This window comes from Phaenicophaeus curvirostris, chromosome 1, assembly GCF_032191515.1.
Source record: "Phaenicophaeus curvirostris isolate KB17595 chromosome 1, BPBGC_Pcur_1.0, whole genome shotgun sequence".
Taxonomy (NCBI): Eukaryota; Metazoa; Chordata; class Aves; order Cuculiformes; family Cuculidae; genus Phaenicophaeus; species Phaenicophaeus curvirostris.
This window is the reverse complement of record NC_091392.1, coordinates 185,981,228-187,134,660: the sequence shown is the minus strand read 5'-3', so window position 1 is coordinate 187,134,660 and position 1,153,433 is coordinate 185,981,228. Positions and strand designations below refer to the sequence as shown.

Here is a 1,153,433-nt window from a genome sequence, read left to right as displayed (position 1 = left end):
ATCAAATTTGTTACTCTACATAGGATTTTAATGGGAATTTCTAGCTGATATAATAAACAGTATTAGGGAGTAATAATGACAGGCAGGATTATACAAGATGAATCTCTCCAAATGCAGACATCTGACAGAAACTCAGAAATGAGATAATCATCAGAAGTTCATTACCAGTGAGACAAAGCACCAACCATCAAGGGGCTCTTAAGAATCAGATCCCTTCAAGCTGCCTCAAAATGGATACTAAATGCAGGTGAAACCACAAATCATTTGTTGCTTTTGAAATCCTAAATTTGAAGGATTAAATCCTAATGAAATAATGATATCAGTTAATGTCATTAAATGGAGTCTTTTTGATACCTGAAAACAGAAGAGGATGCAAGACAAAAATTGTAAGTTTCGCAAAGGTCATCTTGTGTAAGAAAACATATTTGATCTCAGCAGGGAAGTGAAAATCAGCAGTGTGCTTAAACAAAGAGACAACAAAAGCCTGTAGAAACTCTGAAGGAATCTCTGAAAATATGTAAAGGCACTGACAGGGGAGATGAATCCTTGAGACTTGAAATTAAAAGCTAGAGAGGCAGACGGAGTTAATTAATAAAATTTAATATGCTCTATAATCAGGAGAACAATTTGATAAGGAAATGGCATAAATTATAAAAAGAGAAAAAAGAAAAACAGGAAATGAAAAAGGATATGAAAGGAATAAAGTAGAAGTGTTGGGAGATGGGATTACACAGAAATCAACCAAAATATACAAAGTTAGGCTTACAATACATTAAGATATGTGATGACCTTTTTTATTTTGTTTCAAGAAACCTTCTGTTTTAAAACCAAACTGAAATCTGTGGTGCTACAGCTTGTAGGCAGAATCTCCTGACCTCCCCATCCCTTGCTGCTTCTGGGGACTTCAAACTGAATGACATATCTACTCCTACTCTTTTTCCTCAGGTGAGATGTGTCTGTCTAATGCTAGTATTCAACTCAGACTGGGTAGCTGTGGGGGATGTTTGTACAGAAGAACATACTTGTCAGATGAAATAATAATGAACTTCATGTATTTTCCCTCAGTTGTATTCTTCCATAAAAGAAATAGAGTTGTTCCCTGTTCAATGTCTTTATCAATGACCTGGATGAAGGCATCGAGTGCACCCTTAGCAAGTTTGCGGACGACACTGAGCTGGGTGGAAGTGTCGATCTGCTGGAGGGTAGGGAGGCTCTGCAAAGGGATCTGATCAGGCTGGACCACTGGGCTGAGTCCTCTGGCATGAGGTTTAACAAGGCCAGATGCCGGGTCCTGCACTTGGGGCACAGCAACCCTATGCAGTGCTACAGACTAGGAGAAGTCTGTCTAGAAAGCTGCCTGGAGGAGAGGGACCTGGGGGTGTTGGTTGACAGCGACTGAACATGAGCCAACAGTGTGCCCAGGTGGCCAAGAAGGACAATGGCATCTTGGCTTGGATCAGAAATGGCGTGACCAGCAGGTCCAGGGAGGTTATTCTCCCTCTGTACTCGGCACTGGTGAGACCGCTTCTCGAATCCTGTGTTCAGTTCTGGGCCCCTCACCACAAGAAGGATGTTGAGGCTCTGGAGCGAGTCCAGAGAAGAGCAACAAAGCTGGTGAAGGGGCTGGAGAACAGGCCTTATGAGGAATGGCTGAGAGAGATGGGGTTGTTTAGCCTGGAGAAGAGGAGGCTGAGGGGAGACCTCATTGCTCTCTACAACTACCTGAAAGGAGGTTGTGGAGAGGAGGGAGCTGGCCTCTTCTCCCAAGTGTCAGGGGACAGGACAAGAGGGAATGGCCTCAAGCTCTGCCAGGGGAGATTTAGGCTAGACATTAGGAAAAAATTCTTCACAGAAAGGGTCATTGGGCACTGGCAGAGGCTGCCCAGGGAGGTGGTTGAGTCACCTTCCCTGGAGGTGTTTAAGGCACGGGTGGACGAGGTGCTAAGGGGCATGGTTTAGTGTTTGATAGGAATGGTTGGACTTGATGATCCGGTGGGTCTCTTCCAACCTGGTTATTCTATGATTCTATGATAAATGCAAAGTATAACTACCTAAAATTAGTAAAAAAATAAAATTAATCAATAGCAGAGTCATATGGTGGCTGAGTTGTCTGAAGCAGCCTTCAGACCAAGCTCCAGAGATGCCTGGGGGCTACGAGGTGGCTGTGGCCATGGCCAGTGCGGGGCTGGCTGTGGCTGTGCCAGCCCAGGATGCTGCAGGGACACAGGGTGAACTTTTCCCTGTCCGGCAGGTGGTGATCGGCGCTCAGCAACCACCATTTCTGAGCTGCTCAGGCTATCTGCTGTGACTCATAAATCCCAGGCCAACAGCAGCATCTGCACCTTAGCGATTAATGAGGGTTACCTAAGCTATTTCAAGAGTTCTCAAAACTGTTATTGTTGGCCCAGTTCGTAGCACCTTCTTCTGAACTGGGCTGAATTTACACCAGCTGTCAATCATCCAAGCAAAACTTACTTCTGCTCTTACAAGCTGTGAGAAGAGGTCCATACCAGCTGCAAAGTAAATCAACTCAGTGTTATCAGTTAGCGGGAGGGACCTACTGGACAAGGATGAGTAAATGCTCATAGCCATCCCCTGGGACCTCAATTCCAAAATCAGTTTGGCCACAAAGAACAGATCTGCCTAGCCCATGTCAGGCATTGCAGATTAGTCACCAACACCCACCCAATGCTATCAAAGTTTGCTGATAGCCCTCACTTTATCAGCAGGGACAGAGTTCCTGTGGCCATTGCCAGGAGATGACAATTTACTAGTTTGAAATGAGATGTCTTTGAACTTTGTGAAGGTATGACTCTAATACACCATCTGATGCAGATGAAAAGGCCAGTCTGTTTCAAAGATGACTTAACAAGCTAGCAGATAAAATCAAATGTATGAAAATACTAAGGAAAGAAATAATAAAACATGTAATCAAGGTTGTGATACAGTTTTGTGCAGATGCTTCAGAGAGGATTTAAGAATGTGAGAAGAATTCAGTACAGGCATATAAACTATCTAGGACCTGCTTGGTTTTAAAAATAAAACTTTAAAAGAGCTGCTTGACTTTATTTTCACTGAGGTGAACAAGAGCTGTTACCTTGAAAGCCATGAGACTACTCTGAAAAAAACTCTGAAGGAAATTAGATAATGTTATCAAGAAGTTAGAAAGCTTAGGCAATGGAGAAAACATTAGCCTTAAGCAGGATTCATGCCAGAACTTCATTGTAGGAAATAACAGAAAAGGTAGATAACTAACAGGTTTATTCAAAACATGTTTTGAAGCAGCAGAAGAATACATGACCTGGCTAATGAGCAGAACGGTATGTTTCTGTGGCACAGGCGGAGCCGAACAGATCTATTGGTGGCCTGGGAAACTATTAGGCCCTGGATTTGATGTGAGCGCTCTGAAAGACACTGGGAACGTCATCAAGAACACGATGACAAAAGGGGAACGTGCAGAATTTGTGATCCAGTACAAAACTGCAGCAGGTCTGTTACTGAGAAATTATGTCAGAGAGAAAGGGAATGGCAAAATGCGTATAACCTAGAGGGTTGATATATACATAACTTACAAGACGATTTATTATAACATGAAGAATAAAGTGATTTTAGAAGTTATCTATATGAACTGCTGTTGAAAGGCAAAATAATGTTTGAGCATCTTTTGTTAACTCAGCTTCATCATATGGCCCATCTACAGGGTTAGAACTGGATGATCCCTCTGTCTCAGGAAAGGGGCAGAATGTGAAGAATGAGGAGAATTCTCATTGAGGAGAAGCCACGAACAGGTTGAGAGCTTGTGGGTCAGAATTAAAGACAGAAGAAGCAACAGGAACCTTGTGGCTGGTGTATACTACGGGCCACGTGATCAAGGAAAGCCAGCTGATGAAGTCCTCTTCCTCCAGCTACAGGAGGCTTCACGCTTGCAAGCTCTTCATCCTACTCAAGGACTTTGACCACCCTGTAATATGCTGGAAAAGTAGCACGACAAGATGTAGGCAATCCAGGAGACTCCTGGAGTGCATTGAGGATAACTTCTTAGTCTAGCTGAGAGAGACCCCCACCTGAGGAGATGCAACACTGGACCTTATGGTCACCAATACAAGTGAACTCATCAGTGATATTAGGATTCGAGGCAGCCTGGGCTGCAGTGATCATGCATTGGTGGAGTTCAAGGTCCAGAGGCGTATAGGACAGGTGAGGAGTATAGTCTGGACGCTAAATTTCAGGAAGACTTCCAGCTCTTCAAGGAGTTACTCAGTAGGATCCCTTGGGACGTGGTCCTCTGAGACAAGGGAGCAGAACAGAGCTAGAAAACATTCAAGGATGCTTTCCATAAAGCGCAAGAGCTCTCAGTCCCCATATGTAGAAAATCAGGCAGGAAAGGGAAGAGACCAATGTGGCTGAGTTGAGACCTGATGGTTAAACTGAAGAAGAAGAGTGAACTGCACAGGCAGTGCAAGCAGGGACAGGGAACCTGGGACGTGTATAGGGATGCTGCCCGGTTGTGTAGGGATGAAGTCAGGAAGACCAAGGTGCAGCTGGAGCTGAACTTGGCAAGGGAAGTAAAGACTAACAAGAAGGGCTTCTACAGGTATGTCAATCAAAAGAGGAAGGTCAAAGAGAAAGTACCCTCATTGATGGTTGGGAATGGCAATCATGTATCAACAGAAAAGGAGAAGGCTGTGGTACTGAACAACCTTTTTGCCTCAGTCTTCACTGATAACTACTCTCCTCACCCCTCCTGGGTCATGGGACAACAAGATAGTGACCAGGGGGTAACCCCCCTCCCACTGCAGAGGAGGATCAGGTTCATGACCACCTGAGGAACCTGATGAGATGCATCCCAGAGTCCTGAGGGAATTGGCAGATGTGGTTGCTAAGCCACTCTCCACGATATTTGAAAAGTCATGACAGTCAGGAGAAGTCCCTGGTGACTGAAAGAAGAGCAACATTATGTCCATTTTAAAAAGGGTAGAAAAAACAGCCCTGAGAACTACCAACCTGTCAGCCTCACCTCTGTGCCTGGGAAGATCATGGAACAGATCCTCCTAGAAGCTATGCTAAAGCACATGGAAGACATGGAGGTGATGAATGGCAGCCAGCACGGCTTCACCAGGGGCAAGTCCTGTATGACCAACCTAGTGGCTTTCTATGACAGGGTAACCGATATAGTGGACATGGGTAAACCAACAGACATGATCTATCTGGACTTCTGTAAAGCCTTTGACACGGTCCCCCACAACATCCTCCTCTCTACATTGGAGAGATGTGGGTTTGATGGGTGGACTGTTCGGTGAATAAGAAACTGTTTGGATGGTCATATTCAAAGAGTAGTGGTCAATGGCTCAAACCCAGATGGAGATCCATGACAAGTGGTGTCCCTCAGGGGTCCGTACTGGGACCAGTGCTGTTTAACATCTTTATCAATGATATTGACAGTGAGATTGAGTGCACCCACCACAAGTTTGCAGATGACACCAAGCTGAGTGGAGCAGTTGCCACACTGGATGGACGGGATGTCAGAGGGACCTGGATAGACTGGAGAAGTGGGTCTGTGAGAACCTCATGAGGTTCAACAAGGCCGAGAGCTGGCAATGTCCACTCGCAGCCCAAAAGGCCAAACCGTATCCTGGGCTACATCAAAAGAAGCATGGCTAGCAGGTTGAGGGAAATGATTCTGCCCCTCTGTTCCTTTCTTATGAGCCCTCACCTGGATTATTGTGTCCCGTTCTGGAATCAATGTAAGAAAATATGGAACTCTTGGAATGGGTCCAGAGGAGGCTACAAAGATGATCAGAAGGCTGCAGCACCTTCCGTAAGAGGACAGGCTGAGAGAGTTGGGGTTGTTCAGCCTGGAGAAGAGAAGGCTCCAAGGAGATCTTATAGTGACCTTCCAGTACCTGCAAGGGACTACAAGCTGGAGACGGACTATTCATAAAGCTTTGTGGTGATAGGATGAGGGGGAACAGGTATAAGCTGGAAAGGGGCAATTTGGGCTTGATAAAAGGAAGAATTTCTTCACCATGAGAATGGTGGGACATTGGAACAGGTTGCCAAGGGAAGTTGTGGATGCCCCATCCCTGGAGGTATTCAAGGCCAGGTTGGATGGGGCTTTGGGTAACCTGATCTAGTGGGACATCCCTGTCCATGGCAGGGGGGTTGGAACTAGATCATCTTTAATTTCCCTTCCAACCCTAGCTATTCTATGATTCTATGGCCTTTAAGGTCCCTTCCAACCCAAACTTTTCTGTGATTCTATGATAAAGAGGAAACGTGAAATTATACCAAAAATATACCTGTATCCATCCACACTGTAACTTTGCTTACATGGGAAAGTCTTTTGTAAAAACAGCCACACGCATCTAACTGGTGGATATGCCGTGAAGTTAACTTCAAAGCAAAACTCTTCCTCACCAATTTCAAAATCTTCTTTAGAGTTTGTTATGTTTATAAATCCTTTTTCTGAAAAAAAAAATGAAAAAGAAAATATTGAAAATATTGATATTATACTACAAATGGTGGACTGCTTAATGAAGGTATTTTACCATCTGTTTTTCATTTTGGTTGTGACAAACAAAAAAAAGCACTACGTTACATCACAAAAAGCCTCCTGTTAATCAAAAGAAGATAATGCTTCAAAATTGTATCGAAATGATCTCACTGTGTTTAGCTACAGACAAATGATGTGGGCCTGCTAAAGCTGTATATTTAGTTAGATCAGAGCCCTTCCAAAATGGTCCAGCCTTTCTCCCCCATCTGCCCTACAGAGCCACAGGACCAACAACACTGTTACTTATTTGGTTTGTTTTATGTGTGTGTTCCAGGTGTTAACAGCTGCACCTCCTGGCTTTCCTCCAACAGGGAACGAAGCCAGATGGCACCACCATCAGTTGTTCCTCCTTCCTTGAAATGAGCTGAAGATTTTGCAAGTGAGTCTTGAAGCTCTTCCTTTATTTCTCCATCTAAATTAGACATATTTTATGCAAGAAAATAGCAATCTGAAAAAATGTTTTGAAGACTTGTCCTGCTCAGGTGGGATTAATTTCAGCTAATGGAGCTGTCTGCAGTCCAGTGACCCGCATGAGATGCTTGTTTGGACTTCCGATACACACAGTGGAATGAGACAGGAATGTCCAGGTACATCCCATCTTAAAACAGAAGATAAAAAAACATGTACTGAAGTGTTCTCTGGAAATATCTGTCACTTGACACTGTCAGGTGAAAGAACCTTAGTCGTTGCTGGGGTTAGCTGTCTCGTGAAGTGAAAAGAATCCCACCTAAAGACACGGAACTACAGAAATTGGTGGGAGGATGCTGTCCTAAAGACATCAGTGGAAGAGAACTCTAGAGATGTCTAGTTCAGCTCCTGCTCAGAGCAAGTCCAGCTAGATGAGGTTGCTCACAACTGTGTCCTGCTGAGTGTGGGTTGTCTCCAAGGAATTAGACTCCACAGCCTCTGGAAACTTGTTTAATCAGCCACATGGTGAAAAATTGCACTGCAGAAATACTACTGGACTGTTTTTTTCCTTTTGAGTGTTTTTCTTCTGGTCGTAATCCTATATGCTGCTTGGCATGTTTTATTTCTATCTAGCTTACTGTTTTAAAAATCTGGAACCTCTTGTATAAACCACATCAGAACTTTGAAACAAGAAGCAATTCCTTTCATGGATGTTCTCCTACTTTTTGATATTAAAGGCCTATTAGTTTTATAAATTGGACCTTCATCCTTTGAATGATCTTTCAGACCTCATCTTTCCAGGGACAAGGTCATCTCTGAGCGCACTGTTAACAATACAATCAGCCAAGAGTAAAGGCTTTCTTCAGAGTGCACACAAGGACCTTGGAGCAGGGTATGCCATTTCTCTGGAAAACAACTCAGAAAAAGTAGCTTTTTTTCCTGAAGGAGAAAGAAAATAACACATTATTACTTGGCTTATCATTTTTTGGGCAGATTTAAGTGTCTTTCTGCCAGAGAAACAGTGAACATTATTATTGTTTCATGACAGAAAAGTGAGATGAAATTCTTGAGACTGGAATCAAAGCTTTCAAATCTCTGTATTTATCATATTTGTTTGTTTGTCACTTTAAACCTAAAACATGTTGCAAAATAGCTTGCATATTCCTGAAGTAAAATTGTGTAGTGCTAAAAATTCTTTATAGCACCAGTGGAAATTGAACATTAGAAATGCAGAAACAAAAAGACTAGCAGCTGCAGTTCCTGGCATGATCTCTTTTGTGCTTTAAAGTGGTCCAGTCACCCTGCCTGACCTGAACCAGTTACACAAGATGGGATAAGCTGGTGAAGAATCAATGAACAAAAGGCAAACTAGAGCTTTCTCGCTACATTAGATTAGACCACCCATCAATGTAGTTATGCTAACTCAAGTCCCTGGGCAGTGCAATATAAGTCAACCAAATCAATTTTCTATTGGTAAAGTTACATCGCATCCATTCCTGGTGTAGCTGTAGGTGCTGACTTATGTACAGTGATGATTTAAAGATAAGACACGGGTAGTTTCAGAAATTTCTGCTCTATGACATGGACGACTGAGTGAAATTGGTATCGATATCACTGCTAAAACTGAACCTGGAATGCTAGCACAAATTTACACCAACAATGGTTGTCATTACTACAGTAAGATAAAGGCTGGGGTGGATCATAAGCACAGGATATTCCTGTATAACCTGTTAGAGAGAAGCATGGCTGTTAGCTAAGCATGACAACATCCACTCACTTTAATCCACCATGTAAGTAAACAAAGAGATTTTTTCATGAGCAAAGCCAATGAGGCCTCAGAAATTTTGTTGACATAAGGGGTATTAAGAAGGGTACAGACAGTCATCATAGCTTGGTGTAACCCCATCAAATAATACCCCACTTAGACATACAGCCTTCCAGTGACAAATATCCCCTGTTAATATGACTCATACTCACACCTGATAGTTCATGGATCCAAAAAGCCACTATTTCTGAACTGTGCACTAGCATCGAGAAAGAAGAGAATCTTTCCCGACCTCTACATTACTCCCTCACCCCTATCTTCCTGTTTACTAATAAGATGTGAGTACAAAAAATTCCCAGGTATCATACTTGGTTACTGTAAATAATGACAGAACTTCTTGCTCGGTAGTGGGCAGAAGCTGAAAAGAGGATATTGTACTGGGAAAGTAATTTTGAAAGAGACGGGGTAAGTGTTCTCACTTCCTACCATTTCTTGCTTAGGTGTTGTGAACTGAGAGCAGCTACATGTAAGGTCAAACGAGCGATAGGTGCTTCTGAGAGCCTTGTTCTCAGGGATCTCAGACTCCAATTCCAGACATGCCAGTCAGAAAACTACTCCCAGTGCCTACTTCAGCAGCAGGGTCCTAACTACAGCTTTCCTTTTTATGCCTTATTTCCAGACTTACATCTATTTCCTTATTATTTCCATCTGGGAAACAAGGTTTGCTGCTGAGGCTGTTCTGGACTGAATTCAACACTGCTGGCTTTTAAATCAACGTGTTGGTTAAATACAATGAAGTTTCCTTTGATGTGCTTTCACTTTTCTAAGTTTACAGGCCTTGTGTAGCTTGGTGTTAGGAGGATGGTTCCTTTCAGTGCCTGCAATGCAGGACACCTGCAGAACAAACAATAACACTGGAGAGTAGTTGTCTCTAAAGTTTCAGGTTTTCCTTCAGACCCATCACAGCTGCAGCATCACTTCTGCAGGGGTTGGCCAGCTCTGTCAGCACTTGCTAATCATCACCTCTCTGGGCTTACATTCTCCGGTAACACAAAAGTTTCTATTACTTTTCTGGTACTTGTTCCACAGCTTTTGGAGCTAAAATTCTTCCCCAGATTTACTTTCCCATAAAAAAAAAAAAGACAAATTCAAACGGTCAATTGTCAGTCACTCCCCAACCATAAGACAAAATGTCTCATTTATTCTGGGTTTTGAGTGGGAGACTCCACCACAAAGAGCCTTCCAACTCTTTGATTCCTTCCTGGCAGACCCAGGTTGGGCTTTGTGCAGGTTTTCTATTCCTTTTTTCCTGTGTAACAGCAATAAGCACCTGAAAGGACTATACAAAACAGCAGAACAAAGGACATGAGAACCTCTGCCTTACTTCCTAGGCTCTGAAGGTGCAGCAAAAGTGGGATGGAGGTGCCTTACATGAGCGAAGGGAGATAGAGTAGGAGGAGTAAGGGCTGAGAAGGAGGCTGAGGTCATGGCTGCAGCTTATAAAAACCCACACAGCAGGACATTTCTTTCTCATATTAGTTGAAACCAGTCACTAGTTGTTCCAGACCATGCAGACATGTAGTCACGTAGACTATAACTCTAACCAGTGCCATTTCATTTCGCTTGTAAAAGCACTGTCTTTTAACGGAAATTATTTGAAAAGCAATATAAAGAAAAGGTTAATTATCTCCAAGCACCAGTTAGCTCAGTTCAGATTAATCTCTGGCTTTCCTGGACTGCCAGAAAGTGCAAGCAGACTTCTTCCTTAGAAAAGGAACTATAAACATGTGCTGGATACCTGCAACCAAAGAACTGCTGCATAGAAAATGAAGGAAAGTAACCAGCTGAGGGACAAGAATAACACTGGAAGAATTACCTAAAACTGTAACCAAAGCAGTTTGATTTCGATGAACTGTAGAAGAACAGGTATAATGTCCACTATCGCTTCTTCCTGCCGCTGAAGTAAATGCATACTGGGTCCGAATTGCCGAGCCATTTGGTTGATATTCTAATCCTTCAAACTGGCGGTCCTAGTTTTCAACAGAGATTCTCGTTTAATCAGTTGATAGTGCTAAATATTACCTATTTTAAAACATGCCTTGTCTTTTTACCTGCTCAACTTCTTTGTTCTCAAAAGATAATTTTATTCCAAATTTATAATTATGGTAAACGGCTCTGCATCTGATCAGCAACGGTTCCCCGACTTTAACAAGTAATTCAGGTAAAGGTGCTGCTTGTCTTTCATTTAAATCTACAAAATCAAAGCATAGTCACTGGAGCAACTATCCTTTTGCCTGGAAAAATAGCTAGATCAACCTTTTTTCATGAACACTGTATAGACATCCATTATTACCTTTAATGATAATTAGTATTCAGGAAAATTACTCATTAATCATGAAATTAGTAAATTTGATGGATTTAGATGTCTTAAACCAAATTTTGCCATAATTTACAAGATATCTATAGAGCACAGTTCTGCACAGAGCTTAGCTCAGATCAGGTTTAATTAATAAAACAGACAAACTAACCTTAATCTATATAAAAACATAGTTATTTACAAATAAAAAGAATATCTTGAGGAGAATTTCACAGTAGCACAGTCCTAAAAGCATGCAGAAAAAGATAATAGATGCTTAGAAAATGTAGAAGGACACAACATTTTTTAGACAGCACAAATAGTTTTTGAAATTTAGGTTTTAAACATGAGACAGGGCAATCATATTCACTGCTAGATTTGTTCCACTGGTTACAAACAAGTAATCTTAGCCCAGAAAGCTTACTCAGATAAGTAATGCAACTAACTTTAGCAGCAGGATCCAGCTTGTGTGTAAGCAAACCTTGGAGGGAAGTTACCTATTGTAAAGAGGCTTGTACATTCTCTGCCCAGGTCATTAACTGCACAGCACCATATGTAAGTTTGGAAAGATTCACGGTGCACCTTCTGTATGCCATCTATTTCCCCACTTTCTTCATGCATTTTATCAGGGCAACTGCAATTACAATGACAATTATTCATTGATTCATTTGGTTAATCTCAAGCAAATAAATCTGATAAATCTTCAAGCCATAAGAATATGCAAACAATAGTGGGAAAACTGGATTCTACGTAGCTGAATAAAAAAGGAAGCAGGAAAGGTGAAGATAAGAAAATAAAAATTTCACAGCCTAGGCAGAAATATGAGCTGAAATGACCTGAATATGCTCAGATTGGCTCATAGGCAGGTAATGCTGTGACTGAAATCTGGAGAAGGTTGAAATCATTGAGGCTGAGCTTTCACACATCTCTCAGTTCCTAGTGGTGGGAGTGGCTGTAAATCCAGTGGCCGTTATGAGACACAGATCTCAAATGGTCACACCACAGAGAAAGATATTATTCCTTCTTTTAGCAGAATTAATGTTACATATTAATAGAATGGAAAAAAAAAGCTTGTAAAATTATGATCCCATGAAACATCCTCCCAGCTGTAATACATTCATGTTTAAAATAAAAAGGTGACAAACTAGAGGGAAATGGTATAGCTTTGATTTGCTCTGGTGACATCTAAATACTAAATCTGGAATAGCTTCTTTCAAGTGAAGAGCTGAAAGTTTCCAACAGATCACAAGAGCCAAAATTTGTAGAAAAGTATGTTGCAGCACTTCAAAAGTGGATTATGCAGACACAGGTTTTGAACCAGCAGAAGGGTGTACAACCTAGTAGAGTTCATCTCCAAAAATTCTGACCCAGAAGCTCTCCTTCAGTTATCTTCCCAGCTCCCTATGCACACTAAGCAGTACAGAGTCTCCCCCTTCTCCTTTAGAAGATGGTAAACCTTCAGTCTAGAGCCTTAACATGCATATAAGCATACACATACCTCTTTTCAGGTGTTTTGCAAAATACCCACTCCACAGAGGGCTGGGGGTAGCTCTCAGATATACACTCGATAGCATCCAAATTTTCCCTTTTCCTGAAATAGGGTTTGCCTGGTTTCTCTGTCAAAAATCATGCAAACATTTAGGAATGCTGACATCATTTGGAGACACTGTTTAGCTCATTTCACAGTACATGAAGTTATAAAGCTGTAATTTCTTTCAAGATATTTCAAACACTGAGGGAATAGAACACAATTCTGCCCTAGGGATATCATGGGTTGGTCTCTGAGCTTTTCAGTCTTGATTGCTAAATGCACAGCTTCCCCTGTATCAAAGGCCTGCCTCTATACACCAGAGGATAATCCTGAGCTTGATACTGAAATGTGTTAATTTGCTGTGCTTTCTATTCCTTTCACTGGGAAGGAGCACAGATATAAGCCGGTGGCCTTTGGTGGAGTATCTGTTAAGAATACAAAGTCTGGACAGAAAATGGAATTATTGCATACTACTCAGTCAGATCAGATACAGGCAGGAAAAACAATGGGTGATAATGACTTTTGATAACTGGCTGATTTCTCTGCCCTATATCTGTAACCCAGGGAGATAAGGTTCCTAGACAACTTCCAGTCCCCTGAAACTGTCAGGCGCAGACTTGGACTAAGCACAGAAATGTAATATATATTAAAACTGCTACAGATCTGACTCAAAATGAAATCACTGAATCTGGTTTTAGGTCATCATAAAATGAAATTACAGTTTCCACATAGAAAGGAGACATTTTCTTTAAAGCAATACTTTCATTGCCTGCAAGGTGACATACTAAGATGAAATTAATACTTCTGGCTTTTTAATTTCTTTCTTCATTTATCTCTTCCATGCCAGATCTGGAAGGCTTTTTTCACCTATAGAGATTCACATCTCAGCTGAAGGGTTCACATCTAGCCTGGAGGGTTTTATGAGAAATGTAATTATGACATTAGATTCACAGGAGCAAAGAAAATGTAATTTAAGCAATTGATACTGAAAAGATCTTTGTCATAACTGTTTCAAACTGCTCTTTCTTGCACGTGTAATAACATTCTTTACCTATAAAGCCTAATTGATATGGAAGGGAAGGTGATTTATAATTAAAGACTTAATACCCTGTTCCCTCAATGAAGCTGTTAGAATTATAATTCAGACATGCAATAGGCCTTCAAATAAATCAAGGAAGGCCAGAGGTAACCCTTATGACACCTGAGAGAGAAAAAAAAAATCAAACAGAGGAAATACTTTGAAAACAAATAAAGAAGGAATAAAAAAAAGTTGATTAGTTACAGTTTATTAAAAACAAGGCAAGAAATTATGCATATTATTACACCTGTCTCTAGAAGGGCTTGGTGCTAAATTTTACAGTCTTAGCTGTTTGGATTGATGTTTTGGTTTTTCTTTGAAATTTATTTTTGTATTTCTTTTAATTTTTGATTTTATCTTTAAACTTGGCCCTTCCCAGAAGAAATAATATGGTATTTCACTTCTTTTAAAAAATCAGACATGTTAATGTGGGTCTTTTTTTTTCAGATGTTCTTGTAAACCCCTGCTTAGAAAAAGAAGCTTGAACTTCGTTGCAGCAGTTGCCTTTGCATCAAAGATGTCTCTTGCGTCGCCCTTGAGAAAATTCAATCTACTTTGCTCCCACAGTGAGACTTTCAAAAAGTTGCACCTCGCATGTTTTTTGTCATGAACATTTAGCAGCAGTTAAAAGTGCTGAGCAGCTGCAGTAGCAATGCATTTTAACTTAAAACTCAATAAACAAATAAAGGCTGGCACCTTGTCTTCCCCCTTCCCTCAGTCGTGCCTCTTGCTGCCCACAGAATTGTGAAAGGAAAAGCTGTGTGGGAAGTGCAGAGACCCAGCGGCAGGCACAGGCGGAGAAGTGGCTGAGTGGGACAGAACATGACTTTGGAGAGACCAGAAAAAGAAAAGGGACTCCTGATCTGGTCCAGATAGCAGCCCAGCTGGCAACACCAAAAATAAATAAGCTAAAATGCATGCTAACCTTTGAGAGCACACAAAAAACACCTTTGATTTGCCCCTGTTGGCACAGAGGGGAATCTTTCATAGGGGAGAAGAGGACTGCACCACATTTGCACCTTCATTTGTTCATTTGCATGGTTTATCGACTAGTGAAAGCTGACTCTGACACAGTCTGTGGTTTTGACATCAGTCTCTGATGACAGCTCTGAGTCCCATGCAAACCTAGGAAGACACTTGAAATGCCCTTTGTGAGAGACTCATTGCTTTGACTGACCTTGAGCTTCTCCTCTTGAACCTATTGAGAGATTGACCCCTTTCATCTGAGATATACTTACTTCGGATGAGAACAGGCATAACTACTGTGTAATTGCCAGTTTTACTTATGACTGAGAGGGCATATTTTCCAGCTTGGGTTTCTTTTATTTGAGAAAAAGCCAAAGATGTAACATATCTGTAAAACCAAAAATAAAGCTGTACTTGTTATCTAGAAGGTGATATGTAGCAGACATAACAAAATGTTAGCTCTTGCAAAACCATTTCAGAGATACCAGTATTCATTATTTGCATAGTATACTTCAATCTGAACTGTTATTCATCCTACATGAGCAGCACATAGGAACTTAGAACCACGGATACCCAGGCACACCCTTAACATTGAGCATTAGGAAGGATGGACTTCTTGAGCTTAGGACAGCTGAGGAGGTCCACAGGCAAATGCTTTACCTACAATCCCATCCCACACATTTTGCAGGGGGAGGCAACAATCCAGCCTCAGGTTCCAGCCCAAGCCTGCTTGTGGGAATGAGGGTGCTGTATCTGGTGGGTTCCTGATCTGCAGTGTGACACTAACAAGTCCCATATTCTCCTTGCCTCGGTTTCTTTGACGTGGTATTTGTGTCACGTGAGCACAGCAAATCTCAAATTGCTGACTATCAGAAAGTCCCTGGAGCCCCCCATGCACAATGCCATACAAATGAAAAGAACAATCTGATTTCAAACTACGCTTGACTTTAAGATTCATATACGTATATGAGTCTAAATGATAATTAACAATATTCTGCTGAGTGACGAAAGTTAGGAAAGATTAGAGAATTTATAAAGATAATGCATAACAAGAAATCAAATGCAAATACAGCCACAGAAAATACTCCATTTGCATCCTAAAAGAAACGATCTCTTAAAGGTTCTTCGATCCAGTATATCCCTTGACTTACTGATTCTCTGAGTTCAGTGAAGGTTTACAAGCTTTGCTCTCTTTAAATAACCAAAAGCATGAAATGATGTCTGAAATGTTCATTATCACTCTTAATTCAACATCTTCAAACACATTAACTTCTACATTTTTAGTTGGCTCATAGATGTTCTCTGTTCCCTGAGAATTCAAATAACACTCAAGATCTTCCAAAACATTAGATGTCTGCAATGCAAGAGGACAGATTGTTATTAACAATTAGCTTTATTTGGGTTTTTTTGCATTCAAATATTTTAAAAGGATGATCTTCTGGAAAAGCTTTCATAAATGACTCATAATGACGAAATACGGATAAAAAACATACTGAAATAACACAGTCATCATACCTTCATTTTGTTTGGTTTTTTTTTCATTTCTATTGTCAAACTTATTAATAAATATGTTGAATTCTACTGCATGAGGAAACGCTATAGGATTTCTGTTGAATTAGTTAATTCTGCTCTTTAGACAGATATCACAGAAAAATTTTAGCCAGAAACAGAGTAATTTCCCTTAGTGATATAGGCTACTATTTACTCTCATTTTTGTTTCCTTTGATGTAGAATCAGAAGAAGACTAATGGAATCTTTCTGCTTATGACCACAAAGCAAAGGTAGGGCCAGAATGAATCTTTTTTTAGTGACTCATCACTTCTTATTGCAGCATCTGGCCAGGCTGATCCTCGGGGGCTGTACTAGGTAGAAGACATTTGGCCTGGGTGCATTCAGGCCTTTTGTTTCCTCACTGCTAGGTAGAACTAAAGGAGAACTGCAGACAGAAAGAGAACATTCCACAGTCATTCTGAAAACCACCAATGGACTAATGAGTCTTCAAGCTTTGTTGCAGCAAAAGGTGCCAAGTAAAGAGATTCATTTGAAGAGTAGCCCTAAATGTCTCCTTTACTTTGGTCGGTGACATTTATTTGATGTAAGTTTATGAAAGGACAGAATTCATCGTATCTTCTGCCTCACCCTGTGGTTGGCCGCATATTTCTTATTCCTTGCTCCTTCTACACCCCTTCTCTTGATCTGAGAAGTATCAAGACATAACAGCCACATTCTGCTTTGTCTGACAGAAGGACAGCACAGCTTTGACTGATACACCTTCTTTTGTTATCCGAATTATTGATTTATTTTCCCAGGAATGAGAAAGATTTCATAAGACTGCCTTGAAACAACAATCCTCAGGAAATATTTAAATTTCAGGTCTCAGCTTCTTTATAATCTAGTTGTACCACCTCTGTCATTTCAAGACTTTGAGTCAGAAGAGAAGAAAAAAAATTCATATTTGATTCCCTATGCAGCTTTGGCACATCAGTCAAAATTAAGACCAGGCAGAGATATATGGGCTTTGGTGGTAGGAGCAAAGGACAATGTAGCTTCCCCACCGGTCCCAGCAGCTGTGGAACACACACACACGGCAGGGGTTCAGTTGTGCTGTGTCTGACCACTGGTTCACATCACAGCCTTGTCCATTCCCTTAATGCCACACAGTTTTTTACACTGATAAAATTCCAGCAATATTTGGCAACATTCAGGCATGCTGATGTGAGACAGTATCAAAGCAGCAATTAAAAAAAAAAACAGGTTTAAAGAAAACTAGTGCTTATCTATTTATAGTTTCAAAGTATGAATGATGATACATATTTCCTCCTGTCATTCTGTAGTTGCAGCTGACCTAACTATGGTTATTTTGACTGTGACACCCCTAAAGGCTAAAGGTTTAGGGTGTTGTAAACTTCTGGGAAGGGATTCCTTGAATGAACAGGAATATTTTATAAGCAACTCATTCTCTGTTGGATTACCTTAGGAGATAGTGATGACTGTGGTGTTCCTGGACCTTCATCCTTCTGGCTGATAAGCAGACATGTAATATCAGATGCATTTTGCTTTATTGCAGAAGTGAAAGTAACTGCTGTCATAACAAGAACTGTAAAACAGAAATAGAAAACAAACGTAACTACGCCTATCCTTCTGGTCAGTGGTAAGAAAGTTAATAAGAATAAAGTACAACAACACTGTGGAAAGTTTACATCTTTTTTTTTTTAAAAAAAAACACGGCAAAAGTAATAGGCAGTTCTATCATGTGCATATGCAAACTCTGCATTTGTGTATTGGAAGTGAGTGAAAGCACTATTCAGAGAAACTTTCAAAAGTACAGCTACATCACACATTATAGGCATGTCCTGTAATATTGCAGAAAATATCTAAAGATCAAAGCCTCTCTGTGTTATGGATGTTTCTTAAGAAACCACATTAAAAATCACAGGCATCCTCTTGCAGCTCGATTTTCCATCAGAGTACCTGAGAGGGTCCTGCAGCACCAAACCCTGGAGCTGCAGGCCAGCACCTGCCTGCTGTGAGTCGAAGGATGATAATGCACCATCCCTCCCATTGGCACCAAGGAGATGTCCAGGTCAGAAATACTTGCCAAGCACCCCTCACTCCTGCTCAGAGCAACAGCCAGATAAAGACCTCCAGCTTGCCTTTAGAGCCGACACTCAGCTCACCCAATGATCCAAGATCTAGTCTTCTTCTTCTCACGAGGATAGGCTTTATTTGATCTGGCATACCCACTGCAGACTCTTCTGAGGCTTTCTGATGTGGATTTTTGCATTCTAGCAGCTCACAGTGAGGGCCAGGTTAGACGCTCCCTTCCCTTGAACTGCCGTTCACAGGCTTGTGCTGTTTCCCCTCTGGGAAACCAACAAGGCAGCAATTCCCACTCTTTTGAGGAAAGTAGGTACAGAAAGTGGAGGGCAAGGAGGAGTAAACCCATGGCTTCTTCCTGCCCTCTCTTCTCCATACCTCCCTGGCTCTGTCATGCCCCAGGAGCCTTTACAGCCAGGGCAGCTCATTTGTCAGGAGGAGCAAATGTCATTCTCCTTATGCATAAGGAGCAGTGTTGAAAGCTTCTTGTGCCTCAAAGGCACCATCTCTCCGGAATGCTTCAAATGAGTCATTCTGCAGGGACTGCAGCTTGGAAAGCCACCTTTAGCCTTAGAGGATCTATAGACTAACCACATCCCCACCGTTGCACATAAACAAGAAAAACAGAAGTAAGACTGCACAACTGTCTAGGTGACATGCATCTGATTTCAACTAAGCCCCTAAAGCCAGCCCTCAACAGTACAAACAAGCACTGAATCATAAAATAACATCTTTCTCCTGGTGACTTGGAAAATTTCTGCCCTCAGGTCTTGTTTTATTCTCCCTCCCCATCCTCTCCTATCCCCCTCCAGCTCCTGAGATGATTGGACACGAAGCAGGGTGCAGAGCTGAAAGGAGGAAAAAAAGTAAATACATCAGGAAATGCTTGAAGGATGAAAATAATGAGACTATTCCTGCAGGTGATGGAAAGAAAGAGCAAAACTTGAAGAAGGAAGAAATGAATAAGAAGGGCCAGCATGTCCTCTTTGATGTCTATGCCTTCTGGAGCTGCCTGAGCTCTATGCTGGCAACACTTCAACAATCTCTCCTCAGCCCTCTTGGCAAATATAGATTAAGACTGAGCCCTTCTCAATCAGGCACCCAACATACTTCGCTTTGGGTGCCACTTTCCACAGTAGGTACAGGCAATGTCCTGCTTGTGCAGACTCCTGAGGAAGATCCTGTCTGTCTCTCTGTGATCCTCAGGCAAGGTGAACAGCACTTCTTTGCTGATATATGCATCTCCCTCCATTGGCTATAAAGATAATGCTGCCATTTCTTGAGACACTGAATGCCAGAGCGTAGCTGCAAGGCAGGCAGGCATGCATGCATTAAGTATTTACATCAAGCATGCTGAATTCCTCCCCATCAATGCAACCCAGGTTTCCAGACCCTCCTCCCTACACCTCCTCAGCCTTTAAATACACCCTCCTCTCCTCAGCTGTCTCTATTACTGTTTGTTTGTTTGTTTGGCCACTTTACCTCTCACCCTTTTCAAACCAGAGACCATCTTACAGGCTCACAGATGGGCTCAGCTGATGGAAATGCACGTATACCCACTGATTTCCAAAACACACCAGCTGAAAACACCTGAAAATATGACCTCAAAAGTTCCACTCATCCGGCCTGTTGAGTATTTCCTTGTTTCAGCTTTCCGATCTGCGAATAATTTTAGCTTCTGATCATACAAACTGAGCCAATTTATCCCCAGTTTTGCTTCACTGCTCACACCACCTTGTTAGCAGGATGCCTAACACCACAGTCAGAAAGGGAAAGGTGTATTTATACACCAACAGGGAAAAGATTTGCAGCTAGGAGTTAGGCAGAAAGAGACAGATGAAGCAACCAGACTGTGAGCGAGACATGCAAACAAGGTGTCTGGCAAACTGGAACTGTATCTGTAAAGAACAAAATGTGCGAGTGTATTCTGAAAGTGGGAGTAGTGGGCATTTTGACACCCCTGTGTATAAGAGAAAATCATCCTGTTAACTGCTAGAGCTTGTCACTGTATGTCAGTCATCCTCCAAAAACCCAAAGCAATAACTGCAGAGACTCAAAAACTCTGAGTGTGGAATATCAAATATGTAGAGTGCATAATCATAGTGCGTATTTCCAAAATGTACAGAAGCTGGAATGGATATAAATTTCTCCCTCTGAACAATGTTTGTTTATATCTGCTTTCCATCTTCCTTATACTTTTATAGGTTATAAAAAAATAAAAGCAGTCGGAGAAATCTTGAGTGATATCAAGAAGAAGAGAAATGTTTATGGGCTCTGGAAGAGGGGACAGGCCTCTTGGCTGGACTACAGGAGGGGAGTGAGATTGTGTAGAGAAAAAATCAGAAGGGCTAAGGCTCAACTAGAAATCAGATTGGCAATGGCTGTGAAAGATAACAAAAAATCTTTCTATAAATATATAAATAATAAAAGGAGGACTAGGGAGACCATACAGTCCCTATTGGGTGCAGAAGGAACAACGGTGACAGGGGATGAGGCAAAGGCTGAGGTACTTAATGCCTTCTTTGCCTCAGTCTTTAATTGTAAAGAAAGTTGTTCCATCTGTGTACAAACCCAGGAGCTAGAGGAGCAAAATGAGGCTCCCGTGATCCAAGAGGAGGTGGTCAGAGCCTTGCTAGCCCAACTGGACAGTCACAAGTCTATGGGGCCAGATGGGATTCACCCAAGGGTACTGAAGGAGCTGGCGGATGTGCTGGCCAAACCCCTTTCCATCATCTTCCAACAGTCCTGGAAGACTGGGGAAGTCCCACTGGACTGGAGGCTGGCTGATGTTGTGCCCATCTACAAGAAGGGTCGCAGGGAGGATCCAGGGAACTACAGGCCTGTCAGTCTGACCTCAGTGCCAGGGAAAGTCATGGAGCAGGTGATCTTGAGTGCTATCATGAAGCACATGCAAGAGAACCGGGTGATCAGGCCCAGTCCAGACAGGTTCACAAAAGGCAGGTCTTGCCAGACTAACCTGATCGCCTTCTATGACAAAGTGACTCGGCTGCTGGATGAGGGAAAGGCTGTGGATGTGGTCTTCCTGGACTTCAGCAAAGCCTTTGACACAGTTTCTCACAGCATTCTGCTTCGGAAACTGTCAGCCTCTGGGCTGGACAGGCGCACACTCTCCTGGGTGGAAAACTGGTTGGATGGCCGGGCCCAGAGAGTGGTGGGAAATGGTGTGAAATCCAGCTGGAGGCCAGTGACAAGTGGAGTTCCCCAGGGCTCAGTGCTGGGTCCAGCCCTGTTCAATGTCTTTATCAATGACCTGGATGAAGGCATCGAGTGCACCCTTAGCAAGTTTGAGGATGACACTAAGCTGGGTGGAAGTGTTGATCTGCTGGAGGGTAGGGAGGCTCTGCAAAGGGATCTGATCAGGCTGGACCGCTGAGCAGAGTCCAATGGCATGAGGTTTAACAAGGCCAAATGCCGGGTCCTGCACTTGGGGCACAACAACCCTATGCAGTGCTACAGACTAGGAGAAGTCTGTCTAGAAAGCTGCCTGGAGGAGAGGGACCTGGAGGTGTTGGTTGACAGCGACTGAACATGAGCCAGCTGTGTGCCCAGGTGGCCAAGAAGGCCAATGGCATCTTGGCTTGTATCAGAAACGGCGTGACCAGCAGGTCCAGGGAGGTTATCCTCCCTCTGTACTCGGCACTGGTGAGACTGCTCCTCGAATCCTGTGTTCAGTTCTGGGCCCCTCACTACAAGAAGGATGTTGAGGCTCTGGAGAGAGTCCAGAGAAGAGCAACAAAGCTGGTGAAGGGGATGGAGAACAGACCTTACGGGGAGTGGCTGAGAGAGCTGGGGGTGTTTATCCTGGAGAAGAGGAAGCTGAGGGGAGACCTTATTGCTCTCTACAACTACCTGAAAGGAGGTTGTAGAGAGGAGGGTGCTGGCCTCTTCTCCCAAGTGACAGGGGACAGGACAAGAGGGAATGGCCTCAAGCTCCGCCAGGGGAGATTTAGGCTGGACATTAGGAAAAAATTTTTTACAGAAAGGGTCATTGGGCACTGGCAGAGGCTGCCCAGGGAGGTGGTTGAGTCACCTTCCCTGGAGGTGTTTAAGGCACGGGTGGATGAGGTGCTAAGGGGCATGGTTTAGTGTTTGATAGGAATGGTTGGACTCGATGATCCGATGGGTCTCTTCCAACCTGGTTATTCTATGATTCTATGAAATCTTGTTCTCACTGAAGTCAGACAAACCCCTAGTTGCCATAAACTGAGTCAGGATTTCATCAAGACGTGTAGGTACATACATAGGGAAATGCTGTACAAGTCAATATGTGAACTTATGTGTAACGGTGGTGAGAAGGAAGACCTGAATCTACTGGAGAGATATCAAACCAAGAAGCTATGTTTAAGCTGGTTCAGCTATCAGATGGTTCACCTAATTAAACTGCTTACAAAATTTTAGTTTCAAATTGAGGATGATTAAAGTAGCCTTAGGAAAACTGGGAAAGACACTCTAAAATATGCTGAAAGTCTGAGTATATCAGAAAGAGATTAGCTAAAGAACTGGAGCACTGTGAAAGATTAAGAAAAACCTTTCTCTTCATACCAAGGGATGCATCCTGTGTTTGTGTTCAGCTCAGGCTGCTCACACAGCAGTCAGGCCTTTCCTAGACATAGAACCATCTTCCACTCTGCCTAATAGGTCAGGAAACATACACAAAGCAAACTGTGTTTTGCTTCTTATTTGGCTTCCTACTGTTTTCTCTGAGTGAGGCTCTCTGGATCAACTTTCCAAAATTTTCTTCCTGGTCAGGGAAGGCAGAAGGACCCTTTTATTTTTCCTGGAAAGCTATAGTTCTCCCACAGTCATCTGCTGCCAGAAATGAATCTGTAAAAGTGGTGACATGGATGAGCCTAATATATGTGTTAACTCTCAAACCCCACCCTGTCTTACATGTGCTGCTTTTTTCTCTTATCACCCCCAAAGCAGTTGATCCTGAAGTGAGAATTTTACTCTGTATAAATATGATAAGAATCAGAGGGAGGCAGGATAGGTAGAAAGAACTGAAATTAATGCCTACTTTTTACCCATATCTTATTTCTCTCCCATCAAACTTAACTTTTCTCCTTCCTCATATTTTAGAACATCTTCCTTCCTTGGTGTCTTCATCCTTTCAGCTTAAATAACCCACAGCTTCCAGAAAAAAATGCAACCTGTGAGTTCACGCTTATATGACGATGGGGCCAGAGGTGTTGCTCCATGTTGCAGAATAACAGCCGTGTTAGAACAAGGTTTAACAAGCAAGTTGGTTGACAAGATGCCTCTGTTGCAGCTCATGCTAATTGTAACCATTTGTAATATTAGATGGGGTATGTCTTGATGAGGAGCAGTCATTTGTCTGGTCTTACCAGTTAATTACAACAAACATCACGTGAACTGATTTTATTATTTACAGTCATGTTCGAGCATGATTGATATTTGAGATGGAAATGTAAGTCTGTAGAGTGTGGTAGCTCTTCGGGGGGTGCGGTTTAGTGGAAGCGAACCAAGAATCTCTACAGTTGAATTACTGAGCAGGAAAGCAGTACAAAGGAGGAGGGGTAAAGGGGGCAGGGGAGTCTGTGCAGTTTCGGTAAGTACTTAATTAGGGCCTGAGTACTGAGAAAAAAACTAATAATGAGAAACAACATTGATATCATACAGTGTCATGGAATGCTACTGTCATCCCCGAGTCTTGTTTGCCATTGCCACCAACCCCACACCTCTATTATTGTTCCACCTGGATCCGCTCTTCCCACGACTTGTAGCACCTGCAGCCGTTCAGGCTATGGCATTACACGCTCTTTCTTCCCGGGGCTCTCCTGCCTGAGAGAGGAGCTGCCTTGCGGAGGGACCGAGAGCTGCCGATTCCAAAGCACCAGCAGGGATCGGGTAGGGACGGGTGGGAAGGTGGCGGCCGCCAGGGGGCGCGCCCGCCCCGCGCATCTCCGCGCATCCCTGCATCCCCGCGCATCCCTGCATCCCTGCGCATCCCTGTATCTCCGCGCATCCCTACATCCCCGCATCTCCGTGCATCCCCACATCCCCGCGCATCCACGCATCCCTGCATCCCCGCTCGTCCCTGCATCCCCGCACCCCCTGCATCCCCGCATTCCCGCATCCCCGTGCATCCCTGCGTCCCAGCAGCGCACTCCTGCATCCCCACATCCCCGCACACCCCTGCATCCCCGTATCCCTACGCATCCCTGCGTCCCCGCGCACCCCCGCATCCCGGAGCATCCCTGCATCCCCACATCCCCGCGACCCCTGCAGCCCGGCGCATCCCTGCCTCCCCGCACATCCCCGCATCCCTGCGCAACCCTGCATTCTGCATCCCCACGCATCCACACACTCCTGCATCCCTGAATCCCCACGTCTCCGCGCATCCCCGCATCCTCACGCATCCCAGTATTCCCGAATCCCCGCGCTCCTCCGGAGCTGGCGTTAAGACAACAGAGGCAGCGTTGAATACACACTCAGCCCTTTGAAGTGTAGGGGTATTGTCTCAGCTGGTGACTAACTCGACCACTTTGGCTCCTGGTTGCTTGTGAAGGAGTTGCCTAACTTTTTTTCTTAGGAAAAGAAACTTGAAACAAAAAAGTCCTTGTAAATTCTTTCATACATTAATTAAATCATTGATGATGGGTATCTAACTGTGGTTTTTCTTCTTTTTTCCATGCTGTCTTCAGCACAAGTTTTCTGATTTTCTATTAAAAGATATGAAGGTTAAAAATACTGACACTTTCTGGGAATATCCCATGGCTATTCTTGCATGGGTCAGATAGAATTCTAACTATAATTTTGAAAAAAAAAATAATTAAAAGGCTGGGGTTTTTCCCCCACTGGAACAACTCATGCACATACAGCAAAAACTTCCTACTCAGCAGAACATCTTTAAGTTGGTTGTGCCCCTGTTTGTTACAGTGGTCTCAAAAGTGTTTCTTATGAAGAGATATTAAACCAGAACTTGCTGTCATGGTGAACAACCACTCCTAATTCATCCAGCACAAGTACCAGCAAATGATTCTGCTGCTTGATAACTTATGCATTTTACGTCAGCTCCTCTAGTAAAACTACACTGCCTTTGCCTAAGAAGTTTGCTTCCCTAGTCCCTCCAAATTTAATCTGTGTCTGAATCTAAAAGATCTCCTCTCAACATACGAAAATGAGAAAACTTCTTTCTGTCTGCCTCAGGAACATCACCGTCAAGACCTGTCTACTCCAACGTAGTCTGCCACATGCAGCAGGGAAGACTCTGTCCACAAATTAATTTCCTATATTTCTTATTTTTCTCACCTTTTTCTCATTACTCCATTTCCAGGTCCCAGATGAAAAGAGTTGAAAGAAATTTACCCTTTTGGACAAAAATGATGCCTTTCAATGCTAGTAACGTTCTCCTTAGATGAGCATCGTCTGCAGCCCTGCCTCCAGCTCATTGCAGCCAGGTTAGAAATTACATAGGGATTTAACAAAGAACAATTGAGATGTCTGAAGATTTTAAACAGTGTCACACTGGGGATATATTTTACACTTTTCTGTCAAAGAAGCAAACAAAACCTTCTCCAACACAACAGGAAGCTGGAAGTCAGCAGAGCTACTTCTTTTTTTTTTTTACTGATCACTTACAGATACATTTGCTTCAGTGCCTTAAGTAGTAAAAATAACCTAATGATGACACAAAGTGTAGGCATATTTTCCACGATATTACTACATATCCAACATTTTTTAATAGAAATAGACTTTACTGATATTTACTTTATTTGAGACTGATAACCAAATGATGTTCTGTGATTCATGTTGTGATTTCAGCATTCATTTAAGCCAGGATGAATAACAATCTGGTTTGATTTATTTGTATATTTTTGTCATCTTTCAGACTTTCTAATCATATACCTGCCCTCCTGAGTACATGAGACTTGCTGTTGCTCCAGGAATGAGTTGCTGTTAGTGAGGGACTGCGTACATTTATGAGCAGCCTGACCCCTTCAGCTGCTGCAAGTCTCTTTCCTAATTACAACTGGTCCTAGCAGTGTGTTGCTCCTTAATTTATAGATTTGCTTTGAAATCATCTTTTTGAATTCTCAGTCTATGCCAGTAACACAAGGTTTTTATGTGAAAAAAAAATCTCCTTAGCATGAAGCGAATGTTGATGGCTGAAGCAAGCAAGACCTTTAGCTCTGTTTTATCTCTCCGTCCTGCCTCCTCTGTTTTTTGTTTACCTGACTTGGGTGAGGAAGGACTGTGGGGTTATATTAAAACACTTCATTTGCCTTTCATTTCACTAAGACAATTTTTTATCAGCCTTCCCTGTGAGTCCAAGATAAAGGCACTGCTCAAACAGCTGAACTGTTAATTTGCTTGTTATTATTCATTTTGTCTGCTTTGCATGGGACTTGCTGAATGAACGACAGCCCTTCCCCAGGTGCCCGTGGTCTGTGATACCATGGTGACTCCTCTGCTCAGGCTACTGCTCACAGTGAGCTCACTGAAATCCCTGCTGCTCTCCCCACAGTTTAGACCATTCTAGCCACTTGTGATCCAGTTTACAAAGAATAATTGGGACTGCTGAGGACATCCCGTTTTGGGAAGTGGCTGAAAAGGCAATGACCTGCAGCTACCATGGCAACCTCCCTTTCTGAGGAAGAGATTATATTGTGGTTCCTTCTTCTTCTTCTTGCCCACATTTGTCATCCTCTCAAGGGTGTTTCTTCTTGGCTCCTACATCACCCAGATGTATTCACCCCACTAAGTTTAGTAAACCATAGCAACCTGGGCCACATTAGGAGATGTTTTGCCAGCTGGTAGATGACCTTCTCCTCTCTTCACCACTAGTAAAGACACATCTGGAGCCTTTGTCCAGTTTGGATTCCTCAGTATAAGAGACATGGACATACTGGAAAAAGTCCAGAGAAGGGCCACAAAAATGATGAAGGGACTGGAGCGTCTTTCCTGTGAGGAAAGGCTGAGAGAGCTGGGACTCTTCAGAAAGCTTGGAGGGATCTTATCAATGTATATAGATACCTGAAGGGAGGCTGCAAAGAGGACAGAGCCAGGCTCTTTCCATTGGTGCCCAGTGACAGGAACAGAGGGCACAAAATTTTTCACCATGTGGATTACTGACCACTGGCAAAGGTTTCCCAGAAAGCTGGTGTTCTGTTCCTCAGAAACGTTCAAAAGCTACCTGGACAGAGGCTTGGGCAGCTGGCTTTATGTGTCTCTGCTTGAGCAGGAAGGCTGGAGAAGATGACCTCCAGAGGTCAATTCCTACCTCAGGTGTTCTGTGGACAAAGGGACAACTCTATGGGCCAAGAAGTGCTGGTGTGATGGCATCACAGAGGCCCCCATGATACAGAAAGTGGCTTTGGGCTGTCCTTATTCTTATTTGTTCTCTAAAGGATGTTTGCTCATGGGAATGGCATGTTTGTGTCATTAAAAAGCTAGATAGACCACTCTGAAGTAAAGCAAATAGACATGTCTCATCTAATAGCATAAATAAGTTTGCTTTAACTCATTTAAAAAAAAACAACAAACTGCTCTGTGTTTAAGTACTTCAGTCTCATTATCTGACACACTCTAGCACTTCTACTGATGTCAGAGGAATTACAAACTTATTGCAAGCAAGGGCTACTTTATTTAAGTAACTATAAATAAAGGTGTCAGATTCCTGCCACCTCATCTACAGGGAGAAAAGGATCTGCCCAAAAGAGAAATGAAACCAGAAGATGGCAGATAACGAAATTATACTACTTGTTATCTTAGTACTGTAAAACTTCCCTTTTTAACAAAAACGATGGTTTCCACAACTGACTATGGTACATTGTCCTTCCTTCTCTGGAAAAGGGGGTGAGGATACAGAATACAGAAGGCTTGGATTGCGTATGGAGGAAGGATAGACAGAAAGAAAGAGAATGGGAGAGATTGATTTTGTTTCAAAATATGAAAAAATAGAAATGAATCCAAGGAATATGATAAAAAAATGTACTTAATGTTTGGTATAAAATTTGGTAAAAATTAACAAAAAATAAATACTAGTTATTCTTATTTATATCATTATGATGTTAGGGTTAGAAAACAATTGCTGTTCCCAAGCAGCTGTATGAATGCAAAATCCAACAGAGTCCATAAACATTGTAATGATTAAGCAACTCGCAATCCAAGCCTTGTATCTCATCCGTCAGAAATCTTATCTACTCAATTAAGCCTATACTACAAAGAAAGGAGTAAATAATGCCTTACTTGTACAACAGGAACAGAGCTAAAGATCCAGATGACATGCTAGCTCTCCTGTCTGTTTACTCTGTTTTTTCAGTAGTTTTTAAATAAATATCTTGGAAAAATTATGGAGCCATTCCTTCCTTTAGATGGGAAATAGGCACACAACATTTGTCCAGTTATCTGTCTAGCTTTGTTATCATCTTTTTTCTCATGACAGAGAGAGAAGAAAAGAAGAGTCTACCTTTCAAAGACACCAGCAATTTTCAGGTTATTTTCTGCGTTTAACTGGTTACAGATTCCTTAAGGAAGCATTTTGCATTATGCTTCAGTTTAGAGTCCTACAGCATCTTCTTAAATGTATTTCTATTAAAAGCAATAGTGTCAAACCATATAGGAAATAAGGTCTTTCTGCTCATTTGAGAAATGCTGCTGTTTGTCTGCTCTGGACTGTTTTTTGGTCCCTATTTTCCTTTTAAAAGCATATGATCACTCAGATTAAACAGTCCTTATCCTTGTCTAGTGTCACTATAAAAACTGAAACTGCTTTCTGCCTCCATTGGTCATCCACTCCCACTCTTCCACATTTTTGCTTCATAAATGTTTTACTCTCTGATTTAACTTCCACTGCTGTTTGCTAGACCTTTTCATCCCCGCCCTTTGCAGCAAAAATCTCAGTGAAGGTTTTCAAAAAACCAAACTCATCCCAGTGACCGAAACCAGCTTCTCAGTTAACAGAGCAGAACATGAAATGTGGGTTAACTTCTGCCACGAAGTTTCAGGTCTTCTGAAAGCTACATTTTCAGAAAACTGTGAACAAGAGGTGCTCTGTGCTGTATTTTTCGGGGGTCATTATAGTAAAGGCTCTTGAAGGAGATGCTGCAGAAGGATAGGATACCCACAGCTCTACTCCACTAATAATCTTGCCTCTACTGAGCAGTCACAGCAGCATGGGGGTGGCCCTGGCAGTTGGCTTGTGCTCTGGGCATCTTCCAGCTACTTAGTAGACTGAAATTGAGGTAATCTGAGGAATTTTCTGGAGAAAAAGTGGAGGGAAACAAATGAGGCCAAATCTCAAAGAAATAAAACACCCATAATTTTGAGTTGCATTTGCTTCCATTGAAAAACAACCCTTTTCTGCACAATCCTTCCACTTTCAGGAACCTTCACTTCAGAAGCAACAACTTATCTTCTGATTGATGAGATACATGGTGATGGATGACCATGAAAATATGTTTTGCTGGGTGTGACTGTTTCCCTGAGTAAGCAGACCATGTACTGGCCTTATCCAGCATTCACAGCTGGCTTGCACCCTGTTTTTTTCATCTTTTGGGAAAGAGACTATAGTCAGGATCAAAATCAGTTCCCTCTGGGAACTCATTGATTTCACCGTCCTGCCAGAGGCAGATGCCTGAACTTGCTCTGGAATGTTTGTCAGCAGGTTTGTCAGAGGGAAATCAGTGAATTGCTGGGAGATGAACAGATCTTGTAGTGGCTGGGTCCCAAGCGTTTCTGGGTTTCTCCTTAAAAGCAAAAGTATGCTGGCCCACCTCGTGTTTTCCTGGGTTTCTGTCATGGGAACGCAAGGGACACTTGTATGTTCTGTGAGGAGGGGGTCAACAGTATTGCCCTATAGTTTTTGTGCAATCAAACACACCACAACCTAATCCAGAACTTGTTAGGGCCTAAGTTTGCAGTCCTTGCTCATATAAAAAGCCCTCTCATTTGCCAGCCCGAGGGAAATCTCGGTCAGTATCTCTCAAGTTCATTTTTCTCAGGTGGGTTTCATGAACAGCTCTCAGGTATGAGTGCGTGCAATAAAAACAAAAGGACCAAGAGTGGTTGACAACGGAAAATTTCTCCTGATGAGAAAGGTACTGAAAGTTACTGTTCATTACAAAATTCTCCATTTTTGTAGAACATGAAACTACTACTGCCTCAGTTCCAAGGCTCCGACCACCCTCCCACTAGTCCAAGGCTAGATAATGCTACATAGTATACTCTTTAACCACAAGCTCGTGCTTGAGGTGACCAGAAAAAATTAAGAAGATGAGGAGCTCAAACAGTGTTTTTGATGCATATAGCTGTATTTACATATATATTGCATTGCATATATTGTTCTCTAAAGTTCTTGGGATTACATTCCTAGCTGCTGGGAAGCCTTCGTTTCCAGCAAATAATATGGGGAAGGTGCTTTTTCTTTCCTGCAGCTTTTGCAGTTCTGAGCCTGAAGTGTAAAGACAGACTTAAGTCTTAAGTCTACAGGTAGTGTGGAGATTCTCCTCTAGGTGTTATTATATTTTAGCTTTTCTTTGCTGGTTAAGTGCTGCAGTTTTGGATGACTGATTCATCATATGAATATCGTCTGTTGTCTGCACAATTTATTACTAGGTCTTATCTTTAGACAACAGATAGATTCTTAAAGGGAACACATGCATTTTTAAGAAATGGCACATAATTCATTAAATGCTTAACACTTTTTACATCAAAATTGCTTTTAAAGAGAGATGCGTGGAACTTGAAGTTCTTGGGATTTCTGCTGTTGGCTATGCCACTAAGAAGAAAATTCAGAAATCCTTCTTTAACAGGGTTTGCTTAGTAGTAGTATCAGCAATCATGCAAAGCAGCAGATCATAAAATACTTATTTTCATTTTTACTCTGCCTTCTCTTCAAATAGCTCAAGTAGGCCTCCAATTAAGAATGAATAATATCTAACAATTGCTCTTTGAAATAAATATTATTATCCCTGTATATGGAACTGAATATTGACTGCAGATCATTAAATATCTTTCCTAGGCGTGCCTCAGACCTATGTCAATCAGAAAAAAACCCACTCTTTTTTGTTTCAGTCCTGGATTTTGAATCAGCAAGATCACATTTGATAGGAGGAAGCCATTTATTTTAGAGAAAAAAAAGTAGTTTCATTTGATATAGAAGCAAATGATATTTCCTTTTCTCTTAACAGTTAAATGTTTGAATTATTTTCAGTAGAAGAAATCAAGCTTTAAAATCCCAAACTCTTCACTAACAAAACAAAGACACTTTCTAGACATTGATATAATTTCTTCTTCTATTTAGGTCATTGAACAATAACAACAAAGCCTGGTAAAATACAGATGCACCATTGTATTTCACTCTACTAAGGTACCTGATTCATAGATTATTTATCTAGGAAATAGCAGACAGATTGTTTAAAGTGATCAGGCAAGCTAGCATTAACACCAGGAAACACATTTATATCAGGAAAAAGAAAACAAAATACCAGTGTATTTAAATACTTTTTGTCTTGTGTATGAAAGGTATCAGAACAATCCCAGAGGACAGAAGAAAGGTGGGACAGAAGATAAAAGATGTGGGAGAAAATGAATGGATAAGAAATCAAAGGAGAAAGAAAGGAAAGATGTGAAGAGATGCAGTGAGAGAGAAGGAAATGCAGAGGAAAGGGTGTGAGGAGTAGTGCTAGGAGATCTTACCTACTAGCCGAAATGGGCTTCCAGCAAGGTGGCCACAAGGCCAGCCTACTGCCATGGCTGGTGGTGCCCTGCAGTCCCCCAGCCCCGGTGAGTGAAACCGAGCTGAACCGTGCAGGTGGTTGCTTTAAGGGTGCACGTCACTGCCCACAGTGAAACCACTTCTTCAAAAGTGAGGGTCTGAGTCCTGAACCTGAAGGAAACAGCTATGGGACAGGAGAGAAGGGGCCTCTCTAGGGGGTTGGGGAGCATCTTCCTTCTGTCAGAGGATGCCTCTGCCAAGCTGAGCAGCTGCCTCTGCTCTGGCTGCTCAGTCCTCGCCTGGTTCTTTAGCTCTTCACTCAAACTTCTACACAAAAATATTTTCTTGGGTAAATTTGGTGCAGCTGACTTTTTGCTGTCTCATTTCAATTCTTACTTTTGAAGCAGTTATAGGTTCTGCTTTCATGAGCTGGCAGCCTGCATAATATCTCTTGGTATTGATGAGAGGAAGAGCAAGCAGCGCTGCCAAGCTGAAGAGGCGAGCTAAAAAAAAATCCAACCGAAGTTTGCGCAACGCCACGGGAATACCCTGCCGCATCTGTTGTCGTGGGTTGAGGGAGCTTTCCTGCACTGGGTGAGCGCCTGGTCTACTGGTGACATAGGACCTGCTGCAGTCACATCTGAGAGCCCCGGGGCTGCCACCCGGGTGCGGAGCAGGTTTGCAGCTGTGTTTAAAACACGGGGAACAGGGAACTAGCACTCTCTACAGGAAGGTTCAAACTGAGCTACAGCTGCTCTGGAGTTGTTTCGCAGATGACTTGTCTAAGGGATAAAAATAAAGGCCTCCAGGCTTGCCTTTGGATGTGGGCCTCTAGGGACACAGTCTGGCTGCCCTTAGCCTACCCCTGCTTATTGTCTCCCTTGGACCATAGCACTTCAGGGCTTGCCTTCTCACTGCCTCCCGGTCACTGGTGTGTAAAAGGTGGAGCTAGCCCAGCCGTGGCTCAAGTTGCTCACCCCAGCAAGGCTCCCTGGTTTGCACCAGGAGAGGACATCACAGAGGGGCAGGTAGATCTCCCCAGCTCCCGCAGCCTTGTGTCATAGCTGGATCCAGTGGATCCAGTTCTAAGGAGGCATAAGCTGAAGTATCTCGCCCAGGATTCCCCAGAATATGCTAGCAGATTTTTACTATTCATTCAACCATTATATTTTATGTGTAAAATTATATTTTATTTTATGATATTATTGATTCAGTTGTTATATGCTTACTTGTTAGGGACTAAGCATCCATTCTGCAATTGTACAGAACCTGGATAAAAACAATCCCTAAGAAAATAAATTCAGTGTCAGACAGGTGTTCTCAGAAACCTGCCAGTGATGATATCTAGATTTTCATTTTATTTACTGATAGCTGGTAAATAACTTCTTTTGCATTAGGGAAGATGAAATAAAAATTAAGATGGACCAGAACTAGGCAGACATAATACCAGTAAAAGAAGCTGCACAAAATGTCCCAAAGGTAATTGCAAGGGGCAATGGGGAAATAGCATTGAGGCCAGCATTGTTAACAAAGATGAGCGTGTGATCTCTCACAAGACTGCCTTAGAAATACAGGCTGAGGCAATAGCATTGTATTCTGGCGCTGAAGACAAGTTTGTTTGCGATGCAGTGCAAAGGATGTAGCTGGAGTGATATGAAAACTAGGGAAAAGCATATTTGCAAGAATGCAGGAACCAGGAAAGGAAGTGCAGGATTCCATAGGCCTTAGAAAAATCATTGCAAACAGGGAAATGCCATGCCAACAAGCTTTCCTGGCTGGCAGGTTGTTTTTTTCCCACAGCCCTCACTGGTACACAGTCCCAGTATGGATGAGGTTTGAAGATACCTGTGGAAACTGCCTAGTCCATCCCTGTGCTCAAAGCACAATCAAGTAGCATAGGTTGCTCCAGAGCACATCCAGTAGGGTTTTAAATACCTCCAAGGATGGAGAGTCCACAACTTCTCCAGGCAATCTATTCAGCACTCAACCACTCTCACAGTAATGGTGTTTCCTCATGTTCAGTGGGAACCTCCTGTGTTTCAGTTTGTGCTCACTGTCTCTGGTCCTATCCCTGGGTTCCACCATTCCCAGAAAGGAGTCTGGCTCCCCCATCAGAAATGTATACACATTGGTAAGGTTTCCCCTGAGTTTTCTCTTCTCCAGGATGAGCAGCCCCAGCACTTCCACTCTCTGCTCCTATATCAGATACCCCGATCTCCTACCATCTTCATGGCTCTTCACTAGAGTTACTCCTAAGTCCATGTCTTTCTTGTACTTCAGTGTAACACTTTCAACACCACAACTACATACAAGTTGTGTTCTCAGAAACATACATGCAGTTTGTGCTTCTGTACTTAAACTACCAACCATCCCAGCCATTTATTGCTTGTGGGCATTTGGGTGGCATGGCAATGACCAGTTCAAACTCTTACATACATACTAAAAGAGTGGATGTTTGTCCTTTGAGTCTTTTTATTTTAAAATGGGATGTGAGCATAGTGCTTTTCTTAATCTTCCATCTGACACATCCAGCACTTGAAGTTGCTGGGATATTTGAAGATATTTTACCCTTTCGTGGTTCAGACAAGGAAAAACTAACATTAACTTTCTTAATCGTAAGTATGAGAATCCGTCACTGGTGATTCGGCTGATCTGGTATCCGAAGTCTTGAAGTAATGTTATACTTTCAGCTTAAAAGCTTCTGTGAAAGATCCCATCAGCTAGGACAGTTCATACCTACTGGATGAAGCCAAAATAAATTTATAACATCTGGCATGTTAACTTATTCCTAGAGATGCTGGACTTGGGGTGGAGGGGGAGGTCACCAGCTGTGTCATATACGTATATGACAGTAAAGCATTCTTCTGAGTGGGTAGGTTTTTTTTTCCACCATGGGAGAGTAGTTTCTGTTACCGAGTATTTGTTTTATCAAAGTTATGTCACATCATGGTTGGCCTTCACTGCAACAGTTAGATAAAGCCAGCTCCAGTGGGAGTAGCCACATGGTAAGAAACTATCCAGCTAAACTATATGACTGGATTACCAGCACAGTGAAACTAGACTTATATTTTAGTGCTTGTACTAATAATGAACTCTAGCTTAGGGCTAGACCTCTCCCCCAAACATTAACATAGGCTTTAGCATACATTATTAACATAGGTGTTAGTAGGAATACTTCAGGGTCAACTCCTGACTTGCTACTTGATTTGAATTCAAAACTTCACCGAGAAGAATTAATTTCTTTTTGAGAAGCAACATTTGGTTTCTTCCAGATACTGTTAGTAAAGACAACTGCCCGGTTAGGGACCCAGAGATATTGCCACAGCAGGCTGGTCCACTAAATGCGATATCCTGACTGCCACGTTAGTAATTCTCAAATGTTTCAAAGACAGATTAAAAAAACCCCCGTAATTGTATGGAATTATCTCCTCAAGAATGGCAATTTCCCTTAGACTTTAGACAGCAGCTTGTGTATAACCTGAACTATCAGGCTTTATTACTCTTCTTTCAAACAACAAACAAACAAACAAACAAACAAACAAACAACTGGTAAATTCCTGTCTAATATGACTGTGGGCCCTGATCATTCTTGTATTTTTGTAAATCTTGATAACATTTTTTCTTAACGATATGCTATAACAATAGACTTTAAAGGTTAAATTCAGATTAAGTGAAAACTTTTTTTAGAAACATTTCCTTTGATGCGTTTCAATAATATTGAGAAAGGCCAATTCTGTAAGTAGAGATAATATCCTTTAATAGACTAACTGGTATTGTTTTAAAAAAACAACAGAGGCATTACTTTTTCCAAGTACTTGGTTGGTTTAACAAGATTCCTACCTACAAAACTTGCCTTAAAAAAATCATAGGTACTACAACTTTATCCCTCAAAAAGTATTGCTATTCATTCACATTATTTGATGTCAGCCTGCACTTCAGGATCTGTTTCCACATGATTTACTAAACATGTTAATTTTGGGTCAACAAGAAGAGAAACCGTCACTCTCAGTAGCAGACATGGCTTTCTCAACACTGGTTTAAATTTTAGGGGAGAGCTATTTGGCACTTGCGACCTGATGTGGATGGAGAAAAGAGCTCTTGGCAGGGCTTTCCTTCTCAAGGATTTCCTTTTTTTCTCTCTCCACCCTCTTATTTTTCATCTCATGCTATTTCATTCTGCCTTTCTGTCAGAGCTCATAGAAACTCTGTCCCTTGGCTACGGCTGCACGTATGCATGCACGCATGCATACGGGAGTATTTCCCCATTTCTGGGTTGAAAAGCACACCACAGTAATGACTTGACTACAAAGTGGGACAAGGCCCAGGGGCATCTATCTGTTTCTCCTTCATCTTGCTCCCTGGATCTCATGCAAAGTAAATCTGGGTATGTGCCCAAGAGAGGAACAGCAGCGCTCTACATATAGGTGCCAGCTTCAGTTAACAGGGGACCTTGTTCCGTGAAAAAAAATGCTAACATCATCAATCTACTCTGCAGAATGCCCGGTTAATCTCCGTGCACTGCACAAGGCAGTGGAGCAAGTTCAAGCAGATAGTGAATGGTCTGCAGGACTTCTCAGCTGACCAGCAGGAAAAGGCAACAAAAATAAAATTTTGTAGAGGAACACATGGTTATGATTAATGAGAAGGTGTCAGGCTCCCATATAGACACTGTAGCTGCAGGTCACTCTTCAGGCCAAGTCCTCGTATATCATCAGTAGAACTGAAGAGAGGTGAGAGTTTGCCAAAGCCACAAAAAGAGTTTCATGCCATCCCTTTCCATTATCGGTTCTGCACTGCTGGCCAAGAGAAAGGATGAAGGATGCTCCCAAGCCAGTTTGATGCTCGGTGGTTCAGGTATAGCACTTACACCAACTTCCGTGTGGGAGAAAACCCAAACACCGTTGGCACTGTATCACACCTCTCATTGCTGTTTGGGCACTCTGGCTGGCAGGATCATGTGCTACTGCCCAGTCTGCTATCTCAGCTCTTCCCACAACCAGTGTGAATGTTTTCAACCTGAGCTACAGCATGCAGACAGAAAAAATGTGGGTCATGTATATACAAGCCCACTTGTGTCCTTGTTCCTCACCTCACTGTGTATATGTAACATTAGACATATGCATGGATCAGCAAAAGAGCTGTGGGAAAAGCAGATTCACAAGGTTGAAAACACAAGAATACACTTTACCAATGGGAGTGGCTACACAATTGAAGCCTTTGCTTGGAAGAATTCATTTCATGTTCAACCAGTTTACCCAGAAAAGGCATTATCCTACGTGTATCATGAAACCTCTTGTAAGATAACTCGATACCACTAAATCCACAGTACTAAAGCTCCAGATAAAAGATCCACAGAGCTTGCAAAAGCTCTGGGTGAAAACTGAGGCTTTCCTTACCCCTTTATGAACATCCTTCTATGACCTCTTCCAACCTCCTCACATGCACATATAACTTGTCCACTCAGTCTGACCTTTCTGCAGGGAAGGGACATTTTTCCAGGAGACGTCATACCTGGAATAAGGGCTGATAAACAGACTGCTGATAACTGGACTTCAGCAGAAGGTGATATTGGGTTCCTCACTTCTCCCACACCCGGCATTACCTCAGCATGACATCTTCTACTTACCATTCCTCTCTATGAACCCCCACACCCCAAAGTCTCCATCTGCCTGAGACCTCTGCCCTGTGCTGGCATCTTCCCAGGGCATGGATGAGCAGGTGGAACTGGATGATCTTTAAGGTCCCTTCCAACTCAAAGTATTCTATGATTCTGAGTGTCTTTGCAAGTGAAGCCACTGAAAATTCACATTAACGAAATTCCTCATTCTCAGGGGAGCACACTGCACACCTCCCATGAGAGCAGCCAGCCCAGCAAAGGACCATCCCTTGGTCCGCATTCCCATTATGCCAGCAGGCAGGAACAGCAAACTGGCTGTCGCGTGTATTTTTAGCGGGAAAAGAATCACAGAAAAGTTTGGGTTGGAAGGGACCTTAAAAATCACCCAGTTCCACCGCCCCTACCATGGGCAGGGACACCTCCCACTAGACCAGGCTGCCCAAGGCCTCATCCAACCTGGCCTTGAACACCTCCAGGGATGGGGCAGCCACAGCTTCCCTGGGCAACCTGTGCCAGGGCCTCACCAGTCTCATGGTGAAGAAATTCCTCCTTAGAATCATAGAATCACCAGGTTGGAAAAGACCCACCGGATCATCGAGTCCAACCATTCCCATCAATCACTAAACCATGCCCCTTAGCACCTCATCCACCTGTCCCTTAAACACCTCCAGGGAAGGTGACTCAACCACCTCCCTGGGCAGACTGGTCCAGTGCCCAATGACACTTTCCATGAAAACTTTTTTCCTAATGTTCAGCCTGAACTTCCCCTGGCAGAGCTTGAGGCCATTCCCTCTTGTCCTGTCCCCTGGGAGAAGAGGCCAGCACCCTCCTCTCCACAACCTCCTTTCAGGTAGTTGTAGAGAGCAATAAGGTCTCCCCTCAGCCTCCTCTTCTCCAGGCTGAACACCCCCAGCTTACGTGTAGCCTACCTCTGCCCCTCTGCCGTCCCTACCCACGGCCCCACGCCCCTCACCACACGCCTTTGTGGCGGGCTCTGTCCAGCCCATGCCCGTTTCGGGGCGGGGCTCCTCCCCTTCGCTCCCGCGGGTCGCGCGCCGCCCCGGCCCCGCGCGGGGTGGGGGGCGGGGCCGGTTACCGCCCGTTCCCGCCGCGCGCTCGCCCCGTCCGCCCGCGGCCGCGTCCCGCCCTTCCCATCGTGCCCCGCGCCTGCGCAGGCGCGCGCGCGCTCAGGAAGAGGAAAATGGCATAAACAACCCCGAGCGCCGCGAGCTGTGAGGAGGCGCCGCCGCCGCCCCCGCCGCGGGCCGCGCGGCCCCTTTAAGAGGCGCGGAGTCGCCCCCTTCACCCCCCCACCCCCCCCTTCCGGAGCGCGGGGTGACGGCGGTTCCCGCGCCCCTTCCCCGTCCCTCCCTCCCCATGGTGCCGACCCCGGCGGCGGGGCGGGTGCCATGAACAGCAGCGGCCTCCCCTGCTCGTCGCCGTCGCCGGTGGTGGGGCCGCCGCTGCCGGCCGTGGCGGTGGCGGCGGGGCCGGCCGCGGCCGGCGGGGCGGGGGCCGGCGGCGCCGTGAAGCTGAAGTTCTGCCGTTACTACGCCAAGGACAAGACCTGCTTCTACGGCGAGGAGTGCCAGTTCCTGCATGAGGAGCCCGGCGCCGCCCCGGCGCTCCCGCTCGGCATCGCCCCGGCCGCCGCCGCCGCCGCCGCCTTCCCGCAGCACGGGGCCAGCCCGGGCCCCGCGGCCGCGGCGCTGGGTGCTCCCAAGAAGCCCGAGCTGGGGGCGGGCGGAGGCGGCGGCGGGCTGGATGGCCCTCGGCTGGCGAGTGAGTGCGGCGGGGGCGGGCGGCGCGGGGTTCCCAGGGCGCGGGGGTCCCGGCTGGCTCGGGGAGAGATGGGAGTTCCTCCCCCCTCCCTCTGCCCCACCTGGCCCTTGGGAAGATGGGGTTCCCCACCTCCCACCGCCCCGGTTGGCTCTTGGAAAGATGGGGTTCCCTCCCCCGCCCTGGCTGGCTTTGGGGAAGGTGGTCCCTCTCCAACCGCTCCGATTGTCTCCCGGGGAGGTGGGGTTTCCCACCTTTCCCCGCCTTGGCTAGCTCTGGGGGAGATGGGGTTCTTTTCCCCCGCCGGCCCTGCTGGCTTTGGGGGAAGTGGGATTCCTTCCCCCACCTCACTTGGCTTTGAGGGAGATGGGGTTACGTCCCTCCCCCCGTCTGCTGGCTTTTAGGATGAGAATGGGGCTCCCCTCTTGGCTGGCTTCGGAGGGGATGGTGCTCTACCCACCCCTCTTTCCCCCCTAGGGCTGGCTTTGGAGGGTACTTGAGCAGCTGCCTGCTGGTCCCCTAGGCTCGGGGCGGGGTCCCTGGACTTCCCTGACCAAAGTCAGGGGTGGTAGCAGGGAGGCAGCGCTTTCTGTAGTGATACCCTTGAGTGGGTGCCTCCAGACAACCTATGTTGAGTTTCAGCTATTGGAAGCTTTAAATGCTCCGGCTGAATTATTGCATTGCATGTATATGGTTACTTGTAAAATTCTTTTCTGTTTTTATCTACTTTATCTATCACTATCATCAGAAATTGCTGGTAAATGTTTTTTCCTAAGGCTTCCTTAGCCTTCATATGCAGTCCCTTCTTGAATGGAGAGCGTTCAGGTTGCCTGTGTGCCATGCAGCGTGGTGTTGCTGTTAACTGTTCAGTTATGCGTATTCCTAATATGCAGTCCGGTAGTTTGGTGGTGTTTTTAGCAAACTGATTTTTAATAACCATTCCACTCGTAGGTAAATCAGCACTTGGCAGGTAGGAAAAGATGCTCCCTCAGAAAAGTTGTGCCCCTTTAAATAAGTATATGAGGCTTGGTTTCATTATTGATTTCTGTCATAAACCTGGTATTTGTTTACCTTAAGTGACTAGACTACTAAATGGCCACAACCATATTTCTTCTGAAATTAAATGCAATCGTGCTGAACATCGTGCAACCACTTTTTAGTGCTTGCTGTGTGTTTCAGGAACCTGCAACTGCTGTTTTGCCAGGTGTGGTGAGCTTGTGCTGCTGAGCAGTATTATCTCTGTAGTTGGTAGCTTGTCTTACGTTAACACAGCAGTGTCATGTCTACCCTTCCAGGAGGAGCCTATAAATGTAAAATTGCTTAATGCTTTCTATTAAAAGACACCATTTTTGGGTTTTGATCATTTTGCCAGGTTTCAGTTGTTCAAGCTGAAGTTTTCCTTGCCTTTCATTGTTGTTTATTTTGTTTTTTTTTACAGGTAGAAATATCTTGGAGAAATTCAGCAGTGATAAGTTGGTCTTTTGGACAGTTAGGCATCAAATATTTGTCCCCTATGTGAAAGGAAATCACTAAAATCTATTAATCTAGGGGATTCAGGCTTGGAGAGAGGGTGCATAGTTCGGCTTGGTGGTAAAAGCACATGTATGAAGGCTGTTGTGATAAGAAAGAGTTCCAAAATCTGCCCAAGCCCTAAATCTAAGAAAAGCCCTTGTAATTTATGTGTGCTCAGAGGTGGGCAGTTAAATTAGTTGAAAAACTTAGTTCTAGTGAGTATGTCGAGGCTTAAAACTATGGAGAGCTCTCTGCAGTTACACCTGTTGTGAGGAGTGAAGGCACCAAGAATGGACAAAACCCCACTCCAGTATTATCAGTGATTACCTGATAGGAAAACCCTCTCACCTGATCTTATAAGAGGCAAAAGGTTGGACTGGTAGGTGATCATTTTACAGGAAGGAGACTAGCTAGTAATAAAGAGTAAGGAAAAGAAGAGAGTAATTTAGCTGAAGAGCCAGGGAGTGGGCCTAGTCTTGCTTCTGAGGTTCCTTGCTTTGGTTTACATTTGTGAAACAAGTCAGGAAAATAGTTTTTCAAAATCTGGAGTTGACCTGCATAGGTATTCACAAGCTAGTACCTAAAATCTGTATCTTGCTGATGACCTGTGGTGTTAACCTCCATGATTTCTAAGTGGATGGAATGAAAGTTTTATGTCTGTGGATGTAGGAAGTAATAGATAAAGTTGTATTAAATGATGCATTTCTGAGGTTAAAAGCACAAAACTAGGAATTGCTGAAAATTACCTGCCTGTACAGACTCAGCAACTGTCTTTCCTAATTCAGAGCTATTCGGTAGTCTTCAGCAACATGGCTGTGGTTCTCCCCTTCTCTTCTTTCTTCCTCACTGGACCCCAGCCTCATTCAGTGCACAGAGCAGATAATGCTTGTTGACTAATTAACTGTGTAGTCCTATTTATTGTTGAAAGTGGGTCAGTGCCTCGTTGTAACATGCGTGTTACTCTAATCCTGCTTTGAGTACAGGATTATTAATTTGCTTATAGGTTTTCTGTGGTAATCACAAAGGCTCCCCAAATACTGACTTATTTTCACAACGTAAGTGATGGGAACATTAAGTGATAAGGAGGAGATGAACAGCGAAAATACAAGGAACGCTCCAGTGCAGAAGTATTTCAGTATGAGGGCACAAAGTGAAATGAGCAGGTGACTGTCTCAGAGCTAATCAGGAGAAGTTTCTTCCACGATGTGTGGTTAATAAGCTGTTCTGTGACATAGGTGTTTTGGATGCTAACATCTGACAGGGATTTCAAACGTGAAGAAAACTCTGCTTGAGATTATTAAATGCAAAAAAATTATCCTAAATCAGACTCATCTTCCCCTACATGTGGCTGAGAGCCTGCTGGGAAATCCTGCTTTATCTTTGCCTCATGCTTGTGCTTTTGTCCACATACCCACTGCAGTACAGTGTCAGAGATGAGGTAGTGGGCTAAATGTGGCTTTGGACTGACTATGTGGCTTTTTGTTCTTGGGAAACGAGACTGACCATGCTGATGAGCTCTGCCTGCTCTCGGTAGCTAGCACCGCTGCCCCCCACCTCCAAACTATTTGATGTTTGGAGCACATGTGTTCAAAGCACCATTCCTACTTCTTCCCATGGAGCTGTGAATGCTCAGCCTTCTGTGTGGTTCACCTTCATGTGTAAGCTGGCCAGCCAAATGTTTACAAAATAGGAAACATGGTTGATATTACATGTCTAAAGTTTTATGTGAAATAGAATGAAACCTTTTCACCTCTGTGACTAAGAAAAAGAGGAAAGAAAAAATAGAAAAAAACTTCCTCTAGATTTGTTGGCTGCTGAAATCTGTACATGGTGCTTTCCTAATAGACCTATGTCCCATGCATCAATCTGATGGCAATCGTAGCTAATCTGAGAAGGCTGTAGAAAGAGCAGAGGTGGAGGAATAACTATTGCTTGACACTTAGGGGAAAAGATGGGATTGATTAATAGGGTTTTAAGGAAGAACCCAGGGAAGGATGGGTAGGGGGCATATAAGAGCATGAAAAATGTCTCCTCTTGTGTCTGTGCTCTGTTCTCTCTAGAAATTTCCACCTTCTGTAAGAAGGAAACTCGCAGCCTGCTTTGCTGTGGCCTGCTGGCTCTTCCCTAGGGTGCTGTTCCTTCTTGATGCTGCGTGAGGGGCTGTCTAAAGAAAAATGTCATTGTAATATTAAAATGTGTCATGTCTATATGCAAGTTGCACAAGTTAAAGTTACATGGGTGACTGCAGTTGTGTTTGTTAGCTTCTGAGTAGTTTAATAGGTGTAGTGGTCTTTTGCATGTAGACCTTGTGTTATGTTTTAATAGATATGAGCTGAGGTGATTCTAAACATTTGTGAACTTCTATCCAGCTTTCTGCCATAAAGTGCATACATAGCACTCACTCTTTCATCTTGTCTTTGATTCCTGTAAATATAACCAAAATGGGTGCTGAGCTAGGAGCTGGACCTGGCAGCAGCAGCAACAGCAGCGGGTGCTGCTGGCTTTGGAGCTGCTGGCAGTGGAGCTGGCCACAGCAGCAGTGCTACTGCTGGCCAGCATCCCCGTGCCAGAAGTTTGCTCACCCTCCCCTTGTAAGACATTTTCATCTGGTTCTGTACCAGAAAGCCTTTCTCAAAGTGCTCCTAGGAAACCTGTAATTGAAATATAGGTCTGCCTATGAGGTGCCCACGATAACTTCCCCAAGTGGCTTTACTCTGTGTTTCTCCACAGCTGCTGAGAAAGCCTGTCTGTGGATAGACTTCGTTACCAGTTTCTGGGAAGCTGCTAAGAGATGTCAGGGCTTGGGATGCATTGGGTTAGCCTAATAAAAGCGTTATGGCTCTTTTCGCAGCCTGCCACTCACGTGTTATGTGGCAGAACACAACAGTAGTGGATCGTGGCTGCCACTATAGCAACTTTATATGCAGTTGCTTGGTGATTAGCTTAGTGAGCATTACAGTGTAGGTTATGTGAAGTCCGTAAACATGCTGGACTTGGAGTGGAAAGACCCATATGTTTACATGTTTGCTGCTTTTTAAAAGGTGCTGAAGCCTTTACCAGTCCATTCCTTCTAAACAAAATGAAGTAGTGGATATAGAACAAAGGGAAAGATAAGCTATTCAGCAAAACAGATACTAAATGTAATCCGTTGGATTACACTTCTTAATGCAATGAAACAATGGTCAGGATTATTCTAAGTATTTTTTTTCTTTGGTAGTATTTCAGTGTTTACAGCTTGAGGTACTTAGAAGCAGGCAGTTACTCAAACTTTTAATTATCAATATAGTTGTGGTATGTCACATACTGGTCAATTTTCCCTGGGTTTGTTTCTTATTTGCTTGTATTCAGAACATAGATATGAAATTATACATGTATGGTTGAGAATTCTTTTTCCAACCTGTTTGTACTTTCTGCAAATGATGCTATAGTTGTTGGTATATGTCTCGGTTTTCTTTTTAGAGATGCATTCTGCTTTTAATTTTCCTGATGCTTATTCTAGGAGTTGATAGATGATACAGTTTCCACCTTGCTTTGCTCTGAATGTTTTTAAGAAGTGGAGAGACAATTTTGAGAATTGTAGAGACTTTTGAGATATTTGGAGTTGTTTAGACACAGCTGAGAACTGAAGAGTAAAAACAATAACATGTTAGAGGTGCAGAGGAGAAAATGAAAATTACGGATTGCAGTTAATCACCTTGTCTCATATGACAACTCCAGAAATCGGGAAGCTACAGGCATGAGTTTTCTTTCCACTTTTATATGTTTCATGTGGAAATGAAATGAGGAAAAATTATTGGGAAGAGCTAAAGAAATAAAAAGGAACAGGAGGAAAAATTCTCAATCTGCAAAGTTATGTGGAATTTTGAGCGATGGTTTAAGCATACGAAACTTTAAAAATCCCCACAATGTTAACTGGCTTTGAAACTGATTTTATCTGTTCATGTACTTTGTGGGTTTCCCTTATTGTATGGGAAATCATTCGAAGTCCACATATTCCACAGGAATTACGGACAGCTGAGGAGTACTGGTAGTTATTTGTTTCTTGTAGTACCTATCCCATGCTGGGTATTGAAGAATGTAAAGAAAGCAGTATTACTGCTGTAATTATTTGTCTGCTTCAAAGGCAAATGTGAAAAGGAATGTGTGTGTGGGATAGTTATGTGAGCAAACTCTATGTGCTATATCTTAATTTGAAAGTTTTATCTTTTTAGGATACAGAGCATCCCCATTCAGTTTCTGTCTAGCAGGTATTACATAACTGATTTTTTATAGGTATCACTGTAGGAGTGGGCCTTCAGGAAGGATTTGAAAGCCCAGAAACTAGTGACCTTGGGGACCAGCTGAGAAAGAGTTCTCTGTGTAAGGAACCACCTAGAAGCAAATTTAGACTGCTGTGGGAAAAGTGGATAAATGGTAAGTGAGGGTGGGGTGATAAATACAGGCAGAAGCACTACTGTAGAACCTCAAAAGCAGGAAAAATAATCTTGGTCTCAAGGCAGCCGATGAAAAGGGGGTCAATGGAGGGATTTAGATAGTAAGCTGATGTGGCTGATGTTTTCCTGATCTGCTGCTTTCTAGTAAGGACAGTGTGGTGAATCACTGCATATTAGAGCTGAGTTGGTGTAGATCACACTCTTTATGTGCATGTGTGTTCACTCTGAATCTTCCAGGAGTTAAAGTTCTAATTATTTAGTTGTTTTATTTGACCTTCAAAGATATTTTGTGCTTAGAACTCAGCTGTATTTTTTAATTTACTTCTAACAGCCTTTTACTCCTGACCTTTTTTCCTTTAAATTTGAGAGTTGAGATTTAGAAACAAAGTAGAGATATACAAAAGTGAGAGTAGAGGCAGGCACTGTACAAGTTGTTGTCAGGTTGGTTATGCGATTTACAGTAACTGTTGTCTCTGGGCGGACTCTCTCAACTTAAGTTGGTTGAATGTTGATGTGACTGATAGGAAGATGTTTCTTTCATGTATCTTCCTGCACTGTTGTGAAAAATGTCCCAGTGTTCTGTTCAGGTTATCTGCATATGTTTCATACAACGATTGACTTACAGAATAACAGAGTTTTGGGTACAGGGGGGCTATTGAAAACAAAAGCTTAAATGTGTGCTTTGAAAATCTTGATGCAGTTTTTTGAATAATTTGATGCAATATATTAGGAATTGTAAAAGCTTTTGGAGGTTATCTCTTGAGTACTGTGATATTAAGTAATTGCATTACTTTGAATTGCTGTTTCTGATAACAGTGTAGTTCTGATGACTCCTTTGAAAAAGTATCAGTTTTAATTTGTATTATCACTGTGCTTTTGGACTTGGTCCATGATGAGAAGTCCTGCTGCTCTAGACTCTGTACCAAGATTTTACAGAGCAAAAGGATGGTACCTATCCCTTTTTTCAGTCAGTGAGATAATTTTTTTTTTTAAAAAAAAGGCAACCCAGTCATTTAATGTTATGGTAAAGATTGCTGTTTTGCTTTGCATGCCCATGAATATCTCATCGCCTAGTGGGAGTGTTTGTAAATAAGGCAGCATTTCCCAAACTGTTTTGCTTCCTGTCTGCCTTTCAGCCAACTTGGTTCATTTTTGCTGTCTGCCCTCCAACTGCACTCTCTCTGTCACAGTATCCTAACCCAGGCGTGTGCTTTTACTTTTGCTCCTCATGCCTGGGGGTGTCTTTTCTTTGTCCATTGTCTCTGTTTCACTGATTCTTAGTCTGCATTTCAAAAACCTTGGATCGAATGGGAGAGGCATAAAAACGCCGGGAGAATCCACTTTCCCTAGCAAGTTCTAACAGTAGTGGCACTGTAGAGAAGGCAATGCTGAGATGCACGTACTAATATATATAGTGCTCATGAACCGTTACAGAGGTGCACAAATGAGGCTAGCACCTCAAGCACATGATTATTTCCTGATACAAACATGTCAGTACAAAACAAAGTAGGACAAGCATAAGCTCTTCTGACACCTCGGTGCCTCTAGGAGACTAAAAGGACACAAGGCTTAAATGACTTGCCATAGATAGACTTTGTATAAAAGTTTTATTGTTCTTGTCTCAGTATTAGGATAGCTATCTCTGTAAAATTCCACTGGTGATATGGCACAGTAGTTTTTACTGCTTTATATTGCCTTAAGGTAACACCTTGTCCTGTGTATGCACATGGGAGCCTGTGATTGTTTACCTGGCTGTGGTGAGGTGAAAAGTGCCTGCACTGTACCAGTGCTAGGAGTTTCAATCAAGATTACTTCTCTGCATAAACTTTTTCCCAGCATGAAAATGATTGTGGCATGTTTTTTAAGCAATGATAATAGCAAAATGAAAGATTTTGCTAATAAAATAGAGCTTTTTTTATTACCTCACGCAAAATCTTAAAATTCTTCTTTTGAAAAGTATGGCTCAAACATCTACTGTGATCTACCTTTCATGATGCCCCGTTCACCTTTGGGGCAGTATATCGTGCTACTGTAAAGGATCCTTTTAATATTAAGAACAGTTTCTGAGATGATCAGTGCTGATACTAAGGTTGTAAATGAAGTGGTAAAGGAGATTACAGTATTTGTTTACTGGTTAGTAAAATATTAGAATGAAAATATTAGAAATGGCATCTTTTCAGACAGTGGTAGTATTCCAATAGTGCTGCTATTAGACAAGCTGATTATTAAACTAAAACCAACCAAAACCCACTGATTCTGTTGAAGCACGTTTGTTGAGTTCATCAGAGCAGTACTCAAGTGCTTAAGTTGAGATGAGATCCTTTTTTCCTGAAAAATGTCTTTGTAATAAGAAAGGCAAAACCAGCTATCTGTTTTTTCTCTTTGGTGCCTGCAACTGATGGGAAGCCTACTTTCTACTGAAATTCTGTGGGAGAAGAATTATATAAGAAGATATTTATTTTTAATTGCAGTTGTCACATTAAGCTGCAGTGTTACTCACCAAGCAAAAAAAATATTAGATAATGTGTGTATGAGAAGTAGAAAACCTCCTCTGAGTTTCTTAAGATGTTTTATTTAATTTCTTTCTGGAATTGCCAGGATATAACTTCTGGCTTTAATATTGATGGAATTTAGCAATTTCTTCTTGTTTTCGCGTATGTGCTTATGTAACTTGTTAGCATTTTTTTCCCCACTGGATTCCTAGTTGTTCCCATCCATCTTTTTGTCTGAGACCTGCCCAGTCAACCTTCCTACTTTTATAAGGAAGCTGTTGCTTCTCCCTAAGGAAGAGTCTGTTGAAAATGTAAACTTCGATACATAAATAGTACAGTTACAAAATGGAAAGACGTGTTCTTGTGAGGAAAATGGCCAATTCCATTCTAAAATTATTATCTACACTTACTTACCTGAAGTTATGATCAATGCTTTAAGAGAGAAACCTCAGAATTTTTTTGTCAGTAATGGCATTATATGCAGAGTGTTTGAAAGTGTATGCTTCCAATTGTTACGTGGGAAAGATCTGGAAAGACAATTCACGTGCAAGATCTGATGTGAATTAAGAAACATGTGAGAATAAAAACTTAATAAGGACTAATGTCTTCTGTCTATTTCCAGTTTGGACTACTACTTTTTTTTTTTTTCAGTTCCACACTGCTCATGTGCTGAAGCATACCCAGTCCTGAAGACCTTCTCCTATAGATTGCTTATGATAAATGACTTTTCTTTTTTCATGTTCTGCACTACTGTGGTCTCCCAGAAGCAAGTGAGAATTTATGACTTGCCAAATGTTTGGCAGAAGGAGGATAAAAGCCTTCTACTTCTCACGGAGAAGGCCAGGTGCCTAATAAAGTAAAGCTGCCTTGGCTCTTTAGGTATTTGCTGAGCTTTCATCACTGTAACAGCTGAATGTTCCTTCTGTGAACAGAAGTGGAATATGTAGTGAATGCTTTTTTTAGTTCAATAGGAAATGCAGGAATTACTTTTTTTTTTATATATGTATGTAATCTGCATCTTCTCTCTGCTAGTCTTAATTTTCTTGCTTGTTACTATAGAGTGGTTAATTTAAGGAAGCTAGTGTTGAGTTTTCTCTTGAAGGTAGTAGTTGTGCTTAGCACTTCTAGAGCATTCTGTTCTAAATATGAACTACTGCCAAGAAAGCTGCCTGCTGCTCCAGTGAGCTTACTGTCTGACAGTTTTCTTTTGATTTTTTCCTACAGAGTAGGTTTTCTTGTGATCTTGATCTCTTAGCTAGAGATGTAGTTTTGGACCATTCAAAAGAACAATAGAAAACCTTACAGTTGAGAGTCACCCTGAGATTATTACTGTGGTTAGTGCAGCAGGTGGAACGCCAACAGGATTCAGTGGTGTGATGGTAGATCAGCACTGGATTATGGCAGTTTGTGGTAACCCCCAAAAGAAACCAATCAGCACAACCGAACCATTGCGTTACAGTAGAGAGAGAATCTTCATACAGCTAGGTAAAAGAAAATGTTCTGGGTTATCTTTCACTTATCTGTTGTGCCTAACTTGTAGCTTTGAACAGCTTTAAGTGGTTTAGGTTGGCTAGCCTAGCAAATACTAGCAGTGGGAAGGCATCAGCATTTGAACAGTGATTCCCAGCAGCAAGCTCAGCTTTGCTTGGCTCTGGGGTTGCTACACAAAGCGTGCTCCTTCTTGCAGCTTGAGCTGCCTGCCTAATAAGGTTACCTGCACCAGCTCCAGTGCTCTGGTCAGATGACTGTAACTGTATTGGCTGTCTTGAGTTATTGGAGGTCAGCTCTGACTTCACACAGAGTGCTTTTTGCATGCCTTGATGCTGAATGTGGCAAAACTTGAAAGCTTTCACTTGCTTCTTTCCACTTGTAAGGATTTTGTGTTAACTGTATATGTCCAACAGAGAAATGAAGGTAGAGGGCTTTCACATTGACTTTAGCATAGTCAAGAACAGTGGGTGAAGTGGAAAGAATTGGCTCTTAATTCTTCAGCAGAGGCTGAAGGATTTGTAAAGCTGATTGTGTAATCTAAGGGAGTTCCTTCCTAGTTTGTTAAATATTGAATAGAATCTGAGTTTGAGATAACTGTGAGATGAAATAGCAGATATGCTGCTGAAACTATGTGGTGTATCTTGGAATTTCCAGGAACAGGTGTTTTACTGTCAAGATGTACCATAAAAACACTAGCAGTTTTTGGTAATGACTGAAATGCAGATAGAGAAAACTATGTTGGAAATACATTTTTAAAATAAGTAAAAACCATAATGTTAACCCTGAATAATTTAGGGGAAAACTAGACTGAAATGACTCATAATTAAACATGGATTTGCTATCTTTTGGTTTACCTGTATGAATGAGTTGTAGTATTTTTCATGATGCCAGAAAACAATTGTGTTAAAATGGTGACCTTCACAGTGTGCGTTAGGGACTTATGTAGCAGGTAGGATGAGACAGTAATTGGCGTTACTGCAGACATTAATATTTCCCCTGACACAGTAGTTCAACCATAAATACTTTTCCTAGGCTTTTTGAATGGAAATTTCCCAGATGAAGGCAAAAGAGGGTCAGATGTTTAAAAGACAAAGCAAAAAAGCTTTATCATTTTTAGGTTTGTAGCTAGAGGTTTCTGGTTTTTCTGTGTGTCTGCTTCGTTGGAATTATAAAGGAAGACATGGATGATGCAGGAAGCCTTATTTTCCTGTTCTCTTAGATAACTGTTAAAAGTTTGGGGTTTTTTGTTTGTTTTTTTTTTTTTTTTAAAGTCATTGCAGTTCATTAGTAATTTGCATTTTTAAATTTCCTTAGGTGCCTTCCTCAATCCTGCAGAGTATACAAATAATGTTCTAGATTTGGCAGCAATACTTTAAGAGTGTTTGTTTGCTTGCAAAGCTGATCTGTATTAGCACTAAAGTATTTAATTTATTTGATCTCTCTCCAAATACACCCATTCATTTGAGGTGCTGTTAGTGTTACCTTTGGGTTGGCTAGTTCACACAGCTCTAGTGTTGGGGCAGTGTTTCCATGTGTTCGTAGTATGGGTGCTGCTAGTCGTCGTCTTTTTCCAGCCCTTCCCGTGGCTTCATCTGGCTGTACTTCTTTTGCTATTTCCTGTGCCTGCAGCATGGAAATGGCTCACCAGGTTATGTAGCCTGTTTTGGAGGGAAAATTCCCATTCTGATGAAATTTGAGGGGTTATAATCTGCATTCCTTTAAGTTGCCACAAAGTTGTATTTTATTTCCTTTGAGGATTAGTATCAGGAAGTCGTTTCCACGTGTCACCAGCTGGCTGCAAGTCCTCCCAGCAGTGCAAGTCAGATAGTTTGGTACAGGATGTTCTTCTGAGTTGGATGTGTGCCTTCCTACCTTAGAGCTACCAATTACTCATGCCTGTTGTCTTGCGGTGGCCTGGCCATACTGATTAGTGTCTTTATAATTTGCTGTGGGTGTTTTTACAGACACTTAATTTGAGCTGCAGCTTGTATACCATTGTAAACTTCTTTTTGATATTGAAGTAGTACCTACTTGAATGTTTTTGTGTTAGTTATGACTACTTCTTGTTGTTCTCTGTAGTCTCATAGTATTGAATCAATTTATTTGTGGTTCAAGTACTGTACTTCTATGTCAGGGCCCTTTTTTCTAGATAAAGAATTAATCCTCCTTACATCCTTCACATGTGCTTTCAGTCCAAAAGAGTTCTTTGGCCACATTTCATAAAGTTGTTGCCATTTCATGAAGTATGAAGTAATAAAAATAGTCTTATGCTCTTAAGGAAGCTTTTAAAATGTTTGTGCTTTGTGTGAAAGGACTTGAGATATGTTTAAATGTACATTTTCTGTGTATTACCCTTTACAAGAAGCAGTACATCCAGTTTAAAACTGTACTTGACAGGTATATTTCCAAGATATGTATGCAAGAATATAGATTTTCTTCAAATAAGCTTGCCTTCTAGTTTTTTTTGTTTTCTTTCTGATACCATTACATGCCTTGTTGTTCTTGTTTCAAAAAGTTCACACTCTTTGTATCTGCCAAAGCTTTTTACTTTCTGCATTTGTGCTGTAACTTCATGTTGCGTAGGTTGTCATTTAACAACCTTTTTCATAAAGTTTCATTCTGTGCACTAATACGTTTTTAGTTGGTTAGATGAGAAGATGGGTTTGAAGTAGTGTTACCAACCTTTTCCTATTTAATCTCCTTTCTGAAAAAAATGTTAAGAGATATAAGCAAGTAAACCCCCATGGTAAATTATTTTTTTTTTCTGAAACGCTTTTCTTTTTTTCTTTTAGTTCCTGGAATAGATGGCGGTGGGTTAGCTGATGCTAGTCTCACAGATTCCTACTTTAGCACCAGCTTCATTGGCGTTAATGGATTTGGAAGTCCCGCTGAAACAAAGTATCCCATGATGCAGGTAATAGCAGTGAAATGTGTAGTGTTTCTTTAGTTCTCGCTGGCATTACACCAAGAAGGGAAAACTGTCCAAAAGCTAGAAATGGAGCGTTCTGGTATGTGTCATCTTGTAGGGTATGCAGAGTAGATACTCACGTTAATCTTGCGAATGGAAGTGAAACAATATCATTGCTTTAAAATTAGTCTGTATTGGCACTTATCTAAGCTGTTGTTCTGGGCGTTGCCACATATATTAACTCTGTTCTTGGTTTTCTTTTTAGGCTCACAGCTTATTTTTACTAAATATGCAAAATAAAATTAGAGTTTGAAATTGTTTCAGTTAACAAAAGTCACTGAAGCAAAATGTAAATCACTAGGCAGAAATTTCAGAATTTGTAAACTCAGTCTCTGGTGGTGTTCAGTCATGTTGAATTCATGTTTAAATCTTCTGAAACGTTTGTGTTCTGTAGATGCTGGCATAGGAAGTCCCATGAGGTGGAACTTATTGTGTGGGTAATATTATGCAAAACTTACAGCAAAAGGCTGTTGCAATTAAAATCTAAATGAGTATCTATTGAGTTAACACATGAAATACTCTAATAGCTCACTCAAACCGCTATGCTTTCTAAAAGCTGAAAAGAAGATGGTCTCTCCCTGTACCCAAAGGTTTAACAAACCAGTTTCTGGTAAATGAAGGAGAGCACAAGTCAAACCATTTGCACTGAGTCCTGACAACAACTCTCTCCTTTTATATCAAGGAAACTCTTCTTATGAGCTTACTTTGATCTCAGTTGTGGCTGTATTATGGATTGAAAAATAACTCAGCAAAAGGTGGGAAGTAATTAGGTGTGTTCCCTTTTTTCTTTTCTTCCTTTACTGCATGTTTTCAAGAAGGCTGGATTTTCTTATTCCACAGAATTGCAAAACTGTGGAAATGTTTATTACTGACAGTGATCATGACTTAAAAAGGAAAAAAAACCTCTGACCCCAAAGTGTACTGTTGAAACTGGAAGTTTACAAATTTTGGTGTCACTGAGATCATAATTTTATCGTTTTAGTGCAAAGTCGTTGTTTTGTATCCTTAAAATATATTCTACAGTCATGCTGCTGTCTTTCTAAACACAATTTTTTAATTATAACTTTTCTAGAAAGACAAGGTATGCATTTTACATGAATGCTCATAGGACTTTTAAATACTTTACTAATGCCTGTGAGGTTACAGTGAAGACATTGTGTTGCTGTTTGAGAAAGGAGAAGAAATTGATGTGCCTCTTGCTTTTTGGAGGCCAAGGAAAATTACTGCTGAAGGAGGATTTCATTAGTGTTAAGAAAGTGATTAAAGGCAGTAAACTACATTTTAAAATCATTCTTAGATTGATTTCTTTTTTTCCTTTGAGTGATGTCATTTAAGTTCTTTTTTGTATAGGTAAAGCTGGTAATGCTGTCTGTCTTTTAATTTGTGTCAGCTTCTAAATTAAGTCCCTGCTGACAAAGTTTAGCCACTTGGAATGCATTTTTCCATGTCATTCAGCCCTTTGGAAAACAAGACAAGGGAAAAATCTTAGTGAGTTTTAATTTAAATAATCCTAATGCCTTATGGTTGGGACAGACACTTTAAATCTGATAGATAAGTGATTGTGTCAGGGATATACCTTTTGCTGTCTGAAAATTTGCCCAGATTTTGACATTTGATTGCACCTTTGCAAAACTGGTTTATATAGACCCACTGGAGACTTCCTAGATGGTAGATAACTTACAAAAGATGTAGTCTGCATTGGCGTGTTCTAGCTTGCCGTTACAGCTCTGGCCTAATCTAGGCCTTGCCTGAACTCCAAGCAAGAATACTGATCTGCTTTGTTTCCCTCTTCCCTTTTATTCCACTTCAGATTGAAGGACATGGAAATGAATCTGTGTTTAATGATAATGAGCTGCATCTGTGTTAATTGGAGCAGAGAGGGAGTGCAAGGGAAAATAGACATAATCTGGGTTTTGGGAAACTGAACTGAATATAAGTGAATAAGGAACTAGGAAAGAGAAAGCAAAGGCTGAGAGCAGAAAAACACAGAAGCTGGGACAAAGAAACAAGTAGCATAATGCAAAGTTGGGGCAAAATAGGGTGGAGAGAACAAATCCATGTCCCTGTTTCTCTCCAAGTCCTTGATTCAAACTAAATATACTGAAAATTTAGTGTTCTGGCATCAATGGAACATTGGGAGTCTTCTCTGAAATCTTGTTAGCTTCTTGGTTTGGCTTTTGCGGGTGAAAACATCAGTGCCACCTGTGAGTTACTTAGTTGTCTTTGGTGAATCTGTGCAGCTCACAAATAGATACATCAGTGATGCAGTATGAGGAAACTTTTTCAGCTTTTTTAGAGCTGGGGAAAGTGCACAAATGTGCAAATAAACACAGTGCTAGAAAAGCATGAGTAAGATAGGCTTAGATGTTACGAAACGTTAAATGTAGGTTGCCATTGCAGCCTTGAGGTTATATTTTGAGTTGTATTCCTCATAATATTGTATCATTTTTTTTAGTGAGAAGACTATAAGTGGGACTTATTCAGGACACAAGATGCATGGTGTGTGTGTAATGATTATCCATTTGATAGCTGATTAAGTGTTCATTCTACAGTTCTGTGCCTTACTCCTTGTATGCTGTTCACACCTTTCTCATGAAGACTGCTAGTTGGCAGTGCGCCAACTGTTTATTGCATAGAGAACAGGGTCAGCCAAAACTGTAAGGGAGACTCTCCTGTTGAGTTATGAGGTTCAGAAAGGATGTCCTCAGAGGAGTCTAGGTGTGACTAGATCCAATACTTGTTCCAGACTTAATCAACGGTTTATGTCTAAAGGATTATATATATATGCAGTCAATGCTGTATATCACTTTGCTAAACTTTGAACTTTCAGCTTGCTGTTAGTTGCTTACTGAGTGACTGACACTGTAAGGATTCTTGTAGCCTTGAGGAGCAGTAACATAGAGAGGCATCTCTACTCAAGAGGAGATGGTGGCACACAGCCTGCTGCAATGCAGGAGAGCTCAAAGGGCTTTTAGGCTACTCACTGTTTATGGAGCAAGGTGATTGACTCGTAGTCATATTTTCACACCACCTGCAGATGTTTGTTTGTCCCAAATCTGGTTAGAGTTGGACATCGACCAACACTGTGGTCAGGTGGGGCCATTGCCCTAAATTAGCCCTTGACTGTTGTATTATCTGTCTCCCCTGAATCCACTTTGAGCTGGACGTATCCATCGTGACTAGACCTATTCATGGGAGAAGGTCAGGTTGGGCTAGGGAGTGAAGCACACTATCGCATGACCAGCTGTAGAAAGCTTGGTTCATGTTGCTTGACTGGCCCAAATATAGCAAAGATAATGATAGAGACGGTTTCTTCTGGTTAATGCTCATTTTCTTTACTGGGAGATAACCTTTCTACAGTCCGTGCCTCATTCATGAGAAACCTTCCAACATGATCATCAGGGATTCAACAGACAAGTCGTCTTGACTATTCTTACTTAATCTCTAGAATGTGTTTGTCATGTGCAGCAGATGAAACTGAGGTTTGAAAAGAGTATGTGACTGTGTATATTTGAGTTACCATAATGGATAGGCCATGGAGCCATATTGCCTCAAGCAAAGCTATGTGCAGATTTTGCAATCATATTTTTGTGTGCAGTGTGTAATCTGTGTTACGGTGTTAAGTAAGCAGCAAAGTGAAGGAAAGTAAGAGAGGATTGTATAATGATGATTTGGGGAGGGGATGTTCTTTGATCATAAACAATGTAGGTATTCAGTGGTCAGCATTTCCGGAGAACAGCGATTTTTTTGACTCTGAGATTTCATTTGTATTTCATTGGGTTTAGATTAGTGGCGAAGACACAATGATTATACTCAGTTTGCAGTGGAAAATAGAGTAAAAATCTTTGATATAGTTTGGAAGAGGCAGGGTTTTTGAAGTGATCATGGCTCTCATTAATTTATTTTCCTTTCTGAAAAATACCTCTTCACCTCATCCTTCCACTCCTACCTCAAAGGTCCTTGCTGATAGCCAATTGTTCATTGCTCTCCATTGGCCTTTTCTGTAATTACTAACTATGTTCCTATTGATTAATAGCTTTCTGTCCTCATTGGTTTGCATTTCCCTCTAATAGTTTTCTTTCATGTGTCTGTTCTTCCCTGAATCTGCATGTGCTTTCATATACTATATTAGCGGTACTGGCTTCCAGCTTATCAAAGCACATATTTTCTGTTTTCCCCTTTTCTAACTAATAACAGAGCAGCCCTGCACAACACATGGGTCACAGGCTGCACGCTGTCCCTGAAGCTGTTCTTCTTCCTGTTGGCGTAGCAGCAGCTGCCAAGAGACAGTCAGAGGTGTGGTTCAAGGAGCAGCTCATTGCCTTTGGCTTTCTCAGCAGTGAGGAGGCAGGAACTGGCTGGCTGGGATGCCTCTGATGCTTGGCTGTTTGCTCAGTCGTTCTGTGTGCAACCACTTGGTTGGCTGCTGTCTGTTCCTCTGGCATTAGAGCTGCCTTTTGACTAACTCATGGCTTGATCAGAGATACAGGTGGTGTGGGAAGGAGCTTTAGCTGTATTATGTTGGGATGTTAAAAGAGTATTATGGCAGGATAAGGCAGAGGAATTCGTTGATATTAAAACTTTCAATGTTGTATTAGAATTGAGCAATTTGGTCATAAGAGTATAAAACAGAAGATGTCTTCATCTGTGTTACTTCACAGAAGTCCAGTTTCTCTTGTTTTGATGAGATTTATAACTACCTGGCTTCCATTGGGCTGAATGTTATGTACAAAGTAAGAATCATAACTTTTCAATTAGTCACTCTAAAAATATTAGAGGACCTAACAGTCTTCAGTATTAGAGTTGGCAAGGCAGAGCAGTGGAGAAGGATTGGTCTTGCTTTCTTTTACTCTGTCAATGTTGGTATACTAAGTGTTCTTCTAAAGCCTGAGAAGTAGAGACCATGCTCACTTCAAAGCCTTGCAGCTGAATAAACACAAAGACCTTTGTTCCCTTTGCTACATCTGCCAAGGGTTGAGTAATAAAACTCTCCTTATAGCACAGAAGCTTGTAAATGTCTTGAATTTTTAATTGTTGAGAACTGAGTGGAGCTACAGGCATGCTATTTTAAATATAAAGTTATTCAGTTGTTTACATAATGCTTTCTGTAGAAATCCAGTTGCTTAAGTTCAAGCAGTTGTGAATGGGACGTGCGGCAGATGATGCCAAATACCCTGTTGAAGACAAGTTTTGGATTGTTTAGAAAGGAAAGCAAAAGGTATCACCCTTCGTAGGTCACAGGATCTGACAACAATGACTTGTTTGGTTGTGGCAGTCTCATACTTTTGCAGGATAACTTCTTTTATAGTCCAATTAACATTCTACAAATGCTGAGATATAATTCCAGTGGAACAGTATGAAGATGAAATGTATAGTTTGTGACATACTACAAAATATTTTGAGACAATATACTTAGCACAGGAATAAACCTGAAGAAAGTGCTTATTTTCTCAGGCTTAGAGTGGGGAGTATGGAGACAGAGGGAACAAATGCCATCTGATGTATTTTGGTGAAAGGTAATGGTAGAGAAGAGAGCAAAAACCTTCGCAAGATAAGTAACGTAAGCTATGTAAAATTAAATCTAATTGCATGCAGCAAAGCTGCGTGCTCTATCTTGATGAGAATTTTGTAGCTATATACTTTAGCAGAGGGAGATGAAAGCAAAACAAACTTGTCTTAAGTGCAGCTATAATTTGGGGGTTTGCTACTGAATGTCAAAGGGTAGAGACGAGGTGTTGTATATTTTCAGGAGGTGGGAAAATTTCTGGTAAAACTTCTCTTTCTAGCATACTACACCAAGAAAGTACTGAAATGGTGGTGTTGTGAGGTCCGTTAGGTAAAGCATTGCTGGCAGGTCAAGGGACGTGATCCTTCTGCTCTGCTCAGCACTACTGAAGTGACACCTGCAGTGCTGCGCTTCACATTATATGAGACATAGACATATAGGGGAGAGTCCAGTGAAGGGCCATGAAGATGAGGGGACTGAAGCATCTCTCCAGTTAGGAAAGGCTGAGAGAGCTGGGGCTGTTCAGTCTGGTGAAGAGAAGGCTTGGCGAATCTCATCGATGTACATAAATACCTGAAGAGAGGGTGCAAAGAAGACAGATTCTCTTTAGTGGTGCCCAGTGACGGGGACAGAGGCAATGGCATAGACCTGACACATAGGAGGTTTCCTTTGAAAATCAGAAACACTTTCACTATGAGAGTCATTGAACACTGACAGAGGTTGCCCAGGGAAGTAGTGGAGTCTCTGTTGTTGGAGATATTCAAAGGCTATCTGGACACGGCCTTGGGCAACCAGCTCTGGGTGACTGTGCTGGAGGAGAAGGGCTGGACCAGTTGGCCTCCAGACATCCCTTCCTACCTTACCGACTCTGAGAGTCTGAAAAAAGTGCCTATTCCTCAAAACTATTATTAAAATAGCAGCCTAATACGGAAATTATTTTTAGAGGGATGCTGTTGATCTTCTGTCACTGTTATCTTGAAGTCTGTGTGAAATTAGTACTTTTTTTTAAAAAGCCCTTAACTTGCAATGATTCTGAGAAGGAAACATTAGCATGCAATAGGCATGCAATGGACACAGTCTGTTCCTAAAAAGATGATGAGTTACTTTAATTAATCCTGGTGCTTAGAAGAATGAATAAAATCTTCTGAACAAGCTTATTCCCTTCCTGTAACTTGATTGCTTGAATATTCAGCTATTAACACAGTATTCTGAAAAAGTTTATTCCTCATTTTTCGTGTGAAATTAAAGAATCTGTATTTTATTACTGGCGAAAGGTTCAACAGCAGAACTGAAGCTGAAGCCTCCAGTTAAATGCTTGGAGAGGGATGAATGTGATAGTTTTGTTCAGCAGTAGCTTTCTTTTGAAATGTGAACAGAAACAACTTTTTAATTCTTTCAAAGGGAGAGGAGCAGCATGTATACCAATCAGCCTAGTTGAATTTTAACTAGTGCTTGAAGAACCTCAATAAATCATAGCAGTAGGCAGGCAAAGAAAAGTTTGTATGGAACTGAGGGACATTGATGTGGTGCTTGGTTATGGCAAAGTTGTCTTTCTATATTAGCTTCCGTGTGGTGAAAGTCATGACGTACTAAAAAGCCTGAAGCTCTCATATGGGTGTGCTTGCCTTGCCTGGCAGGCTTAATAGGAATCATTTTCTTCTCCTCTTAATGGTTGCTCTTACCTTTCTGGAGCTTTCATCTTTTGGGCCTGAGGTTCTTGTGATTGCATTCTTCTTGAAATTGAATTTGTATAAAAAATGGTTCAACATCATTAGAAGAGACTGAGAAATGTTACTTAAAATCAAAACTGCCTTCCAGAAAACATAAATAACAACTGTTACCTGGGTTTCCTTTCTTATTTTTTCTTTTGAGACATTTTCAGCCTGACTTGATGAAAATCAGATACAGGAATAACCTTCATTAAGACTAAGTGCTTTTGGGTGTGGTAGAAATCTTAAAACAGTTTAAAAATCCTTTACTGGTTACATATGGGACTTCTATGAATAATAAGGTAAGAAGCTTGTGCATATGTAATAAAAGAGAGCAAAAATAAAAAAAATCATGAAAGTGAGGGGTGAAGTGGAGGTTTTTAACTCCATTCAAACTACAGCTTACAAACAATTGTTAAAGCAAGAGCTGCTCAAGATCAGTGAGGGAAGCTTTGATTTCTTGGAATCCTGGTTCATACAAACTGTGTTTGCACCTTGAACGAGCCTTGACTTTGTAAAAGGCACAATTGATGGTCATAGGCTTTGTTTGCTCTGTGTATTCAGTATCCTAAACAGTGTGTTCTGTTGCAATCTGTTGTCTCCCTTCATGTGCACTATGTTTTTAGTGGTCACATCAGCACTGATTTTCATCATTGCAGTCACCTATTCACACTGCAAGCTTGTTGATAGAATGTTTAGCTCTTGGTACTTGAAAAAGTAGAATACTGATGTGTTGTGGTTTAACCCTGGCCAGCAGCTCAGTCGGTTCAGCTCCCGGTGGCAGAGGGGAGAAGATCAGAAGAGTAAAAGTGAGACAATTCATGGGTTGAGATAGAGGCATTTTAATAGGAAAAACAAAAGCTGTGTGTGCACGCGTAGCAAAACAAGGAATTCCTGCACTGCTTGACATTGGCAGGCAGATGTTCAGCCACCTCCAGGAAAGCAAGGCTCGGTCATGTGTAACGGTTACTTGGGAAGACAAACACCATCACTGTGAACATCCTCCCCTTCCTTCTTCTCCCTAGTTTTATTGCTGAGCACGATGTCATGTGGTGTGGAATATCTCTTTGGTCAGTTGGAATCAGCTGACCTGGCTGTGTCCCCTCTCAACTTTTTGTGCACTCTAGCCTGCTTGCTGGTGGGGTGATGTGAGGAGCAGAAAAGGCCTTGGCTCTGCGTAAGAACTGTTCAGCAATAACTAAAACATCCCTGTGTTACCAACACTGGTTTTGGAACAAATCCAGAACATAGCCCCGTATGAGCTACTGTGAAGAAAATTAACCCTGTGCCAGCCCAGACCAGCACATGATGGCACAGAAGTGCTTCGTTCTAAGTTTAAGCCATATGCTTAGCCATTTTTGGTACCAGCTCAGTTCTCAATGTCTTGTTTATCTCTGTTCCAACAGACCATTTACCTTTTACATTATTTATAAGACTCAGATTTTCATAATAATTTTACACATCAGTACTATTTTTATGTACACCTGGACAAGTCTTGTGCAGTTCTGAAAGATTTAGGAGATGTATTCCTAAACCACTTCCTTTTATAAGGATCGGTGTGGATGGATCAGATGTCAAGAAAAGATGTGTAAAATTTACGAAAAAGTATTTAAATTCTTTCCATTGTTTAGGAAGGGAATACGATGTATGCATAGTCGAGCTACTATAATCCTGAATTTGTTTCATGTATTCATGTTTTTATTTCGATGATGGTGAGCAGAGAGATGAGCATCCCTGAACTTGAGCAAAATTCTTAACTTAGTGTGGGTGCCCTTGTGTTGCAGAAATAAGTAAACTTTGTTTCCTGAGAGGCATCCCTTTTGTGCAAAGAAATAATTGTTTATCACTAAGGTTTTAGTGAGAGTTGCATTGTGCCAGTTCAGTGTGTTTAGGAACATGAGGCACTTGGCACCAAAATAAGGAAAGAGCATGTGGCAAACAGCTTTATTCATTCAAGTCTTGAAAAAACTGAAGGTTTACATAGTATTTACATGTGTACATATATTCCACGTATTGTTCTAGGATATATGCATGGGCTATAGGTCCATGTCATATAGTGCTACGAGCTTGTACTGGTTGAAGAGGTGTGCCAGAGAAACCTGAATGATTGAGAAAGCTTGCTATAGCAGTGGAATACAGATAATGGAAATAACACACAGGGCAATAAAGCACTGAGAGACTGAGCATGTTGTTGAAGGGGTAACATTTGAAGATACCTGTTGAAGTACCTAAATCTTACCGAAATCTTATCCAAGTTGCTTTTCTAGTAGCACAGGCTATTTTATTTATTTATTTATTTATTTGCAGCTTGCTTTCCACATATAAACCGCTTCACACAATCTGTTCTTTTAGAAACTGCAGCTTCAGGTGAAGTTAGTGGTGGTACAGGAACTGCAAATGTTGAGAAACTTGAATTGCAGTGAGTTTACGGTGCTACCATAATGGATAACACTCCAGATTCTGTTGGTTCTCCTCTGTTCTTACCAATTTTACTCCTGGATATTGATCTTCCTGGCCAAGAATTGGATGAAATGGCATTGAAGTATAGTATAGTAGGCTTGCTCTCTGCCACCAATGTCAAGATTGGCAGTGGAAAAATATAAGCGTAGGAACAACTCCAGTGACCAGTTTTGAGTTTTAGTCTGTCTAGACTACTAAATTAAACATGCCTCGAAGCTTTCCTTGATGCTTATGTCCAGCTGGCACAAAATGGCATGTTTGTGCTGGTGTATGCTCATCGGGTTAAGTAGAGGCTGCATGCAAACTGTCCATTTGGAATCTCGAGTCTTTTCGCTGCTAAATAGTACATGGAAATTGGCTGGGAGAGTCCTGGTTAATGTGCGCCAAAAGCATGCCAGGGCATATTTTAGCAAATTAATTGTAGGCTCACTTAGTGATGGAGTGTCCCTGACGTTACCTTGCTTTTCCTCTCACGCTTTTCCTTCCTGCTGGGAGATGGGGAAAAAAGCGGTCGAAGAAAATAGCAGGAGTAAGGAGAGAGACTTTTCAACTTCTGTATCAAAGTAGCAGTAGTTCTTAGAGCAGCACTGCTTCACTTAGTCCAGCTTATTGCTAGCTCATATATCTAGAGGAATGTAGAAGAAGCAGGTGGAGGCTAGGAGGGATTGAGTGGGTTTCAGATGTCCTGCTGGCTTACAAGAATTGCAGAATTTTACTGAAAAGTTCTCAAAAGGTTCTTTTTTTTTTTAAGGAGAATGTATCAAATACTACACTAATTTGAGTATTTTTTTTGTTGGAAAAGTTTAATGTTGTGCTGACAGGATGTATTAAAGGGAGGAGTTGTTTCAGGAGAGTGTGAAAGAATGCTTAAAGGAGATAAATAATTGGCTTCTCTAACACTTTGGTGGTACAGGAAGAGAACCATAGGTTTGCGTAGACCCTCCCAACCTAGAAGAAATTATTGAAGATAGTGTTTTGTTTTATATATAAAATTGTTCTGGTTTGTGTTGCTCTCCTGCAAAATTTTACTAAATGTTTTTTGTCAACTACAAACCACTGTCTGCTTGAAGTATAAATTAAAGGGGGGATGGGCACAGGTTGTATAGAAAGTTTTAAGAGACTGAATGTCATTCCTAGCGCTTTCACTTAGTCTTCTGCACCTTTTTTTACATGTACAGTTTTGTCTTGTTTTTTTTTGCAGAGGATGACAAATAGCAGCAGCTCCCCTAGCCTTCTCAATGACAGTGCCAAGCAGTACGCAGGCCACGGTAAGTAATTTTAATGAAATATATATAAAGGTATACTTGGGAATGTAAAAGGTTCACTTTAGTAAAACTGAGACTTAAGGGAGTTTTATTTTCTCCTCTGATTTGATTTGAAATCTAGTAGAACTTTATTTTTAACTCTAGTGTATTGTGTAATTACTTGTAATCTAAAGCTGAAGTTCTACTGAATGCAAATTTTCAGTGTTCTCTTTGCTTCAGTGTGGGGAGTGTGTGCACATGTGTAAATCATTATTGGTCTTGTGGCTTTGAGTGAAATGATAGTTTGAATATCCACTGTTAAGCATCTATAACTCAAAAATAAGTGTTTATGTTGCTCCACTGTAGTATCCCGTTTTATTGTGCTTTTCAAGTAAGTTATGTGTAGAATGAATGTACAAGTTTTTATTCTCAAGTTTAGGCTGTGAAGTTTTTATGAAATTTATCACATAACTCATCATTTGTAATAGACACTAAGTTTTGAGTTTTGATCTGTAAGCAGTACTTAACCTCCTTTTTTTTTTTCCCCTTGTTATTTGGAACATGGTTTTCAATCAGCCAAAGTGTCTCCTTAGTGCAGGCCAACATACTCCCCAAATTTCTGTGGAGGATATATTGAACTTCGGTAAAGCACTTCAGAATTGTGTTCCAAATTGTAATAGGCACTGCAGACTATTTCATCTATAGCAGTCAAACTAACCTCTTTAAAGAAGAGAATGCTACTCCCTTATAACAAGGACACAGTTTTTAAATATACTTCTCCTCTGAAAATTGCTGTGTAAATGGTGTTCTAGAAATCCATTTGCATGTATTGCTGTGTAGCTAGTCTATTTACTAGGATTATAATTTTTTAAAATATGATAGTAATTACTGTAAAATTAACTTGTTTGAAAGTTGAAATATCTTGGTATGTTGTGTTATGGTTGGTTGGATTTTGTTTTTCTTCCTTCTGGTTCATTCCTAGTAAGTTTTGTGATTAATTCTACTTCTTTTGTCCCACTGAACAATTAGCTGTTCAAGGCAGTGGAAGTCTCCAATTTTAAATGCAGTCGGAGTTCAACTGTGACAGGCCAGAGAGTGATGGTGGTGCATGCAAAGGAGAGAAACCAGGCTGACTTTTGGAAACTAGTTTAAATTATGTTGTGTCTCAGGTCCTTTTCTTGGACCCCACCCTGGTTGTGCTTCACTTGCAGAATTACACCTTTAAAGAGTATTGATTAATGTTGAGGAAAGTGCTTTATCAAAACATTGATGTTTACAGCTGGCAGTCATCTGGTAGTTTGACAACTCAACCCGTGCAGTTTGGAGTTTTGAGTTGCATCTGTGATTGGTATTCAGTTTTTGTTGTTTCAGCTCTGGAAGGGACGCATAGGAACAAATAGATGGACATTAAGTATTGTCAACAGCAATTAAGCTTTCTAACCTCTGCTAATGAGTTCCATTTCAATTGAGCAGTTACACAGTCTGTTAAATGCAACACTTTTTAGCAGTGTGCTTGCTAAACTTAGTTTTGTCAAAGGGTTTTTTTCCATACAGAGATATTAAAAAATATAAAATTTCTTTTTAATGTTAGGGATATATAACACATTGTTCTACATTCTTTTTGCAGATCCACTAACTTCACCAAATTCATCCTTGTTTAATGACTTTGCTGCCCTCAGTGTATCTCAAAGGAGGAAGGTATGCAACAATGATATCTTAAGTAGGATATCTGTATGTGAGTTGACAGAAGATCTGGAATAACTTGAAGTGCTAGGTGAAATAAGGATGATTCTTATAACATTACTAGATATATTTTACTATGTTGCTGCTGGTATAAACTCTTATTGCTTTGTTTTTGCCGCACGAAATCAGACTCTTTCTGCTACTATGAAGTATTCTAAGGCCTTGTAAACTCAAGTTTATAAGAATGCTTTGAATCTGAAACTGCAGACATAGCCCTTTGAATTAAAAAAAAAAAAAGACTGTCTCTACTGAGGTACAAGACAAGCCACCTGCGAGCCTTCATGGCAACAAGTTCTGAATACATTAAGAATAACTCCCACATTTATACATGATGTGAAAGTAATTCTTAGTTTTAAATGCATTCAAATTGGAAGACGCTCTGTAATATTATTGGGAAGCTAGGGTTTGGGATTGCTCCCCCCTTTCTAATCTGTATTGAGAAATCTTTCTTGTGCTGAGGGCTAGAAAGCATCTTCAAATGCTTTCAATGTGTACCAACACAAATTATGCTGTTTAACTGTTACACGCTTACAAACAGAGTGGCTGGAATAAGAGACAAAAGTCACATTACACCAGAGTTCCTTTTCATTTTTGTCAACTGTTGCTAATAAAGTAATCTTATCCCAACCAGTTATCAGATTTACTTTCACTGATGACTTTTGTGTTTTATTAATCTTATTAGCCACATGATTCTGAACTTTCCTGTAGTCAGTAATGCATTGTCTTCAAAGCATGTGACATCAGCATGCTTGTGACTTCATTTGTGTGTTGGCAGTTAGAAGCTCTGAATCATTCTAGCAGGTGAAGATTTGGCTTAAAGATAATTACCATAATTGGCCCATTTTCTAATGTTCCTTGAAATGAAGATCTGTTGTCTACAATTATGTTAACTTCCTAATATTGCGATGCATCCAAACTGCATGGAATCTGTGAATTGCCTTTTTCTGTAGTGCCAGTATCATGCACTGGAAGTTGGATGTAAACAACTGTAAATGTATTGTTTATCCACTCACTGAGGATAGTTAAAATGAAAATAAGCGTGTTTCTATTTAACTCACATTTGCACACACATATGTAGTGCTTGCAGACTAAATGTGTGCTTATGTATATAAACAACATACACAGGGAAAATGCACTGTCACACGGAAGTATTACCAGAGGGACCACTTTCTCTAATATTAAAAATTACTTCAAGTTCATTAAAACAGTAGAAAATGGAAGCAAACTGATTAATGTTTGAGTGTAAAACACAAATGACTCAAAGCTTAAATGCTAATGTAGAGTCTTTTTGGATTTGATCCCCTTTTTCACCAAGAAAATACCCAGCAAATTAAGCCACTTGCTGCTAAAAATAGTGTCAAGAGATTTTTCTGTGTAACTGATTGACTTGGATATTTTCCAATTAATATCTCAGACATAACTGGCATTAATTGAAAGAGGTTTGTTTTGTGTTTTGTTTTGCATATTAATAATGTACTGTTTATTCTGAGTGCTGTTTTTTAATGTATGTTTGTATAAAGCAATGTTAAACAACACTAGTAATGGGGAAGTTTTCATCTAATATTACTAGAGCTGCCTAAATTCTAGGCGTCCAGGCTCCCCCTATAGTCAGAGGAGAGAGATGAGCAACGTAAAGGAACATTCAGCTCACATTGAGAAAAGTATATTGGAAAAGGCTAGATGTCAGTGACTGCTTTAAGTGGGTAAAAATTGCTGGCTAAAGTTATAAGAAATTAATCATGCTTTTGTGACTGATTGACTTTTATTACCAGACAATACATTGCAAATTGTTGTGGATGTAGGTTCTTAATGTTTTTAGTGTTTTTTTGAGTACAGTCTTGAAGTTGCATTGATTTCCTCAAAATTACTAAATGCTCGAGTGCCAGATATTGAAATATTTGGGACTTGCCCGCTGCAGTGACTGGTGTTTATTTAGAGCTTAAGCAATGTGATTTACCAGGTCAATGCTTGATGACTTCTGTAACACAAGATTCATGCACTTCTAGAAGTCTGTCTTTCTTTACATTGACTGTAAAGGGAGCCTTGATGACTAGCTTAAATGTAGAAGTTTACAACATCTAGTATTTGAAAAAGGAATTTCCCTATCTTACTAAGAGCTGAGGGCTAAATTTTTGTTTGTTCTGAACTAGCTGGCAAAACCAGCATTTCCTTCGTTTATCAGTGACTTGGAGGACAGATATAATACGGTCTTGGTAAGTGAATAAAGGACTTCTAATTTACAAATCAGAATTGTGATATTTTAAATGTTTGTAACTCTTAAGTTGTTTGCAACTATGCAGATAGCTTTTGTAAAATTATGTAATATGTGGCTGTCCTTAGCAAGGAAGTTATTAATCTTTATTGTGTCTGGATATTGCTGATCATGTTATCCTGGCAACCCTTTAGTGATGGGCAAGCCATATCAATGTAAATATTTGATATCAATAAAATTTTAAAGATAAGGCTTGATGATCGTAATTCTGATTATCCTTGCTTTTTAGTTAGAAAGCATTTTTGAAACTAGTTAGTGTGACTGAACTATTCAAGTTGCTTGTGATTATTTTGATGTTTAAACACGTTCTACTTCTTGTTTAAAAAGTAAACATAGTCCTTAATATTTTTTTTAATGAACATTCTTAAGGTTATTTTCTCTGTTTAGAAAGTATTAAACTGCATTTCAATTTTAGATTTCAAGAAACCTAAGATTACTATTTAAAGACATTTTTGTAGGATACTTAAAATGAAATCAAAGGAGCTAAGTATTTCTGTAGATGGAGCCTTGGTGGAGGTTCTGTCAACTGTAAAAACTTCTGGATTTACTGTCCGGTTGTTGTAACTCCACATGCAGTAAGACAAGCACCTTAAAGTGAATTTCCTGTAAGAGATTTTCAGGTAAGTATTCATCTACAGTGCACAAAGAGGATTTGTGAAGCATGGAACAAAAGCTAGAGTTAGTGATAGACTAACCCGCTTTCCTGAGAATAATGATGTCACTTATTTTTTCTTCAAATACATTATATGCTTGCTAAAAACAGGGTGGCATTCTGAAGCTGAACTTTGTGTTTTTCCTAAATTAGATTTAGCCATTATCTAGTAAAATGCTCCTCTAAACCCTGAAATGATCTGGCTGGAAAACCAGCATTCATTTTGGTGGTACAAGTAAATAGTTTATAAAAATGTGCAATGTAACTGATCAGAATCTGCTACCAAGGGAATGACAACTTAATGCGCTAAAAAACCCCCTCTATGTTGAAACTCTTGTTTAAATTTGTTCTGAGACTGTTACCACCAATCCAAGCTAAAGGGTTCCCCTACTTGTCACTGGTCAGCCTTACAGGGTAGTGAAAAGCATTTTTTTTTACATTTTACTTTCATTTTTTTTCATACCTTCAATCCTCATGAAAAGTGAACTCTTCTGACAAGTTCCTAACATTGGTTTATGTACATTTCAATTTTTTCAGTTGTTCAGTCTCACTTAGAAGAGGGCCAATAAGGTGAAAAAGACTGCTAGTCCACAGGCTGCACGAGTGAACCAACTGCTATAGCAAACATCTTTCGATACAATTTTAATGCTGTTTTGTATGTATTTTGAAGAAATCTCTTTTTCAGAAGGCCTTCCATTGGTGTTAGGTGACTGAAAATGAGGACCAAAAGACTCTAAACAAGATTAGAAGGGAGAGGATAGGAAAAATTATTTGGACTGAAGTGAATGGGGTATTGCTGTTTAGTCCTCTTTATGGAGGTACATGGCAAATGAGACTGGACTTAATTTAACATACTGTTATCAACAGTGATAAATGTGCAGAAAAAATAATTATGAAACAGAAGACTTGGACGTAAGACTACCCAGCCCAAATGCAAGCTTTTTAATGAGTACAAGGAGAGTTTCTCCTCATGTTCAAAATACCTCCCAAAAAATAAAGCTTCAGGTCCCGTGGACACCAAATTCTTGAGACTTAAACTTTTGCTAGGATATTTTTGTGTCCTGTCCTCCATCTAGTTTTGTTACCTGTTCAGGAAGCTAAATTTCTCTGCAGCTTCCCGTCTCCAGCTCTATCTTGACGTCTCTGATACAGTGGTGTTCGCTGAAAAGCCATGTGTGCAGTTTAGTCTTGGTGTATTTGCCTTTAGTGAAGATGTGCCAAGATAGCTGTTTAGTGTTTCATAGCCTCCTGAATACCATCTCAGAAGCATGAATCGTGTTTTGAGAAGTTTGAGGGGTCATTGCCAAACATCACGTCACTGTGTTGTGAACAGAAGAATGTCTGCGCAGACTTCATAATGTACCTGGGCTATACTTGTGTTTCAAATCTGAATTTTTCCTTCTAGATTTATAGATACACCCCTACTGTAATACTAAAACATTACAGTTTATAAATGATGCAAAAAATGTTGTTGCAGCAATATAGAAAGGCAGACTAGAGAAAAATAATAAGTATTTGTAGGTAATATGTTTACTTTGGTCTAAAATGTGTTTTAAGGGTATGATATCATCTAATCTATTTTACATTTTTTTTGGGGGGGACAGCTAGTTAATGGAATTGTTCCATAGTTGTGTGCTTTTACTGTCTTGGTAATACTGCATAGTATTTTTCATTTTTGGGTTTGACATGAGAAAATGTATTTTTTGCATTCATTTTTGTGTATGGATTAGTAATCATTGTGTTGTGTCAAAAATTGAATTATTAAAGCACTTTCTTACAGAATTGTGTAACATTTTTACATTGATGAGGAGTTGTCATATTTTTGTGGCCTCATCCTGTCGTGTATTTGAAGGAAAAGAGCGGAATAAAATGACTACGTAGTGCAGCATGTGCTTTAGAATTGTATTATAAAGACCTTTGCTTGTTTTGATATTGTATCTAAGCAGGTCAGATAGATTTTTATGACCTACAAACATCTAAAACTTTAAATGCTATCCTCAGTCCCCATTTTTAAAGCATAACTTTTCAGTTAGCCACGTAGGTGACTTTATCAAGTACAGCTTACAAGCTGAAGCAGTTAAATACAAATCTAACATTTAATGTATGAGATGGTTTTGTTTGTATTTACAAGCTTTATTAGATTCTTTCTATGCCAAGGTGTATATAGTCCTTAAGAATGATTTGCAGTAAAACAATTGAAAGATTTTTTTTAAACTTGTGCACAAGTTTGTTGAAGGTACTATACAAATATTTAAAGCAGCTAGAAAACATACTATTTTTGAGAAATCATTGCTTAGTCCTCTTACACGTTTTTCTGATTCTTAACTATACATAATTTTCCCACTCTTTTTAATAAGTAATATAAAACCATCTGGCCTATTAGAAGCGAGACCTTTAAACATTAAACCTGTAGTTTGCTCGCTGTTTGCTCCTTTAGCAGTGGAGTTTTTGAAAAAAAAACAAAACAAAAAAACAAACTAACAACTTCGGGTGGTGGTAGTCTGGCAGATCTTCCCTGCACAATTAGAACGATCTGGTCTGATAATGGTGGAAAAAGCCTGCTTTTCCAGCGGGTTATTTTAGTTCAGCAAGTGGTCTTAGTTCCTTAGTAAATAAACAACTTTGTCAGTATCTGTGCTAGTTTTAGCTGTTGTGGTAATTCGTACTTCATCCAAACTAACTAGGCTGCAGAATTGGTGAAAATAAATTTGACTTAAAGATACATCAGTTTTTCTTTGCAACTTCTGAACTTTTCAAGGTTTTCACATCTTCAGCATATATACTTTTGAGTATATACATCTGAAGAGTTTTCCTAAGCTATGGTTCAAAATGTGTGATGTAGTGCCTGATTTTGTTGCAGTTTTCACCCTAAAATTTGATTGAACCAAGATTGTTAGGGTTTTTTTTAGTGATCAAATATATTGCTCTGAAATAAGACCTATTTCCATGCCAAATGCACGTTTTTGTTTTCTCTGGGTAGAAGAATATTTTTTGATTGTCTCTGTATGATACCTTTCAACTAGTGGAAGTTCTGTCCCCAGCCAACCCCAGGGTTTCATGAATAATTTTAAAATAAGGGTTTCAGATGGGAGGGTTACTGTCTGTAAGTGCATATAATCTCAATGTATAACATTATAAGCTTTTATAATGTTTATAATTTTAATTTTAGACTACTTTTCTTTTTTTCGTAAGAAAGAAAACCAAAACCCAGCTAACCATACACACACTTTTAACCTGTTGACCAGGCTGCTATTCTGTTTTTTTGTCATATCAAAGTAAAAATGCTGATTCTAGCCTTCAGAAGTTGACACACAGAAAACAAATATCATCTGCCCCTCTACCAGTGAGAGGTTGTAATTAAAGAGGAGGAGGAGAGAATATCTCTGTTAGCAGCAAACCCAAACCATGTGAAAGAATTTGTAGCTCTGTTGGCCACAAAGCTTAAGAAGTAGGGTCGAGACAGCTTTTTTTTCATATTACTGGCTTGCAAATCTATTAGGATACTCCTGGCTGCTAAACCTAACATTCATGTGTAACACCTTGTAGAACTTGTTACTAACTTATTACAGTTATGCAGTTGTGTTCACAATTAAGATGCTTCTTAGCATTTTCTCAATAATGTATTGCAGTTGGTATCCGTATCAGCTGGATGTTCATGCACTGCCTTATTCCACCTAATTGGTTTTGGCTGTTGGATGAAAATAGCAATGATTATTTTCTTCAGTAGTATATACACATAGCATTACTGTGGCTCAGATTATTCACAGTAATTTAAAACACAATAGCATGCTTGTGTGTTTGTATGCCAAACGTCATTATGTAGTTTTTAGTACAGAAAATGTCTTGTAAATCTAAAATTCAAAGTCAACTAGAGGTAAGTGCATTTTAAGGAACAGAAATGTAATTCAGGGCACAAGTGATCCTGAGAAAATACAACGGGAGATCTTCAGTGGAAGAAAACTTCCTAATTGTGTAGTTTGATTTTTTTCCCACCTTATCTGGACTTGAAGTTATTAGACAGGCGGAGTCTTTTATAGTTTGAATCTTTAAATCTTTTCTTGTTTAGACTTATTCCTCTAGGATAGCCTTTGAACCTCTTAGACCAGTGGCATGTCCAGCCCTGAACTACAAATAGGAAGTGTGTGGCATTGCCCACTGTGCATGAAAGAAGAGGAACTGGGAGTAAAGACAGTCGCAGCAAATAGCAGGAAGAAAATAGACTTGCTAAATGCGTCCCCAAACTTCTTGTTGAATGAATGGGAAGCAAGTAATTAAACTGAGTTGAGGAATATTTTCTAGTGTGGGCTAATTAAGTTACTTATCTGTAGTGGTGTTCTGATACGAAGATGCTACTCAGGAAGGGTATTTTTGGGTTTAGTGTGGATTTCTTTTGTTCAAGTGTACTGTTTTTCAGACTTTGGAATTTTCTTCCCTAATGTAACACCTTCTCTCTAACCATGCCCACCAGTTAGCTTCCTATCATTAATTGTTGGCAGCAGCTTGGTTCTACAGGGCAAAGTGTATAATTACTAGCTATGGTTGAAAATGCTTACCCTTCTTACCCCAGGGAGCCAAGCTGTTGCTAGCAATTAAAGGTTCTTAGCTGTTCCCTGCCTCATGTAAACATTTGCAGCCAGCAATTATTACTGCTTCACACTTCTTTGCCCAGAAGTAACTGAACTCTTCCAGTAATACTTTAGAATAATTTGGTTTTGTTGATTTTTTCTTTCTCTTAGATTTCATTTTGATTATTTTAGTTTAACCTTATTTTTCCCTTTATAAATAATTGTGATGTTTTTGACCTTTCACGACTCGTTTAGAACTTGTAACCTTACTAGGAGTTGGAAAATAGTTCGAGAAATACTTTTGAAAGGATTATAAAGTATTTTTCAAGCTTTAGCAACCTTCCCTGCCCTGAAAAAAAAGTTCAGTGTGTTGAACCATCCCTAAATCTGTATGGCTGAATGGGTTTTTTTACTTCACAGGAGGACTTTAAGAAAGGCAGAAATGCAATTGTGTTTGTAATCATCCAAGAGAAATTGTCCCCATATCAGGAAGCTGGGTTTGTTTATCCAGATTGTCATGCCTCTGTTTTAGGTAGAAACTAGTTTAGTGCACAAATGATCAGTGGTCGGTGAATTCTTGCTTGTTTCAAGATGCCCCGTTCTGCCTCTGTTGCTTTAGTTGGTGCTCTGTGTAGAGGGCAGGGTTGTAGCAAAGCTTACAGGCTTACTCAAGTGGTTCAATCTATTTGATCTTCACTTTCTGTTGAATCTCTCATCTTGCATTGTAATTTAGAATTAGTTTGACGCAAATAGACTGAAATTTGTTTCCAAATTCTAGTATTATATATTCTATCTTCTAACGTCTGTCTGAACAATAAAATCCTGGACTAGTAATCCCCTATTTCTTTATTAAAGAATTGACCATTACTTCCCCCAGCCCCCAGTATGGTCCTACATAGAGTCTAAAATACAGTTTAATTCTCTTGCCTGGAGCCTGAATCCCATTGTAACAGAAATAGCCTCCTCCCTGTTGGCTCAGTTCCTCTTTTGGTTCTTGTCAGAATATTTGTAGATGACCTTTTAGTATTGCTATGGAAGATTAGAAGAACCCTTTATGAATTGGAACGTGTTTGGACTCTGGGTTGTAGTCCAATAGTCTGAGGCAGATTGCTAATGCACTTGGTAGCATGTGCTGAGAGCTGGGGAAGCTGCCAGGGAAACTGTTACTCTTCATTAAATTATCACCATTTCCAGTAGCCAGGCTAAGGAAAATGCGTACTGTATTTAAACACTGCCCTCAAGTCCAACGCTGTTGGTATGTCTGACTTCTAAGACCTTACAGCTTTGCAGTTGATGATACTAGTTGTCCTTCTGAATTACTAAGATAGTAAGTTGCCCAATAGTTGAGTGACTCTCCCGATAAGCAACCAGTATTTAGATTTGTCATCAGCAGTATTTGAACTGTAGGAGATATTTGTGCTACCTGTTGCACAATTTATCTAATTTCTAATTAGTATGGCAAAATTCAGTCTTGTTTATTGTTATTCCCATTTGTTAACTTGACCTTAATTGAGTTTATCGCCTTTGTAGTTCATAGTCAATATTGGCTTTTTATTGTTGTGTATTTTGTAAGTGGTTTTTAGTTTGTGCTGGTTTTGTTGTTTGTTTTATGTGAACAAGATACTGGTGACTCAGTTTTAATTCTTTGTAAAGCTTTCAGCCTACATGTTTTCAGGGAAGTAGCGGAGGGAATCTGATTAGGTTTTGGCTTTGCAGCCATTTTATGGTAGTTTTGTCTCATGTTTTACAAATTGTTCGTGTGTGAGTGGGGAATCCTCTCCAATTATTATATTTTCACCTAGTTTTCTGAGGAATAATTTTTAAAATGCATGTCAAGGTGCAAATTGCTAAGATTTCTAAGGTGCCAGATGAAGTAGATATCTGAATAAAGGTAAATTAAGCTTTGATTACTCAAAAAGTCATCTTTATCCACATGATTATAGTTTCATTTTCACAGTAATAAAAAACAATCCACAGCAAAATTAAAACAGACCAACCCCTGCAATTTGGTCAAGTTGTTGGTAAGATTGAAACAAAAAGTGCTGATCTAAATATACTTAGATGCCAAAATACTTATTTTGGTGATATCTGCTATCTGGGTAGGTACACACAAGTTGGAAAGCATAGAGAAATCTGAAGAACTTCTGTACTTTACCTATTTGAAAGTCTTTAATAGATTTACAGTATGTTTTTTTTCAATTTCATGTTCATATGATGCTTTAGAAGTAGTTTTGTTAGAAGAGATCATTACCAGTGTAATAGAAATGTCACCCTTACTGAGATGCGAGTACCTTACTGAAGTATGTTTTATTTTCTCAATTTTAAGTTAGTTTTGAATGCATTATGGTATTTCTTGTATGTTATCACTTAAGACAGTAGCTGAAGTAAACTTTTGAATATTAACTTGAGCGGAAGTGTTTTTCTCATTGAGTTCTGGTGCAATTGACTACTCAGTTCTACCTGATTTCTGAAGGCAATTCTTCAGGAGATGAATCTTGGCAAATTTGAATTTAAAAAGAATACTAAAGCCAATGTTAATTTCTTGTTTGATAGAAATCACAAGGGAAGCGTTCATTATTATGATGTGATTGAAGGTATCTATTTGAGAAATACAAATTTTTCTGAATAATTCCTCATTTTTATAGAATTCCCTGAATTATCTTCATATATCAGTGGCTGACTTGTGAATGAACAGTTTTGCTTACAGATTATTAGTACTCCCTAAAGTTTATTTTTTTATAATATTGTTTATTGTACCCAAATAGTTAGGATTGAAAAGAAACAGTCTCAGATGAATTTTACTTGCAAATTGTTTCCTATTCCACCAATCCAGAAATCATATCACAGTGTAATAACTGTTTCAGTGTAGCTTTAGATGAGGGTTGTTAGGAGTGGCCTGGTTTCTTTCCTTCTTTTTTGTAGCCCAGGAAGTATCGACTGGGGATGCTGGATGAGAGGATAGTTCCGGTGGGATCAAAAGCAAGAAAAACAAAGAACCCTATTGGCTGTCTGGCTGACAGGTGTAAAACAGGAGTACCCATCAATATGGTTTGGTGGAACAGAGTCACAGAAAACAATTTACAGGTAAAATTATTTTTTCTAGTCACTTTTTCAGTATTTTTGATGCTTTACTTTAAATTCTGGAAAATGTTAGAAGCAGTTACTCCAAATATGGGTTAAGATCTGATCAAATATTTATTTCACAAAGTAGGTATAGTGGCCCTCCAGGAGAGTGACTTGGAGATGATGTAATTCTCTTCACCTGTTGCTGTGCTATTTACTTAGCTTGATTATGTTATGATCTGCGGAGGAGACGCAAAAGTAATCATTAAATGTATTCTAAAAGTGAATAAACACTGCCTTTTATATTAAATTTCATGTGAGGAAGGTTTCTACTAGTAAAATTAACGATCTCTGTTAAAATGGTTAACACTTAATGCAAATAAATTCTCTCAGTAGAGAATCTGAAGATGTAACCACCATGATCAGGAAGTGTAAATTCTTAATTTTCTGTTGGGATAGTTTATATTTCTCGACTTGTTTGTTAAACTTTGTTACTTTACTTCATTACTCAATTTTCTTCAGCTCCTTTAGAGGGGAGAGGTAGAGCTGCATTTGAACATCTATTTACAGGTTATCCTTGGACTGATAATGAAGGATAATTCTAGTCTAGGAGGAATCTGCTTCATGTCCCATAAAATGGGATTTAGATGGAAATTATAGTGACGGAAACTGTAGCACTGCTGATACTATTTTGCACTTGTGTAGTGCTTACGATTATTTTAGTCTTTCTGTGAGTCATGTTCTTTTTGATGTTTTTTTTGGAGTGAAGTGGGTAAATTGACAACAGACAATCTGTGACGTCTTAAGGGTTTTTTCCAGTTTGCCAAATTTCTGCCATGTATGAGCCAACATGAAGCTTACCCATGTGAGCCCTTCCATACCAATACTAGTTGTGCATTACTTGATGTTTGGACATCTTTGTGTTACTGAACTCAGGAGTAACAGGCAATGTGGTACAGGCCAACCGATGCTACATTGTGTAGGGTCATTGGGGCTTAAGTCTGTCTTGGCCCTTCTGCTGCTGGAGAAGCAACACAACCTCTGGTGGAGAAAAGATGAAACATAAAGGAAACATTGGTAGAAGAACCAGGTAGGGTTGCAGAGGGGTGGCTGGAACATGTGAAGCATTACTTCTTTCAAGGGAGAGAAGACTGACTGATGGAATTTATTGTGTGTATCTAATAGGAGAATCAGAAAGGTGTTCAGGTGAACATTCAACAGCAGGAGAAGCCCCATTTGTACACGTCCTCCATTGTTTTCTCTGCTCCTCAGTGTTGCAGCAAGGTTTGTTGTTTATCTACTCTGCTTGGAGCGGAGCAGAATAACCTAATGTTTCTGGAGGCTGGAGAGCCTATAGTCTGTGACTTGGAGTTTCTGGCCAGGAGCCATTGTCTTTTCATTACCTACGCCCTCCAAAGTTGTGTTGAAAGTGTAGTAATGAGAAGCTGAAGCTCCCCTCAAGGTTAGTGGCAATAGCTTGGGATTGGCTGCAGAGCATGTAGCTTTTGAAGAGTGCAATTCCAAGCTCCTTTATTGTGCCAGAATTTCAGCTTAGTAATATACTTAAGCTGTGTACAGCATGAGATTTTGTATTATACAGTGCAGTTACAGAGCTTTGCATGGAGTCATTGGACTTCAGCAAAAGGGTGTGTATGTGTATCTGATGGAAATAAGAACAGGAGGATGTTCCAGCTACAGGGAAATAGCAGAAGGGGGAGGGATTGCAGAGAACAGTGGGGTCTGGCAAGAGTGAATGGGGAAAGATGTGAAAACAGGCTGCAGAGGATATAAAGTTGTACATGTATGAGAAATGGAATTTTATTGTGATGTTTTCATTCTGATCATTGTAAATCTTGGTATTTTAGTGTGAATGTGTTCTAAGTTACAGCTAAAACAAAGCAAGAAAACGGCTAAAAATTGGAAACTTTGATTACAGAAGCACAAGAAGTGACTGGAGAAGTTTGGTACATGAAACTGCTTAAAAACCGGTAGTTCCATACTGGGATTTCAGATTGACCTTGTTTTTCTACTTCAGTATGTGTATAATCCACAAGTAGCCCTGCTGTTCAGTATTTTGAAATACAGACTGCTTAGGGATTTTTTTTGCGGGTGTGAATAGAGGTCATACAAACTTAATTTTGGCTCATGGTCAGTGCTAAACAATAAGTAGAAAGCTTAAGTTATGATGGGGGCACATCTATTTGAGATGCAGGATTGCGTTTCAAAATCGCTGAGATCCTACTGTGCTTAGCAGGTATTGAAGTTCATGTGTCTGTTTGAATCTGCTCTCTTCCAAACGTATGGTGTAAGATATGGGAATATACAATTTAATGGTGTGATGTTTATAGGGATTTTTGTCCAAGAAGAGGCTGTTTTAAAAAGCAAGGTTGTTTACAACATGCATTGCAAAACAGTACAGCTGTTTCTCATGCATGGCTGTGCATTTATGATCCATATCTCTTTGCTTTAAATATTGTGTTAAACTTCCATGATTAAAAGTAGAGTCCATAGAATTGAGTTATTCTGGGTTGTGCATTTAAAAAAGGTAAAAAATTAATAAATCAAAGTATGTTCTTCAGTGATATTTCCTACCATACATTAGGAAGTATCCAGAGCTACTACACCACTGCATGATACGTAATGTAATAGCAAGTGGCAATTCTGCTTAAAATAATAGGGCTACATTTTTGTTACATGTCAGTTCTTAAGCACCATGACTGATGTGATTTTTTTTTTTTGTTTCTTGAACCAAAAAAGTCTATAGAAATTAGTTTTTCAAATATTTTAATCAAGAACTTGGACTTGATAGTTTTTACAGTACTTTCAAGTGTTTTGTTAAATAAATATGAGATCTACTTGCTAAAATGTAACTAAACCTTGCTAGTAATTTTATTTGTCCGAGCGCTGTCATGATTTGAGAAAAAAACAAATCCAAACTCTTCAGCCTCCAAATTTTACCCAGTTTTAATGAAATTGTCACTTATTCTTCTGGAAGAGCAGGAGGGCAATGAAGCTAGTAATGCTGATGAGTTGAAATTTAGTAGAGCTTATTTTATGGGCACTGTGATAGTGTGTCACAGTAATTGTGATGAGGAGGCATATTGCACAAATTAAATACTGTGAGGGAAAGAGACTTGCTTTCAATCCCTTGGTGGCCTCCTAGTATGAACTGGGGTGATCTGCCATCCCAGGATGTGTCCTTCCCTGATGTTGTAGTTAACAAGGAATCCTGGAAACAGAAGGATTACATTGATGCTCTCTTCGTAAAATGAAGCTTCTCATATGGCAGACCTGTCCATTTTAAAGCAACAAGAACCCTCCTTGAAAACAACAAAAAAATAAGCACACATAACAACCCAGCAACACTGCTGGATGTTTTTTGGATTCCTAAGAGATATTCTGAGAGCTATATCAAAAATAAACCAACAGAAGACTGCCCTGGTTATAGCATGAGTATAGTTTAGTGCTGGCTTTCTGCTTTTCTTTTCTGATTATGCAATTTGGGATGTCAGAACAGATCAGCACGAATTTGGAGGTGCAGGAAAACAAAACAAAAAAAACAAACCCCAAAAGGCTTGTAACCAGTTTTAACACGGTAAGTACATTAGCACATTATTCTGAAATAAAGTGAAATCAGCCTACTTCTTGCTTTAGATAACTAGCTCTTGGCTTTGGTAGCATGTGGCACCAGGACTGATCTAATGGAGTATAGTTGCAGCTACTGAAACAGAGATGGTGGCTCTGCCACTGCTGTACAGCTCTGTTGTGAGATGTTGAACTCATGGAAGTGAGAGATGGAAGTGAGAGAGGGTGGGTGATTTCCACTGCTCCTGTGGGATCCTTGCATGACCTTCCAAAGGCTGCATAACTTGTGCATCCCTGTGTTACAGCATACTTTGATACTCCATGGGGCTTTAAGGATACATTTAATCTAGCCTATATGCTAAAAAAGTGTTACTTTTATTATTATTTTGTTGGAAGCAATGTATGCAGAAAAGTTTTGCTTCCAATGGAAACTTGCGTGCTTTTGGAAACATTGTAAGAACTGGAGCTTCACATAGATTTAATGTATTTAAATGTGGTCTGGGTCTTAAGCTTCAAAGTTTATGACAAAGCATTATCTGGTTTTGACCACAGATTATTAAAGTTTGTTGTAGTTGTTTATGATTTATTCTGGCTGGTGGCTGTGGAGCTCCAGTATTTTTCTGCATTTAGGAAAGAGCTTGAATGTGGAAGGGTCTTTTAAGATTACAACCAAAATTTAAATAACTTCCTTTTACCAATGAGTAAAGTCTTGGATTACAGCTTTATGCTTGTAACATCATAGGCTCCTATAGTAAAGGGTCTAGCTGTGCAAGTCAATCTGTTTGCTCATATAAAATGCTTTCATCAAAGTTATATGGAAACAAGATGTAAGGCTTTGATTCTAATCCTGAATTGTGGCACAAAAAAAAAATAAAAACAACTGAATTTCCATCAGGCTTTACCCATGGCTGTTTGCAGTTCTGCAGTGTAAACTCAAACTAGCAGGTTCCTGGGTTTGACTCTTCCACTTGAATAAATTGAAACACCTGGAGCTCTCAAGTAGCTTCAGTTTGAAGTTATGATGGATGTATAAGTAACTTTTGGTGACCAAAACTGTCTATGAGAACTTTCAGAATGTATTTAGAAATAAGAAACAGTCCTGTTCTGTAGGCATTAATTGAATCAGTTGGTGAAAGTTTTGAGAGTTTGGCTGGAATGGTATGGATGGGATTTTGGGAACTCTCAGTTAGTCTAGGAAAGGCTGAGGTTATCTTCCAGAAGGTGTTTTTCCCACCACTTGCATGCTTCAGGTTTTTTTGCCATATTCTGCCCTTGTCACCCAGTTGATGCAGTATTCAGGTGTGGTAGATCTCTGGATGTGTCATGGCTAGTTTTAGCAATGGAAAAATGTGAATCTTGTGTAGTTCTTCAAAATTACGTACTCTTAGCAAGATGCTCCAGATTTTATCCCTTGATGTCCCAGCTGTTTTGGTTGATGATGACTTTTCAGCTGTATCACTATTTGGACAAATTCTACTCTGCTCTTTACCACCTCTGTAATTTTCTCCAGTTTTGGTGCAGATTTGGCTGAATTGTTTCATGCCAGACTTTGCGTAAAGGAACACCAGTCTCTTAGTAATTCTTGTACCTAAAATTAAGATAAGTCCAGAATATTTCTGTTTGAGTTTAAATATACTGGTTATTTGCTTTTAGTCTGTCTAATGCAACTTACCATTTGCTTTGCTGCGTTAGTGTATACCTTTACCGAGTTTTAACTAAATGTAGTTGATGAGTTAAGATTCTTATGAACTTTTTACTCAAGTGAACCTGTTTTACTCTGTCAATCTGGATATTTGGTTCTGGCTGGTTTTGAATATTCATGTGCATATAGAATGACTAATATGTAACATCATAAGGTTGTTAGTGGTTAAAATTTACTGTGTGGTGAAAAGTGGAATGTTCTTATTATTTGCTTTTAAACCTGAACTTCCTGTTTAATTTTACAGCTTTTGGAATCCTCTTTCTTTTCCAGTGCTTTGAAATACGTAATTACTATATTTGGCTGAAGTACTCAAATATGTTAAAAACAGTATAACACAAAATTAGAATCTTTTTCAAATGCTTCTCTTCACTGTCTAAATTAGTGATTTGTAATCACACTTTTTTCTAGTTTGACAGTAACTTAGCTTCTCTGATGCCACTTTCTTCATACTAGTAAAAATCAATATTGGTAATTCAACTAACAGTTGATATATTTGGTTATAGTTGATATATTTCCTAAAACCAAGGTAGTGCAATATAATTTGCTTTAAAAAAAATTAAGAATTAGCTAACAGTAGTCTGATTACTTAATAAGCTTAACTTTGTTGGTTTTCAGTGTATTAATGTAATAATTGGTTTTATTTCTTGTCTTAATTTCTTATTTATTCCAGTAATGTCTTTTGTAACTGGCTGTCCAATAATAAGCTTTTTGCCTTTTGAGGTCTAATTAGGATTTTTACTCCCCATCCTAAAGCAAACAAAAACCTCACCCCAAAAGAAATGCCACCACCCCTATAAACTATAAAACCATGTGGACAGATTTTAATAGAGATTAAGTTTTCATAGAATCATAGAATAACCAGGTTGGAAGAGACCCACCGGATCGAGTCCAAACATTCCTATCAAACACTAAACCATGCCCCTTAGCACCTCGTCCACCCGTGCCTTAAACACCTCCAGGGAAGGTGAATCAACCACCCCCTGGTGTGCAATATGTTTTATGTACTAATAAATACTGGGTGTTTGGTGGTCACTGCTATGTTTCTGTGGTGGCAAATTAAAGGTGCTACTTAAATAGAATTGACAATTAAATCAGAAGTTAATTTCACAAGAAAAGGGAACAGACAGGCATATTTGGAGTAGAGGTGGGGGGTTGACTTCTTCAGCATGAATCATTTTTGCTGTTTGAATTTGAAACCACTACTTAGTTTTAGTGGAAATACCTAAAGTCATTTAAGAATGGTCCGTGCAGCAGTGACAAGGCTTTCTCAGTGTTAAGTCTATTCTCAGACTTCATAATGTAACGCTTATGGGAAGCCTTTTGCAAAGTGTTTGTATGAACTCATACATCAGCTATTGATACAGAAATCTTGCTAATGCTACTTAAGCATTAGCAAGATGTAAGCTAGAAACACGTTTAGATTTGTTTGTGCTGACCAGCTTCTAGTATGTGCTGTGCTTGTCAGCAAGTTCTGTGTAACTTAGTGTCCCCTGCACTCAGTAGGCTTGCCTAGAAGGTGTTTTCTACCAAATAGGCACTGACCATTTTTTCACATGTAACAAACATTTAATTTACATTTGTTTTTAAACAGACACCAAATCCTTCTGCAAGTGAGTTTATTCCTAAAGGAGGATCAACCTCCAGGCTGAGTAACGTATCCCAGTCAAGTGTGTCTGCCTTCTCTCAAGCCTTGTTCTCTCACCCCTCCATGGGAGGTCCTGCTACTGCTGGGCTAGCTCCAGGTAAGTTGAGAGTAACGATTTGCAGTACAGTTGCTTATCTTAGCTTAATGTCAAACATAACCCTGTACAGATAGCGATCAAGTTTTTATCAGATATAAATGTTGCCACCTCCTGGTCTTTGTTTTAAGACAGTTTTCAAGCATATAGAAGTGCAGGAACTTGGAATTTTTCTTCCAGTAATAGGGAAGTCACACTGCAGTCTGTGAAATCTGTTTAGCTGCAGCAGCACTGAAATTAACTCAACCTAATATTTCCTGTGCCTTTTGAGCACAGGTGCTGAGTTATTACATACTGTACCTGATGTGGTCCTTACCAGAGCAGTACCTGAAGATAAACAACCCTCACTCTAGAAATGCACTGCAGTCTGCAGTGAATGTGTTCTGCTTACCACACACTGATCTGGTCTTTTGATCTGTTTCTAGAACATGTAATCTAGAAGTAATTGTTTTGAATGTTAATGAGTATATATGAGGACTTAAAAATCTGTGAAAAACAAGAAGATAGGTTTATTCTAAAGTAATTTGCCTTGCGTTGTACTGTTGTTATTGTAGGTCATATGTAATCTCACCTTTAAGACCAATTTATGAATATTTCCCGTGTTTAAAACTCTTACAAAATGTTCCATGTAGTCATATAGTTGAGTGACGAGATTTTTTTTTTACACTTAAAAAGATCAAACTCTTCATGCATCTTTTTAACTTCTGATATTAAAAAGTTATTTTAATTCTAATATTAATTTTCAAATAACATGAAGTAATGCAAGATATAAGATATTACACATTGCAGATCCTTTAGCAAGTTTCTGTGTGTGCTTAAACCTTTGACAATCTATTGCGATAGACAAGAAGCATTAGGCAGCTGCCAGAAGGCAGAGGGGCAAATATTGTAAAACTTGGGTTTTTTCATGTTAAATTGAACTTCAGTCTTCCATGATGCTGGGGGATAAATCTCTTGTCAATGTGAAAGAAGCCAGTGCTTAGCTCTCATTTCTAATTATTGGAACAGGCTGAGAAAGGGATTGATGCTTCTGCTGCCCAAATGAATGTGTTGCAGTACTGCGTCTGATTTTTGTCTATATTGTGCTGTACAGTCTTATTGGAAACTGTTGTGTTTATATGCCTCTCAGCCTTGTCACCTGGATTGAAAAGTTTATAAAGGATTAAATAGAATACAGTAAAATGACCTACTGTTGGAAAGTGCCCAGTGGGGTCTCAGAGGGATCCTTCACAGTCCAATTTCTTTACTATCTGTAAGTAATACTTGAAAGGATAAGTAACATTGTTGATCAGAGGTTTGTACAACAATTTGAGCTCCTAGAAACATAGATGCCCCTACTGAAATAAAAAATATTGAAATATGTTCTGAAATTATCCTTAAAAATTATTGTTGAGATTTGTTAGTTTTAAATAAGGGAAATAAGTTCAAGTGAAACCAACGTGATGAATTCGTATAATTTTCCTTTAAATAAAGAAAAGTCTCCTAGTTATATGGTGCATCTTCACCAGTAGAATAACTGTTAGGAAACATATAAAATTTAAGCATTTGCATGAGATTAAGATTGTTTATAGTAGTTTACAGCATACTGGTGGAAAGTAATATTTCATAAGGAATAAGGAAATATAGTAGGAGTAATTTGTAAAAAATTCCATAGTTAATTCACCTGTAACAAAGTAGTTAAATGATGAAAACAGATTTACTTCTTGAGGGTGGAAAAAATCAAGTTCTTTCACATTACTAATTACTGAGATTTCCTTAAAGGTAGATGTAAATCAAAACCACTTTTGACATCTTGTATTTCGTAGGTAACTTCACAAAATTGATTGTCCCTGGAAAATTTTTGCTCTGCCTGTCTTATCAACAGTACTGCAGAAATACTGGAAAAAAAACCAACTGAAAGCTAGCAAACTTTAATAGATAACTTTTACCCACAATTGACCTACACATAAGGGCTTAGCATGGAAGAAAGTTACTCCTACTTTAATGTTTATTTACTTAGATAAGTGCTTTCTAACATAATCTCAACACAGAGTCCATCTTTATCTTTGTAGCCTTTAATACAATTTGAAAACAGTGAGATAAAATGTGACTTACACAAATAGCTGGAGAAAATTATCCTCTTGAACAGTTTTGGACAGATATCCCTCACCCTTTTTAAACCTTTCCTTAAGCTCCCCTGGATCATACCCTGTGCTTGCTCTTTCCATTCTCTTGTTAGCAAATATATCCTGTTTATTATTTGTACAGGAAATTCAGTGAGTTATTGACTATCCTCAAATAGTACTTCTGCTAACAAGCTTAACTTAGCCAGTGCTGTGTAATGGTTTCAGAGTACTAGTGCCATGCAGTACTAGTAACATGCAGCAAAGTATATGAAAGAAAGTTAATGAATGTCATCAAAGTGATAAGACATCATTGCCGTGTTAAACTTGAGACACAACAGATATTTGGCCCCCAGCAGAGAAAATCTTTGGCTTGGCTTTGTTTGCTTAAGTTATAGCTAAAGAGTGAGACCTTTGTTGTAGAAGAAATGGCATCAAATTGCTCTTGCTTCTGTATTTAGTCTAAGACAGGCTCTGAGCTTACGCAGAATGTTAGAGACCTCATTTCTGCTGCCAGTCCATATCTGCAGGTTATAGGAGCCAAGAGTGTAAAGGTGATGTTCTTGTCTAGTTGACACATCTGCATTCATGCCAGGCTACTAGAGTGTGGCTCTCGGAACTTGTGACCTCATCTGGAAATGAACCATCTTCAGCTGAGGTGGTTTGAGTGGCCCAGGGCACCAAGAACTTGTTCTGACCTCCCACATGATGCAGCCATTCTTCTTAGAAAATTCCAGTCGTTCTAGAACACTACAAGAGAGGAAGAAAGCAGAGGAGATTGTAACATTAGTTTTATCCCAAATAAAACTGAGGAAAAAAAACTTATGAAAGATGTTTAGGGAATTAAACAGATTTAATGAACTTGGAATTACACAGCTATAATACTAGTGACCTGATAGTGAGCTTATAAGAAAAAGACATATATAGTGAATTTATAGATGCTGCTTGAAAGAAGTTATTGAAAAAGTCTGGTTTTATTTACTTAATTTAGTTATTCCTCTAAATGTACCTTCTAGTCTAGGGTATAAAATATTATTATAGTGATAAAATGGTAAATGCGTAATTTTTGACCTCTGAATGTGTCTTAGAGGCATAAGTGTATCGTTGTAGCTGGAGTAAATTTGTAGGCAAAGGTAAGGAAGTATGTTAATAGAACATTTACTGGATTCCTGAAGTATTTACCTTGTAGGCCAGCTGAATTGTATGCACGTGAGCTTAATGTCATCCTGCTTCATTAAGTTTCAACTTCCATGTATCCAAAAACTGTAGACACCGAGTCCTTTGAGAGATCATGCTTGATGCCCTTTCTGTGATCCTTTTGTCTATATGAATTCACGGATTCAAAATACAACCTAGCTTTTAATTCAAATACATTGCATGCTACAAAGCTTTACTAAAAGTGTTAATCACATAAAATATCTTTGAGCACTGTCTGAAATGAATTTCAAAGTCAGTAACTTCCCTTTCCTCAGTCATGATGAAACTTCAGAATAAAAACAACGGAAGAAGCAAAAATATAACATTAAAGAGGGATATGTAAATATGACCTCATGCTCTACCTAAAATGAGAATAGCAGCATGAGCTCTGGGTATGTGTAGGCTGCCTGTTACAATCACTGAATGTTGTGAAAAGGCCTTCAAATCCCACAACCATTTCCATGTTGGTATGATACTATGAGAGCTGTGTACCATGACACTGTTTTATAGATGTAAATAATTGAAGTGGAAGAAGCCCTTTCCCCTTGCAGTTTACTCTTCACGATAGTGTTTGGCTGCTTTGTGAAGTGTATTAAGATTCCCTTAATTTTCCCTAGGCAAGAAAGAGCCACTGTTACTAGTAGATAGGTCTCAGAACAGTTTGGAGCACTCTATTTGATGTTTGTCTTAGTACTTATTGGTATTTTAGTATAGAGGAACACTAAACTGTCTTGTAGGAAAGCTTAAAAATGTCTGGGGTTTTCTTGTCAGGATCACTGGTACAATGTTTATATTTTTATGCAATATAAAAATAAATTGTAAAATTATAAATGGTAGATTTTTCTTAGACCTTTTAGTGAATAAGTGCACATATAAATAGTGCTATTTAAAACAGCGTGTCTGATTCTGTGAGGAGCGGTTCCATAGTCACCACATTATTACTATTGTATGTCCAGTACTGTGTTTTTCCTTGAATATGAATCAGCAGGAATATATGCTTACCTTTTAATATAGTCATTTTCCTTTATTTTCTTCTTTAAGTTGTTGTGGTTAAATATTAATATTAGTAGGGCTTTAACTGATTGAAATACTAATTAAGCTGGTGAGATCTACTTAAATTTGCACATCCAGTTAATTGCTTCTGTAAGTACTCAGCTATGTACCAGTTTCACTGTAATAATTCTTTCTTTTTTATGTGACATTCATTGCCTAACAATTAGTACTTATTTATTTAGATTGCAGAGTTTAGTGCAGGTGTCTTAGAATCTGTCACCTTGAAGGTTTGCTGCAGCACTAGCAGCCAGTTTATTGTACTGTATTGTTCTAGTAGTAGTCAAGCTTCTTTCATATCTTGAACTTACTATGTATATTGGCAAATAATATGCCTGTATGTGCTGCCCACCAGATGATTTTCATTGAACTCTCAATGTCCTTCTGAAATCAAGATTTATAATTGTAACCATTCTTTGGCAGGAATAAATTTTTAAAAAGTATATCTTACAGTGGAAATTATTTGCAATTGTAGCAGTAAGAACAGCTAATGATAGATCTGGGTTTTCTTTTTGTCTGAGAAAGTTCCAGTAGAAGGTCGCAGTATAATTTTAGCAAGGTTGCAAGATGTCACTTTCATTTCTGAGATAAGATTTACTGTATAGTTTGTCCTGTAAGAACAGTTTTTATTTTAAAGTAGAGAAGTCTTCAGTTAATTTTTCATTAGTATATGTGAAGGCTGCTGGGTTTTTTTTTGTTTGTTTGTTTTTTCCTGGTTCCTACAGTTGAATGTTTTATTTGGGGGGAAAAAAAAGTTTCTTGAAACCAGTTATTTCTATCTGTGTGGAGATTGTGCTTGCAAGCGCTTTAGTCAATAGTGTGTTTTGTTGGAATGGAGTGAAAAAGACATGTCAGTAACTGCACCTGGATGAAAAGAATCCCTTGAACATGGTAGATGCATTGTACAGCTGCTTCAGATTTATGGCCGCTTTAATTAGCTATACTTTAAATTTTAATGGTAATATATTTTTTCCTTTGAAATTGTTCTTTTCCCATGGTGGATTAAGAATTCCTTCACGTTTTAGCTTTTGTTAAAAATGTGATCATCTCTACAGTAGCTGTTGGAATGATTAAGTGTTAGTTGCTCACAGCAGCTTTTACCTTAACGGAAATGCACTTTTTATAGTGTAAACCAGTACTATTACAATGCATAATGTTTTACAATCATACGGTTGATCTGTAAACAGATTTTTAGGAGACTAAATGTTACCATTTGGAAGTAGTTTAAAAATAAAACATTCAATAGTGCCTATTATAATTCACCTTTTATTATGTTAACACACCAAGCAGCAAGTAATTATTCTACAGTATTGCTTATCTATAAAGTGTGTATACACACACGTACGTGTATTAATATAAAGAAAAGTTCCCATCCAGAAAAGTCTAGACTTTATATTTTTATAGTTTTCATATTCTTATAGTCTTATTCTTATATTTTGTCGAAAGAATAAATGACCAGAGAGACCAAACAAAAGAAAAAGGCATAAAGTTTTCTTATGATTTTTTTTGTTAGAACTGTTCACTTTTTAAGGACAAAAAAAGTAATTGTTCTGAATTAATATACATGGCTTTTGAGATGTCAAAACCATAAATGATTGGAGCTAAATGAAAGGTTACAAAAATTCTGTTAATATAATTAGGATACAGTAGCTTCAAAATAATTTTTCCCCCAACTACTGATTAAATTGTTACTACTAAAATTATGATTTGCTTTTGTGGCTTGTTAAAAAAAAAAAGAAAAAAGTAAATGTAGAAGGGATGCAACTACTGTAGAGACAAGACATTAGTGTAAAGACACTCCTGCATGTTACTAATGATGCATATTGAGAACTCTGCATACAATAACTCTTGATTGAAGTAACTAAACTAGCTTTTGTTAAGTAAAAATTGTATGCAAAAAGAAATTGCTCTTGACTTTATTACGCAGATACTTGCTTAAATTGCTTCCAGAGCTTATAAATAGAAATAATGTAAAGGAGTGTCTGAGTGCCAAGTAAATTAATTCTTAATTAGAAAAGAGTTTTCAGCTCTCCGTAGAGCATTAAATAGCAAAGTTGTGTGTCTTCTATCCTTTCAGAAGAAGAATTTAGTATGACTAATGTAATTCTGACTGTTAAAGAAGAGAAAGTATGTCTCAATCTGAACTGAGCAACAATAAGTTTCATAGATACTCTTTAGATTAATCTGAATACCTAAACATCTAGTCTTCTACTAGTAATACTGAGTTTTCTGAAGGGTAATTCTTCCTTGCCCTGGAAGGTTGTTTTGACATCTAAGCTTTTATAACTAAACTTATCTGTGAATTCTGTGGATGATGATTGTTGAAGTAACTGAACTGCTTTTTGGTAATTAAAATGTATGTGTGCAAGAAAAGTTGGCCTTATTTTTCCCCTCTGAGGTCCTTTGTTTAGAAGCTGAGCTTGTCGAGTTTCAGTTGAGTTGCGTGTCTAGTGTGGAGGGTAAACACCAGTCAGCAATATGATTTTAAGTACGTTTTAAACATTTCAGCATGAATGCCTAATGGACTTCGTATTCTGAGAACTTACCTATTTGCATAACAAATAGATCTTTTTGAGGACTATTTTTAATTTAATATAGCAAAATAGTCTCTTTCCTGAAATTATGAAAAGTAGCATATTGTGTTGCTTATTTTTGTGCTGGATTCACTGGAGATTTAACTCTAATACTCATTCATAGCTGTGGAATTAGTTCTAGCAAAAGGTACTACTGGGTGGAGCCAGTGACAGCTTAGCAGACTCCATTGACTGCTCACATAACTTACATAAACATTCACTTACCATATAGTCATTAATATTTGATCCTTTTAATAAACTCTCTTCTAGACGCAGCATTAATTTGATTCAACTCCCCCTTTGTATTACTTCTATGTCTTTCATTCCAGTTCTTCGTGTATAGATCAAAAGTTCCCAAGCCCTTTCTCTCTGAACTGAACGAAGATTTTTTGGGAAATACATCTGTTAGTTCTTGCTCTAAACGTTTTATTTTTTAACTCTTCATATTGATGTAGCAATCCTTAGGCATCTCACCTGGTAGTAGAGACTGTTTTTGTTTGGTTGTTTTTTTTTTTTAAATTGCTAGGGTGTCTTTTATGATGGATTTGATCAAGAATATCTTCTTGTATTTCTTTAAGGAATGTCACTGTCAGCAGGATCATCTCCTCTTCATTCCCCCAAAATAACTCCTCATACATCTCCTGCTCCTCGAAGAAGAAGTCATACTCCTAACCCAGCAAACTATATGGTGCCTACTAGTGCCTCTGCTTCTGTCACTAATGCTGTCTCTCAGCCTCCGTCTACTGGCCAGGTGATCCAGAAGGAAACAGTAGGTGGAACAACGTACTTCTACACAGATACAACTCCAGCACCTCTCACAGGAATGGTATGTTTCCTTTTGATACAGAAGTGCATGGAGTTTACAAATGCTAGATTGGTTGATACTACAGAGATTATCCTTAACGGTCTGAAATCCTTATCTTATATGAAGATTTGGCCTTTTACTTGTGTTTATTTTTCTCCAAAATCACTGAAATTTAAGGACCAGAGAATTTTTAATGTATTTTTTTGCCTCTGTGTAGCATTTTGGATTTTTATACAGCAAGAATCATAGAATAACCAGGTGGGAAGAGACCCACCGGATCATCGAGTCCAGCCATTCCTATCAAACACTAAACCATGCCCCTCAGCACCTCGTCCACCCGTGCCCCAAACACCTCCAGGGAAGGTGACTCGAGCACCACCCTGGGCAGCCTGTTCCAGTGCCCAGTGACCCTTTCTGTGAAAGCTTTTTCCTAATGTCCAGCCTAAACCTCCCCTGGCAGAGCTTGAGGCCGTTCCCTCTTGTCCTGTCAAACCATTTTATGTGTATCTTAGTGGATACATTCCAAATAAGAAAACATAAAAAACCTTTTTTTTTTTCTGGTAGGGTAAGTAATTCTTACATTTGTAGTGGAGGGGAAAAGACAGTTACAAAGGTGTTAAAATCATTTTATACATACATATACAAACCTCCTTGAAGTCATTTGTAGTGAATATCACATGAGGAAATAGTAATGTAGTAGTTCAAACGAAAAGGATGACAAAAATCTTTGGTTTTCCCCTATTTGTAAGGATTTTAAACTGCTTCTTAAAATGTTTTGTTTCCAGGTATTTCCGAACTACCACATTTACCATCCAGCTGCACCTCATGTTGCTTACATGCAGCCAAAAGCAAATGCACCTTCGTTCTTCATGGCAGATGAGCTCAGACAGGTACTGAGAACTTAAAAGGAAAATTACATATATTGGCAAAAACTAGAGAATTGCTAATAGTAGAAAAGAAGTAGCCAGTCAAAATCTGTGCAGTCTATTTTTCCTGTGGAGAATTTAAAACATCGACTCCTGTAATGGATTGAGTGCAAGAGGGGGATGTGGGTGGGCTATAGCATATGTGACTGCTGTATAATCTCCATACCAGGATTTGCTGTTCAGATGTGTATTGTTTTGGTGCGAGTTCATTAATGTAGTATTCCTTTAAGCTGTTACCCTGTCCAGTTGTGAAGTTTTTCACTGAAATGAAAGTATGTGTAGGTGTTGGTTAAGGAGCCCTTCTCTGAGGATGGGCTCTGACTGTTACTTATTTCATCTTCACTGCAGTAGTGTGCCTCTGTCAATGCTAACTCTAGTTGATGTGTCTTCTGCAGCTCCTTCCTTCAAGAATTTATGTTTTGTCATTAACGTTTTCAAGCTAGTGGTCTTCTCCCTGCTCCTGCCTAGACACTTGTATCAACTCCCTATTTTAGTACAAGTAGCAGGTACTTCAAAGACAGTGTACTGTTAACTTATCAAACGTGACAAGCTGAATTATAATGTTCAAAACTTGCCTTAATTTGTTCTTCAGGAACTGATCAACAGACACTTGATAACTATGGCCCAGATTGATCAGGCTGATGTTCCTGGTAAGTGTTCCTTATAAACCAGGCTGTGATCATATTGGTTTGCAACCATGTGTATTCAAGAATATTAACAACATTTTGGAAAAAAAAAAAAACAAACCTGTTTTTAATTTTTCATGGAGCCTTAATTATCAGCCTGGGCTGTGGATAGCCAGACAAAAATATTTCAGAAATACGAAATTTGTTTCTTGCTTCTGTTCTTTCTTTAATTTTCTTCTGTTTTGAAACTCCTAATGGCTGAGAATAAAGTTGCTGTGAAAGGAAAAATAGTCCTGGCAGTAAAACCTCCTGTAAAACGGTGTTATGTGACTTTGTATGTATTAGCTGTTTCTTTAAAGAATGCCTATATTTTCAAAGGCTATATGTAAGATAGCTAATTAGTTTGCTTTAAGATTAATTGGCTGGTATATCAGAGAAGGGTTTTTACTGGCTGTCAGGCCAGAGAAGCATATACTATTCATTGTAATTTGGCTTTTGGAAAACTTAGATCTTACTGTGTTCAACTTGATTTAAACAGATTGCCTTTTTTGGTTGCTGTATCCTTACTTCTCAAATGTGTGTTTAATATGGTAATGATGTAGTAAACAATGCAGTTTAATTTACTAATCCAGATTAAAAATTGCCCTTGCGGTCATATTCATCTGATTTATAAACCTTTAGCACTCCTCTCTCTCCGTTTTCTAAATCACTTTGTTGCAATACCCAAGATTGAGATTTTCTTGTGATAAAAACAGGGTTCTTAGGGGTATGAAGTGTATATGGAAATTTATGAATCTGTGCAGGATTAAACCACCAAAGAAATGTCATTTAGAAGGGTGAATTTTTAAGACAAATGAGAAGATGGCAGATAGAACTGTATTCTGTTAATAGTTGGTGTAACTTTTCCTGAAGACCGTTATTTTATCTGTGAAATCTATTCCAGCAAGCTACTATTGATATTAAAGCAAAAATAATGAATTTTAATTTTACCTGCACCTAAAAGATGGTGCAAAAAATTTGCGTATTAATGACAGTAGTTTTAATCTTCTTTGCTACTGTGATAACTTTCTTAAAGTCAACTGACACCTAATACTTTTCTGTGTATAACCTCATTTTAGCAGTTCCTGCAGAAGTGGACAGCTACCACAGTCTCTTTCCTTTGGAACCACTGCCACCGCCCAATCGGATACAGAAAACAAGCAACTTTGGGTACATTACATCATGCTATAAAGCTGTAAATAGTAAAGATGACCTGCCATATTGCCTTCGGAGGATACATGGTGAGAAAAATTGAGTTGTCTCAATAGCTAAACATGCTAATCATTTTTTAATGTCTGGTTGTTTTTTTAGTAGTTCCAGAAGAAATGTTCAAGTAAAAAATTTGCCCCCAGAACATTACAATTTAAACTATAGTTTTTGTTCTTTTCTAGGTTTTCGTCTTATTAACACAAAGTGCATGGTGTTGGTTGACATGTGGAAGAAAATACAGCACTCAAATATAGTAACCTTGCGCGAAGTGTTTACCACTAAAGCATTTGGAGAACATTGTAAGGATTTTTTTTGGGTTTTTTTTTCCCCTCAACTGATGTGTTGAGACCTTTTTCTAAATATGTTTGAGTTAGTAATTGTCACATGTTTCTGTTTTTAAGCTCTTGTGTTTGCATATGATTTTCATGCTGGAGGAGAGACCATGATGAGCAGACACTTCAATGACCCTAGCGCTGATGCTTATTTCACAAAACGAAAATGGGGTAAGGAAAATACATTATCATACAATGCTTATGTAAACTATTTCTAATATTTAAGCAGTAAGTAGCTGGTCAGAAGTAGTCTCAAATTCATTTTTTAGCTAATCGTTTGTCATATCATAAGGTGATTGGAATCAGACATCTCTTAACTTCCTGTTTGTAAAATTTCTGAACCTAGGTTTTGTTTTTTTAAATAGCAGAAAAGTATAACTAGAGCTGAAAGCTAAGGTAAAAGTCTAACAATGAACTATTTACTTGTCTGGTCACATTTGACCTGTGGCTAATTTAAAAAATTGATATGAGTTTCAGGGAATCACAGTTCTTTTACAGAAGTAAGTTTAGGGTTGAGGGCCATGAACTCTGGAGTCCTAATTGCAGATCTGTCACTGAGTGACACCTGACACTTATTGGGGATGTATCCAGAATCATAAAAGATGTGCTGGGTTAGTTTGATGCTTGCTGTTCATGTGCCCTCCACTTATGAGGAAAAAACCCAAACCTATAAAGTATTATGAGGACTAATTAGACACGTTTTGAAACATGAAGTACTGGTTAAGACAAGAAACAGATTGAAACATCCCTGTAACAATACATTTTTTTCAGGCACAAACTTCACGTCACAGGTCGCATTTTTTTCAGATTTATGCTATGGCTACAAAGGAGTCACTAATGTTACATCTACATTCATAAATAAAATCTGTTAGAGCATGGTCTGTGGCTCCATAATTTGCCCAGCAGAGCTCATATCCATATGACTAAAGTGTCTTTTCCTCTAAAATGCTATGCTGTCAGTCGTACTACCTATTAGAACCCATTCCTGACCCATGCAGTCCTACAAACTGCTGTCTGGAACACAGCAGGCCAAATTTATTAGTAGATCCCAGTGTAATGCTGAGAAAGAGAAATGGTCACAGTGGAATAGAATCACAGCAAGGCTTAGGGCAGGAAGGTGCCCTTGGAGCTCTTGGCTCAATTTCCTGTTTGATGCAAGACCAACCATGAAATTAGATCCAGCAGCAGGAATGACCTAGGACTTTGACCCTGGCTTTGTTTATTTTATTTAGAGTACATGTTTCCAAAAAGTCTTTAGGCTGCCACTGTATAAAGAGAAGCAGACATGAAGGCTTCTTTCTTGTGCCTTTTGAAATTATTAGAGCCTTTAGCTGTGAATTCAGTGTGTTTCAAAGGTTGGCACGGAAAACTTTATTTGGATGGTAGATCAGTGTTTTGGGAGTGTGGGAATATATTAAAAGTTCTATAGATCCCTTATATACTGAATAATTTCCACTGGCTTTGCAGTGAGCTGACAGGTATAAGTGAGGTTGGAACTTGAGTTCCACCATTGGTTTTGGTAGCAATATCTCAGACAGGGAAAACCCTAGTTTGACTTGTCATATCCTGTGGCAAGTCACAGAATGCAATCACAAATTCGGTGTGCCTGATATGAAACTAATTTGGTAGGATAAGCCTTGGAAGACCTTCTGCCAGGTTAATGACTGTTACATATAGGACTTGACTTTTGAGTCTCTCGCAGCTATAGTTTTCAATTTCCATGTAAATCAATCCTTGATACGTTTTTATACCTCTCTAGAGTATTACAGAAGAATTATGTCTGTTGTAGGTAAAATAATAAAAGTTGCAATAAAATTCTTGGGGACAGTCTTTTGTCACACTGGAAAAGAATTAGATTTTGCTCCTATAAAAGGCATTAATGTCTCATAGTTCTTTAAAGGAAGACCCACTAGGTGGGATCTTGGGTTTTCAGTGAAGTCCATCAGACTCTCTAAAAGAAACAAATGGCCATGCAATGAAAGAGAAAGTCCTCAGGAAGGTTAATAACTAGTTAGAAGATAAATAGGGTAGGAGTAATCAGTTGGTTTTCACAGTGAAGAGAGGTCAGTTATGAGGCCTCACAAGAATATGTGCTGGGAAGTGTATTTCTTAACACATTCACTTGTTAGGCCTGAAGATAAATAATGGTCTGTCAGTTTGCCAATGTTACTTAGTTATTTGGATCGTTTAAAAAAGGCCAGTTGTGGTAGGTTGCAGAAGGATCTTACAAGGCTGAGACTCTTGGCAATAACCGGGCAAATGATGTAATGTAAGCAGATGTCATGGAGGGAAAACATAACGAACTTTAAATATGAAATGATGGCCCCAACTGGGGATGTTACCACTCAATAACAGAGCTGGGCCCGTAGTTAAGTAGATTAGGGAAAATACTGTCCTCTTGATGAACAGCAGTAAATATAAAATGGATTGTTACTGGTTTTTAGGAAAAGACTAAAAAGTCAAATGGAAGACATTGTATTTCAAGGTGTGGGTGCGTGATAGATTCATATGTAGTTGTGGTCTTTCTTATATATTTTGAAGTGTATAGAAGAACAACAAAAGTTGAAGACATGATAGTGATGATCAAGGACATGGGAAACATCTTCTATATGAAGAACAGCAAAGTGGAATAGTGTTTTTCATGTTCTTAAAGGTGGACAGGAATATGGTGAGGTTAAAAATGGGGTCTGAAAAATCATCAGGCATAAAGAAAAACTGAATAAGTGATGTTAGTGTCTTCTAACTTGCAACTAGAGACTGACAAATGAAACTAGTCCGGTAGAAAATTCAAAACCTGTGTAAAGATAATTAAGCCATGGAACTTTGTCACAGATGATTTTGAATGTTTGCCTGGTTTCTAAGGGGAAGTTGGCTTACAGAGGAGAAGTACTTGAGGACCATCAACTGCAAAGGCTTTATCTCTAGCTCAGGAGTTCTCTGAGGTGCAGATCAGTGGAGACTGGTAGAATGTTCTATTTGTTTATGTTCATATGCTCAGGAATCTAGTGCAATCTGCTGTTCTGATTTTAATGTATGTGTCTGAAACAGACTAGTGGGCTACCTAAACTGTTCTTGACCTACTACAACTTCCTTATACAGGCAAGGAAGGTCTTTGAAACTGGAAATAAGACATCCATTTCTGTTCAGCCAAACTAAGGTATTATTTAATTAAAAGGAGCTGTTGTGGCAGAACTTACAGGTACACGTAAGGAAGATAGCTCTCTCCTGTCTGTGGCACTTCTCATTACCTGCTCTTCCAGTCTTTTTATTAGATAAATTAGAAAAACGGTCACCTGAAATTCATGAATTTTGCCAAATCTTTCTGCACATCTTTGCTTTGGTTTTCATTTGGTAACTGCTGCCTTCTAGTCAGGTCCTCAGTAGAAGGAGCAATTTAAAAGAGAAAAATAAGATTGCATACCTATAACTTGATTTCTCAGAATTGCCTGCCTTCATGGATCCTTTCTCCATCCCCTCACAGAGTTTCTTGGCCGTCTGCCTGCCTAGAGGAGACTCCCAAGAGAAGCAGGGGAATGGATGGAAGTTGGGTACTCTGCAGCATGAGGCCCAGATTAGTACAGTTGCTTTTAATGGTTTTAGGAGGCACAACACTGTGAACCTGATCAGTGAACTCAGAGAATTTGATTTCAGGTATGCAACCTTATTTATGTTGAACACTCCAATTGGCAACTGGCAGTTGAAAGATGAGGGTTATGGTTTACATAGCTGTCTTGCATGTCACTGGTGTCAGTGTGGTCAGTCTTGGGTTTGTTTTTTTTTTCCATGTTATTAACAGACTCTGTTACAGAACTGCTTTCAAAGAGATTTGGTGTGTGTGGGGAAATAACAGCAAGTTATGTTTATTTTTATATTGTAAACTAATGTCTTGTTCTTCTGAATTCTACAGAATTTATTGCTTGTGCTCTTTATGCAATGAAATTTCTTTTTTCTTCAGATGGTAAAGTGTGATAATCTGATGTTCTGTCATATTTTACTGAATTTTTACAAGTTTATACATTAAGTATAAGTTAATTATTGCTCAGACTACATTGATTTGAAGAGTTTCCTTTTGTTTGATTCTCACTCCTCGTATTTCCTCATTACATTTTTTTCTGTCAGGAGTGTGTAAATGTTAAATCTCTTGTTCTGGAACTTCTTGGTTTTCTTTCACCATTCTGATACTTCTCCACTTCAGATTACAGTGCATGTTAGTGCATTTTTCTCTGCAGAAATTATATTCTTTTAAATTAGCAAGTTGACCTAGAAGTACTGAAATGTTCTTACAATCCAATAATTGATAAATCATATTCTGGGTATACGTATTTAAAACCCATTTCCTAGAAAATCCAGGCAAATTAACAGTGACTATCCATTGCTGCCAGTAAGGCTTTTCCTTTGTCCTGATGATTTTTTTGTGGTTAGCAGAGATAGTATGCCTTTGGTATGTCCCTTGATCCCTTTATGAAAAATGCTCTGACTAATTAAACATGGATGTATATGCTGTTAATAGTACTTTTCAGCACCACAAATTCTGCATTTTGGCAAACAAATACTTTCCAATGAAGGTAGACGAGTTTCCTGGAGCATGTTTTCATTTGGACACAGTAGTAGTAGGACATAGTGCGCAAAAAATTGACTTCACAGCTGACTTTACAGTTTTTGCATCCCCAGACGCTGAATGCTTTTGCATAAGCTACCTCTTCCATTGAAAAAGAAATAAGCTGTGTATGTTAGACTGATGAGGAGAGAGACTATATAAACATGAGCCGGCAATGTGCGCTCACAGCCTAGAAGGCCAACTGTATGCTGGGCTGCATCAAAAGAAGCGTGGCCAGCAGGTTGAAGGAAGTGATTCTGCCCCTCTATTCCTCTCTTGTGAGGCCTCACCTGCAGTACTGTGTCCTGTTCTGGAATTCTCAACGTAAGAAGGATATGGAGCTGTTGGAACGGGTCCAGAGGAGGGCTACAAAGATTATCTGAGGGCTGGAGCACCTTCCATATGAGGGCATGCTGAAAGTGTTTGGTTTGTTCAGCCTGGAGAAGAGAAAGCTCCAAGGAGATCTTATAGCAACCTTCCAGTACCTGAAAGGAGCCTGCAAGAAAGCTGTGGAGGGACTATTCATAAAGGCTTGTGGTGATAGGACTAGGAGGAATGAATGGGTATAAACTGGAGAAGGGCAGATTTAGGCTTGATAAAAGGAAGAATTTCTTCACCATGAGAGTGGTGAGACATCAGAACAGGTTGCCAAGGGAAGCCCCATCCCTGGAGGTGTTTAAGGCCAAGTTGGTTGGGGCCTTGGATAACCTGATCTCGTGGGATGTCCCTGCCCAAGGTCCCTTCCAACCCTAACTATTCTATGATTCTATGCTGAGTGCAAAATATGTGACTGATAATTATCCTAAAATATCTTTGCCAAAAACTGCAGCTTTTTGAAAGTAAATCCAAGTTTTCAGTGTCTTCAGATCTTGTACAAGATGCAGTGCTGCAATAGCAGTTTAGAACCTTTGTGCATTGAAAACTGAGAAACATAAACCTCAAGCCTAAGTTTCCTTGGAGGAGCGGGAGAATTAAGGCTACTGCCTTTAGTTTAGTTTCAGTACTTTAACTCAGGAACACTATGCAAATGCTGAACAATTCACAGTTCTCAATGTAAAAGCCTGATTTTCAGGACTGAGGGGTCCAAATTAGTGAGCAGATAAATTTTTCATTGGGCTTATGTTTGGGTTTTTTTTTTTTCATAACTGATGAGAATTGCTCTTTTTTAGCATGCTTTCTTACAGCGTTCCTGATGATATAAAACAGGTATTACTGCTGGTGATCCCAGCTCTTCCTTCCCTCTCCAGGACCATACTTGGCTTTTTCCTTTTACTGGGGAACTGAATTTCGTTTAAGTGCTTCTTAAAGAGAAAGTATGCAGATATTCTCCCTGCCCCCCACCCCCGTGCAGAGGGGAAATTTCTTACTCTGTGGAGAACATCATAGCACAGAACTTAAAAACGAATAAATAAATAATGCTGACAATGGCTTTATTTTAACACAGAAAGGAAAATTAATGGATAACCTGTGTTTTTGCAATGGAAGTTCTTTAATTTTTAATCTTCTCCATTAATATGTGTTCTGCATCTTGGAGAAATGAAAGTAGTGGGAGCAGTGGTGAATCGGCCCTGCAGTAGGTAGGAAGGACATAATCTGGTATTTTGCATATTGTGGCTGTGTGTTCAGCCTCTGGTGGGAAGTCTTTTTCAAATCAACCATGAAACCTCTAAAATACCAGTTCGAGGACTGAAGTAATTCTCAATTGTTATAATGTTTTCTTATATTTTTGTGATGTTTTCCACGGTGTTCATCACTCTTCGGGAAGCTCTCAAATGTGTGTTTGCCTGAAGAGTGAACTTTTGAGTCTTGTCTGCTTGGGTGCTTGCTCAGTTGCCATATGTGGCAGGCCTGATGGGCCTTCATGGGACATACTTCGTATTCAATATTGCAGCAATCTGAACTTCTTTTAATCTTACTTTATTTGAACAGGCAGGCATGTAAGAATGTTTCAAAAATGTTTCTTCCAGTGTTTTAGCTTGTACATTTAGTATATGTAAATATGGAGTGCAGCTAACCAGTCTGAAAGCAGCAAACTAGATTTGAGTGTATCCTCATGTGAGTCTTTCTTGTAGTAAAGTAATGGTACTTGATTAAGGTTTTCTGGTAGAGGGGGATAACCTGTGTGGACGAGTGACCAATGGCGAGTACTGTTGTTTTCAAGTTTCCTGCAGAAAAATAGCCTGCAAGTTCTGGATTTTCTCTCTATTTGGAATATCATACCATTTCTGTTCTGGGCATATTTACGTCATACAGGTGTAACTGTCTTACAGTGTCCTTACGCATTCCAGTTAAATGTATCACATGTGTTGCTGTTTACCAATATAAAGTGTATTCTATAGCAAGTGGTAACTAGAGTCTCAACTAATAAAGGAGGTGATATCAGTTATTTTATATCATCATAATTTTTGTTGTACTGAAGAAGAGAGTCATGAGGGGAAAAAGTTTGCTATGTGAGACTTCTGGTGTGCTGGTTTGTGGGAAGTGATTTGCGTAATAATATATCAAGAGGCCAGAAAAAACAAAGAGCAGCTCATATATATTCAGCCTTCAATAGACATGCCAGGCTTATTGCTATTTAAAGGAGTCAGTGTATTGATCTTTATAATCTAAACCAATCATATTAGAATCATAGAATCATAGAATCACCAGGTTGGAAGAGACCCACCGGATCATTGAGTCCAACCATTCCTATCAAACACTAAACCAAAGCACCTTAAACCGGAAGAATGAAGTGAAGTTTAGAAACAAAAGTTCAGAAGTGAAAGCTAGAAACTTCTGCAAAGTTAAATTTCTAAGTAAAAATTTCAGTAATGTTTCATTTTTTAACTTTGACATATGTGTGTTTGTGTGTACACATGCAAGCATGCACACTCAACCATGTTTTGAGCAAGTGCGCAGATGTTGATATGCTTCTGTAGAGAGAGGGGAAAAAAAAGACTCAGCCAGGTAAAAAAAAAAAGCCAAGAAACAAATGTTTAGAGAAAGAGTCCAGTTATTTTGCAACTGAATAGAATGCTTACATGACTTTACTGAATACTGATGATTTTGTTAGTTTCAAAAATAGTAAAATTGGTACTGAAGCAACCTCATGAAATGCTTATTTTTCTAAAACTGAGATGCGGTGTTTTGAGTGTAGTTTCTTCTCTCAATTCAACTTTATGCCGTGCAAACAGCTTTGTATTACATGCATCTTACTGAAAAATAACATCATCTAGATCTTTGTTTTTTCATCTCAGGCTCAGTATTACTCAGAGTTTGCAATGTAGATTTTGGATGTGTTTTTGCAAAGAATTAGTTTTACTTTGGAAAGCAGGACTACACATCCATTAAGAAGCAGAGCGATGCATGGCTTTTGTATGGCCCATTGGACAGAGCTCATGCAATGATGACTTGCCTGGAAGCAGGATCACAGCAAAACACACATGAAGTTATGTTCAGTGATGTTTAGCCACCAAATCTTCCAGTCTGATTTGCCCATGTAATTTGAAACTAGCTTGTTACTTTTTCTTTAGTCTTATCAGATGACAGAGAATGTTTAATTTGTAAGCCTTCCTACAATAAGGAGGTAAAATGGCATCTGTTGTAGCGATTGTGGTACATGCTCATTGCTCAGAATACTGGCATTTTTATTTCTGAAGTACTTGCATATTTTGATTCATCACCCACTTTCAGCAATTTCTAACCAGTGCTCTTGTAGTGATTATTAATTCTAAACTTTTAAAGTCAGCATACTTTTCCTGAAAGTGAGAGTGAAAATAATTCCCATTGAATTATCAGCATTTTAAAAATGTGGTGTCCTTCCAAAAAATGCCAACCCAAACAAAAAAAACCCACCCCAACCATTAAAGCACAATAGTTAAGTCTGTCAAGGACTGTTAAGAGTTGAATGAAGTGTGTATGTGAATTAATTGTGTAATTCAAAATGTACTAACTTTAATTTTAAGTAGTAGCTTTTTGTTGATGCTTAAAATGTTTTACTTCTAGGTCAGCATGATGGACCTCTACCACGGCAGCATGCTGGATTGCTTCCAGAGTCTTTGATATGGGCTTATATTGTGCAGCTCAGCTCTGCATTACGGACCATTCATACAGCAGGACTGGCGTGCCGAGTTATGGATCCAACAAAGATTCTAGTAACAGGCAAAACAAGGTAACAAAAGCATTCATTCTCAATGTGTTACTGTGATCTTTATTAATGTTAGCTGCTGACCACCGTGCACCTGTTACAGAAATAGCACAACTCCAACTAGAAAGTTCTGTTACTTTCAAATGGCATGAGACAATGTGCTAAAGTATGTAAATTATTTTTAAAGTTCTTTTTAAACATTTTTTGAGAAATTATCCTCTAAGGGCTCTTTGGATCATGATTGACAATTTAGAGGTCTGTTAATTTATTTGTAAACTGAAGACTCTTGGCTTTTTATCAAATAGTAACATCTGTATTTTCTGCTTAATTATAGTTTGCTGGGTACTGATTACTTTTTTGTCATATCAAAGCATTCAGTGAATGCTACAGGGAAAAATCCAGTAACCAACATAATTTAATGACCCTTTCCTTTCATCTCCTTGTTTCTAAAGGTTACGAGTTAATTGTGTTGGAATCTTTGACGTTTTAACATTCGATAACAGTCAAAATAATCCACTGGCATTAATGGCTCAGTTTCAGGTAAGACAACAGTGCCGTATTTAAGGCTGTTGACTTCGTACAGGGAGTACTGAAAACCAATGTGACTCCTCTTGGAAGACAAGTATTTTAATTAAACTGTAGTCCAGTGTATCTATCACTGAATAACTACTTTTTCATTCCTGATTTGATGTTAGTTCTGCCATGTGTTAGTCAAATTTCTTGTGATTTAGAAATGTAAACATTCATTTTATAATCATCTGCTTGTGAAATTTCAAACCTGCCAAGTAGGTTGAGCTGCTAACAAATGTAAATCAGAAATGGCTGGAAATACACATTTCTAAAGGAAAGAGACGAAAAGCTTTACATAGAATATTAGAAGAAATAAATGATGGGTCAGTAACAGTTTTTGTTCTGCATTCTCTTTTGTTATTTTAGCAAAAATAAGTGTTGAATAGCTGTTCACAGAGGACTAAGAGCTCTTTTAAGTAACTGCACTTAGGCCTTTGCCTCACTCCTAAAAGATTCTAGTGTATGTTTATTTTAGTTTTTTTTTTCCTGTGCTCTCCTTATATATAAGCTCTCTTGTGCTTTTTTTTTTTCCCTGTGCTCTCGTGACGTTCTCTGAAATGTGGAATCTGCATAATTCCCGAATTAAGAAGAATTGCTTTAGACTTAACAAAAACCGTTCCACAGTCATCTGGAGCGTCACTGTGTACAGGAGTGCCTCTTTCCCTAACTTCCCCGCAGGGTGAAGTACATTGCTTCAGCAGTCATCACATACCCTGTGTGTACTGGGAGTGAAAGCCTAGGGAGTTGCATTTAATTTATTTTCATTAATTGAGCTTATTCGCTTTGAGAAAATTGCTTATTCAAAGTCTTCCAGTAATAAATGAGATGTTTGAACTGTGGCCAGGCAGAAACTACCTTATTGGAGACTATATCCTAGAACATAACAATCTTTTCAAGTAGTACATCAAAGGATTCCCTCCCAGCTTACATATTAACGGACTTTTGGTAATAACTTGTGGAAAACAACTGACAGGAGATAGGAATGCATGAAAGTGTGGGATTCCATGCCTAAAAACGTAATGAGATTTTTTTTTTTGTCAATCTAAATACCTCAAATTTATTTTAATTGCAGCTGGGAAAGAGGTTTTTCTGAGATATTATGTCATTCAAGTAATTTTGAAGCAAAACATTTAGTGTACTTAGAAGTACAAATCTAAAAATACTTGCAGGTACATGAATCTGTCAAAAGCATTTACCACCGTAGCAGCCCAACACTTGGCAGCTAAATTGCTTGGTAATGCCTAGTGTTGTTTAGAGGGGGTGATTTTGCATGATTTATACATGGTTAGTATCCAAATTGTTCAGGTATCACTGCTAAACCAGGAAAGAAGTATTCTCAAATACATAGTTTGGAGGATCTAAACTGGAGTTAGAAAGTGTAGTATTGCCTTCTTTCTTATCGCTTCCTCTAGAAGGGCTAGGCTTTCACTATCCATTTTGTTCTTTCAGACATTCTGGACTGAGTTCATTCCTTCAAATTCAGGAGTCGTTTATCACCCTCTACCTTTGTTTGCCTTAGCAAGATAAAATTACAAAATAACAGCTGCTGCTTGTCCTTTTTCCTCTCGATCCCTGACCCAGTTCCTGAATTCCTTTGGGATTCCTGTGACTGTTAAAAATGTAGGTTATCTCTTGGTTTACTGCCCAGCTAATATGCATTTCCTTGTTGCTGTCTACAACTGAGGAAGATATTTTTGTTAGCATTTGTCACTTTCTGGCTATTTCCCATTGTTAATATAGATAGGAAAGAGTTTGGCTGGAACAGTGAGGGACTGTGTAAAAGAAATGCAGTTATTCTTTACCATCTGCGTTAAACACATTAATTTATGATTATTTAAGACTTAAAGGCAGCAATAAGGGAAGCTAAAAAGTAGCAAATGGAAATATGAATGGCTGCTTGCATTGTAAACAAGGTGTTAAACCTACATAAATTTCAGCATATCACTTCATACCCTCCAACCCTTAAGTCTTGAGTCAGTCAATTACAACGTACAGATGGGAAAACTGTAAATGGTGATGTAGGAAACAGAGGTTTAATAAATATTTCTGCGGAAATTTTCTTTGGAGAAAATGAAGGTGAGTCCTCTCCATGTGAAATTAAAAGAAAACAGAAGTGTTATTGATTTTAGGAGGGCTATAAGGTTACATTACCTCAAAGTAAATATTTTTAATTTAGCAAACAAAAAAAACCTCTACCACACCTCCCCAAATTTAAAGAAACAAGTTGAAGAGGCATCTGAAGTATTAATATTGACTTAAAAAAAAAAAAATCAAATAATCTTGGAACTTGGAAGGACTTCTAAGTGAAACTCCAGAACTTAAAAGGATTAGTGAATCCACAGAGTTTTTAGAGTAGATGAGCTGATATTGATCCAAGCAAAGCAGTGGAACAGGATAAACAAAGTAATGTCAGTTTCAAAGTTTATGGAAAATGGATCTTGTCAAAAATAAGATGTATTTGACTGGTTGCTTGTCTGGCTGATCAAGACAAGTGTATAAAACACTGAGCTATCTCCAGGGCATTTGGCATAGTAGGGCATACCTTTTTAGTATTTTAAAAATACACAGAAGGAAAAGGGGACCTCTACAATTAAGTTATCAATTGCACACTGACATATTTGAAATTCATTTGATGACAGGAAGACGTTAATGAAATGGGCTGTTTCTGAGTATATCTCCTGGTTTTTAGTCTAATGCTATTTAATATTCCTATCAATTAACTAGATGATGGTGATAAAATCTCTACTAGCAAAGCTTTCAGACAATAAAAAGATGGATTTATACAGGTTGGTCGTGAATTGAATCGCTAATTAAATGCTCATTAGTTGCATGCAAGGTACATTTATAACAAAAGGCAGCCTGTACTTAAAAGGTGTAAAGCTTTTCCTTGAAGTTGAGAATCAGCTTAGTATTACTTATTGTCACTGTTGATAGTTACCATAACAAAAGTCTTCTGGCAGGTCTGTGGCAAAAGAAAGCATGACCCATTAGGGATGTGCAAAGCATGATATGGAGTATTGCAGGGAAGTGATCGTGCCTAATGCATAGCATTCTTGTGTACTTCTAACCTTCTCTGCCTACAAACGAGAAGAGCTGAATATGTTGACTTTTTCAGAGAGGAGGTTAGATGTGGATTTCTTCCTTATAGAAAAGATGGTGTACCCCAGCTTCTGGGAAGTTGAGTATCCTGTCTGCATGGATAGTTTGTCAGTGGATGGTGATACAGTTTGTCAGACCCCTTCTAAAATAGGAATCCAACTGCCATAAATCCTGACATCCATTCTTGTTGCATTGGACACAGGAAAAAAAGTCGGCTTGTATTTATGCTCTTGTTATACTTCAGACATTGGTCATTGTAATAACATTTTCTTGCAGGGTTTCAGCTGTCAGTTAATAGTAAGGCACCTCCAGAGAGCAATTAATCTTTCTTATTCTGAGTTGTCTTGCAGTAGTACAGGTATCTTTTAATGGATCACACTAATAACTGAATCACTTGAAGTTCAAGGTCATAAAATTAGTGGGGTGAATTCAAGCAAGTTAAGCATTGACTGTAATTTGAATTATGTGTGTTTGAGCCTGCTTGGTACATGGTATCATCTTTGCTGGTTTTCTTATTAGGTAATTTTTGTTTGTTTTGCAAAGTATAGGGTTGCAAATCAAATCCTCAGAAAAAAACCAAGAGCTTGAAATTAGAATTTCCTGGCTGATATTAATATAGGCTCATTCTCAACCATTTTTAATATTATGAAGAACACCTATGGAAAGGAAAACTACATTTTCACAGGGTCTTGCCTGAAGTAATAAGTTTGATGTTATCAGTCAGGGTTGTGTGATGATACAGAATTTATATAGTATACTTCTTATGAATTATTAAAAGTTGTGGTAGTTAAGTGTATAGTAGGGGATGGTAGAAAGAAGGAAGATCATCTTGTGGTTCATACAAATACTTAAATATTTCCAAGTCTTTTGGAGAAGGGGGAAATAACAAAAATGTCATTGTGACAGATGTCTGTATAGAATCTGCATCAGCAAGATTCCTCTGTTTAGTAATATGCAATGTCCCCTGTAGCTCAAATTGACTACTTAGTAGCGGAAGCAGGCAGCTTCCCACCAAAATGGAGTTATTTGCTTTGTTTCATTTCTCTTTCCAAAGTACAAAGGAATGCTGATACTGAGGAATTCCTGGTTCCATAGGAGATAAAGTCTAGTGAACACCACTCCCATCTCCTTCTCCAGTACTTTGTCCTTATTTCTGTCTGACTTTCCATATCCTGTTTCTGTCTTAGTTAGCTACAAGAGCATCGTGCTTTTTAACTTCTGCCGTATTGTGTATCCACGTCTAAATTGTGCTGCTTTATCATACTTGATATGGAAACAACAGAGACATTAAGAGATGTGGAAATGTTTTCTTTATTTGGTCCCTCAACCAGATCCACCTGGGAGATGTGACTGCAGGGAAAGCTTTGCTCAGTTGCTGCTAGAGACAGTAAACGTGGTTACCTCTCTAGGTCCAAGAGCTGTGAGGCACTGTGGCATGTTTACAATCACAGCAGTTTTCTAAAGCTGCCAGATCCTTAACAGAATTTTTAATATTGCTGCCAGACTTTCACCTTTCTTGCAGAAATGACAGAAGCTGTATTCCTTGTATGACTCATTCTCTGCTAAATGGCAGAGCCTTACTCCAGACTGTAGAGCTGTGACACTCTTGATAATTAGTAGCTTTCACTTTTTTACTTTTGCAAAATATCTTATTTTATCAGAAAAAAACCCCGAACAAACTCAGGGAAATAATACATTTTTATCTCTAGCTGACCCTTAAATTCAGTGTGCAACAGGCATCCAGCATGGAGAGCTGCAGGTGTTTCAATTTTGGCCAAGTTGTGTGCAGCTGAAAGCCTTGCCATGGAAAGAATCAGGCAGCTTTTACTGTGAATGTCATTGTCTGCCACTAAATTAGTCTCTAAAATCTGGGATGGCTTCTCAAAATAATTTCTGGTGGCTCTCTATTAAAACGGGTAGGATTTTCTGTTGTTGCAAAGCAGCCTCTATACAGTATTCATCTTTTTACGAGCAGTTCTACTTCTAAGGAAAGTGTTGAGTAACTCTAAAGATTTATTATAAAATGGGATGCTGCTCAATTTGTCAGCTATACAGGCCTGTTGCTGTTTAGTTATTTCAGGTAGTTAATCTCTTTTCATACTGGCCATCAGATCTTTTGAATTCTTTCTTAAAATATAAACATTTTTTGGAATCTGGTGTGGAATTTGCACTAGATGGCGAGTGTTAGAAGATATGAGTCCAGCAGATGTTTCTGTTTTAACAAATAATCTTTGATAAGTATTTCTTTGTCTCATGTCAAGATGACTTGATCCATTTGCTACCAACTCCTTGACTCATTAGGTGGGTGGTTAGGAGAGTCTCTTTGCAGAGCTTCTGCTCACTACACAAGAATCCTCTCTGCTGTCCTTAAGCTAGAAATAGGTAAATTTTAAGCATTCAAAGATAAATACAGTATACAGTACCTAGAAATTGCTAGGTATCAGGACAGAAAATGAGGACAGATTTTCCTCTCTGTGTTTTGACCACTGTAACTTAGACAGTCATTAAACTATGATCTGCATGGCACTTATTTCAGTTGCCCAGATTCAGCTAAGGTTATTGAAGTGTCTCTTTTTAAACACCATCTAGTACCATAGGTAAAATTTATCTATACTAAGAATCTTATCTGTGTGTTTTCCCTGTTAGCAAGCAGATCTGATCTCACTGGGGAAAGTTGTGTTGGCTTTGGCTTGCAATTCTTTGTCAGGAATTCAGAGAGAGAATTTGCAGAAAGCAATGGAACTGGTGACAATCAACTATTCCTCTGATCTGAAGAATCTGATTTTGTAAGTTTGCTTAATAAATATTTTAAAAGAAATTACTGCTTTTTTAAACATGAATGAATGTCTAATGATACTTTAGGTGCAAGTAAGATATAACTGCTGTCATTGAGTTGCCAATGCATCGTTAGACATTAAAATTAATTTGCATAATGTGTATTTTCATGGTGTAACTAATACAATATATTTCGTTTCTTCACTAAGTGCTGTTAAAGCTCCTAATAAGAATTAGGAGCTTAAACAGAACAAGCATTTTAAGTTGTCTTCAATACTGGGCTTGATTGCTATTATCTACCATAGCAATATGTTAGCCTTATTTTACAGTTTCAGAAGGTGTTGAGAAATGGACACGTTGCCTTTTTGACCAAACGGTTTAATGCTAGTTTTCTTGGCTGCATATTATCTTGTGGGGTTCTTCAGTATAGCCAGCCAGTATAGAAATCTGTCCCATGCCTCATTTGAAACACAGTTGCATGACAATCTGAATCTTCACGTCTTCCCTCTTTTTTGAGTATGTTCTTGCTGTTTGAATGGGTGAGCTATGCAGTTCCATGAAAATACACTCGTATCTTGTATAAATCACTGACTGTATACACGTAGGTTAACACACACTTTAACCTTTTTTAAGAAACTCGGCAATTAAGTAGACATCATAGTCCAATAGTTATAAAATCATAATAGGATGATCTCTCTGGCACTTGAGCATGTTTAAGTAAACTTTTGGGTGGTTGTAATATTTTGGCAGGTATTTGCTGACTGACCAGAACAGGCTTCGCAGTGTAAATGATATCATGCCTATGATTGGTGCACGATTCTATACTCAATTGGATGCCGCTCAGATGCGAAATGATGTTATAGAGGAAGACCTTGCAAAGGTAAATAATTTAGTAATTCCTACAGGAGGACCTATAGTCAATATTCCTACAGCTGCACCTTAAGAGAGAATGTTTGGAATGTTTCTACCAATTTTTTTTTTCTTCTATTGTTTACCAACTGAAGTAATATGCTTGCAGACTTGAGAGCTGTGAGCTCAAGGTATTGAAAGTCCAAAAACTCCAGAAACCACTAGTTCTAGGATGTCCTCAGCTGGCCTTTAACTGAAGTAACGTGTTTGTGTTCAACTAGCAGTCTTGGGGAAAATTAGTTCTTTATAGAATGGTTAAAAAGTAGTATTCTGAGTAAATAAGGCTGTGTATGTCATCACATACTAGATCGTATAGTTTATGCTAGAGGTTATACAGCAACAAATGCTGACTTTAAATTCTTGAGTAGATTTGGATTTCAGTGTCACTTTGCTTATCTCATATGTTTTTCCTTTCCAAATAAATGCTGGAGGTAAAGGCTGCCAACATCATTTTCCCTGAAGTGTGCTGTGGGGGTCTGCTTACTCTATCAAGTTTAGTCGAAGTATCAAGTGCTAGCTTTAAAGGAAATATGTACTCTGGCTCATGTTAGTGTGTATTTGTTCAACAGAAAAGGATGTCTGCTCATCGGAAGCCTCTGATCATGGGATTTTCTAAGGCTGAGATACATTACAGAGGCTTTCATAATGCTGAAGATGTGTGAGAGAATGTTAAGCTTCTAGGGATTTAATCAACTCTTGTGACTCCTTTCCATTACATGCCCTAATTGAGAATTTTTTAAGTGCCAGGTGGGATTTTGATGGACTAGTTCTCTTAATTCTTCCATCATTGACTCATAGGATAACAGTTTTTCCTTCCTTAGTGGAAGATACTGAAATCTATCTGAAGCAAAGAGCAGTAGAAGAGCAAAGCAGTACCTACTTTGTATGCAGAGCTGTAGATGATGGGTGCCCGCTCTGTCAAAGTCAACTGCTAATCCTGCTCTGAAGATGTTTAAGATAATTTCTTTTTTGCTTCTACCTTATTCTTAGGTAGCCCAATGTGCCTGCACAAATTTGGGCAGGTGGACCTATTCCCACTATAAAATGGAGATCATCCTGTAATCATCATTAAATGGTCTGTGTTTTCAGTCGGGTTGTAGTACTTGTCACTGGCAGCTGAGCGGAGGCACTGCAAATCCCGCCTGTTGCATAGTCTCCAATTTGACAGTGGTTGCTTACCTGGCAGTGATAAATAGCAATTTCTAATTAGCTGTCAAATGAGAATTCATTTATACTACCACATCCTCAGTACTATTAGAGCTACAATATCCCTTAAGTCTAGCCTGGTACTCTCTTCATTATTGCCCCAAAACAGATGCTTAGAGGAGGGTAATAGAACAAGACTAGCATGTAAGATGCTTTTCCTCATGTTCTCCAATCACACAGTCATCTGTAGCTTAAGGGCTTCTGATGCTTTAAGTGGTTTATATGTAGATAATAACTTTGTTTTCTTGAAGCTGTGCATGTATTGTTACTCAGGTAACATGTTTCACACAGCAGTGATCCCATTATGCTACCCCTTTCCTTTCTTACCTTAATATTCCCATCATCGATAGCATTCAAAGCCTCTGTTCAAGTCCTCTCATCCACTCTGTAGGAGAGCTCCCTGTCTTGTAGGCTACCAAGCCTGTAGAGGGGCCACCTGGAGACTTAGTGCCAGTGTTATTGCTCAGCTGTGTCACCATTGACTGGGAATCTGCAAGGCAGTGGCATTCAGAGATGTGGTTTTGACTTTTGTGTATTTGGCTACATACCAAAAAATATTTGGAGGTTGTATAGACCTCACCTGGATAAGGTAAGTCTTCCCTGTCAGTCTCTAAGTATAGCTACGATTGTGGTACAAGCTCTTCTGCTGTGTGCTTTTTAGAGTGGTAACAGGAGTCTTGCAGCTTCTAGGTTGTCTGAGGTCATGTTGTTATCACCTTGACCTACTTTATTTACCCAGCTGTGCAGACTCAATTAATTTGAAATCAATATGATCATGCATGGAATGAGATGCAGCTTAGCATGAATAATGTTGGAGACCTGGGCCATGGGAGAATATGAACAATACCAGGAGACGATCTTTTTTGTGCCAGCTTTGAGCAGCTTTAACAAAAGATTAATCCACAGTGTAATGTAAGCTAGGATGTAACTCCTTTTACTTTATCTTAATGAAGAAAAATGTGTGAAATCAACTTTTCAATTGCTTGTATTCTAAGCATCTGTATTTCCAGTGTTCTTTATTTTGTGTGAGGTTGTCCTTGTTTTATCTCTGTAATTGATGGACTCATTCATACCTTTTTAAGACTCAAACTGTAGCTTTTTTTGAAAAACTTGTTTCAAATTTGTATTTGGAATCGATTATTATTTGAATGTTGATCTGATATTATTGTTGTTAAATATTAACTAATAATGGCCTACAAAGCACTTCTGAAAAACAAATCTGGTAGATTGTTCCTTCTCATCTTTACTTGAAATAAGGTATTATACTATATACTTATACAGGTCTTGATAACTGTGTGTATATAATTCTTGTTTAACTTACAGGTATGTTAAAATATAGTATAAGCTTACAAGAGACTACACTTAACGTTTCCAAAAGAAATGCATTGCCTGATCCTGCTGGGGCAGCAAGGTGTTACTAGTTGTTAAATCTCCATATGATACTTTGAATATAAAGTGCTAAAATGAGCATTGAGCTACCAATATACAATACAATGCATTTGATCTCTTTGTGAAAAAAAATTACCCTCTATTTAGAATAAATAAATCCTTGTAATTAATAGTGCTTCATTGGCATTACTACTGTATATCTTTTGCAAATAAGTGTCTTAATTTTATGTTTTGGGAACTTTAATAACGTCTTTCTTGTTTTCTAGGAGGTGCAAAATGGAAGGCTGTTTAGGCTTCTGGCAAAATTGGGAACAATCAATGAGAGGCCAGAGTAAGAAATACTTGTTTTCATGGTATAGAGTATGTAAAATCTAGTTTGCAAGGCAAGGTTTCTTCCCTTGTAAATTTAAACACTTCTGCCATATTTGCCCCTGAAAAAATGAGTCTATAAGAAGCCTTGAGAAAAATAAGAAAAGCAAATTTGAACAAAATTTTAAGTAAAGGAGACAAGAAGGCTGCAAATAGATATGCCAAAGTTGCTTGATTTTTGTAGTATGGTTTCTCTTATGAGGCTCTTGTGGGTGACAGTAGGCTTTGAGAAAATATGTAGCTTGCTTTAACCATAGCAAATGGTGTAGATACCTGTGTTCAGCTAGTTTTATAATCAACTACCACGTAAAAATGAAGCATTCTTGATGTTTTCCATCCTATTGAAGAGACTCAGTTTTGTTTCTAGTGGTGGTTTCCAACATTTACATGTTAAACTTGTTGCAAATAACTTGTTTTCTTTCATGATGTTTCTGTGGCTTTTGGTAGGTATTAGCTTTGGATACTACAGCAGCTGAGAAACTTTGAATATGTTATCTGATGTTTGTGGTGGGGAAAGACCATAACTTAATTGCAAATTATAACAGGTAGCTTAGCAGAGCAGTAAGATTACTCAATTTAGATTGAAGTATCGTGTACATATCTTTGGGGTTTGATTTTTCTTAGCTTTCTGAGCTTTAATATGTATTTGTTTTACTCTAGGTTTCAGAAGGACCCAACATGGTCAGAAACTGGAGACAGGTATTTACTAAAACTCTTTCGAGATCACCTTTTCCATCAGGTGACAGAAGCGGGTACTCCTTGGATTGACCTCAGTCACATTATCTCATGTCTTAACAAGGTACACTGTACTTGGGTTAGCTTTTAAGAGTCTTTGGGTTAACTTTCTTTAAAATAATATTCCACTTCAAAGCAAGTTGGCATTGGCAGGTTAAATCAGTTGATTTAACTGATTATTGTTTTCCCCCTGTTTTGGATGAAAACAGTGTACTCACTGAGCTAATATTCAAACATTTACAGGTATTTTAAATTTACTTAGTACCTTTAATATTAAAACTCGGAATTTGCTAATATAGCATGAGATTCAGTATTAACTTTACATCTTAGAGTGCATTGAATACTGTGGATAAGCAATGCTGGTCCCTTTATGCTACTCTGGTCTTTCAACACAGCATAAAGGATCCATAAAACCCCTTTAACTGGGGGAGGTTTCTGCTGATGTAGTTATCACAGAGGGTGGTCATAAGGTGAGAGGATCCATTCCTAAACCGTGCCTACTAGAGTAGGAGACAGGAGGGAAACTGTCATAGAAATGTGTGCACAATCCTTACCATCTAGGACAGTGTTGAAAAATTTGTGACTTAAAATGTTAAGTCCACTTCTGATAACTTCCCTACCCTCTCTAGCCCTTTGTTTAATCACTTGGAAAACAAAGCTATTTGCAGTTTTCAGAGAGCTGCACCACTAGCAAAATTTTAGCTGAGCACTCTCATGATTAATAGTGGGAGACTTGTGAGGAGACCACAGGATCTTCAGTGGTTGTAGAACTTAGCTTGCTTCATAAATTAAAAAAGTACATGAACTGATTATTTTATTAGCAGATCAACTTTAAACTTATTTTGCATTGTTTTGCCAGACTTCAGTAATTCATAGGAAACTAAGATGTTACTACTTCTTTTTTTTCGGTTACTGGTTTGTCATTCCACTCATTCTCTAGAGAATGGTGATGCAGACACTGACAATATGCAGCTTCAGTGGCTAGTGTTTTCTTTTCTAGGATTAGGGTAGCCAACTTTCTCTTCCAGAAAAAAATAGAGTATATTCAGATGATTTGACATGTAACAACTGACTTAACAACAGTTAAATCTTTTTCTAAATTGTCAAGGCTTTTTATCTCCTACTAGACCACTGTTGTGTATTTCTTTAACCTCCTTTTTATCTTTCTGGTTGGTGTCTGTAATTACTTTAGAAAGGACATTAAAGGGATTGAGGCTAAATCAAAAAGAAAGCAGGTTAATATTCAAATAGGCAGTGAACTGCCATCATGATTTGAAAGCAGTGACCCGTACAGTACTGTAGCAAGAGAGGACAGTCCTGAATTCATAGGTCAGGTAAGAGACAGTGTCAAAGAATGACTTGTTCTATAAATGTTCATGTCTTACCTTTTTAAACAGAGGCTCTTCTCTTCTGTGGTTGTGGGCTCAGCATGGTAAAATCTAAGGCTTATAGAGCTCTACTTTGGAAATACACTCTGAAAAACACTTCTGAAACTAGTGTGCACTAGGAGAGGTGGTTATTTGGGCTTTCCTGCTACACTCCAGAAGCATTCCTTTTGAATGAAAATTACTCTGTTTATAAAAAATTATTTTGTGTGATCTCTTGGGGATCTTTTCAGCTAAGATACTGATTTATGCCTCCACAGGAGGAGAGAGAGAAAGCCATAAATATTGATGTTTGTAGTTAGCTGTGTGACTTTCTTAATACAGATCTTCCATATTCTACATTCATTAAGGTAATTCACTGATTTCTTGTATGGTGCTAATGGGAACACTAGACAATGTTTCACAAACACCTTAATTGTGATATTTTTAGTGGATGTTGGAAGAGACTGGTGGTTTTATCCTACTCTGCAGGAATTTAAAGCTAATTTGCTTGATTTTGTCCTTCTGAAGCTAATCACAAAGCAAGAACTTTGAATTTGAGAGGTTACAGCTTTTAAGGTTATGCTCAAAACATTACTTTAGAAGACAACTACAGCAAGTTAAATATTTCTTGCATTACTTCAGACAGCAGCTACTGGAACATCCCAGTGACAAATTTAATTATTATTCTGCTACTCAGTATAAAACATTATAATATACTTATTTAATCCTACTAGGATTGTATTTCCAAAGATTCTCAGTAGTGTCATATCCCACTTGTTAATACCCTGTCTTCTGTATTGGAACAAGAAAGTTTATAGTGTCAAATATTTGGAAATACCAATATATTGACTAAAACAAAGCTACAGAAGTTTTGCATTATATGGGAGTTCTCCATTGATGAACATTTCTTGCAAAGTGAGGAGAATGTAAGATATGTTGAAAGGGACTTCAGCATGAAAATAGGATATTCCTCTGTTCCAAATCGGGGTTTAGTGCTACGTCTCTAAAGCACACAGTGTAACATACGATTTTTGAATATTGAATTTGAGAAGTCAGAACAAAACATTAAGAAAAATGTGGAACAGAATTTAATCTTTAACTAAATTATCTGCTTCTTCCTGGTTTATAACTAGGTAATCGTTCCTGTTTGATGGAGTGAGTTTGGTTTTTTTGTTTGTTTTGGTGTTTTTTTGGTTTTGTTTTCTTTTTAGAGTAAGGATTTAGATGTACCATACAGCTTAGGTCCTAGTTTGTTTCTAGTACTGCCAAAATTGTGAGCTTTGAGTTTCTTCTGCTTTTCAGACTACTTGGGGCTGGTCCATCCATTATTTCATTTTAGAGTGGGCAAGAAGTGATTTACTTACCCTGTGTGGAGGCTTTTGGATCTAGTGTGCAAATGTAATGTCAAACGTGGTTTTCTTTGTCAGGAGCTATATGGAAATTTTGCTAGGCTTTCTACCCAGGGCAAGGTAGCACTGCAGGATTACTAGCTTTGTGCAGAGGGAAGAAGACAATGGTAACCTAGTCCAAAGGTATGGAATGCCCATCAGGTTAAGACCAAAATGTCTCGATTTTTTGGCAAGTGACATTGTTGTGGTGCTGTTCAAATCTGTTAACACCACAGAAAGGAAGGATCTGAATCGCACCACAACAATGTACTTGCCAAGAAATTGATTGCTTTTGTTATTGGGGAAATGTTTTGCCATTTCTTTCACACTTCTTTTATTTTATCTTTTGCATTCTTGTTACAGTTAGATGCTGGTGTGCCAGAAAAAATAAGCCTCATTTCCAGAGATGAGAAGAGTGTACTTGTGGTAACTTACAGCGATTTAAAACGCTGCTTTGAAAATACTTTTCAAGAACTGATTGCAGCCGCAAATGGTCAGTTGTAGTATTTGCTGAAAGCATGCAGGACATTGCTGAGGAACTTAACCAATAGCAGATTGCACTACAGCTGAATTGTTGTTGTCATCTCATTTCACATTTGGGAAACAAACAGGAGATGAGCAAAGCTGCTTGCACTTCAGTCAGGTACACTGTTACTTGAAGGGAAGAATGTTTCACTTATCCTAGAGCTAAGGCTGCCATTGGAGGCTTTATCTGTGAAGAATTTATTTTAGATAAAGGAACACATCAGGTGCATGATGTTCCTGCTTTTATTTTTTCCACTTGTATATGCACTAATTTTAATTTTTTTAAGACTTTTCTGATCTCTGAAGTTTTGCCACATTGTATATTAAGGGAAACTCTTTGCAAGGACATTTCTGGGATACATTTTTGTCACTGAGGATATAGCAAAATTTATTCATTTTTTATATTATTTGCACCCAGAATAGCATAAAGGACCAGGTAAATAATTTAATAGAAATTGTGTTCTATTAATGACTGTTTAGTTTGTAACCTCTGTAAAAGTGTGTTGTATGCAAGCTCTGTATGCCACCCACTGTTAGCTCAAAGAAATGTGAGAAGATGAAACCTTAAAAAAAAAAAAAGTCAAGTGAAGTATCGGTGAATTGACAAAAAAGCAGAGTAAGTCCCCTGTCATTTGATTTAAACTTTGTCTAAGTGAAGTGACGAAAATAACATAATGAGAAACATCTATAATTTACAGAGCATATCATACTTGCTCTAAACACAACCAGCGCCTTTTAAAAACTGTTTGTACGTTTTCCTGCAAGTCAGAAGCATTTACATTTATGCAATTTTTTTAATAGTTTTTTTTTTAAAGAAATTGTTTAAATGCCTGAAGTTTCACGAGTGTATTACTTTAGGTTATTTACAGTATAATTTTTGTATAAAGTTCTGTTCTTTGAACCACAGCTTTATTATGGTACGCTACACTGGATACAGATACAAAGACACTGTTAAAAGAAGATTAACTAAACACAGCAGTTGTCTGGCATCAAGAGCTTTTCAAGTTTTACAGCCTGAATCTGGAGGGATAATGATCTGCTGTGCCTTTGCAGTCACTGCTTAGCCCAAAGTAATATTACTTTTGATAATACTCAACACGAATATTCCTGAAGTAATTCAGTCTCAAAAGTCTGGAATTTTCCTCCTCAGTTACGTTTCTAATATTTGGACATGCAGTTGTCTCCAAACTTGGGTATTCATGGGATTTCTAGTTAAATACCTACACTTTGATACTGAAGACTGCCAAATATGTAGGAATTTCCTTTCTTAAAGCAGTAGTGAAGACTGTATCTATCCTTTCCCAGCACTGAATGTTTTAATAGCACTGGGTGCTCACCATGAAGAAAATGTGGAAACTCAAAAGGTCAGGACAGACTCTTAAGCACTTGCAACTGATGTTACTGACATCAATTTTAATAATTCTCAACATTTGTAGTTTTCAGAGAAGTTTTTAATATTTCTCTGTCCACTTTTATAAGCTTTAAAATGATTCTCCACCTCGAGACTTGCATCGAGAAAAAAGCAACTCTCTTCACATCGAAAGCTTTGAAGACTAGGGACATGCTTTACACATTTTAGAAAATGTGGTTGAATCCACATTAGGTAGCATCAGTTGTCGAGTTTAAAAATCGGTTATTGTTGCATTTGATCGGATGAATTTTAAAAGGAACATAATGTTTAATATTCACATAATAACAGTTGCCAGAATGTTCTTTTTAATACAAAAGGAACAGGAACTTTGAAAAAGGTGAACATGCAAAACAGTCTTTTATCATTAGCTCATGTATTTGAGGAAGAGCAGCTGTCTTTTATATGTTTTTTGACAAATCATATTGTAATTCTTTTGTACAAAAAAGAAGTACTTGTATTCTAGAAGAAATAAGAAATGCTTAATTTATAAGCGGGCTGAGGTTTTTTCCAGTATTGTTTTCTTTGAAAATGAAAGGGGATCATCTGTTCAGTTGTGGGGTTTGGGAACCTTTGAAAATTTAATTTGTGGACCAATATTTTGTGAAAGTATAAGGCAGGGGTAAAATAGGGCTTGAATTCTCATCCTTTTTAGACCAGCAAACCACCCTCTGCAAGACATGTCTAAATTGCAAACCTGTGTGTATTTGCATAACATCAGTTTGCTTCGGCCCCTAGTAACCTCAGGACATGGTTTAAAAATAAAAAGGTAGACAGCTCATAAGTTTTCATACATAATGTCAGCCAGGAAATATTTGGTGTCAGGTAATACATAAAATTAAAAAAAAAAAAGTTGAGCTTTTTTTTTTTTCTATTTATTTCATTTGGGAATGATTTGAACAGTCTGAAGTTCAGCTTGGGTGTTTTTTGGGGAGAGCCCTTCTACCCCATTTTTAATTCCATTTAGAAGGTTGTCCTAAAGTTGTAGTTTGATCTACTCATAGGAAGAACTGTGTATCTGTATTTGAAAAGAGCCACCAGGCTGTGCACTCCCAGATGGGAAATTTAATTCTGACCTTCCTATTTTTTACAGCTAAAAGCACAGAAGGGACAACCTTTGAAATCATCTGATGTTGGTCATTTTAGTTTTTGTACCTGTTTTAAATTCTGTTGCTGTATTTACTATATTGTAAATATTTTGTTGAGGGTACCTATGTATTTTTTATTTGCCCTTGTTTCAGTAATTCAGGTGTCAACCGTTTCCCCTAAAAAGCACCAGTATGTTAAGTTCTAATGTCATGATCCCAATATGTGTTACTCATCTTTAATCCTGTTTTCATTCTTCATGTGTACAGCAGTATTTTTAATAAAGAATACCAGAAATAATGTGGCCTTATTTTGACAATGTGAAGTTCTGATATTGGATAAAGAGCGTTTCAACTTTGGTGCTGGAATATGATAGCTGAATTCATGCTATCATATTTCTTTTGTTTTCTGTCTGCTATGCAGTTTAAACAGTCATGAGTCACTAAGTGTTCAGTGCTTGCCACTTATACTGTATCAGAGACCCTGAAAGTTGTAGATGATGTTGACTAGAGTATTGCTAATGCACATTTCTGTAATTCACAAGTCAAGTCTCATCTGCTTCCATCAGATCAGGTCTGCTTTACTAGACAAGCCCCAGTTTTGAAAACGCTTGCATCTATGTTTATAAAGCTTTTTTTTTTTTCTTTTTTGCCCAGTAACTAGGTATATAAACTCGAGCATTTGCACATGGAATCATTGACAGCTTCATTTCCCAGAATTACTTCTCTGTGTTGCTAACCAACAAACATGACGTGTTTTACTGCTGGGGTAAAGTCTCCCAGTACCCATCGAATCCCCGCCGTGCTCATGTAATGTGAAGTTTTATGCAATGTGTGTTCAATTGTCAATACTCTCTGCATACATTTAACATGGAGTCATTGTCCCTTCAACTGCAGTGGTTTAGAAATTTTATTATATAAGCTGCAGTTTCCTTAGTAGTTTGCAGCAACGGCTATACAACTCCTGCTGCAGTAGATGATCCTGTTGTGTTCTGCCTCTGAGGAGGCAGAATGTAGTTTCATCTGTACTTCCTTCCAGCACTTGTGTGTAATTTATCTGTAGTGTGGCTTGGAGATCCCCTCTGATTATAAAATTTTGGGTAGCAGAGAGCACTCAACATCCCTGGATGCAGCATCCCCAGCTTCTGCTGGGTTGGGGATGTGGAGATTCTCTGAAGAAGGGAAAGCAACAACCAGCTCTAAGGGAAATGTTACAGTTGGCTCAGAGCAGGCTTTGTTTGCTGGCCTTTCATCTGTACCAGCTTACAGCTGCACAAGTAACTGGGCATGGGGAACACTTGTATGGATGTCTGTCAATGGGCTGCTTTGTCTTACTCCACCATGAAACCTTGCCTCTCCCAGAGGCAGAGTTGAATTTTGCTTCTAGACAGCAGTGAGTGTTTTTTGGATATGCTGAATCTAGGGGATTTCACTTGCACAGGGAGTGGTACAATGTCCATCACTTTATCCACTCTGTGTGGGAGGTGTGCCTTCCGTGCAATTATCCCGTATTCTCCTTTGCTCACAAAACTGGCCCACAGGCTGGATTGTTTGCCAGATATGTCTTTGCTGCCCAGCACTGAATCATCTGCTGCAGCAGTATCTGACACACTGGCTTAACTAGTTTAGCAGAACTCTGGATTCTTTCAAAAGCAAACTTTATTACATTAATTTGGCGGTCAAATACATTATATTAAGACACAAACTGCAAGACGAAAGTGTTACTCACATCTGAAAAAACTTAGGGGGTCTTATAAAAGTAATCTTTGTAGTCCAGTTTTCTTAAATATTTATGCACAAAAAGCATATTTATATATATACACTGTGCAAACATTTCCTTTGACATGCATCATCCCATAACTGTTTTTGCTCAGTAGAACTAAGAAATGATTCTTAAATTTTCCTTTTCTTTTGATCAAGATCAAATCTACTTTACCAGCAAGAGACAGTGCTATAGATAATTAGAACTGATGACCTCTTGGCCCAGAAGGACTAGAATTGATCCTTAGCTTATAAGTAGTGGTACATACTTCTTTTACTTGAATATTTCAGAATGTTTTTCTTTGTACGTATGCAAAAGGTCATTTTCCTTTAAGTCTGTTAGTGGGTTAAAGTTGTAGCTCCTATAAGCTGAGTTTTTGAGAGATAGAACCAAACTATATTTAGCATTTTAGTTAATATATGGTTATAGCGGACCATGAGAAGCTGAGATTGGGCAGTAGTCATTGATTTAGAAGATGTCACTTCTGCTGTTAAATGGCCAACTCATTTTAATATTGCATTCAAAGGTGAAGGGGGATGATGCATCCTTATGCTTCTCAAACAGAGAACATTCATCCTCTTTCTGAGATGCTATACAAAAGTCTGTTGCAAATAAATGATACATTTTTATTCCTGAACGTATATACTGGTAACTAACCTAGAAATTCAACTGTCTTCATAGAAAAGCTGCCCTTGCTTTCCAAGGAGATTGTCTTGTCATTTCTAACTAATTTCTTCAAACTCTCTGGTGGTCAATTCATGTAAAGTATATGCTGTTTAGTAGCTATCCTGTCTTTTCGGACAGATAAAATATCAGTGCAGTCTTAGAAGGTCCACAAGGTTTCACGAAGAGAGCTTGGCTTGAATTTGTCTAGCCTTCTAGCTTGTGGTTTGGTTCCAGTGTGTGTGTTAGCATACTGACAAAGTGCAAAACTTCAAGAATATTTACTTGATTTCAGCAGGCTTGTCCAAACTGAACTGATCTGTATTCCCTGTCGTTGTAGCCCTGGCTTGCATATTAGTTCTCTTCTGTCCTTATCAATTGTGTTTTGCAATGCACATTTGAAATTCTTGCCTCACAGAGCTCCTTACTGCATTTGCTCTTCTAAGCAGTAAGAGCCATATAACTCATCCCTAGCTAGCTAACTCACCTTCCTTGGAACATAAGCCTTTCCTCAAGTTCCTCAAAGTAGAGTTTTCACTAAAAAGTGTAGGGTAGGGTCTGGTCTGTTTCTTCTTTCTCTCTCTTGAAGAATCCATTATTTTCCAACGCTACATAGGCCCCAGCAAAAGGCTGCAGGTTTCCTGGTGCCTAACACAGGCTCCTGAGGTCTCCTGGCTGTCTCTCCCAACCAGGACACCTGTACTGCACCTGGGGCTGAGCAGAGGTGATAGGAGCGTGAAATACCACTCTGCTGACAGGGACCAAACAGTGAGCTGGTTTTCCTGTGATGATGACCATCCAGGATTTCAGAAGCTCTGAGCAATGTTAGTGGTAGCTGTTGGTATTCAGCATTGGAAAAGTCTAGGCTTAAGCATTAGTATTTTGCTATATTTTGTATACGCTTGTTGCAGTCTGTAGAAAAGCAGATCACTAAGATGAAGCCAATGATATCTTTTTAAATTTTAGGATAATTAAAATTATTTGGGGCAAAGTCTTTAAGCTGACAGTATTTCAGAAGAGCATTTTTGGATTAAATGCGTATTTAAATCTTGGCCTAGAAGTACTTAAATGGGTGGCTGAGAATAAAGAACCAGGGAGTTGTAGTCTGGAGGGGGAGAATGGCACGCTTTCATTTTCTCCAGCACCATGTTACCACATGTGTATCTTCGCTTGGAGTCACTGAGCTGGTCGCAACTGAAACTGCAGAAGCTTCTTGGCTTGGTTATCCCAGAAAGCACTGACTCCTTGCTGGCAACATTCAAACTGTAAGAGAGCAGTGCCAGTGTTAGCGCGTTTAACGTGTATGGTGTTTTAATTACTTGAGCAAAGCCACTTCACAAGAAGCAGCCTTGTTTAGTCTGAGATGATGGGAACAGCATTGATGCAGATGGGATTGCTCAATAAGAGAGGAGGGCAGAGGACTGAAAGCCTTCCTGTGTCCCCCTTGACTTCCCTTCTGAACAGAAGATGCTGTGACTGAACATCTCTATTAGCTTGCGTTCATTGTGTTAGAGTCTTGGTGCTTATGGGAAGTACTTGATTACTCAGCCAAAACTTATTGCTTATTTGTGGCAGGTGCTAGGGAGTGAAACTTCATTGCAGGGCAAAGTAGTGTGGAGTGTCTGACATCTGTGCTGCTGCTGGGCTGTGGATCCCCATAGGGTCCCCATAACTCAATGCTCTTCCTGAGGGTTGGGAACTAGAGTTCTTTTGAGCAGGAGTAAAGTAACGAAAGGTTTCAATCCTTGGGGCAAAAGCAGAAAGTTATGAGCACATGTGTTCCTAAAGCCTAGGGCTGAGATGAATTTTTAAGATAAACAGCTAGTGTTTGTGGGGAAGAGTACAAGGTCTGGGTATCTCCTTGCTTAGGCTTCTCTCAGCAGCAGATGTGAGCTGCTGGTTTGAATTATGAGTTTTCCTGTCCCACAAAGGACCAGTTATCCTATAGGCTGCCTTTTAAAATACACCTTTTGCCAGAGAAGTTTAATGTCTTCTCAGCTGAGCCATTCTTAATGATGCTGCCTTGCAGCACTTCTTACCCATATTCAGAGGGTGGGGTGCTTAAAAGGGATATTTCAGTAATGAAGAAAGTTAGGGCAAAGAGAATTTTCACACCATTGAACTTGGATACCAAAAACTTATCTGTAGACAAAGGACAAGCCAGAGCATTTTCCATCCTTGATTACATGTAAAATACTACTGTAAACATACATTGGACCACATTGTTTAAAATTAGATTCCCTCCCCTGTGTTTTTATAAGTTCATGGACATTTCACTCCTCTCCATTTATAAGGTCAGGAACGTTGGCAGCCCTAGTCTTGAATTCCAGAGAAGACATGCAGAACATCTGTTGAGGCTTTCGGAGCCCAGGGTTTTGCTTTTCATTTTAATTTGCACTGTTAGACCTTGTAAGTACAGTACAGTACTGGTAGCACAGGGCCTTTCCTGATTAGGAAACGGAGAAGTAACAGTTTCTTTTAGATGTCACAGTGTCCTCAGTGTTTAACTCATGAGCCCCTGTGCTTCTTAAGTAATGTGGTCTTTGTCTCCTGCCCTACTGTAAGAAGTCAGAAGGTCCTCCCAAGAAGAGCACCCCATTACATTTGTTTGAAGATAGATGGATCATGAGCACGAGCCCTCATGTGAGGACTACAGATGCATCCCATGTTTTTATATGGCATCTGTTGACAGATGGACAAGTAATAGCCTTGGGATAAATTCCATAACTACATGACAAGGTTAGTCACAGATTCAAAGGACTCTTTGTGATGGGTTTAAAGAGAAACACTTCCATGATTTACATCATAATTGTGAGTCTTGGGAAGTGTGGGCTGGCAGAAGTGGAGTGTGCAGGCAAAGTTACAAGCCTTAAAATCATCATGCTTTGATCCTTTCATTCATTGTCAGGCTTTGGCATCCCAAGAATTTTTTTGTGAGCTAGACTTGGCTGCTTCTGTAACTGATAAACCTTTGTATCACTAGAGCTGTATCTATTAGATTTATTTTGAGTGCACTGCTGTACCTGTGTGTACGCTTCTGTAGAGAGCCTTGAGTGAGTCTATGGGGTCTTGACATCCATAGTCAGACTTAATTTTGAGACTGAGCTTACAGTTAGTATAGGCATCTTTGGCTGTAGATTATCTCCCTCCACTCTAGGAACGTAAATTAGAAATTCTGTCTAGTTGTTTTTTAACTGGAATCATTTGTTGGAGAAAACGGCGGCAGCTTTCCTGACAGATTTAAGAACCGAGTGAGATTAGAGGTTGACTGAGGCTTTGGAGATGCTTGCTTACCAGTGGTACAGTTTGCAGCTGTTTTTCTGGCTTTGCAGTTTGCTTTGACTGGTGGGTTTGCTCCAGCCTGAGGACTTTGGCCTGCTTGAGTTGGGCTATTTGGATCCTTTTCACTTGCAAAGGAGCAGAGCTCAGAATATTGTTCTTTCTCTGCTCCCAAAACTTCCTATTGGGATATTGTTAGACAACGTTTTACTTTAGGGAAGACTTATATCTATGCTATTCACAGTGTCACTTATTTTCATCTCAATATCAAGTCCAAGATGTGCAGTGACCATTTCTGTTGTGCTCCTGACAACCACCTGACCCTGAGGGGCTCCCCAGCGTTTAGGGTGATGCTTGTTTCCTATAGTAAAACCAAGGGTGAGATTTGCATGTTAGTGCCTTTCCTTCCGTAGCAGTGGAAGCCCAAGGTGAGGAGACTGGCTGGGGTCAGTGGGTGCCCCTGCACTGTCAGGTAAGCTGGCTCCCTGCTCTGCTCTCTTCGAGGCCTGTCTCTTGCACTGGTCACACTGAGTAGGCACCAGAGTACGCACTGGCTCTCTCCTGGAGTCAGCTGTTTTCCTCTGAGCCAAACCCTGGGTTCACTTCTGGGGACAGGTAGCATGCACAGGGTTTTGCTCCTTCCACCCTGTGCAGTCTTTCAGCACTCGTGGTGGACCTGGTCCTGCCACGTCTGCATCGTGTAATGCTACACTCCAGGGCATGCACACACCCTTGGATTAGTCTGAAAGCATCACCTAGCTGGCTCACATGCCATTTCAGATGCTTCGGACTGAGAAGAGAACACGCTGAGCCCAATTATTCTGCCGTGGGCAGCAGGGAAATACAAGAATCCCAGGGCGAGGCAGGCCAGCCTGCCTCTTCCACTCACCTGTTGGGTGAGTGGAGAGCAGCAAGGGCTTGGGTGTTGCAGCATCTTCAGCCTCGGCTCAGGAGGCACCTGCTGGTGCCCCTTAAGGGGGGGTGTGTGACCCTTTGCTCAGCCTGGCACTGGCACCAGCTGCCCTGATGGTGAGCTGCTACTGCTCACTCAGAACCTGTTCTGGGGCTGTTCTAACAATCCAGCGACCTGAACCAGCTCTCTGCAAGTCAAGACAAGCAGAATTGTCAGCACAAGCAAGAGGGTGGGATCACAGGGCAGAATACTTGAGATGCAAGGGAAGAAGCAGGGCTATGCGTCTGGTTAGATCAGCTGACATGTATCAGACCCCTCCAGGCTCTACCTTTCTCCTGTTACTTTCAGGAGCATTTATTTAGTGCTCCAATTTAGCCTAAGTAAAGGGTGCTTAGCTAAGAAGCTACCGCTTAGGAATGTGTGCAGACTAAAGGGTCACTGTGTGCATTCACATGTGTGATTGCTTTTTGGCATAATGCTACAGTACCACTTGTTTAGCTTGCAGGCCAGATAACCTTGTACGTTCTGAGCCAACTGTTCAGTTTCCTGAGGATTTATGTTCTAGCAGCCACTGTTGAGTTCAATTTTTTTTCCCATCCAAGCAATCCTTTTCCTTATGCAGCTGAAAATGCAGTTACGGAGGGATGCTTAGGGCACACTCCACATATTCTGTGCCTTACAAAGAAAAAGGCATTTCATTCCCTGCCCATGGCAGGGGGCTTGGAACTAGATGATTGTTAAGGTCCCTTCCAACCCAAACTATTCTATGATTCTATGATACATTTCGTTTGGATAGGTTGCCATGTTGTCTCTGTGGCTGACAGCAGCCTTCAGAAATGTCACATTTACCCAGAATAAAAATGGGTTAAACCACTTATAGGAAACTTTGCGTCCTGTGGAGCCCTGTAACATCCTCACATGTTCCAAGCTCTGCAGTACCTCAAAAGGTAGTATGGAAAACTGCCTCAATAAAATCAGATTTCCATAAAATTGCTTACAAGTCTATTTTCAGAAAGGTCAAGGCAGGAGAAAGGGTTTTCCAGCACTTGTTTGGAGTGATTTGTATAATCCTGGCTTTGCCATGTGTGAGCAGTGCTCTACTGCAGACTCCTGCCAGCAGTGTGTTTACCCCACATGCTGTGTATTTTGACTGTGTGAGCATCCACGCTCTCCTACGTGTATTTCTGTGCATGCCACCAACACCCTCAGTCACTGGAGTTTTTCTTGAAACAAGTTCCCCCTGCCTTGACCGCACATTTCAACCAGCACCAATTGTTCATCGAGACAATACCACACCTCCCAGCCTGCCCAGCTGCGAGTCACTGACAAGTTCGGTGCACAGGCAGGATGCCCTTGACCTCCTGACAGTGTAAGATGAAGGATGGGCTGGGTCTGGGCAGTCCTCAGGCTGGCTGAGAGCACTGAGCCGAAACCAGCCATGGACACTGCCAGCTTTGCAGTGGCTGGGAACTGAGACACCATCAGCATTGAGAAAATAAACATTTCCCATTTACAGTCAGTTCATGTCAATGCAACGCGGTACTTAGAGCAGCCCCAGTTCCCTGCTTAGGCAGCTGTCAGGAATTAGGTGGAGGAAGGTGGCCAATATATTAAAGTGCTTAAAGGCAGGAAGAGAAGTGAGGCCCTCACATCCATCTATTGTAAAGTTGCCACTTTAGCATCCTGAGCCCATGGGTGTTAAATGGGCCACGCTCAGCTGAGTCATGGAAAAGAAGGGCAAAAACAAGCACAGGGAGCCTTGTTCCAGCTGGGGTGCCCTTGGACGCTTGAGGCAACTGAAATTCCTTCGTAGCCACACATTCCTCGACCCCTTTGCCAAGGGCTTGTTTCATACAGTTGCCTTCCTCTCCCTTGGTTTAGTGCTCTCTGACACTCGTGCAGCCAAGCATTAAGTTGATCGATAGAGTGCTAATAAATCATATTGGTGATGTGCATTAAAGCTGTTGAGAGTTATTTGTTTTCTTGAAGCGTATGGTGGGTTAGGTGTGGGAGATGCTTGGCTGCTGACTCAGCCAAGCAGGACACACCTCAGCAACTGTTTGCAGGGACCAGGGATGCCTCAGCTACTGTCATGAGGCATGATTTAGTACAAGGACCTTGAATCCTCCGCTGCCCTCTAAAACATGAAGGAGAAGAAAGGAACATAAAATACAGACCCAAAAAGTGTCCGTTTCTGCTTGCTGCCTGTCCATGTGAAGCGTTTCAGTTCTTCTGGAGCCAGCACCATGCCACTGTCTACTTGGTAATCCTTGAAGAAAAAAGAAAGATGCAATCCTATTAGGTGTTAACTTTAGAAAGTTATTTTAACAGTAGACTCAATTCCTCTTCAGTCTGAATTTCAGCATCCATGTGGTCATTTATACTCTTAAGAGCTCTAGGAGACAGTGGTTCCATACTTCTGAAGGTGCTACAGTGCCCAGGTATTTAAGGCTGCCTTTCCAAATTGTCCTTGCTTTGGGATGCAGCAAACACGTGCTGTTAATGCGGTAAAAGTGTCTACACAAGGTGAGGTTCTGGCCAGCCACTAGTTCAGTCTTGTAGGTGCCACCGTGCCTTTCCCACTTCCCACTGCTTAATGCGTGTAACTGTGCTGCTGAAAGCTTCCCCTGGTCTCTCACCCATGCCCATGAACACCAGGACAGTATGTGTACCCTATCAGCAGACATTTCCCCAGCTTGTCCACCTGATAATAGGGGGCCCTCTGTTGTAAAAGTGACCCACAATTCTCATTTGTGCACCACTATCCAGATGAAAACACAAATTCAAGAGATGTTAAGTGGCTGTGCCAAACCAGTGAGACTCAGGTGGGACTCTGACAGCTGTACCTTGCAGCCTACTGGCACCAGCCGTTCCTTCCCAGGGACTGAGTTTTTGCAGCCCATGTCAAGGTCAGCAAGGATCTGCTGACCCCAATTTATAGGACAGTGGGATAACACAGTGCTGCAAGCACACTTAATCTTGTACCTCGTATCAGTAGAGCTGATATAGCAGAAAAACCTCATCTTAATTCTCTCTGTATAAATCTGTCACACAAATAAAAAGAAATAAATGGCATAGCATTTGGCCCAAGAGTCACTTACACTAAATACAAGCGTTTTCTTTATGGGAAGCTCTTCAAATGTCTTTATGCGCTGAGGTGGTTTTATTTTGAAAGTGTTTATGTATCTGTTCAAAAAGACAAACAGGACAATTTTTGGTGAGTATGAAACACATAAGCAGGAAGCACTGGGTATTTCTCTGTTTCTTTAAGCAGTTGCCTAACAGTGAACAAGGTGGTTTACGCTAAAGGGACTTGTTAACCAGATCCCACCCAAACCTCTCTCCCCAGCACTGGGGCGCACAGAGCTGTCCCTCTCAGCACGCGAGCCTGGTGACCCGATTGTTCCCTTTAGCAGGGACATGACAACAGGTCATCCCAGCCCAGTGGAACCCCAGCAGTGGTGGCTTGGTGGCAGGTGGGACTCACAGGCCATGTAGGGTGTCTCTGGGTGTTTTCTCCTATCCAGGTCCAAACCAGGCTATGCAGCAAGCTGCCCTACCCAGCAAACAAACTCAGTCTTATTCACCTGACATTTTCAGTACTTCCACAACTTGAGCTTGTAACAGAAAAATTTTCAGTGCCCAGATGATCAGATGTAGAGGGAAACCCACTTTCCGTTGTAAATACCGTATTGAGGGGTATGTAGTCTTTGCCTTCCTAAATGCATACAAGAAAACAAAACATTATTCCTGGGACTCTGCAGCCGGTTGTCCCTGCCTTGGTGACAGCACACAGTCGTGACATTAGTACCTGCTGGACGTTTGCTTGCAACAGGTCACCCAGCTTTTCCACCAGTTCAGAGAACCTTGGTCTGTCATTGGGATTGCTTTGCCAGCAGTCCAGCATGATTTGGTAGCTGTGAATACAAAAGCAAAATGAGAAAATGGGGCTGTAACTCAGTTTGATCCAAGGCAGCACAGTCTCTGACAGCTTGTCATCGATAGATTTAACTCCTGAGCCCGCCTGATTGTACAAAGATCCTCTCCAACGCCATCAAGGCCTCTTACTAAAAGAACAAACTTGCCCCAAAAATAGAAAAAATCCAACTTCTTCCCACTGGGAAGACCACATCAAAAGAATAATTTAGCTAACTAGTCATGCTTACTTTTTTTTTTATTCCTAATCAAGCATTAAATGTTTGTATTAAACATCTATTAACTGGCAATGTTTAGGTTAAGGCATCCTAAGATGACTTATATGAATGTGTCACTTCCTTGTATTGGTCAAAGCGAGCTTTCCTTCCTGCAATAAAATATGTGGAAGGGAGGAAAAAAAAAAAAGAGCTCTTATCTACTGTCACTAAGATAATAAAATTAGCCAATGGGTAGTAATAATCCCAGATAGACATGGCTGGCTCGCATCCTTTTTCTTCTTCCAGAACTATTTTTTGGTAAGTGTTGCTATTTAGAGTCATGAGGTAGCATTTGAAAAGGCACCAAAGACCTACGTGTGTGTAATTTTGCCTCCAGAGGTAAAATACCCTGGATATATTTATGCTCCTGAATGATTTGTGCCATGAAATGAGTGCTGCAAGTGCCTCCCCAGGCAGGATGCTCCATCCTGCTCCTGGGGCAGAAAGGCTGAACACCCAGCATCTCACTTGGACCTTCCCAGGCCTCCAAAGAAGAGCTGGCCACGCAGCAGCAACTGGAGGCTGCACGTGAAGGCAGGGGACTGGGGAACAGCAGCCAACATTGCAGTGGAGGGTCTCAGACAAACCCCTCAGGCAACATGGGCTGGGAGGCTGCTGGTCCCCAGCACCTTCCTCTGCCTTCAGCCACAGTCTCCAGGAAAGGGTGGACCCTTGTCACCCGGGTGTTTGTGAGGAAGCCTCCACGGTCGCTTCCTAAGTCTAGACGACATCAATAATGTCACATTCTTCCAGTACTTATCTGTGTGCACATTAGTAAATATTAAACCTAGAGAGGAATGACTGATGTTCCTCTTCCAGGCTGCTCACTCAGTTCCTCTCAGAGTCCAGCCCTGGTGGTGCCCTGGGCTGGGTCCACCTCCCTCCTCACCCTCTCCTACCCCACAGGGGTCCCAAGGTGTGAGGGGATGCAAGAAGATGCTGATGACATCAAGAAGATATGAGGCAGTGTTGGGTTGTTTTCCATTACATTGGCACAGGTTATTCTTTTTGTGGGGACTCGTACGTGATCTGCAAGGCAGCCCAGGAGGGCAGCAGTACACAAGGCAAGCAGAGAAAGACATCTTACATCTCCTCAGTTGCTTGCTCCGGGGCTCGCATTCTTGTGCCTTCCTTTAGTTTGCTGCAGAAATCCTCGTCTATTTGGACTCCGGGGTAAGGAGAGGCACCTGGAGGTGACATTGGGAGAACAGGGTCATACATGCCTTGAGTTAGGTACCTGTGATCTAGCCTTAGCCCCTACACAACCTGCTCAAGCACTTGGGGTCTGCAGCATCTGCTTGCACAGCTGGGAGCCTGGGGCATCCCCCACCTTGCGGGGTCTGACCCCACCAGTGCCACAGGCAGGGAACTGCTCTGAGGGTGCTTGGAGGGGGACAAGATCAAACCCAGCACTCTCGGTGCTATTGACATGGCCTGAATGAAAAGAAAAATCCACATGAACTTGACTTTGAAAAGAATCCCCCAAGAAAAGCCCCGAATTCTAGTAAGCAGAGTCTTAGTAAGTCCCAAATACTCAAAAATGCCTTGAAAATAATAAAATCATGTTTTTTAAATCAGAACAAGGTACATTTGCATTATTTTTCTAGTTTCTGTGTTTTCAAGATGCAGCCTGATCGCACTGCTGTTCTTTGTAGACAAAAAAAAAATCAGGAAAAGGGAAAATGAAAGGAATAAAAAAAGACCTTACAAAGAGTCAGACAGTCGCCAGGTTCAAGGAGCTGGGGCTTTAAGAGAAAAAAAAAGTAGGTATTATGAGGCTGACCATAAAATCACAAGAGTTGGCAGGCTGACCAGCAACACGTATTTAAACTAATAAATGATTGATTGTCCTGAGAATTGTATAGTATTGTTTCCTCTGCTGTTCGCCTCTTTTGTCAGCCTCTATGTTGAACCCAATTAAGATTCTTCTGTTCTGACGGTCATTGTTGTTCCTGCTCAGCGTACATCTTGTATCCTGCCTTTTCCATGCGTGGAAGAAAGGGGGGGGCGGGGGGAAGCTTCACTGGGTTTTAATTTTGGATTGCATGCTCTAGTTCATCCTGCGACATCTGTGCAGATGCTTGTTTGCCTGCTGCATCCAGCAGCCCAGGTGAGGAGGGTGCTGGGCGGGGGACCCACATGGTCTCAGGCTGAAAATTGGGGTGACGCAGTCTGAGACACACTAAGACTTCTGTGTGTGTTCAGCTCCCACAGGGAATGTAAACTACTTTTCAGAGAGCACCCTGCCCATGGCGCTGGGGTCTTGTGTGTTATATGTGGTACAGGAGGTGATGCCTTAGTCCCTGGCAATTGCCAGCCCAGACCCTCAGCTCCGTTTTATCCCACAGGGTTCCACATTCAAAAAAAACACTTAAAGATGTGACCGTCTTCTTGGTTTGCACCACTGGTCAGATGAAGCACTGCAACTGCCCTGACTATGTTGCCCTGAATCTCTGCCATGGGTTTCTAGAGGGAAAAGAGGGAAGTTTAGATTTAGCACATGGCAGACATAGATGGAAAAGGGCTTATAGACCTGTGCTATTTATTAAGGCTTTCAACCCGGCAAGTCAACTCTCCTGCTTGTTGGTGGCCTTACAAGAACCCAAATTTCCAGTTCACATAGGTATGGGACAACCTGTTGTCAGTTCTCCCTTCTGCCCCCGCCCCCCACCTTATTAAATTAGGTTCTTCCTTATTAAAGACCTGGCAAAAGCTCATTGAAGGTAATGATGTGTTTCTCCAAGCTGTAATAATGGCTCCAGACACATTCCCCCATCACAGAGTCCAACACCTGGGGTGCAGAGTTAACATACCCAAGGAAAATATCTCCCACAGCAAGACCCCGTAGGACCACACATCACTTTTTGTATTGTAGATTTTATCAAATATGGATTCTGGAGCCATCCACTTGAGAGGAAGTCGAGCCTGGAGTAAAAAGGACAAACCTGACTATTATTTTCAAAGCCTAAAAGAATTTATTCATAGATGAATCAACTATATATTGTTATGTAAATAATTACCATTCAAACAGGAACCTGTGGGATTTCCTTACAGGCAGTCAAGATAAACCCACACTCATTCAGACACTTTCTTAACAAATAGTTGGAGTAAAAGGCTGTTTTTAAAATATGCAGGCAAAAAAACAGCAGACATCGGAAATCTGTGACCAGAGTGACCATGTCTTTTCTTTTCAGGGATATGGCGATAGGCAAGAGCAGAATTCTCTTGCTGGCATCTCAGACGGGGGATAAAACCTTACTTCCAAGCACAAATCATTCTGTAATGGTACTGGAGAGGTGCTCAGGGAAAGCTTCAGAGACTGAGATGCAGGAGTATCCTTGAAGCACCCTCAGCACAGCCTTTTAGATTCTCCTGAGCAGTAACCAAGCTATCTGAACAATGTTTCCCAGCTACTATGTAGTGCTGTAAGTCCTGGAAGTTGTTTATGGATGAGGGAATAGCTGGCAGGTGGATGAGACCTCCACGAGAGTCTCTGTGTGGCCCCAGTGCCCACACCAAATTCCCTCAGCATCAGTGGCTGCAGGCACAGTTTGCAGACCTAACCTTCACAGCAGGCCTGGCAGGAGGCTTACTGCCTGCTAGTTGTAGCAGAAGCTAAAAAAATACCCAAGTATTGGAGGCAGCAAGTCCTGATCAGCTGCTTGAGGCACCACAACCAGTGCTTGGCACCAGTGTGGGTGCACGTGGGGCCACGCACCTTGTTTAGGATGGCCTGGTTTCCTTGAAGGAAGTTTATTGAGCCAGGGGGTTATGCTGCAGAGCCAACTAAGAAACAAATGTCTGAAAAAATATCTAAAGTATCAGCAGGGCAGAGCTGTGAAACAGTTAGCACGTCCAAGCCTTATGCTTGAGGATAGAAATTCCTTCCACATCTATAACACATCTGGGTAGCTGATCTTCACATAAAAACTGTGATAGCTTTCCAGCCCGTTTACGTTCAGGAAATGTGAATGTCTACAGAATATTTTGGTGGACAGTTTGAAATGATACGTTATAAATATTTGGGTAAATAAACAGCATCTTGACTTACATCTCCTTTTCTCACATAATCAGGATTATTATAAATATCTCTTGCGAGGCCAAAATCACAGATCTTCACGACATTGTTCTCAGATAAAAGGATGTTTCTGGCTGCCAGGTCACGATGAATGCACTATAATAAAACAGTTTCACAATCAAACTGCATTTCCTTAATCCTGCCCACAAATTTCCTGACAGTCTCCCATATCCTTTTAAAAACTATTATTATTATTTGAGAGATCAATTTACTATTTTTTTAGGGAAGTTGACTTCAGTTTACGTAAAGTTACTGTAAATAGTGGCAATCCTTAAAAAAAATCCACCAAACTTCCCAAGTCCAGAAAGTGATAAATATTTGTTATGTTGTTATCCCTTGACATTTCCAGGGAAAGCGCTGATTCATTTGTAGCTCCCTACCTAATATATATTGAAATGAAGCAAAAACCCGACCACACCCCAGAGATCTTCCATGAATGAATGGGCTTGACCCACTGCCTTCAGCCATGATACTGTGTTTATGGACTACGGAGACTTGGATAAACACACCATTATATTTATAACGCCAAGAGGAAAATGATTCTTCCTTTGGGAGCTCTCCCAAGGAAGATGTAACTAAAACGTAGATGTGATTTAACCTCTGAATCCCATCCTTCTGCAGAAAAAAATCCCCCATGCAAACCACACCTTTCTGGAGGAGAGGAACTCCATGCCTCTGGCCACCTGAAAGCTGTAAGAGATCAGGTCCTCCAGAGTGAGGGGCAACTTGTAGAGCTCATCAGCATCTGCAAAGGTGGGAAACACCATTTGTTACAAAGATAGCTCACAAGGCAGTTATTTTCCCCCTTTTTTACTGACCCTATTATTCCCATAAATTCAGTTCTCATAGAGTAGTACTCAGAGGTCAACCCACTGTCACTGGAAACAAAAATAGTACTTGCTTTTATACCCCGTGCTTTGGACACTGCTGTGTTTTCCCCAAAGATAAGGAGCAGTCAGAAGAAACAATCACACATTTTCCTGTCAGATTTAGTAACTCTGGAAATAATCTTTTTTTAAATCTTCAACCCTCTGGACATGACCCTGTGAGCATCTCCCACGGATGTTTATTAGGGTGATAAATGAGGAAAAAAATTTCAGGGATGCACAGTATGTTGTAAAAATATCACAGACCATGTAGGGACAGGAAGGAATTAATACCTACCTTCCTCGTCCTCCTCCACATCACTCAGACTTTTATCTTCCTGGAACCCAGAGCTCGCGAAGCTCTCGCTGCTGGTGACACTGGCCAGTCTTTGTTTTTTGCCTTCCACTGGCTCAATATCCTTTTTCTCTTTCTTTGGCTCTCCTTGCAGAGAGGAGTCCTTCAAACAGAGAAGAAGGAATGCTACATCAGAGTGACAGAGGGAGTGGGAGAGGATCCAAGTTAGACTTCTGTCACTTTCCTCTAGGAGAAAATGCTGGTCTGTGGGCACGGGTGTCCAGTGCCATCGCAGGGGCTGGTGTCAGGGCTGCAATCCACCTAGGCTGTAATCCCCAGAGCACAGAAACATAGTGGCTTGGGAGCACCAGCACATGATTTCTGGGGACTCTGGGTGGTGGACTGACACTGATGGGATGAGGATTTGTGGGGTCCATGGATGGACGCGTGCACTAGGCTGTGGCTCATCTCAGCCTGACATGAGACCTATGAAAGGATCTATTTCTCTGAGGCAGCCAGAGAAGAAGCCTGGTGGGATGAGTTGAGAAAAATTTACCCACATCACAGGTGTCCTAGCCTTCTGAAAATAAAGCATCAGCTTTTCATCCCACGTTGCTTAAAGCACCTGCCTCTGAGTCCCTGCATAGTGCTTGGTAAGGGGCTGTAAGACCTCTCATTAAGGAGCAAGGACACTTTGTGCTTGAAATACAGCCACTATTGGAAGTGACTACTTCTACCCTGACACCTTTATCCAATGCTTTCCTGTTACAGTCAACGACATTTTAACAGGACACGGCAACACTGCTTGGAAAATGCTTTGCCACTGCTACCTGGACAGCAACCTAGCCATGCTCCTGCCCCCTCTCCCCTTTCCTCTTGTATTGCAACCATCTCTCTCCCTTGTACATGCTGGTGCAGAGCTGGGCTCCCTTCCTCCTTCCCAGAGGTGCTGGAGCAACAAGTCCAGGTAGGCTCCTCACCATGCAGGGGATGCAGGTGACTCTACACCCAGGGTGGACCATACAGGACCATTCTGCTCCCCGCTGAGCATCCTACACCAACAACTGCACATCAGAGGAGGCGGCGGCTGTGTTTCATGCAGCGTCCAACATGAACACCCTTGGGAACAGAGACTCAGCCAAACTCCTTTGGAGGGGGAGGACCTGCCAAGCATGCCCGCCCACAGAGCCCTCCTGAAAAAACCCTAAGATGCTGCTGAGCTTTTGGCATAGCTGAATGGGGGTTTTGAGGACGGCTACTCTTGCTACAGACTCCTTAATCCCACTTCAGAGCCCTTAATCCTTTGGGAGATTTTGCTGAAAGTGCACATGCAAGGATATAGTTGGCACACTTGGGTTCAGGTTTGTAACAAGAAACATGCCATCGACTTGATTCAGAGGGTTGTGGAATGTGAGAACAAGAGTTTAATCTCTTTTCCTCTTGATAGCCCTTCTCCTCACACCATAAGAAGATTACTTGCAAATCTCTGAACATTAGTGTGTCTTGGAATATGAGCATTAAATGGCATTATCTCAGTTGTGTTCCCAGTGGTACTGAAATCAGTGGGCAAAAACCACTTCCTTCAGCTTTGCTGACACCAGCCGCTGAAGTGACCCCCAAGCTCAGCAGGAATGGGTTTGTCAGCAGCAGGGCAAGAGCATGCGGGGACACTTTGGATAGAATTCACTTCTCACTGTAGATGGCTCCATCTGAATTAGTCACAGCAGTCTGCTTGCACAGTCAGGGAAGGGAAATGAGCCCTTTCCTGGCACAACACATCCCACATCACATGTTAAAACAGGTCATGTGAACTGCACCCAAAAGCTGTTTCTCTCCTTCGGTAGAGGAGACTCCAAAGAGACTAGCTCAGAAGCTGACATCTGCATCACTGACACTTAGATCAGATATGATGAACCCTGCCAGAGGCATCTGCCTCCTCACCTTGTTGGGGCAGAAAGAATTCCTCTTGCTCTTCAAGTAGTTTGATAAATTCCCATACTTGCAGTATTCAACAATCACCATCAGAGGCCCTGGGCAAAAAGGAAAGTGCATTTTGAGTAGTGTAAAGGAACACAAGGCGGCATCACTTCTAAGAAGAATGGTCTTTCACGCCCATTGCTGTAACTTGAGTCCAGAATAATGAACAATTTGTCCTAATGAAGGAGAAGGCTGCTTGAAGAACACTGGCGAGGTGTCCAGTGTTTCTACTGCTTCTGGAAATTAGGGAAAGGCCTAGTATTTGAAAGCTGAGTCATGGACCTGGACCATGAACCTGGGACCTTAAGGACCCTCCATCTCCTCTCTGGGCAGTCTGCGTTCAAACTGGAGTCCTGCAGCCCACACACTTGTTGAACTGAAATAGGTGATAAATCTAAAACAAACAATCACTCATCATGGCCCTTTGATATTCTTAGTGGAATATCATGAAGAATTTTAATCAGATCCCCTCTTGTGATCTCTGATCACTTTGTGATTTCTGATCACCTCGTGATTCATTGTTCAGGGCCAAGAGCTGCTCTTGTTCCCAGTCTCTCCAAATCATGTTTAACTTGAGCTTGACCAGTGAAGCGAGTGAGATAAAAGACAAGTGGCACAGTCCTAAATTCACACTTCTCATGTTAATACTGAAAGAGAGTTTAAGTTGAGAAAATGTTTAATCATTTGATTAAACGACTAAAAATTTCTTTTTCTCTTCTTCTTTATTTCACTAACCACAAAATGAGCTTCAGTATTTCAAGCTAATCACTTGACCTCTGGACAAGAAAAGCAACACATCCAACTGACTATTATTGGCAGGAGATCCAAACCCACTTGCAGTAGTGCATATTTTTCTTACCTCCATTTTTTGTGCAAGCTCCCAGCAAATTCACAATATTGAGATGATGACCAATGTGGATCAGGATTTTCAGTTCAGTCATCAGTGCTTTGTATTCGCTTGCTGTGGCTCCTTCTGTAAACACGAAATAAAGTCTATGTGAAATGGCAAAACCTGGTCTTGCTGAGCCTTATCACTTCTTGTCATTTTCTATTGAAATAACCTCCATTACTGGATGTACTTCATGCACTGATGTTCTTTTTCTATTCCTCCCTGCTCAGCATCCTCTTACTTGCAATAAAACCCATTAAAAGAGTTAGGCACTCAACTTCCTCCCAGTAGACTCTATTATATTTAGAACTGAGAGAATTTTTTTTCACATGAATGGTTTTGTCGTTTCAGCCAAAAAAATAGAAGAGAGAACAAGTAAAAAGGGATTTCAAGACTATAATTAACTCTATCGGGAGTAGGTTTCAGCTGACCTGACTTCAGCCATCTAAGGGTTATGTACTAGCCTGAATTAATGTAAGCCTCAAGGAGTCAGCAGCAACAACAAAACGTTTCCAGAGGCTGATGCAGCCATCAGCTTTAGCCATCTGTGTAGGGATGAGAAGAACCACGCCTCAGTGGTGATGCTTGTTTGGTTCTGTTCATTATAAAGGAAGCCTGGATTTTTAAGATAGACCAGGGAAGTAAATTTTAAATGGTGACTGCATCTCACCCTTATTGGTTATGATCAATATTAATAATAACAGTAATGATAGTAATAGTAATACTATAAGAAACTCCACAACTAAACCCAAAAAAATCTATTTGGTGTTGAGGAAAACTTTTAATTCCCTCTGAGAATCTTTTTTCTGCAGAATTTAGTTTTGGTAGGAAAACAAAAACCACATTGCTTTGTGTAGACCCCAAAGGGCTTTTTCAGTTTAGTAACAGCAACAGTAAGAACAGTCCAATGGAAAGAACCTAGAGCTAGGTCTTAAAGGGCTTGTTATCAACATCTGGATGGAAATAGATTTTCTTGGTTGCCCCACAGAAAACTTGTCATCTACATGGTGTCCATAGTGAAGATGGCTACAGAGGACCTAGTTAGTAGAGGTTCTCTTCATAGTCAGCAGAGTTAAACAAGTGCTCAGCTCACCATATGCAAGGATCTGCCTCAGAATGGGATGAACTGCTGTTTTGCACCACTGACAATAAAAGGAATTTGAGTGACTAACTCAGATATAAACATGCAAACATGAATCCCACCATGAGGACTTCTTGTAGCAGTCTGTCCCCATCTATTCCAGGAGCTACCCCTGCTGCCCTGATGGTGCTGGCTGGCACAAGAAGCCTGCTGACGCACGTAAAGACACATTAAATCTGGCAGACCGTTCTGCCAGCACATATGTCTGTATGTTGGCAAAACAGCTCAGTTAAGCAGGGGTCAGGCTGTGACCCAGCTGACAGGCCATCCACTGAAACCAGTGACATAGATGGCTATTGGCCCACTGCTGCAGAAGGTCTGGACGGAGACCAAAGCTTTAGTTTCCTCCAATTTTCCAGACGTGCTTGCTGTGGGGCACTCAGTTTTTCATTTGGCACTGGCCAAGAGGGTACTTCTGTGCTTTCTGCAACAAGAGAGAGAAGAAAGGTTTGCAACCTCCTTTCAGCTGCAAATTTTCTCCTTGGAGGTGATCTTGGATATCACAGTAGCACATAACACCCTCTGCTAAAGGATTTGACATTATACTGCAGAACAAGCCTGTTGAGGACAATATCAAGAGGGCACACCCTACACAGAGTGCAGCTGCCAGGTCATTGCTGGCAATAAATATTCTCCAGATGAAGCTATTTCAGGTTGAGTGTTGCAAGGACAGACCATAGATCTAAGGCTATTGTATGTACCCCTCCAAGGGCTGGAAGTAACATGTGCAGATCTCCCGATAACTGATAAACAAGTAAGCAGCTGTGAAGCTAGGAGCTACTAGGTAAGAGGCATGTATTCAAACCTTGCCTGAACTGAGCCAACTGAGAGCATCAGGGATCCAAGCCTTAATGGAAGGACAGGGGATGTGTCCTGGCAGAGAATGACACTGAAAATGATTCAGAGATTAAGATAGATAAGCAATGAAGCGTAAGCTCCCAAGACAATGTGAAAAAATAAAAAAAGCCTGATACAATCCTTACAACGTCTTTATCAATGACCTGGATGAAGGCATTGCGTGCACCCTTAGCAAGTTTGCAGACGACACTAAGCTGGGTGGAAGTGTTGATCTGCTGGAGGGTAGGGAGGCTCTGCAAAGGGATCTGGACAGGCTGGACCGCTGGGCTGAGTCCAATGGCATGAGGTTTAACAAGGCCAAATGCCGGGTCCTGCACTTGGGGCACAACAACCCTATGCAGTGCTACAGACTAGGAGAAGTCTGTCTAGAAAGCTACCTGGAGGAGAGGGACCTGGGGGTGTTGGTTGACAGCAACTGAACATGAGCCAGCAGTGTGCCCAGGTGGCCAAGAAGGCCAATGGCATCTTGGCTTGTATCAGAAACGGTGAGACCAGCAGGTCCAGGGGGGTTATTCTCCCTCTGTACTCGGCACTTTTGAGACTGCACCTCGAATCCTGTGTTCAGTTCTGGTCCCCTCACCACAAGAAGGATGTTGAGGCTCTGGAGCGAGTCCAGAGAAGAGCAACAAAGCTGGTGAGGGGGCTGGAGAACAGGCCTTATGAGGAATAGCTGAGAGAGCTGGGGTTGTTTAGCCTGGAGAAGAGGAGGCTGAGGGGAAACCTCATTGCTCTCTACAACTACCTAAAAGGAAGTTGTAGAGAGGAGGGTGCTGGCCTCTTCTCCCAAGTGACAGGGGACAGGACAAGGGGGAATGGCCTTAAGCTCTGCCAGGAGAGGTTTAGGCTGGACATTAGGAAAAAATTCTTTACAGAAAGGGTCCTTGGGCACTGGAACAGGCTGCCCAGGGAGGTGGTTGAGTCACCTTCCCTGGAGGTGTTTAAGGCACAGGTGGACGAGGCGCTGAGGGTCATGATTTAGTGTTTGATAGGAATGGTTGGACTCAATGATCCGGTGGGTCTCTTCCAACCTGGTGGTTATATGATTCTATGATTCTATTATTCTACATATAAACAAGAGAAAGCTAAATACAGAGGAAAGGATTCTGCCAGGACTCTGGGCTAGGGAATTGAGCCACGGCTGCTGCAGGCTACAACTGAACATCATCCTGCCTGCTAACTTCCTGAGTGCCCTCTTCAAATTGATTAGGGTCTTTGTCCATTCTGCTCCAATGAGAAAAGTGTCAGGGAATAGCCGGGAGATGATTTCACTTTGGGAAGGGCACTGGTGTATGAAGAGTGCTGGCAAATCCATTACACAACCGGAGTGTCAGCATCCTAAGCGCCGTGTGATGAGGCTGCAGATGGTTCAGAGAGGACGCATCTGTACAACAGCTCTAAGATTTAAACAGCTCAATCTGTTTAGCTTAATAAAAGGGTTTCAATGAAGAAAATTCATTATGTAACATAATGGAAAAGGTTAGAATAAGAAGCAAAAGTCAAGCAGGTGCAAATTAGACATAAGGCATCTGTTTTTAACGATGAGATGATTAATCACTGGAACTGATAACTAAGGAAAATACAAAATCTTCCATCCGAGTGTCTTCATATCAAGGTGGATGCCTTGTGCTTCAGCTACATTTCACTTACGTTGTTCAGTACAAGGTCAGTCTAGCATAATGGTACAATTAAGGTATGCAGGAAATCTGATTGCCCCTTCTGATCCTACAGAAGTGACTCTCTCATGCTTCCTAGCCTTTGAAGTAGTGGAATCAGACTTTTAAAAACTAGAAAATCAGGTTCTGACTGCATATTGAAACTTTCTCCCATACCATGTGACAATTTAACACCTATATTACTGGGACTGCAATTTTTATTTTGTAGTTCTATCATTTCACTTGTGATGGACCTGAAATTTGGTGTACACATTTTGGAAGCTTCAGGGACTTATTGGCTGGGGAGTAACACCACACAATCTTGCTTTCATCAGAATCACATTAAAAGTGGGACACGATATAAGGCATAATTTGTTTCTAGCCCAGCTTTGAAGATACCTTTCAGCATTTTCACAGCAACTATTCTGCATGTTGGTGATTTCTTAATTCCAAAAGCAGATGCTTGTACCACCTTTCCAAAAGCTCCGTGTCCAAGAGACTTTCCTGCAAAGACAATAAATTGGAGAGAGACATTCTGGTAAAAAAAAAGCATCAGCAAATGGCTTCATAGATATTGAATTGACAAATGTGCTTTACAATGTGTCCCACATGTATATTTCTAACATAGAGGTGTTTTGGGGGCTTTGTGTTTTGTTGGGGGGGATTGGTTTGGGTTTTTTTTTTTAAGAGTAAACAGACAAACCAGAAAACAGAGTCATTGGAGGGAACAAGTGCTATGACTGAAAATCATGCTAAGCGTAGACGACCATTCAGTGGAGGTGCACTGCCTCCTAACCCAATTTTTCTCAGTCTAGCTCTGCTGGAGAAAGATTTGTTCCTCTTTTCTGTGAGCACACTACACCATGCAGCAGGCTGGGATGCTGCTACTTATGTCCTCAACAACACAGGGACTCTGCCTGAACTTGCACACACACTGAGATGCAGCTTGACACAGGCTTTGGTAATTTTTACAAACGAAAGGCTTCCTTCTTGAACATGGTGCCTTAAAATTATTTCCATTCTAGGGAAATGGCAGCAACTTTGTATCATACCCTGGAGTACAGGCACAACCTCCTGGTTGTCTTCCCCAGCAAGAACTTGTAGGCTGAGATCACGGAGGGGTGAGAAGCTGCAAATCTGTGCAAATGAGACCTTTATATTTGCGAAATGAGGTCCAGGGGATTCAGCAAGAGGGAACTTGGAGTGACAAATGACTGGTTTGTTCATGGCAGGTGTGACGCTTCCAGGTGTCCAAGGGCACATTTGTGCTGTAATATCAACATCATGCTGCTATTGAGCAGACCCCAGGGGAAGCACTGGGGAAATCAGTGGGCATCAATTAAATTCTCCAGCAGTAGAAGATGTGTGTCCTCTCCTTCACATTCAGAAACAGGTAAGACCCCAAGGGTACTGTTAGAACTTTCCTAGAATTCATGACATTTTATGCCAATTTTATGATCTCCACAGCCTCCTACATGATTTATTAGTTTTTGGCGCCATACTTACGTGGACAGGCTATATGAGCCCTTCTCACATGAGCCTGGCCACCTCTGCCCTTCTCAAATGGCTGGCGGAGTTCTGGTCAGAGAGGTCTCGTCAGCATATCATCTAGCAATCAGTTTTGGCCAGCAGGACCAGGGAAGTGATTCTTCCCCTGTACTCTGCACTGGTGAGGACGCACGTTGAGTACTGTTTTCAATTTTGCGCCCCTCACTGTAAGAAAGACATTGAGGTCCTGGAGCGTGTCCAGAGAAGAGCAACAAAACCAGTGAATGGGCTGGAGAACAAGTCGTATGAGGAACGGCTGAGGGAGCTGGGGTTGTTTAGCCTTGAGAAGGGAAGGCTGAGGGGAGACCTTGTTGTTCTCTACAGCTGCTTGAAAGGAGGTTGTAAAGAGATGGGCATTGGTCTCTTCTCCCAAGTGACAGGTGATAGGACAAGAGGGAATGGCATCAAGTTGTGTCAGGGGAGGTTCATATTGGACATTACGAAAAATTTCTTCAGAGAAAGGGCTATCAAGCACTGGAACAGGCTGCCCAGGGAGGTGGTTTAGTCACCATCCCTGTAGATGTTTAAAAGGCAAGTAGATGAGGTGCTTGGGGACATCATTTAGTAGCAGACAAGTACAGTTGGAGTTGATGATCTCTAAGGTCTTTTCCAACCTAGTGATTCTATGATTCTATATTTCTTTCCAAGTAACTATTTTCATACTGTATTTTTGCTTCACCTTCAGCAGAATTAAAGCACCTATGTGGCAAGTAAGATTATAGCACCAGGCTTAGCAATATAGAGAAGGGCAGAAATAAAGGCCAGCTTTTCACATAGAACCAAAACGTAACATCCATGTATTCATCTCTCAGATATGCATATGTGACATAGCCAACTCCATAGAACAGGTTCTTTTTCCTATGATGTGCATCTATTTCACTAGCTCTCACTTGGACATCTAAGTTGTTGACATCTAAAGCTAAGTGAGAAATGAATCCCACTCAGACATTCACAGGCAAAGAAAAAGAGCTGCTGTCAGTTCTAAGTTAAACTAAATAGATACTACCTTTTATGTTTATCACATTTCTAAACCATAATTCTCAGCATGTCTGTCAGTAGAAGCGAACAACATATGTTATCAAAGCAATGGAAACATGAGGTGGAATATACTAAGTCAAAAAATTCCTGAAATTTAGTTCCCTCCTAGATGTGCAAAAGCATTTTTTTTTTCTGCAAATAAAAACTATGAAGAACTTAATCTACATGGCCAAAAAGTATCCAGGCTTGGTACACAAACAGCCCAGAGTTTGATACACAAATATAAGTGAATCAGTGTTCATCTTTGAAAATTATATCCACCTTCTTTTCCAATTACTGCATATAGCAGATGTATAAGGTAAGGAACATTAGGACTAAGGTCTCAGTTTTCTTGGTGGATCAACGTTCTTAGTCCTTAATGTATTGACTGTTCATGGTTTCTGCAACATGAAGTTGCAGTTCGAGGTCCTATAAAATCCATCGTACCTTTGTTTAATCCATAGCTTTTATCTCTTTCCATCACTGTTAACTCACTTCCCACGTCAAGATAACCTACTTAGTCACCATTTGGAAAACACACCAGTTAGCTCATAAACCTACACAAAGCTGCTAACCTTTCATAAAGGAGAATGAGCACTGGAAACAACACTTCCTTCTTTAAACAATGATTGTAATTTAATGGGAAACAGTAATAACACCTGATGTATTAGTGTTTGTTGCCCTGCTATTGTTTGTACTGTGCTGAGAGCTAGCACAGAATAGGGCTGCTTCAACTTTTCAGCATGTAGATTGAGCTCCACAGTTTAGTATGTAGATTGTGTCTATCACTCTAACAGATTCCTCTTGAAAAAGCCCCTTATGTTGACACACAAGTTAATTACAGAATTATTAAGTGGAGCAATTAAACAGAGGAATATTAAGATGCCCAAGCATCTGAGCAGTCAGTTTCTCCCAGCCCTCAAGCAGCTGTGCTGGCCATGTTTGGGGTAATGCTTATGTATGAAATGTTACAGCATTTACCTTCAGACCAAGGAAGGAAAATGATCTACCTACATTTTTGGCATTCGACTTAGCTTTCCTGAGGCAATTCAGAACCCATTAAAGTGAACACACCCCTCAGACAAGTTTTTGATCAGGAGCTTTTCACTTTGGTCCCATTTTAGCAAGATCCTTCAAGCACGTGAGTTGCTGGACTGGAGCATTGACAAAAAGCACTTGCAAACACCAGTCTCCATGTCTGTGAGAAGGAAGAGTCTCAAAGCTGTGTTTGTTTCTCAGGTCTTTTGCCCAAGTTGAGTCATCTGGGTTTTCCCCACATGCAGCTTCATATTTTCCGTTACATTATGTACAACAGCTCTACACGTGAAAGAGAATGGAAAGCGTTTTGCTTAGGGCAAGCACTGTGGGCTTGCAGTGCAAAGCAGGGCTCAGGCAGCCCCCTAGCAGTGACGCGTTTGACACAGAACCAGAGCTACACAGCAACAATCCCTTGGGGTCCTGCACCATGGCATCAGTAGTGTGTGACCTCTCATAGATTAGGAAAGTCAAGCCCAAGAGTAAGGTGAGAAATGCATGATAGCTCAACACTTATGCTGGACGGCGTGGTTATCGCTGACCACGCTGACAGTGATTTATAGCACCATCAGTTTTCTGCCTAATGAAAAGATGACATTTTGATCTCAGTCAGAGTAATCTATACTGAACATCAATTAGCTGGATTTCGGTGGTGCATCTGTGAAATTTCCTGTAACATTTGTAGCTCTTACAGAGGAAGAGGGGAGCCCTGTTATATAAGCATTGCACCAGAGCCGTGGGCTGTACGTACGTGTGTTGGAGGAACACATAGCAAAGGAGATGTGGGCTGAAAGGAGGGACTTATTTGCAAAAGCTAAAATAAATACATATCCTGGAGGATAAGTAGGTGGAAAGAGAAAAACAGGCATATCTGATGCTGGAAAAGGGCTGCATTTCTAAATAAAAACATTTTTAAAAAAACATAGAAGTACATTTTGCATTTGTGAGACATTAATCCTCAGAGAGTGCCAAGGTTATGCAAAGACTGAGCCAACTGCCATGTTAGCAGGGCTTGCACTGAGCTAATCTAGCATACTGCACATACCCAACTTCTCTGAATCTGGTTCTCATTCATTATCAGCATTCTTTATTTGTTTACACCAGTTCTTCCACTTTTAACTCATTCTCTGGTCATCATTCCACGCCTCCAGATTCCAAACACCAACTCTGCAAGGCATGGGTTTTTTTCTTGGTGTTTATACTCCATTTCTTCTTTATTCTTCCATGGGATTCACACACAAATAAAGCATCATGTAAACGAGTGATCACATTGTCTGCACATCATGCTCTTTGTCCATCATTGTAAGAAAACTATGTGAAGATTGAAGATACTCCAGCACAAGGTCATGTTTCAGCATTCCCAGAATTGTGTATGACAATTATAAATAGCTAGCAATATATTTCAGCTGTGCTTATCCACATCTGGTCACCTTGTGACTTCCAGCAGGCGAATTAAGTGTGATCCTAATTGTATGCATGTTTTAATCACTCTCTGTCCCTGATCCATGGAGGACAGAAGGAATCTGTTACAGCTCCTAACCAAAATGCAGGGATTTTCTAAAACTTGGTGTAGGTCAACTTTAATGCATGCCTGAAAGAACAAACAGCACTATAGCAACAGACCACGCTTATCACAGATACTTTGATGTTGACCCTCTTGCTAAAATCTGCGTGGTTTCTGGAGGGATTCTTCAACTTAAAAATCTGATCCGTACCCTCCTGCCCTCTGCACAGCCCCACACCAGGCTAAGCAAGTAAAGAACACTCCCAGACCCCTGCCTTTCACTGGGGCATCTGTAGGCAAGCTAGGTGCAGATTCAAAGTTTCCACGAATAATTATTTATGTGTGGACTCGTGTCATATTCTTGTTCCTTATGGTGCACCGTCAATAATCTTTATAAATCTGCAGCACAGAGGGAAAACAAGGAAAATGTGGTGGAGTGAAGAGGAAATGGAAAAACAGGGAGGGTTAAAGGCTGGACTGTGAGGATCCATTTCTGTATAGTTTTTTTTTGCCAAAATAGCACATAACCAGTTTACAAGGGAAGAAAATTATGGTAAATGCCAAAGATCAGGCTCTTGAGTCTAGAGGGAGAAGCATCCAAGTCAGCGGTGTGATTTGGATGCCTTGGGCTGTCCTGTTTATATGTCATGTTTTCAGGTAAATCAGTCTGCAAAAAGTAGGGTGTAGCAAATCAAAATATACATATGGAAAGTCAGATAGACACAGTCAGTAAGTCTTAAAAGTGGTAAGTCAGTCATAGACCAGGGCACTTGGTATGGAACAGCTCACACCAAATCTGGCAGTACGTTCTATTGTGCAGCTAAAACCTACCCAGCTTCTCTTTACCTGTACAAATATATCTCATTCAATCATTGTAAACCCAACATCAAGCATGCCAATATTACCTAGTTTAAGCCTTTCCCTTGCAATCTCCCACTTGCTGGCATCATAAGGCAGACGTTCACATTGCTCATCTAAAGGGACTTCATCAGGATCCATTATGATTGACAGGTAATGATTGGTCTTCATTTCGGAAGAATAAGGCTAGAAAAAAAAGAATATGGCAAAACGTAAAAGAGGATAATGGTATCTGTTAGCATCTTGCTGTTTGGATCAAAATTTCAACTTAATTCTGTCCATGGGGATTCTTGTTTCACAGTCCAAGAGATGGTTTGGTTAAGCTTCCTTTGGCTTTTTAAATATTGCAAGATTTTTAATATAAACTAAACTGTCCTCTAGATTTTGTCATAGGTGCAATCAGTCTCTTCAATGAAATCCATGTGGATCTGTATTAACATATGCTGTTATGATGCAGGTTCTCTGCACAGTCAAGAGAAATATTTTCAGCAAATGACTAAACATTGCTGATAAACCCCCCCAACTTCATGATTGTGCAAAGCAAGGAGTGGCCGTATGCAACAGATGGAGTTCCACTGCCAGTGTTTATTTTCTCCATATACCTGGCAAAGATAGATCATGTGTGGTTAGCAGTTGTGCAAGACTAGTCACCAGGAGACTAGGCATTATCCATTTCAGAAACTGTTTACAATTTTTCAGTTTTAATTTCTTTGGTATAATATCTGACAAATTTGCTGAAATTATTTGAGTTTGGAGGAATCCATAAATATGCAGACTCAAACACATAATTTCAAATTAATTTTCCAGTAGTTCAGTTTCTACTGAACAAAAGACTAACCCACTTCAAATGAGAAATGTAAGGAAAGATGAACTTAATCTCAAATTTTTCTGCAGCACATTCCTTTTGAAACATATTATCCTTCAAAGAGCATGTAGATCATGACTGTAGCAGGAATATTTCTATTTCTATAGAAAAGGTCTAGCATTTGCTCTGATTTCCTGGCTACTAGTTGAAATTTATCGAAAATCTGTTGAACAAAGACTCTTTGTGTTACTTCTAAGCTCATGGGAACGGCACACAGGCACATACACAAACACACAGATATATCTACATATTCTTTTGCTGCTGCCTTTGCACTTCTGCTGTGCTGTTGCACAGTCACCCTGTGACTCTCATTTTCCCCTTCTACAGCTTGGAAATATGTCCCTAATACATGTATTGCCAGACTTTTTTTTTTTAAAGGATATTACTAGCTGTGTATGCTTTGTTACAAACATAAGTAGACTTCTAGTGAGATGTCCCTGCCCATGACAGGAGGGTTGGAACTAGATGATCTTTAAGGTCCCTTCCAACCCAAACTATTCTACGATTCTACAATTCTACGATTCTATGATTCTATGATTCTATGATTCTATGATTCTATGAAATGATAGTAGCTAATTGCTCCTGGTTTAGTTGCCTTTCACCATTCCAAGTATACAGAAAGTTAGCTCCAAGAAGGATTACAATGATGCCTGGATCCAAACTATCCACTGACCACCGATATGGATAGAAACAAGCATGTGTGGTGCTCCAAAAAGAGCATTTATTGATAGAGACGTGTGTACTGGACTGCTCCCATCAGTCACTTGAGACGAGGTTTTAAATGGAACCACCCTGTAAAATGCATTAGGGGACTGGGAAGAAGAAGAGATCTTCCTGTGTTTCTCTATTCAGATGCACTGAACACCAAATCTTTTGTATAATTAGAGATTTGCAACAACATTTTAAATGATGAAGAATTCATAAGTATATTATTTGTCCCTGTATGCAAAACAGACAGGTTTTGTTGTTGTAGCAACACAATTTGTATATGAAAATTAATTTAGAGCTAATTTGAGACACAAATCCTTGAGAGTAAGAGTTGGAATAAAAACACAGAGAAGACCATAAAAATAGACCAACACTAGTTGGAAAGGCTCATCTGGAAAGAAGCCTTCACATGCTATCTAGTTGAAGTCCCTTGTTCTGAAGCAGCAATGATTATTTTTTTTTATCATTTAACAATCTAACAAGAAAAGTCAAGTTTTGGTATCATAACAAATAAAAAATCTGTAACCCTTTACTGTTTTTAATACTTATATTTTTCCAAGGGTTTGGTGAGCAGTCACAACTCCTCCCACTTGCATTGTAATTTTACTGTAACTACGAAGTTGCTCCACAGCTTCAGCTGAAGTCAACTTTTCTCCCCCCTAAAACTGCCACACATTTCTTACAAAAGTTTGGGGCAGTAGAAAGGCAGGCACTGCTGCCACACTGCCCTGGATCGGAGGCTTGGTACTGCATTCCCATCAATCAACAGAACTTCTCAGTGTGAAACTTCAAATACAGGCAGGCCTCAATGCAAATTAAGAAAAGAACGGTCTGGTGGGCTGTAGTCAACCTTTAGCAATTGTCATGGAGTTTGGCCAGGTGGAATATGCTGAGCCGTGGTGGCTGCAAGCTGATTCCTGTGGCCAGGGCTCAGCATCACTGTGGCGTGGCAGTGGGAGAAGGCATCAAGCAGATATTCCTCATGTGATGCTCTGCAATGCACCCCCTCACCCCAATACTTCCCTCAAATCCATCTGCTCCTCCAAGTCGCTCTGAGATCTTTCTGCACTGTGGAGGAACTGTATTTTCTGCTTATGAGAATTGCTGTTGTTTAACCTGTACACATCATGCGATGCAGACATAGTACTGTCAGCAAAAAGGCGCTTTAAACCATCACAGTCAGCCCTAGACAAGAAGGAGGGTTGGCTGCATGGGCTGTTAACATTATCATGCTGATACAGGGTCATTTGCTCTAGAGGAGGCACCACCAAAACTACTTCAGCAAGTTATCGCTTTGCAAGTGGTATAATTGCACCAGACACTGTGTGCAAAACAGACCTCAGCAGGCTCGGTGAAGATCCGTCACTCCCACTCACACAGATCTTCAAAGACATTAAGATGCCAAACTCCCACAGCTTTTAAGGGAACGGGGATGCCTTTGGTGGGAGTCAGGCAACAGAACGCTTGTGAGACTCAGAGCCTTGCCCCCACCCAGTCTCTGCTTATTGGCTTATTCATGCACAGCCTTCTAGCTACGGTTCCTTGGGGACCCATCAGCAGCCTGGTGATTACACAGGGAACAAAGGTGAGTAATAAGTGAATCAGAATTTTTTTCTTTTTTTTTTTGTCGTCTCAGCAATCCCAGTGGTCTGGAAAGGTTTTTCTAACATGAGCAAAGGGTAACATGAGTAAGGAGAGGCAGGTGCTGCTGGGAGCTCATGGTCCATTCTCACCCTCTTGAGCTTGCGGATGAAAAGGGTCAACAGGAGCCAAAAGAGTGTCGCAGCCACGCAGGTACAGGTCAGGGTTATTAACTCCAGGTTTGACCTTTCCGATGTGCCTGGGAAAATTAAGCAGAAAACATTTTAGAAAATGACCTGCAAAACAAGGGCATTTTATGTTTCTTTGCCATTAAAATAAAATACCAGGAAGGACCAGCTTCTTCTCAATGGGGTACTAATCTCTGTTTGGACTGGCTCACAGAACTTGGAAAATAAAAATAATTGTTTCTGCAGCAAAGCTGTTGTATTGAGCATGTTAAAATCACATCCATCCATAAGTTTTTCAGTAAAAAGTCAGCTCTTCTTTGAGGTGCAGGAGGTGAAATAAACGGGGTTGAGGATGGCCAGTCAGATATTAATTTCCTTCTGAGGTGGAAATTCAGCTGCAGGGTATTTTTAGTCAAATTTTCTCTGTGCGAGAATGTGTGTGGGCCTGTGCATGGAGTTTCAACCCCCACACCCTACAAAAGTGAAACCAGTCTGGCCAAGCCCACATCGGAGAGAGGAGCAGGGGTCTTTAAAGCGCTTACTCGCCAGCAGCCCCCAGAGAGGATGGGGCTGCATGGAGGGGACAGCTCTGTTGGCCCCTGACCCAGGGAAAACACTGCAGTGCAAGTGCTGCTGATAATGCACAGGAGAAGCTTCAGGGAGGTCTTGTGCTGGTATAGGCACAAGAGAGTCCAGGTGTGATCAAGCACACACTGCAGTGCTACTGATTAGGTTTTGCTGTCCAGGTTATTTGATGTTCTTCCTTGGGCACCGCACCTGCTCTGCCCCAGCTCAGAGAACTCTTCTGTGCTAATGGCTGATCCCTGCAGCCTGCCCCTCCATTCCAGGCATGCTGAAAACCCACTAGCTCTCACTAAAACACTCGGGGGATGGATGGATGGATGGATGGATGGATGGATGGATGGATGGATGGATGGATGGATGGATGGATGGATGGATGGCGGGGAGAAGCTGGGGGCCCCCTTGGAGTTTTATAGTGTAGCTGACAGCAGTCCAGGAGCTCTCTTTCGCATGGTCTGGAGGGACCAAGTCAGGCACCTGTGAGCTCAGCTTGTGCAAGTATGGCATGAGGGTCTTGATGCTAATCACCACCACGCAATATGGCCAGAAACCTGGGGTGCAGGACCCATCGCTCCCTCCAACCCTCTGGTACTGCCAAAGGCTCCCTGGGTACATGGGACCCTCTTCTCCACAGAACCCAGCAGCACCTCACGGAACCCAGTTGGCAAGGAGCTGGGAGCTCTCTAAACCAGGGAATAGGTTAGCAAAGAAAGGGAAAAATGAAAACAACAACCGAAAACAAAGCAAGAAAACATGAACATTAGAAATCTGGAGAATATTAGAGACCACTGACAGATCTTTACAAAAAGCCAAAATAAAATTCACTTCAGACTGCTACTTAAGGACCCATAAAACAGTCTCAGAGCAGTGTGTTTTGCAAATCCTGTGATCACATGAAAACACCACAATTCCCACAATATGTTTCCCATCTGATTGGTAGCAAATGCAAAAAATATCACACACCCCCTTATGCTCTGCCTCTTATACTGATACACCCTCCAGAGGGATAAAATAAGATGACAAGGGGGAGTACTTCTGAACATGATTTCACAGTGGTTCTGTTAACTGCATTTGCAGCAGTTTCACACTCTGGGCAACTTGGTGTTACTCCTGACACATGAAAAAGGGGTGATGGATGTCTCACTGGTGGGCTTATTGAGAAATCCAGTGGGATGTACTGCCTGGTTTTAGGCAAGGCTACGTAGCTTTGTTCAGAGGCTTAATTGCTTCCTGTAGCTGTGGCTTAACTAGCATATCTTCCCCTCTCTAAAAGTGATAATATCTATATCTAAGATTCCTCCAGCATGTCTATTCTGGAGTTTTTAGACAAAAGTTTATTGAAGAAAAATACAACTACAACTGGAGATAGAAATAATTTGTGTCCAACATTCCAAAGGTGTTAATTATGCACAAGTATTTTTTAAGGGCTTGATTTAGATAGGAGTCATAATGATCGCATAAGTGATACAGCCTAATGCAGCTTGCCTATCCTCTGGCATCAGGCTCCCCTCTTGCATATGGATCCTCTCCTCTTTCTTCTGAGCAGCACCTGTGCAGATGGCGAATAAGAGTTTCTGACATTTATTCAGCAAAACCTGGAGAGTCTGAACATTCATTTGTTGCTGCTGCTCCATATGTCAGGACTCCGAAAACCTGTGAGGCATGATATAGCCAGTCCTAGAGTTGGAGGCAGCAACTTCGTGACTGATACTGTATGCTGCCCAGGAGTTAGTGGAGAGCCACGAAGGTGCTGTTTTTGAAATGGCCCAGTGAATTTTTGGAGTTGGGCTGGGTTACTAAATGCCAGATTCCTCATCTTGCTTTGCAGCCAGAGCTGGCTGAGTGCCTCTCAGCTGGGTAGAAAAAGATTTGGTTTGAGGCAGAACAGGCAGGAACATTCAGAAGAGGATTTAGGATTAGCAGAGTCTGGAGGGGCTGTAAGCAAGACCAAATCAAGGCTGGTCACAAGTGCCTGAGGGTACAGTTCTGTTCAGTATCTTTAACAATGACCTGGATGAACAGATTGAATGTACCCTCAGTAAATTCACAGATGACACTAATCTGGGCAGAAGTGTAAATATGCTTGAGGGCAGGGAGGCTCTGCAGAGAGATCTGAACTGGCTGGATCAATGGGCTGAGGCCAACGGGAAGAGGTTCAACAAGGCCAAATGCAAGAGTCCTGCACTTGGGGCACAACAACCTAGTGCAACACTACAGGCTTGGAGAAGAGTGGCTGGAAAGCTGCCTGGCAGAGAAGGACCTGGGGGTGTTGGTTGACAGCCAATTGAACACGAGCCAGAAGTGTGTGTAGGTGGCCAATAAGGCCAAAGGCATCTTGGCTTGAATCAGAAACAACGTGGCCAGCAGTACCAGGGCAGTGATTCTCCCGCTGTACTCAGCACTGTTGAGGCTGCACCTCGAATACTGTGTTCAGTTTTGGGCCTTTCATTACAAGAAAGACACTGAGGTCCTGGAGTGTGTCCAGAGAAGAGCAATGAAACTGGTGAAGGGGCTGGAGAACAAGACTTACAAGGAGCAGTTGAGAGAACTGGCGTTATTTAGCCTAGAGGAGAGGAGGCTGAGGGGAGACCTTATAACTGTCTACAACTACTGGAAAGGAGGTTGTAAAGAGGTGGGTGTTGGTCTCTTCTCCCAAGTGATAGGTGATAGGACAAGAGGGAATGGCATCAAGTTGTGTCAGAGGAAGCTTAGATTGGACACAAGGAAAAATTTCTTCACAGAAAGGGCTATGAAGCACTGGAGCAGGCTGCCCAGGGAGGTGGTTACCATTCCTGGAGGTATTTAAAACACCATCTTTGATAAATTGCTTAGGGATATAATTTAGTAGTGGACAGGTACACTTGGGCTTGGTGATCTCAAAGGTCTGTTCCAACCTAGTGATTCTATGATTCTATTAAATCCCTCTTTCTGCCCGGTAGTCCAAGATTTCTGGCTCTCCTTTACACCTCTTCTAGATCTCTACCCACCAATTACCTCATTACACACAGAATTTCCCCCATGTCCAGCTCTGCCCCATCTTCCTGACTCAACGCGGCAAGCAGCAGCCCCCTTCCTGCCCCAGAGCCCCTCTGATAATCATTGTCCCCACTCCTATCCCATGTCTCTGCAGTGCTACAGATATGCAAAGAGGGGGCAAGTGATGACGAGCCACCAGCAGGAGCTTCTCTCCTTCAGTTGCTACAGAAGCCACCAGGACCATGCAGGCATGTGGGGCCAAGAGCCTGGACTAATGCACTGACCCTTCCAGGAACGAGCTCAAGCCTTGGGCTGGCATAGACTGTGTCATTAGAATTTCAGTTCTGAACATCAGGGTGCAGCTCTGTGTCAGGTGTCAACCAGGGAAAAAGAAACGTCTGCAGTATCAACACCACCAAAGCCTCCCTTATCACTACACCAATGTGTTCATCTCTGCTTGATCTGTGTGATCCCATGATCACAGCAGTGCAGCACTAGGATGGGTGCTCAGAGACGCTGACAGATTTCCGTCCTTGGAGGTTTTCATGACCTGGCCAGACATAACCATCACTGAAGGGATATAGTGTTGCTGATGATCCTGGTTTGAGCAGAGGTTGAGCTAGAGACCTCCAGGGCTTCCTTCCAGTCCCCTGTGGTGATTCTGTGAGGTAACAAGAGTCTAAGTGTCCCCTGGTGTTCACCTTTTCTTTTACAGTCATGCACATAACCCTGTCTGAACCACATTCAGTAGCTGAGGGAATTCTAGTTAAACTTCATGGAAACTTTCCTTATGACTTCAGAGTAAGAGTGACTCAAAAGGCACAACAACTTTTTGAGATACAAAATCATAAAGGTAGGCAGATAGAAAAACAGACAGACAGAAAAACAAACACCCTTTTCACAGTGTTGGAATAGTTCAGCAAATGTTATGTGATGTTTTTCTTTCTCATCAGCAGTGCTCCCATTAAGTTACCAAGCATCAGCTTTAATACAGTGCATATTGCTGTATTCATTTGCTTGTTATACATCTGGATTTCAGGGAGCATGGCCTGTAAAAGGTGACCTGTTCTTTCACCAACACATTCCCTTCAGCATCTCTGCAACCAGCTGTATCACTGGCTCTCACTGAAGAGGGCGTGCAAAGGTTCCCAGGAGGAGAAGCAGCACAAGGCTTTCACGGCAAGTGGCCTGCTCTGCAAGCAGGGTAGGTGCTGTGCAGCCAGGTACCCCCAGCAAAGGAAAGCTGCCCAAGACAGCCTGTGTTCCAGCAGCTTGTGTCCCCAAGATTTAGGGACACAGTTCCCCCTGCCTGCTGGGTACTCTGGCAGTCATTTGCTTTTCCTGTTCAGTCTCAATCCTTGCAGATTCTCTGCCTCTTCAATTCCTCAGCCAAGAGCAAGTGGACAGCTCAATGACATGTCCGCAAATGTGGCTCCTCTCCTCCTTTGACAGCCCAGAAAGCATGCCTTCCAAACCAAACATGGGTTGTGATTATTTAAAGAAACCAAACATGGGTTGTGATTATTTAAAGACAGCCCTTGGATTCCACTATCCATTCATCCATCTTGGATACAAAAATAACACATTGTTTTATCAGTGAGTATAAGAATGTTTTTTTCAGAGGAAATAAAGAGAGCAGACAGTTTCCTTCCTGACTCATTCACAAACTACTCTTCCAATCTGCTAAACACAGCCATCGACTAGAGGCATTGCTCCGCTCCCTTTGATCTGCAGCCTTGCACTCCAGAAGCTGCTGGGATGGAGGGGAGACTTTGGTGTTCACAGTGGCAGTCGCATGGTCTGTATCTCTCAGAAAGACAAGCAAGTGGCAAAGCCTAGAGAGTGCTCTACATTTAGACTCTGATCTCATTCCTCCAGGCTCAGGGTGGGGTGAGAGGCTGCCATTCCCTGGGAGAAGAGTAGATGCTCCAGGGTGAGTGAAAAAAGTTCCAGTTATGTCCCTTCCGGCAGTAGGAACAGAGAGGGTGGAAAGGCATTTTCCTTCATCATGCTAGATAAGAGAAACTCTCTCTCTTTTTCTCATCCAGTCTCAAAGCTATAAATTTTAATATGGCAGACTTCATCTTGCTTATCTTAGAGCTCCCATAGGATTCACACAAGAACATTGCCAGTCGTCCCCCAGGACATGTAGCCAGAGGAAAAGCCCTTCTGGTTGCTGTCTTTCCTCTTTTCTGGGTCACGGGCAAGGACATATGACTTCCTAGAAGCTGTCTGACAGAATGCTTGTGGTTGTAATAAATAGCCAAGACACAACGATGTTAAAAATCAATACCATAATGAATTACATTGTCCAGGACTATCAATTAGTAGGATGCATTGGACAGCAAGCCCTCAGGTACAAGTTATTCTTTTAGCTATTAAAGAAGCCGTAAAATCTTAGCATTATTCATAAGAAGACAGGTGTTTTTAACTCCTTCATTACACCAGCTAGGCCAGCTCACATACATACCTTTTTATCTTTTAAAGCAAAAACATCATTGTATTGGCAACGATGATCACACTCAAGGCAGAAAGTCAATACTAATTTACTAGCTGTAATGGTCTTCTGCTGTAGGGCAGTATTCAAACACTCAGTATTATTTGGCAGTTGTATGAGAACATCCACAAAGACATAATCCCTGTCTGAGAGACATGGTAGTAGTCAAGTAGTCTTCTATAAAAAGAAACTAAATACATTTAGGACTACTTATTTAACACATGAGACCAATAAGATATGTTATAGAATCACAGAATCATAGAATAACCAGGTTGGAAGAGACCCACCGGATCACCAAGTCCAACCATTCCTATCAAACACTAAACCATGTCCCTCAGCACCTCGTCCACCCGTGCCTTAAACACCTCCAGGGAAGGTGACGGTAGCCCGTTCCAGTGCCCAATGACCCTTTCTGTGAAGAATTTTTTCCTAATGTCCAGCCTAAATCTCCCCTGGCGGAGCTTGAGGCCATTCCCTCTTGTCCTGTCCCCTGTCACTTGGGAGAAGAGGCCAGCACCCTCCTCTCTACAATCTCCCTTCACGTAGTTGTTGAGAGCAATAAGGTCTCCCCTCAGCCTCCTCTTCTCCAGGCTAAACAACCCCAGCTCTCTCAGCCGTTCCTCATAAGACCTGTTCTCCAGCCCCTTCGTTGCTCTTCTCTGGACTCTCTCCAGAGCCTCAACATCCTTCTTGTGGTGAGGGGCCCAGAACTGAACACAGTACTCAAGGAGCGGTCTCACCAGTGCCGAGTATAGAGGGAGAATAACCCCCCTGGACCTGCTGGTCACGCCGTTTCTGATCCAAGCCAAGATGCCATTGGCCTTCTTGGCCACCTGGGCACACTGCTGGCTCATGTTCAGTTGGCTGTCAACCAACACGCCCAGGTCCCTCTCCTCCAGGCAGCTTTCTAGACAGACTTCTCCTAGTCTGTAGCACTGCATAGGGTTGTTGTGCCCCAAGTGCAGGACCCGGCATTTGGCCTTGTTAAACCTCATGCCATTGGACTCAGCCCAGCGGTCCAGCCTGTTCAGATCCCTTTGCAGAGCCTCCCTACCCTCCAGCAGATCAACACTTCCACCCAGCTTAGTGTCATCCTCAAACTTGCTAAGGGTGCACTCGATGCCTTCATCCAGGTCATTGATAAAGACATTGAACAGGGCTGGACCCAGCACTGAGCCCTGGGGAACCCCACTTGTCACTGGCCTCCAGCTGGATTTCACACCATTTCCCACCACTCTCTGGGCCCGGCCATCCAACCAGTTTTCCACCCAGCAGAGTGTGCACCTGTCCAGGCCAGAGGCTGACAGTTTCTGAAGCAGAACGCTGTGAGAAACTGTGTCAAAGGCTTTACTGAAGTCCAGGAAGACCACATCCACAGCCTTTCCCTCATCCAGCAGCCGAGTCACTTTGTCATAGAAGGCGATCAGGTTTAGTTTGGCAAGACCTGCCTTTTGTGAACCCATGTTGACTGGGCCTGATCACCCGGTTCTCTTGCATGTGCTTCATGATAGCACTCAAGATCACCTGCTCCATGACTTTCCCTGGCACTGAGGTCAGACTGACAGGCCTGTTGTTCCCTGGGTCCTCCCTGCGACCCTTCTTGTAGATGGGCACAACATCAGCCAGCCTCCAGTCCAGTGGGACTTCCCCAGTCTTCCAGGACTGTTGGAAGATGATGGAAAGGGGTTTGGCCAGCACATCCGCCAGCTCCTTCAATACCCTTGGATGAATCCCATCCGGCCCCATAGACTTGTGGGTGTCTAGTCGGGCTAGCAAGGCTCTGACCACCTCCTCTTGGATCATGGGAGCCTCATTTTGCTCCTCTAGCTCCTGGGTTTGTACACAGATGGAACAACTTTCTTTACAATTAAAGACTGAGGCAAAGAAGGCATTAAGTACCTCAGCCTTTGCCTCATCCCCTGTCACCGTTGTTCCTTCTGCACCCAATAGGGACTGTATGGTCTCCCTAGTCCTCCTTTTATTATTTATATATTTATAGAAAGATTTTTTGTTATCTTTCACAGACTTTTCCAATCTGATTTCTAGTTGAGCCTTAGCCCTTCTGGTTTTTTCTCTACACAATCTCACTTCCCTCCTGTAGTCCACCCAAGAGGCCTGACCCCTCTTCCAGAGCCCATAAACATTTCTCTTCTTCTTGATATCACTCAAGATCTCTCTGTTCAACCAAGCTGGTTTTCTCCCCTGCTGGCTTTTTTTCCGGAGCATGAGGATGGCTTTCTCCTGAGCTGTTAGGATTTCCTTTTTGAAGAGCTCCCAGCCCTCATGGGCTCCCTTGCCTTTAATGTCTCCCTTTTACTGTCTCCCATGAGACTTTGCCAACCAGCCTTCTGAAGAGTTCAAAGTCTGCCCTCTGGAAATTTAATGCTACTGTCCTGCTAACCACCCTCTTCACTTCACCTAGAACAGAAAACCCTATCATCTCATGATCGCTTTGTCCTAGGTGTCCACCTACTGCCACATCCCCCACAAGGCCTTCTCTGTTCACAAACAGCAGGTCCAGGAGGGCACCCTCCCTTGTTGGTTCATTCACCAGCTGTGCAAGGAAGTTGTCTCCCATGCACTCCAGGAGCCTCCTAGACTGCTTCCTTTCTGCTCTATTGCACTTCCAGCAGATACCAGAAAGATTGAAGTCTCCCACAAGAACAAGAGGCATTGATCTAGAGATTAACCCCAGCTGTTTATAGAAGAGCTCATCAGCTGCTTCTCCTTGGCTGGGTGGTCTGTAACAGACTCCCATCACAAAATCTACCTTCTGGTGGGCTCCTATGATTTTAACCCACAGGCACTCAATCTCCTCATCGCCACAATCCATCTCAATGGTGTCCAAGTCCTCCCTTACAAAGAGGGCTACCCCGCCTCCTCTCTTTCCCTTCCTATCCCACCTGAAGAGTTTGTACCCCACCATAGCTGCACTCCAGTTATATGAGTCACCCCACCACGTTTCCATGATGGCAACGACATCATAGGCTCCTTGCCCTACGACAGCTTCCAGCTCTTCCTTCTTATTCCCCATGCTGCGTGCATTGGTGTAAATGCACTTCAGTTGAGCTGCCGAGCCTTCAGCCCTCTTAGAGGGAACAGAGTTCATTCCCAATTGCCTGGTAACTGGAGTACCTAGCTCCAGAGTGCCCGTATCTCCCTTAGCACCCCCAGGTGTGTTCTCCCGAACTTTCTGTGTGGTGATGTACTGGTGGTCCTCTCCAGCACACCCCCTCTGAATCACCATTGTCCCACCTCCAGGCTCGCTCCTGTCTAGCCTGGGCTCAACCCCCTCCCCCTTCACATCTAGTTTAAAGCTCAGTTTATGAGCTTAGCTAGATTTCTAGCAAGGGCTTTAGCCCCCCTAGGAGACACACGTGTCCCATGCTTAGTGAGACAGCCTGGGGGTGCATGAGCCATGATCAAAGAAGCCAAAGCCCCTCTCCTCACACCAGGCTCGGAGCCAGGCATTAATCGAATTCTTCTTCCTGACTTCCTGCTCCTCTCTATTTAGCCTTGGGATGGAGCAGAATACTATGTGAGCCCCAGAGCACTCCATCATTTTCCCAATGGCCCTGAAGTCTTTCTTGATGGCTTTGGACTTTCTGTTTACTAGATCATCGTTACCAGTTTGGACTACTATCAGAGGATAGTAGTCTGTCTCGTGGACCAGGGAAGGAAGTTTTCTAGCTACCTCCTTCACTGATGCCCCCGGATGTCAAATCCAGCTCATATTTGTTACAGACTTATATGGAGAACGTTGACCTACTTCTCTTATCTCATAACATATGAACCAAAAAGGTATTCAATGAAACCAAGAAGTCACTGAATAAAACTTATTTTCATACAATGTATGATTACTTGACAGAAGTCACAGCCACAGGCCTGAATCAAGCTTGGCAGAAGGCAGAACAACACTGGCCATTTAAATGAATAGCAGAATAACTCAAGCAATGGTTACAGAAATAACTACACAATGCTTAGTTTTTACAGGTACCTTTGAAAAATGCATGCAAAGCTATGCTAGGCTAAAATCTCTTAGTCCAACTTGGCAGCTCACTTTACACTGAAAATAAACAAATGAAAATATCCCAGGCTCCTAATTTCTTTGGAATTAAGCTGGAATGGGAAAACAAGTGGATAGGAGTGCTTTTTGTTTGTTTTGATGATACTAAATTTACGTTTGTCTTCTACCCTGACCTGTTCTTTGTTGGGTTGAAGCAATTCTTCTTTTTAGGTCAGTGTAAACACACTCTGAGTTAGCATTTCCTGCTAGGCTTCCTTTCCAACCTGGTACACTTCCCTTGCTAGGACTTCCTTCAAATTGCTGCCTTCAGAGATCACTGCATAAGCCCTAAGTCATACCCCCGCCCTTCCAGCCTGAGTGGGAACATCACACTGGCAAGCTTGCCCTTCCCATTTAATGTCATGCTTTACCTTGTACTGTGACATATGCCGCACTCTCCACAGACCCTTTTAAGTTGGTGGCTATACACTGGTAAAGTCCTTCATCATCCTCTTTTACTCTTTCAATAAACAGCATTCGGCTTCCGGGCCCTAAAATTATTCCTGTGAAATGAAATATTTTGCAATGAGAGGGAGCCAGGATATAAACAAAAACAGGCCCTTGTGTAACAGTATCTGCTTCAAGGTCTTCTCAAAAGGAATCTGAGCCACAGAGTGCACAGCACAGTGTTTTCTGCAGGAAAGCCAAGTATAGTTGGATGTTTTGGGAATCTTTTGGAAATCAGTGTTTACAAAGCATTTGTGTGACTGAAAAAGCTCAGCTTAAGGGAATGGTCTTGGAAGCACTTGGTATTGGGCACATTGATTAGCACTGTGTCTAGACTTGTATCCAAATGAGTTCTTCAGCGTGTCTCCAACTTTTGGAAAATGGGTGGTCTGATTACTCAACCACCACTCTTACAGGTGTAGATCTGCATGAGAAGCAGCTCAAGCCTTAGAGCACTTCCAAGAACCAGTTCCATGTGTCCACACTGGCTTTGTGGGCAGCAGACTCACTCCAAATCTCACTTCCCCATGTGGTGTGGGACAATGGGCCCCACTGGAGAAAGACTCCAGGTCCTGTGAAGTGTACCCTAAAATGCAGGAGTTACCTTAAGTTTTCAACACCTCATTTATTCCAGCTGGGTCAGCCCAGACATCAGCCTGGGCAACACTCCAGCAAGCAAGGAAGAGGCAGGGAGCAGATTTGGCACAGGGCTGCCTTTACGGCACTGTATAGCCAGGAAATGTGCAGTCAAGTACACACTTGTGTGTTTGGCTCCATCAGAACTACTGTCCCATCAAAACATATTCCCACCATCTATTTCAGGCACCTAACTAAAGTGCTCTGACCTACCCTCTAAAGACATATTCTTATCTTCTAATCCTATGCGTTGCATTACACTCGTGTTAGATGTATAACATTCATTTTAGAAGATAATGCTAGTAACACGCATTACAACCATGTGGTCACTGTAAAGCTTCATGGAATCCAGCTCTAGACTAAATTTAGTGCTGGTGTTGGCAGTCTGCAAGTGCTTATAACTCACTTTGAGAAATCCTCAGTTTTTCCCTGTTGCCTTTATTTATGTTATAGTAATGTCCAAGAACACAGGACAGAACTTTAAACACAAGCTTTCTATAACATCGTTATGAAGACTACGTTCAAGATTCAAGATCCTACATACCAAAACTCCTTGAACATTTTTGCTGAACATGTAAATTGTGTGCATCTGTTCTGAATGTGGATGAATTCCCATGAGAAAGATTCTGCCTTTCTCCTCATCATTCATCTCCACCTGAAATCTCCAAGGAACATTTCCATGACCTCTGCGTCATCAGAATTGGACACGTAGCCTTGTTGATCTTTGAAGTAACATTCTGGATACATCAGTAAATATATCCCAAAGATTTCCCACAGGTGCAGCATGCCACCTGGATGCCACCTGGAAAGCTGTTCCTTTCTGCTCTGAGAGATCTGAGTTACTCTACTGCCAGCAGAGTATTTTGGATTTGAAGACTCCAGATATGGAATTACTCTGGCGACTACATTGTGAATCAAGAACAGACTCTGCATGCCTAACCAAAGACTACTCACGGTATTCCTATACGCATCAAACAAGCTTGGTTTCCTCTTGCCTAGCTATATGCTGGCCAAGACACCTGATCCTTAGGCTCCCTCTATAGTAAATTGAGAGAAATATGTTTTCCTGGAAATTGTTCGTCTTTCCCTACTGACTCCATAGAGGCCTGTTGTGTCTACACCTCCCAACTGGCTAAGTTTTGGAGTGAGACAGAATATCCTGGAGACTGCCTGTGCTGCTGCCTGCCCACCTGTAATGCTTAGGCAAGATTGCTTCCTTACATCCAGGTACCTTGTAAATGGCCACCTAAGGCAGATGGGGCAAATAAAAAGGCTGTAAAAGATGGGGGAGTATATAGAGCTCTCACCTGATTCTTGCTGTATTTCCTCATGGTTTTTAAACCAGGTTATTTGGGGCTCAGGGATGCCATGGACCTGGCACTCCAACATGGCAGAGTTACTGGTATTCACTGTCTGATCCGTAAGGTGCCGCAGCAGGGCTGGTGCCTCTTGAGCTACAAGACAAAACAACAACTTCATTTTACATTCTTGTAACTGTGGGGGTTTAATTATCTTTCATACCAGCATTTTACTGATGTAAACAGCTATGGCTGTTCTACCAAGTTCATTGTTCACACATTTTACTTGCTGTTCCAGTGTGTGTACAGAGTACTCCCATTACTCAGCAACAGCAGGTTATGATGACCAATGAAGACACAGCAATGATATTGTTTAAAAGATTTCCTCAGTTCCATTACCAACTACATTTGTTTATCAAAAGCAATGAGTTCCTACAAAAGCTCAGGATTTTGCATCATCAGGAGAAACAAGCTGCGACACCGAAGTATTTAAAAATTAGGACACCCTCATAACAGAGTATCTTTGCAACACCGACAGTCCCACACAGTTCTGTACACCACGATACCTAAAAATGTGTCTTTTATAATTAACATACTTTAAAGAGTACAGTTACAAATTGTATTCAGTAAGTTCACACAATCTAAAACCAGAAACCAACCATAAGCACAAAAGCTTTGTGTTACATGTCCCAAAGTCTTCATAAATTCTTCCACTTTTGTGTTTCACATATTTGGCTGAACGCAATAAGGTCTGGCCAAACCACACCACAGCCTGCCTGCCATAACTGCGCTGGTGAGAAATGTGCCCATGTCCTCCGGCAGCCACAGACGCTGGAAACCCTGATGTCAGGGGATGAAGCTGGGTGCTAGCAGGCCATATAGCATAGCAACATCACTGCTGTTTGATCTACTGAAACCCACATGCATACGATGTAATAAAACACATTTCCATGACAGTCAGTGATAATAAATATTGAAAGCACGTAAACTCTTCTGCTTCTGCTCAAGGGCCTCCCAGAAGGGCGTTTCAACAACACTCTATTAACATCATATTAAAGTCATCCTTGAAAGAAGTAAAACAATGAATCTTTCTCATCTTCATTTCAACCCTTGCCACTTCTTCCCCCATTTAATGTAAAGCCAAAGATTGTTCCAACAACGATCAAGACATTTACAACATTGAGGCACATTATATGGCAACATCCTTCTGTCATATTTGTAACTCTCACATGATAATTTCTGGTATTTTGGTCCCTTAAAAGCTGTGATGGAGAATCCATGGAGCTCCTGAGCTGTCTCAAATATGAAGATGCTCTGCAGATTCCATCAAATTCTTGCAAGAACCGATTATTCGCAGTCTTTCCCTTCAAGGACACTGCCATGATCAGCAGCTACTATCATGGTAAGACACACATAACAAAATTTAAAATAAAACAAAACGATGCAAAACAAACTCCTTTGCAAATATTTTCTTTTGGACTGCAAAACATACCAATACACCAAGTTCAAGTATAATATCAACCATATATCTGACACTGTGTGCTTGGAAGATTATTCAATATCCTTTCAGAAAAACTGACTATCAGACATTTCCATGTTCACAATCATTCCATTGCCAGCTGTAAATAAAAACTCTCCAGAAAAAATTAAGCACCTGTGTACCACCAACTTATGCAATGTACATGAACCCCACAGTACTAAAAGCAGGCTGTCTTCGCTATGCTCTTTACCCCTTGAAATGAATTCCAGCATAATTGTGACCCTGCAAAGACCAGTTTGGGTTTTTCTGAGCTGCAAGTCTGTGATTTCCACAGGTAATGCTATATTTTGTTTACAGCATAGTAGACAATATGTTCTCTCTTCCCATGAGCGAGAGTGTAAACTATATTCTTCATCAAATACCTATGCAACTACAGGGTTGGCAATATTTGCCTTGCAGCCAAGAAGTCTGTGCTTTTTTCATTGATACCTTGCCTTGCTTTTTGCACAGTTCTCATTTTTCACAACACAATCTGTCTAGAAACAGGCACCATCTGAAACATGTCCATATATTCATGATGAGAAGAGCTCCACAGTTCATATTTATCAGTGATCCCTGATGGACACCCCAGCCCAGACATCCAAAATGAAGGCAGACAAGATGACACAACAAAGGCAAATCACACATTTTGTGAGTTATTTGTGATTAATTTTAATTGTTTATAGCCATACACTAAAAATGGGTTTTCATATTAAGAAAAACTTTTTTGCTTAAAACTTAAGTTACCATTCACATACTTTCAATAGTTTTTCTGCTACAATCAGCTGATTTTTCAAGGACTTGGTCAACCTGAGGATTATTCTCTTTTGCAAACCACCCATTTTCTCCCATTCATTTTTTGCAGTGAAGTCAAGGGGGGCAGTTTCCAACACCCCACTCTGCTCACCTCAAAGCTAAGGGTCTGCCCTGGCCACCAGCACAAAGCAGGGCTCAGCATCCAGAGCAGCCCCCCAGGGCTCATCCCCACCCTTCCTGACTGCCCACAAATGCTGCATCGCTGGGTTAAACTCTGCTCTCAGTGCCCCAAGAACTTCATTGTAGGCAGAGCTTGGCCCAGGGGAGCGACAGGGAGGTCACAAGAGGAAGAAGGGGAGGCTGGTGTCAGAGCACTCAGCCAAGCTGGGGTGGTAAGGGGGGGAAAGTAAACAATAGCAAACAAGGGGAAAGCATTACAATTTGTTCATTTTGGGGTTTACTGTTACAGTCTGTCCATTTCCCCCACCCCCTAATATTATGATTATGTAGACTGTTCACTTATTTTTATTAATCAGTACAAAAATATAAATACAAGCTTTAATTTTAACACTTAAAAAAAGAAATATAATACACACCTTTCTCCCTAAATAATATATTACACAACAGAAGGCAGAGAAACTCCCCAAACTGATGAGATTCTCCAGTTATCTGAGGACATCAAAAGTGACATCAGCAATTTTTATCTGACCCCCGAGAACTGCTTTCCTCAAATATTTCCAGTGAGGTTTCTCTGTGCCTCCCAACATGGGCAGCCACATCAGGATGTTACAACATCCTTGCACAGTGTGGCCTTCCTAGTGCTGATCAAGACCAGTCTGGCAGGACATCCACCCAGCAGCGATACACGCAATCAAAATTCAAAACCATTTCATGAAGGAACAGTCTAATTGCCACATCTCTCTTTTTTTGACCCAAACTCATATTGCCTGGCAACTGACTGCTACAAGTCATCACACTCCAGCTTTCAAGGCCATGGAAAATTTGTTACATCCTGGCATTACCGCCTACTTTACCATCAAATGTCTTCTCACACAATAGCCTCCTAAAAAGGGGGCTTCTCTTTTGTAATTCTTTTGAAGACTTGCAAATGCTAAAGAGTGCACTTGTCTCATTTTTAAGCAGTCACCAATGATTTTGCTTGGTTTTTAGGCATATTTTAGAAAAAGAGACCCAGGTCCTTTTGCAAGAACACATTGTTTTTGGAAGCCATCACACTAATAATGAACAAAAGAGCTACTGTATACAAGCAGGCCATAGGTGACATTTCAAGATATAAATGATTATTCTTTTCTTTACTGTGACAACTTCCAGGTTATCAATTGTTTTCTAAGCATTTTAGGCTCCATGAAACTGGCATTATGGGGAAATGCTATTGTTTACCCTTTCACACTTGACAAAAGCAATTCCCACGTGAAAGACAAGTTTAGCCGTGGGACACAGTCTCCATACCTAAAGGAGGAAATAGTCTGGTGAGTTCCCAAGCACAAGAAACTGTCGTGTTGTCACCCTCTATTTTAAAAGTACAGCCACTTTGTTCCTTTGCTCTAGCTATTTTGGTCACTATGATCTGTTTAGTTATGGCTTATGTAAATGCTATATAAATGATCAATCATAAGTGTAACCAAAATAATAAAAGCTATGTATTGTAAAAAAATAAAGTTATCATCAGATCTATTAAAAATAGTAACTTCTTCCTTATACAGAATTTATAATACACAGAAACATCTCATAGTAAAATCATGACAAAGGAAAAAAAGGGGAAATGCTCACAAGGAAGTTTTAGGTTGTCTTTAATTCTCCTTCAGCAGTTTGGCTGGTTCTTAATCCCCATAATAAATCCAATTGTCATTTGCATACCAAAATCAATGAATATTTTGAATGGCTTCAATTTTTAATTTGTATTTTTAAAAATGTATTAAACAACTCACTGTGCTGGCTGCAACCTTGTCAATTGTGTTAGTGTACTATTTCTCATTTAATAAAATAATTACATCACAAATTCCTGTATCTTCAGGCCAGGAGCAATACTCACACTTTCCTCAGTAGCTTTTTACATTAGTGCAGAACTGACTGTAAAAATTGACCAACACAGCAACTGGAAGTCTACCTGGATTTATTTTGAGAAACATGGTTCACGTCTGTCAGTTCTAAAATCACCATTATTATAAATGATATGACAGGCCTGTGCATTATATCAACATTTTTATTTCTTCCCTGCATACTTCCTTTAGAAGATACTTTTTAAGATTAATGTACTTTAGTGTAGAAAATAATTTCAAATAAATAAGCATTAGAACTTGCTCAGCAGGTAATAAGTCCATCAAGATCAGATTAAAATAAAAAATATATAGTCCAGTCAATCTCAAACTGAATTGTGCTCATTCTGCACATTAAAGTTAACTTATTAAATGTCCATTGTTGACTGAAATCAGCAGTTTTTAAAGTTAATCAGTTTATTCAGCTTTGATACTTTTGACGAGGCCGATATCAAAGTGGAAGAAAAGATTGATCCAAAGTTTTCCTTATTGCTCAGTAGGAGACAGCAAGAGAAAAAAATAACAACATGCAAAAGGTAGCACAGGGGATCTTCCAAACCCCAGCTTCCACGTGCCTTGTCAAAGCAGAAAACACCCGTCTGAACTCAACTGGAAGCTCATGCGTTACAATTTTGTTTGCTATTCCTCCTACGTCCAGCCCATGGGGAAATGTGCATCACCTCAGGGCCTGAAAGGTAGCAACAGCAATAAAAAATCAAGATGATATGAGACACCTGTTACTGTTTAATGAGTCCTTTAATGTTTTACATTGCTTTGTGTTGTACAATCATTTCTTGTGCTTTTATATTTGAGGATCCGAGAGTAAACAGCCTTTTTGTTGCAGTGCTCACCTCTGATTGTAACGTCTTTCTTTTGAAGCACTTCTTTCCCCGTGTATATGTTCCTTGCTCGGCAGGCATAGGTGCCTGAATGTGCCAGGGAAACGTTCTTGATGGTCAGAGTGAGGGTGATAGAGTACTCCTTGTTGAGAGATCTTTTTGCTTTCGTTTGATTGTTGACTGTCCTCGGTAAAATCCAAGCAATGTCTTTGTACAGGAACTTGTTGGCTGAACAGGACAATACCAAATTCTCTCCTTCAATGGGCATTTTTGCCAAACTAACGTGGAATCCGCTTGGCACATCTGTCAAAAATCAAGAACACTTTTTAGTTTATACAAAATGAATGAGCCAGAATTAACATGGAGTATATTTTCCCCTTTATCAGGAAGCCTTTGAACTAATCAAAGCAATTGTCTTCCTGCTGAAGTCTCTAATCTTTCCTTTCTTATACTAGGCTCTAGCTATTCTTATGATTTGACTTCGAGCTATGAGATACTTGGGCTCAGACATCAGTTGGTTTAAACTGAAGTCACTCTTGGAAGCAATGAGTTTGTACAAATGTTATGCCAAGTTAAGACAGACTAGGGCAAGATACCAAAAAAAGGCCGAATTATTTAAAGACAGCACAGTGGAACTATGAAAAAGGAGGAAAATTCTGATCTTAGCTCCAGCTTGTGAACAGCATAAGAGAAAATTAACCTCAAGAGGACAGTAGAATAATTTTGCAGCTTGTCACACTTGGTTATATTGTTTTCTTGCTATTCATGAGTACTTAGACAAATCTGTCTATTTCTTAAAAAACGCTTTAAATCCTGAAAAATTACTGAATCTGTGATTAGACATCTGAGATTTCCCTTCAAATAGAGGTATTTAACCTCCACACATTTAAAGCGTGTTAGCCACCTAAGAGGAAAGTAGAAACAGGTCCTGCTGGCCTGGGTGGCCAGCTGTGTGCAGGCAGCACTAGGATGAAGATCACTCTATTCTGATTGCTTGGCATAAAATATAGATGAATGGTACTTCCACCTGAGAGCAATTAAGGCTCATCGCACCTACATTTGCTAAATGTAAACATGACTTAAGTTTTCATAAGGATTTTTCAAAGCAGATAGTTCAGGCAGGAATAATTTAGCTGACAAGGTAAAAAGTCATACTTGAAAAAGTCATACTTGATAAAGTCATGCTTGCAGTTCATTCTAATGTTACTCCAGCTGGGGAGTAGCGCAGAGCCACAGCGACACTTAATGCCTCTCAGCTGCCTCCACCTGGGCCTCATCCCTCCAGTGGAGGAGAGTTATGCCATTGACCTCAGTGAAAGCAGAAATAAGTTCCTGAGAGAAAGCACTTCCAAGTTTTACTCCTAGAATGCAACCACTCTTCATTTATTTGTAGCCAATTTTCTGATAAAGTCATTTCCTTCTTCTCAGTCAAGTGACATTGACTTTGGCGATTTTCAATTGTTCTTTCTCTGCTAATTGCTACAGCATTTGGCTGTGAACTTGACTCAAAATCATAAGAATGGGTTTGTCTTTCATAAGGGAGAAATATGCCTTCTTTTCTTGTCTCTTAGAGCATGAACAGCTCTATGCCGACTTTCATTCAGTTCCATGCTTACCAATATTTCTGTGGGGCTAATGTCCCAGCAGCAGGAACATGTAAAGATCTCCAGTGAACAATATCTCACACCTCCTTTCAATAATCTCTTTCACTTGTTGAACAATCCATCAGAAAGCTTAACCCTAATTCCCCACAAGGCAAACTGATCTGCTTTGCTTCTCTAGGGGGACAATGAATATGACCTGCTCACCTCTGCCTTTCAGACAAAGTTCTGCTGTTGAAAGTCTGTCATTAGTGGTTCCCTTTAATATCCTCTTTTCGACACTTAGCCCCTAGTGTTAAACAGGGTAAATGAGCTCCTGTAAGTCCTGGATTGAAATTTCCTCTGACAGATGCTTTCCAAGGAGAAGTCTGGTTTCTGTTGGTTGAACAAATTGTGCCCTTGCAGTGAGAGCAAAGTGTGCACCTGTCACAAGCTGTAACCCAGGTGTGTAGTCCAAAGACAAACCTAATGGGGGCAGTGACACTAAGATATTAGATTGGATATTATATCCTGTATGTTGACCTTTTTATTCTTATGTTTCCCTACAATACCTTTTTTGCCTCTGTCCAGCAAACCGCAAGAAAAACTAAATTTAGTTTATGAGTGACTATCACCAACATCCTTTTTGATATTTAAGGGTGCATGGTGCCAAACTTTGGCCTCAGTTAAGAACATGTTGACTGGGAGTGCTACTAAGATCATAGAATCATAGAATCGCCAGGTTGGAAAAGACCTCTTGGATCATCAAGTCCAACCATTCCTATCTGCCACTAAATCACGTCTCTGAGCACCTCGTCTACCCGTCTTTTAAATACCTCCAGGAAGGGTGACTCAACCACCTCCCTGGGCAAAGATGAAACTTCTCCCTACAGAGAGGTACAGAATATTTAGCCTAAGTCATCAAAACATAGACATATACTTGAATATAGTCGTTCTGTGTATGGACAAAATTTTATAGGCCATGGAGTGACAAAAGCATCTCCAAAGAGCAACGCAGCCCATTTTCTTAAGATGAGTCAAATTCCAGAGATCCTGATCCCTCATACTTAATTATGAAATGACTCTACATGATCAGCTCAGGCTTAAGTTAGATGAAATGACTATTATGCTTGACTTAGTAAAAAGCATTGAATCCAGACACACTATAAAATCAGTCAAGGGGGCAAAATTTTGATTATTGATAAGTATTTGGATCAAAGAAATTGCTTTGTCTTACTCATGTACATCCCAATTTGTTCTGATAAGTGTTGGGAAAGCCAAGGCATGGTTCTGAAATACTGCTCATTTTTGGCTTTCACAGATGTCAGTACTCAGCAAAAGCCAGGAAGAGCCAAGCAAAACTCTTAACATGAAACTGAGGATCCCTGGGACTGAGGAAAATGAACTATTTTTAACGTAAAAAGATAGCGTGCCAACAGAATAATATAATTGCAACTACTTCCACATTGCCAGGTCTGAAGTTCTTCCTAGATGTGTATTCTGTGAAGAAAGACTATTTTCTGAATAAATCTAGTGGCAAAAGCAAAACACTCAGGATTCCAAGTGAATAATTTGTTTAAAGGCTATGAGACCCATAATACATGACACCTCTTACCAATTGTTACAGACTCAGGCTAGCTAAATAACATGGCTGGGAATAATGTAAAAGGGTTTTATTTACTTTAGTGATTTGAAGCTTCCTGTGGAAATAGCTCCCAGGTTTCCTGATGGAAGATTTTGTTTATCTTTGCCAAGCACCATCAGGAATCTCAAAATAAAATGCGCTTAGTGACATTGGGAAACCAGGGAGATAAGGCAGAGCTGTTCCTGTTTCACCCTCTGTAATTGCAAACACACCCATGGGCCTGCTGTGTGCCAGCAAAACAGCCCAAAATGTAGGGAAAGGGGCAGGCTGGAGGGAAGGGGGCTGCCACAGACAAATTGGGCATAAAGGTGTTGTTACAGAGGCTTTCTGCACTAGCAAGCAGGAGAGCTGTCAGAGATCACCTTTCCACAATGCTTTTCTGTAAGGCTCACTCTCAACTTTCCAGAAACACACATGAAAGTTGCACTTCAAGCCCAGAAGTAATGAGATTTGCAATAACTTAAGAAAGAGCTTGTTCTTACTGGATCCTCTCTGCTATAACTTCCTGGGATGTACCTCTCCCTGACAGGGTGCAATGTGCCACTGCCAAACTAAGGTTGCTGGGACAAACTCTGCCTTCCCACCACATTCCAAATGGTTTCTGCCTACAAAAAACAGACTTCTCACAGCACCACAGCTGCTTTATTGGAATACGCGCATTTTCTAATACTCAGGACAAGGCCTGAAGGAGACTGCCTCCAAAGAAAGGTATTTTTCCTGTTCAGGACAGGCTTTGTCTCTGTCTACTCTTTGGAGTCTTTTCTGGCTTGTTCTTTTTACAGAGAGCAGCAGCTTCTCTTCCTACAAAGGATCGCCTTCTCCTGCTTAGACACTTGCTACATTTGCTTTTGTGTGGCTCAGGGTAGCTTCATATGGTGCCGGCAGACCCAGCACCATAAGATAAAACTAGCCGCAGGCTGCACTTGAGATATGATATTATTTTTTGACTCATCAGAAGGATGAGTCAAAGACACTTTGCAGTGTCCCGTTCACATCCATCAGCATTTAGGGTGCTCTTTTCTTTATTCCCTCTATGCATTTCTGGAAAAATGCTGGATGCATTTGCTTCACTGGTGTGAAACACAGGCTGTTACCAGCCACAGCAGAATGGTCTCAGCCTGCTGGAGAATTATCATACCACATGAGCCAAACTGATGTGCTATGTGCACTAACTAGAAGAATGAGCTTAACTTGATTTTTGTAAGCACAAAACAGCAGAATTGTTCAAACAAATTGCCTTCTATCAGTGCCACTGAGCATCAGTGGATGATCAGGACTTTTCATGTCATGCAATTGAAGTGCCAGCTCCAGGAACTCAAAGGACAAATGCCTTTCAACTTCACCACCTTATATAGAAAGTTTTCCAGCAGACAAGATTTTAAGAATTTCTAAGCTGTAATAAAGCTGCCACTCCTCTTTCTGAACAGCAGCCAATACAAGAGTCTTCAAAGGAAAGCCGTAACATTCTGCATGTTCTCATGCAAGCTTTAGTATCAAGGAGAAGGATTTCCTTCTATCCTTGGTCAAGATCTAAGAAAGGAAACTAAGAAGGAAAAACTTCATGTGACAGATCTAAAATATCCAAAACCATCATCAAAAGTTTGAAAGGGAGATTTGGGTACAGCAAATGGGGCCCATCAAACTTCAGCATAATTTGGTTTCAGGATCTTCTGTGTGACATTTCGAAGACTGAGGAGTAAGAGCTAGAAAAGGCCAAATCCATCACCTTGCATATTAAAAGAGCAATGGCCTCAGTGAATAACTCTCAGTGACTGCTCAACGTTACATGTGAAGTCCCGACAGAAAAATGAGAATACAGCTCCATTGGCATGTTAATGTACAGAGAACTAAGCGTCATTGTTTAGCTTTCTGTCCAAACAGACACAATATAAGGATAGGGACGAAAGCAAAACTGTGATTTGAGAGCTGGGACAGCAGTCATCTTCAAAGTGGCAAATGTTCTCATCACATCCATTAATAGAACATTGAGATGATGTTCTTGTTTCTGTATTTTAACAAGCAACCTGCCTATGTGTCACTTATCTGTGCTTTTTTCAGTAACCATTTCTCATGATTGTTAATAGTTTTCTATATTTATAGATAACTGACACTTTCTAAATGTGGAATTGTATTACTACAGCTATTCAGAATATTTAAAAAATATAAATTTTGGTCCACAAAATCAGGAGAGGGAACATTTTTCAAAGAAGTTTTCTTTCGTTTTTTTAACCAAACCTAGTGAGTGTGTGTCTACTCTTTAGATATCTCTCAGTGCAGTAGTGAGTTTCACTAAAATCACTCATCAGAACAATAAGCAAGAGACTGACAACAAAAACAAATAAGAGAAACAACAAAAATTATCAGCATATATTAAAATTATTTTTCCGTTTCAGCTTCAAGATTAAGATTTGGGATTAAAGTATCATAATATTTTAACCTTCTTGTCTTTTCTCATATTTTGGAATAAATTGCATGTCTTTAATGACCGACAGTGAAAGTTGTCATCAGCCTAAGTTCTCTATGAATTACCACTTTGTCAACTAAACCAAAATATCATTTTTCACCAGAAAACAAATCCTTTCTTATGGCATCTGCAGACTGAATCATGTTGCAGTTATTCGCAAAAAGTCATTGAGGTTTTTTCAGTAATTTCTGAAATCAACTATTTAATCATTTGTTTTTGAACCTGCAAAAACTTGGATACATTTAGTACTGTAAAAGTAACTGGAAACATATGCACAGCTAACATAACGTAGCTTTTTAGTGTCACGGCCCAAATGACGTCCAAGGTTGTCTTTCTTGGAAGAGGGAAAAAACCTCTAGTTTATACTCTGTCACTCTTCTGCCTACAAATTGTCACAGACCCTGAGAGCTGTGAGAGGCTGCCCTGGTCCCCCAGCTTCTGGCACCATGCTGCCTGCAGATCTGCTCTGCACACTACGTTGTGAGATCTCCTGGTTGGCAGCAAGATGAGGCTTTAGACGCCGTGGCTAACTCATGTGTAAAAATACAGCAAAATTCCACAAATGTAATGATACCATAGACTAGGTGATTTAAAAGGGGGAATCACAGGTCACCATATATGTGAGCAATTTGTGTCATGGTGGGATACTTGATGGAGGGATGAGTCATTCACCAAACTTGGTGTCCTTAGAAATCCAGACCAGTTGATGTGAAAAACCCTTCCAGGATCACCCAAAAGCATGGTATGAATTTGCAGCTGCACACATTCCAACAATTCTCAAACTGTGGTATGTGAAAAAGCCACAACAGTCTAACAGTTATAAACCTACGACCAGGAAACACATTTGGCTCTACTCAGAGCTAGATCTTACCTGTTACAATAAAGCTCACATTTCTTTCGGCTTTTCCTACTTTATTGGATGCCACACAACTGTAAATTCCGGAAGATTTCGCTTCAGCTACAACAAGAGTGCTAGCGGTCTGCAAAAGAAAGAAAAAAGAGGTTTAGCTCTTGTTGGATCAGGAACTTGGTTAAAACCTCCCTTCTCTTTTTCCTAAGTCACTGTTGACAGTCTCATGATTCAGTCTCTCCCTTCATCCAGTGATGGGCACCACTGGAGCTGTTTAAAGTAGATGTCACCATATACAGTTTTGGAGAAGGTGGAAGAATAACAGGAAACAAGCTCCTTGGGAGACCCTTATGCTATCAGAGCCATCATAACCAAAATTGCTGCTGATGTAATGATAATATACAAAACACAAAGCATCACACAATGTGGTTCACCTGAGGAGATGAGCAGTGGGTAGGGCAGCCAGACTGCAAAGGGAATAGGTGGGGAATGCCTCAGGCATTTGGATAATGCTGGGAAAAAATTAGCTCTATTTGGCACTAAACGCATTTGATTTCTCTTTCATTTTCTCAAGCAAGTGTCAGGTGAGAAATGGCAGGGGCAAAAGAGACGTTTACTCATCCTCTTTTGGAATATTTCCCCTTCTTGTACTTAATATTATACGTTGGGTTTCTTTACGTTGTATTTTATCACCATCTTCAGATGTTCAACATACTACATATTTTCACAGTTACATGACTCGCAAGATGAGACAGCCAGGAACCAATAACATTTGATGTGCCTTTAGAAAAACAAACCATACTATAATAATAAGATTTATACTTCACAGTGTTGGGAAGACATGGTCTAATGGCCTGGGCACTAAGTGAAAGAAGAAATTTTTGCAGAAACAACTAAAACGTGCTCTGATATAGAGCTGACACTTGGGGTATGCACAAGGAGCTCAGCAGTGGGAGGTGTTCTCAGATACAACTTAATAGCTTAATTTTCTGACTCCATTTTACTTCTTCTGTAAAACATGTGTTGGCTGGAGTTACAGGCAGAGTTGGGACAGTGACGAAAGGAAACTGTGTGGCCGCATAATCCTGTTGTTTGGAATCATTTGGCTTTTCTAAAAAGCTTCAAAATAATTTTTGTGCAATTAATACATTCTTTTAAGTCTGCCTGATTTCTGGAGTCCAGAAACAAGTACAAGAGGGTGAGTCAGTAATAAATAAAAACCAGTTACCTACATTTCTACATAAAAACTGGCTGAACATTTGCACTGCTTCTATGTCTCCTACTCCGAGATTTCATGGCTATCCCCAAACTCCCTGCTGAAACCCTAAAAAATACAGATCTTCTGGTTTCCCAAAGCGTTCTTTAGCGGAAAGGGTCTACTACTTTTCCTACCAGTTGAGCAAACACAGTGGATTTGAGTTGTTTGATTTTGCCTTATTTGTTTTAGCAAACTGTCCTATGGCCAATTCAAGACTACTGCTAACACGACCTGTCTCAATGGTCAGCTACCTGTCTGCTAACAAACTGCAGCTCATTTCTAGCTAGAATTTTTTAACCTACCTTTTTGGCTCTTCCGTGAGATGAAAGAGGCTCAGTAATGCCAAACAGATAATTACAGCCCTTGAAATAAAATAATCCTGTTTTGCTAAACTCAGTAGGCTGACCTCTACAAATTCCTAATTATAAAGCACGGGTCCAGCCCTGCCTATATTTTGTCATTCTCTTTGAATTCCTTCCAGTTTTTAAACATAATTTCATAAAGTGTGGACACAGGGCCCAGCAGCAGGGTTCCTGCAGCTATTTTATCAACATTAACTCAAAATAGAAGGAAGTCCCATAGCATCAGCTAATGTGGGTGGTTAAAAACTGCTTCTGCCATTCCAGATTTTCCACAACAAAAATAGCCTTTTTTGCATTAGTTGGTATAACCTCATAGAAATTTTGTTCAGGTAGGAACAGTAACCAAAAATGCACAGTGAAGGAGAGTGAAGATCTTACTGTCTGACTCCAGAACACCTGTCTTTACCTTACTGCACCCAGAACTGGAGCATTTATGAGCTTGAAAAGTACATGTCATTTATTCCTTCCACAATTACTCTGATGGTTTGGAAATTTTTTGTTCTTGATACAGAACAAATATTTTGTCTTGACATTACCAAGTATCAATTCATAATGAAAAAAACTGTGAACTCTACCTGAGTTTTACTACTCCAGCTCACTATGATATGATTGTTATTTTTAATATACTGAGGATTGAGCATACAGTTACACTTAAGCATTATGACTGCAGTTACTGACTGGAGTGCTTGTAGATCGTGCCTTTCTTTGCACATTGAATGACTTTAGAATGTTTCTCAGCACTGAAACTCAGTAATTTAAACAGAAAGCTTTTTGCCAGCATTGTTTAGGCTTTGACCAACCAGCACTGTCCCAAATGCTCCTCCAGCACACGGCAAGTATCACTCCCAAAAGGCAACTTTCATGCAACCAATGTCTTTTGGAGCGTAATGGGAGATAAATGTTATGAACACAGGCTTCCATGCCACAGAGTAGTTACTGGTATGTTTACTCAACTAAGGCAGAGAAAGCCAGTGTCTAGGAAAAAGCAAGACTGATTTTGCAACAGAATAGAGTACTTTAGAGACAACATGTTTCTGCATAAATCTTTCAGCATATAAATTAGTCATAAGGATAAGATAACATGTCTCTAAATAGTTTGTGAGCCCTCCAGTGGTGCAGTCTGTGTTCTGCATTATGGATGCCAGCCAAAACCAACCAGAAATGCACTGTGTACAAAACTAATCCTGGCATGTTGTTGGTTATTGAGCAATTATGGCTGTTTGAGATCAATCTGCTTCACATGGTTCCTATTCGCTATTGCTGCAAAAGGAGCAAGAGAGAAAGTTATCCTAGTTTTGTATCGTCTGGCTTTGAGTTTCAGGCTCTGGATTTGCAACCACATTATGTACAGAAAGTCTGAATCCAGTTGCCACGATCAGACAAAATGGGGCAAATCCTTCCTGGCATGTTTGGCATCTTGAACATCATCTACCTACAAACTCCATTCACTACCAAAGCTTTGACCCTTTATTCCTCCTTTCTGCACCCACCATCTTAGTGCACTATGCCACAGGCTCATCTCAAATCAAATCCCATACTGCTGCTGCTGCCAAATAAAAGAGGCACAAAGCAGAAATTCTGACAGACTGAAAATGAATTTACAGGGTTGTCCACACTGGAAACTAATGAGGAAAAGGCAGGGGAGGGTGGGGGGAAGAGGGTGCAAAGCAACTGGCATGACCATTATGCTTGGAGTCAAAGTGGCTCAGTCTTTCCTGTAAAGGGTCTGCTTGAATTTCTCTTGTCTCAAAGTAGCTTAGATAGAGCATTCCCACTGTTCCAGCTGATGGCAGGGAAGCAAGACAAGGATTCATGAAAGGGCTGATGACTCTTTCCTGACTCCTAGAAGGCTTTGGCAGACACAGGCATAAACATGCTACATCCAGAGATTGCTGTGCTAAGTTCTTTCAACAGCCCATACATTTAAAAAACAAAATACTGTCCTTTCAGCATTGACCACATTAGCGCAAGTCTGTCAAATATTGTTATTTTCCTCCTAGTTATGCTTTTAAGAAAATGTATTTGTTTAAAAAAATGAGAAAGAAATGGAAATACTCTCTTCTTACCCCCTCGGCTTTATTGGCTAAAGGAATGTTATCTTAGGAAGACAAATGTTAAAATATTGGCAGCAAACCATTGGATTGTTTGGCTTATGCCAAAGGCATAATCTGCATGCCTCACATGTTGGTGAGGAGCATCAGTGCACAACATCTGGACAACACACTTCACCTTCAGGATCGCCACAGAAGAAACACCAAAATATCTTCAACAGCGGGACATGAACACACTCAGGAAACACCTTTCTGCGTCAGACAGGCAAGTTGCTGCTGTTTAGCAAGCAGAGCTGTGGTTTCACTCTGCATCGCATGTTGTCCAGCTAGAAAAGGCCATGAGACTGAACACAGGTGGCTGACAATTGAGGAGATCACACTACAGAAAACTACACTAGGGGCACCCACTACCCTCCTCCCTGCGACCATTCATAGAGTGAGGCAGCACTTGATTGACGCTGCCCTTGCGTACCAAGGGAGGGGATCAATTTCAGGAGCTGGAGGGAGCTGCAGCTCAGCAGAGGCAACTGCCAAGTTCTGCTGGTTTTAATCTCACCAAGGGCTAGGCTCAGCTGGCACCTCCCAGTGATCTGCTTAAAAGTGTTGACAGCGATGCTAGTAGCACTAAGGAAGGCCCCAGGAGAAGTTACAATGTGCTGAAAGAGAGGCAAACTACACTCCCGCTGCTATCTTTAGCCTGGCTTCCTAGGAAGATCACACTGTCTGTCTGTCCATCTGTCTGCCAGTATCCTTTCCTCCCCACACCCTCAGCAATTTTTTTAACCTATTCCCCAATTTCAGCCAAAATTGATAGACAACTCAAAACTCATAAGATCTGATGCATTTCATGAAAACCAGCTGTTGGGTAGAGGAGAAAGATCAAAATGAAATGATCAAAATGAGCCTTGTTGTAGTGATCTAGCTTTCTTTTCTGCTTTGGCTTCCAGATAGCCAGTCGGCACAGCTGTACTGGCCAGACAGCTGGCACATGGAGGGACTGAGAACAGACACAACATGCTTCCTTGTCTTATGAGTGATGAGGGGACGCAGAAGAGAGCTACAGGTTTAGGGCTTGGTGTAGAAGATGCAGGACCGATGGACCCATCCTATTTTTCACAATTTATATCTAAGAAGGACTGACTATCTTGCACTCCACTTTTATGTTGGATGTTCACAGTCTACTCACTACTCACAGTAAGCACACGCCAGGCTGACACATCCTTGATCGCCAAACCAGAGATGGACAAGAATGAGCCTACGTTTCGTCTTGCACCACCTTGTTACAGGGTCATTACTTTCTATTTGCCCTGAAGGCAAGTGGCTTTGTCATGCACAAGGAATGGGACGGCTAAAATCCAGTATGAGTAAAGTACACAATACGGTAGAAAACAAGGCCATACACACACAGAGACATACACATACATGATAAACCACAACTTCATGCATTACTATTCTTCATACACATGGAGTCATGCACTGTGACACAGACCCAGCTTCCATGGTACCTATTATTTTCAGTGAGACTTCAATATATGCTAGCAGAAAGGAGATGGGACCTTCTGTTCCATTTCAGGTCCTCGAGAGTGTGGCTCTAGAAGATTATTTCTCAAAACCAAAGGGTTTTCGTTCTACTGCCTCTTAACTTTTCCCTGTACTAAACTGCCCTTCTGTCTACTGTCTCCTTCGCTTGGATTTACCAACTTTTCTTCTTGGCCAACACCTTCTAGTCTCTCTCATCTCAACTTGCCTTCTTAGCACTTTTCTGCACATTCTCAGTGCCCAGGGTCTTTGTCCAGCTCTCCTGCAGCTCCGTGTCCCTCATACCCCTGTACAAGGAGTACTGACTCCTACTTTCAAAGCTGTTGATAAAGCAGTACATGCCTGCACACACAGAAGAAAATATAGGCCCAGTATGTTTGTGCTGATACCAAGGAATACACAAGCTCTTTGTACCTCATTATTGCAAACCATTCACAGACTGACATTCTAATGAACATTGATCATGTTAATAATAATAATAATAACCAGAATTAGCCCTGAGTTATACACAGCAGTTAGCTTTAGTTGGGAACACTGAGAAGTGAGGGGTTTTAGCAGCTGAATGACAGGAGAGTGTCTGTGACCTGTTTATAAGATAAGCCTAAGAATAGACCAAGTTTGTAGGAAGTCACTGAACTGTTCAGCAAAATGAGAATGAAAACTTTGGGTGGGGAAATCAAATAACTTCAAGAGTTGTCTTGTGATTATGGCTTACATTACAAAGTTCTTCCATTATACCACTTGAGTTTCTCAATGTCTGTTTAGAGAGGCTTCAACGGAAACGTTACTAAAACACTGCTGTTGTCATGATTTTTCTGTCACCAGAAGAATAATGTAGCACAGGCTTCCTGCATTACTTTAACCATACAGACACAGAGTTTGGTTTCTTCCCAAGTTTAAAAATATACCTGTGGCTACCTTGATAACCACAGACAAGCAAACAACCTATCAACCTATCACGGTGAAAAGCCAAACTGGAGATACTCATGTCACACATAGAGGAAACAGGTGGAAGCGGCACAGTGTCTTTAAACAAGGTGAAAACAGCTACCTTGATTGCTACAAGAAATATTTTGACCATTCGTTTTTCATCTGTTCTCTCATCACAATAAACTCATCCTGTGGTCACCCATATTTCTCCTTTCACATTAACCCAAATGTGTGATGTTTGAGTCTCTTCATCTATTTCCTACTGCTTTGCCTGCCACCTCTTTATTGTTTTCATTGAGCTTTGACATTGTTGTTATCATGCATGCCATGCTTGGCTGTGGAAGTGGGGTAGACACACTGTTTAGACAGTAGGACTCCATTGATGTGGAGGTGCCTTAGAGAGCTTTTCATAGCTGTTTGCAATAGCAGAACTGCTCACAGTAGCAGTCCATCGGAGCCAGACACTTGTGACGATGTGCGGCATTCAGTGAGCTCAGTGCTATTAACAGTCTTACAATATCCCAGCAGAGGAGGAAGGATTTTGTCTGAATTGTGTCCCTTTGAGTTTGCTCTGGGAGACCAAGAATGTTTCTTGGACTGCAAAAAGTGAAAGCCTACAGACTCCCTTGGGGAAAAAAAACCCAAACCAACAAAAACATAAAATCCTGGATGCTCTAGAGCAGCTGTGTGTGCACAAATCATACAATTTCCAGCTTGGCCAGGAACCCAGGCTTAGAGAGCATTTTCTACTTACAATAGTAATCCAGCTGTGCTATGGAAGAACAGTGGAAATGAAGAAACCTTGGAAAAGCTGTGAAAAAGTGGCGCAAAGACATTGTTTCACTAACTTCCCCTTCCCCATAGGGAGCAGGAGGAATAAAATAGTGCAAGGTAGACCTTTCTTAGGTGTACTAAACAGCATGAAGGCAAGGAATACCAAGGAGAACCACTAAGTTTTACTGCAAAACTTCCTCTGTTAACATATGCAGAGACCGTGCCCTGGTTCATTTCTTGGTGCATTTTTTAAAAAGTGCTGCTTGCCAAAGACTTCAAACAAAACTTGTAGTTCTGCCACAAGGACCCATTATTAGCATCTTCCTTCAGGGAGGAATTTATTTGCTGTTGACTGGAAGTTGCTTTAACATTTCAGCCACCCCTCTTCCACTGTCTCCAAAGTGCACGGCAAACAAGGAGAATGAGGTCCTTTCATTAGCCAGCTCATTCTGCATTCTATGAACAGGTAAGACTTCAACCACACCATGGCTAGGTTCCTTCTTGAAAATAACTAGCTCTCATCATCTTTTGTTCACCGTTTGCCTTTGGAATACACTGTGTGTTCTTGTGGCTGGAATTATTTCCCTTTCCCCTTTCAAATCCCTCATTGTGTCTCATTTTTCATGTGCTTTCCTATGACAGTGTCTCCTAGGAAGCTGTTTGCTCCCATCTTTGCCTTGATCTTTAAGCACATAGAGGTGGCCAGCTAAATAGAGCAAATGTCTCATTGGGACCCAGCCTGTTCCCATGCACTGGAATGGTGCCATGAACACCTGTGGTACTTTCTAAATAATATAACAGCAGGAGAAAATGCAGTCCCAGGCCTGATTCTTGGCTGGACACTAAGCCCTATTAATCTGCAGTCTGTGAAAGGGCTCTAACATGAGAGTAGTTATAGTTTACATCCATTTTCACAGGCAGAAGACAGAAGGCAGCCATCAAGTAAAGGAAATCTATATCCCCAGTACCCTTATAATTACAAGAAGCATTTCAGTGTCCTTAGAAATGACAGATCTAGAATAAGGCAGGCTTTAAAATTTAGATTCTCATCAGCCGTTACTGCCACAAACCAAACTAGTCTGTGAAACCAGATGCTGTAGCTGCAGCATGACATTGTGCATTTTTGCCTGAGTTCCTGCTTAGTGCAGGCTGCCCAACCACATCAAATCAGCCTCATATCTAACCCAGGGAATTGCTGTTGATCTAGGGCATGCTTTAGGAAAATATCTTGATTTGAAGGTTTTAACTGATGGAGAATCCTCCATGCCTTTAGGCAAGTTAATCTCATTGGCTTTCTCTCCCATACTAGAAATCAACAGACAGCAGGTCTACTTGCCCTTCAGAAATGCCTGCATCTCCCTATGATCCATAAAGGGATGTTTGACCTGGACTAGACACAACATTTAGACAGTTAATGCAGCTGGGATGAATCCCACCATACCATCTCTGACTGAGATGTCTCTAAAACTTTGCTTCTGTAATCTGGATTCATTTGGCCTTTTAAATTTTTTATTGCAAGGAAAGACCTGGTCATCCAATAATCTAGGACCACATCTGTGAATAAACTTTTTAATGAGAGTAAATTGTTTAATTCTCACAGGAAAAAACAACAGGAAATTGTGCAATTTCAAAAAATTAAGCAAAGATGGCCTGGAATCCTGCCTCAAGCAGCTCTAAGAAAGCAGATATGGTGAATCCCACTGATACTTTCTCCTAATATGTCCCTTACCTTAATACGACTGAATGCACAAATAATTACATCTCTGCATCTCAGCTGATAAATATCAAGTACAGAAATTACTTTCATGTACACTGCTCTTCAAATCTGAACAACACAAAACCACTGTTTTCTTCGCTGTTACCTTGATAGCATTTCACAGTGCCTTTGCAACACATGCTGTCACACAGTAAAGTTGTCTGCTCTTAGGAATCATACCTTATTTTTGCCCTCTATTACAGCTGTTCGCTCAGTGATGCTCTGGATCCTGTTTCCTATGTTGCTGCCAGCTTTCAGGATGAAAGATCCTTCGGTATAAGAGCAAAAGCCATGCCTGAAGACAACAAAAATTAGTTTTATTGATTTGGTGATAGACTGAAACTTTCAACAGATAAAACAAAACAATTCTTCCAGTAACAGTGACCAGTCAGGGGAACTGCAGATGCTATGATGATCAGACAAGTATGGTTACTTTTCATAAAATCTTGAGGTTTGGAGCTTGATGGTTGGATCCTTTTCCACAGCCTCTCCTTAAATATTAGTTCTCTGGAGTACTTGCTAACATTTAAACCACTGTGGATGGGAGGTCAGAATTTTTAATCTGAGTTTAATTACAGGGCTGTGCAAGACCAACATCCCATTTCCAATGCTCCTGTTTTCAGCCATTGTCATGGTTCAGGCTTGCCTTCAAACATGAGTTCATATGATTTTCAGCATTAAATTCAAGGCAAGTGGTATTTGTCTTAAGATTCATTCCATAATGTATTGGATGCTGTTTCACTATGTGCAATTTCTTTTTGTTATAATGAAAAACAATGCAAGTTCTCATTTCTGAGTGTTTTCTTCAGTTTACAAAATGGTAAAGTTTCAATATTGGGATATAATGATTACAGGACACCCAGTAAAAATAACTGTAATCCTGTAAATTCACAAAACAATGTTAAAAAAAACTATATCTAATTGCCAAAGGGATTGAAATGTTCATTTAATCTGAAAAAATCTAAGTTAGGTTGATGAATGGAAATCTCGGGGAAAATATGCTTTTGCCTTACACAACAAATTGGCTTCTAATCAGAACATTCAGGTGTGGTCATAGTAGAGCTAATTTGTTTCCCAAAGCCTAATTTGGTACACATGGAAATAAACACATTGGAATGCTCCTTAAATGCTTTCTGTCCCTATTCTTCTTTAAGGATATCAAGTTTTGCTTATCTTCCAAAATTTACTTGTGGCTTGTTCAATTCCAGCTTCAACAGTAGAGCTTAACCCTTCGGCAGGGTCAAGCTCTTTCAAATATGATATGTTCCTTTGATCTTCCAGGGATTTGAAAGATAACAACTGTAGTATCTCTAATCAAATAGTTCTGCCATGGATATCAGTCACTTGGAGAAATGACCTTTAAAGCCCAGTGACTGGATAATGGCATGTGATGCAATCCTGACCAAAGAATGAGGTTCATTTCCCTTCAGCTAACTGTGCAGTTTGCTCAGACTTCATGTTGTTTATAATATCAATGGTCCACTAACTTCACATGCTTGTTTTAAATTGTGCAGCTTTGCGTCAAACTGGCCAGCATCCTAGCAGATACTACAGCTTAAAGAAATGATGATGTGTAAACTAACTTGGGCCATAATCAGTAGCACAGATATATGATTGTCCATGCAATTTTCTTAACATGCAGTGTGAGGCTCAGTGAGCTGAAAAGGAAAAGAACCATGGTCATTCATGCATGGAGAGAGGACAGGAGCAATAGCATGGCAAGAAAGCCCTATTTACACAGCCATTTCTTCCAAACTCTGGCTTAAAAGCCAACTTGGAATGCACGATTGTTGAGGATGAGTGACAGCTGCATTAAGACAGCTGATGCATTCAGATTAGAAAAAATGATTAAAAATTGTTCAGAAAGATAGATGACATCTACTCTGCATCCTTAATCCTTTAAGGAGTCTGGCTCTGTAACACAACTAGAACACAGAAGACATTATAACATTGGTAAGCTGATAACATTTCCATGCCATAGCAGACATCAGAACTTATTTCATTATGCCAGTACCATAAGTACACAAACAGGCTGTATCAAAGGCATGTTCACTGTGACTGGATATTTGGACAACCTCTGTTTAGGAAGATTGAGACCCCCAAAATCTCATTTCATCCATAATAAAAAAATATTCTTATAATTTTCATTCTTTAAAATAGATGGAAACCGCTACCTTTACTCACAGAATGAATCTATGTTTCTTTCTTACAATCTTGAATATTTCTGGTTTTTACTATAAAAGGCCTTACAGAGACACATATTTTGGAAAAGGACAGAAAGATAATACAATGCCTATTCAGTAACTGCTTGTGCAGCTCTGAAAGGAGCCTACAGGCTTAGTCATTATTATACTCACCCTCATAACTCCTTGAGAAAGACTGTATATCTTTAGGTTACAATGTCTTAGGCATAAGAGCAGTGTTATGTTTTGTTGATTCTTAGCACAATGGAGTGCAGATTACTCATTAATACCATAATAAAAAACACCATCAAAATTACATCACAATAACAGGAAAAAACCACATGTAAAACACTGGATGAAATATTAGCCCTGGAAGCACATATGTGAACTCTACTGGCTTCACATACCATACTATCTCCAAGCTGCTGATTGCAATGTTAATGCCAATTATAGTAGAAATTCAAATACACGTAATATCTGTTGTCCATGGTTTTGATAAAAAGGGAATCGCAATCAAGCTGAGAATATATTATCCAACAGCCCACAGTACACAGCAGGAGATATGAATACTGTCGTATGCACCACTTCAGCTCCACAGTCTGCTGGATCAGCAAACATTTACAAATGAGCTGCAAAGCAGCTGCCAGCAAAGTCTAGGACAAGACTCAGACTCATCCCTTTGGATGCAGAACCAGATGCTTTCTCTCCTCAGCTGCCAGATACTCTCACTTTAACCTCAAATACACTAGGACAATTCAGGGACACAGAACACCTCCAGTCTTCTGAGCTGGTGACTCAGGTTAGTGCTTGGTCACCCCTCCTCTTGCTGCTGCCAGCAGTGCCACCTGAAGACACGGCTTAAGCCAGCAGCATCATGTAGAGATGGGAAAGGGACAAATGGGAGTAATTAGAAGTCCTGCCTCCTAACCTGACTTCAGCTTGTAACAGCAGGCATTTTGTAACAGAAGGAAGAGCTCCACTGAACTTAGATGTAGTCATCAAACCAAATGTTTGTGTTAAGTACAGATGCTTGGAAAGAAAGAGAGAAATGAAAATATAAAAATTTACTCTGGCTGGGACCAAAATACACAATCATCTTCCCGTTAATTCGATTGATGTTTCATTGCGTGTGTCCTCAGATAACATCAGCTATGTATTTTTTATGCTTGGTAAAGAAACGACAAGTTACTTCAAACTATCCACTCAGTAAAACAGCAATGGTTTTCTATTTCTAGCAAGATCTGCCTGTGTTTGCAGGAAAATCCCACTGAATTTTGGATATCTAAATCTTACTTGAGATATCTCTGGAGTGCATGAATTCCTGAAATGTTTTGTTGTGGGATGAGCCTCATTGCTTTGCATCTTCAGGAAAGCTTACAGCAGGGTTACCGCCAGGTTAATGAAAAAGCACACAGTGTTCACAGAGATTGATAAACAAGCTAATATCTGCCAGCACATTTCCAAGCACTTCTTACACCTGTTTTCCTGCAGATTCTTTTTATGTCCCTACTTTTTGGATGCAACTATGCACGTGTAGGGGTCCTATATAATAAATGCTAAGGGGGTATGTAGTACAAAATATCTTTATAAACTTTATGCAGTCTCAGAGCAAGAAAATCAGATTCTGCTGTCCTAGTTGAGCACAGGGAGAAGCACAGCAACCTGGTTTCTGACCCCTAAGTAGTTTTTCCATGTGCCTGAGTGCGTGCCTGCATGCCCGTTGCCTGTGTATGCGCTGCACACCCCCCTGCACGCACAAGCATGCTTCATCCTTTCAGTCAAAAGCCTGAGAGATAGGCTATTCCTTTGTGAAAAAAGAAGCTGCTAATTCTCCTGCAAGTATCAAGAGAAGCCCAGCACAGGAGGAAGGAGAGGTGCGAGTGGCTCTGCTGGCATCGGGGACCAAGGGAAGCTGGCAGTACATGCTGCCTGCAGCGTGGGGCAAACTGCACTGGCAGACCTGCTCCCTGCCCTCAGCTTTGGGAATTCACACTTCTTTGGAAAGGCTGGGGGGAGGTTTATGCAACCAGAAGTAAGTTCAGCTTTAGAAAAGGTCTGTGATGTGCAGAGCTGGCACCAGCGGGGGCCCTAGAGAAGTGGCCTGGGGGAGGGGAGCCAGCCTGCTTCTCAAGAATACATCAAGCCCTTGAGGAAGCTGAGTGTGCCATGTTTGAAGATGCAAAGATAATCACAGTGCTGGGAACCGTCTTGTGTAGCAGAGGAAGCCAAACAACAAGAGGAAAGCAGCATATGCTCCTGATTTCGCACAGGAAGCTAGCAGCACCTCCTGCCAAAGTGAGATAAGAAAAATCCCATGGCCTATTCTGGACAAGGCCATGGTTATCAACCTTAGCTTCACACTGTCCTTACCCTGCTCTGCAGCCCGCTCCCTTTCCTAATGAGTTTCAGAGCCCTCACCTCTATTAGCATACAGCATGCCAAGCACAATAGTGTGGTATATTTATAACTATCAGTGGGGAAAAGTTTCCATGGTAAGAGTGTACTTATGTCATCTTAATGTATTTCACTGAAATCCAACTACAAACCAGCTCCAAGCAAAAGTCCTACCTATGAGACTACTGATCTCAGAAGAGAAGTGGTTATGTCGTCACCCCAGTGACTTATAATGGAGCTTAGAGGCTGAGGTAAAGCATTTGTCTACTTATTCACAGGATAGTTTTGACTACATGACAGACAGTCCTAAATGAAAGCCCTAGACCCAGCTTGTGTCCAGACACATCATCTTCCCCATCCTGGAGACAGGAATTTACAGTTTAAGTAGTACTATGACAATGAGCAGCAAAAGAACCTTGATCCCCATATCAGTTGGAAAAATACTCATCTTCTGCCTTGTCACCTTCTCAGCTCCTCCCTCTCAGACCCTACTGTGTGATGCCAGAGACCACTGCAGTCTTTACCTCCTGTAATACCACATTCAGTTCTCTAAGCATTCCTCTTGGCAAAGCCATTGGCAGACTCAATCACACTCTTGTTTAGTAAGGTAGTATTTGGCAATTGCACGAGTGCTAGGGGCAAGAGGAAAACACTCTGCCACAGGTGGTGACTTTTTTGAGAGTGATTAAGAGCAGGCACAATATTTTTCTCAGCATCTATCTTTTTTTTTTTTTTTTTTAGGGTAGCAATCAATTCCTAGCAGCATCTAGGAAATGTTATTACAAACTCAAGTTGGGCTGACTTACATCTTTCAAGAGGTGGTAGTGACAATACTAACTTTAAGACAGGAACTCCAGAAATTCCTGGAATTGTAAAGAATGTATAGGAACTGTTTTCCACTTGGAAGTTATCAGAAAAATCTGAATGAGATAGTCCTCGCCTGCTCCATGCCTTGGTATCCAGCACCGTGCAATTGGTAGTGTGAGGCTGGCATAGCCACGTGTCCTGGGGAATATTGAGTCAATTTCAGGCAGGAAACAGAGAGGGAAAATAGTAGCAGGGAGCGTGTATGGGCCGTGAAACGTGCCTAATGGGGGTCGAGGGGGAGAACGTGTGCTGGCCCCCCGCCAATGTGCTCTGTGAGCTTTGGCTGTAACACCATTAATGCACTTGTCCATTAGGAAGCTATGGTTCAAGTGTTCCCACTCTACGTCAGAAAAAAAACAACAGAGGTTGAAATGCCAGCCCCGTCACATTCAGTGGCAAAGCTGCGGCCATCTGGGAGTTCATTCCAAGCACCTTCCCCTACACAGACTCACTCACACAGAGTACGTGGGTTAGTGGGGCTAGGAGGAAATCTACAAATAGCATGAGCTGGATACGGTTTACATCACACATTGTAGTTTGTTTATTTATACCTATTTAGGATCTCAGCAAAGAATGCTAAATAAGAAGTCACAGTGAGAGTGGTGCAAGATCCTCCTTCACAGGTCTCATTCTTAGCTTTTCTGCTTTTACTGTTACTGGTCTGTACTGCTGCCCACTGCAGCATCAACGCTTGCCCATCAATAACGGAACATCACCAGCCCATCTCACTTTAGACACACTCAGATTCCCCAGAGAACAGCAGCTCCCCATCACCACTCCTCACCCTTGGTCTCTAGTGTGGGAGTGGAGTTGTGACCACGTACACTGGAATCTATCAGCTGTGCTGAAGTTATTAACTGATGAGCTGCAGGGTGGCTGGAAGATTTCTCAGTGGCCACAATGCACTAGTCTGGGTTTGGGGCCCTGGTGCACTGCTCAGGTGCCAGAGTGAGGACTGAGTTATTATCTGGTTTGTAGGATGCTCTGTGTCCCCACTGAGGGGATACTTAGACAGAAAGTACATTCTCTAGGTGAGATTCCTGATGCCCTCAATGCCTCATCCTAGTAAGCATCTTTGACAACAGTAGGGTATATAGTATTCACAGTCTTAGAATCATAGAATCATAGAATCACCAGGTTGGAAGAGACCCACCGGATCATCGAGTCCAACCATTCCTATCAAACACTAAACCATGCCCCTCAGCACCTCGTCCACCCGTGCCTTAAACACCTCCAGAGAAGGTGATTCAACCACTCCCTGGGCAGCCTCTGCCAGTGCCCAATGACCCTTTCTGTGAAAAATTTTTTCCTAATGTCCAGCCTAAACCTCCCCTGGCGGAGCTTGAAGCCATTCCCTCTTGTCCTGTCCCCTGTCACTAGGGAGAAGAGGCCAGCACCCTCCTCTCTACAGCCTCCTTTCAGGTAGTTGTAGAGAGCAATGAGGTCTCCCCTCAGCTTCCTCTTCTCCAGGCTAAACAACCCCAGCTCTCTCAGCCGCTCCTCATAAGACCTGCTCTCCAGCCCCTTCACCAGCTTTGTTGCTCTTCTCTGGACTCGCTCCAGAGCCTCAACATCCTTCTTGTGGTGAGGGGCCCAGAACTGAACACAGTACTCAAGGAGCGGTCTCACCAGTGCCGAGTACAGAGGGAGAATAACCTCCCTGGACCTGCTGGTCACGCCGTTTCTGATCCAAGCCAAGATGCCATTGGCCTTCTTGGCCACCTGGGCACACTGCTGGCTCATGTTCAGTCGCTGTCAACCAACACCCCCAGGTCCCTCTCCTCCAGGCAGCTTTCTAGACAGACTTCTCCTAGTCTGTAGCACTGCATAGGGTTGTTGTGCCCCAAGTGCAGGACCCGGCATTTGGTCTTGTTAAACCTCATGCCATTGGACTCTGCCCAGCGGTCCAGCCTGTTCAGATCCCTTTGCAGAGCCTCCCTACCCTCCAGCAGATCGACACTTCCACCCAGCTTAGTGTCGTCCGCAAACTTGCTAAGGGTGCACTCGATGCCTTCATTCAGATCATTGATGAAGACATTGAACAGGGCTGGACCCAGCACTGAGCCCTGGGGAACCCCACTTGTCACTGGCCTCCAGCTGGATTTCACACCATTTACCACCACTCTCTGGGCCCGGCCATCCAACCAGTTTTCCACCCAGGAGAGTGTGCGCCTGTCCAGGCCAGAGGCTGACAGTTTCTGAAGCAGAATGCTGTGAGAAACTGTGTCAAAGGCTTTGCTGAAGTCCAGGAAGACCACATCCACAGCCTTTCCCTCATCCAGCAGCCGAGTCACTTTGTCATAGAAGGCGATCAGGTTTAGTCTTGTTGCACATCACCATGGCTCTAAGGAAAAAGAAATTGTTTGAAAGCTGTATGCTGCCTTTTCTGCTATTATCTAAATGCAAGCAGCTAAATAGATAGTGTTTCCCTTCCACAGTCATTCTTTCCAGACATTATGGCCTGTCCTGAACTAGCCCAGTATGCTGCCACAGAAAGCTGAATGACCTGAACTATCTCAAAAGAAGGAGGAAGATCAACAGCAGCCTTACCTATTCCACCTTTCAATCCTTTATCAGCCCATGCTCATATTTCCACAGGAAAAATTTCCTTTGACATGGGCAAAATTGAGCACCATGCAACACCAGCTATTCACAACAGAAAATTCAAATACCCAAAACTGAGGGTCATCGAAAAACACATTTAAATTTCAGTTTCTTTGCCAGTAGTTAAGACCCTTAGCCATTAGAGAGCTCAACAGCATTTGAAAGGAACTTTCAGCCACTTTCTCACCTTGAGTTGGTTACTAGATCAATATATTTTGCTTCTTCATCCTCTGTTTCCTCCTTCACGCTCCTTAGCATTCTTCATGGACACAGAATGCCATCACATTTCAGCCAATCCTCCCTTCCTTCCTTCATGTCCACCTCCTTTCCCTTCTTTGCTAGACGGTAAACACTGTCATCTCCCCTGCAGTCACTTTAACTTAACCTCCACTTTCTCTCTCCAAGAGTGCTCCATGTCCTCCACAGAGGAGCTGAATGTTGGCTGGAACTAGAGACATCACTCAAAGCGTAAATTTTCCACAAACACTTAGAATTTCTTGCTGGGAAAAAGCACTTTACTTTAAAAGTCTGTGTTGTACTGAAAGGAAGTTCTGATTTGTTTGAGCAGTTAGAAACTTAAAGAAAAAGCCTGCATGTGCAATGTTCACTCTTACACTCTGTTTCTTCTATTTCAAAATACCTATAAAGTCCAACACATTGTTCAGACCCTTCCAGCGTGAGTTATTTTCTACACACAAGTCACCCCTAACAGCTCACTTGACCTCTATACATAACCTCACATCTATAAACTGCCAAGATCCAGGTTATTTCCAACATCTTCTTTTAATGCCATAATTCCCTTCCTTTCCTTTGCTGTCCTGACTGGATCCTTTTGGCTCTAGAAAGGAGTTTACATAGTCCTTAATACTCCCCATCTTGCTGACAAGCTGGAAGCACAGCTAACACCTTTTCCACTTCCCAGTGATGAGCAGATGAGATGAAAGAGCTATTGCTGCACTGAAGTTGTGTTTTTCAAGATGGTTTGTTTTCAGCCTCACTGCAAGTAAGGGTCTGAGAGCACCTCAGGGCTGGCTGGAGCAAGGGACTGGAAGTACACGAAGAAAACAAGGAAGGGATGGGAAAGAATGGAGGGAAACATTTTTAAGGAGAGAGAGGAGTTGATTAGAAGGAAAACAGGAAGATAAACTACTGACAGATGTGGATATAAGACCAAGGATCCATCTACCCCATATCCTGTCTCAACAATGACCATAAGCAGATGGTTGGGGATGAGTAAGAACAGAACTAACTTCAGGTACTTCCTCCTAATACTCCTCCAGTCACCAATCATTATCAGCTCAAGAGTTTCCTGCAAAGAAGCCCATTTCTACACTTTAGTGGACTTTTCTTCCAAAACTTTGTGCAAACTTTTCAAACCCTTAAAATCCTCTAGCAAGGATTTTCATAGATCTGCTACCCAAGACATGAAGAGTCATCTCTTTTTTGTGTTCCAAATTGTGCTCCTCCTGGCTCCATTTAATGGCCTCTACTTCTTGAACTGGAACAGACATACACAACTGATCCTCAGACATCTGTGCCCTTCACAAGCCTGCAGATCTCTATCACGTAGCCCCCCAAGTAATCTTTTTTCAGCCTGCAGAGCCTTGACCTCCCTCTTCACTCATCCCTCACACATTCCTCTCATTCCCTGAAATTCCTTTGATCCTTTTTGTTGCCCCTTCTGGTGTGCTTCCCAGTTTGGCTGAATCCTTTCAGATGAAAGGATCAGAAATGCTTATAGTATAAAAGATGTTGGCAATTTATGGATTTACTTGGAGTTATCGTGGTGTTCTCTATTTTGTTCTTTATTTCTTTCTTGGTAATTCCTAGCACTTGATTTGGATTTTGAGCTGCTTTCACAAAACCCATGTATCACAATGTTCGGATCTCTCTTTGCGGTATCAATGACCAGCCAACAGCATTTTTACATCTACAGCCTCTTTACACTTATATTTTATATGTGAAAGTCATATTGCTTTTTCCTATGTACATCATGCACATTTATCTTCAGTGAATTTCATTTGGCAGTTTATCACTCAGATACTCAGATTCATATAGTTCTGCATTTCTTCACAATCAGCCCTCATCCTTAGAAATCTGAATAACTTAGTATCATCACCAAACTCTGTCACCTACTTACCACCTTTTCCAGGTTATTTCTGAACATGTTGACAAGTACAGATCCCAGCACCAGCTCCTGAAAAACTTCACAGGTTGCCTTCCTATGCTGCAAGAACTGGATGTTCCTTCTTAACCTCTGTTTTCTATTTCTTAACTGAATATTTTTTTAAGAGCATGATCTTACCTCATATGTGTGTCAGTTCAAAGCCTTCTGCAAAGGCTTTTTTAAGGCGTACACGTAAAGGGAAAAAGGATGCTAACTCAAGTTTGTATATTTTTTTAAAAGGTGTACTTGATCTAGTAATAGTAGTCCATTCATAACCACTCCTAAGCACACACAGAGTTTGACCTGGTGCCTTCCTTTGGCCAAGAGCCCCTGCTAGTGCAGGAGCAGGCTTCTGGCTACAGGGTGGGATGTCCAGCTGGCTCAGACATCATCAGTGTGCAGAGCCTCACTCACGATGTGCAGTCCTCACATACAGCCTGTCACACACTTCATTTTCTATGGGCTGGCCCACAGTGAGTAAAAGATCAAGTAATAACATCCCATTGCCCGCATGAACCCTTATGTGTTCTTCCTTAAGACTGGGTGTCACACCATCCCTAGTAAAGCCACCAGACCACCCTGTGAAAGCAATAAAAGGAAAAAGAAACTCGGGGGGAAAGAAAAGGAACAGCAAATGAAGAAAACATAGGAGAGTAAGGGTTAAAAGTATGATGCTAAGTAAAGGACTCCTGACCATCTAGGTGTTACTGTAGTCCTTATGTTTTAGGTTTGATCAATAACCAACTAAACAAATTGCTTGTCAACATAATACATTTTGCTTTCCAAAATGTTTTAAATAGACTTGGAAAAACTTTGATTTAAGATGATTTGAAAACTAGCAATACAAAACTCAAAAGCTTAAGCTTCCGGTTCAGGCAAGACTCATAGTGAAACTATTTAACAGCTTGCAGAATAAATTCATTAGTGCATTCACTATGTTACCCTGAGGAGAGACTGGGGCAAACTGTACTCAGTGTATAGCATGTATTTCTCAAGCTTATTTACCTATATGTATATGCCAGGTCTGATTCCTATGGCATTTTATTAGTAAAATATTAAAAAATACCTAAAAAATTCAAAAATACTGCCTGAGGACAAGGATACAGTCCTACTAGTTGCTTTCAGAGGACTGACTTTGGACTCACAGTGGAACTGTGGAATGAGATGCTTCAGCACGTTGCTCCTTCAGGCTGAAGTAGATCAGAAACTATTTCACTTCTCCCTTTCTTCTGGTTTCATAGTCTCTGCAAGTCCACACTGCTACAACATTCACTCATGTCCTTTCCTCTGCATTTTTTAAAGATATATGAAGAACACAAGGTCTGATTTCTATCAATGCCCCAACCACAGCAAAATAAGGGAATAGTTAGCAATATTTTTTCATGTAGACTTTTTAAGTACCTTTACATTACTAGACCGCTGAAGGAGGACTTTCTTGTGGTAGAAAGTGGAAGGCATAAAGGCCACTAGCCAGCCAGATCCTCAGACAGTGTGAATTTAGAGCTGAGGATCTGGACACATGTCAAATTAAACAAAGGCATTTTTGAACTACCTGTTTATTAATGGCATCTGACCTACTTTTACCAGCTCTAAGGACTCAGACTTCCCCTTCCTGAAAATAGAAGGTGGCATGAGGAACAAAAACAGTCACTGTGGACAAACTAATGGGCATCAATGTTTGCAGACATCCAACAATTAAATTTGGGTGGTTCAGTACATTTCTAATTAAGTACAATTAACATTTGTTCTTTGCTTGTTCATTTTACATACCTCACTGATGTTCCAAATCTTATTTCCCCTGATAATCTATCCAAGCACATCCTAATGATTCTGCCTTTCAATCCCTTGTTAATACACTGACATAAACGATACAGAAATGCAATTAAGACTGCTATGCACACATGCCCTGCTTCCTCTTTCACTGAAGCTGGTGGGAGTCTGGCTATGCACTTTCATTGTGGAAGTTTCAGCCTTTCTATATATCTGCAGAAATTTCAAGGAAAACCTCTAGGTTTTGCCTTTCTGAGATCCACAACATGTACCTCTTCTTACCACTGCAGTGACAAGAACTATTTCTGTAGAAAACCACTCACGTGATCCCACCTTTGCACTGCAGACAAGCCTTGAAGGCAGGTAATATTCCCTTAATCATAGGTGTTAAATCGTCAGTGATTTCAATGAGGATACACACACACTAGAGTGGCACAAATAATGTAGTTTCCTGAGATTAGCTCTTTGGCAGCAGTACCAGCTTAGGCATTGCTGCACAGCCCCTGGTCTCTACTGCCTTCTTCTGTCCTCAGACTCGGTTATTCAGCTCCTTCATTCCCAGTCTCACCACTCAGGTAGTTTTACCACCGAGAAGAGTTCATATCCTGACGCTACAGTCAAGGAGGCAGAGAATGAAGTATTTGTTTTTCCAGTGACTTTGATTTTATAGGTATTTCACAGAATCACTAGGTTGGAAGAGACATCCAGGATTATCTGAATACAGTATTCAAGGTGCAAATTTCCACAATACCATCAGGTTTCTTTCTTCCTTGTGCACAGAGAAAAAAAAAATAGAAGCATAAAACTGTAAAAAGTGATGTGGTGGCAGGGCTGTAAAATAAAAATCTGATATTTGGTTTAAGGCTAAACAAAATGACTGCTCAAGGAGAGAGGGAGGCAGAGAGGTGGTGGGAGAGCTGGAACACCCAAGGTACAATTTCAGTGTTTCACCTGCTTCCAGTTTCTGAAGGGCTTATTGGTCACCCCTTGGGCAGAACATGATGAATATCTCTCTTGAACTTCCTACATGGAAATATCCAGAGAGAGAAACTGCCCCCAAATGACACTGCACAACTGCTGAGGAAACTGGTTCTTCCACTGAGCAATATCAATGTCCCACGTGCCTTTCTTGGCAATCTCTGCCAGACCAGTTTAAGATAAAACCAGATCTGCTGAAGAGAGTCAGGTCAAGAACCATTAACATCAAGTACGTTCCCGGTGTACAAACGCTCATTCTGCAGCCTCAGAGCTGACAAGTTTTAGGTGGAGCCGGGTCTGGCTGGCTCCAGAGACCCTCGACAAACCCTGCCACTGGCTGCCCCTCTGCTGACAACCCAATCTAAGCAAAAACAAGGCCAGAAAGAACAACTCCAGGGAGGCAGGGAAGAGGCCAAGGAGGCTGACAGACGCTGTAAAATGAGTGTCCCACAAGCTGCCTTTTGCTATATCCACTCAGCAACTGCAGGCTGCCCAGGCTGGGAAGGTTCACATCTGCTATAGAGCAGCAAAGTAAGCTGGAGTTAGATAGAACTGGAAAAGAAGTTTCTCAGTCATTTAAGAGAGACTGATTTTATTATTTTAATTGTACTTTATTTTAACCCTCATTGAATCTTCTACTGTCTTTTGCCTGCCATCTCTGAGTTTACTAGCTCTGCATAAGCTTTAAAAAAACCCCAAACAGTATTTTTTTGCCTCTGGATTTTTTGTTTTGCCTCTTTTTTTTTTCTTGATTCTTCTATGTTTCCTTGCTGGGGTGAACATCAGAACAGACTCTTTCCACTTACCCATCTACTTAGCTAGCTTGCTAACAAAATGTCATTTAATGGCAACAGAGTTGGTTTGAGCAAAGTAATTTTAACACAAAATGAAGAACAGGGAATTTTAATGATGGTGATCTCTCCACATTCCTAAAAGTCAAATTTGTTGAGCAATTTTATAGCTTATTTTTTTGTCTTTTTTTTTTTTAATTTGCTACCAGGAAACTATGGAAACAATTTAATTTGGCTGGCCTCCTGAAACTGATCTGAATGATTTAGAGAGAAGAGTTATGCAAATTGATTGTATTAATCACAAAGCATTAAAATATGTTTGCATTTTATTTAAAAGCAATGGTATCCACTGAGGTATTTTTAGATTTTCGAAACCAAAATACTGTCTGGAACAGAAATTGAAACAAGCAGCCAGATAACCTAATGGTTTCTATTAAGAAGCACACAGGCAACATTTCTACAAAAATAAAAACATCTAATTTATGCACCATGTGTCATTCCCCAGCTTACAGTTATAGTACTCAAGTGATGTGAAGTTAAGCACATACATAAACTGTAGAGCAAACAGATCCATGGTCTTCACAGCAACAACATCTTTCTACTCAGAGTGTGCCTCTGTCCCACTGAGGGACATGCAACAAACTTGATGAGAATCCCTACTGCCATGCAGTGAATAATGGTAACCTGTTGGGGTTTACCAGCTTCAGGTGCAAGGTACACCTGTACAGAGAAAGAGGCACCACTTGAGCACAAATAGAGAAACACTGGGCATGTAAATCCAAAAAATTGCTATAATAGCAGAATAGGATACATTTTTTATCTGTTGCACAAGGCACACACACCTTAAATCTGCTGTTTAGGCAGATCCTTTGTTTCCTCAAACAAAGATGAAAGTAAAATGAAATAGGTGGGATTAAAGAGTCCCCAGTTTGTCAGGAAGAACACTCTAACTGGCACAGACATCAGCCTGAGCAAGATGTGCCAGCTGCCAAGAAGCCTCCCTTATCAGAGCAGGAGGAAAAACATAATTATTCAGGTATTTCTGCCTTTCTGTGACAGTTATTTGACATCATATTGTTCAGAGAGTCTTTCCACTCCACTTATGCCAACAATTAAAAATTATGTCCTCCAGACTACACCTCCAATGAGCGTTTAAAGGAGAAGGAAGGGGAGGGGGCTAAAGAGAACTGTCACAGAACAATTATGAAGGCAATTTGGAAGCAAGTCTGGAAACAACGTTGTAACAGAGCCAATAGCTGATTCAAATTGTTACATTTCTCCTTTGATCACCTGCTCAAACACACTTCTAATTAGCGTTTAATTGAGTCTACAGTTTAGCACATTATTAAACACCTGCTTGCAGATATTAATTTATATTTCTGATGACACACTCTGCTGTGCTGTACAGAAGGAAATATTTGAAAATGGAAAAGCACCACTCCAACTCCCAAAGAAGAACCAACTGTTTCATCAGTGCTGTGCCATGATTTCAATCCAGAGTATGCACAGATGCATAAACACTTGAAAGAAACCAAATATTGAAAATTTTCATATATGCCTTCCACAGAGTTTCCTTACTTAAAAGACATTGCAGTTTCTTTTATCTTACATCTTGCACCTATAAGCAATACCAAATCGCTACTCAGAATTTTGTGACTTGTCCTTTAAAGGTAACATATCAGATGATAGAGGTAATGCAGCCTTCACCTGCTCTTGAAAAGAAGAATTTCAGGTTAAACCTATTCTAGTAAAAAGAGAGATTGTTAGTGCCACCTCTTGGTGAGAAGGGCACAGAAAGCCACTCATTCGCAAAACCCCAAAGTAAGACATAACTGGAAAAAAACTATGCGTGCTTCTAGGAAGTGCTGACCACTCTCTGACTGATCACAAAGAACTTACAGCACCCTTAATTTGAAATAAGATGCTTGACCTATTTAATTGTATATGGTGTCTTGTATCCCTGCAGTTAAGCATGTGCTTAAATATTTGACTGGATTGGCACTGAAACCCAATTCTATGCAAGCATTAAAGAAGTTAAATCCTATGTAAAATCATTAGCTTCACTTGAAACTGAGAAAATGTTGGTTCTTAAACTTCTGTTAGGTTTTTAGACATCTTTGTACTGTGATCCAAATACCTTGTGTACTTGAACTCTCCAGTAGTAGCTTAATGCTAATGTCATTGTAGAGTGGTAATCTTTCAGACTGTCAGACTTCATGATTGAGCAAGGGCTTTGGATGAATGAGTCAACACACAAACTTGTAATTGTAAGAAATAAAGTTGAAAATAAAGCTTAAATATAAAAGAGGATTAGTTAAGTGCCACATATGCACCGAGCTTATTTGGTGCCATTTATATTTTACCCTGTTGAAATATCACCTGGAGAATGCTGGGCACATTTGGCTTGCTGAACTTAATCTATGAGTCAACGTATCATACCGGAGATTTGACCTTCATAATGGAAAGAGTCTTTAAGATTATTTCTGTTGAATTTCAAAAGAGAACACACAGTGGAATCACTGTGAATGGAGGAAAGCATGGAAATCTCCTCCATGAGGAAGCCTGTGAACTTCACAAGACATTGTCTGCAAGGCTTCCCTCATAAAAATTAAAAGCAATTATCGCCTCTGGATATTGCATGCATGAAGAGTAGTGAACTGTAAATAAACCTGAGTAGCAATATGAAATAACAACTCTACCCTCCGCTGTCCAATAATGATGCAGAAAAAACTGCATTGTGCCTACATATTTTCTAAAAATACATAGATAAATGTATACAAACTCCATTAACAAAGCAATGGTCACAACAAGCTTTATTCTTGTAAAAAAGTAAATATTTAACAGCAATAGTAAGGAAAGACATGCTAAATATAAGTAAGGAAGCTGTCTTACCTTGTTTTAGAATGGTTTTGTCTACAGGGATACCACATCCATGTAATTTTAGGCTGAGGAATACCATACACGGTGCATGTCAGCACTTGTTTGCTGTTCAGTAAATAGAGATTGGGATCAGGGAATGATGACACAGCATTTTCGTATATCTGAGGTTTAACTGTAAAGGGTAAAAATAGGAAAGTAATTAAAAGCAGCTGATTTTCAATGCATTGCATGATCAGGAAAATACTACATTCCTGCAGGGTGAGTGATAAAAAAAATCCCCAGGAGAACAAAAAAACCCAGCAGGAGTAAGTCCCGTCAGATGAGCTGTTAGTAACACATTTAAATCATCAGGAATAATAACTATGTGCCATAGAATACAGAAATCTTTCTAATGAAAACCAGTATCAGTCACTGGATTACAAGATAGGTCTGACACCTTGCATATGGAGATTGGATTTGAGTCCATGAAAGTCAATAAGAAAACCCACAATGATCTCAACTGTGCAAGATCAATGAAAATCTAGTTCAATGACAATTTTAGTCTTTACATGTTCAAGGGAAGCATGGGAACATGCTGTAAGCTTACCATTTACTGTAAGAGTGACTGTAAGATTCTTAGACAAGTTCCACTGTCGTATGCTCAATATTATAGTGTAGTTTCCAGCATCTTCCTCAGCAACATCCTTAATAATTAAGGAATAGTCTTTAGCCATGTACCGGGCACACTTTTCGGCAGCAGGCAGCCCATCTTTCAACCTGTTTGGAAGAATTCCAGAAACCAAAGTTTTGAAAAATAATGTTGCTTAAAATGCCCGCGTTATTTCATTTCACAACATTTCTCGATCTTTTGGCAAGGACTGAATTTACAGTCTGAAATTCTGTTTACCAGAGGCTTATCCTTCTCTTAGAAATAAGATTGATGATCTTTAGAAAGCACCTTGGAGAATACCATTCTATATATTAAAATTGATAAGGATCTGATAGGATTCTACAGTGCTTGAGAGTTGCTGAAAATTACAAGTCTGAAGATCCTAGTTTTCCACGCTTGTGCCACGACTTAGCCTAGAAGACAAGCATTTTGGCTAAGAGTCATTCACACAAATAAAGGTTGCATCATCCAGCACTGACCATTTCTTTATTACAGTATTACAGTAGCCTAGGCACAGCTGTGATTTTAGGAAGAGGAAGAGTAAGTAGATTAGATAAGCACTTAAGAATCAGATATCCTGGTATCAAGTGTATGTTTTTAAAGATAACAGTAAATCAACATACAAAGTACTAACTGTTGCTCACACACAGATTCCTGAAGAAGCACAAGATTTTTCTTCAAAGTCTAAAATACAGCATAAAGCACAATTTGGTAGATTGCTGTATGAAGGTTGACATGACATTAGTGGAAGAGAGCAACAGAGTTTCACTATGATGATGGACTTGATAAAAATGATTCACAGTATTTACAGAAAACTATTACTGTTATTATAGGAGCACTAAAAATTTAGCCTAGGGGCTATGGATTTATTCATTTCACTGTATCCATAGTTTACAGAACAACAGAATAACTGAGGCTGAAAGAGACTCTGAAGATAACCTAGTCCAATCCCCGGTTGTCCAAGACTATTTTCAGTCTGGTTTTGAATATCTCCAGGGACAGAGATTCCACAGCCTCTCTGGACTGTTTTCTCCAGTGTCTGACCAATCTCACAGTGATAAAAAAATTAAGATTCCTGTTTAAGTGAAATTTTTTGTATTTCAGAAATTTTAGATATATATGTGGAGTCAACAATATTGACCATTAAATAAACAGAAAATATTGTATAAATGGCAAACTTCACCTCCACTTTTCCCCCTTAATTTTCCATGTGTAGATATAAATGTAAAGGTTTTGTAAAAAACCCCAATATGTTTGGAGAAAAAGTAATTTCTGTCTGTGAGTAACATGAATTCTCACTGTTCAGGGATGTATGGTATGTTTTCTTAATCAGTCTTGTCATAGACCCTTTGTTAAAGTGCAATTAATTGAGCCAGAGCTACTGGTATTTAAAATTACTTAAATTAAAAAAAAAAAACACAAACAACTTGAGATCATGAATAGATAACATTGTTCCATATAAAAGTGGCTTGAGTTAATACAAAAAACTGTTCAAAAGATTTCTTAGCACAGTATACAGGAACCAAAGTGAAGGCTCCAGTCACTGAAGTAGGTTTACAACCTGCAGATCACCATATAATAAAACCAACTTCTATTGCTCTTCCAACAGTGCATGTCTGTATAACTCAACTCAGTTATTTTAATGAAAGTCACCTTTTCTTTCTCCTACTGTCTGAAATGCAAGGTCAGGTCACATATCTAGGTCTGAGTGAAGTTGGACACAACACTTCAGTCAAGGTTGGCAGAGATATTTAGCTCTAGAGTGTCCACTGATTTCAATAGGAGACATGCCTAAGGTATTTGAGGATCTGAGCTTTAAATTCTCCAGATTTTCTTTTTTTGCACTTGCAAAATGGAGATAGTGTTCTCATAAATTGTTAAAACCCAGGACAACCCTGAATGTTCCAGTAAAACTCCACAAATGTATTGTCCCCAGTTTGTTGCCATTTCAAGGGACATTATTTGAATATTTTACCAAGATATTATTTTTTGTCTAAGAAGAGGTCCAGTATGCGTTATTGGAAGTAACTGTTTTCCTACCATATAACCTCTGGAGAGGGAAATGCCTTCACTTTCATTGACAAACGATAGGATTTTCTTCCAGCTACAGCTTCCAGCGCAGTTTTCCTTCGACGTTTCAAATTAATGAACATTTTATCTTAAACAAAAGAAAAAGAGTGCACCTATATTACTGATGTTCGGCCTGCAAAAGGAGTTGTTCTACTGAAGAGAACAGAAATCCAGACAAAAATGAACTTTAATAACTTTGGTGTTACCATATGGGAACAGCAAGAATAAAGTCTAACCTCCTAAAGATCTACAAAATATAGAGAAGAATACCACAAATACACAAGAGACTGAGATACACTTCCCAGGCCACGAATCTGTCTGGAGAAGATACACTCTAGACAAATTCATATTGGGCTACAGTCAAGCAAAGAAGCACTAGTTTCAAACCAAGAGGTAAGATGGTTCGTGGTACATGGGAATCTTAACCAGATCATCAGTGAAAGGTGACCCTTCCACTCCTACAGGCCAAGAATCAATGAATGTTCCAAGACAAAATATTCTGCCAGAGAGGATATGAGGGACCTTCAGAGAAACAACAGAGGAAAAGGCAGAAACTTTCTGTATCATTGGTAAACAGCTGTTTCATCAAACAAACAAATCTTTATCACTTCATTGGAACAAACTCAACCTGCTGGAATTTGTTCTTTTCCAGTTGTACTGCCCCATATTTCAAACTCTCTGTCAAGTTGATGGGTTTTATCAGAGGCAATAAACAATAACAGTCACACAATACATTGGAAAATCTCTCCCCCCACCCCTTCTAAACCAAACTTGAGCAAAATAAAACATTCAAAACATGAAAAATTGTTTGTGTTTCCTTTTGATAGTACCTATGGTGTAACATTTACTGACTGAATAAGGACATTGAATATTCATTAAACAAGAGCAATACTTACACTTGACATGTACATTAAAAATAAAATGCACAAGACAAATCAGGAATTATAAAGATGCAACCTGATTCTGAAAACCCTTATTAACACAGGCTTTTTCTATTATGGATATCTCATAGATAGGGCTGCTTATATGAATAAAAATGTACAGGCTAGCTTCAACACTTCCAGCTTCTCTGACTTTCATTTTAATCTAAAACACAGCTTCTGACAGCTTCAGCTTATCTGTTTAAGAAAATAAATTAATATCATGATTCATCCTATGCTTCCAGTGATTTAGTCCAGAGCTTAAACAGAGCAAATGGTCCAAAATACCCCCTAAGAATACTAACATGGTGTGCTTAGTCCACACTTTCAGATGACAGAGAAAACGCACCACAAACCAATATTCTGATGATGAATCATCTGTCATAGAGGACACGCACAAGCCACTTGGTCTTTAATGCTAGTAGCTTCTCATAGAGTCCCAATATAAAAAAAGTCCTAATTCATATAGATTTGAAAGAACACCAGAAATTTCCTGATTTCACAGAAGGGACAGGCAGACCACAGGGAACTCTATTAAGGCTTCCACCATAAAATTATATTAATGAATTGTAGTATCTTGTCCTTGTTTAATTTTTTTGAACAGTCCATCAGCTACCTGCTCCATGTAGAGCTGGAGTATCTATTTCTTCTTCATTCTTCATAGAAAACAATTAATAAGCACTGTAGAAGAAAAAGTTTGATTCTTCTGTCTCAATGAAGCTTGTACATTTTTTTTGTAAAGTATAGTTTAACTGATTGCTTCTGTCAAAACCAATCAAGGACAGGGTCATCACAATATTTAGCAGACAGAGTGATCAAACTGAACATTAACATGTCTGCTACCAACGATACAAATCAGTCATGCAAGAAAAGGCAAATATTGTCTCTGACCTTGTGCCTTTTTCTGCCCATGATGAACATGCTACAAACGCACTTCCACTTTGTGCCAGGATGTAAAGCTATGGTATGACTGAAATTGGTACATGAACATTCAGTATTCTACAAAACTGCAGCATTCCTTACCATAAACAATGACTGTTGTGTTAACAGCTTTGATTGATGGACCACTCTTCACGTGGCATGTATACTGGCCTTTATCAATATCACGCACTTTGTCAACAACAAGGATACTGTAAAAAATATTGGCTTCTGCATTCTTCTGGTCAATGCGCTGCGTTACAGAACCTCTCTTCTTTGCCTATAAAAACAAAAATGAACAAGAAAGAGTTTTAATGATTGTTAAGATTTTTATTTTACTGTACTTCCACCATACCTTAATAAAAAAAATCAGATCACTCTGTACTGCACAGACATGCAATAGACACCTAACATTACCAGAGGGTCAACAGTAAAAATTATAAGTAACGCTATATGGCAATTCATTCCTGTCTTCACCAAAGTTCTAGTAGCATCTAAATTAGCTCTTTCCAAATGAGATTATCCTTTCTCTATGGCTTGCCATACCAACATGCCCAGATTTTCACTGCTTCTAGTGCAGCACTGCTTGTAAAAATCCCTGAAGCCACAGTGTGAAGACTAGCGTGTAGTTTGGTGCCTGGAATCAGTGTCCATAGGCAGCAGATATATAAAAGAAGAGGGCATTAACACAAGAAGGGGAGACCTCTGGAAACGCTGTAAACGGAAAAGGGACTAGATCTGGCAAGCGAATCGCAGGGTGGAACTGAAGATAATGTGAGTTTGAAGAGTTATTTCCTGCAACTCCTCCTCAGCCTTTGGCCTCTAAGTTTATTTAACTCAGGACATTGTTGGTGTCTTATGAACACTGAGTGCCCTTCAGTTATGATCCAAATGGAAACAAAGCAGGATTTCACAAGTGTGGTGCCTGGCTAGGTCTTGGTAAAGCAATAACGAGCAACATTTGGAGCATTTCTTATTGCCAAGTTGTTTATTTCTGAGGTGAAAAGATGCCAGGGAAAATGGCAGCAGTATGCAAGAAACAATTGTATGAATCTTCTCTATATGCTGTAATCATAATTTCAGCTTGTCATTAGGCACAGTGAGTGACATAATAAATGATCTTGACTTGAATGATCAGCAAAAATCAAACTGACATGACAGGAATGGGAGTTGTAAACCTTAAACCAATGTCAAATTTCTTACCAGCTTTACATAGACTGCCTGGCAGTTATTTTGTAAGCGACAAACATTTATAAGGATGCTCCCAATGTTGGGGGAGGAGAAGCACATTCAAGATCATTCCTGAAGTTGTCAAAACAAGAGGATTGTTCAAGTGACACTTAACAAATGAGATTTTGGCTAGCTAGATCAAAATATCTTTTCTAAACTAGCTTGAGTTGGGTACCTTACTGTCTGCCAGTCTTTGAAATGTATGTGTTGAGAAAGACAGCCTCACTGAAAATGTTTTTTGACACAAGAGAGTCCCTGCCTGGGATTAGGTGATAAATTTCTACCATTTTTCTATGTAGAAAAGAAGCTCACAGGAATGAAACAACTCTAGCATTCACTTACAATTATGCAATATAACCAGAGTACCTTGTGTAAACATGTTTACTTACTTAATTAAGCAACAGAAAGAAAAAAGAAACCTTTAAAGACATGTCAGCAAGAGTCAGAATGATAGAATGTGAACCATGGCAAGCCTTTCAAGGCAGAATTCCTCCTGGGATGTTAGGTGCAGCATGATCTATGGGAAACCCCTCATTTCTTCATTTCAACCACAGCTCTCACCTCTCCAGGATAAGTCCACGTCATCTGCACTCTGGTGTTCCAGGCTGCCGTGACAGTGCAGTTAATTGTCAGGCTGTCTCCTTTCAGCAACTTCACAAGACGCGGGGTGCTTAACTGAACATCAAAAATTGTGTTGGCTGCATGCGATGAAGAGAAAGAAAAGTGAGTAACACCACCAGGGCAGAGTGCTTCCTGAATGATGGGGAGTGGAGAACACTACTTACTTTCTCGATGTGTTAGGTACTTCGTGCTATATTTGCGTCCACCGATGGTTGTCTCACAGCTCAGGAGCCCTATGAATTTGTAGGTTGCCTTAGGTATTCTGAAGCCTTTCATACTGTCCCAGATTATTGTCTCACCATCAGGAAATAAGCTTTCTCGTGGAATCTGGAAGTGTTAAATATGCATCATTAAAAAAAAAATCATCTTCATGTCACTCTCTAATCACAGCAGTGTAATAAAAAGGAATGGGAAAAAAACACCCTAAAAAATGCCAATCAAAGTAGAAAGGATGACATTCAATTATGCAGATTTTTCAAGTCACGTTTTCATCACAAAGCAGAGGAAAAATCTGAATGAAAAATGTGAAATGTTTTGTTTGTTTCCAAGATTTCATTATTTATAACAGCATGTAATTTATGACACAATAGATTGATACTACTAGTAGCCTCAGCACTTGGTCTGTTATTCTGTTGGCTCCTAGTTGGCAGCTAAAGTGCTCGTCTTGGTGAACCTTTGCAATTAAGTATCCTGGTTTTACCACTGAGACACAAATACACAGAATCACCAGGTTGGAAAAGACCTCCAGGATCATTGAGTCCAACCATTCCTATCAACCATTAAACTGTGTCCCTGAGTACCTCATCCACCCGTCTTTTAATGTGGCACATTTTAAAAATCTGGTACTTTTAAGACCCTCAGAAGCTTAGGACCCAACAAGTAAATCCACCAGGTGTTTTTAAACTTAAGACCTGAAATCCAATACAGGAATATCTGGACATCTAATTAAGCATTAGATCAAAACTATCAATTGATTTCACATGTCTTTATATGATCAGGAAGAGAAAGGGCAATCAGCTCTTGCACATACAGGTTATATCAAAACTCGAAAGCTAAATTTGAAACAGGAATGAAAGATTCCATCCCCGTTTCCTCATCCTTGTTTTATTAGCTTCTTGATTTGTAAGACTCCTCCTATGTTACATACAATTTGTACAGATGTTCAACCTGGAAGTTAGAGCAACACAGTATCTCAAAAGGTTGACTGAGGTAGAGATGCAGTTTTAGTACAAAAAATAATTTTTTGTAGTGCTGAAGATGGACAATAAACCTCCCCCACATGGGTCCACTAAAAATAAGAAGTAGCACTGCACAGGAACAAAACGCTAGAGGCAGTGCTTATGCAACTGTCCTGACAAGTCCTTTCAGAAGGGAGAGATTACAAAAAATATTCCGTGCTTTGACTTCCTGGCAATATAGAATGCAGGATCTAATGTCTCTAATGCTGAGGTTTTCTTTCCAGCTCCAGAGGACTTCATTCTGGGGACATCAACCTCTTCCTATATTGCTAAATGAAAACCACAGAATAGCTTTTGCCAGCTCTCCAAAAGAAGTAAGTCTGCAGCTGTGAAATGCGTTTAACATATCTCTTAATTACTGTGAGCAAAAACTTGCTGGAATCTTTATACATGGGTGTCACAGATGACAAATAAAGTAAGATATGATGTAATGCATTGTAGCTTACATACTTCAGGAAATTCTGGGATGAATTAAGGAACACATTTATTTTTCCTGGAATGCAAAACATGTAAGCAACCAATCTTTTCTTTCAAGACTTGGCTCCACCTCCTCTTTCTCCTTTCCAGAGTATTACATCTGGTTTTGATGGTGTAAACTTGCGTCTTACACCACAACCCCAAGCTAAAGGCAAACTGATACAAAAAAACAGAGCAGATATGTCTCAATGTCCTCCAAATAAGGAGAAAAAGAAATGTATTTTGTTTAATAAGAGAGAAGCCCGGCAGGAATTTTCTCAGTTAGGAATTTAATATGCTGAGACTTCAGATGTGACATTACAGTGTCCAAATAAGTTCCTACTTTCCAACATCCACCCTACAGAAAGTTGAGCCTCATTTATTTTTGATTCCATAGCCACAGATTCTTGTGCATCATCCACTCGTGGTGCACTTCTTGCAGAACAACTGTGCATATGTGCGTGTGTACACACATGAGGTAATATCCTAGGTCAGATTACTTTCTTTTCTCTGAATTTTGCTTTCTTTTGTGCAATTTAACAGGTGGGAACCAAGATGCAAAATCATTATCTGCATTAGCAAAGCAGCACTGTATAGAATTTGTAAACCTCTAAGCCAAATTAAAACACAGGATCAAATCTGTGACTGATGAAAAACTGTAGTCAAAGAGGAATCAAAGACTTGTATTTTATGGTGGTATTGTTATTGCAATTGCATGTTATTCTATTAAAAAGACAAATTTCTTTTCCTTGTAACAATGATTGACACTTATGTCACTATGCATAGAACTCCCTTCAATTAGAAACAAAACATCACTTGCATCTCCACATAATTTTTAAGTCAATAAAAATACTTTTAAAAAAGAAGCACTATCCTGTCTCAGTACCAGGTACTTTGCTAGATACATACAGGTCAGGTCATGTCCATGTAACTCCCGAGGAAACTAGGAAAAAATGCTTTTCCCAAAACACAAAAAATGTCTAGATTTTCTAAAACTGGTCCCAGTGTCTCAATCTCTGCACAACCTTCCCTACAAAGAGAAGCCATCCCTTGTCTGATAAGTGCATTCATATGTAAAAGGAAGCAGCAAAGTCACTGGTGGGAGTGAGGTAGTGCAAAGGCTTGCAGAGATCCTTGTACAGCCCCAGCAAGTCTCCAGGGACCGCGCTTACTACATGTTCCAGAGAACAGAAGAGGAAAGGGGAGGAAGGGCAGGGGAAGAGGTGAGAGGAAATCTCTTCTCCTAACAAGAAACACCTTCCTGGGCTTAAGAAGCCTTTGTCAGTGAAGATTTAATAAAACAGTACTAAAAGTTTAAGTTTCTTCAGAAAATTCACATCCGGGGCAAGAGATTCTGTGAGATACAACACAAAACCTCCAGGGTTGAAATGTTTCTAAACATACTGACACCCAGAAACCTTGTTTAAGAAATAGTAAATCGTTGAAATATTTCAAAAGCATTACAACAGCTGTAAATAAATAAATAAATAAATAAATCCAAAACCAAACCCCCAAACCCCAAAAACCCTATCATCCACAGTAGCACTTTCAGGGCATACTTAGACTGAGGTACCTTTTTTAAGGTAACAGCAATGTTTGGTGCTGTGACTCTGCATGGAATGATCATTTCTCTTCCTATAGTCATGTGTATTATTTTAGGTATATCACTGTGCATCTCTACAAATGGATTGCCCGTATCTGCAAGGGAAGAAAAAGAAAAGGTTAGTATCTGAAATCTTAAGACAGTGTACGGAAATTGTAATGGTGCATACAGCCTTGAAAACAGACTAAGTCTATTCATAATGAAAGCTAGACAAAGTCTTCAAATCAATATTCTGTTTACTTTTATCTAGACAAGTTCAGAAAAAAATAATATTAAATATTTGAAAATATATTTATCTTTCAATATCGATAGCAGTATCTCCTTTAAAACATAGGACAGTTAAAGTACATTTTTCCCATTAAAGCATCATCTCTAATGCTAAGATATGCATTTCTTATTTCAGGGTATTTCTATTTTATTATCACCAGAAGAAGTAATTCTATGGGAAGTAAGCTGAAATTCACTTATCAAGTGACCCCTACATAAGCCATGTTCCTGCTCTCTGCAAGAAAACTGATGGGAAAAACTCACATTAACTTCCCCAGCAGAAAGAATCAACCATAAAAGTATGGCTGTATAATCAACTCTGAAAATACACACCAGTGAGAGTTAATTATTCTCCTTCTTTCCACTATCACAATGCCTCCATGTCTCTTTTGTAAGTGACAAGGTAACAAAAATGCCAGGAAAACGTTCATTCAGTTCAACTCAATAACTAAAGCTTGGCAGAGTAATTTACCGTCCCTTGAACAATCCCTTTAACAAAGGGCATTGTCATAAATAGCTTGCGCTGGGAACAGGGAACATTGCTGCTGCTGCTGCTATTGTTGGGACCACTTAACAAAGAGGGGCTCAAGCCACAGGCAATGACTTCAAATCTTCTTTGCAGGTGTTCAGATCTGGAGGTGCGGTTTGACTACCAGTACAGATACACTAGCTCGAAATTGACATAAGGTTTGGCTTTTAACTCTTAAAAAAGTGGAACCTTCAGATCTTAATTCTGTGCTTATCTACAGCTCCAATGTTTTTTCAGGCAAATCCTTTTCTTTTCACTCAGTCAAAAATCTTAGAAATAACAATGGAAATCTTTATTGGAAAAGAAATGAGTAAAGCTACCAAGAACTGACCCTTTACAAATTGCTTAAATTAAATGACCCCTTAAATTGCTGTAATTTACTGAAGTACTCTGGTCCTAGACTTCTGCACATTGACTTACATTCACTCAAATTCACTTCTCTTTCACATGTATGATGCGCACTTCCCAGTGTAATAAAACTGTTCTGCCCTTAGGATCTTTTTTCCTGGTTATATGCAATAATATTTTTGCTTGAGATATCAAACAGGAAGAGAAGTGAATTCTACTTGAATGTATATTGGGGAAAATCCTAGGGTAGAGTATTTCAAATGGACCCTAGGATATCGAAAAAATTCTCCTGAAGACGTTTAATGAAACTGTTATACAAACTTCCTAAAATGAAAGACTGCCACAATGCTTTATTTAATAATAACTGTTACATGTCCACCAAGATTGAAAAAGGAACTTATGAGTAATAAAGGATGCGTATGTAATAAAACATACCCTAAGGACTTGTTAGGCTGACGTTTCCTCTGCAATACGATTCAAGGAAAGACCAAGAATGAACCTATTTGTAGCATTGGTGAAGAGAACCTTTTTTGTTTTCCAGGGGCTGCAGCCACAGAAGAGGTCACCTGCCCCTTAACAGCACCAGACAAATGGTTTTACTATTCCCCAAAGATTCATTTGTCTTTGTCAAAAAATTAAGAACCCCTGCCCCAAACCCACAAGCTTTGCAAAGTGGTTTCCTGTATCATAATCTCCAGATCATTACAAGTGTGAGGAAGAGCTGTTCTGGGGACTACCGGTGCTGTCTGCAGACATAGTGTCACCACTGTTTGATGCCAATATTGAGGCCATGGGGGCTGTGCAGTTCAGACCTCACAGGATTCCTGTCTATCCAAAGGTAAGGACAGGAAATTAGCACAGAACACCACACTTGGTTTTTTCTTCTTCAATGGAAATACACATTCACGCCTGGAGAAGTCAATGAAGTGCTGAATAAAAGTCAACTAAATGCCCCGGCTTGTCTTGGTAGGCTTTACAGCTCAGTCACAGCCTTTCTTGGTACAGTCCCCGCAGTGGTACGCCACGGCGTCTCCATGCCCCCGCTATTCGCGTGCAGAGCTCCCATTGACATCACCAGGGACTTCCGCCATGGGCCAGAGGGCAATCAATGACCCCAAGTGCTCCAAATGTCTTCCTGCTTTTGATTAAAAGAAATACGCATCATGTTTCCTAGCACAGTTTTGTTTTCATAATGAGTGTGAAGGCTTTTCCTGATTCCCTTTGATTTTATTCTCCTTCTGTCTTAATGGCCATAAGGGGATACTCTCAGTGCCTCAAGAACAGAATCTGGTCTAGGTTCTTCCAGAATGGATCGGGCAAAGCCAAACGTACAGCAGCACCAAGGCAAGGTACGTCACATTGGCAGGGTGTACCAATGACATGGAATCCTTCTGTTCCCCAAATAATAGCATTCTTTGCTTCTTTTTTCCTCTTTTCTCCTCATCAGAGCTCTAGATATTGCCAGTGGCTGCTACTATATTTCCTCGCAATTCCTTCCTGAGGGAAGGTAAACGTGAACCTTCCCTGAAGAGCTTGCTGGCAGCACATCCAGGATGACCTAACCTCCTGTCAGTGGTCTTCTAGGCCAGTTTCACTGACTTTCATGTTCAGAAGGCTCTAGACATAAAAGGAACATCACGATTGACCTATCTTGAAGGCCACATCCAAGTTACACATTCAGCTCCACTGGATTTGTAATAGAAGATCTAAGAAGGTTGACCTTGTTTTTTGTATTTTTGTTCAGGATTTTCTTTGCTTCAGAGCTGCCTGCAAGGTTAGCAAAATGAAAGATGGGCAACCGGAATATTTGCATATACTAAAGGTTACAAGTCAGTTTGGTGTATTTTTAAATTGTGCCTGGAATTAATCACAGTGTGTGCTGGTTGGACTGTGTTCCTTACAATATCTCTCAGTTACAATCAACATGAAACCACAGAGAGTATTCATGAAATCACAAAATCTATAAAGGTCACTTGCTATATTGTTAAAGAACATAAATAGCAGCTCTTTAATAAGCTGGTTGGCAGCCAGATAGAAACTTGATAAGAAACTTAACACAAGCAATATTATGTCTGGTATCAGTAACCGGTCTGGGCTATTTATGGCGTTTGCACAAACAACTAAATTAGCCAACACTAAAATGCCAAATTCAGGAAAGATGGAGAGGTTCTTTATTTCCACAAGCTTCAGCTACTGTTCTTGGGTTTGTTTTTAATAATCTGAGCTATGTAAGTCAGAGTACTTACACATATATTTGCAAGCAAAATAGCCTCTGTAGCAGTCTGAGCTCCTTGAAATCTCTGAAAATTTATCCTCTGAAGTTAGTCTAAAATACCTACTTACACTTGGCTTGACAATAAGTTTATTTTCAGTTAAAAGAGTCAAAACAGTTTCCTCACGTTCACAAAACACTGTTTTCCCTCATGCATGTGAAGAGGACCAAAGTCTTCACTAAAGTACAGACATGCAAACCTCATTAAGTTAAAGCACCAATCAACAAATTCCACTTTCCATTGTAAGGATTCACCCTAACTAACTTTTATCCCAGTTAAATTAGTAGGGCTGTTCAGAAGTAATCTGAGGAGAACTTTGCACATCAAGAATAGCTGTCATTGCACTTACATATCTAAAATGTAGACATTTCTCACTGAGCTAGGTGGCCAAAGTGTTAGTGCTGTCACTGGGGAGAAAGGGGGAATTCTGCCATCAGACTAATCAGACTCGTTTTAGACATTTGTTTCATGATAAGTTGAATAATGCCCTAGGAAAGGCACCCACTCAACCTGCTCCGAGGTAGATGTCTATGTCCCTTAAGGGAAAAAAATTCCATTTTGCATGTCTGGAAGCATATTACTTATCTGCAAGAAGGGCTTTTGCACTCTTGTCTCCTCTTAGCCTGTAAAATAATGCTCTTCAAATTAAAATTATTTCTAAGCCTTGAAGGAAGACTTGAGATATAAATTAATCATCACAGAAGTCCAGGGGAAAAAAAAAAAAGAAGAGGAATAGTTTATATCTAGAGCACATTCAGCCACAAAGCATTGCTAGCATAATTGTAGAGTGATTTTTAGGCAGGATTTGTTTGTTTTCCTTTGGGGCTTGTTATGCTATGTTATCATCGATGTAGGTCCATAACACATAAAACAAAAGTAAAACTCTTAAGGAGAAGTACTCTTATCCAGATTAGTCAGGAAATCCCCACTAGAGCAATCACTGTGTTCAGAAGGTGATATCTAGAAAGGTGATTTGACTTTAGGAACTTTTTCAGAACTTCAGAACTTCTATTTTCTCTCATGCTGGTTTACCATGGACTTATATTTCTGTTTCATTAGGAGGTACAAGCCTTGCTGAGGAAGAACAGCCTTGGAGGGCTTAATGTCTGATCTTTGATGCTGCCAAGGTGTCCACAAATTTTCCACTCAACACAGTGTACTATAACGTAAAGTCTATGAATATATAATGACAAAAGCTCAGTAATTATAGGTGATTGACATCAGCACGTCCTAGTGGGCTCTGTTTTGTAACAGGAACATCATTAGACACTAAAAATGTGTCAACATACTTGATACAGCTGTAGCATAGTTTAATTTCAACTAGTTTACTTTTCTTAAAAGGCATGCTATCATATTATTTACTCTGACAGTGTAAGCCAAAACCTTAGTGCTCATACATTAAAACTGTTCCAAAAGCAAAGACAGAAAAAAAGGCACAGGTGAGGAAGAGCTTCCCAGGCCTCAGCAGGTTCTTCAGTCAGAACAGTATTTCTCAACAAGAAGAATAAAAAAAAAGAAAAAGAAATTCTCCCTTTCTGTTAGCTTTCAGGGTGTTTCGTCTTTCTGCTTTTTCCACTTGTTGCATTATTTTTACTTTGATGCTTGCAACCTTAAGTGATCCTTTTGGGGAACTCTTCTGATGCCCTCCCTGCTCTGCCACATAGTATCTTTAGAGTTACAGGAGCCAAGAATCCATTCCAGCTAAATCTTTATTCCACGTCTCTTCTGGGGCCAGATCCAGCTATCTGTCAACAAGTGGACCTCCCAAGGAGATGCCATGTGCTTAGCACTCACAGAATACAACTCTAGAGTTTGAAAATGCACTCAAAACCTCAGATGTTTTGGCACTTCAAAGGCTTACATTTTGAACCATTCACTAACGCTAAAGGCCTTCATTTTGGGCTGTCCAAGCTGAGACACACCTCAAGCCAAATATCCAAAACCAGTAGACATGTTAGACATTCTAGGCGTTGGTGAGTACAAGAACTCTCAGGACTCCTACCTTTGATTACCCAGCTCTGATTTGTCTCATCTGACTTAAATCATCTCAAAGCAAGAAATCTATTCTAAGCTCCAGATTCCTTGTAAAGTCAGTGATGAGAAAGATGTACCAGAAGAGAACTTGTATGAGATTATGTACCATTCTCTTTGTTAAGTACAGAAAGAGAATAGACAGCTGACTCAGCCTAGAGGTCTGATTTTAAAACAGAACGTTTTGAATGGTGCTCGATTGAAATACCAGTACAGGTCTCATTTTGCAAGGAAAAGTATGTTGTCAGAAGGCATGCACAGCAGCAGTGTAAGGAGAGTCAAGGAGAGGAAGAACATTGATGAAGAAATGGACTAATACCCTAAAGCCAAGTACAATAAAACAGAGGAATTCTCTGTTGTGGAAGAATTAAGACATTATTCTTGCATGTTAGTAGCTGAAAGCTGTTTTCATCACAGGAAGTAGCAACTCTTCAACTTGAACCAAAGTTTGTTTAAATTCTTGCAAAAACCTAAACTTGATATATCAATGTGATTGAACTTAGATGCTTTTCCTCTGTTATACCATGGGAACCATTGATCAAAAGCAAGAGACTATAAAAGCAGAGAATGAAGAGAACTGCACATTTTTGACGAATGTGAATGAGTTCCAGCAACTGGAAAATAGTCTCTTGGAGATACCAGACTGAAGGCAGGCAGAAATAAAAGACTTTAACACCATCTCCAGGGAAATCTACATAGGTTTCAAAACAGCTTGCTGATAATTTGATTTTTCTTAAATGTCTTTATTCCATAACTATCTTTCTTTCAAGCAGAAAATTCCCCATGCTCCACTCCAATGTACACAGTGAGTGTTCATTACAAATCTTTCCATTTTACTACTATGCTGCAGTTGTGTAACGAAGCGAAGATTGGAGCAGCTTTTTGTCCAAGACAGCAGAGAAGTTGGCAAACAGGCTTTGCTTCATTTCAGAGTTTTCCCTATGGCTCATGGTGGAAGTCAGGCCATCAATTTTCTTAGAGCAAAGTCCAAGGCTCTTAGAAGAATTCAATTCCCTCACTTGATGTCTCAATTCCTGAGCTGTGTGTGGTCAAGAGTTGCTGCTGCACACACTGCTCGTTCACTCCCCTCTGCAACTCAGTAGTGACCTCTCCAGCTGAAAAACGGGTGGTGTCAGGACTTGCTCTGAAAACAACAATCACCAGCCTGCCTGTTCTTGGTCACCTACACACAGGATTTCAAAAACGTTTCATAGGACTTGCAGTCTCCTATTCATCATCTTGCATCTTGGATTTGTCTATAGAAGCTGATGATCTGCCATAGCTTACACTCATTATTGAACCAAAGGACTTAGTGGGTTTATCAGTTTTTTTAAAAATTGAGTTCATATACAGTATCACTGTAATTACGGAAATGAATAACATTTTGAAAACAATGAGTGATGACTTCCTGTACAAACAATATCAACTTTCCTGATTCAGATTTTGTGTTTGTAAATAGCAACTATTTGTTCTCGTGTGCACCATGCTAAGACATGGGAAACAGGCACCTCAGTGATCCACATGAAGCTAATATGGGAAATGGATTGACACGACGTCCTGCCACAGGAAACAATACAAAACTAGAAGAGACCCAGATTTTACAAATGTTTATTCCCTAAGCACCCACAAATTAATTTCAAATAAAACTAAACTTGAGAAAGGTAGTCTTGACTGAGGATTTTATTATCCCAATCTCACCTTCAATTGAGCCAGACAATTTAATTTCATGCATGTTCACAGAAACAGTGATTCATATTAAGAGATTCCTTAAGTATGTGCTTTCAAAATGCTATGACTACAGTGATCAGTTTTGCTACTGGGTTTCTTGTTTCTTTTCAACTTACTCAATAATTTTTCTTGAAAATGTAAGTTTTTTGGGGACTAATATACCTTTCCCTACTTTAGGGCAGACTGACGCTTCAAACTGGTATCAAATGAGCAGCTACCTTGCAGCCTCCTTCGTTATCAGTAGTTTGTCCTAATTCTCATATGTACTTATTAGGACACAGTCAACGCTTAAGTGTTTAGAAATTGGTTTTCAGTGAAAAGTATTGCCAAATTCAGAAAATTAAGATGCCAAAGAAGTCTAAGCTTGATACAGGTTTGTCCCTTAAACATTTTCCTGATGTTTGGCAAATAAAGTAGGAGAAGAAATGTAATCTAATCCCATCTCCAACAGTGATATCAACATTTAATGACTGAACGTCCTTGAAAAAAACAGAGAACCCAAGACACTCAAGTAGTCTTCTTTATCTGATTATTGGAGGGTGGAGAGATGGGGAGGCTATTCAAAAAACTATTTCTCCAATGATATATTTCTCTTCCGTCATCATGTGAATTAAGCAGATGACTTTGGTTCACATATACCTAATGGAGGATCTCTTTCAGAAGCAAGCAAGGTACATATTATACGACTTGGGAAGCAGTGAAGAATTTGAAAGATTGCTTGTGTCTTCCATTTGTAAAAGTTCAGGATTCAGAAAAAAATAACACTTCAAACATGAAAAAGACTAAGAGAACATAAAGGAATTTCTTATTTTGTAAGTGTGTTTAGCAGAGAGGTTCTCAGCCCAAGTCACAACCATTCTTGCTCTTCTCGTGTGGTGAATAGAGAGGATTGTGGGTAGATCTCAGCTAGAGATGGCATCCAAAATGGGAGTTTCAAGAAGGTCCTGTGATGACAAACTTGCAAAAGTCATCCAAGAAAATTGTTAGTTTTCCTAGGCAGCAGGAACTGTTAATCATTATGCTTATGCTTCCATGGATGCATCTGTCATTGTATACCCAGCACATAGTTGGGTGAGTAAAACACTCTCCAGTATATTTTAGATAATGGAAAGGAGGATGAGCAGCATTCAAGAATTCTCAATGCACAATACTGGAGAGAGCTATCTTGTTTTCTGTTACTGTAGTAAGAGGTCCACTTCATTCTGCTTTTTCACAGCACTAGTCCCACTCTTCACGTCAAAATGAAAACAAAGGCTAATTCACTCCAATGTGAACTCATTAGAAGCAGCAGACGCATAATCTGGAAAACTTCCAGTTGCACATTCTCTGTAATACGGGCTTTCAAAATCTCTGAATCCTGATACCTTACAGTAATCTATTAATTTTATACTGTAAAAATCAAGAAAAGCTAAAATATAAATTTAAATCCCTAAAGTGTTTATAATTTCTTCTTTTATTATTGTGTCTCTTGGATTCAACTGATCTGAGAAGTGACTGATGAATATCCTGGAAGAAAACAGGATCAGAAAGCAATTGCTGTTATAGCCTAACTGACCTAATTCCAGCATTTCTCATACATTACACAATACTTATTTGCTAAACACAACTCTGTGTTTAGTTTGATTTAATTTACTCTACATTTTTACAATCTGTGTAATGTGGACTACAGAGCACATTTTTGAATGTGACTTAACAGGCAAATAGTAATTTTCTACACCATGAGATAATTCAGTGATCAGGATTCAGACAGCTTTGGCATCTTTCAGCTGCCTAGAAACCTATGGTCTTACACAAACAGTTTGAAGTGGACATTGCACCAGATATATGGTTTTCATCGGTCACCATATGATTCTGTAAGACATGATTTCTCTGATACCCATTTCACAGATTTACTTCTAGTCTACTTCCATGTGGAGTTCTATTTACTCTAGCAGACTGGTTGGACTGGCTCTTTTTCTTTCTTCATCTTTTTCCTAACAGATAAAACACTAGCATTTGTATTTGCAAGCTCTGAGAAAGCAGATTTTACACATTAATTGGTAAACTATCATGACATTTTGCAAGGCTAAAAATATCATTCAAATCCCTCTCTGTAGGCACAGCTGGACTGCCTTATTTATCAGTTTCACTGTATTGAAGTGCAAGTACCAAGAAGTGTTAAAAAATATGTAAACTTACCATTAATAAATACATAGACTGTAGATTCCTTCTTCTTTTTTGCTGGACTTGTTGGGTATTTACAGCTATAGTTTCCAGTGTCACTTGCTTGAGTTCTGCTCAAGGTCAGACTGCTGCAGGACTGCTTCCCATTCCTTCCACAGGCATATTTAATTACTTTCAGCCTTTTGCTATCCTTACTTAGAGTTTCAGGCAAAGACCATGAATGAACCATTTCCCCCCTGCAAATACAGATAAGGAAGCAGAAACAATTATGTTGGGCTGCAATTATATAGCTCCAGTTCCCAAGCTTTCTTTTATTATATCAGGCTATTTCTGGGGTTCTCTTTTATCTTGTTTTCCAAAAACAACAACAGAAACAACAAAGAACTATTAAACAATTGCCATTGAAGTTCACTCCCCACCTTTCCCCACAACAGAAGGTTTCATTTTTTTCTAATTTCAGTTACAAAAAAAGAAAGTGTCAGGTGTATGAACTCTCAGCCAAATTATAAGAACCCAACTCAGCTGGTTACCTGCAGGTGAGATTTAATGTCTGGCCTGCTTGAACAACGTGCTGTGCGCCATTTATGCTCAGCTCAGGAACTTTTAATTTTGATCCTGAACTAGATCCTAGAAAAACAAAGTAAAAAAAAACATTAACAATAACAAATAAGTCTGTTCCCAGTCTACTCACACTTATGATGTCATACTGGAAGGGGAAAGCAAAGAAAAGTGAATATCCCTCTTACCACAAATATTCTTTCCTCTGAGCAAAATCATGCTGTCCTGACTCAGGACTTGCATGATCTTCCATGAGAGTTACTCAGGAAAGAAAGTAGAAATGAAAGCTATGCATTTTTCAGTCAACGACTTTTCTCTCAAATTGTTCACTTAGCATACCGTGAAGAAAGTTCAGGACCTTGCAGCTACACATCTAACCAAGGAAATGTGCCCTCAAGCACTGCTGGCTGCATTTCCTTAGGAAACACCACCATGGATTTCCTTAGGAACCACCACCTTTTCAACATGAAGGGCAAAAGTCGGCCACTTCCATTGAAAGAGCCACATATTGACCCTTAAGATATCGAATTCTCACTCAAACAACTTGCTGCAAAGCTGGAACTTCTCTGGAAGGAGGGAAAGGGGATTAAGGATCTTCCCTTCCTGACTGAAGGTCACAGCACCATTACCTACAGTCCCTCACTAGCTGCAAGCTTCTTACTAGTGAAGTGATATTTGGAGAATAAGTTCAAGGTGCCCTTCAGAACAGATCTGCTGCTTGTTGAGAAAGCAAGCATGCCGACATGGCCAGAACGTTGTGGTAGGGGTAAAACTTGAGGTGGCTTATGACATTTGAAAACATCCAGGTAGGCTTCTCAAAGGCCATATGAAGGCAATTTTTATGAAGTCCATCAAAAAGCTTTATGGTCAGAAGACTAGAGAAACACCAAACCTTCCCTCTCAACAAGACAGTAAGTGCTGGAAAGACATAATGTTTTATCTTTGCCCAATAACAGGCTATGGCCACAAATGCTTCATGGCAAGCAGACAAAAATGCACCTCTTGGAGAAGAAACAGTCCTTGATCCATCTCATTGCCCTCACACTGACAGCAAAGTGAAGGAACAAAACAGGCAAATATTTTGAAACAGTTAAATTTGAAAAAATGCTTAAGTCTAAATCTGGACCTGAATGCAATTGATGAAGATTTCACTGTTGTGAGAGAGGAGCAGAGAGTACCCCAGATCACTTCACTCCAAGAGAAAGTATTTAGGTTTCAACATATGAGAGCAGCAGCATCACCTAAACAAGGATAATGGCAGATTTTCAACTAGAACACAGTTAAGTACAATTTTAACTATTTTAAGCCCTTCCAAGAGGTCCCTGCCATGGCCAACTATGAACAGCTGCACGCACCAAACACAGCAGAAATAGAAAGTGAACCTTATTTGGCTGCTATGGATCATCCATTGGAAAGGTCTCCCTCCTTCGTTGACTACAGGAGGAACATTCGGACACCTACTCCAGCCGAGATTGGCAAGTAAATTTTGACTGTATAAACACTCCAAAGACAATGGCTGCTCTAAATTCAATAGTTTTCACCCAGCAGCAGATGCAGCCTCAGATTAGAGGCTTGAACAATGTTCCAAAGTGTGGACTTAAACAACTTCAGTCTGAGAAAGGCCTGGAAACCAAGTCTCCACTTGTGGAGAGAGATTATAAAAGTACAAGGATTTTGCACAAAAGATAAAAAGGCACTGCTCTCATCTGCAGTTTTGAGGGGCTTTTTTTTTTTGAGGAGCCAGCTGTGCTTCATTTGTATTTCCTACAAATTCCCAGTAACATTAGTGGAGACGAGTCCTAAGTCACCTTCTGAGAATACTACAATCCAAGAAAAGAAGCAAATAATTGATCAGTTCTTCAAAACTGTTTGCCGGAGGTCTTCAGAGACCCGTTTTTCTTCTTTAACAATATAGGAAATGTACAGTGTAGTCATTAACTACCTTTTAACTAATCTCTGGTATCTAAGTTAGTTACATTGATCTGCATTTTTCTTTTTTAGCCCTGTATATCTTATTTAAGCTGTGGCTCCAGTGGTTTTCCTGCATATACTAACATACATCACTATTCAAAATATTTTTTTAAAGAGTTCACTTAAACATAGACCTAAACTAAACAAGCTCACCTAAACAAGCTTCAAGCAAGGGCATAACACGTTTTTGGAATAAAGAGGTCCTCTGAATTGTACTACAAACATTACCAGAAATTTGAATGGTGATATTGTACAAATACACAGACTTCCTCTGCTGTTTAACCAGACAATCAGATTTTGAACTAGAAATGCTCTCCCAGATGTTAAGAGGGGAGAAAAAAATGCAGCAGATTTTTCACGAATCAATTTGTTAAGTGATATTTTTTAACCATACATTTTTCTCACCTGCCATTTAAGGATCTCAACTCTGAAATGCTGGGTCTGTCAAACAGCACACTGTGCTTTTATGGGATAGTCTCCCATAGATGCTTACAGTCTGTAAAGTCTTCTGATGTACAGTTCGGAAATAATGTCCCTGAAGCCAAACACTGAGAATTTGAGATAAGACATTACAAGAGCTCAGGCAACGTCTGTGAAGAGCAAACCAGGCGCTTTGACTAGAGGATTCGTAAATGTCCTCCAACTAATCAATCTGACAGTTTCATGAAAATATTGTGTTCCTGCATTTCATCCATATCCCTCTTGTCATGCCAGAACTGGAGGCTCAGATGTTCTCCCAAGTAGGCAGTTTATCTTTACGACTCCAGTTCTTTGCTTCAAGAGCGAACCTGGCCTCAAGCTTCCCTGAACTGCTCCTTATTTCAGCCTCTAGAAAAGGAGCTATTTATAAACAGTTCAATATATATGAAAAAAAGCATCAGTAATGATCTGCCAGAGGAACCCAATGGGATGAAAGCCCAGCTGCTAGAGTTGCAACACTCAACCTAGTTGCTTCTAGTGTAAACCTCATGGAAAGATGGAAAATCCATGTGAGTGACAGAAAGCAAAGCAAGAGAGAAAGTCTGAAGTGCCTGGTCCTGACTCAGTGCTGAGCACTCTGCTTTGCTCAGCATGAGCACCAGCACCAACATCCTGCCCAGGAGCAAAGCCAGCCATGGAGCACCATGACCATGCCTGACCCGTGCCACGACCAGGAGACTAGCCCTGGGAATGCGGGCTGCTGTTGCTTTCGAAGTCTGCCAAAGGTGAAGTGCAAGAAACCATTATAAATGTTATAAACTTATCTCTTGATAACTCTACGGTGATATAAGCATCTCAAGATCTATCTTAAATTAAGCATACAAAACCAAGACAATCTGGAAGCCTGTATGGCAGAAGATCTGCCTCGGAGATGTTAAAATGAAATGAAATGAAAAAGAAAAAAAAAAAAAGCCCAGATCTTTTCACCACATCCTGCTGGCAAAAAAACCCCAGATATACTGACAATATATTCAAGCTTTTGCCCTTTTACACACATGATGTACATCTAAAAGACATCACAGAATTTGTAAATCTTGTGGGTGGGATCTTAAGTGTTTGTTTGACTTTGTTCCCATTGATAAAAGTCAGAGTTTCATCACCGATTTCAAGTGCATTTTAGACACTTAATTCCAGTAGTTAATCATACTGATATTCAAGACCTAACACCAGTGTATTTGGCATGATGCATCAGATTTGTTGTATCTTCATTCATTTGGTTTTTCACTGACAAAAAGCTGAAGTAAAAGATCTTATTTCAAACCAATATTATCACTTTTACAAGTGTGTGAGACAATGCTTTTACCAGCAAGATGCTAAGCCTTCAAGAAAAATAGCTTTATTTGACATCCTATCTCTTCATGGGTCATTAGCTTCTTTACATTTTTAAATGCTTCAAAAACTGTTGCGGAGTACAAATGCAATAGAGTTTGACATGTTTACCAGAAAAGAAAAAGGAAGGAGAATAGCAGGGAAATTCCTACTGTCAATATTTGGGAGCAAATTATACCTTCTATGTACCTTCTGTGGGCATTTTACTTGACACTGTCTTTTCTGAAGGGTCATGGCTCAACAGGACACGTTCACTCATCATTGTGCCTGTCACCAAGCGACCGTCAGCAGCCTACCCTCACACTGACCTACATGGGGGGGGTGCAGCTTCTTTTCATGTGACAACAAGAGAACTAATTAATCCTGATAACTGAGGAATCTCCTCCCATAGGGAAAGAGGTGACTTTTTTTGCACATTCTATTTGTTTCAGAAGGCTTATTAGATGCATGTGAAAGTCAGTCCAAAGGGCTGCTTAATTAATGAGCAAACATTAATTTAGATTGCAAAAGTTAACCACTCTGTCTAAAATAAAGGAAGGAGAAACAGTTTTTTAAGACAGCAGAGGGTATAATCTGTAATTTGCAAAAGAAGAGAAGAATACATTTTCTTTATTTTCTGCCTTGAAAAAAAGGCAATGCTCTTCCTGAATGAAGTAAACACAAATTTGACAGAATCATAGAATATCTCAAAGTTGGAATGGGCCCATAAGAATCATCGAGTCCAACTCTCTGCTCCTTGTAGGACAAGGCACTGATTACAAGTAATTTAAATAAATAAATAAAGATACAATTTTTTTTTCCCATATGATGTGTGAGTTCAGTTCTACAGACATTTGAGTAACCACGCACTTGATCAACCTTCCACCAATTTTAGTTAAACCTCCATTTCTCTTAGAAGGATAGAACTTCCAAACTTAAATCTGGGACCACATTCTGGATGATGAGCCCCATTCTGATTTATTCAGCTTTTACTTTTAAATTTTCTTTTATATACTGTGAGTTTCTGCTACCTTTGACTAAAGAAAGTAAATCCAAAAGCTAGCTTTATGCCTTAGTTAAAAAACCAACCAAACAAACAATATTAAAAGTTGGTAGAAATTTCCTTGAAGTTAACAGGTTTGGTGGCCTTTTAGTTTTAATATTTTTCCAAAATTTGAAGCTGAGTGACTCTCTTCCAACCACTTCAGTTATCCTGACCATGTTGATAAATCTTTTTTCACCTGCACAATGAGAGGTTAAGGAGAAGGATCAGTTTATCTTTGCAGCTTCAGTGTATACAAAGAATCTGACCTTCTGGGTTTAAAGTGCCATCTGTGGGCAATAAAGTTATCCATCATGAAGTAATTGTTTCAGTCATTGTTGGATTTGCATGTTTTAAGGCCTGTTAAACATAACCGACTCTTTGTGGGTCTTAGCATCAAATATAGTTTCCTCCTGATTCAAACACATTCAGCAAACATGTATTTTGTAGAGGACACTCCTGAACTAGAAAGAAAATGCAAGTGATTTCTTAATAGGGTCATCACCTCTCTGTGCTCTTCAAAACATGGGCCACTCAGTTCAAATGCAGCTCAGGGTTTTACTCTTGCTTATGAGCACTTCCTTAGGAGTCATCCCATCAAAAGGAATGGGAATACCCACATGCGTGCAACTAATACCCAATTGCAGAATCCAGCTGAAGTTCTTAGGAGCATGATAGTACCCAGATGATTGACCTACAGTGCATCTCCAGTGAAAATGAGCCAACTCTGATCTGCAGCAGCACCTTAAATAGAACATGGCCACCAGCTAACCTCATTTGGGATGTACAGTTTTATTTCGTAAGGAAACCTGAGATATCAGTGTTTTTCTTCATTTCAGAGTTCTTCTTGACAAGCTATTGTATTACAATCTCTTCTAAAGGCCATTCTGTAACTAAATATAAATTTTTTCATTTTTAGTCGGACAGTTGCACCTATCCATAGTAATTCCAATTACATCGTTACATCAAATCATTCTACACCAAATCATTTTCTACAAAAAAAAGAAAAAAAGAGAGTGTAAAAGGAACTTCTTGTAAACTCAGAAGAGCCACTTAAAGTTCTGATGTACATCTGACCATGAGAAGAAATATTGACCAACAGGTCCTCCTAGTGTAATTGACACTGAGATTCTCATCACCATCAATACCTGCATTTATAAGATAAGAAAACCTTTAGGCAGAGTTGTCTTAAAATTTGGGTGGTGATTGGATGAAAAAATCCTTTTTTTTTTTTCTTTTCAGAGTATGAATGTCTGACCTGGTCCTCCATAAGAGTAGAGGGAGAAGAGATCATCCTGGATAATGAAGCTTTCTACTTTGATGACTACTAGTGGCTGGGAAGAGCTGCTGCTGAAAGAAGACACTCATCCATGGCAGCAATAGCCCCCATCTCATCTATGTTGCCTAGGTTTCTAGCACTCAGGCACAGGCAAAGCGGGTGGCACAGTCTGGTTCCTGCACCCAGAGGCAAAAACATCATCTCCATAGCCTATACTTAGAAACTGCCTCCAGGAAAGACCACAGTGCCAAACGATGGGCCAGCCTGAGGTTCAATGTGGCATCTCCAGGTCTTTCAGATGCCATCTAGGTGCCCATTCTGAAGGAAACCTCACACCTAATGTCACAACACTTCTCTGTAGTAAATCCAAGCCTCACACCTGAAGCCTGCAGAGGAGAAACTAGAAACTCGGGCCTTTGTCCCGAGTTGACGTTGACAATTGAACAGATGATCAAGCTCATGATCTGAAGCAGCAAAATCTAAATACTGTTTCTGTTGAAGCAGAACTTTCCAGGGCAATTAAGGCAACAGGTACTTGTATGGGTTAACAGATGTAGGTCCTTGGACTGCAAGGTAGCTTTGTCCCCATTTCCTGTTGACTTTTGTGCAAAGAGAAGCATCTGTGTGCTGGTATATATCTGGCAAACAGAAACACACTCAGGGCAGAAGAAGCAGCTCAAGCTGTCTCACTCCTCAACAGATCTATCATTCACATATGCCCCTATGGTAACTGAAAGGTATTCTTGTTTGCTTTCAAGATCAAGAAAATTGTTGGAAGCTATTTACTTAAAAAGTACACATTCATGCATAAAAATAACCACATTATTGGCTTCTCCCTTTCAGGTCCAGAAGGGACATTCTGATTAGCCAGTCTGATGTTCTGCAACACATGCCCAGTGATTTCTGGATCAAATGCTTAATTCCGATTAATCTCAACTATAATTTAAGAATTTAAAGTGCAATTAGGACATAACATCCAGTCAAGAAAATGGATGGGTTAATGGATGAGAAAGCTAGGCTGCTATATGATACAGCATCACAATAGAGTCTGAACAACATAAGATTTATCACAGTAAATTACAAGAGTCCTGGGCAAACTAAAATGCCTTGACCCTGACTTCACGCCCTGGAATTAAAAATCAGTCAGCAGGGCAAATGGATATGTCTGCTATATGAACAAGTGTGTCCTTCCCCTCTTAGTTCTGGATCTCAGAGCAAGTGACAAGAGTTTATTTACTAGCTGTATGCATTTGCTGTCCCTAGATGTGTACACATGCTGATACAAGATCAGATGCTATAGAGGTAAAGTATAACACCCAATAGCTAAAAATAAAGCAAGCACAATTCTGATAGCACTTCATTAACACTTCTGAGCACTACACACTGTCAGGTCAATATGGTTAATAGCTGTAAATGTGAACAAACATGTATTTCCCCAACAACAGCCAAATATTTGCCAGTATTTGCCCTTGCTAAGTCAGGCTGTGCTTATAGAAGCCTGTGGTAGAGCTGTGTTATTCAATTTAGATGTAGAAATTTAACAAGCTGAAATCACAGTTGGTTATTTGAAATAAATCTGACTCCAGTTACCACCAGCTGAAATTGCTACTGTTTCCTGTTATACCTGGGCAGCCAAGGCCACATAGTTTAGCGTGCTGTGCCCAGGTATTACCTGCTTGACGGCGCTTGCTCTACCAGCTCATCAAAACATTGTGTCTTGTCTGCCCTGAAGTCACCAGGTGACTTTTGTGCATGAGCACAGGCGTTTTACACACTGCCAATTAAAAATAAATTTCAAAATCTAAATTCATTCTAACCTGGCAAAGGTGCTCATTTCATTAGCTACATATGGAGAAAGAAGTCACAGAGAAGTAAAACTAGCCATAATCACAAACTTTTTATTCCCCATTGAGCATGTGGAATTGGAAAACAGCAAAAAAATGTACAGTCTAATACCTCCGTTATGAACTCTCATGGGATCATCACTTTGGTAAACCAGACCAAGGAGACAAAACACACATAGATATGGTGTGTCTTGAGAAAAGAAATAAAAGTATCACAGTTGTGTCTGCCTTAGCCTGGTCTTCGCTCCAACAAAGTGAACAGCCAGCTTAATAACACAGATCTGCTGAAGCTGTTCCCAGCAAGGACTGATCAGAGCAGAGCTAGGTGGCAGTGATAACTTTCATGGCCACATCTGGCAAGGGCCCATGTGGTTCACATCCCCCTCCCACCTCAACGTGCTGGTCCTGGCCCCTGTTGGGATAACTTGCTTAGTCCATTGCAGATGAGAATCACCCATCCAAAAGCGACCACTTGTGATCAGCCATGATCAGTCACTGGCTTTCACCCAGGAGGTTTCATGCCTCCACACACGAAGTCTGTGCTGCTTACATGTGTGTAGGTAGCCCTACCCATATTATGCCTGTGAGCCATCAGATCTATTCTACCACTTACTTACATGTCAACAACCACTGCACCTCTGCTCTAATTCCACCATGACAGACCCCAGCACACAATCATCAATTCAATATTTTCTGACAAAAGTTAATCTTATTAACTAGCATAGTAGGATAGTATTGATATGGCATAGAGAAAAAAAAACAAGTACATTAAAACCAGACACAAAAATAATTTAGAATTTCTATGAAGAGTAATGTGGCACCTTTTCTCGGCCAAATTACATTTCTTTACCAACTTGTTACTTAAAATTTGTCACAGACTCCCTGACAGTACAAATTAAGCAACATAATACGATTGAATTGGAACACTATTTCATTTACAGAGATAAACTGCCTACCTGACAGAAACCTGCCAGCTCAGCCAGAAACACAGGCATGTCAAATTCAGTCAGGGCTGTACTATACATTAAGCTGTGCACACTGAAATAAATTAGGAACTATATAAAAGAAAATGGAAAGCAAAGATGCAGGATTTCCACTTTGGTGAAGGCTGCTGGTTACTATTTCCAGTGTTCCATCATCACAGCTGAACTATCCTGTAATGTTCCAAGACAACAGTAAAAAGGCAAAGTCAGGAACTGACTTTTCATCCACCTTACTTTAACCTATAAATCAGAGCTATAAGCAAAGGCCTTGGGTTCAAAACAAGGGAAAATAACTAATCTGACACAACAATTTAAACTAGAGAGGTGAGAACCAGAAAAATTTGCACAGAAGACTCATTTGCACTAGTTCAAGAGGTTGAACCTATTCTGCAGTTAAATGACACCTAAACCACAAAATCTATGGTAGGTGCACAGGCAGAAAGCATCTGGCAAGCTTGCCTGCGGCTCAATTTGCTTTGGGAAATTATAATCATTAGTACTTGTAAAGTAGATGAGGACTAATTATAGCACTAGACAAAGCAAAGAAAAGTAGGTTTTCACTCCAAACACTACCAGCACAACAGAAGAAGAAAATTCTCTCTATTATACAATATAATGCAATTTAATCCCACTATGCTACATCCATTTGCCATAAACACAGACAACACCTACATTTTGGCAGACACTGATTTTAGTTTCCTTGACCCTCAGTCCCACGGTTTTTTAGTAAATAATAGTGGATTTTAGATCATAGCACAAAAAAAATTTCCTCTCTGGAGAATTTTATCAGATAACTGCTTCCTGCAAGGTTCCTTGAACCTTCTCTGAAGATCAGATGTTGGACACCACCAAAGACATGACACGGACAGAGCTAAATAGAGCCCTCGTCTGATCTGGAATGGTAACTCTCACGCTTCTGTTAACATTAGCCCATGGTGATCCCGATGAGAGGTTTTTCCACAGAGGGATGACAATGGGAACAAAAGTGGCAAATTCCTTTTTCTCCGTGGCAGGAAAGAATCCCACAGGAAGGACACTTAAGTGAACTATGTGAAATTGTGAAATTCCTCTCATGAAACGCCCTCACACTCATCCTTCACCACTCCCCACGCACCAAGCGGGGGGTCCTGTTCCCAGAGCACGGGCTTCCCAAGGGATCTTCTGAGAAGCACAGACATCTGCTTAGGGGTCCCCAGCTCTGCACGGGCCACTGCACCCTGTTTGCTCTGCCCCCATTTCTGGGCATGGCGCAGAAATAAAGTAACCACATTGCCACAGCATCTTCAATCCACTGAAGTCCTAGAAACAGCTTCCTTCTTAACGTTTCCTCATCCTTCAGCTGCTCTAAGACACAGAGCACCTTGTTTCAAGGCTGTACCTCCAAAAGAAGGAATATGACTTAAAGGAGATTGCATTTATGAATGCTTAGTGCCACATAACAGTGAATGTTGAAAGAGTAACCCCACAGTCTAGAAAAGCATTGGAAAAATGCAAACAGCCATTGGTGTCAGTCCCATCACACTGGATTGCAGTCTGTCTAAATATGTTATGGGATAACTTAACATTGTGGATATGGACAGATTGGTTTTGGTACTGAAAATCAACAAGGACTTGATGGAAAAACAACAAAGAGTAAAATCACGAACATGAACTTTTTGCTTCTCCATTTTTACAGAACAAATATAAGTCTGAGAAACATGATAAATAAATCAGTTAACTGTTTCACAAGCAACTATAATGGTCTTGAATAATACGGATGAGTCACAAGCAAAATCATCTTCCTCTTTATCTTTAAGCTGGCACATTTCTACCTACTGTGCCACAAAAAAAACCCCACAAACAAATACCAAACATGACTGAATACAGAAGAAATTGCAATCCCCACTCCAAGTTTCTCCATACATCTCAATGGCTCAAGACTTAAGTTTCAAACAAAAGTACCTCTGAAATGTAGAGTTTCAAATCTCTTTCCCTACATGCTTATATTTCTCAATATGTTATCCCTTTGCTTAGTTCCCGCATTAATTAATTCTGCGGGTCACAAAAGGCATCACGTTGTGCCACACTTGGCTTTGGAGACAGCATCAATGCCTGTATTTTCATTTTTAAAGCTGCTGCTTGCAGTGTATCTAACTTTTAATCACCAAGATTTACGTAGTGCTGACCTCCAGGCACAGGGGAATGAAACTGAACTTCTGCATCTGGACAGCAGAAAACTGTGTGAGCACCTTCCTGACAATCACTGGACCAATTCTAACATGAGAGGTTCCCACATGGTAGATGAAGAAGTCAGGACATTCCCAGCTGGGAATGCTTGGGAAAGGTTGTTTCTCAGTTCCAGGAATATGTATAGTAAGGATGCATCACAAAGGCAAAGAGTAAGCTTGGTGCTGTCCGTGGGTGGAATTCATGCTCAAATATGCAGAAAAACATTTCCTCACATTCTTACAAATATTGATAGAGGAAAAAAGGAGAGGGAAGTGAGATCTAAAGATAAAGCATGTCTTTGCAGGGGGCAGTATGCTTCTTGAAAGTCTCACACCAAGAGGAGAGACTTGTCTCCAAGAGCAGAGGTGACTCTAGTAGCTGGACATCCTATATTTCATGGCAAAGCTACTCTTGCAGCAGTCTCACTTTCCAATCCCTGTGGGGCTGCAACAGGAACTCTCAACACCTAACTTTGGGGTATTCAAAGGAACAATTTTGCTGATAAAAGCCCACCAACAGCCCCACTGGATATAGACAAATGCCAAGATTTAACCTTCATCTGCTGAGCTTCTTCCTTTCCCAATCTCAGTCAGACATGAAAACTAGCAAGTCGATAAACTTTATGCATGAAGTTTCCAAACCACAGGAAAGCCTAAGGACACAGTAACTGTCCTGAAAATCTGGACAATTTCCTTTTGTTCCATATACCCACACAGTGTGCACAGCTACTGGTTTCAGTCTTTGAAGCACCTGACATAAAAGGCTCAACTTGGTTTTGTTCACATGTAAAAATAAAACCCAAACCAAAAACCACCACCAAAAAAATCCTCAGATCTCCTGACAAAGGACAAATTTTTAGGGTTTTTACGGGGTTAGATGTATCTGGAAATGAAGATCTTTACTAGGCACAGGCCAAGTCTTGATTTCCTCCCACATGAACCATAAATCTAGAAGATGCTAGATTAGCCCAAAGGAATTGCTCCAGATTTTCACCAGCTATAGAGAGAATGAGATCTAGCTTTGTGTAGAGTATATGAGAGAAACACCAGTCAGGTAAAACATCAGTGACTTAAGTGATTTTCTTGCCAGAAAAGCTTGGCAGAAAGTTTGGTACTTAAACTCCATGTATATATTTTTAAAAAAACTGTGTTACACAGCAGGGTCTAACTCTTCTGCCTATGTGAATGTAGTCTGGAATTTTTAGGGGATCTCATTTTCCATGTAGATCCATAAAATGCGGGAAACTTATTTTTCTGGACCCCATTAAGTTCGCCAGCCTTAATTGTAAATTAAACTGCTGTAGCTGTGTCTGTGCAGCTGTTTCAGCTGAGTACTCAAACCAGACTTAATGTATGAACTCCCACCTTAATAGAACTTTCAGAGAAGTCAGGTTAGTTATTGTAAGAAATTGACCTCCACGCTGATTAGATTTGACCTGGAATTTCTTGCTTCTTTTTTTCCAGCTGACCATGAAATTGAGGAGTCCATCATTCGCTAGAGAATTTGATGATCTTGTCCCAACTGCAATAACTGAGATTCGTATAGCACTGTTCACAGATAAGACTGTAATAGAGTCTATTTACCTCCTAGCTGCTAATTGTGAGGTATTGCTTGCATGTGGACAGGTGGAAATAAAGGCAAAGTATCTGCTCATGTTTCTGGAAATGTGGCCATGTAATCCTTGACCCAGGCTGCAGAATCTGAACTTTTTGGGACTTAAACCCAGTTGTTCACATTCCCAAATGCTATCAAAGTTATTTTCATACAAAGTCTAGGACTGGGAAATTAAACCTCAAAAAGGCATGAAAATTTTCATGTTGATTGTTATATACATAGACTTTAGCATAAACATATGTAATATACTTTGTGGAAATACATGCAAACTATAAAGGAAACATATGCAAGTACTATGGAAAACACAGACAAAAATAATTTTCTTTTCCACAAAAGGCAAAATACGCATGTGCAGAGAAATACAAAAGGGCAAAAGTGCCCTCTTGACTCCTACATGTCAAGGAAACATACTTTCTTTAATCTCATTTTTCAAATGGGGACTGTCATGGCATGTAGCTTGCAAATTGTTTTGGGGAAATTTAAATTATTAATTAGTCATATACAAGCTAAAAGACCTCTTTCTGTCCCTTCCTTATGAAGCTCTCTGTAGTAACTCCTAAGCCAGCAACTGCTTCGGTGAATCTCAACCACTACCTGTCAGTAAATGGAACCTTAGCAGACACCCACTGAGACTGAATTACAGGAGCGGTAGTGATGAATTGAGTTTCATCAAGATTTGAAATGGGAGGTACTGGATAGTCTGAGCAAGAGTTTTAGGTAAATAAGCAGTGAAGAGGGGTGGAATGAGAAGAAAAGCACAGAGAGATTCATGATGTAAAATATCCTACCACTTCAACAGTAACTTCGAAAGGTTCTGTGGAAACACAAGTATGGAAATACAGTTTTGCCACTGATCCAGAAGCAACACGATCAGCCTACCTGGGATGTCCAAACAAAGCTGTGCAAGAATTATTTTCTTTCAAAAAAAAAAAGCCACCAGAAAATGGAACAAAATCAGAGAGTTTGAAAATGTCTAAATTCTTACTTGGAGCACTGTATTTTCTACATTTATGAGGGAGACAGGAATTTCTAGCAAACTGGTTGTAAAGGCACTGAGATGAACTACAGAAAATGACCTTTCCAGTGCCTGCCACACCTGAGCTGACCCTGGGATGTACGTTCCTGTAGTCCGGCACCCAGAGCACCAGGTTTTCCCCTAAATAAGCCATGTTCTTTCCCACTGGAATTGACCTAGGGAGTGCACATTCCTGACAATCTTTGGAACAGGAAGGTGAACCAGGGTCTCTTAGAGCCCCTGGCTCACAGAGTCCCACCTTCTCCCTGGGCAGCAGGGTTTGCCACCATTTGCACAATGGAAAACCTTTCTGACAGGAAAAAGGAAGCCAGTCCCCCAGCAGAGCTGGTCGCTGCAGGAGCCCATGTGGGAGCAGGACGCCGAAGTCCAAGCTCAAGCTGTGAAGGAAGCCTGGCAAGGATTTGTACCCACATTTCCTGTATCCAGGGTGGGCGTCCCATGCCTGCGCCTATTTCGTCTTGGGCATAAGAACATCATTGACAAGGACAAATAATGTGGGGAAATTAGTATTTTCCTGGGGAAAAAGTAATAAAGACAGAAGGAAAAATAAAGAATACCTATAGCTATATAAAAGTTGATGAATCAGCACTTCCTGAGCAGGAAAAAAGTCTCGTCGGAGCAGCCCCCCCCGAGATCTCCTCCAGGGGATGCGGCTGCCGCCGGCTGGGCAGCACGGGCAGCACCAGGCATCGCTCCACGCCGGGATGGAGCTGCTGCCGCGGGTACAGAATCACAGAATCACGAAGTTGGAAAAGACCCCCAGGATCATCGAGTCCAACCATTCTTATCAAACACTAAACCTCATCCACCCGTCTTTTAAACACCTCCAGGAAAGGTGACTCAACCACTCCCTGGGCAGCCTGGTCCAGCATCTAATGACCCTTCCTGTAATTTTTTTTTTCTGATGACCAGCCTGAGCCACCCCTGGCGGAGCTTGAAGCCATTCTGTCTTGTCCTGTCCCCTGACACCTGCGAGAAGAGGACAGCTCCCTCCTCTCCACAACCTCCTTTCAGGTAGCTGTAGAGAGCAATGAGGTCTCCCCTCAGCCTCCTCTTCTCCAGGCTAAACAACCCCAGCTCTCTCAGCCGCTCCTCGTAAGACCTGTTCTCCAGCCCCTTCACCAGCTTTGTTGCTCTTCTCTAGACTCGCTCCAGAGCCTCAACATCCTTCTTATGGTGAGGGGCCCAGAACTGAACACAGGATTCGAGGAGCGGTCTCACCAGTGCCGAGTACAGAGGGAGAATAACCTCCCTGGACCTGCTGGTCACGCCGTTTCTGATACAAGCCAAGATGCCATTGGCCTTCTTGGCCACCTGGGCACACTGCTGGCTCATGCTCGGTCGCTGGCCATCGCTCTGCCCCGGGCTGGAGCTGCCCCCGCAGACCCCGCGGTGCGGAGCAAACCGAGCCCCGGGGGGCGCGGCGGGTCGGGCCGCTGAACCCGCCCCGGGGAGCGTTCGGTTTTTCTCTTCTCCGCCCGGGATCTGCTGTCGCTCCCGGCGATGCGCCCCGGGGCGCACCTGGGAGCCCCGTGCGGGAGACGGGGAGCCCGAGCGAGGGAAGGAGCCCCGGGGGTCGCTGTCCCTGCGGTGACCGGAGCGGGACCGGTCCCTGCCCGGCCCCCGCGCGCCCCTGCTCCCAGGTGACCAGCAACGCAACGCTGGGACGCGCTCCCCATCGCGGGGCTTCGGCTCCTCTCTCCAACTAACAGAAAACTCGGTTAAGAATAGAAAAATGGCACTGATGCATCCCGGCACGGGCAGCACCGCGGGATGCAGGCTCCCGGGAGCGGCTCCATCCCGCTACCCGCAGAGACCCTCGCTGGGTACCGGCGCGGCCGCTCCCGCGGGCAGCCCCGAACGATGCTCCGCCCGGGCGGGAGGCAGCGGGACCTGGAGTTTTTTTTGCGAAGGAAACGGGCACCTTTTCCGCTTCGCGGGCAGATGTGGGAGAGGCTGACATTTGGAAACAAAGCGAGGGCGAAATAAGCCTGCCCGGCGGCCAAGACGCGCTTTCTTTCCGTGATGCGGCGGCTCGGGCAGCGCCGCCCGGAGAAGGGCAGGCAGCGCCGCTCCCCGGCGCCGGGAAGGTTAACCGCCGCTCGGATACGGCGTTTTCGAGACTCTCTGGCAAGAGAGCATCCCTGCCCGAGGGCGGAGGGCAGGCAGGTGCCCGGCTCCGGGCAGAGCCCGGGCTGCAGGACGGGGAGCCGGTCCCGGCGGAGCCTTACCGGCGAGCAGGAGCGCGGCTCCCAGCAGCACGGTCCCCGAGAGCAGCTGGCGGGGCATGGTCCCCGCGGTGGCGCAGGGCGCTCTCCCCGCCGACGGCAGCGAAGCGGAGGCAGAGGCGCCGCCCGGGCTCCGACGGGCTCTCCCGGGTGCCGGGTTCCTCCCGCGGTGTCGGAGATAAAGGCACCGCGCGGCGCGGCAGCCGCATCCAGCAGCCCCCGAGCCCTCCCCGCCCGCCCCGGCCCGCGGAAAGGGAGTGTCCGCTCCGAGCCGCCCCGCCAGCTTCACCTCCCGCGGACATCAATTACCGGCCGGCCCCGGCCCCGCCGATTTATAACTTCCCCACCCCTCTCCACGCAGCCCTCGGCCCGGCCGGCCCACATCCTCCGCGGGGAGCACGCCCCCCCCTCCCCGCGGCCCTCGCTCCCTCGATGGGGTGTTCCCGGGCGCCGGGGCGGGGAGCGGGGCTCCTCCGGAGCACCCCCGGCCCGCGGAGCCCTCCTCCCGCTCCCCGAGAGCACCTCGGCGCCGCCGGTCCCGGGACGGGGCCGCCCAGCTTCTTCCCGGCGGCCGGGTGCGATGCTCGGATCCGGCTAAGGATGCTCCAGGACTCTGCTCTTGGCCTCCGCCGGCCACGGGACATCCAGCACCACCCTAGGAACACATTTCTCCTTCTTAAGCACTTACCTTTTCCCTACGTTATTATTTTTTTAATGTGAAAGACAGCAAAACTCAAAGCCTGTGTTTCCACTTCTGCACTGCGTCGCCAGAGAAAGGCTGTTAAGCGAGTCACGTCTTCAATTTGACCCAGCGTGGCCCCTCCTGTGTTTTTCTGCTGTGAAATAAGTTGCAAAACTATCTTCACAGGGCAGGTAAATCTGATCACTCCGATTTTACAGACAAGGAAATAGAGGCATATAGAGAGGTTAGGTGGCTAGTCCAAGGTCGTAGGAAGCTAGTGACAAGAGCCAGAAATTGAACTTAGATCTCCTGTGTCTCACCAGACCATCCTGTGAAAGAAAAAAAGATGTGAAGTTGGTGTTGTTTTTAGCTTGAGAACTGTTTAACTTTCAAATTTAAAGTCTGTGAGAATATTTCCTGCATGCTTCTGTCTATCGACTTCTATGCATAAGTGATACCTTTAGCAAAGAACTTAAACCTGCATTTTCCAGTCTTCCTGCCCCCAGCTGAGACCTTGAAAATCAAATAGTTATTGATACCTTCCCCCTCATCCATTCATACCATGGGAGGAAGAACCCAGAGGTTTCTTCCCCAAAGAGGATGACTCATAAGAAATCACCTCCTCCAGTGGAGAGGACAGCAGCTGGGAAAACAGTCAGCCAGAGAGGACAGACCAGCCAGAACTAGAACACTAGGCATCCTGACAGCTCAGACCCCCTAGGAACAAAAGTTCCCAGTGGGATGAGCTAAGGGAACTCTACGTCCCTGGTTTTGACCTACCCAGTGCTGAGTACGTGCTGAGTCTGGGGTGATGCAGGCCCTATCACAAGCTCAGCAGCCGTGCCACACCAGTTCTCCCCACTCTCTTCACACCTCCTACATCATGGCTGTATTCAGTCATGGCCCTCCAAAGACCACAACGCTTTGGCAATACATACCTCCTTCCTTCTGCAATGGATATCATCAGCTCCTGATCCATCCAAAGACTTGAGGACCAGAGAATGCAAACCTGGAGATGTGCTCACAACCTCTCATCAATCTTCATATGCTAAAGCCAGGGAGAGAAAACGTGGAGCCTGCATGAAGACTGAAAAGACCCCAGTAGTGAGATATAGAGAAGGAAGCATTAGCATTCATTCCAATAAAGCAGAATGAAGGTAGAGTGGGAAGCCAGTGCCTGAAACTGGATGAAATACCTCTCTAAACACAGAGTCTGAAACACCTGGACAGATGGACAATGAGTTTATGAAGCTGAGGGCTGCACGGAACCTATTTGATCTCATTTTTTGTGTACTACTATGTAAATGGCAACACCTGGTAGGGTGAGAACTTATTTCGAAGAGTAGCTTAGGTGCTATGGACAAACACTAAGGAGCTAGACCTGGCCATCCTTCAGGCAATATGATCCCTCCATACTAGAATCTTTGGTCCTGGTCCAATGCTAAGTAGCGGGTGGCATATGTAAGCACAATTTTTATGCTTGAAATAAAGGATATGTAACTGTTGCTATGTTTTCCTCAGCTCTGAAATGTGGGAAATTTCTTTTTTCTAGCATTTGTTAGAAAGACTGTTACTGAATACTAGAAAGGAAATCAGCCAAATTTAGCAGCAGAGAGTAAGCCCTCTTTGAAACATATCAGGCAAACATCCTTGCTGCAAGGCTTATCATCTGCTCAATCTCCAGCACTACAGAAGCTGCAAAAGAGAGAGGAGAAACAGCCGTCACAGTAGGCAACATCTGTTTTTAGTGTTCACTTCCAGCCCAGCAGTACCTCGATGGTTGAATTTTATCCTGCTCTGGAAGAAGATGACTTCTACCAAGACTTTTGCTTGAACAACTCATACATCTGACACTAAGATCATCAGGCTGTCAGGCAGCAAAAACACCAGCTCTCCAAGATGCATCCCTTACCCCACCCTGGCCAACAAGACTCACAAGAACAACATAGAAAATGAGCAATTGGAAATTTGATATAAAAAACCAAGTAATCAGGGCATTCAGCTCCTGGATCTGCCCAGAGCAGCAGACTACCATGCCACAAAGAAACACAGACACCACCCTGAGCACACAGGACCTTTCATAGCTGAGTACTTAGTTGGGGCATTGCTTCTTGTCTGCCAGTCTTTATGACTCTTGCATGTCTGGCTTCAAGAGTTAGGTGTGGTGGATATTCCTCTCAACACGGATATGACTTATTCAAGTCACTGGGACACATCCTGAGGTTGTGGATTCTACTCCACATTGGAACTGGGACACTTGGAACATCCTGAGTAAAGGCTTTAGCCAAGTCTCCTGGGAGGAATCACTTGCACGGTTCCCGTGGACCTGGCAAAAATAAAAAGCCTGGAAAATCCCACTCACACCAGCAACCGATACCCTCCCAACCTGATCTGACTCTTTCCAGTCATGGAAGCAATTTCTTATTTGCACTGGTGCTCAAAATAGCTCCTTGTGGCGCTGGTTCCAATGTCCAGAGCATTACACAAGAGGATGCCACCAGCACCTATACAGCAGGTGCCTGCCCCTAGAAGAAGACTGCATGGGGCAGAGTTACAGCTGAGGGTCCTCCTGATATCTGTTGATCCCTGGAGTCACAGCAGAGGGGTAGGCACCTCACAGGAACAGACCAGGCTGTCTCTGAGATGGTCCCAAGCTCCAGCTGTTGGGTGAGAAGGTGTCAAAGCAGAGCAGATTGGATCTCCCTCTGCAGGTCTTCTGCGGAATCTGCATCTGCCAACTGACTTCTTTTAAAATGACTGGGTACTCCCGGAGCGAAAAATAAGTAAAGTAATGTTTCACTTGATCACCTGAAAACACAATTTTTTCAGAGACAGTGGGAAAGGGTCCAATGCTCCTTGTCCACCAGTGGGAGCCTCATCCATCCGCATAGTCCCTTGTCCCTTGTCTATTGCACTGGCACAACCATTTCTGGGGCTCACAAGTGTTTCTGGGGCTCAGAAACAGTTTGGTGAAACAAACCAGGATGTAACTTGCCTGCTTTCTATGGAAGGCCACTTTTAACCAGATGCATTCCACTGATGGAGCTTGCAGCACATCTGTACAACAGGAGACCCAGTGAACTGTAACAACTGGAAGAATATTGGAGCTTTTTATACTGATCTAGCTACTAGGGAGACTGTAACCTGGAGCAAGATCCTAGGTGAGATGGACTAGGTCTACTCTACCCAAGGCCTTCCTTCGACTCTCTTTTCCTTTCTGTTTTCAATGAGGTATTTTCATTCACCATTATTTTGACATCCTTTAGTCCTATCTCCCTATGGCAGGAACAGAGTTTAAGAAGCACATTATCAAGTAAATCCTATTTACCTTCATTATTATAACTGTTATTTGGATTTGACAACTACACTGAAAACTACATGTAAACCAGAGTAAAGTTCCTTAGTTTACTCCAGGACTGTGAGAAGAAAACTGTGAGACCTTTTCTCTGTACTGCAGTGTTTACTGGGACAGCTACTTATACCTACGCACCAGGGAGCTGCATAGTTAGGTGTATGCAGACAAACTACAGCTGTTGTTGTGCTTTGTCTCAGCAAGAATGAGCTTTACCTTACGTTACGCAGACTCTTGGCTCTGCACCCAGTAAGCGTGTGTGGCAATGACAGCAAATAATTAGTCCTTGCTGGACAACTTCACACCACTGCTGCCCACCCTTCACTGAAGGACAAAACAGCTCAGAGCAGCAACTATGTCACTTCTTTGTCCAGATTTCCCACCTGCATCAAAGCTAGGTCCACTTTTGAGGGCAGCAAAGAAGGCAGCTGTCTAACCATTGCAAGAAAGTAGAGGCAAAAGAAGCTATATTATAACTACTCAACTGGTATGAGGAAATAATCAGATCACCTGGTATTTTATTTGGAGGTTAGGAAGCTAACAAGTAAGAGCTCCTGCAATACTTGGACTTGGAGAATACCCCGCTTCCAGGAGTTTCAGTGGCTGAGTTTCAGAGTTTAGCTGGTGGAGTACAAGGTCAGTGCCTTTGCCAGCAGTGGCTGTTGTGAAGAAGGTGAGAGGAGAGAATCAGCTCCTCCTCTTTATTGGGAGCTGCTTTTGAACTGAGATCACACCACCGGTCGCTGCTTATGCTACACCACAGCTGGCAGAAGCTATATCCGCACCCAGTCTTGCACCACCACTGTGACCTTGCTGGGGGATCACCAAGCAGTGTCTGATCCTACCCATTGTCTCTGGATCTGATCCTCACCCAGACTTGCTGCTCCACATTCTGGCTCTTTGCTGGTGCAGCAGCTACTCTCCACTTGTCTTTTTACTGTGCTTGGCTCACTTGGGCATCCGCTGGTCGCCACTGGTCCCTGGCACACCCAACATGATTTTGGATCTCCCACATCTCCTCTTCCTTTCAAGACCATACAGCAGAATGCCAGTGATCACACCTCCCTTACTAAAAGCAAGCTCTAATACAATACACATTTTCTTTCAAAATACTACATAGTCGATTTTATACATGCATTCAGCAATATTTCACTAAACAGGGGAAACAAAAAAGAGTGAAACAAGAATTTTTTGTCCCTGAAAAATACAAGTACAACAGCAGAATGCTGGTAAGCATTTCCTCTGTATGCTGGACTCCACTCACACGCACACCTGCATCAATATGGGAATGACCTACTTTCAGCATAGCTGGGTTAGTGTGGTGGTGCCGTAGCACTCTCAGCTTCATTTCCCAGGCATCTGAAATCCAGTCATTACTTCTTCCCTTTATCCAGGAGGATATATATATATGCCTTTCCTGCTATGAATGTAGCAGGGTAAGTGTTTAGAAAGAGGCAAGACCACATGAAAGGATCAATTGCACCTCCCCCTTGTGGAACGGGACCACAGTCACTGCATTTCAGTGGGAAAGGCAACCAGAAGGTCAGCAAAAGAACCACAAAACCAAATCAAAACATGTCAAAAAGGGAAAACTACCCAAGCAAAGATTGGGCCATGAAAAGAAAACCAGCCTTGCAATGAAGAGCTCCTTTACTCTTACCACACCAAATACTAGCCCCTAGAGGCTTAGTGTTTCCCTCACCAAAATACAAACCAGGCCTCCTTGTCGGGAGCCCACGCAGCCGCTGCTCGCAGAGAAGCTGGTGACTCAGTGATATGCATGAATGCCTATGCCCTGATTATTTTGGAACAAATCAGATACAAAATGTGAACAAAAGCAAATAGTTATCTGACCACTGAAATGATGTTCACAGGAGCATCTTGGGAGCCGTTCTGGGAAATGTGGGATACATACAGCACTGTCAAGGTTCTGCAGCACAGGACTAACACATATGGTTACACCACATGGGCCTCAAATAGTAGGATTGGTGTTCTCCTTGACCCATGTGCTAGTTATCTCACATCACTACAAGCAGAACAATTTCAAGAGATAGGATTCAGAGTGCAAGTTTGGAGCTGTGGGCCCAGGGAGGTCAAGCTGGGCTGAATCTGTAGAATGCAAGTCCACCAGACAGCTGGAAAGCAAGAAGGCCTGATGTATTGTTTGCCTAAAAGTTCATCACAGCTATATCCAGCTGCAACATTTGCCCAAAACGGTGTCAGAGCTATCTTCAACTCCATTTGCAAGTAGCAAGGATGATGTCTAACAGAGGAAGACTAAGGAGAGCTGCACTGATCAAGGAGTAGTAAAAGAGCTTCCTCTGAAACACATTAGAACTGTCTTCTCTCTTCTTCTCCAGCCATGACTGAGACTTTCAAGACAAGAGTTTCAGGACAGCTCTTTTCCACAACACGTTTCCTTGAAAAGAAGTACAACAGTAAGGCAGTTACTACCTTAGTGATGCAGCAGTGTAATTTCTATGCTACGAAATGAGTATCTTTGCTTCTGTCAGTGCAGGAAAACCATAAGGGGCAGATCAGCACATTGAGGGGACAGAAAAGGGTTGTTTGCTGACTTGGCAAGACTCAGAGATGCCCATCTGGCACTTTGAAATCCCATCTAGGAATGCTCACTTGTCACCAGGTCCTGCAGGAAGGATCCAGTACAGGTCTAAGTAGGAGAATGATTTGCGCATAAACTAGTCTCCCAAGTACCAGGAGGCTGCTGATACAGTTTATGTGTGTCCCTATCTTGCAAAGCTGTCAACTCATCTCCTGAAGATGAGGTTTAGGTTATTTTTTGCATAAGACGAAAGACAAGAAGACCAAACCAGGGGCTTTTGGGAATATTTCTCTCAAGATCTCCAGAATCTGCACTGACTTCTCAGTTCCTGTACTGGCCAAACATAGGGAAGACAGAGAAGCCAGGACTGGGCTGAAGACACCGAATCCAAGCCCACATTTATTTGCCTGAACACCACAAGGCGATGAAGAACGTAACATAATTTGAAGAACAACTGTGGAACATGTATTATAGTTTATACACACACAGGGCCTTTGTTGAGGTAAAAATTGCCCCAGAGGTGTATGTTTACACAGGACTCTGCATGTTTTTTCACCTTTCAGTACAAGGGGCTGAGCATCTCCTGGGGAGAGCTGGCTTAGAAAGACATTCTAATGTTTTATTAAAAAGTATGTGGCCTTTCTGGGACAGGCGTTGGTCAAGGGCTAACACCATGAGAAGAAACTGGTTGAAAGTTATCTCATGGAGCAGAACTTTGTAGGCAACATGAGCTGTCAAAGGATAGAACTCGCAATTTGGCTTTTTTTAAATTCTTCCAACTAGAAAGAGACCTTCCTTCCCCCCCCCATCCCACCCCAAAGGGAGAGACAAGAAGGCTACATTTGTATTCGAAAAAACAGGAGATGCTTCGACTCCTGGTGCCACCTCCAGCCCGTGGCAGAGGAGGGAGAGGGTGAGAGAGCAGGATAGAGGCCGGTAATTGGGCTGCATCAAAAGAAGTGTGGCCAGCAGGTCGAGGGAGGCGATTCTACCCCTCTATTCCTCTCTTGTGAGACCTCACGTGGAGTATTATGTCCAGTTCTGGAATCCTCAACATAAGAAGGATATGGAGCTGTTGGAACGGATCTGGAGGAGGGCTACAAGGATGATCCGAAGGCTGGAGCACCTCCCATATGAGGACAGGCTGAGAGAGTTGGGGTTGTTCAGCCTGTAGAAGAGAAGGCTCCGAGGAGACCTTATAGCGACCGTCCAGTACCTGAAGGGGCAACAAGAAAGCTGGAGAGGGACTGTTTACAAGGGCTTGTGGTGACAGGACTAGGAGCAATGGGTATAAACTGGAGAGGGGCAGATTTAGGCGTTGGAGCGGGCAGGGAGCCGCTCGCCTCTTCCCCTGCGCCGGGGAAGGATGCGGAGAGGAGAGGAGAGGAGAGGAGGCTGCTGCCCCTTTCCGAGAGCCGGCGAGCTGAATTTCCCGGGGTGTGTACGGTCAGCAATAAAAAGAGAAACGCACGATCCAAGTTAATTTTCCACCCCCGAAAGGAAATGCTGCTTCCTGTATTATGCGAGGCTGGTGCCAACAACACTGACACAGGAGTCCATTGTCCTTTCCACAAAGCCGTGGTGGGGAAAGACGCCTGAGAAAATAGTCCTCTTGCAAGAGCAAGGACCTTTTGATCTGGGGGGGGCGGAACGGGGACACAGTGTGGGGAGCGGGTGTGCTTGCGGGGCTGGGGTGGGGGGATGCTGCGGGAGGAGCCGATCCCGGGGTGCCCCTCACCGTGCCTCCAGCCTCCGAGGAGGCCAGGATGCGCCCAAGTGCCTGCGAATGTCTTTCCCTTTCCATAAAAAGCGATCACACGGCTTCAGCCCCGCTTCCGATGTGTGCAAGCCGGAACAAAGACACCGGGGATTGCGAGCCTCTTCCTGCCTTCCCCCCGGCCCAACCTCCACCTCTCGCCCCCTCGGTTTAACGCAGACGATGCGCGAAGCCTCGGTTACCGGGAGGGAGCTCACGCCTGCCCCGTCGGGGCTGTGACGGTACGAGCGGGGCTTCTGCCCCCCACACAGCCCCCGGGGGCTGGATCCCCTCGGATGGGATGGATCCCCTCGGATGGGATGCCGGGGGGTCTCTGTCGGGGCGCAGGGACGCGATGCTCCAGCCAGCTGCGAGCCCCAGCTGTTCGTGCGCAGGAAAAGATAAGTAACATCTGAAGGAGAACCGCTGCGTTTCCAAAAAGTGCTTTGGAAGACGTGCTTTCCTGCCAGGGGGCTTTAAAATGTCTTTCTTTCCCTTAAATAAGAAATAAAGTCCAAACCCGCTTTATTCCTACTCTAGAATGATTGTGTCAGACCAAAAGAGGGTGTTTGGATCCTTGGATGAGTGGATTCATTCAATGCTGCTGCTGCTATCCCTCGTTAAAAGAAAAAAATCTTAATCTTTCCTTAAAAGAGCTTTTAAAAGAACAATTCTTATTCTTAAAATAGTTCTTATAAACTTTTTTATTAGTTCTTATTAAAGGCGAGTTCCTGCCTTTCTTAATAGGATATAAAACCCATTTCCAAGGGAAGTCTATGTCCAGCAAGAGCAGCAGGATCAGGCTTTTGCTTTGACTGTTCTCTGGCTGCTGTCTGTCTGCAGGAATCACTTTGGGCTACTAATGACTGACAGTGGCTCACTATTAGAAAATACAAATAATTTTCTTTAAACATGCCTGCTTGCCATCAAAAAGAAAACCTAATTTTCCTCTTCACATATGTAGATAGGTTGATTTAAGGGCATTTTAGGGAAAGGACATGGGGAAACTTCAAGAATGATTATGAGTCTATTCTTTACAAAAATAGAATGGAATTTTCTATTAAAAAATCCTAAATCTAGCCCAATTTTTGTGTCTCTTTTGCTGTAAAAGTGAAACAGAACAAAAATCCAAAGTAAAACAGGTCAGCTGTGTTTCCAGTAGCTTGCAGGGTGCTCAGTGCTGGGTGATGGTGAATATCACTGGTGGCCTTCCAACTCTACAGCTGTATCCACACACCCTTGCTGTGGAGACACAGGTTTGGGTCTGCGGTTTCTAGCACCATGCCCGACTCTGGCCCATGGTCCCTAGCTCCCATCTAACCTCAACTACAGTCATTTTTAATACTGCCAGCATGCCAGCTCTTCAGGGTCTTCTAGACTTTCTATGGAGGAGAGGCTAGCAGGAAAAGCTGCACTCTTTCTGCCTGCCCTTCCCCCAGCTCTTAGATGTGGGCAATTCAAGTTTATCTCCACAGACTGCCATAGACTTCTGTTATCTGGAATAAGCCCAAGAGGCACAAATCCTTAAAGGCATTGAAGTGCCTAACTCCCATCAGAATGAGGGATGTAGCTGTCTAAATACCACTGATAATCTACAAAGTTGCTCACGATTTGTATAACAGAGATCACGTAAGTACCTACAAACTGACACAGGCAAAGCCTCAAGTAAAGTTGCCTTTATTATTACTGCTGCTGTTGCTACTGCTATCATTCAACATCCATGCTAGGGTGTACTCACAAGTCCAAGTCAGGAATTAGGAGGTCACTGGGACAAGGAGAAAAGGTTCTGCTTATGAGATTTCACCGCTAAAGTGCAGGCTGAGAAACAGCAAGTAACAAAGGGAAGATTGCAAGATTGTCTGAGCACGAGACCGCATTCAGCACACCAGCTGCTTTCTGCCTTCGAGAGTTTTTCAGGGTTGACAGCAGAAGTAAATTTGTAATGTTACAATTATTGTTCTCCTGCCCCTCTTCTGATCACTGGTCACCGGGTATCAGATGATGCCTACTGGAAAATCTCTCACCAAGCCATGGAAAAACAAGTTAGCCCTGCTTCTTGGGCCTCTGTTAGGAATGGGCTGGAAATAGGAGGGATCCCTTCCTCACACCAGCCTATGTCTGTATGTGTCTGACCTCCTCATGGCAAAATACAAAGTGTGCTTGTGAATTTAGAATCTTGGGAAACAGCTAGTCATCTGCTGCTCTACACTGGATTCAGCCAGCAATGAAGCTAAGATGTCCATCATTTTGGTGAGATGGATGAGGCTTATTAAGAGAGGAAATAGGCACAGCCCTAAGGGATAGGATACACCAAATGAGCACCTAAAAATAAACTCTTTGTTTTTCCTGTTCCATGAAAGCTATTGTTGAAGTTGCCACAGAAATATTTCATAATTGTGAAACAAAAGAACACGCAAGAGGTAATTTCTCCTCTACCTGTGATTTCTCAGTGCAATACAAACTTTGTAAAAATTTCAATGTGTTTGAAATAATCAGTACATCCAGATAGGGACAAATTTGCAACTGTGCATCATTAATATGACTCAAAAAAAGAAAAAGCCACTGTTATTAACAGAGCTAATTAAAACACTTCAAAATATGATCCAGTTGAAGGTGTCGGTTTGTTTGCTTTGTAAAGGGTAAATATGCACAAATGTTGTAATCCTAAAGGTCACATAAGGATGAAACAATGTGTCCAATTTCACATAGCATGAGTGGCAGGGTCAGAAAATGTATTTCAGCTCTTCAAGTCATCAAAACTAGTCCTGCTGCTGACAGACATGTTGTTATGTTCCTTTCACTATGCACCAGGCTCCAGTGTTAGAAATGTAGTGCTGTGACCACAGGAACCACAGAAACCTGGCTTTTTTATGTAGTTTAAGGTTTCTGTGTTTGAGAAAGTGTGAGCTCTACTTGATGCTTTTCCTGTGGGTGAGCATTCATGAGGTATTTAAATGTCCAAGGATGTACTGGCGACTGAGGTGTGAGTTAACACTAAAGCCTTCCCCTCAGTTGGTTTTCATGTGGGTTCTTTCTACTCTACATAGCCCCTGTTTTCATGAAAAAAAAATACAGGAATATACTTACCTTTAAAACCTATTATTTTATATCAGCTTTAATTAAAACTAGCCAACAGATTCTGAAAGGCTTTTTGCTGAGGTCGGAACCATGTAGGTAAACAGAGGTAGATGACATAACTCTCAGTTTTCAGAATACAATGCTAATTGCTTAGATTTTTTTGCTGTCCCTGTTCCTTCTAAAGAAAAGCTGCAGCAGAATCTTATTCCCATGTTAGAGAATTTCTTCCAATGAGTGAATTCATGCTAACTGTTTTTATGCTGACTTTATCTTTCTAGCTTAAATACCACCTGTTCACAGGTATTTTATTCCTTGATGAATACTTACATTAGGCACAGAAACAACTTTATTTTTACTATACTTGTCTCCTCTCATAGGACAGAAATGCCCTAGTAGGCAATCCCTAAACCTATTACAGTTTTAACTAAATTTTCTTGAATATTCAAAACCACCATACCTTTTCATGATGGCTTCACACTAATGGGTCACGAATAAAGGCACTTTATTTGCTATGTCATTGCCTATGTATAATTGCCAAACTTATATCAGATATTTTCGAGGAATTTACTCAGAACAGAACTCATAAGCATTCTGCTTACCAGTCTCATGAATCTGTGAGTATAACTTTACCCAGAGATTTTGGTAAGCTATTTTTAGCATTATGCACAAAAATATTCCATTCTGAAAGCTGATTTTATTGGGGATTTTCTGCTCTCTCATACATATTCTGAGAGAGTAATTACACAGTAATTTGGGATTTGAGACTTGCAACGACAGGGAACAAAAACTACTAGTTCTGGTTCACCTTGCAAAGGGAAGAGACGAGTGCTGTCTGCAGAAAAGAACAGAATACTGCAAGACAAATCGATACAAAACACACTGTTATTCCAGGAGACAAAACTCTAAAAGTGTAGCAGAAAGTGTTTTCAACCACCAAAATTGCATACTGTTTCAGAAGAGCTGCACACTGAAACAAAAGAGCAAGGTGCCTGCAAAAATCCAGTCTGAATGAAACATGAAGACGTGTGGATCTGAAAATGAACACAAGTTTTGTGCTTCACAGGAAATGTACCTGTTTGCATCTGTCTCTCCTCCAATCTAAGGATCCTGAAGCTCTCTCTCAAAAAAAATCAACCTATGAGATTTTACCACATATTGGAAGTGAAACATCCCCTCTGAACTGGTCTACTTCTCAGTGACTACATACTTACTACAGGCATGAAAAAGCCGCACCAGCCCTGTCTATTCAGGTTGGAGGACTCCTTGAAGACCTGTGATGTTACATATTTCTCTCTTCAGCCTTGTTGAGGAGAGAAATCTTTCAGTCAGATGTTTCTTCACGTTCTCTCAGCAGCCCCAAACATAGGGCTCGACTTAGTTGCCAAGTATAGGTGTCTAATCCAACCTATAACAACCTGGGGCATGCGATCCATCCACCCAGGGATGGCAGGGGTCCAGCAGGCTGAGGTCTCTCAGGAGCAATGGCTAGAGTTCAGAAGGGACTCTCTGAGGGCTGTACAATGACTAGATGCCAAAGGTTGGACAACTAAACTGTTCTTCAGGCTTCCTTCTTAACTTATCTCAGAAATTTTTCTTCTAGCTAAGACACTGCTGAGTTCTTTTGAAATTTGTTGCAATTTAATACCACTTAATGCCTGGTATTTTCTAAGGAATTTACTTTCAAAGGCATTTAGGCCTAGATGTAGACTAAGCCCTTGTAATTGATGTTTTCTATTGTCTGCACACCTTTGAATGCCTAGAGTGAGCCAACAGAAAATACAAGCTGCAGGGACCAAAGTGGGCTTTGGGCCCCCGGACTAAAGGACATGACCACACCAGTGGATGCAGACAGACCTCAACTCATACTGGTTGTATCGTTAACCTTTGAACTGGAAATACCGAGGAGCTGGAATGAGTTGAGTTGACTGGAAACACTACAGTCATGTTTGGTTGAAGCTATTTCTGAGTTAAGACTCTGCTGCAAACTACTCCATGGAATTGGCCACAAGGAACATCTACCTTCCAGGCTCTTTTGTTATTATTTTTTTTTTTTATTTTATTAGGCAAAGTTGGAACAGCAGTAAGTTGGAAGGCCTTTAAGTTGCATATTTCAGTAACCAAATCTTGCTGAAGATGGTGAATGCAGCCGCTTCATTGTCGACAGCTTCAAATTGTGTTAAATGGAAAAAAAGAAAAGAGAAGGCTTTCCTCATTTTATAGGTGTGAAGACAGCAGTTAGGCAACTGCCTGAAACACAGTTTGTCAATCTTTCATTAATGCAAAGAATATCAGCCTTTTAGATGAAAAGAAAGTCTAAATACAATCTCTTGTAAGATTGTTAGAGAGCTTTTAACTTAATTCAATGAAAACTTGGCTAAACTGCTTTTATGTTTACATTTGCCTGGATTCATTTGGATTGCCTGCTTGAGTGGATAACATGAGTGTGTTCTTCTGGCTGAGAAACAGAAATTTAAATTATTCTGTGGTTTAGTTTCCCAGATCAAAATTAACCCACAGGCAGTGGCTTGAGGAATTGTGGTTGAAGAACTGATCTTCCTTTATGAAATGCAATCTGTGTTTCCCTTTGACAGCAGTTGTTTCCTTTATTCTGCTTTGGATAATACTATAGAAGGCTTGTCCGCCTCTGAACGGAATATAGCACTCACTCAGATGCCACAGTCACTTTGGTCACCGATCTTTGTCATTGTGTTTACAACTTCCTTCTATTTCAGAGAACAGAGACTTAATGATATTTCCTCATCACAACCACCAAGACCCTTAAATGTTTCTCCATAAGTTAATCCTCACCTGCACTTTTCTAGTTTAAATTTTTTTGGCATCTTTCACTTCTATTGTGCTAGGAAATGTGACAGTGTCTAGTAGAATGTTTCATCTTCAGTTGTCACTCCTATAGTTTCTTTCTGTCATTTCTTGTGGGTTTTGGGTTTTTTTTGCTGTTTCCAAGGACCCTTGTTTGGTGTGAACTTGGTAGTCAGAGGCTGCTGATCTGAAAGACCCTTTCACTCTTCCTTCCTTCACAAGTGACCAGAGCTTCTGTGGTTACATATTCCATATATTTCTTCTGCCTTTGTCTTAGTTTTGGGGATTTTGTTTAATGGAGACTTTTACGTGCTTCTTTACCTAGAAAGGGTAATGCTTCCTTTCATTTGTTCTCCTTCTTTCACACCATTCTTATTAATCTAGACTTAAGTTATACTTGGTGGGAAATCAAGAATGGTTATTGAAAGTTCAAAGCTCTTACTGTCAGCTGAAAGGGGCCTGATGTTTTTCCATTTTTGTTTTGAAAGAGATAGAAGAGCATGAAAATTAAATGATTTGCCCATACAGCTAAAAAGATCTGTTATAGGACAGAAGTTATTGCTCATGCCATCTGGCTGAAGTATTGTAACCACACTTTTATCTTTTCTTCAATCTTTTTCTCTAGTTGCTGCAATTACAGAAGAAAAATGTCTAGGTGATAAGTCATAAAATGTTAATTTTTAAATATTTAAACTTTTAAAATGTTCTTATTAGTTTTACAGAATAGCTTTCTCAAAACTATGCCATAGTCACTGCTCCAGAACAGAGCAAGTCATTCAATGCATCCAATGTTTCCAGCTACTAAATAAAAAAGAAAACATGAAGTATGTTGACAGATAGCAGTGGCCCTGGGCACAAAGACATAAAAATAATAGTAGCATAATTACTGTAGAAACTGAAGTAGTCATTAACTAATCACAGGGAAAGAAAGATAAGACTAGCATCAGAACCAAAGAATGGGAAATGAACTATCCTGTAGAAGCAGGAAAGATTTAAAAAAAGTAGTCCCACGGAAAGCAACTGATTTAGTGATTTGATGGCTAATACCAATTCTTTGTCTGTAAATTTTTATTTTCTGGGAAGAAATATGGAAAATATATCTTAAAATCTATCTCTTCTGCTCAGATTATTGGAAGCTGTTAGAGGCGACTAAGCAAGAAGTCTTATTTTCCTATTCCATATCTCAGAATTTTATTTAGCCTGTAGCAGCTAAAAACGCACCCCTGAGTACTGTGAGCAGAACTTCCAGAACATGTGTTACAAAAGAAGGACAAGAAGGATTTAAAAAAATTACCAAAAGATATGTAAACGTGATTTATTGAAAAATCTGCTTACTTGCAATAATTTATCTTGTCTTTCACTCATATGAATCACCTGCCCTAACCTAGCCTGACCTTCTTTTTCACCATGGTTTCACTCAACTGACCAGATTTAAAGCCATTCTTGAAAGACAAACTACAACTCCTGCACCTTGTAACTAAAACAAGTTATGGCAAACTCTCATTTCAATAAACACAGAAATTGATAACAAGCAATTATGAACTTAGACCTCCTGTTCTGGTTGTAGCATATCTCAGCTGAAAAGCAGATACTACATGTTCTTATCACTTAATTGACTGACAGAATTAGTCAGTATTTGCTTGTTTGGTTAGTTGTTGCTTTTATTAGGGTAAATTCACTCCTCTCTATTGCAATGAATCAAAGATTGGATAAAGTAATAGATCACTGGCAGATTTTCCTCTGGGAGAATCTCCATGGAGGACAAGTGGCTGCATAGAGAAGGAAATGGTGATTACATGATGGGTTTCTGTGTCCTTGCAAGTTCTTGGCAATGATCAAGCCATTTTATGTCAAATTCTTATTCAGGAAAGGAACAAGTGCACTATAACTTGTTGTCAAACGCAAGCAATGTTTGAACAATGGATCTGAAAATACTTCTCAGGGACATCAATATCATTATTAAGCTTCATATGCTTCAGAAGTTAAGAAGACAGGAAGCAGACTTGATTCAAACCATCATGAGGTGTCTCTTGCACAAAAGAGAGAGAAAACATCATTAACACAATGATAATGGTCAGTATCATGATCATACCTGGGCCATGAGAAAAGTGAGATCTCAAATCCAAATCTCAGTCTGGAGACTGTGCAAATGCAAAGAAAAGTGTCACCTTGCTACACAGTGTTAATGTGGTGAGGGAATGGATACAATCATCAGAGCTAGAATATCATCCAGTGCAGGACTGGTGTTGGACGCTCCTAGTTATAAGTACCCAACTAGACTGATTTTCAGAAAGCAGCATAGTTTGAAATTCAAGACTTTCAGAGACTGTTACCTAAGCTGCCCACGCAATTAGGCAACAAAATCATATCTGGTGATTGGTAATTACTTCATCACTTCTTGAGTAGTGGCAGGAAAGCCAGAGATGACAGTAATGCAATAGTGGGAAAGACTGTAAACCACAGAGGCACTGGTGACAGCTGAGAAATTGTTAAGCTGATGAGGAAGAAACTTGAGGAGAAGTGTAAAAACTCCATGCCAGCCCATGCACTAACTGTAGAATTGCCCTTCCCATTCCTCCTACTAAAAGCAGTAATTTCTTCATCTTAGGCTTTCAGATTATTAACAAAATAAATGAAAACAAAATTATATAAAACCAAAAATGGAGCAAGTTTATCAAGGGACCTTAAGAGGTTTTGCTTTCTGAGATAAAATCTGGCCTGCTGAGCGTAGAAGCTGCTTGGGCCAAGCTCCATCTACAGCCATCCCTCAGGACAGGTGAGGTGTGGTCTTCTCTCCTGTAACACAGCTGCAAAAGCATGATGTATCTTTAATCCTTCTGAAACCCTTTTTTAGTTTTGATATTTTTTTATCTGTACTGTTGATCCAAAGGGAGAGCAGAAACGTTTCCATTAGATCCAAAAAGTATGTTTGTAAGAGGTAACTGGGAAAAGATTCTTAAAGAGTTGCTGACCATTTTTGCTATCAGATTAACTATATTATTTCCTATTTTATATGACTTCACTCCCTACTCCCCTTTGCTCTAGGTAATGTAACTTATTGTTCAATGTCTATCTGCCTATGACAATTTTGCCTCTCTGTGTGCTCTGTAATATATGTAAAACTGTGTGGCATCTCTGTGAACACATTGGGAAACCTTTAAGACGTCTTTCTTTGCATTCCTTTTTCCATTGAACCCCCTCTATAGCTTTCCAGAGCAGCAGTACAATAGGTAGTCAGCAATATACCATTATTTGGAAAATAAGTTTACTGCAGAAATGTTTTTTTGGTTTTGTTTTTTTTTTCTGAACAGAAAGTAATGGCACAATCTACTTTGTAGCATGATCAGGGGATTATCAAAGATTATATATTACTTTTTCTGCTTGTGCACCCTGAAGGTCTTATGACAAAGACTTAGAAGAGTGACATAGGTTAAAAAGTTCATACCGAGGTTCTTGTCTAGCATTAAAGCACATTTCCTTGATTCTAAAGGTGCTGAGAATTGACATTGTTAACTGAAGTTAATGGAAGGTACAAATGTTCTGCCTCCTTTGGAATAACAGGACACAACTGCCCACTTGGTTGTCTGGTTTTAGATATCTATGGTTGGAGCAATTTTAAACGGTATATCTCGCAGGGTCAGAATGCAAAGAAGGTAAGCCAAAAGGAAGTGGTGACTGAAGTAAGAGGTAGGATATAGCCTCAGAATAAAAGAGATCAGCACAGCATATTTTTAGATGCTTGGGAATGTGGCCCAAAAAGAATAAAACTGTGCAATCAAGGACACTGCTTCCCCTTCCAATCACACACACACTTTCTATATTGTATCTAATCACTCACAGTTATGGAGTCATTTCCTTAGGAGTTCTAAGGGAATCATGTTTGGATTCCAAAATGTATAAGCAATGAGTTACTTTGATACTATAGAAACTTGCATCGGAAGTCCTCGACCAATATCTTCAGCAGTACAAATATTGTATTAGTCTTCCAGTCCCTTCACAGTTTTCCACCTAGTACATTTTTCAAGGATACATATTAGCTTAGAAAATAAAGAGAATAGATATAAAATCTGCCCTAAACTGATAATGAATCCTTGCATGACTTCACCACCACATTAAGGAAAATATTTCAAGGCAAATAAAAGTAATCTTGACTAATTTTATTGTTTCTGAGAAAAGGGCTCTAGAAGGAAGAGTGGGTGGCTGAATAAGATCCCACAAAATGTTCAACATTTACGACAAAGGCAAATGAGTTGACAAGTGAAGTGAAAACTCAGTGTGTTATCACCGAGTCACACACTGAGTAGCACATCTGTTGACATGGAATGTAGGAAATATCAAAAGAATATAGTATAATGCCAAGCAAGCCCTTACAGAAGGAGCAGAATGTAAAAGGCTTTAAAACCATTACACAGAATGAGCAAAATCAAGTAATATCCACAAAACCTATCACTCATGCTGTCATTAGGAAAGACAGAACCAAAAAAGGAAAGCCATTTAAAAGCAACTACTTGTGTACTGTGTAACAACCAGATATATTTGTATATTGTATTAGTATTAATATCAGAAACTCCACCTTGTTTGAAAAATTAGTATAGTTCTGAATAGCTGCCCTCTGAATGACTGATAATGCCAACCAGACACATGTTACAACAATACAGGCACCGCAGAAATATATATGTATAAGGAGACATGATGATTGTTATTCCACTTTTAAAAGTCACTATGCCCTAGGGCACAATTAACAGGCTATAAATTCCTACATGCTACTGAAGTTTAGAAATTACTGTTTGCCAGTCAAAGCATGGAAACACATTTACACCTAATAAAATAAGACTAATTAGCTGTTTAAATAATAGGAAATGTCAGTCAGGGGCCACAAAAGGCTATGAACAATAACTAAACCCACCACCAAAAAATTAACTTGTGTTTTTAAAATAAAGTAAAATACTAAGCATCTAAAAGAGCTTTAAATGTTTTCTAAGTCATCCAAGAGAGAAGGAACTTTACTTAAATGATGAAAACAACAGTTGGTGTTAGAAACTTACTGGAGTACAGCAGGGCATGTGTCACTCCAGTCTGTGCACTTCTTCACAAGTTAATTTAGGAAAAACAGAATGGACAGGAATTTGGTGAGAGTTTTGAGCACAGTGCAGCTTATTAGGACATGTTTGGGCCTTTTCCAGTTAGAATCATAGAATCATTATGTTGGAAAAGACCTTAGAGATCATCAATTCCAGCCATACCTGTTTACTACTGAATCATGTCCCCAGGCACCTCATTTACCTGCCTTTTAAACACCTCCAAGGATGGTGACTCAACCACCTCCCTGGGCAGCCTGCTCCAGTACTTTATAACCCTTTCTGTGAAGAAATTTTTCCTAATATCCAACCTAAGCTTCCCCCAATGCAGACTGAGGCCATTCCCTCTCATCCTATCACTTGAACGAAGAGATCAGCACCCATATCTCTGCAACCTCCTTTTAGGTAATTGTAGAAAGCAACAAGGTCTCTCTTCAGCCTCCTCTTCTCTCGGCTGAGTTCCCTCAGCCACTCCTTGTAAGACTTGTTTTCCAGCTCCTTCACCAGTTTCATTGTTCTTCTCTGGACACACTCCAGGACCTCAATGTCTTTTGTCATAGTGAGGGGCCCAAAATTAAACAAGGTGCAGTCTCACCAGTGCTGAGTACATGGGGAGAATCACTTCCCTCGTCCTGCTGACCACATCATTTCTGATACAAGCCAAGATGCCATTGGCCTTCTTGGCCACCTGGGCACACTGCTGGCTCTTGTTCAGTCAGCTGTCAATCAACACCCCCAGGTGCTGCCAGGCAGCTTTCAAGCCACTCTTCTCCTAGTCTGTTGCTCTGCATGTGGTTGTTGCATGTGGGCGGGACTCTGCCCTTGGCCTTGTTGAACCTCTTCCTATTGGCCTCAGCCCATCGATCCAGCCTGTTTGGACCCCTTTGTAGAGCTCCCTACCCTCCAGCATATCCGCTCTTCCTTCAAGTTTAGTGTTATCTGCAAACTTGCTAATGGCACACTCGATTCCCTCATCCAGGTCATTGATAAAGATATTGAACAAGATTGGACCCAACACCGAGCCCTTGGGAACATCACTTGTGACCGTCTTCCAACTGGATTTAACTTCATTTACCACCACTCTTTGGCCCAGCTGTCAAGCCAGTTTTTAACTTAGCAGAGGGTGCACCTGTCCAGGCCAGTGGTAGACAGTCTCTCAAGTAGGATACTGTGAGGTGCTGTGTCAAAGGCTTTACTGAAGTCCGGATACACTACATTCACAGCCTTTTCCTCATTAATCAAGTGGATAACCTTGTCATAGAAGGTGATCAGGTTAATTTGTCAGGATCTGTCTTTCATAAACCCATGCTGAGTGGGCCTGATCACCCATTTGTCCTCTCTGTGCTGTGAGATGGCACCCAAGATGATCTGCTTCGTGACCTTCACTGGCACTGAGGTCAGACTGACAGGCCTGTAGTTTCCTGGATCCTCTCTCCAGCCCTTCTTGTAAATGAGTGTAATATCTGCCAGCCTCCAGTCCAGTGGAACTTCCCCAGTTAGCCATGACTGCTGGTAGATGATGTGGAAAGAGGTTTGGCAAGCACCTCTGCCAGCTCCTTTAGTACCACTGGGTGAATCTCATCTGGCCCCATAGAATCATAGAATCATAGAATAACCAGGTTGGAAGAGACCCACTGGATCATCGAGTCCAACCATTCCTATCAAACACTAAACCATGCCCCTTAGCACCTTGTCCACCCGTGCCTTAAACACCTCCAGGGAAGGTGACGCAACCACCTCCCTGGGTAGCCCGTTCCAGTGCCCAATGACCCTTTCTGTGAAAAATTTTTTCCTAATGTCCAGCCTAAATCTCCCCTGGTGGAGCTTGAGGCCATTCCCTCTTGTCCTGTCCCCCGTCACTTGGGAGAAGAGGCCAGCACCCTCCTCTCTACAACCTCCTTTCAGGTAGTTGTAGAGAGCAATGAGGTCTCTCCTCAGCCTCCTCTTCTCCAGGCTAAACAACCCCAGCTCTCTCAGCCGTTCCTCATAAGACCTGTTCTCCAGCCCTAAAATTATAGGGGTGAATAATAACCATGTACTGTGTTAATAACAGCATATCCAGTAGACTGAGGAAAGTGATTTCCCCCCTCTGTTCAGCATTTATAAGACGAAGCTGAACAACTGTGTCCAGTCTGTGGATCTTCAGTACAGAGAGACAAGTAAACTAGAGCAAGACCAAAATGTTTCAGGGGATGGAGTACATGACACAGGAGGTCATTGGGTTCATTCAGCTTGGAGGACAGAAGCCTAAGCAAGGATTTGATTGCTGTCTATAACTAATTAATGGGTCTCTGTCGAAAACAGATTCTTCTCAGAGAGGCAAGATTCAGTAGTGGAGCTCTTAGTAGCTGTAAGGAAAAAGACATTCCCAATGATGTGTGCAGGTGGGAGAAGAATCTGCTGCAGAATCCCCATCCTCAGAGATAATCAAAGTCCTGAGCAACATGGTGTAATTTCAAAGTTGACACCATGTTGACGGAGGGATTTGGTTTAGACCAGATGAGGTCCTAAGGGCTCTTCTAAGCTAAAGTATATGACTTACAACATCATGAAAGGGACATGATGTGGGAAAGCACCTAAGCCACATGATGAAATTCAGTTTGGTTTCAGTGGCATTTAAGCATTATTATGAATTATTCCTGAAACAGAATAAAGAAATACATATAGCTGCATGACATACAGAGATAATTGCCTATATATAGCTTTGAAAATTCTTGAGAAGGGGAAGGATGTTCTGTCTAGCCTGCCAGATTGGAACCAAGGAGGCTGTTTTTTATTTCCAGCATTCTTTATAGGCTTTTGTGTGACTTGGGGTAAATAATTTAATCTCATTATAAATCACTTGCTGACTTATTAAGTAACAGGATAAATCCATTAATACTTATATATTTGTGAGTCTTTCAAGTAATACTGAAAAATAATTTCACAAGTGGACTCCAAGAGGGCAATGGAGAGGATGCTTCTCCTTAAGTTCTGAGTCATTAGTGTAAGAAAAACTGTGCTGTAAGAGCATAATTGGTAGCAAAGCTAGGAGGTTTAGCTCCAGGGTAGACATCTATCATGTAGACATCTGCATTTGGTTAGAGGAATCTCACCCAGGAAGCTATGATGCAACACTACTTCCTCATGACAGAAGCTTTCAGATATAGCATTAATCAGAATACACTAAGAATACACTAACGGATGTTTCTTTTCTTCAGTTTCTCAATAATTGCACTTGGTGAGGTTTTTTTTGGCACTGTTGCCAATAACACATTGACAAAAATAGATTGTAATATCTGTATTCAAAAAGCTAGATTATTACAATCATAAAGCTGCCCCAAAGACTTCCAAGAAATAAACTTCTGGATGAAAAACAAATGTTTCAAATTAAACTTGGATTAAATATGAATGACAGTTGGGAAAAATATCTTTGGAATTCTTCTAAGACAAGAATATTGACTGCTTACATACACAGGGATCTTTGCTAGTTCTTTAAACAGCACAAATCCCTTGTACCCTTCAATTCTCACTGCGGTCTTTGGATGCAAAGATCACCGCAAAAATGAGACATGACTTTTTCCATATGATATTTAGTATATACTATGTCCTATGTTTAAAACTGGTGGTCTGGTCTGTCTGCCTGTGCTTTCTACACATGCCAGTGTGATTGTTACTTCTCTGAATGTAAGGTAGTAGGTGAAGCAATAAATAAGGGCGTGACCTACTGGAAAGAAGGTCTGTGGAGAAGGACCTGGGAATCCTGATGGATGACAAGTTGACCATGAGGCAGAAATGTGCCCTCGTGGCCAGTCATATCCTGGGGTGCGTTAAGAAAAGTGTAGCAAGCAGGTCAAGGGAGTTTATCCTCCTCCTTTACTCTGTCCTAGTGAGGTACCATCTGGAGCCCTCTGACCAATTCTGGGCTCTCCAGTTCAAGAAAGACATGGGACTACTGGAGAGAGTCCAGAAGAGGGGTCATGAAGATGATTCGGGATCTGGAGCATCTCTCTCGTGAGAGGAGGCTGAAAGGCCTGGATCTGTTTAGCCTGGAGGAGGCTAAGAGGGGAACCAATGCTTATAAATATTTAAATGATGAGTGTCAAGAGGATGGGGTCAGACTTTTTTTCAGCAGTGCCCAGAGACAGAACAAGGGGCAACAGGGCACAAATTGGAGCACAGGAAGTTCCACCTGAACATGAGGAAAAACTTCTTGCCTGTGAGAGTGATGGAGCACTGGAACAGGCTGCGCAGGGAAGCTGTGGATTCTCCTTCTCTGGAGACATTCAAAATCAGCCTGGACACATTCCCGTGCATCCTGCTCTAGGTGAACATGCTTTATCAGGGAGGTTGAGCTGGATGATCTTCAGAGGCCCCCTCAAACCTATAAAACTCTGTGATTCTAGCAAAAGTAAACTTCCACCATAAGCCTGAGTTCAGTAAAAGGAAAAGGCCATCTTAGGGTAAAACTCTTTTTCAACTACTTTATTGTTCATATAAAGGTATGGAGTTCTCCCAAAAGCAAATGAATTTACCAACTTATTATAGAGTCATAGAAACGTTAAGGTTTAAAAAGACCTCTAAGATCATCAAATCAAACCGTCAACCCACTAGCACCATGCCTACTAAACCACGTCCCAAAGTGCCACATCTACACTTTTTTTAACACCTCTAGAGCCGGTGACTCCACCACCTTCCTGGGAAGCCTGGTCCCATGCTGCACCACTCTTTCAGTGAAGAATTTTTTCCTAACAGTCAATATAAACCACCTCTGACACAACTTGAGGCCATTTCTTCTCGTCCTATCACTTGTTACTTGGGAAAATAGACCAACACTCACCTTGCTACAACCTCCTTTCATATAGTTGTAGAGGGCAATAAAGTCTCCCTTCAGCCTTCTCTTTTCCAGACTAAATAACCCCATTTCCCTTGTCTATTTCCCTAACCACGCTTCTACAAAGTCTCATCTCAGCTCTGTCTGTTCTGATGTCTTCCACTTTCCTGGAACTGTAATTCTTCCTGGAATTACAGTTACAGTTAGCCTGACACAGTTTAGAGTAAAGATTATGTACACGTGTTCCACCACAGTATTACTCAGAGTCTTATAAGCATGTGCCTATATCCCCGAGGGCATTTTAGTCTATGTCTAGGGCATTTTAAATCCACATCACTTAGCTATGACACAAAAAAGATTAAAGGCTGTAGAGTTGGCCTACAAACTTCACATCTTGACTTTTCTTAAGCTTGGACTGTAAACATGTCACAGTAGAACCAATCTTTTCCTTCTCTCTATGTGTATCACTTAGCACAACGTGACGCTTCATCAATATCAGAATGCCTGTGTATTTTACATTAACACAAAAAAGTCGCACCAATGAGCAAAATGTTTTTTGTTTTTTGGGGTTTTTTGGTGTACCTAAAGAAACATGGGAAGTGAACTACTTCTAGTTTAAGAATCCAGCAAAACCTATGCATTCAAAGGTAAGTAAAATCTGGGAGGAAAAAAAAGATCAAAACCTATTGCATTGCTGGCAGATCTTAATGGTCAGGTGTAATTTTAAATGCTTAAAACCCACCCTGCTTGGGTCTTGGGAAAATCATAAGGTAGATCTAAGCAAATAAGAACAGCAAATATTTCACTCTAGGTTTTCATCAGATTCTGGGCTGCTACAAGGTCCTGGGTAAACCCACTGACCCAGTGTGTGCAAAGGATGTGGGCTTCCGTATGCTACCGTCTGATTTCCCCCACCTCAAGAACAATGCAGTGAATGGGACTGCTAGAGCAGGAGAGCGTCCAGCCCTGGAGGATCACTATTCACACTGCTTCAGCCAGAGGCCTGTCAGCATTTCCACTCTTTCACACGCATCCCAACTTCAGACAGGGATTACATCATTTTAACCACTTTTCTCACATTTAAAAAAGTCAAAATTAGTCAAAACAAAAACAGCAACCATGTGTGCTCAGGGATGTGAGCGGAGAAATAAGGATAAACAAATCTGCTGTCTTGCATATCCTACCAGCAGTTCATCTCAGCATGATCCTCAAAACCAGCAGGGTGCCTAGCCTCAGCTTTTATCAAATAACATTTATAGGACACTCCACATTCCCTACCAGTGGACCACAAAGAATCAACAGGGAACTAATAGGCTGTCCTTTATTTTCAAAATGTTAGGGTCCAGCTTACTCAAAAAATACTATGATGTATTTTGTTTTGATTTGGTTTATAGCATGGGAAAGAATGAATGAGAAGTGACCCATACAGGCTTAGTTATGAAAAATTGCAGTTCATATTACAGGCATGTTTATGAAAACAACTGTGTGTAGGGGTAAATATCCTTCAAAATCACAGTTCTACATCTGCATGGACACATGAAGTTTGCTGTAAACTCTGTTTTAAGGGAATGTCAGTTTTTCAGTATCGGAAGAGGTAAGGTAGGCTCTAGTATGTCTAGACAGATGTGTTTAGGGGTGTTGTCCCTAGACAGCAGAGGATATATGGTCTTTAAAGAGGACAAAGATTGGCTTTGCTATAAAAGAACAAGTCACTTCCTGGAGAGGAAGATGCACTGATTTTTTAGGAAAATGCAGACACATTGTGAGCTCCAAGGAACAGCGATCTAGAGAGGAAGGAAGAGGCTGCGATGTGAGGACTAAACATTGCCTACTTATAAACTCTGTAATTAAGGCTCATAGCCTGTTTAAATGAGTCTTTGTGCAATCTTCACCTAGATGACAAGAGGAAAATACTTTATTTTACACCTTTACTGTTCTCCTCTTTTGCTTCTCTCCTGTTTGAAGGAAAAAAAAAATCTTGTAAAATGCACCTTTAATATGGATTTCACTGCTGGTAAGGGGGAAAACTAAGGTGGAATATGTGTCTGAACAGAAGCAAAAGGCTCTTTGCTCAGAAAAAGACAAAGAATGTTGGACACTGTAGAGATAACCTGATAACAGGGGGATTTCCCAATGCAGTGCCATGAATCCATGCTTAGATGCTAACTCTCTGGACTATCAAAGTTTTAAGGAAAATCTGGCACTGTTTTGTTCACTGAATTCACGTAGAATATAGGATACATTTTCCAAAATTTTAATAATATAACTTGCAAAGTCAGCAAGTTACATTTTGCTACAGGAAAATTCTCAGAAAAGCAAGAAAAGCATGAGAGGTAGGCAATGGAAAATTGATTTCTAGATTTCATATGTCCAGTAAGTAAGTACATAACATCCTCCCTTTGGCTATAAAACAGCTATGCTCTCTAATATTTTACTGTGAATAAGCACAAGGAGAGGTTTGAGGAGTTCTCTTCCATGATTCCTGCTCTGGCTTTTCACTTTTCAATGATATGATTGAGTTGAGTTTCTTTCTCCCACATTTTCTAAATGATGGAATTATTTTAGCAAGATTATGAACACTAATATATTATCTTAACTCAGTAGCTAATGAAATGCTAGGAAAGGAAGTGCAGAGTAGGACAGAAGTAAAATCCTTTGAACGGAGAAGTAATCCTAATATGTACTTTTTCTTATCACCTAACATTCACCTCTTATTACGTTCAAATATGCCAGACAGTGGTTAATAATAGATCAGTCTATCTAGAACAGAGGCCAAACACATCATTTCATGTTCCTTATCTCCATAATCTTCACTCAGAGGAATTCTTCTGAAATCTGGGGCAACTTTTCTGGAAACTGCAGTGATAGCAAACTCAGTAAGTTATCAGTCTCCACAGCATGTGTGAGTTGTGGCTGGAAGCAGAGCAGTTGAAGATATCAACTAACAGCAAGTTTTTTTTTTCCATAATGTCTATCATTAGACTAAAGAAAGCATGATCTGACGGCACATTGGGTACGAAACAAAGGATGAATAATTTCACCAGGCTTTAAGGAAAACTGCCAGAAAAACCATGGGGAAATGCACATTACAACAGAGTAGTAGATTAATGCATTAGCCTCTCATTGTCAGACTAGTAAGAAGCTACCTGAGACTGTTAGTGAATGAACTGGTGATCTCCCTTTAGGAGACTTTGGGGTACATATCTGAAAGACAGAGTACAAGTTTCAATCTGTTTTTGAAAACTATGCAGGAAAAGTGCAGAAGGACATGTTTTCATATGGATCTGAAGGCAGCTTCAAGGAATAAGCAAAACATTTGGCAGGCAAAGTTAAACATGGGTGATGTAAAATGCTAAAGTACACCTGCTGTCTATAATATTTTCTTTATTTAAGGAGTGGGAAAATGCTTATCGGTTGAGCTTGGGAAACACACTGGATATATTTTGTGACCAACACCAGCACAGAGACCTGCCACTTTAATCCTAAATTTGTAAAAATGGATATGAAATAGAGAAAGAACATAAGCATATTCAGAAATAGCTCCCTTTCTGAGGGAGAGAGTGGTTGAAGTATCTTACAACCCCATCCAATGCTACTTCTCAGTATATACTGAAAATTAAGTTGTTTCTCTTGGACACAGAACAGATCCACAGACCACCTCACAACTATAAAAAGAAAATTCTGAACTCCCTTACTCAAATCTTGTGCACTGAGAAGATACAACACAGCACACCTCTCAGGGCATGATCCTTATTTACACTCTTTAGACAGAAATAACCCAGAGGAGAAGTCTCCAGACATTCTTCCTTCCTCTCTTTTTTCAAAGCATTTTTCATCTTTTGGGGATGGTCAGCATGCTATTCTCTAACAGAATCCAAAAGTGATAGCTTTTACTACAATCAGATGTAATAGGAATCTAGACGGAAGATCACATTTGGAAAAATAATAATAATCATAGTTTTAACATACATATAGTTGTAAACAAGATCTGGTGTAAGTTCAGTTTCTGTTTAGAGCAGGACCCCAAAGAGTGAGTATTCTGCCTCAATTTTAAAGCAGATGGAGAAGTTACAACATGCTAGCAAGGCTGAAAGGAAATTTTGAAGAAATCTGCAGCATTGGAAATTTCTGTTTCCAGGTTGGCAGGAAAAGATTAAAAAGCTGAAAGGCCTAAATTTAATCACCTAGGTGATGTTTATCCTCCAGTACTCAAAGAACCAGCACAGCAATTGCAAATCTCACAATAAGGATTTTCAATATGAAATACAAATGTGTTTTGGCTCTATCTGTTGACTAGCGGTACAGCCAGGAGCTATGTTTAAGGAAGACAATACAATGTGAATAATTTTAGAATAAACTTTGATTGAGGAAATAATTAGGCATTGGGCAATTGGAAAATAACATAGGCTGAGAAATGGATTTTTTGCAGTCTACGTCAAAGTGATATAATATCCTTCTGTGACTGTGTGAAGGAGGTTTTGAAAATAGTAAAGCACAGCTCTCATCTAGCATAATTCTAGTTTAGTATTTGATAAAATGTCACAAGGAAAAGTATTGTTAAAGATGAAGAGGAAGAATGTTAATGGTAGAATTTAAATTTGAATGAAATATTATATTTTAGGGAAGACTATAATGAAGTGCCTTGAAATGAGATGATTCAGGTTATATTGGTCTTCCTCAGGGACTCTTTTTAGAATTAATCTTATTTAATATTTCCATAAGTGATGGCCCCACGAGAAGTAAGAACATGCTAATTAAAGTTTATAGTAGCCCAGAAAATCAGGATGTCCCAAACCAGAGTAACATCAGACTAATCACATGTCAATTACATTAGAATACTAGAAATGTAACAGAATAAAACAAGGTCATTGCTAGAGGCTAAGAACAAGATTTTCTGCAGCAAACACGGAGCTTGCCAATTAAAGATCTCTGGTAAAGAGAAAGTCTGAGAGTAGCCTATGAAGCACCACTGTGATACAACTATGAAAAAAAAAAGTGATCCTGGATAAGAATTTTGTTACTGTAACCATGTAGGCGCTGCTGTGACCTCATCTGAAGCACTCTACAAAATTCTGATTATTCATTCATGTTCAAGAAATGTAAAATTGAAGCATTTTCTGGGAATGATTACTGGGATTACCATAGGCAGTCTGGATTCTCATGTCCTCTTCATGGAGTATGAAATGTGTGAGCTAGAAGCCAGCCAAGTCATTAGAACACATAGACATAAACTGGCTGTAAGTAATTTCTGTCCAGACATGAAATTGCATCATGACCAGAACAATGAAGTTCCAGCCCAACCACCCAGAACAAGAACAGTCAAGGAAGAAGGAAGAGGAATGGGATCAAGTTAACTTAATACACAAGTTAATTAAGATGTTATGAAAATAATCATAAAACATGGCTTTTTGTAACAGCAGTGGACAGGACTCAAGAGCCAAATAGAGCCCTTGAATCAAAATGGGACCCTATGTCGACCTCCCTTCCCCCTCCTCATCTCCCTTGACCCCATATATTACTTTGATCTGCCCACTCTGATCCTCCACCACAAAGGTATTCACACAAATTTACTCACAGAAGAGGATATGACAGTCTCTCTTGAAATGTCCACTGTATATATTTCCCAAATCCTTTCAGGACTGTTTGCTCTTTTGAATAAACGGCTTGGGGTTTGTTTTTCCGGTAATCTTTTACAACTTAAAAAAGTCCTTCTGAAGAAGAAACCACACAAGTTTTCACAGGTCATTTGCATCTTCTTTGTTCCAGCCTAAATCTAATTCTTCTAAATATTTGCCTTCCTTTTTTTCTTTTCTTTTTTTTTTTATTTAACCTGGAAGGTGACCATGAATCCAATTCACCATCTTCTTTCACAAAAAATGAAGTTTGTAGTTTCTTCTGAAACTAAAAATAGAGAATTTGCCTGTTGGTAGTAACCTGTTTGCTTTCTCTTTAGTTTTAATTCATTGTGTTAAATAACAACATGTTAAATAACCTCTACGACGCTATAATGGCATGTGCTTCAATAACTTTGTGCAAATAAACTTGTATTGATTCTCTGCTGCAACTTTTATTTAGTAAGTGTAGGCCTGCTACTTGTTTGAATTCATTGACGGCTTCTGTCACAAGCATTTCCTAATGTTGCTATATAAAGTGAATAGGAAATGTCATTGTAAAACAAAGTTCCAGCAGCACAATTTCAGCATCTTTCAACAATAAACTTAAGCATAGGATCACAATTTAAGCTGTTTAATACATACAACAAAAAAGTAATACGTGTTATAAAACAGGTAGCGTAGAGACTCTGAATTAAGAGATGCAATTCAAAGAGCAAAAAAAAGTTAAGCCCATTGTGTGGAAAGCTTACAGTAAGGAAGTATGAATAAAATCATTCATGGGAAACATATAATCATAGTTTCCAGAAAAATGAAAAAAATCTTAATACATTATTTTCTCCATAGAAACAATTAATTAACTGCCAACACCCTTTACAATATACGAGCATTGAATTTCTTAAAAGCTTTTCCTGAAGAAACACTGTAATAGTTCTGTATAAAAACAACGTAGCTGTTTTGCTCCAGCCTTGACTTTTGAAGTCCACTCTTAGTGGGATCATTGCACCCATGAACCCTCTGAAATACAGGCAAGCTCTCAACAAGTGTCGGAGTCTGCATACAAAGCTGCTTACTATAAGCTACAACTTCTGTTTACCTACTTGCGAGCAAACAGCAATTTTCTATCAGAAATGAGTCATCAGAATCAAACCTAAGCCCAAGCTTGGCCAAAATTCAGGAGGCTGTAGACCTGCTCCTGATTTTGCTGGCTAAACCTGGCTCGAATCCTGAGGAGTTCAATGCATAATTACCTTTGAAGATTTGTGCCTTAACTATTTCCAAGCCAGCTGTCACAATGCTATCCATGGGACTGATGATGGTGCTCTTAAGAAGCACACGGTGGTTAGATCAGAAACTTTGTCACGTTTTTGTTTTTAAAATGACAGGAAAAGTACATTGAGAAAATTTTCTGTCGACAGTTTCTTACAGTGAAAAGAAATATTTTTATTTAGTGATACATAGTTTTTTTGTTGAAAATGTCAGTTTTCTATGCAAAATGCTAACTTTTCACTTTGGTGATTCCTGGCTTATTTATTGTCCTCAGCTGTAAGAGGAAATTGAAGTGACTTCTGATTATCTTGCTGCTTAATGGATATGGTTATGAGTCAGAGCAGTCTCAGGCTCCCTTCTTCTACTAGGTGTTTTGGCAGACTCTTGGATGATTTTTCTCCTGCACAGCAGCAGGAATGGGAAATAATGTTCCATTCAATTCTTTCAGCTGTGACTACTATTAATTATTTTCAAGGTTTCCCTTAGGAAGACACTCTTACAGGAAACGTGCTCTTAGTCTCACCTATATGTGCAGGGTTGTTGTTCTTCTGGGAAGCAAATAACTCCAGGCTAAGGGGAGAGATAAAAATGTTGGGTTTTTTTTTCTGTGAATTCTTGTGAAGGACTTTGTTTCAGTGCCAAAAAAAAAAAAAAAGTTTATGGAGCAGTGAGAACCTAACTGCATAAACTCCGGGTTTTGGACACAAGTAAACCATCATATACGATCTATCTAGACTTCTGTAAAGCCTTTTGACATGGTCTCCCACAACATCCTTCTCTCTAAATTGGAGAGATATAGATTCCATTGATCGACAGTACAGTGGATAAGAAACTGGTTGGATGTTTGCATTCAAAGAGTAGTGATCAATGGCTCAACGTCTAGATGGAGATCCATGACAAATGGTGTCCCTCAGGGGTCCATACTGGGACTGGTGCTGTTTAATATTTTCATCAATTATATAGACAGTGAGATTGAGTGCATCCTCAGCAAGTTTGCAGATGACACCGAGCTGAGTGGTGTAGTTGCCACACTGGAAGTATGGGATGTCATCTGGACAAGCTGGAGAAATGGGCCTCTAGGAATCTCATGAGGTTCAACAAGGCCAAACGCAAGGTCCTACACCTGAGTGAGGCAATCCCAGTTTTCAGTACATTATGGGGGAACACATGATTGAGAGCTGCCCTGGAGAGAAGTACTTGGGGGTGCTGGTTGCTGAGAAGCTCGACATGAGCTGGCAATCTGTGCTTATAGCCCAAAAAGCCAACCATATCCTCCTGGGCTTCATCAAAAGATGCGTGGCCAGGTGGTTGAGGGAGGTGATTCTACCCCTCTATTCCTCTCTTGCGAGACCTCGTCTGCAGTATTGTGTCCAGTTCTGGAATCCCCAATGTAAGACAGATATGGAGCTGTTGGAACGGGTCCAGAGGAGGGCTACAAGGATGATCTGAGGGCTGGAGCACCTCCCATATGAGGGCAGGCTGAGAGAGTTTGGCTTATTCAGCCTAGAGAAGAGAAGGCTCCAAGGAGATCCTATAGCGACCTTCCAGTACCTGAAAGGAGCCTATAAGAAAGCTGGAGAGGGACTACTTATAAAGGCTTGTGGTGATAGGACTAGGGGGAACAGGTATAAACTGGAGAGGAGCAGATTTAGGCTTGATGTAAGGAGGAATTTCTTCACCATGAGAGTGGTGAGACACTGGAACAGGTTGCCCAGGGAACTTGTGGCTGCCCCATCCCTGGAGGTGTTCAGGGCCAGGTTGGATGGGGCCTTGGGCAGCCTGATCTAGTGGGATGTCCTTGACCATGACAGGAGGTCTAGATGATCTTTAAGATCCCTTCCAACCCTAACTATTCTATGATTCTGTGATTCTATGATTCTATGGATAGGTTAAACATTTGATTCAGGCTGAAGGATGAGTTTAAGAATCATACGGTCACCAGGAGGTATCAGAGTTTATTGAAAATTGCTCTTATTAATAGAAAAATATTCCTGTGGCATTCCCCCAGGTTCTGCCCATGTATCTTCAGCCCCTGCACATACATTGCTTTTTAACTTTCGACTTTTTTTTTTTTTTCATAGTTCTCGCAGCATTGCGAATGAGGAGAAAAAGTACCGAAAATAAGCCACGAGCACCTAACTCCCAGCTAGACTGAACAGCGGCCGCTGGCAAGCGCTGAGGAGGAAGGCAGGTTCGAGGGGTTTGGCTACTGAGCATCCCCTAGTGACCGGCTCTCCCCATTACAGCTTTTCAGAACCCACAAAAGGAGCGCACAGAAGAGCAGCCCAGGTTTCTTAGAGTCCGAACGTCAGATTACTACAAATAAAAGCCCTTAGACTTACGAAAGCACGGATAAGCTACAAAATAATTAATCACTTCAGGACCTCTTTATAATCCAAGTGTGTAACCTGGATTAAAAGCCAACTGGCATCCCTTTTTTGATCTACCAAAACAGGAACTGAAGATAGACATACGCTGTCTTTTCTCCTAAAATCAACTAATTACTTATAAAACAAATAATTAGACGCAGGTTTTTTGGTATTACTTCTCCACTGGATGCTACGGCACTTTAAAAAAAGTTTACATATCAGAGAGAGAAAACAATGTACTGAGGATGTAATGAGGATAGGCAAGTTTTGACTCAAGAAAATCCTGCAAGCTGCTGTGTTTGCTGGTAAACAAACAGGAAAAAATCATCTGCTTTGGCAATATGTAGGATTCTTTTTTTTTTTTTTTCTCCCTGCAACAGTAACTTTTTTTCTAAATACTTTCACCAGCTTCAGGAAAGGGTGGGTTAGAGTCAGGGGTTTCCTGAGCCGTTTCAGAACAGGGTTTTAACGTAGCCCTGTGTTCAGAAGAGCCCCTAGAGAGTCTTGTTTTGGAACACTCTGACGCCTACACATTATTATCTTTGCTACGTTTTGCAGTTTTGTGTGAAATTTATTTTTAATCTTTAACAAAACATGCCCCTGTTTATCTTAAATTCAGAAAAGGTTTAATAATTTAAAACAAAATAACTTTTTAAATAATTAGATTTACAATGAATGCCAAAACATAAAAGTATAAAGCAAGTTAACAAGAAAGGGCTTCTTAAAGATCAAAGAAAATGTGTTTATTTGATTTGATTAAAACCAAATAAAAAGTACTTTCACTTTAGCAGGTTATAACTGGCTGTTGACAGAAACCAGTGAAAGAGTTTCCCAGTCCCACAGGATAAAGGGTTTCTTCTGACAGAGGTTCACGTACTCAGAACAGGTTGCCCATGGATATGTCTAAGGATTTATATTTTGAAAAGCGACAAAGCTGCATCGATATTAAAAACTTTAGATACAAAGGTAACTTTCCTTGGATAACATATTCCTTTTGCTTTTATTAAGCAGGACTGATGGTATAAATCAATGGGTATCTATGTTCCATCTAGCTATACATAAGAAAGTTCCGAGAAGGGGAGAGGTAAAAAGTACCACTTAAATCAGTGCAAAGGCTGGATATATGAGCTCAAAAACTGCTTTAACATAGCTGTAGAGCTCCTCGATGAGAGTTGGTTCCATAGATCTCCTCCATGGTCAGAAGAGGCTAGGATGTGGCAGCCTTTGCCTCGCCAGCTATGCTGTGCCTCTGTCATGACAAGTTTCCAGTCCACCAGGGAAGTTTCTCCCCAAGGCTTCAATGGGAAATGTACAGACCTCCCATGAAATGATGCTATGATGGGATTCAGGCAAGAAAAAAGCTAAGTAATTGAAACAGGAATTTGTTTTAAGTCAGGCTGTCTAAAAACTTGTTTAATGAGGTTTTATGTTTGTTAACACAAATTTAACTGCTAAAAGAGCATTTGAAACAGTATGAGATTTTTTTAAAAAAGTAAACACTTTCCTCATTTCTGAAAGATAAAAGAATCCATGGTCTAAACATGGTTTGAAACCTCAGTGAAGTCCTCCAGCTAAACCAAAGAGACCAGATTTCACATTCCAAAAATGCTGAGGCAAAAAACATCCAGAAAGCATTTAAAACATTCATGCATTTGAAACTTTCTTTACATAACATGATGAAAAAGTAATTCTTAGAAAAATAATAATTTACAGGTTATCATTAAAAGCAAAATACGAAATGAATGATCCTAATGTTGCATAAGTAATTCTTCCAGAAGAGCTGTTGTTATCTTCACACTAATTTTAATCCACATAGATCTTTTAAAAGTGTCCACATACAAGAACAGCCTCTTTCGCAACCACAGTCTCTGCATCCCACTTTCCACTCTGTTAGTACAGGCCTGGAAGATAACTTCAGATAGAGTATCCAGACCTGCACAACAGCGATGCTCCCAGCAGGCAGGCTTCAGCACACAGGGACCTGCTTGCTGGAGCTGCTGCACCTCGGGCAGTGCCTGTGGGCTCCTGTCTGCACTCAGGTGAGCCTGGTGCTGGGGGCAGTCTTAAAATCATATGCAACACAGACGGCAGCCATTCTTACTGCTTCTTAGCAGTTGAAGCACTCATTGCTCGCCACATGCTCTCGTTTCTGATCAAAGTTTGGTCAGCCCAACAGCTGCTCAAATAACTCCTATCAGCTTGCAGAAGGGCTGCAGAGAGGACTAAGATACTACTCCAATCATCCACTGCTGAGATGCTCACTGTAAGATCATTAGAACAAAGCCATTTGTGAAAGAAATTGAGCCTTGCTCCAATTTAAAATACTTGTTGATTTGATGAGAAAACATGTGTGTGATTTGTGTTTATGTCTGGAAGTTTTCCCAAGCGTGAAAGCCTTTAAAGGAAAACCAGATCTCTCTCTTGCAATGTATGTTCTTTTATGTTATGCAGCCTAGACTGTGGACTGCAGTGATGTCAAAAATGTACATGGAGCGATTGCATCCTGTCTGTGTCCTACAAGAATGACTTTGAAAACTAGATGTTTCATCTCTACAGTCATATCCTGATCAACAAACTCAGTCAATAAATACATTTAGTGACAAACCTAGTTTTTTCTGCAGTTAAACAGGAACTTGATTTGTTTTTTGTATTCACATCTATTCTATAATAATGAATCCAGTACTACAATATCCAAGCACCCATTATAATTGTAAGATCAGAGAAACCTTTGTGGTACCCATTTTCCTCAAAATTATTTAAAAATCCCAGTTCTGCATTCTTATTCTTTTGAAGTCTTTACTTTAAGCCTAAGACCTGAATACAAAGGCCCAGGTTGTTTTTAAGTGGTGAATTGATTTTTTCCAGGCAAGAGGAAAACGGAGTATGAAGTGTACTATTTTTTTCAGTATTTCTTTTCCAAAGCTGAGTGTGCCATTAAAACATACAAAAAATCCCCACTCCAGTATGGCTTTTTGTGCAAGATGTGGTGTTTAAATGTCACATATGACATTTGTAGCAGCAGGGAAATTTGGAGCAAAATCTTAAAGGGCTATGGATCTCAGAAAAAATATGTAAAATTGATACATCAGATGCGCATTTAAAGCTATGCATTGAAATCTGTGGAAAACTTTCTCATGATTGTCACAAAGTCTTCCAAAGTTCTTTCAGTACAAGCTAACATTAATTTCATTACCATACCACTATTGTGGCTATTAACACCCATGTACTAACACAACAGCTTTTATCCATTCCTCTCAAAATTGATTTTCAAAGATTAACCTGCTGCAAGCCTGTCCCTGTGGGTCACTGACAGATGATCAGGGCCCTGAGAACTGCTCTGGCAGAGCAGCACACCCTGACACCCATCGTTTGCACAGCACTGCCCAGAGAGGCTCCATGGTTGGCCCAGGGAGGTATCGCTGACACGACCTGGATGAGGGGATCGAATGTGCCCTTAGCAAGTTTGCAGATGACATTAAACTGGGAGGAAGTGTTGATCTGCTGGAGCGTAGGGAGGATCTACAAATACATCTTAACAGGCTGGATCGATGGGCTGAGGCCAATGGGATGAGGTTTAACAAGAACAAGTGCAGAGACCTGAATTTAAAACACAACAACCCCATGCAGAGCAACAGACTAGGAGAAGAGTGGCTGGAAATTTACCCGGAGGAGAAGGACCTGGGGGTGTTGGTCGACAGCTGACTGACCATGAGCCAGCAGTGTGCCCAGGTGGCCAAGAAGGCCAGTGGCATCTTGGCTTGGGTCAGAGATGCTGTGGCCAGCAGGATGAAGGAAGTGGTTCTCACCCTGTACTCAGCAGTGGTGAGGCTCCAACTCGAATCCTCTGTTCAGTTTTGAGCCCCTCACTATGAAAAAAGACATTGAGGTCCTGAAGTCCGTCCAGAGAAGAGCAACGAAACTGGTGAAGGGGCTGGAGAACAAGTCTTACGAGGAGCGACTGAGGGAACTGGGGTTGTTTAGCCTGGAGAAGAGGAGGCTGAGAGGAAACCTTGTTGCTTTCTACAATTACCTAAAAGGAGGTTGTGGAGCAGTGGGCTTTGGTCTCTTCCCTCAAGTGATAGGTGATAGAACGAGAGGGAATGGCCTCAGGCTGCATCAGGGGAAGTTTAGATTGGACATTGGGAAAAAAATTCTTCACAGAAAGGGTTATCAAGCACTGGACTAGGCTGCCCAGGGAGGTGATTGAGTCACCATCCCTGGAGGTGTTTAAAAGGCAGGTAGATGAGGTGCTTGGGGACATGATTTAGTAGCAGACAGGTATGGATGGAGTTGATGATCTGTAAGGTCTTTTCCAATCTAATGATTCTATGATTCATTTTGGTACCTCTGGCTGTCAGCACGGAAAAAAAAAAGGAGTGGTATAAGGAGAATTTGATGACTTGGTTTCATTTGCCTAGCCTAAAAGCCACTATGAAAGGGGTTTGGTTCTGTTAAAATAATCCTCAGGTTTTTTTCTTCCAGAATTCCAAAGATGCTTCTTTTCTGTTGAAGGATACTATTCCAATTACTGAATGTTCAGCTTCAGGACCATTTGAAGGCTGTGATCTTCTGCGTTGTGGGAATGCTTCATTTTTTGTTGTTGAGTTGTGCCATAGTTGATGTCCAAGTTGATGTATAGGAAGAAAGCATGTATTAGATGTTGACTTTTTCAACAACGCTCTTGGCAGATGTATCTTGAAAGCTGTAGCATAAGGGGATCTGATTCTTTTAAAATAATCCTCACTTTTTTTTTGTTCAAGAATTCCATGCGCTGTTGGGGTCACTCAAGCTCTCTGCTTTTGCTGCCTGTGGGGGAGGATGGGTTTGGCCAAGAAAAGCACCTCTCACTCAACAGCGGCAGTGGGAAGGCTTTGGCCAGCTCCAGCTCCCGCTTGGGGCCAGGGTGGCACCAGAACAGCAGGGTTTTGCCAGTGCATGGGAACAGTGCAGTCAGTCCACGAGCCAGCGCACTGCAAGGGGGCATCCCATGGCCAGGGAGGGCACTGGGGTGAAGAGGGAGCCTTGGGTCCCCACACCGCCACAGGGGAATGCAGCCACCATTAGGAAAAAGATTTTCACAGAAAGGGTCATCGGGCATTGGAACAGGCTGCCCAGGGAGGTGGTTGAGTCACCTTCCCTGGAGGTGTTTAAGGGACGGGTGGACGAGGTGCTGAGGGGCATGGTTTAGTGTTTGATAGGAATGGTTGGACTCGATGATCCGACGGGCTCTTCCCAACCTGGTGATTCTATGACTCTGTGACACCCACCCAGGGCGGCAGCCGCGCCCCCAACCGAGGCCCCGCCCCGCCGAGGCCCCGCCCCATACAAGCCCCGCCCCATACAGGTACCGCCCCATATAGGCCCCGCTCCATATAGGCCCCGCCCACACACCACACTCAGATCACGCCTCTCTCGGTGAGACCCCGCCCCTTCTCGAAGCCGCGCCCCCTCCCCAACCCTCCACCCGCAACTACCGCCCGAGACCCCCTTAGGCCCCGCCCCCTCCTCTAGACCTCGCCCCCTTGAGGCCCCGCCCCAAGCCTTTCCGGCCCCTCCCCGCGTCTGACGGCGCGCGCAGAGGGCAGAGCGGAAGTGGGGAGGCGGAGGCGGAAGTGGCCGCTCGCGTGGGGACGAGATGGTGAGCGTGGGCCGGCGGCACCGGGCCCGGGGGGGCGGAGGCCGCCGCTCTGGGGTGGGGACAGGGGTCCCCGCCCACGCCGCCCTCGTCTCTCCGGGTCCCCGAGGCGCGGTGGGTGGGTGGGACGGGCGTTGGCAGGGGGCGCTGGGGCCGTGCTGAGTCATGGGGGGCCGGCACGATCGTGCTGCGGGGTCGGGCCCTCACCGGGGAGCGGCGTCCCTCGCCCCGGGCCGGTCTGCGGGCCGTCGCGGGCGCTGGGGTCCGGGAAAGCGCAGAGGCTGCGGTTAAAGCCCTGCTGGGAGCTGGGGGGAGGCCAGGGTTCGCGGTGATCCCAGGCCCGCAGGAGTCAGCGTGCAGCCCTGCCTGGCGGCGGGCAGGCCTCCCCGCGTCGCGGTGGGCAGCAGTGGTGTGGGCGCCTCAGGCAATGCCGTGTCCTGGGGGCCTTACTTCGCGGAGTATTTCATGGTTTTCTTTCTCCTCATGTTTGACTTTCGCGGTGATTTTCCCTTGTGCCCTGTCTCCCAGGTAACTTGTGTCATTTGAACAATCTTGGGGAAGTCTTTCACTTGAACAGTCTTGGAAAGGTCTGGCCCGTGTCGAATATGTTAGTTAGTAGATGCCTCTTACGCATGTAATGACAGGTGTTTTAGAGTTTTCTAATACCTGTTATGTTATTGATAGTCAACACATTAGTATGAAAGTCTATAAGCATGGCTCTTCTGTTGGATGCAACCGTGCTGATGGAAGAAATTCATGCACAGAACAGCTCATCACTGTCACCTTCTAGAGGTGATTGCTCTCACCTTCTAGAATTTATTATACATTGGTCTATTGCTGAAGCAATTTTTATGAACACTCCTGAAATCAGTTCAGTAAAATCGGGCAGGTTGGCATGAAATTAGCAGTCTGAGTTAAGATGCCTTTACTTAATGAGTCTGTGGAGGTGTATTTTCTGCTCTTCTTCTGCAAGTTACTGTTTTTCCTTTGCTCCTTCAGTTAACCAGCATACTAGACTGCTTGAATAAACTTTGTTCTCTTTATGGCAGCATTAAACCACAGATAAAATGGATTTGATCTTACTTGATTTTGTCTGTATTGAAGTAGATTACGGAATCCTGGGACATATTCTTTTCTGTCCTGTCAGCTAAGCATGGCCTGCCACCTTCTTTCTCATCGCTGCAGGCCAGGGTGGGAACAAACAAGGGACTAGGTGCGAGTTTAACTGATTCAGCTGAGTCCAAAAAATATGCTATAATTTGGTGTGTTGGTTTTTTTTAAAAGAAGGAGACTCTAAACCCTAAGGCTTGTATATGAGTAGTATAAGGAATCTTTGAGAACTTTATTTCATTTGTCTGGCCTAATGGCCACTATGAAAGCGATCTGGTTCACTTAAAATAATCCTCAGTTTTTTTCTTCCAGAATTCCAGAGGTGCTTCTTCTCTGTTGAAGGATACTGTCCCACTTACTGAATTTTCAGCCTCAGGACCATTTGAAGGTCATGATCTTCTGCGTCGAGGGTATGCTTTACTTTTTGTTGTTGAGTTGTGCTGGAGCTGATGTTCAGCTTCAGGTATAGGAAGAAAGCGTGCATTAGATGTTGGCTTTTTAAAGACTGTTCTTGGCAGATGTATCTCAAAAGCTGTAGCCTAAAGTGCATGTGTTTTGTCAGATTGTCTTTCAGTCTTTTCTGTGAAACTTTTCACTTCAAGAAGTAGGTAATATTAATATACTTTTACTGTTTGGTATGCCTATTAAGGAAAGTGATGGCAAAGCATTAATAACGATGAAAGATAAGGTAGCTGTAAAATACATGCATATGGATATGCTACAGCACTATCGGATGTGGTTAATTTAAGCATTGGTACAAAAAGTAAAGTTAATATAGTAAAAGTAGTGTCTTTAGTTTGTGGCATTTTTCATGTGTGGAAAACTATATGCATGTCTTGAATAACGAGTCTAAAATAAGTTAATGGGGTTTAAAATGTGGGTAATACAACTATGAGAGAGGGAAATGTACATACGATACTCAGTAGTTTGGATATAATTAATGTGTGATGTTTTCATTTGTTAGTAGATTTCTCTTTCTGAAGATGATCAAGGAAGAAAAGCTATTATTCTGTTTTGTCAAACATAAAGAAAAAAGGCTGTGTGGATGAAATTTTTTTTCTTCTGGTAGTGCTGTAGTTAGGGGTCTTATTTGATGTTTTGCTGTTTAGTGGTTTTTTGGGTTTTTTTTTTGTAGTCTGGTATGTGTGTTAATTGTGATCATTTATTTTCCTTGTATTTCTAGCTTTACAAGTGTCAAAAATGAACTGATGCCCAGCCACCCACTGGAGCTGTCAGAAAAAAATGTAAGTCATCAAGTGTAGTAATTTTCACTCTTAAGTAGCTATTAAGTTTAAATTAGCAATGTGGTTACTGGGACCACTTTGTGTGGTAACTTGTAATGAGCAGAGTCGTGCCTTTAGTAGAATAAATATGTTCAACAACATTAACATTTTACTTATACGAATTGCATTGTTGGTAAATTTGTTTAATGTTAACTTCCCACTTGTGACTCTTTCCACTTAAGATATGTAAGTGGGTTTTCAAGTAGGCATTTACTTAGTAATGTTTACTCATCTAGAAGTTATTAAGCTACTTTTGTGTAGGCAGCCCCTATGTTTAGGCAGGGGACACACTTATTGCCTCTGGAAAGCTGGTCCCCCCTTTTGTCTATAAGTTTATTGTATATCTTCATTTTCACACTTTTGGTCTGTGAACCCATAAACTCTTTTCATTAAATTTTTTCACCTTATTTCTAAACTTTACACATATGGTTAGTTGGAAGTGTTTGAAATATATCTGGCTTAGTTGTCACTCATGGACCATTTAAGAGTGGTCTGTGGACCACAGGTTGAAGGTAATGGGAAAAACTAGACTGACAGCCTTGGCTAAATAGCTGGCTAAACCGAATCTCATCTCTGGTGCCTCTTTTGTCAGCACAGAACATTTGACGTAATAAAATGTCTTGAACCAACAGCAGTATTTGGATGCAATGTTCCAATCTTCATATAAATGTGATGATTTTATCATACTGATAGGCTTTGGTCTTGCTAATTAAGTACAGGTTTTAAAATAAGATTTGTATTTTTTGTTTAGTCATTACTATAAAAGCCAAAACTTAGACTGGATTAGTCAAGTTTAACATTAAGCATAAGTTACTCTAGTGTACTTGAGTATTTGTGTGCCAGCACTTTTTCAGTAAGAGTCTGCTACTAAATATATACATATGCTTTCTTCACCTCACTAATAAATTTCAGAGCAGTTGTTAAAATTATGAGCTTTTTAGAGTTGTGTGGAGTATATGTGGTGTTCTGTCTTCCTGTCATTAAAAAAGAAGTATTTCAAGTGTTTTCAAGTAGAATCTTTAATGGCTGACAGTAACATCAATTGTGGCTTTCAAGTTTGTGTTCTTACTTTAAACCAGTTATACCGCAATATTGTCAGTATAAAATGTAAGTTAAGTAGTGTAAAACTACACCACTTGGTGGTGTTAAATGTCCTGATTGTCAAAAATAACACAATAAAATCACTAGTATTGATTCGTAATAAAATCCAGCAAAAGCAATTTCAGTTTCACTATCTTTTGTGTACATTTGACATAGATATGACGGAATCACTGAATTTTTACATATAAACTTAATCATGTACAGTTAAGTAGAATGTCACAAATCTGTTCTATGGATATACTTAAGAACAGCTTTTTTTCTAAAATAAAAATCCATGTTGTTTGTGATAGTTCCAGTTAAATCAAGATAAAACAAACTTTGACACACTGAGAAACATTCAAGGAATCCATGCACCTTTAAAGCTGCAGATGGAATTCAGAGCTGTGAAACAGGTAGGTATTTTTATCCAGTTGGTAAAACTTGAAAAAAATCTTTATCTTGGAACATGCTTTTATTGCTTTCCCTGGTCTGCTTTTAATAAAACCAATGAACCAAACATTGCAATTAATCATTTACAGAATAGTCAATATGCGAAAGCATTTCAGCTGTTGTTCTTTTGTTGGTTACTTGGTGAAGTGGTAACTGCTCTACATTTTCTGTAGACTAGCTTCCTGTAAGCCTTCAGAAAAAAGCAGGAGAAATTAATACTCTCCTTTGGGAAGGAATCTCTGCATCTGTAGGGCAAAGCCTTCGAGGTCTGAAGCAGGTGGCAGTAAGGGAGTGGATATAGCAATAACATGAAACCTGAAGCAGAGAAGTTACTATGCACTTATTATTGTTCAGTAGCCTTTCTTGTAAGATCAGAAGTCTACAGGGAGTTTAAGTTCAAAGGTTTTAACTCGTAATTAGGGAGCCGAGTCTGTCTCCTTTTCCTTCTTATCTCCTAGGATGGAGAGTAACTGGAGGGAGGCTGACTTTGACCATTAGGAAACATAGAAGCTCATTGGTCATAGCAAACTTTTTTCTGTTCATTGAAAGTTGTTAAGCTATTAAAAGTTGCTTTTCCAAATGAGTTGGAGTGATACTATACTCACTTCCAGTGGATCAGGTGCTACCTGAATCCACAGTGAACTGCATTAAACTTGACAGAGATTACTGGTCCTGAAGATGTGAAGTCAGATAGGATGTATGAAAACATCTCTTGATCTCAGCTGTGCTGTCTCAGGAGGAAAAATCTTTTTCTTAACTAATGTTAGCACATGGCAGAAAATGAGGCAGGTGAGGATATCCTGCTATTGTGTCTCTGCAGGTATTCTTGCGGGGTAGGGGAGGGAATAGTGATGAGAAGGTTTTTCACTCCCAGTTTCATGTTAGATATGCAAGTTCTCTTTTGGTTTAATTTAACTTTTCTAAAATATTTATCAGAATAGAGTATTTGAACTCCTGACAATTGTACCAGTGGTGATTATGGAAATCTGGGGCATATTTTATGTGTAAAAAGGTAGCTATGTGTAGAGAGACAGCTACCTGATAATTGTATGGTCATAAAATATGTTTGTGGTATAACTGAAGTATCACTACTGGTAGTGAATGCAATTGTAACTGTGAATATGCTGTTCTCAGAATATGTATAGTCTGAATGCTCTGTGTATCACTTGATTTTGTTTTGTTATACTGTGAGTGAAGCATACAGAAGAGTGTTGAAAGTAATTGGGAGTGGACATGAAGCTTCAGAATTGGTGGGGATCAAAGAAATAATTGTGATTTTGATTAATTGCAGTTAACTTCAGGATTATGTTTAGATGAGAAAATCAGTATGACTTTCGTTTATATTCCTGACTTGTGTGGGAGATGTAGAAAACTTAGAATGTGGTTCTCAAGAACTGCTGTATGTCAGTCTCCCAGTAAAGACCTGAGGGTGTGAATGTGTTTGTAGCAGTGAGCATCTCCAGCTTTATGTGATAACAGAGGAGAAAAAAAAACCCTTCCTTTTTTTTACTACAGTATTTGCTGTAGTAGCTACAAATCCAGTGAAAGCTACAAATCCAGTGAAAGCTACAAACCCAGTGAAAGGCTGCTCTTTTCAAAACAGAGATAAACAATAGAAGATGGTGGTGTTACCTAGATTTTGCTGTCTACATGTGCCAATAGTTAACTTATTTCATTGTTGTTCTTGAAAGAGGTGTCTTTGCCTGTCACTTTTCTCAGTCACTTCAGACTGCAAATTCCAAATATAAGCTCCCTCAATTTCAGACTTGCAGAAACTTGAACTCTTGTTGTCTTTTTATAGGTCCAGCGTCTCCCATTTCTTCACAGCTCAAACATAGCATTGGACACTCTGAGAGGAAATGCTGAATGCATCGGTTTTGAGGATATCCTTAATGGTAAATAACTGTTTTGACTGTTATAAAAACATTTAAATTTAAAATTTGGGAACTGAAGTTCTTTGCCCCTATGGAATAAGCTAATTAAATGCACATGATACAAAGAAAAAAAAAATTCCTAAAGGCAAAGAAGCACTGGGAGAAGGAAAAATAACTGTGGTTCAGTTGCTAGTTGTGCGGAAATAGCTCTGAAACAGTGGGTGAGCCAGTATTTGCTTGTAGGCTGGGTTTCTAAGGGAGTAGATTACACACTTGTGTTGCATGCCTGTGTCGTCAGAAACCTTTGAACTACTTGTCCAGATTTTGATAGGTAGAGGTTATAAAGATACAAAGTTTTAATTAATTCTATAATTAGAAAGAAGGAAAGGCTTGAGAAGAGATACTGAAGTAAGGAACCAGTGATGCAGCAAGGGGAAGACTCCTTCAGATTAACTCTATCACTTGCAGTTGTGTTGTGAGCTACTGACTGACTGCTAGTATGCATGGAATAGAATAAACTTGGAAAAATAGTTTAGATTTCTTTCTAGCTGGTAGTTAAGAATGTGGAAGGAGGCAGAGGGTGTTTTCAGGTGGGATTGGAGAATGGAAAGAGCCAAGGAGACAGGAAACTGGAACTGATGAAAGGGTAAGTGGGAGTCTAGAGTCATGAGGTAAATCTGGGATTATTTTCTGGGTTGGATTTACAGAAAGCATGGGAAGGAATTTTATTGTAATTCAGGAGCTAGAGCCAGGTTAAACATAATTAATACAAATTTGGTTATGTACTGTTGCTCACAACAAGGTGTTACATTTTTATAGAGTGTTAAGGAGTGACTGGGTTAGTAAGTGGTTTTGGTAAGGTTCTGTGTACTGTCTGCGGCTGGATTAAGTAATTTTGGTGTCTCTGGAGGAAACAAAGTCATATGCTTTATTTAGGGAACGAAAACATGCTGATACACTCCCTAAAGAAGGGTGTATTTCTTCCAAACTGCAGTTGGAACCTTTTTTCTAGCCTTGGATTTATTTTTTTAGTTTTTATTTCTTGTATGCACATCCCTTGATAACCTTTGAGTACAGTGCTTGATATCAATCATACTTTACAGAATGGAGGACATCTTAGATATGCTTAAAGGCATAGAATTTCCGTGAAACCTGATAGTTGGGTGGAGAAGAGAAACCATGGGTATGCCTCAAGTAACAAACGGGCAAGAATGTTAGCTCCTGTTGTGCAGAGAAGTTGCACTGGAAAGAGATGTGGGTTATCTATGAGGAAAGGCCTCTGTCAGACTTAAGTTTTCTTGAAGACAAGACTCAGGCTGTAGAAAAGTGTGCTTATGTAGACCTGGTTGGTTTTACTGAAGTGTGAGTATAGGAGTGTGTCCTTGTGGAAAAAAAAAAAACCTTTAGTTATCTTTATAGTTATTATTTGTCTTTGTAACTTGTTAAAAGCCTCATGCTGTCAACCATTTTTTTTTTCCCCCAGATCCATCACAGAGTGAAGTTATGGGAGAACCACACATGATGATGGAATACAAACTTGGCTTATTGTAACAAAATGTACTCCCTAAAAATGTTCAGTGCATGTCTTTATACTGCAGATCTGAATACATGATACTAAATGACACTGTGTTAAGCAGTCCCACAGTTATCATTTGCCTTCCTTGATGAAAAGGCACATTAAATGTTAAAAGTCTATAAATTGTTCTGTGCTTGTTGTCAATTATATAAATGTCCTGTAACTAGAAAGTTCCAGTAATGTTTCCTCATACACTGCTCAGGACAGTAGCTTAACTATGGAAATGCTGTATATGTATACAAGAAATCCAAAAATATCCATGCATTTTAAAACTGGTTACTTTAGGTAAATGCATTTAATATATGTTCTTGCAGAAGAACTTTTTAAGGGCAAGAAGAAGGTATTTTCCATCGAGGAACTCTCTGTTCATGAAAACTTCCATAAACTTTTTAAACTATTGAATAAAAGTTTGTTATAAATGCTCTTGCGTTCCAAAATATATTTAATCATAAATCAAGAGTATCTTATCTACAACACAAACAGTGTTGTTCTTTTTTCTTACAGTATCTTTAAAGATCTTGAACTTTTGCACTGCCAGCGGAATCCTGCAATATTCATTTTCTCTCCCCTGTTGTCTGTTATTCATGAGTGAGTCATTAAGCTTTTGTGTGGAATTGGAAGTATCCCTGTCAGAAGGGAGCAAAAGGTATGGATTTTTTTTCATCTGTCTCCCTGAGAGGATATTCTGGTTTCTGAAAGTAGAAGCCAGTTCCATTTGGAGATCAAAGAAGTGTTTTAAAATCCATTTGGGAACATAGTCCAAAAGAGCACTAGAGACCTAGTTGATCTAAGTATTTCAGCATTCAGGGATTAAGAGAGAATGCTGCTTCGTTATGACAGTACCTAATAAAGCTACTGCAGTAGGAACATGAAGATACAGTGGTACTAGATGGCAAATACAGACTTTTTTTGTGGGTTTTCCAAAACCAGATCTTAAGGGAGAATGAGACACCTATACTTAAATATACCTTTTAAAGGAGTGGGCCACTGAAAGGTTTTATGTGCTTAAGTGGGGTGTGTTGTGAAATTGAAATGTTGTGAAGTGTGGGTGGTTGTAACTAGTGTTTTCTCATTTCATACATGTTTGCATGCCATACATAAAACCTGCAAGGCAGCTAATGTGGTGTGGCATGTTATTTTAAAAAAAAAAACCCATCTGTGGTGCAAAAGATGCCATCTCTTGTCACATGTGGGAAGCTTGAAACTATTTCTAACACAGAAACTGTGTTTATTCAGCAGGTTTAAATAACTTGGTTAAACTCCTAAGTGCACTTATTAATCTGTTGTAGATAATTTTAGCAGAGATGTTGCTACAAACCTCCTTTCACAATCCCAAACATATTTTCTGCTTTTCATTAAGTTTAAAGCTGTCACAGATTCCCTATCCATGTGGGTGAAAGCCTCTTGCTTCTGTCTTGTAAGTTTTATGGTGTTTTTATGTGCATCTCTTGCAAAATGTTGCAGTAAATTAGAAACAATGAGATGACACAGTATGAGACACTTCAGTGGTGGTTTTATTTTAGTTTTATGTTAAAACTTGTTTAAGAAGTGAAGCTTCTAAAACTTTCACTTGAGTTGCAGAAATTAGAGGCTTCTACTATAGAATCATAGAATAACCAGGTTGGAAGAGACCCACCGGATCATTGAGTCCAACCATTCCTATCAAACACTAAAGTATGTCCCTTAGCAAATGAAATACAAATTATGAAATAAAAGTCAAGGCCTCACTGCTATTTTGTTGCCTTAGTGAAGTTAAACAGAACTAATAAATTGAATGTGCAAGTATAAACCTGCTCATATTTTTCCTGTGGCTGCCCTGATCTTTCTGTGAGCTGATACACTTTATTAAATATCAGTATTGGCTACTATCTTATAATTGCCAAGTTTCTTGACAGTTTTGTATAAAGTAAAAACAAACTGTTGTTACAATGCAAGGGTGGGGTTCAGTAGGCTTTGTGTTGCTGTAGCCTCAGGCCAGAAAGGCTGAGGGATTACCTTGCCAAGCCTGGGGCAATTTAAGATCTGGGCATTGACTTCTGGGGGATTTTCAGGTCTGTCTTCCCACCAGTACTGTTCCAGGAACAGAGGTGCAGAAAACAGGGAGCCATCCATAGTTGTACATAGTTGCTGGTATCTTGTAGCTGGCTGTTTCACCTCTTTGGCCTTTCCTGGCATGGGCTGAAGGATGGATGCTATTGTGCCTGAGCAAAACTACATTAAGACAAGTCACCTAGTAGAGTTTCTCATCAGTGCAGCAGAGTGGACGCAGATTAGGAAGCCAGACTGATTTCTAGGTGGCTTTGTTCTAGGATTAGTATACTTTATTGTAGTCTTGGGTGAGATCAAGGCATATTCAGAGCAAGGAATCTAATTTGAGGGCTTAGTTTGACTGGAAAGCAAAGGGTACGTGTAAGAGGTGCGTGCAAGAACTTATGCTTTTAATAGAGTTAAACAGGACATGGGAGTTCAACAGGACTGAGGCAAAAAGGGCTTTTGAGATAAAAAGGAAGGGTTGTGCTTGCTTAGCGCTGCAGTGGGTTGGGCTGCAGACCAGTCTTCCTGGCCCAGCCCCTCCTCCCTATTTCATACAGGCCTCATTCTGTAGCAACGTGCTGTGGCTCGTCGAGCGTGGAGTGCTGAGAAATGTAACTAGGGCAGAACAGCCTTGGGTTTGTGTTGGACCCAACCTCAGCAAGGGCAGGAAAGCAGCTCTGGGTCCCTGGGTCTGACTGGTGCGCACAAGGCCCCATCCTGAGTTCTTGCAGACAGCAGTGCTGTCCCTGCACTGCAATTCCCCCACCTGGGCAGCATCTGTTCCTCTCCCCAGGTGCAGCAGGGAGGAGAAAATACATCTTCCCACACTGCTGTTTGTTTCTTTGTTATCACCATAAAAAGCAGTCATAGTGCTGCTGCTTCCATTTACATAAAACAGTCCTTCACCAGTCATCCCATTGGCTATTTGTGAAAAAAAACAAAACAATAACTACAAAGATGAAGAGTTTAAAAAAGAAAACTTCATTATTAATTTGTCAAAACAATTTGTACTTACATACAAATAAAGCAACTATTATAAACTTAGAAGACTTTGACTTAATAATCTGAAGCACATTAGTACCTGGTTTCATCAATTTGCACTGTGCTAGGCACTTTAAAAAACACAGTTCATACCCTTCATGTGTTTTGAACTACACTTACAGCCAGTTCCAAATGCTGTGTCTACCAGAAATACCTTGCAAGCTGCAAGTACTTTGTACAACAAAATCAAACCATAACAATGCCATTCCCAAAGCGTACTTGCTTGTTCTCATTTGGACTGACACAATGCCACTGCGGAACAGGTTTACTTTGTTGCTACCTTCCAAGTACTAGCAGAGATGTGCATTGAACAAGAGGAAGTGAAGGCACACACCCCTTCTTAATCTGATTTTTTTCCAGGCAGTTTTGTGTGAAACAGTTAATTTCATAAAGCGTTATGTAACTGCATAATGAAGAGGCAAGGGAGACAATGTAATCTTTGTGCTGAAATAATTTGCATCAGTGCTTTCTTAATCTCTCCACAAGTACTCATTAGGTTTTGGACTCCATGATTATTGTAAAACTCAGCTCACTTGTCAAAAAAGTTGGCAGCAACTTGGGCACCTCAAGGAAGGAGAGATACAGAGTTTTATTTACTGGCTAGTGTCTAAACTAGCTAGGAAAAGCTAATGATCTTTAATTACCAACATCAGCTTTGGTAGTTCAGGACAGAAGGGTAAGAGCTGACTATAGCTGTTCTCTGTGTAAATATTCATTACTTCTGTCTTGACCAAACTGTTTTCACTAGTGATAGGTAGCTAATGGTAGCCTGGAAAGTACAAACTCTCCTTTACCTTATTTGAACCCTCTTCCAGACTTTTTGGTGATCATGATATGTAGTTTGGAAACAATGCTGTTGTTCAAGCAAAATGGATCTACAGTACTATTATGATGTAGTACTGATCTTTCAGGTGGAGCACCACTGAGAAGCTCTGCAGAAGTACTCTCTTCATATGAAGAGTATTAATGGCCATGAGATCACCAATTACAGAGCATATGCCATGTCTGTCATCACTTTCATCCTGTGAGGTTTACATGGGAAGTCAGTTCCCACATCATAGTTACTTTCCTGGAATTTTCCTTCTGTGAATGCCAACCATTTTACATTATTTTGATTTCTCTACCTAATCTGTTTAGGGAAAAGAGGGTCACATTAAACCTACTCATACTTTCAGGGATCAGAACAGTATTAGCTGTTAAACTCTCCTGAAAACACCCACATGGAAGCAGTCCTTAACACCTGTGCTGTGCGTTCCAGAAGCTCTGGATAATTTCTACTTAAAGATCTCAATCAAAAGGGTGAAGAGTTGATGCAGAAACATTTCTAATATTGGCGGTCTCACCAGCGGCCCTGGGCAAGTCACTTGTCCTCTCTGTTAATCTCTCTCTCTCTGCAACAGGGAGGAGAGTATCTATTACAGAAGGAGGTTCTTAATGGTATTTGTGAAGTGCTTTTATGAGGAGAAATGCTGTTCAAGTGCTCATAAATTAGAATGCGTTCATTGCAAAATGATTAGATGTCTGATTCAGATTTGGTCACCTCATTTCAGGGTTATAAAAAAAAAATCCAATATCCACTGAAAAGAAATGCTGTTACAGCCTTCCACTAGAAGAAACATTTAAGCTAAGTACAGCAAACTTAACTAGAAAACAGGAAATATCTGTGGGACAAAAAATAGAAGGTGTCTGTGTGCAGTCCATAATATATGGAGAACGATAAAAATAGATGTCCAATATGGCCTCTGCAAAATGTAAGCACAGGCCTAACTTCACACTCTGCGAGCTGGAAATGTTTTGATGGTTCTGTGTGACAATATTTTTTAAGAACTAAGTCACAGGCAAGCCCCACAGATCATAAATTAAACTTGCACAAACACTCCGGGCTAACTGCAGAGCAATAAATCTGCTTACAGCAGGTGCAAGTTCTGCCTCCAGTTTGATTGCTTTCTAGGAAAAATACCTTTAATTTAGTAATTTTAGACAGGTTTGGGGTGTCACCATTTAGACAGGCTGTTTCAGCTGTACAGTTTTCAGATGTCCTCAGCTAGCATGATCTCTACGGGTTTCAGCAGAATTGCCAGCACCCTCTGAGTTGATAAGCTTATCTCTCTCACCCCGCTTGGAATGATACATGATGTATCACAATTTACAGCCAACATTCTCACACTTGAGAAAGGGTAAGTGGAAAGAGAACATTATCCTACCTTACTTTTTAATTCATGCTGAAAGCAGCATTAAAATCTCCATCACCAGCCTATTTGCATAGTTAAGTATAAGAGCTAGCTTTATTAAAGCACTAGAAAGAGACTGGATAGAGTCCTACCAATTTAGTGCTTATTGAAAGAGTTCTACCAATTTAGTGCTTATTGCTGTAGGGCCACTTTGAGTTTGCATCTGCAACTGTGGTGTTATCTCTCTGGTCTCTGTATGACATCACGGTCTCTGCCACTGCATGCCAGATTAGAAAACTCAGGTAGGTGAATCCTTTGTTCAACTATCAGCACTCTCAATGCTGGATACTTCTTCAGGTACAAGGAGAGCCAAGTCCTCCCCATTCCAGCTTGTGCACAAAAGCCAGCTGTAAGACACAGATAAGACACATCTTTAGCTCAGATAGTTAAGTACAGCATGCTGATTCAGAACCAACACACACACAGAGCTCTGCTACAGCCACCTTCTGTGGCACAAAGCTGTTGAAGTATCTTAGTAGGCAAATGCAATGATGGCATTTCCCCTTATTACTCAAGTTAGACAGTGTCATCACTGCTGTCTTTGATAAGTACTTATCTATGCCTGATGGAAAAACTACCCTTTCTGCTCTCAAATAGTAACACTGTATGACACTCTCAAAAGAAGGATTTTAGAGAAAGGTTATTTAAAAGGTGGGATATCTGAGACACTAATGACAGAAAGAAAAGAAAAATAACTTCCAAAAATTTACAGTGATGATAGGCTACAGTCCTGACTGCAAGATATACTAACTGACTGTAAATATCTGCTACCTTTTGCACAGAATAAAGTGCTGTTAACAGAAACTTTCTCTGCCATTGAACTGACATGGCCTGATCAACATGCTTAAAACAAAAGAGTTGATCCATGGATGATCCATATCACATTGCTATATATACTCTTTAATTGTAACTTCTTGCATTGCTATGATCAGTACAATTGTGCTGTGCTGTTTTAATTGTAACTCCTTCAGTATTCGCAGAGTGTGAGAAGATGCATCATAGTCGCGTTAACAGTAGAACAGTGCATTCAGGGCAGATTTCAGTTTGGGGGAATTAGGTGACAAGTTCACAGCATGGAGCCGAAGGGACGTAGCTGGATTAGGGCCAGACAGGGCTGATGGTGGAAAAACTCCAGCAAGGGGAGTAGATGTTGAAGACAGAAAAAATAGGGAACTATAGCTACCAGCATCTCTAGAGCCTCTCCTCTCAGAGATTGATCACATGCCTCATTGAGAGGAAGCACCCACCCCGTCATGGCCTGGGCTTCCTCACTCCTACCCCATCCCTCTGGGGAAGACGTTGCCATGACTCCTCGTTTCAGCTATGCCCCAATCCTAGTAGCCCCCTGTACTATGGGCTTACTAGATAAAAGCAGTTCCTGAACTAGGTGGAAGTTGGAGGGAGAGCTACACAAGAAATAATGCCAGCACAACTGAAAATCATAGAATCACAGAATCATAGAATCATAGGATGGTTTGCGTTGGAAGGGACCTTAAAGATCCCTTGGGGCATCATGGGCAGTGACACCTCCCACTAGTCCAGGCTGCCCAAGGCTCCATCCACCTTGGCCTTGAACACCTCCAGGGATGGGGCAGCCACAACTTCCTGGGCAACCTGTGCCAGTGCCTCACCACCCTCATTGTGAAGAATTTCCTCCTAATGTCTAGTCTAAATATTCCCCCCTTGAGCTTAAAGCCATACTGGAGTTTGAGAACTACTGCACCAAGACATTCAACTTCAATTCTTGTCAAAACTGAAATTACTGGTAAAAGAAGTCAGAAGCACCCTCCTGACCCGTACTTACCACAGGGCAGCCAGTGGAATTAGACAAAGGCCTGCTGATAAGAGGAAGCTAAAGCATGAAAACCATGCAACAGTAGCTGCATAAATAATGTTAAAAACTGAAAGTGAAATAGTGCCAGTCACAACTTCTAAGCAGGCAATACAAGCAAACACAGCACCTGCCAAAAAACAAATGGATGTATTACAAACAAAACAAATTAAAACCAAACCCCTTCAAAGTACTGAAGTTCTTAAGCTTGTTGTGAAATATCTATCTATCTACAAAATTTTAGCAAGTATGTGAGTTGTAAGCACCTGAGTATCATATGTCTTTGCTATGACAGTGTCATCCGTGAGGATTCCTACAAAATAATTGAGTTTTAATTGAAAAAAACCCACAACACTTTGCTCCTGGAAACAATTTTTCTGTGCTACTAATGTATCACCATACCTACTTCCTTGAACTTGCTTATCACATTAAGTTCAAACTATTCATCCTTACTAACCATCTCCTGCCCAGCTCCATCCTTTACTCCTTCCAATTTTCCTCTTGATTCTCACTCTTCCCTTTTGTTTTTGTCCCTCTCTAATCTTCACCCTTATATGCAGAAAAGACTGGTTGTTCAGCACATAACTGTCTCCTCCTCATTTTTAAAAGGAAAAAAGGCAATCTTTTTCCCCCTGAACTACCCACTGGGGTGGCAGTCTATCCCATCAGTATCAGAGCACATTTTCCAAGACCACATTCATATTCTTGGGACCAAAAACAAAATCACACCAGGTAAGCAGAAAAGGATGACAAGAGCCAATCTGATTCCTGCATCAAATTACTCAAGTAGCAAAAGCCCTGAAGAATGCCAAGGAACTGAAAAACAGAGAGGTGTATGTCCATATACTTCATAACAGAGCTCTTTATTTTAGTGCATAAAGATATATCTTTTGAAAAATAAAACCAACTCAGGTGAATGCTTCTAGAAATTATATGCTCTCAAAAATGTGGGTACAGAAAAATATGGGATACTAGAGCCATTTTGAGGGACCTTTTTTTTTCTGTGTTCCATGTGGAAAGAACTTTGAGAAGTATTATATTATATCTTTTGAGACACGTTGAAGTAGCTACAGGCACCCATGGAGCCTGGCACATGGCTCAGGATCCAAGCCTTCAATTGTTTCCAAGTGCTTTGAAGGTTGACCACCTACTGCTTACTTTCTAAATTATTAGAGTATGACACTGACTAAATAATAGATATATATCTTCCTCTGTATGTCAAAATCTTGTGAATGTAAAGCACTTGTGAAATCACATCTGTGTATACCTTGAGCATTTATCTGCTTTAAGTTCACCATGGTCTTTATTTGTACAGAAATATCTCTTTTGAAGGCTGAAACGTGCAGTAGTTTTCAAAAATGTTATTTATTTTAAATTCAGAATCAAAAGCCATTAATATTGTGACACAGGGTCATATTATATGGAACCTTAAAGAAAAATAGTTTTAAAATACCAATACTTATCTGGTTGTTTAAAGGTAATCTTGGTGTACCTATGTTCTGAAATACCATATTGTTGTGTTCTATTGTTTAAAAACAAATTCTACTCACCCTGTTCATTGGGGAGAACCACTTTTGACAGCATGGATCGGAGAACAGGAATAGGCATAATGCAGAGCAAAGATGGTACTCTTACTGAAAAGCAATGAATCAGCCATGAGACACTGAAATAATCCATCACCAGGATTTACAAATATATTTAAAATTAATTAGTCATATACTTGTGAATGCCTAGTTCCCCAAAAAGTAAAAGGCAATAGAAAAATCAAACTGGAAGTGCATTGAGACACAATTACGCAAACACAGAGAAATTAATAAATCCAATATATTTGTGTGGCACTAAAACCAAAACATAATCAAGGAATTCCATTCACTCTCCACACACTTGATTTTTTAATTAAATCCTAAAGCTGTCTGACCCAACCTTGTCTATTTTACCTTTCTATGACCCTTCCAAGATGCCACATCCAATATCCACCAACTGCACTCACTACAGATAACACAGCAGTATTTTTGTGTATATATCGTTGACCATTCTATGACCAATACTGAACTCACCTAAAAACATGAGCAGTGTAGTTTTGGCAAAGGCAGCCATGACCATTCCTCCAATGTAAGAAAATATCCCAATAAAGACAATATAAATGTCTTTGAGACATTTAGAAAATAAGTAAACTCCTAAAAAGCTGGTCAGGGAGACAGAAGTGAATGCAGCTGCTCCATATCCAATGTATACTTCATTCCAGCAGAGTGGCTCATCCAGTTCATACAGTGTAAAAAGTGAACTTCCACCGTATACAGTAAACAAATAAGTCATAAATGTAAAAAGCAACACAATGATTAAAACTCTCTTTTTATAAGGGGCAGTTTTAAAAAGCATGTACACTCCAGAAAAAGTTTCTCTCAGAAGTTCTGTACAAGACACTGGTGTCCGGTGCTGGAATTCGGATACGCCTACTGTATCTTCCAGAATAAACAGAATATAGATAATATTAATGACATGAAGCAGAGATGCTGTCACAAATGTCCATGTAAAGCCTATTCCTTTTAGAAAGTAGCCAGATGAGAGCCCTGCCAACCCAGATACAACTCCAAAAATCAAATCCACCACAGCTATTCGCGTTGTCTTCTGCTTCTCATCGTGACACACGTCTGCTATAAAAGCAAAGCCTCCTCCGAGAAAAGTTGCCATACTCCCAAACAGTCCAGTAATAAATGCAACCGCAAACAGGACAGAAAGTGAAAAGGAAAAATATGATACTATGGTGAGGCAAATATCAGCAATCAAAGCTCCCATTGATGGTAAAACTAAAGACCTTTTGCGTCCCTGCCGATCCCCATTAGCTACAATAACAAAGGCAACAATAAGGCTGGGAACTGCCCCAGTTAAGTCCAACTGCATATTAAAAACAGAGGCCTTTTCTTGAACTTCCTGCAAAGAGAAAACAAAAACAATCATAAATACTATAGTACACTGTAAATAAAAATTAATATATCTAATTTATATACTTACATTTATATTACACTTACATAATGGTTAGCATGCAGTATAACGCATAGCACAAAACATGTTTATATGTTATAAATTTTATTATTATAGAACAGAATATATGCAATATCATTTTATAAGAATATATAACTTCATATATTATGTTACAATAGAATACAGTACATGACTGTTTGTAAGAATGCATTATATTACAGTAATCACTAATATGAAGAAATTGCATATTCCAAGAATCCTGCTTTTGTAGTTTTATCTTCATTACTTCTCAAACATCCCTTGTCACATTTTCAATCAGAACTTCTTCTTTAAGATACTGTCATAAATATCTAGTAAAGCAGTCTCTGATTGAGGAACACACTCTGTGCTCCCTATGCACAAGAAAACATTTTTCTTCCTAAATTATCCTATTGAGAAGGTTACAAAGCAATAATTCCCAGACTTGCACTTTGTGCCAGCAACCAGATCAGGATCTGCTCTGACATCCTAGGGTATAATGTTAGTACTAATAATACCAATAACAACCACAAATGTGAAACACAACATTAAAAATTATACCAACTCACAGATATATGAATTAACTAGTTTTTAAAACACTGGAATACTCTGAGTTCAGAAACTGTCCAAATCAGTGATCTCTCTACAGATATGCTGCTGCAGGTATTCCCATACGGGACAGCAGCTAACACTATGACAATAAATTGTAAACACCCATTATGGGAAAAATTTCTGGGTTCTTTTTAACAGAAGTACAAAAATCAAATGTAGCTGAAAAACAATTAAGAGACTGTGAATGGATCTAGTAAAAAGAACTAAAGAAAAGGCAATTAAAAAAAAAATATATCCTGTTATGAAGCTGGCTGCTAAACGATGCTCAGCAAGTCAATTCAGATCTTGCTTTGAATGCACCGACGCAGGCTGGAGAAAGAGCAGCCACAGCAGCCTCGTCAAAGACAGCTACCTGAACAGACAGAAGAGCAGCAGGGGTAGAGGAAGTAACTTCATTTGCACAAAACTTTTATTCTCTAAACTAAACTTCCAGATGCAGTGAAGTCACTCAAAGTTGTCTTCAGTCTTTCTGAGGTATCACACTGCCTTGGGCAGGGGTTGTACTCTTCAGTCAGCAGCAGGTGCAGCCACGTAAGTCTTCCCAAGCCCTTCTCAGCCTGTATTCAAGCTGTCTATATTCCGCATTTCAAGTGTTTCCTCTGTAGCTAACATCATCCCCATTGAGTAGCATTCAAAACATGAAAAAATCCCTAGAATTTCCAGGAATGTATTTTGGGCAATTTTAAAAGCTACTGAGTGCTTTATAAATTATTATTTGCATTTACAGACAAGAACGATGAGTTCCTAGTTCAATCTCTTTGCTTACGAGATAGCACGTTTTATTGCAAGAAGGAAACTCACTCAAGGAAAGCCCTCAAGATTCCCAGCACCCTGGAGCCTTTTATTCTCTTTCCTTATGGACTACCTTAGGATTCATGATGTCTTGTCCACTGGAAGTCCTGTCCTGTCCCCAGCAGTGTCAAAACCATGAAGACTAAACAAACCCAGACATAAAATTATATTCTGATCTTTAGCCTCTTCCCCCACTGACCAAAAGAATTCTGTGTAGTTCCAGGCATTGTTTCTTTACTAGGATCATCAGGTTCAAAGACACGAGTGTCAAAGAAATGCTGATAGATTCGAAATAAAACTACATGTTACTATTTGTCAGCTCAACCCACATTAACCATACAATACAAATATTATTGCCAAACCATAATGCAGTGTTAAATTGTAGGAATGAAACAACTAAGACTTGAGTTTCATTGTTTTGTAAGTACACGTACAACACAAAGAATGCGGCTACACATCCAGATACCACACATGACCAAGCTTTGCTGACATGAATGACTTATTGTCTACTGATGAGATGACTATAAGTCAAAAGTACAGAAAAACACCATTTAGAGTGTAAAGCACTCAACTGCCCACTTCATGCTTTTATAAAGTCAATGGAAATGAACAAAGAAAATGATAGGTCAAACCTGCAGCTGCTTTAAAATCACGCAACTATTAAAATCAATGTAACTATATAAAATTGAAGAAAAACGTCTAGTTTTTAAATCTGCCAATGCACTCTACTCTGAAAAAAAAATGCTCTCTGTGGACAGAGTTAGTCCTTAATACGACAGATATCAAAATTAAAAGAATGAAAATGAAGCAGCAATTCACTTATATACGGATTAAATTAATAGACAAGTGTGGTGCCTGAGTCTGAAAAATGTACAGGACGTGATAAACTGACAAGTTCAAAAAATTAAAACATATTACTGAGTAGCAAAGGAAAATGCATGGATTGGATAATAAATAATCTGAATGATAACTACTGTTTAATGATTAATAGAATAGCTCTTTCTGAGCTATAAAAAAAAGGATAATCCAAGCCAGTGACTGGAATGCTTCAGCTTGGATTCAAATTACCTTTGAACTAATTTTATTATAAAATTACTGATTTCCTTCAAATTGTAAGAATTAATTAAACTAAATGATGCAAAGACTATCCATTTTAAACTACATTCTACTTTTTTTTGCAGGCTCCAAGTGATTTTTGTCTTCCTTTTACATTTTGCTTTGAAATAAGGAAGATTAGTAAAAAGCTTCTCCATTCTCAGAATGGAAGGACTTACACTAAATTAACTATTTAGGGAGGTGTTCTTCTAAAAGTTAATGAGAGTCAGTGTCTGTTGGGAACGCTCCTGACAGCAAAATGTACAGCATCTGTAAATATAAATCAGTTAGGATGGTCTTGGAAAATCCAGAACACCTACTTCGTGTATCCCCAGCAAAGGCTTGGAACTACATTTCTGGATCTACTCTCTTCCCCATACACAGGATTATTGCTCAGCACAGAGACCAGGTTCCACTGAAATAAATGGGCGTTTTGAGTACTTTACATTTTTATACTACGGTAACAAGCGTGCAGGCAAGACATACAGACAAGAACGTACTTGTTCAAAAGCTCATGCCCTGCCGGCAATCATTGAAATGGAGTGAAAGAAAATGTGGAAGGGAAATGAAGAAGTTCTATCAGCCATTATTCAATTGTCATGAAGGGCTCATGTTCTCAAATACCAAATTAATTGTATCATAGAATCATAGAATCACCAGGCCTGTAAACTTGCCACCACATTAATCAGAAATTAACCTAAACTTCAGCAGAAATTTAGCACTCTGCTTCAGTGTTTTGCAAAAAGAAATATGAAGTCTTACATCCTGAACCACAGGTGATCACAAACTGAAAATTAGGTTGAGTTTGGAGATTTTCTACCAAAAGCGAAGTGCAGAAATGTTTGCGAAATGTAGGTTTCTTGATGGGCTCTGCGATTAGAAAGTGTGGTTTTCTTACAGTTGCTCCTCCTATTGACACATGACACTGTATGACAAAATGCCTATACTCAGCACCAAATGGGGAGCTAATACTAGACAAATACTTTCAGGAAGTAACATAGAAGCACTATGCAGACAATACTTGGTTATTACCTTCAAATTAATTCCAATGGGTGGCATACACTACCTTCCTAGGCTGATGGGTCAGCACAGAAGCCATGCTGGACTACAATTCTATCAACCTCTTTACTTTCACATTCTTTCTTCTAAACCTCGTTTCTGTCACATGAGGAAGAACCTACTCCATGCTATAAATCCTGAATTATTTCTTTGATCATCTTCAATGGAAGCATGTACCATTAAAAATAATTCTTCATATATGACAAATGAAGTAGGTAAGCTCAGGTGTTCTGTCTTGTGCACATGCAGCACATCAGAGATTCAAATCTGGGATGTGAGCAAAAATTTTCAAGTGCTACCTTTTCAGCAACACAAAAGAATATCAGGTGACTGTCTTCTGTGTAAACTACAGCCCAAGCCATCTACCATTCTGACCCCACAGAGGTTTCATTTTCCACTTAATCCAACCTAACTGCCAGTTGTTGTTGCCAAGGATGATTCCATTACACCTCTTTTGGAAATATGTTGCCTCTCCTATTCCCATGTTAGATACAGCAACCACGTAGCCACAGAACGTATCAGAGCAGTGTACTGCTTCAGAAAAAAATTACACTCCAAAAGCGACAAAGTCGAGAAAAGAGATGAATTTTCTGTTCAGTCACCACCCTGATTGAATCCAAACTGTAACCTGTAACTATGGAATTGTGAAATGCAACACGTGGGGGGCAGCAATGTAGGAAGGAGAAGGGACAGTAAGATGGAGTATGATCATCTGTTCTGCTGGCAGCCCATAATAGGAATTGTTGGACTCGATGATCCAGTGGGTCCTTTCCAACCTAGTGATTCTATGATTCTATGATAATTAGCTCTCCTTAAGCGTAGCATTAAAACTGAAATGCAACAGAAGAGTCTCCACACAACCAGATATCCAGCATCCTGAACTACGAAACAGCGCTAAAAGTGTAATCGGCTATGGGATGCTGTCATCTCAACATCTTTCTATTTCCACAAGGCAGACCAGCACTTTGGATGGTAAATCAACAATTATATTTGATTGTGCAAAGTTCAGTTAATTTTTTTGTCACATTTTAAAACCACAATTTTTGTACTTTACTCCAGTTTTTCACTCTTGCTAACTCCTCTGCAACAAGTGTATTCTAAACTAGATTTTATATCTGAAAATTACAGGAGGTTTGCTAAACTTTACATAGTCACAAAGAACACGGGCAGCTGCAGAGATAACTGATGGCTGGAACACACACTCAGCTGTTACTGGGAGGAGGAGCCCTAGGTGGTACCCGCTGTAATGCCAGCCCAATGCCAGCCTGGGCCTGATCCTCTCCGATTAGCTCTCCGAAAGCTGGTGAGGGGGCTGGAGAACAGGCCTTATGAGGAGCGGTTGAGAGAGCTGGGGTTGTTTAGCCTGGAGGAGGCTGAGGGGAGACCTTACTGCTCTCTAGAACTACCTGAAAGGAGGTTGTGGAGAGGAGGGTGCTGGCCTCTTCTCCCAAGTGACAGGGGACAGGACAAGAGGGAATGGCCTCAAGCTCCCCCAGGGGAGGCTTAGGCTGGACATTAGGAAAACATTTTTCACAGAAGGGTCATTGGGCACTGGAACAGGCTGCCCAGGGAGGTGGTTGAGTCACCTTCCCTGGAGGTGTTTAAGGGACGGGTGGACGAGGTGCTAAGGGGCATGGTTTAGTGATTTAGTGGTTGGACTCAATGATCCGGTGGGTCTCTTCCAACCTGGTTATTCTATGATTCTACGATAATTTTCAGCTCACACAGAAACAGGAATTTACTTCAGCACCTTCCTGGAGCCAATTCTTTGTCTTTAAAGCACAGCGCAACGCGAGCAATGAGGCAATAAAGCAGCAGCAGCTTACAGAACTGCGGCTTTTCTCTATACGAGAGGTTAAGCAGGGTTATATAAGGGAGGTTATGGTGAGACAGCACCTGACGGCTGCCAGGCTATTTACAATCGTCTTTCCACCCGTCCCTTACCTTCTGCCTGGCGAAGGCGGGGCTGCTGCGGTTCTGCTCGCAGCGGGAGCTGTTGCCGTGCCCGGGGCCCGTGGAGTTGTACTCGTCCTGCCACAGCCGCCGGTAGATGAACTGCTGCACCAGCGGGCTCGTCAGGGACGTCGCGAAAATGTAGATGAAAATGACGGGCTCCACGCACAGAACCTTCCTCATCTCTGGGTCTGGAGGCGGGGGGGGGGGGTGCGGGGGGGTTCGGTCCTGCGCACACGAAAACAAAACGCGGTCACGGCGGAGAAGCGGAGCACCCGGAGCCCTGCCCGGCTGCTGACAGCGCCCCAGCCCCTGCCCCCACGTCCTGAGAGCTCCGGCCCCGGCGGCCATGGCCCCTATGTCCCCCCCCGGCCCCGGCGGCGATGCGCGCCCCCCCACCCCGCACCGACACCCGCAGCGCTGCCTCCCGTGTCCCCCGGCACCGGCAGCACCGCCCCCAGTGTCCCTGTCCCTCCCCCGGTAGCACCGCCCCTAGTGTCCCCCCGGCCCCCTCCCGGCCCCGGCAGCGTTCCCTCCCGTGTCCCCGTCCCTCCCCCGGCAGCACCGCCCTCCTAACCTCGTTTCCCCCGGGCCCAGCAGCACCGCCCCCGCGCCCCCGTGTGTCCCCGTGTCCCCCCGGCCCCGCCGCGCCCCCGCCGCCGTGCGCGCCCCCTAGAGGCGGGGCGAGGAGACAGCGGCCCCCGCCCCGGTGTCCTCGTCCTCGGGCCGCGGGGAGGAGGCGCCGCGTCGCCCCCGAGCAGCCGCCGAGCGCCGCTCGCTCGTTGCCGGGACGGGGCGTTTGTTTCGGCCGGTTGCGCAGCGAGATGGTTTTGGTTTTGTTTTTACCGGCGGTGCCTCCGTCCTCGCTTGTCCCTCGCGAACCCCGGAGCCCGGCGGGTCCCGTGGGGTCACCCTGCCCGGTCACACGGCCCCGGGGGGAGGCTGCGGGTTGGTCCTGCTCGCTCCTGCGGGATTGTCTGCTCTCAACTGAAATTATTTGGGGGTTTTATTCTAGCCGCTCCCCTGCCGCACACTCGCTTGGCTTGTCAGGTGAGTGGAAGCAATGATTGTTGGCCAATAGCTGGACCGCGGTCAGCGTCTCGTTCTCTCCTAGTCTGATAGCGCTGGTGCTGCGTGTCCTTTGTGGTGGCCTCTGACCCTTTGGGTCCCTTTGGCATTAACTCCAGCCGGAGGCCAGTGACAAGTGGGGTTCCCCAGGGCTCAGTGCTGGGTCCAGCCCTGTTCAATGTCTTTATCAATGACCTGGATGAAGGCATCGAGTGCACCCTTAGCAAGTTTGCAGACGACACTAACCTAGGTGGGAGCGTGGATCTGCTGGAGGGTAGAGAAGCTCTGCAAAGGGATCTGAACAGGCTGGACTGCTGGGCTGTGACTAATGGGATGAGGTTTAACAAGGCCAAATGCCGGGTCCTGCACTTGGGGCACAACAACCCTGTGCAGTGCTACAGACCAGGAGAAGTCTGGCTGGAAAGCTGCCTGGAGGAGAGGGACCTGGGGGTGTTGGTTGACAGCGACTGAACATGAGCCAGCAGTGTGCCCAGGTGGCCAAGAAGGCCAATGGCATCTTGGCTTGTATCAGAAATGGTGTGACCAGCAGGTCCAGGGAGGTTATTCTCCCTCTGTACTCGGCACTGGTGAGACCGCTCCTCGAATCCTGTGTTCAGTTCTGGGCCCCTCACCACAAGAAGGATGTTGAGGTTCTGGAATGAGTCCAGAGAAAAGCAATGAAGCTGGTGAAGGGGCTGGAGAACAGGCCTTATGAGGAACACTGAGAGAGCTGGGGTTGTTCAGCCTGGAGAAGAGGAGGCTGAGGGGAGACCTCATTGCTCTCTACAACTACCTGAAGGGAGGTTGTGGAGAGGAGGGTGCTGGCCTCTTCTCCCAAGTGACAGGATGAGAGGGAATGGCCTCAAGCTCCACCAGGGGAGGTTCAGGCTGAACATTAGGAAAAAAATTTTCACGGACACTGGAACAGGCTGCCCAGGGAGCTAGTTGAGTCACCTTCCCTGGAGGTGTTTAAGGGACAGGTGGACAAGGTGCTGAGGGGCATGGTTTAGTGATTGATAGGAATGGTTGGATTCGATGATCCGATGGGTCTTTTCCAACCTAGTGATTCTATGATTCTATGACCCAGAAAGGTCGTGCTGGTGCAGATCCACAGTTGTGCTGCTTGGATGTGACCTCTGCCCACCTTTATGTACACAACGGAGGGAGCACGCCCTGGCATTGCAGCTGTAAACCTTGAGGATGTGTTCTCTTGTTTAAACTACAGAAGCCTTGCCTGCTCACCGATGCTGGCTGCTCCTTGGGTTATGGAAGCTGTTTTTTCCCTGCTTTGAGGTGGGGTGCTCTGCGATGGACGCCACGGCACCCCTGCTCTCCTCATTCTTGTCAGTCCACTGTCATCTTAAGACACTGAGATGATTCTGGTCTCCTCATATGTGTGGTACAATGAGGAGAGAGGACGTAGTTGGGGAGTAAAAGGCCAAAGGACCTCTCAGTCTTAAATACTGCTTCTCAATTACAAATATTGCAAAAAAAGTCATATATGTTACAAGCCCATTCAAACTTCAAAGTTTCCCTGATGTAGCTTTTTTCTTAAAACAAGAAGTGCAGTTTAATAACTTCATGGATATTCAATTCCTTCATAAATTGATTTGAAGCCACATTAACTGTAACATGGCTTGTGATGGTGAATAAAGGTTTAATTTGTTTCATTGGCATGTGACGTGTCATTCAGCCCCAAATTTAGGGACAACACTATCACAGAATCATAGAATAGTTTGGGTTGGAAGGGACCTTAAAGATCATCTAGTTCCAACCCCCCTGCCATGGGCAGGGACATCTCCCACTGGATCAGGCTGCTCAAGGCCCCATTCAACCTGGCCTTGAACACCTCCAGAGATGAGGCAGCCACAACTTCCCTGGGCAACCTGTGCCAGGGCCTCCCCACTCTCATGGTGAAGAAGTTCCTCCTTACATCTAATCTAAACCTGCCCCTCTCCAGTTTATACCCATTGACCCTAGTCCCATCACCTGTTATGTGTCTCTCAGCATAGGATCAACCCAATATACAAGCTCAGTGGCCTTGATCATTTACTTTAGGTGGTGAGCTGGTTTAATCTGGCATATAAGCCTGCACACAGAGTCACACAGACACAGCCAAACAGTGATTCAAAAGAAGTGCAGCTCCAGCCTGGAATCCACTGTAGAGAATGTTGTCCTTCTCCAGGTCCAAAGTCTGATTCATCCTGTGACAATATTTTGTTTGTCACAAGATAAAGCAAAAACAATCATATGAGGGTTACACGCAGATGAGCTGCTAGATGGGAGGGACTGTTTAGGTCACACAGCTAGCCATTAACTTTTATTGGGACATAGTGAAGAAGGGATTTTAAGCCTGTGGGAACTTTCTGTTGTTCCACAGAAGCATATTGTACAGAGCCCCATGATGCTTCTCGCTAGGTGCATCTGTGCTGAAAAGCATGTCAGTCATGACCACTAGTGTCTGAGCACAGCCCAGATGGCTGGGCAAAGCTAGAAGTGCTTTCAGGACAGAATTCCCAGTGCTGAAGAATGGACCTCCAGCTTTGTGCTCTGGAGAGGTCCTCCACTTCTGTCCTCTCTACCTCCAGCAGCTCTGTTTCAGTTTGGGCTTGGGTTTGAAGTGTCAAGTAGTTCCAGCAAAGTTACGGCCTCCCCAGTGCTGGAGGAAAGGCTGCAGCATGACCTGAGCACCTCTAAACACCTGATTATCTCTGTCCAACAGTTTGAAACCTACTCATGAGTATCTGCTAGTGCTGACACAGAACATACACCCTTCACACAGGCGCGCTGCAACAAACTTTGCCTTCCTTTGTTCCCAGTGACCCCCTGGAAGGGGGTTCCAGAAGCAATAGATGTGATTGAACTTTTTTAAGGTCAGACTTAGCTGGATGATGCTTATCCTTTGAAGCCAAGCGTTTCCAAATAACAGAAAGCATGGCAAACTAGCCTCCTCTCTCCCCTATCACCTGTATTCACGTTGGCCCAAATTTGAGTGACATGCTGGAGAACAGACTTCACATGGGTCAGAGGCATGTGGTGGATGCAGCTTTGCAGTTTGCACTGTTTGTTTACTGCCATCCTCAATGTGTGAAGAATAGAAGGAGCACATGTATTCGTTGTAGAGATCAGGCTTTTGGGGAGTACTTGCTAACCCTCCAATCAAAAAAATCTTAAAACCCAAACAGATCACTGATCTTTTGAGATGGTATGTTGCTTGTGTATCAGGGCATGGAAAAAAAAGAAGATGTAATTAAGATCAAAATTCAGAACATCAGGAGATTTCTGAGAGATCCCACCAGTGCAGGTCACAGGGTGAAGACATTATGTTACCTTCAGCAACAGAAGTCTTCAAACAAAGCCTCCTGCACTTCAAGGAATTATGCATGACTTATGTTGCAAGACCTTGGCATTCAGTGGTTGCTACAACTGCATTCTGAACTTTGTTGCTGAAAAAAAAGGTAATTTTAAATTTTATACATGTATGTATACACAAATCATTAATACTACAAACATTTTTTCTATCAAATTATTTTGATGAAGTTAAAGACATTTTAGAGATCTGGACAGTCACATTTATTTGCTGAAAAAATTAGTAGTGCTTTAATAAATGGTATTGCAATGTAAAACATAATTTTAAGTGCCTTCTAAGTACTTTTTTAAATTGAGGTGACTTAATTTTCCACATTAACAATCTACTGAGTTCATGGAGAACTTTAGTCCTCTTCAAATCATTTGTGAATTACAGAGTGACAATAAGAAGCACTGAATCTACTTATATTCAACTCATGTTTTCAAGGCTGTCTTGACAACAATGATTAACACAAATTAAGAAAATGAAAACTGAAAAAGGAAGAAAGAAGCACACTTAGAATCACAGAATGGTTTGAGTTGGAGGGAACCTTAAATATCATTCCAACCCTGCTCCCAGTGGCAGGGACAAGTCCCACTAGATCAGGCTGCTGAAGGCCCCATCTGACCTGGCCTTGAACACCTCCAGGGATGGGGCAGCCACAGCTTCCCTGGGCAACCTGTGCCAGTGCCTCACCACCCTCATGGTGAAGAATTTCCTCCTAATGTCTAGTCTAAACCTGCCCCTCTCCACTTTATACCCATTTCCCCTAGTCCTATCACTACAAGCCTTTGTAAAAAAGTCCCTCCCCAGCTTTCTTGTAGCCCCTTCAGGTACTGGAAGGTCGCTATAAGGTCTCCTCGGAGCTTTCTCTTCTCCAGGCCTAACAACCCCAACTCTCTCAGCTTGCTCTCATATGGGAGGTGCTTCAGCCTTCTGATCATGTTTGTAGCCCTCCTCCAGACCCGTTCCAACAGCTCCATATCCTTCTTATATTGAGGATTCCAGAACTGGACATGGTACTCCAGATGAGGTCTCAAAAGAGAGGAATAGAGGGGCAAGATCACCTCCCTTTACCCGCTGGCCACGCTCCTTTTGATGCAGCCCAGGATATGGTTTGGCCTCCTGGGCTGCAAGTGCACATTGCCGGCTCAAGTTGAGCTTCTCATCGAGCAGCACCCCCAAGTCCTTCTCAGCAGGGCTGCTCTCAATCACATCATCCTCATCCTGTATTGAAACAGTGCATTGCCCTAACCCAGGTGTAGGACCTTACTTTTGGCCTTGTTGAACTTGATGAGATTGACACAGACCCACTTCTCCAGCTTGTCCAGGTCCCTCTGGATGAGATCCCGTCCTTCCGATGTGGCAGCTGCACCACTCAGTGTCATCTGCAAACTTGCTGAGGCTGCACTCGATCTTGCTGTTTGCATAATTGATGAAAATATTAAACAGCACCAGTCCCAGTAGGACCCCTGAGGGACACCACTTGTCATGGATCTCCATCTGGACGTTGAGCCATTGACCACTACTCTCTGAATGTGACCATGCAACTGATTTCTTATCCACCAAACAGTCCACCCATCAAATCCATATCTTTCCAATTTAGAGAGAAGGATGTTGTGGGGGACCATGTCAAAGGCTTTACAGAAGTCCAGATAGATCACGTCTGTTGGTTTTCCTGTGTCCGCTGATGTAGTTACCCCATCATAGAAAGTCACTAGGTTGGTCAGACAGGACTTGCTCTTGGTAAAGCCGTGCTGGCTGCCTCTAATACCTCCATATTCTCCATGTGCTTTAGCACAGCTCCTAGGAGCATCTGTTCCATGATCTTCCCAGATACAGAGGTGAAGCTGACAGGTCGCTAGTTCCCAGGGTTGTCTTTTCCACCCGTTTTAAAAATGGGCACAACGTTACCCTTCTTCCAGTCACCAGGGACTTCTCCTGATTGGCAAGACTTTTCAAATATCATGGAGAGTGTCTTGGCAACCACATCAGCCAATTGCTTCAGGACTCTGGGATGCATCTCATCATGTCCCATAGACTGATATATATTGAGGTTCCTCAGGTGCTTACAAATCTGATCCTCCTCTACAGCTGGACTTTACCCCTTGGTAATCCCCATCTTGTTGTCCATTGACCCAGGAGGGGTGAGGAGAGCAGTTGTCAGTGAAGACTGAGGCAAAAAGGTTGTTGAGTACTTCAGCCTTCTCCTCCTTGATATGAGGTCACCATTTTCATCCATCAGTACACTTTCTTTAATCCTCCTTTTCTTACTGACCTACTTGTAGAAGCCCTTCTTGTTAGTCTTCACTTTCCTTGCCAAGTTCAGCTGCACCTGTGCCTTGGCCTTCCTGACCCCATCCCTACACAGCCAGGCAGTGTCCCTATATTCTTCCCAGGTCCGCCTTTCTCTGCTTGCACTGCCCATGCAGTTCCCTCTTGTTCTTCAATTTGACCAGCAGGTCTCAACTCAGTCACATTGGTCTCTTCCCTTCTGTGCCTGATCTCCTACATCTGGGGACTGAACACTCTTGTGCTTTATGGAAAGCATCCTTAAATATTTTCCAGCTCTGTTCCGCTCCCTTGTCCCTGAGAACCATATCCCAGGGTACCATATCCTATTGAATAACTCCTTGAAAAGCTGGAAGTCTGCTTTCCTGAAATTTAGGGTCCTGAATATAGTCCTCGTCTGTCCCATATCCCTCAGGACCTTGAACTCCACCAGTGTGTGATCACTGCAGCCCAGGCTGCCTCCATTCTTGATGTCACTGATGAGCTCACTTGTATTGGTGATCATCAGGTCCAGTATTGCATCCCCTTGCGGGGGGTGTCTCTATTAGCTGGGTTAAGAAATTATCTTCAATGCACTCTAAGATTCTCCTGGATTGCTTACAGCTTACTGTGCTGGTTTGTGCAGAGAGCTGGTTTTATATAAAATGCAGTTCTGCAGAAAACTTGTGTATCTTGCATCTTGCCCACAAGCATGACAAATGGAAATCCATGAAGGAAGTTCTCCAAAGAGTACTGCTGGGGGAAAGGAGAAGAGAATAAGCTGTGTAATTCTGCAGAAGCATGTCTCGGTTTAGATATTGCTGTTTGTTTTGTTTTCGTTATAACTGAGTTGATCACTGAAGCTTGAATGCAAGCCCTGACAACAGAGTAGTAATGAAGATTTAAATATGAGACTGAAAAGAAATGTAATATGGAAAATCTGTACAACACATCCAACCACATAGTCTTGAAGTACCACTCTTTTGTAAAAAGAGTCAAGGAGAGTCAAGGAGAGACTGTTGCTGTTGTCCAATGCAGAGAAAACCCGAGCAGTGTTCATGTCATTAATTTTCCTCCAGTACAGATCATCACAGTTTTTCAGGGCCTAAAATGGCATCTCTGATCTTTGTTTACACAGCTAAAGGCATCTGCCCTGGTAAGTGGTTGCTGACCTGCAGCCCAAGTAGTGCAGAGAGGCTCACACCTTTACCACTCTGTCGTCTGACCAGCCCCATCCACACCGCATAGCATTTGGTATGAGTCTCTTCTGGCCCCGCAGGGTAACTAAAAGCCGCCGATAATAGTAAATAATGACATTTTTGTCTTGTCTTTTTTTTTTCCGGAGTAGCTGAAACAATAGGACTGAGTCCATCTGGTGTGGAAGAAGGTGCTTGAAGGGAATGGGCAGGGACACCCCACCAACCTGGTATCAGCGAAAATGGAGTGTTGTTCTGAACCCCTCTGTCACATCACGAGCACTACTGCTGACTGTAGTCTCCATGCCATATGGTCCTTATTACTGTTCTTAAGTGCTGTGTTGAGAATTTGTGCTTGTTTGAGTCCTCAGACGCGCGTAAGGCATCAGGATACTTTTATGTTCCCTGAATTAGATAATCTTTAATCTTAACATATGTTCTTGCTGGCCTCACATCACACATACCACATAACAGCAGCCATTCCCAAATGGTGTGGTTTATTCAGTATTTTGCTTTTCAGTTATTTTCCTTTCGTGTTTGCAAGTCCTCAGTGCTCATCTCTGATTATTTCATATCTCACATTTAGATATTTCCATTGGAAGCTCTTCACCCTGGTGGCTTTTCTGTTTAGATGATTCAGTGGAGGAGAATTTTGCAGCTATCTTCGTGCTCCGTTGAGGTACAGGGTATGCAGACAGCCTGTTGTGATTTCATTCAGTCTAAACCAATGCTACAAGATGCTATTAGATGGTTGTGGCTGAATTTTAGGCTTCTTGAGGATTTTAAATTTACTTTATGTGGCTGCTTCGTTCTGTTTGTGGGGTGCTTTTTGCTTGTTTTCCCTTCTTGGTTTGCTTCCAATTGCATTTATGTACTAGACATATAATAGATCTTCACTGTAGATAGGCGATGTGGAAGTTTGACTGCATTGCTTAACACAGAATTTCAAATGAGCCATTTTACAACTTCAGTTTTAGCACCTTTAGCACCTTACTCTTACACTGCAAAACTGCTTTGAAAAATAACTAATGGTAACACCGTCCTGCCTGCCACTCTCTGTCCCCTCCCTGCAAAAGCTGATTGTTGGGTGGGGATGATCAGCAGTGAGATGGAGATATTCCTGGTTACTGTGACTCAGCAAAGTGCTTCTCTCTATGATCAGTATTCCACTTCACCCATTTGCAGAAGGGGACAAAGGCATCCTTCTTCATAGAAGAATCTTTTAATCTGAAACAGTGTGGGGTTTTCTTTTTTTTTTTTTTTCTTTTCTTCTTCTTTTCTTGTTTTTTTTTCTCTGTAAACAGTTCCTTAAAACGAGGAACTGAAAGTAAGCAGCTGAGGCAGGCTGGTGTGCCTGTGTCTGAGTCACATGACATTCTGTTGCAGTAAGATGTTAAACTTTATCTGCTCTTGAAATTTGGCTAGTCCTTTTCCAGTTTGCTGAAGAGAAGTGCTTTTCACTGCTAGTAAGTTAATGGGACTGGCCAGCTGCATTCGGTTTTCAGAGATAAGAACTTACCATCTGCCATAACCCTCAAGAGAAGCAGCAGGTTTCTAGGGACCTTCACCAAGACCAGTAAGCAGAATGCAGTGCATTTAGCATACAAGTATTTAAGCTGAGTACTGGTGGTGACAGATGACAAGTTGTTCTCATCTTTCAAAGCTAACGGGAGATTTGCTGCTGCTTTTCCAGGAGATGGTATGTCAGTCTTGAGGCTGAGCAGCACAGCACAGACTCAAAAAACAGTGACAAAGGCTCCATCCCTTGGAGCAGTTTGAATTAGCATGAGACTGTGCCCATAGTCAAGGCAGAGAATAGCTGATTTCATGTTCCCTTTCCAGTTTTAGATTGTCAGGGGCAAAAAACAACCAGTCTCACAGGGGAACCTATGAAAGATTTCAGTGAAAGCAGGACTTTACTGTTCTTTGGTTTGGTTTCAGTACTCATCAGCGTTTTCCCTCATCAATTGACCACCAAAATTATTTTGACATTCAATATAGCAAGGGAAACAATTATCAGTCCTTATTCCTATCCATCAGAGAATACCAAAATATGACATTTCCCTCATTTTCCAAACATCTGCCCAGATCTGTTCAGAAAGATCTGCAAAGTGGTGTTCAGTGTGACCTGTTACTTCCTCCATTGAAATCTCTCCTTCATCAGCATCGTTCTTCTGTGGTTTTGTGGACATAAACATCACTGAGTATTTATCCCAATACTCTTTTTGTTTTAAAACACATACAGGGACAGTAGGTTTCCTGAAGGTCTCCTAGGTATTATCAAACAACAGCAGGATTCTTCTCCAGCAGGATTCCCTGGGTTCTTCCAATTACCACAATGCTTGAAGGAGATTTGTCATATACCATTTTCAGACAAGTTCCTTGTGAGATTTCTTATACCTAAAAAGACAGTGTTTTTGTTGAAAAGAGTATGGTACTTGGATCCAGCTTTAGGCATCATAATAAATGAATTTCTTATATAATAGTACTGAATGCTGTTTACAGCTCCCACAGGGAAGTAAATAATAAAGCAACTCCATTCCTTTGGAAATTGGGCCACTTATAAAGAGGAGATATTCAGTTTATCCACTTAAATGATAAGTGTGAAGCCCCAGTTTAAGCACCTTAAACAGGTCCTTAGGGGACCTATCAAACTGGAAAACCTAACCATGACAGATGCAGCTGCTGGTTCAAAAAATTCCTGATTTCTGGAAGCAGGGAAGTTATCCTGAGAACTGTCAACACTTCTGTTTGTTGTTTATCCTGTTTCCTGAGCATTTGTTATTTTCTACTGTCAGAAAGCGGAATTTGAACTAGATGGGTTTTATCTACTTAATTTGGTCATACTTACTCTAGCAGGACTTCAGTGCTGATGGAAGAACAGAGGTAGCATTTCTGCAAGATTTCACAAAAAATGGGAGCATAACAGAGTATACAAGGCAAAGGCTGTATGAATTACTGGAGAAGAAAAGACTCAAATAAGGTTGCGTGAAGATGCACACTTTGGATTATAGTATGTATGGTTCCTTACAATCACTCTTGCCCGGAATTGTTCAGTTGTATAAATGCATGACATTGCATAAAACCCTGGAGAAACTTTTAGTTCTCTGCATGGGCCTGGGTATGCTGCGTTTTCTATGAGAAAGTACAAGTGTTTCCTAGTTACCTTTGCAAATAACTTTCTGAACCTTGCTGAGCATTAAGCTTGCCTTGCTGTGGGCTGAAAGCTTTGCCTTCTGTCTATTTTTAAAATGAGGTTTGTAGTGGGGAAACTGAAAACCAGTTATCAAGTGGTTTTGCAAAACAGAGTTGATGGTGACAGCACGCAATACAGATGCTGAACCTCCTGTTTGTAACTACGCTGTCTGCTTTTCTTGACTATCATTGCATAGCATGCCCGTGGCTGCTAAAACCACTTAATGTGGAAAAGAATTGCTAGTAAAGCACTGTGGGGCTTGACTGAAAGATTAATTTCACAAACAGGAAAAAACACCGTCTGACTCTTGAAAGTCTTTTTTCTTTCTCTTTCCTTCCTAGTTAGCTGTTCTGTGCTGCTGATATTCTTGTTCACTATGTTGTGAAGGTTTTTCTCCTTGCTACACCAAGCTCCCTGCTACCATGTGCCCTCCTTTGGTGCATCTTCTGCCCAGCTTCCTACATCCCTTCTACTCTATTTCTCTTTGGCTGAGGCCTGGTAGTGGCTTCAGGACCTTCTGTTCAGTGGCAATCCAGTCTCTGTGCTGAAGTGGTTATACCTTCTCATACCTTTTCTTTCTAAACTTGAATAAACTTTGTTTATTCTATGTTGACAATTCCTTTACAAGCATGACATTTTGAGCCTGAACTTGTATGCTTTCTCTAGAACAGCACGTAAGTTCCTCTTTCAAAACTGAACATTTCTGTTATTTTTAAAACAGAAAGACATTAGAGAAAACATTGCTAAATGTCTTCAATAATTCAAAGAGAATCATGTAATTGATTTACAATCTCTCATGCTGTATTCACGTGTAAATAATGCTCATCTCACAAAAAGCCAGCCAGAGACTGAGCACTTGAAATATCCTGTTTTCCCCCCCTTATTCTTTTGTTTAAAACTCTCTGAGGACTGGACTATCGCATCACTAGATGCAGTACTATTGTTTTATGAAAAAGCTGAAGATGCTTGGAGAGATAAATGGAGACACACTTATTCAGAAATATCACAGCTTGAAGCTTGTCTTTTCTATTGTGTATTTCCTGACTGTGGCTTTTGTTTAGTCTTTAAAAGATTGGATAAGAACTACCAGAGACCCCCCTACTTTGTGCTCGGTTCTGCACTGCTGGAGGGCCTGCCTGGCACTCCTTTTGGGTGCCAGGAGAGCTCTGCCCATGAAAGGGGTACAAACCTTGCTCATGTCTCCAGCCATGGGTAAGCCTGGGTTACTGTGAGGGTGACAGGGTGTTGTGTTTCTTTGGCCTTTTTTGTCATGTTCAGAAGATAGCACAATTGAATATAAATGTTAAAAAGATCTTTACTGATTTACAGTGAATCAAGGACAGAATAATTTGTGATATCTTATCTCCACGCTCAGCTATGTGTTTTTAATCTCTGATCAGGAGTAACACTTCTGACTGGCGCTGTTAATTGTCCTCAGGCCTTGGGTTAATAAAACAGGAAATCCCATTTTAGTATGTCTCATCCCAGATCCAAATTGCTAATGCTACTTTACACTGATAAGATTTCTCACAGATCAGATAGCTTCTGAGCAAACCAGTCCAATGCTTTGCCTACATGACAGGCACCGGTTATCTTCCTTTGCCATGTAAAGCAAGTGTGAAAATATGAATCTGAGAAAACCCTATTTTGAGTTAACTTGACTTAACTGTGACTATAATGTGTACAGATAATCTGTAACAAGTTTGTCCTGCAACATAATCTGGCCATCCATAACTCGGAGACTAGCACTGGTGGAGTCGTGAAGCTGAACTTAAGGCAACCCAGACTGGATGTGCTGCCTCCCCTCTCCAGGACACACGGAGCAGGGATCCAGCCCACAGCAACGACCTGTTGCCATCACGATTCCCACTCCACAGCTCATGAGGAACCAAAAGTACTGTCGGCTGTGCATGGAGAGGCAGCTCTGCTGTTTTCCCATGTGAATTAGAACCACAGCTTTTAGTGGCTCTGCTAAGTTGAGCCAGGTCGCAGTTTTCCCTACTCTTCAGCTGTTTGCTTTTGCCATCACTTGTCCTTTACAATTGTTGTTTATGACCACACAGTAAACTCAAGAAAGAATTCACTTCAGTTAAATACTGGGGTTTTTTCATGATATGGCGGCAAGCAACATGTTTGTAGTTAAAGATACTGAAACTGCTCATTAAGATGTAGCTTCAGTGTCTGTTACCCTGGGGTCCTCTCTGGAAATTGTTCCCTATTGCTGTGAGCAAATTCAACTCATGTTTGTAGGAGTCTTGACATGATTGCTCTTGCAGTGTCATTTCTTTGAGTCCTGAGTGAAGCATGGGTAATACGCTATACGCTGTTTGTTGACTGCTTCGTGAAGCCTGGATGAAGAGAGGTGAAAGGTGGTTGAGGTGGGACTGCACTGTTTTTTGGAGGCTCCCATCTCTCTTCTTCGCATACTGTGGCCTGGGTGTGTACTGTAGACTGGATACCTCATTTCAGGATGATTGAGATGAAGTGAGATTGACTTCATCCTCATACTTGGTCTGAAAGTGGGGTTCGTACCCAGAAAGGCTCTGGGGAGCAAACACTACACACTTGTTTAGAATGGTTACAATCCAAGTCTAGCCTGAAAGCTTTGAAATATTTTTATTTACTGGGAGTAAATTATTTACTATGAATATTCTGTTGCCATGTCAAAACCTCCCAAAGCTCATGGGAACACGAAGACTGGCCAGAAGAGGCAGTGGAAAAACATTAGGTGTTCCATAGCAGGCAGATAAACGCACTATAAGGAAAATGTGACACTTGGACCCGGTAGGTATATATCGTATTTGTTAATGCATGCCCATTAGGCTGATGCTATTAATTGCAGCTGATATCAGCACATCAGCATACTGCATTTTCCGAAGAAAATGTGGTACCAGTATTTTAACTAATTTGCATTGCATTTGGTTTTTCATTCTGAATAAGATTTGTATTATTTACCTGTCTTTGTAAAGCTTCTAAAATGAATGTAGCCTCAAGCCTACTTTAATCAAGAGGAGCAAAATACATTTTTTAATAAGCAAGTATCCCAAAATTACTGATTAAAGACTGATTTAATTTTCCATCATAGCGCAGTTCTTCAGCCTAAGTCAAATGCAATTTCACAGTTCATTCATGCTGAGCTCAGCATAAAAGATTTTATACTTTTTTTGTGAAATCACCTCACTCTCTTACATACTCATTATAATAATTACCTTTTTAATGAGCACAACTGAAAGAAATGGGTGTGCTCACAGGGTCCAAGGAACACTGTATGAAGGAGAGACTAATACTATTCTCAGCATTTCAAGAGTGGATTTTGTTTCTAAGCTAGCAGAAATTGCTGAACCGCATAGTGTGAAATCCCATGGTGCACAGTGAAAATTTATAAAGAAAATCGAGAATTAGAGAGTCACACACTCTACTATACATGAAAGCAAAGTTCCAAAAAGTCTTACTTGATTACATCCATTTCAGTGACCACATTTGTTAAATAACACAGGTTGTAAGAGGATATGGGGGGAGTCAGAACACTGAAGACAACTCCACTGAATTTAAGGGGAAACCTTGGAGACAGAGGTTCCTCTGCTGCTGTTTCTTTCAAGCTCTATGCTTTAAGTCACTGCTGGGGTATTCCAGAGGAAACAAAGCAAAGGCCACATGCATTTTGTTGACTCTTGTTTGGCTGAAAGCTGCAGTGGGCTCTAAGCATGGTGAAAAGCTGTTCTTCCTTGGGAAAAACAGAAGGAAGGCATAGCCCTAGTGTCGCCACTTGCCATCCTCAGGGGCTTGACTGGTGGAACTCCATGCAGGTGGTCAGAAAGCCACAGTCCCAGGGAGAGCTGCCCTCCTAGCATCTCAGCAACATGGTAAGCACTGATTCTGTTTGTTTGTGTAGCTGAGTCCTGCCTGGGAGGGATCTAGCAAAGGCAATCCGATTTTGGTAAGAAGCAGCTCACCAGTTAAGCATGGCCCAGAGCCAGGGAATAAACTGGGGCAGAAGAGGAGTGGGAATGGTAGTATAGCTCCTCTCCTGGAATGATGGCCTTTGATTGAACCTTATGCCAATGCTATAAAATTATTCTTAAATTTTAATCGTCCCACCCTGTTTTCCAACTCAGATTCACTCTGCTGAAAAACACTGGCTGTAAACTACCTAATTTAGCTAAATATTATGTGAAGATTTGTTTCAGAAAAAAAGAAAGCTGTAAACCATATTTTGCCTAATATTTTACTACCACTTCATATTTGTAACTAGGAGCTGAAAGCATGTAGATGCCACTTACTGATAGTTTAGGGAGGGCAAAAGGGCCGTAAAGAGCCACTTGCTGTGGAAGTAATTTTTTTTCCTCTCACCACTGAAAGCAAGTACAGGAACAGTAAAGCAAAGAAAGTCTGGTAGAAATCAGAGCGTTTCACACCACAGCCCCACTCACCTTGTTAACGCAGGCATAGGGCATCAGGTACTGAATCAGGCTTACCACTGCCTGGTGGTGCAGCAGCTGCACCACAGCTATGTCCTACCATCTCCAGGATACAAAAGAATAACTCTCTCACTGCTCTGTATGAAATGATGAAAAATCAACAGACTGCTGACCAGCAATGCTATTTTTGAGCAGCATACGGGAAAATTTTGTTAAAATGAAATGAAAATTCTCTTCAAAGATGAATTTACAATGGAAAAAAGTGTGAGCAAGGCAGGATTTGTAGTTGTATTGGTCTTATGCCAAAGAAAGAGACTTTGTGTTATTTTATGGCTGTTAGCAATACCTGTGCAACAACCGTGTCATCACTGAAACAGGCTGCCCAGGGAGGTGGTTGAGTCACCTTCCCTGGAGGTGTTTAAGGGATGGATGGACAAGGTGCTGAGGGGCATAGTTTAGTATTTGATAGGAATGGTTGTACGCGATGATCCAATGGGTCTTTTACAACCTGGTGATTCTATGATTCTATGGATATAGCTACTATAATATATTAGTGTGCTCTATAGTGCTAAAGGAATTTAGGAAGACGAAGTGAGTGGCTGTTTGCTTGTTGGTGATATGTTAATATATTATGCATTATTCTTCAGTAATGAACGTGGTGTAGAAATTTCTCAGCAGGATGATGAAGTTGTAGGTAGAAAACAATTTCAGTTACTTCAGAAAGGTGGAAAGTAACGGATGCTTTAACATCCCTTGGGAACACATCTGATGGATGCAGCTGCAGCGTTGTTATGTTAATGGCTACAGTTTCCTCATTGCTGACTTCTGTGAGATAGTATCAGTTAGACAGTACTTTTTTGTGAGATCATATCAGTTAGACAGTCCTCTGTATTTTAAGAAGTAATGAGAAAATAAGCTATCATCCTCAGAGTGTTGTGACAGTGCTGGCATTATCAGAGCAAGCCTGTCTCAGCTGCAGAGTCCCACCAGCTAGACAACAAATCTGAAATCAAGGTAATAATTACTCCCCAAAGCCATATATTTCTGAACACTGTCAGTTCCTTCAGCTGGCAAAACCTAATAGACGATCTCGGTTTTCTGATTGTACTTTGAATTTCTCATTTTCTAAAATACTGACTGTAGATTCCCCACCCCCAAGGAAAATGTGTGCAGTGTTGAATGTGATCGGATTTGCTCCAATTTGCATAAAAGCAATAACAACACAAAGCTTTCGGCCATGACTGCACAATAAACCTACCTCCCTCCCACCCTGTTTTTCATGCTGATGAACTTTCCTGAATGCCACACAACATCACACAACTTGTAAAATGGCTGTTAGGGAGCACTGGTTATCGTTTCAGCCATGCCTCGTGTTGGACTGGGATGGAGGTAGCTGACAGTATTTGATTTTATGGCTATCATAATATCCTATCTTGCCTATCCCCTTGAGGCTATTATTATTGTCTGCAGTCATCTGCAGGCAGCCTGATACTGCTTGCAAATAGACAGTTCTGAGAATTTTTTGCCTTTTCATGTTTTGAGGCTTTGGCTGAGAAAGCTCCATTTTAATCTATTTTCCCCTCAAAGCTGTTGTCAGCTGTCATTTGCAGTTCTTTGGTTTGATGGGACAGTGCAAAGGAATTATCAGCCTTATCTTCCCCTGGCTTGGACTGCAATCCTAACAAGCTGGAGGCAATATATTCCCATTAGCACCTCATTGTTTCTTCTTCCTTCTGATTTTCCTAATATTTATACCTCAAGGCAATGGTGCTGTGCAGGATTCCTTGCTGGACTGTGCTTGTCTCTCTGTCCTGACCTTCAGCACTTCTCCTCTGGTGAATGCTACAAAGTGATACCCAGCTGCTGAGCTCCTTAAGCAGGCTGAGGTAGGTTGTGCCAAAATGTCAGTGTGCAAGAAAAAGACCTTCTTCACCTTTCTTATCCATACATCTTTTGTGCTCTCTGTGCATCTTCTGGATCCAGCTGCAGCCTCTACACTGGGGTCCAAACTAGACCATGTAGGGCACCCAAAACAGGGTGTAAAGCTGGCATCTTGGGTACAGTGATAATCACGATAATATCAGCACCTAGTCATTAAGTATTAGTTGTCTATCTCTGCCCTACATCTCCCTGTGATTTACAGGAGTGCTCTTCTGTTGTATGTCTACCAGGGAACATATTCAGTAGCTGTCTGGGTACAGCAGTAATACGTACAGCTCACTAATGCTCCTAACAATTTGCTTCCCTAAAAATGTGTATCTGCTTTCGCAAGGAAAAATCTGGGTACAAATCAGGACTGATATCACTGGATCATCTGACATCTGCTGTCATCTTTGCCAAATCTTTGCTGTTTAATGGTGGGGAAAGAAGGTAGGCTAATATTTAATATTTAAATTGTGATATTACATTATATTTATATCTACTATTTCCTGTCACATATGGAAGTGACTGGTCTGTATAAATCCTTTTCATTTGGCAGTTGGTGTCCACCAACACTGGGAATTTAGAGTGTCTTAAAATTTTTAGTGTAGACATCAGAAGTTGCTTTAGATCATTCCTTTCTGATTTTCCCATGAATAATGTGAATGAGAATAATATTCTTCTGGCACAAGAAAGATAATGCAAGTTCAATGGGGTCAAGTGCTGTTCTAGGTTAAGAACAGAAAACTGCCACCAAAACTGATGGAGAATCATGCAAGAGGATGATCACCTTCAATTGTTGTCAACTGATGGGAGAATTTTAGCTGTCAAGTCATAAAGAACAAAATATAGTCTCATCATTCCATCATTTCCTCTATAATTGACATAGAAGACTTTTCCCTGCTTTACAGTATCTGTTGTATGAGTAATTGTTTTATTTCTGCCTACCAAGTCACTTACTGTGTCTTTTATCTTCTTGTACGGTGTGGATTACAGCCATAGTCTAAAAGTTTCCTTTTAAAGAAAAAATATAATGTCCCAATCTGCTTTTTTGGCTTTATATCATTTCTAGACAAAATGAACAGGATCAAACTGCAGCTTGAAGAATCATGGCATTTTTAGCAGAGGAAATGTTCTTGATGAAACCCCAGATTTTATTAGTGATACTACAATTAAATAAGCCATTATCAACTTCCTACAGATCTTCTAAGAGCAGCTCTTTTTCATTATGGAGCCCAAATTACGGAAGCAATCTTCATAAAGGCCACTTCCCCAGCTATAGCGCCTGCTGTGATATGATTCATGCCTTTTGTCTTCTACTTGGAATTTGGGGATGTTTATGAAAAACTGTTATAAATACTGCATCTAATTCCTCTTTTCACAAGATGCTTTATTCACAAGAAAATAAAAGTACATTGCATATATACGTCATATCATTTCCATTACTATTGCCATCTGGCACTGTTCTTGTTGCCTCCTTCATATACATACTGAAAGGACATGAGACCGGTGTCAGGCAGACACTCTGGAGCACACGTTTCATTAATAGATCTGGTAATTTATTGGCGCACAGGCACGTTTGTTACAGTGAATCCATGTAAATATGTCTATGAAGGCTAGAGGTGCAGTAATACATGCCCAGAAGAAGAAGTAATGCATAAGGATCTCACTTTCCATGCTGTGCCTTGCTAATTTTCTTTCACAAAATAAATATCTCAGCTCTTTTGATACTGTTCATATTTCCATTTTTTGTTTTCAATGAGGAAACAGCAGTATCATCTGTACTTGGAAAGTACCTGGCTGTTGATTTACCTTAAATTGCTGTTTTAAAACATGGGTCAGATCTTTTTTGGCATGGCAACTCCATTGGGACAATAGACCCTGTGATATGTCAGTACACTGCTAGTTACAGTAGAATCCTTTCTCAATGAAAACAAAGTTTGGAAAGGCTGAGAGAAAATGATGGATGATCACTGCAGACATACTGCTTTCATCACGCCTTCCTAAGGTGAAGGGTGATAATTGTTGCATTCATATTCAAATCTATTTATGTGAACCGTTATGCTAATATCTGACAAAATTATTGGTTATGAAATTCAGAAGGTCTTCAAGGTTACAGTTCAGCTGTTGTTGTGTGACTGAGGAAAGGGATGATGAATTTAGGAGTCACATCAATTTAGGGATTTCACATCTGTTCAAAACACTTCTTTAAAAAACTAGAGAAATAATCTGACCATGGATTAAAACACAGATCTGATCCTTTTATAAGGTATACACCTTAGTTATAGGTTACACTGCCAGCATCTCTTTTCACTATCCATCCTAATGTTAATGCTACCCTGACTTCTAGCAGCTATGACAGAGCTAGACATGCAGAAACGGTTGCCAACAGATACATCCAGTGGTTCAAGGTCCATGTCATCACTGGAACAGGCTGCCCAGGGAGATGTTTGAGTCACGTTCCCTGGAGGTGTTTAAGGCACAGGTGGACGAGGTGCTGAGGGACGTGGTTTAGTGTTTGATAGGAATGGTTGGACTCGATGATCCGGTGGGTCTCTTCCAACCTGGTTATTCTATGATTCTATGATTCTGTGATCAAAATCTAAGGAATCAAAGGCTGGATTCTCATCTTGGTAGCTCTGTTTTCTGCCCTGAAACCCTGAAGAAGAACGTGAAGCCAATCACGCCAAACTGTGACTCTGGCTTTCCTCTCTCTGCTGTGTCAGTCCTGATACACAGGACAGATACTGCAGGAGAAACAAAGGCTGAATAATTCCAGGAAAACAAAATATAGCAGATGTGTCATAGTGAGCTGCATGACCCTGATGTCCTTAAAGCAGCGTTTGGGATTATCAGCTATAAATGAAAAACCAGTGGAATTAGTCGAACTTCAGGAAGTGCTTCCGGAGAGTTCACTGAGTTCAGGTTCTTCGCTGCAGATTCCCAAGATGAGTAATGCCGGATTTTGAGTGCTGCTCTGACAGCAGCTGTGTGAGCATCTCAGGACAGGGTCTGCCACCTCACTGAATGAAACCCTGTCTGACAGCACTTGGTGTTCACCACTGATCATCAAGGGAGCAGTTATGGATGACTGATTTACAGTGGAGTCTCATTCCTAGAGGGCTGGCATTAGATTAATTTGTTTCTCAACTGTAAAACAAACTTTCATATCATCAACAATGATGTGATTAGGAGCAGGAGCAATAGGGTCTGTCTAATCCAGAGCAAAGACTTTTACATTCCTGTCATTAACAATTGCCCATAAAATGGATAACATGATCTCTCTGCAGAACCCTTAATCCTAAACTCTCTTTATTCTGCGGGAGTTACAAAGCTCGATATAGACATTCTCCTTTTCAAAATTACTTTAAAGCATTAAGGCACATCATTTCAAATAGAGTAGGAAAACTGAAAGCTCCCACTGGCAAAATAAAGACAGCTGAATATAGTCTCTTGCTCTGAATTGCTTTTAAGAGCGAGGCTTTCCCTCGATTTATGAAGGGAAAATTGAGAATGGCTTTCAACATAGGTGATGCAACATCGCCTCCCACTGCTGCATCCTGCTCCTCAGAAACTTCAGCCACGGGTGCTTGAGTGCGAAGGGAACGGGGTGCAATAGATGAATGTTGGGACTTGCCTCATTTTTTTCCCTACAGTTTTGATGTGACATGTTCAGGCACGTGTATCTGGGTCCTTGTCCTGGGCGTAAGTCCAAAAGCTGCTAGTGAGCTTCAGAGCATGCCTTAAACTGTCATCTCCCCTCGTGGAGAGGGGATTTGAGGAAGAGAAGACATATAGGATGTTTGGTTTTCACCTTAAAGTGCCAGTATTTTGTATACTTCCATGCATGCATACATTTTTAAGTATCTTTACCATTGTTTCACTGATCAAACCCTGAGGCTGAAAGCAAACCAGAGGCTGAGATGAAGAACCTTCCTGTTCCAGCAGATTGCTGGAAGGGCTTCCCATGCCCTGTAGCAGCATAGTGGCTCACTGCAGGAATTACTTTGTTTTCCTAATCAGGGTTTTCCTGGCCTTACTTGGTGTGGTGGATACCACTTGCCACCACTTCCCAGGACAGCCTTTTCCTCTCCCATGGATCTTCCCAGAGATGGGAAGGACCCAAATGTGCTTTTGACTTCAGCATCGGTCAGAGTCTGTCTGAACAAGGACTTCTGTTCTCCAGTATGGACTTGATGGAATGGACTGGGAGGTATCCCACGCTGACATTTCACAGCTTTCTTCTGACCTACCTAGGCTGCAACAAGCAAATCCCCAAATGTTCTGCTAAGTTTCTTAAACTCTCACTGTTTTTGATATCTAAGGAGATCTTGGGTTTAAAATTGCTGATTCAAGAGTGTTAATGTAAGATTGCCTTTCAGTGACCAAGTTACACCACATGTCAGGCTCCTGCATTGTCCTCGGGTTCTGCTGCAGTGGGGGACATGCTTCTGCTCTGCTCTCCTAAAAACACCCAGCCCGTGGGTAGACGGCAGCAGAAGAGCAGACTTTATAAAATCTGACCCTAGATTTCCTTCTTATTTATCACTCAAACAGCTCTAACTTGTTTTGTAAGATAAAGATTTTTTTTTAAAAAAAAGAAGCACCTAGAGCTACTTTAACTATTTCCTACCTCTTCTATGACAAAAATCAGTGTTCTCTAGTTGAGTGGCTGCACACTAGCTGGCAGCCTTTTCTAGCTGAATATTGCAGTTCTTTTACATGGTTCGCAGTCCAATATTTCAGTCCTGGAGGACCATAAAATTTGAGCATATGTGCCCTGAGAACCTCTGTTTTTCTTTTGATTTCATAGGTGGGTTTCCAGTGACATGCCAGATTTAATCCCTTGTGTCTGGTCTTTCTTTGATGAGCCTGCCTGTTTCTTTGATCCAGAAGGATGTTATGTTTTTCCTGGCAGTCAACAATGTAAAACTCATTAATCAGTTTTGAAGCTATCCAGTGTCATCTCAGAGAGAGATTTCAGTAGCCAAGCAGTTGGAAAAAGTAGATTTGTGACTCACATTATTTTTTCCAGCCTCTTCTTGAGACATCTATAGAAATTCTGCCTTTTTCTGCCCTCAATTTCCACACTGTAAGAGGCAGCAAAATGAAACGCGCAGTTGAGTTATAATTTTTACAGAGCTTGGAAGTGCACAGCTCTAAATCGGTGCTTTCTTTTGGGGCCGAGGTAGAATGCATCCAGGAACCTGAAAAACTCCTTGGGATCTTGCAGTTGTAGGCTCGTGATTTGCCCTTGGGTTGCGTGCAAGTGCTGCAGGGAAGCAAGCAGAGGAAATCCTTCCTGCGGGCTCCTGGTACGTGTGGAGCAGCGCGCAGCTGGAGTCCACGCCGGCGTGCTGGGCGCGTCGTGGCTGGCGTGCCTGCCCGCAGACACGGCCACTGCTGTGCAGGGAGGGGTGCAGGCATCCCTGCTGTGCTGCAGGCCCTGCGCAAGCTGCTCCTTATCTGTAAGAAGAATAGACACCTTCTGTACGTGGAAGAGAGGCTTTCATTTCCTCCAGGCATTCAGGGGCTGGACCCATGAGTCCGTGTTTTACAGCACGGCACTTGCTCTGGCAAACTCTGCGAGTTCCCACATGGCTCTGCATGCTACGTATATTGGTGACACATTCACACAAAGGGTGATGCTATTCCTGGAGGCCAAATAATACTAGCTGATGACATTGGTCTAAGAAAGCAATCCATGGAATATCTATCCACCTGCAAGAACACGCATCCCTCCTACTCTAGTGCAAAAAGTTGGCATTGTTTTGCAGCAGACTGCCCTTTCCCAGGATGCAGGAGGATGCAGCAAACCCAATGGCTGCCACGGGGTTTACATAAATGCTTGCAGTTAGAGTGAGCAGATGGGTAACAACCAAAGCTGCAGATTTTACATTTGTGCTTTTTCCCATTCCAGAAATGGAAAAGTCTGTTCAAGGAGCCTTAGTGGTTGATTGTGTATCATAAAGAGAAGAAAAGTAAAGCAGTGAGTGGTTGTTTGGTCAGAACCTATATGGAAAATGCAAATTGGGTCATAAAGACCTGAAAAGGGAACAACAGCCTTTTCTGCCCTGCCAGATGCTGGAGGAACTTCAGGCCCCACCATGGAGCAGCATGCTGCTAAATTAGAAAGCCTGTCATCTTTTAACAGCAAAAGGCAAACTCAAATCCATAGCAACTGTGTTAGGTCTGGTATGCTGGAATGGCAGAATTCATGATGAGAAAAGCCGAGCGTGGCTTGGAAACCTGAAACTGTCCTTCCAGCTATGAGAATGAAGTCAGAACAGATGCCATTAGAAGATACAGGATGCTGCATCACAGGATTGGGAAGGAGACAATCCCGTGTGAAGCTTTTCCTCTCTAGGACATGGAATAAAGAAGAAAGAATAATTTTTGTCAACATCTGATTTTCATTATTTTAATTTGACTTCTGATTGTAATTAGTTTAAGTTATAGGTATATGTTAACTATTGTACATCTCTGCTGCATTGTGATAAGCAGATAGGCAGCTGCAATAATGTTGTAACTTTGTAATCTTCAGTTATAATTGCTATTATAGTACAGTTCACAGAAGGGGAAAGTTCAACTCCCTCTCCAAAGAGTAAGAGTAGAACTGGAAAAGGTTCAGAGCAGGGTCACAAGAGTCATCCAATGAGTGAAATTGCTTCCCTACAGGAAATGAAAATCACAGTTCATCTAACTGGAGAAGAGGTGTCTGGGGGAGAGGTGGAGGCAACCTGTGAGTGCCAGAGTGATGGAGAACAAGGAGTGGTTTTCATCTCTTCCAGTGCAAGCACATGAAGGAAGCTAGTGGGTAGAAGGTTTCAGACCAAAAACAAGGTGACTCTTCAAACACCATGTACAGGCTCTGAAGAACTCCTTGCCAGGGGAGGTGGAGGTCTCTGATAAAGGTCTCTGAGAGCTTAAAGAGTTGGCAGAGAAATTGATGGAGGGTTGGTGCGAGCACAATCACAGCCCTTGTGGTCCAAGTGGTCTCTACCCTGCAGGTTGTTACTGTCTGGCAGGATGTTCTGGGCAGTTTCTCTAAAGGTATTTCCTAACCTTAACCATATCTGGAGGTATCTACTTCTGGTTCATTATCAGAGGAGCATAAATGGCATTTGGTTTTCATATTCTGGGAGACTTGGCCTATAAGTACTGACTATTTTTAAAAAAAGACCAGGAGTCTCCAGTGAATGCCTCTGTCCTGTCACGCTTCCTATCTGTGTTTTTTTTTTCCCCACTTGAGTTGTGGATCTGCTGAGCATCCTTACTGTGTATGTATCTGCTCTCACTGAACCCCAGTCTGACATGAAGCCCAGTCTCCATGGGAAAAAGAAAAGCTGCAGAGTGGAAGTAAGCCCCTCTATATTGCCTGCCCCTCAGATGCCAGGTTTCCACTCAGGTGTAAGGCATGTTGCACTGAATTATGCACCCTGAGGGTCGGATCTGGTATTTGAACCATTGCCATCAAATGCGAAAATTGCTTTCTTACAACTTTCTCTTTAAGGCCACACCAGAATTCCCACTTGTTTAGTTCTCCAGCTTTGAGGCTGCCCCATTTTCCTGTACTGAACTCACATTTAAAAATATATGTAGTCAGCTCACAGGGTTTGCCATAGTCAGTTGCTAAGTGGTCTCTATAAGGAAATTCCGAATTATATTACTGGGACCTTGACAACTGTGTTTGGTTTACGTATTCTGTGTTGGGGGTTTTTTTGTGTTTTTTTTTCTCCATTTGCTTATCAGCTGTATTTAAAGAAAAGAGGATCGAATTATAAAAAAAAACATCTTTCATCCTTGGCTGCAGTAGGTTGAAGCCTGATCCTGCTCACGTTAGCAGAAGGTTTGGGTTACACATATGAGAAGAGCTTGTGAAGCTTTTCTGTGTTTTTGTGCCTGTGTTGCCCTCTGCTGACTGGTGACAGTTAGGAAGATCCTGAAGGTCCTTGCAGAGAAGCTCAGCTACCTACAGGCATTCCACAGTTTATACAGCCTCTCATCAGCTGGTTTAAGAAAAGCACAATATGACACAAGGTACGAAGGGGGGTTAGAATTTGAAATTAGTTCTCACAAGAGCTAATTTTCAAGGACAGTAAAAGGAAATGGCAATTATTTGAAAATAGATACAAGTCTGTGCAAAGAAAGGAATCCAGCAGGAAATGTGAAGCCAGTAATGATTATGTACTCAGGGCATAAACCATTCTGGGCTCATCTTCAGAACTGAAAGAAAACTCTATTACTTGGTAAAAATGTGCTCTCCCCTGCACTGCCTAAGAAAGCAGTTGTCCCAGACCCTGATCCTTTTCCAGAAGGTGATGGATGAGTGACATTTATTAAAACGTTAACAGAGAGATTTGTGTCAGATGCAAAAAGAAAAGCTTGCTCTTTGACTCGGCAGGTTCTTAACCATAGTCTCACATAAAAATTGCTTTGAATAGCTCTACCAAGATTGCAGCAAACTCCTGTTAATAATACTTACCTTCTATTTGTTGTCAGCTTTGAGACCTGCAATTGAAAAAGCAGAACCTAAGCTGGAGGCAGTATTTACTCTATCTGCAAGGACTGAATGCAGAAAGCAAAGTGAGATTGAATGATGCTGACAGACAATGCAACAGCCAGTGACAATACCACAGGCACAGATGCCCTAGATCTGACTTGCAATTTCAACTTGGATTATAGTCCTTTTTAAACCATCCAGGCTCCGGGTAGGCTGAGCTGAGTATGTAAGACCAGTTTAGCTAGAAAGCTAGAGTGTCACACACACTAAACCCCTCCTCAAATGCCTGCAGAAACAAATATTAGCTCAGATAGTGCTATTCAATCTTTCAATTTAGTAAAGCTGTTCAGGAAAGTCCTGCATTTACAGTTGGGTTTGTGCTTTCATTTGATTATGAGATAGCTTTTCCCAATAAGCACCATATTTTGAAAACTAAAGGCAAGTGCAGCTGCACAGAAATTTGATACCAGAGTATCAATCTATGCTATAAAATTAATAGCATATATGCTATAAATCTTAATAGCAATATTATCTTTTCATGATTTCACCTTGTCATATATAATTTCATATTTGATTTTGAAATGGAGAAACAAAGCTAAATGCGGACCTGTTCTATTGCATACAATGCTGAATGTTATATCATACTCTGACAGATAACAGCCAATTGATGCAGAGTAAGACTCATGCCTGCCCCTGCTTACACCAGGCTCAGCAGTGCTACAGCTTTTTAAAGCACGAGTTCTTTCTCTGTGAGCATCTGAACCATGTGGGCAAACCTACGTATAATGATACCTGCACGACTGAAAAAATAATCAAACTTGATTTAATCCTACAAGCTTCTAATAAACAAAGGAGAGAGAGCTTCAGAGAACTGCTTTAACCTGTGATGACAGATGAGGAGATTTACTTTCAGAAATGTGAACTAACTACAGTGTCAGTTTAATTAAGGAGACTCATTTAAATATGACGCAAAGATTCTTACTCTCCAGATGAATATTAACTCTTGTGGTAGATTTACTTCTTATTTGAAATGCGATTATCACTAATTGCCTGCACATATTGGAATGACTTCTGATTAAGTCAATAATGTCAATAATGTTTTTTGGGAAGAGACATTATCGGTTGTCACTCATTAAGGATAAAGCAGATGTCACTGTAATTAGGAGCTATACATACTGCTTATTTTTTAGAACAGCAGAATGAGCATGCTCAGGTTTGTTTGTTTACTTCAAATCTGATTTCTAGCATGGAGACTGCTTATGGGATAAGAACCGCTGCCAAGTGTCCTCTCATCTACTGTCCCTTAGGGTTTTTTTAATAAATGTGAATGTTCTTCTTATTGGAAATGAAATTAACATTCCTGGGATGGACAAAACACACAGCTTTTACACTGGCATATGCACTGTGTTCCCTAGCTGAATAATGCAAGGGAGTTGCAAGTAAATTTGCATTAGGTTAATACCGAGTGTATTTTACCTCATCCTATACTTCCCTCATAGTTTCTGGGTTTTTCTGTGACTTAGTTCTTCTAAGATTCTCTCATTCTTTTTTATTCATTTTTTCTTTCTTTCCCATACATATTATATTCTCCCACATTGCTACTATATCAGCATACTCTCCTAGGATGGTTCTTCTCCACTTTCTTTCTCTCCAGAAAGAGCTGCCATGAGCTTCACCAGGTACCACTACTCTTTGTGTACATGGTCAGAGGGCGATGGGTAGCAGCCTGAACAGACATGGTTAGTGGGGAGAATGCCTGTGAAGAGCTGTGATGACACTTCTTCCTACACTTTCAGGTGTGAATGGCGAGGCAGGACTCAGTGTGGCAAAGGATCAGGCCCACCAGGTGAGATAGAGTAGGCAAAATGAGAGAAATCTGGGCTGAGGCTTGCCTACACTTTCATGTGGAAGCTGGTAGAATCATAGAGTGGTTTGGGTTGGAAGGGACCTTAAAGATCATCCTGTTCTAATCCCCCTGCCATGGGCAGGGATGCTTTCCAGTAGGTCAGGTTGTTCAAAACATCATCCATAGAGGGCCCACATTCTTCCTGTTCTTCCTTTCATGACCAATGTACTTATAGAAGCTTTCTTTGTTGCCCTTGATGTCCTTGTCCAGGTTTAATTGCATCAGGATTCTAGCTCACCTAACCAGGTCCCTGGCTGCTTAGACAATTTCTCTGTATTCCTCCCAGGCTATGTGCCCTCGCTTCCACCCTCTATAAGACTTTTTTTTTTTTTTTTGAGTTTAAGTCTGTCCAGGAGTTCCTTGTTCCTTGTTCCTCCATGCAGACCTCTTGGAATTTTTGCCTGACTTCCTCTTTGTCAGGATGCATCATTCCTGAGCTTAGAGGAGGTGATCCTTGAACATTAACCAGCTTTCTTGGACCCTTCTCTTCTCCAGGACTTTATCGCATGGTACCCTACCAAAAGGATCCCTGAAGAGACAAAATCTGCTCTTCTGAAGTCCAGGGTAGTGAGTTGTTCCCTCCTCGCTGCCCTAAGTATCTTGAACTCCACCATTTTATGATCACTGCATCCAAGTCTTCCCTTGAGCTTCACATTCCCCACCAGCCCTGTCTTGCTAGTGAGATCAAGGTCCAGCATTCCACCACTCCTTGTTGGCTCTTCTATTGCTTGGAGAAGGAGGTTATAATCAATGCACTCCAGGAATCTCCTGGATTGCTTATCCCCTGCTGAATTGTCTCTCCAACAGATATTGGGGAAGTTGAAGTCTCCCATAAAGACCAAGGCTTGTGAGTATGTGGCTGTGCTTATTTGTCTATACAAGGCCCCATCCACTCGCTCTTACTGTTCCAGTGACCTGTAGGAGACTCCCACTGTAATGTCACCTGTCCCTAGCCTCCCTTTAATCCTAACCCATAAATTCTCAGTCAGTTCCTCATCCATCCCCAGGTGGAGCTCCATACCCTCCAGCTGGTCACATAGCCACATCGATTGCCATACGCCCTCCTCATCTCCCCTGCCCGTCCTTCTTAAAGAGCATGTATCCCTCCACCCCAACACTCCAGTCATGGGATCCATCCCACCATGTCTCCTAGGCGCTAATGAGATGCCCTGCAGGCATGCGTATGTCTCTAACTCCTCTTGTTCATTCCCCACGCTACATACATTTGCATAGAGGCATTTAAGCTGAGCCACTGATGCAGCTGCCTCAATGGCTGGAAATCCTTTGTGTTTCCCTTCAGGTGCTATCCTGCTGACCTGCAATCCATCTTCAGGCTCTGGGCATCTATTGCTGGCACTGGCAGGAGTGGAAAATATGGTAATAAAACATTATTTGCCAGTTTATTTGACAGTTTGAGCCAACTTTGATAAGGAAATCAAAATCTTACGTATCTCAAGCACTGAACCATGTCATGAAGGCAGTAGCCAAGTCCCCAATATTCTCCCCCTGTAAGCATGGGGGAGTTGACTTGCATTATTAGATATCAAAGGAGACACAGGGGCTCAGGGTGCTCTCAGCAGCCTCTCTCAACTCCACACATCCCACACCAGAGTCACTATTATGGCTGCACTAATTGCAGAAGCATTCATCAGCCGACTTAACTTATTAAAACAAGTAATTTAAGTAGGTGATGCCAAGCCTGGGGAAAACAGGCTCCAGCAGCTCTGTGGCTGATGGAAGCTTGCGCTGTTTCTTAAAATTCTTACCAGTGTGCACCAGAGGAAAAATAAGGGAATTTTCTGTACGCATACTGCAAGGTCTTCCAGCTTGACTGCAATCATGTTGTTGCCTCCCTCTGATGTAGAACACCTAGGGTGGGAAGAGCACCCCTGGGTGTCCCCTGGCTGCAGCCAGGGCTCAGGAACGAGGACTGAGGGTGACCACATGGGCACATCCTCCACTGGCACAGGGAGAGAGAGGACAGCAGAGCAAACAGGGCATTGTTTGGACTGCAGTGGTACAGATTTAGTTCTGTTTTCTCTCAGACGTTTGATAAAGATCCGCATCTGTCTCAGCATTTACAGGGGTCAGGAACTAGCAATTCCCTGCCTGCCATGGTAATCCTTTTTCCTTAAACACAAACCCTGGAAACTGTGAAGCTGACATTTCCTTCAGTATTTTTATGAAATTCATAGAGAGATAGTAATCCCCTTATTCTGAGGGGCTTAGAGCTGAGTCTGGATAAATACAATACCCAGGACAATAGGTCAAGTACTCAAAATGAAAACATGTCCATGTCTGAGGTCAGTGTGGGAAAGTTTTGTGAAACAAGTGTGTATTGACAAGGAAAGAAGATAAAGAAACAGAAGAGGGAGAAAATCCCATTTCAGATCTCTGACATTGTCTGTAGGACTTAATTATGAATGTATTCTTGATAGCAGAGCAAATATATCTAATTTTTTAAAATGGAAATTTTTTCAATTGCTTTGGAGTCCTCGTAGCCTCACTATGAAGCAAGGTCAAGTGCAAAAGGCAGTATCCAAAGGGAAATGTCCATCCAGAAGGAAGCTACCAAGTGGTAATAAAAAGAGCTTGCAGGGAGCCTCTGAGCAGTCTTTTTTGCCTGGCTCCCAGGGAAGCCAGAATAGGGTTCTTAACTCTCAGCTGTCTCTTCTCTATTGCATACAAAACCTGTGGAGGCTAATGATGCCCTGGGACTGTGATATTCCCTGAGAAACCATCAGCCTTGCACAGACAGATGAGCCAGAGACTCAGCTGATCTCAGCTTCACGGAGACACTCTTTAAACTGAAGTCGCTGTTGGCAAGGAGCTACCCTCTGCATCTACAAGGAAATCTCAAACCCCACGATGTCTCATCAGCTGAACTCAGGCTCAGTGAGTTCAGTGTCCAGTAAAACCTTGACCTGGTAGAAAGAAATGGAGGAAAAAAACTCAAATAACCCTGAAGCCCCTGGGGCTGTTGGCCACAGGCTCTGGTCCCAGTTGCTGCACCCTGGCATACAGGAAAGCATGAGAGTCAGATGTTTGACCATAAAACATTTATGTGTTACTGGATGGTACCACAAAGCCAGAAATGCTTGACAGAAAAGAAGACAATAGAATGACTCACCAGACAGCACAGGTTTTAGTGTTAGCACTGTGTAAATAATGGCCCATTGTGTAAGACTTTCAGTTGTCTGCAGTATGCAGAAATCTCTGTCAGGGTTGAGCCCTGTTCTCACTGCTCCTTCTGTCTGTAGCCTCTGGATTGAACTGCCCTCAGGACAGAAGCTACAGTCAGTGTGTCGCTGTTGCTCACCAGCCTGCCAAGATGCTTGCTGAAGCATTCTCCTGCCTCAGAGCCTGTCAGAGTCACTCTTATAATTTTTCCTTCTTCCACTTCATTTGCAATATCATTTTCTGGAAGAAAGTCCCTGCCATCCAGCGCTGCTGCTAATCCCCACTGTCAGTCGTATCTCCACAAATCTCATTATTCTGCATCCACATGTGTGTCAGTTCCCTTTGCTTTCCTGGCAGTAACTGTGCGGCTGTTGTTTTCCTTTGTGCTGTGTTTCCCCCTCACATATATACAGGCAAGGAGTTTCCCCTGAAAATTACCTGCTGCAGCTCTGCCAGAAGTTGAATGCTATGAGTAACTGCAACTCTACCAGCTGCTGGTTTCTTTAGTGCTGTCACCTAAATGGACAGCGAGGAAGTTGAGCTGACACCACGATAAAGCTGAGATGTTCTTATTTTCAATTTAATTTTGATTTTTACAGTTCCCAGCTCTCCCAGGAGGAGATGCATAGAAAGGCATTTGTATATCTGTATATCTACCATTACTCTAGCAATGCTGGCTTGATTCAGACAGAACTCAACTATGCTCTGTATTCTCTGATCACTGTTTATGGTGCATCCTAAGTCACGAGACTTCAAAAGAAGCAATCCTAACATAAACTAACATTCTGTTAAGAAATTACTCTGTTCTCCCCCTCATCTATGAATACTACATATCTGATTTATCACAGATCCAAACAGTGACAGCTGGAAGGATTCGAGTGTAGTTTCCTACAAAGCTCTGGTGAAAACTGAGACAAGTAGGCAGCTGAGAAGGCTGTCTTTGGGTATGATCTTACAATAACCTACTCTGACCATAGCATTGTTAGCAACCTGTAAAATGGGAATGTGCAGCAGGTCTGGCAAGGTCCATAACCCTCTGTACCAACAACCCACTGCAGTGCAGTCTCATAGCCAACCTACCTAAGTCTCTAGAACCAGCCTCTCTCCCCAACAGTTTAAATGCCAACACTGTCAACTACAAAGCTCCAGCTGTGAGTGCACTTGGCTTTTCTGTCTACCCTGCAGCAATATTCAGTGCCTCAGGAATTGAAATCATGGGCCAGGAAGAGCTGTGAAGTGCTTTCAGCCCTCACTTTGCCTAGTGTGAAAAAAATATTGAACAGCCATACTCCCTCTTCCCACCATGAGTATGTTTCTGAAAAGCATGCATGTTAGCCATGCAATGGATAGCAAAGTAGTTTTACTCATCAAAATTAATGAGCAGATCACTGTTTGAAATCATGATGGCTGCTTTGTCTAAGAGAATGAGTGCCCAAGCATTATCCTTTTTTCCTGTCCTTCACATTTGTTTGATTTCACTGATCTTGATTCACCTGAGGAAGATGATGCTGAACATGTATATTCAGAAAAAGCATCAAAAGTGCTCACAGTAAAAGATGCGTGCTGGGTACTCATTCTCATCAAGAAAGCAGCCAAGATCGTGGACTGCTTTGGAAAGCCTGTGTCACCTCCAGGTAATGATCCGGACGATCCTGCTCCTACCTCTTCATCCTCTTCACCATTTTACATTGTTCTTGTGTATGTAAGCTGTATTTCTTAAATTCCTGACAGATCCGCCATTTAATTAATTCTGAAGTATAAAACTGCTTCACTATCCAGTGATCTCTGTCACTTTATCAGCAAGGTTGAACGTTTGACGTAAAATTTCTGAGAGGATTCTTGCTGCTGCTTTTTAATAGTCACAACTTCCCCCTCCTCTCCCTCCTCCTCAGCTGAATCAAGAGTCAATCAAGGTGAAGAATAGAGAATGCAGTAGGAAGGATGGTTGGTGGAGTAGGAGCTTGAACAATCAATGGTGACAGACAAAGGGATGCTGCTGGGCTGCTGGAGGAGAGCTGGATACATGCATATCCCTATTTTAACTTTAATGTGCTGTCAAGTTTAGGTCCAGGTCCTTCTTTCTACCTGTGGTTTCTGAGCAGGTCTGTATCTCTGCTTTCTGCACAATTCTCTTCTCCCTTCACTGATCATACAGGACAAATCTGCTACACATTTTATTTCCAGATGCCACTTGTTTCTCTGAGTGGCTGGAAAGGCAAGGTGGCTGGCATGTAATATTACCTTAAACTAGGGCTGTTGTACCCCACAGTCAGCAGACCCTGCTGCTGCTTCTGCTCCCTCATTTGCGAGGTCCTACACCTGGGTAGAGGCAATCTCAGATTTCAGTACATGATGAGGGACGATGTGATTGAGAGCTGCCCTGCAGAGAAGGTCTTGGGGGTGCTGATCGATGAGAAGCTTTACATGAGCCAGCAATGTGGGCTCGCAGCCAGAAGGCCAACCGCATTCTGGAGTACATCAAAAGAAGTATGGCCAGCAGGTCGAGGGAGGTGATTCTGCCCCTCTATTCCTCTCTTGTGAGACCTCACCTTGAGTATTATGTCCAGTTCTGGAATCTTCAACATAAGAAGGATATCACAGAATCACAGAATCACAGAACAACCAGGTTGGAAGAGACCCACCGGATCATCGAGTCCAACCGTTCCTATCAAACACTAAACCATATCCCTCAGCACCTCATCCACCCGTGCCTTAAACACCTCCAGGGAAGGTGACTCAACCACCTCCCTGGGCAGCCTGTTCCAGTGCCCAATGACCCTTTCTGTAAAGAATTTTTTCCTAACGTCTAGCCTAAACCTCCCCTGGCGGAGCTTGAGGCCATTCCCTCTTCTCCTGTCCCCTGTCACTTGGGAGAAGAGGCCACCACCCTCCTCTCTACAACCTCCTTTCAGGTAGTTGTAGAGAGCAATGAGGTCACCCCTCAGCCTCCTCTTCTCCAGGCTAAACAACCCCAGCTCTCTCAGCCGCTCCTCATAAGGCCTGTTCTCCAGCCGATATGAAACTGATATGAAACTGTTGGAACTCCCATGCGAGGAAGCTGAGAGAGTTGGAGTTGTTCAGCCTGTAGAAGAAAAGACTCCGAGGAGATCTTATAGCGACCTTCCAGTACCTGAAAGGGCTACAAGAAAACTGGGGAGGGACTTTTTACAAAGGCTTGTAGTGATAGGACTAGGGACAATGGGTATAAACTGGAGAGGGGCAGATTTAGACTAGACATAAGGAGGAATTTCTTCACCATGAGGGTGGTAGGGCACTGGCACAGGTTGCCCTGGGAAATTGTGGCTGCCCCATCCCTGGAGGTGTTCAAGACCAGGTTGGATGGGGCCTTGGGCAGCCTGATCTAGTGAGAGATGTCCCTGCCTATGGTGGGGGGGTTGGAACTGGATGATCTTTAAGGTCCCTTCCAACCCAAACTATTTTACGATTCTATGTGTCTATGATTCTATGATTTGTGGAAGTGCAACTGCTTGTTATGTTACACAAGGATTGTTTTTCACAATCTATTTCCTTGAAATTTTAAAAATTGCATCTCAGTTCCCTAAGCCAGCCTGCAGCGTGGGCTGTGAGTTTTAACACTCAGGCTGTGGTTTCATAGAATCATAGAACAGTTAAGGTTGGAAGGGACCTTAAAGATCATCTAGTTCCAACCCCCCCTGCCATGGGCAGGGACATACCACTAGATCAGGTTACCCAAGGCCCCATCCAACCTGGCCTTAAACACCACCATCAGTCTCACACCAATGGTAGGTGGATCTGGGGCTCCCACCATCTGTCCTTCCCTCCACCCACTCTTTCCCATCCTATTCCTTGTGCAGCCCTCCAGCCATGCATGCAGGGAGGAAGGGGAGCCAGCTTGTCTGTTGGGTACCGAAGATTTCTTGGGTGACCAGCTGCCTCACAGTGAGAAGCGCTGCACGATACAGAGGAGCGAATCTAAACGGCTCTGCCAAAAGTTGAAATCCTTCTCTTCACCTCACGTTCTTCTTTCCTTCTTTCCTGCTCCAGCTCTCCCCACTTCACATACCAATGCTGGCACTCTGAACCTCTTTGTGGGGAAGTTCCATTTAACAGCCTAGCAGAAAATGAATCCCCATGGAAAGCACTGGCTGTGATGCCAAGGCAGCCCTCTGAGGGTCTTATCTTCTGCCCTCCATCCCTAGTGGTATGCTGCAGCCCTGTTGCTGATGCAGCTCAATATGCTAACTGAGGAGAAGGCGAATCGCTTGGCTTTTGTTGTCATGTTAGATTTCTGCAATGCTGAGCTGGCTCAGAGCAGCTCCGAGTGCTGGAACCACTACAACGAGAGCAGGACTGCAGCCCCGTGGTGTAATGATGGCTGGAGCAGTTTGAGCAGGGTTAGTGAAATGAATAGGCTGTCGTGGGTTTGACAAGCAGCAGGGCTGTGACAAGCAAGGGAGCAGGAAAGCTGACTGGGGTTGGAGGTGTGGGCAAAGGAGGGAAAAGGACTGGAGAATGAGACCTCCCCACCTACTGCCAGCAAGGTGTAACTTGGACACAGTGTGTCACTCACCCGATGGCAGCAGCAGCCCAGTCTGAGTGAGCAGACACCAACCTGCAATCGAGTTTAACATCAAAACTTATTGTTTTCTTGTTCTGAGCTCTAATGGTCTCAAAATGACACGTTGTGTCAGAGGAGTTGGAGGAAGGTTGTTCTCCTAGGATGCAACCATCCTGTTGTCTTAGACACTGCTATTTGAATGGGAACTGTCCAGATCTAAGGGCCCTCTGTTTTCTGTGGCTCAAAAGGCACTAGATGCAGGCCTGCAAACAAATTTCTGGCGACATCTGTGCAGCTGTATATATGATATGTATGCATATTTGTATGCAACTGCATAAACCCATGAGAATTCACAAAATGTGAAGCCACACTGCTCAGACTAGGACAAGAGTTGAGTTTTCCTCAACTGTAATGTTTCCTCAATATAAACTGAACAAAAAAGAAAGAATTTTATGTGCTACTTGACTTGTGCAATGCTTACTCGTGATGCTTAGACATTATTGATAAAAAATGTTCCCTCCATTTGAGCAAATGTGCTCAATTGTATTTTTTTAGATAGGAAGTTGATGTGTTGAGCAAGCTGCTGTTTTTACCTGACCGTAATTACTCTTCTTCATGGCTGGGATTCCTCAGGTCTCATGGGAGATATTTCTTCCATGGTGTTATTCACAAGAGCTTACACCAAACCACTTTATCATCTGTCTGCAGTGTTTCACTGCTATTATCAAGCAGTAACACAGCTCAGAGAGGCAACTATTGTGATCCCAGAAGACTCTGAGTTTATGGCTTAAAATAATCCGTGCCATATGAAAAGAGTATTTGAAGGCATCCTCAGCACTTGGTTGTACTGTACACAAAAATGAGCAGGTTATTGCTGTTAGTGTGCCTACTGCAATACATTTTTGCAGGATTTTCAGTCACTGGTAATTTCAGTGTACGAGATAGTCCTCCTAATTTGAATGAAAGAGCAATCGAATTGATAGATTGAGTTGATATTTTTTCTGGCAAGACTGTTTGCTTTACATGATAGATTTGCTCTGGCTACAGCCTTTTATTTCTCTTTAAATTAGCCAGCCAACAATCACAGATGAGAGAATCAAGTGATTTAGCTGTAATTTATATAGAGATCCACTACATCTTTACAGCACAGATTTATTTGTGGGGTTGTGACAAGCCAATCTCTCCCCTGATGAGAAGAGCAGCAGTCACAGTCAGAGCCAGCTCCTTTGTGTTTATTGAGACACAGGAGTTGTCCCACTTTAATTACATCCATAACAATTTCAGTGACACAGTCACCCCTCGTCTTGATGCCACAGAAAAGAGCTTATATTGTTATAGCTATTCAAGATGAGAAGATACCCAAGTCAGTATCAAATGGCTTAATTCTGGGACAATTAGGCCAGCACTTGAGTTTTAGCTGATGTAACTGAAGTTTAAGTTGGTGCTTAAATGAAAATAGCTGGTAGAACTACAGTAATCATCTAAAGTAGTAATAATAATAATAATAAAACAGCAAAAAATCATACTTTCAACTGCTGGTAAAATGCATTGGGGGCCAGGCCTGGAAGGCTAAAGAAAATTTCCCTTTAGAGACAGCAGCTTAAGCATCTTATTCAGCCAGAGCTGGGTACTGGGCTGCAGGCAGGCTATCAGCCCCATGTCTGTGCCCCGAGTCTGCAGCCTGGCAACAGCCCTTCTCTCTGCCTGCTGCAGGCTCTGCCTCTCACTGACTTACCAGGGGCAGCTGTGCTCTCAGCAGTGCTCATGTTCCTGGTAATGCAGCTCAGGAGCTGCTCAGTGGACCCTCCCTTGTGCAGATCCAAGCTGCATCCACCCTCGTACAAAAACTTTCTAAAAATTTTGTGGAGCTGATAACCTTAATATGATGTTGCAGCTTGATCTAAGCATGGGGTGAGGGTATTCTTTTTTTTTTTCTGACTTTCATTGTTCCAAGATAATCTGCAAAGCTAAACACCAGTTATACCTCTTGCTTTTTTTTTTGTAGAGAAATAAGCCTTGTGCAGCGTTCTGGCATCACCGGCTCTGTATTTACAGCTAAGTGAACAGAGCCAGGAACCATTCTCTGATCTCAAGTCCAAGTGATACAGTCTGGCTGTATCCGTGCTGCATAGTGCTTTATCGTGGACTCCCATCTGGTGCCCCCGTGGACCTAAGACATTGATATTAGTGTGTAGATGTTTCCCCTCTTTTTTTTTTTTTTTTAAAATTTATGCTGTCTGAACTAATGTAACAGCTGTGCTGCAAATCACAAGAATGGTGTTCGACTGCATGAAACAGAGTTTTTACTGCACAAATTGGGATGGGGCAGGAGGAAAGGTTTTGGCTCCAAAGTCTCCCAAGACAGAACTGGAAAACTGTGTTGGGTGAAGGAAATGGGAAGTAGCACAGTCCCATTTCTGCTGCTTTCTGGGAACAGTCCCTCCTGCGTGCCAAACTCTACGCTGTGCCCAGGCACTGTCTTGCCATACTGGGCTATGTGGCACTGGCCAAGACTCTGTCCTGGTGCATGCTAACAATTAAACAGTGTGAATGTTCAGCAGTCCAGCTTGGTTCCTGGTCCTACCATGTCCATCAGTGCAAACAGCCACTGAGTTGGCCTCGTGATTGTTTAAACATGGGAATGTACAGCTGGAATGCACAGCAAAAGGTGCCTCCACTGTGCCCACTTTCCATGTCCTTATGACAGGGAGGGAAGATTGGCAGGGATCTCACTGGGTCAACCACAACCAAGGCATGTGGCTGCTCCATTTCCCATTCCACTGGGGCCGTACCCAGTCCTGTGTGCTCACAGGGAGGCTGTCCCTGCTCTGGGCCAAGGGTTCCTCACTGCCTTCTGTTTCCAGGTCTATGTGTGAGGCTATTCTGCCACCTCTCTGATGCTGCAGCAGCTTGTTCCGAAACACATAAACAAAACGGGTTTGGCTTGAAATTGTTCTACCTGCTTTTATAAAACCAGCCACTGTTTCAGTTTCTCATAATTTTCTCTTACTCTTTACAGTGTAAGCAACATTTTTTGTTATCCTTTCTTCTTTGTACATTTGTATGGGCTACAGATCTCTCTTCCCAATGTTAAAGAAAAGCGAGTTTATGTGAATTATCTACAGCAGATGATTTCACCTCTGCTCAGTATCTAAAAATAAAGTGGAGCCCACATTCTACAGCTAAGTAGCTTTTAATTAGGTGTGATAATAGCATGAATTATCTTTTAGAGTGCAATAGCTCCACAATCAGAAGTCAAGTGCCGGGAGTGATAATTGTTTGCAAAAATGTTCTATTGAGGGGGAAAAACTCAAAGCTGGCATATCTGGGGTTTTTTTATATATATACAATAGGTCTTGGCAGGCTGATTAATATTTTGCATGAATTTGGGTTTTCTCAGTTAGTGTCTCTCTTTTAATACAGTTAGTAATTCCTTTCAAGTACTGATGTAAAAAGAGGGCAGTGAAAATCTGCCTCCTCTGTAAGGATCATCCCTGTCATCAGCAGTTCCATGTTGATGCCTTTGGACATGATAAATGGCACTGCTGCTTTCTGAAAATGAATGGCTGAGGTGCCGGATGGTTTCATTCACTCCCTCAGGATTTCCTTGCCTCATTTTAACCACAGATAAGGTCAGGGTTTGAATATAAAAAATATTCAGAGTTTTGAACAAAGGTGTGGACATGTTTCTTGTCCTGCTTGCTCTCCTGGGGTCTGGAAAGCCCTGGCAGGGGTGGGATGTGGGAACCACCGCAGCTAAACCTGCCAGTGCCTGTGTCGGCAGGGTCCTCCTTTGTGCAAGCCGGAGGGTTGCTCTCAGCGACTTTACCAGCTAAGATGCTTTATCTTCATTGTCTCTGTAACTCAAGCGTAACATGTAGTTCAGTGTAGCCGGAGCTGGGGGTGGGGAACACCGCTTTTTTCAGCAGGGGAAGACAAACCTTAAAGGGAGGTCCTTTAAGGATAAGAGACTCACTTATGGTGCTGCAGGGATGGTACTTGGCACTTCAGGCTGCAGACAGATGCGAGCACAATGTGTTTGAGCACAGACAGAAATAAGGAAGTTATTGCATGCCTGAGAAATAAGGACATATCCTGTGACAGTGACTGTCCTGCCATATGAGGCTGTAACAACAGCCTGATCAGATGGGCACTGGGAAAGGGGAGACTTTCCACGATACCATTCTGGATCCCAGCTGCTAAGGGGCCAGGCTGGAGCTGGGATGCAGAACATGGACATTTCTGCCCAGGTCTCCCCAGGATCCCAGGCACTTTACATCTCATGCCACTGTGTGTTGGTCCTGAGGTCCTGGCTCCCGGGCAGGAGGACACTGTAGCATCTGGCTGGCCTCATGGACCAGGAACTCCTCCACCTCCCCGCTCCTGAACAGACCTTCATGTGTTTGCCCAGAGGACTTCATAAAAATTAATTGAGTTGCCCAGCATTAGACACAGATCATAAAACTCCCATCTGATCTCGTGCCTGCTGCTGATTTTAACAGCTGATTGAAACAATGAGTGCTGGTTCTTTGGGAATATAACAATACTTACAGAGATAGCTGTAACATAGGCTGTATGTGTAGATAAGGCTTTAAATGTAAAGTGAAGAGTCCCCATATCACAAAGCTTGCTTTCTCAGCAGGAATAAAATCCCTGGGTGAGATTTTAAACACAGCAAAAGTGATGAAGATTATCGTTTGAGTTACAAGGTTTGCTGAAAAGCAAATTTGTGTGCCTGTCTATTTATTTATCTATTTTATTGATCATTTTAATAGCATCATAGAATCACTAGGTTGGAAAGGACTTCTTAGATCATCGAGTCCAAAAATGAAAGAGAAATGAAGTTGGAAAATGGGAGAACTGGAGAGTGACCAGTCAAGGAATGAGAAGCCTCGTTATGATGTCCGATGTCATAGAATCATAGAATAGTTTGGGTTGGAAGGGACCTTAAAGATCACCTAGTTCCAATCCCCCTGCCATGGGCAGGGACATCCCATTAGACCAGGCTGCCCAAGGCCCCATTCAACCTGCCCTTGAACACCTCCAGGGATGGGGCAGCCACAATGTCCCTGGGCAACCTGTGCCAGGGCCTCATGGTGAAGAAATTCTTCTTAATGTCTAATCTAAATCTGCCCCTCTCCAGTTCATACCCATTCCCCTTCATCCTACCACCACAAGCCTTTATGAATAGTCCCTCTCCAGCTTTCCTGTAGGTGCCTACATTGTCATTTGAGGCACCGCTACACCTTCCTCAGGAGAAGGTCCAGTGTACATGTATTCCCAGGAAAATCCCCTTTCCAGCCTCCACAATAACCTATTTGCTTACTGGGTGTTAGTTTGAACACGTAGTTTGAACGGCAGTTCCCAGGGAAAACGGGAGGAGGCCGAAGCATCCCACAAACGCAACCGGGAGAAGTTTCTGTGCTGTTTCTATCACCCCCCGCCCGCCGGTCCCTCGGGGCTGCGGGAGCCCCCGGGCGGCGCAGGGCGCGGCCGGTCCCGCAGGGGGCGCTGCGGCGCGGCTCGGGGCGGCGGGCGCTGCGGGGCGGCTATATAAACACGGCCCGCGCCCCGCGCTGCGTCCTGCCCAGCGGAGGAGGCGGCAGCACCGGCGCCGAGGCAGGTGAGATCCGCACGTCCCTGCCGCCCCGCGCATCCCTGCCGCTCAGAGCATCCCCGCTTATCCCCGCCGTCCCGCGCATCTCCGCTGCTCCGAGCATCCCCGAGCATCCCCGCTTATGCCCGCCGTCCCGCGCGTCCCCGCCGCTCCGAGCACCCCTGAGCATCCCCGAGCATCCCTGAGCGTCCCCGCGCATCCCAGCCGCTCTAAGCATCCCCGCGCATCTCCGCCGCTCCGCGCATCCCCGCCGTCCCGTGCATCTCCGCCGCTCCGAGCATCCCTGGACATCCCCGCGCACCCCCGCCGTCCCGCGCACCCCCGCCGTCCCGCGCACCCCCGCCGCTCCGCGCACCCCCGCCGCTCCGCGCACCCCCGAGCGCCCCCGCGCATCCCTGAGCGCCCCCGCGCATCCCTGCCGTCCCGCGCATCCCTGCCGTCCCGCGCATCCCTGCCGTCCCACGCATCTCCGCCGCTCCGAGCATCCCTGGACATCCCCGCGCATCCCCGCCGCTCCGCGCATCCCCGCCGCTCTAAGCATCTCCGACTCCCCGCGCATCCCCGCCGCTCCGCGCATCCCCTGTCCCGGCGTGGGGGGCGGCGGGGCGGGTGAGCGGGTGGGTGCTCACGGCAGCGCCCCCTCCCCGCCCCGCATCTCCCCTGCCGGGGGCGGCTCGGGGGCCGCTCGCAGCGGGAGCGGGGGGGTCGCGCGGGTGCGGGAGCGGGGCGGCTGGGGGAGGCGCGGGTTCGGGCGTCGAGGCAGCGGGGTGAGCCGGCATCGGGGCAGCGCGCGGGCGTTAGCGAACCTGTCGGCCCGAAGTTTTGAGGCGCTGCTGAGCGGCTCGGGCGGGCGCCGCTGCCTGCGCGGCATCTAGGGAAACACCGAAGTCGCCCGTTTCGTGCCCCCGGTGTGTCCGCGGCGTGCCGGAGCCGCCCGAGCCGAGCCCCAGAGCGGAACGGGCGCCCTCGGCCCTCGGGACGGGCGAGCGGAGGGTGCGGGGCGAGTGCCCGGCGGGAGCCGCTCGCCGGCTCGCGGTGCTGGAGCTGCGGTTGCTCCTCGGCTCCTCCGGGGGGTTACAGAGCACTTCACGGCTCGGTTTTGTTTTGTTTTCCTGAAGAATGGTGAAAGATAAAGCAGCTACCGTGACTTATAAAGATAAAGCAGCTACTGTGACTTATAAACCGGTATTTTGTTATGAAGGGAAAGTTAACAAGTCCCTGGAAGTTGGGGCAGCAGGTCCAGGTCTCCCTATTCCCCTGAAACAGAATCAGAATCACAGAATCACTAGGTTGGAAAAGACCTACGGGATCATCGAGTCCCACCATTCCTATCAACCACTAAACCATGTCCCTGAGCGCCTCATCCACCCTTTAAACACCTCCAGGGATGGTGACTCAACCACCTCCCTGGGCAGCCTGAGGAGGCGTCTCAGCTTGAGGAGTAATTCATCTAGGTTTTTGTTTCCAACTCTGTTTAGGTGAGTTTATGTACTTTTTCTTCCTTCTCACTTCATCTCCCTTGCTACCCTGGCCTCAGCTTCTTTTTTTTTTTTTCTCTGGTCCGTGTCACTGTGCCCTGAATGTAACAGCAGTGCGGAAGGGCTTGTGCGCTGTGCTTCAGCCTTTGTGCCAAGCCTCAGCCTTTGCACCAGCGTGCGCTCTCTACGAGCACTTCTGTTAGGGAGCCAGTGATCCCTGATCACTCTAAACATGAGAAGAGCAAGCCAGCGGGAGCCTTGACATTTATCATTGCATTAAAAAAACATCAAACATTAATAATATTGCTCAGTGAGTCATGCATTAGAAATATTTACTGATTTAAGGCATTGGTAGCAAAATAATTAAATGTCAAGTGTTTGCATACAGGTTAACTTTGCAACGGATTACTGCACTAAGGAGGCACTTGGCAGCAATTGAGCTGGATATAACGTGATGCATAAATGCCTTGTTTTGCTTTGTGAGATTTCATACAGGAATTATTTTATGCTCTCCACACTCAGTGTTATTTTTAGGGGTTTTATTCTTTCTTAGCTCCAATTTCAAGCAAGGATTTCTTGTGGGCTTTTCTGTATTTCCTGCTGCATAAACTCTTTACCAGTCTGCCCTTTTCCAATGCAATTAAATATACCCAGCTACTTGTTTCCTATCTCTGCAATCTGCTGTGGAGAGCAGTACAGCCTCTGCTGCAGGAGAGTGGTAGCAGTGAGCTGCACGTATACAAACGAGTCTTAACTTCTCAATCTGCTTTATTTATCATCACATTAATTTCTGCTGAATAAAGTCCTGTTTTTATGTACAAAAGGGAGATTCTGGAAGTGATCTCTTGAGCAATGTTCTGTATGTTTGGAAATGACTACCTGAGATAAGGCAGGGAGGTGAGAAAATTTTTGCAAGGCTGTGCTCATCTGTTTATAAGTAGCTTTTAAGATGGTCCCTTGTCTGTCCTTAGGCTCATCTCTTTAGGGACAGCGATTATTTGGATACTGATCTAACAGATGCCAGGTGTAGGTTTGGATCAGATAAGTAGTTTTTCATCTCTTTACTTCAAAACCTCTTCTATGGTAAAGTTTTCTAGGATGTTGTCTGTTGCATTAATGATAGTGGCTATAACAAACAAGGAAACAGCTTAAAACTCCTAGCCTAAATTTTTGGAGTGTATATTTCTTTGCAAAATACATTTATAGTATAGTAAGCAATGCTAGATATTTAGGAAGATAGTGGGGAGAGGCAAGCTAGCAGCCTATCTCCTGCAGAAGTGCTGCTCTCCCCATCTGTAAAGACAGCAGCACATCAGAGGCTGTGCAGGGAACTCAGTCATCAGTGAGGAATAGTCCTTCCTCATAGTAAGTTAGGAAAAAGAAGTCTTTCGGCTTCCAGTGTGCATTCTCAATTTTCTAAGATCATGCAGGAAGCACTAGAAATCAGCATAGGACAGAGAATTACAGCCAGAATTGTGGGCTCCAGTGAAATGTACTTTCTCTGGAGAGTCATACAATGGGAGATGAAGTGAAGCACGATTCAGTAGAGACTCATACAGTGTTTGGTTTAGTATTTGATTGAACACTCTGGAGGAGAAAAGATCTAGGCACAATAATGGAAATCTCAGGAAAGGTATTTGCTGAAGTGACAGCAAAAAGCAGTGCAGGAGGATCTCTTCCTCTGCTCCTGGCTGGATGCTGAAGCTTGCTAAAGAGACTACTGAGGCACAGCTGATTTAGCAAACGCTTTTCCTACACAAGTATTGCATTTTGTTGTAAGTTATTTATAATTGTTCTGGTCTTGTTTAAATGCATTTTTTTTACTGAACACTCTGCAGTCAGTTTAGTTAAAGAAGTCGTAAGTAGCTGAAAGTGGAAAGAAAGCCACAGAGCAGCAGAACTTAAGTGCATGCTGGTTTGTTTTGTACCTGTGTTTGTTATTGCAAACTCAAACCTGTTGAAGCAGTGTTTCTTTGTGAAAGTAATTCTGATGGATTTTTTTTATAACTTATTCTGGCACTATCCTAATATGTAGTGAGCCTGGAAACACTGTCACTTCTGTTGTTGGATATGCATTTGATGATTTGCTCTTTAAAAACCTTATTTGTTTATTCAGTCTATTGACATTATATGGTATCATCTTGCTCTTTTGGGTTTTCCAGCGGGGAGCTGGGAAGAGGATAAGATCTAGTATTTCACCAAGGTATCCAGAAAGATATCCAGGCTACATCCAAATGATGTAATCACCTGACTGTCCTCTGTCATTGGTTTCATGGGAAAACCTTACTTAGTGAGGGTTTGTAGCGTGGGAAGCAGTAGGGGAAATGATTAGCTATTATAAATTGCTGTAACTTCACAACTAAGTTATTTGTACCAATTAAAGCTCTGTCCCATGTTACTACGTTATGATACAGAACCAGGTTAGTATTCTGCAGCCAAAAATAGTAACTGTGAAACATTCAAAACATCTGAAAAATAGGTCTTCAGCAGAGGAAAGGACTGTTTAAACTTAAATAGTCACCTTAGTAGTTTCTTTAAGAAATTCTATTTTCTTTTCAATTAAGTGGCTACAAAGCTGGCAGTCAGGCAAACAGGTTCAAAGCTCCTGGGATAGTGAATCTTTGCACTTTGGGGCAGTAAAGTGTTTTCTGCTCAAGGACAAGTTGCTGCTTTTGAGGCATAGTGTGTCACAGTATGTAGTGCTGCATGGGATGGGGCATCAGTGGTACATGGGCTGGAAGGTCAGGAGATCCATTTTACGTTCCGGTATAATTGCAGTAAAGTTTGTTTAAGTCTGCACTTTAGCTTCCTCTCCAAAACTGGGAGGAGTATGCTGGCCCACTCTTGCAAGGTGTTTTAGGATGAAGTTGATTTTGTTCCAGCAGAGGCATCGACATCAGAAGTCTCTGCAAATGACTTAATCCTCAGAAACAGCTGGTGTAGCAGGAGTTCTAGGCTTTTGCTGTTAGTGGTACCACTTGCAGATCAGTGTTTTTATGCAATCCTCAAAACCAGCAAAGGCATGAGCTGAAGAAATTCCTTGGATTCCCCGCCTAGCCTGCAATCGTGACTCTTAATTTAGATGATGGTGTAATGCAGGTTACTATGAGCCTGAGAGCTATTCTGCCCAGAGATAAACTTCTCTGAAACAGTTACTGCATGGTATGCAGAGTTGGAAGAAAGATGTAACTTGTTCTTCTTTGCACAGCTGTGAGTTTCACTTCATGGGCGTAATCACCAAATGTTCACAGGAGAATTATTTTCCTTTGAAATCATAGTTAAAAAATAAAAAAGCATCTTAAATGCATGCTGGGCTAATTACTTCCTCTAAGTTTTACTTTTTGAATTTTAACTATTTGATATCTTGTCCTAAATGAGCTGGCTTCTGTGTTCATTGTACCCGCAGGGTGCTCTAAGTTATGGTAAAATGCTAAGGCTGCCAAAGAGCAAGTCTGGCAGGCAAGGGTAGCTTGAAGAACAGAGATGCTTTAACACTGCTTTCACCTTCTGATGTGTTGTCTCTGCCAAGTTTTGCATTGGGCACGTGGAACAACAACCCTTTAAACCGCCTGAGATTTTTTTCAGTCCAAGGCACTGCTCATAATAATTCTCAAGTTTTTACTGCCAGAAAAATTCAGAGGGACTAGATGACTTCCCAAGCAATGTATTTCTGTGCCACAGGGTATGTTAGCATTTCTGAAGAAGAAATAGATTGTGATCGGGGTAAATAAAGCTTTGTATTAAGCATTTCCAAGCTCAATGCAATTTGTTGATGCCAGAATGCTGGAAGGAATCATAGAATCAGTTAGGTTGGAAAAGACCTTTAACATCATTGAGTCCAACTGTAAACCTAATGCTGCCAGCTCCACCACTAAACCATGTCTCTAACCACCACATCTATACATATTTTAAATACCTCCAGGGATGGCGAATCAACCACTTTCCTGGGCAGCCTGGTCCGGTGCTTGTTAACACTTTTGGTGAAGAATTTTTTTTCTACTATCCTAGCAAAGCCTTTACTGGTGCAACTTGAGGCCATTTCCTCTCATTCTATCACCTGTTACTTGGGAGAACAGACTGACACCCTGGCTACAACCTCTTTCAGGCAGTAGAATCGTGATGTGCTGTGCACAGGGAAAGCTGATGGGATGCTGGGCATAGATGAGACATTCAGAAGTAAATTGCACTTGAAAGTGCTCGGTGGATCTATGGTCTCAGAATGAATGCATTCCTTCTGGTTTGCCAGACCATCGAGATTTTAGGTTCTTCTCTTGTTGCCGTGATGAAAAGTTGCTTGGCTATTGTTGTGATATAATAGTAAGTCTTTAAAGTGGGAAAAACAGTAAAACAATCTTTGGAAACAATTTACATGAGCCTTCGTGAAATCTAATGGCTGCATGTGCAAGACTAAAATCATAGAATCATAGAATCACCAGACTGGAAAAGACCTCTGAGATCATTTAGTCCAGCCATAAATATTATGGGATCAAGAGTATGTGCTTAGGGCAGGGTTGCTGTATCATGGTCACAATCTGGATAGCTTGTTTGGTTTTTAATGATATGAGGAACCACAAGAGTATTCAGCATGGTCACTAAAATTGGGCTGTTTCTTCATTGCAGTAAAAGGCTGAAAGGCTAGGAGAATAGTCAGTAAATCAGAGATCTTTAAGACAAGAGTGATTTTCTCTCCTTTTTCAGATCTTAAATTAGGAAAGCTTTAAAAGAACATTTGAAAGGGATGGAAAAATTTCTTTAAACAGAGTTTGTAAGCTGGGAAGAAGTAAGATTCTAACACAAAACCAGATTGGGCAGAGTGGTGATCTTGATATGACAGCAACTTAATCACATTACCAGCTAGGACTTCCTGAAATACCTACACCAGCCCATCCTTGATACTGCTGGAGAATGTTCCAAATGCGTAAGTGGCTCACAGCTGGGTCAAGCAATGGATTTTCTTGTTAATATGTATATTTACTTAAATAACATGTGGATGCATAGGTGTATGATGTAAAATTGTGTGCATTACCATCAGAATTATTTACAGTAATAACTTTAGAAGAGAAAGAGACCTGGAGACTGCCAAATGGGCTTGTGTTTTTCACTCATGAAAGCCCATGTGACAAAAGAGCTCACAGCCACCATACAGTCCACACAGCAAAGTTCAGGGCCAGGTCCACAGTCTTGATTCATGTGAGTAATCCTTTGATATCAGTAAAGCCAGCAAGACACTGATGCTAAATAAATGAAAGCCCTCAGGCTAAACTTGGAAGATGCAAGCTTTTCCCTCCACTGAAGACCTGTTGGGAAGGTGGACAAAGGTTGCTTTATCTCACCTTTCTGGATGTTGAGGCCTCTGGTGAAGTGAGAGCTGAGTCACTGTCCCTGTAAATTACAGGAGCTTTAAGGTTAAACTGATTAGAGTGCAAAACATAACACTGAGTCTGACAGACCCGCAATGTTCATTTTTAGCTGCTCAGCACTTCTAAAAAATCAGATCACTGAAAAGCTGCCCTGTTTGATTGTTGCTATTACATAATAGCAATGTCTTTGGGATTTGAGAGATGCCACGAGCAACAAGTCCCTTATGTAACAAATCCAAGTTGCTCTAATCCCTGCTGTGCTGCTGTTGACCCCGGACAGCCAGGAATAGCCCAGCAGTGGTGCTGAGCTCTTTGGGCTCTCCTCTGGGTCTGCAGGGTAGCAGTGAAGCAGAGGTCCTTTGCTCTGAGGGGTTTTCTGCCAGTCATTTTTGCTGGATTTGCAGTCTTTTTTCTCCTAATAGAGTGCAAAAAGTGGCTGAATCAGAAATCCTGACCTTAAAATCCTGTCTTGCTCCTTAGGGGCAGAGCTGATCCACCTAGATTCCTTTTTTTTTTTTTTTTAACCTCCCCTGAAATAACAGCCTTTACCTCCATTTCCAGCTGGAAACAGATCATCTCATGATCTTGGTACCTTTACACCTGTGCTTGTTTAAAAATATGGATTAAAGACCAGGTCAGACCCTTGGAACATGTCCTCCTGAGCCTTTCTTCTGTCTTTTGGGACAGTGCTGTGGCCTCATGCCTGGGGTGATGTGTTGGGCTTGCAGGGTGGGTGCTTTAGTAGAAAAGCTGCATCCAGGCACTATCCTTAACGTCTCCTGTGTCCTTCTGGCTTTGGGGTGTTCCTGCCCTGTGATTTCAAGTGCTGGGTATGGAACTGGTGGACCACCATGGGGGCTCACAGAGCACGAAGGAGACTGCTGGGATGTCAGCTCCTTGTTCATGGGGCTTGGTGTCTGTGCAGAGGATCTGACCCTCCACTGAAGCCTGCTGTATTGATTGGTTGTCTTAATTAAAGTGGGTGTAAATGTGGAAGAGCATCTAAACCTTTAGCCTTGCCCAAGAGGCGCGTGCCAGCTGCAGATCTCACCCTGCCTTCTCCATCGGAGAGCACTGCTCTGCCCTGATCACCTTGGCTGTCTCCAGTGTAATTAGGAGCATTTGAAGAATGATAACATAAAAAAGCAGCATTGTGGGATTGTTGGGAGGGAAGGTCTGAGGTAGCTGTGCACAAAGAGACCTATCTAATTAAAACCGCAGGGGAATGGAGATGGTAGCTAATGAGGCTGAACATATAACTTAACTGAGTTATTTGATTTACTGGGGAAAGGAAGTGGTGGGGGAAAATAGAATATACCTGGAATTTCTTATTAAAACATAAATTTCACTGTAAGTAGTTCATGTTTTGCTGTGAGTTACTGTGGATTTGGGATTTTACCACATTTATGTGAAATTTATCATAAACAGTGACCATCAGTTGCATGTGAATAAAAGATGTTTTAAAGACTTTTAGATTAAATCTCTTGCCTAAATTCCCATTTATATCTTCCATCTTCTAGTATATTCTAAGCTTTTTACTTAACTTTTCTTTATCACAAGGGGAAACATGAGTGTCATAGAATCATAGAATAACCAGGTTGGAAGAGACCCACCGGATCATCAAGTCCAACCATTCCTATCAAACACTAAACCATGCCCCTTAGCACCTCGTCCACCTGTGCCTTAAACACCCTCAGGGAAGGTGACTCAACCACCTCCCTGGGCAGCCTGTTCCAGTGCCCAGTGACCCTTTCTGTGAAGAATTTTTTCCTAATATCCAGCCTAAATCTCCCCTGGCGGAGCTTGAGGCCGTTCCCTCTTGTCCTGTCCTCTGTCACTTGGGAGAAGAGGCCAGCACCCTCCTCTCTACAACCTCCTTTCAGGTAGTTGTAGAGAGCAATGAGGTCTCCCCTCAGCCTCCTCTTCTCCAGGCTAAACAACCCCAGCTATCTCAGCTGCTCCTTGCAAGACTTGTTCTCCAGCCCCTTCACCAGCTTTGTTGCTCTTCTCTGGACTCTCTCCAGAGCCTCAACATCCTTCTTGTGGTGAGGGGCCCAGAACTGAACACAGGATTCGAGAAGCGGTCTCACCAGTGCCAAGTACAGAGGGAGAATAACCTCCCTGGACCTGCTGGTCACGCCGTTTCTGACACAAGCCAAGATGCCATTGGCCTTCTTGGCCACCTGGGCACACTGCTGGCTCATGTTCAGTCGGTTGTCCACCAACACCTCCAGGTCCCTCTCCTCCAGGCAGCTTTCTAGCCAGACTTCTCCTAGTCTGTAGCACTGCATAGGGTTGTTGTGCCCCAAGTGCAGGACCTGGCATTTGGCCTTGTTAAACCTCATGCCATTGGACTCTGCCTAGTGGTCCAGCCTGTTCAGACCCCTTTGCAGAGCTTCTCTACCCTCCAGCAGACCAACACCTCCACCCAGCCTAGTGTCGTCCGCAAACTTGCCAAGGGTCTCATATGACTTGTCCCTTTTCCCTCAGCTGTCCTGTCGTTCCACCTCTTTATGACTCTGCTTTTTCCTCTGTCATACTCCCCAGTCTTTTCTGTCTCCACCTGCTCTGCTTCTCTCACAGTCACATACTTCTTGGATTCCCTTACACTCATACCTCTTAACTCTTCACTCTAGTATCTCCTGTTTCTTCCCAATTATAATACGAATAAATACACATCACTGACATAAAATTAAAAATCCAAACCCAAGCTCTTTGCAAGCTTTTTTTCTCATTTTATAGTCTAGTCACTCATTCTTGAGAGATCCTCTTCTTGTTTCAACTTTGAGTCTCAGTCATTCGACCTCTTTTACCACTGGTAAAACCACATCTCATGACCTCTTATCGAATCTCAAGACTGGCTTTCTTTCCTTCTCTGACTTGACCTGTTGCCTTCTGATTTCATAACTCACATTCTCTGATTCATGATGTTTATTTCTTGTGACTGCGAACTTCTATTGGCTTCTGGGAAAAGCTCCTTCTCCCTTCCTTTTTTCACTCCTTTCCCTCTATTCTTCTGGGTGATCTCATCACAAGCAAGTTTAGCTAAATCTTCCTCCATAGCAATACATTACTCTTATCCCATCAAAACATGGCATCGGGGCACCGTATCAAATAGCACAGAGTCCCTTAAAAGCAATAATCTCTGTAAATACATTAAAACCTGCCTAGGTTTGATTTCTGCTTCCCCTTCAGCTTGTGTACCTAAATTTGACTTGGCAGCATTGACTTACTCTAAAGATACTCCAGAGAAAGAGGAACAGAAAATGTGGAGTTTTTCTTTCACAGAGTTTCTGTATCCTCTTCCCTTTTGAGAGTAGGTGCATTGTCTCATTTCACGCTCGGACCAGCTTATATGTGAGTTAATGCCAGGAAACTTGTACAGGATCATAATCAGAAGCACAGGATGTTTAATCTGGAGTACCATGTTTACAGAAGTTTTATAGCATATACCCTTGTTTCCTACTCTAATGAATCTTTTATTTTCTTTAAAAGGTTTCCACACTGGGACTGTCTTCTAGGGCAAACTATCACCAATGGAAGTAAAATTTGTTTTTCCAGCATTCTGGGTAAGTTTGTCTTCCCTATTAATGTCTGATTTGATCTTTTAAATGTATTTGCCACCAAAAGAACTCTCTCGCAAGTTGTCTTTGATTTTTATATTAGTGCTGGTCTATCTGATGAAAAGAAAACTCCCTCTAACAATTGTATAAACAATAAAGGTGACTTCAAAGCAGACTCTTTTACTGGGGGAAATCAACAAACAAAAATAGTCCTTTGCTTTCCTAAGGTTTTTTATTTGTCTGGTAGGCTGGGAGTTGACTGTGACATTGAGCCTATTAAAATTTATGTTGTGGTGGCATGAGGTGGTGTTCAGTCAGAAGCAATAACAATGCTTGCTGAAGCCTCTGGGAGGTCAGCATTGATATTTTACCTGGAAAAAAAGAAAGCTATTCTTGCAAGTTGTGGGGCAGCATTTGTCACCTGGCTGGGGGCACTGGCTCTTTGCCTACCAGCAGGAGGCTGACAATGGTCCCGAAGGCTTAAATGACTCAAGGAAATGGAGATAGGACAGTGTAGACTCTGAATGGAAGCTAACTGTATGGGATACTGCCAAACCCTGGAGGGGGTGAGGGATACCACAGGCTGCCTCTTGCCAGCCTACCTGCAAGCAGGCTGGCTAGATGCCTCCCTGGCTTTGGCCCAGCCAGGGCTAGCTTCAGATGGAATAAATAAAACCAGAACTGTCAGATTGCTTTTCTGTAATGACTAGGACATGATGGGACAAAGACTCCTTTTGTAGTTTTAGACTATCCCCAGCTTTGCAGCGGTCTTGCAGATGATTTTTTCTGTGCATCAGTAGGGTGTGACAGCTTGCTACATCTTGCTGGCTGAACAAGGACGAACAAGAACAAACTGTCCACGTGTCCCAACATATGCATCCTTGACCATGCGTCTCCTAGGGCCAGATTTGATCCTGTCCCTCAAGTCATAAAACACAGCCTGGTAGCAGAAGTTCTGATGGCAACCTGGCATAGCATTGCTCTTTCCTTTGGTTAAACTTTGACCTGGTTTGACCTGGAGTTGGAAAGATCTGGCAAGAACAGCCAGCACTGGGAGAGGGTCAGGACCCAAGTAAAGCCATGGGGCATGGCTCTGGTGTGCAACGCTGTACATGGTGAGGAGGCACCAAAAGGGTGATGTTTCTGTGGTAATCAGTCTGGGGGAAGCAAGCAGATGGGATTAAAGAGAAAGCAAACTCGGGTCACTGACAAGGACATTCCCACAATACCAATCTTCAGTGCAGGAAATCCTATACCATGTCTGTCTCCTTCTCCAACCCAGGCTATGTGGTCGATAGGGGCCGACAGGGCTCAAAAACGTGGAGCAGACACCATGGCATGATCATAGCTTTCAAGTGACTTTGGTTTCAGTGCTGTGTGATAGGAAATATATAGTCACAGGAGCTTGGGGAGGAATATCCCATCCCGTACCCAAGTCAAAAGCTGTTTGTCTGGCAGCAGTCAGGCATAGTCACAGATCATGTGGTTCTGGCTGTGAAATGGGTGATTGAACTGGTGTGTTACTGTCTTCTGAGTGGCATGTGCAAGCTGGTTATAATCCAGGAGCAGTCAGGCAACTAAATACCAGATGAGGGGAATCCTGTGTTTGTAGGCCTACAGGTGGTATGTGATGCTCCAGCACTTTGTCCAACACGAAGGGAAGTGTAGTGCAATGCACATCTTCTGTTTGAGGACAACATTTGCAGGACCCTGCACTGAGTGATGTGAAGGATGCACAAAAATACCTTTTATGCATTTCCCAACTACAACTGACTTCTGTTTCTACCTTCTCATTACTGGAGTTGTAAGTCTTTTAATTCATCTAGTTTGTATGTTCTTCTCTGTATGACTCTTGTGGGTGAGAAGGGTTGCAGTTTGGATCCTCACAAAGAGTGTTCCATTGTGCAGCTGTCCCACTGCCATTAACTGGACAAGGTCAAAGGCTGGACCCTGGATTTGGAACTTGGCTACAGAGGTGGAAAAGCTTAAGGTGAAGTGAGAAATACAGATGAATCCTGCTGAATATTCTTCATTTTCTATATATGCTTCTGGATTTCCTGGTTCGGCTGAGAACTCTGTAGTGCTTGGATGATGGTTATGAGAAGCACTATATCAATATAAAAAAACCAGAATTGTACAATGTTCAGTATTCTGTAATCACATTTAAATGAGTTGAGACCAAATAAAGCAGAGGAAATAATTTCTTAGTAGCTTTCTCCAAAAGGTCATATTAAAGTGTTCCTTTTCATAACATATTGTTGTTTTACTGTTAACAGATATTGAATGTTTATCCTGTTTTTGAGCCTACATGTCAATGCTATTCAAAGTAAGGCCTGTTGGAAGCAGCTTGAAGTTGGGAGGAATGAAAATTAAAGGCCATCAGCTGGAAAAAAGTTTGGGAATCTTTGAAATGAATTTTTGTGATGAGTGCTAGAGAAGTTCAACTTCTGAAGGGGAAGGTTGTGCCAGATGTAGATGTTGAGTAGAGCAAGAAATGGAGATGATTTTGCAATTTGAGCACTCACTGTGAACCTGGGAGAATAGTCTCCTGGTCTGGCAGTGTCTGGCAGAATCACAGAATCACTAGCTTGGAAAAGACCTCTAGAATCATCAAGTCCAACCGTTCCTATCAACCACTAAACCATGCCCCTCAGCACCTCATCCACCTGTCTTTTAAACACCTCCAGGGAAGGTGACTCAACCACCTCCCTGGGCAGCCTGTTCCAGTGCCCAGTGACCCTTTCTGTGAAAAATTTTTTTCTGATGTCCAGCCTAAACCTCTCCTGGCGGAGCTTGAGGCCATTCCCTCTTGTCCTGTCCCCTGTCACTTGGGAGAAGAGGCCAGCTCCCTCCTCTCCACAACCTCCTTTCAGGAAGTTGTAGAGAGCAATGAGGTCTCCCCTCAGCCTCCTCTTCTCCAGGCTAAACAACCCCAGCTATCTCAGCTGCTCCTTGCAAGACTTGTTCTCCAGCCCCTTCACCAGCTTTGTTGCTCTTCTCTGGACTCGCTCCAGAGCCTCAACATCCTTCTTGTGGTGAGGGGCCCAGAACTGGACACAGTATTCAAGGTGTGAAGGTTTCAAATAAATAGGATCAAATAAAGTGTGTTTGGCAGAGATAATGTGACTTTCATGACTTTTGTACTCATCTTGTAGCACTGTGTGGGAAGATGATGGGTATACAAGTGTGTAGACCTGTTTAAGAGATTTGTGTGAAGTTACAGTGCATAAGTTGCAGCTGTACCTGAAAGGAGGCATTGTGATATGCCACAGAAATACTGTTCTGATAGGAAATGGTCTTGGATTTTTTAATGTAATGCTAAGGAACAGGAAAAAGTGATCTGTAAAGGAAGCTGTGGATCAAGAGTTTGATACAATGCTTCTGTATTTATGCAAATTGCTAACAAACTGCTTCAAAGAGGGATTGATTTTTTTCTGCTTTCAGCTAAAAATCAGAAATTCAGGGAGGCAACTTGATAATATTTTAACAATCATCCAGTAATTTAACACTGGATTACAGTTGAAATCCCATGGAAATACTCAAGGTACTTTATACTGTATCAGATGGATTAGGCATGATTCACTTATTGCATTAAATTCCAGAGGGATTAATAAAGTCTGGGTCATTGTTTCCTAGGCTTATAAATTTAAAGACCAGAGGGGATCACATGAATATCTATTCTTAATGCCTGCTCAGTGCAGGTCAGATATATCAGTAGTAGTCCTTTAACTTTTATTTACTGTATCTTCACGAAAGACACCAAAGTCTTGATTTAAAAGATGCCAGTAATAATGAATCTACCATGTCACAGGTAAATTGTTCTAGTAAAAAATGAGCCTTGCCTTTTGAGGCAGTCTGTAGCTCTTTTCAGCTTCCAAATGTTGTATTTAATGTTTTTTTTCCTACTGGGCTGACAAGGAATATATTATCTGGATGATGATTCTCCATTTAGTTATCCATTTGATTATCCACTTTTAAAATTTATTTACTACTAGCTGTAGTGATGTAGTATGGTGAATCTTTTAATTCACGATTTCATGTATAGCATGACTTTAAATTGCTGTATAGTGTGAAATTAGGACTAGAAATATGTTCTCTCAGCACACCACCATTATCAAATGATGATGTAACTGCATACAAATTATCAGATTTACATGACCAGGCCTGTTTTCTGTACAGCTGTGTTGATCGGTGATAATTATAGAATTTATGCTACTGCCTTTCAATGCCTTATTGATTGTGTCCCATGGTAACCTTTTCCTGCTGTTGCTTCCTACTGATGCCAGTCTAACTGTTCGATGGATGCTTAGATTATCCCACTTAACCCGTTTAAATACTGCTTCAGTATTAACTCTTCCCAGCCACCAGGAACTTTTAGCATTCCTAAGCTTGTTAAAATCTGTCACTGAATCAAAAGTTACTGGTTGATCTGCCCTCTGCTCTTGAATGCCGGTTTTTAACTGAGGGACTATTTAAAGCTCTTTTCAGTTATTGATGGCGTGGGAGGTATGTTATTATCACTGTAAGATGTGAATATAGTATCTTGCATCCTCTGAACATGGAGTATAAGTAGTTGTCAAATATATTTCTCTTTCTGAATGGTTTGATAATCTTTGTCTAGAATGATCAGTTATTGGCATTCACTTGTTCTTGTTCCATTTAGGAAGAAGGTCCTATTGTCATAAAACTCACCATAGCTTTTAATGTTTTATTTTTTTCTTCCATAATTTGCTTGCATTTCTGCAATGTTAATTTGTATTCATTGCTATCAGTGTCTTTTTTTCCCATCTGTTATATACTGTGGGTTTGTTTTACAGGTGTCTCTGCTACTGCTGTCATTCTTCTTAGCCAAGATTCTTCAACCAAAATGCTTCCTTTCATGGCTGGAGCACAGTGATTTTTTTTTTTTTTTTGTAATAAAACATCCCTTAGCATCCCTTTATATTTTCCTGTGTGACTATTTCCCCTTGTTCAGTTTTGCTCGTAATTTGTTTTTCGGTTTGAGAAATTGTCTTCCTAAAATATCCAAACAAGTAAATTAGATATTGGTTAAGATCATGCTTCAGTTTCCAGTTGCAAAACAAATTAGAGCTTTGCCCTTTCCATGTAGTATATTATTATTTTCTAGTTTAATGGTTCACTGGTATCCAGTTTGAGCCAAATATAACATTAGCTAGAGTTGACTTCACTACTTTCTTGTACTAAGCCGCGAATGAGAACTTGCAAACTTTCCAAAGTCTTACTAATAAAGCAGTTCTTCCAGGACAGATTCTCTGCTAGAATAAAATTCAATGTGACAAATTTTCATAACTTCAAGGATACGTGCTTGAGGAGTGTTTCATTCTGTTCCCTCACCTCATTTGATGAATTTCTAGCAGACTTCAGCCTCTCTCTCGGCTTGTCATTTGCTAGTTCTCCAGATTCTGCTTTTTTTTGCACCTGCTGCATCCATGGGTTTCTCTTCTGCACATCCTGTTTTTCTTAAATAAATACAGTGCTTTTTAGTGTTGATTTTTATCTTGTGTTTTTGTCTGTTACATTCTTAACCTTTAATAGAAATGAGCTTCCTTTTGAAAAAGGCAATTCTAATTTCTATTGAAATTGAGCCCCAGTCATTGGTGTTGTAAGCAAACCTTCAGAGAAACAAATTGCCCTTTTAAAAAAAGCTATTCAAATATCAGCAGTACAGTGAAAGCATTTTTTTCTATTTCTAGCTCTGCAATACATGAATCATACGTTTTTTGACAATTTGTGCTGACATGGGGATGCTCTTATTTGTCAGTTAGACCTCGGTGGTTGGCAGCTCCTGGTCCATATGGCCTTTTGCAAGCATGCAGTTGCTGCTAGGCTGCTGTGCAGTGGTAGGAGAGGGCAGACAAGGTAAACTTCAGGAGATGGAGTTCATGCTACGATAGGGTTTGGGGCTGGCTCTGAACAGCAGCTGAGGCAGAGGGAAAGGACAGTAGCTGAGGTCAAAAGTTGATACATTTTGCCTTGTGCTTTGTGAAAGTCTTAGAAGTATAGTCTTAAGAAACGGTTGTTACTCAGATCGCTAATAAAATTTACCTGGATAAAACAGTATGCACGTAGAAATTGGCTTCTCATTATTTGAAGCAAGGGTCTTGTCAACATGTGGCCTTGCTCTGTTAACACAACTGAGTTGCACATCTACCCTTTGTGAGTGTTTGTAAGGAGCTGCGTGGGCAGGAGATGGTTCGCATGAGACAGTCATATTCAAATGCATGAGACTTGCATCTCCCATTATTACACAGGTTCAGGCTAAACATTAGGAAAAAATATTCATGGAAAGGGTCACTGGGCACTGGAACAGGCTGCCCAGTGAGGTGGTTGAGTCACCTTCCCTGGAGGTGTTTAAAAGACAGGTGGATGAGGTGCTGAGGGGCATGGTTTAGTATTTGATAGGAATGGTTGGACTCGATGATCCTGTGGGTCTTTTCCAAACTGGTGATTCTATGATTCTATGATTCTATGATTCTATGATATGGGCAGCTGTGTATCTTGGGTAGAGAACCTGCAGAATGTTTTACTGGATGTATTCAGGTGCATTATGGAAGTCATACCTGGCACTATTAAGATCACATCTTGAATACTATGTTCAGTTTTGGGCACCTCAGTACAAGAAAGACATTGAGCTGCTGGAGTGTGTCCAGAGAAGGGTAACGATGCTGGTGGACCGTCTGAAGCACAAGACTTACAAGGAGTGGTTGAAGGAACTGGGGCTGCTTAGCCTGGAGAAGAGGAGGCTTAGGGGAGATCTCATTGTTGTCTATAGCTGCCTGAAAGGAGGTTGTGATGAGGTGGGTGCTGGTCTCTTCTCCCAAGTAACAAGCAATAAATCAAGAGGAAATGGCCTCAGGTTGTGCCAGGGGAGGTTTAGATTGGATATTAGGAAAATTTTTTCACCACAAGGGTTATGAAGCACTGGATCAGGCTGCCCAGGGAAGTGATTGAGTCACCATCCCAGGAGGTATTTAAAAGATGTGTAGATGTAGTGCTTAGGGACAAGGTTTAGCCAGTGCTTGGTTTACAGTTGGATTCAATGATGTTAAAGGTCTTCTGCAACCTAAATGATTCTGATTCTTATAACTCTTAAGTTACTGGTTTCCCATTCATAACCACGCAATTACTGAATTGTTTCTGAGGGGCAGCATCCTAGCTAGAATCCAGTCCCCAGAGCAGGAATCATCTTGTAAATGCTTTGGGACAAGTACATTGTTTTCATTCAGTGTTGTGTGGCTTACTATAAGGGATGCTACTCCAAGAATCCTTTCACTATGAAGGATTAGTCAAATAAAATGAAGGATATAAACAAGGACTAAGAAATGATCTGTCTGCAGTGACAAAATAGCAACAACTTCATAAGCTTCATAAGCAGGCTTAACCTGCTTAAATAAAGTTACTTGCAAAGAATCTTCTGATATGTTAATTATATTATTCATACTGTTTTCCTGAATTGCAAAACAAAGTGTGACCTTGATTTCAAAGTAAAATAGCATGAAAGCATGCTGTGCTTATTTTTCATAATTAATCATGTATAAGCCAATTTTATGGCAAAACAGATAAATGAGATGTCAGAATATTTGTTTGTAAATACTTTGCTTCAAGATGTTGGTGCAATTTGTGTCTTAGCTTTAACAAAATCCAGTATTTATTTCAGTATCACTGTAGAATAAAAGCAGATTGTGAAATATATACTGCAGTTAAGCCCTAAATGTATGTACTGTAACCAGAGTATACTTTGTGTTCAGTTATTTGCAGTGTATGTTCTAAAATATACAAAAAAGTCTTCCTTCTCCTTCCTTTCTGTAGTGGGCTAGGAGAGTGCTACTTGTGCCCAGTATCCCTATCAATCACATGTGTGCAGGTCAGCTTGCGTGAGTCCCTAACTTGGTAAGCATCAACAGTTTTGTGGCTGCAGTGAAGCAAACATCAAGGAGCTCATTCAAAGGTGGCTGCTGCTTAAACCAAGAAACACTGATAACTTCTCCTCTAAATATCAGGAGAGTCCTCAGCTTGCCTTGGAGGCTGAAGCCAGTTCTCTTCCAGAAATTACTCAGAAGATGGGATTTTCCTCCCTTCAGAAGAGAAGACAAGCTTATACAGCTCTGTATACGCGTCTCCATAGAAGACTGCACCCATTGGAGATGGCCCTTCTTTGGCACTGTGATTAGGCATGTGGTGGGGTAGGTTAGGTTTGGGACCAGTGCAGCCTCCCGTCCTCAACCCCGTGGTGAGAGGGGTGCCACGGCAAGTCCTCTTCCAGTGGAGGAGCTTCCAGGTTGGTGGGATGGAGAAATGGGGCCCCTGGCCTGGTGCCTGTGCAGGCAGGTTTTACTGTGTTTTGGCAGTGCAAGGTTATGATGGAGCTTGAGTTCCCACCCAGAGAGAGCTTCAGCTGCAGGAAACTCTGTAAGGACAATCAGAAAGCCACACAGAAACTAAATGGATAAATTCATTGGACTATTAACAAATGTCCATGAACATCAGATATGGGTGCTTTTGCATAACAAACTTAATAGCTGATGATGTGTGTATTGGAAGTGCCTTTTAAATATAAATTACTGAATTCTACTGTAGTATCACAGGACAGTATTATTTTATAGCTCTTTTCAGCTGTCTTTCTGCCTCTGTATAACAAGTTAAATTGTCGAGCATTGGAACAGTCTGCTCAGGGAAGTGATTGAGTCACCGTTCCTGAAAGTATTTAAAAGACCTGTAGGTATGGTGCTTAGGGACATGATTAGTGGTGGCTTGTCAGTGCAAGGTTAAAGGTTGGACTCAAGGATCTTTTGTGACCTAAACAATTCTGTGATTCTAAGTCCTGGTATTTAGTATCTGTTACATATGCAATATATTAAGTTCCAGCATTAGACTGGATTCAGTGCATAAGCTATTATTAGTTTTGATTCTTATATCCCTTCCTTCTAAGCTGCCTACTGGTAGGAGATATAGCTCAGATGAGAGAAAACAATTTAAACTTTCTCAGTGAACCAGTTTTGAGAAGAGTTTTTCTCAAATACAGAATTCCACACTGAAGCAGTGTGATTAAAAGCCTATGGGGGAATCAAGTATAGAGATGGTTTAAAGAAAGATCAAGGGACTGAATGCAATTTTCCTGCAAATGATAATTAAAGAAACAGCATCCTCATTAGCATAATGTACTAAATGATAAAAAGACTTGGACAGATGCCTAATCTTGAAATGCTTCTTAATTTACAAGTACGCATTTTAAAAAGAAAGCAATTGAGGTCTCTTCTTTCTAGCTGCCTGCCTGAATCATCAAAACTGCTGCTTATATAACTTACTGTCTCAAAGAGGAAAAAGATACACAAAAAAAGTAAGGTACTCCAGGACACCACCCACATAATGTCTATTGCACATGTACACATACTAGAGCATCCACAATACTTCAGGTCTTGTGAGGCTGGGTGCCTATCAGACAAAATAGCACATTTGAGCAGAAATTCACAACTGGCACCATCTGCAGCCCCAGAGGAGTCCAAGGGCAGCTACTGCAAAAATGAAACACATTTTCTGTTTACTCTTGACTCTAATTGTCTAGAAGGGGACCACTCCAAGTTTTACGATCACATGTTGGGGTATAGAGAAGTGTATTTGTGAGCTTTATCAAGTTTAGTTTTTGAGAAGAATTTCTGAATTCTTGATAAGTGAAAGTATGACTTTTTGGTTTTCATGGAATTGTAAATTAAATATGGTAGTAAGAAATAGTTAGATTCACATTGATGCCTCCATGACTTACCTATATTCTACTTTTGCCCAGTCTAAGTTGCAATGGTGCAGTTTCTCTCTTTCACTTTAAATATGTCCCTAGGTTTGTCTGTTCTTTTACCAACACTTCTGTAAGCTTCCAAAGGGTTTTGAAGAGAAGCAAAATCTTGTGAGGTCTCATAATTACCTTGCTACTTGTACAAGTGTAGAGGCTCGTCAGACCTCATTAGACTATATCTAAATTGCTGAACAAGAGCCAGATATGTGGCAGGGAGTGACTTGCTTGCGCTGCTTGGTGCGTTGTGCTCTACGCCGAGAAGTGTTCTGCACTACCCAGCACTCATCTTAGGGGTCTCTTCTGGACCCCATACAGTGTCCTGTAAAACATAATTATTACTCTGTGTGCATTTTTTTCCTTTCAAAGCTTGTGAAATACGGTGAGCAACAGAGTACTTTTCATTGAGTGTATGTGTTGTGGGCATACACGATCAGCAAGAAGGCATGTTTGAAGTGCTAAAACTTGCTGGAATAGTGATGAGAAGCTGTATTGGTGGGCATGAGGGAGCCAGATCTGATTTGCTCTTGTCCATGCTACTACAGAGAGCGATCCCTGATGTGAATGATCCCCCAGACCAGGCTGGTGTGTTGTCAGACTGCTTACAGAAGACTTACCGTAATGAATGATAGTTTTTTCTTTGCCTAGCAGTGCTAGAGTGTGCATCTCTGGGAGATTGGAGTGGGAATTACAGTCAAGTGGATTACATCTTAAGTGGATCGAGGAGAAAATGGTGATTTTTAGGAATGAAGATGATTTCTCAGTGGGAGCTGAGTTTTCGATTATTCCACATACAGCAAGGTAGAGGCTGGTTGCAAACAGATGCCAGATTTTCCATCTGGAAGGAGTCGTCCTTTTCTCAAATCTTAAAGCTTCTCTTCAGATGGAGAGTGAGTAACCACCACTTTATGAATGGGCTGCATCAGCCAGAGAGCTGAGAAGGTAGCCTGGAGTAGGCAGTCTTTACCAAAGCAGTATCCTGACCGTTTGAAGCTTACATATTTTGACAAGTACAAATCCTAATATAGTGTTAGATAATGAAAAATCTTGAACTGATGAGTAACTTGAACAGGACACTCCAGAAAGTCAGAAGAGTTTTCAGCCCTTTGCTAGGGCTACCAGTAATAGTATTAACTCTTTCTCCCGCTGTGTTTGTGTTTGGTATTCAAGCTGTTAAAAGACAAGGCAGATGATCCAATGCTTTAAAGTAAGCATTAATACTGCTCAGATGATGTTACGGCAGGTAACTTGTGCAGTTTCCATCTTAACCTCTGAAGTAATTTGGAGTCAAAGACCTGCGTGTTTGATTTTTTCTGATGTCTTAACACATTGAAGTGAATCTGATCCCTTTATATCCTGGTAATCCTTCATATATGCTGAAGAAGTAACCATGGAGCTGGAGAGTTCTGATAAAAGGCAGCGCTATTGATCTTGGTGATACATGTATTTCCACTTAGGGCTTTGAACTTGCGATAGTTCTCGAGAATGAATAAATTCAGTATTATGTGCTAGGGTGTGCATTTTTGAGACAATTCTGTATCTCATTCACATCTGTAATTGCCACAAGTGAGTTACTAACGCTAAGACCTGAGCATCCTTACTATTTGCTGATCTGACTGGTGGAGTACTTAGTGTATTAAAAATCCAGCACTGGTGTCTATAGGGCTCTGAAGACTTTCTTGGAGTTTTCTCTGCATGTATCCCTGTTCTCTCCTTACTGAGCTGGGCATCTAGAGCAGGCTTGAGGGTGATGCTCCAGTTCAAGGAGTCTTGGTTTCTTTATCAGATGAGAAAGATGGGGACAGGGAAGCATGGAGGTGTGTTGCTCTGCTGGGGTAGTAGGAGTGGATCCATAGGTCTGAGGATTCATTTCTTCCCAAAATACCTCATTTTCATCCAGTCTGTGTTCATGGAGAGCTTCCTAAGACTTGTGCATGCTATGGGGACCAAGTTTGAAACAGTCTTCCTCACTTTCTCTTTTTCTAGATGATTTTAATAATATTCACTGCAGTCCTCCTAATTTTTCCTGTGGGTCTCCTCATATTTCATTTTTTAAATGCCTGATTTTCACACATGTTATTTATAGGTATGTTTATTAACTTTTTCTAATCCCTACAGTCTAAAGAGAAAAAAAAAGCTAGAAAAAGTAAGACAACTGCCCTCAAAGGCTGAAGTAACAATTAACAAAGAAATGCATTGCAATTTATTTTGAATGATGACGTTTTGGAGGAATGACTCACAATTTTTGAATTGCAGGTTTTTCCAATATTAAATTTCTTCTACTTGTATTTGTTTTAATCACTCTTACAAGTAAATAAATGTAGGCTCTGGTTTTTTTTCCTGATGGAAGTAAATGAGATTGCAGCCTGGTATTTATATTTCTTCTAGCATACAAGTAATCCCTGTCAAATCTCATCTGTTTACATCTGAGCTGCAGTTATGGATTTGTCTGTGTTTCTCTGTTGGGATCCATCACTCTGCTGGCAAAGTTATCTCCCGAAATGATCTCCCAGCAATGATCCCTTTCCCTTTTAAGGGTTAATTTTTTTTTCCCCTGCAGTGTATCACTGTATTGGTAGTGTATCCCTGAATACTGAGATACTACCCCTCCTATTAATTTTGACTTTCTGGAAGAAGAAAAGCTTGCCAGATTTAAATTTATTGTAAGGCTTTTTCCACCCAAATATTACTCCTCGTATGAATAGTTATCACATATAAAGACATGTCTGAAGGAAAAATTCAGACTGCTGTTTGCTTAAGTGAATTAAACTCTTAAGGAAGGAAGAAGAGGTCTTCACTGACTTAATAAGCCATTCAAAAAATAACTACAGGAAGCTCAGAGTTTGTCTTCCCTTTTCTGATATGCAAGAACATTCTTCTTTTTCTGTATACTCCTAATGCTGTTTAAGAATTGGCTTCTGTACATTTCAGGGGTTTATTAATTTTACTTACATTTAAAATGCTGTTTCTATGGTGTCAAATGTATGCTTTGCATGCTGGTTCCACAGAAATCAGAAGAAAAGTAAACGGTTGTTCCACTCCTCAGTATGAGAAAAGATTAAGAGTATAAAAGGAACCTTTCTTTAAAAGTGAAGAAGAAAGACAATCTTTCTCCCAAATCCTCCTGAAGGATATTTGTTAGGTATTTACCACTTAGGAATGTTATGAACTGAAGAAGCCTGGGTATAGGTGTACAGCTTGCTTCATAATGTATATTTTTCTCACTTTTCACTCATATGGGGTAATATGGATATTTCATATACTTAGGGATCTATGCTATTTCTAGATTAGAACAGAATGTATAAAATAATGAACCTGCCTCAGTTTTTAAAGAAACCTACATTATTCTGGTATTGCTGTGAATACATGTTCCACTTGTACTAAATTTCAAAGACTACTTTGCTAAAATTTCCTGGGCAATTGGCTTGGCATCTGCTAATTTAAGTCTCACATAGTACTGTAATAGGATATAAATTAGAACTCTGGGGACTACTGATAATGTTCAGTGAAGATGAAACTTTGAAGGATATGAAAGGGATTACTTTGCTCATATTGCAAGTGGTGGGAGAGAGGTAAAGGGAAGTTTGGGGAGTAGGTGAAAGAGCTTGAACTGTCTTCCCATACTGAACTTGATCCCAAATGTGAAGAATTTCTTTGCATAACGTATTTTTTTTCCTGTGATGTATAAATGATTGAGAATAAACTTGCTGATATAATGACTGAAAGTAGGTGCTTACTGTCACCACCTTGTCACTACCTACTGCACCCCTAAGAGTCAGCAGTCAGGTTTTTCTTTCATAAGTCTCTCTCCTGGTCTCCCTAAAGTTATCCATTCCATTTCCCTCTCCTGTAAATTCATGGCCTGACTGCCTTACCCATCTCTTCAGTTATTTTACTATCAGTAAAATCTTCTGGATATGTTGTTTTTTTTAATTCCCCTTGCTCCTTCTCTTGGACAAAAGGGAAGATTACGGTGAGGGTTAGAAAATGTCATGTTCCCAAAAGGCTCATCTCTTAATGAGATGAGAACAGGACACAAACTAGAATGGAGCATGTATAGTTTCATATTGATATAGCTTGAAAATAATGTTTTGGTTCAATTAGGAGAAAATTTCAGTGTTGTTCTACTGACCTGAAATTGTGTTAGGCCATGCAGGTCTGGGTAGAGAGAGAGGGGAAGCTAAACTTCTGATAAAGAAAGAAGAAAGGAATAAGGAAACAGCTTTCAGAAAAATTGTTATGCTGGGGTTTTTTTGCCACCATCAATTGGTCTCTTCCAGCTTTGCCATACCTGCCATATTTTCTTCAGCTTTTTCAGCCTTTTTACTTGAAAAAAATGGAACGTTCTCAAATGTAAGATACTGCTGTTGACACTGAACTTCACATGAAAAACATTTTATTTGGAATCATGCTGAAGTTTTTGCCTAGCCATAGTTTATAGATCCATATTTTCCATTCCTGGCTGGGGGGTTTTCTTTTTAGTTCCTGACTGAGATTGACATGGTTTGACCACCTTTTGCAGCTGCAGTTACTACTGCTAGGTCAGCTCTTTATAAGACCCTGAACTACCTGATCTCCTGCCATGCCATTCTGTATCTTGGTCCATCTCTGGTTCCTCTCTGTAAGTAGCGAGCTAGCTAACATAGATATTCTACTCCTTTTCTCTGCACATTTTTTATGTGCAGAGGATACAGCTGACTGCTAGCTGCCCATTCCCACAGCAGGACTTTACTTGCACATCATCCTGTATGAAATCCTGTCACTTTTTCTGTTACACCGCTTAGGTCTTCAGTGCCCAACTTCTGATGTAATGGCTTTCCTGTCACAGCTGTGCACACCTCTCTCCTGGCTGGTTTTCCCTGCTGCCCACCTTCTGTGCCAACCTCCTCTGCTGACTCTCCTCTGTTGCCAAGACACTAGGAAGTGCTTATCCTTATCCCTGAAAGACCTTCAGGTCTTCCCTGGTCCTTGGCCAGTTTGATGCCTTGCTCGTCAATGACTTCTCTGTGCCTTCCACGGCATGTTTCTGTTTGAGTTACACTACACTGCTTATATCTTCAGTGGTTGTTGACTGGTGAAGCTGTGTGGGGCTGCTGGTAAAAATGGTTTTGCTGTGTAATAAGTTCTGTGCTAGATCAATAGTGATGAGTCAGTTCTAATCTTTTTTTCCCCCTAATTCCGCAGAAAATCACTATCAAGTATGTTAGATTGCTTTTGCATTAAATTCAGATTTCTGCCTTTTGACATAAGCCATTCTCAGGAATAACTAATCTAAGATAAATGATTTAATAAGTGAACTCTATGGATTAACTTCAGCATTTTGAACTTTCATGATTAAGTCTATCACAACAGAATATTGGTCATGAATAAGCAAGAAAGCTACCTGGGGCTTGAATGTCTTCTCTCACTTTGCTCTGAGACAACTCCAGCAACTTACCATGATGTTACATCTGAGTTGCATAGCATTCAGTTATAGACACCTGATTTACCAGGGTAGGGTCATTTATTTGACAGTTTGAAATGGTACGTTTTAATGTGTGCTGGCTGAAGAGGGATTTGAAAGCAAAATAATGATGCATAATGACATTCCTCTGAAGTGGTACTTGTCAAGAGGCTCATTGGCTTCAGTAACCACTTCTAAGAATCTCACTACACTTCTGGTTCTGCCAGGGTTTACAGGCTCTCCCTATCTATCTAGCATGCTTAGAGCTGGTTATTAGACATCCTGCCAGTACCAGCCTTTCCCTTCCTCTGAAAGTGTTGTCATGGGTATCGTGTCTCCATCAGATCATCCCATCCTCATCAGTGAGAACAAAAGTGGTTCTCAGGTCTAGCAGTCACTGCTTCAGAGATTTATTTCCCCAGCCCTTCCCCTCCCCCCCTTTTTTTTTTCTTTTTTTTTTTCTTTTTGACTTCAAAAGGAAGCATGAATTTATTTGGGATACGTCTTTACTTATTTACAAGTTCAATTAAAATTCTGTTTCAGTGGGTTGAGACTATTGGGTCTTTATTGGTTTATTGTATTCAGATCATAATGTGTGACTTCAGGACTACAAAAACCTCAGGACACTGTATTTTATTTCCTTTTTGTAAATGTTGTTAAAGGAGTTTGGATTTTGCTTTAAGTTGCTAGGTTATAGTAATGCAAACTGCATTGAAATAGAATCATAGAATCATAGAACGGTTTGGGTTGCAACGGACCTTAAGAATCATCTAGTTTCACACCCTCCCTCCCTACCTGCCCTGCCATGGGCAGGGACACGTCCCACTAGACTAGGCTGCCCAGGGCCCCATCCAACCTGGCCTTGAACACCTCCAGGGATGGGGCAACCTGTGTCAGTGCCTCATCACCCTCATCATGAAGAATTTCTTCCTAATATCTAGTCTTAATCTGCTCCCCTCCAACTTAAAGCCATCCACCCATGTCTTATCACTACATGCCTTGGTAAAAAGTCCCTCCCCGGCTTTTTTGTAGCCCCCTTCAGGTACTGGAAGTCTGCTCTAAGATCTCCCTGGAGCCTTCTCTTCTCCAGGCCGAAGAACCCCAGCTCTCAGCCTATCCTCATAGCAGAGGTGCTCCAGACTTCTGATCGTCCTTGTAGCCCTCCTCTGGACCCATTCCAACAGCTCGGTATCCTTCTTACATTGAGGTTTCCAGAACTGGATGCAACACTCCAGATGAGGTCTCACAAGAGCGGAGTAGAGGGGCAGAATCCCCTCCCTCACCCTGCTGGCCACACTTCTTCTGATGCAGCCCAGGATACATTTGGCTTTCTGGGCTGCAAGAGTGCATTGCTGGCTCATATTGAACTTCCATCAATGAGCACCCCCAGGTCCTTCTCTGCAGGGAGACTCTCAATCATATAATCCTCCATCCTGTATTGAAACTGCAGATTGACCTTGCACTTGGCCTTGTTGTTCCTCATGAGGTTCAACAAATAAAGGGTGGTGCTACTGTAACAATCCTGTTAGCATACAGATATTCTTGGACTAGAATTTTTAGCTGCTGGAATTATGAAAACTGCCATTGCCACATGATCCAAGGGAAGAATTAATTGCTGTGATTCTGGAAAAAGTGCACCTGTAAATCATTGGTAGGACGATGTTCTGAAGAAAATGCAGTGCATGCTGGAACTAATACTCCTTGAATCTGGTCTATTAGGTGTAAAAGTCCCTTGGAGCTGGAGCTGCCCTTTGCAGAATATGTGGTCATTTACATATGATTTGAGATGTTAGAAGGAGGATCCATTTCCTTAACACCTCCTTAAGTGCACCACACTCATCCTTCTAAGCTGACCTGTTGTTTTTATTGCAGGAACTTAACTACACCCCTATGAGAGGATAGGGCAAGAGAGAGAGAATTCTTTAACTACCAAAACCTGTAAATAGCTACTTTTCACTAAAAAAGGTGGTCGGTCTCCATTCCTAGTGCAAAAGCTAGTCCTTACTGATTAGTCTGCAAGCCCTCTTCCAGACACCATTTCCCTTCTCTAACTCCATAGTCAGTAATGGAACAGCCTATATTTCTTCTGTGAGAACAATCAAATGTATGCAATTCATCATCAAAGTAAGGTAGAAGAGTGTATGCCAGCTTATGTTGTTGCTGTAAAAGAATATCTGCTCTATGAAATATCTTTAGAGGTCAGAAAAGATACTTTTTTTCTGCTGAGGAGTGAACTTCCCACAGATCTAGCAAAACTCAGCCATTTCTACTGCTTATTAACTTTTATATTCTAAGAGTTCATCTTGAGTGCTCTTTTCTGAAAGGCTGGAGAAGATTGCTTGGGATACGAAGAAGAGTGAAGGTGAAAACATCTCTGATTACATGCAATGTGTAATCCTCTTATTTGATATCAGTGATAAGCAGAGCCTTAATCTGTGTATACTATGGTCGTTTTTGTAGTCAGGATATTCTGTTAGCATAATGACTAATGCCTCCCTCCTCAGCTACATGGATGCTTCTTATGTACACAGCTTCAACTCTTTATTCCTGCTCCAAACTGATCATTTACCAGACTGGCTGCTGGCATGGCCGGGCTCTGCAGATTGCAGGAGGGTGCTCTGAATGACACACATAATTACACAGGCCCTGGCTGCTAGGAATTGTGTAGAAATAACATTAAAAATATCTGGCTCACTAAGGCTGAATAACACAGAACTGAACCACTTGCATTGGTTAACTGTTGGTGTCAGAGTGTCTTTGGGCATGATGTTAAGCCACAGTAGGTGCAGTGAGTAAAATGAAATCTATTAGCATTGTTGCAGGTCTATCATAGCTAATTTAACCTAATTGTGCAATAGAATCCTTGGCAGTTTCATCTGTGTCTTAGAATGGTACTTATCACTTGTTTTCATACATAATTTAATGAAACCGTCAGTACAGTATGACTACGAGCATGGTTTGAAATTAAGCATAAATATAGAAGGGAAGGCATGAAACTTAGATTAGAGAAAACAGACTAAGGAAGATAATTAGGTGGGAAGATTGGAAGGAGGTTCAGGAATGGGCAGGCAGAAATGAAACTTGGAGGGATGAGAAAGAAGTAAAATGCAGGGACCCAAGAGAGGCTTTCAAAGAGGAAGGTAAAACAGTCTGAAGTCAGTTAGAAACAGATACTGCTCAACATAGGCTTTATCTCAATAATGTGTGTTGTAGATGCAGAAGAGGAGAGCTGGAAGGCATCTCAAAACATCACCTTTTATACTTTTCCCCAGGGCAGGATGATGTGCACACTTTAAAGTGGTGCTGACCCATTTTCACGTGCTCTGAAAAGAATGCATGGAACTCATTAATTGCATGGGTACTCTTTTAGACTGGCTCTGCTCAGGCATCTGGAAATATTTAATTGATACCAAACATGACTGGAGGTTGAATCCAGGTACCACAATTGTCCCTTCAATACAAGTAACTTGGTAAGTAGCCACTTATGTGCATCAGATACTAGTATTATAATTGGTAAACGAGTCTTTCAGGAGAAAATAGCTCTGTGCTGCTGGGAGTAATTTAATCTTCAATAGCAATATAAATGAACTGAAGTTGTTTTTGTTGAAGGACATTTTGGGTTTTAGTATCCCCAGAACAGGCAACGTGAGGTAGCTAGAGAGAAGGATGTTAGCTGCTAGAGTGTCTCTTTCTGTGTTCAGAAGCTTTGGTTCTCATCAGAGATCTGTTGCTGGTGTGATTCATGACCTTTTGCTAGGTCAGTGGGCATCCCTGTGCTTCTGTTTCCTTGTTTACCATTTGGATTATTGATCCTTAAAGCTAGAGCTAGAATGAGATGTCCCATACTTGTAAAAATAGGAGTACTTATGCAGAGTTACCAATATTTGCAAGGCTATTCTTAGATAGAGCATGTGCTGTAGTGTCCACATAGGAGTATTGGTATAAGAGTAGGAAGAATAGCTGTTTCTGAACTGACTAGAACACTTCCACTGTGTTCAGTAAAATTTAGAGAACTTGTTGAAGAGCACTGGAGGCTCCTCTTCTCTCTACTTTCTAATGAAAAAGAAATGGGACATTCTCTAATAGTCACTGTTGACAAATTCAAATTGATTCAGGACTAAAAATAAACCCCTTTATCATAACAGATAGAACTGTAGCATTCAGCAACTGTAACGCCTATATGAAGCACTGCACATAAAAAATCAGTAGAATTAAAAACAGATGATAAATCTGTTGGTTTCAGGACTTCAGAATTTTGCTAGTGATTGCAAAACTAGCAGAATAACTAATGGAAGACTTTGTTTCCATTGGACTTGTGTCTCATGATTAGTTCGCTTTTTAACTGAGTTGCACTAAATTCTTATGTGTCAGGAGCCGCATTCAAAAGAGCCCTTAGTGATGCTGTAATTGCTGGGGAAGCATCAGTCACAGCTACACCTTACTAGGCAACAGGCAATCACTGTAGGAGAGAAACCTTAATGAAGAGATGAATTCCTTGGAGTCTCATAAAATACTTATTTCAGTTGCTGCTTTCCCATCATTAAGGAAGAACTCTTTCCCATCAAGGCTTTCTGTTGTCATGTGAGGTTACATCTTACTTTATAGCCTTTTCTCAGCCTTTCTTTACAGGCCTTTCACTCCTCTCCCTGGTCAGTGGCTTTCAAAAAACTTGTGGGAACTCAACTCTTCTGTTGAAGTCGGTTGAAACTGACCAGGATGCTAGAAAAGAGACACAATATGTATATAAACTGTAATTATTTAGGACATACCGAGAGGGTAATTAAGTAAAATCTTACAAATAAGAGCTCATCCAGTCTTTAATGGCTAGATCTGAGATAAAAGGAATGTTTATTCTTTTTATACCCTCTGCATTACTCTTACATTATCCCTTGAAATATTTGGTTCATAGTGCTATTGGAGATGGGATGAGAGGTCAGATGGGCTTTGTGTCTGATCCAAGTGGGCAACTGCTATAAAATACCTTGAACTGCCTTTATAGAAAGCTGAACGAAGCTCAAAATACCACAGTGAGCATCTGAATACATTAAATGGCAGACAGTAAGCTAATCCTAGGTGGCAGCTTCCTCAGAAAAGCCAGAGATGAGTGTACATGGAGCAACTGAAGAGTTCTAGACCTCACTATAGCTGAAGCCATCTTCTTTCACAATTTCCTAGCTCAGGGGGGACTTTAATCTCTAGGACTTAAATGTACCAGACTCTGCAAACACCAAAATCACTTTAAAAATAAATACAAAAGCCAAACAACCTGCTCTGCTATTAAAATATAAAATACAATATAGGCAACAGCAACACATCTTTCAGACAGTTATTATTCTATAGTAGGAGCTATAAATATTGATATCAGAGGAGAAATGATTCCGATAGTGATTTTAGCTTGTTGCATGTTGTCTGTGGTACACAATAAGTGTATTATTTGGATTCTTTCATATTAGACAAAACATGGTTAAATATGCAAGTCTATTTAGATAAAATACAGTTATTTCTGAAGCAAAGCAGTGATGATGGTTTTCTAGAAGCTGTGATTAAAAAACACCCTTTAAAATGTAGACTTTGATATTGGTGACACACAAGCTTTTGGTACATGAAGAAAGCATTTCAGATTTTTATTTCTAGTGCTGTTGCGTCTATTCTGGTGAGCAGCTTGGGTTCATAGTGTTCACGTTCTCTCATGGTTCTTAGAAATATCCTTTCTCTGGCTTGGGGAAAATAGGTTTTGTATATTTTGTTGTTGTATGAGGAGTTGGTATTTATTTCCTACAGCAAAATTGGGTGTCCTCTCCTTTGCTGACCCAGTGATCTTTGTGCAATACTGAAGTTCATGATAGTCCAAGGCAGAAGAGCATCCCTTGCATCAAAACTATACCAGCCAATAAGCTCTATGTATATTGTTGCCTACAAAAAGAATCCCCAGTTAGTTATCAAAAGTGTTTATTCCTAGTAGAATAAAGAGCTTAAGACAGTTTTTTTTTTAAGTTGGGGTGATGGTGAGGAAGATTACAGATGTCCGAGGTGTGGTTTTGGCTGTTAAAGTTATAAGCAACCAAATCCTATTAGAAGGATAAACCAGATATTTAAGAACTCTTTGCAAAGATAATTCATCAAACAATTTGGCAAAGCAAAAACAGGACAGTAAAACATCTACCTTAGATTGATCTGTGGTTATTTCAACAAATTCAGATGTTAAATCTCAGATGAAGTATTATGTAGCAGGGAGGCATACTGTGTTTGCTTTTTGGTGTTTTAAAACCATAAATAGCTCATAATATCTTAAATTCAATTAAAAGAAGTCCATCTGTTACTGTTCTTGTTTTCTTACCCATCATTTAGATGGGTAAACGTCAAACCATAAATACTGCATCTGTGTTCTCCCCTTTGACAAAGAAAATGTGGTACCTGTTTACCTTGTTGTGAAAGCAGTGCAAAATACACGCAAATACAAGTCTGAAATAATGAAACCATGCTTTATACAAAGTAATGATTTTCAATGAACTGCCAAAAAAATGTCTCACCTGGTTTCTGGTCACACAGGTACCTGCTTTTCAAAACTTACTTCTGCATTAATTTGAAAGGAGGTAACCCCAGCTGAGATGAATACTTTAAAAAGGGACAGTTTAGACACTAAATCTTTCAAATACTTTTAGATTTAGTAGTGTCATGGTTTCTACTGGGGCATGGTTAATTTTCTTTGTAGTAGCTAGTAGAGTGCTGTAATTTGGATTTAGGATGACAATGATATTGATAACACAGTTTTAGTTGTTGCTGAGCAGTGCTCACACAGAGTTAAGGACATTTCAGCTTCTCACACTGCCCTGCCAGCGAGGAGGTTGGGGGTGTACAAGAAGCTGGGAGGGGACACATCTGGAACAGTTGACCCAGACTGTCCAAGGGGATATTTCAAACTGCATGACATTATACTCAGCACATAAACTGGGGGGAGTTGGCTAGGAGTGGCGACTACAGCTTGGGGACTGGCTGGGCATCAGTTAGCAGGTGGTGAGCAGTTGCACTGTGCATCACTTGTTTTGCATATTCTTTTATCATTATTAATTGCATTATTTCCCCCTTCTTTTTTTTTTTCCTGTTAAACTGTCTTTATCTCAATCTGCAAGTTTTTTTTTTTTTGTTTCCCCAAATTCTCTCCCACATCACACTGAGGGGAGGAGTGAGCAAATATCTATGTGGAGTTTACCTGCCTGCTGGGTTAAACCACAACAAATGGTCTGCATATACTTTGTGTTTAATGAGTTTGAAAAGCTTTAATTTAAACTACAGTGGGTTGCTTTTGTACTACCACCCAAGCACTGTCATGTAACATTGGTTCTTGTCTAACAAGACAATATAATCAGGAAAATGAGCAGTCAGTTTTAGAAAAATAATTCTCTATTTCCTGGAAAACAACAAATAAATATGCCTGAAAACTGTTTCTGGGTATAAACTGTTCAAAGGTAGCTATTGCAGTTGTTTACATCAAATATAAGTTTCTCTTTATCTCTGCTGTCACTCCATATTTTATCTTTCTGAACCTAAGGTTTTTATTTTTCACCCCTATCTCAAAAGCCATTTATTTTAGATTCTTGAGGTTTCCTACCATGACAAATATACTATCTTTACTGATTTTTCTAGAGCAGCCAAGATAAATGAAGGGGAATGAAGAAAAAATAGTAGGTTTTGTCTGAACAACTACAGTATCACAGTAAGCTACAGGTTTATGTCTGTTAGCAAAGAGCACTGCTGGCCCCTGGGGAGAGGCTGTCTGCCTGCATGGAGGAACTGCTGGAGCAGTCCCTGGCCTGAATTTGGCTTCTCCCAGCCAGCTTTCTCCTGCCAACTTCTCAGGCTTGTTTTGGGAGTTAGGGAGATGTCCCCATTAGGCAGTTTGCATGCAGTCACCCATTACAGTCCTATCTTGGAAGGTGGGAATCTACCTGGGCATGTTTAATTTAATGAGATGACTGTAGTCGATGAGGTTTTCTCAAGCAACCTGAGTAAGCAGCGCTAGAGCTAGTGGTCTAGAAAGCAGCTCAAGTATTACACCTGATCCTAAGTCTGTAGGTGCTCCACCTACAGGTCAATGTAGTGTTGATGTAGAGGAGCTTAGCTCCCCTCTACCCCGCTGCCCACTTTGTGCTATTGGCCTCTTGTCCCTTTGCACTCAGGAATATTCTCTGCCTCATCCCGGCCATGTGTGCATGGCTCAGTGGGTGAAGTAGCATAGCACAGGAACAGTTACCGGGAGCAAACAGCGAGGAAATTAGGACATATCAGAACATGACATTTTCAGTGTCAGGAGATTAATAAAATCAGCTGAAATGAGGCTGGTTTGTGATTTAACTTTTTTGTTGTTGTTGTTTTTGGGTTTTTTTTCCAGTGTTTTTCTGAGCACTGATTTTTTTATTTGTGTCTCTGATCATTCTTCCTCCTTTTCCTTTAACAGCTCTTTTTTCCCCGCACTTGTTCCTTCCTTCTGTTGTGTTCCCACATCCCTGGCTGCCAGCCTCTCTCATGAATTCTGCTTTATTGCTTAATTTCACTTTTTTATGCCCCAGTCCTGGTCTTCTGTGGTCAGTCTGTTCTCTGGTGCACACCTTGTCAACCCTTACCACCTTTGCTCCTCCTCACTGAAACCATAGCAGTGATGCTCATGCCTCCCTCCCTTTCTGGGTGGAAGTGTTGATCTGCTGGAGGGCAGGGAGGCTCTGCAAAGGGATCTGAACAGGCTGGGCCGCTGGGCTGAGACCAATGGCATGAAGTTTAACAAGGCCAGATACCAGGTCCTGCACTTGGGGCACAACAACCCTGTGCAGTGCTACAGACTAGAAGTCTGGCTGAAAAGCTGCCTGGAGGAGAGGGACCTGGGGGTGTTGATTGACAGCGACTGAACATGAGCCACAAATGTGTACAGGTGGCCAAGAAGGCCAATGGCATCTTGGCTTGGATCAGAAACAGCATGACCAGCAGGTCCAGGGAGGTTATTCTCCCTCTGTACTTGGCACTGGTGAGACCACTCCTCGAGTCCTGTGTTCAGTTCTGGGCCCCTCACCACAAGAAGGATGTTGAGGCTCTGGAGCGAGTCCAGAGAAGAGCAACAAAGCTGGTGAAGGGGCTGGAGAACAAGTCTTACGAGGAGCGGCTGAGAGAGCTGGGGTTGTTTAGCCTGGAGAAGAGGAGGCTGAGAGGAGACCTCATTGCTCTCTGCAACTACCTGAAAGGAGATTGTGGATAGGAGGGAGCTGGCCTCTTCTCCCAAGTGACAGGGGACAGGACGAGAGGGAATGGCCTCAAGCTCTGCCAGGGGAGATTCAGGCTGGACATTAGGAAAAAATTTTTCACGGAAAGGGTCACTGGGCACTGGAACAGGCTGCCCAGGGAGGTGGTTGAGTCACCATCCCTGGAGATGTTTAAGGGATGGGTGGATGAGGTGCTAAGGGGCATGGTTTAGTGTTTGATAGGAATGGTTGGACTAGATGATCCTGTGGGTCTTTTCCAACCTAGTGATTCAGTGATTCTTTACTTCACTCCATCTCTTTTTCCCCTACTTTGTTCTGAGGTTTGCATAAGATTTCTTCCTTCCCAGACTGCTGCCTGTAGGTGAGCTCAGAGGGTCCTTGCCTGTCTCAACTCCATCTAAGCTGGAGGGTTCCTCAGGGTCATCCCATTGAACTGACAGCCATGGACCTTGGTTCTTGGGAACTAATACTGCACAGAACAGAGAAGGCGCTGGCTAATTGTTCCTGCTCAAGTAGATTTAAAGAGCAGGATTTTTAACCCTCCTTGTTTCCCAGTGCAGGTACAGCCAGGTGAGACTGTGTTCCAATTTTAGAAGTTAAACTTTGTTGCCATAGCGGAGGGGGGTGGGGGTGACAAAGGTTTATTAAATGATGGCAACTGAGCAAAATACTTACATTTCGCTATTTTGCATTTTTGCAGCTAAGTTGCATAAGTGACAGGTGACAGCTCTCTGCTTGTCTCCTTGCAGGCTGTTAAGAGCAGTAGGGAAACTGCGTGAGGCTGCTTGTGGGGGAGAGGAGAGGTGGCTGCCCAGATACTCCAGGTCGGTGCTTCGGCAGTATTTTCTGAGCCATAATTGCTGGATTTTGCTGCCGGTACAGGGGCATCTGTGAGCAAACGGCTTCCTGGCAGGATTCTGGGAACAGAACCAAAACCCACGACAGGCAGTAAGCAGGTTGTGTGCCCTGAGTCAGAAGCAGGCTGAGAAGATGCAGTCCTCAAAGCATCTATCTGAGCTGTAGAAGGGGATCCGTGCAAGAAGGATATTTCCAGCATGAGGTTCAGAGGCTGAAGGTCCTTCTCCTGCCAGCACGCTTGGTGAGTCTGCGAGTCAGCTGCTGGTTTTGGTGAAGGAGAAGGGAGATTGCTGCGTTTCACCACCGCCACCCTGAGCCAGCTCATCCTTCTAGCTATTTCTGTCTGTGCTTATCTATAGCATCATCCCCCTTGTGCCTGTGTACCTGCCAAGCATTCAAAACAGGCACTGCTGTGGCAGCTTCCTTCTTTCTCTCCATCCTGGAGGATTAATGACTGGATTGCTTTTTTTTTTCTTTTTTTAAATTGTTTTCCTGCATCAAAAATTTATGGTGGGAAAGCTAAGTTGGAGAAATGCTTCCAGGAGTGGATGATAAAGTTGGCAGGTTCCTGCTCATTCTTAGCCTCTAGGGAGGTCCTGCGCCTTGGCCCTTGCTGGGCTTGTTTGCTGCCCTGTGCATCAGTGCTCTCTTTGAAAGCGATGATTTCCTGAAGTGAGATGTGGCCTCAAGTAGTAACAGCCAGATTCTGGATGCGAGAGAGAAGACCTGGATCTGACTTACCTGCAAGGGGACCCAGAACAGAAAGCTGAGTGCTTGGGTGAGTTCACAGCAGCTGGCTTGTCCAGTGCTGGACTTTACTCTTTATTATAGATGGAGTTATTCAATGTAAAATATAACAGTATCGGATATCCTAACATCTATATACTGTATGCAGTCTGTGTGCTCTGTGTCTTTTATTTAGTTTGGACTGTGAAGTAGACTATACTTGTGTTTATTACAGCTCATCCTGGTTTATGACTGTTCCCAGCTGGGAATCTCAGTATTTGCATCTGGAGTTGTGCAGACACACAGATGTACACACTGCTTTTGAGTTTCTGTTGCAGCACTGTTGTAAGCCAGTAAATTTCACTCAGACTGGAGAACTGGAGTTAGAGCATGTCTTCTGCCACTTCAGAGTATGCCTTCAGAGGCACTGGGGCATAAATAATGGATACTTGTAACATAGTGCTTCTGAGCCTCAAAATACAAGGTGTAGATGTAATGGGATACAATTTGAAAGCACCTTGCCCACAATTACTTGGTTGGAGAGGCGGAAAAAGAGATCAAATAATCAGATCTTTCTTTTCTTAAAAAATCAGATTCTAAAGACAGAATTTGTTTTTTAATTTTTTTTTAATAACTAAACTATATTTCAGTGTTAGACTCTCAAGTCTCCCTGGATATTTTTTTCTGTCCTTCCACTGACTGAAATACAAACTGTCATTGTAACATTTGAAATAAGACTTGGATTCAGACATCCTGTATCAAAATTTGTTTGTCAAATCTGTAGTTTATGTATGGATACTTATAGCAATACCTACTATTTGAAGTTTTCATGAGCGAGAAACATTGCAATATGTAGAGTATCTAAAAATCTAAATTAATTTACTGTTTCTTTCAGTGTTTTTAAAGTACTTCTATGCTGTAGGCAACTATTGATTTACCAAATGTAACTTCAAATATTAACAGTTTTCAGCACTTCCACAACTCTACAAAGGTATCTGTAGTTGGCTCCTGAGATTGCTTTCCCCTGTCAGCTATGGTCTGGATGATGCAACTAGCCAGAAGCAGAGTCCTCAGCTATTTGGCTCAGTTTTTTACTGGAATAAGAAGTTAAAGAGTGTATTTTACCCTGTATTGTTGGAAATTATCTACCTTTACTTGGGATGAGTTGGATAGGTTTCAATATATGTGGATATTAAGGGTTTTTAAAATTTATAAGTAACAAAGTTCTATTTTTCTCTCAATCCATAGCACAGGTAACTTAAGCAGCACTTCACATGAACTGGTGAGAAAGCCCTTTACAAACTTGCTGCCACTACACTATTCACTCATTTAGGAATGATAGCACAAGAGATGGGAGTAATTTTGTCTTATTTTTACCATCTGAAAGGTGAACTGATCACTCAGACTCCTGATGCATCAAAGGGAGAGGTGTCCAGTTCATCATATTCCAGAGGTGTTTTGTTCCCTTTCAGTATGTGATGTCTACACAGTTAAATAGCTTAATTCTACTCAGCCCCAGGTATCTACTCAGTCCCTGGTATCAAATAGGCTGTATCTCTTTGCTTCAAATGCTTGTCTTTTATTTCCCCCTGAGACAAAGCCCTTGTTAGTTTTGAAGACATCTTACTGAGGTGGCTGATGCTGGAGGAGTTAAAGGTGATAACACACTAGGGCTGGCTCGTCACATCATCTACAGGCTTCTAGGGCTGTCCCAGCAGGAGGGTTACCAGAAGTACCCACATGCCCATCCCTTGCTCTGAGACATGCAGTACACCCTTCATGCAGTTAAATGCTGCTCTGGTGAGCTGCAGCATAGACCTCACATTATATTGGACAATTTTCAGTGGAGAAAATAATCAATTGCCACGTGGCAGCTTGAGGTGTGGATGAAGTGCTTAATATATGTACATGACCAACTGAATGTAGACAGGAGTAGCTGTGTGGGTGCTTTGGGGACAAGAAATCTGTCTGTGGGGCAACTGTCTTTGGCAGGGTAGATGCTGTTCTTGTTGGCCAGGGAAGTGCTTACCTGCTGAGCTGGACTAGATGCGTTTCAGGAGACTGACAGATGGAGCAGATCTTACCTGGCGTGACTTCTACAAGGTCACTCAGCAGGTGAGTGCCAAAGCTGGATACAAAAGCCAGTCCCATGTGTAACTCCCACACCATCTCCCCAGCAGCTAAACAAGCCTGCTTTGTTTGCACTTTCATGTGGTTTGTGAAATACCAGAGTTAAACACCGTTGCCTTCATGCCATACAGGAGGTCTGGGTGGGCAGTGCTTAGCACTGTGGCTATGCAAGGATGCAAAACCAGCCATGCCTACAGGATAAGAGGGAAAAACAAGGGGAAAATGTTTCTTTTCCTAGATTTTGCAAGACATCATAGCTAAGGTCCTGTTGTGCAGCAAAGGCAGCAGGTGCCTGGCACTGTCAAAGTGATCATGGTGGCCTTAACTGATCCTTAACAAGCCACTAAACCACACATTTGTGAACACTGCTGCAGTGTGCTCCTTTGCATTCCAGTTCCTATGGAAACATGCTGTAAGAATGTCTAAAATAAGTACAGTGCTTTGAAACTATTATTATTTTGATCTTTTCTTTCCTCCCAAAATCTCCTTTGTCACCTTTCTGGCTGAATTTTCAATACATTAAAAAGGTCATTGTCACTATCTGGTAGCAGTGCACTACCCAGCTTACCCAGGTTTCCCTAGTCTGGGATCTGATGGATCCCAAGATCTGATATGGAGATCAGTGCTTCCTTCCCCCATCCTCCCGGCTCAACGGGATGGCAGCCTGTGGGTGTGTCAAACGTATGTATAAATAAGTGTGTGTGCATGTCTATGTGTGTATATACACACTGAAGGAGGCTTGACTGTAGCTCCCTTTCTCCCTATGTAATGAACAAAGTGTTGTTTGCCACAACAGATAAAGGCACAAGTTTATTCCCAGCTTCCTTTAGGATCACGGCATAGCGTTGGCTGCGAGGGAGTGGTGGAGGTTATCTAGTCCAGATGCCATGTTGAAGCAGAGCCCCTTTCACTGGCCATGCAGAAGATGATTATGAACCAGATAGACACATCCTGCAGGTCCCCATCGCCCTGTGGGAAGGTCAGTGCTGGAGCAGGCTATGGGCTATTTTGGGCAGCTCTTGCAAAGGAACTTAGTTTTCTCCCCAAATGGATGCGCGTGCTGGTAACTGAAACAGGGGTGTGTCTTTAAAATGCTTTACCCATTGCTTATGTGGCTTCCTTGTAAAGCTATCATTTCCCTTTGAGCAGTCTCCCTGATCTTGGTAATGCCTAAGATTTTCAACGTAGCCACATCACTGTATCAAAAGTCACTACTGATGGGAAAGTATTAGGGCTTTTCAAAAAGGTAGAAAATATGACCCTGGGAACTATCAGCCTGTCAGCCTCACCTCTGTATCTGGGAAGATCATGGAACAGATCCTCCTAGAAGCTATGCTAAAGCACATGGAGGATGGAAGGGCGATTAGAGGCAGCCAGCGTGGTTTCTCCAAGGGCAAGTCCAGTCTGACTAACCTAGTGGCTTTCTATGATGGGGTAACTACATCAGTGGACATGGGAAAACCATTGGGTGTGATCTGTCTGGACTTCTGTAAAGCCTTTGACACAATCCCCAACAACATCCTTCTCTCTATATTGGAGAGATATGGATTTGATGGGTGGACTGTTTGGTGGATAAGAAACTGGTTGGATGGTCGTATTCAAAGAATAGTGGTCAATGGCTTGAAGTCCAGATGGAGATCTGTGACAAGTGGTGTCTCTCAGGAGTCCATATTGGGACCAGTGCTGTTTAGTATCTTCATCAATGATAAAGACTGTGAGATTGAGTGCACCCTCAGCAACTTTGCAGATGACACCAAGCTGAGTGGTGCTGTTGCCACATCGGGAGGATGGGATGTCATCCAGAGGGACCTGGACAGGCTGGAGAAGTGGGTCTGTGTCAATCTCATCAAGTTCAACAAGGCCAAGTGCAAGGTCCTACATCTGGGTTAGGGCAATCCAAGGTTTCAGTACAGTATGGGGGATGATGCGATTGAGAGCTGACTTGCTGAGAAGGACTTGGGGGTGCTGGTCAATAAAAAGCTTGACAAGAGCTGGCAATGCGCACTTGCAGCCCAGAAGGCCAAACTGTATCCAGGGCTGCATCAAAAGGAGTATGGCCAGCAGATCGAGGGAGGTGATTCTGCCCCTCTGTTCCTCCCTTGTGAGACCTCATATGGAGTACTGTGTCTAGTTCTGGAATCCTCAACATAAGAAGGATATGGAGCTGTTGCAAGAGGCCCACAGGAGGGCTACAAAGATGATCAGAGGACTGGAGCACCTCCCATAGAAGGACAGACTGAGAGAGTTGTGTTTGTTCAGCCTGGAGAAAAGAAGGCTCCGAGAAGACCCTGTAGCGACCTTCCCTGAAGGGGACGTAAAGGAAAGCTGGGGAGGGGCTTTTTACAAAGGCATGTAGTGATAGGACTAGGGGCGATGAGTGTGAACTGGAGAGGGTCAGATTTAGGGTAGACATAAGGAAGAATTTCTTCACAATGAGAGTGGTGAGGCCCTGGCACAGGTTGCCCAGGGAAGCTGTGGCTGCCCCATTCCTGGAGGTGTTCAAGGCCAGGTTGGATGGGGCCTTGAGCAGCCTGATCTAGTGGGAGGTGTCCCTGCCCATGGCAGGTGGGTTGGAACTGGATGATCTTTAAAAGCCCTTGCAACCCAAACTACTGTGTGATTCTAAACCCAGTAAAAGGCCCAAAAACCTTATTTCAATATACGTGCTATTTTTTGCTAATATTTAGCCTTCTGGACCCTTGCAGTACCATGACCCAGATACCATGAGAAGAGCTGGAGATGCTTCTTTGGCATTCAGTGGGGAAGCAAGCACTTAAAGTCCTGAAATTCTTTTCCAGATTTTTGAGTAGTGCCAAACCCCGTGGTATCCCTATGTGCTGGATATGCATTTCCCTTGGTATCTGTATTCTCTAGGTGTCTTCTTTTCTGGGAAGCAACACACCCGCTGTTTCTGTAGAGCCCTACCAGATCCCAGGAACAACGAAAACAACAAAAGCAGGTTTGAAATTAAAGGGAGTTGATTCTGGAGCAGTATTTTTCATGACTGCACATCCTAGACAAAATATATTATGAAGTCATGATACGGTATGGATCTACCTGATGTTATACTTTTACATTAAACCATGCCTCAGCCATTTGAGAAATGTGGACACCTGTTTGAAGCCTATTCCAAACCATCAGGCCAAATTCTACTCACAGGATTACACCTGCAGAGCACACAAGCAGCATGCTGAGTAATTGTGTACGTTGCTTTATGCTGCTGCCTATTTAGTCTTTACATAATGTTTTTCATGATTGTGATAAGTGTAGTGGCAACATTAGTTCTGTTTTATTTCGGTGTGACACTTGAGGCCAGCAGAAGAAGTATGAGGGTAGTCTTACGGACACAAGAAAACTTTGTAGACTGATTTCAGAGTTTCTGTTACTGTGGAGTTAAACTACTCAATAACTAAGCAGACAAATAAAAATGTCAATGCTGGTCCAGAGAAGTATTGTGGAGCTTGGCATTTATATTTCATATCTGCGAAGATCCTTCCTTACTTGAATAACAAGTGTTGGCTCCAGCATTGAAACGAATACCAACAGTGCTGAGAATAATGAACTCTGAAGCAGTTGTGGATTATAAAAGAGAAAGTGCAGGACTGAGATTTTGATTGGAAGGGCTCTTCTTAAACTTCTTTGGAGCTGGGCTGGAGATGTAACCCTTCTCACCCAATTGATAAATTCACATTTATGCACAGTGTATGTAAGTAGTTCAGATTTATTCTGAGTAGCCCAGAAATGCATGCAGAAAGATTTCAAAATATATTGCCTCTGACCCTTTTCTTCTAGCAGATTTTTCTCTCCCACTCCTCCTTGTTCATCTGTACATTTTATGCTGGAAAATCCCCCAAAATATAACAACTGATATGCACAGATAATTGACTAACGAAATGCTGAATAAATAGCTACACTGATGGGAGTGAGCAACAACTGGAGATGCATATATTTATGGTGTATTATTTATGCCTTTACTACATCATTGCAAATTTGCTTAGCAGTCATGGGAATTTTGGAAATACCTTCATGTTGAGAAGGGAAATACTGCAATGATTTAAAAGAATGATTGTGGCATATACCATTAGATTATATTAAATCTTGATCATGGTCAAGTAATTGTTAAACTCTCTTAAAGGAAAAATTATAAGTTATCTTGGAAGTAATGGACTTATGAGAAATGTATGTGTGGTTTAATACAGTTAAATCATAGAGTATGAAAGTAATTTTTAAAGGTGACATTTGCACATGTGCAATGTTATTTTTTTTTCCTTGTATATATTCCTGATATATTTCATAGTCTCCTAGTCTTGCCTACTACACCAAATAAATTTTCTTGGGCCACTGTGATGTCAGACATACCAAACGTGGCAGGAATGGTAATCATAGATAGTCATACTTCAAACTGAGACATAGTGCCCATTGGGTTCCCGTGGGAATTCACATTAAATCTGGTTATAGCTAATGATCTGTGAATACAAAAATAAATTGAATTTGAAGGTAACATTGCACTGGGAGGTATTGCAAGCTCTGCTGAGGACAGAGAAGTTTATAGCTGGGGAACTGGAAATACTAGATTTTCTATCCATAAGGCTCAAATAAAACAAATGTAAACAGACATCTGTGGAAAATGATCTGAAAATATGTAAACAGTAGTGCTGGGAAAGAGGAGAAGAGGTTGAATTTGTAAGGCTGTAGTGCAGTGTCTCTTAATAGCAGAAAAGTATGCTGGCAAAAAACACTGTTCACTCAGACACTTGTGAAGGGAACAGCCAAAACCTTCTTTCCCTCCTGGCACAAATGCTCTGGGAGCCCTGCTGGCACTGAGGGTTCAGTGAAGGGCAGTGGCTGGCCCATCACTGCTCAAGCTGCCGCATATACCTCTATCTGTGATTCACCTTGTTCTGCATCTTACACCGATCCCCGTGTTCAGTCTTAGCTTCTGCTGGTGGTCAGCAGGAATAAAAGTGAAATCAACTATAAGCAGAGTAGGGGGGAAACCATAGTAAGTGCAGGCTGAAGCTGAGGAGATGTACATCTCTGCAAAACGGCTCCTAGCTTGTTTTTGTTAGGCAATGAAAGCAGTGGGTTGAGTAGCTTTCTGCACATCTGCAGTTCTCTGCTGATCATAGACCTGAGACCACTGCAGAATTAAAATCACTGAATAAAACCAAATGTTTAACTTTCAGATGGCTAAAGCTGACTCAAATAGGGATGTGCTATAGGGAAGAGGCTGCCAAATCTGCCACGTGGCCTAGGACTCTTTCTCAGACTTTCTTCTTTTTCAGACTTTCTTTGGTGGCCATTCACAAAGTCTGAATTTACCTCAAAATATTGCACTGAGTGTAACTTTTTTTCTGGCATGTTTTAAGATGTGGACAACTGCATTCCTTGTTTTTCAAAGTTCCTTTTGGGTGTTTTTTGTTTGTTTGTTTTTTTATTTTTTTGAAACAATCTTTTCATTTGCACAATGTTGCAGCACAAAGAAAGGCCAGTGTGTAGTGGAGGTGTAAGCAGAAGGGTACGGCCACGGAGTCCTGCTATGACAGATGGGAAGGAAACAGCAGAAAAGAAAGGGGGAATAGCTCCCTACACAGAGCCATCCTAAATAAAACATGAGTTTCTCAGGTCATGTTAGTTAAACTGAGTAAGCAGAAGGACAGCAGTCAATGTAGGTTTTGATGTCAGTATTAATTTTTACCAATCAATGCACTTTGCCTAATCAAATATCTATATACCTTCAAGGATTAACACTGGTGTGTTTAATTTATCTGTCCTTGATTACTATCAGAGTCAGGGGAGACTATAATAAATTTCACTGTAACTTCAATTCTGTGTTTTCTCAGTCAAAACGTGGTAAATGTTTTGATGTCTCAGAAAATGCTTTTGTGCATACCTAATGCATGTGTTTGTGTGAATTCTACCCCTCCTTTCCCAGCTGCAAAGAGCATCAGTTTTTGTAGATGCCCTGGGGAATTAAATTTTAGCACATCATTATATTTAAAATTCCAGATTTCTTAAAATGAACATCGAGCCTACTCTCTTTTCAACCACATAAGATACTTTTTTTCAATACTAGAAGTATGGGGTGCTCAAAAGAAAGGAAGAGTTTCTAGTAAACAAAGAGCTGAACTGAGCATGAGGAAACCATCAGCGCTTCCCTCGCTATGTTATTTTTCTGTCCAGTGACCTGGGACAAAGCATTTCACTGCTTTGTTTCTTCCACACAATTTTGGATTTTCACCACAGTTCATTTAATCTTGCCCTACTGTAAATTCTTTGAGGTAGTGTCCACTTCTTACTGTGTGTTTGTTTAAAGCCTACAGCACTTGATGGTCTGTGAGCAACTGAAAATGAGGGCATATTTGGGGATGACAAAAAAGTAGAAGATGCAAGTATTAGGGGGTTAAACGTAATAAGTAGGTGAGATGAGAACGTATCTTTTTCAGTTGGGCCTACAATGCCTGGCCTATTTCTGGAAGGAAGCTTTCATTTCTAGCAGCAAGAGTATATTGGGCATAGCTCACAGGAATTCAGCTGAAGAGGAATACAGTTCCTAAGAAATACATGGTTTACTGAGCCACAGCTCTTCATATTCATGTAATAGATGATTTCCCACTGATCCCTCAGAAATCACGGTTTTCTAATATGCACAGTTAGTGTGCATTGCTTCAGATCTCCCCAGAAAGGAAATGTAGTTTTGAACCCACAGTCTGGGTTTTGACACCTACAGCAGGTCAGTGTCCCTGAGCTAGGACCTGGACACCTCTTCCAAAAATCTCCTCCATCCCTCTTCTCTGCTGGGTGGCTGAGAGCAGTTACAGAGAACTGAGATCGGGGACTGCAAGACTGAAACAGTGCCACCTCTATATCCAGACTGGAGGGGATATGAGGGACTGTGGTGATAATTTTTACCTTCTTTTGTTTCTTTGAGGCATCTCAAGATTTGTTGGCTTGTGAGGATTTTTTTCAAGTCCCTATGCGTACTTCCGTAAGCATTATTAAGGCATTCTTGGATGTGGGGAGAAGCTATGGTAGAGGCCAGTTGACAAGAATATCTTGCTTCAATCAAATCTCAATGATTTCCTGAAACCTAATTGATCAAGCAAAGCTCAAACTACCTCTAGATCTCATCCACTTCTCTGATTATGACCAAAACAGGTACTTCAAACAGTTGAAAAATCTATAAATTATTTCGTTTCCTTCCTTGTTTCATTATAGGACAGGTTACACGCAGTGGAGAGATTAGCACATTTTTATACTTTGATCACGTGGATATTTGGATCAAGTTGTTATAACATTTTTGTGAGATCTGCAAATTGCTTTCTTAGAGTAAATTTAATCCCTTTGAGCATATTGTGCACTTTATAGCTCTTAAACAGTGCTTAAGCTCCAAGTTCTGTCACTGTGAAAAATAGGTTGTCCTCATTTGTAAAATCATAAGAATCTTTTAAGCCCACTTGCTCTTGTTGCAGTCAATGGAATATTTTTGCTTTGGATTCCAGTTGGAAGAAGATCAGCAATCCTGCTACTGGGAAATGTATCTTTAAATTGCCCTGCATCCTGCTTCATTAATTGATGGATTCTGCACTAAGCCATGACATTTTCATTTTCTAAGCTGTTTATTAATTCCAACACTGAATAATTAAAAAGAAGAAAAAAACATGAGGGAAACATAGCATTGAAGACCATTACAGAAGCTGCATATAGAAGAAAGCAAGCAGACTGCAGGGTGAACTGCAAACATAAATGGAGAGCTACATAAAAGCCAATGTAATCCAGAAGCTGTATCCCCAGTTATGCATGTGTAGTGCTTCTAAATGAGTGCTGCAATACCCTCATTGAGTGCTTGTTTGGTACTTTTAACTACAGAACTTGTTGTGGAGTTAGAGGCTGACTTAACAAAGCAGTATCGCTAACTTGCTTTCCACTGTAAATTGGGATAAATATGGGACAGCTGTTCTCTTAAATTACTTTTTTTAAAATACCATCTACACAGATAAAGCGTGCAGTGATATCCTGCCATATTTCAGCAGGGAAATTAAATAATAACAAAGGAAAAATGTAAAAAGGGCAATGCATTTTGAGGGGCTGTGAGGAAGCAAACAAATTCGTGGGTGAGTTACCAAGAGCCTTTATTCCGTGTCTTTGAGGGAACAGCAAGCATTTTGCCCTATCTTCTTCCCTAGTGTTTCACCTTTTGTAATAATACAAAACCACAGTGATGTGTTTTAATCTTCTGCTTTTCTGTATTGTGCCTTATCTTTCCCCTTAGGTTTCCAGAGAAAACAGGATTCAGAAACTTTGATAGAGGAACAGATCAGATATATCTGTGCAGGTTTTCATCTGTTTTGTACTGAAATGACATGATGTGCTGCAGCAAAAACATGAGTAAAATTAAGACTACATAGCCCTCAGAAGTATTAAGATTTAATAGTAAGACTGAAACCTGATGTGCCAAACCCAGCCCCGTTGAGCTTTACAGCATGGTGTTTGGATGCTATTGTACATGTGCTTCAAAATGAGTCTGTGCTTGGTTATGCAAATTATTCTTATAGCAAGGAACCACTATGTGCTACAAAATTAAAACTGGGAGGAAAAATAACCACAGTGGGATAATATGCAATAAATCCACTGAAGCTGCTCGCTCTGCTGAGGTAACGTCTTGTCCCTCTACGGGTGGAACATTTCTCTGTTGAATCATTACAGTTTTGCTCGGAAACATCCTACTGATTGAACCTCTGTGGGAAAAGCAGTAATGTCAAGCAGATATCAGGCTTTCCCAGTAGGAGCATCCTGCTGGGAAATGGGGTACACTGGCATGCTGGTCTGAAAAGCTCAGCTGCGGTAGCTTTCTGTAATTGCTATTCCCTTCTGAGTTCTTTGCTGAATGCACAAAACTGCTTCTAACAAACAGATCTGAAAACAAAATACTTGACTTGTCACTAGTGTAATACTGTGCATGCTAAGCTGGAGGTTGTGACTAGTTTGCCTTCATCATTTCTAGTGATCATTATTTGATATTGACTCTCTCATCTCCTGTTACGGTGCCAAAGCCTGACACTGAGAGCAAACGCTTCTGTTTCAATTGGTGATGTTTAATTTTTCATGATCAGTGCAGTTTAGTGCCTCCCCAGGTAGGAGGCTCTGATGCTAATTAGCAAGGAAATGTTTTCTGCCTTCACAGAACACATGTGCACTCTGCATTTTGGTTTTGTGAAACAGCTGAGCTGAGTGGGATTGGTGGTGCAGCTACTGCTGGCTGCGCCTAACAGCCTTTACTACTATTGCTGCTGAAGAAAACACTGGTCTGTTTCCTCTCCTGGCCTACAGAGCTGCAAAAGAAAGTCTTTTTTTTAATGTGGAGGCTGCTGAAGGAGATGTGTAGTCCTACTTGGAAGCTGGTAAGCATCACATCCCAGAGAGAAGTGCTGTGTTTGTGTGATGTGAACAAAGGGCAGGCTGGATTTGGTTCTTGTGTGTATTCTTTAGTGATGAGGAGTTTGGTCCTGCTAATGTTAGATGGCAATTGTCTGTAGACCTAAAGCAAAAAAAAATGTCAGACCTTCTATGGTGTATTTAAAGTTTTGGAGGTTTTTTTTGGTTTTGGTCCACAGTTTAAAATGATTGCCACCTAAGATTTATTTTCTGTGACCACGTTGGGTTGAAAAGAATGGTAAGATTTATATTATTCACTTCTTTCTTGTGAGCTTATATCAAGGCAGTGGATAGCACAACAGTTATTATATACCCCTTAAAGGCTGTTATATGTATTCAGAGCACTGCTTATTGGGGGTTGTTGTGAATGTTTACTTACTCTTTGTGAGATTTCCTAAGCTGTTGTTTAGCCTCACCACTCATTTCTGAATAACCAGTCACACCAAATTCTGTTCTTCTCTTTGATTCTGCGTTGTTTGCCAGGAAGATTTTCAGCAGCAGTGTTTTTTAGTCTACTGCACACAGAGTAAAGCATTAATAAAGCAATATAAGTTAAGCAATTAGTATTGAACAATGATTTTTTTCTTTTTGCTGTCTTGTAGTGGAGAGAGGTGGCTGAAATATATTAATGCAGCAAAACCTCCTCTGTGATAAAGTAGAAGGAAAAGTTGAATTTTATATGAACTATATTCTTTAACACAATAGACAGAAGAGGCTGCCACAGAGTTCAGACCTGCCCAGGCTGCTCCAGTGCTTCCTCCTTCTGGTGGATTGACCTTCACTTAAAAAAGACAGGCACCCAGCAAGCTGCTCTATCACTCTCCTTCTCAAGAGGACTTGACAGGGAGAAAATGAGATGGAAAAAACCGTCATGGGTCAAGATAAAAGGCAGTTTAATAAAGCAAGAGCCATGCGTGGAAGCAAAGGAAAACAAAAGATTTATTCTCTACTCCCATCAACATGTAGCATCCAGCCACCTCCTGGGAAGTAGGTTTTCAGCGTGCATAGCAATTGTTCCAGAAGACATGTAATAACAAATGTCCCAGTCCAACTAGTTTCCTTTAGTTTTTATGGCTGAGCAGATGTTCTACGATATGGAATATCCCTTTAGTGAGCTGAGGTCAGCTGGCCTGGCTGTGTGCCCTCCCACGATCTTGCCCACTCCCCTGCTGGTGGTGAGGGGGTAATGTTGGAAAGGCAGCCTTGAGCACTGCTCAGCAGTAGCCAAAACACCTTTCTGTGTACTGATACACAAAATACAGGACTATGAGACCTGCTGTGGGGAAAATTAACTCCATCTCAGGCAGACCAAGTATACCTCTGTAGGAAACTGCAGTTTCAGAGGAGGGTGTTTAGCAAATGGAAGCAGTCCTGGTGCAGAGCTTGCTTTCTAGGGCACAGAGCCTGGTACTCCCATATGCTTATCTCCCTTACTGGAGCAGGGACGTGTCCTTTGTCAGCAAAGACTCCTGGTGGCCTTGGTGCCTGTGAAGTATGGGGTGAAGATGTGACTTTCTGGGGGCCACACATCTTGGGGGAGCAAGGGCGAGCAAGAAGATCTTCAGCAGTGACTTGACTGAGTTGGATGAGCCCTACAACAATGCTTTGTTTAGGGGAGGGCTGCAGGGCTCCTTTCCTCTGTGCGCTGCAAAGCAGGTCTTATGAAAAGTACGTGCCTAAGGTTTTCAGAGCTGCTATAGTTTAGTTTAAGAGTTTCTTAGTTTGGAAAAGAGGAGTTTAACCTCAGGGTTTGAGTCTAGGGCTGGAATTGCTCACAGCAAAGATCATTAAAACCATAGCAAATCCTTAAGCTGCGCCATGAGCAGTGTTGGGGATTTCAGGGTCTGAGCAAAAGTAGTAAATTGGGCCTTTAGGACTTGAATGAGGCTTTGAAGGACGTAGATAGCTGACAGGTTTGTGTGTGTCCCCTTGCTTTTTGTGGGAGGTGGGTATATACACGGGCAGCCTGGTTTCTCAGTGCTCAAGAGGAAAGGGTTATGAGCTCTCAAGAAAACTGCTGAATATTGTCTGGAGTGCTGTTGCTCATACCTGGGTTGGTCAGGGATTCTTGGATCACTGTCCTTTTGAATACTGGTGCTAAATTCCACTTACTCTGCGTTTGGGTGCCTGTACGTGCTCCTCCAGGTCTTACTAGGGGTTCCTAAAGGAAGTAAGCTGCTGTAAAAGTGTCTTGTCTTCTTCTGTGAAATTATGGAGAGTTCATTTATGTCTTGTGGTATTTCAGGTTCTTTTCCTGGGGTGGAAAACTTGAACAAAAATTACTTTTTTTGCCATGATTTTATTAAATATAATTGGAGTAGCTCAATATGTTTGATTTTCTGAAGCGCTACTGCTGAGTTATTTTAGTGTGAAGCTGGGGATATAACTGGCTTGTGTCCCATCAAGGTGCCGTGTATGTATTTGAACAGGATGACACAAATTCTGGCTAAAGGGAAACCTGGCTCTACATGTCATAAGATTTTACAATTTGCTAGTTTTCTAAGTCCTGCAGCATTTGATGTGGTCCCTCTGGTAACCAGAATGGCATACAAAGTTTCCATCTCGCACTGATGACAGAAAACAAAAGGCTAGTCCTCATGGTGAAGAAATTGAAAATGATTCACAGCCACTCTGTCGCGAATGATCTTTTTTTAGACAAAACTCGATTTAAATAGAAGTACAAGTTAAAAGAGTTCGATGATAAGGTCACGCTATTACTTACGGCATGGAGTAAGTATTTTTTGCAATGTTTCAGTCCAGTAGTAATTTTTTGAGTCTGGGGCTTTCTTGTTTCTCATTGGACTCCTTCACCATCTTTCCAACAGGGTGTTTTCTTGTTTTGATGCAGCTGGTGTTGGCGATCTCTATCCTTGAAGCCTCTGTATTTTCCTATTCTCATTGATTCTGGAGGCGGTATTTTTACTGAAGAGGTTGTATGTGCTGGTAAAGTTTTTAACTTGAAATTCCCAGCTTGTAGCCTAGTGCTTCAGATCAAGTCTCGCTACTCATTCTAAGAAAGCTAAGCAAACAGTATAGTAAGTCACACAAAATTAAAACTCTAGAATCTTATTTAAGCCAACAGTATGCTGAGTTACACAATATTCTAGCTCTAAATAATTTATTCTATTTAAAATGTTACTTATTTAGACTAAACAACTAATCTCTGCTAAAGAGAACTGCCTGGTTGTGCAGTCCAGCTGCTGTCCGGGGAGGATTGAAATGGGTCTCACCATCCATCCATTGTTGGTAGAAGATCTTGCTTCGAGGACCACCCTTGAGAGGCACCTCAGTGCAAAAGGAGATCATTGCCATGCAGCTACACTGACTTAAAGAAGGCTCTCTTATGCTGTTGCATTTATGGAGTAAAAGTGGTTGATTCATAGTCAAATTGCATATGAGGCTCCTTATTGCTGTTCACCTTATGTATGGCCCAGCTGCTGGAAGGCCTTTAACTCCTCTGGAGCCTGAACCAAACTCCTGCTCATTTGGTAAAGGTGAGGAGGAGGGGAAATGCCTCTGTCACACATCTAAAGAGCAAGCTTTTTTTGGTTTTAGGTGCCCACATGTGGTATTAAAACTGAATAAAACCTCATTTTTAAGCTAGGCTGCAATATTAGCACTTTCTGTTGACAGGATGGTGACGTTCTGAAACAGGAGGCTCTGGGCAGCTTTTTTTCTGCAATCATGGAGGCCATAAACTTTTCTTTTAAGTGAAAGCTTTGATTCCTATTCAAACTCACACTTCCTGGAACCAAGTTGTTTAAGAAAAACATTAACATAAAATTCAGAAGTTTGCTGCTGCTCATCAGACATTTCATGGCAAAACTGGTGTTCCCCATCCCCGTTACGTTAAGTCAAAATTTGTGAGCTGAGCTTGCTATGGCAAATCAGTGGGATTTGCTGAGCCCCTGGCTCCTCCTTTGGAGTTTACAGAGTGCTGAGTCCTTATTTGAGCTGTACATATCATTGCACTGGCATAGGGGCAACAAAAATAGTTCAATTTCTCTGTTAGACTGCTTCTCATTAGTTCAATATTTTCTATACTCAAACTACAGAGTGGAAAGTTTGCTTTTGAATGAGCATGTATTGAGATTTTTGTTCTAGCCATCTGCAAATGTTTCTTTCAGAAGACAACGGACCAGCCCCACCGAGCTGCATGAGGTGTTTAGCTCCCGGCCAGAGCCAGGAACAGAAACACTTTTGTTTATGCGAGAACATTTTATTCTTGAGATGTACTGTGCACACCACACACTTCAGCACAGTTAAGCAGCCTCTGTGCTAAGGAAACACTTCCAACAATAAACCTGAGCTGAATAAATTTCTGTTTCCTGTAGCTGGGGAGTATCCGTTTGTCACTGATGAATTCTGCCAGCTCGCATGTTGAAGTTGTGGGTTTAATATTGGGATTTAATTTCCAAAGGGATTTACTAAATCAGTGCCGTTATAGATGGGGACGCACGTAAGTAAATGTAGATTAACTGATTCAGGAGAACTGAGCTTCTTGCTTGGGAGAGGAGTGTCAGGGAGGGTTCCTGTAACGGGTGTCTGGGTAAAATATTGATGATCATTTCTGTGGTTCAGGTCACTGGAGTAGATGAAATTTTATCTTACAGAAGAAGTGTTTTGCGTTCATTCATGTTTGGGATGCACAATTATATAAGGCTGCAGTTCATCAGTAAACATAACACTCTGTCTTTTTATTGTTTACTGTAGTGTTTTGTGTGTTCAGTTTCTACAGTATTTTACCTGGGACATTTTAGATCTAGAAAATTCCTTTCATAAATGCACAAGAACGAGCAAACAGAGGAAAAAACCCACCTCTCATCTAATCCTATCTATTTGCTAATTTAAAGTTGCAAACTACCAGGAATTCAGAATAATAGTACTTCACAGCTAATATCGACTTGATAAAGATTTGTGGGTTTAGAGGATCCTACTGCATTACATAGTGGCAACCTGGAATTTCAGTGTTAACCTGCAAGTATTCCAATTTGTCAATATATATATGTCTGTTTTTTGAGGTTAGAGAGGGAAAGAAATGAGGGTTCTCTTATATGAATGCACAGAAAAGTAGTTAGGCCTGTTTCCTTTTTAAAGCATTTAATATTTCATGCCTCCTGCCAGCCCAGCTGGGAATCCTTAAAAGCACGTCTGTACAAGAGCTGACCAACTTTTTTTTTTTGACATAGTTCTTTTTCTTTTTTTTTTTCTTCAGAAAATGCTGATGGATCAAACTAAAAATTCTTAATTTTGTAGAAGAATCAAAAATGTTCTGAAACTGGAACAGGATGCCATTGCATTTTCAAAATAAAAAGAACCTGATTTTGTTTAGATTTTTTTGTTTATTTTTGGTACAATTATTAACTTATTTTAAAAGGCAAAATCAAGCAATATTTTGGTGTTATTAAAAATATTTTATTGTCCGAAATACTACAGATAGTAATTTTCATTTTATAAGCATTTTAAGGTCTTGTTTATCTGCTGCTTAGCCTATCAAAAAAAATTTCTGTTCCCTGAATTAGAAATAACAAAGACTCAGTCCTTGGGGACTCTGCTCTTGCAGTTGATTTTTAAGTGCAAGGCAGTCTGGGACCTCTGTGAGAGGTGGTCTTGTGAAGCTTGTGACAATTACACATGTGAGATAATGACAGATGAATATGGAAACATACAGATGGCAGCTGGTGGTCCATGAAAGATGCAGGAAGCCACGTCCGATTAGTTGTATTGGTTAAGACAGGTTTATTGTCCACTGGTGTACTGTGTACCACGAATGTCTGGTTGCTGTATATTCCTTCCCTGAATAATTCTTGGACTTGGTCTGCTAGCGATAGCGTATTCTTTTTAAACATGTATCTTGTTGGCTATGAATTTCTGTCATTGAGTTTTAGGCCATGTCCCATTTCCTCCACTGACTAATGAACCTTACTTCCCAGCCTCTTTTCTCCTCTCCTTGAAATAAAACAACCATTACTGTTTTTCAAGGGTTCAAACCTACCTAGGTACTGCATATTTTGGTTTTCTTCATGGTTTTGGCAGTATAATAGGCAGGAAGAGGTGCTGTCCTGGGAACATGCTGACCTGTCCTGACATCATGGTTTTGAGGAGTTTTGCGAGTACAGGCTGGAAAACTTGACACAGAATCTAGTTTAATGAAAATGATTGTGTGGATACTATGGAAAACCAAATCCCTTTCTTTTCACCAGCTAGTTCAGGTTGCCTTCCCGTGGTGCCTGAGCCTCTCAGTGTCAGTCCTGCGAGCCCACTTTTAAATGCAAAGGCTGTTTTGGGGTTAGTGGTTTTCCCATTGTACCCTCAGTATTTGCTGGAGAGCTTCAGTTCTGCTGCTGCCCTTTTTGCCACCAGTGGCTCATTTCAGATGCAGCACCTGATATTGATAGAATTGATTAACATTTCTATAGTGCTTTTTCTTAACCTAGGGCTGGGTGTAATTACGCTTGCTTGACAGTTGCTAATTGGTAGCCTGGAAGGGTGAAAGGTCTTGTCTTTCAGTGACAGCAGTTCTGCTAACTGGTACATAGGTGTCCAAAGGAGGAGTTCAGTGCCCCTGCCCTGAGGGTGTCGGGAGACCTGCGAGACAGAGAGGGGAACGGAGGCACATCTCTACCCTTGTAATACTGGTTTTTATCTGCTGAATCGGAGCAGCTTCTTGAAAAAGAATTTGTAGAGAAAAAAAAGAAGTACTTTGGACATCACTCGTTTTCCAGCCACTTGGCACCCAGAATAATTTGAATGGTGGGAGGTAGTGAGCTCCTGGAATGAAGCAGTGATATAGTGATGAAATCAGGGATCTGATATTGACAAGATTTTTTAAAACTTTTTCTAGATTCCTTCTTTATTTCCTCCTTTATTTGCATTTCTGATCTCTACATGGGCAACTCTTGGGAGACAACTCTAGCAGCAAAATACAAATTGTAAGGATATTAACTACAATATAATTGTAAGGATATTAACTACAATATAATTGTAAGGATATTAATTGTAAGGATAAACTGCTGTACACAGAAATCCTTGTAGCCTTACTTGAGTAAACTAGGTGACTTCTTGACTTATAGCTATGAGGAAAAGAAAGTGCTTTTGCTTTCCGGAACAAGGGTGTTGGCTGTGTTGGATGGAAAGCAGTGGCAAGTGCCAGCCTGGATGTGCTGCCTGGTTCAGGTGAATGTGTCGTGGTGGCATTGGCCTCCTACACAAGCTGCGCTTTGATCTGCTGGGCTCTGACACAGCAGCTGCTCTGCCGAAGGGGATCAGCAAAAGTCAGACCTCTTGGCCAAGTGCTTCCCCTCCTGCTGCGCAAGATAGCAGGGAAGGGCCGGATGAGAACGGGAGGAGGCACCTGAGGATGTACATGGAAAGGGGCCATGTCTCTTACCCTGTGTAGGGCAGCCCCAGGAAGAGCTGGAGGCTCTGTGTCCTCATTCATCATGCTCCTGTAAAAGCTGGCTTGTACAGTGAGGTGATCAGTAGAGGAACTAAAAGATAACACTTCTCTTTGCTTTTGCTTCAGTGTGATTATTCAGGATCACTTGAAAGATCTTTTTTTTTTTTTTTCCTGCTCAGTTTCTTTATCCAAAAAGTATTGGAAATGCCCTGTCTTTTCTTCCCTCTTTGGGATCTCTCAGAGGACTTAAACATGATTAGCTAGGTGGGTTTTTTCCCCTCCTTAATTGAAAGTCTGAAAATTTTTGATCCTTAATAAGCATATCTTTTCTTCCAGCTATTTATATGGTATGCATACAAAATATTTGATCAAAAATGTTTTCTTTTCCTCTAGCAGAGGTCACTGTCATTGTGTCATAGTTATCCTTGTTCCCTACTCATCAAGAGGGTCTTTCAAGTATATAAGGCAGACAAGGACTGACTTTAAATAAAATGTAGTAGCCTACTCTTTGAGGCCCTCTATACAATATAAAGAAGCAGAGGGTTCTAAGGAATTACTATTTTTCTTCTGTAATCTCTCTTTAATACAGTTACTCCAAGTATCTAAACTGTATAGTTAAATTTTCCTCCATTCAAACAAATGGCAAAACTCCTCTGGAGAGCAGGGGCTAGGATTTAATTTAGTACTCCACATGTCTTGATTTCCCCAGGCTTTTCCTCTACTGCTTTGGCATTCAGGACACCTAGAATTCTCACAGCTGGTCTTACATGGCCTTAGTTTCCAAAAGGCTGTTGCTACCCCAGCTTTCAGGTGTAGCTACACATGTACGTGTATGTCCATCCTGGGTTTCTAGGTGGCTGTGGGGAGAACTTAATTGCATCTCATAACCATCAGTTCAGATGCTCTGAGTATCACCATTAGTCAACATTGATCAAATGGCTGTTATCCCTGTTCTAGCTGCTCTGCTGCAGGGTTTGTGAGCCCTGGACAGGTGGGGCGTGCTTCCATCTCCTTCTCAGCTCTGTCCTTTCTCATGTCAGCCTGCGCATCTCAGAGCAGCAATGTGCTGTGCTGCTATTGCAGGCTCCTCAGGCAAGTTTTAGCTGCCCACTTACTTATCTGAGACACTCAGCTGCTTGAGCTGATGAGGATTTTACCAGTCATTGCTACTTCTGAAATGCTACACTGTGAGCCTTAATCTAAAAAGAAATTTCAAAAAGTACTTCGCACATAGATGATACGGGAGTTTTGCTGTTTAGCCGGTATTATTTGTCAGGTTTGGATGAATTATGGTATATTATGTTTGTCCCTTTTTCAGATAGGGTGTTGTAGTGTTGTTAATGTTTGCAAATGATACCTGCTGTTGAACTGGGCAGCAATGGAAGTGCTGTAATGAGTCTGAACCGGGTGGCATCAAATGATGCTCATAATAAAGGCCCTGCAAACTCATTTGGGAAGCATTTTTGCAGGGGAATGGACTAGCTACACATTTGGTGAAATTGGCCTTGGAACTGGGGATTTGTAGAAGTCACGGTAAGATTCAAATGCTTTCACAGCAATCTTTCAGAATGGAATAGTTTCCAATGCCACATATTCTGATTAATACTGCCTTTAGCAAACAGGTAGAGGGAAAATTAGCCTGAAGTGATGGCCACATTTTCTTAGAGAATCGCACCACTCATATTGCACAGGAGTCTGAGTTTTGTGTGCACGTGTAATCCATCATTTGCAGAGCCAGTCAACCAGCCATTACTCCGTGGAAAAGGCAGAAGCTAAAATCTGCTTTGGATTTATGCCATGCTGGTTCTTATTTCGTCTGACTGACTGCTATCTAGGCTAATACATTATACAGTCCCATGTATTATAAATATGTCTATTATAAAGGATATAGGTGACAACTGTAGATAAGATTGCAAAATAGTTCTTGTTACACAGTTTCCTAGATTTAGATGGCTAGAACTTTGTGAAACATCTGCCTGTCTGGGCAAGATATCTCAAACATGTCTTGCGTCCATAGATGACAACCTGATTTTAGAAGATTTACAGATCCCCTTAACAGTATTTTTCAGAGGGAAAAGTGGAAAAGGAAATGTTTATATTTAAAATAATTTTTGAAATGCTTCCTTGGGAAGGCAGACATTATATGAAACTATAAACCTGATGGACTGATCAGACTTGTACAGCAGGGGGTTCAGTGTGCTGTGGATTTCAGGGAAGTTATATTAGTGATCATTTGATAAACCAGCTGATGTTTGTACACAGCACAAACCCCATGAGCCCTGCCATCAATCTCTGTATGAAGCAGGTATGCATGCAAAGTCGGTCAGTTTTATAATTGGCCATCTGATCCAGTGCAATGCCCCGAACTGTCTCAGAAAGCTTTCCAAGCGTTCCGGGGAATGCAAGGTCATGGCAAAGAGACCTTGTTGTAGCAGCACATGCCTTTCTGCGCCCTCTTGGCTGGATGGGATCAATGTCCTCAAAGTAAATAAACTCAGCTACATAGAGGAAGTTCAGAGGAGCCTTTGAAGACTGGAGCCCTGTTATGTCAGTGGGGATGCCAGAGCCCCAGATACTTGCTGTAGAAAAGTCTCCAAGCAGTCATGCTCTGTCCCCCTTGAGCCTGCTGATGCTGCAAGCACTTGCATGGATCTGTGTAACCCCGCTGCGGGAAACTCTATTAAAGTTGGATAGTGGAGCACTCAAAACCAAATAGGTGTCAAGAAGATACAGTTTTACTTTCCCTATTCCCTTCCCACCATGTGTTCAGTTACTTTGCAGTTGCCTCACTGCAGTGCTTTTTTTTTTCCTGGGGAAGCACAGTTAGGCTGGAGGAAGAGGGTGCTCAGGGTAAGCAGCGATGCCACTTGTGTGAGTAGGCGCTAAAGAAGCAAGAAGTTGTGCTGTCCCCGGGGATCCCCTGGGGATGGATGTGGAGTGGTACCATTGCTTATAGAGTAGCGTGGTAGAGAACTGAGTGCTCCAGGTTGTTTTTAAGGAGTAGGGAACAGGTGGAGCTGCTGCACCTCCCAGAGAGGGCAAGGGCTGCCAGTGTGAGGGCAGACCCTGGGCGGCTGCTGCTTTTGTGGGGGCAGAGGCTGAACACTGGGTCTGCATGGGCATCAAGGTCTGGCGGCATTGCCAGAAACAAAACTGAAGGAGGTGTGTAGTGGCAGAGCATAGTGTATGCTGTTTTGCTGCTGGAGGTTAATTGGTGTGGGAGTTGGGGATACTCTTACCTGCGCTGGAAGAGTTTAGTTAGCAGAAGTCTGAGGACAAGAGGCTGCAGTGTGGGGGTAGATGAGTGCTGATGTGGTTGGAACATGGCAGTGCACCTCTTCCTTACCAAATGCAGTCTCTTTGCCTCTGCTCTCTCCCAGGTGTGTGTGTCCTGCATCTGAGCCAAGAGACACAGCTGTACACACCGTTCTTCAGACTATAAAGATTACTTTACATACATCTCAGAAGCTGGCACAGAGGACTCGCTGTTAAACTGAGTGTATTAGTGACAGCTGAGAAAAGAGAAGTGTCTGGCTCCTCTTTTTCTTAACAGCCATGCAGCTGGAAACCTTCAAGGAGCTCAGTGCAGACTTTACCCCAGCTAGTCCAAAGATCAAGTGGTATTTATTTCCTTCAGGGATGGGTTTTCCTGCCCCTTAACTTACCTAAGGTGCTTGTTTCTGATGAGACCTATGAGACAACTGGGCTTTCGCTTAGCTGCTGCCGCAGATGTGCTGGTGTGTCCCCACCACAGCAAGTCCCGCAGGTAGCAGAGCTGCATTATCTGGGCACTGCACTAATAAGGAATAAGCTAATAAGCTAAGTCCCGCAGGAGATTTCGAAAGTAGCTTATGAACAGTTAACCTGAAGATCTCTGCATCACACCTGGCATGTTTTAAACCTGCCTTCTGCCTCTTCGGACACATGGTGCACCAGTTCACCAGCTATCTTTCTCCTGAGCATTTATCATTAGGTAGCAGCTGCAGGGAGCCGTGTGCGACCCAAGGACTTGCTCCAGGAGCTGCGGCTAGGGTAATGCAGGTCACATTAGCTTTGTTTCTTCCCTTCACATGGTGTACATGTTGCCTCTTTCTGGGCCAAGCATGGGAATTTGCTGCAAGGAAGCACCCCAGTGCAGGTATCTGCTAATATGAGTGAACTCTTTAAGCAGTGCCCGCTTTTTGTACTGCAGCAAACAGTTGCACTGCTAAAAACTATAGGAATTTAAACTCTGCAGACGTCTTTTCAGAGGCTGTTTCATGTCATACAGATCCCATGCCAGTACGGGATACTCACTGCCAGTTCCAGTGGAACTTATCTTCTGCATCAGAGATGCTACGTTTCCTCTAGGAAGTCTTAGGTAAAGGAAGAGGCATTGCTTACTTTCAGTGAGGCTGGTTAGCCTGAAGCAATCCACCTGTCTGCAAAACCAAGTTATTTCTGATGCTGTTGTTGCTTACTCCAAACATTCAGTGTAAAGCCGAAGCATCTAGGGAGGCTATAATCAAAAGCTGATTGTAGTCTTCGAGTGTATAGACAGCAGGGTAACAAAAATATGTGCTTTTTGCCTTTCTTTAAAGAATGTACTTCCTTGTTTTAAAAACAACATTGAAAACTGAAGAAGGCACAGGAAGGAACTGTGGAAATAAGTGAAGGATATACAGTGACAGGCATTGAACACTTCAAAGAAAGCATGAGAGGTGACTTCATGTCATATATAAACTTGACCATAAAGGGATAGTGACAGTGAAGGAAGGACCAGTGAAGAAAGGGTTGTCAAGGACTAATAGTTGAAAGCTGATACTATTGAAATTCCAGCTGGAAGGGAGTCTCTGCTTCTGTAGCTCAATAAAGGGGCTAATAAATGAAATTTAATAACTCGTGATATACAGAGGTCAGACCAGGTAATCGGTTCATTCCTCTGGGCTTAAGTTCTATGAATCCAAGAACTGATGTGCCTTTTGCAGTTTCATCAAGGTAAAACGTATGTGCTAACTAGTAGACACACTTTCTCGACTCTGAACCAATTTGAAAATATTTTCTACAATCTAGAATGCAGTTTCAGTGTGTTAGAAGTTCAGAGGCATTTTTGCTTCACTTTTTCTTGTAGAGTTATTCTGAGATCAATTGTCTCTGAATTATTACTCTGTGCAATTTGGCAAGTATGTGTGATTTTAAATGATTTAAGAAAATTATTGAAAAATAATATGGATGAAGAATCCATTAAAAACTAATGTTTCTGAACTGAACAGTATTTTTATCCTTTGGGAAATTAAAAAAATTATTTTGCTTTCAGACTGGTATAAATTGGGAATAATTAAATTGAAATCAGCAGAGTGACATTTGTCAGATTGGGTATAAGCAAGTTTATATTGCAGTCCACTGACAAGGAACCTTGTAATATGTGCTCCTTGTGGGTTTTCTTGTTTCAGCTGCTTATTAAGAGTGCTTGAATTATTCATGGTGTATAAATTATTTCATAAAGTTGGATCTTCTTTCTGTTAGTGAAAAATTTGAAGATTGCCCCTGGATGCTGGAAACAAAGTATTTTCAGCCACTGGCTGTGGAATTCACTTTGACTGCCTGTATTTTTCTACCTGTGGGTCAGTAGCTAGTGGGTCATGTTCATCATGTGTTATTGTTTCAGCTTGGCTGAGGCACTGACATCTTTCAAGCAGAATGAATGACATATATAGCAAATAGAAGTCCCTTCCGGAAGCGATGGGGAATAGGGTCCTTCAAGTTGGTGCATGCCAGACTCCCAGGGCCAGCTCTGTCTCAAGCCTCTGCAACCAGGTGGTTCCTGGACAGAACCAGGGCCTCCCACCTGTCCTCTGTCACCTCCATCCCCAGCAAAGCCAGCTTATCCCCTCTGGAGCCCTTACTCCTTACTGTCCAGCATATGGAGTCAGGGACACAGCTGGAGCATGAGCCCTGCTGCTTGTCCTCTCTGCCTTGTGACCTGCCCATTCCTCAGTGTCTGAGCTGGTGCTTGGGGGTTACCACCATGGGAAAGCAAAGCATGAGTCTCCTTCTGCGCATATATTAATATATATGCATACATTATTGTGTATTCATAAGGAGTAATCAGTAAATATAGTCTGGGGAGGGGAGGAAAAGCCTCTTCTGTATAGCTTTCTTTTTCATACATCTTCCTTTTTTATGGGGTGGAGAAAAGTGTGGGAAGGACATGCAGTTAACAGAATGTACTTGGAGAACTAGCATTGCCTCGTGTGTTTGAGGTAGCATATTGATAAAAATGTGGTTTTAATTGTTTGGAATGGTTGCACTGAAGCACTGCTCTTTGCGTTTCCCTTGCATTAGCCTCTGTCAGATTCTTCTTAGACTAGCCTTGGGCTTGGAATGTATGAATTTAATTACTGTTAACACTAGAGATATTTAGCCCCATTTGAGGGAGGAAAAAACCAGAAACTTTCAGGACCAGAGATAGCTTGTAAAGATAGGAATATTGAGAAGTTTCTTAGCTGGTTGGTAGTAATTAAGCTTATTTCCATAGCAACATTATCAGTTCAGCTCCAGAATTTTGAGATTTCTATGTGCCCAGTAATTAGAACCAATATCCTAATTTTAGCAGAGATATTGTATTTGTATTTGGCAGGAGTCTTGTAACTAAGCACACTGATTGGAGAGTGAAATAATGTTCCATTTTCCTTGATTTCTCTTTCTTGGATCACTTCAGACTGCTTAACTAGCTAAAAGCGAATCATTGCAGTCTGCTTCCTTGGTATATAAGGCTGGTTTTATCTTTTGGGAGAACAGATGTATATGTATATATATATAATTTAGTTATTTAGAAATATATAAGCTTGCCTATCTCTGCAGTCCTTGGTAACACACAAAGGCAGAGCCAAAGTACAGCAATTCAGAATAACCATACAGTCCTCGTCTAAATTGGTCCAACTTAAAAAAGCGATGGCTCCCTCCCTGATGAGGGATTTGTGCGGGATGCTGTTGAGCTCGGGAAGGGAAGTTATCCTTCTTACTCACAAGCAAGCTTGTGGGGTTGTGCGGTTGACATCTGCAGGGAAGACAGTTCTCTATCCCATCTTGATCTCACTCCCTACTTGAGTTTCTTGGCTTCCCTGGAACATTAATCTCCCCAGGGGCCAACCTGTCCTTCGCAGGAACCCTTTTCTGGAGCTTCCCAAGAGTAAATACCTGAGGAGACACACAGCTGATAGCAAAAGTATTGGCTGCACTCAGGGGGATGTTTGTGAGCCCCACAGAAGTCCCCAAATGCTGGCAGGTAGCACCTAGGGCTTGGGCAAGAAGGGTGCCAGCCGTTCATCTCTTTGCTGCTGTTTCTGTAGGGCTAAGGACTTTGATCTTATCCAGGACAGGCCAACAGCCACCTTTTTAATAACAAAGCAGAAGGACTATGGAAAAGCTGTAGCACCAGATTGCCATATTTCAACTCAATTCAGTGCAATGACCCCGATTTATATCGTTTAGCCCCGTATGGCCACACTCTGCCTATTTCTTACAAACAGCCTGGCAATATATTTCACATACACACATTTGCATTCCAAATTAAAACACTAAGTTTTCCCCTCGCTGATGTTGTCTGTGAAAAAAGTTATGGAAACCCAAGCAGCTTCATTATGCTTGGGTTTATGTGGATTTGTATCCTCCATCCTCTAATCCCTTTCATCTCCCACTGCATTCTGTGCTTGATCTGTGTTCCCACCCTGATGGGCAGATGTCAGCCTATGCTGTGGCTGGTTTGCATTAGGTGTGCAGGGACAGCTAACGAGCTGCTGCCTCCCAGAACAGGCAACATACTCCTGTCTGTCTTCTGTAGCCAGACTCTGATTTTCACAGAACTTGTCAGGACTTCTACGTCTAAGACCCCTATCTTCCTGTCCCAGGCTTTAGAATTTCCTCAAAGCTAGCCAACAGGTTCAAAGATTAATAAGCAAGAGTTGACAAATTTCTATACGATGTGATAATGTAAACCTCAATTTCCTGAGAAGTCAGGTGAAATATCAGTGTTTTAGCAATAAATCCCTGTTTCTAGGCACAGTTCATAAAGATCTGTTAGATTGTCTACCTTCTGGATTCAACATGCTTTAGGTTTTTCTTATAAGGCTTGTTTTGTCTTATATTCAATTTGGTTTTTCAATTTATCCTTTAAAATAAAGCCAATTGGAAATAGAACACTTTTGAGTGGCACAGCAGGTTCAGATGTGCAGTGGATATATAGTGGAAAACAGCATCAGAAGAATTGTTCCTGTTGCTAATGAGGTCTAAAGGTAAGAGAACAGTTAATGTATTCATAACAGACTTATACTCAAAGATCTGTAAATAATTTATGGCTTTCCATGAGTGAGAAACCAACTATCATAAAGCTTGTGCCCAAATAGAAAATAATTTCTTAGCAGCAAAGGACTTTGGATTTTGCAGATTCAGCAATTCAGCTGTAATCCCCCTGGCAGGGGAAAAAAATTATTCAGTAGACTCACCATAGAATATCTGGGGATTTATAATTTAATCTTTGGCCTCCTGGGGTTCTATCAAAATTTGGCATCTACTTCCTATGAAGGAAAATGAAGCTCCTAGCAGTGTGACCAATATTTTGCTAACTTGTTTTTATCTGCAGAAGTTCTATTATAAATCTAAATTAAAGACAGTGGAGAAATACACTGTTGGCATAGGAACCCCCCATTGGTGATAGATTTGTGTGTAAATTGGCAGATGGTAACTGTTCTTTGGAAATACTAGTGAAATAGGCAGACATATTTTGCGTGTGAATCATGGTGGCCTTTGGGAGTCTGGAACAATGATTTTTTTACCATGGTTTTAAATGGCTAAACTACTCTTTAAGCATGAAAAATTATGTGCAAATGCTTTTTTTATAAAATTGCATATTGTAAAAAGCACAATGACTGCTCAACAATAGGCAGTGGCAAAGGGGACAGCTTATAGACTGGATCTGGAAGAAGTGCCTTCGTTCCCAGTTGAGGTGTTTTTATAAAGGTAAAATAAAAGTGTGAGCAGTGCTTTGCTGTAACCAAAACGTATTCCAAACTCCAGGTAGTGGCCACTAGCTGTCTAGTTACAATGAAGTAGCATTGCTTATGCTGCACAAGAACAAAATGACTGGAATTTTGTCCCTTTGCTTTGGCTTAAACTGAACAACTTTAAATTTAAGACTGGAAGTTGAAAGAGGACTGTTGCAGTGGTGAGAGGCAAGAAATGCTGGTTGACTTTTCCATCATTAGTGGGCTTCTCTGTGGACACAGCAGCTCTCCAGTCAGTTCAACCAAATTGTCTTTACTTTGGGAAGTCTTCACTTTGGGAAGTCTTCCTGCCTGCTGGAAGCTGTGTTGTTGAAGAATGCAGAAGACTTGAAGCCACTTGTGATCAACCAAGCGATGATCCCTTTCTTTAAAATTTACTTTGGGTTTTTGTATGCATATTTTGAGCACATATCTTGCTAAATACTGCATTTATGTACAGCTCCCATGATACTGGAGAATTTTATTCAAACTCTTTAATTGCAGGAGAAGTTAAGTTTTTGCTTTTCCCTCACTATTGTTCTCAATATTAGCAGGTCATAGAGAAGCCTTTTGATTTTTTTATTTCTTTCAGATTTTTATTTTAATTCTTTGGGTTTTGAGGACAAGATTGACTTAATAGTTAGAGGTACTTTTTCATGAGATGTGATTCAATGTCCCTTGGCTTCAGGAAGGGAGTCAGTATGGAGGACAAGGAGATCTTCCTTCACATTTTGATAAAGCCATTATTTATGATGGGATAGTAGAATAAGCAAATGAATCCTATGGATTTCTTTGGTCCTCTCTTCAATGAAAACCTGAGATCTAGAAGAGGTGACTATCACTGTCCTTAAACATAATTTGTAACCCTCAATTTCAGAGAGATATTTTGAACCACTTATGGGCATTTTCCAATTCACAGCAAAAAAGAAATTGTTCTCTTAAAATTTCTTCTTTCCTAGGAGACTGTACCCAGAGAACACTTTTTCAAGCCACAGTGCCCCTAGCAGCAATACGTAACTTGCTGAAATGAAAGAACAGCTGAAATATATATATACACACACACGCACAGAGAGACATATATATATTTATGGATTCAGCTATTATAAAAGAAATGGGTCAAAATGTGCTATTTTACCTATAAAACATAGCACTTTTTTTTGCTTTCATGATGAAGGTAAATCACCTTGGCTATCTGACTGTGATAACTATGGACTTGAACTGATGTTTTGGCACAGACTGGTGGGAATATGGTCTGCTGCATTCAGATGAGGAGCCTGTAGCATTCAAGCATGTTTTTGTCTTCTCTTCATGTGATTCTTATACCCCATGCATGAAAAAGAGAGTTGTGGAAAGGCTTTTAAAGGCTACAGTATGTTGTGGGTTTTATTGCAAGGAGCAGTGAGAACTGGAAGGTGAAAGAAGTGCCCTATCATATTCCACCTGATAAAGGAATTTGTGTGGCCTTCTGCTGCAAAAGATACGTCAAGTGAAGTAGTGTTTCTGACTTAATGGATAGTGTATAGTATTCAATATGAAAACACAGAGACAGCAGTGTATAGTGTCTTTATTTTAGCCCTCTAATTTAAACTTTTTTCCATTAAAGTTTATGTGTGGAACATTGTAATCTATAGTTAAAAATCAAACAAGGTCTCCCCACCAGACCATTTCATGAACTACTGGGAACTGTGAAAAGAATTTTGTTGTTTCTTTAATGGAAAACTTGTGACCAGAATTATCTTCGGGTGCCAGGAACAGAATGGGGAACCCTTGGATCAGAGTTCAAAGTGAAGAGCAGGCTGTGTTAGGGAGCTTGTTACCCAGAGACAGAAGCTATCCAGGTGGCCCCAAAACTTGCGGTAACTTACACTGGTAGTTGTGGATGCACATGAAAGCTTTGCTTTAGTTTTTTTTCCTTAAATTTCTTGGGTAAATTCTTTCATTTTGAAAGGTTGTCCTGCGTTGCTGCAAGGGAGCATACTACTAGACAGGATCAAGGCTGTGCATGCCCAACCACACAGTAGGCAGAAGGGTTTGCAAGCATCTGCTTCTGTCTTAGAAGAGACCAGAGGCATCAACAGTGTGTGTTAGTTGAATGGCACTTGGAAAAGGTAATAGCTGGTGTAAACTCATTGGAATCTGCTGGAGGAGTGATAGCAGGAAATCTTGATACCCACTGAATAGAGGGATGCGGTCTGATAGGGAACATCTAAACTTCATGGGACGTGGGAGCTGTGTGATGGCTTAAGTGCTGTCCTTCTGGTCACCAAAGTTAAGCATCTAAATTAAGAGTGTATTATTGCTTATTGTTGCTAAAAATTTACCTAATCCTCTTTCTGTTTATTTTAGTTTCTAATATCTCATATACAACACTATCTAGCAGCTCTTTCATTGCGGTTTATTGCTATATTGTTGACTCATTGTCCAAGATAAAGTGAAAGGGAAAAAATTACAAGGCTTGTTTAGTGCTTTCCATTCTTTGTGGTCTCTGAATGCTTGACATGACCGTGACACACTTCAGACACCACTGAAATATGGACACGGAGCAAATGTGTGATAATGTGCAGATGCACATGGTGGGGCTGAGACTGAAAGTGAAAAACACCTTGTGAGTCTGAAATTCAAGGAAGCCTTTAGCTAGGCAGTATGCCAGTAATTCTGTTAGTATTTATTTATGGTGGGAGAGCATCTCAGAAGACAAAAATCTGTGATGGATGTGGAAAGAAACACCTACTGTCCAGGTATACTTACATAGATCTACATTGCTGTGAAATAGCCCTGCTTTTTATAAAAGTATAACAAAAGAGTTTAGTAAAATGGCTTAAATCACTTAGAGGAATTAGAGTGCTGACATGCTAATACTGATATATCTAATTATTGAAGAAATTAGCATAAAAGAAATGAGTGATGCATTCCTGGATTTACAACTGAAGGTGATTTTATTAGAATGACCATTTCTTTAATTGGGTTGTTTCTGAATATTCAGGTGTTATCTTTCTTTTTTTTTTGCAGCTGACAGTAAGAAAGATACATAGAAATGAACATACAAATTTTAAAAAGTATACTATATAGAGGTAATTTTCTTCTGTTTTACCAGTCATATGTAGTTGGTCATGTACTTTAGATTGCCTTTTCTCTCTGCTTGCATTAATTGCACAGCTGGAACTTGTCCCTGTTGATAGAAGCATGTTCTTTGATTCAGTAAATATATTTATTAATTTATGAAGACAAGTGTATTTATGGAAATTTTAAAAAGTTTGCCTTTTCAGACTTATATCATGATATTGTTTGGATTAATAGTGTATCCACATTCCAGAATTCACATGTTTTCCAATAAAAATACATTAAGTCATGTTGACAATGCAGGGTGAAGGAACATGCTGTGAAACTATATTTCACCGAAGAAATTATAAATTAGAGGTGATAACTTAATTTTATCTCCAGTTTGCTATTTTGTCCATGATTTTTTTTTCTTTTGTTAGACAGGTGGATTTTGTAGGGGCTGACCTCAGCATGAGGAGGGGTGTGCACAGGGAGTCAGAGCAACAGGTTGGCTTTTGTAGCTAGACTATGAAAGTCTCATGAATTTCAGATGTTTTCAGACTTCAACTATGTGCAGAAAGAGGGAGGGGAGATGAAAATAGAGGAATATTATCAGACCTGCCATTAGGTTCAAAGGACTCATGGTGAATCAATTTGAAGTCTGTGCACTGATCGGTCCTCTGTTTCGATGATTGGCACTGTGTTGTAAACAGCAGTAAAAACTGCTGAGCATATTGTCTAACCTCTCCTTGTAATGGCAGCATCAATCACTCCATGGTTAACATGCTCACAGGCAATTTTTTCTTCTTCTGCCATAGTATCTCTTCCAGTAAGAGTGTATTAACTGCTGAGCACTTGAGGAAAAGAAAGGGTTCTTATTTGAGGTAAACTATATAAAAGTCCATAGAGAAAACGTAATTCATCATGTGTCACTTGGAATAATGAATCACAGAGTGATGCACTCATCCTGCAGAATCAATAGTTTTTTTAAATATAAATGGAAATATATACCTGAGAAAGAGAATCATTTGTCCATTGAATAGCTGTAACCAAATCGTATAGTAACTTTGATTTATAAATGCTTTTTTTTTTTTTTTCTGGATGGGGAGAGATCAGTCTAATCACATTACACACTTCTCATTTTCACAGCCAAAATCTCATTCTTCCAGGGTTTCAGTCAGGCACTTGCCTCCTCATCCATGTCTTGAGTACGAATAATTGTCTAGGAAGATTCAGGAGCGGTGTGTAGCAAAGGAATGCAACTACCAGTTATAAGATAAAGCAGAGAGAAAAAACTTTGCTTGCTTACTAAAATATCATTTTCTATTTGTTAAATTTGCAGAACACTCTTTTGAAGGAGCAGTCAGTTTACATCCCTACTTGTACACTGAAAAGTAGAGTGAGTAACAAATAGTGTGCATGATACATAACAGTACAAAGAGTGGGGTTTTTTTTCTGTACTGTCAGAATATTTTGTTGTAATTAATATTTGTTTTTCTCAGTACCATCCTAGGAATGATTATACGATAATATCCATGGCCACTAGAATTTCCAGAACATGTGCAAATTTCTCATCAAAGCAGTTCTGAGAAATGGGAATGTGTTACACTCTCCAGTGATTCATCTGACAAGTCACTATCCCAAAGATTGTATCCTTTAGGAATCTGGACTCACTAACTCTCTGAGCTGAAAACTTAATTTTCTTTTACTTTGAAGACATAGGACTTAATCCTGCGATAAAAAGTGCTGCATCCACATTTGAAAGTGGCTTACTGTGTGTTCATTGTTCATAGCACTGCACAAGCCCAAAGCCTGTGCTGAATTGGAAGCAGCAATTCAGGCAATAAACTAAATAGAAAATCCTTGGTAAGCTAGTAAAAATGTAATGTAGACTGGTGCTTGTGTAAAATAACTGAACTAACATTTTAATAAATATTCTATAATTTGAAAAACTTCCTTATTAACCTAGAGTGAATTGTTATTTCTTTCCCCATTTTGATATCTATTCAAGGCTTCTGATGAACAGAGAGCAAGAGCCTTCCCAACAGCCCATCTTAGAATCATAGAATAACCAGGTTGGAAGAGACCCACCAGATCATCGAGTCCAACCATTCCTATCAAATACTAAACCATGCCCCTCAGCACCTTGTCCACCCGTCTCTTAAACACCTCCAGGGAAGGTGACTCAACCACCTCCCTGGGCAGCCTGTTCCAGTGCCCAATGACCCTTTCCATGAAAAAATTTTTCCTAATGTCCGGCCTAAACCTCCCCTGGTAGAGCTTGAGGCCATTCCCTCTTCTCCTGTCCCCTGTCACTTGGGAGAAGGGGCTAGCGCCCTCCTCTCTACAACCTCCTTTCAGGTAGTTGTAGAGAGCAATGAGGTCTCCCCTCAGCCTCCTCTTCTCCAGGCTAAACAACCCCAGCTATCTCAGCTGCTCCTTGCAAGACTTGTTCTCCAGCCCCTTCACCAGCTTTGTTGCTCTTCTCTGGACTCGCTCCAGAGCCTCAACATCCTTCTTGTGGTGAGGGGCCCAGAACTGAACACAGGATTCGAGGAGCGGTCTCACCAGTGCCGAGTCCAGAGGGAGAATAACCTCCCTGGACCTGCTGGTCACGCCGTTTCTGATAAGAGCCAAGATGCCATTGGCCTTCTTGGCCACCTGGGCACACTGCTGGCTCATATTCAGTCGGCTGTCAACCAACACGCCCAGGTCCCTCTCCTCCAGGCAGCTTTCTAGACAGACTTCTCCTAGTCTGTAGCACTGCACAGGGTTGTTGTGCCCTAAGTGCAGGACCCGGCATTTGGCCTTGTTAAACCTCATGTCATTGGACTCTACCCAGTGGTTCAGCCTGTTCAGATCCCTTTGCAGACCCTCCCTACCCTTCAGCAGATCAACACTTCCACCCAGCTTAATGTCATCTGCAAACTTGCTAAGGGTGCACTCGATGCCTTCATCCAGGTCATTGATAAAGACATTGAACAGGGCTGGACCCAGCACTGAGCCCTGGGGAACCCCACTTGTCACTGGCCTCCAGCTGGATTTCACACCATTTCCCACCACTCTCTGGGCCCAGCCATCCAACCAGTTTTCCACTCAGCAGAGTGTGCGCCTGTCCAGGCCAGAGGCTGACAGTTTCCGAAGCAGAACGCTGTGAGAAACTGTGTCAAAGGCTTTACTGAAGTCCAGGAAGACCACATCCACAGCCTTTCCCCCATCCAGTAGGTGGGTCTCTTTGTCATAGAAGGCGATCAGGTTAGTTTGGCAAGGGTATCCCTTGCAGACTGGTACTCAATGCAATGCCCTTAATAACGTTCTTCAGCTTGGTAAGCCCTGAATTGATCAGGGGGCTGGACTATATGATTATTGCAGGTCCTTTCCAATGGAAACATTGCATTGCATTCCATTCCATTCCATTCCATTCCCTTCCAATAGATGCCTCCAGAAATTACACTCACTGGAAAGCAGCATGTGATACTCAGTTTATGTACAGCTCCATGCTCTGTTCTTGAATTTGCATGGGTGACCAGTAATATGTATTTCATACCTAGCTTTTTGTATCCTTTACTCATTTTAAGATGTATAAACTGAACAGATGATTGCAAAATGAAAATATTTTCTAAACAGCTGATTTAAGTGCTCTTTTCTCCTTCAGCTGCCTAGTTTCAGCTGCTTCATATTAGTAGTATCATAAGAAACAAACAGCTGTATTAAAACTGAAATAAGGTCCCTATTATAAATTGATTTCTAATCCCATACCTAATTTCCCACCAGGGAGCCTAATCTTTCTGGAAGTCCACATGCTGAGTCTTAGTCATGGATAAGGCATTTCTGGGAGAGCTGGAGAAGGACTTGGGTGAAATTCTGGAAGTTCATCTGATTTCGTAGTCATAAAATTATCTTTTGGAGCCTTTCTTCTACTTCTGAAACAGCTGGAGTAGACATTCCACATGAGCTTTGCTTCACCTGTCTTTAGGGACTTCCTTTAGGCTGTGAATGTTTTATGGGAAATAGGTCACTTGCAGAGATGTACAGTAGACTCATTACCTAAAATGCAGAAGAGAAGATATTAATTAGATTTTTTTTGAAACACTAAAGGTTTGCCCTACTTTGTGACTGACATTTTATGCAAATTATTTAGAACACTTGTGTATTAATTAGAAGATGTATATATTATCATATTTATTATCTTCTTCTTGACAATACATGCTGTGTACAATGCCAAAAGGGTGGTGACTTGGCAAACTGGCTACTTTCTAAAAGTTGGTGGCAAAGTCATTAGGGAATTTCAGGGTTCTTGTTAGATGTTGGGAGTGATCACATTCTTATGGGAAAGGGGTATCCTTGCTGATAAAATTTGCCAAAAACTCCTGGTTACAGGTGAGAAGCACATGGTAGGCATGAAGCCTATTTCCTGATAGGAGTAAGGGTTGTAGTTTACTGAGGTGCATCTTGTTTTCTCATTTTTCCTGTCTGGTTTCTGGTTTCCAGACGTGATCTGACATGGAGACAGGGAAAGAGAGATGGTGCCTGTCTCATTAGCAATCACGGCGAGTGTCTGCCATCTTCTGTAGCTCAGCTGCCTGTACAGAAGTTCAGTTTGGGGGTGTGTATAATACCGCAGAGCTATTTCAGTCCAGTTCTGGAATGTCCAACATAAAAAGGATATTGAACTGTTGGAATGGGTCCAGAAGAAGGCTACAAAGATGATCCGAGGGCTGGAGCACCTCTGCTATGAGGGCAGGCTGAGAGACTTGGGGTTCTTCAGCCTGGAGAAGAGAAGGCTCTGGGGAGACCTTAGAGCAGCCTTCCAGTACCTGAAGGGGCTACAAGAAAGCTGGGAAGGGGCTGTTTACAAGGGCATGTAGTAATAGGACTAGGGGGAATGGCTTTAAATTGGAAGGCGGAAGATTTGGATTGACATTAGGAAGAATTTCTTCATGATGAGGGTGGTGAGGCACTGGCACAAGTTGCCCAGGGAAGATGTGGCTGCCTCATCCCTGGAGGTGTTCAAGACCAGTTTGGATGGGGCCTTGAGCAGCCTGATCTAATGAGAGGTGTCCCTGCCTATGGTGGCATAGGGTTGGAACTGGGTGAGCTTTAAGGTCTCTTCCAATGCAAACAATTCTATGATTCTGTTTAGTATAGCTTGATGCAGCATAATCCTTATATCCTGCTTGGGGTACACTCTAGATGGGTGGACAATTACAAGGGTGAAAAACTGGCTTGTATGTTTAAGAAATTAATGGGTTACACTCTATCTGCAGGCCACTTACGAGCTTAATTTCATAGAATCATAGAATCATAGAATAATCAGGTTGGAAGAGACCCACTGGATCATCGAGTCCAACCATTCCTATCAAACACTAAACCATGCCCCTCAGCACCTCGCCCACCCATGCCTTAAACACCTCCAGGGAAGATGACTCAACCACCTCCCTGGTAGCCTGTTCCAGTGCCCAATGACCCTTTCCCAGGGGTCTGTGCTGGGACATATCCTGTTTAATACTTTTATCAGTAACCTGGTAAAGGAGACATTATGTCCCCACATCAAGTCAGTGAATGACACAAAACTGGGAGAAAGTAGGTGGTATGCTGGAGGGCAGGGCTGTTATCCAGAGGAACCTGGACAGGCTGAAGGAATGGGTTGATAGGAACCTCATGAAATTCAATGAAGACAAATAGAAGTTCCCATGCTGGTGATGGACTAATCCTCTGCATCATGTTTGGTGGGCAGTGAACTGGGTATGAGCCAGCAACCTACCTTGGCAGGAAAGATAGGCAACAGCATCCTGGGCACTATTATGACAAGCAAAGGCAGTAGATGGGGAGGAGAGATTATCCCCTCTGCTCAGCACTTGTTAGACTGCATGTGGTTACACTGCATCTAGTTCTGGGCCTTCCAATACAGGAAAGAAATCAACAATTTTTGATGTTTGAGGGACTTCATAAGAAACCCTTGAGACAGTGAAGGCTGGAGCATTTCCTCTGTGAGGAGAGGCTGACAGAACTGAATTAGTTCAGCTTGGAGCACAAACAGCTTTTTGGAGAAGCCTGACTGCAGCCCCTAGAAGGTTGTTGAGGAGACAGAGCTGGTCTCTTTATGGTGGTCCGTGGCAGGTGTGCAAGAGACAACGTGCACAGGATGAAACAAGAAGTTCAGATTAGATATATATCCACAAGGACAGTCCAACTTTTATGGTTTCTCTGTCCTTGAAGGTTTTCAGAATAAAGCTCTGAGCAAGCTAATTCAATGTTGACTCTGCACTATAGACTTCCTGACATTCCCTCCAGCCTGAGAGGGTCAGTTATTCTATGACAGTGGGACTTCAAATGAGCCGAAAAGATGCTGAAGGTGGGATCCGTGCAGAAAAGGGAAGGAGGAAGTGCTAGCCTATGTCTGCAAGAAAATGAGATTTTTTTTTCTGCCTGCCATCATAATGGCTTTTGTTTATCTTGTTTTTCATTGGTTTTTTTGTTTTGTTTTGATTTTTTTTTTGTAAAATTCAAATTATAATGAGGTTTTGCACATTTAGGAGATGATTGCTTTCTAGTTTTGATAATTACTTTATAGGCCTATTCTTTGAATCATTAGACATAAATTGCAGTACCTCGCAAACAGAAGATCTGATTTATTGTCTGACCTGACTAGTAATGAAGCAATTTGACAGTAGCTGGGCTAATTCCCTGCTGTGTAAGCATATGTAGCTTCTTTGAAGTAAATGACACTACATACAATTGTACTACTGGCAAGTTTGGTCCAATTTTAATAAAATTCAACAAATAGTTTGTATCCTTGTAAATTATTTAAATGTTCAGACAAGGACTTGCTGATGAGCAATTATAAGAAGATCCTCTGACACAATAAATGCTAAATATTGCCAAGAAAATTAAATGAATCTGATCATCAAAGCTAAAAGTGTTGAACTGAAAGACCATCTATTCAATAGGTACAACACCCAAACTGATGTATGATTCTACATCAGCTCTGGCGTTGTTAAAACAAAAATGTATTAAGAGGCCTTTTCCCATCTGTGTTCCAAAAACTATAAACATCAAGATCATAAATCAATTTTTGAGTGACATGATAGAGCAGGATAGTAATATTTTACATGTTATTGCCTTTAAGATCTTCTGTGTTCTGACACTTTCCCAGGATATTCTTGCCCACTTTAATTACCCAAGTAAAAATGCTTTCAGGATAGATTCAGCTTATAAAACCAAAAGTGTTTGGATCTCGGTGCTGTGTATGAGGAGAAGGCAGTACAGCCAAAAGGGCTGTGATAGTGTTTTCCTTCTCCTAGGAAGAACCTCAATGAAAAGCTCATCTTTAGGGTTAGTTTTTAACATATCTAGCAAGTAGATTGCTCTGGATTAAGAAAGTTTTTGATCTGTATTCTTATGCTTAAAAACAGCAGGCAGTTTCTGATTTATGTTTTAAATGACATTCTGGAGGTTGAAACATGACTTTCATAGTATTAGTGACCCTGCTTTAAAAGCAGTCAATTTTGTATGTCACTTGTATACTCTTCATAAATAGTAATGTTTGAGAATCGCAAACAAAACACATACTGACCTTGCCCTCTCATCTGCAAAAGCATTCATGTCACTGTCTTTAGGTAATTGTATCTAAATCACATCTCCTTGAATGCACAGGTGAGGTGTAATAGTTACAGCAGTGAGACTAATTGTTGAAATTTGCAGAATGCAAAGGTTATAATAGTAAATGGAACAGCACCGGGGAACTAGTACTCAGTCACTTGTGGTGACACACTGCTGGGACAGCCCTAGCACTGCTTTGCCATAGACCAGCCCTTTTAAGACACAGTTCAGGGGCTAATCTAGGGATACCTTCTTTCAGGATTTCTTAGTGTCTGAGTGCAGATGAGGACTGGTATCATGCCAACTGCCCTTTGTGTTAGAGAGCAGTTGTGGACATAGCGATGTGTATTGAAATTAGGTGTATCATACTGAAAACAGGTTTTTATTGTTTGTAACATCTTTATGTCACCCCAACAGTGACACTTCGTTTTGGTATGTCAGGAAGTTATGCATGACCATAGCACAAAACCTTGGAAAATGTGGTCTGAAGAGGTGGTAGTCTCAAAGTGCTTCCAAACTTAGTGCACTAATAGTCATTTTCTGATTGATAGCTGGGCATATAGATTGCTGTAATAACTTAGATATATCAGATTTTCCAAAATAAACCTCTGAAAGATATCTAGCCAACAGTTTATGATCAAAGAATATGTTAAAAATGAGTAGGAGATATATGACAAATGCTGTTATTTGTCTGTGACTGTATTACTAGAGGTACCAGGACTGTCTGTGATGTTGCTAAAAAATGGCACAGATAAACTGATGTCTTCTTGAACACATTTGTCTCGGTCATTGCCAGGAAGTGAACTAGTGTTTAAGCGGTGTGGGCAGTTGGGCTGTGTGATTGTGCTGAAGCCCTGGTCAGCTCCTATTTAGCAGAAGAGAGGCAACCTTTATTCCTGAGAGCTGTGCTGTTTTGCCGCATTGCATTTCATGACCAAGCGATTAAGTGCCAGTAGCTTAACTGTTTCCACTTCACCTTTTAAGTTTGTGTTTTGGTTTCTCTCAATAAAAATAAAAGCACATCTCACCTAACTTTAAACAATCCAAAAGTTGCATGCATCTCTTTCATGCCCATCATCTAGACTTCGAGATAGGTGAGGGAAAGCATGATGCATTGCTCTCTCTTAGAGACTTACCTTAGGACTGGTTGAATGCCCTGTAGAGGTGGCTCTCTGCTTTCTGCTCGCTATACGGAGAGAGGTAAGGTGATTAGCTTGGACCAGACACCTAAATTTTAGATTGCTAAAATTATCTAAGTCCTACCCACAGCTACTATATTTATCTTCACCATCTTTTTCTATTTTTTTTTTTTAAATTCATGACTCTGGCCACCCATTTTCTATGTCTTCTGCAGATTTTTTCTGTATTCATCGTCCCACATGTACATGGTATTTCCTTTAACTTAACCGTGATTTCTAATGCTAGAATGACTAACAGGATTCTACAATACTCCACTCTACTTGTTGAAACATTGATTTTCTTACAGCTTTTCTATACTGAAAAAAATCAATAAGGCTATATACAAAGCAGAAGCAATAATGTAAAAGCATCTTGCTAACTTATAGCAGAAGACCTGATAGCTAGAGTTGAATTTCATTCAGTGAAAGGAAAGCCTCTGGTTTCTAGTTGAAAGTACATGATAGCATGATTTTCTGACATTCTGTATTATGCACCTGCCTGTCAAGGGTAGCCACAGCTCTGCAACGTGCAAAAGGGAAGTGATTGTTACCCATATATTTTTGGGCATAATATTTTTCAGGCCACTGTGAATATGCAGGATCAGTCGTTCCGTATGAACTGAAGCGTGAGCTTCTGTTGATATCAGTAGAAATGTGCAGATAGGCTGCAAGGCTGACTTTTGTGTAAGGTCTCTCTCTCCCTGGAGGAAGGGTGGGCATGCTAATATTTAATTTGGTTTGTGTAACAGCCATTGAGTCTTGAGTGTGTCATTTGGCAAAATTATATTGACAATATATGTCTTTTTTCCAGATGAAACTTCATGAATTCAGGGATGAATTTCAGGTAAACTTTTCGCTGATGGATGAGCAGCAAAAGAAATTTGTTTTATACAAAGTTTATGTAACGCTTATTTTGGACCTCGTCCACTAAAGCTGCTTAGCAGGAAATCTCTGTTTAATTGCACCCCGGTATGCAGGTTTTTGAGAAGGATGAAGACTGTGCCTTGGGGCTGAAGTTGCAGATTTTCTTACTTCTTCTCTGTTTTTCAAATGTTATCATCCAAAGGCAATCATAAGAAAATAATAGTTTGCAAAGTGTATAATAGAACTGCAACTATGTTTTTTGTATATTGATTCTTACCCATGGTTTGTGTACTTACTGTTATAGCTTTTAAAGTGGTCTTTCAAACATCACACTGAGAAATGAGTCTTTTGCTCCTGTGTGACTAGAGATTGTCAACAGGAGAAGGAAGGAACCCCATGGAGGGGCTGTGAAGAGATTGCATTATAGATGCATATATAGGCATTGTAGATACTGCATTTAGAATGGACGGTATCAAGAGAAAGGCTTTATGCATTGCCAGGATTGTTTATTGGAGATGATAAATGCTATGAAGATGAGAAATCGCAGCTGTGGTGGATGTCTAGGCAGACACTTGGCAGTGAGTGGATGAGTCTCCATGTAAGCCTGCTGGGAGGATGGATGGGAGTGACACTGCCTGGCTCGAGGACCAGGTCCCCTCAGCTGTTGTGGTTTCAGCCAACGCATTCTGGCAAGGCTGACAGCTAAAGCAAGCTCTGTGGTAGGATTTTCTTCCCAAAATGTGGTCTAGTGCCCATGCTATCCTGTGCTCCCCCAAACATCTGAGTTCAACAACCTTCAGCAGAACACCATGAGCCTCATGGACTTTATTTTGTACAAAACTTCTGGTTATTTCTAATAACAGCCAGCTGGGTGGAGGGTGGAGCCCTGAGACCCGAGGAGGGGGTCAGCAGCAGCATCTGGAGCAGAGAAAGCACAGGGAATTCCTTGGTCTCAAGATAAAAATAAATTCAGAGGGGGCTGCTGGGGTCTGGCAGCATAAGCCCTTCTGCTCACTGAGATGTTGACTGATGGGTGAGGAAGACACATTCACTTCATGAGCTTGGACTGTGGTGCTGCTAATGAAATAAATGTGCCTGGATCACCTAAGCTGGCTGATGTGGAGTTTCCACATGCCATGAAGCTCTATGTCCTCTCCACAAGGCTGTGGCAGGGTGAGCGAGGCAGCCTGAGGCAGGAGGACAGCCTGGCCTCCCATCGGTGAGGTTAGGCAGCTGTGGTGGTCCCTGTTCTCCTGTGGGCTCTAACATGTGGCTGCAGCTGCCGTGTCCTGACTCCTGCCACAGTGTGTTTTCTCGTCCCAGGAATGGCAAAGAACCAGGCTGGGTGACGTGAGTGGGGCCTCTCTGTCCTGTGCTTACTGTGTCTTCTCTCCTGCCTGGGGTCTCTCAGGGCACCTGCTCTGTGGAGCCTCTCAGGTGTTAGAGGGGATTTTGGCCTCATATATGGCCTCCTGCTGGGCTCTGGCTTGTAGAGATACCTTAAAAATTTGTCTCTTGGTGCAGGTAATGTGTTTTTTCCATCTGTTTGCTGCAAAGCTGAGGAATGTAAAAGCTAGAGAATGCTAAGATTATAATCAGATTTATTTGTTTTTTAATTACTGCTGTGTATATTTTATGTCTGAGGTTGGGACAAGATCCAGCATTTTTAGCCTGTATGTGGATAATACAGGTTATAATTTATTCCTCGAAATGTGGAGCTGCTTATTTTTCCTATGTTTGACATTATATAATCACAGATATTATAATTATAAGTACTCGTTCTTTGTGGTGAAATGTGGCTAGTGTAATAATATTCTTTAAATGGCTGACTCTGTTTCAGTGAAAAATAAACATTTGACAGTGCCATTTAATTAACTTGAGTCATGGGAAATATGTGAGTTGGGAGAAGAATAAAAATTCTTAAACCGCAGAACTCATTAACAGAACATGTGTCTGTCATGGTCCAATCCTGCTATTAGTGCAAATGCTTTTGATGTTGAGTTAGAGGACCTGTAGTAAAATAGGAGGAAATCTGGACAGGAATAAGTTGGGACTGTGAGGGAGGAATTGTAACGCAGGTAAGAACACCAGCTACCTGCCAGTCACCTGAGTGAACGTGACTGAGCCCTGGTTGTGACAGACTAGTGGTAGGAGCTAGACAGTGTATTTGCTACTGGATTTCTTTTCACACAGAGGTGTATCAAAAAAAGACTTATTTGGAACTGAAACAAAAGCCTTTCCTATTTTCCAGAGTCCTTTAGAAGTAGCAACAGAGAAGAGACACACAATTGCTGATTATGGATTTCTTTGTTAGGAATAATTCTTTTGGTAACTTGTAAACCAGATTTTTTTTTTATTATTTATCTAAAAATATGGATACATGTGAATGCCATAATGTAAACAAGCTGTCATGTTTCACTCTATTTAGTATCTGCAGTTTACTGTATTAATATTGCTTATTGCTTTAGACTTCAAACACCTGAGAATATAACTTACAGAGGTTTACCTTCTTGTAACATGTGTTTTGTTTGCTAGTCTTGAATCTGCTTTTTTTTCCCTTTATCTAAACCCAGAAACTGAGCATAGGAAGGCTAGTCAGCAGCGTTATGTTAAGTTGTGATACACCCTAAGGGAGCTTAGGTGAGCTCTGTGTCAGGCACGCTCTTCTGTGTGCTTCCTTCAAGGATTATGATGCTTTGCTCCAGAAAACATTAAATTATTAATCTTACTGATACAGTTTCCTGTGATATGCTGTAGCATCCATAGTCTGACTGTGGAAAATTGACTGTAAATACTGTAAGAAGGGTCAAGCAAAGGACAGGTGGTCAGGGGAGGTGATTCTGCCCCTCTGCTCTGGTGGGACCTCATCTGGAGTACTGAATAGAATATTTTGGAGTCCTCAGCACATGACCTGCTGGCATAGGTCCAGAAGAGGGCCACAAAAATGATCAGAGGGATGGAACACCTGTGACGAAAGGCTGAGAGAGTTGAGGTTGCTCATCCTGGAGACGACAAGGATCCAGGGAGACCTTATTGTGGCCTTTCCCTTCTTAAGAGGGGCTTATAAGAAAGATGGGGACAGACTTTTTAGCAGGGTTTCTTGCAACAGGACAAGTGGTAATGGTTTTAAACTAAAAGAGGGGAGGTTTAGACTAGATGCAAAGAAGAAATTTTAAACCACAAGAATGGTAAAACACTGGTACAGGTTGCCCAGAGAGGTGGTAGCTGCTGCCCCATCCCTGGAAACATTCAAGGTTGGCTTGGACAGGGCTCTGAGAAAACTGGTCTGGTTGAAAATGTCTCTGGTTATTGCAAGGGGGTTGGACTAAGTGGCATTTAGATGTCCCTTACAACCTAAACTATTCTGTGATTCTATGACATCTTTTTATGCAAACATGGTATGAAACATCTAGAATAGGCTGATGAGGTAGGATGTGTGTGCCTTGTTTTTGCTTCTGCCATTTTTTAGATAGTTTTCCTAAGCTAATACTATGACATACTTTGTGATCTCCATCCACATATACTTGCTACTTGTTGTTTTCATCTTACTCTGGGATAAGGCCTCAAGCACAATGCTGGAGGGAGACACCTTTCCTCAAGGCTCAGTGACTCAAGGCTTTGGCAGGTATAACACTCCTGTAATAAGCCAGGCAGAAGTTAGAAGGTATTGTTGATATGAGGACATGTTGTTGGACCTCCTGATGGTGCCCCTGGGAGCTACTAGTGATGTTCCCTAGAGCCTGACTCGGGCAGGAAAACAGCAGCAGTGATAGTCCCTTCTGTTTGTTAGCGTATTCTCACTATATTGCCATCACCTGCACTCTTTAACAGAGTGCCTCTGTCAAGCCATCTTCCATAGTCAGAACTGCCATCCTGCCCTTTGCACCAACGTACTTTCTGCCTCCTAGCAAAGCCTAGTAGCCAATTCACCCCCCCAGGAGGTCTCACTACTGGACCCTGCATTGCTTCTCTTACATTGATGTCGTTGTCTTAGCAACAGCAAGAAGCTTAGGGCAGGGGTAAGAAGTGATCTCTGTTCTCTACAGCGCAGTGCAGAACTCACATGGCTATACAAATGTTTTATTATCATAATTTCCCTTCCCTTAATGTATTACCCTGCCTTTCTTTCACGAGCTGAATTCTTTTTGTTATTTGTTGCCCCTTAGGACTGCTTCTAGGAAAGACTGACAAAACCATTACTGAAATTGTTCACTTAAAATTATAGATGGCATTCAAAGCACCTGCTGTTTCGTTGAAATGTGCAGTTCAGTAGTTTTTCTAGCCTTACATTGATTGTGGGATGCAATGCTAGCAACAGCAGCATGTGACAACATAAGCATCACTGCTTGTACCAAATTTAATCATCAGTGTGGCATCAGAAATAACATTTTCTTGGTTGTTTTTTATCTAATGGTGGGAAAATGTTCTGCTAATAACAAAGTAAAAGCACAGGCAGAGAGCAGAACATTATTCCTGGGAGAACTGGCAGAACAGAGACATAAGCTGAGAATCTTGCTGAGAAATAGGTCACACGTGCCTGTTCAGTGGAGAGAAAGAAATGAAGACCAGACCCAGAATGAAAGCATAGGCAGGAGAATTACTTTAGCGCTGTTTCTGACTTTTTTATGGCAAGTTGCACTTGGAGTGTCCCACACCTTAACTTGCACTTCCTAACTCATTACTCCTACTTCCCCTTGTCCTGGCTCTCTGTCCCCGGGACCAAACTGCCTCCTCTCATCTATTATTAGTAGCTTTTCTGCTGGTCTTGCTAGCGTGGCGATTGTTTGACCAATGGGCTGGGATGGCTCAGTCAGTCCAGGCTCACCTGAGTGTCTGTGCTGCCTGCTTCCTGCACCGCCAGCTCTCACAGCGTGATACACAGCCAGCTTGGTCAAGACGGATATGATAAAACAAGTTAGAAGGACTGTTATTGCACCTCACTAGCAAGATATAATTAGTCAGTTGGGAGCCATAAGTCTGGAGAAAATTTTTGTCTGTTCTTACAGGAGAAGCAATATTTCTTCCTGTGGGATTTCCTTTTTCTGGTATTCTGTGAAGTTTATGCCTGTGATGTCTAATCAGGAGTTGTGGAGAGAAAGAACATGGTCAGAGAAGATCAAATCTTCACGATTTCCAGCTGCAATAATGGCTTTTTTAACTGCTAATATCTTGACTGAACTGTGATTTTTTTTTTTCAGATGCTCATAAATTGGCCATATTTTGACCCTAGAAGGACCAAAACTACATGAAAGACACAAGCCACTCTCTGCTGAGCTGTAAGCTGCAGAGGACAAGGACACTAAAACTTGTAATAGAAAGTGTTGCATAGGTGTCTCTTAGTGTGCATTTTCCCCAAGCTGATGCTTATAATTGCTTACCCTATTTAGGTTAATATTTCCTAGAAAGATTCTGCCTGAAGGAGGCACCTAGTGCAGACAAATTCAGGTTCAGCAGTCAACAGTACTAGGCACATACTCAGGGCAGGATCAAAACGGAGGGGTTCGGTCCTGCAATGGGGTGCACAGCCTGTTGCCCTTGCCTGCTCTTTGGGGAGGGGTCCAGCCTGCCTGGCCCCCTGCTTCCAAGGGAGGCCCTTGGGCATTCCTCAGCTGAACCCTTGGATGCAGCTGGTTTTAACCTACCTGGCACAGCAGAACTTCCAATTGCAAGAACTGAATCATTTTGAATTTGCTGTTTAGATGGTTTTCCTTTTGGGGGCTCAGTCGGCAAGGAGAAGGAAAATTACTTAATCAGTTTTGCTTTTGTTTACAGTCACTTACTCCCTTTTAAGTGGTATCAGACCTCTCCAGGGTGAATTATATAACAGAGTGAATTATAACAGGGTGAGTTACAAACATGTTTATTTGTTTAGAGAAAGTTCTGACTCAAATATGATTAAAATAATATAAACATTTGTATTGCTGTTATGGAGTGCAAATTCTGACAAAGTTTTCCATGAGACAGTGTTTTCTAACTGAAGCATCTTTCAGTGTTTCAAGTTATGAAGGCATGTTCATGTAGGTAGCTAAATACATTTTTTCTACCTGTCAGCTATTATAGTCAGTAGATGACAAAAATAAACTAGAATAACAACAACAACAACAAAAAAAAGATGGAGAAGGTAAGCTGACAGGTATTTTACTGGTGAGTAGAGAAAATTGGAAGACAGGCTGACAAGTGAGGACACGCTGCTTGCTTATTTCTGGACAGTTATTATTTCTGCAGGGAGCATCTGCGCTCCAAGGATCCTTTGCAACATCTTCCTGGTAAAGGTGAATACCTCCAGATTGCCTCATCTTCAGTGCATATTACACCTCATCCACATTTCAGTTGGTTTTGGATCCTTCAGTTTTCAAATTTAAAGACAATTCTGGGGACACTGGTTGAATTTGTCTCTCCTCTGTGGATTGAACGTGCCAAGGGTAACCTTATTAGAGGAAGCTCACTGCTACCACTTATGAATAGCATCGTATAACATCAGCCTCTTCTCTTCTGAATGGTGAGAGTTCAGTAAGAGGGACAGGGGCTGTTCCAAGGCAGCTAGCTTCAATGCCAAAGAATGGCCCCATGCATGCTTAATTTATATAAAAGTTGATGTGATTTACCACTGTGTAGACATAGCCTCAGTGGGTTACTTGTAAGACTGCATAAAAGAGCATCAAGGGCCATTCCCTTGGACCAAAGCCTCGGGAGTTGATGGTCCCGTATCCACAACAGGCAGTGCTGGTGCTCCCACCGCTGTTGGAGCAGACCAAATGGACGCAAAACAAAGTCACAGTTGAGGATGCAAAACATGGGATTTATTTCCATTAACTAAAATATGTGAATATAGATGAGTACTACAGCTGGTCACCCTGTACCCTCACCAAATAAAAGAGAAATATGCAGGTTTTGGGCCACATTCATTTGTGACCTATTTCAGTTAGGCTGAGGTGAATACTGCTTTTGCTGAAGTTACTGGCTTCCCTCAACGTGAGTAGCAGGAGTTTAGCCAACTACCTGGTATGTATTTATCTGTGTTGTAAGTATCTGAGTTCAGATGAAGCCTACTCTGAAATATTTGTTATGTGTGACACCTAGCTTGGGAGCTCATGAAAAGCTGCCAGGTTGTCCTTCCACCCCTGTGCACCTCAATATCTGTGGAAAAATCTAGCCCATTATCTTCAGATGTTGACTTATGGAGGGACAAAGGGCATGCTGAGCATGTTAAAGGTTTTCTCGTCTCCTGAGAGGTTTACGTAAGAAATTACTTTTATTTGCTGTGTGAATTGTTCTTTTTGTGAAGGCATTTCCTCAAGCCCATGTAATATCAGTGTAGCTAGCAGTGAAAACACCAAATACAGTCTTTGTTATCTTCAAGGGGTGTTAATCACTGAAAGATCTGGAAATTACTTAACCAAGCAAAAGAAGAAAAGCCACTTCCCAATCAAAGACCCAGTTCTTGAATTTCCTTTTAGTTACACTGGTGCAAATTGAGACTTGCTGGTGTCAATTACATTTTGTCTGTCTGGATTTTCACTGACTTAACACAGATAACAATCAGGGCCCCTGGCTTCTAATCAAGTTTAAATTACACTGGTGAGTTGTTATAATCCCTTAAATGGCACCATGTGGTTAGAAATCAGTTGTGTTATGAAAATTACTCAGCTTTTCAGTTCTGCTACTGTAGTCTGGTCTAATTGTCTCATTTTACCTGCTAAATAAAAAAAATGTTTTGAGTTCTCTGTTGTACCACAACTCCAGTGGACATCCATGTTTGTATTGCTCAGTGTAAAAAAAGAACCATAAATATTTTTGGTCAAGGAAGAGTTTTGAATATGCGACACAATTGCTAGTCACTAGAAAGTATATTTTCTTAAAGAAACCATGTAATTACATTAAGTTAGTATAAATAATCTTTGATTGCAAGCATCTATATAGCATTATATAAGGACAGTACCTGAAGGTGGCCTACAAGAAAGCTGTGGAGGGACTTTTTACAAAGGCTTCTAGTGATAGAACTAGGGGCAATGGCTGTCAACAGGAGAGGGGCAGATTTAGACTAGAGATAAGGAGGAATTTCTTCACAATGAGGGTGGTGAGGCACTGGCACAGGTTGCCCAGGGAAGCTGTGGCTGCCCCACCCCTGGAGGTGTTCAAGGCCAGGTTGATTGGGGCCCTGGGCAGCCTGATCTAGTGGGAGGTGACCCTGCCCATGGCAGGGGGGTTGGAACTAGATGATATTTAAGATCCCTTCCAACCCAAACTATTCTATGATTCTATGACAGAAGTTTGCCAGGTACTGTACCAGTTATATAATTGACTTGCTTTATTGTACTGCTATCCCTTGCCAATGTCTTTGCATTTTGCTCATTGCTTTAAGTTGAGACTCTGCTTTTTGTGAGCATTGTTAGTATTATGAGTCTTTTGGGATAGACAAAAACAGAAATAGTAAGTGCGTTAAAAACATTTACCCTTATGCCGGATAAAGAAAAGTTGCATTCTCCTCCATAAGCTGGTCTTGAAAGTTGTATAGAAAGTGTGAAGGTATGGTTAAGATATTTACTATGTTGGTAAAGTCTAGTTTGTTTTTTTTTTAACACTTAAAGAAATTCATCAGCTTTAATTACTTAAGAGGAGTAATCCATACTTAGAGAGGTCTTGATGTTCTGGGGAAAATTTTCAGAGTTTCAGCTTTGAAGATGAAGTTACATTTTTGCCTTTCATTGCATTCTTCAGTACAACCCAAAATGATTCGGAAAGTCTACAATTAATATTTTCAGAGATTTAGTAAAAATAAAAAAGAAAATTAAGAGTTGAGAAATATTTCTACCTTTTATCAGCGGGCAGAACCAAGCCCAGAGATTTGAGTTAAATACCTTGAAATAATTCAGTTCGTTAAATCAGCTGTTTGAAATAATGCTATTAATGAGTTTATGAACTTCAAAAGCTGGTAGAGAAGCTCTCATGATATTCCTGAATAAGGATACTCAGAGCATAATTGGTTGAAAAGAGCAGAAATTAGTTTTTAATCTTTTCACCTGTATATATATCTTTATATACGCCTATATATATACACACACATGGTTTGGCTTTACTTTGAGTACACAGATAGCACGGAAGAAATTCTGTTTTCCTCTTTGCTAGACTTTGTGCATAAATACTTGGGCATCACTATTTTTTCTGAAGGCAACCTTTTTCCAGTGTAGCCAGTGCAGGTTATTTCTGATGTCACATGCCTGTGAATCATCCCATAGACATTATGCATAACTGAGCAATAGTTCAACAGGTTCTTTTATGCACAGAAACGATGTGCATGCACTTCTCGGAAGCAAATGTATCTGGAACATAGTTTTGAGTATTATAAATTCTATACTGGAAGAAAACAACAGAAATGAACACACTCACATACATACTCCATAGACAGTTGTTTGCTGTTAGTTCCTTGATGCAAATTTCTGTTGTTTGGAACATCTTGTATCTTGTAATTGCCTTGACTGTGAATCTAAAACCAAACCAGTAGATTCAGTTCACTCAGGTGTTTGCTTGGTCATGCTGTTAATCAAGGTGAAAAGGTATAGTTTTGTTTATTTTTCTGAAGAAATACCAATATGAATCACTGAAAATTTACTTAGTGCTTGGAGTAGTCTCCCCTCTGCAGAAATTCCTCAGGGCACTGTGAGTGAAGTGGCTTGCCCTGGATGGTGACTGTGGCATTTAGAGGAACTATGAAGTGAGAAACTTGCAGCATCTTGGTTTCTAGAAAGCCACATTACATTGCACTGACCTGTCATGCTTTTCACTCTGCTGGTTTGCCACAACACACTGTCATCCTGCAACACAAAACTGCTATAACATGTATCGATTGACTGGGCTGTATTGGACGTGTGGTTGCAGGATGTGTGTTGTAGTTGAGAACAAGGTGAGCAGCAGACATAAGCAAAAACTAGAATTCTTTCATAGTCGTGTGCAATAAAAAAGACCAGATTTGTTGCACTAGGGAAACCCTCACACACAGATCTGGATGTACACATTTCCCAAAGCAATCAGAATTATTGGCATCACAGAATGTTTGTCCTCATGAATAAGTTCATGCTTCATGAAACCTGTCAAAATGTAACATCAAAACAATGGCATTCCATGAACTTTGGATAATATTTTAGGATTTCTTATATCCTCCAAGGTACGATCTCTTCACAGAATTAGGCTTGGCAGTGGAGTATTAGAAAGAGCAGTCACTGCCGACATTCATCCCCAGTGTACTTATCACTGTATGATCAGTTTATTATCTGCTTGTGTTGTATTATTTTACTTTGTTTCCTTCCCTTTTTTTCCCCATGAGGACAAATGTGACACGTGGGAAGGAGGCACTAGTGATACTTCAGGATCATAAATTCATTATAATTGCTTTACCATGGTAGAAATTGAAAGAGCACAACAGAGGGAAGGTGTTTCATATAAAGTGACAGTTGATTTTCCTCTGCTTGCCTGTAAAATACCCCTTTATTCCAACCTTCTCTGAATATCATGCTTTATTTTCCAGAGAGAAAATTCTGTGCTTGGGGCACATTTCATTAAATATTTGCAGACCACTGATGCCTAGAATATGTTCTGCTTAGCATAATCACATTAATTCCAGTTTTCACAGCCATATGTGTTCCACCCTCCACATGTCTTAATCCTACCTCCATGAAGAGCTTTTTGGGAAAAGCGTGCCATAAGGGATGAAAATAAATTGTTCTGGGGCTAGTTTCTGAATGGAAGCTTTTACACTTGGTAACACTGGCATCAACTTGCATTTTTTACATATGAAAACTCTAGACTTGAAGGAAAAAGTCATGCTCATGTGAAGCCTGGTACGTTGACAACACAGAGACTGGGCATTTTGTCAGTGTTGTTTTGTTCTAACCACTACTGGGGAATCTGAATATAGTGGAGCAGGTCCCACTGGTAGCTCATCAGTTCAGCCATGGGCAGGAATTCTCTCCAATGCTGAGCAGTCACAGTGCCTTGACTGAGACTGGAAAGAGTCACTTTTTTTTTAAAATGCTGTTATGTGTTTATATTCATCCTTCTCAATCCTAAGCTTTCCCTTTACTGTTGTTGCATGACAGGGAAGCAAAAGCATAGAGGCATGGGTGAGGAAAAAAAAGAGAGAAATAAAGAAATAGTATGCTGGCATAACCAAGCTGCAGCTGTTATAAAAGGGAGATTAGCATTTATAATAATGAGGAGGCACTGTGGAAATCAAGTCTGGAGAAGGCCTTCAATACTGAGTGTTTCAGTGACAGCTAGCTCCTGTGGTTTCTTAGAATAATGTCCCCAGATGAAGGATTAATAAAATATTAACCTGGCAGTTGCTACTTCTCCTAGATGTAATGGCTTATTATCTGAAAAAATAGTCCAAAACTTAATAAAAAAGAAAATATTATTATTAAAATTGTCTTCCTGAAATGATTTGCATGTGGGAGAATCATCTAAGAAACATTTCATCTTGATTGTGCACCATGCTGTGTATCAAATTACAGCAGATTTACACTGCAAGCAGCCGTTCTTTGGGAGCATGTGGCTGGCAAAAGCTTATTCTAGCCAACAGGCAGTACAATTGTATAAATCATCCCATTTCATGGATATAATTCTTTAATCAATCAGCAGAAGGGCAGTAAAAGTTCTTAAAGTGTTGGTCATAATACATCCATCTAACCTGGGATATTTTCCTTTGTACAATGCTGACATTTGAAACTGTGTCGGTCAACTTGTTTATCCGTGCAGATCCTGCCAACAGTGCATCTGACAGCACATTACTCCATAAATAAATGTAATGGGAATGCTTGAAAAATGAGACTCTGCTTAGACTGAAGAAAAAGTTGTCTGTCCCTGAAAGACTTGAACCTGTTACAAGAAATGGATAGAAGGTACAGAAAAGATGGCTTTATCTTTTCTGGTGTCTGATAACTTTTAGTAGCTTACAGTTCATGGCTAATGTTTCCAGAAAAAATAGATACCTGCTCCCATTCACTGCTCATACATACTGTGGCAACAGATTTTTTATGGAAATGCAGTGAATTGTTAAAGGCCTTCCATTTCATGTAAAAGTTTAATTACTGTAATTTTCTTCATGCAGTTTTTCACTTTCTGCTATAATAATAATGACATAGATAAGTAGTAATAAGATAACACAATAGTAAAGAAGGATTATAACATGAAATGGGAATAAAAAAGCCAAGTATCTGTGTCAGCAACACAGCAATAAAAAGGTATTAAGAAAAAATCTTGGTCTGAGAAGGAGAAGCAATTTCTCAGGTACTAAAGCTTTAATCTAAATTGTGTTGAAGTAGACAGGGATTTCACCACAGATTATGGTAAAGCTTTTACGAGTACCCAAAGTAGCATAGTCTTCAAGGCAGCAATACGTTTTTATCTGGTGTTGGTATCTTCTCTTTCCAGCTTCCAGATGCACCATTTCCAAAGACTGGTGGCCTCTCATTCATTTCAAATGGGGCTAAAATCAGACTGTACAGTCATCCCAGAATTGAGAATCCTCGTATTCTGAGGAACATCCAGATGCTATTTCAACTTTTGAAACAGAGGTTTAAAACTCTGTGTTGGTTGCGTAAAGACAATTAGGACTTAAAGCAGTACTGTGCAACTATGCCTTGTTTCAAATATGAAGTACAAAAAATATGAGGAAATGAACAGGATTTTCATCATCAGTTACCCAATACAGATCTGAGAAGTTATTTTTTTTCAGAACAGCTTTGTTCAGATTTACTCTGAACTGGTCCATAGCTACGTTCTCCTTGCTTGCATCACTTGCTTGCATGTAAGATTCTCAGACATGCTATGAGCTGGAGTCAGAGGGAAATGAATATGCTTTTTCAATGCCAAGCTTTTCCTGGAGAGGTCTTTATAGGACCAATGTGAGACCACCCAGACATAAGGACTCTTCTAAAACATGCTAGCCTCTTTCTTGCCTAAATGATATTTGTGTGCAAGGAACAGATGATACATGTCCCTAGCTCTCTGTAGATATTCTCAGGTGACAGCATGCAGCATTGATCACCCTGCTGCATCCACTGAGCTGTCTTGAAGGTTTCAGGCATCCAAGAGTACTGTGAAATTCCTCCCCCAGGGCATCCAGTCCTCCCCACATTCATAGGATAGCAGAGACTCTGTGGGATGGAGGATGAGAGCTGCTGGCAGATGAATTTACCGAAGTCCCTGGCTGGCTCAGTCATTCAGGGACCATTCAGGGACACAAACACCCCTGCCTTCCTCATAGATGCTAACATCTTTATCAGAAGAGATAATGCTAGTCGAAAGGACTTACTAAAGAGAGATGGCTGCCTTCTAGCTTCTCTTCTTCAAGGAGCTCAGAAGCAAAGGGTGGCCAAACAAATTTTAGGCGACCATCTCTAGTTTAAGGATTGCTGGGGGCCTCAACGCATCTCAGAACTGAGGAAGTTAGGACAATGGGAAATGCTTCTTTTGTTACTTTGTTCTTCTGTATCTGAGATGCTGGTGTTGGTCACAGTCATTTTTTGTCTCATTTCTAGGCAGATTTTTCCCAGTGTACTGTGTTTGGCAATTTACAGCAGAACGCATCCAGCAGTAACCGTAACTGACATCTGAAAGTGGTTTATACTGATTTAAAAGCTTGGGTAATGTAAAAGTTAGGCAAGATTTGCAGAGAGCTAATATCGCATATTATACAGCTGATGTAGCTGAAAAGGCATGGGCACATTTCCAAACACCCAAGCCCTTCTTGGGATTGCTGCAGGGACAGAAACTGTAGAGAAACAAAACTCCAGCACCTCCCTTTCAAACGTGGCATTTCTGAAATGCCTCCTAGTGCTGCTGATCAGTACAAGTGTAGAATGTGATTTATAGGCATAGAACATGTTGAGAGTCTGGAAACTCAATAATATTTTTATGACCTACTAAATAAGTTGTTTATTTAAATGATTACTTCTTGTGGCATATACCAGAAGATAAACAGAGTACAAATGAGTAAACTGTGTGACTGAATGCTTTGAGACTGGCCTCTTCCATTCATTTTATGCCAATAATTTCTGAATTTATTCTACAATAAATAAAGATACTACTATTAAACATTCCAGAAAAAATTCTCTTCAGCTGAAGGAATCTGTGCACCTTACAAAAACCACAAGTTTTATCAGATTTTAGTTCTGCTAGTTGGTTGCAATTGAAATGGATAAGTTCCTGTTTTCAAATTAAAAAGCAATGATAATTCATGCAATAGTTCTCCCAGCTAAAAAAATAGGAAGTTTTATTTTAGACATGCATAATGAAACATGATGGGGAGATGCCTTGTTCCCTGGCCTTATATTTTCTTCTCTATTAGAACAATATTTATGGCTATAAAGGGGAAAAAATTCTGTTTCTCATCTGATATAACTCTATTTATCTTTTGCTTAGAATCCTGAACCAGTCTTTTCCCCCCCTACCCTGTTCTTGAAAGTATCATTCAGTGTGAGTTCATTTCTGCAGCTGTTATTCTATACAAGGTTCTCTTCCCTTCCCACAGAGTTATGGTTGGACTCGATGGTCTGGTGGGTCTTTTCCAACCTGGTGATTCTATGACTCTATCTTAGTTTGAAAACGGATGTGTAGCAGTAGTGTCTGTTGGTTCCCTACCAAAGGAGTAGGAAAGGACTGAAAGCGTCCCGTGGTCCTGATCTCACCATACAGAGAATAGGGTTTCTGCCTACCTAGTGTCATGGGGAATATCTAAGGGCTCATATAGCCAAAAGGCTGTGCTTTGTCTGATGGGCTAGGAAGGCATTCTTTAATCACAGAAATTATGTCTGGTGGAGCTGAAGCTTCATCTTTCCATTTCCTTTTGCCTCTCTCGCTGACATCCTTCTCTGCTGACTTTTTGCTGCCTGCTGGGGAGGAACTAAGATTATTTTGATGTTACCCTAGTCATTTCTTATCCTATCTTCCATCTCCAAAACCACACCATTTCAGTCAGTGGCTCACTGTTACCAATTTTGTGTTCTGCTAATGATTGGTCATACTTTGCAGATCTTTCGGTGGGATGGGGAAATAAGCAGGGCAGTGGCAAATATGTCAGTTCTTGATGACTAGACATGATGGGATGATTTGTGTGTGTTGTCCCCATCTTTTTTTCTTGGCACCATCTATAGTAAGCATTAATTCTGTTACAGTGAGGCTGGCTAATAGAACCTATCACATCTTGGCTAACATTTCTCATGTTTAATTGCAGGACATATTGAGGTTCATGTCTGAAGCAGTTGCTTAGATTTCCATGCAGTCAGAGGACAGACACTGGTTTTCCAAGAGTGGCATTCACAAGACTTATTTTGCTGATAGTTCCGCCTATGGCCTGTGATAAAAGTGTAAAGGCTAATCTTGAATGCATAAAAGCCAAAAGTTTAGGTGTAGTGTCTACATGGAAAGTTAGATGAGATTGATCCTTCTCCTCATGTATTTTACAATCATCTCCCCTTTTTAGGTAGCCAGTGTATGTAGCAACGGAACGAAATTGTGAGCGGAAAGACTTTGCTGGTGACCGCTGCCTGCTCCAGACCCTCACACTCATTCGTGTATACCCATATAACACCTCATGGCCACAGGTTAGCTGTAGGTTGTTCAGCAGGCAGATTCTCATTTCTGTGGCCATTCTCATGTCTCAACTTGAGCAATGGAATCTCCTAGAGTTATTTTAATAAATTCTTACAATCCAAATTATTTCCAGAAGAGAATTGGTGTGGAAGTGTTTGAGGACCTTGCAATGTACTCCCCTCTTTCAGCTTGAACTGGAACAGCACGGCAAGCTCAGAAAGGATTCTTGGAAATGATTGTTCTGTGCACCATCAGGTCAACATGTAACTGCTTAGTGCGCTGACTCCAGCACATGTTTCTAGTGTGCAGTATGGCTTTATAGCAGTATTATGAAATACCACCAGGATATTATTTTTGTTTTCTTCGTGACTGATCATTGGAAAATTTGATGTTATTTGACAATTTAGTCATTGCCAACTACAATCTAAATTATTTACTGAGAGCAATGCTAAGTGTATGGCAGGAGTACACTAACTGTGTCTGAATTGCTGCTTTCTAGAGAAATCAGTTTTGATTTTACAATTAGGCTGTTAAAGTTTCTGCATGTTGTAGAAAAGAAATCAAGTCAGACTAATGTGCTAAGAAATTTTTGTCTTGGGTAGAGTGTGTGTAAAATACAGCAGAGCTGTCATGACATTTTTAACAATCCTAAAATGTAATCACTCTTTTCTAACACACATCTTAATATTTTAGTGGTTTTCACATCTCTGTATCTTCAAGAAACAAGTTATTCCATTGAAGTGCTGACATGTTCCTTAAATAAGAAACTACAAACCCTAAATTTCATTTTCACAAAATAAATTATTCAACAAGTCTTCTTTAGTAATCTCCTCTTTGACTGCTTTGAGTTTGTTCTTTGCTCTTGCAGAGAAAATGAACCCCTGGATTTCCCTAATGGTTATTGTAGATGTCAGCCACCATGTGCAGACTCTTCAAAGGATCACTGCCGTGACCTAATCTCAGTACTCCCTAAAGCTCACCAATGACTGCTATGTTATGTTTTATTAGTGAATGTGAGGTGGTGGGGAATGTTTGTTCCTAGTTTTTATTATCCACAGAAAATGCTTGCTACCCTTGAAAAATGCAAGCTGTGTACCGATTAATTTGCCAAAGACAACTAAGGTAATGATTACATATAAGGTATTAAAATTGCTACATATTGATAGGACAATTTAATAGGACAGAGGAGTGAACGAACCCTGTGTAACAGATGTTAGCTGCATCACATAGACTCATAGAATCATAGAATAACCAGGTTGGAAGAGACCCACCAGATCATCGAGTCCAACCATTCCTATCAAACACTAAACCATGTCCCTCAGCACCTCGTCCACCCGTGCCTTAAACACCTCCAGGGAAGGTGAATCAACCACCTCCCTGGGCAGCCTGTTCCAGTGCCCAATGACCCTTTCTGTGAAATTTTTTTCCTTATGTCCAGCCTGAATCTCCCCTGGTAGAGCTTGAGGCCGTTCCCTCTTGTCCTGTCCCCTGTCACTTGGGAGAAGAGGCCAGCACCCTCCTCTCTACAACGTCCTTTCAGGTAGTTATAGAGAGCAATGAGGTCTCCCCTCAACCTCCTCTTCTCCAGGCTAAACAACCCCAGCTCTCTCAGCTGCTCCTCATAAGGCCTGTTCTCCAGCCCCCTCACCAGCTTTGTTGCTCTTCTCTGGACTCGCTCCAGAGCCTCAACATCCTTCTTGTGGTGAGGGGCCCAGAACTGAACACAGGATTCAAGGAGCGGTCTCACCAGTGCCAAGTACAGAGGGAGAATAACCTCCCTGGACCTGCTGGTCACGCCGTTTCTGATACAAGCCAAGATGCCATTGGCCTTCTTGGCCACCTGGGCACACTGCTGGCTCATATTCAGTCGGCTGTCAACCAACACCCCCAGGTCCTTTTCCTCCAGGCAGCTTTCTAGACAGACTTCTCCTAGTCTGTAGCACTGCACAGGGTTGTTGTGCCCCATGTGCAGGACCCGGCATTTGGCCTTGTTAAACTTCATGCCATCGGTCTCAGCCCAGCGGTCCAGCCTGTTCAGATCCCTTTGCAGAGCCTCCCTACCCTCCAGCAGATCGACACTTCCACCCAGCTCAGTGTCGTCCGCAAACTTGCTAAGGGTGCACTCGATGCCTTTATCCAGGTCATTGATAAAGACATTGAACAGGGCTGGACCCAGCACTGAGCCCTGGGGAACCCCACTTGTCACTGGCCTCCAGCTGGATTTCACACCATTTCCCACCACTCTCTGGGCCCGGCCATCCAACCAGTTTTCCACCCAGGAGAGTGTGCGCCTGTCCTTGGGTGCACTATCAGGAAGCTGATACAAAGAGCTGCATAGGAGCGTAAACCCTTAGCTTTCGTACTGCACCACATGCCTTCCTGCTTTCTTCCTTGTTGTCACAGGTAATTAGGGTGGGTTTGCTGGGTCTTGAAACCTTCTACATCTCTGACCTGCAAACAGACTGGAGGCAGTAGCATGGAAATTCCATCCACTTTGTTTCCTGCTCCTGGTGGAGCGTTTTGGTTCAGGTGATCAAAGTACCATGTTGAGCAGTCTGGCATTTTTGTGAGAACAACCTGGAAAACTGGTATCTTCTGTATTTATACTGTGGGATAAATAGCGGAAAATCTGTGAAGACTTGCCTTTCCCTAGAGAGCCATCCTGCATTTGGATGCTACCAAGCAGGGTTGGATTTATTGATCCGTCAGTCACCAACTGACCAGACTGTATCCTTCAGGCCAAACTTTGGGAATGGATCAAACCACCGAGGCTAACTCTGGCTTAAACTACACTGGTGCAGTTTTTTCCTGTACCAAGTACTCAGTGATTGGCAACACTGAACCTGCAAAGTCAAAGTTATTTTTCTATATTCATACATGAGATGTCTTTCTAATGAAGGCAAACATATCTAAAGAGCCACCTTGGGCTTTGTAATCACTGCCTGCTCAGGAGTTTACAGCTGTGGCATGCTATTGACATCAGATGAAAGCCAAGCAGGCAAAGCTTTCTCTTTCTCGCAACTTTCCCAGAAGAACAGCAGATCTTTTCATAAATGTACTTGCAATAACAAAAGTATCTTTTTTCCTTTGCCGTTTTTTTAGCAATTGATTCCATTGTCCATTCCTAAATATGACAGGTGAAGTCTTTGGGCCAAGTTTAAACTTGCAGCTTGTATTTATAAGGGAGAAGTAGGCCATGGAAAACCAGGCTTTGAAATGGAAATTCTGCCTCAGCTACAGCCACAGCAGTGCTGCTCAGTGCCCTATTTTGTTTTCTTTTTTCTGTCGTCAGCCAAATCAGGCTTGTGGCTTCTTGTTCAAAGAGGTAGTGTTAACTTACCATAATTCCCTGTGCTGCTGCTCATGAGTCTTACAGACACTGTCAAATGCTGTATCCAGTATTCCATGTCTTTGAGCAGGTCTTGAGTTTCTAAGGAAGGGCTATTCTTTTCTGACTTCCATATCCTTGGAGCTAGCTCTAGGATGCAGGGAACCCAAACAAAATAGAAGGTATGTTTTATATTCTGGTGCTCACATGTTATTTCTAGGCCATTATATACGTATTTCTGCTGGAAAACCCTACCCTAGCTGTATATTTCCATCTTACTAGGCTTCCATTAAAATTAGTAGCTGATTATACAGCATGTGTAGAGTAAAAGAGTATTGTATATTTGTAAGAACAGTCAATATGTCACTGGAAATTTCCTAAAATGCTTGCCTGATAACACAGTAAGTGGGGTAAAATCAGAGTTAATTGAACATAAAACTGGAGCTGCTACATGACCTACATGACCGGACAGCCACTGTAATTGTGAGCTATTATTAACATACTTTTTTTTTTAAGCAAGTATGCTGTCTCTTTTGGAGTTCATTTTGCTTCTATATATATGAATTCTGATCTCATTCTATTTGGAGAAGTCTTGTGTTTTGGCAGATGGCAAAACTTTCTGCAGAGTGGCTTGCAAATGTTGGGGTGTGAAGTACACTTGACTGTAATGCTTGGAAAATTATCTGATATGATTTGTGTAGCATGCTGTACTGGTATGCAGTACCTGGGAGAATGAAACAATGAGCACAGTGTAGCATGCCCAGGTCTTACACAGGGTAGCATAAAACGTAACTCCTTAGCATTTTTCTCCAGTGCTGAAACAGCAGGATTTTAGCTGACAATCTTCTCTGGCCATCTGGTGAAAGAGTGTGAAAGAACTTTACAGGGACTAATTATTTCCTAGATTAATATTGCTGACAAGTCCTCCATGAGGCAGTGTGTATGCTTGCAGGGTGTTATGCTACTAGAAATGTCATTAATTATTTTGCCTGTGATTTGCAGAATACTGTGGTTCTGTATGCTGGCATTCTGCCTCAACATCACCATCTGTGTATATCACAGGCTATACCATGGTATTTATTTCAGCTCTTTCTGGAGATTTTTCCATTTTCAGATTTATGATCCTAGATTAACTAATTTTTAATGTAAGACATTAAAACAACCTAACTTTTTTTACACAATTGTCCTCTCAAAACTTGTCAAAATCTGCTTACTAACAGTATGTTCAGTGGGATGTGCTCTCAGTCTAACTGCTCTCAGGCACTGCAGTCTGAACTAAGTTTAACACTCTTATGCATTGATTAACTTCATATATTTTTTTTGGCAAAAAAAAAATCACTGTAGCGTTCATATTTAAAAAAAAAACTTTTCTTTTTTATACTTTCTAACTAAGGTGTAGTATTAATTATGTTGTGCTGTAAGAGTGAAAAGTACAACAGTGGCTATCCATATTAAGTATTTATGCTACACACAGAGACATATCAGTAATTTGATCAAAGGTATCAACATAATCAATTTAACCGTCAGAAATGCTAAAACAATGATAAAAATATTCCTCGTTTCAAAATACTAGAAATAGTTAAAATAAGTTTAAACAGATTTTGCTTTCATGGCCTCGAAGGATTCTGAGTGATGATGATTTTTCTCCCCAACACAGAAATCTGATTCCACATCTAGTTGAAAAGTTGCTCCTTTTTTTTCATTGACTTATCTATAGAGGTCTTATTAAGAATAAATTCAGATTAAAATATCCATCAGTCCTCATTGACCTTCTGCGTTACTTACTGTGGCTTCAAGGTCTTTTATCACTTAAGGTGTACAAAACTGGTCTGATCTGACAAATTCCTGTAGGTTTTTCTGTTGTTAAAACAGATGTCCTGCCTTATTTACTGTAAAATGGAACAATCACCCAGTGGAGCAACACATATGGTCTAAATTCACTGACCTATATTTGTTGGTAAAAAGAAAATCTCCAGTGAAACCTCAGGGAGGGAAGAAGCGTCATGTTATCCCTTCAGAGAGAAGAAGAAGTAATCAAAGAGTTTATAGAGCACTGGGGAGTTTATACAAATGAAAAATATTTTCAGGGTAGATGACTGTGAGGGAAAATAAAAGGCATTTTAGACCCTTGCAGTGGAGACAGAGGAGAGTGGTGGAAGTTTTGCATGGACAGTATGGGTGAGATAAAATGGAAAAGGCAAGATTTGTTAATGGAGCAGGGTTGTGGTCCTCAGAGAGAAGGATGTTCTTGCTTGGGAGAAGCCTCTGGGCTTTGCAAGGTGTGTTCAGAACTATCCCCCTTCCCATAGCCCCAGGGCAAGTACATGAACTTTACAGGAAAAAAATAAGTTGTCACTGATGACTGAATAAAGAACAGGTAGGATGAGAGTACTCAACCCACTCTGTTAGGTTATTACACTGCTTCAAGGATACACTCTGTTTCTTGTTATGAGGACTACTGTGGTCAACCTAGAAACTTCTTACGAATTCCTAAAAAAACCTGTATCCTTTCTGTTTGGTTACCTTTACATGTGGTGAAGATTTTTCTGGTTTTATGAACCTCTTGGAGCTCTCTATCACAGTATAACACAAGAGTTTGCTCTTAATGACTGACTTAGTGACTGGCTAACCCTGACTCTAGCTAGAGAGGAGCTTTATACTCCAGATAGGTGACCTGTGGCTTAAAGCCACTGTGTCGCTAACAGGACTATTAGTAATGACCCAGGGAAGGAACTCTATTCTTTATGCAGTAGCTCTTCTTCCAGTGTGGTGCTTCACAGTGAGTCTGTGTTCCTCTGCCTGGTTTTGACTCCCGAGCAGGTAACATAAAGAAGCTGAGTCACTACTGCAACAGAAGACAAACTCTTGAGCAGCATGAAGACAAGTGTTTTTACAAAACAGGCTATATGACTGCACTTCAATTTGGGCTACCAGAAACCTGGGTGGTGGTTTTCCTTGAAGGAGTCAAACCTGTTTTTCAAAGGTTTTTCCAGAGCCCTGCTCATAGGATTACAGGGCTCTGGATCTGTAGAAAATACCCTCTAACTATAGGAAATACTATTACAAAGCAGGGATCCAAGATTTACCTGACTTTCACCATATGAAAGAGTCAGGATGATTCAGGCCACGAGTCTAACTTGAATTTCCATCGAGAAGGTTCTCTTTCTCAGCAGGTTGTGGAGTATGCCTACATGACTTGCCTAAACACAATGTTGACCTCTTAGGCAGCTAAGGTTTGTTGAAAAGAAATCTTGCTCTGCAGATACGAAGTGATTTGCCCACTGTGAAAACTGGCTGGAGTGCAAAGACCAGAGTTCATACAACAAGGATGAGACTCTGGCCAGATATAGAGATAACATTGTAGGTGTCTATACCTGAATCACCCCTTGTGCAGCTTTCAGGGTAGCAGAGAAGTCAGCTCAGCTAAATCTGAGCTAGGTATATAAAATGAGTCAGATGAATTGTGCCCTGAAAATACTTCATTTTCTCTATTGTGCGTAGAAGGAATGTGAGGTGACTAGTTCAGCTGTATTTGCCTGCAGAAAGGTGAGATGAGCCTGACCTCTCACTGTATCCCTTACTCTAGAAAGGCTGTTTTTAAAGAACAGCAAACTGCAGCAAGTTGCAGGTCCTGTTGGATTTGTGCGCTGATATCGGGAACTAGATGGCTGGTTGGAGGACAGTGTTGGGAATTCAGTCTTAATCCCAACTAAGATGTTTTGCTGCTATGTGTTGTGATTAATCCACCAGAAAATCAAATCTTAGATTTCGGTTCTAGTCACTTTTAGCAGTAAGAAAGTGAAGGATAGGTTGACGTGTGTTATTACAAGTAGGGCATGAACCAGTAAGAAACAGCTTTACTACAAATGTTTGTTAAAATCCCCATGAATACAGTTTATTGTATTGTACTGCGTTGTACGTTCAGAGGTTTATTGTATCATCACACTTCTTGCTTGGTCCTCTGGAGATCACTTTTCTCACACAAATATCCACCTGCTGCCCCTTCCTTGGATTACAGGACTGATGCTCCTTCTCCCATATGTCCTTTTCTTCTGACTCTCTAAGCGTTTTTCCTTTCAATACAGGACAAGCCTGTTGTCACAGCAACTTGGATTGGCTTAAGCAACATGCAAGGGCATAAAAATTGAAATAAAGCTGAGCTGTGTAGTGTGAATGTTTTCCCACTGAGGAGCTGAATGACAAAGCCTTAGACAGGATAAGTCTGAGTATCACAGATGATTTAAATCTGTTGCTCCCTCACAGTGTGACAGTGCTCTGCATGCTTGAGCTACATCTGTTCATGGAAAGTAAGCTGGATGTGAGGTCTAAGTGTCCTGTCTTAACTTTCCAGCTGCTGTTTATATTACATTAGTTCACAGAGCATCCAACTGAGAAGAGGACCTTACTGTGTTAAGTGCAAGGAGTGTACAAGGAGTTTTGTACAGTCTTTGACCAAAGACCACAGTGGTTTAGCAAGTCTTGAACAGTCTTTGACTAAAGAAAAGAATGTGAACTAAACATACAAGGCAAGTGAGGTGCAAAAAGGAGAGAAAAGCCAGTGGGGAACTCACCATGAATCAAAAAGAAGTGGAATACACAACTGTATATTTTGTTGTTGTTTTTTTTTTAATATGACCTTATGCTTTGGTCCATTTTTCTCTTGGATGACTTCAGTGACCCATGCTAGCCAAACAAGTGAGAGATATGTGTGTGGTGGTTTCAGTACAGTATGGGGGATGATGTGATTGAGAGCAGCCCTTTGGAGAAAGACTTGGGGGTGCCAATTGATGAGAAGCTTGACATGAGCTGGCAATGTGTGCTTGCAGCCCAGAAGGCCAACTGCATCCTGGACTGCATCTAAAGAAGCGTGGCCAGCAGGTGGAGGGAGGTGATTCTCTCCCTCTAGTTTGCTCTTGTGAGATCTCACGTGGAGTAGTGTGTCCGGTTCTGGAATCCTCCACATAAGAAGGATATGGAGCTGTTGGAATGGTCCAGAGGAGGGCTACAAAGATGATCAGAGGGCTGGAGCAGCTCGCATACAAGGACAGGCTGAGAGAGTTGTGTTTGCTCAGCCTGGAGAAGAGAAGGCTCTGAGGAGATCTTGTAATGGCCTTCCAGTATCTGAAGGGGGCCTACAATAAAGCAGGGGAGGAACTGTTTACAAAGGCTTGTAGTGATAGAACTAGGGGCAATGGGTATAAGCAGGAGAGGGGCAGATTTAGATTAGACATAAAGAGGAATTTCTTCACCGTGAGAATGGTGAGGCCCTGGCACAGGTTGCCCAGGGAAGCTGTGGCTGCCCCATCCCTGGAGGTGTTCTAGTCCAGGTTGGATGGGGCCTTGGGCAGCTGGATCTAGTGGGACATGTTCCTGCTCATGTTCCTTGAATAGTGCCATTTGTGTAAGGTGCTGCCTCACATGGCTTTACAGTGTTTCCCCTTATAAAACATTGTTTCCACTAAGATGCTTCTTTCCAAATTTGCTCTGCTAACTACCTTGGTTTGATTTTGTTTGGTGTGTGTCTGCATAAATGTGTGTCTAAACAGGACGGAAAAGAAAATGGGGTGACTTCATGTGGGAAATAGTTGGTTTTGGTAGTGGGGAAGGATCATAACAATGTGTTTGCTTAGCTGCAGGTTGACTCTGTGTGGACAGGGAACCCAAATCTGAGCCTTGTTTTGCTGTTCGAGGGAGTTGTGTACCAGCTATACAAGAAGGTGAGCTCCCAAATGGATTCATTCATACTGAGAACCCTGTTCTCATCAGGAGTTGTGTATGCAGGTTGATGGTTGCTGAGGGGAAAAGGCCTCAATAGCAGGATCATGTTGTTTGTTCTTTTTCTTAGTAGACCATCACTGTGACACTTATTTTTATCTAGAAGGCATTTTCTGGCCCAGAAGTCATGCCCTACCTGCCACAAGCCTCACATCATATAATCCTTTCAGAATTTTCCCTTCTCCCATTTTAGAAGTACTTGGGTAGCAAAAGGTCTCTGCTGTAAATGCCAGGAATTGTCTACTTTCTACCTAGATGTATTGACTGCTAGGGCGTACTCACTCACTTTTGTGACCCAAATTTAAATGCCTCTTCTCAGGCACCTTTCTTAGAGTATAAATTCTTGAATTAACTCCCTTGTACTCCCCTAGAGAGAGATCAATCTGGTTCAGCTTTTTGTTAGCCTAAACAAGCCACATTCTCTTTTCTCCTGTCCCCAAATAGGTTTTCATCTTCCTCAATTACCCTATGTGCCATTACACATGTATTACACTGAATGTGGCTTCCCAGTTTGGTTGCTCGATATCTCATCAGTACCTTATCCAAACACACTTGTATATCTGAATCTATTTTGGAAATGCCTCCCTAAGATTGCATTTGCCTTCGTCTTGGCTGCATCACATCAGAAACCCACCGTCACTCTATGATCATTTAGCTTAAGAAGGTGTTTGTAGCTGCTGAGTGTTCTAGCTGATGCTTCTGTTATTACTACATAAGGGCAAAACAGAAATGTCGCGGGCTTACTGACTGCCACAGAAAGCATGTGCTGGAATGAAAACAGACCTGGACACGGCCTGATCCCACCAGAGCCAGATGTGACATCAGACTTGCAAAACTTTCTGGTTTTATACAAGATAACGTTGATACCTTGAAAGTCATGGGAATAGATTATTTTTATTATTGTCCTTTTCTCCCAGATAACAACCCTGATTTGCGTAACAGCACAGAATAAGGTGAAGTCACATTCAAAACAGTTACTTTGCTTATCAGAAGGAAGCAGTATTATTTCTGTAGGGCACAACCATGGCTAATCACTTTACTTGCATTTGTGTGTCTCAAAAAATATCCCACAGTATGTGATAAGGATAATGGCTTCATACCACAATTCCTCACCCAGCAATTCTTTTTCCATGGATATGGAAAACGCTGATGACAGGAGAGCTCTGGATCCTTTGCTCAGTAGCTGTCTGTGAAAGGTGTGTGTGTTGCTGATGATGATTATCAAGTAATTACAACAGGAAGGCAGAAGCCAGCCCAAATGCTCACATGCTGTATTCAGACAGGAAAACTCTTAGCATAGTCTTCTGCTGATCAAACAGGGCTTGGGCTAAGTCAGGACTTGGCTGACCATAATATCCCTCCTGCCAGAGAGGTCAGGGCTAGGCCAGACTGGCTGGGATGTGGCAGAGCAAACCACCGTGGTTGTTTATTTATGTGGCAGGGCAGACAGAGGCTCCTGAGCCTGCTGGAGGACTTCTCTGAGCTGAGCAGCTCCCTCCTTAGGTTTACAGGTAGATGCAAGGGGCATAGTCCAGATCTCATTGCAAAGGAATTGAATTAAAGCAAGAGAAGCCTGTGAGACGTCAAAGAGAGGGAGGAATCTCTCAGTATCTAGTTCACGGAAGAGAGGGATGTGATCACCCCCGAGTGTCGTCTTTAGCAAAATAGTAGGAAACGATGTAATAGCAAGTTATTTAGCCTGACTCTGTACTTACTCCTTCACTCTTTATTGCATACATTGTGCTTTTCTCTCATGTTTTCAACTTCCTCAAAATCCAGAGGGTGTCTGGCAGTGACAGTTCTGTCTGAGAAAGGCCAGAGCTGTTATTTGCAAGTGGGTGCAATTTCCTCCTCTTTTGTGCTTCTATTTCTTTGCTGTCTTCCTGTTTTCCAGCCTATTCAGGTTTCTTTTACTACTGATTTTATTTTTCCTTTCTTTGCAAAAAACGGATTTCTCAATACTTTTTCTTTTATTTTTTATAATCCCATTATCCATTAGGAGTGATTGTTTCCTGCCTTCCTTACTTCCCCTAGCTTTCCTTCTTGCTACTTGTACAAATATTGTTCAGTACTGTAATATTATCCTCATGTCCACTGTGGGACAAGGCTAATTAATGCAGGCTTTGCACTTAATTTGTAGGTTCTGATGTGGCTTCATGCCAGCCGACTGTAACCCTTTTTACTGAAATATCAAATAAAAACTTGGGATCAAAAAGCATTGACTGTATCAAGTAAAAAAATATTGAAAATAAAATCTTTAGAGTTTTTTTATCTATTCTTGAAATGACTTTTTTGTAATTTTTTTTAAATATACTTCCTTATCATTGTCATTGCTCCCTCCTCTCTTCCAAACAAGATAGAAGCTTTCCTACAAAAAATGTGTATAATTTTAATGAGGTGACAGGATTATTTTGACCAAAAAAAATTAACTTGCATTAGTAACCCTACAGGGGTGAAAACCTTTTGTCTTAAAGGCAGCAGGTGTTTTGCAGTGAACATTTCCTGCCAGGAACTTATGCAAGGCTCAAGTGAAAAGCTTGTACTATGTAGTGTTCCAGGCAGTTAGGTGAAGAAAGGCATTTTGATTCAGAAGGGAGCGCTCCAGACACTGCAGCCCCTTCCTACAGGATCTGGCTCTGGCTTTGGTGCCATGGGGAAGAAGACATAAAACTGCACTCTGGAGGATTCCACTGATGATAACTGTATTTTAAAATTTCACAGAATCATAGAATCATAGAATCACCAGGTTGGAAAAGACCCACTGGATCATCGAGTCCAACCGTTCCTAACAAACACTAAACCATGCCCCTCAGTGCCTCGTCCACCCATCCCTTAAACATCTACAGGGAAGGTGACTCAACCACCTCCCTGGGCAGCCTTTTCCGGTGCCCAATGACCCTTTCCGTGAAAATTTTTTTCCTAATGTTCAGCCTGAACCTCCCCTGGCGGAGCTCGAGGCCATTCCCTCTCGTCCTGTCCCCTGTCACTTGGGAGAAGAGCTCAGCTCCCTCCTCTCCACAACTTCCTTTTAGGTAGTTGTAGAAAGCAATGAGGTCTCCCCTCAGCCTCCTCTTCTCCAGGCTAATAAACATACCTGAATGTATTTACTGGAGTATTTCTTACATAGGCTGTTTTCCAGATTGAAGAGGCTGGAAGACAGAGACAAAACTCAGGAGGTGCAGGCTTTGAAGAAGAAAACAGCCATCACTATTCAGTGGTTCATTCCTGCCTTTTGGGTTTATTTCATTGGAATTGGGATTCCAGGAGTACAGTGAGGTTTTCCACAGGATTCCATAAAGTTACAATTTCATTAGCTACATTTTCTTATGTATTCCCTGGCCATGTCTATGCAGTAAATTAAATGGGGAGCTTTCCTGAGTGCTCAGACTTGATGTCCACATAGTTAAACCATTGCAGTGGCAGCTGGTGTATGTTTGGCGTATAATGCTTGACACACTCTAAGGAAATGTTTGGGAGAGTCTACACAATCTGAATATTCAAGGATGCAGTTGCAAGTATCCAGTCTCTTTTGGAGGGTAAAAATATATGGAAAGATAAAAATGGGCCATTCCAGGCCAGTTGTCTGCAGTGCCCAGGAGAACTGCTAGTTGTGTTTATTTTGTTAATTTAAGTGTGGGCTGGAAGTGCTACCATAACACTTTCTTCTATATATATATTTTTTTAAGGCTAAATATTGTTTTTTATTAGAAGTATGTGATTTCACCAAGAGACCTGTGCTATGGGCACAGAAATGTCTGTATTTTATGAAAAGTGTCAAGGGGCATATCTGTTGTTTGGAAAAGCTCTTGCCCATGTAACTTATGTGAATATAGAGCTAAAACAAATGGGTGGAAAACATTTGTACAAATAGCAGTAATTGCAATTGAAAGGTATAGTTGTTATATCTTTATCTGATATGATGAATTTGAAATACCATGTATTATAGAAAGATTAAATGGCACATTCTGTGCAAACAAAGTAGCACAGTTCACATAGGATAAATTTCACAGATTCTTTTATATGCAAAACCTGATCTAAAACTATCATCTTTGGTGATAAGGGCTATCGTACAGAAGGACTTACATCAGCTTCCTGTGGAAGCGCATTGTAGTCTTTCAACTCAAGCAGGACAGTTTATGTTTAACAAGTAATCTGATTAAGAAATGTAGGCATTTTCTTCCCAAAGTACTTATGGAGAGACTTCACTTTGTAGGAATTTGTCTGTCACTTGAAATTATTTCAGGGCTTGATTTGGATGCATTTTTGTCTACAGATTCTTACTGGACTACTCATTAAATTGTCTTCAGTACGCAGAGTTTGAACAAGGCGGATTTGAATTTCATACCCAATTTCTTACCCAAGGCTTATAGCTACTGTGTTCAAGGGGAGACTGCTTAAATGTGGCTTCTTCCACCATCCTCACTGCAATATTTAAAGTCAGAGCAAGACAAAATCAGATAATTCCAAGTGATCTCTCTAGTCATTCCCAAGTAGCAATACAGAATTACAGGAGGATAATACTGTAGAATTTTAAAACCCTTGATGTGAATAATGACATTGGACTTCTGCTAATAGACTTAATCGATCTGGTAGTGTTTTTCCTCTACTTTGCAATTTAGCAATTTTTTCCTGGATTTAGTTGTATTTTGTAAGGTTGGAGAGGGAGGAACATAGGCTCGCTTCAGTTTGTGGGCTTTTTGAATTCTCTGATCAGGGATGAAACACTGGTGAGGATGGGACACAAGTAACAGAGACAAGGGTACAGTCAATCTTATTTCTTAATTATTTGGCGGGTGAATCTTTGTTTATATGCTCAGCTTCCAAATCCTAGCCAGATTTTGGACCAGATTTTGGACTGGGAAGAAATAAGCAAAATCAGATTAGCAAAGACCAGAGAATTCCTTTTTTTTGCTGCATCAGAGAGCATCATTGCTTGCCAGGAGCATTGCCTGTGCAGGCAGCAAGTCAACTCCCTGCTGTGCATGGACTTAAGGCGTTCTTATACCATAATCTCACATGTCTCTTCCTGGCTTCTCAAGAACTAGAATGCTTTAGTTTATCTGCATTCTTGGTATCAACACATACTGTATTCGTACAGATGAGATGCGACAGTATGATCAAATACTATGGACTCTGTGATCTAATATTCCCTTTATCCTTAAAATCAATTCTTAGAATTCCAAATCAAGTATGCCTTAACACATGTAACCTGTCAATTCTGAAATCTGTACCTTTTGGGTTGTAATTTTTTTTTGCAAGCTTATTTAAACTGATCCTTGTCTTTTAATGGAATAAGTTCTTGCTAAATCTTATAACCATAAAGAAAAAGTGAAAAATGTAAGTACATACAGTAAAACCATAGCACAGAAAAGTTTGATTGCATTTCAGTTGCCTCCAATGAAGTTTCCCAGTACATCTTCACTTTAATGTCTGTGATAGGGGCACAGGCTTCATATCATATACCAGAGATTAGATCAGAGACGTCATCTGATTCCTTTATGCACTCACACCACTAGATTCTTGGCCACTCCTGCAAAATATGAAACTGGATGGTGTTTCTCAGTTAATAAAGAAGAGAGATGCTGAAGGGACTTTGTTACCTCTGGTTGATGCTTTGCACTTTCCCCAAGGGTAAGATAAAAGAATTTTCTGCTTGCTTGTGCTTTGAACAGAACATTAGATGTTCAGACTGTGGGAGAGGAAGGAGAAAAGATGAAAGTTGAAACATGATTAGGTATACATGTATTACAGAGGAAGCAATTAAGGCCTTGGATAGGTTTTGCAAGGATTTAAGATTCCCACAGCTTGTAATATCCTACTTTTACGTTATGGCAATGCTCACTGCTGCTGTACAGTGAAGGGTCTATCTCTGTCTACCTTTTAAAACACCTTCTCTAATAATTTGTTTTCCTTCATTAAAAAAGAAACAACTCTAGGTTGAAATTTATTATGTACTGTATAATTCCTGAAAAAGTATTTTAACCATTTAAACTTAACAGTATGTGCAAACAAGGGAAGAAGTCCTTTCGCAGGACTATTCCCTACTTCTGAAATTACCAGGTGTATAACATCTCACATGGTAAAATTCCTACATAAGTAATCCCATTTTAAAAATGCTGCCCATAGTGTAAGATGCAGTTTATGAGTATAATGGAGGAAAACAGGGAAAAAGTATTTCAAAATGACAGCATGGCTAATGATTGTGTGCTTTTGTCAGCAAGCTTTCCAAGATTTTTCACTAGAAAGTTGTCAGCTATGTATGCTTGCACTGAATGCATTACAGAGAAATAATTCTGTTATTAGTATACTGTTATTGCATATCTTATCAACTGTATCTGTATTTGTCTAATAAGCAGTAGATTCCACCTTGTAATAGGTTTTTCAATGTGTATTCACAGTGTAGATTCAAAGTCTTTGCAGATCAGACAAGTTTACAAAAGTTTGCCACATGATACTGGAACATCATTTTATGGCAACGACCTTCCTTCCTTGGAACAATAAAAAAATTAATTAAATGAACACAGAGGAGCTATTTATAAATAGGTCTTCCTGATGTTTTTTCAAACCCAGCAATAATGCATTAGCTGATTGAGTCCTAGTGAGGTAGTTTTATATGGTGCCACAATGGTATTTAGACAGTTTACCAGATGAAAGAAGATGCACCACAGTTTTTAAAGAAGTATTCTTGCAGTTTTTGCATGTATTTACTGCCATCATTGTAAGTTTATCAGTGGAAATTTTCTCAAAAGATAGCTCATTTTCAGAAGGGTGGAATACCCAAGAGGCATCCTTCTTCTTTACATTGTTACTCCTGAAAAGGGCCTATTTTCCTTTTTCCGTTGTGCTTTTCAATATTTGAATTCCCTTATTGCCTCAAACATGTTACTGTAAGTAAACAATGAGACTAAATGAATAAGCCACTAATTTTTCCGTAACTAATGCATTCTGTAGTGTGAGTGCAATAATTTTTTAATGTTTATTTTTCATTGCTGTCTTTTAATCAGTTTTTAATGATTAAAGGAATAAGCTTGGTCCTGCTCCATTCAAGGCAGAAAAAAAGCCCCTACTTACACTTATGATGCAGAACTGAGTCACAGCAGGATAAATGTTCATTTAACTTAAATTTTCATTCTGTTACCACTAATAATGTTACTTTAGGAGTACTGTCTGTTAGACAAACCAATTTAACTGCTGTTTCTTTTTCAGATTGAATCCTCTAAGCAGTTACATAAAAGTTATTAAAGTGATTATCAGACATAATGAATATATCTGGTAGAAACAAGCCAGGTGTGACTTAACAGTCTTTATTGCTTCTTTTGTGTAAGCATTCCAATGAGATCCCTAGCACTGTGTCACTGCACGTACTGCCTTTGCTTTGGCAAGACAGATGACAGCTCTCAGACATCCCATCCTAGGAAACACCTCCATAGAAAACTTTGTAGAGAGTTGAATGTATACATCCAAATCATCACATTGACTCATCCAATTATTAACTATATCTTAACTAAATAATATTCGACAAGGACACCTTAATTCACTTTGAGATCTCTTTAGAGACTGTGGTAAGAATGTGCCAGTATCCTGAAACATTTGGTGTCAAGACATCCTGACTTCATCAGTGGGAGCTTTTGACACTAGATTATCCTTCGTATTTCATCTTCACACTTTCCAAGGCAATGTACGAAAGCATTACCAAGCCTCCTGATTCATTGCCCCATCACTTTTTCTATGTCCAAAGTCCTACAAATGTTTCCTGCACAAACTATCGAACTATCTGGCTTTTCCAGACGTTAATTACTTTTATCTGAAAGCTCCCATCCAGGCAGCATAGAAGTGTGAACAGTCATCTTTTCTCATGCTGTACAAAAGTGAGAGTTATTGCACTCGTAGTGCAAACACTTTGGCATGTGCATAATTTTACTGTTCTGAGTCATCCCCTTGACATTTTAAGATAACTTAAGATAATAAAGTTCAGCATGTATGGGAGCATTTGCTGGACAGGATCTCATAGTTCTTGTAGTCATTATCTATCCATGTTGCATGTGTTAGTTTCTCTTATTATTCTCTTCTGAAGTTTCATAGCTGAGTTAGAAAATAATACTGGAAGAGAGATCACATTATCCATTCTTCTTCATAGAATCATAGAATCATAGAATCATAGAATAACCAGGTTGGAAGAGACCCACTGGATCATCGAGTCCAACCATAGTGCAACCTCTCCAACTATGCATTCCTGCAGTATTAGTCTTTGCTCTGCTATCTGCTGTACCATTACATCTTAATTCAGATTAAGAAATAAATTTGCAACTGGTAAAGGTGGTTGTAGTATTAATTTTCAATAACATATGATTTCCCTTATAACATGGAATTCATGATTCTAATAGAATCTAGGGCTTAATTAAAGAAGTATGCTGTTGAATGAGGTTAAGTTAAAGATGTTTTTACAGAATTTAGCTTAAAACTTCTATTTGCTCTGCAAAGATGAATGTGAGTCTATGTCACTGGGAGAATGAGTAATTTAACATATTAAAGGAAATGGGCACTGTGATCTTCCCTTAGGAATAGCATGGTGAAAAAGATGTCGCAGATGTGAAATAAAAGGAATTACTTGTCCTTCTGCTCTGACACTTTTTGATGAGGAAATATCTCTGTGTAACTTTCACATACCAGGTTCAGCAGGTATATTTCATAAGGAATAAGGAGCAAGGAGCCACTTTTACCTTCAGTTTTTCCCACAGATGTTAGCGTAATTCTGGGACTTCTAGTCATTGCTAAGTGCTTTTACAATAAATACATAGTTTAGTATATAAATATATGAGATGGGTGTTTTGGGCAATCTTCTGAATTTTGGCAATTGCACTTAATAACAGTGTGGTACCAATTCACCTTCTCTGAGTAGATTTCTACAGGATTCCCATTCCTTTTGAATCCTTGCTTTATGTCATTTAACCATAGCCATACTTTTAAATGACCTGGCCAGTACGGATACAGCCTAAAACTTCCCCATTACGCCAGTTTGCTCAGGGCCTTTTTGAGTGAAATTTTGAAAAACTCCAAGAATGGAGATTTGCATCCATGCTTGCCAAGCAGAGGGAAGGATTGCTTCCTTGACCTTCTGGCTATCCTCTGGATGACCTGTACCTGTGCTTCACCCCATCATTATGATGTTTTTTGCCTTATATTCAGTTAAAATGTTCCTTATTGCAACTTCTTTTTGCTTCTTCCCCTTTGGCTGAGTACATATGAGATGAGCCTGCCTCCGTCTTCTCTGTTATTCCCCTTTTCAGGTACTTGAGAACAACTATTAGATACTCCCAATCTCCTCTCTTCTAGGCTGCAACAAACCAGATCCCTCAGCCTCTTTTCTCACATCACGTGCTCCAGACCTGTAACCATTCCGACAACCCTCCTCTGAATCCTCCCCGCTAGCAGTGGCTCCACACCTGGACACGGTGTTCCAGGTGCCTCGTGCATGCTGAGCAGAGGGAAGGTTGCTTCCTTGACCTGCTGGGTATCCTCTTGCAAATGCAGCCCAGTACATGGTTAGCTTTCACTGCTGCAAGGTCACACTGCTGACTAATGTTTAGTTTGTCCTCCGCCAGCACTTGTCCTCCAACCGGCTCCACCAGCAAAGCTAGAAAATCTTGAGCAGTCCCTTGAGAGCCTACATCCTTCTCCCTTCAGTTTGCAGACACAGTGAAACTGGAGAAAGAAGGAAGGGACTTGCAGGTGCTTCCTTTGAATATCCTGTTCTTTGGAGCTAAATTCTGTGTTTTGCCAGAAAGCCCAATTGGTCTTCAGCACATGCTGCAAAGCCTGAATCTCTTCCCAGCTTCAGAAGGAGGGAAGACAATTGTACAGTTGGGGTAAGTAGAGGGTGGGACTACTACAAGTTGAAGCATGATACTTGAAGGAAACATACCTTTCTCCCTGGGCTGAGGCAGCAAGTACTTGCTGGTTTTCATTCAGTTGATCTGTGTCTGATACATAGGAAAGATGCCTGATGCACAACTCCAGGTGCTAATCAACAATATAAAAAATAAATTGGAGCATAAAGCTCTTAAATCCTAACATTCTGTTGTATATAAATTTGCTGTTGAAAAGCATACTAGGAAAAAATCCACAAATTTCACAATTGAGGTACTTATTATTTTATTTATACATGTAAGAAGTGCATGGCAATAGAGTGCATGGTAAATAGAAAGGTGATAGATTGCTAAAGCTGTTGATCTCTGTTAATTTATTAAAATACAGATGCAACCTTTTGACAGACAAGTTGCTGCAAATTTTTAAGCAATATATACACATTTTTCTTGGCAGAACGAATGCAATTGTTTACAGAGCAGTGGTCTCCATGGATTACTTGTAGTACACTTTCAGGATCAGTAGCAGCAGGCAGGTAATGCATTAGTTATGCTTGACCTTTCTGAATAATAAGATTTTGCATTCTGCCTCCTGTGCTCTTAAATAAGTACTTCCTTGCCAGTTCACCCTTGGTGAGCCTCAGCCACCAAGGACGTGTAGTGCACAGCAGGCAGCGTGGCGTTACCTTTTCTGAATTTCTAGCCTCTAGGTCAGAGTGACTTCAGTGGAATAATTATATTAGTCCCTTCTGACTTTCTAACAGCTGGAATTACACCTGGAAACATACTTAATGTACTTTACAGAGACCAATAAGAAAGTATGACTGTGAATCAAGACACAAAGCTTTATGTCCTTCACTAGTCTGTTGTAACTGATGTAACTAGGGTCCTCTAGTTCAGAGCCCAGTCTGGATTTTACCACAGTTTTCTTCTTGCCACTGTTTTTTAAAACAAACTGATAGTGTTTTTTTCTCTTTAGGTCTCAAATCTCAAGGAAAATATTTTAGAAATGTAGATAAAATTATGGAAGATGGCTTTTACCAGAGTTAAAGCAAATGAGCAGAATGTCTGATAATATTTTACATTTGCTTTAGATTTTACTGATGGGTTGCCTCTGTATATCTGCAGTGATGTTTCTGGATGTTTGGTAATATTTGTGGAGGTTTGACAGCATTACAGGGTTGGTGGTGGTTCAAAATGAAATGTGTAAATCTAGCAATCTAAAATTAGGGTCCTAAGTTTACATGTAGATGTTTAGTTAAGAACTGACACATTTACCTGCTATTGAATTCAGAATTCAGAAAATTATGTGGAAAGACAGTTTACCCTTGGCTACACTTGAAGTTAAACTGAGTTCAGCACCAGTTGTAACTGCTTTATCAGCAGTGGGTAAATCTGCTGCAGTAGACAAAGCTTCTCAGTTTCTGTTTTTTGCTCAATAGGAAGCAAATTTATGAACTTTTTTTCATGATTGAGTGTTACAACTAAATATATTTTTCACTGTCTCCCAGATGTTTTCTGGAAGGCAGGAAAGATTTAGCAGTCTTAGCAAAAAAAAAAAATGTTCATTTTGGAAACATTTGACAACCCCCTTACTATGTCAAGATTTTGTGCTGTGCAGAAATAAATAAAACAGAGTTTTGGGGCCCAATGCATCAACTGTCCAGCAGCTGCAGATTTTATGATAAACTGTGGTTCGTGTTTTTGGGTAAAGGAACACAGTAAGTTCCTGGCTAGTCTGTGCAAGGTGAAGATCAGAAAGTTGGGACAGGCTCCTTTTGCTGCTCCCTCCCTTCTGACACATGAGAACCACAAGCCCTAATGATGCATCTCTCACCTTCAGTACTATCTCCTGTTGACATTTGCAGCACTGTGCGCAGTGGTGAAGTAGTACGTTCATGGTGGCCTTGCTAGCATCCACATGCAAAAGGAACAGTGCAGAGGGCTGTCCCTGTACTTTGGATCAGTCCTGGTGTAACATGTTCATGCATGACAGCTGAGCTGAGCTATGGCAGTATTGACTTCAGTCTGTCATTTTTCATCTGTTTGTTTCTACTTGTTTGGGAGGAATGAGTCTTTGCCTTGACCGTGCTTGTCTCCAAGGAATCTTCTTTACTGTTTTCTTTCTTGCCATTTTTATTTGTTCTGTGGTGCCCAGGGGTGATAAATTTCTCTCCTTTGGGCTTTTGATTGAATGTTTTCTCATACTGCCTGTGTTTTGCCCATGGCTGTGGCATTTGTACTCGGCACTGGTGAGACCGCTCCTTGAATACTGTGTTCAATTCTGGGCCCCTCATCACAAGAAGGATGTTGAGGCTCTGGAGCGAGTCCAGAGAAGAGCAACGAAGCTGGTGAAGGGGCTGGAGAACAGGCCTTATGAGGAACGGCTAAGAGAGCTGGGATTGTTTAGCCTGGAGAAGAGGAGGCTGAGGGAAAACCTCATTGCTGAGGGGCATGGTTTAGTATTTGATAGGAATGATTGGACTCGGTGATCTGATGGGTCTTTTCCAACCTGGTGATTCTATGATTCTATGATTATGCATCTATGTGGACTGGAGCTCTGGGGAGAGGTCTTGCCTTGCTTGATTTACCAGCTCTTACTGCTTAAACAGCCAGGATGTCTTCATCTAACACTATGTCCCTTCTTAGTGGCTTTCCCTGAAGTTCTGCTGTTTGTTTTCCTTTGAAATCCTGAATTGTGCCTTAGAAAGTATGAGCTGTTCCTATACCTTTAACCACGTGTGCTTATCTGGAATTAAAATGAAACCGGGCATTTGTTATATAAGTTTCTGTGGTTATCAAGTCAGCTTCCTGTTTGCCATTGTTAAGACAATGAGAAACTTCTGCTTTTGAAGAGGATCTGATTAATAGGGTTGCTTATCAGAGTATGCTGTCTTATCCAACAGTGAGCATTTGAAAGTGAATGGAAATGTTAAAAAGGAAGTATTGAAAAAGACCTATTAAGGTTTATGTCTTCTAGAGGCTTGACTGATGTTATTAATTAAAATAATTTGTCAGTTTTGATAATGGGAATCTTTAATCCAAAATCCCATACTCCTTTGAAATAGCAGTTAGCAGGATTCTTTCCACATAGCATGCTTTGAGAATTCAGCCCTCACAGGTAATAGATAGTTAGGGTAACTCTTCAGATTTGTATTACAAAATGAAGTTTTGAACGAAGGAGACGCCAAGCCCACACATTTACAAGTTTCTTCTGAAAAGGAAAGAATATATTATCTGAGAAGGATTTTGATCTATTTGCATTAAAGACATACTGATCCCCACAGTTTAACCAGAGGTAAATTAAGGAGCTTTACAAAGATTTCTGCAGTTTTCATTGCCATTGCTACTGCCATGGCAAGGAAAAGTTGTGGGGCTGTTCCATCGTGTGGAGACCAAGAGGGTGTAGGTTGCTTTGGCCAACAGCAGTTGCACGTGTTGTGGCTGTTTCCCATCCACAGTAGGATGTAAGAGATAAAATGTTCAGGTGCTGAAAAGGGGTGTTCAGCCAAAGGAAAAACAGTGTATTCCCTTTACTTTCCTTTCTGGGTTGATGTCCTCCAGTTACTGTACATAGGCAGCTAAGGATGTGTGTAAATGCTTCTAGCTTCCAGTTTTTCATTTTATTCAGAAAAAGAAGTTGCATTTGCAAGCCAGTTATATGCCATGATACTGCCAGGAGCTACGGCAATTTCCAGGACTGGGGTTTCAGGCTGGTAACTGATTTTTCAGTCCTATTGCTTCAGGTCATGGAGAGAGATGCTGCCACCTCCCCTCTCTTGGGAAAACCAAGAGACATCCTTGCTTCAGTACCTTTACCTCTGGTTGTGCATTCAGTAGTGCTGCACATGGTCCTGATTTCCAGCAAACAGGGAGCTGTGTTGCTTCCCAAAGTTCTCTTGGGCGTATTGTATAAGGAAATTATATTACTGTAGCCTTGATCCCAAAGTGCCTGGGGAAAGAGAACAAAGGTAACAAGCACACAGGGTCTAGAGAATGAAGCTGTATTCTGATTTCGGTGCTTTCTTGTTGATTATGGTGGTGGGCAGGACCTGGGCTGAATCCTTCTCAGCAGTCCTCCTTTGGCTGTGTCCCCATCTCCTTTGTCACAGGCTGTTTTCAGAAGCTAAGGAGCTGATGAGCGGCCTTGCATGTATGTGGCCACACCTGGCACGTCTGGTATTATCCTTCATGTGTCATACCAACTGGAAGTAAAGGAGAAACACTGACCCAGGAAAACAGCAAAAATTAATCATCTCCTCATAGACCTAGTGAGAGCAATAACTAGAGTTATCCACTGGCCTTGCTACCACCTCATTATGTGGGAAAACAAAATACTAGTTTGTGTGGAGGAAATAACCTTTCTGTGTCACCTGACTTACCATTTAAAAAACTTAAAAAAAATCTAAACATGAAGTAAATTTGATCTTGAAATAGTATTTGAACTGTAAAATGAATGTTTGATGTAGAAAATTCTGAACCTAGATGTGGCAAAAGTTTCAAATCCGTTCTGTTCATAACTATTTTGGTAAAATTAATTTGATAAATCAGCATGAATTCATTAATAATTTGGATGAACTAAAACCTGTTTTATTGGTGAATAAAAAATAAAACTGAGAACTTTGCTTTTTCATGTAAACCCTCTCATTCCTTATCATTAGCTATTCTATATCCAGTTTTAATATCTTTATTTAAATAGATATAGATATGAAATAGATAATCATGTAAATAATGAAAATATTTAAATTTATTGACTGCAAAAGCATTAAAACCACTGAAACAATGAAACCCTGTGAGTGCTATAGGTTCGCATTCTACAAAGGCTTCTAGTATCTTCAGATCTTTTCAGTTTTAAAGGTGAATCAGAACTGTCTTCCTATCATTTTCCAGGGTGTAAAAATTTAACATTTGCCCTGCCATTTCCCTTCTTTGCCTATGACTTAATTGCTCATCAGGCATAAAGTTGTCCATCTGAAGTAGTCCTTTTCATGATATAAAGCAACATTTCCATAGGATCTGCCAATGATGAGATTATACTGTAATTTCCCCAAACAGTTGGGATTGCTTCATTATGAATAGAAGCCATCAGGGAGTGTATCCAAATCTTGGTTTGCAGCCTTCCAAATCACATTAAAAAAAGAGTGCTTTTCCACCACTTTTAATTAATTCAGATTGTATGATACCCACTCCAAGAGGTTTACTAGCTTTTTTAAAAAATGTCCTAGTATCAGTTTTCAACATCCCTCACCATTGGAAGAAGTTGTTTGTAATGATTTGGGCTTCTCAAGAAGATATTCTCACTTTGTTCCCTTCCAGCACTGTTTCATCCATGATGCTCAGTTCTTGGCAATGTGCATTCCTGGCATTAGCTGAAGTGGTATCTCTTCTCCCAGAGAACTCCTCAGCCAGGCTGTAGTTGGTTTGCCAGTCCTCCCCAGTGGCATTTCTTGGGACAGCTGTGCATATCTGGAGGCTGCCGTTCATGCCAGTTTTCTGTAGTAACTGTAAACACTGCATCCGTTTTCTACTTTATTCAAATATATTCCTCATGTACTCGTCTGTTGCTCTTCATTGCTGCATTGGTCAGACAATAGAAGCATCTTTCCTGTGGGCTGAGATTTCTTTCTTGAAGTCTCTTTATGCAGAAGTTTATCTGTGAGTACTGTAATGCAAAGACAGCAGATCCTTTCTGCTTATGTGGAGGGCAGCAGAGCTGGAGCTTTTACTCAGCCCTTATCCCGGATGCTACAGGGGTTTGTGAACTTGTGGCTTAAGACCAGAATGACTATTGAGGTTAACGGCTGGAGGCATCTCACTATGTGCTTTCAAACGAGTTGTGATCAGGCAGTCGTGGATGCCTTCTGGGAGGATAAACACCCCATCACACCTCTTGGCTTTCTCTCCGAGTCCCTACAAAATGGGCTGGCATGCAGGTCCCCACGTGTAGCCAAAAGCATGACCCTCACCCCTTTGCAGTGAAATCCCACCAGGTCAAGAGCATTTACCTTGCAGGAGAGGGCAGGCAATGTCTGGCTTATAGTTCACCATTTGCAGGCTACTAGCTCTGCCCCTTCCATTTACAAACCCATTGCTTTCTCATTTTGGTTTTTTCCTTTTTTTTTTTTTTATGCTAGTAGCAAGAGGTATAGGTTCAATGGCAGATGGTTAATAAGGTATTTTGGTGCTTCTGATACACTTTGTACTGAAAAAGCAGTCAACCTAAGCTGTGCAAAGCGTAAGCAGTGCAACCAGATGGTTTTACTGTATCCTGCTGTACATATTCTGGTTTTAGACTTACAGTACCCGGATGGGTAAGCAGCTGTGACAGCATTAGGAAATATTTATACAGGACACAAAATTCTCAATACATTTCAGATTTTATTTTTTGTGTCTATTTCTTTCCTAGATGACCGTGCGCTCACATTTAGAATACAGGCTCATAAAAGATAGGCTTCTCAGAAGGAAACTGATACTGCTGAAGTTAAACAGAATTATTTAATTGTGTTTCTGGCTCCTCAAACTTTCCTCCTCCCTATGAGATCCATAGCTAGCCATAGTCTGATGGGTATCATTTTATTCTACTGTCTAGAATGTTCACTTCATTTTGTAAAGTTTTTTTCACAAATACAATTACTGCATCCTGCCAAGGTGCTGTGATAGGAGAGCTATAATTTTGTTTTCCTCTCCACAGTTCAGAGGGGACATTTTACACTATACAGTATCCAGAAATCTTTACCCATATCCACATTCACATATACCAAGTATTTTAAGACTTGCAATCATGTTTCTTATCCGGAGTCCCCAGTGAGATTTTTCTAAAAGTGATGAGATTGTGTCATTACTGGGATCAAGTTTCCTCTTGCTTTCTGTTTCTGTGCTAAAGAGGGCATCTGGAGAGTCAGGAGGTTCACATCTCTGTCCCCTCAGAGCCTCTGCACAGCAGGGAGTGACTTTAGGTGTGCATGTTTCAGCCAACATCGGTCTACAAAGGTGAGCAGTAAAAAACAGAGGAAGAGCAAGCAGAACTCCAGCACAGCTGAATCTTTTCATCTCACTGACTCCAAAGAGCATAGTGAAGTTAAGGCTAGACAGTGCCACATAAACTATCTTGCAGAAAATCCAAGCCAAAGCTTCTTGGACAGAACCTATCTATAGGAGAACAAATCTTCTAAATGTAACAAAACCATGCATCTTACTCTCAGATACACCTACCACAGTATAAAAGACTTTATTACATTGATTGAACCAAAACCTTGTATTCTTTAACAAGAAAAAATGGATTAATAAGGTGCTAATTGACATAGAAGCATGATTATATTTTATATTAATTTAGCAGGAGTTCTGGGCTGTCGGTATGTTTTATAGCGTAATGCCATATTCTATTCTGAAAGGAGGTTGTGGAGAGAAGGGTGCTGGCCTCTTCTTCCAAGTGACAGGGGACAGGACAAGAGGGAATGGCCTCAAGCTCCACCAGGGGAGGTTTAGGCTGGACATTAGGAAAAAATTTTTCACAGAAAGGGTCATAGGGCACTGGAACAGGCTGCCCAGGGAGGTGGTTGAGTCACCTTCCCTGGAGGTGTTTAAGGCACGAGTGGACGAGGTGCTAAGGGGCATGGTTTAGTGTTTGATAGAAATGGTTGGACTCGATGATCCGGTGGGTCTCTTCCAACCTGGTGATTCTATGATTCTATTATTTTCAAACACAGAAAAATTATTCTGTTTATTCATTGCAATGACAACTGTAAAAAAAAAATTACAAAGTTAAACAGGCAATATTTTCCATATTTTATATTTTCCAATATTCTTAGATAATTGTGTGGATGCTAATTGTGAGGATGTAATGTGTGCTCCAAGTCTGTGACATCTTGAATATGAGATTGGATGTCACCAGAAGAGATGAAGATGGAAGACTGGGTGTATAGGGTCCATCCTGGAAGATGTTAGCACAGGATGAACCACCTTTCCAAGGTACCCATCCCTCATTGACTCTGGAAGAAGCACAGGAGCAGTGCTAACAGTGCCTAAGACTAAACTCTGCCTGGACGTTATTTTATTGTGCCTTATTTTTAAAACCGTGTAATTACACATACATTTCAAGTCCATGTCTCTGGCCGGCATTGGCTGCTTTAAGAGGTTCATCTCAACTGGCAGCTTACTGAGGTGGTACAGCACCCTGTATTTGAGAGGAGACAGAGCTTTTCTGAGCTTCATATTGGTCAGTTTGTACCAGGACTGCTAAACCAAATTATTTATTCTGCTCTCTGATGCATACCAACATGACCTGTCTCACACTGTGTGTGAAGATGCTTTGAATGAATACTGGTATTTCCACAAAGTTTTTTTTTTTTCAAAACTACCTTAATTTGCGGTGCCAGTAGTCATACTGGGGGCAGTGTAAATAAAAGGAACCAAGAGCCTCTTAGCATCATGCTCATTGTCTTAAATGCTTTAATTAACTTTGTTCTAAACCCACAGAAAAGATTTAGAGCAAAAATAAGTGGCAAATTGAAGTATTGCTCTATGTGCTCGTTTGTACTTTTGGTGTACTACAAGGTAGTACAAGGAAGATTGAAGATGAGTTCCCTCCATCTTTTCCTCAGCTCTCCAATCTTTCCTCACTACACTTTTATTAAATATACCTTTCTTCATTGGAGCCATGTTCCAGTCTCTGATCATTTCATAGCTCTCACAGTTCCCAGCTGAGGGGGATACATGAGCTGTCCAGACGCAGCTCCCACTGGAGTCCATCCTTGCTGATCAAACAGTTAACAACAAACATGCTTCACCTAGTGAAGAGCATTTAGAGTTCAGCTTTCAGGCTGAACGGGTAAATTATGTTGTTGACATTGTCTGTGTGGAAAAAAAAAAGAACAACAAGAAACAAAGAAAAAAACTCCATAGTGCATTTATTTAATTTAATAAGTATTCAGTTCTTTTTTTTTCTTGGAAAAGGGACAGAACACAGAACTAGCTTAAAAGTCTTGCTTTACAGTTCTTTGCAAATGAGGTCTATAATAACACGATTCAGCAGTGCTGAAGTGAAATCCTTAATACTGTGTTCTGTTACATGAATTAATTTAATTACTTATTGTTTGTTGAAGAGTTGGATCTATGCCAGGAGCCTGAATCCAGGCTCAGACAACATGTGTGTATGCTGCATAAAGCAACTGGATCTGAGATCAGACCCAGATGTGAGCAGAGCAGAACTGACTGTGAAGGCTGGGAGGACCTGCTGACAGCGAGCGTTAGAATCGCAAGCCTAGACTTGCACCCAGATGCTGCAGGCAGAGCAATGCTCTTTCTTAATCAGCGCTTCTAGTTAGTGACCCTCTGATCCCCTAATTAGAAACCCAGCACAGCTGGAAGCATTGCAAGCGCTTTGAATTCTACCTGCTGCTAAATGTGGAGCATGTCCCAGTTTCTGATGTCAATATTTCTTTATTATGAAGGGCATGAATATAACAGGGTACGAATATAACAGGGTACAAACATAACAGTACAAAAAATATCTGAGAGAGTGAGTGTAGGCATGACACAGACAGAAATTTCCCCTTTATCTTGTTGGATGTGACAGAGGAAAAAATCTGGGCTGCCAGAGCCACAGGTGGGAGGGAGCCAAAAGAAGCTGCCCTGTATTGGAACTGGTGTATAATCCTCTGTATTTGAATATACACATGTGCTGTTGTCTCAGAAAAAGACATTTTTTCTTTGCAGGCCTCCAGCCATAGTTTTTGCTTTTTGGCATCTATAGATCTCTTTAAGATAATGTCAAAGGGCATGGAGTGTCAGCAGAAATACACCTGTATAAGGCAAGGTGAGAAAAACACAGATGTCCCCTGATGGACTTAGAATTTTATTTCTTACGGCTTGTCTATACAGTGGTGCTTTAAATGCATCAGTAGCACTCTTGGTGTAATAAAGACATTGTTATAGCAATATGAAAACACTTAGACCTTTGATGTAGGGTCCCATCCTCACATAGCTATTTATGCTTATTTCCAGTTGAAAATCTATGTGGCTTAAGAACAGTAGCAACCACTCTTCTAACCAGGAAAGTTTTAACTGTGCTACACTGGGAGTCTTTTCTAGGAGCAAAGTTGTCATTAAGACAGCATCTAAAATGTTTAAAAATGCTCTAACCTGAGGATGTACCTGGGATTCCCGCTGATTTTAAGTTTGGTTTAGTTAGCATGATTCCTGACATCAGTGTAATGTTGATTTCTTTTTTTCTGTTTTCTCATAGGTTGGCTGGATTAACTGGCTCTCATTTAGAGGGGACTTAACAGACCTATTTTGCTTTCTTTGAACTTCTCTGCTGCATGACATAAAGATTTCCTAGGTCCAGTGGCTGCGTGAAAGACAACTGAACAGCACAAAGATGTGACTCTGATAAGAGACTTAAAGCTTTCTGATGAGGAATTTTCTGCTGATTGGTTTATAATTTAAATGTATAATTGCAGCATGCATAATAGGTAACCTGACAGGGAAAAAGTAAGTCTTTCACATGAATTAGGGCTGCCAAAAACGCAGTCACCCGAAGCTTCAAAATGAGTGCTCCTTTAATCCCAAACAAGTCATGTTATGCTCAGCTTCAGGACAACCACAGTGAAATAAAAAATAATAATGAAACCATATTGAGTGTGGGAGATACCAATGCCAATCAAATTGTGACAAAAGTTAGAACCACTGAAGGGGATGTTAAGAAACGTGATTTGACAGATGAGAGCGGGAATATACACTCTGGACGATCAGAGAAAGTTAGTCATCTGAATACAGAGCAGAATAAACTTCTGACCTTCAGAGACTCTCGGACCTGCCACACCAGTGTACAGGAAAGCAAGCTGCCCTCCACCACAAGCAAGGAAATGGGGAAAGACTGTAGGACCAGTGAAGCTAAGGATATACCAAGGCATATCAGGATTAGCAGAGGACAAAGTTTGTCCAATTTAAAAAGCAGCACAAATGATGCCAACCTGGAGGTTATTTCCAAAGGTGATGTTGACATCACCCAGAACTTTTCTAAGGGTAAAATGCCCAGGACTGTGGAGGTGGAGAGAATAAAAAGGCTTTCTTTGGGAAGACCAAGTAAATTTTCTCCTCAATCTGAAACATGTGCAAAAGACTTCCTTGGCCGTGTGTCATGTAAACGTCTGCTTTCTGCATCACTAGACTCCATCGACAGGTCGCACCATTTGATAGGAAATGCAGAGAAATCACAAAAAACATCCACGGATCATTTTCTTGGGATGGTGTTTCATCCACTTGACAATACCTCAGAGGAAAATACTATGTTTTATTCCAAACCATCTACCTCAGGAAACAAGAAAATAAGTAAACCAGAAAATGTACCAAATTTTAATGTAGAAAGCACACTGCATACTTCTCATTCTCAACATCCAGCTATTAAGCCCAGTGAGATTGCTAGTAAATCAGAAGCACAATTAGGTCAGGGTGATAAAAGTAAGAAACTGGAGCTTAAGACTGTATCATCTCTACAATCTAAAAATACATGTCAGCAAAAGATTGAGAGAATTATGTTGGTAGAGTTCCTGGGATGTCAAAAAGGTGAAAATACAGCAGCACAGAAACAGAAAGGCTCTGGGTGTGATGCATCAAAATTTCAAGCATCCCATTTTCAAGACATCTGTAATAAAGTAGAGGATCCATTGTCAAGCCAGGTGGTAACATGTCCTGATGACAAATTGCTGAGGGATGATGTCACCACCAGTGGGGGAGGAAGAAATGACGGTGACAATGGGGCAGCTAGCCAGGTTAGTGAGGAGTATTTTACTGGCAAAGAAGCGGAAACAATATTCCCACTCACCTGTGACAGTAAATCCAGTGGCAAAGTGACGCCTAGAAAAAATGAGAATTTACATGAAGCTGACACAGATTGTGCTGAAGCAGTTGGTGAACAGGTATCTTTTACACATAACATTAATCTACCTGACAGCAAACCCCTGAAAGTTAATGAGAATACACTGATGCTAGTCAAAGGAAGCACTGAGGATGCTGCTGTGCCTGCTTGTGATCTCTCAGATCAGCACGGAACACACAGTGCAGAGACAGTGTCAAATCAACAACCTGACAACCGTGACAGTGATGCAGAAACCTCGAGCTTTTCAGTTCCAAGTAAAAAGACATCTAATACACAGAAACATCCTCCAGATGAAGCATCAGAGAGCTATAAAGTTTCGGGAAAGGCTGATGCCGTTTTATGCGTCCCAACTCCTGTGTGCCCAGTAGCAGCGCTGGATGTTAATGGTCAGCCTACACTACCAAACAATAATTTGAAGGACCTTTATACACTTCATGTTGACAAGCTGTCACCCTCCTCAGTGCTACCTCCCATTGAGAGTACACAGTTGTTAAGCATATCCCCTAAAGTGCCTATCATCAAGACTGCTTGCAGCAGTGCCATCCCCAAGCCTATCCTGGTCCAGTCCAAGGGCTCCCCTGCAGATAAGGCAGATGTGGACAGTGACTGCAGTGAAAAGCTGGAAGAAAGCATTGAGGTGAAACCAGCCATACCCAGGCCCAAACCTGTGAGACCTAAAATCATCACATACATCAGAAGAAACCCTCGTTCAATAGAGCAGCTTGATCCTTCATTTGCACCAGCAGGGCTGCCCTTTGGGACCCCTGCATGTGGCATGCCCATCTCTACGGAGCAAAACGTGTCCAACGGAGGGGAGGCGAAGCCCACCAGCATCCTTTATGACAAATTTAAACCCGAGTTACAGAAGCCAAGACTCTTCAGTTCCGGACTGGTGGTGTCAGGAATTAGACCCCCAGGCCACCACTTCAGTCCAATAAGCGAGAAGTTTCTGCAGGAGGTAAGAAGGCGGTTTTGACACCCTCTTTTGTATGCCAAGTGGTGATAATTTCCTTACTTGTTGCTGCCAGAAGTTATTCTGAAACCTCAAATAAGAAATAAATCCTAAATTGAGGCAAAGTGTGATCATTAGAAGTAAACTTACTTAATCATTTCTGTCTCTGACTCTGATCTGTGACTGGAAGTTGTCAGTGTTCCTCCAGGTTTTCACAGCAAACCAGTCACCTGCTAGTAGTATAAATAGAGATGTTTATAAAGAAAAAGTCTCACTGTTTGAATTTATCCGTAAGTGGATTTTTACCCCTGAAGAATAGCTTTGGAAAATTAATGTAATTTGCCCACAGAGACTTTTCCTCCTTAATGGGAAAGTTGGCAGGTTTTTGCAGACAGACCATTAAAGGTTTAAACTAATTCCCTTCTGTTTAGCTGTACTGAAACCCGGGGGCTATCAGAGGTCTTGTTAGAACATATATATTGTGCAGGAAAAGGTTTACTTTTGACTCGTTTCAAAACCATGTGTTATATTGACCTACATCTTAAGTAAGAAATCTCCCTTAGCTGCAAAGCCTTCCTGAGCAGCCAAAAGGTGATGGAAGTCCTTCTGGCCAATTCTGGTTCTTGATATCTGATTTTGTTTCCACTTTATAAAGTTGGGTAGGAATCTTGGTTCCTTGCAGTCCCCTTCTGAGAGGTGAACACAGTGGAACAAGGTTGGCCTTACTTGGAATGTGGAGAAATGACAGGAAAGAGGAAGCTTCATTCAAGTCTATGACGTGCCCTTGTGTCCACTGCTTGGGACCTGTGGTAGCTCCACAACCAAGCTTTTTATATAAACACTGAAGATCACACAAGTGTATTTCATTTGAACCAGTCTTAAAAAAACCACTTTTTTTTTTTGCTATGTTTCTTATATTATTGAGGCTTTTTTAATGCCTGACTCAATCCATATATGGTATTTATTCAAGGAACAGCACTAAAATAACAGACTTGGTGACAGTGTTGACAATCAAAAGCTAGCAAATACCCAAATTAAGATATCATGTGTGAATGTAGGTTTGCCTTTACGGCATCTTAACAGGCAACCTACTGAAGTGGTCACAGATTATATGTTATATATTATATGCTCTGTAGATGGATCGCCATCTCATCCCAAATACAGAAAGGGTGCTACTATCTGCTCTTTCCCTTCTAACTTCTGTTTCCAGCTCTGTCTCTCATATTATGTGTCCAGAGGAGGAATTATTAAAGTTCTTGTCAGCTTCTCTGTGCCAGTCATTATTAAAATGTCTTTACAATTGCATTTTAAGGTGAGAGAAAATTATTAGGTTATTACTACTTAATGTATGGCTATGGAAATTAAAGCCAAAATAACCCAGACTGTACAGCTGCTTGGCTGTCTATAGGCTGACATGACTCTGAATGCCATAGATGTCTATGGTCCATACAGTTGGGATTCAGATAATTGGGTAGAATCAGCAGACACAGCCAGGAGCAAAGGCCTGATTTCTGTGCACCTTTGAGGACTGTTTTTAATATGAGAAAGATTCAGGTTGAAGTAAGTCAATGATTTGCTCCAGACTAGAGTTAGAAGTAGAACACATGGGCTGGAGAATATCCAAAACATCTTTCTCCACTCCTCCAAGCAACATGACTTAGGTGGGTATTTCAGCAAGGGAAGGTTTGAACTGGATTGCCTGGAACAGCGGATAAGAAAGTAAAATCAAATTTCAGTTTGTATTATGAGTTTGCATTGCCCTAGGAGATAGGAGCTGAGAGCAGGGGATGGTATTTACTCTCTTGGGCTGCCACTCTAAAAGCAAATACCTTAGTCCACTTCTAGTCAGATGAATGCAAATGGGACTGATTTAGCTCCAATATGAATCAAGAGAAAGGAAAATGCTTGATCAATGGAAGTGGACAAATGTTTAGAAGAGCGTCTGTGCACAGTAAGAGATCATAGTAGCTGACTAATGTATAATCTGAAAGAAAGCAATTAGGATGAATTGAGATAGATCAAAATAACCCTGGTGAGGGGGACAGTGTGGAAGGGACAGATTTTGGAAACAAGGAGATGCTGGGGTGGGAATGGTACTCTGCATTACATTTGTGAGGGAAAAAATCCCAGTCTGCACTATTTCACATATCTAATTTGGGCTTTGATTAGCATTTTATAGCTCTTTACATAGTTATGATAGGGAGTGTTAATAGCTGCTATCAATCATACCTGTAATCTCTAAGCACTCTTCAGCTAGATAAGTGGTAGGAACAATTAAATAATCTGGGTGCCATGAGGTGACAAAAATTCAAAGATGCTGTCTAGGACAGGAGACTCCAAGGCAAGTCCTGGTAAGCTGTCTGAGGAAGACTCGAGGGCTACCTCAGTGAAAACCCAGGTAGAGCAGCTTGGACAAAAATCACAGCTCAGTTCTGAAAATAGTCCAGCTGATCTTAGAGACTGTATCTATAATGTAATTGAGCTAAGGTTAAACGGGCAGCCTTACCTGTAACATTAGCATGTCCGCTAGTGCTTTTCTTTGGATCTTTTGCATGGCGTGGAGGCACTGTCTTTCTTGAGAAAGGAAAACAAAAACGTAGAAACCCCTCAAAGTGAAATGCTTGATAAATCCCCAGCCATTGTCTCCATGCTTCATTGCATTGTGGCCTCCCCATCTCAGTATGGACCTCTGCCTACTCTAGTCAGTGCCAGCAGAAAATTGTGACTACTTTGTATTCCCAGTTCCCTCCATGGGAAGTAGCAGGTGAAACCATGGGAACCAAAGGCTGTAGCCATGCTAGTGAACTGAACAGTAGGAAGGCACAGCCTCCAGAGGTCATGAAATGTTGCCCATACTGCTGGACTGGGAACACCATCCCCAGCTCAGTGTCCACCTCTAGCAGTGTGTGCTCACCCAGAGGCTGTTCCCAGGGGCCGACATGGATGAAACCAGCCTGGTCTGCAAGGTGAGAGTTTATCCATACAAATATGAACCATAGAATCATAGAATCACCAGATTGGAAAAGACCCATTGGATCATCGAGTCCAACCATTCCTATCAAACACCAAACCATGCCCCTCAGCACCTCGTCCACCCGTCCCTGGGCAGCCTGTTCCAGTGCCCAATGACCCTTTCCATGCAAAATATTTTCATAATGTCCTGCTTGCCTCCTCAAGGCTTTGCCTGCCCAGTTCAACCACCTCCATGGGTCCGTTCCCCAGCACAGGCTTCTTTTTTCTCCGGATAGCATGGACTACAGCTTGTTGAAATGATGAAACTAAAGGTCTGTAGGGGAAAAGGGATAGGAGGAGTTGTTTTATACATAGTCAAACTAGCAATGTTTTCCTGCTGATCTCATTATCTGAACTGCCTGAACCGATGTTGCCAGCTCTTTTCCCAAACAGTTGCTTGAAGCAGGCACTTGACAAGAAAACTCTTGCTTGGGGCATAAATGTTTGATGATGTTGCAAACAAAGTATTATGAAAGGGAGTGTTGGGCATCCTTACCTGCTGGCTGTGCTGCCAGTTCTGCTCAACGTTACCCAGCCACTGGAAATTCTCTGCACTCCAAGTATTTGCTGCAGACTTTCCATGTCTTTCGAACAAGTTCATTAAATGGAGTGAGTGGGGAAGGAGCAGACAGTCAGTCAGAATAAAATGGTGAGCTGGGCTTCTTTTTAGTTCACGGACTGCAACAGATCTTTGCTTTAGAAGGCCCTCATAAAAAAAATCTAGTACAAGATGCTAACAGCCCTAATGTTAATCAATATTGTTCCAAAGATCTTTAAAATGGCCTTATAATCAATAATTGCATACAACTGTGTTGAAATGAGTTAAATGATACACTTCATGAATTCACTGTTAAATAGAAAAGAAAAAGGACTGTGTCTTCACAGCAAGTTTATGTCCCCCAAAACGGAGCTCCTCAAAAATAGTTGGGTAAATCTCAATTCTCTCAGCTGGAGAAGGTGTTTTATGCTTGTGATTGTTTGTTTTTGTGTGCATGTTTTTTGCTCTGCTATGTTATTCATAGCAAGAAAAAAATGAGGCGACGGAAAGTTTGGCTAAGCTGACCCAGTTTGATAAAAATGTGTGGTTTCTATATTTAAAGATTTTCTCTATTCCTTATGCTGAAGTACTTGGCGTTGATATGTTCTCTGCCAGTTAAATATGAAGTGATAGGAAGTGCATAGTGAAATCTGATTGAAACCAATTCATCAGGGAGAGAAAATATAACTAAATCTTATCCTGGAAAACATTCTCGTATCCAGAAACTGAAAATAAGAAGCTAAACATCTCCTGCAGTCGAAGTCTAGAGAATCGTCTGTACAATAAAAATCTGCATCCTAACTTGTAGAAATAGGTCATAGGAGTATAATAAAAAGGAAATGGGAATATCTAATGACAGGAAATAGGACTTCAAACAAAGGATAAAAATTAGAGCAAAAATATAATGTGCAGTGTTTGTTACATATACCCTCCTAGTTCCTGTGCAAAGGCCTCGAGTATTTGGTATCTCATGGTTTAAGGCCAATCTTGTCTCTTGTAGTCTATTAAATATTTCCTAAAATAGGATTAAAGCTCTTGAAGTAGCTAGGTTCAAAGCTTTTATAGCCAATGTTGAAGTGTGTATTCTAAATGCTTATAATTGCTAAACAGAAATTGATTTGGCATATTATGTGCATGATAACTTACAGCAGAGTTAATTAATTGGCAGTTGCATTTCTTCCTAGGTAGCCTATGGCACTTTTTTGATTAATTTTTAAACAAATTTAGTTCAGATTTCCTGTTTCCTAAGGCCTCATTTTCCCTCTGGTCTAAATGGTACGCACCAAAAAATATTCATAGGTCCTTTTTAGATTGTGATGATTTTACATTTTATAAGAAAATGGTAAAAAAGCTGGACTCTACCTCAAACAGTAAATGACAGAGAAGAAAGTACTGACATTGCTCACTCTGCACCCTTGTCCTGAGTCACAAAGCAGCACAGTGAGGTGGGAGTCGGAGCCCAGCTTGAAGGCAGAAAAATGCAAGGGCTGAACTGGGGAACTGGGTCATTCCCTGACTGCAAGTTCTCTGGTTACAGCCAGTTTGCTGGAAATATTTCCAGCTTGGGACTAAATACCCTGGTTATAAAGTATCCACTCATTACATTACTGAGAGGTTTGTCACTCATTTTGGTAAAGCATGGTTTATTTTATGGTAAACAATAAATGTTTTACGTCTACATGTTTACTTTTTTTCCCTAATTCAAATGGGTAGCTGAGTTTTACGACTCTGATTTGGAATATTTAACAGCCCTCTGAAAATGTAACATACAGAAATGTGCCCTCCTTCACAATCAGGTGTCGATTCAGGAATTTCAGGGGCATAGATTACAATGAACATTTTGCAATAAGAACACACAGAGGTTTTATTCCTCACAGAAGTGCCTTGACAATACCATTTATCTGGCAAAAAGAACTTAAAATGTCCTCAGTTTTATTTTTAGCTAATGAAGTTAAAACTGACTTCCCCCAAAATTCTATCTCATTAAGAATATTTTAAATGACTTTTAATAAGAATACTTAAACACTAGCCTGGTGTATTTATCTCTATAAATAATATCAACTTTCAGGACTTCATTTTCACTAATTGAAGAAATTCTCTTTGTCAATTTTCTTTTTAGGAAGAGATCAATACTTTATTTGGATGTGGTTGGGTTTTGAGACTGTAATGTGTGTATTTGGGGAGAGTGATTTGTGTGGTAAGACCATCCCTTTTTGAAAAAAGGATTATCAGTCTGGGCAGCTCTTATCCCCAGATTCACAAGAAGGGAAAATTAGCCATTATAAGAAATTCAGAGCTCCATATTTTATGGATTTATTGATTTGTTGCCTAATATCTGTGTTAACAATTTTTCTGTAGGTTGGGGAAAGGCCTGCGAAAGATGAATTTTGCCCTCCACCATACACTCACTACGAGGTCCCACCAAATTTTTATCGATCTGCCATGATACTCAAGCCACAGTTAGGACTGGGTGCAGTGTCCAGGTTACCGTCTGCAAAGAGCAGGATTCTCATTGCAAGTCAAAGATCCTCAGGTAGCTGTCTCCATCAGCAAGGAGAAATAGCAAGTGCTCCAGGCCTCTATCATCCTGATGCTTCAGGTAAAGTATCAACTTTCTTGCCTTTAACTGTAGTGACCAATAAGGTTTTTTTTTTCAGGCAGAAATATCACAAAATGAGCAACATCTTGACCTGATACTACAGAGTTCCAAAGCTCTCAAAGTGCTCTTTGAGGTCTGTCTTTTTATCCTGAGGCAAGGCTGACTGGGGAGTCTGGGACTTGCACAAAGGTTGTTGAACAGGTCGTTGCCAAAGAAGGAAAATCAATTTCAGCAATAATTCTTGTTCTATTTTATCTTCCACCTCCTTGTCAATGCCTGAAAAATCTTTGCTTTTGTCCTGTGAAAGATAATAGGACATTGTTTTCCATCGTGAAGGCCACGTTTCTCACTCTGAATGTGACATTTCCCACCATGTTGTGTTCTGAAAGCCTGGGCAGTGTTCACACGTGCCAGCAGAGATCTCGATTCTCTGAAGCTCTGGTATATAACTCTTAGGAGACAATATTTCTAATGACTTTTCTTTACAGCTACTACTCAGCTCAGGATGACCCTCGGCAGCACTGCAAGGGAGGGAAAAGCAAGAAAAGAGTTGGAAGTGGTGTACAACACCACAGGACAGAAATAATTACTTATACAGGACCCTCCTTTGTAGCCTGGAAAAGCTTGGGGTGGCAAGTTCAGGATAGGAGCAGGGTAAGCCATGGTATAAGAGGAGCCACTCTGGGAGACAGATATGAGAAGAATAGGACCTAATAGAAAATTCACTGTCATTTCTCATCCTTGAAAATGAATGTTGTCTTGATTTTTATTCATCCATCATCCATTCACCATCCATATTATGCTGATGATTGCAGACATGACTTTTCCTTAGCCATTTTGAATCTATATAGGAACTTGTCGTGAATATATTAATTTAATGTCTTCCTACACTATATGACATTCTAAAATCTAAATATTATCAGCCTATCAATCCTTTTTAGTGTCTGTAACACTGCCTTTAAAAATGCCAGTGCATGAGAAATATAAATGAGGAAATTGCACTAGCTTTTAGTGTGATCCTCTTCCACTAAATTTATATTTCCTAAAATATTTTTATTTGTCAAAAGTTGGGGGGTTTTGATCTTGTTATTGATTATTTGTTGGACCTTGTCTGCTTTGGAGGTCAAATTTAATTCATAGCTCTCCATAATTTCCTTCCTACAACTGTTATTTTGTTTGTTTCGCCCTAGTCTGCTGGTGCCTCGCTGTTTCAAATATGCTATTAAAGATAACCCATGGTAGTCCAATAATCTGGTTGCCGTCTATTCTGGGATCCTGAAGTTTGTCTCATTTTGTCTTTGGTCTCTGACTGTTTTTATTGATTTTAAATTACCCAAGACTTGTTCTGGAGAGGTTGCTGATGTCTTTAGTTTTTCACTGTCCACCTCAGGCCATGTTGTTTTAACTTCTGTCATCCAACTTCCAATACTCCTTGTGAGATGAAGAACATGTTTCATTTTTCTGCAACATCTTATTCTGTTACAAAGTACTTCCCATTGCTCTCTGTTTATTCAATAGGTCCCTTTATTTTCTTTCCTCTGTTTCTGATACATTATTGTAGTTATTTTACATTCTTTTAATTTTCGCATTTTATTTCCCAATTAGCCATTCAAGATTGGCTTTTAATCACCTTTTCCTTGTACAAAGCCTTTTTCTTTATATACCCCAAATAAGTTAACCTTTCTCTCAACAACATATAACTTCATAGGTCATCATGCCAGTCTTTTCATATTTAACAATTCCTCTTAAGAGTAATGAATGGCTCATGAAAGAGGCTGAAGTGACAGCAGACAGGATAAGACAGGTGTAGGAGAGAAAGGGCAGCAGAGAACTGATTTCTGTAGCTCTGTCAAGGCCAGTGCACAAATGCAGACCAGAGGCAGGTACCTTGTAGCCACTGACGGGACAGCAACCCCCAGCGTCCCACAGCTGATGTGAGGCTGACTGGAGGGTCTCAGAGTGGCACTTTCCAGCCTGTTATATTAAGGTACTCAACACCATTTTCAGCCACTTTCTTTTAATTGGTAGTTAGTTGTGGTATTAAACTTTAATCTCCATTATTGGGTTTGATCCAATATTTAAAAAACAGGATTATGCACAGCTTTGATAGAGTCATATTTACAAATATAAGCAAATTAAATGCATGAGCATATGGTCAGTATACAGGAAGCGGTGCTGGTAAGCCCCTTGCTCATGCATATTCTGGGGTGTGAGGGGTTGGCTGACTGCACCAAAAGAAGCAGGGGGCCTAGGAGATATTTTTCTCTCAAGGATACCAGTCATGCCTTCAGGAGTGCTAATCACCATCTCCTGCAGCTCAGTCTTGAGCTTTTAATCCAGTTTTTAATCCTAGTGATTTCAGTCCTGCCCTGGGGTAACGGAAGAAGAAGGATCTACTGAGTTGCCATCCCATAACAAAGTGTGAGGTACCGTTGAGGCTTTTTAACTGATATCACCATGGCACAGTATCGAGAACAGCAGCAGTGCCTCATAATGAGGATTTTATTCCCCTTTGCCATACCATTCATAATGTAGCTGCTTAAGCAGCACTGGTAAGCTGAGTGGTTTGGCCCGTATGTAATACTAATGCTTATAAAACTGATTCTGAAGTAATTGATAATTAAATCCCTGAGCTGCTGTGATTTACTGCAAGTATTACAAGTACATTAAGGGGTTTGTTAGTTTTAAGACACAGTAAATAGAAAGTAAAATAATCATGTATGATCACTCAACTGTCTGATCTCCAAGTGTGATTCCTAAACTGTGACTGGAGCAATGATCTTTCTTCGTCTGTACGACACGGTACACACGCTGGCACCGGCTGTGAGTTCCTTATCGAGCAGCAAGCTCCTTAGGTGATGCTTTACATCTGGTGGGTCAGGCAAGCAGTCTGACTGTAAGGAAAAGCTTCTGCACTGTAAGTAAGAAAGGAAGTCATTAAATTGTGATGAATTTAATGTTTTAATAGTGTCTCTGAAAGATTAACTTGTTTATTTTAAGTAAATTGACTAATTTTTCTATGGGAAACTTGTGATTCAAAACAACATTGAAGTTTACTGTGTCTATAACATAAATTATTAATATGTTTTCCTTTGTTATAAAGACTTCTTTGAGCAAGTATGTTAGGATTTGCATTAATTAGCTGATTATTTTGATGTGATTAATGTCTGATTTTGAAAAGTATAACAGATCTCATCATTAAAATGTCACTTAATTTTATTCATTAACTTCTCTTAATTCTACATTTTTCAGTAGTATTTATGGTATTATTTTCTCAAACAGTGAGTTAATGAAATGTTGTTTCCTTATACCTCCCTGTGTATTAAATTGGCCAGTCCTGAGGGTCTAGCAGTTCCTCTCATGTTTAAGCAAGACAACCTCTGTTAAAGATACAATTTTTATGTAAACCAAGACAGCAATATTTCTGATTTACTCAGACACACACAAATATATGCATTTATTTGTGTATTTGCTTGTGTGTTTATATATTTATAGTGTATTTCATACTGAATGCTACAATATGTCTACACCTTTCTCCTTGTAGGAAAGCTTTGCTTTGCTTTCACTTTTATTCTCAGGATTATCTAATACTTGAAGAAGTAAATTAAATTTGATGATAGAAAAAATATTTTGATGTTTCCTCCTGAAATGTTGCAGTACTGCTATTCCAACTGCATGTTCATTTCGGCAGTTTGCAATCTGGGGTACTTGGATTTGAGCTAGCAAACTTCTTAATTGTTTAAGGAAAGAGGTGAGAAGAGGACAATTCAGAGGAACATATTCTCCGCTGACCTGCTGTGCTTTCAGTTGGCACTCTGCTTTCTTTGGGAGAGCAATCTGACTGTATTTCACAAAGAAAAATTAAGTGCTTCCAAGGGAGACACCCTTCTTCATCCTTAGAGTTTTGCTAAGGATGCTGTCACCAAACTTGAGAATTAGTCATATAGCACCTCTCTGCTCCCAGCAATTATTGCGTCTTCAAAGAATCAAAATGTATCATATGAGAAGGGTTGTCTATATGACTGTAGTACCAAATTATCATTTGTAAGAACAGTATCAGTAACAATCTCAGTGCAGCAATAGGCAAATGCTTCATACTCTACCTCTTCCCTGGCAAAAACCAAGCATCATCTCTGGCTGGGCACCTGCAAGCACTTCTGTGCGGCTGATAAGTAACACCTGGGTAGGTGAGATGTGGCTCCCATGTGCAGAGGAGCGTTCTTGCTCCTCTGGGCTTTCAGTGGAAATTGTGTGGGGCTTAGGTACTGACAATTCCTGCATGTTTTTCATACAAACACATCTGTGTAACTCATTTCATAGAATCATAGAGCAGAATACCAGGTTGGAAGGGACCTCAAGGATCATCTGCTTCACCCTTTCCTGGCAAAAGCACAATCTAGACAAGATGTCCCAGCACCCCGTCTCCTTGCTAGCTCCTTCATCCTCCATGGAGGCTTCCCACTGAGTCCCTTCCAAGTGAGCTCTGAGTGAGCAGAACATCCCAGATTCCATAATATTGTGAAGACTGCAGCCAAGGCTGTCAATGATACTACAAAGCAAGTTTTCTTGGATTGTGGGGAGCAAGTCCAGCAGTGCCTCATTCTTACGTGGCACATTTAACATTTCCATGAGGAAGCAATCCTTTATGCATTCCAGGAACTTGATGGATGACATGGAAGCTCTGTGTCGTTCTGCTTGCAAATGTCTGGGTAGTTCAAGTCACCCATAAGAAACAGGTTCTGTTGACCTGAAACTCGCTTAAGTGACCCAAATACTGCTTCACTGGTGTTATTGTCTTGGTTTGGAGGCTGGTAGCAGATACCTACTCTAAGATCACCCTTGGAGATGGTCCTTCTGATCTTGATCCAGCAGCATTTTACAGGGCTCCATAATTGCTATAGCTGACCTTGATACATTCAAAACTCTCTTTAAGATAGAGCACAACATCTCCTCCTTTTCTTCCCTGCCTCTCTTTATGAAACAGCTATCCAGTCGTGTGAGTAGACCCAGCATGTGTCCCTTATTCCTATCATGTCATCACTTTCTTACTGGGCACAAAGATCCAGTTCCTTCTGTTTGTTCCCTAGGCTGCTTGCATCTGTATACATCCACTTGAGGTGGTTGGTTCTTACCTTGGGAGGCAGCTAAGGAATATTTGTTGCTGCTCTGGTTGGCTTTGCTTCTTCCCAAGTTTGATGCAAACGCATGAGTGTTGCCACTTTGGACCCTGTCCCTGAAGTCCTTCAGTCTTCTGTAACTTTGTTTGTTTGGTTACAAAATGTTCCAGATTTTACAGACAAGTCACATGAAAGTTGCTCTGTAGTGCATGTGCATGGAGACGTGATTCCTGTGCATAAAAGAAGTCTAGCTCAGACTTTTCTAAAGGCTTCTCAGGTGCTTTGGGTTTGTGTCCATCAGTTGCTACCTCAAGATGCTGTCATGTTTCTAGATGGGAATGGCTTGAATTGTCATAGAAAATCACTTACGTGCTGTAAGGACAACAATATTTATTTCTATAATTATCCTCAGGAAGCGAGACAGCTGGAAAGATTTTTTGCCAGTTTCTAAGCTTATTTTGGCAGATTTTTATTTAAATTAAAGCTGCTCATTAAAATAACTTTTATTTTGAACTCCCAGACCTTGTTTACAGGAGGGCTTCTATACTTCTAAGAAACAGAAGTAAAGAAAAAACATGCATCATAAAACTTCATGATTATATAGAACAGAAAATAGGTACAATAATCTGATGTCTCATGTATTTTAATGAGAAGGAAAACACAGAATTACTTAGCTGTAGGGATTTGATTGCACCCCTAATGTAGATAATATCCTGCCCCCAGGCCCTCGTGGTATAGAAGAACTGGATTACAAAGAAGAGAAGTGAAAAACAATTTAAGGATGCTGATGAGTTTAAGATACAAAATATAGTTAGTTCAGGGGAAATTTAAATTAAAGTCTCAAGCTGAAAAACCCAGAAGTGTGAAGAAATCCACAGAATCCTCTGCCTGGTTTTGGAGAATGATTTTGAAGAAAAGGTAGAGGTGGCTGAGCAGTTTGTCACCAGAACCCTACTGGTTTTAAAGAAATGCTTCTTCTTCAGTGACACCTGTGGTGTTCAGTGCACCACAGGCTGATGATGGTGAAGAGATCAGACAGCCTGGAGACTCAGTGTGGGCATCCCTGTGGTTGAGCTGAAGACCAGGGAGTCCCAGGTGAACCTCATCATCCTATGGCAAGCACCTGCACTTCAAATGCTTGGTAAATAAAACCATTTCCAACCACTCTCTCCCTGCCCCTGTGGATTTCCCCCTATTCTGCTGCAGAAAATCTGTGGTATTAATAACTCTTAGCTTTAAAGTTTAAAGATTTCTCCCTCCACCGCGATTTTCAGAAGTTCTTATGAAAAAGAAATCTCAGCACTCAGCTTATGTAGTGCAGGCATGCTGGCGCATTTTTCAAAAAACTGTAAAACCCAGAAGAGGCAGTCCCATCCCTTCTCCCTGCTGTCACTGACCTGGTTGCTCTTGCAACAACTTGCAAAGGATACCTGCCTCTGCTTCAAATGTGGAGGCCGCCTGGGCTTGGCCCTGTCACCAATGTAACGCAGGGACTGTTTTGCACACTGCAGATGGATTGTGTTCTTTTATCACACACTGTTGTCCCTCAGTAATTAGTCCTTTAGGTAGCTGGTGAAGCTCACTTCTGGCCGTGCTCATGCACAAGCAAGTGTGTGAATGTGCAGCCAGCTGTGTAAGTGAGATGGTCTGGCCCATCCCAAATACTGCTAAAGTGTTTGTAGCAGCATCAGTGGGGTCATGATGAGTCTGATTGTGGAAGGGAGAGAGAACAGAATGATCCTTCCCTAGTGAAAATGCACTCTTACCCTGGCATAAGCCAATCTCAGTCCCACCTCGCAGCAGTTGGCAATGCATGAAGACAGTAGTCATCTGAAATAAAAGATTCTATCTGAAAGATGATTGGCATGTAATTTCTTGCATTTTGGACTCTTAGACACTTCTACGGGATATTTTTTCTCATTCCTGCATGAAAATCATTTAACATTATTCACACTAACTGCAAGCTGTGCTGGTGGCACTGGGGGAAACATTGAGATCAGGTTTTGTAGTGCCTTGCTGTGGAGCCATTTAGATGTGTCATGGATGTCCCAGCAGTGGGGAGGGAAGAAGTCTGGCTTGATGGTGATTTACAGATAACCATAAACCAGCTGTAACATACAACTGCACAAGCCTGACAATAAACGATGATTGTGAACATCATTGCTTAGCTCTTCTCTGTGTTAATCTTCCTGCACTGTGCTTCACCTGCACCTGGACTCCACAGCTGCCTCTGAGCCCATCTTCACATGGTTTGAATGAAGCCAGATTCAGGACAGAGTCCACAATTGCCCCATTTGGTGTAAAAAAAAAAAAAATTGAATGGGGATTTTAACAATATTTTATTACACACTGTACGTATTTGTTAGTTTCATTTGGGCTGCTCATCATTTGGGTCACACGTCCTCTTCCAGGCTGGTAAAGGTGCTGCAGTCAGGCATCCATCTCCTTTTATTATAAAATAAATTCTCAAACCATGGAAAGTGAGAAAAAAAATGCATTTTAAAGCATCTATAGTAAACAAATTATTTTGTTCCTTGAGCAAGGAGCATTTTTTGAAGTCTTTTGTAGGAATGTTTTCTATAGGATAACAAAACTATTTTTAGGTTGGTGTTACACATATTTGTGTTTTAAAAGTAAAGGTTAGTCTTTTTACACAAAACATAGTATTATTATTGTGATGAGTTACACAACTATCTTTTAAAATCCTCGTAATATTTTTCTGCTCAAAGCTGGTTTTGTTTTCTATAAAGTCTGCTCAAAGTGTAATGCTTTATTAAAATTAATAAGGCTGTGACCTACATAGTTTACAAAAGAATTAAGTACTGTAACAATAATATGAAGATCATATTCTTACTGTGCAGTTAATTTCTATTTTTCCTTTATGTTATGAATGTTCACTTTTTCCTTTGAAGTACAATTCAGGCTAATACTCAAATAGTGTTCACCAAACGAGAATGGAAAAAGGGTGACTTTGTGGTCTTTTCTGGCAGAATGTGTTGGTAGTTTTAATGCTGCTTTGTCTCCTAACCCACCGGTTCTAATAACTGGCTAAACACTATAGCATCAGCTTTTGGAGAAATATGATAATTTTTTAAAAATATATATTTTTGCTCCTCAGGATTCCATGAGAATCAGGAATCTGATATCAAAAGTACAAAGAAAAGCTCTGTCCAAATTTTATGTACAGTTGAGGTCCAGATCCAGATGATATTCAGACCTTCCAATCAAAAGAAAATTCTAATCTCTGGTCCATAAAGTCAGTCCTACCATGTACATGGACCTTTGGTCCATGAAGACAATTTGGGTCATTTATCAACCTGTGTTCTGGATTTGCCTAAAGAAGTTTGCCTAAGCAAGGCCAGCAGAATACAATTCAGGGGACATGCTAGGGACAAATAACCCGTTATTAGTTGCCACAGGCTGACTTGGTAGCTGAACTACTGTTGTTGCCTGCTGCTGGCAGTTGTCTGAGACTTGGTTGATTTCATTCATGTAGGGTGGTGATCTATAGAGAGAAGTCCATCAGTGGAAATAGCTGGGGATATGTTAAAAAAGTACAACTTTACAGGACATATCTTTGTTCCCAGTCTTGGTGCAAGAAAAGGGCATTTTCTTTTAGCAAGATATAAGAGAGAGACTTCAAAGTGGGTTCTTTGATGGAAAACAAAGTCCTATGTCCTTGAAGTGGATTGTTGGTGTTCTACAATAGTTTCCAAAATTGGAGGTTATGTATACTGTGTTTGTCTCTGTGCATGAATTTCTTTTAATTGGCACATAACAAATGTAAAATTAGAAAGTGATAAAGCACAAAAGAAGTTAACATCAAAAATAATCTTAGCAGACTTGAACTATGTTACTTTTCTGGAAGTTTTATGCCTCATGGGTCCTTGCTTCATTTCACATTTTAAAAATTATTGTGACCTGCGATTGTTCCACTGAAGTTCTTTTTAGTGGAGCAAAGAAAAAGACATCACTGCAGTTTAAGCAGCAGTTAAAACTTGTATTCAATCTTTATACTGACTTTATGTAGCTGAGTGGTACAGGTAATGGTCAGTATATCCCAGTTTAATTTATTTAGTAAAAAATTCTTTCTTTTTTCTTCTTTCAGTTGATCTTAAGAAAGGCTCATGTCCAAGCACTGCAAAGTCAAATCTCCCCAAGCCCTGCCCGTCTGGACTTCGTCCTCCAGGTTATTCACGGTTGCCAGCAGCTAAACTGGCTGCATTTGGTTTTGTCAGGAGCTCAAGCGTGTCCTCTGTCTCCAGCAACCAGTCAAACGACAGTGCTCAGAGTGATCAAAGCAGGACGACCAACCGTAAGTCCAAAACATGTCCTTCTTTCTGGAGGGATGTTAAATAGAGGTATTCCTGGATTGTCCAGTCTGGAGTTTGTGTCTAATATAGGACTAATGTAGTCTGCACAGTACTCACTAATCTCTTCTGTGCCGCTGCGTTGTAGGTTTGGTATCTTGATTTCCCAGTGTAATTTTTTAAAATGTTATCAAAAATAGATGAATAGGTGCTGAATGTACATTGCATATAGAAGGGACTGATTTCCCTGCTGCTATGAAAATCACATCAGGAGGGACCTTGTGGCAATTATGTGTTTTATTTTTACTTAAAACATCCTTTTCTATAAGTTGAAGTAAGTAAATACTAACAGTAAACTGTTTTTGGTAAGTACATTGCAGCCATGCAGAACAGTTTAGAACAAAGATTTTCTAAAATGACCAACATAGTCTTCCTTATCTGCTTTTCTCCTGCCTTTTAATATACAATGTAATAAATATCATTTAGAAAATTAATCAAATAGGGCCAGTGATATGAAAGAGATCAGAACTTCTATCGTAGCTGTTGTCTCATCCACCAGACTTGGAAGGATCCCATGGCTGAAATGACATTTCAAATCCTATTTTCTGTAAAGACTGTTAATTTTATTAAGTACAAAATAATACCCACTGGATGGTGAATTCCTTGGGCTGTGTATACATGCACTGGGCTTGGAGCAGAAAGGGAGATTAGAGGGATTTTCACACAGGTTTTTTTTTTTTTTGAAGACTGCATTGAGCCTGAACTGTGTCAATATCAAAGCAAGTGCTATCAGCTTAGAAGGGGTGCAGCTAAGCGGGACAAGAGGATAGGAGACACCAGAGGAGACAATATGCCGCAGGCTCCTGAATTTTTCTGTGCTTGTATTAATTTGAAATGATTTAAAGTAAATAAAATAAAAATAGTTAAAAAGCCCTAAGGATTTTATCTTTCCTCTTTTATATGGGGTAATTGAAATGCCAGACTAATGTGTCCAAGGACTTCTTTTCCAATGTCCCCAAACATATGCTTATATTTTGTTGTACTGTCCCTCATTTCTGTTTACTTCCTGATAAACATTACTTTGAGGGCAACCAACCTCTTTTGCTTTGCACTTTTACCCTGCATTTATGCCTTTGGACACGTTTTTCCTTTTATCCGCTGTTGTAATCTTTTTTGTCTTTTGTTACATATAAACTTTGTCAGGGATAGAATTCCCTGATTTCTGATTAGATCTAAGCTACATCCCTGAAAGAAATATTGCTGTCTAGCGATTTCAGTTGTGAATCTGAATAAAGTAGCATCTGTAGGTATAGCACTATCCTTGAACACAGTGAATGCATACAAGTTCATCCAATTTAGAATTCTCTAAAAGCAGAATATCCAGATTGTGGCGAGTCAATCAATTTCCATTCAAAAATTGTGGAAGAAGCATTAGTAATCTCAGATCCAGAAAGCTACATCTGACCCTTCGCGTGTCTTAAAATAAGCTGATTTTATTTATTTATTCTGGTGTATTTTTGTATCATATTTGTGCGTTAAGCCCATAAAAACTGAAACCATATTCCAGTCAGAAGGATGTGGAAATATTTAGTGAATATGTTTTGTTACAACTTGACTGAATATGGCAACCCTCTGTAACGTTAGGATTTTGAGACCCACTAGTGCATATTTCAAGAAAGTTTCTGGGAGGGTATGAAAATTACCTGGGGGAACTCTTCTGCTTATACAAATTTGTGTAGAGATGAGCTCAGTCTTTCGCCTGCTGACAAACGGGGCATTGATTCTGCCCTTGCCAACAAGTTATACAGCTCATCTAAGCAGTTGTCTAGGTTCCCCCCATCTCCATAGGAGAGCGGGAGAATGAGTACCTCTCAGTGATCATCTTTCTGATGTGATTCTTGTGACATGCACAGCTGTCCAGCCCAGAAGTCACCACCATTTTATTTGTATTTAATTCCAAATGGACAATGCTTCCTCCTGTACTAGAGTGAGAGAGAGAAAAGGAGTGTTGCCAAGGGGGTGAGCTCATACCCTGTGTTTAGGGTGTCAGCCCTTGGGTAAATCATCACGCGAGAAGACACCTAACATCGCCCACTTTCTTTGGATTAAAGGCATCACAACTCCTTAGCATCACTCCTGATAGGACAGATAGGTAGGAAAAAAAATTATTTCCTTGCTGTTGCATTATTAACTTTCTTAGAAATCTTATCAGTGTTTGTTTACAGTTCATGTGCCAGCAAGAGTTAAATTAGTTGCTCAACACCCACGGAGTATAAATTGGTTGTTTTCTGTTCTACCGCAGCTTATTTAACACTGATCAGTGGTGCAGTTTAACATGCACAGAAAGAACCCAGGAGTGGATGTAGGGGAGAAGTATTGGTTCAGGAATCTTAGCATGACATATTACTTCTTCCCTTCACCATATGCTGGAAAAAATAGTTTATTTAAATTAAATAAATAGCTGATTCTGTAGTTACTACCTGAGGTCATGTCTTTGACTAAATCAGGCTTCCTAGAGGGCATGGTGAAGTTTTACTGTTAATTTTGTAGCTCAGTAGGGTGGAAAATACAAAATATTCAAAGTTGTATGATAACACAGTTTCCTATTTAAGCAATGTCTCTGCATGCAAGGGAGGCAGAAGTAATTGAAAACATCTTACAAGTATGCATGTGTTAGAAATAAAGGGTCTGCCACTGTTGTAAACAGAGGAGCTCACCTCAAGATTTCCTATCTGCTGTAAAAAACCTGTGATGTATTATAAGTTGCTAAAAAGAAGATGGGTATGGCTGGGTGAGAGGAAAGCATTGGTTTGTTTTAGGGGAGACTGTTTTAGGGAAATGGTGACTCTTGAAAGGGTTCTAGTGTGATCCTGTGCTTTCTTTTCTCTCCTCTGCCAGATCTCTTGTGGTACTTGCTCCTCCCAAACCCATGATGGTTACATTTCTTTTCAGAAATCCCATCTAATGTCTTGTTTTGGCATACTAATACTGATTAAATACTGTCTAGAGAGTAAAACCCCATCTATCTAAGACAAGGAAATGTGATATTCGTATTGTGGTGAAGCTGTTAATGGAGCTGTGATGCAGCAGCTTTGTTCTTCACCGGGTTTCTCCTCTTCCTGTGACTCCCTCTGAAAGCAGAAAGCTTGGATGTGCATGAAGCCTGTGTCCTGTGCTCCTCTGCCAACTTGATGGCAATAGCTTGCATATTCTGATTGACTCATTTGAATTGATAATGCAGCAGCAGGACCATGCTCTTTTCCCATGGTAGGGTCAGGGCAGACTGTCCTTGGCCTCTGATCTTTCCTTGAGTCCCAGCTCTGATGGGCAGGTATAAGTCATGCTGCTGTTTGTCAATAACATGCCAACATTGACAGCTGTGGCATCAGCTGCTAATCAGGATGAGTTGTAACAGGGCTTTCATAGAATCATAGAATCATAGAATAACCAGGCTGGAAGAGACCCACTGGATCATCAAGTCCTCCTCACTTGCAGTCTTGCTGTGTTCAAAATGGAATGATTTGAGATGTTCAAGGTGAGCTCTTTGTTGCAAATGGTGAGCAAGGGTAGTTGTATTTGAATGAAATAACTCAGAGAAACAGAGGTAGTGAGAGCTCACTCTACTAATAAGGAAAGTCCACCCTTTGTTGTTGCTAACACTCCTCTCCACTCAGTGTTCAGCATGCAGCTCTCCTTGCCATTTTCACACCTTTCATCCTGTGGCTTTTAACACCATAGCAGCTCTGTAGTGAGCTGCTGCAAAGCCCATGTGAGGTCTTCTGCTAGGGCAAAGCCACATGGCCTGATGCCACACTATGTGGGACACCTGGGAAATGCTGGGCTAAGGCTCAGCTCCAGGTCTTGTTATCACCACCTCCAAAATTTGTTCCGTGCCACAGATACATTTTTCAGTAACACTTTTGTTCAAAATCACTTCAAAAGTTCATGTTTGCCTTCAGCTTCTGCCTACTGATTTTGAGGTTTAAAAATACATACTCTTCTAAATAATTTTTCTGTATTTAGGTAGAGGTTTTCGTATGTCAAACACTTGTTGAGTTAGTTTACACACCAAATTGGCTAGAATAGAAAAATCCATATTCTTCAATCTAAGAGGGGCATGAGCATTCTCTACTGAACAGAATAAAAAGTGAATGACTAGCAAAGTCATGCTGAGGTCAAAACCAGTGTGATTTGGTGAGGAGTGAAACAATTGCACAACCATAAAGGAAAAGAGTTCTAAATAGGTAACTTATAACTAAATAGCTAACTTTGCATGCCTCCCCTTGGAATTTTAAATATAGTAATTGAAGCTTCTCCTGTGTCTGCCTCAGTAAAATTTGCCTAAGAGATTTTGAATCCAAATTTCACATCATATGCATAGGGCCCACAGTTGTGGGATGTCGTTCCCAATATTATCTTGTGATTCTGTGCTGCAGTACCATGTTTCCCAGGCTGTAGTTCCTTTTTACTAGTTTAAAGGGTGAGAATTCTCTAGCTCCCTTCTATCTGCATTTCTAGCGGTCAACTGAATATCCTTCTCAAGTAATTAGTTTTATGTACTTCATCAAAATAGACTCTGATATGCTCTAAGTACTGCATGGGAAACAGTCAATTAAGCACTACAAAACAATTTGATGTGTAGAGGATTAGAAGAAGGACAGATTGTTTAGAATGAGTTGAGGCATGATAACTGCTATGAGTTTAGGAAGTGGAAGAATGTACGTACAATATCAGGAAATACTTTGTAGTCATAAGGTCCACTAGTCTGTTAAATAATCTTCCAACTCACGTGATGAAACCCCTTTTGCTTAAGATTCATAAATTAGCATGGTGTTAGAGGCAATTCTTCTCTGGCAAGATGTGAGACTAAAAGACATAATACTATTCAATATCTATCCATGTCTCTGAGTGCTGAAGCAATTTCTTTTCATATTGAGAAAGAAAATGGTGATGGATATTTCAGAACTTGTATTAGTATCTCGTGACAGTATCTCATGACAGGTTTTTTTTGTTTAAAATTATAAAAATATTAAACTGTATGGTTTGTGTCAACTTCCCAAACCCTTCTTCAACTATAGATTTCATGCTGATTTTTGACCTTGTGTTGCTTGGTTTTTATTCAAGTTGAATTTTCATTCTAATAAGCAAAGATGTTAAAGTGTTGAACTCGGGTGGTGAAATGGGGAAGTCAAAGTAAGCACAGAAGCCTTGAGTAGTGGGCTAATTGACTCAGAGAAAAAAAAGGTAGAACATTCAAAACTGTGATGAGGTGGTCAGATATACCAATTGCTCTTAAATATTTAAGCACTGAAATACAAAGATTTTCCTGTGTGAAAATACATATTTCTGTGACTGATTTTCTGTTCATTTTTCTGCATGACAAATTCATTTTTTTCCTTTTGATCTTGTTCTGATATGATTTTTTTATGGAACAATCACTTTATGCCATCACTTTACTCTGAAGAAGACTAAAAGCAAACAATATCGAATTAGGATTTTCAGCTTTGTGGCGCAAATCCTCTGGAAAAGTGCAGTTTGTCAGCCAGGAAGGAAAAAAGCTAAAAGGGCATTTTAGCTACCTTTCAAACTAGCAGCATTTACTTTTCATACTGCAATTGTTACAACTGGGGAAAAAAAACCCCAAAACCTACCTTCAAAGAATGACTTGGAGGTGTAGGCACAGTGATTGCTCTGTGTTTGCAGAGATTGAAATAACAGTGATGAAACAGAAGTTGTCCACTACTTTCAGTGGGGTTAGGTGTAGTGCTTGTGATTGTATTTAAATGTGATAGTATTTTAATAGGTTAGATAATGTTTTTACTGTCTGCACTGTTACCTCTTCCTTTGCCCATCAGAGCACACACAAGAGGGGAGCAATACCACTCTGGGAGGGTCTGTACTGCTCCCTGCAGTGAATAATGAGAAGCAGGAAGACCAAGCTGGCTTGAAAACACAGAACCACTTTTACATGAAGATGTCGACCTGAAGCACTTAGAGGGGCTGCAAATTTACTGAGCCAAAATTCATCAAAACTGAAAAAAATCCATGAAACTCAATTCTGCTCAGTCTGCTTTTTATGAGCAAAGAACAGTTGAAGGAATTTTGCCAAGCTCTCATGCCAGCTCAACTTCAACATCATGCTTAATCATGGTGTTTGTTATTGTTTTAAAATGTCATATAAAATCTATGTTTTTAAGTGAAAGAAGGCCATTCTGGGAAATTCTATGTCTGTGTACTGAAATTGTCCTGGCTCAGACCTGGCAACTCCAATTCCAGGTTTTGGCACTTGTTTCTGTCTGACTTTTTAAAAGTGACTTAAATTATCCAACTTACTTTCCCACCCATAAAATGGGGTAGGAGAGAACAAATGTTAGCACAGGTATTGGGTAATGGGGTGACAAGGAAGAAATAGATAGTGACAAATCCTCTTTCCTGGCCCATTTCCACACGGGATTATTTGACTGATTATGAGCACCTAATTTAGTTACTGTGACCCTTAGTGTTTAATCTGCAGAGGGTAGAAAGCAGTTCAAACCAATCACACACCAGGCTGCCAGGCTCCAGTTTCACTGGAAAAGGCAGTGCCTTGCGCCATGAGTAGGTTTCTTCCATCACTGGCATCCCAACTATCTCTGTGATTTGACTCTGTGGAGAGATGTTGATTCAGTGATCGGAGTTGTGAACATAGCAGACTGCTTAGGTACCACTGTACTGGGCTGTTTTGTCTGCACCTTCTTTATTTTGAAGATGTTCTATGGCTGGTCTCGTTCTGCCCTTGTCAATAGGAAATAATCATGATTACTTTTTTATTTTATTATTATTATTATTATTATTGCAGTATAGTGGGCTTATTTCAATTCTTAGAGGGATGCAAAGAAATCAGTGAAGCCATTTCCAAAATAACTATTTTTTTTAGTCTTTAAATCACATTCCAAAGCATCTAGTCTTCAGGGAGCCTGAAGGGGAACCCCTCCAACAGGAATGTGAGGGAGACTAGAGGCTGGTCCTCTCTGCAGCCAGGGCAAGAGGAGAGATGCTGCTGCTGGAGTGTAACTTCCAAAATCTGAGGAAAAGCTATGGTCAGTCAGGAGCCTGTAATGGGAAAAAGCACAGCACATGTCTTTCTGTGGACATTCAGCACTTGGAGCAGTAGCACTTAAAATGTCCTTTTGAAAAAAATAAAGGCAAGCAACAGCTGGAACGTATCAGTCACATCCAAATTAAAACTCGTCTGAAGACCAGAAAACTTAGTATAAATTGTCTCCTTTTCATATATTAATCTTTCTATTCTATCTGATGGAGGGGGGAAATACTAATTTAGAAGTAAACCCTGTGGGCATTCATCAGAATGGATTAATCTCTTAATTTAGCCCAAAGAAAATTTAAGAAATAAAGCTTTGAAGAAGTGAGAGCTCTTCTGTTTCTCTTCTGTTTCATCATCATCCCCCCCCACTCCCCCGCGCCTCCCCCCTTTTTAATTTTTTTTTTCCCTCCTGATTTTTTTCTCCTCCTTTCTGGATTGAGCTCCTTTCTAATGGAGTCGCAGTTAAAAAGCTTCATAGTCACAGATTCTCAGAATCACTAGGTTGGAAAAGACCCACAGGACAATCCTATCAAGTGTTAAACCATGACCCTCCGCAACTCATCCACCCATCTTTTAAACACCGCCTGGGAAGGTGACTCAACTACCTCCCTGGGCAGCCTGTTCCAGTGTACAATGACCCTTTCCATGAAAAATTTTTTTCTCATGTCCAGTCTGAATGCCCCTAGTGCAGCTTGAGGCCATTTCCTCTCATCCTGTCCCCTGTCACTTGGGAGAAGAGGCCAGCAACCTCCTCTCCACAACCTCCTTTCAGGTAGTTGTAGAGAGCAATAAGGTCTCCCCTCAGCATCCTCTTCTCCAGGCTAAACTACCCCAGCTCTCTCAGCCTCTCCTTATAAGACCTGCTCTCCAGCCCCTTCACCAGCTTCATTGCTCTTCTCTGGGCTCACTCCAGAGCCTCAACATCCTTCTTGTGGTGAGGGGCCCAGAACTGAACACAGGATTCGAGGAGCGGTCTCACCAGTGCCAAGTACAGAGGAAGAATAACCTCCCTGGACCTGCTGGTCACACCATTTCTGATCCAAGCCAAGATGCCATTGGCCTTCTTGGCCACCTGGGCACACTGCTGGCTCAAGTTCAGTCGCTGTCAACCAACACCCCCAGGTCCCTCTCCTCCAGGCAGCTTTCTAGACAGACTTCTCCTAGTCTGTAGCACTGCATAGGGTTGTTGTGCCCCAAGTGCAGGACCCGGCATTTGGCCTTGTTAAACCTCATGCCATTGGTCTCAGCCCAGTGGTCCAGCCTGTTCAGATCCCTTTGCAGAGCCTCCCTACCCTCCAGCAGATCAACACTTCCACCCAGCTTAGTGTTGTCTGCAAACTTGCTAAGGGTGCACTCGATGCCTTCATCCAGGTCATTGTTAAAGACATTGAACAGGGCTGGACTCAGCACTGAGCCCTGGGGAACCCCACTTGTCACTGGCCTCCAGCTGGATTTCACACCATTTACCACCACTCTCTGGGCCCGGCCATCCAACCACTTTTCCACCCAGGAGAGTGTGCGCCTGTCCAGGCCAGAGGCTGACAGTTTCCGAAGCAGAATGCTGTGAGAAACTGTGTCAGAGGCTTTACTGAAGTCCAGGAAGACCACATCCACACCCTTTCCCTCATCCAGTAGGTGGGTCTCTTTGTCATAGAAGGCGATCAGGTTAGTTTGGCAAGACCTGCCTTTCATGACCTATTGTTGACTGGGCCTGATAAATTTGTGTAACTTCTGAGAAACTCCTTTTCAACATGTCCCTCTCACGCATGGATGACTATGAGGCTCATCACTGGGATATTTCATTGACTTAATTTGCAGTTTTTGTGGTTTCTGAAATTTAAGCTTGTGGAAATCTAGATACATTCAAATCTGTGAAGATCCATCTCCAAAATACACTGGGTACTGCTTTTGGTTCAGTTCTGCATTTTGTATTGTCTGTGAGGCTGGAGCCACTGAGCACAGCAAGGGATTAAAATCCACTAATCAAACAGGTGTCCAACTGAACCAAGTACTTCTTACAATCTTACAAACTCTGTGACAATAGGCTTTTTTCCCAAAGATAGCTTTTTTTCTTTCCAAAAATAAGCATTAGTTTGAATATATAACAAGTTTGATACGGTAGTTATAAGCCAATTTTGAGTCACAGTAAGACAAAGAAATTCCTGTGTCACTGTTTTGAATTATGGACATTTTGAAAGGATTTTTGAAATAATATTTTCCCTTCTGTAGCATCTTCTTAGGATCATTGAGGCTATTAGCTTGTTTTCCTAAACAAGAGGCAAATAACCTTGAGACTCAGTGTTTGTTTCATCTCTTTCAAGAAGGACCAAATTAAAAAAGTGAGTCTGAGATGATCTCATTGCAATCATATTATTAATAGCTGTTGTCAAAGGTGAAATATTATGAATTTGTTATGCACACAGTTCAATCCACTGTGTGTCTTACTAGCAAGAAATGGGACCAAAGTTATAAGTACTGTAAATATTACTGGCAAATCGCATTTAGACCAAAGGGTTTCTGAAAACAGAGTTGGCCTCTTTACAGTACATGAAAAATCAATTAACAAAACATTATGCCCTTGCAAAATGAAGTGTGGATAATGAACACAAATAAATGGAGATTTAAGAAAGCCTGTGTACTTGTCCCTTTTGGGGGTGGAGAGTAACTGATTAGTTTAGGAGAACCATGGTGGATTAGCGCAGGTACGTACTAATAGTGGAGCAAAGGAAGGCAAACTTCAAAGAAGTTTCTAATCTTTGATCCCATTATGAATCCCGCAGAAGACTTGTGAATTCTAATTTAGTAGTGAGAAAAGTGTTACAGCCAAAAGAATGTGATGCTATTTATAGAAAAAAAACTCCCTTGTAGATGTTGGGCTGGAATCTCACCCATGACATTTTTTCCATCATACTAATCTAGTCCAAACAGGTTAAAATTGAGGTAATTTATGTAAGTCTTCCAGATGCTCTTGAGAATATGCGTGATAAAAAGAAGAAACAGCACCTTTTGCAGCTTTCAGTCTGTGAGTTATGATCCAAGAACTTAAAAATTGCAGCTCAAACAGCCTTTCTTTCTGACTTGCTGCTTGACAGTCTCTAGAGGCCTGGACAAGGCTACACGAGGCTGTAAACAGTTGAAAATGTTGTGGTTCTTTGTCTTGTGACAGGTGCAAGACCACTAGCTTTCATTTTGGGATTTCCAAAGTTGTTTTAAATGCTAGAAGAAAGCTGACTGAGGTCTGAAATAAGTTCAGCCAGTGCTGGCAAATAAAAAGACAAACTGAGGCCCTTCAAGCAAGAACACCAAGCTGAATAAAATGGAAGTAATTGCACGGGATTTTCCTCCCAGGTGGGAGTTATCACAAAATGTAAGCTATTGGCACACTAGTCATCAGTGGCTAGCAAATGTTCAACCCCTTGGACACAAGACTAAGAAATTGTCACATGCCTCCCATGTGGCAGCTTTAAGGGTACGCATGTGGTGTTGGTGTGGCAGAAGGAGAAAGCTGCTGCTGTTGACATTGAACTGTGATTAACAAACAAGTCCTGACTCTCTGTTCCTTGTGGTAAGGAGTCAGTTAAACTGGGCTGCATAATCTAAATCTTTAATTTATGGTGTTGCCAACTTCATGGACTGCTGATATGATTTCAAGCATTTTAATTTGCCATCACTATGGCCATAGAAGGCTACACAGTCGGGAATACTTATGCAGAAACAAGAGCATTTAGGATGATAAAGTAAAGCCTTTTGATCCACAAGTGAGAACTTGTTTTATCTTGTACTAATAGCCAGAAGTGTTCTGGCACAGGCACCTGATTGTGTGTTGGGGAGGTCAGAACAAGACACATCTCTCACTGTGTGTGGATTCACCAGCAGTCATAAGACTCCTGTGCTATCTTACTGCACCTCCTTACACCATCCCAATTGTCCATTAGATGTTGCGCAGTATGTGTTTCTGTGTAGAAAGGTAGACGTTGCTACCCAGAACACATTGGTGTTGGTACCTATGCTGGCCGGCTGGTGGGATGATGCTACCAGCCACCAACAGCAACACTAGCTCTGCACAGTGCAGCTTGGTGACACAAAATGAGCCCATATCGGTTAGTTCCTGTATGTCGTGAACCTTTCTCCGGTTCAACATGATGTTGGTCTTCTCTTTTTGTTTTCTTTTTTAAAGTAACCTCAAAGAAGACAAAATCTGTGGTAGTCCTACCACAAAGAAAGAAAATAGCTTCTAATTAGCAAAGAACTGAGGGTCACCCTTCTGCCTCACCACTAAAAATAGAGACTACAGTAAACCAAGGAATGAGTTGTGTCCTACACTGCTTTGCATCTCCAAAATAGTGTACATTTCAGATTCCTTTCTATTACACGTTACAATTGTTACAGTGTTCTCCTGCCAGCCGTTCCTGGAAAGGTATGTGCAACCTCCAGAGAAAACTAAGCAAAAACTAGTGAGGAATGATATGTTTTGAATAAAATGACATGTCTTGATCTAAACATCTGACGATCAAGCTTGGGAAACCCTTTTATTCTCTTCTCCTGCTGCCAAACTGTAAGGATCAGGCTGGGCCAGAGCTCAGTTTAGGTCCTGAAGTGTGTCATATGACTTTGTTGGATTAGGTGAACGAAAATGCATCACTTTTAACCAGCATTTTTCTCCTAAGAAAGGACTATATACTTTATTTGGTAGCTTTATAAACTCTTCTGCACAGTTCTTACTACATGGCATGAGATGGTCTAGAAATTAATATTACTTCTGTAATCTGAGGAAAGGGGATTTCCCAGTGAATGTTATTACAATACCTTTATTTGAACTAAAGGCCTATTTTTAGATACTTGGATGTGTCCTGGGATAAAACATTCCTTATGTGACATGTTCTAATGTTGACTAAATGCATTATGTACTGCATCTAGGTATCTAAGGAATTTTAATTGTCTCAGAGGTACACAATAGCTTTTTAGAATTAGGATATTTATCATTTGTCACAGCTTGTAAATTTAGATACAGAACAGGCCTGTACACTGTCAAGCTGTGTGGGAAAGTAAGATGAATTAGAAGTAGCGTCATAGTCTCTATATGCCTTCCAAGCATGTTAATAGTTAGCATGTTCTAAAAATGTATAAGATGTAGTTTTAAAAAGCTTAAATCTGAAAGAAAGATGCATGAAAATGTAAAAGAAAAAAGCTGATGCTACAAAACTCGCTGTTTTGCACACAAGTCAGCCCCACTCCTTTGGAGTGACAGTTGCTCTTAGAAACATACTGAAATATGCATGTATTGTCAACAATCCTGCTCAGAAAAGATGCTAGAGCTCAGCTGTGATGGTGGGAAGCTTTGGCGTTTGTATGAACTTCTGAACTGCCATCTACCTGTTGTGTGAATCACAAGTATCTGCACATAAAAAAAATCAATTTAATTGAATTAAACCCTTAAGCAGCTCGCTAAGTGATATAAGTTTGCTATCAGTCAGAAGATTAAACTATGGACTGTCAGGCTGAACAATTTGCAGCTAGGATTAATTTGGTATTCCATACTTTAGGGCATGCCAGCTATCGTATGAAAAAACCCTATTAAACCTGTCTATTATAAAACACCAGACTGGTGCATTTTAAAACAGACTGGCTTTTTCATGAAGCCCACAATTTTGTAACAATGTCATTTTAATTTTTTTTAACCGGTTTGTGTAGATGGCAAGGCTTTCCCTCAGTGGTGTCTCACCAGCTGTCATAAGCTGGTTTGTGTCCTCATAATCATAGAATGATTGAATGCTTAGGGCTGGAAGGAACCTTTACAAGTCATCTAATAAAACCCGGCTGCGGGTGCCGGGGCTGTGTGAAGTGCTCCTCCACTGGCATCTGGGCAGAGGTGAAGCAAAGCAGCAAGGTCATGACCAGCCCTAGTGAGGGTGAGGACAAAATATCGCAGGTTCTTGGCCCATGAGAGGGCAGAATTTCCTCTAGCAGCTTGATGTGACAGAAGCCGTGTGGTAGTAGAGGGTAAATGCCACTTGTTTGTATTTACATACTTCTGATTCAGGCAATAGGGATTTCACCACTAATGATGGAAGTGCTGTTTTCCAAACTGCTATTACTAGCACCACATGAGAAATATCTCTGTATCAGAACAATGATTACACACTAGCTTGACTTCTTAATGTTTCTCTTAACCTAATACCTGTCTGCACAGAGCCCTTCCTTAATTCATTGTTTTTGTGTTCAGCATCAAATATCACAGAATCATAGAGTCATTTAGGTTGCAAAAGACACTTAATATCATCAGGTCTAACCATAGACCAAACACTGCCAATTCCTACGCTCAGCCTTGTCACTGGGCACCACATTTTCACATCTTTTAAATACGTCCAGGGATGTTGAGTTCTCCACTTCCCCAGGCAGCCCGATCCAGTTCCTGGCAATCCTTTCAGCAAAGAGATCTTTCCAATTGAAACCTCTGCTGGCTGTTACCTGTTACCTGGGAAAAGAGACCGTCTCTCACTTGCATGGTACCATGCGTGCTCATGGTGATGCATATAATTCCGAAGACTGGCACTAAAATAAGAATTGTGTTAATATTTGCCTCCACTGCAGCAGGGACAAAGCTTCTCTCTGCTCGTTTGCAGCTTGTAATTAACTAATGAAAGATATATGCAATTACCTTAGACAATGCTTCCGGGAAACTACTGCATGCATGCTTGCTTGAAAGTTCATCTCATTATAAAGGCATTTCAGAGGGAAGGTTTGGGGGGAAATTTGGTCCACTGAAGTTTTAAAATGTTTTCTGCTGGGTGGATTGTAGAGATGTCAGTACTCTCTCCAGACTCAGTGTTCTGAACTTCTTGCAGCTACTGTTTATATCTCACGGTCCTCCCACAGCTTGAAATAATGCCCTGATTCACCTCGGAGCCAAGCTAGGTGTGCTGGCATAGCACACTGGCAGCTAGGGCTGAATAAATTGATTGCAGTGAATAACTTGCTCAATTAAATTAGCCCTGTGGTCTCTGAGTGGTGCATACATTCTGCTGATGCCACTGACACGCTTCCTCTGCCTGCAGTTCTAGGGGGCAAGAAGACATGCTTACTGGGTGATGGTGTCTTCTGATGTTTTGCCTTCCGCTGCTGCAACGCTCTGAAGCTGGGGGTCATGCTGTGAGGAGTGCAGCTGTGAACCACACACTCTCAACTTTCTCAATCTCTGTCCTTGGCTTGTTGTTGGACCTGATAATATTAATACAAATGTGCCTGGAGAGTGAGAAATTAGATATAGATGCATAGCGTAGTTAAAATAAACCCCTGAAAGCTAGGCTGGTACAGCACTTAGTATGTTTTATGTCCTTCAGTATGTAGTGTATATTCGTGCGTATCAAGCGATGTGTTATTTACAGTATTTTGGCTATGCTTAGAATAAATTTATTTAAATTCATCTTCCCTTAACATTAGCTTGTAAACCTGGAGATAAATAAGCCACAGTTGACTTTTGTTGCTCAGCAATCTAAATTCTGCTTAGCAGATACCAAATTATTCAAGTCTGGCAACATTTTAGCGAAGATATGGTAACAAATCACCTTATATAAATTACTGTTCATCTGGTAAGGGCTGGTGGGCTTTAGATTTTACACTTCCCCTCTATCTTTGCAGTATTGTGCAGGGGATTAAGAAATTTTTCCAGCAGCAAATCAAAGGAAGAGGGCAAAAGCATATAAAAAGTCTCAGAGCAATCTCTGAGAGCTGAGTGATGGAAAGGGATGTCTTAGCAATGGCCCTGGCACCCACCTCATATCAGAAGTACTAAATTGTGCTTGAGCCATGGTGGTTTGCAGCTCAGGTTTCAAGGCAAACTCTCTGAGATCCCGAAGTGGTGCGTAGGAATTAAACAGGAAGAGTACAGGGACTAATTAAGGGCTTAAGGATCACTTGCACTCATATTAGAATGAATAATTTCTTTAATTGGCTTCATGGGGACTACTCAGCACCATATACCTTACAACAAGATGTCTCCAGCAGATTGAGCTGCAGCATCAGTGGGGATTATTCAGGGGTCTTGAGAACAAGGTGTTTGTGATTGCAAGTGGGAACTCCAGAAACAGCAGATAATAAAAGACATACATTTGCAAATATCTCACTTTTGTTAAAAACAAACAAAAGAAAACAATAGATTAGTAGCCACTTGAAGGGTAACTTTTTTTACAGCTGCATGAAGAAATCTGGTCATCTGAAATATGAAGAGCTTCTTTGCACATAATCCCACTCCACTCAGCACTTGTCAGGCCGTACCTGGAGCACTGCATCCAGTTTTGGTCCCAGCTATACAAAAAAGACGTGGAAGACCTGGAGAGGGTCCAAAGAAGGTCCACTAAGATGATCAGAGGACTAGGAAACCTTCCATATGAAGTAAGGCTGAGAGAACGGGGTTTACACAGCCTTGAGAAGAGAAGACGTTGGGGGCACCATATTACCATGTTCTAGTATTCAAAGGATGTCTAGCAAGAGGATGGAGACTCCCTTTTTACAAGGAGTAGCATGGGAAAGACAAGGGGTAATGAGTATAAGTTGCTCCTGGGGAGATTCTGATGGGATTCCAGAAGAAAATTTTTCACCATGAGAACAGTTGAACACTGGAATAATCTCCCCAGGGAAGTGGTGGATTACTCTACACTGAATACTTCTAAGGCTCAGCTTGACAGGGTTCTGGGCCATCTCATTTAAACAATATATTACCTAAAAGGTTGGAACAGGTGATCCCTTAGATCCCTTCCATCCTGGCATTCTGTGATTCTGTGCGATTCTTTCAGAAAAGTGTTACATGGCAGGCCAGTGTTGTTATCCCTGCCCAGTGGAAAGCAGAAGTGAAGAACATGTGAATGTGACACATTTCTCACATGAGCCATCTCAGAGCATACTGGAAGAAGTTTTATGTGGGATATTTGGAGACTACGTACCTCCAGCCCTCTGGACCTACTCTATTCCAGAACGGTTGGTCTGAAAGACCCAGAGATGAGTTTCCTGTGAGCACAACAGGGAAAATGACCACCGGCTGAGAGAACAATGTGCTGGCAGAGGTGGTTTCCCTAAACCATGTTGAGGGGAACATGATAATATTTCAGGACCATGTTTGAAGTGTTTTGACACAAATGTCACATTTAGCCACTTTTTCTCATTCCCAGTGGAACAAAGCTCTGCTTCTTTGGGGAAAGTTTTAGGAATATTTGTGTCTTTATATGACACAACTATGCCCCCTCCAGACTTCCTGAGCTGAGGGAGAACTTTCATGAAAGTGCCCCAGCAGTGACGAATGTGTAGTCCTTCATCTCTGTAAAGTTTGATTTGGCATTTATCATCAAAGTATTCCAATTTATGAAGCAGTTTCTTGGAGCTCAGTTAATCCCATGGGTGACTTTTTTACAAAACCATCAAACTACCTCCCTGTTAACACTGGGTAGAGAAAAAGAGAACTGTGTCATGTGAACTGCAGGGAAATTAGATTAAGCCCATCAAAAAGTAGTAAAGAAGGAAGTTAGACACTAAAGGCACTTTCATATGGACTGAAAAACAATATGGAACTAGAAAGGTGGTCCTAAAGCTTATTATGTTCTGGTGCCAGTGAAAGCCTGTGCCACCAGAACACAGCCAGAAAGGACCATATTTCATAACGGTTACTTTTTCAATTAAGAAATTATAATGAATATATATAAGACATTTCACAAAGATTTCTCAAGGAAATCAGAGACATAGGACCATTGAAAGTGGGGCAGTATAGTGAGATGTCCTTGTCCTAAAGCATGATCAATTATACTTGCAAGATCTGGGGCAGATTTTTCTCTTCGGTTTTTTATAACATGTTTAAAAGATGGAGCTTGCCTTGGAAGCTTATTCCTTTTTTACTTTTTGAAAACAATTCATTATGTCTAACCTATATTTTTCTCTCAGGAGTTCATGCTTGTTTCCCTTGTTCTGTCTGCAAAGGATGTAAAGAACTGTTTCTGCCTAATACATATTTGAAGACTGTTGTCATGTCTCATCTCATTTCCCTTCTTTAGAAAGGAATTAATCCAAGTGTTTCAGCATTTTTCCGGGCCATACTTTCAAAGACCTTCAATAATTTTCTATTCTTCATCTTTGGACTTTGTTTACTTTATCGGAGTGTGGTTCTCAGACCTGGAGTAGTTATAGTCCCTCTTGGATGCAAATGGAACAACTGTGGCAAAGGATGAGGACAAGGCTGAGGTACTTAATGCCTTCTTTGTCTCAATCTTTAATGGTAAGGAACATCCTTCTGTGTGTACATCCTCAGGAGTTAGAGGAGCAGAACAAAGCTCCCATGATCCAAGAGGAGGTGGTTAGAGACTTGCTTGCCCAGCTAGACACCCACAAGTCTATGGGGCCGGATGGGATCCACCCAAGGGTATTAAAGGAGCTGACAGATGTGCTCGCTAAACTGCTTTCCATCATCTTCCAGCAGTCCTGGCTGACTGGGGAAGTTCCACTGGACTGGCAATCCCGGAGGCTGGCTGATGTTGTGCCCATCTACAAGAAGGGTTGCAGGGAGGATCCAGGGAACTACAGGCCTGTCAGTCTGACCTCAGTGCCAGGAAAAGTCATGGAACAGGTGATCTTCCAGAATTGACATGACTTGCCCAAGGCTGTCCACCAGGGAAAGAGCAAAGCCAGGAAGAAGATCCAGGACAAAATCTCCCTGGCCAGTCCCTGTGTTCCTGTGAAGAATGGTCTCCCTTGGCCAACACACTACGTGCAAGCCTTTCATTGATCAATGTACCATATAGCATCACTAAAAGATGTGGACTGTCTCTGGAAGTGATCTTTGTCTTGCAGAGGGTAAGATGTAGTATTTATGTGCTAACTGCTCTTGGTACGGCTTTAACCCATCTGAACACCTTCATGCTCCAGTCTCTTGCAGGTTAAGAGCGTGACACTTTAAAATGCATTTTATCCTCTTCTCTGCCACCTTCAAAACTTTCCATAAATGGAGGTGAGCATCCAAGTTATTTTTAAGCTCTATTCAGCGTAAGTTTGTTCACACCTTTTAGTGATGGATTAGTGAAGAAAATCAGAGCATTTTAAAAAAGAAGACGTGGCATATTTTGCTTGCTCCAACCGAACTCACTTGAAATAAATGTAATAAAAATACAAGTAGCTGTAAGATTAGGTTGTAGGAGAAGTTTCCCACCATGAGCTGCAATTGCAGCAAATATATTTCTCCTTAATTATTGTGCAGGGGTGAGTTCATTAAAATGTTCAGCCTTCTCCTTAGCTATATGCTGTTTGCTGAAATATAGTAGGCTCAGCTCAGCTATATTGAGTAAACGCATACTTATCGATATGGTTTAAAAATATTCTAATCATTGTTCAACTGTTCTATACATGATATCTTTGCACTTACTCAGAAGTGTTTACTTTTTCATTGGTTTTGCTTTTGTTTTTTGTAAGACTACATTTATTAATTTTCTCCTTGGCTCTGTTAAAGTAGTTTATCTGTAATTTAAGACTCAAGAACTTCCTTACCAGTGGAAATCAGTGTGCTAATTTAATACCAGCAATTGCTTAGCCTATCCAGTGCCAGAGGGACCCCAGTGCAAGAAAAGGCGTTTTAATATAGCTTTATGAACATGCAGCACTCGTATCAGCACACTACTGATTAAAAAACACAGGAGGCATTTCTTCAAAGGGTTCTGAATAAAGCCTTTGGTCCCATTTCCACACATGGATTTTTTTTCATTGTCCTAAATACATTTCTTAGACTACTTCATTTTGAACAGTTGCTGAAGTTACAGTAGGGAAAGACTTTGCATGTGTTGAATTCATCACTGAAAACAATTGAGACATATGTATATATTTGATCTGATAAATATCTCAGCATTTAAAATCCTCCTGAATCCTTAGATAGTGCTACTTAATCTCTTCAACATGCACTTTTAATGACTTAAGAATACAGACACTGGAGATTTAATGACCCAGTTGTGCTCTGCACTGCCATGTGCAGGAGTTGATTTGGATTTTATTAATCCAAATAATTTTTGAACCCTGTAAACATGCTCAGGGCTTTGCAAGTGCTAATTAGCATTTTTTGTTACCTATGCAAATAGTGCTCTCCAGCTACAAGCTCTCTGATGGGCACACAGTCCCATGTTGCACACTGTGCAGTTAGCCTTTAAAGATCTTTTAAATGCATTGTAGTTACTGGGAAATTTGTGTGCTGAAACTTCCAGCGATAGCAGATGCTGTGACAAAGAAACAGACTGGAGATTGTCAGGAAGTTCTGAATTCAAACAGTAGTTTCTTTAAATGAAAATCTTCTCTATAGTACGGAAGAAAGTAAATGCTTTTTTTTTCCTTTGAAGTACAATGAAGAACAGGAATGATTTATAGGGAAGCAAAATGCTCTTTTCCTAGTCCCCACTGCAGCTGGCCACGATGGACTGAGTCATGGCACTGCAGGCAGACCTTTGAAAGCCCACTCTTATCTATGTTTGCTTATTGCAAGCTGCTGTAGGGTGCAGCTGTAGTAAGAGTACACCTGCCCTGTGTACTCCTCAGTCTGAAGACACATCCCATCATCCTCCTCCCATCCCGCTGCAGGTATGTCACTTGAGATTCTTCTTTCTGTCTACAGGACAGTCCATCAGTCCTTCCTGTCATGTAACACTGGCACCCTCTGGAGCTGAGAGCCTTCTCAGAGGGTATTGAGTCACCTTGCATAGCATAGAAATCATGCATTGTCATACAGTCTTGAATGAGTATTTTTTATTAAGGGCAAAGAATTCTTTTTCCTCTCATGTAAGTAGGTTTTGTCAATGAACGAGCTCTTTAAGATAGTTTGCAAGTAATGGCACTGTAGGATGTTTCTCCACTGTTACGGACAAAAAAAGTGGAGTGAAACTGTGAGCGTATTTGCATACAGATAATTTATCAGTTTTTCCTAGGTTCTAACACAGAAACTATTGGTAGAGCAGGTTACTCTTCATTAATTTTACCAGCTCAGTTGCTCATGGATTTTTCTGCACTCACAGAGAGTCATCTCCTCCATATACCCTCTGAAGATAGTCATAGTGTGGTGAATAAGTAAATATATAGTCATAATGTGGTGAATAAATATATATATACCAAAATATATGCAAGTGCAGGCCCTCCGCTTGTAAGAGCCTTTGTTCTAGCACAAGGGGCATTAAAAACCTCTGTGTTACATCTTTGCCTCCAAACCAACTGAAATATATATAGGGACTCCATAGCACTGCAATCTGTCTTTAAAAGTACCATAAACAAAAATCAGGGCTGTGGACCTACAGTGCCTTGGAGCTCTGCCTTTAAGTGCCAGGGACAGAGCGCTGCTTGTGCTCTTGATGAAGCATATCCTTGTCAGAGGCATTAAACTGACATATTTGTCCTATAAAATAAAGTTAGAAGGTTCAGCTCTCACAGTCACCTGCCCAGATCTGTCTAAGGATTAACTGAGAAGGCCTGGGTGGGAAAGGTCTTGTTTGCATAGGGTGGCCTTGACTGAGGGACAATTTGTTCTCATCTGGGAAGAAACATACCTTTCCATTGTGGCAGATTTTGCAGCAGGGAGAAGGGAGTTTTGGTCAAAGGAAAGATTCCTATCTGGATGAGATAGATGTGCTGTATTGAATGCATAATGAAATATGTTGCCTGGATGAATATGCAAGGAAGATGCTGTGAGGAAGGATTCAGTTTGGTGACTGTAAGTTTCTGGTGCTGCCCTTCATTCATATCTTAAATTCTGATGTCATCTTTTATCTTTAAAGATTAACTATGGATATAGTTAACTTTTGATGTGGCTGCTTTCCACTCTATTACTGTTAACTTCCTATTTGTCATCATGGATGATGTGTAATTCTCTCCAAAATTTGTCCTCCCTCTTTAGCTGGGTGTACTTTAAGGCTGAATCTTTCATTTCTTGTGCTATGTGTCTCATCAGTGATGCAGCTATTCTTGTTATGAAAACAGTCACTGTAATCAAGTGCAGATTAATGGAAAGATTATTTCTGTGAATATGAAGAGTTCCTGAAATACAGCAATTTCTATTTTAATGTATTGAGAAACTGAATCACAGTTCTGCCACCCCCAAATCTGTTATTATTTGCCCTTTTTTGCCCAGGTACAGATGATGATACTGGACTATGATCTCTCCACAGACAGCAGCTTGTAGTAGCAGTGTCCTGCACTTCCGTACCTGTACACTATGTATCCTGCTTAACCAATTCTTCATGAGTCATTTGTCCTTTAAAGTACACATTTTTGTTCTAGCAGGTCTGCCTTACATGCTATTGATCCACTTGAAGCCTATCTCAGTGACTTCCTAGACGTTTCTGCCTCATTAGAGTCATTACTGTCTTGGTCTTTTGTCAGCATGGAATCCAATGATTTCTTTTCATTCTGAATATGCTACATCACTGCCAATTATTTTTGAATGAGAGGTGTTCCAGCCTATTTTAAGTTTTCAGCTGTATTGTGCAGAGTGAGCATGAAACTTGTCAGTTCTTGGGAGAGTTTTCATATATTTATTTATGTCCCAAAGTTGTGCCACACAAGCTCTTGGGGGCGTGGTGTGAATAAGGTTCTGAGCGTGTATTGTCAGTGACTGGTCTGAAGAGTGGCTGGAGGATGTCCTCACAGTCCTCCCTGCTCTAATGAATGACTCCTACATGGTTTCTTATGCTGCCTCCTCCTCTAAAGGACAGGCAGCAGAAAATGGCCAAGTCCACACGGTCCTGGGCATGGATCTAGTGGGAAAACTTTCACAGGGCCATGATTTCTCACTAGGCTCAACAACATGCCCTGGTGGGCTACAGGGGCATGCTTGGCTAGAGCAGCTGCTTGCTGGGGAGGTGTTTTTGCCTATCTCACAACATTCCCTCTGTGCACAGGCCACAAGCACAGTATGAGAGCTATGCTGAAGTAGCACATGGATAGCTTTGGAAGGGTTTGAGGCCACATCCTCAAAGACTGAGTGCCTTTGTAGGTTCAAAGGAAACAAGAAGCTCCATCATTACCATCAGTCCCTTCTCCTCCTTTTCCTCTGTCTGGCTCTGTAAAAGATGCTTAGATCTGGTCCTTAATATTTGTTGTATTGTTCATATACAGAATGCCAGGATTGCTGACACAGTCACAGGGATGGTTTTTAAAGCCAAAAATTATTTATCTCATTTAGCATGTGCTATGTGCATCTGGACATGCCAGACAATTCTGACCATGCTTCTGCTGCTGTGTGGACAGTGCTCTGGTGGCCTGGAGGGGAGAGACCAAGCCTTTTGTTACAGCTGTATAGATTACACAGCGGCAAATTTACATGAGGAACCAACTCTTCCTCATTTATTCTGTCTGTATGCCACAATAACAGCATGCGTGGGCAGTAGCTCACCTGCATGCGTTTGTCCTGAAATTACTGTTGACTTAGTCTATCCCTGCTGTTCTTCTTATTAATTTATAATTTGTTCAGAAAACACAGATGTTTGTCTGAGGTGCCTTTGGGTCTCTTCACTGGCTTCTAGCCGAGTTTGCTTGTCAAGTAACCTTTCTTTTCTTCAGGTGCAATATGTTTGTGCTGGTTGCTATGCAGATTACTTCCTAGCTGCATATTTAACAATGAAAATGGTAACACAGTGTTTGGAGGTGCCGGACAACAGTTTTGAGTTAGGAAACAGTAAATAAGGCACTGAAAAATGATAGCTGCTGCTTCCTGGGATGGATTTTTATGCATTAAATTATTGAGATTCTGAGGTTTCTCGTATTTCATATGGTATCTTTACTTCCATTGATGGCTGAAAATGCTTGCACAGTCAGGAAGAAATTTCAGCTGAGCAAATGTAAGTAATATAATATTTGTTACGAAGTAGATGTTTTTGAAAGCTTTATTATTTCCTCCCATCTTTTCTTCAAAATACTATTGCCTCTAGTACAGTCATATTTAACCTCTTTGTGTAACCTGTTTTTTTATGACTGCCTTCAAGTATATGTTGCTGCTGAGGAGTTAGCATGTTTTCTAGGCAAAGTGAATCCTAATCATGTCATTTCCTATTCATAACATTTCAGTATAAAAACATGAATCCTAGTCCACAGGGCTTCTATAAGATGTATATCTTGGGGCAAGAAGTCGTCAGGCAAACAGGTTTATCACGTTAATACTGCTGTTGAAGTTGGTTTGAGGCTCTACCTGAGAATGAACTAGAGAACATTACATTAAGACCCCATGGTCTGAGTATTTTGTTGGGGTTCTTTATGGTGTTTTGCTGTTTGGTTTTTTTTTTTTTCCTCTTTTTAATGTCCCCAAGCTCTGGTTGATGCAAATAGGTAATAATTGATAACACATCTTTTCTGGTACTCCATAAGAATTATGTTCTTACGTTATTTGTTCCTCGATCTTTTCTTTTATGCTACAAGACGTCCAGAGCAGGAACCTTTTTTGGCACACTAGAAGCTCCAACCCAACTAATACCCACAGAGCCATGTGAATCACTAGATAAGTTTTGAGGAAATGCACATTTTTCAATTGTACTTCTGAAACGTAGGAGCTTCTCACTGAACATGCTGGACCCCAGCAAGGCCCTTTGTTGATAGAGACGGTTAATAGCTTGATGTCCTTCAAGGTGTGTCTGCAGAGAAGGATACCAGAGATGTTGAATGCAGATGTGTGTCTCTGGTTCTGTTGCACAAATCTCACCCCAGTGAAAGGACACTCACGGAGCAAGTAGAGCCACAGCTCTTTGCTTCCTTCAGAATGATGATCCCTCTCGGGATGTTCCTGGTTGGCAGCTTTCTTCCTCTTGACCACAGAAAACGTGACAGCTTTACCACATCCCTGCACTTTCCTCTGTACAAAGCGCAGATATGCTCAGGTGTTGTCGCTTGTTATAATTGCTGTTCTCTGCAGTGTGGGAGCAGCAGAGCACAGCTTCTACCACATCATCTATGGTACAGTTAATGATGCAGATCCAAAGGTTTCTTCCCATTTCCTGAAGGGGGGACTTCTCATTTGTATCTGACCTGCAGTGTATCCAGCTGAAGCAGGAGCAAGGGCTTCGTGCAGCTGAAATCAATATACCAGTGACAGAATTGTTGGGTCTGAAGGGTGAAAGCAGGATGAACCCTAGTGGATTTTCTGCCATCTATTACCTCTGCCAACAGGACTATCTACAGAACAACCTTCTCCATGGCAGTCGTGCATGCCTTAATGTATAGCAGACCATGTCTGGCACCAGCAAGGGTGACATTGTTGCTCATCATTGTTCAAGTAAATCTTGGCGCTACTAACACAGGTAGGGAGAAACTTGTAGCAAATTTTCCCATGGAAAGGGGCTTGTGGTAACATGCCTGACCAGCATTTCAGTGGGTAACATGTTCTGGGCCAAACTTGAGGAAGCAGCATTGCTCAGGTCTCGGGTGGGTCTGCTTTGGTCATGCAGTCTGACTCATCTTGCTCCCGTGTGTCTTATTGCCAGGCCACTGCTCAGTTGGCTAGATCCAACCAAATTTATTCGAGTCACAGAAATGTTAGACATAAATTGTTACAAGTTTGGAGGAATTTACCTCATCTAGGAGGCAAGATCTGATGCTTTTACTGAGGGAAAGCCTGCCAAATGAGCTTATCATCTTTAATAGCAGGCAATCCTCATGGGAGAATGGCAATGGAAATGTCCCAGTCAGTAGAAACCTTAGTTAAAAACACTGGCCTTCTTAGACACTATAGGATCCATACAGAAGACACAAGGCACCAGGCTGCATTAGCTCCACTGCTGATAAGATTTTTTCCTTTCACAGGAGTAGTCTGAAATCACCTAATTGCCACTAGCTTTATTCTCCATGATCTTATTTCTTCCACACATTTTAGAAAGCTGAAATAAAAGGGCCGTCTCCTAAACATTTTACATTCTCAGGAGTTTTATTCTTCCCTGCTCTCCTCCTGAAAAGCTGAACTACACTGCTTCACGTGAATCACAGACACTGAAAAAATTGACAGCAGACACTGAGAAGAGATAAAAATAAACAATACTTAGCACAAGAAAAAACTGTTCCTTCAATGACCTTTTCTTATCGTACTGAGAAGTTAGGCAATACCATCATCACTGCTAGTGTATCTCCCCAAAATGTGCTGGATAATTAGTAAGTATAAAGAGCTGAAGTGAATAGTTTTGCCTACTAAGCATTGCCTCGTGCCTACCTTCATTAAAATTTATCTACCATCATATTGCCCAATCACCCACTTTGATTAGGTCCTCCTGGAATTCCTCTCCGTTCTCAGTCATTTTCTGTAACTTGAATAATTGTATGTCCTCAGCAATTCGCCACCTTGCATACTGCTTCCTTCTCAAGATTATTACTGAAGTTGCAGAGATATTGAAACCACCTACGTGTTCAGCAAAGCGATAGAGCTATTTACTCTTCCTTATCACTTCTTCTGTCTTTCTAAAAACTCTTGCATTTTCCCGTACAATTACAAACTTCTATTAGCATTCTCCTATGGATGACTTTCCCACAAGACTTGGGTAAAACTAAGTAAATGTGGGACTTAATAACTTTGTGCCTTCACAAAGATTCTCCAGGTTTATTGCAGATAATAAATTCTGATAGAAATTTTCCTACCATTTCTCTGTTCATGTTTAACCATCTGAGTAATTTATGTCTTCCATGATCTTTCATATGTTCAGATGAGTGTTTGTATTTTACAGTGTAGGGTGAGAAAAAATGTATTCCAGAACAAAGAACGAAGCCCCATATGTACCTTGCAATAGAAATATTAAAAAGGCAAAACCATAGTGTTGGTGTTTATCAATCACCATAATTTCCATAAATGAATGACACATAGAATCACAGATATGCCCCATTCATTTGCAGAAATGATGGCAAGGACCACTCATGCATTGTTGAAAATCCAGTTGGTAGAGGTCCCATATGCTCTCACCTACAATGGTGTCTTTGCTCTTTTCAGAGTATTTGCAATTTGTCACGTAGCATTTATTTGTTTTCTTTTGTGTTGTGATTAATGAGTTTTGGTAGAGCGTATATTTAGCTTATGTGTTATTAAAATAAACTGGGACAAAGCTGCCTGAGGATACCCAACAATGGCTAGATATGATTCTGTATCCACCTATGTGGTTATTTTAGAAGCTGTGCAACTACTTTAGAATTAGAAAGTCCAATTATTTTCCTTCTAGGCTATGATATTCATTTGAGGTGAAAGAGCTGTACAAGTATGGATGGTCTAATAGCCAGTTACATGAAAGGTAGATTAATACAGGGGAGTTGTTTCTGTGTTTGCTTTCAATGCTGTTCTGCTGTGGGTACATTTATATTGTCTCATTAAGGGCATCAAAAGCATATTTTGTGTCTTCAAATACTGGTATACTAAAGATGGAGCTTTCAGAGCAGCGGTTCACCAGTTGTTCCATAGCAGAAAGATATCTTCAGATCCAAATTTGAGAGAATTCAGAAAGCTGCTTTAAGATACGTGTCTGTCTTCTTAGTTCTGTGGCTCTCAGCTGCTACAAATAAATGGCTAGTGATCTGAGCCACCCTGCTGTGTAGGGTGTAAGGTGTTTGTGAGTGAAGTGTTCAGCCAAAAGAAAGCATCCTGTCCTCTGTCAATCTTTTAAAACACCTCAACTCAGAAAAATTGCTTTGGATAAAATACTGCCTCCAAACCACTGCTTGATCTCCCTCAAAAACCGTAAGAGTACCAGTACTTAAGATGGTTTCGACTACTGCTTTAGTAGTTTGTTTTGGTTTTGTTTTTTCTTTTTGCTGTTACATGTGCAAGTGAGAACTGCAATATAATGTTTTCATCTGTATGCTCACTTCTGAGGGAATTACCTCTTGAAATGTATTTACTGGTCTGTTTTTGAGATTTAGCCACAAATGATTCCATGCTTGCTTGGGAATATGCCACTTCAGTGCAGTTCATACAGCGGCTCAAATAGCTACCATTAAAATGGAATGGCAGATAATGCCTTAACAGCCATGAAAAAAGCATCACAATCTGAAATATTGTTGCCTGTTTTGCTTGTAGACTAAGCATTTTGGACTCGCCAAAGAAAGAGTACCCAGCAAATATATGTGTAATAGTCTGCCTGCAGTAGCAAATAAAGGAGAGTTTATGTTTATCAGTCAATACTTGTTTGTAATATTTGAATGTGGAAAGCCTCACACTTTTTACTTTTTTAAAAAAAGCTCTAAAACAGGTTTGGGTTGGTACTGACATCCCTGCTTTCTCTGTCCAGTGTTTTGTGGGGCAGACTGCAATGGGGTTTTAACATTACCCTGGTGTCTTAATAGATTAAAGGTGATTTTCTATTTCTGAGTAAAGTATGTTCTAAGTGACTAACTGATTGTGATAAGTTGTGGCATCCTTTGGTATGTTTCATTATTGCTGTCAGCATTTGTTTAAATTAGATCTGCAACATTTCTACCTGTTTCCACACCATGAACCGGATATGTCTTAGAAATAAGAATAACTGAACAAGCACATTTAAACACTTCCTAAGCCATACTTGTGATGCCAATAAGATCAATCTGTTGAGAAATGAATGGGAGACATGTATTGACTTCCATGCTAGAATTTCACAGTAGCTGGTAAAGTTGGGCTTTAAAAGTATGCTTTATGTCAGGATTTCTGATCCTAAGATTGAGGCAAATCTTGGTTTTGAATTGCTTAGCTGTTAATCTAAGAGGAAGTCTAGTGTTGCTTTCCACTCAGCAACTCTCAGCAGAACATCTCTCAGCTTCCAAGCAACTATTATGATAAAAAAGCTTTCCAGTAACTACTCCAATATACTGGCAAAAAGAAACAATAGAAGCATAGTGCTGTTTGTTCTACAATATGTGCTGGGGAACAACAGTATCTGGACCAGCTTGTTTATTAGCACCTGAAAAATGATATTTTCTGCAGATGGCTTTGGCCACTGTGCCTTTTTTGTTGTCTTTGTCACATGTCCTATAAGTACTTAAGTGTTGGCCCTTCTGGGATGTTTGCTCTTGTCAGTCCTCAGCCTTACTCTATTTCATTGATTTTTTTAGTCATTGCGATTCTGTGATCTGTAGACTTTCTCTTGGGAGCTACACTCAGAACAGTTTTTTTTAAAAAAACAAGTGGTACTAGTTTATTCATAGGATCAGAAAAATTGAAGAGACAAGAGTTAAAATAACAAATGGTCTGTCAGCCTTACCAGACAAATACATCTTAACACAGATTTTCTCACCAGATAACCCACCATAGACTCTCTACCTGTTGCTTCTTCAAAAAGAGGATACTGTGTTTTGGAAGCCAGGCAAGTGTGAGCACCTTCTGCAGCTGGAGGATGGGTTCAAGCACATTTGATAAGCACTGTGTAAGGTGGAGATAGAGTGTTGTCTCTTTTGTCTGCTGGGCACAGAGCTTTCCCTGCAATTTAAGCTCTCAGCACATCATGCTAACCAGACAAGTGGAGGCAGCTGTATTACAGAAAAGAATCAGATATTTCTGAGTTCTCTGTGCTTGGGAGGTGTAAATTTAGAAATCTTATTTTAAGTGCCAGCAGACTCATGTTCTAGATTTAACAATCTGAAGGTAAGAATTATTTGTATTTTCTTAAAGTCTTGTGAGGCAAGCAACTAATTGCCATCCTGTCTTTGTTTTTTTAAATCCATTGTTCTGTTTTGTTTTTTAAATCCATTTAAATGCCACCTTTGTGCATTCAAATGCAGGACCAGTTCCGATGCAATGTTTTCTTGATATTGTAGAACTCTGTCTGTATCTATCTACATATTTTCAGTCATAAATCAATTTTATAGTATCACCTGGTGCCCTGCATGTTCAACAGAAAACATTAGTATGAAAGTATAATCAGATTCTCTTCAAAAGCAGTTGTAGATAAATTTTCAATGAAGCAAGGTATGTCAAAAATATCTCTTCCTTTCCTGACGTAGGTGTTGAAAGAAAACTAGAAGAGCTTTAATTTCCTTGTAGCTGTCACAGTGGAAATCTGTTGGAAACTTTGTTATCTTAAGTTGAACAATTTGTATGTCCTAGTTTATTCAGGTAGGCTGTATTAAGGCTACTATAGGAACCAAATGGAGTAGCTTCTTTATTAAGAGAAGGAGGAAAAAGATGCTGTAGCTTGTACATGCAATAATTTAACTGTAGTATTTAGACCTGGATACGTCTGTCTTCATAAAGATGGAACAGCTCAGAGTCCTAGAAGCTTTAATCCCCGGATCATTATTTTTGAAGACCAGAAGCTGAAGGGTACTCAAATCTGCCAGCTAATCAAAGTTTGCCTTTTTGTAGGATATTCAAGATGGGTAAAAAACGTACCAGGAAACAAAACTAAGTTCAAGATGGACCCTTTTCCCCACTGCTCCTAGATATATTTGCACCCATTCAAGAACTTTGCATGTTGTATTTCAGTTGATTAATAGCTCATACACTGGTTTTGAAAGGCTGCTGTGTCTGCTGCAATTATTTTCATTTATATTCTTTTTCTGAAAGTATTAATTTTTTTTTAAAAAAGAGTTACAGTTCTTTGGGACTTCCTGTTGTGATTGTAGGAAACCACAGAAGTGCTATGATCATTACCTTAATTCCACAGCTGAAAAACTTGAGCAGCTCCTAGTTAGGCATAAACTATGCTGGTAGTTTGCTTTTAAAGTGTACTCAGTCTACCTATAGATATTAAGTAGAACTTCATAAGTTCATAATATTTAGTAGAACTTCATAAAATTTTGACAGACAATGTTTAATCACGGGTCTGAGCTCAATATGGGAATAGCACATCGGTGAGTCAGGGTCAGGATCAAATTTAGAAACCATAACCAGGGTCAGACCCAGCACAGTCATCAACAGGCAAGCCCGTAGTAATGAGGTAGGTCTAAGTCAAGCCCTAAGTTATGCCATTGGCCAGCATTCTGGTCTGAACCAGCCAGGTCCATGGCTGTGATGCCACTGTGATGTGGCTCAGGTGGGGACTCAGCCTGAAGATAGCTCCCAAGAGGAGGATGGTAGCCCTTACACGGGCTTCCTCTGGCTCTTTCTTCACAGCAGCCCTCACTGGCTGTAATTCTAGAGGAAAAAACAGAAAATCATTAGGACTGGAAAGGTGAATTTGCTGTATATCAGAAGATTAAAGTAAATGTTTGTGTTTGGATGATGTGAAAACTAAATATAAGGACATGATGACAGCAATCATTGTCTACAAATATGAGAAAAAAATGAACTATTATGTCAAGACAGCACAGAGACATATGAAACTACTTTAAGAGGCGTAAGCAAGCAACATTATAGAAACAAAAATAAATGTGGCAGTCAGTGGAGATAAAATATCCATGAGTGACAGATGTATGGCCACATTGATGTCTATGAGGGAGGTGGTGAAAGTCTGTGGCTCAGAACATTTTTGAAATGGTCTCATTAAAGCTTGTGACCTCCTCTTCTAAGGAGGAGTCCATGACTGACTGTAGCATCTCACCATTTATTCCTTTGTTGGACTTCTGGAGAATGATTTCTGATTTCCTCTCAGACAACTCAAAAGGGTTTTTTTAGCATTGAAGCACTGTGTGAAGTATCCTTACAGAATACGTCTGCTGCTTGAAAAATGTTTCCGCTCTATACAGCTTCCTATTAGTTTCCAGAGGCAGTAGCTAATGTAAGCTAACTGAAAGCAAGAACCATTCTTGTGCCTGCTATTTGAGAACATCTGCAAATAGATATTTTTATCTCTTTTACTCCCAGATACATTAAACTTAGCAACATAATTTCTTGTATTTTATTATATATACAGCCATAAATTTCAATGATAAGACAGCAACAATAGGAAGTCATTTTTAGTTAAATGACCCTATAGACATATGGATGAATGGTCTTCATAAGTTTCAGGTTGACATAAACAGACCATGCATGTGAATCCAACTTGAAACTTATGTAGAAGAGCCACGGAGTGAAGCTAATTAACACTGCTTGTTATTATTATTTTTACTCTCAAGACTCAAAGGCAAGTATTGATGCATGATTACACAGTACCATAGTCCTGTACAACTCCATTTTAGTAAAAAATGGAGTCTGGTGGCAACGTACTAGTAGGACAAATATAATGGATTTGGTTCAACCCTTCCATTTTTTTCCCTTTTTCATTGTCAACTTCAGTATTAGCTAATTTAAACTTGCCCTTTGTGTCTGACCAACAATCAAATAGGTATCACAACCTCTCTCCTGCTGGTATAGAAGGACATTCTATTGCCCAATGACACTTCTTGCGATAAGGTGGGAACACTGAGATGCACTGGGTATCAAATACGTTGGAAATCAAGGTGCCTGGTGGCTCATTTTGTGAAGAAGTAAAAATAAATTTTCTGTGCTCCAGTTTCTCACCTATGAAGCCAAATTAGCGATATATCTTTGCTTTATCAAGGATGATTTCGATGGGAAAACATAAGTATTTTGATGAGAAGGTCTTGAACTGTGACTGCACAGAAGGAAGAGGAAGATTTCTTCACTTATTCTCGCAGTATTGTTCGGTATTCTCACTTCTTACACTAGCTTCTGACTATGAATAATTGTTGTGCTCCTTTGGGAATAAAATTCTCTCACATTTCACTGTTCCTTCTGCTGCGGTAGAGACAAACACCATCGTAAATTGCAACTTCTCCCCTCTTGAGCTCCAACTTCCATGTGAAGTGGAAAAAAAAAGCGTTGGAGCTAAATAGAACAAAGTCAGATCAAAGAAATAAAACTGCACTGGTTGCACTGACTAATGATGTCTTGCTAACTCAAAATGAAGTTCAAGTGTCTGTGATGACCATTTTACATCTGCCTGACACAGCTGGTGGTGTTGATCCAGGAAATTTTTATTGACGCAACTGTAAACTCCAGTGGAAATCTACAGAGATTGTTTTGAGGGGTTCTTCCCTTCTTTTATAGACACACTACCAGAGGTCATGTTAGGCAACTTTGCACTCATACAGAGCTTTTCTATTAATTACTTTAGGCATCTGTCTTGTCACTTTATCCTTGCTGTGTATTCTGCATCTGCATCTGTTATTTTTCTGTGCATATGAATAAGCTAAGTAGTAGGCATTCCTAATAAAATCAGAATTAGGAAAATTTCCATTTCCCTTCCAGCTGACTTTCCATGGTTGTGTGCTTGTAAGGTAAAGTGAGAGAGAAAAATTGTAACCCTGAAAGCTTTAAATGTTTATTCAGCCTTAATGAGTCTCAATGTCCTTGATGATTTAAGTCAGTATGTCACTGACAGATAGAGCTTTGTCTTAGCAATTCCTTAAAACTGCATTGTAAGTAAGAAAGACAAGCAGGCTGGGTGATATATCACAGTATGTGTAATGCATTCCTTTCTGTTTTCCCGGGAAAATTTACAATTTAGAGCACTCAATGTGTTTTTTCAGTGGAGAAAGAAAATGGTGATAATATATTATGGTGAATGAAAGGATGATGCAGCATTTGAACACGCTTAAGCAACAATTGCTTCATCTTAAAAGCGAACTCTCACATAGACTCAGCAACAGCATGTTGAACGTGGCTTACAAACAACTCTTAAATGCACATGGCTCATGAGCTGTTCAGGTACGATTCTCATGGCCAAAGTCCTGGTGTGTAGTCACTAGGCAACCAGCAGCTCTGGCTGAAGATTTAGTGAGCAGCGGGGGTCAGCAGAGTTTGGCATAACAGTAAGTGAAAGAAAAGCAGGGACTAATTCCTGTCTCAGAAGCCATGTAGTTTGAACTGGCGAAGTACTACTGGGGTCTAGCTCCCTCCATAGCAGGTCTGTGTTGGAGAGAAGTCATTGGAATAGCCAAAAAAAACCCAAAACCAAACCAAAACAGAGTAAGGAACTGAGCTAAACTAAGGACAATCAGGGACCTAGTACCTGAGTTTGGACTTCAGTACTCTTTTACTTAACTATATAAAGATGCCGCTTAGTGAGACACCTTCATAGAAAAACTGCTGCCTCCGGTATCTGGACTACTCCTGGAGCACTTCTTGCTTCTTTGAAGTGTGAGACCTTATTCACCCAGAGATCTTGGGATGCTCTTCTTCACACATTCAGAAGAGTGATTCAGTTCAGATTTATACAGAATGGCCTCTCCACATAACAGCTCAGGGCAGCATATCCCCGTTCCTGGGAGCTACATCTCCAGATACCACTCTCCTAAATTCTGGTGCAAGACAGCAACATTCAGAGGATCAGAGCAAAAGTAAATCCTTTCTATATCTTTTTCAGGCTGCACTGTAATCAGAAAATGCCTCCACTAACAGGATGTGGGGACGGTTCAGAAAAGGTGATCTCATGTAGGTGAGACTGAGATGGATAGGCCACTAAACTCCTTCACCTGAGTTTTCCAGGTTGTTGATAATATACTGGGAATACCCAGTCTGCACAGAGACATCAGCATTGCCATACCTGTGTGTAGGTGTCTCATCTGGGGCTGAATACCACCCTTCTCTCTCTAGCAGAATAAAACTTTGACATCAGTTATCTATTTTTGCATTTACTTCCAATTGCTGTTCAAGGACACTGATCTTTTAAGGAGGTCGTGTTACTTGCTTGTGATTCCAGCAATACTACCATCAGACGTGTGATTGTCACACAAATTAATATGCTCAAACTAGCTTAATCATCATCACCGCAGCAGCACTATTAGATTAAATCTCTCTTGGACATGCAGATCAGCTGCATCTCCCAGCTGCAGCACAGCCATATATCCATCCACGAGCCTGGAGATAGAATGTGGGGCTTAACTGGACTGTTATTGAAATGAGCTTTCCTCCATCAAGCCACTTTAGTGCTTAGTGTTACAGCTTTTGTTTGCAGGCAGTGGTCTGCAGGTGCAGGTCTGCACTGGGAAGCTGGCAGGCACTGATGCTGTCACTACACTTGTCATTGTAGCATTTGTTAATTTTGAGGGAAATCTGGGAACACATCTTTCCTTTCTTTGTTTTATTCCCCAGAAGTCACTTCATTGTCTCCGTTTTTGGAAGATGAACTTAACTGAGTCCAAATGTTTTCCTGTGTCCTTTTAATCACGAGAGGCATGAACCATTTACTTTGTATAACACATTTGGTTGGTTGGTTTTTTTTCCAAACAGCATGTTGATGGGCATGTGTCTCTTGCATTTTCTTTACCTCTCAAGTTATGGGAAGTAGAATAATGTCTACTGACAATAAAAGGAGAAAGGACCCATTGCAGTTTGCACATTTCTATCTTTGAAAATCCTTCACGCACTTTAAGTAGTAGTATTCAAAAAAAATCAGTGAGCTGTTGAAAATAGAGCAGCAAGTAGTGTCCTCCACTGATTTTTGTCTCCCAGTTCTCCATGTTGGATTAAGAAACATTAAATATTTTGAACTGAGGAAGTAAAGGATGAATTCTGGGCTTGATGCTAGATCCTGACTGTACCAGAAAAGGATAAATCAGTCTTGTGTACTATTTGGTGATGCATAATCAGAGCTGTTTAAAGATGTATAATTTGACATTGTTTTGGACCCCCTTGCCATTAAATTCACTCAGACTTGAGGAAATAATTCAATAGCTGCTTCAAGCAGAGAATTCCAAATGCTGCCACCCTAAAATTTCCAATGCATGAGCCAAGTCACTCACAAATCAGTTCCTGTTCCCACATCAGTAAAATGTTAACTTTGTATTTGAGATGGTTTTTCTGCTTTCTTTTCAAGTAAATGAACTATTGAACATTTTGTGAAAATAGGTTTATTGCTTAAGTGCTATCACTTAAAAATTAAAATGATATCTACATGATATCTTTCTGTGGCCCTCAAAAATGTCCTTTAAAGTTGATTCTTGTTGATGTTTGTCATCTGTACTTTTCCTCAGTTCATACTTTGGTTATTAGTTACCACAATGCAAAGTGTTCATGCCAGTGTGCTGTTCTTCTAGCACGCATCACAGTCACTGTCAGGGTTGGAGTCTGCCTACAACTTCCACATGCAAAGAAGTGAAATTTAAATAAATGATATTAATGAGCAGCTCTACAGAATGCAGCCTTAATTCATTTAAATGACTGTATAGACTAACTGCAGTTATTCCTTCATTGCTTAAATGAAAACATTTATTTCTGCTTGAAAATATTGTCAGCTCCAACACAGCAAAATACAGACAATAACAGTAAGTACAGCAATAACTTGTAGCCAGTATGTAATCTGTGCTTGATGTGTGTGTAATTGATAAAAATTGCTTTCAGTTGGTAACAATAGAAGAATACACCATGCTCCATATATCTGTCACAACAGCTTTGTCCCAGCTTTGATGATCTTCGGAAGCATTGCAATAAGACAGAAGGTCAGTGCACTTCATTCCTTTTAAATTAGTTTCCATATGGTCTTTAGTGTGTAATATAAGAGGTAAAGGCACTTTGGGCTTTCTGACAAAGTGTCATTTAGGTTAAACTAGTGCTAGCACGTAGGGACTGTTGTGATCCTCTAGTCTGGCTCCTTGTGTAGAGAAGGCTATTAGATGGTACTCATATGATTGTTTGAATAAATCTTCTCTGTCAGAAAAATACCAAATCATGAATTAAAGATGAGAGAAGCAGAATGAGTGAGTGTACATGTAGTAGCAGAATGCTCTGTCTTACTGGCAAGCAGAAAAATAAAGGAATTGGAGTCTTTTACAAGTGTGGGCAGAGAAACATCCCCGAGGGAGTCATTTAGGCACAGCAAACAAGGGATAGGAGTTATGGTCCCATCTCCTGTTTCAAGGCCCTGTCTCCCAAGCAAGTAGCAACTCTGACCTGCCTTCCTGCACACCTCTTTGTGATAGGAGCAAGATGAGGTATCAGCTAGAGGCACTCTGCTGATTGCTTTTTTTGACATCTGGGAAAAGTTATTCCTCTTGCTTCGACGCTGACTAAGACAAGGTGATATTTTTCCATGTGTTTGTCAGAAGCACAGCTCGCTGTCTAGGAGAGTCAAATTATGGTTCCTGGTGCTTTCTTTCAAAGGGGTCAGTTGGGTCTTTGGTAAGACAACAGGGTCTGTGGGAAAAGGAGATGCTATCTCCCTGAACTACCATTACTTGCTGATACAATATCACGGAGGAAAGTACTGCTTTACCTGGAGAAAGTGGGATTGCTATAGGAATTGCATTGCGACTGAGGAACTGGCCAGAGGAAAGACAAGATCAGGTGCTACTGAACAGGCAAGTGTTAAGCTAAGGTGAAGAATTAATAGTCCCTCCAAAACTGATTTAGGGGCTAATCTTACTTAGTATTTTAATTTCTGACCTTGGTAGGAGTGTACTAATGAAATTTGCTGACAATCTCAAGTGTGAAAGCTGCATCAATAAAGAAGGGATTTGGTTATCAGACAAAGAGAGTCAGATGACCTTGGAGTCTCTTTTAACAGAAGGGGGATGAAATTCAGTTGTACAAAAATACAAGTTCTTGCACTCAGGAACTAACAAGAGAAATATTTACTACAAGCTAAGAGGTTATCAGCTGAAAAAGGACCTCAATGGGAAGATCTGCTTGTAATGGCTACCTTGTGACCATTGATATAATCAAAGGCAGAGCCCTGAAAATATCAGAAACAATCCCAGAAAGTACTAGAGGACTTGCTTTTTTTCCCCATGGCTTCCAGCATGAATGTGTCCTTCACCCCAAAGCTGCAGGAAAAGAACTACTAAAGTGATCAGGGGAATGAAAAGCATTAAGTTCCATATATAAAATTGAACTTAAAAGATTCAACCTGTTTAGCATTACAGGGTGCTGTGTGTAAACATTGGGGTGGGGGAAAAAGGAAATGAGCAATTTAAATAATGGGACAGTGTTGGCATGAAAACATCTGGATATATACCGCTATGAAGAAATTTAGACTTGAAATTTGACTGAATTTAGAAATCAGAGGTTATTAATATAGAACGATAAAGCTTCAAGAAGAGCTTCTATGTAGAAGTAGCTAAAAGGCCCTACAAGTTTTAAGATGGGAGTTGTGTGCCTTGTTAACAGAATTATGTGATGTGGTTGCTCACTGTATAGGGACAGTGAGTTTCAGTAGACAGATTGTGCCGTCAGTCTCTGTGTTCTGCTGTTTGTTCCTACTAAATTATGAGACACATAGTAAGGCCAGAATATTTTTGAACATCATAGGAACATCTCAGCAACAGTGGGTGAACAGAGATTCTCATGCTTTCATTTCTACATATATATATAACAGCCAAGATTATTTCATCAGTGCTTTCATTCATCTCAGCTTGCTAAATTACAATGGAAGCTGCCTACACTTACACAATTTTCTTTTCAAAATTACAAACGTGTCATCATAACTGTAGCTGTAACCCCTTCCTTATTTTTGCTCAGAGTGGAAATAGTAGCACATTCTTAATAATTTTTAATATGCTGCTGCCTACGTCCAAGCTGTGTATTAAGATAACAGAAAACTAATTCTATTTTCTTTCCAGAAAATATGAAGATATTTGTAATTTTACATTTTCAACTGAAAAAAAAATTCATTGTCTTTGGTAGAGAATTTCAGCTTTCTGAAATAAATTTCTTCTGGGCTTTTGACTTTTGGATTCCTCATGGGGGTTTTTTTGTCTTCACTGTTATTTTCACTGAAAAGCAAGGTAAAAGGAAAAAAAGGAGACAGACAAATGAAGAAAAAACCCAAAAGGATTGGTGTAATAGATGACATAACAAAAGTTGTGTAGTGCTGAAAAACAGAGAGGAGAAAGGCAGAAATAAACTATTCCTTATGATGAAATATTGCTGTGATTTTGACATGAATGGGTTCCTTCAGCCTAAAGAGGATACAGTAAGTCTTCAAATCATAAAAAGACATTGCAAAAAGTGATAGTCTGTTCTCAGTGCCCAGAGTGGATAAAACAAGAAGTAATGGGTGAAAATTGCAGACACACACAAGTGAGGCATTAGAAAACTTCTCTTTAAAATAACGGATGTTGTAAGCAGGACAGGTCATGTGGGAGGTTGTGGAAGTGCTGTCTGAGGGAGGTCCTGAGGTGTGACGTGGCTGCAGATGATTCTGTATTTCTGTGGGAAGACTGACTAGGGGACCACACCAGGTCCTTGCAATTTCTATTTCTTGATTATTCTATTTGCAAATATAAAGGCATTTTTCAAAGGGATTTTAACTTGTCTTTTAATTTCTTAATTTTCTATATCTAACCGCAGGGAACAAGGTGTTTAGGGAAGATTACCCTTGATCCTTCAAACATTGATCTACATGTTTAACTTTGCTACCAGCAGGGCTACTCCTAATAGCAAGTTAAGCACATACCTCAGTTTTCCCAGACTTGCAAAGGCATCTCATGTGGCACGTAAAGGCTTTGGGATTCTTCTGTGTAAACACTGACTTTGCCAGTAGAGCAGCTGAGTGCTTAACACAAGTACTGAGTTTCAGATGGTTCCTAGAGACGTTGTGGAAGGAGGAGATACAAGAGCTATAAAATATTTCATTTTCTTATCATGGTACATTTAGATTTAGGATAAGGATATATTTCTACTTTACTTGTAAGGGTTTATGTTTAATACCTCTACATGACACTGATTACAGTACCCAGTCATGTAGATCCTTTAAAGACAGGCAAAAGATCTGAGCATCTGAAGTCTTTATGCAGTGAAGAAGTCTGCTTGTTTATTCTCCAATAAATAATTGGATCAGCAAATCTGTTACCAGTACAATGGGACTGGTAAAAAATAATGCAAAATCTAAAAAAAAAAAAAAGGTGAAAAGTTGAGGTAGCAAAGATGTACGCTTTTCCATCACCCAGCTGTTGCTGAGAGTCACCCATTTTATGTGGATTTGAATTGATTTAGAGGAGAGCAGAGGTGGCTTGAGCCCAGTGATGGCTTGCCTCCCACAGAAGTGACAATCCTTGGGAGAGCACCTGGCTGTCCCTGTTGACTCTGAAGACAACTGGCATGTTCTCTGTGCATAAGGACCTAAAACAGAAGAGCAGCCCTGGCTGAGACAGGGTCCTAAAATAGTCACACATGGATCCAGACCATGGATGCTCATTATATCTCAGCTTCACGCTCCTGTTAGACTACATGTACCTTAATCAATGACTTACCAACTACCAGAGTATGCCTTGACATGACATCAACCCAAAGCAAATCCAGGGAAATGTATGCACTCTAGGGTTCAAATTGCGCTCTTTTTGGTGACCAGTATGTATCATGTATGTCTCTGCATGTAAAAGAGATGCACACTGCCCAGCACAGCCTTGCCCACACTTAACTTGACACTTCTGGGCTATGGGTTTGAACCCCTCCTGGCTGAGAAGGTGTTTGAAGCCCATCCCCATGTCCCAGAGGAGCATGCTGTTCTAGCACAGGCATGAGGAGATACTAGAGAGGAAGGACAGACACTATCCTTGCCTCCTTATAGCCTCTGCTCCATGGTACTGATGTGACCTGGCCCTGCTGCCTAGGATGTCACTTTGCATGTATGTATACGAACATATGCATATAATCCCCCACCTCCATTTCAATAAATACTATGAAACTGGAGCAATATGAACCAAAACCCATATCCTTCCTTTTCCCATTTTTTCTGATTTAATCTATCTATACTTTGGTTCTTATTTTTAATGGCAATATTTTTTTGTATTTATAGTTTCTTTATTTTACGATGTCTAAAAGTTGCAGCGCAATTTGCTTCGATCACCCCAAAAGCATCTTTCCTAAGTGTTTCAGCTGTATGGCTCAGAAGCCTAAAGGGAGGTCTGAAGTTATGAACTTGTACTATTTTATAGGCAGCTACATTTAACAATGCCTTGGAGACTTGGACAACCAAACTCTCCACAGGACCTCTAGCTGAAAGCAACACAAAGAAATTATAGGTAAGATTTTCTTTTCTTTAATGTGGAGAAATGCATTAATTTCTCTTGAGGTTAATGTTTCAGGAAACAGCTTTTATGCGTAGTTTATAATAAACATTGGCTTCTGGTCACATTGCCCTGAAAACCACCTCGTGGATGTTACAATGTTATTGTAAGTACTATTAGCAGGCTTGCGCTGTGGAGCACACTGAGGGCAACAACCATCCCCTTTTCAAACAACTCCTTTGAACTTGCAAAGCAAAATATGCAATTCTGAGCTGTTCTTTCGTGGCAGTTATTCTCTCTCTCTCTCTCTCTCAATAAAAATGGTTGCACAGGGACTGATGGGCTGAATTGAAATGGAATTAGGTGGCAGGAAACTTTATTAGCAGTGACTTTGTATAGACAATGAAATTATTAGGCAAAAGAAATTGTTAGGATGTGTTAAAGGGGGAAGTAGTTTCTAGCCCTGAAATTTTTAATATAAGTATGTATTTGGAATATAAGAAGGCTTACAGAACTTATGATACTAAATATTTACTGTTCCACTCATAGACATTTTTAACTCACTGCAGGACCTCGTGTAGACAGGGCCATCACAAAACCAACTGCTAATCAGAGTAGAAATCATGCTGCACATCTTATGCTCATTTTCTTCCATGTGGCTTGTGCTGTTTTTCTGCCCGGGCTTCTGGTGACCTCCTCTTCATGTGCTCGTCTTAACTTACCATTCACTGATGGCAGCTCTTTTCCTGTCCCCTCACGTGACCTGTGCCCACTTCTTGCCTGTCTTCTGCCTGGGCAGTGGGATGGAATCAGATGGCTGTGAGCCTCTAGGCTCTCCTTCCACCCACCTCAGCTCACACCATTGATCTGTTGGGCTAAAGAAATATTGTGTTTATAACATGGCTAATTTTAAGGAGAAGGATTATCAGGCAGTGTCTGGGAAATCTGTTTTCTGTGTTCGCTTTTGCCAATGCACGAGTGGGGCAAAAATAGGAGTTTCTTCCCAGAATAAGGTTATGTATCTGGACTTAGCCCTAGGAGATTAATTTAGGCCTGAGTTGTAGCTATTTTTCTCAAATTTTCTTCATTATGGAAATACTTAGAGAAGCAATGATACCCATACTGGTATCGCAAACAAACACACAGAGTAAATTGTTAAACAAAGCACAGAATATTCTTTACTTCTTCTTTAATTACATTGAGATTTTAGGATTACATATAAATATTCTTAATGGCAACTAACTAGTTGCTGGTGATTTTTCATTGCTTTCTCCTCAACTGAAAATTTGTATGAAAAGGCAGGTTAAATAATTTACACATGTTTAATATTGAAGTGGTGAGTTATTCCTTCAAGGCCAGCATTTCCTGGCTGCTTTTTCACACTTCAATGGGTTCCTCTGCACACACTGAGAAGCCCACATGAAGCACGCAACCAACGATCCCACTTAGCTCTGGTACTTTTTAAAATAACACAGATGGAGAACTTTCCCACAACCTCAGCACACATCGCCTCACTGTCCTCTTTCTCATTCATAAATCTGGTAACTGGTTACACGAGTTATACTTATCACTGTTTGACTACAAGTCACACTGTATAAAACAGGCAGAAAGCAGGGTTGCATTTCCTAATACTTCCCAAGGGGTTTTAATCCAAAGCATAATTACTCATTTTTTAGACATCTTACTATTTCATTTCATTGGTTCAGTATGAAGAGATCTTCTGAACAGTCATATCAGAAAGCTCTTTCAGCTGTTCTCAAGCTATGTGATAGCAAGGAAAACAGAAATAGTTCTTCCACTTGCTATAGTTGTAATTGTTATTACCAAATAATTTTTAATACCTGCACCAGGAGCTACTGAAAATGTGTAGTACAAAATTTGGATCAGAAATATGAATCTGATGAAGAACTATGAAGAACCGAATTTGTACACTGTTACATGCATATCAATTTTCAGTACAGAGCCAAAACCTAAGGCTGGTGCGTGTCTGTATGGAGTCATGAACACACTAAAGGACATCCCATGATATCTTAAATAATGCTAAAGAAAAAAAAATTACATCCATGTGACAGCTTTTGAGCTGCCCCAAACTACTGTTATGACATTTTCGTGTCCTGGCTTAGTAAAGCAGTTAGGTTTATATGACAAATCATTCTGTAGAATGGTTAGGAAACTCTTGCTGTACACCTTTTAAGTAGGAATAATCTAGATTTACAGAGAACATTTTAGTCTGCAGCATCTTAATATAGGAATACTAGTGTCTAATTTCTCCTGGGTATGATTTTCATTGACTATAGGAGAGAAGTAAATGCACAAAGGAATGAATGAATCCATTAATCAAAAATGCATTGCACATGAATACTTATACAGTCTGAAGATTTTCATGTTATATCCAATTGGCCAAGATGTATTGTTTTACAAATTACCTTGATTTCAGCAGTTTTCATAGTTCTGTGCACACACTCTCCTGGATGGAAAACTGGTTGGATGGCTGGGCCCAGAGAGTGGTGATAAATGGAACTAACTCCAGCTGGAGGCCAGTGACAAGTGATGTCCCCCAGGACTCAGTGCCGGATCCAGCCCTGTTCAACATCTTTATCAATGACCTGGATGAAAGCATTGAATGCACCCTTAACAAGTTTGCAGATGATACTAAACTGGGTGGAAGCGTGGATCTGCTGGAAGGTAGAGAGGCTCCAAAGGGATCTGAACAGGCTGGACCACTGGGCTGAGTCCAATGGCATGAGGTTTAACAAGGCCAAATGCCGGGTCCTGCACTTGGGGCACAACAACCCTGTGCAGTGCTACAGACTAGGAGAAGTCTGTCTAGAAAGACTAGAAAGCTGCCTGGAGGAGAAGGACCTGGGGGTGTTGGTGGACAGCCGACTGAACATGAGCCAGCAGTGTGCCCAGGTGGCCAAGAGGGCTAATGACATCTTGGCTTGTATCAGAAATGGCGTGACCAGCAGGTCCAGGGAGGTTATCCTCCCTCTGTACTCGGCACTGGTGAGACCGCTCCTCGAATCCTGTGTTCAGTTCTGGGCCCCTCACCACAACAAGGATGTTGAGGCTCTGGAGCGAGTCCAGAGAAGAGCAATGAAGCTGGTGAAGGGGCTGGAGAACAGGCCTTATGAGGAGAGCTGGGGTTGTTTAGCCTGGAGAAGAGGAGGCTGAGAGGAGACCTCATTGCTCTCTACAACTACTTGAAAAGAGGTTGTGGAGAGGAGGGTGTTGATCTGTTCTTCCAAGTGTCAGGGAACAGGATTAGAGGGAATGGCCTCAAGCTGTGCCAAGGGAGGTTCAGACTGGATACCAGAAAGAAATTTTTCACAGAAAGGGTCAGTCAGTGGGCACTGGAACAGGCTGCCCAGGAAGGTGGCAGAGTCACCTTCCCTGGAAGTGTTTAAGGGATGGGTAGACAAGTTGCTCAGGGACATGGTTTAGTGGTTGATAGGAATGGTTGGACTCTTATCTATGAGGTCTTTTCCAACCTGGTGATTCTTTGATTCTATTTGTTTGAAGATTTTTCTCTTTTTTATCTATTCCTGCTTTTCAAAGTAGTTTTCTCTATTGGCTTCTAGTTACAACTTGCCTTCTAGTAACATTCAGATTTTAGTGCTTATTTATGTGCACACACCTCTAATCTGTGAAATGCTGGCTACACACATACACATGCAACTCGCATGTACACACAGAAATAAAGCAATTATTCTGCAGAAAATTGCATACTGAAGAGGAAAGGTAAGAGAGATTGTCAAAATGTGCTAGTTGTCTGCAAACTCTTCTATATTGCTAGTTGTTTAAAATTCAGTGGATCTGCATTGGATATATAAACCTGACTATCGCTCAATTATTAATTACCTGTTTGGCTGGCAGTCTTAGAAAATCTTCCTGCTACCTTCCTGCTAACACTATTTCTAGATGTGTACTTACATGTTGGACAAGCATTGGATGTGCTTGTATAGCTCTTAAAGAAAGCACTGGCTGGTTTCATTCATATCACAAATAAGTTATCTGATATTGACTCAGGGTATTTCCTTGTTTATTCCTGCCGTTTATCTTTGATTTAATTATTTCTGTTGAACTGACTCTAGTTGCTTCCCTAGGAAATTACTTATGATTAAACTTGTACCTTCTAGCTATTCCTTGACTTTCTTGTGCAGATTCCAAGACCCTAGTGAGGTATTGCCTTCCTCTTGTGCAAACACTCCTATAAATTCACTATCGGCATTATCCATGTGTATTTTCTTAATTCTCTTTGGATTGCTGGATTAAGGATTTCCAACTCCAGACACTTCTGCAACAGTTTTTCTGCACAGTACTCTTTATAACCCATTTCTGATTGATTCAACTGGGAAAAATCAGAAGGCGAATTTCTGTAATTTCTCCATAAGCCTTAGACGCTCCAGTTTCTTTCTCTACCAACTCTGGATATGACCCTCAGGCTCAGCTTTAAGGGCTGAAACTTTAAACCATTAATTCCTCAGCACCAGTTCCTTGCCAGTATGAGCTAATAGTCTAGCAGTTCCAGAAACATTTACAGGCACTCCTGGTCCTCTGGTTGATGGCCTACACATGATTCTATGAACAGGAAGAAAACAGGCACAACAAGGCACAATATTTTTAGGTCGGTGACATATAAAAGGGTATCCCTGGTGCTTTATGCTTGTAATTGTTTGGTGGGTAGCCTACCTTACGACTGCCAGTGGGGTAGGAGGTGAATGGATACTGAGCCCTTGCTGCTCAGTAAGCATTCCACCAGGATTATTTCTGGCACTCTGTTAAAACTGGGATCTGAAAGGAGCAGTGGAAAGCCATGATGTGGCTGTGTAATTAAAGATTGTGCTACAATCTGTTTGCTCAGGAGGACAAAGTTCATATTTCCTTGGCAACCTTTTCTGCAACGTTCTCCATTTTGTAGACCTAAACAGCTTGTTGACTCTGATGTTGCAGTTACTTCCTGCATATACATTCCTTTTTCTGAAGTTTTGGGTTTGTAGTTAAAAATGTATATAAGTATTTTAATATAGTGTGAACCTTCCTTTAATAGAGCTTGGTCCAAAAGCAGGATTTTGAACTGAACCACAATACTTCCCTGGCATTTGCAAGCTATTGAAATAGGAAAGCAAATAAACATTTGTCTTCAACAAAATATTTATGATGAAAAACAGAAATTTTTCTTTTTTTTAGAAATAATTCAGTGGAGAATCGTGTTGAGGCTTTGGAAACCTGGCTGAAAATGGACTGTGCCTTTGTAAGGTAGAAAGAAGCTGAAGTCTCAGTCAAAAACTAAGTAAGGGGAAAAAATATTGCTCACTGCCTGCTGTCCATTGTTGTGAAACAATAATCATGGTCTTTCTAAGGAAAATGGTGTCAGAAAATTAAAATACAGTTAATCTAGTGGTTTAACTGCATGTCAAGCTGAAAATAGGAGGGAATGACATCGTCTTGTTGTTAGGAAGACTTTTTTTCTTTAACTGGGAAGCAGTCAGTTCTGGGGTGACTGTAGAGGGTACATCGTATTTACCACCCTGTTCTGCTGCAGGCAGAAAATATCAGCTGACCTCCAGGGTCATGCCTGGTATCCTCAGAAGACTGCAGAAAGATGCACTGGCTGTGTAAAATGGTATTATTTATTTATATTTTAATATATCAGCTCAAGAGAATTTGACATTCAAATGAAGTAAAGTGGCTGATGAGAAACAGAGTGAAACAATATTGTGGAAAACATCCATTTTCAGTCATCAAAATGCATTTTGTATTTGTGAAACCCATCCCTGAAGTTATGGCCAAGGAAGCAGTTGTATGATTACCTCCTTTTATCAGACAGCTTGCTTTCTAGCATGGGCAATTTTCCACAACAATCCATCACACTGAGACACTGCTCCTCTGAGCCCCACAACACCACGGATAACTATGGCAGCAGGGAACCCATATGTAATTACTACAATGATATCCTCCACCAAATTGCATGAACTGGTTGCAAAGCAAGGTCACAAAATATGTGTTGCTCCTGCTGCCACACTAAAAGGAGCTCCAAGATAAGACACATTTTATAACTTGCTTCTTTAGCTCTGCAGCCCCCTCTCAATCTTTTCTTTTTTTAGTCTTCCAGATTAGACTAGTATTTTAACTGTAAGGCTTTGAAATCACCATTTTGTTTATTGCCTTTGAAAATATTAATGTACTTAAATGAGAAAAACACTGAGAGGTACAAGATCTGATTGTTCCTGTACACACAAAAGTGCATGAAAGCCTTTCACACAATTAACTAGATTTATTGTTGTTGCTGGGTGCTTTTTTGTATAGAAAAGAAAAGAGCAATCTAATAAGGGAATCAAACAAACAATATGTCCTCTATGAAGTTGAGCTGATAATGAGTATTCAAAGACTTCTTTTTTCCTCTTTGCATTGATATGAAACAGCAGGTGATTTCCTTTAACTATGAAGGGCACAGTAAATTAATATTGCCAGAAGGGATTGAGGAAGACACATTCCACTACTAATAAAATATTGATAAAGATGTGAAATTTTTGTCGCATTAAATATGCTTCATATTTGGTGCTCTAGAAGAAAAACTGAGAGCGCAGCATTTAATCTGGCCACCATCTATTAATGAAAATTTCATTTCAAGAGATGAAAACAGTTTGGAGTAGAGGCAATTTTTAAAAGATGCATATCTTTCTTCAGTTTTTATGAAGACTACGTGACTTCTTGTTCAGATGTGCGACTGTATACCAGCACACAAATTACAGATATAAGAATACTTATAGCTGTGCATAAAAAGACCCAGCACTTTAGATAACCATCTTAAAGCTTCAAACACAAAAGAGGTCTTCAACATTTTATGAAAGTTCCCTTGCATAAAGTGTATCCTCAATCCTTATTCACTGTCTGCTCTCCAACCCTGTTATGGATACCTAGTGAATAGTTGTATTCAGCTCCAAACACAAATGCAGGAGTACTTTTTATGACTGATCTTCTCATTATATATTGGGAGGAGATTTCTCACTGTCCCCTTCACAGAGACCGAGCAACCCTTCCAGAAGTCACATGAGAAATTCATGGATTTGGTGCTCAAATTGCAACCACCTGTAAAACATTTTGTTGGTGTGATGTACCACCTTCCCACAGGGATGAGGTCTTGGAGGACAAGTCACTCTCCAGGGTGGCACTGAGTTGCATTGATCACAAAACTGTTGTCCTTTCTTATCCTTCAAACCCCTGCCACACCATCAGCCAGCCTCCCAAACAGAGTCAGGCAATCACCCTCTCATCCTGCTGAGTGCCAGTAGAAATGTGTGTTCTGGCATCTACAGCAAAACCATGGGGTTCTGTGCAGCACAATATGCTGCGAAGAACTATTTCTCACTGTCCAGCCTGGGTTTGTTCCCTGAGTATAATCCAGACTACGGGCTGAAGGAGACAGCACTGCTGAGATAAAGTAAAAAAAGGAACCCTTTCAGCTTAAAATAAACAAAGAAATCTAATGAAGTGGTGGGAAAAATATTCCAAGTTATTAATATAGATTAATAAAGTAATAGATTTTTGAAAACAGGGATTTTTAATAGAAGGTATCTGCTCATCCTCAGCAGCACTGCTGTCTTGGCCTCTATATACGCTTTTTTGTTGAGGGGCAGTTGTGGGGAGAGATGTCTATCGTTCTGACAGGATGCCTCCTGGTTTGGATATAACCATGCCTAGATGACACAACTAGGCTATGACCGTGTCTCATAACCTCTTGCCCAGCAATATAAGATACGTGGAAGTTACACTAGCATCACATCCTCTGGTGAGACTGAAATGTCTACGGTGATCAAAAGAAAATAACTGTCGAGAAAATGTAGTTTTCTCCCTGTATTGTGCTGGGTTATGAGCAGGGCAGATTCTCTCTCCTTCTAGGTATCAAAAGGGGCCAGCCTGCTTTGTAACCCACTTAATCTGCTGCCTTGAAATGCAGACTGCCTGTAGCACACATTGCACTAGCCTTGCTCTGTAGTTTAGCCCAGATTGCTTTTCTCTGTTTCTCTCCCTGGCTTTCAGCTCAGAGGAACAGCCCCCAGGATCTCAGTTCGATTTCTGTGTGTACATGCAGCGTTTTGGACAAACAGGCTCTCAAAGCCTGGCAGTTGCAGGGCAAGGGCACTGCAGTGAGTACCCCACCAAGGGTCCCAAGTGTTAACTGAGATATTTTTCTCTCCGTGGAAGACAGAAAGGGGATTTCACAGCATAGAGGAATATTTGGGGGTTGAAAAAAACACAACTAAAAACCCCACCTTTTCCTAGTAGTGCCTGGACTGTGAATACTGTAAAACCTGAGAGGTTTGAAATACATACTTGGCAAATGTCATTTCTCCTGTGATACGTTCCCTATCTGTACCTCTTAGAGACCTCAGTTTGATTTTGTTACACATGAGTTATTTCCATGCTCAAAATATTTTTAAGAGATTTGTTCGAGATTATGTAGTAAATAATTGATTTGTCCCCGATACTGTATTTTTCATCTAGCTGTGCTTGGGAGCACACAGAATAAACACTTCAAAAAAGCAGCAATCCTTTTAACCCACTACTGAAAGCTAGAATGAATCTTGCATTTTTTGTGAACTGTATTTTCACTGTTTTTAAAGCAACACAGTGTAACATTCCTATAATGACCAGTCTCCTGGAAGGTATTTCAGAAAAAAAAGTTAAAGGAAACAAAACCCACTATTTCTTCCCAAAGACTAGGGCTGATACAACCAGCCGTTCTCACTGCCCACGGGCCTCGTATGTTACTTTTCTGCTCTTTAAGACTTATTTTGATGTGGAGGTTTGGGTTGGGGTTTGTTATTGCTGCCTATAAGTCTCCCACATGCTGGTGTTTTTCAGGGAATACTCCACAGATTCTGCATTGGTAACAACAAAGGGAATGAGAACTTATTGATGATACCCTTTTGAAGAACTGCAAGGAGAAAGAAACAAAAGTTTGTTTTTTAAAAAATAAATAACTTTTTTCTTGTTTTTTTCAACTAAAAGGTTTTTTTCTGTTTTAAAGAGACAAAGCAAAGTGTACCCGTGGGTAAAATACATGGGGATATTCACTAGCAGATTTCACAGAATGCTAAAGCTATAAACCTGTCTTTCCTTTAATTAAACTACTAAAGCAGTTAATCTTTTAACCAGAAGAGTTATTACTCCAAACTGAAAGAATGGAAAGGAACAGGAAAAAAAAAACATAATAAAATAAATCTCTCATCTTTAGTCATTTAGTGTGTCATAATATTTATGTGAAGCTTCCCATTTTTACTTGTCTGTATGTCACAGAGCTTGTAATCTATGCCAGTGTTCTGGGGCTCAAGCATGGGGCACAACTTTCATCTTCCTCGTGTCTCGGCTTTCAATCTCTGCATTGCTGCATCCTTCTTCCAGGACTCCCCTCCCTCAGTGGTATGGAATAAAAAGGCAGCATAGGTTGCTGTGGAAACCTTAATTTTTCCTTCAGCAGCTTGTTTGCTGATAAGATTTCCATCTTTAAAATTGCATTAATTTTTCAAAGTGCAATTATTTATACAAACACATTTCTTTTGCAGTGTTTGAATGGTTCACAGTGGACATGGTGGGAATCTAATTTAGAGTACGGGTTTCATGTGGCTAGGAGTAACAACTCAAGAGAAAATACATGAGTGACCTCTATACCTATTTACCCTTGGTAGTTTGTGGGGCTACGTCTTGATTACCCAGTTGTCAAGGTTGCAGCTAACACCATGCAGTTAAGCTCCCAAATCCCTTCCCCTTACCATCCATCCACAGGGAAAGGGGGGAGGGAAATGAGAGGAAAAAGACTTGCAGTTTGGAAACTAAAACTACAGCTTTAATGAAGTGATAATGATAATAATAATAATAATGAAAATAATTAGAAGGTAATTAAAGATGTACAAACACATGAGATTGTGCCCCACCCCTCGATGACTATACGTCGCTAGAAATACTGTAGAGCAGACAGAAGGGAATGGGTCCGTGGCTAGGAGGGAGCTGGACTCCAACAACTGGATTCAGGAACACACAGATCTGGGAATAGGAACAAGCAGACAGACGAGGTCCTCAGTGGATATCGGCCATTGCAGGAGACAGAGAGACCATCATGATCTCTCATTTTTATATGGACTATGACGTATATAGTCCATAAACGTGGCAGGTCCAGGGAGGTTATTCTCCCTTTGTACTCAGCACTGGTGAGACTGCTCATTGAATACTGTGTTCAGTTCTGGGCCCCTCACCACAACAAGGATGTTGAGGCTCTGGAACGAGTCCAGAGAAGAGCAACAAAGCTGGTGAGGGGGCTGGAGAGCAGGTCTTACGAGGAGCGGCTGAGAGAGCTGGGGTTGTTTAGCCTGGAGAAGAGGAGGCTGAGGGGAGACCTCATTGCTCTCTACAACTACCTGAAAGGAGGTTGTGAAGAGGAGGGTGCTGGCCTCTTCTCCCAAGTGACAGGGGACAGGACAAGAGGGAATGGCCTCAAGCTGCACCAGGGGAGGTTTAGGCTGGACATTAGGAAAAAATTCTTCACAGAAAGGGTCACTGGGCACTGGAACAGGCTGCCCAGGGAGGTGGTTGAGTCACCTTCCCTGGAGGTGTTTAAGGCACGGGTGGATAAGGTGCTGAGGGGCATGGTTTAGTGTTTGATAGGAATGGTTGTACTCGATGATCCGGTGGGTCTCTTCCAACCTGGTTATTCTATGATTCTATGATTCTATATAGGATGGAATATTCTGTTGGTCAGTTTAGGCTCACCTGCCCTATTCACCTTTCCTCGCAGTTACAGCTCCCTTCTGCCAGCTGGAGAATGGCCTTGGTTAAGTGTAAGCATTGGCCTTTTTGCATCCCAGTGCCTGGTGTTATCACTTTGGGAGAAGAACATTGTCTCAAAAACATGCAGTTAGCTTTCAGAGAATAAAGTTACTTACAGCAACTGAATCAGTCACAAAACTGACTCTAATTTAGCTCAAACCACAACACCAATGTATTTTCATAACTCAGTGGGCACTCATGGATTTTCCTTCAGAAGAATTGATGTAATCCTTTAGACATGTGCATATTGTCTTTGGAAATGATGACTTGTAGCCTGTTGGGACATAAACAATAAAAATCTAGAGGTTTTAGTCTGTGATCTATTTTATATTTGTTGGAGTTTTCAGCAACTCTTTTGAAAATCAAGCAATTTTATAGTTTTTTAACCACAAGCCCTAAAAAAATAATATTTTTCACGGTCCCAAAAGATGCAGTGAAATACTTTGCATGGTATCAGCATGACCCATCTACAAGTCACTGGAAGTCACAGTAACAGAATGACTGTAGCATTTTGGAAACGCAAGGATAAGACCTGAAGAAACACAAAGTTCTGGTTTAAATTCAAAGCAGAACTAGTAAAAATTGGAATTATTTTAGGTCCTCTGGCTTTTTATGAAAACTGAGTTGCATCTCTTCATCTTGAGAGAGGAAATTAAAACTTAATGTCTATAAAAAATAACTGACTCCTGAAATAATAGCAATTTGTAACTTATGAGAAGTTTCACACACATTTCCTATATCACTCTTATAGGTGATAACCACCCATCTAGCAGTGCCCACCTTCCTTACAAACAGAAGAAAACAGGAATCAGAAAAAATCATGTAGGGAAAAAATCATGGGTGCAGGCAAAAGGGGAACAGCCACGAGGTGTGAAAGGTGAAAATGAGGGTCCTGTTCAACTCATGATTAGAAAGCATAAGCCACATCAGTACAAAGTGGCTTGGCAAGCCTCTGCTGTGGACTTGATCGAGCATTGGTCTAGAAAGCCATGTCACTGTCAAAAAATATAATCATTGGAAGTGCGCAAAGAATGAACTCCTCCTGCAATACACCAGGTTACAAATAAGAGATTTCAGCCCATAACAACCACTGTTCTCTAGTACTGTGAGACTGATAATACCTATGCACATCTGTAATGTCTTAGTGTTCTCTGGTGTTACCATCCTTCCCCTCTCATTCTTTTTCGTAAGTTTGGAAAGAGTTGCTATTGGTGGCCTGAAACATCAGGATAGAAAGGAACCATCTCTGTCACTCTGGTTTGACAGAGATTCACGGAAGTCCAGATTTTTCTTAAGTTTCATGATGAATCCTGACAATGCCTTTTTGTCGCATCAGCAACAATTTATTTCTTTCAGAGCTGGGGATTATACCTGCTCATTAGTACCACTTGCCACTTTTTTTTCTGATTAGGCATGTCCTTCAGCGTGGGATACTTCTGTGATCCATCCATCTGCCTGGCTGGCATCACATCTTGTCTGTGTGCCCTCACTGGCTTTACGTGCATCCTCCCAGCTTACAACCTTGCTGTGTGCATCCTTCAAGAATGTGCGAGTGCATGTTCTGTGTTTGCTGTATTTCTAATGCTCTCTGACTGCTTCTCACGTTAACCTAATTTAAAGCAAACACTGTGTGTCAACACAAAATCTGTGATTTCTATTTAAAAAATCCATAAGTACAATATATTATCTCCAAATTCTGTTGTGGATTATAGGTCGTGCTGTGAAAATCAGAGTGGTTATATAAAGTTTATTGACCAGTAAGAGGCTCAAGATTTCTAGTAATATCCATAGACTGTTATTGATATTAAGTGAAGTGGCAGATGCGCTTTATTAACTTCTGCCTGACAACAGCGATGGACGACAGTGTAATCTTTCAGTCTTACCTTCTGCTCTGTCATCACGTGTTTACAAAATTGCCTCTGACATTCTTTCCTTGAATCATATCACAAACCACCAGCTGAAAGATTATTTCAGGAAAGATGATTAGGAAAGAAGGATCTTGAATAGTTTATCCAAGGCATAGACATTGCCGATAGGATTTATTTATATCAAAACCTAATTGTCTTTATTTTCTGGAAGCCATAATAAAATAAACTAAAAATGATTGTGCTGGTTTGGTTTAGTTAAGCAGGTAAAAAAAAAAGCAAAGCATAATACTATGATGTGTCCTACATCGGATTTCACTGTAAGTGATCAAAAGCCTGTAAAATGGAATGCTATTTTCTGATGGACTTATGTATTTAAATTTCAGATCATTTTATTCAACTTAGTGTACGTTCTTTTTCCTCCACTTTGGAAGCATTGCACATGGCTGAAAAATAAGTGATTGTTGATTACTAATTGCTCTGAGGAGCCAGGTGATTGCTTCCTCTCTTTTTCATGGTATTGGATTCACTAGTCCATGTATGCTTGCTTGAAAGAAGCAATTCCTTTGGAATTGATAAGTAAGTAAATGCTTTAAAATCTTAGTGACAATCTGTCCTGTGGGACAGACTGTGCTGCTCTGACAGCTGGTACCTATATCTGTAAACATTGCCAATATGCGGCTTGAATAAGTCTTGTGCTCCCTGGGTTTCAGAATCTCCATGAGATTAATTTGATGTTCATGGCTGCTGCAAGTGAGCCTAAGTGACCTCACTTCAAGTATCTACAGATCACTATGGTGTTGTTTGGGGTTTTCAGCAAAACTACAAAATTGAAAGGATAACCGGGAGAATAGTGACAATAAAACTTTAAGTTTCAGTATTCTTAAAGTATTTTATTCTTAAAAATAAAACTTAAAGTTTTATTGTCCTTTTAAGTCCTACATATAAAATGTACAAGAGTGGCGATGTGAGGTGGAAAGAATACTGAATAATATTATAGCATGCCAGACCTATGCCCACATAACGCACACTTTGAATGGTGAATTTTCAAGAGGTTTTGAGAGCCTGACTGTGTCAGAGAAGACTGAATTATCTCTTTTACTATTGAAGGGTCAGAGCTAGGGATCTACTGTGGTTAAATTGTAGTATTTTCTTGAATTATTTTCATTTCAGAAAACTAAACAAGGCTTTCTCAGCAATGTACCAATATCAGAATTTATTGTGTAATTTTTTTTCTAATTACATTCCTTACATGAGAATAATGTTTAATTAAAGTTATATATTCTTGAGATAATCCCCTGAGGCAGCCGCTAGCAGGGGCCTCCCCTGAGCACATCCTGTGCAAAGTGCCACAGGAAAGCAGACAAATCTATTCAATCACTGTAGTATATTAAGGAACATTTAATATTTTTTTACAAAATGACCAGCTTCTTTAGACACACGGGAAAACCAGTGCAAACGGAGTCTTCTTACTCAAGGTCACAAAGACAGTAAATAGAAAGAATTGTTACAATGAGGAAAAATAATTGTCAAAGCTAAGACAGAAAAATAACATTACCTTCAACAAAATGAATAGCAGTTAATTATTGGGCTCATGGGCTGCAATGCCTCTGCCAACATAATTTTGTAAAACCATTTTCAATCTCCATTGTCTATTTTTACTTGGTGTGAAAAATGATACAGATGCAGCATGAAAAACGATGGAGTCAGAATCTATATTCTGATCTCAAATGTCCATCTGAGTCAAAAGAGAAAGAAAAATTATGATGTTTGTTTATTTACTGCCCTGGTTACATTACTCAGCTTTATGCCAAAGTTGCTACCTGGTGTCAGTAACTGCCAGAGCTTCCCTGTGTCCTCAGTGCTCCGCAGGGCTCTGCAGGTACCCTCCCCTTCTCAACTCTTGAAACTTGGGAAATGACAAGTTCTCACATTGTGTCCTGAAAGCTATCAAATGCTATTCAGTCAGAGGTCTGGCAGGCTAAGGCAAGAAATGCAATTTAAAGGCAAAACGGGAAATCCTGGAACTATGCTCTGACTACATCATCCCAAAACCAGGGTTTTTGGAAGACGCTTGGGTTGTACCTGCTCTATCCAGCTGCACCCTGTGCAGGATGCACTGAGGTCCTGCAGTAATGAGAGCAGCATAAAAGCAAAAATAACCCCTGCGCATTTCACAGGAGGGAGGTTGAAGAACTGTACAGGCATCAGGACCCATGAAAGAATATGAGTCACCAAGATGATGGCCATGAGGACCTGTCCTGGTGAGCTGGGCGGGTGCGTTGGACTACTTCATGGGCATTTTCCCACAGTTGCTGCCTCTCAGTGGGCTCAGGGGTGATTTGTGGTGATGCACTTGGTGGGCACTGACTGAATTCCTAGGGAATCTGGTAGCCCTGCACAGGGCTGAGGCTGTTTGGGCTTAAAAAGACACCAGCCACATTATTTTCTGAAATATATAAAGTATGTCCCAGGATGGAGATGTGCTAAAATGATTATATGCAGCATTTCCAAATGCAGGTCCCACATAAGGAGCATAAAATGCCCCCCCAACAAAACTGAAAGGTAAGTGGCGTGTGGTGGGTCACAGCTCAGACAGAAGAGGTGAGAACAGGCTTGGATAGTTTTCAGAACCTTGTAATCCTGTCACCTGTAAAACTTTCCTAGTGTCTGCATGGAAACAAAGCACTCTTCTCTTTAAATTCGCTCAGGTCTTGTATGTTTTGCTGGAGACTATTGTAGAACAAATCCAGCTTTCAAGAGTTAGTGCTGCCTACACAGAGGTCTTTTAGGTTCTCAAATTTAAACAGTTATAACATGGCTTTACCAGATGCAAGCACATCTAAAGTTGTTCTCATTTGCATGATTCTATGTTTTCCAAATGCAGATGCTAAAAAGTATTTGTGTTTCTTATAATCCAAGGAAATATTATTTTGGAAACATTGATTCAGTGTTTCTGAAATATTTGTGTAGCTGTGTTCTTATAGCCAGGGTATAAGTATAAAAAGACAAAATATTTACAGGGAAAGGTAATATTCTTTGTTACACTGTCTGAAAGAGCTAGGGAAAAAAACAAGCAATGTTTCAAACACATGAGGTCTTCCTCAGGTCTGATATAGGTGTCATAAACTTTAAATTGTATTTAAACTACTTTGAGGTTGAGTTGATTGTGTTAATTGTTGGATGATTTAAAAGAGAAAAGTTCTTGGTGCTTGAGGATTAGAGGTGGGTATTAGAAAAAGGAGAGATGAAAAAAGCATTAGTTCTTCTAGGACAAAGAAAGAAAAGTAATAACCAGCTGTGAAATAGCATGGGACTACCTGAGACTGAGAAAGCTGTCGTGTGGCATAAAGCCACTTTCCTCTTCGAGTCCATAATTTTAAGTGTCCACTTGAGTTATGAATTTCAGTTCCCAGACTTGGCTTTTGAAAATGTTTTTAAGACTTCTATGGAGCCAAGGGCTGAGAAGTCAGAGATGGAGTGGCCATTCTGTGGAAATAGATTTCCTGCTGACAACTGGTATCCGTCCTCCATCAGTTATCTGAAACATCCTTGTTCCAGTGTACAGTAGCTCATTTTTGGGAGTGTATCCAGAGCATTGGGTAGAGGGTAAAAAATCTGGGGCTGCAGGATGTCCAAACTGTGATGTTTCTGGTGTGGGAAGCGGTTACTGAGTGGGGCTGCATCATACTGATAACATGTTAACAGATTTGGGGATTACAGGTCTCTGACATGGGGCTGTATTTCGGTCCACAGGAATTTTGCTTCCAATGCTAGCACTGACAAGTTGGGGAGACGGGCTGATTGTCAAGAAAGGCAGTGGTGGAAAGAGTTACTTTAAATTATGAACATCCAAATTGCTTGTTGATTTTTTTCCCCCATTTCCATATAGGATATTTGTGATGAACAGAAGTGTATTACCATTGGGGTTTTAATTTTGCATTCTATTAAGTGTATACATTGTCCATGCCCCTAAACACAAGTCCTTGTTGGGCGTAGGGGCAGCCCACTTCAGAAAATTTAAACTGATGAAGTGGATATTGCCAGTGTCTTCAGGACACATTTTTCATATATTTTCAATGCCTCTTAGATTTCTGGAAGTTGGATTACTGCTCTGTAGGTGCTGAAAATGTTTAAACATTTGACAATGTGGTAAAACTGACAAAGATGCAAAAGCATACTCACAGGTGGATTAGAAAGAAGTGGAAAGTGAATTTGGAACAGCTACTTCACCCACCTATAATACTTCTAAATGACAACACAAGAAAGCCTGTGAAACAGTTGGAAAAGGAAAGGATCTTCTTCTACTGTGCATTGTCAAGACAGAAAAGCAAAGAAATTATAGAATCATAGAATCATAGAATCATTAGGTTGGAAAAGACTTCTTGGATCATTGAGTCCAAACATTCTTATCTGCCACTAAACCATGCCCCTGAGCAATTTGTCTACCCAACACCTCCAGGGATGGTGACTCAACCACCTCCCTGGGCAGCCTGGTCCAGTGCCCGATGACCCTTTCTGAGAAATTTTTTTTCCTGATATCTAGTCTGAACCTCCTCTGGCAGAGCTTGAGGCCATTCCTCCTTGTCCTGTCCCCTGTCACTTGGGAGAAGAGGCCAGCTCCCTCCTCTCCACAACCTCCTTTCTGGTAGTTGTAGAGAGCAATAAGGTCTCCCCTCAGCCTCCTTTATGTAAAAGCTGTGTTTGGTTTTTATCCTGTCCTTAAGTTTTAGTCACTTTTTAAGTTTGGGGGTTTCTTTTCATCTTGGGAATAGCTTTATTTTCCATGAGAGCTGTTTTGTCTGGGGGCCTCTTCATGAGGTGAAAACCAGAAGTGAAATGTATAAAATTCTGAGCAGCATAAGTGTCGCTTCAGATTACAGTTTTCAACTCCACCTGTAAGATTGCACAAATAAGTACAAAATGAAAGTTAAAAATGTTTAAGATGGAATCAAGGGACCAATTTTGGCAGGGTCACATCTAAGGATAAACACGGAAGGAAGAGCAAGTCCTGGATTTTGGCAATTTTTCATTTGCAGATACAGGGCCAGACCTTCCGCTGACACGTACCATCAAAGACTTTAGTGGGATTTACCCTGTGGATGTCAGCTTACACCCTCACTTGCAGCACAGTCTCTGCTGTCTCAGGAAGAAGCATTTCTGTTGTATTTTGGAGAGGAATTTTTTTCACTTCTTGCATTCTCCAGCCACTCACTCTGCTGGACAAGCCTCTGACAACTCAGAAGAGGCACCACAGGTCCTGCTGCTGGGAGGAGATTACCCAAAGCCAGTGATATCCTGGTAATTTCTTCTAACTATGATTCATTGAAGTTTAAAGAGATAATGACTTAAGAATAAGACGTGATATTACCTTAAGTATCAATTGATGGAATCTCAGTAGGCTCAAGCTACACCATTTGAGGACAACTTAAGTGCGGCATAATTGGGGAAGATTTATTATTGAGGGTAACCTCTGACTGAAATGAGCCAACTTCTCACTATATCACATGCCCTGAAATTTAAATACATGTCAGAAGCAGTACTAAATATAGCTACTGGCATTATTGTTAGCAGAAGCAGAGCTGCTATTTATAAAACCAATATCCTTTCTGCTATGGTGTGCTAACAGCCTTTGCCTAATTAGTAATATTTTCAGTTGAGGGAGTTTTGATATGATGAATTGCCTTTTACTTCATGAGACGTTTTGGACGTGATTTAAATTCAGTGTCAGTTTTCCACTTCAGCAATATGCTTCTTTTTTTTTTTAATTTACCTTCCTCAGTCCTACAGATTTACTTTAAATTATGACACCGCCAATAAAAATCCAGAAGCTTCACACAACATTGGATAGTGGTGCTGGCTAAAGCTGTGTTACTGGTCATAGACTGCATGGTATACATGGGAGCGTCCAAGAGCAGTGCTGCTGCTAAAATTTCTCTTTCAAAATAATTTACTTTGCAAATCATTAATTTTACTCTGTAAAGGGCTCCATTCTGCCTTATATCCAGATCATTCTACCTCAAGTGCATATTTTTGTGTAGATGCAGTGTTCACTGCTTATCTACTATTTTAACAAATATATTTAAAAGTGTACAAGACCCATGTGGTTCATATGGGTCCAGTGAATGTTATGAATTTCTGTTCATAATTTTGCTTTCCCCCTCTGCAAGAGCTGTGGGGTTTTTTTTCTTCAGTGTGTGGATTTTAATAAATGTCTGGAGTCTTTCTCTGTTTACCAAGGGAGTTAAAATAAACTCATTTAAAGATTGTTCTCTTAAGAGAGCGACTGGGAAGGAGGTTGTATTGTAGCTATAAATTGTTTTCTTAGATTGTGAATAGTACATTTTTTTTTTATAATAATGCAGGGGGGAAGGCACAACAAAACAAATAACAAATAACAACATAACAAACAAATGGTTTGTTATGGTCAGTGAAAGAGTTTCTTGTTCTCTGCACAGCTGAAACCAGAAAAAGACAAGGCCATGTATTAATACAGGTTTTCTTCATGCTTGAGTACTTGACTAGTTATACAGAGGCTGAAGAATTGCTGTAGCATAGGATGTGGGAGTCCTCAGGGACTGCTACATTGGTAATTGCTCTCGGTAGCCCAGAAAGAGAGGAACTTCAGATAAAAGCTGTGCTGTAAGGAAAAAAATGATGTCCTGTGTAATTTTAGAACATTTAGATTAATTTTATTCTAATGCAATCACAGATCATGTTATACCAGTGGTGGCCAAAGCTTCCTGAAGAAAACAAAAGCCTCAGTGAAGAGAGGCTGCTGTTGAATCTCATTACGTGCTGCAAACAGAAATAACCTGGTCCCGGGGGGCCAAAGGCATCAGACAGCCTCAGGGCAGCCCTGCCTTTGAAGAAAAGCACTAGGAGGACTCAAGGGTCGAGCTTTTAACATCCCAGCTGTGAGATTTTATTTGCAATGTGTAATACCATCTGGTCACACTTGGGCAGGGTTCAGTTTGTCCTGTCTGAAGCAGGAAAGCTTTGGGGAAGGAACCACATCAAGGTATAGCAGTGGCATCAGCAAGAACGTTTTGCTACTCCAAGGGTCAGGACCTGCTGCGTGGGAGATGTGGGAAGTGGAAGCAGGCCAGCATAGGCAGAAAGCTTTGGTGAACCTGGCTGGAGGGAGCAGGAAGAACAAGAAGCTCTTTCCTCCTTGCTCAGCATCGCCCTGGCCAGCTCGCATCCTCTTACCAGCGGCAGTGCAGGCTTGGCAGTTATTTATTGTCCCCAGCACTCTGCTCCCACAGACAAGTTTTGCATTGCCTATGCCTTGATCCTAAATGTTGTTTGGAATGAGCCTGCTGAAAGGTAGAATTTTACCTTTTTTGGTGTGGGTATCTGCCAGCCTAGAGTCAGCTCCCATTCACTCAGTCTTCAGAGCAATGACTTTTTAGCCTGTTCTAGACTAACTGAACAAAACCCACTCTTTCTAAGCCTTAGGCTACTTTCGCCAGTGGAAGATGAATCATTGCCTTCTACTTTTGATAAAAGAGTAAAGTTGAACACTTGAGCTTGTATCCTCAAGTGGAATAAACCTCTCCCTGGGACTGCACGCCTTCCCTGTGCATGTTGGACAGGTCCCTGGTTGATGAAGGCTTATGAATTGAGCTGCCTTTTAATTCCAAGGACTTTTCTTGTAGATAAATATGCTTATTTGGCTGTGTGTTCTGTATTGCCTCTTTTTTAAATGCTTATCCATACATAGATCGCCTTCCTAATAACACCCATGCTTTAATTACAGACATGTATAGCAAGCACACTGAGAAGTACAGTGCTGGCGTGAATCAAGTCCAATATCTGAAGGTTTTATCACTTTCTGGGGAAGTATTATTGCACTGTGAAGGTCAGTCCAATCAATTAGGGTATTGATAAGTGCAAGACAGCAACCTTACTTTGACAGAGCCTGCAGAAAATTATGAATTTGTTCATGGTGCCCTCCCTGCTCTGCTTCCCAAACTTCTTTTCTCCACTTGTTGAGTTCAGTGGCACTGCTTGCTGTGAGTAAAGGTGTGACAGCTGAGTCCTTCAGTTGTACCAAGAGAAAAATGCAGGGGTACTTACCAGAGCCAAGGGACATGTACCACTGGTATCATGGGCAGCAGTAGTGGGACAGCCAGTGCTGTCACAGAGATAGGTGCCTGGCGTGTACCCAGGAGGGCAGGAAGGAAAACACAGGCAGGGAAGCACTGAAAATCTGTCTTGAGCAGCCAGCAGCAGGCTACCCTTCAGAGGAAGCATAGATGCTGCAGTAGCCACCTTCCTTATTCCCTGCAAGTAGGTGGCAAGCACAAACATCCCTCCAAGAAGCAGATGATTGCATGATCTTGCAGCTACAGAGCAGCCTGTGGTGAACAGGGGCAGTGCCAGTGTTCTCCAAGCACCATGCCCCTGAACATCACCGCACTCAGGTGCCCTCCTCCCAACTCAGCATCTGCTGCAAGACATACCAGAAGGTGGGAAAGGGTGGGTACATTTAAGCCTGCAACCTTCTACTTCAACTCCAGGGGTCAGGAGACAAATTGAGATTTTTGGGGGGTGCTGTTGCACCATTTTTTCAGAAATCCATTGTATTTGCCTGTTCACATGCACATACAGCCCCACAGCCTACGAGGGGGAGAGGGGTGTGGGGTCCAGTCAGTGTAAGGTTACATCCCAAGACCTTTCTGGGAATCTTTCTCTTGCCTTGTCTTTGCTCTTAGCTTTCCAGCTTCCTTGAAAAATAAATAAATCATATTTTTTTGTTCCCCTTTTGCTGTTTGAGTGATGCTGCAGCCCCATGGCAGTGAACAAGTGCTGGATTCAGAAGTGCTGATGGTAAATCCAGAGATGATTTGCTTCCTTTGTTTCTCCATTGTCACAACATTAGCTTTTGTCTGAAACTTGCTTGTTCTGAGGTTTTAGGTTGCTAAATATTGATGATGTCTACACAGATATTTACACAATTTCAAAGCCTCTGAGCTCCTGACTCCCTGCCCTGGGAAGGTTGTCACTGCTTTGAACCTTGCACGTGATTTAAGAAATAAAACAAGAGTCAAAGAGCTGTGGCAATGAGTCACTAGGCACAAAGGTGTTTGGATCAAAGAGGACATCTCATCTTCTTCTTTCCCGCCTGTGACCTTGTATAAACACCTGGCTCTTAGATCCTGACTGTGCAGATGTGTAAATTATTCAAACCAACAAAGAAATTGGATACTGTACATGCCAGAAACGGGAAACAGGTACAACAAATGTCTTAGCTGAGAGATTTGTTTTGGGCAAGGGAAGAAAACAAAGGGAGTAAAACATATGATAAACATAAAATAGTGGCTGTGCAATGTATGGTATGCATTGTTCCTGGATATCAGGAGGCCATCTTTCAAAGCCAAAGAGGACTCTGAAAAGCCACCTTGAAAAATCCTTTGAAAATATAGTTCTTTAGAACATAAAGTTATTTTTACTAAGTTTTTTAAAAAAAAGATGATAGGCAGAACATTGGCCTGACTTCAGAGATATCAAATTAAGCTGACATATAAGAGTAAACCACGTGTAGAATTAAGTCCATGAGGATTTGAAGGCCAAGACAGTGAATCCCCATTTCTACAGAAGCTGATGTAGCATCTTCTGTTGAATTTTTTGAAAGAGTATTTCGTCCCAGATATTATGGATGCTCTGGCTTGAGCATCATGTGTTGATCCAGAACAGCAGGGCCAATGGCACAGCTATGCAAGATATGAGGGACACTGGCCTCAAGGAGAGGAAAATGAACTGCTAGGGGCCTCAAAAGAGGCAGTATGTGGTACCCAGAGCTGTCACTACATGCACAGGAGCTAACAAGTGACAGTTCAGGGAAGGAAGAAGCTGCAGGCTCAACAAAAAGCTTTTAGACTAGTAAGGGCAGCTGCTTAGAAAGTGATCACAGTGAAAGTTGTCCCTGTGGCTGGGTTGTAGCTTTTCACAGATGCAGTCTCTGCCATTTCTGGAAAGGAGGATGAGGAGTATGAATGCTTACAAGTCAGGAAATTGTTGCAGGCCTGGAAGCAAAAATGAGACACATCCAGTTGGTGTGAGAAGTAACAAAGAGGTATCTGCTAGGCCAAGGGGGAGATGTTGCAGGAGTTGACACTGCATTCCTTAGCAGTTTGTATTTATGCAAAAATGAGTGCATCTGTCTTGATATTTAAATACTGCTATTTTTTTCATTTAAAAAGAGATTTTTTCTTTGGTTTTTTTCAGGGAGAAGGTTTAGGCACATTGTGGTGCTTAGAAGAGGGATCTGTGTGCGTCTTTTTCAGGAGTAATTTAAGAGACTTAAGATTCTTCAGGCATTTCAGAGAAATTTCAGCCAGTTCCTGTTCTCTACTTACTTTAATAGCTTCAATACATAGGTGTACTATAGCAATGTAACAACTTAGTAGACAAAAAGAAAATGTCAGATTAGCTCAGGGCCAACTCACCAGCACCCGAATTATTTATTCTGAGGTAAATTATCTTTAATATATGGGTTTTAATTAAAGTATTTTAACCCATCTTTTGTGAGAAGTTCTGGATCCTGTTAATGATTGGGAATGTGTAGGGGAAAGAGGGAGCAGGAAGGTAAGGCTTAGACTGGATGCCTATAGGCATACTTTCTGTCCTGGTAAAGAACTCTCCCTTCATGGACCATAAAAGCATGCTGTTTCTGCATTGCCAGCTGAAATCACCAATTAACCACACTCTGCATCAGCCCCATGACACGAGTTTAATCCATTGCCTGTAGCAATCAAGCAGTTGGCAAGGATTGCCCCGTGCACCCTGCCAGCCACCACTGCCTTCATCGCACAGCTGGTTGGCATGCACCTCAAGCTCCTTCCTCTGAAGTGTTAAAGTTATCAGTACAGCTGAATTCACCATGGATGGTGACCTGAAGAGGCACACCAATCCTGCCTTAAGATCAACAGCTACATATCTCCCAGTTAAGATACTGCTGAGGGCATTGAGACATGGACTCCAATCTGATGGATTGAAGACCTTTTATTATGTTAACTGTGTCTTTATATACCATCCTAAATTGAACATAAGACACAAAATGTTATATGATTGGTCAAATCTCTGGTTAAGCGTTAGTAACCAATAATGCAACATCCTTTCTTACTTTCAGCTGGTTAATAGTTATGTCAGTTTAAGTTATTATTATTCTGTCCAAAAAGCACTTTTGATATTCATCACAAGATAGTCTATCTTGGGCTAGACTTGTTTTCCGCTGAGCCAGTGCTTCTTGTGCAGACCTCTCTTGTAGTGTTAGACCACAGACTTGCTCAATCCTTCTCCTGCTTGCAGCTCATGGCTAGAGGAGCCCCACATAACTTCCTCCTTCCAAGGCGTTATCAATCAAGAAGGTCTCTACAAGATAACAGTCAAACTGGTCCGTCACAAGTGGCCTGTTCCTTACATTGCCCCTGCTTTAGTAGTCTTCAATTTTGAGACTTTCATAGCTTCAGTTTCGTTATTTAATATTTCATAGTTAGACCAAGAGACTTGTTAGATGAAACTGCATGCTGTGATTTCACCTAACAGCTTCATACTTAAAAAGAATTAATCCATGAATTATCTTAGATTTTGGAAAGATTGTCTCTTCAGGGTAAAGCTCAACTCTTGCAAATTGCATCTGATAACATAGGGACTTAGAATACTAGCTAAACTTCTGATTCAGAAGCTTTCTTATGCAGAACAATCAGTCTTTATTTGTTTAAACAGGATACCCGATTAAAAATATTTATTTTTTCAGATAGTAAGTTCATGTAAATTTCTTACATTAAGTTAAATTACACCAACATGCTCTGAAGACATTTTCTTGGAATTCACAGCTCTCACGCATGAATAAAAGTTAATAAATCTACAATACTAAAATTGTTGAGAATACCCCAGAATAAATAGGCTCTTCATGCACTGTCATAGCACAATTGTCCTAATTCTTCTTACCCTGAAATTGTGCATTATTATAGTTGCACGCAAACCCATCCAGAGCATCAATCTGACCACAGCACAGATCCTACATTCTCATGGAAGTGTAGTAATTTGAATGCTCATTATTACGTTACAAACTAACTGAGCACTTGAGCTCTTAAGGCAACATTTAATTCTAAGCACCAGTACAAGTTCCATATAAATCACTAGCTTATTTGGGCTGTTATATCTAAGCAAGTGCTGAAGAGCTAAACTTGTCTTCTGTTGGAGGAAGGCCTTCTGATGGTAAATGGTACTTACTGTTAGTCAACTCAGCTTCAAATAGCTGTATCAGCAGCACATATTTATTCTCTTTTACTGGCACTTAATTGCCTTTTGTTTCTTTGTTGCTTAGCAAAACAATGAAACCACATATTATAATTCTTCATGCATTGCTGGATCATATGGTGCTTTATAGCTGGATAGAGAGCTAAGTTTTGTCATCTCTACATTAATAGCATCATCGTCATGGTTTTTATTATTATGGCCCCACTGCATTATTTTGCAAGTGAGAAATTAAAGAGCCAAGCAGGATAGGTTTGGGATTCACCTGCTCTAATTAGATACTTCAAAGTTAGACTTCCTCAGTTTGCAGTACTCACCATAATCCTATTATCTAATCAGCAAAGCGGAATAAGCACCTCTTGAAAATGGTTTGGATCAACCTAGAAGAGAGACTCTGCAGATGTCTCCTCTTTTTTGCTGTTTATAGGAGATTGTTGAGTCACTGCTTCAAGTTCAGATAGCCAGTTCTTTAGTGCAGATCAATCCCATTTTTGCTGGGTTAATTATGGTCACTAAAGTGTCAGTTGCAAATGTGAAAAGTGAATACAAGTTTGGCTTTTTCCCCCATCTTTTAAATCTATGTTTTGGTCCCTCCACTGGTCACAGGGTTTCAGGGTATTTCATTTCTGGCCTGTGACTTGATCATGTTTTGCTAATTCAGATTAAATGTGAATGACTTCAAACTGTTACAAGTTTTCAGAGATCAGTACTTTAACTGTAGCCAGGTTTGGAGATATTTGTAAGCCACTGAAGATAAATACTATTGTAAAATCTTGCACTGTTTATTGTATGTCCACTCTGACTACAGTTGGATACATCAATGTAAAATATTGCTTGGTGTGGAGTCCCATCATGTCACTACCTGTAGAGGCAACAAAATGACCATGTCTCATGACTCCTGGCTCCTGTCAGGGTAGATATTTTTATAATATGTGTCAGTTTTTCTTTGTTCCAACAGGGGCTGAAGACAGGGAAATTGATGGATGTCACCTCTTCTCTTCCCTTCTCTTTTCTTCCCTTTTCTTTTCTTCGCCTTTCTTTTCTTCTTCTCCTGCTTCCAGGATCATAGGGAATACACCTTTTAGGTATAACATGATGTTAAAAGTGATACAATTCTCTGTGCCTTTTACTCAGGTTGTCCTGAGATGTGGAACAAGTGGAGGGGAAATGTTGGCTGGTCACTGACCTGTGCAGGGGCAAGAACAGCAATGAAGCAGTTACAGATGCATGGGGTCCAACTTCCTCATCACAGCCTCACTCCAGGCATTGCTGCAAGTCTCACCAACTACATTATAGGTCACATTTGTATTTTATGGTGTCACCACGCATGTTGTTGTTCTAGTCTAAGGCTTTGATGATTGTGCAGGAGTGAAATAAAACATGTAGCTTCTTGACAGTATTGATTTCCAAAAATAAAAGCCAGCCACTGACCCACGGCAACATACTTTTCCCTTCACTGCAATCTGCCACACTGGACTGTAGTATCAGTTCTCAAAGGAGATTTTCTTGCCAGGGCACAAAAAAAGGAGTGCTGCACAAATCAGCACAGCTGGGGCAGGCTGATAATTTCCTGGATCGGTGGATCAGAGAGATTGAACAGATGAATGGGTTTTGGATTTTTTTTCTCCATAGAAAGGATTTTCTTTTAACCCTAATGCACATAGCAGGCAACTGATTTCAGTTCGTTAAATGACTCTATTTTATTCAGAAGACTATGAATCTACAGTGTACTTAGTAACTAATGAATCATTTTCAGCTTACTTGCAGGACTCTCCTGCTTCATCAAATGCTGAATTGGACTTCACTGGCAGAAAGTTTACCATCTAGCACTTTTGCTGTGTTTATTCTTTTCTTATCCCATTGGCTAGGCAAGCAGAGTAGGTGGTCTGAATTTGATCTAAATGTTTTCCCAAAGTTATCAATAATTAATTTAGCAGAATTACAGATACACCGACAGAATAAAGTAGAAAAACCAGGATTGACCACACTGCAGGAAAACAAATAATCCTGTGTTTATTCCCAGGCCGTGCTCTACCTCATGTAAACTAGCATCTCAAGTCTTCTCTTAGGCTCTATTTTGGTTTTGGAAGATGTGATCTCAGAGAACGTAAGGATGAATTTTACTTTGCCTTGACTCTATGTTGTCAGGATAGTGGCTGACCTCTAGTGGCAATAGAGGTAAATTGCTAATAGATCCCCTCGGGTTCAGATGGGAACCAAGCGATTGCCAAAAGTATAGTAAGCACTATGGCTGAAAAAATGAAAATCAATTACTGTAATGGAAAATATACTAAAAAGGCATGTGAGGTCGAGCCTGAATTCAATTGTTTTTACAAACAATTTTGCTTGGAGGCAAGGCTTACAATAAAGCTTTCGGTGTCAACTGCTGATGAACACCGATGTGTACAAGTCGATAAGAAACTAAGGATCTGCAAGAAATGTATTTCTCCACAACTGGCTCTGTGTATACAAGTGATTTGTGTGGTTCTTCTCAGGTTGGTTCCCAGGCCATTTCCAATGTAAAGATCTATTTGTCTTCTCTGTGCCTGAAATCTACACAGAACAGGGCACAGTGAGGATAGCGAATGACTCATTCCTTACACTTAGCACCTCTCCATGACTCACATATGCCTTCACACCAAGAGAGGAGAAGAGGAAGGAAAAAAGAAAGTCAGTGGAAACCACCCGTTTTGTCTCTATCAAAAGTCTTTTCTGGTCGTTCAGGCTTGGTCTTTGCATTGGACTTGCTCCAGCCGTCTGGAAGCCAAGTATCTTTTCTAGCAGAAGAAACAGTGCATGGGGATGAAAATGCAAGGAGGAGCTGAATATAAGTCAAATACTTCTGTATTGTGTGTGCATTGAATGTATGCTTTGGCAGGCATCTTTGGAAATGCCTAGATATAGTTTAGCTACTCACTTGGGATCCTACTCAAGGATTTGTTTTCCAAAGCTTATTACTTTCTGAGGAACCAACCCCATCATGCTCCAAACTGGGGGACTTGAGCTAACCTCAGTGTCAGAAAAATACATCCAATGATGAAAGGTGGGAAGTAGGAAGGTGGAGAAATAGCAGGGCAAGCTCTGGGGATGGGCGTCAGCAGTGGGCAGGCAAAGAGCCACAGTCGTGCCGCTGGGTGTGGGAGCACCACCCGCAGAACTGCCTGGGCAGGCTTGTGCAGTGGCTGCCAGCCTGCATCCACCTTCAGCAATCTTCTGTTGAACCCAGTCACGTGTATGCCTTGTTGGAAGCATGATGGTTGTACACTGAAATGGCAGGAACTTCAGAAATGCAAAAATGGGGATACAGAGGTGAAAAAAAAAAAAAAAAGGAGCTAAAGAGAGGCACTGCTGAGGTGCATGCCAAGAGGTTACGTGGCCATAAGCAAAGACCAGAGAAGTGCATATAGAGGAGAAAGCCACTGAGGGCTACTTTGCCTACAGGAAGAACCATGAGCTCAGAAGCTCACAATTCACCATGCTTTTAAGGCTGGAAAAGCCATGGGAGGAGGTCTCTGTTTCTGTGCCTATTTCCTCAGCCTCTGCTGCTGATCATAAGTAAAAACAGAAAAAGCGGTTAGATGAATGTATTGTCTGACAACAGGGATGATGTTTTGTTTTTAAGTGACCACCCCAAAGAAAGGGCTTGATGTTCTAAAAAGATTCAATTATTACTTATTATTGCCCTGCACCGATACTGTAGTGACAGGAAAGGACCACAATCAGGTTCAGCTTCATTGTGCTAAGGGCTGTACAAACTCAAGAGCTCTCATAGTTTGGCTTTGTTTCTTACTGAAGTGTTTGCTACCTTTGAGCACTTCTATTTAAAACTATGACACAGATATTTCTGCACAGTTTTCTAACAATTGTCATTGTCATTGTTGCAAGCTGTAATTGTGACTATTTTCTATCTCTGTTTCATATTGTGACTCTGAATTGTTTCAAGGCATCCTGTAAGCCCTGCTAGAGAATATTTATACATACTTAAAAGATCTTATATAAATTGCCACATTTTCAAAACTGCTTGATGCGCAAGCAATTAAATGTTTGCAGTAAGAGAAGCCATAAATGAAGAGAACTTTTATCTTGAAGGCTATTAGCAGTTGGCAGATGCCGGTTTTGCATTAAATATAGTTGATAGTCGTTGTTCATATAATTAATAGGTGACTTAGTGTCTTATCTGATCTGGACCATGTGGAGGACAGTGCTTATGCACCAGCAAGTCTCTGCTGCTGTGATTGCTTGGCTAAGCCATGGCTGTTAGCATTCCACGGTAACCAGCATATGACTCTATCCCTTATGAGTTGACAAGGATCTTCATGGTATCATCTACCCCTTGGGGTGACCCAGTAACACTGTGCTGTAGGTGCCCACCTACTGCTATCCAGGCTGTGGACAGCAGGGATATTAGCTTGCTATGCTCTAAACCCACTGGTGATTTCCCCAGTACCAGCGGACCCAAATGCTCATTTGGCACTTTGGAAGGGCCTGGGAAGAAGAATCTGTCAGCATATCTTCCCCAGCTCTTAATGGACTTCTTTCTGCTTCTGGGTGGCAAATGGAAAACATGACTCTCCATGAGTTCTTTGTATGCAAGTCTGTGTTTGCTTATGTGTAATGTGGGATGCTGGGTGGTCCTGGTTTTGTGAAGTGAGTCTCTGGGGAATCCAGGCCTCGAGGCTTAAGTAATCCAAGTAAGAGACTCATGCATTTACCTTCTGAAAAACAGTCAGGCTTTCAGAAGTAGTTGTTCCACCACATAAAGGGTCTGACAACAACTTTGACACATTCAATAGAGGTTGATTTTGGGACATAATCACATTGAAGGCATTCGTGAGTCTTTAAATTAATAATATGTATTAAGAATAGCCTGAAAGCACTCCCACTACAGTAATCCACACAGAGTCTTAGCTTTTGAAGGGCTCATGTAACATTTAAGTTAATAATATATTCCTTTAAAATACTTCTTTCAGTAGCAAATGTATGACAGATTAATTTATTGTCAAACCTCCTAATTTAGGACTGTACTGCTGCATAAATTGGAGCATCCGTATGGCATTAGAGAGGCTTCCCACAGCTCACCAGTTGGAAAGCTTAGACCCGGGCTTCCTTTCCAGTATTATTGCAGACATTTTGACAGAGACAGCAAAGGGATTTTCCTTCTTCCCTTGTGCCCTGAAAGCTATCCTTCTTTTTCCAGGAGATATTCCATTTATAAACGTTAACATAATGCACTAAGTGTTTGGATTTTCTCTCTCAGTTTTTTTTTTCTTTTTTTCATGTTTTCTCATGGAAACAAGATTTGTGTAATCCAGTGGGGTTAGTCTTGAATTAATAAACTGCAGTTTCTCCATCTCTCCAGCATTTTGAACTGTTCTGAGAGCATAACCCACTCCAGATACTAATGGTTTCATAAGAATTAGTGGCTTGCTAAAGGTGAAATATCAAAAATAAGTGCTTGCCACTAAGAAAAATCCTATATTGCAAGCTCAGTGGTACAGCATCTCTTTGGCCAGTTGACACAAAACCTGCAAGAACACCAGAGCATGTGTAACAGTTAAAAGCTGTGCAAGTGCAATTAAGGTCCTCTGTGTTATTTATGAAGCTTTTTCAGAAGGGGCACACTGAGACTGCAAGCACAAAGTGGATCTAAGGGTACCATGGCAGGAGCTCACAGCGTATCCAATGGGGAGCTGGAAGCCTTGTGATGGGAATAACTGGTAACTGGATGTGCTGTCATCAAGGCAGTGGAGATATATAAAGCACACAGATTCAAAGGAAACAAGATTTCATTATTCTTTCTATTCATGAAACAACTTGCTGGAAAAATAAGTAGATGGGCAGAAGCTGGTGATGATGGTGACATTGTTAAACAGAAGTGATCTTCCAGATCACCCAAAGAGCAAAAACTTCTTTGATTTGTTGCAATTCTCTATATTCTGCTGGCAAGAACCAGTGAAAAATTCATAAAGGACTTTTCCCCAAATTAATGTAATTTAGAGGTTTTTTAGAAGAATCTCTTACTTTTCCAAACTCACAGGAACACTTTGTTAAAACTTTTCTTCTTTTTCTCAATTCCAGAGAACATAAAAGTGCTAAAAACCTTGTCTGGTGTGTAACAGTTAAAATTTTATTATGTATTTAACAAAATCACAAAACTTCCAGAGAAACCAGCAATATCTGGTATGTTGGCTAATATGAAAGAGTCAGTATGTTTTTCAAGCTTTCCATTGTCTTGTCATTGTATAAACAAGAAAACAAGACCCAAAACAAACTCCAGAGGAAGTTCATGAAACTGTGTTATGTAAATCCAGAAGAAAAAACAATGTCACTTATAAAAGTGGAAGCTGTTAGTTTCTTCCCAGCTGCTGACAAGGCACTGACTATTTTTGAGCTTAGGATCCAAGTGGAGTGGATCTTAATTTCTAATAATGGTTATACTTTGCTTAAGAGTCATATGGTCTAAAATAGAAAATATTATCCCCATGTGTGTCCTGCACGGCTAGTACTGTTTCTTGCTCTTTTCTTTGCAATTCCCAGTAATGAAAAAAAAAAAAATATCTGGAGTTGTGTTGCTGACCATTAAGTATTGGAATTCTTTAAATACTTGTTCACAGCATTATGTTAAACACCAAATATCTGAAGTTGGTATGGTGATCCATGCACTGTATCCTACCAGTTCGTTCTTCATCTTGGGTTTGGCAGCTCCTTAGTGAATTCAGGTCACACTTGAAGGAGCTGGCAGTGCCCAACAAGACCATTAGTTTGACAGTGTGCTGCCCACAACTTCTGAACCATTTGACACATGTTGGATCATTAAATTAGGTTTGTTAGAACTCAAACTAGGAACAATACCATTTGAGAGAGGTTCAAACAGTGGGGCATTAATAGATACAACTCCTTATTCACTGGTCCTTGCAAACGGGTCCCTGTCTGTCTTGGTGCTGCTATTTTTGATGACTTTGTGAGGTCTGCCAGCTCCCCTCAATGTGGGGACATAGTCATCTCTGAGGCCTGGCAGTGTCACTTCCCCCTGGTTTTCTCAGGATTCTCTCAGGGTCTCCAAAGACAGGTTGTCACTCTTCTTTTCTTGCATTTCCATAGAAATGACTCTTCTTTCACAGGAGGATTGCTTTTGCCTCTCCCAGGTCAACAGCAGCCACCTTCTTTGCTACCAAACCACACAAAGTTGTCGGGCATGAAGTGCACAGTAAACTGTGAGCAGATAAAGCAGATGCAATCCGTCACAGGGAGTATCAGAAGTATGCCCAAAGGGTGAGCCTTCCTTTCCTCCCTGTTCCACTATTGTTTCACTGTCCATTAACTCCAGAAGACTGTAATACTGTGTAGGGAAGGACACCAGACACAGTGGCTTCTCTCTGTGTGCTGAGACATGACTGTTCAGGCACAGTTAGGTCTGAAACCAACACTGCCAAGAAAATCTGTCCTTCGGCAAAAGCCTGGGCAGCTGGTAGTGAATAAGTTAGCCAATCTCATATTTGGACAAGAGTAGCTTCTTGTCTATAAGGATATAATCGTAGAATCATAGAATGGTCTGAGTTGGAAGGGACTTTAAAGATCATCCAGTTCCAATCCCCCTGCCATGGGCAGGGACACCTCCCACCAGATCAGGCTGCCCAAGGCAACCTGATCCAACCTGGCCTTAAACAGCTCCAGAGATGGGGTCATCTACGTCTTCCCTGGGCAACCTGTGCCAGTGCCTCACCACTCTTGTTGTGAAGAATTTCCTCCTTATGTCTAGTCTAAATCTTCCCCTCTCCAATTTAAAGCCATTCCCCTAGTCCTATCACTTTTGTAAGAAAAACTTCTTACCTTTGTAAGAATTCTTCTTACCTTTGTAAAACTTATTACCTTTGCGAAACTTCTTACCTTTGTAAGAAGTCCCTCCCTAGCTTTCATGTACACCTTCACGTACTGGAAGGTTGCAATCACAATATGCACAAACCTTTTGGCCTGCAAAATTTTCAAGAGTATATAACCCCAGATTACATTTTCCTTTTAAAAAAATAAGGAGAGAGTGAACTCTCCAATTAGCAGTACTCATAGACCCACAGCCCAAATTCAGCTCAGCCCTGGCAGGGGAGGGCATTCTTCCTTACTTTCACACCCAGCCATTTGCAAGAAACTGCTTTGCTGCAGTAACATGTGAATGTTCATGCTTAGCATATCAGAGGTCATTTGTATGTCAAGCATCTGCTTTTTTGTAATGTGAAAGAGTTCCTGTGTGTAGTGTAAATGCCCCCCCACCCACTGGGAACCCATTAGCAGCTTTGCTTTTAGGGAAACAGCATGGGGTTTGGGAAATATGGGTCAGAAAAGGGTGATTCCATAGTTTGAGTTCTAGATGGATTACTCAAAATAAATGCAGCTTTCACTGTTGCGCTGCCCGGTGTCTCAGGTCTCAAATTCCACCTGAAAATCTACTCTGGCAGCTTCCATGTTCTCTCTCTTAAAATCTTTCTGCTGAAATAATACTGCAATAAACTCAGGCTTGCTTATTAGATCAGTAAGAATACAGTGCAGCACTGCTACTGGACCCAGTACTCCTGTTGTGCGTCATATATTTCTTCTTAAATCCCTTGTACAAATAATTTTCATTTTCAAAGTTTCCAATTGTTTTAAAAAAAGTAGTGTGTGCATGGATTTTTTATGCATGTGTATGTGTGTATGTAATAGAATTTCTTTTTTCACCACTGTTAGAGTAAGTATAACTTGCTAGATATTTTGCTTTGAAAATTCTAAATAGATCCCCAGTAGCATTTTATAAATATTTTAAAGCGCAATTTATTCCCTTCATATTTACACCCATGAATTCCTCATTACTTAGCACATCTTTCCTCCTGTAGGCAAACAGCAGTGGTTGCCACAGTGTTCTAAAATGAAAGCTGTCAAGTTAAAGGTGGGTTTCATTAATGAACAACTACTGTGATGTTGCACTGCAGGCACCAGCAGCTTGATTGGAGGTGGCTTTTAACAAAGATTTCTCACATTTACCAGAATTATATGAACACAAATGAAAGCAGATAAACCTCACCTCATCTGCAGATACATTTTTTTTATCACAGTATCTAATATTTACCTAATACCTTTCATCCCAAGCAATTTACAATTAATTAATCTTCATAACTCTCTTGCTGAAATAAGAGCATTGACAAAATTATACTGGAGAAGCTAGGACGCATGCCCAGGATTTACCTCTAATACAAACTACTGTCTTAGTAATCATCACATACTTAGTTCCATTTTTCAATGTGATGAAAAATCTTGATAGCAAATAACCTGTAGCCTGAATCTCTGTGGAAGACACCTTGTAATCGTGACTACAGAACACTGACTGTGGGATCATACTGCAAGCTCTTTGTTTCCTTTTTAGGGAAAGAAATGGAGAGCACCAGTTGAAACTTGTAACATAATTAGTTATGTCACATTCATGATCTGCTGTCACCTAGGTCACAAAGAAAAGATGGCAAAGGGGACAAAAGATGAGGAGAGGGGCTGTGAGTTCACCTTATTTTTGGGCAGTAGTTGTAGTTCATTATTCCAGTAAGCCTGCATCCTTTCCTCACTTCCAGGCAGGATTGGGAATATGGGGTGTAAGGCTGGGATAGGCTGGACCATTTTTCCTTAAAGGCTGTTTGGAGAATTCAGGTAGTGAACAGCAGCTCTCACTCCCTTTTTTCCACCAGCATGTAAAACACTCGTGTGACTCTCTGCTGACTACCAAAATTACCACGGGTGAAATAAAAGGTGCCTTTATTATAACTAGGTCCTGGTAAAATCAGGTCTTACACGCACATTTTCTCATTTTGATGGAGTCATATCCTTTCTGCAAATAACTGCAATACCTTGCCCTCTCTCCTCCATCCGTGGGACTTGCAAAGTTTGGAGGGAGACAAAGACAGGCTTGGTGCATATTCTTCTCTATTGGATCTGAAGGAGGTTACAAAGGAAACACAGGGAGTTTTAGCCAACATTAACCTTTCTGCAGTAGGAAACATGCTCTGTCTCCTCTTAGAACCTCCTTCTTTGTCTTCAGTATCATTGCTCCAAAGCTGTGCTACTATTGACATGTTTAATTGTTCGGGGCTACGACTCAAATGGCCTGAGATCTTTGTGTTTAACTGAGAAAAGGAGGAGCTTTTTAAGCACTCAGAGCAAATGCACCTGTAACTTGCACTATCACAGTAGTGTAATGTGATATCAGTGTTTGTGAACTTTCAAAAAGCCTAGAATATTTCCTTAGAAGAATGATCTTGGAGATGCTCTCAGGCTACGTTTCTGTGCTGAAGAAGATAAAAAACAAACAAACAAAAAAAAAAGCAAAAAAAAAAAACAACAAAAAAAAAGAACCAAGAAACAAAAAAAACCAAAAAAAAAACAAGAGAAAGAGTCAAAGTTTCTTTTACAGTAATAGGAGCTGAGATTTTTCACATAATCAGCTGCCTTAAGGGCCCAGGAATGTAACACCAAGGGCATGTGGTGAGCCTGTCAGGTTCTGCTGCTGGGGAGGAGGAGGAAATTGTAGAGCCAGCAAAGCAACATAGGAGAGTCCCCAAGGCAGATCTGCCACTTACATTCTCCTGAGTTCTCTGCCATTTGTTAGCAATGGTAAGAGCTATCCAACTCCTCGTCAAGAGCACAGGGGCTTCCTGCAAACTGAGGTGCTATGGAGAGCACCTGAATTACATTTTTTCCCATAGACAGTGCTCTGGTTTAGCATTTCTGTGCTTATATGATACACACACAGTTAACTAAATGTGCTTGCAATACAAAAGGACATTATTTGTTTTGGCATAAAACACTGCAGATCATACTTCTGACTGTACTTTAAAGTCTTTAAAATAATTAAATCCCTTTAAACTCACTCACCCCTACCCCTCTACACATAACCTCTCTTGATCCTGTTAATAATTGCAGGTGTCTTAAAAAAAAAAAGTTAGGATTTAAAATTATACAAAATGAGAAGATCTCCAACTTCAAAACTGCCTGTACTTAATGTATGAATAAAAAGCTTTCATTTAAGTAGTCCTTTACAGACCCTAACTACAGAATGATTTATACAGAGTTGAAATTAATATGATGTTTCTGGTTTAATCCTGCACTTTAGTCTTCACATGCCAGAGATGGGCAAGTGAAATTATCTTTGAGGTAATTAGGCCTCCTTGTGACACTAGAACCTTGCTTTTTGAAAGCAATGGATTTAGAAACATGATCTTATAAATAGAGATTTTTTTCAAAATAAAGTAAGCTCTTCCTTCCCCAATCAAATACCCAAAACCTTAAAAGTCCTGGAAGCACTGAACGGTCCTAGTGGGGCTTCATGGTTTGGCTGTGACAGACTATGTGAAAAATTTGTTCTGCTTACTATTTCATTACCTAATTTGAAATTATCTGAGTCTTTCATGTCCTAGCCATGGGCTCTAGAAATCTCAGGGTTTCTAATGTGTTGTTCCCAGCAAAGCTTCAACAATTTTGGTATTCAGATTTGTGTAAATCCTTGTAGTTACTTTTAAACAGCCAGCTCCAAGGGACACTATGGATCCTTTCAATAGAGCTGGAACAGCCTTGCAGGAGCATAAGGTCAGTCCAGCCAGGCTAGGTGCAAGACACCCCAATCTACATAGTCACATTCTCCTCTTGTGAAGTTTGCGAAAAGAGGGTCTTCGTGAGGCTATTAGTAGATATTGTAAGCATAGGCTGTTGGAAAAGATCTCTGCCCTTGGTTCAGTTACAGACCCTTAGGGGTGTCTGGGTGGCACATGCTCACCCTTCTGCTTTCCTCCTGAAACCACAACTGTGGTGTGGCAGGCGCAGACTCAAAGCAGCAGAATTTGCCTTTCTGACTACTGAGTATTTTTGCTGGGCACCTACAATGACTCAAACTTCATGTTATCTGTAGCTTTCAAGCCATATGCACCTCACGTAGTTTTGTTTGCTGCATAAAGACTAGGTGGGACATGTATCTTCCATTGAAATAATTTGAGACCTTGCCTGAGGACAGTTTGGTGTATCTGATGAAATGCCATTTCATTGTGCTTCTTTACAGTGATTGTCTGAGTGCTGTTGGCAAAGAAGGATGATACACATCCTAATTTCATTACAAACCATGAACCTGCTTTCCTACTGGTTCTGAGGTTTTGAAAAATTTTTTCCTCAAATAAGACATCTTGTAGTTTGCGTGGAAGGTCCTTTGTTGGCTGCGCCTGACGTTGTCCTAACAAGTTAACTCACTAACAAGTTAACCATCCAAGTTATTTTCAGAGAGGCCTTTAAGTATTGTTTGAACATAAAAGAGTAGTGGTGCTCCACTTAGGAGTGTTGACAGGAGGTGGATTTGCTTGCTTAAAAAAGAAGAATCATAAAATTACTGGGGCTGAGTGCTTGGTGAAGAAGACCGGAGATGTGTTTTATATACAAACATGGTGTTTTAGAATGTCATTATCTTAATCAAGTTTACCTGTCATTTTAGTAACAGTGTCATTTTCTAACTCTAAAAAAGTTTTTACCTGCACGTGACAGTATTATATCATGTCAAGATGGATGTTGCAGTCATGGGTCCAGCCTGGCAGAAACTTGCCCATCGATGCAGAAGACCGGGAATGGATTAGTGACCTATTTAGTACCTGTGTAATCCAAGCAACTTGTTCTAGACCAGAGAATTGTGATATTATTGCCAGTTCCCCTGGGTGTATTCATTAACCTCTTGAAGTAAAAATTCCACACACAAATCACCTCTGACACCTTAAAAAGCTTTCAACTCAACAACCTTTTATTTAAGAGTAGCTATAACATCCATATGAAAGTAGCAGATATCATGATGTCATGGTATAATAAGGTTCAAGCCCACAAAAGCCACTTGCTTGGAGAAGACTTCCTGATGCTGCAAAAGCACTGGAGCACTACGGTCAGACAAGAAATTTCACACCTGGCTGCCCAGGCTGTGTTTGTTCTCTGAAGTGTAGATTTCCATTTTCTAAGTAATCAGACTGGTATCAGACTTTTTATGTTTGCAAACCCACTAAGAAATATGTCTAGACCATAAATGGCATCATTTGTGTTACAACTGTCTGAGAACATAGTGGTGTGTAGTCCTTGTTTTAAGCCTGATATTCGAAACTGAGGTTCTTCATTTGTTATTCCCCTTTCTTAGAATCATAAAATAGCCTCGGTTGAAAGGAAGCTTGAAAGATCATTTTCCAGCGTTTTGTTCAAAAGGGAGCCTAGATGAGATTATCTAGAGCCCTGTCCAATCTCATCTTGAAAACTTCCAGCAGTGGAGACTCTCCTACATCCCAGGGGCAGTTGTTGCAGTGATTGATTGCTGGGTCTGGTGTCCTTCAGGGGCGAGGGAGAAGGAGGCTCAGATGATACCCCGGTCAGCCAGGCTAACCCAAGCTATTCTATAAAACATGGGAAAAAAAATTTCTTGAACAGCATGTTGTCCAAGAGAATGAACATGATCTGAGCACGGTGAATGGCTGCTCTGAACAGCTTGAATGTCTCTCTATCTCCAAAGCGCAGTGCAGCTTTGGTGCCTGGCACCACCCTTCTCCTCCAACCAAAGCACTGCTCAGCATTTGTGTGGGCTTCTGCTCAGCTGATTGTATCCTTCATCCTATGAAATAGAGACATCTGTTGGTTTGAAACTGCTTTAGGGCTGAGATAGTGATAAGTAGTGTGAGTGGAATTTGAATGTGAAATGAAATAGGAGTTAAGTTCCTAAGCAGCTTTGAGGATCTGTGCGTGAGCTCATAAAATGCAATTAATTAGTGACTAACTGGAGACTCTCTAGGGCTCTTCCATCCTTGAGGTTTCAGTGTGACATCTCCCCAGCTTAGCACATATTGCATGCTCTGAAGTCATTGTTATGCCAAGGAAGGAGGCAAACACATTTAGTAGCTCCCCTATCTAAAATAATACCACATAAACTGTAGCACAAGTTATTGTGGCAGGAGGAGGACTGAATGCTACCAGACTTTAAGCACTCAAAATTGTTAGGGCATTGCTTAAGATCTCCTAGCCCGGTGAGCTGTGGCATCCAGTACAGACTACTAAAGCTGATAGAAATTCATCAACACCACTGGAATGTCATTAACACTTTTACCAAGGTTTATATCCCTTTAAGTGTCCAAATATGGCCCTCCAAATCAGTCCTCAAGCAAATTAGAAGCAGCAATTCCAGGAAAGAGGCATTTGTTGATGATATAATGCTGTGAGTGTCAACAGATGTCATTCCTAATAAAAAGGCATGTGGCTCTTATTTGGCATTTCTTGCCATTAGGAAGAACTTGCAGAGCAGATGTCACTTCTAATCCTATGTTTCATGGGTGCCTGTGCCCTGTTAAAACTGGCATGCCAGTTCATAAGTAGGCATGGTGCCATTAGAGCAGATGGTCATGAGCACAAGTCATCTTAAAAAACTGATGTTTCTAGAAATGTGAATGCGGATACTGAAGTACTACCGAGGAACATCATAATCCTCCTACTCCAGAAAATTCACCCCTAAGTAGGTTGATACATGCCATTTATGCTTCAAGTGCTAGTAGACAACGGATGTTATCTGCATCTTCTTTCTGGTGTTCTAACTTTTGGGCAACCACTGATGATCCCAGAGGCCATTCTAGCAGCTGTAGACGTTGGAACAGAGATGTGTCCTTGATGAAAATGCCATCAATTGTTGGTGTGGTTTCAACAATGCCTGGGAATTATTGTGATGCAGAAGACTATGCTGCTGGGTAACAAGGAGGAAAAGTGTCCCTTGGACCTGTATTCATCCATCTTTTCTTTAAGACAGTGTATGGCTCTGCCCAACAAATACCTGAAGTAAAACTCTGCTCCTGTTTTACTTCATGTACTTTTTGCTTAGTATAGTGAGAAGAATTTTTCTAAAGCACTCATCCTAAGTCAAAGATGGTTTGCCTTGAAGACAACACTCCAGTTGCCCTCACTAGTATCAAATACAGTATTTCTTACAAATTCAGCCTTCAATAACAATTCATTGCTGTAAATTTACTGAACATGAGATCTTTAAAAGTCTGTTGCTTGGATACAGCTAATTATTTTCTCTGCCAAAATGAGCCTGCTGAGAGAAATTTAAACTGATATGCAATATGTTTTTCTAAACTCATGTCAGCAAGTAGAGCTTCGAAAACCGCTATGAGTACTGGCTTGCCTTCAAGTGTCCCTCAGGTGTTGAGAACCAGTCCTTCCTACACCTAACTCATAAGCTTCAGTAATTATACAATAGATCAGGTTACTCTAATCTGATCTGGTAGAAATCTTAGCTGCATGTCTAGGAGAAGCTTAGAGCAGATACGTTTCTCTCTTCTCCTTTAGAGAAGCAAACATTGCCCAGTACATTGCCCATAGTCTTACTGCCTCAGCTCCTCAGGATACCAAACGGGACACTTCAGCAGTGTATTCATGATGTGAGATGTTTCTTGTCACTGTCATCAGAGTCATACACTGAATGAGGGAAGACATGGTCATGAATGACCTTTGATAATTCAGCTCCAAGTTGTGCCAAGAGATGTCACTTTCAGGAGGTGGATACACAGTGATCTCTCAGGATCATTTTAAAATGTCTGCTTAGTCAAGGTGTCTTTGGCAAGATTCCAATAACCTTATGTTATCCTTCCTGACAAACATCATGACTGATCAGCAAAATACTATGCTGTCTTCCCTTTATGCCCTATGGGGCTTTAATTAGTTGGCTATGCAAATGAGCTCAGCTAGCCAAGCAGCTGTAAAATTCACCAGTGGTAGACAAAGCTACCACTGACATACAATGAGACTTTATTACATAATGAAATGCTCATCCTGCCTGGTAGAGCTGTAACATTTCACAAGAGCCCGAATAAAATGTGTGATGCGATCCGAAGTGTGCCATAGTCAGCCAGATGCCTACAATGCCCACTAATACATACGGAAATTTTACTTCATGGTGAAATTTTCACCTTGCCCTGTGAAGCTTATAATACATCAGTAGGGAGCAGCATGTAACTCCACTCAAGTAAAAAATCAATTTAACGGGATCCTAAAATATGTATTGTAATTGGTTAGGTGAGATAAATAAGTTAGTACTGATACAAGGAGGTGCATCAGCATAAGGCTGTTTCTAGTATCTATTATGGGTGAAGGACACTGAAGAAGGGTCCTTGCCACAAAAATTAATCTAGGATTCAAAAACTCTGATTACATGTTGTCTCTGCTGCTTCTTCCTGTAAACATTCTTTCTTGCTCCAGCATGGCGTCCCTCCCACAGGAGACAATCCTTCACAAACTTGAGTACCTCGCATGGGCTGCAGTTCTTCATTAACTGCTCCAGTGTGGATTTTCCACGGGTTGCAGTCCTTCAGGAACAGACTACTCCAGCCTGGGTCCCCACCAGGTCACAGGTCCTGCCAGAGAACCTGCTCCAGCATGGGCTTCCCATGGGGTCACAATCTCCTTTGGGCATCTGCCTACTCCAGCCTGGGGTCCTCCATGGGCTGAAGGTGGATAACTGATCCACCAAAAAGCCTCCATGGGATTGCAGGGCACCTGGAGCATCTCCTGCTTCTTCTAGCAGCTTCTCACAAAAGCGACCCTTGCAGCTCTGCGGCAACCAAAATCTTGTTACACAAACCCAATACGGTAATCAAAAACCTTAAAACATATAAAGGAAGGAGTTTAAGTTCGATGTGAATATACAGAATTAGATTATCAGATTTGTTTGTTTATACTGAGTTAATTGCAGAAGTGCCATGAAGTTTGACTGTTTCTACCACATTGCTGCATACTGGCAGCAATAGGATTTAATCCACAAATATCAGTGCAGAATTATTATGAAATATTGTTCTTTTACCTTCTGTCCAATGAGGAAGATATTTATGGTGGAAGAACAAAATTAAGGATGAATATTTATTCATGTAAATATAACTACTATAACTAACTCAAGACAAAATATTTTTTCCAGGTTGGTCTTTCATCAGCTTTACAAACAGACAACTCTTCAAATACATTTTGATTAAGGGAGGTGGGGCTAAGTTTTGGGAAGTCTTTAGATTCAAACTGTGATCTGTCTAAAACTGAAAACTCTAGTCAAATGTTCAGATCCAAAAAAGGAATATACAATCAACTTACCAAGTCATGACAAGTTATTACATGTCAGCAGAGCCCCAGATATTTTCTATATTCTAACACTTGGCAGATGAAACATCTCCACTTCTCTTAAATCCACTTAATTACAGGCAAGGGTAACAGGCCACAGACTGGGAACACACACAGCCCAGGTCGGCGGATGCTGCTTGTGGGCAAATCCAGCTATGCTGGGAAGCAGGGGTGAGCCTGGAAGCCAGGCTAAGCCCAGTCTCCTGATCCCTTATCCTATTCTTCACAATATGGCTGTGGTTTGAGCTGCTCTAACTCTCAAGAAAAGCTACTACAGTTAGCCTAGGTGGTGTGAGGATGTGTCAGCCTACACCATTTGGTCAGCTTTTATCTAGCAGTGCAGATTCAGTCTGATAGACCAAGCCCCAACTAAAAGCCATGTCTGCAAGGCCATCATGCCCTGAGTAGAGTCGCCAGTGTTGCCCTGGCAGTGCAGCTGCCAGTTGACTTAAGAAAGGTTAGCTTGAAGAGGTGATCTTATCTAGTATCATAAAATCATAATAGCATGGTAACCCCTCAGGACTAATGATCACACTATATTGCTTGATCAAGAGCTTCTGCTGCAGCTGCAAAGCTGTACTTTCAATTCTGTTTCTTGATAATTACACTGCAAAATGTTGTACATTGAAATATACAGCATTGGACTTTAAAGCAGTAACCTTTAAAATAGTGAAATACAAAGCGAAGCTGACACAGTGCATTTTTGGTAATCGATCTATTAAAATTACTTACCACCTTACAGTAAAAATCAGGGGAAAAAAAGAGAGTGGACCTTAATTTAAGGATGGGCAAGAGTTCCAATTTAGTGAAAAGTGTGTCTTGAGTGTTTTTGTTTTGAATGTCACCTGATTAGTTGCAGTAGTTTAGGTATTTTCCTTATCAGACCATTACCGATGGCAGTGAATTTAAGTTTCATTTTGTGCTTGTTTTTGTGCTTGAAGACTAGGGCACAGAAGCGCAGCCTAGTAACATCCAGGAATAACACAACCCAGTGTTTTGCAGATGAAAAAAAATAATTGCAACCTTATTAATCATCAAGTTTTCCTGCTCATTTTCTCTATGTCTGTGCTATTCACTTGCTCTGTGAGTTTGGAAAGCAGCTCAACTCCTTCATTATTTGTAAAGCTCATTGAGTTCTGTGACTGGAAAGTGCTTTAGAAATGCTAAGTGGATTCGCTACTGCAACAACTAGGCATGCGGTCAAGTAGTGTCTAAGGATCCTCAAGATGGGAAGGACTGGCTATTACCCTCAGTAAATGTTTGTGCTTCAGTGAATGCTCAGGGATGCCAGCACGTTCCCAGTGTCTTGGGTGTGATTACATCTGCAGCAGGAGCCAACAGCTCCAAGCCTGCTGCCAGAGCAGCTGATGCTTGACCTGCTATTAAGAGCTGAAAACTTACGCCACTTTGACAGGTTTCACATAGCAGCGCACAAGGCAGGGAGCCACAGAAACAATTGCACTTGTGCTTTAACACTGTTTTGGGATCTGTTGCTCAGCAAAACAGAGACCCCTAGGCATTGTCAGACAAGCTGTTTTTCTAGAAAGGACACAAGTTCTCCAAAAGAAGGAGACATTATTGCTCTTCATAGCAGGCAGGGAAAGCTGTGCTGTGGGGCTCCAGAACACAGCCCTTCCTATCACGATCTCCTCTCAGAAGAAGAATTGCCCACACGACATGGCCTAATTACTTTCTTGTCAAACACTGAATCCTTCCCCATGCATGCTTCTGCAGGTTTTGCAGTTGTATGTAATATTATATCATATTTCTTTGCCTTTTTGTAATTTTTTTATAATAATTCCAGAGAAGGAACACATACAAGAAGCATGAACTCCTAGTGACACATACAAAAGAGCCTTCATTTTCTAAGGGTGAGGACCTCCCTGAAGTGAGGTGGTGTAGGGCAGAGCCAGATAGTGAAGGTGATGGTGGAACATATAGAGAGAGGGTGGCTCAAGCCATCAGGGAGCCAGTGGGACTTTGGTCATGGTTTTCTTTGAACACACTGCCTACTGTTGCCAGCCCTGACTTAAGCATGTCTTTATTGGCGTAACAGTGTAGGGCATGAGCAGGTGCAGATGGGAGTCTCCAAAGTACTTGCAAGTCTTCAAACACATTTTCCTCTCCGGAGTGGTTTTTTTCAAAAGCAGGAGAGTGGGATTCCTTGGGGCTTATACTGTGGAGATGATAAAAGTGAGGCTGAAGGCCTTTAGCTCCAGTGGATCAGTAATAGTCTGTTAAATACTCTTCTGCAAAGTCAGCAGTGCTGTTCCTCATAGAGCACAGAGTCTGCAAAAATACAGGGTTTTTTTATGTAGGAGCACCCAAATGACTTTCCAGGTGCTTCAAAGGCAAGCAAGGAGTCTATCCTGGTTTAGATAAAATGCAGAAATAAAGGAGTAGAAGGGAAAAGGTACTCTACCACAGAGGATGTGATCACCTGGAAACTATTCATGTACTGCACATCTGGTGTTGCTGTACAGGCTCTTACTGAAAAACAAGAACCGATATTCTAGGAAGGCAGGTGCTATTGGAAAAGACAAGTGGAATCCAACACCATGAGTAGCAAGATGGTGTTCACCTTGTTGTGCTCCTGGGGAATGAGATGCTGCCCTAATGATACCCATGGAAGCAGAAAACAATTCCTTTTGGGAAATATTATATGTACACGTGTTGTTGTACCTCACTGTCTCTTTCCAAACTCTACCTCTGAGTCAATAGCAAAGAGGGAGACATTATATTATCTCTTATGTTGAACTTTGACCTCATCTCAGCAAATCTTAGATATATCGATATTGCTGTTGTGGTGAGTTGAGCTTGGCTGGCTGCCAGACACCCACCCAGCTGTTCTTTCACTACCCCTCCTCAACGAGACAGGGAAGAAAATAAGATTTAAAAACTCATGGGTAGAGATAAAGACAGGAAGAACACTCACCAGTTACTGTCATAAGCAAAACAGGCTTGGGGAAAATTATTTAAGCTATTTCCAGTTAAAATAGTGTCAAATGGTGAGAAACAAAGACCCAAAAAACCCTAAAAAAAACATCTTCCCTCTCCTTTTTCTCAGGCTCAACTTCCTTTCTTCCTTCCCAATTCCTCTGCCTCCATCCCACCTCTACAATGAGCAGCACAGTGGGGATGGGGAATGGGGTTGCACTCAGTCCATAACAGTTGCTATCTGCTGCTTCTTCCCCCTCACACTTTTCCCCTGCTCCAGCCCAGCACAGGTTCTTCCCACGCTCTGCAGTCCCTTGGGATAAAGCTGCTCCTTTGTGAGCTCCTCTCCAGGGGCCACAGCTTGTGCCAGGAGCCTGCTCCTGGCAGCTTCCTTCAGGACGTGTCCACTGGCTCTTTTATGGGGTGCTCCACAGGCTGCAGTGTGGATATCTGCATCACCATGGTCCTCTCCACAGGATGCAGGGAAATACCTGCTTCACCATGGTGTCCTGCAGGGGCTTCAGGGAACACCTCCTCCCTCTCCTTCTTCTCTAGCCCTAGTGCTGACAGGACATATTCTCATGCTTTTTCCTCACTGCAGGACAATGTTTTGCCCTTTCTTAAATACACCTTCCCAGACATGCCTCCAGCTTGGCTGATGGTCCCGGCCATGATCTTCAGTGAGGCCATCAGACCCTAGTGGAACTGGCTGCACCCAGCATGGGGCAGCCCTGGTTTCACCTCACACAGGCTGCCCTGCTGACCCCAACACCTTGCCACAGGCACCCAGTGCCACAGTGCCACAGCTTGTCTCCTTGAGTCTTTTTCTTATTAAAAGATCAAAAGCTGAATATTGTTTTCTTCAGTTTTTTTTTCCTCCTGTTGGTGTTTGTCCAACCTCAGCACGCGGTGAGTGGCCGGCTGTCTCCAGGCATTTCTGATTCAGGGGATCTGATGAGGCTGTGTTTGTCAGCTTTCCTGCCCACTCATTTCTGTAATTAGCAGACCCATTATGCTGTGGTTTAGACAATAGAAGTGTTTGTAGCTGGAGGCACTTCATCTTCAATTCCTAGAAAAGCTTTTAAACTTTTTTTTTTTTTTTCTAATAAGAGGTTGTGCAACTCTCTTGGGCATCTCAGTCTTCAACACGGGAATCGCTTCTGTTCAGCCAGATTTCTGAGGTGAAACATTCTCCATATACTGCATTTCATAATAAAGAATAAAGGGTTTCAATTAAAAAGCACCTGAACAGCATTTCTCTGCAAATAATATGAATAATTTCATCTTCAAGGTCAGTGTTTCTTCAACTGACACTTTTAAAGTAACAGCTGAGTCAAAAAATAGTTTTCTAAAAGTGGTGCTACCCAAACCTGCTGGGTGAGCACACATCTGAGACTACTTCAGGAGCCACAGCATGGTGAAAATGGACCAGGAAGGACACACGCACTGTTACATCCCCCTGGCATCTGGTAGAGATGTCCTCATGCACAGCAGTAGGGAAGACTGGGCCAGGCTGGGCTGCATTTTCTGCTAACATGACTTTACTGAAGTCAGCAGTGTTTTGACAGCAGATAATTCAGCATGTAATCTTAAATGTTTGTTACACAGGGGTAACACCCATGTAGTTTGGGTATAAAGCAATGACCTGATGTACTGAGGGGCTGTTTTGTGCAGAGGATTGTAAAGACGACAAATGCTTCAGGTTTTCCTGTGCAGAGAACAGTACACTGTTTTGTTCACATTTTTAATGTTATCTGAACAAAGGTCAAATGTGTTTGTAGAAAGACATCCATGTATACTGCAGATACGTGCTTTAAAATAAGACCTATCAGCAAACAGCCTTAAAGACAAAGTAAAACTTAAAGCTGTTTTGTCAGAACAAATTGATATACTTTTTCTTTATCAGAAAAGAGGATTTTATTTCCCAGCCTTCACTATTTTTCTAGTGGATTTTCAGTAAGAAAGGAAAAAAAAAAAGCTCTCCTTTACTTGCACACATTTGAAAAGTCTACATCTTAAAAATACAGGAGACTTGGACGTGCCTATTATTAAAATAATGTTATCATTTTCCTGCAGGCAGTACCTAAATAGTATTATATCTTTTTGAAATGAAAAAATATAGCCCTTTTCTTAAATCCTGTGTATTTCTTGCACTATCTCCACTGATTTTTTTCAAACAAAATGTTCATCCTTCTGCAAATGTTCAAGTCCACACGTGCTGTAATCTTTTGCTCCTCTTAGGCTTCCTACACAATAGATAAAGAAGACACTCCAACTTTGCCTTTTCAAATGTTAAGAAAATATGGATTTCCTTATGGCTGGAGAAGGGGACCTGTGCAAACATCATGAGGTTCAACAAGGCCAAGTGCAAGGTCCTACACCTGGGTCAGGGCATTCAGCTGTTTCAGTACAGGATGGGGGATGATGTGATTGAGAGCAGCCCTGAGAAGAAGGAGTTGGGGTGCTGGGGGATGAGAAGCTCAATGTGAGCCGGCAGTGCGCACCTATAGCCCAGAAGGCCAAACCTGGGCTACATCAAAAGAAGCGTGGTCAGCAGGATGAGGGAGGTGATTCTGCCACTCTATTCCTCTCTTGTGAGACCTCATCTGGAGTCCAGTGTCAAGTTCTGGAATCTTCAACATAAGAAGAATAGGGAGCTATTTGAAAAGGTCCAGAGGAGGGCTACAAAGATGATCAGAGGGCTGGAGCACCTCTGCTATAAGGACAGGCTGAGAGAGTTGGGCTAGTTCAATCTGGAGAAGAGAAGGCTCCGAGGAGACCTTATAGTGACCTTCCAGTACCTGAAGGGGCTACAAGAAAGCTGGAGAGGGATTTTTTGCAAAGGCTTGTAGTGATAGGACTAGGGGCAATGGCTATAAACTGGAGAGGGGCAGAGGTATACTAGACATAAGGAGGAACTTCTTCACCATGAGGGTGGTGAAGCACTGGCACGGGTTGCCCAGGGAAGTTGTGGCTGCCCCATCCCTGGAGGTGTTCAAGGCCAGGTTGGATGGGTCCTTGGGCAGCCTGGTCTAGTGGGAGGTGTCCCTGCCCATAGCAGGGAGGTTGGACCTAGATGATCTTTAAGGTCCCTTCCAACCCAAACGATTTTATGATTCTATGTCCTTATTCACTAGATGGCAAATGCAGGTGGAAAGCCATTTTAGCTTTTGAAATAGCTCAATGTAATTGGAAAGCTTGACAACCTAAATCCATTATGAAAATATGATTCAAGTGGATGTGAGAGTTAAGGTAGATTATTTTGCATGTTTTGCATATTATTCAAATTTCTCTGTGTGGTCTGAGGGACTGTTTCAGGGAAATCCCTCCTGAACAGGAGAATTCGGAGCCTTGCACTACTGAATGCTGCTATTCCCCCTTACTCTGACAATCAGCAACACCCAGTTGTCAGGGTGACTGTATAATGTGGCTCCTGTAGCAGCTACAAAGCCAAAACCTCATCCACTCAGGTAGTTAGAAATTCCTTTGTTTGCTTATGAGCCTTGCTGCCACATACCTTTATGGAGCTAGCCCAAAAGCAACTGTTAAGTTCTTGTTAGAGTCAGACTCCAATAGCCACCTAGATTTAGTGTTGAAGTTGCTGGGAACTCTTTATTTCTACATAACCATTTGTATTGGAGAAAGTCCATGTTGCCTAGCCCAAGCTGCAATGAGGATATGACTCTGTAGAGTATAATTGCTGATACAAGCTCAGCCTGTATGCCACATACATTTTTTATGAACATATAATTAGAGCAATTTCTGTCTCCTGCAGGTTCCAGCTTTGGAAATGAAGAGCAAACCACTCCTAAGGCATCTGCACCTTCTAAAGATGTCCCCAAGGGGAGCAGCAAGAGCACAATGCAGGGGTCGAGCAGCATAGCAACTCCACGTAGGAGTTTACTTCCAGCACCAAAAACTGCCACAGCACCTGCTGGTAAGTGCTCCAAACTTGAAACACCACCTGCATTAGGCCAAGAAATGCAGGGCCTTATTATGATGCTGTTTTACTGCTTATTTGATTAATTTTCATACCATTTTTGGGCACACTGCCAGTGTACTGATTTGGACTCTATTTGCTGTAGTCTCTTTAAAACACAGTCAACAACATGGTTATAATCTCATTTTGTCAACTGTGCCTAGAGCTGAAGGCATTTAGTGCTCCCAACTACATATGCCAGATATTTAGTGTATGTATTGTTGTTTCTCACCAAACAGCTTTTTAAAAACATTATGCTGCTTTTAGAGACTAAAGCATTCCTTTAAGCAGGTAATTCGTTTTTAGGTATGCTTGCAAGGATGAGAGTACTGCCCTCTATGTTTAAGCAATTTGTGGTATTTTCACTTAGAATCACAGAATCACAGAATCACAGAATAACCAGGTTGGAAGAGACCCACCGGATCATCGAGTCCAACCGTTCCTATCAAACACTAAACCATATCCCTCAGCACCTTGTCCACCCGTGCCTTAAACACCTCCAGGGAAGGTGACTCAACCACCTCCCTGGGCAGCCTATTCCAGTGCCCAATGACCCTTTCTGTAAAGAATTTTTTCCTAACATCTAGCCTAAACCTCCCCTGGCGGAGCTTGAGGCCATTCCCTCTTGTCCTGTCCCCTGTCACTTGGAAGAAGAGGCCAGAACCCTCCTCTCCACAACCTCGTTTCAGGTGGTTATAGAGAGCAATGAGGTCTCCCCTCAGCCTCCTCTTCTCCAGGCTAAACAACCCCAGCTCTCTTAGCCGCTCCTCATAAGGCCTGTTCTCCGGCCCCTTCACCAGCTTTTTTGCTCTTCTCTGGACTCGCTCCAGAGCCTCAACATCCTTCTTGTGGTGAGGGGCCCAGAACTGAACACAGTATTCAAGGAGCGGTCTCACCAGTGCCGAGTACAGAGGGAGGATAACCTCCCTGGACCTGCTGGTCACACCATTTCTGGTGTTTGGCATTTTCAAGCCAAGATGCCATTGGCCTTCTTGGCCACCTGGGCACACTGCTGGCTCATATTCAGTCGGTTGTCAACCAACACCCCCAGGTCCCTCTCCTCCAGGCAGCTTTCTAGACAGACTTCTCCTAGTCTGTAGCACTGCATAGGGTTGTTGTGCCCCAAGTGCAGGACCCGGCATTTGACCTTGTTAAACCTCATGCCGTTGGACTCAGCCCAGCGGTCCAGCCTGTTCAGATCCCTTTGCAGAGCTTCCCTACCCTCCAGCAGATCGACACTTCCACCCAGCTTAGTGTCGTCCGCAAACTTGCTAAGGGTGCACTCGATGCCTTCATCCAGGTCATTGATGAAGACATTGAACAGGGCTGGACCCAGCACTGAGCCCTGGGGAACCCCACTTGTCATTGGCCTCCAGCTGGATTTCACACCATTTCCCACCACTCTCTGGGCCTGGCCATCCAACCAGTTTTCCACCCAGGAGAGTGTGCGCCTGTCCAGGCCAGAGGCTGACAGTTTCTCAAGCAGAATGCTGTGAGAAACTGTGTCAAAGGCTTTACTGAAGCCCAGGAAGACCACATCCACAGCCTTTCCCTCATCCAGCAGCCGAGTCACTTTGTCATAGAAGGCGATCAGGTTAGTTTGGCAAGACCTGCCTTTTGTGAACCCATGTTGACTGGGCCTGATCACCCGGTTCTCTTGCATGTGCTTCATGATAGCACTCAAGATCACCTGCTCCATGACTTTCCCTGGCACTGAGGTCAGACTGACAGGCCTGTAGTTCCCTGGGTCCTCCCTGCGACCCTTCTTGTAGATGGGAGAAGGATTAGAGAGGGGAAGGAGGCAGGTAAATAAAGCAAAAAACCTCATCTTGTTTCCTTACCTAAACCGTCTTTCAGCTTGATCCCACTATGTCTCAAACCAGCCAACAATATGTCATAGTGTTTCACACAGGAAAGTTTATAGTCTTCTGCCAAATGCTTTCTTGTTGAAGAATACATGCATCTCTCCACCATCTCCTGCTCAGGCTTGTTTCATGCTGCCCCTTCCCTAGCCTGGCACTTGGATATGGTGTATGAACTCCGGGTTCCCCTGGGCAAGGTTATAGGTGTGTATGTTCTTGGGTAGGACTCACCACTTTTGAGAGAGTAAGGAGCAGTTCATGCTGTCTGCTCTTGAGGGCTACTACCACCTGTCCACTCAGTGGGGAGGGATGAGGGTACCGTGACAGTGAACACCTATTACACACTGTGCTAGCAATGTAAAGACTCAGTTTTGGGTGTAATGGATGAGTTAGGGCTGTTCACTGTGACTTGCAAGTAGAGTCAACATGATTATTGATCATAATTATAAAATACATTTAAAAGCATGGCTGTGGACATCTCCTCTCCTTGTTATCGATGACATCACCTCACCCCAGGTGGCTTCAAGCACTTTCTTGTCCCCTAGTGGACAATGTTACCTGATCCTGTTCCAGCTCCTGTTTGTCCCATTGCCTTTCTGTCCAATACGGCCCCAGGCACATGTCTTCCTGCACTGTCATGGTACCTGGACAGCCATCAGCCAAGATCTGAGTCCCCTGAGGAACCTCATGAAAGGCATGGAAGTTCCTCACGGCGCAGGAAATCCTATTGTAACCACAGCAAGTTTTTATACACCACTCTATGTGTTTCCATGTTTATTCCTCATGACCTAAGAACACCCTCCTTCCCCCGCCCCATACTCCAAACATTGCCACGCAAACCAAATACATCTGGGTAACACTTGCAGAGAATTACTTACTGCTATAATCAGTTGTTTAGAAAATCTGTCAGGGAAGATGAAGCTGAAACCTTTCACTTTATTTAGTCCAGCTAAGTGAAAGTCAGGGGAGAAGGATGTGGTCTTTCGTCTGACAGTCAAGAGCAACTGTCTCTTACTGTCAAAAAATCTGTTTATTTCCATCATCTGCACTCAGTAACTGGGGCATGGATCAATCTATAAACATTAGATATGGATAAAAGGTAGTAATTTTTTTGTTTTTTTCCTTTTAAGTTTTCTTCCCTCTTTTCTTTTGAGCTTCCTTTCCTCTCATCTGGTCCCTCACTAAGGTATGTCATTTCAGGCTACATTTGATTAATATCAGATTTGTCCTAGACATCTCCAGCAAAAACTTTTCTTTTTCAGCTAGTGGCATCTGCATGATAAGCTTTAAAGAGCTATTTTAAGTTTCTGTTGAGGAGCTCTTCTGGCCTTTGGGCTTGTTTTGTCAGAGGCTAGAATATTGTTTGAAATCCTGGGTCTTTTACTACTTGTGGAGCCTTATATGAGCAAGTCCTTGCCAAGGAGATTTCAGTATTGGGGAACTGCAATGAGCTGGAACTGTGGTGTTTGAAATGCAAACATGCTAATGTGGACACAAAAAATCTAGTACAGATAGGACTAATTAAATGATTCAGGCTGCCATCTCTGAGTTTGCACAGGCTCCAAGTCTCAGACCCACACAGGAAGGCAGGAATTACAACTTAATGCAAAACAATATTGATCAAGCAAGGTTTCCAGAAAGGGTGTTTGCCATCACTTCAGGGCATAAACACTAAAGAGGAAAAGAATTACTGAGGCTGGCAGAAAGCTAAACTTAATTTTCAGTTTGTGTTTTTAATCTATGAAATTATTTAATCTATGAAACAATTTAATCTATGAAAGAAAAGACTGGGGGTTTTGCTGAATCTTAATACCTCTGGCGACAAAGCTGCACAACAAAAGACCATACAGAATTTGGATCATTATGATGAATTCTACCATTTTCTTCCTTCCAAAGAACCGTAATTTGCTCACTGTCCTGAGGTTTTCAGTAGATGTTTCCTGTGTTATCACTTAGTCTTGATGCAGTTCCCATGAGAGCATTTGTTATTGTCTTTGCATGACCCTGTAGGAAGCATCGGGTACATCTGTTTCTTTGGGGGCACAGAATGTAAACGCTTTGCCCATGCTTCAAGCTGTCCCTAAGTGAACTTGTGCATTGGGAGCCACAGTTAATGCCTGAGCTAATAGGCGCAGCGGAGACAGAGCAGCGTAGCTTCTGCATTGGATTTACTTCCTTCCAGCTGTGTAGAGTGCAGTGTCCAGTCCTTGTGTCTGTGGGTGCATAGTATGCACCCTATGCAGGAAATGCAGTGCTCAGGCTTGCACTGGAGATCAGTCAGTTTTGTTCTTCTCATTGTAAAGCCATTCGTCTGACTCCACTGTTGTTTCCTAAGCTTTGTTGCAGCCATGAAGCTGTCAGTGTGCAGAACAAGAGACAGGTTTCAATCCAGCAACCCACCATGGATGTGATAGGGATTATGCAAGCTGAAGTAGCAGAGAGCCATGAGGGATGCTGATGGGACATGTTAGACCCATCATAACTGGAAAAGAGTTGAAGTAACTGTCTCCCACTCTGGAGGTCAGGGACTGTAGTCGCCTGCTCAGCCTCCTCCCAGCAAGGCACCTCAGTTTGTACCAGCAAAGACTGTATACAGCAATGTGTGGAGCCCTTTGCCATGGCCTCACTGAATTTATAGTTCAGTCTTGATAGGGAGACACAGCCAGGTAAGGTAAAACTTGCCTATTCTCTAGTGGTATCCAGCTGTGTTATGCAGACAGTCAAACACAGATCTTGAACAGAGACAGCTGACAACTTTGGAAAGTTGCTGATATAGATGATTGATAGAAGAAAAAAACCTCTGTGTTAGCCCAATATTTAATTTTTACATGAGCCAAGGTGCTAGCAGATTTATCTGTGGTCAAGTCATGATTTTTTTTAATAAAACAGTGTTATTGTTCCTCACAATGCTAAGTATCTTATAGAACAAGGGCTAAAATAAAGCAAAGATAAAGACAGGAGTTTTTAGCAAGCGTAATCCTATCTGTCTTGCAATAATATATGAACACTTTCTATAGATCCCAATGTGACAGGGGGCCCTATACAATATAAAATCTTATGTTTAAGTATCCCTTCAATGGTTTTGCACATCTTTTAAACAATGATGCACAACACAATCTTTTTTAAAATGGAACTCTATTAAATAAGAAGGAAGATGCTAGTAATCAAATTAAGCAAGTAGAGAAAGGGCAATAAAGTGTTTATATTGCTTTGGGCTTTCTGATCCTGGGCAAACAAAGGCATCTAGCAGAAGCCCTTTGAAATCTGTCAGATATCTAATTTATATATGACTGAGAATGTGCACAAGCGTGCTGGAAAGGCCAGTCTCCAAAAGGATGTTGTGCCACAGACAGGGGGTGTAAAGGTTGAAAGTCTGTATGTATAGACACTGTAAAATGTCTGCTTGTTGCAAACAGGAAAGAACAGTCACTGACACAGGCTGCAAATCTGTGCTGGGCAAGTCTGGCATTAATGCTGGACATCACAGGGCAGCAGGATGGACAAAAACAAGGGAACAGAGGAGTAAATTCAATGTTTCAGAAATGTTTGAAGATATACTAGAAATTGATATACCACCCACCTACCTTAGGCTCCCAAACTGGCCTGTCCTAAAGATAATGAATGTTGTGCTTGGGGAGGCAGCTCATCTCATCACCACAACAGCAACATCAGTCTTCACTCGTGCTCCAAACTGAAGAGATGTAATGTTTTGAAAGCAGTGGAATACATACATGTCTAATGTTTTTCCAAACTAACACATAAGGGCAATTGCATGCAGAGATCTGCCGAAGGATAGAAGTGTATGGTGGGGCACATGTCTGTTCTCCATCTCAGCCCAGTTTCTCCACAGCTGAGCTGGCAGCAGCCCAGCCTACCATGGAGTCATGGTTGGAAGGAATAAAACCACAGCAGTACGCTGTTACTTTTACACCAAGTGGCAGAAGACAACACTCTGCACAAAGATAAAGGAGAAGGGGATGGTCTCCGGCATGGGTGGAAATTGTTAGCTGGGGTTGAAAGATGTGTATCTTCATACCATGCACCCCTTGTGGCAGGGGGCAGGGGTGGAATCCCTGCCTCCAGCAGGAAGGACTTATAACACAAATCAACACCATCTTGCAAGTGAGGCATATTTTCACCTAAGAAAAAGTGAACCAATAACACGACCTTAGGTGTGAATTTTGCATTTGCAGAAGAAGTCACCAGCCTCATTCAGTCAAACTCAGAAGTCCAGGCTGCCCCATGAGCAGCACTACTGAAGTCAGACATACAGTACAGCTTTTGAAAAGTAGGGAAACCACAATGACTCCTTCTATATGTTCTGTGTATGTGGAGAATTATATGATAGATATTCTATGTGTAACACTCCTAGCAATCACGTAGTAGTAATTGCTTTTGGGCTTATGTTTCATATGTGTTTGTAAACACATACTGCATCTGTCCAACCCCCTATGCAAAACATTGCATGAAGTGCTTAGAGCGCTCCGCTGTTACAGTTAAAGTGCAGAGATGCTATACGTATTGTATACAGCAGCTTTTACAAAAGCAGAAGGGGGAGAAAATATTTCACAAAGAGAATGGCATTTAAATATGAAGCAGAGTGAATTATCAGGTGATATAAGAATTGCATTTTTATTTCAAAGATGAACATAGTTTTAACTAAGTATGAATAGGAAATTAATTCACAAAGGAGCATATCTACATTATTAATGAGTGGGAAATAACCAACAAAAATCACATGAAAGCTTTCATGTGTTAGATGTTACCAGAGAAGACAACTTATGCTGTAAATTCTCATGAAAAAAAAAAAAAGACTGCTCAAGAGGGAACATACTACTGATATTTGACTAAAAAAAAATTTTCTAGCAGGGGATAATAGTAGTGGAAGATCGTTGTCATGCAAATTGTTTTGAAGGCATCAATTGATTGCTTTTTGACTAATCTATGGAAGAATGTATTCAATTAGTCTTCAGTGTGTTGCAGAAACCTTTTTGTGTGTTATTAGACCCCTTTTATATTTGCATACCTGTCAACATGTAAAAAAATAGTGAAAAAAAGCATACTTCAATGGAAACCTAGACAAGTCCTTTAAATTCACTTAACTATATTAGCTGTTTTGCTACCTCTAAACTTTTCTGTGTTTTGAAACTTAGATTCACATTTAGGATATTGATGCAGCTCTGGGTTCCCTTGTTTGTCCCTGCAGTTCTAATCCAACCTACTGAGCATCAGGTTGCTTCTTGTTCCAGACCTCAGCTCTGTCAACCAGGCTGGACTTGGTACCCAGCGGTCTATGAAATTAGAAAGTTGAAGGATTTTTTTTTTTTCTGTGCCTTGTTATGGGGTTTGGGGTGCATGTGTTACAGCGTACCTATTTCAGCTTGGTTATTATTCTTATTTAATGTTTATCTCACAGATGAGTAACTGTTACTCCCCATAAGAAATCTTGTAATTTGTGTGCAGTGGCAGTATCATAAGGAATTCATTTGAGCAGCTTGTGTCTACTTGGCCCATTAAATTAAAGGCAATCAAAAGCTTTGTTCAAAAAATGAGCCGTGTGAATTCCTGTGCTTTTATAAGTACCAGTAAATCATATGTAACAGGGAAGGCTATCAAATACAGTCAAGGTGAAAAATAGGAGGTTGGTGTTATCACTGCAAGCTTGCAGTTTAAAATGTGTTTCTTTCAATCAGCTTCTGCAAAATCCAGACAACACCTCAGCAGGGGGGAGAGGGGTGAACTAAGGTCAGCTGAGGGAGGAAAAGTGAACACCAATGTGCTTGCAGGGATGGAAGAAGAGTCTGCTTCAACTGTGCTCCCCTTTACAATCACTTTCCATTAAAAGCTGAGTAGTGAATACACAGTGGATTATACTGATGCTCAGAACACAGGAATGTGCAGCACTAAGTTGCCAGTGCAACTGAGATGTTCAGCTGCAAGTTTTCAGACCTCTTTTTTGGGAACGACTCTGAAACATGCCATAGTACAACTCTGTGAGGAAATGACAATAAGATGCCATGTAATTCATATCAAGTGACAAGCAAGAAGAGAAGGAGTAGTTGTTTTAATGCTGCGACAAATGTTGGATGTTCTGAGTTACCCTGGGATTTTCTATTCAGTCCAAAGAATAGTTAGTTTTGTCAGGGTTTTTTTTTACTTTTTTTTTTAATAGCAGATAAAGAGAAATTTCTTTTTAGTATAGAAAGAAAGCAATCAATGATATAAACCTTCTTTTTTTCTTATCAGATTGATTTTAAATTTGAAATAGCGCAAAGGGAAAAGCACAAACATCGAGAGTTTCTACTTCAACAAATATGTAGTCTTGCTTCTACATCTACTTATTTATTCACAGCCTTTCAATGTCTCATAGATCGCAGGAAGCAGAGTCTCTAGGGAGACTTAGACTGTTCTTATTCCACAGAATCCATCGTATTTCCAGCTTTGCTCGTTTTGTCTCAGAGGTACATGAGTAGATGTGTCATTACTTACCAAGTACACAACTACTCGTGGGTATCAGAGGGAATAGCAGAAGAAAGCTTGAAGTGTTTCTCTCTATCTGTGACTGAATGAAAACACTTCCTTGGGGTTTTTTTAAACTTGCAGAGTGCATTAGTTAACTTATAAAATACGCCTAAGAACAGCTGGAACCCAACTGAATGCAGCCAGTCCCATTGAATTGTTAATGATGTCTACAGCATGCTAGGATTTGTTTTGGAATAAATACTCAATGAGTAATTTGTTAGCATGTTTTCAGTCTGAAGTGTGAAAGCAAATTGAAGCCTACCCCACTGTACTAGCTTTAAAAAGACTTAGAGAGGTACAACCGAATACAAGCACTGCTTCTGCAGCAGCTCTTGAGAGGATATCTTTGATAAGCTGTATTTAGCTCTTGTTCCTAGAGTAGTATTCAGCAATGATGGGGGAATGGAGAAGTGGCTTTGTTTATCTGCTGTTTTTCCAAGTGATTGCTGAATGATATAACATGCCTGGGGTGTTTTTCCTTGTATTTCTAATGATTTTGCTTTTGCTCCTTCTGTTCCATTTGAAGCAGGCTGTATGTGTTAACTAGGAAATGTAAATACTTTTACAGATGGATGCATTTTTCAAAAGCAAATGCTGTAACCACACCAGCAGAAAACACAAGCAAGTATTTACTCTCACAGTTATGTTATAGCCTGAAACAACCATTTCTATATAAGTGTAGTTTTTAAAAGACAGGAGACACTGGGAGATTTGGAACCTTAAATGGAATGTAAATTCATATAAAAATAAGTAGTTTGTGGTTCTGATTCCTGGCTACCAGAAAGAAAACTTCTCGCTCCATGAGGTTCTACAATGGAGGGGGCTGGCAGAGCCTTCTAAACTATTCCTGGGAGCCTGGAAGTTAGTGGCCATTCCTATCCTGCCAGGAGCCCTTTGCTGGGAGGCTCTGTGCTAAAACACTTGATTACACAGCCAGCAGGAATAATAATAATAATGTATGGGCATCCAGCACAGAGTTAATTGGAGTTCTGTACTTCCAGCCTGTGGGCAATAATACTAAGTGTTTGAAGTAAATATTGTTCCAGGTCAGAGTGAACTTACTTTTAAAAAGCCAAATAAGTGTGCAGGTTCAAGAAAGTCAGACTTGCGATGCTTAATTTCCTTTTTTAATTGTACTTTATATATTTCTTTTTATTTTATGATTGCCTGTACAGCACCTTTTGACATCTCACAATACATATGACAATCAAAGTATTATTTGAGGTTTAGCTTGTGTCTAAGCCCATAATAACAACTGAAATGTTTGTCTTGTTTCCTGAGTTACAGTGGAGCATCAAACTTTGAATGTACGTTCTAACCTTTGAGTTACTTCTAGTGCTTTCCAAGGTAGAAAAAATCAAACTGTATAACTTCCCACTGTGCCATACCCTGTGGTACAGCATTATGCTGATCATCACGCCAACGCTCTCCTACAGATTTCTTTAAACCTGAAATTCTAGATTTCTGTGAAATGACAGATTCAGAGCCCAAACCCTTGTCATTTAGAAGTGAATTTTCCCTGTGGGAACTTCTCTTGAAATAAAAATGTTTTCTGAATGCTTCTCTTTCAACCAACTAACAGCTGTTGTTTTAAAAGAGAAAAGAAAGAACAACCCCTGTTTTTAGGAAAATAAACATTCACCACAAGCTCTTATATAAGGTCTGATGCCAGGGAAGCTCTTCTACTAAGATTTCCCTGTGGGTGATGAGCTTAGCAGAATGATAACAGTTTGCTCCTGGAGACTGTCCTTTCTTTTGCCTGCTGTATGGTTCCTAAAGCTCTGCCTGCTGAGGACAAAGTGACCCACAAGACGTCTCTGCTTATGAAGGAGAAGCTGAATCATTGCTACTCAGCATGCCTCCTCCTCAGCCACTTCCCAGCAGATCTGTGCTCTGGTTCATCCCTTGCTGAACAACCCCTTGTTTCTCCAGTTGCTGTATTGCTGCCCCTACGAGACCTTAGGAGCTCTCCTAATCATATAAAATGAAGAAGGGTGATGAGCTTCATTTCTTCCCTTTGTTATTAATCTTACTCTTCTAACTTCACCAAAAGGGTCTTCAGGCGCTGAACAGGATGCCCAGGGAGGTGGTTGAGTCACCATCCCTAGAGGTATTTTAAAGACGGGTAGACAAGGTACTTAAGGGTATGGTTTAATGACTGATAGGGATGATGATCTCAGAGGTCTTTTCCAACCTGGTAATTCTGTGATTCTATGACTTTGACAAAGAAATTTAATTGCATCTTTGCTTGCAACCTGCTTCAGACTCACTTTGCTGATCTCCCACCTTCTGGGACTGACCTCTCCTGTGCAGCCACCCCTGACGGGCACTGCCACCTGCACCTACATGCAACTCTCACTGCTCTCTGCAGACCTCACCTTGCCCTCTGCAGAACAACGGTGCTCGCTGGGCTTCTTTGCTTCTTTACTCTGTATCTTTCAGCTGAGCTGGTAATTGTTCCTTGTTTTCTGCTTAAGGTTAAGAGGCTGAACTAATTCCCCAGATGTATCTCATTGAAAATGTCTCAAAACCAAAGGTAGTTAAGTATTTATATGCCCCTTGTTACTGCTGAAAGCATAATGAAAACACACTTTCCCTACCATTGTCTGTGTTGACATTTACCATAGCAGAATTTATGGAGCAGCTTGGTATATGGCCCATTTGTGCACTGTATTTCTAGTTTGAAAACCACAGAAAATCACAGAATCACAGAATCACAGAATAACCAGGTTGGAAGAGACCCACCGGATCACCGAGTCCAACCGTTAAAAAAACACCTCATTGCCGTAAAAAGTAATACACAATTTTGTAACCATGTAAACTATACCTTATAAAACAAGCTCTGGTTTTGTCTCACAGCTCCCCTCTCAGGTTGCTTTTGCTTGGTCCTTACTAATGAAATGGCACCATAAACTTATTTTATGTCCTGCTCTGTAGGAAAGTACAGGGTAATAGGTGGCAGACACAGGGAATTTATATCCTCAGTCAATTCACTGTGAAAGGTATTAATTTCAAATGAGAATCATAGACTTAACAATATTGAATTTATAAACAGCAGAGAAAATGGAGATGGACTAAAGTAAAAGTATGAAGAGTTCAGTCTTTACTAGCCCCTGATGACTGAGGTGTGATTTGTCTATGAACAGGGACGGAGCCAAAGGGGTGTTAGGTCTCCTCCTGTGCCATCCTCCCACGAACAGCTAGACATGAGTCTTGTGCATGTGCATGTGCTCTTCACAGAAGCAAGTGGATGCAGAGAGATGGTGCTAGGAAATATGAAGCTTGGCTTGTGGTGCATGGCAAATGCTGTGTCTGCAGCTCACTGCTTTAAGTCCTGAAGCAGTCAGAAGTGGAAGGGTCACTGATGCATCAAAAAATAAACCTGATGCTGCAACTGTGACTAGCTGTGGCTTTGGAGTGGGCAGAAAGCTAGTCATCCAATAATGTCTTTGAAGATTGTGATTCTCATATAAAATCCTTACTTTTCTCCACTATTGAAATAGTCCAATCACATTTGCATGAAGCAAAATGGAAGATACTGTTAGCTTTTGAACTGCCACTGTCTTTAAGCACCACTAAGGTTTTGTTTTCCTGCTTCAGATACTTCAGATTCTATGGGACATCTTCCTACAATATATCCATAAACATACTACTGAGAAAAGTGGAAGTTAATAAGGCAAACATTGTTTTTCAAACAGTGGTTTGCCTTAGCTCTCTTTCTCCTGTGTATCCAGGGTCTGTGACACAGACCTGTGGACTAAAATACAACCCCCAACAAACACTAATGGTGAAAAAAGGAAAGAAAACAGAAAAATACGTTCAGGTGTTGGATTTGATTTTTCTTGCTCTTCCTTCTCGCTTCCTTGTTGAATGCTTTCTACATGAAATCATGTGGCTGTCACTGTCACATCAGGGGCAAAGCAGCAGGGCAGGGCTTTCATGTTACTGCGCTCAGCATGGTCCCACAGCTATTTTGATGGTAATTGTGGGTGAGCAGGAGAGGTGAGCTGAGCTTGGGTGTCTGCTCTGGCTTTCAGATGAAGTTGTATCTCTCTAGTAAAAGAGGGACTCAGTGATTACAGGGCTTGGACAACTGACAGACCATCCTAAGTCTGTAACCAGAGAGCTCCAGTGGTGGGAGGAATAGTAGCAGACACTGAAAAATTAAAGCAAGAGGAAAGATAGCGCAAGGTTTGTGGAAATCATAACCTAAGAGGTCTGGGGCATCATGCAATCAGTGGGAAAAATTAGTGGCTGCAGAAAAAATGGAGATCGGGTGCAATCTGGAGAACTACAAACACAGAGAATAAAGGAGGGTGGGCAGACAGTCTGGCACATACCTGGGTCATAGATGACGATGAACCAGGTTGTTACTTCAGCCTTATGGACAGCAAGGCAATGGCGTGGCCCTGTTGTGTCCTGCACTGGGTACCATATGTTGTAGGTTTGCGCACTGGCCCTGCCTGACTTACTGCACAGGCAGAGAACCACTCTTCTGTCTGGGGCATCACAACCTGAATAGCCCTGACATGTCCTGCCTGCTTTTGGCTCTGCAGAAGCCTGTCTCTTCTTGTAAGAGACCCTCTTGGGAAAGCCGGTCACCAGAAAAGGCTGTTTCCTAAACTGGGGAAAAAATTGACAGAACAGAGCTCTGCAGGTAACTTAAATCAGCTTTGTGCAGTCTTACTCGGCTCCTCTTTAGCTGAGGATGCACAGCAAGGTAAAGAGTCAAAACAGAGCTCAGATAGGATGTGGTACCTGTGTAGCTACTGGTGCCTTAATGTAATTTGTCACTGTGAAGATGGCTGGAAAACCAAGAAAGTGGGTAAAGCCATCTTCTGACCTTGTTTAGGGCTGTACCTGTCAGCTCAGCCACATACACACAGTTGTGCTTGTGGAAGTGACAGGTGGCATCCAACAGAGAAGTATTGTGTAGCATCATTTTGTGAAGCCCAGTATGAGTATTGGTGAAATATTATACCTGTATTTTGCCATTCTGGTATGTATCCTAGTGACAAAGCTCTGCACAACTGCAACCAGAATTATAAAATGGGTTTCTTTCTACCTTTATTTTTTTCTAAAACAGGTCTGAAGAAAGAGGCACAAAAGGATCAGGATGCTAACAGACCAGCTGTCTCGTCTCCTAAGAGATCAGCAGTGACAGCCACCAAGCTCCATTCACCAGGTATTTATGAACCCAAAAGCATTGTTTCAAGGAAGATTTAAACTTATCGACTTTACATCCCTTGTTAGCACACTAAAATCTGAGACCTACTATTGTTAAGTGAAGATTGATTGTGTCTAAGGTTCATTAGGCTGGCTGCAAGTACATCAGGTTTTATCATCACAATGCATGAGCTGAATAGATTTGTATTTTCTTTGTTACAACTATGCAATCATCTCTCCTTTAAAACAAAGAGTTGCTGCTATTACATGCTTAATAACGCAAGAACATTTTTTTATCATTATAATTTTCTCATATAAAAAGAGAACAGATAGATATAGTTAAATAAAATACACCTTAGGCAATTACTTGGCGTGATAGTATATGCATAATTGGAAAAGAGATTATCTATAGAAATAACCTTCAGAATACTATTGGGACATTGTCAACTTACCCCTTAGTACTGGGTACAAACACATGATTTTAGCATTTCTGAAGAATACCTTTTTTATTTACTAAAATGGAAAGAACTTATTTCTATTTACATCTAGTAAGTGTACATTAAGAAATGTATAAGGTATCTAAAGGCTTTTGCAAGGCTGGCCTATGGCTGATCTAAATTATTCTGGAAGAGTGGGCATAATGCCACTAATTCCATTGTGCTTGCAGTTTATCTTCTGTTCTATTACCTCGTATTTCAGAATCTACTTGAACAATTTAAAAGTCATCTCTACAGCTATAGGATATTTGAGTTACGATTATGAGAAGTAGAACTCCATACTTCTTGATTTGGTGGTAATGTATAAAATACATTGAACAGCTCTTCATCTCCTACGACTTGCATCAAAAGTCTCTTTATGTTTACAACACCCCATCCCTGTTGCCTTCGGAGGGCGTTGCCTTCCGAGGCGTGGCGACCTGGTTCAGGAACGGCACGGTGACCAAACCTCGTTGTAGTTCATGGTCAACTAGCTCAAGAAGAGCATCCATTTGAGGCTTTGACAGGGGCCACTGCTCGACCCATACTGGGTCGGACGATTTCCACTTCAGTTTAATTGGTGGAAGTGGGTATGCGGCAGTGGCCCTTATGGTAAATTTGTCACTCTGACTTTTAATAGGGCTAGAGCGTCCCTTCCCAGCAGGGGTGGGACTCCCGACACAACATATGGGAAGAGGATAATAGTTTTCTCCGGCCCCTTTTCAGTGTGAAGCGTTATTGCTATCAGTTGAGCACTCTTCCGAGCTCGGGTTAATCCCCCAACTCCACCCACCATAGGGGCGTCTTCCAATTTCCAACGTGGGGGCCAACTCGTCTCGGGAATAACTGTAACGTCTGCTCCGGTATCGATCAAAAAGGGGACACTAATGGTGGTGCCATTTAAGGTATTATAAAGGGAAAAAGTCCCCCACACCACTGGTGGGTTATCACACTTCACTGCCTTGGCCACCCTGGGGTCTCGCCCCCAGAGGGTGGTCCTTGCTGTCCCTGAGATAAGGGCAGGTTCGACTGGACCGCTGGTTGAGCCATAAAGTTGGTTGCTTCTTGGGGGCGCTGCAGGTTCGGGGGCACCTCGCCCCATTCAGGGTTGGCATAGTTGGGCCGCCTGGTGTCCCAAGTGGGAGAGGGCCGTGCGTGGCCCAGGTGCCCTCTCCCCCTCCCGTTTCCCTGAGTTTTAGATCTGCTTTCCTTGGCAAAATGCCCTTGCTTCCCGCAGACCCAACACGGTCCTCTGGGTCGATTCTGGCGCAGGGGGAATGCTGTTGGCAAGTCATTAAACCGAGGGCAGTTTGTTACAATGTGACCCACCTGGCCACATTTAGAGCATGTCATCACGTTGGCTATTGCAGTGCTAACGGCCATCTGGATTGGGGCTAGATGCTCTTCCTTCGCGACATGCTTGATCATGTCTGCGATACTTGACCCCACCGGCAATGACCGCAGAATTTCTTTGGTTGCCGAGTTGCACTGCTGACGCAAGCATTCTGCTACAACCGGGCCTTTTGCTTCCGCGGGCAGGCTCGAAGAGTCGACTGCTGCCTGGAGACGGTCCACGAATTGTGTGAAACTCTCACTTTCACTTTGTTTTATCGTGGACCACGGTGATGGCTTGGCGATAACTCTAGAAGCTGTGCGAATGGCTTCTCTGGCCGCACGGGTAGTTGCCGTGACATCATGGGCCCGCAGGCCCTGGGCTTGCGCCTGAGGGGTAATCATTGCTGGGTCTGTTCCCATGAGCCGCTGCAGGCTGGATCCGTGCAGTGGGTGATCTGCCCCAGCTACTTGGGCCAGCTGCTTTACGCAGTTGTCCTCCCATTCTTGTTTGAACACAATCATCCCTACCCTGTCGAATATTAATCTACAAGCTTGTTTTATATCAAAGGGCAGCATATCATCTCCACTGAAAACACTGTCTATGAGGGTGGAGACCATGGCAGAATTAAGCCCTTTATCCGCAATTGCTTTAACAATTGCTTGTACGTCCTTAGGGTTTATTGGTGAGTGGACCCTCTGTCCCCCGTCTGTCACCCGGACCCGGAATGCTAGCGTGGCTGATGGGGCCCAATCGGCACATGCTATCTTTATTTTTCTCCAATCCGTGAGAGGGATTTGTCCCCCTCTCGGCTTTTCTTTAATTCGAGTGGGGATGTGTCGGCTTTTAACTCTATGCACCCCCACTTCCTCCTCCTCTGAGCTCGAGTGGGTTGTGGACCACACGCCCCTACTAGTGTCCGAGCCGGAGTCAGAACTCGACTGCCCGGTCACTTCCGGGCCCCGACCTCTTTTTGTTGGGCCCCAGCCCCGCCCACCTCCCTTGCGGGCGGGGCCGCTCCCTCCCCCCGGCTCGCCCCGCCTGCTGCTCGGAGCAGACGGGCGCTGACTGGCTCTCCGCCCCTCGCGCGCACCACCCTTCTCTTTCACGTTCTCCTCCCCCTCACGCTCGCACGCGCTATTCAATTCCAGCGCTTCCTCCCTGTTCCCGCCGCGAGCGTTCTCACCCCGCCTTTCCCTTTCCCGCTCGGCGCCATCTTGGGGCGCAGGAGGTGCCGGTGTCCCCGAGATTTCCTCGGGCTCCGCTTTTCCAGCGGCGCCCCTGGCCTCCTCGGCCGACCCACCCCAGAAGGATTCCACTCGTTTCTGTCCCTCCGTAAGCGGGCCGGGGTTTGGGGATTGAGGGGACGTATCACCCTCTCGCAAACATTTAGATTCTGCATAATCATCACGGCGTGGGGGATGCAGAGTCCGCGTGGCCGCCCCGACCCCCAATCCCGGGGTGGCCGACAAACAGTCTCTTGCCGCCCTCCAGGTCTCCTGCTCCTGCATGGCCTCCTGCAGGGCCTCTACGACTTTCCCCCACGACTTAAGGCTTTTCGCACAACCTGAGAACATCGCCTCCTTGGCTAACCCTTTGGTGCATTCATCCCGCACCTCGGGGTGGAGAATATCCACCGGCTGGTCAATGCCCCCAAGCTCTAAAAGTCTCGCAATGGCAAGAATAAAATCTTTAGGCTTACAATCTGTCTTAAATAATAGTGATACGACCTTCACAAGGGCTTCCATCTTCCTTGCGGGTCCGGGAGCGTCCTCCCCGCCGGGCTGGTCCAGCCGCACCGGCCGCCGTTCACCCGATTCCAAGCAACTTCCCAATTCCCGGAGCTCCTTCCCGGCTCCCAGGTTTCGACACCACTTGTTGCCTTTGGAGGGCGTTGCCTTCCGAGGCGTGGCGACCTGGTTCAGGAACGGCACGATGACCAAACCCAGGCCATTCGGTCCATGAGCTCACAAACACCAATGTGGTGGATGGCAAATGCCGTTTATTGATACGTAACACAGCCTTATATAGCCTGGGCTTACGACGTCACTTCCGTCCGCTTACATCATGAACTAATACGCAATTGGCTACCCGGAGGGGGTCCTACCTTTCCGTACATCGCGAGATCTTCCGACCGCCGGGCCTTGGCTATCCACACATCCCTATTCTTCTCCTTTCCAACCAAGAAAATCAAGAAGATTGAAGATGAAATGTAAACTTTCTAAGCACCGACAGGACTCCGAATTCTTCTCTTTACTAAGACATTAGGGTAAAAAGATGAACTTTGTGCTATCCTCTGAATCATATAATTTTCAGGCTATTTTGCACCTGGTGAGATTACCAAGAAAGCCAAAGAAAGATTTGTTGCAAAGAGTACCAGACCAGCAGTTCACCAGCATTTATAATGGTGGGAGTCTAGATTAAGCACCAGCATCGATTCTGACTGTAGCAGCATGTTACAGCAACAGTTGATTTGCTTCCTTTAGAATGAAGTATAAGCATATTTGTACTCTGTGTGTGTGTTTTCTTAAGGAAGAAGGCCTACATTCCCATGGGTGACTTAATGGTTTTCGAGGATTAATTTTTGGGCATATCCAGTTCATGAGGCCTCAGAGGTTTCTTCATTCTCACAAGAGGCTGAGTCACTCCCTTGCTTCCATCAGACTAAATTAGTCTTACTGTTGGTTGTCTGAAATTATGGCAACATAAAATTGTTTATCACTCTAAGGATCAAACAGGAAAATAAACTGCATTTTACTTATTTTTTATAGCAGCCTTTAGCATTCTTTGAAATAAGGACAGCAATAACAAAGCAATAAAGACAGAAAATCTTTTCACCTATTAACAATTTCACAAAATAATCAAATCAGCCATTAAACAGGACAAGGACTGAGTGCAGCTGGGGCTAAGGGGCAGTGGCACAGCTTTTCCTCCATCAGGATCGCAAATTCATGTGTCAGTTATCGTTTGTGACAGAAGAGCATGTGTTCCCCAGGTTACTCCAGCACAGCTATGTGTGACTGTGGAACAGACTAAATTTCTGAGTGCCATGTCTAGTTTGTTTTCCCCCTATTACTGGCTACCTCGCATGCAGTTCCTTTTAATCAGTGCTAATTTTTAATGTCACATAGGGTTTTTTTAGCCTTGAGTGTAATCTTTAGAATTTGAGTCAGTCCTCCTGAAGACTTCCAAGGGAGTTTTAAGATGCAGAGTTTTGTAAGGACCTCAATTTTATCTATCGATGCAATGATGTTCCTGATATCTGTGTACAGGAGCAGGTGCCTATAGATGCACATCAATGCACTCCTTCCATCCCACTGCATGACTGTGCCCCGTGTTTCTTACATCTGCGAGTCTACAGATTGCTTGTTATCAATCACCTCAGAGTAATTTCCTTACTTCCCTTACCAAAATGTCAGAAGTTGGACAGCTAAAAGGCAAATAAATTGTATTATCCATCTAAATCCTCATGGAATTTGTTAATTATGAGCATATACTCATTATATCTCCTTGGTTCAAACACTGAGGTAGATAAAAAAGACCTAGGAGTTTTGAAGTGGATCAAAGGGGTTCAGTGATTTCAGCATACAGTGGGTCTACCCTCCTGGTCCCACCATCAGCAAAAAGGACGTTCAGGATCAGGGCCGGCATCATTAATATATACCCTATTTTGTGCAGCACAACAGAAGAAAGACATCAATGGCAGAGAATAAGCTTAGTAAGCTGCTTTTTAGACCCAAATCAACCAAGAAATTCAGAATTATCCCTCAGGAGAATAGCACAGTTTAATTTACAAGGACAGCTTATAATACTGACAAGGACAATGTAGAGACGTGCACTTCAAGTGTTCCAGTGAACAGAAAAGCTAGAAACACGAGACAACATGATGAGTTTCTAGTTTAATTACAACTGGATTGATTCCAAGGGCTTCCCCACACACTTCTCCCTATGCCTTCTGTTGTAATATCATCATGCTGCCTAAACAACCCAAGTGTTTCATACTAAAACGACAGATATTTATTGCTGTTGCTTTCATGAATTCTTACTTTGTGATAATATTTACTGCCCAGTTAAGACCCCCTTTAAATAAATGAAAGTATCTCAGAAAATACAATTTCTGCACGAAAAAAAAAGGGTGTTCAGGCTTTAGCTGACAAGAAAATGGATAAAGGGCAATAGCTAAGATGACTGAACTCTCTTAATGACAGAAAATCCTCTCTAACATCTTGTATGGTATTACTTTGATCTTGCAACATCATGAAGTTATTCTTGACATGTTGCAAAACCTGGCATTCCTCTTTGCAGATAGAAGTCACGGGCACAAAAAGTTTCAAAGGCTGTTTTGCACTTGTGGCTCTTGGCAGTTGCAGCACGAGCTACTTGGAGACATGAGGGAACATCTCTGCTGGAGCTAGCTCCCTGTAAGCTTAGCCTGGAGACAGAACGTAGTCAAGCAAGTTGGAGGCTGTGCGCCATGACTCCACACAAGTGGAGAATCTGAAAAAGTAGGAGTACGTTCTGACGAAGACATACTGCTTCCCTGGCTAATCTAGTAAAATTGCCCTAGGGATCCATTTGCACACCCAGACCACAGTTTTGAGCTTTGGCTTCTATGGGAGCATATTTCACTGTGTACTTGCATTTTTTTTTGAAAGTCATTACATATCTGTGTGAATGTTACAGACGTTTTTTTCTTTTATATGGCTGAGTCCCAAAGGCCTTAGACACAAATAAGGGTCATGCTCATACACATAAAGTAAGTGACCTTGATGGTCTTTTCTTCTCTCATTTTGTAGGACATCCTAAGCAAAGGCCAGCCACCCCAAAGAATGGATTCTCCCCCAAACCAGGAGAGAGTCGAGATTCTGAAAAGCAGTTTGTTCAGAAATTGAAGGAAAAGTGTGATGAGCAGTCCCGACAATTAAGCGATATTCGAGAGGAGCTTAAAAGGGCCAGCTGTGGCTTTGATGTCTTTGCTATAACCACACAGCACTTTTTCAGACAGGTAAGTGCAACGGGTGCATTTTAGCATTGGAAAAGTACTTTGCCTTTACACCAGTCACTTCCCAAATTTATTCCACTGTCGTTGAAACTTCGTTTTTGAGAGCAAAGCAGATGATTTCCTTGCAACAGTTGCTATGAGGAGGGAATTATTGTTTGATACGATGTATACAAAAATCAAAGTTCAGGAAGTTGGAAGAGGGAAAAGTTCTGACTGAAGCATTTGTCATGATCATGGAGAGGTTTCTGGATGTTTTTAGGAGTGAAGTAGATGCAGAAACTTAGAAGACCCAGGCCCTGGTCACTACAGTTGGAATTAAAGATGTAACTAAGGTATTGATAATTGCAAACGCACGCAAAAACAATCCATGTATTTAGTCAACCAAAGGTTGACTAAGGAAGGAAAATACTTGCTTTCTCATAGTGCTTATCTATTGTTCCTGTTCACCAGAGATCAGGCAGAGTAGTCCCTGTTACAGAGGTGACTATTCCTGACCACTTTAGGATAACATTAGCCCAGCATTTAGGAGAATACATTCGGCAGGTATAGTGAACATAAAGATAACGTTATCATAATTAAAGAAGCTTAATTATTCACTAAATCTGAGATAAATTGAGTAAAATTTAAAAGCCCATCAATAACCAGGAAGGACTTGTAGGTATTGCTGGTTTCAGAAGCTGCTTAGTGATCTAAAGGCTCTACAAAAGGAACTGAACAGGCTCAATCAGTGGGCTCAGGCCAATGAGATGAGGTTCAACAATGCCAAGTGCTGAATCTTGCACTCTGCACCTCGTGCAGAGCTACAGGCTTTGGAAAACAATGGCTAGAAATCTGCCTGGCAGAGAAGGACCTCAGAGTGTTCATTAACAGCCAACCGTCATCTCATCCTGTTAGATCTGTCCCGAGAATGCCTCCTAAACTGAGCCAGCAGGGTGCCCAGGTGGCCAAGAAGGCCAATGGCATCTTAGTCTGTATCAGAAACGGCGTGACCAGCAGGTCCAGGGAGGTTATTCTGTCCCTGTACTCAGCACTGGTGAGGCTGCATCTTGAATATTGTGATCAATTTTGGTCCCCTCACTACAAAGAAAGACATTGAGGTGCTGGAGCGTGCCCAGAGAAAAGCAACAAAGCTGGTGAAGGGTATGGAGGACAAGTCTTACAAAGAGTGGCTGAGAGAACTGGGGTTGTTTAGCCTAGAGAAAAGGAGGCTGAGGGGAGACCTTATCGCTCTCTACAACTAGATAAGAGGAGGTTGCAGAGAGGTGGATGTTGGTCTCTTCTCCCAAGTGATAGGTGATAGGAGAAGGGGGAATGGCATCGAGCTGTATCCGGGGAAGTTTAGATTGGACATTAGGAGAAAGATCTTCACCCAAAGGGTCATTGGGAACTGGCAAAGGCTGCCCAGGGAGGTGGTTGGGTCACCATCCCTGGAGGTGTTTAAAAGACAGGCAGATGAAGTGGGTGGGGACATGATTTAGTAGTGGACAGGTATGTTTGGGCTTGGTGGTCTCAAAGGTCTTTTCCAACCTAATGATTCTATCATCTAGGAAATCTAGCTGGGCTCTGAGTTTCAGACCTGGTTCACCTGCTGCCCAGGTATTTTGTACCATTCCAGGTTAATCTTGTGTCCCAACTACTTTGTAAAACAGGCAATCACCAGCAGTAGGACCCAAGGTTTGGATAATATCCTTGATTGCCTGTTTGTCTGCTTTTCGAAGAGAAAAGATAAACTTTCAGTATTAATTGGGAGAAAAAAAAAACCACAAAACCCCCAAAACACAGATTCAAACAGTATTTGCAAATTCTGAAATACTTTATTCAGTTTTGTTTTTTATAGAGTGGGAAAGGTTGCCTTTGAACAAATAGCATAGTTTAAACTTTTCCCTAAGTAGGAGTTTATCTTGCCAGGGGAAACTTCACTGAACTGAAAAACCAGGGTATTCATAAAGTACTAAAAAGTACTAGATACTTTAAATACCTTCCCAGAGGATTTTCCTTGTCTATTTTTCTTCAGTCTTGACATTTCTGGGCTTGATGGGCGTTTGTAAAGGGTTTTTTTTTTTTTGCCATTTTTTTTTGGAGCTGACTGCGGAGTGTCCTTGATTAAAGCAGAGGGAAACAAAAATGGGGCAGAGCAGTGTCTGCTCAGCTTTGTCTGTGTTGTCCACTGGGGAGAGATTTTTCGTCTCGTGCCTCATTCACATGTTGCTGAAGGAATTCTAGAAGCTTGGGCATATCTCCTTTGTCTCCTCTGGGTATGTTTTAAATGAGAGCAGCCTCTGCAGCTGAGCTTTGAGATTACTCTCATCCTGTTAGATCTGTCCTGAGAATGCCTCCTAAACTGAACACCTCAGGGGACTTTATTAATAGAGACCTCTCCAAGTCCCAGCCAGGCATGGCTGGCGTAGTTGCACTTCATATTCCCAGCTCCTCTGCACTTTCAGGCCAACTGGGAGTTTGCAGTGATAGTCATCTGAGTGCCTGGAGAGCCTGGAGGTAAAAAATAATATACCAGTGGAATTCAAGTGCCTTCAGGCTTGGATAGGATTAGATGTAGATTATTTTCAGATCCACCGCTGGCTTTGCTTACTTGTGTTCAGCTTGAGTGTCAGTCCCTTTTGGGCTTGCCTGGTCATCCTGGAGTATATACAACTCACATCACCATTCAGTGCTGTGCAAGACATTTGTGTTTTGTTGCTGGCTTCTGGGAGCCATGTAACATGGACTTCTCTCAGATAAAGACATGCCTGGTTCCCCTAGGAGACAAGCTCCTTGGTCAGCATGAGCCCAACAGTTATCCATTAGGCATTCAGATATGGTGCCTACATTAGGGATCCATTTTTAGTGAATCAAGGCAGGTGAGCACTTCCAGAAAACTATTTACAGCTTCAAAGATCTGAATTTCTGCTTGAGGCACTTGCCTGCCTTGACTGAGACCTCCAGGGAGGCATAAAGCTGCTGCACTTTTAAATTCAATGCTTAAATTGAGAACCTACATATAGTGGGATTATCTGGGACTATCCAAGCAACTGCATAACTGGACAGTCTTGTTCTGTTGTCTTGCAACATAGACACAGACTTCCAAGTTTTTGAGTGTCATTCAAAAATACAATCTGTAGACATTTTCTGAGATGGCATTATTGTTTGAAAGCTTGAGCAAAATTGCATTGGCTGGCTTTCAGTTAGGGTAGCATGGGAAAAGAAAATTTTCCCATTATACAAACAATCATAATTGTGTATATTTTTTTCTGAGAAGCCCACAGGCAAAATGGTTGAGGTCTGAGTAGAACTACAGTTTGGTGAGGAATAATACTCATTCCAGAATAAGGTGGGGCTTTATTCCAGAGTAGTTTGGGTTTAGTTTGTCCAGCTGGACATTCTACTCTGCTTCACAGAGGTCCCAATCCTACTTTGGTGCTAGGGAGCCTCTTTGGGCTGATAATAACCGATAGACTAACTTCAGTGTGTGTCTCTCTCTCCTTACACCACACCAAAATGATGTCAAAATCGTAGATTTTTCTCTGAATTGGAGCTGAATTCTATTGTAAAATGTGCTCCCAGGCAGCAAGGACTGGACTGCGTCTTGAAAGCCACCAGACAGTCAGTGTTTTGGACACAGGTAGGAGTCTCCTCATGCCTGTGACTCTGCTGCCTTGCTCACACTGTTTCTGTTCTCTCTCCAAAGCTGGGGAAAGTGCCAATGCAAGTGGTCCAACCTACACATTTAGCTGAAGAAAGAGAGTGTCAATATATAGTAAAAAGTGTTGGCCCACCCCAGCAGTTTCTTTGAGTGCTTTCCAATTTTAAGCACTTGCTGTAGCAACCTTAAGGTTGCATGACAATTTTCTCTGGGTTTTGCTGGATTTGTTTTCTGTCTGTTCCAGACCACTGCTGAACTGTATCCTGGAAGCATCTCTTTTCTCAGTTAAAAATGCTTTTAATAGGCAAGATTCATTTACTAGGCTTCAAGTAGTACACAACATGTAGTACTTAATAGAGACCCATTAAATGACAGCTAAACCCATTTGCTATCTTCGGAAAAATCCTAGGCAATGGAAAGAGAAGATGACTCAGGCAGTGGACAAAAAAAAATCTAAAGCCGTGGTTTTGACATGAGCATTTAGCTACTTATGAAAAGTAAAGATTGTAGTATCTGTAGACAGCATGGCTTCTAATGATGATTTAATTTGCAGTTTAATTATTTAAGCCTCTCAGACAGGAAAGCATGACTCCTGTTGGCTTTGGGAACTACCTCAAATTTATTCTGAAAATATGCAGATTGAATTTGTCCTTAGTGTTGGCTGATCATCACGTCAGTACAACCCTTGTGATATAAGGCATACTCCAAAGTGAAGAACCGAGTGGTGGGAGGTGAACTGATACTGTGAAGGGGGTATCATGACAAACTTTTAGAGTAAATATCATAAAAGGCTCCCCCTAACTTGGGTCAATCCTGACATGGTCTGGCTTGTTAGCCCAGTAATCATGACAGTCTTGCCCCAGTTTCAGCCCTGTTCAGCCAAGTGGCCAGCAGCAGCTCCTCTTGGAAGTGGTAACAGTGCCATCTAAAGGAGAGTAGACAAAAGTGACAAATTCTGGAGAGGAAATAGAGGACAGAGAGGTGGAAAAAAAACCCCACTTTTGTATCTCTAATACTCTCAGAGCAGATGTGTTTGTGCTAAGGACTGTCGTGGCCAAACTGCATGAAAGCCCTGGGAGCTGGACTAACACCTTTCTGCCAGTACAGCACGCCTGAACAGCTGAAAAGCGGAGTCCTGTTCTGCCTCTGAAAGTTCAAATTACAACTCCAGATCTACAGTGCATGTGAAAGGAAAGATTATTTTCTAGGCTGCAGGCCCCAAGGGTGGGAGCAGGTCAGATAAAGGGTTATGCTGCGGTGGTCTGTCTTGTACTCTGCATGGACATGGAGGGGTTTCCAGACCTGCAGCACAGCCTCTTGCCATCGTTTTCATCATGGGGGAGGGAAATGCTCAGAACAAGAGCTGTGACAGCACTGTGGTACTTGATGGCATCCCAGCATATTGTGTCTATCAATATTGGGAAAGATGTGTCACCGGTAACCAGTGTATGTGTTTGTCTCCACACCTGAGTGTGGGTTACTTTGGGGTGGACACACAATACACATCTTCCAGGTAAGTACAGGCACATGGCAGTGTCCTACAAAATCTGGGATGGACAAGGAAAACCTTTTCCCCCATTCAAATAACTGAGATATGCTTACCCTTGTGTGTATTTTTCAGAGTAATGTTTCTGTCCTTTGAGTGGACAATTTGCCACCCAGTTTCATGTAACTACCTTGTCAAAATGCTAATGACCTCTTGTGTCAGAGGCCAAACTGGCTGCACTGGTTGTAAGTTGCTTGGCACTTCCCAACATTGTCTCCAAAAGAGTAATTTGAGCTAACATTTCAAGTGCTTATATCAGGCTCATCTGAAAATGGTTTCTTTTCACAACTGTCTCTGAAAATGAGTTTAGGAGACACATATCTATTGTTTGTGCCTAGTGGTGGCACAATGGTAAGAAGCCAGCGCTCATCAGAAAGACTGACCTGGCTCTCAGGGGTACTCCTGTCCCAACATTTATAAAATATGTTAGAATTTAGCCCAAGAATAGTTTGTAGAAAAGCATCACTCCTTCCTCATCATCATTACAGCTTGGCTAGATTCCCTGTATTTAACAAGTTCAGTCTTTTCTTCGCTCCTGCTGGAGACCAGAATGGTCAGAACAACTCAATCTTTTTATTCTATATCCTGGAAAAAAATCCATTTTGGACTCATCGAACTCTGACAGTTCAGGGATATGACTCAGGAACATTTTATTGCTCGACAAAAAACCACTCTGTTTCCTTGGGAGAAAAAATTTAGAAAGAAGCTTTGTCATCATTTAGGGCTTTCTGAACTGCTTTTTAAGTAGAAATGCACAAGATTTGGTATTAGGGGTACTAGTTATTGGTAAAGCAGAGCAGCAAGGATCAAGAGCTGCTCCTCTATTTGCAAGCATTACAATGAAGGCAAAGAATTGCTTAGTGAAAAGGCTACTTCTTCCTTCTTCGTCCAAAGGGGATGCCTCAGGCATGCTAACTGTACATGTTTTCAGTTGAGTAGAAGTTAAAAGTAGAACAAGTGAAAAAAATACATACGTATGCACACGCACATAGTTATAGTTATATGTCAAATTGGTGTTAATTGAGGGCTAAATATCTTCATCCAGAAATTGGCTGTTGGGGACTGCACAGAGGAAAAGGAATAAGAAGGGGATGCTACTTGTGAGATGATGGTAGAGATTTTTATTCTCTCCCCATAGGTTTTGTTTCCTCTGCAGTGTCAAAGGATCAGCCCTGTCCGAACTTGCGCTGTTGGAGCAGGCACTGCTTGGCTCTGCCTGGCATGTCTGGCTCTGGCCACTGACACTGCTGCCAGGGCTTCAGAGAGGGGTTCATGATGATGCCAGACTAATCCTGCTGGAAATGACTCACTGACTCAGGAGGCAGGGAGGCACAGAAAGCAAGTGAACAGGAACCTATGGGTGGCACAGGCAGTGTGTGCCAAGATGCAGCTGAAATGGTTCTGTTTCACAGAGCCCCTGGCAAAGGTAGTTCTGGGACAGGGGAGAAAGCTGATCAGTGGTCCTGCCTGTTCTCTCCATCTCTTCTTTTGGAGTGGTAGCTAATGCAACTTTTGATCACTGCTTTTGTTTTCTGCACCTGGCTACACCTTCAGTGTTTTACTCTACAGGTCACAATACCTTCCAAAGCACAGTACTATCCTCATGCACCTCATACTCAAAAGGGTGCATTTATGTAAGACACAAAATGCTGATATCCCATCACTATGTAGAGCCTAGTGAATACCAGTGACCTGGGAAGCCTCAGCTGGAGACAGACCAGAGAGGTCTTTCACCAGCTTTGCAGCCAAACTGGCAACAAATGTTAGACTTCTGCAGATACCCTACACCAATCCCAGAGAGTGTGGCATGCTCTGCTTCAGCTCCTGCAAAACAGAAGAAAGTGGAAGGAGCCTCTCCCTGTCCTTAGTGGCTTTATCCACAGCTGCTGCTGTGACAAATAGCGCAAAATTTGGTTTTGAGGGGTGGAAGAACATGCTTCCCTGGGAAGAGCCGGGGTGTTTACATGGCCTTGTTTTGAAACAACCCTCCTGTTAGAATATGTTTGTATCCCTTGGTTGGAGAAGAATTCTGTTAGTTATAATAAATATTTCAAATTGCAAGATAAAAAAGAAATAGCTCCAGGCAGTCTAATGCTCCTTTGAAAAGGTTTTAAATGCCCATTAAAAATTAAAGATCTCTTTATTTACATGTTGTCCTCAAAGAGAAATGTATTTTGGTTATGTGCCAATTATCAGGTGAAGGTGAATTTATTTTGTCCTTTTGCTTATATTATTGATCTCCACATAAGCAACTGACTTGACAACCTTGATTTTACATTGCATTCAGAGGAAGAAAGCAGAATGAGGGTCAGGAGTGGGTCTTGTGTTGATGCCAGCCCCAAAGTGGGATATTTGGGTTCTGGTGGGCTTGAGGGGTTTGGCAATGCACTGGGAGTTGTGTGGAAAGCAACAATGAGTAATAGGTTCCAGCGATAGTGTGGCCTTTGCTCATGCAGGGGACAGAACAAAACCTGAATCCCGTGTTTTACTGCTGCTCTTTAAGCTCAGTAAAGGAGTCAGAAGAAATGTGTCCCTCTTCTAAATGCCATGCATTTTAAATACTCTTTCATTGTTAGCCAAAATTTCATTTTCTAAAGTTCAGAATTTCTTTTCCACTTCTAACCAGAGGATCAATTTTTAGTTAAGGGTCCTGTTCTTTGCAAGAATCAATGGTCATGCCATTCTTGGGCTACACAGTGAGCTGCTGATTAACTGTTTGCTTTCCAACCTCTTGTTAAGTTTGGCTTTTGCTTCCACAAAGCTTGGGGCTTGGGGGCTCTATTATCTGTTTTCTCTAGGCCAGAGGACAATGTGAGGATCTCTCTTCTACTTGGTCTTAGCACCATAGCCACTCAACTGTGGGCCCATCAGCGGTCATGGGGTGCTTGTGCTTATTTGGGTTGTGTTTCAGGGAAAACCCCTGAAGGCATCACATAGTCCATCCAAGGGAATCCAGTATGGATCTTCCCAGGGTTTGTTAGAGCCATAGTCTCAGCCTGTCAATATCAAAATGTTCCAAAAGGTATATCTTGGACTCCATGTGCCTACATTTCTCCATGAAACTTTGTTTCATCAGGGAAAAAAACCAATAGTGAATATAGTTCTAACATTCAGAGATTTTGACACTCTTGGATAAGTACTTTGTGCCAGAAATGTATTAGCAGCATTTGCTTTAAACATGTGAATGTATGTTCTTGGTACAGGTAGCCTGGAATAATATTTTCAGAGACCCTGTGTGACTGCTTTGTTCAGACCCATGGCAGAGAAGTTGTGGAAATACTAAGTGATTTGAATCCATTTATAACATCAGATTATTCACCTGATAGATGGAATTGATTGTGAATTGACTGGGAAGTAGGCATACCTTTCTCTGAATTAATAACTTTCCTGTCTCTGAATTAGCAATTATCATTTTCAAAATTGCCTGAGCAGGAGCTGTAATATTAGATATTTCTAAATTACCTTTCCTGCACAGTTGAAGGCATGAGAAACCTGCACCTTCCTCACAAAGTGCTTGAAATGAGGCAGCTCCAACACCAGCAAGGTAGCTACAAAATTCATGAAGGGCACACAAACATATTTAGCAGTGCAGAGCAGCACCTACTACTGGACACATACTGCGCAGGCAGTTTCCTCAGATCAATAATCGTTAATTTTAAAATGTTCTTTGCTTGATTCTTTGGTTGCTTTCCACAGATAATTTACCAATATTTCTAGTAAGAATGTAACAGAACAAAGAATCTGTGATGCATTGTAGATCAATAGGTGCAAGGTTCCTGTATGAAAGTGTTAACCATACTGGAAATTGAAGAATTCGGGAGTCAAAAAGCTGAGACTTCCTTCAGAAACAAACCTTCCAGCAGAACTGTTGTTTTATAGACATATTTAGAAGATTTCACTTTCCTTTTGATGTATTATAAGACCAAATGTCAGTCTGTAAAGTTGCTGTAAAGTGGGAGGACATGCCCCGATTCACAGATAATCTTCACAACTAATTTCAAGACCAGATTTTTGAACAAAAGTCTAAGGGAGATGACAATCAACCTAGAGAGAAAGCAAATACCAATTTACCCGCCCGAGGAAGCAATGACCACTGAGTTACTTGACGCATGTTTACATGCCGGTGATTACTTTCCAGGAAGCTGTCCCTCTGTCAGATCCATGTCCCTCTCACCCGTGTGGCCAACCTCAGGCATCACCCAATAGCTCTGTCTGTTGCTGCAGCCTCACCTGGAAAAGCCCACTGTAGCATCCCAGCAGCATTCCTGCCCTCAGATGCACACTTATTACCTCCCCTTCCCTCTCCTTGCTTATATTTTTAGACCTCTGGCAGTAATACTTTTGTTTGGTGGTTTTACATTACTCTCAGGTCAAAGTGGCACAGCTCCATTAATACAGACATGTCCAATAAAGGTGTGTGTAGGCACCATAATAATAAGTACAATAATGATCAGTGCAATAGAAGTTAAGTTTAAGGCATCTTATTTCTTCTGCAGCCTAGTAAGAGGAATGATTTACCAGCCATAACAAAGGTCTGGTGGTGCTAAATGTTCATCAAACCAGCTGTGTCACAGCATTTAATTGCAGAAATAGCAGGCTCAATGTATAATTGCCTTGATTTGGCTTTAGGCATCACAAATCATAAAGGCTAGTCTTACTTGAAAAATCAATTCTTGTCTTATTTGCCAGCGCAAGACAATCTGTTTTAAGTAGCATTAGCTTGTTGTGTTTAATGGCATTACTCAGAACAAGGAACAAAAAGATGTTGTTTGGATTGAATTGGATGCATTAAAAACAGAAAGCATTTGGCTGACTTAATGTATTCTTTCAGTTCATATTTGACCTCTCCATAACAATCTCATTAGAATTTAGGACAATTTTATTATTCCACGGTTATCCAAACGGAGTTCTAGACATTTTGCAAATGATATAAAGTTGATGTTTCAGTCCTGCAGTGCTTACCATCTAAATTGGCAATAGCACAATTAAAACTGGGGAGTCAAAGTGACTGAGTCTCAGAGATTACTGTATGTCTAGTTTATTCTTGAATTTATATGGAAAGTAGTCACGTGTTTGTGTACTTGTATATGGATACACACACCTGCATGCAAGCATGTCTACAGTCTGTTCTGCTGTCTGAAATATTCTCTGGGAAGATGTGTTCTCTGTGAATTTATGGAAGATAGGGCTGAAGTATCATAGTGCCTGGGATCACTGACAGAGTCACAGTGTCCTGTCAGTGCATCACCTGTGTGCAAGAGTGAGGGCAGGCAAGAAGTGAAAGCAAAACTACATACATCAGGAGATACGGAGGCAGCAATGGTTGTGTGTATGCAGCTCTGTATGAGCTGTGGAAGAGAGCACAGTGAATACATTTTCCCTTCTGCAGGCAAGGATATTCCCACTGTTCGTGTTCATTTACACCAAATGGGTGTGATGAATATTTTACATCTCACACAAGTTCATCCCACCTGCATTTGGTGGTGTTCCCTGTGGTGCAGCATGTATCTCTGAGCTGCTGCAGAAATGAGCAGCAGTACATGTCCTGGGCAGCACTGCTGGGCTGACGAATGCCTCCAAGGCAAGCAGGCTACACAGCTATTCTTATTCTCAATCTCTCATTTAATCTGTGGGGTGAAAAGTAAGCTACATTTCTTCCTTTTTTTTGATTGCTTAGTACACTGAGAAAAGAGACATTGGTGAATAAATATAGTGTAGAGAATTCTGCTTGCAGAGACATAAAAAGGAGCATATTGTGCAAATGTGTAGAATGAATGCTACTGCTAAAATAAGCAGGCAAGCTGGAGTTGAAATTGTATACCTTTATTATAAATGTGAACATCAACATCTTGTCCATTAAACTAACAGGACACAATCATTAAGAGTTGTAAAGGAAAGCTAAGATACCATTATAGACAAATACATATATATATGTAGTAGTAGGCAGAACAGTCCCTGAAATCTTTATTGTGATGTCTGCAAAACTTAGTCCATAATGAAGTGTTTCCAAACTTTGAGCTAGAGATGAATACATGTTAGAAAGTAAACTGGAGGACTCTCCTCTGCTCTGCTATGCGGCTCCTGTGCCAGTCGGACTGGGAATCTCTGTGCGGGGCTCAGTCCATCAGCCATGGGTGCAATGTAGGTGTCAGTCAGGTGGAAGGGCCTCTCAGAATACCCATTTTTGGTTTACAGTCAATGGACAGACCCAGAGGGATGCCCAGGTCGTCAAGAAGGCCAATGGCATCTTGGCTTGGATCAGAAACGGCGTGACCAGCAGGTCCAGGGAGGTTATTCTCCCTCTGTACTCGGCACTGGTGAGACCGCTCCTCGAATACTGTGTTCAGTTCTGGGCCCCTCACCACAAGAAGGATGTTGAGGCTCTGGAGCGAGTCCAGAGAAGAGCAGCAAAGCTGGCGAAGGGGCTGGAGAACAAGTCTTACCCTCAAGCAGCTGAAGGAGCTGGAGTTGTTTAGCCTTGAGAAGAGGAGGCTGAGGGGAGACCTCATTGCTCTCTACAACTACCTGAAAGGAGGTTGTGGAGAGGAGGGTGCTGGGCTCTTCTCCCAAGTGACAGGGGACAGGACAAGCGTGAATGGCCTCAAGCTTCAACAGGGGAGGTTCAGGCTGGACATCAGGAAAAAATTTTTCACGGAAAGGGTCATTGGACACTAGAACAGGCTGCCCAGGGAGGTGGTTTAGTCACCATCCCTGGAGGTGTTTAAAAGACAAGTGGATGAGGTACTGAGGGGCATCGTTTAGTGATTGATAGGAATGGTTGGACTCGATTATCGTGGGGGTCTTTTCCAACCTAGTGATTCTGTGCGATTCAGTGATTTCCCTTGGGGTACAAGGCAGGGTGGTGTGCCCATAGATCATACAAGGATCCCTGGCACCTCTGGAGTGCTAGCTGAGGAGTGCTAGCTGAGGAGTCCACTTACCAGGGAGCTGCCTGAACTTGGTCTTTTTCCAGGGTTGCACTTGAGATGCCTTTAAAGGCCTTTGAGGTTTGGTACCTCAGGTATTTGGCTGCATATTGCAGGAGGCCCCTCTTTGTCCTCTGTGCAGGGACTCAGCTTCCCCAAGAGCAGAGCAAAGTAGTTTTTCCCTTAATCTGGAGTACTGCACATGGGACATACTTTCCATACCCGGCATAGTCACCTCCCTCAAGCCAAACCTTAGCTCAGGGGATTGATCTGACCACAATGTTGTTCAGTACTGAACCCTGAAGCAGCAGAAGTTGGCTGTATATTCGAACATGTCTCTTGAAGCTTCTTGAAAAATGTTGTGTCATACTGAGCTTCCTGATTTCAACTGCCTCATCTTTAACTCCAAGAAGGAGATAAGCAGTAAGGCAGGACTTCAGGCAGGAGGCAAAGCCCTCCAGCCCCCTGGAGAGGCAATCTGAGCAAGCTGTAATTACAACACACAGATGACTTGCAGGCTAGGGAAAAAGATGCCTGATAGGTCTAAATGCCTGCAGGTATTCTGTCCTGGAAAACAGGAGGAAAATGTTCAGGATGGTCTGGATGGATGTTGTCCATAGCTCTCTATATTTCTGGTGGGAACCATGTTGCAAAAGAAAAAGGGTTTAGGGTTTGTAATCTGACAATGAAGAAGCAGAGATCATTTCTAGATTTGGCACAAGCTTCCAGAGATTTGGCCTGACTTTTTTGCTTTCACTTTTTGCTAGCTGGCACTTTTAAAAACATACATGTTGCAAAAGAGCATAACATACTTGAAGCAATGGCTAAATACATTGCATGGATTAATTTAAAAATAAGCATGGAATAGTTGAATATACACCATATATTTGTGTAGGTACCATGCATATGATTATAGTGTTTGAACTTCCTTGCAATATTCTTGGAATATATTCTGGTACACATAAAACAGCATTGAACCTATCTTTAATTAAAACTAAGTACTGGAAGTTAGTGAGTTTTAGGAGCATTAAAAAGATGTTCTGTCTTCTCCCCCCTGCCCCAGAAGGCATTCTTAAATGTCATTGGCAGAAAGGCTTCAGAAGATTATTTATGGTGTTCCCTCACCACTGCATATTCCTAAGCTAGAAAGTTCTGCTGATCCAACTCTCTGTCTCTCCAAAATTGCTTCTGCAGTCCCAGTGAAAGTGAAAATATTATAAGTCTTCTTGAGTAGGTCCATCAGCAGGAGCATTTTGAACTGATGCACAAGAGGGATTTTGCAACAATACAATAAAACTTTCCCTCCTGATAAAAATTCCTGGTAGATGTAAGATTACTCCAGGGCAAAACAGGGCTTGAAAATACTGATAGACTATGAATACAACTGCCACCTTTAAGCCTTTCAAGACTGTGTGCCACATCTGCAAAAATCTCTCACATAGACTTGCTGACAGAAAGGGGCACTTTCTGTATTATTGAAGTTCTGATTTATATTCAATTTTGCAGGTGCAATTTCATATCCCCATTGCATTCCATGTGGGTTATGTTTACTGATTTTAGCAATTAGATAGCCACATATTAGATTTGTGGACTCTGAGCTGCCTATGCTTTTGAACATATAAAACCAACGTGCTCACACTTCTGCTGATTCATTTTCAATGAGTGATGGATGCAGTAAATCGAGGCTGAAAGGAGCTTTGCCTGGAGCCATCTTTCAGTATAATCCTGACACGCCTCTGTGCAAAGCAAAACCCAAGAATTCATCCCTTCACCCCCACCATCCCATAACTGGTTGCTACTAACCACATGGAGAGCCTGTCTCAGAGAGGTATTTGAATTTGAGAGGGCAATAGCATCGGGTGAGTTGCATCAGGAATTGAGCTTGGCCCATTCAAACAAAACGTATTGTAATGCAACTAGATGTTAACTAATAAATGTAAATGCAGAATACAGGTCATGCCTACAGAAGTGTGGTATGGGCGTCAGCTGAAAGGAATAATTCCAGGAGTAATTAAGAGTTTCTGGTGTCAGAGCAAATCAATGTGAGCTCCTACTGTGTGCATGTATTATGAAATGCTGTCAAGATCTTTGGGTGAATATGCTGAGATGTAGCAAGTAGAAGTAAGAGGGTGAGAACACCTGCACATTCAGCACTGGTGGGAATGGTACTAAAATATGATATTTAGCATTGGTGCCCACACTTCAGGAAACAATCAAAAACTGGGGAGGAAACACAGAGGAGCAACAGGCAACTGTGACATCTGGAAAAATCCTTTGCTGTGAGAGACTGCAGAACACAATTTATTTCATTTGTAAAGAAAGGACGAAGTGGCTTGAGTCCAGACCAAAATAATCACCATAAGAAAGTATTGCTGTGTACCAGAAGGATCTTTCCTCCAGCTGGGGAATGTTTAGCAAAAAACACTGGCTGGAAGCAGAAGCTTTGTACCTTCCATGCATGAAAGAAGCACAGAATTTTAGTAGTAGAGATAATCTGTCATTAGAACAAACCACTGTGAGAAGCAGCAGCTCTGCATCTTCATGTCTGCAGTTAAGCCATGGATGACTTTGTAGAGGGGATGCTTTCAACAACTACAGTTACAGAACAGTAACTGTGTAAAATATAATGTCTTCTGATACAAAATTCATGTTATTTGATTGAATCATCCCTTTGTCCTGAAATTCTATAAAGATCTGTTGGCAACAAGAATGGATGTATAACATTTGGTGATGCAATGGGTGTTAAAGGGGAGACTTAAAATCAGAAGACTTTTTCAGATAGATATTAAGATGTGATCTCCATGCAGAACTGCTTTTCATCACATTCTCTAAAGCAGGACTTCTTGCACCTCCTTCTGAAGTTTCTGACAATAATCACTGCTAGGTGCAGAGTCTTCATTAGATGGACTATGACTCAAAGACATATCCACATGGTAATTATTGTGTTCCAATGACTTTGACATTTATTTTTGCTATCCTTTCAAGTGAAAAGTATATATCCACTTGATATTTGTTCTGTGTGCTCACAGCCATCCAAAAGCATGTAGCTATGCTTTTGAATCAAATACCCAAAATGCAGCCTGTCTCACTTACCTCCCCTTCAGGTCTGAGCTCTCTGGTTCCAGAAATGAACTCTAAAAGATTTTAGCTGCAATCTGCTGGAATTCCCTGGCCTTGCTCTCACCCCTGAGATCTGATTCAAATGATGCATCCTACAATCATTTCTCGCACACTAAAGAAATAATTTTTAGAAGGTGGTAGGGTTTTTAATATAATGATTTTATAACTGCCTATTACGATTTTTTTCTTAAAGACAAATCTAACTACACAGATGCTGGTGACAAAGAAATTAGTATAAATTATGCATTTTTAAATGAATTCTGAGAATCATCTGAGTTATGTTTTCTTTGTATAAAAATATTCCAAGCCCAAAACTGAGAGACTGGATTCTCATTAATATGAGTATCTGCTACTCCTCTCAGCAGAGCAGTGGGAATATTCCCAATAGGAGACTCTTGGTATATGTGAAGCTACTGGAATTTTTTTGCTACTGACACTACTGTCAAAGGATGTCAGCACTTGTCTTTTGCTTTGCTTGACCTCAAAACACAGCATCTTGAAGTTGTCATTTGCTTTGCGCCAGAATAACTCAGAAGTGGAAGAGAGGCAATTCTCTGTTTGTTCAGAGAAGAAGGAAACATTTATCTGCAGAGTTGATTTAAGCTTCCAGCTACTCAGAGGTTTGGAATTTAGAAACAGCCCAGCAGGGTATGTATTCCTGGGTAGAGGGCAGGTGAGGAGTTAAGTGAAAACATGCATTTCTTTTAGTTCCTTCTGTTCTTGGTGTATAAATGATGTTTCATATGAGGAAACACAAATTCCTCATCAGCAAGAGCTAGTTAATTTGGAATTCACTGCAACTGCTTACTTTATACCATTCCAGACATCAAGAACTAGAAAACATACTAATAGAGTATTGTTCTCTGGTGCATTTTTGTCCATAGCCCTACAAGCTACTAGCATAAAAATAAATGCAAGGCTACACTAGCAGAAATAACACAAGTTGAAGGAATTTTGTTTAGATCCTCACATTCTTTTCATATGAGAATTTAATTAAAAATGGAGTCAACTGGCTGAGCTCTCTCACTTGAGAAACAGAGAGCATGTAGTCCATGCTAATTTGTTAAATTCTAGAGTAAACATTCTATTCTTCCAGATATACAGTATTGTAATTGTGTAATTGAAAAATTATGTTAAACATTTGCTTCCATATAAGCTGCCTGAGGATTAAAACCTCATGGTACTGAGTAATACACAGAATGTGAAACATCATTGTAAATCCAAGGGAAATTGCTATTCTGGGGACATCTGGCATGACCTTCAGCTCTAGCTGAATCATCTAGCTGAAACTCATGACAGACTGATAATATCTTCAGAAATCCCCAAATTGGTATATTACATTTTCTGATTTTTTTTTAATTTGGTAAGAATAAGAAAAATAGACCCAACCTGGAAAATAATGTATTACATGTGTATGCCTAAAGACTAACGTGGAGAAAAAATTGTTATGCGCTTCTAACAGGAAAGATGAAATGGCATAGTGACTGTTGCTTTTCTTGTTTCCTTGGACTACTCTGGCTTTTAGTGTGACAAAATTAAGGGTTCAGGGGCTTTCCTCCCAGTGGGCATCAGAGTTTGGAGGCTGCCATGTGGACTCCACAAATGCATTTGTTCCCAGGAAGCTGGCCCTGAACTAGGGAGGTCATGTCTCCCGGCATTCACCACTTTCTCTGTGGTTTAGTTTTAACCTGATTCCAATTCACTGTCCAAACACTTGTGTGACCAGAAGGAAGGAAATAGGGACAAAATGGAGTCTTGGGCAGCCTGATCTAGTGGGAGGTATCCCTGCCCATCACAGGGAGGTTGGAACTAGATGATCTTTAAGGTCCCTTCCAATCCAAATTATCTATGATTCTATGAAAACAAGTGACCAGGAGAAGGAAGGATGAAGTCACCTTCTTTGACAGCAGTACTCACTTTTGTTAGCTTCAAGCTTTCACGGAAATACAATGTAGCTAGCACTTTCAATAAAAAAACAGACTTAGAAGGAGTATGTCTGACTAGTTAAGGCTGCTTACAAATTACGCTTGCAGACATTGAAAGATTAACAATACTGACAACACCTTTAGCAATGGATTGCTGGCTGTCAGGCCCATTCTTGGCTTTTTGAAAAACAAATTCAGTTTCCTGGGTTGTCTCCAATTCTGACAGTATACTCAATTTCCCTCTTGTAGCCGTAAAAATTCTGAGGAAGTCCACCTGCATGTTCTGTCACACGAAATATAACTAACAGTATTTGAGAAGAGCACATGCAGAGAAATAGGTTGTGGTAATCTCATAGGCAGTGCTGGATGTCCCTTCTCCCTGCCTTGCTCTCCCATCTTTGTCATGAATGATAATTTGTGGCATGCCACTCAATCATCTTCTGAGTCTCCAGTTCAAAATGTATTACTGGAATAGCTTCATTCTACCCTACCTCAGCACTGCCTTAGAAAAAATCCTGGCCCTTCAATGCTGCCAACCAGGCTTCTTCTCATATCATCCTTTGGAGCTACTTAATGTAAGTGTCACAATCACCTCTCGCTGTTGACCGCAGAGAATGCCAGGAGGCGGCAGCTGCTGATAGCCTGACTTGTCCATCACCTTCTAGAGCTGAGACATCACAGAAGCTGTGGTGTCTTGGTTATGCAGTAGGTCATCTGAATCTGACCTTCACGTCTCTCCTTATCTCTTCATTCCTGCAGTCTCCTGTTCCCTGTCTCCCATGTCAACTGCATAGCCCTTTCTCCTCTGAAACAATTTTTCCTTCCTCTTTGTTTCATCTCTTCTTTGAATGTTTTGGGGGTTTTTTCCAGGTGAAGTAGTTTTTCAACTTGTGCTGTGTTCCACCTCATCCTTTTCTCCCCTTCTCTCTCCACATCCCTATGATGTTGTCTTCAGTCTTCTTGGTTCTCACTTCTAACTCCGTAGCTCCTTCAGTTTTCTCCTAGTTTCCTATGTTTATTGTCATAACTCCTATATATGTCCTATCAACCTATTCCCAGAGCTGACAGTCCTCTTGCAAACAGATTTGTGCCTCTTGAAATTCCCTGTCTTTTCCTGCTCTTGCCCTCAGACTGTTTTCTATTCATCTTAAGTTAAATATTTGTTTGACATACTTCACATGCTATTCCTCTCAGCAAGCATTTTCGGTGTTTCATTAAAGATGAATAATATACACTTCACTTAAGGATTCTCCTGCTCAGTGACACACATAGTACAGTGTTACTACTTTTATCTCCCAGAGCAATCCCAAGATTTTGGCTCTGTTTTTCATTCTCTTCTCTTCCTCTATGGTTCCACATCTACACACTTGCCAAACTTTTGCAGACCAGCATGGTGAAGATCCAGGGAAAGACCTATGTCTCTCCTAGGAAGGGTAATCATCCTCCATGAAGCAGGGAGACATCACCTACTAATGGTTAAGAATCCAAAGCTGCTTATTTATGTTAGAATATTTGTTGAGAATCCCAATGAAATGATATGTTGTCTATCTTCTATGTAAATGTCTATGCATTGATACTTAAAGACTATTATGGAGTTATAGAGAATAATGTGATCCAGTTGAAGACCTTGTTAAATCACAAAAAAAATGACTAATGAAACCATAACTCTCCCAATTTAGTTGAAATAGATGTAAAATATTGTAATTTCTTGACAATAAATAGGAATTGTATTATGCTCATCACAGAGCAAATCATTGATTCTGCCAGTGCAGGAAAAATTACCTGCCATGATGCTTCTTTACCATTAAAATAGGTTGTTCATAGACTAAGCAATTCCCTTGAGACATTTAAGAGAATCTACATGTCCTTCTTGGGCTGTAATTACCCAGGAACTTTACCTTGTGAGGTGCTAACTATATTGTATTTCTGTAGTCAATAAAAGTTGAAGTACTGGATACCTTACAAAACACATTCTCTTACGTCCCTTGCTGTGTGCTACTATTTTGATGTTTTAAAATCTAATTTTAATAGCATTTGGTCTTCTTATCCCTGTTGCTAATCCTCTACATAACAAGGAACACCTCTCTGTAGGACTTAGCTGTATTTTCTGTTTCCAATAAGAAAAAAAAGACACAACTTATATATAAGGTGTTTTTTTAACTAACAGCACAGTTTTTCCCAGGTCCTCTTGGTCTCTGTCTTATACACGAATCTCTCCTTTCTGTCTTAAAGAGCAATATATGTTAGTGGCAATGCACAGACAAGCAGGTTTGCATGGATAGAAACATTAAGGGTAGCTAAATTCATCCCGACTGATCAAATCCAGTTCCTTCCCGTTGAAAGACTTTTTTTGACCTTGAAGTACTTCTCCCTCTCCTAGTGTTCTCCTCCCTGATGTATTTATAGAAAGCTAACATTTTTTTCAATTTTACTTTTATTTTCTTAGGCAGAAGCAGATATGTACTTATATGATGCCCCTCCGGTACTATAGGCTATATATTCTCTAAGTCAGAAGTTACAAGCCCAAAACATGGGTGACCAGAACTCTCTGAAGTTCCAGGGGAGAGATCTCTGGGGATCTCCATAAAGCATTTTACCTTCCCTCATCTCTCTTTCCTACAGCCTAAGGCTGTATTTCCTTTATTCAGAATTGTTCCGCAGACATATTTCTTAGTCATCCTATAACTGAGTAAGCAACTCTGTTTTGTTTGTGTTATTTCCAGCCAATGTATCTTCTTCTACTTCTTGAAATTCTTGTTATTTGTCCCTGTGATTGTGGCCTTGGACTCTCTTGTCCATATGGTTGGACTCGATGATCCGATGGGTCTTTTCCAACGTGGTGATTCTATGATTCTATGAGTCTATGTTTCTTCTCATGACCGCTATCATAGCCTAAATATCATCCAGCTTGACACTCAATGCTCCATGTGATTGACAGTGCATCCCAGTATTTCATTAGTATGCCTCTAAATTTTGACTGGGGTCCTAAGTGAATGTAATTTGCCCCAAGGATTGATCTTTGATCAGTGCCATTAATTATCTCTGCTCAGCCCGTTTACTGCAACTCCTTGTCATCTTCCCCCAAACAGCTCCTCCCTGCTTGGAACTTCTTCAGTGACTCCCTGTCTTTCCCAGCCTAATGAGCAATGTTGTGGTTGGCACTATATCTGAAGTCACTTGGTTCCCAATAGGTGGGACTTACGTACTACCCTCATCTAAAAATATGAACTCTATTGGTGTATAAAGGCTGCAGTCTGCACTGGTGTAGATCTATCTGCCTTTGGTGCTTTGCTGTGCTTGACACTGTTCTTTTTTTAATGTATTATTCCTTTCAGTATTTGATCCAAGTGCCACATGCCACTGAAGTCAGGCAGCTGACGGTAGCATTTTAAAATTAAAAAAAAAAAAAAAAAAGAAGAGTTAGAAATTTAAAATTCTGGTCTGAATCAGCTTTTTAAAGTGCCAGTTGTTATAAAATTTGGATATATGGGTTTGTCCTCTTCCATGATGTGCCTGCTTTGCTAAGTTTTTTACTCCTTTCTAAGTTATGCTTGTTTCCATTTCTACATCCCTAATCCCATGGGCATTGATGCCTTCAAGTGTACATTCAAAGTCCTCCATACAGTAACTTGCCTCCAATCCTGAGCATGCTCCCACCACAGAGACCCCTCCTCCTTTCTTCATCCTCTTTTTTTGTGCATTTGATTGAGAAACTGCCTTTTAAAAGAGTTTCCATTTTCCTTTTGCTTTCTCAGCTTGGGTCTTTCCTCATCTTAATGCTACACACCTTCACCTCCAAGATGAGGCTTAATTTAAACTGAATTAATTTAGACTTACTTTCTCCAAAAGGACCAAAGGTGTCCAAAGAGCCCAGCAGCTATCCCATCATGTCCTTCTCCCTTACCAATACCATGTTCCAAGTGAAAACAGCTTCTGGGGGACCAATTCATTCTTGGCAGATGGACAATGCATGACTTCTGCTTAATTTAAGTTTCACTTAAACATTTTATCTTCTGATTAAGTGCTTAAGTGTTACTAAAGTGGTGCATAGACCTCACTAGTTAATCTGCAGTTTAGATTTATCACCACGCACAAAGAGCAAATCTACCATTATTAGCAGAGTGACTGAGGAAGATGAGTGCTTCACTTTAAAAGTATAACAAAAGGACTATGACAGATTTTTATTTTCCTTGCCTGATAATCAGAAATGTTGATCTGAATACTGTAATTCTAATGGCCAACTCGGAGAAATGGCTGGGGCAATTTGTCTAAAGATGATAATATTATTACTTTTATTTTACTATGGCAGTTAAAATGTTTCCAGCCAAGACTTATACTGTAAAAGAGCCAAACCATGGACATATTTGTGGCAAAACAGAAGTTCCTACGATGAGGGTGAAATTATTTCACCTACACAAAAGTCTCTTTTTACTTCCACTCTGTAGCTGTTCAGTAGCCAACAAAATTATTTTTCATACGGTGCAAAGAAAAGTTAAGTCTTGAACACACGTATTAAAGCACATGTATGTTGAGTGAGATCTTTGGTTTGGGTTGGGTTTGGAGTTTGTTTTTTGGTCTTAGTTTTTGGTTTTGTTTTTAATTACTTGCCCATGATATTCTGAAACTTTATTAAAGTCTTCATAGAGCTGAGGAAGAGCAGGGAATAAGAAGCTGACACAAACCAGGAAGGTACTTAAGCACTTAAGTGTGATTTTACACAAAGTTGTGCTGGAGATTCTTGTTGGTTCTTACTATTTTCCAAATCACTTCAGGCATCATCAGTCACAGTAGACAATACAATTAAACAAAAATGCCTGTCAAGAGTCACAGGTCTAAGCACTACATCTTTCCTGCCAGAAGGCAGAGCTTTTCAGTATTAAGGGCAATGTAGGTTTTTTGTATGTTTGGTAGTGATGATTCAGCTTTCAGGAAGATAAGTCTTGCCAACTTTAAACAGCCTAAGCACTTGCTGCACAAATACCACCTTGCATGTAAGTTGTTGTTTTTCCTCTTTCCAGCATATCTTTAATATATGTTTTCAGAGAAAAATGTATCATGCTGGAGGCAACAGCCCAGGAAAGGTAAGGCTGCTGCAGCTCCATGCCCCAGATCACACCACAGAAATGTATTCCCGGTGGACACATGCATACATAGTGCACCTACATACCACATGTGTTTACATGCAGGTTAGGGATAGGCTTAGGTTAAGTTATGTAGTGAATATACATATATAAATGGCAAAAAAAAAACCCTAACCCAACCCTTGAGGATTACAAAAGTCTCTCAAGGTGCATTGTAGAGATGTGTGATTTAGCAATCACAAGTAGTCACCGAGGTCCAGAGGGCAGTGGTCTTCCTCTGGATTTAAATGAATTACACCAGGAAAACTCCTTATTGAGACAAGAGTGACTTGTGACACCAGGGAGCAGAGTGACACCCTTTGAGTCGGGGAAAGCAGGTGGTTCGTTGAGGGTCCCTGTTCCCAGTCCCACCCTGCTGGTGCACAGGCTCCGCACCCGAGCAGCCAGGGAGGGCTTCAGTGGCCAGAGGCATCCAGCCAGCACTGCTGAGGGGAGACCTTATTGCTCTCTACAACTACCTGAAAGGAGGTTGTGGAGAGGAGGGTGCTGGCCTCTTCTCCCAAGTGACAGGGGACAGGACAAGAGGGAATGGCCTCAAGCTCCAACAGGGGAGCTTCACACTAGACATCAGAAAAAAAAATTTCACAGAAAGGGTCACTGGGCACTGGAACAGGCTGGCAGGGAGGCGGTTGAGTTGCCTTCCCTGGAGGTGTTTAAAAGATGGGTGGATGAGGTGCTGAGGGACATGGTTTAGTGGTTGATAGGAATGGTTGGACTCGATGATCCTGGGGGTCCTTTCCAATCTAGTGATTCTGTGATTCTATGAAAGCTCCAGGGAGACCTTACTGTGACCTTTTAATTCTTAAAGAGGGCTTATAAGAAAGATGGGGACAAACTTTTTAGCAGGCCTTGTAGCAGTAGGACAGGGGGTGATGGTTTTAAACTAAGAAGGGAAAAATTAAGGCTAGTTATAAGGAAGAAATTTTTTTATGCTGAGGGTGGTGAACCACTGGCACAGGTTGCTCAGAGAGGTGGGGGATCATAGAATCATAGAATCACCAGGTTGGAAGAGACCCACTGGATCATCGAGTCCAACCATTCCTATCAAACACTAAACCATGCCCCTCAGCACCTTATCCACCCGTGCCTTAAACACCTCCAGGGAAGGTGACTCAACCACCTCCCTGGGCAGCCCGTTCCAGTGCCCAAGGACCCTTTCTGTGAAAAATTTTTCCCTAATGTCCAGCCTAAATCTCCCCGGGCGGAGCTTGAGGCCATTCCCTCTCATCTTGTCCCCTGTCACTCGGGAGAAGAGGCCAGCACCCTCCTCTCCACAACGTCCTTTCAGGTAGTTGTAGAGAGCAATGAGGTCTCCCCTCAGCCTCCTCTTCTCCAGGCTGAACAACCCCAGCTCTCTCAGCCGCTCCTTATAAGGCCTGTTCTCCAGCCCCTTCACCAGCTTTGTTGCTCTTCTCTGGACTCGCTCCAGAGCCTCAACATCCTTCTTGTGGTGAGGGGCCCAGAACTGAACACAGGATTCAAGGTGCGGTCTCACCAGTGCCGAGTACAGAGGGAGAATAACCTCCCTGGACCTGCTGGTCACACCATTTCTGATACAAGCCAAGATGCCATTGGCCTTCTTGGTCACCTGGGCACACTGCTGGCTCATATTCAGTCGGTTGTCAGCCAACACCCCCAGGTCCCTCTCCTCCAGGCAGCTTTCTAGACAGACTTCTCCTAGTCTGTAGCACTGCATAGGGTTGTTGTGCCCCAAGTGCAGGACCCGGCATTTGGCCTTGTTAAACCTCATGCCATTGGACTCAGCCCAGCGGTCCAGCCTGTTCAGATCCCTTTGCAGAGCTTCTCTACCCTCCAGCAGATCGACACTTCCACCCAGCTTAGTGTCGTCCGCAAACTTTCTAAGGGTGCACTTGATGCCTTCATCCAGGTCATTGATGAAGACATTGAACAGGGCTGGACCCAGCACTGAGCCCTGGGGAACCCCACTTGTCACTGGCCTCCAGCTGGATTTCACACCATTTCCCACCACTCTCTGGGCCTGGCCATCCAACCAGTTTTCCACCCAGGAGAGTGTGCGCCTGTCCAGGCCAGAGGCTGACAGTTTCTCAAGCAGAACGCTGTGAGAAACTGTGTCAAAGGCTTTACTGAAGCCCAGGAAGACCACATCCACAGCCTTTCCCTCATCCAGCAGCCGAGTCACTTTGTCATAGAAGGCGATCAGGTTAGTTTGGCAAGACCTGCCTTTTGTGAACCCATGTTGACTGGGCCTGATCACCCGGTTCTCTTGCATGTGCTTCATGATAGCACCCAAGATCACCTGCTCCATGACTTTCCCTGGCACTGAGGTCAGACTGACAGGCCTGTAGTTCCCTGGGTCCTCCCTGCGGCCCTTTTTGTAGATGGGCACAACATCAGCCAGCCTCCAGTCCAGTGGGACTTCCCCAGTCTTCCAGGACTGTTGGAAGATGATGGAAAGGGGTTTGGCCAGCACATCCGCCAGCTCCTTCAATACCCTTGGGTGAATGAATGATACATTTTGCAATTAGCTGGCTAAACCAAATACAGTGCAGCTATTTTCACTGTAAATCAGGGAATCTTGATTTTGTTTCATGCTAGACTGTTACGTGTACTAGTCAGAAATGGTTTGTATATCAAGGATATAATCATATATAATGACAGAAATGGAGAGAGGTGCAAAGATAGTGACAGTTTGATTAATAATGACAATTCTCAGTGTGCTGTTTGTCAGCCTTGCCCATTTATGACATTTGGAAGTAATTTTTAATTGTCACAAATTTCAGCTAGTAGAAATGGTAATATTAGTCTTTCTGAATTCATGAAGACGAGACCTCTACAACTGTTAGACAAACCATGGCTGTTTCAGTTACCTTTCGCATTGAGTGGTGGGTGAGATTTCAATGCAACTGTATTCCTGTCATGCATATTCAGGTGCCAGGTACGAATATTTTCTCCTTACTGCTGAGTAGGTTTACATCTATGTTTTCATTGCAGACAATGCAATCTATATTTTAATAAGTTTAGTAAGATTTTTAAGTTTAAAACCAAATAATCTGGGTAATTTTACTAAAAGGAGAGATTTAGAGAGTTTTCTCTGATTGTGTTTAACTTTGACGTCAGCATTACATGAAATCTGAACCTCTTTCTGTAGGTTGTTCTCAGTATAATTGCAAAATACGTATTTTTATTAGTATTGGTATGTTTGGTGCAGATAAAACAGAACAAAAGGAATTTACTTTTCTCAGGTATGCTATCTGCCAGTTCTAGTTCTGTCCTGTCCTTGTCCTTCATAGATTGAGGCAAATCATGTAAATAAGGATCAGAAAAATAACCTAGGCATTGCGTGGAGGGCCAGAAGTAAAGGCTGATAATTTATATAAGCCTAGGTAACTTAGAAGTTTAATCTAAACATCTGAATCATCTGCTGCAACAGCATTGTCTTCTGTCCAGAATAATTTATTTCAGCCATGGTTTAAGTAGTGGAAAAAGAAACATCATGTTCCTACATCCAAGGCTTGTCGTGGAGGCGTGTGGTTCCCATTTCTTCTTACTATTCTGATCAGGAGGAAATAATACCTAAAACTGAATAATTTTGTTCCTTCCATCCAGCACTGGGGGCTGCTTGGGGAGTCCTTCTAGCTGGCTGACCTGGAGCTCTTTCCAGGTGCCCAACTTTACTTTGGATTGAATTCTGTCCTTGCCTTGCAAAAAGGTAATTCTTGCAGAATTTACCAACTCGTCCCTACATCTATTCCACAATTTGAATTTGTCCTGTGACTGCACCTGTATCCCACATACAAGGTACACAAATGAGTATAGCTTGTTCTTAATGGTGGTAGTAAATGTTAGATAGGCAATATTTTTAATTTTACACATAATTCAGAAACTTTAGTTACTAATTTGAATTCAGAAATATTAGTTACAAATTTGACTGGTCTACAGCTGAAAAGGTATTGCTGTATTGCTTTTCAAGGGGATAAGATCAGTTCTCAGTAGGTGTTTTAGTCTCAGGGAATGAACAGCAGATGTTCAGAAGAATTAGAGCTACACCCAGAAACTCTTTGAACCAAACCAATTTTCATGAGCCATAGACAAAACTAAAAGGAATTTGTAGAGAGGAGGGAGCTGGCCTCTTCTCCCAAGTGAGAGGGGTCAGGACAAGAGGGAATGGCCTCAAGCTCCGACAGGGGAGGTTTAGGCTGAACATTAGGAAAAAAAATTTCGTGGAATGGGTCATTGGGCACTGGAACAGGCTGCCCAGGGTGGGGGTTGAGTCACCTTCCCTGGAGGTGTTTAAGGGACAGGTGGACTAAGTGCTGAGGGGCATGGTTTAGTGTTTGACAGGATGCCCCATCCCTGGAAACATTCAAGGTCAGGTTGGATGGGGCTGGTCTGATTGAAAATACCCCTGCTTGCTGTGGCCACACACACACACACGCGCGCGCGCGACGAGCGTTAGTGGTACCTTCCAACCGAACCCGTTCTAGAGTTCAGTGACTTCATGGTTCTAGTATCCCATGGCTCTGGAAGCCAGCGAGCAGCAGTGCGCAGGCAGAGAAGGGAGCGGGCAGCCGAGGGCCGTCTGTGGAGGGGAAAACAGCGTCAGCTCCGCTCCCCGTCCCCGAGCCCCCGGGAGGCACCGGGCAGAGCCGCATCCCTCGCCGTTAGCCGCATCATCCTGGGCTCGCCCTCCGGCTCGGGGCGAGCCGCCCGGCTGGTCGCCGTCCTGCCAGGATGCGCAAATGCTTCTCCAAGTGTTTCCCCCGCGCTCCGTGCGAAGACGAGACGGTACTTTTTCGCCTCTTTTCATGCTTTGGGGCAGGCAGCCGGTCCCCTGCTCAGCCCCTGCAGCCGCCGGCGCCGTGTGCACATCCCGGGGCGGTGGGGAGGGGGGCGGTCCTCGTCTTATTTACAGCTCCGCGGGGACAAAGCTCACTGTCCCTTCCACGGGCGCTGCAGTGCCTTATATAATTGTCCTGCAGTCTAAACCTAAGGGTCGGATTTCCCTGAAACAAGGAGCATCTTCTGTAGTAACAGCTGACAGATTTCTTGCCGTGCTTTTCATGCGTTTCTAATAACCTTGTGGAGTACAAGTTTTAAAGGGAACTTGCACAGAGTCTTAAAGGGAACTTGCACGGAGTTTTGAAGGAAACACGCTCAAAGGTTTGAAGTTTGAAGAGAGATTATGCAACCCCTAGCTGTCCCGAGGTGTTAGCTCCCTCATCAACCTCCTTTCGGATGGAGGATTGATCCTCCGCTCTAAGAGAAATGAAGAGAGGCAAAACTCTGTATTTTCTTATGTCAGTGTGAATCTAAACCAAGAAAACGTCCAGGTGCAAAAATGGGTCGTGTGACAAACAGGTAAGTACAGAGCTACAGGTAGCAGAAGAATAGCACGTGGGACAGAAGTTGTGGGACATTTCTAACACCTCTTTTCCTGCTGTTCTTCTGGAAATCTGCCTGGGTTTTAAGCATGTACAGAAGAGGGAGAGAACGAACACATGCATTTAATTTGCTTAATAGAAAATATCTTGGCAGAAACACATCCTTGTGCAGTATATTTTGTTAAGCGTCTGGCTTTTTAAAATACACATATACTTGGTCTAATGAAAAGCTGATAGTGCATTTACCTAATAATATGTTCAAATATAGCCTGAGATATGTTGCTAACTAGGTTAAGACAAAACGCGTGGCTTAATACAAAACTTGTTGAAGTACAGTCACTGGGGGATATCTAGGTGCTTAGAAACTTCAACCTAAAGAGTATTGTGAGGGTTAATTACGTGATAACCAGCGTGATTGAAACAACAGTGTTAAAACACCTCTTTTTAAAAGGAAGGCTGTAGGTAATTTTCAGCATCAGCTGTAGTGGGATTCAGTTATTGCTTCCACAAGTATCTTCTAAAATATTTATTTGTCCAAGAGAATTCCCAATGTATATGCTTCTCTTTCCAATGATGTTATAAGATGTTGCCCCAGGGAACTCAGCGTAAAGCATGACAATGACTAAGCACCATTTGCAGGTTAGATCCTTTCTTTTCTTTTATTAGGTTTTAATATTTTGAAATCATTGGATGCTAAAAAAATGGTCTGAAGGAGAAATTTTAACAATTGCCACAGAGCACCTGTGTACAGTGCATGTTATTCTAGAGAACTGGGATGTGTTCATGGATATAATGGACAAATATTTGGACCTCAGCATATAAGCATATATGTTGGCAGGGGAGAGACATGTCAGGGTCTTAACTCCAGGCTTCCATGTTTACTTCCTAATTGCAATTGACTTACCATGTGGGTCTGGGCAATTTTCTGATGCTCCCTGCCTGATTTGACTCATTTGTGAAGTGGATCTGCTATTGCTTACCTGTTGTTAAAAAGTACCTGGAGGTTTAATTAATTAGTATTTCTAATGAAGTAGTATCTCTCAGGTAGTTTGCAGTTCTCAGAGGAGAGATTCTCTAAGGCAAACATGGACTCTACCTCCCCATCACACAATTTTTCCTGGTCCAAAGTAAAATCTTGTCCTGTCTCCTTAACCATGTCTCCTCAACAACATCTAGCTGTCAGCTGAAGCTCCAAGCAACTAAAGCAGAGCCTTTCCTCTCCCCCAGGCCTTAGCCACTTCTTCCCTTCTTAATTTGCTTGGACACCACCAGCATCTCGCCCATCTTCAGGCTGGTATCATGGCATCTTTTATCAAGTTATATTTCTACGTCCACATACACGGTTGTGTCTAAATCGTGCAGGTTTTTGCTGAACTACACTGCTAAATTTTGGCCACTGTTATTTAATTGGACAAATCCATCCTTCCTGCCTTCCTGCCTTCCTGCCTGACTACCTGCCAGTTTTTCTGGAGCTGCTCAGATCTTGCAACAATATAAGTAATATCTCAGTCTATCCTCACAGAATTTTGCGTTGAGTTGAGGACACGTAAATGCCATTTTCAGTGTCTGTTTTGCTTGATGAGGTGCAATCCATCACTGAGCCTCTCACAGCAGAAATATTGAGGTGTTTGTATGTTATAAAGCTGATGATAGGAAAAAAGAGTTGGTACTGCATCTTCTATTCAACAGAGCAGTAGTTTAAGAACAAAGCAAACTTATCATTCTACTTATTCTATTTTTCTTTCCATCTGAGGAGATGGGATGTATTTCAGATACGAGACTTAACCATTGTCTTCTAGAGTACTAGTATGAGGAAGAAAGTTTCCTTCATGTCCATCATGAGTGGAATTTTATTTTATGAAATTGCTTCTGTATCAGAGTAATTTCTTGGTATGCAGCCAATGGAAGACCTTTCTCGTCAGTTTTCCAAATGGTAATTAAATCCATCATTTGTTAAAAGTACCTGAAAAATAAATGCAATATCTTAGTTGGTACGAAGGCCATGGGTTTAGTTTTACATTTTGGCCAAAAAAATTGATCTCAAACCACATCAAAGAAATTTTTTTTTCTCACATGCCATTTAGCTGCCACACAGAAATACTGGATATTAGCACAGTGTTTACGGCCTTTTCACCCACTGGAAACAGCAGTTTCACTAGTGTAGCCACTGAGCATTTTTAAATCTGTGCTGGAGTTGGCCCTTAGTCACTCACTCTCAGTGGTTTGACTCTAACCAGTGCCTAGTGGAGGATGCCTACAAAACTCCTTTGATATGCTAAGCCTGTTAGAGGCAAAACTCTTGGGAGGGCAGCAAAGGTTCCTGGTTACTCTATCTTCTCTTTCAAATACTTGATTGAGATAAATATTAATGAAAAGTTATTAATTCAATGGGATAGACTGTTGATTTTGTCTCTTAGATGTTTGTTTTGGCAGATTTTTCCTTACATGCTTGTGAATTTTCTAATTGTTTTGATGTTTTGACATTGGACCTATATGAAACTCAGCACTGGACCCAATAGCTTTGCATTCTCATGTCAGATCCAGTTTTCCTCTAATGTTTGGTTTCCTAAGCACTAGCAATCCCAGTTCCCCAGCTGCACTGACACTGAAGTGCTGGTTGTCTTCAGATCCACGTTGATGATAACAAGGAGAGGCTTTTTCATTTCGTATTAGCATTGTGGTTACACTGGTTGCAGGAACACATGCAGTCCAAACCTATCATTTTACACTGATAAAGCAGGTTATGGTAACAGAACATGTCAGGGATTTGTAAGTTCACTGCGCATTCAGGAGACCGTGGGGCTGATACGATGATTAGTCAAAACTACACCTGGCCTTTCACAGAATCATAGAATCACTAGATTGGAAAGGACCCACTGGATCATTGAGTACAACCATTCCCATCAATCACTAAACCATGCCCCTCAGCACCTCATCCACCCATCTTTTAAACACCTCCAGGGAAGCTGACTCAGCCACCTCCCTGGGCAGCCTGTTCCAGTGAGTGTCCCACAGAAGAGGAAGATAAGGACTCCTGTCCTGTTGAGAACTAAAAGAGCCCTCTGAGAAAAAGGGACTACTTGAGAACTTGTCACCAGGGGCAATCCATCTGACCTCCCAGGGAATATGAATATGAGGTCTGAAAGAGAATACAGAAAGCTCTGACCAAAATAAAATACGATATAATGCAAGAACATAGAATTCTGTGATTCAGTGAACTAAGTTGTGTCAACACCAGCTGCTCAAGATAGCCCCAGAGGCTGCTCTGGAAACCACCGCCCCACTATTGTGGGAGGCAGCCAGGAGGTCTGCTGTCCTTATGGAGTGGTGTCCATGTTGGAGCTTGAGTTATGGGATAGCATTAAGAAGGACCATGGTGATTCTCTGCTCTTTTGGAGAGAGTCTCACTACCAAGTGTCTTAAGGGGTATGGCAAACCTTATCTAAGTTAAAGTGAAAAAAAAGGTACATAATATTTCTTATGTGAAAATTTTAAGAACTTTTTTCCCTCTAGGATATAATTTTTTTCACTTGCTTTTCATTTTCATAGAATCATAGAACAGTTTGCATGGGAAAGGCATTATTCTGCTTCATACAAGTAGAATAGCAACAATCCCAATGGGTTCTGCTTATTTGTAGGTGCTGGCAATGATTTATACAGAGTTCCCTTGCTTTAGAAGGCTTTTGTTTCAAACAGGGGCAGCTATTTGAAACAATAAGTAGAGTAATTTGAGTAGGTGCTTCTCATCTATGAGTCCATATCCAGCATATCCCTGTGCACATACCTTCAAGGGCACTAGTCCTGGCAATGTGTCAAGAACACTTCTTAAAATGACTCAATGAGTTAGATGGGATGGGCAGATGCAGTGATATTCTCCAAAAGGGGAAACCTTATCTCTGTAACTCTGATGGTTTGGTAATATGTTTTTTCAGCATAATAGGCTATGTTTTTTTCATAGCTTTTTTACTGATTAAAACAAAACAAAACAAAATAACCCACTCCATTTTATTCTGAGCCTAATGCAGTCAACAGAACTGGAAACTCTGCAGTCCTGGCACACAAGCCCCTATGCATTAGTCAGCAATGTGTGGAACTGGCTGTTTGGCGCAGCCCAGCCTTGCATGTCTGGCTTTTTCCCATAACTGAATAAGAAAGATACCTGTGTAGCCTGGGTCTCGTCATGCCCCCAAGGCTCTCGAATCCGCTCAGTTAGTCATTCCGTTTACAGCAAAGCTTTCCAGCAAGTTTGTCCCTTGGATCTGGTAGAATCATCCCAAAAGGGCAGCATTTAAAGGATTAATTTAAATTCCAGGTTCTAATTTCCTGGTATTACCAGAAATAAAGCTGTTGTGTTATTTGTCTTAACAGAGTTAAAAATTAACTTCAGGAAAAATAATCAGAAACATTAAGCTCTGAAATCTTTTTTTCCCCACTTTTCATTTAGGTAAGACAGAACTGATTTGCTATCCTATCTGCTATGTATCCTACTGATGAACTAATCCTTTCTGTGCCTTAGATTTTTATTAGACTTGCTTGCATTTTACTGAAGGATTCACTTTCTAGGACTCCTTTTAATTCCATTTGCTACTACACTGCCTTTCTCTGGAATATGATTTTTCTGTAGTGTCCTTTAAAGATTCTTGGCTTTTTCTAACCTGGACACATTTATAGTAGCCTGATCTAGTTTTCCTAATCATTAGTGATTTTCCCAGCAGGATACGTTCCTTTGCCTTTTTCCTAACATGATTCAGGATACATTCCAGTTTAAAATGCCCTTATGCTTGAACCATTATACTGGGATTTATTGTACTAAACCAAACTCCAGCAGATTTTCCTGAGGCCTTTCTTTGTTGGTTTGCACAGCACTCATGAGCTACCTGCTGTCGAAGTCCCTGCATTTTAGTAATAATACATTAGCACTGTTAATGTAAATAGATTTTCATTTTCCTTTGGCCAGCTCATCTGTTTTAATCCTATAAGTATTCAGATATATTTTGAGAGAGTTGAGGAAAGGAGTTCTTGTCTTTTACAGCAAATAAAATAACATAAATTAATGTGGAAATAGGCATGAATGTCAGGGCATTAGTGGTGTCTGTATGGGTATGCCTGCCGTGCCTGGGATGCTGTAAGAACAGTAGACTACTCTGTAAAATTGGTGATAGGACAAGGGGGAACGGGTATAAACTGGAGAAGGGCAGATTTAGACTAGACATTACAAAGAATTTCTTCATCATGAGGGTGGTGAGGCACTGGAACAGTTTGGCAAGGGAAGTTGTAAATGCCCCATCCCTGGAGCTGTTCAAGGCCAGGTTGGATGGGGCCTTGCGCAGCCTGATCTAGTGGGATGTCCCTGTCCATGGCAGGGGGATTGGAACTAGATCATCTTTAAGGTCCCTTCCAACCCAAACTATTCTATGGTTCTATGAAATATGATTGTGTATGTTACTATGCTTAGAGGCAGTTACATGCAAGCATAAATAGATGGAAGTGTTTTAACAGAATTAATAAAAACATCTTTTACATGCAGTCCAGCCAGAAATAGTATATAGATTGAGCATGAAATGATAGAAAAATGTGAATATCTTTTTAGACACAGAGGAGTAAGTAGAAGATTCTGTGCTGTCCTATGCACATGAGTGTGTTTATGTGTATCCGTAGATACAAGGTACTTGTAGTCAGTGAATTGTGGCTCTTAAGCTTGATCTAAAACTGAGTAAATTTATTACAATCTCCCCTCACAAAACAATAACAACAAAAAAAAACACAACCAAAAAAATCTGAGGAATCAATCTAATCTGCTTTACTAAATGAACATGTGAAGGTGCTTATCTGGGATAAACCTGGGGACTATACATATTTCTCTCTCTTTTTCCTTAAACAGAATGAAAAAGCCCTTGTGAAAATACAGGAGTTAGGAGTCGAGCTTGCAAAGATCAGGGATGAAACTGGTAAGTAGTATGAGCAAAGTGATAACAAAAGTGACTTTCTCAGTTTACACAAAAGTAGTTATTCCCTGTGAGCAGATCCTGGGAAACCTGCATACATGTGATAAAGTTTTTTCTGAAGCCCAGTGGCAAGGGGCTTTGCGTCATCCTGGGGAACCAACATTCTGCTTCTTTGTTTTGAAGATGGATCCATCACCACACAAACTGCAGCTAGTTGTGCATCATTTTTACTAGACAAATGGTTCTTCATAAATCCATAGCTTCCATTCGCAAACTATGTACCACCACTGTCAAAGAGAAAGCACAGAGTGATGAGAAATGGAAATTTAGGAGCATTATGGTGCACACTGACTGGGAATGTATCACTTATTTAGGTACATTTCCATGTTTTACATTTCAGCTACAAACTGAAGGGCACCAAGTTCAGAATTTGTGTATTAATATCTCTGAGGTCTGGTTGAAAGTTGGTAAACACAACGTGTCCTGTTCAGTCTGTTTATTCCCTGTGTATCCGCGTGCACCATTTTTCCTGTTTGGTTTGTGCTGCAGACAGGAGAGACAGGGAGGTTGTAAACACGTTGCAGCTCTTGAGAGAGAGGATGGGCTTTGGCGCTGGCTTCAGCCAACAGGCTGAGTTCTTTTGGGCTTAAACCTCCCCAGAAAGGGTTCATCTACCCTCGGGCAAACAGAGAGGAGAAAGGGCACCTGGAGGGAGGACCACTGGGGCTGAGGACACCCTGAGTATCAACAGGTAGTGGAATCACTGATGACTGGAGCTGTGAATGGCAAGACCTCTCAGCTTTTCCTGCACATGGGAACCTATGTGCTAGGTCACACATTAAGGACAGATAGTGCCTTGTGGTGAGAGTGTGACTTGTTTCACAAAGGAGGGCTCATGTAAAACCCCTGTAAGGTGGGCAGAACTGCAGATCCTCCCCGTGCTTCGTCTTCACCTTGTCTATGACAACTCCCTGCAGAAAAGCTGAGCCCAGCACTTTTCTGATGCCCAACATCTTGTGCTCCCTACTGTGCTCCTCTGAAATTTTTTGAGTGATAACCATTTCTTACAGAATTTTATTGTCCCCACAGCCAAAGGTCACTTCAGCAATAGCAAAACAGCGTTTCCAGTTATTCCATTATGCCTGCCCTCATCCATCCTCTGCACCTCCTCAGCTCTCTCAGAGGAGCTGTTGCTGCTAGTGCACTCTATGCAGGACACATGTGAAGCTTTCCATTGAATACCCGCTTCTCATTTCAAAGCCCTACCTCTTTCTAGCAAGTTGGGTTTGTTCATTTTCATGAGTGCTTCTGCAAGTGGTGGTGACATGGGAAGGAAACAGAGGTACAGCACTGGAGATAAAAAGCTTTGCTTCCATTCACACTGTGTGTTTGTTCAGCTGAAGTGAATATGAATCACTGGTCATTTTGCTGGAGAACTTTGTCAGGGATTTAACTGACTGTCTGTTTGGGGGTCACGGAGCAGCATGTTCAGTCGTAGGAACTCACTGCACTGCCTGCCCTTGACATCGTTCTTGCACATGCAGCAATAAGTACCTCTGCACAAATATAAGCCCCAGAGAGGTACTTGGAGACATTTTTGTTAAGAACCTCAAATACTCCAGAACAGCAGTCTGAGGTCTCAGCTGAGCTGTACTTCTTCAGAAGGGACATTAGCCATAGATGTGTACATGCTTTCTTTCGCAGAGAGGAGAAAGACAGTGTGAGATAGTCTTTTCCTCAGTAGTCCTGTGGGTGTATGTACTGGAGAGAAGTCATCACAGGCCAACTCTTTCTGAACAAGCTACCACTCTGGGAAACAAAGAGATACTGACCAGAGGCTGGTGATCTGTCCTGCTTTTTGGATGTAATCTTCTCTGTGTAACCCTGAGATGCAACATGCCCAGGTAGAAGGAGTCCCAGTAGGAATGGAAAAAAAAATAATTGAACATGTGCAGGTATTGCACTCCAGCAGAATGTGGGAAGATTCATCAGAAGTACAAATCTTGGTATATATTCATGTATATGAAAGGTGAGTGAATATGTTCTTCAGTGTAAGTCAAAAGTTGCTGGACTGTTTTCCTTTGGAGGAAAATCACAAAATTAAAACTTGTGAAACAACCAGTGTTTTAAATCTGTGGACAAGGTGAAATAGCAAATACCATGTGTGTGAGGGTGGTTCCCATTAGTGCAGTTTTTTGCTGTCTTTAAAGCAATGTAAGCTAGGGCTAAAGGTGCTATTGGAGACACGCAGCCCCCTGTGCTATAGGAGCATTATTTTGGTCTCAATATCAGATGATTCTGTATGTTATACAATGTTGTATATATTCTGCCAACCTTTCTGCAAATAAATAATGAAACAGTCAGGTTTTTTTTGACAACAGCAATCATAGGTGGTCCTATGAAGAAATGTAGGGAAACTCTACAGAGCATATTATTTTGACTACAACCGAGTTGCAGTTCTGAATACTCTAGTCAAATTGATAATCATTAATTTAAAAATAATCAGTCCCATTAAACAGCATGGGTGTTGGTCAGAAATTCCTGATTTGTCATGTGTAAATTCACCATGCAAATACCTGGATAAAGCAGTAAAACAAGAATGGACTAGTTAGGGCTCATACAGGCAGTGCGTCCAATGTTTAGTTGTTCAGGCAATACTCCTAGTTCAGAATTGTGAGGCTGAATGTGCTTGGTTTTGTAAGCACAGTCTTTCCTAGCTTCAAAAGAAATTGCAGGATTCTGCTATACAAAGCAATGAAACTACGAGGTATAATCCACTGTTAAAAAAAATCAGAATGTATTTTTTAATAAATCTCTTCTGCTACCTAAAACCACTGCTGAAGCAGTAGCAGCAATGGAGCATGTGTAAAACAGCCTCTGGAGACCTGCACCCTTCTGTAGCCAGGCAAAATGCTTAGTTTTGGGTAATGCTGTCCACCTTTACTCCCAGCAATGCTATGAAGTATCACACCTCATCTGAAACCAGCATGCAGTGAAACAGGAAAGTGCTTCTCCTTTCCGAGCTCTGAGGAGGAATGTGGTCTCTATAAGTGGTGACTGACTTGTTATTTTATGCAATAAGATTTGCTCGTGTATTTTACTAGAAATACCAAGTCTAGAAAAACATGACAAGCGATCGTTCTACACTCAAAACACCCATCTTTATAAACTATAAATATAAGTACTTTTCAGCTGCAGCACTGAGACTCCTGAAATAAAGAGGTTTTGAACGCCAGCTGTTTCTCTTCAAACTAATCCAAATTAAATGTCAGAATTGCCTGCTCCTTTGCTGTCAGACAAATAATGTGTGAAGTGAGTTGAGAGGAGGTGTGGAGATGCATAAAAACCTAGATGAATGGAAGGTAATCAGATGTCAAGTTTAAAATTTGTCTTATCTGTGTTCACAAGAGTTTGAAAGCCAAAGCCTGTGTGCCACCTCCTCCTGGATATGTTCCCCAGAGGACCCTTGGGTGAGGTCGCTGTGATTTGCCTGTGAATCTGTGACCAAGGGTCAGGAGGAAGAGCAGAGTCTGCATGGTTTGCCATCATTTTTGGGCAAAGAGCTCATTTCTTATGTCAGAAGCAGGGAGTCCATGTGCAAGGCCATGTGATGCCAGCCCCCTGATTCCCATGGAAATTGCCCCCCAGAATGGAAAGTGCCAGGGCTGGGAGACTGGGCATCATTTCAGGTTGGTTTTGTGTGGGAAGATCAGTCCATAAGTGACATCTCCCTTTCCCTCCTCTTCCCAGCCCAGCCTGAAATGGGGTTTTGCTCCTCTGCTGTGCACTATAGAAACTACTTGGTGCTTGGGGAGCTTGGATGCAATGGCAGCCAGTGTCATTTAACCCAGCAAGCTGTCATCTCGGGAAATGCCATGTGATGTCCAAGTCCTTTCCTGTAAGCAGCTACTGAAATACCTACAGAAGAAGGCAAAAGAAAACCAGGGTGTTAACTTTTCTCAGTAGCAGCTGTGCCCTGTTTGTCTTATTCTATGTCAGTAATACTGCAATGTGACTTTTCTTAGTGATTATTATTATTTTTTTTTTCCTACAAGAGGAGCTCCCTTTACAGCATGCATATCCTGAAAGCAAAATTCACTGTTTTCTGATGACATTAGTGGGTCTTCTGTTCAGGCATCTGTTGTCAGGGCCATACTGGAGGCAATTCAGCCTGGTCCACCAGAGCCACCTGCTAAACCCACAGCTGGGTCTAGCAAAGCAGGCTCTCCCACACTCGTTCCTGCTCCTCAGCCGGGTAAGGGAGCCACAGATCTTGTACTGGGCTGCATGAATGTCACTTCCTGCTACTCTTGTCCCAGAAGAGTCAGGACCAAAGGTCCGTCTCCCATCTAAGAAGAGATTCAGTCTCTCCTCATTGCTTCAGTCCTTGGCCTCATTTGTCTCTGTCTGGGAGACTGTAGCAGGGAACACTCCTTCTTGTTAAAGGTATTTGATATTCAGTACAGAGCAAATTTCCTGGGCAATGGCCTCATTTTCTGCCTCCAATAGCACTTTGGTGGGGGGCGGGCTGCAGAGTGTGCCATGTAGACACTATTTCCCTACTATCCCTTTCTGTCCATGTTGCACCTGCATTGGGTATGATTTGCAAGATGTGAATAGTTTTGTGTTTCAGATTCCAGAAAGTGTTTCAGATGGACTTTATTTTGGTTAGAGCATGTAATTTCATTGTCCGGCCCTCCTTGTGTGCTGGTTAATCTTATTAGAGAGGCTGGAGAGAGAGACGGGGCTCATTACAGCTCCAATTTAAAGCTTGAGTAAGTTTGAATTCTACTGAACACAGAGCTGCAAGCATTACCCGTTGTCCTCCAGCTCTGGGATTGCTTTGCATGCCAAAGAAAACAAAAAAGCAAAAAGCAAGGGAGAGGGTTCAGAGCTATAATTCAGACTTCCAAAAGATAAGACATTTCAACTAATGACCATATAAATGGTGCTGTTCCTTTTTTGGTATGAGACATGTGGAAAAGCTTTGTATGAGGTGCTGCTGTGGTGTTAAGCTCACTGGTTCAGGCTTGCTTCCTTTCTTTCTGTAAGGAGCAGAGATCTTGAAAGGGGCACTTAGTGCTCCAGAAATCATCAGGGTCAGAACAGGACCCCAGTAATGATATCTGTCTGGACATACTAAGCAAGTCTGGATATTGGTGTCCAGTAAGCGTGGAAGCAGAGCTCCAAACAGGGTGAAAAACACCTCTGTGAGGAAGGGGCTGGTTAGCTTGGGTGCCCAAACTACCTTGCTTGGGTTCACCTAACATGAGCTGTGGTCACAACAGTAGGTAACTTTGATGAATTGTCACTATCCTGCAAAAAAAAGCGCACAGTCTGATACCATAGTAGGAAAAGACAGGAAAACATGGGGATGGTGATAGGTTGGGCAGTTGCCAGATATTAAGCAAATATACAGTCGTAGGATAAATGTGGTTTTGAAACATTCAGAAGTTGTCCATCCAGGGAAACAACTGTTTTCAGTTCACTGTTGTACAGCATCATATACAGGTCTGTGCATGGCACGTGCATTTTGAAAGGCAAGGAAAGGATTGAGTGGATAATACAGACAGTATATTCAAAAGGCAATATTTTTTCTAAATCACCTATGAATCTAAATCAGAAAGAATTTATTGCAGTGCCATTAAAACACATTTCTTCTCTAGAGCTGTTCTAAATGTTATGGTCATGGTAATTTTAATCACTCCTTACCTGTTAGATCTTAGCAAGTGAGCAAACTTGCTTTTTAAATGAGGTCTGGTTGACCTTGTCCAACTTGCATGAGGTCTTCAGTGTCTGGATTGATTGCAACCATTCTTTAGCAAAACAAAAGGCCAAGGACATAGTGTCCGTGACGCCGCTGTCCTGGGAGTCAGGGCATAATATAGGTGAGGAACCAAATAGGGAAATAGACTGAATATCCTTGCCTTTATAGAACTGATGGAGTTGCACCACCTGAAACTAATTGTAGTCAGATTTGTGAATGGTCACTGGGTTAGTTCATAAGATTAGAAATTTCACATTTTTCCAATTGCCTTCAGAATTTGCCTTTCATTTGCACTTTCTGATTCCAGGAAGCACACAAAATAGTTGTGTGAATATAAAAATATTTTAAGCGAGTGTGCATCAATGAATTCAAGAGGTCCTCAATGGAGCTAGTGTGAAAGACAGTTTTATGGGGCGAGCAGCTTCTAACAGCTGGAAAATGGGATGTGTGAGATGCATCTCCTTCTTGTCAAGTGGTCAATCACACCCCCTGCATAACATGTGCATGGGATTTGCCTCAAAAACCCAGACAACTTCTGCTTTACTAGCACATCACTGGAAGTGAGGATTTAGCCAAGACTGTGGTTTGAGTGAAGGAGGTGAGAAAAATCTTGTAACCCAATTGAAAGGCTTTGGGTCAAGTGATTTCTCACAAGCTGTTTCTTATATGCAAGTCAAACTAAAAGCCCTGAAGACCCGATTTGTGGGTCCAAGATTGTGCTGGCCAGGAAGGGGACATCCAGTCACCCTGCAGGTCCATGAAGTTCCCTGCTTTATTGTTATTATTTTTATTATTATACTCATCAGATCTCAGTTTTGCATGTGCTTTTGCATGCTCTGCCAGTGCCTCTATTTAAACAAATGCAGGTGCGTACGTGTGTGTGAAAGAGCAGGACAGAGAGAGAAATGACAGCAAGAGCTTGTTGATGTCTGAGATTCATGGAGCCCCAGAGGTGGCAAGAACCATTATGCTCAGTGCTCTACAAATGGGTCTGATGCCACTGTTTACTCCTGAGGACTTCAGAACCTGACTGTATAGTCTTGCCTCCACAGCACTCAACACAGCGAAATGGAAGCAACTACAGAGTGAGAAGGAGGAGCTGGAGAAGTGTTTTGAGGAGGAGGTGAAGGAGCTTCACAGGAAGCAGCAGGAGGATCTCCAGATGGTGGAGCAGTGGCTGCAGGAGGAGTACAACACCAAAAAGGAGAGCCTGCAGGAGCAGCACAGGTTGCAGCTGGAGCAAGTCAAATCGCAGCATCAGGATCAGGTCAGTCTCTGCCTGATAGTTTTCACCATACCAGTACTGCATGGATTCAGGTAATGAAATACAATATATTGACCATCTCAACATGAAGGCACTGGTAACAAATTGATGACTGGAAAAATCTATTCTCAACTACCTTTACTACATTCCTCCCTGTTATTCCTATTGATACTTCTACATAGTAGCACATTACATTGCCATGTCTTGTCTTCATATGCTTCCAGATGTTTCATAAAACAAATATTAAGACTAACTTACTCCCCACGCATGCTTGCTTCCCAACTCACTTGTTGTAGTCAATTTATATGAAACCAGGGGCTGGACAAGAGTCTGCTCAAGACAGGTAAGCGTAGCCCTGCCGACCATTATTTGCAATGCTAGTTAAGGGATGGTACGATGCAGCGATAGGGCTCATGCAACCTGTAGCCTAAACATCAAGCAGGTGATATACTCCAGGTTCCTTGACTTCTGCTCCACCATTCAGTCTAATCTCTTAGATTGTACATCCCAAGTGTTTCTCCTTGCATTGCTTTCTGTGTATAGGAAGAAATACTCTCACATGCAGCTACTTTAGACTTATTTTTAACAGCTGGAGTAAACAAACACTGTAACTTACCTGTGGGCACCTCTCACATGGTGGCAGAACATCCTGCTTTGGATTATGACAATAATGTCTTTATCTGGTCTTTTCTCATTTTGCATTCAGTAAGCAGCAGATACAGTTCTGGCTTTTCCAGCTGCAACTCTTTACCTGCTGCCCAGCACTGCAGTTTGTAGGGTCTTATCTCACACAGGTATCTGCTGCACTTAGGTGCGCTCTGCAATCTGTGCCATCAGGCTTTGATGTGCCGCAGCCTTCACTGCTATGGTTATGCCACCCAGGCATCTGATGCAGCACAAGGACCAGTCATCTGCAAAACATGAGCCTAGCCAGCATCCTCCCTGCTTGCCAGCATTGTCCTGTCCAGCCTGGGGGATTTTGCCAGTGACCAGAGAAGCTGGAGGTGGTGGAGGGCGGATTTTTCACTCTCTGAGGCAATGTAAATTGGCAGCAGCAGTGCAGTGCAGATGTGGTCTGTGCGATGCATGGATATGACTAGAGGCTGAGGAGAAGGTTTTATCTTTGCATGCTCTGTATCACAGGATATCAACAGTGTTTATTTTGGGGCTACTGCCTGAAGCAGGAGCCTGTGGCTAGGGTTCTAGAGCTGCTGCTCCCTGCCCAGGGAGTGGGCTGACAGCAGGTGCTGCAATGGGGTGCAGCCTGCAGGCGTGTCCCATGCAGTTCCCAAGGACAATGACAGCAATAGCTGGGCTCAGAAGTAAACTTATCCCATCAGCATAGCCTGTGTCTGAGCTAATTTAGATCATTTAAAAGCTAAATGCGGGTGCAGCACTGTGCACCTATAGCTGAGGCACCTCCAGGAAGCAGGGAAAGCAGCCAGCCTGCAGTGAGCTCACGAGAGAGGAGATCACCAACACAGCACAGCAGAGACAGCAGCCACTGTCTTTAAGGTCAGCTACTTGTAAAAAGAGAAATTACATCATTTACTGACAATGCTTGATGTACTGTAAAAATTCTTGGGATGAGAGTGCAAGTAAAACCCAAGATGGTGACACTTTCAGGTCACTCATGTCACAGCTGGCCAGTGTTCGATTTATTTCTGATATGAAGGAGGGGTGGTGTTCCCAAAAGCCTTAGCCTTTTTTTTTTTTTGGCTTTTGCTGTGTCAGTGTGCCGGTTTTCATAGTAGAAGATATTAGCTCTGGATGCAAGCCTTACCTCTTCTGGATCACCAGGCATTAGCATTTGTGAAGGAATTTGTTCCATGAGTTAGTTTTTGCTAAGATAGTTTATGGCTTATTTCTGCTACTATTTGAAAAGTTTCTGCAAGCTCACAGAACGACCAGAATGGATGGTGGGTTTTTCCCCTCTAGCTGATCAGTGCAAGAAAGGGCGATATAGTTCACCACAGGACTTGACTAGAAGTATACTTATTTCTCTCTTGTTCTCATCTATTGTGAACCTATTCATCACCACACAGAAGAAATGGAAAGACATTTTTCTCTCTGTGGGCAAATAGTTCTCTTCTTCAGCCCTTTGATTTGCTCCAGAGCTCTTTGTTCCTTGAATTAATGAAGATAACACAAACATTTCTCTCTGTTGTTTTGTAAGTGTTGCTGTGACCCTAGTATCTGAGTTTAAACTCATCTTTTCAGTCTGTGGTTCTGTTAGCATCTCATGATGAGTTTAGCAGTTTTCCTGGGTTCAGTGCTCTCGGAATGGAGGAGGCTGACAAGCTAAGCTGGGAAACTGCTCAGCAGCAACGTTTCTTGCCCAAGGAAATGGAGAACTTTGTTAGCCTAGGAATCACGGTGCACAAGGAATAAGGATCCCTAACAACTGCTGACCCAAAGGGTTTGTAATCTTCTGTTTCTTCCTTCCCCTGATGAGAGGAAGAGAAGTGCCCAGATCACAGCCTGCCAAAATGAGCAAACTTACTCAAGGGATCAGAATCATTCAGTTTTGATGCTGCTGAGCTGGCACTGCTGCCAGCCAGCTAACCCACGAGCTAAAGAGCTCTTTCACTGGACACGAGAAAAGCCTTGTCCTTGACTTGTGCAGGTGCATGGGAAAGTTTGATCTTGTGTTCATGAAGACAATAACAGCAAAATACTTTTAACTGTGGATCTGCAGGTATTTCTGTATCCACACATCTAATCTTGAAGTTAGTCATCCCGCTTCCATGGTTTTCAGTCACAACATAGTCTTCCATGCTGTGTTGCTGTAGTCACTGTTAGTTTAGTGTCAGGTAGCTGATGTTTCTTTGGATACACAGCTGTCAGATTTTGGAGGCTCAGCTGTCTGAGGAGGTGAGGCAGCTCTTTCAGAATAGCAGAGCATGAGAGCCAAACTCCTCACAAACCGCTCATGTGTCAATGCATCTCAATATTTCTCATATCTCCTTACAGCTAAGGAAATTGCAATATAAAGGTCGTGATCCTGGCTTGCCAGTGTTTCTCGATTAAGCTGTTCAGCTCAAGCTGTTTTGTCCACCAATTTATTGAACTTCTCCCAGTAGAGCCTCCTCTTGATTTTATTATATTAAGCCTTGAAAGTCCCACCTGAGCTTTTTTTTTATAGCCAGAAATAATCATTACACAGGTTAAGTGAGTTGATCAAGGCTATAGAGTAAATTAGTGGTGAAGTTGGAATTAGCATCCCAGAGATTTTCTTCCCAGTGCTAAGTAGACTATGTGCTATGAAAAACTGCAGACAGGAGGTCACACTGGAAGATTTAAAAGAATCATTTGGGATGTGGATATGAAACACACAAAAGACAGAAAATCTCTGCAGACCATTTGAAACATATTTAATTGGCTTTATCGATAAATAACCTGCCAAGGATGCAGGCAGCAAAAGGAGACCCCTTCACCTTTTGAAGGCATCGGAGTTAGGCATAATAATTCCTATGGGGTGCTACTCAGCTGAGAAGCAATTAGAGTATGAATAAAGACTTAAGCAAGGGCACAGTAAATACATAGCATTGTTCATGAGGTTTCAGTGCACAAACATCATATACAAGGGCATCGTGCTCTGGGAGAAGTCAAGTGATAGTCCCTATGCTATTAGTAGCCCATCAAGTCATCTAGCCTCCCCTTCCCAGCTCTTTCATACAATGGATCAGCAGGCTGAGACCCCGCTATTTTGCAAACAGTTTTTTACCACTCCAATACACTATGAGAATGAGTTTGGATAATTTTAAATTCCATGTTAAATACCTGTCTTTCATTCAAAAAGCATGCTGTTGGGTAATCTAACACATATGTATTGCTTCTGTTGGGCAATCTAACATGTTTGACAGTTCAGTGCAGGAAAATAACATTCCAGTCAAGACATGCTCAGCTGCTGTAACTTTCTGTCATTGTATAATGTAACAGTGAGGAAAAAGGTGTTTAAAGTCAAGTCACTTTGCAGTGAACAGCTGTTGCATTGTAAAAGTAAAATAGGTTGATCCTCTGCACTGCCAGATATCACAGATGAAGTCTTAAACGTAGAGAATAAGATCACTGTGACTACAAAACCCAGAAAAGCAAATAGATGCATTGCATTCAGAAACCACTCTGGACCACTGACTTAACCTTGATCACAACTTCTCACTGTATTATATCAAAACACCATCATTAGGGATCTCACTTTGCCTTTAGCCAAGCCTATTAACAAACAACGTACTGAAGGAGTCCCAAACCCATCAGGTTTGGAACATAGGCTGCCCACAGCCCACTTCTAACTGCATCCTCCGTTCCCATGATGGCTGTGTGGTGTGTGGTGCAGTTTGCAGCAGCAGGACCTATTTCTGTCTTCAATATGATACTAGGAAAAAGTTCTGTGGCTTTGCTGTCATCTTGCTTACTTCCACACAACGTGAAAACTCTTGTGTCTGCACTGAAAGAGATGCTGTCATATCTTTCATCAGCTTATTGGATGTGGACGAAAAATACATTAATCAAGAGGAGATGGGAATTTGAGTAGTGACTACTTTGTTGGATGCTCTCTCAAGTAAAAGTGTGACAGATTGCAATTCATTTTACATACCCACTGATAATAATTTCAATGGAAATAAATATTTCACAGGTATGACTAATTCATTGGCACTTTGCATGGAAGTTAATTCAAGATGTTACAATAAAAATCATTGCAGTGCTACAGACTGGGAGAAGCCTGGCTGGAAAGCTGCCTGGAGGACAAGGACCTGGGAGTGTTGGTCGACAGCTGACTGAACATGAGCCAGCAGTGTGGCCAGGTGGCCAAGAAGGCCAATGGCATCTTGGCTTGTATCAGAAACGGCGTGACCAGCAGGTCCAGGGAGGTTATTCTCCCTCTGTGCTCAGCACTGGTGAGACCACTCCTCGAATCCTGTGTTCAGTTCTGGGCCCCTCACCACAAGAAGGATGTTGAGGCTCTGGAGCGAGTCCAGAGAAGAGCGACTAAGCTGGTGAAGGGGCTGGAGAACAGGTCTTACGAGGAGCGGCTGAGAGATCTGGGGTTGTTTAGCCTTGAGAAGAGGAGGCTGAGGGGAGACCTTATTGCTCTCTACAACTACCTGAAGGGAGGTTGTAGAGAGGAAGGAGCTGGCCTCTTCTCCCGAGTGACAGGGGACAGGATGAGAGGGAATGGCCTCAAGCTCCGCCAGGGAAGGTTCAGGCTTGACATAAGGAAAAAATTCTTCACTGAAAGGGTCATTGGGCACTGGAACGGTCTGCCCAGGGAGGTGGTTGACTCGCCTTCCCTGGAGGTGTTTAAGGTGCGGGTGCATGAGGTACTGAGGGGCATGGTTTAGAGATTGGTGGGAATGGCTGGACTCAATGATCCGGTGGGTCTCTTCCAACCTGGTGATTCTATGATTCTATGATGAAAGTGCCATGAAGACAAAAACCAGAGTGGCTCAGAACTGTGCATGTTTATCTGACCATCAGAAGGAGTCAGGGCATCGATATAATTTAAATTAATGGAATGTTGTGATTTCTGAACATTTCATAAATGGCTTCTTCGCTTGGGGGCTTTCTGGCATTTTGCTTTCTTATGTACCTCTTTTATCACCATTAAGTTAAAAAATAACAGTACTATCAGCAGTGACTATGTACTACTACTCAAGGCATCAACATGCCTGTTTCATAATGAATAAATCTGGCTCAGGTGCTGGAAGTGTTACGCTTAATAAATCCCTTTACTTTTTCCAGCTCACTGGAGCTCTCTAGCAGTGGTTTATCAGCGTGCTGCAGCATGTCTAATTGTGAGTCTGTGTCTCCGTTCATTGTCGTTGCAACAGGTGGAAGATATCAAAGCTGTACACGAAGCTGCAGTGTTACAGTTAGAAAATAACCACATAGTCGCCATTACAGAACTGCAGGATGAGAATGACTGCAAGATTAAAGGTAAGCCAGAGACAACCCAATGGCTGCAGAGCTATTCCAGAGCAGGAGTTAGCACTGTTGTGAGATTGTGTAAACCTGAATTTCCCTCCTCCAGAGCAAATAATAAAGAAAATTTGTGTTGCCCTAGTGCTTTCACGTGGGGTGCTGCACCATATTAATGCTAGGAGTGAAGGAGAGCTGTGTGCAGTGTGTACAGCATTCCAGCTTGGACCTGAGACTACTTGAGGGGTCTTTGGGCTAAAGATAAGGGTTTCTTTATGGGTTGCTGTACATAGAGTCGAAATTCCACCTCACTTTCCACTTACATTTCTCAAGAGCCTAACCCTTGGATGCTCAGGAGGGTAGAACTCATTGAACACCTCAGATTTTAGGTGTGTAAATATCTACACTGCACATCATTTTCAGTAGCGAGCATCTGCCCATGCTGAGCAGACCCAAGACACCCACGCTGAGCAGACCCAAGGCACATGCTGGTGCAAATCAGCACTGTTATCTTTATTTTGTGTTACATTTTTTCCATGGGATTTGATTCCTCTGCTGCAGGCAGAGCAGCTTCCTCCCTAGAAGTTCAGTATTTAAACACATATTTTTGCTTTAGCTGACATTTAACAGTTATCTGTACAATCTCCCTCAATCTTTTTGATTTTTTTACACGTAAGCACAAGAGTCTAGACTTAAATAGCTCTGGAAGTTTTCCTACAACTCTTCCCAAACCAAGCCATATTGCTTAGCTCTGCACTGTGTCAATTGGAGACACGGTCAAGAGCATAACATGAGCTGAGAATAAACTGTTCTCCTCTTCTGTAGGCAGAGCTGGTATTTGGCATACCGTTTTTAAATGAACATATACAATTTTGAAAATAAAAATAAGAGCTGTTCCCTGCTTGAGGATGTTTTTATCTGTCCATTTTTTGTTAGTATTTTCTTATTATAAAACTTGAGAGTGGTTTATCAAGGCTCTGGTGGCGAATGTTTGTGATCCCTGCTTCTGGAGCATGCATGAAATGCCCTCCTGTGCATAGAAAAGGCATTGCAGCAGCTGCTGTCTAGTGCACTGTACAGGACACTAAGCTGTTAGTATTGTCACTGCTGTTATTGTGGTTAGTAAGCAATGGTTAGAGGGAAGAACCCCAGGGGACTCAGGGTAAAGACACAAGAAGCAGAGTGTCCATATTCTAAAAAGCTACGTACTACTACTGTACTGAATGATAGTTTGATGCTATTTGTTAAGAGATTAAAACTTTATTACACTTCATTTATTAAACTTTTGGTTATTATTAAGTCCAGAGTGAGTTGTTCTAGTAGTGAAACCTTTAGTCATGTAATATAAACAGAGGACATTTTTTGTCTTCGGCCTCTGTCAGTCTCACTAATAGAATAAACCTCACAGGTCACCTGCCACAGCTCCTGGAAAAGCACTGTCATTTGCATTTTTGCACTTGAGTTGCTGGTCACCTTTCAAGCTCCCTAAAGAAATTTCAACTCAAGCTTTTAAATATATTTAATGTAAAAATCTTGTATTTGGGGATGCTCATTCTGACCTGCTAAATGACCCACTTTCAGACTGAAGCTTTTCAGATCAGCTCCCCCTGGAGCAGGGAATTCTGAGCAGTTCTGAAAAATCAGAAGCTGGTCATGTAGAAATAGAGGCACCTGCAACCAGTGAAGATTCATGAAATCTTGATCCTCAGAACAATTTACCTGAAGTCATAGAGTATATTGCTACCAGTTTACTACTCAACCTCCGTGCCATAAAACTGCATCCTGAATTGCGCTTGGCTCCTGATGTCTGTGCTCTTGGACCCTGGTTTGCTGGACTTCACTTAGCAATGCCATGTCTGTGTGTCCTCCCCAGACCTGAATACTGCTCACAAACTGGAAAAGGTGCAATTAGAAGAGAATTTTGAAAAACTGCGGCTGTCACTCCAGGTTAGCAGTTTCATTATTTCCCCTGTGATGATGTTGTGGAGCAGCTGATTGGGCAGCCCCAGCCCTGTTGCCAGCTGCCCGTGCACCAGGCCATTGCTTCTTCTATAGCTCTTCTTGTCCTCCACCTGTCTGCGCTGGGATCTAGCAGCATAGGTGCTCCCTCAGGTTTTTTTCCTACCCCTTGACTGGTTCAGCAAAATACTGACTAGCTAAAAGAGGGGAGAGGGCAAATCTAAAGGGAGAAAAAGTCAGCTGGACAAAGCAAAGCAAAAGTTGACCCAGTCAACTGCTGGCCCAGCACAAGAGGCAAAGTTGAGCTCTTACTTGCATGGTGTGGAGAGCTCCAGCACCTGCAGTGGCTGTGAGCATCACTTTGTCTACGTGGTACCCTCCAGCAGATATCCTCAAGGCTCAGAAATGCAGACTTCTCCCTGCCTGGCCCTGTGTTTTAAACTCTTCCTCTCTGTCTAAATGCAGGGAAGCTGGTCCTGAGGTGTAGACATCTCCCATTTCCACCAGAAGGCAATGCGGTCCCTGAAAAGGGATGCTCCAGGACTGGTTCTGCTGCGTAGCCAGGCTATGGCGGGCCAGGGCCAGCCCTGCACATCATAACCCCCACATCCCACTATTTAACACCAAGCTCAAGATCATCATGGCTTGTTCAGTCCTTCTAATAACTCCATGCTGTTCTCACTCTCTCGATGAAGAAATCCCAAGGAGATGAGGGTAGAAACATGCCCCTGTGATTCATGCTAAGTTTGAAAATTCTTCTGTGAACAAGGAAAGATGCCAACAATAATTTAAACTCTGTTTGGTTTTGTAGGCAAAGATGAATTACAACTTTTAAAACCTCTGACTAGCACATACTGTTGCAGGCCCCAACTGTCACTGCCTTCCTCGTGCAGCTGTGACAGTTCAAGGCATGTCAGCAGTTTTGCAATAAGCACTTATTTAATGTTGCTGCCAAGATATTACCTGTATGAAAGATAAGAATACTAGTTTCACAGCTACTGTGACTTTTATGGATGTTTTATATAGACAGGTAACAGGAATGCCTTTGATGGTAACAGAAAAATGAGTGCCTAAATAACACGTTGTTCCTGTGTGTAGCTCTGAGGTGAAACAACAATCATTTAAAGTCTGCACCACTAACTGTAGCTTGTTACCATGTTGGAAGCCTAGAAGGGTGAAGGAAGCAGGGATGGCAGGGGTAGCATATCAGACTCTAGAAATCACATAAATGGTCTCAGTGATATAAATGCCAGCTTTTTCAAGGAAGCACATGCTCGCTCTCACCCAATAAGATGGGGTGATTTAATATCAAAGACATTTCATAAACTAGTGCCAGCCAGTGTCAGTCAGCTATAGGCCTTGCAGGGGTTTCACGACTCCCTGATAAAATCCCCACTGTATGTTTAAGTGGCTTTACATAAAAAATATCACTTTACCGGGGTTTCTAAGCCTCGTTCAGATCCCATGGTGGTTTCACTGTGCAGGTTGACTTGTATGAATGTAAGAGGGGTGGTAACACAATTGGTGTATCTTCTCTCCAGGACCAGATAGACACCCTCACCTTCCAGAACCAATCTCTTAAGGCCAAAGCAGATCGATTTGAAGAGGCTCTGAAGAAAACCACTGATGAACAACTAAAGGTAAATGGCAGCTATAACTATACAGTCATCAAGATATCAAAATACATGTTTCTAAGTATGATTCACATCACAGGATTCAGTGGATAGCAATGAGATCCTTACCCTAGAGGGGCAGGTCCTAACTGAGACCGCAAATCTTGAGCTATGAGGGGGAGTCAGAAATCTTAGCCTAGGTCCATCATTTTCTGAGTTTCCTTCTTTTTTTTCATTCTTTTACCCAGCACTTGTAGCTCTGTTTCTGAAACATTCCATCTATTACATCCTTACTGCTGTCTACTCTTCTTTCCTTTCTTCCTCTTTACTTTTGTCTTTTCACATTTAGGTTTGGTTTTGGGGATTTTTTTTGTGCCTTCTGAACCAAATTCTTTGACATCCTCTGTAATATCTTATTTTTTTCTGGACTTGCATGGGACAGTCCTGTCATATGAAATATGTATTCTGCTGCTGTCTAAATAAGCCATGCTGCTTATTTACCGCAATTATTTATCTGAAATGAAATAACCCTGAAATGACCCTCCTAGAAGAGTTTTCTTTTAACTTTGAGCATTTCAGGGTGTTCACAGCACAACCCCATGGATAGCTATGTAAACATGACAGAGGGGACAGTCAATGAAAATAGGGCGTTGAGCAAAGGGTCTCAGCGAGTTTTTAAGTGAGAGAACTCCTTAGGAAAGAAGCACAAATGTCTGAAACGGGCTTGGCCACGTGAAACAGGTAGCATCAGTCCCTTTCCACTTCCACCACAGTATTTAATTTACATGAAAGGACAAATTCTGCTGTGTCACAGTGATGTTAATGCCAAGTACTGCCAGGCAGCTCACTGGAGTGAATTACTCTGGGAGAAACACAGAGCAGCTGAAGCCAGAGACAATATTTCATCAGTATAATTCAGAGTGCATCTTCTGCCCCTGGGTTAAACCCTAGTATCCCCTACATCTGAAGTTCTTGAGCAGAGGAGGAACTTTTTCCCACCAGATCTGATCTTTGTTAACAGGCACTGTGGTGCAGTGGTGCAGACAAGGCAGAACACTGTAGTTTTCACCTCCAGCCCCCTTGCCCTGTTTCCTCAGTTTTATGTTCGTACTTTTACCAAGCCAATAATCCCTTACACAGTCATTAAACAATTCATGTAGTTCCCAAGCTATGCATAGGAATGAGGCTGCTGAACAACTTGGCATCCCATCCTTCTAGCCATGAGATTGGTCAAAAGAAAAGCACTGTTGCCTATCCAGCCACAAGGATGGCCTAGGAGAGTTATCAGGGTTCAGATGGGCTGGGGAGGCCTGAGTCCTGTTGTTTTTCACATCACTGAGACTTCTAGACCACTGGGTATGTTGAGGAAATTTTATCTTGTGGCTAAAGGTGCATTTATGGCTGACAGATGTCCAAATCACTGGTGTGTTTCCTAGATGGTACAAGCTCCCTATCTGCACTTAGAAAAAGATCTGATGAGCTTAAAACATATTCTGGAAATGAAGAACTGTCAGATTCACCAGCAGGAGATTAAGATTATTGAGCTAGAGAAACAGGTGAGTTTTCATTTTTCCTGCAGAGGATACATCACAGAGGTAATAAAGTAAAAGTTTGGTTACAGAAGGTGAACTTAAAAGGGGTGAGAAAACCCCAACATGCTATTGGGGTAAGACACAGTATAAGATGTTCATAAATTGCTATAAGTTCTGTTGTTCCATTGTCAACCTACACAGCTGCTTCTACTCTATCATGTCCCAGATTTTCACTCCAAAGTTGGAATCTTTTCCCATCACATCACCTACCCATGATACCCTTGATTTCTCTCACACATCCATTGATCTGTATTGCTTTTTCATGCCTTACCTGCTTAGCCTACTAAGTCAGACAGTGAGGCAAGTGGTGTAGGAATAATGGAGGAAGATCTTTGTGTTACTCAGGGCTCCAAGTACTCCAGATGGCACCATACACGCCTACAGGAGTCGAGTAACCATTTAGGGCTAGAGAAGGAAAGTGGAGGAAGATTGAGCCATGTGTGTCTTGCTACTACTCATGCAGGCATTTAGGGAGCTCCCAGCAACAAATATGAATTGGCAATATTCAGCAAGTAGTCCCTATCAAGGCAGGAAAGCTCTCTCCAGCCCTGAAGTAACGCTTTTCTGCAGCCTTCACTGTTTTCTCATCCTTTGCTTGTGGGGAGACCTAACAAAGAACTCCCCAGTTCACCATCAATTACATTTTTATTGGAAAGGGGATTCTTTTTTTTAAGACAGAACCTACAGTGACAACGAACTTACACTGTAGTGGCAGAATGAGGCACTACTTCAAAAGTGGAGCCAGGACAGCTGGTTCAGCACAGCGTTCAGCAAGATTTGTTTCCATTTATGGGGAAATTCAAGAACTTGTGATTATTTTGCTGAGCAGATGCTTGAATATGTGGATGTAGAGAAAAGTGCCTCTTTACAACCAACGCTTGTTAACCGTGCTCCTTCCGACACGCTGCTCCCGAAGATATGCCAGCACCTCAAAATGTGCGATGGAGTTTTATACTAGAAAGAAAAAATCAAACCCAAAACCAACAGCCCCCATGATTCCTGGTCATTTAGCTGGTTTTGCTAATTAACTACATAACAGCACACAGCCCTGCTCCTGCCCTTTATAAAAGTAAAACACTGGGTCTACTGTGGTCCAAAGGCACAACTGCTTTGTGTTTAAAGATCTACCTTTTTAAGTGCCAGAACATCTACAGGGCACGTCCAAAGGCTCTGAAAGACTGGATGCCTCACAAGGGAGCAGGAGGGCATTTCAGAAACAAGGCCAGGCTTGGCTCTTTGTCTGCTGAAAAGGAGGCTGGAAATGAAGGAAGAAGGAGAGCAGAGGTATAGAGCGGGAATTGCAGTGGGGAGGGAAGGAAATAGACGGTTCTCCCTTGTTTCATGCTGTCATTGTTACTATGTATTAAAACTACTGAGGGAGCAGAGAAGGTGCCAATGATGTTGATTCCTCTTTCAGAGCATTTCAAAACGGAGCTAGAATTCTTGTTCTGCTCTAATTAAAGATACTGGGATAGGCTAGAATATCTGAGAATCAGGAGTATCCTTTATGGTAACCTGCATAGACTGGAAACCACTGCACAAAATTGATGCCTCTGCCATAAAGTGTGAGTTACTCCTAACTCCAGTGCACATCATTTTGATTCTTTATAAAAGGCTGGGAAATTCAATAACTAGGCTCACACAGACATAAGGTTACCCTCTGATATCTTGTTTTCTTACAAAAGTGTTGAATTCAGCAAAACTCAAAGTGCAGAAAAAGCAAGAACTAAGGTGATAAGTATGTCAAATAAAAAATTCCGGAAAAATGTGGCATATGAGGCTGTGACACATGCCTGTAAACATCTTACTGGTGTTTTAATACACTGTTATTGGCATCCTGAAACTCTATCCTTGAACTGTCCCGAGGAAAAGCTACCTATGCTTTGGGATAGAATTTATATCACTTAGGTTTAGTTTAAAGTTTAATGTAGTTTAAAGATAAATGTCGACTTCAAGCCTGTCATTTGAGCCTACACTGTCAGCAGCGGAGAGAAGTATCTCCAAAGGGTAGCCCACCTTGTGTGAATGCAGCAGGAGTCTAAGGCTGCTGCTGGACATAATCATAATGTCCTGGAGGGTAAGTCTTTCCTCCCCATAACTGGGAATTCATAATCCTAGAGGTTGCACACCAGGTATTTATGTCCAATGAGGTTAGTTGAGCTGGATGATACATGTAATACCACGTTCACAATCCTTCATCGCTGGACTGACCACTCACACCACAGTATCCTTTGCATGATGGGCATCCCCATGCTCCCCAAGTGCCACCAGCTCCCCATCCAAGTGCAATAGCTGGTAATGCTGACTCCCAAAGGATGAAGAGACACCACCAAGAAAGATGTTTTATTTGTGCTGGACAAGACTAAGACCTTCCTCCTCAGTTAGAAGCAAGGACTAGTTCAGCTCTGCCTCTGCTCAGTGCTCTGCTGATGATTCCACTTACTTCACCAGTATGATGTTGTGTGAGTCAGATCTCTAAGTCTCAGCTGCAGTCAAGATGACCATGTCCATCTATCCTCAAATTTTATAAGTTGCTCTAGGGACAAAGATAAAGAAAAAAAAAATTCTCTTGGATCAGGTGTTGGACTTCCTTCAGACTTAATAAATCTTCTTTTTTTGCAGGCTGAGAAAAATTTAAAACTGGAAGAAAAAATCACCATGCTGCAACAGCAAAATGAAGAACTGAGAGCCAGGATTGAGCAAAATACTATCATAACAAGGTTTGTGCTGATATTTGCAATCTGTCTGAACTTGAAACAAAACTACAGGTCTTAACTGCCCAAGGCGGACACTTATTTCAGAAGGGGAGAAACTTATTTCCTCCTGAAAATGTATTGGTGTCCAGGTAAAGAGTCAGTGCCCCGAGATCTGCTAGTCAGTGGGTAACAAAGATGGGAAATGGGGCAATTTCAGGAGACATAAACTAATGATGCCACTGACACCCAGGTGGGGTTATGCTTTGGTGAGTTTTTTCATCTGCATTGTATGTTTGCACCCTTGTTGCAACTTGACAAGAGTGACAAGGCTTCTTGTGTTAGGTGACACAGAGAAAGATAGGACAGTCCCTATCCCAGAGAGTTTGTAGTCTGCTGTAAGGCAAAAGACTGCAGGTAGAGGAGGTACCAGAGGGAGATGCTAGAGCTGAATTTGTCCCAACACACCAGCTTCCTACCTGTCATTGTTACCAGAGATGCTGCCACTGGCCTAAAATACAGTTTAAGTTTTAGCTGACTTTAAAGTTTCAGTGCCTTCAGCATTAATTTTAAGGGTTTTTTTTTTCTTATGTCTCCTTCATTAACCATTCAACTACCGGAAAAAAATCTGTCTTGTATGTAGATGCTTTTAAAAGGCAGCATTGCTTGAACTAACATTCAGGTTGGGCTGAGGATGGTGATTCATTTCACCTGATTGTAAATACCTGTAACACACACGTCTGAGATGGGTGTCCACAGCTTTTCTGTGTTTGGGGAATAAAACCAGGAATTCTTAAGGTCTGGTTCATTAGACCAGTTTGAGACACTTGCTTTTGGGCTGGATGAATTGTGGTCTGGAAGTGGCAATCTCTCACCATGTCTGTGACAGCAACCAAGGTACCTGGTTTGGTGCTTGGCATCCGCATCACAGCCACCTGCCTCTGGCTGGGCAAGTAGCACCCTCCTCTCCCTGCCAGCATCTGGCTGCAGTGCTTTGCTTCTTGTCTGTAACTACGTAGGTGTTGGTTTTGAAGAACACCTTCTGAGAGAAATTCTGAATTTGAGGTCAGCCTGGAAAGTCAAAGTTGAGGACAGTCATTTTCAACATTAAAAGTTTGGGGACAGCTATAAGGATAGCGTCAGCAGTTTAAAGACAGAGTTATTAAAACATAGATTTCCTGACAGCATTAGCCATCCCAACTGCTGTTTTCTGTTGCACTAGCACTGCCTGGGAAGCGACGCCTGAATGAGCTGAGGGAGCTGCCCTTACTGGGGAACAGCGTGTATTACGGCTATTTCTGGCAGTTTGCAGTTTGAGTGCCGCGTGGCTGTGTGAGCCCAGCAGCGGTGACAGGAGGGAAGGGAGCAGAAGGAATGGGAGCCAGAGCAAAGGCAGCCTTTGCAGCACAGCCAGGAGGGGTGTCCCACAGGCACTGGGGAGCTGAGGGGTGATGTTTCAAATCATAGCCAAGGACAGGTACAAAGGAAGAGAGAAGAGCCTTACACATAGATCATGCACCAGCTGTGGATACAGGAGCTCCCCAGAGCCACTGCTGGGACTTCCCAAAGTGTTTGAATAAATCATCTGACTTCCCAGCATCTTGAATTTTCCCTCCAAATCAACCAGCATTTTTTTTGTCCTTTGGACTGGGGATGTTTGAAGAATAATAGCTTCCAGCACCCCAGAGATGAACATGATGAAGAGTGTGTCTGGTGTCTGTTGGCATAGCCCAAGTGGCTTTAACATGAGTTGAGGGCACAACTCAAGCAGCTTATACTGCATTTGATTCATGTCAGCGTGACCCTGCAGACCTCTGTGGTTTTATGGCTGTGATTTGTAAAACCTGGCAGAGAAACACATCTGGTCATAAGTCTGCAGTGCTAGGTATAAAGGTTTCCCTAGATGAGTTAGATCTAAAATTGGAACATATAACTCAAGATACAAACTTACATAGAGAGAACACATTTGCTTTTACATTGCTTCTCTTCTTCTGCCTAAATGATGAAGAGGGGCGGAATGGGCATCTGTATCTTTTACAAGCAGCAATGCTGCGTCAGTCCATCTCCCTCCCCGCGGTGCAGCAGAGGCAGATACAGGTTGGCTGAGCTGAAGGCAGAGGCTTTGCTGAAGGATGTCAGCACTGCTGGCTGTGCGAGCTGCCTGTGTCTCTTGTGCGGCATGAAGCTGCCTCTGCCTGTGTCCAGTCATGTCACATCAGGTGACACAGTGCAAATTCCCAGTGCAAGGCTCAAGTGATTAGCGCGTGCAACGCTGCATGAGGTGTACGCAGGCATTTGGCTGCAAGGCTCTTCTCTGCTCAAACGTCTCCCTACTTACCTACAGGCCATGCATAGAACTGCCTCTGCCAACAAATTGCAGTGTGTATTAGTGCTGCAAACACGGTTGTGTGAGAGGCTTCAGAGGATACTGATACCGTGCATCCTACCATCCCTCTAGGAAGCAGCATTAAGTCTCCAATGTAAAAGAGGCTGATATGTGCTGATGAGCTGGAGGCTGCGCTTACCCTCTGTCCAAACAGAGGAGGGAGCTGAGACCTTTGCCATGCTCTGAGGTCTCTGCTGGTGTGACTAGACTGTTCCCAAAGCCCAGATGAACTTTACAAGCCAGTCACACACTAAGAGCCACACAAAGGCAGAGAAGGCATGCTTTTTTTAATTATTATTATTATTTTCAATGAATGCTGGCTGGAAAAGGATGTCATGGGGCTTTGTGTATAACTCCTATGGCCTGTCTTGTTAGACGCTGTGAAAGAAGAAGTAGTTCCATGTCAAACAAGAGATTCCCTATAGAGGTATTTGTTCAAGGCGAACTCCCATGTGGACTTCCTTGTTCCTGTTAGACTGTGAGTTTATCCTGTAACTGGTTCCCCAATGAGACCATGAATAGGATTTTCCTCCTCTACCAGGCAAGCAGCTTTCTGAAAATTTCTGCCAACTTGTGTTTTTTAATCCTTCAACTCTGCTAACCATGGTTCAAAACTTTCAGGGAGTGGAGGAAGAACACACATATTATTGATTACCTGAGCTCCATTTCAGTAGGAAGTGAGGTCAAAAAAACCCCAGAAATTCTTTTAAAATGTTTTTTAAATAAAATCATAAATGTCAACCCCACCCTCTCAGAGACTTTTGATGACACAAAGATTGTGGACCAGTGGTCCATGACATCTGCTATGGGCTTCAGACTATACCCAGAAAAGGAGTGGTGCAGAATTTCATGTAGGGATCCAAAATCCACACCCAGTTGCTGCTAAACCCTGGAAATACCTAGCAGAGAGGTTAAGTGCCTCCCTTTTTATCTCTGTAAAATTCTAAGTTGCCGGTAAATCAGGTTAGGTACATGCCCAGAGCTGCCCCTGGCTGATCACATCAGGACCTGGCTCCTGCTCAAGTGTAATGGGGCTGCGGCAGCCATGTATTCCCACATGCATCTTTTGGGACCGTGGTGTTGCTAACACACCTCGATCAGATCCCATAGTCTGCCTGCACTGCCCCATTTCTCTTAAAACCAGTCATCCTGCATTTTTTTTTCTGCTTCAAGTATACAAATAAAGAAACAAATACGCTATTGTTTTTCTTTTAGGAATTTCAGATTTTTACTCTGTTGTTCATATAGGGTAATGGCCATTTCAAAAGCGTCTGGAGTACGTGGTCAATGCACAAAGCCCTTGGCACCTTTGCATGCTGTGCATGATGCTGACAGTTGTGTGAGGCCACAGAGCAAGCTGGGGTGCATCTCACCTAAGCTTTGGCAGCTGAGCTGCCTCAGAGAGGTGTAGAGCAGACAGGCACATCTGGAGGCGGAGTCAGACATTGGGAGGCAGGGATGACTTGTGGAGGTGCTTTTCTCACCTGGCAGTCAGTGCAGAGCCCCAGGGACAACTGTGCCCCAGCTTCAGCAGCTGAGCTGCAGCACTAGGGGCAGGTGGATGGGATGGAGGGAGGTTCTTGGGCTCCTGTCTGGCCTTGCCTCTTGTGCAGCGCTGGCTGCTTTAATGCCGCTGCCTTCACAAGTGTTGTCCTGCTTCCCTCTCCAGACAATTGTCAGAGGAGAATGCTAATCTTCAAGAATATGTTGAGAAAGAAGTGGAGGAGAAGAAGAGGCTCAGCAGGACTAACGAAGAGCTCCTCTGGAAGCTGCAGGAGGGAGATACCACAAGCCCCAAGAAACTCGCACCCACATCGCCCACTTCTCTTTATCAGTGCTCCTCAGAGGGCTTCTCTCCAGCAAAAGTCAGAACCTTGCGGCGATGATCCAGCATGTTGAAGGTCCCCTGCCTTTTCTGTATTTCCAGTCTGCTAAGTGTTACTATCCAAGGAAGTATTAACATCAACAGGCACCCAGGGCTTGTGGCTGCAAGCATGCTCAGTGGCCATATAGCTTTATACTAGGCAGGGTGCTCTTATAGTTCCCAAATAGGAGCTCTTGGTTCTGACATGTTGATTAGGGTACCAAAAAAGATAGGAAAAAGCTAGGACAGCAGCAGGTTAGGATAGCAAAATGTTTAGTTTGATGTGTTAATGTTTTACCTATGGTTAGAGCCAAAAGCTGGAAAATACTATATTAACGGTTCATCAGAATGAACTTTTGCTGCAGTATTTCAGGTTAGTTACAAATACAGTTCTAGTTGTGACTGTTTCTGTATATGTGTCTGTGTTTATATACATGTATGTATTGTACCTTTATACCTATATATAGACGCACACACATATATATGTAGTTGAAAATGCTCTGAATTGCATTTTTTTATATTATTGGATACTACTAAGTGCTGATATATTTTCATTACAGTCAGCAGTTTTCTAACTCGTGCCTAAGACTTGTATCAAAATAGAATGCATTTCTGTTTAGCCTCCCAGGAATATTTATACCCAACCTAAAAGAAAGGTACACAGAAGTAGAAGCGCCTTCCAAATTACCACCAAGTGGTACTCTATGTAACATGAACACCAGCGACTTTGAAATTCTGAGACAGTACTGCCTTTGAAACCATCACCTTTGCATTGAACACCAGATAAGATACACATACCATTCACTGCTTTTGAACTCTTAGCATCGATATTGTAAGTGGAGATAGGCTAGAGATGAGAATCATAGAGTCATAGAATCATAGAATAGTTTGGGTTGGAAGGGACCTTAAAGATAATCTAGTTCCAACTCCCCTGCCATGGGCAGGGACATCCCACTAGATCAGGCTGCCCAAGGCCCCATCCAACCTGGCCTTGAACACCTCCAGGGGTGGGGCATCCACAGCTTCCCTGAGGGTTTTAGCAAATTCGATAGAGGTTACTGGTCAATGTGTTTAGTGTCTTTAAATCCTAGTTATATCTTATCTTAGTTTACATCTTTCTGGTTTGAATACAATCAAATCTCTGGCTGTAGGTTCCTTTCCATTCTGATTTATTTCAAGTCCCATGAGTAAGAAGCAGAAAATGAATTGTTTATCCTTGTTGATCTTTGCCGGCCAAGAGATTTTTGGTATTATTATGAGATACCAGGCACCTGCTAGGGGTTTAGCCTCCTCCCATCTGAAACACCAAACAGACCACATGGGCACATGGGTGCCCACTACATGGCTGCAAATGAGGTCAGAATTTCTTTCCTTCCACATACATGTATTATTTCACATTGCTAAAGCTTACCCAAAGTTACAGAGCACTTTTAAGATTCATGGAAAAAAGTGGATAAACTACCTTTAACTTCCTTACCTAGAAGCAAAAAAAATTCACCCAGGCTTGGGTGATCCTCACTTGAGGAGGTGGTGAGGTGGAGGAGTGGCTGGGGTGGGACGGGCTGCAGGGGTCTCGCGGGCCCTGCTAGCAAGAAAAATACATCCCCTAGTGCAATTTAGAAAATAGAGATCTGTGGGATGCTTTTCTACCCAGCTTGGGGCCAAGAGCCTGCGTGCATTCCTGCCCTGAGCACCAGGGCCAAAGCAAGAAGGAGATGGTACGTGCAGTGAATCCCTGGGGTGCAGGAGGCTGCAGGGAGGGTGACTCTCCTACCTGGGGGTGGGGTGACACCAGCATACCTTGCATGAGCAAAGGTGGGATTGCACAGCCCTGCTGTACTGCTCAGATGGGAACTGTGCTTCAGCTTTCCTGGGAAGTACTCAGGATTCACACTGCAGCTTAGATACAGCTTCAATCACTGTCAAAGCACCTGTGGCCTGTTTCACAGCGTTAAAACAAAAGGTGATTTTTTTTTTTCTCTTTTTAGAGAAATTTATTTTTGTAGCAGCTTTTGCATGATACTGTGATTCTGACTGAACTGAGCATCTTGTTAGAATAGATCATACCACACTACCACTGTTGAAATGCTTTACTAGATTTTAGTGTGTCCAGCAAGTAAAACCTGAAAGTAGGATAGGTACCTAGCACATATGTGCACACAAAGCCCCTCCCTGCCAGGTACAATTTTAATCACTTTCATATTTGCTAAGTGCACAGCTATCTGCAATACCTAATGCATTGTCATGTTTTAGTCTGCCCATATAATTCTGATACAGCGAGATTGCAGGATTATAGAATTGTTTGGGTTGGGGAATCTTCAAAAATCATCCAGCTCCAACCCCCCTCAACTATGGATAGAGACACCTTCTAGAAGGTCAGGTTGCCCAAAACTCCATCCAGCCTGACCTTGAACAGTTCCAGGAGTGGGACATCCACAGCTTCTCCAGGCAACTTATTACCGTGCCTCACCACCCTTACTTACTTCCTTCCGTATGTCCAATTTAAATCCACTTCCAGTTTAAAACCATTACCCTTTGATCTGTCACCACAGAACCCAGGAAAAAAGTCTCTCTTCATCATTCTTATAGGTTCTCTTTATATATTGAAAGGCTGCAATAATGTCAACCTGGAACCTTCTCCAGGCTGAACAACCCCAATTCTCAGTCTTTATTCATATGAGAGGTCTTAGAGCCCTCTGATCATCATTGCGTCCCTCCTCTGGACCTGCTCCAGCAGGTCCTTGTCTTTCCTGTGCAGAGGACTCAACAGCTGGACACAGTTATCCAGATGAGGTCTCACAAGAGCAGAGGGGCAGAATTACCTCCTTGACCTGCTGGCCATGCGTCTTTTGATGTAGCCCAGGATACAGTTGGCTTTCTGGGCCATACATTGATGGCTATGTCCAGCTTTTCATCCACCAGTACCTCAAGTCCTTCTCAGCGAGGTTGCTCTCAATCCGCTCATCCCCCAGCCCATGTTTGTGGTTGGGATTGCCCCAAGCCACATGCAGGACCTTGCACCTGCCCTTGTTGAACCTCATGAGGTTTGCACAGGCCCAGCTCTCTAGCCTGTTGAGGTTCCTCTGGATGGCATCCCTGAGGTTGCCAACCACACCACTCAGCTTGGTATCATCTACAAACTTGCTGAGGGTGCACTCGATCCAGCTGTCTGTGTCATTGATGAAGATACTGAAGAGTACTGGTCCCAGTACAGACTCCAGAGTGTGACACCACTTGTCACCGATCTCCATTTGGACACTGAGCCCTTGACTGCAACTCTTCATATACAGCCATCGAGTTATCTCCTTATTTATTGAATATCCCATCCATCAAATCCATATCTCTCCAATTTAGAGAGAGGGACATTGTGTGGAACTGTATCAAAGGCCTTTCAGAAGTCCAGGTAGGTGACATCAGTTGCTCATCTCTTATCCACCAACACCATCTCTCTGTTGTTGGCCACCAGATTAGTCAGGCTGACTAGTCAGTCAGTCAGCAGTTTCTAGGTTCCTCCTTTTTAACTTTTTTAAAAATGGGTGAGAGAATACAATCAGAGTTGTTACCATGATGCTGATCTAAACTTTTCCGTGCTAAACACTAGAGCGTATTACTGGCCCAGAGTGGGATGGCTGGGCCTGTCCTCTTCTAGCTTATTCATTCTTTTCCTCTATTTCTGGTGCTTTCCTTATCACTTCGCTGGTTTATGTTCATATGCAAGAAATGCTTCCAGCAGTGAATTGGGAGTGGGGCTTTTATGGTGGGAAAACTGGGACCGATCCCAGCTCCACCATTATTTGGTACCATTGCCAAACCCTTTCCCATCTAACTTTTGCCTCCCAGTCCTGCCTCTCACTGGTTTCTTCCTTGGTCTCTGGGACCTGCCCGATCATTAGCAAACTGCAGGAAGTTTTGCCTGTCCAGAAGGGACCCAGCAACCCATCCCTGCAGGGGGTGTGAAGGGTGGTTCCTTCTGGTGCAAGCCCAGAAACATGGATTTCTGCCCCCCAAAAATGATCATTCCTTTTTCCTGCTCTTCCCCTGCCCTGCCCCTCCTTGTCTCTGCATGCTGGAGTAAGTGTGGAGGGGGATGGAAACCCCTTGAGTGCATGGCCGAGCCATTGACCCCGGCTCTCCGCAGGGAGCTCTGACCGTGCAAGGTAAGCTTAGCATTCCCAGAGATGTGGGAATCTCTAATTCTTGCTCCTTGGCCACCCCAGCTCGAAGATAAGCAAGAGAAAACTTTTGCTTCTGAGGGACTGGAGATGTCCTGAATGCCACAGTCAGTCGCCATCAGGGCTTTCCTGTTCCCCAAGGTAGGGTGGCCACCTGCAGGACAGGGTATGCTGCCAGTGCTGAGTTGGGTTTACTGCCCCTACGTCTTTGAAAGGGATATGTTTGAGCTGGTTAATCTTTATTCAATGCAGAAGGCTGCAGCAACAATAAAAGCAGCCTGCAGTTGCTCCAAAGGGGCTTCAGAGACCGGCATCAGGAGCAGGTAACAGCCGTGAAATGGCAGGATAGCCAGCAGGGAGCGAGGGGGCATGGGGAAAGCTGCAGGAAAGTGCCAGTATTCTGTAGGAAAGCACCATTGACCTTGTAGGGAGACCTCCTGCAGCTGCCGGCACACGGGGGTATCTCAGCAGGTACGCAGTGGCAAAGACCTGCAGTGGTGGTGGATGTGGGGGAGGAAAGGAAAAACTATCAAGTGCAAAATCAGGTATTTTATGTCTCTGCACTGATGGTGGTTGTGTCCCATGGACACGCTGAGGAGCCTCTGTACAGTTTCCCACGCAGCAGGAGTTCTGTGGTCCCGTTTACTATGTGGCTAATGATTACAGGAAGAGTTTGTATTATTTCAGTTATGATGTACAGATAAGTGTAATATATTCCTGATAATAAACACATGCGCCAGCGCACATATGGGCCGACGCATACAAACCCATGTCTCCTGCAGTGCTTTCTGTATGCCTGTACACACAGAAACCAGACTAAAGGGTAAAGACCGAAGCGAGACAGCCATGCAGCCTCCTTGTAGTGGGGCTGGCTAGTTGGATTACCCGACTATGGTTCCCATGCTACAAATTGGACCAAAACTCTCACAGATTCATTTTCTAATGGTGCTTTCTGTACGGCTGGGGCTTCTGGGAGACCAGGGATCATGGTCTGCAATGTTTTTATGACGGCGTCCTGCTTCAGCATGCAGCAAGGCAAACATTTGCTGGTGGTTCAGGCACAGCAGCAAATGCATATGGTCTCCAATGTGCACAGTGTGCTGCCAACACCCATTCCCCTTGACCTGCTGTCTCACTGAGAGCACAGAGTTCCTCAGGTTTTGTCACAAGGATTAAAAAGAGGGTTGGGCAAATCCCACCTTGGAATGTGCCTGATGATTCTTCATTGCACCTCTGACTTGCTCAGCACAGATGATGTCGTGGAAAGAAGCAGGACTGAGAGAAGGAAAGCAGTGTTGGTGGGGCCACTGCCTCCTCTGTCGCACAACACGCCAGGAAGCTGCAGAGGACACAGAGACTCCTCCTGCTTGGTGGTTTCAGTGTTCTTCTGCAGATCCAACGCTGGAAAACCCCACCAGCAGAACTCCTCATTCCTAATTTCCTGAGACAAGCATAATTTGCAATGCCAGCAAAACTTACACCACCTGCATAAATTTTAGGTAAACTGCAGGCCAGTAAAAGTCCCACTCAATACCTGAACTGGTACTAGAAGACAGGGAGAGACTCATCTCAACGTCAGCAGCAAGAAGCTGAAGAAGCTGCTCTGCGCTGAGCATAGACCCCAGCCTGCTGCAAGTTCCCCAAATTCTGTATCATCCCAGCGGTCTCAGCAAACCCAAAAGACAAGGGCAGAGTTAACACACGCATCTCCCAGAAGAAGGGCTCTCCTGCAGAGATCGGGACACTCAGCAGGTGTTGGAACAAGGTGGAAGACGGAGGAAGGCTTGCAAGTAAGGGCAAAAACCAGGCGTCATTTATTTGGGTATCGAGAAAAATGTTTTAATGCTGTACCACAGAGTTACAAGTGAATTTCCAAATTCCAAAAGCATAGTTCAGGGAAGAAGTGTTCAGTGTCGCCAGGATAAAAAGTAGTTGCATACCCTTGGTGTGCTCTGGTGGCAAAGTTCACATTTTAAAACTTAAGGCTTCAATTGCTTACATGAACACAATAAAAAAAAACAATCCAGAAAAATCAAACCAAAACAAAGATTAAAAAGATTAAAAATAGATTTATTTGCAGAACAAGCATTAAAACTATTTCTCACGCCCGTAAGAAATTCTGAGAAATCATTAGGAAAATAGACCATCAAACAGACAACAGAAAGATATTTACATTTTGCTTAACAATTAAAAAATAAAAATATACAGACTCTTCAGTGGCTTCAGTCAATAAAATCCCTTTGCTGACATGACCTAAATTCGCAGGAGGTTTGCTAGCACGCTGCCTCTGGGCTGCATGCAGCTCCTCCTGCTCCTTGCACCCAGCGCAGCTGGAAGGCACCAGGCTGCAAGGAAACCCTTCGCTCCCCAACATCTTGAAAGCACGAGTCGCTGCCAAAACCCCTGCCTCACATGGCGTTGAGAGGAACAGGTGCCCCTCGCTGGCTGGAGCCTGCCAGGTCTCAGACAAACCTTGTGTCTTGAAGCGCAAGCCAGGAGCAAATACCCTGAGAAAAATCGAGGTCTGGCTTTTGCTAGCAGAGACATTCCTGGATCATCTGTTTCCCGGCTGGGTGTCAGACACACCACGGGACCCCAGTTGTGACTGTAATTTAGAGTGTAAGGCAGCCTGGGAAGGGGTTGTGGGGGAGGCATCACTGCTGGAGTGGGAAATAAATGACAAACCGTGCAGTAAGGCAGCTTTGCCTTCATCTTGCTTTTGGAATGCAGGCACACCAGCATGCCAGATCCGGCTGATGGCCCCATGGGAAGGGGAGGTGGCTGTGAGGGCAGTGTCAGCTCACCGTGTGTGTGTGTGTGTGTGTGTGTGTGTGTGTAAGGCTTAGCTTTGAACAAGAGCAATTACTTGGTAAGGGGAAGGAAGAAATGGAACCTCCCTGTAAAGCTGGGCCCAGTGGATGTCACAAGGTTATCCAACATTTTAGGAGGAGATGCTTTTTCTGCCAGAGGGAACGGGCTTCCCTTGAAAGAGGAGGCTGCTGAGAGGCACACATGCAGGGGAGGGACCGCAGGGAGCTTTCTGCAGGAAAACCAGCACCTCACCTCCTCCTCTCCTTCAAGGCAAGTCCCTCCACGTCTGCCAGATCTGCATGTCACCCTTCATTCACCTGGACCGATGACACCTTTGTATGTGGCTTTCTGGGGAGTATTTACAAAATCCCACTGGAATTCATTGGTATATAAAATGCAATCCTTACAGAAGCAGATTTTACTAAATATAATACCATATTGCTCTCTGGTCTCCAAGTTAGCAGGAGTGGAGGCAGAGGGCAGTGATAGGCACCCGCCTTACACTGAGTAAGAGTTTGTTTTTGTCTAGGGTGGACAAAGGGCGAGAGTGTTCACAGCAAGCACTGCTGGCTAAAACTTTACCTTTCCAAAACCCAGGCAATAAACAGCAACACACAGCATCAGCAGTGGCAGTGTTTTCCCTAGCAGGGTCCCCTGCAGCCCTCTTCCCTGCCAAGCATAAACTGCTCCTCTGAACGAGCAGCACTTGGTCTGTAGCACATCTCAGCCCCCATGATGCCCAGAGGGAGCTAGGGGGCAGCCCCACACCCTGTCGCACTGTGGAGCTGCCCAACACCCAGTGCAGGCGCTCACTGCCTAAACCAGCAACAAACTCCACCCCAAGGGATAAGAAAAGGGCAAAATGAAGGCAAAACCTAGGCAGTAATGATTTTCAGTGACCAAAGAATGAGAGTTGTATGCAAGTAAGCAAAAGCTAGTCGATTTTGCACAAAACAATTAATCTGGCAAGGGGAAGCTGTTTTGACAGCAGTTTTCCACTAAGAAAGGCTGGCTGGCTACATATCCAGTTTTTCTATATAACTGCACACCACAGCCTCGGTGCTGCACACCTCCACCTGCCACGCACCAGCAGTTGGTAGTGCCCTTCCAACACTTTTCCCGGAGGATTCCTCTCGTGCGAGCAGGCTGGGAGGAACCAAACACATTGAAAACAAGGTTAGTCCTTGGGGCCAGAGCCTTCTCTGAATCATCAGGCAGGCCACTTCTGTTGCGTCTCTCAACTTCAGCAGAAAAGGGTCTATTCTCACACCAAGCAAAGGTATCACTTCTCCATTCCCACCACTTCATACAGCAAAATGCTCTGCATCTGTACAAAATATTCCTGTAATAAAATAAAAACTGAACTATTTACACAAAGGAAAGCTCAAAAGAATGAAGGCATATGCCCACAACAGCAAAGCTATAGCAGCAGTTGCATGTCTTCAAAGATACCTGGCTTGATCTATGTTACATGCAGACATCAGCAGGGAGGCCAAGGAGACAGTAAAATAAAAAAAAAAAAAATAATTAAAAAATCCATCCATTCAGCGAAGTCCTCGACATTGTCTTCAAAAGATGCAAATTTTGCCTTTCAGCAAAGAAAGTGGTGGATGCAGCCTGGAGGGGATGGGGCAGGAGTACACAGCTGTGTCAAGCTCACCACTTCCCCACCAGTCTACTCCCCAGGTCCCATCATGTGAAGAGGAGACCAGGAGGTCTCCAGATCGAGCTGGACGTGGCAAAGCAGGCAGACAGAGAGCCACGGAGATACTTGAGCTTCCCTGTTACAGCACAGGGCTGTAGGCTCCCTCCACCTCTGTGTGTCTGGTGAAGAGCAACAAATAGCAAGAGAGAAGGCAGCATCCACCACCGAGGAGGGAACTGATGGGTTGAAGATGTGGAAGATGGGGCTAAATCCTCAAGTCCACCAGCAAATCTGCAGCAGGTGACTCTGAGGCTGGTACAGGTAACGGCAGATTTAAATACCAAATCTGGTGACAGAGAAAGGTTTTCCTGTGAACCTTTTCAGAGGAAAGGAAACTGAGGAAAAAATGACCTGCATCAGGACTTTCCCTTTCTTCTACATGCCGCTATTTTATGCCATAAAAACTGGAACAGTTATGGAGCATAAATACCAGGACAGACACCTAAGTAGACAACAAAAATAAGTTAACATTTATATAAAAAAAAATATAGCAAGTAATCTGCATATTTTAAAATAACTTTCTTTGGAAACACACTTCCAGTCAGAATTCACCCCCAGATGGTCATTGCTGAATGTCTTAATTGCTGAGAGCCTAGTACCCAAGGTAGGGAAATGCATCCTTACATTTTTGGTATAATGGTAAACTCAAAGGGGAGCAAAGTCTCTATCTTCTTCCATTCCCACAACACCTTCAGTGTTTTCGGGAGGCTATGGAGTGTGTAGAGCTTGCCTGCGTTAATCAAAATAGACCTCAACCTAGTGGCTTTTAATTTTTAAATTCATCTCTCCCTGCTTAAGTAAGATTTTGTATATGCACAAGGAGCAGAGGCTTGGCAGATGGTGAAGACTCAGCAACTGGAGCAGACTCAAACTTCATTTTATAGAGGAAGTGCACTCAAAACATCCTGAAATGCACCCAGAAGATAATGCACACATTGCCTTCACTCACTCCAATTCCAGCCCTGGAAAGATGAGCCTGCTCTCACTGTACTAGAAGGAGGCCAAGATGAAAACTCCTCAGTGAAGAGAAAGGCTATAACGTCCTTCTTGAACACCTGAGAGACACAGTCCATGGTCTGGCCGTGTAATTTATAAGATGGTCTGGCTCCTCTTTCTGCTACACCAGATGCCCAGTTACAGTCTGGTCATATTACATAGTGCGTTCTTCAGCTCTCCAACTGAACAATGAGGACAAGAGCCCATCCCTTCATCAGGGAGAACCATGCTGACAAACAGATTAAAGATTGTCTGGTGTTGAGAGGCAGCAGGAGGACACCCAGGACAGCATCCCCTCAGGCTGGGAGAAGGGATTTCTGCAGTATCTATTGAGGATGCCCCATCCCTGGAGGTTTTCAAAGTAAGCAGGACAGGTCTTCGAGCATGGGAGTTGGAACTAAGTCATCTTCGAAGGTCCCTTCCAACAAAAACCACACTGTGATGTTACAATTTGTTTTTCAGTACAAGCTGAAGCATGAATTTAAATCAGTGGCATTACACGGGCATGACCCAGCTTCCTGATGCTTTAACAAGCCTTTTAGAGTAGCAAATTTGGCTGCGGAAAGGTATTAGAGAGAATTTTTAAAAAATTTCATCTTACAGCAAAATCAAGGCATTGCCAACCAAACAGAGACATTGGTCACATCTCCAAACTTCCCACCTTTCATGATGGCCACGCTCTGGAGATGATCTCCAGCCTCGAAGGTAAAGCTCCTCTCAGCAAGCTGGAGCCTGGAGCTTGGAGATGTTTTCTGGGCTGCACACTCTTCTGGGACCACTGGGAGGGAGGAGTCTCTGCACACCCCCACAGCCCTCCCATGGGCAGAGGCAGACACCAGGCACTGCTCATGGGTGAACTTCTAGCCCCTGAGGTTCTTCCTGTGCTTCCCCTTCCTAAGGCAGATATGTGGTCCACCCACCAATACCAAATCAAGACTCACGGCCAAATTCTTTGCTAATAACACATGACTGGCACACAAAACTGATGCAGGGAGAGGAAAAAAAAACGGCCCTGCTTCTTGTCAGACCTAGGCTTACTTCTGACAGCCACTCCACCACTGCAGCCATGCCTGGCTTCCGAGGTGAAGAGGTAGGACGGCTCTTTGGAGACACCTTTTCATGCCATTCAAGTACTTACACCAAATAGTTCTATGGCTACATCTGGCAATCCCTCTGCTGCGCATAAAGTTAGCAGAAACATCTGCTAGCATTATCTGCGTGCTGGCAAATGACCATTCACCTAAGAAGCAGCAACAATAAACCCTCCCAACATTTTGCAGCGGTGATGCAGTTTAAAGCATACGAGTAAGTAGTTAAAAGAAAGTCAAAAACAAGAACTATAAGACCTGATAAGCTAAAGAATGCAAGTCTTGCAGGTGCTTTCTTAAGCAGGTGAAAGTTGGTGTTTGGTGACAGCCTTTTTGTACATACACGAAGGGTACAGCTCACATCAGGTGAAGGACAGATCAGGTCTAAGCTTGACAGTAGCACTACAAAATCTGTTCCATGTATAACCAGGTAGAGTATCGGCAGGGAGGCAATTCCCGGGGCTACTGAAAGAAAGACCTTTATGAGGCCTGGTTTCATAGCAGCATTTAAGGTTAAATGGCACACAGAAGCAGTTTTCTTTCTACGCAGTGGAAAAAACAAACAGGAGAGGGAAAAAGGGAAGCGCATAGCCCCACATTAGCTGACAGTGTTGCTGGGAGTATGCCAGAGGTGTGGCTTTTTTCCTTGTGATCCCTTTTAACTGTGCTATCAAGCAAACTGCAAGCTGCAGCAACAGGGATGGGGAGTCCCGTGTTGCGCTTCCTTATTCCTGCATTACTGATTAACCAGATGTAACCTGGTTCAGGATCCCCGCCACAAAGCTTCCTTCACTGCAGCCATTCCCCAGTTGCCCATACGCGAACATGAAGTCATTTACAGCTGTCCAAACTAGCATCTGTGTTTCTCTCTGCATCTGCTGAGGTGGCATAGGTAGCTTCCACGCTATGCCATATTCCATAGGAAAAGTAGATGATAAAGCCTGTGGAAGCCAAGGGGAGAAGGCACTGTTAGGTCTGTAAGGTAACAGAAACCACTGCTCACACGCACCGACACAGGTTACACCAGGGGTAAGTCCAGACATCCTGATGGCTAATGTCTAGTGGAGAGCCACTACCTTTCATAGGAAAAAAAAAGCCCAGGCACCAGTCTTTAAAGGACAATCTATCCCAGCCCAAAATGGAGGCCTGATTAGAATAAACCTCTTTTGTTCTCCAGGCCATTCTTCCTCAGAGCTTCCTCTCTCCATTTCTGTGCCTACAGCATCCATTTCAGTAAAATACATCCACATTTGATGCTAATCTTAAACACTATTTGTTTCAATTGTATCGAATTCCCTGGACATTTCAGACAATTCAGCCTTCTTTGCATGGCAAAGCACCTCAGAATGGAGCTCAGCTCTTTCAGCTCCAGAAGGACAAGCCCCAGCATCTTGTAGTTCAAGGCCAGCCAACTAAAAACTTTGCACAGTTTCTTCCTGGCAACAAGACCTATAAGATGGCTCACAGGTTGTTGTTCTGTCTTCACAAAGGCTTCACGACCCTTGAATTTAAAACAAAGCTTGAGACACACTGCCTAAACTGCTTCAGTTAAGTCACTAGGATTGCCCTAGGATGGTAAGAGTGCAGAATTCCTCCTGGAATACTACGATAAATTTATGGTTAACAAAATCTAGCAACTTTGAATATAGCATTTTTAACTCGCTCAAACTCACCTATGAGCATCCAGATTGCAAACCGTATCCACGTGCCTATGTCTAGCTGCATCATGAGGTAAACATTCACAAAAATACTCAGAATAGGAAGAAGGGGCAAAAGAGGTACCTGAAAAAGAAAGAGGGATACATTACATCCACAGGGCAGATCAACGGGCAAAGAAGAACGTTACACCCGTTGTAAACAGGAAGTGATAGCTGTTACCCACTCTCCAGCTGCCAGATCTGAGAAAAGACAAGGTTAGGTGAAAATGCAGGACATCCCACCATGGGAGAGGCCATGGGAGTGAACAATGTTGTTCACTCATTTTCAGAATGGCTGTCTTTGTTTCGTGGATTTCAGCAGGAATACTAAATACTTTTGGGTGAAGGAGAGAGAGAACAGAAAAACCAAGGACTCCATCACGACAGGCACCTACTGAAGACCGGAAGAAGGTAAAGGGAATGTCAGGAGGAACCTGAAGAACTTCATCAAGAAGGTACCAAGGTAAATAACCAATATAAAGCAAATTATGTCAGACCAGAAGAAAATCAGGAAACATTATGAGACAAGTGCAACTGTTCCAAGAATGCCTTGGTCATCTGAAACACAAAGAAGAATGAGACAATAAAGCCAAAATGCAAAAATCAAAATATAAAGAAATAGCACAGGCATTTAAAGATAAAATCAGAAAGGCTAAATTATAACAATAGAAAGATTTGTGAATATGGTGAAACCAAGAGGAAAGTGAACTCCACTGCTTAGGAAAAAGGAGATTTACAAAAAGAAACAGGCTGAAATGCTGTAGGCCTTTCTTGATTTAACCTTCACAGAAAAAACATTTATGGTGAGCAGCTGTTCACATCATTAAAGAAACAAGGTGGGGACATAAATTCAAAAATGGAAGAATAATATTTTAATAAATTAGGCTTTGTCCAGTCAATAGGGACAAACAAAATTTCCCTAGGTGGGTGAATTATGTACCCAGAGATTGCAGAACCGATCTCTTAACTACTAACAGGTATCTCTGAGAGCTCTTGGTAGACTGGTAAGGTCTCTAAAGACTGGAGAAGGGAGACAAATTAGCTGTTAAAAAGAAATACAGAAAAACAACTGGGCAGCAAATCAGTCAGCCTTGGATTCCCAGAGAGATTTTAGAGAAACGTCACTACACAGTCAGGTTGTAACGTCTAGAGGAGATAAGAAAGAGCCACTACAGATTTAGCAGTGACAGGTATAATTTCTTTTTCTCAGACAAGGCGGTGGCTGAGGGGAAAAAAAGGAGGTAAAACATCCTGAGCATAAGGCAAAGGGATCTCCTCAGAAGTAAGTTCAGAAGATACAGCCTAGGTATCAGTTTCAAAGTTTTCTGCTCCTCAGCATTTCTGTTTCCACTTCTAAGACGATAACCCAAGATGAGCTGCAAACACTACTTTGGGCAACTCTGGTTGGATTAAATTGCTAAAATCCGAGAATTACTGAAAAACTGTAATTGAAGAGCACTCAAAATGAGAGCTCTTTTCTAGCTACACGTCCTATGACACTCACCTTAAAGGAGAGCTTGGTTTTGCTTTCAGGCTGTTTCCATATAATGAAGCTGATAATGAGAACAAGGATGGCAGCAATAATCCATACTGTCTTTATCAATATGCTTGGCTCTAGGGCAGTCAGGATACAGCTACCCACAATAAGGAAACCTGTGAATAGACACCAAAAGCTTGCTGATTCTTTTTTTTAGAAACAGGGCAGAAACAAAACTAAACCACAGGCAGGCAAAGCAGAATCTGAAACCTCCGCAAACAAGACAGCAACATACGAAAAAGTTAACTGTAAGAGATAACACCCTTCCCCCTGTACACCTGCATACACCCCCCATCTGTGGTGTTCTTTTTAAGTCATAAATTTAATCTGTAGATCTTCAGTTATTTTGGCCATTACAAGAGCTCACCGAAATTACAGACAGGAGGTGAACTTTCCCACAACAGTGAGTACAAGGACCAACCATCTGGCTCACTGCCCAGTGCTTACCAATGATGAAGGCTGAGACATTCACCACGGAGCCAGAGAATTTGGAAGGGTCTGAATTTAGGGGACACAGTATTGCTTTGAGGGAACACTTCTCCTCCTCTTCTGGCAGAAATCCAGCCTGCGACTCACTAGTGCTCACAGACTCATTGTTGTCCGTCTCCTCTGTTGTCCTAGCCATCTGGTATGCCAAATTAGGCTGCTCTGGCTGATACCTGGGAAAGACAAAAAGAAACAAAGAGAATATTGGTTTGGCACAGGGTACCGTTAGTTTAAAAGCCAGACAAACAGTGATGGCTGCACCCCAGATCACTATAGTGCCAGACTAAGAACACATAATGTCTATTCCCTTCTGATTTGGGGAAAAATTCAAGGAATAAAGCCACCATGGCAATAAATATAGTCAGCTCTTATCACCTACAGCTTGGCTGATATATCAGTGTTTTAAACTGAATAGTGCTCTTTCATAACCCTATCACTCGTGTCACCAAAACATGACTGGTGACAACAGTGAAGACCACAGAAGGAGGCAGCAGGGGGACAGACAGACAGTCATAACCGGGCTGCTACTTCATTAGGCAGCCAACAGGGCAGTCAAATCAGTTGCTTGGGCTGCTACGAGGCAGGCTGTCAGCTCTGCAAATCTATGATAAGGAAAATGCCACACAACAGGCACAGCAGCTTGAAAAAACAAATTAAGAAGCCCTTTCCAGCTGTATGGAGAACAGACAGCTGGGAAATTGTAGGAGAAGTAAGAAGGGCAAGGAATATCAGCAAGGATCTCAAAGGGGTAGGGTGGACAGCACGGGCACAGAGCAACAGCATTATAGTACAGCAATGGCCTTTCACCTGTTGCAAGATAGTTCTTAGTTCCATGCATTTGCTGTGAGCTTGTAAAAAAACCTCCACCAGACTCCAAATACATCACTGAACACGCAAAGTTATTTTCCAGTAATACAGTCTTCAAAATACAATCCTCATGAGGAGAGTGCTGTTCATGAGGTGCCAAGCAGTGAAGATGTTCAATTTTCAGCTTAGAATAGGGAAGCTATGGACTCTTCTAACACATATGTGCACTAAAGCACTGATCCTGCAAGCACATGCTCAGGTTTTTTGCTGCTGCTAGACTTTCTCTTGAATCTCCTCTCAAAAGTAGGATGACCTGGAACTGTATCTGCAGTGCAAACAAAAGTGATGACAATGTAGGCATCCAGGACCACCCATCTCTCATCCCTCTCTGGTGCCATATCTTCCAGGGCATTCAGGGCAGACTGCAGCAGAAGCAGCATGGACCAAGTTCAGAGGACCTCCTTGCAGGTCCAGCCAGCACAATCCCCCATGAGATTAAAGAAACAAGTTCTTCATATGCTTGTAATTGGAGATGTTCATGGTTTTATTTGGTTTGCGGAAACTATGAGGGCATCTGATCACTCTGTGGATTTCTGTCTGTGTGGCACAAGAGGCTGTTTTCACATGCATACCTTAGTACCAAAACGCAGGCTGCTACCAAGGAGTAAGCCAGGAGGGTCCCAATGGACATGAGATCCACAAGATCTTTCAAGTCGAAGAGAAAGGCCATAAGAGCTGTAGGAGGAGAGGAAGGCAAGACAGAGAAGAAAAAATCAGTAACATAGCTGAGCATGCGCATCTTGGGAGCATTAACAACAATGCAGCAAAAGTGCCACTGTTGCTCAGGAACTGGCAGGGAAACTCAAGCTATCTTGAGATGGGAAGGGGCAGGAATCAGTGCATGAATAGCCCTAGCCTTGCAGGATGTCCCAGCACAGCCTCAGTAGCTGGAACAAGAGGAATCATTTACTACAGTAAACGCCACCCTGTTTGCTTCATATGGGTATGTTCACCCAACTACCAGCAATGAGCAGGCATTTAAGCCACAGCCTTGTTGCTGGGGTCCCCTGGCACAGCCACAACCCCTAAGGCCACAATTACTTCCTGAAAATAGTTAGAGGGCATGGAGGACACGTAACACTTCACTGTGGTGTCTCAGCTCAGCTCGGGTGAAACCAGGCTTGTGCATGGAACGGGACCAAGCATCAAGGAGAGCATCTTAAGTTAGCATTCCTCATCCTGGGGCTTTCCAGAAAAAGGTAAAGACTGCCATCCTTTAGGCATTACCTTGCTTACACATCCTCACCAGGCAACCCCTGGCTGTACAGGCCTTTGTATAAAGGCCCTCAGAAGAAGAAAGTAAGCAGAGAACAGATGACATAGTTAGACACTCAGGTGATGCCACCACTCATATGAGAGCACAGAGATCTCATAGCTGAGCCTGGCCCAGCCTGTCCTCAAGGCACCACCTGGAGGCCCAAGAACCTTCAGGCTCAGCTGGCAAGTGCTGTCCCTGCAGCTTCATGTGTGCTTTGGTTGTAGGCACAACACACCACTATGAGGACACCTGAAGGGACTGCAAATAACGTCTTTGTACTTCATCTGGCCCTTTTTTCCCAGACTGGGCCCAAGACCATCTGAAGAGGAAAGTGTGAGGAGACTTCATGGGTCCCAGCAGCAGGAGCTGAGCCCTTTCATAGGAGCTCAGAGCAGCAGTTCAGCACCAACTCCCCAGTGCGGCACGTGCTCACACCAACAGCTTATCCTGCATTTGCAGCAGAAGGTAAAAAGGATGCACTCTCCTCTTTGCTAGGTAATGTGAGGAAGGGAGCGGATATGCAAAGATGGTAAGCCACTTGCCCTTGCCATCTGGGAGGCTTAATTCCCACATTCCTGGAGGGAGGACAGAAAAGGGGAGAACAAGACAGCTGCCAGCTGTGACTGACTGATTAACAAATGCTGGTACCACAGGGGCCATCTGCCTGTCTCTGGCTGCTCTGGTGTCTTCCCAAGTTGCTACCCACAGGTGGTGCAGTGTCTTCAGCCAAGCCTGGCCAACAGCCACAAGGATGCTGGGGCACCACTGGTTGCCACCTTGCAGGGGGTTAATTATTTTTAAGACAAGCAGAGCACCCATGGAGCAGATGAAGGCATTTCTTGACATGGGACAGGATGTCTGCAGTGAGCTCTGAGAAAGAGGGACAGGCACACAGCGAGATATTTACACTCACCCAGCCCCTCAGGGCATGCCCTGGAAACCCAGAGAATGCTCTGGGAAGTTGTGCTGCACAATACATCTGATGAATAAGTGGGTTAGAGTCAGGTGGATTTATCTGAGCTTATGCCTCCTTTCCATGCATTCGTGTAAGTCTTTGGATCTTACCTGCAACAGCCCCTGATGACACTGTTGCTATTATTGGAGTTTTTCTCTTCTCGTTGACTCTAGCCAAAAATTTAAAGAGAAGTCCATCTTCTGCCATAGCATAAATTATTCGAGGCATTGGGAACATGGAGCCAAGGAGACTAAGGACACAGAAGAAGAAAACAATCTGGTTATATCACTTCCTAGTGAGCACGCAAACAAAAGCAAGTTTATGGCAGTACAAACACAGAACAGGTGGTTTTCTTTCACTCCAGCTTCTCCTTCAAGGTCTCTCTCTGCACACCCATGCTGCTGATATCCGGCAATAAAGGTGCAGCTCCAAGATTTTGGATACCTAAGCTTAGCCTGATTTTCAAGTAGCAAAAGAGATGTAAGTTCAGTGAGTGGCTCACCTCATTGAATATGTGTTAGCTGATCTGCAACAACAGGTCTCTGGAGTGTAGAAGAATAAGACAGTTCTTCTTCAGCCTGCCCTGCCTCCCACCCAGATGGCTGTCCTGCAGGCAACCTGCAGACAGCCAGCCCTGGATATAGTAAGCCCCATCTGTTCCAGAAGATGCACCCTGCACTACCTGACACAAGGCTGCTCTCCACCTGGCAGGCTAGGACGTCTTGTGCGCAAAGCACATTTGCACTGTGGAGCTACCTCCACGACTTAGTCATTGAATCCAGATTTATATTCCAGAGATGCACCTGCTGGGTCTGCAGCTAAGAGGGGCTTTTGTGAAGTAATACTGGTCATATGCATCTCTAAAATGTATCGCAGGTTGAAGTCTTGGTCCTCTTGAAGTCAATGGCACTGAATTTCATCCTTGATTTTCGCTCTCTTGTCTCAGGGGAACACGGCTAAGTAAAGCCCTGAGATTCACCATTTTTTAAAGGAGCTAGAGATATATGTTTGCCTGCAGAGATACACGAAGGAAGAGCAGTGTCTCACCTCGTAGAAAGCGCACACAAGGAACCGACAGCCACTGCATAATTGGCTCCATCCCAATCCACATATTTAAAGGCATTGGGTAAAGGGCTATTGGTATCCAGCTTGTAGTAAGGCATCATGAGCGTCAGGGCAGCTGACACTCCAAAATAGGCCACGAAGCAGATGAGCAGAGATGCCACGATACCAATTGGAATGGCCTTCTGAGGGTTTTTTACCTCCTCGCCTAGAAGAAATAAATAGAAATATCAGCTGAAGGACAAGCAAGAACTTTATCCCAACCTAGGGCATGCTGGCTGGGGCTTTCAAAGGCTTTGTGGGTAGTGAGGTGCTGTCTGATGGTCTGCTCCATCTGCTCAGCATACCACAGCCTGTTTGCTCCCACTTCTGCTGCTCCTGTCTTTCCTTCTGAAAAACATTTGTTGAGGCCTTGTAAACTCAGGCACAGAAAAAAATTTGGACTATAACTAATCCTTTGCCCAAAAAGGATTATTTTTACCCCTAGTTACTCCAGGATGAACTAATAAACAGAGACCTACACACCTATAAGTGGAAGGGTACGTGTTTCTTCTCCAAGGAGAGGCTCTAGGGCTGGCTTGAGTAATGGAGCCAGCATTTCTCACACTCCTTGGAACAAGAGGTAGTACTGCTTTAACTGTCTCTGTGATGATTTCCTTGTTCTGCTCCAGCTTTGAAGCAACTCAGTTCTTGCCACATCTGAAATTAAGGATAATCCTTCCTATCTCCAAGGAATTAAGATTCTTCTTAGCCAGGAGAAATATGACAATGCTGATGGTTTCTCTCTCAGAAGGAAATTTCTGAACCTTTGGAGATGAAAAATACCCCCTGATTTTGAGGCACAGATTTATACTACAGATGACTCCCTAGGGGCTCCCTCTTTCTCTGGCTCTTTAAATACTCTAAGCCACTGGAGCTTCTTCAGCTGAAGGCACTGAAAAGCCCTTCGCCAGAATAACCTATTGATTAAAGTGTCGTCTGCTGTTAGAGGTTCAAACTTCACCAGCCATATACGGCACCTGAACCTCGACCTTCCCTGTTAGCCTAACTGGTAAAGCTGGATGTGTTTTCTGTGATCTGATCTGCTTAGTGTCATCAGTGACCACCCATGAGATTGATCCCTGCAGGCAAAGAAAAAGGGAGAAAGCTTGTTTTGTGGGTTACATGGGCTAGCTGCCTGCTACAGAAGCTAGAAGTCAGCACTCAGGCACACAGGGATTTGGACATACTCAGCACTTGGACTTACAAGCAGCTGAGCCAACAGTATATTTTGGGCTGAGGTTCAGAGGGATGATGAAAGCAATGCCCTGAATTACTCATTATCTGTACTGTGCAACGTTACAGAAAGTGAGTCTACCAGCAACCATGTTCATAACTGGAATGAAGATATATTCCCTCTTACCTGTAGTAGCAATACAGTCAAATCCCACAAAAGCATAAAAACACGTGGCTGCCCCTGAGAGGACTCCTTTCCATCCATAGGGCATAAACCCTCCAACACCGTATAGCTTTTCTTCCTGTGTTTGACTAAAAGGCATGGCACTGGGTTAGAAGTCATTCCTCCTAAGTGGGCGTAACAAAACTATTCATTTAATTCACAACAAAATCCAAAGTTGGAGTTGGAAGAAACACGCTCTTCCTTTCACACCCTAGTATACAAACACCAGGCAAAATGCTAAGCCCTACCCACTGCTGATATCAAGACTGGCCTGCAACAGCCTAGGGAATGCACAGGAAAAAAATTGGATCACGGTTTGTTCCCACCACCTGTTTTGGGGGGCAAATAAAAATGTCCTGGGTAAAAAAGGGAGAAAATAGCATGAACATTAAAATTCCTCTCCTAATATTACTGTATGTGTGTAGATATACATATTCATCTAAACATAAGCTTTTGAAAATGCACAACACATAATTCTGAAAATTGAAGACTGAGAAAAATGTAAACTGTCTACTTTTCACCTAAGATGGACTCGGATAAAGTGAGATGAGTAGACATTGAAGAGTAATGCAGGGTGCCATGACTGTCTTGAAATCCATCCAGTCTTCTGTTCTCAACTTGGAAATCCTCTGTGCTAACAAGCTCATATCCAAACTGTGCTTGCAATGCTAAGAGCAAAGAGGAGCCTGCAACCCTGACGCACCAAACGATCTGCTGAGCATCATCCGAAGTTCACTGAAGTCAACAGACAGCTACTGAGCCCAGCACACTCTGGATCAGGACCCCACATCCCTGTGCCTGTGTTGAGTCATGTATAACATACCCTTCAGTTCAAGTAACTTATGTCACTTTCTCAGGGAAAAGCCTTTGTAAAGGTGAATTAAGGCAATTAAATTAAAGCAAATCCCAAATCTGCAAGCCTTATCAGGTATAAGCATCTGAACTCTCTCGTAGAAGCTCTGTCGAGACTTAGATAAAAACTGGCCTGTTATTCACAAAAACAGCACAACCAAAATGTGGAATACTCTGGAAACAGTGATAAAGTAAAGTAAACCCTAGATAGATTTTAGAAAAATAGTTAAGTTCTAGGGGTCAAAGAGCTACAGTTACACTTTGAAGCTATTGCACTAATGGCACGTTGCCCGCGAATAGCAGTAAAGAAGGAGGGGGGACCTTTACTAAAGAAGCAATTTGTTTGCAGCAGGCTGAATTTTGCAGAAAGGCTCAGTAGCGGTTGGTACACAAGCCAAACTTCACCCATGTAACATTTATGTATCTCTTCAGTTTTTGCCAAACTGTGCTTCCTTACAGGCCACCAAAAAGGGTTTAGATAGCAAGCCTGAGTTTATGTGTGGGGGGATTCTCATTCTGTGTTGTACAGTCTCAAGCAAAAAGGAACAGTCTTGTATTGCTGGTAACCCTTGTAAGCTCCTTAATTTTGTTCTTGTATAGGAAGGCCGGATTTCAGCAAAGTAGCAAAATGTCATTAAAAATGGATTTGTGATATGCTTGCTGCAATGCACTAAAATAACCTGTAGCTTCCGTTTGTTTGACTGAGATTTTTCAGACCAGGTCTCCAAAAGGTACAATGGTGCCTCAAGAACATTGCCCATGGGTCCAAAGAAACTACAAAGCTATACCTGGTCACGGCTCCATACAGGCACCAGAGGCAGCTTAGTGTCACCTTGAGCAGGAGGTCGTACAGAACACTTTTCTCTCAAATTTAGATGCCATATCACTCATGAGGCTGGAAATGGTCAGTTCTGCAGCAGGGCCCATGTTGCCACAGCCTACCATCTATCAGTTTCAGCCTATCAGCACAGCCTGCTTTCAGCAAACACCCACTAAACCAGCTTTGCCTCTAAGGCATTTTAGCAAAGGAGACAGCCATCCCATTCACTGTTTTTCTAAATCACTCCACAAATCCTCCTATAAACTTGCCACTGTAAATGTATCCATTTCAGAGATGAGAAGAAAAGATCCAACCTACTTCTCCGCGTAAATGCTGATGTTGTAAATGTCCTGTTCAGTCAGCTGCCAGTTTTTAATAGACCCTTTCACGAAGCCGGAGACCATGACAAAGCCGAGAACGAGGATGTTGATGCAGGTGAACACTTTGTTCACCAGGGCAGATTCCTTCACGCCAAAAATTAAAAGCCCTGGAGAGAAAATGGCAGATAGGCAGTTAGCTCTTTTACTACAGCAGGCACTGGGGACTTGCAGAAGTAGCCCAGCTCTGTTCGTGCTGTGCTCTGCCTAACTCAGCACACCTCATTTCTCCACAAAGCCAAGACCTCAGGTAGGTAAGGACTAACTCAACCAGAATGAGGACAAGGACTCCAGCCCAGACAGTAGTACCGCAGGATGTGATATATATTCCACCTAGCATGCCCATGTGGCACATGCCCCTGTTAAAAGTGCTTTGCTAACAGAGCTAAGCTGCTTCCAGTGCTTTCAACGGCAGTTCTGGTCACCTCATGGTCCTATGCTGTGCCACCTGGACACAAATTCCTCCCAGAGACCTGAGGAAAGCACCCCAGGTGTTTTTTCTTGAAGGAACATTTTCTTAGAGGTTTTCGCCACATGCAGAAGTTATGAACACCCTTCAACTTTCCTTAGAATCATCAGAAAATACAAGCAGCGACAGAATCCAGAAGCACAGCTATTTCTAGCACTGAAGACAGAAGAAGGTGGCATCTTGGGAATCCTGCTCCTATTTATACCAGCGGGAGCTTTGCCAGTGAGCTCAGCAAGAATAGGATCTCAGCCTGAGGCCTTAGGAGCATTGTCTACAATTGTTACTTTTGGTAACCACCATCTCACTGAGGCATAACTCGGCTTGACAAGCTCTGCTAACCTGTGTTTGCTCTTCATGTGCCTGATTTTCAAGAATCCAAACCTTTAACCCAAATCTAAGAAGGTGTCTAAGGGAGAAGGTAAACACTTCACATGTGCCTGAGGGAGAAGAGAAGCACAACAGCTTGTCCTTACTGCTACTCCAAGGCACTTCAAGGACAGGGATTTTACTTTCAGAAAAGCAAGTAAAATAAGACAGCCACATCAGCAGAGTAGTTGATAAAACTGCCAATCTGTGCAGGAAAACTTGTAAGGTACCTTGCAGAAATCTGAAGCTCAAAATGATGCAAGCAGAAACAACCTTTTAGTGCTTATATTTGTGACTAAAGCTGCTCATTTTGCAGATTTTGTAGAATAGTTTGCACTTTCTATTAAAATCCAGGGAATTTTATCCATGTGGAGGAATAAAGCCATAAGTAACCTGTGTAATTTCAACGCCTCAGAAGTGCTGAAGTGAGGAGTCCTAAATTATGTAAATTGTATCTGAGGTAAAAGACCAGATTCTAATTTGAAACTAGAATAATTCCTATTACATACAGATGAACAAAGACGAAAATCTTCTCTCCTATTCAGATGTAGTCTTGAAAACAGAGGGCTGCTATTGACTTCAGCAGTCCTCAGTACAGTCCTAGATCCAAATGCACACCAAGATGCCAAAGCATCACTTACTTATGGAGACTGTCCCCGTGATGGCTGTGTGACAGCCACCCTGATCAGAGGGGGAAGTCTCACAACAACTTTGTTGGGGTGACACCGTAGCTTCTGTGTTCTGGAAATCACAGCAAGGAGGAACATGAAAAGCATTATTTTCTAAATATGCCTAAATTTGGCAAAGCTTTGCAACATCCAGTTGAGGCAGTGGTATAAGTTCAGAAGGATTTAAATTTTACAAATTCTCAAAACTTTTCCAAATTCTGATCAAAGCCTGGGCACACTTATAGGAAAAAAAAAAGGGGACCTGACAGTTTACTACACATTTATTTCTCTTGTGTCTTGCATTCACTGCTGCAAACTGAAGCCCAAAAATATTTAAAAAAAAAAACAAACAGTAGTAAATGAGGTTGTTATTGAGTCCCTTTCTTTTTTCTCACTTTCTTGGTTCAAGGCACCAAACACTGGCAGATTATCAAAGGGGGAGTAAGTGTGGTAGAGCAACAGAATGAAATTCTTGTGTAATAGGATTTGTGGAGGGAAGGATTAAGCTTCTATACCTGATTGAGGATAACAAGTCATCTTTTCTTTTCTTCTTTACATAGTATTTGATTGAAGGTTTTAAAAGTGGCTCAAAAAATAACGAGAATGCTCCCCTTAATTAAAAAAACTTGTAAACAGGCTATGCCCCAAGCTAACACCACAGCAGCTATATAGGTCAATCCAACACTTGCAGCAAAGAAAGAGCCTTTAATATGTCGTCCAAAGTAAATGAGGACTTTCTGCCTACTCCAGAAGCAAACAATGAAATTACAGAAGGGGTCCAAAACTCACAAACCCCTCCAAGCTTTTACCTGTTAGGATGACGATTATCACCACGGCGAAGATGTCTGGGTATTTTGCTAGCACTCCGGGAGCTTCCATCGTCATGTATTTTTTACAAAATTTTTCAATGTGCTGGCCTATGATTTCATCAAATGTTGCGCTCCAAGCTCTGGCCACACTCGAGGTTCCTGCCAGAGGACAAAGAGGCTGCAAATTACCCTTCATGGTGGCACATGTTCCAAACAGAGGGTATTTGGTCACAGAGAGACTCAAAGCAACTTGCATACACTTCCCAGGTGCTGGGAGCAGCCTTTCCTCTGCAGATCCAGCCCATAGCCTGTATTCATGCCTCGCATCTGCTTTGATGGCAACACACACAGGTGGTAGTTCTCAGATGCACACTCAGCTGATAAGATAAAAAAAGTACTGGTTTGGCTTCTTAGTAAACCACAACTTTGCCTTAGGTACTGCCTAGAATGACCTTTCCTTTACATCCCCCGCAGCTTGAACCTGGTAATTCCTGCTACTAGGGAGGTCTGAGTGTCATGCTGGCAGAAATCCATGGCAGCCTTGGCTGGGTGACTGCAGCCCAGGCAGAGGGACCTTACAGAAGCCTCCAGCAGCACAACGCGGGAGCACCAAAGCTTGGACCACAATGCTCACGCAGCTCTGCATTCCAGCTACATGCAGGTCTGATCCAACCTCCAGTGCTGGAGCATCTGAGTGGGATAAAGACTCAGATGTAATTTACAGGTTATCTGACTATAAGTCAGCCTATTGCAAGACACTGGTCATGAACCCAGCAAGCAGCACAACTCCTGCAGCAAGCGCTTAGACTTCCTCCTCTGAGGCTGCTGGGTGCTATGGTTCTAGAGAGCATCAAGCTACGCAGAGCTTGCCAGGGTGACAACTGAACCTGGAGTCTCAGGATGACCAAGTCCAGGACGCTGTCTGGGCTAGAAGAGTTATTTCAGAGAACTGAAATAGTAACAATGAAGATGCTACCACTAGACAGTGACAGTGTTTAAAATAAGTAGGTTTAGGTAATAGCCAACTTCTCCCTCTCCAGCATTAAAGTGGCTATCATTATACCACCAGTGTCTTATATAGAACACTATATATAACAGCATCTAATTGCATGATATAATTACTACTGTACATAATTACCTAGTTAAAAAATGAGGTTGGTTTGGTTTCAGTTTGCAAAGCAGTTCCTCAGGAGGCACCATCAGGGCCCCCTTCTACTCAGAATGGTTTGTCCTGACACACTCACCTGCAGGCAGGTGTTCATGTTCCAAATCCAGCACCTGCAATCATGTCAAACAATGTCCCTGCACACCCACAGCTAAACCCTCTGCAGCAGCGGTGGGCAGCACCTGCAGCAGAGCAGGGAACTCTCACCATCCCAACCCAGCTTTGCAACAGTATAAAAATAAGCTGTAGGCCAGACCCGTTTGGAGCCCCTTCTGTTGACTGAGACAGCAAAGCGCTCAGTGTGAATGCTTTTAAAAGAGGTGGGACATTACTGCCATCAATTTAATCTAGCAAAACTCCAAATGTTATTGTATACCACATTACAATTTTTGAGCTTAACTTCAGCACAATAAAGAGACCATTTCTTCAGTACTATTTAGTACTATTTTTTCTGTCCTAGCTCTAGTATTTCATGTTCTAGGACAAGAACATCCAGCTCCTGCATGTGTTATATCAGATGCCAATTGCCTGGATGCCAGTTCCATGTAACTATCGGACATTTATCCCAAACACTCTGTAACCAACAGGCTTGAGGGAACTGGGGGAATCTGACATTCTTCCAACATCACAGACACTTAAGTAATATCTTACTGTTGCTAGACAGCACGATACAAAGACAGTCAGCTTGTTTTCAGGAGGATTTACTAGTTCTGGGTCAGTATAACCTTGCCAGACTGAGCTGGCTCCTGCCTGCAGCCTGCAGCTCCCAGGGCAGCAGCTGAGCTCAGGTACAGGGCTCACTGCAGGAACAGGCACAGGCTAGGATATCACCATGTGCCCCAGGAAACCCCAGCAGCAGTTACTCACCAGGGATGCTGTTATTCATTGTTTTACCAGCTAACGGTTCCCAAAATGCTTCCCACAATCTGGCGTGATTCCTCAAACCCACGTCATCCCAGAAGAAAGTTCATACTGGATCTTGACTCTGGACACCTTCCCCCTTCTGTCTCGACCACAACCAATCCATTTTTGCTCATCACCCACCTCCATGACCCCACACTAGTCTTCCCCCAAGCCAAGTCACTTCAATTAATTACAAGCTATTGGCCACCCATGCCAAGACCCACAGATTTCTTTTTCCATGCCCACAATCACTTTCTGAAAAGATGTTCGCGAACCTCAGTGTGAAAATACCAAGTTGGCTGAGCCACTTACAGATGCAAGCTCCCACCACCCTACCTGGTTTTGGCAGCACTGACTGGCATTTTCTACAGCATAATGGAGCGAGAAATTGGCTTTCTGCCCCTCTCAACCCGCAGCTCTGAACTGCAGCGTGTGCCTGACAACATATCTTTCTCCTCCACACACCCAAAGTTGCTGGGAGTTGTGCTTGCTCACAAGAGGGTGAATTAGGATGAGAGGAAAGGCTGGTTAAGATAAAGAAAAGAGACCTGCTATAGTTCACATAATCCCCCAGCTGTTTTTCCTGCTTAGCCACACCTCCTCCCAAATTACAAGGAAGACAGTTGCAAACATGCATTTCTTCACAGGACTGAATCAAAAGGAATAAAGTTGTGTTTGACCACATTAATGAATAATATTTACTTATTTTTTACCTAATTTTCTACCTTGTGACAACCAACTGAGCAGCCAACTGAAACAAAAACTCAGGCAGTGATTCGAAAGGTATTATGAAAGGACAAAAAGTACATCTCAGAAATACCAGCCTCAGCCAGGATCCTGGGATTGTAACATTCAGTATTTAAATCTACTCTTTGTGCGTTTGCAAAGTCAGATTTTGGGACAGCATCCATGGCTATGTCAGTCATTTTAGTGGTCTAGTATCATGGTGTGAAAGGCCACGTAATTAACTAAATGAGGAGCAGGGAAGAGACGATTTAACATTACCTTTCTGGAACAGAAGATAGATCACCAAGAAGCCTATTCAATTGTAATATGTGTAGCCTAAGCAGAGCCCATTTTAGAAGTCTGGAGGAAATCGTATGATTACTTTTTTGAAAAACTATTTTTATCCCCTCCTTGCAATGAATCTGATTTGTAAAAGAATCACAGGACTCAGATTTCCTAAGGAGATGAGTTTAATTGACTCTGGCTCTTTATCCTCTCATTTCTTATTAAAAAAAAAAAGGAGACGAAGAAAAAGGTTTTGGGTAGCACACAGAGCAGAGCCAGCACAATCTCAAGCAAGGCTCTGCTACATCACCATATCATTCTTGATATGATCTTGCCCTCGACAGCACCATGGGAACTAATCTCCAAGGTAACACTTAGACATCCCATTGAATGCATTTAAAAGAAATCCCCTCCCTTTAATAATGTAGAATAACATTGGTTTTCATTTTAACTAGTAAGTCTTCACTCTCAACTAGCAGGTTAGTTGCAACTTTAATTACAGGCATGATGACAAGAAGCATACCAAGAATGTGCTTGAAAATACATTAATTCTTAATTATCAAAGCATGTCTCAGTTTTAATGTATCAGCAGAGTTGTACATGGCATGCTCTGAGCTTGATCCAAGGTCCCTCTGACTAAGAGTCAAGGGCTTAGAAGGGATTTGGTTTCAACGTTTCAGAGGCACAGATGTGAACCTGCGTATCACCCTAAACTTAATCCTGCAGCCATCCACAAGACAAAACTCTGATCTGCAGGTGCTTTAAACAGGTTCCAAAGGGACCAGGAATTAATCCTCAGTCAGCCAGGAGTACAGATACTGCTCTGTAAAAGCATCCTTCCATCAGCAGCTTCTTGTCTGGCAGAGAGGACACACTTTTGCTCCCTGGCAAGTGTGCAGCAGCCAGGGAATGACAAAGGGAGGACACAGAGATTCAGAGGAAGTCACAGCACCAGTAACCCAGCTTCAGGACAAACCCCCAGCCCATGGCATGCCACTCACCTCACCAACTGACAGGAGACACCAACAACGCACCCTGCAGACAACTCCTGAAATCCTCAGTGAGCGCAAGAGTGAAGCATCTATTTTCTCACAGTAACACAGACAACCTAACGAGGCTGATCTGACAAACTAGGGACTGTCATCCTGAACTAAAGCTAGGGTCTTGCAGTGCACCCACCATACTTACCAATAACATAGGAGAGGATTAAATTCCAGCCTGTGATGAAAGCCCACAGCTCGCCCACAGTCACATAGCTGTAAAGATATGCTGATCCCGTCTTAGGAACTCGAGCACCGAATTCTCCATAGCAGAGTCCGGCCAGCACTGAAGCCAAAGCAGCAATCAAGAAGGAGATAACAATGGCAGGTCCTGCATTTTCCCGTGCCACAGCTCCAGCCAGTACATATACACCTGCACCCAAAGTGCTACCCACGCCCAGAGCCACTAAGTCAAATGTGTTGAGGCATCGCGAGAGCCGACTGTCTTCTCGAGTGCAGTCCACATTTTTCCGGCGAATAAGCTGGTTTCCAAAATTGATAATTTTCTGACACTCCATCTTTGCGTCTGGGCCTGCAAGAAAGACACTGCCATCATTACCTGGACCAGGAGAAACAGCACCATTGCACAGGCACGCTGCTACAGCCCTGTTACATTTCAGCAAATGAAACTTTTTCACATGGCATTTTACCTAGGCTTAGTACAGGGAATTAAAGCAGGCAAAACCAAAGCATTTTCTGCTTCCCACTCCCAGTCACACTGCAAAGCCTGCATAATCCCAGGAGAGATGCAGTACTCTACTCCACTCCACCCTGCTCCACAACCAAAAATACAAAGCCTGTCTTTCAATTTCAGAGTGGTTTTCCTGGGCTGGGAATTAAAAAAAAAAAAAAAAGACAGATATATAGAGAGTGATGGAGTGATGTACTCATATATATTTCTTAAGTCTTGGGGTGAACTATGAAGTGAGCACTACATCCACCACATCCCAGAAGGCATCACACATGCTACTCTCCGCAGAGCACAACACAACCACATGCTGCAGTCAGTGACACCATCTGCAGTCATACAGACCCACTGGGATATTTCCCCTCTCTAAGCTCCAGCTCCAGCCACAGGCAGCAGCACAGGCTGCTGTTGCCTACAACTGTGCAGGCTGAAACAGGTATAGTTCAGCAAAAAGGACACATAGATTTGATTTTACTAAACTTGGTTACACTGAGACAAAAGTTCACATTATTTTGCATTTGCAACGACTAAAGTGAGAGCACAATGGGGCTCTGTGAACCTCCCTGTCCCACCCAGGACAGAAGCACCGCAGGACAGGCATGTTTAATGAAACTGTGGGGCAGGGTTTCCAGCCGTGGTCCCTTTTCAGCAACTGCACTGCTCCTGTGTATGGACCTGCTGGCACGGCCAAATAGCTGTTTGCAGCGGCTTCGGCATGTGAGCAGAGCACATGCAGCTCCTCTGCCTGGGACTTTATGATGGGATTAGCAGCAGAGTAAATCAAACCCCTCACTGTGGAGGGATTCCTTAGGAAATCCTTCTGGAGTTATTCTTCCCATGAGAGGCAGTGCTACACCATGGGAAGATTTTGCTATGCAACTCATCAAGCCTATAAATTCAACCATCTGCACAGGTGTCCACCTTACACGGACGGCAACAGCATTAAAAGCTACAAACGGTCAAACCAGCACGGTCAGCAGTGGGGTCAGCTCCTCGAAGATATCCGAGCAACCAGTGCCATTAGGGAGTCTGTCCCTTCAATATCTATGTCCTTGGACGCAGCCTTGGTATGGAAGTTCTGTCTTACTCTTTCCAAAAGAAACAGTATGAATTATGTTACTTCAAACTGTCCTTGCCTTTAGAAAGCGGTTAGAGAGCTCCTCCTCACAGCACTACCCAAATCCAGAAGCACAGTATTAGATGGAATGTCTTCCTTTTTGCACTGCCAAGTCTACTCCTAGTTGTCACAAGCAACCATGGTATAACATCATGCTTTCCCTTAAAAAATACTAGGTCCCTTATCTCCACCAACACTCCTCTACTCTCCAGCCAAAATGCTTTAGTAGGCAGCATTTACTCACATGCTCTTGTGCCAAGAATGGCCTTTCCCTGCTCCAGTAGTTTAACCCAGTGTGTCTTCAGAGATCACTCATAACCTCTCAGCCTTTGTTTTGCAAAGGTAAGCTATCCAAGCCATAAAGACACAGGCAGTCCCTTTTCCTGCCTGCAACTGTTCCCGTCTGAACTGTCCTCTGAGCAGCATCATATCCCACTAGCACCCCTCTACTCATTGCATCTAGAGGAACCATTAGAAGCAAGAAGAGCATCCCAAGAGCAACTACTAAGAAGTTCAGTGTGTACCTCCTCTATTGGTACCCCTTTTCCTCTTCCAGTCCCTGGCTTCTCCTTAACAAGCCCCTTCCGCACTGTGCCAGTTTCCCTCTAGTCCTCACCTTCTTAAATAACTTCCTGCGTGGCACCCCATCAAAAGCTTTACTCAAGATAAAGGAGAGCTACAGTTCTTCCTGTTAACAATAAAAGTAAAAGAAAAAAATATAACCAATAGTCACCCACCTTCCCTGTCCCTCTTATTATTCCCTTCACTCTTCCCAGTCAATGGACACCACCTCCTATTCTGACAGAGGTTTCACTTTGCTGGTTCACTACCCTGGTCTTCAGGTCCCAGTTCTTTGTGATTATCCATCCCTGACTCTCCTTGTGGCTCCCACTGCCTGTAGCCATTTTCCTCAGCCCAGGCTCTGCCATCCCAGCTTCATCCCACCATCACCACCTTCATTCAGAATTTGGCACCTGGAAAATATGATGCTCTCCACAGCCGTAGGAGCTGCTGCATAACTCCTAATTCATGTATACAAAAAAAATCATGTGCTAAAATCAGTGCTGGGCAACTGTAAGAAGGCATGTTCTTCACCTTGAATGGGCATTCAGTAGAGGAAGTCCAACATTTGTGACAAGCTCAAAGAAGCTTTGAACGTCCCCACATAGCTACACACCAACCAAAGACCACAGGCAACCAAAGCCGGAGTAACAGAGCTGACATTGACAACAACCTATGATGCTTTTACAAACAGATTTGGCTCCAGGCACCACGATTACTACTATAAGACCTGCATTTAACAACTTAATGCCTGTAAGTATTTCTGTTCCAACCATGAGAGCACTTTAACAATGTTCCATTTGCCCCCATTGATCAAGTTCTGGTTCATGCTGCACAGCATTCATGGAGCACACAAACCCGATACCACCGGGATGAAACTAAACCTATGGACACATAATGCACCCCAACACCTGATGAATGCTCAGCCCACAGGAGCAGCTACTCCAGGATAACCTTGTCTGCAACATGTGTTGTGCAGACATCAGATTCCCAGCAGCTCTACAAAACTATGGGCTGCGTTACTTGCTCATGTGGACACAGCCTACACAGATGGACATAATCTTCCATCTCAGACCGCGTCCTGTAGCTCCAAGAAGCCCCAGCCCGATATCCACACTGTACCATAAAGCTCAAATTTGGGAGCAGGGCTTTAAATGTTTCTTCATTAATTATGGAAAAGAAAAAAGGTTGTCTTATTTAGACTGAAGCATTAACTTTCCAAATAATAGCACCTTGTATACCAATAATGGAACAGCAGCATATGTTCCACACTAACATCAATAGTATGCCAAGAACAACATGTAAGCAAAAGTATTACTAAATGCAATTTATAGTTTGGTCAGTTGAGATTGGTACTTCATCCGCCATAGCTAAAAAAAAACAGCATAAAATGTGGAAATATGAACACTAAGAAACTTAATTGAGTCAGCTATTAAATCCAATAATTCAATTTTGTTGCCACAGCATCAACTACAAAATCAAAATCATCTTCACTTTTCAAAGACACCAGTCATAAGCTCTGGCTTAAATACCATTCTCCTGGCCTTACGCTAACTCCCCTACTACGAGAATGTAATTACAACTGCTGGAACAAGGCTGAGGATTTACAAATCCTACTGTGTCAGGACTTGTCTCACCCACCAACAGCTCACTAACATGCTCCCAAGAAACACAGATTCAGAGTAATAGAGAAAGGCAAGTCTCAAGTCAATTTTACAAAATTCCCATTTGGTGAATAATGGGAATTCCCAACACACACACAGAGGGAAAACTATTTTCTCCCTTCAGAAGGAAGACAGGCTTGGTTACCTAAGTGTATTTATATGTCAATTCCCTCATGCAGCCTCTTTCCCACTCAAATCTTAACCAAATCCATGCCAGTAGGGATTGCTTTCAGCTGGATACCTGCTCATCTTACCAAAAACAGAGACCGAGCAGTCCTGAACTTTAAACTGAGATAAGATGACATGAGTGCTGCACTGGATCATCCCCTATGATTTTTTTTTATTATTATTTTAGGACACTACGAGTCCCAGGCTATGCTCAGCTCCCAGTAGAGCACAGCAATGCAGCCAATAATAAGTCTAATAATAGCTAACTCACCTACCCTGCCTGGTGGCGGCGGTGGTTGACACTCACGTCTGGAGCTCCATGAAATGGGGAGGAACTCAGTGCTATGCAACAAGAAAAAAAACACTACAGAAGATACTTTAAAAAAGGCCTACAAAACAAAACAAAAAAATCACTGCCATAAACTGCAGCCAACTACGAGCAAGATGCCCAAAGGAGACGTGTTAATGGATTTTTTTTCCAAAGCTACTCTGAAAGTCAACACCAGTTCAACTCAGAATCAAACTCTGCATTTCAGGACAAACACAGGTTTATTCTGTGGTACAGAAAGATCAAGAAATGCCAAAGAACTGATTTACTTCTTGCTAAGTCAATATTTATGGCAAGGTTTAGACATTCAACAGCATGGACAGAGGAGTTAGAAGCAACACAGAACAATTCAGGAAAGTCTCAGCTAAGGCTATTAATAAAGACAGAAAATGGAAAGGAGGTGCAAAGATGGTCCAGCTCAGCAGGGATCTGAGCAATGAGCCAGGGAGGTCTGCAGAGAAACAGTGTGGCTAGGCAAGGCTCCCCTGCCCTTCCCATTGCGCAGGCCCGGATGCACTCCCGAGAGGGGAACAGGAGAAGCTTGGAGAAAATCTTTCTGAGACATTTCACCCTGTGTGAGGCTACAGGCCCAGGCCTCCCAAAACCGCAGTGACTTATGTGTTATTTTGTGTTCCTCAGGGTTTGTGACTCCAAGTTGACATCAACTTTGCTGAGCATCCCATAAGGTGCTGAACATTTCTTACATGGAAAACCAATGTGAGGAGAAGGTACCCTGCAGGATTGGACCACAAAACGTGCACAAGGAAAAGGTTTGTCATGTGCACTCACTCTTCAACACATGGGCTTCTCTGATGCTCATGTGATGGGAACAGGGCTAACCCTAAGAGCTAGGTAGCACTACCTATACGCTTGCTTGCAGTGAGTAAATAACCTGCTGTCCCCATACACTGCACAAAGCTCCAAGGAGGACACGCTCTGTGGTGAACAAAAGCAAAAGGCAGAGGTCAGGCTGTGCAACCTGACATTACTGTTGCCTAAGTGCCTTCAGATGGAGACCAAGGTTCCCTGAAGATGAGAGCTGCTCTGCCTTCTCCTTCCACCACCATTGACACCTGAGGAGCTGCGGATGTCAAGATCTCTTCCAGGGTTTGGCTCAGGGCCGCCACTTCAAAAACATGCTGCCTAACAATACATAGACCCTTTATTTCCTACCTAACTATTTAAATTAAATTTAACTTAACCTGGTGTCTTGCAAAATTAACATGACTTAGTGGTCCAAAGCCAGTGGAAGTTGCATCTCTGCATTAAAAATGAATGCAGATCTGGTACCCCATGCCCTCCCTTGCCACACACAACACAACAAATCATTCATCAGGCAAGAACAAGGCTAGGAAGGACAACGTTCCCAAGAGAGAAACAGCCCCTTGCTGCAGGGATGGCAGATTATGGCACAAATGTGGCAAGGTTTCAGGGGCAGGGAGACATAGGATTTATTAATTTAAAAGAAAAAAAGAAAAGATCTAGTGAATTATCTTGAACTTATGTATAACTCAAGAGTATGTCACAACAAACATATTTCAGAGCAATTTCAGTTTGAAGCACCCTCAGGCATATCGACAGGTGTTCACAGCTGTAGTATGGCTATCAAAAAAAAAGCAGAACCGCTTTTTGTGGATAATTTGTTTAGAAGAGGAGCTATTTAATTATGACAGCCCTGGAATTAAGGCCAACATCCTGGAATCGACTTAATGCCATCAGACAGTGCTCTTCCGGCTGATCTCAAGATCAAGATATCAACGTCGTTCTGCCCAAGAAGCATCAGAACGTCTGAGTGCCTCTCTTATGAACAAAATAAAATACCTCCTATGGCCTGCAGAAAATATACAGGGATCTGGGTGCAGGGCACGGCTGCAGCAATGTTCTGCATCCCTCTCACGCAGGGCTGCCCTTCATCTCACAGGTGACTGATCACCATCCTAAGCATTTCTTACAGGTTTTGTGGATTTGAAACAGCAGGTACCAAAATCAACCTTTCACTTTCAATTATTTTCACTGCAGCTTGGCAAGAAGACCTTCAATAAAGACAAGCAGGACTTTTTTCAGGGGATCTTTTGGTTTAGCAGGATGCAGTACAGGGGCCTTAGACCTCTGCCCCAAACCTTTCCTCTGATATAATTTGTTATCTCTGCAATAGTATCAAAGGGTGATTTGGGCAGAGATTATGGTTTTTCCCCTCCTTAGAAGTTGGATCTGGTTGTGATCTCACTTCCTGAAACAGCCGTTCTTGCCTTTGAAGTGAAGAAATGTGTTCTGGGCTGGTTCTTCTCACTCCCACTCCCAACCATACTTGAAAAGGTAAGTACGGTCAGTACTCCTGTGGTGTGGCATTGTGCAGTCCTAATTACTTAAAATAACATAAATTACGCCAGAAATGTTACCAGATGGTACATAACTACCTTCGAGCTCTGGAAACTTGATTTGAATGAATGTAGATTAGATTAGCTTTGTTCTGCACACACCTAGCTCTCACCCCAGCTTTAGGTGCAGTTTCTCTGATACAAAATATCAAACTGCAAGCCCTGTTCACTAAGACCTTGGGTAGGAAATGGCTTCACCTCAAGGCTCTGGGTACCTTTATGTTTCACCATAAACCAAAGGCTTTGAGAGTGGTGGGAAGCAATGACACACCCAGATAATCTAGCAATGCGGACCTTGGGGCAGGGGCCACATCCTTGGGTGAAATCCTGTCCCACTGAAGTCGATGGCAAAGCTCCCATCAACTTCAATCAGGGCCACATTCCACCCACTGCTCCTGGTCCTTGTCTTTTATTCATAGTGCATTTTGTTTATTAATTTTGTTCCTTTTCCAAGTCCTTGTGTCTTGAATGTATTGTATTTTCAAATAAAATAAGATATTCTTCCTCCTTTTATCTAATGGTTAACATACCTATTATATCAGGTTCATAGATTTCCTTCCCCATTAACAACATTAAAAAGGGACATTCTTTAAAACAATTCCATAAGAAAATAAGCACACTTGCATCTGGTTAACAGTAAAAAATAAACCATAACAAACATCTGCCCCGCTAAACATAAAACACCACAAGTAAAAATAAGGACACCATTTTACATAAGCAGTAATATCTCTGCCTAAACAAATACGATTTGTTTCATCTTCTGGAAATCACTCCTTATCTACTTCAAGGCCTCGTTCCTCCTGAGAATCTTTCTCTCCTATTTAAGGAAAAGCAATGAAATTAAACCCGACTACACTGAACAAGGAGTTTTTGGGTGAATGAGGTGCTGAGGGGCACGGTTTAGTGGTTGATAGGAATGGTTGGACTCGATGATCCTGTGAGTCTTTTCCAACCTAGTGATTCTGTGAAAGAAGAACATCCAAGCCTGACTCTGCCGCATATCCAATGAACTCCCCAGCCACGTCCTTGGAAGAAGTTCAAGCAGAAATCCCCATTCAACATTGTCTCACATACGCTTATGTCCATTTTGAAACACGTGGAAACCTCTACTGCCAAAGTACCCTTCTCTCATGGCAAAATTATGTTTCTTGGATGGTCTTATATTTCCCCAGCATCCTTTTGATCTTCAGCAAATGTACCCCCCTGCACAGTTGTACAATCACTGCTACTCATCTGCAGAACAAACAGCTTGTTCTTGTGCCATGTTTGTATGTTTGGCAAACAACGTGGAATGGTTTTGGCCCTCTGTTTTTAGTTTAAACACAGGTCAGCTCCCTGAATACGCTGGTAGTGATGATGCTAACTTTTTGATCAACACACATCCATTTGGGAGCACTTTCCAAAAGGTTGATTTTACTACTTCTATCCCCAAGACAGCATCACTCACAGAGAAGTCCTGTGCCAAAAAAAGAGGTGGAAAACCTCAATTCCTATTATTGCCATTAGCATTACAGACGTTTTTGGGTGTTGTATTTGACTGCAGACTCCTAGATGCAAAGAGGTTATGTTGTAAGGGACCAAGCCAGAACCACTGAATACTTTTTGAAGCGTCATTCAGAAATACAGTGGGGGAAGTCAGTCACCAAGGCACATGAGCCCCAGGTGTGATACATTACAGTATAAAGCAGGCTTTTGTGTCAGATACATCATTCCAAACGGTCTTGCCTTGAGAATTCTGCAATGTTTTGTTGCATTACTCCGCACAAGTGACAGAGCAGAGACAAGACTGCTAGAGCTGATCCTGAACTTTACCCACAGAGATTTGAACACCCATCTTGAGACTTTAAGAAAAAGAAGAAAAGGACGTGGCGCTACAGTGCATCTGGTTCGGTCCCCAAAGCTGCTGCAATGTCCTCAGCAGCTGTGCTGCACAAGGCAGGCAGTTTAGAGAGGACCCACTTGGCATAAATGCTGAGAACCAACTCAGAGGCTGTGGTTGTAGCCATTTGCAGATGCCTGCCACCAGAAAAGAAGCTGATGAGAATGAAGTCATGACCAAACATTAGCATTATGTGAAGCTAGAAGATATCCCACCATAGTAGCAGCAGCAATGGCAAAGAGCCCAAGTTAAAAGCCACCAAAGTCACTGCAATTCTTTCCACTGGTTTCACTGTGTGTAAAGGAATGCTCCTCCACTGAAGTATTTTAATCAGGCAAGGAATGTTTTGTGCATGTGCTGTTAAATTGTTCCCTTCTTGATTGTCATAGTTTTATTTTTTATTTTTCATGAGTGCATACATCTCAATATGCACTACAGAAATGTAGATTGCATCAGTGTATGTACATGGATACTAAATATTATATTCTTTGCCAATTCTGTAATTAAAAACCAGGGTCAGACACTAGCAAGGCATTTGCTACTCAAAAGGAGGCTATTCAGTTAAATATAAACTACACACTAAATAGAGCTAACGGTGTGTAGACACATGGGTGTGCAGTGTATATGAAACACAACATCAATCACTTGCTTAAGGACACACTGACTGTAGGAAGTTCACTATGTTGAGTGCAGCTGCTTTAGCGTCAGGATAGAGGTCATGTTGCAGGGCCAGCTTGTGGTCACAGATGACTGCGGATAGGGTAGGCTTCTGTTCCTCAAGCTCCAGAGCCTAGAGACATTTCCAAGGCAGCATCTTCCACTCATCTCCAAGCATCACACAGCCCTGGAGAATTTCTTCCATTGGAAAAGAAGCAGTGAGGTGCTCTCTAATCCCTACATCACTCACCTACCAGCAACCAGTTACTGAAGGGGGAAAATCAAGTCCCACTGGACATGAAGAAGGTGCTGGTGCTCCAGTATTTCCTCAGGAAAAAGGTGCGGTACTGCCACTCACTTGCCTGCTTTCCAAACCATCACAGCTACTGGTTGTATCAATGTCAGAAATTCCTCTCTCATCCCAGGACAACTTCCTGTCCTTTTGCTCAAGTCCAGACAAGAAGTCTCAACCTGCTCAAAATTTCAAAGCAGGTAAACTTCAATGTTTTGTCTCAATACCTGCAGAAAACTCAATCTGGGTTATTTGTGATGATCTGTGAAATTAATTTTGAGATGAGTAGTAATTTTTGACCAAATAAAAGAGGGAGGTTCCTGCTCTGAAAATCCCAAGGGAAATGCTTCCACCTCCCAGACTTCAAGCTTCAAAATCTCCAAAATGGAAGTTCAGGGATGCCCCTTCTTCTCCACAAAGCTTCAGCTGGGATTTACATCAAATGTGGCACCCAGTAAGGCATTCAACAGGTAAAAGGTTGGATAGACATTAATCCCCCTTCTTGTCTACTGCACAAATACACAACGTATTAGGCTTAATTTGCAGTGGGGAATTAGACATCAGAATCACTTTCCAACTGCAGGCACAATGAAAGGCTGGAACAGGATACAAGATGAGAGCTTCTACCACCCAAGTGCTGCAAGAACAGGTTAGATATATACCTGCTAGACACGAACTGGATGTAGTGCACCCTGCCTCAAAGCAGGGAAGATTCAGGTGTAGCTAGACAACATGTTTGTTTTGGCAGGGTTAAACCATGAAACCAGATGTTCCTGTCCCCAACCTTTATCACTTCTGTAGCTGTACCAGAATAACCAGCTGGGGAATCGTGCTGAAAAACAGCATCACTGAAACAAACCAAGTGCTGTGCTTACAACTGACCAGCTGGCAGGCCACCACAGCCAGCAGTCGAGGCAGAGCTGAGGGATAGGACACTTCCCAGGGTGGATTCCCATCTGAGAAGTAGCATCCCACAGAAGCTGCTTTCAGCGCTCCTAGTCCTTTCAGCCCATACCTTGGACTTCAGCCAGTGAAGATCCTCTGGCAGCTCAAAACAGCACATAGCTCTTTGGAGGAGGAAGACAGCATCGCATTTGCCATTTACACTTCCTCAGGGATGAAAAAGTTAGAGATGTCTTCCTGCCTAGACAATAAAGGGTGTCACACCTCTCTCATTACATTAATCACTTTTTTTTGATCAAAAAAGCATCAAATTGAAAAGTCTCCCACCAAGCTCTAGTACAGTCTCCTCAAATAGTCCCTCAGCATGGCTTCAAATTACACTCTGCAAGAAAACTGCTTGGTTTAACGCCTTTAATTTGTCAGAAAACCCAAAGGGACCGCCAATGATAATCAGATTTCCCAAATGAAAGCCCGAGACAGATTGCCAGGGTCTACTCAAAGTGACACATCACCCACAAACTGCCAGGGACTCAGCCTTGGTATCAAGCAGAAAAAAAATTATACTCTGGAAAACAACATTAAATAAGTGAGCTTCCATCTTATGAAACCCAGATAAAACGAAGACAAAGCTTTGCTTAGCCAAAATGCCCAGCCATGCTATTCAACAAGCTCCAGTTATGGTCCTTGGACAATTGTCCTTGGAAGAAGGTGGGAAATGCCCCTTAGGAGATAAGGAAGCAAGACTGACAGAGACAGAAATTTGTTTGTTATTAAAACAGTAGTGAGGAAACAAACAAATAAAAAGATTAGGAGCCTCAGCCTTCATGCAGAAAAACACACACCATCTTGTACAGATGTGGGACTCATCCAATGAGACAAACAGAGAGAGAGAGAAGGAAGGAGAGGACTTCCCCAAACACTGTCATTTCACCAGGAGGAAGGACACAACTGAGTGGGGATTTTCAGGTGTGGACAAGGGGCAGATCAAAGTGGGTATAAATCAGTGGATTTTCCTACACAGGAAGGGACAACTCTCCACAGGGAGGGTTTAGGGATAGGATTTGGAGTTCCTCGCGTAGAGTTGTCCCCATGTAGAGCTGGTCTTTTAGAGATGTCCCTGTGGAGAGTTGTTCCTTGTGCAGCAAGAAGCAGGTGGAGGCCAGCAGGTGGCCAGTGGTGAGCAGTGGCAGCTGTAGTCAGAGACAGGGCCATGTGGCAGCAACAGACCCAGGTCACCCTTGCCCAGTGGTCCATGGACATCCTGCCTGAGCAATATGCTGGACCACAGACCAGGGCTAACCACCCCTGTGGACCAACAAATCTGCAAGTCAAACGTTTCTCAAACAGGCAAATTCCTAGCAGGGGTGCACGGTTCATCACCACACTGCTGTCCCAATTAAAAACTTCCTCTGTTACCACAATGGGTACTGACTCAAAGCAAAAGAAGCCCTTGCTTTACTAAGAAAGCAGGAAGGGATGTTTCTGTGCAAAAGGTGGGAGAGTTTGAAGAGATTTTTTAGAGGACATGCTCGGTAACAAACTTCAGAAGAAGTGCTCACACGAGGAAGAGCTCTGCCTGTGCTGAACACGCAGTCATTCAGGAAAGAAGGGGAATAGAAGTTGTACATGGCCAAGTAACAGGACTTCCAGTACCTTACAACAAGATGAGCCTAGGCTTCTGACAAATGTTCCGCTATCCTCAGGTAACTATGTCTGCAAATTAAGTGTTCAAGGTCAGGCTGGATGGGCCTTTGAGCAACCTGATCTAGTGGAGGTGTTCCTGTCCATGGCAGGGGCATTGAACTGGATGAACTTTAAGGTCCCTTCCAACCCCAACTATTCTATGATTCTAGGAAACACCAAATTATGCTACATCGATTATGCAATCAAAAAGTCATTAGAAAATAATTAGAATATATTTTCATGATTTGGAGGCCATTTTCAAGGGCTTGCCCAAGTCAGACCTTCCACTTGCCAGCCCTGCACTCAGATGTAGCTGTTGGACAATGACTTGATACAGCAGAAAAATTAAGAAAAGCTTCCCTTTTCTCAAAAAACCCCACAAAGTCTCTTATTAAGCAAGACAGCCGCATTCAAAAATTATAACAGCCTTCCTGAGGGTGACTGCATGACTACAGACCTAATACTAAAGCTTCTGCAAATATGACTTACACCATACCAAAGGGAAGCCTAGTCTGAAAGGAGCTAAAATGTTTACTTTTAGACCCAGTATTCCCACATTTCAGGCATAACTCAGAGGCTGGGAGGGATCACCTCCTCCCAAGCTCCATGTGTTGGTAATTGCAGGCACCAACAAGCACTTGGCACCCCGCTCGGCTGGTGTGTGCCGGTACCAACAAGCACTTTGCACCTCACACAGCTGGCGTGCGCAGGCACGTACTCTCCTGCAGCCAAGAGGACGCTGTGTACCTGCAGTTTCAGGGGTGGCTTTTCACAACTCCTAGCATACAAGTTATTTCCACTGGAGAGTTCTTCAGGAAGACCATCGCCCGAAAGACAGTGCCCTGACACACACTGGTTTAAAAGCAATGACTGAATGCTACCATCCGATCAAACCAATACTGCCCTTCAAGCAGAAACACTCAACTGACCAGGGCCACTCAGTGTCAAAGGAGCCACCAGCACATGACACCGAGGGGCCACTGATGCCCTGGCTGCCTGGGAACAGCATGAGGAGCAGAGCATCTCACAGGTGCAATCCCTAAGACAGTCCAGGCAGCCCAAACCGTGGCAGAGGAAGATGCTGAGCACTGATGGTATGCCCACACCTTCAGCATAACTGGGATACGACGATGTCCCAACTCCCTGACAGTTAATGACACATACGCAACCTCCCTGCCAGCCCATGACACACGTCTCGCCAGGGACTGTTGTTTTGGGGTGGAAATTGGGCTGGGCAGGGCAGAGCCAAAACTTGGCTGTCAGGACCACAGGATATGTCCATGTCAGTGTAGTCTAGACATCCACCCACAGCAAAAAGGGAGCCAAGGACAGTGCAAAGAGGTGGAACAGATGAGGTACAGCACAGGGCTGTGTGAAGGAGAGAGAGGGGAGGTGATAAAAGCTGCCTGCCACCCCACATTTGAGGCAGGGGGCATCCCCCCTCCAGAAGTGCAGCCAGCACACCTAGAAATGATGGACACCACACTCACCTCCCAGCTTGAGAAGAGGCACAGTCTCTTCTGCCATCCCTTACCATGGCAAGGCAGGGGGAACACTCCTCTCCTGGGATCAAACCATCCTGGCCATGACTGCGCACCCTGGCTGTCCCAGCCCAGCCTGCACCACTATCTGTGGCTGCCTCCAGGCTTGCCACAAGCTGCTCACATTGCATCATCTTACCACCTTCTTCCTTTCCCAAGGCAGCTGCCCTCCACAATATTCCCGGTCACCACAAGCAGAGAGGGCAACTAAAAGCCAGCTGGTAGTGAGGAACAGCAACAATGCAGAGCTTAATATTTTTTTGCAAATACTACAAGCAGTTTCCACGGCAGGTTTGCCCATGCTCTTACCTGTTTGCTGTTAAAACTTGTTTCAGTGCTTGGCCCAAAACTATCTGGCTTTGCAGCCCTTCAGCCCTTCAGCCTGAACCAGTAAAATCCCACATTCAACAAGACAGGAGAACCCAATTAATTAAAAAAAATAAGGACATATGGAATGGGATTCTGGGTCTGACTGTGGGGAAAAAATACAGTCTCAGAAGTGTTTTGCAAATAATCCCACAAGCCGTCAGGATATAGACTACACAGCTCCAAAGTGCTGATGGATTTAAAACAAAATGCCTCTAAAAACTGCATCCATTTTAGGCATTTAGTCCTAAAATAAGTAATGGATGTTTGTGTGAAAACAGGAGCGGTTGGTTACCCCCTCGTCAGACCAGTCAGATATCAGCACTCATTTTTCATATATTCTACCTAAATAAATCTTATCAGAAAGGACTTAAAACACTGAAGCGGAATTACGTTTCACAGAGAGGTAGGTGTGGAGTTTGTTTGCTTTGGGCAAACACTTTTCTTAGCCACAAGCTCACCATTCAGCTCTCCTCTGCTCCCTGACTGAAGATCTGTTGTCTAAGGGGAATTTTGCCTCCACCTAACCCAATGTTCAAGGCTGCAGGGCTGATGATGGGGAAAGGCTGAGGTAAAGAGATGTCCAAGCGCAGCCCTTTCTCGATGTACAACAAAAGGCTTCCCACGCCTGCCTGGGCCTTAATCAAGACCTGAAGTTTTCTTCCCCCAAAACTAAACACCCACCAGACAAATCAGGAGCCAAACCACAGGCTGCACGTTTCTGTCCCACTGCTGATGCCACATGGAGGGACCTAGAACCCCCTCAGTGCTGGCCAGCCCAAAGAGGGATTTGGGCACAAAGCTCATAACCATCCCTAAGGGATGCAGAGAAAGGCATAGCCCTCATGTGAAGTTGGGGGAGAGGTGAGAGCGGGGATGAGATAGAGGTAAGAAATGCAGAAGGTTGGTAGGTTTGGCCAAAGCCCAATCATGAACCTGCTGCAAAACAGCACAGACTCAGCCCCATTTTTAGCACAAGAGGCATTACCTTGCAGCCAGCCTTACAGTGTACTTTGCATTCTGTGCAATAGAAAGTCATCTCTCACAACCCACATGTGTCCAAGGGAGCTTGTTCTGGCTCCCTCAGAAGTACAAGTCAACTTACAGAAGAGATTTACTCCCATGAGCAAAAAAGAAAAAGATTTGCCATATACTTGTTATTCAACCCCACCACTAGTAGATGCCCAACTTGTTGGCTAAAATCTTACTCAGATACCTGATTTTATTGGAATTGTCACCTGTACCTCCCTGTTACTCTTGCAGAATCCCAGTCTGCCCCAAAACCCGCACCTGGAGCCCAGTGACAGAGATAAGTGAAGCCACACAGCACACAGGGGAAGTCAAAGGAAATTATATGACTAACCTTAAAAATAATTGTGTCCCTACCAGCAAAAGTAGAGTGTTTGGAGTAAATAAGCATGCACTTCTTATTGGGAGAAAAATTACTAATATCATCCTAATACCTTTTAAAAATCTTATATTTTTCCAAATCATCATTCTGGCATCAAAGGAAGTCACTCTTAATTCTATTTACAGAGCAGGGGGAAGATAGGCAGAGAGGCCTAAATACGACAGCCTCTGAGAGGCGTTGCATTATACATTTCAACATACTTCTGTGAGCAAGTACAGTACCATCTCTCCCCATGTCACTTATCTAGAACAAGAAACTTTGAAGTATAATAAGCTCTGCTGCTGCTAGCCTCTTTAAGCAACAGCAGGAAGGAAACAAACCACTGGCTGTAAATATTCTGCTTAGCTCTACATGGGTACTGGGACTTGGGAAAAAAATATCAGTAGTTTTAAAGTAAAATAACTGCAACAAATTGTAAATAGCATTTTCCCCCAAGAGTCTGAAAAGCAGCATAAAAAGGAAAGAGCTGCTGTTGTGCTTTTGATGGTGTCCTGCACCATGCTGGTCTGCTCTCCAGGTAGTTCCTTCAAAGGAAAAGGCAGGTTCAAAAGTACTCTAACATCTGTGATGGTTTATCTGGAGCAGCCAAAACACAAAAGTGTGGCTTCAGCACTCATACAAGTTCCCTTGGAGGGCATACTTGTATTTCTTCACCTGCCAGCTAGGTTAAGAGGGATACAATTCCTCTCAACTAGCTTTAGCCTACTCCAAAGCAGAAATTTGGGCTCAGGGTACCATCTCAGCCCACTCTGTAGTCAAAGATAGGCAATTCTAGGTATAAATTCATCCAGAAGAGAGACAGGAGGAATAACCCTCCAGAGACGCCTGCCTTTCCCCGCTACTGCAGGGCTCTCTCTAGCAGACATCCATGAAAATCGTACCAGATCGCTCCTCAAGACAGAAAACCTATTGAATCTAGAGCCAGCAGAAGCAAAACCACCTTGATGAATTCTGAACTGTCTTTCTGTGACAGTTAACTGAAAGATGTGAAAGTCTCTGAATGGTCCTTGGGGCTTTGGCAACTCAGAAATCCACTTCCCTCACAAGAGCAATGATTCCTTACACTTGTTTCCCTCAAAAATGTGTTTTCTGGACAAAGCTTTAGATTTCAGGACTGTCCAAGCACAGATTCTAGCACTTTCAGAATAAAGCATAAATATTTTCTTCTGTTCTTCTCCAGATGCTTAACTGTTAATACTTTCCACTCTATTGCTTGTGTTGGTGCCTCTCCTGAACTGAAAGGATGCTAGAGACCAAATTCCCACTTCAATCTCATGCTTCCAAAATCCCGAACAAACACCCATTGTTTTTGCCCTCCAAGACGTGGCACCTCCACCCTAATCCGTCATTCAGCTGTTAACCTCTGGGTATTGCACTTTCTTCTTGCTGAGTGTGCCAGAACATTTTGCTCCTTTCTTCCAGCAGACTGAACAGCCAGAGAGGTCCTGCCTAAGGCACCTGCGGTCGGCATGGCACCTTGGTACTTCAAACCTGGATCAGACAAGTTCAGGTAGCAAGTGGAAGACAGACTTTTAAATACCCGTTTTAATCACTTCCTTTCTATACAGCACCCATGGACCTTTATTCAAGGGACCTGGACAAGCCGGAGAAGTGGGCCTGCGCGAACCTCATGAGGTTCAACAAGGCCAAGTGCAATGTCCTGCACCTGGGTCAGGGCAATCCATAGTTTCAATACAGGATGGGGGATGATGTGATTGAGAGCAGCCCTGCAAAGAAGGAGTTGGGGGTGCTGGTTGATGAGAAGGTCAACATGAGCCGGCAATGCATGCTCGCAGCCCAGAAGGCCAAACATATCTTAGGCTGCATCATAATAAGCATGGCCAGCCAACTGAGGGAGGTTATTCTCCCCCTCTGGTCTGCCCTTATGAGACCCCACCTAGAGTATTGTGTCCAGTTCTGGTCTCCTCAGCATAAGAAGGATAGGGAGCTGTTAAAATGGGTCCAGAGGAGGTTTACAAAGATCATCAGAGGGCTGGAGCACCTCTGCTATGAGGAAAGGCCAAGACAGTTAGGGCTTTTCAGCCTGGAGGAGAGAAGGCTCCGAGCAGACCTTGTAACGGCTTTTCAGTACCTGAAGGGGCCCTAGAAGAAAGCTGGGAGGGACTTTTTACAAAGGCATGGAGTAGTAGGACTAGGGGAATGGCTATAAATTGGAGAGGGGAAGATTTAGACTAGACATAAGGAAGAATTTCTTCATGATGAGGCTGGTGAGGCACTGGAACAGGTTGCCCAGGGAAGTTGTGGCTGCCCCATCCCTGGAGGTGTTCGAGACCAGGTTGGATGAGGCCTTGGGTGGCCGGATCTAGTGGGAGGTGTCCTGCCCATGGTAGGGGGCGTGGAACTACATGTTCTTTAAGGTCTCTTCCAACTCACACCATTCTAAGATTCTGTGATTCAATAGGTTGCTAAAAGGTGCCAGCCCAATTAGTCAGGTCCTCAACTACATGACATTTTTTCCTTTTATGACAATTACATTATATATTCATTGTCTATAGCTTTTAATGATTCTTATTGCAAATAATTTGAAACAAAAAACACCCTTCTGTTGCTACTCTAAGTAGAGCAAAAAAAAGGAGAGGGGTTCATTTTGTTTTATTTTTCTTAATGGCCTGCTCTCAGCTTTCAGGGTCTCTAAGCACACAAACTGGTCTGATGCACAGACTGTCACTGCAAAGTGAGACAAAGACTGAAAATCTTCACACCACCTATGTCACAGGTCACCCCTGTGAACTTTCTGCAAGGAAAAAACAACTGGTGCAGCATGCAGCAGCATCCTTTGCTTGGAAATTATATCACACGGGTCATGAAACTGCCGTCAGGCAGTGTGCAACCCTGAGTGGAGTTTTAATCAGCAACCTAAAGATGAACGACTATTCTGGTTACCTGAGCCAACCAATCCCCTCTGCAAAATTTTCTAAAGGTACATCACAGTATCTGCTTTTCTAGCTGATACTGCTTTATAAGAGAGTCACTTCAACAAAATAACCTACTTCTGCAAAATCAATAATGCAGTTTTACCAAGTAGTTTATTTTAAGAATCTTTTGCCTGACAAAGGCAAGCGCTTCTTCAGCTTAAAGAAATGTTATTTCTTTCAAAGATTACTTCTGTCACATATACATCCGAATAAACCTCCCACATAAGCATTCACAATGTAACATTACTAGAATTACCATTGGCCTGATCTTGTTATCATCTATAGCTTGTACTTTTTTTTCTTCCTCCTTTCTTATTTGGCAAAATTGTTTTTTCTTACTGACTCCAGATTTCACAGGAAGGTCTGCTGTTCCCCCACTATCCAGAGTTACACCACCTCCCAACCCCACTACAGAGGCAGGCTGGGAAGCAGGTCCTTCGCAAGCAAGTTTTCCCAAGCCCTGACCTCACTATGCTTTAGTCAGAAAATAAAAAGGTGATTTGGCACAGCATTTCTTCTGTAACAATGGTAATTCTTTTATAACAATGGCAAGTGGCACTATACCACATCCCTCAAATATCCCACAGCCAAAGCAAACTCACCTTTGGTTTAATCAAACCACTAAACTTACGTGGTTCACTGCAGACAGGCTGAGCAGCACTGTACTAATGTAGACATTGGTTTTCTAACAGCTTCAAGTGCACTGGCTACAGAGGTAAACGTCCCTAAATGCTTGGTACCACTGCTGCCTTCTACCTCCCAGACATCATCCTCCTCTCTGCTACATTCACTGAGCTACCTGTACGGTATCCTGGACCAGTTCACTCAAACACTGCTAACTCGATCTAGCAAATATTTCCTACAGATACACCATACTATTTACTTTTCCAGCTGAAACTTCAAAGATGTAAGCTAGCTGCTAACTTGAGTCAGCATAGAGCTACCACTGAAGCGGCCTGTGCTGCCCAGCCTCACCCTAGCTGAAACAAGTCAGCGGCAAGCTTTCTAAAGTGTACCAGCCAGAAAACTGGAGCAGCAATCACCTCTGCCTCTGGGATGCCAGTAAGCAGTCAGCAGCCACAAATTTCTCAGCAGGCACAACTGCAGCCAGAGATTACAGGCATCTACCCTAAACTCGGGTCTTCTCACAGATATTAAAATACCTGGCAATGTAAGACAGTCAGACCCACACACGGCCAGGAATAATATGGGTCATGAAACACACAGCTATTTATTTTGAGAATACCTTCTCATTTGGAAGAACGGGCTCCAGGAATAAGTGAATGATCTAGTACAAGGGGATTTTAACCGTCTGCCTGAACCAGTACCAGGGACAAACCCTAGTTAAATAAAAGGTCATTGTTCTTTTTTTTTAGAACTCCACAGTGGCTTATAATAAACTTTCAGAAGTAGATGACGGCCAAATAGCCATTAAATTTCAAAGAAAAAAGCATAGCTCACTCAGTAAATAAGGATAGTAATTAATTGCAAGTCCTCAGAAACAGAATACTAAGCAAAATCCTCACCCTTGTAACCTAAAAATTAAATGGATGAATAAGATCTACAAGGAAAGACACAAACAAATGACAAGTTTCAGGAAAATAATGAGGCAAGAGTGAATTGCGAAATCTGTACAGCTCAGAAAAGACAGCTGGAATATTTGTGTGGTAGTCTGTTAAAAGGGAACCCAAGACTTACTCCATTTTTTCAGAAAAAGACAGGAGAAAGAAATGAACAAAAATACAAAGCTAAATACTACTACATTAAGTAGATGGTAATAAATGTAGTATTTTAGAACATGTAGCAATAGCATGGATTTCTCAGAAAAGGGGTCAAGACACAGCATGGTAGCCACTGAGGAACAGGTCATATTAATGGGAAAATTTAATGACGGATGCTGCTCAGCAAAGAAGCTAGTAGCACGCTTTTTCCTATTGCACTTACTGCAATCCCTGAACACACAAAAATTGCACCTCTGTGGAATAAGTTTCTGAAATGTTTTTCACTTAAGCAAAAATAAACAAAACCCCAGAAACTCAAAAATGTACCTGGAACAAAAAAATCTCACAGTACTTTATTCCAGAAGCTCTGAAATAAGGCACTTCTGTACCAGATGCTGTTCAGGGAATTTGTGACCTGACACCTTGGTGGTCTCCACTGGAGTCAGGGATCTTTGTAAGGGCAACAGCTGCCGACCCACCATCAAGGCAAGGTGGAAACCCCAGTTCCTGACACCCCCAAACTGCCCACGAACCACAGGCAGTTGTCGAGAATGCTGCAACCAGTGAGCCTATCATTGGGCAGCTGATAGACCGCATATTTTGTTTGACTAAAGAGATTCATGTATGTCTTTTTCTTTCCTTTTGTTTTTTTGCCCCACAGGCTTAAGTGGCCAGTGACTTCACAACAACAGCACCAAGGAGGGAGGGCTCCAATACTAGAACAAACCCACCCGTAGTGCAAACAGGCCCAACTCTTCCCTAAGCCACTGAGGAATCTGAAAACCTCACAAGTTCATAGAGATAAACATTTAGACATTTACAGTGCAGGCTTTTACACTGAAGCTAATCCCCCAATGTCTCCTTCTATAGTCAGTGGTAAGCAGCTTTCAGGTCTCAACACATCTGCTTCAGCGTACCACGTTGAGATGAATCACACTCCAGGAACGTCCAGCCCTTCCCTGGCTGACGTATCCAGGGCTGGCTACCTTCAACGTAGATGACTACATTTGGCCAGATGAATGCTACCTTCAACACCATTCAGCACATGACAGATTTGCAAGGATTCTGGCCCTAGAACAACAAAGGATGAGGATATAACAGATAGTGGAAAGCTGTAGGATACTGCCAAATGCACTGACGTAGACAGCTAAAAGATCCACCCGGGGTTACAAACTCTGGGTCACTATTGACTAGGGAGTTGACCCCAACCAATACTGCCCAGAATTGCTGAGCTAGTTCTCCACGCAATCCAGCCTCCTGGTTCTGCTGGTCAATGCCACTAGTTTCTCACATACTTGGTTAAGTCAGTGGGACATCTTAGCTCATCTTTCAGGAGAGGCAGTGGGGCTCTGCCACATCCCCATCTACGCTTTGGCACCATAGTGGCTGAGCCAATAAACCTCACCAGGATGAAGCAGGCATCCACAGGGCACATCTGCAGGCAAAGTAAATCACTCCCTCTTCCTCCTGCATGCAGTTGAGCTTTTGGCATCACAGACACAGGCCAAGAGAATAGAATTAACGTCTCTACTTTGTTTTCTATTCTCTGAAAGCTTCGAGACAACTGGAAGTGACACTTCAGAAAGTCCACTAAAGTCTCATTAACCTGTCAAGGTAGATCAAGGTCTAGGAACTTGATAGATCGATCAATGGTGAACAAAAGGCAGTAGAGGCAGTAGCTGCAGGAAGACCCCTGCCCTCCTTCACCTGAACTGTATTTCTTCTTGTCTTTTTTCACCATCTGAAAGTAAATAACCACCACCACACCTTTTTGCCCTCCCTCCTGCACAGACCAGACTATCAACTGTGCTCAATGCCAGCTAGACTGGCAAACATCAACCCTCACTCCTGTCGTCACACAACCTAAAGCAGACAGAGCTCACCATACAGGGATGGACCTTACCTGAAATCTGGCAGCACGCTACCCAGGAAACAGAACAAGAAAAAAAAAAAAAGTGGGAGTAACACAAGTTTCAACAAAAACGCACCTCAGAGCCTGTTACTCCAATAACTAGTTACATTAGAGAAAGAGTTATGGGTTCCCTCTATTGTCTAAGCTAACTCATTTTGTACAGCGAATCCTTCTTTCTCCATGTAGAGCCAAGAGCATATTGCATAGGCACAATTACACATTTCACCCCCATTCACAACTGAATTGCTGGAATTGGAAGCCTAGCTACCCTCAGGTTTCCGTTACAGCCCACACAAAACAAGGAGTTCCATATGAATGTGTCTCCTCACTGATAAGCACAAGTCTACGAGTGGCAAGGCTCTAAACGTTACACAGCCCAGGAAAATGGCATTAATTGGCGAATAAACACCTGCCAGTCCTACTCAGGAAACGCATCTAATGTGACTGCCTAAAGCATGCATGCAGCGGAGCCCAGACAAGGTCTGTCCCCTTCAGATCACTCAAAATACAAGATATGCAAAACACTTGAAAGTTTGAGGGTTGTAACTATCGACATGCTTGCACGTTCTTTTGCCATGCTCAGCATCTGCAGCTATGCAGCCTGTGCAATTACACACTTTTGCATTATACGGCAATTCTGTCTAAGAGGCATTTTGGCTGACCACTGAATGAATGCAAAGAAGTCCACAGAGTACCTGACCAGAAGGTAAGTTTCTTCCTGTCCTCAGGAAGATCATTGTATTTGCTTCTGACTTGAAGATGGCAGAGACAGCCAAACATCAGTGTGAACAGCTTCAAGAGGCAGAGCTGTTCCACTGCCGAGGGTCCCACGCGACACCTACATGCATGACCATGTCTTCCCCACTTGACCCTGTGGCTCAGAGGAGCCCACAGAGAAGGGCAGAGGGAGGTAGTGCCCCATCGTTTCACCTGATGCCGGACATCACCACGGCACCATGAGGATGTTACTCAAGCATGAACTCTGACCCCACATGCCACACGCACATGGCAAAGCCACTCCACTAGGAGATACTTAACTGAAAGCTGCAGCACTGTGACCATCTGAGCTCTTCCACCCACATCTGCAGCCTGATAAGTCATTAGACCTGCAAGTGCCCTTCTGTCCAGTCAGTACAGCACTTATAATGCTCCAAAACTAAAGCTTCTAACAGCCAACCACACAACTAACTGATCTTTCTGTACATAGTCCCAATCTTTCTGTCCAGCCTTAGCTATATATAAATCCCTCTTGAGGATTTTTAGATGGGCTTTTTATCCCCTCTCTGCCCCATCTGCCGCTAACATTCATACATACATATGGAAAAAAAAGAAGAAATCCACCTGTTAGCCAGGCCAACTGCCTGCAAAATCCTGACAAACAGAATGGAAACAAGTCCCTTGCCACCAGAGCAGGTTCAGGAACAAGCAGACCTCTGCAACTCACAAAGCATGGGGCCAGCTTGAGCACTGCCAACAACACCAGTGTTCTCGGTCATTTCTCATCCCCTTTCACAGTTTGAAAGAAAAGGCAAAGGACAGCGCAGCAAACAGGAGTTACCTTGGACATGGGAAGACATCCAGGGAAACAGCACAGGGTCTCTCCTTGACACTTGGGACTTCACCTCCCGGCAAAGCACGCTCTCTACGGCGCTGCAAAGCAAGGACAGGCAAGGAAACAGGGAAGCTGGGAAACATGCATGCACTTAAGGTCTTGTTTCCCAGCTCTGCTCTGGCTTGCCACTCACCCTGGCAGAGGGAGAGCACCGCTGGAGGCGGCAATCGTAGAATCATGGAATGGTGTGGGTTGGAAGGGACCTTCAAGATCACAGAATCACAGAATAATTAGGTTGGAAAAGACCCACCAGATCATAGAGTCCAACCATTCCTATCAATCACTAAACCATGCCCCTCAGCACCTCATCCACCCACCCTTTAAACATCTCCAGGGAAGGTGACACAACCACCTCCCTGGGCAGCCTGTTCCAGTGCCCAATGACCCTTTCCGTGAATTTTTTTTTTCTCATGTCCAGCCTGAGATCATCCAGCTCCAAACCCCTGCCATGGGCAGGGACATCCCACTGGATCAGGCTGCCCAAGGCCCTATCCAGCCTGGCCTTGAACACCTCCAAGGATGGGGCAGCCACAGCTTCCCCAAGCAACCCAACCGTCCCCGCACCGGCCGGGGGCCCTGGCACCGCGGAGGACCCCTTTGGTTTTGGCGGGAGGGGACGCCGCGCCGCCCCGCTCTCTGCGCCGCGCTTCTATTGCACAACACGGACGCCTCCGCCCTCGCCGACCCCGCTACACACACTCCCCCCGCCGCTCCCGTGCTCATGGGTTCGGTTCGGTTCGGCCCAGCCCGGGGGCTCCGCGCCCCGCGCTCACTCACCCGCGCCCCGCCGAGGGCCGGCCCGGTGCACGCAGAGGGGAGCGGGAGCGGGAGCGCTACCCGCCGCCACAGCCCTGCGCGCGCACCTCCCTCGCCACCGCCACCCACTGCCCCACAGCCACCCGCCGCATACCCGAGCCCCGCCCCCGGCCCCCCATCCCCCGGCCCTGAGCGCCGACGGGGATGGGGAATCAGAATAACCAGGTTGGAAGACACCCACCGGATCATCGAGTCCAACCATTCCTATCAAACACTAAACCATGCCCCTCAGCACCTCCAGGGAAGGTGACTCAACCACCTCCCTGGGCAGCCTGTTCCAGTGCCCAATGACCCTTTCTGTGATTTTTTTTTTTCTGATGTCCAACCTAAACCTCCCCTGGTAAAGCTACAGGCCATTCCCCTTGTCCTGTCCCCTGTCACTTGGGAGAAGAGGCCAGCACCCTCCTCTCTACAACCTCCTTTCAGATAGTTAGACAGCAATGAAGTCTGCGCTCAGCCTCTTCTTCTCACAGGAGGTCTCACAGGAGAGGAATAGAGGGGCAGAACCACCTCCCTCGACCTGCTGGCCACACTTCTTTCGATGCATCCCCCCAGGAAGGGAGAGTGCAGGAACGTTCAGCGTGGAACTGGAGAACCCTGTGTCTGGTCACAGCCACACGTGGCCAAGGGGCAGGAGGAGGTGCCCTCTGCGAAGCAAAGGGGGCACAATTCCTCAGAGCAGGATGCAGGGCTTGGTTCGTGGAATCTTGGAGTGGTTTGGGTTGGAAGGGGCCTTAGAGATCATCTAGTTCCAACCTGCCTTCCATGGGCAGGGACACCTTCCACTGGGTCAGGTTGCTCAAAGCCTCATCCAACTTGACCTCGGATATCTCCAAGGATGGGGTAGCCACAACTTCTCTGGGAAACCTGTTCCAGTGCCTCACCACATTCACGGTAAAGAATGTCTTCCTAATATCTAATCTAAATCTCCGCTTTCAGCTTAAAACCATTACCCCTCACCCTGTCCCTGTGCTTCCTGATAAAGTGCCCCTCCTCAATTTTCCTTTAGGCCCCCTTTAGGTACTGGAAGGCTGCTATAAGGTCTCACTGGAGCCTTCTCTTCTCTAGGCTGAACAAGCCAAGCTCTCACAGCCTATGTATGGCAGGTGCTCCAGCCCTTCGATCATCTTTTTGGCCCTCCAATCATTCATAGCATTAGTCCAGCTTGGACTGAAAACCTACTTATTTTTCCCCCTCAGCCTCTTCAGGAACAAGAACAGAGGGGCTGGGTGGGATTGAGCCATCTGCTGAGTTCACTGTTTACTGTGCTCTGATGGGTGATGAATTTATGCAGAACGCGGCTGACCGAGGGATACAGGGATGAAATGGATGCAGTAGATACAAGTGGACACTGGTAGACTCGGATCAAGCTTTTGACATTGCCTCCCATGAAGCACCATGCCTCCAACCAAGGAAATGTGCTGTTGATGAGATTGCTGTGGTTGCCCCCAAAACTGAGGCAAGCAGACAAAAAAATTTGTAGATGTCAGAAAAGCATGGGGTCTCTGCTGGTCTTAGTTAAATCCCATTTCCATTACCAGTTGTAAGGTCCATCATTAGACCACTATGGGTAAAGTTGCAAGTGTGCTGCAGAATGGGACAGTATACGTACATGGATCTTGAAGAAATTCTCCAAAATAAAGCAGAACTTTGACTCCTCTATGCTTGTAAGTTAAGCAAAGCTAAGGAATATTCATGGAACTTAATCACCCTTTTGCTAAATTTTTTAAAATGTCCATGACAATTTTCACATATACCAACTAATGATGTCCTAAATCGTCCTTAGACACAAAAGCTGTTAGCCCAAACTTGTGGCCGTTCTATGTTTCCCTCTGTACTCGGCACTGGTGAGACCGCTCCTTGAATACTGTGTTCAGTTCTGGGCCCCTCACCACAAGAAGGATGTTGAGGCTCTGGAACGAGTCCAGAGAAGAGCAACGAAGCTGGTAAAGGGGCTGGAGAACAGGTCTTACGAGGAGCGTCTGAGAGAGCTGGGGTTGTTTATCCTGGAGAAGAGGAGGCTGAGGGGAGACCTCATTGCTCTCTACAACTACCTGAAAGGAGGTTGTAGAGAGGAGGGTGGTGGCCTCTTCTCCCAAGTGACAGGGAACAGGACAAGAGGGAATGGCCTCAAGCTCCGCCAGGGGAGGTTTAGGCTGGACATTAGGAAAAATTCTTCACAGAAAGGGTCATTGTGCACTGGAACAGGCTGCCCAGGGAGGTGGTTGAGTCACCTTCCCTGGAGGTGTTTAAGGCACGGGTGGATGAGGTGCTGAGGGTCATGGTTTAGTGTTTGATAGGAATGGTTGGACTCGATGATCCGGTGGGTCTCTTCCAACCTGGTTATTCTATGATTCTATGATTCTATGAAAAGCACCCTGTTCTGGAGGGTAAGAGGATTTAATACTGTGGACATAAACCATTCTGTTCCATTAGCATTTTCTGGTTTGGGCAAGCTTAGTTGTCTAATGTAAGCACGGTAAATACAGCTGCTTGTGGAATAGTGCTTTTGGACTAGTCCTGGTTAACTAAAGAGCACAGGTATGGCCTAGATGTGTGAAATTAAGTATAAGATGAATATTGTCTTGTCTACCACAAGAACATGGTAGAAAATGCAATGGGGTGGGCAGGCCTAGTGTGACTAAGCAGTGAGACACTCCCTGCAAGATTTATCTAGCTAGATATGAAGTTGTAAGAGAATGTGTACCAGGGAAAACAGAGAGACTGTGGAGGTGAATCAGAGTTGCAAAAACATTGGCTTCACCAAGGCCAGGCACCACTTCAGTCTGGGCTTTCTCAGCATCACGTAGGTGGGAAACCCCCACAGCCACAGCAATGACTGAATACTTTCCCTTCCATGAGCACTCAGAAACCAGCCAACTGCATGGTGCCAGAGCAAGGAGCTAGGCTCTGCTCTCCAGTAGAAGGCACTGCACACTTCAAGAGTTGGATACCTTCAAAGTGTACGCCCCTGAGGTAAAACATCAGAGCAAGAGAGGAGAGTCTGGAGGCTGCATCCATTTCCCATGCTCAGGGGCTGAAACAGAGCTCTCCTTTTTCCAAATTAGAGCTAAATTTGTCAGAATAAAGCATTGGAAGAAAGAGACATTGCTTTTCAAAGAGCCAAAATGCTGGTGGTGTCTTTACTCTGGGTGAGGTGGTCTCTCCTAGTTGTCAGAGCTGGCAGATGTTCTCTCATAAATGGCTTTCTTGATATGCTTTTTGAGTCCTGCTAAGTGCCCCTCCGTCAGACTAAGGTATTTCCCACCTATGGCAGAAGCCTCTGTCCTGAGAGCTCCACAATGCTGGTTGCAGAGAAGATATGTTGCAGCTCGCCACAACAATCTATGGTCTGGAGGGTGGAATTCCAGTGTTGGACTTCCCAGTCCCATCTGAGGACATATGTTGTCTTTAAGAATAGTGATGCCCAACCTAGATATTTTAGTCACCCTTATGTTTGTAATTAACAACATGTTCACTGATGTATCCCAGTGACAGGCAAGGCAAGTCTCTAAACCAGTTTTAAAATGCACCTTGTTGCAATACACAGAATAAATCAAATGAACTCTGATGATCTGTTTATCTGTCTCTTTTCCTCTTCTTGCTTGGTGCAAGGATGGCTTGCTTCTTCGCAAGTTGTTCAGCCTTACAATAGTAACCTCTGGCAAATAAAATTATTGAAGGATAATTACAAACAGGTATTTCCGTTTCAATAGGAGAATCTTCTTTCCTGCTTTGGCCAGAGTGATATGCTTATGTTTTATCCTTCCTGGTTTATTCCATTTCTTTTTTTCTCTGCTTGTGCACTGATGAATTCACCTATAGTTCAGGGAATCAAAGGAAACGCATCAAACAAAGCTGATGCAACAGGAGCTGGGCCAAGAGGTCACCTTTGAATCAGATGTTGGGTTTTAAAGTCCTTCTGGCCAGATGCTGAAAAACAAGGAGGGATGTAACTGCCAAGAATGGAGTCACCCCAGACTTGGGACGGCAAAATGGCAAGAAGTGTGTTCTATGCATTTTCATCATTTTAGTATAAATCTAAGGAGATGCCTTGGAACACTCTTGGCCAAAGCTGTGGGAGTTAGTGGAGTAACGTAAGGCTTTTTGTATTCACTTATAGATAATTTTTATCTGAAGCCACCACTCTTTTCTCTGAAATCTTTTCTTAAAACAACCAGAGCTAACATCCTGTTACCGCTTTGGGTTAGTCCCGTTCATAACAAAGTTGTGCTTTCACCTGCTAATATGCTAGGGCTACTTTTCTCATTCATCCTCTCCCTTTTCTTTTTCTTTTTCCCAGTAGGATTTAATGGGTGTAGCAGGCTTCCTTCAGAATATTTTGTTTATTTGGAGGGAAGTAGGCCATGATTTTATTAGAAATTATTAGAATAATTCACGTGTTTTGTACTCTCTGAAAGCACCAGAGATGAAAAAGGCTTTTGTACTTTTTGCTTTTGAAAGATCATTGTTTCTGGCAAACTCATCTAGAGTTTTCCAAGCTGTGAAATTATACCACTCACAGGAGAAGCACGGAAAAGGCTCCATCCAGGCATGCCAGAGGATACTGAGAAATGCTAGGACAATTTTCTAGGGAAAACCATAGGGTCTATGTCCTGTGTTGTCCTTTTGGCTTTGTACATTCATTAAAAAGTTGAGGAATAGGCTGCATTTAAATGGACTTCCCATGTGTTGCGGTGCAGATGGTTTAGCTTTCATTTTCAGGGAATTTTGGTGGAGTTTTTAGTGAAATTTGAATTGCACATTTAAGACTAGTAAAAATCTAAATCCTCAGAAATAAAGTATTCAAGACCTACAAACCATACAGCTACATAGTCTTACCATAGCTGACCAGTCTTACCATTGACATCCTATAAATTCTTTTACACTTTGCAGATTCATCACAACTCTTATGCAAGAAACTCAGCTGATCTTCTCCTGGACCCTATTCCTCTGTAGCTGAGCCTGTACGTGGGTCGCTCATTGGCAGGACAGGACTGGAGGTTTCCCCCCTGCACCAAGTAAGCTGGTTCCTGTCAAGCTGTGCCCCACGGGAGAAGGAGCTTCACCCCAGAAGGACCCACATCACAGTCTGTCGCAGGACTCACTGTTCTGTTTGCTGCAGATAAAGACAGCTAGAAGGGCCATGTAACCTCTCCTGGGAACGTGCAAGAGTCTTGATTTATGGGGAAGTGGATAAAACATTCATTTTACCATCTAAAGAGACACCTTCTGACTCTCCTGAACTGAATATAAAGTAGTCATTGAGTGGTCTTCAAACTAAATTTCCGCTCGAACTATATGCTAGGATTTGTCCATTCTACTTGGCCAGGCTTTTGTCCTCCTCCTAGTTAGTGGAAAACCTCTTGCACAGGTTTGGGGAAAAAATTAAAAAATTGAAACCTATAATAACCATTCTTAAGTGAACAAGATTATTTAAAGTTAGAATTCAAGAGGAACCAAAAGCTGTCAGTTTGTTGTTTGTTTTTTGAGTTTTTTTGTTTGGTTGGTTTTTTTTTTAATCCTTGTAAAGAACAGCAGAACCAAGCAAGAAGCATCTCAATGTTAAAGCATTTCTCCAGTGACAGGCAGCTGAGGTTCAAAATATTGGTTCAAGTCACTCTCAAGTACATCTTTGGGATTCAGTATCTCAAATAAATGTATTAATCAGTGAATTACAGGTGAAAGGGAGATTCTGGATAGTTTTTGTTTCTGTGTATCTCAAGACCCAAATCAATTTCAGCCCAGAATTATGCATAGGAAGAACTTAAATTTTGTCAAAACTGTGGTTTAGGGTGAGCTAAATTATTTAAAACACATAAAGTATTTCCAGTTTTTCTAGTTTGCCTCTTCATCTACAGTCCATAAATTGAAAAATTTCAACTGAGTTTGGAGAAGAAACAGTTTCATTCTCTTGCTGTCAGCTCACAGGCTACATCCGTGTCCTCTAGTTTTCCCATTCACTCTCCACAGGTAAAACTCTCAGCTGGAAAAATGGAAGCAGGAGGAAAGAGTGTTTTGTGGTTTACAGCATGCACCAGTATTTACAGTGTATGTGTATGAAGGTGGAAGGTGTTGACTGGGTGTTCTTTGCATTCCTGAACCAAGTGGTGCCAGTGTTAGAGTAATTCTTTTCTTGTAACTAGGAGAGACCGAAGGCGGTGACATATGATATCTTAATCTTTTGGTTTCCTGTCTTGTTCCTTCCTTGTTATAACGCTGTTTTCTTGTGCCTTGACAAACTCTGGCATGCCCTGCTCATACCCAACCAAAATTCTGCAAAAATAACCCCCCTATCTAGCTTGGTGTATTGACCTAATGATTCTCTCATTGCAGCCCTTCTTTATCTCTCTTTGTAACTTGTACCAAACAGCATCTGTCCATCTGTACTGCTCAAAGCTTTGCAGGTCTTCCTATCCCCTTTAACATGTCCAGATTGATTTCCACTTCCGATCCACCATGATGCCATACAACTGTGGCTAAGTTTCTAATTATTATTTATTATTTATTGCTATAGAAATAAATAATAACAAGTACTGTTCCAGCTAGTAAGTCCCTTTCTTCGCAGGATGAATTAAATCAATAGAACTGAAAGATCCCAGTCAAGTCAATAGAACTGTCATCAGAAATCCAAGCTGTTCAATTTCTGGTATTTCTCAACTTTGTATATCAAAGTTTTATCTACCCAATCTATTTTTTTTTGTGCTAAATCCATTAAAAGAAATACCAAAATAAAACTGATGCCAAGATGGATCCTGAAGGAACTCTATTGGTAACTTTCCTCCAGGTTGGTAGCCCTCTTTAAACACAGTCAGTATCATCTCCCTTGTCATTAGTTCCCTACTACCTCTCACCTTTCTTGCCACTTAGTTCATGTATTAACAGTTTCTTCAGCTCAGCCTGTTTGCGAGATAGCACTGTATCATTTACTTTCCTGCAGTCCGAGTAGACTGGCTATGCTGCAGTTCTCTTGTCTAGAGAGACACTCCAAAACATGTCTTGTGACCTTGTGTGCTGCTAAAATTAGAGTCCCATCACTGCTAGTCATCTGATTGTGTGGTACCACCCCTTATTTTAAAAATAATTAGAACAAAAATTTTTACTTCCAGATTTTCAATTACATGCTCACATCTTTCCATAGCTGTGGGATGGACAGGATCTGCTAGCATACATCAAAATCTATAGGTTCTCTTCTAACAGTTTCATCATCAGTTGTGCACATCCCTGCTCCCAGCAGCAGTGCTGATTTGCCCTTCTTGGTATTGTTGCTGGAACTGCTGTCCAGTTAGGACAGAACCTAAAGAAGGACTTGGCATCCTAACACACGGTTTCAGTTGAATAAAGGCTTCTGCACTCAGAGTAGTGGTCCTAATCCTCTTCCAGACTTACGGAGGTTGAAGAACTCAGAGGCCAGCTGATCAAATGACCCCCACCTTTCCATTACTACCGAAGACCTGCTTATGTCGGGGACACTTGGAGAAGTAACACAAAGTGTGAGTGCTGAGTTCAGATGGTACTGGCAGGGCTTTTGAAAGCAGCAACTGAACACCAAGAATCCAATCTGACTGTCCTTGTCACAGAGAGAGTGCTGTGCTATCTCTCACTGTCCTTTTCTGCACAGCAATCTCACACTTCTCTGAATCTAGGGACTCTGCTTAAATGGGTGGATATGACGTGCTGTGTATCCTACTGTCTAGAGAACTCTCCCAGAAGGTCAGACAAGAGCACATTAAAAAGGGTCTAAGATTAGGTTACATACCAGAAACCTTTAATACACTATGCAGGAATTCCCTGCCAGTTTAAGAAGAAAACCTTTATCAGTGGTTAACAGCCCCTGACAGTACATGTCTGATGTCATCCAAGATAACCTGCTAACATCTCAGTCATTTAGGTCACCTCCATCTCAGAGGCTATACATATGTTACTAAAACAATGTGCCATGTCCTGTTCTCTGTCCTTGTGGGCAAGCTGCACAGCACAGCTTGCATCCACATGGCAAACCCCTCTTCTTCTCCAGAACAAGTCCAAAGCAAGGTGGCCACCTCCAAACTGCTCACTGGGATGAGCAATCCTATGCTGTCCTATAAACTGTGCCCAGGCATTGTCTGGGATAGGGCTGTTTGCACAGACCCTATCTGTAGCAGGGCAAATTAAACAGCATGGGCAATCATGGACTGGTACACTATCCTAGACTCTTGCCACTTTTTATTCACTAACTTAGGTGTAGCCAGAGAGGCTGAAGCCAAGAACCAGACAAGACAAGAGTTTCAGACAGGTGCGTTTGGCATTTTCTCATGAGCAGCTCAGACACCACACTGGTTGTGGTAGTTGCAGGAACGTAACTTTCTCTCATTTTCTGTACAAAGGACTTAAGACATCTTCCTCAGCATTGTGAATTTTATTCCCCAAGCCAAACTAACTTCCTGCCATTGCAGCCCTGTGTACCCTCTTGGGTCTGGCCCTTGATCTAAGTGTAATCCAAATACTGTGTTTGATCTTGGTGTTCTACTCTGTGCACAGCAGCCCTACTTCCTCCTTTTTTAATTTTTGTTTCTATTCATACAGATACCAAACCTTTCAGCATTTATCTTCACAGACCTTTGCAAGGTCTAACTCAGCTTGATTTTGGCACTTGTTACTGAGTTCCTACATTTCCTGGCCTTCAAAACATACCTGCTTAGACCAACTGACCTCTTTTATCCGTTCCCATAGACTGTTTACACCTAGCATCCTTCCTTGGGCAGTCATTCACCCAGGTACCTCTGCAGAACTTCCTCTTTAGTTCTTCCCTTGTTTAGCATGCAAATTCCAGAAAGATCTTCTACCAGTGATGAAAACACAAATACTCCTTTATATGCAACCCCTGAGCCTACCAAACTGGTTAACTCCATTCGTTGCTTTTCTTAAATTTCTTGAAATTTTCTCTGTGGGAGGAAGAAAACCCAGAAAGATGTTTTTAATCCTTTTCCCATTCCATTTTAATGCTATCAACGATGATCCAAAATCATTTTACTATAACTCATTTTTCTATAAATGTTCACTACTAAACCTAGATCCAAAATACATCCACTTTTGCTTTTGGGGGTAAACGAGTAATATCATATCCCTTGATTCTTGAGTTTGCAGCTGGAACTCTTGCTTATTGACAATTCACAGTAATATTTATTTTTTATATTAAAGAGATATTAAAGGTCTAGAGTTTTACAAAAGAGGCCTCTACCAGCATCTCAGTTTTCCCCTTCACCATCCTTTCCCAAAGGATTTTGACTCAACTCATTCTGTTTTTAACTTGTTTTGTCTCACTTTGTTTCACAGTACCATCTTTCGATAACAATAAAGAAGGCAAACCCAATGTTGGAGATCATTGGGAAAGGAAGAGAGAACAGTACAGAAAGCATTGCTATGGCCCTGGTTTGCTCACCTCTTGAGAACTGTGTCCACACCTCCAAAAGCAGATACCAGAACCTGAAAAGTTAAGAGGAGAGCCAAGATGAACACTAAAGTTATGGAATGATTTGCATTTAAGGAGTGGTTGAGTAGGCTTGAATTGTTCTTTCAGAAAGAGATGACTGGCTTCAGAAGATATGCTAACAGAGCTGAAAAATGATGAGTAGGAAAGGTGGAACCCATGAGTTGATTGAGAGGGTGTTCACTTCTCTTTGAGAGCAAGAATCAGGATCTGTCAAATGGCATAAGACAGTTTCAAAGATTAAGAATATGATGCTGACAGAAAACCAACAGATGTAATCTGTCTGGAATGCTGTAAAGCCTTTGACACGGTCTCCCACAACATCCTTCTCTCTACATTGGAGAGATATGGATTTGATGGGTACACTGTGCAGTGGATAAGAAATTGGTTGGATGGTCATATTCAGAGATTAGTGGTCAATGGCTCAGTGTCCAGATGGAGATCTGTGACAAATGCGGTCCCGCAGGGGTCCGTACTGCGATCAATGCTGTTTAATACCTTCATCAATGATACAGGCAGCGAGATTGAGTGCACCCTCAGCAAGTTTGCAGATGACAGCAAGCTGAGTGGTGCAGTTGTCACACCAGAAAGATGGGATGTTATCCAGAGGGACCTGGACAGGCTGGAGAAGTGGGTCTGTGAGAACCTCATGAGGTTCAACAAGGCCAAGTGCAAGGTCCTATACCTGGGTCAGGGCAATCCCCGGTTTCAGTACACAGTGGGTGACGATGTGATTGAGAGCAGCCCTGCAGAAAAGGACTTGGAGGTGCTGGTTGATGAGAAGCTTGACATGACCTGGTGATGTGCACTCATAGCCCAGAAGGCCAAACCGTATTCTGGTCTGCATCAAAAGAAGTATGGCCAGCAGGTCGAGGGAGGTGGTTTTGCCCCTCTGTTCCTCTCTTGTGAGATGTCATCTGGAGTATTGTGTCTAGTTCTGGAACACTCAATGTAAGAAGGATATGGAGCTGTTGGAACGGGTCTGGAGGAGGACTAGAAAGATGATCAGAGGGCTGGAGCACCTCCCGTATGAGGACAGGCCAAGAGAGTTGTGGCTCTTCAGCCTGGAGAAAAGAATGCTCGGAGACCTTCCAATACCTGAAGGGGGTGTGCAAGAAAGCTAGAGAGGGACGGTTTACAAAAGCCTGTAGTGATGGGACGAGGTGGAATCTATGATTTTATGCAGCCCTTTTCACAGTGCCTGGCGGGTCTGTGGAGGCTTTCAGCAAGTGGTGGTTAAGGTGCAACATGTGCAGGGGCATGGGACAAGTGCTTGTCAGGGAGGGGGATCTGTCAGAGCTACAGATAAACTTTGCTGTGCTTGGGAAATCTGCTGAACCGAAAAGAGATGGAAATTGGAAGATTATTCCTGAGGGAGTACAGTGAAAGTTTGTAGAGGTACTTGCACTGCAGTGGCCGTGAGGAGGGGCACAGTGACAAGAGCAGCGCAAGTAACTCTACAAGCATTCGCTGTGCTCCCCCAGGAATAACCTTCCAGTTTCCATTTCTTTCCAGTTCAGCAGATTTATGTTCTGAAGCATCCTCAGTCTGATCTGCCACAGATGCTTCTGTGTGACATATTCTCCCAGACCTACATCTCGTTCCTAGGGGCCGCTCCCCTTGCTCATACAAATCCCTGCCCTGTGCTCTGCTGCTTCTCTTTTTTTCTCCCAGCTCGGTCCTTGCAGGAATGCATGGATTATTTTTATTTCTGTCTTCCCACCTGAACCGGGCAGAGCCCTTCTTGAGCGGGGCCTTGGGGACCGAGCGGCCTCGCTCCGTGTCCCCAGCTCTAACCGAGCTCCGCTCCGGCCGCTGCTGCGGGTCCTGCGGCTCCCCCTGGCGGCCGAGAGCTGCCTCCTGCACCCTCTTCTCGTTCTCCTGCGCTCCGTCCTTCCTTCGAGCGCCACCCTTATCACCCCGAGGCCTCCCCGCAGCCAGAGTCCCTCCCTCACACAGCCTCGCGTGGCCGGTACTTTTCCCTGTGCCTACAAATCTGGCTTGAACCAGGATCACAGAATCACAAGGTGGGAAAAGACCTCCTGGATCATCGAGTCCAACCATTCCTGTGTGCCCCTAAACCATGACCCTCAGCACCTCTTCCACCCGTCTCCTAAACACCTCCAGGGAAGGTGAACCAACCACCTCCCTGGGCCGCCTGTTCCAGTGCACAATGACCCTTTCCCTAAACAATGTTTTTCTGATGTCCAGCCTGAACCTCCCCTGGTGCAGCTTGAGGCCATTCCCTCTTGTCCTGTCCCCTGTCACTTGGGAGAAGAGGCCACCACCCTCCTCTCTACAACCTCCTTTCAGGTAGTTGTAGAGAGCAATGAGGTCTCCCCTCAGCCTCCTCTTCTCCAGGCTAAACAACCCCAGCTCCCTCAGCTGCTTCTCGTAAGACTTGTTCTCCAGCCCCTTCACCAGCTTTGTTGCTCTTCTCTGGACTCGCTCCAGAGCCTCAACATCCTTCTTGTGGTGAGGGGCCCAGAACTGAACACAGGATTCGAGGAGCGGTCTCACCAGTGCCGAGTACAGAGGGAGAATAACCTCCCTAGGCCTGCTGGTCACGCCGTTTCTGATACAAGCCAAGATGCAATTGGCCAGGCACCTTCTGTCTGGATGGCTTTCAACACTCTGGACCTTCTTTAGTCTTTCTGTTCCTCTTACTCTGTACTTGGGCAAAGCCACCTTATATATATCATTGCAGTTCCCATCACTAAAGGAACATCACTCTTCCTTTGTCTTCAGTGTTTGTGGAGCTATGTGCTCTCAGACTCTACATTCCTTTCTGTTCCTGGCTACTCCATAGGCTGGATGCTGGCAGTCCCTGAGTTTTGGTTGACTGTCCACACCTCTTCCCAGGGTCAAAAAGTGAGGATCTTTCTTTACTGCCTGTTGCTGCACGTTTTCCTGGGTGCAGCCTCCAGCAGTGATTAGGCACTGCTGGAGGTGGCCCTGCAAGGATCCTGCTCTTCTTCTTTCCTGAGTCTTGTAAAGATAAGCCCAGAAGCTTCTGAGCAGATCCTCTCCTTCAGGTGGCTTGTTTAACTTTTTCCAGCCCTTCAGACCTAATCTTTCTTCTGTGTTCAATAACCTTGCCACGATGAGACAGTTCAGGCCTCTGTCTTCTCCTCTGCTTTAGACTCTCACAGTCTTTCTGGTGGAGGGTAAACTGGCCTAGATCAGATGCAGCCTAAAATCAGTTTCTCCCAAACTAGCGTCTTTGAGATTGCTTCCTTCTGTTCCCTCCACCCCCAAGGCTGCACCACACCAAACCATTAAGAAGTAGATATGGACATCTTTCCCAGACACTAACATGTTTCTAGTATTTCTGCTCATTGCTCTTCCTACGAAATTTTTGTGTTGCTTATGGGTTTCCCTCACTCCCTCTCCTCTGTCTTCCTCTCCCATCCTGAAATGATTGCCTGTAACTAGGAAACCAGGAAGGAATATTTCATGTAGTCTTCAGGGAGAAAGTGATACCCTTGTAGGAAACTGGATGATGACAATAAAAATGCAGCATGGGATTATGTGTATGTGGTGGTTTATCTTTATGCTTTCCTCATGTGGCTTTCCTCTGAAGCATTAGGAGACTTTGGATGTTCTTTTCCATTTACTTCTCATTTCTAGGTGTGTAATATGGCTTTATTTTAATGCAAATATCTTGGATGCAGTCCTTTGAGATATCATGGTGGTTGGCTGTTGTTTATGGTTTTCCCAGAGGAGTTACTGTGTTCCACCCTACTTGTGGTGCCATCTAGAAATCACCCAGCCTTGCCCTCACATTGGAAGTGTTTAATACTTTTCTCCAGAGCACAATGTCCTATGCCATTTTCTCAATAAACATTTGTCTTTCTGACAGCAGAGGCTGCTCTGATCTTTGCCCTGTTCTCTTGGACCCCTGTCTTCTCTGAAATTTAGCAGCTTGATGTTCACAATCTCTAACTTCCCCCACTATATTTCCTTTCTCAGATTCTGGCAGAGTGATATTCAGTCAGAAAATACCTCATTACCTAAAGCAATGTTTTCACCCAAAACAAATCAAAGTTCTTTGGAAGCCAAAGAAGTGTTATATGGAAACACGCCTCCGTCTCTGGGAAAGCCCGTGCCTCAGGAGGTCCACCACCTGGCCCATGGCCTTGACCTTGAGCAGGGTTCACTGACCCTGACAAGACTGTCACTGTCCTTCAGCAAGTGCTGTCCCTGTGGCGCTCACTGTGGAGCCACTGTGTTCCTGCCCGATGACACAGTGATTGTGGGTGTCCTGGGACTGCAGGGACCCACAGCACAGTCGGAGCAGTTCACATTAGTGACCACACATTGCAAGGACAGGAGGAGCGTCAGGCTCTGATCCTTTCCCATAGTGGCTGGATGGGATAGCAGAGAATTGCTTGTAGAAGTCAAGAATGGGTCCCACTGCCTGGAAAGGAGGTGGGTATCTACTGGGACACCCTATTCTCAGAGGCAATACATCAATTCTGAGTGACTTTGGTTCTATCAGAAATGGTATCGATTTTCCTCTGAAACAAAAAATTTGACCCTTGATCTCTCCCTGAAGTGGAGGGTGTACGTCATGCTGCCCTGGCCGAGGCAACACAGTGGGTTGGCAGCTCCAGGAGGGCCAGCTGGGATGCCAGCATTGGCTTGGCACAGTGGGTCTGGAGTGCCACATCACAAAAATCAGAACAAGTCTGCAGCATTATAGGAGCATTAATAGTCACAGAGAGCTGCTTTTTGCCCTTCAAGGGAGAGAGGCTGCCCAGGAGCACTGGAGCTACTAATTGAGTCACAGAGCAGTCATTTGTACATTTAAATGGTAGAAAGCTAAATATGCTCTGCAATCATTCTTAGCAAAGGACACTGACAGGGACACACTCCTTTCAAAGTCTGACATCCAGCCGCTCTAAGCTGTGTGACACATCTCTGCAAGCACAGCTTTTTCTGCCTGGCTCTTGCCAGGCTCTCTTAAAGAGGCAGCTCCCCACCCTTTGTTTTCCCAAGCCAAATGTAATAGCAAGTAACAGTCAAGATGATCATAACACATAGCTTCTAGGATGAAGAAACAGCCTCACTGATTTAAAATGTCCTGTTCATTGCTGAGGTGTATTTATTGGTACTTGTGCTGAAATACCTGCACCCTGGACAAATTCACCCCTGTTTCTGCCCACAGCTGTCTCAGCCAACCTGCTGTTGCCCTTGCAGCAGGAATTGAAGTGATTCCTTCGGTTTCTCTGCCTGAGTAAAATTAAAATCCCCCTTTTTTAAAGACATCTGTGCATTGTGCAGTTTCCAGGTATTGCTTGAGGAAGATGTGGCACAGTTTTTTCCTTAAATCTTTCTGTGTGGTGGGACAAGCATATTGCAGCTGTCTTCCATTACTGTCACTTTGTGTTAGCCTAAGTGCTCCAGCTGGTGTCAGAGCAACTTGGTGTGTTGGCATGGTCTCTTCTACTGTGTTTTGCCAGGTCTCAGTAGGATAAAATGCAAAATGAAGGCTGTGTCAAGTTCTTACCCCAAATGTAGCATCAGCTTTACCAGTACTACATCAGATAGCTGTTTGCTCCATGTGCTCTTTTAAAGACCTGTGAGGGCAATCTCCATCTCTCCCTGCAGTGAGAGAAACAGAAGGTGGTTGGTTGGCCTGATGAAACTTCTGGGGTGCTGAATGCAAATCCAGTGGTATTTGGAGAGAATAATATCTCCCAAACGGAGTGCTGAATGTGAACAAACATGTGCTGTTTTTTCACAGCCTTGCCAAGAGACCTGCTGATGCTGGAGTGTCAAGTGTAGAAAAATATCTGGCATCAAGTATACCCTTAAGAAAACATTCCCTTTGCATGCAGTGAAATCACTCCTTTCCAATCTACAGGAATCTTTTGAAAACTCTCCATCTGTAGAGGTTTTTCACATGTTCCCAGTTTTGATCTCTCACATCTTTCCACCTTCTTTTTCTTCAGTGCCAGTCCTTTGTGTTGAAATCCAGCATTTAAGATTTCCCAGATAATAAAGACATTCAGTTTCCTGCAAATACACATTCCTGAATGTAAAAAATTTACATTCACTTGGTACTTGCCCGAGTTTGCATTTCACACCCTTCCTCGGTAAAGATTAGTTCATGAAGTCTCTAGGGTTTGCTGCACAGATAACTCACATTATCTATGGTATCCCTCCCAGTGTTAAAAAAGCTGTTTCACCGCCATGATGATTCTGGCTTCTGTATCCAATTTAAAATAAATGTCCAGTTTGGTTTTGGGCTGATCACCCGCATGTGCTCTGGAGCTGTTGGCAACCTCTGTCAATGCTGCAAAGTGACAGACATGCTGCAGGTTTTGCATCTCTTTCCAAATGACAAGCATCACCTCTATTTGTGGTGTCTACTACGGAGCCTGCTGCTCCTTGTGTTGTGTCTTTTCCTTGAACGGCTTCCCTCTTTCACTGGGGATATTTTCCATTTTATTTCAGATGTGGTACCACGTGGCCTTCAGTAACCACGCAGAGCTAAGGCAGCTGACAGTCTCCTCCTTTCAGTGATACCTGACCATTAGCATTTTAGCACTGTGTAGCAGGAGCCTCTATACAGCACTGCAGTGTGCTCTAAGTAGCTCCAGCAAGAGCCTCTAAAACACTGTTACTGATGAGGAATGCCTAATCGCCAGTCTCCTCTTCTTCTTCTTATTATTATTATTATCTCTCTCTGTATTCCTGAGATTCCTTACCTTTCTGCAATAATACCATTTTTGCACCCCCCTGCCAGAGGGTGCTTTAGTGCGAGGTTGGATTTATAGGCTACTGGAGAAGGGAGGTTGCTGGGATTTTTCCCATGAAGTGCTGCACTTCCTCAGGCTGGTTTGCTAAAAGCTGACTAGAAGCACACCATGGAGACCAGACCAGATGGGCAGCTTTTATTTAAATAAGAAAACACTATATGGTGACAGTGGGGAAACAAATCTGGGGAAGAGAATGAGAGAATTCTCTGAACAGCCTCTGCAGGAACCCATCTCTAACAATGCCTGCAAGGTCTGGGTGCTCCCACTGCCAGATACTGGCTCTGGAACAATTCATTTCAAGGCTGGAGATGATTAAGCCAAGTGGAAAATAAGATTCAAGTGGTTTAGGCAAGGATCAGGCTGACAAACAACTCTCAGAAAAACTCTGTTCTGTATTTAGTGGGCCAAGGGCTGAAATTATGTTTTCCTCCAACCTGATGACTTTGGAAAAGCAAAACCTAGAATGCTGATGTTGGCAACTTGAATTAATATTTCATGAGAGACAGGAATTTTATTTCTCGGTGCAAGGTTGATTCTATCGAAGAAGCTTTCACAGCCCTGCACACCCCAGCACAGTGCAGAGAATTCACCAGCGGGTTTCATGATTAAATGTTACAGGAGTGATTTTTATTTTTTGCTGTAAGAGAGATCACTAGGTGTCAGAGAGGCCATACCTTGACACTGATTTGATGCCAGGGAAAGCAATTACAGCAGATATACCAGCCAAGAGCACCTAGAAGCATCAGGAGACATTGCAAGCTCCAGCAAGTCCCCTAGGAAACATCAGCCATGTTATTACTTGATGCCAACAGTTAAAGAAATGTCAGTATTAACCTGCATCTGCAGCTGCTTTTCCAAACAAGGTAAAAGCAGCCTGCACTGACAGTAAGGCAAAACCAAACAGCCTTTGTATGCATCTGGTGCAGCAGTAGCTGCCTTATTCCAATGGCTCAGGTGATAAAGGACACAGGGGCCATTAGGCACACATCAGCTTCTTGGGAGAAGAGGGGATAAATCACTGGAATAGAGAAATTTCATAGTGAGACAGGACAGTCTGTTCCAAGACTGCAACAGGGCCAGACACTCCCTCAAATCTCTTCTAGCTCAGTTCAAGTACTATCGTATTCAGAGAAAATTCTATGGGAACTACCAGCCTGTCAGCCTCGCCTCTGTGCCTGGAAAGGTCACAGAACAGATGCTCCTAGAAGCTAAAGCACATGGAAGACATGGATGTGATTAATGGCAGCCAGCACGGCTTCACCAGGGGCAAGTCCTGTATGGCCAACCTAGTGGCTTTCTATGATGGGGTAACCACAGCAGCACACACAGGAAAACCAACAGATGTGATCTGTCTGGACTTCTATGAAGTCTTTGACACAGTCCCCTACAACATCCTTCTCTCTACATTGGAGAGATATGGACTTGATGAGTGCACTATGCGGTGGATAAGAAACTGGTTGGATGGTCATATTCAGAGATAGTAGTGGTCAAGTGGCTCGAAGTCCAGATGGAGATACATGACAAGGGGTGTCCCTCAGCAGTCCATACTGGGACCAATGCTGTTTAATATTTTCAACAATGATACAGACAGCGAGATCAAGTGCACCCTCAGCAAGTTCGCAAATGACACCAAGCTCAGTGGTGCAGTTGTCACACCAGAAGGACGGGTCATTCAGAGAGACCTGGACAGGCTGGAGAAGTGGGTCTGTGAGAACCTCATGAGGTTCAACAAGGCCAGGTGCAAGGTCCTACACCTGGGTTGGGGCAAGTCCTGATTTCAGTACACAGTGGGTGATGGTGTGATTGAGAGCAGCCCTCAAGAAGGGCTTGGAGGTGCTGGTTGATGAGCAGCTCAACATGAGCTGGCAGTGTGCACTCACAGCCCAGAAGGCCAACTGCATCCTGGTCTGCATCAAAAGAAGTATGGCCAGCAGGTTGAGGGAGGTTATTCTGCCCCTCTATGCCTCTCTTGTGAGACCTCATCTGGAGTATTGTGTCCAGTTCTGGCATCCTCAACATCAGAAGGATATGGAACTGTTGGAACAGGTCTGGAAGAGGGCTAGAAAGATGATCAGAGGGCTGAAGCACCTTCCATATGAGGACAAGCTGAGAGAGTTAAGGCTTTTCAGCTTGGAAAAGAGAAGGCTCAGAGGAGATCTTACAGCAACCTTCCAGTCCCTGAAGGGGGTGTGCAAGAAAGTTGTGGAGGGACTGTTTACAAAGGATTGTAGTGATACAACTAAGGGCAATGGGTATAAACTGGAGAGGGGCAGATTTAGACTAGACATAAGGAGGAATTTCTTCATTATGAGAGTGGTGAGGCACAGGAACAGGCTGCCCAGGGAAGTTGTGGCTGCCCCACCCCTGGAGGTGTTCAAGGCCAGGTTGGATGGGGCTCTGGGCAACCTGGTCTCATGGGAGGTGACCCTACCCATGGCAGGGGGGTTGGAATTGGATGATCTTTAAGGTCCCTTCCAACCCAAACTATTCTATGATTCTATGAGTCTATGATTCTATGATTCTATGATTCTATGAGTCTATGAGTTTATGATTCTATGATATGTACCAAAGAGACCCTTGCAGACAGGGTCAGTGTCCAGGGCATCAGCATGGTTCTAGATGGTGTCCATGTGGGAAGACATCTGTTGCGTTAAAACCTTTTAAATACTGCTGCTGAGCTGTAATTAAGAACTAGGCCTATGACAGAGGCTTAATGAGAATCCCATCTCAAGCTGAGAACCCAAAGGCAAGTCATGGCTGGCCAATGGACCCTGCACAGCTTTGGTTCCTGAAAAGGATCTGCCTGATAGCCCACAGCGCGCTTCAGAACTATAATGTGATGTGTTCTGTTGTCACAGGGCTCAAAACAGAGTTACCCACACCAACAGCTCTGCCTGGCAGGCTCAGTGACACCCAGATTAACTCTCTGCTCTTTCTTCTGCTTTCCACCCAGGGGATTTGGTAACAATTAGGAAAATTGTCTCTTTCTTTGTAGTTTATTTGCTACTGTAGCCTATCTGATATTCTTCAAAAAGAACCCTGCACAATTAAGCTCAAAAAGGAGATCGGTTCATGACATGGTCCCAGCTGGTGAATTGGTTGTGTCCTAGCTGGTGGGTACTCTTGTCATGGTGATAAGAGTCCTGCAGGTTCATCTGACAACTTAGAGATTAGGGAAAACTAGAACACATCCTCTAGCATATCTCACAGCCAGACGTGCATTTGACCTGGTAAATTATGGTGCCAACAAGATTTTAAATGAAAGGGCGTTTTGTGAGTGTTATGCTTATGTGTCTCAGCTGTCCTCTATAAATTTATTAGATACATTCAAACATGCAGACTCATATATTTATTGTTCAAAATTTCGTTTGCATCCAAGATCTTTGAAAAGACAATTGGCCATCTAATGTAATTTTCATCAAATGTGGCCTTCACCCTGTCCTAGTCTATGGCTTTATTTTCTGGATGCTCAGTGATCATCTGAGCAAAATGCCATGACTTTTTCAAGAACCTGGACTCACCTGAACATGAGCAAATGTGGATTCACAAGAGAAAGCTCTTGATTCCACGACCAGTATTGTCCTGGCAAGAGCAGGCTGAGGCCGTCTGCAGAGCAGGTGAATCTGACAGCATGTTGGAGCTGAACTCTTATCTGTGTGTGACAAACTTATTGAAAAAAAACCAGTATCCCAAAATGGCTTGTACCTTGCAATCTTTGAATTGCTCTGCTTTGACTGAAGGGCAGAAATGGAAGTGAAGGTGTGCACAGGAGGAAATACTTTACAGGATGATTATTAGCTCTCCGTAGACCTCACCTGTTTTCTGTCAGCACAAACGTGCTGTCATCATGACATGGAAGAGGAGACTTTCCACTAAGAAGGACCATGGAGAGATAGAATTGATGGCGTATCCCTCAGGAATGCAATCCCATAGAGAGAAGGTACATTTGCAGATAAGAAAAGCAATTCTGGCATTTGGCTGGATGTTTTGACTGCTTTTGAGATTTTGGACAAGTTTCTGTGTAGCTTTCACAGCTGACCACAAGTCATTCTTCCTGTCAGGATGTCCCAGCTTGCTCTCACTGGGAGTGTAGTGAATCCAGATGTGTACAATAAGGCAATAACTTGTGGTCCTGGAGGCCCAGGGTTACCCTGTCAAGAAGCCAATTTCTTGAAGCCAGGGGCTGACATCTGGTTGCGGAATTGGCTTCTTGCTAATTCGGGCTGCTTTGCCAGCCGCAGATCAAAAGCTGGCTGAAATCCGCTTGGCAAAGCAAGCGGATGAAACATGATCAAAGGAGCTCTGCCCTTCAGGACACCAAATGAGTCTCATCTAGGAACGCAGGCAAAAGACAACCCATCCTCATGGACTGCTGACAAAGAGGTACTTTTGACTCATTCAAGAGCTACGCAGACTGAAACATTCCCAGGGCTTCATGGGGGATGTCGAGGCGCTGCAGAGTGCTTGATCTGTGACCACACACTATGTTAGGGCCAGATCTCTTTGCTGAGCTGTATCCAGAGTTGTGTTCCAGGTGTCTGGGAACAGCAGAGGAGCCCGAACCATTCAGGCAATCAGTCCTCTCCAAACATCCTTGTCAATGAACAGGAGCTGACCTGTTTCACCTGAGCAGGTAGCGAAGTCTTTTTGTGTCTGACTGGTATCACACTGTTCTAAGCCAGGCACACTTGGTGATTTTTTTTCTTATGCTGTTTCTGATCACATAAAATCCATCTTTGCAAGACACAGAATGCCAGAAGAGAGCTGAATTTTTATAAAAGCTGCAACATTAGCCACACAGCTTTGAGACTTCCCTGTTTGTAGAGCACACTGAGACAGAGCTGAAGACTATGGGGGTCTCTCTAGTGGGAGTTGATAAAATATACAAGGTATTATTGACTTATCATGTTTTACTGTGGAAGGGAAGGCTGTCCTCTTATCGATATGTTTATTCCCATTTATCACAAATTTATGAGATATATATGTATATATTCATCAGGAATAGAAAAGTAACCATAATAGGAAAAGTATGATGTCTATTTTAGACACTTCATGCCTACTGAATACCAAATGGGCTAATTTAGTCTTTAATGCTAGTATGTGCATTTAGGAACAAGTCAAAGAAAATATCAAGATCCCATTTTCTACCTGGAAAACATATACTCTTCTCCTAGCCACATTTTGCCTTGCCTTGCCTTGCACCACCTGGCCTTGCCTTCTCCCTGCCACGCTCACTGGGTTAAAAGAAATAGGACAAGACTAGACCAGGTCCTGACCCATCTTCCCTCCTCCCCTGTGAAAATAAGGAGAAAACACAGCGGTTTGCAGCAACTCCCCTTTCCTAATGTGTTCATCACAGATTTGCACGCATGCCTTCATGACCATCCAGAACAGGGAAAATCCTTGGGTAATCCCCTACCTTATAATGGTGGTAGGTGGGAAAATGTCCAACACAGATGCAGACAGTCCTGCCCTAGTCTTTACCATGAGAAGAAGAAGCACCAGTAGCTGCAAAGCCTTCCCATGCAATGGTTGTTCTTGAAAAGCAGGTGTTCTTCTTCATTTGGTATCCCCTTGCTGCAGTTTGTTTGGCAAGGGTGTTTCCCCTTGTGGGAATCTCTCTCCTGACAGATACTGTGCGAACAACTTTTATGGTTCTCTTGTTCCCTACAGAATGGATGAGGTTTATACAAGCATCTGTCTGTCTTTCCTGTGTCCAAAACAGGGTCAGGACAAGACTGATAAGCAGAAAGGAAAACTGGAGTCTGTTGAAATTCTTCTGAGGAGTATGGTTTAGTCATTGATAGGAATGGTTGGACTCAATGATCTGGTGGGTCTTTTGCAATCTGTTGATTCTATGATGATTCTATGACAATTCTATGATGATTCTCCACCTGGCCAGTTACTCATTTGGCACTATCATCTCAAAATTAAAACTTAGATATGATCCAATTTGCATCCCATAGAAGGAAGCATCTTCTTCTCTCTGTTCCAGGACTCTCCCAATAGACCACAAAGGGTTCAGCAAATAGAATAATATGTTTTGTGTGCAATGTATAATGAAATTATATTCACCACAGTTCCTGCTGGGAATTTTTCAACTCCAGGTTTATTTTGTGGAACAACCACTGAAGGTTTTATTGCCAGAACAAATAATTAAAGAGAGAATGGAGAACCTTGTCTACTGAAACTAAGCATCTCAAAGGAGATAAAATGATAAGTTTTACTCAGATCTTTTTCTAGGGTTTGTATCACAGAGACTTATGCAATCAACTATAGTACAAAATTATATGAAGCAAAGGTTTTTAAAAGTTACACCTTCTTACCTGTATCAAAAATTCCTTGAACTGTTCAAACTAGAATAATCATCATTAAAATAATTGTCACTTAGAAATGGTAATAGAGCGTGTGCTGTCAGCCTATGAGATATATGTGTGACTGAGCTCTGTGGATGGATCTATTTTTCAGTTACAATGAAGCTTGTGCTAGAAGTTATGCTTCTTAGAAAGCCATTGATTTTAAAAGAACCTCCAAAAATAGCTCTATTATTTGCTATCTTTTTCTAAGAAGATTTCCTCCAGTATTTCACTAGTCTCCAGGGTGGTGATTCCACACAGACTTCAGAATGCTTGTACTTTGGAGAGTCCTGCTTGATATTTTTCATATATCAAAACTTGGGTTCTAATTTTGAGAGCAACTTGGCAACATTAGGAAAGTAAATTAAACACAATGAGATGGGGAATGGCTCTGTAATAAGAATAAATAGAACTGCAGTCAGGAAGTCTTTCCACTTAAGGAATAACATTCATAAAAAGAACACAAAATAAACCAGCTTTTGCCAAAGGAGAGAAGTCAGATCATTCCCCAGCATATAGATAAATACAGTCCCACTTACTATAACTATGTCAGCTTTGTGGTTTGAGCTAAAGTAGAATCATTTTTCACAATCACTCAGCTATCTTCTCCCTGTTTCGTGCATGAGGAGGGAGAACCACTCACAAGAGCCAAATACTTTCTTGAACCTTTGAAGAAGGAATTTATTTCAGTAGGGAGTTCACTCTGGATGGTGCTAATCCCACTGATTATGGGGTTAGTTTTGGGAATATTCTTCTGCAGTGAAAAGCCCAAAATCCCATTCCAAGAACTGATACATGAAATAAGGTTCATGACTTCACTTCGTCAATGATTCATGTAAGAAGGCTTTTTAGAGCTGATCGTTTAGACTCTGTTCAATTTTTAAACTCAGAGAAAAGCCCATTTCTCTTTTCTTATTTTTTTTTTACTTAACTCTTGGGTAAACATAATACTTAGCAACATTCACAACTGAAACCTGCTTGGCCTGTCTGCTGCCCTCCCATCAAAGCATGTGTCACTTAGTGACTTCAGCACAGACTCCCATCTTCATTTACAGCATCTGCCTTTCAGCAGACAGTAATAAATGGCTCAATGCATCTCCCCATCATTCACTTCCTTTCTCATCGGCCACTGTCACCACAGAAATAGTTGCAAAATTGCTCGGAACTGTCCAGGAAACCTGGATATTGTCCTCCCTTTAAATTTACGGGAAAGTAGTTGTCTGATCAGGCAGTTTCATGTAGATAATTTAACAAATTTCATCTACAGCAGCAGCAGCAAGGGTCTGTTTGGACAAAGCTTCTTGTTTTCAAAACTGCCATTGAAACTAGTCAGCTGCAGAAGTTTTTAAGACTGGGGTCTTCATGAACTCCATACAGAAATAGAAGTGAACCTCCAAGAAAAAAAGAAAAAGCTCCTTTTGGACAATTCCAAAAGAAACATTCCAGTATTTTGACTCAGTTGGAAAGCAATTAAGATAGTCTGGAAATCAGATTCAAAGTCTAGCGGGAAGGGAATGCTCCCACTGCTAAGAGAAAGAGCCTTGCAGGAGGCACTGATGTATAACACATATTATGATGTAAAAGCAAACAACTGGATTATTATCGAGATGTTAAATTCTATGTTAATAAATAAACCCTTGATTTTCACTCAATTATTGCTCTGCTTGCTTTCTTTTCTTTCTTGCCATTGTCCCCTCGTACAGATTCTGTCAGCTTTGCTGTAAATCCCTTTCATCACACTGTCACACTTAGTGACATTTCAAGGACGTGTCATTTGAAACTTTGAGAAAAACAGCTTCTCACATCCTTCCAGGAAGAAGTACCTATAACAGGCAGCATTTGAACTCATATTGCCCCATCTCCAGCTGGATTCAAACCCTGAGAAGCAACATCTGGAAACAAGATCCCAGCTAAACTTCTAAAAGCCCCTGCACATTTGGGGTCCACCCATGACACCACCTCACAGCAGCAATTCACCCACAGCTGGGTGCTATCATTTAGCACAAGCTACCTCAGATTATTTATTGCCTGGCCCTTCCTCTGTTTTACCATTTCACATGCAATTTCATTCATCTTTGGTGCTTCCTTTTTGCCTCCTCAGCATGCAGCTCTCCCCAGTTTCTCCTGTTCTGCTACTGCTCACACCAGAAATTCATCTCAGAGATTGTATTTAAAAATTATCACTTCTATAAATTATCAGTGCCAGATCCTCACCTGGTGTCATTCATAGTAGTCCTTGAAAATAAATATCTCAAAGCCATTTAAGGAACTGAAGGATATGGATCTCTATTCTCATGTCCATAGTGTAAGTTTTGGAGATAGGGACTATGCTGGCAATAAGTAAAAATAGATATAAATAGATAAAAAGATATTGGTAGAGTCTGTATGCAGTCTAAACAGGAAGAAAGATAAAACTTCTGGCCCTTGAAGTATGAGACCTATGGCGAAGAGAATAATCAAAGGTGGCCCCTGATAGTGGAGTGTGTGATTTGGGACTTTGAAAGGTTTAGAGGAGATGGTAGAAAGAAGACGGTAGAGCAGACTCTACATCTTTGTAGTCAAATAAACAGAGAAAGCTAATGCAACCGTGTGGGAGTGGAGGCCCATGAAGGACAGCTGTGCTCCCAGGCACAAACTCATCACTGGCAGTTTTACTGCTGAACTTCAGCTGTGACAGTGGGTGGTCCTCCGTGAATTAATAGGTTTATCACATGCTGATGTTTCTATTCAAGACACAGCATTTGCAAACCAGACACATGATACGGCACAGAGTAAAAGCCCTTATTCAGTTCTGATCTGCTAGAAGAGTAGTATCTGGCAACTGCAAGGATAAAAATGTGCCATAGACTGGATACCTATCTACACCACTCACTATCTCTCTGCTTAAAAAAAAACCTCAAACCAACCCAAGTAGGGGATCCACATTTTCTTGAGTGGTCATAAGTCATTTCCCTGATGGTGAATTTGGCTTTCTTGTCTAATTTCTCTTCTGTGTGAAACTTGTCCTGTGACAGACCAGCAGTCATTGATATCAGAAGGAACTGAATCAAGTACGCCGTTGTTTCCTTCCTCTTCATCACTACCATTTCCCTTGCTTTGTTTCCTTTTTGTTTCAAAAAAGAAAAATCACACAATCAATGATATGCCAACATGAGATTCACTTTACTACCCACCCTCTGGACTTGCAATGAAATTATGAAATCACAATCTTCAACAATATTTGATTGATGGTCTTTGAAGGTGGGACAAAAAAGTCAACAGTGTCTCATTTCTTCAGAATGTCTTCTCTGCTGTTTTTTTTCATATTTGCCCTGTGGGATGTTTGGCAATTTTTCACATAGAGTACATAATCAAGTTGACTTACCACATGCAGTTCTTTAAAATAACACTGGAGGAATTCAATGATTTTACTTAACACAATATTGTGAAGAAATATGTCAGAGTTCTGTTTGCTTTAGCTATAATGCCCTAGTGTCCCAATGGTTCTGTCCAGCTGGAGTTGGCAATTATGCTGAAGTTGTCTAGGCAATAATTAAGGTCTTAACCATGGAATTTTATCGGAGTCCTAGTTGGAGAAAATAATTCTTTGAGAATCTCTGTTCAGATCAATGATGTCTGCAGTGAGAAAAATGTTTGAAAAAGAGACTAAGATGATACGTGACATCGACAACTGGCACTGGTGCCTCCTCCAAACCACAATTATCCAGCATTCCCAGACCCTGTCTACTTGCCTGGTCAATAAAGAGAAGCCATCAAAACACCTCAGTGACACACCTATAGATTATAGTTTGAATATAGACCCTTCTCCTCGGGGAAGCTTTCTGAACTGCAAACCAGTGTTGTTACACCTGCAAACTGAGAGCAGCTTGCCATGTGCACACTTCAGCTGGGCATTCACCGAGGGTCCCGACACGTTCAGAGCAGCGTATGGAGCCCCACATCCAGCTGGATCTAAAGCAGAGTAACTTTATAAGCAGCACTAGGGGGTGAACAACTGTGAGCAAAGGGAGATCCGATTTGATGAGCCAGAAGAATCCTAACAGTCCTTCAGCCCTCAAACTCCCTGGGTACTTTCATTAGGAAGTGGAAATAGGGTTTATTAACCCTGGTCTTGTTTATCCCCATTTGAATCCTGACTAGTTGCCTTGCTGTCAGTGACAGAGTAATTTGAATGTACCTTGCAGGGGAGCACCTGCTGTGATAAACTTCATGAGTTCCTAATTTTAAAGTACAGGTTTGTGTGACTTCAGCCTGTTCTTGCTTCTTTCCAGAGTATGTCATTGTCAGGGTGATCCAGCAATGTAACAATAGAGGCCCCAATCTGATTTTTATTCATGACGAAGATTGCAGGCCATCACATATTTTCAAGAATATATCCCTTTGTGTTTCTGGCAATGCTCTGATATGAGTCAGTCTGTGAATCACAGGAGGTACAACTAGAAACCTAACTAGACAGCGCTCTCTTCTTTAACAACGAAGAACTCTTTTAATGTCATATCAGATGAATCTATTCCTTCAGTTCATTACTTTTCCCCTTCCCTCTCCCAATAATTTTGTTTTTCTTCCCTCATAACAGTTGCTTATTTGTCCCTGACTGGAGGCACATCCTGCCCTACGTCTGTATGCTGGTGCCTCCCCCTTGTCACTGGGTGATGGGACTCAATGGTGCAACCTGCATGTAGGACCAGCAGGGATGCTCTCAGAGGTTGCAATATTCTTTGCTCTCAAACATGCTGCAACCGTGCCAAGAATTGTTTGCCAGGACTGCATAAAGATTATGTACATGATGCAAACACCACAAGAAGGATGTTGAGGCTCTGGAGCGAGTCCAGAGAAGAACAACAAAGCTGGTGAAGGGGCTGGAGAACAGGCCTTATGAGGAGCGGCTGAGGGAACTGGGGTTGTTTAGCCTGGAGAAGAGGAGGCTGAGGGGAGGCCTCATTGCTCTCTACAACTACCTGAAAGGAGGTTGTGGAGAGGAGGGTGCTGGCCTCTTCTCCCAAGTGACAGGGGACAGGACAAGAGGGAATGGCCTCAAGCTCCGCCAGGGGAGGTTCAGGCTTGACATTAGGAAAAAATTCTTCACAGAAAGGGTCATTGGGCACTGGAACAGGCTACCCAGGAAGGTGGTTGATTCACCTTCCCTGGAGGTGTTTAAGGATGGGTGGATGAGGTGCTGAGGGACATGGTTTAGTGTTTGATAGGAATGGTTGGACTCGATGATCCGGTGGGTCTCTTCCAACCTTTATGATTCTAAACATGTTTTGAAGAACTGCAATGCGGAGTCTGAGCTGGGGCTCTTGTGCAACCTTTTTCTCAGGAAGCTTCATCCTGGAATATTTTGCGGCGAGGGGCCCCAAACGCACCAAGGAACAAAGTATGAATGCATGGGCACATTGTAGTGCACATAGGACTCGCATGCACTGGGGATCTGTGGGCCATGAAGGACGTGTCTCCCTGTGGCTGTGTGCCCAGGTGTAGCCAGGGTGAGCCCACACAAACGAATGTCTGGGGTGGCAGCCTCCTGGCCTGGGAAAGCAGCTCTGTTGCTTGTAAGAGCAGAAAGCTGATTTTCCTGGTGGTGAATAAGATTTTCCCATGGAAAGCAGTTCTCTGTGTGATGCTGAATTATGGAAACCAGATAGAGAAATAAAACACTAAGGGAAAGAAAACTTTTTCCGTGATTTTTTTATTCAGTGCTAAATCTTTTTACGTTCAACCTCCTTCTGGCTAAGTTTTCAAGGGGATCAGCTGGCACAGTCATGCTGGGGAGGAAGAAAAGCAGTTTTCCTACAAATTTTTCAACATCCGTCTGTCCATCCCTCAACAAATAACCTAACTACAGAGCAGGGATTAGCTGCAATAGGAGTAATTGTATTCATTTGGTAGATATGAAAGCCCAGGCAAAGAAGACAGCACTTCTGCCCAGGCAGAGGATCCACAGGGGCGCATTGCTTCCAGGGGCAGGGTCCAGGAGGGACCAGGCTTTGTTCATGCTGCAGCCCTAGCGTGGCTTTCATTTTCCCCTTTTGCAGACAATTGGCTCAAACCTTGTTTCAGTTTGCCTGCAAGTCTGGAGGGGGATCTTTTCCCTCCTCAGTAAGGTGTCCTCTCCCAGTCCCCATGACCACATTCAGACAAACTGCCAGCCCCGTTCTGCTTTTTCCTGGGATGCTTTTTGTGACAAAACACAAAGAAATATGGGCATCTTTTTCTGTACTGGGTGAGCTCCCGGTCCCTCCTTGATCTTCAGAGCTGGTGCTTTTCCTGGGAGGCCACAGCTGCAGTGCTGCACTGCCTTCCTCCATTTACATCAGGGATTCCTGGGAAGCAGAGGGAAACCAAAGAGTGTGCAAAGCAAGAAACTAAAACTAATGAAAGTAACTAGTGCTGCGTGGGAGCTGGAATTTCCATTTTTGTGAGGAATTCCCCGATTTTGCAACGGGCTTTTATTTTCAGCTGGATCAAACCCAACAAGTTCTGGAATTTTTGAAACTTGAGAAAGACAAGCAGATCCTTTGAAGCCTGTCAAAGTGTTTGTTGTATTTTCAACAACTGACAGGACTTTTTTCTTACATCATATGAATTTCAGAACAACATGTGACATCCCAAAGAATAAGCCAAGTATTTCACTGTGGAAGAACTGAAGCAAAATAATTTTATTACTTTAGTGCAATGCTTCCTTCCTTGCTTCCAGGATTTCATTCAATCTTTTTCTTTAGCAGTTCCCTCCAAAAATGTCTCATGAAATGGTACCTTCTCCTTTATCACTACCGCTGACAAAGCTAAGCAATTCTATTGCTTTTGCAGCCACAGGTCCACCTCTAGCACTTCTTAAATGCTTGAAAAAACAGCCCTATGGAAATAAAAACTACTCTTTTTCCTTTCTCACAGGTTTTCTTGAGTGCCAGGCACGCTGGGAGGTGCTGGAGGTACACCATGGTGACACCCGGCAGGGGGAAGAGCACTTGCCCAATCTCCAATCCCAGTGGCACAGCTGATGTGGTGAAGGATTACAGCAGCCATCCAGGCTGGGATTGACTACAAATTTGATGACTGTGGCAGCAGAAACAAAATTCAGCCTCTGAGCAGCTGCCTTTGACAGGCTGACAGTTGAATCCTGGAGAAGAGCAAGCCCTGATGTCTGTATCAGTCAGGCCAGCTCTGTGTATGTATTTATGGCTCCAGACTTTCATCAGTAAGAAAAAAATGCAAACACTTTATCCATGCCCTGAATTTTCCATAAATCATGGTCCTCCTGTCATGAGGAGGTTGTGCAAACTTGGGAGCTCACACCACAGGGTGCACGTCACCAGTGGCGGAAAGAGAGAAAGTTCGTGGTTTCAGGGTGTCTCCCAGAAGGTGACTGAGAGCATGAGATGCACAGCCTGCACCACTGCCTGCAAGCACTGCTTTCATTTAAGGAATATTAAGCAACCACACTCTCACTTGATGCACTGATTCCTACCCCAGTTTCCTTTGGAAACTCTGCCCAGAGTCATGGCCCCCTCTGGTTTTGGTGAGCATGAGAATCACTGCAGTGCAAGCTGTCCTGCCAGGGGAAGAGCATTCCTTCAACAAAGAAAATCAAAGCTCTTGTCTTCTTTCTTGGCCATATTCGTTATTTCAACTAAGTCAACCCCATCTGAATTCCTGAAAGCCAAATATCCTGATGTGTATAAGGAATGTCTTTTATTTTTATGAGAAGAGTGATGTAATCATTTCTTTGTATAGCTTACTGGTTTGTGCCTGTACTAACTGCTTCTCTTCGTTTCATTATTCATTTAATAGCTGCCACCCCTTTGCTGCCACCTGAAGTACGCTTCAAAGCTCCAAAACATGAGCTAGGCATATATAAATTTCAATGTAAATCAGAGCAAAGAGGAGCTTCAGAAAGCCATCAAAGAGCTGCATGGAAAAGCTTCCCGAATCGTCCTCACTCCCAGCAGGCAGCTGTGATGACCCATGGTTCCCCCATGGTATAAAAAACATTAAGGAAGGATGTTGTTCTTCTAGCACCAATCCCTATTTCAAGGATTACAGAGGGATGTAGGTGGCTGGATTGGTCTGAAGGCTGTTATTTCACAGGTTTCAATAAAATATCCAGGCCTGTCCATGCATCATGTCCCCCAAACTCACAAGGGACCTTGACCTTGACTGCATGCTGTTACCTTGGCCATGAGTGGCAGCTAGAGGAGAGTGCTGGATCCTAATCCCCTCCCTGGAAGGGTGGCTCCTTCCAGCTCCCTCCCAGCCCTCCCAGGGAGCACTGCCCAACCCCCAGCAGGCCCTTCACCAGGGCGAGAGGTACTCTTTGGACAAGTCAAGTGAAGGTTTAAACCCTTCAGTGAATTAGTTGAACTGAGAAAATTACAATGGATTTCTAATTTTTCTTCCTAGTCCATCAGCTCAGTAAAAAGGTTTCTTTCTACCCTGTTGGTCTTGGAGTAGGTTCCCTTGTCTTCAAACCATTTAGCTCAGTTTTGCTCTTCACTCTGCCTGCCCCATGCTCAGTGTTCTTCTGTTTCTAGTGCCTCACACTCCCATGAGTGCTGCCATGTAGAGTATCTTTTAGAGGCCATTCCTGACATGCATCCAAGTTACCACAGCTGTCTTTTTCAACTCTTCAGTAGTACGGCGGTTTCTTCTGTTGTCATGTGTTCTCATCACATCATTTTTCATTTTTTGTAGCCTTCTTTCCAGCTGGCTCGTTTCCATGGTCCCCATCCCCAGGTTGCTGCCGTTTCTCATGCTCCCATTTAGCAGAGCTGTCTTATATGTGCTCATTCCTGGCTTCAGCAAAACACTGGGAGCACACTCCAGTCCTTGCATGGTTTCTAGTCTTGTGCTTTTCCTGGTGCCCATTTCACAAATGTTTTCACTGACATTTGTTCTCCACCATTTTTTTCAGCTTGTCCTTGTTTTTTACCTCCCGATTCAACCTTGGCCTCTTCCTATTGTTTTTCGTGATGTTTACCTGCATGCTGAGCCTCCATCCAAACTTCCTGCTCTTTCAGTCCCACCTCCTCAGTGATACCAGGTCAACAAGAGAGCTGAGCTGGGAAAATGGCAATGAATAATTTATCTGATGATCATAGCTCCTTTGTGTGTCAGGGCGTAGAGGTGAGCAGCTCTTGTTTCCCTGCACCATCTCCAAGTCCTAGTTCCATTTAAAGTCTATTAATCACCAACAGCTTAATTATTCACTTAAAGGCTCATCAGCCTGGGGAAAGCCAAGCCCTGTGGATGTCCAGCCTGGGTCTTACCAAGTCCTGGCCCCACCACCTGTGACTTGCACCAGGATCTGGCACTGATGGATGAGCGATTCTCCTACTGTCAGTGCCTCCCTGCTGATACTTTCTGCTGGAAGCAGCAGATGAGAGATTCCCTCCAGGGGTGAAAATCTGGCTCCCACACACCTGTGGAGGCAGGTTGGCCATTCCCCATCACTGAGCAGGAACACCAGTAAGGCCAGGATGAGTGAGCACATGTGACAGCTGGCTTCCACATGGATTTGGAAGGGAACAGGTGGTGAGGGACACGGCACACAGCTGGGAGCCTTCATCCAGCTCCCATCACAGGGCAAGCTCCTCATACAGACTTCTCCATAAGGAGTTGCATGGACTACGGAGTAATTTTAAAATCTAATTTCAGCAGCAGTTAAGCTAGAAGAAAAGGTTGTCAGGAAGCTGAATAGCATGGGGAGACCTCTGACTCTCAGAAATGTCAGGGATTAATCAGGGACCTATGCATAGGACACCTCTTTCCTTTTAATGAAAAATGAATATACAAACTGAGCCCAGCCCTTCCTCCACTTGAAACCCCAGTTACAATTAAAAGACAGACAGAGCAAATACAAGTGAGAGAGCACCATGTACATTGCTAATGAGTTGTCTCAGCTCTGTGCAGGGACAGGATTATTTCCCTTTTACCTGCCTTTGCAAGGTGGACTACAACAATGATTAATAGGAGGAAGAAACCTATTGACCCAAACCAAAACCCATTACAGTAAATGGACACTGCCCATTGATTTCGCTGCATCTTTCCTCCTGTGGCCCAGAGAGAGCTGACATCCCTACGGCTGGTCTGCAGCTCTGCTGCCGCTGCCGCTTGGAACCTATTTGGGTTGGGAAGGTGGGAAGAGGAGGACGCCTCTGGAAGACCCCTCTCTGTGACCACTGCAAGCTCAGTTCAGCCCACCTCTGTATATCCCTTTTCACCAAGACAAGTCTTTATGGAACAGGCTTTGGCTCTGGCATATAGAATCATAGAATCATAGAATCACCAGGTTGGAAAAGACCCATTGGATCATCGAGTCCAACCATTCCTATCAAAAACTAAACCATGCCCTTTAGCACCTTGTCCACCTGTGCCTTAAACACCTCCAGGGAAGGTGAATCAACCACCTCCCTGGGCAGCCTGTTCCAGTGACCAGTGACCCTTTCCACGAAATATTTTTTTCTAGTGTTCAGCCTGAACCTCCCCTGGTGGAGCTTGAGGCCATTCCTTCTCGTCCTGTCCCCTGTCACTTGGGAGAAGAGGCCAGCACCCTCCTCTTCACAACCTCCTTTTAGGTAGTTGTAGAGAGCAATGAGGTCTCCCCTCAGCCTCAGGCTGCCCAGGGAGGTGGTTGAGTCACCTTCCCTGGAGGTGTTTAAGGCACGGGTGGACGAGGTGCTAAGGGACATGGTTTAGTGATTGATAGGAATGGTTGGACTCGATGATCCGGTGGGTCTCTTCCAACCTGGTGATTCTATGATTCTATGGCTTCCTATGAAACTAAGGGCACATCCAGTTGCCTCAAATTACTTTAAAAAAATCATGATAATGATGGACATCCGTGTAAGATGCCATCCAGGCCCCATGCAGGGGGTGGGCAGCTGGATACATAAACCCTCTAGGTGAAATAGAGTTCACCTCACCGGTCTGCTTCACAGCCCGCTTACTCTGAAAGGCTCAGGAAGAGAAAAAGTCTCCCGGAAAAGCAAGTCCTGGTGAAGAAAGGCTGCTCCTCCGAAGAGCCCCGATGCCAAGTCGTGCCATGTAACCAGATGCTTGCAGAGCTGGCCTTGTCTGTTCGGAGTTTAAAGGTCTTTCAGGGTTGCAAACTTGTGATTTTTTGGTGTATCTTCATCTGGGTCACAGGAGGTGACCAGCCTACAATGTAGTCATCTTTGAAAATCTTCCCCTTCATATTGTTACATTGGAGCTTGGAGGTCCTGTTAGCGTCAACTGGTGTGAAAAACGCCACTCCAGACAAATATAAGATGCGTGCAGCTCCTTTCTTGCAATATCATTGCAAGGCCCAGGCAGACAACAAACAGTAGGAGCGGGTTTGCCTAGATATTCACAAGTTGTGTTCCCAGGACTTGGTTCTGGGTCCAGTTCTGTTCAATATCTTTATCAATGCCCTGGATGAAAGGATTGAATGTACCCTCAGTAAGTTCATGGGTGACACTATGCTGGGCAGAAACGTCAACCTACTTGGGGACAGAGAGGCTCTACAAAAGGACCTGAACAGGCTGGATCAATGGGCTGAGGGCAATGGGATGAGGTTTTAACAAGGCCACCTGCCAGGTCCTGTACTTGGGACACAAAAACCCCATGCAGCACTACAGGCTTGGGGAAGAGTGTCTGAAAAGCTGCCTGGAAGAGCAGGACCTGGAGGTGTTGGTTGACAGACAACTGAACATGAGCCAGCAGTGTGCCCAGGTGGCCAAGAAAGCCAATGGCATCTTGGCTTGTATCAGAAACAGCATGGCCAGCAGGACCAGGGAAGTTGTTCTGCCCCTGTACTCAGCGCTGGTGAATCCGCACCTTGAATACTGTGTTCAGTTCTGGGCCCCTCACCACAACAAGGATGTTGAGGCTCTGGAGCGAGTCCAGAGAAGAGCAACAAAGCTGGTGAAGGGGCTGGAGAACAGGCCTTATGAGGAGCGGCTGAGAGAGCTGGCGTTGTTTAGCCTTGAGAAGAGGAGGCTGAGGGGAGACCTCATTGCTCTCTACAACTACCTGAAAGGAGGTTGTGGAGAGGAGGGTGCTGGCCTCTTCTCCCAAGTGACAGGGGACAGGACAAGAGGGAATGGCCTCAAGCTCCACCAGGGGAGATTTAGGCTGGACATTAGGAAAAATTTTTTCACAGAAAGGGTCATTGTGCACTGGAAGAGGCTACCCAGGGAGGTGGTTGATTCACCTTCCCTGGAGGTGTTTAAGGGATGGGTGGATAAGGTGCTGAGGGTCATGGTTTAGTGTTTGATAGGAATGGTTGGACTCGATGATCTGGTGGGTTTTTTCCAACCTGGTGATTCTATGATTCTATGATTCTAGGTCCAGGCAGCTTCCACCTCCACCTTTCCCACCCGCCCAGCCCAAGGTCCACTTTACAACAGTCAGTTTTCCTGGGGATAGCAGAGGGAGAAAATCCCAATTTCCTACTGAGACCAGGGGTCTGGATGGAGCATCCCCTCTACCCCAAGGACAGCTGGTCCTGACAGTTCCCTCCCAGATCTGCTCCGAGGAAGGCACAGGAGGCTTTGCCCAGGTGATGACAGCCTTTTAAATCTATTGCACTAAAAGAGATTGAAAAGCAAATTAAAATATACCCATTAAGAGATGTGAGCTGAGATCAGCATCTCCTGTGTCCAGCCACAGGGTCAATAGGCCAGCATGGGCAGAGGGATGCTGGGGGCCACGCTGGAAGCTGCAGGCAAGGAAGGGGCCAGAAAGCCCTTCTGAACTCACTTTGGGCAACTTATCTTCAGCGAAGCCTGTCCAGGAGCACAAATTCTTTCTTCTCTTCAGAGCTCAGCTGTGGCTCCATGCTGCTGCACACACATATGTCTCAATAAAACGTAATTTACAAATAGATGAGCAGAACCCAGGGGATGCTCCTCAGGCAGGGAAATGGCCTCTGTTCAGTGCTCCTCTGCTTTACTGTAGATGACAGACTCAGTGCTGCTGGTGGCATTTTAAACTGCCCTTTTTTTTATTCATTGCAGTTTGCTGGTATTGAGGAGATGCCAACACTTTGCTCACAAATGCAGGGAACGATTACCTGCAGTCATCACATCCAGCAGGCAGAGCATGAACATCCAAGATGCCCTCTCGATTTGGAGCCATCTCTGCCAGCATTAAAATGCCAACAAAAGCAAATTTTGTATATGAGTAAGACACACTGCTGGAATGGATTTCCTCCCCATTTTCTCCTTCTTCTTCATAGTTTATAGGAGATGAAGTGCATGCTGCACCCTGATACTCTCTTGCCAGCTTTGGGATGCCGTCCATGGCAGAGATGTGCCCAGCTCCCAGGGCCAGGTGAAGGCACGTGGACGGGTTTCTGTGTTCATGAAATCACAAAATAATGCATGGTCTCTGCCAGAATCCCTGATTGGTTCCTGGTCAAAACCAAGGGCAGCAGAAAATGGAAGTGTCTTAGACAAATGGCAGGCACAAGAGGAAATTTCCTGTTGTACAAGTAGAAGCCACAGCTGAGGGATTCTGCTTTTCAGCCAGAATTTCACCTTGCTGCAGCCATTTCCCTGGCTCCTCTTTTGACATGAATCTCAGTCAACATCTTAGTCCTGTAATTGGTTAATTACGCCAATTAGGAGGGTGAGGGAAAATTTTCAAGTTTGTAGGTGCCAGCACAGCCTCCTTGAGCCAACTTCTCACTGCACAGCCAACACCCCTGGCTCAGGAAGCCTTCTGCATCAAGGATGAAATTCGTTCCTAGGAGAGATACGCCAGGACAAACCTATATGTGCAGTTGGGGAAGGGCCAGGGCTGAGCTAGGATCCATTCATTCCCTGTTTCTTGATTTGGAGGAGCCCCTGGGTCTGTCTGTGCCTACTGATGCCGAGGGCTGCAGTGATGCAGAGCTACTAACTCTCTCCCAGAAACACCGTAATATTTGGTTCTGCTGCATAAACTACTGCGAAACCATTTCATTCCTTTTGCCTCCCTCTCCTTACAGGCAAGAAGTGAACCATTCAACCGTGTGAAAGCTGTGGTGTGTGCTCTGTGCCTGTGAGGGATCCGAGCCCCGCAGGAATGCAGCGAGCGCAGCCCTGCAAGGGGCCAGGGGTGCAGGCGGAGAGCTAAGGACTCAGCAGCATCCCTTGGCACAGGACACACACCCAGAGGGAAAAGCATGGAGTTCTGGAGAGGTTTCCCCAGGGACTCCATGAACATTGTATGAAGGTATAACCTAAAGTCATTTGACAGCTCAAAAAACCAGCTAAGCAGTAGCCAAAACTTGCTGGAAGGCGTAAAAGCATCTTCAGTTACCTCTGCTCCCCGCTGCAGAGTGTTGTAGTGCTAAGGTGGGGGGGGGGTGCAGCATGGCTTTGGGGGAGCCCAGGGCACTCCACCCCAGAGCAAGGGGCAGGAGGAAGATCCAGCACTGCCCCTGCCTGAACCTTCCAAAGTAAACACTGGATTTCCACCACATGGGCTTGTAAGGAAAGCCTAACAGCACTCTGGGTCATTTGTAGAGAAGGTCTTACTTTTTCCTCAGGAATTACCTTCTGGTTACTTGGCAAACGGCCTCGCAGGGGATGAAGCAGCAGAATGAATCGCAGCTTCCAGGGATGGGGCTTTGCTGTGGCAGAAAAGGGAAATGCTTTCAAACCAGCAAACTGAGCTGGGACATGAGGATTTCTAGCCTTTTTGCAATGTGCCCAGTTCAACAGGCAAGCCAACAAGCTCAGCCCTGCACAGGAAGAGCAGCAAAGTAACCACAGGTAAGTGAGCTCAGAGGGACAAAAAAGCATATATTGATTTAGGGGTTTCAAGACCACATACATGCATATGATGCACAGAAAAGCCAGGGCTGTTCAGCTGAAGCTGTAAAATTTTTTTTGAAGCTGTGAGATATCTGCCAGAGGAAAAAGATGGCCTGGGTAGGAAACAAACCACCTCATACTTTTGTCTCACTACCCACATAGGTTTTTTTTGGCAGAATCCTCTGAATTGGAGACACTGCTAAATGCAACAGAGGAAATAAAAGGTCCTTTTCAGACTGTCCTTTCCTACATTTCTCTGAATATGGATTGCCTACCTTGCTCCAAACTAGAAGACAAAAGCTTTAAAGGATGTGGAATTCCTTACTACCTGCCACACAAAGCCCCCACCATTCAAGGAAGGGCTGGAGAGGGGCTCTCTCCTTCTCCTCTGCAGCACACGCGTATCACAGTTTTCCTCCTCTGTGCCAGCAGAGCCCCATCAGAAGATGCTGTGGCCATTCCTGCTCCTTCCATCCTCCCCAGGGTCACTTCAAAGAGCGAAACTGGCTTTTTCTAGTGCTGTGCCATCCAGTTTTTATACTGTCCCTGGTTTTAAGTGAGAAGGTTTCTAACAGAGTTAGGAATAAATAGCTTTGGACCTAGCAATCAGCAGCATCATTTGACATCACTGCTCACAGTGGGACAGTATTTAATGGGAATATCTCCAGCTTTTTGCCATTGTTGGGAAACTATTTGGAAATAAGATACATACTAAATGAGGTTGGGGCTGCTGTTTGTGTCGGGGTAATGCATCAAGCTCTGACAAGGTTTCAGCATTTCATTGATCTTAGGACCAAAGAATGCTTCAGGCTGGAAGGGATCTTAAGAGCAAGGTCAGCTGTAAGATCTGGCTAGGTTAGCTGGGGTCCAGTCAGGTCTTGAAAGCTTCTGAGGACAAAGAGACAGGACACAATCCCTGGACAACCCACTCCAAGGCCTGTGCACCTTCATGGTGGACATTCAGTTACATGACAAGAGGGCTTGATCAGCCTGGCTGCCCCCAACCAGGCAGTCCCTTGGTCTACGACATTTCAGAGGGACAGATCTCTGCATTTGCCCCTAATGGAATTCATAAGGCTCCTGCTGACCCACTCCTATGGGCTGCCCACAGGTCTCTGAATGGCAGCGTATTGACTAGTCACCTTATAGAATCATAGAATGGTTCGAGCTGGAAGGGACATAAATATCATCTAATTCCAACCCCCCGGCCACGGGCAGGGACAACTCCTACTAGATCAGGCTGCCCAAGGCTCTGAACACCTCCAGGGATGGGAATCCACAACTTCCTTGGGCAACCTTTGCTAGTTCCTCATCACTGTCATTGTAAAGAAATTCCTCCTCAAATCCAGTCTAAATCTGCCCCTCTCAAGTTTATACCCATTGCCCCTAGTCCTATCACTACAAGCCTTTATAAATATTCCTACCCAGATTTCTTGTTGGAAGGTTGCTATAAGGAACCTTCCTTGCTATAAGGAAGGTTCTTACTGGAAGGTTGCTATAAGGTCTCCTTGGAGCCTTCTCTTCTCCAGGCTGAACAACCCCAATTCTCCCAGCCTGTCCTCACATGGGAGGTGCACCAGCCCTCAGATCATCCTTGTAGCCCTCCTCTGGACCCATTCCAACAGCTCCACATCCTTATTATTTTGAGGATTCCAGAAATGGACACAATACTCCGGGTGGGATCTCACAAGAGCAGAGTAGAGGGGCAGAATGACCTCCCTTGAACTGCTGGTCGCACTCCTTTTGATGCAGCCCAGGATACGGTTTGGCCTTCTGGGCTGCGGAGGCGTATTGCTGGCTCATGTTGAGCTTCTTGTCAGTCAGCACCCCCAAGACCTTCTCTGCAGGGCTGCTCTCAATCACATCATCACCCATTGTGTACTGAAATCAGGGATTGCCCCGACCCAGGAGTAGGACCTTGCACTTGGCCTTGTTGAACCTCATGAGGTTCTCACAGACCCACTTCTCCAGCCTGTCCAGGTCCCTCTGGATGACATCCTGTCCTTCTGGTGGGACAACTGCACCACTCAGCTTGCTGTCATCTGCAAACTTGCTGAGGGTGTACTCAATCTCGCTGTCTATATCATTGATGAAGATATTTAACAGCATTGGTCCCAGTATGGACTGCTGAGGGATACCACTTGTCATGGATCTCCATCTGGACTTCAAGCCACTGACCATCCAAACAATTCCTCATCCACTGAACAGTCCACCCATCAAGTCCATATCTCTCCAGTTTAGAGAGGATGTTGTGGGAGACTGTGTCAAAGGCTTTACAGAAGTCCAGATAGATCACATCTGTTGGTTTTCCTATGTCCGCTGCTGCGGTTACCCCATCATAGAAAGCCACTAGGTTGGTCATACAGGATCCGCCCTTAGTGAAGCCGTGCTGGCTGCCACCAATCACGTCCCTGTCCTCTAAGTGCTTTAGCATAGCTTCCAGGAGGATCTGTTCCATCCAGGTGTGATGTCACCTGCAGACTTGACAAGCACACTCTGTTACGTCCTCCAGGTCATTGATAAAGATGTTGAACAGGACAGGTCCCAGGGTGGGCCCATCATACCCTGCTTGTTACTGGGCTCTGGGTAGACCACAACCCATTAACATCTACCCCGTGAGACTGATCATCCAGCCAGGTTTTTACTTTAACCCATCCAGTTTCCCGCCCATCTGGACCATCACGTCCTCACTTGGATACAAGAATATGCAGGAGAGGTCACTCCACGATTTTCCCAGGGACCAAAGAAAGGAGTGACCAGCCTGTAGTTACCAGATCATACTTTTGGCTGTTTGGATTAGGTTGGTTTTTTTTTCCTACTAAGGCAGGTGTTTTTTCTCCCAGTGTTAGGAATCTTACACATCTTCATGACCTTTCAAAAGTAAGCACCATTTATCATCGCCAGACTGTGCTTAAGGACTCATGATGTTACACTCAGGTGAGCATGGTGACAAATCTTCCAAACCTCTTACCTTGTGTTCTTCAGTCCTAACAACAGGGAGTAAGAACATGATGGTATATTCTCAAAGCTGGTCTCTGCTAAAGGGAATATGTTGCAAAGCAAATATTAATGAACTTTCCAAGAAGTAGGACCATGTCCACCACTTTGCATCTGGTGAAGGAAACTAGGGTGTAGATTTGAACAGCCAGCACTACTAACTCTTTCTCTCCTCTTCACAAATTTTCTTTTCATTAATTATTTAGAAGTGCACTAACAAGTCTTCCTGAAATCAGCAGCTTGCTTTCAAAGACAGTAGACACAATAAAGCTTTAGGAGAAGTAAAACATAACAGCATCACTGGTGAAGTGATGCCATAATTACCTACACAGATAAACACATCCTCAGATCCCTCCATGGCTGCATTTGCACCATGGGCAAAGAACAGTCCATCAAGAGAAAGAACACTCTCCCTTTCTAGCCCCTTGCAAGCAGCTCCTCAAAGGAAAACTACGTGAGGGGAAGACTGACCTAGCTTGCGTGTTGAATCACTCAGACATCCAGAGGGGTCTCCATCCCAGAGAGACTTGACTCTGGTCTTGAAAAGGACTGAGATCTCCTGAACTCAGATGAGGGATTAACTCTTTCAGTGGGAAACTTTCATAGAATCATAGACACATTCAACAGTTTGGATTGGAAGGGACCCCGAAGATCTTCTAGTTCCAACCCCCCTGCCTTGGGCAGGAACATCTCCCACTAGATCAGGCTGCCCAGAGCCCCATCCAACCTGGCCGTGAACACCTCCAGGGATGGAGCATCCACAGCTTCCCTGGGCAACTTGTGCCAGTGCCTCACCACTCTCATTGTGAAGAAATTCCTCCTTATGTCTAGTCTAAATCTGCCCCTCTCCAGTTTATACCCATTGCCCCTCGTCCTATCACAACAAGCCTTTGTGAACAGTCCCTCCCCAGATTTCTTGTAGACCCTTCAGGTACTGGAAAGCCGTTACAAGGTCTCCTCGGAGCCTTCCATTCTCCAGGCTGAAGACCCCCCAGTTCTCTTGGCCTGTCCTCACAGCAGAGGTGCTCCAGCCCTCGGATCATCTTTGTAGCCCTCCTCATCACAGCTCTCTCTGTTTGGTATGGGCCAAATGCAAAAAAAAAAAAAAAAACTTGGGTCAATAGAAAACTTTGCATGAGCTCCTGTGGGAGTCAGATGGGGCCACATCTCTCAGTATCTGTTTTTTCCTACTCCTATCTATTGGCAATCCTTGGAGACCAGCCAAGTCTGCTTCCTGTACTCCTCATTTATCAGCATACTCCCAAAAATCAATAGCCTCGCGCTGGCTACTTTTGTTAGTGCATTATCATTTCCTGTGACAAGGATAGCTTGACAAAATGAAGTTTCAGCTAATAAAAGTTCAAAAAACAGTTGTGTTGACACTGTGTCTCCAGCACTGCGCAGGCCATTTCATACAATTTCTTCTGGAGGAGATTCCGAAGGATGCATGGCCCTGGATGGATCCTTTTGCAGTTATTCCCCTTGTGCAGTGCTCAGTTAGGATGCTCCATTTCCCAGCCGTTAATAATCATAGAATCATAGAATAACTAGGTTGGAAGAGACCCACCGGATCATCGAGTCCAACCATTCCTATCAAACACTAAACCATGACCCTCAGCACCTCATCCACCCATCCTTTAAACACCTCCACGGAAGGTGAATCAACCACCTCCCTGGGCAGCCTCTTCCAGTGCACAATGACCCTTTCTGTGAAGAATTTTTTCCTAATGTCCAGCCTAAACCTCCCCTGGCGGAGCTTGAGGCCATTCCCTCTTGTCCTGTCCCCTGTCACTTGGGAGAAGAGGCCAGCACCCTCCTCTCCACAATCTCCTTTCAGGTAGTTGTAGAGAGCAATGAGGTCTCCCCTCAGCCTCCTCTTCTCCAGGCTAAACAACCCCAGCTCTCCCAGCCGCTCCTTGTAAGACCTGTTCTCCAGCCCCTTCACCAGCTTTGTTGCTCTTCTCTGGACTCGCTCCAGAGCCTCAACATCCTTCTTGTGGTGAGGGGCCCAGAACTGAACACAGTATTCGAGGAGCGGTCTCACCAGTGCCGAGTACAGAGGGAGAATAACCTCCCTGGACCTGCTGGTCACACTGTTTCTGATACAAGCCAAGATGCCATTGGCCTTCTTGGCCACCTGGGCACACTGCTGGCTCATGTTCAGTCGCTGTCAACCAACACACCCAGGTCCCTCTCCTCCAGGCAGCTTTCTAGACAGACTTCTCCTAGTCTGTAGCACTGCACAGGGTTGTTGTGCCCCAAGTGCAGGACCCGGCATTTGGCCTTGTTAAACCTCAGGCCATTGGACTCAGCCCAGCGGTCCAGCCTGTTCAGATCCCTTTGCAGAGCCTCCCTACCCTCCAGCAGATCAACACTTCCACTGAATCAAGCAAGTATCTTCTAGATTCATCAGGCTGGGAGCCTTTTGCATGGCCGTGAGCGCTAAGGCACCGAAAGACTCCATTCACACGCAAATTGCACATCTGCTTATGCTGAAATCTCCCTCATGGCACACATGGTCCTCTACATGAATGAGAATCAGCCTTTCTGGTTTTTTACATATTTGCAGCAGAGCACATGCCTGCACAGAGACAACATGCAGTTGCTGAACAGTTCCCAATGGCTGTCCAAGGCACCCCAGTCACAACTTGTAGCCTTTGAAAGGAAAGAAAGGAAATTGTACAGCAATTTCTACTTTTCTGATGAATCCCAGGGGAATCTGGGCTGAGGAGGATTGAGCAAAATCTATCAGGCAGCTGTAGGGTTAGCTCTCAGTTCATCAGGCCAGTTAGGTCTGACAGTTTTAAGAGATCAGTTTACGCAACAGCAGCGTGTAACACATGAGCTACATTTATTTACATATGGTGCTTTTAAGATGCAGAAAAACCACTGAGGGACCAACACAGGAGTGAAGCTGAGTAAGGCAAAATCAGTCCAACTTCCTTTTCCACCTGCCCTTTTCTTAACAGGGATGTTCTATCAGTTTAGACTTGTAGTTATGTGTTGGTAACTCTCTCTTTCCCCCCATCTCATCACATGTGAACATTGTCCTGCAACTTGGCACAACCTAAATGCAAAATGCCTCAAAGATGTAATGCACTGGAAGAGGAATCTAAGAGCGAGGCTGGAGATGGCTGCTAGCAAGAGCAGACAACAGCCCTCCGGTTTGGTCCCTGGTGTTCCAGGATGTTCATTTATGCCAGCTCAAACACAGTCATCGCGTGATGTACTTGCACATCAGCCTACCTCCCCATCTATAATCTAAAGCATTTTATATATCGGGCTGGAGTACAGCAGTCTCATTTCCTCCTTCCCTGCATGACTCGTGGGATGTGGTTCTTTGCTATTTTCTCTGAACCTTTCCTATGATTGCTTCGTAATGGCTGCATTAGAGCCAGCAGCTATTACTCCATGCACAACTGCATCCTAAAAGATGCATACGTCGTATGAGGAAAGATTGACTCCTGCTGCTCTACAGCCTGGCTAACCAAATCCAGCATTTCCTACGTTAATGAAAAAAATGGGTATATAAATACACAGAGCACTGGTACAGGATCCACGCAGAGATACAAAATGAGGCAATTATTGTAGGGTCTTCTTAAAGAAGTTTAGAGAACTGCCTATTCACAGTTTCCTGATAGCACCTGAAAACCTGGCAGCCTCATCCAAGGTCTGATCCAGACCCAGAGGAGCAGGCAGGGTCACCACCTCTGCCTTTGTCCATGCTCGGGCCAGCAGCACCGAAAGGAAGCGGTGATGGAACAGCCACAGGGAAGGAGATGCAGTTCCTCTTACAGGCACGGCAGGATTGACGGCACAGCATTGCCAAGAGTTTATGCTACACAGGAAGGCAATTTTTCATGTTGATGAAGTGAATTCAGCACTTAAAAGAGGTGTAAAGAAGGGATAGCACACACACAAGAAAAGAGTATTTTTTTGCTGAATCAGGTTCAAACACTACAGTGGGATTTTCAGCCTAGAAATGAATAATAGCATCTATTACATGCTTCTGCATCTTTACTATACCATAGGGTATATATTTTTTTTCTGGTTTTCAGTAGAATTAAAAATGCCAAAGCTAGGAGAAAAAGTTAAGCTACTTCTACAGTATTGTAAATCTGACTAAAAGTGTCTGCGTTGGTATTTGTCATTTGATGAGACCTTATTTTCACATTCAAGAAAATGACAGTAAGAACAAATATCCTGATGCAGAATTGGCAGCAGGTACAGGAAGGAAAGTCCTGACCTGCAGGTGCTGTGAGCACCTTATCAGGACCTGGCAAGAACATCAGCTGAAAAACCACAGCCTCTGCTCCCCATGCCAGTCACTTCTGCGTTTCCTATTAAAACCAGGTCTTCTCCCTTGGAGCATTTCTTGACGCAAAACTCTTTTTACCAATAGAAATAGTACTTCTATAAAGAAACAAGCTCAAGAACTGCAGTTGCGAAGGACTATCAGGTGTTGAAATTCAGCATCTGTATGCAGGAATCAATATAGCCCTCATAACACAGTCTGCAAAATCCCAAAGTGCCAGGAGCAGCATTATTTATGACTAGCCTTTCACTGCTGCTGCTGATGCCCAGACACTGCGGTACCCGGCTTTCTTCCCCAGCCAAATCGCACTCAGCCTTTTTTCCTCCCCCACCATTAACCGTGCTACCTTTCACCTTGGAAACCAGCACCTCTGACTGCAGTTCTGCTTCAGGGGAGTTGCATGTGTGGTCTTTTTATTGTTCCACAAATACTTCATTTTAGTTTTGGCTGAAAAGCCCTTTGACGTATTTGGCCCAACAGAGCAATTAGGGATCCACTCACCTCTAATTTAAACCTCCTTACACAGGGAGTGTGACCGCAGATAACTCCACCACCGAGCTCCCCACTCCCTCCTGCCCACGCTGGGGCTGCCCGCAGCTCGCTGCCTGATACTGGGCCGGGGGAACAGGAGGGTTATCCAGTTTCATCACCTTCCCACTCAGCAGATAATAAGCTTCAGTCAGGGATTTTGCAAATCCCACTGGCTTTTCACAAGAAAACACCTGGCAAGGCAGGGAGTGTTCATAGCTACAAGAGTCCACTACATTCAAGTGCCTTCAATGTTTTATACAGGTTGTCTTCTCTCTCCCCTTTTCTCACACATGTCCCAGGCATTAATGACTGCTACATCCCAGAGGTGTAGGGAATGAATGAATTTGATGGGTGGATGAGGTGCTGAGGGGCATGTTTGAGTAATTGACAGGAACGGTTGGTCTCGATGATCCAGTGGGTCTTTTCCAACCTAGTGATTCTGTGAATGAGTCATTTAAATTCTTCTCAATGGCTGAAAAGTTGATTTGAGCTTTGGATACCAATTACATCATGCTTTTGGAAGTTTCATTACCTCCAAGCTCTTGTGTTTGCTCTGACCCACCAACGTGAAAAAAAAAAATTTGTCTCCATTTTTTGGTTTTCCACCTGAGAAAGGAGAGGAGTCTCTCCAGGTTTTGGAATCAGCCTGCAGGGATCAGAGAAACCCTTCAGGTTTTCTCTGGTAGCAACTACATTTCCCCCTAAGGAGGGTGCAAGGAAGCCCCACCTTGGCTATCTGTTGGCCAACTCTTCCCTCTTGGAGCACAGGGGAATACCCACATCTGCCCTCCAGGCAGCTATTTCCAGCAGAGCTGTTATCTGAAAAAAAAATGGAGTTGAATAACTTCTGCACACTGATTCTCCTTTCCAGGCAGTGGGACAGAAGTTCTTTGCTAAATCGCAAGGGACACCACTACACCAATGCAATATCTTTAAGACCACATTTCCTTAGGCCCATGAACTTGTGCATGCAAGCCTTGCCACAGCCAGATCCTCCGTGCACAGAGGGATCACCACGGAGCACCAAGACAGCCCTCCTCAAAGGCAGGGTGGGTGTCTGGCACATACACAGGCAGCAAGTCACCACACCTCCCAGCTGCCTTAATTTCCAGAAGTAACAAGAGGCTTCTCAGTGCCCAGTCGCATTCTCTGGAGCTTAATCGTTAATTTTCAGTTGATTAAAACAGCCAGGCACAGAAGCACACGCACAATATTGAACATGAACAAAAGCCTCCTCATAGCTTTTAACTACCAGGCAGCAGAAACCACATCTTTGATGAGTGAAACAATCCCACCGCTCCTCCAGTCCCCACCCACACAGCGCCCGGGGGAGGCTGATGCCTTTGCTGGCTGCCAGGCCAGTGGGGCAAACAAAAGCCACAGGCTCAGATCTGGCCCTCCACTAGAGCACTTGGAAGCTCAAGTACCCCCATCCCACCAGTGGCAGTGTTGAAGCCTCTGGGGAGCTCACAGAACCATTTTGCCCCAGAGGAGGTACCAGCTGATCTTGGGGATAGAGGGGAGGCAGCGGGGCTGCTCCCGAGTAGACAGGCTGAGCCATGAAGCACTGAGGCAAACAAGTTCAGCTTCCAAAAGCAGTGCTGGAAGAAAAGATGAGCAGTCATGAAGCCATAGGAAGCTGGCAGAAGCAATTTGCACTGGCTGCACTTCCCCAGCAGCTCTCCAAGGACTGGGCTGGCTCAGGGCATCCCAGCCCCACAGTTACATCCGAGCATCCCAACAGCAAGTGGAATGCTACTCTCATCATCACAAACTTCGAGGTGGTAAACCCACATTGGCAGAGAAGCAGCCCCAAGGCAAATCCTTCCCAGGACAGCTCGGGGTGCTGGAGCCAGGGCTGGCTCCAGCACCCCGAGCTGTCCTGGGAAGGACTTGCTTGGAACTCTATCACAGTGTCACTGGTGGTCCTAGCCCTGCCCCAGTGTGACAAGGCGCTCCAGCAGCCGCAAGGAGCACGGCCACATCCCCAACCACCTCCCTGTGTTCTTCTCCCCTGCCTACTCCCCACGGTTTAGGGGCAGCCCCACACCAGTGTGGTGCTCACCTCAGCAGCTAAGGGTACTCCTGACCCACGCTTGCTTTCATGATTAGACCTGGAAGAGCATCCCAGGGGTTACAGCCTCCCTGCTTGAGGAGGGACGGTAGCTCTTAGCAGTTTGATCACCAGCGAGGTTCTTCGCTGCAATACACTCAGACTTACCCAACTTGACAGAAGCAGCTGGAGCTGGGGCCTGTTTGCAGTGTCACAAACGGTGTGTCTGCTCCTGGCTTGGAAGCTCAAAGCGCGATTGTGTCCTCTAAGCAGTTCAGACTACCCATCAACAACCAGAGCCACGGAGAGTCCTGTCCACAGCTCAGCAGGGATTGCTGCAGGCACGCCGCATCCACACTGGTGATGTCTTTTTCCAGTCCTTGCTATGGACTCGGTAGAGCAGGTGTCCAGTGGTGATCACAGCCTTCTGCAGCCAGAAATGCCAGGCTGGGAGAAAATCAGAACGATGGGACACTCCAAGAATTTAGCGATGAAGCCAGAGATTGTCATTGCCCAGAAGACAAGAAAAATAGAAGCAGCCTTCAGATCTGGTTGTTGAGAGAAGACTTTTCACAGCGATGGTGGCAGTCAGTCACCAGACATCAAAAGATTTCACTGACATCACTTAGTTAATGCAAGAGTGCAAGAAAAGACTCTTGTGTATTTGCTTTCCAGAAGAATACCTGCTGAATTTACTTCACCGAGGGACAGAAAACTCGGCTGCCAGGGTTCTCAGTCACATGGACTGGGTAGCGTTCCCTTGCCTGGGCACTTGCTGACTTGCCACGTTGACATTTCCTCCCACCTAAGCCCTACGTGTTTGTTATCTCACACCGGTGCGTGCAGTCACGGTGCCGACTTCTCGCTTGGCGAGGCTGCAAGCTCCCTGCCAGCTCTGCTGGAGCTGTGGCACAGATGTAACGCTGGCAGCAGTGGGGAAGAACAATCCTTAGTTAGGGACACACACGAGTTGCAGAAATTAAAGAACTTAAACTCAATCTTTCTTTAATTTAGCCAGCACAGGTGACAGATGCAGGTATTGACACCAGTACATACTTCCCTGTCTTGGTCTGGAAGTGTGGTACCATCCATGGCACATTACTGACTTCCAGTATCATGGATTTAGTTTTATATTACTATTTTTTTTTTAAGTTTCACCTCTACAGGCGGTTCCACTCTGTTATTCTCACTCCCAATGACTACTGCAAGATCCTAGTCCTCTTTTTTTTTGCCAGGTAACAACTGAAAGCCTCAAGAAGCGACCAAACATCACTCCCTTCTGCCCTGCATTCACAGCCTCAGCCACATCACTGGCAATTAGTTACCACGCTGCAAGCAGTGGCCACGTCCTTCCCACAGCTGCTCTTTGTGGCTTGGGTGGCTGCTGGTAGGTGAATTTTGACCAGCCATTTAATGGTTGATCCTACAGTAGGCATCTAAAACTTCTCCCATTATTTCTTCCTGATCTTTAGTTCAAAGAGTAGATAAAAGACAGCACAAAAATACAAATGTTCTCTGTTTCATCCCATTACACTGCCTCCATAAAAAAACAAACAAACCAACCAAGCAACCAGTAGCTGAAGAGTGTTTTCTGGTAGAAAAGCCAAAACATTTACTGCCTATACATTTAGCATCCTCTGAATTGGTAAGAGCAGGGTGCTTTCATCTTGCACCACTTGAGGCATTAAATTCTGCCCTAAGGAACTGCATGCAGTTCACATTCTCCACCAGCTAAACACAGTAACTTGCTCCTCTAAGCCTGCTTCCAGAAAAGCACAAATACCACCTTGACTCTGACCAGTTCTTCTCATGAAGCTGCAGGTTTGTACAGATAAACTCTTACCAGGGTACCGAATATACTTGTCCTGCACACACTGGGCTCGTGTTGTCAGTACCTTGTACATCATGGAGGTGGCAATGTGCTAGAAGTACTTTTCTCCTAAGAGTTGGGCTCTTCATTGAAAGTTAATGTAGTGGCTAAAGGGAAAAAAAATACTACACCTTGTTCAGAAAAGGCTTGGCATCACTGATTCTGGAAATTCTATCAATTTTCATTGATGCAATGATCCATTTTCCTTCTAAATTTTGCTTATCTTTTCTCCTTGAATTACTTCTGGTGGAAGTGAGTGCCATTGATTTAATAAAAAAATGTTTCTATCAGATTTGAATTTGTCACCTCCACTTTAAAGACAAATGTAAAAACTGGGCCAATAAAATTACAAGACAAAAATAGAAGTTCTCCATCTGCTTTCTCTGCGGTGGTCATAACTGTAGCTATTTTAACCTCTCATTCTCTTCAATCCCTTTATAATATTTCTGCTGTGTCATTATTTTCGTTACCATTTTTCAAAGCCTAAGGAACTCGCCACACAAAGCATTTCCCATATTGCCCAGAAATCAGTCCCCACCTGATCCAGGTGATTTTGAAAGAGCTATATGGGCACTTTCCTTTTTCCAGCCCTGCAGTCCTTTACATTCAATGCTGAACTTTGTTTGCCACTGTGATCCATTCCCAGAGCTTCATAAGCTACCAATAAATTTTTCTTATTTTTGTGGGCTTGACTTCAATAACCTTTGCTGTTTCCCATTTCACTGGCTATTCCTTTACCAGATTAATAAAAAACCCCAAACTTATAAATCTTTTTTAATAAAGCAAAAAAGTCAATCATAACTACTCAAGAACCCAGAGCATAAAGCAGGTTTTGTAATTTTACACTCTAATAAAATAAATCGGCATAAGCAAATTAGCTATTACATTGTAAACCTCTTCAGAAGTATGCACACGTGGCAGAGGAGGACAAGCATGCTACTGCCTTAAGAGGATTTCTATCAACTTCTTATCATGAACCATACATTACTGTCAGTCTCTTGAATAAAAACAAAGGCCTTTTATTGTGCTTTGAAAATACGCTTGATACAAGTTACAGCCAAGATGGATCTACTTCAGAAGAAATAAAGGGCGTAGGGACTTTAAGAATCTTAACAGACCTTGGCTTTTCCTCTGATTCAAGCAAAGTCTAATCGGTTTTAACGGTACAACTCCTGTTATTGGTCGAAGTGCCAGTTTAGACAGGACATAGAACCCCAAATCTGCTTAAGCTTACTCTTTTAGTGAGCATAAAGTTAGTCAGAATTTTAGATGGAAGTATATCCATCTTCCCATTGCTTCTTGAAGTAAGATTTGTACAATGACTCTTATCAGAGCACACGTAGCAGCACAGAATCCAGTTTCCCCAAAGAGCAGCAGCAGAACCTCCTGACTTTGCGCACACAGCCCAGAAACAGCCAAACAACCACCTGCCTTCTCACCTATAACAGAGGAAGGAAGGTTTTCCGGAGTGCCATCTATGTCTCTTCTAAATTAAATCACTGTTCCTCTCCTGTTGTAAATGCAGTGTACTGAGGGAAGGTATCCAGAGACTGCAGAGACAGCACTGGATTAATACCAATGCAGCACCCTGGCAAAGATGGCAACATTATAGTGGCCACACTTTCTTCCTCCACTATTGACCTAATCATATTTTTGCTATCATTTAAGACAATAGAAGTTACAGAATACTGTCCTTGCTACCAGACATCATTCCTCATACATGTGAAAATTAATTTGTGATCAATAACACACACAATGGTACAGGAGAAAGATGTGGTCCCTCCATGATATTTCAGAATATGAAGGGCTCCAATTCATCCTCTCTTCCTATTTCTTCACGACATCTATTAACTCCTCCATAGTGAAAATGTAATTTCTATCTAACAGAGAAAATCAAATGTCAAACCCTTCAGCATATTATCAGGCTGTCCAGCAGCCTGACCCTGCACGGCTTGGCTTTAATCTTTACGGGCTACAAGTATCCTCTTGACTCCAATCAACATAGAAGAGAAGTGTATGCATGAACTGTGGCAAAGCTGAGGGATATGGGGTTAAGAGCTACAGCTTTTGTTTTGGCAAATGCACAACCCACAATATAAAGCATCCAAGGAAAAAAGCACAAATTCTCCCCTAGTTTTTCACCAGCCTCACACCACAACAGAAACGCTCTGCAGTGGGCAGAACTCTGGACAATTTGCTGGAGAATTAAGGCAACAGTTCTACTCGCTTTCTGCAGGAGTTATTTTGGCAAGCTCACACTTTAACTGCTAAAGAGCATTTAAGGATTCGCTTGAACATGCACATATACGCATCTTATTAATCGCAACAAAAGAAATCTCCACATACTCTGGTGTTCAAGCTCGCCAAATATTTTAACTGGAAGCTACTGGATTTTCATGTATTTATACTGTATGAAGTACCTAGATACTTGTTCAAACCAAGAATACATTTCAAACACTTATTTTTTCAAAATCAATGCATCTGAAAGACTCGCTTAACTAACTCAAAACATGTCCTGCCTCAGACTGTTTCTTTTTCTGTTGTCAGAGCTGTTTTCTATCTAAGTCTGTGTTACTTGAGTGGTCAGCATTTCAGAGAAGATAAGTTTCATTCTATAGTTAAAGATGATCACACGTTCCTAGTAGCTTTCTCAAGCTGATCTTTATCAATTTTTAAAAGAAATATATATAAGAAAGTTTGTTGCTAAATAAGTAACTAGAGAGACACAACACTGCAGAGTACAAGGAAATCCCCGTCCAGAGATTAATTTAGGCAATGAGCACATAGTAACATCCAAGTTTCCGACACCCTAGGAGGGATGTGCATGCTCTTGACTCTAAGTAAGTGAAGACTGCAAAAGCTTACAGTATGAGCACACGGCCTCTGTGAGGCACAGCAGTGTATCACGGCTCTACATTTGCAAGTGCAATTGTCCGTGCTTGTATTCTTCTGCAATAGAAAAAAAAAACCTCTAGGCCCTTCTTTTGACATGAAAGGAAAACAAAACTGAAGTGATAAATCCCATTTGCAGTTTTCAGCAAGTTTTACAGCCCCTCCCTTTTTAAAAAATAAATAAAACTAAGTCCTTACTTGGTTTCCAGATTAACAAGTACTATTAGAAGTAGTTACAGACTCAATTACAACCCTTAAAACACCAAAATGCACTACAATATTATTTTATTTAGTTTACAGAAGAGTCTATCAGTACAGGTTGCAGAAAGAAAATGTTTAGTGCTATTTACAATTTGTTTTAAAACTCTGCTCTATACAAATTTAATTCTGATCAGTATGAACAATATTTTTGTAAATCTACTGCATATAAAGCATTTCATCAAAGCAGTAACATTGAATAAAATAACCTGAATACATTTGAATGATGCCAATCATTCGAAAAAACAATTACACAGAACATCTGTAAGAGTTGTGGACACCTAAGTACAGAACACAATGTCAACCTGTGACTCGTTTTTTTAAAGGCTAAAGCTATTTATATGGAATATTGTTCTATTATACTACACGCCAATCTATATTTAACTTCTATAGTTATGTATTTTATAAGATTTTTATTAAATATATTCTACACATATTTGTAATTTCACCCAGGAAGAATTCCTCCCCAGTGAAAAAATATAAAATCTTTTATATTTTTTTATTTTTATTTATTTTTATTTTTTACAGGTTTAGATGAAACTAGCTCATGCTTTAGTGCTGTGCAAATTTCTTTAGCATATCAACATTTAAATTATTGATATGAAATAAAAGAATGGCATCCTTTTTTATTATGTCTGCCTTCAAAAATCAGCTTCTGATTTTAATACAATTGCAAGCACTAATATCAAATGCAGATTACGTAAAGAAAGAAAACTAGTACTATGGAAGAGGTTTTTCTTTCTGCTTTTTGAATTTTAATAATTCTTTTGAAGTCTCTAATGAGTAAGCATGACACTGGACACTAAGGTACAGATGAGAAAATGACTGAAAAACACCAATTGCCAATATTCAAATACATAAAATTGATTAGTAAATGATGGTTTCTAACATTTATGCACAATAATAAAAGCCTATGAACTACAGGAAATTACCCCTCCCATATTAAGGCTAGGAAATGCACTCTCTGCACTTGTTTGTGCTGTCTGAATAAGCACTCAACTAATGTACGAGATCAGAGTGCAGTAACAAAAAAATCAGTTTCATCAGCCCTCTACAGAGTGCTTTTAAATTACAGGCACATAGTTTTTGTTTGTTGCAGTGAAAATATATATAGTTAGACTTGGTTTAGTTAGTATTCTGTGCCAGTTTGGCCACCAAGGTTGACTTAGGTAGAATTGACTTAACAGTTTTTCCTTTGATTTGGCCATAAGTGAGATTTGTTTTAATTAAGGATATACTGCTTTCCAGTGTTGCATTATACATTGTAGGTTATTACTAGGTGTCTCAAATATTGTTAGAGATTGTTGATGAGAAATACACTGTCAACCATATTTAGTGCAAATTGCATCCAGAAAGCTTGACTTGATTAGATCCGGTTAATGGAGATTTTTGTAGTAGTAAAATGATTCCTGCTATGGAAAAGAACACGTTAACTTTTCTGGAGATTGAATTCTTTCAAGAGCTGACGTACTGTAAGATTATTCAACAAACAAAGAGCAGGAATTTTAAAAAAAAGAAAAACAATGAAAGTGTTCATAGATCTTCCTCTTTTTTTTTCTTTTTAAAAAAAAAGACCAATGAGACAGTGTTCATGTAGTATCTCAGTTCCATGGATTTACAGACAGGCTCTTCCTACAGGTGTTTGAAGCAAGGTAGGGCCTCTTCTATTCCAGCAGCATGAAAGACAAAGACTATATTACATCACACTTAGCAGGTAAAGCTAACAGGGTTTACAGGATTACACAGCAATTGCTTTCTCTAGTTTTTTCACGGTTCCTTTGACCTGTGGAGCAAGAAGAAAGTTTTGCTTATATGCCATTTATAAAGCAATCTGGTTGTTTTATGTGCAAGCATGCTTGACACAAGTATGTTTTTTTTTATTCTTAATAAAAAATATTTTTACTACTATTATACACATGTATACATATCTGAAAAATAAATCAGGAGTACTTTTTAACCATACAAACTACAGCTTTTACAGTTTGAGTAAATTTCTGCATTCTAAAAAAAATGCTAAAGCAGAAAGTTGATTTCTTAGTTTTCAACAAGCAGTGTGTACTAAAGCTTTCCATTACTTGTTTCACAAAAGGCCACTTGGACTTAACTTTCTCTACTATGAAATATTCAAAAAGCCTGTAAGAGATCTGCCCACTTTGCCATGTACTTGAGTAAGAAATCCCTCTAGCGCATAGCATACCTTGAGAGTTTGGCTCTGGCAATGTCTCTCTAGCCACCAAATGCATCACTGTTGTTTTGCCAAAGGGAAGTTTTAACGCTGCAAAAGGAGAAAGGGAGATTAATTAATACATTACCACAGTCACCTTTCTTCAAAACACCCAAGTGAAACTAACTATCATTGGATAAGCGTCTGTTCAAAAGCTCATAATGTTAAATTCAAACTGCTTACTAAATAGATTCATAAAGGCATTTCTACAGATCAAGGTCTTGTAACCTGATGATAATAACTTAAAAAACTGTGTTCTCAGAGACATGATACTCCTGTTGAGAAACTTAGCCTTCCTCTTTTACTTAAAGCAGAAGGGAGCATTCATGCCAAGACTGGGGTGCTAAGCGCTCTTTACTGATAAAGATGCAAGTAAGTGGCTAATTCAGCCACTAAACTGTTACTCCTGGGGCAACAAACAATGACTACTGCAAAACACATTTTCCTACAACATACTTTGATCCACAATACAGATTATCCAAAATACAAAATGTCTGCATTTTGCCTTTAATATTAATCGGTAGCACCAGCCTCATGTGAAAAATACACAATTTAAAACACGTTAAATCAGATTGTGAGAATCACCCTTTATAAGCTTGAATAACACAAAATTGGAACTTTTCCCAACTTGTTCTGCTTCTTTCCAATTCTAAAATGATCATTTTCACATTCTAATTTAATTATAGTAACATAGCTTTGTATTTATGGGTTTAGCACTGTAGTATATTTATAGAATCATAGATTCATGGAATCATTAAGGTTGGGAAAGACCTCTAAGATTATCAAGTCCATCCATCACAGCCCACCACCACCATGCCTACTAAACCATGTCCTCAAGTGCCACATGTTTTTCTGAACACCTTCAGGGATGGAGACTCCACCACTTCCCCGAGCAGCCTGCTCCAGTGCTTCACCACTCTTTCAGCAAAGAAAATTTTCCTAATATTGTATCTAAAACTCCCCTGGCACAACCTGAGTCCATTTCCTCTTGTCCTATCGCTAGTTACTTTGGAGGAGTTATCAGAACTCTACTGTTATCAAAACAAAAGGATTCTCTGTTACTCATTATATTTAATAGATTCTCATTGCCAGATTAAATATCCTGAACTTTGAGTTTTTCTAATTATTTGGAGAGGCAGGTATTTTTACAAGTTCTTTAAATAACATTAGTTTTGTTTTGTTTTTCCAACTCCTAACATTAAGCACCTTTCTTGATTATTTTTGAGGAATGTACGTTTTGTCCTCCCTCCCTTATAGAGGAAAAAAAGTTAGTGATAAATGTAAAAAGAATTTAACCCTAAGCACACAAATCATTGTCTTCAGTAGACTTTGCCCTCTCAACTTAAATTTACATCTTCTGTTTTCACATACAGTGCACCAAGGCATTTTAAGTGACTAAATAAATTATAGATGTTCAATAAAACTGAAGGTAACTGAAGAGAAATTCTAATCACTACAGCATAGATTCAAAATTCAATAATAAAAAAATAAATAAACTTAATATTTGGGTAGTATGGGTATTCAGTACAAGTCTAGTTATAACATTGCTATTAGTCAATGTTCATTGGCTTTGTATTTGTTTGAAAAAAAGTTGTGATTAAAACACAGGTATAAGCATACGGAGGAACACACATATCCACAAGCTTCTTGGAAGCAGCTGTACTTTAGGAAAAGCCATCTCTCTAGAAAGGCGGATCTGAAAGTTGCTTAATGCACTTGAGGCAATGGCTGTGCCTACAACCAGGAGCTATTGATAGCTTGAAGTCTGGCAACTATGAAGTATTTGGGGTACTTGATTCTGTGACACAACTGACAACTCTGCAAAGAGCATATTAACAGTCTGTTAAACTCAATGAAAAGGATTGTCCTCATGACAAACTCTTAAGAAGTTGTTATGGAAAGATCAAAATACTACAAATTAATCACATTAGGGACATCTTTCACAATATGAAAACACTTGAGGAGACTTGATTAGTGAGCTATGGAGATCGTATTATTCACAGTAATCAAGTAAAAGCATGCTAATATTTCAGTTAAATAATTTCAGCTAGTAGTTTGCATAATTCACACAAGTCCATATTAGCAATTTCCAGCTGCTTGATCAGAGCACCATGACAGAATCTGAGCACCCTAACCTATGTTCAGCAATCATTTCTTGTTCATCTTCATTCTCTCACCCCTTTATCTCACTTTAACTAAACTTTTATTTAGCTCCTTTCCCCTTTGTTTAATTCCACTTTTATTCCAAATTTTCTATTGTCAGAATTCACTAGGTAGGCTTCCCTTCCTCCTCCCCAGTAAATGAGGAAATAAAATGTTGCTGATCACCATTCTCTGACAAGAAACAGAGAATTGTCAATTATGTTTTACATACCTAATTAATATTATTTCAAATGCAAATTGCAGATCAAATATTTAGCTGATAGATGAAATTTCCTGTTTGAAGCCAGACACTGCCTCACTAGTGAACTCCCCAGCCCTTCACACAGGCAGAACACAACAAACCAGCATGGCTCAAGCACCACATGCAAGAGTGGAATGGCAAGCTTTGCGGAGTGTTCTGTTTTTCGTTACCAGTGTCACTCACTCTACTGTTCTTGTAGTGAACACTCCATTCAGAGAGTCAGGCAAAAGAGGTGGTTTCTTTAAACTACCTTTTTCTACTCAAAAGCCAGTTTTTCCTTTCAATTTGTCATTTTTTGGTGCTATTTAGTTTAAAGGAATCTCAAAATCATAATATAACCTCACATGTCAATGTAGTGTAAGTAGAACATCACAATGTCATTTTGAAATGTGAACAAAAATGGATTCCTGTTAAAAAAGAAAACACCAAACTGTTTCCTTGGAAACTTTTGTTTCACTAGTTGACAAAGTGACTTTCAGTACACAGTAGGTCCAAATTCCAGTCAATATTTCCTAATCACCTAAAGCAAACAGAAGACTAGGTGCTATAACTCAGTTATAGAGAGCTGACAGAAAAGCTGAATGGAACTGTATTATAACAGTATAAGAAACTAAGTATTTGTATTTCACAAGAAATTCCTACCCTTCCCCACCCAGCCCTGCCTTTAAAAGATAACTAGTTCACTTAGGGTTACGTCTAATGAACACCACAAACTGAAGTGACAGGCTTTTCAGGCTGCTTCATGAATTGGCATTCTCCTTCCAGCTGCATAATCTTACTCCAGATAACTTAATTAGTACCGCAGCAAACCAACGTTTTGGGGATTCTTTTTCTTAAAACAATACAGCAACAAAAAGATCTTTGAAAAACACTAATATACATGTAAGATCCTTAGGGTAATATCATGATGATATTAAATTGCAATGCATGAATGATTAAGAATGAACTAAAATGCCCTAAACCCAATTGCTCAAAATCCAGAGACCTGAGTTAATGAAAGATTCAACAGCATGCAGCTATTAGTTTTCAGCTTAACTCATTAAACAAAATATTAAAACCATTAAACATATTCAAAGTTGTTTCAGATTTAGACAAATATTACTAAAGGAAACAAGAACTAGTGGTCAAGAGCAACACCTAGAGATGAATGGCAAAGAAATCCCATTTAGTTCTCCTTGCCTGGAAAACATAGGGTAAGACCAGCATCTCTAAGTGCTGGAACCAAGCCTTAACTTTTGTCTTTCAACCCCACTCCCATTGCTACTAGCTGTACCCATCGGCACCTGGTGAAGATACAAATTAGAGAGTGAATAAAAATTTCAGAGTTCTCCCAGCTGTATTGACAATGATCTTGTTTATATATATAGCAGCATTAAAAATTTATTTATATGGAGAGTAAATCTATTCTAAAAGAACATCACTAGCCAACGTCTGTAATGGTAGAAAGTGAATCAACAGATATATCATCCCAGTCACTTCTTCATGGGAAGATCACCATAAGCAGTCCAGAAATATCCTTTTCAGGTTCATCTTAACTTCAAAAGGATTTCACTGGTGATTTTGTGTTATAGTCTCCTCTCTGTATGGCACTCAAGTACCAAATGTGTGAACAATCTGAACACGTACGGAGAGCAGGAGTATTAATTTCTTTTTAAACTGGCACAGAGAGAGACTTTCATTTTGTTTAGTCATCCACATAGTTGATATTCACACTGGTAACTTTTATCTACAAAAGGAAAGATTATTATTACAAATTTGTGTCACAGCTCTGTCAAATATACCCATCAAAATACTTAATCGTGGGAAAAAAAACTTGCCACAAGGGGGCAGAGCTGAATTGCAGTTCCTTAGCACATGAAGTGAAGCCATTTACTTTTGTTTTCACATAACTATGCAATTGTATCCCTGGGAGAGCACTGGACAGCAAGAATGCTTGCCCTCATTCTCATTCATAGGGTGTCTTCCGTCATTGCACTAAGATTTAAACTATTGTTCAACCAATTATCATAAAGCTTATAAAACATTTTAAAATACTTCAGACATCTATGAAGTAGCTTACTCTACAAGTGCAGTTTAAGAGAGGTGGAACAAAATATTCTAAAGAAAGACAACAAATAAAAGCAAGATTACTGTTTCTCTATGCACAAGAGACTTGACTTAGCAGGTGGTACCTCCCGAAGTGTAGCAACTGGTGGTAACAAGATGGAAAAATACACAGTAAGATACAATGTCACCCTATGTAGAGTTAAAATAGGATATAGCAAGCCACACAGCCTTGAAGAGAATAGTATTTACTGCACTGTAAATAAATATCCCTTTTTCCTGGCTGTAACATGCCTAATGAAAATTATTTTCATACCTCCTAAGGTCACATTGCCGTGAAGAAACCTTCCTTGATAAATAAGCCGCAAGATATTTGGACTGCTGACTTGCTCTTCTTCCCAGTCTGAAAAGAAGGGGAGAATTTTCAGTCATTGTAATAAAAATGACTTTTTTATTTCTCTCACCTTTACCCAGGAAGAAAACTAAGAAAAGGACTCTTTTGCAGGAAACACTAAATAGAAAACACAGGCTGGAGATACAGAAAGATAATTCAAGGTCAGCACACCTGAAATCTATTCTTAAATTTATTACTTAACATTGGGCATTTTATACCTGCAACTATGAATACTACTAACTTACTTCACAGACTGCATGAGCTATTTAGCATATATATAAGTCCTACACAAAATATTTCATAAACGCAAGTGGCTTCCTAAGGCTTAACATCTGCTTGGCTAAGATTTCTGCTATTTTTTCCCATTCAGAAGACTCTTAAGCCGTCCTCCTCCTCTTCAGCTGACTGTCTAACCGGAGCTGTTCTCCAGCAATGCAAAGCAGCCACACACAGAGTGAAAATGCATATGATGGGTCATTTGGAATAAGATTCTCAGACCACAGCACTGGTGGCTCCGCAGGCTGCTCCACGGCATTTTATGACGGCCAGATCAAACCAGTTTAATGTCCAGAGGGGGCAGTGACCTAAGCATCCCGGAGTCACTGTGGAGAGCCTGAACAGAAGGCTCTCACAGAGGAGACACCGAGTGATACATTTTAAGGAACACCTCAAAAGACAATCCGTGCATGTTTTCATGTGGCAAACAGTGATTCGGGAAATGCAAGCTCGCATTTTCCTATAATACACTTCCTATAAAGTTTAAGCCACAATACATAATTTATAAGCTTAAATGATCTTTTCCTACTCTTTTACTGTTCCCTGTCACAATGCAAACAACAAATAAATATGCACTTTGCTTTCAGAACAAATACTGTAAAACCTTGAAATGTTGAATTTATATGGGCTCTGTGGGAACACAGTGTCTTCTGTTTCTTAACTGACCAGATAGCTGGCAACAGCTGTTCACAAATGTTCTCTCTTTCTGCTTTTGTAGTGTTTATATCCCAAAATGAATATTCAGCAAGGGATCTCACAAGCAACAGAAACCAACCTGCTCACTGGGAACATACAATTAACATATAGGCAGTGGCAAGCAGCACCACAAAAGGAGAAGAACTGAAAAGAGGAGAAGGAGAAGCAATTAAAACAAAAGCCACAGCTGCGGAGAGTGGACAGAGAGGAGAGGCATCTGGTATGAAAAAAGCAAGCAGGCAGAGAGGCAGGCGGCAGGAGCCATGGCAGCCCCAGCGCTGCACAGACTGCAGTGGAGGCAGGGCTGGTACCAACAGCAGAGGCTGTGAAATCCTTGGGTGCTGCCATGTGCCTGGTTTAAAAGATTATATCAAATTAGGAAACCAATGCTATTTGAATTTCAAGTATTTCTACTCTAGGTCTTATTTATTTGTTATGCTATTAAAACATATGTCCTTGCTGCTGTGCTGTGAAGTGGGCTACACTAAGGATCTGAATTACCACACTGCTAAGGGCAAGTGATTTTTCTGAGGATACTAATCTTTTTTTCATTTTTCCTCTCCATACAGTTTGAACTCTGCTCTACTATGGCTATAAAGAGAAGTTCAGCCAGTTTATAGTGCCATAATGACGTAAAGCAGCAAACAAAGGAACACAGACTATTTTGGCACAGGTATTTGCTCATTGTTAAGCTTCCAATTTACCCATCCTTTTAATTTTTGCTTCTTGGCTGGCAGTCTGAAACATTTCTTTCTGACATGATTTCAGATTTTAATTCCCACTGACTACTAAATGAGCCACAGAGAAAATATTTACCTACTATTTTTTTTTTCTCCTAAAAAAGTTCAGCAGATACTTACTGAATGAGAAAAAACTGAATATTATTTAGATGAAATGGGGGCTGAAGAGAACAGGTAGCTTAACTAGATGATATAGATTAATATAAATTTGGCATTTTCCACTACAAGGTACGAGTAGTAGTTATCAACTGATTTGTCAAAAGAAGGGAGAAGTTTGCCTTAATGCTGCCAGTATGCGATTGAGGATATTTTGTGACTTTTTTTCCCCACGAGACCATGACAAGTCAAAATGGTGGTAAAACCAATCATTTCGTATCATCTCTATTTCAAGGAAACTTCAGTCCCCATCAAGATCTCTCAGTCTGACAACAGCTAGCTGGCTTATATTTGTGAAAACCTATACACTATTCTGAAGTAGATTTTTCCGCAGTCTTAAATGGACACTATTCTTCTTTGCACAGGCAATTAAATATTCCTAAAGATTTGGATCACTCCCTCAGGAGAGCAGGTTTTGAACAGAGGCTTCCATGTCTGGTTCTACTTTTCTTTTCTTTTCTTTAAAAAAGAGACTTCGAAGTCTGGGTTTCTCCTCAACTCTCAACTCAGAATCTAAAGCCTTCAAGCTCTCTACAAGACTAGGAACCTGAGACCACAAGTTCAGGAATAAACTTGAGTAAGAAAAAAAATCTGCCATTAGTAATTCAGATAGAAGTACACAAAGAACATATGGTCATGACAACTATGTTGTAGGCACACATTAAAATATGTACAGTAGCTGCACAGATGCTACATCAACCAGATTTCTTAGTGTAAAAATGTTTTACATCTATATCTTAACACTTCATAGGACTTAAAATCTGTAATGAAGGAGGAGGTTTCACTAAACACAGAATGCTGCACCCCAGCAAAACAAACAGCAAACAAATCCTCTGAAACTCTTTTCTTCCTGACCTCAAAGACCAGTTTAAGGCCTAAAATATGGATTATCAACACTAACTTTTCAGCATGAATTAACATCCGCCATACCTCTTTGACAAAGGCACCACAAAACCAGATATTGCAATGTTTTAGGTTGCATAAAGAGTAGTCTTTTTTAACATCAAAACAATAACCCAAATGAAGTCCTGTACCCAAAGAAGCATTTTCTTTCATCCTATGTAATGCTATGTCTGTGTTTTGGCTATTTCCCATGAAGTCATAGTCAGGGAGAACAGAAGCACTTTGTTTTTGTGGAACTATTCACATACGTGAACACACATCCTAAGTTTTCAATTCCATTTTCCAAAGATAGTCTTCCTGCATTGCACCAACTATATTCATAGAAACAACTTCAGCTTCCCTCGGTCTTTTAATGTCTTTTAAAATGTTCTTTAATATTTGATTTTTTCCTGGAAAAATATCATTATTACAGATCCTTTCCAAGATAAGGCAGTAAGGAAAATTATGTCAGACTCAATTTCACTACTGTGCTCCTGTGACATGCCACGTTTTAGATTAGCTGTCCTCACATAAGAGGTCTTTAATCTCCAACATCTCCTCACACTTACTAGATCTTCTAACAAGACCGATCAAGAAAAGTGTCTAAAGATCAGGGGAAAGAAATGCTGCAGTTTGGGAAAGGAAATTTTTGAAATAAAGTTGGAAATAGTCCTGACGTCTGTAACTCTGTCCAACCAAAGAAAGAGGGGAAAAAGAAGGCAAGAAGACGATTGTATTTTTATTTCAATCTATGCCCAGATAAACAATAATCATACTTAATTTGAATGTTGAGAACAGAATTTGAATGTTGACAGAACTCATGTCAATGAGTTTATTGACATTTTAGTCTGAAAATGCAAGGACGTTTCTAGTTTGCCAATTAAAAAGCCAAAGCCCCACAGGTACTCACCCATCGGCCAGTTGTCATACACATGTTTTGCAATATCTGCAGCAGAGTCATTTGGTGAAAATAAGAACTCTTTTGTTTTCCCGCTTACCAAGATGAGGCGCAAATTTATCTGTTAATAAAAAAAATAAATATGAAGTATTAGGAAGGTACTCAGAGAAAACAAATTATTAACTTTTTTAAGTTATTAAAAGTTGCCATTGGTTTTAGAAGATTGCTGCCAAGTGGTCTGAGAAAACACTTTAAGATGGTGTTAAAAATAGGGTCTAAGATGTCAATAAAATCTTCCTAGAGTATGGGTAAACAAAGAAGATTAAATTCTAACAGCAGGCACTTTTGAAGATAAACATCAGAAGATTCTGATAGGTAGTGATTGAATCAGCTGTGCCATTAAAAAAAGCTTTCAGAGTATAAAAAACCTCCAGCCAAGACACAAGCTACGGCAACATATCTTCTTGAATGAAGGGGAAAAATTATAAACCTGAAAAATTAACCCAGAGAGCACTAAAAATATCAAAATCCACACTTGAGTAGCCTGTGAGCCTCAGTGAAAGCCCCAGTGTACTCTCTCCAGTATGGTATTTGTCAGCCCTGATCTCACTCACAGCATCTTGTAAAAAACACCAGCCAGTCAGAGAGCATCCTTCCTCAGTCCCAGCTGCCACAGAACTTGAATCCCTGTGCCAGTCTTCTGCACCCAAAACTGTGTTCCACCACCATCTTTTCTCACAAACAAAGTGATTGAGATCTGCATGCAATACAGTAATAACACCACATCATAGTTTTTCTATCACTGATTTTCTTTACCTAACTATTAGCATCTTCAGCTACAATTTTTCTCTTTTCTGTTTGCAAGTTATTTACTATAATTCCCATTCCATATAGCATTAAAATAACCTGTATAAAGAATTCACAATGACATTACTTACAATGCACTAGAGATTAAATTTGGCCTCATCAAGCAACTGCTACTAAAGGTCACAAAACGTGTTTGGGTGGTTAGCACCTACGGATGCCGGTGGCAAACAGGAGTCTAGCTGCTTTTATGTTTTGGCTTACAAGCCTAAATTGCATCAACTGTTAGTAAGGCGGCTTTAGCAAAGTAACTGCTTGGATATTTTTTTCCAAATCACTCTCAAACTGTGGCTCTCAAGTTAAGTTTCAACAAAGCTTCCCTTGTTGGAATTCAGTAAACTATTTCCTAGATCAAATACAAAAGGGAAAATTTACAGCAATACTCAATTTTTCAAGACTTCTTCAGGATAAAAAAAATCTCAGCATATCATAACCACAGCCCTGCCTCAGTTACCAACTCACCACTTACTTCAGCATCTCGCCAGACAGATTGTCTATTCCCTTTTGAATGCTTTGGCTTGGATTCATCTGACCTATCGTTAAGCACCTAACGGAGGTATCCAAATTACAATCTCTCTCATCCTGCACACTTCAAGGTCAATGAAGAAAATGACCCCTCTGAAAAGCAATTCAGTCTCTATTTCACTGTGTAGCAAGGATAAAAACAGTTGGCTTAAAAGGGCCAGGTTCCCCTCCTTGTCCCTCTGCCAAAACCCTCCAGAAAACATGAGTTGTGCCATTAGCCCAGGAAAGAAGCCCAGCAGTAGCTGCTTCTGAGAGCGCACCACAGCCATGTTGTTGCAAACAGGAAATCACAAAAAAATGTAAAGGAGAGAAGCTGCAGGAATACTGTTCAGTCAAGACAATTATTCATAAAATTCAGAACATGTCTGGATATAAACATGAAAGTTCCATTTTCTTTGATACTTTCAGAACAATTAAGGAATTATTTTCAAATCTCACCAAGATTCACAGCAGGAGAAGCACACCAAGTTCCACTATTCCTATTTATTCCAAAATCCTGACTACCGTAATGAATTATAATTTCAAAATGTTATGCATAAATTCAGCAATTGCCAGACTATGGCCGTTTGTTGTATTGCTTATATTGCTTCCAGTTCAAGTAGTTTCTCCCTTCTTAGCTGCCTCCAACTGTGTAGGCATGGACAACACTTACATACATGGTTTCTTTAGCTGGACTACCTAAGATAAGTTCTTCAAGCTTTCTCTACTGAGATGCCTATTTCCCCATTCATCCTAGGATGAATGTCTCTGCACATTTCAATTTGTTGTGTTTTCTCCTCAAAACAGATGACTATTTCTGAAGCATACTAAATGATGCCTCACCAGATGCTCACATAGTACCATTAATAATTTCCTCTGTCTAATGGAAACATCCGTGATTGTGTTTGAAGAGCGCATATACCTTCTTCACAACTGCACCAGGTGGTTTGCTCAGTTACTTGCACCCTTCCTTACTTTGACCCTTTCAGTTTTTCAGCCTTCAAGCTTATAAACAGCATTTTGGCTGTAAGGACCTAAAGCGCAAGCCTCCAATTCTCATCCCTGTCCTATTACTCCATCCTTCCCATGGAAAGGAAGCTAGATGGAAAAGAGTATCCTGCACCACAAAGGCGTTTCAGATCTCCTCCGTGTCTGGGCCCATGGCCTATGAAACCCTCAAAAAAATTCTGTGTAACACTTCCTTCTCTCTCCGTTAAAAAGCATTTTTCAAACTTAGTGTCATCAAATTCTAGCAGCAAGTTCCCTTTATGTTTACCTTTGCCATTAAATGAATGGGGAAACGTCAGGCTGATCTAACAGTTGATCCATAATGCTTCAAACAAGGAGCTCTCTCTGAGCCTGTTTACCCCTCCTCTCAGTCAGGTCCTTTATGCCCTTACACACACTCATGATTTCTCTATTAAATCCTAATTTCTTCTGTTGAACCAATAGCCTGCAACACAGCACGACATCCATTACTTCATACGTACTCAGATTAAACTATTAAAATGTCTGTGTAGAAAATAAGTTCTTTTCATCAAAAGTCAGTTTGCCACACTCTGGCTTTCAGAGGTGTTCTCTACTGCACTCCATTCCACTTTCTCTATAGCTCATTATCTTTAATTATCCTTTAAGCATTAACGCATCTCATTACAACACCAACACACTGCCAAAAATCTAGTACATTTAGGCTGCATCACAAACTGTTATTGTACTTGGAAATGGGCTGCCGGTTTAAAAAAACAAACAAACCAAGCAACCCCAAATACTCTGCTGTAGGCACCGGTAATGAGAAGCTTCTCCATCAAAAGCCCTCCTGCCCCATACTCCTTACTCAGGTGTCCCTGCATCCACTTCCTCCAACTGGCTCCTGAGACTCTTCCCCACTTCGCTTGCTCCCTCTGGCCAAGCAGTCCCCTAACTCTGATTTTATGGAGATCATCCAAGGATTTCTTTTTCTTCATTTGTGTGTAGATTATCTCTGGTGGGGATTACTTGTTTTGAAGATCATAACATTTTCCTAGGCAGCAGACATAACACCAAATCATCAGCTCCCTAGAACTGTCTGATTTGGACCCAACAAGATCACTAAAAAAAACCCGAGAAGATTAGTCCTGATCAGCACTTAAAATATGATTAGGCGTAGCATTACTATAGGACTGAAGTTATTCTTCAGCTAGCATAACATTAAGGAGACACATTTCATTCTTAGTACTGAGCTTTGAGATTACCAGGCACACTAAAGCGAATACAGAAAGAAGAAGAATATCATAGAGAAATAACCAAAACTAACTTGGCTTCCTGGAACATTTGATTAAGTCATACTTCTGCAGTTAAAATACAATGTAAAATTAATATAAGCAATGGCTGTGGAAGAGAATGTGAAAAATGTTAGTTCCTTTTTTCCCCCCCTCTCAACTCTTCAAGATGGATAACCTAATAGCACTTAATTTTTTTTTTTTGTTGCTGAAGAGCATTTCTTATAGTCTTACTATGAAATACAAAAGACACATCAAGATAAACTAATAATTTTACAGGATATACTATACTGCATGTGTAAAACGTAGGAGGAATATTTTCATTTGAAAAAAAGAATATCACCAAATATCAGCAGAAGCCCAAAATAAATACTTAAATCAGTCAAGCAGATGTTGCATCAAGTGCAAGGAAACAGCTGCTCTAATGAAAGGTTAAAGTATTTTCTTATTTATAGTACAGCATGCCACTGGCACATTTATGTTTATATATATATATATATATATATGGTGGTATGTATATCTATCTTTATATTTCTTAATCTTAGCTTGAAGGAATCCTAGTCTCCAGTTGCACACCACACTACCTCAAAGGGTTTGAAGCAAAGAATATCCAAACTTGCCTTTAAATTTAGACTCTAATCTCATTCCCCTCAAGAGCATTGGGAAATTTAATGTCTTGCAACTGCTGTACTACTTATTCTGTAAGCCTGAGAACCCTACTTCAACCAGACTAAAGGGGATCTGAAACAATGAAAGTTCATATCTAAAAGAAGAAATAAAAAGCATTTACTCAAAGGAAAGTGCAGGGAAAAAAACGTCAGTTAGGTAGAGAAGTATTGACACAAAAGCAGCAAATCTTACTTTTTCAAGTTACGAAAAGGATTCTTAGTGGTCTTGGCTACCCTGTATCTTATGTTAAGTTAGCAAGGAGGAGGTATCGGTGTCCCTTGTATGCTTAGAGCCCCTCCACCTATTCTTGTCAAAAGAGTCTTGGTCCCAAGATTTTGCTCAATTTCTGTGGCCCTGACAAGTTTGCTCCTCCAAAGGGGACAGAACAATGACCACACTGATTTTTTTTTTTTTCCCTTCAGGCTACCAAAGGGAATTCCAGCCTTCTTCTACAGCAAACTGATAAGCATCACATCCTCTCGCTTCTGCATGATAGCACCAACTGCAGCGTTACTGATGAAAGGAGTTAAGAGAAGCCACAATATCAGAAGTAGGATTAAATGCAATTTGTGGACTACATCCCCTCTGCACAGTTATATAACAGCACATTCTGTCTGTGATCTCGAGCATGCAAACCTCATCCTCACTCTCCCCCACATCACAGACAACACCGATCTGATCATTACAGCTCCAGTAACTGCTCCATCGGTTGCACTGCATATACAACGAAGAATTTCAGTGCAGATTATATACTGTAAACCAAAACAATACACATTATATACAGTAGTAACAACTGTGACCACAACTTCTGGAGCAGAAATTTGGGTCGCATATATGCAGATGTAGAATAAGCTGTGTTTTGTTTGTTAAAGGCATCTGCAACAGTTTGCTCCTTTTTTAAGGCATGACTATAAAACGTCTTAGTGCCACAGTGCTTCTAATTTCACAGTTAAAGTTAAATAACTGGGTAGTCTCTCAAACATCAAGAAATGAGAGATTTACAGCCTACACAATGTTTCTCAATGTTTAAGTGACTTCTCATCTATTCAGTTAAACAAGTTAGTTTGTTAGTTAGCAATTTTATGCTCCAGCAGCAGCTTAAGATTCTTCCCATCTTACAAATAAAATGCAGAGGTGGAAAAGTATCGTACCACCCCATGTTTAAACTTACTGCTGTTCTTCAGCAGCTAAGAATTAAAATACATGCACAAGACTTTTTTTTCCTTTTCTTAATAGATGTTAAATTGAATTAAAAACTAGGGACAAAGTAGAAGGGAAAACAATGAATAAGAGAATTCAGAAAAAGAGATTGCAGTTTTACTTCTCAAAATCCAATACATTTAGTTCCTTGTTCAAGTTCACAATCATAAGAAAGACGTTTGTCCTCTAAAGATGCATTAGTTTCTTAATGAGTCTAGGCCAAAGAGAAACTTCAAAGCATCACACAATGCAGCTTACTGACTGGATTCCACCAGAATCACATAAGGGGCTGAACCAAGCTTGAATAAGAATTTAAGTGAAACAGCAGCGTGACACAGGCCAAGGCAGCAGGGACCTGCAGGTTCTACGCTCCAGCTCACTCCCAAGGTAGATATATCCATCTCATGTAATCCCTTCCAGAAATGTAACCACCTGAATATAAATGAAGAACTTCAGTTTTCACACTCCTAGAAGGCTGCTCAAAAACCTGACTGTTCCATGGAGCAGAGCTTTCTTGTAATTCCCAGTTTATTCTTGGACAGGTTATATTCACTGATGCTAGACCTACTTTGTGCCTTATTTATAATAGGCTTCCCCTGCTCCTCTCCCACCCTTGAACTTTTGGTGGCTTTCTTTTACATCTACAGACAAGAATGCACTTTGCTAAAATAAACAAGCAAATGTTGTCCTCATTAATAGGCTGGTCCCTGCTGTGATCACTGTCTTCAAAGCTCTGAAGCACATCAGCAGAGGTTAAGGAAACTGGTCTTGGTTAGCCTGAAGGCCCGGTGAGCAGCTACTGGCAGCCTTCCCGTGCTTAAATTACCAAGACAACCACCTCTTTACTGATGTCCAAGATAGAAGAACAAAAGACAACAGCCATAAATGGAAACAACAGGCTTTGAGCTCTTATAACGAAAAAGAATTTCACCCTGAGGACACCAAAGCAGTGGAAGAGGTCACACAGAGATGCTCTGGAAGCTCTGGCCTTGGGTGTTTTTGAGACTCAACTGATAAAGTCCCAAGCAACTTGGTCTGAATTTAGTGGTGACCCTGCTTTCACCAAGAGTGTGGGCTGGGGACTTATCAAAGTGAATGATTCTACAACTCGCTTCAATTTGCATCTCACTTTAGTTTTGATCCATCCTTCTTAAATATGCACGATTAGAACCATACATAGTACTTCAGAAATTTATAGTTATACTAGAACCTCACTAAATTGACTGAAAACACCTCTCCACTTTCCATTAAAAAAAAAAATCACAACTGCCTCATATTTGCAGTGCAGTATCTTGCAATGCTCTTCTCCAGTCATTACAAAAGAATCAATAATTCATTAAAAAATATATTGCTTTTAACCACCCATAATGTACAAGATATTTTTATATTAATACAATTAATTTTCTTCCTATTAATTCAGTTTTGACATAATCCAATCTTTTCCATACAACATCATGATCCTCCTCTTTATTACTGGTGTCTCCAAATTTTTCATCATCAATAAATTCCATCAGCATACTGATTTTCCTTGTGCCAGTGGCATAAATGAAACCATCTGAAAGATACCTGGTCCCAAAATTAATCTTTAAAGAATTCCACTGAAAACAACTGACACTTCTACATTCAACATTATATCCTACTATCTTCTCCACCTGAGTCACACACTATCAAGTCCTCCCTTCCTAAGCAAATTCTTTCCTACACAGTATCATCTGCTCACTGAGTCCAGATTGTGCTCTTCTCCATTTCCCTCATCTGAAAAATGAATTTTCTTTTCCAAAGAAAACTGGCTAATCAATCCATCATCATCTGACTGAGGTAAATATATATTGTGGATTTTATTCCATTATTTCTTCTCTTTCCTTCTCAATATCATTCTTGAGGTGGTTATTCATCTGTCAAATTCAAGGCCTCTTTCTACATCCTTTCACACACTTAGCATGCAGATATTTTATACCTTAAATATCTTTGACCTGACGAAACCTCAAGCATGCAAATTCTTCAGACATGGTCCTTATATTAACCCAGCACACTGGGTTTAATCAGCACCTGCCCCCTTGAAATACAAAGCCTTTATGACACTCCTACTTTGTTTATTCTTCCATTTCATTTCAACTATATAAGCTCATGATCATTGGATCCAATGCAATTTAACAGAGACAAATCTAGAATAATAGTAATACCTCCTTGTACAAGATTCTATCTGGCAGAGGGACCAAGATATACATGTGCGTGAGGTAAGAAAGCAAGAAGTATGAATTTGTAGCCCAACAATGCAAGCATTCTTGTGGGAGAGGAGACATCCTTGATTCTTGACTCTTGTTCAAGAGTAACTTGGTAAAATAAATAAAACTACAGTTCACGTGAATCACACTTCTAGAATCCTAGTTTCACCAGATGCTTTATAAGGAATACAGGTTACTTAAGAGTACTTCCACAGCTGAACACCTAAAATTTACATTTGGCAACACTCAGAACCCCTCCTTCAGGTGCACAAAGGGGCGTTGCTCTACCTTTATAATTCCTTGTGCCTACAATAAGTTTACTTGAGATGGAAAAAATGGATATGGAACATGAGAAGTGACATAAATCATCAGTGTCACTGAACAAAGCTCTGAAGTTTCATTGCCAGCTGGCTGCCAGACCTGCGTCACTCATTCAAAGCCACGCCACTTGTGGAAGTAGGGCAACCCTAATGTGACACCATGAAAGTGTGACAGAACCTCACATCACCCTATTTAAGACTAAGGTGAACTTCATAGCCAGTTCAATGGCATACTCATCTTTAGAGTACTACAAAGAGAAACAAACATGTTTTTATGTGCAACCGCTTTCTTCAGACAAGGAATGGCTGAGACAACTTTGCACTGATGAAAATGCAAACAAATTAGCAAATTTCAGGGAAGTCTGAAGAGAAATGAAACAATCACATTTTATTTAGGGAGGGGGAAAAGCAAAATCCTATAAGCATTTAGCTCAGTATCTATGATAGAGCTAGCTGTTACTATGGAAACCAAGACATTCTTGAACTTAAAATCATAGTCCTTGGTCACACTTCATCCATTCCCTCACTTCAGTTCAAATCACACTGGAACAATGGAGGATTCTTCAATATTCTCCTATGAGTTCCAGGGTCATCTTTTAACTAGAAATAAATAAGAAACATTGTTCTTCAAAATAAATTAATACAGACACTATCATAAACAGCCAGAGGAATACAATGGATTTCAGTGGAGTATACAGTTTCCTTTAGTATCTTAACTATTAGTGTTCCTGGGACAAGGCTGGGTTTGCTTTTTTTTTTATCTTGAAGGGTGGTGACATCAAAGTATCAGCTGGAGCTAGTTAAAAGTTTTCACTGAAAATCAGTTTTTTGGGACTACAACTGCCTGTGTTCAGCTGCTGACCTGGCCAGAGGGGCTAAACTGTGACAATAAAAATAAAAACAGAAGAATAACCTCTTCCTGAAACATACTGATTCTATCAGTAAAAGACTTCTCAATATTCTGATGAAATAAAATCCACAAATGATGAGCACCCAAGAATAACTTCTCTCCCAGCAATGCATGAGAATGGAGGCACTCCATTACTTCAAAGAATGTAAGTATTCACGTATCTGCTCTTCTCAGCTCAAACAGCATTTTGTCTACTGTATTGCAGGTGCATGCTTTAATAGTAGGATACAGAATTAACTTGTCTCCTGGAGGCCACAAGTGAATCTACTCTGACACGACAGATTCAGACCTTTTTTTAAGACCTACTCTGAATACTCATTAGCTGGAGACAGGGCAGTTTTGCCTTGCACATATAAAATAAATTTCTCCTAAGTTATGACGGAATTGTCCAAGTCCTTCGTGACCATAATAAGTAAAGTACAACATAAAAAAGACCATGTTTTGAGATTGAGTTTTAATACAAACAGGTAGCAAAACTGGCAGAAAGTTCATCACAAGGCACTCAAGCCTACTATTTTCAAAGTTCATACTTTCAACCCAGAGCCGGAGTAATTTTATTTTCACTTTGAAAGAAAGTGACTAAACCATGAAACAGAGAAAATTACATACTCAGATTAATATGAAATTTTGGTCACCTGGAGGGCAAACAAATACAGGCAGAGCCTGATGTGGAGCAGAAGAGGAATAACAGAAGCAGGGGAAAAACCTTCTGAAACCGATTCTGTCTTCTATTTTCTCTTGCATTAACTGTTGCATTATATGGTTTTAATGCCGTTTACTAAGCAATATTAAAAAAAACATACCGTGACCAAGTACAAATTATAGCTAGTGTAAATAGTATTTGCCATTTAAATTAGGCACAGCTTGAAAAATTCTAGGAAAAAAAAAGTCACTCCCTAAAGACAAATAAAGAGTGATGTGGTCCTCTGAAATCCCCCTCATATCAGCTCCAAGCTATTAATATTGAACATTGTATGAATGAAAAAACACTTCCCTAAGTTCTTCAGGACGTATATCCTAGTGGAAATGCCAGCAATAAAAAGTAAGTTTGCAGCTTCTCACTCCAGAGTCATTACGAGACTCTGCTGATACGTCCTTTACCTCAGATGATTCTGTACCTTGGTCAGCACTGAAGCATTAAATTTTTCAAGCTTTGAGAGAGTGTGTCAAAGACAAAATGGAAAAAGTCTTAAATAGCTTCTAAAACATGAAAGAGGCAACGAGTTGTACCTTGACTTAGAGATGTATTTCAGTTAACTAGCACGGAAATATCATAAAATTAGATTTTTAATATTGGCTACCAAATTGTAGCTTCTCTGGGCTTATTGTGTATCATGGCAGTCAGCCAAAATTTTGCCATTCCAAAGCACTCTCTAAATCACTGAACTGTGACAATTAAAGGCAAGAGACAGGATGTTATATATTTTTGTCCCTGATGCAAAAGATAGTTCAAATTTTAATAAAAATGGACGTTTGAAAGACCACAGATCCCGCTTACTCTAGCAAAAGCAAGCAACTCTGACACGAATGAGAACGCAACCTTTTCTAATTGTTTTCCTCCTAAAATAGCCCAGAGAAAACACTGAATTATGTGACAAGACATCAAGGTTTGTGGTGCTGATGCCAAGTTATTCAGAATACAATTCTTCAAGAGCAAACAGCTCGACCTTGACCTATGCCTGTATTTCTCAGAACAGAATAATGAACACTTTTTACCTTCCATTTCTTCCTTCCTCCATGAGCCACCCTAACTGTTCAACAAAAATGTAAGACGTGTTCGCAGAAAGCTTACATGTTTTTGTTCTTTTTAAACATTATGGCACTAATTCATCCCCAAGTCTGCAAAAGTCATCCCCAAGCCTGCAAAAGTCAACTCACTGAAGTTAATGGAGTGATAGCACAAACAAGGTCTGACGCAGTTATTTATTGTGCTTTGCACTCACTGCTGAATACTAAAAGGGACAGCTTATCTACCTTTCTGTTACTGCATGCTAGTCAAGTGCTTGTGTTCTTCCAACCCAGCTGGCAGTCATATAGTAATTCTTATCCTATTTCCATCAGGAAGAGCACTAGCACGTCTGGACTGTCTACTAATGACTAAAACAGTTAAAGCTGCCCTTTCATTTTACCCTCCTCCTTCTCTGGTATTGTTAAGCATTCTACAGAGTTAGAAACATACAATTTACTAGTTGTTAGTTTACTTTTCAGCTTCCTTGGATGATCCAGTTTGTGATGCAGCATCTCTGTATGTCTACCACAGAGTTCTGTGAAGTACTTGCCACCACAGCAGTCACGTGCTTCCAGAGCTGACTGCATCTGGCTGGCAAGGTACCTTAACCTTTTTCACCAACAATAAGAGTTTTCCTCATAGAAAATTAGATTTTTTGAGGAAATAAAATACAAAGAATTAATAAGAAAAGCTTTTTAGAGCGCACATATGTAATATCTTTTTTCTTTCTTCATTTGTCTTGTACGGAGAGATTTTACACAAAAAGCATCAGATTACCTAAAAATGCTTAATTCCAGCCCTCCGGATAAAAAAATCTATCTACATACAAATATGAAAAGCACAGATTTAACATCCAATTGATAATCAGGCATCTTCTAAGTATACATATCATCTTCATCTAGGATCTTACTAAGCCCTCAGCAGAATGGGAGAATAGTGATGCCTTCTTGAAGGCGTTACAGTCTTTTAATCGGTAGTGATTATAAGCAACACTAGTTGTGCCTCTCAGTTCTTACTGCATCAACAACTACATTATAACAAACCATCTGCTCTGTGTCGAAGTAGTGAGTAAGGTTGGCCTCTGAATCTGGGGCAACATGTGTTCCAGCTTGCATCTTAATTACGGTTTACAAAACACTATGTATGGACAGCAACAGAGGTATGTCATTGAAAGCTCCCAAAAGTATTTATGACTCTTACGTTTAAAAGAAAAAAAGAACCAGTATTACCTCCCTGAATTGATTTGTTTTTGAATCTATATACATAGGCAACAGGACAATAAACCATTTTACAGGCTTTTCTCCTCAAACATTGTGATTCCGCTAGAATAAAATCAATTTAGACTTGTTACATTCCAAATCCTTAACTTTCATGTCCTTATGTTTTGAGTAATGCAGCTAGCACATACTACTCTCCACCTCCACATATCCGAGTTCTCTGACACATGGAGATGACCTGTTTTTCTTTCCTGTTGTTTATGTACTCAGACCATCATCTTTTTAGGATAGCTACTTGTTTTGCTTTACATATAATACTTCCAGGCTATACCTCCTTTACAGAACAGACATTTCAAAACTAAGAGTGTTTTATTAACAGTTCCACAAATTCTGTAATGAGGTTTAAAGACCCTCTCACCCTCTTTTTCATGAAGGCAAAAGGCATGACAGTCTAGAAAGATAGCATCACTGACTGACCATGTTATGAAAAATCTCACTAGTACCACTGCGTATGACTAACTTTAGTTAATGAAGAATTATTTCCCAGACAATTACTAAACTTTTGTAATTATCTCAATTGAAGCATTACTTTGATGTAACAAGAAGCAGCAAACACTCTCTCCCAAAACCAAACAAGTCAGAAGATCCTCTTTCTTACTGAGATTCAACATGCTCAACTTCGAGTTGTGGATAGATGTCCCTGTCAGCTATGATGACCTATCTTTAACAATTTTTTTTTTTAAAAAAAAAAAAACAGAGAAGAGAAAACATCTTTTCATTACAGGAAAAAAAAAGACGTCCTATCTTTGCATTTGCTGTTCTGACATGATAAAAGTTAAAGCAACTATGTTTTTGGTGAGAAGAGTATAAGAACAGAATTCAGCATGCTCTCTGTCAGAAGACACAGTATCCATTAATATGAATCTTCTGGGGGGAAAACTATTTATATTTTTATGTATCCACCAAATGACAATTCTGTGCATAAAACCTGATGTACACAGTGATATAGTTCAAAATTTTCTAGTTATCAGCCAACACATTTTCTAGCTAATTACTAAGGCACAATTGCAGCACAGTAACAAAACTGTAGATATAACTACTTCTTGCAAATACTCTAGCATACAGTCACAAGACAGTATAGAAAATACAGCTGCTCCATAGGAAGAGAATGTAAGTCCACACTGTCAGAACTATTTAATTCTTCCCAATAGTTTGGGAGACAAATCATTATACAAAGCTGAAAGGAGAATCTGGCATTTAGAAAGAAAAGTGCATTTGTCACACAAAACAGCTATCAAGAAAACTATTGTCTTAAGCCACTCATGGCTGGGACGACTATTCAGCTGAGAGTCAATCTGCATCAACCTGCGACTTGTGATACTGTCACTCAGTGGTGCCAGACACAACTATGGCATCATCTGCTTTTCATATTAACATTCTCATTCAGAAATCAGCTTTCAAAGAACATAATGAAATTCTCACGTGCACATAACTATCGCATTGATTACTTCAACAGGCAAGACTGTTTACTTACAATAAATCATACAAGTAATTACACAAAGTGTTGCATGCACACTGTGTAGCATTTACACTACAAATCCAGGATATGAGTAGCTGGGTAAGTGTACACTGTGCCAGACACTGCCTAGAATCTAAACATCACCACATTACAGGAAAGTTCAATTTCTCATCTTGGAAATACATTTGTTAGTGTGACAGCTAACTGAGAGGTGAATACCAACTGGGACAGTTTGGTTCTGATTTGGTCTAATGAAGTGTAAATGATGCTCAAAAATTATTATTTTATTTTTTTTTAATTTAAGAGACTATTAAAACATTTGAAACCACTACAAAGCAACTAAACAAGACAGCTGAGAAGAACGACAACGGAAAGAAGTGGAACAAGATGACAGGGTACGAAAACTTGTAAAACGTGGAAACTGCCTTCCTGGAAAACAAACAAGCAAACAAACATAAAACAAACCAAAAATAATAAAAAAAAAAAACCAAAGCAGAACAACACCAACCCAGTTCCAGACTGCAAAGAACACAGGAATAACATAAGCAAGAGAAACAGAACAGTAGCAAAAGTAAGAAAATCAACTACAAGGGCGATGAATGTGGCATGGAATGAGACTGATGGCCATCAGCTGCTATCTTTGTAAAGCTACATGAAGCCTACAAGGCTCCAAGTCATGAAGAGGAAACGGCTGCAAGTCTTCATGGCCAAGCGGTTAAAAATAAGTAAAGTCAGGGTAATAATTGTCTGATTCTCTCAAGCTGCAAATGCTTCATAGAAATATCAGCTAAATACACCTAACATGATAGGCCCCAAATAAATGCTTGCCTGAAGTACCTCTGAGGCCAAGGTTTTGAAACATTTAATCAAATATTATATTCTATTCTGGCAAAAAATACTTTCATATTTCAAAAACTGCAGCACAGACAACTGTAACATATAGTAAGCAAAACCTCTCTTTTCAAAACCCCTGGTAGTTTGGACCTTTCCAATACATGCCTCAAAGGCAGGATTAGAAAGTTTAATTAGCTTTTCATGCAAGTACTAAACCAGCTGATCATATTCACCTGCCTCCCCAACTGCGTCAGTAAAACCATCAGGGTACGATTTGCTTTTGAAGCAGAGGCCGTTATTGTGATTACTTGCTAACAGACAAATCTCAAAAGCCTCGGTGTCATCTGCTTAAAACAATGTAGGAAAGATTGCGTGTGTGCCTCATGTTAAGCAGCACAGACCTAACAGCCTTGCACCCATCCAGACTCTGGAACAGAGAACATATCCATGCTCCATAATCCATTTTCCTTTCTTTAGAGGTGAACAGAATGGAATTCATTAATCTCTCCATTAAGAAATGTAATATTACTTACATTACAAACACTCATATACACTATATTGGTATATGTAACCGATTAACATAATAGAACAATCTTCAACAGACTGAATGCCAAAACAAGAATAAGCCTCCATAAAGATATTTTATAAAATGCAGTGCAAGAGAAGGGTAAATGAACTGAAACTTCAAAATAATGATCAAACATAAGTGCGTGTAAGAAAACAGAAAAAGTAGTGAAAAAGTGACTAATGTTGTTAGAAAACACTAGTGTTTTAAGTATTATCTGGAATACATACACTGAGTCAAACTGATTTCATTTTGATGAAAAATAACCCACATTCAATGCCACTACAAAAAATTAAGATACTTTACCTGTAGATTTCAGTTTTGTGTGATTCTAAATACATTATTCATAATTCACGCTTTCACAAAGATAAAAGAAAACTGAGACAGTATTTCAATCTTATGTTCTAGAATGCTCTCAAGTTTAAACTTCCCTTAAACTTCTGAGATACTTCCTTTACAATTCAAGTATTATCAACATTTTGTAAATGACACTTCTACCTCTCCCCATGAATGCCTCTGCTAAACAAACAAAAGAACAAATGTCCACATAGTATCAAAGATTTCCATAATTATTAATACAGTATTAATTCTCCGTATAAAACCTACTTTCAGAGAATACTAACTTGCAGATGGATCTCCGCATGGTATACTTCAATGCATGGCAAAACTATCCTATGTAATCAATTATAACATCACAGTGTAAGAATCTCAAAGTCAACCAAACTAAATCTAACCCAATTTTAGAAATTTACAAGATTTTCAATTCCCCTACATCTATCTTTTAATGCAGAATTTAAAATTCTGGTGAAAAGATATAAAAAAAGAGTACCCTGTCATTTTGCAACAGAGGGGGATGGAGAGGAGGAAATAAGAATTGCCTCCTGTGGTTAAACTGAAGGAATAAACAATGCCACCAAACATCAACCCAAGCATCTAACATGGCTGGCATCAATCCTACCCTGCAAATTTGAGAGAAAGGAGTAGAGAGGGCCTTTAAGGGGAGGCTCAGTCTCACAGTGCCATGTTCCTTCCTTCAATGACTGGTTTTGGCTCTTGAAAATTAACAGCTCAGTTTGACGTAAGTCATAACAATCATTTTCACAACTATTCTTATTAAATTACATCTTTTGCCTCATTAACACAAATAAGAAAATTCTACTGAATACTTACCTCACACAACCTCTATGCTCTTTAAATCTTACAGTTCACTTGCCTCAGTTTATATAGATATCAACACCTACAGCACTGCTCTATCCTTTTTCTTACCTCAAATGAAGGAACAAGCACTTTTTTTAACGTCCAAAAAAGGTAATGATTCAGCATGTTGCCCACTCAAGTTCGATGTATTTTAAAAGATTGCATTTAATCAAGAAAAAGTGTCATTCTACCCCAAAACAGTATTTCTGTCCTTGCATATACCCAATCTTTGCATTTTTCCTTGAATTCAAGTGCTAATAACAATTCACAGCTCCTCAGAACACATATTCTCAAAGTTAATGTTTAACAGTAAACATAATTCACAATATGATATGTCTATGTATAGATAAAGCTGAAGTCAAATACAACTACACCAAGTCTAAGCTGCACAGAGAGGTCTGAAAGATTGTAACTTTGATCTTTCTTTAAATATTGATAATCATTAGCACAGAACACACACATATGCACACAAGGATAACACATTTCTTCAGAACTCTGCAAATTGCAATACAAACCCAAATGTTTCTTGCCTACTAATTATTTCTTTTGTGGTTTGCTAACACACCTGCACAGAGGGACAGTACTCGCAGTAAGTTAAATTACTAGAAGGACATAAATCAAAAGAATGTTTCATCATACTTCTTTGCTTCACAAGCTACATTCACAGACGCTCCTCACTTAAAGACTTCCAAACTTTCCAAAGGAAAATACAGTGGTAATTAATACTCCCTTGTTATTATACCGTTTGTTTCATCAAGGAAGGAAGCATAACTGACATTGCAAACCACATGAGACAAAGTCATAGTGATTCTCCTTCCCCCACAGCCCTCTTCCTCTATCAACTAAATGGTCCTCTGAATGGGTGCCCAGCGTCCAACTAACACTGCTGCTACAGGAGAAGATCAGAAGAGAGCCCTCTGCAGCATTTCTACATGCTTGAAGGGGACCAGGAAGTTTGACTTGCAGCTCCTCAGGCTGCTTCTTCTGGTGCCTTGCAACAACATGCTGAAACCAAACAGATTCTCCTAAATGTTGCTACTGCTACACAGAAAAATATTTAAAAAAGAAGCAAGGAGAAATATCAATGATCGCAAGCTGTTAAGTGGACCTCCGTTCATTCCCCTCTGTCTCTCTGAAAACCCACACATGCTTTCACATTATTTTTCTCCTGCACATAAACCAGTGCAGATAGAAACATTAAGAAACACATACAAGAGAATAAACTCATCCCATAAGCAAAGCAAAGATTAATAGTTGGAAGCATAAGTTCACGACAACACACCAAAAGACATAAGTCTCAACCTAAGAAATACTTCCATTTCCATTTGGAAAGCTGTGCTGTGCCTATGCACAACTTAAATAGTTCTAGTTAAATATATTGACCCTGGAAATGTGTGTATAAGTACTATAAGTACATGCTTTTAGTCTGAGCTCTAGAAAAAAAAAAAAGAACCACAAACATTTTTCACCGGTGTCTTCCATAGACAGTGGCTCACTGCGCAGAGAATAAAACTACTGAACAATCAGCTTCCAAAATTAACAGATTATTGCTCACTAATCAAACCAGAACCATAAAAAGCACTTTGTCTTCAGGCACAGAGAAAAACTTTACAAATTCTGATCAAGAGTGCTTAGTACGGAGAACAACTTTCAGTTATTCTAATGGTACCTTCAAGAATTTCAATATATTCTTCGTGCTAGCTTTTTATTTTTTTAACACTTAGTGTACTCTAACACAGAAGTTGTATTACTAATAAAAATGTTTTTTCCCCCTTGCACATGTTTAAGTATGAAAGCAATACAAAACGCAGAATAGATACTTAACTCCTTGAAATAACACCAATTACTTCCCTTTTCATAAAAACAAGTATTAAGTGTTCATGAACTATAAACATATAACACCTTTTAACAGATTAGATCTTTTTGTGTACAATAAAGAGCTGATAGAGTTGGTTTGATTTTCAAGCAGTCACAACTATTTTAATTGCTCTTAATACAATAAGATTGCTTTTTTTGATGTATAAACCATCACCAAACATCAAAACCATCCACAAACCATCTTGCCTACAGGAGAGCCAGGAAGGCTCTTGAGGTGCTAAGGGACATGGTTTAGTGTTTGACAGGAATGGTTGGACTCGATGATCCACTGGGTCTCTTCCAACCTGGTTATTCTATGATTCTATGATAAAGCTGCAGGTGGTACATCTTCCTCAAACTTGTCCAGAAAAACATCTTCAGAGAAAGAGAGACTTGGACTCACTGCATTAATAACACATACGGTGCTAGAAGGAAAGTGATGGTGAACACTAACCAAGGCTTCCTAATGAAGCCTTCTGCCACTATCACACTTAATATTTTGAAACTTTCATCTCTGAGGCTGAGATTTTCTACACTGGGTCTTACTTGGTCTTCTACACTTGGCTTGCTCTGTTTATATGAAAGGAGGACCAGAATCAAACAACCACTTCTGCAAGAAGTGAAGGGAGAAGGAAAAAGGAAAAGCAATTTTTTAAATTAAAAGTTCAAAACAATTGTAACAAGAGAAATGGAAGAAATTTAAAAGTCCAGTGGTAAGGTTTGAGTGATGTACTATATGTTCAACATCAACATGATGATACACAGCTACCTCCTAACTCAAGTGAAGGAACTTCATCTATTTACAATTCTCTTGGCAACCATACTAGAACACATCCTTCCTACCTAAAAGGGTTACATCTTAAGGGGAAGCTTTGCAACAAGTTATCCTTTGCAGATGTCATTTTAGCTGATAGCTTTCTGGTAATTAATTCATTGACCGACATTACTGTCTGTAGATAAGGTTTATTTCCTACTTCAATTCACAATAAATTAGATGCAACCACATAAAGAAGTAAATACAACTGAAGAAAAAGACAATCCACAACAACACAGGTAAGCATACAATGCTGAGCAAATCTTTATATAAGCATTACATATCATATTCAGCTTCCCTCATGAATCATCCTATACAATTACCTCTACTTTTTCTAGGTGGGAAAGTTCTTTCTCCTTTGGAAAAATCAGCACAAATCACTAGAAAATACATATTGCATCACCCTTCCTGTTTGACTGTTGCTTGTCGGGAAGCTAAAACCTAATTTGTTTCTGAAAGGTGACCAAGAACTGTAATAAAACACTCTCACGGTTCTGCTTAATCCTTAGTCTCCTCTGGATTGCTGTGATCCCAAGTGTTCTTTGCCATCACTCTCTCTTACAACACTTCAGCTTCCTATCAATTTTCTTACCAGCTTTCGTATCTTTTCCCCCTTTTAGCAGTGTTTTCTACTTACCAGCACCCAGTGCTAGGTGACTCATTTGCGTTCGCACATTTATTTGACATTATACACTGAACCACTTCCCCTGAGTTTAGTCTCCTACATAGCTGACAATTCATTTCATCTGCAGGTAGCTCATTCTCAGCAGAACCAAAAGTATGATTATATTTTACCTTCAAATTCTTGCCCTACTTTTACCTACTTATTCCACTTTTCCAACGACTTTGAGTATCTGATGACCAGGACTTTCACCATTCAGGCACAACTTACAATTTTCAAATTGCTTTGAATATTATTCCTCCACCCCCTCTCATAAACATAGACAGGCACTGTCCACCTTTTCCTTACTTATGCGTATCACAATATTGCCTAGAAATCCAAGTCTAATCAAAACAAAGAAACTATCACTTATAACTCAAGGTTGGCAAGGAAATACGAAACCTCTACAGAAAAAACACAAAGATAGCATTGCTGACTTATTCTGGACAGTGTTCTCAGAACGTCAGCTACACATTGTCAAAATTCTTGCAGAAATCCACACAAGAATTCAGGAGGGGACGAAATGAGAAATCTTAGTTTTTCAGTAAACACATACAAAATTCTTTCTCAACAGAATGGGCAGCCTGGGATAAAGGTCAAGATGTGCTCACTAGATCATCAAATGCATGTACAGGAGGAGTAGCCACTGAGAGCCAAACAACCCAGAAGAAAATATAAGTGTGTGACACAAAGATAAGCAATCTATTTTTCATTAACTAGGGAAGAAAGAGATAGTGAATAGGTGTATTAAGAATGCAAACATTACATTTATGCCTTGCAGACCATTCTGGAAGCATATAAAAGGGGTCAGAAATAAGGAGTAATTGCAGTAATTGAAAAAATGACACAAGATGAGGAAAATATGGAGAATTCTAGACATAGGAGCAGGTAAAGAGAAAGTATGTTACTTAGAGATTATATGAAACAAAAATCCAAACGATTAAGATGTCATTAAGGCCTTTCAATCAAATCCATTCAAAAATGGCAGCCAGACTATATACCCAAGTAACGGTGGGAAAGCTGATACACCCCACATAACCATAACAGAGGTAAAGTGTATGACCTTAAGCCCAGTTCTGCTTCAGCTAATCAAAGATGTGCCAGAGGGACAGACAGATTCTAGCTGGACCAGGAGACAAGCCTGGACTAGAGGTTTTCATATAAACCTGGCAATATACGGTTCTGCCTATGAACAAGGAACCATTTGGTAGCGAGAGACAGAGCAGAGATGACTGTGCAATAGCAACTGAGCAACATACCAAGGACAGTGTCGTGAAATCTCTACAAGAAAGTTTGGAGTAGAAGACAGTTAAAGGGTCATTTAAAGAGGATGCAGTGAAGATACTGCAGAAAAAACACAACAAGAGAAAATAATGTTATAGCATCCCTGAGGGACAGACTACCTCAAATCCATTATCATCCCAAAGCTGTAATTTACTGCTATGCCTGGTCCGAAATCTACAACCAGGAGCAAGATATACAAATTTATCTCATTTAGATGTTAGTAACAACTGTGTTATTTAATGAATGTTGGACACAGATAGAAGATGTAGTTGAAAGCGACATTGCTCAAAGATTTACTGGCATTTGAGTGGGCACAGAAGCACGAACAAGAAGTTTTAAGTCGTCTTTTGTTGTTATTAGCAGGACAAAACCAATTGAAAAATTGATAAAACAAAACTGCAATTTCATTCTCAAGAAAGCAAGAAAGTACTTGTGCCAGCACAACAGAAGACATTCTCTGAAGTATAAAATAAGATGTTTCAAGGGAGAGATTAAACATGTTCAGAGCCTTTCAGAATTCCAGGAGAAGCAACTACATACGGAACACAACACAAAGAATTATAGCATGTCTGTCAAGGTAGGTTTCCAGAAATAAAATACAAAGTTGAAGTCCTGTGGAGATGAGGAGATAGCCTCCATCTATAGAAGGCTTCACGCTCGTAACGTCTGCTGCAAAAATAGCACAGCAAGCTTCCAGTAATCCAGGAGACTCCTAGAGTGAATCGAAGATAATTTCTTAACCCAAGTAATACACACCCCCTACCAAAGTGGATGCAATACTGGACCTGATGGTCACCAATGCAAGTAAGCTCACCAGTGACATCAAGACTGGAGGCAGCCTGGGCTTCAGTGATCATGCACTGGTGGAGTCTGCAGTCCTGAGGAAAGCAAGCTTCCACCTCTTCAAGGAGTTAGTAGGATCCCCTGGAACATGGTCCTCAGGGACAAGGGAGCAGAACGGAGCTGGCAAATACTTAAGGATGCTTTCCATAGAATGCAAAAGCACTCGATCCTCAGGTGTAAGAAACCAGGAAAGGAAGGCAAGAGACTATCATGACTGATTCGAGACTTGCTGGTGAAACTAAAAAGCAAGAAGGAAATGTACAGGCAGTGGAAGCAGGGACAGGCATCCTGAGAAGAGTATAGGGGCACTGCCCAGTTGTGTAGGGATGGGAAGGCCAAGGCGCAGCTAAAGCTGAACTTGACAAGGTAAGCAAAGACCAACAAGGAGGGCTTCTCCACATATGCCAACCAGAAAAGGAAGGTTAAAGAAAGCCAGACCAGAAGGATAGGATGTCATCCAGAGGGACCTGGACAATTTGAAGAAGCAGACCCGTGACAATCTCATGGGGCTCAACAAAGCCAAGTGCAAGGTCCTACACCTGGGCTGGGGCAATCTGCATTTTCAAAACAGGATGGGTGATGATGTGATTGAGAGCAGCACTGCAGAGGACTTTGGGGTGCTGACTGATAAGAAGCTTGACATGGGTTAGCAATATGCCCTCACAGAAGGCCAACTGTATCCTGGGCTGCTTTAAGGCCAGGTTGGATGACAGCAGCCTGGTCTAGTGGGAGGTGTCCCTGCCCATGGTAGAAGGGTTGGAACTAGATGATCTTTAAAGTCCTTTCCAACCCAAACCATTCTATGATACGAAAGGGAGGTGTTCCAGATTCAATCTTTATGTAAAATAAATTAAATAGTTACATTTAATTCCTTTTCAGTATTTCTGTATTTATGTCCCTTCCATTTCTGTATTCATGTTCTTTACAGAATTTCCATTTTCTACATGAAATATTATAAATAGAGCGTGGGTTTGAATTTTACCTTAACATAGATTTAATTGAAAAGTATTTCAAGGCAATTTTTTAACAGCAAAGCGGTTATTCAGCCTAAGGATTTGGCCAATTAATGAAGAACCTTTACTTCCCAGCATATTCTGCTGGCTATCCAATAAAGATAAAATACACACCCTCAGAAGTTGCGCAAGATGGTTTGGTTCACCATGGATCAGGAAAAGGAAGCTCTTTTACTAACTGTCATGAAGAATTCTCTAGCATACAAGTTGGAGGAAAATAAACCTGAACACTAAATATGTGCAGCTGGTTTAGGAATGAGTCAAAAGCATCAGATAGAAGAATGCAAAAGCAAAAACCAATGTCATCAGTTATTCTTACAGTATTTTTTCCCTCTTAATTCAAAACCTCTCCTGATCCCGTGACTGTCGTCCTTCATTCTCCTACCTTTTTACTTCAGTAAAGAGCTTGTCTCTATCTTTCAGATAACCTCCTTCTAAGTACTAGGGGGTTGGTGTTAGGTCTTCCCAAAGCCATCTCTTCTCCAAGCTAAAGAAGTCCTGTTCCCTCAGACTCTCCTCAGAGGAGAAGTTCTCCAGCCCAGACCATCTCGGAGGCCTCTGCTGAACACACTGAAGCTGATCAACATTTCCTCTGCCAGTGTGGTACTTCAAAAGCTGTCTAAAACTGGACACTGCATTCCTGATGCAGCCTGAGTGCCAAGTAGAGGGGAACAACCACTTCCCTTAATGCTCTGGCTCACACCCCTCCTGACAGAACCCGGGATGCTATTAGCAGTCACTCCTGCCAAGGCATGCTGACAGCTCATGTCTGGCCCACTGCCCTCCCCAGCCAGCCAGTCCCCAGCGTGCACCACGCACCAGTTCTGGAGGTCAGTCTACTCAGGTGCAAGACATTACATTTGTTCGTCCTGAACTTTGTGAAGTTCCTGCTGATCCATTCCTGAGCCAGCAGAGGTCCCTTTGCATGGCAGCCCTGCCCTGAAGCAGGTCAACTGCACCTGCAGTTTGGCATTCACAACCATCACGAGTTTGTCTCCTCTTCTAGATTACAGATAAAGATATTAAGCCATCTCAATCTTACATCAGGCCCCTGCAGGTCTGCTTATAACCAACCCACAGGTTGGAAACCAGCTATTAAGCACTGTCTCTTGAGCTCAATGATCCAACCATGAGTTCCCTCTTTAATCAAGCCAGCCTCCTGGCTCATCTACTTGTTTTCCCAATTATTGGGATGGACAATCCTTGTGCTTAGAGGAACTGGAACTTTTAAAAAAGCCCTGATGAAGAAAACTCAGAAAAGGGAAGCTTCAGCAGTTTGGCAAGGGGCACAGCACAGTTTCCAGCTGGCACTGTATTACGCTGTAGTCTACAGTATCTCCACCATTATCTAATTAAAAAAAAAAAACAAACCAAAAAACCCCTCCATTTCTTCTCCTACCACATGTCTGTCTACATAATACCTGAATTAACATAGGTTTTGCCACAACCAGAGCGGAAATTTTAGGACTCTTATGCCAGGCAAAAGTTCAGGGAAGAAAGACACGTCTCACCAGAATGTTTTCAATTGTTGGTATAGAAACTTACTTAAAAATTATTCTAATTTTACTCATAATCATCCCTTGGCACTAAGAATTAAATGTAAATTTAATAAACCAACCCTTGGATCTATTTAGAAAGAAAAACATATTGCAGGGAATAATATCTGTTCAGAAAATCACTTGGGATTTGAAGGTATTTTTTTGTGCTTTTTTATTATTTCTTCCTGTAACTACTAAGATTACTAAAAGGTAATTTTGAAAATTCATTAGAACAGCATGAACTTTTCTCTTTAGTGCTTATATTTGAAGGGGAAAAACATAGTGCCATTTTCATTAAAATTAAGATCTTTTGAAGCTTCACTTCCCTAGAATATTACCCAAATGCTTTATTGAGTCTACAAAGCTTTATAGGTGTTTTCAGTATTTTCTTATACCATAATTTTATTCCCAGAATTTAAATTCTTTCTTCATACAATAGGCATGAATATTTTTTTTCCTGTAAATCTGCAAGGATCAAAAAAGTGACCAGGCAAAAGCATTCACGTTCCCTTGATATGTAAATACATAAATGTGCTTTTCTTCAGTGACTTCTTGCATGCTTGCACTGGGTATTAGAATGAGAAAGCATAAGGGGCACAAACAAGCGGTTACAAACTGAAGAATGTAATCCAAAATACTGTCAAATCATCTGAAGTGCTACCTGGCAATATCACAACCTGCTGTGAGGATGACAGTGCTTGATAATACGTAGATGGAGTTATTGTACATTTAATGTGACCTTATCTGCTTGGGAGGAGCACAGGTCCCAGTGGCCTTGCAGGACTGAACTAAGAACATTAGTTGCTTTATCATACTTCAGTAAAAAAAAGGCCAGGGGACCAGATATTCAGACAAAAGAGTCTTTGTTATACATAAACAGCAGGTATAGCAACAGTACAGATACCTTTGTGAAGCATCCACAGTGAAGCACACAGGGAGCGTTTGCCCAGCCAGGGACAAGATCACTACCTGATGCCCCTTGCCTCTGCCAAAACAAAAGCAAAGTGCAAAATTCTCATCCAGAATATCTTCCTCTTTTCCAGCAATTAGTACTGAATTCCACCAGGATACATATTTCAGAGATGAGAACCTCTCTTGCAGTTTTTGTTTTTAAACTTTAAAGAAGCAGATTCAATATCATTTTTTTGAGAACAACTTAAACACAAATTGCACCTCTTTTTGTATCTCTTTCAGTATCATTGACACCACTCATCTCAATAAGACATTCTGATGGTGTCTGTTTTCACTTTTCTGTTTGTTTCTTTCATTAGTCTGAATGCCCAAAATAAAGTTAACAAAAAAACTCAACACACAAAACAGAATATATGAGGTTATGATACATGCAAGGAACAAAAGGCTACTATCTGACCTGAAAAGATTAAAGGAAGAACATTACATTGTGCACACATTTTTGAAGTAATTTTTCCTGTTATGAAAAACAAACAAAAAAAAAACCCCTCTTCCTTCTTTATTGTTTTAGCCTTACAAAAACCCTATTAACTGCTCCTATCCAGAGCTCCACACATGGGTTTGCATCTGGATCCTGGTTTGCATCTGGGGAGAATTCTTTTCTTTATCCCTATTTAGCTGTCTGTTTTTAATTGATGTGCCTTGCTATTTTTAAGTCACTCTTAACCCCAAAAATAAATTTACTTTCTCTTTTCTACTCTCACCTAAGCCTATTTTTCAACAAAAAAAAATCTATACAATCACAAGCATTCAATCTCTGAATACAATCCTGGAGAGGTTAAATGCCCTAATGAAGAGAAATCAGGAATGCAGAATGATACTTACAAACTTCAAATTATAAGTAATCCTGGTGCAGTTTCATTGCAAGTCCTTAGTCAAAGAGCTGAAGTACGCAACAGCATTTTCTATCATCTTGATGATCGCAAGTTGCACAAGGGAAATTCCCACTGCAGTTAAAGTAAACCCTCCCAGGGAACATAGACGCAGCACGACCGGCATCCTTGGACACAGTCAGAACTCAAGCACACAAGACTTGAGTAACAGAATCTAAGTTTAAGGTTAGTCCTGCTTTGAGCCACCATCACAGCTAGCTCTGCTTTAGACTAGACAGCCTCTAGATGTTTCCTCTAACTGTAACACTCAATGATTTCATAGGTTTTCTCACTTTTGAAGATTATTTGTATTAAACACATTCCATATATCAAGACACTGTTATACTGGGCAGAGCTTAAAAGACCACGTTTGGCAGCCCCACCAACAGCTTTAAGCCCATATAATAAGTTTTGGAAAAAGAACTAATTATACATACGGAATTAACAACCTCTGACTCAAATATTCTATGAGACTCCAAGACTTAAAAAGAAAAATGTTTTTTATTCTAACTTAACAATTTATACAATTATCTCATTACTACAACTGATAAGCTGGAGGGCTTTCCAAAACAAAGGAATAGTTTAGAGGAATAGGTGAACACCTTCAATGCCTCCCACACACATAAACGTCATACTTTTAATAAAACTTATGTATTCTGTCAGGCCAAAGGATTTTTATTACTACAGATTTCTCACTGATCCTCTGATTTATTTACAAACACACAAAGCAGCATCAGTAGGGAGATTAGTGTCTGATAAATAAGGAATCAGGAACGTGAGAAGGGATAGAATAAGTATCACATCAAAAAGGTATTAAAATTAAAGGAATTTATTTCTTTAATTCTTTTTTTAGTTATTAATTTCCATCTGAAGTTTACAACAGCAGCAATAACTACTTAAAATCAAGACTCTTTAGGTATTAATATGCCTTTTAGTTTTAATATCCAATTTACAAAATAAAAACAATGAAAAGGGTGCTTCCGTTTTGCCTGACAAGCAACTAATCCTTTAAGCTATGTTCATTGTTACAATCCTACTTGGCATTGTCTCAGTACATTGGTGGTTACATAAATGTAAGCACGTCTGGGTCTCTAACATGCTGCTAACTTGTCTTTTTATAAAGAGAGAGAGCATTTTCTGCTACATCAGAACTTGTGTGAAAGCAGGCTATCGATGAAAGAGATGATCCCGCTTCCTCCCTTTTCTGGTGTCAGATTTAGTGAACCCAATATCAGCAGATGAATGGTTTTAAACGGGGTGTATGGAAAAGCCTTGGGGGAATTTCTGGTAGATTACTCCTCCATCAAATCACTCAGTGGCCAATTCCTCTTTAGGCTGCATGACCACTAACTAAATCCTACTGTAAGAATATGGTGGAAACATGGGGTTGGGAGAGTGCGTTAGCTGGCTACTCGATGACCCGGTGGGTCTCTTCCAACCTGGTGATTCTATGATTCTATATTTAGACATAATGAATTGATGGGAAAGTAGAGGGAGAAAATGAATTGCCAAAAGAGAGCCTACAGCACAATCTTCTCCACTGGTTCATCAAAACATTTCAATGAAGGCATTAAGTGCTTGGTTTGGCTGTTCACTTGCCAGGAACACAGATAAATGGACTGTCTTTCAATCACCTTCTGCATCCTGTGTTCAGCCTCAAAGCCTCCAGTGAGACTTTGAAGACAAGGGCCAGGGCAAAGGAGATTCTAAAAGCATAGATTTGAGGTCCTTGATTTTCCTAGAATAAGTCTCTGATGAGCTGGGACTACAAAATTCAGCCAAAGCAAAGCATGTACAAACAGCAGAGATTGGATGCAATTAATTCTCGGGTTCACTTTATCCAACTGATACATGCATATAAGAAATGCAAGCATTTCAAATATTTTGAAACCATGGCTTGAATAGTAGCACAGATGTCCTCCATACAATAGCGACAAATTCTTGTTCCCATTTCATATGCTTATCTACACTGCGGAGACATAGCAAAATGCTACTCCATCAACCTGAACCAAAACAGAGTGCTGCTGTTCTAAGAAGAACAGAAAACAAAGCTGGACAGGATGAGTATTTACTGGGGTATTCATACAAGGCACTGAATTCAGAGGTTTCATGCTTCTAAGTGGTGCAGACACCTCTAGCTAACTCTGTGATGAAGAACAAACAAGGACTTCCATATGAAATGAAGCCAAATCCTTTCCCATTCCAATAGTCTCGACCTGACAGAATGGAGTGAGCCAACAAAAGCAGCTTTGCTATTCTAAGTGTGAGTGATCAGATGCGGCACACAGGGTATTTCATGGAAATCCAAATCAGAAAATACAGTGCATTGCCTCAGCAGCTTCTTCGACTGACTTCTCCTAGATTTTCCTTAGGAATTATTTTACAATTTTAAAAAAGGCAAAACTCCTGTGGACATCAGAAAATTATTTTCTAAAACTATATTTTAGAGTTAAATCCAGCTCTAAACTGCAGTCAGCAAAGAGCTGGTTTCTAATTCTAACCATCTTCTGAATTTTTTTTCCTCAATCCAGGTCTTTTCGCTGCAAACTGAGCAGCAGAGTAGAACTATTAACTGATCTTCAACAATTTCCTTTCCAGTCTTCTGTACATACCAACTTTTCTCCTTGTCTCATCAGCCCTTACATAAATTATAATTAAGAATTACAAGAACATAATGCTAAAATCTGCCAGGTGTCCCCAACACCACTATGGAATAGGTCTTATTTATCATTAAAATGAGAAAATAATTTCAGTAAACTGTACTGGTCCCTACTATCATCCCAAAATACTCATCTAAGAGAAAACAAAGTTACAAAAGCTGTATCCTCTCACAGGGTCAGATAAAGAGAAGAGAGTGCCAGACAGATTAACTAAAATCCACTTGGGTTAGATGTCAATAGGATTAGAATGGACTTTGGGTTGCAGCTAGCAAATACATCCACATGCCTGCAGAGGGTTCAGCGGGAAGGCACATGGCTTGTCCTGTGGAGCAGCACCAGACCTAAATGGGAAAAGATAAAAGCACGGACTAGAGAAGTGCAACAGGGGGAAGGTTTCAGATACATTCCTCAGACAGAGACTAAATTTAAGGAAGTGTCAGACAAGCCAAAGGAGTCTCAGATCAAAATAAAAAAGCTTCTTTGTCAGCTCACAGAAAGCCTACCGTGTTATTCTTAAATGCACGCCTCCATCCAGGCAACAGTGCAGAATGGACAGCTGGCTAAACTCATCCAGGAAAAAAATAAGCTTCTGGTGTATTTAACAGATGGTGGCACAGGTTATGAAATTGGTCTTTACTTCAGCCTCTGAATATAATTCTTCAACATAACTGAGATACAATATTTAAATAACCTTAAAATATTTCTCAGCTAAAACAAACCCAAACATTTATTGCAGTACATACAGAAGTTTAGAACAAAGCCCATGTTTCTCTGGACTATATCTTATTCCACATTTCCACTGTCTGAGAAATTAAAAAATCCATGCTCAGAAATGTGAATATTTAGTATTACTTTCTCGTACCTCAAGTAACAAAGTTAAAGGCATGCCAAGCCAAAAAGCTGAGGGCATGCCTGAACATTACACTGCTTGCTAGGATTAAAAAAAAAAAAGAGAAAGCTTTCCATCATTCGTATATCCACCAAGCTGCCTCCATGCCATGCCACCATATCCAATTTCACAGAGAAAAGAGTTAACTAACATCTTTGTTTGACACCACAAGGTTTAGAGGGAAAGGAGATTTATTTGTTTTTAAGTTACGAGTATCATTCCTTTCTATTACTTCATAAAACAAAGTCTTAACTTGTTCATATGGTATAGGGAAAAGTGAAGATAGAAGACATCTTCCCAGAAAACATTGGTTTATATTGGGCAAATAAACTTCTGTCAGTCCTGTGGACTCCTAACCAGCAGGTTCAATGCCGCAAAAGTCAAGTTACCATTAAAAGTAGCACAGCCCTAGATTTCATCAATTTAAAAGTAAAGCAAAACACTGAACATAACCACAACTCTTCATTCTAATTGTAAAAAAACTGTAAAATTTGTACACATTTTAATGCCAAATTTGCTCCTTAATTGATTGTTTCCTAAAAAAAGAATGTCAACATTATTAAACTTACAAAATCCAAATACTTATCATTACACATTAGGCAGACAATTCTCCCTACGTACGTAAGCACACTGATACTCCAAACGTGCATGATAGTTTAAAGCCAGCATAGCAGAGCAGGCTGACCTTCTCTCTAACACATTGTGTTGGGTGAAAAAAAAAATCTCTTCCCACAAAAATTAAGCCCTAAAACTTGACATTGAAAAGAATACCTCACACATTCTATAGATATGTCACTATTGACATAAAAATAATTGATTAGTCATCCATCTTCAAAGAGGAGGAAATGGAACTAAACAAAGACATACACATGCACAGATTTGGCAATATAATGCTTTTCAAAGCATGGAAATCCAGAACTAGGTCACAGCTTTATCCTGCAGATCATTTTCAGCTTAATTTGAACAATAAAAGTCTTCTGAATAAACTGCCTGCAATCAACAATCATGATACACTCATCCACAAATGGAAGCTGTGTTATGAAGTGTGACAGCCCATGCATCCACAGCAGAAAATGGATCGAGTTGAATGAATGCACTTGCAGGCTGCTAGTTCTTTGCTTCTTTATACTTAAAAGATTAAAAAAAAAAAAAAATTACTCTTCCAGTCAAGCATTATTTTCCAGGGTTTCTGATGTACCAACTCTACTTTGTAAACTGTTGACTGATCCCTCAGCAATGAAATTTAGCCTTCTAGATGTCTGGTAGAAGCACAAATGCAAAGATTAGTGTTATCAAAGGAATGAAGACTATATATTTGCACAGTTACCACATAAAGATTCCCCTACATGAAATTCTTTAAAATATTAAATGTTTAAGCAAAATAACATGTAGCTTCTTACTATGCAGAGACAAAATCCTTTTACAAAACACTACAACAATTTATGTTAGAAAAGTTTCACTTATGTTCACCAGATTTCTACCTTAATGTACAAAACCAAAAAAAAAACCACTCGACACCCCCAAACACCACACACAGAGGACTAATGTTTTAAAACTTAGATTAGGCCAAAACAAAAGTGCTAATATGGAACACAGCATAAAGGCTTCATTCAATCCACAGCCTTTCAAAATACAAAAGTATCAAAAGCTGCCTGCAAAATACTAATGTTAAATATATTCATCATATTACCAGTATGAAATCTAGCCCCAGTATACAACAGAAACCTTGCTAAGGCAATGCTAACAATCTTCTCTGCATACATAACTTATATAATGCCAAAGAATCTTCATTATTTAATTATGTAAGCATAAATTTTCAACCCACTCATATTCATTTCTGCTCTGAGGATACGAAATGTCTTGCAAACATTTCAGGCCAAATGTCAAGAGAGACCTGTCAAGCTTCAAGTAGTAAGCCTCTTTTAATCTTTTAGAAAAACCCCACATACGACTTTCTTCACAAGACTGTTATAAAATATTCAGTATCATTAAGAGAACATAGCATTTTTTAGAGAGTATTCTTTCTCTCCTGTTATACCAGTGTGATGACACACTTAGGCACCACATCGACCCTGCATTTCTGCTGTGATGTTTAGAGTAGACAATTCAAGTCCAATTTTATACCATGAATTACCAAGTTCAAGGATAATGTGCTTTCAAGGACTTCAGACAATTTTCAGAATTAACCCAGTTAAGTAGAAATTTTCATTCATTTGGTAACTTCAACTACTTTTAAATTCACTGCGATAAGAATAAAAAAAATGGAAGTTGAGACATGTTAACAGGTTACGTGCAACAGCTTAGATCGGATCACACTTGCAAGTACATATGCGATCACACAGTACCTACTCCCCACAACAGACAGTAGTACTACAAACTATTAGTAGTACTACAGTAGTACTACAACTATTCAGATTTCCACATACTTGTAACTAGCAAAGATCTGCTACTCCAAAAAGAAATAAATATATTTTGAATGTCAGAAAATTTTCTTTATATTGCATTCAAAACTGTAGATGTGAAGTTTTCTGTAGGAAATAACAAAGCTGGTAGAACTGTGGTTTCCTGTAAATTAAAATATTTAATGATTTTTGAAGCACTACTTAATCAATTTAAGCTGGGAAGAGGCAACCTATCAAAAAAACAATGGGAACATATTGCAACTGAGGCTTTTACAAAGGCCCAACAGCTCAAAAGAATTATGTAAACATATACATCCAGTGCTATTTGTAGATTTTGTGAAGTACTCCCCCCATATAGAGTAGCTACGCTTCCCAAAGGACACAGGTCTCCTCTAACTCACGTGCCATTGCTGCCTGCTCTCTCTGGCCATCCTGGACACATTGGCATGTGCAAACTGGCACCAAATGCCACATATAGATAACTGAGTCAAGTCTTTGAAGCCTTATTGCTTTAGCACCTGCATTTGACAATGTATTATAAGATTTACATTTGTCAGAAGGTGAGATAATGTTTATATGGACATATCTCAACCATTTTTCCACCAAGTAAAGTAGCACACACCATCTTTCTATTGCCATTCAGCACCAATACTGAAAATGTAAATAATAAAGGATAGATTTGGATATGTTTGTCATTGGCAGGCAGAAGAAGGGTAAGATTGTCCTTCATTAGAAACCTGCTATCCTCTTACACATTAAAAACTACATTTAATGGAACTGAATCACTAATAGTACAAACTTATGCATGGTAGGACAAAATTATGACACCTCCTTGACTGTTTCTTGCTGCTCATTGTGCTTGAACAGCAAATTACTGTCCATAAATAAGCCTGCACCTTTGTCACTAGATGGCTGTGAAATCATGATTTGGCGTCTCTCTCTACTCCTTTCAGCTGCTACCACCATGCAACCAAAATGCCTACAACAAAAAGTGAACGCTATTTTTTCTAGCAACCCAGCAAGAACTATTCTGAAACAGTTAAAAGATTTCTCTTCCCTATCCCAGCTGCTCCACAGACACTCCAGGGTTAGCCAATACCACTTCCAATAGAGCGCCACAAAACAACCATTGGTTTTACCCCAAAGTTAAAAGTAGAACAAAAATACCAGACTATTAAATGTTAAGATTCTGAATAAGAGATTTTTCTATAGGAAATTTAAAACTCCCACAACAAAGAGCCATGGTTCTTCCTAAAACTGCATCCCATTTTTTGGAACATGCAGCAATTTGATTTTACAAGAAAAACTATTATGTGATAAAAAAAGACTGCAGCAAGTGCTGTGTTTATTCATAATTCTCCCATTTTTCATCTCCTGCAAAACAACCTCTAGTAAAAGAAAAAGAACTTCACTATTGTACTAACAGAGGCACTAACTACATCAATTTTCTTTCCCTCTGGTCTTCATTTCTGTATGCCAAGAACCACAAGATAAAACAAAAAAAAGTTTCTGTTTTTTTTTTTCTTTTTCATAAAAGAATGAATGGAAACAAAATGATCTCCTAAATACGTGTTCATTATAAATATAATTCATAACCTTGGACACTTTTTTAATATCAAAGTTAAGACTGATATGCAGCAGCAGAATCAACCATAAAAGGCAGGAAACTATTTACCTTCACTCTGCCTTATCTGGCATTAGTCAGCACTCGGAATTATTCACTTTGGTGCCTGCTTTCTATATTATTTTTTTTAAAGCAGAGTTTGAAATTTACCAAGCAGCACATTTGCAGATAACAGCACTGACTGATAAACATTCTGTGCTCTATGGATAAGGCAAGCTGCCTTTCCTATATTTCATGCTCTAAAAAAAAAAATACAGAATTTGATGGAGATAATTTAATAATAAAATAAGTCCCCATGTCCTTGAACACTGGAAGCTATTTTCTTCTCCTGAGGTTGCTTCAGATTTAAACTGATAGAATGCTATTTGAAAAGAAGGAACATGAAAACTGACAGCTATTTTAAGGCAATATTTGATAATAAAGTGCTCAGAACTTCAGTTTCTTTGAAAGATCAACAAAAACACTTCAGCAATATCATGTGACTCTCATCCAATAATAACAGTTGAAAGAAATACTAACATAGTCCTACAACAAAGCTGGTACAAAAACCACCTTCCCTTAAAGCATTCTTCAAAACTTGCTTTTTACAACTTAACAAATATGATTACAGCCTTTCTAGAAATGTTCTTGGGAACATCTATCAAGGTATAAATATTTTATTGGTTTTTTGCACCATTTTAATAAATAACACTTCTGGAATAAAACCTTCACACTAGTGAAGGGCACACCAGCTTAACTGAGGTGTTGGTACAGACTTGCAATACGACTGCCCTGAACAACCAAGACCGCCACGCACTGAAGATGCATTAGAGCAGAGGTGGCCAGAAAAATTTCAACCAAGGTTTATTAAAGTATACAGTGTTATTAACATAAAAAAGCCAAACAATAAAATCTTGACCTTGTTTGAATTTTGAAATGCAGACAGGCTGAAAGAAACAATAGTATTTCATTCCCTGAAACTCTGCTGCAAAGTTATCCAGTACAAGAGCATATTTAAGTGAAATTACATGCCACAATATCCACAGTTTTTGATAAATAATAACCTCTTCTCTCACAGATCTTCCAAAAATAAGTACTTAATAAAAATCCATTTGATAAGGACACTAGTATCACAGGAAGGCTCAAGATTAATCGAAACATTTTCCGCAAAAAGTTTGAGCAGTATGGGAAGGTAAGGCAACAATCCATGTATGACAAATAGTACAACGGTGCACCACACACACAGTGGCAAAAAATACATTATAAACTGTATTTCCTGTATTTCTCTACAGAAAAAGACAGCCTCAGCTTTAAAGTGCCAGAATCTTTATAGGGACTTCACACTCTTCATAATCAGTTCAAGGAAATACATAGCTGCAGTTCTGCAATCCATCCCCACCAAAACTTTAGAGACTTCCCATTGAAATCTTCCAGAATCCTTCTTGCCTCCTGCAGTACATGCAAGGAGCACATATGCTAGCATCATTAAGTGCCAGCATCAGCATGCTGGAACAAGAAGTATTCTGCAACTGCACAGTAGCCCTCCATAGGGATTTCCCTGGCTATCCCCAAAGTGGAAGAAACTGATTCACAGGGCCAGTTTTCATTCCCATAAAGAGTGGCATGCACAAGAAAGTTAAAAAAAAAAAAAAAAATCCCATGACACTGGCTGAGGTGAGCAATGATAGTTCATTGCAGAACTTTGTTTCAACAAAGAAGGTTGCTACAAGGTCTCCCCCGAGCCTTCTCTTCTCTTGGCTGAACAACCCCAGCTCTCTCAGCTTGTCTTCATATGGGAGGTGTGCCAGCCATCATTTTCATGGCTCTCCTCTGGACTTGCTCCAACAGACCCACATCCTTCCTGTGCCGAGGACTCCAGAGCTGGATTCAGTACCCCGGTTGGGGTCTCATGAGAGAAAAGCAGAAATCACTTCCTCTGACCTGGCAGTTACATTTCGGATGCAGCTCAGGAGACGGCTGGCTTCTATAGGACATTGTAGTCACAGAATCACTAGGTTGCAAAAGACCCACAGGATCATCAAATCCAACCATTCCTATCAGCCACTCAAGCCTGAACCTCCCCCTGAGGGAGCCTGAGGCCATTCCCCCTTGTCCTGTTCCCTGACACTTGGGAGAAGAGGCCAGCACCCTCCTCTCTGCAATCTCCTTTCAGGTAGTTGTAGAGAGCAGTCCAACAGTTAAAAGTCAGAAAATTAATGCAAGTGAAAACTAAGGCACTCCTCGTAAGAGCAAGCACACAACTCTGCTGAGAGAACAACTTTTTAATTATTCTTATAAACATACAGTGATACATCTTCATCACCAGTTACATGCTGTAATATCACAGAATCACAGAATAACCAGGTTGGAAGAGACCCACCAGATCATCGAGTCCAACCATTCCTATCAAACACCAAACCATATCCCTCAGCGCCTCATCCACCCGTGCCTTAAACACCTCCAGGGAAGGTGACTCAACCACCTCCCTGGGCAGCCTCTGCCAGTGCACAATGACCCTTTCTGTAAAGAATTTTTGTCTAGCCTAAACCTCCCCTGGCGGAGCTTGAGGCCATTCCCTCTTGTCCTGTCCCCTGTCACTTGGAAGAAGAGGCCAGCACCCTCCTCTCTACAACCTCCTTTCAGGTAGTTGTAGAGAGCAATGAGGTCACCCCTCAGCCTCCTCTTCTCCAGGCTAAACAACCCCAGCTCTCTCAGACGCTCCTCATAAGGCCTGTTCTCCAGCCCATTCACCAGCTTTGTTGCTCTTCTCTGGACCCGTTCCAGGGGTATGGGAATATGGGTAATGGAAGTTATTAATTTTGTGGGTGATTTCATGTTAATTTCATTATTACTGAATCATATGGAGTTAGCGAATGGGAATTTATTCCCCTCATTTGAAATCTTCTAATAAAGCTTGTCGTAGCTATAGAAGCATATAAAGTATGAATTGCTAAAACATGCAAGTCTGATAAAGTTTGTTTCCATCACAGATCAATAACCCAGCTTTGGAAGTAAGAGCTAAGCTTTCTCTGTCATAACCCACAGCTGTTATGATGTGTAACTCATCTGCACAAATCAAAAGTATCTTCATTCACTGGCAAAATGACAAATATTCAGATTCATTGTGCCCCAAGTAACATGTTCGGCTTCAAATACAACTACAGAACACTATTCCAAGAATTACGGTTATTTTGATGTTCATGTTACTGCCCACACAAATACAAATTCTATAACAAAAAAAAAATTACAAAATACTCCAACTAGGTATTTCAAGCTTTAAAAGCATACAAAGGCTTCTAGTCAGTCCCTGATAGCCTATAAAAGATAAGCATGTCTGAAAAATATTAGACAGTATTTAAGCTCCATAGAAATACTGAAAAGGACTACTATTTTAGAAGACTTACTTTATAGTAATATAATTTATAATAACTTTCCTGAGGCTTACTAGCATACGCCATATTTCACCTTTAAGAATAGAATCCTAAATTTACACCCCCAGCTACAAAAGATTTTTGAGTAGCACTGCACTTCACTATTTTATCACTATTCCATTATTCCTCTACATTAAAAACGTATGTCAGATTCTGGAGACAGATTAAGTAGCACCATCTAGAATATATGTTAAGCATCAGAAACCGATTACAGGGATGTATATATCTGCCAAACCACAAAGTATTACCATATCACAGCTCAACTGAGGCGATACCAACCAATTCTATGGTATGCAACTTTGAAGTACTGTTCTTTTTTTAGATTAAACACTCTGAAAGAAAAACACATTTAGTTTCTTTGTGTTTATTTTGAAATTGGTAATACATTTTTATCAAGTGCTTGAGAGAATTTCTTATGCAACATGAAACAGTGAACACTGCATAATGCAGATCACAAAAAAAACATCCAGAAGAGCTAAGTACCACCCCTTAAAATTTTATTTTTTTTAAATAAAAAAAGCTAAGCTTTCATTCCCAACAAAACTGCCAAGAGATTCACAGATTAAAATCCAGATCCTCAGGTGCGGATAAAGAGCACTCCAGGATAACACCACCTTTGGTTCTCAGCGGTGGGCCAAGCCATTGACATAACTTAGATTAGCCTGAACAGTAATTTGTGCCAGCTCTCAAGAGAAACTGAAACCACCACACTACGTAGACACTAACACAAACACTTCCAGATTGCATTCTCGTGCTGCTGAACATGAAGTACCATTTTGGTAGCTACATCTCAGTAAGGTGCAGCTTTGGTTTTTTTGCATAGAACCTGCCAAACTCCCAGGCAGAACCTCTGGTTTTACTTGGTTAATTTACAGAGGATACATACAACTCAAAGAGTTTCTTGCTTGTTTCTGTCTCCATAACAACAGTATCATGGAATAAAGTCTCAGCTAAACCCTGCCACAAACTTTCTATTCAACTCTAACCTGAATCTCCCAAATAATTTGAAGTAAAAAGCCAAACCAAAACAAACCCACAAATGCACTCTTGTCACTGGGAAGCTATTTTCAAATTTCTTTACAGGAAGTAGAAAAAACTCCAAGGCTCAGATGGCGGTATCACAACTGTGTAACCGCACAAATCTTCCTTTTAAACAAAGTTTCTATTTGTGCAAAAGATACACCACATCTTAAACATTTCGGACTTCAACATACTTGCAGAGTCTTAACACAAATTGAGGCATTGTCTGCACTGTGTATGGTTTATAAACTGCAACAAATTTACCGTCTCTTAAGGAGCTAAAGCCGCAACAACACTGAAGTATTTCTGCAGAACTATACTTCTGAGGACCAGCAGATCTACGAGAAGAACTGAACCTTTTCTTTAAGTGTCATGCACAAAAGTGTCATGCTCAAAAATAAGCAGACCTCAAATAATTTTATTTACATTCTTAAAAAGCCTGGTAGCAAACTCTTCTCCTCCCTCAATATTCTTTTCACATACCAGAAAAACACCGTATTGAAGTGCATAGTGTATTTGCAGCAACCTTTTGCTTTTTTAAAAAATACAGTTCTTGCAGGGTATCGATTCATTATTCTTATCTGCCCTCAATATTTCCTTTCTATCGTTCCTTGCAATACTTAGTGGCATATTTGTGACTTTAAATTGGTCTGCAGGTATGCCAAGTGAAAAATGTTCCATTCATTGCTTTAAGATGTTCTGCAACATATATATAGCAGAACCTGTCAAAAATTAAAGGCTATCCCTCTACCAGAATTTAAAGGGTAATTTTTCATAATAGCTGTATTTCAAATGACAGACCTCTAAATTATGTTAAAAATGATGAAGAGCTGGGGTCTCTGAGTTTAGATTTTATGTGAAAGCAATGACATTTCTCATTGATATTCTGCTCATTTTCAATAGCTTCTAAAATGAAAGCACTGCACTCAGTCATACCCTTTTAATAATTATGGTGAGCTAAAGTTGATGCATGCAAAATTGTGGCAGGGAAGACTTGCTACTTCAGTAGGCTCAATTAATTGCTGCAAAAACAGACTTAGCATGGAAAAGAGTATTGATCAGCAGCTCTGCCGTTCACCAGAGTTCGAATGAGAAATAACCAAGTTAGCGCATCCAATACTGTAAAAAGAAAAGACTAAAAATAATCTGTACTATCTCTTTTACATAAAACCAAAAGAATGATTAGTCACATTCCAGATATTTCTGGATTCCTGCAAGCTAGAGTAACACTCACAGTCTGAGTCAGAACTGATCCCTCCATTCTGCCCAATTTTGCATAAACATAGACATCACCAAAAGTTTACATTCTGACTTCTACTGAGAAACAAAGCTGACTGACCAGAAACATAAAACAAGTAAATCCCACCTACTGCATATGCCATAACCATGGCTTTCATCATTCACAGAAGTTTCACTTACAAGGTACTATCAGGTAAAAATCAGAAAAACATGCCCTTAGTCATTTTGTTTACAGTATCATAAAGGATTGCTTACCAAGTCTGCTGCAAGGACCACATTCAGACAAGCTAATTTCCTACTACTACTGCCTTAAGCCAAGCCAAGGAAGAGAGTTACGATCTAAAATTTAAGTTTAGATATGCAAGAACAGCAGTCACAAGTTCCAAGGTGAAATACAGATTACCGGTTCCCAAAGTTGTTCTTAATTCCACAAACAAGAAGCGCAGCTTGTCCCCATTCAGACCCTGACTGATCCGCCCAATTCCCACAGATGACATCCGGCAATTTTTTAACACGTAGAATTCAATGTTCCTGCTGTAGAGGTGATCATTTTGCTACAGTCAAATGCTCAGCATTTGGTTTTTGTGTCTCAGCCCTGCTGGAACCTGCCGGCAGCTACTGCTAGCTTCCCAGCATTCCTGACAAGGGAGGAGTTAAATGTCCTTCAGTACACATCTCCTTCAGTATTTCATGGAGTTAGACAACAAAAGTAGAAAAAAACTAATTCAGGTAACAGACAAAACCAGGGGTGGGTGGCAGGAAGGACGGAACAGTTTACACTACAAGCCTACACTTCCATCTGAAATACAGTGCTGCACCAAGGCTCAGCATAAATATCAATCATTATCTCTTCCACAGGTTACAGCTGTTCATCCCTGAAGAAAATGAGATGAAGAACATGCAAGCATCATTTTGGAGTACGTTTAATGTGTTAGGATGCTGTGGAATTTCTACTACAGTGTCATACATAAAGCTGCCAGTTAATTACTAAGAGATATTTCTTCTTGGTTGCTAGGTAAATAGGTAAGACTTCTTTTAATCTGTGGAAGAAAAAAGGCAAGTGGGTGGAAGAAATGATAAATACAAGTAACTTTTAAGTACATCCAAATATATACATTCAACATCAGCTTTGACAACTTCCCTAGCCACTGCTACAGGTAACAGAGAAGGAGGTTCTCCTCCTCCTTACAAGAAATCAATTCACTACAATATGCTACAATGGCTGGCGAATACATAAAGTGTCAGGAAAGAGTTTCTTCACGCACTTCTATCTAATATGATCTCACCAATTCCTTCTCCAAAAGGAAGCAAAAAAATCAAACCAAAACACTAAGAACGACAAAGGATAGGATAGTATCTGTTACAACAGGAAAACAATAATGAAAAAATAAAAAAAGAGAAGAGAAAATATCTGTACGGAAAAAAAATGGATAAGCTATTTTTATCTTAGAATGTAACGAATTAGAACTTTCAGCAGGGAGGGGTACATACAGAGAAATAATCAGACTTTCATAATAAAAAACCTTAACAGACTTACTTATGACTGTATGCACAAAGGCCACTAGGAATACAATAATTTTCAAAACCACATAAAAGGATCTACTGAAGGCAAAAGGAAAAGCAGGTAAAATAGAATTGACACACACGACTTCTTACATTTTGTTCTGATACATTAAAATGCTAAAAGGGAACAAAGTATTTTCTTTCTGTGTTCCAAGTGTATTACAATGATACTGTGCTTATTCTTCAATGAAAGTACTCTTTAGACTCAACGATGGACAAGCAAACTCAGCTGCCACACAACTAGCTGCACTTCTGAGTATCTCCTGTCCTGTCCGAACCTTATTCCTGGATGTCAAGATTCCCCTACTGGTGTAGCATCAATTACACATCCGTTCCGTCCCACCCCGATAGCCACACTTGATTTGTATTAAAAACGAAGTCCTTATATATGTTGAGCTATTCATCACCATGCTATACTAAATTTCCTAAAAAGAAGACACACATTTCCACTAAAGATGCTGACACTGACAAGACACAAACACAGCAGAGTTTCCATTTGTTATTCTTCTTCCACCTATTGCCCACTTCAAACACTGCCCATGTAGAGAAGTGTTTTAGGCCACAGACTCTATCCACTTGCACGTCTACGAATGCCTCGCCCAAAACATTCAGTTTTATTGAAAAAAAAACCCTCCCATACTGCCCACGTCTCTGAAATACAGCATATGGATTCAATAGCTGTGCATAAAACAAACTGAAAACCTTTAACTGTTTGATGGATTCCAGTGTTCTGCTGTTTCTAAAAAGCCAAAACCCAAACAAACAAAAAAACCCATTGTGGGCCAAAAGCATCACTCTCAATTACTACTCAGACAGGAAAGGAATACAATATCCTAGAAGGCATGCAAAGAAATGCCCAGGAAGAAAGTGCTGGCAGAGCTTTTTTGTACCTATATAAAACACACCAATATAGGGAACAGCAGACACCATAATACTTTCAGTAATATAGACCCCTTACTGTGAACTTCTAAGATCCCTGAAGAATTATATCTGTATCTGAAGTATCATAGCATGCAGTATATAGAAATAACGGGGATTATTCAACTGACTAATAACTTCTGGACTGAGCATAGGGTTTTCTTAGCTTGTTTTGAAATAGCCAGCTACAGTATTTTAAACAAATAGCAAACCATTTCCACTTGGTCCATTCAAAAACGCAGTGTGATTAGCTTCACAAGTCTATAAACCACCTCAAGTCTATTATCACAAAAGAAATATTACTTGCGAACTCTAGCTGCTACCAAATGGCAAAACTGATAAATTGCCTGATGAAATTATTGAACACAACTACAATTGCCAGTACTTACGTGAAAAATTAAACAAATCAGGCTTCTAGATACATAGCATAGTCTTCAAGCACTTCCCTATACATGTCTCCTCCTAATTAAGTTAATGAAACTACTCAAGTAGAGGCTGATATTACGAGGTTTCATTCCAAAACTGTAATTTTCACTTGTAAGTAGCACACATTGCTAAGGAATAACGCACCACAAACTTAAAATACCCAGAATGTGATGTGTCACTATCGAATTTTTTAATGGAATGCAAATGATAAAGTACTGTGCTAGCTATTTAAGAAGTGATGTTGAACTGGTTAGCTGGTAAAATCTGCTATAGTTCTGGCAAGAAGTCAACTAAATGTCAGAGAAAAGAAGGCCGGATCAAATCATGCCTACATACAAATACAAAGCTTACTAAAGATTTAATAATTTACTATGAATCTATGCATAGCAGATCCTTCTCAAAGGTGGGACAGGAAGACAAATTAACACATTTTTAAGAAGCAGCAATTATAATAGTTTTATCATGATGAAGATGAGAGGGCTAGTTCATGAATCTGACATAAACAATTTGAAACATAATTATTATAATAGTTAAGTAATTCATAGCAAATTTACTAAGTGTGATGGAGTCTTCGTAATGTGACACTCCATCACACTGATGCCGCCTCCTACAGAAATGGGAAACAATTTTTTTATAAATGCACATTACACGGAGGGTGGATAAGAGAAATGCGAACTGCAAAATCCTAAACTAAATAAAAACATATATAAACAAGGTGACAGCCTGATAAGTGCTCCTCTTTAAGAGGTAATCGAATAACAATCCCATTTAATAATAACTGTATTTAATAAGCTGAATTTCTACAACATGCTTCAAATTTTCAGAGAGAAGCTGTAGCTAATAATGCAGAAAGTCAACAAAATCCAAGACAGACCAGAATACGTCTATCCATAAGTTAAATTCTACTGCCATTGGTAACATCTTCATTCAAATGTATTTGTAATGACTCGGTATATTTAAGCACCACTACATATAACAAGCTTCCTTCGGATTTGAAGAAACAAGCATCACTAGGCCTAGCTAACCCTGTCAGTGGCATTCTCATCACATCATAAGAATGGAAGGAAATTGTTTTCATAGAAATAAAGTAGTATTTTACCCATCTTAAAACTTGCATATTTTGTATAAAATGTCAAGCATTACAAGCCTAGCGGCAGCACCACAATTCCCAGACAGGGAAGAGCTGGAAGCAGGGAGCTAAAAGCAGTGAGGAGGTGGCAGAGTGCTCAGCCAAGGCAAGAGGGAAGAAGAGTGCTTCCCATTACAACCAAGGGACTCCAGGCAACTGAAAAAGCAACACTACGAGATTTGCATCTAACCCTCCACTGCTAAGGAGAGGATTTCAGTGACATAAGGCAGGATGGACACATGCAAACGAGAAAGGGGTTCAGAGTACTCTGACAGCCAGAGAGACACTAAAAAGAAATATATGAAAATTGAAAGGATTTGAAGTCAGAGGCAATAGTCTCTTCATCATCATTTCCTTCCAGGGAGCAAAATTTATGTATAGTATTTGAGAAAGGCAGGAGGGGGAAAAAAAAAACCGGTGAACTTAAAACCATGTTGGATCATCCTCTATAGCTTACTGTTTCTGCTTTTGTTTCTTTGGCAGAATTCACTCTTTTTGACTGCAGCAGAAAAGCTGCAAAGGGAACCACCAAAAGCAGGCAACTAAAGGACACCATTATTTCAATAGCCAGTTTGTCAGCCACATGCACCATTAATTGTATATTGATGGCTGAAACAAGGGCTACTTGGTTTTATGGGTTATCACTAATCGGGCAGGTTTTACTTGCAAAACAGAACTTTGTCCTGGAAAAAAAAAAAAAAAAGCCTGGACAAGTCTGCTGCTTTTAGGAAAGAAGAACCTTTAAATGTGAACAATCACGGAGTGAGACAATCAGGGAGTGAGACGTGAAAATATTCTGCTGTAAGAATAAAGAACTACCGTGTCAAACCGCAGTACAACTTTTCCAATGGAGTGATTTATCGAAATACGTACAAATGGAGAAAGTCGTGCTGAAGAGAAATATTATCTAGCAGTCCTGATTCACCCTCCCTCCTCACGCCTCGCTATCCGTTCCTATTTTACATGTAGGGAGCGGAGTACCCAACGAGGCTGAAGCAGAGTCCGCCATAGGGAGTACCAGGAGTGCCCTTGAAAAATGTCCAGATTGCAGCTGGTGCACAAAGGACCTCGCTACATAAATAAACGCCTGAGAATTTCTCCCTCGCTCTTGACCCCGCAGCAAGCGAAGACATTAACTTCCCATCAACATCGGAAGACAAAGCGTCAGTAAGAAACAAGCGAAGTTTCAGGGAAGAAAAAGGAGGCTGGGACTAAATTTCAGCGAGAAAAGGGAGTTAAAAAAAAAAAAAAAAGGGGGAAAAAGAGAGAGACAGATGGTTCATTTAAATCATTCTGAACGCTGTTCTTGCTATTTCCCTTCCTCTCCAAGACGCTGAGCGCTGCTAAACGGAGGGATGGGGAGCAGCGGGCTGGGAAGTACCATGGGAAAGAGAGCGGACACCCCTGCCGAGCGGCCACCGAAAAGCAGAACCAGCATCTGAGGGATTCGTTTGGAACTTTTTGTTCCTTAAATATGTAACGGAGGTTTTCTTCCTTTTTATTTTTTCGCTTCCCACGCCCCTCTTCTTTCCATCTCCTCCGCCAAAACAGGCCGAAATAAACGCTATTCCGTAATGCTGCTGTTAAATAGAGAGGGTAACACTCACCATATCAGCTGGAACGCTGCCGGACATCTTGACGTTACCCCAAGTGGCTTAAAATCAACTAAAAATCAAATCAAAAAAAGGAAAAAAACCGAAAAAAAAATACTCAAAAGAGCACCAAGCCCAGCCGGGCGGAGATGTTTAAGGAGGAAAAAGCGGTGTCAATGTAGGAGGCGGCAACTTCCCCGTCCCCGGGGAAGGCCGGGAATATCCAGGGGCGAGCGGCGCGGATCCCCGTCCGTTCGGCCCCGCCGCATGAGCCGCGCGGGCGTCTCCCACCCCCTCCTCGCCCTCTTCCTTCTCTCCCAGCCCCGACAAATGACGGCGGGATGATTCACGGGCTAATGGTGCGCCCGAGCCTCCTCCTCCTCTTTCTCGGACCCGGGCCGCGGCCCCCCCCCCGCTGCTGGACGGGCCCGGCGGGGACAGCCCTGCCCCGCGGCGCTCGGCGGGGGCCGGGGGGGCCTCGAGCCGCCTCCGCAGCCGCCGCCGCCGCCGCCGCGCTCCGGTCGCGCCGCCCCCGAGCGGCCGCTGCTCAGCGCCGCGCGCAGCCGCCCCCGGGCAGCCCCGGCTCAAGCCAACATGGCGGCCGCCGAGCCGAGGGAGGGGGCGCGGCAGGGGAGAGACGGACCCCCCGCACTCCTCCTCCTCCTCCTCCTCCTCCTCTCACGCCCCCTACTCCCCCCCCGCCAGCAAGTTTCCCGCCGCGTCACGCGTCGCCGGCCCGCGCGGCACCATGGGGCTTGTAGGCCGCCATGCAGCAGCCGGCCCGCGCCGCTAAGCCCCGCCCCGAAGCGCGAGGCCCCGCCCCGGAGGCCCCATAGCCACGCCCCCACCCTGAACACACACCGTCCCCTAACCCCGCCCCTTCGCGTGTGGCCACGCCCCCTGGCTTTGCCACGCCCCGTCCGGCAGCCCCGCCGTCCCGTAGCCCCGCCCCTCCCATCCAGCCACGCCCCCAAGTGATTGACCACGCCCCGTCCTGCAGACCCCATAGCCCCGCCCCTACCCTTGGCCACGCCCCCTCCTCGCTGTCCTCCCGCCCCGTGGCCCCGCCCCCTAATCTTGGCCACGCCCCCCGCGGGCTCCTGGCTGGCTTCCAAAAAGGAAAAGAAAACCCAAAAGAATTCTTTATTTCGTTTTTTTTATAATTTTTTTATTTTATTATTTTTATTCATTTTTTATTTTATTAATTTTTTTATTTATTTTATTTATTTCATTTGTTGTTTCCTTGGGTTTTTATTTTGAACCCCAGATCCTCAGATCTGAGCCTGCACAGCGTTTCTGTGTATTTTTCATTTCCTACATTATGTTTTCAGCGTTTGAAATGTCAAGGTTCTTTTTTTGTTGGTTTTTTTTCCCATCAAATTGTGCAGTTTTATTAATGAAAAAGCTCCTGTAAGATCGTTGGTGGAAATGATCGTAGAATCATTAAGGTTGGAAAAGACCTCTGAGCTCATCCAATCCAACCGTCAGCCCACCACCGCTGTGCCGACTAAACCATGTCCCAAAGAGCCACGTCTACACAGTCATTGAACACCTCCAAGGAAGGATATTCCACCAGTTTCCTGGGCAGCTTCACTACCCTTTTGGTGAAGAAGTGTTTCCCAATATCCAATGTAAACCTTCAAATGCATAACTTGAGGCCATTTCCTCTCATCCTGTTGCTTGTTACTCGGGAGACCAACAACCACCTCATCACAACGTCCTTTCAGATAGTTGTAGAGAGCAATAAGGTCTCCCCTCAACTTCCTCTTCTCCAGTCTAAGCAATCCCAGCTCCCTCAGCCACTCCTCTTCAGACTTGTGCTCCAGACCCTTCACCATTTTCATTGCCCTCCTCCGGACATGCTCCAGCAGCTCCAGCTTGACAACACCTGGAGAAAGGTCCCTTATCATGTAAAATGCCCCCTTCAGAAGCCTTCCAGCTCCTGGAAGACCTTTGGGTTTATTACTGATCCACGTTAGCTGAAATGGTGTGCATAATGGATGTTTTTTGACTTATTCCAGGCTGCTCCCAGATACCAACATTCAACAAAGAGAGGCTATGCCTGATGAAAAATGCATCCCACCTCAAAGACACAAAAAGGATCCTACAGAAGCTGCAGATCTATTGACGAAATGTGCAGGTCTTTAGAGAGGGGTGTGCAGAGACACAGTCATATGCTGCTACTGTAATACTGACCAAGATAAAAAAAAAAAAATCAAGAAAATCAAGTAGGTGGAGCTTGTAACAGCCGGGTTCCTTCGCGGACAGATCTCATGAAAAAACACAGGAAATTAAGACAGAGTTGTTCCCTTTAATACTAAAAGCTTGAGGCTGCTTTTCCTCTTTAGGACTTGATGCAGCAAAGGGAACCCCTGGTGAGACAGTGTCCGTTGCAGAGGTTATAATTCTTTATACTCTGCTCCAAAACAGCAAAAAACTACCGACTTCAGAAGACAGACTGGACAGCAACCAGCCTTGTCAGATGCCTCAGAAAGGAGTTGAGGGGCAGCAGAAGTGGCCTCACTCACATGGCCTGTGCGAGGATCCTGTGCTGCTGTCACACATTGTGTGACTGGAGGCACATCACTCCCTCCCTTGTCAGCCTCATTTGCTTAGATGCTACATTTTTGGGAGGGGGTGGCTGTAGGTTGGGCTGAGAGCTGGAAACGTTCGGCTCCAGGAAGAGAGGTGTTGGAAGGATCTATCAGTGTAAGTGCTTGGTAGGAAGGAATTAAGAAGTTGAAGCCAGCGATGTCCACTGAGGGGACAAGGCAATGGAGACAAGATAAAACCCAGTAAATTCAATCTGAATGTAAGAAAAGACTTTTTTTTTACTATGAGGGTGACCAAACACTGACAGAAGTTGTCCAGAGAGATTGTGGATTCTCTGTCTGTGGAGATACTCAAAATCCAGCTGGACATGGTCATGGACATAACTGACCCTTATGTCATCATCCCCAGTCTCAGTCAGGTCTTCTAGCCACCAATGGCATAAAAAGGCTTGTGTTTGTGAGCATAATAGCAAATTGTTGAAGCATCACTTAGTTTTGTCCAATTGGGTATCCTTGAGAGGACAGAGGAAGTGTGAGGGTTCCTCGTTCTTCCGTTTTTTTTTGCACTTTCATAAAACATCTGAGTAATAATACTCATAGATGAGGGTCCAAGGACTGAGCCCTGAAGCATGTCTCTCTGTCCCAAATAAAGCATATTCCTGGTCACATATGACTTTCTAATTTAGTGACAGACTGAAGAATTATACATAGATCTTGCTAGATATAGTTTGTACTTAAACCCTGTAGTGTGGGCTTTTCCCTGAAAAACATCTTAAGTTTGAACAGGCTCTTGAGATCTGCTCTGAGGCCATCCTGCAGACCTTCATGCTGTGCATTCAAGGTGATCTCAAGGTAAATCAGGGGGGCCCATGCTTTCCCTGCTAGCACTCTCAAGAAAGAGAAAAGGCATTGTGTCTGCTTTTCAGGTCCTGCAATGAACAGCTGATTTCTCATGTAAAATTACATTGGTGGTAACTCAAAATTGTGTCCTTGGCTGTGCTGTGACAGCTGAGGTGCATGACCATTCCCACCTCCTCTGCTACGAGGAGTCAGGGCAGACAGTGGGGTTTTGTAATGCTTTGCAGCTCACAGGGTGAATGGAGATACCCTTCAACTGAGCATCAAGAAATTTATATGCTCAAGCGTGTCAGGCAAGTAAGGATAGCAGCGAGCACAGGCAAACTGGATGAGGGGCCGGTGAGGCAAGCAGACAGCAGCAGGGCACCTCTGCTGCATTGGAGATGGTTCTTTTAAATTAGTAGATGGATGAGCTTATCTGTGGCTCATAAAGATAAGCTCCTCCATAGGATACAACCCTGGGAGAGAATGCAGAAGACATCGGGCCTAAATCAGCATGATTCTATGGTTGTTGCTTTCTTGCATCTGGTTTAACAATCTGTTAAAAGGAAGGATCATGCACTTTGTGTTGATGAAGCAGTGGAATACAGGAGGAGTCAGGGGTCTGTCCTTGCCATTTCATGTATGCACTTGGGTTGGTGAACTTCTCTGCTGAGTGTTCTGTAATTGAGGATTAGCTTCTCAGACGTGCAGCTGTGCTGTCCGAGAGACGGCATGAAGAATTAACTTTTTATTGAATCTACAATTATGACTGCAGGCCAAAATCCACTGTCTTAGGCGCTGCACATAAAAGCACGTATCAAAAGCTTCTGTCCTGAAAGGTTCGTAATACCAGGTTTACTCTGTGGCTGACATTTACATCACATTTGCGTATTCTTTTTCCACTGGCTCTTAGCTATAATGACACAACACAAACAAATGGAGGATCCAGGATAGCTGGCACATGCTAGAAATCACTTAAGGATGACTGTGTGCTGGGTGAATGAATAAGAAGAGGTGCTGCATGATGATCCTGGTAGAAGTTGTACTATATGTAATGAAAGGGATAAACCCCACCGGTTTCAGGGATGTGAGGTCATGTATTTGAAATGCAGCATGGTCAAATATAAAACAGAGAAAGATCTTTTCTCTTTGGCTTGCATTAAGAAAGGCTGTTATGATAGTATTCATTTCACATCCACCCAGAGAGGAAATGAGAGTTGTGGTCAGCAGTAGTCAGCTGAAACAAGGGACCCTGCAAAAGCATAACTGCAGGCTGTGTCTGGGATCAACTGGCAGCTAAACCCGGAGCAAGTGCTATGGGCATACATATCTGAAAACAAATCTTTCCCACACCAAAGGATCAAACAAAAACGGAACTGCTGTTCAATAGAATTATTAGTAACACAGAAAGCTTAAAAGACTACTCCACTTTTAGGACCTAATCCTATACTCAGAACCACAGATCTGATTTCCATTAAGTCTGCCTTGCAGAACTGTGATGTGAATTTAGTTGTTCAGGTACAAAATCATTCATCAGTCATTACTTTGGCAGTTTATGGGGGGAAATGATGAAGTATGCAGCAGGTATTATGCTCTTAATTTGGAAAAGATTATATGGCAGGCATGAGTAAATAAGTAGGATTTTGCCATGCCATATTCCCTGTGAGAACAATTGTGCCAGGTATCTATGGGCAGGTTGGGCTGCAGTTTTAATGTTTTGTGACCATCAGTACTCGTTGAAACCTGACTCTCTACTGAGATGTCCTTAATAGGGATAAAAGCTCTGTTATTCTAAATCAGATTAGTAGTCCAGCCAATGCGATATCCTGTCTCCAGCAGTGGCCAACATCAAATGCTTTGGAGAAAGACACACAAGCATCCACAATGGACATTTGCATTATAATCTTCTTATTTGCTAAGTTTCTTCTGCTGCCAGGGTTGCCGGAGAGGATAGTTTATGCCTTAAATCACAAAACTTCATGTCCTTTATCGTCTTAATGGCAGAATAACCCATCGATAATGTGTAAGACTGAGTGCCGTTTTTCAGAAGAGCAGCGCTCTCTCGATGGTTGTGATTGCTAGAGCTGGAGACCATGTCGAACTTACACTCCAAGTCTGACAGTAAAAGCTTTCCACCCTGTACTGTGCTCCAGCATTTTCCCTTCGAGGCAGGCTGGGAACATGAGCATTTTCAGGAGAAGCCAACACACCACCATGAAATCTATTTTAAGGTAAGAACATCCATTGCTTCTGATTTCACTCCAGCATTTTGGAGCAGCTTGCAAAGGTAAAAGGCTCCTGAGACAAAGGGTTTAATTCTCTGAGGTTTGGCCATGGGACAGATCAGGATTCTTTTCCTCTCTGGCAGACATAGAGGCAAGATGCTGAACAAGGAACACTTTGGGCTAGTCAACAGGATACTTTTAATACCTTTGTAGAAACATGTGGCTATCCTTTTTAACTCTTACAGAGCTAAGTTTGCGTTGAATTCAGTGCAACTTGGTCCTGTTGAATTCTAACCCCTTGCAAGGGAGCGTTGAGGCAGAAAGCTGCACTGTAAACGAGGACCAGATCCTGCAGCAAGCTTGCTGCCTGCTCCCTGCTCCCATGCACTGTCAGTTTCTAGCGCTGCCTGCTGGAAAACCTCAGATTTTGTGTTTTCTGATATTTTTTGTACTGAACTGATTCCTTTCCCTTTGGAAAGACATTGATTTTCACTTGTTTGCTGAGCCCGTGTTAAGGCAAACCAACATGTGTGTCCTACTGTCTGCTGATGCCGAGCAGACTTCTGGGAATAACCTTTAGTGGTCCTCACCTGCCTCAAAGCCAGCAGGGATGCAACAAAAGGACCTCTGTGGTTTTGCAGAATTTATAATACTCACCACTGTCCAGAATCATGTTTTATTTCGTTATTTTTAAAGTTACTCATCAGACCTATCTTACTGGAAAATAAAAAAGCCCAGCTACTTGAAATAACTTGTGTCATGCTCCTGAATGCCCCAAGCACCTGTGTAAAACACCAGATGACAGGAAACAATCAAGTGATACCACCTGCCAGAGGTTATTCCCAACCTTCCTGATGCAGCTGAACCAAGCAGGAACCGTGCTCTGCCCGTATCATAGGTGCAGCAGAGATGCGACGGTGATGTTACAGTTACTGATATCATAAATTTTGTCGGGAAACTCCTAAGGGCAAGCGTGAAAATTGACAGAAGAGGGTACAAAGGTGGTAGAGGGAGAAGGTAAGACTAACACCAGTGAGAACAATAAGCCCTTGAGTCTATTTTACAGAGTGCTTAAGTCACCGACTTCCTTGAGGTGGTTTAACTATTCATAAACCTAGGAATTAACAGCTACCTCTGTCCAGTCTATACAGAAAAAAACCCTACCTGAAAATAATTGGAAGAAGTTCATTACATTTTTTATTAATAGATAAAAGCAGGAAGGAGACGTTTTAGCAGAGAAGAAACCATCCTGGATCAGCTTCCTGACAACAAGGTGGAACTAGGGGAAGCACTGAAATAACACTCAAGCCCTGAACTTAAAGCTTCAATTTAGCAAAGGATTTGCAAAACATAGCAGTAAAATGCTCTTTAATATCAGGAAGTCAAATATATGGAAATGAAATATTCCTATACAACTGGTCATAAGGGTTGTGGTGGCAAAAAATTATTAAAATTTTCCAGAGAAGAGCAAGTTTGAAAATCCTCCACACTGCCATATCAAATTAAATGACAGTTCTGCAGAAAAAGGAACAAGAATCTGTGACTCTGGGGAACAGCTGTTGCAAAACACAACATTACAGAAGAAATTATCTAGAAAATAATTAAAGAAAAATATATTGTTAATATTTGCAAGGGGACTGTAAAAAAAGCACCAAAATTCACTCTCAGTTTGACCGAGGACGTAGAAGGAAAACGGCTTTGTGAAACAGTTAAACATGAGAGTTAAAGCTCAGATTGCTTGTTGGTGCTGCTGCCAGGATCCCAGCCTTCATTTATGCCTTACAGGAGCTGCTGCAGCCCCAGGCTGAGTGTAGCCTATTAACTACATAGAGCCAAACTCAGCAGGGACCCTGGAGTACGGGCTGCGTTTCATCATCTCTCTGTCCTGCTGACTACAGCAGGTTATTTTTTACATTATCAGGCAGCTAGTTTCATATATCTATATAAATACACACACATTTTTATATATATATACATATATATATACTGTAAGGATCTCCAGTGGGAAGCTAAACATTAGGGAGACCCCATTATAGCTCATATTTGGTATTTATAAAATTAATACTAAAAATACTGAATTGAGGTAAGAAATCGTTCTTGCTTGTTTGATTCTTTTTTCTGTTACCTACACTATGTTAGAACCCTTCAGGTTTTTTATTTAAGGATCTCATGTCTGTAATTTAAGGCTGTTACTTACATGCATATATATTCATAAGCCCGTTTATATAGGCTCTAAATCTGTACACGCACACGCATATTAATTCTCTGAACATTTTTTAAGTTAACTGTAGCACTCAGATAGATTACACCCAAATTTGATTGTATGCTACTTGAACTGAAACAAAACCACTTCTCAGAATTTCTACTGAGATAATTGTGGTTTACATACATTCTGTAAATGTAATGCAACATTTCATCTGTGCTATTTACTATCGCTCATTAGTCTCCAAACTAGAAACAATATCTGAATGAAGCAGTGTCCAGAAATGCTATTTTTAATTGGTTAAAGAAGTTGTGTGACCTCTGGTAACTGGTTACTGTTGTTGGGGAGATTCTCCATGAGTGGTGGCGCATTGTTTAAACATAACAGGACAATAGTCCCATGTCATCTATAGGATATGGAGACACCACAGTTTTGTGTTTCTTTTAATTTATTACTATACATGCAAGGCACAATCAACAAAGACTTCCTGAGGATGAATGTTGTCAGTATATGAAACACTGAATAACTGCTTTTTGTTTTGCTGAATGATCCCCTTTCTTCCAGATTTAAAAGGGAAAAATACAGAAAAATAGTAGCTCTGGGGAATGGAGTCTTGCATATAGATTTTTTTTTTTAACAGAGAGACTTCTGGCATTGAGATCTTACATTGTTTTTTTATGAGTTTGACTCCGTTGATGTAATCTGCATTATTCCTGGTCTATAATAAGGTGAGAAAAGGACTGGACAAATTAACTGAGGCCTGAATTCCATGTTACTTCCAAGCTCACAGTCACCTGGGTCCTGAAAGCTGCTGTTGTTGGGACTGATTTTTATCTCTATTTTCACTTTTGACCATTGTGACCATAAAACCCAAGAGGGCCTGATTTAATTCTAGCCTCCCTTTCTCATTGCAGTCCCAAGGCCTACATGGACAGTAATGGCTGTTTGTGTGTTATAGGCAATTGCTCCCAAAACAGCCAACACTACACAACATCTAATTGGTTTACTGGCGGCAAGAGTCTTGCTAGAGACAGCAAGAAAGCAACAGCATCCAAAAGACTGACTGGACAGATTTTAGCACATTTGAATTTGTTATATAATAGAATCATGCAGTCATAGAATGGTTTGGGTTGGAAGGGACCTCAAACATTACCCAGTTCCAAAACCCCTGCAACAGGCAGGGACACCTTCCACCGGATCAAGTTCCTCAAAGCCTCACCCAGCCTGGCCTTGAACACCTCCAGGGATGGGGCAGCCACAGCTTCTCTGGGAAACCTATTCCCATGCCTCACCACCTTCACAATAAAAAATTTCTTCCTCATATCTAACCTAAATCTCCCCTCCTTCAGCTTAAATTCAATTTTTCTCATCCTATTACTGTGCTCCCTGATAAAGAGACCCTCCCCAGTTTTCCTGTAAGCCCCCTTTAGGTACTGGAATGTCTCTCTGGAGCCTTCTTTTCCCTAGGCTAAACAAGCCCAACCCTCTTAGCCTGTCCTCATATGGGAGGTGCTCCAGCCCTCTGATCATCTTTGTGGCCCTCCTCTGGACTTGTTCTAACAGATACATGTCCTTCTAAGCTGTGGACTCCAGAGCCAGATACAGTACTCCAGGTGAGATCTCAGCAGAGCAGAGTAGAGGGGGAGACTCACCTCCCTCGACCTGCTGGCCACACTTCTTTTGATGCAGCTCAGGATACAGTTGTCTTTCTGGGCTGCAAACATGCATTGCCAACTCACGTTGAGCTTCTGATCTACCAGTAACCCAAAGTCCTTCCCTTCAGGGCTACTTTCAATCCATTCTCTACCCAGCCTGTATTTGTGTTTTGGACTGCCCTGACCCAAAAGCAGGACCTGTCACTTCGCCTTATTGAACTTCATGAGGTTCACACAAGCCCACCTCTCAAGTCTGTGAAGATTCCTCTGGATGGCATCCTGTCCCTTTGGAGTGTTGACCACGCCACACAACTTGGTGTCGTCTGTAAACCTGCTGACAGTGCCATCAATCCCACAGTCCCTGTCTCTGACAGAGATGTTAAACACCACCAGTCTCATCTGCAGAGCACCACACATCACTGGCCTGCACTTGGGCATTGTGCTGTTGACCACAATTTTTCGAGTGCGACCATCTAGCCAATTACTCGTCCACAAAGTGGTCCATCCATCAAATCCATGTCTCTCCAATTTAGAGAAAAGAATGTTGTGTGGCACAGTGTCGAGTGCTTTATTCAAGTCCAGGTAGATGATGTCAGTTACTCTGCCTTTGTCTACCAAGACTGTAGCCCCATCACAGAAAGATTTGTTGGGCACAATTCACCCTTAGTGAAGCCGTGTTGGCTGTCACTAATCACCTCCTTATTTTCCATGTTCCTCAGCATATTTTCCAGGAGGATCTGCTCCATGATATTGCCAAGCACAGGAGTAAGACTGACCGGTCCGTAGTTCCCTGGATTTTCATTTTTTAGCTTTTTAAAAAATGGGAGTTACATTTCTCCTTTTCCAGTCAGTGGGAACATCACTGGACTGTAACAACTTCTCAAATACGATGGATAGTGGCTTAGCAACTTGTATGTATGTGTAGTTGCTGTTGAACTGAAGGACTTTTATTAGATTTTATTAATTTTGGTTTTATGAATTTATTAAAATTATTTTAGTCTAAAGTTGAATGAAAGGTGAATTTTTCAGACATCAGTCTCACTACTCGCTTACATTGCATTTGTCATTGGCAAGGGGCTGGTGTCTTGGGTGCTAGCTGCAGGCACAATAAATAAATGAGATGCAAGGATGTAAATGTTTGTCCATGTACAAAAACTTATGCTACATTTTCCTCTATCAGACACCAAGGATGAGACTTAACTTATTCAAATTTAGTTATCTAAAAATATTGGATGTCTTATCTAAGCTACTGGTCTCCCTCCATCTGTCATCAGTGGAGTAAGGTAAGTCCACCTCCTTGATATCTTAGATAATACACTTAACTGTTCTATACAGACTATTAAAATTAGTTTAGACTAGATGTTTAATTTTCATACAGCTGAAGATAACTACAGCGAACCTCTCTCTAATCTTTTCCACTTCACCAATACAATGTTTCCAGCTCCATACACTGCTTACCTGGAAAGTTAACAATGATTTGTTGCTTAGGGCTGTTCTGTACCAACCCACCCAGACTCTGGCACTGTTCATGCTCCAAAGTTCTGAGATCTAATGTCAGGGATGCTGCAAACATTTAATGCAGAACCTTCAGCATGAAAGCAGTACTGACTGGAGTCAATGGGCACAGGCTGAATTAGTTACTTAACAGCAAGCAGAGCTAGTTACGTACTCAAGCAGGTGCATAAACTTTGGCAGGATCAAGGCTTAAATAATAATCACCTCAAGGCAATAAAATGTTCTTCTTTGGTTTCCTTTGCAGCACAAAACTTGCTATTGTCCCATAATTAGCTCAGTTTTCAAACATGAATGATGAAGTAACTTTGGAAGCGAATGATGAAGTAACTTTGGAAGTGTTACAATCATGGCATCACTTAAAACACCTCAGGGCTCTCCTGAGAAAGGTGAGAAGGTTATAGGCTGTCTGTTCTGTTAAACGAGGCTACTTGGTGATCACAGCATGTACTTTGGTGTCTGTGACGTCAAGTCCCTGGGGCACTGCCTGGCTGCTATTAAACCATATGATCCCACTGCGCAGCCGAGTATTGCATTAGGTCTGAAAACCTTTAACTTTTCCAGAAGGATCCTTATATAGGACATTGAGGACACAGTGAGGGAGCTGATCGTGAAAGGCTTGATGAAGTAGAACAAGAAGAGGTCAGGAAAGCTTGGAGAAAACATGTCTAGATTTCTTTTTCTTCATCGTTTCTATAGGGCATGTAATGTGTATTCCTTCTAGTTCACTATTGCGGATTTCTTTGTAGATGCAACAAGGGGTGGTTCTTAAACAGAGACTGGTTACATGGGATATTAGAGTACTTCCAAGAGGGTTAAAAACGCCACCAAACAAAGATCTTGTTCACTTTCCCTGCTCTTTCTCTGACAAATTACTGCAGTAAAAGTGAACTCCCGCTTTTTCTTATTTATGAAACACCTCTTCCCTTTTGTATGAAGAACTAATTTTCCTGTGCTTTAGAATGTGTGTAAGTGGCAGTTGAAAAAGCAGGCTAAAGCTGAACATTAGAGTAGAGGAACAAGGCAAGTACTGAAAAACAAAAAGCTATTCAGTTTGGGGCTTTTTTTGTTAAAAGAAAAAGAACGAAAACTGTCATCAGAGTGAATTGTTCTATTCCTGATTACTGTGTGTAGCATGATGAAACAAAAAAATGCATTTCCATTTCAGCTTTTGCAGGCAATATATGCCCGCAAACCTTTTGACAAAGAACTAATTTTCAAAGCAGCATATTTCTGTAGGCTGTCAGTGATCCAGCAGAGCTCGCATGCTGCTTTGACTTTTCCAGCTCCCCAGAGTAGCAGACCTTCACAATTCTTTCTAGGATCTCAGAAAATTTAATAATATAGGAAAAATCCATAGATTGATTTTGGATTTACAAGGCTCCTGGATGGTTTCTTGCATAGATGTAACCAACAGGCAGAATACACACAACAGTCTTGAAAAAAAAAACTCATTTAGACAAAATAGACCTTACCCGTCAGCCTCTCCATGAGTGAGACTGGCAATGTGTCATGCTTGGCCATAAACATTTCTTCAGGAAGGAACTGGTCTTAAATAAGTCAGTTTAAATAAGATCAGCAAAACCATCCCCAGTAATACCATCTGGTGGTTCTTAATCACATCCAAGCCTAGAATGTTGCAAATATGAGACAAGTTAGAAAAGACATGAGAAAAACATCTAAGCATGGAAATGCAGGAGTATTAAGCTACAGTACCTTGCAACCTGCAGGATGGAGAGGAGCAATAAAGAGAAACACGTGGCTAAACAATTAATAGACTTGGGGACTTATGCAATGCAATCTCAATAAAACACAGCTGTTCTTTTGTCTGGTTTTGGCTTAGTCCTTACCTACCATATACAAATACAGTTACAGAGTTGAAAGATTAGCTCAGAGTTGAGTATCCTGTGTTTGCCATAGTGCTACCAGCCCCAAACCATCACTTCCCTGGATGGTTAGCCATGGCAACAGCGTTTGCCCTCCTGAAATGACACATGAACCCATGAGAGTGACCACTGCCTTTTCGGTATTTTCTAAGCCACTGGCAATATTTTGTAGAATTTCAGCGTTTAAATGCAAAGAGGCAAGCTTTTTTCTTTTCCACATTTGTTTTTCCTTTTCTGCAGTTGATCCCTTAAATAAACAACAGCCTATAGCTACTTCTGTCAAGGGTACCAAGGAGGAAAAGCGTGCAACATCAGACACTGCTGGTTTGAGGAAACAAACAATTGAAACTGTTTGCGTATAAATTGTTTTGCAAAGTAATTTTTTTATTGCTGCTGGCATGCATTGTTAGATTCAGTTTCATTTCACTGACTGCAACGCCATTCCTTCTCGGTAATGAGCATCCCGATGATGCAGCACAGGACTGCTGTATCAGGGAATGTTGACAAATAAATGAATGTGCTGATTTCCTTGGCATTTAAGCCTTTCAACCCTCTAATCTAAAGACAGGTGATTTCTTAAAATGGACTTACATGCTAGCAAATATAAATAAGCACTTAGAATCATGGCAGAGACAAGATATCTGTAGAATCAGAAATTATTAGAAAAAATGGAAAAGGTGTGAGTGATCTTCCCATTTCAAAAATATTTTCCAATTAATGTAACAGGATTTGACATGATGTTTTACAGGTTGATGAATAAGTAGCTGAATAGTTTGGGCAGCATGTGTTTAATCTTGTCCTGAATATTTTGTTCCCATTATGCAGTGAGCAGAGTCTGCCTCTATCTCTTCATTACTGACTTCTGTTCTTATAGTCTTTCTTTACTTCTTCTGGAAAATTATTTTTCACACATACTTATGAAGGAGCCAAAGAAAAGTACCAAACAAATAGGTGAATATAGCAAAATATATATATTGAAATATATGTTTGTAGAAGTACATGTATGTGTGTACATGAGTAAAAGTTTCTTTTCTACCAAATCCCCTACCTACGAGTGCTGTTACCTGCTGCTCATCCCTCATGGCATTTTGGGTTGTTATAGAAGTAATTGGAATATTTAGTGGGCTCTTCTGCTGAAGAGCATTTGTGATGTTTTAGTTAAGAGTCCAAAACACTCTGGGGCCAAAGGGAAGTTTTATGGATGCTCTTACTCATTCTACAGAATGAGATATACATACACAAAATAAAGCAGAAAAGGATAGAGTTACTTTTATGATTGGTTTAGCTTGATAAAGTATCGGAATAGGGAGTTTCTTTTTCCTTGTGCTGGATGGGTTTGTTGTTCTCCAAACACTTTTGTGAGCAAATGAATGTGTTAAATTAGGTCCTGTAGAGACTTGTTGGCAATTTTAAAGACATGGCATAACGAAGCTTGTTTCCAGCTCTGCAGGGATAACTTCTTTTGTTGATCTACCAAATTAAGTTTGGGTAGGCTTGTTTCATTAGCAAATGGGAGAGGAGACGCCAAGAGCCCTATTCTTTTACCCTCCTGCTCTCAGCTCTGTGACCACCTCCTCTTCCCTGAGGGGAACCATAATTCTGTTTTCTGCAGTCAGTACAAACCTTTTCTGACATACAAGCCTGTATCAGATCAAAAACCTCCCCTGGAAAATACTGACATACATTTGAGAAAAACCCATACAAATCAAACCAGAAGAAAATCCCATCTGTTTATTTCTTAACAGGTTTCACATTTCTTGCAAGCATACTGGTCAATAAAACCTACCTCAACAACATAATCTCATGAAGAGAATATCAGTCCCTCAATTTGGAGAGAAGTCTTCGAACACTCATGAATGGATTCCCCTCAAAGCTATCCAAAATGTTGGTGTTTATCTTGAGATTCAAATGAACTGCAAAGAAAAGCAAGAGCAGAGGGCAAGTCATCTCAAATCACACAGGCAGCTGTCTTCAGAGAGGAGAACCATATTTTGGCAACCCATCTCTACTCTGATCAAATCAGCAGCCAACACGGCTAACTTCGGTCAGATGCCTGACTCCTGAAAAGATAAATTTAGGTGATAGGAATCTCAACCTTAAATTTTTAATCAAGACAAACTGAGTGGCTCCGGGTCCCCCAACAGAGTCTATCTTTCCTTTTCCAAAAAAAAAAAAGCACTTCATGTCATGCCAGATCAATTTTAAAAAGTGGTTGCCTCTCAACTGAGATGTGGTACTGTAGTATTTGTGCTGCCAGAACATTCCTGTTCTGCTGATATACAAGAAAAGGAAAAATACCCCCTCCAGCTGCACACTGAGCAACGAGGAGCCTCGGGCTGAGAACAAGAGAGCTCAAGTGATTTTGGCCGATACATGGGAATAAAACAACCTTCATAATATTAGAACAACAAAACACTTTACTGTTCCTAAACCAACAAACCACTTTGAGCACAGTAGCAAAGCTGTCCTTGCTAGTGCACAGTGATACCTCAACAAGGGTTCCATGCCTAACCTTTCCACTAATAATCACTGGGAACGCCCACGCTATCAATGTGTTTTTACTTGCACATCATGGAAATAATGGTCTCATCTATACACAGTGCAGCCAGTGGAAAGGCAGTGGCACAGAGCCCCAGGTAGGTTGTGTATCCTATGCAGGGAAGCTGGCAGTGTTTCCTTATACAGGAGCTAAAATGCACTGCTCAAAAATAAAGGCAAGAAGAAACACTCAAAAGCCACTTCTGGTACAAGTGTATTTACTGCCTGTCACTTTGAAACCAGAAAGTGCTTATGCATTTTAAAAATCTAAACACACACAAAGCAGAACATGTAATAATTTTGTAAGGAGACTCAGGCACAGGAACCCATAAGGGTTTTCTCCTTGATGTTGAACCCCACATTTCACACCCAGAGAAGACAGATGTTGGCTTTGGCTCCTACAACCATCCCTGAATGGCTTCTGGCTTGGAAAGGAGAAAGCTTTCTCTGGTTACCCTCAGGTTTGTCCTTGGAGTGCAGGAGGAAAAGGAAAGGACAAATCTATTTTGGAGTCAGGAAAAAGCTCAGTGCCTGAGCCCCTTGCTAGAAAGTGAGTGCACAAAACTACAAGTGATGCTGGGATTTCCATATGCCAAAAGGTAAGTTGCAAAACCATTCCTCTCTATGGAGACAGCAGCAGAAGGTCCATTGCTATTCCTACAGTCCTTCGGGGATGCTCAGTAACTCAGAGAAGGCAGCAGCGGTCAGAGCAAATATTACCACTCCCACTCACTGCTGCATACTACTGCTCTCCTCCAGCTTTTAAAGAACAATGAAAATCATCTGTCTCTGCTTGTGGATGCTACAAAAGTCATGTATTTGATGGAGAGCAAAAAATGAAGAAGTGGCAGTACCCAGATACAAATCCCTGGAGGCACAATGCTTGCTAGAGACATTACCACAAGTAGCTGCTCTCCCCCCTGGTTATTTCCAGAGCATGTGAAGTTGTCTCATGAAAACACCATTGGTTTGCTTGATTTATTGACAGTCAACTCAAAGCGTGATTATCTCTACCTGGATGGACTTCGCTGATGTGCCAGGTTTCATGCCTGTAACCAGGAGCCCAGTTACCTTCATCTTTCCCGATTCCTCCTAATACATCAGTGACAAGAAGGGGAGAAACAACTACATTCAGAAGAAGGATTGGGCTAAACCCAAAGGTGAATGCTGGTTTAATGTGCCCAGTATTTCACACAAAGTCAGCAAGAAAATGATCCTAAAGGCCTACAAAATTACTGGGGCAGTAATCTCAGCTGCTGGAAGTACCTACTTGCTTTGGATTGATTCCCTGCCCGTGTCAGAGCTGAACTTCACTAAGGAAAACAAATTACTTTTTTTTACTCCAGGAGCATCCTGTCCCAATATCAACATCTTCATAAAGAAATGGTCCTCACTTGACTTTTATCTTTGTATATGGTAGAGTTTGTGCATAGAGGAAGTGTATAGAGCCTCAAGGCAGAAAAGCATTGACATACTGAGGTGCTGCATGAAAGCACCCAATGTGGGGTTGCTCCATTACAGAATCACAGAAACATTAGGTTGGAAAAGATTGACAGGATCATCGAGTCCAACCATTTAAGGAGGCTCCATACAAAGGAGGCTCCAAGCTGTCCTGGCTGACAGAGTAGGGTAGCCAGGGCAAGGGGGTGTAGGATCTTAGACAGAAGCAAGGAGACATGTAAGCTTCAGCCATGCAAACACAGGCAAGAAGCTCCAGGCTCTTTGCTCAAGGTAATTACCTCTCTTTTAGCATCACCAGCTCCTGCCATTTCACTGTGTGCCTTGTTTGCAACACTGAGGAAGGGAAGCCAGCAGAGGTGATTTCCTTACACTTCTGGAACCTTTCTAGCCTGAACAAAAGACTTATTACTTCTGACATTGGACTCCTGTGTCTGATGAACCCCTGACTTGAATAAGTAATTTAATTCTTAGCAGAGCTGGTTTTTAGATGGCAGTGTTGAACTGTTGTCATCACGGCATCGTTCAACACAGGATGGGAAGGAGACCAGGAAAGACTGAAATTAATAGTGCTTTCTTATGCCCTTCCTGGAAGAGTGTAAATAAAACGAGCCATAACTGCAGAGGAAATATTGCAATGTCTATGTGGAAAGCTGCCATTTGCTCTCTGGTTCATTATATTTGCTTTTCATTGCCACCCCCACTTTACCGTAAGATAGTAACTTTTCAGAAATGTCTTCTTCATTGAGGCTTCACCTCTGCTTTGTAGGCTCAGACAATTTGCAGTGACTTGGATAACATTTAGTCAAAGAAAAGAGCCTGAATAAGATCAAACACTCTTCTCTTTGACAGAATACTTAAAAACCAACCAATAAAAATATATATTAAATATAAGGCTAGTTTCATCATATTTTCTTAATTTTGTTGGGCTATTAAATGACAGGGATTGTAAAAGGAGTCATTATATAAATCCTGTGTGAACATATGGCATTTTTTTCCCCTTTCCAAGACTGCAGGCTGAATCTATGCAATCCTGTTAACGAAATGAGCCTTGTCATTTGAGGAGTAGCACTTAATGACAGTTGTCAGTCATCACTAGGAACACTCAAGGGACGTCTCGATACATCTGTGACAGACAGATTAGATGTTGTCTGGAGAGGGTTATACACCAGCTGTAAGAAAGCTCTAGCTGAGAGGAAATGAGGATTTAAAAAAAGAGTGAAGAAATCAGATACAGGTTTTCCATCCCCTGCTCTCCAGAGCAGATGATGATCCTTCTGGTTAGGTATGAGCTGTGTGTGTCTAAAGCTAATAGCTGAATGGGAGATGGCCACTGCTATGATTTAACTTCAGTCACCCAGAGATGTGAACCACAGCTTTCTTGTGCTCAGACCTGGGCAGATAGAAACCATCCCTTACCCTTAAATAATTCACAATTTAATAATTTCTCCTTCCCTTCTTTCATATGCTCTCTTACACTGAGGGCAAGTGTACTCAGCACAGCTATGCCAAAGGCACGGAAGGGCGTGAAATCATTTGACATATACGAATTCTGTCTCCACTGCACCCCACCAGCAGTGGGAGGGATGTTGCTGCCCTGTCTCCATGGTCCAGCAGGGATCCATTCAGTGCCGATGGAGGTCAGGGGCTGGTGCAGCACCCTTTTCCCACTACTGGGCTCCTGCTACTGGAGAGCCTGAAGGCAGCCCTGCAGCTCCTGGCACAGGTATGCCTGTGGGGAATGCCTCCCAAATAGCTCTTTGCCTCACTCATCCTTTTAAACTGGCCATGTGGAAACCAAAGAGATGCAGGGGTAAGCTTAGGAGTCTATGCACACACTGCTCTCACAAAGACATGCTCTGTATCCGTGCATGACCAGAGGCTGAGCCTGTCAACCAAAGAAAAGGCTTTTTATGCATTTCTAGTAATAGCCACAAGGTCATTCAACATGGGTACAGGCAGCAGGGGTGGGATTTGGAGCCTCTACTGCAAAAGTCCTTCATCTTTTTTTCAGCCCAGGATCAAACAAGACTGCAGAGAAGAAAGACAAATGAGATGCCAGCCTGAGGAGATCTGATGCAGGAGACCAGCAGAGGCTTACTGAGACAGTAGGTCGTACAACACCAAATGCTGCTCACATAAAGTTGAGCAGTGAAACTGCAGTGCTATGGGGCCCATAAAACTGCTCCCTTCTGTCTTGCTGGGATGGTGATGATGATAAATGACACTGGTTCTGCTCCACTCTGCTCTGTAGGATGCCTGGCCTCAGGAACACTGCGTGCTCCCTGCTCCTGGACACTGCAGGTACCTCCCAGTAAACCAGAGGCCCCAGGAGGCTGCAGCCAGCATCTCCCCCAGTGAATTGCTCTGGGAGGACCAACCCCCTGCTTACAGCAGCTTTCTTCTCCTGTGAAGTCAAGATACTCCAGGAAGATTCACAAGGTGCAACAGACCCAGTTTAATACCTTTAGTTGTGACCTTCATGCCCATAAAAGCAGGTATGAACAGACACACTCCAGAACATTACAAATCATGTAAAAAGAAAGCAAATAAATGACCTAGAATTGTGGAGGAAGCAAGAGAAAATGCAAGGTTTGAAGTTAATTAGCCCTTGAACTGTCAGGCCCAATTACTACCAGCAGACTCTGACATTTCATAGATTAATTAGGGAGTTAGCTGTCACGTTTCACAAAGGACCATCATTACGCCAGAGAAGATCTACCTGCTCTCTGCACACAATGTCTTGAAATTTTGCAGTGTGAAATCATATCTGAAAGCTAATTGGGGACCTTTGGTCAAAGCTTTCTGACTATTCTATTCAGTTGGAGGAATGCACTGTATTTATATACTGAAATACAACTGGCTGTTTTGAAGGAAAGGTTTAACTCGTTGGATGATGATTTTAAATACTTGTAGCTCCTGGGCAAAAGGCCTTTAGATTCCTCTGCTTCTTTTGCAACACTCTTGTTATTCCAGCATAGATTATAATCTACTGCTGTACCCAAGATATATCATTTATTCAGCACGTTTTCTCCCAAACAATTCCATGTCTGTTACTTTGTATGTGTCACTGAAACCAGCCTCCCAAAATGTTTCTGAGCAGGAGAAATGCAGCTTCCCACATTTGAACGAGCAGCATACCCCTGCAGCAGCAAAAGCAAGCCCTGTCTCCTGGGCTGGACTGACGAGGACACAGCCAGTAGAGCAAGGGTTGGGATTTTCGCACTCTTCTCCACAGTTCATGGGCCTGGTGCAGTGTTGGTGCCCCTAGTTCAAAAAACTAGTTGGAAAATGGGAGAGGGTGCAGTGGATGGCTACCACAGCACCTAGTGAGCTTGAAAATTCAATCTAAGGCCCTGTTTTCAAGGGAAAGTCACAGCAGGTGATCTCCAAAAGTTCCATCCAACCTGACATTTTCTAGGATGATGTAACTTTTAACCTTGTGTTCTTCCCCAGGACAGAAAAGCTCCCTGCAGAGCTGGAGGAAGAGGTTATGTGCTAAGTTTTCTGCTCTTTGGTGTAGCTTTCTCTGCAGTGGTGAACTGGAACCGTACCTGTGAGTCTGTCCATATCGCACCATTAAAAAAATGTCACTGGAAGCACCTTAGCATATGAAAAAAATCCTCCCTGCCTCAGAACAACTGAAGTGTAAAGTGCTAACATAGTAAACTGTGGAAAGAGTCCTTCAGTAAAAGTGGAACGCAAACAAAAGAAAGGAAAAGGAAGTGAAATCCCATTATAGATACAAAATGGTTTCTGGCCTATAGACAGCTGGATGTTTTTAACATGTCCAGCAATGCTGTCTCTGTGTACGGCGACTGAGTGATCTGTGACTCTGTGTTGGTGTTTCGTCTCTTCCCCCAAAGCCCAGAGGGTGTTTGAAAGAATGGCAGGGGCCAACTCCTGCCCAGGCACCCTCAGCCCTGGCTCAGTGAGCTCCAGGGCTGCTGGTGAACATGCTGCCCTACCCTTGTTGCCCAGATGGGAGTCAACAATAAGCTATCTAATCTCATCCAGCTGAGGGATGTGCCTATAAGCTAGTGCAGCCGCCCTCCTGCCAGTTATATGACTACCTGTTTCCACATTCATGTAGTGCCTGGAACAGGGCTGGTTAAACCTTTGCAGCCTACAAAGATCTGAAAGCCTGCACGCAACCAAGAACCACTGGAGATGTGTGGAGAGCTCTGTATGTGTGCGTGCACAGGCACGCTGGGGGATCCCTGAACACTGATGTCAGGGGCTCCCCAAGCTCCCTTGGGTCAGGCTGCCCCCCCAACATAGAGTCACTGGTACTGTGCTGTAGGAACTGGTCCTTTCTGAGATTATCTTCGCAAACAAAAGGACGAGACAGGAGAAGTAATAGCGATTCCCAATTCAAATGCAAGGTCCTGAGGATGTTTCGTTAGACTCATCCTAGCCATCTTCACCCATCTCACAACCAGGAAGCTAATTCAAGGGGAGAACCTCTGTTTTAAAATGTTCGTTTCAGTTGGTTCTTCCACAGAGAGCACATCATACCATCCCAAACCAGGTGGGACGATTCGCCCTCCATTAGCTGTAAGGAGAACCTACACAACCGCCTTCAGGGAAGCCTGTGGTATTTGCTAACCCTGGCCCCAAAACTCAGGGGATGAGCCTGATTCAGGGTTTGCTGTTACCGGGAGTTGTAATAGAATCAGAAGTGATGTATAATCCCTTCTTGCTTTTCTCTCCAAGTGACTTGTTCAAGGTTACCTAGAGTTGGCAACCAGACCAGGAAATTATGCACCCTAGCCGCAATTTTTTTCTCTCACATTTTTCTAACCTACCAGGAACAGTAAAAAAAACCAAAAAACAAAGAAACAAAAAACCCCCAAAACCAAACAAAAAAATGAGTTCCTAAGATTCCAAATGGCTTCTAATCTTCTGTAGCATCGATGCTGTAAATACCCACTGGAGCCAACCCAAGGCTGGTTTTCCATTTCATCTTTCAAGATTTTGTTTTGAAGCCAAAAGAAATTCTAGTTTCTCTGCTGACAACAGTTAATCATTAATAGTATGTGTAAAACATAACATACTTGACCCTTTGACGTGGTAGAAGCAGCATGTATGTAGAGACGACAGGGTATACTGGCCTACACGTCTCCAGGATAAGACTGCCTTGCTGTGGGAAGGGAAGAATTGAAGTCTTTATCACCTGATTTTAGCAAGGATATTGCACTTGAGAGTAATTGGGTACTTTAAGGGTGCTAGCTTGTAGCCACCTCAGTAATTCTGCCTATAAATGCCAAGTCATTAATGCTTTGTTCTACATGCTCAGCATTTAATGGAGAAGTGCTTAGTCAGTCTTATTTTGCTGACTCACTGACTTTGCTTTTGGAAGCACAATCGGTCTTCCCTGGGCAGTGCTTTTCTCAGGCAGGGCTTGTGCAGTGCAGGGTGAAATGTAGGAGCTGGCAGGCAAGCAGACTGTGAGCAGCATCCAGTATGGTCCTCGGTCAGCTCACAGGCACTCGGAGATGCTGCACAAGAGATGTGTCGCTCGGTTCTCTTGGGCCCTTATTGAATGCACTGAGTCTCCTCAGCTCCTTGGGTTAGGAGGATTTAAGGATGTTTTGCATGTTACACACCCAGACTTTTATTTTCCAGCAAAAAAATGGGGCATCCTGCCTTTATTAGGTGTTGCATGAACAGACTTTTCAGAGGAAGCCACGTTTTATAAATTTATTTTATAAACTCATCCATCAAGTGCTTTGCAGCTCTGGGCTCACCTGCCATAAAAACAAACCAAAACAAAGAAGCAAAAAACTACAAAAAAAGGGGATTTGGGGAGAGGCAGTTTTGCTTGTTTTCCCTGGGCAGGGAGTGGCGATGCCACCTGCTGGTGACAGACAAGCAGGTCCCCTCCCTGCCTCCCTCCCAGACACCTTGTACTGCACAGGTTTTGCTTTTTCTATTATGTTTCTTTTAACATCGGGATGAACAGACCTGGCACTGGTTGGGTGTCGTGATGCTGGATGGACCTAATGGGATGTGTAGGTGGGACTCAAAGTGCAGGCGCTTGTGTCACGGGTTATCCCAACGGGAATGACTAACCCCTTGGGAAGCAGGGATCCTTACGTGTGCTGTAGCAAAGCATGAGAGGGCATACTGTGTGCTGGGTTTGTAGTGGAAACAGGGAGCACTGGGCTCTGCTCAAACAGCTCCACAGGCACCGTGGGGACCTGTCTCTCATTTCTCCTTCTATCACGGGTTTTCTGTGTCCCCTTAACATACAGCTTTACATCCATAGCAGACGAGTTCCACACTGGCAATCCAGGAGCATACAAGGAACTTTATGAAGAGAAATTTGGAAACAAGCCCAGAAGGAGGGACTGGAAATTGGGATCCTCCTGCCTCACCAGGGTCTTCTGCCTGCTCAGCAGCACAGTCAGATTCCTCTTCTCTCTCCTCTGCTTTGCTGTCTTAGCAAAAGGCAGCAATTCCAACAGTTGCTCTATCTCTCCTAGGCTCACTCATACTTCACAAGACATGTCTGAGCAGATGGATAATTTCCTTGAGATGCTCCCAAGAGCTCTAAGTCCTCTTGTTCCTGTGCTGCTGCACCAGCCACGTTGGGAAAGTAAGGTGGACTTCATGGGCATCAACCTGGGCGTGACTTGCTCAAAGCCACACATGGAGTCAGGGTCAGAACTGGCACTGAACGTTTGCCTGCCTAGTCTCTCATCTTGCCCTCAGAGGGCTTGGTCTCATCTGTCTCCCAAATGCTTTGGTCAGAATGTATTGCTAAATACAAGGTGGGAGGTAGACTCGGGAAGGCAAACACAGCAATTCTAGAGTTAGGGAAGGTTTGACCCTATTCAGTTTGCAATGCACCTTAGCACCTCCAGTCTTCTAAAAGACTATGCGATGCACTGTGAGTTATAGCTGGTAGGTGAGGCACACTCTGGCACAGTAAAAACGTTGCAACATCTTATTCAGAGAAACCAGTACTGAAACAAATATTAGATGGTAAGGTGCATACAGAAAATCTGTAGCTGAGCTGCCAGCCCTCTGGCAAGACTAGGAATTCTCGGGAGAGTGATCATAGAATCATAGAATATTTTGAGTTGGAAGGAACCTTAAAGACCATCCAGTTCTAACCTCTCTACTATGGGCAGGGACACCTCCCACTAGATCAGGCTGCTCAAAGCCTCATCCAACCTGGCCTTGAACACTTCCAGGGATGGGGCAGCCACAACATCCCTGAGCAACCTGTTCCAGTTAATTACCACTCTCATTGTGAAGAGTTAAATAGGTCCCTCCATCTATGGGGGATGCTGAAAAAAATCTGGGGCCATTCTAGACTTCTTGGAAGTGATCTTCACCTTGAAGGAGTGCTTTGGGCTGCACGCCACAGAGCTGAATGAGAGGGAAGGACAGAGGTGGGTGGCAAAGTCAGGGGAGGAGTTGACCCGATGCAGCCCATGTGTGCTGTCCCACTGAGCTGTAAATCACTTGCATGTAACAGTGGGTGTCTGGAGCACAAAGCCTCACCTGGGGACTGCAGCATGGGATGAAGGGCAGGTTCCACCGAGTGACTCCCATGTGCTGTGCTGAGTGCCTGAACCCTAACAGCAGGTTAGTGGGTGCCCCTGACCACCACCCTGCTGCTTTTGACAAAAGTGTTGGGAGAGATGAGTATTCTGGAGCCCTGGGAGCTGAGCACATGGCTCTGCCCTTAACCACACCCTCCTCAGGACCAGTGCAGCACAGGGGAAAGGGAAGATAAAAGAGATGCTTTGTGCCTGGGCAGAGACTGGCTAATCTCAAGAGGAAGTATAAAAAATAGTTTCTGGTTTAAAATATCCTCAAACAATTTCTCGCTGCCCTTTCTTGTGGGTATGACTTTGATTAATGACAACAGGCTCCTGCCTGGCAGCTGGTATAGCTGCTCAAAACAGTGAGAGTGAGTGTGTCCAGCAGAGACAGCTTTCTCCAGGGCAGCCAGGCCACAACCTGGGCCCTTAGTGAAGGCAATCACTTCAGCTGCTTGTGAAACACCGGCATCTCAGCTGTGACTTCTGCAAAGAGCTGCATTGAAGACTGGAGGGTGGTGACAGTCAGGCTGCCCCAGTGCAGTCTACACAGCACTGAAGCTAGGAGGGCAGGTCAGCAGCTCAAGAGATCGCTATCAATATAGCTGGCTGGTAATTTTGATAGAAATACACCCTGCATAAAGTCACAAGGTATAAAACAGAGGCAGAAGGGGAGCCATAAACCGTTTAATTGCTTGCATAACTCAGCTGAGGAAGCTGCAAAGAAGAACTTGCCATTCTTGGCCATTTGCCCCAGGGCTGTGCACAGCCAAGGAAAGAAGAAGTGAAAGGAAGAACCTCCTGCTTGAGTACTGGAGGGAAGCACAGCTCTGCTAGAAGTAAAAGATTAAGTCTGCAGTAACCAGGCTGCAGTATGTAAAAGCCCTAAAGCAGCCCTGCCTAACATGAAACAAGAACATGCAGTGCTGAGGGGATCTGACCTCATTGCTTAAGTTCCCTTCTAACCTGCACACTGTACCTGGGCGAGTCCCTTCATCTCTGTCCCCCACGTCAGTCTGCTCAGATTTCAAACCCTCTAGATTGCCCTCATGCATTTGACATGTTGCCTAGGACCACTGCAGCCCCGCTGACAATAAGTGGTGGCAAGGTCTTTTGCAAGCCCCTTACAACTTCACTCCCCATAAAATGTTTTGTTGTGTACACCTCTTTCTGTCAAGTAACTCCACGTTGCACCACCAGAGACCTGGAAAATCTGACTCTGGATTCAGGAGCTCCAGAAACATAATCCTTCAAATCCTAATGACCTACTTCATCGTGGCTTGGAGGCGAGGCTATGTTTCTTTGCTAGAGAAAAGCCAGCTGCTGAAAAGAAGTCAGATCTCAGTTATCATTTAGATCCCAATAATTAAATTCCTCCGTGTTTTATCAGTTGCTCTCCTTTGTCATCCTTCCCTTAGTTTGTCTAAATTAATGTCTGAATGAACTCCTATCTCCTTTTGATAAATGCCAGTTCCCTCCGCTTATTAGCTGCCCTCATCTCTCGATTTTCTGAACAGTTCTGAGTTTGTTTAAAAAAATAGACAGTATTGTACTCAGTTTTTCAATACATCTAGTGGTAGTGTATATAATCACTCTGGATGCAAATAATTGCTTTTAAATCACTTATTTTAACGTGTGTTCAATCCCCACTCAGGAGTCTGACTGTGACTGAAGAAATTATCCTGCCTCTACAGGCTATACAGTACCTATATGAGTGTACACAGACAAAAAGTGCATCAGACACTTCATGGATCGGGGAAGCATCTCTGCTGGTGACCTGTAAAAGACTTTACCCAGCGTAACCCAGGCCCTGGTGTACAGGGCACTGTGTTTGGAGGAGGCACTGGCTGTCTGGGACTTGGATGTTCCTTCCACCTGAGCTGAGCCTGATGGGCTCCAGCAGCTGAGCTCCCACAGCTCTGGTGGGATCATCCCTGGCAGAACCCTGCCTGCTTCCCTGTAGGTGTTGCCATGCTCCCTGCAGGACCTAGCAGTCCTTGAAGGCCTGAGCAAGCCCAGCACTGCTATACAGACAGAAAAAAACCCCAAATCCTCTTGTACAAACCAGGTGGAGGATGTGGAAAACCTTGGAGTAGCCACCCGCCCTGGGACTCTTTTCTTTCCAACCCAGCAGTCACTCCATGGATTTCAGAGAGGCTATCCCAGCTCTGAGCAATCTCTCATGTGTGGGAAGGAAAAAAATGAATATTTAGATCCCTCCAGGGAGAATAATTGTCAGCAGAGATGGTTATAGATGAATTGACATGAACATACCGTTCTTTCTACTGCTAAGCAGGGAATAAACGGGCACTGGAATCTCCTCCGACAGCTGTATCTGGGGCACCAGAAATCCTAGGGCCAGGATTTGACTGCAGGCTACCAGAGCTGTTTATATCAGTTGTCAGTGTAAAACCAGATTTAAATCGAGGAAAGTTAGAGGAAAGATCCTGGGGGCAGGGGCAGGAGGTTCCTCTCCCTGGGAGGATGCTGGCTGGGAGGTGGCCTTCAGACCCAGGCAGGGCTCCAGCCTGCCCCAGGGTGCGGAGTGGTCTCTGGGGGTAACTGTTACTGAATTACCTGCTGCTGTTTCTCTGTGCGTTCCATCAACACCCTCAGGGGCTGCACAAGTCATTGGAGTTGGCCAGACGCAGTATCTCTGTTTCTTCTGGGCTTTTTCCCCACTTGCTCCTTGTTGTTAATGAGACCAGCATAAAATCATAGAATCGTAAACATAGAACGATTTGGGTTGGAAGGGATCTCAAAGATCATCTAGATCCAACTCTGCTGCGATGGGCAGGGACACCTTCCTCTAGGTGAGGTTGCTCAAAGCCTCATCCAATGTGGTCTTTAACACCTCCAGGCATGGGACATACTCAACTACTCTAGAGAACAGTTCCAGTGCCTCACCACCTTCACTGTAAAAAAATTCTCCCTAACTTCTAATCTAAATCTTCCCTCTTTCAGCTTAAAACCATTACCTCTCATCCTGTCGCTGCGCTCCCTGCTAAAAAGCCCCTCCCCAGCTTTCCTGTAGCCCGTTTTCGGTACTGGAAGGCTGCTATGCACCCTTACTCCAGTGTTGCAAAATGGCCAGCTCCAACTATGCTACATTATTTTCACCCACAAGACACATTTCTGATTTGGCATGGAGACATGACTGTCATGAAGTTCCCAGGCCTAAACTTTCTGGGGTTTTTTTCCCCTGCATGATACAATCAATTTATTTTATTGTCTAATGGACATTGCAGGCAACATCGGTGTCCAGGATCTGGTTTCAGCCAGCAGCTTATCTCAGGTATCTCTGCAGGCTGCCAGCCCCAGGACTATGGCTAGTTGTTTGGTGCCATAAGCAGTTGATGCTCTGCTCCATAATTCCCTCACTGCCTGGCAGTGACTGCCGTGTAGCAGCAGTTCCAGGCTGAATCTCACAGAAGAGTTAGAAGCTTCCACAACTGCCCTGAGGACCTCAGGGACTTCACAGAACTTCATTCTGATGATGAGACCTTTCCTTTGCACCCTTAGTTGTTGTGGAGACAGGTACTAATTTTTTTTTTTTTCTGATGCCAGCATTTACCTTAAACAGCTTTTCCTCCTCTCTCAGACACTTTAGAGGGGAGTGACAGCTCCTCTTGGCTTTTATTTGGGTACACCACAAACTTCAAGTTTCTCCTTACAACAGTCTTCATTTCCTTGGTCAACTGGTTTGCTGGGTACTGGTTCTTTATGAGATATTTTGCTTTTGTAACTAACAACAATGTTTGTGTAGTGCTACAGCACAGCCTGGATCTGCACAGGCGTACAGAAAGATACCACATTGTATTGCTTACCTTGCTTGGTTTTCTCATGGGCAAGGACTCATAATCCCATAACTTGACATTATCATTGGCAAACGGGCCTCTTTGCAGTCTTTGAGGTGAGTTGCAGACAAAGCAGAACCACTGACCTCAAAATATTTTTCTTTCCAGGACAAGCAAATGGATCCTTCCTGTTTTCCAAAGTCTTTCCCTACTCTTCTCCTAAAAGTATGTGAAAATGGATTTTGTTAGCCTGATTTGTCTCCTCTTGGAACTGTACCCAGAAAATTGTTCTACATCTTCTCCAGGATGAGCTCTGTTAAGTTATTCCTGGCATTTATTTTGGCATAAATATGGGCATGCTTGTCTCCAGGTCTGGTGCACTTTTCTCCTCTCCTCTTTAATTCAATCTGCCTTGTATGTCATGATCACTTGGAGAAAAAGTTGAGGTAAAATTTAGGTTTCTGGCAAACCCTTTAAACTGCTGTGACCCTGATGTCCCACAAGGAAGGAGATCAGTCTTGGACTGAGAAAGGAGTTCTCTGGCACCTCCAACCCAGCCTGCTGGGAAAAAGCAATGGGGCCAACAAAAGCAGTTGTTAACTTTGGTGCTGGTCATGGCGCATCTAATAGAAACCCACTCCAACAACCTCATCTACTGAGAAGGAGGCAAAATAACCTCCTTTTTGTACTACAGGGATTTTTTTTTTTATTAGTAGAAAAAAATATGATTGTAGGTGAGAAGTCTCGTGCTGAGCGGAAGAGCATCAGATGGAGACGGGAAAACCTTACTGAGAAAATCACCTCAGAATAGGATCATGAGAAGAGAGAAAAGGGAGGTTAGAAAAAATAGTGGCCGTGTGCTCTTTTCTTCTTTCTGTTATCTTTTTTTATTTTAACAGATATGATCCGTGTCTCATCCTCGGCAGCTGAACTTGGAAGGAATTGTGCGATACTTTCTCCATGCCTTTCCCAGTGGTAGCTCTTGGAAGGGTTTCACTTAGTGCCAACTGAGTCCAGGACCATCAGTGATCACTGGGCCCAGGGCAGGTGAAGATGGAGTAGACAGAAACCCTTCCCGGGACATGCTTGCCAGGCTAAAGAAAGCAACTCTGCTGTCATCTTGCAAACCAAGATGTGTTTGACGACTGAAATTCAGTAAGGTAAGGAGACAGCTTCTTACACTCAGCCGAAGTATCTGTTTCAGGGCATCATGGAGGAATGTGGTTTTGGAGTAATAGTCAAGAACTTGTTTTGGTGTGATTCTTCTGGAATAGCTGCATCTATATATTTTCAGATCTGGGTAATCCTTGCACTGCTGTAAATCTGTATTACCCCATTGAGGAAAAGAGAATAAAGCTAGATTTCCACTATAAATTTAACCAGGATGAGGGCTTGGCCCAATGATGAATGTCTTTGCTCAACTCAACACACTTCAAGGGTACCAGATTGGGTGATGAGCATCTACACCCCTCTGGATTTAAGCATCTGAAAATACAGTAACTTCAGCTGGGATTCGCCTTGTGCAGCATCAAGCCGCCTCCATAAGCCATCCAGTGTCTACCCAGGGTCAGCACAGAAAAACAGCCACGGGGAAAGCATTGGCTCACCAACCGGGCACTGATTCTGTCTGCATGAGAAACCCAGATGTTCACCTGAAGTTGAAGTCAGCTTTCACGTGGTGCAAGCTCAAGGAACCCAACCCCAGAAGTCATGCTTGAAAAATGTGATCATGGATCGTAACCCAGGTGCCATCTCTGTGGCCACAGGAGGCTATAAGGGAAGCATATGGACTATCAGACATGTAAGCTAAAGCAAAAGAAATGTGATAAAAGACTGAAGATAACTGGCCTTCTCTTGGGTAAGTAGTCACCCTGATTACTCCAGCATGACTCTGTTGGCCTGCTGGCATTTTAATCAGAGGTCCCATGAGCATGTTGCACTTAACATATATTAAACACCCCATCCAGGAATGCGGGCAGCATAGACAGGAACACTCAAAGATGAAGTACCTCTTAATGTGCTTTCCTGTTTAAACAAAGCCATGTACTCAGTAAACACAGCCAAGGAAAGAGGCAACAGCCCTTGGCAAGCAAGCCTATCTGCAGCTCAGCAAGTGTTTACTCAATGGGTTTGAAAAGGGTACCGACTATATTGACATTATAATGCTGTGTTCATCATGTGCCCTGCAAAGCAAGAGGGAGGGCTGGTGATCTAATCACTGGTCCCAGAGTTACTCTAACCCAGGACATCGTTATTTCTTCACAAATAGCTGGTGCTCAGAGGAACTGTATGAATTTCCAGGCACATTTAGAATGGAATTGAGTTGTGCCACCAATTAAAGATCTAGTCACAGAGTGAACACTGGCAAAAGTGCACGGAGGGGAGACAAGGACCTTGTATGAAACTTAGAAGACCTGCCTGGTTGTGGAGAGACATCACCGCCTGGGAGAGACTGTCATTGATGCACAGCCCCTAAAACAGCACCTGGATGTCAGTGGGGACACAAAGGTCTGCCCGAGGCAGGACAGGGACCCTACTCCCTCCCTTCCAGCATGTGGGCAAAACCTTATCCCCAGACCTAAGAGTCATCTCCAGCTCATCCATGTCATCCTGCTTTTGGGACAGACCTAGGTAAAAGCAGAATTGTCAACTGCCAACATCTGGCTATTTCCTTCCCGTTACAAAGTCGACATAAAATCCTGTTATTTGAAAATGTATGTAGCACTCTCTTTATTCTGATTTTTGGTTACAAGTTCATGATCTCACTCTTTTCCTGAAATCATGAAGCCAAAAGTTGGAGTGAAACTGAGCTGCTCAGTTGGCCTCTGAGCAAGGTATCTGTCTAGAGGCACAGCGAAGCTCAGAGCCAGCCCAGACTCACCAAAAGGCACAAGAATGAACCTTCTGACCTCCAACATAGTGTGACAACCTGCTTTTCTAATGAGACAATGCAAGCCTCCTAATTTCTTTACATGCAGGTGGTCTAGGAGCCCTCCCAGCCCTGCATTCCTCTGCAGCAGCGTGCATGACATCCCTGGTGCTCCCATGCAGGCAGGAGCCTGGGGTCAGATCCTTGGGTTGGGGAGGGTGATGGCTTTGCTCCTCAAAGGCAGAGAAACTGGGCAGTAGCTGCAGACAGAGTCAGCACGGCTGTAAAGGAGAGCATGCCCTCCGAGGACGGCACTGCGGTGTCTGAGCTCTTGCAGCGCGGATGCATATAGCCAGTCTATGCATATCTCCATGCAAAAGGGCAACGAAGATGTTTCACTTCCCCTGGATGCTGCTTCATGTCTCATGCTGGCCAGCCACAGAAACTTGCCTAGTTGCCCCCCAAAAGTATTCATACTGCTTTTAAACATGAAAGCTTTAAAACCTCAGCAGTTAGACATCTTTCACAAGCTTTTTTTAACCTGTTCTTCAGGACTTGGTGTTTCAAGCTTTCTGCCCCCACAGTTAGGAAAGAATAAAGAAGCTGGAACTGAAAGTTGTAATGCTATGAAGGCTGCACAACTGCAGCATCTTGGCCCTTAACATAAGCTCCAGACAATGGAATTCAAGGTGAAATAATTTAGATGGACAACATTGTATGAAAAGCACTAAATACATTTTCACTCTTATTATTCTATTACTCTCTGTGTGACTTCAATTCTGATGACAAATCCTGCCATTTAGATAAGGAACCAGGCTTTGAAGCCAGAACTGGAATTAGGTTTGGTGTTTTTTCCTTTGGAGGGAACTCTGCCTGTTTGGTTTGTCTCTTGCCACATTAAAAAAGAAATATTCTCAAACCAGGAAAGCACTGCCTTCCTCAGTTCTCTTTCAATTCTAGCTTGTTTAGGTTCAGTGCCTCTTTATGCCATCCAGAGCATCCCCCACAATTCAAAGGACAGAAAAAGATAAATCCATTCAATTAAAAAAGATATACAATAAAAAGCATTTTGGAGAGCAGATGTCAGAGTGAGGTAGCATTCTCACCCTCTGGCTTTTAGGATTTTGTTAACCTTAACGATTATTAACAGAAAATTCATTTCCTGTTCCTACAGAGATTTAATCTGCAACTTGTTGAAGGTTGTTTCTTTCTTCTGTTCTGAAAAATGTTTTCTCTTTTCTGTGTACACTGAGAAATTCCATTATATCTCCTGAGAAAAAGTAACATCTCTATTAAAAGACAACCTGTGGTGCCGACACCATGCACCAGGGTGGAGGGATCCCTTCTCTGGATGCTGTTCTCCATCCCGCACACAGACTCCCTGGCTGCTCTGGAGCGCATAATTTTTGCTAAACCTGGTAAAATGTCTATTTGAGGGATCAGTATGCATATGGGCATTTCTCTAAAGCTGCATCCTTTGGCACAGAGCAAATTAAATTCAGTGTCAGCTTCCCTCGGGGTCCTTTGAAAAACTCAGCTTTTATGTCATGCCTCAGACTTGCAGCAGTTTACTGTAAAATTTAACAAGCTTAATTTGGTTGGTTTTCTTTCTTTTTTTCCCCCAACTTAATTTGCCTCAGAGCACACAGTCTTCAGCATATCCCAAAAGAGACTGTTTTGAGCAAAACTTGTGGCAATACAATATGTGTGCATACAACCCCCTTAAGCTGTTCTTCCGTAAAGTCTCCTAAGAACCAGGCAAGTTTAGCATAGAGAGGTACAGAAAATTTAATCATGAGTTGGCCCGGGAGAGATTTCGTTGGGATTAGAGCAGGGGTGGTGGGTAATAAAAGTTCAGGTGTGGAGTCACAATTTTGGTGGCATTAGTGCAACTTTTGAGAGGTGAGGGAAGAGGAACCTCCACAACTTCAGACGAAAAGGTGAGCATCGTCCAGTGAGCAAAAAAGGGGCAAAGGGGTGTAAGCCCCAGATACAGACGTGGCCACCACAGCAGAGGTGGGAGCAGGCAGGGGCTTGGGGATGAGCATCGACTCACACTGAGCTTGTGGCTTGGTTTGTAATGCCACGAGAAGTTTATTAATATAATTCCAGGGAGGATCTGTCTGAAGTGTCTTTGCAGGCAATTTTCCTTAATTAGGGGAAGTTCATTTAAGCATGGAGACATGCCAGAGCTAATCTCTGCATCCGGTTACCACTCTGCCTGAGAAATGCTTGTGTCTCTGGGCTTGAACACTGATGCAAACTGAGCAGCCATCTGTCATGGGCCCACACTGGCCAGACAGAGAGGAAGGAAGATGGCATGACGAGCAGGGTAACGCTTTTCTCTCCTTTGACTCTGAGCACACAGGTTCTGATAGGGAAATGCCTTCCCACTTCCCAAGAAAAATGAAAATACAAGGGGGCCTGAGCAGTTTTCCTGGCTCTAAACCACCACTGCAGGGCTGCAGCGTCACTCCAGTTTCTTGCGCTGGTGGTGGACATGGGAGAATTGAACCAGTCTCCTGTGTGCTGAGTGAGGAGGAGGAGGCTGGGTGCTGAAGGGAGAGGTGGGTGGCCACACCACCAATGGCTCTTTCCAGATGAAACACTTGGCCCCTGATGGAGATACTGAATTGACTCAGGATGCTGAGAAATTGCTGGTTGGTAGTGGAAGTAAGGAGCCCAGGTGAGGGACTGATGAAGAACCTTTAATTTCAGATGGCCGAAAGGCCTCCCAGAGAAAGCCCAAGATGTGGTACAGAGGAAGTCAGAAACAATTACAGAGACATGGGCTGCAGATAAAGGTGTGAGATACCACCAGCTCTCAGATATCGCAGGAACTGAGCTCTCTCGTCTCACAGATCAATAAAAAAGATGCAAAGAAAGAGAAAAGAAGAGAGGAGAAAAACCACATTCCCTGGTGAATACTTCGTAAAGCATCAGCTCTTGGCTGTATTACCTGATGCTAGCCCACTCTGAATGTGCTTCCCTTCCATTTGTTTCCAATCAGTAGCTATTGACTCAAGCTTCATTTTCTATTATTTCATGTTATTTTTATTGCAATAGCATGAGACAGCAGGATTGCCATTGCACTGTGCACAGAGGGGCAGTGTGTGAGCAGAGGACATTAGGGACCATGGTGACAAAGAAGCTGAGTGCCCCCATTTCACAGACCCTGACTGCAACCTGTGTACAGGCAAAAAGTCTAGGAAAGGACAAGAAGCTGACACTGGGCTTCCCCACAACAACCCTTTTGCATTTTTGCTCCCTCAGCAAGGGCAAACCTTTATTTTCTCTCTTCTCCCACATCAGCATCACTTCTAGTGGAGTCCTTAAATCCTTGAAAGTTTTTAAAAACCCTTGCACCTCAACTTTGGATTTGAGCTCTATGTAAGTATGTGTGGATATAGACACAAATGTAAAGAACTCCTAAACTAAAAGCCCCATCGAGATTACATGCTCAGTAAGAGTTTTCCTCTGTTTCCTTCAGCCTAGTCCTCTTCCCCAGAGGTTGATTCTGCTCCCAGCATGGCAATGCACAGTGCCTTGTGCAGCTGCTGGACTACTGGGCTCAGCCCAGGACTGATGGGACATTTCATTGTGCACACAGCTGCCTTCACAGCTAGGGCAGGGGCTTCACTAGGCTGTTTCAGAGACAATAGTGTCCTCTGGGTGCATGAGGGAAAAAATAGCAACCATGGGGTTACAAGACTGCATAGGCAAAGAGAGTCCTGGCTTAGGTCCAAGGAGGCCACAAGAGATCCCTGTGTGTCCTGGAGCAGCTAATCACAGCAAGAAGCTCCAACATCCTCTGCCTCACCTATCAACCAGCTCGAGGACTCTTCATCATCTCACCCTCAGGTATTGTGCATCCTGCACTGCTGCAACTAGTCTAAGGGAAACCCTCACACCAGAAGTGCCAGCTGTACAGTGTGGGCACAGACACTCTTTCTGGGTTCACCATAAGAAAATAGTGCCTGACTAATCTGGTGGCCTTCCGTGATGGAGTGGCTGCATCAGTAGTGAGGGGAAGAGCTACAGATGTCATCTACCCGGACTTCCATAAGGCCTTCGATAAGATACTCCACAACTTCCTTGCCGCTAAATTGGAGAGATATGGGTTTGATGGAAGGACTTTTAGATGCATAATAAATTGGACGGATGTCTGTGTTCAATCAGTTATAGTCAGTGGTTGAATGTCCAAATGGAAACCAGTAATGAGTGGTGTCCCTCAAGGGCCCATACTGGGACCAATACTGTTTAACATATTCATCAACAGTGGGATTTAGTGCACCCTCAGCAAGTTTGGAGGCAACACTAAGATGAGTGATGTGTTTGACCCACCTGAGGGATGCCATCCACATGGACCTTGACAGGCTTGAGGACTGGGCCCACATGAAGTTCAACAAAGCCACGTGCAAGGTCCTGCACCTGGGTCAGGGACACCCCAATATCAATACAGGTTGGGGAATGAAGGGATTGAGAGCAGCCCTGCTAAGCAGGACTTGAGGATGCTGGTGGACAAGGATTGTAAGTGAGCTGGCAATGTGTGTCTGCAACCCAGAAAGCCAAACACATCCTGGGCTGCATCAAAAGGAATGTGGCCAGAAGGTCATGGGAGGTGATTCTGCCTCTCTACTCTGCTGTCCTGAGAAACTGCTGTGGAGTACTGTGGAGAAATTCTTTACGGTGAGGATGGTGAGACATGAGAACAGGTTGCCCAGAGAAGCCTTGAATGTGCACACCTGGTACAAGCAAGGACTGTGGCACAGGACCTGGAGAAGCTGTCCTGTGCCATGGAGAGCTGTCCCTGCAGCAATGAGCCATGTCGCACACCCAGGACTGCTCTAGCCCCTACAGGTTCAGAAATTGACTCCTGCTTTTAGCTTTACGAGGAGGATTTTGCTAATTTTATGGACTGTCAAGGCTGATGTTTCTCTGACCATTTGTCAGAAGCACAATAGCAAAAATAGTACCATTAAAAATGGATCATACATGTGACTTGAAACTTAAACCCATTATGTGGGCTGCCTCTAAAATTTATGCCTTAATATCATGAGAGGGATTTATAAACGAGCTCCATTTCAGATTCCTATTTTCATCTCTTCATTCAGCCAGTGCTCAATGATTACAAGTGCTTTTCTGACAGGGTCTTTGTTTATACCTTCTCTCACTCATCTCTGAAAATCACCAAATGAGTTTTCCAATATCCCAATAGTCACCTAAGAATACAATTCATACTGAAATTTATTATTTTCAGTTTAAGAAAGATCTATGGCACATGGCAATTAAAACTTGATTAAAATTCCTCTATTTCTCAAGAAACATTTCATCCTGCAAAGAATATTTATTAACAATCTTTAACTATCATCCAAAAACACTTTCTGTCAACTGGACATGCTCAGCATAGTTGGGGTCAGGCTACACATGTGCACAACATCAATGGCAGCAGAACATAGTCTATGCACTCACAGTTTTCCAAAGGCTCTGCATACACACCCAGCAAAAACAGAGTATTTTTATTCCCAAAGGTGTGTTCACCTGCACGTGCCGTGCTTTGCTTCCAGGCCCTCTGGAAAGGGAGGACCATCAGCCAGCAACCTTAGCAAGCAGGCAGGGAAAGCCAAGCGGCAAGAGCCCTTCGCCCTGTTCTGATGCCCACCTCCTGTCTTGGAATGTTCTCACCTCAAAAGCCCTGTGACTCCTTCAGCGCCTGCATTTGACTATTCTTACATTTGAACGTTTCTAAATTATTCACGTGCCTAACACCTGGTGCTGAGGTTTTGTCTGAAGCCTTTTACTTTGATCTCCATTGCCTTTGAAACTGTCTGGATGTGCAGGGAAGCCACGTTGCTTTTCCTGCACAGAATGATATTTCTCTCCCTGAAGTGAGTGCAAAAGGTTCTATAAACTCTCTCAAACTCAGGCCACAAATTGATTTTAATTTCTGTTGAGTTTGGGTTTGGTTTTTTTTAACAGGCTGGTCATCTGCCTGTGTCTCACAAGGTGTGGAGCCCCTCCTGAAGTCACCAGGAGCAGGTGAAAGCATCAGTCCATCCTCAGAGACCCACAGCGTATCACAGGATTAGATCCATCTGTTGCTGTTATAGGTTTAGATCCTTCAAGTGCCATTCAAGAAAGCTCAAGCATCATAACTGCTTATTAGTCAGTATATTGCAAAAATGACCATTCTGTGCCACATCAGCAGCTGGGTTGCCTAGAAAGCTGTCTGGGAGCAAAGTCTCCTACTAGAAGAGTATTAAAAAAAAAGATGTGCCAAGGAAATCCTATCTGTGAGGTATGCTTGAACTCTCCAACCCAAAGACATTTAAAGATGCTATAAGGCTGGAGTTTGAAGCGAGGCTTTGGCACATAGGACATTGATCCCCACTTTAACATTAAATACTGAAATGTGTCAAAGAACAAAACACAGGCACAGGAAAGCGTCAGCTATGACTCTTAGCAAATCAAGTGGACTGGCTGATTACCTGTTGATGAGTAATTTAATTTGAGCTCAATTATACGCTCTGAGAGTATGGCTCTCGGGGAGGTAATTACCTGAATTTCCACCCTCAATGGGGCCCAGCATGCTGGGTGTACATGACGCAGGTACGAGCTCTGGTGTCCACAAGCGTCCCACTACTGGCAAACATCAAGCTGGCTGGTGCAGAGGGCTGCGGCAATAAAAGTTGTGATCGCAACACAGGGAGGAAGACAGCCCTAGCTGCAGAGTACGAGGAGCAGCCCTGTTGCTCATCATCTTACGCCATGGATCCTTTGAAACACCAGTTAACAGGGATTATCTTAAGCATGCTTTTAATTCAGAAAAAAACGAGTTTTCAGCCATGAGCTAAATTTGATGATGCTGTTTGATTTGAGAGAAAGCCAAGAGATGACCAGGGAACATACGCCCCCTGACATTAACACGAGCTGGCTGGGCCCCCGAGCTAAGACAATTGCATTTGCTGTAGACTTTATCGTTCATGTTTGGTTTATATTTGGGCCTGGTTGTGCAAGGCTTTCCCATGCTGCTGGGCATGTACTCTTGTCCTCTGACATTAACGGCAGCACTCACGTGAGGGAGGACTCACCAAGATGAGCAGAGGGTGGCTCCTGGGCTTGAGTGAGAAAAAGCAAAGTTTTCAGAAAGGCAAAGGTCTTCCTCATCTTGGATGTCAGCTGTGATTTGCATTGCAACAACCACCAGGTCTGGTCAGGGCTTCACTATACTTACATATCATATCTTAGCATGCTGTAAAATGCAAACAGTTTGTGTCATGAAATATAAGGTGGAGCTTCGTGGACACAAAGATGGATCATTAATTAAGAAGAACATTTCTGCTGATATGAGATCACATATTTTGGGAATGGAGAGACGGCACATAGAAAACTGGGGGTTGATCTCACTTCCACCTTGTGTTGCCAGCAGTAGTATAAGATCCCAGCTGGGCAGAAGGCTTCTTCAGCTTCTGTCACCCATTCTGGAGCAGGTCTGTTCCCTGACTGCTACCCTCATCTGTCAGCAGACACATGGCTACTTGCAGCATCAACATCTGAAATCACCACTTGACAGCCATGATTTCCCACTCAGCTCCTCAGAAATGCGATCTAGTTGCGTAGTTTCCTTTACTTAATACAAAAAGAAAGACAGAGAGGGAGGAGATGATGATTATCAGTCAGATTTACGTGTCCTAGATTTCTATGGCAACCATACGCAGTTCAGCTACAGCATTGGTACATCCAGACACACTCTTAACAGCATCCACCTCGAACCAGCAGTCTGCAAAGAGAGCTGGAAATCCATCCACCTCAAGAGTGAGGAACAGGAACTAGAAGGCTAGCACAGAACCCCCCTGAGGCTTTTTGATGTCTTTTCTAGAGGGCAGTCAGGCATGAGTCACGATGTGCGACGCACAGCACATGACGGCAAGGCGGCTGCATCCCCCATTAGGTGATGGAGCACATGTTGTCAGAAGGGTTTCAAACGACTTGGCCGAGTAGCGTCGGGAAGCACGCACCAGCTTTGGGGAGAAGTAAGGGATCCAGCAAGAAAAGGAAGGTGGTGATATGAGGTACAGGCTTTGCCGTACTGATGTTTTCACATAATCAAGCCAGTATCAAAATGTGCCAGACCTTCCCTGTCTTTCCTGCCTCCCTCTCCACAGTTTTGGTCCAAGCTGCGATGGGAGAGGAGGGTGGATGGGAGATCAGCCATCAGCAAGAAGCCAGGTCAGCAGGACAAAAAGGGATGTGGTTTTGTGAACTGGCTGGTCAGGATATCCACCAGTTGCTTGTAAAGGCAGTGCCACCCCCAGCCAGCACAAACCATGGCTAATCTAATCCAGAAAGGTTTCTAGCAGTGTAAAAGCAGTGAAGATGATGGCAGTGGAGTAGTTTGAAACAAGAGGAGGGAATGCTTCTAAAGTGCTCTGCATAACAGGGCTTTTAGCTGCCAAAAGGATGGGTTAAGTATACGGGCAGGTCTCCAAGAGGCTAATATTCCCAGCAACACCATGTCTCCCTGGGCAAGGCATGGTCCCATCTCCTTCCACAGCTGTCCCCCTCAGGATGCTGCGGATCCCAGGACAGACGTTCCGCTTTATGCCATGAGCTTGTCTATGTGGCAGCCCTATCACCACTGGTTGGATATAGTGTCGTAGGTGGGCTGAAAGCCTAGCTGGTAAAACACGCTTAGGGCACAGATTAAAACTAAGAGACAGCACAAGGAAGATAAATGTTTTTTGCCAGGAGGAGTTGTTGGGAAGACTGATGCAGCCACAAGCTGGTGCCACAAGCACTGATAGGCAGTGTTGGAAATGCAAGAATTCAGGAGTCAGGGGAAGGTTCCCTGCATGTGCTGAGATGCTTTGGGGGCTTGGAGAGCCTGCAGAAAGGAAGGCTAACCCTTCTTTCTGTGGGTTGGTAATGCTTTGAGAGGCAGGAGGAAGGGGAAGGCATGTGAGCTTTACTGCCTCCCAGGATGGTTCCTCTGGTGTTTCAGGATGGGCAGCAGCCTTGGACTTTGGGGCAAAAGCATCCAGGTCTAACAGTGTCTGACCTGATGGCTGGACTATTTTTTTCCATGTAAGCTTTAGGAGATCCTTGACTTGAATAGAAGCTAAACTTGTTTAATACCTCCAATGAATATTTGTCCCTGCCTTTCACTGAGGCTGAATATCTTTACTAGATTATGTCTCCTTCCTTCTTTCTTATTCCTCAAGACATCACCTTTGTCTTATTCAAAGTAAATATAGATTTTAGACTTCTTGAGAAGTCAGACATTTAAGGAACTCTATCAGTGATGGCATTTTCCCCTGAACTCTGTGAGTAACACATTATTTCTTGTTTAGAGCTCTTCTAAGTGAGATGTGAGGGCTGGCCTTCCGTGGGGCCACGTCATCTGAAGCGTACCCAACACATGGAGGGAAATGATAACTCCCCTCTGCTCCACGTGGCTGCATCGGGGGTGTTGTGTTCAGTCTTGGGTTCCCCAGTGTGAAAGGTGTAGATGTATTGAGAGGGGGAAGGTCTGCAGAAGGGATGCAGGTGTGTGTCCTAATGCTGTCTACTGCTGTCATCCATTGCCTAAAAGGGATAATAAGGAAGACAGAGGCAGGCTCTTCCCAGAGACGGGCAATGAAATGACCAGGGCAATGGTCACAAGCTGCAACACAGGAAATTCTAGTTCAATATAAGGCAAGTATTTCACCATGAGGTTGGTCAAACACTGATGCAGGTTGGCTAGAGAGTAGGTGGGATCTCTGTCTCAAGAGAAACTCAGAACTGAAGCCCTGAGAACTTAGTCTAGCTTTGGATCTGGCCCTGCCTTAGATTCCTTCCCCGTGAAATTATTCTGTGACTCTGCGATTCTACTATTCACATTAAAAAATGCAAGAACATTAAAAAGAAGGGGAAATGTGATTTTCCTCTTTAAATTCTGATGATAATAAAAAATACAGCAGCAGTCTTGAGCATAGCTCTGAAATGATTCAGTCTGATGAGACTGCTGCTGGTTGTGCCTGAGAATAGCACAAACTGCAAAATATAGCTGAACATTGTTTCTTCTAAACCTAACACAAGCTTTTCCTTTTTTTTTGTCCTTATGAGCTTTCATATTCACACAGGATGCTTCTGCTCCCTTAGCCACACACATATCAAATACAGGTTTTGCTCTGCTGCATGGAAACAGAGAGCTGGAGCTACCTGGTTTAAGGCTGATAATGCTTGCTCACTACAGCAGGGTTGCCATCTTATTTTCTCCTGCCCTGGAACTGAAATAAAGCCTTCTTTTGATTTTCGCACTGATCTTGGGTATTCCCAAGAACCATAGCCTTATCAGTACAGATGTACGTCTAGATAAAAGGCCTCAGTATCCACTCTCCGTGAGGTATTTTGCCAAGCAAGCTGAGGCCACTGCCCCTTGCAAAGAAGCTGTTTTATTCCTGCTGCTTCACTACAAGCTCCCCTGGTACTTTTATGTGCCCTGGGTCCTCAGACTGCCTTCACATGGTGGAAACTCCACTCCCAGCAGCCTTTATACTCTTTTTGTTTCTTAAAATCTCTCAGAAATGTCATTCAGACTGAAGTCTCTCTCTCCTAAAAGATTATTGATCCCTAATTTCTCTAGGAGGTCATTTTTCTGGTTACTCTCATCTCTTTGGAAACCCAAGGGTTTCTTGAGCAAAGCATATACCATCTCACAGAGATAAGATGCTCTCCCCCACATAGGCAATCCCAACTTGTGGCTCTGTCATCATTAAATTCATCAAAATCACCCACCTGGGCACAGAATGACAGAATGGTCAGGGTTGGAAGAGACCTCTAGAGATCATCTAGTCCAACAGTCCTGCTAAACAGGTTGCACAGGAACGCGTCATGGTGGGTTTTGAATATATCCAGTAAAGGAGACTCCACACCCTCCCTGGGATACCTTATTCCATGTCTGATCCAAGTTAGGCACGGGCAAATATATGAGTGCACTGCTGTCAAACTAGGTGGCACAGGGCTGCACCAGCTGCAGGGTGGCAGACGATACCTGATATGACAGAGTAAACCTGTGAGGTTTCAAAGAAAAAGGTTCCCAGCAGCAGAATGTGTTTATTCTGGAAAAGATTTTTGTGTCAGGGGACTACTGCAATTCTGGTGTGTTGGAAGAAGTCCTAGAGTTCCACTCAGCCTCCTGACAAACACAAAACCAGGGAGCCCTTTCTGTCCCACTGATCAGTGGCTCTTCTGACACCACGTGCCCCCAGTAGCCACACTAAAGATGCAGGCATAGGCACGGTGCAAATGCAGCTCCTCACTGCCTTGTGAATCATCGAATCATAGAATCATAGAATGACCAGGTTGGAAGAGACCCACCGGATCATTGAGTCCAACCATTCCTATCAAAATGACGCAGACCTGAGAGTAACCAGGTGTTTAAGGTGACGAGGGGCCTGAGGGACTGGACCCCAGCACCATCTCCCAACAGATCCTGCAATGAGCATCTACACAAATTATTGAGACAACAAGGTGGCACGGCAAGCTTGGCTGCTGCTTGCCACAGGCTCTTCGCACAAAGCTTCTGGGATGGTAATCAAGGCCAAACAACCCAGAGACCACCTGAGGTAGCAACTAAAGCCATGGACACCCACATAGAGTCTTCTTGGCTCCTACAGCTGCCGTGAAAGCCTTAACAACTCCCATGGTCTCCTCTAGTCTCTGCTGCCAGTAGCTTTCCTTTCCCCTGCTTCTCCAAAGCAGTGCTCAGCTCCTGAAACTCCTGTGTGATCTCAGGCAATAAACTTCTTGAAGGATAGCAGAAAAAGCTAAAGCGGAGGCTGGAAATATCTCCTAAGTGACACTGGAGAGCTAAAACAGTGGGTTTATTGGCCAGAGTGTAAAAGGGGGTAACTCACAGCTGCCAGGATGAATCTCTCATGGGTTGCCTGAAACTAATCCTTTAGGTATGGCCCATCTCCGTCACAGGAAAGGAGTCACTCTTTTGCACATGACTGTCAACAGTGACGAGAGATTAGGAAGGAAGAGAGCTATCACGGTGACAAGTGGTGTTCATATGACATACTGCAGCACAGATCTAGATAAGGATGCTGTCTCAATAAGGCAAGAACAGCATCATGATTGTGTGGACAGGTCAGAGGATGATAACGAATTTGGACAAGTAGTTTTAAGGCAATTAGAGAGGTATTTCTGTAACACCCGTGCCATGTTTCTGTGCTGTACAGGTGGTGCCTGCTCCCATAGCTGGTCAAAGAGCATCCCCATGGAACTCAGGGACAGAGATTAGCACAGGGCGGTGAGAGGGGCATCGTGATGATCCATGAAGGACTGTCCCGTGCTGGGCAAGGCACTCTGCAAGGGACGCTGGAGCACCAGGGACCTGCTGAGGGGACACGTGCCCGAGGAATGGGTTGGATGATGGTGTGTGTTGAAACTGTTACAGCAGCTCATGCAGATCAGGCGCCCCATGAGTCATGGCAGGGTGGAGAGCAAAGGACTTCTGCTCCTCACCTGACAGCCCTGGCTGGGCCCTGGTAGGCAGAAGGCACGCAGGACACTGCCGCCTCCAATTCCCAGTCAGTGGCAGCTCCTCTGTGCTGACTTTTCATTGTGAAGGGGTCAATTCAGAGGTGACTCCTGGTGCTGGGCTCTTCAGAGCAGCAGTGGTTTGCCTGCAGCCTCTGAGCTAAAGGGGATGCGCTGTAACAAGAAGACCATTCCCATGGGCTCTCTTTCTTTCTCTTTTACTATTTTTACCCCTGTCAAATCAAGAACAAAGCCAGCACCAAGGGAACACAACCCACATCTCTCTGAAATGATGCACCAGGGAGAAACCTGAGAGGGATCCACGCATTGTGTGGGATACACGTATTATACAGAGAGAGACCCAACCCCAGGAGGTTTTTTCCACAGGCAACTGGCAGTCCTGGGACAAAGCAAACATCGCTGGTGGTCCTGCTGCTGCCAGCCACTGCCTGGGCTACTGGCACAGCCCTTGGCTGGTCTACTGGTGCAGGGCCAGGAGAATTGGTTTCACAAGGCATGGGACGTGCCAGGCTCAGTCCTGCCATCATCAGGCCTTCACCAAAATCCTCTGGGATGGAAGTCCTTTATAATCAAGAGGCTGGAGCAAGCCCTCAGTCCTGGGTCTTACCTCTGTGTTACAGGAGGGCTATTGAGCCCAGATGGCCAGCAGCTCTCGAAAATCCTATTGCACAGAAAAGCCTCTCCTAATCCAACTGCTTGGGATGTTTGAGCATTGCCTCAGTATCTTAGGAGAGTTTATTGATCATTAGGCAGGTAATGAGGAGTAAATCTGCCCACCTTTCACCCCCCACACCTGCCTTGCACACAATATGCTCAGGGAACCAATGTTATACTTCCATTTTTTACCTGCTTGTCTCAGACACATACACAGTGTGATAATGACACACAGGAAAACAGCAATAGGAAGTATAAATAGCAAACTCGCCATCTCTTCTATTTAACAGCAGAGTTTTCTTTTAAGCTGGGTATTACCTGGTTTGTTCACCACCTTATTTTAAAAGGTAAAGAGAGTGGGAAGGGCCTAAATGACTCATCTTAGAATAACAGAATCATAGAATCACCAGGTTGGAAAAGACCCACCAGATCATAGAGTTCAACCATTCCTATCAATCACTAAACCATGCCCCTCAGCACCTCATACACCTGTCCTTTAAACACCTCCAGGGAAGGTGACTCAACCACCTCCCTGGGCAGCCTGTTCCAGTGCCCAATGACCCTTTCAGTGAAATAGTTTTTCCTAATATCAAGCCTGAACCTCCCCTGGCAGAGCCTGAGGCCATTCCCTCTTGTCCTGTCCCCTGTCACTTGGGAGAAGAGGCCAGCACCCTCCTCTCCACAACCTCCTTTCAGGTAGTTGTAGAGAGCAATGAGGTCTCCCCTCAGCCTCCTCTTCTCCAGGCTAAACAACCCCAGCTCTCTCAGTCGTTCCTCATAAGGCCTGTTCTCCAGCCCCCTCACCAGCTTCATCGCTCTTGTCAGCTGGCAGAAAGTTGTGCCACAGTTCTTCCCTCTTTGGCTCCAGTTCTGAAGTCCTGATGGCTCTGGGTCCCTTTGGGCGCGATGCTGCTCAGGGTTTCCTCTTCAAGGGTCATTTTTGCTCAGTAAAATACTAGTGTGCAAGGCAAAATCCTGAGTGCCACCGGAGAAGGTGAATGCTTGCCCAGGGGTGTGTTTGTGTGCATGCTGGCCCGCAATGTGTGTACAGCGATCATAGATTTGTTCCCATGGCGAAACAGACCTGGCTATCCGGCTCCAGTTCAGGGACCAGCTGTGTGTGACTGGGGATGTTTTTGTGCTGGTCCCTTCGGGCTTCCCAAGCGCACGGCTTTCACACCGTTGGGCTCTCCTCACCCAGAGAACAGCAGAAACTGGGAAGAAGGCAAATCCCAATTTGCTGGTTCACACCTGCCTTTTCCCCCAAATGCAGAAGCAATGCTGGAGCAAGGGGCTTGCTCAGACACACACAGGAGCTGGTGGCAGGAGCAATTCAGATGATATTTTGGTGTCCATCATTGTGCTTAGTGCTAAGAGGAGTTTCAGCTCTCATATAGAGATGAAAGGGCAGGATACTGTGCGGGCTTTTTTTGGATCAAAGATGATTTAAGAGGGAGAGAAGTATCTATTTCTGACCCCCAGCTTTCCAGCTACGAGATGAAGGATCACACCGGGCTCGCTGGCAGCTGGGCTGGGAAGGCAGCTTCCCCCGGAGGGAGTTTTTGCCACATGATTTGTGTCTGCGGGCATGGGAGGAACAAGTGATAACATCGGCTGAGATAACAGGAGAGAAGCCGTTATCCTGGCAGCCCAGAGGTCAGGCAAAGAGGCGGCTGAGCAAACCCCAGCTCCAAGGGCCCAAAGCACCACAACCAGCGTGCCATGGATTATTTTGGAATAAGCACGCACACACCACTCCCAGTGGTGAATTCATAGAATCATAGAATCACCAGGTTGGAAAAGACCCACCGGATCATCGAGTCCAACCACTCCTATAAAACACTAAACCATGCCCCTCAGCACCTCGTCCACCCGTGCCTTAAACACCTCCAGGGAAGGTGAATCAACCACCTCCCTGGGCAGCCTGTTCCAGTGCCCAATGACCCTTTCCATGAAAAATTTTTTCCTAATGTCCAGCCTGAACTTCCCCTGGCAGAGCTTTCCAACAATTGCTTTCCAACATCCTTTCCGCAGCAACATCGGGGTGACTCCAGTCCTCCTTGGCAGTGGGGTTGTGCCAGGTCTGCTCCATGTGCATTTGTGGGTCTAACACACGCTACAACCCCCTTGTGGACAGGAGCACAGCTCGGTCACTGCGGCATGCAGAATGGCCTCCTCTAATAAATAAACCAGCACAGCCTCTCGCAAGAAGAGTCTGTTATTTCTGCCTCATCCCAAACTAGCAGGAGTAAATAAGACCCAAGGCAGCCAGCATTTAGCATCCTGAAAAGGTTCTGCGCTTGAATAAGTGGGCTGGGAGCAGTGTTAGGATTTGCTGCTGCACAGCTGAGAGGTTTGCAGAAAGGAAGGCAAATTTGGGTCCAGGCTGAGTACTTCCATCTGAAAGATTTATTGCTCTGCCTGGCTGCTGTGCCTGCAGAGAGAAATTAGATGCTATTGCCAGAGAAATGACTGCCCACTTTAAGCATAAACTGCGCCCAGTTCATCCTTTCTGGGTTGTTTAAGATTTGCCTGATTTGCCTGTCAGAGAAAAAAAACAAAGAAAAATATTTTGCTCTCAAATGCACCTGCTGAGAAAATTTTTTCCCACCTGATTTGCCTGCCCAGTGCTGGGTGCAAAACTAGATGGGATGAGGTCTGTGCCTGTGCCCTTGGTAGCCACTGCTGCCAGGACCCCCTGGCCTGGTGCCCCCTGCGCTGGGAGATGCACCCTGGTACCCTGGCACTGCCTTCTGTGCTTCCAGCCTGCTTTCCTGCAGGCGTGCACACGTGTCAACATTTGTTGCTACCTCTCTGCTCCTCTGCAGAGTAATTTTTTACCTTACTGGCCAATTTCAGCTAAATGTAGCAGCAGGGCAAAGGCAACCCAAGTAAGCAAGTTTGTACAAATTCAGTAAAATCAGGCTCCCAGGTAAGGCAGGATGCCCTCCACAGTGGGGAAAGCTGCACATAAAGCTGTTTCAGTGAGACATCAGGAAACCCAGGCTAGCACAATCCCTTACGCAGGCATAGTACGATGGGGTAGGATGTGTGATGACACAAACATTCTTGGAAAGGCATGGTTTTCCCCCATAAATGTACTGAGAGCTGCAAATCCCCGTGCATGCCGTGCTCTCAGCCTGTTTCAAGGTCAGGAATTAAGCCAGCTTTGCAGGTGAAGCCATGAGGACACTGGGGAACTGTCAGACCAGCCAATGATTTAATACACCAGAAACACCACAAGAAAGGCTGGGCTGAGGCATTCTGGTCTCTTTCGTGGCAGCACAGCATCCCCCAGCTTTGTGCTAACCCCAGACCACTGTAGCCCACACACAGTCATGTGCCTGAGCTGCAGCAGCAGACAGAGCATCTGCTACCACACTGGCAGGATTGCCAAGGGCTGGGGGACACAGGTCCAATGGCAGCAGTTTTATTTCCCAGTCTGGAGAGGGTTTTCATCATTTGGAAGAGGTCTATCAGCCTTTTCTGACCTTCTTCCAAGGGGCAGATGTTTTTGCTCTGTCGCTCATTCACTGCTAAGGATTCAGGCAATAGCTACCACTATTTCTTTTAGGTTTTGGATTCAGTTCCACGGCAGCAGTCCCTGGCTAAGTTAGCCCATTTAATTAGTTATTAAAATGGAAGGATTTTTTTTTTCATCACATCTCCTACCATTCTGGAACAGGTCCACTAATAGTAGACACAACTCAGACGAGTATCTATTACTCTGCCTTGAATAGACTAAATAGTATTGGCAAGTCAACCTTTCTCCTTTGGATTTGCCAGGTGTCTGACTCCTGCTCGCACTCGCTTTCAGGAGGGTACAGCTGCCAAAGGCAGAGCAGCCAGGCCAGGCACAGTCCTCTGTCACCCTGAGGGTAGTGTTCCCACCCAGCGTTAGAAGCGGATGAAGGGCTGCTTCATCTCTTTGGGGTGATGGTTACCTCTGAAGGACTGATTAAGTGCCAGAGGGGTCTCATGGCAGGATTTCCTGTTTACATTGCCCTGCTCCTTGTTATTAGGATCACACCCCTGCTAAACGTGCACACTTGCACTGCAGCAATGCAGGAGCAAGGCGGGAGGGGATGGTTTGGGGAGGTGAGTCAGGAAAGCACTGGGGGTGGTGGCTCCAGACTGGATGGGGAAACACAAGGAACTATGTGGGAGCAGCTGCACCATGCTGTACAGGGACAGCCCCCAGTGTGCCTCCTCTCCTTTCAAAAAAACCCCAATCACTTTCCAGAAACATCCTAGTTGGTGGTGAGAGCCCACTATGCACTAACACAGGACTTGTTTTGGAACAAGGTGCCTGGGATCCAGGCAGGGCAAGGAAGACCACATCTGAGCTCCAGCTCTGCTGTTAGCTCAGTCAGCTTGCTCTGCTTGCTAAGAATAATTTTCAATCCTACTCTTTTAACAGAGTGATGCCAGGGGCATGGACAGATACTGACAGGGTCCCAGGTTGCTTTCCTTAGTTGCTTTTGGTCTTCTTATGCCTTTTGCCTTTCCAGTACGCTCCTCTCCCCGGAAGGAAGCTGCTGCAGGCTCTGTCCCATGTGTGCAGACTTAGTTGGGTGGGTCACCCTGGTCCCACTGTACACTCCTCTGCTGTGCCCTATATCAAATGTAGGAGTGACTTATGAGTCGACTTGGCACCAAAGAACGAGCTCTGGGTGCCTGACAGAAACAAATCAGCATTTCAGTGGGGGATGCAAGTGTCACAAATGCTTCAAGGCAGCACGAGGGAAGCCAAAATAGACGACAGGGTGAAAATCTTGGTTTCTTGGCTTTGTGGCAGGCTGGTCATTAACCTGGCCTTTGCATTGGACTGGTGAGATATCTCTGCTTGAAGTGACCAACACTCCCGTGTCTCCTCTCAGGATGCATGGAACAGGTTATTGCCCAAGCACAACTCAAAGACCCTCTCTTTTAGTGGAAGAGTGATGATTTCTGAATCCTCAGCATCTGTCTGACACTGTTCCCTTCCCAGGCAAGATGTGTTTCCAGGGCCTGAAGTTTCCTCCTGGCAGGCAAAAAGAGGAAAGACAGAGTATGTGTCACCCCCAACTATCCAACATTCCCACCACTGACACGCATGGTGGGTGGTAGCTGAAACCTGGGATGTTAGTAATAGCTTTCCAAAGTCCTTGAGAAAAGCTGAAGATTTTGCTGCCAAAAAAAAAGGGGAAACTATCAAAAGAGAGATTTGCCTGTTAGACATGAGTGTTCACTACTGCAAAGCAAATAAGAAATGCCTCAGGGCTACACCGAGCACTCATGATCGCCCAGTTTTAAATATTTGCATATGCAGCCAAGAGGAGAGATAATCAAGCCAACTCTGCTTCTGTGTGTGACCTGCCACACCTCTCTGGAAGCCAAATTTGCTGCTTATCTGATCTACAGTAAGATTATGTCCCCACTAAATGGCTTAACTAGTGCTTTGGTGAGAGGGGCAGAAGGCAGTGCACATCATCCCACCATTGTCATGTGGCATCATTCCACCAGGTGACAGAATGGTTGGGCAGTGTTAAAGGGATGGCAGTGCTCAGTACCTGCAGAAATTAAAATTTTGGGGCTAACTCTCATGCACTCCCCCCTAAAGCTGCAAAGGATGCTTGAGGAAAGGGGGCAGCTAGCCCCTTGCTCTTTAAAATGCTCACAGCCATAGTGTCAGTGAGTGTCCTCCTCCCCAGCATGGAGCCAGGACATGGCTGGGGCAGGCAGCTGATCCTGGGAGATGGGAAGTTTTACTGGGCCCAGCACAAGTCCATGCTAACACCAGACCCACTGCCACATCCCACGGTCGAGTGCTACCTCTGGTCTCACTGGGGTTGAAGGTGTCTGACTCCAGCAGGTTCGGGTGATGTCTCCTCTGGGAACTGGTCTTGACTCCCAGGTCCCCTCATCCGGCTATGCCAGCAAAAGCCGCTGTCAGCCCAAGCTCTGGGGTTCCAGCTGCTGTCACAGGAGAGCAGGACAGACAGGGCATACCCAAATATGTGTTGGGGTGTGCAGGGAATCTCCACCTCCAGCCCTGAGCAAGGTGCCCTTACATCCCATATATACTACAGTGCATGGGGCATATTGTTTCTCGGTAGCCTTGGCAGCCTGCAGGGATGGGGGGTGAGCTCTGTGCCAGGCTGCACACCCTGGCACACGGCACATGCCTGGGCAGAGCAAGGCAAGAGGATGATTCCTCATATGCCACAAGCTTGCAGCTTGAGCGGGGTCTCCACTCCTCCCCATTATGTGTGAGCTAAGCTAGAGCCTCACTGGTCCTGCTAAGCTGTGGCAGCACTGTCAGAGGCTTCCTTCCCACGCTGGAGGTATTTGAAGCTCCAGACACGCAGACGTGCAGCTGCTGTGCTGTGGAGCCAACCCCTAATGCTCCCTACTAGACAGCTTTACAGCACTTACACCCATTTTGTTTGCAGTGCACAGCACACAGTGCAAAGCACTCACACTCCGCAAAAAAAAAAGAAAAAATAATAAAAGAAGAAAGTAAAAAGATGCCCTTGTTTTGCCATTTGCACTTCAGTTGTGCTATTAGAACAGGGCTCCTTAGAGACAGCTCAGTGCTGCAAGGTGAGCTGCAGGCTAAGTACGTCCTCCTTGTTTCCAGGCCAGATGGAGCCCAGGGAGGATGCGATACACCGAGCACCCACTGCAAGAGCCTTTTTTGCTCCCTTGGGCAGGAATTAAATGGCAGTGGCAGCAGAGAGCCAGCAGAGACCTGTGGCCATGCTTTATAGGGCACCAGGCTCTGGTCTCCCTGCTCTTTGCAAGCCTAAAGCTGTCCACAGCTCCCTGCTAAGGAGGGCTCTGCTGACCCTCCACAAGCCGTGGTGCCCACAGTCCCTGCACCACACAGGCAGCCTCCCCTCATCCACAGCACTGATCCCTGCCGCAGGGAGCTCTGAGGAAAGCTGCTTAGTAAAGGTGATGCTCAGATGCTCAGATGTCCCTGGAGCAGCGCCCCAGCGCTTGTCCTGGCCAACCTCATGTTGTGGGACAGCAGCAGCAGGGCGAGCAGTGGCAATGACAGCTGCTGTCTTTACTTTGGGGATTCTGAGTCTCTGTGTCTCTCTGCCTCTGGGCTCACCACCACACTGTTTTTAATAGACCACATCTATCTTCTTAAACCAAAGCCCTGTCAGACTGAAGCGGGCTCCCATTGGTGCGCTTCACCGCTGAGCAAGATGAGCTACCTCCACTGTCAGTGGTAGACCACCAAGTTACCACACTCCAGGCATGACAGCTCACCTATGGGGCCACATCGCTCACAGCTGCTTCCCAGAGAGCAGCAGCAACAGCAGCAGCAATGACCCTTAGCTGCTTCCCCTTTCAGCCACTACTCAGATCAGGGGGAGGTAAATGCCCCAAATTTCATTTCTCATTTTGATCTTCATTTTCTTTATATTGAAATGTTTAAGATGTGCCTGCTCAAAGCAATAACAACAATAAACCAACGCACCAGGCAAACTGAACTCAGGCCAGGGCTGCGACTGGGGGCTGCGCAGGTACAGGGTACCCTGCAATCACTGTGGGTGTGCAGCCAGCCGGGCCGCTTTGCACACTCATTGAACACTTGCAAGGCTGGCAGTGACCTGAGATCACCTCCTACTGTCACTACTCCAGTGTCTCTCTGCCACGCAGCCTCACAGACAAGCCAAAGCAGAGATCATAGGAGATAAAAGAAACACTACAGTTGCTGCTTATGGTACCTAAACGCATCTTTTGTACGCCTTGGGCTAGGTGAGGTGGTTTCCCACAGCTCCTGTTTCCCCAGTTAGGTGTGTTGGCATCCTATGAACTCTTAAGGTTGGAGGTCAGTCACCTCAATGCCTCTGCCTTCCTAAATTGGGAAGTTAACATCATGGCTGGGCTCAGTCCAGCCTCAGCAATGGCTCAATGTTTGCAACTAAAGAATGGTTACCTGTTTATTCATTCACCCAAAAGCTCCATTTGTGGAAAGGCTCCACTGTTCACTGCTGTTAATGCCAGATCACCTTTGTGCAGGGTCACTCAGGGGGACTTCGTGGCACTGGAGCAGGTGAGGACTCTCGTCCATCACTGTCTGCACTGTGCAGTGCCCCATCAATGAGTTTATCCTGAACAGGGTGGCCACAGCATTTGACTCATCATATGGATCCCTCACACTGGATTAAGGTATAGTTGCATTGAAGCTTTGAACATGGGTATGTTAAGAGCAGAGGATATCTCACAGGAGACGTTTATCCCTTAGTTAAGCACTGAAAATGTGGCTCAGGGTACTGCTTACTGTCGGGTCAGGGGATGACTGTGCCCAGCCTCCCTCCCTGAGGGACATTAATGTTGCCAACAATGTGTTGCAGGAATATAAAAAGCTGCTCCATGCCTAGCTAAGACTCAGTAACACGTGGAGAAGGAAAGGAGAGCAGACTTTCTCCTAAGAAAAAGGGGTGGGTTTGTCTTCACAGGCAGTGTGAAGCTCCAAGCAGCCTTTCATCCAATACTGCAGAGCTGGGTCCACAGGAGAGGTTGGCTGGATCGTCAGAAGATGGTCAGCTGGAGAACACCGAGTGACAGGGGTTCTGACACAAGGGTAGACAAACATCTATCTACAATATGATTTTCTTTAAATTTTAATTTCCTGTCCCCACTACAAAATAATTTCATATTTATCTTGCATATGTTTATACCCACACAGGACCTGTCTTCACCCAGGCTCATACAGGCTGATACCAGGTTCCTCATTCAGACATCCACTAACAGGGTGGCCTAAGGCTTGGACAGACAAGGTCTGCTGTGTTTCAGCAGAAGTTTACCCATTAGCTTTCAAAAAGCTACATTCCAATGACCTCTTTGTGGCTTTTATACCATGACAAGAAAGTGCAGGAGGACTCCTGTCACCAGGATGGAAGGTGTCATTACACAGCGGGTAGTTCTGCTAAATTGACGGTTTGCTGAAATCACCACCATGGAAGAGCTGGAGATGGGGAAGATGCAGCAGTGTATCTCCTTGCTTTGGGAGGTCCAGTGAAGGTCAGCATCATTGTTCAGATAGTGAGAGTCACCCATAGTCTTTCCCCGCAGCAGCCATGCTTTTGAAGAACATTTTGAAGGGTTTGAGCTCTCTGTAAGTGAGGCTGGTTTGCAGTTTTTGCAATGTAAGACCTGAGGGATTTAGACAGCATTGTGTAAACAGAAAATAATAAGTAATCAAAGTACTCAGAAAAAAATAAGTCACCATTTTAAACAAGTTTCATCCTTCAGAACATGTTTCCACCAGCATGATGTATGATACAACAAATAGCTAGTCTAAGGTACACTACTGCAATATATTGTTTAACTTTCACTGTGCATTAGCTAAATTAATTACATGGTCACACACTGGAGATCAGATGGGACCCTTGCTCCCAACAGTGACAGGAGAGACAGTGCTCTGGGAATGTGTCTGGTCTGTTCACAGGAAATACTGCTGCCTGCAGAACCCCTGCCTGCTTGATGCAGTTGGGAAAGAAAGAAGGGGACTGAAAGGGGAAGAGGGATACTGACTCACATAAGTGACTGATTGAAGAAGCTGATGGCCCTGACAAAGAATGGGGCTCTGCCCTTGCTGAACTTGTGACGTTTCTAAGCTCACCAGCTCATCAACCCAAAGGTGACTTGATCTCTCTGTCTCCAAGACATCCAGTGAGCAGCAAGAGGAGCGCATGATTTTGAGGAGAGCTGGGCACACACAGCTGTGCCAAAACATGCTCTCCACACTGAAAATGTCCTGAATGTCCCAGATGAGATGGGCAGCCTGACACCAGTTTCACAGCTGCACAGAGGGGGGGTCGCCTGTGCCTGCAAGGGGACAGAGGAGACAGCAACATTAATGGCTGCAGATCGCATACTGATGACAGCATCAGGGATGCACCTGTGAGGAAATGCGTTATTATAGTCTGTGAAGGGGTGCACACAACCAAGCCATGCACTGGAGGTGTATGGTAAAGGCTGGAAGAGGGTATGCGAGTGAGATGAAGGTCCCAGACACAGACCCACGACTGGTGCAGGTGAGGATGCTGGACTGGAGCTGAGACTTATGGTGAACGTATCCACTGGCCATGCTTAGCAATGCCACTTTGGGAAGATTGCTTCTCCTCTCCTCCACTTCCTCCTCCCAAAAACTCTCACCCCAATCCTGCAAACACACTGATGTGTCATGGTGCAATTACAGACTGTCAATCCATGTCAGCTCGAGGTGGGTGGGAATTAAGACTCTACTGACATCTAGTATTTTTCTCGGTTTTTACAGTCTGACTCATTTCAGACTAATTTTATGTCTTCTTGTGTTCTGTCGTTTGGGTTTGGGTTTTATCATTATTACTATAATTACATTTATGCATGTTTCTGTTTGATTAAACATCAAATAGTAAATACCCACATGCAGTAGTCACAGCAAGAAGAAATCCAGGGATTTGCACTCCTGTCTCCAGGTGGCCCTGGAGCGAACAGCATCTGACTCAGGACCTTCACCTTAGAGGAATGCATGAAATCTGGAAATTAAAATCAGAGAATTTCTTTGGGGAAAACCAGAAAAAGAAATTTGCTCCATGGCTCCACTGTCCTTTAGGTCCATACAGCAGTCAGGCATCTTCCTCTCTTTATTCACCTGCTGTTTATTACTTAACAGTTGTGTTAACATGTGAGGCATGGATATTGACTAAAATATTTATTTATGGAATCTTTAGGCACTTTAGGATGCTTAAAATTATCTTCAGATTCAGTGAGATACATAAGCACCATCATCAGCAATGTTCACTAAGGCACCTACAGCATCACTTGAGCACGGCTAACATTTTTATTTTGGGGCAAGTTATAATTCTTCATCCTAATGGCTAATGGATCCAGTGTATTTCAGATGGCAGCACCTCAACTCTGGAAGTTATTTGTACCTGTTGGTTGTGCTGCAACAACTCACTGTGATCACATTCCCCAGATCAGTTTAAATGGAAATTCTTCATGGTGCAAGCAGGCAAGCCAAGGGCACTCATGCAGATAAGTGACACCAGGTTTAAGCTGATGGAGATGGCATGGCTTTTGGTGGTGAGTGCCCACATATGGGTTATCAAGGAGCAGCTGGGAGAGGAGGAGGAAGGGCACAAGTGTGGAAATGCCAAAGCCCCCTCCCTGCTGCAAATGGACCATCCCTGGTCCCAGGGAAGGAGCTCACACACCCCTGCGGTTCCTTCTGTGCTGGCAGGCGTCTTGAGCAGAGCCAAGTGGGCCAGCGGGACAGGAGTAACGAGGGATGGCACAACGGAAGGAAGTAATTAAAGACAGAGGAGGTGTCTCATCATGATTGCTGCTGGGGTGGAAGCTGTTCTGGGAGACAGTGCATGCCCATGAGCTGTCCCAGCCTTTGCAGCTGGGGCCTTTAGCACTGCTTCATTTTTTTGGTTAGTTCATGTCTCTTCAAATCACTGGGATGGAAGAGCCAGACTTGAAGACCTCAACTCACGTCCTTCACCACCCCGAAGTGGGGTGTCCCATGGAGGTTGCTACAGACCAGGGCACAGGGTGGCTGTCACCAGCAGGAAGCACCAGAAGAGAAGGAGGGTTGGGGGGGGTACACGACTAGGACACGGACCTGGCTGCTTGTGAAAGGATGGGGTAGGTCTGAGGTTTGGCTGATGAGGTCAAACTGGCTTTGCCAGGTGGGGACAGCTCTGGCTTGGCACAATTTCAGCTTTTGCAGAACCACTCCCTGGAGGAGAGATGTCTTGCTGTGCTCTGTGGCCAGAGATGTGACTACCCTGCTTCCCTAGAGCAGAGGTTTCACAAGCAGAGAATCTCCAAACCTGGGATCCATCAGAGCTATCTTTATTGGTTAAGCAGGGACACACTCTCATTCTGTGGTGCGTTTCTCTCCCCATCACTGCCCCAGCACATCCTGCACTGTTTTATATCTCAGGATCTTCAGGCATTTCCTCTGGGTTTGAGCCTGCCAAGCACTTAACACACATGCTAAATCTGAAGCACATCAATAGTCTTACTCAAACCCTGAAGTGCCTGGATCAGCGCCTGTTTGCACACAAGTGCAGCCGCCTCCTGTGACTGTCACAGGAAGGGCATCATTTAGCATCATTTATTATTTGAACATCAATTCGTAGCATAGCAGGAAAGGCTAAAGAGGGGCATCTCATGCCAGCTGCTCTGAGGAGGAGTTCAACCCAAATATGCCCATTTTGGACCAACATAATGGCTCAGGGGAGACATGAAGCTGCTTCGCTCCATGCTGTAGTGTGCGACCGCCGCTTGCAGGGCTTGGGGAGGACCAATCATAACTATCCATGCACACTCACTGGTAGCTAATATAGGAACTTGCCTAGGAGAAAATATGCAAAGATATGAAACCCAGGAGCTTTTCATCACCCTGGTTGGACCAGTCACAGCCTGACTAATAGGAGGCCAAGCCTATATTTACTGCAATTTATATAAATAAAGAGAGATCCTTTGAAAGACAACAAACCAACCTAATTGCTCTAGGGACAAATTCCTTCTGACACATACATTTGATAACATCAATTACCTCCCAAACAAACTGATTCAAATGCTGTGGGTGTTTCCAGAGGTGATAAACATTACAGGAGGAGGCCGAGGCTGAAAACACACTGGCAAAGGTGTGGTCATGTGAGGGACAACATCCACCAGAGACTGTACACTCATGGGCAACAGAGGCCCCAGGATGGCCCATTCACATCTCCCCGCACACCACATTCCAAAAAATAATCTTCAGAATCTTATAGTAAACTACATATGCCTAGTAAAAAAAAAAAATTCAAAGCTAGACTGTACTAAAGCACACAACTATGTCAAAATCTCCTGCACCAGCAGGGAATATGTTGAATAAAAATGCTTAATACTGCATGGAACCTTCTCCTGAACAGCCCTTTTCAACAAATCCACCCTGCTCTGTGGCCAGGTGCTCGATGCTCAGGTGACAACAGGCTCCCTTCAGTTAGCAGGTCAGCAGGAGGCTGTGCGCTGCTGGAGGAGAAGTGGATGATGTTACACCTGTCACTATTTACAGGGCAAACCTCCCTGCTGCTGCTCCACCAGGCCAGCCTCTCTGCACCGCCACGTGCCACCCAGGACCAGTGGCTCCTTGGGGCAAGCTCTGCAAGCTGCAGGAGAAGCTGGTCCAGGTGAGTTCAGCCAAATAGAGCAGCATATCTTAGCACCCTATGATCTCAGGGCACCTTGCGGTCTTACTGCTCAAGCCCGTATTGCTGGTGTTGCTTAGCAGGATGAGCTCACATGGATGTGCAACACAGGCACCTCTCCATGTGATGGCAGCTAATACAACCTGTGCCAGGAGAAGCACTCTCATCCCCACAGGCACGGAGTGGCTTGTGCCCAGCGCTTGGAGAGGTAGCCAGACCTCTCAGAGCCAGCCCAGGCTCGAGGCCCACACTGTGCCCCCACAGCCATTAGGTGTAATTGTTGTTTTTCTGTCGTTTTCCAGTTCAAAGGGTCTGAAATAATAAGAGGGTTGCATTATAGCCTGCCACGAGTGGTGCCTTCCCATAGCGGTGGGTGCCAAAGGTATGTTTTCCATGCCTTGGGGTGCAGCAAAAGGGTTTTGGGGAGCATTTGAAGATAGAAGGGCTGGAGAAATGCAACACTGGAGGACTATCAGGCTTGACATGGCATAGCTAAGTGAGAGCTGTTTGGAACAGGCTCAGGAGGCAGATTTCCCATCAGCTGGGTGAAAATGGGGCAACTGGGATGTTAGCCTTCATTTAAGGTTGGATTTTAGTCTCTGTGGACCTGTGCAGCGGCTATCCCATCCCAGTGAGTGTCTCACTCCTGGGAGTAAAAAGGAGGTGTGAAAGGAGAAGAGAAGGAGCTGGGCAGGAGAAGTTAACCACAAAGTAAGAAATAATGAGGCAGGATGAAAGTAAAAAGTGAATAAAGTCACTAGAGAGCAGTAACTGCAGAATCTTAATGGAATTTTGGAAAGAAATAGCACAGAGGCACTCTTAGAAGAAAGGAAGCCCAAGACCTACCAAAGCTCTTCTGTCTCTGTGAGAAGTCAATGCCAAAGTGACTACATCACCACCTCTACTCCTGCACTCAGAAATCCTGCAGAAAACCTCCTCACTGTGGGGAATAGCTGGAACTGAGGATGGGCAGACATCAGCTGGGAAGTACAGTCTCCGTTTTTTCCCAGGAGCTCCTATGGCTCAAGTTCCTATGGCCATCTGTGGGTGACATGCAGTAACAGAGGGAGACTTGTATGGAGCTAATTGGTCCTGATCTGAAAGAACTAGAAATAAGTCCTGGGGGAAGACCTCAGCAAGCAGCATGTCTCCAGGGGACGCTGACTCAGGCAGAAGCAGCGTGATGCAGCTGAACAGGGAGACGAGACTGTCCTGAGCAGAAATCTCATTACAGCTACTTAGCTATTTCTGCTAACCTGCCTCCTATTAACTGCCCTGAGAGCTTAAGCAAAGAACATTAAGAATGGAATTTAAAAAGTAGAAATGTAGGCTGAATGTCTGCAAAAATATTCCTGATGCAGCAGGATGAGCTGAGCCTGTCCACAGAGATCTTTGGCAGCACCGTCAGCTGGCTGAGACGGAGCAGGAGCAGGTGCAGTCCTGTAGCAGCAGCTCCTCCAGCCCCAACCCAAATGCCATGGGGATGCTCCCCTCCCTGCTGGGCACCTCTGGGCTCCTGGTCCCCAGTAGATGGGTGAGCGGGGATGCATGACCCTCCAGAGCATACTGAGGGCAGGGATGCTCCTGCCAGCTGGGTTACCCGCCAGGCTTGCCACTCGCCCTTGGAAGGAGCCTGCACATTTTGGGCCTGGGGTTGGGTTTCCATGGGAAAGGTCAGAACACCTCTCTGCCCTGCATCCCACTGCCTGGCAGAGGATGCGTGACTACTTGCGAGTCCCTGAGTGAAGTGGTGGCCTGGAGTGCTTTTATTTACTGCTGCTCCCACAGCCCCTAAAAGCTTTAAGGCTCATGCAGCAGCGGCTGTGTTGTAGCAGTGAAACTTGAGCACGTATGTACCCAGCCAACAGTTAGTTCCCTGTCTCTCACCCAACTCTTCTTCTGGCCCTCTTCAAAAACAATGGAGACCCAGCCACACTAATGGACAGCAAAGCCTTCCCTGCTCTCCTGTCCCTGCTGCCATCCTCGCCAGCAGCAATACCTGCACCAGTGCAAGACACCCTGGGCACCGGCTGTCAGCACAATTACAGGCAGTCATGTGCTACCTGTCCTGTAATTTGCTACCTTGGCACCTCTATGGGATAATTATGCACATGGTGGGATTCACAGCCTTGCACATAGCCGCTAGCACAAGCAAAGAGCCAAAAGAGCAAGGCTGTGCAAGAGCGCAGCTGAGTGGGAAATTTGGCACATGTAGGAAACTTCATGTAATGCGTATCGGTGCCTCCCTGTGGAGGGCTGGTGGGAAATGACTACAAATACCCACGTCTGTGAACCAGAGGTGGATAACAAATGCATAAATAAAAGCATCTTCATTCAGTTTTCCACCACTTCTGCTATTGCAGCATTTCCATCAAACAAAAGTGGTGTCAGAGAGTTGCATTTATTTCTAGGATGGGAAGTGCAGCTAGGATGAGGAGGACCCTTTTCCAAACCCCATACTAACGAAGTAGCAGCCGTTGCCAGGTTTAGGTGGGTATAAAATTCCATGCAATGTTGATTTCTGCATAGCAATAGGCCAGAGAAGGCCAAGTTTCCATGATGTCTGAAGAGGGGAGCAAATCTCCAGCTCTCTTGTGGACAGCCTTGCTCAGCTTCAGCCACGGGCTTGGGTTCAATCACCAGCATGAGACTTGTGGTTCACTGTCATGGTAAAACCCTATGAAAGCTGCTGATGGCCACCAGTCCCAGAAGCTGTCGGGATTTGATAGAGGTTCACCAGTCTGGAGATGGCAGGAATTTTTTCTACTGAAAAGTATTTTGTCCTGAAGATATGTTTTCAGCAGTGAAGGATGTTGATGCCTGTCTCTTCTGAACGGAGGTGGGCCTTGGGGCCCAGGTATCCTGTGCCACGAGTCTCCTATAGATGCTCCCTCTAGCACACAGCAGGGTCAAAATGGTTGCAAAGCAGCAGGACTTTGGAGATCCTGGTTCTGCAGCATCTAACAAAATTGCCAAACTGGGACATGCTGGATTCATAGCCCAGGAGCTGGAAGGGGGACAATACTCTCTTCCAGGCTCTGTGCACACTTGCTGTCTGATCTTGGGCAAAACAATAATCCCCTCTATGACTTTTTGCCATTGTAGACACAGAATAATACTTAAATTCTCCAGAAAAAAAGATGATCCCTTAGCAGTGTCCTGCTAACACAATGTGGTATAGTGATTTACAAAAGGGTGAGAACCTCTTTTCATCTTCTGCTTGAATTGTTAAAATCATTAATTAGGTCTGGGCTCTTCTATTAAAACACTTGTGTATTGCTACTTATGTTTAAAACACTTAACATTGAATCATGCTGTCTATAGTTTCCTGAAAGCAGCAACCGCCACCACCTTTAATATTCTGATTCCAAACTGTCCTGGAAGTGCTATTTTTATTTGTACACTTCAGTGGCCATTGGTAATTCTGCAGCAAAAATCAACATAACTCTTCTCAAATTTGTGAGAATTGCAGCTGTCCAACCAAATTATCATCAATCAAATTAAATCAGAAAAGCATGAATGGAGCATTTCAGATTTAAATTGTCATTTTTATTCCAAGTTGAACAAGAGAAATTAAGTTTCTATTCTTCATCTTTAGCACTCTCAGACTGCACCCCTACTTCCCTCAATTCCTGTTGCTGATGCTCTGCAGGCATCTCTGGGGGTGGACACTTGCCCGTGAGGATGACATGAGCCTGGAGGAGAAGCCATAGAGTTGCCCACCCAGCACCCAGTGAGGCAGGCTGGGGCACCCAGGAAGCTTCAGCAGGAGCTGAACCTTCTAGGGATTGTGATAGAGAGAAAACTGAAGGAACCTGAAGCTCAGCAGAAGAAAACTCCTTACATAGATATGCCACTGCATGCCATAGCAGACCTGACATGTCCGTGAGATGCTGCTCTTGAACACCTCACCCAGACATACCTGTGCTCCCTGGATCAGTGTTACTGCTGTCCCTTTGCTTCCTTACAGCCCAGAGGCACTGATGGCAGGGTCTGCCTTTTTCTGTGCCTGCCCTTCCTGGGTGGACTCATCATTTTATGATAAGTGAAACCACATTTCCAGAGTTCTCCCTGCCTGGCATCATGAACAGCTGGAGGCAATGCCTGCCTGAGCATTAAAAGGCAAGGTTTTCATTTTTTTCCACATGGTATCTCATTTCAGCACTTCTCTGACATTTGTATGGAAAGGGGCTTTACAGAAAACCTGGGGTAGCACTGCATCCCTTTGTCAGGTGAAGACAAATAGTGATGCAACTTCAAAACTCAGCTTACAGTCATAGCTGTTCCCTCTGTTCCCCATTTCTGTTCACGTCTTGGCACGGGTGGTTAGAGCATCTCTCACAGCAACTTTGAGAACTTTCTTGAGATGGAGATGGGGCTTTGTCCTACTGCTTCTTGGTCACTGGGAATAAAAAAAAAAAAAAAAAACAAAAAACAAATTCTGGAGACCCATCACCCAAGAGATGTGTGTGAGCTATTGGGACCACCAGCTCTGCCAACTCAGCCAGCTGTTTTGAATACAGACCGCAGGACTGAACAGCATTGTTATCTGTGTGGTGACACCAGGGCTGGATGGTCTGCTTGATGTTCTTCTGCTGCACCGAGCCTCCAGATCGCAAAATGCTAACAGGGATGCAGGGTAAGTGTAAGGGAATTCATCCTTTCTGCTTTCTCTGGTGCTCACTGGCAAAGCAACACTGACTGTAGAACACACCAGCATGCATTCCACACCAGCAATTCTCCTCTGTGACAAAAGAAGTGATTTGCTTTAAACAATAATATATAAAAATGCTTTTTAAATTCTATCCAAGGGACTTTGCATTTATATCTGACTAAACCAGCTCTCCATCAGGTCTCCTCTGCCTGGAGCAGAAACCACTGGGCACGGCAATAGGAACAACAGCAAACCCAGAAGCATAAGTAGCATCCAGGGACATTGAAGCATCTGAGAATCAGCACCAAGCATCTCAGTCCTCTCACCCTCTCTGTACAAAACAGGTATCCCAGTGCTTACAGCTCCCATTTTGCTTTCTCATTCATCATGCAATGGATGCTCGAGCCTGGGGAAGTTGCCACACAGCAGAAATACCATTTCTGAACACTTGCACGAGGAGATGTAGCATCACAGGGAAGCCTGGCTCATTCCCAAAGGGCCTGGCTCGCTGCAGAGCAGCGTATCCATGCAGGCCCTTTATTTCCTAATAACCAAGCAGGCAGTTGTATGGAAGAGAGACAGTAGAGGGCAGCTCCACCCTGCTTAACGCAGGAAATAGTGTTTGCAAGTGATGGCTGTTTACGCTGCATGCGAACGTGAGACAAATAGTTTTGCACACCGAGATCGTGAAAAGAACAGGGAAGGTGATGGCAGGCACTGTCATCTGCCCTCACTCCCCATCCTCAGTGCCTCTGGACAGGGCAGAGCCCCCCTGCCCTCTCTGCGGGGTGACTTGTGACACGAGTGACAAAAATGCTGGGATCCACCACGTCTTGTGGGACTACTGGAGGCTCATCTTGGCCCAGATGCCCAGTAGGAGCTCAGTTTGGCCACTGGGATGCTGCTGCTGAAGCTACTGCCTTTCTGCAGGGAAGGGGGGTGTGGACAGATGTCCATGCCAGTGTGGGGTCCCAGAATCAAGGTGGGTAACAGGGCAACAGGGATGCCGGCCTTATCCTGGCCCTGATGGGGATGGTTTGAACTCTTCCTGGAAAAAGTCATGCCAAAAATCAGGTGAATGCTTTCCACCTTCCCTTATGTGGTGGGTCACACCGCCCGGGGCAGGTGAGCCTGCCCTGTCCCCCCATCACTCCCCACCCAAACATCTGCTGCAACGCTGGAGTGTAGTGGTGAGCTGGGTCAGGGTCACCTCATGCATCCCAGAGCCACAAGAAAGGGCATGGGCTTGTTAGAGATGCATTATCTGCAAATCATTCTTCAGTCAATAGGTCAGAGGAGCCCTGGCTCTTACAAAAACATCAGTGGAGTCAGTGGCAGAAATTTTAGCCCAGAAATTATTTATAGCCTTTCTTTCCCCACACCTGGGACTCAGACAATTTGTTAGGTGTGTGGCAAACAAACTTGGACTGAAAGTTCCTGCTTGCTTCAGCAGTAATTTTGTTATTTTTCCAAAGGCAAAGGTGGGCACATACCACCAGGGTCCATCTTCCGACACAGGAGTTCTTTCTCCTCTCTCCCAAGGTCCATTTCAGAATTTAAATCCTGGGTTTCACCATGCTTTATCTGCATGCACGATTCTTCCCAGGAGGATCTGAATGTAGAAACAGACAGCTAAGTGACCACAACCATCCTGTTTCTCTCTGCAGCAAACAGTCTGACTGCCCCAGTGCTGACGAAGGCTGGCAGAGACAGCTCACATTTCTACTCTGAAAAGTCAGCAGGGAAGAGGTCCCTCGAAGCATGAATAAACTGAGAAAAATAATTAACTATGACAATTAATTTGGCAACCCTCATTGCTGTTTTGCACCTCCAGAACAGAAAAACGCCTGCAGCTTATTGCATTATTTCTCCACCGTGTTGGTAAGAAAATATGGGAGGAGGAGCCGCTGCCTATCCCTGAGGTGTCACACACACCAGCAGGACCAGCAGCACGTCACACGTGCTCCTGGTCTGGGCTGTGGCAGAGCAATATGCCCAAGAGCAAGCCCAGGTGAACCACAGCAGAAGCAGCTCACTCGGTTTCAACACAGTTGGGTCACCTCCAGTGACACTGGCACCTGGCAGAAGCAACATGTTTTTTCCTAACAGAGCCTGGTACAATGCTTAAAATCCAGGACACATATTTCTGCAGCAATACACATCCGATAATATTTAGGAAATGCTGAAAACTGAGGACCTTCATTTTGCTGTTGCAGGAGATCTCTGCAGACCTCCAGTGCATAGTGCTGCCCAGCCTGCCAGCAGGGATCACTGGCTTCCTGCACCCTGCCCGGTGCTGACAGCTCACATAAAAATGTGGAAGCTTCTGCTTCAGCAGGATAGTAGGCATCAGGTTGCAGCTTTCAGCACAAGGTAATGATGGGCTCTTACTTGGTTCACAGCATGGCTGTGGTCAATCATTCATGGTGTCAGTGCAGCTGGGCATGGACAACGCCAGCCCAGTGCTCCCCTGGGACACCAAAGTCTCCAGTAAACTCAAGGTGGCATGTCTCAGAGTCACAGAGGAATTAAGGTTGGAAGGGATCTCTGGAAGTCATCTGGCCCAGTGCCCTGGCTCAGGCAGGGCCATCTACAGCCAGTTGCCCAGGACCATGTCCAGAGTAACCAAGGATGGAGACTTCACAACTTCTCAGGACAACTTACCCATTTGCCAGTGTCTGATCACCTTCACAGAGCAAATGCGTTTCCTGATGTTCAGATGGAGCCTTTTTTTTTAATTATTATTTTGTTTGTACCTATCACCTCCTGTTCTGGGGTGAGGATCTCTGGGGATGGTAACACGGGCTAGCTTCTGCTGTGCAGTGCTGCCAGGACATCTCACATGTGGTATTGCACACGTTGTAGTTAGTTGGAATGTAAAACAGAAAGGGAAGTGAGAGCCCTTCTTGGCAGAATGGTCCACTGAAGATGTCCTTTCCCATTGGCTGGTGAGGAGGTATGCTCCATCCTTAAGGGGCTGCTGTGCCCATCTCCACTTCCTACAGTCACGGTCCCATGTCCATTAATAAAGGTTTGTGCAGCTTAGGTTTACCCAAAGGGACACACTCAGCCCAGGTCACACCCCTGCTGGTGTGCCAGAGCCCGGGGATCTGCTCATGGATGTTGCAAAGCAGGTGCTGCCCAACTGGGGTAACCACCATGGGGCAGCTGGGGCAACAAGATATCCCAAATGTCAGCATATTTATGGAGAAGGACCAAAAACTATCACCAAGCACTTACCGAACAAGCCCGTGGGGGTGGGATGCAGAGGTTAGCTGAAATGTTATAATCCCATCCCTGAGGCTGGGGAAGATTTGAAGGTCTGGAGCTTCTTGGAGGCTTCTTACACATACTCTAAACCCAAAGTCCTCACTGATCGCTACCACACACTCACCAACTGCATCGCCTAAGTGCCTGCCTGCTGCTGCTGTCTGACACACAGCTTTTTTGTTCATGTAATTGTCATAAGGCCCCAAGTCAGAATCCTATACAATTTTAGAGAGACTCTACTCCTGAAGAACCAAACTGCTTCTACATAGACATCACAGCCCACAGGCTGAGCAAGGAATGAATCTCCATGAGTCATTAAGCTCCTCTCCCTCGAGAAGCAGCTTGCTCTCAGTTACATGCCGGAGGTGCATACATCTCCAACAGAAGGTGGGAAAAGGAAGTTTTTTAGCTCTCAAGTGTAAAATGAATGTTCAATAAATAGAATAATTTTTCAGCCATGAAAAGGCAGCGTTCAAGTCACTGGTATCCCGGGGCTATTTACTTGGCCATGCAACTGGTTGCATGTGGAACATAGTAGCTCCTGAGCTTTGTTATGCATGCTGCGTGTTTTCGCTTGAGCATTTGTCCTGCCAGTCTTGGTCTGGTTTTCTTTTAAATAAGCATGAAGCGCAGGCTGAAGCTGTGGGGATGCCTCGAACAGGGCTGCCTGAGCTCAGCTCTACCCAGGCACTCAGAGAAGATTTGCTGGGGAGGTAGGGCAGAGTGATGGGTAAAGTTTGTTGGCACCTTCACTTGCCCCTTGGAGTCTCCCTCTTTTCCCTAAATAATTTTTCACAAATTAATTAATGTACTTGAAATCTCATCCCCTGTCAGTGCCCATCCTCTGCCACCCTCCAAACCAGCTGGAGAGGCACCAGTCAGCGGTGCTTTCCAAGAAAAAAATTGCATATGGAATGAATGTCCCAGGTGGGTATGTGTGATGTTTTTGGATCCAGGCATCATTCACTTGATGGTATGGGCTGACTCATCTACCTTCAAGGTTACTGCAGGCTGATGCACTTCACAGGATGATGGGTGGTTTGCTCAGGTGGTTGGTTTCTTGTCACGTAGTGATGGCAGCCTTCTGAGGTCTGATTCTTCCCAGGCAAAGCAGAGCTTCTTATCTAGTGTATAGCCAGAGTTCTGCTCCTTCCAGCAGCCCCTCTCAGCACGTGTGGTGCCAAGGTAAATTCAGCAAGCAGCTCTCCCTTTTGCACCTCTTCTGCAAAGACACGTTATCACTCTTCATGGTTTTCACAAAAACAAGTAAAAAATGCACATACAATGGACAGAAATTTGGAATATTCCTTCAAATAACCTGTCAGCTAGATATTCATTAGCTACGTCTCTGTTAGCAACACGAGCATAGTAGGCAGCATTCCATGGGGCTAGACCTCAGAGTCCCACCATGGCTCATTCGCGCTGACCATGATTCTTTCACACCCTTCCTGGGGACATTCTGGGAGTTACCATGGGACAGGGACTTTTCCTAGTAGGTAGTTTGAGTGCAGCCACTCTGTTTAGGGGGATGGAGAGCTCAATCACACAGGTGTAGGCCATCTCAATCTAGAGAACAGCCTGGGACACCCTCCAGTCAGTGATGCAGATAGTACTGCCACGTCCTATATCCTGAATATGCCTAAAACAAGCATGTGTGAGGTCTAGCACGTCATATCGCACCTTCATTTGTGGTAGGGCTGTGGTTCTTCTTCTGGACCAAGACAGCCGTGACTCAGGGAGTATGAAATGTGGGGGAGAGCATTCCCCTTGGTTGATTGAAGTCAGCTCCCCGCCCAGAGAAGCAGAGATGTTTTTTTGGGTGGCATTTGCCCAGAGGTCACCTCCCATCCCTTTCTGGGGAGTTCCATTCTTACTTTCAGGTCCCTGTAGGTTCTGAGTCAAGACAGCAGGGTGTCCACAACCTTTCCCACATGATCATGCCAGTGCAGGAGGTTCAGGGCAGTGCAACAGTGGGGTCAAGGGACAACTTGGATTTGATTATTTTGCAAATAATTGTGGTGTGTTTGTGTAGCTGCTTGGTACGCACCCCTCTTCATCGCTCGGCATGATCAGGTCATACTTTCTTCTTCCTCCCCTCCTCTCTGTGCTGCGATAGCCTGTCTAGTTTGAAACCTCATTACCTTAATTTAAGAGGTTATTTTGTGAGGAAGGACAAATCATGCCAAAGCTAATGCAGGCTAAGAAGTATCATCTGTTTCCTCTTTATGAAGTGCTGTTGCAATGCTGAAAACATGCTCCAGATCCCTAATGTTTGATCCAAGATAAAGACACCATCCAGCAACGATAAAACTACTTACAGTTATGGTTCCAGCCCAGTCCACTTCAAAGAAAGGGTCTCTCAAGATGAATACTTGGGAGATGCTCTCTTGGAAGACACTGTCTTGGGAGATCTTATGTATGTGAATAATTTGTTATGCAAAAATGAACTTTCTGGAGGAGACCATTTCATGGTGCTAGCATCATTATTCGATATCTTCACAGAAAACCTGTCCGAAATAACTACCACTGAAGAAATCATTCCAGAGCAGCTACTGAACACATAGAGTAAAAACGACTTTAGTCCAAACCTTATTTATTCAGAAGAAAATTCTTTTGCTTCAGAATACAGTCTGCATGGGAGTGGCTTGGGAGCAGGGTTTTCTGTTACAGGTATACCAGCCCTCTGTGGGCAGGTGCCAACAAGTTCAACATGAGATTAAAATGCACATTAATATGGAGGAAAGAAAAATAATTTAGAAAAAATAGAACAAAATTAAAATAAAATAAAAATTGAAGTAATAAATAAATGAAGACCCACATGTCCAGAACTCCCAGAGTAGGTCCAGGAACTGTGATATGTGGAGCCTCTCAGCACCTGCTGCAGCAGGGATGCTTCCCAAATTGGTGACATTCCAGGGAGGGAAAGGGGTGAGGACGATGGCTACCTGCCAAGGCACTTATGGGGTTAGCTGCTTCTGACACGTGCTTGCAAGGGGGCAAGGTGAGACCTGTAAGGGAGAAGGGTGACACATGCAGTAAATAGAGACTGTGTTGAAGGAGCCCTATGTATGTGAATAATTGTCACCTGCCTGTGCTGTGCCACCCAAACCAGCCCCACTCTGGTTTACAGCCTTTGGCAGAAAGACAGGATTTGCACGCAGCGATTCCCCTGCATTGGCAGAGACACCCAGATGAGCAAGTGAGGCAACTTCTTCAGCCAAATAAATGGCATTGCTTCATCAGGCAACAGCCTCTGGATGTGGCTTGTTCCCTCCTGGCAAGGCTCACTCAGGGCATGGATGGGCATACCCAGCTGGGGCAAACAGGAAAATTAAAAGGGGATGCCCAGAGCCTTGCTCATGCTGAGCAGAGCTGTGACCTCTGCAGGCTATCATCAGTGCACTGAGCTGCTGCAGTGCTGAGGGATGCTGCCCACTGAAGGGATCACGCATCCTACCGGCATCAGTGGGGTATGATGGGAAGATTGGTTCCTGGAGGCATTGCTGCAGGCACCAGAGCACCACCCTGGTTATGAGAAAGACGTGTCAGGAGGAAAGAGGTCAGCTCTGACCAGCCTGTGCCATAGGGTTGCAAAACACCATTGGGAAATCGTCAAGGCTTGTGGAGAATATCCGGCTTTTTGAGCTTCACAATTAAATGCTGAGCTCCTCATCTAATTTACAACCACATTCAACATATAAAACAACATCTCATTGTTTTATAATCTCTCCCAGGGGAAGTTAAGCTGTTGCAGCATCCTGCAAGAGCTGCATTAAATGCTGGAGTAACCTCCAGCACTGCCAGCCACTGCGAGGGCTCTTCCAGTCAAAAATTCAGTGGCACTCACAGCCTGCAAATATTAGGTTCCTGCCATACCATGGCAGTCACATCTCTGGCCTTCTCTGAGACATTCTTGGTGTGACAGAAACCTTCTTGTACGACGCTGAGAGGCAGCCTCCTGATACCTGGCATCTGTCAAGCCCCAGCACCCTTGGTAGGTAAGTTAGTAACTGCCAGTGCTGTGCTGGACCCTGAGTGCCCTGAGACTTTCTTCCATCTTGTCTGCCACTGCTCTACCACCACCTCCCTCCCAGGCTGCAGCACAGGCTGTGGGGACACTGCTGCCTGCCAGTTCTACTCTGGTATTCCCAGCATGGTGACACAGTGACCAAGTCACCCATCCCATAACACAGGGGTGGTTGGGCATTGACTGGGCTTGGGGATCCCCGTGGCCCCAAGCCACCCCTGCTGATCTCCACTCCTCAAATCATCCAGCATAAAGGCTGGAAGAAGAGGTTATGATTGCCTCTACGTCACTACCAGGGAACAGTGGCTTACAGGTGTGTGGCATGTCACAGGTAAGCCACAACATATCCCTGCTTCCTTCTGGCCACCACACAGCTCAACCTTTCTCAGGGTTCCCCATTGATCCACCAGCATGTAGGGTGGTGACGTGGCTGTGGAAACACTGTAGGGAAGTGATGTGACACTGCAAACCAAGCACTGCCCGTGGGAATGCCTCAGCTCTGGTTCTGGTGGCAGCTACCATGACTATCTATGACTTGTCTTTGCACACTGTATCTGCAGTGAGATAGGAAAAGGCAAGCAGATAACAAGAACAAGGACATCGTACTGGAGCAGCTGCTGCCAAACCACATTTTTTTTTGTTGCTACTTTCTTCTGTGTGGCCCCAAATTTAGGTTGAAGAAGCAAATGTTGAGAAGATTGCAGCCTGGTATGGCCAGCAGTGACTGCAAGATGTTGGCTGCAGTCTGCAGGCAAGGTCCCTCTCTGTCACAGATGTGTGACCATTGCTGCCAGACACCTGCAGCTCTGCTCCCTGCTCTGCAGCCCCCAGCTGGAGAAGCCTAGGCTGCTGAGTTGTAGGACCTCCTGCCAGGAAGCTACAGATAACACCAGCACAGCAAGGAACCATCACCATGCCCAAAGGCTTCCTGGGGAAGCTGTCAGTGGCTCTGTGTCCATGCACAGGATCTCCTCACTGATAAAACCCTGTAACTTGCCATATGATGGGTATTCAGTATCTAGGAGGGATGTTCCTTGCTTGTGATTCACGCCTTTGAAGCTAGCAAAGTCGACATCAGCAGAGTTTTCCTGGAAAAATGTTTATTTCATCTGGTTTCCTTACATTGAAGGGCATGTCATATTTGCCAGGATGGGTGACAATAAGGGCATCAAAGTGTTGTCGTTCATTCTAGTCTTGGAGACTTCACTCCCTCTGCTCTCCCCTGGCTCCCCAACTCCTCCAGCTTTTTCCTGGGAAGTTGGATCATGTAAACCACCATGGCAGCAGTTTTGCACCACGGCCGTGAGAGCACAGTGCAAAGGACTCATGAGTTCACAGTCTGTCAGGACGCATTCAAGAACTCCCAAGGTGCCAACCCCGAAGTGACTGTCACTCTGGGATCTTAGTGGGGATGCCCTGGGCAGCTGTTTGATGGAAGAAGGAAATGCTTCATGCACAAGCCTCATCTGACACTTGCTTGTGTTGCATGGTAAAACTCCGGTGTTGCCATGGTTTTCTAGGTTTCAAGGGTTGTTTTTACTCTGTGCTGTCAGATTTTTTCACAATCTGCTAGTTTTAACTCTTTATATCGGTTGATCAAAGCTAGGCAGAAATAGGGGACGTATTTGTAAAAATGCTCTAAAACCTGGGATACCCGGAGTGGTGGATGCTCTCAGGGAGACACTAGGAGCAGTAAAAAGCATCTGGATGGCGTCTATCAGGCTGTGTCTTAATGTCACATCAGGTTACTCTGCACAGGTTGTATCTTCAAGAACCAATTGCAGCATGACTACTCTCCCTGCCAACAGAACAAGGAGCCTGCGAGAGCCTGCTCCTGCTGCCTGTGTCTCTGTGAATTTATAGAACTTTCTCTAGTCCCTGGGCAGTCTTAGAGCTCTGCAGAGCCTTTACAGTTAATGCAACAGCAGACAGTTAAAGCAACAGCAGACAGCCTTCCATTGCATTGTGTGCTTTGCTAACAGGCAAAAATAATTAAAAACCACCAAAAGTAGTAGGTAGATACCTATTTCTTTTCCTAAAAGCATAAGCAGCAGGGGATTGAGCTGAATGACAGAGTATATTCAGATCACAAAGCTGGCAACTCACTGCAAAACCCCACCCTCACTGTGGTCTTCTTGCAGGTGTTGGGAATGGTGGGACTGGCTGGAGTGAGGGAGATCAATGCCCCTCGGTTCCCACAGGCTCTTCATGAAATGGGATTCAAGCAACAACTGCTGCTCCCCAGGGAATGTGGCTTCACACTGATGTGGCTGTCAGAGAGAAATGGAGTGCTGGACAGAAAATGCTGCCCAGGAGCAACATAGCCGTGAAGCCTGCAGCTCTGCTGGTCCTGCACCTTTCTGGGTCACAGCAAAGCTGGATTTCTTCCACATCCATAGTGAACTCCCCTTGGTCAACAATCCCTTCTTGGCCTCTCTATTCCCCTGCTTCTCATCCCAGAGAAAGGCCTCCACTTCTCAGCAGCCTCCCCTTTGCCCAGCACCTTTCACAAGAGCTTTGGGAGTTTCCTTTTCTTTTTTTCCTTCAATCCCATTTCTCCATCTATTGGATGATACTTAATGCAAATATCATCAAAGGTCAAGTCACTTCAGATGCTGAGCTGTTGGAGATGAGAAAAGTAACAAGTTGTTGTTAAGTCTGTTCAGTTTCTATGGCAGCAAGAAGAGAGGTTTTTCATCAGGCTCTGCTTTTGACGCGACGCCTCCAGAGCAGTTCCTGGGCTCTGGCAATCAATGTCCCCATGTGGCTTCAGGACCTGCCAGACCCACAGACATGCTGTGGATGGAGCTGGCTGGCAGCTCACTGTCTGGAACATGATATATGCATTCTCCAGTCTTGCAACTCAGTCAGGAGATGAGTACCGAGCAGAAGTCGTAGGGCTGGAGTGCTATTGAGTGCTTTTCAGGGGAGCGCTGGGGGGTAATAGCAAATCCTGGTGGAGACTGCCTAGTAGCTGAACTCAATGAACTAACATCTGTCCTTCTCCAAGCTATCTTAAGCATATAGGGCACTGGCTCCATCCCTATGACCTAAAGGAAGAAGAACACATTTTTACAAAGATGTGAGAAACTGAACAGAAGATTAAATGCTATCCTTCTTCATGCAGGACTGAAAGTGCTTAAAATTTTAAAAAAAGAAAAGCAGTAAGAGCTTTGCAATGGTGGAACAATTTCTGTATGTAACATTTCATTTCATGTGCCCTGTGCATAAGCTCAACTCTGCTTTTCCATCAATGCCATTTTGCAACAAATTAAACCGTGTTGGGTATCAGGATCACCAGCACTGCCACTTTGCCAGGAGTACTGAGGTAGACAGAGCATTCCCTTGAAACAGCCTACTCCTGCACATCTGTTTGTCTGTACACTTGCAAGTGTAGGATTTTATCCTATTCCTGTACCAATAAGCCATCTTCATAGCTTGGATTTCAAGACATCATGGCTGTTGTCACCTTGCTGCCATTGCCCTGCAGATTATTTCAAATGTATTGGAGAATGACAGAATAACTGAGGTTGAAAGGGATTTCTGGGGGTCATTGGGTACCAGCCAAGCTCTAAGTAGGTCCAGTTTCAGCAAGGTGATCAGGGCCATGATATGGGTGAAAATTTCAAAGGACAGAGGCACTACCACTTCTCTGGGCAACGTGAGGTCTGGCTTCGTATTCCCTATTAATTCCCATAGGGAATTTGTAGGCAAAAATTAGATCTTTCCTTTGCCTTCTCCTCCTATGAGCGAATAAGTTCAGCTCTCTTACGATCTCCTGGTATTTCGTGTGCTTGATCCATCTTGGTGACCCTCCATCAGGCTATCTCCAGGCCATCAGTCCCCAGACACTTTTCTCTCTATACCAGTGCTCCTCTTCCTGGCTTTCATTCCTCTCCTTCCACATGGAGAAGCACACACAGCAAGCACAGGCCAGAGAGTGCCCTCAGTGTCCAGGTTCCCGGGGTGCCAAAGAACCAGGGATCAAACCCCAGCACTGCACCAGCAGGTTAGCAGGGAGGAAGGAGACACCTTGACACCCTTGTTGTGAGAGCAGAAACAGCACAACAGAGTTTGCAACAGCACGAACTGCCACCCAGATGAGAAAACTTAGGATCCAGTCTGAGCATCTTCACACTCCCTAGGACTGTAAAGCCTATTTTGCAGATATAGGAAGAAGGATGCTAAGGAACTATCTCACAGAAAGCCTTCAAAGACAAGGAGATGCCTGCTGGGCATAGCACTTGCTACCCTTCAGCTGCTTCAGGGAATCCCTCAAAGATTTTAGATCAACTGGGGTCAGGTCACTGTCTCTAATATAAGAAGATGAGGCTTATGCTGAGGATGCATACTGAAAATGTATCTGCAAAGGACACAGTGACTCTGTGTTCAGCAAGTGTCACCATCTTGGGAATGAGGGAATTTAGGAAAAACCCTCCTGCTTGGAAAGGTTTTGCATGCAGAAGACTGAGAGCATAAAGGGCTGGAGCTGTCTTTGTGTGTTTGGAGCCCTGATGGCAACACACAGTTCTCAGGGCTGGTCTATCAGCCTCCAGCTGTGGGCTGGTCCCAGGAAAGATCAGAGGCTGCCTCATGCCTCCGCGGAACCTGGTGGCATGATTAGCAAGGGTCTCCCAAGCACAGCCATGAAATACAGGAGTAACGCATCCTCCCCACCATGCTCCCAACACATCGGAGCACAGCCTGCCCACCACAGAGGAGCCATCACAGCAGCGTAGGCTTGCAAGAGGCTCTCAAGGGGAAGAAACTGTTTTTTCAGCATTTTACTTCAACTACTGTGTTCAGGCTAGTATCACACTGTGCTGTTAATGCTGCCCCAGTTTGTAATTATGCTTTCATGTTGGCTTCATTTTTTTCTGTTTAATACTACTATCTAGCCTTATGGTGTTTAAATGTGAGACCTATTTTTCTGTATTCAGTAGCAGAAAGAGCTAATTTGGTCCTTCAGCGTATAAGCAACAGGACTGTGAAGTGGAATAGAAGGCGATTTTATCTCCGTGTACGCCCTTGGTCAGATTGACACTAGAATACTGCATCCTGCTGAGGTGCCATATTTTAAAAAGGACATCAAAAAATCGGAGCGGGTGAAGAAAAGAGCCATAAAAAATGGTTTGAGAGCTAAAGAAAACCACTTACAGGGAGAGACTTCTAGAGGTCAGCCTCTGTAACTTGTCAGAAAGAAAACCGAGAAGTGATTTGATGATGTGTGTAAGTACATGTGTGGAGAGGAAATACAGGATGCTAAGGGAGTACTAAAAATTTGGTCTGAGAAAAGCACACAGATAGACAGTGATGGGCACCAGAGAACATGCTGAGTTGCATTAGAAATCAGGCATACTTTTTAACCATAAGGATATTAACCGTCAGAAGGAAATTGCAGAGTGAATTATGGGTCCTGCATTTCTTGAGGTGTTTGAGACACATTTGGGTGCTAATTCTTCCTGTCAAGATAGAGGCAGGAATACTTGGGGGATGAAAATTACGGTGATCTGGCCTCAATACAGCCTGTGAGGTGACAGAATCCAGCTTCACAGAAAGAAAATTCCATGTTTTATTTCATATGACCTTTTTTCCAGTTGCCCATCATGTTATTGGACAAAATCCTTGGGGAAGCAACTCAGACCCCTAATATATTAGTAAACTGTTAGTAAGCTAAGTGATCACTTTTGAGGCTAGAGAGGGAGAATTGGGTCTCTCAGGCACACAGGAGTATGAGGGGGGGCGGTGCTGTGCAGATGTTTCCATGTGAAGACCTTCAGGACCATGGAGTACATGGTGGTGCTTCAGCCACACCTGGTATCTCCACTCAGCAATATACCAGTCAGCATGGTCATACCCAGAGATGCTCATCCCAATTGATAAGAAAAATGTCATCAGGATGACAGGACAAGAGGGAATGGCCTCAAGCTCCACCAGGGGAAGTTCAGGCTTGACAGCAGGAAAAAAATTTTCATGAAAATGGTCTTTGGGCACTGGACCAGGCTGCCCAGGGAGGTGGTTGAGTCACTTTCCCTGGAGGTGTTTAAAAGATGGGTGTATGAGGTGCTGAGGGGCATGGTTTAGTGATTGATAGGAATGGTTGGACTCAATGATGCTGTGGGTCTTTTCCAATGTAGAGATTCTATGATTCTGTGATTCTATGATCCTGAAACTGAACTTCTCTCACTGCTTCTGCTGGTAGGTGCCAGCAGCGGCTCTGTAAAGCGGGTCCTAAACTCATGTCTTCAGTGTACACTGTAAAGCCCAAATTGTGGCAGAACTCATCAAGACAAGGTCTGGAGGATCACTTAATTCACTACCCTGCTCGTCGGCAGAATGGCTCCCCCAGTGCCATTTGTGGGGGACAGTTTGTAGCTCAGACATCCCTCCCTGGGATAGGGTCTCCACAACACTTCCAGTTTTTCCTGTAGGGACGCTTGCATTCCTTCCCTTGAAGTCTAACACAAATATTCCATATGTTAATGTGAGCCTGTTTCCCTTTGTCTTAGCAGCAAGACACCAAGAATGGTATACCCTCTCCCTCTTTAGACATTTTTAGTATAATTTCCTTCTTAGTTTTTTTAAAGATTTTTTTTAAATATATATTCTTTTAAAAAACTATCACGTTAAACCCCCTTAAAGTTTTCTCCTCTATAATGTACCAACCCTCATTCTGAGCACCTTCCTCTGCAGACCGTGTTTCTTTGCACCTCTTCTGTTCCTTACCACCTTGCTGTGGAGGCCCTAAGATCCCCCAGGTTCTCCTAACCACAGTGGCAGGACTGGGGACAGATGCCCATGGAACAGGATAAGGGGCCCTTTCTTCCACAGGGATGGCAGGATGCTGGTCCTTCATGCCCAGCTGGTGACGTCCTGAGACACCCAGGAAATGACACGCTCGTCATTTCCCTGCTCTGCACACGTACAGTTAATAAATATATCCCAAATTACGCAAATCCTCATTAGTAAACATAGACCTTTTAAACAGCTTCTACACATCTGCATCAGAAAAATAACACATCAGAAAGCCGCAAAGAGAAACTTCCAATTAAGCTCACCCTGTAAATCATCTGTAGTTTCTAAACAAGCCTAGTGCACCACATTCCTCTCGGTTTTTCTCCTGGTGGATGTTTGCAGTCAGCACTTCGCGCACAAAATCCTGCGGTTGCTTGAAAGCTTAAGCTGCTCAGAGCAAGCGCAACATACCCTGAATCCAGTCCCAAGGCCAGCAACTGCATCCAGCCCCCAGCTATAGCTGCTAGATGCTCAAACTGAAAGCCTGCTGGTCATGTAAAGCAAACATTGTGCTACTTCTAGCTCTTAAAACTTCCTCAATTGCTTATGAATCTCAAAAGCAGTTCAAACCCTTTCTTTCCCTGAAGATTCCTTGCTCTCTCAAGGACATATTTCTGCAAATAGCCACGTTTGGGAGGTTTCTGTTGGCTCTCGGAGTCAAGCGGTCTTCAAGAATTCAAAGCTCAGCAGGACTCTGAATCTCTTCCAGCTGAGCTCTTGTGCTTTGCAGTGTCTGTGCAGTTTAAGAAATTTCAATATTTACCAGCCTGGTGCAAGCACCACATCCCAAGGAGCCCTAAATCAAAGAGGTTATAAGCTCTCTGTACACTGTGTAGAAAACTCCATTCGAGGGATTTGTGCTGGCTGAGCAAGCAGGTTCTGCACACTTAGTTGCTGCATATTTCTCTCTGTACAAGAAAATTATGCAGAAAACTCTGAGGCTTAAATGAAAAACAAGGCTTAAATATAAATTCATAATGAATCCTGAGAGGCTGAAGGAGATATAGAAACATTTGTTTTATAGCACGCTAAATTCATTCTCAAGGCAAAAATGAATTTGTCTCAGGGTAAAACTGAATGTGAAAAGCAGAGCTTCTCCGAGACGCAAGCAATCCAGATTTGTGCCATGTAGCAACAGCAGCTGGAAAATCCTGGTGGGAGCAGAAATCTTTCAGGAAGTTGAAGCAAGAGATAGGTTGCCATCTCTTTTCAGGAGAGAATGGAAATGATCTCAGCCTCATCTTTACAAAGAGCAGGTAAAGCCCTGTCCAGCTGCCCCCACCCCAAAGCACCCTTGTTGACTCTGGGAGATGCCTGGCCAAGCAACAAGCCATTCCATGGCAGTGGTCTGGACAGCTTCCTTCAGCAAAGGCTGTTCTTGATCTCAGCCTTTTGGAGGACACCACCCACAGGTCTGCTAACAAGCATCAGGGACAGCAAGGAAACATCAGCACACCCTGGCCATGTCCATGATAGATCTCACATTGCTGTCCTCGCCTCTTTCTTTGCTCATCTTGGCTTGTCTTACTGGTGTCCCAGGTTTCTCACTCAGGCTGGGGTGGTATTTCCCTGCTTGCCACTCCAGCGCCTTGCACAACCAGGCCACTCATCTGCCACAGGTCTCTGAGGAGGTGCTGTGTGCCATCAATTTTCTTAGTAACACCCCTGTAATGAGACCCTCTGTCTACCTCCCTTGGGAAGAATGAAGTTGGTGGGTTTGTGCCTCTTTGGACAGACAGGTGGAAGCAGGCAGCCTGGTAAGAAGTGTGAAGTTCAGGAGGAGAGTTTGAAAGATTTATGACCCCCACCAAGTGACATATTTTCAGCCACCTCATGCCTCCAACTGCTTGTTTATCTGGCAGTGGCAGCGCTTCCTCTGTGTTCCCTTTTCTCCTCACAAGGAGCAAGCAAAGCCCCTGTGCCACACGGCAGCTGATGGACCCTTCTCCTCCTCAGCCATGGCAGAGGTTTGAGCAACATGCAAAAGCTCTCCTTGCTGTGCACTCCCCATCACATGCAACTAATTCTTCCCTCGACCTCATCCTTCCTTTCCTTTGTACTGTTTAAATCTGGCCCAGGGACTGATCCTGTGGGCAACAGCTCTGATGCTCAAGGTTTCATGGTGAGCTAGAACAGAGGGCCTAGGAAAATACAAATAATGAGTTTTAAGAGAAGAATCAGTCCATAGACCATGCAACACTATTTCATTCCGAGTAGCTCACTCAGCAGCTCTGATATCTCTGCTGCTGGCTAGCTTGAATTTCCATCTTGGACTTGCTGTGCAGAGTCAAAAGGCTGAAGGTCTTTGTATGTGCTTTATGGGTATTTGCTTGGCAGGACCAGAGGATTCCTGGCATACTGAAGGGAAGATACCACATGTCCTTCGGAGATAGGTTTACGTTGCCAGGAGAAGACAGGTGGGAGGAGTCAGCCCAGCCATAAATACTAAGGCCAGGAGAACAGACGATCACTGGCCACAAAATGTTTCTGAAGCAGCCTCAAATCTCTTGTAAGACACCCAAAATCTGGTGTGCTACAAGGAGAGACAAGGGGGCAACCAGTTCTCAGCAGCAGCAGGGAGCTTCCCAGGGTGAATGACCTTAGCCCAGCAGCAAAGCTCAACCGTCTATCTACGCAGAAGGTGAGGGGTTCAAATACTAGGGTGGTCAAGGGTATGTATGGTCTATGTCTGCACCCAAGATACTGAGGGACCACGGGACATATGAAGGTAGGTAACCACTGGTGAGGCAGGGAGGGCACTGAAGAGGTACAGACCAACACAGAGAAGTTCTTCCCACCCACGACTCTTCATCTAAACTGCTTCCCCTTGACTCTTTGTATAACAAATGGCACTCTGGAGTCCCCACTCATCTGATCCTGCAGAAGGCATCTCACGTGTATCAGATAACTGTCATTCTAAGCTTATCTATCAGTTTCATTCCATGCACAGGAGTGAAACAGATAAAGGAGTCTGAGCAACCAGCTCAGACACAAATATCTGCAACTGGGCAAGAGGAGCTCTAAACTCAGCCTCCTAGAGCAGCCATGGATCCTAACTTGGCCAATTGCATCATCATCATCACCATCTCAAGCCTCACTCCAGCAGCCGGACTCCTGCCACCAGTCTCTTCCCCATCCCATTCCACAGTCCTTCCTCAATAATGTTCAACACCTTCACAAGCAAGCATGACTCCCCTCTGTCAGGTGCATCCACACACAACCTTGTTCCTGTCCGTTACCAAATCCAGAAAAGCTTTTTTTTCTTGTTTTGTAACGTCTTTGTCTTCATAAAACTGCACTGTACCACTAGTGGAAATTTCTGGCCAGGCAGCCTGCAGGTAACTCCTATAAGAATTTCTGAGAGCTGAAACAAGGTATAAAATACCTCCAATTGGAAGAAAACTTTGAGAAGCGGAGTTGCTGGGTCTCTAATGATGGGCAAAGCCTTCAAGTTCCCAGGGTCCCCAAACCCTCTGTAGGGAAACTGTGGAGGTCTACTTGCAGCACTGCACGCTGCCGGCACACCCACACAGTCCCAGCAGAGCAACATGACCAAAACCCCATGAAACCATCCCCCTTGCTGAGGAGCAGAAATGCAATAGCTTTATTCCCACCTTGGCTGTAGCTACCACCAGCAGATATAAGGCAATCTGCTGGAGAGACGCAATCACAGTGGATTCTTTTTTGCATAGTAGGGTTTCTGGTGCCAAACGCTTAACAGCTCTCTTTGAGAGGCTGCAGTTTGGGTTTGTTTCTGCCCTGGAGAACCATGTAACAGCAGGGTCCTGCACAGAGCGACTGGGTACTCATGGCAGTGGGGTCCCAAGTGCGAGTGCCAAAATAACCCAGGTCTGGCTAGGCTCTGTGTATATGCAGGAGCAAGGCAGACAGGGAGAGTGGCAGAAGGAAGATATGATCTATCCTGTCACTCCAAACTCACACTCATTCACAGTTACTGGTGGCTGTGTTATCCCCAGAGCTTATTAGCTGGCCCCAGATCTCTTCTTCCCCTTTGTCTGGGCAGCATCCAAACACCCCCACAAATGCTGTGCTGTCAAACCATGTGGGCATGCTTACCTGCACCCCCCATGAACAGAATACCCAAATCTTTTCTCTGGAGAGCTCCTGCATCTTCCCCCCCATTCCCTGTGTACCCCACTGCCTACCATCACCTCAGCTATCTTACAAGTCTTAGTTGCTGTGCAACAACAATACATCTAAGCCTTCTGCCCTTGTGCAGATTATACAAACACTCAGTTTATTCACTTGATTACAGAATATACCCTCATAGTGATTTCTTTTTTCCTGTGTTTTACTGAGTAACTTGCTGTGTGCAGGTTATGGACCCATCACATACACTTCTGGTGGTCTATGTTAAAAAAACAATCAGGCTCAGGTGGAAAGAAATGTTACTGAAGAAGATTTGTCTTATAAAAAAGGCTGAAGGAGCTTGTATAGTCCAACAAAGCACAAGGTGTTGCTTTCTACGATAACTTGATAACACATTCAAGGCTGTAGGATAAATAGCAAGAAGTAAGAATGATTCATTAGAAGATGACATTAGCACAAGACCAGATGGATACAAATCAAGAATCAACCTATTTTGATGGGAAACTAGTAGAAAGTTTCCAAACAATCTGTGCGAATGAAAAATATCTGCTACAGAGCTGGAAGAGGCCTCCTGGGTCACTGGCTGTGGTGGGCTCCACTCAATCTTAAAACTGATTAGTTTTTCATTTGTTCCTTTGTTTTAAAATAAGTTTCCTGCTCTTCTCCCACCCATGTCCATACTGTGTGCCTTGGGGAGTGCATTTCCTTCTCCTCACTGCTGATTTTAACTTGCCCACACAGAGAGGACACACTGGGATGAAGCCCAGCGTGCCGACTACTGCCTGACCTCCCCCTTGAGCATCTCCCCAGCCAAAGCCATTTGCTCTCACACCATCGCTTGGGGTTGTGCCTTGCGACACGCACAGCTACCTCAGCAGGCGAAGGAGGTGAGTGCGGTATTTGCTTCTGCTGGGCAGGTTCCCAGCTTAAATAAAGCTAGATTCCCAGGATCTAGAGAAGGAGGCTGACCCAAGCAGTGCTGCTGATGTGCTGCTGGCAGCCCTGCTAGTGGAGGGGATAGCTGCCTGCTCTAATTCCCCCGAGCTGAGCCATGCAGATCCATCATGCGGGAGAGAGGTACGTGAATCGCAGCTCTCAGCTCTTCAGCAAGCGGGAAGGAGCCTGGTCCCCCAGCACTGCAGTAGAAAAGCCTAATTAGATACAACAGAGGGATAGATATGCATACTCAGGGACCTTTCTACACAAGCCTAAATTGATAAAAGACAAATATTTATTTTAAATGGCTGTGCCATACGCTGATGAAATGCTAATCTGCACAGAAAAAGAAAAATTATTATAAATAAACTGCCCAGAAGCACCTCACACTCCCTGAGCTTCATCTTTCTGAGCAAACCAACAAGAAGAAAATAAAATCAACAGCATCCATTATAGACTCCTTTCCATAAGAAACTCAGGCAAGCTTAGGATGACATGGGCCAGTGCTTTTAAAACTATCATCTGCAGCCTCCAGGAGCACCACAGGCTATTTGTTAAGGGCACGTAGAAGCACACACTTGCTGTGTTTAACTCACACTATAGGGATCTTTGGCCTCAGTAGAAAAAATGCTAGGGGATAACTGAAAAACACTATTGTATGCTCTACAATCAGGAAGGGGAGCCAGAGGGACAGTTTTGTCTCCTCCACTGCCCCCAGGATCCTGAGGAAGTGACTTCACCTCCACCTCTCTCCTCATCCTCCTACCACATCAACCCCTCACAAGCACCTGCAGCATCTCATCTTGTGCACCCGCACGGTACCCAGCACAACAGAGCCCCAGTATCCAACAGAAACACATCACTATTAACACCCCCCTATTCTTATAGCCCTCCAAAAATGCTCTGGCACCAGTACATCCCAAAGTTTGAAGACATTTCAAGACGAGAAGAAAGCTATCAGGAGTTCAAATTGGAGTGCCTAAAAGGCAGGTTTTGTAGTGGCCAACATGAACCAGCTCTGGAGATTGGCATGTTTTTGAGCAGCAAGGCTGGGCACTGAAACCTGTCAGCAGTGCCTGCAGTTGGCTTCCTTTGTTCACCAAGCCACTTCCACCCTCTTACATATGTTCTCCTCACTGGCAAAGACGCAAAGACCACCATTTTTATCAACATGCATATTGCAGTGTTGTTAGCAGCTCCTTAAGGTTATTCCCCTTTTCTTCTCCGTTATATTTATAAACCTTGTGCAGAGTTGCTATGGTTTCTGTTCCTGCCAGTCCAATTAGTATTCAGTGCAGTCCCTCTCACCTTCACCATTTCAGTGACCTTTACTTCACAAGGAAGATCTCGTGCCATCAGCCCATTCAAACATGCTGTGTAAGAACACCAGCCGCTAAGCAAAAGAGGGCTCTGTGGAACCAATTCATCTGTAAAGGCTGTCTGAGAGATGGGTAAACAATGGTAATTATTTCTAAACAAATTGGAACCAGAAAGAGCAATCCAACAGTGTAACAGCTAGACAAAAAGGAAAGCCACAAAAAGAAGAAATTTCAGCTCCCAGTGTCTTGCGTACTACACTATCTTCCTTTAGGCAAATATTTTTCTACCTTTCTTGCTCTCCAAAGTCAAGGTCAAAAAACTCTGACTTCCAAGACAGTTTCTTTTACACCAGTTGAACAGCTTATGCAAGGGGCTGCTCATGAATAGGAGCAACACATCTGGTAGTATGAATTTCTCTCTTTGTCCAACTATTATATTTAAGTGACTGCACAAAGCTACCCTGCTCACTGTATGGCCAGACAGCCCCGCGGGACTCATGCTGCTTTCTTCCAAAAGCAAACATGCTGGGAATGGGGTCAGCACCTCTATCGGATCAACCAGATCATGGGATCTCCAAAACCCTATCCCCAACACCAAACAAAGAACACACAGCTTCTCCCTAACACAGAGAGAAATATTCCTACTACAAAAAATATTTCACAAACATACAAAAGCCAGAAAATAGAGCTTGGGTGCAATATGACCCCTAAATCTGCCCGCGCATTAGGAATAGGAACATCCCCACACTTTGCACCTTCCTAACAAAGCCAGAACTTTCCTCATGGCACTTCCTTGGCTATTATGTGTTCTTCCACTGGTCAATCAGGCTAGCCAAGACATCTCACGCTACACACTTCTAATGCCAGGCCTTCTGAAGAAGAGGAAAATTGCCTGAATCTTTCCAAGACACCTAGGTGCAGATGTGTAGGAGCATGGTGCCTTAGCTGATCAAAGGACAACTCCATATAGCACAAAAAGAGCTCTTCTATTAGAGGTACTGAACAACTGTGTATGCAGTGAGTGGGTCAGAAGAACAGATCACAACCAGCATATAAAACCAGACAGGCTCAGAAATGACCCTGTTCTGTGGGAGGTGGGAACATGATGAGCTGCTGCAGCTCTGTTAGCTAAGGTTCATGTGGAAGCTGGGCTCTGAAACACAGGTGACTGAGGCATCTGCAGCCACAGCCAACTTTCACACAGTGCTCTCATAGAATCCCTAGGTTGGAAAGGACTCACTGGATCATGGAGTCAAACCATTCCCATCAATCACCAAACCATGCCCCTCAGCACATCACCCACCCATCTTTTAAACACCTCCAGGGAAGGCGACTCAAACACCTCCCTGGGCAGACTGTTCCAGTGCCCAATGACTCTATTCGTGATATAGTTTTTCCTGATATCAAACCTGAACCTCCCCTGGCAGAGCTTGAGGCCATTCCCTCTTGTCCTGTCCCCTGTCACTTGGGAGAAGAGGCCAGCACCCTCCTCTCCACAATCTCCTTTCAGGTAGTTGTAGAGAGCAATGGGGTCTCCCCTCAGCCTCCTCTTCAGGCTAAACAACCCCAGCTCTCTCAGCCACTCCCCGTAAGGTCTGTTCTCCAGCCCCTTCACCAGCTTCGTTGCTCTTCTCTGGACTCACTCCAGAGCCTCAACATCCTTCTTGTGGTGAGGGGCCCAGAAATGAACACAGTATTCGAGGAGCGGTCTCACCAGTGCCGAGTCCAGAGGGAGAATAACCTCCCTGGACCTGCTGGTCACACCGTTTCTGATCCAAGCCAAGATGCCATTGGCCTTCTTGGCCACCTGGGCACACTGCTGGCTCATGTTCAGTTGCTGTCAAGCAACACCCCCAGGTCCTTCTCCTCCAGGCAGCTTTCTAGACAGACTTCTCCTAGTCTGTAGCTGCACAGGGTTGTTGTGCCTCGAGTGCAGGACTTGGCTTGTGGCCTTGCTAAACCTCATGCCTTTGGTCTCAGCCCATCAATCCAGCCTGTTCAGATCCCTTTGCAGAGCCTCCCTACCACGTGAGCAGGGAAAAAGCCTGCATGCCACATTCTCTGAACTTTGCTCTGAAAAGCATTTCTCTGCCTTTGCAGTCACCAACACGGGTGGCTTTACGCAGTCTGCTTTATTGCATCAGAGCATTGCTGAGACTGCTCCTGCCCAGCCTGGCTGCAGCCTGCACCTACAGTGCTGTTCAGTGGGCGGCTCACACTGAGCCGGCCCCAGCTGCAGCTGCGGTGCTGACATCCACCTCACACCATCGCCTTGCTTTGCGCTCCCAGGCTCCCCGCTTCCTTCCCGGTAGCACTTTCACCTGCATGTTCATCATGTTCTCATCTGTCACTACAGATCAGAAAAAATTCTCAGTCCACAATCTGATTCAGGGTGGTTTATTGCAAAAAACAGACAAAAAAAAAAAAATCACTATTTCCTTTGCTGCTTCCACCTCCTCCCGCCTGGACTCTACAGCAAAGTCTTTGCTGACTTGACGGGGGGCTGCTTTACAGCACACAAGCTCTTTCATCTTTACCATGATCAGAACAAGTCAGTGCACCTTTGCTATTCCAATCTCTTTTAAACTGTCATGAGCTGAACTTTCTATGCAAAGATTTGACCTCTCCTGAAATCCCTTTATCAGCAATTTCCCTTGCTCCCTCTTTCATGCCTGAGGCATGATGAAACACGGCAAAACTACACATCCTTTAGTGAGAAAATTCAAATAATCAACTCGGTCTCAAGAGACTTGAGGTCTCTTTCCAAGTTTGAAAGCTGTTTCCTAGCAGAAGTTCTGCTCTTGGAAGTCTCCTGGTTAGCAGGCAGCTGACTATACAGTTCTCTGGAGCCTGACTACGCTTCCAGCCCAGGGGCAAGTAATAAAAAAGCCTGACCAGCTCTGTGAGGTCTGAATCAGGTGCTAACACCAAACATCTGCTGGGGCCTCTGCTCTCCTCTCCCCCACCCTCCAGGCTTCAGAGCGTTCCCCATTTTATAGCTTGTGGCAACAAAAGGCCAGTTTAAGAGGGAAAACATTGCTGACAGCGTTACCCAAAATTACCAGACTGTTCTTTAACTGCTCTGCATCCAGGGTTCTGGTGAGTCCAACGCACGACATGCTGAAAAGACACGCGTTGCATAGCAGCCTTCGGAAGCAGCAAAGCACTCGCAGCCCAGCCCGAGCAAGACAGGCTCTACACATACATTTATTACTTCATACAACCGCATTGCTTATTGTACAAAAATCAACAGTGCCACCCTAGAGGGCCTTCACAGATGTTTATAGAGACATGTAAACACAGCTTTAAAACATGTTTTTTTATGTAACTTAGGTACAAACTACTGAAGCACCACACATGGTGTGCGTATATTTGCCCATACACGTGTGCGTATGTATCTCATACACAGACACAGACTGAACAAATTGTCACAGCAGGCTGTGACATGCTGGTACACTGCTCTCCGAGGAACCCAACATCTCTACACGAGGATTTCCACCAATGGGACACAAACTGGACTTGTGCTGAGCCACAAGCCTTGAGTTGCTGCTGCCGTTGGCCTGGTCTTCCTTCCCTTTGAACATATAAACACCTACAGCCTGGAAATTTCCACTTTTCTGTTCTGCAGCAGTAAAGGATGGACCTGAAAATTTGGGGTAGAAATCATGACTTTTAGAGAAAAAGACAACAGCATCTGAATAATTTGTATTACACGGATTGATTGCCCAGTACAGTGAATTTTGCGTAACATCCAAGAGGGAAGTTTAACACCTGAAAATAGAAGGTTCATGAAAGAGCTAAGGAACAATGGTTTTGCTCAACACTGCTTTTATCAGCAGGTGGGGAGGGCACTGCTGCTTGCAATAGGAAACAGAAAAGTGGCACTTGGACCACTCCAAGCAGCAACTGCTGAATCCAGGCACTGTTCTTGGCACCCTTCTAGATCTTGCTTGTGTAGTCTAAGCTTCTTGGGCAGCAATGACCTCTAGCAAGAGGCCCTCAAGCGCTAATCTGGCACCGGCCACAAAATATTTGTGTAACTTTACTAATTTCTACTGCAGTAAAACAAACAAAAAAACAGTAACAGCTGCAGCCCACAGCTTTCATAAGGAAGAAATGACAGACTGTGCCAATGTTTTCAAACCTTTCTCTTTGTAAAGGTCCACTTATTTCCTGGGAAGAACAGACAAGCTCTGGTAGGAACTTATCCAAAAACAAGAGAGTCAACATGGCTTATGCTTGCCAATCTTCCAATGCAGAGAGAACTGTGTCTTTTAGTTTGGGGAATCCCAGGGTCTCTACTATGCAGTTAGTCCAAATAGGCCAGGAAAGAAGCAATTGGACCTTTTTTTCTCCCTTGCTGCAACAGGCCCTAACGCTGGGCAGGGAAGATGCTCTGTCCTTGGAAACATATGAACAGTAGCTGTGTCTCAAACAGTCTTGAGGTCCTGGAAGGTATTTTTCTGGAATGCCACATGGAAACACACTTCTAAAGCCCTGAGTTTCATGTCAAATGCAACACTGACAGAATCTCCGTGGTGTTTCTCCATTCAAATTGGGGCAGCCCTTTAAAATGACAGGATCAGTCTGAGATGTGGCCTTCACATACAAAGAAAAACAAAGGAATACTGACACATAAAGCAGCAGTGGTTAAACAGCTTCAAAAGTCACTCGCGTAATCAGATAGATGCTGCGGAGCTCTCATGAATGTATCCTAACAGTCTTCTTGATTGAACAGTAAACACATTTGAGCAGCATTTGCTGCATTGGTTAATATGTCATGGCCTAAGAGACCAGTGTGCTGAATTAGAGACTTTATTGGGAACTTCCAAGAACTAGCAAAAAGGAGGAAATCAGGGTATGGCCCAATTCAAGAGGAGGTATTACCTGTTTCTCACTCCAGTTTGCTGCAAATGGCTATCCCGCTAGAAGTCTCTGCAGAGAGTTGAAGGGCAGAATACCTACTGAACGGCACAGCAACTCACACCAAGATATTTTGGGACTAGCTCACAAAATCACCTGAAATTTGAGAGCTTACACATCCTTCTGTAAATTTGACCTCTCCTTCTCATTTCTACCACAGGAAACCTTTGTATATCAGACTCGCATCCTAAGTCTCTGAAAACTCATATCATCAGTATGACAGTTTTAGTCTAGTGAGAGGATTTCTCAAGTTTCAGTTTACAACCCAAACCTTCTTATCCCTGCACTTCTGTGTGGGAAGGCAAGAAACAGGTAAGAACATAAATGAGATTGTACAGATTATTCTCCCCTAAATCAATAACATTTATATATTTTAAGAAATCTTCAGTAAAATAAGCACAAGCAGTTCTACAACATAAACAGGTGCAAATTCCATTGCCTAGTAATGCTAGGAAAGAGTTCCTGTCTAATTAGAAGACATGGAAGTCCACAGCCACTTGTTTTAAGGACAGCCTTGTGTTCTAAAGACAGCCTTGATATTAGCATCTTTACTGTATTAAACTCTTGGTACTTAAATAATAATAATGATAATAATAATGATAATATCTAGATAGTACAGACAAAGTTTAGGATGATACATAAGCATAAAAGTGCAAGATGTAACAGTTGACCTACCGGTCAAACTTCAAAGTGTTTAATGGGCAAACTGGTACAAACTATGTCCAGAGGTCAAGCACAAACCAGACTGAGAGAAATCAAGTCCCGTTTCTTTTCCTCTCATTTCCACCAGAAGTTGTCACAGATAACATCATTCCAGTCTGAAGTGACAGTGATTCCAAATGAGCGAACAGAAGAGGAGAGCTGAGCCCATGTCCTGATGAGCCTCATTTTCTGTGCTATGCCAATTAATCCACAGTCTTTGCTCTAAACATCCGAGCAGAAAGAGATAGAACAGTAACTTCGATGCCACGTTCAAGGGAGGTGGAGGCAGCAGCTCAACAGAAACGTAGCACTTAAGAGCAGTGGGTACAGCAAGCTCTTGTTAGCTTCTCTGGAATCGCAGCCCCCAGCTGATTTATTGATTCCAGCCATGAAATATGACTATGAGGAGGTTAAGTAACACTGTTCTTCATTGGAAAAAATAAAAAGTTCATAATTTTTCCCTTCCTGTTTGTCGTATTTTACTGTTAAAGAGAAAATATGTATTTTACTGTATCAGTTCACTATTGTGTTCATTCCCTTTAAAGGCAAATAGAGTTTAATCTACCTTGTTACCAGAAGGAGGTGGGATGGGGGTAGAGGCAGACCTTTTATTAAACCTTTAAAAAGATCTCTAACTCATTTTGCAAGAGAAAGTAACAAAAGCCATAAAACTCTTGCAAAGGAGAGCTGTCACTGAGATTAAGCAGATCCAAACTCTGCCATCCATTTTTCATACTTCTCCAGGTCTGCAGCAGAAACAGATTTTAAGATTTTCTTCAGAGCCAACTCAAAGTCCCCCTTGGTAACCGGCATCTGAAGCTCCTCTGTAGAAAGTGCACGAATCTCTTCCGGAGTTAAGCCGTTAATACGCCGTCTCATTGCCATTAAAGAGGCATCCCTGGAAATACAGGACAATGTATGGGAGGTAATTACTAGCAGCATGTGCTGTAAGCCTATGAATTTTGATTGAATTCTCTTGCTAGAAACCACTGGCAGGAATACTTAAAAGAGCATTTATTTACCACAGAAGATGCGGTTCACATCTTTCTTGGCTTCCATGTTCCCAGATCACTACATTAATTCAACATAAAGAATGCATTGGCACCAAACCCCATTTAAGCATATGGTAAATGTGCAGAGATAATTAAAACAATAAAACTGAAAACCCTTTACAATGATTCATAGAGATGAAATTTTACAACTTCAGTGCAGGAAAGGGCAGGGTGGGAGAGGAACTGCACTCAAAGACTTCTTATTTTTTTTTTTAGAAAGTAGTCTGGATTTTTCACTCCCATTCCCTTAAATTTTAACCTTCTCCCCACCATTTAGTCCAAACGGACAGTGAGCAAGTGTTTGGAGTGAAGTCCAGCTCTGCTGCCTGCTCGCACGTAGCACCTGAATCTGTATAGGGCAGAGCAGGAGGCAGCAGACAGTAGTGTCACCTGGCCCTGCAGGGCTGAGGCCATCGGTGCCTGTGGCTCCTTATGCTCTACCTGCTCCATCACTCTTCCCCAGCTTGGTGTCAGCGTGGTCCAATGGCACGAAGAACACTGCTCATTTCTCACACCACGGCCCACATGCAGTCTGAAATTACATTTTCTCTTTCCCTGGGTTTTTCCCAGCAAGCGATAACGCAGGCCTCTGGGAGAACAGGTAATTTAACTATTGCACTGTGTGACACACACCAAGTTTTCAAAACCATGGAGTCATTTCACAATTTCAGCAAAGCAGCAGGGGAAGAAAAAAAACTCCCAAGCCATGTTCTTAAAGGATCGGTTTCTTTTGGCAAGGATCCTAATGTTATAAGAGGCAGAGGTTTCCTTCTCAGAAGTTTTTTCAAATATATATCCTCCAGAAAAGACTCATTTGTCAGAAACTGAAACAAACGTGGTAACAGGATGGAAATAAATTTAATACTAATGCTATAAACCGCCTGTATCACCCTTGCACCTAGAAGATTCGGGCAGAAACCAAGACCATGACGCACTGGAAGTGGTCCAAACATACAGTATTGAGAAGCCCCAAAGAAGTATTCTGCGGAAGGTTCCTTTGCATCACAAAATTTTAGCTCTTAAACTCAAAGGATTTAAAAAAAAAAACCAAACCAAAAAAACCCCCCAAAAATCCAAACCTGTTTTGCACTACACGAACAAATGCAGACAAATGCAGCCAATGGTAATATGATATTTGCTCCAAGAAGTGTTTTTCTCTGCAGATGCAAGAGAACTTTCACATCTCGCAGACAGACTCCTTAGACCACTCCACATGACAGAAATGGTTCCAATAAGCTGTGGGCTTCAAACACAGCCACTGTTAGCATGGCTTTGGCTGTAGTGGGTATTGCCTTTAATTGCATAATGCAAATGATGACTTTCCATGCAGTTCTATTTGCAGATTAAGGAGAATGAGATACCTGCAAACATTAGTGATGTCAGCACCAGAATAGCCTTCAATCTTCTCAGCAATTTCTTCAAGGCTGATATCAGGATCCAGCTCTACTCCCCTAAGATTAATTTTAAGCAGTTCTGCTCTGCCTTTTGCTACAACATAAAAATACTTGTTTGAGGACTTATAAAAAAAAGGTACAAACAAAAGCATTTAATATAAGACAAGGAAAGAGACAGAACAAATCATCATAAAGTATGCAATTAAATACAGTAAGGTTTATGGTTAAAAGCAGTATATCAAAACAGCACACTGTAGAGACATTTCCATACACCATTAAAAATCCCTGTTACGTCTCAGGTGACAAAGCATTTGGTCACATACTACCCAAGGGCACAAAACCACAATCCTACAAATGTCTGCTTCCTCTCACATCCCTTTGGATTCACTTGCTGTTCAAGTGTTTGATTGCATATTCACACAGTTTCATTAGAACCACAACGAGGATTCTATTAACTGAGGTTCAGACAGCACAACCCCCTTAACAATAGGCTGAACTTTAAGCATATGTTTAAACATTTTACTCAGTTGGGACTCAAAGAGCCGCTGAAGCCTGACAGAAAACAGATACATTACTACAGTAAACATATATTAATATATTTACAATACAATGCCCTGGTATCCCACTTTCAGACTTAGATGCAATGCGCACAATAGTGATGACCAGCTGTGTAAATAAGCATTTGTGCAGCCAATTAACCATTTTGCTTGTAGACAGCATGTACACGTGTGCATTTGGATAGGTATGTCAAGCAGTCTAGGCTTAGAAGAGGGAATTCACATTTCAAAGCTTAGGCCTTAGCGTTACTCTGCACGAAGGTAGTAAAGAAGACAACGAATGCTTTCCTGGCCTATACTACATAGAAAAATACACCAGCTCAGCACCTTTATTTCCACAATGACCAATTTTTATAACCTAGAAAAGAGGACAACTACAGCAGAAGTAGCAGCAGTAGGTCTTAAGGAAATGTCCCTGCTTATATTTTAGTCATTAATGTGCCTAACTGATTTTTTTTTTTTAATTGTTAGGGGAGGGAAAATATAAAAGAAACTAGCAAGCTTGTCTAAAGCTGCTGGTCTTGTGTGGTTTGTGGAACTGTCAAGAATACAGAGCTACCAATCACACACAAATGTCACTAGCTATAAACCAGGGATTTATTATTTACAGAGCATACCATACTTACAGCAGACCTGCAGAGAGCATCCTGTATCAGGGAACATTAGTCTAATCTTTGCAATGAGGCTAAGCAAGTTGTTGCAGTGTTTTGAAAGTAAAACATTTATAATACATACTTTCACCAAATTCCACAGTATATATCATTTTTTCCAATTAAAATGCCTGACGACACCAAACTACACAGCACAGTTACAAACGCATCATTTAGACTTGCCCAAAACAGCTCAACACTCTTATTTACAGAATAAATGCAATGGAACGTAAGATTGGAAATAAAACTGGAGTACATCTTGAATCTTGTCCAAGGTGTAATACACTGTGTCAAAAATCAATCTGGTTTAATTAGAAACAAGAGTAAGAGCTGATAGGATTTTAAACTAATTGGTTATAAAGACAGGCATCCTGTTAGGAGCTGTTACCACCTGTAAGCTGCAAAGACAAGCTGCAGAACTAACTATTAAGTGTCCTTATACTGGCTAAACTCAATCACAACTGCTGTCACCAAGAACACGCATCTTGTTATCTTGAATGCTCATGCAGGGAGATGAGGCATCCACTGTACCAAGAAGAAACGAAGCTATGCAAACGTCAAGTGATAGGAATCTCAAAATTAATAGGACAGGTGAATGACAGCTGGGAGAGACAACACAAGCTGAGACGTCTTAGGGCAGGAAAGCAATCAGCCTGCTACATTCTGAGTGACTTGAAGCAGTCATAAAGGCGAGAAAGCAGTGATTTACAATGAACCAAGCCTGTAAGTGAAAATTCATGGATCCACTTCTTTGCATTTGTCTGCAAGCGCACGGAGTGCATTTGCAGTATTTCTGAACACGTCCAAAGGCTGCCTTTGATGATCACTCAAGGACTGACTGTTAAACATTTAAAATAATTCCAGGCTCATTAAAACTAACTCTCTTTGAAAATGTAAGAACCCAAAGAACCCATCAATGGGCTTGCAACGAAATGCCACAGCTCTTTGTTTCCAAGGCCCCAAGCAAGTAGTATTTTTTTTGCCTTTCTCTTACTCTCTTTAAAAATAAAGCAACCCAGCTAAATGATTAACCCCTGAATTTCACTGCTTATCACAAAAACATCAAGATTTCGCCCAAATCCAACAGTTCTGCAGTTAATTCTAAGCTCATCTTGCAAAGGCCATTTTAAAGGAAAACACTTGGAGCAAACATACCTGTGGGCAAAGGTATATAAATCCTCTTCTCCAGTCTCCGTCGGAGAGCTTCATCAATATCCCAAGGGAAGTTTGTAGCTGCTAATACCATAACCATTTTGGAAGGGTCATCATTTTCCAAAGCACCACCTACACCTACAAGCACAAGAGTTTAAAGCATTTTTACTCCCCACCTCTTATTGACTGAGATGCTTGCTAAGAAACACTGCACAGATAAAACATTGCAAAAGCCTGGACAAAGCTAAGCAACAGCTCTACACAGTTCTAGTGACTCCTTCTGAACTTCCCATAGCTCAAGTGTGACAAGATCGTCATTGTCACAGAAAGGGGCACAGTTCATTCTTTTGCTGAGACAGGGGAGGGCTTTCTCTGACACTACTAATAACACAATCATACATAAGTGTAGCCCTACTAGTCCCACAAAAGTGCTATCTCTGTCAATCCTGGCTGAGAAAGAAATAGGAGTCATTCTTTGGCCACCCAAACGAGGACTGCACAGAAATGATTGCGTTGAGGCAAAAAATAGTCTATCCTGAGTTTATCACTAGGAAACTGTGGATTTGAGGGCATTATAAATAGTAGTTAAAAAACAACCACAATATAGAACTGATTATCAAACCACCACACACAATTCCTCAGATGGTCATCCCTGCAGTGCACACTTGCACAAAACGGGCATTAAATCTGACTAAAAGGGTAATATTAGCTGCCACAACAGAATACAGCAAAATCAAATCTTACAAGGAGTTCCCCACACTGGTGACTCTAGCGAAGAGGAGAAATTTATTTTTGCACCAAATTTAAAGACCTGCATTAAACTGCACAAATCTCCATTATCTGCTTCTCCTAGAATCTCTTAAGTATAAGTTTTCAATTTACCTTTAAAATGGCCATTTTAGAAAAAATAAAGTAGAACATCCTTTTCAGTCATTTGCCTTCAAACACTCCAAAAATACACTACTCTCAAATTCTGCTTTGTATCTCTCCCACTCAGAAAGCCAGGTTTTGCAAATTGCTCAAGTTATTCCATTCCCACCCATAAAGAAATGGTACCCCAGCCCCAAACTCAGATCTAAACACTTGTTACCATCCATTTGCACAAGCAGCTCTGACTTGACTCTGCGACTCGCCTCGTGTTCATCAGACGTGCCTCTGCGGCTGCAGATACAATCTATCTCATCAATGAAGATCGTTGTTGGAGCGTAAAACCTTGCCTTTATTCAAATGAAAACATTAAGGCTGCAGCAGTAAGCACAGGCCCTCAACAGACCATGACCCAGTTCCCACTAGACACACTATGTACAAATCTTCCCTGCCTGTCACAAGAAAATAATTCAAGATCTTGATTTACAAACTGTTTGGCACATGGTTAAGTTTAAATTGTACTCCTCAAGTCAGGGGTCTTGTCAGTCTTGTTTTTTCTTATAAACTAGTCTTATAAATGGCAAAAAGAAATACAATCAAAATACAGGGAGTTTTTCACGTCTAGGTTTTTCTACAGTCGAGGGCAAAGCCGAGGGGACAGAACAGAGCTCAGCCTGTCTCAACAAACCAGTTTTAATTGAGAGTATAGCAGAAGTGCAGTGAGGATCCCAAAGAAGTGAATGACCCTTCAGTATAGGTTCACATGGGCATGTCTTTCACATAACTCACATGACCGGACTGCACTCAAAACTTCACCAAGAGGCTTGTGGTCATCATTCAGAACAGAAAGAGAACTAAAAAATGCACTGCTTCAAGAATATTGGTTCCCAGTCCTTTCCAATTTAAAATCTACTTCCTATAGGCTTATCCCATAACCAAAAAAGAACTGAATTTCTGTCAAGAAGTCTACATCTAGTTTGGAAAACGCTATCCTAAACATGGGTGACGAATCATTTCCTTCTTAACCCTCTATAATGTACCAGAAAAGGATGGAACACAGAGACTGTGGTTGAGGGGTGTGAGTGCAATGAACTCCATACTTCCAACATGCCACTAGAGGGGCAGGAAACCAAGGGAGATGTCCCTTCTCATCTTAGCAATCCCCAAATCACATCACTAAGGACATACCATTTCAAACAACAGGCGGACCAGCTTCTCGGATTCGCCCCGGTATTTAGATGTCAGGGTAGAGGAAGACACATTGAAGAACGTTGTTCCACATTCTGTAGCAACAGCTTTCGCTAGCATTGTTTTGCCAGTGCCAGGAGGACCAACCATCAGCACACCCTGAAAGGTGAAAACAAAGGCAAGGAACAACAAATGATTAATATTTGTAATTGGTCCTCCACACTTCATCTCGATATGATGCAAGATCTGTATTTTAATTGTTTAATAATGTAACTGCCATCAGTGGAAAATAAAAGATATATATCCTGCTTTCAAGAACAGCATGGAAGTGCTCCGGGATTTATTCTTCTTAACACTCCACTGGAGTGTGAATCACAAAAGCCAGTAACTGTTGCTGCACCTGTCACCTGGGAAGCGGACAACAGATTTACAGCCTCACTCTGAATCAGACAGAGCCTGGACTTGAACTTACACAGGCAGATAAAGACAGTGAATTCTTCGTTTTGGAACAAAGGCCCCTTCTCAAGGAAAGCTTCACAGAAACCAAAATGCTCTTGCAGAAAGTTGTGCTCCCTCAGCAGAGCATTTTTCTGTGGAAAAACATTTTGCCAAAAAATTCTGACAGCAGGTATTTATGAATGCATCCGATTTTCACATTAAGTATGCACAAGAGCATTCACTGTTTGTCATACCGTTTCATCTGTCCATCTTAGTACTTTTATGGCGGTTATTACTGCATCTGAGCAATGCCTGGATGAAACGCCATCCTCAGCATGCTCTTGGATGGCCGAAGAGCAGCGCTACTTCTGTTTCATCAATAAGCATCTGTCACTCATGTGGACTATAGCTCGGTCCCACAAGAAGTCTAATATGAACCAAAGTGATTATTCAAAAAGCTTTGAACTAGAAAACTGAACTACAATTGTTAGTTCTCAGGCTGGCATCCACATCATCAGACTATCTTTCCACCTGTGATCTATCTTAGAGAGAGACTAAGAAGCACAAATCTTCACAGCTCCTCACATTTACCCATCATCATGCAGGCAGGTTTTCAGCTAGACACATAGAGCTCTCAGGACCTACGTTAAGATTGTTGCACTGAGACTGCTTAAACACTCTTGATAATATTTCTAAATACAATTATCTTCATGAATAGTCTTTCTAACCCCTTCAGCAGCAGTGCTGGAGAGGGATAACACACTCTTCCATCCCTGTGCAGTACTGGAGCCTGGAACTATGAAAATGTAGTGCTCAAGAAGCTTGGGTATTTTTTTCCCCTCTCAGCTGCAAGATCTTATTAAATGCTAACAAGAGTTTACTAAAGCAAACTTGTACTGTGTTGCAAAGGTAATCAAATTAGCTAGAATCAGAACGGCACATCATAAAGTGCTTTGCAATTAATAACTTACATAAAATGCCACAGCAACAAAATATTGTTAAATGCAAGCCACATAGCAAATTAGATTTCATCTATTCCTCACAAAAATCGCGAAGAATGACATGGAAGTGATCTATAAAAACAAACCAACCGGGAACACAATTATTCAAAAATGTACTACTCAAAGCAATAGCCTCTCTGTACTCCATTTTCCATTAACTCTTAATACTTTTATAGCCATTTAACACTTAGCTAATGCAAGCTCAACATACATTCATCGGTAAATTACGTTAGAAATGTTCACGCTCCATCCATACAGCTAACAGTTCAATGTCACTCCTCAGGCTGCCCGAGGTTTCTGAAGACCCACAGCAGTGAGTATAATAAGTAAATGCATTCCTTCTCTCCCCAAGAATATTCAGACGCACATGGTGATTTGAGTCACTGCATAGTCATACTGGTATTATAATTATATTGCAACTACAACCCTGGAGTAACTGGGTGAAAATTACTAAGTCTGCGATATGCAGGTCCAAGATGACCTATTGGTCTCTCCAAGTTTTAAATGTGTTTATTTAGTATTTTAAAACCAGCTTCACCTCAATTCAAATCACACTTGACCCTTGTGTTTGACAAACTGTGTTTACTGCAGGACCTGGTGATATAAGGCAGTAACGTCATTTCGCTTCGGCCCTCCATTATTACGGAAGGGCAAATTCTGCCTTCAGCTATGCATGCTGCTCACTGCCAAAATCAAAGCTCACCACTTCACACCTCCTGTGCAATTATTTCAGTGTGCATTACCTAGCACATGATACTGGTGGCATTATATATGTACATAACACAAGTGCAAAGCAGGCACACCAAGTGTACAGCCAGGGAAAACCAAGCTCTCTGGGGATAACGATGACAGAAATACCAGTTTAAACAAACCCACCCCCCCAAAAAAAAACTTGAGTTCTCAGCAAAATAAGACGTGCATAGCTTCAAATAGAAACACATAGGATCAAATTGCTCTTTCTCTCTGCAAAATATGAGACTGCCACTTACTTACTAGTTAAAATCCTTGACAAACACAAAGAGTTCTTTATTCTTCCTCTAAGGCTCTGTTAATCCAAAGTATTCTAATAAGAAGCTGAAATGCACTGCAGGGAGCAAGTGTTTTGATGAAATCACTGCAGGGTTACTTCTTGTTGTTGTAACAATCACTAGCAGAGCAGTGGGAAGCACAGCCAGCAACTGGGCCTTCTTGGCACAAAACAGTTTAGGGAAAAAAGAAAGAGCAAGCCTGTGGACATTGAGAAACCCGTGGCTGCAACTACACAGCACCTGTGTTGAATCAGGGAAGACAGCTGGCTCCTTCATACAAGGCACCGTCCTCTGAATGCAGCCACAAACTGTGAGGGCTGTCTTGGGAATTATTCTCAGAAGAGTCTGAACATCCAAAAACAGATTTGGCTGCCTTTTCCCTGAATTATTGTCCTGAATGCCTAGGCTCAACAAATGCCTGCTGCTACACTGATTACTGCAAGAAAACAGTCTTCCCTTTTAAACTTCTCATCCTTGTAGCGCAGCCAGAGGTCAACAGTAGGGAAAATACATGCTGTTCTGTGTGAAAAATAAATTCAAGAGAGTTACAGCTTCACAAGTCACCAGGGAAAAGGCTAACAATGAAGACTCTTTATAGACTTGTCAGAAATCAATTTGCATTTCAGATTGAAGACAGGAAATCATCCTAGAACTTTTTTCCATCTCTACAATCACCTAGTTTTCAGAGGCTCCATAGGAAAAGATTATCTCACGCAAAGAGATGGAGACTGTAACTCTTTGGAAGACTAGACTGTGGTTTCTTTATCCACTGCCAAAACACTTGGGAGACAGGGCCAGCGCCTCTCCACATTTCCTGCAGTCTGCTGAGATACCTGCCTTAAAGACAGATAGCCACTACATCCTCTATGCATGTTAATAGCTGAAAAAAAGCGTAACAGCTCTTCACTCCCTTAAAATTTTTGAATACAGAACAGATGGAGCCCGTGTGGTCTATAATAATGTTATGGATCAACCTCCTCAATGCAAAGAGGAAAGGAGAGAAATTCAGCTGTTCAAAAGATACTAAATCTCACCCTATGCTTGTAACCTATGATATCTAGGCTCTAGATAACCTTAAGGTTAACCTCAAGTCCACTGCTGCTGACAAAGACTCTAAATCCCAAAGCTTATATAGCCTGGCACTAGGTTTGGGCTGACTCTAGGTTTAGGCTGCACTCCTGCAACTCACTTAAAACCTCCACGAACAGGCCCTGAAGCAACCATTTTGCAGTTCCTGCTGTCAGGTCCCACTCTTCCCAACTTCTGTTCTTTACTGGCTGTAGGTAGAAGCCCCAGGAAGGACAAGTCTTCCATTCATTAGTTCCTGCAGGGCTTTGTTTTGTAAATAAACTGAACAACAGGGATCTAGGACTGGCTTAGGCTGGAGGAGGAGAGCTTTAAGGGTCAGACCTTAGTATAGGTCAGAGAAGTACAACGACTGAGTAAAAGAAGGCAAGGCAAGGGTTAGTAACACAAGATTGAACAGAGGCTGCTGAACCACTGTAGTAAACCACAGAAACTACTCAAATACAGCATTTCCTACATGTGCTGTTGTCTTGCAGACTCAGAGTAACAGACAATACGCACATCTCTTTTCTCCAGTAATCCTTCTCAGTAACTAGAAAGTCCTTGTGTTGTGCCTAGTTATTCCCAAAACAAGCGTCAATCCATCCCACAACAAACGCAAAATCATTTTATTTTCTGTTTACAGAAATGCTGAGCAACCTCCTCTCCTCTTCCCCAGGCTGGGTTCACTTCTGGTCCATCAGCCAGGCCACCTCAGTCCATCCTTCCTGTTGCCCTGCTTGCAGCTCATTCTCCCAATCCGAATTTCTCTGACTTCAGCAATAACTATGCCAAGCTGCAAGTGTAGCTGCAAAGCTAAATCATTGCTCAGATTATACCTCATTGTCCTCACTTTCTTGCACCATCCACCCTGCAGTTTGCAGTCTGAGTGAGAGATAGCTGGCACATGCAGAATAAAACAATCCAAGGACTGCTTTCCTCAGAGAAGCATTGAAGAGTGGCCACCATAATCCTCAGCAGAGCTGTCTATTAAGCATTTCTATTTCTGTCAATATACCCTATAGGCTTGCTCACGCGCATAAGCTGACATATAGAAATCATTCTAATGTCAACAAGGAATGACCGAGTAAATACAAAATAATTATTATTTACTGTAAAGCCCAGATACATTTCCAGCTGTTTCTTTCAGTGCATTTTACATGAACCATTAAGACAGGATTTCATGATCTTTCCCATTTGCCTTTTTAGCCTTCCACTACAAACATCCACACACATTACAGCAGCAGATACACATACCCACAGCTTTTCATTTACTGAAACACCAAATAAATTCCCACCTTCCAAGGCCTTCTGATCCCTTTGAAAAAATCAGGCATCCACATTGGAAGAACAACAGCTTCTCTTAATAACTTCTTGGCTTCTTCCAGATCTGCTATGTCATCCCTGTGCAAGATGAAGAAACTTGCATAAGATTCCCATACAACAATATTTCTTCTATTTTTATACAAGAAAAATAGAGAAGCTTTTCACTCAGTACCATCTCTTTTAGCATGCCAGTAAATGCCTCATGAGCACTCATATAATCCCATGACCTAAAACTGAATCCTCTTTTGGAAAATAGGGAAAAAATTATTTTCAACTCCAGTTACTTAAAGCTGCCTAATTAAAAGTGGTTTTGGACAATGTGAACACCAAAGTGATACCTTTAAAATTCTCTAGAGTGGACTTTCATTCTAGCAGTACCTGTAACGGATGTGCCGCACATAGTACTAATTAGCAACAAAAGCCTAACTGTAATCAAATTAATAAACTATTAAACCCAAAAGACCTTGTTTTGCTTATCTGTAGTAGATCATGATGGCTCTGTTTTAAGAGTCAGATGAAGGATAATTTCTCTCCTTCTCCACAGTAGCAAAATCACTTAAATTGAGAAAATCCTCATACCAATGAATGCTTGGATTCCTTGATACAATGTCCCTTTCAAGAACGTCAACCAAGTCTTTGTCGTAACCCGCTCCATCAAATTTTGGTATTTCCCCACCACCAACTTCCTGGGGTATTTTCTTTCCCTAGAAGTGAAAGTCATAGACTCATAAGGAGATTTTTTTTTCTTTCAAAATATCCTTTATTTGCAATATATAGCACTATTGTCCAGTTCACCTCTGTAGAAGCGACAAGAAGGTATCAAGCTTTAATACAAATACCTAAGCAACACGATGGGCAGCAAAACCAATATGTTCACACCCTACACTCCACAAAGAGAACCTATAAACCTGTGGTTGCTTCCATCACAACAGCACCCTGCTTCCATCGCAGATGTAGCTCACAGTGACAAAACCCCACCAGAGCTCATTAAATATCACAGTGAGTTGGTTGGTTGGTTGGTTTTATAGCAGCAAACCAGATTCTCTTAACAGTGCCCTTTAAAGGACTTCTGGCCACACACACTTCCTGGCCAGCCAAAGGCATGAATGCAGGAATGGCCTCACAAAGCAGGCTGTGTTACAGTTTAAAGCTATGTTAACTCCTGGCGGAAGACCAGAACATCCAAAGTGTATTTTGAAGATCCTACACCTGCCACACTACCTGCTAGAGCTAAACAGCTGGCACCTCTTCATCACTGAAAAAGAACAGAAAAGCTGTTACACCCATTGCCTTTGATGGAGGAAAAGCCAGAAGATTCTGTCCCCTTGTTTCACTAAAGACCTCCCACTCAGCAATTTCTCCTTTCGTCCAATGTGTACTATCTATTTCCATCCTCTCATTCACAGATCAGCTCCATAAACAGTTAATATGCTTTTAAAAGGTCATATTTATTTAAGGCTCACCCTGAATGTCCTAAAGAAGCTTCCACGTCACCCAGTCTTCTCTGAACTACAGTAACTCCTGCAGCATGCCCACACTCATCCAGTGACCAAGCCACACACTGCCTCCGCCCCAAAGAGCCAGGAATCCCTGGTTAATGCTTCCTCAGTGCCGTTAGGCTTACAGGGATGAAGCACCATTCTCCCTTTGAAGCATCAAGGCTCACGCTCCTCTGTTCCTGCTTCAGAAGGAAACCGCTTCCGCTCTCAGCTCAACGGCAGCAAAAGCAGCTGCACTGTTTAAACGAAGGACGCCGTGTAGGGAGCTACTTTGGGACTCTTAACTCAGCTTCCAAACACTATCAGCGGTGAGTTGAAGAATCCCAGCTGGCTGGATAAAGGCAGCCTAGGCAGAGGAGGGCTGAGAAGCAGCTGGACACAAATAACCTCGGAGTGGAAAAAGAAAAAGGTAGCAATTACACCCCTCCCAGTTGCCGTTTGCCCACCAGGCCTGGGAGGGAACAATTCATCTTCCTGTTATTTTTATTTCTTGCTTCCAAGTGAACTCTGCGTTGTTTAGTACTCCCAGATCAGGTCTTTCGCAATGGAAATGAAGCTGAAAGTTGTGTTTAGACAAAAAACTGGTTTCAAAAACATAACAGTCTGGCATAAAAAGGAAATTGAGACAAAAGCCCTGAGAGTTTGGAATATTTCACAGAATCACAGAATCAGTAGGTTGGAAAAGACCTTTGAGATCATCGAGCCCAACTGTACCTGCCCTCTACTAAATCATATCCCCAGGCCCTTATCTCCCTGTTTTTTAAACCCCTCCAGGGATCGTGACTCAACCACCTCCTTGGCAGCCTGGTCCAGTGCTCAATGACCCTTTCGGTGAAGAAATTTCAGGAGAGAGAAAATGGAATCCAAATGTACCATAAAAAAAAAAAAGAAAGAAAGAAGGAAACAGAAACAATGAAATGAAAGGTATTTACTCCCTGTCTTTGTCACACACTTCTCTCCTGCTCCTGTGCAACAGACTGGTTTTCCTAATGGAAGAGCTTTTCTGCACATCGCAAAAGAAATGGGAAGTTTAGGTTTTCTTCTCAGTGAAGCAGAGTTGGGGTGAGCTTTAAAAATCTGGAGACAGGCGGGTGGGTTGTCAGAGCCACAGAGGCGCCTGGAGCAGTGGCTCGAGCCCCCACAGGCCCTGTGCCCGCTCTTGCCAGGACAGCTATTGCAGAATCATAGAATGGCTTGGGTTGAAAGGAACCTTAAACATTATCCAGTTCCACACCCCTGCCAGGTAAGGGGTTTTTCACAAGGGCATGCGGTGATAGGACAAGGGGGAATGGCTTTAAATTGGAAGGGGGAAGATTTTGATGAGACATAAGGAAGAAATTCTCCATGATGAGGGTTGTGAGACACTGGCACAGGTTGCCCAGAGAAGCTGTGGCTGCCCCACCCCTGGAGGTGTTCAAGACCAGGTTGGATGGGGCTTTCGGCAGCCTAATCTAGTGGAATGTCCCTGCCCATGGCAAGGGGGTTGGAACGGGATAGGCTTTGGGGACCCTTCCAACCCAAACCACTCTGTAACTTTATGGGCAAACTTGCTGAGGGTGCACTCAATCTCACTGTCTGTATCATTGATGAAAATATTCCACAGCACTGGTCCCAGTACGGACCCCTGAGGGACACCACTTTGTCACAGATCTCCATCTGGACATTGAGCCGTTGAACACTACTCTCTGAACACAAGCATCGAATCAACTTCTTATTCACCAAACAGCCCACCCATCACATCCATACCTCTCCAATTTAGAGAGGAGGATGTTGTCAGGGAGCATGTCAAAAGCTTTACAGAAATCCAGAGAGATGACCATTCATTGTTTCTCCATGTCCACTGATGTCGTTACCCCATCACAGAAAGCCACTAGGCTGTTCAGGCAGGACTTGCCTTTGGTGAAGCTGAGCTGGCTGTCTTGAATCCCCTCCCTGTCCTGTAGGACAGGATTCTCTTAATCGCGGCACTGTCCTCCATGTGCTTTAGCATAGCTTCTAGGAGCATCTTTTCCATGATCTTCCCAGGTGCAGAAGTGAGGCTGACAGGTCACTAGTTCCCTGGGTCCTCCTTTCTACCCTTTTTAAATAATGGGAACAATGTTCCTTCCACTCACCAGGGACTTCCCCTGACTGCCATGACTTTTCAAGTATCATGGAGGGTGGCTTGGTGACTACATCAGCCAACTCCATCAGGACTCTGGGATGTATCTCACCCAGACTCTTATATATATTTAGGTTCCTCAGGTGATCACAAACCTGATTTTCCCTTACAGTGGGAGTGGCATTACCACCCCCCCAGTTCCTATCTTGTTGTCCACTGACCCAGCACGGGTGAGGAGAGCAGTTGCCAATGAAGACAGAGGCAAAAAGTTGTTGAGTACCTCTGTTGATATGAGGTCACCATTTTCGTTCATCAGGGGCCGGGTGGATAAGCTTTCTTCAACTTTCCTCATTCCTCCCACTCCCTGCCACACAGCATGCCAGCAGAGGGCAAAGGGCAGCCAACTGTGAGAAGTATGTTCAGCATCACCTTGGCTGTCATTTCGGTGATGTTGAGTGTTTTAGGTTTCTTCGGTTTTGGAATTAAACCAAGATTTAAAGTATTCAGAGTTTCCACATATCAGATGAGTACTGCTGGCCCCAGATTAGTCCAACATGCAATACTCAGTCAGCAGGTCAGTGGAGACTAGAAAAAAAAATTAAAAAATGTCACCTGAATCCAGGCAGAAGGGGTGGGCATCATTTTGTTCCAGTCATAACCTCATCTGCAGCTCTACGGGATTTGGGAAGAGTGGCTGGAAAGCTGCCTGGGGGGGGCTGGCTGACAGCCGGCTGAACACGAGCCAGCAGTGTGCCCAGGCAGCCAAGAAGGCCAACAGCATCCTGGCTTGTACCAGGAATGGTGTGACCAGCAGGAGTAGGGAAATGATCATCCCTCTGTACTCAATCCTCACTCCAAAAAAGATATTGAGGGGCTGAAGCATATCCAGATAAGGGGAACAGAGCTGGTGAGGAGTTTGGAGCACAAGTCTTATGAGGAGCAGCTGAGGGAACTGGGGTTGTTTAGTCTGGAGAAAAGGAGACTTGAGGGGACACCTTATTGCTCTCTACAACTGAAGGCAGTTGTGGTAAGGGGGGGCGTGGGTCTCTTTGCCCAAGTGAAAAGAGATGGGACAAGAGGAAACAGCTTCAAGTTGTACCATGGGAGATTTAGATATTAGGAAAATCTTCTCCATCAAAAGTGTTGGAAGAGGCTGCCCAGGGAAAAGGTTGAGTCACCATTCCTGGAGGTATTTAAAAGACATGTATTTTTGGTGCTTAGGGACATGGTTTAGTGGTGGACTTGGCAGTGTTAGTTTTACAGTTGGACTTGATCTTCAAGGCCTTTTCCAACTTAAACAATTCTGTGATTCTATGACTTTTTCTTGTGATATTACTTTCCCAAACAGCTTTAAGTAAAGCTGCTGTGATGGCTTTCCTCTAAGAGCATGTGCCACAGACAGAGGTATATAGTGCTGCTCCCAGCCAGTCCCCTTGGCAATCCTACTCCTCAGACAATCAAGTTCTGATTTTTGACACTTCTCAAAATTTTCTTGGCTTTTTGTCAGGAAGAGCTATCAAACCTGCACTAACCCACTAGAACAAATAACCTCATTTCCAAAATGCGTGTATTTCTACCCCTGTACTAAGTTTGCGTCTTAGTTTCAGCAGCCTCCTCATTGACCTATCCACCACCCTGTGATATATCTCCAGCATGGGTGTGTTCTGCCTTCATCTACCAAACCAAGCGAGTCTCCCCTTGGAACAGAAGCTGAACACAATTACCTGTTCACTTTGGCAACTCCTTTTTTCTTCCCTCTTCTAATGCAAACACATCTTTCTTGAACTTGGCTGTTGAAATGCATGCAAAATACTCCAGTTGCTGTCTCACCAGGACCTCCTATAAAGGCATGGGTATCTCCTCTCTCTGCTGGCAACACATCAAACTGGGCCAAGGATTTCATTTAATTTTTGCAGCTATATCACACTGCTGCCTTACACTCAACTTCAAACAGATCAATCATATAGGATAACACTGGCAGCTGCCATGACCAGAACTGAGTCCTGAAGATGTCTTGCCTTCCTGCAGGCTACTCCCACTACACACAAACACTGAGCAACAGCTGCCAGATGCACATTTCCACTCCTTGCTGCCAAAACCAAAGGTGGCACCTGGTTGCACCTCACTCTGGCAGCCAGCCCTTCCCATCACCCCCAGGAAAAGGTGATGTGCCAAATTAAAGTTCAGCCTGATCTGATTTCTGCTAATAGATCCAAATCTTTCTTCTCCTTCTCTGCTGAGCTCCCAGCTCCTAGCAGAAAATTCTTGTTGTAATCTCCAGGTACACAGCCTGCTGCTCTGCACCAATGAACATTATCCCATATCCATGACTCCAGCATAGTCATCCAATTCCTCCTGCACAATATCCCTCATTCGCCTCTTCTGGTGATAGCGCTTCCCAACTCGCTGCCACCAGCAAATTTAATTATCAGATGCCTCTTTTTTTTTGTGCCAGGGTCATTAATTTAAGTATAAAACAAAAGTCAATCACTACTCCTGAAGAAATCCATGATTTGCCAGCTGGCTGATATTTCTTCTTTCAGTACCACTTGTTTACATTCCTGTTGCTACCTAACAATTCTTCTATACCACCCATTCATTAGATTAATTAATTACTTTCCATGTGGCACCCAGGTAGAAGAATTTCTTCCTCTAAGAGTTTAACTAGGACTCTGAAGAAAGTGCTGGCAATGATATCTTTGTTTAAGAAATCACATTTCACTTTATTCCACTTTGCATTTCGTCCCGTCTTTCACTTTTCTAAATTTTCACTTTGCTAAATTTGCTGTAAAACTTTGTAGCTGTTTAGGTAAAATTAACAACTCCAATTGCTTGGATCATTTTTCCATTCCCCTTCTAAATACTCATCAACATAACGCACCATTTACATGAGGCAACAGCAGACCAAATAAATTATACTGGAAGTTTCTGCTCCCAACCCTGCAATTTTCCCTAACAGTTCTTTCAGCATTCTCAGAGACAGATCACACAGCCTTACAGTCCAAATGCATGGAGGTCGGTGTCTCCACCTAAATATGCCTATCTCATCTCACATCCATATTCCTGTAATCTATCTTGCCTTTGCTTTTGATGATGCACACCAGAATAATCAAGCAAAAAAAAATATTTTTTAAAGCCTTCATCAATTTTAATATTCATTTCTCTGATATGGCAGCACAACCCTGGGCTGTTTCATATCCTTTGCAATATCTACCATCCTCGTGCACTGGCAATCTAAAATAATCTAAAGAGTACTCCTCAGAAAGTGTTCAAGTGCTTAGATATGGTATTGTGCAATTTTTAAGACATGAAGGTAGCATCCGTGCTGCCTCTTTAAGCCGAACTACTGAACAGAAGCTAAAATTGTTGGCAATGATCCAGCAGAAAGTACCTGGAGAACAAGCTTAATAATTTCTAGTGGAACTAAGAAGGAAGAAGCATTCAAAAGCAGTATTTTAGAAAAAGGAACACATAAATATAAGGGTTCAGTGGAAAAACACCATCTGGTGGGCTGCAGTTCAAAATTACAACGCACAGAGATACAAAAGCTCATTTTACAGGCACAGTTAGGTTAAAACTCCTTATCCCAAGATGGTTACAATCAGAATGAAATGACGACATGGTCTGAGGAGGAGAAATGGTGAAAAAGGCATCACACGTAAAGTGAGACAAAACATTTCTAAAATATACACACTATAGCTATGTTTATCTTGGAAGATATTACAAATAAATGTGCATGTTGCATTGTGATATTATAGCCAGAACCATGTACAACCTATTACACTGCAGCCAACATCTTAGGAAATGGATATAGCATCCAAGTTCATTACATGTTCTGTACAGTCCCATCCAACCACCCACACCCAAGCACTACAGAGCCAAAGTATTTATTATGAGGGAAGAGGTATCTGGTTACCTACTCTGAAGCTTCAATTTTGCCCTGTTACTTTTAACTGAACAGGAAGAGTTACCAGATCTGTTTGATTTGACGTACTAGGATACAGAGGTAAGCTCTTTGTAGCTTTAGTTCAGAAACTGAAGAACATAAACAAGCTAAGAAAAGATAAAACTGAAAGGGAAGTTAAACCTATTTTCATGACTGAAACCTATTTTCATGAACCTCTCATACTTCCCATGCTGGGTTACTTTCTCTCTCACTCAAAAGTTTCTTTAAAAGAAAATCATGGATACTATACAAAAATTGTCATATAACACATGAGAATTTGTAACCTGGTGTGATTTTTGCATTCATACCCCAAACAAAGCAAGTAAAATAACCACCAAGTAACTAGACAAAGGCAAAAACAAGAGCACGTGCTTGTATTTTTTGAAGAGCAGACATATCTTCCTTCTGCCACCTAGTGACCAATTTATTCAGACAAGAGTAGCATTTAAAATGCACCATATTAAATGGAACACCATGACTCTTCCTCCACCTGACAGCAGTTGTACTGCTAATCACATTATTCCCAAACAAAAGTATTGCACAAGTCATGTTCTTGTGGGCTACTTCTAGTAAAGCCCTATTACAACGCTCATCGCTAGAAAGCTTTAAGAGCCCTCATTAGAGCCACAACTTTGAAGGTTGCCTCACACAAGCACACCTGGTGAACCTGCCCACACCACAACTCCAGTTCCCCATATGGCTTGCAAGACCATAAATAATTTCACAGACCTTCACAAGCTTTTTATAGCTTGCAGGATGCACACTCGTTACATTATATCCTACTGATCCAGAGTAGAGGATTCTAAAATGATTAAACTTGATCTACATAGTCACTCAATGGCACTGCTGAAGATGTGCCTGGCCTTGCCTACTGATGGGTAAGTGCTGGGATTACTTAATACTTCATCTGTGTATCAGAAAAGCAAGTCAGGACAGAAAAAGCCTATCTTTGCGTTCTTTCTGCACTGTGAAGAAGCAACCTGTAACAGAAATGCCACAACGGCCATAACCAAATTCATTTGGAAGAAAACTGGCCTAAATATTTTCTTGTCACCTGTCAAGTTCTGTACAATACTGTGTGTCCCAGTAAGAAGGGGCTTCTTGCACCTCTTTCTGTCAGGAAAGAAAAGCCGCTTCAGTACACTCTCAACTTTTACTATGTATACCAGTTTCCTTGGGTTCCTGGCACTGGCTCCACAGCTAAATTTAAAAATGCAAGTACTTCAGAAACAGCAATTTGCACATAGATATTTTTCAGTTACAAAACAGTCCTGCCTTTGACATCACTGTTTCTCCTTTCCCTTCAGCACCGATTCTTTTTCATAGGTCTTTAGCGGAAAGAATCTCCAACCTAGGCTGGAGGAGGCTTTGAGCAACCTGATCCAGTGGAAGGTGAACTTCTCCATGGCAGGCACATTAGAACCAGATGATCTTTAAGGTCCCTTCCAACCCAAACCATTCTATGATACTATGATTTTATTTCCAAAACAAGGCCTTTCCAAGAAGCATCTTCCTAAACACTATAAAAACCACTTTAATAAACTACATAAAATCAAAGTGGCTAAGGGTTTGATTTTACTACGTTTCCCTTTCATCATTTTCAAACGTATAACTTCAAATAATTTGACATAGATTTACCTAGCATCAGTGCATTTACAGAACTGTTCTGGATTCTAGGCGCATCTAAATTTTACTATGGTGTGGCAGAGGCAATGGTACCGTGGACTCCATTCACAGTGCTTAAAGTGTAGAGAAGGGTGCTGATCGTGCTTTTGCACTTGCTACACAGAAATCTTTAGCTAAGACCTGAACTGGATTCTCTTCTTTTTTTAAAAAAAGGGGAGGGGAGAAGGAGGAGAAGGGACTTTACACCTCATTTATACTGACAGATAAGAGAGAAGTCCATGGTCTCCCTGCGATGATAAGAAACCCCCAGCAACAGGCCACCATGCTTCCTCCCTATCAAACAATCTTCTCAAATCAAGACAGAGAAAACACGATGGACCAAATATGACAGAGCTTTCCATTATTTGGTGTCATTGGTACTAAATATCCCCAAGATACACATGCTTTGTCCATGAGGCAAGAGGAAAGCACCAAGTTTTCTTGCATGGGATAATTGTGGCTTTTTATTGTTATCTATATTAAATAACTAAAATAAAGAACGCTCCTCTTTGCCACCTGTGGCATCATAACTCCTCCCCTCCAATTTCTTTCCCACTTCTTACCTTGTCATCTCTTCCTCTAGCTCTAGATTCCCTTTCGCGGCTGCCTGCAGGCTTCTCACCCCTGGATACCGCGTGTGCTCTGCCCACAGGCCCGCGGGGTTGCAGTCCTGGTGACTCTTTCCTGAATGGTTTTACCTCTCGGTTGGGACGTTTTATCTGAGGTGGAGCCCTAGCAACAAGTAACCACAATAAAACATGCTAAAAACAGTGGAAAAAAAGCAACATTTAGAAGGATGGATTCTAATATTTCATTAACTCCCTTAGTGCGTTATTACAAAAGCTGAAAATCCTCTAAGTCATATCTCCCTATATCTGCACATCCAGCAACATATTTCTGGTTCTGTCTGACACCCAAAGTAAAGAAAAAACATTAAAAAAAATCAACAGTGGCAAAAAATAAAATTTTCAATACTACTGCATCAGTATACCAAAAAATCTTAGAATGAACCAACACACATATAACAAAAGAAAAAACAATCTAGTGAAAATCTTCAAATTGTCATTTCCTCTGACTCCAAACTGGGAGATGCTATTAGGCTACATCTGTATGCACAAGTTCTACACTGTCAGAAGACATCCTAGGCAAAAAAAAAACCAACAAACCTCTGGCTGATAGCTTTGCAGGCCCCAAAGCAAAGAGGGGAGAGAGAATTTTAAAATAGTCCTCCTTCCTCTGACTCTGTTCCCTTGTGTGAAAATGTCAAAACATAAATACTGCCTGGAAAGCAAAAGCAAACAGAGCTGAACTGCAACCACCTCACCCTGTGTGCATCACTGCCGCGTCAAAAAGAACTCAGCAGGGGCATGAGGAGGCAGAATTTGGTTTTAAGATGAGGTGTCACAGTCATTTTACTCTCGGGATAGGACTTGATACATAGAACTAAAATACACGGCCAGGAATGTCGCCTAACTTTAATTAGCGTCCCCTATTAACCTGCTACTGCTTTTTCTTTCAAGTAACTCAATATTTGCTAACTTCAAAAACAGTTTCCTGGAATATGACTTAAAAAGAATACATACTTATATACACTGCTGAATACAACTGCTACATTTTACTTTACATACATTTTCATCAAACTTAACGGGATAGAAGAGTGGCCTATTTATCTTACTTATTTGCACAAGATTTAAACTTCAGCTTAAAAATGTGGATGAATTATAGGGCCTTTAGCTCTAAGAAAGCTACAAGAATAAATACATCTTGCATTTCACATAGCAGTACCACAGAACTTCTGATAAACATTTCTACCACTCACGAAAGTAATCAGGGTTAATATTATTTTACATTTACATTCTTAGGCTTTTGTGAAAAGCAAAGATCTATTTGTTTGATAATCATAAAGTACATGAATTTACAAATAAAATTGGCAAGTCTTTCTATTGCCCATTTTACTTCATTCCTTTGCTTATGTGAGTAAACACATATTAGAACTCTGCTATTATTCTGTTAGAAAAATGTTGACACGATAAACATTATTCTTGGTTTTAGGTTGGATTTTTTGTTTCCAACGACCCATGTCAAGCTCTGTTAGGCAGAAGACAGGGATTTCAGAAAATGCACAAGCACATATTTTGAGAAAACTAATTAAAGTTACAGAAGACAAATAACCTGTATAACAGAACACATTTAGCTATAAAAGTAACCAATGGATTAAACAGATCACATTATCTGTTGCTAGGGAGCAATTTCTAACCACCATGTCCTTCAAAATCTCTCAGTTCCAGCTCCTTACTGACTCCTCAGCCATCAATGAATTCAGCTGCTGATATAAACTGAATTGGAAAAGTTTTCTCTCTGCACATGAGAAAGGCAACTGTCACCAAAAGTCCACTTACCTCTCCAGACAACTCTAGTTCCAAGAACTTAGCTAGTCACTCCTACCAGAATAAAGGAGTGACTTTCTTTACAACTAAAGCAATAAATCCAACTGTAGTTTAATTACTTTTCTAAATTATTTTTTATTTCATTTATGTTTTATTACAAATTACTATGAGGTAAATGAAATATGATTTTAGCATTACAAATGCATTCAAAAAAAGAACATAAAATTACGGCAACACAACTTTATTCCACCCACCCTGCCTGAGCCTCTCATTACCTGTGTTCAGCTGGAACAGGAGGGGGCCAAACAGCAGGATCTCTAAAAGGCTCATCTTGACAGGATACAGGGATATCTGCGGGTCTGTCCATTTTAAAACTCTCTAAAGTGTTGACAATGCTCTTAACTTGCTCATATTCTTCAACTAATTCCTGTCGGACCTTGAGAAATACATGCATTATTTACAAATTGTTACACTTCGTAGAAAGTCGATCAAAACATACCCTCCCCTCAAAAGCTGGGACTTCTAAGCCTTTCCCTCAGACCTCTCAGGCTGACAATGGATCTTTAATAACAGCAAAAACAATTGAATCTCTGTTGGGTTCATCCTCCTCACTGTCAATGTCATGACCAGACATGACTGCTAAGGCAGGGTTCATTCTTCTATAACAAGTGCTGATGCTAGATTGCTATGTGCATGTTGACATGTATGCACACATACACACACCTTTATTCTATTAAGGGTGCTGTTGGCTGACCTTTAATGTATTTGCTACCCTTCTAGAATAAAGGAACTCCTTTGATGAACTGTTTTCAAGGTCCTAGTTATAAAACTGGCTAAATCTGTAAAATATAATATTATAAAATCACCTTTGTGAGAGGTACAACATCACCGTCAAAGCACAAGTCAATTCTTTGATGGATTACAAAGATTAGAACAGAATATGGAAACTGTAACACTTCCTAGCAGAAGTTCAAACAACAGTAAAGTAAATAAAATAAAAATGAGAGGAAATTATGTCTCAGAAAGAAATCAGGATGCAGAATCACAGAGCTGAATTTTATATTTGAAGTTTCCATTGTGACTAGTCTGTGAATTAGAATTACTACAATACTTGGAAGATTATTTACTTGATATTTGTTTGTTTCAATTTTCTTCCATTGAAGCCTAGGTAAAATAAAATCCATGTAGAAATTTTGTAGGTTTTAAGTGATATAGCTTATTACAAGTTCAAGTTTTGCATGCTAAGGTCACCAGCCGTTAGTACACACCAGCAGCCAAAAACTGTGTTGTACATATTGCTCAGCAGCATAAGCTTTCAGTGCATTAGCTTAAGATGCGCTAGGATTCACATGAGTGCACTCGTACTACATCTTACCAGTCTTCCACCTATCACTCAATGATGCTTTCCATCCTGTGGGATCAACCCCCATGCTTACTTTGATTTTTACCTGCTCGAGGGTCATAACACCCAGATGTCATCTCTTCACTGAAGTGTTGGTACACGGCTAAAATTAATTCATACATTGCTGTGCGTGCCTAGAAATCAGTATCGGCACTCTGCAGCTAGGATTACCTTAGACCAATGTTGAATCTTGCCTGTTACAGGCTCACAGCTGGAGCTACAGAGACACCCTGAACATTTCCATCCCCTCGAAAGGCACACAGGCTCTAAAAGCTCTCATGAATAAACACTACAGTGAGGACATTCGCAGGCTGCCACCAGGCGCACTACTGAGTGAGGCTGCAACAAGCACACACTGTAAGGCCAAATCTAAAGCCAGGATCTGAAGTCAGCTTGCAAGAAAGTCAAGGGAAGACACCAGGCACCCAGCTGTGCTCACGTCATGCATCCACGTGAAAAAGAGCTGGGAAAAGCATTGCCTGGGAATGCTGCAACCAGGCTTTACTTTGTGACAGACAGAGGAAGGCAACTGAGGACAGCATCAACAGACATCAATAAAGTTGCTTAAAATCCAGACTCTCTTTGCTGTGCAGATTCTGAGTAACCAAGAGGATCAGGAGAATGAAGGTCTGTAAATCCAGTCTGCTCTGAGGTTATAACAGCAGCAAATCAGGGAACCAGTACAAACCAGCATCACACCTTATGACTGTGTAATCGTGCTTATTAGTGAAAAGATGTGGCCACTCGCCTGAGATCTTCCCATCTCCCTGTGCGTGCAGAAAAGAACCACAATGGTCACTTGTCAGCACACATTCAAAAGCATGGCTCTTCCAGCCTGATCTTCACCTGCTCATCCCATTTCTTTTTCACACTCTCATTTCCCCTCTCAGAATGGCATCTTTTCTCATCCAACTCACTCTACTACATATTCAAGCCAGCAGCTCCCCAGTTTTGGAGAGGGGGCTTCAAGGTAGAAAGTGGTGTGTGACATAACTGTTTAGTGAGTAAGGTGTATAAAAGAATAAACGATTAAATTGACAGCACTCCGTAACAAACATACACCACCTCTTTCTGGAAGCTGAAGTTCTCCTAAAATACTACCAGATACATTCCTCAATGTATCATTCTGCTCTGCAATATCCTCTAGGAATTTTCCCACTACAAGGACAAACTAGGAAATTTGAATATTACAAAGCAATTCTTCTCTAGTTTAAAAACTTGTTTAAGAAAAAAGAATATACGTGACTGTTGTCAGCAAGATGACAGTAAGGACAGAGGCAAAGTGAAGGGTAAAGCCCCAAGGCCTCGCACAGTTCTGCAACACTGCATTTATTTCACCAGAAACTCCAGAAACTCTGTGTGCATCTGTACAAAAGGAGTCTTAAGTATGCAAAGAATTTCAAGATTTCACAGGGCAAAGAAGCCTTCTTGCACGTTCCCGATGGGGTAGCTCTGTCTTTCAAAGACACAGGATATCCAGCTCAGGCAGGATTGCTCCTGCCCTGCTTTGCTGTCTTTGCTTTCTCATCACACAAATCAGCAGATACATTCCCCAATGCAAGAACTTCCAGCTGAGTTACAAATGTGACTGATGACTAACTCAGATCCTTCAAATTGCCTAACACGCACCCCTCCTGCCCAAAAACAAATCCAGCCAAGCAGCTGCTGTGAGGTACAAAGGGATGATACAGCATAAATTCTTCAGGGCACTGCTCCACGAGAGACAGCTGTGTCCAACTCCAGTGCCCCAGGAATACAGACAGGATTCCTCCTATCGACCTTCCAACACGTGAGGAAAAGTTGGTGGAAAACAACTTGCTAGCACTGAGGGCTGAAGTGCCATTGTTCAGCTCTCTGGACCAGCAAGTACCTAAAAACTGAGAGAAAGCGAGCCTTTGATGCCTTGGAAGCTGAAATCAGCCTAATAACTGCTGGTCATCTCTCACCCAGAGCTGAACAGACCAAACTCTGAAATACACGCCCTTACTGCTTAGTTAGTAGCTGGCAAACCAACCAACAAAAAACTCTCAATATATGGAAACAACAGGACCGTGAAAGAAAACCAGCTGATAAATTATTAGAGGCCTTAAAGAATGCCAGTCAGATGAAACAAGCACAGCAAGACTTTCTTGAAGTTGAGAAACAAATAACCCAGACGCAAGCCAAGAAGGGCTGTGCCATAATGACTGAGGTGACTAAGCATCACCCTTGAGTGCTACTCAAAAGCTACTCTGAAGCAACTTCAGAAAGCTGCAAACAGAAAAATCACTGGTCTGGACTCACCAAGTCTCTTTCCCCCCATCACGACCTTCTCTTGGATTCCAAAATCCTCAGGGGGCTCCAGCTCAGCTTGTGGAGAGCCTGAAGAAAACTTTTAGGTTATTCATGTTTAAGCAGTTTCAGGAGATAGCATGGGCCAAGTTAGCAGTTTACTACTGCTGAAGAGGAAGATTGTGCTTCTCCTCAATTTTTCTCCCCAGCTACAGCCACTGCTCTTCGGGATTCAATTCTGGCATCTCATTACAGTAACTCAGCTTGGTAAAACAGCAGAAAACTAGCACAGGAGGGCAAAACCGAAAAAAAAAAATCACACTTTTGCTGGGTTAGTAAGCCACACTGGCTCACCACCCTGTGATCAGGTGAATCCCAGGACAAAGAATGCCAGGGTGCAGAAGAAATGAAGCTGGTGGAGGGAAGACTAGGTGGGGAAGAGCTCAGCCTCTGTGGGCACAGCAGGTTGTGAACTAGCTTCAGCTACCATGTGAAACTGCCTACTCCCCAGAGCCATACTCTGGTACAGGAGCTGCCCCTGCCAGCCGCATCACCTCCCCGACAGAGGCAGGCAGCATCATGGGCATTGGGTGCTGTTGGAAAGCCTGATAAAACGGCCTTTCAGCCCAGGTTGTGGCCCCACACCTTTATTTTTACACACCAGCCCTAAGGATTTACAGTAACCAAGCAGAAAAGACATTGGCATAAAACAGAGTGACCAAGACTTGAGTTCACTCTTTACTAGTAGTAGTTTCAAAAAACATTTCAGGGATTTCCTCTGTATTTCACAATGTGGCAACTGTCATACCTTTGGCATCACCAGATTTTATTTGCTATGCTAGAGCTTGTACTCGAACACAACTTCCCATAGCAGTAACCATGGCATTCATACCATAATGTGGTTGTGGCGGGGGGAGGAGGGGGGTGTTTAATTATATCATGCTGTAACAAAACCAATTGAGTTCCTATAAAAGTGTTTTCCAAACCTGAAACTATTGCTTGCAATTAATGTCGGTTGTTCAACAAGCTCCATTTTTAAAAAGTGAAAACAATGACTCCCTACGCAAAATGGATGCCCTGTAACCCAGTTTGATCCCATGAAGCCAAAGCATATTCCTGTAATCACTCTTCTTCATGAGGTACCTGCAGAATAATCCTTAATTATTCATGAAGTAACCTCCATCATCTGCTGGAGGGTAGGGAGGCTCTGCAAAGGGATCTGAACAGGCTGGACCGCTGGGCTGAGTCCAGTGGCACGAGGTTTAACAAGGCCAAATGCCGGGTCCTGCACTCGGGGCACAACAACCCTGTGCAGTGCTACAGACTAGGAGAAGTCTGTCTAGAAAGCTGCCTGGAGGAGAGGGACCTGGGGGTGTTGGTTGACAGCGACTGAACTTGAGCCAGCAGTGTGCCCAGGTGGCCAAGAAGGCCAATGGCATCTTGGCTTGTATCAGAAACGGCGTGGCCAGCAGGTCCAGGGGGGTTATTCTCCCTCTGTACTCGGCACTGGTGAGACCGCTCCTCGAATACTGTGTTCAGTTCTGGGCCCCTCACCACAAGAAGGATGTTGAGGCTCTGGAACGAGTCCAGAGAAGAGCAACAAAGCTGGTGAAGGGGCTGGAGAACAGGTCTTACAAGGAGCAGCTGAGAGAGCTGGGGTTGTTTAGGCTGGAGAAGAGGAGGCTGAGGGGAGACCTCATTGCTCTCTACAATTACCTGAAAGGAGGCTGTGGAGAGGAGGGAGCTGGCCTCTTCTCCCAAGTGACAGGGGGCAGGACAAGAGGGTATGGCCTCAAGCTCCGCTAGGGGAGGTTCAGGTTTGATATCAGGAAAAAATCTTTCACGCAAAGGGTCATTGGGCACTGGAACAGGCTGCCCAGGGAGGCGATTGAGTCACTTTCTCTGGAGGTGTTTGAAGGATGGGTGGATGAGGTGCTGAGGGTCATGGTTTAGTGATTGATAGGAATGGTTGGACCCAATGATCCAGTGGGTCCTTTCCAACCTAGTGATTCCATAATTCTATGATTTTACAGTATGTTAATAAAACAAGCATGAAGCAAAACCAACATAAGCTGAGACTGACTGAAAGGTGTTTAAAATTTAGAAAAAAAAAAAAGTTTTAAACTACCCTTTATTCTTTAAGCAAGCATACAATGCACCTCGTCACCAGCTCCAGTGACCATGGTCAGTAAGTGTGCCTTGCTGGCTGCTCCAAGTGCTCTGAGAATCATTGAACTCCTGTCTCAGGTCTGAATGAGGCTCCTGCGCTCTCAGATCTTGTGCAACACAGAGCACGTGGCTATAACATGCAGCAGGTTTTGCTCGACAGCCGCTGGCCTTGTCGTAAGCCAGTGCTATCTCCCGGGGGCACGCTCTGCTGTCATTCTGCAGCTGCTGAACTGTCACTGAAGCAGCTCTTTCCTACAAGCCAGCTGCCTAATAAAAAGACTGCAACAGCCAAGAAACTCTCTTGGAATAAACAGGGGGAATGTCAACACCAGTAAAGTTCACAGCAGTGGTCATGAAAGTAAACCTACCTTTTATTGTTGTTAAGTAGAAGAGAGATGAGTTGATTCTGATTTTGAATCTTTCCAGTCCCAGCCTGCATTTCATGGAAGGCTATGCCTACACATCAGCCAAATCTCAAAGCAAAACAAAGAAGTAGCTTTTTCTTTTCCATGTGAGCTCAGAAGCCTAGGTGCATGGATAAGAATGGAGCTACCCTAAGCTGACACACAAAAGCAAGCTGGGAACTCCCTGGGTGCAAAACAAATAAGGTTCTAAAGGGCAGGTCACCCTTTATATCCCCAAGATGAGCTAGTTATCAAATGATCAGTGACAATAAAATTTCCAAAGGGTCAGAGGAATTCTTACATTGTCACACCACTGCTTTGGTGAACCCTCCAGGGTGCAATTTTTTTCCCTCATGAGGTTCTGCAGGTTGTGCCAGACTGCTAAAACAATCCCTCTCCCCTAGTCAGCGCTGATTTTGAAGTCCCAGAAGCAGTAAAGTATCAAGTGGAACTGAATCAGTCAATTGTTCCCAGGGGGAGCAAACGATACATGTTCACATTCCTCCTCCTCCTCTTAACTATCAGCATCAAGCACAAGGATTCCTTGAAATCTGGGAGCCCTGTTGCAAAGCTGAAGCTGCCTGACTGTGTGACATGAATTATAAGCCAACAAATACTTGCACAGAATATCATTCTGTCAGACCAACCTGTAGAAATTTGAGAATAATACCTAAGCAAAGAGAGGCAGATCAAGAGTGCTTGGCATTCTGACCCAAAATCCTCACTACTTCTGGTTCACCTCTGCTCTACATTGCTCAATAAACTGGGAAAATCCAGAATAGTACAAAAGGCCACAAAACAGATCCCTGTAGCAGGAGTTGTCTACTAAGGATGGAGCACCCACTGTAGCAAAGTGAACAGATAGGGAGAACGGTTCCTGTAACCGGTATGAGTTGCTCAGCCAGAGCCACATCTGTAACTATTCTTTGAGATATCACTCATATGAACTTTCCTATTTTATGAGGGAACACATATACCTGAACAAATACCTGAAACTGAGTTCCCAGCCTCAGAAGTACCAGTAGGACAAATACCCTATCTGTGTGCTGCACACAAAAGTACAGAGAGGAAGGTCATGCTTCATACTGCCAGATCCCCTCAGCACAGGTGTCCCAGGAACCCTTCAGGAGATTCAAGACTGTCAATGTGCATGCAGACAGTACATCTCAGAGAAGAATTGGTTTAAGTAACAAACTTTTCCTTCAAGCACTTATCTATATAGACTTTCACACTATGGACCGCTCCCGAGAGTAAAAGCTCTATCTACCTAGTGCCTGTTAGAGATTGCTGAACTCCACCTCCAAAAGGAACCAGTGGTATTATCCTCCTCAGATTCCTCTGAGGATGGAGAAACTGAAGAACCTAAACAACAGCCTAGTTCCATATGCCAGAGGAGACAGAATTTCAAGTAAAAAATCAATTGCATTCATCCCCTTAACCATGACCTAAGGGTTGCTTTACTTCTTGTGCCACCTGCAAGAAGCATACATGTAAGAGAATCTTTTGCTTCTGCACATTACTGGTATCAAGTGGCTTAGACCCAAATTTTGCCAACTTTACATAATGTGTATAGCGTAACTCTTTCACGAGAGTCATCTAAAAAGAATATCTAAATACTATTCTAGAGTTGTGAACTTTTTTTTCAGAACAGTTTGTCTGTCAGAGAGCTCCTGACTGTGACTGACAGTTTGGCTGTAGCTGCTGTTGGAGCTGGAAAGCAGTGCCAACACCCACATCATCAAGCTCCCTCTCAGGCTGTCTCAAAGAGTGAGAAAGCACAACAATTATTTATCAAGAATGGGTAAGAAAGCACGTCTCACCAAACCATTCAGGTGCAGGTACGGAAAAGCTAGCAGTTCCAAGGCTGCATCATTTGCTCCCAAGGCTACATCACTTTCTTCCCAGTGCTACAAATAATCCCGTAAATGAATGAGAAGGCAAACAACCTGAGGATGAAGCACTTCTTTTTTTTTAATCACGCTTCTTAGTTTTTGGTGTTTGTCCCTGAGCCAACACTGACACCAGTAATGGCAAAGCGATATTCTGACAAAGCTCATTTGCTACCGCTGTGTTGGGAAGTTTCAGAATTAACATGAGCACACAGCATGACAGGCACTACCACACCTGCTGCTGATCTTTCTGGAGACAGTTCTCTAAAGCATTTATGGGACACTGTCAGGGGCCATTCTGTTTTCACCTAAAAGGGATAATTTCTGAGAAGGTGCCAACTTCAGATCCTCTGCTAAAGAGCCAGCTACCTTCCTCAGGGAATAATCCTGGAAACTGTGTTAATGGTCCTTTTTTCCTTGAGGCTTGCTTCCCCTGTATAGCACGCACTCCATGGTGCACAGGCTTCTCTGAAGCAGTTCAAACAACACAAAACATCACAAGATTTGAAGTAACCTTCACAAGATAAGAGCTGTTAAAAGTTTAATGGCAGAATCAATGTCAGAGGAAACACTGAATACTAAAAGTGAAGGCAATGCAGTGATGCAGCTGCGTAAGAAGGGAAGCCTCATGCTCTACCTTCACATCAGCTACAAGTTCAGCAGGAACAAAGGACACACATGGGGCATGGACATCTTACATCAGCATGTCCTGGGGTGGGGAAGAGCTTGAATACAAATACTTGAATGTGAGAATCTCCTATGCAACATTCAGCTTACAACATCACCAGGAAAGCTAGGCACTATCACTGCTGCTTGTACATGCACATGCTTTGCAGACAAGCTCTTAATAACTAGTCAGGCTTCCACAGTTCTATGATAAACACTTGTGAACAGTACTGTCATTACAAAATGATTGCTAACAGTGCTGTAGCTGTCAGTACACAAAATACTCTATGTTAGTGTCAGATGTTTCAAGCACAAAACCATAACCACAACACCTGCTACAATAAAAAGGACAAATTGCCTTCTGTTTTTAAGTGACATCATTTAAACATATGATATTTAGGAACACTCTTCTTGAAATCATCTCTTCAGCTACTTACTGCAAAACTGTATCTTTTATAGAAAACTTAACTTCATTAAAACTTAATTAAAAACTTAACATTTATGCAACATGAATTCTTTATTCTGGAATACACTAGATGTTTACCTTCCAATTTTAATTTTTTTTGGGGGGGGAGGTGGAACAGAACACACTTTGTATAATGAAAAGTGGGACCACAAAATGTGAGAGAGAGTTTACTGTAAGTGCTAACTGAGGGTTCTTACATTTCACCTGTGGATTACTTTCTTGGTTTTAAGAGTACTCTACTTAGCAGGGACATGCAAGTATGCAAGTCTCAGGCTAAGAGTATTACCTGGGAGATCCAAATTTGTACACTACAGTATTATAGCTCATTGCTACTCAAATAACTGTTCTAGTGATGCTAACCCATCCACTCACATCTTAGTTTACTGGACATTAAATAGTCGAAAGATAAAACAGCAAAAGGAAGTCCTCAGCAAAACAGATTTTGCAAAATATGCAATCAGACACAAACAAACCACTGATTAGCCACGCATCTTGAGTGAAAACAATAAAAAAATTGATTCAATTAGAACAAAAGAATTCCTTTTGATCATGCCATAAAAATCACTTTCCCATAAACATCAACAAAATATTGTACAGGAAATGTTGTAAACTTAACTGAAATATGTATCTCAAATCTACATCTTAAAAGGCTTTGGAAGTATAGTGTGTTTTTCAAATATCAAGTAACAGAAAGACAGCAACCTTATTTCACCCTACCTGTTGCCATTTCCCTTTTATAGCTGGATCTCTGATCGACTGGCAATGCCTCTGGATTTGCTGGATGACACCCTGGTAATACACCATAGAAGAGTCATAATTCCCAAGCAGTGCATATTCTCTCCCTTTTTTGGCATTATCGCAAATCTCTGCTAAATTCATCTTCACTCAGAAATCTAGAAGAGAACATAATCAAAAGAAAAATGAATTTGACATGCTGAATAATAAAACAATTCAGACCACAAGAATTTAGTTTTGTTTTTCTCTCATAGCTGAATTGTGTCTCCGCACCCTCCTTTCCCTTCCAGTCCCCTTCTTTTTCAACCATTTAGCTCTGGAGTATCTCTTTACTAGCCTAAGGTTTGAGATCACAAATCATCATTTTTTAATAGTGATAAAAGCCACAACTTCTTTGCTGCCTTTGGCCTCAATCCAGTTAAATTAATGCAAGAAAATTAAATATCCTGCCCACACCGAACATAACAAGACAAACTTTAATTTGCAGATCACTACAATATATTAGCAGCCATCAACCCGTGAATCACAAATCATACGAGGCATTAAATTGCTTTTTATACTGTTGTATTACACACTTGCCTAGATGTGCCAGCCAGCATCAGGGAAGTCTGCACTTAGCACTTTCAAGAGCCCTCACCCTAATAAGATTACGCTATGGTTGAATGAAAGCTCCACAAAAGACAAAGTCGAGAGCCTCATTCTGTTTCAATATTCTTTCAAAGTACTCCAACATCCACGTGCGGACGTGGATTTTTAATTTAAATTTAACATGCCACTTTGGGATTTATGGCAGAGTTAGCGATCCAAATTTAAGATTTCTTAAAACAGTGATTCCCAAAGTAGAACCTTCCCCTAGTCCCCAAAACAATTTAAGTTTTACGGGTTTTACTAACTTGTTTTATACAAGTACTAAATCACAGCATGACTTTAAGGCAAACTTGAAGGCCAACCTTTCTCTATTGAACCACATATTCAATAGTAAACTATGTTCTACAGGAAGGTTTCTATTTAAGGTTCAAGACTGAAGTGGTGCCTGCCACTTTATTTATCATAGAATCATAGAATAACCAGGTTGGAAGACACCCACCGGATCATCGAGTCCAACCATTCCTATCAAACACTAAACCATGACCCTTAGCACCTCGTCCACCCGTCCCTTAAACACCTCCAGGGAAGGTGACTCAACCACCTCCCTGGGCAGCCTGTTCCAGTGCCCAGTGACTCTATCCGTGATATAGTTTTTCCTGATATCAAGCCTGAACCTCCCCTGGCGGAGCTTGAGGCCATTCCCTCTTGTCCTGGCCCCTGTCACTTGGGAGAAGAAGCCAGCACACTCTCCTCCACAATGTCCTTTCAGGTAGTTGTAGAGAGCAATGAGGTCTCCCCTCAGCCTCCTCTTCTCCAGCCTAAACAACCCCAGCTCTCTCAGCCGTTCCTCATAAGGCCTGTTCTCCAGCCCCTTCACCAGCTTCGATGCTCTTCTCTGTACTCTCTCCAGAGCCTCAACATCCTTCTTGTGGTGAGGGGCCCAGAACTGAACACAGTATTCGAGGAGCGGTCTCACCAGTGCCGAGTACAGAGGGAGAAGAACCTCCCTGGTCCTGCTGGCCATGCTGTTTCTGATACAAGCCAAGATGCCATTGGCCTTCTTGGCCACCTGGGCCACTGCTGGCTCATGTTCAGTCGCTGTCAACCAACACCCCCAGGTCCCTCTCCTCCAGGCAGCTTTCTAGACAGACTTCTCCTAGTCTGTAGCACTGCATTCTATGATTCTATGATTCTATAGCTATGCAATCCAGAGCTGCACCGACCAAGGGGGAAGAGGCCGGCTCGGAGGGTCGCCCACTAGCTGCATCGAGAGAGAGTTTGGCAAGACCTGGACAGTGAAGAAACAAGGAAGGAGGGATACAGCCAGATGGAGAGAGGGAAGGGCACAGGACCTGGTGCAGCACACAGCTCAGGCTGCACAGCTGAAGGCAGCCTGTGATACGAGGGTGTGTGCAGTAGGAGCAGGTGGTAGCAGAGAGAAGCCAGAACAGGGACAAACAACCTTTTACATCCTAGTGGGTTATAAAAACGTTAGTATTTTTTATAGAACAGACAAGACAAGATCAAGATGGCATTAAGGAGGGTGTATCTTAGGCCTCTGTATTTAGGCCTTGTGTTTAGCAAAATTCAAGCCCCTGAATAAATAAACTAAACATCTGTCCACACAACCCTCATTCTGCCCTTGCTGAGCGCTGCATATAGTGAACACCTACTCTGCCTCTCAGCAGTGCCAAACTGATGGTCCTTACTGCTGCCTGCAGCTGCACATCAGCTCTGCCCCACCACCTCTTCACCCCTGCTCCCTGCAACAAAGCCACGGAAACCTGCTGCCCTCACTTAAGCCCACCAGCCACACAGCTTCCATGCGGCTGAAGACTTTGATGGCAAGAACACGCTGCTACCCACAGTTGGCAAGATGCACTGGGGCTTACTTGTCCTTGTACTGTGACACACATCATTCTCACAGCCTGTCATAAACTTTTGGGCAGGAGCAGAACTAAGCTGGAAGGGCAACAACACTAATTTTGTTTTCTCTTGGTGCTGAGGAAGGGCAGGATACATCCTGAGAGAGCTCTAGCTGTGTAGCAATTAAGACCATTTAATTTTAAAACACAGAAGACAATAAGCAATAGGAAAAAGTGACGCACCTGCATTGCACTGGAAATGGATAAAAAGATACAGACGGAATACAGGTTACAACCCATTCAGGCCTGATAAGTCAATTTACAAATGAACAAAACACCACCTGGGGCAGAAACTGTTGCCCCATCTTCAAAGACCTCTAGGTTAGGATCTACTACACAACCAGCTTGTCCCTCTAAAGAAAAGAGTCCTCAAATCTCTGGAGGATGTAGCAAAAAAGACAGAGTAAATAAAACATTTCTAAGGACTGGCTGCATTCAATTCCTATAAATACAGAATACTAACAGAACGTGTATTTACTTAAGCAGTCTCTTGTATCTGTTTATTACAGGTAGTTTCCATCCTGCAGGCATGTGTTTCACTCCCTTTTCCCTTAAGAAGGCTGACACTCGCCTCCAGCTCCCCTTAGGCCCAGAAAAGTGCCCCACTCAGCGGAAGAGACAACCTCCTCATCTCCAGTGGAAGCTGGGCCAACCCATGAGCAGGAGGCAAGACACGGCAGCCACGCAAACACTTCAGAAGAGTAGTTAGAACAGAGAACTGGGAAGAGGGAAGCTGGTGACACTGAAGTTTAAGCAAGAGTTTGATGCCCAGGTTGTCAAGCTGGAGAGCTTCCAAACATCATCAAGAACTAAAGCCTGGAGCACACAGAGAAGTTGGTGGATTTACATGTATGTACCTACTGATGATGCACCTGTTGATGCCTCCAGAGCTAGGCTGAAAAAAGCCGCTGGATCTCTCTCTTGGATTCAGGCACTTCATTTCTACTTATCACCTACCCTACACACCGAAGCAAGTAACATAGCTTGCGAAGGTGACTATAACATCACACAAATACCTGAGACGCATTTGAAAAGCAACTGAAGACCTCAGTCCTAAATGAGTGCACCCCAAGACAGTCCCCCAGGAAGTTCTTTGAGGTCCTGTTGCAAAATGACAGGCTATTTTAAACTACTGGCTAAACGTGGTTTAAGCTACAAACCTTTTACACACATCAGCGATGGCAATAGTGGTTCAGAATAGCCAAAGCAAGTTAAAACAAATATGTCAAAAATTAAGCAAAATTTATTTATTAGGAAGGAATTCCTTCCTGAATCATTTTCTGGACAAGGCCACTCTTCAGCACCAGGGGCAGGGAGGAAGAAGAGGCTGGAACTAGTCAGGATCTTTTTTATGTTATGTCCTTATTTTTGATTATCTGTTCTATATTATATTACAGAGTTCATACAACACTGTAAATATCCAAGAAAACAGAAATACGGTAGTCATAAATAGTACTTTTGTTGTTTGCTTTTTGAACATGTTTTTTTTTTTAAAATATGTTTTTCCTGCCATATCATAGCCACATATTTTAAGCAGACACACAGCCAAGGACAACTGTTGTTAGGTACATTTAGAACAGTGACACTGGCTTTTCATTGTATCATTGCACGGTTCCTTCCTGCACCAGACCATAAAGGCTCCACAGCACATCAAGATATCCTTGGAGATTCCTTAGTTCACGGATCATTGACAAGAAGAGACATTACAGACATTCACGCTGGCATAGCTGCCACAAATGGGGTCTCAAGCCCACTTGTTAAAAACCCTGCAGCAGCTAGGCTAAGAGGTCATAGGGGATATTAATCTCTATTCTTTGGAGCATAAGCTGAGCTGATCCCTATCTGGGGTCAGCAAAGATTTTTCTCCCTGAGCTAAAGCAACGCACAATTGAGCAAGATCCAAAAGACAGTCTCTATTGTAACATTAAAGCACTACAAACATATCCACAGGCAGACATAGTCACTGTGTGAACAGTGGGCAAGGCGGTACAGCTTGTTAAGCACACTATTCCAAACTTGTGCGCTATGCCAGTGGGGATGCAGGACAACTGCCCCCCTTGAGCCCGACTCCTGCTTAACCTCATCCCAGCACTACCTAAGGCAATAAATGCCCTCCCCTATAGATGGGGTCCACAGCAGAGGTTTTGCTTATTGTTTGATATCGAACACTCAGCTCTGCAAGTGCCAAAACAAAAGGTACCTTTTCTGTCTTTATGTGTCTCTTTTATGCCTGTGTGTTTGGACACAACCAGTTACACAACTGCATCCCATTTTTAGCACAAGCACTCAACTCTTGCACAGGACGGATGACACTCACCCAATTACCAGTTACTCATTTTTGCTTTACTCTCATAGTTTAAATAATCACATTGCCTTATTTACTGCATACTAATCAGACTTATCTTCAAATTAATTGTTAAATCCTCACTGATAGGGCTATAAAATACCTGTTTTTTTTTCTGGACACGTGTCATTCTCTGACTGAAACTTTTCCACAGCTCCCTGAGATTGCTGGACATATGGTGTCACGTCGTAGCAGCTGTGCAGTATTGCTGACTGGACAGCTGAACATCTGGAAAGGCCTCAACATACACAGATGAAGATTGGTTACTAATTCTGTTTCTCATTTTCTGCAAATCAGCAGTGCAGTGTGATGCTGGGCATCTCGAGACGCAATGTGAGAGACCCGATGAACATCACGAGACAGAGCGCCACGCTGTCGGGCACCATCTTCTGAAATCCAGCGCTGAGGTACAACTGTACATTTTCTGCTTCTACAGAACAGAGCCCGGCTGGCCCTCTGCCGCTGCACAACTGCAAAACAGGTCTGTTGCCACACAGAGCAAAGCAAGGAAGAGAATTCCAGTGTTAAGAGGGTTTGATTTATCTGTTTGCACGTGCAACCATTTCTATTACCAGAGTCTAAGCAATTAACTCTAGTCGTTCCTTTCTCAAATTCATCTTACTGCTTGGATGCATCTCCTTACAACTAATCTAAACCTGCCCTTCTTAGTTTAAGGCCATGTTGTTTCTGTAAGCCAGTTCCGAACAGCTTCCTTTCCCTCTATTATGTTTTTACTTAAATAGTACAACACTCCTGTTTTCCATTTTCCTTTCGAAGTTAAAACTTGTAGAGACATTTAACAATACAACAACAGCACCTTACTTAAACTGCAACTCTAACTGGAATGTTCTCAGAGGAAGAAAAAAGCATTTTTTCCCTGCAAGGCACGTGATTCCCACTAAAAGCCTACAGCAGTCTATTTGCAACTGAAATACAGACTGTATTTCAAGTGCTTGATGTATTTTGTATAACTTTTAAGAATAAGTTATTCAAAGATGCAGTTATTCAAAAGAATTTAAATAAGTCTTGCCTGCCCTATTACAAAGATTATCCCTTTTAGTTTGGACGCGGATGCAGAACAACTGGTCTTCATTTCTAATAATTAACTGTCCCTGCTCAGAAGCAATCACTGATGCTGCTGACAATTATCAGGCATTACATTCACATGACAAAAACAACATTTTAACTGATCATTGTCAGATAAAATACAAACAAACAAAATGCTTGCCAAGTTCCACAGCAAAATCTCTCTTTCCCTGTTAATTTGGCTTTGTTTAAACTTGCAGCTGCAGTCCCATGATCATTACGTCACAGGATCACAACTCCTGTTAAAAATATATATATAAAAATAAGGATGTGGCTTAGTTCCAGCAGATCTGGATTTAAACTACATTTAAAAGGCTTCTTGAACGAAAGACAAAAAGCTACGCCACTGCTCTATTTTTTCCCCCTTTAGCTGTGTGCATCAGCAGCAACAAGAGCCGCTGCCATCGCAGATGCAGCAGCAGCACTGGGGGCTGCAGCAGGTAATGTCATTGGAGTGTTCTCTCCCCATTCGACATCTTACTTCAGAGCAGCCGCACACAACAGAAAAAGCACGCACACACACCCCACAGTCCAGGAAACCCAGCACCAAAGGATCATTCAATTCAGTTCACTGCTTTCTGTTAATGGGTTTTTGGCTTCTTTGCACCAAAACTCTGTCTTGAAATAGCAGCCATGGAGTTAATGGGGAAATGCGTATGGAATCGGGAAGGAGAAGCACGCACACAGCCCTCAAACTATTTTTGTGTGGAATCTTCTGAGAGCTAACTTGAAGCAGAGAGTTGATTGTTATTTTAAATGCAAGAGGAAAAAAAAAATCTTCAAATGAATTAAAGACATTCACCACAAGTTAGCAGTGTGCACGAACACAAAATAACCACTAAACAGCTGGTCAGTGTTTTAACTAGAGATAAGATGCCATTGCACCTAACAGTAGTAGCCTGGAGAATGAAATGACCGCTTGCAAAGCCTTCAAACCACAGTTTTCTAAAGAACCAGGAAGAGGAGAATCATAGATTGCCATTCTACTCCTGACTTCAAAAATGTAGTCTTCTCCAGAGCAACTCACGTACCAGCTCCAGTTATATTCATATGGTCACATCACCACTATTCAGGGTAAGGTGTTCATCAGCTAGGCTGAGTGGCAGAGACAAAAACAGCTAACACACACATGGAGTACTCTAGGGAGTGTAGCTCCATAAACATGCAGTTTAGGCAGTGAGAGGCTTCCTAGCTTCTTTATCTCAGCTCTACTGGATCCAGGCTGGCTCCATATGTGTCTCTCTTCTCTCCAGCACTTCTGGCATCAGTAACACACCAAACCCAAGTCAGTGCTCAGGTGGCACCGGCCCTGATGTGATCGATCCCTCCTCTGACAGGATTTAGGGCTCAGTTACCCAGAGGATTCTGCAGGACTTGCCTGGAACTCAACCAAGTGGAACACAGCCCACATCAATAATCCTTCTGGCCCTTTGTGGAACCACTTGCTCCTCTACACATCACGTGTGTAAGCACTTCTGGTAGACAAAATGTGCCACCAAAGACTCCAAAGATGGGTCTGTGCAAAGCCAGCTTGGGTTCAAAGTGTTTATTAGGCCGGGCTGCGTGCCAAGAAAGGCAGTTAAACTGCTCCTGCACCTGGCCCTGGATACAGCACAGCCCTGTTCCCACAGCGCTGCAGCTCACGAGCCCTGCCAGACCATAGTCAGCTTCACAAAGATCCCGTTCTGGTGCTGCTACATTCCTACCGCAGCCAATCTGCAACACAGATGAACTTTCCATGAATAATTACAGGTTTAATAGACTCACACATGTGTTTATAACCCTGACTCATAAGGTCAGAATTTAGGCCTGGATCCCTTTCCACCTTTTGAATTCTCCTCTGAATTTCAAAGAATTGGCTTTTTAGGACTATGAATGTGTATTTTTTTTACTAGCATTTTGGTTTTTTAAATTCTTCTAAAGAATAGTTTATATTCTTTAAAATATACATTTATATGAATATTGCTGCTAGTCCTCAGATTTCTCAGCTCACCCCCAGAAGAATTAGTGTCTTTTTTTGCAATTATTTACACAGCAACCCAGATAAAGGCCTATTGTCATTTCCTTATCTTCCATTTACTTTTCTAACCATCTTGAGATAGTGACTAGCTCAGGGCAGGATCCATCCCTCACCATTACCCATTCAAAAGCCCAAGATTCCAAGAACAAAGCATCCTGGAAGCATGATGCAGCAGCAATGTTCGCTTCTGAGGTCTGGTAAGAACCAAGAGCTGCAAGAAGCCTAAGCTGCCTAGGATATATCTGACGTGGGGTGGAGGGAAAGAAAGAAAAAAAGAAACTGCCCCAAAATCTTCAACTGCAATAAAAATCAAATGTCATAGAATCATAGAATAGTTTGGGTTGGAAGGGATCTTAAAGATCATCCAGTTCCAACCCCCCTGCCATGGGCAGGGACACATCCCACTATATCACAGGGGGGCTGCAACCTCTGGAAAGAAACCCACCTTTGTGATATCTGAAACAGTAATACGAATAGATGAACAACATCAATATATAATGCACTGATGTTTTTAAGATATAGACTTTCAGGAAGAAAATATTACACCCTCTAATATGCCAATCATAAATTTGTATATTTTAAATACTATATGGAACAGGAACTGTTGTTTTATTCTCCCCCTCCTCCGTGTCTGTTGGAGAATACAAAATAAAGGGTAACACTAGAACTGTCACCAGAGGGAACGGAGAGGGGAAAAGGCAAATGCCAATACTGACATCATGACAGAAACATGGGCACAACAGAAATGAAGCAAAATTATTTTAAAAAGTAACGCTGCGCCTGCTCATATAAAGATCACCTAGGGCAACCGGCTCAACAGAGCCACGGGACTGCAAACCATGAAGTAAACAGGCTGGAGAGGCTTTCCAGGGCCCCTCATTTGTCGGTGCCTGCCCTGTATCCATGTCCCCAGCTCCAGCCCTCTCTGCCTGCTGCGCAGCCCTCCCCTGCCATCTGCCCAGCCGCTCCCCTTCCACCCAGATACCCGCGTTCCCACGTGCCCCTTTCCCTGCACTCCTTCCTTCCTCAGCCTCCACTGGCTGTCCACTCGCATCAACACGGTCTAACCCTTTCTCCCCACGAAACGAAACCCCCCCATCCCTGCATCCCCCCCGCGCTGCATCCCCCACATCCCTGCATCCTCCCCCATCCATCCCTGCATCCTCCCTCTATCCCTGCATCCTCCCCCGGATCCCTGCATGCCCTCCATCCCTGCATCCTCCCCCCTCCATCCCTGCATCCTCCCCCCAGTCCCTGCATCCTCCCCCCAGTCCCTGCATCCCCCCATCCCTGCATCCTCCCCTAATCCCTGCATCCCCCCATCCTCCCCCTCCCCTCGCCTCCCGCCCTTCCTCGGCCACTGCGCTCCCTTCCACGCCCCCGAGAGCGGTAAAGGGGGCACCTTTGACCCCCGTCCAGAGCGCTGCGGCCCCACCATCCCCTCCGAGGCGTCTCCGGACACGCGAGTCGCCCCGATGCCCTCGCTCCCCCTCCGCACAACGGCCTCCGCCGCGGGGGCAAACGCGCGGCGCCCCCCGCGACCGAGCGCGCTGGGATTTGTAGTCCCCACGCGCCGCCTCGCCCCTCCGTGCCCAGCGCCCGGCGGGGGAGCAGGGACTACATTTCCCAGCAGGCACCGCGCGGGGCGGTGTGTTAGGGGAACGCTCTAGCCCTCCGCCCGCCTCTCCCGCTGCCCCCCACCCTCTCGCGGCGGAGCGGAGCGGCGGGAGGGCGGCCGAGGGCTCCGAGCGCCGGGCAGCGCCGCGCCCGGGCCCCGCCGTTACCTGGGAGAGCCGGGGTGCGTGTCCGCGGGCGGGAGCGGCGCGGGGAGGGGGCGCAGCCCTTCTGCTCCGCCAGACCCGGGGGGGAGGAGGGACGGGGTGGGGGGGGGAGCAGGGGGTGGGGGGCGGAGGAGGGGGAGCGCGCAGGCGGCGGCGCGCTGTTGCCATGGCGGCGGCGCCGGGCGGTTGCCATGGCGACGGCGGGGAGGAGCCGGCATCCCGGCACCCGCCCCGAGGCGCCGCGCCCGAGCGCCCCCGGCCTTGCCCTGCGAGCGAGGGAGGGAGAAAGGGGGGAAGGGTGGGGTTTCCCGGCGAGCCGCACACAAAGGACAGTCCCGGGGGGGCCGCCTGCCCCCGCTCGGCCCCCGCAGAGCGACCCAGTCGAGCGTCCCGGCCCCGGCGGAGGGAGGGGGGTGTCCGTGCGGGAGCCGAGCCCCCACGGCGCTCCGGGCTCGGGGTTTACAGGATGAGCTCGCCCCGAACGTAGACCTCGGCTGTGCCCCCGGAGTGGCGAGGGGAGGGAGGGCACGCAGAACGGGACTCGGCTCCGTCTCTGCTAGCGGTGTTGTGGCTTTTCTGTAGCACTAACATAACAGATTCGGGGATTTGCCAGTTCCTGGAACCAAAGGGATCCTTGGTAATCACGGGCAGCGCCACTCAGTCCTTGTCTTCTGGATGTTTCCCAGCATTTCCGAACAGCCTGGTTCCCGCAAGGGGAGCAGTGTGGCTATAAAACCTCTCTAAGGCTGCCGTTCCACAGTTAATGCACGCCAGCCCGTGTCCGCATTGCCACCAAAAGGGGCAGTCCTGCCTTCCTCTCTGAGCACGGCTGCGCTTTCCTGTTTGTTACTTACACAGCAATAACGATTATATTGCCATCTGGCAAGGCAAGCCTGGGGTCTGATTCGGTGGAAAACCAGTTACGCCCCTCCAAAAAATGACCAGAGTTCAGCTGGATCACGTTTCTGAACAAGCTGGCCCTGCAGAGACAGGGAGGCGAGAGCTGCCCGTGGGGATCCCAGCGGGGCTGAGCCGCGTTTCTGCGGCAGCTGCGCCACTGCGGTGACTCTTGCTGCTGGAACTGCCTGGTGGCAGCTCTGATGATGATCTTGTGATCGCTCTTGTTAATGACGCGTGATTTCTCCGTAGAATGTCAACTGTAGTTACCTTAAGGTAGCAGCGTGAGGTACCGCAAAATAAGGTTCTCAGAAATGTTAACTGAAACGAGTGAAAAAGCAGGGATTGAAACGAAAAGCTCAGTGTGGCTCTTAAACAATACAGCATGTGTGAATGTGTCATTCGTATATCTACAGATCTTGCTTCCCTCAACATCATGTGGAGATTCTTATGCCTTTGTGAGTATTTTAGAACTGGGGCCAAAATCGTGATGAATTCATAACAGCTGCAACTCTGGCTTCCCCTTTTTCCAGATTTCTTCAAGCTTGCCTGCCCATGACATCAATTCCTGCTGTCTTTTCACATACACAAAAGCATAGATGCTGTGCAGACTTCACAGAGCTTGATACGTCTTAGGGAAAGGAGATAATAAGCAGCCTGCTCCCAGCACTGCCACAATATTCCTTCCCACAAGACTACATACCTCTTATCACATTAGGCAGCACATTAACTGCCTGATTCAACGATCATATCCCCAAGCTAAGAAATGGTGGCACAGAGAAGGTGGGTTATTTAGTCATAATCGCTGTTTGGTCTGGGGTTTCTTTTCTCCATCCCTTTTTTTTGTAATGCTTGAGTGTATTGGGGCTGCTTCATAGTGGCAGAGGCTACCCATGCTACCGCTGACATCCCTTCTAAAAGTAGTTGCTTGACAGCAGAGCAGTATCAGTGTCACCTGAGTTGGACCCAAAGTTTGGTAAGCATTGATCTACACAGTTTGCCAAGAACTGCTAAAGGACTGGGTCAGCCCAAAGAAAACCATCTCTCCAGGTTCCTAGCCCTGCATATTATGTATATGTGAGGATCATAGGATAATTCCAGTTGGAAGGGACTTCAGGAGGTCATCTAGTCCAGCCAGACAATCAGAAGTTCATAAACTTCTTAATAAGGCAAAAGAACGGTAGCCATGAGTGTGAAGTTTCATAGCCTTTCCTATTGCCACAGTTAGACAAATTCCAGCAAATCTGGCTGGAGTGATGGAAAAAACGCCTGACCATCTCTTCTACCTCCTCACTGAAGGTTCCTGCCTCCACAACAGTTCCCGAATTGGAAACCATAAATATTTCTAATCCATTTTAATACAAAATATGATATTGAAGTCATCCCTCTGAGCAGTTTAAGCTAATTTGGTGGGCCTTGTGTTGAAGCAGCTGGGACTCTGCTGTGAAGCAGTGATCTCAGGCAAGCAGAAGGTAGGAAATTGCTGGGAGGGGTGTGACACCTGAAGCCGCTGAAACGTGTTCTGCGAACATATTCTCACAGTTACATCCTTTGTTTTTTTGATAGAGGCTATAAACCTAGCGGTTCTGGATAGCGTGATGTTGGTGAGTGTCACTGGCTGCAATTAGGCGGGCTCCAGCTGTGTTGGTGGAGGGAAGCATTACACAGGGCCAGACACAAGAGACTTACGCAGTTTTTCAGCAATCTGCAAATCTGCCAGCAGAGCTGATTGTGTGCCCTCTCTCTCTGATTCACTGTAGTCAGTTCAATCAGAAGCTGATATAAATGAATGTAACTATTTTGCTATGAACATTTGATTTGTTTCCAGAGTGTCTCTTCGACTAGAGTAATTGCAGACGCTATCAGAGTTTAAAACTATCCACTCTTAGGGTCTGTGTCAGATTAACAAAACTTGTTTCTGAATTGATTTGGTTATCATTACATAAATTCCATAGACTGTGTCTAACTGGGACGGCTGGCACAGGCTTTTAGCACAAAGTCACAGCGAGCTTCATTTTTAACCTCCTCCCACACTCAAAGGTCTGCTGAAGAAGGTTGAAAACATACACGAGATGCCTGTGAATTAGGAACTGCCCTTTGCTTTTGTCTTCCGTTCCCCTTGCAATTATATTTAACTAGACTACAGGAATTATTATGCCTTCATAATAATCTTTAATGCTGACATGCAAATGTAACTCTTTACCAAAGGTCTTACAGGCTACATTTAGAAATGCTGTGATAATGGAAGGTGAAAAACAATAGGGAAGCAATACAGAAAAGAAGATGCATGTCACATATTCATGGGCATTAACCTTCCAAAGGAAGTTATGCACAACTCGGTAAAAGCATCAGTAGACACAGTGTTCATTTTCATACACACACGGTAACTGTTCTTTTGCTTAGATATTTTTATGGTATGGTGTTCATCAGCATAACAGATCTACCAATTTCTCTCCTAGGAAAGAACCTGAAGAGTATGAACCTTGAGAAATTGTGATGGAGTGGCAATGTAGAAGGGTTTAGTCAACATCTTTCACACAAGGTGTGTCTCAAAATGCTGTGCATTCTTTAATAGAGAACAGTTCAAGGGAAAGCAGTTGATTTTCAGAAGGAAATGGAGGAATGGACACAGGTGTTTGTGTTTATCTGGTCAAATGCGGACATCTGTCTTGCAGACCTTTCCCTCTGAGTTAGCTTTCCTCTAAGTTTTTTAATGGTAGAGAGAGAGATAGGTACTTTGAGAATACAATTCCCGCTTTGAACAAGGTGGACTGGGCCTTGAATGTGTTTAAGTTTTTCCAGTGCCTATAGAAGACTTGAATGAGCAGTATAAATATATTTGAACTGTAGATGCCTAAATGCAGGTGGGAGTTGTCCCACCTAATGCATTTGTTGCATATTTAGAGCCACAGAGAGAGAAAGCTGTCATGCCAGTTATGACTAGGTTGATTAAAATTATGAAGCACAAGCCAACACCAGATTAATGGAAGATACAGGTAGAAAAGCAGACAGATCTTTGAGGTGGATTGAAGGAAGGCCATGGTAGGTTGAAAAAATCAGTTAAAACCCAGTTCTGCTGCTTCAAGTCTTTGGATGGAAATTAGAAGAATTAACAAGAACTACAGTATTGTGATTCTTTTCTGTGTGTACTTAACATGTTGAAGCATGTTGCAGGTGTTTACTTTCGTAATAAGTAGCATGGTAGAAATGATGGATTTAGCTGATGCCCCTGCTGAGCACAGGGTAGGCAGAACTTAGCTGTTAAAGATGTCATCTGGCGACGAGCAGCCCAGTCTGCACACATAAAATAACCGACAGCTCCATGCTCAGTGCTACTTGCAGCAGCTGGTTCTGTGCACGGTTGCAATACCATGTGTGACTTGTACGTACCTGTTTTATTGAAGTGGTGAGGGCTAAGTGGAAATGGGTACAAAACCGTAGGATGCTTGGCTTTAATAATCTGAAACAAACAGTTGCATCAGTTGAGCCTGTTAACTTGGGCACAACCATTAATTTTAAGTTATGCTGGTATATATTATTCTCCTTCCCCTGTAGGTACTTTTCTGACTTAAAAGCAGCAGTTTTAAATAAAGGAGCTGTTGGGCAACTTTTTCTGCGTAGTGTTTAGATGCCCAAACCACTAGACCAAAACAAAGCACAGTCTAATACGTATTAATGGTTGCACAGCATTTTTGATATCTTAGGCGTTAGTCACAGCTCTGCAGCGTGAGCTATTAGAAGATGAATTGGCTTTAACAATCCTCTCCTGTGAACACGTTCATCCAGAACAGAAGATAGCTACATTTAAAGAGCGTTCTTTAGTGTATTGGTAATCCTTTCCAGGACTGTCTCAAACAGTCCTTCGAACAGTGCTGTGATCAATGGCAGTGAAGGTGGTCATGTTGGAGAAAGATGCACTAAAACATGAGTTTTGGTATGTGCCTAAGTAACAAGATTGAGCGGGGCAGGAGGTAAGCACGCCAGAGGCCTTGCATCTGCATGGATGAGCAGCTTCTGTCATTTATCAATAAGTTCTCAAACCCCCATCACTGAATGTGTAAAAAAGTTCTGACTAGTTGGGAGCAGTGCAGTAAATGGCAAGATGTAAATACAGATAGAAGTTTAGCCGAAGTTCCTAACTAAAAACTTGAAAAAAAAATTTTAAGGAGCGCAAGAAAGTTAAATAAGATTCACTGGTGATCATTGTGAAGAATGTCTCTTCCCTTTCTGGTCCCCTAATGTGATTACTATAGGGAACATGCAGTAGTTTCCATGTGAACAACTTAATCTGGTTCATATTTTGAGTATAAAATTGGGAATCTTTTTTTAACTTCAAAATTTGGACTGTATTTGGATGATGTGTGTTTTGTTAATGTTGTTCATTTATCTAATAAATGAGAAACATGGTTGTGTCAGTGGAGGGACATTGACACAAAGAACAGTATCTCATAAAAGAACAGACATTGGTGTTACAGCTTTGGTTAAACATATTTTAAATTATTATAATATTCCTTTCACATTCTTTGGAGCGAATATTCACTGCCTACAGTTAAACATCTAACTTAGATGCCTAAATTAGGAGGCTTGTCTTCCTAGATGCCTTGCATAGTTGAAGGAGTAAGAGAGGCTCCTCCAGAGAGCAATTCAGACGATGTTAGTTAAAGCTTCTGCTCTGAATTATCATCTGGAGGAGCCTCTTCAACTTTGAATGCTCTTCTGTGCTATTCTTTGCATCTTTTCCTTGGCAACAAAACTGGCTTAAGTGGCCTCCACCCCTCAACACTTGTTCTTGCCCTCTGCTTTTGTGTATTGCTCGGTCACTTGTGCTAGTACAGCTGTTGATATGGTCAGCTAGGTTGGTGAAATAATCTGAGTTAAAAGGAATTCTGAGACAGAAAATGTTACTTTCAGCCTAGATCGTGGCTCTGATCTGTTTTTTCACGTGACCTTGTGAACAGTTAAACCTGCATACCCAAGAAAGTGATGAGCTTTAGCAAGACACAGACATGAGTTGTTGAACTCGGGGACCTGTTTGCCAAGCATGCCACTGAGAAAAAGATAGATTCAGTTTCAGGATGTAAGTTAAGGAGGTTCATTCTCTTACCTAAGCATCCTTCTTTTCAAGTACATGATATTTATACCATTACAGTTTCACAAATATCTTGGAAGCTGATTATGGTTTTCATCACTGTAAGAAAAAGATAATATAGCCTTATAACTGTGTTATCTCTGTGAAGAAGGTCGTAATTTAAACAAAATAACTGTTAGGATTTACACGTTCCATGAAAAACTATTCTAAATTTTGTAAATAAGCCTAAAAGCATTGCATTGCCACTAACATAAAGCAAATGTAATCAAGTTTGAGTAGCTTAAGAAGTTCCCCGCCAAGAGCTGCTAACATTTCAACAGACATGCCAGCTTTATCTGACTTGAATAGTTGGCGGTGCGGACATTGGCACATGAGCTAGTTGCCTTAGATTCTTTTTCAAATCAATGGATAATCTGGGCTTTTAGATGGTGCTTCATATGAACTGTGTGAAATATTCCTATTCAATATGAAGTTTCTGCATTTGGCCAGCTGAATCCCACCCCATAGAGAAATGGAGACTAGAACAAGCTAGGTTCAATTGCCTTGTGTACCAGCCCCTAAAACCACCCAGGCTCAGCTGCAAACACAAGATGGACTAAATCTTCATTTTCGAATTACTAAAAGTCATTCCAGTTAAGAGAGATTTGGTGCCACTAGTGACCACCACTGGGACACTTTTCCAGTCTCTGGCACTTAAGATATTTCATATTGCTACAGAATTAAATATCCTGTTTTAAAATAGTATTCCTTTAAAACAAGCATGTATTAGGAATGCTGGGCACAAATCCAATGAGGTGAGAGAACTGTTCATAGATTTTAATAGTTACTAATTTTTACACGACATCTTGTGCTGCTTTTTAAAGTTCACTAGTCATCGAGTAGGCTTCTTAATAACCTGTGAAGAGATTGTTTAATTATATTTATCTGTGACCTTCCACAGCTCAACCTGGCTAATTGCTTGTTTTAGCTGAAGTACTCACCTCTTTCTGGTCCGTTTCCATGAAAGTAAGAATGAAAACATTCCTAAAGAATCAAGTAAAGAAGAAGCTGAAATCCACAATGAAGCATAGCTGAAGCTAAGCTGGAACTAAACCTATATATGCTGTTGTCTTGTGTGCATTTCCTCATTCAAATAATTTTTCATATCACCTTAAAAGAAAAAAAAACAAAACAAAAAAAAACAAGAGAAGGGAACTGTTGTGTTTAATTTTCATGGTTGATGCATTTTTAAAATGTAATGTACTTACAAAATGAGCCTGTCCTGGTTTAATGCCAGCCGGCAGCTTAGCCCCACACAGCTGCTCACTCACTTTTCTCCCTAGTAGGATGTGAAGAGAATCAGAAAGTAACAGGTAAAGCTGAAGCTGCAAACTTAAAGCAAGCAAGGAATTCCCTCCATACTTCCCATTGGCAGGCAGGTGTTCATCCACCTCCAGGAAAGCAAGGCTCCATCATGCGTAGCGGTTACTTTGGAAGACAAATGCCATCACTCCAAACGTCCCTCCTTCCACCATCTTCCCTCATCATTATGTGCTGAGTGTGATGTCATATGGTCTGGAATATCCTTGTGGTCAGTTGGGATCAACTATCCCAGCTATGTCCTCTCCCAGCTTCTTGTGCACCCTCAGCCCGCTTGCTGGTGGAGCACTTTGAGAAGCAAAGAAGGCCTTGACTCTGTGTGAAATGAATATATCCCTGTGTTATCAACTGTTTCCATGAGCTCCTTAGAAGAAATCTAACTCTGCCCCAGCCAAAACCAGTACAGAGCCTTAATTCACATCCTTTTACAGTGGAGAATTATGTGTATGATGAGGGTACTTGTGCATAAGAAGATGTAAGATAGGAGGTTCCATAATTACAGGTTACAAAACAAGAACAAAGGTTGTTTTAAAAAATAAAGGTTCCAAAAGCACAATATTCTATAGTTTTCTCAAGATTGGGGAGGTGATCCTGTGCTGTTACTCCTGGTCACCTTTGTCATTTGTATTCTGGATTTCTGTTTTGCTATGATACCAGCCCCACCACGGACAGTCCTTGGGACCTTTCTGCATTATGAAGGCAGCCTCCAGCACCACTGCTGTGTGCAGTGCTGGCTGATCTGGGCAGACTCCCTTTGCCATTATTTGCAAGTGGCTCCAAAGTATGTATCCACACAAGAGAGGGAGCAATTTTCCATTCCAAGGTTTTGTGGGACCTGCTGGCTCAACACCCAGTCTGCTGAAGGCTACTACAGATTGCTCTGTCCACACCATGGGCCCCGTACCCTGGAGCACGTGTGCACCTTGTGGTGTCCCTCCTCTGTACTTTCAAGAGTGCAGCGCCTGCAAGAATAGTATTGAAAGAGTACCATGGGTCTGAGGGAGCCAAATATAATGTTCTTGGATTTCTTTACACTTGGGGGGAATCCCAAGAGTGAACTACCCAAGATCTGTACCTTATCTTGAATACATGGTATCTACCTAAACAGGTCCCCAGGGAGAGGAGCTAACACTTAAGCAGAGGGGACAATTGGATGCTCAGGCTTGTCCCCTGGACCTCAGTGTAGGACATAGTGTAGATGTGTCTTCCATGCCCAGGTTTAGTCCTGTAGTGGAATGAGTGCAATGTAAACACATAGGTTCATACAGACTGTTTGAGCGCTTATATATTGTATACAGACGTTGAAAACAGAAGTGGTTAATACCGTATATCAGAAACACCTTAGTTTTTCACACACACTGCTGAAATAAAGCTGCTTACATTCCCAGTTAGTAGCTCTACCTGCAATTCAGCAGAGCTTTGGCTGGCTCTTAGATCTAAAAATAAATATTCTCCTTCCTGAGATACCATACACTTTAGTGATATTCTAAATAGGAATGGAATGCAAAAGTGGAATAGATTATATGGATTGTTGTGTGGAAGTTTTCTGTCCATTGTATAGGAAACCTTCATTGCATTCTTCATTGCACCATATGGCATCTAAGTATAATGTGATAAAATTACTAATACAGGTCAATAAATAACATTATGATTATGTGGTATGGGTGCCACCTCATACATGCACAAGTAATTATAGTTGGAATGAATAATGGAGATTTGAGTGCCATATCTAGGAATATATTAGAAAGGACACAGTTTATCATTAAGGATGGGAATTGTCTCATCTGACTTTATGGATTCGATAAGTAGGTGTACACACCGAGCCAGTCATCTGTGACTGCATCTGTGATCAGTGGAGAGGAACAGGCACTTGAGAAGATAAATGGCCCCTCTGGTCTTAGACAAATATTTTCAGAGAAATGCATCTCAAACAAACAGAAAATCTCCAACAATATCTTGGGGGGGGGGAGGAGCGAAGTGGGGTTAGAAGAAAGAATGCATCCAGAAAAATGTGCTCATGCATTGTAACCTTTCTCAGATGAATCTCCAAGTCTATTCTTCACTTCAGTGGACAATCATCAGTAGTGAAACTTTTGATGATGTTTATTCAAGCCATTTTTGGCATGTTCCAGTAGTGAAAGTTTCACTATTTCTCTAGGTAGTCTATACTAATGCCTAATTTTCCTTAATCCTGGACAGTTTGTCTAGTGGTTTAATGTAAATCTCCTTTGCTGCAATTTATCTCCTTTGCTTTGCAACTACTTTTCGCATATTTAAAGATTCCGCCTCCCCAGTTTTCTCTATTCTTGACACCTTTTGTATCTTGACACTGAACTGAAGTAAAAGTAAAGTGATACTAGTAGAATTTATGTAGGGTTAAACCTTTTTGACAAAGCATAAGTGGAATTAAGATTGGAAGATGGGGAAGAGGAAGGTCTTTCTCCCTCTGGAGAGAGGTCCCTCCAATCCCTGCCCTGCAGCTGACTTGGCCTGTGTGTCCATCACAGTGTGATGGAGGCTGTAAAACAAGGTGACCCTGGGACCCTGAGGCTTCCTCTTCATCATTGCTTGCATTTAGAAGGTAAACCAGAACCTCACCTACTCACTCCTTCATGACCCCCCAATAAGCTCAGTGCCCACTGACTCCGTGATGGCACTGATACTTCTTCCTGCACTCATGGTTGCAGTACCATAATGCTTTTATTCTATCACCCCTCGCTAACTTTGAGTGAGCATTCCCAGTTCATTGTGTCCTTCCTGATTAAGTCAGGGACAGGAGCGGGTTAAGTGGTTATTTCTGTCTCTCCTTCATGGACACTAACTGGTTCACAGCTTTCGAAGGCATGATGCCCACGCTCAGTAGTGAAAATTTGAAGGCTCGTAAAACAGTGCTTACAGGCGTAATGTAGGTTTTGACTCATATATGCCTTTTTTCTTCATTAGCCACTTGCACAGAGCTTCGATGCTAATTTCTTTACAGTGATGCCTTCATAATTCCCACTAAGCATTAAACAGAAATCCAGCCATTTTGTTTGTGTATACTGAAATATGCTTACAGATCTTCTGAGTTACCCTGAACACAGAACATCTCATAGGACTATGTATTATACCACAAAATTATTCTTAACATGTTAATTTAAAACATATTTTTCTTTAGAGAGAGGAAGGAAGGTATTTTGATCCAGACAGCACTTACAATAGAAATCAGTTATTTCTGTACAACATCTTTCCTTTGAAATATCACTAAATGATTTCCAGAGAGAGGAAGAATGTAATTTAATGATCCCTTGCACAGCTCGAACACCTTTCATTAGAGCATCTCAAAGCATTTCAGACAAGCCTGAAAGCTTGTCTGATTTTCCCCAGCTATATCAGCTGGCCTGATAAAAGATATTATGTCTTCCTACACACCTTGTATTGTTTAGCACTCAAAGCATTAGCATACTTGTTTTACAGATAACTAAAAAGGGCAAAAAGAATCCACGTAGTTTTATTTCAAACAATGAATTTAAGATGAACTCTGTGGGGTCCCATTTTCACTGAGTCTCCTGGACTTGCAGAATACATGTTCTCAGATTGCAGGCAGACACGTGGAGCGAAGTCTCGGTCCCACTGACATCAGTGGCAAAATTCCCATTGATCTGAATAAGGCTGAAATTGCATCCTAGTTTTTCTTACTGCTGCCTGCCAAAATCAACTTCAGACCTGCTCATCCTTTCTGTCTTATGAGTTACCATTAGTAATGAAGGTTCTGCAGTCCATGCTGTGTCTGCTGTTGCGTTCTCAAGAAATGATCAAATCTAAATGAGGAATGAGAAATCACAGCGACAAGACAGGTCTCTGCACAGTGAGTGTACTGTGTGTGGTTAACAGTTTCCTTGCAGTTACTGCAGATGGATCCATCTGCCTGTTTGTTCGCTCTGTGTTGACGAAAGGATTCATGTGAATTGGCATGTCCTGACGTGGACGTGTGCTCTCCTTACTCATGGGTGTCCCAGGTTGCAAGTGTGCTGCCAACACCACCGCAAAGACCATGTCAGATCCCTACCTTTTCTAATTAAAGGTTGGTATAACTGTTTTCAGAAAACCTAGAGGTGTCTTCCAGCATTATTTTTGCCTAATTAAGGCTGTGGATTTGGGCACACAGCATTAATGCGCCAAAAGCAAGTATTGTCCTAGGGAATTAGAGTTTCAAAAAAGTAATCAATAAGTCTCTACTATAATGTGCATAGAGTATGCACTATCATCAGAAGCCATATTTCGTAACAGAAATATAAGCACTTTAAAATACAGATTTTAAGAAGGAACTTGAAGGGAGAAAATGCCTGTGTATGCAGTGTATGGATGTCATCTTCTCTGACAGAAGGTGGCTGAATATGGTTCTGTTGAGAAACAGGATTTCTTCATTCTCACCCTCTGTTTTGTCTATTTGTGCCTTGATGCAGGGCTCTTCTCAAGCTTGGTGTCGGTGCAGCCTCTCAGTCTTGGTATATTCTTGATGATTTCAGAATGCTCACTGAAGGCCTTGGCTTTTGTGCTAGACTGAGAACAGAAAGCTTTTGCTCATCTGGCATTTTTCCACAGCTGCCTTTCCTCTTTCATGGGTATTTCAGGTTATGGATAAGATAAAGGAAAAATGAGAAGTTTTTATACTGCCAGTATCAGTTTGAAGCCAAAGAACACCAAACAACTGAGAGTAACTCCTAGGCTCACAGGAACATTTTCGTGTCTTTTTGACTGAATTAAATCTTAGTCTCTCTATTACATCTTGTATTATGTGCTGCTTGCAAATCCTTGTATCTGATCATTCTCTCATCGTGTTGGAGAACAATATGTGGGAATTTCTTTCCATACTAGATTTTTGTGGGTTACTTGCTAGTAAACTAATTTTACATGACTCAGATTTAAATAATAAAAAGGCTTAACTCCAGTCTGAGAAGAGTTTATTGTCCACAACTGTAGCCTAGAGACAAACTCCAGCACCTTTGGGACTCAGCTGAGGCAGCAATTAGGCAGCATTTCATTGTGATACAGTGAGTGCGCAAAGATGAAGCTGGACTACTCTCAAGAGCTTAGAAACAAAATTGGCTTCCTGGAGAGAGAACATAAGAAATCTGGCAACCTAAAAATATTTAAAGAGCTTAGGGCTCCCAGGGGAGAATTTCAAGCTATTGAAGTGGAAAAGACTGAGCATTTGCTAAGATTGGGAAAAAAAAAAAAAGGAGGAGGGGGTTACATGAAAAACGACAAAGTGTACAGGTTTTTTTTTTACTGTAGCATGTTTCAAAGGGGAGGATATAATAAACCTGAAATCAATCAGTAGCACAGACTTCAATGGAGTGTTCCAAATCAAACAGCCCTGGCTTGAAAACAGGAGTCAGAAGAGATTTTTCTTTTTCATTTCAGAATTATAAGGGATCGAGGCCAAGAAACCATTAAATGAGGTGAAAGGTCTAGGCTAGAGGGCATCTTGAGCAAGCCTAATGAAGTCATGGTTGCTTCAGCGGCCACGCTCCCAAAGGGTTTTGCTGTGTCTGTCACTGCATCTCTCTGTTCCTCCTCTGAATGTGGCTCTCTGGTCTCTGCCATTCTGTGCCAGAGCATGCCCCACCAGGCACCCTACGAAGCCCTGCTCCTAGCAGACCCATAGCTTGTAGCCTCCCTGTGCCAGAAGAAAGCCGTACAAAATGTGATTTATCTCGCCCATCATTTGACATGTGTTGTACAGACATTTACCTGTGAGCTAGTCATGCCTGACTCCTTGTATTGTCTGCGGGGAGCAGCAGGAGCTTACAAGGCACAATTTAGCTCAACTGAGTGTAAATTCCTGTTGTATGCCAAAAACGCCTATTTCTCTCTGACTTAAAACAGTGTCCTAAGGTGACTAACTCACAAATGGACACCTACCATTTAAACATCTACTTTTGCTCAATGAACTCTACCCGCACGGCTAACATTATGCCAGTGCAAACTGTATTAGAGTTTCTTTGCTGCATTTGGGCTGTCCCTTCATGCATCCTAGGACTAAGACAAATTAGCTGAAGCAATTTAGCTTATAGCCCAACAGCAACAAAAGGGCTAGAGGGTGCAGAGTATTTACCTTATTGTAGCATCTTCCCTGTCTTGCCACTGTTCCTCTGCATTACCCTGATTGCCCTGTCCATGTCACCTCTTCACTCAATCTGCCCCAGCCAGGGGTGGCTGTGAGGAGGAAGGGGTGACGGGCACCACAGGACAGGAGCGGAGGAGGCTGGTGGAGGGAAGGATGTACGCAGAGCTGGGAAGGGCCAGGATGCTTTATGTGCTGTGGTAAGTAATAGCAGCCCAGTCTGTGTGTTGAGCATCCACAGGGCAATGCAGTTTGTGGTCCTGGGCTCTGCATGTGCAATGAAGCTGAGGGATAGATCACCTGGGTTTTCCATCTGAGTCCTGGAGCACAAGCACGTGAGGCTACACTGCAGGTGGGGAGCATGCTACATGTTGTGGCTCTGGCGTGAAATAAGCCCTGCCACACATAGCCTAAATGTGCCTAGTATTACCACCTTGCCTCAGTTATAGAACTCCACTCACATGATTCCCTATGTCAGAGGCAAGACCATCAAACCTCAAAAGATCTCTGAAGGATTTCTGCACCAAGGAGCAGAGCCAGATGACTGATCAAAGTGGAAAGACTTGCTCTGCTCTTCTGTCCCGGAGTAAACTTCGTCTGCACAGACTTTTGATGTCTGTTGACTTTGACAGAGCTATGCTAGTTGGTGAAGCTAGTCAATGATTTTTATTGATAAACAGTCTTTTGGAGGGCTCCATTCTGTGCTGAACATACCCAATTCTTTCTCGTAGACCTAAGGCTTTTCTTTCATGTATTTAATGTCACAGGCTTCCCATTTGGTTGTTCTGTTGTTAGTCTGAAGGGTCCTGCGATCTCTGACTGTGATTTGTAGGGCAGACAAGGTCTGTTGCTGTTATCTTTAATGGGGCAGTGTAAGGGCCCAGCATCAGCAGCTGCCCAGTATTGCTGGCCTTTGTTGAGTCCTACACACAGCACTGTATGTATTGTAAAGCTGTCCTGCTCATCCTGCTCCTGATTATTGCTAAATTGTCCAGAATCCATCTCTTTTGTTTGTCAGAAATTAGGCACCTCTGGTAAACATTAAACAGCAGGGAGAAGGACAGCATTATCCTCTCTGAAGCGTACCAGCATAGCAGCCAATTTCTGGATACACCATTCAAAAACCAGAAAGCAAAGCTCTGGCTGGTGTGCAAATGCAGCAGCAAACACAGCATTCCCCAGAGAGGCTGGGCTGTAATGCACACAGACAACGCAGAGCAGTTCTGGATGAGCAGAGAACATGCGTATCTGGGTGTGCTGCAGACGATCACGGCTCTGGAATTGTGTGATACAAGGCCAGATATATATCTAAGGCATTTCCTGCTTCAGCAGTGGCTGCTAGGAATATGGCACACATTTTCTATACATGGAAAAGACCTACTGTAAATGCAGTCACATCTGCAGGAGAGGGGGAACCGGACCCTATGCCCAGGGCCAGTGTGGTGAGGAGCAATGCACACTGCACAGCACCCTGTGGTGCTGAAGAGGGGGCAGTGCTGAGGACCTGCTGAAATACACCCATCCCAGACATGACCAGTGAACCTGCTTTGTGCTGGAGATCCTGTTGCTTTGCTAAATGATGTGGAAGAGAAAGCATGGTGGAGTTTAGCTGTACATGGGAATGCAGAGCCTGGACTGTGAAGGGAGGAGGGTATACCTTAAACGAGTTGTGTTGCTGACAGTGGCAGTCTGCAGCCTCAGAGTCAGGGCCTCATGGTAGGAATCCAGGGCCACGTGCCCTTCCACAGTACACCATTTGTTGCTGGAAGAACATTCGCAAACAAAGAGCATTTTGCAGCAAGACTTTGGAGAGGCAGGTAAAATCCATTGTCATATTGCTAGGTGACAAGAAAATAAATGTTTATGTGTCTCAAAGATGTGACTTGTTCATCAGTTATGTAAGCCACTCATTCATGCTGTTGTCATGATCCACAAGTAGTTTCTTCTGACAACAGACCTTGCATAGCTTCTTGGCCTTTGGAAGCACTAAGGGTCGGGTTGTACATATTGCAGTAAACACGCTGCATACCTATAGAAAGGCTAGAGAGTCTTCCATGAACTCTGCTTGTGGTCATACATTTGGTGTCCTCAGATGAGCCCAAACATGTGATGCAGTGATTTAAAAACAAGCACTCTATCAAAAGTAGATTTTTTTTTATTTTAAAGTTGTGTATTTAATAAATAGTGCACCCAAAGCACAGCTTATTTTATAGTAGAGATGTGATATGGGACCAGATGTGCTAAGAGTCAGGTCAGAAGGGGTTAGTTTGGAGCACACATCACACACTTCAGAAACACCAGCGGTCCTTTGTTATTTTGTTGAGATGCGCTTTGACCATCTCAAAGCATTCTACAAACTGAAGTAGCAGTGGTGTCTCTGCCATGAGAGGTATCAGTATTCCTCCCATTGCAAACAGGAAAATGAAAAACAAAAGGGCAGGGATTTGTCTCTTATCAGTAGCAGAGCTGGGATTGGATTCCCTTGTCCTGATTTTTTGCTCTAAGCACAGACGTTGTTTCTTAGCTGTTCTTTCAGCCAACACTTAGTTAATGAACACCGGGGCAGGAAGCAAAATAAAAGTCTAATGAGGCCAATGTTCATCTCAAAGCAGACTGATACTAATGGAACTCGGGTATTTGCTTCAAAATTACTGCAGGTTGACACCTCAGTAAAGTCAGGAAGATTGAGCCCTGTGCATTTTGGGGAGGAAAGAGGTTCTATGGGCAAAACTTACACAAACTAAAACTAGGCAGTAGCTGGAGGACTAACTTCTGATTGCAGTGTCTATTCATCTGCTCTTTGTAATATAACTGAGTTTGATAAATGGTGTTACTTTCCTTGTTTTACAGTTATTTTATTTTGTACCTGGAAACCCCAGTTAAAATGAGCCTGTTGTTTGCTAGGTGCTTTGAAAAGACAGTGAATGTCCTGGGGCCCTGTGACATTCCTGAGTGGCAGATGCAATAAATCTAGGCAAGGAGATGGCAGAGGCAAGGGGGAACTTGCCTCAGGGCACAGAAATGAGGTGGCACTGCATGAAACACAGCCCAGGTCTCTGGATCACTGGACACCATCTGCCTCTCTGCATGCATCTACATGGACAAATTTGCTTTTAGAATTACAGGTTCCAGGGCACGGAGCAGAAGGAGAAGAAACCAAATAAGATCCCGTCCCAGGCGGAGAGGAGTCCAGATGATGTCCTTTGAGTGCCATTCGGGTGGGGAATGCTTTTTTAGTGTCTGTCTTGTGATCATCTTGCTGGAGCACTTTGTCAGAGCTTCCCCCTTGGTTTCCTCTCTGCTGATCTCTGTCCTCTACTCCCTCTGCTCCTGGGCAGAGGCTGATGGTGTCTGGACATGCCTTGTGGAAATGAGCTTCTCTATGGGACAGAGGGCTGCATACTACCTTTGGAGAAAAATAGGGCTGTGATTATTGTTCCCAGAAGAACTGGAATAGCTATTTACCCACAGCAGGAAAGTGTTATTTTGGGGCAAAAGGGAGCTGTAATATTTTCCTATTACAGTAGTTGGCAGCATTTCTCTATAGCCCAAAGAGATCTTTCTTAATGGTATCTTTACTCATTGCTGTAAGTTTACTAGAGGGAGAAAAGTATATGAGCAATTTTGGAATTCAAACGAAATAATACTGATAGTAAGAGAAGTTTAAACCCTGGGAACCCAGTAGTGGCTGAGCAAAAGAACAGCAGAGCTAGGTGCAGAACCAGAAGACTGTGCTGAGAGAAAACCTGTGGCTAGGTGCAGAGAAGTGTTGTATGTATACAAGTGTTGCTGTATGGTGATTCTCAAAACATAGTCTAGTTGGAATATATACAGTAAGGACATCACTTGCAGCTTTTTCTGGGTTCAGATGTTTCAACTTATTAAATTAAAATGATGGTGTGGGGAAATGGGAATCAAATGAGTTAACTGAGGCAACTGCACTTGGAGACCAAGGTAGCTGAGTGAGCTGATCAAAGGCATGAAGGTGTATTTAATGGAAATACATCATAAGGAAGTTAGGTAGCAACCTGCCTCTCCTACAGAGCTGATTAAAAACCATTCTATGACCCTGATTTTCCTCGCATGAACATCTTGTCTCTAATCCTCCTTTGCTTCAGGGTAAGGTTAGTGGAGAGGCTGCTGTGGGTTACCGCTGGCACAACTTGACTTACTATGTAGCTTCATCTTACAGTGGCCGCACAGACTTGATACATAAGGGAAGAATGAGCTCTTGCTTCAGGGAATAGTCAGGAGACCTCTTAATCAGCTAGTCGCCAGTGTTTGCGCCTGTTTTCCTGTGTCACAGCGTGAGCACTATGTCCTCTGCTCCACAGCTCCCTATGTAGCTGCAATACTGACACTTCACCAGCTGTCCTCCCCCAAGCCAGGCAACCACCACAAATACACTGTCCCATCAGGAACAGCCATCAGCTGAAAAAGACGAGGGAAGCTACTTGATTTTGGTCATTATTTCATTTCCCCCGAGAGAGTGTTGCCCATGTTGTGGCATTGGTGGCTTAGAGCCATGGTAGAAGCTGCTGTTGGAGCTATAACCGTGGTGCAGCAGGTATTAAATCTAGTGCACGCATTGCACTGAACACATTTGAAGAGTGGGCGCATAGCTGGATGGTAAAACAGTAAACACCTTAGGCATAAATACCACAGGAAAACCCCTCACTTAGATGTATATCAGCTGTGTTTTCCTCATGGCACCATTCTTTATTGGGTGGTTGTTAAACCCCTTTTCTCTGTGTTCAAAGGAGCAGAGGAATGTTTGCATCCCATCCTTAGGCAGCTCAAGTCCCATGGGATTTGAGGAGGATTGCAGAGTGGCACAGAAGCCCACTGCGGGTGCACAGACCTTGTTGATTCCTGCCAGCCGAGCCCACACTGCGGTCAGAAAGGCCAGTGTCGCATTTCCCATCTCAGCACCCCCCACCACCTCCTAGTGCCAGCATCCACACAGCCACTCGGCCAGCCAGTTCAGCAACCGGGGCCAACTGAAAATTAACCCTACCAAAAGGTAGGAGTAGGATGGGAAGGAAGGGAAGATTGTACCAAGACAAATCAGACCCTGGTACCACTGACCCTGCAACCAAAGGAGCTCAGGTGTCAGCAAAGGGGAGCGAGCTGCCTTTTGGTTGTAGCCCAACTTAGGTGAGTTGTGAAACTGCACATTCACTCAGTCTCTGAGTTGCTGAGAGAGCCAGCATGCTCAACCACCAGCCAAGCCAGCCAACCCCTCCAAACCGTGTTGTGGTGAGCTTCCCCGTCTGTGTGTTGGTTTGGTAACTAGTAACATCTGTAATGGATCCAGGTACTTCTGTCGTTCACATCTGAGACCTTGAAGAGTTAATGCCCGTTTTCCTAAGCATGAGAGGAGCAGATTCTTACTGCACGTGCACTGCACTCCCCGCAAGGGTGATTTACTGTTGTCCCTTGAGAGTAGGTGCCTCGGGGCAGAGCTGGGTCTTGTTCTCCTCCAAAGAGAGAGGCCTAAGTAGTTAATAGAAGAACAAAAGAGGGCAGTTATTCCATGGTTTACATTAGGGAAAGTGAGAACACAGATTAACCTTATGGCTTGGCTTGATACAAAGTTTTGGATGTCATTTCAGTGGTGCTGCAGCAATGATGGTGTCAGGCCATAAGCAAGGCAGAATTTATAGAAGGAGATAACGTCTTTTACTAGACCGGCTGACTGTGAAAGCAGATACCCTTGCAGGCACATAAGCCCTTCTTCAGGTCTGTGAGATCTGAAGAGCTTGTGTCTCTGAAAGCATGTTTTGCCTAGGAGATATGTTGGTCTAATAAACCTCTCTTCCACAAGTCTTGCCCCACTGCTGACTTGAGGATACCCTTCAGACAAAAGTTTCAGCTTTTTGAAAAGGGACCTGATTTTAGCTGGACATCCTGTCCCTGATCACGGAAATTCAGTTCTCACACTTGAAATATTAACTCATAGACCCACGTTTTTAAAGGTACATCACAGGCAGTGCAGTGGTTTTCAAAAACACGTAGATATGGCTCTTCGGGGCATGATTTAAGTGGGGATGTTGATGTTGTGTTGACGGTTGGACTTCATGATCATAGAGGTCTTTTCCAACCTTAATGATTCTATGATTTCTATTATTTACACACTGAATTAATTGTTGTCCCTTCTTCCCTTTGTCCCGACCACTAGGTATGAGCACGTGCCATCTCAGGAAGCGACAAAGGACACTGCCTGACCTGTTGTGCACATGTAAGTTATATTTATTGTATTAAGCCATGAAACGATGCCTACTGGAGAGCAGGTTAATTTTTTTCAAACTCAAAAAAGTTAAGGTAGCAGTCTTAAAGAAAGACCTCAGCTGTCATGTAAATTGGGGTGCATGTTGACCACTACAGGGACATGATACAAGCAAAAGACAAGATTTGCAGAAAAATTGCTTACTACACATTCAGTAACCTTGAAGGGGCTTGTAAGGTGGCTGTTGCCTAAAATACTTTCTTGGTAAAGGTAGCTGCAGTTGTAAAAGTAACTTTATCACTCTGTAACTGCAGCACAGAAGTGAACTGAGCTCCTTGCACTCAAAACCCAGATTCCTCCCTCGGGTAAGGCTGCAGCCTGCCTCAATGAGCTGAGGAATTCCTCCAAGTCCTTCCTGCCTGGGCTGTCGTGCTGTTGCTGCAGCCAGTGTTACAGGAAGCAATGCTGAGCACACACCCTCCCTTTGTGCTTTATGAACCTTACAAAGGCAGCAAACACTTGTCTTTTGTCAGCAAATAAAGCAGAGAGCATAAGACAGAAGATTTATAGGTATAACATCCCAGCACTGTACGGCTGGATTTACCCTCACTCAAATCCCATTTACTTTAATAGGAATGTTGCTGCTACAACCCTGCATGATGTTTAAAATATTTACCCCATAGGGAGCAGATAATCCGGGAAGTAACAAGGTGCCATTTCCTACCAAATGTATTCTCTGACTAAAACCACATGTCAATGGTGCGATTTAGGACCACGTTAGAGCAAAGCGTCGATTCGTCACTTATCAGCACACGTAAGCTGTGCCATCGTGTGAACTGGGAAGGTTCTGCGCGCTATCATGCTCATATATGTCAAATAGTAAAAAGACAAAAAAAAAAGAAAATTAAGATACCAAAACTGGAACATCCTTCAGGCTTCCTTGTGTGGCTTGCTTTTCTTATTTTTTCTTTTAATCCTCAGAACAAAAGACTTTTATTTTGGGGTCCAGCTCTGAGGTTTATTAGATTTCTGTGAGCGCTGCAATGGTGCTCACTCCTCACAGATTACCAACATAGATGACATGGTGGCTTTAGAGAACACTTTAAAAATGGCAGGAGGATACTTCATGTCAGACATTCTGTCTTCCTTTCTAAGAATGTCAAAATGCCGTCTTCATTTTGCCAAGATTTTGTGTGGGCATCAGCAGGATTTACTCTGTCCTTTGCAACATGATGCAAAGACAGGACCTGAGTTCCCCCACCATGTCACCTACCCCTTGCTCAGCTCTGAATTAAGGCACGTCAGCACAGCTTCAAACCCCAAAGAAGCCATAAATCCCTGAAGTCCCCATGAAGCGTATCTCAGAGACTGTGTCTCCTCTCTACCCAGACTGAAGCAGTATGTGACTTATTCTCTTTGTCAGTAGACAAGGAGACACATGTTGGGATGTATTAATGAGTGTGCTAGGAGGAATTAACCACAATCCCTCACCCTGAAATGACTTCAGCTTGATTTCTTAGAGAAATGTGGGTCTGTGATTGCATGAGTAGCTCTATACATGTCTCAGTCTGTGTTTTTCTGCATATCTGCCCTTCCCCCAGTAACTCCTGAATTCGCTGACCAGTTTCAGCAATCTGTAACAGAACAGTAGCAGTCTTAAAGATAATTAAGTTGCTGAACATTCATTTAAGTTGGCTATGGACAACAGGAGAAAGAACTTATTGTCATTTAAAATAACAACGTGGCTCAACACTTACTTGCCCAAGAGAAGCCACACTAGGGAGGATATTATGCAAACTCCTTTTTCCTTCCCACACTTGTGTTTTAGCAGAGCAAGATCTAGCCCTAAAACCTGCAGTTTCTTTCTAGATTGTTTACAAGGCATGGATCCCAGATTCATTATTCCATAGGTAATTAGCCACCATGCATTAATGAATTCCTTCAAATGCAGTACGAGGCTCCGTGGACAGTGTGCCGTAGCATCCTGCCAAAGGAAGCAGTTCATTCAAAACTGTAATGGGATCATTAGCAGTGGTACCTAAAACACTAGAAATAATCTAGTGGAATTAGAAAAGTTAATTGGGGTGTATGTAGTAGCATCCAGACCATTTTCGTTAGGTCTTTGAATCAAGCTTAGCAAGCATGTTCTCCTTCACCCATTTTGTACTCTAACCGCATCCATTCTGTGTGTGCTGGTGCAGCAGCAACATCACCTCTGCCTCAGGTGGCAGAGGAACAGCTGCGTTACCCAGTTGACAGTTTTCAAGGAGAAATTATCTTACTTAGCAGCCCTGCCCCACAAATAGGAGAGAGCAGAGTCCTGAAGTACAGCTTGAGTGAATGGGTGACATTGCTTCTTGAGGAGCCCAAACCCCCTTGTGCCATGACACAGAAAAGGGTGGGGGTGACAGGCATTCCCTACTCATCCTCAAGCCCAGAGCTACCACTTAAAACAGATGTCTGTGTAAAAAAGGCACCACACCTGCCAAACCACCGGCCTCAAGCTTCCTTCCTCTTTTCTTCAGGCCTCAGAATAACAAGAGCATTTGTGCAATGTGCCCTGTGGTTTTCTCTTCTCCCTGAAGACTTGCTATCCAGTCTCCTTGGAACAAAAAAATCAGACAGCAAGCCTGACAAGATGGGAGGAAAGATATAAACAGTGAAGCAATGTGCACTTAGCTCAACTGGCTTCACTTTTCAACACCCAAAAACAAATAAAAAAAAAAGGAAAAGCACAGGTCAGTGTTGCAGACCTCGCAGGAGAGGCATTTGAATCTGATAACAAGTACAAATGCCTGATTTGCACATATTCCGCAGCACGGGCCCCAAAGCACTAAACTAGAAAAAATCCGTTAACTGAAAAGTCATCTTGAATCGGAAACTCTCAAGGGTTCAGTTTTCAACTAAGGCGGGAGTGTAGTGTTTTATTGCTGCTTTGCTTTTGGTTCCTGTTTTTGCTAGTGTTGAGAAACGAGGTGCCTTCGGAAGCCGTGTGGTGTGTAACATGCAGTATCAGCCTGTATACAAAGGAAGGAAGATGATGTGGCAGAACATTGTTGAGGAAAGATCCTGTTTGTACAGGGAGCTGGAGAATAGTAAAAGAGCAGGGTGCAGAAAGACTAGAAATGAAAGGAAATCAACCCGAAATGCTCATGAATCCTGTTTGTGTGCAAGAGCCCACTAGAGCCACTGAACAAAATCTCAAAATCTGATTTGTTTGTCTTGTCTCAGGTTTCCTATCCTATAGTGGAGGGGAGAAGAAAGAAGGGAGGAGAGATACACTGGGTTGCTTCCCCCTGCCAGTCTTTTCTCCCATGGCAGCCCTGCAGCATCTGGGCATGTGACTCCAGCAGTAGTGAGGTTTGCATCAAAGCTGCCAGAGCTGACCAGAAGTTTCTCTAGAGTAATTCCTGCTGAATTTTATCCCAGGGATGCTTGATTTCAGGAACAACTTCTGAAAAGATCCTGTCTACCTTTGTGATATTTTCAGATGTATAAAAAGCTGTCTCTTAGTTCATTTCTGTGATACAATTAACTGATTTGATGAGCTTCAGTTCCTGATAAACATTTGCCAGCTCCGCGGATGCTGTGTGTGTGACAGAGGGAAATTACTTCCCTGCAATGTATGCTTATTTCAGATTGTGTACTCTTTTGTTAGCCTTTTTAAAGTACAGCCACTTAAAGTCATTATGCTCTCTAAATAGCAATTTTCAGTAAACCAATCTTTTCAAAGTCATATCAAACATCTTGATAACAGAGAATCTTGTCCTTGCAACAGGAGGATCAACCTGTGAGTAATCCGGGTGGTGGTGCAGCAAGTGGGTTTTTGTCTGAATTGATTCAAGTGGTTGATGGTCAAATTAAGGGATCAATACCTGCGCAGTGACAAAACCCTGCATCTCAATACCCTGCAATTGTAGTTCCTTTTTGCTTGTATATAACCTTCCTGCCTTGTCGTGAGCTACTTTGATCTTTGATACAGTGGCTGGTTTCCTGCAGTAGGCGGAAGAGACGTTTTTAACTGTGTCTGCAAGCTGCTTCAGGAATTTACCAAAGTTGCTGACTTCTAAAATTCAGGAGAGCAATGCCACAACACATATTATAAATGATGCAATTCTCCTGGCCCTCTGGCTGTAAAGAAAGCTTGGTGCAAATTTAGGCAGGGAAAGCACCATGCCAAGGTGTTCATTGATTTTTTTGTGCTTTTGTCTCTGGTGGTTTGAGTGGCCCCTGTTAAAGCCCTCTGTTACAAAGGCAGTGCATGAAAATGCCTCCCATATAAAATTAGCAAGAATTTTAATTATAACAAGCCAGAGACTTTCCAACACACATCAGAGCCTTCCCAACCTGAGCAAAAAGGAATAGCATGATGCTTATCCCAAGGCACGCGAAATACAGTCAGCCAGTGCTGAGTGGGGAGTGAATCACAGGCCTGGGAGAGAAGCAACTAGTTAGGAATGTTCTTTTAAGCATTGAGACAAGCCTGTTTCTTTAGGTGATTTCCACAGGTTTTGCCTGGTTTGAGCTCTTCTACAGCTGATGAGTGACGTCAGTGCATAGTTTTGATCATTCTAATGGCAGATGCAATATGGGGAGGCAAGGGGAAAGCAAAGGGGGTTAAAATCCCTCCCTTGCTTTAGATACCTCATCCCCTGCTCCACTGCTACATGGCTGGCACCACTCACTCTCTGTGCTGTTGGGGTGGGGTGAGAGGAGCTACTGGAGACAACTAAAGCTCTTGTGCACAGCTGCAGCAAGGTGGGACAGTGCCACAGGCTCCAGCTCTCTGCCAGATATAGTTGGGTACTACATGACTAGGAGGTCCCCAAACACCATGAGGTGCCAGATGGCTAGGAGGTGTCAGGACTCTGAGGCTTGTAGGCAGGTGGGGGCTCCAGGCAGCAAGTCCTGCCTTCCCACATGGCCCACATATGAAATGGGAGTAGGCCTGTTTGTATGATACAAATGTGTTTGCTCTATATCCACATGATCTCTTCTAGAGGTCTCATCCCATGATCAGGACACATGAGGACAAATGCCAGCCCAGCACGCATGCAGTCCCTTTCACCATTATCAGTAAATCATAGAAGCAGAATCATAGAATAGTTAAGGTTGGAAGGGACCTTAAGGATCATCTAGTTCCAACGTCCCTGACATGGGCAGGGACATCCCACTAGATCAGGTTACCCAAGGCCCCATCCAACCTGGCCTTAAACACCTCCAGGGATGGGGCAGCCACAACTTCCCTTGGCAACCTGTGCCTGTGTCTCACCACTCTCATAGTGAAGAAATTCCTCCTAATGTTTAATTCTTCCTAATGTCTAAATGACCCAACTCTCTATGAGGCAGCAGCAGTGCCAAAAATAAAAAATGCCCCAACATGCTTCCTAGCTCCTCAGTGCTGATGTCTGAGTGTGCTAGTGGCATCCCAGGACAGATGGGAGCTGTGGGCAGGGTCTTCAGGTAACCATTGACACCAAGGTTCACGTCCGCAGGATGTGGGTTCAGGCACCTAACAGGACAACAAGGAGTGCTTGGCCACATCTACTTCTGCTGCTTCAGTGTTGACTAGGCACATTAAAATCTTCATTGTGGTAAGGAATGCCATCTCTTCTCACTGTTCTGGTAAATTTGTGCAGCCTCTCTGGGTCTGTATGATGCATGTGTGAAAAGGAAACAAGAAGGACCTGCAAATGGAAATTTCAAGCTGCCAGTAATAAAGCAAACCCCAACCAACTTCATATAGCATGGGTGGAAAATCCAGGCTGGGCGCTTCAGCTTCAAGTGATACAAGGTGCTGAACTTTACACAAAGTCTTCTGCAATCAGCAAGTGCTGGAGATACTGTGAAAGAAGGGGCTTCATCTTGGCTGAATTTGCCCCAGGGTCTAAGCATCTCCTGTAAGGACACTGCAATTTGCCTCTGATCCCTTCCTGAGAAACTATTCTCCAGGCTGGCTGCCCTTTTCTGTGGGAGGTGGCTATGGGAAGGAAGCTTGCCATATATAAGAGCTCTGCTGTGCCACTTGCTGACATGCAGAAGAACACACCCTGGTCTGCTTTGTTCACAACATAAATCACAGTGTCCAATTTGCCTTCAGCTTCACTAGTGATGCACCAGAAAGAGTTTTGGCCCGTAGCAGCATTATGCATGTCCAGGTGCCATAAAAACACATCATGAATAGACCAGGGAGAAAGATCTATGATATGAGAGCTTAATATCTGTACTGTCTAATTTTTCTGTACACCATCACCTCAACTGAGAAATGGTCACCATGTGCAGATAGTGAATGAAGGAGTATTGTTACAGAATCTACGTTCATCTCCAGTTAATTAGTTTCTCACCTAAGGACTGCTGAATGTGTTATCTTGTCCCAGGAAAAAGCCACTCCCACCAGCAATATAATTTAAGAAAGACATGAATCAAATGAGAAAGTTTTCTGGATTTGCAGTGCCCCACACAGAAGGTCATGGCATCGTGCTGCATTAATACAGGTGAAGGCTGCCTTCTGGGCATGTATGAAGAGGAGTGAAAATGTGATTGTCCCATTTGCAGGCTTGTAAATGTAATTTTCTAGAGCCATGAACTCTAACCTAGACTTTGTAGAAGGGGAGGAGAGAGGATAATTTTCCTTGGAAAGGCTGGAGAGCTGAATAGGAGTGCACTTGAATATGCTGAAAGTAAGAGAGCAAAGGATGCTGATTGTCAGAATGCTTTACAGTCTGGAAAAAGAGAGCAAGTATTTTCAGTACATGAGGAAATGGATGGAGACAGAGGAAAAATCCCAATTATGCAAAGTTGTGAGCTTCATATGGCCTTGCTGTTGGGATTGTTTTCTGTGCTTGTGGCCCAGGGAACTGGTAAAACTGTACTGAGATAGTAAAGGCTGTAACCCAAATTCATCATTTATAGCCTGCTCATGCCTAGGCTGACACATCTATCCCAGCCTTCTCATATACGGTGAGCTGCTGCATTTCACAGTCATGGGAAGGGCTCCCCAGGTGCACGAGTTGAACATTTTGAAGTGAAACATGGTGCATTATGTTAACTTGGTTCAGACAATCAACTTTAAACATCTGAATCTCATTTCTTGATGCTAATTTCTCTTGCTTAGTCTTTATTTCAGCTGTGTGGAATTCTCAGACCTTTCTGACCCCAGCTTATCATTTCCTGATGTTTTATTGCTAAGTCATTGAGGTTTCAGGGAGGCTGATGTTTTTAAACCGTGCGCACCTTTGATTGTACACATGGCTGGCATGTCAGACTGAGCTTTTCATATGCTCTGTATATATCACTGTCTCCACTGCTGTGTCCTCTGCAGTTTCACCATTCAGCTCACTTATCTGCACGCCCCATTGGTGCAGTCCCCCTTAAAATGTGGTTATTATTTAAGGCTTTTCAAAAGCCCAGCCTCTGCATTCTACGAAACTCAATCTGAGCCTATGTCCACTCCTGTCACTCATGAACAGGTTCCATCTGTTCCCCTTTTCCTCTCTCACTGCTGCTTGCCACATCCAGACCACATGCTGCTTATACATTGTACAACAGACATTTCTGCACATACACTTTTGAAAATGTGGCTTTTTGTGCTTTATTGTTCACATGTGTCATGTTGCTTTAGGCAAGTATTATCAGTAATGATTTTGTTGTTCACTGACATGTAGAATAAAATAGGGCACTGCTACAATGTGACGGGAAGAGGGGAGAAGAGCCTTACACAATTTCTGCCAGCTTTCCAATAATTCCCCCCTGCCACCACTTCTCCAAATTCTGTAGTTGCCTGAGGTTAAAGCCAAATCCTAACGTCACTTAGAGCAGTATAAAGGTTGCTCTGCTCTGCAAGATCCTGCTCTGCAAGATGCTGCTCCCTCTATTCCTCTCTTGTGAGACTTCATCTGGAGTACTGTGTCCAGTTCTGGAATCCTCAACATAAGAAGGATATGGAACTGTTGGAACAGGTCCAGAGGAGGCTACAAGGATGATCGTTGGGCTGGAGAACCTTCCCTATGAGGACAGGCTGAGAGACTTGGGCTTGTTCAGCCTGGAGATCTTATAAGTGACCTTCCAGTACCCGAAAGGAGCCAACAAGAAAGCTGGAGAGGGACTATTCATAAAGCCTTGTGGTGATAGAACAAGGGGGAATGGATATAAACTGGAGAAAGGATGATGTAGACTAGATATTAGGAAGAATTTCTTCACTATGAGAGTGGTGAGGCACTGGCACAGGTTGCCCAGGGAAGCTGTGGCTGCCCCATCCCTGGAGGTGTTCAAGGCCAGGTTGGATGGGGCCTTGGGTAACCTGATCTAGTGGGATGTCCCTGCCCATGGCAGGGGATTGGAACTAGATGATCTTTAAAGTCCCTTCCAACCCTGACTATTCTATGATTCTATGTTGATAAGGATTCAGCAGCACCTTTTGCACTTCCTCGTCTGATGAGGAGAGGGGATGGAACCTTCTAGCACTCCTTTCCAGCAAGGCAGGCCCAGCTTCTGCTTTAGATCTTCCTTACAGGTCTCCAGTGGTACCTTTGCGTAATGACTATATTCTTCCACTACAGAATCCCTACAGAAACTATATTTGGAAGTGAAACTAGTGCTAGGAAGATGCTCCTTGCAGCAGCCAAGCAGACCTCTAACATTAATTAACGCAGGCAGATCCCCTGGGACCCATCTCAGGACTTGCCCATCACACCTTGCTCCATACCTGTGGTGAGACCGCAGTATCTGCAAACAGATCACATTTGGTGCAACTCCTAGTAATGTTCATGGGTGTCTGCAGTGAGGATGGCATAGAGCCCACTGCACTGCATTAGTGCCACCTGGGGATTTCCCACTCCAGGAAAATCCCTCAATCCTCTGGTTTCCCACCTGGAAAAGCCCGAGATGTGCCTATGGTGCTGATAATTTCTGCTGCTAGGGAAAGCAAAGACTACAGCAACCCACATATGGTAGGAGCAGAGCCAGTTTCTGGGACTTGTTCTGATTAAAGCTTTCCCTACCAAAGACAGCATATGTTTCTGCCAGCACACATACAGTCCACTTCTCCCTTCCCAAGAAGAGAGACAAGCAGACACAGTGCTCAGCTTGAGCCCCCCATATGCACCCGAACACTGCTTGCTTGGCACGCGTCTCCTGTGCACAGCAAAGGGCACACCCTGAAGTGCTGGAGAGCTGAGGGAGAAAGATTCATTTGGGAAGGCTGCTGAAAAGAAGACATGAGCACAGGAACATAAAAGACCCTTCCACTTCTGCCCACGGACTACAGCCATGGGTCATAGGGTGTCTCATGGCTCCTGTTCCAATCCCACCCAGTCCCCTCTGCAGGTCAGCAGAAGTTGCAAGGAACCCAGGTTCTTTCCCCTGAGAATAGGTGGGGCGGAAGAGACGACTTTTGTTTGCACCAAAATACTTACCATTTTCAGATATGATGTGCTGAATATTTTGTGTGATGCCCTGTACCAAAGTTTGAGGCCATTCATTGGCCAGAGAGGAGACACAAAGGATATGAAAGAAGAGAAAGGAACACAGCTCTTGGCAAGCTGTTGTATCTTAGAAAGGTGGCAGGTATGAAGAAAGATGAAGCAAGTAAGAGTTATTCAGGAGAAACAAGGGCTTTAAGTGACATTTGAGTATAGGAAAAAAAAAATAAAAATCAGTATCTGTGGTTTCCATCGGTGTTTGGAGTGCTAAAAGCAGGAGTGGTTGCTGGAGTCTGAACTGGAATCTGAGGCTGAGCTCTCAGCTTCCTCCCAAATTGAATGAGAAACTATTCACTTGATTTACAGGCCTACTGGCAGAAGAGAACTTATTTTCTAGAATTTTGTGGTTTTTTGAAACAAATTACTTTGTGAGCAGTGGAACTAACGGCTCTTGGTTTCATGTGGGTCTCTGGCCCTTGCTTCATAGTCACCTCCCTTCTCTCCACTCCTCATAAAATAAAATAGCTGCAACAAGCCCCATTTTCCCCTCCCTTTATGCTCTTAGATTTCTCATTAGACACAGTCAGGTACATATACGTTGGCTGACCAGCTAATGCTTACAAGGTCAGCTAGTGTGCACAAACTCACTAGCCAACTGGCTGGTGGCTGCATTTCTTTAATTCAGGTCTCTGTTCCTCACCGAGCCATCAGCTTGCACAAAATTTAGAAAAGAATTTGATAGCTTTTGAAAGTTGCACCTTTCTGTCCTATGTGAAATCAGGTAAAAATGATCAATGGAGCAGGATAGACAGATTAAATCTGAACTAAAAAGTTTCTATTGTATTGGCTTTGGATGTACATGTAGGACATTAGTCCAGGTGCTGGAATTAATTTCTCTCTCTCTTTTTCAGCTATTTTTAACCTGAATGTGTTCTGCAATTTGTTTCCCACACAGCATTGAAGCCGGCACAGTTGAGGGGTGAGTAAATGGTGGGAGAGGGGAAAGGGAAAACAGGGGATGCTTATGTTGTCACTGCTGCTGAAAGAAGTATTCATCAAGTGATAGCCTCTTAGATCTGTATAACATAGTCCCACACCACGCCACAGAAAAGTTGTGCAGATAATTAACTTCACCATCTTAAAGTGCTCAGATGTAGAGCAAAAAGAGCTAGAGCAGTCAAGGCATCCTGTAAAAAGAAAACACCAGAAATGGTCAGTGGTCAGTTTCGAATGTAATGTTTTCTGTCATAGTTCAACATTTCAATACTGCCCACATCCCTGGGTGTACATCTCAAGACATCCCTCTGTGTAGGATCCGCTACAAAAAATCCTTTTTTACGGCAGCCCCATCACTGTACAGAGAGCACACTGACTCACAGGATCGATTCTAGAAAACCTTTATTCCAGTTACTATCCATACAAACCTAGGGCTTGGAAGAGCAGAGGGTTTATCTGGAAAATATATCAGGAAAAGCTTCTTGAACATTAATTTACAAAATGAGACCTCTCCTTTCGAAGCATTTCTTTTCTTCAGTTAACTACAGATGATTATAATGTGTGAGACCTGCCTTTTTCCCCTGTGTTCTGTTCAACACTGTTAGACATGAAAGGAAAAGAGGATTAAAGGGGAGAGATGATATCGTAAACAGCCCTTCAGGGTAGGTGGAGAAACAACAGTAACTCTCTCAAACAGAACACAGGGATGCCCTTAGGAGAAGATTTTAAGTGTCCTGCATGTGAAAGTTAATGAGTAAATAGATCTCAAACATTACTTGAAAGACTGATGATGCCATCTTTAACATCTCAAGCATCCACCACAACTGAGAATAGACAAAGGGAATTCTTAATGGGCAATAAATGGACTAATATTTTTGGATGCAAAGCTAAAAGCAGGTTAGTTCTGATGGGATGTGGGTTTGTTCTGTACTTCCTGACACAGCAGCCTTACTGTATTTGTTTTGTTTGCCTTACGCTGTCTTTTGATGAGGCACCACTTTTTCCTTTAAAAAGGAAAAAATGGTGGTCTTAGTAAATAATCCTCCTTTGAGCTACAGTAAATCCATTTGGTATATAGTTTGCTGGCTTTGGGTCTTGTGTAGGCGTGTGCCAAACCATCTCACCACTAGCCTGTGATGCCTCACTCCACACCTAGCTCAGGTTGCCTGGTCATCTCTTCCCCTGCAGTGTTGCAAATCACCTCGCCATGCTGGTGAGAGGCTGGTGAGAGGCTGGTGAATCAACAGCAACACCTCCTTTCCACCAGCACATAACAGCACAGGCACGGTTAGCCCTGCTGTAGGCATGGCCCCCAGCTGAGATCCCAGACTCCACATCTCTCTTTGGAGCATTCCTGTACTGCTGCACTTCAAATGAACAAACTCTTGGTTATTGTGTTCCTGGAGGCCAGGCATTTTGGAGGAAAGCTGGTCTTATCTAGAGCTTTTGTACAGCTCCTGCCATGGCCTCCTGACCCTCAGGGTCCTCTGCACAGGGCTGTCATGAGCACACAGTAGCTATAGTGGGTTCTGCAAGCATGACTGTGCCTTTGTGGCCATAGAAGTAGCCCCAGGAACTCCCAAAAGCAGGTCTCCCTTTCCTGTGCCCAGAGCTGGCTCAAAGCATAGACAAAGTCACCTCCCGAGATGGCAGACTTCTTATTTTGCTTCTGGTGGAGACACAAAACTGGATTGTTTTGATGTAAACAGCTCATCTGTGCCTACTGCTCTCAGCTGAAGGGAAGACACCCGGGCCTCTTGCCTATTCCCAGCAGCCCATGGAGGGCAGAAAGAGCCACTGCGTGGGGAGAAGGAAAGGGAAAAGGAGTGATCTTGCTGGAGAAGAGGGATGAGAAGGATGTGTAGCTTGGAACGGAAATCTTGTGTTAAGGGAATTGGCATTAAGCAGGGAGAGGCAGGGAAGGAGAGAAACAAAGAATCCCTATTTCCAGACAAATGCCAAATCAGAATCCCTGTACATCTGTGTATGTCTTTACCTGGTAAGTCTGGGTTAGTCTTCTTTGAGCTTATCTCTATCTAAGTGATGGGCTGCCAAACAGGGACATAACCTTTCACTTGACTTCCACCAGGGCAGGAAGCTTTGAGCCAACAAGGGTATGATTGAGGCCAGTTCCCCTGCCCTGTCAGTGACAACATGATGGGGGTCAGCTCTGCCACACATTCTCTTTATCCTGTGGAAGTTATCGCGAGCAAAAATGTTAGCTTTATACTACCAAAAATCAAAAACTCTGTTTAGCCCACCTTTCACACAGACACATACTTACCTATGTATGCATACAGCCTTCTGTGCATCTGTATGTATAGAGATTGGCTCACCTGAGTCCTATCCAATTTCTGGCATCCTTCCAAGCAACTGGAGCATGAAAGTACAGAAGGAAGAGTAGACTAAGCTGCTGTACCTGTTTATGAGTGAGAGAGACTGCTTGCACCAGTGGTTGTGTTCTTCGATGCAGTCCCAGCCCCAGGTGCTCAGAGGATACAGCCAACTGGTACAATGCTGTAGCAGAGCTTGTTGTGACCCTTTTTAGAAAAACTCAATAGTTCAGCTTTCTTCTGGCTAGTAAAGTCAGTATTGTGAAGAAACCAGAAATACTAGTCCTGCTGAAGAGCTGTACTGCGCCCCAGGCAAGAATACGAACACAGGCTTCTCCTTCCAAATAAAAGTGAAACAATCAGATATTCTCAGTGCAACTCCAAGTGGAAGGGGAGCCAAACGGTGTGTGGCTTCTAGGGCAACAGTATGAGACTGGGGACAGGCAGAGCAAGGGCACATAAACCCGTCTGGATAAAAGATTTGCTCATGGTGCACCATGCCTTCCCTAGGTGTAACTTAACTTGTGCCTCATTGGATTTGACTCACCAAGAACAGAATTGCATTCAGCACAAAGTGAAGCGCAGGATCAATGAACTCCATGGGCAGGTGCGTGCAACAAGTAGATGGAAAAAGTGGGTGCTCCAAGACTGTTACAACAAGCATTGAAGGAAAAGGGAGCCTTTGAAGAGGGCTAGAAAAAGACCTCAAAATTCCTTACCACGCATGAGATAAAATAGAGAGCAAGGGTAGGTCTGGGACTTTTCACTGGGAGAAGGAATCTTCTCAAGTTAAAAATTGCACTTCTCTTTCATGTCTTCATCTACTGCCCAAAGGTTCGTGGCAAGTGGCAATATCAACTTTGAAACACCAACCTTAGCTGATATCAATTTGACATCCCCAAATTCAAGCAAACAACAAATCCTATCACAGCCCAGGGGATGGACAGTTTCCTAGATTACTTCCTGGTCCTTCTGTGCCTTGCCTCATGTTCAACATAGATTTATTCTTCAGAAAAAGACACTTGGGCTAGACAAAACAGTGCCTTTACCACCCCTGAAAAACCACACTGACATCCTGTCCCTTCAGTCCTCTCACTTTAGTGCAGTGCAGGGCATAGGTCATCTGTCCAAGTTCAGGTGTTAAACTCAGATAAAAAGCTCCTGGGACTCCAGTAAGTATGTTAACTGGATCTTCGGTGACCATAACAGGCAAGCTACATTCTAGGACTCAACAACACCTCCCAAAACCCCTCTGGATGCACAGAGACCAAAACCAGACCCATAACACGCTACAGAAAAATAACAGGTGTTGGGAGTGTCTCACATCCTGCCATAGCAGGGACTGTTTGGCAGATATTTTAGAGTGAACACATCTAGACCCCTAATTCTATTCCTGTCCAAAACTGGTGTGTATTTTTCCTTGGACAGTGCCCAATCTTCAGAGCTAGTGTTTTCCACACAAAATTGCCTGGTTGGTAAACTTCCAAGAAGTTCTATTTTTGGTTCAATGAAGAATGGCAGCCTTCCATCAAACTTACTTTTCTTTTCTTCTTTACTCCTTTCTTCTACTCCCTCCTCCCCCCAAAATAAGATTGCTTAAAGAAATCCATAAATTTTAATTTGCTAATGCTACCCAGGAGCCCTGTGGATATCAGAGCTCAATTGTTCTTTTCTACAGGAGGCTGGATGATTTCTAGAGTAGTCCTTTTTCACCTTGAAAAAGTACAGAGGTGAGGGAGTGGGGGTGGGGTATTCCCATCTTTGCGTTTTCATTAAAGTGTTTTCCTCTGCTTTTGAAGAGAATGCATTGGAGACTCTGCCATAAACTTCTGAAAACTCTCACATTTTTTAATGCGATGCTGCTGCTCCTGAGGCCATACGGTCTATGAAGGATGAGAAGCAAAGTCATAAGTGTGGAGATGCCACTGGGATCCACCACTCCATGGTCAGATTAAAGATCTGCCACTGTGCAGCTGCCTCAGAATGTGATATAGACAGAGATCTAGCAGGAAGCCTCTTATTCTCCTGCATCCAGGTTCACCTATTTCTGCATATGAGTTGTCTGTCAACCTGCAGACTATGTCCTGAATAGCTGAAATTTGCAAGAACATGCCAACTCCTAATTGGCTCCCACGTTCTGATACATCTCTATACTTTTTTTTGTCCCATTCTGTATCTCCAGAGTCCTCAGTGAGCCAGAACTGAGCTTCTTCCAAGTCCTAATGATCCTCACTTGTTCACTCTCTCACGAACAGAATCTCTTTGGCCAACAGCCAGGACTGAAGTAAGGGCCAGCCACATACACGGGCAGCTTAAAAGCACCTCAGCTCTGGGAAATCCTGCTGGGCTGTAAGAGCTGCCCACAAACCCAAATCATATCAAGCAAGGCCTGTCTGATAATTCTTTGGCATAGTCCCCAAACTCAATGAACTGCTTTTCCATACAAAGTATTTCCAGGTGGGTTATTAGGTCCTACATCCTTTCCATCTTGTATCCTCTTGCAGTTGAAACAGGCATTCCTTAGAACAAGCTATTTTTAAAAGGAAAGCAAATATTCTGCTTTATATCTCTGGTTCCTCTAAACCAGAAGGATACTTAGCAAGACACAAGTTGTTCCTGCTGAGTAGTGCAGGGGCCTTATCTCCCCACAGCGCCTGTGCCCATATGGGACTTTCAGCTGAGAGGTAATTTGTATTTTCACAAGGAGATTGATGCTGGTACAACTACCAGTGTGAATGAACAGTTATGCTAGTACAAAGGGGCCATACTCTGTTAAATCTAGTTTCCTTTCCTGTATTTTTATAGCAGCGTCACTGCAACTGCATTTGTGTCTGTGCTGCTTTAATTGTACCAGAGGAGTTAAAAGGAAAGAGCTGAGCCAAGCATGTCCCACAGCTGGCTGCTGGCTGAACTACGTGTGTCAGAGTGGGAGGAGGCAGAAGCCTGGCCCAATGCAGCTCTTCCAGCTCTGAGTACGCACGCTGAATGCTGTTTTACATGTGTGCACACAAGATTCATCAGTTAAAGGTTAGCTTTTCTAGGAAAAACTGCATCTACATGAGTAAGACAGCATGGTGTAAGACAGCAAAGCTTTGATTGCTTTCTGGTGAGGAAGGCTGGCTTGCTGCACTCCCTGTGAGGAAAGAGCCGGGTAGATAGTTCACTTCTGCTATTTTGGCCTATTGCAATAATCTGCGTCTAACGTGAACAGGATTGTTGAAAGTGGACCCCAAGTGTGAAACTTGCACACCTTTAACTACATATTGCATGAGAGAAGTGGATAAAGAAAAGATAGGCTTTCATTTGAAAATTGCCAAAACAACTAAGTGGTTTGTTGGTTGATTTGAGTCTTCGGGGTCTCTGCTACCACAGAAACTGATGAAAAGGGGGCGACAGAACAGTGCAAAACCCAGAAGTTTCAGTGAGTTAAAACAAACTGTTTCACTTTGAGACACTTTCAGGCAATATGATTTTGACATGTGTCTTTGGGAAAAAATAACCAACTGTGACAAGTAAAATCTGACCATGCAGTGAATGATCTGGTTTTGACACAGAGTTGCTGATGAAACTTCCCTTTGCAGGGAGGCCTTGCTGCTGTCCAAAAGATGAATGCATCAGCAAGGATTTCTTTAACACCCCAGCTGGGAAGAGGTAGGTGTTGATGGGAGCCCCATCAGCTGTGTGCCACCTCAGCAAGCTGGTGCTCCTGGCTGCAGTGAGGTTAAAGGGACTGCACCATTGCACACACACAGTGCTTTACTGTGACTCAGGTTCCCAGTCACACAACGCCCTGCACATCCTTCTTCCCAGCGCCCCACCCCAGGCTGAGATCTTGACACCTCCCACTCCTGGTACCTTTATGTTTTTCCCTAAGACAGCCTGGCCAAGCACCACTGCCTGCTGCTCACAGTTGTGCCAGGCGCTGCGCCAAACCTCCTGCCCTCAGCCCGCTCCAGCGCAGCTCAGTCAGTGAGACCCGGTGAGACAATATCTAAGCTAAACCGGGCTGCAGAACAACCTGGCGTCTGTGAGCCCTGGAAAAACTGCAGCATTACCACCGCTGGCAGAGCCCAGAGAGCCGCACGCTCTTGCGGGAGAGCAAAAACAAGGCAGGAGCTGTTGGAAAGAGGTTATTTTTCCTCCCAGTGAGCAGTAGAAGGCCCCACCCAAGTTTCACTCCTCACTCCCACTTTATATTAAAAAACAAACAAAACTGAAAATCAACATTTGCTACTGTGTGTTGCCCTTGCTGCCCTGTAACCCAGGCAAGTGATTAAGCTGTTGATACTTGTTTTTTTACAGGATCAGATTCATAGCTGGTGTAGAAGTCTGCATAACTTGTCAGAGCAATTCTCTATGGCAGCAAGTTACACAAGCTGGGGAGCTTGTTCCTTCCCCGGGGGTATCCTAGAATCATAGAATCGGAGAATCACCAAGTTGGAAAAGACTCACCAGATCATCAAGTCCAACCATTCCTATCAATCACTAAACCATGCCCCTCAGCACCTCGTCCACCTGTCCTTTAAACACCTCCAGGGAAGGTGACTCAACCACCTCCCTGGGCAGCCTGTTCCAGCATTCTCTCCTGTTCTCTCTTCAAGCATGGCTCCTTCTCTCTGTCCTTTTGCAAAGGCAGCATAGGCTGTACTTGTTTTTAGGACAACAGGCAGAATTCCTGCCCTGCGGAGCCTGGTGAGTGGCCCCTGCGATGAGGCAGTACTTTCTTCCAACCTTTCTTCCCACTGAAAGTGTTGCTTAAATAAAAGGAAAGGATGATCCTACACTCAAAAGAGGAGAAAAAAAAAAAAAAAGAAAAGAAAGGCTGGGCTTGCCAACCTGCAGCGTGCTCTGTGATTGATGTCCGCTCGCAGTCTGCGCAGCTCTGCCTGCACAGGTCTGTTTAGTCATGTTGTGGCTGGACTGAATGGGGCTGTTTGCTTCACGACTGGTGTTTGTTCTCAGCTCTCCTCAATGATCAAATGTTATCTGTGCTGGAGAGCCCTTGTGTTGTCATCGGGCTCTGTCCCTCCTTGGCAGGCAGGAGCTCCAGTGGATGAAGGGGGCTATGCAGAGCCTTTGTAGGAAAGCAGGACTTAGCTGAAGGAGTAGAAATAACCGTGGTTTTACTTGTGGTGGCTTTCTGTGACCAGTGTACGCCTCAATGGGCCAAGGCCCAATCTGCTTCTCAGGTCTCAGTAGTTCCTGTGAGTAATGGAGGGAGCCCCTGTTCAGTGACGGCTTTTGCTACAAGACAAAAGGCAAGCCTTTGAGATGCCTTCATGATCCCCTGCTGGTAGAGTTGGCCTGGGACCAGGCCAGCACCTGATCTCAGATGACGTTATTTATGGTTGTGGAGCCCAGCCACAGATCCGTGGTTGCACAGACGCATGAATGGGAACAAGCACTGCACCGTTTTTCCTCAAGACCCCAGCAAGGAAGCAGAGGAGGTGTGAAATTCTTGTCCTTACCTTGGTGGTAATTATGGATGACCACCTCCATGGCTTGTTGGGGCAGGAGAGGAAAGATACTGTGTCAACACTACTCATCTCCCCAGTTTGCCCCAAATCTATATGTGCTTCCAAGTAGTGCAACACACACCCTTCCTGAGATTTGACTTTAATTACAAACGAACTTTTTGTTCACAGTAGTAGGTGCCAATATTCCTTAATGGCTTTAACTGCTCACACAGTTATTCCCAGCAGCCTGGGGTGGCCCCTCCACTCTCTCTCCAGGGCTTACTACTGTCAACTTGCTGTCTGTGCTTGTATGTGTAGACAACACCACCACACCATAGAGACAATATATGTTTTTTTAACTAGGGATCGAGTGTAACAATCATACAATGATTGTGATCTGTATTTCCCCTCTACCAAAAATATGTCTCTGCCCATCCAAGATCACTCTGCAAAAATCAAATGCTCTCCTGGGCCGTATGACGGAGACATAAACTGTCTCCCACTGCCCTGTGGCTTTAGTGAGGATGTTAAGCTGTGTGCTTCTCACTGGAAAAAACATACTATTTTTCCTAAAGGTGTTTTGTTTTGTTTCATTTTGTTTCTGTCAGACATAAGGCCTGCAGGCAACAGTGGACAACGTGCTTGATTTTCCACTTCCCCTCTATTTCCCCTCTTCTGTACTTCGCCATTCTATCTTTTCTTTTCTTAGAAAGGTATGTCTTTGAGCATAACAATTTATCATAATTTCTTTTCATATTGCCTGGGTTTAGATAAGAAAGTCAGACTCTAAAACTCATTGCAAACTCTTGGAGTTGCCTCATCTTTGTAAAAAAAGAAAATTAAATAAAAAGGTGGTTTTCTGTTAAAAAAGAAATTTAAAAAAAAAAATCAGAGATTATATTTGGAAGAGCCACATTGCTTTTAATGGTTGTTTGAACTGTCAAAACCAGCAAAATCATACAACTGTTTGGATTGGAAGAGACCTTTGAAAATCATCTTGTCCACCTGCCCAGCAGTCAGCAGGGGCATCTTTCAGTGGATCGTCCGATCTGACTTTGAACATTTCCAATGATAGGGCATCCACTACTTCCCTGGGCAAGGTGTTCCACTGTTGGGGTGCCAGTCAGCGTAAATCACACACCCAAAACATGTCTATCTCTGAGCTCTAGAGTTCTCTCCTATGGCACAGTTGTCTGAAGTTCTTTCTTCTCTCCTGAGGATCTCAGGAAGCTCATGTCTGGTTTGCATCTGAGCTCTCGTGTCTCTGACACAGGTAAGGGTCTCCGTGCCCCCCCATTGTTCTCTTTTTTTCTGAACAGGAGCCTGATTTTTTTTTTTTTTTTTAAATCTTATTCCCATGGTTGGAGAAGGTTCTGTTTTGCCAGATTACAAAACCATCAGCATGGAGATATCAATGATCCGTATGTCCCTAAGTAATTATCTGGATAGGGTTCGGTGTGTGGTAGTCTGTATCATTCCTTGGTTTTGTTGGATCAATGTAGCTTATTGTTGCTTGTTGAAAATTATTTTCTGCTTTTAACAACCATCTCTCTTCTCAAAACTGTTCTTCTTTCTTAGTTTCCTTACCATCAGGAAACACATTTATGATAGCGGATTTGAATAACAGACCTCCAGTTTTCCAAATTTCAAGTTAAATGTTGCCTACTTTTTACCTTCCAACAAAAAATCCCCTAAAATATTGTGAGAAGGTCTGTAATTTTCTGAGAAACTCTGTTAAAAACTAGTTCTCACTTCCTCCCTTTTCTCACTGCCAGTATTCTCTGGCCAGCAGGGTTTTCTCTGGTGGAGGGACACAGAAATGTCCATTTTGTTTTCAGCCTGCAAGGCTTATGGGCCAGGGATTGCGCAGACTTCTAAGCCAGCATTGAAGACGCTCCTCAGTTGTCACCACAGTTAACCTGAAGCTGTTAGCTAGAGCTGCATTTCACAAGCCCAAAGCTTTGCTATGCAGGAGGCTTCAGCTGCAGTGAGGGGTGCCACTTCAGAGACAAGCATCCAGTCTCTCAACAGCAAGTCTGTTGCAATAACTCCCTTGATCAAATACAATTTCTGTTCACAGCACAGAGCCAGAAACAGTTCTTGACTGCAGCCTTGAGGGGTTTCTTGGCTTGTGGTTGATGTTTTAAGCAATGTGCACCTCTACAAGTCATTACCAATGTTTAAAAGCTCTTCCTTCTTATTATTATCCTCAGAGATGTGGAATGAAGACTGTTTACCTTCCCCTCATAGTTCATTATGACTATTAAGCCATAGGAATTAGGACATGTGCATGAGAATTGGATATAGCAAGCCTGTTCTGGCTGTGTCAACATTATTTTCCAAAGAACAGAGCATATTCAGAAATGCCGCCAAGTTTTCCTGTTTTCTTCTCCTAACAGTATTTGTGTACAACGATTTCAAGATTTCACAATGCCATGTTATATATGCACTGTTTGCTGAAGCGGTAATATGAGGTTTCTCAGTGTCACATTACCAAGACACTTAAGCAAGTCACTTCATTAGTATCTGGTGCCTTATACCTTCAGATTCCAGTGTCTGGTCTCACCTTTGCTTGCTATCTCAGCTACCTTCCCCTCCTCTCAATGGATTTAAAGCTATTTCAGTTGTCCCACCTTCCCCGTTAGGCCCTACCAGCTTCTTTAAAATGCATCCTCAGGCCATCTCTGTGGAGTAAGGAGTGATCAAGGTCTTAGCATAGAGGGGTTGTTGTAAATGCTTGCAGATGTGACCACGCTACACCCCACAGCAGCTGTTTCCAGCTGGTGTCACCACGTGCTGCTGGGCAATGCCGTGCAGGGGTGCTAATGAGGGTAGAAAGGGAAGTGTATTTGCATTAACACTGGGTTATGTGGCAGCAAAAGAGCAAAGCTTGCTCAGCCAAGCTTTGGACCTGGCTGTACTGATCCCAGCCCCCAAGGCAGCTCAGGTTCTGCAGGCCACCCTCACTTGGTGCAGTGTAGGTACATCCTGAAGTCCTTTGTGGCTTTCTAGCTACATGGTTGGGCCTTATTTTCAAAACAGACTCGTTTACTTTAGACTTCCGCACACTTACAGTGGCATCCAGGCTCTGCTGTGCCTAAATCTCTTTAGAAAATGCAAATCACCAGAGGCAGTACGGGGTTATTGTCACATCTGAGGTCTGCAAGTGTTAGTTCTTCTAGCCCCTTTTTCAGAGGACTGGGAGATGGCAGTGGTGAAGATGCCACTGATGATGGCAGTGGGATTAGAGAGCTCAGGCTGCAATGGGTGCAGAGCCACAACTGTCTTCTCTTTCCCAGAGCCTTTTAAATTCAGGCTTTGCTGATCACTGTGGATACACCTGATACAGTTGTTCTTTAGATGGAGAGGACTGACATTTCCTAGGCTATTTATCTGACTCATTTCATAAGCGCTACATCCACCTTCAAATAAAAATGTCTGCATAGCCCATGTGCACTTTCATGCCGTGCAATTTTGCTCCTGCCTACTTTGAAAAACATGCTTTTTTTTAGACGCAGCAATTTGCACCTTTTCCCCATTATTTATATCCTTTATCCTCTGCTTCCCGGTCACTGTGACACTACGTTGGAGTCTGCAGGAGCAGGGACTGTCTCATGAGTTGTTCATGTAGCACCTACAAAAAGGAGATTTTAATCTAAACACGCAACCCTAGTACATAATATGCAATAAATTGGCGTCATGAAAATGGATAAACTGGGAGTGGAGCTTATTGTGGAAATAGTACCTAATATGGGAATAGTTCCTAACTTCTCAGGCTCCTAACTCTAGGGCTCCTTTCTGCTTTGCTCTGAGCAGTCAAAAGCATGCTCATCGCAAGATGGTTTGTGTTAGGAATGATGACATTTGCTTAATTAAATTTCAAAAATATCTAAGTGGCAGCTCTACTGGGCCAGATTCAAGAACTTTTCTGTTTGGTGTTTTCTGATGTTCAGACAGTGTTGTTGGTTGGTGGATAGTGAGTTTTCAGTTCATACATTTAACGTTACATTTTTGACAGCAAATATAATTTCACTCTAGAAGCCTTATCAAGACAAACCTGTTGTTATATTCTAGTTACAGTGCACTAGTACAAGAGGCAGCAACATTAACTAATAATTCTATAGATATTTAGATAGCTTTTGTTAATAGTATAACCCGGTATTTTGTCATAGAGATTCTACTAACTGCATTAATGTCCCCAGGAGGCAATACTCATAGCAAGGATCATGCTGCATTGAACTCTGAACAAGGAACAAAACGCACATGCTCCAAAGGAGTTGACTGTAGGAAATAATGGATGGATATGGGCAGGATAGTGGCACCAGGAGCAGGTAGATCCAAATGTAACATATAGTGCCTACTTGGGCTTTCTCCTAGCAGCATTGCATTCTGACCTATCCAGTGCTTTAAAAAACAATACCTAAGATGATCTGTAGGCAGGTCAGGGTTGTCTTTTGAGCAGTAGCAGATGCTCAGGTACCAGTAAGATCTTGTAAAGCTGTGTGCGCATATAAAATGTAGTCAGTCCCCACCACAGACTGGGTACTCCTCCAGCTCCAAAGCACACACACAACCCAGTACATCTAACCACTCCCCTCAGTTCTCATGCCAGTCTTCCTGCCAGCTGAAAGTGTGGTACGTGCAGGTGGGCCTTCTATTTGCAGCACATTCCAGCGAAGTGCAGTATTTAATGCTAGCGCGGTCCTGAGGGAACTGTAGCTGCTCCATGTCATCCTTCCATGATGCCATTTTTGCCATTCCTTTAGTCTCTGTTCAGTCTGGTTTAATTACGACCATCACAGCTACCACAATTCTGCTCCTTAAGAACAACTGGCCTGTCAGCGTACGCGGGACAGCGAGCGGAGGCTGTGGGGCTGCCGTCTGCCAGGGCAGGAGAACAAATGCAGCTGTCAGCAGTCATCGTGGGCTGAATATAGTTTGGAGTGAGAAGGCTAGTGCAGGCACCCGGGCTGCTGGCATAGGCTTTTGGGAGGAGAGAAGCCCTGAGGCTACACTTTCCTGCCATATCTTCACTTTGAGGTTAGGATCTGGCCCTGGGGGCATCTCAGAGCCCCAGGGCATACTGAGGGCAGTCCTGGGGCTGTCTGTGTGCATGCTGTCAATTGAATATGGAATTCAGGAGACAAAAGTGAAGCTTTTGGTCAGGGACACAGCAATTAGTGGGCAAGTACTTCAAACTGGAGAGAACAGGCAGACAGAACAAGTAACCCTGATGCATCCAACCAGACAAAACAAGTTGTGTACGAGCAGTCTCTAAAAGTGTTTACAAAATCTAAAAGAAAGAGAAAATGCAAGATGTTTTTCACCTGAAGAGCGAGGACAGAGATGCTAGATCTTTGTCTCTTCCACCAGTGCTGGGCAGCTTGCTGCTGGTGGTGGCAGTCTGCACCTGTGGTGCTTTGGGGTGTGGGGCTCCCTATATTCTGCAAACTCTTCATTAGTCATCTAGCCGTTTCTGCAGCCTCTGCCACATGCATCAGCAGAAGCATAACCAAACACAGGCACCGACTCATTTAACTTCTTTCTCTTCTGCTCTTTTCCCTGTATCAAGAGCAGCAAATCTTCCACTGCCCTGGAGCCATCAGTCATTAACAACAACCATGCTGCTGCCAGGGGGCTTCTCAAGTTGTTGCAGTCAAGGATACTTCTGGGAAAAACATAAAACATATTTGATTTTCAGCTGCTGCAGAAAGGGAGGGATAACCACTTAAAAGCCCTACGTTTTTATTTTTACCCACAGCCACCCAGGGCAGCACTGTAGGTCTGTAGCACCGCAGAGGCATGGTGTGTCAAAAGCTCTAACCACTGCTGTCATGGTGAGTTTACTGTGTAAATAGGTCCCCTTTTCCCAACAGAGGGGAAACTAGCAGGGAATATCCCGAAGATGCAAGAGGCTAGCAAATATTACAAAGATTGGGGTGTGGAGTCTCTAATCTCTGCATAGAGAGAGTAATTGGTTCATACAGCCAGAGAATGATCTGTGGTTCCTCTGTTAACAGAGAAGGAGCCTGCCTATGGAGTGGTGTGCACTGGAACACCGTGGTGGAAAGCAGTAATTAAGTCACTATAGCCAGGAACCTCACGCTGCTGCAAGGAGACGTGATCCAGGTTAGTTGATGACAAACAGAAATCCCTGCGGCAGTTGCCTGCTGCCCTGGGATATCTCTTCTTCTACCATTTGCCTCTGCCTGAAGCAACTGGACTGTCAGCACTCATGGCTAAACCATGTTCACAGAGCCACAAGCCAGGTTTCCCAGGCAGAGGGTAGTTTGGAGGAGCACAACACGCTGGTGCTGCCTGTGGGAGAGGGGGGCAGCGTGGAAGACAGGGTCACATTTCTTAACCTTGACTGTTAGTTTCTTGGAAGCTGCTGGCTTAGTAAACCAGCAGAGGAAACCTGCTTTTTTTTTTTTTTCTCCTCTATGCATGTGTAATGACACACATTTTAAATTACCCTTCTCAGAAAGTGAGTATGCCAAGAAAAGAAAAACAAGTTGGAAGAGCAGGAAACAAAGCATGCACCACTCAGCAGAGCTGCTTTGCCTTTCCACGCTGCCTCCAATTCACTAGAACCAGACTCAGCTTTTGTTTCCCAGATTTCAAAGACAGCTTTTCTGAGCTCCCATTTCCCCAGGTGTAGAGCCAGCAGTCTGCTTCTTACTTCTCACCTGTCTCCCAGCTTCCTCCCTAGCTTGAAGCTCAGAGAAGCTATTTTGGGGATGCCATGGCATACCTTGCAAGGAGTCCATAATGAGGATGGGGTGGGTGTTCTTCCCCACCTCTGATAGCACATTCTGTCCTACAGGAGGAACATAAGATGTTGGGGAATATTTGTGCCATGGGACAATGTAGAAATACAACTCTCAGAGGTCCTTTGCTTGACTTGGAGCTGCCTTTCACCCTTCTTGTACACTTTAGCTTTTGTAACAATCTGGTCCTCACAGAGCTGGGCGTACAGTCAGATCTCTCCTTGAGGTTAGGAGGTCCTATTGCTCTAAGTGGATGCATGACTTCAGCTTGTGCTTGTAACTATGTGTGTCTTCCTGGAGCCGAGAATTACCTGGCAAAGTTCAAAATTATGGCCACCGTGGCCCCACACAAGGTATGGGATTGCTCTGAGAACTGGTACAGCCTCAAATGGGAGGCACTGTGCAGTCCTGGGTGGCTGAGAGATTGCATTTCCCAAAAAGATGTTAGGTCACAGCTGAGAAAAATCCTACGCTTGCCTTTATTTTTTTTGTGAAGCCAAACGTTTGAGACAATTTCTGTTTCCAGAGTTTTCTGTCATAGACCACAGCTGAATGTGTGAGCAGAAGAAAGAAAATTTCCAAACCAATTTTCTGAAATGTTTTCAAAGCAGTATTGCAGGACTTTCATGCTTTTTCAGGCATTGCCAGATCTCTAGCTAGCACAAAAGGACATGGATCCATGGAGCTGAAAAGCATTCATATCCCTCAGTAGGAAAAGCTCAGAAACACAGAAATGTTGATTGGAAGGGACCTCTGAAGTCCCAGGCTCCCATTTAGCACAGGACTATCACATTGGGTCAAGTCAGTCTTGGCATTGTCCAGTGAAGTCTTGAAAGTCTCCAGGGATGGAGAGTCCCCATCTCACTGAGATGTTTTCCCTAATGTCCATTCTGATGTCCCAAGCTCCAGCCTGGGCTTGTTGCCCCTCATTTTTCCATCCTTGACTTGCAGGAGGCATTGGACTCCATCACTTGTGTAACTTCCATTAAGGGAGGCACGACTTCCAACAGGCTCCTATTAGATCGCCCCTCCACCTCCTTGTCTCCAGGCTAAATTCACACAGTTCCCTCAACCTCTGCTCCTGGCTCACATGCTCTACCCTGACCATCTCAGTATCCCTCTTGGTGGGCCGACTTCCACCAAGGGGTCCGAAGTGACATGTGTGTCACTGGGAACCTCCAAGGAATAACAGCTTCCCTTTCCCTGCCAGCTATGTACCTTCTCCTACAGCCTGACAGGCATTTTGACCTGTTGGTGATGCCAGCACATGCTGGGCTCAAACGAGGTGTGACCCATAAATTGTGGCAACGTGAATAGGAGCAGAGGTTTCATGAGCTGTGCTGGAGATAGTACAGTGAGCAACCAGTTTCAAAATCCAATTTTATAGACACAGAGATTATGTTAATCTCTTTTAATAGCTAAACAATTCAGTTTTCAAGATAGGACAAAGCATGGGATATTCTTGACAAAACTGGTGATTCAAAGCTGCCTACATCAGATTTCAAATCGTAACTCCTAAGCTCCTAATGATAGAACCGATAGTATCTTTTTAGACAGTAGCACTGCAAAACTTGCATTTAATCTCCTTTTCTTATAACACACTGTAGCTGCCGAGGCTTGCCTGTTGGGAAGCAAATGTAGATTGACTTTGCCTTCAAACACCATATGAGGAAACTTACTCAGCCCTCGCCAACTGATCTCGGGGGCCTGTGGAATGATAAAAGCTGAAGTTATCAAAGTATCTGTGAACTGCCTTCTGATTTCTAGCTGAAGCACCTCCCTGAATCTGTACCTTTTGATTTAAAGTGGCTGCTTTCTTTCACCATGTCTCAACAGGCAGAAGAGGGCATAGCTTTAATTCCTGTTGGCTCAGTCGCATTAGCTCAACATGACTGAAAATCTCTCTTCACCTCCAGAAGCACAAAAGTGAATGCAGATCTGCATTGGAAGAGTCTGCACATGCAGTAAGTACCTTGTAATATACAGGGATGTCTCCATACTGCAAAAATTTTGGTGTAATGTGCTTTTCTTGTTGGCACTGTTTTGTTTGAAGAACCAAAATCAGCTAAACTGCATGTTTTCAGAGAATTTGCAGGTTTTGTAGTCTAGACATCAAATTTGGGCTGATTTTTAGTGTTTGTGTTGTGATTTAGGGCTGTGACAACCGAGCTCTAGCAAATGATAGTGAGGTGACGAAAGAGGTGACCTGCCCAGCTGTTTATCACTGCTCGGCTGGCAAAGATCACTGTCCCTGCAGCAGAGCTGGCAGAAGTCAACATATGTCCAAGGCAGAGCAGCTCCAAAGGGTTTTTTGGTTGAAGTCTCCAAGGAAGTGGGATTAGACTAGACAGAAAACTGAACTAGAGGTACTGAGATGTTGTCCGTAATGGTTTATGCCCATAAAGACCAGCACTGCTGCCATGCCTCATGTCCCTATGGCTCCTGCTCCATGTTTCTGTCCCCTCTTTGTGCCATAACTGGCAGTCATCTGATCTTAATAAAAGATGATTCAAGGACTTCAACTAGCCAAATGATCTCCTCATTCACCTAGAAGGTAAGGCGGGTACTAAAACACCATCAACTTCTATCAGCTTAATCATGATATCTCTCTCAGACAATGGTACAAGTGTTCTTCTAGTGTCTCAGGTCCACTCTAGCCTTTGGTGGTAGATTGGTATCAAGCCACAACAGTTGCTATTGTCTTCATCTGCCCTTCTGTTTTCCAACCGACTGGTCTTCTGAGGCCAGAGGCTCCCCCTGATGCTGCTGTCTGGCCAGCTAGCGAGGCCTCTGCTGCCAGAGAAGTTGCCTCTTACCCTTCAGCTGTCATTTCCATTCTGCTGTAGGAGTAACCAATTTAGTAGGTGGCACTGCTGTCAGAAGTGGAGCTACCATTAGTGGTTGTCTCCTTTCTCTCCCAGCTCAGAGGGGTATAGCCAGAGATTGCCCTTGCACCCTGATGTCACAGCAAGCAGGAGCTTGAGTGAGCAGGAGCTAAGAGTGAGGCTGGACTGAGTCTAATATCAGCAATATTGCTAGGCTAAAAAGCACCAGACTTTTCCTCAACCTGGCCTGTTACTAACACAGAAAAAAATCAGTGGGAAAAAGATTGGGCCTTAAATATACAGTCAGTATTTCCCCACCCATTACCACCTAACTGATAAGCTTCTTCAGGCTATCCTGTTTATGTTTATGAGTGTTTGATATCTCTTAGCATTTGCATTTGCCTTGAAGCTACAGGCAGCTATGTGCTGTAGTGTGCTAAATATTTGTTCCATAAGTACAAACAGATGTTTGAAGATCTGCTTTCAAGCAAATCTTTATGGTCTAGATTATCTCCCAAGACTCTTCAGGAAGAGCATACATCACTATATTCATAGCAAAGTCTTGAATGGCAGGGAGAGAGAAGATACATAGCCATAGTCTGTAGTGCAGCAGAAGCACATACTCACATCTCTGTTGCATAAATCCTTCACAGCAGCAATTTGGGTATCAGAATTTTCATAAACAATGGATTTGCAGGGCCTCATTCCTATAAAGCAACCTCTGCTGCATGCGAGTTTTCTGACCTGTTGTGACTCCCTAACCAGATTCTTGTCACCCTCAAGAGCTATTGCCTGCAACCTAAATAATGTTCCTGATATCAAAAATCTCAGAATATGCAGAGATGGTATATCCTTAGTGGTGTGCACAAATGGTTCTTGCTTGCATGTATTGCTTCTCTTAGCTGCTCACAGGGACGCAGAGGCTTTGCAAGGCAAACACAAATGGCATTACATAATTTGACTCCCAGAGTCAAAAACCCAGTTCAGCATCAAAAACTGCAAGATAGCTTGATACTGCATGCCACATGCAAAGTACTGGAGAAGGTTAAGCAGCCTCTGCCCTCAGGCAGCTCCCGATTCATGTCAACATGCAACAGAAAACCTGAGAGGGCAAAGTTAAGATAGTAGTGGTGAAACCAGCCAGGATTGTGCAGTGATTGCTGTGTGGGAGGTTGCAGCCAGGACTCAAATAACTTAAACCACTATGGTGTGGCTCTGGTTTTGTTTCTTCTTTTCTCACGTTTTAGGGGAGAAGAGGGTGTGTCTGGAAGTTCAGGTGCTAGCCTGGGACTTAAATGATCTATGTCCAGGTTTCTGCCGTGCCACTAACTCCCTGGGGTAAGCTGCTCCCATCCCCTCTGCCTTTTGCCTCTTCTTTTCCAAAGAAGAACAGCACTTCCACACCCCTGGAGCACTTGAGATTAATACTTCAAAGCTTGTGAGGCACTCAAGTATGGTGTGAGAGAGAACCCTACCAGCTCCTGAAGAGATACACTCTGCAGCAGCTTTAGACTGTGTGCCTTGGACAGCAAAGGGAATCCTTGACAGCACTCAGGGTAGCTGACTTCCAAATGCAAAGCAATGTTTGACCTGAGCTATGCAGGGAACTGATGTCCTGCTGTAAATCTCTCTAATCCACTCTGCAGAACACTTTCCTCTCACGCTGCTTCATTTTACCTCTCTCGTATTTCTTGCTTAAAGTATGAAAACAACTCATACCTATTTTTATGTCATTTATTTTCTTTTCCTTCTAACCACTCTTTTGTCTTGCTTAATTTTGATTCACCTGAAACTGTTCTTCCTTTCTTCCTCCTTCTTCTCATCCATTAGCTCAGGTGAGAGCCACCCATTGCTGGGATACCTTCCAGGAATGTTCAGAGAGGTAAATCTCAGGATTTGCAGATCCTTTGCAGCAAGGAGGGGCTGGTGGGGGCTGGTTACAGAGTCTATTGCAAGAGGGAACTGCTTCTTGGCTTCTGCATCCTACTCAGTTCTCTAGTGAGGCTGAAGTGAGTGGTTATTCCTTCCTTCTGCAGTGTGTTTGCTGTTTACAAGAGGGGCTGGTGTGTGCTGAGCAAGTAGCTGGGGAGCAGCTTGGCTCCTTAACAGGCAGAAGAAGCAGAAAGGGACAACTCTTAGTGGCCAACTCTCTGCAGACAATTCTCCGCAGCAGACAATTCTCCATGGGACAGCTCTCCACAGGGACTCCACATGGGGAGGGCTAGGATTTGGAGCTCCCTGCGAAGGGTGTCCCCATGGAGAGTTGGCTGTATAAAGTTGTCCTGCAGAGAGCTGAAGGTGTAGAGTTGTCCTGTAGAGAGCTGGAGGTGTAGAGTTGTCTGCAGAGACCTGGCCACAGAGAGTTGTCTCATTCTCCTGAGAAGTGCTGCAGTGCTAAAGAGGAGCTTGCTGGAGGGAAAGCTGGGGAGAGAAAGGAAAAATAAACCCAAATAAAAAAAGAATATGGGATCACTGTGGATCCAGGCCTTTAAAAGCACTGTCTCTGCCCTTCTCTTATCTTTTTTCTTTTCCCTGCTTGCCAGAAAGGAGGTCTAGCAGCTAAGATATTAGCATGGCACTCAGGAGATATACCTGATTTCCAGAGTTAATTTTCTTTGGTTTAGATCCCTGAAATGGTATCCTCAGGGTGGGAGTCAGCAAAATGCAGAAGCAGGAGTGGAAGCACTGGATCGAAGCCAGAGAGGAGCCTGTCACATCTAAAGCAAGGAGTTGTTAGACCAATTCACATATAACATGAAGCTGCATCTGCCAGCCAGATGATGGGGTTGGCTGTTTTGTCACCTTCTGCTCCTGTGTCCTCTTCTTAAGAGGCAACAAGATTTTCTTCCCCTGTAAAGATGACATTTGGGATGACAAAAGAGACTGTAGCCATGATCACAAAAGTTCCTGGCTAGGAGCCTTGCAGCCGCGTGCTGTACCCTTGTTTACTCAATACTGCCCAACGAGGCTCAAGTGGGAGAAAAGATGTTTGGAGGGGTAGCTGAGTGCTGTGCCTCCCTGTGAAGAATACAGCGCTGTAGGTAACCGATCTTGTCAGAGGTGGTGGAGCCTGCAAGTCATTTGCAGCAGATGTTCCCTGAGGTAGCAATGATATTTGTGATGGTTTTGTTTGACATCTGCAATTGGAGCAGAAATAAAACAGTGTGACTCTTACCTTGCATTTGCTGCTGAAGCCTTATCAAGGACAGAAAAGAAGAAGCACCTGGTTTTTTTTTATCTTATGCAGGTATGAACAGTGTTTTTCTGGTGTAAATTGAGATGTGTGAGGCTCTGTGGGAGTGATCTGCTTCTAGGAATTTATTTCATACAGCTATGAGTGGCTCCCAAGATGGGGAAAAAGAAACAGGCTCAAACCTTTGCATAACTCTGAAAGAGTAAAAGAGCCTAGCGATGAGTCCTCACATCTGCTTTCCCAAGAGAATCAAAACATTTCCAAGGGAGCTGATATATCTACTGCCAACATTAAGTGTTTTGTGTTTTGTTTTTTGAAGAAAAGCCAGGTTACACTAGGAAGCATGACCCACCCAAATTTAAGTCGAAACAAATAGTCTTGGGTTTTGCTTTTAACTTCCTGTCCCGTGCCAGTTTTCCTGGGCGCAATATGGATCTTATGTGAAATGCTCAGAGCGTTCTGGGGCCACGAAATGAGCTTCCTGGCCCTGTCACCTCCATGGGGAATGATGAAACGCAAAACTCCAGCAGCCGATGACCCCACGTCCCAACAGGTTGGCTCTTTTTTTGCTCTTGCCGTCTGCTCTCAGTGCAGCGTTCCCAGCTGACAAAAGGATTTTTTTCAGATTGCCCTTATTTGAAAGAAAATACTGTATTCAGCAGCAGTGAAAACAGAAAGGTGAGTACACTATGGCATGTGGTGCACTGATGTGATGAGACTGGGCTGTGAGTCCAGCAAGTTTTGCTGTTATATACTGTGTAGCGGTAAGCCAGCATATATGGCGTTTTTCCTTTATCCTGAGCTTCCTCACAGGACCCTGGCACTAATTTGATCCTCCTTTGACAAACTATCGTGCAGACACAACATGGAACTGTAGTCCTAATGACCTATGTTAATTAAAAATCAAATTACATTCTCAGGACATAGTTTTTTTAGTTCCAGTGTCTTCCTAAGATAATTATACCAAGCCAGCCTATTACCCTCCCCTGTAGTTTCATGTGCACTCACAGCCCAGAAGGCCAACCGTATCCTGGGCTGCTTCAGAAGCATGGCCAGCAGATTGAGGGAGGGGATTGTGCCCCTTTATTCTTCTTTTGTGAGACCTCATCCAGAGTATTGTGTACAGTTCTGGAATCCTCAACATAAGAAGGATGTGGAGCTGTTGGAACAGGTCCAGAGGAGGGCTACAAGGATGATCCGAGGGCTGGAGCACCTCCCATACGAAGACAGGCTGAGAGAGTTGGGGTTGTTCAGCCTGGAGAAGAGAAGGCTTTGAGGAGATCTTATAGCAACCTTCCAGTATCTGAAAAAAAGCCAACAAGAAAGCTGGAGAGGGACTATTCATAAAAGCTTGTGGTGATAGGACAAGAGGGAATGGATATAAGCTGGAGAAGGAAAGATTTAGGCTAGACATAAGGAGGAATTTCTTCACCGCGAGGGTGGTGAGACACTGGCACAGGTTGCCCAGGGAAGCTGTGGCTGCCCCATCCCTGGAGGTGTTCAAGGCCAGGTTGGATGGGGCCTTGGGTAACCTGATCTAGTTGGGGGTGTCCCTGCCCATGGCAGGGGTGTTGGAACTAGATGATCTTTAAGGTCCCTTCCAACCTTAACTATTCTCTGGTTCTATGAAAACTTTTAAAGTCTTGAAGAGATAGTTGCCGTGTCTTTACTATGACCGTGTACAGTCTGCCAATCTGATTTCACCATCTTGTAGCACCAAATTGAGAAACTCTGACTCTTTGTCTCCCCTGGGTTCTAAAATAGCATGAGATAAACAGGAAAAAGGACAGACACCTTGTGTTTGATATTGTTTGACGCTTAAGTGAGTTCAGGCTCTGATATTAATAACTTCCTGTTTTGGTGTAAGTCTTCTAACAAGTGAAGAGCCTCCATGTGAGTTGGCATTTCAGCCTGAACTTGGGCAACTACATGACTAGCATGTTTCTGGGCTCTGGGCTACAAATTCCAGTTTTCGGCTTACCTTCATCCCAAAATTTTAGAATTTAAAGTCAAATTACTTAAAAAATATTGTGCCTAAAACCACGGTTATCTGCCAAAATAAAAATGACCTGATTGTCGCAACGGTTGAACACCTGCAATCTCTGTAAGTATCTTGGGACTTGAGAGAGCAGAATCTGTACAAATCAGACTAATTTTATGTCGGAACTCAAATAAGGATTCTAATTTAAAATTCTGGACTTCTGGTCGTTGCTAAGGATGTTCTCAGTAGCTAGAAACAGGGAATAGGATCTGGGGAAATGTGGAGAAATGTGTGTTTGTAATATCACTTGTGCAAGATGCTTGTGAAATGTGGTGCCTGTTGCATTACATCATTTTTCACATACGCTTAAGGCTTTTTCTTTTCCAGCTATCCAAATAACTTTTCTTGCTAACGGAACTATTTCCTCTGGGTAACATGCCGTTCTGCTACCTGCTGGAGGGGTGGAGTCCCCCCAGATGCTTAATGCCCATGTCTGCTGCTCTGTGTAACCAGGAACCATCTCCCAGTCACGGTGTGCAACAGGACAGCTTGGACTTGGCAGTTCTATAAGATTTAAGAATCAAACCAGCTAATCAAGATTTAAAACAATGCTGGGCTGAAAAGACTAGCAAGTGATCCAGCTGTGAGTTAATTCATTAGTTGTAGTAAATGTCCCTAGAAGAGCTTGTCAAAAGGAAATGCGAAGCAGCTGAAAAAAAATGTCCTTGAAGTGGAAGTCAAAGGCTTTGGAACTGTCATCCAGTGGATTGGGAGACTCCAGGCTTTGGCGAGAAGATGAGGACAAAACAAATAAAAATTTGAGTACAAAGGATAAAGTACCAGTTCCCACTGAGTGATTACAAAGGAAACAATCTTACCACTATAGGGACCTAATTAGAAACTGAATCTTAAAATTGTTGATTATCTCCTCCAGGACAGTGAAAAACCCAAACTAGATAAAGCATTCCATTCAGACCAGTAGCATTAGGAGGCTCTGCTACTTCAGGGGCACACTAAAATGACAGGTTAGTCATTAGCTGTAGTAATTTCCAGTGTTCTAGGATGTTGTGGTCTCTTCGTCACTCACTGAGGACCAGGGAAGCAATTTCATTTTCTTGCCTGGCCAGCACAGCATCATCTTGGTCCTACAGAAGGCAACGATGGGCTCTCACTGCAGTGGGAGTAAAGGCACCAGCACCCATTTCCCCAGACAAATGTAAAGTTAATTGTCTTCATTACTGAGAGAGAGTTCCATATTTTTGTGACTGATCTGCTAATTTGCTGGGTTTACTGGTCTCTGAAACACCTCGCGCACATCAGGTGTGAGTCCCCAGGCCTTCCTGGAGACACCAGTGGTGCCAAGCAGTGGGTGCAAGCATCAGTTTGCTTAAGCTTTGGGGCAGGACTCAGCTCTCCCACCTTGCTCCAGCTATTGTCCATCTGAGACACTGTCATCCTTCTCTCCCTCCTTTTGGAAATGTGGAAATGTTTGAAGCTAACCTTTGGTAGCAGTGCTTATCCCTGATCTAGCTGCTCACTCCTGCCTCTGAGCTGCAGTTCATCACCTCCTTGTTGGTGTGCCAAGAAGGGGACTCCCCGAGTTAGGCTTTTTCTTTTTTTTTTTTGGTGTTATTTTTCTAAGCAGCAACAAGTTTTTGCTGAATTATATTTAAGCCCTGATCCTCAGCACTCCTCTCCTGGCTGCATCAGTGGGAGTTGTACTCTAGGGTTGATGAGCAGCAGAGTCAACAGGAAGGAATTATTTCAGCTGGTATTGCCATTAAAGCCACTTTTTATGTAACCCTGTACCTACAGGTGAAGCTTCAGGAGAGCACAGGCATCTCTTCCAGTGTCACTGCTACTAGCAGCCACGTTTTTCTGTAGCAGGATTTTGCAGGTATAGAGAGGGTTGTGCCTACTGAACCCTCTCGGGGAGCTCAGCGCTCCTGGGAAGAGGAGTGATGACTTCTTGGGATGAGTAGATGCATAGTGTATTTATGGGCCTTTTCTGGAGCCGAGGAAGGTAAGTGACCTGCATAGAGAGAGCTCAGCACTGCTAACATCTGACAAGGACATTTTCATAACTGAGATAAATAAACAGATGCCTTTTTTGCTCTAGGGAGATAATTTCTTCTGTGCTACTAGCCTGAGACCATTTACTTGGCTTAGCCTGTATTTTTACCATATGCAACAAGCCTTAACCACTTAATTTGAGGCTGTTATTCATTTGGGGGCAAAATGAAACATTTCTGGCACTTCTTTTCCATTTTTCTGGCCATTATACGTTACTAATGTCTCCCCTTCTGTATATATGTTTCCTTCTCTAATAGTTTAGTTCTCCTCTCCTGTAACATTTTAAATCCTTAATTGCCTGATCCTGCAGATGGAGAGTATTTGTTACCTAACATCACTGCTCTGGCCACAATGATTTCCTTTGCTTGACAAGTTGATTACTTTGTCAAGGTGAATGTTAAGTCAGTCTAGAGAATCTCTCTGCATCTTGTGCCAGATTGCAATTGCAATCTGGTTTCTTATCGGACACGCTGTTTCTCCAGACACAGAATACCAGGAGTAAAAGTGGGATTTTGAGGGGCTTTTTTCCCCCAGTTCCCTACTGAGACTGATCTTGCTCCAGTTTACACCAATAGGATTGAGATGGCAGTATCTCTGAATGTGACAAACTAATGCATGGCAAGCAAACCCATCTGACTCAATTCCATTGATAAAGAAAATTCCCATCCTGGCAACCACTCAGCAAAGTCTGAAAGTTGCAATTAGGAGTTAACAATAACTGCACCAAGTCTGCCAAAGCTGCTGGAAATGTGACTAACAAACACCTCCTTGGAGCCAAAAAATTGCTGCAGGGCTTGCTCTCTGCTGCACTGCATCACCACGTCCAAAAGGGCAGTGTCCTGGGTAAGCGGTGGGGCTGGCAGGCTCCCCAAAGTAGGGAGCAAAAAGGAGCAGTAGGGACCAGAAAGGAGCCTTCAAAAAAGCATTGTGAAAAATGGCCTTAAACTGTGCAGTCTCATTAAGGTGGGAAAGGAACTTCCTCTCCATTGCATAGCAGGGTGTCACTGGGCTTGATGTCTCGGAGCTTGCCGTCAACATGTGAGTCCACAGCTCTTTCTCCTTCACAGATCCAATGCACAGTGCAGGATCCAGCTATCTTTCTTTTTTTGCCAAAGTGGCTGTATACAACACCAAACCTTGCCTCCTTATGCCATGACCATGCTGCCTAGGCCTCCAAGACCTTCAGAGGTCATATTCTGTGTGGTCTCTAAAAGAGGGTAGACAGTAGTTGCAACAAGGGAACTGTAGCGTTAACAGTGCTTTGAGCTTGTCTGGTGGATATAATTGAAACAAACCAGCAAACCCCAAGTAAATGAAACACAAGTCATGGCCGTTCCTGAGGGAGGTCAGGTCACATCATTGCTTGTGACCTGCAAGCCAGGTCGAAGAGGTCTGGATCTTCCACTGAGCGACTGCTGGCTTTGGCCCCAAAAGATCATTGTCAAGATAAGAAAAACATCCAAATCTTTCTTAATATTTCATAGTTGATACATTATCAGAAAGTGGCATCCAGACCACTATAGATATTAAGAACTTCGGAGATAACACTAAGCAACACAAAGAATAAAAAACAATGGGCCCTTTCTGAGAAGACAGGGAAACTGAGTCCTATGCCACTGAATGCTTCAGGAGAATAAGTCCCAATAGCTACAGTGGACAACACACGGGACCAGAGTGTGGACAACTCTTTTGTGATCATTACCTCGTGAATGTCTCAACTTCTTGAGCTCTGTTGTAGAAGATAAAAGGTTGGTCAGCATTATTATCAGGTGCTAATCTGGTGGTACAGGAACATTCATTTCTCTTAACATGTGTGGTGGTATCTGACCATCTTGAATATCTAAGCAGGCAAGTCAAAGGTAAGCAGTGTGTAGACCTGGTTTCCAAAGGTACCTATTTCTAGTAAGTGTAAACATACATACACCTATTGACTTACCCTCCAGATGAGTCTCGTGCAAGAATGGAAGAGCAACATGCACCCACCTCCTTCTTTTTCTTTCCCTGCTGATTGTGGGTTGGAGGAAAAGCATCTCTTACGGCCTGAGTTTATGATATTCTTGCTGCCGCTGGGTGGGAAGGAAAGGGACCTCTTCTGTCTCATTGCCTATGGGGAAAGCACTGACTATTGGTTTGAATGATGGGTGAAAAGCTCTCTCAGGGCAGACTTTGTTCTCCCCAGAGACCTGCACCCCAGCCACTCCCTGCCCTGGGCTAGTGTGCTGGGACCCCATGGCCTGTACCCTCCTGGGTTCCCTCTATTGTGTAGCTCCAAGCCCTGACACTTTCTCTTCTTGAAAGGGCAGAGGTTGAGGATCAAGCTCCCAGGGGGTGCAGAGCAGTGGAGGGTCTGCATCAGGGGTATCTCTTTGCAGGAGACGAAGAAGGCATTTCCATCGTGGAGGCCACAGGCAGGAGCAGTCATGTGCTTCCCTCTGCAGTCAGCAGCACTCCGATTTTTCCATCATTTATTACCTGATGACTGAGTTTATGTGTTTCCTTCCAGGCCAGAAGACAGGAGAGCTGCCGCTTGGGACCTCCTGGTGCGCTGACAAGGACAGCGGCAGCGTCCTTCCACTGAGGGTGGTGGCCCCAGCCCCTAGTACGCAACATCCATCCCTTCTGCTCACCCGACCCGACCCTCAAGACCTACTTTTACTGTCAGAGGCAAGGTAACCTCACAACTGAAAATAGCTGGGATGGCAGCCAATGGAGATTAATGGCATCATTAGCATCCCTAGTTTATTTATAGGCTTAAAAATGCTTCAGACCAGCAAACTGAGCAGAGTTGTTCTGTCTAACTAAGGGGCTTCCAAGTCTCCTGCTTCTGCCTCTCCCCTTCCTGCTATTTTATCCCGAACACTGGGACTGTAAGAACTCTGGAGCAGGGACTGTCTCTCATTGTAAACCTTCCTAACTAGGGGAATACGTACAGGTATGTTTTTTCCACAAACACTATATTTGTCTGGTCACCTTCCTCCACTTAACTCTCTTCTGTGCTTACTATGTCCTGTTGCCCCTCTTTGGGAAAATTCTTTTTTTTAACAAATTCCTGAGACAGGGGCTGAGCAATCGTCACAGGAATTAATGATTTTTCCACCTTCAGTTTTAAACTGTGAGCTCTGTGGGAGGAAGTCTGGGACTCTCATGGCCCTACTGAGATATGCAGATGTAATTGATGGCTGTGGAGGGCTTCCTACCGGAGCTGACAGAGCCAGCCCAGCTCCCAGGTCCTCCAGGAACCTCGCAGGACTGGCAGCAGAAGAAAAAACACCATGAGTGTGTTGGCCCCAGAGGAGGATTTTTCAGCATGTGACCTGTGGCCACACGGTTTGGCATGTGTCCCAGCACTCAGTGAAAGGTAAGTGAGAAAGGAAGCTTGTTCTCAATAGGCCAAAATCCAAGAGATTGACTGTGTGACTGGTAGGTAGCTCCATGGGTGGGAGAAGAAAGTAAAAATGCCAGTAGGGACTCCTCCCACCCAGAAACATGGATAACCAGCGTGGAGGTGAAGTTGCTTCGGAGGGTAACCACTCTTCATTTTGCCGTTTTTTTTGTTGTAGTGATCTGAGATAAACTTCTGTGTCAATCTTTCCTTGGCCCTATGTCTTCTAGGGCCTGAAATAAAGAACCAGTAGAGAACTGCTGAAATCCTTGTTGTCTTTTTCTCTTGGGTCAACGAGGCTACTTCAGGGCTGAATGCTAGAAGGAGGGTTTGTCTGCCATGGCTGCTACAGGTGAAACCACAACCCGGGGATCCCCTCACCATCCCAACATCTGGTGGGCTCGAGGCATCTCGGTGCCTTGCTTTCCACTTCCTCTCTTTCTCATTTGGGTTCTGGGTTCTGTGATCCCTTCCATCCCCTCCTGGCCAGGACCCAGCTCTCCACTATGAAGGGGGTGACAGTGCCTGCTCACTTTTCATGTCTGTTAAATGGGACCGTGACACGTAATCTGTTTGATATAGTCATTGGAAAGACAAAAGCATAAGTGCAATTATTCAGTAATCCGAAGGCCAAAACTGGGAAAGTGTATTTCCATGTCTGATATACATGAAGTGCTGTGGAATTTAAAAGGCTTCAAGGAAAAGGCAGCTCATATCCAGTATTTGAGATAAAGGGGGGAAAAATGTAATGTTTTAACTGTACTCATCCTAGGAAACATATACCTCTTATGTAGTTGTTTCTTATCTAAATTCCTGAACATCTGACCAGAAAAAGCAGCATAACTTTCTCCCTACAGTGACGGCAAACTAGAGAAGTGAGTCTTGTGACAAAAGAGGCCACCTGCATCTCAAACTGATTACCTGCTTTGAAAAGTGAATACAAGAGGTGGAAAATTTTTTTAAACAAGACAGCTAAGCCATATTTCAGCTGCAGGACAGCTGTCTCCTGGACCTCGGTGCTGCACAGTTTCTGTGGAATTATCCCATGAAGCAGAAAGCAAGAGTAGAGATTTTTTTTTCCCCTGTTTTACTAAGCTATACCCTGTTATAACCATATTTAACCTTCCTTTTTCTAGCTGCCAACACTGGGTGGCACTAAGTAACTCCTTCTGACATTTTACAAAATTGACTTTTAAAACTTGAATCACACTGACTTGGCTCCACTCCGTCCTGACAGCAAATTATCTTGTTTGAGAAACATTTGATTATATGGTTGTTGCAGTAGAAACATCTGATTTGCATGGCATCTTTTATACTTCCTTGGTTTGTTAGGTTGCTGAAGGCCTCCTGAAACTCTGGCCTCACAGGTTTGATGAAAGCTCAACAGGCTGTTGGGATTGAAAGTCAGGTTTCCTGTACTGACGTGGAATTGATGGAATACTTGAAAATGACTGTGCTTTATGCTGGACATTTAAATAAATCTCAGAATGACGGCATACTTGAGGGTTTGAAGGGACCTCTGGAGATCACCTTGGCCAGGTCACCTGCTCAAGCAGGGTTAGCCAAAGCAGGTTGACAAGGACCATGTCTAGTCGCAGTTTAAGCATCTCCAAGGATGGAGACTTCACAATCTCTCTGGCAACCTCTTCTGTTGCTCAACCACCTTGACAGTAGAAAAGTGTCTCACTTTGTGCTTGTTACCTCATGTTATGTCACTGGGCACCATTGAGCAGAGACTGGCTCCATCTTCTTTACTGTCTCCCAACATCAGGTATTTAAACACACTGATAAGGTCGTCCCTGAGTGTTCTTTTCTCAAGGCACTATAACCTCAGCTCTCTGAGCTCATACGTCAGTTGCCCCAGTCGCTCAGTTGTCTTTGAGGGACTCAGGCCAGCACTTCCACATCTCTCTTGTACTACTGGGAAGCCCAGAACTCTTCTGCAAACTCAATGAGGGTACAGTCCATCCCAGCATTGAGATCATTAATGAATATGTTAAACGGTATTGGAACAATCGTTAACCTTGGGATGCTCCACTAGTGCCTGATCTCCAGCTGTAATTCATGCCACTGATCACCACCCTTTGAGCCTGGCAGTGGAGCCAATTTTCCATCCACCTCACTGCCCACATATCTAGCCCATACTTCATCATTTCAGTTATGCAGATGTGATGGAAGATAGTGTCAAAAGCCTTCCGAAAGTTGAGATAACAACACTCAGTGCTATTCCGTCATCCACCAGACCAGTCACCTCATCACAGAAAGCTATTCAGTTGGTTAAGTATGGACTCCCCTTCCTAAAAACATGATGATTTCTCCCATTCATCTTTTTGTTCTTACTACATAAGCCTTCTCCGTGTCCTGCATGACCATATTCCCTCTTCCCCCTTCAGCAGCAGCCCCACATTTTCTAGCCATAGAAACCCTTCATGTTGCTTTTCATGTCCCCCACCAGATTTGACTCCAGGTGGGCTTTGGAGTGCTCCAAGACAAATTTTCTCCTTAAAGAGAAGCTCCAGGTGTGGTGCCTGTGAGCCCAGCCGTGGCCCCTGGCCTGCTTTTCTTGGACAGCACAGGCACGGCCAGGCTAAGCCGGTCTCCTGCCTTGCTGGGCTGAAGCTCCAGTGAGCCTCCGGTGCTGCCTGGCACACTGGGTGTGATACTGCTGCTAGGAAACCTTTTGAAAAATCTTTTCCTGTTTGAGAAACAGGATTTTAAGCTTGCATCTTATGTGCTTTGAGTCTTTGTCATAGGCAATGGATTATAGCAGACAACAGCTTTTCTTTATAAGATGTGAGGCTGAAGACAAGGCCTCTTTGGGAATCCAACCTTCCATTCCCGTGAGGCTTTTGGGCTTGACCTATATCACGTTTGTTGAGCTTTTAGTTTGACAACTGAACAGAAACACCAACTATTGGCAGGTCCTCCTTCTCAAGTAGACAAAAGACCCAGTGGAGGCAGAAGCTCTTCTGAGAGAGGCTCTGGCTTTGCAGGGATCACGGGGCTTTGAGCAGAACTCTGGCTGAGGATAAACCCCACTATCCAAGAGGATAACTTGGGAAAAGGGAGTTGCAGGAGATTTTTCTGTTGCTGTAGGAACCTTTACTGTAATTCAGCTCATGTTGATTAACCCTGAATGCTATATTCTTAAAAAGTGATTAGTGAGATCATTCTGGAAATAGAAACAGATGTACCATCTGTTACACAGTGTGTGGGGTTTAGAGGGAGATTTTGCTGAACAGCACAGTTGTTCCTGACACTGACATGAGAATTAATCGCTTGCCACCTTCCTGTTACCTCCTCGGAACTGAACACCCCTTTGAATGTATGAAGTGAACTGCTGGGATTTGCTGTTAGTGGACTGGTGGTGTAATTCTGGCCAGTGAATGGGTTGGGAGCTGAGCTGTGGTGGCATCTCAGCCTTTAGGATAAGCCATGGTGTTGGACTTTGTCTCAGAAGTGCTTTCAACTGCCTGAAATCCCAAATGGGGATATCTGGGCTTCAGTCTGAACTTATGCAAAGCATCTTTTCCTTCAGTGAAATGCAAACACTGAAAGGTTAGAGGTGGGGTTTTTTTTTCAATCCTTCCGCTGAGTTGTTCATATTCTGCATCCCTGCCCCAAAACTCTCTCCATTTGTACTGTAGTCACTCACTGCGGGTCTCAAGGATTATCAGAAGCACCAAGCAGCTCTGAGACAGCAATTGCAATTATGCTTCTGCAGTGGTGATTGCCCACAGCCGTGCTTCCTGTCTTCGTCCAGAGCAGCAGAGGATTTCAAGGCTGGAGAAGGCAGCACATCCATATGTTCTTTCCTAAATCTAATCTGGCATCGTTCTGGCTTTCATAGTATCTGCAGAGCAAAGGGCACATTTGTTGCTGTTGGTAGTGTTGCTGCCTGATAAGTAATATCTGGTCTAACAGGCGAAGTGTCACAGCACTTCGGGATCAGAGGAGCGGGTTCCCTTTGATCTGCAGGGCATATTTTTCAGAGCAGCTGCACAGCCATGTAGAGCGCTGTCAGGATTCTTGTTTTCTTCTTCCTTTCTTAGAGTGAACCTCACGTCTTGTACTCAAATCTCTGGCAGGCCTCCATTTACAAATATAACTGCTATTTATTATTTATACAGAAACAGAGAAGGGCCGTGGCTTCACGACCATGTGATAAAATGGGTCACTGCTCCCTGTGTGCTTTGAAGCCCAGGACCTGATCCAGTGGAGGCAGAAAATGGGACTTCTGGGATGAGAAGTTGATCGCTAGAGTGGGTCCCTTTGCAAAGACCAGACTTAAACACGCAGAACACCTACAAAGCACAGGTACAGGCTCACCCCTAGAAAAAAGGGGAAAGGACCCGAGCAGCTGGGTGTCCTCCCTCGAACAGTAGCGTTACACAGGAAGCTGAGAGCTGTGCTCCAATAACACCCTTGGAGATCTTCTGAATGTGTGACCCGCTGGCATTGCACTGGTTTTATCAAGGTAAAGCCAGCTGCCTTAAAAGAAACTACTTATTTGCCCCCTCCTCCCCCCCAGCCCCTGTTGCTCCTCTTGCCCCACCACTATGCCCCATTAGCTGTCTCCACTGAGACCAAGGTGGGGCAAGGGGGGGAGATGTGTGAATAGAAGGCAATGTGCCATGAGGAGGGTATCCAGAGGGATTCAACACATGGTTGTGCTTTACATGTCCAGAATGACATGTCAAGTCTCCCTGCCACCCTCAGTTTCAGCTCTTCATGGCTGTCCCCATGGCTTTTTTACCAGGGTGCTGGGAGGAGCACAGTTTGGGATGCCAAAGCCAGAAAGGGGACAGCCTGGAGAAATCTGCATGGTAACTCACATCCTGGAGGCCAGAGCTCTTCCAAGGGCAGGTAGAGGTGTCGACAGCTGAGCCACCACCTCCTCCCAACAGAACAAGGGGTGTGGTGGGGGACCTGAGTGCACCCCACCAGCTCCATCCATTCCAAAAGGGATTTGAGGACCTAAGTGCATATGGTGAGCAATGAGGGCTCAGTTTTTCTCCTTGGTTCCCTGTAGAGGCATTTCAGTGCCTCACAGAGGGATGAGAGCAAAGCCTGTGGTGCAGCTGGCAGTTCTCCTACAGACATTTTGTTCCCCCAGCAGTGGCTGCAGACCTCTGTCCCCCATCCTACGTGGAGCTGCCCCCCAGTAAGCCCGGCTCTCCTGCAAGGGTGACACAGCTCTCGCACGCTTTCACTTGTTCATGCAGAGTTGATTCAAAAAAGATGTTGGCAGAAGATGTTACAGACCTTTCAAAATCTCTCTTCATACTCAGGCCCTTCCTTCTTTCCGTCCTCAGACAGGAATCACACAGGTCTGGACTGCATCCCCCAGCCCCAGATCCTCAGCAAGCAGGAGACGATGCCTAGCAGTAAGCCCTCCCAATTACTTCTTTTAAAAACACTTTCCCAAATAGTTGATTAATTCTACAAAGCGCTCTGGCTGAGCACTGTGTGCTGTGCTCGAGGACCATGGACCCACTGCCCAGGAGGAGGATGGGGTCTGGGCTCCTCACACAAGCCTTTACAGCAGAGGGGAGGGGGGATATCCGTAGGAAGGACATGTGCAGTGATAATCCTGGGGGGAAAATAAATCACATAATATGAATTTTCTTCCCTCCAGATTCTTCATATATAGGCCACAGAAACAAAAAGACATCCTTACTCTTTTTCCAGGGAATTTTTGACAGAAAAATGGAATCTTACCAAAGTTGTCTGAAATCTGAGCGTGCCTGCTCGGCTGTGTTAGATCTTCTGGGCTGTCTGGGTTCAGTCCCTGGGGACCTCATGCCCTGGAGTTCAGCAGTGCTCAAGGGGACAAGGCAGCTGTGCCCAGGGGGTCTTTTCCTCCAGCTGGTTAGGATGCTTAGACATCCTAACAGCTTAAGCAAGGATGACTAAGAAAGTGCTGGTTTTCCTAAATGCTTCACCTGAGTAACCTGAAAGGAGAGATGCTTTCTCCCACTGCTTATTGGGAAAAGCATCAGGGTGGTGTAGCTGCCAACACAGCCGCAAGGTCCCCACGTGGTGTGGAAGTTCTACATCAGATGGCATAACGCAGCACGCTCTGACAAGGCAGCCCAACCTCCTCGGGGACAGAAACCACTCTGTGCTGGCCCTACAAGCACCCACGATGACTTTGACTCTTTCCCTGCGGCCTGCCTACCCAAATAATTCAGGAACAGCCTCCCTCCCACCTCCCTCCCACACGCCTAACTATAACCATGTATTTTTCACAAGTGTTTAACAAATGTAACCTCTGTGTTTTATACCTTTCAGTTATTGATCAAGCTGATGTGTTTCTCTTCTGGACAAATTGTCATTACATCTGAAAGTTTATGGCTGGGCTTTGAAGTTAATGTTCTCTGAGATGAAGGAGAAAGTTCACACTTCTTCTATTGCTTCCAGCCTCTCTGGCTGCAGACCAGATAAGATGGCAATGCCTTCAATTTACAAGTGGTGACTATTTTTGCAGGCAAAAAAGCTAAAAAATCTTCTTAAAGTAATAATGGCTTGAATCCTGTGGTGCTCAGCAAAATGCTGGGAGAGAGGGGAAACGAATCCAGGAAACCTATGAGCATCTCAGAACTATTATTTCTGTTTACTGTCTTAGCTTCATCTGAGGTTGCATTTCCCTTCCTCTGCTTTTTCTGCCACTAGGGACACATTGCTTTAGGTAGCCCGCAAGCTGCTGTTTTCCACCAGCAACCCATGGATGCAGACAAAAAGGCTTTCTCTCGGTATTAACAGGTCCCTCCCTCTAATTCTCCTTGATCAGGTAAAGAAAATGCTAAACTTAAGGCATATTCCATTAACAGCCAAGACCGAGTGTTTAAGCAGGAGGGCATTAAGGCATCCAGCTCCCTCACGCAGGTTTGAGAATTGTAGGTTTGGTGAAAACTTTTCAAGCTCTCCTTCCTACCTTCCTTCCACCCACAGCATCAGCTAAGCCAGAGCGAGGCAGCTCCTCTGAGCTTTGCTGGGAGAAGCTTCTAGCATCTCTGCCCAAGGGGTTATAGTGGGACATCATGATGGTGAGAGCTGGAATGCTCAGAGGCAGATTGTCACTGCCTGCCAGCTCCAGGTGGAAAAACTGAGGCTGAACAGGCTTTGGAGACGGAAGGGAGTTTTCAGGGCCTCATCCAGCCAACTTTGGGAATTCTTCAAAGATGGTACATCCACTACTCACCTGGTCAGCCATGCCTCTGCCTGCCTGCATCCCACTGTCCTCCAAGCCACTTCACTCAAAAGTGAGTTTTCCTTTTGACCCTACCAGCCATGGGACTGACCAAAAAAAGAGATGCTAGGAAGAACCATGTGTAACCCTCAGCTAGGGAGATATGAAATTTTGTTATGTCAGGAAGTCCTGCAGAGCATGCACAGGTACTATTATCATTTAGACGCAGCTAGTGAGTGGATGCTTGTATAAATAGAACACCCTCTGAAATGTGATCTACAAAACAGCAAGATTTGCAATATACTCCGCCTAATTTAAAACTCAATTACATTGCTGTTGTAGTACGTTAAAGGAGGGATCAGCATACCGCGGCTCACAGCTGGGCAGCATGTCAGCTAAACCCCCTTCTACCTTTCAATTAACTGTTGCCAGTGTCTTTCTCCTAAATATTCAGCTGAAATTCAGCTGAAAGGTGTCAGTCAAGCTCAAACTAGTAAGGTATCGTTGGATGAACAGCGGAACTCCTTGTAAAGTAAAATTCTGTACTCGACTGGAGTGGGGATGCCCAGGGGCTGCTGCAGCCCAAGGAGGCAATAGTCCCCTCCACCAAATCCTGGTTCCCTCCCTGTCACAGGGGACAAGCACAGTTAAGGACCAACAGCAAGCATTGAGCCGTGCTGGCATAATCACAAGTCAGAAAATCCCTCCAGGGAGGTAGTGACCATCCCTAGGGTGACACCAACATCCTCCACACCATTCAGGAGAGTCCCTCCACCACTACAGATCTGCAGCATCCTTTGACAAAAACAGCGGTTCCCTTCTGTTCACTCCTGTGCTGTTGATGTGACACCGTTACCATGATCAAGTGACTGGACAGTCTCCAGGAGGTTTCTGTTGATTCCTCTCCATCTCTTGGCAATGCGATCTGCCTCACTGAACACCCAGGGAACTCCCCTCCTCCTTTATTTTACTCCATTTAATCCTTTGCTGTAATGCTAAATAAAACCTGGTTATTATTACACACACCCCCAACAGACTGGTTATGTTTGCTGCTGATTTAGCTTGCAAGTAATTTAAATAAACAACAGAACCATAAGGAGAAGCTATTAAACATCCTGTTCCATTGGCCATCAAGATGCATCAGGCCATTGATATTTCTTTATCACCACAAATTCCAAAGCTTAAAATTCACTCCCTCAGTTTGTCAAATGGGATAAATCTTAAGTGTTTTCAATTATCCAGCTAATTAGCACTAAATCCTACATTGTGGTGAATGCTACGTTACATGGTGTTTCTTGCAGTAATTTCTTTTGAAGTTTAGGCCTGTAATTTGGCGCAGCCCTCACAGCGGGGAGGTGTTCCCTCTTCTAGAACAACATCACTCATTTTTGCCCTGTCTCTAAAAGGCAGCCAACATCTCTTCCAGCTTTTCCAGGCAATATGCAGCCAGAAATTCAGTGTTACACTCGGGAACATCAGAGTCAGGAGGTGTGAAGGCAGTTGTCCTGCCACTGATGTCAGGGAGACCTTCTGGGAACAAGCCCCATTGCAACATCCCCCTATTTTGGTGAATGCTTTCTTTTCTTCAGAAGCACCAACAACTGCCCAGCAGTGTGATGCCGCACTGGGGTTGTGATGGATGCATCGTCCGCCCAGGCACCTGGGGGTTGGAAGATGGTTTAGGGGCTTTGATGCTTTTCTGTCTGTTCCCCTGGGGAAGGTTGGGCTTGCAGTGGGGGGCCCAGGTCCTGGTGGCACCAGGGCATCCATCAGGGTACCAGCAGCACCAGGGCATCCCTCACTGAGGCTTCTGCTCTGCTTTTCATGCACTGTCCCCTCACTGCCATTTTCAGAGGATGGCATAGCTGCAGGTAGAGTTCTGTAGCCCTCAGAGAAGACACTCTGGAAAACGCCAGCCTCTTCCCCAAGTCCATTGTAAAGTAATTTCATTTCACCATAAAACAATCTTACTGGCCATTGCAGAGCAGGTCTGGAGCAGTCTCCGAGAGGTGCAGGGCTCTGTATCCCATTAGGGCTCCCTGGAGGAAGCCAGACAGTTTTTATTAAATCAAGCTCAGAGTGAATGCTTAAAGAAGGGCTTTTTTGAACTAGGAGATGAACCTCATGTTTGGTGCCTTGCCAAGCTCAGGATAGTGCGAGGAGGAAAAGGAGATGTATTTTTGGACTGCGTGTCTGCAAACAGGCTGTTAGATAAAATTAAAGAGCCTGTTTATAAAGAATCCTCTGGTGGTGAAACAGATGTGGAGGCCCGAGTTTATGACAAGATATATTTCTGGTGTTTCCATGAACAATCATTTTCATTCAGGACTTTCCTCACGCTGTAATAATTTGTTGGTTTGGGGTTGGTTTTTTTTTAATTTGATTATTTTAACTGAAACTGGCACAATGCCCTCATCGCTTGTGATGAACTTCTTTGTTTTCTTACGTTGTGGTAACCAGAAAACTGGACTCAAGTTCTGCTTCCATGGATGCTGGTGACTTCCTACCATGGCACTTGGAGCTATTCAACACAGGTAGAAAAGCAGAAAAACAACATTTCATGATTTTCTTGCCATGCTGCTTGTGGGTGGTGAATGCCTCATCTTCTGCAGGCCACGTAGCAAGCATCCATAAGAGCTTCTTTTACTCAAACCCAAGAGTACAAGAAGCTCCCACCCTGCTCACCCCTGGCCTGATGCAAAGACAAGGGAGTTTTGCAGGAGGCGATGGAATTTCTTCATAGAATCACAGAACAGTCTGAGTTTGAAGGGATGTGTAAAGGTCACCTACTGCACCTACTGCAGTGAGCAAGGACATCTTCAACAAAATCATGTTGCTCAACCTGACTTTGAATGTTTCCAGGGATGGAGCATCTCTCTGGGCAGACTCCCCAGAGTAAACTTCAGGTTTGCTCTGGTACAAAATGGGAGCTGAGTTGTTTTCTGAACCTATGTTATTTTTTTACTCAGCTATGTTTAGCATCCAAGAAAGTACTTCGATTTATGCTTAATGTTATATAAATACATGGAATGTGTTTAATAGACACTCCTGCAGCTCTAACTGTGTTTTAAAAATACACTGCCTTCCTGAGTGTTGTAGGCAGCAAAGGCATTGCTGTGCTTTACAAGAAAAATCAAAAGCGCAAGCGCACGTTTGTGAGTGAACATACATTATCATTAATTAAACATAGTTGGAGTTTGTGCTGACTTGCCATTCTTCCTTGGATCCTGCACAGAGCCCTGCCTTTCTCATGGCACAGATATTCATTTAAAAGGAAGACGCCTGACACGATTGCCATGATCTGTATCTCCAGCAGAGCGTCGCATATGGAAGACATAACATTCAATAGTAAATTTTTGCTTTGGCACTACAGTAGAAGTTAAGTGAGAAGGTGTCAGCCCTTGCCTAGAGTTTCACAAGTGTCACAGGCAGCACACGCTTCTTCAGGCTCCTTTAAACCTTCTCCTCCTCTTTCAAAAGGAGAAACTCACAATCTGGACTCAATTGAACCTTAAAGCCATGAAATTCCAGGTTCCAATAAATCTTCATTTTATAAAAACACATCCAGCATATATCAAAACAGAGACCGTAAAAGAAATTAAACATGTATGGGTCACATATTCTGTTGGATGCTCCTTAGAAGTACTGCAAAATGAGTGGAATAATGAGGTGCAGTTTTGCTATGAAGTTTTGGTACCTCCTTGTAGCTGCTCAGGGCACCCACGCACAACACGAGCAAATGCACAAGGAAGGGGCTGGTGGCTCTACCCCCTGTTCCCTCCATCCTTTCCTGGTGTGAGCAAGCAAGGCTCCAGCCAGCAACCCCACAGGATGCTCGGCCGGGGTTTCAGGTGCTGGGGTGCACCAGCCGCAGGACGCACCCCACAGGCATCCCACGCACCGTCCCTTCAGGAGGGGCTCGACAAAGCTGGGACTCCTCCAGCCCCAGCGAGGGCCAAGGCCGTGGTGAGCAAAAATGCTGTAAATCAAAAGGAGAGAAGAGCAGAGCAATATCTGGGGCGCGGATCTGCCTGCCTGTTCCCATAAAGTTGAAATGCAAAGCAAAAACGAAAGCAGCTGGGATCATGCTCACAGAAATGGGCTTTTAACAAGCTCTTTTTTCAGGGCTTTAACAAAATTCTGCCTGTGATGTAATCTTGACATCTCCTGGCTCACTGGTGATTTCCTCGGATTAAACACCTGGAATGCTAGGGAACTGTCACTGCCACTATGACTCAGGACGTCCCAGAGGATGTGGGGGGAGAGGTACGAGGTGCCAGGATCGGGGCAGCAACCTGCACTCCTCTCCCCGTGTGCAATGAGCACACAGCATCCCTTCTAGCTTTTCCCATAATATTGAGGGTAAGTTTTAAGGGTCCTGACTGGGGATCCTGTGCGCCAGCAGCCTCAGCAGAGACACTAAAACCTGTAAAGACCCTGGCAGGGACAGACCCTCAAAGTTTATAACAAGATATAACCTGGGTTTTTTAAATCTATTGTATTATGATGATTATTTGAACTCCGAGATGAGTTGCTGGAGCAGTCACAACCAAGCCCAAAAGCAGACAAAGCCCTGTAGACTTTGAGAATCTTCTTACCATGAAGATTCTTTGAGTTTCTGATAGCAATGTGCTGAAACTAGAAAGTCTAAGGTGAGGGGGAATGGGAAAAAAACAATCAGGCACACAGTCTTTATTTGCATTTTACAGACGTATTTCAGTTCATATTGAGAGCTCATTTAACATTTCCCGATTCTCGTGAATTCAAGCAGGCCCGAGGAAAACACCTATAAGAGCACTGGGATGTCTGTCCAGGAGGTCCAGAACCATGGGACCCAGTAGCATCGCCCAGCAGCGGGATGTGACAAATCTGCCACAAAATCCTAACCCTGGGATGAGTAGCAGGTGGGCAGGCGGCACATCCTGGGTTCCCAAAATGAGCCCCGTGGATGTCAAAAGCCCCCAACCCCACCTGCCACCCATGGGGACAACGGGGCTGTGGGGGTGGCAGGGAGGCTGGGGGCTCCCACAGGCTGGGTCATCTTGCACAGTTGCTTCTTTAGGATTCCCCTGGTATCCAATACCACGAGCATCCTTGCAGATTCCATCAACCCCTGGGGAAGGACTACACTAAATCTGGCTGCTCAGTTAGAGCAACAAAATGTGAAACCAAGGGATTTTCATCATCCCTTTAATGCAGTTCTCCTTACTTGTGCCCCACTCTGTCCCCCTCCACAGGACAATTGGTTTAGGTAACATTTTGCATTTCCTAGTCCCAGAGCAATTGCTTCCAGTTGGCTCCGTTGCAATCACAGCTCTTCCCAAATGCAGCAATTCACTGGTATGTGATGAAAATAATTTTTCTGGGCTGTAAGTCTTCTTGAAGGAGTGAATGCTTTTGATTTTTACAGAGATGAACTACTGAGTCTACCAAAGTATTGTACTGTGTTGAGGAACTACAGCTTTTAGGAAATATATTCTTCTAACCGCAGAGGGTTGGCTGGCCAGCCAGGGCCAGGGGGGCTCCCCAGGCCATCACCCTGTGCATCCTCATGGAATAACAATGGGGCAGGACCAGCATCCCCCACTCAGATAATGGAACAGGCTGCCCAGGGAGTGGTTGAATGACCTTCCCTGGAGGTGTTTAAAGGAAGAGTGGACGAGGTGCTGAGGGGCATGATTTAGTGAATGATAGGAATGGTTGGACTCGATGATCTGGTGGGTCTTTTTCAATCTGGTGATTCTGAGATGTCACCCACAGCAGTGCGGCTGGAGGGGTCACAGCGGCAACCCCCCTATCCTGACTTGAGATCCTCCAACATCTGCTGTAATGGGTGGAAGGAGAAATAATCCCAGATTCGTCCCAAATTTTACTATCTGGATCTCCAAAGACTGTCCAAATGTGGGTCACTCTATTACTAATTTCTCTAAAATAAATAAAACCAAAGGCAAGCATTTAAGGACCTGTCTGGGAAGCACTTGTACCACCGTCAGACTCCAGGCAGCTCTTTCCCACCTCTGCTTCCTCAGCTGGGAATCACCAGCAACTTGAGCTTCTGGGTTTGAGTCCCTGCAGGCTGGGGTTGATTGGATGCATGGAGGTCACCCCTCTCCTCCTGGCTGGTACCCGCTGCTATGCCCTCCCTGTGCTCAAACGTGGGAGCTGTAGCTGGGAGCTTAATGCATGCCTCTCTTTCCCCTCTTTAAAAGTATTTAGAAGGGGCATTTAAAAGGGTATCACTGACTAATTTGATGCAGCGCCAGCTTGGGTTTAGAGGTAGTGTTAAAAATGCATCTACAGATATTTAAAAAAAAAAACCAAAACATTCTTTTTATTATTTCCATGCAAACAGTGTGAAAAATTGTTGGAAGACGGCCGCAACTCTGTCCTGTGCAGCAGAAAGAGAAAGTGAAAGGAAGGCAGCCAAACAAGCTGCACAAGCCTGGGGCCGGCGGGGAGAAGGCGAGGGCACTTACGGGCACATCACCTTATTTTCAGGCTTAGGTCGTTTCTTCTGTTATTGCATGTGGCTCAAATAAATTTTCACTAACTTTTCCATGCATGTTTTCTGAAGAGAACTGTAAAAGGGACACTTCAGAGTATTGTTTGTGTTTTCAAACAAGGATCAGGTGCAACTTCCCTATTAGTTTTACAGTGATGTTCTCCATTTCACCTCAAGCCTCACATACAAGGCAGCGCTCAAAGGCCAGGAAAATCGCCTCCGATTACCTGACAGGGGCAGATATGCAGATGCACAAACTGACTTTTTATTGAACACATTTCAGACAATGAGAATTGTGTTACAAATCCCTGTTTTCGAATTTCTGTCACGCCTTTTGCTTCACTCAAGACCTTCACAGGGCTGTGTGCGCATAACCTGCCTCACACGAACAGCCTGCATGGAGCCGCGGCTCTGTGCGGCTTCCCTCAAGGTTAATTAATTACTAATTAACTTGAAGTGCTCAACACCTTTGCAAAAGCTGGTGTGAATACTCTGAATCTACAGCTGGAAATCATATATGGGTAAATGCCTAATTAAAAAAAAAAAATAATCAGGAACATGATTAGTAATCTATCGGTGCTTGGATACCAACCCAAAAGCAAGAGAAACGGGGTATGGGCCTAATGCCCACAATCCCTTTTAGGATCACAATAGGTTCTCTCTTTATCATTTTTAAATCAACTGCGGGACCATGAAGTTGTCCTAAACTTTTATTGTTTCAAAATTAATGCAGAAAAATGAGGAAGAAGGGAGTATCCTCTGCAAAAGTTGCAGGCAGATGATTAAGTGCTGGGGATATCAACTTGAACTCAAGTTTTGACAGCGCTAAACAGACAAAGTCCACGTAAAATTCAGATTTTTGCATGGCCGCCTTTGAAAAAAACGCCTGTTGAGTCTCTGCCTTTTGCCCATTCTCATTAAACCCAAGTTGCCTCGGAGCCATAAGGTTTCTGTACGCCATGGGGACGCGCCATCGCTCGAGGCGGTGCTCTGGGACTTGCAGTCTCCCCGTTGATATTTCAGCACTACGCGTGATTAATCCTCCATTTCATTCATTGTCTTTTCACTTCTTTGCTACTGGGAACAGTAAATAAGAGAGAAGTTGTAACAAGAGCCTCCCTTTTATTCAGAGGCCTTCGGTTTCCTGCAGGCTGACAGCTTCGAAAAAAATCACAGCTCTATTGTGCTCCAGCATCACGTTAAATGATTCAGACGGAAAGAAAAAACACGTCAGTAGGAAGAGGGAACTCAAAGAGGAGTGTCGAGGGCAGCGGAGCAGGGAGACTGATCCTGGGCAGCAGCACAGCCTGGGGATGCTGCCCTCCACTGCAGGACAAGCATTAGGATTTCTGCCCCTATTTTGTGGGTCTGTGGAAGGCAGGAGCTGCTCTTGGCATTAGGGGTGCTTTGGCAGGGGGTGTCTCCAAGCATCCTGCTGCTCTTGGCCTCCCTAGTGCCACAGGAATGACATCAATTGCCTATGGGTGGTGTGAAAATCCTCCTGTGAAACCTGGGGAGCAGAGATGCCTGGAGCTGTGCCAGCAGAGGTGGATGTCAGGCAGGGCAGAGGCACCTCACCTGCCTTGGTCCCTCCCAGGTGGTGGCAGCGAGGCAGAGCCCAGGTGTCCCTGCACAAGAGGCAGAGCTTGCAGCGCTCGAGGTGGTGTTGCCATCACTGAACTCTCAGTACAAATGGACCCAAAAATAGGTAATTTCCTTCTTCCTCCTACTGCAGGTGGGTTCACCAGCAGCCTCCCACTCTTAGTTACACATCTGGAGCGCCACTCTGGCACAAACCTATGGTCGCAGGCAGAATCTAAGGGGTCAGTCCTGTGAAATGCCCAGATGTTCAGGTGGATGTTGTGCCCGTCAGCCCTCATGAGCAGAAACCCATCAGCCCTTTGCCATCGGCAGCTGGTATAGCAAAACAGAACCTTTACATGCCCCAAACCTGCCCTTAAAGCTGCTCCCATGCTGAGGGGTCAGGCTGTGATAAATCCTCACCTGCATTTTCCAGTGTCAGTTTTACACTACGGTGCTTGTTAGTGGTATCTTCCTTATTGGAAAGTGTCGGTAGAAACGTCTGTCAACAGACCTAAAACAAGGGTAAGCGCCGCCACAGACAGGTCTGATAATAAAATATGAGTCACTCTTACCCAATCATTTACTAACACACATTTTGCAAGAAAGTTATCTCTCTAGCAATCATCACCACACAAATTAGAGAGTTTTTATAAAAAGAACGCCGTGATTTTGCTTTTTACTGTGTAGCTGAGTATTCACAGTGCTGGCGCCTGTGATCCCTACCTGCAGCCCGCCATCCCACTCCCTTTGCACCTCCACTTCAAACCCAGGCACAAGCCTTTGTCCGGAGTGACTGGCTGCTTACACTCCGCACGGTGCAGCCGTGTGCTGGAGCTCACCAGTCTTTCAATGCTGTCCTTCCTCCCAGCACTTTTCATGCCTGAAGTGTACATGGTACAAGGATCTAGCTGGCAGCAAGGCGTGTGCTCAATCCCAGCGCTTTGGTGAAGGAGGCTGTACTCCCAGAAGGGCATTTTTTGTGTTGCTTTCTTGAAGTTCAGTTTGTGAAGGAGCAGAGGTACGAATTAGAGGGAATCACGACTCAGCTGGACTTTCTTCCCAGATATTTCTTCAAAAACATTTTCATCTCCATAACAAATACACTCACCAAACATTGCAGCATGTGTCCTCAGTTTCCGCTCAAAAAGCCTGTTCTGTCTTGTGAAGAGTATTTAAATGGTGACCTTTCGCTGCTGGAAGGTGTGCAGGGAGCTGTGTCCTTTCCAGACGCTCAGGCTGCAGCATTTGGCCTTTCCCAGTTCTATCAAAGAACTTTTGGGAGGTCAAAAATGCGTGATTTGAGCTTTTGCCACTTCCATAGATTAAAGGCTCCTGGAAGCATAAGGATGAACTTCATTTGTACCAAATGGCAGTCATTTAAGGCAAACAAATTTTAACAGCATAAGCAAGATTTTTAAAAAGTGTAGCTAAATCCACACTTGCCCATCTTGCTCATTCCTTGCTGCTGCTCAGTTCGTCTCAGTGCTTAGCTTGATCTTGAGGACTCCTGCTGCAGGGAAGAGCTGAACTTCTGATGTAGCAAACGGGTAGACTAAGGTAATTCATTGTTTAAGTCTTCTATTCCATCATTAAGTGGGAAAAGGGAAGGTTCATCTCTCTTGTGGGTCACCTCTGATAGCAATTGCTTCAGCAAGGTGGATTTCAAAACGAGAAGCTTTCGAAGCAGAAGCCATGCTGTATTTTTCAATAGCAGAAAGCAGCCACCAAGAGCAATCTGACCTTCATTCTTAATAATAAATTAATCGGGGGAAAACAATCCGTTTTTGTTTTTCTGTTTGAAATACTGTCAAAAGAAAAGGTGGGACACAACATAGACAAAATAAAAATATCAGATTTCTGCACAACAATACATACCTCTCAGATTTACTTTTCCTAATTTTTTACTCAAAAACTGGAAGGAAATCTGAGAGCTTGTCTACAAGTCTATTATTTTTGGATAAAGGATAATGTTAGTTTAAAGCGAACCTATTCTAGACTCAATCAGTACCATCTCAAAGCGCTTCTCAGATGAAGGATGCAATCCAGTAGCAAAGTCTGGGGAAACGGTTACTGATAAACACTCACATTTAGGCACTGCATTGGGAGTTAACTAACTTGTAAAACACCCCTTCACGTATTTCAGGGGCTAAAATAATGCCTACCGCAGCCTGCCAAGTAAAATGTCACACACTGGTATTTTCTTCTCAAGCAGCCCCCAAAAGAGTATGAGGGAACGTTGTTTGAAAATACCTGGCATTTTACTGTTACTAATACAACGATCAGTACATTTGTGTCCTAAAAACCTGTGACTGGTCAGCTACTACTGGCTGGAGCCTGGAAATGGTGAAAACGAACCACCGCTCGTATTGAACGCTACCTTTGTATTTTGCTGTCTCTGTTACTGACTTGGTATTGAATAACAGACTATAACCCAATGCAGTATATCGGCTTTATTCCTTTAATCTTCTGTCAGGCATAGCTGGGAAGGCAGAAAGGGAATGTTTATTTTAACTAGCACGTTTAAGCCTTAGGCTAGCAAGAATTAGGAAAGGTTTTTTCCAGGCTTGCCTCGTCACTCATCTAGAGAACCTACTCCTGTGGCTGCAGTCCACTCAGCTCCTCTTCTGACAGAATTACTCAAATCCATTTTCCCACTTTCTACCAAGCCTAAACCCAGCTATTACTCAGCCTTTTCTCCTTCACGATGGTCTTGTTATACTGAAAGAAGATGTAAAGGGGCTCAGTGTCAGCAGCACCAGCATTACCCTAATTAAGCTACAGAAATCTTTTCAGTCACTCCACACAGGTTTCCAGGGGCCCACCTGCCTGGACAGAAACATTGTTAAATAAGCTCAACTTTTTCCTAGAGCAGGTATGATTACTGAAGGCAAGGCACAAGGGATTAACGCTGTTCATACATTTAGTTAAACCAGTTTAAAATTAAGAGTAAATCTAGAATGCAGTCGGCTGCAACTGCAGCTCCTTTCAGGGACAACCTCAGATAAACAACTGTAACATGCGAATGGCTTCATTTGGCATTCAAGATATCATAACTACCACTTATTAACATTCAAGCTAGTATTAAAAAGCTTTCTCCAAACCAACCAAATCCTTTTTTCCCTCTACATCAAGCTTTTATGTGAAGGTTAAAGCCCTTAGGAAATGCCAGCGCTGTCCAGCTCCCTTGTAGGGAGCCACTGCCTAAACGGTTGCAATTTCAGTGCTCATTATCCCTCAGCAAGCATCAACTTTTAAAGATCACAAAGAAACATATTCAAACAAAAGTGTTGGCAGTAGCTGACCTCAGATCAAGTAATGTTGTAGTAGTCACATCTGATCTATTAATGCAGAGAATCAGGCAAAGCTTTAACAAAGAGGACTCTAACTGCTGGAGCTCCCATGGGACCACAGCCAGAGCACGGCAAAGTCCCCTCCAGCAACTCTCCAGCTCTTACCTTAAGATAATTAATCTACCTAACCATGGTTCCTCTCCCCTCATGGAACACTGGCTTCTTTGTTTCAGAACAGGTTTCCAAAAGACAGAAGCGAAGACTTCATTCTAGCACGGGTACGTAAACTCCTTTGATTTACAACAAGCACATACCAACTGCTCCTGAGAAAATGTTGGCCATCCTGGAGAGCTCTAGAGGCTTTGGTACACCTCCCAACCATCACCAACCTGCTTTTTCTCACAAAGCAGCATTTATAATTCTTACATCACCTACCCTCTTCAGCCTTGAGCACGTTCTGCTTGTTATCAACGTGCTAACCCCAAAGACAAAGGTCAATACCATGCCTGGCTGCTGGGTAGGTGCCTGTTACTCATCTTTTAAGATCAGCTGAATCCTCTACCTTACATCAAGCACTGAGAACAAAGGCACAAGACTATAGGGATCTCATTACATAAGTTTGTTCCAAGAACAAGAAATGTGTCTACTTTCCTCTGATGACCTGGGGAAACAAAAAAGCTCTTCAGCACAGAAAATTTATTTGTAATCAGTTTGAGGTTCCATTAAGAAGGGGAAATAATAATAATTAAAAAAAAATAATCTATCTGTCCTAAGCTTTCTACACCAAGACCTCATGAACGGCATTGTTCTGTTCTAAACAGAAAGCAGGGATGTACATACCTGAAAACAGCAACGCGCACACACACAAAAGAATCCCTTAGGATATTAAGTGAGCCATTTAACTAAGTATTTAAAACCTCTGCAATTATTAGTTTATTAGTATCATCCAGGATTCAGATGTTCAATATTTCTCCTGAAGTTATACATAAATGCAAATTGAAATAAGAATCTGAAAGTCAAAATTGTATAACAAAACAATACTCCATCACAAAAGCGTGTAAAATTACAAGAATGCTATTTTTTTTTCTTTTTTTTAAACACTGGCACTTAAGAGAACCATAATTTTGTAACCACAAAATTGCCAAATTTTCCCCCAAACTGGTAAGCAGGTATATGTGAAAATAGTTAACAGTTGCCAGCACTTGAAGTTTTACTAAATATGCAAAAACCCCCTTAGCTTTGGTTTTGGAAGAGAACTATATTTGACCAAATTAGACATTGTTGGTATACCATAAACATTTCATTTTTTAATGCAAAATTTAATAAAATGTACTTTTCCATACAGCTATATTTAACTTAAAAATGGGCAAACATCGAGAGTGCGGTATAAAACCTAACAGGAAAAATACATCTTATCTCATTTTCAATTTGAGACAATATACAACTTTGTTTAAAGGGCTAAAACTAGAATTTCAAGAATACAAATATGAATTTACATAGATTTAACAAATAATAATGGTACCATTTATAGAAATCTTAGAAAGAAAAATCATTTCTCGTGGGCCATTTGCTACCAGGAGAGTTTCATGGTATAAAGCCCGTGGCCATCACCAGACCTGTCACCAAAAAATAATATGGTAATTTCATGCTTTTAACTTTACACATTTTAGGTATGCTCATCCCTCCCAAGTGTTCAGAGATTTACAAATACAACTTCCATTACATGGTAACGGAGTCACACATGTAAATTTCTCTACACTGGCTGGACATACACTCTTCCTATGGGTCCTTCTAGGACAGAATTTAAACACTCCCTCCCCGCCCCCCACCCACCAAGTATTTAATTTCTGTAAAATTGAACTCTATACTTCTCAACTCTCCAAGACTGGTAAACTCATGCAACTCAATAGAATATTACATTTCACAAAAAAAATCCGAACAAATATCAGTTTGTTGAGAATGAATTTTGTGTTTTGTTTCCAGTTACGGAAGAATATTCTTTCATCATATGCCTATATATTTCTTTTCTTACCCTATCATGTTTATGCAGGGTATGCAGATCAAAGCTTTGTTTATCAGCTGGTTATATGAAAGATGAAAACTGTAATATTCCCGTGATCCCAAACGGGCATTCAATAAAGCAAAAGATGAGTTCCCCTCAAAAAAAAAAAAAAAAAAAAAAAAAGAGAGAGAGAGAAAAGAAAAAGTATGATTTTTCAAGGGCACCTATTAAAAGGACAACAATACTAATAAAAAAAAATTGTATTTACTTAGAAGCATTCAGAATGTCAACAAAACAGCTGCAACTTTTTTTTTTTCCTTTTTGCAATTACAGAGTGGTATTCAGTTAACAGAACAACAATTATTTTCAGGATGCAGAGACAACTGAAGATGAAAAATGAACTACATCCCCAGATATAACTAATTTGTGCTGTGCACCAACAAGAACCTGCTTTAAAACTCCCATGCCAATTTACAACCCCCACACTGTACCAGGCAAGGTTAGTGGCCATTGAAATACCACTAAGGACAGGGCTATCTAAAGACACATTCGGTAGTGTGTTAACTATACAAAAAAAGAGACACTGTACAGTTTAAAAACAAATCTTACACAGCCTTACATTTCAATTTTTTTTTTTCTTTAAAAGGAGTGAGTTGTGTACAGGGGGGTTAAATGCTTTATAGACAAGAAAGAAATTGCTCTAAAAGAGACTTATTCATCATCATCATCATCTTCCTCCTCCTCCTCTTCCTCTTCTTCATCCTCTTCATCCTCCTCCTCTTCATCCTCATCTTCCTCCTCTTCCTTCTTCTTCTTGCTCTTCTCAGCCTTGGCAACTACTTTTTTGCCTGCATCAACCTTCCCTTTGGCCCGGTATGCAGCAATATCCTTGGAGGAGAAAAGCAGGGAGAATCTCTCAAAGATTTAACCAGCCAAGTGCTCTTCACAGTTTCCAATTGGTACTTGTGAAACCAGAGCCACCCAGGTATCTGCCCCTTCTCCACATCCACCGGTGTGGGACCAGGAGCTGTAGCTTCAGTTACTATGTGAACCGAGACCCAACACCCAAGAAAGGGGAACCCTCTAACACAGATATTACAGTGGCACACTGGAACACGCTGCTCACAGCTGCTGAGGAATGTCGAACACGCTCTTAGAAGATTAACAGTGGAAAAAGCTGCTGCCTTGGATGGTAAAGGCACAACTGAGCCCACTATCCCATTATGAAATGAAATAGGGAGACTACTAGCCCTACCTTCTACAGTGTCTAAAGAAACGCACAGGAAAATCCTTGCTTGAGGCACAAAATTGTATTCAGTCATCCCAAACATGTTAGACTGATATGGCCTAATATTTACAATCTTATGCCTCGGTGAAGAGCAATTATACAGAATTCTGCCTAACTGAAGTTTACAAAACAAAAGGTATAAGAACTTGATTAAAGGGTAGACAGTGCCACCTTCTGCATGCAATAAATTTATTCTAGTGGTTCATAACACACAAAATTCAGTTCTGTTACAGGGAAGTCAAAACTGTACCTGGAAGACCAAGCCAGAAAAACCGTTAGACTTCTCAAATTTGTGCCAAAATAATAAAAAATTATGTAACAGAATCGATCTACAGGACTTAAAACATACTGGATACAGGCAAACGTCAACATCTTTACACAGATGGTCCAAATCTTCAACTATTTCCCACCCAGTAATCATTACACCACCTATCTTACTGTCCTCTCAGACTCCCTAAAAGCAAAGCATGAAATTTTCAGAAGATCTGATCTCCCCTGAAACAAAGGCCAGTGTCAGGGAAATACGAAGTTTACGGCACCTTAAAAGCCCATATGTAAGAGTAAGAAATAAAGCCAATACTAGTGAAATAAAGACAATCTGGGAATGAAGATCATTAATTCTACCGTTTAAAACATCTCTTATGAGTTGTCTTAGGAAGGACAATGTGGGAAAGCCTCTAGACCTGCAGTTCCCCTCCAGCACGTAATTCAGACTCAAAGGGGCCACCTTGCTAAGTGCAATTCCAAAGTGTTCATTTTATTTTTGCACACAAATGGACATGTGGTTGTTGAATCACTGTAAACCACCATCAGGGGATGCTAACATGCATTCCCTCCTCCCTTGGTTTTCTCGTACTGGGATGGGAATCTGCCTCTGGAAATAAAAACAGGTAGCACTGCTCTGTGTGCACAACACAATTGTACAGGTCCTACTATGACAGTGAGATTCAGCTTTAATAATTCAAGAAATTGTATGACATGCTGCTTTATATCTATTATTAAGTATGTTAATTGCTAGTAAGGAGATGGACGCAAACCAGGTACAAGAAAAAAACATGTCTAAACCCAGCATCTCCTTAGTGTTCTGATGTTATCGCAAGAATAAATTAAAAAAGCCCATCTGTGTATAAATTACGGGATGCTCAGAAATATCTACAAACCTAGGGAGAACGAATTTATTCCTTACTAGCATTACGTAGTACTTCAAACTTAACTCGGATACTGCCGTGACCTACAGTTTAGTAACAATACAGACACCGTGATACCTATGAAACCACCACTGATGGCCCTGAATTACAGATGAATGCAAGTAGTTCAACACAAAAGGCTGAAAATTCACATTATGGTAACAAACCACATGTCCCCCTTACGTGGCATTTTCCAACAAATATCATGACATTTGTCCCCAGCGTGCTGTAATTTGCAACATCAGGCACCAGAGCACACAAGAAGGGATTAAACCTCTAAATTGCAGCTCAACCTCCCCTAACCATCTCCATAAATGTCAATGTTACCTTTTCATACTTCTCCTTCAGTTTAGCAGCCTTTTTCTCATATGGCTGTTTATCATCTGCAGCAGTGTTGTTCCACATCTCTCCCAGTTTCTTTGCAACATCCCCAATGGACAGACCGGGATGCTCTCCTTTGATTTTTGGACGAAACTCGGAGCAAAACAAGAAAAAAGCCGAACTACACAGGAAAGAAAAAGAAGACCATTTTAATTTAGACTTTTCTTTAACAGTGAGTTTTTGACCCTTGTTACTGTTTGTTAAAAATGTTTTGGAAGAGCACCTAGAAGTGATACAGACATCAATTACAACAGAAGGTATTGGAATGGAACAAACTACTTGGAAAACTTAATGCATCCTTGTCTCTTAAGTAATGCTGCACATCTGGTCCTATTTTCGGTAGGAAGGGCAAATTTTACATACCATATGCAGAGAAAATCTGAAAAAAAGAGGAGTGAATGATACCAGGGGAGCAAATGCTATGGTCAGAACTCTTAAAGGCAGAGAAGCTGCAATATTTGCTATGAAAACCAAGATTCCAGATGACGGCATCAGCCCAAGTAAGGACTTGTACAGGAACTTGCCTGTTTCTTTTGGCATTAGCTCCATTTAAAACACACGCCAAAAACGTATTCCTACAAAGTACTGGTGTCCAGTAGGTCCAGTAGGAGGTGAACCTGCAGTCAGTCGTCTTTCTGCAGGGGCTGAAGTTTTAATTCTCCAAGCTGTTTTTTTGCAAGACCATCCCTCTAACCTGCTCTGTGCAAAAGCCATTAATGTTAAATGGACTGCTGATCAAAAACTCCACTCAAGCCAACAGGTGGAGAGAGCAGAGCCTGCAATATTGTACTGCCATTTTACACTAGAATCACCCTCTTAACTGAAACTGGAAAAATTCATCAGAATCACATGCCATTGATTTTCCAGATGTACTTTTAAAGGCTGACATTATTCCAACTTTGATAAAGCGGGCCAGGCTGCAAATACAAACCTAGCATGCATCACTAAGATTTGAAGCCCTCTTTACGCCACTGGTGAGGAAAACCACACAGTCTTCTATTTCTGAAGCTCTTAAATCTGGATAAAATGATGATTCTATACACACACTGCAGCGTGATGGTCTCAAACAAAATAAAGTAAAACTGGAAATCTACTTACGGAGGCCTCTTCGGTGCATTTGGATCCTTGAACTTCTTTTTTGTTTCACCCTTAGGTGGTACATAGTTTTTCATTTCTTTTTCATAACGAAGCTTGTCAGCCTTTGCCATATCTTCAAACTTCCCTTTCTCCTTAGAAGACATAGTCTGGAAGGCAATTAAAATCACAGAATCACGGAATATCTCAAGTTGGAATGGACTCATAAGGATCAAAATGGAATTATAAGATTCAAAAGCATGTCCACATCCACTCTGAAATTACAGGTCGGGGAGCTAAAGGTAAGGCAAGAACAAAACGATAGTTACCACTAATCTTACAACTGCCCTTCCCACTTACTTAAAAGCCTGAACTTCTAAAGAGATAATTTACAATCTTTAATTATTATTTCACACAGAACAGTAGTTTAATATTTTGTGGATGTTTTTAAGCAGCAATTCCTACCTTCCATCGTTCTGAGCATTTTTTTGAGAACTCTGAAAAGTTCACTGAAGCATCTGGATGTTTCTTCTTGTGCTCCTCCCGGCAGGTTTGCACAAAGAAGGCGTATGAAGACATTTTACCTCTCGGCTTTTTAGGATCGCCTTTGCCCATTTTTGATGATTTTCTGTAACAAAGCAAAAAAATACAACTTTAAAAGTTTTACATTCTACAAGCTAATGTAGCAAGTAAGCCGCAATGAAGAATCATGCTACAAACAAGGCCCATCAAGGCAGTACTCCAAAATCATACAACGGGAAGAAGCTTCTCTTCTGGAAAATTTACTGAAGATTTCTGCCATTGATGTTTGAGGTTACCTGGATGCAAGCAACCCTAAATCTCAAGCAGCCCTAAAAATGTGCAGTTCTGGTCTCTGGCAAAGAAAAAACGTCCCTTCCAAGCAATGTGAAGGCAAGTACTAGCATCAGAGCAACAGAAACTATGCCCCTTACTGCTAGCGTATCAATCCTATGCTTGGAAGGAATAAATTATACTGAAAGAAAGAGTATCCAAGTATCCTGTCTCAGGTGGGTTTACAGGTTACTATTTATTTTCTTCCTAAAGCCCATTTCTATCTCCTTCTCTTATAGGCCCGAGGTGGTTTATTTTCAAAAGACCTGCATTTTTTTATCATTTTTGTAGGCCGCATATTACCGCTCTGCTTTAAATGTACTGCAAAAACCTACTCTCTCTTTGTACGCATATCTAGAGACACAGGAATGAAACACCCCGCGCTCTGTAAGACATGTTATAACCAAGCCAGAGACTCCGAAAGTATGACATTTACATGTGACTAGCAGAGCGCATATGACTGGCAGAGCTGCGTGAGGACTATCTGACTCTTTCAGGGACTAAGAGAGAATGAAAAACACCTTCCTGGAACTTTCACACCCAAGCCAGACATTCGGAGTATTTCTTCATAGCTCCTTGGAAAAACCTACTCGCACCCTGATGAACTCTGCTCTTGGGCAGGAATTAAAAGAAAAAAAACAACGACGAAAAGAACAAAATAAAAAACGAAAGGCGCAGGCAGTGCCCGCCGTGTTGCCACAGAGCAGCGTTTCCTATCGGTTTGGCGGACAGACAGAGGCAGATTTCTGCGCTGTGACTAAACACGTCCGGTTTGAAGTTTCTGTCGGGTAAACAAGCGGCTGCAGCGCCGGGGGCCGCTGCCCGAGGCGGGGGTCGCGGCGCCCGCGTTTAAAAGCCTCCTTCCCGCCATTTTGGACGCGGGGCGGGGGGAAACTTCAGCGGGAAGGGAGGGGGAAGGGGGGTGGAGGGAGAAAGTCCCGTTACGGGGGAGCGGCGGCGCAGTTCCGCGACCCCCCTCCCCTCCTCCCGGTTCCTCCCCGCGCCGCCACGAGGCGGCGGCGGCAGCGGCGAAGGAGGAGGAGGAGGAGGAGGAGGAGGAGGAGGAGGAGGAGGAGGAGGAGGAGGGAGGTCACCGCCGCCGCGCCTCCTCCTGCCATTTTGTGCGCCGAGGCGAGCGGGGCGCGCGCGCGCGCGCTGCTCCCCCGCCCCGCTTTTTTTTTTTTTCCCGCCACTCCCCCGCGGCGGCGGGCGGGGCGCGCGCGCGCGGACCCCCCCCCCTCCTCCCCTCACACACACACACAGAGATAAAGCCGCCCCCCCCCCCCAACCTCTTTCCCGCCCCGGCCTCGCTCCGAGACCCCCGCGGCGGCGCGAACAGCGCGCAGAACATGGCTCCTTCCCTCCCTCCTCCCCCCCCACCCCGGCCCTTCCCTTTGTGTGAGCGCCTCCGCGGCGAGGAGAACGGGGGAGACGGCGCCGCGGCGGCGAGGAGCGACCCCCTCCCCCGCTACGTCAGGAAATAAAAATAATGGAATAACGAGAATCGTTTAAAAAAAAAAAAAAAAAACACGAATAAAAACGCAAAGTTGCGCCGAACTGCGCCCCCGCGCGCCGCGTCGTTCTCTCCTCGCCGCTCCCGTCAGCCATGTTCCGGCCGCGGCCCGCCGCCCGGGCCGAGCCCCGCCCGTGTGTGTGTGTGTGTGCGTGTGTGTGTGTGTGCGTGTGTGTCCCCGTGCGGGGGGGCCGCCCGCCCGCCGCCCGCGCCCCGGCCCCGCGCGGCCCCTTTGTGTGTCGTCGGGGCGAACGCGGCTCGGCGGGTCGTCGCCCCGGCCGCCCCCCCCCGCCTTCCTTCCCCCCCCCCCCCCAGCGCTACTCACCCGCGCGCACCCGCACCAGCCGCACAGACGCTGCCCCCGGCCGCCCGCCCGGCCCCGGCGCCGCGTGGGTCGCTGTGTATCCCGGTTCACCGCAATGGCTGTGAGAGCGGGGATCGATACGCAGCCTCCTCACACTCTCGGCGCTGGTAACATTACTCTCAACGCAGCCCGCCGCTCATTGGCCGCCGCCAAGCCGAGCGCCGCGCCCATTGGACGAACCCCTTCCATTGTCCTGACCAGAGGGGCGACGCCATTGGGCGCCGCGCGGGACACGTCACCGAGGATCCAAAGGGCGCGCGAATATAAAACCGCGGCGAGGCCGAGCCCCGAGCTCCGCCGGGCGCGCGACTCGCCGCGCGGCGAGAGGCGCGGGGGAGGGGGGCGGGGGCGGAGGCGCGCGGGGCGCGCGGGAGCGCGCCCCGCGCGCCTCCGCCCCCGCCCCCCTCCCCCCACAGAATCCAAACCGATCCCGAGGCATGTGGAATAACGTCCTGTAATGTCCTTAGTAAGAGAGAAACTTAGCGAATAGTCGTTTACTAACTTTAGGCCTGTGTGAACGGAAAGCTGTACCAATACAGGGGAAAAGCCCCCCAAACCCACATCTTAATGTCATCAGTGAAGCGCTTTCCAGTCCAGCCAGTTCGATAATCTAGCTTTCTCTTTCTTTACATTCAAATGTGGTTAAAAAGAAACCGATATAATTATAGAATCACAGAATCACTAGGTTGGAAAAGACCCACTGGATCATTGAGTCCAACCATTCCTATCAATCACTAAACCATGTCCCTCAGCACCTCATCCACCCATCCTTTAAACACCTCCAGGGATGGTGACTCAACCACCTCCCTGGGCAGCCTGGTCCAGTGCCCAATGACCCTTTCTGTGAAAATTTTTTTCCTGATGTCAAGCCTGAACCTCCCCTGGCAGAGCTTGAGGCTGTTCCTTCTCGTCCTGTCCCCGTGTCCTTATTTTCACAGGTACAATTGTGCTGTCCATGTCCTTATTTCATAGAATCATAGAATCACCAGGTGGGAAGAGACCCACCAGATCATCAGGTCCAACCATTCCCATCAATCACTAAACCATGTCCCTCAGCACCTCGTCCACCGGGCTCTTAAACCCCTCCAGGGAAGGTGTCTCAACCCCCACCCTGCGCAGCCTGTTCCAGTGCCCAGTGACCCTTTCCATGAAAATTTTTTTCCTAATTTTCAGCCTGAACCTCCCCTGGCGGAGCTTGAGGCCATTCCCTCTTGTCCTGTCCCCTGTCACTTGGGAGAAGAGCCCAGCTCCCTCCTCTCCATACCTCCTTTCAGGTAGTTGGATCGTGCAATGAGGTACAAATAGACTTTGTAAAAAGAAAGGGAAATAAAGCATATTTTTCCCTTCAAAAGTGAAAATTTTGGCCAGGTAAAAATTAAGAAGCAACTAAACTGCAACTTGGACCGGTCGCACAAACCTTCTGCTTCACTTATACTGGGCATTTACTTAACCATCTCCTCAGGAATGTGGAATGGGGAAGGCAGCTGAGGAAATCCCCAGGGTTAAACTTATCGCCTTGGACTGTTGATCAGTTTAGGAGGACAGGAGGTCTGCAGCAATTGCCTGCATTTCACTGAGTATCTGCTGGAGGGTTTTGTTAGTGCTTCCAGTATCCCATCTCTTCTAGATGCAGCAGCTACCTGACATTCCCCCTTGTCCTGTCCCCTGACACTTGGAAGAAGAGGCCAGCTCCCTCCTTTCCACAACCTCCTTTCAGGTAGTTGTAGAGAGCAATAAGGTCTCCCCTCAGCCTCCTCTTCTCCAGGGTAAACAACCCCAGCTCCTTCTACTGCTCCTCATAAGACTTGTTCTCCAGCCCCTTCACCAGCTTCGTTGCTCTTCTCTGGACTCGCTCCAGAGCCTCAACATCCTTTTGAACACAGTATTCAAGGTGCAGTCAGTGCCAAGTACAATTTATACTAGTAGCAGCTAGTTTATGCTGGGATGGCTCAATTCGCTATTTGCTTGCATCCATGTTATGTGGATTGAATGACTTTAATTGTCTCAGTAGAAGAGTTGTGATAAAATCTCGTGAAGATGGTCACTTTGCACGGTTCGTCTCCAGGAATCAATCCACATAAGAGGTTGCAAGAGGCTGGCTTTGCTGCAGAATGACTGTTTGATGATCCTCAGACAATTCTTAGTGCTCGCTCTTCCTTATTCAAGTGGGGTGGTATTTCTAAAACGTTATATACACTGTTGCAACAAAAGCAAGTCTCAAATGAATCTGTAGCAGAGGCCACCGGGGTGCTTATCTGCTAGAAGGAGTTATCATAGTGGATGCAGTGCAGCGACTCTTTCTACACTCAGTCTTGGTCCAGAGCTTGGTCCATTGCTGACTGGTCTCTGTGTCACAATGACAGTTCTGATACTGGACAAAGTGAAACAAAAATCGCAGAGTTTTCCCTCACTGGCTTCCCTCTTTCAATACAATGTTGCACACCATACTTGTAAGTCCCATGGAAATAGTGTATGGGTTTTATATAGGGTATAACAGGTCCTATTAGGAAGCTGGCAGCACAGGTTAAGACACGTTAAGCTAAGAGCTGTTCAGCCTGACAAGACGAAAATCGCCTCGCAATAAGCAACTGAATATGTAGCAGGGCAACTTCATCATTCAAGGAGCTTATACTGTCATTTGCACTTTCTACCTTTGTCTTCTGGTGATTCTCCCATCCAAGAAAACACCATTCTCTCCTAAGTGTATTCCTAAGTTAACTGGTCCCCTTGCGGCTGAGGAACAAGCCCCATAAATCACATACATTTTTACACATCTGCTGAGAGAATATTTATATTAGTACTGATCTGATCCCCTTAGTTAATCCAGAGTCAAGTAATTTCTGTTCTGGATCCAATGCCCAAGCCAGCTGCCACTGCTTGGTTATGATTGTTGCCTCCTAACATTTCCCCTCCTCAAACTGGTGCAAGGTATTGCCAGTGAGAAGGCAAACATACACCAAGTCTTCTATCATGATTATAAATCATATCACAGAATCACAGAATAACCAGGTTGGAAGAGACCCACCGGATCACCGAGTCCAACCGTTCCTACCAAACACTAAACCATATCCCTCAGCACCTCGTCCACCCGTGCCTTAAACACCTCCAGGGAAGGTGACTCAACCACCTCCCTGGGCAGCCTGTTCCAGTGCCCAATGACCCTTTCTGTAAAGAATTTTTTCCTAACGTCTAGCCTAAACCTCCCCTGGCGGAGCTTGAGGCCATTCCCTCTTGTCCTGTCCCCTGTCACTTGGGAGAAGAGGCCAGCACCCTCCTCTCTACAACGTCCTTTCAGGTAGTTGTAGAGAGCAATGAGGTCACCCCTCAGCCTCCTCTTCTCCAGGCTAAACAACCCCAGCTCTCTCAGCCGCTCCTCATAAGGCCTGTTCTCCAGCCCTTTCACCAGCTTTGTTGCTCTTCTCTGGACTCTCTCCAGAGCCTCAACATCCTTCTTGTGGTGAGGGGCCCAGAACTGAACACAGGATTCGAGGAGCGGTCTCACCAGTGCCGAGTACAGAGGGAGGATAACCTCCCTGGACCTGCTGGCCACGCCGTTTCTGATACAAGCCAAGATGCCATTGGCCTTCTTGGCCACCTGGGCACACTGCTGGCTCATATTCAGTCGGCTGTCAACCAACACCCCCAGGTCCCTCTCCTCCAGGCAGCTTTCTAGACAGACTTCTCCCAGTCTGTAGCACTGCATAGGGTTGTTGTGCCCCAAGTGCAGGACCCGGCATTTGGCCTTGTTAAACCTCATGCCATTGGACTCTGCCCAGCGGTCCAGCCTGTTCAGATCCCTTTGCAGAGCCTCCCGACCCTCCAGCAGATCGACACTTCCACCCAGCTTAGTGTCGTCCGCAAACTTGCTCAGGGTGCACTCGATGCCTTCATCCAGATCATTGATGAAGACATTGAACAGGGCTGGACCCAGCTCTGAGCCCTGGGGAACCCCACTTGTCACTGGCCTCCAGCTGGATTTCACACCATTTCCCACCACTCTCTGGGCCCGGCCATCCAACCAGTTTTCCACCCAGGAGAGTGTGCGCCTGTCCAGCCCAGAGGCTGACAGTTTCTCAAGCAGAACGCTGTGAGAAACTGTGTCAAAGGCTTTGCTGAAGTCCAGGAAGACCACATCCACAGCCTTTCCCTCATCCAGTAGCCGGGTCACTTTGTCATAGAAGGCGATCAGGTTAGTCTGGCAAGACCTGCCTTTTGTGAACCCATGTTGACTGGGCCTGATCACCCGGTTCTCTTGCATGTGCTTCATGATAGCACTCAAGATCACCTGTTCCATGACTTTCCCTGGCACTGAGGTCAGACTGACAGGCCTGTAGTTTCCTGGGTCCTCCCTGCGACCCTTCTTGTAGATGGGCACAACATCAGCCAGCCTCCAGTCCAGTGGGACTTCCCCAGTCTTCCAGGACTGTTGGAAGATGATGGAAAGGGGTTTGGCCATCACATCCGCCAGCTCCTTCAGTACCCTAGGGTGAATCCCGTCCGGCCCCATAGACTTGTGACTGTCCAGTCGGGCTAGCAAGTCTCTGACCACCTCCTCTTGGATCATGGGAGCCTCATTGTGCTCCTCTAGCTCCTGGGTTTGTACACAGACGGAACGACCCTCCTTACGACTAAAGACTGAGGCAAAGAAGGCATTAAGTACCTCATTTGGCAAGATGGGGTGCTTTATGGAAGTCAAAGACTTTTCTAACTCATGACCCTCGTTTGTGACAAAGTGCTGATGGACATACGACAGCGATTCTTCTATCTGAAACAATGGGAAAATACATGAACGGTAACAAATGCTAATGATTCTGTCTCAAGGAAAGAGGAGATTTTTGTGGCTGCTTTGTGTTTTAGAATTTAAACCTTTACACAGAATATGGAGCAGAGAAAAACTCTAAAGCGTACAAGCATTTATGTGGCCTAGTTGTGCAGGAGCTGATAGCTTTGCACACAGGGAGCTTCTTTAAAGTTTCTTCCATGAAAATCAGACCTGAAAGGAAGGAAAAAGAAGGTATTTATTCCTAGCTGTTGTCTAGAGCCAACAATTTAGTAAAAGGTGAGCGATGAGGTGTTTCTGATTACGCGACATATTCCTGTAAAGGTTTTCCTTCACCTCTGCTGGTTACATGCTAAAGCCTGGCCAGGTTTCCATATTCCAGTGTGTCTCTTCTACAGCCCTTGATGACAGAAATAAAAAGAATTTACTCATACTTTGCCGACAGTAGCATTTTTTAAGGAAGCAGTATATGTTTCTTCTCTTGTTCACGCTGTGCCACATCCCTTCCGATACTTTACAAACACGCCTTCTTCTGCAAACCTTATTGAAGTCCAAATCTGTTTTAAATTACACTCTACATGACAAGTGCAGACACTGAGATCACTTGGTAAACACCGGACACCTTTGACTTCACACACTGAGGCCTTTCCCACAGAATATTCGGGTCATAACAGCTCGGTGTGACTGCTCCAGAAAAAAAACCCAAGTATGTAGCAGCACAGGAAGTTTCAAAACCCCTGTTTAGTAATTTTGGTGTTTTGCAAACTAGAGTATACTTTGGGAAAAGTCAGTTGGATTAGATGTGATATTGCAAAGCAAGAGTAAGACTACGATTTCTACTACGTATGTGTTTTCAAACACTTCAATGTTTATGATATCCTTTATAGGTTCTTACTTGATAACTCACAGAAATGTTTGTAAGGAGCCTTTTGGTTCAACTTCTCCACACGAGGTAAGCTGAACTTGTATGGAAACACCAGCTATATATTCTCAACCTCTTTAAAAACATCCTTTTGGTTTCTGTTTTCTTTAGAGATAATGGAGAAAAGCCTCTTCAAAGACGGAACTGTTCTTTTAAACAATGTATTGCTGAGTAAGATCAGAAAAGTTCCAACTGAATGATGAAAACAAAGTTGTATTTTATTTTTTTTAATCTATCTCTCTCTTCAGATCATCTCCCATGTAGCTCACAATTGAAGACTTCTAGCAAAGACTAACAAGGATGGAGAAACCCAGGAAGCACAGACTTCACTGGCAGTGAAGCCTGATCAAGACAGATGCAGGGTGGGAATCTCATTCTCCTCAGCTCCCAAAATAACTTTGTGAAACACCTTGGTGAGACTCCTCCAGCAGAATTTTCGAGGAAGTCACTGTATATATAGAGAGAGACAGACCTTAGAAAGTGCCTGCTGTGGTTGCTGACAGAGGTGAGAAAAGGAACTTGCATCGATTCCACAAGACACAGGATGCAGGGCAGCACAACTTCCCTGGGGCAATAAGGCTGCTGTTCCATGCCACCACCTTCTCTTGCAAATTTTGCTTTCTGTGAAGGACACTGCTTTCTCCCACGTGGTTTTGGCTGGAAGGCAGAAAATTTCACAGCGTGCTTGGACAATAAAGAGATTCTCTGCCATCACCAGGCCTCTGAATTTTCTCACTCCATCCTCCCTCCCAAGGAATGACATCAACTTTTCTTCAGGTCAAAATTAAGAGATTACAGGGGAAATGGCACAATAGAAACTAGCTTGTTAGTGAAATCCAAAGCTACCGTTAGGCTAGTTCTAAAGAGACCTGAAAGCCTTTCTGGACAAAAATGTTATGTGTGCAGCTCAAAACGAGAGCAAAATGTCTGCACTGACAGGGCACCTGGGCAGACGTACTTACGATGGAGCTGCTGGTGATTTAGATTGTCACTGTTGTTTTCAAACACTTCCAGCCGTACAGCAGGTAGGTTGTTCACAGTGCATTTGGAAAAAGCACTGGCCACATTACCCGAGGCTACAGTGCCAGCCTACCTGCAGCCCAGATGAACACCATTCTCAGTTGCTCATTAGACACAGACTTACAACTGGTATTTTCTTCCGGAGTCTTATTTGAAATCTTCAGGATATACTTCAAATATTTTCTTAAAATCATTTCTGGACGAGAAAGATTCAATTCAAAGAAATGGGACTTAACATGGCTGCAAATAGTAGCAATGCATGGAATATGCTTTGCCTTACCTTTCCAGCTGGATTTGCTCGGACTGCATCAAGTAATCTGCATATACTGCTGGTTTTTCTTTTATTAGTGAGTGTTATCTAGAGAACAGGATTTCAGGAGGCCTTTTGTCCTTTCACTGTGGATGAACGGCTGGCTAGTCAAGATGTGCGAATAAGTGGTAACTGAGGAGAAGTAGCAGACAAAGTAACCTCAGATGACTAAAGGAAGTGGCCTGGGAGAAGCGGGCAGAGAGCAGTGATGGCACCGCTGCTACTGTGATAATTCCCTTGCTAGACTTCATATGCAGAACAGCTAGTTTCTGTTGACATGTGAACCCTGCAGACAAGCCCATCATTTCTAGAGCCAATAGGTTCTTAAATTAGGGTCAGTACTTACACAGTGCTTTTCTCCATAGAAAAAAATGACTATTTGTATGCTTTTTTTTAGGAATTAAGTCAAGTATACAAGAAAACACATTTCTGTAGCAAAAGCGTATACCCACACCATGCAGCTCATGAAGTGGACAAAACTGATGCAGATACATCAATATGAACTTCTGATGATCAGCACACGCTGAACATTTCTTTTCACAGTGAATATACTGTACAGAAAGTAACCATTTCATGATAACGGTAATGGAACTTCTTAGTTTTATGACATGCGATTCCTTTAGTGCATTATTCCTTATGTGTAAGTACATAACTTCTTTCAATGCCTCTGTGAAACTCCCCATGCAGAATTTCAGACAGATGGGAACTGTCTTCAGCTTCAACAGCAAAAAGGAGTTCAAGAAATGTTCTTCCAGCACTGCACTATTTCTGAAATCACTGACCTATTGAGATGTTTGCTTTGCTGAGAGTACAACATGCAGTGCAACATCTACTTATCTCTCCAGCTTTCTGGAAACATTGCATCAAATACTCAATTCCTCCCTAAAATCTCCGGACTACTTCTGTGACTGAACATTCACATCCACTACCAAGATAAGATCTATCAGTTTCTTCTAGTAAACCCAAAATGCTGCTGTCCACCTTCACAGACCCTGTCCTCTAAAGGTATTAGTACCCAGCCTCTCTCACTCCAGTCTAGATGCAGGTAAGCTCCTGATGCTGACACCACCATTGGACTTCTACACCTGAACGGGCAGAATCCAACCAGGCCTAAGCTGATGAAAAATATCTGAGATTCCCTTCCTTTCTTTTTTATACAGCCCAGAAGATTTAACATGTTCCCTCACATGCAGGACTCCTTTAGGTAGCCCTCAGTTTTACATGTTAAATTGGAAAGATTCCTTGGGCCAGGTATAGTGCTGGGACAGAGATACTATTCCATTATCTATAGGTTTTCTGAAAACATACAATATACAAACATCACTGACCTGTACTCTGAGCCTTTATCTAGGACTCTCTCCATATCTGTAACACAGGCTAAAACATTTGCTTCTGAATATGTAGAAAACACCTTCACACCAGCACAGACCCTGATATTAGAAATCCTTGCACAGTATCTCCACAAAATAGGGAAAACAAGTGAATTTATGGGATGCTGATTTTTGAAGAAACAGGGGATGCAGCACACACCACTCTATCTGGTAACTATCCAGGATCTACCACAATGTCTACATTACATAGAAGCAGTTACAGGAAATAACTGCTGAAGGAAATAACCATTAGCTTATAGCTTCAAAAAGGAACTTGCATAGTTTGACAGGATGGTCTTGCTCTTTTGCTGAATACAGCCAAGTGTATATGGTTCTCACTGAGCAGTGTCTGTCTCAGCCTTGATAACGCAATGGTAGACAACGCAGTGCTTCGCATTCATTTGGGAATTGTCCACATATTCAGCTATATCATTAACTTGCTAACTTCCTAGTGAGATATGGTGCTCAAGGAAGATTACAAGTACTACTTGCTATTAGAGTGAATCACTTAAGGAAGGCAAAGAACATATCCTGGAAGCACAGAAGAAGCCTTGAAAAGCTGTTATCCTTTCTCCATCTCTCTCCTTTCTGTTCCCTTTCTCTCCTTCTTCCCATACTCCTTTGCAAAGATAAGCTGGAAAATGTCCCGTGGCAGCTGTACCTGCTCACCAAATATTCATCAGTTGGATTATTCAATGGGAAAGTAATTTTCTAGCCACCACCCCACTCCCTCCACCCCCACAATGATTATCCAGTATGTATTATCCTCCAGTGTGTGCTGTATTGCTCAAACACCTACCATTATATGCAGCCATCCCAATTTATTACTGGTTCAGGAAGAAGGATCATCTCTTAAATAGCCATTCAGAGAAATGAAGGCATGCTAGTATTCTTACAGAGACTGTCTCCAGCTTCTATCATAATCATCCCACTTCTTCTACCAGCTTCTTTCCCAGTGCCGTCATCTCCCTTTATTTAAGGGCTCTATTCCAGGACTTGGGAGATTCAGGAGAAGAAATTGAGGCAACCTAGGATGTAAGAAATGACATTCTTTCTATCAACTACACTTGTGATAACAAAGGGCAGTCAAGGGAATGCCCACTTCTCTCTTCTTTCCAGCAACATCTTTCCTCCGTGGAATCATCATCACAGACAGACAACTTCTACCCTAAGTCACCCTGTACTACCAAAAACTTAGTATTAACTTTTCCATTAACACACTCTTGCAGTCTAAATCTATTTAGATTAGTACTTTCTTAACTAGAGGCCATTTGGCTTTCTAAACTGTCCCTATTCACCTTTCCTCCTTTTTCAGGAGCTTTAGAAGGTTTTAAGTCTTTTACACTATTTTCCCTCATTTAGCATATTTTCATAGACTTTCATTTTGCTGAAACAAATTAAGTCCCTTATTGAATACGGCCCAAGTTTCACTGACGCAATGATGCCACAAAAGAAAGTTGTACCGTGTTTTCAAAGTCAAAAAGTAAGACAGTTCAGACAGAAAGTCAATGTGGTGACCTCAAATTTGTCTAAGACACAACATTAGACAAACTTGCATTAAATTAATCTGCAGCGCTGAGAGTTTAAACAGTCTGTAGCTCAATTTAATGAAATCTGATTGTTCCCATGAGGGATAAGCGTGGATCTCGGAGCATGGATTCAATGCAGGTGCTAATATGCGTGATATGCATAGAAGTCACTGGGAAGCCCGACATGCTTAGACCGGGCAGGCACCTGAGTAGTCTCCTTAGGGTAAATTCAACTCAACCTTGTCCGAAAATATGGATAAAAATCAAAACGAGTGGCCACTCCTTTGGTAAGAAATACTGAAGCAGTAAAATTTTCAAGAGCCTGTTTGAAGCCGTGGATTTTGATCGTTTGAATTCTTATATAACTTCATGGTGACAGCTACTATATTATTTCTTCTGTTGCAGTATAACAGAACACATAACTGCTCTGAGGTTTACAAATATAAGCAGGGGGCTACTTCTGGAGTTAAATGGATGCAAGAGACGCATATAGTCACATCCATTCACAGCCTCTGTTTCCAGTGGCCTGCAAAGTGTGTTACTAACAACGGTTTTGCATTCAATAATACAAAATTCCAGCATATATGTTTTACCATGTTATCTGCAACACTTCAAGTTTTGACTTATTATTGTTGCTTTACAATTAAGAATATTATTTTTATTTCACTTCTATCTCCTTAAAAGCCTCAACACAAGCATACTTTTGAAACCCCTCCTGCACACCCAGACTTGCTGATTTGATAGCCCTTTTGAAGTTTACGAAGCTTTTAAATGTTATTAAAATGATACGTCCTTTCCTGTCCTGTAACAATTACATACTCAGATGTGTTGAAGTCATATTAAATAGTTGTTTATTTTATCTGACCTTGCAAACATGTCAGTATCTGACCATACTAACACAGGAGTAACCAGCGAAGTAATTTTACTTCTGTGTATATGTGAGTGGTAAAATACAGTTTAATGTTTCTTTTTTAATAGAAAAATTAGTGAAGGGATAGAAAAGAGCCAAAAAATCTTCTAAGAGTGTGAAAAATGAGAACCAGAAAAAGCTCAATCTGTTTAGGTTTTTTTTTTAATAAAATGAAAGAAAAAAGATTGAGAAGTAACTTGATTACAGGGTAATAGTACCTTCCTGGGGAGAAAATAGTGAGCACTAAAGAGCTCTTTAATCCGTCGTAGAAAAGCATAACAAGAATCAACGACTGGAAGCTGAAGGCAAACAAATGCAAATGGAAATAAGGTAGAAAATTTTTAGCAGTAGGCATGATTACTACTTGTATTATCCTACTACCTGGAAGCCAAATCATGGATCGAGGCTCCCTCATGTTAGGTGCTGATAAAAAAACCCCAACAAACCAAAAAACACAAAACCCCTCCAAACCCCCAAAACAAACAAAAGCTTCCAACCCAAAACCAGAGGAGAAAAACAATCACTGCCAAAAAGTTACAAACACCGCATAAGATGAAGTAACATAATAAATCAATGATAATATTATCTGATGTGACAGGCAACAGTTTCAGGCCATGGTTTCATGATACAAAGTGTTGAGCAGAGATACAGGCTTAAGGTGATTCCACCCTGTCAAGACTGATTGTTCCTGCTCCTACAATTTCTCTATAGCTGCGAAACTTTGAAAAGTCATCCTTGATTGTTTGTTGTTGTTTTTTTTTTCTTAAGGTTTAAAGGCAGAGTTTTGGGTTTTTTCTTTACAACAAAATGCCAGTGGAACTGATGTACTTCTGCAAAGATTTTGATTTTTATGAATTTCAGTGAACAGCTTGATCAAAATTTTCCTAACTATTCATATACATCAGTACTACCTCTGGCACTCTTCTCAAACATCTGAATTTGCTGCATTACGCATGGAAAAAGACTGCATAACCCACAGAGAAATATGCAAAAGCAAAGCATGAGGTTGCTTTGTGTTCCTCCTAGCAAATCACTAGCCTGGTCACCAAATCTCAACTGTCATCCTTGGATAAGGTAGAACACTAAGAAAAACTTAAACCTAGCCCATGGTCTGGCAAGATTTCTCTGAACCACCCTCCTCTATCATCCTAATCAAGTCTAAAATAAAGGATAAAGAGATAACCTTGTAATTCTCAGCCCCACTGTGCTGGCACTGGAGTCTACTCACCATCCTTGGTAGCTCACAAACACAATAGGCCACTAGGTTTTAACTGCGAAGAAGATAAAAGGACCAAGCTGAGAGCAGTATTTTGTGTTATAAAAGTTTTTGCTACCTGTCTTTAAGATTAAGGATGACATGGATTGCCCTGAAATTCACCTGGGAGAAAAACAGGAGACTTGTGGACTGTGTCCTCTTATTTGCCGACAGAAAAACAGATAGGAGAAAAATGCACCCTTAATTTCCATTTCTTTATTTACACTTTTGGCAGATTATAGCAACACACTGCAAACCCCCGGCATTTATTGCACTGAGAAATTCTGGAGGAGCTGGTCAGGCTGGGAATAGTGAAGAGAGAACCAGAGCTAGGGTAAATACTCCACATGTAGTCCCCGAGACTCAAAAGCAAATGGGTTATGCCCATGGTGTTTACCACCCAGCCTTCTTCCTTCCCGTCCTTCCTAGAGGTGGCCAGCCTCCTCCTGCCAGCTGATTCTGTACCTCACCAAGCTGTGCAGTTGTGTTCATGCGTTAGACAGGGAAACGGTTACAAACGGATCTAAAAACATTACTTTTTTTTCATGCTCCTTGTTAAAAATACTTTAAGCTCTAGCTATAATAAGCTACATTAAAAAGAATGCATTTCACTGCAAAGTTTAAATCCTTAATAACCTTAATGTTTGGCCTCATCCACTCTGCTAAACTTTTCCACAGGACCGCGGCCACCCTGAATGTGCAGGACATGCTGCTCAGGAAATGAATCAGGGTTGTCTATCAAATTAAATTATTTATAGGTTAGTATACGTGTTTGCTTTACAAGTTGTGCAGAGAACAGGACAGAACTGCAGGAAGAGTGCGATGGGCATGTGGTTAAGGCAGTTGAACGTCACACAGGAACACTCAGTTCTGCCTCTGCCTTCACCATCGGCTTCTGTGAATGAGGAGCAAGTCAGACCAAGCGCCTTGGCAGATGGCCACCAACCTTGTCTTCCTCATTTTCTGGGCATCCAAACAGAAACACCTTGGGCAGCTGATTATAATGGAAGCTTTGGCTTTTGAGGGAGAAATTGAGCTGGAGGCTCAAGGTTAAAAGGCAGGAGAACCCAATTAATAACATCGACTTTACTACTGACTGAATGAGTGGCCTGTTTTTTGTCTTGGTCAAACAGGACAATGATGTTTCTCTCCTGTTCTGGCAATACACAAAAAATTAATCAAATACTGTGAAGCTCTTAGATATCATCTTAGTAAATCTACAAAGGAAGAAAAATGAAGCTATTTCTTATTCTTTATGTATAGGGAAAGTTTTGGATCTTTTAATCCATTAATTATTCTGTATTGCTACATTCTTACCTTAAAAATTCTATGTAATATATAAATACTAATGTGCACAGAGAATGAACATATCCACTTTCCCCTCTCAAACTCTATTTTTAATGTGATTTTGCAAAGTCCTTTCCAGCTTCAATCAGGGCTATTTAACTTTAGTACTCAGTGAAACTGCCACATGGTCCTATGGAATAGGACAGAGAACAGCACTCAGTGTAAACAAAAGAAATTCTCTGGTTCACAAAAATAAAATATCCTCACTCTAAGCTATATAGTATGGCATATAACCACAGCCACAGAAATAGAAAAGCAACAGGAGAGCTAGTAAAAGTTAATGCCTTTTCCTACTTATTTTATTGGTCTACACCACAGTGTATCATCACATTGAAAGCTCTCAGTAATAGGAGGCTACTGAGAAAATAGCATATTGGAAAATAAAATAAAATAGATGCATTTTGTCTCCAACAAATAAAAACCAAATCTACCAACATCTTAAAAATTACTTGAATAGAGCTCCAACAGTTACTCTGACTTCAAAATATGAGTTAAGAGAAATACCACAATGACTGAGAACACAGATGATGATTTCCTCCGTTTTAGGTAGGAAGCCACTGAATGTAAAAGTACAACACAATAACGACAGCAATCATGAGTTTTTAGCACATGACAACAGAAATATTTTAACGATGTCTGACAACATCCCAAGCACACGGTGTCTGGATGCTATTAAGGTAAATGTGCCTGAGACTCAAAGACAACACTGTTTGGTACGATGACTTTCATGAATTAGAAGCAAATAGACAGCAGAATAAAACAAAAATTTAGGTTCAGGCCTACAATCGGATCTTCAGAGTTGAAACTTGCAGTCATCCAGAGTCCCATGAACTCCGTCAGGCCCCATGGCTAACGAACAAACCCAGTGGCAGGATTAGGGCCTAAATATGTAAAGAGAAAAAGGATGAAATCAGGTACCATAGTGCACAAGTCTAATTAAAGAGACACCAAACTTGTCCCGTAAAAATAATCTGAGTGTCTAGACCACTACAAATTTTACATTTTTACCACAAAATGCTGCAGTTACAGGAAAGGGTACAGTGATATCTTACATCAAAAGGTTTACACAGCATTAATTGATCACAGCATATTCCCCTTCAGGCAAACACGAGTACCTGCAGTGCATTTGCTTACCTCCTGCATGCTGCTGCTTTCTCATATTTCTGTATAATTTATTATTAGAAATAAAAGAACAGTCTAAAATCAATAAAGGTGATGGAATGGGTATAAACTGGAGAGGGGCAGATTTAGGCTTGATAAAAGGAAGAATTTCTTCACGGTGAGGGTGGTGAGACACTGGCCCAGGTTGTTGGATGGGGCTTTGGGCAGCCCATGCCAGGAGGGTTGGAACTGGGTGATCTTTAAGGTCCTTTCCAACCCAAACTATTCTATGATTCTATATTTTTATCTTCAACTATTTTTCATCTTCAACTCTTCATTTCTAGAGATGCAGATTTTTAGCCTCTTAGTAACATGGAGGCAAACACTAAAATGAGATAATCTTACCACATTTTCAAACACTGTAAAACTGGCATAAAGTATTATTTCTATAAAAACATTCATGTTATGCCCTTCTGACGGTTGTGAGAAGTTCTAGCTTGGCAGTGTGTTAGATGAAGTCACTTTTTACACAGATGTTTCTTGCTAACATACTAAAAATGTTCACGGTAGCGTACACCTAGTATCATACACAATTGCCAATGAGAAAATATATTGGCTCAATAATTATCTGCTTTGCAAGGACGTTTGCCTACTGACATACAGGGTTTAATACAACAGGAATGTGCAACAGCAGCAGGGGGGGCACTACAGGTGCATCAGGTTTACACAGAGCCATGGGCTACACCATGGAGTATCGTGTCATCTGAACTTCAGCAGCAGCACTTAACCTCCATCCACCCCAGGAAAGAGTCCGTGCCTTCTGCTGCACTTTGCACCTTCACTGGTACTGCCTCCTTCAGACAGCCAGATCAAAGACAGCACGAGGTTGTCCAGGAGTATGATACTGCCCTTCTCTTCATTATTGTAGAAATCTGTCTTCAGAGATCGGCATGTAAGCAGACAAATCAATATAAACACATTCTCTGTCAAAATAAAATACAAATTCAGAAGAATGAACTATCTCTGATTACTTTTACTTCTTCTGCTTGACGGTTTAAAATGCAGCAAGATCCTTTATATGAAATAAATCAACAAGTTTAAAAACTATTCCAAGATAAGTGGAGCAGGAATGTCTGAAATTCATTGAAAGAGATGCTGATTTGTCTATAGCAGTGATGGAGAGCTAAAGACTCAACTTGTTATTATTTCTAGGTGGGAAAAAAATACTCTGTACGAAGTTTTGTGCTCATTATGCACATGGACATTAAGACACCCTTTTTGCCAATGTGACACTGACGCTACTTAGACCACTTATATAGGGGAAATTCAAAGATATTGAAGACAGATGTGATCTCAAAACTTTGTGGGAGAAGGTAATGTTTTTGTCTTCTTAGTGTCCATGTTAGCTTATGATAGATATCAAACCCTATATTTCTGTTTTAATGTTGAATTCCCACTGGGACACCACATGCATGATATTCCTTTTCAAAGAGTTGCATTTCTGAGGAGAGGCAATTTCTAAATTTTTCTTCCCTGAGCGTACTACAAACTTCAATATTTTAATCTGGATGCCAAACTACTGGGCAACTAAGATGATCTTTCTTCTTCCTGTTGCAAAAATGCATTAACAGTTTACATTTCCACAACTGGTGGAAATATATCTATTGCAAAAACAGCAAGAAGGAAAATTAAAAAGCTTTTATTGTGGTTATGCCTCACTGATACTAAGGTTGCCTCATCTCTGATTTAAGTGAGAAAAAGCTAGAAACAATGTTAGTTCACATCTGGCTGCTACCATGCCTATATGACCATACATGAGTGGAAAATTAGCCAAGAGCAGATGTTATTTCCTCTGCCCTTTCTCTGGTCACCCTTCACAACCTGTGATTTCTGGGACATGCTGAAAGGGCAGGGAAAAGATGACTACGCCTGGTACAGGAGCTGGATATGAAAGCCTCAAGCAAACCAAAAGCTCCCTCCTCCCAGGGAGAATACTCGCATCATCAGGCATGACCAGAACAAGGAACTGAATCAATTAATTATATTACTGAAGTACCATGGAGTACAGTGATTAGAAAACTTGCCTTAATTTAATTGTAAAGAAACTATTGTACCTAGTGCTCATTATTACTATAAACTAAATAAAGAGATCAGTGCCTTCTCAGCAAATGCAAAATGCATCTTTTTAAGCTAACCAACCCACTGTGACATTACAAATCAAACTTGACAACTAATGTCCAGTCCGTGGTGGCAGGTGGGGAAATATTCTAATTACTTGGAATGCAACCATAGGAGTGAAGAACTCCAAATAATAAATAATATGGTTAAACTTGAGAACAGAGCTTTAAGGTTTTCATATGAGTGGCTTAATTGCTGGTGACACATGCAAAGCTGCACAGCTACACTATCACCCTACCTATTGCTCAGACGTATCACTCTAGCATCACCAAATTTGCTCCAAATCCTAAGATGCATACTCATAATTTGCAGATACTTTCAGTGCAACATTTCCAAGCTGGTATTTTTCTTAATTCTTCCAATCAGCTGAAGCATTCAATCAGATCATCATCATCATCGCATTTTGATTCAGCAACATTTTTCTCTCTGCCTTTGAGAAATGCAGCCTAATCTCTCTTGCGTTCATTTGGAAAACTGCTGCAAAGACCCTTTTCCCAGCTGAACACTTGGAGAACATGTCTCTGTCTCCAGAGCTCTCTCTGACTTCTCCTCTAGTATCTGTTTCTTCACTTCCAAGGCCCCTCCTTGCCTATCGCCACCGCACCTATTGTTCCTGAATCATCATCAGGAAGCCAGCTGTGGTTTCCTCTCACTTGAAGCTAGGCCAGTTTTCATGAAACGTAAAGCTGAAAAGACCACTTGAAAAAATTGGAGACGGTTCTTGCACCTCTTCCCTTCACATCTCCCACCTGTCATTCAGTGTCAGGAGTCCAGCTTCCAGCTCCTCTCTCACTTGCACGTTATATTTAAAACAAACCTCTTACACCTTTCCTTGTTTTACACCTTGTACTTTAGGGAAACTCCCTCAAATACTTGGAAACATCTTCCTATGCAGTAAATGGAGAAAGGCTCCTGTTGAGAGAAATTTTGATGAAGGAACTCCTACTAAATTATCCCAAACTGTCCTCTAAAGGACCCTCTGGATAAGCTGTGGAAATGGCCTAGGGAGATCCGTCTTTCAACTTAAGCACAGGAACTGGATGCCTAAAATACGGGTGTTCCCCCTCAGCCCCTAACGTTTCTCACCCACGCACATTTCCTCTTGTCAACTGTACTGTATTTCCATTGAAAACCTTTAGGATTGCAGGTAATCTTTCCAATCCATGTTTGTGTGGTGACATGCATCGCAGGAACTTCAGTGCCCAAATAACACTGTTTCACGCTAATGCAAAACCAGTCTATACAGTATTTTATTAAACAGTACTTGATCGTGTAATTGTCATATAAATATGCACATACATCAGGTAGCAGACACATGGCTATGCATCAACTTTAACTTTGTTATATTCTAAATTCCTTAAAGCTATAACAAAGAGCTGGAATGTGTTCGTGGCTGGCCCCAGCTGGTATTCTCTCCAGTCTGAATGATGGGCAAATCCTCAAGACAATTCAACACAGTGAAAGAGAAGGGAGAATAAGAGTAATGGGAAGACATATGTGGATCTGGGATGCATACAGAATTTTTGGCGGAGGAAGCAGAGTGGGGGAAACAAGCTATGGAAACCCTTGCCATATGTGTGACAAATGTCTGAAACAATCAATGATAAAATGTAGGACTGGTAAGGTAAAAGTAAGAAACATAATGAAGCCCCTTCATATATGCAAAGAGTTCATGCTCCACAACCCCCACTTTTCCCTGTTAAACTTACCAAACTTCAAACATACTCTATTAAAAAGGAGATTTCAGTAACATGAAGGAGGTCCCTAAAGCCCTAAATAAGGAAGTAAAATCCCAAGATATATCGTACATGCTAATAAAATCTCAGAGTCTCTGAAAGCATCTCAATTGCTGGCAAAAAGATAATAAAACATTATGAAGAAACAATGAGCTTCAAGAAGTTATTGGAACCAAATAGAAGTCTCACACAAATTTGGAAATCTAATCCTACTATAAACAATAAGCAAAAGTCATACCAGGCATCACATAAAAGAATAGAACAACTACTACTGCTTATGATCTTGTTCTTGCTCTGGAGCTATTCATCCAGATAACAGAAAATCAGTTGTTTCAAAGCCCGAGGCAAGAGAAGAATTCATCCTGAAGCAAATAAATGAACAAAAAAACACGACACACACAGTCACAGATGAAAATCTGAGCAGAATAAACATGGCAAAATATTGAATTAAATTATCAAATTCATTATAACAGATTTCATTAAAAACAAAGAGTTAACTGCAAAGTGTCTCAAAAGAATGGAATTGGTCCTATTGACTGAGTACCATGACATAAAATCTGCAGTTATTTAGGTTACTTTGAACCATAGAAAACTGTTATAATCTAACTAACAAGAACTAGCGGGCCCCAAAAATGCCATATCAAGTTTAAATAATAATAGATAACAAATGCATACTAAAATAAACCCGTGTTTTATGAGGTTTCAAATTAAAGGTGCAACTGTAGGGAACTTAGTGTAATAAAACTCTGTTTTAGGCAAAGGAAAGGTAACAGTTACCTGCAAAATGTCTGGATAAGTTGTTGTTTCCCACTGACAGTAATTCTCTCATAGATCTAATTCACTCACACTCTTATGTTCTCTCTACTCCCAAGTACCAAGCCCTATCGGCCCAAATGGTCTGGCCAGGATAATTTCTCTGCAAAACAGAGGACAAGTCTTACCTTGCCTTCCACAAATTTTAGGCCACGTTGCTGCCCATTGCCTGTTTTCCCTCATTTGGTCTGACACATACGCCTGCAGTCTCTTCTCCTGTTCGGCTAGCAGGAAAAAGAATGGTTTTATGTGATATACTACAACCTTGCTGCTGTTCTCCTGCTGTTAGGACACAAGGTCTTCTGCCAGCAAGTCATCTGTGCTGTGGCACACAGATACTGCTGGGAATGGTGTCCTGGAAACACATCCTTCCTTATCAGTACAGGCCACTTCTTTAACTCTTTGTTTCGCTCTTTCACCTTGTGCCTACACAGGCATTTTCATCCATCCTGCATTTATACTTTGATAGGAATGGTTGGACTTGATGATCCAGTGGGTCTTTTCCAACCTAGTGATTCTGTGATTCTATGATTCTATACCAATCTTAACACTTCTGTTACAGCTCTGCATAGTTTTACACGAGTTAAAACTGATCTGATGCAGATCACTGCAGAAAGGACGCGTTCCATACTGCTGCCTCCTCCTTCCTTTGCCACGTGTTCCTCTATCCCCCTTGAGACAACAGCAGCAGCGGTTACTAGTGAGCCTGCTCAGGAAGCAAAACCAAGAAAAAGATCATCTTTTTATCGGTCAGGTGAGGATATACTAGATACAAGACATAGTTCCATGAGGTGGGTCACTGGGGCAGAAGAATGGCATTATCAGGTGCAAGGGAGGTGGTAGAATTGCCTCTGTTAATGGAAATCGTTCATTAGATCAGTTATGCTGTAATGGGAAAGAACACCAGATACCTTGGCCTCGGGAAGGAACTAGGGCACCACTTCAGCAGTTTCCTGAAAATCTCTGCCTAACCTGCTGCTGCACTCAAAATAAAAATAATAAAACAGGCTGGTTAAGCAACGGGAGAGAATTAGAAGAAAGGCAGTGTAATAAGATTATAAAAATCAATGCTGTGACCTTAGCAGAAAAACCACATGTGGTAGAGGTCACTCCTTTACCAAGAGGACACTTAAGAACTGGGAAGAGTTTAAATGGGAACAACGACAAGTATTGAAAATATCACGTGAAGAGAAACTGGGAAGTTTAAAACCAAGACTGTTATAAGTAGACATAAAAGATAATAAATGTTCCAGAGAAATCTGATCAGACATTTCTATCCTTGCTATCTTATAACACAAGAAAAAAATATGGAGAAACATCTGAATCGTAGAAAATTCAAAACCGATCAGAAGTTTTTCACATTAAATTTAATTTATTCGTATTGATTATCAAGGAAATTCAGTTATTAACGTAGATACAATGCCACTATCAACAGTGGAATAGATCAAAACAGTTGCTACACAGAAATCAGGAAAAAACTGCTTTGGAATTAGAATCATAGAAGGTTGGAAGGGACCATAACGTTCCAACCCCCCTGCCATGGGCAGGGACACCTCCCACTAGATCAGGCTGCCCACAGCCCCATCCAACCTCGTCTTGAATTAACATCACCTGAAGCCTTGGAATATATTTATTAGCAATCAAGGAAGTTGTATTATGGTTTAAGCCAATGTGCTAATTCTTATGTAAAAATATCAATTAAAAAAAAAAAAAAGGAATAGCAACCTGAGTTCACTACTGAACTCTTGTTCACAATCTCAGGCTAACTTTTCCTACACTTTTCATTAAATGCTATTAATAGCTCATTACCAACAGTATAGTCATAGCTAGAAAATTCTGAAACAACTGAAATTTGGACAAATTAAGTTCTTATGTAAGCAATAAAGGCAAATACATGAGAAATGAAAATCAGCATAATTATAAACTCATTTTCTCTACCACGGCAGGTTCTACTTGAAATGTCTTTTTCTCTATTTCCAATCACAGACAGTTCATTAGAAGTTTCTCTACTTTTCAAAAGCCTGAATTGGAACATTTTTTCCCCTTAGCAAAATGGTTTAAAAAAAAAAGAAAATAAAAAGAACAGTTTTAACAAGGATTCCCATCACAGATCTTGCTAAAAAGCACTCATAAAGCGACTGCTTACTGATCACTCACAAACAACGGAGCTAGAAATACTTTAAGCACTAATTCCTCAGTAAGTCACTGCTAGATTACCTGGTTATCTTGATCAGATCATTCAGTTTTAGTTTGAAGTGCATATTGTCACAGCACATACTAGAAAACACATTACCCCATTATATTAGTCATTACACAGACATACAGAAAACTGTAATTCTTTCTCAGAAAGTCTTAATTTTAAGGGTAGACAAAACACAACAAGATAAAAATGAAAGAGAGCATAAAGATTGGGCTTCATGCAGTCCATTTGAGTTTTTCCCACTGTGGCTGGGAAGGTAAAGAGAATATAATAATGTCTGAGGGTGGAAGATAGTGGGGGAACAGAAAGGAGAGGCTGCCAGCATTGCCAAAGCAAGGATGCGACTTCATGGCTTAGCAAGTGGCTGGGTCAGCTAAACAAGGCAGAAATAAATGGCTGAAGCATCACACAGTACAATAGAGGGTACAAATGAAGACTCAAAAGGTCAATAACATAAGACAGCACAAAGAACCAGAATGATTGCCTGGGAACACTTTCTTAGAGAGAGAAAATGCACTTGGTACCAGGATGAGAGAAACCAAGAAATTTAAGTAGTTACATAAACTTTCTGCAGTGACACTTGAATGTAGGCAAGGGTACTAGTTTTCTTAGAGAAGGGAATTTCAGTTGATGTACAGTTGTAGGACTGGGAACACCTTACTGTCTGCTATGATAGAAAAGCTGTCTGGCACAAAAGCAAGCCGACAGGTTGCAGAAAGGCAGTATACAATTTCTGAATCCAAAAGGCAACATACCTTTCATCTGTGTTCTGAAAGCCACAGACCCTTCACCACCAGGAAATCAGAACATCAAATTTACACCCCTTGTGTTTAACTTACTCTGTTTTGCAGATGACACAGGCTGTGTGAATTTGTGAGTTGCTTGCTAGATTACCCTTTAGTTTATAGCTTTTGCCTGTGATTATTTTAATAACACACCCCATCAACAAATATTGATCAGTTTGTAAAGTAAAAGGAACATTTTAAGTTTCTAAAGCTATTTCATCGCATGCTAGAAATATGTACTGAATGTACATAACTTCAAATATATTTGACTGCATATTTAACTGCAAAGTTGTCACACACACTTTTTTCCTTTAAGCAAAACATGGGCAGCCACAATAAAACAAACTCTTGGGGGAAAGGCATAAACTGCCTCCTTTTGGATGTGAAGGAAGTTATTGTTAAAAGATATTTCTTTGCTCATTCCAACAGTATGAAAGTTATTTATTAAGTAATAAATATTTTTTACTAAATGGTCATTTCTGAACTTCTTGTTGAAGATTAATGTACAGTTTAAGAGAGCCATTACTTCGTGACAGGCACGAGAGAAGCCACGTGTCAGATAATATATCAGCTTCTGCTATGCTTTAACTCTAATTTAATGATCAAAAGTCTTTAATTCTTAATATCTTGTTTTAAATATTAAACTGCAAAGAGTTCATCAGGATACACAGTAGTTGCTCTAAGAGTACAACACCTGTCTTGTAGTATGAATATCCTGTAGGCATTAAGTGGAAGGTATTTCAATACTAGTCAAAGTATATTTTCGAACTTGAACATTTGCTACAACCTACTGTATATCCATTAAAGGAAGATCTAAGTTTACTCCACATATGCACAAAGAAAACTCCCATTAACAAAGCAATAAAATTACTTCAACTCGCATGTCAAACTTTCAGATTGTACTTATCATATGGTCTGTATGTTGTGCAAATTAGTTTCCTGAAATGAGTAAAATTCTTCTTGCCATTTAAAATGTTTTCATCTATATTTACACATCTTTTCCCGAAGACTAAGGACTTTTTCCTGTTCTAATAAGGACAATGCCTCCATCCTGGCATATGGCACAGGCTTACAGACAAAAACATGTCCCCAGCACCAAACAGCTCATAGAATCATTGAATCGCTTGGTTGGAAAAGACCTTTGAGGTCATCGAGCCCAACCATACCTGTCCAGTACTAACCCATACCCCTAAGCACATCATCTCCCTGTCTTTTAAACACCTTCAGGGATGGTGACTCAACCACCTCCCCGTGCAGCCTGGTCCAGTGCCCGATAATTCCTTCAGTGAAGGAAGTTCTCCTGATGTCTAATCTGAATCTCCTCTGGTGCAGCTTAAGGCCATTCCCTCTCACCCCACCACCTATCTCACAGCATGCTCTCCTCTATGTTAGAAAAATCACAGAGTCATAGAATGGTTTGGGTTCAAAGGGCTCTTGAAGATCATGCAGTTCCTAAGTTTATAATTATAAACTCATTTTCTCCACCACTGCAAGTTCTACTTGAAATGTCTTTTTCTCTGTTTCCAATCACAGAGAGCCATGGGCAGGGACACCTCCCACTAGCTCAGGTTGCTCAAAACTGGACCATTTCACTAAAATACTAGTAGAAGTATCACACTGCTACAAGGGGACCCCAACACCAGACTCTTTGTGGATGGCGATACTGTAAATGCCAGCAAATAAAACTCTCTTAAGACTAGTTTTGGAATTTTAGCGATGGAGCATCTTTTATCAGGCTGGGCAATGAAGGGAGAGAACTCCATCAGTCATGGGCAAAGAGACAAAGGTTCTTGCAGAATATATTTCCCACTTACATGAATATGGATAAATTCTCCCAGAAATATTATGTGTATTCTACTGCTTTCCAAGGTCTAATTTTAATATTACGAAACTTCACAGCAGTCAAAACCCTTACTGATTCGGAGCTGGCTCCAGCTCTCTGCTTGACCTTGGCTTTAAGATAGAAAACGCTGCCAACCGAGGAGGTTACAGAAGAGGAGACACCTGTTCAGCACAGATCCTGCTTCACGCAAGACGTTATCATCTTCGAAAATCAAACCATGCTGGGAAAACACCATTTTAAAGAAAACAAGCTGTAAGAGGGACATTCTGTTTAACTTTAAAAAAAACCCCCACAACTGCTTAGACAAAACTTAACTGTACTTTAGCTTAGATCAAAACGGTCCACATATTGTATCAATAGTGTGGTTCCAACACACTGTGAAAAAAAACAGCTAAGGGTCTGAAAGGCTGTGGATGTGGTCTTCCCGGACTTCAGTAAAGCTTTTGACACAGTTTTTCACAGCATTCTGCTTGAGAAACTGTCAGCCTCTGGGCTGGACAGGCGCACACTCTCCTGGGTGGAAAACTGGTTGGATGGCCGGGCCCAGAGAGTGGTGGGAAATGGTGTGAAATCCAGCTGGAGGCCAGTGACAAGTGGGGTTCCCCAGGGCTCAGAGCTGGGTCCAGCCCTGTTCAATGTCTTCATCAATGACCTGGACGAAGGCATCGAGTGCACCCTGAGCAAGTTTGCAGATGACACTGAGCTGGTTGGAAGAGTGGATCTGCTGGAGGGTAGGGAGGCTCTGCAAAGGGATCTGAACAGGCTGGACCGCTGGGCTGAGTCCAGTGGCATGAGGTTTAACAAGGCCAAATGCCAGGTCCTGCACTTGGGGCACAACAACCCTATGCAGTGCTACAGACTAGGAGAAGTCTGTCTAGAAAGCTGCCTGGAGGAGAGGGACCTGGGGGTGTTGGTTGACAGCCGACTGAATATGAGCCAGCAGTGTGCCCAGGTGGCCAAGAAGGCCAATGGCATCTTGGCTTGTATCAGAAACGGCGTGGCCAGCAGGACCAGGGAAGTTGTTCTGCCCCTGTACTCAGCGCTGGTGAATCCGCACCTCGAATACTGTGTTCAGTTCTGGGCCCCTCACCACAAGAAGGATGTTGAGGCTCTGGAGAGAGTCCAGAGAAGAGCAACAAAGCTGGTGAAGGGGCTGGAGAACAAGTCTTAGGAGGAACAGCTGAGAGAGCTGGGGTTGTTTAGTCTGGAGAAGAAGAGGCTGAGGGGAGACCTCATTGCTCTCTATAACTACCTGAAAGGAGGTTGTGGAGGAGAGTGTGCTGGCCTCTTCTCCCAAGTGACAGGGGACAGGACAAGAGGGAATGGCCTCAAGATCTGCCAGGGGAGGTTTAGGCTGGACATTAGGAAAAAATATTTCATGGAAAGGGTCATTGGGCACTGGAACAGGCTGCCCAGGGAGGTGGTGGAGTCACCTTCCCTGGAGGTTTTTAAGGGACGGGTGGATGAGGTGCTAAGGGACATGGTTTAGTGATTGACAGGAATGGTTGGACCGGATGATCCAGCGGGTCTTTTCCAACCTGATGATTCTATGATTCTATGACCCATGAGCAGCTGAGCTGGAGAGGGTGGGGGCGGGGCCAGTGGCAAGGGGCCGGGGCCCAATGAGCCGCAGGGGGCGGGGCAAATGGGCAGCAGAGCCTGGGGCCAGTGGGCAGGGGAGGGGGCCAATGGGCCGCAGGGGGCACGGGCAGCAGTGGGCGGGGCCAATTAGCAGAGGGTGAGACCAACGGGTAGCAGGGGGCGGGGCCAACAAGCGGCAGGGGCGGGACCAACGACCATCGGGGCGGGGCCAGCGCCCAGAGCCCCGCCCCCTCGGCCCCCGCCCCGCGCCGCCACCGCCCCGCGGCGTCGCTCCCGCCGAGCTGAGGCCGCTTTCCCGCTGTCGCCGCCCGAGGCCGTGTCTGACCCGACCGGAGAGGACCCGCGGCCGGCCCAGGTCCGGCCCGAGGCTCCGCGGGGAACGGGGAGGGTCAGTGCCCGCAGCGCCCGACACCGACCCGGGCAGCGCTTACCGGAGCCCCCGGCTGCATCCTCAGGCCTCGGCCCCTAGACCCCCCCGAGGGCTTCAGCGCGCAGGAACGGGAAAAACCCTTGGAAACAGGTGGGAAGGTGGGAGCGGGGCTGAGCAGCTGCTGGATTTCGGGATCTCTCCGGGCAGGTGAAAGAAGGACCTTGAGAAGCCCGAGGCTCCGAGACAGAAAAGTGCAGGAAGAGCGGTAGAAAGAGAGGTGGAAAATAGCTTCTTGCTCCTCTTGCCTGTACGTCAGCACCACCTGAAGATGAAACAGTCGTATTCTGTGATATTTTTATGGCTTTTATACTCTTCTAATGAGCAATCCTTATGTGACCTGAGATGACTTGCTCTGGGGTGCTGGAATTGGAAACAGCGTTGGAATGGCTACTCTTACTGCCTTCCAGTGTTGCCTCTGGAAATAGCAATCGATCTGATTAATAGTTACACATAGTTTTCATAGTTTTCCAGCCCAAACTGTACAAAGAATGGAAGGACCAGTGGAACTAGAGTTAGGTGAGCATCAACAACCTCATCTTGAAAAGGAATAGGGGCATAGAAAGACTTACACCCAGTGTACAGCCATGAGATAATATAAAGCAAGAAATGTATGGGAAGACCACTCTAATGTGACTATCTGTTCACTTTAGCATAAACTCCTCCACTACATATGGCAGAATAGCAATGTTACTTTAAAGCAAAAGTACCTGAAGCAGGATGCTGTATCTGTTCAGTCACGGCATTCTGTCTTGCTCTTCTCCAAACCACAAGCCTATCATCCAGAGAACAAAAGTTCTGGAGCTATGGAGCTATTATCAGTGGTGACTATTCACAGTATTATCCATAGGGACTGTGGTGGGTTGCAGTTAAACCATGACACCTTGGCTGGACACCCTGTGCCCACCAAGCTGCTCTATCTCGCCCCCTCCTCAGCTGGACAGGAGGAGAAAAATAAGGCAAAAGGCTCGTAGGTCAAGATAAGGACAGGGAGATCCCTTGGTAATTACTGCCATGGGGAAAACAGACTCTACTTGGGGAAATTGATTTTGATATTGCCAATAAAAATCAGAGTAGGGTAATGAGAAATAAACACAAATCTTAAAACTTCCCCCTGCTATTATAGTTAACATTACTATATAGCACATGGAAAAGAATAAAATCCTAAAGATTTAAAACAGTATCGGAAAAATTTTCCTTCACTTTTCAGAACCCTTCCTCTCATCTTGCTGCTGCGCGTGCACATCTGTCTCCATGTTACAGATGCCACAGAAATGTAGAATTGGAACCCCAGGCCAATAGACCGGCTTCTTGCCGCATCCCAGTATGAATCTTGTGCAACGTGATAATTTGTGTGACATGCTGGCAATAGGCAAATCTGTTTTGTCTTTGATGGTCCTACTAAAAAGAAGGAAAAATAAAATTGGTAAGAAAGCTAAAATTCAAGGAGAGCCAAGATGACCAGAGGCCAACTGGTTCACTCTGATTAGTGTTTGCACAATATGGAGAACATTAGATCTATACTATCAACTTCCCAAATAAAAGCATTTCTGAATCTGTCTAAATCATTACAATAATACTCAGGTTGCAGTGCAAAGTAGATGCTTCTGTAGTCTCTCATCAAATAGTCCAGAAATTAATACACTGAAACTGTACCACTTTATAAATATTTGCTGTTTCTCAGTTCCAGCTTAGTCTCACAGACAGGTGTAGCCTACAAACTCAAGCATATCAATGGTGTGAAGAAGAGCAGACATGGTAAAATGCAGCTTTTTAAAAGAGAGCACATTCAGTAATTGATAGCACATGTCCAATGTGCACAAGACTTCTCAAGGTTTCAAATGGGTACGAGCATCTTTCACATTTTTATATGTAACGGCATCAAGTTTCACTGTGGGCTGCTATATTGAGGCCATGCCTTTAGGCTGGCATGTTCATTTAATAGATGAGTCATTCAGAGTGGAAACAACATAACAGAAACATCCACAAACTAATGAATTGTGAAAGAACTATAACATTTTCTCCCTCGGGCTTCCACCTACTAAAGTGTCACAAATGAAGTTAATATCCCAAAAATGATGTAGCAAAAGAGGAATTAAACAGTAAATGACAGTCAGGTCTTTTACAAGTCAATTGCTTCTTTTAAATGTTTTTATTTGAAACAATACCAGTCAGTATAGTCACCTCAACAGAAAAAGACACTCCAGCCTTGATTTTTATAATTACTGCAACTACAGATGAGATCCCTCTGCGACATGGAAACCGCAAAACAGGTTTTTCTTGATTTATATCATCCTTCAGAATTTTAGGGGTTTTAAAACTAGGAAGAGCTCACCCCTTCCTTTTTTCCTCCTCCTGAAAGCTGTTTTGAAATATAAACAGATCAGATAAATAGCCAAACACTTGTCATGCAGTGAACTAGAGAGAAAGACTAGCCTGGCAAAAAATAAGTTGTGAGCAGCCTAACTCCCTGATCCCAAGCGACTGCAATAGCCTACAGAATCACAGCAGTTTAAAAACTACTTATAAATATATCTAAGCACCTATCTGAGCTTATATTCCTACACCTAATGTGCATGCTTGTCCAGTGCAGCTAGAGGAACCTATATTACAGTTGCTGATTTGTGTTTTGTATTTAGGAATGACTGCATAGCACTTTTAGGGCTAGATTTTATCTCCCACCCACTTAGAAAATAAAAATGCAAAGCTGAGTGTTGCAGAAAGGGATATTAAATAGAAGTCACTATTACTCACTTCCTTACCAGTCTAATTTCAAATCAGAATACTGCTTACATTAATCTTTTCAGCTCTAACTTGTACGCTTACACCAGGCCTTTGGAGTCTGGCCACAGACCTCTCAGGAATTTATCTACCAGGCATTTTCCGGCATTCTCCATATGTCCTCTCCCAGTGTTTTAGCAAGGATACTCTTTTAATTAATGCTTCCTTAGGTAACTGTTAAGTCATGGCATGACTGTACAGTGGAACCGAGTGCAGTGCAACTGGATTCTGTCAGTCAGGCTGCTACTCCTTTCCCCAGGACACACTATGGTTTTGTGACTCTAATCAGGTGCCCATAGGATTTATCTGTGTTAGCACAACGCGTCTGAGCTACTTATCCTTGCCTCACAATGGGGTGAAGGACTCTAAGAGGCATACAGTGGCCTGAACACTGCTGCTGCTCTCAGACATTAACCACAACCTCTCTGACAGACCATGTCCATCCAATTAATGCCACATTTGCTTTTGAATCAGTTCCTGAGCCACCACAGCTTTTAGCATGGCATGAGAAAATGAAGAGGTCTGTCAAAATCCTAATTTCACTGGAAGCAGCAGGCTGCTGGAACAGCTACCTCAGCTATGAAATCAGTTCATCAGACGAACACTCAGTCTCTCTGCTGCTCTTTACTACACAGTGTACACATACCCAGGGCCTCAAAATACCTTTAAGAAGGAGCTTTAAGAACTGCCAGCTGTTATCAGAACAGTTCCAAAGCAATACCAACCACCAGTGGGATTCAAAGAATAGAAAGAAGAAACAAAGGCACAAATTCTTTGTGGGTTTCAAGGTACCAGTATATTAAGAATATAATTTATTTTGTTGATAACAAGAATTTTTGCATTAGGAATCGCTGGCCTAAGCTATTTCAAAGACTAAATTAAAAGGAACCACTTCTGTACTTACAGTAAAACTTCTTTCATGCAAGTGTTTCCACTTGCATTGGCTAGTTGTGTACATCATTTAAATACCATGAAACTTGCAACAAAGTAGAACCAGTACAGTGGCTTAGCATGTTGTCATTATTGTTTTTTTTTAACCTATACAAGGATTAAAACTTTCCAGCTATGAATAATTTGTCAGTAATTACATAACTGTTTCTTATCTCCTGCAAAGTTGGATACAATGCCTGGCAGAACAGTTACATGTGTAGTGAAGAAATATGCCACCAGAGGTTAGTTATGACATTCTCTGAGTATACTCTGAGTGCAAAAAACCCTTTTTAAATGACAGACGAAAAATACTCAGTTCTAAATATTCAGAGAAGCAGGCTGACACACAGTGAGCCATAGATGGCCACTAAGTATTTCTCTAAAATAACTTACTTTTCTAAAAAGATACCTTAGCTGTTCTTATATGCAAGAAGTCACTGCTAAGTAAACTAAAGTAGTTGCACTCTGTTTCAAAATTTAAAATACTGCAAAATATAGAGCAATCCTCCTTCTTTTCACATTTTAGAAGAAGTTTTCATTAAACAATTAGACAGATCTTCAGAGAAATACTGACACATTTTACCGAGAACTATCACGTACCGTTTAATAAATTACACGTAAATTCTTACCAGAATGCCACTGCTTTTGAAGATGCCACATCTGTTGTTATCCTTAAGGTATGCATTCACATCCATCGTTAGTACTTTGCTTGCTTTGAACTCAAGCTTCAGAATGGATTTTTGACAAGCAACTTGCATCTACCAAAATGGTTTCTAGAAAGCAAATTTAAAAGCTGTAAACTGTGGAAAACAAACCAACAACCTGCAAACCACTGCAAGTGCAATGCAAACATAGTCGAATAAAATTTACTCTGAAATGTTCATCATATTATGCTGACTGTAGTATTACCACAGTTATAGCACCATACTTTTAAATCACTGGTTCACCTACAGAAAAACTACAAGAAATAAATTCCTCTTATCCTGTTACATCCCATATACCTTATCTCATTAAGGGTAGTCATTTTCCTAAAGGTGATTTGTTATAAAAAAGCAGGATAAAGGAATATTATTCTTAATTGTATTTAAGGTCTTCCAAAGACTAATTAAAATTGAAGTTCCATTATGCTAGACAGTGTATAAACACAGAACAGTAAAAGGTCCTGGATTACATAAAAACCAACAGTCGAAACAGATAAGACAGCATGGGGGAAAAGTTCACAAACGGCACCATTGTAGTAAATGTAACAGTGGTTTTATTTTGGGAGTGGCTTTTGGAGATACAGAGTAAGGAGAGCAGACTTAGGATGGGAAGAATATGAAGTAAGCAGGACTGAAGCAAAAGTAGAGATGGATGGAAAGAGAGTGGAACAGTCAGTCAATGAGCATAGTACCAAGAACAGCTAATTAAAGCTAGTGAATATTCTCCGAATGATCAAAGGTCCCTCAGCTTTTGGCTCTTTCTGTTGCTGCTAGTTACTCTCTGACTAGGTCCTTTCTTTACTGCTCCTAGGCTTAAAGCAGAAGAATTATAATGATTTTCAGACTTTTCCCCATCATCCCCTTCCCCCTGCCCCCCCCCCTTAATATCAATCAAGATCTCTCCCTCACCTGTTTTTAAGGTGAGGTAGCTTTGAAACAGGAATCATCTGAATATGCTCAACATTATCTTTATAGGATGAGCGCATGCAGAACATCCTTATTTGCAAGTAATTTGAGTTCTGACATGGTGATTTCAACTTTCATAATTCTCTCTCTTAGGTAACATGTACTGGACAAGATTGATTTATACAGCAGAAAAGCGAGGCAAGACACTGATCCATAAAACAGCAATTGAAAGTTTGGTCAGAGTTTTTAAAAAATTGTGTTTCATACTGAATAACAGTTAAGCTGAGATTTGGGGGCGAGACAGCTGCTCTCTCAGCTCTGGTGCATGCAGCCAGATGGAAATATTGTAACCATTCACAGCAAACTCTACTTGCTTTGATATTAACTGAATAGATTAGGCTTCTATCAGAAAGGAACATGCATTTTTATTGTCAAAACATTCATTTTTTATGTCCTTTAGCATAGATGGACATCAGTCTGTGTTAAGGGCAAGTTTGCCCACAAAGGCAAATCAAACCTGTGAAACTGAAATGGTATAACTTTTTATGGAGCTCTGTGGATGAGGGCAAATAAACCAGAATGAAGTCGGTTTCTTCTGGTGTAAGGTCTCCAGGACAAGTAGTTTATACAGGCTTAGCAACTGCAATGTAATTAAAAACAATTTATGGAATTCAGACAGCCCTCTGAGATTGTTTCCTTCTCTGAGGAAATAAGCTACCAATATATACAGTTTTATACTGATAAATATTCAGTAAATACTGAGTAAATACTGAAAATATAAAGCTCTATTCACTCTATGGGGAAAGACGGCTGCTACATTAATTATACCACTACAGATAAAGAAGCAAAACATCTGATAGAGAATTTAAGTGTCTCATATATTGCCCATTTATCTATTGCAAGATCACTGCAGTATTCCTAGTGCAGGCAAGGCTTTAAAGTACTAATTCTTAATTTTAAAAAATAATCCTTCCTGTGTAATTCCCAGAACTTCATCAACCTTTGAAATGTTAATGGAATTATTAGAGACAAACCAGACTTTGAATTTCTGCCAGATTCTGTCAGGAGTTCAGCTGACAAGAGTTTTCTGTGTGCCATTCAGGTGTCATTAGTTTTTTCATAACACATTTTTTCCTTTAAAAATATTTTTTTCAGCAACAATGCTGTCATTATTTTGTATCTTGGTAAAAACACTGGTAGAAACAAAGTGTGTGTTTTGGCTTGAAAAAGACACATAAAAGCTATTACTCCTCCTCAGCCAGACTACAGCTTTGCAAATTATCTCTGACTTGCCAATGACAATAACAGGCAAGTTGTTATCCAGCAAAATCCCTTTAGTTCAGCTGCACAGTAGTATTTCTACCACTACCTATACTTATTTGATTGTTTAAAATGGCATCTGCTAATTAAGGCTGCACTGTTAAAACAACCCAACCTTTTTGTTTAACCAGCATGTTCCCTTTCGGACACTAGGAGTGGTATCTCCCAAACAACTAAATTAAGACACTACAATCACCTGATAAAAGAAAAATGCATTTTTTTCCTTACTTAGGACTTGTTTTACAATAGCTTCCAAAACAGACTCAAGATAAATACATACATGCAGGACAACTTCAGGAATTCATTTAAGCTTAAGTTACAGTGTCTGAGTTTAGAAAATGTACCAGTTATGTTTCTCTAAACTAGGAAGACTATATGAAGTGTGAAGGCATGCTTAGGAAAATAAGACCCATACACCCAGAAATCTTTGGATTGACACCGAGCCTTTGACCACTTCTCTCTGGATGTGACAGTCCAGTCAATTCCTCATCCACTGAACAGTCCAGACACCAAATCCATCTCTCTTCAATTTATAGAGAAGGGTGCTGTGGAGGACCGTGACAAAGGCTTTGCAGAAGTCCAGAGAGATAACATTCATAGCTCTTCCTCTGTCCACTGAGGTATTCATGCCATCAGAGAAGACCATTAGGTTGGTCACGCAGGACTTGCCGTTGGTGAATTCATGCTGGCTGTCTCGAATCACCTCCCTGTCCTCCATGTGCCTTGGCATAGCTTCTAGGAGGATTCGTTCTGCGATCTTCTCAGGCATAGAGGTGAGGCTGATGGGCTGGTAGTTCCCAGGGTCCTCCTTCCTACCCTTTTTGAAAATGGGTGCAATGTTTCCTTTTTTTCCAGTCACCAGGGACTTCACCTGACTGCCATGACTTTTCAGATACCCTGCGGAGTGGCTTGGCAACTACATCAGCCAATTCCCTCAGGACTCTGGGACGCATCTCATCAGGTCCCATAGACTTACACATATTTAGGTTCCTCAGGTGGTCACGAATCTGATCTTTTAAAGTGGGAGGGACTTTGCTCCTGTCCCTGTCTTGAAGTATATCACTCGAGAGATGTGGGAAGAGAGGCTGCCAGAGAAGACTGAGGCAAAAAAGTTGTTACCTCAGACTTCTCCTTGTCTGTTGTTACCAGTTTGCCAATCTTGTTCATCAGGTGGGGTACACCTTCTCTGGCCTTCCTTTTGTGGCTGGCAAATCTCTGAGAAGCCCTTCTTGTTATTCTTTGCCACCCTTCCCAAGTTCTTCTTTAGTTATATCTTAGCCTTCTTGATCACATCCCTACACAACCGAGCAGCATCCCTGTGCTCTTCCCAGGATGCCTGTCCCTGCTTCCACTGCCTGTGCAATTCCTTCTTGCCCTTTAGTTTGACTGGCAGGTCTCCACACAGTTGTGCTGGTCTCTTGCCTTCCTTTGCCGGTTTCTTACAACTGGGGACTGAGCGCTCTTTCACTCCATGGAAAGCATCCTTAAGAACTGCCAGCTCTGTTCTGCTCCCTTGTCCCTGACGGCAGTCTCCCAAGGGGCCCTATTGAATAACTTCCTTGAAGAGCTGGAAGTTTGCTTTCCTAAAATGTAAGGTCCTGACTTTACTCTTTGTCTGACCCATTTCCCTCAATCTGCAGACTCCACCAGTCCCTAATTGCTGCAGCCCAGGCTGCCTCTGATCTTGGTGTCAGCCCATTTGTGCTGGTGACCATCAGGTCCAGTATCGCATCCCCTCTGGTAGGGCTCTTTATTACCTGGATTAAGAGTTATCCTCAATGCATTCCAGGAGTCTCCTGGATTTTCTATAGCTCACTGTGCTACGTCTCCAGCAGACGTCAGGGTGGTTGAAGTCCTCTAGCAGGATGAGAGCCTGCAAGCGCAATGCCTCCTGTAGCTGAAGTAAGAAGGCTTCATCAAAAGGGTTCCCTTGATCAGGTGGTCTGTAGAAGACACTGATCACAAGGTTCCCTTTGTTGCTCCAGTCCCTTTTTCCAGCTGGAACCAGGACCCGTAATCGAAAAAAACAAAACTGTGGCAATGAAATGAGCCATGGAGCCATGTATTAATACATTGGATCCATCTGTTTCTCCCAATGTCACTGCTCACAACTGGAAGAATAGAGGAAAAAAACAGTGCTCCACATTGCCTTACCAACCACCCCAAGGCCCTGACGTCTCTTGATCACTCTTGGACTATGTGTTGTAGCTTCGTCACTGCCCACATGGAGGAGCAGTGGGTAATAGCCTGAGTGCCATACCAGGTTAGGAAGCTTCCTAGTGATGTCCTCACTCAGGCCCCAGAAAGGCAGCAGATTCCCCAAGAGGAGGATCTGTCTAGCATACTGGACCCTTTGTTACCCGCAGAAGGGTACCTACAACTATAACCTGTCTTTTATTCCTTGTGGAGGTGGTTTGGGGGGGGGCTTTCTGACCCTGGAAACATCTCTGGTGTAGATGGACCAGCATCCACATCATCCATTGACTAGAACTCCACATCCAGAGCCTCATACTTGTTGTAGAGAGGCAATTAGGGAAGGTGAGGGGGGCAAGGAGGGGGTTCGCCTGCCACCCCGAGAGTGGACTTGCCTCCATTCACTCCTTTCCTTTAAGCTACTGCCTGGCACAGTGGAGGATACAGGATCCCCTTGATCTTGTTTTTTTCTGGTGGCTGTCTCTGTTCCTGTCTCCAGGAGGGCAGAGATGGTTTCACCAGTCTCTTTCTCAGCCTCCCTGATGCTCCTTAACCTTTCTACTTCATCCCACAGCTCTGCCACCAGCTCTGCATCACCCGCTTGGTCACACCTCACATCACTCTTCTTACAACTGCCACTCCTTACCAGTGAAAGGCTCTGGCACTCTCTGCAGCCTGAGACTGCATGTTTTCGTGGGAGCCTGTCTGCGTTGCCATGTCCATTCTGGCAAGTGCAGAGGACATATCCATTATTTATATAAAAAAAGACAAAGTAGTTATTTTTAATAAATTAAACTTGTTCTAATCTTAGGGATGGATCTGTGTTGCAAAATGAGGTACTTAAAAATTGGGCATTTTGTTTGCTAGTTGGTCAGCCTCAGTAAGAACCAAAAAAATTGAAAATAAAAATCAACAATACAGTCCCTGTAATAGTAGCATCCTTTCCTAAATAAATAGGAAGGACATACTTGTGCAGAAAATCTCGTTAAGCAAACATGATGCCTCCATATAGAAAGATTATCTCATTACAAATAGTTAACAAAGCACTGTAAGAACAGACAAAGCTAGAAGGTGGGAACATATATGACCGATGTCTCCAGGATTAAATGGCCTAGGAGAAATTACATCCACAGCAAGTTGCAATAAAGGCACTGTCTCTAAAAATGGAAGAGAGAAAAAGCAGTAGCAGAAACAGGTCAGACTAAAGTAAACATCCTCATTACCTGGTGTTTAGATGCAGAGGGCTGTGCCAAGACAGATACTGCTTAAGGAATCACATCAACAATCCACAGTAAACAAATTCCAGAAGCAGTCATGAAAAAAAAGTGCTAGAAGTTAGCAAAAAGACGTGTCTCTAAACATGGTGTGGTGGGTTCACGCTGGCTTGATGCCAGGTGCCCACAAAAGCCACTCTATCACTCCCCTTCTTGGCTGGACAGGATGGGGAGAAAATAAGAAGGAAGAAAACCTCATGGGTCAAGATAAAGGCAGTTTAATAAAGCAAAAGCTGCAAGCAGAAGCAAAGGAAAACGAAAGATCAATTGTCTACTTCCCATCAGCAGGTAATGGCCAGCCACTTCCCGGGAAGTCGGGCTTCAATACGCATAGTGGTTGCTCCAGAAGATGAATGTCATAATAATGAATGCCCTGACTCTCGTTTCCTTTATTGCTGAGAAGTTATCAAATGGTATGGAATGTCCCTTTGTTCACTTGGGGTCAGCTGTCCTGGCTGTGTCCCCTCCCAAGATCTTGCCTGCCCCTCAGCCTACTGGTGAAGGCGGAATGTTGGAGAGGCAGCCGTGATGCTGCACAAGTGCTGCTCAGCACCAGCCAGAACACTGGTGTGTTATCAGCACCTTTCTGGCTACCGAAGGGCCATGAGGGCTGCTATGAGGAAAATTAATTCCATCTCAGCCAGACACAATACACATGGTCTTTAACTAAACCAAAGCAGAGAGCATTTCATCCATCTACAAACCGTAACACTTTGCTCCTTAATTAAAGACTGTCTTCAAATGAACCACTTGTCCTTTTGAAGTATCTGGAGTCCCAATGCCAGGTCTCTAAATGACCGCTGTATTGACAGTGCTGCATAAAATGAAATTGAAGTCACTGATTATCCCTCTGTGCTGTGCTGATTGGAGTCCTTATTTGATACCATGTACAGTAAGATTGTATTCCATAACTTGGACTGTAATCCAAGGAAATGTATCCTCTTCCCGACCCAGAGAATATTCCTCTGTAGTTCTTTTCTTCTGCTGTGCTGCAGCCTCTACCACCTTTGGAAGATGTATGATACATCAGACTAACTGTTCTGGCCATCAGGTATTGTTAAACCAAGCTACCAGGAAGCTGTACTACCTGACATACACAATTACCCATTCCACAGTATAATAAAGAAGTTAATCTTCAAGGAACTACACGAGCTTTATCACCTTCCCTTGGTGAGCATTTCAGGAATGAGATATCCCTGTCTTGGAAGACCCTGAACGCCCCATAGCTGGATTGCTGATAAGGCAGAATAATCTTCTTCAAAAGTTTGGTTGATTGGTAACCAACCAGCTCAAGATGACAACATTAAAATGCTGGGATCCAAGAGCAGAGTATTTAAGCTGGATGTTGATGATCCAGGATTTCTGTGCCTGCTCTCAATAGAATGTCATGATGCTGGGAAGCAAAACCAGCATAGTTTGTTAGGTGGTATCCAGTCCTGCTATCATTGTGTAGCTTACCTTAGGGCTTAACATCAGCTATCACAGCTCTCGGGCATTCTTACACCATAAGCCCCAAGAACAAGGTAAGATACGTCTCTCAGACGTAAGGCACATACTTACAGCGGCATGGAATGTATCTCAAAAGGTATTACTTCTCCAAGATGGAATCTGCTGTCTGCTATGTGATTTTTTTTTAATTATCAAGAACTCTTAGTAATTGTTGCCCACATTTAATGTAACTTTCCAAATCATAGAATCATAGAATAGTTGGGGTTGGAAGGGACCTTAAAGATCATCTAGTTCCAACCCCCCTGCCATGGGCAGGGACATCCCACTAGATAAGGTTAACCAAGGCCCCATCCAACCTGGCCTTGAATACCTCTGGGGATGGGGCATCCACAACTTCCCTTGGCAACCTGTTCCAGTGTCTCACCACTCTCATGGTGAATAAATTCTTCCTAATATCTAGTCTCATCTGCCCTTCTCCAGTTTATACCAGTTCTTTGTCCTATCACCACAAGCCTTTATGAATAGTCCCTCTCCAGCTTTCTTGTAGCTGTTACAAGAAAGTAGCTTTCTATAGAAGCTGTTACTTCTAAATTATGCATGCATTACCAAAGGACATCTCTGTCCTTGCAAAATGGAAATCACTGTAGCTGAACTAGCAGAACACTCATAGCTACGTGCTGGAAAATAAAATAAAAATGTGGCTGAGAATAAAACTCAGCATTTAGGTTCTGTGCTGGTAAAGAAGTCCTCTTTTGAAATAGTAGTGCTAAAATGTTAGATAAGTATATAGAGCTCAAACTGTAATTAATGAATCCTCTCACAAATACAGGCATATCTATTTTAAATGTAAATGTTAAGTGGAAAATATTTATAGTTTAAGTTGCACCCTTTGCAACTTAGTTATCATAATTTAAAAAAGAAGAAACCTTTCAGTTCCTCCTCCAAATAAGTTATTTATCTGAACTATAGCTTGGGAGTCCCCAGTAGTCAGTCTGTTCTGAGATTCTCATCCCACTGAATGTCAGAGACCTATTATTTCAAGGATGGGATCTCAAAATCATTTAGTGATGACTTAACTGTATCTCACTAAAGATAAACCAACCTTTATTCCCACTCAGGTCAGCTTATTGACTTCAGGGAAAACACATTTAGAAAGCAGAACTGAATACTTTCAGAAATTCCACCCATAAGATAGAAAGGAAAAACAACAAACAGAAACTAATATAAATCACTTGAGACTTCTCAATGCATGACAAATCGTGTATTTTTATACATTTGTGTGCATTATAAGTAACTGAAATTACTTTTAACTGTTCATTGAAATAATATAATCTTAAATACCTTACCTTCTTACTCTTCAATTACAGGACTATTTATTCCTTGAGGAAAACCTAGTTTTGTCCATGTACAGAAGGTTGTGCTAGGAACAACAATAGTTCTGCTGAAAGACTCAGAAGAAAAACACACCTGTTGATCTCAGTATACATACTATAGGACATCATTATTATTGAATAATACTGAACTTGCTTTATGTTTAACTCTTGTCCCACTTCGGGTTTTGTGGAGCTGTGTTAAATAACAGTTTGTCTTCATGTACTGCCAGAAGCCATTCTCACCATCAAGAAAATATATTCAGCTTATGAATATCATTCTTTAAATATATTAAAGTAAGTTGCATCAAGCCCTCAGTTTTTATAATTATGTAGCATTTATGAAAAAGCATTTTGAAATTGGTGGACGCTATTCATTGCATTCATAGTGCAAAATAAAACCAGAAAAAATAAGAAGTATCTTCAGAATTGATTCTCTTTTGATTTCATTTAAACACTTTTCAACTTTTAGAACTTCACTGAAGCAACAGGCTCATTTTCATTGCTGTGCCTGTTTGGAGTACCCTACTAACAGTTCAAAAGATTTTATTAACTAGCTTGTAGTTTTTAATTATCCATTAAGCTTATAAAGCATTTATTTAAAACAGCATCTTCACATTTTCTTTAAGTATAAGGAGACTAAAGTAAAGGCTTACACAAAAAAAACCCTGTTCTCTCTAAATCGCTTAAGTTCACAAGAATCAGTACTGTAATAGGATGGCATTAATATAAAGCGTGCACAAAAACACACTGAACAGGAGTCTCTGTTTCTGGACCCAAAAGATACAAAAGTATTAAACTTTTTCATTCTGTAGGATTTTTGGCAAGGCAAATGGTAAGATCACATACACATCTATAAAGATATATTTTTATACATGCAAGCGATCCCATAATCTAGCAAGAAAGCAGGCAGGTTTCACAAAAAGTTTCCAAATTTGGGTGCACCACCGAAGAGGCTGACAAACTGTACTTAGGCTTTCTGGTAAGAAGCAATCTGCTCAGGTTTTTTTTTTCAAATTGTCACTTTTGACTGCTGGTTGGAATACCAAACCCATAACCAGTGAGAGAACCCCTGCACTTTGCAATAAGAGCACAGGAAAATAAATTCAAATACCTGTTTAAATATTGATAATTGTTTTATTATTCTACTGCTAACACTTTTTATTGAATGTACATTGCATACAGCTCCCACGCAGAATATGACTATAAACCAACTTCTGCTGTGAGGTCATTATTATGTTATAAAAATAGTGGAATGTCTAGAAAAAAATAAACACAACATACCATTCATGAAACAACCATTCATCTAAAATTAAATCCTTATCCAGTGTTACCATGTGAAGATTTAAGGATCTGTTTTTGAAAAAAAATCTAAATCTGACTGGCAGAAAATTCAAAAGCTGATGTTTTTCAATACAAAATGTGAAGATATTCCAAGTGGTGAAAACCTGACTGTGAAAACCTGTCTTTTTTATTTCCCCTCAATGATTTGGGACTTAATTATTAATACATCCAAAACAACAACTCTGCCTTAGCAAAATATTGAATTCAGAACATAAAGAAACACATCAGAAAACTCTGAAAACAGAACGCGTAGCAAAAGGGAATTGTGTCATTATAATCATCATAATCTCCATCCTCAGCAGGTATTCAGGAGATAATTAATTGTTTTAAAGAATTCCCATACAACGATTTTCTTCCACACATCTCATAACTATAACTCATAACATGCTACTGTATGTGCCTTTTCATTTCAAGATACTTTATGTGTCAGATGACCAATACAAAGACTGACAGGCTGTGACCTGGCACTGCATGTATGCCAATTTAAATGAAATGCCAGTCTACCAAATTCCAAATAAGTATAATTATATAAATACCAAAGAAAAAGCACTTACTTGAACTTGACAAAGCACCTCTTGGCTGCATCGGTGCTGTTTCCCCAAATGAAGACTCTTCCTTGCAAACAAGTGAGCTTTCTTCAGATCATTATTCTGTGACACAGGCTCCTCCAAATGGCAGAATGAATGTATTGCCATTAGTGAAAATTTACAGACAACCTGAAGACACAGATTAAACTGAAAGCAAGAAATAACAGAAGCTTTATTTTGTGTAAACTTACTGAGAAGACTTCACTTGGTTTTCAAGAATTTGTTCTTTGTCAATAGCATTTAAAAACCCACAGAGGATACACACACTTATCAATAAAGTAAGTATAAATGACTTAATTAAACCAGTTCATTTGACCAGAAATGCCCAGGTAAAGAACTTCCATTTAATGCTAATGTGGAGCACCATTTAAATAAATTTTACAACTGTTTCTTTGACAGTAGGTACACTGCAAATTTTTCACCAAAGCAACTATAATGACACATGTACTTTTGCAGAACATTTACTTGTAACTTAGAATTATCTTCAAGTAGTTCAGCTTATTCCTTCCACTGTGAATTATTTTGTAATTGCAAATACTGACTGACATCTACCATTGTAACGCTGATGTATTCAGCCTTAGAAGATTGCTCTCAAGTTCCGTACAATTTTTTTCTGATTTTACAGAAGTATATAGTATCTTACTTCGTGTGCTTATTTGAGGAAAAGATTATTTGTTTCTAAGATTCTAGACACAAAATTGGATGAACATGTAAGAGTGCAGTTCAAAGAGAAATGACCCTCCTGCTGCAGAGGTGGAGTCATACACTGTGCCATATCAAGAAACTAACTTGGGCTAAAAATTCCTGCTTATCAGACACTCGTCTTGAAGTCAGGACTGATTTTCTGATCCAAGTCACTGCATGATGACTGTGCCAATACAACAGGAGGGAAAATGAGGAAACAAGAGCAGGTAACTAATTGCAACTACAAATGTCAGCACTTCCGAAACTACTGTTGTCACCTAAGTGTAAATTGCAAGGTAGATCACAGCTTTGCCACTGCAAGCAGCATAGGAAAGAGAACACTCAAAGAGATAGCAATAGGTACAAATTTTATCCAAACACAGGAAGGAAAACCATATGAATTCCCCATACATCTTATTGAGAAGGATCATACTACTGTTAATCAAAATACAATTTCTTAAATAATGATAAAGACTTCATCTCAATATTCATTTAACATGTATTGTTTATTAAATTTAACACATCGTATTTTGACATCTACGCATATTCAGACTCTACATAGTATATTCTAACAACGGGGGCTTTGTTGTTTTCTTTTGGGGACAGGGGTGGTTTGTTTTTTAAATACAAGAATGCACTCTCACATTCTGACTCCTTGCTTCGGGAAGTCAACTGTATGCTAGGAAGGAATTCCTATGTGAGAAATTCAGTCTTATATAAAACTGTATGCAAGGAATTCGGAGCAACACACAAAAAAGCATGGGTGTATTTCTCTTACGTTTTTAAACTTAAGTCAAATTTGCAACTCTGTGCTACAATATGATGCACTAGGCAAAATAGTTGCAATAACTCACTAAGGCTTGGCTCATTCAATTAATATTTTGTTAATAAATATCTATTTGCATAATATCGGTGTGATAATCATAAAATCATTCCAGTTTGAACAGTCCTCAGGGGTTATCTAGTTCAACCTCCTGCTCAAAGCAGCATTAATATGTGAACTCATTAATGATACAGATTGCACTCTTAACCTTCCAGACCACTAATCACATGTAATCCTTAATCAAATGCACTCAACTGCCTTTGATAAGATTACTTATCTGCAGAAGGATTTGTAGAACCACTAACCTGCCATACATTATTCCTAAGCCTGGCACATTATAGTGCTTCCAAGCTATCCCTGTAACCGGTATCACACTTCAATTTAACTTTAAACATCTTTTAAGTAGGCAATGTTTTGTCAGCAATTTCAAAAGTGGGCCTGCTGTACAGGAGTGGATTTTAGTATATAGGAATAGAATCAAAGAATCAGAAAGGTTTGGATTGGAAGGTACCATGAAAGCCATCTAGTCCAATCCCCCTGCAGCGAGCAGGGACATCATCTAGATAAGGTTGCTCAGAGCTCCATCCAACCTGACCCTGAATGTTTCCAGGGATGGGGCATCTACCACCTCTCTGGGCAATCTGTGCCAGTGCTTCACCACCGTCAGTGAAAAAATATTTCTTCCTAATATCTACTCTAAACTCCTCTTTTAGTTCAAAACCATTACGCCTTGTCCTGTTAGTACAGGCGCTGCTAAAAAGTTTTTCCCCCATCTTTCTTATAAGCCCCCTTTAAGTATTGAAAGGCAACAATAAGGTCTCCTTGGAGTCTTCTCTAAGCTGAAGAATCCCAACTCTCTCAGGCTGTCTTCACAGGGGAGGTGCTCCAGGCCACTGATGATTTTTGTGGCCCTCCTCTGGACCTGCTCCAACAGGTCCATGTCTTTCCTGTCTAGAGCTGGACACAGTATTCCAGGTGTGGTCTCAACAGAGAAAAAGATAAAGTGGAGAGTGATAAACCAGTAAGCAAGGCAGGAAGCGCAGAGCTGGCTCCCAGTTTAAAGTGTGTTTCACAGGTTGATGAACATAGGACAGAGGTCCTACTCTGAGAGATACCTATAAAACCAGGGAAATCAACATCATTGGCACCAACAGGCTCTTAATCCTCAATGCCAGTGACTGAACTTCAGCAGAATAAGTTTGGGAACCTCTGCTTTAGTACTGTGGTTTTATTTTGAATCTCCAGTTTTGCTCTGATAAATACAAATCCAAAACAGAGTTCCTTGGGTTTATACCTTTTCTTTCAAGCATGAAGAAGTTATTTAATATGGCACAGCATTGAAAAAAATCACTGAAAATATCCAAATGTAAAAAGAAAAAAAAGTTGAAATGTTTTATAAACCCATGATTACCCAACAACACAAGCTGAATTACAAAATAATTTTGCCTTATATTAATTCATTAGAATCATAGAATCACCAGGTTGGAAAGGACCCACTGGATCATTGAGTCCAACCATTCCCGTCAATCAATTAATTAATTAATGTCCCTCTGGTCTGAAGCATGAAATACAGAAGCAGTTTATGTGCGCTGTGTGGTGATACATGAACTCTGCCACACTAACTAAATAGAACAGGAAAAACTCATCTTCTAAATAATCAATTTATTTAAACTTTTATTACCTGCTACTGTAAATAACTTCAGATATTAATACAACTTAATTAAAATAAGTGTATTTAACACAACTGAAAGAGAACATAATATTTTTATTTACTTTGTTCATTTATTAGAATTTCATGGTCATTTTTGTTTACTGTGGATGCCTTTCTGCAAACCATAAAAATGCTTTTGAAGTGATAACAGCAACAACAGCAACAAGAAATAAATAGCAGCAAGATATATAGAAAGAAATAAATTGACTTTAGCAGCTTTGATAACCTTGCTCTTAGGCCCATCTGAAAGGCATTTTTAAACACCAGTATTTTAAAAAATACACTGAAAACCTTTTAAATTCTAAAGTTCAAGACATTATTTACATGCCTTCCCAAAGCATTTATTAACCACTGGCATATGCCAGGTTGCATGATGGCCTGTCTTTATTTGACCCAATACACTAGCTCTTAAAGTACAGGGCACTCCAAGAACTGTACTCTTAATTATCCACAAAAAGAGTTAAGTTTAGACCTCTCAAACTTTCCTACCACGGTATAAGTGGCAGAATTTAGGTGTCACATGATGGTGCGTGTGCCTCAACCACACAATCATGAAAAGGATGTACATGGCTGAAAGATGCAGGGAGGAAGCAGCAAGAGACAGGAATTGAGCAAACAATTCTAAAGCCAAAAATGGGAGATTAAATGGATACAAAATCTGAAAGAATATCTTCACCAGCGACACCTCCATCTTAGATTTTTATAGGGTTTTTCCAAGAAATTGTACTATTTATCTGAGTAATTGATTCTACTAAATATTTAAGTTCCCTTTTTATACCAAACTATATTGCTTCTGCATTTTACAAAATGAAATTTTACTAAAGAATACTTGTTTGCAACAAAACTAACTGCATTTCTATGCTTGTGGAACCTTGTATAGTATTTGGCATTCTATTGAGACAGGAAGCTCAATACTCCACTACCAAGTAACAAGTCACTGTCATGGCACCTTGTCTGAGGGAAGAGTGAAAAATTTGCAAAATGCTCTTTTGATATCTTACAGAGACAAATACACCCAAACCATGGTAGGTGCTGCTGCCATAGAAAAAGCAGATGGTTGGGTTTGAGTTTTGGCCAAGGTGCAAAAATACTTTCCTGACAACTTTGGAAAAAAAGAGAAACGGAGGAAAAGGGGAAGAAAGGTGGAGGGGGAAGGGGTAAAAAGAGGAGTTGCTAGTCATACCATATAGTATAGAGAGAACGACATCGGTATACAGATGTGATAAGATCAGCACACCCCAAAACCATCTGCATTAACACACTACAGCTTAGATGAAAACTACCCATGTAGCTAGTTAGTAACACTTCTGATATGAGGAAAAAGCGCTGTCAGACTGAAAAGGACAACTACAGCCTTTTCCTTCTGTTCTAAAGGCAAAGGTAGAAATACTGCTTTATGTAGAACAATTACTGAACATTATCTCAGCTTTGGACCATATTATCTCTAATTTTAAAGTACAAAGAAAGGTTGAGAGATTGACAGGGAACAGGACAAAAAATTAGGTGTATTTAACAGGCCAGTAGGTTGCAACACATGAAAATGAGAGGGTTGATAAATTTACATCAGCAAACAAGAAGGTACTAACATTTGGTTTCATCTAGAAGCCAAACTATTGATATTTTATGCTCCAGGGAAGAAAAGTAATAGGTTTTTTTGTTACCACCACCATCTCCCACCCCATCATCCCCTCTAAACACAGGACCTAAGAATTATAGAAAAAAATGCTCTACAAACAGTTTGGGGATTTTTTCCTGAAATTTATTTATTTATTTAGAAAAGTATAACAGTCTCCAGGCCCAAAATGTTTGCTTTTTGAGGGTGAAGAAACACATGTATTCTTACAGCAACCAACACAACAAAACTCAATCATGATGTAGCCTTTCAGCATCACCACAAAATAAAACCTGACATATAAAAATACCTATGTCCTACACTTCATAAAGGTAATTATTTTCTTTGATTAACCCTACCTAAGGAATGAATTCATACCATCAGATTTACTAGCTGTTTTACAAATACACTTAAACACCAAGCCTGAAACTACATTTTCAGCCATTAAAAAACCAACACAGGGTAATTCAAAAAGGAGAGATTTTGCCCAGGTTAAGAGGAATATTTAAGTTCACACAGAGTTAGTGCCACTGAGTTTAATAAACTATCTAGGCTCATGCAATTCTGTGAAAAATCAGGGAAGCATGCAATTATGTTGGCAATTCAAGAGAGATGAGATGAGACAAGCATTTTTAAACTCTTCAGAATAATCATAGAATCACCAGGTTGGAAGAGACCCACCGGATCATCGAGTCCAACCATTCCCACCAATCTCTAAACCATGCCCCTCAGTACCTCATCCACCCGCACCTTAAACACCTCCAAGGAATGCGAGTCAACCACCTCCCTGGGCAGACCGTTCCATTGCCTAATGACCCCTTCAGAATAACCATAAGTCTGTCTTTGCATTTATACAGCACTTGTTAGAAAGAGAGGCCAGTAACTGAAGCCTCTGTTCATGCAGTGTCAGAGGTTCTAGCAGCACTAGCATCCTTCTACAGGGCTTTTTTGCTAAATGAGCTTAGAGAGTACAAAATAATCCCAGACTAAATAAGGAAGGACCACAAGATAATGGTGGTAAAACTTAGCTCAAGTGTCTACAAGTACTGGAGGGAAAAGTCTCTAATGAATAGCTAACAATATGCCAGAGACCTAACGAATCACCTTACTGATAAACTGTGTTTGAGTTCTGCCATAAGGCAACCACTTAAAATTATAATGACAACTAAGCAAAAAAAACCCAACTCCTTGGAAATCTCAGACTTCTACACAGAAGAACAGAAAGCCTGATTGAAAGCCAAAGAAAAACAAGAGTCAAATATAACCTGCCTTTAAAGATCAATTAAAAAAAAAAACCCACGGTATGAGATCAGAAACAATCATCATATTTGGGCATCCAATATTATCCATAATTTGTTCACTAAATTTCATGAACACTTTGCTTGCTCTTGTCCTTTTTATTTTGTATGTCATTAACCAATATATCTCCAAACTTCCCCATCATTTTTTTGAAGTCTTTACCATCATAATCAAGCTAGCCAAGATAGACAGGTAGATGAGGTGCTCAGAGATACAGTTTAGTAGTGGACAGATACGGTTGGACTCTCTGATCTCAAAGGTCTTTTCCAAATCAAGAATTCTATGATTTGCCATTACGGAGACATGAATTTGTTTGACTGTTGTTACGTCATCTTGTTCTGGGTCCAATTCAATTTCTTCCATCACCATTTAAATGTATTTTCTATTTACACTGACTTGCGGCAGTGGAACATCATGATGCCACAGGAATGTAAACTAAGTATTGGAAGAATCCTAAGGACACAAGTGCACGACACAGCAACCATGATCATATCAAATATCACCCATCTTTACATGGATTTCTGAAGCTGCTTCACTGATGGTTTCCCACTAGAAATATTCCTGAAAATAATTAATCTCTGAAAACCCAAACGCTACCTGTTTTGGCTCTTGTTCCCTGCTGGAATGAAGTCAGAAGCCTACAGGTTGTAGGACAGGGAGGTAAAGTAACTCAAAGAACAGGATGAAAACTATGGAAAAATATTTTGAAGGGTAGCTGCAATTCTCAAACGGAAATCTTTGCAAATCTTTGCAATGATTTCTCAGAACACTACATCAGGCCTAAAGAGTTCAGATTCTCTCTTTGCTACAGAGCAAAGAACATGTTCCTGTTAAGGGTGACAAATAAAATAAAAAATAAGAAGGCAACAAAAAAAGAAAATAAATATGCACCTGTATCTCAGAGCAGTGAATGCATTTCTCCTGCTCTGACAAGGCTGCAGACACTATAACAGGGAAACAATATGGCATTTATTTTCAAAACTATAGGGGGAGAACAAAAGTCAAAAATATCTCATAAGAGGTTTTTACTTGAAGAGGAAGGTCTTAAAACAAGTAGCAGCTGATAAAAACTGGCCTCACATTTCCACTACTAATTTTATAACCTCTCTCACAAAAAAAGGGTTTCCCTCTCTTTGGCTAAAATACTGCAATGCAATAGCAGGATACTACACGTATCCATTAAAATCAGTAATGTTAGTGGTTTGTGGACTTCAAATTAGTTATGAAATGCACAAAAGTTTGCAATCACAGTAATCTTGACTATATATACACAAAAATTATCTAAATTGAGATTATTGTGACTAAGCCTTCTTATGGTATAGATTTAGCAACAGAACACTAATTTATTTAAGCATTAAACAGGGAAAACGAGGTATACATATAAGTAGTTACTGTATTCTTCTTACAGTTTCAAAATGGTACTTTCCAAGTATAAAGAATGAAAGCCAAGCAACCATAAAACCTGAGATACAAAACCTTCAGAGAAAAGTTTCCAGTTGATACCTCCCACTCCATATTCAGTTTGTCAAAGGACCATCATGCAGCAACAATCTGGTTAGAAGTAAGCAGCCAATGGGTGTGTAATTTGCATGCGAAAATATTTTTAGAAGACACATACGAATAACATATGTTCTCAGCCAGAGTACAGTCTTCTAAATATATGCCCTGAATATTATTTCCCCAACATTTATATTTACGTTGCAGATGATAATTCCCGATACCAATATGTTACTCTCCCAAAACAACATACACATAAAGCCTCAAATAACACTAATTTTAGAGTTCATCTTGGGGGCTGGGAGGAGCCTTTATATGATTAATTTTTCTTCTCCAAAACTGAATATATTAATAGAAAAGGAAAAGAGGACTTTTTTCCTGTTACAGTACATGCTTGATGTACATCCCAAAAGGCTTCAGTCATACAAAATGCCCATTCCAGATATGCCTTTTAGAAATATTATAAGTTTAAGTGAACTGATATTTAAACTGTTTTAAAGTCTTTACTGCTGATGTAATCACAAAGTTGACAAATTATTCTTGAAAACAGAGTGCAACAAGAGGATACCCCGCTTCAGAAAGTTAAATCAGGTATGTGTGTTTACTTGCCTGAGCCAAAGCAGCTTCAAAAATTGCATCAGAGAACTCTGATACAAACTCTTCCTATACTGAGAAAATATAGCTTAAAAAGGTAAAGATGGAAGTCTTTTAAGCCAGCAGTATGCCTAGGTGACCAAGAAAGCTGAGAGCATCTTGGCTTGTATCAGAAACGGCGTGGCCAGCAGGTCCAGGGAGGTTATTCTGCCCCTGTACTCGGCACTGGTGAGACCACACATTGAATACTGTGTTCAGTTCTGGGCCCCTCACCACAAGGAGGATGTTGAGGCTCTGGAGCGAGTCCAGAGAAGAGCAACAAAGCTGGTGAAGGGGCTGGAGAACAGGCCTTACCCTCAAGTGCCTGAGGGAGCTGGCATTGTTTAGCCTGGAGAAGAGGAGGCTGAGGGGAGACCTTATCGCTCTCTACAACTACCTAAAAGGAGGTTGTAGAGAGGTGGGTGTTGGTCTCTTCTCCCAAGCGACAGGGGACAGGACAAGGGGGAATGGCCTCAATCTATGTCAGGGAAAGTTCAGATTAGACATCAGGAAAAACTTTTTCACAGAAAGTGGTATCGGGCACTGGAAATGGCTGCCCAGGGAGGTGGTTGAGTCAGCATCCCTGGAGGTAAAAGGCAGGTAAACAAAATGCTTAGGGTTATGATTTAGTAGCAGACAGGTACGGTTGTAGTTGATGATCCCAAAGGTCTTTTCCATCCTAATGACTCTATGATTCTAACTCAATAAAACCAGAAATAAGCAATGTGATCATACATTGTTAGTTATAGCTAAACCAAATCTAGTCAAACCTACACAATGCGTTGGAGGAAACATTTGAGCAAATTGCAGTCAAACTAGATCCCAAAGTCACTAGATCCCAGTTCACATCTGGAACACCCAAACCAATTCCTGGTGACTCTGGAGTTCACACCATGTAGTAACTACTACTTTAGGACTAATTTTTTCAGGCCAAATAAAGTTCAAATGAAGTATTGTGGGATGAAAAAATTCAGTTTCTTTTCTTTGTCGACATGCAAACTCTCTTCTTCATACACATGGAAAAACTCAGGTCTGCATTCTTTTGTTGACTCAAGCTTTCCTTTATTCAACTTGAATGTCAGAGAGGAAAAAGGATAAATACCATTAAATTACACTGTGATACTTAACAGTATATGGAAAATACCTGAAATCAAGTATGGTTTGGGTTGGAAGGGACCTTCAAAGGTCATACAGTACAGCCCCTCTGCAGTGAGAGGGGAAATCTTCAACCAGATCTGGTTGCTCAGAGCCCCAACCAATCTGACCTTGAAAGTTTCCAGGGATGGGGCTTTTATCACCTCTCTGGTCAACCTGTGCCAGTGGTTCACCACCCCCATTGTAAAAATTTCTTCCTTATATCTGGTCTTAATCTCCCTTCTTCTAGTTTAAAACCATCACCCCTTGTCCTATCGCCACAAGCCCTACTAAAAAGTATGTCCGCCAATATAAGTTAACTTATAAAAAAAAGCTTGGAAGGAGGAAGGTGGGAGACAAACCAGGAAATGAAGGCATTATGTAGCTTTAAAAATCTCAAGAGCATCATCAGAAATTCTAATAGATCTGAGAACTGGAATCTATACGGAAGCTTTTTAAAAGTCAGTCCACCCTAACAAGCCTGAAAGAGAACAAGCACACATACGCAAGCAAACACGTTTTACCACATCATCTGTTATGCAGCGTACGCTTGAAACAAAAGCTTATTCTTGGTGGAAGCCTCAAAAAAAACCAATGGACCTTAGTCACCCCTGGAAAAAGTAAAAATTTAAACTACAATGAAAACAAGCTAAAAAATACTGAAATTAATAAACAGAGCATTTATTAATTTGCATACCTCCACACACCGTATTTTAACCATGCTACTAGGACTAAAACCACAATACTCAGTGTCCTAAAATGCCACAAGACAAATCATTGCATACATAGAACTATCTAATGAAACTACTCAACAACTTTATTCACCGGCTGCATTATTTGACCAGCTTTAACTGGTCAAATAGAGCAACTGAAAAGGAGATTACATACACACCCTGCATTTGATATGTATGTAGAAACACCACTCTCAACAGCTGTAGAGCCAGTCAGTTCCTTCTGATGCTTAACATATCCCAAAGCTCTTCACACTCCTGGTCAAAGTACACAGGAAAAATACCATTTCCACTAATGAATCAAACCCCAACATCCATCTAAAAAAGTACTCACAAAACTGTTACCAAATTTCACTATTATCTTTCTCCACTCAGACAAACAACTTCTTCCAGTACCCTCAAACATTAAATCAAACTTCAAAACACTGCTGTACAAATTAAAGGAACGCCTATAGCAAAAAGCCAGAGTAAAGATGTCACAATGGAGCCAGGACACTAACAGATGATTTCACGATGTAAATCACACAACGCTAAACACTTTTTAAAACGGCAACCAAGAGTACAGTGTCAGCAAAGCAGAGGCAGGCAGTAAAAAGGCATTTTTCATGCTATCACTAGAAAAATGTCCTGGCTCATTCCATCCTCCAGCCCCAGGGCCTTGCAGGCTCTGTCTATGCTGACAGCCTTCTTGACGCAACTGAAGCAGAACATTGACCTAAATGCTGCTGCTGTTGAGCTCCTTGCAGCCCACGCTCAAGGAAATGGAGCCAATGTGGATTCAAAGTCAGCTCCAAATACTCGAGCTACTTCTGCTGATGCAGAAACGCTCATTGAGACCAAGAGCCCCATATCACTTCAACCTCTTGTGAGAAACACTCATTCACTGGTAAAATATTGAAAAGGACAAAGTCTTCAAAGCAAAGACAACAATATTTTTATTTTATGATTCAGTGCCAAATTGGATGCCCTTCTAATAAAAAAGGCACACCATCTTACAAAAGCAGTGGCTATACAGACTAGTTTTAGACAAAGAACCATGTAAGTCCTAAAGAATGTTTATTTGTTTAGGTTATCCAACCACATCTGAAGACATCCTTCAGATTATCTCCTGCCCCAAGACAAATACATCTCGCAAGTCAATTAGGCACATCAATAAATTCTTGCAGCCCTAAGACAGGTTACCTCTTGACCTACAACAGCTACATCTTACAAGACAATTAAGCATATCAATAAATTCTTACAACTCTAAGAGAGCATTTATTCTTTCAGGTTATTCACCAACATCTGGAGATTGCCTGCATATTATCTCTTGATACAAGACAGATTCATATTATAAGATAATTCAACATACAAACCAGCCGCAGCATCCATCCACTTGGTAGAAGCAGAACAGGCAAAACTGGCACCTCGGTGCTCAGAGAGAAAGACAAGACCTGAGGCGCCGAACCTCGGACAAGGTTAAACCGCACCTCGGGTGTGGTTTTAAGAATTAAAATTCATAGAATCATAGACTCATAGAATAGTTTGGGTTGGAAGGAACCGTAAAGATCATCCAGTTCCAATTCCCCCACCATGGGCAGGGACACCTCCCACCAGACCAGGCTGCCCAAGGCCCCATCCAACCTGGCCTTGAACACCTCCAGGAATGGGGCAGCCACAGCTTCCCTGGGCAACCTGTGCCAGTGCCTCACCACTCACATAGTGAAGAAATTCTTCCTTATGTCTAGTCTAAATCTGCTCCTCTCCGCTTTATAGCCATTGCCCCATGTCCTATCACTACAAGCCTTTCTGAACAGCCCCTCTCCAGCTTTCTCGCAGCCCCTTCAGTTACTGGAAGGTCACTATAAGGTCTCCTCAGAGCCTTCTCTTCTGGGGGCTGAAAAACCCCAACTCTCTCAGCCTGTCCTCATATGGAAGGTGCTCGAGCCCTCGGATCATCTTTGTAGCCTCCTCCGGACCCGCTCCAACAGCTCCACATCCTTCTTATGCTGAGGATTCCAGGCCTGGACCCATACTCCAGATGCGGGCTCACAGGAGAGGAACAGAGGGGCAGAACCACCCCCCTCGCCCCGCAGGAGTTCGCTGACTCCCGGGTTTCCCGCCCCCTCCCTCAGGCGCTCGGTCCCGCCCTTTCCCGCGCGACGCCGCGAGGCGGAAGCGCACGGGGAGGCGGGAGGCGGGGCTGTCATGGCGGCGGGGCCGCTGCGGAAACTGCGTAGCAGCTGCCGCCACGGGGCGGGCGGGCGTCGCGCCTGACGCCGCTACCAGGTAACGGCGGGGCCGGGCACGGCACGTGGCGGGGGAGTTGGACCGCGCACGTGGGGGCTGCGGGCGGCGGGAGCGGCGGCGGGTGAGGGCGGGGCCCGGCCCGGCGAGGGCGATGCGGCGGGGCCCGGGCGGGGTGCGGGGCTTCCCGAATGCCGACTGAGTATTTCATGTCCGTAGCGGCGGGTGCGGGGTTCCGGGAGCCGCTCGAGGGAGAGGCGCCGGGGCTGCGTGCCTGCATGCCCCGGGCAGCTTCCCAGAGGCGTGGGATGGTTTGAGTCGGAAGGGACCTTAGAGATTATCCAGCTCCAACCCCCCTGCCCTGGGCAGGGACACCTCCCACAGGATCAGGCCGCCCAAGGCCCCATCCAGCCTGGCCTCGAACACCTCCAGGGATGGGGCAGCCACAACTTCTCTGGGCAACCTGTGCCAGCGCCTCACCACCCTCATCGTGAAGATATTCCTTATGTATATCCTAACCATTAACTCCATGAGCACTCATATATTTTTTCTTCTTCTGCAGTCTTTTCATAGTGCATGGATTGCTCTGGATGTGGATTAAAAATCAAGGAGGCTGTCTGATCATGTATTATCTGAAACAGTTGGGCACCTTTGGGTGCCCCTCACCTCTGCTGTCTGGGTGCAGAGACTGAGGGTCTGCCCATGCTAGGGCCCTTCCTGACATCTTCATCTCTGAGCTTCAGTTGTAATAAACTGCACTAGTTTAGTCTATGTTATTTCTTGCTAGAAAGCTGCCCGGAGGAGAAGGACGTGGGGGTGTTGGTTGACAGCAACTGAACATGAGCCAGCAGTGTGCCCAGGTGGCCAGGAAGGCCAGTGGCATCCTGGCTTGTGTCAGAAATGGCAGGTCCAGGGAGGTTATTCTCCCTCTGTACTCGGCACTGGTGAGACCGCTCCTTGAATCCTGTGTTCAGTTCTGGGCCCCTCACCACAAGAAGGATGTTGAGACTCCGGAGCGAGTCCAGAGAAGAGCAACGAAGCTGGAGAAGGGGCTGGAGAACAGGCCTTATGAGGAACGGCTGAGAGAGCTGGGGTTGTTTAGCCTGGAGAAGAGGAGGCTGAGAGGAGACCTCATTGCTCTCTCCAACTACCTGAAAGGAGGTTGTAGAGAGGAGGGTGCTGGCCTCTTCTCCCAAGTGACAGGGGACAGGACAAGAGGGAATGGCCTCAAGCTGTGCCAGGGGAGGTTTAGGCTGGACATTAGGAAAAATATTTTCACGGAAAGGGTCATTGGGGACTGGAACAGGCTGCCCAGGGAGGTGGTTGATTCACCTTCCCTGGAGGTGTTTAAGGGATGGGTGGACGAGGTGCTGAGAGGCATGGTTTAGTGATAGGAATGGTTGGACTCGATGATCTGGTGGGTCTTTTCCAGCCTGGTGATTTTATGATTCTATGATTTTCTCACACTAATGTTTATTTTCAGAAGGACTGAATTTGTCGGTGAAGCAAAGCACAGTCCCCATCCCACTGTCATACACCAATCAAAGGTTAAAGAGAAGTCTGTAAAAGAAACTTTTAGGACAGTGGAGTAGTAACATTAAATGCTGGTTTATTTTGCAACTGCATTGGTTTTATCTTTATTTGCCTCAGTCTGTGTTAGGCTTCTTCCAGAAAAGAAATTTGTGTTTGGTTCCACACAGGGAAGATTTGCAATTCTGCCCAGCAGGTATGGGCTGCCCTGCAGGGAGAGTTACTCTGTGACAGCAACCATGCGGTGTTAAGTGTTGCACTTGCTGGAATACATTTTGTGGCAAAAATAGTGATTTTGCTCTGGTAGGCTGTGTTTTGAATATTTATAGTTATGATCTCCGATAAACAGCTTAATACTCTGATTTGTATAAAGAGTGGATAGGTAACAAATAAAGCAATGGAAATTTTTCCTACTTTTCTTTCATAGAATCATAGAATAGTTTGGGTTGGAAGGGACCTTAAAGATCATCTAGCTCCAACCCTTCCTGCCATGGACAGGGACACCTCCTACTAGATCAGGCTGTCCAAGGCCCCTTCCAGCCTGTCTCTGAGCACCTCCAGGGATGGGGCAGCCACAGCTTCCCTGGGCAATCTGTGCCAGTGCCTCACCACTCTCATCATGAAGAAACTCCTACTTAGGTCTAGTCTAAATCTGCTCCACTCCAGTTTATACCCGTTCCCGCTTGTCCTATCACCACCAGCGCTTATGAACAGTCCTTCTTGTAGCCCGCTTCAGGTACTGGAAGGTTGTGGAAGGCTGAACAACATCAGCTCTCTCAGCCTGTCCTTGAATGGGAGGTGATCCAGTCCTCAGATCATCCTTGTAGCCCTCCTCTGGACCCGTTCCAGCAGCTCCGTATCCTTCTTATGTTGAGGATTCCAGAACTGGACACAAAACTCCAGGCGAGGTCTCAGAAGAGAGGAGTAGAGGGGCAGAATCACCTCTCTTGACCTGCTGGCCACACTGCTTTTGATGCAGCCCAGGATATGTTTGGCCTTCTGGGCTGCAAGCGCACATTGCTGGCTCATGTCAAGCTTCTCATCAACCAGCAGCCCCAAGTCCTTCTCTGCAGGGCAGTTCGCAATCACATCATCACACATTGTGTATTGAAAACAGGGATTGCCCAGACCCAGGTGTAGGACCTTGCACTTGGCCTTGTTGAACCTCATAAGGTTCACACAGGCCCACTTCTCCAGCTTTTCCAGTTCCCTCTGAATGACATCCCATCCTTCTGGTGTGTGTTTTTTCTCAGACTTTTGTTTGTTTCTTTTCATCTTTTCATTATCACTTTGGTGAAGGAAAGAAGAGTTCTGAGGTGATTTACAAGAAGGTCACTTTTAAATGTCCCTTTAGCCTTTAAACAAAAGAGAGATTTTCTCTTCACTGTGATGTAATTAATATTCTGTCACCTGCTTATTGCAGTTTGTAATGTATTTTTATTTACAAGGTACTGTTTCACGAGGTACATATCACTTATCAAAAGGTCCAGGTCCCTTTTACCATAGAATCATACAATGATTTGGGTTGGAAGGAACCTTTAAAGTTCATCTAATCCAACCTCCCTGCGGTAAGCAGGGGCCTCTTCCAATAGACCAGGTTGCTCAAAGCACTTTCCAGTTTGACTTTGAACATTTCCAGTGAAATGCATCCACAGCTTCTCTGGGCAACCTGTTCCAATGTTTAACTGCCCTCATTGTAAAAAAAAATTCTTCCTTATATCGATTCTAAATCTTCCCTCTTTTAGTTTAAAACCGTTACTCCTTGTCCTATTAGAACAGGCCTTACTAAAACATTTTTCCTTATCTTTCTTATAAGCCCCCTTTAAGTGCTGAAAGGCCAACATAAGGTCTACCTGAAGCCTCTTCTCCAGGCTGAACAACCTTTCTTCACAGGAGAGGTGTTCTGTCACTCTAATTTTTGTGGCCTTCCTCTGGAGCTGCTCCAACAGGTCCATGTTTTTCCTGTGCTGAGGGCTCCAGAGCTGGATGCAGTAGTCCAAGTGAGGTCTCACCAGAGAGGGATGGAGGGGTAGAACCATCTCCCTCTACCTGATGGACATGCTTCTCATGCAGCCCAGGATACGGTTGGCCGTCTGGGCTGTGAGTGCACATTGCAAGATTGTCCAGCTTTCATCCCCTAAGTCCTTCTCAGCTGGGCTGATCTCAATGCCTTCATCCCCAAGCTTTGTGGAACCTCATGAGATTGGCACAGACCAACCTCTCTGGCCTGTCGAAGTATCTCTGGATAGCATTCCTTCTCTCAGGCATGTCAACCGCATCACTCAGCTTGATGTTGCTTGCAGACTTGCTGAGGGTGCACTTGATCTCACTGTCTGTGTCATCGATGAAGATATTAAACGGTACTGGTTCCAGTACGGACCCCTGAGGGACACCACTCATTGCAAGAGTCTACTTGGGACATTGAGGTTTTGACTGCAACTCTTTGGTCCGTCCACCAAACTTGTATCTCTCTGATCCTTCACCTGTGTCTTGTTTTCTGTCTTCTGCTCTGTCAGCTCTGTAGCTCACTGCAACCTTTTTAGGCCAGTTTAACTCAGAAAATAGCAGAACTTGTGCTTCACTGAGTTTCCTGCTGTTTTGTGAGTGCAGTTAGCTTGTGGAAAGTCTCACAAGGATGTGAGCTGTCAGGAAATGTGAGGGGAGAAAAAGAAGAGACCTGTCTATTCTGCAGCAGGAAGCCAGTAGATCAACTCACCTACTCAAGAAAGCATTATCATAGCATTAATAATGATACTAGGCCTGTAACAGATTTTGCATCACGTTTTGCAAGTATCCAGGATGAAAGAAGTAGCATAAAAGGGTAAAACATAACTCAGGAAGCTTGAAAGTGCATTCCCATCTGTAATGTGGATGTTGCACATTGCTACAACAAGCTGTTTCAGTGCTTGATATAGCAGTCTCTTAATTGTCTGGTTTTCTTGTCAACTGTTGATCTGATGCCCGATTTTTGAACATTGTGCAAAGGTCACTAATAACCCACTGTAATGTTACAAATACTTAAATGTACAGGCAGGCCACTTCGTACCGCTCTGTGCATCTAGTATTGGCAGACCCATTTTATTTGCTTCTTGTGCTTATGTCTTTGAAATAAAAGGACAATTATTTTTTTTTAATGTTTAATATATTCATAAGTGCAATAAAAGTCTTGGACTCCAATACTATAATGCTCTTGCTGGGTGATTATCGTTCAGGGAGGTATTGTACATCTCAGAACAGCATTTAAGCTTTAAAAAGAAGAACAGAATAACAGAGAACATAACTGCAGAACCTAATTGCTTTCCTTTTGGGAAGGATGACAGGGAAAACAGGGACTTCCAAAAAAATAAATGTTTTGTAAAATCAAGGCATGCTTAAAAAGGAGTAACCTGTGTGGTGTTAGCATTAGTAATCTTTTTGAGCGTGTTGTATTTATGTCGTGAGAAAATGCCTAGAGTTCCAATCTTGTGAGCCGTGCTTTTTAGCTGCTCTGGGAAGCTGAGATTACTTCAGGCCAAGGAATTTACTATAAGTCCTGTGAAGAAGTTAGAGATATTTTCTGACTAGCTGTAGCATGGAGAGCAAAGTTGTTATGTGTTTTAGTGTGGTTGGTATCTGCACAACTTGTAATTGTATGAAAAACAACAAGTTCCTGGCTAGACTAAATAAGTGATAATAGGGTTGAGTCACAGTGTGATAGTGCTATTGCCTCTGTGTGAAAAATTTGAGAGCTTGACTTTCCTTTGTAGTCAGCAAGCTTGTCTACTTTGAGCTAGTTCATTAATTCTTACCTTGAATGAACCTAGGACCATGCTGTTTCTTTTATACCTTTCAACTAGTGCTTTGAAAACTAAACATAAGCACCAAGGCACGTGAGTTCATTTTTTTTGTTCTTACCTTCCATTACAACTACTAGTTTTAGAAGTTAGGCTGTACTGAGCTTATGTGCTGCAGCCCAGTAATACTGAGAAGTGCTGCTGAACACAGCACAAGTGTCTATAGGACAGATGATCTTCTAATTTTGAGCCTCACTTGAGTTGCCTTTCGGGGGTTGATTTGAAATGAGTTGTTACATTTTCCTGCTGTGCTTTTTTAATTCATGCTCTGTTGCTTTTTAGCGTTCTGTTAAGTTCTGAATGGTCTCTCCTTGCCCAGTATTATAAATGGTTTTGGTTTGAACCGGTATTTACACAGATCCGCAAAAATGCCTTGGGATTTTTTTTTTCCAAAAGAAACTGTGATCTGAGCTTGTGCTGCAGTGCAAGAAAAGGATGAAAGGACATCATGATGTGGGAGAAGATGTTTACAGTGGAAGTAATGGAAAGGAAACAGTTGTGGCTGAAGGAAAGATATTAGATTGATGACTTTGCAATTTAGTCTTAGAGATACGTATTTATTCTAGTTAGTTCCATTTGAAGTCAGCAGGAACAGAATCAGGTCCCTGTGGTTCTAAACCTCTTGTGCTTTTCTGGCTGATTCAAAGTATGGTTACCCTCAATGCCAGTGAAGGAATGGCCTCAAGAAGCTGCCTTCAGACACGTACCTGGTTCTGCCTGAAGCCGTCCTCTACAAATGAGTCTGTGTGTGTATGTAATATGCGAGAAAGGCAAAATTTGGCCCTGAATCTGAGAAATCGTTCAGAATAGACTATCTAATGCCCCTTGTGAAATGTATAATAGAACTGTATAGCAATGATACTGTAGAAGAGCTTTACTTTGCTAGGTAATCTGTAACATGGTTAAAATTACATTAAGAGAAGTTTCCAAAAAATGGCACTAAGAGCAGGATGCTCTTCTGTAGCTAAAAAATGTTATCTTTGCAGGATAAACCTTTAGTAGTTTATTATGCACTAAATTCACTGTTTTGAAAGATCCATGAGTGGGGTTTTTTTTTTGGTTGGTTGTTTTTTTAATGATCCTCAGCAGCCATCTATAACTATGGCATCTTATTGTAGCTGTTTTTAAAGACCTTTTGTTTTTTCTGAGCATTAAATGCAGTGAGCTGAAATGCTCGAGCAAGACATCTACATTTCTGCAAAGTACATTGCACTTGGAAAATATGTGAGACCTTATAGAGTGCAAAGAATAGATAAACTTGCAGATTCAGTACCTAAAGCTGTTAAATCTATTATGTGATTTAAAGTTTTGCGTTCACAGGCTGTACTAGAAGATAAGTATTATCAGTTAAGAAACTACTCTTCCAAATTCCTTCTCATGGAAGATACAGGCTGCATTATTGTTGGTATTTTTTTTTTATCCCAAATTTAATCAATATTTCTTTAATTGTTCTATTCACTTCTTATTTTTCAGGAGTCTTTGAAAAATCCTTAGTGGTCATGACATTGTTACAAGTGACATAAATTAGCCAGTGGCTCAGAATGGTGGATACCCGGAAGACTACAAATGGTTTGCAAGTGATTGGAGAAGGGACTGGTATAGGGAAATCGACACTCCCCATGGTGGGGTATTTGGGAAAAGTCAGTTGAAACTTGTTTTACATGCGTGCAAAGTTCATATTTTTCTCTGTTTTAAGAGATTTTTAATTGGTCTTAATTTGACAAAAATAAAATCTCAAAATTATTTTCCACGGAAATCTATAATAATGGCGAAAGATTATTCTAAGTAAATCTGTGCCTATAATTTTTTTACTGGCACTATTTTTACAGCTGTTTGCATTCCTATGAAAATTGATTTGTCTTTCAAAGAGTGGAGCTTGTATTCCCTGGGCAACAAGTGCCCTGTGGTTTAAGTTCAAGCACAATGAAATGTTGCATAATTGTGATGTTAAAGATAACCTCATTAAATCTTTGAATATTTAAATCAAGAGATAAATTTATCTAGAACTCTACCCTATGAAAATATACCTTATAAATATTTTCCTTAAATCTAGTTTATTTTTTTACCTTTTATTAGGCATTGCTTTTAGAAGTTGCACATTGGTTTTCTGTTTTGGTATGTATCTATGTCTTGCCTTTAGATAACATATGAAACACAAGTTTATGCTGCTTTTTCTCTCTTTCTTTTTTTTTTTTTTTCCTAAGAACTGTAATCCTGTGGAAAGAACTGCACATGAGTATTGTCCAGTCTGCAAAGAGAAGGGGCAGATCCAAGTTTTACGGACTTACCGCATTAATTTTCAAGAGTCCATTTTTCTTTGTGAAAATCCTCAGGTATTACACTAAATAACAGTTTTCTCTGGTTGTGTAGAAGCCATTACCTTCAGCAGGAACACCTTTTAAGTTCAGGATTTTGGTGGTCGTACACAGACTGTTGAAGTAAGACCCCTTTGAGTCCATATGCTGATGAACGATGCTTACCAGTTTATAGACAAAAGAATGACTCACCCATGTACATGCAGTGTTCAGGCACAGCTAGCTACCCTAAAGGATTGAAAAGAATAGATTAAAATGAATTAAGGAGGATGTAGCTTATATAATAAGGAAACAGAACTGGTACTAAATAAATCTTTGTATGAATCAGCATAAAAGATGAAAAGTTGATGATCCGTATAATTCACGACTCTTGCAGGTGTGAGTCTCCCATTTTCCCTTCTTTAAGTATGGGTAATGCAAATAGATTTGTAATTATACTTACGATGTTTTCATTCCCCGGACCCCTTAAGCTGAACCCTAGCTGTATTTCTGCACCTCTCTGAGTTGTGATTTTGCTGCCTCCCCCTTCTCCACTGTTTGTGTGGGGAGGGGTGTAGCAATCCCATGTGGACTGGTGGTGTTAAAGTAGATATGGGTCTCCGATTTGTTTTTCCCATCCCTCCCTGCTTTTGGATAAGCGTAGTGTTGTTCTGGAGATCAGTAATAGTGGATTTGACTTTACTCTGGTTGCAGAGTAGCTGTGTATGTCAGACCCTACCAACCGCTGATGTAATGCAGCAGGCTCGCCTGAAAGATGCCCTGCCAGTTTTGGCACCAATGGTGTCTCAGGCATGAGACGATAGTGCCAGATTCGTACCCTAAAGGAACAAATTTAGCAGAATAAGAGACAAGGACTGTCTTTGGCAAAATTGGATTGTTTTCAGGGGTTGGAGCGTTTACTCAAAAAGTGGTATTATCACTACTGATACATTAACTTCACAATTCCTTATAAGACAGTTGTTGGATAAAACACCCTTCCAATCATACATCTGTTTAATTTATGTATCAGTTTCATTAAAATATGATGTATGATTTGTACCTTTCTTAGCTCTTGTTCACCTGATATTGCTTTGTATATTTCACTGTTACTTTCTTTCTTTCCTTTAGTGTATATACCCACTTGGTTTTAAACCAATAAACAGTATAATTACTTCTACTGATTCAGAAAACCATCAAGTTCCATCTACTCACCAGAAAAGGAAATTGTGTGACATCAGTGACTGTTCTCCAGTTGAATCACATACGAAAAAAGCAAGAATTAATAATGTGGTAAATGTTGAGCACACTATTAAGACAGACCCTGTTTTCAAATGCTATCAGAATGGCTTATCTCTTCCCAAGTCAAGCCTACCTGACGTATTACAAAATGACGAGCAAAAACCTTCTAACAACGTGGAGTCCTGCGTGCAGAAGGTGGATTGTGAACCAACCACCAGCACCAAGAACTATCAAGAAAGTCCTCCTAAGACTTCTGGTCCTAGAACACAATTATTGCCAAATTCTGAATTTTGCTCAACAACTTCTGAAATTTTGCTAAAAGATGATAAAGGTTCCACTAATAACACAGATTTATGTCTCCAGTGGAGAAATATGCATAATCTTTGTTGGTTAGATTGTATTTTGTCAGCACTGGTACACTTAGAAACATTAAAAGTTGCTCTAGCAGAAGAATATAATGATGGAAAATGTTTACTCCAAAACCTCTTAACAAAATATAATCGAGCAACTGCGCTTCTGAATACCTGTAAAAGGAGTGAAGTAAAAGGTGAGTAAATTTATCTGCTAATTCTTTATGTTCACATGGCTCTGCTCTGCTAAGGATATGCAGAATTTGATTCAGTGCGCTTAAATGTGCCTCTGTCCTATTTCAAGATCACAAAAGAATGAGCTACAACTCATTACTGTGAATTTGCAGAATAATGTACTTTATCTAGCAGAATCCTAGTAGCCTCTGAAATTGTTTTTCTCGGGGCAAACCTGCACACTTTGGAAGCATTAAACACTAAGCATCTCTTGAATTATTTTGTCATATCCCACATAGAAAATTTGTGAATTATGTCATTGAGCCTTACTTTGTTTCCTTCCCCTCTGTTGATTACCATTTAGGATGCTGTCCCTATCTTAATCTTCAAAATAATTTCTTTTGCGGTCTGTATCATTGTATAAATGGGCAGTTGCCTCATCGCACCAAGAACAGTAAAGCTGGTGACATGCGTTCTCTCCTGTCTCCAGCTGCTTTCGCTGACGGAATGCTTCCCCTGAGGTCTGCACGCTGCGCTGTGCGTGGTAGTGCTTCCTAACCTGTTTCCATCAAAATTAGTCAAACACATTAACCTGGTTCATACTATCAGGGAAGGGTTAGTGAGTACTCACACATGCAGCTTAAGGGGTTGGAGGACTGTTAACTCTAGAGCACCAAGGCGGTGATGGGCAGCTGTGTGCATCCCTCCAGGCAGCACAGCTGGAGTCGGGGGAGGATGTGTCACTGTAATCTGCTAGTACGGCCTTTGATCTTTTTCTGTACTGTGGATTCAGTTCAAGACTCTTAAATGAAGATCTGTTCTTAGTCCTCTTGAACTGACTCATCTGTGTCATGTGTTTGAACTCTGTTAGAGAATTAATACGGATTTCAGTTAGCCAGTGCCTTTATGATTTTTTGTTCAATAGACATTCCAGGAAAAGTGTGTGTTTGAATATATAGACTGTAATCCCAGAACAGCATTAGATAGCTTCATGAATATCAGATCTTTACAGGGGAAAAGAATAGATCTATCAAAAATGGTTTTATTCATTTTGTGGCAGAGAAAACGTACTATTTTACAGAGGAGGAGGGCAAAATGCAACAATGTTCTGAAGTAGTTCCTGTACTCTGCTTGCCAGAAAGTCAGTCTGCTTGATTTTAGGTTTTTGGCTGTTAACTGGCAGCTCTCTACCACCACAGAACCCGTGTGGGATGTTTTTCTCTCCCCTTTATTATGCTGTGTTTGTAAAGGAGCTCTGGTGAGCAAGAACCCTTAAATGGGGATGTTGAGTGTTGGAATATAGTGTCCTTTGAGGTGATGTAAACCTTTTTATTTCCAGGAATTGCTGCAAAATTAGTTTATTTAAGCAACACTGGAGAGGGCATTCGATGAAGTGTGTTGTTTTGGAGAATAGATGTAGTATTTATTCTGCCCTTCATTGCAATTTTGCCGCGTCTTTTATATATGGGTGTTTTTAAAAGCAGTTACAAGCAATAGAGCTGCAAGAACTTTCTTTTTACCTTTATTACTTATAAAATCTATGTATATAAAAAGTAGTTTCAACAGCTATTCTAAATCCTTCCTTTATTTTGTGTGGATTATAAGCATGATTGAGTAGTAGAAGTTACGTTCTTGCTTGTGCTTAAAGAATGTGCTGGTGTGGAAGCAACATAACTTGCAAGTTTAAAATACTAATATATGTAAAGTATACTTTTAAAAATTTATTTTTACTTTTTAAAGGCTGATTTAGGAAATTAGTGTTTAATCTGGAGCAACACGTTTACATGTTTATTATGAATTGTGTAACGCCATTAGAAAGCATGTAAGCAAGTTTTTGTGCTTCTGATCTTAATGTTTAAGTTCTAAAATCTATTCTTAATCTCAATCTCCAGGGTTTGTAATGTCTGGTTACACTATCCTTGAAACGTTGTTACTATCTAGCTGTTGGTACAGACTCTTAGCCATAATTTAAGTTAGGTCAAGTAATTTCTGGTTAGCAGATAGCAGTAAAATGTGTGTAACTTGTGTAAATTCTTCTCTAATATTTGAATCAGCTAATGTGGTGCATTGGCTATTCTGCCAGCGGTTTTAGGCAAGTATGGGTCAGTATGAAAGGCATCCATTCGCAGAGAAGGAGCACGTGTTAGGAGTACATGTGTGTGAAAGGGTGTGGGTGTTACACATGAATACGTGAAGACTTATGTGGGTTTTTTTTCTTTAGATGTTCTTCCAAGAGCAGAGTCTTCTCTCAATGAAATCAGAAATAGTATATTTACACAGCTTCAGCCTCAGCTTAAGTGTGAACTAGGTAAGTAATTAGTGGAGCATCTCAGTATTAACTTTCAGGAAACACTGCATGCCTTTACATAAAAATATGTCTGTACGTATGCATACAAGACAGTTTGCAAATGCATTTATTTTTATCGGTGACATACCCATACTTTACTGTGTGATTAGTTGTTTTGTCCCTCAACTGTTTTTTACGTTTTAGAAGGTGTGATCTTGTCTATGCTGTAGTCATGAAATTGTCATTGATGATAACCTAATAACATGGACCAATCCCTTTGTTGTGAGGATTAGAAATACAGCCTTGAAGGGATAACTGGAATTAAAATCATAGCAATAAACTTATTTTCTTATTTTTTTTAAGTACTGAAATCTGATTTCAAATATTCAATGACTTTTTTTTCTGCCTCATCTTTGAAGGTAAGAAGGAGAGTCCAGTGTTTGCACTCCCTCTACTCTTAAAACTGGACCAACAAGCTGAGAAGCTATTCTTCCATTCATTTTCATGGAAGTTTGAATGCATGTGTTGTGGCTACAAATACCAGGACCGGTGAGAAGTAGATTCTATATAACTGTTTTACCTTACCTTTTTAAATCTGCGTATAATAGTAGATTTTCTTCAAATCTCCAGGTTTTGTACAGCTTAAGGTCGGTGAAGTTTTGCGTGATCCACTTTTTTAGACTAGCATGTCCAAGTAGTTTACTGCTATGTCATGTCTTAGGAAACCACATTACCACTTAATTAAGAAATAATAAGCAACTGTGTGAGTCCCTGGTTATGCTCACTCTGATATTTTGTTGACAGTATACAAGTTGTTGTGGACTTATGCTTAGTCCACTTGTATGCTTAGTCCACTTGTATGCTTAGTCCACTTGTATGCTTAGTCCACTGTTGCTATTGAAGAATATCTGTAATATTCATTTTGATTTCAAAGAATCAGAGATTCTCTTGCATAACTTATCTATTTTAAAATAGTGTTACAGGGAAATAATTTCTTGAGAATTTATTTAGTTCTGTGTAGCTGCAGGTACAAGCTAGTAATTTAGGCTCCTTTTTAGAGTCAGCAGAAAAAGAGAAACACCTTCAGAGGACAGCTCACTTTACTTGGAAAAATACCTGTTTCTCTTCACTATCTTAGATTTATACAATAAAATTCTAGATCCCCAAGAGAGAGGAGATTAATGCTATCTATTACACTGCCAGCTAATGTGTAGTCCTGGCTGACAGGATGTGTTCAGAAGCCTTTGTTACATACTGTGTTTTTTAAAAATGCTGTAAAAAATCTAGGTTAGGTTTAATATAAAGGAAATCCTTTCTGTGGCTAATAAAAGCATAAACTATATTATTTCACTTTAATATCCCGTACATTGTATTTTCATACAATATAACCTCTGTGTAATCTCTGCTCTGAATGTACGGGCTTTTGAAAACAAGACCTTGTGTAACGTGGATTCTGAGGTAATTTGTTACTGCTTCTTTCTCTCTTTGAGATTCTGTATTAACTAGTAAATTATGCAAATCCTGGTACAAACTCTGTTTTATGTTGGAAAAGAAACGGAGATAACACAGTAAGGGAGAGAGAGCAAATTATGTGAAACTGAAGGCCACAGAGCTGCTGAAAACAAATGGTGACTGATACGGTTTGATAGAATGGAATTCAGTGCTGACTTGGATGTGATGCAGGCACAGTGGAATTCACACAAATGGCGTGAATAGGAATAGAATTTGGCTCTGTTATAACATTTTTTATAACTCTTTTCCTCCTGGTAAAGTGTGCATATTTATTGCTTTCTGATTAGTAACTAAATGTAGCCTTTTTTTTTTGTGTGTGTATGTCCGTGTCCAGATTTAGGAAAACACTAACAACATTCACAAACATAGTCCCTGATTGGCATCCACTTAACGCTGTTCATATTGGACCATGTAATAACTGTAGCGATAGAGCTCAAAGAAGACAGATGATTTTGGAAAAGTAAGTTTGAATATGTGAACTTGAAAATAAAATACATAAAATTCTGAGACTTCATTTACTGAATGTATCACTTTCCAAACCAAACTATTTTCTTGGGTTTAGAGAGATTCTAAACTTTTAACTCTGATAATCAAATACTCACTTTTAATGCTTCGGTTCATTCTTAAATGCTGAAATAACAATTAATCTTTAATAAAAGTGAAACACAAAGTGCTATTTAACATGCTGACCAGCACACGTGCTTGAGTCAGATCATAAATACTTCCTACCAAGTAGTAAATATGGACAACTGATCTCCAATGTCAGCCTTTTCTCAATGCCTGCCATGTTGCTTGATCATCTGTTCACTAGTCTGACTTGGGAACAATGTCCTTTCCTACTGTGGTAATGGCACAATTGTCTCCTGGTTTTTTCACCTTTTCCCCACTCCCCAAGTGCTTTATTTTTTTCACCTGATATATGACAAAATGGAATATCCAGTTGAGGTATTCTTATCCCTTGGCTATTGTGCAATATGAAGAGTCCTGTGTGGAAGTAGAATAGTAAGGGCTGAACTACATACTCTTTGAAACGCTTTACTTATTCATTAGGAACTTTTGCCTCTATTTTGTTGTAATAAACTGGTTCTTTATTGTTCTTTATTAGAGTACCCTCTATATTAATGCTACATTTCGTAGAAGGCTTGCCACATAACAACCTGAAGAACTATTCATTTCAGTTTGAAGAAAGTAGCTACGAAATATCATCTGTTGTTCAGTATCAAACAAATAAGAAGCACTTCATAACCTGGTCTTTGAATCCTGATGGTAAGAACCATAAATTCTACTATAATACTTCATGAGCTTAGAGCAAATACCATTTTATGGGTTACTGCAGTAGTCTCAATAGTCTACATATAATAAGGATTTCTTTTGTCTATTCTAAACTTCATATTAAAATTTTCTAAGTAATTATGGCAACTTTGTTATGCAGGGTGAAGGTTTCTGTTTGGTTTAACTGATTTGTTCAGCAGTGTTCTGTCCTACACTCTCCTCGCTGACAAACGTTATTTGGGTTGAGTTTTTTTCCTTCATAACTTTGTAAAAATTGAAAAATACAGTCTGAGTGTGGCTGTGGGACAAGTGGTATTGGTTATTTTGAAGCCAGTTATTAATCTATTCTTGGCTGGAAGTGAGGAAACCTATGGAATTACCAGCATTAATGAAGTTCCTTTTATTTTCTGAATGTCACTGCACCTGAGGAGCGGGAAGCGCAGATCTGTGTTAGAAACATTACTAATGGTGTAATTGTTGTACTGTTGTTGGGAACTCCATAATCACAGAAGGTGCATGATTGTATTTTAATTATCTGTAGAGAGAATGGAGTGCAATCTTATCAAATTGTGTAAATCATATTGCCAGAGTTTAAGAAGAAATAGGGAACAGCTGGGAAGCGTGTAGTTAGGAACGTCCTATATATCACCTGTATTTATTTTTAAATTCTTAAAGCTGTAAAATACTTGCTCATGATCGATGAACAATTTGCAGATGCTGAGGTAGATCATTAAAATGAGCAGTTTCTCTTAAAGCCCTGTGCCTCCCACCCAGGCAATGCAAAGGTCTCCAGAGAAACGTAATTTAAGTAATGCTTCTTCCCTCAGACCTGTGCAGGTATTTTCAGACAAGATGTCAGCATCATAGCTCAGAGAAAAAACCCAACAACTTAGCTTTGGTTTTTGGTTGACCTGCTCTGACCTGTAATAACATTGCTGCAAAATCTGCTTGTATTTGATCTTTTTGCAGTGGAGAACTCCCATTTTTCTCTGATGTGATAAAGAATGGAGAGAAAAACCTTTATTTTCTCCTTGTCAGGGGAATGGGTTAATAAAAATATTTGACAAGTGTCTGAGGATATTGACTTCAATTCTAAGTCTCTGAGTCTCTACACTGGTTGCTATTTGTTTTTCAGGAAATTGGCTGGAATGTGATGATTTAAAGGGGCCATACTGCAAGAGACATGAAAGATTTGAAGTTCCTCCTTCACAGATTCATATCGTTATCTGGGAAAAGAAAACATCCCATGCAGAAGAACTGGATTCACAGTTCCAAAGTAAAAATATTGAAGATACCCCTCTTAATAAAGTACAGTCAAATTCCACAGTGTTGCACTGTGATTTTGGTAACGCTGTAGACAAAATACCTGCAGACCATCACCAAGAGGATCCTGTGAGAGCTCCAGATAAGAAACAGCAGCGGGTAGCTGAGGAAGAGAGTGTTGTTCATCATGGGTTAGAAAATCTGGCACATGATGATCTTGTAGCATTGATGCTTGAAGAAACTGAAGTTGACTCAGAAGGTAAATCGCTGCCGAATGGACAGATGGTGGGAGATCACCTGAGTTTTGAAATGGGCACTCTGCAACAACAGGAATCAGCTTTTTCACCTAACACTTCATATACTGGAGAGTTTACTGGAACTAGTTTAGCTGTGAATAGTAAATGCATGTTATATGAAAATTCCAGCATTTGCTTACCTCTAGAGGAGTTGAACCTATCAAATATTACTCCTTCTCTGCCCAAAAGTCATGACCCTAACTCATCTGACACGTCACTTGCTCCAAGAACTGATGGCAGAACTAATGTGTGTAACGGAGAACATGGATTAAACTCAGAACTACAGCTAAACAAGAAGTTGTCACCAATACAGAATATTATGCAAAAATCACCTGACTTGAAAGATGCAAACAAAATCGTTAATTCTCAGGTTGCCAATTCTGCTGCTGCCAATAATTCCATTCAGCCTTCACGCAAAGACCCGAAAAGAGGATTTGTAGGAAGCTGGGTAAAGAAATTATTAAGCAAGAACAGTTCTTTTATGCCTTCAAGTGCCTCAGCTCTCAAGAATGAGAGAAGTTGCAGAACTCCCTCAGTGCAAAGAATAAGTGAAGTGCGGTTGCCAGTTAAGGGACCAAGTAACTTTGGTGGATTTCAGAGCAAAGCTGCAAACAAAACAACTGAAACCCCAAAGTCAGGAGTTCCTCAGAGCAATAATACTCACCCTATGTCAAATTTCAAAGGATTTTCTCAAAGCACTCGTCTTCCAACAGCAAGTCACATCACTACTGAAGGTCCAACGTGGAATAAGTCAGGAAGTACATCAGGTAAAATGACTCAGTTCCATTCCCCTAGCTGTAACTCTGGGAAGTCAGACGAGTCAGATAGTGACAAAGCAAAAAAACTTCGCTTAAAACTGTTAAAAAAACTTAATGCTAAAAAGAAGAAGTTGGCTTCACTGGACAAGTTAGCAGTGGAACAGATGAAACATGAAAAACATGTAAGTGAGGATGTAAGCACCCCATCACAGACTGAATCTCACAGTGACAATGAGTTATTGCAGAGTTTTTTAAGGGAACTGCAGTATCAGATTGACGTTGCAGATAATGAATCTGAATTTAATGTAAACTCTGTACCAGGGTGCACTAGCCACAGTAACAGTGATGAAATACTTGCAGAATTACTGTCCCCTACTTCAACTGTTGCTTCTTTAGAGGCTCCAAAAAGTGAAGATGAATGTATGTACATGGAAATGGTGGATAGCAGTGTTGCAGTGGCAGCATCTCATGAGAAGACCAGTGTGCCACAAGCAGCAGCGACAAGCGAGGACCACAATTATTACAGTCCTGTTAAGGACAGTAGTTCAGAACTGCATACAGTAGGCAAACCCAGTGTGAAGAAACTTGCTTTTGGAAGTCCTACAAGGGAAGATATCCTTGAAGATCTGTTCTCCATTTCAGCACCAAGCTCCATGGCAGGTGACATAGATTTACCTCATTTTGATGAAACTCTGTTTGAAGCTTGGTAAATATTCGGTTTCTTGAGTTTAAGTATTTGTCCAGGTTATGTATATTTTGAAACAAAGCACTATTAAATTATGTTTTCTAACTAATTTAATTGTACACTGGCTGTACTTGGAACAGTTTACACTTAAGGTATTTTCCTTAAAATTTTATTGTAGCACAAATAAGATTTTAATGCATTTTATTTTTTTGAGAAGCAGTTAAAATAACTTTTGGATACGATGATGTTTTTTAATTAAAAGCTCATGTGAGTCTTAATTTTTGCTGCTTTTAATATGGAAAACTTACCCATATTCTACTGAGTTTGAGAAATAACAAACTTCAGTAGTCTTGATGATGTAATGGCATAACAAATATTATTTAGTTAGCAGTGATTTATTTTACAGTACCACCCAACTCCTGAAGTCTTTTTGTCCGACATTTAAAATAAAAAAATTACTTCTGTAATCATGGATGTTTGCATCCTTTGACATAAAGTTAATTTGCAACACTAAGCTTGGGGCTGATACTCTGTTAGGAACCTTTCTCAGAAATACTGTTCATCAAGCTCACTTTGGATACCTAGTAGAAATTTTCCTATTTAAAATTATGGCATGTACAGAATTTTAATCCTGGGTAACTGAAAATATAGTTTGGCAGAATATTCTTCTGAGCTAGGTTATTTTTTAAGTAAAATTACTAATATTTGGGCCAGAGTTTGCAGCACTAAGAAAATACCGGATGTAACTTTTTAATCTTTCATAGCTGCAAATTCACTAGTAAAAGAATTAAAAATAACTGTAAGTTAGCACCCATTTCTGTTGTCTCTAGGAGTGTCTCATGGCTAGAGCAGTGTACCCCTGTTCGTGTGTGAGTGCCAAAGAGAGGCAAGGTCAAGAAGAAGAAAGTAATGGGAAAGGTGGCAAGAAGGCAGTGAGTAAGCAGAGGGATTCACATCTTGGTGTTTCTGGATTTGTATGGCTTTTGTTTTGCTAAATTAGATTAGCTGTACATTTTTCTTGTACTCGGAAATAACAAGGATTTTATCAGCAACTCTTTGTTTCAGCCAGTTTTAGAATTGTTCTGCTTTTTTTCATTGTTTTAAATCCCAAGTTCAAAACAGAAGTCTTGCTCTTCTAATAGATGCAGTTAAACATAATGGTTATTACAAAGCACGTCTGCAGAGGTAAATGGCCTTGGATTGCTTGAACCAGGTTCAAAAAGTGTTTGAAAGACTGTCAGTGGCACTGAGCTCACCTTGCCAAGCTATTTCCATTGCAATTACATATGTGTTTATAAACTTTGTAAAGATCTTGAGCTCCTTCTTTATTTTAAATGTTGTAATTGGTAACAACAGTAGAAAGCAAATCAATGGATTCTGAATGTAAAGTGCCAGTGTACGGCTGGTGAAATGTTTGCCTGCTTGTGAATTCCCTTATTAAAAAAAAATGCTGAGCAAAATTAGAGTTTGATTTCTCATTGAATAAAGTAGGTGCTTCAGTAAGACAGGGAGGGGGGGTGGGGGTGATAGGATTTTCCTGCAGAGTTTTCCATCCACGGATTTTTACATAAGCAAACCACTAAAAAGCAGTGTGTCTCGCTACCCCAACTCCTTGAAGAGGTTTCCCTAGGCAGCGTAGAGCTCTCTGCAAGTGTAGATGCCATCTATGACCAGCTGAATTTCAGCTGACAGAAGCTGTGAAGGGTGAACTCTGGGACGTGGCTCGGGACGTGACGTAGATCCTGGGGTGAGTGAAGCAGCGAGCCCAGTGTGATGCAGAGTGCATAGGGCAACATGAGCAAGAGACCTCAATAGAAGACGAGATAAGCCTCATGGTAAGAATTATAGTAAGCTTAATAGAAGAGAAGGGTCTGGAGACACATCTGCTGTGTATATGTACTTAGACAGAAGCAAGAATCTGGTCACCACTGGCAGCACCTCTGCAAAATGATGATGGGAGTTCTCAGTCTGAAGCATCGTGGGATACAGTGTTGTTACAAGGATGTGTAGAAGCTGCAAGAGCAAATAAATAGCACTTGAGATTAAAGTGATCCTTCTCCCAAGGCTGCCTTAAGCTTCGAGACCTGAAGCATGGAACTAAATATGTTAGTGCTGCAAGTTCTGGTTTTTTTCTGGAATAGCTAACTAAAGGTGACACTGCAGGTTTGTCTGTTTCCATCAATGTTTTGCTGGCTCTGATCTCGTGCAAGTGAGAATTCAGCTGAGATTGAAGAAAAAGTCCATGACCAAAGAAACAGCTTGGAATTTGGTGGTCACTGCAATTTTTGTTTGAGATGGTTTTAAAATGCAGCTTTTTGTTTGCCATAAAGAGATTATAATGTATTAGGTTTTTGTCAGTTAGAAATATGCTAGGTGGGCAAATAGGAAATGCCATTAGTGAGCAAAAGTTAGTCATTGTATTTGGGAGGTTTATGCTTGTTATGGGGTAAGTTTCCAAAAGTCTAAAGGCTTTGTGCCCTCCGAAAGGATTATATTCCACAGATTTCTTCACATCTTGCATCACAATCTTGTCAGTCTTCTGGGAAAGGCACAGTTTTAGTGCTCACAGACACAACTTTTGAGTTCAGAATAAGCTCTGTGGTGGAGGTAGCGCTCTGATTCAGGTCTCGCTACTTCATGATATATTCAAACACTTTATTAAAAATAAAGGGCCAGCTTCTCTAATCCTATCTACAGTAAACTACCCCATCTGCAAAGGAGCTGCCTGGATGGATTTTTAGCTGCAGAACCCGTAGAGCATTGTTCTCAAAATTCATTGTGATGCTGATTACAAATCTGATTTTGATCTTGATGTTTTTCATGGCTGGCTATTGCTGTTTATTCTTTCAGCACTGTTTTTTGCTGTAAATAATCGTTCCCATCCTGACACTGTATCGATGAGTGACTGTATCTTGTCTGTGTTCCTTTTGCAAAGCTAAACAGCTGTTGTTCTCTGTGTCAGCCCCTTCATTCTCAGAGCAAAGCATGTTACCTTCCAAGCAGGTTACGCAGCTCTAAGTGTGTTCGGTGCTGTGAAGTCCACCGGGATTCAGTCTTGGAGTGGAAGACCTTACAGTCTAAGTATAGATCTAAGACAGCATGCAGGCAGAGCAAGAGAGGGAATAATGTTAACAGGATTATAAGGCTGATGAAGTTTGCAGTGTGCTTAGTTTTGCACCACTATGCACAAACACAGCATAATTATTTACAAGACAGATGCTGAAACTGCACAGCATAGCCACGTGGCTCACAGAAAAGAGTGAATGATGGAGAAGAAGTGTAAAACACTAGGCCTGGCCTTTTTCATTTAGGGACTGGAAAAACAACCTGTTGGGGGCTGGTTGCTTCCAACTTACATTTCCTGAAGAGAAGCTGAAGAAAGTCTCGGGAGATGTTTCTCCCTGGACATGGGTCTGTATTACTCTCTTATGTAAACAGCTGTCTGAAGGAGCTTCTATAATGCCCAAGGCAAGGTTTTAGGCTAGCAGCAGTCCTGTCCAATTCAGAAATGGGGTAAGTAGGCAACGTGTTAAAATAACCCATGAGCAGTAATGGTTGATGATACTTTGGGAAAACTGCCGCAGAAGCACCTGGTGAGGAAGCATCTCCCCTTTCCTTTATAGAAAAAGGAACTCTGGCCCTGATGGCTGGTCCTGTGGCAGCATCTTTCAATGTAAGTGCCAGAGACGGAGAGCTGAAGAGTAGAAGAGCCCCAAATTATTTCATGTACCTTTGTTAGTGGACTATACGTTCAGGTGTTTTGACTCAGGGAGAGGGTGGTCCAAAATTTTTATGCATGGAATACATATTTGAGCCTTTAAACAGTGTTTTATGGTTCTTCTGTGCAACTCTACCTTCTATGTATGTTGTTTTATTTTTTGTGTCTGTTTTCACTGGCTTGCTCTGAGCATTGGTGCAGCTGAACAAGAGGTTTAAGTAATGGGGAAAGCTGTAAGAAAGTAGTTGTGCATTTGAATTTTCTGAGATAGCATTTTAAATTATTTCAGTGAGTATCCATCTCCTATTTTTTTTTTCTTCCCTCCATCTTCAAGTCATGCCTTGCTGTAGGAAGATGAAATTTTAAAACACACTGTGCCGCAGCACCATAAATGTTACTATTCGTTAACTGGCATTATTTTCTTCACCAAAAGGGTTATGGGGCACTGGACCAGGCTGCCCAGGGGATGGTTGTGTCACCATCCTTGGAGGGGTTTTAAAGGCAGGTGGACGAGGTGCCTGGGGACATATACATTACAGGTATAAACTGGAGAGGGGCAGATTTAGAATAGACATTAGGAGGAGTTTCTTCACCATGAGGGCGGTGAGACACTGGAACAGGTTGTTAAGGGAAGTTGTGGCTGCCCCATCCCTGGAGGTGTTCAATGTTCAAGGCCAGGTTGGATGTGACCTTAGTTAACCTGATCTAGTGTGATGTCTCTGCCCATGGCAGAGGGTTGGAACTAGATCACCTTCCAACCCTAACTGTTGTATGATTTAGTAGTGGACAGGTATGGTTTGGCTTGATGATCTCAGAGGTCTTTTCCAACCTAATGATTCTATGATTATACATCCAGCCCAAACTTTAGCAGTTCTTGGGATAACTTGCCAACAACCTTTTGCCATTCAGGGGCAAGCAGTGAAAATGCTTGGTGGGATCATGCTTTTGGAGCTCTCAGCCAAAGTTCTCTGATGGCTTTCAAGCTCATTTCTCCTCCTTCAGGTCATCCTGAAAAGGAGACGAGGGCCAAAATGTCTGCTGAAGGGAAGCTTGGGCAGGGGAACAAGCAAATCTTCAGAATTGAACAGTCAGCCCGGCTCGGGGGCAAAAAGCCAGGAGGGAGTCCCTGTCTCTCTCGCAGAAGCGCAGCCGGGTTTTCAGGGAAGAACCAGGAAAACGGAATGCCATCCGCGAAAAAGATCGAAGGGGGAGAGAAAAAGATCGCAAGGTGTTTCCGCCCGGTTTCGAACCGGGGACCTTTCGCGTGTTAGGCGAACGTGATAACCACTACACTACGGAAACTTCCCTGGTGGCAAATTCTTCTGCCGCGCCTCTTGGCTGCTCAATAGAGTAGAGCGACCAGAAACACGCTAACGTTCTTTCTTGCAGTTTTAGTAAGTGAGAATCCTTCATCGGGCCCGGGCAGCACGAGGGAGCGATCTCCATCAGTCGTCTGCAACGAGACAAAGGCTGCTTACAGAATATATTCCCCACTTACATGAATATGGATAAATTCTCCCTGAAATCTTATGCGTATTCTGTTACTCTCCAAGGACTAACTTTAACGTTATTATGAACTTCACAGCAGTCAAAACTCTTGCTGATTGGGAGCTGGCTCCAGCTCTCTGCTTGACCTTGGGTTTAAGATAGAAAATACTGCAAACAGAGGTGGTGACAGAAGAAGAGACACCCGTTCAGCACAGATACTGCGTTATCCCCACAAGGGGATAACTTAAAAAAACAATACAATTACTTAGACGAAACCTGATTCTACTTCAGCTTAAATAACAGATACCCTACTTTCTGTACCAGGAACTGCTTCTCGTATGAGAGGGCGGGGTTTTGGGGCCGCAAGCGGCTCCCAGCGGCACCCTCCGCATCCAGTGACGGAGGGAAAAAAATCTTTGGCCCGTCCCTGGGTGGGCTCGAACCACCAACCTTTCGGTTAACAGCCGAACGCGCTAACCGATTGCGCCACAGAGACGCGCTGCATCACAGTTTTGCTGAGCAGCTGCTGGTTCCCGCTGTCAGCCGCGCTGCTCTGCTCCGGACACGCCGCAGCTCCTCGGTGCCTTTCTTGAACACGGTATTCGAGGTCTCACCAGTGCCGAGCACAGGGGGAGAATAACCTCCCTGGACCTGCTGGCCACACCATCTCTGATACAAGCCAAGAAGCCATTGGCCTTCTTGGCCACCTGGGCCATCTTCCCCTCCGCTCCCCTTTCAGATGTTTCTTCTGCCCTGACTCATTTCTGTCATTTGCTCCTGTGAATAATTATCAAAAGTATTCAAACATTGTCGGATGAATTCTGTCTTCTGTTCCTCAAGTCTCTGGTCGCAACTAGTCATTTTAGTATTGAAATTATTGGAAGACAAGATGTTGGATACTCTGGCCGTCTATTAAGCAATAGGCCAGTGCTTGTTTCACAGAATCACAGAGTCACTAGGTTGGAAAAGACCCACTGGATCGAGTCCAACCATTCCTATCAAACACTAAACCATGTCCCTCAGCACCTCATCCACCCATCCTTTAAACACCTCCAGGGATGGTGACTCAAACACCTCCCTGGGCAGCCTCTGCCAGCGCCCAATGACCCTTTCTGTGAAACATTTTTTCCTTATGTCAAGCCTGAACCTCCCCTGGTGGAGCTTGAGGCCATTCCCTCTTGTCCTGTCCCCTGTCACTTGGGAGAAGAGGCCAGCACCCTCCTCTCCACAATCTCCTTTCAGGTAGTTGTAGAGAGCAATGAGGTCTCCCCTCAGCCTCCTCCAGGCTAAACAACCCCAGCTCTCTCAGCCGCTCCTCCTACAGCCTGTTCTCCAGCCCCTTCTCCAGCTTTGTTGCTCTTCTCTGGACTCACTCCAGAGCCTCAACATCCTTCTTGTGGTGAGGGGCCCAGAACTGAACACAGGATTCGAGGTGCCAAGTACAGAGGGAGAATAACCTCAGTTTTGGTCTTCCTCATCCTCAGACTCCCAGAGCTTTTGCTTGCCAGCTGGTCTGTCTCTGAAAGGAGCTCTCAGGCTCCCACCCACAATCGTGGCACCAACAAACAGAACTTTAAACTCATTTTTTTCCTGCTTGTCTGCTCTCCCTTGCTCCTATGGGAAACACCACAGAACAACAGGGGAGGGGGGGAAAAAAGGAAGGAATATTCTTCAGAGTGAAAAAGCAAACAGACACCAAAGCTGGTGATTAAAACCTCTGTACATCAGGAAACACATTTTCACCATGAGCACGACTGAGGCCTGGCACAGGTTGCCCAGGGAGATTGTGGAGTCTTCATCCTTAGAGATATTCAAAAGCTCATCGGACACAGTCCTGGGTGTCCCTGCTTGGGCAAGCAGGTCAGACGAGATGACCTCCAGAGGTTCTTTCAGACTTTGACCTTTCTGCAATTCTTTGAATTTCTTCCCATGACAGTGTGGCTGGTTGCCAGGACTGTCGGGGGCTGCCCTGGTGATGCCACACAGCATTGCAAGGGCTGCTGAGAAGCGTCTTCTTGGAAGTAACCGCAGGAATGATGACAGAGAGGAAATCCCTGCAAGGTGGCTCTGCCACTCATTGGGCACGCTCAGACTATGAATAACCAGCTTCTTAGGAAGTTAGGGGGCTTTGCCAAAAAGGCCTCAGAAGGGGCTGTCCTGGACCCTGCTCAGTTCTCCGGTGTCCCCATAGCAGAGAAAATATCAAATCTGCAGATGTGCCCAGATCAGAGGCGTTTTTCCAGCATTTTAGTGGAGAGGCTTAGATTCAAACTGATTTCACTACATTACAGCAATGCTTCAAGCTCAACCTGCTGAAATGTAACGAAGATAAACCCAAACAACTCCTATGGGGAAGGCAAGCACCAGCACACAAACTCCGTTACACAGGGCTTGCTGGCAAGGCAGGAGCACTACAGAACTGGACCCGAGGGTAAAGTACAGCCATGAGGACGTCAGTGGTGCAGTGCTCACAATTAAAGGCAAATTTTACTCAGGAAAGCAGTGGGTGAGACACAGAGGGTGATGAGGAGGCTGCACTGGGGTGCCCGGAGGCACTACAGGCTCTCGCTTCAGGTGCTGTGTTTTGAGCTGAATTTGGTCCAACAGAGTATGAAGACAGTGATGAAAAGGATGAAGGTTCAATTCTGGGCCCTTCGCCACAAGAATGATTTTGACGCTCTGGAGCGAGTCCAGAGAAGAGCAACGAAGCTGGTGAAGGGGCTGGAGAACAAGTCTTTCCAGGAGCAGCTGAGAGAGCTGGGGTTTAGCCTGGAGAAGAGGAGGCTGAGGGGAGAATTTACTGCTGTCTACAACTACCTGAAAGGAGGTTGTAGATTGGAGGGTGCTGGCCTCTTCTCCCAAGTGTCAGGGGACAGGACAAGAGGGAATGGCCTCAAGATCTGCCAGGGGAGGTTCAGGCTTGACATCAGAAAGAAATTTTTCACAGAAAGGGTCGTCAGGCACCAGAACAGGCTGCCCAGGGAGGTGGTTGAGTCACCTTCCCTGGAGGTGTTTAAAGGATGGGTGGATGAGGTGCTGAGGAACATGGTTTAGTGATTGATGGGAATGGTTGGACTTGATGATCCAGTGGGTCTTTTCCAAACTAGTGATTCTGTGAAATCTGGGGTATGGGAAGGAGGGGTTTTCAAGTTGATGGTCTGACTGCTTCCATGGTTTCATTCTGCTGACTAAGAAAAATGCATACAGTATCTAAAAGCACTGCAATGTTGCCCTTTTCTCTGTGTTGCACTCCATGTTTCCAGCTCTGTTTATGTTCTCCTTAGGGGTTTTTTCAGGCCCTGGAAAAGACGTGATGCTGAACAGACTGATGTGACAGCAGGTGGTCACACGCACGTATGTGTATATGCTACATATTTGGTGGTTCTGTGGTGCTTTAAGTTTTCAAAGCACTGTGCTAATATTAACCCATCAGTTCAAGGGGCTTGTGCCCCATTGCATTTATGATAAAGTAGGACGGATATATGTCACCTGACATTTATGTATAGGAACTTCACAGGACACACACTTTTACTAGAGTCCTTACAGCCAAGCACTGAGCAGAGTGCATGAGATGAGAGAAGAGACAAACATCCTGAGAGATATTTATAAATCTGCGTTCCTAGTCCTTTTCTCTTCAGTATGTGAGCAGTTCTATGAAAGGGTTATTATGACTGGCTGCTCAAGATTTCCAGAGAAGGAGATTAATTTGCAGAAAGCCTCAAAGTGCAACTGGTAAAGCTCGCTGGCTTTGCACATTTCCGTGAGCTTCATGGCTCACTCTGTCAAGGTTATCTTCCTCAGACAGGAAGATGCGGATTTCCAGTAGCAATGCAGCAAGCAGAAGGGCTGGGGTCTGACATCAGCTGCTGAAGCGTGGAATTATCTGTGCCTGGAGAGCACAACTGCAACTGGGGGTTACGGCAGATGCAGGCACCTTTGCATATTTTTTATATATTTTTTTTTCCTGCTTGAGAATATCCCCTATTTCCAATGACCAGCTGAGATATGATGGAGGTGTTTTGCACCAATATTTCTCCCAGGTGGACAGTGTTTTCAGATGCTGCCAAATTTGCCTGACCCAGACAGTGATCCTGTTTGTATGCCACAAGCAGGGAGGCAAGAGCTGCCCATATTTTTAGGTCTCAGGGAGAGGGAACAGTTTAATGTCTATGTATGGTAGAACCTGTTTGCAAAGATATTTCAGCTCCATCTTAGTCTGCCCTTGCCAAAGCCATTCCCCAAATTGCAAGACAACTCTGAGAACCTTGTTGGTTGGAAAGAATAGCTATTCCAGAGCCAAGGGGTCTGAAAAGATAATATTCCCTCCTCAAGCAGTTTCTGCTCTGTCCAACCATAATCACAACCATGTTTCTCTGCCTTGGTAAATGGACAGGTCGTCTTCTTCAGTGTCTCTCTTATCCTCCAGATTTCCTCTGCTTTTCCTTAAGGAGACACCTCAGGGTAATGTTGCTTTAAAAAAAACAAACGAAACCCCGTGTTCTTTTTTTAAGGCAGAGATACCAAACAGATTCTCACTGGCAAAGATTCTTTTTTTGCCCTGCAAACCAAGAAATTAGCTTAGCAAGCCCTGGAGTTGATGTAATAGTTTTGGTGTTTTGTTTTTTCTTTCAGGAAGGAGGGTGAAGCCCTGTTTTCCTCCATGCATAAGTGAAGGATGAATTTGGAGAGAGCCTGGGCAAGAGGAAGTCATGGGCTGGGTTTCCAGCAAAGCGCTGCTGGTGGGTCCTGCAGCACTGAGCAGCGCCAGGGGACAGGAGGGAGTCTAGAGGGGCAGAGCAAAGGAGAAAAGTGGGGATAAGGATGAAGTGAGAGGTGCTGAGTGGCAGAGAAGCAAAGAGGTGGAAAACAAAGAATGGGAGTAGGAGAAAGGGAAGGCATCAGCAGCTCAAGCCTCACAACCTAACCTGTCCGTGGGAGTTTTAGGTGGGGGTGGGAAGGAGTGGGTTGTTGGCATTTTGACAGGCTGATAGAGTTGGGCTTGTTTAGCCTAGAGAAGAGAAGGCTCTAGGGAGACCTTATAGCAGCTTCCAGTACCTAAAGGGGGCCTAGAGGAAAGATGGGCAGGGGCTTTTTATCAGGGAGTGCAGTTATGGGACAAGGAATAATAGTTTTAAGCTGAAAGAGGAGAGATTAGAATAGATATTAGGAAGAATTTTTTTTACTGTGAGAGTGGTGAGGCACTGGCACAGGTTGCCCAGGGAAGCTGTGGCTGCCCCATCCCTGGAGGTGTTCAAGGCCAGGATGGATGAGGCTTTGAATAACCTGATCTAGTGGAAGGTGTCCCTGCCTGTGGCAGGGGGATTGGATGGGACATGGATGATCTTTAAGGTCCCTTTCAACCCAAATGATTCTATGATTCTATGACTATGGCAATTTCAGACCTTAGCAGCTTGATTCCTATCCGCTTTGGTGTGGGAGTCCTGCCAAACTGAAGCCACCTTTGGGAAGTCTAGGAAAGCAGGGAAGCATCTGCATTTTGTGTGGCAAATTGGAGCAACTCTCAGAGTGGGCTCTTCTGCTTTTACTGCTCCTTGTAAAAGCAAGCCTCAGGCTATCTGGTAAGTTGACACTGGTGTAAAACAGCCAGAAGAAAAAGAAGTATTATTGCTTGCTGTGCGAGGATGGCTGGGATTCATCCTGCTGTGGACACCCTGAGGACCTGTGATGTCTCCTTCACCCTCCCCCATCAGTAGCTCCCTCATGTCTGTCCATGTCCATGTCCATGCACAGGTCCTTTCTTCAGAGCATGGCACTGGGCTCCGCTTGGACAATACTCCTCTTCTGACTTAATTCCGTACCCGCTTTTACGTGATGGGTTTTCTTCTTCAGATTAGTAGAAGCTTAGCATTAAATATCATCTTAAAATAACAGCTATGATCCTGTGCTCAGCAGACCAAGAAACATAAACTTTGATGCTATAAGAAAAGGCCATTTTGTGCGGAAAAAGAGAACCTCAGTCCTAATAAAAGCATTTGGCCTAATAAAAGGCTGAAACTCAACCTAGATACTATTATAGCCTTGCTGCTCACGCACTTGTGTCTGTGTAGACTATAGAAAGACAGCTGCCTTCTATTAAGTTACCAGAAGGTCACAATTCACAGTAAATAACCTACCCCTCAGGCAATGTGTTTCTGTATATTTGCTTGTACCCAAAGTACCTGGGAGTTTTCCATATCTAGTAATAGAGATGATAACAATTTGCATAATATGGAGACTGAATAAAAACTGTTGTAGGTAAATGTGTCCCCATTGAACAAGATTAATTTCACAGCTTGGCATCTGCTGGGAAGTGCTACTGGGCTACGTGTCATCCCGAGATAGGTAACCATTTATCTGGTAGTGGTTTGGATGCTAGGCAACACTCAGACATTCTGAATAGCATGAGTTGGAGGACAGACAGACAGACAAACAGACGGGGCATAATTTGTCCAGAGCTCAGTCCAGTGAAAATATTGCTTTTTTTAGTGTTAAATCCCTACTAAAGGTAAGAATTTTTCATAAGGCTTTTCCCCATTAGAATATTGACAAAAGGAGTCAGTGTGGTTGTGTTTGGCAAGTGTTGCGTACTTTGGATGAGGATGCTCTCCAGTGATCTGACAGAAGCCGAGGGACTTCTTGCAGCCCTCCAACACTGCAGCCTGGGCTTCCCTGCCACTTCTGTCATGGGGTCAGGGCTGAGGTGTTAACATGCTGCAGCAATTGTGTTCAGCTGTATCTCGCTTGGGCAACTAAAATTTTAGTTCAATTGTGAAGTGTGAGCCTGTAAAAGGTTGAATACTGGCAGCTGTCTCTGCCTTCCAGGGATTTATTTGCAGGAGGAAGGATGCAAGATCCATCCCTGGTAATCAAAGATGTATTCTCGTGCCCACTTGTGATGCTCGCAGCATTTGTGTACTGCCTGTTCAAACACACCAGACGGATCAGGATCTTTTCCTTGTGACCTGCAGACCTGGGATCGCCTTACTGCTGAAACCGATGGAGGTGTGATCAGGGTCTGAGAGGAGCAGTGTTCTTGAGACTCCTGGACATTATTTCTCCTCCCCACTACTTTTAGTGTGGCCGTGTGCTTGCAGGAAATGACACGATAGCCCGTCTGTTCTCTCCCAGCCTTCCTGCTCTTCCACAGCCAGCGAAACGGTCAGGCATATTTCAGATACCAAGGTTGCTATTTTGCTCCTGTGCAGGAAGGACAATAGATACATTTCCACACTATATATCCTCTCAGATAAGAGACACATAATCTGTCATTTCTCTGGGCTTCATCTGTATGTGATGAAGAAGGGAGGGAGCCTGTGGCTGTGTTGCTCTGTCAGGCACCCAAGCACAGGGTACTGCTACTCTCCTGTGAAGCCATAGGAAGTGTTTCATGATGCAAGATAAGAAAGCCTTTCACTTCCTCCTTCTGTGTTTGCAGGGCTGAGCTACCACCAAGGCTGCACGGTCCACCCTGAGAGCCTGCTCACAAAATGGACCAGGAAACTCTGGGAAGCATTGTCCTGCTCGCCATCGTCACCTTGATAAGTGTTGTCCAGAATGGTAAGACAAAAATAAGCATTTATTTAAGTGCTGGAAGGGAGCTGCGAAGAGTTCGGCAGGATGTATGCTGATCTGATCTTTGGATAGATAATCTGTAGTTGTAAGTGCGTGTGTTCTTTGGCATGAGTTTGGCTTTAGAAAGTCTTCTAAGTATAAAAATTTGTATGCTGTTTTTGCAGTATCTTGGCAGTCATAAGGTCCTAATCTGCTATATTGTCCAGTGAGTTTGTTATACATGTGTCAGCTAATGAAAGGAGTAATATGTTGTGATACCCTGAGACAGCATGCATTTTGATGCAATGCCTGGAATCTCCTTTCCTGGATGAAGTCCAGCAGTGTGCCCAGGTGGCCAAGAAGGCCAATGGCATCTTGGCTTGTATCAGAAACGGCGTGACCAGCAGGTCCAGGGAGGTTATTCTCCCTCTGTACTCGGCACTGGTGAGACCGCTCCTCGAATCCTGTGTTCAGTTCTGGGCCCCTCACCACAAGAAGGATGTTGAGGCTCTGGAGCGAGTCCAGAGAAGAGCAACAAAGCTGGTGAAGGGGCTGGAGAACAGGCTGTAGGAGGAGCGGCTGAGAGAGCTGGGGTTGTTTAGCCTGGAGAAGAGGAGGCTGAGGGGAGACCTCATTGCTCTCTACAACTATCTGAAAGGAGGTTGTAGAGAGGAGGGTGCTGGCCTCTTCTCCCAAGTGACAGGGGACAGGACAAGAGGAAACGGCCTCAAGCTCTGCCAGGGGAGGTTTGGGCTTGATATTAGGAAAAACTATTTCATGGAAAGGGTCATTGGGCACTGGGACAGGCTGCCCAGGGAGGTGGTTGATTCACCTTCCCTGGAGGTGTTTAAGGGATGGGTGGACGAGGTGCTACGGGGCATGGTTTAGTGTTTGATAGGAATGGTTAGACTCAATGATCCGGTGGGTCTCTTCCAACCTGGTTATTCTATGATTCTATGATTCTAAGTCCCTAATGTGGGCAGCCTGGGCTGCTTTCCAGCTAGAGCCCTGCTGCCATGGGCAGGGGTTCCAGGGGCTGCGATGGCTCAGCCTTTTGCATGGAGCTGGGCAAAGGGAGCAAAACTGTACTGATTCATCAGAGGAGCATGTTTGGGTTGTTTGTCAGCAGGTAGTTTGCCTGCATCTCCAGGTCTTACAGTCCAACTGATCTCAATTAACCATGGTCCCAAGAACGCTGTGCTTTTCCTGCAATGGAGAAGTTTCCCATTTTAGCTTTTATTCACACCTCTGAAGTCTCTACTATTCTTCAGGATTTTTTAAATACAATAACAAGTTTCTCTCCTGTGCAAAACTGGTTTTAACTTGATCATCGTCTCTTACAAATACTTAATTGTTTTAGCAGGAAATTCTGCCTAGAATGCAGAGAAGGGAGTGAGCTTTGCCACAGCTACACTGAGATTTCACAGGTTCAAGGAGAGTCAGCAGTGGGATGGGGGGGGACTTATGCAAATGCTATAAATCTTCTATAAAGGTTTTTTGGTATGAATGGGAGATCCCAATGAGTGCAAACCCTGCATTTGGTCTCAGGAAATGGGCTATTCTTGGGCTGCTGCAAAAAGTGGAAGTGGTGGGAGCATAAGACTGAAAGCAAAAAAAACGAGATGCAAACTGATTTAGTTTTGACATACACGCTAAATGCCACATTATTTAACCCAATGCTCCTTTCTGGTAAATGCACAGTGTGTGATGCCACCAGAATACGGTGTGTTGAGGTCAGAGCACATAACCTTATAATAATAAAAAAAAAAGTTAGATATACATTTCTTGCTATTTAAGCAGATGACTTCATATACAGTTTATTTCCTCTCAGTCTGAGACTTGGCCGTTTATCTTTCAGCCTTACATGCAGTTTTGCCTCATGGAATTCTGGTTTTGAGGTTATTGACCCAACTGCTGCAGATGGGTAGTGCAGCGCTCACCAGAGGACTTAGTGGGCCAAGCATGAGTGGCACACAGCCCTAAATGATGATTTCAGTCAGTGCATCATCTCATTTCCTTTTCCTAAGCTTTCTGATATGCAGTCCTGCAACAAATACAATAATTAAGGCAGTAGAAATGCTTGTCAAGGGATATCAATTGCACTGAATTCCTGCTATGGGTCTGGTTCAGCAAAGCACTTGGACAGCTACTTGACTGTCTTTAAGTACATGAAGTCAGTACCGTGTAGATTTGGGTTTGTGTGCTTTTCTGCATCTGGTAGAGGATTAGAAAACAGTTTGGGTGAATGCTCATATTCCCAAATCTGCAAGTGGGCTGTGATGCTTCCCCAGACTGACATCCATTTACAGTCATTATGTTCATGTCGGGAATCTTGGTAACCTAAAGAATGACGCGTGTGGCCAGATGCTGCTGTCACACAGGTAGTTTTGGTTTTGTTCATTCATCAGAGAGACGCTGCAATTCATCAGCCTTTAGGGTAAATCAGCGGTCACCGCTGAGCAGGTCAGGATGAAGGAAGAAAAGTGAGGTCAATGGAAAGAAGGGCAACTTGTACATCTGCCTGAAGTCGCTAGGCTGGAGTTTCAGCATATGGTTTCTGTTGGTATGAACCTGTGAAACAGCCAGGCTTGGACTGAACCCTGGTACACTGGCTTTACTAGAGTGGGACTACATTTGTTCAGGCTGAGGGCAGTCTGTGTAGCCCTGAAGCCTCAAGGCATCATCTTCTGATGCACCTGAACTGAATTAAACTCCTCGGCCCCAGCCCTGCTCCGCTTACTCAGCCAGTGCTGAATTGTCTTGAAGTTCAGAGTAATGAGCAGGAAATATAACCACGATGTTGCAAGTTGCTTCACACTGTAGTTTCCCATTTCCCCAGTGCCGGGCTAACAGGAGCCCAATTCTGCTTAGATAGAAGCATAGACCTGCAGCAAGGGCCACCCCTGGATGTGATCTGTCAGCTGTACTCTAGAGGCTCTACCTCTCCATATGATGGTGAAATGCTGGGTTCCATTCCGATTCACCGCCCTCATCTTGGGGGTCCATGTTGTCCTGAAAGATATACAGACAGTGCAGTGGATTGGAGGTGATCAACTCAAGCATTTTCTCTAGAAAGGAGGTGGACTTCTGATGTGAAGTGGTTGTCTAAGCTCTTTCTTGAGTCAATGGAGACAGGTTAGTACTCCAGTGGGGTGGTTTCTCTCATGCCAGTAGCTCTCTGAGGGATGAATGACCTCTGGAGGTGCCTCTCCTGTGTCAACAGAAGGAAAACATCCATCTTCCCAGCACTTCTCAATATCTCTGAAGTGAGGTTAGGCAAAGCCTCTTCCTCATCCATGGTGCAGGTGTACATGGAAGCCCTACCTCCAGCCTTTTCCCTAATGCCCAGTTTGTTGACCAAGGATCTACACACTGTGTCAGAGACAGCAAGAGCTTCCAGGACAGAGCCCTGGACCTCCATAGCCAGACTCTTTCCGGGAGACCCAGAACCCCTATGCATGCCCAGCCCTGATCCCAGAGACTGTGCACTAGGAGTGTAACCACTGGCATCTCCAAGTTCTTGTCCTCAGTGACCACTGTCACACTGGACATGTCTGGGTTCATCCTGATGGCTTTTGGCATCGTGGAGCCTCTCTGCAGTAGCACACTGACATTTGGGAAGTGGTAGCACCTACAACAGCAGAGAAGGAGATATAAATATAGGTTAGTCTTGACTTTCTCTGAAGTAGTGGCATATTCCCGTGATTTCATGTACATGCTAAAAGGAAGGGAGGAGATGTGCTGCATATCCCAGTGAACCCATGCAGTCCCAGACCTGCAGGAAGTGGTTTCCTATCACAGCAGCTTTGCACTGTATAATCTATTCCTCTTCAAACAGATCCTCTTAGATCCTATAGGCAGTTTAATAACCACATGCCAAAGGCTGGGGCAGATGCAGATGGAGATGCCCAGAGCTCTTGGTGGCTGTGGTATCTGCTCTGGATTCCTCCAGGCCCAGCTCCTCCAGCAGCTGGCCAGTGCACCACAGTGGGAGCCTCTGCAGCCTGGCTCACTGTGGAGATGCTGGATGAAAGTACTGTGGATTTTTCTAGAGAAAGGCCACTTGATATTGGAAGGCAAAAAACTCAGTAGCTTTTAGCGAAAGTAATGTAAGTACAAAAGGTCCACTCACAGCATCAGTGGAGGGGGGGGAAGAAGTATCTCTTCAGATTCCAGGGATGAAATTCTGCAGCTTATCAACTTACACTTTATGGTTATAATAATGTCTTTTTTGATGGGTTATCTTTTATGTGTATCTTTGGCTAATATAACCAAAGAGTGATTTGGGTACACTGAGGTAGAATGCACAGTAACACAAAGCTTGCAGCTTGTAGCCTGTCAGGGCTCTGTCGGGTGCATTTGGACACATGATTGATAGTCTCTGGTTTAGTGGCATCAGATAAAACGTGTTTGTCAAGTGCATGATACATTATCTTGAGGTGATGCATTTTTGCAGCAGCTAATGCCCTGACACAACACTGTTGCTTAAAAGGAGGAGACACACAAGGTGGACACATAAAGATTAGCCCTTAGGACCTGCTTTTCATTGGGCCTTTCTAGAAAATGATCCAGCCCTGCAGGATGGCCCTTGTTTGGCAAATGGGTATTGCTAAAAGGGAGGAGATTCCCTTGTCTCCCTGCTTTATTAGAGAGTGAGAAATGGGTTTAGCAGCTCTGACTAGAATGCTTTTTTCCCCACTGGGGGCACAAATTAGGGTATCTGGGCTGTGCTTCTGCAGCAAACAGAGGTGTGGTCTGCCAGAAGTGCAGTACGGGATGAGGGCTTTATGGGTGAGAGCCTGCTACCAGTCACGTATAAATATGTGAGGATGTCTGAGATCACATCGCACTGTACCCTTGCAGAGAGGGTTTGATTTTAACTTGGTGACAAGAGCACGCACGCTGGCCACATCCTGCACCTCCACACATCCGTGTCCTGTCCTGCTGTCCAGTTTGGGTGCTCATGAGAAGAGCTTAGCCTACAAAACCCAGCTTCTGTGATACCTCATTACGTCTCAGAACAAACACTTTGTGCTTTTTCAACAGCTTTTTTTGCTAGCAAAGTGGAGCATGAAAGCAAACACTGCAATGGCAAAGGGTTCCAGCGGCCAGGATCCTCCGCTTTCGACCGCGTCTACACTGCCAAGTGAGTAGGCAAGCCCTGAGGAGCCAACAGGGGCAGATTAGGGTTAAACTCTCTCTTTGTTAGAGTTTTACCCAAATGCTTTTGCGGTTCAGACTTTGCCCCGCAGTCCCATTACTGTGTCCATTCCAGTGGCATCTAGACCTGCAGTTCTCCAGTATGTTTACCGCTGGATCCAGCTTTCTGGATACTGGGTACTGTATTTATATTGGATTTGAAGCCCTTATGTGTATTATGTCCCTTCATTTGGGACCCCATTCACCCAGCAGTAGCTAATGCTCAAAGTGTGATACAAGCACAACTGGTGTCTTGAGGGCACTGTGGATCAAAAGGAGAAAGCCAGCAGAAAGACGCCAGCTCACTGAGGAGTGGGTCAATGACAGAGTTTGTACAAACCCCTCGGTCCCTGGGCAGATCCCTTGGCATGCAGCTCTCCACCTATTAACCACATTGGTACCTCTTCTCTTTTCATAGAATCACAGAATCATAGAATAACCAGGTTGGAAGAGACCCACCGGATCATCAAGTCCAACCATTCCTATCAAACACTAAACCATATCCCTTAGCACCTCGTCCACCCGTGCCTTAAACACCTCCAGGGAAGGTGAATCAACCACCTCCCTGGGCAGCCTGTTCCAGTGCCCAAAGACCCTTTCTGTGAAGAATTTTTTCCTAATGTCCAGCCTAAATCTCCCCTGGCGGAGCCAGGATTTACATGCCTTCAGAGAGAGCAGAGAGGAAACTTATTTCCAACAGAGAAGAGAAAAGAACATAAAATATTTTTTATTACTCATGAAATACTGACACTATGTCTGAAACTGGATGGAATGTCCAGGCGCTGCCCTTCACTGGTGTGCAACCTCTGCCAAGAGCAGAGTGCTTGTGCCAGGTGTGTGCACAGGGCAGCTTGTTTTCCTCAGCAGGCAGGACAAAGGCATCTATTATCTGAGTGAGAAAACAGGGCAGCAAGTGTGTGGGCGAGGCAGCCACCACGTCTGGGCACTGACACACCAGCCAACCCTCAGCATCTGCCTGCCACAGGCAGGTTGGGGGCCTCCCCCTGCTGGGTAAAAGCCCACCCACAGTGGTGTTAGTACAGCCCAAATTCACAACGCACCATCCTTTGCTGGTGAAACACATCATCTTTATTTCTTTTTACCCCATGTTCTGATTTATCTCTGATAAATTCCTGTCTAGCCAGAACTGCGGACACGCATACCCAACGTTTCTGGCTGTGCTTTGGTGCGCTGGTCTTCTCTGCAGCCAAGGTAATACTCATTTTTTTTACCTTTCAACCTCACACCACTTTCAGCGAGGATTTAGTGGGTGTTTCAGGGGTTACTCTTACAGGGACCAGATTCTCCCACAGCTTGGGGACCTCTCTTACCCGGCTACCCTGCAGCTACCCATGCTGCTTAGTTAGTGCCATGATCCCTGGCATGGTTTATGCAAACAGAAGTGTTCCCAAACATGATCCAGGACAGTCTAGCCCAGGGATATTTCACATACGGGCATTACGGATGAGACCGCTATGTTTTGGGTGGAGGGTTTAGTAGTAGATGCTGGATTCCATGTTATTTACCCATAGGACTGAAAATGGGCTCATTTGATTAAATTGCCAGATCTGCCAGCCCTTCCCAGAGCTGAAGGCAGCCCAGCAGTATTTATCTGCGTTTCTAAGTAAGATCCTCATCAATGCAATTGAGTTAACCCGAAGTCGAGAGGAGTACTTTCCTGGAGTCCATGGCAATTCTTTTGGCAAGAGAGGATTTTCTTGACCAGTTGAGCAGCTTTGGCCTATAGGTGTGGGAAAAGCTAGAATTAGGGGAAAAAGGTGGATAGGCCCCTTTTTCTGTGCTCAGAAACAAGTATTAGACCGTAGTATAGCCCTCCAGCTGCTCCTAGGGAAGTGCTTCTATCGGCTGCGTTTTATTTCTGTTGAAGGCAGTGCCTGAGGCAGCAGCTCCTTCCTGAGCCCAGCAGGACCCACACGGGGTTTCTGCAGCTGGCACAGCTGTGGGCAGGATTATACCCACAAAGTCTTCAGGAAAGCCAGGGTGAGGGCAAGGAAAGTGCTCTGTTCCCAATGCTCCCAAAGTTCTCTGTCCTGCTTCCAGTGACTGTCCCATAGCTCAAGGCTGCAGGTTCCCATCTCCTAGTCCAGCCTAGGTAGCAGACAGGGACAGTATGTACAGAAAGACTTGTGCTGGTGTCTGTAACATATTGATTCACTCTTTGCACAGCTCCTGCTGCCTTTGCTGGCCTGATGTACTTGTTTGTGAGGCAGAAGTACTTTGTGGGGTACCTTGGGGAAAGGACACAGAGGTAAGGTCTTGCAGAGACTGTTTACAAAATCAGATGTGGGAGGTGTGGCGGCACTAGGGGTCATGGCAGCTGCAGGAACAGAGTGGCTGCTCACAGCCCCTGGAAATGCATGTGTTTGTGCTGTTGTTTGCACAAGAAACTCCTTTTATATTGGTAAAGTTTATTATGCATATGTGGAACAAGATTGTCCCACAGCCTGTGGTGGCTAAGAAGACATTTGGTCCCTCTAAATAGCCACTTTTGTAAGCATCAGCCTATGCTGAGCACAGGAGGTCAAATCCAGACCCAGACAGGTCCTGAAAACGGCATGTAAGAGCTCACAGCTGACCAGAGCAGCAATACAAGGCAAAGCAGCAATTTGCCCTCTGCCTTTTAGCATCTGAGGTGTTTCAGCTAGTGTCTACAGCAGAGTTCAAATATGAGGGCTTCTCATGAGATATGATGTATGTCAACAAATTGCTTTTCCCCTTTTCTGTCTCCTCAGCACTCCTGGTTACTTGTTTGGAAAGCGCATCATTTTGTTCCTGTTTCTCATGTCTGTGGCTGGAATACTCAACTACTATCTCATCTTCTTTTTCGGAAGTGACTTTGAAATGCACATAAAAACGATAACCAGCGCAATCTCTCCATTGCTGCTCATCCCGTAGCTCCCTGCAGCACTGAGTGGGTCAATGTGCTTAATATATCGATACCGAGAAGCAACCATAATTCAACTGTTTAATAAATGAACCTGTAACCCTTTTAGATTGTTGTAAATCTCATGCTTGATGGGCTTTGTAGTTTGATTTAACCTTGCTTTTTCCTTCAGGAGAAAGATTTATCGTGAGCATTTGGCACGCTCAAGGAATGGTAACAACTTCCAGTGATATCTTCAGAGGTTTTTTTCATAAGTGCAGCTTGCAAGCTGTCTGCATGGCTGGAAAGGATATTGTATGCTTGCTTCATAACTGTGTTGTACTTAGCTCTTGTCCCCAAACCTAGGAGCCTCTTAGCATCATTCCTGACTGGTGGCTCCCACAGTCACCCTCATGCAGAGGCACAGCCTTTTGCCAGCACTCCAGACGCTCCTTCCCAAACAAAGACACGGAGCAGCCCCTTCACCTGCCCTTTCCCTCCCACATGTTGATGACCGAGCTCCCACTGCTGCAGGAGAGTGGCAAATTGGTCACTGCCTGGTCTTCCTTGATAAATATTCATGTGTGTAAGGCTCTTGACACTGATCTCATTTACACTTCTACCTTTTTGTTCTCCTAGAGCTGTGGAAAAGGGTCTTGTGTGAATGAGGGTCTGGTGTATTGATGGTGGGGTTGGTTTTGTTTTACTTGGCTTTGTTTAATAAAACTGTCTAACAGGATGAAATCTGTACGCTCCCATCTTCTTTGCCTGGTGTGTGTGATCCCAATGCCCCATGGCTCGGCAGCTGGCCAGTGAGCAGAGCAAGGGGAGGTGGGGGCTCTTTGTGTGAGCTACTAATTGCCCTGGGCAGGGCCTCACAAGGAAGCAAATTTAACAAATCCCTCTCTATTAGCAGGTTCAGTTTTCTGCCTCCATCACTAACAATGGTGCCCTACAAGTTCATACCGCGGGGCAGCTTGATTAGAGAAGCGGGCTGCAGTAAGCAAAAAGTTTGGTGCTATCTTTTTAAGCAGTGCTACCCTAGGAGTGCATAAGCTTTTAAGCCTGTCTGATTACTGCATGCAGAATGGATAAAGCTGTATTTTATGACTCCTTTGGGAGGGACGGAGGCTTCTTGCTACGTGAGAAGAGAGTCTGCAGAGCTGCTTTCAAAGAGAGGCGCAGAAACCTGCCTGCCTTTGTACCACACCACACTGGTGGGTTTTGTTGCTGCTCGACGGGGCACGGGTACTTGTGCATGACAGCTTTCCTCTGTACCTGACCACGTGTACTGCCAAAATAATACACATCCTTTTTATTTTCTTCTACAGGAATTTTAGATGTGAAAGATTAGTAATAAACATAATTATTATGTAACGATTAGCTAATAGATGTTCTCACTGGTTAGAATATGTAATTAAAAAACCCCATAATCTAATATCCTAACCTATAGCTGCTGGAACACTGTATTCCTGGGCACAGCATTTATGTTCTTTCCCTCCCCTCCTTCTCAAACAACCACAACACGATTCAAACCCTGCTTCACACCATGCTACTCTGCCCCCCTCTCTCTCTGTAGTTCAGCAGCAGTTGCCAAGCTCTTGGTATCACCCACCACCCCTCTTCCGCAGGGCTCAGCTCACCAAGGGGTGGCAGAACCTCACAGAGGGATAATCCCTCTGACCTGGAGTTACAGAATTCTTCTGCATTGCTGGTATCAGCAAAGGCTCATGTTGCCACCACCGTTACCCAGTTCAGAGAAGGAGATGCTTCACCAACACCACACAGTCCCTGCTCTCCCTGAAAAGTCTCCCTGAGGTCTGAGGCTTGTTTATGGAGACCATCACTCGTGGGAGGTGGCTCTCCTAACCCTATGTGTCCAACTTGCAGGTCTCCCTAGCTGGATGAGTCTCCCCCGTCGCCTTTTTGTTGTCTACAGCAAGAAGCATCTTACTTGACTTCCTTCTGATGTCCCCTGCTAGCACGAGAGGAGGCACCAGCCAGCTATGAAGGGCAGCAGATTCAAATGTCTTTTTTGGGTCAGATGATCTATTCCAGCTTCTCTGTTGACTCAGTGGTTGGTTTCTACACAGCTGTGTTTAGGTAAGATCAGGTCATCTTCTGAGGGAGCTAAGGGCCATCTTTCACTGTAATTATTTTTTTTGCAGGAATATCTCCTACCTCCTTCCTCAAAGACATTTTGATAAAGAAAAAAGATGAAAATGTAGGCAAAATCTAATTTTCCTCTATCTATAAATGGAAATGGTGATAGTGTCAGACAAATAGGTGGTACAGAAATCGATCACTATGTAAATTCTCCGTGAACATCACACTGTGTTTTCCATGTTACGGGCAAGCCTTGTGGTTACATTTGCCTTCTCACTCATTCTATGGAAGAGAGGCAACGTCAGCGCTAGTGTGCTTTCCCCACCGTGTTAGACAACTCTAAGTTTTGGGTTTGGCAGTAAAACCACCCTGATCGGGGTGGTACCGTTGGCAGGACTTCCAGTTACTCAGAAAGCCACAGGCGTAGGCACATTGCAAGAGGGTTGAACTATAGATGACCTCTAAAGATCCTTTCCAACTCAAACCCTTCTATGATTCTATAGATCCACAGACAAAATTACATATGCTACTGTACAAGATATACAGGCGCATAGTGAGGTCATATATACATGAATTCACTAGGACTTACTGAGCTGTGTTAGATGTGGGGACACAACTGGTGGCAGAAGTGGCTGGCTTCCAATCCCTGGGGCTAGCACCCACATTTGGTGCAGTGTCCAGCATGGCAGCTCCTGGCTTGGAGCTGAGACAGTTTGTGAAGAGCTATCACTTTCCTATCCTGCTGATTGCATCAGTGCTGCTAAATTGTCCCATTTGCCACGCTACGGACCTGTGGGCTTTGCTCCAGGAGAGGTGCTCCATGCTACCACCGTGCTGTGTGGCTCTCCATGCATTAAAATACCAGATACATAAACAAACACGTTGTCTCTGTGTGTATAGGCATGGACACAGTGTGCTAACTTACAATATCTCTGTGTGTATGTATATATAGATACATATATATATAGTAGGCACTGAGTCAATGTGAATGCCGGAGGTTTTTCAGGGGAGACAGGGAAGTGGTTTGCTCAGGCACCAGCCCTCTCGCAGCTTGCAGGCTGTGTACATCAGAGACTGCAGAGCCTGCTGGAAGCTGAGCTATTGCAGGATGCTTTTGATCTGCTGACAAAAGCCTGGAGTACATGCAATATTTCTGCCAGAGTAATCGCATCTGTTTCTGTACAGCACTACAACCCTCTAGTGGAAACTTGGTCCTACTGGCACACTGCTGCTTCTGGCCACAGAATGAGCCATTCCTTTGAGGTTTGAAGCCTGACAGTGATGCAACGGCATCCACATTTCTGAACAGATGCGTTGCTACTATTGAATGCTATTTTTTTATTATTCTGGGACTTAGGAGCCCCAGTCCTGAAGTAGGACCCCTATCCTATCCATTCCAAATCAAGTAGCCCTGCTTAGCAGAGGGTCCAAGTGAGCAAGTAGCATCCAAGTGGGGTAAGAAATCTCTGCGCACCACCCACAAGGATTTCCTGCAGTATTTCCCAGATTCCCAGTACTTGCAAAATTGGCCTGTGCAGTATCAGCTTGGTCTGAGTCATGTCTATGCCAAACCAAGGTTCCAAATGAGTCTCTGAGGATCAGGAGAGTAGTTCTGCTGGTGTAGAGCAAAGATTGGACCTGGGCGGCTTCTTCAGCTCTCACCTGCTTTGAGATTACTTTCTCCTGCCAGACCAGCTGGTTTAACATTCACAGAAACCCAGTGCCCTGTCGGGGTGGGATGCTGCAAAGCAGTGGCCCAGGTTTGTGAACTGCAGTGGGAGCAGGATTAGGCCATCCAAGGAATGCTTGGAAATGCTTGTTAAGTGAAGGGGCAGTGCAGAATGAGAATAGTAGTAAAAACATTCCTTGGGTGAATTTAAATTGCTCTCATCTCCCAGCCAGAGTAAGCAGGGTGAGCAGTCTCATGGAAAAGCCCTTCAGTGAGCTGCAGGGCCCTGTGGAGCCCACCAGAGCTGTTTCAGAGGACATACTGACACCCAGGAAGGGCTTTGAGGGCCACGACATACCTTCAGAGCACCCAGGGGTTTTGAACAAGCTTCACAATCTCTTTGGGTAATGAAGATTGTTGTTCCTGGGGCTCCTCTCCAGGCTGTTCAGCGTCTTGAGGGATTAAGACGGAGAAGCAGCCTCTCCACGCTAACTGGCTGGCATGGAGAAAGAGTTGCCTTTAGAAGTGCTGTTGTGAACACCAGGAAAACACGGCCCATGGAAAGGAACAGCTTCTGTTGGTGCCCAGACTCTGCCGCCTGGGGTACCTGCCTCAGCAGAGGGAGGTCATGGGCGGGAGGCCATCAGCATTGCTCCATCCATCCTGCCTCCCAGAGCATCTCGCTGTTCCCAGCCAGCATGCAGAGACAAAAAAACCTGGCAAAAGTGAAATTCCTGTCCCAAAGGACAAACAGCCTCCCTAGCAAGCTGGTTTTCCCCTCTAGAGGAGAAATAAATAACTTTTCAATTGTGGGGATCTTCACACTGCGAGATGATTTCATCGGACAGATGAGCTCCCAGGACTTTGTGCTGGATGCCTGCTGAGCTGCTTGGATGCTGTTCACTGGGCGCTTCCCACTTATCCCTGGGGGAAGAGGACCAGACACCAAAAGGGGCAGCTATGATGTGGGGTGTGGAGAGCAAATACAGTGTATTTTTCACGTGAAAAATAAAGGTATGATGGAGTTGCAGTGGAGTTAAACTCATGATGATGGCAGTGCCATTTCTGCCACGTAGGAGCTAGCAGTGACTGCTTGTGCTCCGTGACCTCTCACAAGGCCAGAAGATGCTTCAGGAGGCTCGGGAGAGGGGCTGCCGCCTGCTGTGCTGCTATTTGCCACCATTTGTACAAGCATATGGTTGATTTATTGTTCCTGTGTTTTCCAAAGAGAAAGCTGCTGCTGCCTTCATCCCCAAACACTGTTTTTTGTGCTTTTGGCACAGCATTTCAGAGAGGAACAGTCTGACCCAGCAAGAGCCCCATCAGTGCTCTGGGATTAAGCAGAGTAGATGATGTCTCCTGGCCAGCTGCTTCATGCTTCTCATTTCTGCTGCAGCAAAGGAATTTCTTTTCAAAAGGCAACACCAGCCTGCCCTCAGCAGATGGGAGGGGACAGGGCACATCGCCCACAGCAGCCTTGAGGCCGTGGTCCCGCTGGCTGCCATGTCCCTGTGCTCTCCCATATCCGTGGGGACTGTTACCCTTGCTGGTGGACAGATGCTGGTGGGCAGATTTGCTTCCTTGTCCCAGACTAGGTAGTTTCAGCCATAAACCAAAGCAGGCAGTCATTTATCAAAGCTTGAGTTACACTTCAGACCTGAGCTGTGTTTAACAGTACTGTGATTTCTTGGCGTGTAGCTCACTCCACATACCTTCAGCAGAGGCAGAGCTGAAGAGCAGAAAACAATAGTTTTCAGGGAAAACCCCAACTGCTCAGCCCAGCTCTGACCTCATTCCTGTGTGCCCCCTCTCCCTGCTCCTATCAGGCTTCCCAAGCACCCCCTTCAGCACCAGCCCCACTCATTCATCCCTTTCCATGTCTGTTGTCTCCTCCATGTCCTTCCATCTGGTAAGACAGTTCAGGGAGTTGATCTGGCTGAAAACAACATTTTCACCCCCTTTATTTGTTTGCTTTTAATCCATCTCAGCTCCCTGATCCCCATCACCACAGGTGAGGACCCCAGCGGAAATACTGGTGGAGCTTGCGAGGTTTCCCCTCTGCACCGTGTAAATGCTGTGCTGATGTATTACTCTTGAATCACTCTTACACGAGTGAGGCTTCCTTCCCCGAATTCACACTAAGTTATTTCAGTGACCCCCATTCCAAACCCCACCTTCTCTCACCTATACCGTTCATGGGATTCACACGGCATCCCATGCAGCTCGGAAAATATGACTGTACCTGGATCCTGTCAAGCCTGCAGCCTCTGCTGCAGCTCTCTGACAGCACAGAACCTACCTGTTACATACTAGTGCCGCAGCTCACGAGTGGAAAATAACAGCAGGAAAATCTGTCCAGGCATGTTATCAGGACCAAAAACCCTACCAGTCACTGCTTGTCCCGCCCACGGTTGGTTTAATGGCTGCTGGGCTGCTGTGTTTCAGAAAAGTGCTTTCATTTCCTAAACAAGGGCTTAAGTTCATCTTTTTTTTTTTTTTTTTTGTTTAAATGAAAGTAGCAGGATGTAACCTTCTGATATGGTGGCAGCACAGTCTTGACTCAAATTTAAAGAAGTTGCTAGCAAAACATCAGATCCAGCTCCCTGGCAAAAGTCAGCTGAACTTTTCCTGTTCCCACACAAGCCACACTGCCTTGGAAAGAATCTTTAGTGGAAAGTGAGAAATGAAAAGCAGAACGGTAGGCAAACAGTCATACACCCCTACCCTTGCGCAGCCTGTTCTCTGTGGCATTGTGCCCTGGCCTAGTGGGTTATTTGTGAGGTGCCAGCAAAGTCCCTGTCCCACTGGAGGCCACTGCTTCCCTGCAGGACTGCACGCACCTTCCTGAGCCTGCCCTTTCTTGGATGCTGCAAGATCAGAGCTCCAGGCTTACCCTATTTGCACCTCGGTGGTACCTACCTCCAGTATTTCACTGTGAGTTGTGTTCAGCAAGGTTGCACTTGGATGGTGCGTGAGTAGTTATGGTGTTGGGATTAAAGCTGCCTGGGTAGCTATGGTGCTGAGCTTGAGATCAGTGGAGTCATCCTGTGCAGGTTCAAATGCTCCTTTTAAATGGAGCCAGGAGACATAGGAGGCTTGGAGAGTATCGCTGCGTTTGCCCTATGCTTACATCCAACTTCAAGGATCTGCTCTTTCACCATCAGAGGCAGGATCATGTCCAGGATTTTTGGTTTGACTCAGTACGGCTGAACTTCTGTTTTGATGAATTTCTGCTCCCAGCTAATTTTGCAGAATACACTATGGCTCTCCATCAAGGCGAGGGGAACAGAGCAGTGATACATGCTGCAAATCTATTAAGAGACACCCTGCCAAATCTCTTCCTTTGTCAAATGATTCAGCGAATGACTGCAGGATGGGACAAATGGGTTTTATGAGTATAGCATGAAAAATTCAGCACTGTAAATGAAAGAAAGATTAGCCCACAGACCCTCAGGACTGCAGCTGGTCTTGTTCTCCTGCTCTGCAAGCAGATGACCAGCAGTCACACACAAACCTCAGGCCTGGATGGCAGCAACCTGCTCTAGGGCTCTTAGTGGAGAAGTAGTCTTCTCCTAAGATTTCACAGGGGAGGGGATCTCTCTGCTGGCCAGGGGCACAGCAAGGTCCTTGTGCAGGAGCTGTGAACAGCTGCAGCCCCAAGGGCAGTAACAGCATCAAGGTGTTTGTGAACAGTCTCTGTGTGGCTTGGGTGAGGAGACAGGTCCCAGGGCCAGTGATGCTGAGCAGCATCCCACTGGGTGAGCATCCAATTGGCATTCCCTATCCAACTGGGGAAGCTCACACCAAAAAAATCTTCACAGATGTCTCTGTCTTGCTATCACTTGAAAGCAGCAGAGGGAAAAATGTCAGGGATGTAGCTTTCCATCTCCTGAGTCACCCTGCTGGTTGTGAGGAGAGGTTGCCATCTCCCAGTAACCATCCTTTCATCACTCCCACCCAGAGAAGAAAAGGTGATACCACACAGACAAACACCAGCACTCCCAAGCTGAGGACCCTCCACTGCTGGTGCTCAGCATCCTTGACCTGAAGCCCATGGGATATGGTGCTGCCCCTCCAAAACTTTGATAATTTTGTTATCAATGAGAAGTTTAGCACCTCTGCTCTGAGCCTATTTTGTTACATGGGGACTGGAGCGAGTAGGAAGCTGTGTCTGAACTGCCACTTGTGGGACTGCTGGCACACACCAACTGACACTGCCAGCTCCTCTGCAGTTCGAACAAGACATTCAATGGGTGGTGGGGACAGGAGGCTGGAGCCCTCATTTATGGAAGAATTGAGATCCTGGGACTGATGAGCTATCCCCATCCAGATTTTCTCATACAAGCATGGCAGGAGCAGACCTGGACAGAGCCACGCAGAAGCTACGAAAGACAGCATGCATGCACCCTGCAGAGCCACACAAAGCACCTGAAGCCTGCGCCATTGAACTGGCCTCCTTCAGCAAGTCCAGAGAAGAGCAACAATGCTGGTGATACCCTTCTATATGTAGATAGCCTCCGAAACCGAGTTCAAATCAGTTTGCAAAGGGCCTTGGCAAGTGTCAGTTGGACAGGATAGCATAAAAGTTTCATTCCCAGCATGGCAGTCTTTACTGTTGCTGTCTGGGCTTCTCTAAGCCAGATGGCAAATGCTAATTGGCTTTTTTTCCCATGCTTGATTACTATAATATGCTTTACGCTTACAAGGGATCTGAAGTTCATCACTGGTCCAGTTTCTTGGGCATTTATTATAAAGCTCAGTAGAAATTCATGGGAGGTGTGCTTAAGATACCTTCACTGTTAATGTACAGTTTTGGCACAGCCCTATGAAATTGTACAAGGGTACATAACTCATTCTTTAAATTCACGTGGTTAAAACTAGAATTATGGTATATGTTCAAATTTCCTTCACTGGTATCCTGAGCTTTATTCCAGGAGACCCAACTGAATACATTATGGAGTTTATTACTTTACTGTTGGCAAATGTGTATTGACATTGAGGTTTTGGGGTACAGGGTTAGGTGTGCCTGGGATGGAAGGTGCAGAGGGCACTGAAACGGAGCCAATGACAACTTCTAGCAAAGGATCTCTCTGCGCGGTGGCTGTGAGGGAAGCAGAGCTGTGCCTCTGCTCCTGAGAACCTCTCATGGCCTGTGTCTCAACAGCGTAGTCAGGGTTCTGGATAGGATAAGCTGAACTTGACTAACTCATGTGTTCCTTTTCTGCCTCAGCACATATTATATCACTTAGGCTGCCTTTCTAACAGGTCTCAGGATTATGTGCAGTTCATATTTGATCAGGCAGATCCCCAAGGAACCATTTGAATAGCAGAGGATATGAATACAGAATATGAAGGGACCACCTGGGTCATTAAACCCAGTCCCCTGTTGTCCCTGGCAACCATATAATAGACATTTAATCCAAAAAGGCCCAACTACCTCCATTCCTCCTCGTCTCTGTGGCCAGAGCCTGTAACATGATATTAGACCCGTCACTGAAAGCACATTTCTTGCTGCAAAAAGGCAGAGCTCCCAGAAAATGGAATTCTCTGGTGTCTTTGGCCATAATGAGTCGGTAGGAATAACACAGTTTCTAGCAATAGCATTTCACACAAAGCCAGACTTGGCATTTCCCCAAGCACTTTCTCAGCCATTTTAGAGATTTACAACTAATAATTGCATAGGTGGATAAATAATTAGACTCTGAGGTTTTCTCTTAGCTTTTTCCTTATAAATAAATCCCTTATTCACAAGCTGTATTAAACCACCTGCCAGTAGTATAATGTGCATTTCATATCAGTGACTCACGTATTTCCTGCACGGGTACATTGATTTTATTTCCATTATCTGTATTCTTTTATTTATGTAATTATCAGGTCTGTCTTCCATCAGGAAATCATCTATTCTATTTGTATAGCTGTATATCACTGCCTGTAGGGGTTCATTGGAGCTGTTTCACAAGCGCACGCACACTAAGTGTTACAGAGAAGAGGGTCAGCGCAAGGCAGAAACCCATCATTTCATGATGGGGTCACCCTAAACTGCACCTGACTACCCTGAGTGAATGCTGAGACATGGTGGAGACCACGTAGTCCCGCTGAAGGAGCACTCTGAAGAAAGAGCAGTGCCTCCCAACAACAACCCTGAATCCTGCATGGGAATGGTTGGTTAACGTCCAGAAATACCTTCAGAAGGTCCTGCTAGGAGGCGAAGATTAAGAAGGCGGAGAAAGGCATTGCAGCACTGAGCAGGTATGCATTAAGCATCTAAGAAAGCGAGGGATAAAGAAAACAGGCAGAGCAGACTTAAGAATATATTCATCTCTCAGAAATGTGCTGCTGTTCCCATTTCATTCTTGGTATGCCCAAAAGTTGCACAACTCTTTAAAGTCAAGGACAGGAAAATAGATATCAGGTTAGATTTATAAAAGGACAGGCACCCTCAGTTCTGGGAATAGATGAGCACATCGCTTTTCATTGACTGGAGGCAGATTTATGGGAGGGAGGACATGGGCGACTAACAGGGCTGTTGCTTTCCCAACCCTGTTAGTGCTGCCTAGTGGGGAATGTGCTGCGCATCATGTCAGTGGGGCTCTGCTGCCCCTCATCACTACCACAGGCATGTCTGCTCCTTGCTGTCAGTCCCTCATGCAGATCTGTCCACTCTCCATGTCTCCACTCTTCTGTCAAGTCAGATGAAATCTCTCTTCCAACTTAGGGAATGTGGTTTACAGCCCACAGGAATTAGCATCTCCATGTGGAACGTCCTGGGGGATACCAAGCAAGGCAAAAGCTGTTCAGTTGCAGGCTGACTCTTATGTAAACAGAAATGTAACTCGGAAGACCCAGAAGACCCAAAACCCTGTGTTTGTTCTGCATTGGATTCCCTCTCCGTTTTATGCTGGCTGGGTGCTGTTGTGAGCTGAAGCCAAAGCAGCTGCAGCAATGGGTCAGGGAAGAATTGTGATGGTTCCTGAATTCCATGGCAATACCTGGGTATAGCTGACATGGACCTGAGTCCATCTGACCTCGTTGCTGAAAACTGGGCTCACTTTTGTGTGAAGCAACTTGACTTTATGGTTGCATTGGCACACAAGAGCAAGCGAAGATGCGGGCTTTGGGTCCATTGTCTCATGCCTCAACTCTGAGCCTGGGCAAGGGCCACAGACTATGTACAAGAGATATGTCTTGGTGGCACTAATTGCTTTTTGTCCACCTGAGAACATTTAGCACAGCACGAGCAAGTGTAAATGGTATAGCAGGTAGAAGAACATTGTTTTTTCTGTGTTTTTCTATGTTTATTATAAGGATGGACAAATTTTGTATCCAACAAATATAGAACAAAAACTCTAATGGTTTGATTCAAACAAAATCTGTCTTTAAGAACTTACTACTATTTCCTCATAACCACATTTTTATTTTTTCCCTTCAGGTTCAAGCTCTGCAGCAGGAACCATAGGAACACTTCTGCAAACCCACAAGATGCAATTCTGCGGGAATTCCACCCAAAGTGGAAAGCTGTGGAGCTGACCTCAGCCATGCGCTTTGCTCTTCCCAGCACCTCAACCACACACTGTGCTTTATCTCTGTGCTCTCTACAACTACCTGAAAGGAGGTTGTGGAGAGGAGGGAGGTGACCTCTTCTTCCAAGTGACAGGACAAGAGGAAATGTCCTCAAGCTCCGCCAGGGGAGGTTCAGGCTTGACATCAGGAAAACATTTTTCACGGAAAGGGTCATTGGGTACTGAAACAGACTGCCCAGGGAGGTGGTTGAGTCACCATCCCTGGAAGTGTTTAAAAGATGGGTGGATGATGTACTGAGGGACATGGTTTAGTGACTGATAGGAATGGTTGACTTGATGATCCAGTGGGTCCTTTCCAACCTAGTGATCCTATGATCTCCAGACCTCGGGAAACCTCCTTGGAGTGGGCTTGCACAGGCATGTTTGTGGGGTTCCAGGCCAGCTACTCCTGCACATGTTTTGCTCATGCTCCTTGTAGGGGTTGGTCTGAGCAGAGCTCTGAGGACTCTGCAAAATTTAATGTTTTAATTTTGCTGGCTGGCAGGAGATACACTTGCCAGTTGCTTTTGCCGAGTGGTGTTGGGGAGCAGCCGTGGCAGAGCTGTCAAGCAGTGGTGGCAGGTGGCCTGCTGCTGGAAAAGGGCCAAGAGTTTCAGGAAAGACATTAGTCACACTATTTACCAGAAAAGTCTTCAGTAACCACCAAGCACTCTCCTAGCCTTAGGGTTTTTTTTTTATTTTCATTTCATTGGTATGCTGGGGTTTATTTTTGCTATCACCTCATGAAATGCCCTGAAGAAACAGAACCCTGCCTTTAGAAACCAAACCTGTCCTCTGCTTCAGGAACTGGCGGCTGTCCCCACCTCTCTGGGGCTGCAGCACAACTTCTCTGCTTCTGCGCAGCCCTTAGTGAACCCATCTGACCAGGACTTTCTCTCTCGGGTACGTGCTGGCCCTAAGACACCCATGCAGTAAGATGTAGTCAGGGCAGCATGGTAAGAACGGCCAAGCTTTTCTCTGATGAGGTGACCTGTGGGGCTGAGAAATTGGAGGATGCTTCACAAGTGGCTGCGGTGTCCAGAGTTAGGAAACTGCACTGCATAACCCATGCAGAATACTTTCCTCCCGTGCTAAGCCATGTTACCTCCAGGATGTGATGGAGTTAGAGGAAGGGCAGAGAGGTACGATTAAAATGATTGAGGCAATGAAACAGCTTGTAAGGAGAAGCTAAAAAAGCTTTGGAGAGGAGGAGGCTGGGGGCTTGTGGCTGATATTTGCAAAATCATGAAGGCAGTGAATGAGTTGAATGCAGAATAGTCATTCACCATATCCCAATGAATGAAGGAATGAGCCAGGAACTGAGCAGTGGATTGGTCAGGGATGAACAGGGTCCAATATCTCATCTTTTATTTATCACTGTCATCATAACCATTGTGTACATGTCTCTAGCCTGTGTTCATCAACCATTTGACATAAGCCTTGTAAACTCTCATCTATTCAGTGTATTACAAGAACACATCCCCAGCCTGTAATTCTTGAACAAAAAGCAAAACAAGAATTAGGCACTAAAAGCTGTGATTTACAAGAATGAGCTAGGTGATGTTTAACCTAGCCAGATAATTCTGCTTTAAATCTCTGCTGAAAGCTACAGGCAGGCTTCCAGCATGTGAGTCTTTCTTCAGTATCTTCTATAATTTGAACAAAAGTTCAACTGGAGTTCTAAACTAGTGAGGGAAATGGGCTCTTCTCCATCTGGTTCCCACCAGTTCTGCAAAGATCACCCAAAAATCAAAGTGAATTCCTAAAATTTCAAAATATGCTGCAGCCGTTGGATGTTAGTGGGAAACACTAGTGCAATAACCCATTAGTAAGGTCACACTGCAGAAGAAGCTTGACCTTTGGCTGCAATGTGACTGGAGTAGCATGAGGAGCAGCAAATGTCAGACCACATATGAGGAAGAAAGAGAGGTCTTACCATTCAGGCCCCATGGAAAGAAATCTGGAAAGTGCCACAACACACCCATCCACCCCCAGCACCCAGTGTCTAGGTCAAACCCAAATATTTGCAATTATATGAGAGATTGTTTTAAGCTAGAAATTTCAATGCTTCTGCCCATGCACATTTCCAGTGAAGGGTCCCAGAAACATCTCAAAGTATCTATTGTGCCTTTTCAATATCTCAGTAGCTATATTTGAACCTCATAAGGAATCTTCTTGAGGGTTAGCTACCAGGCAGGTTGCATGTAGCTGCTCTTGGAAACTAGAGCCTGGCCAGGCATGAAGAGGAGAAGGAAGATGAGCATGCTGAGACTCCAGTGGAACCAATAAGGTTGTTTTTGTACAGCTGGGGATGTTTAATGTGAGTGTTAACACCAAATACATGGATCATTTGGGACACAGGAAGCTGCAGGTTCCATTTTACTTGCTGTGGAAACCCACCACTCTGGGAACATTTGATACATGTAGTTTGTTTAAAGACCTGTGTAAAAAGCTGAAGGATGAACTTTTATCACCTCTCAGGGCCGCTCAGTCTGTAGGATTTACTTTTAACAGTTAGTTTGTAGCTGTGACTACAGGGCAGAGCTTTGGGCAGTGAACGTGAATGTGAATCCTGAGCTGCTCTGGGCCTGGTGGGGAAGAATGATGGAAATCTGAATAGTTACAGCTTTAGGAGAGACATAGGGATCAGCCATTATATAATGGTCCCAAACGTTTACAAAATTGGGTAGTGGATTTCTGTTACACTGAAAGCCCTGATGACAGAGGCAGAAATTACAGCAGCAGGGCAGCTTTCAGCATCTTCTACCAGTGCCCTCCTCTCGCAGCTGTGCTGTGTTTGTGGGAAGACACATGGATGGGTCCTGGAGATTTATGCAGCTTTTGAATAATCTTGAAAAAAATAGGTGGAAGGGTTATTCCTAGTCCATATCAGTTTTCTTGTTTGGTTTATGGTGCTGCCTCAGGAATGTTGGTTAATAAATGTACCGCTGCAATGTGGTCATGAGCAACTAGCAGCAAAAACCACTGGAGCTGGCACCACTGCAAAGAGAAACATCTGTAGACCCACAGTCTGAAAAGTTAAAACTTTGGCCAGTGCTTCAGCAAAGGACTTAAACTGATAGACAGGGCAGCAGGTATGTAATATAATAATGCATACAAATAATTATGTTTCCTCTTCCGCTTCTAAAACGCAATCACATCACACTTAAAAACATTAAAAACAGCCTATCCTTTCTCAGTAGATCTACATCTTGGATGGCATCATCCATTCAAGGATTCTTCCAGCTCCCCACGACATTTCAACCAACAGATGGCAGCAACCCTATTGCTAATGGCACTACAGATACAATATTTATTCTCTTCAAGGCACAAGGTTTCCCTGGGATGTCTCGACCTCACTGATGAGCCTACGGTCAGAAGGGCACCCAGAAATGTCCCTGTAACAGAGCAAGCAGCTGTGAAACACAGAGTCCCCACTGATTGCACACTCTGCTATGTTTGTAGGGACAAAATCAAAAATGCTCTCGAAAGCGCTTGCTGAGTCCTACCAGAAACAGCAAACGTTCCAGCCTCAGTGGCTTCATGGCAGCTGACATTCAGCAATCACTGGTTTTTCATACATGAACTCTGCCTGGTTTATGTTTTGCACATTGTCTCCACCCTGCTAGCCAAGCTGCTTCTGGCACAAGGTACACATAGGTGGTCCTTTTGATCAAACACTGGAGGCACTCCTCACTTCTCCTGGCTCTTTCCTACTTGTCCTGTAAAGGCATTTGGCCATTCACAGCCATCCAGAGGCTTCTCCCTCTCAGAAACCACTAGAAACTTGATGTCCTCACATGAAATTTTTCTTTCTCAGCCAGCACTTACACTGTGCGTCCACTCTTTATTTTAAATGTACAGTTAAGTTGGCCACACACATCAGTTGTATAAAATTCATTTTTGTGCAGACGTCCAACACACACACAACATCTCATACATGTTTTGCTGTATGTGCAACATACAACGCCCAGGGATAGACAAGGCTCTCTAAAATTTCCTTGACCTGCCACACCATGTTGGCAGAGGGATCTGGAGGATTTGGGAAGCAGGAGGGAGTTAGGTGCTGCAGGGCTGGCCCTGCCTTGCTGAATTTTCTTCCTTCTGAATGACATTGCGATGTGTCCTTCTCCTGGACACAGGCTGTTGCTTACCAGGTGCTGCATCCCTCATGATGCAAGGGGGAGCACAGAGACAAATAGGAACAACATAGCTGGGAGGTGCTGTGGAAGAGACAGGAGACCTGGGAGAGCAGGGGCAGGAACAGATGTCAAGCTAGGCAGGAGCTAGGTCCCCATTCATTGGTGTGCTCCTAATTTGAACCCAGGACACAAGCAAACAAGAGGCTTTCTCAGACATGAATAACCCAATTTTACTAAAATTTTACAAACCTCTTCCTTTCTGGTGAACTTCAGCAGTAGAGAGGAAAGATTTGGAAAACTGCATTAAACAACTGAAAACGTAGCAGAATGGATGTAAGTAATTTCTTGATACAAGATCCTTGCTTAAATAGTTGCTACTCTAGTAACCTGAAAAAAAGGAATTTTTTCAGGGAAGTGGAAGAAGTTGCCCATTCACAAGCCCTAGTCCTCATGGAGGGCTTCAACCATCCCAATCCCTACTGGATGGGCAACACAGCAGGGTACAAGCAGGAATTATCTGGAGTACACCAAAGAAAAAACCTTCTAGCACAAGTGGATGAAGATATGACAAGGGGAGATGATTCGCTGGACCTCAGAATTACAAACAAGGAAGAAATGGTCAGAAATATGAAGGCTGAGGCAGTGTTGGCTGCAGTAACCGTAAGATGGTGGACGTCAGGATCCTGAGAGGAAGGAGCAGAGAAAAGAGCAGAACCAAAAGGAGGGCAGATCTTAACCTCTTCCACTTGTTGCTTGGAAGAATCCCATTGGAACACAGACCTGGAAAGAAGAGGGGTCCAGGATCGCTGGCTGATTTTCATGGACATGGTGCTGGGCCACCATTTTTAGGTGACCTTGCTTGAGCAGGGACTTGGACCAGATAATCTCCAGATGCCTTCCAACCTCTACCACTCTATGATTGTTTTACTCTCTAAATAACCTTGTTTTCAATATAAGTTAAATACATATTATTCCTGAAGTGAGAGCTGGGGCCAAGAAATGGCACAGAAAGATGAATCAGTGGAGTCTTACGATTTTTGAGAATGCTTTTAGTGATTTGACTATTCCTTAAAATAATCGTGTGATTAAGTCTTGTTGGTAACTTTATTCCTCAGAAACTAAAAGCCAGCTGAATTCCAATCCACATAAAAATCAGCCCTGCCAATACCCCAGACACCAGACTAATGACCTTCTTCCTCCATCACCATTCAGGCTAAACAAAATGTATTAGGCATCTTAATTAGGCATAGGCAGTCATCTTGGAAGGCACATAGAAAATTACCTAATCCACAATTAGCTCACTGGGTCTGGTTTCTGGGGGGATTTTCTTCTGCTCCTGATTATGCTGCATACATTAGTGTACCTCGGCAAAGCACCTCTGAGGCTGACAAGAATACTCAAGCACACATGACTGCACTGTCCTTGTTCATCTAGTCTTACCACCGGTCTGTGTTTTGTCCCTGTGGTGCCCCGCAGCGGGAGATCTCCGGAGCTGTTTGCACTTATCCCAGGCTCAGTGGGGCTCTCTTGACCCTGCTGCACATAAATACATCAAATCGCTGCTCTCCATCTCATTTATGCAATCCCCAGGGGAGCGTTGGTGGTGTGCACTTCAGAAGAAGGTAGATAAGAGAAAGCTTACCCTATCAATCCTCACTCAAGGGCCAGGTACGGCTGTGATCTCTGTAGTGAGAGGAGGACAACACCCAATATCGATGGCAGAGCCTCTCTGCACAGAAGAGGAGAGAAGTAGGACACACATGACTGTGATGTTCACAGAGAGAGAGGAGGTGGGAGCGGGGACTGCAGCTGCAGTTCTCAAAGAGAAACAGGTACACATGTGTAGTCCCAGAAGACATTTCATTTTTGTTTGCTCTTTTGAGTAAAAATAAATCAAAATAAACATTCCAGCTTCTACAGGTTCACTGAGAAACAGCCCAGCTGTAATAACAACAAATCATACAAAGTGTACAGCTCTTTTTTCCTTCTGTAGGTTAACCAAAGAAGGTCACAGCAATCATGTCTAATAAAAGAAGGTTTCCCTTATTTTCTGGCACTGGCTCTGAGCAATTGACCTGTGAGAACTGCTTTCAAAATCACTCCGTAGTTATTCTGTCTCTTTTCTGCTCGATATTCATTGAGGCACTTGCAGCCAAGTAGATTATTTCTCTTTTTTTTTAAAAAAAAAAGAAACAATTATATTAATTTATCTCAGATTTCGTCCAACACACATTATAAGTCTCTGCAGATTGTCTATTAGCATGGGAACTTTGAATACACAGTAATTGAAATATATTACATTCAAATAAAGTCTCAAGAGAGCCGCTTCAAATGCTGGTTTAATTCTAGTGCTTTTTTAAAAGTCTGTGCATGGTATGAAAATAAGTCACTGAGAGACACTCTCTCTGCATTGATTAACTGTTTTTTCCAAACAACACCATGTATTTTTTCCTACCCCCATAGCATGAGATTTGATTATCATCAGATCTTTAAGACTCTGCAATTCTGGTTGCAAGCAGCCTGTGTGGGGAAGACGGTCAGTATTTCAGGCTTTGCCCTCTAGCACACAGTCACTTCTTGGTACCTGTTGAGCTACATTACCTGTGGCTCCATGCCTTCTATACAAGAACAACCACACTGACCACGCACCCTGCCTGGCCACAAGCCCTCCCACAGCTCTACTTGCAGGAAGCCCCTGCCAGACCCTTCTCTTGGCGGCGGAAGGATCTGCAGACACCCTTATTTCTTGCCTGGATGCCCCAGCCTTGAGATGTTCTTCACCAGGACTGCTGCTTTGCCAGAGCTAGCAAGTGCCAGCAGGACTGCAGAGTCTTGTTGATGCCCACAGAGGATGATTCACATGGCATCTGGAAAAGGGAGGGAACCAGGCGGATGTTTCCAAAACCAGTGCTGTCCTACTCACGGCTTCTCTGATGCAAAACAGCCAGCTGAGACTGTTTCAGCTGTTGAAAGGCAGAAACAGAATCACAGAATCACTAGGTTGGAAAAGACTCCCAGGATCATCGAGTCCAACCATTCCTATCAGCCACTAAACCGTGCCCCTCAGCACCTCATCCACCCGTCTTATAAATACTTCCAGGGACCGTGACTCAACCACCTCCCTGGGCAGCGTGTTCCAGTGTCCAGTGACCCTTTCTGTGAAAAATTTTTTTCTGATGTCCAGCCTGAATCTCCCCTGGCAGAGCTTGAGGCCATTCCCCCTTGTCCTGTCACCTGCCACCTGGGAGAAGAGGCCAGCACCCTCCTCTCCACAACCTCCTTTCAGGTAGTTATAGAGAGCAATGAGGTCTCCCCTCAGCCTCCTCTTCTCAAGGCTAAACAACCCCAGCTCCCTCAGCCGCTCCTAGTAAGAATTAGGGCTTTACACCTTCTTGTTACCCCAGACCCATCTACCAGCTCCCACAAGCAGCCAGGGATCTCCTGTTAGTGCCCAAGCCTCCCTGGCACTTCTCCAGCCCAAAGCAACTCAGAGGGCTTCTGCTTTCCCTCCCTCGGCCCCGTTTGCTCACCCAGTAATATAACAAACCCCAGACTGTTAGTCTGTCTTTCAAGCCAGCAGGGGGCAACTGAGCTGTATGTGCTGGGTGCTCCCACAGAACCTCTGAGAACATGGTGTGAGAAGAGGAATACAATCCCTGATGTGTCTGTGTCTGTGTTTCCCCATCCTAAGGCTGTCTAGGTCCCATGGACACGTCTTGCTTGGAAAGTTTTAGTGGGAACTGTGTTCCAGCAGCCTTAGTCACAGAAATCAGCCTTCCCCTTCTGCTGATCTGCATTCCTCACCCCTGCTACCTCTACCCAGCACCTAAAGTTTCTACCCTAGCCTACCCATGTGTTGACCTGATTGCTTCTGACCTCAGGCCAGTTCCCTTCCTTCTTGCATTCTAATCACTCATGTCTGTGCATCAAGCTCCTGCTCCAGCTCCTGTGTTTCACATGCTCTAGCTTGCAAATGAATGTAATCTGCATCAGGAATTTTAATAGAAGTTAGCCAGTAGAAAAGACTGAAGGATTCTTCAAGCTCTTCAGGTCCTAAGGAACTTTACAGAAATTATTTTTTCAGGAATTAAATGCTGGTACATTGTTCTTATCCCTGACATCAAGATTCACCCGCCAAGATGCCCTTGCATTGGTGAGCCCCAGCCAGAGGTGGGAAGTCACTTGGTTGTCGCACAAGAAAAGTGTTGGGGATTGTAGTGGTACCTATGAGCAGGAAGGCAAGGTGGGGAAAAGGTGGATGGAGAAACAGTCCCCTGAGAAAAGTCAGTTAGGAAAAGCTCCCAGACACCACAAGGATATTTCCAAGAAAGAAGTATGGTTTACCAGAAAAGGCTGGAATGCTAGCCTGGATTCCCCAGAGAAGGTCAGTTATGGTTACTTAGAGAGCGGGTGAAGAAAGCTTGCCACTATGAAAACTAAGATACCAAATTTATCCCTGCAGAAAGCACAGAGGGAGCTGTGGAAATGCCATGATCAGGCAGGCACAACAGCACTGACAGCTGTGGTGTGGAAATGCAGGCAGTCCTGGTGATATGTACAAAAGAATAAAAACCCAATGAGCAATAGACTGCAAAGACCTGGTGGAGCCCGTGTGTCTGAGGGCCGTGGTGAGGACATCCCACAGTCTCAGAGCAGACCCTCCCTTTGTAGGGTCATCTCTGACTGGCCTGAAATGGAAATCCGTGCAAGTAAGTAGATAGATATTGTGGTGCCTTCAATATCAACTGGAAGAGCAGCAGCATGACAACAAAGTCATGCTCTCTGAAAACCCAGTACCTTCTGCAAGACACTGAGCAAAGCAATAGAGCTAAGGTTTTAAATTTAGCTTAAACTGCTAAGGTTTCTGAGAAAGAATTTAAATATTCACATAGGCAATTAAACCAGGGTCTAGAAAGGAATAGCATATTATAACTAATAAATTTTTGATGTTACAAAGCACAATTATTCTACTCCAAGCCAGAACAGGACTGTTGAAATCCCTGTCTTCTACGACTCTTAAAATCTTAATGATAGTCTGGAGCAAAAATGTTTGCAATGCTCAGATATATTTGTTGCTAGATGTGCTAGTCTACAGATTTTTTTTCTGCCAGACGGTTTGAAAAGTAGGAGGGGCCTTTCAGGATACTACGGCAGAGAAAATAATTTCGAATTGATTAATCTGTTTTCCTAAGGGCCGTATGAACATGAATAGATTTATGAATAAAAATGTCACTGATTCCCAAAGGACAAGTTTTGATAAAATGAGGAAAGTTACTTGCTGCTTTCAAGAACTAAAGGGCTTGGCTGTGAAAAAGGCTGGGGGTATCTTTGCAGTAAAGGTACGAAACTATACAAATTAATTATGCTAAGTTTGTGTTCTAAACAAAGGAAGAAATTCTTGACCAACTGGGTGAACAATTATAATTTTTAAAAAATATTCAGAACAAAAAGAGAGCCTACTGAAAGTGAAACAAAGACACGATCAAGAAGCAGACCATTTCTTGTTCCTTAAGAAGTACAGGGAAGAAGTAAGCACTGCCAAACATTAAGCTGAGTTAGAAGATGAACAACAAAATAAGAGAAGCATGGCAAGAGGCTCTCAGAGCAAAGGAAGCTGCTTGCAATCAGTACAGGGTAAAGATTAAAGATTACCCAGGCAGAGCCCCCCAAACTAATCCTTTCATATACTTGTGCTGAGAATCTATCTGGAATACTGAGCACAAATCCCATAGATCTACTTCAGGGAACATCTGAAGTGGAACAAATATAGAGTGTAAATACAAAGGAGAGAGAAGAGCTCTTCTAAATGCAAAATTAGGCTGCAGATGAATCCTGGCTAGAAATCAGAGGAGAGCTTCCAGCTTATAGAAGAGAATGATTCTGTAATAGTTTTTCAGGAAAAGTAGTAAAAGAAGTAGGTTAAATAATTTTGAGGCTTGCAATGACAATTCATGAAGTCCTTTTCAGTCATATGGTTGTATGACCCATTCCTGCTGTGTGGGCAGCTGGGGGCTTGCTGACAAACCACCTCATCCTGCTCTCAGCTCCATCTCATGCACAATTTGGTTGTCATCAGTTAAAAACTATACTTACATAATTAATACGAACCCCAAGATTTTCAAGGAGTTTTAGCTTCTTTATGCCCTTAAAACTTAGGCGCTTCAGCTCTTAGGAAGAGTACCCATAACATAATAATGAAGTCCTCCAGATGTCAGTCTCATGGATCACAAGTCCCTTAAAATCTAGTTAGCTTTAGAAATAAAACCTTCAGTCATATTACACTAGAAAGAAAAAATGCTTAATGAAAAAAGTGGAAGAATATTTTTGCTGCATGAACAGTCTGTGGACATTAGTTGCTGCTCAAAAACCTCTTTCTAAAATGTTTAGTGTGAATTCTTGGTGATACTGTTTTGCTTCTATCACATATGTTCCATCCATAAGATTTGAGTCATTCTTGAAAAAAGCAGGAGGGTCTCCATAGTGACAAACTCCTGTGGTCTGAAAAAAATGTGACAGCATTTTCTCCATAGTCTAATATTTTTATTTAGTGAGTTTCCCTCCCCAAAACTGAGTTTACAATGATAAACACTTAAGAGCATGTTTTTTAATATTCAGTATAAACAAGATCTTCCTGAACGTGCAAAGAAACTCTTCTCTCTTACATACACCTGCAAAGAGTTATCATATGTAGTGACATGATACGTTATCTCCAGGAGGGATATGTTACCACAAACTGCTGCAGACTCACCCACACAAGAGCTACTAGAGCTGTTATTTACTTAGTCTTCCCTTATGAAAAATTAACACAGAAATACCTCTCTTGTAGATCCTAGCAAGATGGAAATTGTAGCATTTTACATGATTCTGTGCCCTAGTGAGTGATGACCATAACGATGCTCTGAGCAAGTTCTTGAAGGGGGCCAGGATTTTCCCCCTTCTTCAATGTCAGAAACACTCAGAGTCCACTTCTGCACTGAGGACCCACTGTGCAAATGTCTGTACAATCCACCAGGAGAAACAAACTCTTCCAACTCCTAGTAATGAAATTTGAGCCGTTTTCCCCAAATCACTGGAAATGGTAAAAGACACAATATCCATCTGAGTTAGGGGGAAAAAGCAGCCTCTCATACTTCACACCATCTTAGAACAGGTCAGTTGCAAAAATACCATGGCATGCAACTGTGATTTTTGCACAGACTCAACTCACATTATATAACACAAAATTCTAGCAGTTGCTTTGTTGTTGGTACATTTTAAAATCTGTGTGAATAAAAGTATCCAGGTTTTTAACTGGATGATTATATGGTGCAAAATAGCTGGTAAAGAAACTCCAATGGTGTTTTGCACTTCCAGTGCTCTGTACTCATGCTGATCCAGTTAAAAACAGTCCAGGATTTTCAAAGCCCCAGAAGAATATGAGCCAGTGGAGTTCGTAGGTTTTATTACTGCTCCCAATGTGTTAAACAGCAAACCCGTTTATATTACTGCTTCTTGTAAATATTCCAAATCATGTTTTTCTGAATAAATTGCTTTTCATGGAAGTTTTTGTCAGTATCTGCAATTATCATAGGGTTGCACAACCAGTTCCTTAAGAAAACGGCCTTGGCTTACACAGGTTTTATAACAAATCTTACACGAGTTTTATAACAAGATATTTATATTTATTCAGTGAGGTAGCTCCTGATCTAAGTTGTTGCTTGACACCTGTCCAATGTGGAAATTGTTACTGCTGATTCTGCCATTATTGTGGTGAAGGGATGAGTTAGACCTGCTCTTGCATAACTCCAGTAGCTCTCCCCTTTGTTAATGGTTCTATCCCAATGTTTCTGTTCTCAGGAGCGAGCACTGGGTGTATTCATTTTCCTTTGTTCTCAGTGGTGGTGGTAGAGAATTTAGCATTGATCAGCACTAAAGCAGTAACGGACTTCAAGGGGAGTGACAGGATGCTGCACTTGTCACCATTGCTAGTGGAGATCCTGGGCTCTGTGCAATGGTCTAAACATAGGGTTCATAGGGTTTGTGGGCTAGCAGAGGTTCCACAGCAAAGAAAAACTGAGATCTAATCAGATCCTTCTGCAGGAGCAGCTAGGCACTGGCTGGGGTGCCCAGGGCATCTCAGACAGCACTGGATGCCTGTGTTGAGGCAACACATCTAGTGTAGCCTAGCAAGCACCTCCGTTTGATCCTTTGAACCACCCTCTAGACCATGCTGACGGTACCAAACAATCTCCATTGACTGCAATAAGAACTGAGATTACTCTTTTGTACAGAGATGGCTGCATTATTTCTTAGTCAACAGCTGAATTGTACTTCAACTACTATTTATCAAAGTTTCGTTGAACATTCAGTAGTGTAGGTCCAATGCCAAACAATTAAAGAAAAGAAAAGCTTTGCCCTTCCCTTTACAGATGGAAGACACCTTCAAATCTTGGGACCAGTTTCCTTCATTGTATCCCTTTTATGGTTCTACTGTTATTGAAAAAATTGAAACTATTAGCTTGTATTGTTTTCTCCCAATTATCACCAAGCACTTTGTAGACAGAGTTAGATAATCCTGCCTTTCTCTACACACATAAACAGTAACATTAAGACTTCCTCCCAGGTATATGGAAAATCAGTGCGAATTTGAGAGCAAGACCACATGATTTTCAGCATATCCACCCACTAATTCTTGCTGACCTGTGATAAATTTTAACTCCAAATTAAACTTTTTGCTGATCTAATAGAAATCTGCATTAAATTTCCATGCACCAAACCCCAGAAGCAATAAAGAAAATAATAAGATGCAGAAAGAGGCTTTAATCTACTGCAGAGGTATTGAAAGTGTCATTACTGTCTTGCACTTCTCATCAAGAATCCCAGCTCTGGACACTTCACTTCCATATGTCTGGGATCATATCATGTTAAATGGAAAAGTCTTGGTGCCTCCCTTCGCTCTTTTATTATGCAGGATTTGATCACATTGTGTGAATGTTTAACCCCCAAGTGGAGAAGAGTCAGGCACAAAGATACCATGCTTAAAGCATTCATGTTCTTTAAGACCATGGCAAAGCGTAAGTACAAGAATGGAGGCTTCCAGCCAAGCAAAAGATACAATAGAATATTGAGAAATTGTGAATAATGAGATATATGATCCATTATCACTCAGCTTTCTTATTTCCCAATTTCAGTAAGATTTGAAATTAGCCACTTTCATGTCATTTACTGAGGCTTAACAAAAAGATCCATTCTCTCTCACACTGTGCTCCCTAGAGAATTTCTAAATCATGTGATTTTGCCATTGTGGTCCTGTTCTGCTTTCAGAATTATTTCTGGAAAAACTGTGTATTGTCCCCAAATGCTTGTTAATTGTGCTCAGTTTACTATGAAATGATTGTTTTTTCTTATAATGGCTTATGTTGCAAATCAAACAGAGATCGGCTCATCTATCTGAGCTCACGGTTTCTTGCACATTAACAACAGTGCAGAAGAAAGCTAAATTATGCCCACGGTTATTGCAGGCAGTCATGGTCTTACAGCTAATTTCAGAGTAATGTCACTGGAATCCCATTATCTTCAGCGGTAGAGATTTGGCTGAATTAAACACTGGTTTTCTGCCAGGTTCCTCTTCCACCATTTACTGAATTTGCATGGTTAATATATAGTATTAACAACTTCCCAACACAGCCTGGACTTAGTGCTTCAACAAAGCACATCTTTTCTTGACTACATTTACAGTGCACGTGTGCATTCAAAAAGTGGGCTGTTGAGTACAATGCAAGCAGACAAAATTCACCCGCATCTAACTTCAGCAGTACAGAACGATTCAGTTTAGAGACAGTGTATATGAACCAGCATCGATCAGATTAAAACTGACCATGAACAAGGCCAGAAACTGGAGCTATAACCATCAGAGCAGTGAGGTTCTGGAACAGCTTTCTTCTAGAAATACTTGGTGTGAAATTGAGAGTAGCTCAGAGTGAATTGAGAGTAACCCTGGTCCTTTGTGAGGGCTGCAAGAGCAGCGTACTCCAGCCTGCCTCTCAACAAACAGCCTCTGGAGGAGACTACAGTAATGAGGATGTCTATGCATGTATGGAGACTGTAGGCTTCCAACCCCACCTTCTCCTGCCTGCACATCCCAGTCCATGGCCATGGAACTCCTGGGACAGCAATGGAGCTACCGCAGAGAAGCGTACACTGCTCATTGCTACATACTCTCTTTTTTTTAAACTTCTGTTTCATAGAATCATGGAATTATTTGAGCGGGAAGGGACCTTAAAGATCATCCATTTCCAACCTCCCTGCCATGGGCAGGCATGTCTCCCACTAGATCAGGCTTCCCCGTCCAACCTGGCCTTGAACACCACCAGGGATGTTTCCTCTGGGTGGGTAATTTGTACTTCTAGGGTATACACTCCAGTTAAATTAAAAAGAGAACTTTGCAGTAACTACAAGTTGATGAGAAAACAAAAGAAGTCCGATCAGCTGAACCTAAAAAAGTATTGGCAAAACTGGATTAAATATATTAAATATATTAAATATATTAAATATATTAAATAACTTCATTTTCGTGGAGTTATGCTCCATTTGTTTTTATTACATATGGAAAAACTCAAATGTAATCTGAATTTAAAATATACTGCTACTGCTAACAGATCAAAATTGCACTCACTTAGGTAGCACAGGGGAAACCTCTGGTATGAGAGAGATTGTGTTGAAGGGAAGGCAAAAACCTGAAAGGCTCCAAGACAGGAGAAGTTTGTAAGCTGGGAAACCCACGTCTCTTTAAGATGCTCTCTGTGAAAGCTCAGAAAGCTCCTTCTCAAATTAATTTTGCACACTTCTAGAGGCCACTAATGGGTGTGAACACTGATGCTGTCTCTGGCAAATGCGAATAGAGGATCAAGCATGAAGTCTTAGTGGAGCGAGTTGCGGGCCACGTTATCTGGCTGAGCAATTAAAATACCTAGATAGTGCACCCAGTGCAATGCATTCAATTACCGCATCTTCTTACCAGCTTGTAATCTTGAGACTTTCCAAAAAAGGAACCTCTGCTCTGGGCTTTGAACACAATCAAATGGCAGCAATTTTTTAAAAGACTTGTTAAGTTGTCCAGAATATCTTCAGTGTTGTGGTATTGCTTTCACACTGAGAAATCAATGATGCCTTTCCAAATACCCATAAATTGCCTTGAAATATTTTTTAATAACTTAAATTCCTGCTCAGCCCTGCTGAAGTGAATTAAACAAGTATGGTTGTATGACAGAGCTCAGCAGATAAGGACTGAGTCAAGAGGGAGATTTGGGAAGAAGGATGGAGGCCCCAGGAGGGCTTCCAAGCAAAGCAGCGCCCGTTGGCCCTGGAACACCTCCAACTGAAAAATTCCAGCAGAAAACAAACATTTTTCAAAAATTACTTGAAATTTTACCAGTAGAGGGAAACAGAGTACCTTGCCTGTAACCTGCTCAGATATACAAGGCTGTCACTGGCATCTTGAGTGCCTCTTTCTCTGGTGATGATATCTTCTGTCTCCTTCCTGGTAACGTCTGGGAATGATCCCTTTCTTCCCACGGCTGTACACTTGCATACAGGCAGCCTTGTGCCTGGAAGCAGGCAAGGACCCTTGCATGGGTCACCCTGTCTCTTAGATCATGGGATGAGCTATGCCTTTAAGATCTTGCTCTCTGGGCTTGTCACTTTCTGAAAATGGGATACTGTTTGCCCTCAGAATAAAAATGAAATCTTCATAGTTGGTTTCATAAAGTTAGAATCCTGAATCTCCATTAAAACATTTAAATACAAGTAGGTTAATCTTCAAGGCTGTTACATACCTCTGACTTAGTGGAACTTGTGGCTTCTTAGTACTTCTGAACATTAGGCTCTTAAAGATGTACTTCTGCACTTATGTTCATCATTAGGATGCTCAGTAGAGGGCTTGAGTTGTTGGGGAAGATTGTTGATTTGTTTTTCCCATTCTGTTAAGAAATAACACTTTTATGTGCAACCTATAGTTGGTAGATTTGCTTGTTTTTCAGCCTTTCTGCTCTTTTCATAGATGTGACTGTTCTATAGAAGTTTAGATGAAAATTCAGTACATCTCTCTTGCATGGTACGAATATAGCAGCAGTTCCTTGAAAGCAGTACTTAGATAAACTTTCAAAGGAAAAAAATTCCTTGTTTTCCTTGGGTTGGATCCTACCTTTTGCAGCTAGGGAGCAATAGTATAGTCAGAGAGACTTGCTGCTCGTGCAAATGAGTATGCAACCTTTGAGTATGCAACCTCTCCTCTCCTCTCCTCTCCTCTCCTCTCCTCTCCTCTCCTCTCCTCTCCTCTCCTCTCCTCTCCTCTCCTCTCCTCTCCTCTCCTCTCCTCTCCCCATCCTATGATTCTAACATTCTGTGATTTTCCCAATAATCAGGGTTATTATGGGGTTTAGTCTTGTCCTTGAAAACTTTTCAGATATTGAAAAATAGGTCTGAGAGAGGAGTGATGAGGAATTACTGAAAATGAGACAATCTGAAAGTGTTGCCTGGGAAACATATAGTTTTGTCAGTGCTTTTACAGGTTTGTCTATGAAAGGTGTAGAGGTAGCACCATAACTGCATTTTATGGAAAAGCATCTTTATTTTTCTTCTTTCATAAAAGCTGTACCATTGAAACAATCACAGCTTTTCATGAATAGTTGGTACATAGCTGGAGAAATGTGGAACAAATGATTCAGGACATTAAATTATCAGTATAATTTCTTTCAAAGTGAGAGTACACAGAAAGTTATTTCAGAATCTGCATTTTTTCCAAGCTTTCTCTCTATTTGGTTGCCTTTGGTTTTAATACCAGTTTCTGCAGGAGCGATAGAAAGAAACTATTGAAGGCTTTGTTTAGAGTGGACTATAAGCTGCAAGTAAAATGATAGGACTATGTTAAATTACCTAAAACAATTTCTTCTCTCTGTTATCTTTTATAGCAACAGCATTGCTATCTTGACTAATTTTTGTGCCTTTTTTTGTTGGGGGGGGAAACCACAAAGTATTCTTATGTTTTACACATTTTGACTGATTATTTTTTTTGCGCAAAGGATGATGGGATTAGCTAAAAATAAATCTAGTATTGACAGTGTCAGCTGTTCTGTAACATAAATTAGCTTCCAAAAATCATAATATTGGATCAAAATGTTTTTCTTCCAAATCATTCAATCTGAAAACCTATTTCCTTCTTAAGTCATTGGAATCAGTTTCAGGTTTTCTCTTGTATCTGCAAGGACACAGAACTTGGTTTCTAATGGAATAAGTGTTTTTTCCATTTTTCTTTGACTCTAGAGGATAAATAACTAATCCATTACATCTCAATAAGATCCTGAGAGCTGTGAACACAAATTAACAGTTTTGTCAGGATTTTCAAAGGCTGGCAGGTAAAGCTGAACAACAGTTTCATCAAATGCCTTCTATTCAGCTACCTAGCTCTTCTAATGATAATTGGAAAGAAATTGTGCTGTATCCTTAAATGATTTCTTAAGCCTCTCCATTTCAGTGTGACTTTAGCTGAGGGATAGCTTGGGCAACAGAATCTCAATTGCCTATTGTTTTTTCATTTTCATAAAATATGCTCCCCTCATTTAAAAAAAACACATTCAAAACCAGAAAAAGTGCATTATTCCAAAATAATAGCTGACAGCAGTACTAATGATGCTTTTCTTAATAGACCTCTAATACTCACCACCCATGGTGAGTATGAACTCTACAAAGAAATAATCTTAAGCAGATCATTAGTATCCTTTACAAATGTCAAAATAAAAAATACATCCTTAAACAGAGTGCATTTTCTATTTTGTCTTTTTTTTTCTCCGTGTGTTACAACTCTTCTGATCAAAAATAAAGAGCTCATTTGTTGTCATCTCTCCCAGTTAGAGTGTCTTGTGTTGATTGTTTGGACTGTGGTAATGTGTTCCCCTCGAATGCTATTGCCATTTGCTGGTAGTTGTCGTGAATGCTGATTGCTTGACCTGAAGTTATTTTATACAATTTTTGCCAGCCAGTTTTCCCTTGTTCTTAAGATTGAAGCAAATGGCAACTCAGATTTGGAGATCCAAATAAAGTGTAAAAATTCACTTCATATTTCACTAAACTGATTTATATTTGAAGTAGCTATTTCTTGGGGGATATACTTCCCTACGGAAATGAGCTTCAACAAAAAAGTGCCTCGCAATGGCCTAATGAAAACCATCTTTGCATGTGTATCTATCTTTGCAAAGGTTGTCATAGTCTTCTTGAGTGCTTTTAGCTTGTAAATTATTCAGATGGAAACATTATTCTGCATGTGATCACACTGAAGAGCTGTGAAATGAAGAGTGGTTCACAGGGACTGATGTGAAATTTGTAGAAGAGACTTTATAAGTAGCCTTCTCTATTCCTCAAAATCCCAAATCTGCAAGGGCTTCTGATATCTACAAGAGAAAAAATTGCTTTTGGCTGCTTTACTTGAAAGGGAGCACTCTCCTCACCCTGCCATGCCATAATTTTCCCTGAAGCATTGCAGCAACAGACAAAACCAAATTTTAGCAGATGCTTCTGGAGTTTTATGCTATTTGGTTAACAGCACAGCACTGAGAAGTTTAATACAGGAAAAGCTTTCTGCTCTCTTACCTTGATATTTGTTTGAAGTGATTCCATGTATGCTTTTGTATACATACAGATACTTAAATCTTGTAACTGAGGTGACACTGTAGGGCCGAGGTCAGAGTTACATTTCTTTTAACCTGTCAATAATCAATGAGAGAATTTTTTGCACCTCTTGCCCTTGAACTTAATCCATCTATTCTGAAGCAGAGATTATAGTTGAACACCAAAATTCAGATATCAGCTATATTGGGTTTTAGCAAGATATGTAGAATCCTAGATCTGCAGATAAAGCTCTGGATAAGGATTTTTATTCTTCTTGTCCAAAAATGTAAGCAGAAATTTAATACTTGGCCATTATCTTATAAAAGACTATTTACATTGAAGAAGCATCAGCTTTGCAGAAATCAAATGCTGTGTCCATCTGGAATCAGGTACATTCCTCAGCACGTGTAGCAATTCTGATCAATCACTTTGCCACATGAATCAAAAGTCAGAGAGCTGTTACAACTTATGAGTCTTTGAATTTCGGTCTACAAAGTGAGGAATGAATGGCAAGAAAAAAATCTTTCTTATTATCACTTGCTGTAATTTTTTTCTATTGCGTACCATTTTGTAAAGCAAGTTTCCACCTATTTCCTTCAGGCCAATGCTGCAGTTTCAGAAGAAGAAAAAGAGTTTCTTTATGATGAGATGAGAAACATGCAAAGATCTATTTTCACTGTCTCCATTGCTGCCTGGGAATATAGTGCTCCAAGGCTCCCTCTGCCCCTCAGGAATGCTCAGCCCCACCTCTCCCTGCACTGAGGCACTTATCTACCCCTGTGGGGGTGATTCGGGGTGGCTTGCTTGAGCTGGAGGTACAAAGCAGCATCTGTGGGTGTTACATGGCAGAGGGTGACATGCCTGGCAGGTACACAGCCTTAGATATGTAGTTTAGTGGTTGGTCGCGATCATGTCATTTTCTCCCATAGAATTTCACAGTAACTAGTGGTTATTTTGCTATACAAAGCAATGCCTTATGGTGCTGAAATATTTTTCTTTCTCAGCTTGCTGCCATAGTAATTAATGTGATTTTATTATAATCTGAATTTTAGCAAAGACTGGATATCTGGTGATTTCTCCTGAGAAACAATTCTAGACAATTTGTGTCTAGCCTTTTTACAAGTACTGCCTAAACTGTGATCACTCTTGGAGCTCATTTCCAGCTCTTTTTTTTCATTAACCTTTTCTTTGTCAGTAGTCTGATTTCTTCCAGGTGAAACATATGAATGAGTATTTAGAGATAATGTGCACCATGCCCCAGACTGACTCCTAAGAAAAAAGTTCCCTATGAAGACTGTAAGAATTTAGGAAATGGGTTTGTTCATCACCTGTGCCAAGTTAACTTCATTTTTTGGAAGCTCATCCAAGTTTGCCTACTCATGATCTGTAATTTTTTGCTGAGACATCTGGCAAGCAGACTACCCTTTGCTTGATTCAATGGAACATTAAACAATCATTGAAGATTATAAGGAAATTATCCGCACTGTACTTGGCTCTCACATAGGTAGGATGATCTGATTATGGCAGCTAAATGCTCCCCTACAACCAGGAGGAAGGCTTGTGTCTGTGTGATGGAGATTGTTCTTGGTCATAGTTACAACATCACAATAACCAAAGAGTAGTTAAATGGGCGTTACCTGCATCATAAAGGTAAAAATAAAAAGGACTTCACCCTAGAAAGCCTGGTCTTATTCTGGTGCCCCTATACCTCCAGAAAGGATTCTTCAAGGCTGTGATCTGTAAAGCAGGTAAATGTGCCTGAAAAGCACTCCTCTCTCCCTCTTTATTTGCTGCTCTCTCAGCTCCCCTTTGGCACAGCCTGGGTGGAGGGACTGTGGAAATGCAGCGGTGGCCTGACCGCGAGATCCAGCCTCATGGGACCATGTGAGGCTGCTGGTCTGCCCCTGCCCTCAGCCCATGGTAGCAGATCAGTCTGGAGCGAGTCCAGAAGCTGGTGAAGGGGCTGGAGAGCAGGTTTTCTGAGGAGCGGCTGAGAGAGCTGGGGTTGTTTAGCCTGGAGAAGAGGAGGCTGAGGGGAGACCTCATTGCTCTCTACAACTACCTGAAAGGACGTTGTAGAGAGGAGGGTGCTGGCCTCTTCTCCCAGGTGACAGGGGACAGGACAAGAGGGAATGGCCTCAAGCTCCGCCAGGGGAGGTTTAGGCTGGACATTAGGAAAAAATTTTTCACAGAAAGGGTGATTGGGCACTGGAACAGGCTGCCCAGGGAGGTGGTTGATTCACCTTCCCTGGAGGTGTTTAAGGCACAGGTGGACGAGGTGCTGAGGGGCATGGTTTAGTGTTTGATAGGAACGGTTGGACTTGATGATCCGGTGGGTCTCTTCCAACCTGGTTATTCTGATTCTATGATTCTATGAATTAATGATGAAATTTTAAGAAAAATCTCAGGGAGCCATCTGGTTTCAAAGTAGCTAAATGATGTGTGTGGCTAATTCATCAGAGGGATGTTTCTGTGCCAACAGCAAAGCACTAATCTCAGATACCCTCTAGGCAAGGCTTTCTGGAGCCTCTAGCTCTTGTCTGGTCAATAGAGTATGGGAGATATAGTAAGACAGCGAGCAGTCATGGAGGAACCAGGCCAGGCTTGAATTTGGGGCTCATAGCTTAAAGGAAGCATTTTGAAAATAAAGTGATACTTTTGGTGAAAGAAGAAAAAGATTACACATATGCAGTTACTGAAAAAGGAAACTCCTCATTCCTTCACTTATATTTATGTGCTACAGGCAGAGGTCATGAAATTGCACCTGATAAATTGTCATCAGAAAGAAGAGCTGCTGTCCAGTTTGCACAGAGCAGAGCAGAGCTCTCTTCCTGATCCAGAAACCGCTACAGTGCATTCTGGTTTATTTTTTTCTTCCATGGAAAGAAAAAATTAAATATCTGCTCTTCCTTAATTGTTGAAATGCATCTCCTTGACTGAACATACTGTCTACTTCTTCCACTTACAGCAGCACTGGGAGCTCTCAATTCCCTAAACGAGTGACTTTCACAATGTGTCTCTTCCCTATTTTTCTTTTGCTATATTATTCAGTTAAAATAAATTATCTCCCTTGGGCCATATTTTTAAAATAAAATAAAATCATAGAATTATTCAGGTTGGAAGGGACCTCTGGAGGTCATCTGGTCTGACCCCTGGGCCCAGCTACTGGAACTTGCTCAGGGACACATCCCATTGAGTGCTGAATATCTCCAAGGATTTTTGAGAAAACTGCACCAGCGTTTGGACACTGTCAGGGTGAAATATTTTTCCATTTCTCTAAATATTTCATGAAGCGTTTTGCAGCCAAAAGAAAGCATTTGCTCTTTGTCATGGTTAAACCCCATCCGGTAACTGAGCACCACAGCTACTTGCTCACCCCACTCCCAGTGGTCTAGGGGAGAGAATCAGAAGAGTAACAGTATAAAAGCTCCTGCACCAAGCTAAGTCACACATTAAAACAGGGACGTTTGAGAAACATCAGCAAATGACTGATAACAGCATAGAGCAGAATAAATGTTCAGTAAAAGGTAACAAATCTGCTTTGAAGTATTTTATGATTTTTGCAGATATTTTCTTAACAAAGACGACCGTTTAACCATAGGCAGTCAACTCACTTGAAAACTCAGTCTAGTATCAAGGTTTATTAAGGCACAAAATCCCTCTGAATTTAGGATCGTTATGTTAATAGTTGAAATCTTGGAAATAAACATTTATAGAGATGCATATACATAAAATTTTAAAGCCCCAGGCAACTCTCTAGTGCACTAGCACCGCTTCTCCATGTATACTAGACACATGGATAAGTAGCTATGGAATATCCTTTTAAAAGCACACAATCTCTCTCTTACAGCTCCCCCAGTGAATTTAAAACAAAACAAAATCCATTCCATAAGCAAGTTCTGCTCATTTTCTCTTGCAATTTGTTGTCCCTGGTGCAGAGCTGTGGGTTACGGCTTTGATTTTGTTGTGCTCAGGGCTACAGCAAAGACCTACGGGAAGAGCTTTTATTCCTTCTCACTACATCCTCCAGCCCAGGAGCAGAAATGCTCAACCTCACAGCATGATTTCAGTGCAAGGCCAGGGGCAGAGAGGTGGCCATGGCATGGTTGGTGCTGCCCTGCCACCTGTGCCTTGCATGCCAGGTGCAACCCCACCTTCCTGCGTGATGCTGAGAGAGGAGCAGGATGCAGGGAGATGTGTCACTGGAGCTGTGGCAAAGTTTTGCCCCATGTACTTGCCTTTACTTGCCAGAGCTGGGGGTTCAGCAGGCAACAACCGCTGCCTCAAATTTCCAAAAACTGGCAGCTCAGGTCTTAAAGTTGCTCAGAGACTCTACAGGACATCATGTCTCTAAAGAAGAAAGCGAGGCCTTGCATATTCACCTCACAACATGTGCATTTTTGCACATCAAGTGCAGATACTGTAGCAAATGACATTTTTTGATTGTTTTTGTTAGACCAGCTGTTTCTTTGGCTCTCCTATTCTTGGACTTGTTTCTCCCTGGAACATCAGTAGCCACATGAAAGTTTGTTCTAGTTTCTAAGAAATAGTACTGAAAAGCTGCATGCTTCTCATGGTCAAGGGAGGACATTTTAAAGGAAGGGATATACACTTAGCAATGATAAGTGGTGGCAAGTAGCTTACACAGCTCAGATTTGCCGTTGTGACTCTGTTGTATTTTGAGATAAATTAGAGTCAGTTTTGTGACTAAGTCAGTTGCTCTAAGTATCTTAATTCTTCTGAAAGCTAACTGTGTGTTTTTGAGACAGTGTTCTTCTCTAAAATGAGAATACAGGGCATTGGTATGAAAAAAGACCAGTTCTTATACTTAACTGAGGCCATCCTCAAGCTGGCAGAAGGGGGCTGCACCTGTGAGGAGAGGTGAATTGGGCAGTTGACCCTAAACTGATCAACAGAGTATTCCATCCCATATATGTCATACTCAGTATAAAACTGAAAGATCAGGAGGGTCTCATGCTCTTCTGTGGTGTCCGACATCCAGTGAGGACCTCGTCTGTCTGATTGCTCCTGATCTTGGATCCATGCATACCTGAATCCAGTTACTGAGTCCAGCTCCCTCCTAGTTGTGGACCCATCCCCTAATTTCTGCTCTGCAGTATTTGTGGTGATGTATAGTCATTGAGGGGTGGGATGCAGGCACGATCTCATCTATTTGTATACATTTTATTACTTTCTGATTATTTTCATTAGTGTCATTATCATTTTTTTAAAGCTGCAGTTCTAGTTTCCAACCCATAAGTCTTTTTCCTCTCATTTCCCAATCCTTTTCGTTGAGAGGTTGAGGGGGAAAAATGATTTTTGAAGGTCAACTGCACATTACCTGTCAAAATTTAGCCAGGTGAGGCTAAATCATAACAGACCTAATCCAGAGTGGCCCAAAACTGTGTTACCTAGTCTCAGGGCTAGGGATAGCGTTTTGGTCCTTTATCATGTAGTTTTCTTGAGAAATCTCTGGCTGAGAAGTTCATCTCTTCATGAAGGTGTGAAGAAGATAAGGAAGTCTTTATAAATTCATAACAACCTGTCAAGCAGGACAGTACATGCAGTTCCTAAGTGAAGAAGTTCCGCATTATGACATCTGGCAGAAAGAAGACTTAAACAGCCACATTGCAGCAATGGTTTCTAGGGAAGTAAACTAAGTCAAAATGAAATAAATGTCTGAACTGTGAGCAAGTAAAGAGGGAACAGAAACTAAAAGTTTTGGACTGAAGTAAGAATTTATAGTTTGAGTGTACTTATGTGTCCTAAAGGGCCAGGGATCAGATAGGGTTGAAAATGTAATAAAAATGTAAACTGATATAAGTCAGAAGCTGTCAAGTGAAGGGAATTTATAAATACAGTAAAAAGAAAGACCCAAGGTTGAGTGTCTCAAGGAAGAGTAATAAGGAAGAGTATAGAAACAGTATAGAAAAAAGAACACCTTAATAACAGCATAGGTCAGCAGCTAGTTACTGAGATAAAACTGTTGAAAAATGATACAGTGGTGATACAATCATAATTTTGTCCCTGAAGTCACTTAACCTCTGCCTTATTGGGTTTCAGTAATGCCATATAGTGATATGACATATAGAAATATTTGGCCATGCTACCATACATCACAAGCCAAGTTTTTACTTGAAGAGTATTGTGATTGCTTAGGAATGCAGCTCCAGGACAGGTAGGGATGGGTAGTCAGGACAGTCAAGGTGTCACAAAATCAGGGTTTCAGCATGCTTGGAGAAGTTGGCTCTGCCCTTGGACTAAAGAGAGCAGACCTAGTTATGAACATGCATGCTTGCCAATGTATTTTTTTTATAGTAGGCATATTTGTTTACGGTTTTATTTAATCAAATATCTACCTTTAATGAAGAGTTCAAAACTAGAGATGAAGAAACAGGAAGAAGAAATCAACCTCACAAAAATAGGCCTTTGTTCTGGTTCTTTCTCCTTTGTAGAAGAGATGGAGACAGAAGTATTGTCAATTTAACAAATCACAAACTATTATCTGATATGCCACAGCTCTGCCTTTCCACTCTCCATAGCCTATCCCATGTCACTCAAACGTCACACTGCAAGTGGTCTGGGATAATTTATCTCGTCTGGCATTTGGGGAGTGCTAAGAGAGTGTGAAGAGAGGTGATTCAGCTCGAGAGTCCTGCGAATGAGGTTGGGCTTGGATAGTTGAGTGCAGGTTGCTCCATGTGAACCGGGTGTTGAAACTCCCTTTACAGCCAACTTGGCTGGAGACCAACTTGGTCTGAGCAGCCCCAGGTGGAGGGGGCTCAGCTGGTCAGGAGGGGTGCCCACTTTAGGGTGAGTTGAATAATTAATTGGTTTCACTGCCTACATTGACAGAGGCCTGATTCAGGTTTGCTGTTATAACTACCTTCCCAAACAAACATCTGGGATAAGCCATGGGACCTCAGGTGGTGTTAGGAACC

General features: G+C 42.4%; 13 protein-coding genes, 1 long non-coding RNA gene and 2 other non-coding genes across 27 annotated transcripts in view; 5 read left to right on the top strand and 11 right to left on the bottom strand.

Annotated features, from left to right (window-relative positions):
• The window catches only part of MTIF3 (mitochondrial translational initiation factor 3), a 280,029-nt gene extending 275,262 nt beyond the window's left edge, over positions 1-4,767 (bottom strand). The window contains exon 1 of the mRNA XM_069883085.1: positions 4,633-4,767. The gene's annotated coding sequence lies outside the window, so the exon portion shown is untranslated. The remainder of the gene's footprint in view (positions 1-4,632) is intronic.
• Positions 1-32,012, bottom strand: part of FLT3 (fms related receptor tyrosine kinase 3) — a 45,591-nt gene extending 13,579 nt beyond the window's left edge. Inside the window, exons 1-9 of the mRNA XM_069883137.1 lie at positions 31,938-32,012; positions 17,630-17,754; positions 15,809-16,011; positions 14,930-15,045; positions 12,581-12,698; positions 11,580-11,716; positions 10,838-10,977; positions 10,603-10,756; positions 6,300-6,465 (exon numbers count right to left, since the gene is read on the bottom strand). Coding sequence (XP_069739238.1) covers positions 6,300-6,465; positions 10,603-10,756; positions 10,838-10,977; positions 11,580-11,716; positions 12,581-12,698; positions 14,930-15,045; positions 15,809-16,011; positions 17,630-17,754; positions 31,938-31,992 — 1,214 coding nt within the window. The 5' untranslated portion in view covers positions 31,993-32,012. The remainder of the gene's footprint in view (positions 1-6,299; positions 6,466-10,602; positions 10,757-10,837; positions 10,978-11,579; positions 11,717-12,580; positions 12,699-14,929; positions 15,046-15,808; positions 16,012-17,629; positions 17,755-31,937) is intronic.
• Positions 32,013-38,754: 6,742 nt separating this feature from the next.
• PAN3 (poly(A) specific ribonuclease subunit PAN3) lies at positions 38,755-119,196 on the top strand. The gene is made up of 21 exons (XM_069883147.1): positions 38,755-39,355; positions 45,137-45,277; positions 52,073-52,194; positions 63,125-63,191; positions 64,795-64,865; positions 67,061-67,123; positions 75,322-75,483; positions 82,341-82,491; positions 89,989-90,236; positions 91,001-91,105; positions 91,734-91,791; positions 92,886-93,047; positions 93,198-93,314; positions 93,417-93,518; positions 101,929-102,094; positions 102,523-102,610; positions 108,386-108,525; positions 109,265-109,394; positions 112,285-112,349; positions 113,048-113,186; positions 116,241-119,196. Exons 1-21 carry the CDS (start codon positions 38,983-38,985, stop codon positions 116,379-116,381), a joined length of 2,811 nt encoding a protein of 936 aa, XP_069739248.1. The 5' UTR covers positions 38,755-38,982; the 3' UTR covers positions 116,382-119,196.
• A 1,340-nt stretch (positions 119,197-120,536) lies between these two features.
• On the bottom strand, positions 120,537-236,138 carry FLT1 (fms related receptor tyrosine kinase 1). The gene is made up of 30 exons (XM_069882886.1): positions 235,880-236,138; positions 219,856-219,952; positions 219,341-219,561; positions 209,957-210,081; positions 206,854-207,016; positions 206,630-206,766; positions 204,944-205,118; positions 202,971-203,088; positions 200,868-201,037; positions 200,294-200,453; positions 183,828-183,942; positions 174,999-175,107; positions 168,451-168,741; positions 163,277-163,423; positions 161,258-161,389; positions 150,730-150,836; positions 147,471-147,609; positions 141,861-141,965; positions 137,781-137,894; positions 136,886-136,974; positions 134,948-135,107; positions 134,431-134,528; positions 133,757-133,879; positions 132,519-132,630; positions 130,793-130,892; positions 129,324-129,429; positions 129,100-129,230; positions 128,614-128,698; positions 127,690-127,781; positions 120,537-122,583 (listed from the first exon to the last, which is right to left on the bottom strand). Exons 1-30 carry the CDS (start codon positions 235,935-235,937, stop codon positions 122,385-122,387), a joined length of 3,978 nt encoding a protein of 1,325 aa, XP_069738987.1. The 5' UTR covers positions 235,938-236,138; the 3' UTR covers positions 120,537-122,384.
• A 38,672-nt stretch (positions 236,139-274,810) lies between these two features.
• On the top strand, positions 274,811-282,699 carry POMP (proteasome maturation protein). 3 transcript variants are annotated; one of them, XM_069882693.1, is made up of 6 exons: positions 274,811-274,906; positions 276,326-276,423; positions 277,197-277,257; positions 278,688-278,789; positions 280,628-280,721; positions 282,184-282,699. In XM_069882693.1, the coding sequence occupies exons 1-6, from the start codon at positions 274,904-274,906 to the stop codon at positions 282,249-282,251; spliced, it is 426 nt and encodes a 141-aa protein (XP_069738794.1). In that variant the 5' UTR covers positions 274,811-274,903; the 3' UTR covers positions 282,252-282,699. The 3 variants fall into 3 exon arrangements, with proteins under 3 accessions (XP_069738794.1, XP_069738801.1, XP_069738788.1); XM_069882700.1 differs by lacking the exon at positions 274,811-274,906 and adding an exon at positions 275,196-275,431; XM_069882687.1 differs by lacking the exon at positions 274,811-274,906 and adding an exon at positions 275,645-275,695.
• A 2,571-nt stretch (positions 282,700-285,270) lies between these two features.
• Positions 285,271-298,140, bottom strand: SLC46A3 (solute carrier family 46 member 3). Its single transcript, XM_069882675.1, has 5 exons — positions 297,916-298,140; positions 291,471-292,344; positions 290,964-291,047; positions 289,387-289,543; positions 285,271-287,929 (listed from the first exon to the last, which is right to left on the bottom strand). The coding sequence occupies exons 1-5, from the start codon at positions 298,105-298,107 to the stop codon at positions 287,842-287,844; spliced, it is 1,395 nt and encodes a 464-aa protein (XP_069738776.1). The 5' UTR covers positions 298,108-298,140; the 3' UTR covers positions 285,271-287,841.
• Positions 298,141-339,016: 40,876 nt separating this feature from the next.
• On the top strand, positions 339,017-1,077,623 carry MTUS2 (microtubule associated scaffold protein 2). Of its 4 annotated transcripts, XR_011339664.1 has the most exons (17): positions 339,017-339,094; positions 349,422-349,495; positions 461,034-463,626; positions 469,529-469,769; positions 478,995-479,201; positions 567,935-568,096; positions 581,609-581,707; positions 588,294-588,502; positions 622,042-622,108; positions 628,925-629,139; positions 634,968-635,073; positions 636,929-637,002; positions 638,556-638,654; positions 640,064-640,183; positions 642,842-642,939; positions 646,968-648,029; positions 1,077,305-1,077,623. XR_011339664.1 is itself a non-coding variant. In XM_069882854.1 (16 exons), exons 3-16 carry the CDS (start codon positions 461,338-461,340, stop codon positions 647,182-647,184), a joined length of 4,203 nt encoding a protein of 1,400 aa, XP_069738955.1. In that variant the 5' UTR covers positions 339,017-339,094; positions 349,422-349,495; positions 461,034-461,337; the 3' UTR covers positions 647,185-648,901. The 4 variants fall into 4 exon arrangements, 3 of the variants coding, with proteins under 3 accessions (XP_069738955.1, XP_069738962.1, XP_069738975.1); XM_069882854.1 differs by lacking the exon at positions 1,077,305-1,077,623 and having other exon boundaries at positions 646,968-648,901; XM_069882861.1 differs by lacking the exons at positions 339,017-339,094; positions 349,422-349,495; positions 1,077,305-1,077,623 and adding an exon at positions 374,833-375,621 and having other exon boundaries at positions 646,968-648,901.
• SLC7A1 (solute carrier family 7 member 1) lies at positions 485,912-700,342 on the bottom strand. 3 transcript variants are annotated; one of them, XR_011339673.1, is made up of 13 exons: positions 700,309-700,342; positions 675,863-676,246; positions 671,596-671,754; positions 669,225-669,393; positions 667,199-667,323; positions 665,782-666,004; positions 664,845-664,984; positions 663,094-663,196; positions 661,616-661,827; positions 661,136-661,284; positions 659,608-659,716; positions 657,501-658,875; positions 485,912-485,927 (listed from the first exon to the last, which is right to left on the bottom strand). XR_011339673.1 is itself a non-coding variant. In XM_069882942.1 (12 exons), the coding sequence occupies exons 2-12, from the start codon at positions 676,230-676,232 to the stop codon at positions 658,766-658,768; spliced, it is 1,869 nt and encodes a 622-aa protein (XP_069739043.1). In that variant the 5' UTR covers positions 676,233-676,246; positions 700,309-700,342; the 3' UTR covers positions 657,104-658,765. The 3 variants fall into 3 exon arrangements, 2 of the variants coding, with proteins under 2 accessions (XP_069739043.1, XP_069739049.1); XM_069882942.1 differs by lacking the exon at positions 485,912-485,927 and having other exon boundaries at positions 657,104-658,875; XM_069882948.1 differs by lacking the exons at positions 485,912-485,927; positions 700,309-700,342 and adding an exon at positions 685,409-685,515 and having other exon boundaries at positions 657,104-658,875.
• On the bottom strand, positions 752,649-808,375 carry UBL3 (ubiquitin like 3). The gene is made up of 5 exons (XM_069883125.1): positions 808,101-808,375; positions 763,364-763,472; positions 759,626-759,712; positions 754,836-754,913; positions 752,649-754,421 (listed from the first exon to the last, which is right to left on the bottom strand). The coding sequence occupies exons 1-5, from the start codon at positions 808,125-808,127 to the stop codon at positions 754,369-754,371; spliced, it is 354 nt and encodes a 117-aa protein (XP_069739226.1). The 5' UTR covers positions 808,128-808,375; the 3' UTR covers positions 752,649-754,368.
• Positions 893,802-939,476, bottom strand: KATNAL1 (katanin catalytic subunit A1 like 1). 3 transcript variants are annotated; one of them, XM_069883022.1, is made up of 11 exons: positions 939,374-939,476; positions 929,609-929,784; positions 919,900-920,060; positions 917,801-917,969; positions 908,606-908,730; positions 907,999-908,104; positions 903,169-903,327; positions 902,204-902,330; positions 901,117-901,251; positions 898,722-898,848; positions 893,803-897,206 (listed from the first exon to the last, which is right to left on the bottom strand). In XM_069883022.1, the coding sequence occupies exons 2-11, from the start codon at positions 929,768-929,770 to the stop codon at positions 897,008-897,010; spliced, it is 1,470 nt and encodes a 489-aa protein (XP_069739123.1). In that variant the 5' UTR covers positions 929,771-929,784; positions 939,374-939,476; the 3' UTR covers positions 893,803-897,007. The 3 variants fall into 3 exon arrangements, with proteins under 3 accessions (XP_069739133.1, XP_069739123.1, XP_069739115.1); XM_069883014.1 differs by lacking the exon at positions 939,374-939,476 and adding an exon at positions 938,992-939,126; XM_069883032.1 differs by lacking the exons at positions 907,999-908,104; positions 908,606-908,730; positions 939,374-939,476 and adding an exon at positions 938,992-939,126 and having other exon boundaries at positions 893,802-897,206.
• On the bottom strand, positions 1,018,294-1,024,840 carry HMGB1 (high mobility group box 1). Its single transcript, XM_069883106.1, has 5 exons — positions 1,024,672-1,024,840; positions 1,022,447-1,022,609; positions 1,022,006-1,022,151; positions 1,020,854-1,021,028; positions 1,018,294-1,018,939 (listed from the first exon to the last, which is right to left on the bottom strand). The coding sequence occupies exons 2-5, from the start codon at positions 1,022,594-1,022,596 to the stop codon at positions 1,018,763-1,018,765; spliced, it is 648 nt and encodes a 215-aa protein (XP_069739207.1). The 5' UTR covers positions 1,022,597-1,022,609; positions 1,024,672-1,024,840; the 3' UTR covers positions 1,018,294-1,018,762.
• Positions 1,026,650-1,065,944, bottom strand: LOC138735265 (uncharacterized). Of its 2 annotated transcripts, none has more exons than XR_011339697.1 (4): positions 1,065,661-1,065,944; positions 1,055,179-1,055,322; positions 1,034,009-1,034,140; positions 1,026,650-1,026,906 (listed from the first exon to the last, which is right to left on the bottom strand). It is a non-coding gene; the product is annotated as an uncharacterized lncRNA (long non-coding RNA). The 2 variants fall into 2 exon arrangements; XR_011339696.1 differs by lacking the exon at positions 1,026,650-1,026,906 and adding an exon at positions 1,029,378-1,029,703.
• A 400-nt stretch (positions 1,077,624-1,078,023) lies between the features above and the next one.
• On the top strand, positions 1,078,024-1,097,013 carry USPL1 (ubiquitin specific peptidase like 1). Of its 2 annotated transcripts, XM_069882930.1 has the most exons (9): positions 1,078,024-1,078,085; positions 1,084,880-1,085,046; positions 1,085,611-1,085,739; positions 1,086,829-1,087,486; positions 1,089,685-1,089,771; positions 1,090,170-1,090,299; positions 1,091,597-1,091,722; positions 1,092,368-1,092,528; positions 1,093,670-1,097,013. In XM_069882930.1, the coding sequence occupies exons 2-9, from the start codon at positions 1,084,948-1,084,950 to the stop codon at positions 1,095,559-1,095,561; spliced, it is 3,282 nt and encodes a 1,093-aa protein (XP_069739031.1). In that variant the 5' UTR covers positions 1,078,024-1,078,085; positions 1,084,880-1,084,947; the 3' UTR covers positions 1,095,562-1,097,013. The 2 variants fall into 2 exon arrangements, with proteins under 2 accessions (XP_069739031.1, XP_069739024.1); XM_069882923.1 differs by lacking the exon at positions 1,078,024-1,078,085 and having other exon boundaries at positions 1,082,418-1,085,046.
• A 3,470-nt stretch (positions 1,097,014-1,100,483) lies between these two features.
• On the bottom strand, positions 1,100,484-1,100,556 carry TRNAV-AAC (transfer RNA valine (anticodon AAC)). Its single transcript has one exon. It is a non-coding gene; the product is annotated as a tRNA-Val (tRNA).
• Positions 1,100,557-1,101,164: 608 nt separating this feature from the next.
• TRNAN-GUU (transfer RNA asparagine (anticodon GUU)) lies at positions 1,101,165-1,101,238 on the bottom strand. Its single transcript has one exon. It is a non-coding gene; the product is annotated as a tRNA-Asn (tRNA).
• Positions 1,101,239-1,108,166: 6,928 nt separating this feature from the next.
• ALOX5AP (arachidonate 5-lipoxygenase activating protein) lies at positions 1,108,167-1,117,131 on the top strand. The gene is made up of 5 exons (XM_069882665.1): positions 1,108,167-1,108,299; positions 1,113,340-1,113,439; positions 1,114,634-1,114,704; positions 1,115,680-1,115,761; positions 1,116,246-1,117,131. The coding sequence occupies exons 1-5, from the start codon at positions 1,108,230-1,108,232 to the stop codon at positions 1,116,406-1,116,408; spliced, it is 486 nt and encodes a 161-aa protein (XP_069738766.1). The 5' UTR covers positions 1,108,167-1,108,229; the 3' UTR covers positions 1,116,409-1,117,131.
• Positions 1,117,132-1,153,433: the final 36,302 nt, after the last annotated feature.

What these genes read in the sequence shown, in the direction of transcription:
- FLT1 (XM_069882886.1), bottom strand. Translation starts at nt 235,937, where the DNA reads ATGCCCCGCCAGCTGCTCTCGGGGACCGTGCTGCTGGGAGCCGCGCTC. An exon ending in GTGGGAGATATTTTCCTTGG is followed by an intron (nt 130,893 to 132,518) that starts GTATGTTAACTC and finishes TGTCACCTCCAG; the next exon opens with GTGCCTCTCCTTACCCCGGA. An exon ending in TGCAAGCAAACGTCCAGCAG is followed by an intron (nt 129,231 to 129,323) that starts GTACTAATGTCA and finishes GTATGCATTTAG; the next exon opens with GAAGGCAAAGACTACATACC.
- KATNAL1 (XM_069883022.1), bottom strand. Translation starts at nt 929,770, where the DNA reads ATGAATTTAGCAGAGATTTGCGATAATGCCAAAAAAGGGAGAGAATAT. An exon ending in AGGAATCCAAGCATTCATTG is followed by an intron (nt 908,105 to 908,605) that starts GTATGAGGATTT and finishes CATCTTGCACAG; the next exon opens with GGATGACATAGCAGATCTGG. An exon ending in GGATCAGAAGGCCTTGGAAG is followed by an intron (nt 903,328 to 907,998) that starts GTGGGAATTTAT and finishes TTCACCTTTCAG; the next exon opens with GGTGTGCTGATGGTTGGTCC.
- HMGB1 (XM_069883106.1), bottom strand. Translation starts at nt 1,022,596, where the DNA reads ATGGGCAAAGGCGATCCTAAAAAGCCGAGAGGTAAAATGTCTTCATAC. An exon ending in AATGCTCAGAACGATGGAAG is followed by an intron (nt 1,022,152 to 1,022,446) that starts GTAGGAATTGCT and finishes ATTGCCTTCCAG; the next exon opens with ACTATGTCTTCTAAGGAGAA. An exon ending in AATGCACCGAAGAGGCCTCC is followed by an intron (nt 1,021,029 to 1,022,005) that starts GTAAGTAGATTT and finishes TTTCCTGTGTAG; the next exon opens with TTCGGCTTTTTTCTTGTTTT.
- SLC46A3 (XM_069882675.1), bottom strand. Translation starts at nt 298,107, where the DNA reads ATGAGGAAGGTTCTGTGCGTGGAGCCCGTCATTTTCATCTACATTTTC. An exon ending in GGTTCTCCCCAATGAACAGG is followed by an intron (nt 289,544 to 290,963) that starts GTGAGTAGAATT and finishes GTTTTTTGGCAG; the next exon opens with GTGCTGTGTTTGCTTGTATT. An exon ending in ATTCCACTGGCTGCCCTGTG is followed by an intron (nt 287,930 to 289,386) that starts GTAAGTACGGGT and finishes TGTGTCTTACAG; the next exon opens with CTGGCTTTTGTGCACAAGCT.
- POMP (XM_069882700.1), top strand. Translation starts at nt 275,369, where the DNA reads ATGGTTTTCTTTCTCCTCATGTTTGACTTTCGCGGTGATTTTCCCTTG. An exon ending in CCTTGTGCCCTGTCTCCCAG is followed by an intron (nt 275,432 to 276,325) that starts GTAACTTGTGTC and finishes TTTTTCTTCCAG; the next exon opens with AATTCCAGAGGTGCTTCTTC. An exon ending in TGGAGCTGTCAGAAAAAAAT is followed by an intron (nt 277,258 to 278,687) that starts GTAAGTCATCAA and finishes TGTTTGTGATAG; the next exon opens with TTCCAGTTAAATCAAGATAA.
- SLC7A1 (XM_069882942.1), bottom strand. Translation starts at nt 676,232, where the DNA reads ATGGAGTGTCAGAAAATTATCAATTTTGGAAACCAGCTTATTCGCCGG. An exon ending in AATCCTCTCCTATGTTATTG is followed by an intron (nt 671,755 to 675,862) that starts GTAAGTATGGTG and finishes GTCCTCTGGCAG; the next exon opens with GAACCTCGAGTGTGGCCAGA. An exon ending in AAACCAAGCTCTCCTTTAAG is followed by an intron (nt 659,717 to 661,135) that starts GTGAGTGTCATA and finishes TTTCTTTTTCAG; the next exon opens with GTACCTCTTTTGCCCCTTCT.
- ALOX5AP (XM_069882665.1), top strand. Translation starts at nt 1,108,230, where the DNA reads ATGGACCAGGAAACTCTGGGAAGCATTGTCCTGCTCGCCATCGTCACC. An exon ending in GATAAGTGTTGTCCAGAATG is followed by an intron (nt 1,108,300 to 1,113,339) that starts GTAAGACAAAAA and finishes CTTTTTCAACAG; the next exon opens with CTTTTTTTGCTAGCAAAGTG. An exon ending in CTTGGGGAAAGGACACAGAG is followed by an intron (nt 1,115,762 to 1,116,245) that starts GTAAGGTCTTGC and finishes CTGTCTCCTCAG; the next exon opens with CACTCCTGGTTACTTGTTTG.
- USPL1 (XM_069882930.1), top strand. Translation starts at nt 1,084,948, where the DNA reads ATGGTGGATACCCGGAAGACTACAAATGGTTTGCAAGTGATTGGAGAA. An exon ending in TCAGCTTAAGTGTGAACTAG is followed by an intron (nt 1,089,772 to 1,090,169) that starts GTAAGTAATTAG and finishes TCATCTTTGAAG; the next exon opens with GTAAGAAGGAGAGTCCAGTG. An exon ending in CTGGTCTTTGAATCCTGATG is followed by an intron (nt 1,092,529 to 1,093,669) that starts GTAAGAACCATA and finishes TTTGTTTTTCAG; the next exon opens with GAAATTGGCTGGAATGTGAT.
- MTUS2 (XM_069882854.1), top strand. Translation starts at nt 461,338, where the DNA reads ATGAGTGCTCCTTTAATCCCAAACAAGTCATGTTATGCTCAGCTTCAG. An exon ending in CACCAAGCTCCATTCACCAG is followed by an intron (nt 581,708 to 588,293) that starts GTATTTATGAAC and finishes CTCATTTTGTAG; the next exon opens with GACATCCTAAGCAAAGGCCA. An exon ending in AAAGATCAGGGATGAAACTG is followed by an intron (nt 622,109 to 628,924) that starts GTAAGTAGTATG and finishes TTGCCTCCACAG; the next exon opens with CACTCAACACAGCGAAATGG.
- PAN3 (XM_069883147.1), top strand. Translation starts at nt 38,983, where the DNA reads ATGAACAGCAGCGGCCTCCCCTGCTCGTCGCCGTCGCCGGTGGTGGGG. An exon ending in GTGTATCTCAAAGGAGGAAG is followed by an intron (nt 64,866 to 67,060) that starts GTATGCAACAAT and finishes GTTCTGAACTAG; the next exon opens with CTGGCAAAACCAGCATTTCC. An exon ending in TAAAGCATTTGGAGAACATT is followed by an intron (nt 93,315 to 93,416) that starts GTAAGGATTTTT and finishes TCTGTTTTTAAG; the next exon opens with CTCTTGTGTTTGCATATGAT.
- UBL3 (XM_069883125.1), bottom strand. Translation starts at nt 808,127, where the DNA reads ATGTCCGGCAGCGTTCCAGCTGATATG. An exon ending in GCAGCGTTCCAGCTGATATG is followed by an intron (nt 763,473 to 808,100) that starts GTGAGTGTTACC and finishes TTTTATTAACAG; the next exon opens with ATAAATTTGCGCCTCATCTT. An exon ending in GCCAGAGCCAAACTCTCAAG is followed by an intron (nt 754,422 to 754,835) that starts GTATGCTATGCG and finishes CTTGCTCCACAG; the next exon opens with GTCAAAGGAACCGTGAAAAA.